This window comes from Mastigoproctus giganteus, chromosome 8 (genome assembly GCF_048544385.1).
Source record: "Mastigoproctus giganteus isolate SK-2022 chromosome 8, ASM4854438v1, whole genome shotgun sequence".
NCBI lineage: Eukaryota > Metazoa > Arthropoda > Arachnida > Uropygi > Thelyphonidae > Mastigoproctus > Mastigoproctus giganteus.
This window is the reverse complement of record NC_143582.1, coordinates 28,241,195-29,302,294: the sequence shown is the minus strand read 5'-3', so window position 1 is coordinate 29,302,294 and position 1,061,100 is coordinate 28,241,195. Positions and strand designations below refer to the sequence as shown.

The window sequence follows — 1,061,100 nt, the reverse complement described above, 5'->3', positions numbered from 1 at the left end:
GAAGGGCAACAAGATTAGTGAATGGAACAAAGGGTTGCTCTTACGAAGAAAGTATTATGTTTTGCAAATTACAGTGTCTGGAGACTAAGCACATGCGAGGTGATCTGATTGAGATGTATAAAGCTTTGAATGGTTTGAGTATGTTCAATGCTGATGGGATTCTCCTCTTGCTCAGAATAATCACCTGAGAGGGTATAAATTCAAATTGAGAAAAGACAGATGTAGGATAGATGTGCGGAAGTTTGCCTTTAGCCAGCAGACGGTTGGTGGAACAGATTTCCATCCTTTGTTGTGGAAGTTGATAGCCTAAATAAATTTAAGCCTGTGCTGAACAGTTATTTGGAACGAACGGAGGGTTGAAATGGGAGTGGTTTTTTTTTTTTTTTTTTGGATGATACTGCATAAACTTGCTTTCTTGCATCATATACCTCTACTAATTCTAGGTTACTTGGTGGAGGATCCATCCGTCTGATATGCCGATCGAGGTGGTTCCATAAATTTTCAATTGGGTTAAGATTTGGGAAATTCGGTGGCCAAAAGAATAGCTTCAAGTCTTCGTCGTGCTCCTCGAACCACTCACACAGTTCTGGCAACATGGCATGATGCATTGTCTTGCTGATAGATATCATCGCCCCCAGGAAACACGGTCGACATGTACGGGTATACCTGATCAGCGACGATCAATAGGCAACCATTTGCATTCAGGATGCCCTCCAGAGGTATCAGCACACCCAAGCGATGCCATGAAAACATTCCGCAGACCAAAACACCGCGCTCTCCAGCCTGCCTTTTTCCAACAATCATGTCCGGTGTCTGTTCTCCGAGGTTTCGCGCCTAATACGCCACCCTACACCCACTCTGTTGAGCAGAAACTGTGACTCACCGGAGGCCACCTGTTGCCATTCGGCCGGGATCCAGTGTCTGTATTGCTGTGCAAATTGAGGGTGTTGTTTCCGATGAAAGGCCATCAGCATGGGTAATGTCACCAAGCATCTTCTCCGGAGCCGAATGCGCAACAGGATTCACTGCAGTCGTAATGGAGGCTTTTCTGGTGGCCCCGCTGTTCATTTGGATGGTCAGTTGAGCAACGGTAGCGCACCCATCGGTCTTGACCAAGCGTTTCAGCCGACGTTCACCTATGGAATAAATGGAGCATGGGGCTCCACAATTGGCATGTCAGTCGTCAAAACTGTCCCATTCATACAGTCTTGATACACTTTCACCACTACAGCACGTGACCATTTCACAAAGTCCGCTCTTTCGGAAATGCTGGCACCCCTGGCCCGATAGCCAACGATCATACCTTTTTCCAGGTCTGATAGGTCACGTGCTTTGCCCATGTCAGAGGCTGTTAGTGTTCACGGACGCCAAACATCAAGCCTTATATATATGCTTGCGGTGTGTGAACTTTACATGTCTGCTGTATGATTCGCTAGGCACGTGTGATATCTGCATTGGGATGTGGTTATAATATTGTGACTGGACTCTGTATGCCTGCATGTACACGAATGCTAGAAGTATAGTAAATAAATTTGATGTGCTGATCAAGACATCAAAGACCGATATTGTTAGGATATCAGAGACACGGTGTCACACAGATATAAGCAATGTGGAATTCGAATTTGGGGGTACAATGTGTACAGAAAGGATAGATAGGGTAGGAAGGGATGAGGGGTTATGCTGTTAGTTAAGAAACACAATCTTAAGAAGTGCATCCAGTTGACATGGGTGGACAGTGCAATGTTGAGTCTGTTTGGTGTGACAAACTCTGGGAAAGGGAAAATGAGAGTAGGAGTGTGTTATAAGCCTAATGACTCTGATGAGTACAACGAAGAGTTGTGCAGAGAAATAGATTGGGCCAGTAAATCAGAATGTCTTGCAATGGGGGATTTTAACTTTCCAGATATTGATGGGAACTTTTGGGTTGGTCACTTGAAGTTGTATTATTTTGAGTGACCAACTTGAAGCAAGACTTTTGTGGATTTATTGGTGAAAAGAGGGAGATGGAGAGAGAGAGGGGGTAAAAAATGCCGTAGTGTAATAAAAAAAAAAACAGCAAATTTTTAATTACAACAAATATAGATAAATAAAAAATTTCAGATTAGTAAAATAAAATTTTTAAGCTGCTGTTTAAGGATCTCCATTCGTAGCCTGAGTTATTCTGTAGGAGGCTTTCCTGCGTGTGAATACTTGCGTCAAGTAATTCTGGAAGGCAGCCAGGTTCTCTGGTGTCTGTAGCAGAATGTCCAGTTGGATTTCAGTTACAGGGATGGTATTTGCTGCGACTTGCCTCAGGTCCTCTTAGAGCGCGCACTCGAAAAGAAGGTGGAACCAATTCTTCTTGGCCCCGCAGCAATGTGACCTTGCTGGTAATTCCTATACAAACCCTATAAATGTCCCTTACACTTGTCTGAAATTTCTTGCTGTCTTCTCATTTAATTGTTATTCTATGGTATACCACCATACCAAATTTTGTCCCGCTTTGTGGGCTGCACGAGTTACTTACACCACGTTTTTTACGTGTTCTGTTAATTTTGTCCAGCAGTGTATAAATACATACCATACTACATTTCCTGGAACAGAATTAAATAATAATAATGATTATTATTAATAATTAAAGTGATTGTTGTTGCTATCGAAGGTTTTGGTACAAGGGCTACAGCGACAATATCATGCCTTTCAAATTATTAATATATTAGTTTCAAGTTTGTAAGTTTTTATAGGCTAGTTGGTTTTTTTTAGAGAAAAAACCAACCGACTAAAGCCTTAGCATTAGGCATATGATGCAAGAAAGCGAGCTTAAACAGCATCAACCAAAAGAGAAAAAAAAAAAAACTTCCCACTTCCATTCACTCCAAAGGTTTGTCCAATTCCTCCTTGAATTTATTTATGCTATCAACTTCCACAATGACAGATAGAAGTTTGTTCCAACAATCAACCACCCGCTGGCTAAAAGCATTTCTGCCCATACTCTGGACTGTCCTACACTGTACCCTGTGGGTAGCTGCACCATCAGCTGCTGTTTTGCAATTGATGCTTTTATCCAACTCCAAAATGATGTTGGATAAATCTTTTATCCAACATCAGTGGCAGGTTTTCTGCAAGCTAGTAGTTACAAGGTTACCTAAGTAATATTTGTAGAGGCTCTCAATAATAACGTAAAATGGGGATGTTACATTCCAGGCGAGTTAAAATAAGAAACAAAATTTTTAAACAATATAAAGAAAAACAGCAACATACTTTATACATATAAAAATATTTATTTCCTTCACTTTCCACTAAGCCATTAAAAAAAAAAAAAAAAAAACAGTATTGCTGGATGACACTCTGGGAGATGAAAGGAGTGATTTATTATGATAAGCTTGATGTAGTGGAAGTAGAAATCAGCTTCAATTACTGTATGATTGCAATCTTTCTTTTTAAGTTCCTTATACAGCACCTTTGAGTTTTTGAGCTCCCTCCGACAATCTGCAAAATCAGCTTGTGGACATGCTCTTGTATGGCCTAATAACAATAGACCGTGAAATCGAATGCTCTGACAAAATTTTTTTTTTTTTTTTTTGGCTGGTGCAGCATAAAGCCACAGGCTTCCTTGCACCATATAGCCAATAATAATAATAATAATAATAATAATAATAATAATAATAATAATAAAACCATAAGAAATTTATCCTTTACCATTATTTTTCATAACTTTAAAATTTGCATAATTCAGTAAGTCCTGCTGACTGAGGGCCACAGGAAGGGATCCAGCAAGAAATTTCTAGGTTTCCAAGTACAGTGGATGCCAGTTAACAGGGGCACATCGGGACTAGTGCACTTTGGCCTGATTAAGCAGCTGCCCCAATTATGCGAAGTTTCACTTAGTTATAAAGATATATAAAAAAGCAAACTAACATCTCACTGAGCAATAAATATATTTCAGAAAAAATTAGAGCCAAATATTTAATATTTTATCATACATATCAACATCATTAATGACCTGCCCAAGGGTACGCAAGTTTTCCTTAAAGTCCTATCTAATACTATTAAAACAAAACAACAAATTAGAGAAAAATATTTGATATTTAAAATTTTAATCTATATAACATGCGCATACTTGCCCTTCAACTTTTAGTTCCTATTTTTTATTGATGGAGGAATTTATCCAGTGTACTCTTGTCGTTTTTTTTGATTGAATGTGAGTGAACAAAATCAGCACAGACAGTGCAAGTGCAGATAATGGACTGCATTTGCTGCCTTCCTGCATGAAGTATCGCAGCAACCCTTCAATGAATTTCCTGGCATCCCGTGTAGTCTCTCGTTCAAGTTAATAGGAGTCACCTTCATCACTTTCCTAACCTTCTGATTCCTCGTCTGTATTTTGATGGAATGCTTTCGACTATTGCATTCTCACAATCCTAATTTTTGTTGTAATATTTAATATTATTGTTGATACCGTCAAATTCTTCATAATTCCTGACTTTTTGCAGTTCTGAAACAGCTTCATATTCATGTTTGGCTGTTTCTGGCATCTCCAAGCTTGAAAGTTTAAAACTGCAGTGAGAAAAACAGTTCTGAAATTGCCTTATTGGTTATTTCTCTCCAACTATCAGCAACAAACTATACTGCCTGGAGAAGGCTAACCTTTGCACTCACTTCCTTGGGTGTGGAAGATGATGTCAGTGGATTTTCTTCAATCACTTCTAGAATGTGGTTCGCTAACTTTCCACGGTACATCTTCAAATTTTTTTATTCCCATATCCGTTGCCTGCAACAAAGATGTGTTGGCAGGCAGAAATTCCAGCTGGATGTTTTTCGAACATTCTGAGGTATGCCACACAATTGCCAAGGATCAGAACTTTTCTTGATTTCCACATCCCACCTCGTTAACTAATCTTTAAAAATTTCGGAAGTCATCTATGCATTCTTATTAGCATAGTACTCGACCAGTAAACTGTCCTTTCTTAGCCCCTTAAAAACATCAAGGCTTAGCACTTTTCCCAATAACCAACAGCTTCTTTTCATCAGTTCCTGAGAGGTTTTAACAGCATAACAGTTATGTGATCCATTGCTTTGAACTTGAGTGTTACACAACTGTAGCAGAGAACCATCTGGCATAGCACAATAAAACAGGCCTGTTTCATCTACACTATAGATATTTGCACAAAATTTCTGAAGATGGGTAGTTTCTTGGATTTCCATTCTTCTGCACTTTCATCAGCACTTTTTGCCATGTCCGTTCTTGAATTTAATCTCATGCCTACATTTCCATCGAGATAATCATCTGTTATCTCCATGTAAAAATAATCAAGGCCAGTAAATAATCAGCTTCTTAGCAAGCTACTCTGACTTCTTTTTCAACATTGAACCGCTGACATGCACTCCCGTCCAGTTACAATGGAGAACCATTGATTTAGGGTGTGCTCAAAGTCAGGATCCTTACCTTGATTTTTACGTTTTTTGGGATGCTCCCCGTTTTTCGTGTATCAATTCTTCTCACAGTTTATCTTGCTGGTGTATCAAGAGTACAATTGTAGATTTCGATACTCCAGTTATTTCCAGCGGGTGGTTGGTTGGTGGAACAGACTTCCATCCCTTGTAGTGGAAGTTGATAGCCTAAATAAGTTTAAGGCTCAGCTGGACAGGTATTTTAAACGAACAGAGGGGTGAAGTGGGTTTTTTTTTTTTTTTTGGCTGATGCTGCATAAGCTTGCTTTCTTGCGTCAAATGCCTCTACTAATGCTAATGCTAAATGACAATGACTGATATTCAGCAGATGCCCTTTTATTTGATCCATTAAGGTAATTTTTTCAGCTAGTGACAAATCTTTAAGTGGCATCTTGTTAAGGGTCTAAAATTTTATAAAATTAAAAGAAAAAAAAAATTATCAAAAATCACACCACCAAAAAATCTCTACACTACCTGATTCGGCATGGTTCAGTATCAATGATAACCCAAGTGCACTCAGCTGATGCTAATTAGACTGTACGCTCAGAGAACGCAAAGCAAGAGTGAGACGAGAGATGATTCATTCATGTGCAACAACTAGAAGCGCTGTGGGCAGTGGTGTGCTCATAAATTTTTAACAATCAGCTTGCCCTTTTTTAACAACCCTTGGAAACTGTGGTTTTTACTTTTCTGAGAATGACAACTTCCCCAAAAGTATAAATGAATTCCATTACAGTACTGTATCAATAAACGTCCCCTTAAATTTGCATCAGCCACTTCTTAGGATAATGACTTTGAGGTTCATGACAATTCTAGAACAGCGAAATCTTCGACAGACATCGAGCATGGGAATGCAAGTACCTTAATTGCCTTAAGAAGCAGGCCAGGAAAAATTAAGCATATGTTTTGCTAGCGGATGATCCTATATTGCAGCATAAGGAGGTGGAAGGAAAGGAAACATAGCTGAATTAACCATGTCACCATCTTATTGCTAAAATACCACTAACCACTGTGGACTGAAGTGTGTGCTGCTCTACAGTTTATAGCCACTGTCGGTTTAATTAACAACCAGGTGCTGCAGTCTCCTGCCCCAATTAAACAACATGTTGTCCCAATTAAGCAAAGAAAACCCTGGCAATTTTCTCAATTAGGTTCTGTTCTTTACGGTTTGTCCCAAATAAATGGCTGCCCCGATTAACCGGTGGCCCAAATAACCAGAATCCACTGTAGTCCAATCTGCATGTCTGCCAATCCCAGTATATTCACACAATAGTCAGTCAGGAACAGTCCACTAGACACTCTGTCTGAAGGTGGAGAAGCATTCTCATCTACTCATGCATTGAACTGACAGTTCATTTGGCAAATCTTTTATTCTCGTGGCACAGTCCACTTGCTCCCAATAGGATAGGTGGTCAATGTGCTTCAGTATATGCTATAAAATAGATGTGTTGCTTATGTTTTAGGAACTAGGGTCTGTATATGTGCAAGAACATTTTTAATTTAGCTTTGGTATTGCTCATGAATCAATAGCCCTTGGTACAAGCCTTATTATGCTATTTTGAGTCTCTTCCTAAAGAGGAAGGGCCCAAAACAGTCTTCCTGACATCAAAAATTGGTTTAGAGTTTACTGACAAGGATAATGTGTAATTAGGAACAAAGGGCTGATACATTATTAAATGCAGTATCAATAAAAAGGTTCTTTGAAATACAGGTCCATCTACTTTTGACAATACAGTGTCTATACAGAATATTTCATAACATATGCAGTTGTACTTTCAGGATCAATTCAGAAGCCAAAAGCACTGGTAGGAAAAAAAAAAAAAAAAAGTTTGCATAAGCACATTATGTGATTGTAAACAGTTATGGGGTTATGGCTGCTTGAATTTTAAAAAATGGATATGGAGTTAATGGTAAAAAATAACAAAAAATAAGGATAAGAAAAAAATCTGTCTAGTATGAATAAATATTTTACTAGGTATGTAATAAGAATATGCAAACACAAATAAAAAAAATAATAAAATGTTTATTCATATAAGATAGATGTCTGCTTATAATTATTAATTTTTTTAAATTATTTTTTACCACTGAAAACTCCAAATCCATTTTTTAAAGTTCAAATGGTCATAGCTCAACACAACCATCCAAAATCAGACTTGTTTATATAAAATTTTATCATTGTTTAAGGTCCTGAATTGAACACAAAAATACAGCCAACATTTTGAAGCAACTTATATACATGGTGATTCATGAGGAAAGGTTACAACTTTGGGAGCTGATGGCAGGTGATTGTTTCAAGTAAAAAAATTCATGTATACATGGGTCCAGTGGTGGGATTCAAATAATTTAACAACCAGTTCGCTGCCCTAATGACCGTTCCAAGTATAAAAAAACTATATACCGAAAGGTAGTTTATTATTTCATGCAGTTAATACTTAAATAAGAACAATAAAAGAGGTCCACAAAACTAGATTATGTTATAAGAAAGAGTTTTAAAATATTAATGAAAAAATATTAAATAATACCTGACAAAAAACAATAAAACTGTTCTTTAAGATATTCCATATTGTTTCTTGATTGGCGTCCTCGCTTGCAATTTTCTTCGCTTTTATCAGAGCATCATCGGCTGAGTGATTTATCCTTAACCACTGTAGGAGTAGGATCCCATTCCTTTAGAGGTAGACCAATTAGACTAATAGTCATTGTGTTTGATATATTAGAAACAGTTAGGCGACTTCTCTTCTCTGAACATATTATGTTCATCTTTGAAAAACCCCTTTCCGCTCTGCTGAACTTACAGCAATTGTTCTGACAATATTTTTAGCTCTTTGAACACTTTCAGGATAATTCTGAAATTGCATAATTCTGGAAATTTTTTAAAACGTTTTCCAAGAAATCTCGATAATCATTAATATCAATTTGGTAATTAAAAATGTCATTAAATACGAGCAATTGTTCTTCAGCTGCTTTCCATGGAACTAGTACTTCTTCAATATTCCAGTAATCTGGCTCCAAAAAATTGAGAAATTGTAATTTATTCCTATTTTGAAATTAGCTACAACTTGCTTTTAAATGTTCATAATCCATTAGTCTTTTTTTTTTTTTTTTTTTTTTCAAATTCGTTACGATGTTTTCTGAAAGTCTTTCCCGAGGAAGCCCGAGACAAATCGATGATTTTCTACAAATTTTATATTTTTGAAGGTTGCTGAAGTAATTATTCATCAACTTTTTTTTCATATGGACCCTTTTCCTTTCCAAGCATTTGAAATGCTTTAATAGATCTTATCACGAGTTTTTCAGCCTTTATTATGTCTATATTTCTTGCTTGCAGTGCATTTGAAAGAAGAGAAATTTCATTTAAAATATCAATCATCAATGCCAAATCAGTTATAAAATATATATTTTCAAGACGGGCAGCCATACCTAAGTACTTTTTATTTGAATAAAAATAGTGATGTAGCGCTGGATAAGCAGGCCACACAGCTAGGGTTGACCTTAAACCACAGGCAGCCCATCTTGGTCCCAAAACTCTACCAATCTTTATAATTTCAATTCCAAGTTGTTCGGATATTTTGGAAAGTTCAATTTGGTTCTTATTGGATTGATGAAAAATAGTATATATCTTATCAATAAATATTTTAAAATGATTTACTTGCTTTGTTTCCTTTATCGAATCATCTAAAACAAGATGGAGGCGATGATTTAAACAGTGCCATATTATTATGTTTGGAAACTCTTTTGCAATCCTAGTGCTCACTCAAGATTTTTTTCCAAGCATAATGCTGGCACCATCGGAACAAAATCCTATTAAATGTTTTTCTAGGTAGTTCTTAGTAAGCCCAACATTATTTAAACTTTCCATAACTGAAGAACGTATTGTCTCTGCATCTTGTTTTTCCAATTCAACTAGTTCAACGAAAATTGTTGGTGATGTAACTGAATTCAAGGCCAATTCTAATACAACAAATTCTGATTTTGGTTTCTTATTGAAAAAAAATCTGTCAAACTCTGTTGCCTTTTCATCCTTTTAAGGGCTACTGCAAAAAAATTTTAAAAATGTTTTATTTTAATATATTATAGAGCAGGAGCGGATATGTGCCAATATATTTGAATATTTTTACTGGTTCTGTCCACGTGTGGTCATATCATAAACTTTTATAAACAAAGCACTATGCTTATACCATTGATAAACATCAGTCAGAACATACATTTTCTTCATTTTATCGATATTAAACAAAAATTTCTTGCTGAATTAATAAATGGCCCACCTTAGAGAGAACCCTGATCACAAGTGCCATTTTAACAACCGGTTCGCCGAACTCAACAAAAAATTAGGTATCGGTTCTGGCGAACCAGCTGAATCCCACCACTGCATGGGTCTGATTCTGAATGGTTAGACAGCAATCACCTTTTGATTTTAAAAAATGACAAATACATACCTAGTATTATTCGCAAAGTTCAAGTTTACTAGATGTTCAAAAATAATACTCACAGCATCATGTGAATTTTAGACTCTGTTGGTTATGATGGACCAATAAATCTTGTTTGTATTTTTCTCTGGTTACAACTACCAGAGAAAAATCTAAAAGGTTTAGGTCTGAAGATCTGGTTGGCCAATTTTGTGGACAAGCATCATCAGCAGCCAACTATCATTGAGCAACAGTAAAACATGGAGTGGAGAAGCTCCATTGAAAGTATGATGTAGTGTAATCAAAAGGTATGTCATCTAGTTGTTTCAATAAAAAAATTAAAAAAAAAAGGGGAAATCAACCAATCAGTGGATATCATACCACACACCAATACTGAAAATTACTTTCAACATTGGCATGAGTATTCATTTCAGAAATTAAGTTTGTTTCAGGTTAAATGAACTTCATCAGAGAACAAGATGAAGTGATGTCACTGACAAGTGATACTGAATACAATACTCCAGCCTCTGGACAGGATTCTTAAATTCAAACTACTGAACATGATGCTTGTGGTATGGATATACATGGCATCTTCATATAATCTCCATACTCTTGTTTGTGGAACACCGAAACACACTAAAATCTATTGTATACTAATGAAGACTATACTATACTGTGTCAACAATTTTTTTGTACAACTACATGGCTGGATGAAATATGAATGCCAGGAACTGATCCAGTCTAACACAATGTATGGAAGACTCATAAAATCTCTTCAACAGGAATTGTTGGATGGGTAAAAACTGCTGGTATTTGGTAATAGCAGCAACAGTATTTCCATTGCAAAATCAATAAACATATACCATTTTGATGCAGAGATTGGTTACACTTTGCATTGGTCTTTACTGACGAAGACCATGTTGAGAAAAGGCTGTGCAAGTGAGGCCAAGCCATATGAAATCAGTAATTTTGTAATTACAGATCATTGCTTATTAGAAAAACTTTTGAGCATAAAGGCAAGTAAGGAAAATGCAGTTGATGGCATATATCCAGTAGTTTGAGGGAGACCAGCAGAGAGTGTATTGAATCATTGAGGTCATCTTTGGACTCAGGGGAGATTCCTTTGGATTGGAGAAGTGCCAACGTATTTCCAATACAAAAGTGGCTCTAAGAGTGAAGTTGATAATACAGACCAGTTAGTCTGACTTCAGTGGTAGGAAAACTCTTAGAGGTAATGATTAACAGTGCAATCCAGGGATATTTAGATAGACATGGCATTCTAAAGGACACATAACATAGTTTTGTCAAGGGAAAATCTTGTTTAACATTTTTTTTTTTTTTTTTTTTTATGAAAACCCCAAACACGAAAGGTATCAAAACCTATAGTACTTAGTACCGTGCATGGGTTGAAGGAGAAGTATGGGGGAAGGGGGAAGGGGGATACCGGAAACTTTGCTCTAGAGACTAAACATGTATTTCACCACTTGTGGGCTAAGTTAGTTTTGACTTATTTTATTTGGATTTTAGCAAAGCATTTGACTCAGACCCCCATGAGATGTTATTGTATAAGCTAACACATTGGGATTACTGACAAGATTCTACGATGAATTGCTGGTTGGCTGCATGGCAGAAGGTTGTGATTAATAGACATTCTTCAGACTGGTGTCATGTCAGGAGTGGATCACTGTTATTTCTCATTTTCATAAATAAGATCGATGAAGGGATAGAACATATGTGATGTCAAAATTTGCAAAGTAAAGATTGGTAGAATTGTTAATAATCAGTGCCAAGCAGCACTCCTTCACGATTGACTAATTTGTGGACTAATGTTATTAGTGGAGTCCCACAGGGTTCGGTGTTAGGTCCACTGTTGTTTTGTATATTTATCAATGATATTGATGAAGGTATATCAGGCTTAATGTTGAAGTTTGCAGATGATACAAAGGTTGGCAGGGTTGTTAATGACAGTAATGGCAGTGTGCTACTGCAACAGGATCTAGATAATTTGGACAGATGGGCTAAGAAGTGGCAACTGAAGTTTAACCTTGACAAATGCAAAGTACTGCATATGGGTAGAAGTAACCCCAGAGAAACGTACCACCTGTGTGGTACTACACTTAAAGTGGTAGAAAATGAAAAAGACCTGGGAGTAATTGTGCAGTCAGATATGAAGTTTTCTGAGCAATGCAGACAGGCTGCCAGGGCAGGTCATGGGGTTTTGTCAATGATATATAGGAATTTTGCTAGCAGGGAAAAGGAGGTGATTATCCCTCTGTATAAGGCAATGGTCAGGCCATGCCTTGAGTACTGCATACAGGTCTGGAGGCCTCATTTTAGAAAGGATGTAGATTTACTTGAGTGTGTACAGAGAAGGGCAACAAGATTGGTGAGGGGCATGAAGGGATCCTCCTACCAAGAGAGGCTTAAGTTCTGCAAATTGCAGTGGCTGGAGACTAGGCACCTGCGCGGTGATCTGATTGAGGTATATAAGGCCTTGAATGGGTTGAGCACACTGAATTCTGATGGGATCCTTCCACTTGTTCAGATTACGAACCTAAGGGGGCATAAATTCAAATTAAGAAAAGACAGATGTAGAATAGATGTGCGGAAATTTGCCTTTAGCCAGCGGGTGGTTAATTGCTGGAACAAACTTCCATCTGTCGTTGTGGAAGTTGATAGGTTGAATAAATTTAAGGAGGAACTGGACAGGCATTTGGAGGCAATGGTGCGATTTTTTTTTTTTTTTTTTGGCTGATGCTGCATAAGCTCATACACTTGCTTTCTTGCATCACATGCCACTACTACTACGATGACTTGAACAGGCTTCAGGAATGGTCAGAAAAGTGGCAGCTAAGTTTTAATGCAGCAAAATGCAAGGTCTTACATTTGGGGAAGAGAGCAACCCCCAAAAAAAATACACTTGGCAGAGTTTAATAAAGGGATCTGGGAGTTATGATACAAGCAGATATGAAATTTTCTGAACAGTGTAAACAGGCAACCAGGAAAGCCCATGGTGTCCTATTGATGATTTATCAAATGGGATGTCATTTGGAATACTGTGTTCAAGCATGGAGACCATCTGAAAATAGACACTGAGCTTCCTGAAAGGGTCCAAAGACGAGCAATTCGAATGGTGAGATCGGCAAAAGGACAACTGTAAGAGAAAAGACTGATTATGCAGGCTACGGGGCTTGGCACCAGGCACCTCAGAGGTGACCTGATTGAGATTTATAAGGGCACTGACAGAGGTTAGTAAAATGAATGAGGGTGTAATTTTCATTGTTATAAAGAATTCCAGATTAGATTGCAATAATTCCAGAAGTTTTCTGCATATGAGGTTTACATTACAGTCTAATCTAAACCTTGACTCGCTATAGGGGTTGAGGTTTAGATTAGATTGTAGGGTTCTTTTAGCCAGCAACCTGAACAAGATCATCAACAGTTGAACAAACAATATCAAGTGGACCAATCTGATTCATCACCTTCCTTCTAGTGTTTATATAAGTAAAGAAGTCCTTGCTGTTATTCTTTGCATCCTTTTCCCAAGATTTCTCGTAATCTGCCCTTGCTTGCCTAACCTCCTTTGCAACTTGATTATAGACTAGTTAATTCTACCTCAGGCTTCTGTATCACCTGATAATTTATATGCATCCATGCATTTTTCTTCTCTGCCACAAGTCTCATTAGTTCATCTTACATTCATTTAGGCCTATACCTTGAAGAGGTATTTCTTAGTTTGTATGAAAAGGCAGTATCTTCTATGATTAATTGCTTAAATGCATTCACTTTAGAATTTGCTGATCTTGTTTGTATATTCTCTAAAAGGTCTTATGTGGCACATGATAACGGAAGTTTTCTGCATGTTCCCTCAGTTACCTTGCATCTAGCAAGCCCATACATGAGATGCATATCTGTCAATTTGAATAAGCCTCCATTATCACAGCAAATCTACAGTATCAAATTTTGCAAAAGAAGGATACAGTAGAACCAATGAATATGATAACTAAATGAATTTTAATACAGTAAAGAAGCTTTTGGGGTAATGAACCCCTTCCTCAGGAAGTACACACACACTAAAATGTAAACATTACATAAAATGTTAGGAATGGAATAAACTAAATAAGCAGTGCATGCTCAGATTGCTGGGAGAGAGCGCACATGAACGTAAGAATATTCAATCACTTACTATGTCAGATCAGGTGACTGTTGTTGGTACCAGGCTACAGGAGTAACGAATATGGTATGACTACCAGCGTTTGTCGTGCTTTAACACTACAGACTCCAAAATTGGTGGTGATTTTATACCTCTGCTGCAATTTAAAACTTTGTGAAAGCTAAATATGTTTAGGGACTCTAACCATAGGCAGTGATAGTAGTGCCAAGATTAGTCAATCACCTCGCTGTAGCAGCTGGAATTGAGGTCATGTTGAGTTGACCAGAAATGCTCTGTGATTGCAGAGTGCACAGAGTCACCTAGGTGGATGGACCTATCATGTTCTGTGAGGCAGTCCTGGAGTTGTCTGGAGCTTTCCCCCACATACCAGCTGTCATAATCGTGGCAAGTGATCCGGTATACAATACCGCTGCATAACAGAGGGGCAATGGGTGTTTTTATTCTTGAGACCAGAGATCAAACTTCTACCAGGAAGTTGTAAGCACTTCACATGATACTCACGTAAGATTCTAGAAATCAGTATCAAATTGTTAATAACAAGCTCCAAAGTAGAGCCCTTGTCAGGAGAAATAACTGAAATCATTCAAAGAACACCGTGGAATCTTGTTTACACAACCACAGCATGGCCATCTATGAGATATCGCGCATTGTTTGTAAACAGCTGAATGGTGCCAGCTAAGCTAACTCAGTTGGTGGAAAGAATTGCTTGAACACAAAAATGGCTGTAACTCGGAAACAAAGCAAAATCAGACCTATGTTTACATGAAATTTTTTTTTATTGTTTTTAGGTCCCAAATCCACACCTGAAGTGGGTTCCATATGTTATGATACATCCTCTATAGTTATCCATCCATCCATACTTTTCCGATAGATGCTTATATATTTAAGAAATCAACAAAAAAATGAGAAAGAAAATTTAAAAAAGGAACTTGGATACACTACAAAACATAGTTTTGTAGTGTATCCAAGTTTTATATGATAACCAAACAAGCACAATTACTGTTTCAGGATCAGAACATAAGAAAAATAAATCTAGTAAGTATGTTATGTAACAAGAACATCATGACTTCAAAAACATACATTGTTTGTAACTGAATTCGCTGCTGGGGGAAGGCTACCTGACAGCTATATCATGTATGCTAGCACCAAATCTTAGTATTGCATAGCCATTCCATTTATAAAATGCTTGCAATTAAATGTAAGACAATATCTTTATTATGAAAATTTAACTGAACCAAATTAGTTGTTGCAAAATGATGGAAAGAAGCAAGTTTATGTAGAAACAAGAGAAAGAAAAAAAACACTTCATTTATCCATTCTTCTGATAATTTGCCACAACTTATTTCTGGCAAATTATCAGAAATGAAAGTTTATTTCAAATATCAATTATGGTAATAGCCATATAGTGCAAGGAAGCCACAAGCTTTCGCTGAATTGGCTGATAAAAAAAAAAAAAAAAAAAAAAAACACGAGTATACAAAAAAATAAATTATTTGCTTCACTGCTCACACAGATAACTATCAGGTTGGCATTTGAATTTATTCAACCTGTCACCCTCAACTACCCGCAAAGCCAACCTGTACCAGCAATCAATGACTCGCTGGCTAAAAGAAAGCTTCCTACAATCTAATCTATACCCCAAGTTCTGGATTTCTCTATAACAGTGAAAACTATGCCTTCATTCATTTAACTAACCCCTCTCAGAGGGTTATAAATCTGGAAAATTTGGAAAATGAGCATTTTGGTATTAGCATTAGTAGTGGTAAATGATGCAAGGAAAGAAGCTTATGCAGCATTGGCCAAAATAATGAAGTCACTGGTTAAAGAAGTAATTCAGGATCAATCTAAAAAAGATGCAGTTATACTTCAGACACAGCATGGGTTTGTTAAAGGGAAATAATCTTGTCTGACCAATTTGATTGGATACTACGATATGGTCACAAAGGAACTGGATGCAAAAAATAATTTTGATATCATATACTTGGGTTACAGGAAAGATTTTGATACTGTTGCACATAAAAGACTACTGTACAAATTGGAGCAGCATGGCATTAAGGGCAAGTTGCTGCTATGGATAAGGGATGGTTTGGTGGGAAAAGAAAAAGAGGCAATCAATGGACTAACATTATTAGTGGAGTCCCCCATGGCTCAGTGTTGGGCCCATTCTTGTTTTCTATAATTATGAATGATATTGAAGAAGGCATATCAGGCTTAATGTTGAGGTTTGCAGATGATACCAGGTCGGCATCAGGCTTAATGTTGAGGTTTGCAGATGATACCAGGTCGGCAGGGTGGTTAATGACAGTATGCTACTGCAACATGATCTAGAAAAGTTTGGCAGATGGGCTGAGAAATGGCAATTGAAGTTTAGCATTGACAAATGCAAAGTACTGCATGGGGTAGCAGAAACCCCAGAGTAACATACCAACTGTCTGGTACTACACCAGGGTAGTGGAAAATGAGAAAGACCTGGAGATTGTGCAGTCAAATATATGAAGTTCTCTCAGCAGTTCAGACAGGCTGCCAGGACAGCTCATGGGATTTTGTCAATGATATACAGGAATTATGTCAACGAAGCAATTTTTCAATGATATACAGTTTGCATATGATATAAAGGTTGGCAGGGTTGTTAATGACAGTATGCTACTGCAACAGGATCTAGAAAAGTTGGGCAAATGGGCTGAAAAGTGACAACTGAAGTTTAACATCGACAAATGCAAAGTACTGCATATGGATAGCAGTGACCCCAGAGAAATGTACCAAATGTGTGGTGTTACACTCTGGGTACTGGAGAATGAAAGAGACCCGAGGGTAATTGTGCAATCAGATATGAAGTTTTCTCAGCAGTGCAGACAGACTGCCAGAGCAGGTTGTGGGGTCTTGTCAATGATATTCAGGAATTTTGCTAGCAGGGATAAGGAGGTGATTAACTCCCTGTATAAGGCAATGGTCAGGCCACACCTTGAGTACTGCATACAGGTCTGGAAGCCTCATTTTAGGAAGGATGTAGAGTTGATAGAAAAAGTACAGAGAAGGGCAACAAGATTGGTATATCATATACTTGGGAAAGGGAATGCTCTTACAAAGAATGGCTTAAGTTCTGCGAATTGCAGCATCTGGAGACTAGGTGCCTGCAAGGTGATCTGACTGAGGTGTATAAGGCCTTGAATGGATTGAGCAGGCTCAATGCTGATGGGATTCTTCCTCTTGCTCAGGTTACAAACCTGGGGTGGCATAAACTGAAATTGAGGAATGACAGTTGTTGAATAAATGTGCAGAAATTTGCCTTTAGCCAGAGGTAATTGATTTCTGGAACAAACTTCCATCAGTCGTTGTAGAAGTTGATGCCTTAAATAAATTCAAGGAAGAAGTGGACAAACTTTTGGAGTGAATGGATGGGTGAAATAGGAAGGGTTTTTTTTTTTTTTTTTGGCTGATGCTGTATATGCTTGCTTTCTTGCATCATATGCCCCTTACTAATGCTAATTTTGCTAGCAAGGATAAGAAGGCGATTATACCATTGTATAAGGCAATAGTCAGGCCACATCTTGAATACAAGTCTGAAGCCTCATTTTAGGATGTAGAGCTGCTGGAACAAGTACAGTTAGTCCCTGACTTACATAAGCCCAAGTGACAAAATCGTAAAGATACTTTCTATAAAATTTTTAAGAGTGAAGTCGAATAAAGGAACAATTAATTTTTATTTTTGTTCCCATATAAACTACGTTGGATAATAACCTGTGGTGTAACCAGAATCTAGGTAAATAAATTTCATTTTCTGCTTTAAAAATTCTGAAGAAATATTCAACAACATATGTTTAAGACAGGTGAACTACACTGAAGCACTTCAGAGAAACCCTCACAACGTTTAAGCCACGTGGACTGTGTCCCCTCGGCTATTTCTTTGGAGAATTATACTCTAGACCAGTGGTTTTCAACCAGGGTGCTGCAACAACATTCCAGGGGTGCCACATAATTTGGGTTTAAGTTACTTAAACTTATTATTTTTTAATTTATATGTTTATTTCATTATAAAAAGGTGTACAGTATCTTTTTAATTTTGTAGTGATCTATAATTGATGTTTACTTAGTCCCTCCATATAAAGAATAAAATTATATACTATGTATATACACACACACACACACACACACACACACACATATATATATATATATATATATATATATATATACATACACAGGGTGATTCACTACCAGTGCGACAAACTTGCAGGAGGTGTAGAGAGCACAAAAGGCGAATCGGAATCACATAGCATTGCAGCGTCCGAGATGCCTTCGTCATGCGATAGAGGACGTTGAACGGGAGGTTGCATGAACAGTGATCCCGCTGGAAGTCAGCATTTGCGAACCGGTTCCCGAGGCAGTAGGATGGATGAGTATTCAAACGTTGAACTGGCCGACATGCATCTCGCATATGGAGCTGCAGACTGTAATGGGCGCGCCACTCTGCACTTGTACCAGGAACGTTTCCCGCACAGGCGTGTTCCTCATCATACAATTTTCGCATGTGTGCACAGAAGGTTATGTGAGACTGGTTGTTTCACAAGAGGTACCATGAATCAAGACCCAACGACGAGGACGCCAGACAATGAGCAGAATGTCCTACGTCTTGCAGAAGGCAATCCGAGTACGAGTGCTCGAGCGATAGGCCAACAATTGGGTATTTCCCAATCCACTGTATGGAGGATACTGTCAACAAACCAAATGAGTTCATACCATCTGCAACGCGTCCAATCATTGGAGCCTGCGGATTATCCACTCCGGAGGACTTTTGCTACTTGGTTTCTTCAATAGAAATGGTTCGCAAATGCTGACTTCCAGCGGGATCGCTGTTCATGCGACCTCCCGTTCAATGTCCTCTACCGCATAACGAAGGCATTTCGGACCCTGCAATGCTATGTGATTCCGATTCGTCTTTGTGACCCCTACACCTCCTGCAAGTTTGTCGCACTGGTAGTGAATCACCCTGTATATATACACACACATATATGATTTGTATTATGAAATGTAATTTTTATAATTATATTATTACAATAAATATCATACTAACATATATAATTTTTAATATTATGTGTGTGTACATATATATATATACACACACACACACACACAGAATCAGACCTAACAGACAGAAAATTGAGTAGGGGTGCCACAACATAAAATAAATTACTTGGGGGTGCCGTTATTAAAAAAAGGTTGAAAACCACTGCTCTAGACCTTTAACATCCTTGATGGAATATGCAACATTTCAAGAGCCTGGAATGATATGACAACTTGTATAAGCAGAGTTTGGAAAAATCTTCTAAAAAATTCCAAGCTTAACAACAACGGCTTCAACAAAGATGAGCTGATGTCTTCTGTTACCAAAGAAATTGTAAACTTAGACCAGAAGTTCCAGCTGGTCCTAGAGAACGAAGATGAAGACGAGCTTGTGGATGAATGAGGTGAATATTTAAAAACAGAAGACCTATCCCAGTTGAATGTGCAAATAGTTGAGGAGCACGGGAGAGCCAAATCCACTGAGGAACCAGAGCAACCCAAGCAGTTCAAATTAAAGGAAATGGCAGAAGCATTTCCTAAAATTCAGGAAGGTCTCTATGTTTGATGGAATGGATAAAAACACATTTCTTGAAAACAGAAAGAAACGTTCAAGATTGCTTATCGTGAAATTTATGAAGAGAAAAAAAAAAAAAAGCATACGAAACAGATAAAGATCGAAGAGTTCGTATCACGTACTACCTCCCTGAAGTCTACTCAGCCTACAAAACCCTGTGATTAATGTGTCTTATTTAATGCTTCAGGTTCGTTTTAAGTTACCTCAGTTCATCACACCTGAAGTGTATAACTTTGATTCGTTGTGTTGTACAGACACAATTTTCTTAAATATGTACACTTTGGTTTTGATTCCCTTAGTAGCCCTTATAAAGCCTACACGGCATACGAAATATATATCCGTTTTTACAGTACAATAACATGTGTTTTTTTTTTCCTTTTATGTTTTCTTTTCTTATGTGCCACTCCGATTAATTCACCACTGTCCCCAGATAAAATTTTTAATTGTTATGACAACTATTTTCCTTCATTCTTCTGAGGATATTATGCAGTTTTTGTAATTTTGATATATCAGGGATATAGTAGCAATATTTCATTAGCCATTCCCGAGTTACGTAAAAATCGACTTACATAAGAAGTCCTGGAACGTGTCTCTTACGCATGTTGGTGACAGATTGTACAGAGAAGGGCAATGAGATTGGTGAGGGGAACAAAGGGGGGGTACTCTTACCAAGAAAGGCTTTGGTTCTGCAAATTGCAGCTCTGGAGACTAGGTACCTGCAGGGTTATCTGATTGAAGTGTATAAGGCCTTGAGCCTTGAAAGATTTGAGCAAGCTCAATGCCATTGGAATTCTTCCTCTTGCTTGGATTACTTACACAAGGGGAATAAATTCAAACTGCCATCTGTCGTTGTGGAAGTTGATAGCTTAAATAAATTCAAGGAAAAACTACAGAAACTATTGTAGGGAATGGATAGTTGAAATGGGAAATATTTTTTTTTTTTTTGGCTGATGCTGTATAAGCTTGCATCATATACCTCTACTAATGCTAATTCTTAAAAAAAAAAACACTACTCACCTCATTTGTCCATCTCCTCTAATAATTTGTGTTAATACATTCTTAAATTTATTTAAACTACCCACTTCCACCGATGGCAGTTTGTTCCAACAATCAATCACTCTAGCTGAAAGCTAATTTTTCACATATCTATTCTACAATTGTCCTCTTTCGATTTATATCTCCTTGTGCGTTTTCTCAGAAAGAACAAGTATCCCAAGAGCATTTAGTTTACTCAATCCATTTAAACTCTTCGATTAGGTCAGTTTGCAGTTCTTTCGATGAGTATCTGGTTGCTCTTCTCAGCACCTGTCCCAATAGACTAACAACCTTCCTAAAATGAGGCTTCCAAACTTGTATGCAGTACTCAAGCTGCAGCCTAACCATTACCTCATACAATGGAACAATCACCTAGTCCCTGATGGCAAAATTCCTATTTATCACTGATAGCACTTTATGGGCTCTCCTAGCAGCTTCTCAGAAGCTTGTTTGCCTTTACAATTGCCACTGTGAGTGTGATGCCACTCATGGTATGTTATTCTGGGACTACTGTTACCTATATGAAGTACATTGTATTTATCAATGTTAAATCCCAACTGCCACTTCTCAGCCAATCTGACCAATTTTTCCAAGTCTTGCTGCAGTAGTGTGACATGATTCCTATCATTAAACACCCTGCCAAGTTTTGTTTCATCTGACACCTCAAACATGAAACTTGATATGCCTTCATTAATAATGTTAATAAATAATGGAAAGAGATTAAACTAATAACATTAGTGCATGAAGAGCAGTGCCCATTAATAACCACTCTGTCTTCTGCCACTCAATCAACTCTTTATTCATAGCAGTAACTAGCCCTAATGCATTTTATTACATGCACAGGAAACTATAAAGAAAGTATACATTAACAAACAAGTACTCCTTATGTAGGCCATGAAACCAAAACCTACAAATATATGACAATGTGATATTGCTCTTATTGATTCGATGTGTGCATGGAAAGCTTTAATTACGTGACTGGATCATTCTTTGGTACCTGTTTAGTACTGTACTGTAAACTGATTTCTTTGAACAATATACAAGCACATCTGCTATAAGAAAACAACAGTCTCAAATGTTTACTTTTCAAGAACTAAAAGCAAGCATGAAAAGATAACTTCCAATAAATTCTACAGAATTCTTGTGTCTTATGAAGAAGATGAAGAAATGCATCTTCTTCATACTGTATAATTGCAATGATGTATATTTGTAGAAAAAATATACACTCAGTGATCACTGAATTATGGCCACCCAATCCATAATGGACAATGCCACATAGTTCACAGTATAAAAAGCTAAACAGTTTCATACGCTACAGAAGGGTCACCAGTTAGTTTTCATCAATGTCTGTATTAGAAAAAAATATATCTTATCACGGTCCGCATGCTTGAAATTGAAATAAAATTAATAAATATTAGGTGATATTTGTATTTCTTTATGTAATTACTATAGATACAGGTAGCACTAAATTACAGAATGGTAATTCCTTTAACTCTTAATTCGTGCTTTCTAATTGCCTTAGGCCATCAATGCAACTCTCTTGTAATTCATTTGTTACATGGAAATTACTTCTACAGAACTATTTTAAATGTAATTACCAAGGGAAATTCAAAAAATATTCACTAAATAGAAAAATTTGCTATAAAGAAGTTCATTAAACAGAGGTAAACTGTATATTTAAATTAAAGATTTAGGTTTTCATTTACCTCACGGTCTGCTAATTCGTAACCTTACACTAGAGCAATGGTAATGTGCATCTGGTCATGCAAGTCAAAGTGATAAAGTAGCAGTTATAGGATATAGTAAAGATATCACTGAGTTTCAAGAGGACCCGAATGGGGGGAACTTGTGCACCAGGTGCTTCCATATTGGAAATGGCACATGTTGTTGGTTGCTCATGGTCACTGTGGAGAAGGTGTATAAAGAGCAGTTTCAAATGGGTCACACAACCTCCCACTACAGAACTGTGAAGGATTGTACAAGGATATTTGTGGTAAGCAAAAAGTGCAGCACATTGAATGGGTTCAACAGCAGATCACTGTTCAATTGACATTGCTATACAATACAGGGAATGCAAGAACATCTTGAATGATGATGTGCTGCACAATCAGACATATGAGTTTCCACAGCAGACATCCCAAGAGACACCCACTCCTCGCTGCTGATCATTGTAGAGGGCAAATGCTGTGGTGTCAACATGCTGGCTAGGCACTGGAAACAAGTGTGCTGGTCCGATGAGTCCAAATACCCAGTGCAACATGTCAATGGACACTTCTGTATGTGGCCCAAGCAGCATGAGTCCATGGCTCCATCGTGCATGGTGCCCACTATCCAGGAAAGTGGCAGTGGTTGCTTAATATGCAGTGTGTTTTGCTGGCAAGAACTAGGATCCTTGGTGCGTATGGACCAATGCTTCACTGTTGAGGTATTTTGGCAGATCTTAGGAGATCACGTGCACCCTGCAACGTTGCATGTTTTTCATGGACAAAAACATGATCTTCCTGTTATTGGGCCAGTATTTTGCATGAGTGGTTCAAGGCACGTAACGAAAATATCATCCATCTTGATGGGCCTCCAAATTCCACTGACCTCAATGATTGAACACCTGTGGGATGTTTCAGAGCGAAAGTGAGGTGTGTGGGCATGCAACTGCCATCTATTCCGACACTGTGGAAAGCCTTCGAGGCATCATGGCTGCAGATCTACGCATCTTCAAACATCTAGTGGAGTCAATGACTAGGCACACAGCAGTTGTTATCCATATGAACAATGGCCCAACACGGTATTCAGTAGGTAATTGAAATTCAGTGATTGCTCAGTGTATATGTAATACATTGTAAATATGTTGATATCAGTTCATGTCTTTCTGACAATAATCACATCTCTCTAATTCAAGCTTAGGATTTTATACATAGCACATAAACTGACCTTAAAACTTTATCTATGCCAGACCCTAGCCCCAAAGGTTGTTTACTGTTAGATTATACTTCCAAGAAAATATTTTTCTTGCCAGATCTGAAGGTACACCCATGGGCAAGGAGTTAAAACCACCCCTGAACATTTTGTTTATATTATATAATTGTATTGTCATGTGGGTGACATACAAGTTACCCATGGAATAGTGTTTAAGAAAAGTATACCATATGATGGAGTGTGCATGGTCTTCAAAATACTCAGGTAATTTATAGTACTTTTCCTTGTTAAATGGGCAGTTTACCTAACTTACAACCTTAAAGAGCATCCCAACCAATGGTGTATCATGCTATGGTGCAAGTACACCACAACCCTGAGAATGGAAGGGGGGATGGGAAGAATTGTATAACAAGATAAATTGCTGAACTTCAGTCTAACCTCAGGATGATACACCACTAATCCTGACACTATAACTCCACCTAACCTCAAGTCCTATAAGGGGCTATTTTGTCTAGATCACCGAGCTCAAAAGGGGTCTAAAATAGTTTTTAAATTTGATTTTTCTTGAATAAGTAGTATATATGAATAGAAAAAGGATAGAAAAAATTCTTTTTTTGTGATATATATTTTTCACATTTATTTTAATTTTTTTTTATGACAGAGAGGAACTCAAATGCTGGAAGTGGCTGGGTCTCTCATTGGGAGAGTCTACTGTCACACATGTGGGAGCAATCATCATGTAGGGCTAATTATTATTATTATTAGCTATATGGTGCAAGGAAGCCTGAGGCTTATGCTGCACCAGCCAAAACAAAATTCCCGAGTTACCCTAAGAGAGAGAGAGAGAGAGAGAGAGAGAGAGAGAGAGACAAAAGTAAAAGTAGAAGGGAATCACCAAGAAAGAGAAGAATGATGATATCCAGCTCAGGACCCTGTGTGTGCCATGCCCATACTCACCAGATGTGAGCCTCTGATATCAGATATACCACCAAAAGAAAAGAATGAGAATTTATATGACCACAGTAGTTGCTCTCAGTTGTCCAAATAATGACAACATCTGTGAATACAGTTACAAGTATGCACTAATATGATATTGGACCACCTTCTCCTTTTATAACATCCTGTATTCTATATGGAATAGATTCAAATAAGTCTTTAACTGTCTTAAGAGGAATATTGGACCATTCTTCATGGAGAAACATTTCAAGTACCTAGTTAATGAAGGTGGAGATGAAATCAGCTTCTCACTCCTCTCCAAATATGCCCAAAGTAGTTCAAATACATTTAATTCTGTTGATTGCCAGGCTGCAGGAGATGCTTAGCTTCAGTTTCACACCACTCAAACCAAGCTTGGACACTTACAGTACTACTTGCAAGGAACAAAAAAAAAAAAAAAAATCATCACTGCACATTCATAAATGTCACACAGCCATTAGCATTACTTGAGGCATATGATGCAAGAAAACAAGCTTATACAGCATCAGCCAAAAAAAAAACCTTCCCATTTAACCATTACAAAAACTACTTTCATATCAGGTGTTTCCATTATTTTGTCTACTCGCTGTATAATGTAACTGTTCATAAATATGGGTACTACAAAACAATTGACTTAACTGTTATTTTTAAAAGTAAAAAATATTTTTTCTTTTAATTAATGAACCTATTGAGAAATTCTCTGCTTCCTGATTCTCTTTGCACTTGAATACATTTAAACTATTAATGTTGCTCCAATCGGTGGCAGTACTCAATAGGGCATATATTCCTACTCCAAAAAAAAAAAAAAAATAAAAATATATATATATATATATATATATATATATATATATAGACTGAGATTAATATATATACACTGGTGTTCAAAGAAAGTGCATCACCTCTTAAAATTGTAATTGTCGTCCGAATAATGTAAGTATATGGCAATATTTCTTACAGATTGCATCAGATAAGATTGACACACGTAGACAATGATGTAATATTGCATCAACTGTTACTTTCAGCCAATAGCATAGGAATGACTTGGCATTAGGGCAGGTGCCAAGGGTGCCAGTATCAAAGTGGTGCCACTGATAGGGCACATCAGTTCTGCGCCAAGCTATTTCAACACCCGAGGCTAGCTGACGAAATGGTGCCCTTGATGATGTCACATCAGGATGAGAGCAGAGGGTGGGGTAAAAATTAATTTTTGCCAAATGGCATGTTTACGGAGGGGGGAGGATTCAAGTCTGTATGTCCATCAATCTGAGTACATACTGTATAGCAGCATTTGCAGTTCAGAGCGTAGCGTTGACGGGACCGTTCAAGCTACTGCTTCATCACCACATGCATAGCAGTTCGCAATTCATGCATTGTGTCTGCGCAGGTAGCACAGTGGTATCTTCACCGTCCTCCCCACACCGGGTGAAAAGGGCCCGGATTCGAATCCTGTCGATGACGCGAGGAACTTTAATGGGCTTTTTTCACTCTGTGGCTGAGTTAGTCGGTCTCAGGTGTAGACAGCAAGGTTTTTTCCCCCAGAAACGAGGCTTTTCATCCAGGAAAACAGGTAAATAGACCAGAGAACACAATTTACAGACACAAATACAGGTTTATGTAAGAAATTACGGGTGGCATAATATAATAATTTGAATTTAAATTCACGCATCGTGTACTTTCTACGATACTGAAAAAGTTAGAAGTTATAAATAATGTGTGTATACTGTTTTGTGCTTAAAAACAGGCTATCGTGAATATTGTTATTTATAATTTAAATAAAACGATAAAAGCCCAACCAGAGCCTACTGTCAGAATGTGGAATACGCCTTGATCTGCCCACTGGCTATGGATACATAGAAAGTAGTTAACCATCTCGACTTCCAGGGGTGTTGAACAGGTAGTTGGATAGGTTTTACGGGTACCACTGAGTTGCAGCATTATTAACTAAACTGCTTGAAGGCCAGCAGTGCGACAATGCTACCCAGTTAAGTCTCTTATATTCGTTATATGGAAAATTTTCTTTGTTCTACGGAGACTATTTTAAATGTAATAACCAAGGGCAATTTTAAAAAAAATTTACTAAATAGAAAAATTCGACAGAAAGAAGTTCGTTAAACAGAGATCCGACTGTACTTATTATTTATTATAATTTTACCAATTATCAAAAAAAGGCGCATAGCCATGAATTTGCCAAGGACGCCAAAAACCTAGCTACACCTCTGCTTTCAGCTATATAAGCATGCTCTGCAAGAGTTGCAGGCATTTCTTGCTTGTGTCAGGATGCCGAGTTGTGCAGTTGACGCCACAAAGAAAGGTTGCTACTGTTGCTTTACGCAAGGAAGGATGTTCTTCCCGTCATATTGCTTATAGAGTGTCTTGTAATCAGTCGACAGTGAGTGGATGTCTTTTAATACTCAAGAATACTGGTTCTGCTGATAGACAACAGGAATCAGACACAAATAAGTCTCTACACCAAAACAGGACCACGTTTTGAAGCACTTATGTCTTAAAAACCGTAAAGCTTCTTCATCTGAGCTGAAAAGAGAATGGGAAGAACATACAGGAGGGGTAGCAAGTACAGTAGTCAGGAGACACCTCTTCAAAAATGGTCTTGTAGCCCGTCGTCCTAAGAAGCCCCTCCTCACACAAAAAATGAAAAAGGTCCAATTAATTTGGTGTAAAGAGCATGTCAATGGACCCCCGAGCAGTGGAAGTCAGTTATTTTCTCAGATGAGAAGAAATTCAACCTGCATGGCTCTGATAAGAGACAAACGATTCGCCATAGATGTGGAAGTATACCATCCAGACTATATGGTGTCTTTAGTGAAATTCCCTACCAGTCAAATGATATGGGGGTGCATTTCGTATCGCAGAGTAGGTCACCTGCAGTTTATAAAAGATTCCATAAATGCCAATGGATACCTTGCTATATTGGAAGTACAACTGCTGCCAACCATTAGAAACCATTTCAACCTGCCATGTAACTACATCTTTCAAGATGATTCTGCTCCTTGTCATCGGGTAAAAAGTGTAAGTAGGCACTACTGTGGTTATTTTAGCTTCATTTCTGCATTAGAGGTTCAACAGTAATGTGTTTACATTTATTACAGGTAAAAAAACTGGTTGGGAGAATGGTCCATTACAACTGTTAGCTGGCCAGGAAAGAGCCCAGGCTTGAATCATATAGAGAACTGTTGGCATCGTGTGGAATCTGCAGTTGCCAGAAAGAAACCAAAGACCCTTTGTGAACTTCAGGAAGCCATAATTCGTGTTTGGAACCACAAACTATCAGTTGATTATCTTCAGAAATTGATCTTGTCAATGCCTCGACGGTGTGCTGCTGTCATCAGGACCAGAGGCAGTTCAAATAAATATTAGTTTGCACCTGGTGAACTTTTCATTTTAAATGATAAACTGAAGCAAATTGAGGGCTTCTGATAACATTTCAGCCATAATTGTCATGTTTACCAAAACTGTTGTATAAAGATTGCAAATGCTCATTTTGGAATATTTTGAGAGCACCTGTAAAATATTACTTAGCTTTTCCTTTATTAATAAATATCTTTTGTTTATATTTCTATTTGTGATGTTAGTCATTAATGTAACATACCATCACAAAAAAGGGTTAGAAATGTGAAATTTCTACATGATGCACTTTCTTTGAACACCTGTGTGTGTGTGTGTGTGTATATATATATATATATACACACATAGACAAATACATATTTGTCTCTATATATATATATATATATATATATATATATATATATATATATATATAGACAAATAGACAAATGTATTTGATCGGCATATTGAGTAGGGTTGCTGACCTGTCAGGTGTAATTAGAATGGAATAAACTGAGAATGCCTGCAAGGTAAAAGCAGCAGATTACCTGAAATTAAATGAAATTAAGATCAACTTAAAAATAACATAAAAATAATAAAAATGGTACCTAATGCCCTAGGACTTACCTACTTCATCCAAGGGTCGGCAGCCAAAACTGTAGGGGCCAGAGCAATAGGCAAGGTCTCTGTAAATACATTGGATGACGTAGTTAAAGTCCTAGTACCTACAGCATTAGGTACTATTTTTTTTTTTGTGTATTATTTTTAAGTTAATCTTAATTTCGTTTAATTTCAGGTCATCTGCTTTTACCTAGCATTCATTCTCAATTTATTCCATTGCAATTACACTTCACAGGTCAGCAACCCTACTCAATACACTGATCAAATACATTTGTCTATTTTTCATTATAGCTGATGGGTATTTCTGCTATAAATAAATAAGATCTTTATTGTACAGTTCACCGGTACACGCAGGTACCACGACCATACAATACCCTTCACGGCACCATAGTAGTGTCCCTAATCCATAATCCAATTAAATTAGTTAATATCTTTTTCATCAATACATCATATTATTTTTATTTATATATATATTTTTTTTTTGCTACATGTTTAAAACTCAATGATTCTCCAACACACACACTTCTTTTGTTGCTCCCATACCCCTTCTGAAAGTTCTGGGACTACCACTGGCTACAGTTACCTATGTGGAGAGAAAGTGAGATAGGCTAAAGTCACTAATTAAACCAGATCTGTATGTTATTTCACTTTGGGCTTAAAAATGTTTTTACAACAGACTGAACTGCAGACCCGTTATTCATTTTCTATACGCTATCCGTTTCCAAAGCCAAACTAAATATCCTGTGCAATTGTTACAACTAAAATCATTTCAAATAAATAAATATCCATTATCGTGCTATTACCTACAACCATTGGCAGTCATTAATCTTCTCTTTGGAATCTAATTGAAAGATTTGATTTTATACGTGATATTGTATTCTGCTCTTGGGTTTTCCAAAATTCAAGTGATTCAGAAGATACAATACTTTTGCATTCACTCGCGGTTAAGCCAGTAGCAGAAGACAGTGCTTTTCTTGGATAACTCTTTGTATAAACATTGTTCAATATATTCAGAAGACTGCGATAAAATCTCTCGCACTTGGCAACATCACTAATTTCCGTTTGCTCCCCCAAATGAAACCTTTTGGCAACCTCTTGACGAATATGGTAGCCTAAATCTCTACCTGATTTCGTACTATCTGTTCCCCACTGAGAACATAATTTCAGAAATTGTCGATAATTTCCCATAATCACAGCTAAACTCTTACTTATAATTCAGGAGAAAAAAATATTTTTTACTACTAAACATTTAAACCCTCTCAAACATAGTCACGACTCACATGGCAGTGTGCCCAACAGCGACATCTCACTATCATAAGAATGTGAATTAAGGCTCAAAGCCAGCACAGTACACTTCAGACTGCTTTATTATTAGCCATATGGTGCAATGAAGCCTGAAGTTTTTGCTGCACCAGCAAAAAAAAAAAAAAATTCTGAGTTACCTTGAGAGAGAGAGAGAGAGAGAGAGAGAGAGAGTGTCAGAAGTAGAAGGGAATCACAAAAAAAGAGAAAATGATGATATCCAGCTCAGAACCCTGGATGTGCCAAGCCTATACTCACCAGACGTTAGCCCCTGGGTGAAAATTCGCTATATTTAATGCTGTTGTTCTAGAAGTGTGTTAGGTGCATCAGCGACTAAGGCCATATTTCTCCTTGTATACTGTCCGCAAATTGTGTGTGTTCCGAGGTCGATTTTCTCTTTTGCTGGATGAAAAACCCCAATTACCCAGAAATGAAAACCATGCTACCCACGCCTGAAACTGAAAAACCTCAGTCATGTTGTGAAAAAGGCCCACACCAATTCCTTGCGTCATTGACAGGTTTCGAACTCGAGTCTTTTTCCACCCTATGTGGGGAGGATGGTGATAATACCAACTATGCAGTAGAATTGGCTCTAGGATTCTAGACCCATCAGTGACATACCCCATATTGAGCTGTATTCATTATGTCTGTAAATTACGTGTGTTCTATGGTCGATTTCCCTGGTTACTGGACGAAAAACCAGAACTTATGATAGAAAAATCGTGCTGCCCTAGTTTCAGACCGACTAACTTAGCCACGTAGTGAAAATGGCCAGTAACAATTCTTCACATCTCGTAGACAGTGCTTCAACATTTATTTTTGATCATCAGCAGGAATATGAACAATCAAACTTATTTAAGAAAACGTTTATATCCAGTCGATTAACGAGGACATTATTATTGTTATTTTGCCATATGGTGCGAGTAAGCCTGAGGCATATACAAATTTGTACTGCACCAGCCAAAAAAAGTTCCCGAGTTACCCTGAGAGAGAGAGAGAGAGAGAGAGAGAGAGAGAGAGAGAGAGAGAGAGAGAGAGAAGAATGATGATATCCAGCTCAGGACCCTTTGTGTGCCAAGGCCATACTCACCAGATGTGAACCCATGGGAGTAACATAAGTGACATTGCGTAAATGTCAATAGCAGAAAGTACGAACTACAAAAAAATTGATAAAAATTGCGTAAGCATAGTGGTAAAACTATAAATTCTGTCCCCTGTCAGATTTGCGAGCGGCCCATGTGAATTTTAATGTTCATACCAAACCGGATTGTTTGGTATAACCCCCAGTTACTGGGACCTTCACGCTTGCGGACCTGGCGTTATGGTCATTTCGCCACTGAGTTGGATCTTGGTTAGACACACAACTAAACTCTATTCACAGTAGAAACTGGCATAAACAAATATATGTCGTATATTTTTCAATTGCTACATAATACAGTGGTGCTTTAGCAACTGACGAAGAGAGCTTTGCTATATGATGCATATTTGGTCATTTCAGGATTAAAGTTACAGGAGTGCTTTAGAGCAGAGTATTTTAATTTTAGAAAAGTATTTTACTGCAGCTGCGCATTAAAATGAACCTGTGGGTAATTTTATGTAGCGCTATTGGGTAAAATAAACTACAGGTAAAGTAAAACTTAAACTAATAAATCTACTACAGAAATAGTAAACGTAGAGGGCGGATGTCGGAGATGAGACAGTTATGCAGCGCACATTCCAACGTATCGAAGTTAGCAGGATTAAACAAGTCTTACGAAACGAATACGCTGTATTATGATTTTCGTTCCTTTTTGATTTGCACGAAAGGATTTCCATTCCATTCAAAAATAAAGACAGTTGTATACAGCCAGAAAATATACATTGATATAGCTTTGCATTAGGTATACATACCCAACCGTAACTTCACAAACGCCTTCTGCTACTGCCGCCAATAGTGCACTGTCTCTGTAGGAGCAGAATTAGGTGCAATGGCATTTAGTAGACTAATTTATTTCATGAAGAATGGTCCTTCCACACCAGGTGGAAAAGGGCTGAATTCGAATTCTGTGAATATGTAAAACATTTCAAGGGCTTTTTTCGCAATGTGGCTTAGTTACTCGCAGACGAGTAACTAAGTTTTTATACACTTTTTCTTCCGAAAAAGTGTATAAAAACTGAACGATACACCCAATTAGAGACACAAAGTATATTGATTCCTTGTGGCATTAGTTGGTCTGCCGCTTAAACGCGCTCCACACCTAACATCCGAACCTGACCTAGTATAAATAATGGAAACGATCTCACTTCCAACACAGGATAATTGTTATGGTCAGATTAGAGAAGATCTGGGACGTAGACACTTTTGTCCAGTTGCAGCTATGTCTCCTGTGGAGCAAGTGGATCACAACCACTAGTTATGTTATTGATCAAAGGTCGAAAGAAGTATACAGTACCAACCTACAATAGCCCAGTATTCATGGATATCATATTAGTAATAAATTTAATCACAACATGGCAGCAGAACTGCAACCATCAAGATCAACAGTAGCTAAGTTAATTACTAAATGGAAATATATGGCACTAGTACAGCCATAAAAAGTTTTCTTGTTGTCTCCTGTTTATTTACCGAGAGTCCGAACTTATTAAACTGTTGAAATTGACCAAAAGAGACTGGAGGGCATTTAGAAGAATGGCATGTAGATCCTATAAGTACTCATCGAATAGTTTCAACGGGAATTCAGGGAAGCCACAAAACTGACATTGGTATGAGAATACATAGCAATATGTTTAACGTCTGATATTACAGAATAGCCGCAATATACAAACCAACCGTCATAGCTTCGTTAGCCTGGTGCACAACCTATCACAATTGGTTCATGGAACATTGGAAATCTGTGTTGATGACTGTGTTGTTGATGTTTGATGAATGTTGTTTATCGAACTGTAACATCCCAACCGTAAATTTTGCTAAAGATGCTGTCACTGTCTGGGGCTGTTTCTGGTCGTTTGATCTTGAACTGTTAGTTGTCATACCTCGAAAAGTGAATGAGATAATGTATGTCGACATTTTGCAGAATACCGCTCCTCCTACAATGTGACTTGAGGAGGGCCCTTTTCTCTTTGATCATAAAAATGCACCATATCACTACGGAGATTAGAATACGATGACACGTAGCAATCTGCATAATACCGAATTTTACAGAAAAGGCACACACAGACCAAGCGTCACAACACACAGCATCACACAACCCAACATAATGGGTCCCTGAAACACTGTTTGATGACATTAGGTGCAGAAGCTTCATTCACTGAGAGCCCAAATTTAGAATTTAATCCATTTAAAGACTTTGGAACACTTTCGGTAGGTACTAATCACAGTCAGCCGTTATTAGTACCTACCAAAAGTGGTCCGAGGAGGTAAAACACACGAACCGCCAGCGAGGTTTTGGAGGACCACGGCTCAGCGATGCAAAATAGGCTTTGACTTGATCAACACTGCACTCAGCAGCTAAAGGGGCAAATCGACTAAATTACCTCCTTACTATTATCAAAAATTGGTTCAGAGTCTGCCGACTACGGCACAATAAATAATTACGACCAAAGGTGGGAGGACATATTAAATATCGTAACAATTAACGTTTCTTTGAAAGATTAGGGAATTTGATTTCTTTTGGTAATATAGTGTACACCGATGAGCCAAAACATTATGACCAGCGAGTCTTCATGTAAATCTAAGCAACTGCAGGTGAACTACGACGCGTGCGCGGGTCGGGACACCTGATACTGAGCTCCGTTAATCAGTGTTACTCTTGTTCTGCAGATGGGAAAGGAAGTGGACTTCAGTGAGTTTGACAAGGCCAATTTGTAATGGCCAGACGAGGGGTCAGAGCATATCCAAAAAGGCACGGCTCGTGGGATGCTCATGGTCAGCCGTGGTTATTACCTACCGAAAGTGGTCCGAAGGGGGAAAACACACGATCCGCCGGCGAGGTGTTGCAGGACCACCGCTCAGTGATACTCGAGGTGAGTTAAGGCTCTCCCGGATGGTACGTGGCAATAGAAGGGCGACTGTGGCGCAACTCGCCTGTAATCGGAATGCTGGTGACGGGAGTAATGTGTCACAACACACACACAGTACATCTAACCCTGCTGAAAATGGGGCTGTGTAGCCGCAGGGCGCTCTGAGTGCCCATACTACCCACGGTTCACCGGTGACACCGCCTACAATGGGCACACGAGCATCGAAACTATACCTTGAGTGATTGGAAGAAGGTCGTCTGGTCCGATGAATCACGTTTCCTGTTGCACCATGTGGACAGCCGAGTACACGTGCGTCGTTTACCTGGAGAAGTGATGGTGCTTGGATGCGCCTTGGGACGAAAATAAGCCGGTGGCGGCGATGTCCTGCTGAGATACCCTGGGTTCAATCATCCATGTGGTGGGCACTCTGACGTCTACCACCCTAAACATCATTGCTGTCTGCGCCGGTAGCACAGCGGTAACGTCACTATCCTCCCCACAACGGCTGGAAAAGGCCCGGGTTCGAATGCCGTCGATCACGCAAGGAACTTGAACTTTAGTGGGCTTTTCTCACTCCGTGGCTGAGTTAGTCGATCTCAGGCGTAGATAGCAAGGTTTTTTCGTCCAGCAAAACAGGCAAATCAACCAGAGAACACACGGTATTTACAGACACGAATAGGAGTTAATGTAATCATTTATGGGTAACCCTAATATAATATATATTTTTTAAGCATCATTGCCGACCAGGTACACCCTTTCATGGTAACGGTCCTCCCTCTGGCGGTGCCATCTTTCAGCACGATAATGTGCCATGCCACACCGCCCAGATTGTTCGAGACTGGTTCGTGGAATATGAGGAAGACTTCCAGGTATTGCCCTGGTCTCCAAATTCCCTGGACATCAGTCCCAACAAGCATCTGTGGTTTGTGTTGGAACAGCTACAAAGATCTGCGGCGTCTCAACCACGGACCTAACAGGAGTTTAAGGATCTGCTGGTTACGTGTTGGTACCAGATACCACAAGACACATTTAGAAATCTTGTAGCGTTCATGCCTCGTCGGGTACGGGCTGTTTTGGCTGCACGTGGAGGCCAACATCATATTTGGTAGGTGGTCATAATGTTTTGGCTCATTGGTGTATATTCCTCTGATTCCTTGAAATGTTGAGGGTGCATTTTATAGTTGCCTGAAAATTTTTACAGGATTGATAGACTTGTGTAACATTGGCAATTTTGCATGGGTTATTCTTAAATTTACAGCAAGTTAGCAATACTTCATAGCTTATAAATAAGTACACTGCTCAACAAAATTAACTGAACACTTACCAAACTTAGTGTAAATCGTGCAGCTTGCAAAGAAGCATTACTAAATTTGGTAGGGTGATGTACCTAGAATATCGATGAAATGAGAAGACAGCAAGCAAGACACGTCGGATAGGTATAAGAGACAGTTATAGGGATTGTATAAGAATTACCAAAAAGTTCGCATCACAGAAGTCGATAAAATATGCTGGAAAATATGACCACATGACATCAGTACAGCGTATGATACCCTTCAATGGTTAATCAGGCCTAACAGTGGTCAACCATGCTTGATAGAAAGGCGTCTATAAAATTCTGTGGCAACTTGTGTTTCACCAAGTGAGCTAAGGTCTGTGACGCCCAAGGGCATCCCTCACACGTTCTATGTAATTTAAGTCTGGTGATCGTGCTTGCCACAGCAGTCGTTGGAATTCTTCAGTTTCAAGATTTGAGCTCTATGTGCAGAGCATTGTTGTGAATAAAAAGAAAATCTGGACCAACCACCCCCCCCCCCTAAAAAAGTCGCTCATAGGGTTCGAGGATCTGTTCTCAGTACCCCTATCAAAAACAAGAACGGGTGGTGAAGCTGTTGATCATTGTTCCGCCCCACACGAGAACACCGCCTAGACTGTAAGTGTCCCTTTCTCTGATGTTGGAGGGATGGTACCAGATTCCTCGTTCTCTCCAGATGAAATAACCTATAGAATCACTTTGTAGGCTAAAACATGACTCATCAAAGACCAGAATGTTCTCCATTTGTCGGGACTGCAAGTCACATGTTAATGGCAGCTGCACTGCTTTTGAGTTTATAGAATACAATAGAATAGAACATGCCAGGAAGCATAGAGTCTACTTATTGAGCCTTCTTAACACAATTCGGTTGGAAATGTTTTCACCTGTGGCTGCAGAAATCTCAAGAGACGATTGTTGACAGGACATCATAGGTTTCTGTCTTGCCGTTAAAGCCAGATATTGGTCTGATCTAGTTGACAGACATTGAGTTACCTTGGCCAGCTCTTCTTCTAATGGTCGCTGTCTACTGAAACTGCTTCCATAAAAAAACTAACCAAACTATTATATTTGGCCATCTGAATAATTAAATTCACCTACCGTGCTGTGTCTTATGTCGTTTATTTGAATTGCGTGTGTTCTATGGTCGATTTGTCTGTTTGCTGGACGAAACCCCCCCAGTTTCTGGGGGGGAGGACCTTGCTATTTACGCCTGAGACCGACTACCTCAGCCACGGAGTGAAAAAAGCCCATTAAAGTTCCTCGCGTCATCGACGAGATTCGAACCCAGACCTTTTCCACCTGGTTTGGGGAGGACGGTAACGATACCACTGTGCTACCCGCGCAGACAACTGCTTCTATAGTTCCGAGATGATACTGCGTGACACTTTTAGTCAACATTCCACCTCCGCCTGTGACTGCCTGGCTTCAAGTCGTCCAACAGTGCACCCTCTCAAAGAATCATCTAAACGACAATGACTTGCCATCCTGCGTACTGGAGATATGACTATCCAACTGAGCAAGCCAAAACACGGGAATGAAGTGATATGGTCACAACCTGTGTTTTTATAGGCTTGAATAATTTGCATAATGTGGTAGATCTGTAAGGTGGTAGATCGGTTTATATTGGATACTCGGAATTCTACCTACCCTTCAAACTGTTATAAAGGCCCATCAGAACACTGAGTTGGCGTCTAATTTCTTTACACTTCCTGCATCTAGCACAACAAAGACATCCCAATTGGCTGGATCATGTCCTGTTGCAGAGCACCTGCAAACATTTCACAAGTTGCACATTTTGTTAGACTGTGATACGTTGGAGAATCGCCCCCTTCGATTCTCCCTCGAACCACAGCACTCCCACCTATTTTGTAGTAGGTGCAAGATGTCCAGCACGTCTTGGAACAAAGGGTTGCTCTTACGAAGTAGGTGCAAGACGTCCAGCACGTCTTGCACCTACTACCATGCCACGTTCGAAGTCTGTTAGATCACTCCTTCCCCCATTCTTGCTACGGTCTGTATGCTTATCTGATACCAGAAAGGTTGTTCTGCTGCATTTATATATCCACAACTGTGGTCATGTGAGTTGCAACATTGTTGGACAAACCATTTGTATGCACAGCAGGAGTGTACCTAATAAAGTGGCAGCACAGTGTAATTCAATTTATGATATAGGAGTGATATTCTTTTGTATAGGTTTTTAAAGAAGCCATTTTATATAATATATCTATAATGACAGTACTGCCTATAGTTGAATTCAATTCATCTCATTGGAATCGCCATGAAGTTGAAAGTTAATTTCTCACAGGTAAATATGGCATTTTAGCATTAGCATTAGCATTAGCAGAGGCATATGATGCAAGAAAGCAAGCTTATTCAGCATCAGCCAAAAAAAAAAAAAAACCCACTCCCATTTCACCCCTCCGTTCGTTCGAAATACCTGTCCAGTTGAGCTTTAAATTTGTTTAGGCTATCAACTTCAACAACAAGTGATGGAAGTCGGTTCCACCAACCAACCACCCGCTGGCCAAAGGCAAATTTCCGCACATCTATCCGACATCCGTCCTTCCTCAATTTGAATTTATGCCCTCTGAGGTGATTATTCTGAGAAAGATGAAGAATCCCATTGGCATTGAGCATGCTCAAACCATTCAAAGCCTTATACACCTCTATCAGATCACCTCGCCGGTGCCTAGTCTCCAGACTCTGTAATTTGCAAAACTTAAGCCTTTCTTCGTAAGAGCAACCCTTTGTTCCATTTACTAATCTTGTTGCCCTTCTCTGTACCCGTTCCAGCAGCTCTACATCCTTCTTGAAATGAGGCCTCCAGACCTGTATACAGTACTCAAGATGTGGCCTTACCATTGCCTTATACAAGGGAATAATCACCTCCTTATCCCTGCTAGAAAAATTCCTGTATATCATTGACAAGACACCATGAGCTACTCTTGCAGCTCGTCTGCACTGCTCAGAGAACTTCATATCTGCCTGCACAATTACCCCCAGGTCCTTTTCATTCTCCACCACTGTCAGTGTAGTACCGCAGAGTTGATACGTTGCTCTGGGGTTATTGTTTCCCATATGCAGCACTTTACATTTGTCGATGTTAAACCTCATTTGCCACCTCTCAGCCCATCTGTTCAACCTTTCCAGATCCTGTTGCAGCAGCATAGCGTCAGTAGTGTCCTTAACGACCCTGCCAACCTTTGTATCATCTGCAAACTTGGACATTAAACTTGATATCCCATCATCAATATCATTCATAAACACCGAAAACAACAACGGACCCAACACTGAACCCTGAGGAACATTAGTCACTAATAACATTAGTCCACGTTGAGCAGTGTCCATTGATTACCACTCTCTGTCTTCTGCCACTCAACCATCCCCTTATCCATAGCAGCAATTTGCCTCCAATGCCACACTGCTCCAATTTGTGCAGCAGTCTTCCATGTGCAACAGTATCAAAAGCCTTTCTAAGATCCAAATATATAATATCAAAGTTATTCCTTGCATCCAGTTCTTTTGTGACTACATCATAGTATCCAATCAAATTGGTCAGGCAAGACCTGCCCTTAACAAAACCATGCTGCGTCTGAGCTATAACTGAATTCTTGTCTAGATGATCCTGCAGTGCTTCTTTAACCAGTGCCTCCATTAATTTACCTGGAACAGAAGTTAAACTGACAGGTCTATAATTACTTGTGTCAGCCTTTGAACCTCTTTTGTGAATTGGGGTCACATTTGGACATCTCCAGTCCATAGGTACCTCCCCTGAGTCTAAGGAAGCTCTCATAATTATGGCTAAGGGTTTGCTTACTTCCTTTGCTGCCTCCTTTAATATAACTGGATAGATCCCATCCACCCCAGGTGCCTTTTTTATGTTTATCCTCAACAATCTCTCCTCCACTTTCCTCTCAGTTATTACAAAATCATCCAGCTCACTGCCAATGTTTACTTTACCTACATCATTCTCCTTCCTGAATAACTCCTCATGCGTGAATGTAGATGCAAAATACTCGTTTAGATTGTTAGCCACCTGAGCAGGATCCTCAACTGTTGAACCATCAATATCCAGTGGACCAATCTGATTCATCCCTTTCCTTTTCGAGTTCAAGTATGTAAAGAACTCTTTTCTGTTTTTCTTTGCATCCTTTGCCAAGGATTTTTCATAGTCTGCCTTTGCCTGCCTAATCTCCTTTGTGACTTGGTTACAGACCAACTTATATCTATCATAGGCTTCCATGTCACCCATTAATTTGTATGTATCCCATGCATTTTTCTTCTCTGCCACATGTCTCATTAGTTCATCTGACAACCATTTAGGCCTAAACCTTGAACAATATTTCTTAGTTGGTATGTAAAGCCTGGTAGCCTCCAAGATTAGTTCCTTGAATGCTTCCCATTTTGAGTTTGCTGTTGGTAACATCATCAGTTGGTCCCACTGTATAGAATTTAAATACTGTCTCAGACCATCATAGTCGCCTTTACGAAAACAAAAACCCTTCCCTTTACCTCTGATGGTAGTTACCTGCTTGAGTAAATCCCACGTCAACACACTGTGATCACTGCCACCTAGTGGTTCATTTATCTGCAGGTTCTTAATGCATGAAGAATCACTACTGATAATCAGATCAAGAGTATTGCTCCCTCTTGTTGCCTCACGAACATGCTGATGTAGAAAACAATCATCCAATAAATCCACAAAAGCCTTGCTAGTGTGCGAGTGACCAACCCACAAATTCCAGTCAATATCTGGGAAATTAAAGTCCTCCATTATAAGACTCTCTGATTTACTGGCCCACTCTATTTCCCTGTACAATATCTTATTATACTCATCAGAGTCATTAGGCCTATAGCACACTCCTACTCTCAATTTTGATTTCCCTATGCTTATGTCACACCAAACTGACTCGACGCTGCCCTGTCCATCGATGTCGACTGGCTTCACTTCCTTGGACTTTATGTGTTTCTTAATTAATAGCATAACCCCTCCTCCCCTCCTGTCCTGTCTATCCTTTCTATACACATTGTATTCCCCAAATTCCAGTTCAGCATTACTTATATCTGTGTGACACCACGTCTCTGATATCCCAACAATATCTGCCTTTGATATTTTGAGCAATACCTCAAATTCATCAAATTTATTTACCAAACTCCTAGCATTGGTGTACACGCAGGTATACATGCACCTGTTTCTATTCTTGGCTACCCTAACACAACCCATGTGTTTACTTGTACCGCAATGACTACCAGCAGTCTCTGAAATATCCTGCATCTTGTTTTTCAGACTTCTGCTCATTTCAATAGAAGCAGTGCAAGAATCACTTCCACCTCTGCCACTGGCTACTGTTAATCTATTAGTCCTTGTATCCCCCCCAACTAGCAGTTTTCCGACCCACCTAACACTGCCTCGACAGCATCAGCAAAAATTCTTGCACCCTTTCTATTTAAGTGTATCCCATCCCTGTAGAAGCAATCTCTCCTGTTAACAAGTACAGTCCAGGCTGAAAAAAATTCTACCCCTTCAGCCTTGCACAATCCCTCCAGGGCCGAATTGATCGACAAGGCTCTCATCATATACTCCCTCCTATCGTGTCTGGGCAGAATTGCAGACACTTTCAAGTTCAACCCTAATTCACGGCTTTTTTTCAACAGTGACCTGTACTTGCTAAGTAATTCCGCCGGTCTCCTACTCTTAATATCATTAGTGCCAACGTGTACAACTATATCACCTTTTGTGCCCTTAAAAGATGATATCCGCTCTACAACGTCATCAACCTCTGCCCCTGGCAGACATACCCTGGTCCTATTCCACCTATCCTTTTTACAAAGGAGGTTCCCCGTTTCCCTGACAATAGAGTCACCAACAACTACAAGTTCCTGTGGGACCAGCGCATTCTGCCTAGGGGGCTGCTTCTGTGTTGCCTGATGACCAAGTGCAAGCTCTGGCGTTGATGTGGGCAGCTGAGAGCTTGATGGGCCCCTCAATTTATTTCCTTCGAGGGCATCCACCCTGTCCTTCAAGCTCTCATAAAGGCCCATAACAACGCTGAGTTGTCGCCTGATTTCCTTGCACTCCTTACATCGTGCACACACAAAGACATCCCCCTTGGCAGTATCATGTCCCGTACCCGACTGCTCCGCAAACATCAAGCAAACAGTGCATTTTAATAGACTGTGATTCAGAGGGCAACTGCCCCCCTCAGTTCTCCCCTGAACCACAGCACTCCCATTAGCTTGAGCCTTTTGCTTTGCTGCTCTGGTCAGAGTCATGATTCCGATTTAATTCAATAAAATTCAAAACAAAAATTAAATCCTTAAGTTATATCCCAAAACAGTTATGTTATATATATATATTTTTTCGGTATCTAGTGTTATCTACGAGTTCCCTTTATACAACTTCCGTATCATGTGTACCACTATAGTTATGTATTAATTATTTGTTAGATTAAGTCGTTATATAAAAGTACAATTTAATTGACAATAAAGTTTATCAAGATTAATAGATTTACTGATTAATTGACAATATTATATTATGCACTATACGACAGTAAGCTTATGCTATCGTGTAAAAATGGCGGGAAATCACGAACGGTATTTCTACGGACTCGTAAGTATTGATTAGCTTCCAAATCTCGCTATCTCAATTTAGAATAAACTAAGGATCCTGACTAGGTCTATAATCTACTTTTAGAAGATAATTTGATATAACAGTTGGTTAATAAATCGACTAAATTTGGTTAAAAAAAAATTTGGTTTGTGACACGTGGATTTGATACCGTTACCGATACTAAGTAATATCTACAAAATCTCTGTCTAAGTTAAACTTTAAACTAAGTATCGTAACTAGGAATATAAAGCTACACTAGAAAATAAGTTAATATGACAATTTAAACTAATAAAGCAGAAAATAAATCAGGAAAAACTTCTCTGTTTGAAGAGCTTTAAGGAGCAATGGCCGCACAGGCCAACCTCGCACCCAGCAAAAATTTTATCAGATATCTCTGCTTATTATCAAATGATATTTTATTATGATATGTTAAATGTTATTTTATGTGTTAAATAATGAATGTTATTATCAAACGAAAATTTATTTTGTTTCTCAGAGCAAACTAAACATAATTACAATTAATAAGCTTTCGGCTGGGAGGCAGCCTTCTTCAGATTGAATACATGAATGGCAGTTGGAACAGAGATGTGCACTGCCAGGATGGTGCGTGAGGCGCGTGGTTAATTGTTTGTTGATGTTTGTGGCTGTGACATATGGGGGTGACATGGCCAGCGTTTGTCTATGGATAGAATTACTTCCTCTGTGATGGGGTTAACTTGGCAACCACTGTTCCTGTTCAAAGAGGCATCCGAGCATTTTATATTTAACGATTCCAACCAGGTGCGCTTTAGGTAATGGTGGGACCTGTCCACAACCACGACATCGCGGTGTGGGTCGATGTCGTGGCGGGTTGTCCAGACATGCTCGGCGATAGCTGAGTGTTCTACATCTGCCAAACGGATCGCCCTTTTATGTTCTGAGAGACGTTTCTCGAGTCGACGTCCAGTCTCTCCAAAGTAGCAGCTGGTGCAGTCATGGCAAGAGATGCGATAGACCAAACCGCTCTGTAGAAGAGTGGGGACGGGTGTTTTTACGTTGGAGATAAGAGAACGCAGTTTCTTGCCTGGGAGTTGGATGCATTTTATCCCATATGATTTTAGGATTCTACCGATCTGTTGTGACAGGTTGGGGTAGTATGGGATAAATGCCCTCGTGGATGACTCGTCACTGTTGGCGTTGCTGTTGGTCGTCACGTTGTCGCGTGCCTGTAGATCACACCTGTCAAGGACGTCGATGGGATAGCCACACTTCGTAAGGTCTACTTTGACTCTGGTGATCTCTTTGAGTCTCTCATCTGCGGAGCTGGAGTGTGTCCAGGCGCGAGTTAGCAAGGTTCGGGCAGTGGAGAGGAGGTGGCCCCGCGTGTACCATGTTATTATCAAATACCATAAATTTGGTTTTATGAATCTTGCAGATCGCAGACAAACTTTTAAATATTCATGTATTATTTTAATATTATCAACTCATATCCTCAACAATACAGATGTACCAATAAATTTTAATTTCCCCGTTTTTTTATTTATTATAAAAAATTCTTATTTAAATTACATCTAAGTCTAACTGCTTCTATTATCAATTTTAAAAGATTTGTTTAACGGTTTTAACAATTTTAATAAATGATTAATAAAAGTTTAATAAATTATTATATTATTAATGGCATATTATAATTTAATATATATTAATTTATTCAGTAAATAGATGTATAATCTTTTTAGGCAGAATTTTGTAGTTGGAAAGTGTACTTTGTAGGGTTAGAGATTTTTAAATAAAAAAATGGTGTAGGACGATTTTTTTCTATTTTTGGACAATGATGTGTAAACTTTGTCTCCTTGCATCATTTTGCTATACTAATACTGGTGTTTTTATTTATTCAGGTATGTTCTTTAATTTTATCGCATAGGAAATAAATAGAGAAATAAATGTTAGGCGAGTCAAGTAGAAATAAATAAAAACATGAAATAAGTAGCAGAAGGGGTTTTCAAACTGTTGGCCATAACTATTAGAGCATTCTTGAATTTAGGGGCGATCTCGACAGATTGGAGATTCGCAAATATTATTATTATTAGCTATATGGTGCAAGGAAGCCTGAGGCTTATGCTGCACGAGCCAAAAAAAAAAAAAAAAATTCCCAAGTTACCCTGAGAGGGGGAAAGAGAGAGAAGTAGAAGGGAATCACCAAGAAAGAGAAGAATGATGATATCCAGCTCAGGATCCTGGGTGTGCCAAAGCCCATACTCACTAGATGAGAGCCCCTGGGGTTAGTATATCCCCTGTTCGCAAAGGAGGAGCCTTCGTGGGTAGGCATTTGGTATAAACACCACTCTCCCCAACACCGAGTGAAAAGATCTGAGTTGGAATCCGGTGTCAATAACGCTAGGAATTTTTATAGGTCTTTTCAAAACGTGACTGAGTTAGTCGGTTTCAGGCGAGGCTAGCATGGTTTCAAGAAACTCAATGGGGGCCTATCAATGATATACAAGAATTTTTACAGCAGGGACAAGGATGTGATATGTTATAACGAGTGCAGTGAAGAGCAGCAATATTAGGGACAGAAAGTGGCACTCTTATGAAGAAATACTTCAGTTCTGCTGGTGCCTGGAAACTAGGCACCTGCGAGGATACCTGCTTGAAGTGCTTTAGGCTTTAAATGGATTGAGCAAACTGAGTGCTGATGACATTCTTAGTTTTCGGACAACACACATAAGGGACCAAAATTAAAATTGAAAAGGATGGTCGGAGGATATGTGGAAAATGTGCTTTCGGCCAGAGTGATTGATTGTTGAAATAAACTTCTATTTTGTGTTGTGGAAGTAGGTAGTCTTAATAAATTCAAAGAGGGACTGTTAGAGCGGAATGTACAAATGAGAATTATGTATTTATTTAATAATATTATTGTTGTTGTCGTTGTATTATTACTCCCTGATGGGGTTTCCACCCCGTGACGGGTACTACTACCAAGTGCGCAGGGTGGTTGTTATGGCTGGTATTACTGTTGGTCGAGGAACTCTCTACAGGTGTTCAGAATTGCGACTTTCTGGAGTTCCTTGTAGGTGTTCTCTGGGAGACCTATTGCTGCTAGGCTTCTATTTAGGGTCTTTGGCATCATACCAATGGTTGACGCGATGATCGGGATGGTCATTATTTGTTGCATGTACCACATCTTTGATCTCCTGTCTTAGGTCCGTGTACTTCCTGATCTTTTCTTTGTGGGTTTCTGGAGTACTCTATTCGTACTTGTAATATGGTACACTTTCTTTGATCAGTTGGTATTTCCTCGCTATCCTTTTATACACCAGTTGTGGTCCATTCAGCCAAGACTATTATTATTATATAATTAAAAAATAATAATAAAAAATAAATATATATTTTTTTATTTTTTTAATTTTTTTTTTTGAATAATTGACTTCCACCCTATTGAAGCCACGGGCAGACACAAACCGCAACTCTGACTGCTATTTTCTTAGGATTCCAAGTTCTAGGGTGTGTATAAAGCGGCAAGCTAGCAGAGCATAAGGACCACACCAAATTTAAGTAAATAACAAATTTTAATAAGGCACATATTGATAAAAATTATATTTCAGATTTCAGGCTGAAATTTACTATAATATATGAATTTCATCACTTTACACATATCTGTATTAACAGTATTCATATAATTTCCTCATATATATAATTTAACATATTTTTTTTTTTCAACTGAGGATTACACATAATAAACAAGAATTTTCACCTATTACTTAAGTTGTGGTTCTTCCCTTCATTTATAGATTTCGCTCATATCAGCTTACATCATTAGGTTCTTACTTACTATAAACTTATATACAACCATATTTGTTTACTTGATATGTAACAGGGTTCTCCCTTCCTCTCAAGGGTCCTGATAAAATTTTAACCACAGTTAACATCATTAACTTGGATGATCATATGTGTTATTATTAATTTTCTATAATAAGTGTCATTATATAAAAGGAGAAATTATTATTAATTTCTCCTTTTATATAAGCACATTTTTTTTTTTCTTTATGGAAGGAAATAACAACCAACGTCTCAAAGAGCTACGAATCTAAGTCTACAAGTTCAACTATATTGGGAACACACATTTCCAGACTGGGGCTGCGATTTCTTCCTTTCCTTCACCATTTTTTTTTTTTTTTTCTCTTGGCTGGCTCCACTGGGTGTATTCTGTTATCCCTGTGCGATTTACGTGACTCTTTAATTTTTTTTTTTACATGAATATAAATGTATGTAAATTTGAGAACGTGGATGTATATTTTTTTTTTTATCACGGGTGGACTGAAAATTTTTGGATTGTGTGGTTTCCTTACATATCATTGTTTCACCCAAATTTCCTGCGTTATTTATTTTTAAAAATAATGTAATTATTGGAACGGAATTACATAATATAAAAAATAACATATGTATCAAGATAATAAACTCCTTTAAGTTGTCTTTTTCATACGATACTTTACAGCACTGTCAGCTCTATAACCAAAAATTAGACAAAATTCGGTTATGTAGTCCTACTTCACGTCCTTCACCTTTAGTGTACTAGTACAGTGATCCGCGTATGGAATTTTCGATACTCCGCGGTGACATTAAATACAACTCACTGTCAGCAATAATCATAATATAAAAAAATCCACCCAGCAATATACAGGGGATTCAGCAGGAATAGTAAATATTTTAGGAGGTTATAGTATCGATTATTCTGAGTAAAAAAGTTCATATAAACATGTGTCCAATTCTCAATGGATACGGAGATATGGCTGTTTGAAACTGGCACGCCCGGTTCCCTGAATCAGATTTGACCAAGAAGCAGTTATAACCTGACGCTGTTTGAAGTCTTGTTAAGAATGCTACACATCTCCAAACATGCTAATATGGTGTTTGTCTACGGTTTTCGTGGTGGAAGTGCTACTGCTGCTTGTAGCGAATACCGTCGACGGTTTCCTAACCGCAGAATACCGGATTCAAGAGCGTTTACTAGTGTTTACACCAAACTACGTGGGACTTATGCAGTTCTTGGTGCCCATATTTCGTTTGAACGTGAAAATGAACAAAATGTGGATGAAATAGAACACATTCTTCAGTCGGTAGAACGTAGTCCTACAATCACCACACGAAGAATTTCTAGGCGTATCGGTGTTCCACAGATAAGAGCATGGCGAACATTACGGCTTGTATTCATTTCACACACATGGGGTTCAACACCTTCAACCAGGAGACGACACCCAGCAATTGGAATTTTGTGGCGGGTAAATGTTAATCGCCGATTAATTCCATTAATACTGTTCAACGAAGAAGCTACTTTCACCCGTGACGGTATCAACAACACCCGTAACTCTCATTGGTGGTTAGACGAAAATCCACATGCCACAGTAGAAACAAATTTTCAACATCGCTTCTTTGTAAACGTGTGGTGCTGATCATCGACAATCAGTTGATTGGGCCTGTTGTGTTACAAAATCGTCTTACAGGGCCCATTTATCTAGAATTTCTGCAAAACGAACTCCACTACTATTGTAGGATATTCCCTTGGCTAGGACTGGTATGTACTTCCAGCATGACGCAGTACGCAAAGAAAAGTTGATTACAAGAGACGAATTGCTCGCTCCCATTTTGGATACTGCTGCCCTCATAAAGGAACGCCAAGACGACCTCAAAAGAACAACACGTCATATTACCACAAGAGTTGCAAAGTGCATTGAGGTTGGCGGTGAGATTTTCGAACATTTATTGTGAACTGTAAAAAATTTGTCAATTATTTGTGTTTTGTATCATTCAAAAAGTCAATAAATACAAACAATGTCATTTATCGTTCTTTAATACCTCTCATAATGGCTTTGTGCGCGCCAGTTTCAAACAGCTGTATCTACCTATCCATTGAGAATTGGAAGTGTTTATATGAACTTTTTTACTCAGAATAATCGATACTAGAACCTCCCAAAATATTTACTATTTATCCTGAATCACCCTGTATAAACTGAAATTTATTTATAATATGTTTTTGTTTTTTTCCGAGCAATGATTCAAAGAATATAGTTACGAGGGGGGAGGGTGTTATTTGTTTTGTGTTAAGCGCCAAAAGCTGTACGGACTGAAGCAACTGAGGCTTAGTATATTGTACCTGTAAATGCTGTGATCGACTTGTGTTCTGGACAAAACCCGAGTTTCATGAAGGAACCCTGTCAAACCCTCGCTTGAAACCGACTTACTCAGTCATGTGAGAAAACCCATAAAAATTCCTAGTGTCATTGACGGGATTCAAACGCAGGCCTTTTCCACCCGCTGTAAGAAGGTCGATGATTATTATAACCACATACACACGCGAGGGCTACGTTTAAACTCAGAAATTAAATACATGTACAGACAGAGTTCAAGCTCATTATGGCGTTCGGTCGATCAGGATATTCTGTTTCCGTTGGTCAGACAACTTGAGTAGTCGATACCCGCTAATTTGCGGGCCTCAACTACTCAAGTTGTCTGACCAACTGTCTAATAAAGTTTCGAGACTGTAGGACCTCCATATATGTTTTTTACTCAATGTTCTGTTTCCTTGAAAGATCGATTAAGCTAGTCTTATGTCCAACTTAGAGACAGATCCCGTTATATCGATGGTTCGCCTTGAACCTAAGCTGAAAAGCGTTTGGACATAAGATCAAGATTAATCGACCTTTGGAGGATATAGAATGATCCCCGTGATCAGCCCAACCCAGAAAAGAGGTTTAAATCTGTCTGAACTCAAAGAATAACACAAAAAAGTTATTCTTTGCACCACTGCCAAAGTATACTCACAAATAATTCAAAAATAACTAGTGGAAAGTTTGGGTTAATGGAATTTAAACCTTCTCGAAGCTCCACCTTGGAAAAATTAAAATTACTAATTACAGGACCATTACTGAGGCTTTTGAGGCTTTTGACCAATAAAATCATAATTAAAAAAAAAATCTACAAGTATTGCAACAACTTGACTTATCTAGAATATCACCCATTTATATATATATTTTTTTCAAAATCCGAACACTATATTATTGAATAACTGCTGGAAGTCAGTTATAAGATTCAAAAATACAGACAAAAGTTTCTGTCTTTAAATTCAGCCATTGACATTTCATGGCTACTTTGATTTTCGAAGTATATTGGCCGACTCTTTCTCTTTAGGGCTTCCGTACTGTAATGATAATTTGTAATTACAAGAATCCAACGATAAGAACCTTAATACCTTTCATTGTGAAATGAAGAGTAATGTTTCAATGAAAGCCAAATCCTAGTTGCCATAGTTACCGAACGACCGTTGCCGATCTCTTTCGTTACTTACGGTTGAGTTTAAGTTCAACTTTTAAAAAAGGAGGAAAATAATCCCAACTAGGTCTGGGCTGTATAAGGAAATCTCGCATGAGACGTGCTGGACTCTGCATGTCTAGCGTTTAATGCAGCAGTTAAACATCGGAATTCCACGCTCTCTCACGACGTTCACCCTCTACTGCCCTTAAAATAAAAAATAAAAAAGAGAGAAAAACTCGCCCCGAACTGTGTCACCGAACAGCGGCCATACAGCTAGCGGCACGGCCAACAAGTAGTTGCGGCGGACCACTGCTGATAACGTGGAGTTGGCTAGGCACAGTTATTGATGGCCCTCGCTAATCCCCGCTGTCATCCTGCCCTCCACTCCTCCCACCTCATGCTCACTTGGAGCTTTCTTGTGTTTTGTGAAGGCCATCTCTTACTAGATTCTTCGACCAAGTGTTTTGTGCTGTCGGTCTGAATCTTGCTTCGTGTGAAAGGTCACAAACACTAGAGTCAAATATCCTTTCCGATGTTAGTACGATTCTGACGTTAGCAGCGTCCAAAGCGCGAGACTTGCGTGAGGTACTAACCTTGTTTTCGAATCAGCATAATGTGTAACGCTACAATAGGTTGTACCACCGCTGTTCAACAGTGCAGGTAAGTGTTATAATTCTTTTATAATGATAAACATCTTATTATACAAAGATTAGAAATAATTTTTTAAGCAAAAAAAAAAAAAACGAGAAAGTAGCTTAATGTCTGTCGACGACCCTAGGAATAAAGCGATTAAAATTAATTGTTTTTACTTGTTAGTGTGTAGGCGTTTGTGATACTGATAATCAAACGAAACATTCTACCTCATAATAAGGAAAATTTAATTATAAGTAATTTTGTACCTCTGAGATTAAAAAATTAAAGGAAATGTGTTTTAATTCATGGATTATTACACTTAATTAACAGTTTCCGAGTTTATGTAAGTTTACTCACACACCACTAGATGCCACTTATATAGTTTCATAAAGTAGTGATTAAAAAAAAAAAAAAAATGGAAGTGAGTGTACGTTTAATTCATTTTTTTGTGAAATACAAGTCGTTGTTTATGTAACCGTTTGTAATAGAAGCTGGATAAATAATAATCAGGAACGTTTTAATATTTAAAATGAAGCTACAGAGTAAGTTATTTTTTAAAAACTAAATTTGATAAATTTGTAATTACTAACCCTTTTTATATTTCTGAAAAAGCCTGTTTGCTACGCAGACGAATTTGCTTACGCATGTAAGCAAATAATTATTTTAATCAATCAATTATTTTCAATAATTCAATTTTCAATAATTATTATTTCAATCAATTATTTTCCATAATTCAATTTTCAATAATTATTATTTCAATCAATTATTTTAACAAATAGATATTTATTTAAAGTATACCCAGTATAAAATAAAATAAAATATTTCAGTTTTTATTTTATTTTATTTTATACTGGGTATACTTTAAATAAATATCTATTTGTTAAACTATGGACCCCAGTACTCCAGGCCCATTTGTCACTAATCAATTATTTTCTTATTTGTAGTAAAGATATGACTTCTGTTGGCGTTTAATATAATTGAGCAACTTTAATTTAATTTTTTTTTTTTTTAAATTTGCTGTTACCAATTTGTGAATTTTTGTTTGCTTCTTTTATCGGGTATTCATTATCTGGAAAATCTACCATCATGGAATTCTTAAAATCTGGTAATTTATTGCGAATAAAGAACAATATAGTAATTATTTGTTACCGTTTCAGTAGCATTTGTTATTTAAGCCTTTTAGTTAAATGTAATTGGGGGGGGAAGTACTGCAAAGACTCGCCGCTCACTGAATACTGCTACCCTCCCTGACCCACTCAGCGAATTTTTTTTCATTGAGTTAACACGAAAAGATAGGAATTCGAGGATGAATGGGGGTTTCAAGAGAAACAAAATTAAAACTTTTTTTTATTATTTTTTTTTTTAATACCACAGAAAAGCTTAGTGTGATAAGGGAAGTGAAGTAGGTTTCGGGAGTTTGAAATTAAACCCTAACAGGATGTTGGTGACTGCTGTAGATGTTTGAACAAATTTTGAAGGTGGGATATTCGCATCGTATATTTTTATACGTATGTTAATAGTCAGTGCAAATATTACTCTTAGTTTCAGTTAGATAGCAAATTTTTAATAGATATGCATTGCAGATTACCCACATGCATAGGCGTCAACTTTACGATTTTAACAGAACGGGCAACATATTTCTGTCCCTCCTATAAATACATTTAGAACCAGTAGGAGGACAAAACAATACTTTCACCCTCTCACATTAGCAGACCATGGGAGCGACTTTCCCCCTTTTTCCGTCTTTGGAGCTTGTGTGTGTGCGCGCCCGCGCTTGTTAACGTGAAAGCAGGAATGACTGTACTGTATTTAGGCGTTGGAAATCCGATTGGGCATACCTATTAATGATCATTTAAGTTAGCCAGGAAATGTAAACTAAATGATCGTATAGGTTCACATACTCAACAAACGGATTGTGTTGTATGGATTCATCCCAATGTAGCTCAGGCCACGAGGCCTCAGTGGGTTATGTGCCTACAAGCAATAAACGCTAATGTAAATAAAAATGAATGAATTTTCTGTATATACTCCGGGACGACCACATAAGGTTAGAGGAGAGTTCACAAGATATAGAAAATACTAGAACATTGCCGTATTTAGTAATCATGCAGGCTTTAATTACGGTTTACTTTTGTTCCCGCGGCCTTGACTACTCGGCTACGGTGGCACGCAGTGTGGAGTTGCGTTTGCCCATCGTGGTTTAACGAGTCGCACTACACGATTTCTGGTTATGTCGGGGGGGGGGGGGTAAATAGAGGAAGGTACTTAGCGAAGTCACGAGGAGCTGCTTTATCATTGTTTGGCCTGTAGTCATTAGTTATTGCCTCGAACAGTTTAGATATGGCCAATGTTTCAGAGAATTCTGTATATAACACAAAGCCAGGTTTGTTATCTGATTCAGAACTGGCCAACTAATTTTGAAAACGTCTACAAAATTAAACGCAATTTTAGGATTCTCTGCCTTGGATAGCTTTTCTTTCTCCATCCAATCGCCATCTTTATTTTTAAAGGATACCCCAGTATGAGGAGGATTTCCTCCTTAAAAGTAATCATGGAGTCCGTTTAGATATGGGGATACTGTCAGTGCAGATTCCCCTACACCACTGGCCTGTCCCTCTACTGAATTAGGCTAAATGGTTGCTTTACCTACAACAGCCACTGTGCCGCATACGCAGTTATTGAGTAATTTTAGGAAAGAATTGAGGATTTATTTATGGCACACAACGGAATGGTACGCAGAAGTTACTTACCGCAGATGGGGTATCTTTCGGTATTAGGACGAGCCGGCCTTGATCTGGTTTGAAGCAAATGATGTAGCACTCTCAGCAAGTTTTGACCCGAATATACTGTACTGTATTATCTATGAAATGAGTTGGAACAGCAAATGCGAAAACGTCTCCCCCTCTCCTCCGATCATGCAGGCGATATCTCCTTTGAAGAAGACAAAAATCAAAATACTGTACATGCTGCCTATATTGAGCCCAGTTGTCATCGGGTGCAAGAGTACGTCTATATGTTATAAGTTCAAGAATAAATCATTCATTCATTTTATTGTAAAACTGTATTTATACGAGGGTGTTGGGAGAAAGATCTTTACAGAAATTGAATTTAGAGGTTTTCTACAGGGTGAGGAAGAAACTGCGATCGCAGGCGTTAGCCGCGAAGAAGAGAGACAATCGTAATACAATTATTGTATTTACTATTGGTTATCTGTTGCTATATCAGATATCAGTTCGTATCCAGTAGCTTGAAATTTAAAAATGTGCGCCGTGAATTCAAATAAGAAAGCCTCTTTAATAGAGGCTTCAGCTTATAAAGCTGATGCCCATCCGTCACTGCTGTGTGTGGCGTGTGAAAGGTCACATATCCTTCACATTGGACTAACAGTGATAGCACGGTTGGATCGGAGTGGGGTTGAGAAAACGGGAGCAGTAAGACGAACAATAATAAATGATATTTTGAATGATATCTTGCTGCAGATATCTGAGAATATTTGCTGTTGCCGGTGATGACCTCAGGGAACAAACTAGATGTAAAGTATTTGCAAAAATTCAAAACAAAACAGTGAAAGAACTTGGGGGTAGGGAAAGGGTTTGCTATAAGGGCTTTTTACCGTTATTGTAAAGCGCATTTGTCTGTATTCAAGACATACATAACATGGTACATTTGGTCCTTGAATTTATTCTTACAATTCTTGATTTTTTTTTTTTTTTTTTTTTATGAACTGTCCGGTTAAGTTAGAAGCTCGGATAATCGAGATTATAGGAGTGACTGTTTGAAAACATACAAACATATAATAAACGCTATGTACATTTTCGTATTAACTTAGCAAATAAAACACAATAACTCCAGTCCATTATAGAGCGTGGTTTTAACGATAAAAATGATAAAAAATTAAGTTTTTTTTTTTTTTCTGAACACGCGAGACGTGACTTGCAGCAGACGATTGTGCTTGCTTACTCTCTCTCTCTCTGTAGTTTCTACAGATTACAGGTGGCCTACTTTTGTAGATGTAAACACTAAAGCTAATGGAGCTTGAAAAGTGAACCAATTTTACTAGCAGGTGTGCGAGTGCCGAGGCTATATATAAATACAGTATATACGACTTTCCTTTTTTTTTTCTTTCTTCGAGATTCAGTGCGGCGTGCACTACTTCAAGGCGATTTATATGACAGGTTTATCTAGCTCACATTTCATTTATTTCCCCTCTCTTGTTTTATATTCATTTTAAACAGTATGTGTCGAATTCGCCTCTGAACAATCTTATTTTTATTTTATTTATTTATTATTATTTTTTTTTTTTAGTTTGTAAACTGAAATTCTAAAATAAAATAGACAAATAGAAATGAAATAGGAAAGCAGGAAATTGTGTAACAAACGATACTGCTGCACTGTTTTGTTTTCGCCTTCCCCTCTCTTTTATTTATTTATTTTATTATTATCTTGCGTTTTAGTTGGGTTTTTCGCTTACGAGAATTCAAAGTGTGTCGGAGTACCGGAGCGTCCGATGGGTTCGCGGTCATACGTAAGATGTGAAAGTATCGTATTACAAGTAAGTGAAAGCTGCTGAGAGATTATAGGAATAAATATGAGGTAGCGGTTTTTACTGCTACACAGCGCATTTTGCACGGTGAAATTTAGCAGCTAAATTCGAATGTATTATTCGGTATTTTTGTACGTTTATTCACGAACACAAAATACATGTAATTATTTATTTACATGTAGAAGACTCAAACAGAAATGCTGGTCAGGTGTTATATTTTTATTGTATTTGCCTTATTTCTTTCCAATTTTTATTTCGTCTACGAAGTTTTGTGTGGAAGAAATGTCAAGTTTCCAACAGCTGTCGCTCTCCAAACTGTCTCGGCTCTTAAGTGTATTTATTTATTTTATTTTTTAGCTTATATTTCACTCTTCCCCTTCTGCATTCCACTTCTTAAAATTTTAGATAGCGTGAAGTACTAATATTTCCTTGGAGCACCACTAGATCGTAAATCTCATAAATGTGTCTCCCTTACCTTCTGTGGTTGTTACAGACAAAGCAAGCTTATTGTTTTTTCCCCCTTTTTTCCCGACCCTAATCGGATCTTACTTCCACCCTACCCTCTCCCCTAGTTCTTTAAAATCCTGTAAACATAGTCAGCGCACGTACACAAACGAGACAGTGCCTCTGGGAATCAAATAAAAATGACCTGGCGTGTATGACAAAATGCTGACCTTGGCTACTTGTATGCTGAAGGCTAAAAAAGAAAACAAAGAAGGCCATGTTTTGTCTAGAAAGCATCCCTTGTGTTGTTTTATTCTTTCTTTTCAAGATAGGGAAATGAGAAAGAAATGAATGCGTTTTATACTATGTATATTGCAGTGTGCTACGTCGTAATATTTATCACTGTCTTGTTCCCTCAAATTCAGCGTGATTAGAAAAAGGAAATAGTTACTGTAAATTATATATATAATCATAGAGAAAAACGGCGAAAATAATTCATCCGTAGTAATTTTTCTATCAATACCTAATGACAGTCCCTCCCTGTGTCTTCTAATCTGAGAATAATATTACTTGCTGAGCATCTTAAGTTAGCTATCAGATGGATGTTGATAAAATCTACCAACACCTTATAATGCAGATCGGTTACCACCTGGCGTGGTAATCGATCTGCAGGAAATGGGTAAGGGAATGCAATGATCTCTTCTTCAAAACCTTTATAATGCGATATCTTACAGCGAAACCGGAGTTTCGTACAGTTAATAGCATAAATCAAAAGTCTGATTTTTCATTATTTTATGTTTCATTATTTTATGTTATTTTACGATGTCCCATCACATCTAAATTTCATTACTTATGAAAATTTGTACAAAAGTGTATAACGTATATTTTAAAATTTCTGTACACCCTCCTAGCCCACTTGCTGTACAGGGGGTGAACCTTGTGTTAATAAACTGATAGTAAGTAAAGCTAATAAAAGGGGATCCCAAAACCAACCATACACCAGGATACAGGGATTACTATTGCCGAAAAAAAAAAAAAAATCAATTTTAAAATTAAGTTTATTGTTTTTAATTTTTATGTAATAAACGTATAACATCACTTATATCCTACATTTTTGTTATACGAGCATATCTCATAATTAGTAATGTTAAAGAAGAAGAAGAAGAAAAAAAAAAAACATATAATACAAAGAAATACGTCAGCCCAAACCTGGAGACAATGGGATGAACTTATCAACCTCCTGATATTGTTGATAGCTTGTCAGTGTCTGGAAGTACACTGATATTCTATCAGGAGTGTTCCCCCCCCCTCCATTTATAATTATTAATCGAAGATATACTAAGAAATTTTTGTTATTCAAACTATTATTGCATCAGTCCATATACATTTTTGCTATTAGAATTTTAGGTAATTGCAAAAATTGTGCACAGAATAGAAAAGAAACGTCTAGTGTAATAATAAAATACGTCTAGCGTATTTTCTTTTGACTTATTTTAAACATACTTTCTAATTTTTATAACTACACAAGTTCTCTTTCTCACTTTTAAGGAAATTGTTAAATTGGCCACAATGTTTGGGCTGGTATCCGTATTGACATAAGACATTTTAAAGTTTTGTGCAGAAATGCACGCATAATAAATAAATAAATAAAAAACTTGCTTTTAACGTGTACATAGAATTGTAATTCCGAAGTGCTTAGAGTAAATAATAGACTTTTTATTATTATTATTAATGGTGTCTCCAAACACGAAGGGGTATAGAAGAATATGACAAGTAGTACTTTGAGAAACCACAAACTTGTTGACATTGGACTGGAATTTTTTTTTTTTTTTTAGTTGTAATTTTCATGGAGTACAGAGGAAAGTTGCTCCAAACAACAGAAGTAGAGGGAATTGGTCAGGCGCGCGGGGGTGCATAAGTACACGTGCCTTGAGTGACCAGGGTTCAAGCCCGTGACTGCTGAATACGGTGCTGTTTCTTGTATTCTGTCTATCTTGTTAACTCCTCTGACTGTTTGGTCGTCCCGGAGTATAAACAGAAAAATCTATTTTAAAATTTATTTATTTAAATGAGGAAAATAGTTCGCTAAGCTTGAAGTTGAACCTGTTTCCGACGTATATGTACCCGGACTAGTTTGGAGAATACAAGTAGAATTATAGATGTCAATTGAGGACAGCGCTCATGGAAATATCTGTAAAAATGGAATCTCTTTTTTTTTTTCTTTTTGGTAGTTGTTGGCGCATCGGCTTCTGTGGCCATAATGCACCTCCCAAGGTTTTTAGAATACTTTGATCCAAGCCCGAGGCGGGATTCGAACCCGCGACCTTTGGTTTGCTAGGCAGGCACTTTACCCACCCGGTTAGCCCGGTCGGCAAAAATAAAATCGGCAGAAACTCAAAGAACGTGTGATAAGGTGTTCTTGTCTAGAAATCTTAGTATTGTCGAAGATTTGTAGCAGATTTTTTTTTTTTTTTTAAATATGATAAATGGGTTTTAGAAAGGGGAAGCAGGACCCGATTTTACATTGAATTGGTAAAAGAAATAGGGAGAGTAAGAAATAAATTCAAAAGATCACCCATGAATTATTTGAAGATGTGAATATGACAAAATGAACAAGGAAAATGATTGAAGTGGAAAGCGGAAGCGATAAATAATCTTAAAAAATGTACCACGTCAACATGGTGTGAAAGAAAGAGGGCAGTGATTGCAGTAAGTGAACATAAACAAAGAATATGTAATTAGCAAAAATTAGAAACTGTGAAAAAAAATCAGTGTGTAGGACCCATTATGAAATTATAGAATAAACCCGGGACAAGATTTTTTTTTATTGTTAGGTGGTGCTTCCAAGTAATGCTTTTCCGCTTGTGTCCCTGTTAAAATCCCCTCACCCCCACCAAAAAATAGTTATCTTTCTAGCGAACAATAAGTAGAATTCAAAGCACTTAGTTTTCTTAGGTGTGTCACTAAATTCTGTTCCAGTTACATTCTGTCATGGTAACATGTGTCACCAGTCAAGGCGAACCAGTGCTGTCGGTTTATCAAGGCGTCGAACTGGTTTCGCGAATTCTGACAGAGTCTGGTGATTGATGGTTTCTTCAACACGACGGCGTAGACAGTTGAGTAGCATACCCGAGGGCGACCTCATTTCATATTTATCTACTGGACATCGGTAATCGATTAAATAGTTCATTTTGTTGGCACTGCTTGTCGAAAAAAAATTGCAGTGGGAACGTAAGATCACCGATGTGTAAAAAAAAAAAAAAAAAACACGAGCGCATCTGTACATACTTGTTGAGATAAAGCGGGATATCAAATATTTAAATAATGAAAACAAAAATCGCAGACGATTATAATGCGGAATAATTAGGCAGAGGGCGCCACTGTGCACGTTTAGCCACCTTTGTTTTTCATTTATTCAAAAGCAGTAATAGCATAACCCCGTCCAAGAGAATATTAAATTATTCTCTAAGCCCTTAATGCCTCCATCTCTAGCAGCCTCTGTTTCCCCCTCTAGGAGTCATCGAAGAATGCAAATATTGACTTCGTGCAGGTGGGTATCGCAGCATCAACATCGAGCGTATTTTTCTTCTTATCTCTTTCTTTCCCTACCCCTTTCATCCCTAGGAGATCTGCACAAGCATCTCTGTTCGCATTCTTTGCAGTCACCATGGTAACATCTTGCAACAGTAAAAAGTTATCGGAGGCTTAATTGCACATCTGGATGTTCGAGATCTATTAAGAAGTCTTGGAAGAAGGCACACCATCTGCTGCGCGGTTTCACTGAGCCTTTTATCTTCCTTGCTCTCTGCATTTATCTTCTTTGTTGACTGTTTTAAAACCGTGACTATAAATTAAAATTATGTTCACGCTGTTGGTTTTAACCTGGAGAGAGAGAAAAATTTCAAAGGATTTGTTTTGCTTTTCTAAGAAAGTGTTCTGTTTTTGAAAACATAATTCATAATCAGTTTAACTTTAAATGTATTTTAGTAAATATTTCGAAGCTTTCAGCCCACCTCCTTCGATCGTATCCTTCTAACCTTGAAATATTACCGTCATCGATTTGTCCGTTCTCCAAGCATCTCTGCACTGTACAGGCGGAAATATTAATTAAACTTAATATTATACCCTGCGGATGTAATCCCATAAGTTCCCTCTTCCCCTTACTTACATCTCCACAAGAGTTCAATTAGCGGGACGAATTTTATCGTGGGGAAAGTAATGACTCCAGTAATTCATGCTATGTAATGTCCATTAATACACAAAGGAGGTCGACAAATGCAAGTTGAATTCAGGAAAAAAGAGAATACGTTCAGCTTTTTTTAGTTTGTTTTCTCTTTAAGTAGTTTAGATATCGATGCTGCAGAAAAGGATTTTAAAAACAAATATATTATTTTGTTATGAAAATAATAACAAAACTTATAAAACTCGTAAAATGATTGGTGATGTTTTATAACCGATCAAATTTTATTTGCAGATAGAGAGATCTGTGATTTAAAAGAAAAAAAATCAAATTCGGGAACTGAGTTGACAAACTTTTGGCTAAATCGCATGAAAGAAAACGTAGAATTATCGAATGCTGTTATACGAGCACTCGTATATAAATGTTTTCAATGAGGAATATGGCAGCTGCCCAGAAAAAAAACGTACTCAGTTTACGCATAGGAAGTAGTTGTTTGTTTCTTTTTTGTTATTAGGTTTCCTAATAACAAAATCACGAATTATCATAATCTTTTTTTTCTGTATTAATCACAGCAGAAACCTTAAATACGTGTTATCATTCAAAGTTATTTGAAAATAAGTAAAGTGCATTACAAGGATGTTGATTGCATACTACAATCATATGAGGTACACGTTATTTATTTTATTAAATCGCAGAAGGTTCACGAAATAGTGTTGCATTTTTTTCAATTTTTATTAAAAATCCAGGAGGGAATAAGTATAGTACAAAAAAATTGAGTGAATATTAAGTTATGAGGTATAAGCAGAGAAGTTAAGAATATTAAGTTATGAGGTATAAGCAGAGAAGTTAAAACAGTTACTTTTATATATTATTAATAAATTGATGATTGATTAGTAACGAGATTAGTTTTTTTTTTTTTTTTTTTCACTTCTAGTAATCACAAAAAAGGGGGGGAAAATCGGTTAATTTAAATAAAACTCGAACTAGACTGAATTTCTTTATTTATATTTTTTTATGAAGACTCCAAGCACGAGAGCTATTAGGACCTATAGTACTTAGTACCGCGCATGGGTTGGAGGTTGAGAAGATGAAAGAAGATACTTGTTGACATTAGACTTGAATTTCTGTAGGTTGTAATTACTGTATTAGGAAATATGTACGAACGGAGGTTGTTACATAAAACAGAAGTTAAATGAAGAAGAAGAAAAGTTGGTTTTATGAGTTTGAAGTTGGACAGTAAAAGGATGCTGATTGGTTGTGGGACATGTTCAAATTGGAGAGAGAGAGACTTTGCAAGAGATGGATCATTAATTAATCTAACTGCCCTCCTTTGAATGGAATCTAGAAGCCTGAGAAAGGTTTTAGGGGTATCGCCTGAGATGTGGGAACAATATTCCATGGTAGGGCGGATTTGCGATTTATACAAGTGAACAGCTGTTTGGAATAAAAATTACACCAAGAGCGAAAGAGAAAACAGTTTTTTAGATGCAGAGGAAGCAATATTTGTGATAATACCAAGACAGATTAGAAGTCAGAGTCCCCAATAGAGATACTGTATATGATCTTGCCTGGAAATCGGAGTCTCATCGAAGATAAGCATAGGAAAAGAAGAAGAATTCTTTTTGCGAGATATATGAGAGGACTGAGTTTTAGAAGGATTGAAATCAACTAAGTTATGTTTGTCCCGCTGGAGAATTAATTGGGGATTAGCATTTAGAGAATTGGTAGTGAATATTCGAGAAGTTGACGCTGTTTGTGCAGAGCAAGGTTTCTGAAATTGGAAGGTGGAATGCAATATGCTGTCGTCAGCAAAACTATGGATAGGATTTCCAGTCAATGGGAGAAGATAATTCGTACAAAAGGAAAAGAGTGGGAGAAAGAACATCTGCATTAGTGGAGAAGTTAGATGAGAGAGAGCCATCTACCACCACCCGCATTGAGCAGCCAGAGAGAAAACTGGATGTCCAATTGAAATACTGTACTGTATAACAATATACATACATTACCTTTTTCTTTTGCAAAGTAATGGTAGAAGGGTAAAATCGCCCTGTACAAAATGCATTGCCGAATTATCCAGTAGAGGTTACCCTTCGGGAGTTGGGCACTTGCCAAGGTCCCAATCCCTATTGTTGAGGACAATAAACATAAAAATAAATGAACTAAATAAATAGTGGTTTCCTTATTTTAATGAAGGGAAATTTAGTAATTAATACGAGAACATCCGCATGTAATTTTTAAGTGAAATTTAACTGATATAGTTCATTTTCAAGTGTAATTTAACCGGTACAGCAGGGGACCCGGAACTTCCGCTCCGGTTCCCTGCTGTCTGACGCATACAGGCTTATTTACATGTACATCATATGATGTCTTGCTGCTATATCGCCCGTCTATGTGGTGCGGGCGATGTTATCCAAAAGTCTTGATGCCTAGTGGGCTTCAGAGGGGCGTAATCCGCCACTTGCAAAATGTATTTAGAAATTTCAGCTTTCGAGGAATCTCAATTTGTATGAGTGATGTATCGCAATTTGTCAGCTGGGCAATTTGCGATACAAGTACGTGTATCCAGATGTAAATGTGATTTATCGCTGCTGAATTTTGATGGGCCTTTTTCACAACGTGGCTCAGTTAGTCGGTCTCAGGCGAGAGTAGCATCGTTTTTTTTCCCCCCGGAAACTCTGGTTTTTCTTTCAGCAAACAGAAAATCGACCACAGAACACCGCAAATTACAGGCAGTATACACGGAGCAATATGGCCTTAGTCGCTGATGTTCTTATAACCCTACTACTACATTCCACTTTCTCACTTTTGACGTCCTTTAGCAAATTAGAAATATCGCGTCTTTTGGTTACAGCGTTACTTTTTCTTCCGAAATACCAACTTTCTGCATATAACAAATCGATGCAATACTGTTCAAACGTTTGGGAGGTTCTCTTCACTACCAAACAACTCTAAAACTTTTCTACTCTATTCAAAACAGACTAGTTAATTTAATTAATGATCCCCTCTCACTCCACTCCCTATCACACAAACTTTCAGTTTCTTCTGCATATCTTTTGTAGAGATTTTCATGGGCACTGTTCTTGTGGAATTTTCATATCCAATTCCACCTCTTTGTTTCGCTTAACTAAAAATAGTGCGCTACAGATATTTAAACATCGATTTCATAGAAATTTTTAAAGCTTGGAATTAATTTTTCTTAGAACTACTTTAATGAAAACAATTTTTAGCACTTAATTGTTTCCAGAGGGTTTTTTTTTCCTAAAAATCTTTTTTTCAAAGTCGTGTGACGCGAAGGCCTTTTTGTGCCTAAAAATGCCTCTTTCTGTGAAAGTTTTAGAGCTAAAGATAGTTTTAAAAGTATTAACAGTTAAAAAAAAAAAAAAAAAAAGAGATGAGTTTCAGGTCATCCAGAGAGGAAAAGCATTTTTTTTTTTTTTTTTGAAGCATTTAGGCTTTTCATAATCTTTTCGAAACTGCCAATTTACGATCCGAAATTTAATGTCTAATTCACAAAACGCAGTGTGACATTTCTCAACCCACCTGCGGGCCGAATAAAAATCTTGGTTGGGTCGCTTATTATGTATCCTTATGATATACAATTAATCAATAATTTTTTTTTATCAAATATGGTTTGAATATTACAAATCGAGAGAGGACCTTAACGATTTTTTTACAGCTTAGGTGAGTCCCGTTCCAAAAAAAAAAAAAAAAAAAAAAGAGAAACGTAGACGCAAGACATTCAGTAGCTGGATTATTATCACTGCTTCGAATACCTCCTTAAAGAATTTTCGAAAAGCACATCCTTAGTTTTTGCCTTACTGTACGACAGGTGCTTTTATTAATGAAATCTGAAAGTTTTAGGGACTTTGCAGCATCCCTGAGAAGGAATTGAATGAAGAATGAAGAGCACCCTACGAGGATGCTCTTCATTCTTATTCTTACGGTTCTAAGTGTCTGCCTGTCTCTCGCACGTTTAGCTTATACATTTCTTGTCATCCTTACAGATTGACCCAGTGTTGTGGATTACTTACTGTTAAAAGATAAGAGATCACGTGATCCATCATCACGCGACTGTAAATTAATGAAACATCATAGTTGTTATAAAGTGGCGCAACATGAGAAGTAGAGTATTTACTTGTCTTTGACTAAGACTAAAGTAGTAAACGCAGACTTCCCCCATAAATGGATCTGCTGGGCAGATGGCGGTCATTACTTCACCAGTATCTGAAAGCATTCTTCTTAGAGCAACTCTTAATATATAGCAGATTGGTTGTCCATCACTTTCTGAGTCACCAAGGATTTCTGGAGGGGGGGGGGGTGTCAAACTAAACAAGCAGGATTAGGCTGAAAAATAGATATGCGATATTCGTTGTCATGGAATATAGATGAGATGGAAGATTCATTTTAGTTATAACATTTTTAACTGAATAGTTCACCAGACTTCAGTTGTATTTTCACAGAAACGGGGTGGGGGGAACCATGGGTCAGCTCGTCTTTTATTACACTGTAATATGTAATTAGTACTAAGTGAATTTTTAACGTGCATTTAAAAGATTCTAAACCTATCTCACCTCATCCAGTTTCTTATTTATTTTTTGTTTGTTTTATCAGTTCTCCATCTCAAAAATCATTCATGTTCATGACCTTTAAGGGTCACATAGCTAGCTGGAGGGGGTGGGGGGATAATATCTGAGTTCGTTACTCCCGGCGTAACCCAAGTTTAAGAGGTGGAGCAGCTTCGTAACTCTTTATTTTAAAGTTGTCACACCCTCCTTAGGTTTCGTTCAGGTCAGTTTTTTTTTTTTTCACTGTTTTTTAATGAATATTAATCATAGCAGGTTAAGCACTTTGGAAAAGGAGAGTGAACCCTCCATGTCTGCGTCTGCTTGCCTCTCTCATTCTAACGAAGTCGCATTTTCCTTCAGTAATTCAGAGTTAACAGCCTTGATCACATGACTGTACTGGTTGTGGAGCTTAATCCGTTGAGTACTTGCTACCAACGAACAAGGTAAAGGAGCAGCTTTCACTGTTTATAGCAAGTGTAGGCGCTGACCATTAGACCGACTGCGTTTTTGCCGGATGTTCTTGCTACCCCCCAAACCTCTTTCTTCGTCTGCACTGTCCACTGGTGCTTGATAGGCTTAATAAAAGCTAATAAGTGAAATGTCCCCCATCGTTGTTGTCTGCTGCACATACAATTATCTCATCAGCCAGTAAACGCATGAGGCTGTTGTGTGTTATGACAGCTGCTGCAGACAGTCACTTGTTACGGTCCAGGGTTAACGAACTGTAGAAGGGTAAAGTTCAGTCGCTACGAAATCCACCTAACGTCATAAGGCTTCACACGTAAACTGCACCAATCGTAAATGAACACTGCAATGTCATTGGTTATATGACACTTTGCGCATCATGCTGCAGTGGGCAATCAAAAGAAAGATGATAATACAAGGTTATTAGTTTTCGTTTCTCGCTGTCGATTCATATCCCCCCCACGCACCCAACGACACACTTTTGCTTTCGAAGCCATATCATGACCTCAGAAGCCATTTTGAGATAATACTTCACGCCATGTATAGTGATAGGTTTCCTTGAAGAACTGCGCAGTACAGTATACTGTCTCGACTGAGTCTACTGGATATTTGCAATAATTTAAACCGATAATGGAAAGATTTTACAGGCAAGACACACTCCTCATGGCTTTAGCTGCCTTGTATAACTGACATTTTTTTTCTTGTGTTTTGGCTTAACACACCCACACACACTTCGATCATTAAGCTGTTATTAATAGGTCTTTTTAATGAAAATGTAATAAATCTTGCAAACTATCTGCTATACTTAGAAGTCGGTATCGAAAGTAAATCAATCAGGCACGACCATAGTAGGAGCGGTGAGCGTTGCAATCGGTGATACCACACAATACAGTAACATTCTTTTAATAGCGACGTTTTGAACTTCTTTGACCCTAATATAACGTGGTCGTCCTGTAGTATAGACAGAAAATTAATTTATTCAGGATCGGTTGCAAATGAACATTAGGTTACATTAGGAATTGTCTGTGATAAATTCTAATTTAAACAACATGGGTATGCATTCTATGCAAAAAGAACACTGTAGTACCCGCTTTTCAATTGACCGTGGTTTGAGCTCACGTGACCGCTAAATTTGGTATTTGTTTATTTAGTAACCGTGCATGGAGAGGATGTCTGAATGGGCACGGTCAATTTCCATCTTTAAAAAAAATGAATAAAACAATCAAATCTGGGACAGTAGCGGACTTTCGGATGGGCGAATATTAAATGTGGAATTCAGTCTACTCACTTCAAATCCAAATGTGTAATGAACCAGGTATTTGATTCCCCTCAGATATCTAGGGAATGTTATGTATACCTGCACGTGTAGGAATTGTCCACGAACATAGGCATCCATTGGGATGGGGAGGGATAAGTTGCTCCCGTTTTCCCTCTCCTCAAGACGTCCACGTGGATGGCCAGGCTTTTCCACCCACTCCAGTAAGTGGAAAATTAGCTTCGGTAATATTGGTAGAGTATCCAGAATCATGGGAACCGTGGACGAACTTTTGCTATTGGCCCTCTTTAGCCGAAGATAACAATAATGAAATAAGATTATGTTTTAGAAAATATAATTTTTGTCTCGTTAACCTAACGCGATTTTGTTTATGATTTTTTTTTGTCATGTTCGAAAATGAAAACTAGGGTAAACGTTCCCCATTGCGTTCATAACTAGGATTGTTCCCCCCTCCCGAAATTCTAAGGAGGATCTCCTTGTAGATATGTCTCACTCAGTAGTTAAACTATTAAAAAGTCATTATTATTATTTTATGCTAATGTAACAGTAAAATTAAGATTAAATATTCATTGTGTTATAATCAATAAATGAAACAGTTTATAATTATCTGAAAGGGAAGGCAATACATCTTAATCGGTTTTTTTCCCGTCCGGCTTCATTTCACGCCTAATTTCGTTTTTTTTTTTTTTTTGTAAAACGGTCTATATTTTTCGAGTTAAGGTAGCTCGTTTTTTTTTTTTTTTACTGATGCAAATTTCCTTTAAATATGTGTTATTAATACTGGAATATATTGTTTACGTTTAAAAACAAAGTGCCAGATAAGTACCGGATTTAAGAGTAAGTAGTGGCTTAGAGTTTCAGATTTAAAGTATATCCCGAAATTACTATGTCTAAGGAATAATATCGTTGACATTGAGATATTCGCTTGTAATATATTTCAAAGTTCATTAATTAATTAAAAAAAAAAAAAAATTCCGTTCTGTTTTGTTTAAGTAGGCGTACGAAGTGTAATCAGAAGCGTAAGGGACTGAACTAATATTTGAGAAATAGCTTACCAGTTATTTGGGTAGATCTCTCTTAACATTGTATATACAGATTTCAGCACTTCTGTAACTTCTGGAAGTGTTCCTAATGGGCATATTCTCTCTCTCGCTTTTTTTGCATTTGCAGTTTTTGTGTCGCTTTGTAAATAATTTTCTCAATCATTGCAGTTCTGTGACCTTTTCAAGGGGACTTTATTAAGTTTAGGAAGAAAAAATTATAGGGAACTAAATTCATTAAGTAGACGGATGGAAGATCACAGTGAGTTCTTCGCAAGAAATTCTTGATTGGAAAGTGCCGAGTGTGCACGAGCGTTGTCATGATGCAGGACTCGTGAAGTCCGTTTCCCCGAATGGCATTGTTCAATCGCCGTAGAACTGTTGTATAATATTCCTGATTCACTGTTTGACTATGCTGGCCAATTCATAATGAACGACACCTTTCACATTTTATTGAGATTGTCTTGGGTTTTTTTGGACTTTGGCGATTAAGGCCATGTTGCTCCGTGTATACTGTCTGTAAATTGCGTGTGTTCTGAGGTCGATTTTCTGTTTGCTGGAAGAAAACCCCGAGTTTCCGGGATGAAAAACCATGCTACCCTCGCCTGAGACCGACTAACTGAGCCACGTGAAAAAGGTCCATAAAAATTCTTCCCGTCATGGACGGGACTCGAACTCAGGTCTTTTCCATCCGGTGTGGGGAGGACTCGCTTGAGAATACTAGGTCTTTTATTTCCAGGTAAATCATACGCCCACGATTGGTCACCAGTAATGACAGCAACACAATGTGTTGTTGTGATTGAGTGAACAGCAACACGATGTGTTGCTGCTCGCTCACATTTTGAAAAGCATTCAGGATGCAGGTCAAATTCGATGGAAAAGTGGTCCTCTATAAACTTTGCGAACCAATGAAAAGGCCTCATACGACACAGTATCCTCTCCGAAAGCCGGTTTTTAACCCTTTTCTTGGTTTGTGTACGCAATAGAAAGAAACAGTAATTATTAAAAAAAAAATCCGTTGGCCCGTTGTACAGAAGCAAATCTATTTTTTTTTTAATTTATGCAAATACATTGCCTTCTCTTTTATAAAAATTGATATGGTCTTAATTGTAATATGTATTAATTATATTCGTTGCTTGATCTTTATAGCAAATATAAAAGAACGCATGACATGTATTAGGAATTCCAAGAATACAGGATGATGATGATAAGAAAAACAGCTCTGGATAAGAGTCGACGTAAAAGTGTGGAAGACGAAGATCATTTCATCCAAAGGATTAACCATATTAGATGTAAGTCATTTTTAATTATCCATTATATATCTTAATTTTATTGCATTCCATTTTTCGTAATCTCTTCGACAGTGTTGGCTTCAGACGTGCCTCGCCGGCGGAAACTTAATTGCCCGCGGGCTTGCAAGCTGTATGTCTTCTAATACAGTATATACATTTTTTATGGGTGGGGAGGATATCCCTGATACGCCTGGAGCCTCAGTAACATTTTCGCCTGCCGAGTGGAAAGGTCACAGTTCGAATCGCTTTGATGGGAGGAACTTTTACGGTGTCAGTCGGAGGTCGAAATATTTCAACCGAGAAATTTAACGTTTCCACCCTGCGAAATATAGAATTCGACCTTTTAAGAGCGTAAGTAATTGATAAACACAGTAGACTGATAAATCGTAGTCCCACTTGGCTATGCGTTAATCCTAAAGCAACCTCCAACCCCGGGCACGACGTGGATTCAGTACTGCATTTGGACTACTCTGATAGCTGACAAGATTGATAAGCCGACATCAAGGGAGAGAAGAATGAAACATAAAGAAAAAAAAAATGCAGTTGTGTGTGTGTGTGTGAGAGAGAGAGAGAGAGAGAGAGGATGTGAAAATTTGGATTGCGATATTTTTCCAACGTTTTATAAGACATTTCCTCCTTTTCTTCTCACAATTCTATCCCCCCCACTCAACAGTTGGATTAAGATGTCAAATGTCTTGCTTTGGACATCCCTCGACTGAGGTTCGGGCCACCAGTAACCGACTTATCACAACGAGCTGAATCTCCATTGTTCTCTGACGCCACACTTCGCTGGTGTTATTCCTTGGACGATATGGAATGTGATTCACCGTTGGAAGAGAGTTTTCTGCTTCTCTCTCTTTTCTTCTCTTGACCTCAATTCATCTTCTCCCCCACCTTATAATTCAGTAGTGCAAAAGAAAAAAAAAATAATAATAAAGTATTTTCCTTCGCGCAATACCACTTTATTAGGTCAATTTCTTTCATTCTGACAGCTCCATAGAAATGCACTTCCATCCCCTTCACCACACTTTAAATTATCTACACATTTCGCTATTTCCCTCCTCTTTCTTGTTCCCTTACCTATGAAGAATATACACAACGCCCATAGATTCTAAAATAAAATGTTAAAATCTGTCTTTCGGTAAGTGCTTTTAACATTGTGTGGCGCGACCTCTTAGGGCAGTGGTTTTCAACCGGGGTACCGCGGCACCTTAGGGTGCCGCAACAACATTCCAGGGGTGTCACGTAATTTGAGTTTAAGTTACTTAAACTTATTTTTTTTTAAATTTATATGTTTACTTAGTACCTCTATATAAAGAATAAAATTATTATATATTGTATATATAATAATTTGTATTATGAAATGTAATTTTTCTAACTATATTATTGTAATAACTATCATATAACATATATATTTTTTAATATTAGATATATACGAACACACAAACGGAGAGAATCGGATCTGACAGGCAGAAAATTGAGTAGGGGTGCTGCAAAATAAAATAAATTATTTAGGGGTGCCGTTATTAAAAAAAAGGTTAAAACCACTGTCTTGGGGGTAGTGAACAAACTCGCATATGGTAGAGTTACCAGTCATCGTCGGAATGTTCCTGATTTTTAGAATATGCCCAGGTGATTCACAAGATCTTGAGTCACATTTCCAGGGACACTTTCTGGTATACTGATCTTTCTAGATCAGTAGATCTAGAAAGATCAGTATACCAGAAAGATACTGATCTTTCTAGATCAGTATACCAGAGATTTCATCACTGGCTTTCTCCGGATGGTCAACCGTGACATATTTTCTTAATGGCACGTTGGATTTAAACTGTTGTTCTTGTGCAATGGTCTTAATACTCTAGAGCAGAAGTTTTGAGTTTCTTGTTATTGTACTGCTTCAGAGACATTTGTTTAAGGTAGCATAATTGGCGGATTAATCTTTTCGAGATGTCATTTGTTTGAAAGTAGTGCAATACCAGAGCAACTCGTGAAGGCAAAGTTTGTTCTGCTGTGAGCATTAAGGATTAATTAATCAGTATTCAATCTAATAATTCTCATATAACCTTATTAACAAATTTATTAAATAAAATTATAGCGATAATCTCGTTTAATTAGTAATTAATAAATAATTTATTTATAATTATTATTTAATTATTATTCTGTACCATTATTAAGTTAAAATCATTTTGTGGCCGAAAGATGGCAACCCTAGCATAAGACAAATAGTTGATTTTCTTTATCAGAACCGTTTTTGATTTCCAGTCTTGTAGATAGAATCAGTCTTCCAGGACTGCTTGTTAACTTCATAACCTTTTGTTCAAAAAAAAAAAAAGAAAAGAAATCGAACTTTCCACATCACAACGTTGAGGGCAAGTCTACTATGGGAGACAGACGTTCTTGATTCTGGATGGTCCAATTAGTCTGTGGCGTGACCCCTTACGGCTAGATTTTACGATGCGTGTATGTTCGTTAACCCTAAACTAACACGGCTTCGTCAAGGTTGCCTCATGCATCTCGCGCGTGCGTAAAAAAAGGCCTTTGTCATATGAGGCCCTGTTTGTGTCACACTACAGAACTGAGGAGGGTTAATAAAAAGTGTGTACTGTACTGAACTTATTTACGTACGTCTTCTTCAACAACATGCGAAATATTTCGTGGTTTTGGTGTTTCGCGCTAGGTAACTATTTGCACAGGTTTGTTGACCATGTTCTTCAAGACCTGACCTCGTCTGACCTTTAGTCGGAAGAACTATAGGTGTGGCTTTTTTCATTGTTCGGTGTCGGTCGTTACTTCTGCAGTAATCTATTTATTTCTGCCCTAAGGGCCGGCGTGCCTCTCCGTTATTCAGTGTTATCAGTAGGGGGTTTTAGTGATAAATGGGCCAGTCGAAGTGACCATTCAAAGCTCGTACATATAATGCAAAATACGAAAATTCTTTTTAATTGCTTTACTTAAATTTAAGAAGAGTTTTTAATTAATAGGCAGCGTTGAATGAGTGAATCTGAATATATGAATCTGTATTTTGAAGTGAGAGCTAATAATCACAGAGAAGGGCCCTTAAGAAGGATTGGTTGACTGCACAAGTATCGAAAATATTCGTTTGTCAGTAAAAAAAAAAAAAAAATAGCTATAAATGAGTAGTCCAAAGCTCAGTTGCTTGGTGTATTTTTAGGGCAAGCTCTTTTTAGATTTTTTTTTTTTTTTTGGGAAACTTTCAGTATCGTGGACTCCTAGCTTCTTCCACCTTTCTGAAAAAGTGTTTCATGTTCATGAATCTTCATTCTAATCACGCGTTCGTAAATTTTAGTCTGTTTTATGTAATTAAACGTTCGGCTAATTTAGATTATGTTAAATATGGTTAGGTTATTACAATTTAGACTTATGAGATTTCAAAAAAGTAACAACCTGGCAGTTCAGAAGTTTGGTTACTTTAAATAATTAAACTGATTGTAATGTAATCAGTTTAGAAGAGATTTAATTACTAATTTTTGGATTTTAAATTGAGCAGATTTTAAGGTACTGTTCTTTAAAAAGGTTTGCTTTCGTTTTCGTCAGTGCAGCAAAGGGGTGTATTATCTCTGCGAATTGCGTGTACTTTTGGTGGATTAGCCTGTTTACAGGATGAAAAACCTGAGTTTACATAGGGGAAGAGCTTGCATATTAGCGCACGCAACTGTGCCTTCCTTATCTGAGACCGACAAATTCGGCCAAGGATAAAAAAAAAAAAACTCGTAAAAATTCTTTCCATTCTGACAGGATTCGAACCTGTTCATACAATGGGTATGAAAAGGTTATAAATACCCGATTACAATTTTTATTTACAGTGCAATGCGTGTATTACGGCCCAGGGATTGATAACCATTTTAAAAAATGAATAAAAATAGGTAAAATTTATTAAAAACTGATTTATTTTTGAATAAAAAAAATTACGCGTTTTCAACTCCTAACTCGCATTAAAAACGCTAGTAATACGAGCCAAACAAAACAACGCCCTCCCCTCTCAATACATTTGTAAAGACTGCCTTCTTTGTCAATCACAATTACAAAAGAGTAGTGACAGACAAGTACAGTGACAATGCGTTATGATGGTCAAAACAAGTCGACTTGGTAGAACTTTAGTAAGGTGTTTTATACATGCAGGGAAAAAAAAAAAAAAAGCGTTAGCTCAAATTTAAAAGTTGTACTGTCGTGATTTGTATGTTAATACGATTCAGTGAAGCGTTACAACTTCAAATATTAAGTATACTCACAGCAGGAACTATAAATTTATGAAAAAATTTGGAAATTGAAATCGACAGAATTAAGTGAAATATTATTTAATTTAAATATAATCATATATGGAGAACCGATTCATCCTCCATAACAATATTCCGAAACGAGGTTTTTTTAAACCAAATTGAAAAAAAAATCGATTTCGCAAAAAAAAAAAAAAAAAATCCCACTACTTTTTCAATATCATTGAAGTTAATGAAATAGATGTTTTACAAATGTTTATATGCAAACCTACCAGACGCTATGATGAAAAAAAAAAAATTGAACAACAAAAAAAAATAAATAATAATAATAATAATAGAAGAAAATATTCCTTGATTGGAATAACTTGTTCTATTTCAATTTATATTTTTGTAGTGCAATCATTCTAAAGCAATAATTGCACCACAAAAAAGACAAATTTAAAACAATGTAATATATTAAATTTCTTTCTGAAGTCTCAAACATAATTGTGATAGTTTCATGGACTAGAATTAACTTTCATTCCACTTCTAAGTGTTGTTATTCGGCCTGCAACTCTTATTTGGTCCGTGAAGAAAACGGATTTTTTTCAAATATTTTGCTTGTGGGCGTTTTAGATAAAAGTAATAGAACCATTTTATTTCTTGGGAAGAATAAGGCGCTTTAGTAAAGTAGGTAAACCAAGATATTTGTTCTTTGAAATAACACGTATGATTTGACATAAAGCAAAAGAGTAAACACGTGCTCGATTTGTGCTGCCATCTGGTGCGCATGATTGGAAGTGTTTATGAATTGTTAACTTTTAATGGCCTTTTTTTTTTTGTTTTGTTCTGTTCTGTAAAACTGTTAGCGTTATTTAACGTGCAAGCTAAAAACTGCTTGGTTAGATGTCACCCACAAGGGCGAGATAATTTAGCGAAATGAAAGTTATGAGGTCTAATAAAAATATTCTTTAATGGAATTTCTCTGCCAGCTGTGGCTCTAGTTCTTATCAGCAGGGAAGGTTTCTTAATAGCATTTTTATTACAACGTTTAAGTAAAGATAGCGGTAAAAGAGTTCTTCCCCCCCCCTTTTTTTTTAAGCGATCCGCTTTCTGTGTGTAGCAGGGGGAGATTAATTTACCCTCTTAGAAGTATTTTTTTTTATTTTTAGTTTTGTTTGTAATTAAGAACGAGAACGCTAACCAGTCTATTATTAGAACTCCGTTGTGCATCTTCTATAGCCAAAATAATACACAAAATATAGTGTTTTAATAGATATTTATACAAATAATAATAATTGGTAAAGTAAAAAATAATTCCGGGATTTCTGTCACGAAAGTTGGTATTAGTTACAAACAAAATTTTAGACATTGTTTCTAAACGTTGAATTTGTTCATGCAATTTGCACAATTTATTTTTATTAAAAATAAATTGTGCATATATAAAACTGTTTTTAAAAATGGTTAAATTTTTAATCTTCAGAGGTTACTTAAATATTTTTTTCAAAGTGAATTTTGATAAAAATACAAAAAACAGTATTAGTACGTATATTTTTTTTTTTCCTTTTTGTTTTTTTCTATATGCACTTTTTTCGTACATGCTCCAAATTTGGTTATCCACCACTCTCTAAACGGGCGAATGTTAAAGAATGTTTAAAACTTTCTTAAAGATTTCGAAGCGTCCAACCCCAAAGAATTTAGCAGTTTCAGATGTTAGTAATTCTTTGATCTGCGATCGAAGAACACGCCTTCGCATGCTTTCTTTAATAGAGATGTTATAGACTGTTTGTGAGATTTGTGTAATCACTTTTGTTTTACACATAACAAAAGTTGCCTTTTCCAGGCTCACCTCCTGAACACAGAAACAAAAATGTACTCGCTATGTGGGCAATCCGCTAGGAACTAACGGGGATATACGATGATGAATATTCAAGAAATACATCCTTCGTTGTGTCTGTCCCCATACCTTTATATGCAGCAACAGTACCTCTGCCTCTATGATGCATTTCAACTAGTTCCTTAGCCTGGATTACTGGCTCCTGAAATGGTTCAACCGGTGGACTGGCAACCAGTGCACAATTTCTAAGGCCCAACTCTACATCAATCAACAAAGTCATCCCATGAAAATAACAGATTGTGGCAGATACCATGCTTGCACTGTCCAGACACCACAGGATGCCTCGATGCCCCTGATAATACGGACCTGGTAAGAGGGCTTGAGACGCGTTTCCAGGAAACACGGTAGATTTGATTAACGGTCTGGCCATTGATCTCGATAAATTCTGCCAGCAGAATGCATACAGACGTCAGAAATTAATGGAACGATTCACAAGTCTATCGTTAGACCACAAAGATACCAGCTGAAAGAAAAATAGACACCAAAGCTGCCCATGGCATGAAAAATATAAATATAAAATAAAGCCGTCGCGGATCTCCATCCTCGGTTTCTAGTAATTAAAAGACGCCTGGCATTGTAAGCTGAGATTGACAGAAAAAGGGAGAAACGGCGGACGACCAACATGTGATGAACTATCTCAACCAAGAAAACTCTTTATATTATTGTAAATACATTATAATTATTGTACAGTACATTTGAGCAAAATTACTTTCTGATTATGGGACACTTCGGTATCCCACTAATTGGAATAACAAGTACAGTATGTAGATAAAAGAGCTGCGTAAATACTCTACCTTTCAGGTTAAGCGTACATATTGCTCCATGTAACCTGGACACATGGCCCTCCCTAACTTTAGTATGTAAATATCCCCCCCCTTCACTTCCCTAGTTCAGGGGGCAGCTCATGTAAACAGATAATAATAATAATAATCTGGTGAATTAACGGCGTGATGTGATATTTTAAAAGCAGGTTCAACTAACAGGGACAAAAAGCTATAAAAAGAGTACGAATTTATTAATACAGTATATAACAGCTCACTCCTCAAACTCTGAGTGGGCGTCCACAGAAAATATCCGGGGGGGGGGGGGGCAAAGCTTGGAGACAAATAATTACATCAATAAATTTTTATTTAATTTTTTAAATAATTATTTAATTAAACAAGTATATTATAGAATACAGTATTGCATCAATAGAAAAACACATACATATTGTATATAAATTTACAATATAAAGGAAACAAGAATTAATATATATATATAACAAATTTTTTAGTTAATTATAATACCAACTAGATAAATTGGAGAATTTAGTATAAGAGTATTAGGGGTGCAAACTACACTCATTTCTGTTCGCCATTTTCCAGATAGCAAACAGAAACAGATAGCTTCAGCTAATTATTGATGGGATATATTGAGTGGAGCTAGCCTTAACGTTTCATTCAGTGTATCCATATATCTATAATTAGCTATATTATCATTTTAATTTTACTATTTTATATTATTTTCTTTTATGTGTTTATTTATAGGGTACAACAAAGTAGTTCTACTTAGGTCACCTAAACTTGGCCCTTTGAAGTAATGAGTATAGTTTGCACCCCTAATACTTTTATGCTCAATTCTCCAATTTATCTAGTTGGTATTACAATTAACTAAAAAATTGTTATACACAGACAGATGTAATGTAAAATCATAAATTTGATGGCATTAATCTGTTCTGTCACTCTTTCTCTTTTTCTATTTCTTATATTCTTTTACATATATATATATATATAAACTTCTTTCAATGGTACAGGTCGTAACAGGTAATGTCATACCAATAGTTATTGCCGAATTAATAGAAGGGAAATAGTCGCAATGTTCCAAAACTTCTGGTAAAGTTTGGGGAATATCAGTCGATGAACCAAAAACAGGAACATGTGTTTTATTGCTGCATTAGATGAAACCCGTGTTCTATGGTTACCCCGCGGAGGGCCGAAACCGGCCAACCCGTAATAAAATTTTAAGGCAAAGCGTCCATGGTCGAAGGTGTAAGGTTACATATCTCAATCACTTTTACGATTATAATTTGTGGAATTTTTTACTCGATCTCAGGGAGGGGCAAGTTCCCCGTTTGCCCCCCTCTGCGGACGCACATGTCTGGAAGGCTTCTTTTGTGATTTCTGTCTGATATTCAGGAAACAGGTGCGGTAGAATAGTCTTTTGTTGTTGTAGGGTTTTAAGAGCATCAGCGACTAAGGCCATATTGCTCCGTGTATACGCTCTGTAAATTGCTTGTATTCTGTGGTCTCTTTCCTGTTTGCTCGTCGAAAACCCGATTTTGCAGGAGAAAAACCATGCTGCGCTGGCCTGAGACCAACTAACTCAGCCATGTTATAAAAATCCCATAAAAATTCCTCACGTCATCGACGGGAAAAATGAACTGTACATTCGAAATTAGTTTTAAAAAATGCGCCAAGTCCGCCATATTACTATCGAAAATATTTTTCACTGTCGTTTAGTATTATGGTTAAGTCAATGACCAGGTTAACATATTTTACATTAAATCTTTGATTTACCAGAAACATTTTGCCAAGAACTTACGTAAAGTATTTTGTTGCTCCAGGCCAGTCGATTTTTTTACCCACTTTTTCTTTCAAAAACACTTCGAGATTAGGTAATGCACAAAGTATGTAGTCTTCTCTCCCCATCCTTTAAGCCTCTTTCAAGTTTTCTTCTTCCAGTATCTTTCCTTACTTGCAGACTCATCCATCGACAAAACATCCATCAACTGTAGACAGTGCGCGCGGTAATTTGAATGTCGACTAGACGTTTTGGTGAATGAACCAAAAACTCTTAATATTTATTGTCTAAAGGAAACTGAGTTTTTCTTTCTTTTTTTCTTCTTCTTCCGTATTGATGTATGGTTTTATTATCCAGTACGATTTTACTTTCAGTAAAGTCTTATTACTGATGTGAATAATTTCTAATAACACTATATATCCACGTATTTAACTTATTGCTTTTTCTTTTCTCTGTTAAATTTTTTGTTCAACAATAGAGTAAAAGTTGCCCTCTTCAACTTAAGATTGTTTAATCAAATAATTATAAGAGAGTGGAATTATAATTATAAAGTATAAGAGTAAAATAACCAATTTTGATATGGGTATATAAAAAAAAAGAAATAAAAAAAAAAAGAAGATATTTTCATATTAAGAGTTCCCCGAATCGAAGCTCATACACCAGAAATATTATCTGTCTAATAATGGTTAGATGTGTGTTAAGTGAAAAAGCAACTGAGGCTGTTTGGCTTGCGAGGTGTATTGTTCGGTCTGTTTTCTAGACGGAGTTTTCAGGAGAAAAACTCCGAAATTCTCGCTAGAGACCGGTAATTTAGTCGTGAAAAAAGAAACATAAAAAGGACCTCACGTTATTTACGGGATTCGAACTTAAAGCTTTTCCACTCGGTCGTGGGGGAAGGTGATTATAACCCACTGTGGACATCTCTAATAACATGATTTTTTTTTAACGAAAATCCATGCTGTCCTCGCTGTAGGCGACTGATTAGATCACGATGTAAAAAAAGTCCATAAAAATTCTTCTCCCTTTGTCGGAATTCGAGCCAAGTACTTTTCCACACCTCCCCCACTCCCGATTTCTCTTGTTGCGAAAGGAAGCTCTATTTATTGGTTCTCTTACGTTCATCAAAAAATCAGACTACGATTAATTCTGATTTTCAAATTTCCTTGTTCAGTCATGTTTAATAAATTAGGTTTACAATTAAAAGTGTCTTTGACCCAATGGAACTCATCTAAATTGTTGCAAAAATATTTTTTTTCAGTGGCAGCGAGTTATTCAAAAAAGTCTTTTAGTAAAAGATAAAGCCAATAATTTCGTTGTCCTTAGAAAGGACTTCACAGCCGAATTTAGATCTCCTAACCATGTCATGTTTTTTGAGTTTTAACTTTGTTATTCTAAAAAAAGAATATTTATTTCTGCACCTTGGGAAGACTGCAGTATGTTTGGCTTCTTGAAAATGTCACCTAATCGTAAGTAAGAAAACTAAAAGCAGTACACATGATTTCTGAGCATGTGTCCGCGTTTTAAGATTTTCCTCACTGAGGCAACATTTCATCGGTCTGGTATGGATTAAATAACAATTTGAAAAACTGAATTGAGAGTAGAACTCAATTCGTTTGATATTAGGTGTGGCAATAAAGTTCCTGATTCAGTGCTGTTGCGATCAGTTCGTTAAGTTTGAAAATAAACGGAAGTGGTATGTTGTAGTTTCCCCCCCCCAAAAAAAAAGATCGTGGTACAGAGATTGTTCAGCAAGCTGATAGGCTGCAAGTAATAACGAGTTTCGTTAGTAGCGTTAACTTTCCGTGTAACAATTTTACAATGGAACAACGAACGAACGAATGTCAAAATTTTGCTTTAAACTGGGGAAAATCTGCAGCAGAAACGTATGCAATGTTAAAAACTGATATATGTTGATGAAATTAAGTTGGATGGTATAAGTGGTTCAAAGACGGACGTGAGAATGTTCGCAACGACCAAAGAATTGGGCATCTGTCACCCTCTCAAAATGAGGACAGAGTTGCAAAAGTTCGGGAAATTGTGGCAAGGGATCATTGACCCTCAGAATGGTGGTTGATGAGTTGGATATGAAGAAGGAGACGATTCGTCAAATTCTGCATGAAGATTTAAGGAAGGTGTGTGCAAAATTTGTGCCGCATAGACTCAAGGATGAATTGACACAACGAAGAGTGTCATCGTGCGAAGACTTCAGTGAGATTTCTCAAGATAATCCTGATTTCTTCCACTGTACCAGCGGACTTTTTCGTCTTTCCCAAGGTGAAAACTACCCTCAAAGGAAAGATTTCAGAATGTTGAGGACATAAAGAAAAACAGCCAAACTGAACATCATCTCTTGGACGCCTTCGCTGACTCTTTTCAGAAACTTAGAGAACGGTGTAATAAGTAAATTCAATCACTTTGAATAAAAATAAAACTGTTTTTTAGCTCCTTCACTCTGTTTCTTTCTTTATTTATTTTTATTGCACCCGTCTGGGAACTTTATTGCCACACCTCGTATGTTTCTTTTTGCATTACTTGAAAATATCTCCAATCCTTACGCACTTATTCAGAAACTGGCTTACAAGAGTACATAGTGGTGGACAATAATGAAAGCACTTTCCCACAGAGTTAGCTGATTTGTCTTTATTAGAGCACGTTTGGAACCTGTATTTACTCCTGCGTCTCAACCAACTCAAATAGTTTGTTGAACTTACAGCACAAATGCATCAAAGGTAGTTTCTGATCTTTTAAGACTAAATGAGAGTTTCTATGTACGATTCGAAATAAATACAAGTATGTACTGTACTGTATATAAAGTTATTTTGGGTTGGAATTTTTGATTATGGATATTTCGAGATATACGCGTTTTATGTGTGCTGCGTAATTTTTTTTTGGAACGCTAATGTATTATTGCTCCATAAATATGTTTTTCACTAAGTTTATATTGGCATTCACTCTTTGTGATGTGTACCCAAAGGAATACTCTAGTGAAGTAATTGCCAGCACGTTTTGCAGTCTGCAAGTTTAAGTAGGTAATCAAGCTGTAAAAATCACTAATGACCGCGCTAAATCAATAACCGGACGACGTCTGGCTGACATTTTGGTGAAAAATAAACAAATCAAGAATGGTCATTAAGGGGAGAGAGAAAGAGCAGTCTGTGATATAACTGGAGTAAATTCAGGACTTTTAACTTCGATTTAATAGGGAAAACGGTGAATCGTTTGAGAGGGTTGATGGTGATTTGTAATATAGGTTTTTCTTTTGGAAACAAATTGCTAATCGCTTCGTAGGACGTTGATTTATTGACTTTCTGGCGATGAAAACTTGCAGCTGGCGACTTTGATTAAAATAAAAAAGTACAGGATATTATCCGGAAATGTGATTTTGTTAGACCCCCCCCCTCCAGAAAGTCTGTAATTCTCACTTTAGGATTCATTGAGCGTACTTTGAGCACTGATGCTCAGAATGCACGCTGTTCCCTCTGATTGCAAGTTCCCCAATGATTTTTTATTTCCGAATTTTTAGTGGATCCACTCTCTGAAGCACAGTTTCTGAGCAACGATGACATTAGTTTAGTTTATACTGAAATAATTCTGGTAGTCCGTTGATCTTGCCAGTTTACTCTAGTGAATGCGACTTATCTGATATATTTGTAATCATGGCTAGAAAGTTTTTGCAACGAATAGACTACTTATAAAGTTTCAGGATGGTTTTTATGGTAAGTCAGCTCTAACTTTATTCTTCTGCTTTAACTTTAATTTGAATTTTTGGTTTAGGTTTATAATTTATTGCGTGATCGGGCCAGGTACTACTCTTTTCTCAACGATTTTTTTTTTTTGTTAGGTTTTGCTTCCAAGAAGACTTTTTTTTTTTCTTTTTTTTTCTGCCAACTCTCCCACTCTTTGGACCATTTGCTTTCAGGAACTGTTTTGTTTTCCCTTACATATTAGTAAGGTTAAATGATGCAAGGAAGCGAAATTTTTCTGTATATAAATAAATAAATATAGGCCAAAAATAAATACACAAAATAATAATTCAGTATAAAAGGAAATATTCATACTATTCTCATTCCCACAAGGTGATTATCTAATTCTGCTTTAAACAAAGCCAGACTCATTACCTCCACCACATTGCGAGGCAATTTATTCCCGTGTTTGACAAACCGCTGTCCGTAGACGAACTTCATGCGATCCAATTTTTGTTATGCCTGAAGATTTTATATTTATGTCCTTGGTTCGTGTCTCACCTGCGAGGGAGAACAGACCCTCCTCATTCGTTTTACTCAACTCCTGCACCTCCTTATGCATCTCAATGAGATCTCTCCTTAGATGTCTAGTTGTTAAACTTTTGCAGTCCACAGCTTCTAAGCTGTTCTTCATATGTAAGTAGATGCCCGAATAACTCGACATGTTCTGACATGTCTGGTTTATACTGCCATCCAAAGACAGCCGTGTGACGTCATCAGCAGTAACATCACTGACCGCGTGACTACCACCATCACCAATCTGGTCAACCTTCCCTAAATTCTCTTCAAAAGCTCTCTCTCTTTTCAGGTATGGTCTCTAGACCTGAATACAATATTCAAAATGCAATTAAACATCGCCGTGCAAAGAGTGATAATGACTTCCGTCCCTCTACTAGCAAAGGCTCTGTAAATCATAGACAGGACACCGTGTATCGTCCTAGCCGCCTGTTTACATTGCATTGAAAATTTCATGTCAGGTTGAATTGATTGTAACACACAAAAAAAAAAAAAAAGGCTTGAACAACTTTTAGCCCCTCTTTCTCTCGCTTATACCAGGATTTTTGTTTCCCAAACGCATAAATTTACATTCACAAGCATTGGCCTTGAACTTTAGTTGCCATTTTTCGGACCATATATGATCCAAGACTTTGTTGAAGCAACATGTTCGCCGACTTTCATTCCGAAATACGCACAATACGCCTGATGATGGGTATAATCGAAGTAACACTGCTCGAATTGAAATCGAAAATCTCTTCCCAGTTACGCCTTTTAAATTAAACAGTCGTTTAAAATACGTAATGGTTTTCATCTGCCTTTTTACTACGAAGGAAATCTAGCATTAGTAGAGGCATATGATGCAAGAAAGCAAGCTTATACAGCAAAAAAAAAAAAAAAAACTTTCCATTTCATCCATCCATTCGCTCCAAATGTTTGTCTAGTTCTGTCTTGAACTTATTCAAGTTGTTGACCTCCACTACAACAGATGAAAGTTTGTTCAACTATCAGCCACCCGCTGGCTAAAGGCAAATTTCCGCACATCTATTCTACAACTGTCTTTCCTTAATTTGAATTGATGTCCCCTGAGGCGATTAATCTGGGCAAGAGGAAGAATCACATCAGCATTGAGCTTGCTCAAACCATTCAAGGCCTTATACACCTCAGTCAGATCACCTTGCAAGTGCCTAGTCTCCAGACAATAATTTGCAAAACTTAAGCCCTTTCTTCGTAAGAGCAACACTTTGTTCCCCTCACCAATCTTGTTGCCCTTCTTTGTACTCGTTCTAGCAACTGTACATCCTTCCTAAAGTGAGGCCTCAAGACCTGTATACAATACTCAAGATGGAACCTAACCATGGTCTTATACAAAGGGATAATCACTTCCTTATCCCTGCTAGCAAAGCTTCTGTATACCATTGACAAAACTCCATGAGCTGTCTTGGAAGACCGTCTGTACTGCTCTCAAAACTTCATATCTGACTGCAAAATTGCCTCCAGGTCCTTTTCATTCTCTATCACCCTGAGTGTAGTACCACACAGTTGATACGTTACTCTGGGGTTAATGCTACCCATATGCAGTACTTTACATCTGTCAATGTTAAACTTCAGTTGCCATCTCTCAGCCCATCTGCTAAACTTTTCTAGATCCTGTTACAGTAGCGTATTGTCATTAACCACTCTGCCAACCTTTGTATCGTCTGCAGATTTAGACATTAAACCTGATATACCTTCGTTAATATCATTAATAAATACAGAAAACAACAATGGACCCAAAACTGAACCCTGGAGGACTCCACTAATAATATTAGTCCACGAAGAGCGGTGTCCATTGATTACCACTGTCTTCTCTCACTCAGCCATCCTTTTATCCATAGCAGCAAATTGCCTCCAATGCCACACTGCTCCAATTTGTATAGCAGTCTGCCTTCCATGTGCAACAGTATCAAAAGCCTTCCTAAGATTCAAGTACAGTATATGATACCCATATGCAGCAAGATATATCAGAATAGCTAATGCAGCATGGTGTTGATATACGCCCTCCTGGGTAACACAGTTGGTATTATCACCTTCTTTTCCGCATGATATGGAAAAGAGCTGATTTCAAATTTCGTCAATGACGGGAAGAATTTTTATGGACCATTCTTAACAACCTGGCTGAGTTAGTCGGTCTCAGGCAAGAGTAGAAAGGTTTTTATTCTTGGAAACTCCGGTTTTTCGTGCAGCAAACACCAAATCGACCACAGAACACACGCAATTTAGACATTGTATACGGCGCAATATCGTGTAAGTTGCTGATGCGCCTGAAACTCTATACAAGATTGTAAACAGAAATATAAATGCAATTTTAATTGTATTGTTCCTTATCAACAGTACAAAGAATGATGCCCCCTGATAGTTACGCATGTAGCATTGTGACGCTTCTGCTTTCATTCAGTTTGCACTGTAGTCCTCAGCTTTGCAGTAATAGGGAAAAAAAAAAATTCAATTCGTAGTTGCCTATTTTATTCAATCACAAGAAACAGGGTTTTACCATAGCTAAGGTTTTTAGTTAGCTGTATCATCTACTTATTTTGCATTTAAGAAAATAAAGAAATACTGTACTCAGTTTTTTTTTTTTTGTATTATTTATGTGAATAATTAACACACTTTAACCGACTGTAGTATTACTCCAGTTATGGTGGTATGTATTCTGCGATATATCCTGATATTACTGTTTACTTTTCTTAATTGTAACTTAAGATTAATTCTACAGTTTTATTTAATCGTAGCCACTTTGTTGTAAATTAATAACAATTATTTTTCTTAATATTAAATTGTAACTATATCTTTATATATTGTAACAATAAATGCGTTATATAACACTGCTTTATTGACGTCTTGGTAGGTTTATCAAAAAAAATGGGTCTAAAATTTTGTAAACATGAAACAAAAAAAAAAAAAGCAACGAAAGATATGAAATAAAAACTAAACTGTATTATCTATTAAAAAAAAAAAAAAAAAAACAGATAAGTACGAAATGAGAACGGCCACTAACACGTAGTAGTTCTCTACTGTGTAACTTCATTCTCTATGAATTTTTATGGGCCTATTATGGCAACTAGATCTTTCAGTGATTCCTAAATCATGCAACTTTGCATTAATCGAACCATGACCAGTGAATAAGAACGTAGCTTGTAAATTTGGTGAAACCATTTGAATTTTATCGAGGCTGCATTTCTTAAATCTGGGAAAAAAATTTTGTGTAATCTGCCCTTTATCACAAACGCTCCAACGCTCTTGCCAGACTTTTACCAAAGCATCCCGGATTCTTGCCCTTTCCTTCCTGGGATCTGCCAAGATGTCCACCTCTATATTCAGAAAAGAACAGGGAATGCCCCGGCGGACGAAGTAAGCCAATGCACAATAAACCCACACTTGTATAATTAATAATATTGTTTTTTTTTTCTCTCCTATCTCATCCTTGTTTATTACGTTGTATTAGCCTTCTCCTGTAAACCTCTGGCTTGTAGCTGTGAAAGGTATTGTGTACGGCATGTGCCTTTTGTATGCAATAAAGAGTTCTAATTTTTTTTGTTTCTCCCCTTAGTGGTTTTGGTTTTCGACTTTAACTCGGCTATTGTGATTGGTAATAAAGAATAGATATTCAGCAGTTGTTGAATCAGAAATCCAATGAATAGTTTAGTAGTATAATTTAATGATTTTCTTTTACGGTTTGTTTTGTACTGTATTCGAGATGGGTTTTTTGCCGATTGAGCTTGGAATAAATCCAAAATCAATAGTCTAGGAAATAATCGGAAAATAATTACTTTCGCTGGCTCTCTTCCTACAGTACAACAGTGTATGCAGTAGTATGAAATGTAGATAGCGGCATAGATCTGGTGATCAATCGTTTCTTAAACAGGAATTGTGCACTTAAAGCGGGCGCCTTTAAGTATCGTAACTACGGTTTTTGTATGGAAATCTTACACTTAAAAAACTCTGTAAACTCCTTCAGTCAGTATTCAGCTGTTTTTATTTATTTTTTGACCAAATGCAAGATTAAAAAAAAAAATTGTTTTGCTAGTGGCTGCTGAAAGTAAAGAAGTACAATATAAAATTAATTCGTATTATTGATAATGTGGAATGCTGCTTACTATTCTCTCTTTTTCTGTAACACACACACACACACACACACACACACACACACACTTCGTCCAGGAAAGTGAGATTCTTCATTTCGATTGCTGATGTATGAGCGGGTGCATTGTCTTGATAAATCAAGAAGCCTCGTCAATATTCCTCTTTTTTTTTTTTTTTTTTTTTTTTTTTTTTTTTTAAGTATACATAGTGTACACTTTTTAAAAAGTTAGCATAGTGTACACTTGTTACAGTTTGACCTGTTGGAACATAGTAAAGTAGAGTGCAGCCATTATCAACCCACTGCAGGATGGAAGCCTCCTCAACAATTTATGCTGAGGGAAATGGACCATAATCTGCCACGCTGGTCCAGTGCGGGTTGGCAGATCGACCGTATTCAGCAGTCAGGGGCTTGAACCCCGGTCTACTCAAAGAGCGTGTGCTACTGCACTCCCGCTCCTGCCCACTCGGCTACGGAGGCCTCTACGGAGGAACATAGTCCACCACCATTATTATTCCTTTGGAAATTTCGTATGGTTTCTGTCATCACCTTTCCAGCCAGTGGAACTGTTTTTGATTCCTTTGGAGGCGGTGAACTGATGTTTCCATTTTTGGACTGCAGATTTGACTCAGGTTGACAGTAATGGATTTATGTCTCGTCATTGGTCACATCTTGCCAAAATTTTTCCGGATTTGCATGGTAAAGGGCCATCAATTCTGAGTGAGGCATCTTTGCATCGACCACATTTTTCGTCAGGTGTTAGAAATTGTAGAATCGCTCTTGCAGAAACTTTGATGAACCCAATTCGTTTGCCAGAATGGATTAATAATCTCTAATCCTCTATCACCATATCATGTCCTTTATTATGGCACCTCCGTAGCCAGGTGGGAAGGAGCAGCAGTGCGTAGCACACGCTTCTTGATTAGACCGGGGTTCGAGCCCGTCACCACCAAATACGGAGGATGCGGAATGACCACCGCATATCCCGGAGCAATATGGCCTTAGTTGGTAATGCTCCTAAAAACCAAATAACAAACAAACATGTACTTTATCAATGTTTTCTTGGCAGTTTGCCACTGTTTCTGCTCCCCATTTTTTTCGCCTTGGCATATGGAGTAGATGTATCCAAAATATGTACTGTCATCACGGATATCTTTCTCCTCTAAGCCACCCTGCACGTATCTTATGAGGACACTATGTTCAAATTTGTTCATTATAAAAAAAAAAATAATAACAATAAAACGCCATAAGCTCACAGGGGTTTTCAAGCAAAAAGTAATAAAATTTTTAACTTATTTTGCATTTTTTTTTACGAAGAACCCACAAGATTATTCATAATTTTGACATTATTTTTATACGAGCTATAAACTTTTCAGTACTCCTTCGCAATGCTGAAATAGGACTAGAACTGCTTTGAAAAGCAAATGGGTTAAAAAAAATCATCGCAAAGCAAACGTGGCTGTGGTACCTGTTATTAACTAAATCAACTTCACAGTGTAGACATAGGCAGTAATTGCTGCTTTCTTATGTGGAGAGAGTGCAATACTGGAAAGCTATGGACTAATGCAGTCGAGTGGGAGTGCAGTAGTATACTCGTTTTAGTTGACCACGGTTTGAGTCACTTCACTGTTAAATACAGTTAATGCTAATTCTGGTCCGATAACTAGTTGTGAACTTCCCCGATCTGTTGTCTTGTGTAAGTGTGTTGTTCTCATACGGCACCAGGGGTTTCCCCCATCTCTGCGTTGCTTTCATTGTGGTGAACCAGTTCACTGGGAAATGCCAGAGATTTAAGTGTGTGGGAATTGTTCATGTGTAGTGTTCTGTACCGTTGTTCATCTGGTCATTTAGCCGTTGGATCCCTATTGAGGCCCAACGTTGTCCCATTTACGCCCCGTAGAGGCAGACCAGGAACCCAGTAGCTGAAGATTCACTCTGGCAGGTCCTGCCGCTTAATTTCGTGGGATTTCGGCGGCTAAAAAAAGAAAGAAAAAGAAAAAAAAAAATAAATAAATAAAAAATCTGCGCTATCGTAGGGGTAATATCGCTTTGGTTTTCTAGGCCGAGTTTTGGGCGTAAGGTAATTTTATCATATTAAATTTTTGATGTATGGGGCTTTCGCTATGATGAAGGTAGAGAGGGGAGGGAGACAGAAGACTGGGGGGAAAAGATAGAAATATGGGGCCAATAGAGTAGATAGCTCCAGTTTTCAGTGGGGCATGCCCATGCCCCACCAGAGTAGAAGTTTGAGGGTGGAGGAGAGGGAACGTCCCCCCCCCCAAGGAAGTGGGAATAATAGGTGAAGAGGGCTAGGGTGCCCTCTTCAGATCGCCATCAGGCTGTTTGCAGCTGTGCTGCATTTAGTCTGTTCTCTGCTCTCTGTGCTGCGTTCTGTTCTGTTTTGTCACACACCGGGAGAGCCCCGTCCTTGCTTTTCTTTTCTGTGTGATCAGCACTCTTCTTGTCGAAGTACTGGTGGCCCCGGGTGCCAAGCAATTTTCTGTGCTAATAGTACTGCGATTCCTAAAGCGACTGAGTTTTTCCTTGTTTTATTTCGTTCATAAGTCTTTCTGTTGATTAGCTCTACTTTTTAAAAGTATAGAAAGAGAGCCAGAAAGAGGAAAGAACCCTTTTCTTTATTGTATATACTAACTCCTATGCTTGGCCTCAGTCGGCACTGCTCCTGCCTCCCCGTTGGCAGGGCTGGTAACCTGGGTGGAAAAGCTAATCCCCCAGGATTAGCTTTTCCACCCAGGATAGTTTTCGGGCGAAAAGGAGCCGACATGGATAAAGAAAATTATACAGCCTTAGAGCCTTCAAGCTCAAATACCATACCATCAGAGTTATACCATAGATTGGTATAACTCTGATGAATGTAGTGCGCAACATAAGCGCTTAAAAATGATCAACCTGAGTATCCTACTTTCCTGATAATCCATTCTTTAACTAGTCAACCAGTGAGCAAACTCTCTCCATTTATTACACAGAGATTTCTAGAAAATGCTGCTGGATCCCCTAAAATGGTCAAAAGGTTTTTGTGGTCAAAAGGCTTGTGGAAACTACACAGTTGAAACATTCAGAATTGTTGTTAAAGATGACAACATTTGGTGGTATCCCTGTTAAAATATCTCCCCGCTCAACCCTAAATAGTTCCAAAGGTGTTATCTCTGAGTGGGATCTATTGAATGTAACAGAAGAGGAGCTTGTACAAGAACTTAAAGGTCATACAAACTAAGAGAATTTTGACTCGTAGAGATGGCAATCTCATCCCAACCCGCAGTGTAATTCTCACATTCAGTACTCCAAACTTACCAAATACAATACTTATTTGGTTGGCAATATTCCAGGATTGTAGACGAAAGTATCTTTCGTCTACAATCTTGGAATATCATTAGCAAGTTTCCCAGAGCGTCCACAGTTGAGGATCCTGGTCTGAAGCCATACTGGTTTCTGGCATGTAGGCCTGCCCCTTCACAGTGTTTTTTAACTCTCACAGTAATCTTTCAAACAATTTGCTTGTCACTGGGAGCAGCGCGATGAGTCGATATGAATCCGGAAATTCTGGATTTTTGGTAGGATTTTTCAGTATTAGTTTTAAATTTGCTATTTTCCATGCAGTTGGGAAAAGTCCTGTTTCCAAGCATCTGTTGTATAGTGTGAGGAGTAGGTGCGGCTTGTATTCCACGGTTTTCTTGAGTATTTCAGGCTCAATAAGATCGAGGCCCGGGCATTTTCTATTTCTGACCCTACTAGTGGCCACGCTGAGTTCATCCAGAGTGAAGGGGGATTCAATTTCCTGGTTTCTGTAGTTATCGTTTCTGTCCCATGTCTGTTGCTGAGCTGGCACGGTTAGCATATCTGGTTTTTGATATATTGTGTCGAGTATGTTATTCATCGACTGCTCCCAGGTTGTGGTGAGGTCTCCCTGCTGAGTCCTAGCGGTAGCAATCACCTCCCCCCCCCTAGGCAGTCTATTGGTTGTTACCTTGTAGATAATGCCACAGGGGTCAGTGTTCCCTGCTGTGGAGACCAAAGACTCCCAAGAGCGTCTTTTACTTGTCTTTGTGGCGTCAGTGTTCTGGTTTCTTATTTGTCTATATCTTTGGCTCAGGGCTTCAATCTCATTTGCTGGCCATGTTCTTCGGGCCCTCTGGAAGTCCTTCCTACTCTTGTTCATTTGTCGCCGGAGCATGGCAATGTCCCGGGTCCACCAGGGGACTGCGCCCAGCCGCGGGTGTTTCTTCCTGATAGTTTGGTTGCTGATGTCTATCATCAATTTAGTAGTTGCCTTCTGCAGTTCGTTCGATTATTCTGTGGATCCAGGGATGTAGGTTTGTTGTTAACCGCTGTAGTTAGTAGCTCTTTGTATTGGGGTCAATCTGCCTTAGCAACTGCGTATCTGTGGGGTGTTTGTATATCTGCTGTTGTTCTTGGCAGCGTTCTTGTTACTTTGCAGGTGATGGTCCGAGGTGGTCCAAGCGTCTTCCACCCTCCAGTCGGTCACGTGGTTCCTAGTTGCTAGGGTGATGTCGATGGTGGCCACCCAGAGGATGTTGGCAGCTGGTGCGGTTGGTTTAGTACAACAAATTGGGATCCTATCAGATAGTTTTCGAGTTGCTGCCCATTTGCTATTCCTCCTCTGTCGGCAGTAACGCTGTGCCATAGTGGAGAGCGACAGTTTACATCCGCTCCTATAATTATTTTTTCATTCGGTAGAGTGTTTTGGAACGGCGCAGGTAGTTGATTATGGTCTCAATTTCCTGTCCTGGCCTGCTGTAAAGGGCCACTACATATAGGGAGCCTAGTGCTGTAATGAGCTGGGCACAGGCAGCCCAGGTCGTGCACAGTTGAATTATTTTTGTTGCAGTGATTTTGGTGTTTCTGACTAGGACCGCTGCCCATATGTCCTCCTCCGTGTGGACGGCCTTATATTGCAGCGGATACCCCACCACCTGCTTTGCGTGAACGTATGGCTCCTGCAATATGATTACGTCGGATTTGGTCTGCCACTGTTTTGGCTCGTTGCGCGTTAGTCTGGATTATCTTAATCATTGTTATATTATACTCTTTATTTCTTGTCTCCATAATCAATTCTATTTTGGTATATGCTTTTGGCTTTAAGGTAGACTGGGCACTTGAGGTCCTTGAGTGAATGCGCGTGTTCTATTTTAATTGCCTTACAGTTTGCGCAGGTGGCTTCCTTGTCTTTGTGTGGACAGTCTTTAAAGGCGTGTCCCTTCTCTGTGCAGCGTCCACAAGTTGGAACCGTCTGGGTGCAGACATGCGTAGTGTGTCCGAACTTTCAGCATCTAAAGCATTTCGGAACCACCACTCGCTCCCGGAATCGGTAGCCGCCCCACTCAATATATACCCTTGTCCTGTCTTTTAAGACTTGCCACGCTTCCGGTATAAGCTCCACGCTCCAGTTGTTGTTTATTCCTCCTCTTGCTTTTATATGAAACTTTGTGGTTATTACTTCGTATGTTTCCTTGTCTGTTATTTCCCTTTGCAGATTCCCGAGGTAGAGCTCTTCGGCCAGCTGGGCGGCTGTGATTTCTGTGTTGACGTCATAGGTTATTATTGACGGTCCCTTCGTTTTGGGCGACTGGGCCGTTAATCCGAGAGCGTGTATCTTGGGGTTTTCTATGATACAGTACTTTGTATTTCTTGTCTAGTTTCGGTTTCAATTACTAGTCCTACGTCTCTCATCTTCCGTATTCCTCTTATTCTTGTATTTTTAAGGTCCTCCCTCATATTACTAATTACTTTTGTTTTTAATTCCTCGCTAGAGGGGATCTTGCCAGTCTGCTTTGGTCGGAGTATCACCAGGTTTGGTGTTGGTAACAGTTTTTTCCTCTTCTGGTGCGTCTCTGCGGTTGGTTGGATTTCCGTTGCTATTGGGATCCTCAGCGCTTCCGAATATGTCGGGACGCGCTGTGGCGTTTGTTTTGCCCCGCATTCTTTATATGCTTATAGCTGTGCGTTAGCTTTCTGGCTTTCTACATACGTGTCATGGAGGATCGTCTCCATTTTGTGAAATATGGTCACTATTTGCGACCTCAGTCCTGTGGATACCCGATCGGGATTGTCCTTAAAGATATGTTCTAGGGCCGTTTTCAATACGAGGGTTTTCTCATCGACTGTATCCTCGGGCAGCGTGTGGTCCAGGGGCGTCTCCTGCTGTTTATCCTCATTTATATCTCTTTGGGGCGCAGCTAGTTCCGGTTGTTCTCTTGCTTCCGTTGTGCACTCTTCTTGTACATGGGCTGTAAGCTCTCCTAGGTTAGTAACAGCTTCGTTTATCAAACTGAGTGGAATACACCTGGCTGTCACTGACGTGCCGCCTTCTACTACCCTGCAGTGTATGTGTAGGTTCCCTGTTTATGGCGGCCCCCACGCATGTGCCTATCTCCACCTAATGTCTCCGTGAGGGAATAATCTCTGTACAATGGGCCTGACATAGTATTAACACACACTACAATACTGTAGTATGTGTTATCCATGTCAGGCCATTTTGCCACCAGGGAGCAGCTGTCCCTGGACCTCCTGGACAGCCAATTCCTGCCGCACGTTCGACGTCATGTAGAGCCGGGCCTGTTCCAATAGTCGGAACAGGCTGCAGTGCGCAAGGCAGCATCAGGTGGGAGTCAAGCAGCAGTGTGGGAATGGCTCCCTTGCCCATTCGCCGGCTTTTTTCGGTAGCAGTATGCAACGAATTTCGCGCGGGCTGCGCTTGATAATTTTTTCAGGCTTATGTAGGAAAGACCTGAACAGCTCTGGCAAATTTGGAATTTGCATTTGGAGCATTTAATGTACGCACCTTTGTTTTCTTTGTTGATTTCGTTTTTGCATAATCTGCAGTTATGTACATTTTTAGAACGAGGTGCCCCTTCCATAATTGACAAAATAAATGAAAGTGAACACTTCGTATTTGGTGGCCACACAAAAACTTAATCCTCTTAGTCACTGATGCAAAGCAAAATTTTCTCAAATAAACAGAAAATTGTTTTGGGACCTCTAACGTTGGAAGGGTGCTTCCCAGCTATTGTCAGTAAACCTTGGATTCTGATGTTGCACTGACAAGAATCTAAGAAAGGGGGGGACGCATATGCATGACCTGCAACGTTGTTTTAAAAATAAAATAATGCTCATATTTATGACTCAACAATGTATTCTAGCATCTATCCATAATTTCTTTTTTCTTTCTTTTTGTTGCTTCTCTAACACCTGGTTATTTTCGTATATAATTACGCACTCAGTTAAAACAGACAGTAAAAAAAAAAATTAATTAGATTATTACTGACGTTATTTCAAATGGCAGTTTCTTGCTGGAAGTACAGTTTCTGATCGATAAACCATACTGGGAAGTTAATTACGGAAGAAATAACGAAACGCGTCTGCGTGGCAAAGCAAAAAAATTGAAACCAATTATCTTTGTACCCAGTATCTTTTCGTTCATCAACGCGGAACCGTTGTCGGCCGTGCTGAAGGCTCGTTTCCGGTCGTTGATACCTGAACGTTGTAAGTTAATCAACTTGCAGACACGGAAGTTTGTTCTGAAGTCCAACTAAATGGCCCTGTTTGGGACAGCAAACTCGTTGACATGTGGGACAAGGATATCGCCACACAAGTGGTGAAGGTGTAGCGATTAAACCATTATGTTGGATGATAACAAAGCAGTGACCCATTTTTGCTGTTCGACGATGGCTATAAAATGATTTAATTCTAGGCACTTGGTAAAACTAGTGGTATGGGGGGGGTAACTGTTGAGGGGTCAGGTATTTCCTTGATTTAGGATACTGTACCTAACCATCATATTCTTTTGTACTTTATGTTGTCCTAGCGTTTATTTGTGATTCATTTACTATCACGAATAATGAATCGTGAAATATGCGTAACTAGGGGGAAAAAAAAATATATATCGTAATGTTCCAAAACAGTCTCAGCTTACTTCATAAATGTACGTAATCTCAGTTCGAACCTTAACTGAGTCCACTTTAATTTGCAGAATCCCCATTTCTCTAAATGGATAAATCTCAGGAAAAAAAATTGGGTCCTCGGAAGTGTCAAATGGAATTAAAGTCGTCTGTTCCTACAGGGTATGTTTCTAGGTGTAAGGTTTTGCACCTATGTCTTTATCGGATTCATGGCATATAAAATTAATGACTTGCATGGTTTTTTCCCTCCCGGAAATTCAGATTTTTCGTCCAGCAAATTGGTCAGAGAACACACAATTTACAGAAAGTATATAGGGCGCAATATGTCTAAGTCTCTGATGTACCTAAAACCCAACAACAACTACTACTTTTATGTTGACTTTACCTTGACTTCAGTAAAGCTTTTGATGCGGTTCCTCATGAAAGGCGATTATATCAACTGTAGCAAATTGAGATTAATGGAAAGATCTTTTGAGGCTGGACCAGTATAGCAAGTGCAGGGAACAGTGCTGGGGCCACTTCTATTTTTTCTATCTTCCTTAATGACATTGACGAGGAAGTGCAGGATAAGTTGTTAAAGTTTCTGATGATTTAAAGATAGTAAAGGTGGTTAACGACAAGGCTATTTTACTGCAAAATGACTTAGATTGGTTGCACAAATGATCTGAAAAATGGCAACTGAAGTTTAATGTTTCTGTGTGTAAGGTTTTGCACCTAGGGAACAGAAATCCAGGAGTTACTTGCCAGCTAGGGGAAGTGGAGGTAGGGAGAATAATACTTGGGGGTATGATTCAGTCAGATATGAAATTTTCCATTCTGTATAAACAGGTGGCTAGGAAGGCACATGGTCGTATGTCTATGATACATAGGACCTTCGCAAGTAGGAAAAAGGATGTCGTTGTTCAGACGCAGAAATACAACTTCTAGAAGGGATTCAAAGAAATGAAACCATGTTTAGAAAGTGCGGACTGCAAATCTTTGCAACTAGAAATCTTGCCCGGGGGTGGAAGACTGATGGAGGTATATAAGGCCCTGAAAGGAATCAGTAAAATGAACGAAGGAATTATATTTTCATTAGTAGGAGAGAGAAGAACCAATGGGGCACAAGACCTGACGTAGCGGAGTGGTGAAACGTGAAGGTGCAGTAATGCTTTTTTTTTTTTTTTTGTTAGTTGTTGGCGCATCAGCTTCTGTGGCCATCATTGCTAAATACGTTGATAATTATATTCATTCAAAAAATAATTAATTGTAAACTCCTCTGACCTAGTAGTCGTTCCGAGAATAAGACCTTTTAAATAAGATTTAATAAGAACTTTTAAATAAAAAAAAAAAAAAACGGGGAGTAATAGAAAGCTGGATCTCATCACTGTTACTTTTGAGCAGCGTGTTGTAAATCATTGGATTGAAATGCCTGCCATAGTAGTCGAGGCGGAGAGTTTGCTAAAGTTCAAAGCTGAATTGGATATCAGTCTTTTGAGAAGGTATGAACGATAATTTTTTTTTTTTGGAAGATATATAAAAGCCCTTGCATCATTTAGCCATTTTAATACTAACTTCCCTAAGTAATGATCAGATCCACGACAGAGGTGAAAGAGCTGTAGAGAAAGAAGTAGCGAGTGCCACATAAGTGACGGCTTCGGGTATTAGAGTATGTAAATAAACAATTGTTGTTCATTTACATAATGAAAAATGAAACCTTAAATATTATGTAATAATACTGAATTATAAAGTGCAGTAGCTGCTGCTTGACGGTACGAATATATATATTCTTTCTAAAATGGCTCTTGTCTGTCGAAAGGCCGCCTCGATTTTCTGGTAATCATTGCTATTAATGCAGTCTACCAGTCTTGTTTAGAATAGCATTGTAAAATGCGATGGTCAGTATAATTAATTTTCTTCATTGGACTGTTCTCTAAAATATCCAGATCCTGACCTTTTCCCCGAACTTAAGTTCGGGGCAAGTGTCAAGATGAAATCCCCGATCACGCATTTCATATATATATATATATATATATATATATATATATATATATATATTTTTTTTTTTTTTTTTCTGTCTAAATCGTGTTCCTTTCTGGCAGAACACTCTTCGAATGAATAAAGCATACCACAACTGGTCTTTATTACAATCCTCAACTTCTGTTCAGACCAAACTGAAGCTCGCACTAACTGCAAACAAGCTAGTAAATAAATCCAAAACAGATTAGATCTTGCGGTTAGCACACGAGTTTCGTTCGCCGCCCTCCCACACTGTGTGGAAAAGGGTAGGGTCGAATCCGTCAAAGACGGAGAAACTTTTATCGACATTTTTCAGAATGTGGCCCAGTTAGTTAGTCTCAGGGAAAGGTTCCATGATTTTTATCTCCCTAAAACTGGACTTTTTCGTCCAGAAAGCAGACCGAAGAATTATTGAAGACAGAGAGAATATATCGAGGCCGCACGACTTTAGTTTCCTTGGTTCTAAACACACGCCAAGAGAAATTATAAAAAAAATCCTCAAGTAGAAAACTCCTATCGTTCCGAGTCAGAACTTGCAAGTTGCTCATATTTTGGATTTGTCGCTTTTTCAGGAAAGAAAGTTATTTTCTGGAAGACGACCAACTTGGTCAGGAAGGATATTTCTATAGCGCGACTTGGCTTTCTCATAGCATAAATAGAATGATTAGAACTATCTGAATTTTTCCTTTTGTATGTATGGCAAAGGGAAAATGTATGATGACTTAGACGATATTTTTTGTTTACGATTCAGCTACGCTTAAATTAAAGCTATGTTTTTGTTATATGCTTATTTTAAGATTTCATTGTTTTCCAGATTTCATTGTTTATTGTTTTGGTTTTATATCTGCGATATACTCTCGTATACCTGAAAAAAAAAAAACAAAAAAACCTTAATCACAAGTATGTTATCAAAATTTGACAACGGTGTGTTGTTATATAAACATTTTTGGTCGATAAACGAGCTAAAAAAAGATCCGCCTCGTCAAACAAGCGAGCGAAGTTGGAAAAACCATTCCAATTAATTATAGGATTGTTAAGATAATTACTGGTATGAAAAGTAAGCCTTCTCGAATACTGTTCATTTATTAAGAAAGACTAGGAAACATCGAGTTTTTGACTTTCATTAATGCAGAGTTAAAAATAAATGTGCAACATGCTAATCGATAACCGAAACTAATAACATTTTCTTCGTCTAGTTCATATTAAATTGCCACACTGTGGCTTGCCATTCTTCTGCATGACTGTAAAATCAATACTGGAAGCACCTTTACTAATGCGGCTATACCGAATGTCTGTTCTTGGCCGATATATCTTAAAAGAATTGCAGTATTGTATAAATAATAGTGCTGCTGAAAACAGAAATAAATTAACATTTTGGATGAGTTTCATTATTTGGGCATGAAATCAATCATGGGTAATGGTCGATCTGTTTTACCTTTATTTTGAGTCTAAAGCACATTTATTTTATAATGAAACGGAATTTTAGTTGCCTGTCGTGTTGACTACACTATTCGAACAATGTCTACTAGCTTAACCTAACCTGGGATTGATCTCTGCCAAATGATGGCTTACTCTCCTTGTAGTAAGTACTCTCAACCTTTTGTATTTTCACATGACCATTTGGAACCTTCATTTTTGTTATTTGGCGATCTGACAATTTTCTTGAAAGCCGCAGTAGTTGAAAAATAATGCATATTAACAGCAATGAGATATCTAGTACTTCTTGGTCTTTGTTATTTAATATGGTTATTTTCAGAATACTTTCGTCTTACGCTGATGGTGGCTGTAACCAGGCAATCTCAGAGGTACCCGGCTACTTCCAACTTTTGATACCCTCAGCTACAATAAATAGAAAAAAGAAGATAAACGAAAACAAAGTAGGGAACGAAAGTTCCACGCGGGACAAAACAGTGGATACAGTCACTGTTTTCCCCACACTGGGTGGAAGAGCCGGGGTTTTAATCCATCAATGATACGAGGAATTTTTATGGACTTTTTTTCACAGCTTGGTTGAGTTAGTCGATCTCAGGGAAGGGCTGCATGGTTTTATCTCCCGGAAGCTCGGGTGTTTCATTCAGCAAACAGGCATGTCGAAATACGCAATTTACAGACGCAGTATACTGATTCCTTATAGTTTTAGTTGCTTTGTTCTAAACTTGCACGCACTAAGGTACAAAAAAGTGAATTTTAATTTTAATCTATTTTTAAAGCTAAAAATTGCATTTCTAGCCGCTTATGTACAAATGTACTAATTATTGAGGAAAAATCTATATGAAAAACTGTTTTTAGTGCTATTAGAACTAGGTCTAATGATCATAATGGCCTCCCTGTGATAGGCCTTGGTTGGAACGTGAATATTATGGCCATAACTTCCCAGTATAGCGGAGAAATTAGCTTTCTGGAACAGTGTCATACCCCTTCCTCCCCGTCCGCGCGTGTAGCACAATGGTTATAATCATTATCCTTCCCATACCGAGTGGAAAAGGCCCAGATTCAGATCTCGTCAATGACGCGAGGAACTTTTATGGACTTTTTCACTCCGTGCCTCAATTAGTCGTTCTCAGGTGTGGACATTTTTCTTCCGGTAACTCGGGTTTTTTGTCTACCAAAAATGAGGTTCTCTAGGCAGATCGACTAGAGAACACACGAAATTTACGGACATAATACAACATGGGCAGATGAATTAGTTCTCGGGTATCCCCATTATGACATTTCCCCCTCCCCCAATCCAGCCTTGAGGGTGAAACATAACCCTCAAGTCGATGACTCTTTTCTCTTAGAGTTCAACTATTTTGGAACCATGGTGTGTTGTAACTGGTTGCAACAAAGAAAAAAAATGGGGCGCCTCCGTAGCCAGGTGGGAAGGAGCAGCAGTGCGTAGCACACGCTTCTTGATTAGACCGGGTTCGAGCCCGTCACCACCAAATACGGAGGATGCGGAAAGGTCAGGGAATGACCACCGCATATCCCGGAGCAATATGGCCTTAGTTGCTAATGCTCCTAAAAACCAAAACAACAACAACAAACAAAGAAAAATAAAATCGATGGGTATGAGAAACGAACCACTTTCGAACCAATTTCAGGAATATCTATATTAAAAGATTAAAATTAATACGTAACACAAAGTTTCATTTTAAAATTATTACTAAATATAATACCACTCTTATACCAAGTGAAATTAATATAATTTATTAAGCTATTCGCCTAAACTACTATACATTAAGGTAACGTTTCAGGTATCTTACCGATACCCATCACCAGCGCGGTCTGGTGATGGGTATCGGTCTGGTGATGGGTATCTTACCGATACCCATCACCAGACCGCGCTGTTGGGGGAAAACAAAAATAGAAAGGGTTACAAATTTGAATAAAATTACCAATATTACAATTATCAATATTACGATTAAAATTACCAATATTATGAATTTTACAATTACAATTTTCAAATAAACAATTCTAAGTTTGGATTTTTGTTACAATCAGATATTAAATTAGGCAAATACAAAGAAATTAAATTCTTACCTGCTGACAAGCTTCTCTTGCCGATGCTCCCAGAAACCTGATATGCATACAGGTCTGTTAGCAGTTAATTTATAGGTAAGGGACCCTCACCTATAAATCGCCCACCTATAAATTAACTGCTGTCAGGTTTCTTGCTTGTATGCACATCAGGTTTCTGGTAGCATCGGCAAGAGGAGCCTGTCAGCAGATAAGAATTTAATTTTTGTAGTTACCTAATTTAATATCTGATTTTAGTAATAATAATCCAAACTTAGAATTGTTTATTTGCATATCGTAATTGTAATAGTAAAATTCATAATATTGGTAATTGTAATACTGTATGGGTAACTTTATTAAAAGTTGTAACCCTTTTTATTTTTGTTTTCCCCCAACAGTACGGTCTGATGATGGGTGTCTGTAAGATACCTGAAACCTTTACCTTAATGTATAGTAGTTTAGACGAATAGCTTAATAAATTATATTACTAATTTCAGGTTGTATAAGAGTAGTATTATATTTAGTAATAATATTAATGGAAAATAACAATGTGACGTCCTTCCCTAACTATGTTTCATTTTAAAATTAAGATTTTAAATGTTGAAAAGCGTCAAGCCTAAAAAATAAATTAGAAACTTTCAGAATTCATGACTCAGTCCCTCTCACTGAATTAGGTTGTGTTGTGCAAACGGAAATTTGCACAAGAAAATGTATAAGGTCTATTCCAAGGTATTGATCATCGATATGCAACATTATAACTAGAACCGAATTTCATGAAATGTATTTTTTGAATTTTCCTTTCGACAAAATTTATTCTCTTATTATGTAGTGCTGTGTAACTTGTTATGGTGTGTTGCATCCAAGAGATTAGGTTTAAAATGCAAATTTCGGTTTACCTCTCTTTAGCTTATATAATAAAATGGCGTAAAATCATGCAGGAACTTGAATTAGTTCGTTTAAATTTTAATTCAATAAAAATATAGTGTAAACAATTTAGAATATGGGTTTCATGCTTACAAGTTAGTGCAAATGCATCAGATCTGCTCGCAGCTGACTACTGAATAGTTAATAAGATTGGCATCATTATGTATACAGTATCTCATTGTGAATACCTTCAACAACGAGTTGCCATGATATTGCACTACCTCGAATAAGTAACTCTTCACAGTTGTGACGGTATTCACAATATGAGATATGCTATGTGAGATAACTAACTACTAAATAGTTATCTCACAATATGAGATAACTATTTAGTAGTTAGCTGCAAGCAGATCTGATGTATTTGCACTAACTTGTAAGCATGTTAGTGCAAATACATCAGATAACTCACTACGCAACTTGAGGCTTTTGCCCTAAAATGCGACGTCATTCGAATATGGGGTTTCTATATGTTAGTCTTCTTTTTATGGCTGTTGATCACAAAACAAATGCAGTTCGGGTTTGTTTGTTTTTTATATAAAAACAGCAAAAAAAATAATGTTTAAATACCTTGCAGACGAATTTTCAGCACTATAATGAACATTCTCATTATTTGAAGTGAGGTGAAAGGATTACCTAAGAAACTGCTTGACTTAAGTAAAGTCTCTTTCAGTTTCTTAGCAAAGTAAATAGATATTTGCATTAGAATGCTTTCATTAATATTTATGACATTATTAATTTGTCTTCCTTAACTCAACAGCTTGAACTTGTAAATCAGAAATCTTTTCTAAAACCATCAGCGTGTGCGAATTTACAGGAGAATTCTATTCATCTTTACTTTCATTAACATGACAAACACTCCGTTTTAATGGCACAACTTTACTAAAAGTACTCTTACTGGAAAATTTCATCAGGGTATCATCGGACCGAAAATAATCCAAGTAATTCACTTATATTAACTTTTGCCGAAATGCTGACAGTCGAGAAAGTTTTGTTAGAAGGCCCACAAACATTGCTTGTTACGTGCCTGTACACGCTAATTACCTGCTCGCGTTAGTAAGAAAGAATTAATAAATTAAAACCGGAAGGAGTGCTAATAAACTTTTGCTGTTAATTAGTAAGTTTAAAAAAATAACTGACAGCTGTTTTAGAATTCTGTCAGAATCGATGCTATTCTGATGTGATGTACACTCAGGTTAATTGCGATTAGTCTCTCTACAGATAAAAGTATGAAATATTAAAAAATAGATAGTTATATTCAAGGAGTCTGCGAAATTTGCAGTTTAAAACGTATTTTATGCTTGGATAAATACAGGAAAACAGTAAATTGAAAGTAGTAATATTTCTTCCGAAACTTTTGAGATTAATTTTATGTTAATGACGTTATTACACTTGCGAGATATATACAGTATTTATTCTTTAATATTTATGAGTTGAATAAATAATGACTAAACATGCGAGATGGCGCAACGTTCGCTTCACTGTCGCATGCTTGAACGTATGCACTTCACTTTAATTGAACTATGAAATATCAAATAACATGCTTCACGAACAGAGCTGTATTGAATTTTCTGCTGCCAGCGGAATTAAATGAATGCACATTTTACTATGAAATTATAGTCTTTGATGTTTACTGGTAGCCACGTTGGTAAAGTGAATGAATGTTTCGTCTAAATGAGACCGAAATCTATCATGTGCATTGGATTTAGGTGTGTGACACACGAAGTAACATCGACTAATGGAAGTCGTTCCTTAGGAGGTGGGGGGGGGAGCGAACTCGGCCAGTATACTCTGAGGTTACGTGATCCTTATGCATGCCTGTAGTGCTCTTTGAACAGACGGTGCAATATAATTTAATAACGTTGAACGTAATATCTATACGTGCAGCCTTTATAATCCTGTTTTGTGTATATTGTACTGGAGTTTATTAAGTTATGATTCCACAAGCGAGCAGCTGCAACGTTTTTTGGGGTTAAGTTTATAAGAACGAATACGCACTTTCGCGAAGGAAAAACATTCAAGGTTTCGTTCTAGAAATGAAAATTGAAAGATTTATATTAACGTCCATTAAATGTCGTATATTCAATAGGTTTAATGCTTCTGCGAGTAATAAATTTTCGTTTCGCCGGGTGTTCTGAGAACATGTTTCTTCTTTTTTCATCCGTATAATTCGCAGTTCGTGAGACTACGGCAGCAAATGCTAACCAGTATTATCCCTAAATAATATTCACAGTTTCTCTAACGTTTAATTAATTGATTGATTGATTCAATTAGGCAATCAGATTTCTTTATTGAACCAAAATACATAATCACATCTACCATAATTTCAAAATACAATTTCAAAAAATTTTAAATTTCAAAATAATATATGATATTTTGAAAAGACAAGACGCGATAAAATTAGGAATGATGTGATTAGGGAGAGAATTCAGGTAGAGAGGCTCCAGAGTAGGATTGAAAGGTCCCGCTGGAAATGGTTCGGACATGTCAAGAGGATGAACAAGAGGCGTTTTCCAAGAGGAATGTTTGATTTGCAACTAAAGGAGAAAAGGCTATGATTCAGTCTCCAGATTCAAATTATTCTTTAACGGCACTGGAGCTTATTGCTGATATAAATATACTGTGTGTGTGTGTGTGTGTGTGTGTGTGTGTGTGTGTGTGTGTTCAGGAGTCGATTTACACGTTGTCGGACAGAAGCACTCAGAATAATTCGCGGGAGGACTCCTACTCTCTCCACTTGGGAGCTGGAGGACCCCTACTCTCTCTACTACAGCCCCGATTCAAGAATACTGTAGAAATTTCCCCAGTCAGCAACGGGAATTGAACCCAGACTTCCCCAAACGAGAAACAAATGGTGATATATCCTGCTGACTATACTGCAATACAAGACTGGTTAAATCAGAGGACTTTGTATTGTGATGACTAAATGATGCAAGAAAGTGGACTTTCTCTGCATCTGTCAAAAACACAAAAAGGTGATGTGGGGTGATTCTTACTCATTCATACCTTTCTCGTCGCCAAAAAGTGACTATCCAAGTCCGCTTTGAACTTGACCAAATTCTCCGCCTCGACCACTGTGGCAGACAATTCATTCCAGTGGTGTACAACATTCTGCCCAAAAGTAAATATATATATATATATATTTTTTTATTTTTTATTTTTTTTTATTTATTTTTATTTATTTATTTTTTTTATGAACACCCTAAACACGAAAGATTTAGTACCGTTCGTGGGTTTGAAGGTTGAGAAGATGAAAGAGATACTTGTTGACATCAGACATGAATATTTGTAAATTATAATTTTTAGGAAATACGTGCGAAGGGAGATTGTTCCAGAAAATGGAAGTTGAAATAATAAACGAGGAAGAAAAAAAAAGTTGGTTCGGTGAGTTTGAAGTCACAGAACCAACTATAAGTCATTTTGAAGCAAAATGGCCTATTCTGATCGTTAACTACCTTTCCTATCTTGAAAATTACAGACATTAACATAAATCCATATGCCAATAATTAAAATGCAAAATAAAATTATAATTTTTTTCAATAGCTGGTTCATAATTAAAACCTCGTTTACATATACAAGGCGTTTCCAAAAAAGTTTGGAAACGCCTTGTATACGTAAACGAGGATCATTATTATCATAGATGCTGAGTTGACGCTCGTAATGCTAGGTTACTTTATTTAGAACTCAAGAATCTGAAAATTTCATGTTAAACTGCCATGGCTTAATTAAGGTAGAAGCTTTATTAGCAGTTGAAATCTCAACTTGTTTTAGATACTGACAAAGTTGCATTCAATGGAAGGTGCAACGGAAAAGTTCCCCAAGTACTTTTATGAACAACCAGCAGGCACTGAATTTTTCATAGGCAACGTGTGAAGGTCACTTCATAAGTATCCTGTATAGGATCCGTGCACGCTGCAGACACAAGCAGTTATCATCGGCGATATACCACAATCACTTGCATTCATTCCTTGTTCATTGTAATAATTACTGAAGTCGACGCAACTTCTTACACTGGTGAAGTAGATGATCAACTGTTTCTGTATTTCAAGGCAGTATTCCTTCCTATAACTACGTACGCTGCAGGAGCCTGGTTCCATGCCGACCGGGCTAGCCGGGTGGGTAAAGTGCCTGCCTGGAAACCCAAAGGTCGCGGGTTCGAATCCCGCCTCGGGCTTGGATCAAAGTACTGAAAAAAAAAAACCTTGGGGGGATGCATTATGGCCACAGAAGCCGATGCGCCAGCAACTACCAAAAAAAAAAAAAAATAAATAAATAAAATAAAAAAAAAATACCTGGTTCCATAGAGTTAAAATAGCTACGTTTCAGGCTAAACTAAATTCCATACAACGCATCATGCTTCTTGGTATTGTAAGAGTGTGCAGAACGGTGTCCACTGCCGCGCTGCAGGTGTTGGCTGGAGCGCTGCCCTTGGATCTACATTTGTTGTATCGTGGTTTTTGGTACCGTATTAAGAGGGAAATTCCTACAGAAATTTTTGGTATAGAGATCAATATTCGCTCTGACTGTAGAGGCGAAAAGAAAAGATGTATGAATGAAATAATCGATTTATGGCAGACAAGATGAGATACCATACCTACTGAAAGAGTGACCAACTTATTTATCCCGAACGTGACTTTTCTGAATGATAAAAAAGTTCGCAATTGGTTTACACCCAGTTTACAGTGGTCATTTTTGTTAACAGGGCACGAGTCAATGAATGAGATATTATATGCATTGGGACTAAGTAACACGGACCTTTGTTTTTGCGGGGCCAGGGAAGGCTGGCAGCACATACTATATGATTGTCGAATATATGACAATGCCAGGACAGCGATACGTGAAATTCTTGAGCGTATAGCTCCAGGAGAAGAAGCTATATTTTTAAGAGACTGTAGTAAGTTTCAGATGCTCCAGGTATTTGCTAAAGAAGTGTTTGAACTAAGGAAAAGTATGATTCCAGTGATACGAGGTTGATCAAATCCATCCGGCTGGAGGCACCGAAGTGTTTTTATGCTGCCGTTCTTAATGGTTACACAACTGGAAGATCTACTCTTTTCTTTATCTCTCTCTCTCTCTTGTTTTTTTTCCCTTTCGCTTTTTGGTATATATATGTTTGCGTATATATGCTAAAAACCTATATATATATATATATATATATATATATATATATATATATATATATATATATATATACTTAGTATATATATTTATTTATTTTTATTTTTTTTAATTAATTTTTTTTTTTGTTATCTCAGTTAATTATTTCTATTCTTTTCTTTCTCTTCCTTTCGGGGTTTTTTTTTTTTTTTTCCCCTCTGGAGTGGGCCCCAGAGAAGGAATTTTTTTTTTTTTTTTTTTTGTTGTCTCATACTCTGAGACCATAGGTGTCCCACTACTGGAACTGGCCCACCTTCCCGTGGTGTGGACGAGTACCCAGAATCATCTGTCCAGGTTATTGATGCTTCTGGGTAGCCAAGTGGCCAGAATATAACAACAGAACACACACACAAACCTCCGTCACACACATATCTGGCTCATTTGTAGTGATACTGTTCTTCACAGAGATACGAGGGGGAGTTGAACTGACATTCTAGGAGCCGCCCCTTACATAAACACATGTCCACGTGATCAACCGCAGCACTGTAATCGTCTCTGCTCAGATGACGTAACTTACTCTCTGACAGCCGTATTGGTGACGTTTGCAGATTTAAACTGGTCTGTCTCATTCACTCTGAGCGAACAAAAGTATTTTATTTATTTATTTATGTATTCAGTTTTAAGTCCAGTACAGCGTTTGCTCTAGGAGGGTGGAGATAGATCTGAAGAATAAGGAAGGTCTGCAGCAGTTGTTGAACATGCCGATGCAGATTCCCCTGACAGGTGAAGAACATGTATACTTTTTGAGCGCTTTGACTACATGATCTCGCGCGGAGTAAATGTCATTCATCTATCATCGAACAATTTCATAGACATGGCATGGATCTCTACGCCTTCGCTTAAAAGGTTATGGTACTACCGCGGAGTTTTTCTCCCTAACAGTACATGAAACTTAATTGTCTGAACATCCATATGCATAAGATGAGCCGACCGGGCTAGCCGGGTGGGTAAAGTGCCTGCCTGGCAACCCAAAGGTCGCGGGTTCGATTCCCGCCTCGGGCTTGGATCAAAGTACTACAAAAAAAAAAAAACCTTGTGAGGTGCATTATGGCCACAGAAGCCTATGCGCCAACAACTACCAAAAAAAAAAAAAAAAAAAAAAAAAAGCATAAGATGAACTTGCAGGTTTTCGCAATTGATAGCCGAGGAATGAATGAACACACATTACGGGAGTTCACTCGCGCAAGTAATTGCATTCTGCCACTACCATACAAAAAACTTACGAAAAAACCTCGTAGATTGCTAGATCTGATTATTGCATTTTAGTAACCACCGAAACTGTGGATAACCATCTGGGAAACGGTGGTGGTAGCACTGCATAAAAAAAAAAAAAAAAAAAATCCACTTGTGAATAATTTTATATTTCGAAAATACATTATTGTAGAACCGAAAGAGCTCTTTTAGATAATTGGACTTCAACAAAAAATGTCAATTTAATTTTTTATCTTTTATTAAAATCGCAAATAAATACTGCTGTTAAGCTGAGTTTAAATGAATTATAGCATATTTTATAATTATGGAAATGAATTGATTGTGCATCATAACTTTATTCTGTTAGTAATAAATGTTTTAATTCTCATTGCTTTCGCTTTATCGAGCAGCTAAGTGTTGCTGAAAAATCACATCTGCATTTATATCACATTTGGGGAATACTCAAGAAAGATGAAACCATTCAGATATAAGGGGGTGTCCGGATATTTTTTGGCAGCCTAATGCGTTTATATTCTGAAAACTTGCACGAAACCGATCTGCTGACTTAGTGACATCTTTCATCAGTACCAGGGCTACTTCTTTGCTGCTGAAGAGACTGTCAACTTAACTAACAAAAATAGCACGCTGAGTATTGGTGACGTTAGTACTTACTTTCATCACCTGTCATCAAGTAGACTAAGAATTTGAAGTGCTCGATAAGTTCTATTTCTGAAGGCGTATTGCACTGAAAAGGAAGCAGTGGGCAGTTAAGAGTTCATTCTTTGACTTTCACTGCGAAAATAATCTACTTTGTTCCATGTAGCAGCCAAGCACTATATACACTAAATTCTTTGTAGTAAAGAACGATCAGATACCTCACTTATGAGCAGACCTATTTGAAGTACGAGATGAGTTGTTCATGTTTTGTACGTATTCATTTTAAATGAAGTCCTCTTCCTTCCTTGAATGTCATTAGCATCATGGGAGCTGTTGTGCTCTGTTTCAAGGAACACTGCCAACCAACCGATTTATAGCTGCAATAGGAATATGTCGAAATGCACCTTGTGACAAGATAGTGGCTATGTTATTTGACACACGAAAGATCCGAGTTCGAATCTCGTCCATAACTGCAAAAACACTGTAGGTCTTTTCAGGCCAGGCTGAGTTATGTGTTTCGTTGGAGGTACAGGAGGATTTCCTCATGGTGTTTAATCTCCTAAATAGGCAAACCTTAAACTATACTGAATGGCCACTTTATTAGGTAAGCCTACCCTTTTTAGGCCAGTCCAGATATTCTGTATATGTGAATAAGTGCCTATTGTCTTCTCCATGCTCGTCCATCCGCTAGTAACAACTCGGCTCCCAGAGGATTTTAAGGAAATTTTGTATTTGGGTTTGTTAAAATTATATGTCGAGCTAACCAAATTTCATGAAAATCAGACAAATAGAAAACCTACAATTATTTTTTCCCCATCCAATTTGTATGGAAATTCATAGATTAATTGTTATTTTAATGCAGTATTGTTAGCTTTAGAGGTCCGTGAACGTGGTGTCGCCTGTGAAGAGGTGTGTGTGTGTGTGTGTGTGAGAGAGAGAGAGAGACTTAAAAAAACAGTATACAGGAGAATAATAATAAATATTAAACAGTTGTAATTAAACTGAACGGCTAAGTTTAGACAACTTAAACCTAATATTTCTATTATGTTCTATAAAGTTATAATCTTAGTAATTAATTGATGAGAAGATAACTATATTTACTTTTCACGTCTATTAATCACAGAAAAAAAGGGAAAAAAAAAATCTTAACGCGCCTGAATTGTAAGGCACTGCTTACATTAAATAACTTGTTTTGAAATGGAGCAGTCTTCATTAACTGCGACCTAATGCAGGTGAGGAGGTACTTAGGGATGCTGCATGTGTGAAATTCAGCGTGAGAATGGGCAAGGCGATTTAAGTTACATTGAATGTGGCATGGTAGTCAGCGCCGGTGTGCGTATCTCGGAAACATCAAACTTTCTGGGGTTTTTCACGTACGACGGCGACTGTTCGGCGAGAGGCCACAAGAGGCTTACAATACATGTGCAGAGTAACAGACAGGCTACAATTAATTAAATAAGTCAGTACAACAGTACTAACTAACGAGGGATTTCATAATGGACAATTCTTCGTAATTAGTTATAGCTGATCGTAGCCAACGACCAAACCCCGTTCCACTTCTGTTAGCAAAACGCAAGTGGACTCAGAAGCACAAAACCTGGTGTTGAAGGATTGGGAAAAGTTACCTAGGCTGACGAATATCGGTTCCTGCTGTTTCACACTATAGCGAAGACCAGAATATGGCGAAAACAAAATGAGTCCATGAACCCATCCTGCCAGATGTCAACGATTCAGGCTAGTTGTAGCGTTGTAATGCGCCACGTAACTAGGCCAAAGCTATATAGAACTGGTTCCAGGAACATGAGTGAATTCAGTCTACTGCGGTGGCTTCCCCAGTCACCAGACCTGGATCATCCAGTTGAGCATCAGTGGGATGAACTGGATCTACAGTTATCCAATTTGTAGTGACTGTGGGGAGTAGTTACGTCATAATGAACAAACATCCGTGGCACATTCTTGGCAGCTCACTGAATACATATTACGGAGAAACTACACTCTTGTGGGGCGTGATTAAAGGAGGAACTACTAGTTATGAGGCCGGTGAATCTAATAAACGGCCACTCAGTGTGTATGTTCAGGCATGACACATTGACGCTTCATGATTTAATTTTCCTTGTTGCTAATTCAAAGTAACCGAAATCAGTGTGGAATGAGGGTTATGAAAGTAGATTTCGGTTCTAATTTAATCTGCGTATTAATTTTCGTAATAAGTAAATCAGTTATAAGACTGATTTACCAGAAAAGAATTTTATTGGTAAAGTAATTGAGTAAACCTTGTAGACTAAGGTAGTCCGCCCCGTTTAGAAAACAAAGTTGTAAATATCTGACGAAGTTCCTTACATTTGTTCCGGGAGATGGGAAGCAGCAGTCTTTCTTCATAGGTGGTAGTAATTAAATATTAACTTTTTATGTTAATTCTAAGAACTAGTCTTCTGATCTTTAGAATACGACCTGTGTTGACACTGTGAAGTTCACTTAATTTTAATTTTTATTTCATTTTTAGTAATAAACTGTTACTTCATAACAGTTTATTTTACAATTGCTTTTTTATTACGAGAATTCTGAATTGCAAAAGTTTTCTTTTTGTTGATGTGCAAAAGCTTTTTTTTTTTTATAGATTTATTTATTTATTTCCTTAGCTTTTTATTTGAGTTCTGCCTATCAGTCCCTTTCAGGGACTGATAGGCAGAACTCAAATCATGAATCATGAGGGCCAGTCATTTTATTAAGCCTAGTAGGAAAGCTTGCTGGTTGAATTCAGCCATCATGCATAGTTATACACTAATTTAAATGAAAAGAAAGAATAGTTACGCGTGAAATGGCAAACTGAAGCAAGCGGAAGTATAGAATATAGAACGAATAAATGGCGTCAAGGTTTTTGTAACAGCTGGATTTCCGGAATCAGATAAGCAGTCTGGAAATACCTGAGAAAAAGTTATCTGGGGAAGAGAGTACAAAAATTGGAACTTATTTAATGCTTGCCTGTCTCATTCACGTGAGCTAATTTCTGGAAATCATGAATTTCATTTTACTTCGCGTGCGTTGCTTGGCAACGACACATTAAGAATTCTCTCTTGCTGTTCGTGATATCTTGTTTGATGTGATTAAAAATTTTTTTATTTACTTTTCGCTTTGTATTTCTTCCACGTGTATCCTAACGTGGAGAATCACATATGGCTACAGGTTAAGATAAGCTTGAAGAAATCCTGTTTTTATATACTTTAAAATAAATAAATGAAAAACACGTCAAACGTTTATTACACTGAGTGATAAGTTGGCTGGCAAGGGTGAAAATCGCCAGATGGTGAAACGCTTAACGCAGAAGCAACATCATTGTGTGGAAAAGCGCCATCGTGAATTGAGGAAATATTTCAGAAATAGTTCTCTCTCGCGCTCCGCTGCCTTTGAGATATTTCAAAATAAAATTACTTGTTTCATTCTACTGTAAACAAGTTCTATTCTCGCCCTTAACACATCCATTCTACCGGCTACGCGACACTTTTATTCTATTAATGGTCATAAATTATTGTTCCATTTTCTGACTCTTCAGGAAATAGAGGCTTGCAGAGTCATGTAAAAGGCTATTATTATGAAAACCATTTAAAATCTGTGTACTCTACTTTTACATAACGGACTGTGAATATTGTGTTCGTATTTTGGTCCCCGATTCCCCAGGGAGATGATAAAGTATTTTTATTGGATTCATCGTAGACGTTTCGATTAGTTTTACTTAATCGCCATGCGATAAAAAAGGTTATTATGAGATAACGTTAACCGCATTTGAAATAAAGCTACTGTTACGCACTTGTATGGAATCTGTCATATTTTGAAGCCAAAGACCTTCAGTCAGAAAAATGAAAAAAACTCGTTTCATTATTGTTGCTACTTTCAAGGCACATTTAAGAGACAATTTTTGCTTGATGCTCAGTTACTTGGCCACGAACCAAATCATAGTTTGGAAGGTTATGTGTACAATCAATGACTTCACTCAAAAATTGGCTCTTTGGAAGAAACAATTATTTCTCCGACCCCTCTTCCTCCCGTTGAACTTTTAAAATCTCTGAGGTAGGTCGAGGTTTAATACTGCACTACCTATCTACTGGCTGACTTTAAAACTGACAAAATGTAGGCTATACCAATAAAGGAAGACTGAAGTTTTTGTTTTCACACACTCAAGTTCAATACGTGCGCCTTTTGTGCCTATACAAATATCAGTGGTATTCTAGTCTGCCATACATATCGTAGCATATCATGCTAAACTTTTTCAACAGCCTTGCGTTATCCTTTCCTTCAAATTATTCAAAATTGTCATTAGTAGAACAAAAAAATATATTTTTAACAGTCTCAAAACTCAACATGTTGCGATACATGACACGGTCACTACACTTTCTCAGGAATAACAACACAAAACACGGTTAACCTTAGAGTTAACTTTGAAACGTTCGGCATAGATATGCGGATTTTCGTTTTCACATATACGAACTTTATTCTTAACCTTCATCGTTGCTCATCGAAACAAAATTTGACAGGTAGATGTCATCATTAGTAAGCGAGTATTATCTGACAGACAAAATTGTAACGTTTCATTTTGTCGTTCCGTAGTATATTCGTACTTTGAAACGTTTGTAATCTGTAAGGATGAAGGGCAAGATGTTTTCTCAGAACTTTCCGCACTGTTGGCTGAGGAAATTAAGTTGGCATCGGGCGCTACGCGAAGATTTTCTTGGAATGTGAAGAAAGCAATTCGAACACCCTCAACTATTGCTGATCTAGCAGAAGGCAGTCTTTGGCTTTTTCCTTTATATATTTGATTCGATCAATTCTAAATTTGACTTGTTGGAGGCGTTCTCGCTGCTCGTAAGAATAGCGAGAACACTCCCAACAGATTCAAATTTATCTGTAAGGTTTAACCTACGGATTGAAAAGCGTAGCCAACAGTCAGATAGGAATTGGTACAGCGGGTATTGTACTTATTCTTAATGGTTCAATAAACTAAATATTTTTATATTTCACGTGGTAGAAAGTGTCTCTTCTCCCCCCCCCCATTCTTAATTTAAAACACGACGTAAAAATGTTCCCTTTATACTCCGGCACGACCGAATTGTAAACAAGAATGTAATAATTAACGGTATTTGGGGATCATGTGGACTTGAACCACTGTCAATTCAAACGCGTGTGCTGCCGAAAGTACTTCCAATCAGCATGATCCCTCTTCTTTAAATAGAATCATGGAGTCTCAAAAATATTTTAGAATAATGCACTGCAGATTTGAGTATAGATAATGGAAGTTTTCTTGTTATTTGGGTCGACATTCAACGATATGGACTTTTTTTTGGAGCTAAATGAACAATATAAAATGACAATGGCGAGTTCTGCATATCTGAAATTCCTCATTCGCGATGCATATGGCACCTTACAAAGGCTGACTGTTCTCTGGTATCCGGAGAAGTCGAGTATGATTATTAAATGAGAGAGGAATAATTTGATCACGTAAATCCCGAATGTTCACAACATATGAGAAAAGCAGCTGGAGTAATCGCAAAATTTGTACTCTGCCGTAGAGATTTGCATGTCAGATTTTTTTTTTTTTTTTTTTTTGATTTGGTAGTTGTTGGCGCATCGGCTTCTGTGGCCATATTGCACCTCCCAAGGTTTTTGCAGTACTTTGATCCAAGCCCGAGGCGAGAATCGAACCCGCGACCTTTGGGTTGCCGGGCAGGTACTTTACCCACTCGGCTAGCCCGGTCGGCGCATGTCAGATTAAGCAGAAAACTACTACTGTAGTCGAAGTCTAACGCTGAGTATATGCAGTGTAATTTTTAAAATCTCAGTGCAGTGATTTTAATCAATTTATGTACAAAGTAGTGACATTTGTATACCTCTAATCTGTAGGGGCTTCACCTGAATCCAAGATGCTGTCATAATTATGGATAAAGGTTTGCTTACCTCCCTTTCTACTTCTTTCAGTGTAATTGAATAGATACCGTCAGCCCCAGGCGCCTTATTTACTTTTAGCTTGAATAATTTCTCTTCCCTCTCAGTTATCACAAAACCAATTAGCTCCCAGTTAGAATTACGTATACTTCTGGTATTCCTTCCCTATAAATTTATTCGCAGGTGAATGCAAATGCAAAATATTTATTTGTGCAAATTTTTATACAAAATATTAGTTTTTCAGCAACATGAACACACGATCATCAACAGTTACGCCATTCATATTTAGTGAATCAGTGTGCTTCATCTCTTTCCTTGTAGTGTTAACGTAATAAAAATTCTTTGCTACTTTTCTTTGCCTGACATACTGTAGAGTATCCCCTGATAATTTATAATCATCGATGCATTTTTCTTTTCTACCACTAGCTTCGTCGCTTCATCTGACATCCATTTAGGTCTGAATTCTGAAGAGTATCTCTTAATTGGTATAAAAAAACAAGTAGCTTCTACAATTATTTCTTTGAACACTTCCCATTTTCAATTTCCGGTTGTAGACAACACCGCTTGGTCTCACTGAAAATAATTTAAAAACTATCTAAGACCATTGTACAAGCCGTTGCCTTTGCGAAGGCAAAATCTTGCTCTTACACTTGACAGTAGTTTTATTTTTGAATAAATCCCACATCAATATACTGAAGGAACCACTAGGTGGCAGTAACCAGCTGCCACTTAGTGGTTCCTTTAGCGGAAGATTTTTAATACATGAAGAGTCACTGATGATAATCAGATCAAGATTATGTTGCCTTTCTAACATGCCAGTGCAGAAAACAGTCGTCCAATAAATTCAGAAGTCGTGCTATTGTGCGAGTGACCAAGCCACAAGTTGCAGTCAATATATGGAAAGTTAATCTCCCATTATAATACATTCTGATTTACCCCTCCCTCTCTGTTTGTGTGTATTGTTGTTCTTATTCACCAGAGCCATTTGGCCTAATAACATGCATTTTCAGCAAACTGTTAAGAGTAAGTTTAATGCACTGAATTCTGCAGGGTAAAAAATTACCCTGCAAGATCCTGTTTGTCCAAAGGGTTATGAATAAAGCGATACACACAGAAGAATGCAATACTTAGATTGGTTCTTAAAAATAAGACTTATCTACATTATTTCATGAATTCTTTTCGGAGATGGTGCAACATTTTTTTTTTTTCCCCGTTAGATCAAATGATAGTTAAAGTAACAAGCATTAAGGGCTCAGACGATGTAGTTTTGGCACATTTTTACTTTGGAATTAGAAAAATAACAGATCAAACAAATTTTAAATTAACAAGAAACCTAGATAAATTTAAGCAATTGAATTAAAAAAAAAAAAAAAAAAAAAAGCACATTTTTCTGAAGTCCTTTATTTAGTAATACTAATGGAGGCATGTAATGCAAGAAAGCAAGCGTATGAGCTTATATAGCATCAGCCAAAAAAAAAAAAAAAAAAACAGTTTCACATATCCATTCCCACTAAAAGTTTGTCCAGTTCCTCCTTGAACTTATCTAAGCTATCAACTTCCACAACGACAGATGGAAGTTTTGTTCCAGCAATTAACCACCCGCTGGCTAAAAGGCAAATTTCCGCACATCTATTCTACAACTGTCTTTCTTCAATTTGAACTTATACCCGCTCAGGTTCGTAATCTGAGCAAGCGGAAGAATCCCATCAGAATTCAGCGTGCTCAACCCATTCAAGGCCTTATACACCTCAATCAGATCACCTCGCAGGTGCCCAGTCTCCAGCCGCTGCAATTTACAGAACTTAAGCCTTTCTTGGTAAGTGGACCCCCATCGTTCCCCTCACCAATCCTTACTAAAATGAGGCTTCCAAACCTATACGCAGTACTCAAGGCGTGGCCTGATCATTGCCTTATACAAAGGGATAATCACCTCCTTTTCTCTACTAGAAAAATTCCTGTACATCATTGACAATACTCCATGACTTGCTCTGGGAGCCTGTCTGCATTGCTCACAAAACTTCGTATGTGACTGCACAATTACTCCCAGATCTTTTTCATTTTCTACCACCCTAGGTGTAGTACCACACAGTTGGTACGTTTCTCTGGGGTTACTTCTACCAATATGAAGTACTTTTCATTTGTCAATGTTAAACTTCAATTGCCACTTCTCAGCCCATCTCCGCAAATTTTCTAGATCCTGTTGCAGTAGCACACTGCCATTACTGTCATTAATAATCCTGCCAACTTTGTATCATCTGAAAAATTCGACATTAAGCCTGATATACCTTCATCAATATCATTGATAAATATACAAAACAACGTGGCCCGACACCGAACAGTGAGGAACTCCACTAATAACATTAGTCCACGAAGAGCAGCGTCCATTGATTACCACTCTGTCTTCTCCCACTCAACTAGCCTTTTATCCATTGTAGCAACTGACCCTTAATACCATACCTCTCCAATTTGTACAGTAGTCTTCCATACGCAACAGTGTTAAAAACTTTCCTGATATCCAAGTATATGATATCAAAATTCGATCCCCCTTTGTGAATTGGGGATATATTTGCACATCTCCAGTCTGTGGGGACCTCCCCCGAGTCCAAGGATGCTCTCATAATTATGGCTAAGAGTTTGCTTACTTCTTTTAATACTGAAATGACTAGATATCAGAAATCAAGTCATTTCAGTCTCCGATCTGATGTCCTTATCCAGTAGAAAATCAGAAAGTGTAGATATACTCTCAGACCACAGAGTAGCATCTGTATTATGTTGGGGTTGCTACAGTCAAGAACAAGTTAATATCCATCAGATATAGCTTCAGAGTAAAAGTAACCTTCTGCAACGGATAAGTGGTTTTTTAAAATAGAACCACGCGAGATTTCAAAACTTCAAGCTTTTGTAAATTGATAACCAGCTAGTAGGTTATTAATGTCTTCTACCCTGTACGGTTCCACCTTTCTGCGTTTCCCAATTAAGTCTGATGATCGGATTCAACCCAGAATCCAGAAATATTCACTAATTATTAGGTAATACTTTATACCCAGTAAAATTGACTTGATAACAGCAATTCACGTAGTTTAATAAGTGTTATTCATGAAAATCGACACAATGTCTTTCTCTCTACACATTTGTAATATTCACGGGGAACATGAGCATATTGAATGAAAGATTTGCAAGCGTAGAGCGAACTCACGGAGTTATTAATTTTGAAATCCTCTTGCTCTTTGCAATAGAGTAACAGCCAGTCTGACATTCGGGGTGATGAACCCAGTTTAGGACCCAGTACACTACCAAGAAGCTGTTGATGTACGTCTGAGAGGCAGACTATTGATCATAACCAGAAGTCATGAATACTTTTGCGCAAATCTTACATGAATTTTCGTTAGAAGGTTATTTGGATCTGGCATGAGACTTTGGGGAGCGTCTCCACCCTTATCCATCGGCTTTTCTACTCATGATCGTAGAGTGGTGAAATTGTGTGATAGTTGGCTCGGAGGCTCGTGTATTATTACCATTGGTTTTTGCAACTTATGCAGTGGCGTATTTTACGCTACTAAGTACAAGGTTGAAGGAGGTTGGAGCTTTTAGCTTAGGTTCAATCGTGGTCTTCGGTGTTATAGACCGGAGGTTCCCAAATTTTTATACTTTGTATCTCCTAAAAATATTTCATAAATTTCAGGCGCACTTCTTCCAGAACAAGTGCAAATAAACAGATTTGACATAATTTGTTGTAATTTCATACTCTTATAAATTAATATATACATCAGTACATTCAGTCTCACAGATGGAAATGAAATTAATGGAATAAAATGATGAAAACAATGAAATAAAATAGCATCCCCCAAACCGAGTTCGTCCTGGTGAGGGGGGGGGGTGCTTCACATTTTGAGAATTTTTGCTATAGAGACAGACGCCTCCGTAGCCAGGTGGGAAGGAGCAGCAGTGCGTAGCACACGCTTCTTGATTAGACCGGGGTTCGAGCCCGTCACCACCAAATACGGAGGATGCGGTAAGGTCAGGGAATGACTACCGCATATTCCCGGAGCAATATGACCTTAGTTGCTAATGCTCCTAAAAACTAAATAACAACAGCACCCCACCTTAGTCTACGTCGGTTCGCACTCGGACAGTCCCCAGCGACTTTCTGTACTTCATGAATATGCTTACTACTTAGGATTTCCTGAGTTTTTACGTATCTTTGTCAGTAAGAAAAAAGAACCACATTTCGAACGTTTCAGCTAATATTGAGGCCAATAATAGAGAATTTCTTATTAACAAGAACTGTATTCGATTTGTTCTACATATCCTCCATACCTTCGGATAAGTGAGACTTGTTTGTATATAAATAATAAATAAAGTACTGTACACATTTTAGTTAGTCTTTTTTTCTGAAAAAAAATTATATCCCAATCACCCGCCAAGTATTCAATCCCAAGAGAATACAAGGCAGACAGGATGCGGCATAGTGGAGAATTACGAAGTCTCTTCCGTTGGCTTACTTCAAAAATCTTTCATTTTTTGTACACGGCAGATCACGTGACCATCCTTTTTGCTCTCAACAACACTGAAAAGTGGCGAAGTTTTTGGGACCGATCTTATGCGCAAACTCACATCCATCGTTGTGCTTTCGGTGGCGCTACTATTCGCTGCTTCGGTTCCTGTCTCTTCGCGCATCTCTGTAGTCACAGTTCGCATCTCATCCGAAGGAGTGCAGTGGAGTTTGTGTGCGGAGTATGTGAATGTGTGCCGGGTGCATTCGTTGAAAACGAGAGGCGACCAGCGATAGTAGTTAGCGTATTCGATGACGAGTCTTTAAAAAAATCGTCGTAACGTATTTTCTGATTAGTGTTCCACTCCACCATCATGGATTGGGAAGAAGAATGTAAGTACGGTACAATTATTTAGTCACCAAAACAAGAATCATTCTTACGTGTCATGTTGTACAAGCTCCCTTAACTTACTCCTCATCTTTGAGTTTATTTTTAGCTCCTTGCTTCGTTTTTCTTTTGTGCGTGTGTCTCCCTTTTCCATGCTGGTCCTGTCTGCGAACATCTCTGGAAAAAAAAAAAAAAAAAAAAAAAAAATCGATACCGTACTTCCTAGCTAGCATACAACACTACAGTATCCCTGTAAGAGCAGATACGACATACAGCTGTGTTAAAAAAAAAAAAAAAAGATTTCCCCTCCTCCTGTGCCCAGTTGTGCGTTGGGGGTGATAGAGTAGAGTCTCAGATGTGTTGTTTAAATTATACATCAGTGAACTTTGAAATTAGGCACATTAACACCGTACAGTATTCGTATATTTTAAAAATTGCTCACGTGACACAAGTTACTTAAATCTTTGTTTTTGGTCTTACTACGCGTGCGTCGTTTCGTTTAGGATGTTGCACCAGTTGGCGTTTTTTTTTTTTCCCCCAGTTTATTTTAAACAGCCTTAATTAATATTCTACTTAATAAATAGCAGCTGTTATGTCTGTACAAAGCAGATATGAAATAATCTCTACTGAAAACCTTGAACGTGACCTAGTTAGCCCGTTTATGATATCTGGGATGTTTAAGATGAAGCAAAGAAAGGTCCAAGTTCCTTGGTAACTGTTGACAGAGACATATCGCAGAACACAGAAACGGAGCCGTGTGGTGTTATTAAAAAAGGTCTAGTTTACTCAGATTGCTCTCGTTAATGAACCATATACCCAAGACAAATTTGGTTCAAATAAAAGAAAAAAAAAAAAAAATGTAACTGAAAATAAACACAAACTTTCTAGTTAACAGTTTATTCCCAGTCCTCTTCGATAAGCTGTTCATTTAATATTTTATTTAAAAATATTCTCAGGTTACGTCTCATCTGATGTTTAAAACGAGTTTTGATGTAGGAATAAGATCGATTATTTTGAAACTATATTGATTAATTATTTTAAAATTATATTGATTAATTTATTTTAATTTCCGATTATCACGCTGTACAGTTAATGGAAGCATTAACTGTACAATATGATAATCGGAAATTTAACGTTGGTTCCAATTGGCATGAAATTGTTATTATAGCAACCCTCTGTACATCCTTACTGTCTTTATAGTCAACATTGTAAGAGTACAGCTATTGCATATTAGCAATGGAAGCTATTGTAATCAGATGAACGCGAGTGGATTAGGGATTGGTATTTAACTTGCCCAGTTATGTAAATGATAATTAAAAGTTCATATTAGGATATAGACATTTTTAAGTCCTAATTTTTATCATATTGGTCTGAAGAAACTAAAAATTAAAGTATTTTTTACACTTTCACCACAGAAACGTTAATTACATTAAAAAAAAAAAAAACAAAAAAAACTGTCATATTTGGATTACTTGAGAATAACCTAATCCACTCACTTGTATTATGTCCATGAATTGCGTTTTTTATCTGGTTGGTTTGCCTGTTTTGCTGGAAGAAAAATCCGAGGCCAAGTTTCTGGGGGATGGGTACCTTGCTATCCTTACCTCAGACCAACTAACTCAGCGACAGAGTGAGGAAAGCCCATAAAAGTTCCTCGCATCACTAAAATGATTAGAACCGGGACCTTTCCCAGCTAATGTGGGGAGGACGGTGATTATAATTACTGTGCTAAACGCGAAGACTACACATTTGAATTCTCTCCGCCCACAATGAGTGCATGAACCTTTCCCTCTCGACATAATTATGCTATGATTAAATTCCAGAAATTCATCGTAACATTATAAGAAAATACCTTGAATGTTAGACGAAATAGCATTTGGTTTTGAATAACTTTTACATTCTGCCAATGCCCATGTAATTTTTTACTTTTTTTTGATATTTAGCAGCCAGGTTCAGAACCTTTTTTATACCAGGACATCGTAATAAAAAGAAATTATAATGTTACTGTATACCGCACGTTACAAAAGCGGAAGTGCTAGTAGGATGATAACATTGACACTTCCGATTACAAAATGGGAAGTGTCATAATTTTTCAGAGAATTAAGTGAAGTGAGAATAGTAATCAGTCTTGGTATCAAACTGTCTAAGATTTACGATAATGTTTTGACAGTTTTTTAATTAACTGTCGACTGCCTTCTTGCTGATACTTTTCTTGAAAATAATAATTAAAGAACTAAAATCCCATGTTTGCTCTGAGCAGCCATTTACTCCTGTTAATTATTTTGAAAAAAAAAAATGCGATGGTAATATACTTTAGCTTATCTGCCGAAGAGTAGATTATGGAAAGAAATGTTACCTATGGGATTAACAGATTACATTATACAGGCATTGTTGTTGTTGTCGCTGTTGAATGGAGAGGCACCCCCTTACATACCAGTACGTGTTTGTCCGTGTTAACTTTACTTACTATTGAGAGGGTTTCAGCCCATGCGTGCACTCTGTACGCCGTAACCATAGCAACATCTCACTTTATAGCAGACGAGTCGTACTTGGGGGAATAGCCTCTATGAAGGCAACCCCAGGAGTGTGCTCACCCCTCTTCCTCCTCCTCCTCTGCCTTATGGTGTTCTTGAAGATAGTAAAGTCTTCCGGGCTTCGATCGCTGTTCAGCATATCGGCACTTTGCTCTACATATGTACGTGAATCGGAGTTTTGTCGTTCGAGATTGCGTCCAAATGTATCCCATGCGCACTGCTTTTATGCTGAATATTTTCTTAGTGTCATTTTTCTTCACGTTCAGGACTGAGTGAGAATGGCGGGGTGGAGAATCAATGATTATTTGATTGTACATTCTTCTCGGCGTGCTTTCGTGCCATTCATAATTTCGAAGGCGATTGCGAACTTCGGTTTCAAGTAACTCTCATCCACGCTCCATTGGACTAATCGTGTTCCTGTTCTCTGTCTGCTTTCGTTGCCGTGACAACGCAGCTGCTTAAAAATATTAGGGTAAGACGCATTGCGATACACCTTTGCTATATGCTGTGATGCATTTTCGACATCTAACATCGATTTTTAATTCAATGTGCAGTGACATTCGCAGATGATAGACCAATGTAACGACGAGTCCTCTGCATTACCATGGTATTTCTCTCGATTCCTTCTCTTCTTTAATCAGTTTTCAAAGTGTGTCGTAAAAATTGTCATGTTCTTGTGGTCCGAGAGTTAAGTCAGTTGTTTCTGTAGATGTACGGAATTAATTGTTTTTGCAAGTTATTTCGGCCTTTCATCATCCTCTTTTGACTTTCATTTGAGTATTGATTGTTTTATGATAACTGCATAAATCTCAAATGGCCAAAATGAAGAAAAAATTACTGGTTTGTTTCTAGCCGCTGTCAATAAAATTAATTTTCTTACAGTGAGACTAAAGGATTTTAATATTAAACAGTGCAGGATTTGGAAGCTGAGTTAGTGTTATTAGATAGCCTTGTCAGCGGAAAGAAACTTAAGTGTGAAATACCTAAGTTGATTTGTATTCCAGTTGTATCAGTAGCGTATCTCTGAAAAGTCATTAATTTCTTCAAGCCCTAAATGTAACTTGGATTAGCTGGCTTTTCGATTAACTTTATGGTCCTTTTAAGCTGGAATCCACTGTAAATAAACGCATTTGACACAAAATTTCGTAGCCAGTTTGTTATTAGAAGACGAATGCGCGTGCTTGTTTGTACAAGGCTAGCCTCTTTCCTCTATTGGCCGCCACACTCAGCGTCAGGTCATGTGTGGTAGCCAGTTCGGAAATTGAGACCAAAAATAAAGATGCGATGCTGGCCCCGATTTTTTTTGGGATAGGTTCTATCTAAAAAGTTTATTAGCATGATTCATCAGAGGCTCTGGCACCACTCGTAATTTAAATGTTATATTCTAGCCTAATTATTCAACTTGCTGACAGCATCCGTCTTTTGGTATTAGGTCGTCAAGTTTAATTTAGATTTACTGTTCATATCCACTGAAGTTTATAGTCAAAATTAAAAAGAAGTGGACTTCCTGTTAACTAGCTTAACCCACTCGCCGTTTAAAGTTTGCCTGTTTAAATTTTTAGATTAGTTGCTCGTAATTCCCTGATTATCATAAAACGATTATTCTACTTAGAATAGTTTCATAATCTAATTATGACACTGCGTACAGTATATATAGATGTGGCTAGAAAGTTTCAGAAATGACTTTTTAAGAAAGTTAGGATTGAACGTACTCCTAATTATTTTTTGTTCTCTTAAAAGTGTTTCCTGTGAGCGCCTAGAAATAAACCCTCTTGGTTAAGATTGGAAGATTTTTGGAACGTTTAGTAATATCGATTTTAGCACCCTCCATGTATACTATGCTGGACTTTTTCCAGAGACCAAAGTATGTCTCTTTCTTTAAAATTTTGATACTTGGGAATAGAAAGAAGTTAGAGGGAGCCAAGTTGGAGGAATAAGGAGGACGTTCCATCTGAAGGATATATTTTTTCGTCAAATTGCCTCACCGACAATGTGAATTGACGTGTCGCTATACATTATCATTCAGGCAATTATGGTGGTTAGTAAATTATTGTATGGCTCACCGGTGCTGTAAACATTTTAATGGAAATTAATATTGTTTTATTCCACAAATAGAAGCATGTAATTAAAATTTTATATAACGTCGCTGATTCTATAGATGTGGCTGGTTTTATGAGCAAAGTTCACTGAAGTTTGGTGTGTTGTTTGTCAGCTTTAGTTTTAAAGATTTTCATATTTATAGTTACCTAAATAACGATCATGAAGCAGAATTTCCCCTTGACAGACGTCACTACAGGTGGTTTTCCATTTTTAAAACATTTAATACATTACTCTTTCTGATAAAATGCGAATAAAAATTAATATTTTTAGTGACTGCCAGTTAAGTAGAGTTGGCTAGAACTGGTGTAGATTACTAAAAATCTTAAAGTTCCAAAAAAAAAAAAAAAAATTTAATTTAATAGAAAATGAATAATGAAATTTAAAATAAAGCAGCCAAAATCCAATTTCTGGAATATTCCTGGGTTTTCCAGAAATTCTGGAATATATCTGGTTAAAAATTAGCTGTGAACACTTTTTGTGGTTTGTTTTCTTAATTTTTTTGACAGAAATAATTGAAGTTATCACTAAACATTAAATTTCATTTATAAAAATATATTTTTGATATGTTGGCAAAATTTTTTTCCAACTTTTAGTTACGACGTCGCTCATATATACATGGCTTAGTGTTCAGTCCTTGAAAAATTTAAATGACATTTTAATATTAAAATTTAACCGTTTTAACTTTATATTTTATAATTTTAAGCCCAAAAAGTTTAATAATAGTAATAACGATTTAAATGCATAGAAAAAGAGTCAACAGATCCAGCTGACTCTGTAGCGCGTGTGTATGTAATGTAAAGATGTCTGTCGTATTAGTCGTCAGTCATTCGAATTTAATGTACTGGGCCCAGCCTAACTATTGATTCAAAACCGGCTAAGAATCGAGTTGTTACATGCGGGCAGACGGACGGACATGGTGAAGACAATGGGCACATTATGCATATATGCTAACGCGCCTAAAAATAATAACGATGTGTATGCAATTACAACGAGTAAGGAATGTCAGTGTATACTTAATTGGTCTGCCGGTTCATATAAATCGTATGACTCATTTATTACATTGTATAAATTCATTAGCATATTCAATTAATTCTGTTTCAGCTGTTTATGGCCATAGATAATTACTAAATGAATCAATTATTGTCTCATTAATTTTAATTAATAATGAAAATATTGAACCGTATCGTTTGTAATTCTTTATTGCAGATAATTACATCATTGGCATGCAATTAACCCTTCAAAACGTGAATACCTAAACGTTTCGTGCGATGCATAATTTATTCTGAAACAGAGCACATTGTGTTGTCACAGTTTGTTCAGTTATTATAGCTCTCCGGACTCGGTACCATGTTTTAATTATTTTTCTCGTATCCCTTTCATATACATCGACATTTGTATGTCGGATATCAACTGATGACCAGATAGGTACCATGAATGTTGACCGACGAACAGAAACAACGATCAACAGCATGTTTCATTAAAAAAAAAAAAAAATCCGAGGACTTTTCATCAGGGTTTATCACCATACGTGAAACGCGGTTTCATCACGTTGTTCGTCTGTTAACATTCGTGGCACCCATCTGGCCCTCTGCTAACATCCTCACACACATGCCTAGATAAAAGAAAGGCGCATTAGGCAAACCATGAAATTTGTTCCTCTAGGATAAAATTTAACGCTGGTATCTTATTTCGAAAATTTTGACCAATCACCAAAATAAATAAATAAAATAAAAAAATAAACAGAGAGATTAATCTGTCTGTGTTGTCTTGACCAGATTAATTCTATTTGATTTAATTAAGTTTTGAATTATCATAATTTAATTAATTATTTTAATAGCAGTCTTTACGGAAGCAGATATTATATTATTACATCATTTCTTATTTCTTTTCAAACAAGAAACGTTTCTAGTCCAATTAAAATAAAAAGAAAATTTACACTGAAAAACGTACGACAAACAAAACGTTTGAAAGAATCCGCTGTTGATAAAGAAGCTAGATTTTCTAAAGCGCTTTGTTCTGTATTTTTCTGAATAACAATAGGTTATCCCGTAAGAATTGCTGTACTAATGGTTCAGATGCTTTAATTACTCAAGGTTAGGATTTACAAGCCCAGGAAAGGCGAAGAACGGCAACTTCATTTAAGGACTCGATAAGGACGTAGAATGGTCAGATACGAGATAGAATTGTCTTAAAATGCTATTAGTTAATGGGGTTTTCAGCTAAGCATGTGCCAGTGCGATTTAATTACTGAAATAGATGTGAGATTCTCGGTCAATAGTTATACCAGCACACTAGTATGTACTTGTTCAATTAATAGCCTGTGGGAACTTAGCTTTCCGTTAGAGAGGATGGGTAGTTTAGATTTGCTACTTTTATTGCTGTGTCTAGATTTGAAGCCTCTCTCTCTCTCTCTCTTGGTCAAGATTGAAAGCAATTCCTTTTTAGCCAAAATAGGCTATCGAGAACTATTTTAAGTCTTTAAGGAGATCTGAAGAGCACTTCCTTTTTTATGTTAAAGATTGCCAAAATTACATGGCTGAAATTTATTTAGTTTCTCAATGTTGGAAAGATATTTGAAGAAACAGAACCTTGGAGACAATTACACTTTGTATTACTCAAACTGGCGATCTTAGCTGAACAAAAGGATTAATTAGTTGGCCATTCTTTCGGGATTTTAGTTGTTAAGATATTCGCAGAAGGGCGATTTTTCTGCACTGTTAAAGGACAAATTCAGAAATGGGATGACTTTTTCTGAGTAGAAAAATTCATTCATCTTATATATAACTAATCCACGTTTGTAAACAAAGCATCCCTTTTTCTGATATAGAAGACGTTTTTGAAGTTTGTTTTCCCTTTTGGCAATGAAATAGGCATGGATGTCTTTTATGGAGAATATTTTATGGTATAACATGCCTAATTTTACTGTGCGTTTTCTGTAGAGTATTAGTAATGGCCGTATGGTGCAAGAAAGCCTATGGCTTATGCTACACCAGCCAAAAAAAAAAAATAAATAAAAATAAAAAACCCGAATAAAACAATGATAGAAAAAAAAATAATAATAATAATTAATAAAAGAAAAGGAAATTAAACCTATCATCCTATGCGCTTCCCTCACCCGAAGGTACTATCCAGATGACCTTTTAATTTCCCCAAACTGTCACCTCTACCACCCATGTAGGCAACTTATTCCAGTAATTTATAACTCGCTGGCTAAAGTAAAACTTCCTGCAGTCCAACCTAAGCATTTCCCCCCGTAACTTGAATTTATGTCCCCTAGTTCTAGCATCATTTATAATCTTGAAAATTTTGTCCTCATTCATTTTACTGATGCCTCTCAGAGCCTTAAACACCTCAATCAAATCTCCTCTAATGTGTCTGGTTTCCAAACTCTGCAACCCACATATTCGAAGTCTTTCTTTATAAGGAACGCCCTTTTGCCGATCTCACCAGGCGAGTTACCCTTCTTTGCACCCTTTCAAGAAGCTCGATGTCTTTCTTTAGGTGCGGTCTCCATACTAGAACGCAGTATTCCATGTGTGGTCTAACAAAAGCCTTATATAATGGGGTTATCATATCCCTATCTCTACTTGCAAAAGTTCGATAGATCATCGATAGGACACCATGGGCCTTCCTTGCAACCTGTTTACAATGCTCAGGGAATTTCATGTCTTACCGTATCGTAACACCCAAGTCCCTTTTCTCCAATACTGGGTTTAGTTGAACTCCACCAAGTGAATAAGTTATTTTGGGATTACTGTTTCCCAGGTGTAATACTTTACACTTTGTTGGATTAAAGCATAGCTGCCATTTTTCTGACCATTCCTGAAGTCTATCTAGGTCTCTCTGAAGAAGCTCAGCTTGACAGTGATCATTAACTACTCTACCAATTTTAACATCATCTGCAAATTTAGACATCACGCCCTCTATCCCTTCATCAATGTCGTTTATGAAAATTAAAAACAACAGTGGTCCTAATACTGATCCTTGGGGAACCCCACTTCTTACATCAACCCAATCTGAGGAATAGCCATTTATCACAACCCTCTGCCTCCTGCCCTGAAGCCATCCTGCTATCCATCTAAGGATTTTCCCAGTGATTCCAACCTGTTCCAGCTTATAAAGTAACCGCTCATGTGAGACTGAGTCAAAAGCTTTGCTGAAATCTAAATAAACAATGTCGAAATTATTCCCTAAATCCAGCTCGTGAGTGACCCTTTCAAAATAGCGAACCAGATTTGTTAAACATGATTTTCCCTTTACAAAACCATGCTGAGTATCCTTGAGAATTTCAATTCTATCCAAATGATCCTGAATTCCACCCTTGATCATTGCCTCCATGATTTTCCCTACTACTGAAGTCAGACTGATAGGTCAATAATTTCCCACTTCACTCTTAAAGCCACCCTTATGTATGGGAGATACATTGGCGCTTTTCCAATCCAACGGAATCTCCCCAGAGTCTAGTGATGCTCGCATAATTAGCTGGTTTGGTTTGGTTTTGATTTTATTGGCGCATTAGCTACTAAGGCTATAATGCGCCAAGACCATCATAATTAGCCTCAATGGTTCAATGCACTCACTTGCCGCCTCCCTTCAGATTATAAGGTATATTTCATCAACTCCAGGAGCCTTACTGGCCTGTAGGCTTGAAAGCTTTTTTTCATTAAATAATTTTGCGAAATTTCAATATCATTAATTACATATTTTTCAACTTCGCTCCCACAATTTCCCATTGTCACAAAAGGTTTTTCATTTGTAAATATATAGGCGCCTCCGTAGCCAGGTGGGAAGGAGCAGCAGTGCGTAGCACACGCTTCTTGATTAGACCGGGGTTCGAGCCCGTCACCACCAAATACGGAGGATGCGGAAAGGTCAGGAATGACCACCGCATATTCACGGAGCAATATGGCCTTAGTTGCTGATGCTCCTAAAAACCAAATAACAACAACATTTGTAAATATCGATGCAAAATAACTGTTGAGTTCATCTTCTATAGTAATACTATCTCCTTTCTCTTACGTAAAGGTCCGATCTGGTTTATCCTGCTCTTCTTGGCATTTATATATGTGAAGAATTCCTTATCCCCCCCCCCTCTTTGCTCTGTTTGCTAGTGATTTCTCATAAACTGCCTTTGCCTGTCGTACCTTTACTGTGGCTCTATTACAGATCATCTTGTAGCTGTTATAGGCTTCAGTACTTTTTATTGCTCTGTAACCTTTCCATGCCACTTTTTTCTGCTCAAGTAATGTGGCAACTTCACTGTTCATCCAATTTGGAACCCTCCTCGTGGAGTATTTTTTTAATGGTAAATGCGCATTCAAAGCATCTGTGATTAATGTTTTAAAAGCATACCACAGTTCAAATGTATTAATTCCCTTCGCGATATCTACCCAGTTAATAGAGGCCATGTAGTACCTTAAGGCATCGTAATTTCCTTTTCTGAAATTAAAACCCATTCCTTTGCCTTTTACTACTGCTACCTCTCTCTCTCATCATCATCCACCGTAGAACTCCGTGATCACTTCCTGCTACTGGTTCCTCTACTGTCAGCCCTGTTATGTCACCTGATTCATGTGTGATGATGAGGTCTAGGATATTCTTTTCTCTAGTACTTTCCCTGACATGTTGATATAAATAACAGTCATCTAGTTGATTTAAAAATTTTGTTCCCCATGTCGAGTTTTCTTCCCATTTACTCCAATCAATTAGAGGCAAATTGAAATCACCCATAATAAGACATTGACGCTTACTTTCCCATTCTATTTGCATGTAGAGGCTTTTGTCATAATCTTCACAATCACCTGGTCTGTAGATTACTCCTACTCGCATTATACCTTTTTTTTCCAACTATCTCGCACCATACAGATTCTATACTAGCACGTGAAACGTCTGAATCCGAGAAAGCTTCGTCGCACTCAGGCTGCTTCTGATAAGAAACATTACCCCACCATCCCTTGAGTAATTGGGCATGTCACATATTGTGACATATTTTTTTATGAATTAGAAATATTGATGTCAGGATTGGACTCGAGACGGTGGGGTCGAAATTCTGTAGAGAAAGTATTTTTGATTTATTTGAAAGGTTAGAAGGAAGATGTTAATGGCGCAGGAAGTGGATGTCTAACAACGAGACCAGTAGGAGTGTTCACAGAAGGTGAGAGATTTGGTTCATTCATGTAGACGACTAACTTGTAACATTTGTAGAGTCAAATTTTACTAAAGAACAGTTGGATTTGTTTTGACGGGCCAAGAAAATTTGAAATTTGTTTCGATCTTTCAAGCAGAGTTCAAATTGCAATCTTGTGGTAAACATGGGTGGTTCAACATTACCCAGAAACAAAATGCTCGTCTTCAATTCCATTGAGCGGAACCCTCTCGATATCGAAAAGTCAAAGCATGCCTGTCTAAATAGAAATTAACGACTGTTAATGTTCTTTGATATCAGATCGCTTATTAAGAAATCATCTTCAATGGTCAAGTAGTTAATCAGTTTTATTGCTGTTTTTAGAAAATTCTGAAACTATTATGGATTGTTCTTCGCAAAAGTTAAGATGTATATCCAGCTGAATGAATTCTTCATGACTGCACACTCATCCAGCTGGTTCTTTTTGTAAAATAGTTCTGAGCATAAAAAAAGGAGATAACAAAGCTTGTGTAAGAACAAATTTCTTACACTTATCCTAGCGAATGTTATGTTATAAATATTATAACATAAAAAAAAAAAAGATGTAAATAGTAAATAATATTATTTACATAGGATGATTTTCAACCAGATTTCGATCGCTCTGTACCATACAGTCAAGTAGGGGAGGATTAACGTAACAACGGGGGGTAGCAGGACGGTACACAAGACAATGGGAGCACTGGAACACTAGTACAAAGGGAGCACCGCAAGGCCAGTTCATGGTCGCATAAACAGAAAGTGAGCAGCTCTTTGGAAGAAAGAACAAGGGAACCGACTCCCCCTTGTGGAGAGGAAGATTTTAAGAACTAGGAGGGTGAAGAAAACCCTGGATGCGATATACACTATGTAGAAATGGCTGCCGCTATTTGAAACAGACCGACTCCTTGAGCACTTACTGATTTCAAGGAGCGGTAGAGAAGAAACAGAGTGGACTAATGGCGGTAAGTGAATCGGGAATGATCACAAGGAAATATCTAGAAATTGCTAGACGCCCTGTAGTTCATCGAAGTTGATGAAAATTTCGTAAACAGGAAGTTACCCCAGGAGAGGGAGGGCCAAGAAAAAACGGAAGAAGTGGGAGAGAGCGAATGAGAATAATGAGATGATGGAGAACGAACGACGATTGGATTAAAATAGAATGAGCGGCTGAAACAAAAGGCAGATGCAAGACAGGGAAGAGAAGAGTTTTTATTGGGAGAGTTGAAGGTTTTTTGTGGGAGAGTTGTGAGTTTTGGCAGTGTGGAAGTTTGGAGAGTTCCCGTGGAGATGCCTGAGTGATGTGCGGCTGGAAAGAAATCCCGAGAAGTGCCGGGAGAATCGCCAGAAAGTAGCGGCCAGAGTAATGAGTTGTGGGAGATGCTGTTTAAGAGTTGTTGAAATAGGAAGGAGATAATCCTTGAAAGATGGAAACACCTATGCTGGAGCTGAGTAAAAAAGGATCGAAAAGCCTCACCATAGAACGATAAGGAAGAGCTACATAGCCAGGCTTCTTAATAAAGCAGTAAGAAGAGTCCTGATAATCCTATTATGCTTCCCAGTTTCGTCGAACTGATCAGACGCCCAAAAAGCAGGCCGGAGCAACTTATTTAATAGCCGTATGGAAAGAAGAGCGAGTTCCTGAACGTAGGAGAATCCCTGTAGATGAACAGCAGTACTTTGCCGATGAAAAATTCCAGTTGGAGCCTGATGATGCCCTATGCTGTCGATGATGAGTCGCCCCTGAACTGAGAAAAGGTAGTGTAAGGAGTGATTCCCTAAGTTAATATGTAAGTACGAGATAATAATTTTAAACTAGATTTGAAGAGAAGGACTTTAGAAAAATGTTTATTTAGTTGATAGTAGATTTGAAGAGAAGGACTTTAGAAAAATGTTTATTTAGTTGATAGTAGATTTGGTATTGATTAGTATAAAAGGAAGAAAAGGGTTCATAGATGTATGTACTTCATCTCAAGGATAAGTTAAAGCAAGGAAGAATTAGATACATGTACTTGAGACTGGTATGTTCTAAGTTAAGATGTAAAGGTGTTCTATGTACTAGAAACGTTACAAGATATTAAGATTGAATTATTTTGGAAGGGATAAATTAATGAAAGATTATAGCGGGGATTTATAAATCTAGGACAATATCCATAGAGGTGTTAAGCCCACTGAGGTAATTCCAGTTGGGAAGTTTAACTGTTAGAAAGTAAAAATAATGTTATGAGATGTAACCTAAACCAGAAGGAGAAAAAGCAGAAAGACACGAAGAGACATATTATATCATTTGCTATTAATTTTACATCTTAACACACATATAATGCCAGTTATTAACATTATACCAATTGATGTTGTATGATACAATTCTTTAATGTATATACTGTGAAATAAACAAATTTGTATATGGTTATCATGTGTAGTATTGAGTCATTCTGAATACTCAGCCAGTCCAGAGGAGACATACACGAACTATTATTCCCCCAGAATCTGTGATCTTCTGTGCAGTATACAAGTCAGGTGTTAACGTGGAGGGGAGGTAAATTAAGGGGGAAATTTAATTGAGAAATACAAAGTTAAAAGAGGTGGGTCTGGAAGGATAACATGATTTATGATTACAGAAATAAATAAAAAAAATAATAATAATAATAAAAGAAGAAAATATTATCCCCCCAGAATCTACACTAATTACACCCCCCACAATTGGCGAGCCAGCCAGGATATATCCTCACGACGGAAGGCTGGTGTTCAGAACGACAGATTAAAAAGTAATTCAGTTGCTGAAACTGAGGAAAAAATTCAGCTGGCGAGCCAGAAAAAAGAATAGTAAGTATAATAGGTTGATTAATTTGAGGTAATGTGCATATAGTTGTGAATTGATTAAGATATATATAATTTTGGAATTAAAGAGGAATTAGATTGTTAGTTAAGTTAAACCCCCAAAGATAAGTCATGGCTACCAGGAGAGCGAACAGCAGTAGGGATAGAGAAATGGAAAATAATAATGGACGGGAGACATCAGTAGAAACTATTATTTCCAGTGTAGGGAACGATAATAGGGGGACACTCAAACTAAGTAAGTTTTTAAAAACATTTAGGGGCGAGCCATCAGAAAGCATAGACTATTTTCTACGGAGACTAAAACTGATTAAAGAAAAGGAAGGCCTGTCTGAACTGGAAATAGTCATGATGGCGGAATTCAAGCTAGAAGGCAGGGCCCAGACTAAATATTTAGAGGAGACCCAAGCGATGGAGGTGGAAACCCTAGATGAATTTGAAAAGATATTAAGAAAGCTATTTTCCCCGAAAAACTCTTTTCTAGAAGGAATAGGTATATTAAATAACTACTCTCAAACAAGTCGGGAAACAGTAGAAGAGTATCATAAAAGATTTATAAATGTAAAATTAAATACAGAAGTATCGGAAAAAGAAAGTAGCGCTTTTGACAAAATCCTGATGGGGCAGTTTTTGATGGGGGTCAGGGATAAATACAAAAAAGAAATTTTGAGGAGAAAACCAAATTCATTAGCAGAGGCCCTGGAACTAGCCGTAGTAGAACAAAAATTAGATTTCCAAAGTCGGGGGGCAATTAGAAGGGACATAAATATAGTATCAACGGGAGAAGAGACAAAACCAAGCAGTACTAAAGAAAAAGGGGGCGAAAATAAGCTAGAGGGGCTAGAGAGACAGATAGCTGGGATGGAAGTTAAATTAAATAGATTATTAGGAGAATTGAACACAAAAAAGAACGCTCAAGATCAAAATAATAGACAGTGGGGCGAAAACACTCAAACGGGGCAGATCACAAGAGGTGGATACAGCAGGGGGTGTAAAGGAGAAGTCAAAGAAGTTAGGCGAGAAAGATATGGAAAGAAATGCTATATATGCGGGCGAAGCAATCACTGGGCCAAAGACTGCTGGTACAGCGATAGATATCACGGGGACAGAAATGAACACGGCCAAGAGAGGGGCACAAATCAAGGGCAGCATATAAGCATGAATGCTCTGCATCTTAGACGCTGGAAAAATAATCCCTGTGAAAAAAGGAGGAATAAATCAGGCAGCACAAGGACGATGCCACACACACATAGAAGTAAGTTTATGAATAAAGAATCAATAGTTTTGGCCACTCGAGGACATAAATGGAATCATCAAGGTCAGGTGAAGTGTTATAGGTGTAGCAGATATGGGCATATAGCCAGATTCTGCCAGACTCAGATGGTGGATCAGGGAGTCAAGTATGGGAATACTGATCCCAGAAAGTCATGGAAGATCAAGACAGGTCGAATTTATCCTTGGCGCTCAAGAAACCTCATATTTGGTCCAATAGAGTGCAAGGATAGGCCAGAAATGAGAGAGATGAATTATGGAAGTCCGGTAAGTGAGAGAAACGATAAGAGATCAAGCTCGGTAATTGAAAAGAAAGAAAAGAAGTGGAAAGAGACTGAAAAAATTGAAGTGAAAGGGCGAAAGAAGGGACCCAGACGGCGGAATAGAACCAAAACACTACACGTGGGAACATTAGAAGTAAAGGAGAAAGTTAAAGAGAAACATGAAGATAGCGAAATGTCAAATAAAGTGGAAGAAAGTGGAGACGAAAAGAATGACAACTTGGTAAATGAATCAACAGAGCAGAAAAGAATCGAATGGCCATGGAACCACATAACTGAAACTTCTTATGGGGAAAGGGCCCTCAAGTTGAAAGAGACAAACAGGCTACAACAAATGTGTTTAGGAGCAGCATTTAATGAAAACATGGGATGGGAATAGTTTAGTGAAGCCCAAAATATACATTTAATTAATGTACGTGTGCATTGTAAATATAATATTAAGAAGGGCTAATAAAGGAGTTGCAGGGTGCTTAAAGACAGATCAAGAGGGAATATAGAGTTGTTGTTAATAAGTAGGCCATGGAAGTAGACGCACAAGCAGGGAACCTGTAGAAAATTTATAATGGGGATATAAATTTTAGAGGGAGGCGGAAGGAATGTAAGAACAAATTTCTTACACTTATCCTAGCGAATGTTATGTTATAAATATTATAACATAAAAAAAAAAAAGATGTAAATAGTAAATAATATTATTTACATAGGATGATTTTCAACCAGATTTCGATCGCTCTGTACCATACAGTCAAGTAGGGGAGGATTAACGTAACAACGGGGGGTAGCAGGACGGTACACAAGACAATGGGAGCACTGGAACACTAGTACAAAGGGAGCACCGCAAGGCCAGTTCATGGTCGCATAAACAGAAAGTGAGCAGCTCTTTGGAAGAAAGAACAAGGGAACCGACTCCCCCTTGTGGAGAGGAAGATTTTAAGAACTAGGAGGGTGAAGAAAACCCTGGATGCGATATACACTATGTAGAAATGGCTGCCGCTATTTGAAACAGACCGACTCCTTGAGCACTTACTGATTTCAAGGAGCGGTAGAGAAGAAACAGAGTGGACTAATGGCGGTAAGTGAATCGGGAATGATCACAAGGAAATATCTAGAAATTGCTAGACGCCCTGTAGTTCATCGAAGTTGATGAAAATTTCGTAAACAGGAAGTTACCCCAGGAGAGGGAGGGCCAAGAAAAAACGGAAGAAGTGGGAGAGAGCGAATGAGAATAATGAGATGATGGAGAACGAACGACGATTGGATTAAAATAGAATGAGCGGCTGAAACAAAAGGCAGATGCAAGACAGGGAAGAGAAGAGTTTTTATTGGGAGAGTTGAAGGTTTTTTGTGGGAGAGTTGTGAGTTTTGGCAGTGTGGAAGTTTGGAGAGTTCCCGTGGAGATGCCTGAGTGATGTGCGGCTGGAAAGAAATCCCGAGAAGTGCCGGGAGAATCGCCAGAAAGTAGCGGCCAGAGTAATGAGTTGTGGGAGATGCTGTTTAAGAGTTGTTGAAATAGGAAGGAGATAATCCTTGAAAGATGGAAACACCTATGCTGGAGCTGAGTAAAAAAGGATCGAAAAGCCTCACCATAGAACGATAAGGAAGAGCTACATAGCCAGGCTTCTTAATAAAGCAGTAAGAAGAGTCCTGATAATCCTATTATGCTTCCCAGTTTCGTCGAACTGATCAGACGCCCAAAAAGCAGGCCGGAGCAACTTATTTAATAGCCGTATGGAAAGAAGAGCGAGTTCCTGAACGTAGGAGAATCCCTGTAGATGAACAGCAGTACTTTGCCGATGAAAAATTCCAGTTGGAGCCTGATGATGCCCTATGCTGTCGATGATGAGTCGCCCCTGAACTGAGAAAAGGTAGTGTAAGGAGTGATTCCCTAAGTTAATATGTAAGTACGAGATAATAATTTTAAACTAGATTTGAAGAGAAGGACTTTAGAAAAATGTTTATTTAGTTGATAGTAGATTTGAAGAGAAGGACTTTAGAAAAATGTTTATTTAGTTGATAGTAGATTTGGTATTGATTAGTATAAAAGGAAGAAAAGGGTTCATAGATGTATGTACTTCATCTCAAGGATAAGTTAAAGCAAGGAAGAATTAGATACATGTACTTGAGACTGGTATGTTCTAAGTTAAGATGTAAAGGTGTTCTATGTACTAGAAACGTTACAAGATATTAAGATTGAATTATTTTGGAAGGGATAAATTAATGAAAGATTATAGCGGGGATTTATAAATCTAGGACAATATCCATAGAGGTGTTAAGCCCACTGAGGTAATTCCAGTTGGGAAGTTTAACTGTTAGAAAGTAAAAATAATGTTATGAGATGTAACCTAAACCAGAAGGAGAAAAAGCAGAAAGACACGAAGAGACATATTATATCATTTGCTATTAATTTTACATCTTAACACACATATAATGCCAGTTATTAACATTATACCAATTGATGTTGTATGATACAATTCTTTAATGTATATACTGTGAAATAAACAAATTTGTATATGGTTATCATGTGTAGTATTGAGTCATTCTGAATACTCAGCCAGTCCAGAGGAGACATACACGAACTATTATTCCCCCAGAATCTGTGATCTTCTGTGCAGTATACAAGTCAGGTGTTAACGTGGAGGGGAGGTAAATTAAGGGGGAAATTTAATTGAGAAATACAAAGTTAAAAGAGGTGGGTCTGGAAGGATAACATGATTTATGATTACAGAAATAAATAAAAAAAAATAATAATAATAATAAAAGAAGAAAATATTATCCCCCCAGAATCTACACTAATTACACCCCCCACACTTGATCATCCTCCTTGTTTACTATGATGTTGTTCTGAAGGGCGCTTTAAATGAAGAGCTCCCGAAAAGTTTTTCTAGAATTTCGCATCGTTAGTTAGTGTTTAGCATCAGGGACTACTTTGGAAGCGATAAAGGTTATTTATGAAAACCAATAAAGATGGGCTTATTATAAAGGAGGTCTCATTACTTCACTGTCTCTTCTTCTATCAAAATACTTTATTTGATGCTAGCAGGTAAAGAAAAGATTCTGGAGGAAAATGGATATTTATACAAGTATTTAAGAAACGTGGCATTGATGGATTAGAAACCCCTTAAATTAATTTCATTTGTGCGTGATATACCAGGCTAAAATGATTTTGAGGAAGGAATAATTTCTCCTGTGATGAATAGATGGATAGACTGCAGGAGTAAGTATTCAGTACAACTAATTAGCAGTGTAGCGTAATTTTCTATTAACGTGGATTATCCTACATGATGATCTTTTTTGTTAACCTGTTTTTTTTATGGGGAAGATGGGCCGTTTGTGTTTAACGTATATCAGTGTTTCTTATGTTTAATTCGGTGGATATATAAAACAAATTCATTAATATAAAATAAATATAACCTTTTCCTTCCGGCATATAAGTATTTCATGTGTAGATTAATTTCAGATCTGTTCTTTTCGATAATTTTCCTATACCCTTTGCTAGCCGATTTCGTATAGGTCTAGCACTTATTAAATTTTATTTATTTATTATTATTTATTTTTTTTTGTGTTAATCCCAAACACAAAATATTGCAATCTATGATCTTTTAATACTGTAGGTCGTTTGAAGATTGGGAAGCTGAAACAAACTTGTTGGTGTTGGGCTTGAACTGCTAATGGATACTACCAAAATCCTAAATGGTTTAGAAACAAAGTGACAGAATGGATGCTTTATTCATTTCACTTGCTATTAGTTTTTACCTCATAACTACCATAGTTTCTCTTATACACCGTATAGAAAAAAGTCCGAGTTCGATTACCATTTCAATTAGAGGAAATTTTGTCTCATTTTTAACACTGTGGCCAAGTTAGTCGATTTCGGATTAGAAGTACCGGTTTTTCCCTCCTGAAAATTCGATATTTTATCCCGAAAGACAAAGAGACCAACCGAAATATACATTCGTTGTAAGAAGAGACAGCTGAAGGTTATATTCCATGGCCTTTAAATGCCTTTTCGCTTAGTCTTGAAATCGAAAGCCTTCCCGGAAGATGACCTGCGGCGTGGTTAAGGTTACGGATGTAGGATTTTAGAATTCAGCGACTAACACCATATTGTTCTGTGTATACTGTCTATAAATTGTTTGTGTTCTTAGGTTGATTTTCTGTTTGCTGGACGAAAAACCCGATTTTATGAGAGAAAAAAAACCATGCTACCCTTGCCTGAGACAGACTAACTGAGCTACGTTGTGAAAAAGACCCATAATTCCTCACGTCATCGACGGGCCTCGAACTCGGGTCTTTTCCACCCAGTGTGGTGAGGATAGCGATCCTACCGACTGTGCTACACACGAGGGTTGTGGTTGAGGAACCACTCAATAGGACTCATTCATAGGATGGTAAACTGTACTATTATAGTATAGTAAAATCCCTTACCAAGACTTCTGAAAGAAAGGGATGTGCACGAATCATTTCGTTGTGCCGAAATTTAGTTTTATTGAATATCTTAAATTATTTCAAAAGGGCCATTATTTGTTCAAATAAATTCTGCTGCGGCTTTTTTTAATGTACAGAAGTTGTAGTGTCGGCTTTATTTTACTAAACATTCGACGTTGAAACCGTCCATTCAGAAATATGCTAGAGTAGACAAAACTTATTGTTACATTTCACATAATTAATATGTCCATTTGTTTTTTTTTATGTTTAATTTTTTTCGCTTATTGATGACAAAAATCAACTTTGATGCAATCAAAAATGTGTGGATGTATACCGTACATGTTAATTAGATGACTAATTGTAACACTTCTTGCTGGCTGAGTAAATGCTTATAGAATGAAAGATCTGAAATCATGAAAACAGAGAAATCTCTTTTGTTTTTATTTATTTTTATTTAAAACAGAAATAAAAATGAAAGAAATTGATTTCAAAAATTTGAATTTCGAAATCTCCCAAAGCTATATTTATAATGTGGGGTACATTCATACAAGAGGAAAATAATTTTCACAATTTTTTTTTCCTTTTGTTACAAACGTTTTGATTTAATGTTTCGTCAAAACTGTTTGGTTAAAACGAGACTTACAAAGCACTATTCATTTTATGCTGTGTAAATAGTAATTATTTTTTCAATGTGAATCTTCTAATCCTTATACCTTCTTGTTTAAATGTGAAGTACATTTAAACAAGAACTTACTACATAAAAGTTTATCTTAAAACAAAATTTTTCGAATTAGATCTTAGTTTGATTTATTGAAACTTTTAATTCTACTAAAAAAAAATTAAGAATTCCATAATAATAACCCTTTGTCGTTGTAGTCACTGCAGAAGTGGTAAGAAAATACCACGAAACGTTTGACCCCAATATGTACATATTTCCAATTCGTAAAGAAACATAATACCAACGTAAATGTTGACAGCTTTATTGTCTTCAAATATCTGAAGAATTTTCTTTCTTGCTCTTTCACTTTCTAGATTTCTTAATTTTTTCTTTCTTTTACTATGCTGGATCCTTTTCTCTAATTTACTTTTTTTTTTTTTTATTACCTTTTCAGTTTTTTTTTTGTGGACTTGGTACATTTTTGGATTTATTTTTTCATATGGGTTTTTTTTTCGCTATATATATATATATATATATATATATATATATGTGTGTGTGTGTGTGTGTGTGTGTGTGTGTGTGTATATATATATATATATATATAATACCATTTTCTGTACATTCTCTGGGGCGAAGATCCTTTTCGTTTCAGCTACGAATTGATGGGTCAACCAACTGACCTTTTTTTGTGTCTTGCTGCTTTTTTTCTGTAAGGTGAAGAACCTTGAAGCATGTTAACAAGTCATAACCAATCGCAGTTAATAAGGAAAGCCATTAAGATTAAGTAACTGTGCTGGAGTGACACATCCAATTATTCCTACCGTACATCTGTGAGGTGCATCTACCGTCCATAATCATCGTTATATATTCTGCCTAAGTGAAATTCTCTCGCGCGTACACTAGCATCTGCGACCACATCCACTTCTGACAACCATTACCTTATAAAGGGATTCGTCGATGATTTTTATCACGTGACACAAAGCAGTCTCGAAAATTCCACGCATGTTCAACATACCAACACGGCCAGCAGAAGGGAAATAGAATCAGTAAAGTGATTTTTCCTTAAGTACTGGTAATAAGGACGCTCTCAAGAGCTTAAATACGAGATCATGCTAGATACTTAAGTAATACACAACGTTTAACCCTTTATTATACAGTCCGTATTTCCAAAGGTCAGCAAAAATATGAAGATCTTAAAAGAGGATCGCATGTCATCAAAACTATGCTAACAGAAATTATGCGAATATATTCGATACTGCCCATACTATACTTGTTACTGTGTTTTTGCATATGCAGCTAATGTATAAGGAGAAAACAAGATAAAATCATTAATGCGATTTATCCTTATGACGTTTACTCTTTATCCTCAGTTACTTAGGCAGAATTTCCTTCTGCTTTTATGAAATGCAACCGTAAATTTATTTTTTTATCTTCCGACATCTTGTCAGAACATGTTTAAGATATGTTCAGAAATGTTGCTGCACGATTAAAAATAAAGTTAAAATTTAAAATCAAAAGTGTTAGAACATGTATCAAACGCGTTCTAACACTTGAGTCTATATTAACAATATTCGTGGACACAGTACAAAGAGAATATCGGAGATTTTTCAAAATCTCCGATATTCTCATTACTACAGATTCAAATTTCTATAGATGGCAGACCTGTCTTAAGCAGTCAGTCGATCGATAATCCATCATATTTTTTATTAGTTTTTTTAATAGTGTTAGTAATTGCCAGTGAAATCTTTTTTGTATATCTTAGCTAAAATAATAAGAAATCGTATCATGTTAAATAATTCAAAGAAAAATTTAAATAGACAGCAATGACTTTACTTTTAAAGTATCATTTCCTTGCCTTATTTCGGCTTGTTCGGTTTATTTTGCAATTGCGCGTTGAGCTTAAATTGCTAATGAATCTGAGGATTTTCTGTGGCTGGGAGAAAGCTAATAATGCACGCTTGAAAAGGATTTTAAATATTCATTTGAAAGTTTTGCTCTAAAATATCAAAAATAAATATCGTAAGAGATTATATTTTAATAGTAATATTTACATTTTTTTTCCTATTAATAAAAGTATTTAGCAAAAAAAAAAAAAAAAAAAAATCTGAATTCACTCTCTAGTGTGGAGCAAAGTGAATAATTCGGATGCATTTTATAGTGTGCTAATTAATTGATTGACACCGCACTATTATATCACATGGTAAATTTAAGTAATTTATTAACGAGCTGCTACGATTTGAACGATTGAAACAACACCTCAATGCGAAACACGTGAACAATTGTGGCTAAGTTTCAGGAACTCATTGCTTCCCGTCTTCATGCCTTTGGGTTAGAACATTGGTTTGAGGTACAAATTTTTACACAATTCTCTTAATTATCTAATTATGTTAAATAATTAATTACATTATAGAACATTAATAGACCTCCAACATTAATAGACTGAATGATCAACAAAACTCTCAACAATAGCTTCATTCCTCCACAGAAGAAAGAAGATAAGCTAAAGAACTAGCTCATCATACCATGCATTTCAGGAGTTAAAAAGCATTATAGCCAAAGCAGAAAAAACCTACAACATGCCTTACATTCTATGTAGGTAAGTTATAGGAACATAATCCCTAAAACAAAAGCTTTCCATGAATCAACATCAACCACGTGCCCCTAGAGACCCAATACACACGTGAATTGCGTGTGTTCTGAGGTCGAGTTTTTGATTGCTGGACGAAAAACCCGAGTTTCTCGGCGAAAAAAAAAAAAACTGCCCTCTCCTGAGACTGGCTAACTCAGCCACGTTGTGAAAAAGGCCCATAAAAATTCCTCACATCGACGGGACTCGAACTCGGGTCTTTTCCACTCGGTGTGGGGAAGGATGTTGATCCTACTAACTGTGCTACCCACGAGGGCTCTGTTTCACACAGAAATCCTGAAGAAGAAACAGCAAAAGAAGATTCCAACTACCTTAACAAATAACTCCATAGATTTACTCTCCTATCTTAACACCTCATCACTAACACACCCTGAGGTCAATTCCTGAAATATAGCCCGGTACCCAAAAACCTCCATAATAATAATATTAATAATAATAACAAACTACCGTGTGTACTTGGTAGCAATACCCGTCACCGGGTTCCACCCCGTGACGGGTATTGCTATCAAGGAGAAATAACATATAATAATATATGCCCCGTAATAAACTCCTATTGGCTGCACCAAAAATCATCCATAACCTATATAAATACCTCTCAATCTGTTCCAAGCACTCTCCAGGAAGTTTCGCGGCAGGAATCATGTGAATAGCTAAACCCTTCCAACCTAATTTAGGAAAGTAAATCCAGGGATACAGCTAAAACTATATTAATTAATTAGTTATTGTATTGTAATCATTAGCATTAGTAGTGGCAAATATTGCAAGAGAGCAAGCTTATACTGCATCAGCTAAAAAAAAAAAAAAAAAAAAACACGCTTCCTATTTCACCTATACATTCCATCGAATAGATTGTCTAGTCTCTAGTTCTTCCTTGAATTTTAAATAAATTCAAGGAAGAACTAGATGAAACACAACAACAACAGATGAACGTATGTTCCAGCAATCAGCCACCCACTGGTTAAAGGCAAACTTCTGCGTATCTATTCTGCAAGCGTCACCCTCTAAAATTTGAATTATGCTTCTTCATGGGTGTAGAGTGAGCAAGAGGAAGAATTCCATCTTCATTACGTTTGCTCAATCTATTCAAAGCCTTAAACACCTCAGTGAGATCACCTTGCCGGTGCCTAGGCGTAAGACACTGCAATTTTCAGAACTGAAGCCTTTCTTGGCAAGAGCACCCTTGGTTCCATTCACCAATTTCGTTGCCCATCTCTGTATTCATTCCAACAGCTGTACTTCCTTCTTAAAATGAGGCCTCCAGACTTTTATGTAGTATTCAAGATGTGGCCTTATACAATGGGATAATCACCTCCTTATCCCTGCTGGCAAAATTCTTGCATATCATTGACAATACCCCATGAGCGTCCTGGTAGCCTGTGTCTGCATTGCTCAGAGAACTTCATCTCTGACTGCACAATTTCTCCCCCAGGTCTTTTTCAATTTCCACATCCCTGAGTGTGGTACAGCACAGTTTAGTACGTTAATCTGAGGTTACATATGGCTACCCATGTGTAATCCCAGACACATGACAAATGCCATTTCCCAGCCCATCCGCCTAAGTTTTCTAGATCCTGTTGCAGTAACATACCGTCATTCCTGTCATTAACCCGTGCCAACCTTTGTATCATCTGTAAACTTTATCATTAAGCCTGATATGCCTTTATCAATATCATTGATAACTATAGAAAACAGTAATGGGCCCAACGACGAAACCTGGAGGACTTCACTAATGACATTAGTCCACGAAGAGCATTGTCCATTGATTACTACTCTCTGTCTTCTACCACTCAAGCATCCCTTTATCCATAGCAGAAACTTACCCTTAATGCCACATTGCTACAATTTGTACAGTATTTTTTTTATGTGCGACGGTATCAAAAGCTTTCCTGAAATCGAAGTATATGATATTAAAATTGTTTTTTGTATCCGGTTCTTTTGTGATCGCTTTCTAGTATTCAGTCAAACTGGTTAGACAAGAGCCCCCTGAAATGTGCCTGAAGTATAATCGCAGCCTTGTCTGGATGATCCTGTATTACTTCTTTAACCAGTGACTCCATTATTTTCCTTGGACCAGAAGTTAAACTAACAAAGTCTGTAATTACTCGTCACCTTTTGATCCCCTTTTGTGAATTGGGAATACATTCGTACATCTCCAGTCTATGGAGACTTCCCCTGCATCCAGAGATGCTCTCATAATTATGACTAATTATGCTTACTTCCTTCGTTGCCTCCCTTAATATAATTGGATAGATTCCGTTCACCCCAGGTGCCTTTTTATGTTCAGCATCAACAATTTCTTTTCCATTTTCCTTTCATTTATCACCAAGCATATAGCCCCCATTGGAGGATATTAAACTTCTGGCACCCCCCCCAAAGGATTCCTCATGTATGAATGTACGTAGATGCAAAATACCTGTTCAATTTTTCAGAGAGCTAAGCAGGGTCATTAACAGTTAACCCATTGACATTAAGTAGCTCAATGTGATTCAATCCCTTCCTTGTGTTTACATAAGTAAAAAGCTTTTCTGCTTTTCTTTGCATCCTTTGCCAAAGATTTCTCGTAATCTGCCTTCGCTTGCCTAACCTCCTTTGTGACACTGATTACCAACCAGTTTATATCTACCCATAGGCTTCTATGTGGCGTGATACTTTTTCCTATGCATTTTGTTCTCTGCCACAAGTCTCATTAGTTCATCTGACATCCATTTAGGCCTTGAAGAGTATTTTTTAGTTATTGTGAAGCCTGGTATAACTTCTATGATTACTTACCTGAATGCTTCCCATTTAGAATTGCTGACGGTAACAGCATCGGTTGGTACCACTGTGTAGAATTTAAAAACTGTCTGGGACCACTGTAGTCACCTTTACGAAAGTAAAAATTCTTCCCTTTTACTCTTGATGATAGTTACATCTTTAAGTAAATCCCAAGTCAATATATTATGATCACTGCCACCCAGTGGTTGTACATTGTATTTTGTAAAATATTAGCATTAATGCTCATAATAGTGTTAAATGTTATTAACCCATAAAGATTAGCCCATAGATTCAATAATCTAATTATTTAACACAATTAGATTATTAATAGAATTTTTTAAAAAACTTCGTGGAATTTTCATCTCAAACCAATGTTCTAACTCCACAGGCCTAAGACGGGAAGCATTGAGTTCCCGAAACGTAGCCACAACTGTTTAAGTGTTTGACAATGACGTGTTTCAATCGTTCAAATTGTAGCATTTCAGTAATAAATTACTTCTATTCTTCTACACACTATTATACTACCACGTGATATAATAGTGTCTGGATCATTTAATTAGCGCATAATGAGGAACATTAACTAGACCCCTCTTCCCATTAATTAGCATGCATTTCATAATCTCATAAAAATAGATTCTAAAAGAGATTCCCATTTTTATTACTATTTTGTGTTTAGTAAACTATAAATACTATTTTCATTCAGAAAAAAAAGAAAAGAAAAGTTTCTCTCTTAATATCCGGGAGAGGGAGAATTAATCAAACTCTAACGGTCTAAGCTGTCCGCTTCATCCGAAATTTCTCAACAAGAATTGGGTTTATTTACTTCTGACTACATGTATTGGAGTGGAAAGTGGAACTTATTTTAATTCGCGTTATTAAAAGTGAGTTATAATTTTTTTAGAACAAAAAATGAAATGAAATTTTGAATAGAGTTGTTTGGAGACGTCTATGACTTAAGCAATTCAAGATACTAAATTAGAAATATGAAGTTATAAAATAATCTCAATTATTTGGTAAACACTTTGTACCTAGCATTTTTGCTGTTATGGGTATTGCATCAGGCATTCATGTAAAAATTTTACAATTTTAGAATTTTACTTATTTTCGCTGATTGCAATAAAGAAATTAATACCTCTTATAATATAATCAATTACTGGCCAAAAAATTAAAATATTTCGCAGTTGGTGTCAGCAGATAATCAAATGTACGGTATGCAGTGAACTTTTCACATGGTTTGATCGCAGGTCCTTGGTATCAGATTTCGGAAACCCCTTGTATTTCGAAAATACAAGAGGTTTCCGAAAAGTAAGGTAACACATTTTCTCTCTCGATGATGTTCAATAATACGAAGTTGAAATTACACACCAAGAAATAATTGAACATGCACTACTTCTCCACAAAGTCTGCAGTTTTTGATGCACTTGTCCCTACGATGGATCAGTTTATCAATACCAGTACTGAAGAAGTCCGTGTCCACACGCAGTAACCAGCATCGCACCGCCTGATGAACTTCCTCATCCGTGGTGAAATGCTTTCCTGAATGGTGTTTTTTCAGAGGACCGAACAAATTGAAGTCTGAAGGCGCTAAGTCTGGACTGTAGGGGGGGGGGGGGCTGTGACAGAGTTTCCCAACGATTACGGCGCAACCACTCACGAGTGGTGTGGGCAGTGTATGGAGTTGCGTTGTCGTGCAACAAAATCACGCCGCTTGTCAGGAGCCCTGGTCATTTGCGTCGAATGTTGACTTTCAGTTTTTCCAACATTGCACAGTAAAGCTGTGCATTGATTGTTCCTCTCTTCGGCAAGAAATCCACCAACAGAACACTGTGGCCATGACTTTTCGGACACTGGGAACAGTTTTGAATTTTTTGCGTACAGGAGATTGTGGATGTTTCCAGGTCATGGAGTCCTGTTTGCTCTCCGGGGTAAAGTGATGAACCCATGTTTCGTCTGCTGTGACTGTGCAAGCGAGAAAATCCTCTCGTTTGTCGCTGTATCGCAACAGGTTCTCCAGACACATCCCCATGCATTTTGCTTTGACATCCTCTGACAATTGTCGGGGCACCCAGCGGCAGCACACCTTTCGAAAGCCAAGGACATCGTGAACAATTTCGTGAACAGTTGACTTACTCACGTTCACTATTTGTACAATTTCACGCAGTTTCACTCTCCTGTTTTCAAGAACGATGCCCTTAGTGCGCAAAATGTTGTCTTCTGTCTTGCTCGATGAAGGCCTGCCCGCCCGATGCCGATCTTCAATGTCAACACGGCCCGCTTTAAATTCATTTCACCAAAAACACACCTGTTTCTTTGTCATCACCTTTTCGCCTTACACAGCAACCAGTTCGCGGTGAATGTCACTTGGTGAAGACCCTTTTGCTTGCCAAAAGCGAATAACTTCACGAACACCTGTTTGGGACCACACTCGTACGGTAGCCGCCATTTTGCAACTGGAATCTGCTGTGAGGCGACAGTACCGCAACACTGCACTGGCGGTCTTTTTGAACGTTATTAACGGATCTATCTGTCCACCGCGTTTCATCTCATTCCCTTTCACCATTATTAAAACCACAAAGCAGAACTCAAACCCAAGGACTAATAATTAAAGTGTACCCACCTCGTTGACATAACACCAATGAACCGAAAGGACAAAGGTCCCATGAGCGACCACAAGACTGACCCTCACTGAACTCTTTCTTTTACTGAGTTATATCAGAGTTCTGACCTCCACCCACTCTCAAGTGACAACCGGATGGGGGGGGGCACCAGCATGAGGACAAAGAACCTCCCGGGCCTCACCTACCACAATACTTCCACACAGATGACTCCATCCAAATGTCCACACAAATGACTCCACCTACAAACGGATGAGACCGCACCTCAAGTGCAACCAAAGCCTATATGGCCCTGACCACACCGGACGGGAATCTGGTCCCATGAGTGACTCCCAAATTCTGGTGACCCGGACAGGAATAACATGATGGCAAAAGAGAGAAGTAGCGTTGCTGTATGGCCAAATTGGCTTTCCTGACCGCACTCCCTTGTATGGTCCTATCTTTCCCCTCCCCCCTGGCGAGGGTGGGAGGAGTCAGTTTCTGCAGTCTCTTCCCTTCCCCGCCTCTCCGTTCTTCGCCTGGTGAGGCATGGGCCTGCCTCACTGACAATCTGGGGACTCCTCTATCGTCCCCATACGTCTGCCTTTAATCTCCCAGCCTTCATCCCTCCCCCACATACTATCTATACGCCAGCACATGTCCCACGCTGTAAAACTCTAACAATGTCTAAATTAAACTAACTACGCAAACTTTTAGGCCTTACAGAACCTAGTGTTTACCCTCTACGATGTTTTTTTTTGAAGGCCCTAGCCACTGAAATCCCAGGAAATTAGGTGGCAGGGCCTGCCAGACTAAAAATTTCAAACTACTGTGTACCTGGTCTGCCTCCACGAGGCCAAGTGTGGGTAACGTTGGGGTCTAGCGGCCAGAAGAACTACGATACACAACACTGTGTATCGTTGTTCTTTACTACACTTACAAAATCCTTACACTTTTAAATCTCTGGCCTTTGCAGTGAACTGTTACACCCACAATGAAAGCAACGCGGAGATGGGGGAAACCCCTGATTCCGTCAGACACGAATACACTTTACTTCACCATTATTAAGAAAAAAGATGTGTTACCTTACTTTTCTATGTATATCATTGTATATAATATACTGTAATATAATATGCATGTATACTGTATAGTGGATTTGCCAGTTTTTTGGCTAGAGGTCGCTTGTTGTTTTGTTAATAATATTACCTTACTTTTCGGAAACCCTTCGTACTTATGCTTTCCTGGGACTTCTTAGTCGATCCAGTCATGGGGAAGGTACACAGGTGATATTCCCGATTTTCAGAAAGGTTATTGTTGGAGCACGTTTAAGGTGATGGTAACAGCATCAGTTGGTACCACTGTGTAGAATTTAAAAACTGTCTGGGACCACTGTAGTCACCTTTACGAAAGTAAAAATTCTTCCCTTATACCCTTGATGATAGTTACATCTTAAGTAAATCCCAAGCTGGAGCCACAATTGTGTAAATAAAGAAAATCATTAGTATGTTAAAATGAACCGGCTCAGAAAGTAAACAGTGACTGGAGGACGAAAGTATAATGCAGATCTAAAATAAAACAATACGGCAGAAAGAACAAATTTCAGGAATATAAAGCGAATTGTGCGTCAGCATAGAAGTTCCAGTGTGCTGCAATGACTGAAAAGTTCAATTCAAGCAAAGAAAGAAAGATGCATTTCCAACGAACTACGCGGCGGGAGTTAAAATCTGGGACGTCGGTAGTCGTGTGCCTATACGAAAGCCACTTTTTTTTTCTGTAAAAACCGAAAGATTCGACTAGAGTGGTGCCGCGAAAACTGTGGAACAGTGGAAAAAGATTATATAGTCTGATGCGTCTCGATTTTCACTTTTTTGCACCAATGGTAGGGTGAAAGTGTGACGAGAATCTCACGAAGCCATGCATCCAGACTATCTCGTGTCCACTCAAGCAGCAGGAGGTGGTATCATAGTATGGGATAAGTTCTGATTGTATGGACTGAGTTCATTCATACCCTCAGAAGGTCGTTTTACCTTCGGTGAATATCTTTTCGTCGCATCGGACCAACTTCCCCCCCCGCACCTGCAGTGCTACATTTTTACCTGGATTTCGATGGGTTTTTTTTTCAAGAGGATAGCGCAACTGTCTACATTGCAAAAATTGTATCTAGATGGTTGGAGGAACATTCCCAAGGTTTCCGTTATCTACTCTTGCTACCTAATTTTCTATCTTTGAATCCATTCAAGAACTTTTGGGATACTTTGGAAATGGCAATTCGCCTTTGAATTTCTCTAACCACAACACAGCAATTGAGAAATATCCTGAAGGAAGAATTGTCCAGTCTGGAGGTAGACTCCCTCATGCACCTTGTAGAATCCATGCCACGACTTGTACGGAACATTCATGTATAAAAAAATCATACAACTTGATTTGTATTTTACTCTGTAGGACTTTATCTTTCCTAGTTGATAAATTCGATTGACGAAAATATTTTGCAGAAAGACACGACCTTAGTCGAGTTGCATGCAGTACAGTTCTATGTGTCGTTCTACTCTTTGGATCTTGTAAACTCATCGGGCTTTATGCGGTCACCAACTCGAAATATAAACAGAAAAGCTGTTTGTGACATTAAAAGAACGTTTTGGAAGGTATTTCGAAAGAAGAGTTCCGAAACGTTTACCGGTGGTAGAATTGTTGGTTAAAGACACAGCTTCACAGCGCGACCTTTTAAATGAGATAAAGTTCATTGATGTGTGATGCGTTCATTTATACAGATACGTTTAATATGAAATTATTATCATTACTTTAAGGATGCCTACTGCGTTCTCTATAACATTGTATTGAGTACATAGCTATTGGGAGTTTAGTATAAACCCAGAATTTTTACTTTGGTTACTGTCGCTCGCCGCTGTATCAAGCATCGTTAACTAAATGATACTGAGCAGTAATGAATTGCACGTCAGCTCGATGCATGTGATCACAGATGCTCCAGTGCTGCTGTTCACAAACAATTAGGAAGAAAATCAATCTGGTAGGAATGAATAATACCCAAAGATGGCAGATTAGTGTGTGTGGCTCTTAACTGCTTTGAAATATCACATCAATAGTGGGAGATAGCAACTGTTAGTCAAGATTGAGATTAATCAGTGCATCCGTTACGTAAGAATAGTTTAATGACCTTAGTTTTATTGAAGGAGTGTAAGAATAAAAGTGAATGACCTTAGTTTGACTTTCTGAAGCAGTTGGAAAATAAATCGAGGAAATAAAACTTTCTATATATAGTGAATATGTTGCTCTCAGCATGGTTATTGGAAAGAGAATACTGAACAGATACTTCTCTATTTATCCGAGGTTTTTAACAAAGAAATTTTAGCCCTAACCTGTTAAGACTTCTTCCACAAAGAAAACTTAGGTTTATCCTTTTTTGGCCTATATTTCTGCAATTCTTTTTATCCTATCTTCTTGATGCAATTGTTCCTTAACTTCCCATAATTCGAGAAACAAATTTATCTGATGATCGTAAACTTGAACTTTAGCAAAGTTGCGATGAAGGATTTCAGGAGAAGGCTTTCATAAAAATTGGAAAAAAATGTAAGGTTTTAAAGAAATAAACATTTATCTTTAGGATGGTATTTTAATCCAAAAAAAGTTTGGATATGTTAGAAATATTAGTTTTTTGTTAGAAATAGAAGTTTTATGTTAGAAATATTCCTCTGTAAGATAAAATTACACTAGGGTCAAAAAAAATATCTTCCATGCTGCTTCTCATTGTGTTTTTATCTCCATTTACATTTCATTCTTACGTGCAAAAGCTTAGCGTGATCTCTTTAATCCCTTCTTACTTTTTGTTTAACTTTATGTATATTTCTATTATTCTTTTGTATCTTAATTGTTTTGTTATACGTTATTTTTCCTTCTCTACCTGGAATTGTTTGCTTTTTTGGCATTTCAGTGTGAAGAAAAAACGATAGTCTACCTCTTCCACTGAAAGGTCAAGTAAGTACTCCAAAAGATAAGTAGGGTGACGGAACTGAATATTCTTGGAAATTAGAAGATGCAGACTTAATCATCCACCTTTTCTTATCAGTTTTCACATTGGTGTTGTTGGAACACTACCCAAAATAACAGCTTTAACGTCACATGACGGGTCTTTAAATAGTCAACCTTGGATGACGGGCCTCATGACGAAAGAGAGAGGCTGGAAAATCCTCTCGCATCCCAGGGGATAATTGGAGAGACGTACCATAAGATTTAGTCTCTGCAGTCGAATGTCCACCAAACAGCAAACACTGTCAAGGAGAGGATATCCCATTCGAGTTACCTACCTGTCACAACTTCGTACATTGCGTGGGGACGTACTTAGAATTAATTGATGACGTTTTTGATGTAACTTAACGTACTTCTATTTGACAAAAAGGCGGAAACAAAATACGACCTGAAAGGTACAGCGAGGTCAATTGAGTCGCGCAGTGAAACATTCTTTACAGGGACGGTTCTTATTTTATTACGGTTAGTGTACTTTCACCGACTTTCGGTACCTTCTAACAACAGTAGCGGAAAGCGTGCTAAAGGTCAAAAATTTCATCTGATATGCACAGCTATAACTGCGATAATTACATAGGGATGTCAGAACCCTTTTAGAAAGCACTTCCCCTTCGCATCCCTGGCCTAAGCTGCTCATCTGATCTGCTGCTGATGTATGCTAATCTGTAGCGTGTACGAACAGAAGTACTTTTTAATGAGTCGCATCCATCACCGCTGCACAAGGCAGCATGGCTTGCGTTCATTAGAATTCCTCCTGTACTTGGGGGGCCCCAACGTAATAGCTGTAGGGACTCTGTGGTGAGATTCCTACTAAGATTTTCGACGAGATGGAATGTTCCGAGTAATGCAAACACTAAAATATCATTTGCGAAAAATCTATACGAGAAAGATAAAAGAAAGAGGGCTAATGAAGTACCGGATGTGTTCTCTCTGTCAAAAATAATCGCAAAGAAACCATCGCCGTGATCCGTTTACGGTTGCAGTTATGATTAAAGTTCATTAGGTCTCAGAGAACTTTTAAAATTGTTCTAAACACTGCCGTTTCTACTTTTTCTGAATAGCCAAAAATTTATTTTTATTAATTAGAGACTACGTTTGGAGTCTAATTAATAAAAATTTGCAGAATACGCAAGTTCGCAGAATCCGTTGGATCGAAGAATACGAAAAAAGGCACGGTGTGTCTTCTGACATATTCTGCGATCTCTTCATTTAGTATTGGGAAATTTTTATTTAATTTTTTTCGGGTAAAGTGCTTATTAAATTTTAATTTAAATGCTAGGAGAGTCAAATTCTTAAAATACATAGATATAACTTATAGTGTGAGGGACCATCCATATATTACGTCATGCTACTGTTTGAAATTTTTGACCCTTTCATCCCTCTCGATATAGAATTTTCAGACCCGCATTATGAAATTATGTCACAGATTAAAGTCCATTGTCCAATTCTTCCTCCAAAAAGTTGTTGAAACGAATATCAAAATCATTATATATATATAAAAAATAGATTTCAGTTTGAAAGGGTGAATAGTTTTCTACAGTAAATTATTGTGAAAACTTAGGTGTATATTATTATATCATGTAGCCGACATATATGTAGACATGTATAGTATCTTATGTAAGGCGGCTCCCAAACGCTAGTTCAACTCCCCCATGGTACACTGTGATGTTACAAAAATTCTGCAGAAAGGCCAGAAATGTGTGTAATGCTATGTTTGTTCCGTGTATGTGTTTGTTATGTTGTTTAGTTGTTTCTGGCTGCTTTGCTATCAGGAAGCAACAAGCACCAGGGTGGTGCGTCCTGATACCCGTCCACGCCGCGAGGAGGCGGGCCACAACTGAGCGCGAACCGCAGCAAACCTCGAGTGTCACGTACTGAATGTCGAAATCATTCAAAATATGAGCAAATAAAGTTAATTTTAACAATAAATTAAAAAAATAATAATTATAAAACAATCAGAAAAATTAAAGATAAAAATAAGTAAAAAAAAAAAAATATATATATATATATATATATATATATATATATAATATAAAATAATATAAAATAAAAATATATAAAAATAAAATAAAAATATAGATGGAGAAGTTATTAAACACAAAATGCCGAGCCTAGTTGAAGAAAAAAGAGAAAAAGAATGTTAAGATCCTATAAAAAAAAATTAATTATTAAGTAGAATTAAATCCGAATTAATGCCGAATTAACAGGCCAATTATATGTACAAAAGCTGAAAGAAAAAGAGGGGAGGGTGATAGAGATAAAAATTATAAAATAAAAATTATAAAATAAAAATTAAAAATTGGTACATAGATCAGGTATTTCATCAGGGGGCTACACCTGATCATGTACCAAACACTGTGTTTCTATGCAAACTCATGTTGATGGAGAAGCTGAAGAAATGAAAAGGAAATAAAAAGGAAATAAAAAATATAAATTTTTTTTTTTTTTTTTTTTTTAAATTTTTTATAAAAAATTTTTTATAGCTCCAGAAACATGAGTGAGGTAGCCCCAACGCAGTGTATTTAGATTAATAAATTAAGTAACGTAGTGTATTTGGAAATAAATTGAATAACGCAACCGCAGTGTATTTAGATTAATAAATTAAGAAAATTGAGTAACGCAGTGTATTTGGAAATAAATTGAGTCGATAGTATGTAAGAACGCCAGTTTAAATCGAAAGTATGTAATAAATAAATAAATAACAAGGTAGCGGTATAGAAAAAGGAAGCAATGCAAGGTAGGGGAGGGAAAAGAAGTTAAAAATACAGAGGCGAAGATAGTGAGAAAGAGGAAAGTGAGAATGTCCGAATCACCCTCGTATTACACTAATAGTTCAACGGACGGAAAAACGAAGAGTAGAAAGTAGTAAGATGTAAAGAGAAGGAAAAGAGTTTAAAGGGCAAGCTGGGGGTGTAAGTACCCAACCTCATAGAGAGGGCCTTGGCTGTGAGAGTGTTAGTAGAAGTGGAAATTAATACCGCTAGCTTGTATTGTATATTTTACGAAATAAAATAAAATAAAAATATGAACAGGAGGAAAATTAAATACATACGATAACTGGCAGAAACAAGTTGAGTGAAATATAATTAAGAAATGACAATAAAATATGCATCATGATTAATAAGGTACAATTATGTGAATATGATTAATAAGAATGGAATGCAAACAGAGGGAAAACTATGACAACGATGGTGGAGTTGCTCAGAAGAGAAGAACTATGGGAGCCCTCTGTGGTCAAAATAAAATAGAGAAAATAAAAGATTGGACATAAATAATTATTGATATTAAATTACGAAAATGAAAAGAAAACTTAGGAAGTGAAAGAACACGAACATCGTTCTAATAGAAGTTATAATAGAAGTCATTATGTGTGATCACTTTCCAAGTGGTGGAAATACCACCATTCAAATGTACAACTATACAACTATACAAGTATCTAATTAACCCTAATCAAGGTGGAACATGGTGAAACCGAATTTTTCTTTAATGTAATCAGAGAGAATTTTTATAATAAAATTTAAGAAATTAATAGGAATGTCATTATTGCGAAGTTTGGTATAAAGATCATTTAATGCACCAGCGAAAAGTGATTGATTGCTACTAATATTAGCTAAACGGATAATCTGTGTGCAGATAATATTTTTATGAACCTTAATCGAAATGTTCGAGTTCCAATTTGTTAAATAGATAATATTAAAATTAAATTCGCTTCTTTTGTCAAATAGTTCCAAATTATGACGAAGAGGAGGACTATTTAAAGTAATACTTAAATCCAAAAAATTTGCATGTTGGTTGCCAAAGTTTTCTTTATTGAGAGTGAGTTCAGTTGGATATATAGATTTAGCAATATTTTCAAAATGAATGTTGAGAATAAGAATGTCATCAACATAGCGGAATGCATAAAAATTAAGGTTCGGGTTGTTATCAATAAATAGATGTTCGTAATAATGGAGAAATAGATTAGATACTATGCTAGAAATTTGTGAACCCATGGGAACTCCTATGGATTGTTTATAAGCATATCTACCATCATAGATATAATTGTTTAGGATACAGAGGTTGATGTAGTTATTCCAAGTACATTAACAATCAGGTGATGCGGTAAGGAGGTAAATAAGTTGGTGAAGTCATATGTTTCAATACTAAATATGCTGGAATATGCATTGGAATTAAAAATTTTAATGATACTGTGGTTGTTGTTAATGATCCAGGTGGTAGGGATATTAATAAGGATAGTAGTTAACAATTTGAAAAATTGTTTACCTGGATGATAACAGCCACTTTTTTTGGCACTAGTGATGAATCTGAAGCTAACTGGATGTTTATGGAATTTGGCTATCATATACAAGAAAGGCAAAGTAGAATTGCGAATTTTGGTATGCAATTTTTTATGCAAAGCTATAATTTTTTTGATGATGGTATTAATGCCGAGATTACAGCGTAAAAAGGTGGAACTACTTTCTACTTCCTTTTTGAGGGTGGTGTAATAAAATTGCTTGCAGAAGATAGCAAAGTTATTAGAAGCCTTATCTACCGGAGTGATGATAAATTTTTGTTGTAAATCTGAGATGGCTTTTTTAGGTTAAAATATTTGGTATGCGAATTATTATAAAGGTAGTAAGTTTTAGAAATAATTTTTTTAATGTCTTGAAATGTGACATTTATCCAATTATAGAAAGCTTCGTGGGGTATTGTATATTTATATGCTAACTTGTTGCAAAAATTCAAGATATTCAGATAAATATCTTTATATATATTATTGAGGTTGGCCTTATGGACTGGTCTGAATTTAAAACCTTTTTCCATAGCGGACTTTAGTGGAATGTTGTTAATAATGTCCAGGTTACCAGTAATAATATGTTTATGATGTTGATCAACGTAAGGAGCATATATGGGATCATCACAGTGACATGGAAGATCTAAAGCTTGTAAGTTGCCTAAATTAGTAGCTAGAGTTTTATAATTACAGATTTTGAGTCCAATAGGAGATTCATAGTTGAAGCAGTGATGGATCTTGAACTTGAAATGATTATAAAATGGGAGAATATTATTACGATTATTAAGTAAATAATGCCAAGGAATTTTATCGAACCAACTATGAGTAAATTTAATAGTACAGTATTCATTACTGTATGTAGTAATGCGACCTAGTCTAAAGAGAGAGATGTCTAAAATAATATGCTTATATATATATATATATATATATATATATATATATATAAAATAAAATAAAATTCAGTAAAAATAAAGATAAAAATAAGTTTAATAAAATGGAAAAAAATAATAAAAAAAAAATAATAATAATAAAATCATCCTGCACCAGTGTAAGGATGCGGACCCCGCCTCAGGACCAGCCTGAGGTTAGCAGGAAATAGAAGTCAAGAAGATACACTGATGTCACTCGGCGTCATACACGTTTGTTAACCAATTGTCCAAATCAAAGATGGTGGTGAAGATGGCACTTGAGCTACAAAAGAAAAAAAAAATGGTGGTAATGACGATGGTGGTGGTATCACGAGATGGCGATGATAGAGTTGCTGGTCTGGACTGGTGGTAGAGCTGGAATAGGAGTAGTTCCTGAAATTGGGGCACTACTGATGATTTGTCCACGTCTGGCAAAGGCTTTATGTGCAAAATCTTGCAGAAGATGAAATTTTTATTTGGAGTCCAAGAGCGAAGACTCATTGCCTGGGGAGAATGGTTGACACAGAGTAGATAGATGCTGACGAAGATCCAAGTAATATGGACAGGTGAACAGAACATGCTGCCAGTCTTCTGGGCTGCCACAGTTAAACAGAGGGATGAATCAGACAGGTTAAACATAGCAAGTTTAGCACGAAGGGAACCATGACCAGTTAGAAGAAAAAGAGTGAGGAGACTCGGACTGAACCATTTTAGAATAGACTTTTGTAAGGCAAAGGACACAGATGGAATAAATTTTCTTGTGACCATACCTTTTGAAGAAGAAAACCACCGATCTTGCCAGAGTTGAACCAGGTGGTTCCAGCAACGAGTTTTTTCGGTTTTAGGATCGCAGTGGATATTAACAGTGAAGTCTAAAGAGTCAACTGGAATGGCATGTCTAAGGTAATAGCAAAAACCTCGATAAGCGATTTGGAGATCCAGAAGTAGGCAACCGTTTAAAACCTGGAGCGCAGCTGTCGAGACAGTGCGACAGGTACGACTCATCACTAAGAGCATACGTCTTTGGTTAGAGGAGAGTTTCTTTTGGATGGCAATCTTCTTAGTATAACAAAACCAGGCGCCAGCGCCATATGTACAAATCGGAACAAACACCACTTTGTACAGAAGACGAAGGGTGTGATGGTTAATATCCCAGGATTGATGCGAAAGACGGACAAGCATAGATGTATACTTGGCTATTTTATCATGAAGGTGCAAGATATGTTTCTGAAAGTTTAACTTGCGATCTAGAATAATGCCCAAAAATTTATGCGAGTCAACCATGGAGAGAGAACGACCAAAATGTTTAACAATCGGAGGCCTGAAAATGTTAAGGTTGCCCTTAAGATAAAGAAGTTAATGTTAGGAGAAATGGTAAGTTTATTAATAGCGGACCAAGAACACGGATCATTCATAATGCTACTGGCAGTATTTTCCAAAGAAGCACGAGAATTACCAAGGACAAGAAGGGTTAGATCATCGGCATATGCTATTTTAGAAGCATTGGGAGTTGAACGGATAAGCCACTCATCTATAAACAAATCCCAGACAAGTGGACCAAGGACCGAACCTTGTGAGCATCCTCGAGAAACAGAATGACTAAGTTGCTGAGTTCCAGAAATGGCTTGTACAGAACGGTGGAGAAAGTAGTTGCAGGTTATGTTGTAGAGTTGTGAGGAGCATCGAGCAGCCCTGAGGCGAACAAAGAAGCTGTCCCACCAAAGGGAGTCAAAGGCTCCAGAGAAATCTACGAAAAATGCCATAGCATATTTAAAAGTGCAGTTGTTTACGCTGGAGAGAAGTTCAACGAAGGCCTCCTCAGTTCCACGGCCTGTACGAAAGCCAAACTGGTCGGAGGACCTTAATGAGCGTTCAGTAAATAGACAATCTAGACGGGCAGCAATAAGTCGCTCAAGAGTTTTACCCAAGTTACGCAATAGGACGATAGGCCTTAGCAGAGATAGGAGTACCAGGTGATATTATTATATCACATTCCTTATAAGAAATTAGTAGAATCCCCGGTTCGAATAATTTTTATTTGAATATACTCATTTATAAGTATCAATAGGGCCCGCGCTGAACTAGATAAATATACTGTACGCAAAGATTATAAAGCATTGTTTTAAAATTCTCTGCTTTCGCTGAAAGCAAATTTTCTATGTACGTTTTTGCGTCGTTGCCTAGCAACTGATAGCTGCATTGTTTAATTACTTAATGAATTGGCAACCTTAACATTGGCGCATCATATTTATACAAGCATTATTACATCGTAGAAAGAGTGGATTTTAAAAAGCCCTGTAGCTATTTTTATATAAATATACACCTATATTGTATTTGGAAAATTAAATGCACTAGGCATAATCCTTATGGGTTTTGATAATTAACTATATAATATCGGTGTAAATACACCATAGTTAACCCATATATTTGAGCTACGGTTGTAGCGTAGAAGGCATCGTTTTAAATGTATCTCATAATGTGGTTGCCTTCACAACAAGATAGCTACTATTGAATTACTTCAAATAAATAACGCTTCTCTAGTAGAGAAGACTACTGTTATTTATTTTCAGCGTACCACCACCCAGACGATCGTTTCGAAGCTTTTTGGCTTCGTCATCAGTGGGCGGGCAGGTATACACCTATATTGTATAAGTAGTAATGTGGTGAAGCATCCTTTACAGGGACCGAATTTTTATTATAATAATGTAGTAATAGTGATATGATAAGGGTTATTTCTGCTTTTTAATAAATATACTTTAAGAATTTGTATTAATATTTAATAGGTCGTTTATTTGAAAGAGCCTAGCATCATTGCGAATGTGTTCCTTTGTGCTAATTATAAGACAAAAATAGTTTTCCACTGAAAGATGCACCATTGAAAACCCACGGATGTTGGTGTTTTCAAAAAAAAAAAAAAAAATGCTTCTGGTCATGTCTTTCACGGAGCATTTCTTAGTAAATGGCAAAAGAAATAAACTCACTTTATCGGAGGGAAAAGTTTCTACTTGTGTTATGGAACAAGAAATCTTAAAGCAGTCTGTTTCGAGCAGAGAGTACTTCTTTACGAAGAAGCTGCTCTTTGACTTGAGACATCGGCTTTGTTCAAATACCCGTAAACTTGGTTAAATTTGGGAAGATGTTTCCGAGGCACCTACACCGTAGTGAGACATAAAGGTCATCAAATGACCCCTTCTGGAAGTTCTCTCGCATAATGCTTGCTATTATTGGCCACATACCGGAAGTCGGACCACGTCCATTAACGAGAGCGAACTTTAACGACACCATTTCTGAGAGTTATAATGTCTTTGGGGATGGGGGAGGGACTGAATTAACACTTAACCTCCCCATGTGGCGTCCACAAATCGCCATTACATGGTCGGCTGCTTTATTCCTTGGATGGTGTTATGACTCTTGTACGCTGAGCTTTAGAATGGGCGGAGGATGGGGGGGGGGGCAAAAATCTCAGGTCGCGTGCCAGGTGGAAACACGTGCTCTTGGTATACAGGGAGCGTTCTATTTTTTCTTTCTGTCGACATCTAACCGATGAATCATTTGCATTCATTTCAAACTCACGTCTTATAAAGTCCTATCCATCGTTTACCTTTTTTTTTTTTATCCAAAAAATCATATCTTTTCACAAATCACATAAGGAATATTACTTTGAGAGTCATTTAAATAACATCAGACTAAAATATGCGATGAGAATCTCTTGCTTTACCCGAATACAGAAAAAATAGAAAAGAATGACAACGGCGAAGGCTAAATTGATGAAGGCGTTCACTCTAACACTTCCTTGAAAGAATGCCCTGATGTGCAATAATAGTTCCCGTTTAGCAATCGGGAAAATTGTTCGGGTTTCGGTATTGAAAGTAGGTTGAGGACGGCGGATTTTATGAGGAAATTGTGATAATAGCAATGTTTACCTTGCTGGTAATGCTGAAATGGATGACGTGTGAGGACGTCATTTTTTTATTGAAAATAATAGAGAAGCAGCTTCCATTTATTTAAAGTAAAAAGTTTCAAATGGCTTTTTTTGAATGCATTTATGGGTAGAATTCCGAATGTTTGTTGCTTAAGTGCTTAGTGGTAATTTCTTAAATTAATAATTGTATTACTGATTGATTTGTACATTTCACATGTAGTGCAGTTAATTGTTGCCCAATCGTGACAATGTGAGTAGTATTAATTGTTGGAATCACGTGACATTCATATGTGCACCTTTTTAAATGTCAATTTAATAACATTGTTCAAAGCTATTCAGAGAAGCTAATCTGCATAGTCTTTTCTTTAGTTCTATTTACTGTTCGAAGGCACGAGAAAGACATTTCCCTGTTTCTTCTTCTTTAATGCTTTAGCAAATGTGCGTGTTTGATTTTCTAAGATGAACATTTATGAAAAGACAAAAAAACAAAACAAAACCGGGAAATAGCACGGTGGGAGGAAGTTGATGTGCTTTAAAAACGAATTTTTGTACTTAACAGTCTTTGGTTTTTATTTTCTTAATGTACGCGGAATCGAACTTTTTTTTTTTTTTTTTGTATGGATCAATGATCTGAGTTTCAACATTGACCTTAGTCATTATCTCATGCTGTGAACTCTTTGCTCCACTTCCTGGTCCGCGCAAGTGTTCAGAAGCAACGCTTGTGTTACAATTACGGAAGGTGGATCTTTAATCTGAAACGGGTGTGCCAAATTCAGCATTGACCTCCACAACTGCCGTGCCGGGGAAGAAAAGAAAATTGTGTACAATTTAATAATCTCAAATGTTTTTCCCCTATTTTTCCCCCAAAAACTTCGTAGAAAGACATTTGCAATCAGTGTTATCGTAGCTTACTAATTGTTAGTATCAATAGAAGTGTATGAAATGGCTTTTTCATAGTCTTAAAAGTTTTTAAAGTACTTAGTTTTTAAAGCACCGGCCAGTGCTCTAAAGCAGTGTATACCACACTTCGGGAAAGGGTCTTAAAGGGTATACAGCAGAATTTTTTATTTTACTTTATCATAGTTTTTTTTTAGCTGCAGAAAATAGTTCAGTAAACTTTAGTACAGTGGGTTCCGCTTATATGAATCAGCCGCTTATATTGAATCAAAACTTGAAACTAGAACCTTTCATACCTTGCGGCGTGTAAAACTCTTCTCTTATTTATAATTTGTTCATTGAATTATAAAAGATGATAGAGCTATATAATTCGTGAATTTTCTTCCCCCCCCCACCTTTCATCTGAGTTTATTGAACTACAACTAATAATTGATCTAGTATATGCCTATTAGCTCACTGTGTGTGCGCGTGCGTGTGTGATTTACATGAAGCGGCCCAAGAAACGTTTTAGCTGATATTGTGGAAAGTAATCACATGATAAGCATGCCGTTTGTTTACTGCTTGTTATCTACTGTTGTATATATGAACTGTAATTGGGTTTTTAGAATGCTAGTGACAGTAGCGCTTTTCGAAAAGCGCTCTTTGTTAAATTTTGACTAATGCTTTATTATTCAGTGAATGTTGTTAGTTGTCATGTAAAACGTTAAAAAAAAAGTGCTTGGTACCTAACAATTTAAACTTCGAATATAGTAGTTGGGTCTTTTATATTTAAATTAGCCGGGATGAGTTTATGTTCGCAACATATGGTCTGAGGATGGGTTCCGACAAGGTTCCCGAAACGTTACCCTTTATATATATTTCAGTTTCAATACGAAAATAGGAAGTGTTAAAAATGCACTTTCTTCACTAACTAACACACGTACTTTAATTTCAGAGTGGATGCGAATCAATCATATATATATATGCTGTCCTGTCAGCAGAGATATATAATGTTTGTTGATTTTTATTATTTTTTCCATTTTTTAAAAATTATTATTTTTATGTATAGTGTATATGTATAATTTTTATTATATATTAATAAATGTATACCATATACTATATTTCCTCTAGTCTAGATAAAATAGCATTATTAAAACTACCCCCAAATTATCTTTGCCGTAGAAGGGGTACGTCGATAAGAATAAACTCTAAAAATGGGTACCCGATTTATTTTAAGTTTGAGAAACTGCTCTAAAGTATTGTTTCATAACCTATGCTTGGTTCATTGATCAAAGTTTAGTAAACCGATTTTATTTTTTTATAAACAGGTTAGCCTTATAACAGTTTTCGTTGTCCAGCTCCAAGCTAATAATTCTATAATAAATTAACATTACTTCTATTATTTTAATAAAAATCAAAAGGTTTAAAAGATATTGGTGATCCGCTTATAAAATTTGTTCAGATAAAAGACTGTTGTTAGAGGCTGAAAGGTGAATCACTGCTGAAATCACAAACGTAACAGTGGAGAATTAACGATAATTAGCTGGCCAGTTCCAAACTAAGAATAACTGATTCTGTTAATCCAAAAGGTCACATACTGTCATTTTATTTCTTGGAAAATTATTTTGGGTCGCCCAGACTTTTGATTGGCCTTGCATATAGTTTTCTAAATAACAGTTTAAAAAAGTTGTACTCAAAAGCATTCTTTCCAATATATCGATTTTGCAATTTGCATCCGATTTTTGAATAATACAACTTCTACATTTAGCTATTCATAGTAAATAGAACCGACGCTTAGGTTCTGGCGTTTAGGGGAAGTGGATAGCTTGGAAAATTCGTATAGAAATGAACAGAGTGAATGCTAGAAAAAAAATTTCTGAAGCAGCTAAATCTGTATTAAAACTAGTCAACGTAATATGCAGTACGATCGACAAAAAATGTTACCTCAATTTAACAAACTCTTTCGAAAAAATTTACTTTACATAATGGGACTTGTACATGAAGCCGGAAGATGGCGCTACAGTCAAAATAGCTATCAGTGCCACTGTGTTCAGACAAGACGAGGTAAAAAACTACTTTTGATAATGATATACTTGCTCAAATTCAACTGATATTAGTACCGCGTATTTGAAAGCATTTGTTTTGATGTAATCCATTTTTTTCAGATAATCGCGAGATACTTGCAAAATGGATAAAAATGCTACAGAGACTTTGGTAAGATTTGTGTTTCTGTAAATTGCATTGAGCAGTACCACAGCTATACCTGCTGTTTGGGTATTGGTGTGGTACAGTGAAGACGGCTCCTTTCCTCAATATTGCTGTGGCGTTATGCAGGCATTTTTGGATGAACGTTTTTCACAATATTTCCCAGAGTTAATGATTTTTAACTCCGTGTTGAAAGAGTGCACACTCCAGTCGGAGTATCATACAGATACAAACCAATACACTAAAGTTATGATGCTCGATTTATATTTCATTGTAATATGGATTGTAAAACGGCTTGCTGCACTTAATAAATCAACTCAAAGAATTTCTTATCACATAACCGCATTTCAGTTAAACGTCCACATGGGCGCCTTTGGTAGCACGTAGAATGTCAAGGCGGTAGCCGATTTCATTCCAAGTGTTTTGAAGCATCTCTTGAGAAATGGAAGCCACCGGTTGTTCAATACGGTATTTTAACTCTGTGATGTTGTTATTTTTTTTTTTTTTTTTGTACACTTTGTCCTTTACGCAGCCCATACAAAGAAATTCATAGGTGTGATATCCGGAGAATGAGGAGGCCATGGGGTGGGATCATCCCGGTCAATCCATCGATTAGGAAATTTTTTTATTGAGGAAATCGCGCACATGCCAGCTCCAATGTGGTGGTGCCCCATCTTTCTGGTAGAACACATATGGCTTCATATTTTCCAGGTGAGGTACAGCATACAATCGAACCATGTTTAGGTAATTTCTGGAGTTCACAGTGTTTTCGTGGAAGAAAAATGTTCCAAATACCAACTGAAGGACAGTGCGCATCACACGTTTACCTTGGGACTATCACGTTCTTATTCACGAAGTGAGAGGGGATTTTTAGATCCCCATATGTGACAATTGTGCCTGTTGTCATGTTGCTCGCGGTATTCACAGCTGCAGGCTTGCCCGGCGAATAGATATTATAGGACTTCGAGTAAACACTTCCTGAATTTCCTAAATTTTATATACAGATACACTAGGCTTACTTGCTCCTTTCTGATACAGCACACTTAACAGTTTCTTGAAACTGCTTCAACCATTGTCTCATTAATTGTTCCGTAGGTGGATCTTTCTGGAAGGAATTTCCGTTGAAAACGTTTTTTTACAGTCACTGGAGATTTGTTATCCTACAGCCACAACACGCACATTGCTTTCTCCTGCAATGTCTCCATTTCATTTTAATGCTGTACTGTCGCAATACTTGTTGGGTTCAAGTCTGCCAACCGCATCAGGAAAAAGCTCATTGAGTTGCTTTGCATAACTGCAGCAAACCATTTTAAGAAACCTATTGCAATAAAATTTTAATCGAGCTTCATGATCAGGTGAATAATTTATAGAGATCCTATACATTTATCGAAGCCATTTTTGAATATATTTGTCCATTTGGCATCTATCTTTTGAAAATTCTTGGCACGGGTTTCATACTCACAAATGAGAAACGAATTATATAAAAATGTTAAACTAGTGTATGTTCAAAACATCTACATTTATTGCAGTCTAATAACCAGCCTTCCTGGCAGCGGCTGTGAATTGTATTTTGTTTCTTTCAAACTAGGCGTACACACCAAGACGATAGTCAGTGCAGATGTAGAAAAGAAAGAGTATTTGAACACACACATAAAGAGGAAAAACTTCTTACAACTTATATTCAGCTTTATATATATGATAAAATCCATGCTTTAGTTTTTTTTGTTTTTTTTTTAAGATAATGTTTCCATTGAAAAAAAATACAATACGACAGCTGCCCGTGCCTCGGTAAATAAGTGAAAGAAAGAGAGAGGAATTTTGCGAGTGTGACGCCTCATCGTCTGCCATCCTAACTTAACATTTCTGAATAAAATAGAGATAGTGGAGAAGGGTAAAATGATATGTAGACTGGGACAATTGCCAGCCGTCCATTCAAGAGCTTACAGAATCGATTTGGTTGCTTGTTAGGAACGTTTATCACTCCTTTTTGCGTAGATGACACTGATTATTCGAAATGTGCCAAGAAACAAAACTGTAAGCCATTGGAACGGCGAATATTAAGATGGACTGTAAGGTGTCAGTGTCGCGTCTTCGGTCCGCATAAAACAGAAACGAAAACGTGCATTTTAATGTATCAGAATATCGAATTAGTCTGTGTTAAAGTTGCATTCCAAGTTTCCGATCAATAGCATCCTTAAAACATAGGCAGGTCGCATTTTTTATTATGTAATCTTCATGCAAAATCAATAAAGGATAAGTGTTACGTATTTGACTTTTTAAAAGTTAATAAAATTAAAAAATCAAGTAGCATTGTCACAATCTGCAGTCTATTTCCTTTGCAGTCACAGGGATAGAAATGTATAAAAATATTTCAGTCCATTTTCTAAGACGAAATACTCACCTGTATGGAGAAGGAACTCGTGTAAAAAGTCCAGGTACCTTAAAATGCACAATGGCATTTTGTGGATATTTGATTACAGTTATTATTGTAGAGCAGTTCAAAATGATCTTCCGATTTCAAAAATTTATTGTATCTAAATCAAGGTATTCACACGCTGAAAACTAAGTTAAGTTAGATAGATTAGTGGTTCTTAATCTTGAGACGATTACGAATCGCCACTTTTATTTGGAAAACAGGGCAAACCCCCTAGCATATGAATACTGTTTAGGGCTAAGTTTGTCTATATCCACATTTCTTTCACTTAACTGTTATGAAGAAAATGGATGGTATAAATTTGGCATTCGTCTCGCCGCTAGGCCGGAACGTCAACTTATGGATCATTTGCATTTGAATTTTGCATTTTTTTTTCTTATTTTATGCGGTCAGGCTTCCTTCAGAGGTTGGTTAGTGAACATTAAAAGTAGTGTTTGAAGTTGTAGTGATTCTCACAGGTAATTTATAAATTGTATATTCTTAGTTAATACATGTGTTTTGCTGTTTTTAGTAGAATAGCGCGTTTTTAGTAGAATAGCGCTCAAAACGCTTAAGTACTCATTAATTAACACACCGGCACGTCATAAGATACCAATGGGGTTGACTGGTACGCGGGCTTATAAAGGTTGGGAACCTCTGTTTTAGATTAATTGTACTGCAAAATTCAGGCGAGGTTAAGCTAGTCCTCTTCATTGGTGAAGATCACGAATGCTTTAAGAGGAGAGAAGCACAGTACCATCAGCTTTCCACCATAAACCCAACATGTATTTGAAATATTACATTTTGTTTCTAACTACAAGTGTCCAGTGACTTTTGGTAGGATTGTGTATATTTAGACATTAATTGTATGTGTTCAGTTTTGATAATTGGTACGCTAAGTAGATACTCGTATTTGTACTGTCGATTTCATTGTTTTTCTCCAATTAATTAATAAGATCAAAATGAGTCTTCCTATTGTTGATTTGCATGAACATTTGGAATTACAAGAGGGGAGGAAACGCCTCATTCCATATGCATTGCTGATATTTCACCATCCTTATCAACCCAAACTAAAATCATAACAGTCATTGTAACAAACGGTTGTTTCGCAGACTTTTAACAGTTTATTATGTAAATGAATAAACCAATATAATTTAATAGGCGTCTTCGTAGCCAGGTGGGCAGGAGCAGGACACGCTTCTTGATTAGACCGGGGTTCGAGCCCGTGACCACCAAATACGGAGGATGCGGAAAGATCAGGGAATGACCACCGAATATCCCCGGAGCAATATGGCCTTAGTTGCTAATGCTCCTAAAAAAAAAACCAATAACAACTATAATTTAATGAGCAACTTAATTTAAATGGATTGCAATCTGCCTTAACAGCGCTCAATAAATCCGATGTACACGACAATAATTTTTCATTTTTGCTTACCAAAAATTTATGGAGTTATTTAATTACATCAGACATTCCTAGTAAGCTGGGAAAATTAAATGTGGAATGCGAAAAACATCGGTTATCGAAAAAAAAAAAAAAAAAAAAAAAAGTTTTCCAATTTACTGCTTCATTTAAACTATAGTAATTAATTATGTTAGTCATTTAATTTCTCTCTCTCTCTCTCTCTGACTGTTGGTTCGTAAGTATTATGTGCATTTGATCTTCAGGTCGTTTTGACAGTAGTTTCACTAGTCGAATTTAATAAACTGGGAAACTTTTAAGTAGTTTAGCAGGGGCTGATTCCTAATGTGCTAGCCAATTTCGTTTAGCACATTTGGCAACGATGACATTTCGTTGGAGGTTCATCATGCCGGAATTTCATTCATCTCCGTGAATGCAAGGATTTGTCACTCGCAGCCATTTGGAAAAGAACAGTTCTTGCTGTGGAATTAAAAACTAATTATTTGGATTAATTGTATAATCTGAAACAGCTGTCAGCTGCGGTCCGCTGTCGAAAACTCTGTCTTTCGCTTCTGTTGTGTCGTGGCCACCCGAAGGTACCACGTAGAAAACTATTGCCTTGAAATTGAACAACTTTCTTTGTACTTCTGGTGGTGAGTTTTGGAATTAACTTAGGCATCCTTTTAAACGTGTATTTTTCAAAATTTGAATGCAATTGCTCGTTTCTTAGGTCAATAAAGACCTAAGATTATGAAAACTGTAATTATGACTACCCTGTTTATTTCTAATATGTCTTTAGGTTTCTGAAGACAAACTAAATTGTCCCTTAGGGACACAGACGCATGAAACGACTCGAAAGAAAATAATTGGAATCCACTACCTTTTAACTGATCTGGAAGGGAAAAAAAAAATCGCAGATAAAAACGAAGGGAACACTTGAAAATATAGGGTAGGATAAGTTTGAAATTTTTTTTTATAAAATTTAACAAAATGAGCCCAATGTTTAGTATAAAATTGATATATTAAAATCTGTCGGTATCTAGCCATCCATATTTGTATTGATTTTTGGGGTCGAAGATACTTCGTATGGATAGAAAGAACCGGACACAGCATAATTAGTCCATACCTTTCAAATTTTAGAAAAATTGAGTGGATTCGAGTATAGGAGAAAGTCATCACACGTAAATGGAGCTGTTTCATAATAAAATCTTTTGAATTTCAGCATCGAATATTCTGGTTTCCTGATCACTCTCTGAAATTGTGATGTTCGATGCTGTGAGAAAGCGACTGCTCTGGGATATTAGGTGTAGTTTTTTTTTTTTTTTTCCATTCCATTCCATTTTATTTTTCTTTCTTCCTCATTTCACTTCAGTTTCCCATCTCGATTTTTATTATTTATCCAGCACTATCAGTCAGGCCTGTACAAATAAAATTATTACCACATTTGAAGCACTTTATTATTATTAATTGATTTTTACCAGTAACAAACCTGCTCTGCTAATTAGTTTTTTTTTTTTTTTCCTCTCTCTCTGCGTAAAGCCCCTATTATGTTCCTCATACCTGCATGTTACCACTTCCACTGAATGAATTTTTATGATGTTTTATATTTGAATCTTTTAGAAAGGCTTATCGAGGCGGTCCAAATTTATTTGATATAGAGCAAGCATGAAAGGTGTGCAAAGGTCATAATAAATATTTTACTATCAACAATGACTGAACCTCAAAATGTTACTGCCCCTCTAAATGATCTTTCGCCAACGTAAGATGACAGAAATAGTGGATCTGAAAGGTATATTTCTGTTCACACTTCTATTTTTCATGTTTACAAAATAAGTGCTAATGAAAGCCACAGAATTTTATGAAATTCTTCGGACAAGTTGTTAAATATAACTGTAAGTGTAATGACCTTTCCCCTTCTAGGTCACCAAATTACAAATCCGTCCTTCTGTTTGCAGTAAAAAACATGACGGTTGTAATAATCTTTTTCCACATCTTAATTCCCTTTACGACCGTCTAAAAAAAATTCATTGGGTAGATATTTTAAAATAAAGTCGCCAGGTGTCTCTGACAGCTGTCCCATTCAGTGTGCCAACTATGTCCCGCTGCGCGATTAAAAACCGACGCCACACAGAGGGGGCCAACGAACTCGCTTGTGGCAGGCAAATCTAAAACTGTGATTAGAAACGGATGCGTTGAGCGTCAGATTTATTTAACGTGTGTGCTAGATATTTCAAAGTGGTTATTCCGACATGGTCGCATATTTATCAGAGGAAACATTCCTGGAGAATCAATAACGTATTCGGCGACAGATAAGGAAATCTCTGACGAAATCCATTTGTTCAAAACGATAAATGCCAGAAAAGTTCGATTTTTATCACGAACAGAAGAATAAAATTGGTACTAAGTCTTACTTTTCGGAAACTATACCATATTCTTCGTCATGTAATGCGTACAAGTAAACGAATTAATCAAAGGAGTTTACAAGATAGAGAATACAAGAACATTACTGTATTTAGTGGTCACGTAAGCTCGAACCACGGTCATCTCAACAGCGTATATGACTGTATCCCTGCGTCGACCAGTTGGCTTTGTCAGTTAAATTGCTCAATTTTGAGCACGCACTGTATTGTATACCCTAACACGTAAGTTCTTTATCTTTTATAAACGCCCCTGTTCTAAGCTACTTGGATAACAACTATGGAGAGAGGGAATTTCGCTCCAAAATAGCTTATGTAACATTCTGTTTTGCAGCAAGAATTTACCGCACCAGTTATACAAATTAAGTTGAAACTTCACCCTGTTCAATATGGCTATTCGCAGTGAGGTATTTACTGTTGTCTTAACCGCTAATGTTTGGTTGTTAGTGAACAAGGGGAAAAGGAAGCTCTTCGTATTTCTCCTTCCACAAAACAATGGCTCCTATGACGCGTGCATAATAACGCATTACTAACACGAACTTGTTACGGGCGTCTTGAGGTTTCCGCTCGACTGACACCATTGTTTTGAAAAAGGCTTCCCAAATACTTTGACCACAGCTCACGAGAATAATAAGACTACATATTACGTTGCGAAAACGTCTTAAGAGTCTAAACATGGCTATTGGATTACCATGGAGAACTAATCTTAAACTAAAGGCTGCTAATTCTAAAACGGAGTTGAAAGAATAAATAATAATGGAGGCCGTATTCCTGTCGTTTTTGATAGTTAGTCACAAGCGTTGCTAGTTTTTTTTCTTTGTTTTCCACTCAAAAACATTTTTTGTATCCTGACTGATCACAGCTTTTGTAGATTAGTAAAATCAGCGCTTTGCCATCTGTTATTAAATAATCTCTACAGAACCATTCACGTAATATCAAATACGTAGCTAATTTGAATGGTGGAGAAACCCTACTCATGAAGTCGACTGGATAGAAGCCCATTATTATAAGTGTTTAAGAATTTTCCAGTGTTGAACGGAATGCGAACCCAAATCTAAAACAAGTGGAAAAACTCTCTATATTGTCACGGAGGCACTCTGGCACCAGCCATCCAGTGGAAAAAGGAATTTACAGTTCTGTTTTGACGGTTTATGGCAGCCGATATAACAGCGCCCCTAGTTTGATCAACAGTGAATCGTGCATTTTGCAGACGCGCGAAAGGTAGTGGAACCACGTACGCAATGCCGGGACTACATCCAGCCCAACATAGATACAGACCACTACATATAGGGTTCCTCAATGGCTCGTTTAGAACAACAGGAGTCAAAGACATTGTAGGATTTTGAGGCCCCCAACTGCTTTAAGATTCTACTTCAGATTAATAAATTATTGCATATAGTCAGATAATTAAAAAGGAGAAAGGGGGAAAAAAAAAAAAACTATCAACAGAACGACCTTGAACACGGCAGTTTAAAGATAGAGCATGGACGAATCATACTCCGAGTTGCCCTTGCTCTAATCCATAAAAATTTCAGCAATTTTATTACTAAAATTTTAATTTTAAATATAACATAAGGTGATAATGAAATAGGCTTGTAAAGTTTATTTATTTATATATTTTTATATATCAATTGTGGAATTTTTATAGCCATGTCTGGGGCTACTTGGTAAGAGATTCATAGACCTATACGAAATACATCAACGCTTTTTAATAGTACATCAAACTGCAATTAATATATTGGGGTTGATTTTACGTTTCTTGTAGTGAAGATGGCAGGTTTAAATGATTGACAGCTGATTGCTTTGTTTTCTTTCCATTACTTAGATAACGAGGTAAAAATGACCCTCCTAAGTACCTGCCCTTTGAAATATCTTATCAGCTTTCAAAGCAAACCCTGGCAATGAGATAAGAGAAGATAGGTAATAGGTTCGTGCATACTTCGCAACTTCCAAGGTTTTTCCTGGAAGGGAAAAGAAAGTAAAGTGGCCCTTGCAGGTGTATGTAGATCAATAGGTTGTTATAACAGCCCTAGGTTGGAAATTATGTCTGTTTCTCACTCGATACGTTTAGTTCGATTTAATCTTAATTAAATCCAATCTTAATTCCCGAAATATTTTCTGCGAAGTCTGATGTTATATTCCGTATTAAAATTATTGATTAGTGTGTTAACACACTAATCATTAATTAGTGTGTTACCACAATAACACACTAATCAATTTTTATTTGATTTAATTATTATTTTTTTCTCTTTGGAGACACCTTGAAATAGTTTGTTTCCAAAGAGAAAAAGGGGTAGGTGTGTTTGCATGATGCTTTTCCTTCCCCCATCTGAAACGAAGTTGATTGATTATTATTCTTTTCTTGCTTCAGACATTCATACCCGAATCTACCGGTACACATTCCCAAGTATTTCCTTCTTGTATATTTTGTTTATACATAGTTCCTGTGATTTGATGTTCAAATTATTGAAAAAATGAACAGTATTTGCTGGGAAAAATCTCTTCGGTTATCTAACTTTCCACTTTAGATGCATTCAGTCTATCTTGTTTATAACTTTTTTTTTTTTTTTTTTTGGTAGTTGTTGGCGCATTGGCTTCTGTGGCCATAATGCACCTCCCAAGGTTTTTGCAGTACTTTGATCCAAGCCCGAGGCGGGATTCGAACCCGCGACCTTTGGGTTGCTAGGCAGGTACTTTACCCACCCGGCTAGCCCGGTCGGCCTGTTTATAACTGAAACAGAGTTAAGATGCTCCATGTTGTTATAATTTGCATCCAAGTGAGCATACAGTATCGCTCTTGAGATGGTAAATTGTTTATCAGCAATCCTATTTAGGCATCGAAGGAGCCACGCTTGGAAGAGCCTTGATGCTAGTCCCATGGGCCAATGACCATAACACCGTATTGCGTCATTAGATTAGGATTTCTTAGGCTGGGTGAGCTTGCCTAGTGATCCAGAATGCTGCTTATGTATTCAATGTGGAGAATGAAGTTTAGGCCTTCATCCCACTTCATCCCAGGTCAACATGCTGGCGAACTTTTTGCACTTGGTACCATTCATGAAAATTGTGATTTTTTTTATTTTTTGTTGTTGAGGGCCAATTGCGCATTTTCCTTTTCATTAGGTTGCAAACCACTACAGTCCTAAGTAGTTTTCAATTTTCCTAATTGTTTTGGTTACCTCCTCGTTACAGTGAACAGTTTCCTTTTCTTTATAAGTAACAAAGAAAAAAATTAAATCATATGCATGTGCGATGAATCACTTACAAATTTGAGGCAAGTGTCACTGCAAAGAGGACGTGGGACAAGAAGTCCGTCCCTTTGAGTGATTCTTCTGGTTACATAGTAGGATGCCGTTCTATTTCCATTAATTAGTGTAACTTGTCTTTCTTGAAGAGTGTTGGTTAGAACATTTAAGGTGCATCCTGTTACGTGAAAATACTCCTTTAGAATTACTGTCTGGGATAGAGATTTTATGGAATTCTCATGCTGCATCCTTTCTCTGATTTTTAACAGAAGTGAAAGTCAATAACTAATTATCTTGTTACCAATTAATTACTAATTGATTAACTAAAAATATATAAAAGTAATTTTTTTTACGTCACTGCACATACCTCACAACGAAATATTCACTTAGCGTTTCGTAATACGTATTTCTTCCTGGATTTTTAATCCAAATTGTTCAACACGTATTTCACGGATCTTTGGTGATTTAATAAAATTAATAACATGTACCTGAGGGGTGTCTGTGTGTGTGTATTTCTAATATTTTCGTAATGTAATTAACGTATTTACTTCTGGATTTTGATAACAATTGAAAGGTAACGCGTATTTCACGTTTTTGCAGCGATTAAAGTACAATGTCCAGTCAACATTATGACCACCTACGTAATAGTGCATATATCCTCCTCTTTTCGCCAGGATTGCTTCCTAGCTCTGCGATAGTCCGTGGTGTGCGATCCAAACGCTGGATCTTTCGATCTTGTAATCCCAGAGGTGTTTTATGGGATTCATATCCGGCGAATTTGGCGACCAAGATAGTAAGTACCTAGAAGTCACTTTCGTGTTCGGCGACCCACTCTCCAACAATACAGTTAATGTGACAGGGTGCATTATCCTGCTGGAACATACATGTGCCATCCGAGAAGACAATCACCATGGAGGTATGTACCTGATGCACCACATTGAATTGGTATTTTTTTAGCATTTAGAGCGCGGTCTAAGTGTATGAGGGCTCCAAGAGATTTCCAGGAAAACATCCTCCATACCAAAACACCGCCGCGAATTACCTGTGTTTATGTTGAACCAGGATATCGGAGTGATTTCTCTCGGTAGTTTATTGATGTATCCTCCATGTACTGTTTACAGGACATAGCAGGAAACGCGTGATTCATCGGAAATGTCAACTTTTTCCAGTCATCAGTGGTCCAATGATTCCGTTCAGATGCAAACTTTAAGCGTCGTTGGCGATGGGTGGTCATAACCATGGGTACTTTGACCAGGCGCCTACTCCGGTTGCTCATAGGTAGGAGGATTTGTTGAATCCTACTCTTGAAAACATCGCTAGTCGTCCTCTGGTTAAAGTCCATCGTCAGCTGTTCCACCGTTTTCCGCCTATTAGTTCACACAAGGCGGGACAGCCTATGTTCACCACAACCATCGATTAAGCTTGGGCGCTCGCCTTTGAAATGCTGCTCTGTCTACTGACTTTCCACTCTTAAAACACCTTAACTATAGCATTTTGCACAGCAGCCCACAAGATTTGCAGTTTCCGTAATGCTGCCGTCCTTCAACCGGTACCCGACAATCATCTCCTTTTCGAAACCTTCTCGGTCACGTCCGTTGTCCATGTCGATCACTTACCTCTTATGAACCGCATGTCACGAACCCGCAGTATCATATATACCAGTTCTCACTGCGATACGTGTGCCGCTAGGTTGGGAAGAACGGCCGATTGCTGAAATAATATTTTTGCTGGACAGTGTAAAAAGCAAGAGTTTCACATGCGCGAAACGAAAATATTTATTTTTTGTGCATCTGCCATATAGCCAGAGGCGGATTTAACGGCGAGCGCGCCCCGGGCCCGACTTCTGAAGGGCCCACGCAAAACCCCAACAAATTAGTTGAACGTATTAGTTCAACTAATAGTTAAATTAATATGTTCAACTATTAGTTCAAAACTTTGATTATTATTATGCTATTATTAATTATATTACATATATTCAAATTTTATTGGAAATAAAACATTAATAGTACATAATATTTTTTATTTATTTAAAAAAATAGTTAACATGTATTTTTATTTTCTCTGTCTCTCTCTTTTTTTTAAGGGCCCCAATATTTTCTTCTGCGCGCGGGACCCCAACCGACCTTAATCCGCTCCTGCATATAGCCCATTCATTTCTCCAACAACGCACAGCAACAAACATAATCGTACTTCGGCTAATAATAAACGGTATATGGATAGCCTGTGTGATATGCAAGAGGGAAAAGAAATAATTGTTGGATTTCTATTTTTTCGACTTTAATGAAAATTTTTGTGACTCGACAACACTTTATAAAAGAGGCAAATACAGTCGAAGCTTTTTATAGCGACCCTCTTTTTAACGTCCTATGTGGTTGGTCCCGGCCAATTTCTCATTAATCTAATGCTATTTTATTAACAATCGATATAACTCCCTTCCGATATAACGACCATTTTCTCATTCCTGGGGGGGGGGGGATCATTATATGAAGGTTTGACTATAAAATGTTTCATAAATTCTTTCACTTGGAGTATTTATAACATGTGAACAGACGGACGTGGTGAAGACAATACGGACTATACGCATATATGAAATCACCTAAAAATGACGTCCAGCTGTTTAATGCTTGCCGTATCCAAAGCATTGTTTCCACTTTTTAGAAAAAAATCCTTCCTAATACACGTAATGGAAAATTGAAAGAGTAATTGGGGTATACAATGAGGTCTAAGGAGGAAAGGGGGCGGAATTAGGGGTATAGTGTACTCGGGCCCCCAGTTTTTTTCAAGGAACCCAACCGTGATTAATAGCCCACAAAAAACTACAAATTTAAAATATATTTTATTATTTTTTTAAACTTATTAATTTATTATGTTAGAATTGATCTGCTGCCTTCACATCTACACTCCCGCCTAAAAGTTTGGAATCATGTTTCATTTTTCTTAATTTTCAAAGTTTTTATTAAAAAAGGACCAACTTGTTTACCAGTTTTTATTAAAATATTTTTTATTATGTATATATAAAAAAAAAAAACTTAAATAATATTTAAGAAATTTCGAGAATATTCCAGAAAGGTACAGAAGATTCTGGATGTGGTAGAACATTGTAGGTGATTCTAGAATATTCTAGAAAGCGGGAGTATTGTTTCAATATTGTAGATGATTCTAGTGTTTTGCAAAATATAAATTGAGGAGTAAGAGCTGTAACTTATAAAATCGAACACCCGTCATTCAGAAAGAGTGTTTGCTGTAAGATTTGTGTGTTTTGTGATAAACAAGCAAGAAATAACGAACTGAGTGTTGAAAAAACAAGTGCTATTATTTTCATTTCATAAATTTAACAAATTTTCTGTATGAAGAAAGTTATTTCATGAGAAGTATTGGCAAAAAAAATAAAATAAAATAAGTGTTTCATTTAAAGGAGTACAAACTACCATTCGATGATTCAAGGAGATTGGCAGTTTAAAGGACAAACCGCGATCAGGACGACCGTGCATAACAACGAAAACACAAGATACTACCATAACACTAATTTCTGAACGCAATCGGCGAATTACTGTACGTGAAATCTGAGCTGAGTTCAGTAGGAACAGAGAAACTCTCGTGTCTACATCCCTATAAAACTTGGTCTTAAACAAGTAGGACTTCGTCGTGTACCGGTCTGAAAATCCTTATTAAAACCGGAAAATCGAAAGAAACGGTTGGTTTGGGCTAAGAGCCAACAACATTGAAGAGTGGATTGCGGAAACCAAATTTGTAACGTTTGTATCCAAGCGTAGAGTTTGTGAGACGATCAACTGAAGAAAAAAAGGTGCCACATTGTTTAGTGCCTACAGTCAAGCACGGTGGTGGTTCCATCGTGATCTGGCATTGCTTCTATTTTTCTGGAGTGGGTGACATCGTCGGAATTGAAAGAAATTTAAGAAAAAAGATTAAAAACATAATTCTTGAACCTGTGGATTTCGATTTTGTGTAAGAAATTTTATATTACAACAAGACTGACTCGAAGAACATCTCTAACCTGTGCACGGACTATCTAGTAACTAAACAACAGGAGGTGGTATTGCAGATTATGGTGTGGCCACCCCAGTCTGCTGATTTAAACCCAGTAGAGCTTCTAAGGGGTCATCTATACCTTCAAGTTCCTGAAGATTTCCCATCTTCACAAAATTTATGGGAAATCTTGCAGATTCACTTGGAATAATATTAGTCAAAACACTGTTATAAAATTAACCTCCAGAATGTTGTTATGTATGTGAGCATTGATAAAATCTCGTTAAGGATATTTAGATGAAAAATCGGTATAGCTGTTAATATTAATAATTTCATAATTTTTTTTTCTGTAAATTTTTCAATGTTTAATAAAAAAAAATCTTAAAATAATTTAGTGTGTGTGTTTTATTTTAAACTTTACATTGTTGTAGCTAATTTCAAAAATGTAACAAAAACTGTTGTCATACTCTGTGATTCCATACTTTTAGGTGGGAGTGTACATGTATACACACACATAAGCACATGCACAAAGACAAGGGTAGGGGGCGGCGTTAGCTCTTAACTTCACAGTATACAATCTAAAACTGAAAGGTAAATCGAGCAGCCTTTGGAAATTTCAACTGACTGATAAACACCATCCAACAGTTCTGTTTAATTAATGCATTCGTTTGTACATCAAACTTGCCTGTTTGAACATACGAAAACTGAGGCCCTGATTGTTTCCAACACGTTACACGCTGCCATTATGATTTCTTTCAGTTCTCCAACAATGGGACTTGCAGTAACCTGCTGTTACTGTTTGGTGACGTAACAATGCTCTGTTTCGCTAGCTGAATCACAGATTTACTAGCTGTCCGATTGTTGACTGTTTACATTGAGTTAGTATCGATGTTTCGGTGCAGGTTTTAGCGGAGGGAAGAAAGCGGAACAGATTACGTGATTGCTATAAACAATCGAAGGATGGGGATAAGATAACCTTTAGTACGCGTGACTCGAATACGGTGGCTGCAAAAGAGGAAGAAAGTTTGGGCTTTAAAATAGAATCAGTTGAACCAATTTCGTTCATCGTTTTATACATGGAATGAAAGAAAGGTTCACCGAGCAGGTTTTTCGAGCATCCCTAAGCAGTTGAGGACGGCCGAATTACACTGATGACTTCCCCGATGAGAAGGCAAATTTCCGAGTTCAATGTAAGTGACCTTTGGGTTTCATGGTCCGAAAACTTTCCCTTCAACTACGGGAAGGGGGGAAGATATCATTTTCCCTCTCCTTTTATTTTTTTAAGCCGGAAATATGAACAGCATCAGTAGGTAGGCACTATGGTCCCCAACTACCTGCAAGGATACGCGTGTGACGTCACATAGGCTTCTGGCACGCGCTCTGAATAGACACTAGGACAACCTAGGAGGAAGGTTACTCGCGAAGCCTAACACACCTGTTGGGCCTCACGCACGGCTGGTTGCAACGCACCGTTTGCAACCACTCCGCTTGCGGGGGATGTTAGTTTGTTGGTACGGCTCTATCGACGTGGCGATAGGGTGATCTCAGCCGCTCTGCTACTGTTCATGCAAACTGGAGAACGTGAAATAGTGTGTTAAGCTGTGATCGATTCGAACGTTATCTTCCTTTAGTTTGATTTACCTTCTCCCTTCCCTTAGCTTCCTCAACCCCCCAATTTCTCTTAGAGAAGGCCAAAAGTGATGGATCCATAGCCGTATGGACTCCAAAAATTGTTGTAATGGGACGATGGGGACTCCCGCAACCCACCTAACGGATAAGTGTCTACCGTTACCTTGGAGACGAAGAAAGGAATGTTTCCCTCAACGATCTCTATACTTTAGCTTTGCTAGTGTTGCTAGTCATTGCATTGGTTCTTTTAGATTTATTCCCTAACCTATCCTGGCTGCCGTTATTGGGAATTATTTGCCTGTTTTTAAGAAGACATGTCTTTGGCGGCCAAATTGAAATGGATGCGCCGTAAAGGTATGTATAAGAAAAGGAAAACTTAAAGATTGTTTTAAGCCTAGATTTAAGCTGCTCCATTTATTGCTCTTTTGGGTTAAAATGGAGTTTACGAATGATGTTCAATAAATATATACGGGATGTCAGACGAATGCATTATTAAATTTTTTTTTGAAACCCATAGTTGGAAGAGGGAATGGACACTGTGAGTCGTTCTTATTTTGCATTTTTAGCTATTTTGATGCAAGTTGGGGTCTTGAAAGGAAGACTAAGAGGGGAACAGTTTACCGAATCTGGATTTGGACATCGCATTTTATTAGCTTGTTAAGCAGACAGATATTGGCTTTTATAACGCAGCAACTTCCTTTCTCTAGAAAATTTCTGATGACTTTCAAGAGCATAAAAAATTAGGCAGGATTACAGCAAAGTCGTACAGTAGTGATTTAGAACATGAGCGCTAAAACTCATTTTCTAAATGACAGTTTCTCTCTCTTAAAAAAAAAAAAAAAAAAAAAGTAGAGAAACAAACAGAAAAAAAACGCACAAAGTTGTTTTTTACATGTTTGAACAAGTTTGTGCTCGATACTTGATGTCGTGTTCTTTCCACGCGCAAAATTACACCAGGTTTCGTGACGCAACAATTAGCTCAAATAGGCACATCTATTCTTGTTGTTGAAGGTACAAAAAAAAAGAAGAGAGAAAAGTAATCTTTTTTTTTATTTTTGTCTCTTTCTTGTTCATCTTGGGGCTTTCCTTTTCTTAAGTTATATACTACTTGGACAATTAGCATGCAATCTTCTAAAATCGCTACAGGCGCCACCTGCAGTTCAAAATAAACCGGATCGCTTGCAGTGCGAAGTCATTACCCGAGAGTAGCTTTCAAAAAATGATGTTAGTGAATCGAAAACAGCTGCTCGGACATTGTGTGATCAGCTGCGCATAGATGACGTAGGAAACAGTGGCGCGATCTATATTTACACCTTCACGGTTGCCTAAGCAGAAAATTAACTGAGGCCATAGCTGTCATTGTTAATATTTACAGAAATTGTACGTGTTAAAGCAGTTTCTTCTTGAAACTGAACAGACTACGTTTTTACAGCTGCAGACCATTGCAGCCATATAGTTTATTTGATGTGAGGTTTTTAGCCGAAAAATAATTAAAGCACTTCCGCAAATAGCGGAAGTAATACTCATTTGTTGTGTGTGTGTGTATTCTCTCCCCTTTCTCTTTCATTGTTATCAGGACAGCTTATATACATCTTTACAGCATATTAAACACAATTCACTATTAATTGCAATTATTAATTTTTTTTTTAAATTTATTTATACAATATATTATATTGCTAGATCGAAATTATTTTTCCATTTTAAATTTGGATAGTTTTAAATTATATTATTGTTTTTAATTTCGGTAGTTTTTGGAATTTTGGTAGTTTTTCGCCGTTCAACTTTCGGGTCTGTATTACAAAAATGATCTTGTGTATCGAGGGAAAAAAAAAAATTAAAATTCAGTGAAAATATAGTTATTAAAAAAAAACAAAAAAAAAAAAAAAACTGAAATTAGAAATAATTGTCTAATGGCCGTTCACCTACGTTTACTGTTTTTGCATGTCTGTTGCTACCGTTTCGCTGCTCATACGATGAACTCTATTTACAAAAATGGTGAAATGAATTTATCTCTAATTTTTAATCAGATTTTATATAATTCATATACAAAAGGAATATTTACCATATAACAATTTTAATATCTTAAAGCACACAGTATTTGTTTCAATAATCCCCCCCCCCACACACACACCCCTCTGGATTCGTCACCGTCTAGAATCCGTTGTTGCCAACAGGTCGTAGAGCTAGTTTTATTTAAATTAATTGCGATAATAAGCTTATCTAATATGAACCATTTTTATTTATTGTTATTAATTAGGTTATAGTTTTCGTAACATTTTGTTTTTACTATTCATTGTCATATACGTCGTATTTAAAGCAGTTGTTTATGATTCACGCTGTCTAGGAGGAAGACAACACATTCTAGAGTGAGTAATGCCCCATTGTGACGTTGCGAGATGCCAGTGCTGATATAAAAACTTGAAGGGAGAGAGAGAGAGATAACACTTTGTTTTTCTGTGAAAAACCGGTTTTCACATTTAACTTCATAAATGTATGTTGTCTGTTGAAGTAGTGGAAATAGGATTTCATAATCCTATTGTACCTCACGTATTGTCAACACAACTGAATCAGAAGTGTAAATCTCATAGAAACTTATACCGAAAAACTAGAGCCGGCTTAAGGCATGTATTGGGGACTAAACGCATGCGCAGTGGCTACAGAAATGGCGTAATTAATAGTATATAACAGAATAAAGTGAACAGTAGAACTGATATTGTCTGAAATTCCGATTATTTAAAGCTACATTAACTTTACTGCCAACCCTCAAGAAATAACCTTGGTAGAAATCATTCTTTGGAAACACATGATTCATCATCGCCTTCGACGAAATTTTGTAGCATTGCCAACTTGCAGCCACAGTCATAGCAACAGTTTTCCGCGTTGTTCAGGGACTTGTTCTATATATCCAATCAAATGGAAAATTGATTCGGGCTGTCGAGGAAAAGATATAGATATGGCAAGTTACGCATTGTGTACTTTCACAAGGAAAGTATTCTCACCCAGGCATTATGGTTGGATCGGATATGCGCGATTTGAACTGATTTGAATTATTCTGTTCACCAAATCTGACACCTGGCGACTTCTTCTTGTTTCCAAAACTGAAGGAACACTTCAGTGGACAGAACTTTTCTGAAGACTGGAAAGACTGCTGGGAATAATTTACTGGAGAATCAGAACAGAATAGAATCCTGTTGTTATTGGCCTATTATTCACACGTAGAAAGTTTTAGAGCAACAGAGCAAAAATTAAATTAATCCAAGAAAAGCATTCTTCTCGTTGTAATGGTATACTGCATAGAGAATATATAACTAAGTATAAAAACCATAAAAGACCAGGGAAAAAAAAAGTATTTCTTTATATTTATCTAGAGCTCTAACTACATTATTGATTTCTAATTCAAAATACAGAGGGTTCCTCATCGTTGGGAAAAAAAAAAAAAAAACAAAAAAGATAGTGTGCTTGTCTAGTTTTAGAAAATTTTGTTTACTTGGTAGCTTATCGGGATTAAATTAAAAAAAAAAAAAATGCTGCTGTTTCAATGACCACGACATCGCAATCTTCTAACTTCTATCTGGTTACCACGGTAACAGTGCCGTATCACGCGCCATCATTTTAGTAAGCGAAGGGAGCGGGCTACCAAATCACCTACGTTATAATCCTGTTCGAAGCGACTGGCATTTAGTAGCAATATTAGACAACATTTGTGCCTGTCATTTTGTACTCCCGTCTCCTGATGAGTAACCTAATCGTGGACACTACGAATGCTTGGAGCAGAACCCACAAAGCGTTCTCCATTTTTTTTCTTTTTTTTTTTCCTTCTACACAAACGATTACTTCTCTGTGTTGGCTCTTAGAGGACTACAAATTTTTATTTTCAAAATGGAGGAAAGCACTTTGATTTTGCGGTAATCCTCTTTGATATCACAGGATGGAAGATTGGTAGGCTTTTTAAGACCGAAAGGCTAATCACAATTTTGTTTTAAAATCAGAATAAAGTTTCGATTTTTTATATGTAAATAAAACTTACGCTTTTTTTAAAAAGTTAAATTTGATTCGATGAAAATTGACTTTTTACCAAAGATAACTTTGCTTGAGCCTCTTTTTTGATCTCTTAATGAAAACGTTTAATTTTCTTTTTTGATCTCTTAATGAAAACTTAATTTTCTTTTTTGTTTTTCACGTTTTAGATGCTAATGTTAAAGGTCAAATGTACCAATACAGGCGTATACCTTTCCGCCAACTAGTTATACCTCAAACTCCTCTACAACTACTAAAGTCTTTACTGCTTATTTCAAGTACTTCTTTGGCAAGTTCCAGCGAGTGCTCGGCATTGTCAAAATGTTCCGCTACCTAACTGACTTGAAGTGGCAGTAATGAAGACTTCATCAGTATTTGTTGTTCCTCGTCTGTCTCGAGTATCTTCCGTGGTGGACAGCCGAGTGGGTAGAAGGGTCACCACATCTAGCTAGTGTATGTTGTCTTTTCTCTTGGAATTTAGCTGTTCATGATTGAATCTCTTAAGATGTTTCTTACTGAACGGTTTTGTATCCTGACGTACGTGAGCTATTTCTTAACCATGATGAAATACTCTCCATAAACTGGACACATCAGTCTATATTCATAGTATTATAATTGAAACCATTTTTAATTTGAGCATTTAAAATATTTGAAATAAATATTTCGAATTTAACATTGAAAACGCTTATAAAAATATGTGTAACGAGGAATTTGCTAAAGTATGAGAGTTTTGGCAATGAAGTTCTCGGACAAGTGCAGTAAAAAGAAAAAGTAAAGAAGCACAAAAATGAATTTGTTTATTCAAAGTAATCACACTTGACTGAATACACTTAATATATTGTTCTAAAAGTTTCTGAAAAGAGTCAGCGAAGGCGTCCAAAAAGATGATTTTCAGTTCGGCCGTTACGTTTTTCTTTATGCATTCAACATCTTGAAATCTTTTTTCTTTGAGGGCAGTTTTCACTTTGGGAAAGAGGAAGAAGTCTTCCTGGTGCTAGATCGGGAGAGTAGGGTGGATGATTGATCTGCACGATGCCGTGTTAAACTGACTTCACAAAAACTGCGAATAGGTGGGGACATGGTCGTGCAAGAAGAACCGGCTGTCTTTTTTTCCAAATTGCAGCCTCACCCGGGAAATGCTATTCAATAGTCTCTGAAGCACCTGTACGTGGAACGCAGCGTTGACTCTCCAATTCAGGTACAAATTCCTTGTGAATCATAACCTGGTTGTCGAAAAACATTGCTAGCATCGTCTTGATCCTGCACTTTTGTAAACGAAACTTTGTTGGGTCTTGGTGGTGATTTTGAAGTCCATTGCATGTTCTCATCACATCTGACGCGCTTCCTCTCTGGGTCGGACTGAAACGTCCAACACTCATCTCCAGTGACAATACGGTCGAGAAAATCAGGACTGCCTTGACAAGTCTGGATGAAGTCTTCGCATGATGACACTCTTCGTTGCTTTTGCTCATCCGTCAGGCTGTGCAGCACAAATTTTGCACACACCTTCGTTTTTCTTACATCCTCATGCAAAATTTAACTAATCGGTTCCTTACTCATCATATCCAATTCAGCAGCCATCATACAAAGGTGAGCATAGTGGATAAATGTTTTATTATAAAATTCTAAAAGATTTCAATGATAGTCATAAGACTTTTACAATTATATAAGAGCAACACGTCAAAACAGACAAGTGGTTGTACTTGAGTATCTAATTTTTTTCCCTATAGTTAACAGAATTGATCTTTCTCGAGAGTGAGTTGCATGCTTTTTCTTCAAGGTTTTTATTCCGTAAAGTGGCATACCGACTATATAATACATGTAAGAAGGTGCAATATAGCGACCTTGGCCTTATGGTCGTAAGGCCATGGTCACTGTATTGCGCCTTTAAATTACGTGGTTTTCTCATGGCCTTAGTTACCTCTGCGCATATCGAAAAGCATCTACCCTTGTTTGTATACATTCGATCATTGGGACTACTAGAACTTCTCCTTATCTTAAATGTATGTCCCGTACCTACCCTTCAGTATTTGCTGGCGATCTCGCTGTGGCATTTATTCCTGATCTTCTCACGTCCTTAAGTGAATAAGTGGTTAAATGCTATTGGCTGTTCGTTGAATTGCAACCGATCATGCTAAAATTCATACAGGGAAGTAGTTCGCCCTTTTTGAACAACAGTTTAATTCATTTGATACAACAGATTAATCTTAAAAGAACAGTACAGGAACGTTGACCGTAACGGTGCTGCTTTGCGTCTGGATCAGTGAGACGATTACAGACTTCAAGAAATTTTGAAGTGGGGGCGTGAATGACAAAATCTACTCATTTACATCGGTAATCAGTGTATATTCATGGTCTCGTGCTTACCATTCCAATCGATCTTTCAACTGTGTTTTGCTTATTGGAAACAGTCGCTTCATATGTATTAAGAAAAGAGAATAAAATCAGTACTTCCTCTGGTATCAGTGGGTAATGTGAGCGCGTTAATCAAACAGCTGCAGCGCACTCTAATGTACGACTGGGGTACTAATGCTCCACATGACTTCCTCTGTTAAGTTTATTCGAATTAATTCCACGCTGTTGGAAGATAATAAATTGAATTCCTTACTCTGAACTCTGGTAACCCCTCACCCAACGAGGTAAACTTCTGGGTTGTTTTGATATAAAAGTAAAGTTCGTTCTCATTCAGGTTCTCTTAATGAACTTGGAGCAATGACACTTCCAGTTACTCTTGAAATCCTTTTTGCAAAAAGGATGGCTAGTGGCTTTTCAAAAGCCACTAAGAAGGATAGCATCAGCCACTCTTTTTAGAATGTGGTGGCACTTACTGGTTTTCATTACCCAGAACTGCAAGTCCCTGTTGGCCTCACTATAAAACAGAATTTTATAGTGTGGCCAACAGGGAATATACAGTCATGACCTTTAAATTATGTGACTACAGGATGCAATCAGCTTCCGTTGGGATCGTTTTATACGAAACTTGATAACTGCAGACCTAGAGACGAAGATAAAAAAACTATTTTGTCTTCATCACTATCTCATTTGTATTCAGCCCTCATGGGTAGCACAGTTGGTATAATCACCATCCTTCCACATCAGGTGGAAAAGACCTGAGTTGGAATCCCGTCAATGAGGAGGAATTTTTATGGGCCTTTTTCACAACATGGGTGGGTTAGTCGGTCTCAAGTTAGAAAACATTTTTTTTCTCCCGAAAACTCTGGTTTTTCGTCCCACAAACAGAAAATCGACCACATAACACACTCAATTTACAGACAATATACGGGCAATATGGTCTAAGTTGCTGGTGCACCTAAAAACCTTACAACAACATTTGTACCATCAGTCTTCACAGACGTGAAACTTGGAGCCAAATAAAATTACATTTGCTCTCGTTGATTCAGGAATAGCTTACGCAGTGTTCGTGTGTACCAGTTTTATTCGCCTGCTTTAACGAAGGGGGGGGGGGGAACAAGGCAGGAGGTTTAATTACAATCCAATTTTTTTTAACACATTTTGAAAAAACTTTCATTAGCACTTCACTATAGTTTTCAGTACCTTACGTTGAGAATATATAGACGTCTCCAGTTTTTTTTTTTTTCTCTCTCTCCGCAGGATACTGTTATTAAAAATAATATTTTCTTTGGCGGACAAATGACAATGTATTTCGGAGTACGGTTTCTTCATTTTTTTTTTTTTTTTTTTTTAGTAAATATATTCCGTTCTCAGCCGACGCAGGTATAACTATTTTATAACCTAATTTTCTAGGATTTAGCCAACGTGTAGAGCGAATGCATAACCCAAATGCTTCTCTTTTGAGAGAAAGGTGTTAAATATTTATTCATTTATTTAAAGTTTTAACGTACTGTATGGAATCCATTTACAGTGATGAACAGTTCATGTTATATAAGTAATACAAATTTCTCTATATAATAATGAATTATACCGTTTTGTGATATGTTGTACATACAGCTCCTGAATTTATCATTTTTAATTCAGACCAACGGCTTCCATCAAAGCCGTTAGTCTGAATAAAAATTTTTCTTACTTAAGTACAATCTTTGGAGAGCATCGAAATAGTTCATTAGAATTTAATTAATTTTTTTAAAAATTAATTATGTTACTGGTAAAATTTTGATAGTCTAAGTATTCTTAATCTACCAGAGTGCATAAAATTTGCACTTCAATCTGTGATAAAATTTAAGCCAACATTGGCGCACTAACGATATATAGCCATACCCCTATGGCTATATATCGTTAACTTGCAATGTATAAATGAATTTTCATAAAAATAACAAAAGGGAGAAAAGGAGAGGGGGGAAAATTTACGAGTTTTATTCATTGCATACGAACAGATCTCTATTATCGTCATTGACAGACTGATGCAACTTAACCCAACAATACGAGGATCTTAGGTTGGGGATTCCTTGCAACCTGCCCTGGTCTTATCGATAAGAACACTTTATCTCTTTAAACCTTCCGGAGGATACAGCTTCATTGGTTCCCATTTCTTTTCAGTCTGTGCAGTGGCGGATTACCCATTAAGGCAATGAGGCACGTGCCTAGGGGTCCCAGGCTTTGGGGGGCCTCCAAGCCAAGACATTTTCCTATAGTGTTCTAAAATAGATTAATGTTTTCAGTAAACGTCATAAAAATCTATTAATTTAAGCGAAAAGTTTAGCAAAAAATTCAAAAGTACAAAATTTCATTTATTTGCCACCTAACTTTTATTTATTTATTATTATTTTTTTTTTTATTATTATTATTTTTTGGGGGGCCCCAAATATAATTTGCCTAGGGGCCCCAACTATCCTTAATCCGCCACTGAGTCTGTTTATACTATTTGTATTAATTGTTCTAAGGAAGGTGTTTATCTGTGGTTAAAAAACGGAGAATGGACTTAATTTTTTTAAATATTTGTCTGTTTGGTCAAAGTTAAATTCCTTAGGTTATTGACAGGGTTCGAAACCAAACTTTTTCAAAGGACCAGAAAGGTCTAAGTTCGAACCCTGTACATGACGATAACACCGAGAGAAATTATCTCGGGTTAATTCGATATAATAAATTTTCGTCTGGAAAATATGTAGCCTAAATTCAATTCGAGATAATCACTTATATTATCCGTTTTTGTTTTTGTCTGTTTCTTTTGATCTAATCTATTTCAGTACACTTAAGATGCTGTACAGACATCGGTTTGTGATGGCGTGAAGAAAGAAAGATAGCGGATGTACGTCGTCACGACACGGCGAAGTATTTTCACCTGCTTTGGTGATATCGGTCTAATCTCCTATCCTCACGTTCAGACAGGAATCTTCTTGCTTACCTTTTGGAAATCATCTCACCCGTCTCCATCCAGCGGGCATCAATCAAGCGTTGCTTAATTTATTGACTACTTCCATCGTGCCAATACAATTCATTTCGTATTTTTTTTTATATATATACAGAGGTCTATAAATAACACCTGCATGGGGGAAAAGTCACCCAGCCTTTCGCAGAATAGTAATCCTCCATGGTGCGGTACCCCATCTTCAGCCTCTTCCCAGCAACAACTGCTGTAGCAGTACACGATTCTGTTGGTTCCCATCAATTAATGTCTCGAACCGCTTATTAACATAACGCGTCTCCATCCGTAGGGGGGTATATGGCAGTAGCAGGGTTAAGCAAGGTCACCTCTTTGATCCCCCTAGAACATGTTACGTAATGTGATAATTACAGCGACGTTCAGCACAGTTCCTACGGATTCGTTAGCAGCTGGAACCTTCGTGAAAATAATCAGACAGAAGCATAGTTTTGGTCATTATATACTCTATCCTCTATCCCCCTTGTGTTTGTGGTGGAAATGTTCTCACATAAGAATGTGCAGTCATTAGCCCATTTTTCAATCTTTATTTCTTCAAAAACGAAAGCATAACAAAATAATGGTAAACAGTACCTCCATCTTTTCACATTATCCGAGAAAATCCAAGGTCGATGGTTGGAGTAAATAAACAACCCAGCGAAGTGCGGTTACCTTGTGTAATTAGCAAACTTGTTATTATCTTGCGACTAAATTAATTTCCAAGTTGTTAATTGCTTGGACTGTGGTGATAGCTTACTTTTATTGGAGATTCTGCGACTGCGTAACACGTACTAGTTCAATTATGCAAAAAGTTTGTTTTGGTTGTGTGTAGTTTTAATTACTTTTAATTTACCGCCGACCATGAAACAACAATTTAGTTGCCATGGTAAATTGTTTTCAAGACCACTTATCCTAAGTGCATTGCTGTAATGTCTGGAAGTATAAAAGTGTAATTAATCGAGGGTAGCAGACATTTTTTCCCCCTTTAATATTCTGGGACATATAGCCTTCTTCCGTGGTTATTAATATACCGTCCTTTTCTTTTATTTTAATCAGTTTTTCCAGTGGATATTTTGGAGGTACGTAAGAGGGAAAGTTGTAGTGTATTAAGCGTATAATAGTGACCAAACTTCTGTGATCGAATTATCTCGCTAAGCTTCGGTATACGGATTGTTACTTACAGAGAGAGAGAGAGAGGTTTTTTAGATATTTTAGCTGTGGAGACTGCATCTGTCTGTTATACGCATGCGCGTTGTATGCTGTTAAAAGATCAGTCCTGGTTATTTCAGCGTGCAGGGAAAATGCGCGGATTTGACTTCGCGAAATGACTGATAATCACGTGACAGTTCCCGGGAAATAGGGGTATATCTACAGGAAAGCGAGAGATGGGTTAATGCCATCTCCAAACAGCTTCTCTCTCTCTCTCTCTCTCTCCCCTAAAGTTTCTCTAAACATTGTTATTTTGCGTAGATGATTCCAAGTATGCATAGAAGGGGGATTCTTGGGGGAAAAAACACGAATATTCTTACTTTTAAACGGGATCTATATATTTTCTATTTCAGTACGATTGAAAGACATTTTTTAAATGTCTTTAAATGTCCTCTCAGTTCGCTGCAACACCGATGTTTTCTATTCCATTGAAGCTAAAATTCTTCTAATTATGTAAATATGAGTATAGTCTTCTTCAAGAGGAGTGTTTCCATTTACAATGGGTTTCCTCAGCCTACAAGTTATTTCTTGTTAGGAATTTTTTCCCACCATAAAGTGCGGTTTAGGGTGTCTTGGTCGGTTACGCTTCGGACTGTCATGCGCTCCCGTACTCCATCCATCCATGTCCTCCTAGGTCTTCCTCTTCTCCTTCTTCCAGGACGTATCCATTCCAGGATAGCCTTTGGATATCTGTTTTCTTGCATCCGTTTTACATGTCCATACCATGTTAGACGCTTTTCTTTGATGGTGTCAATAATAGTCTTTTTCGCTTCCATTTTTTCCCTTATGTGTTAAATAGGTAATTATTATACTCATATTGGAAAATATGAGTATAATAATTACCTATTTAACGCTGTTTCGCACTACGCAATGCCGATGATGAACTGGTAACTCCCTTAAAATTATAATGTTTTAAAATTTATATTATCACTTATAATTTAATTAATTTATAACTAATTACCTAGTGAGTTATAATTTATAGCTAATTAATATTAAGTTAATAACTTGGAGCTCAAATTAGCATTGTCTGCTTGCAGAAGGTAATGAAATCGTCGGATTAAATATTTTTAAGAACGATTAACTAAAAGAATACAGTGTTTTCTCCTGTAAAAGACATAATTTCAGCTGTTTTTCCATTTCAAACTAATCGTATACTTATATCATGTAATAACCTCTGGTTTAAATTTTTAAAACAGCTGCATAAGGGGGAACCAACAGTAAATGACCTCGTAAGTTGCTGACTAACAGTTCCGGTTTGCTACTTGTGTCTTCGTTGATCATTTCCCAACATGCTGCTGGATTTGTATCGGAAAACTACGTTGGTAACTAGCTGGATAATGAAATCTTTCCACTAAGTTAATTCATTGTTAGATGAATTAACTTAGTGGAAAGCTGATGATGCTTGCAGAATGGGTCCCCAATAGTCAAACATATGCGTTTACATCTAAAGTAGAGATAGTTAACTAAAACAGTAGTTATTCAATTGATTTTGTGATTGCAAAGGAAGGAAACGGGACTGGAATCAATGTGACTGTGTGCTGTAAATAAAAAAATAGTGACCGAATGTGTGACACGTTTGATTGCCCCTTTAAAGGTGTTTCTCCAATAACGCTCTCTTTTGAACATTTGAATTTAAAGTGAGATGTTTAAAGTAATGATAGATAATACAAATCCTGCTAAGCCTACTATCAATTTTTTTTATCAGGCGTCCATAACCTAAAATGAGGGTAACTAACATCATTACGGCCCTCTTTCCTTTAACACCCTCAGAAACGGAGATGCGAACATGACTTTAAATATTTAGCAGCTATCCTTCATTTTAAACCAGAGAAATGATTAATAACAGGAAGGAAACTTATCATCCTTCAGATACTTAACGACAAAAGATATGCGCGTCTGAGAGCATGTGCCTGCACGTAGATTGATTTATTCCAGAGCACGCAATTTATCTCTCTTTGGAGACAAGATAATAGGGTTTTGTGTTCTCCTTTTTTTTTGCTTCTCAGTCCTCTCAGCTATTTTTATTTTGCTTGAGAGCCGAGCTGAAAATTAAGTGTGAAGACATTAGCATGTCATATGACAATATTGACGTAGTGAGATGTCTCAAGGGGATGACTAGTTTGTTTTCATTTGAGATAAAAATATACGAGAGCAGTACTTATACATTCATCGTGCAAATTGGTGGAATTCTTTATTCAAATAAATGTGAAAACCCTAATTCAAAGCTACCTTTTGAATTCCACTTACAGTTCGTATCAATATAAAAAAAGTTTACATGGAAATCTCATCTTTGAATTCCCTCAATGACAGAGTTTTGTGCGTGTTAACTTCTTATTGTGCCGTGAAAGCTGATTGGCAGTGCCTTTTTTTTTTTTTTTTTTTTTTCATTGAAATATTTATTTGTTTAAATATAATAATTTCTTCTTTCATATATCAGTTTAGAAAGGCTTGGGTTTAAGTTCTGTCGATGACGCTAGGAACTTATTGGGGCTCTTTCAATCAGGTTAATGAAAGTTCAGTTTGGAGAACTGGGTTAATGAATAATAAATAGCCTTGATAATTTTATTGCTGCTGTGCCTGAAATTATCAAAGTACAGGGTCGGGAAAAAACAGTTACCCATTTTAAAACTGAAGTGACTAATGGGCAAATTAGAAAATAGATTTATTGTTATTACAGTTTAATAATATACATTAAGCATTTTTGTTGCACTTCTCAATGTTTGAAAATGATGTTCCTTAAATGACGCCCTCGCGGTAGTACAGTCTGTTGGTTGAATTACCGTCCTCCCCACACCTGGTTGAAAAGACCCGAGCTCGAATCCCGTCAATTACGTGAGGAATTTTTATGGGCCTTTTTTACAACGCGGTTCAGTTAGTCGGTCTCAGGCGAGGGTAGCATGGTTTTTTTCCTCAGAAAACAGCGAATCGACCACAGAACACGCAGTTTATATTATTATTATTATGTCTACGGTAGCGCCTAGACTTCCGTCTGTCTCCACCTGAAAAGCCGAATTTACGCAGAACTTTTGAAAAACGGGCCTCTATATGGAAGAGGCCTCTGCACCACCGGGGAGCAGCCGGTACCCGGATATTCCCCTCCGATGGCAGTCCCCAGGCACATAGAACCGGGCCTGATTTCACCATTCTGACAGTGCCTCATGCACTGAAGTCCAGCACCCCACCAGAAGTAGTGCTATTCCGGTGGGTGTCAGCGATCTCGCTCCCAGTCTTCCCAGACCTGGGGGCCAGCAAAAAATAAATAAGTAAGTAAATAAAATAAGAAAAAATAAATAACAACAATAACAAAATAAATAATACTGTATATATAAAATAAAATAATAATATAATGATAAAATATGTAAAAAAAAAATAAGACACGGGGGGAAACAATCCAACAACCCCATGTCCTACAAACAAATAAAAAATAATAAAATAAATTTTAAAAAAATAATAATAAGTTAATAAATAAAAGATTAAAAAAATCGGAAACTGGGAGAACTATCCAACAATCCTTTGTCCAAACAAACAAACAAACAAAAAAATATATAATAATAATACACGCAGTTTATAGACAGTACACGCAGAGCAATATGGTCTTAGTCGCTGATGCGCCTAAAACACTACAAGAAACAAAGAAAACCTTAAATGGGCACCGCCATGCAAACACAATCCTGTACTTGTATTCTCTCATTTTCCATTGCTTTGTGTGATGTTTCTGGCGGTATTCTTTTAAATTTCATCAGGAATGTTTTTCAGATGCTCAAGTATCCGTGGATGGTTTACACAGACTTTAGATTTTAAGAATGCCCATAAAAAGAAATCAAAAGAGATATGTCTGGTGATCATAGTGGCTAATTTATTTTATCAAAACGAGACAGTGTGATCCGGAAACATTTTCTTTAAAGTGCCCATAGAAAGCCTTTCGGTATGTGCCGCAGCACCGTCCTTTTGAACCAGGACGATGCTTGATACTCTTTTACAAATTCTTGCAGCATTTGTACTTGTAGGGCTGAAGTTGTTAAATTATGGACCGATCATGCTGAAAGCAGACCCCCCCCCCACGGTAACATTTTGGCTGTGAAGTGGTTGTTAATCATGCAACACACGTTAAGAATAGACGCAATTTACAGATACGAAACTCAGATGCCTCATAGTCTGAGTTACCTTGTCGCTAATCAAACAACCAACATTTTCACATAATTTAAGTTAATTTTTTAAAGTTCTTTTTCTGAAAGAATTTAACTAGTTACTATTAGCTTAACTGAGAACTTAATTACAAAGTCTGATTGTCATTGACAGTTTTTTGTCCGACAATAATAATAAATTGTGTAGAAGGAGGAAGATTTAATTTATTAATAAATCAAATCTGTTAAATGTTGTTTTTTTGGAAAATAATAAATATTTAAATTATTTAATTAAAGAATAAAAGCACGGTACTTCTAAGATAATTTGTGAATAATATTTTTAGATGTCAAAAATATAATTTTAGATGCTTTCAATATAATCAAAATAAGGGTTTGGCAGGTGTTTCTCATTTATCGTTGAATTGGGTCACCAGATGTTCCAAACGCGAAATGCCCATCCATCTAACCCAGATGAACTTCCCTGTCAAAATGAACAATAGGGGGAAGTCGGTACAGTATATTCTATTTTAAAAAAAAAAACATATTTTTTTTCACATAGAATTTTCTGACCTTTATGCTTTTATTTGTATAAATATAAAGGTGGCTTTAAAAATTTCAAATTCTCTTTTTATCCTGTAACTTGTAACAATTCTGTTTTTGCCCCTCCAGACAAATACGAAGGCCTACATATTGTATCAAGACTGAACCTACCACCAACATATTCCTTTACAACTGGCTCGGGATATCCGTATAAAACTTTGCTTCGGTTCGTTTAGCTGCAGAACGTTACCACCAAAGATAAGTAGGTTAATTGAAAAAACTCTGCGAAATGTTGGTTTATAACGGCCCTCGGCGAGTGGTTTATGGGAAGTTGCGCCTAATAATCCTTTTGAAGAAATCTCGTGATACGAACTCTTTGAATTATGAAACCTTGGATGACGTGGCTAGTTTTTGATGTAGAGATTGATAAAGAACGACATTTTCCCCACTCCCGCCCATACAAGTAAAGTAAAACTTCTGCAGTCATTCATTTTTTATTTGCTTCATTTTTATCTCATCAATTTACTTTCTTTCTTGGCTTCCAGGCGCTACTAGATGTGTAATACCAGGGACGGGCCTTTAGTGAATTATTCATACAGTTATTTCGCCGCAATTACCTCTTTTGTTGCTTTTCTTATCCCTTCGTCTGCCGCTAATGTTTTAATCATTGTTACATTTACACATTGTTCAGTTTTCAACAAAGTGCTTTACCATCTTTCATACTGTAATTGTTGGTTGTCATGATTAACGACAATTTGTGCATTTTAACACCGATCCCCCCCTCCCCAACTCTTGTTCACTTGGAGTGATTTATTTGGAAAGCTTTCGAGTTAAGTGCAGAAAGTTCCGGTTGAGGGATTAGGGCAGTCCTGGTGTTGAAATCTTGGATTGAAAAGTTGGGGGGGGAGAAGGCTGTTACCGAAAAAAAAAATAATAATAAATAAAGAAAATAATAAAATCTTTAGGTCACCTAATTTTCGTACCGAAGGATTTTTAGCTTAATTTTCAAAAGTGAAAAGCAATGCATATATGATCATGAGGGGTATCAAAAAAATTTTTCTCCTGACCATGTTCTTCGTTCCCAGGAGGATGAGATTTGGAACATATATTACTCCTTCTCTGTGTGGTCACCATTCAAAGCGACTTATCTCTCTCATATTTTGCGGGACTTCCTTATACCACTTTTGTCGGTCTCATTTTGTTCTTGAAACCATGCTCCTGTCGCAGATTTCAGCTGCAGAAAGAGGAAGAAGTCAGAAGAATAAGGAGGGCATGGCATGATATGAAGTCCTAACTTCGCGAAAGATCAGTGGTTGGAACAATAGTGTGGGCTGGTGCGTTGTCGTGAAGCAACAGCACGCTTTTTGATAAGTATTCTGCGTCGCTTTTCCTTAATTGCGGCATGTAATTGCTGTAGTAATGTGCATTGATTGTGGTATCCTTCTCCAGGTAATCTGTGAGAATAGTGTTAGCAACACCTTCCCTGCAGATGATTGCACTCTGGCTTTTTTTGGAGTTGGTGATGATGGATGGATATTTTTATTCTTTTTAAACCTGTTTTGTTTTTTGGGTCAAAGTTTTTATATTCAAATCATTGCGAATTATGCTCTTCGTTGATCCATAACTTGTCTCAGCAACTATCTAATTGTTATCCGGTGGTGATTGAGGATAGGCTGTTCAATTTTCTCCACCAATTCAGTAGTGTGAGATGTAGATGGCCACCCATTTCTTTCCTCATCATGGACACTCTCCCTGCCGCACTTGAACTGCCTATCCCTTCATTTTTCAACATCATACGATGGACCCATACACCGTAAACATCGCTTTATTCCTGTGTTTACCTTGTAAAAACAGGAATTTCATAATGGATCGAATTCAGCTTTATCCTCCTCACACATCCAGCTCTGTAACAAAAGAAAAGTTAGAGCAATGAAACTTCTGGCATATATTACTAGATAAACAGTACAGTCAATAAAACATAAGGTTCATACAAATACAGAAGTTCAAGGGAAAAACTTCTTGATAATCCCTCTTACATATGTGTTCTTAATAAAATTTGTTTACAGTCTGATCCACAACCTATGATTATGATTACTAGATAAATAAACAGTACAGTCAATAAAACATAGGGTTCATACAAATACAGAAGGTCAAGGGAAACTTCGTGATACTCCCTCTTACATATGTGTTCTTAATAAAATTTGTTTATAGTCTGATCCACAATCAATTCTCCATCTTGATACAAAATGAATGCTGCTACAATTACTCGTATAAGCCATCCATTTAGATTTCCGGTGTTTATTGTGTAAGGATCCAAGTTTACGTTATATGTAAGGGGACCCAAGGATATACTAGCGTGGTATTTTATTTCGAACAAGATCGAAAGGGTCTAGTTTATCTGATGTAAAAAATGATCAGGGTCGAAATAGCTACTTGATCGGAATAGATCTAATTGTTTTTATAGTTTTCTTCTTCTTTTTTTTTTTTTTTTTAATTTTAAAGGACTCCTGAAGATATTTTCCACTGATGTGAATGGCCTTTCTGTATTCGCCAACGAAATTTTAACTCTTAATTTTAAGACGAGTATCGATCTTCGATATGCTGTTGTATCAATCATTAGCTACCTAACAACAGCCGATTTACACGATAGTTTCATCACTGATAAAAACTCTTGAGAAAAAAATAATCAATGTTGACAGTTGTTCTACATACTGATTTATAGCCAAAAACAACATTCAGCGGATGGTAGTAAAAATTAATGTTTGCCTAGAAATCATATTTCTATCAGAAAAGAAAAACAATTCCTTTCGTTCAAACAGGATTTAGTGCTTTTGAAAGACGTGGGTAAAAGATCAAAGGCATCTCACCTTTTGCAGTGCTTTGTGATCTTATTTTATTTATTATTATTTTTTTTTTTTCGCTTGCTTCTAAAGAAAATACAGGATGTAAGATAAAAGGCCCTTGACAAATTACTAGCACCGGATTGTTCAAAGCAGTGAGCCAACTATGCGTTGGAGAGGAGGGAGGAAATCCATCATTCGCGTGCGGTATAGTATTACAGCAACCCTGCCCCTTCATCTGGGAGCAGATTTCCTTTTCTTCGACAGCTTATCTGACTTTTCCCCCCAATTCCTCCCCCGTTTTTCTGTTGTTGCTTCGATGTGTCTTGGAAGAAAATCATGCCTCCAGTTCTACCCCTCGAGACTTTTTTTTGCAGCTTTCTTAGGAGCAGAGACGTAAAAATAGACCTACAGCGTTGTTCAGATACGCCACATCCTCGGGGATTTCTAGTTTGGAGTTCATTCGACTACATATTAAAAAAAAAAAAAAAAAACAGGATTTAATTCTAAGAACAACTTTACCATATTCTTTAAGATTTCCGTCATTTTCGGGTATAACAGCAACACTTGCCCTGCAATTTTATTCATACTGATAATTAAAGATTATGTGAAAAACAACATTTTAGATTATCTGCTTACTCTTTGGTCATGTGATGTTATTACTGTTTGTACGATGTGTACCGGTGACACAAATAATTTGTCGTCAGTGATACACGTTACCAAGCGTAGGTGAAAAGTCGGAAATTTTATTTAAAAAAAAAAAAAAATGGTTTTCATTCTCAGATTGTGAGGTTCTTCAGTGTGTAGTAGAGTTAGCAACCTGTGAAAATTTATCAGTTTGTTTAAAACCAGAAAACCTCCCATGTTTTATAATTTTTAGAGAAAAATATTCACTTCTTGCCACGTCCATCGCAAAAAAAAAAAAAAAACCGCGATCAGAGCACATCTTGTCGGTTTTTGTTAAAGTGGAGATTTTCCTCTTCTGGCAAGTTTTTACGTTTTCTTATAGACATTGCCTGCAGCATCCCAAACTTTAAACGTGAATAGCCCAGCTACGAAACCCACTATTTGGAACATTTCCAATATTTTCTAATTCAAAGAATTCCCAGATCCTTTCGCTGTTCTCTGAATGGCAAGCGGTCCTGAACTCACTGAAGTTCTAGTAAAACTTTTCAGTTCCGTGATCAGGTTATAAATTAATACACATTAATAGCTAATGATATCGATAGATGGCGCAAATGTCGTTTATAATCTACAATCTCTTTTTGAAACTAATGAAAATTTTTAAAAAAATCGGGGCAGAAACTGAGTAAAATATATCAATGTATACTATCTCCTTCCCAAAGAGGAGGATGTTAACATACCAGTAACTCATTTCTTATCATCCTTTTTATCTTTATTCTCCACCTATGTTGTTGACCCAACCGATACGCTCCAACTGATAAATGTTTGTGGGAGGCAGTACAGGAAGTAATATCTGCATCGTTAATCTGTCTGTTGATGCTATATCAGATAACACAGCTCACTTGGAAGGGCTTGGATTGCTTAAAACAATATTACGCAAAATATTATTAGCATAAGAATGTTATAACAGGCCTTGCATGCCTCATCTGTGCTAATAATAAACTCTGCTATTAATTTCATCCTTAATTTATTAGGTACACAACTAATTAGAAATAAAGGTGGCTACCACTATTAACAGAGATAACTGGTACATTAAGATGCTTGCATCTATTAGGACTACGCTCTGAATAATATCTGGAATAATTGTCTAGCTTGCATTTCGCCCAGACGCCATTAGCTTATATTTATTAGAACGTTTTGTGCGCTCTTCTCAATAGGTTTTGCACTGAGAGGGAGTTGGTTGGGTGGAGGGGGGGGGATGTTCTAATTCCACATTCTTCCGACTAAGCGTGCTAAAACGACCGCCCAAAAATGCGTGTAGAGGATGAAGTCGTAACGATTTTGTGTATTAAGATACTCCCTGAAGATTCTTGTGTTAGAATAATGGCAGAAGTCTGGTAAATCGCGTACCATCCTTTTTCCGGTCTATTACTTTTATTGCGAACGTCCATGCACACTACTTATGGGAGCAGTGGGTACTTTGTTCCATCGGTAATGTGTGCCAAAAGAGAATCTAGCAAAGTTTCATCATTCTTTTTACAATTGGCAGTATCTACAGAAATTGTGGGTTTTTGGTGGTGAGGTGGGTGGGATGCCGACTGTAATGGTATTGTAATTCATCGGCACCTTGACAGTTCGGGGACATAACGGAAATGGAACGTCTGGAGAGAGGGAGGGAATATGCCAACTCTCACTCTCTTGTGCTCGCTTTAAGTCCAAAATGTACGCTTTCTTTTATCCGTCAGTATTTTTCTGATCTTTTAAAATACATTGTGTTTTTCGGCATATCAACTACATCCTTAAAATGAAGAAATATTTTTACTTTTTATCGAAAAAAAATTTCTTGGACAGGTTTGTTTATTTATCTTTACGGAAGGTAAGATACTGAATTACAGTGCATTGAGTTGTATTGTGAAGTTTAAATGTTAGCAGTCACGTAGTTCGAGTTCTTGTGACTGCTAAATTTGTATTTCTCTATCTTGTAAACTCCTCTGACCTTATGCAGGTGCCCTGGAGTATGTATATAAACTGCTATATTAGGGCCACTGGAGTAAACCTCATCTACCCATGTGTATTATGTCTATAAATTGCGTGCCTTCCTGGTCGGTTTGACTGTTTTGCTGGACGAAAATTTTGAGTTTCCGCGAAATAAAAAGTCTTTCCTCGCTTAAGACCGACTAACTCAGCCACGGAGTGAAAGAAGCCCATAAAAGTTCAAGTCATTGACTGGAATTGAACCTGGGCATTTTCCCACCCGGTGTGGGGAGGATGGTGATTATAACCACTGTGCTCCTCTCGAAGTTTGGAGTATAAACAGAAAAATTTATTTAAAATACATTTCTGAAAGCATTATATAAACTATTTATTTTATTAATTTCTGTTTAATACAATTGTAAGCTCTACTCTTTTGTTTTTAAATAAAATAAAATATGATGATATTAAATTACAAACATTTAAATGCATATAACCAACTCGACTTTCAGAGTAATATATTAAGTACATTGAAAATAATTTTTTTGCGGGTGTACTTTTGTTCCTCTCTCTCTCTCTCTCTCTCTCTTATTCTCTCAAACATATTCTGCAAGAAGTAGTTCCCCATTGTGTGACGCTAAGTACACTTATGAACATACATTCTGGACACAGTCGGTACATCCTTCTATGCTGACAATTTTGCCGAGTTGTACCATTCTCAAAATAAGTTTCTAATTGAAAGACAGCTTGAAGACACCATTAACAGTTTTGTTTATTGGGCCAAAAATACCCAGACTTACTATTCAATACTCATCCAATTACTTTTCAGCATATTGGATTTCTTGATCCAATACTGGATTAAAAATAAATAAATTAATTAAAATTTCTGGAACGTATTAAAAAAGTTAGTACAACATGTAAAGAAATTAAATCTATTTGGTCAGTTTCTGCTATATCATGGGGTACAGAGATCGTTATATGCTGCTACACCTATACCATTCATTAATAAATTTATTTATTTATTTACAAACTTCGCACCCACGGGACATGCAGGCAGACCCTAGATAATGGCGAAAACACTGAGAATTACAGAGAATCGCTACAAAAAAGCCACTAGTATTAAAATATATACAAAATTTGGATTAACAAAACAGAGTCAAGAGCAGTTTTTTATACTTAGACGCTTTAAGTGTAAAATCAATTAAATCTTGAGTACGGGGCTCCTTTATACGTTGTCTTGGCGCATAATAGCCACTGCTGCTAATGCGCCAGAAAAATCAAATCCAATCGAATCCTTTAAATGACTCATCAGACAAAGTATACTAAAGCGGCCTGACCCAGCACATCACAATGCTCTGCGAGTTGCACTGGAAACATTTCAAATTATTATCTCTAATTATTATCTAACCATCATGTCTACTGATTCTTTAAGCGTTGTGCACGTTCTTTGTTGTAAACTCCCCCTACAGCCATCCCTTATTACAACAAATTCGAATAGATTTATTTTTTTTTATAATAATAATTATAATTGGCGAGTGTGGGTGCAACTTGGATTCATAACTGTTAATTAACAGTGAAATGGAATCGCGAAAGATCTCTTCGCCATCATAAGAAATTTCGAATGGTGCTATAACAGCAAAGGGACCAAAGAAAGGGTGATGTTTATTAATTATCACCAGAAGAATAAATTCGTTAGGCAAATATCGCGTTCGTTTCAAATATTAAATATGGTAACTTTCAGTACAGTATAAAAAAATTAAAGCACTGTCGATAAACGTTTCTCTTCAAAGGGTGGTGTTCAACTGGTAACTGGCAGCAGCTGTTCGCACTAGCGGATGCGGTGTTAAGTAACTTCCTGTGATGTTTTGTTAAAAAAGCGACAACAGTGCAGATTGAACGGGGGTGGATGATACGGTGACACCGTCCAGACTTGAGCATTCGTTGTACATCTCACGTAAACATTACGCCAGATTGCTGAAATGTGGACACGGTTTTATACACTCACTGACCCAAAAATTAGAAACCTTTTGATGTTGGCGTCAAAGATAAACGTACGGTATCAAATGTGATTTGTCATATGGTATGATCATAAGTTCCTTGATATGAAATAAATATTGTAAGCTTTCCATGAGCGGCTTCTTAGTTAATCGGGTCATGGGGAAGACAGGTGATCTTTCTGATTTTCAGAAAGGTGTTATTGTTGGAGCACGTTTAGCAGGAGCCACAGTTGAGAAGACAAAGGAAATCATTTGTTTGTCGAAAGCAACCATCGTATACAATGAGTAGAAGACGGAAAAAAAAAAAAAAAAAACTGACTAAAGAAAGAAATGCAGCAGAAAATGTTCTCTGTACTGTAAGAACGAGACCGCAGCCATTTAAAGCCAATTTGTAGCAGATTATTGAAAAAATCCAATTTAGCCAAAAAAGAGACCCATTTCGAACTGAATTATGTCGTGGAAGTTGAAGAATCTCGGATTTGGTAGTTGTGTGCCTATACGATAACCACTTTTTTTTTTTTTTTAAATCGAAAGAGTCGACTGAAGTGATAACTCCAATGCCAAAACATAGATTGTATTATAGCGGGAAAAAAGGAAAAAAAAAAAATCATGTGCACTGACGAATCTCGATTTACACTTTGCACCAGTGGCAGGGTGAAAGTGTGGCGTGAATCTTATGAAGCCATACAATCCAGACTGTCTCGTGTCCACCACTCAAGGTGGACACGAGATACGAATTGAGTTCGTTCATACCGTTAGAAGGTCCTATTACTGTCAATGAATATCTTTATCGTATCGGACCAGCTTCACCCTCCAATGCTTCATTTTTAATCCAGATTGCAGTGCATTTTTTCAAGACAACAACGCAACTATCCACCTTGAAAAATTTCAATTTAAAACGTAGTGAATTATTCATTTATTCATTTCGAATAGTAAACACAATGTATACATTTTTAGATACACGACCTCAGAACGTAATCTTTAAGGATTCAGTATAATTGGGTCTTACAACTTTCGAACTTGTGAAATAACTTTATTCAGACATTCTTGAAATAGAAAATCTCGTAACTTAGCCATCTGCTTGCCAGTGATACGTTGGTGAAATATAGTTTTACTTTTATTTTCCTGGCAAATATCGATTCTTCTGATTGAAATACTCGACCAGGTTTTTCTACGTTGATAGAATGAAATGAAGTTTGTAGAGTAGAATGATTGATATCCACTCCTTATTTTTTTTATTCTCAGACTTTGTTTCAAAGTTTCTTAATTATATAAAAATTAAAATTTTGAGATGCTTAGGTTTATTTTTAATAAACTCTTGTGCATTATATTAACTGTAGAAGAGAAGACTGTCGAAAGGTATAAAAAAAACCAAAGACAAATAATTGTACTCCACAAATATAAAGCATTTGTGAAAAGTTTCCAAGTTTAAATGATGACTTGATTCAGCGTCTTATTCAGTAAAGATGACTACTTTTTTCGAATTTTAGCAAATACTGAAGAATCTAAGATAATTACAGCGTGTTTGTGTTTAATAATTAATAAAATTAAAAAAGTAAACCTACATTTCGTTATTCACAATTGAATTAAATAATCCAGCTTTTTTATAAATGGAATTCGCCTCGTAATGAAAGTGGTAGCCATACCTCTTATTAAAAACGAACTTTAATGACGATGTGGCACAAATGTGAATTATGAAAAAGTGGAGAGTGCTAGTGATTATTTACAGTATAAAAACATGAATAGAATGTTCGCTGATGATTTCATTAATATATATTTTTTTTTAAATTTAAATTTTATAGTCTTTGTTCTTCGTCATTTTCGGGACGTCTGTTTATACTAGCCAATTAGCCTATTATGTCGTTTAAATTATCATGCAAAGTAACGAATTAGCAGCTGTAGGGAAACGCGTGCCACCAATGAACGAAAATTAATGGCAAAATTGATACTAATGAGGTTGTACGGTTACTGAATCAGCTCTTAACAAAAATAATTTTAAAAAATAAATAAAAAAGAGAAAGAACTATATCGGTTAGCCTCTGAACAGGAATCGAATTCCAATGAATCTGATACTGTTTCACTTTCGAAGGGTGTTTTACTCGTTACGAATTAGAGATGACTGGATATTTTCCCTCCTGGCATTCTCCGGTTTCTTCGCTCCAAACAAGTAGCTGACGTTCGCAATTTCAGTTATTATTAGTGCTAAAATAATAAATTTAAACCAGATAGAGGGCTGGTAGGGTAGAAATCAGACAGGGACAACGGCAAAAAGTTTTTTCTTTTTTTAAATAAGTTACTTATCTTATTGCAAATAAACATTAACAAAAGCACGCAAGATTTGACCATTATGGCTTTGTCACGATCCAGTCACCAATCGCCAGCTGGAATTTCAAAGCGTCAGAATGTGCAGCATGCTTGCGTTATTTGCAATTTGTAAGCTGTGAGAGGTTGTTTCGCAGTAGCATATTGCTTTGTTCTGTTGACTTGCGAATACGAGTACATTGTGTAATATTTAATCATTTGTTAACATCGGTTATACATACAAAAGTAAATACACTAAATAGCCACTTTATTATGTATACATACCTAATAGTGAGTAGGTGCCTAGTGGTCAGAGCGAGAGTGCAGTAGCATACGCTCTTTGAGTAGACCGGGGTTCAAACCCTGACTGCTAAATACGGTCGATCTGCCAACCTGCACTGGACCAGCGTTGCAGATTATGGTCCGTTTCCCTCAACTTGAACCGTTGAGGAAGCTTCAATCCTGCACTGGATTGATAATGGCTGCAGCTCACTTTACATTTTTGTTTCTTTATTTCTCAGAACAGCCTGGATTAGTCGTAGTATGAACTCAATGTGGCGTCGAAAGTGTGCCCAACTGATTATCTCAGTTGTTGGAAATTGGATAGTTACTGATCTCTACTCCTAAGAGCTTGTTGAAGACATGCAATTGAACATATATTGTATGTGTTGAATTTAATGTTAATTGAATTCAACACATGCAAACCCCTCCCTTCTTACGCATCTGCCCACCTGCTTTATATCATGGTACGAAAGAGTAGGCGCATAATGGCCTTTAGCTGTCGTTGCGCCGTAAAACCTCCAACAACAACGAAAGAGTAGGTGTACCTAATAAAGTGGCCATTCAGTGTACAGATCAGTAATAAACGAAATAAATATAAAGCAGTTATAAATATTTATTTTTACTTTTTGCAGTGTTCTCTTGTCAGTGCCATAGCTCTATGGCACTTCATAGGTAGCCGCCACTGGTCAGGACAAATAATGATATGTACACTTCATAGACGAAAAACATTTCCCTTTTTAAACAGAGCAGTTATATGAATTTAGAAATTTATTCAAGTAACGGTTTTAAATGAAATGAAATATACGGAACTCCTCGTGACTGAAATGTTTAGGAGAAGACAAAAGAGGAGGTTCACGGTAGATTAGTCCTTTTGTGACTAGGTGAATGACTTCTGTAGGGGATTGCTTTCAGCAGCTTTAGAAGAAAAGCATTACTTCCGGCTACTAATTGGAACATCGTTAAAGCAGAAGAATGACTTAATTAAAACTCTTAAATAGCACTGAGAACCATCCTTCTTTGTCAGAATCAGAAGTAGGATGATGCGGCCATCATTTAAACTTGGAAACTTGTCATAACACTTGAAGACTGCTTTATATTTGTGGAGTGTAATTATTTGTCTTTTGTTTTTTGTACCTTTCCAAAGTTTTCTCTTTTACAGTTCCTTTTGACAGATAAAGAATGCGTATAGAATATTTGTTCTCTGGACAACAATTTCTTTTTGGAAGATACAGGGTTTCAAAATCACGTAACCCAAAGTGCAAGGAACTAATTTCTCTCATTTCGGTAACCATACGCAGTTCTTACAAAACCACATTGGTGGCAACATTACATGCCTCCGCATGTGGAACAGTTACACATACACGAATTCATCCATACCGGTGTATTCATGACGAAGCCATCGTGACATATTCCCTGTCTGAATATGTCTTTATAGACACTCCTCAGATTTAACATCCCCGGATTAATATTTTGGAAGGGTGGGGGGGGGGCGGCTTGTTGAAAGGAAAAAGTGTATAAAAATAATCCTCACACATTAGAGGAACTGAAGGCCAAAATACAGAATGAAACTGCAAACAGAGTTCAAACATTACAAAAGGTGTAATTGAATACGTTGAAAAGAAACTGCACGTTATTTAAGATGGTGGACATTTTCAACATTTATTATAATTTTTTTAATAATTACTTTTTACGATTACCTAAATATATTAAAGTAGCACCGCTTAATTTTCAGCACTCACCTCTTGACGAATCCGCTAGGATGTGATGAGATTATAGAAGACACATAGTTAATAAGAATGAGAGACTTACTTGTACTAAATCATTACTGAAGTCGTGGTTCAATTTAATTTTAAAAATTAAAACATGAAATTAATTGTCAACCGTGAAATGGAATGTACATTCCCTTTCTTACGGGTATATTTTAAGGGGTTTAATTCCATATTTTAATTTTTAAAATATAAATTGAACCGAGACTTCAGTAATGATTTAGTACAAGTAAGTCTCTCATTCTTATTAACTATGTGTCTTCTATAATCTCATCACATCCTAGCTGATTCGTCAAGAGGTCAGTGCTGAAAATTAAGCGGTGCTATTTTAATATATTTAGTCATTACTAACACAGCACATAAGGAGTCCTTAAACTTAGTTAGTTATTATGATTACTTGATTAATAAATTTTAATCAATATTTGGATTTCGAAAATTTTGAATCACCCTCTAGTTATGTTATTCCTAATTGTTTTATTTTTATAATGGGAATATTTGAAGTTTTTTTTTTTTTGTATTTGTATGATTTTAATTAAAAATAAAATAAAATAAAACATAGCGTGAAGGTATTTGCAGAAGTTGTACCAGCGATGAAGCTGTAAGAGTGAAATAGTTTGATAGATTTAGAGGAATGAATGGAGAATTCTATGTTGCGTGTTATCTTTATATTCAGAAGATACTCAGATTGTGGGAAATTTTGTGGACGATGGGATTTTAAATGTAATAAATTATCCAAACCAGAATATCTAAGAGTGCGCAACCAGTAATAACTTTAAATCGTCATGGGATAATGGTTGTGCATTGGCATTTCTGTTGTCATGACATTAGAGTGCCAGGTCGTAGGTAGTGTAATCTTGATCAACCTTTTGGAGACTCCAACTCTTGAGAGTTTTCATGCAGCTACCCCAGTGCAAGCAGTGATTTGTCATAGAGCATTGCAAATCAATTCATGATGTATTGCAACCTGAATGTTTTGCCTTATTGTGAACTAATTATACTCGTAATTATCGAATGAAAAAACGCATTTAAATTTAGTTCATAGGAATCAAGTAATACACCTTTCCTTTGGTTAAAATTTAGCTTATTTACATGCAACATTTGGGAATTTTCTCGAGAACAAAAAGAAAATTGTTCTTGTTTATACTCCGGCACGACCACTCAGGTCAGTGGAGTTTACAATAAATCAGTCAATACAAATGTTAATCGTATTTAGCAGTCACGGGCTTGAGGTCCACTCAAAGAGCGTGTGCTACTGCACTCGTGCTCTTGACCACTCGACTACGTCAGGCCTAAAAGGGTCATTTGTAAAAATTAGAAAATATGTTTTCAGGAAATTGTTTCCGTTTTTGTTGCTCTATATATACAGTACGGTGCGAGCTGTCTCAGAGTTGCCATCTTTTCAAAATCTCTGACTCGGATGATTGGGAAGGTGGCGGGGAGTAGCGAAAGAAACTTTGAAAGTTCTCGTAAAATACCCGGTTTTAGATGCATTCGTATATACTGTATATGCTAAGAGCATATTTGTCTTCATGTCCGCAAATCTGTCCGTCCGTCCACATGTAACAACTCGACTTCTAGGACGAATTTTCATGAAATTTTATATTTAGTTCTTTTAGAAAGATTTGTCGAGCCAAACTTAATTTCATTTAAAATCGGACAAAAATAAAGTAATAGATTAAATGTAGTTTTAATGCGTAATTATTAGCTTTAGACGGTCCGTGCACGCTTCGCGTGTATTGTAATGCAAGTCTCTAAACTTACATTACAATACATTACATGTATTGTAATATAAGTTTAGACAACTTAAACCGGTAGTTTAAGTGTTCTCTGAAGTTATAATCTTGGTAATTAATTGATGAAGAGATAACTATATTTACTTTTCGCTTCTATTAATCACAGAAAAAGAAAAAAAAAAATGTCAAAAGCGCCTGAAATGTAAATGTCAAAAGCGCCTGTGTACATTAACGAACTTTGTTTAGATTACTTTATAATTAAAAAAAAAAAAAAAATCATATAATTTTCTGGAGAACACAAATGCTAGAAATCTCATTAATTACTTGCTTGAATTCGATATTAAGTTTTCTTCTGAATTTTTTGTACCTGCTTACCTAAATGTGTTTTTTATAATAAAAAATAATAATTTAAAAAGTGTCGTATTTTATTTAAAACAAATATACACTTGTAAAAAATTGTGATAGGGCAACTCGTGAGCTTATCTTTCTATACATTAAAATAATTTTCCTCCTAACGATATTTATTCAGCCAATGGGAGAAGAGGGATGCGGGTTACGTGTAGTACGTAACAGAAGCTTGTTTTTCTGTGGTAAAATAAACTTCTGTTTAAGCGTGGTCACGCGCTACGTTCATCTAACATGACCACGCAGTACCATTCTCGATTTCCATATGTAACGTATTTATTTAAATAAACTAAATGCAACAAGGCATAATATTTTAAGATTCTATGTAGATACAGCATAGACAACACTTAAAGAAAAACTGCGATCATAGTGGTAAAGGCACCCACCGATGAAAAGTCAACTAGCTTTGAAACCGTGCCCACCGAGAAAAAGTGACAGTAGCCTTCTCTATTAGTGAAGCGTTACTTATTCGAGGTAGTTCAATACTTGGTAACTCTTTGTGAAGGATGAGCACAATATGAGATACAGATGAAATTATGCCTTTCACACTACGGTCGTAGTTTTATTTTTAAAGAGTTGTCTATGGTGTATCTGCACCGATATTATATAGATATAATAACGTATTTATGTATTCATACTGAGGAAGAGACACACACAGAGTCGAAAGCTTCTGTAAGAATTTTATTTTATCAAAAGAAGTGAGCGCAGCGAGCAGGGGGCAAAGCCCCTTAGTGTATTATTAAAACAGTTCATAGATGGGTTGCCGATCCTTGGTTTCAAACATTATTGTGGTACAGATTAAAAGTACTGAATAAAAAAAAAGTAGTGCGTTACATTTCAGGAGCGTTAACGAATTGTAATAATAAATCATAATTTCAGTATAGTTTAAGGCTAAAGCCTCAGGTTACGTAAATAGTTTAACTAATGTACAAGTTAGTGCATTTGCCGTGTGGGTGATGGTATCTGCTGAGAGTATGTAACAATAGTCTTCTCCTATGTTGAAGCGTTACTTATTCGAGGTAGTGAAATATCATGGCAACTCGTTGTGAAGGTATTCACAATATCATAGTTGGCTATGTACAGAAATGATGCAAATGTACTAACTTGTACATTAGTTAAATTATAATTTATAATATAAAAAGAGCAAAAATGGGCATACACCACATTTCTCATTCATTCATTCAACCAACGCATGGCAACAAACATAATATCCTTAACCTACAATGTACCGTATATGGATAGCCTGTGTGTAATATGTACGAAAATGATAATAGTAATAATTACGGAATTTCTCTTGATCCGAATTTAATGAAATATTGGGAAGGCTGGACAAATTGTTGTAACAGAGCAAAATATAAAATTTCATGAAAATCCATCCGTTGGGAGTCGTGTGGACGGACAGACAGATAGAGAAAATAATAATTGTCGGTTTTCTATCGATTCGATTTTAATGAGATTTTGGATGGCTAAAAAAATCGTTTTAAAAGGCCTAAATGTAAAATTTCATGAAAATCCATCCACTAGGAGCCCAGTTATTACATGCGACTGCCGGACATGCTGAATATAGTAGGCCCATTACGTATATAAGTAACTAAAACTAAAATGCCTAAAAAGCATACAATAATATTACATTTGCCTGAAAATGGAATAATTTTTCCTCCCTTCTCTATCATGAACATGCCATGCTTAAACCGGAAGACACTAGATCAGATCCGGAGAGGAGGAAACTCTAGTTGTCTTGGTATTGTGCACGTGAATTACGAGGTTACTTTGTTATTGCAGTGTGATAGATCACTCGTGCTTGTAGTGGAACAGCAGCAATACGATATTGCCAAAAATAGTTGCTAAGAGGGCGTGCGAAAATGTCTGTGTCACCTTTGTAAGTCGAAGTTATTTATTACTATAGTTCAGTGTTTCTCAAAGGGTGTGCCGCGTCACATTAGTGTGCCGCAAAATTTTCCAAGTGTGCCGCGAAATTTAGAAATTTCTTCTTCTATGACTACGTAGGTGTGCCGCGAAATTTTTCTTCTTTGGAAAATGTGCCACGAGAGTAAAAAGATTGAGAAACACTGCTATAGTTCATTCGCCCTGGTGGGTAGCACAATTGGTAGAATCGCCATCCGCACACCGATTGGAATAAGACCCGAGTTCGAATCCCGTCGATGACGTGAGGAATTTTTATGGGCCTTTTTACAATATAGCTAAGTTTGTCTGTTTCAGGCGAGGGCAACGTGGTTTTTTTCACCCGGAAACACGGGTTTTCGTCTAGCAAACAGAAATTTGACCACAAAACACGTCTACTTTACAGACAACATACACGTCTCAATATGGCCTTAGTCGCTGATGCGGCTAAAACCCCAACAACTACAGTTCATTCAATAATTAATAATCAGACGTAAACGGTTTCTTTTGACCCTTTCAGAGCTTTTTTTTTTAATGGTTCATCTGCATAGGAGACGAATCGTCCATACTTTTACGCCAATCCACTTAGTGTTTTTTTTAATGTCCATACCTTAAGCTTCGGTTTTTAAATTGATACCATTGTTTGTGACGTCAGAAGGTCATTTCGACAAGAACAAACTCCATGAAAGGGAGGGAAAAAAGAAATTGAATCGCACTGGTGAATATTTACAATGACGACGGTAACCCCTTATAAAAGACGATCCACAGATGTGACTGCTGTAGCATTTTGTTTTGCTTATTCTGGAGAGAGAGAGAGAGAGAGAGAGAGAGGGAGAGAGAGATCATAATGAACATCACTGATGGATTTCCAGTTTTCACTTGTTATCCCAGTCCAACTCCGGGTCATGAGCCGTAATGAGGTTGATGTTGCTCCACAGCAATTGCAACCTCCGGCCCGTCCATGCACTCTCTGGTGAATGTTAATTGCCTTGCATGTTTGCCGAAATATTTAGAGAGAAAAAGGTTCTACCAGTGTTTGTCTACGAACAGAAGATGTCTAGTAAAGCCAGAAAGATCAAACTTTATTATAAAGAATCTTCATCATAAAAAAGAAAAGTAAAATTGATTTTCTGTTTATACTTCCGGACGAGCACACGGTCAGAGGAGTTCACAAGATACGGAGAATACGAGAAACAGCACCGTATTTAGCAGTCACGGGCTTGAAAACCAGTAACTCGAACCACGTGTACTTATGCACCTTTATGCATGACCACTCGGCTATAGCTGTTGTTTCATTACATGCAAAATTAATTTTATAGCATATTGAGCATGATCATCCCATCTCATATTACGAGTTTTTATTATTGTACTTTTACGCTTAGGTTTAGGGGGGGAAAAAGCTGTTAAATGAGGACTGCATTTTTCAAATCTTTCACATTCACTTTACCATAACATATATCTGTTCTTTTTATCAAAACAACCGAATCTAAGTTAATTAAAGCACTGTTTGTTTGTTTGTGTGAATCGTATCATCTCCGATTTATTTTAAACTTCGTCAGGATGAAGTATTTCTTAAATAAAACAAAATGACTAAGCAGAGGACCCCCACATGCAGAAACGCAGAGAGAGAGAGAGAGATTATCTTGCCTTTCATCACTGCTTGAAGTTTTTCTGTTATCAGTTCCCGCCTCAAGAAGTTAAATAATTAAGAAAGAAATACAGTATAACCCAGTGAATGTATTTAATAACACAAATATACAGCAGAAGCTTTCGAGGCTGACAGCCTCTTTATCAGCCTCGAAAGTTTCTGCTGTATATTTGTGTTATTAAATACGTTCACTAGGTTATACTGTATTTCTTTCTTAACTATGGACCCCAGTACACAAGGCCCTTTTGTGATAAGTTCAATAATCTCCTAATTCATCGCAACTTTGCGAATATTATGGGTTTTATTTTTTCCTTCTTGATTTTGCTTTTACATTTTAGCTTTTAACTTTGTTTAATTTTTATTTATTTTCATTCCTTTTTTTTTTTTTTTAAACTATTTTGTTTCGAGAATGTTGCAACATATGTAATTATGCAGTGATTATTTGCCTTCTTAGACACTACATGCCCATAGCCAATGTGATATTACTTATGAGTCAGAGGGTCCGACAATTGTTTCTAATAGTTGTTAAACAGCGGGGGGGGATAGAATTTATAGTTTCGCTGTTCATTATTTAATTAAACTGTATAGTTCACCATACTTTTATTTTTATGGCGAATTAGTACTGACTTAATATAGAAACAAGTAAGTTAATGTATGCAGTACATTTCAGGCACGTTAACATATATAATTCATGATTTTTTTTTTGGGGGGAAAAAAGCATATAGCAACGACTTTTATAGGGGGACCGAGAACATAATTTGAGAAGGTTCAACAAATTGCTATACACTGTACAAGGGTTGTATAAATCCATCCACTGTGAATACAGTTATTACATGCGGACGGACATGAAGACAATAGGTACTTTTAGGCATATATGCTAACGCGCATAAATAAATTTGAAAGCATAGCATGTCACATTGTTTCTCAGCTATCAGGAATCGGGTATTTACAGCTTTGTTTCTTAAGTGGCGCACCACCTCTTCAAGAAGGGTACAGTATATTAGACAGTGATCATAAGATTTGGTTGCCGTCTGAGGCCTCTGGCAAAAGAATCGTACCATCCGAGAGACCGATTATCTGAGCATTTATTTGATAGGCCTAGAAAAAATATTTATACCATCACAATTCAAAGGTGATTCTTCTGGACGATAGAATCGTTTATATTAACTTCAGTTCAAAATTAAAATCAATTAAAAACAGTCCACAAATGGCACATACATACTTTAATTAAAATTTGTCTCGAATAATTATGGCACAAACTTTTGAAATAAAACTTTGTTGGAAACGTCGGTTAAATTGAAATCGAAACATCTCTTAGGCTATTTCTGTTTCAAATCGATTGGGTTTGCATGCATTGGACCCATTGCGTTTGGCAGAGAAACTTGCTGGTCCAGAGAAGTATTGTGCGCTCTAGTAATCATCGTGTAACTGTTGACAGTGGAACTGCACTGATCGAAGTTGGTGTATATCTCGAAAACGTGACCAATGGAACGAAACTGCTTTTCCATCTTGGGAAAACAAAAGGATGGACGAAATTACTTCGACTCATCCTTTGAAGAGACCGCGTGTTTGATAACGGACTCTCGCTATATAATAAGATAATCTCCTCTTTTATCTAACTTCACCTTTATTGATTAACTTTGCGAGCGCTAAACTTACTGAGAATATAACTCCATACGAACCACCATAAATTATCTCCAGATTCCGCTGACATTCAAATTCTTAAGGTTTCCTTCTTTCTTGCAGTAATTAGCTTACGGTTCTCTTCGGATTATTTATTGTAACGCTCAAAACTCCGGGCAAGAAGAAAATCTGCGATGCCGTTGCCATGGCAATTTGGAACAGTTGTAAATAAGAAAGGCCGCTGTTTTAATACGTAATAGCAGCCCACGTGTTTTAACTTCGTGTGAGATGGCGATGCCGTGAGTGCAGAAGTGTATAGTGTTCAAAAAAGGTGAAGCGGAGAAGAAATATGACTTCTAAACTATGCGCATAATTAATATTGTGTCGGCTAATGGCGGTGCTGTGTTTGTTCAAATCCAAGGAACGAAATGGCTTTGGAAAAACCTTAAATTTTTTTTTTTTTACTGGTGTTTATTTATTTATTGGGCAATCTGGTTGCAAGGAATTGGTGCGCCGGCGAAGATAAATTGCCGAATAATCTGTGAGCGCTGTAACTAATGTTCGTCCCTATGCGGTTCTTTAAAATTTTGCGATCAAAGTTAGCGCTTGTAATGTAGATTCGCCTCAAATGATAGTCTTGGAATTACTGCGAGAATAATTATTTTAAATTTTAATAATGATATTACTGCATTTTGTTGGGCCTCTCTGGCAAGTTAGTTTTCTTTGTAAGTTAGCATCGCAGCTTCTTATAATGGTAATTGATCTCTCTATTTCTTCTCTTTCTCTTTATTTCTTTTCTCTCTCTCACTCTCTCTATTTCTTCTCTTTCTCTTTATTTCTTTTCTCTCTCTCACTCTCTCTATTTCTTCTCTTTCTCACTCTCTCTCTCTCTCTCTCTCTCTCTCTCTCTCTCTCTCTCTATTTCTTCTCTTTCTCTCTCTCTCTCTTTCTCTCTCTCTCTCTCTCTCTCTCTCTCTCTATTTCTTCTCTTTCTCTCTCTCTCTCTCTCTCTCTCTCTCTCTCTCTCTCTCTCTCTCTATTTCTTCTCTTTCTCTTTATTTCTTTTCTCTCTCTCACTCTCTCTATTTCTTCTCTTTCTCTCTCTCTCTCTATTTTTTCTCTTTCTCACTCTCTCCCTATTTCTTCTCTTTCTCTTTATTTCTTCTCTCTCCCTCACTCTCTCTCTCTATTTCTTCTCTTTCTCTTTATTTCTTTTCTCTCTCTCTCTCTGTTCTTTCTCTTTTCTTTTCTCTCTCTCTATTTCTCTTTATTTCTTTTCTCTCTATTCTCTTTATTTCTTTTCTCTCGGCACCTCCGTAGCCGGGTGGGCAGGAGCAGCAGTGCGTAGCACACGCTTCTTGACCCCAAGAAGCGTGTGTCGAACCCCAGTGTCGAAGCACACTGGGGTTCGAGCCCGTGAGCCACTGAATATGGAGGATGCGGAAATGTCAGGGAATGACCACCGCATATCCCCGGAGCAATATGGCCTTAGTTGCTGCTCCTAAAAACAAAATAACAATCTTATCTTTTCTCTCTCTCTCTCTCTCTCTCTCTTTTCTCTCTATTTCTTTTCTCTTTCTCTCTTTATTTCTTTTCTCTTTCTCTCTATTTCTTCTCTCTCTGTCTCTATTTTTATCCCCAGTTTCTCTCTCTGTATATTTTATCAATTTTCTTTCTCTATATTTCTTTTTTTTTCTGTCTCTCTCTATTTCTTATTCCTTTCTTTCTATTTTTTATCCTCTTTCTGTTTCCTCTATTTCTGTATTTCTTATCCTCTTCATCTTTGTTTTTATCCTCTCTCTCTCTTGTCCTTTCTGTCTTTGCATTTCTTATCTTCTCCATCTCTGTTTTTATCCTCTATTTCTTCTCTCTCTCTCTCCCTCTCTCTCTCTGTATTTGTTATATTCCCTCCCATACCTTCCATCTTTTCTCTCTTAATTAGTCGCAACAGCGGACTTATTGAGCAAAACGTGGGCCACGTAAGTGTAAAAGAGTCACTTCAATAATCAACTGAATGATCTCACCACCACCTTTACTAGCTTTTTCATCTGCAGTATGAAGATAAAAAAGAGCACGGTGAAGCTAATGAAAAGCAAATAGTAATCGTAATTTTGTACGATATTTTGTTTTTACTCGTATATTGCCTTTGCGATTATTGACGTGTGAGTGCAGGTAGCTTTACTTTTTCATGTAGAACTACTACCTTCTGTTCTTTAAAGCTGAAACGATTTAATAATATAATTAAATCGTTTAATTTATTTTATTTATTTCGTATGATGTGATCAATACACGAAGGAACCAGTTTTTTCTTGCTTCCTTCGTGTATCGTGGCCGGGATATCCAACCAACCGGTTGGTTCGGCACCATCGTGATATCCAGCCCGAAGCGGGAATCGAACCCGCGACCTTTGGGTTGCTAGGCAGGCACTTTACCTACCCGGCTGGCGTTTAATTATATTATTAATATAATCAAATAGTAAACTCCAGAAAACGCAGTGATACAAAACTTGTTTTTTTTCACAATTTTTATTTATTTATTTTTCCTCCCTACCACTTTCAAATGTTTTTGTACAGCTGATTCTTAAGAGTGGTCAAGAGTCTTCAGGGGAGAGAAATATTGTTCGCTGACGAAGAAAAATGAAAAATCAGTAATAAAGCAGTTGTGACATTTTAACCCTATAATGCGGAACAGTTGTTTGCAAAAGAGAGCAATTGTGTAAGTTTATTATCAGGTTTCCTTCTTGTTTCTCTGTACTCTTTCACAGGGATTTGGATTTGACAGTTTGGAAGAACCAAAACAAAATCTGTAGTTAAATGGGACTCGTAAATATATAATTGCTAAATCAAGGTTTCCTTATCATTTTCAGTTACATTTCCTAACCGATAGGAAGGATTTGTATTGTTTCATGACCAGTTGATGGGAAGCAAGGAGGGTTACAGCGAAAATTCTTTTCCTGATTACGTCAGCATGGAATCGTTTAGAGATTGCAAATCATTACATGACTCGCCATTGCAGGGTGACGAAACAGCTTTGTAAGCTTTGGCTGTCAGGATGAAGTAGACACTTATTGCCTTTATCCTTGTGTCGTGTCGGTAAGCGCAAATCACTTAACCGTATCTACATGCACAATTTTTTCAATGGCCGAGTCACGTGACACTCTGCCACAATCTTCGAGGTGGTCCGCGGATGAGTGGTGCCTCGATCCGCAGCAGTTGCGGCGTATTCCACGCAGTACATCTATAATGTGACTTATAACACGTGATAGTGACGTCATAACGAATACTCTATCGATCACTGTCAAGTGCATGCCTTCGCGCAATAGATCATCGATAATAAGCCAAGTATTCGCATAAAGACTGGAGCAATGAACTCGAAGTGGCAGGTGGTCTCTGCACTACCTGAACCACGAACATTTGCGAATTGAAGCAGTTATTGACAGCTCACTGAGCTTTAGAAATACGTTCCTCTTCGATCACTTTCTTGTATTGCTAATTAGGAACCCGTGGAAGAGCATTAATATAAAAATCGAATAATTCACGTTGCTGCATATGAAGATTCGCTACTGCGAAACAGTTGAGCTTATCCCACAATCAATGAACAGATTTCCTTGTATAGATTGCCTTTTCGCGTTTACTGCCGCGATAATCTTTACTGTTGGTATTTGAGTCTTCTTCTCCGAGGAATTGTCACTTAAAATCACAGTTATGCTGTCTTTATTTGATGTCTTAGGTTTCGAAGTTCCACAGTAAACAGTTTTCCATTGCGCAGTTCGAAAGTTTATATAAAATTACGTTTCAGTGGTCTGAAATTAAATGTAGGTAAAAGTATTTGTCTCCCCCCCCCCATATCCAAAAATTATTAAAGCATCGGAAAGCTATAATTTCAAGTGGAAGTTATGCATGCAGATTGGTAAAGGCGCAACTCAAATTATGTATTGATTTTACAACTCATTATGTAGCATTTGCAAAGCATGATTTAGCGCCACAGCAATTTTCCTGCCGGATTTATCATCGACTGTTTATTTTTTATTATTATTTTTTAATTCTTTAGCTCGTTAAATACTAAAATTAGAGTACGTTCTGTTATGTTGTTGTCCCACCAACGTATGCAATATAGCTTATGTTGGTGGGACAACAGCAGTAGAAAAGCTGTATTTATTATTAGTGTATTTGTTATTTAATGTATTTATTATTAGTGTGCTATTTAATTTTTAATAAATTTGTGGATATTATCACAGAAAACTGATATCTTCTGTTGGAGAAAGCAGCAACAGTGTCAGGGTGCAAAGTGGTGCAATCTCGATATCCAGTATTTCTTTCCTGCATCGAATTTTTTTCGAGAAGCCAGAAAACTGGTTGAAAGTATTGAATTTTTGTTAAGCATTGAAGTGTTTGATGCGTGGGCTTCCAGCCTTTTAAAGTTTTTTTTTTTTTTTTATATATTTTTGCTTTTGAAGCAAGTCTAGTTACGCACATAAGATGAAAATCTTTGGATTTAATTTGGTACTTAGTGATTTTTTCAAACTAAAGTTAACCTTTAATGGGAAGTCGCAAGTCTTTTATAGCGTAAAATACCTAAATGGGAGTGTAAATCCTTCACTAATGAGGTCATGAACTATCCGTTTAGGTTCTGTAATAAAGAAGGGCGAAATTCCGTGGGTTATAACAAGGGGTCTGTCTAGTTTGGGGAAAGAAAAAAAAAACCGTACTCCCAACGGATGCATTTAGTAGATAACACCGCAGAGATGACTCATTAGCAAGCAGGACAATTAAGCTCTCAGCGCAGAGGGCTGTGGACCATGTGGGGGGGGGAGGAAATAGAAGAAAGGTCTGTTATCCAGAATGCACGCATTTTTGGAATTGACCTTTCACGGCTGGGTTCACCAAGTTAACTGGGTTGTTCGACGCGTCTCTTCGCGGAACTGTTTTAACTTAGCTGAGAGAGAGGCTGAGTGGCAATTTACACGAAAGACTCTTTTGGTTGACGTCTAAGCTATTTTGCGCGAACTCCTCAAGGACGCTAGATGGGTTTCCATGAAGACACAAATTACTTACGCGCGTTTATACGATCTCGTAATTAAAGTGTTGATTCTCTTGTTTAGCGAACTGGGAAGTGCTACTGTCAAAGTAGGAATCTCGTAAATGCTTTGAACTTTTACGCAAAGGAGGTGGAATGAGGACAGTTTCAACGAACTTATGACACTGTTATGGACTTTAGCTGTTTAATAATCTCTCTAGCCTATTAAATTCGATGTACTGTAATTAGCAAAAAATGAATATTGATTTGAATGGGCCGTCTTATCGAATGTATCATGATATCTCAGCTATCGTAGTGTTATGCTTGGCTAGTAGGGGATCGCGGATCTATTGTCATTGAAAATTTGAATAGGAATGTTTTGCACGAATTTTGTATTTAGTAATGAATTAATAAAAACTGTTCTCACTCAGTATTGATGTCGGAGCTTAAAAATATCCCTAGTAGAAGTGAAGTACACCCAAGAAAAATCACAGCGCTTTTGGGATTTATTTATTTAGATCAAAATGTTTCTTTGCAGTTCAGCGAGAACGAAGTGAATCATCAAGAAAGAATGACCATCAATATGCTTGGTAAAAAATTATTTAATGATAGGCAATGTACCTCATAAAGGTGGTGGCCGATTGCCTCAGTAGAAAATATCGGGCATTTAAAACAGGTGCTCATCTGTCATTTACTAACGCCACATTCGGTGGTACACAAGGTGTCGCATAAGTGTTTTTAGGCACGTTAGCTTATATGTATAGGGCGCGTATATTGTCTTCACTATGTCCGTCCGTCGGCTTATAATAACTTGGCTCCCAGTAGACGGATTTCCATGAAATGAATTAGGTCCTTTTGAAAAGATTTAGTAGTAGTGGCAAGAAAGCAAGCTTATATAACATCGGCAAAAAGAAAAAAAAACAAAAAAACTTCACCTATCCATACCCTCTAAGAATTTGTGTAGTTATTTCTTGAATTATTCAAACCACCCAATTCCACAACAATAGATGGAAGCCTGTTTCAGCAATCGACAACCCGCTGGCTGAAGGCAAACTTCCGCACATCTATCCCGAACTATCCTTCCCCAACTTGAATTTATGCCCCCTCATGTGTGTGTGTAGTCTCAGCAAGAGAAAGAATGCCATCAGCGTTTAGCTTACTCAATCCATTTACGCTCATAAACAAATACCTTAATTAGATCTCCCCGCAAGCGCCTAGTATTCAGTTCTGCAAATTCTACATCCTGTGTACAATACTCAAGATGCAGCCTAACCATGGCCTTGTATAAGAGGATAATTACTTTCTTATCCCTGCTAGCAACGTTTCTGTATATCATTGACAAAACTCCATGAGCTGTCCTGCAGAATTTCTGTATTGCTGAGAATTTGATATATGACTACACAGTTACTCCTTGCTACACATTGGCTCGACAAAAATAAAAATAAAAAATAATAATTTTTAATTATTTTTTGTTTATTTTTTATTATTATTATTTTAAATTTTCTACTACCCTGAGTGTAGTAACACGCTGTTGGTACGCCAATCTGGGATTACTACGACCCATATGCAGTGCCTTGCATTCGTCAATGTTAAACTTCAACTGCCAGTTCTTAACCTGACTGCTCTCTTTTGAAGCAAGTCGAGAAGTTTGGGGACTCCAACCCAAATGTGGTAACCGTATTCCACGTAGTGAGGATTTGAGCAGAGCGAATAGTTCGTTAGATGAAAATCCAGTTTGCTTAATGTAGTGGAAGCAATATTTGTGATGGGCTTGGGCCACTAGAATTTAGAAATCAGGGCAATTTCTAATGGTGATATGTAACCTTGTCTAGAAATCTGAGTGTTGTCAAAGGTGAGCATGGGAACAATATCTAGTATATTGCTCCCATGCTCATCCCAATATAGCAATATACGGACTAGGGTCCGTAGTCTAACTAAGAACCCTCATAATGTTACTCGGTTATCTGTATGTCTGTCTGTCTGTCCATCTGTCACTGCATTGTATCTATGGAATCACTCAACTTATTGACTTGAAATTTTGCATGGGTTTGTACATCATGTGGGCCAACATAATGCCATATTGATCGTTGTTGACAAAAATTTGTCTGAGAAATGTGGGGGAGGGACAAAAATGTTGTCGACAACCTATAGCTTATTATACACCGTTGAAAAGAGCTCATCGAGTAGGTTTAAAATTATTTTTAAAATTACGAATGGCAGCGCCAGACAGGAAAATATGACTAATTTTCGTGTCCTTCCTCATCTATTTCCGTCGCTAATGGAGCTAAAAATGTAAAAATCACATTAGCTATGCGTTATTCGATGCTTATCAAGGAAAAACTATTCCGATTGAAATCTATCATTTACTTTTTGTGTTAAAATTAAAAAAACAATTTTTTATTGCACTTCGATAGCGCGCTTCTTTGTACCAAGTAACTCTCCTTTTGGTGACAAAAAATGTTGCTAAATAGTTAGTTAATAATTCTATAAAGGTCATTTATAAATTTTGCAACGAGAAGTATTTTTTAATAATTTGCAAAGCTGGAGTTGTCCCGGCAAGAAGGTACTCAGAGAGCCGATGTTGAGGCGGTGGTGGGGAGGCGCCTGCGCGGAGTCTTGCACGGCCCTCACCTGCCAGTCGCGTCTCCCCCAAAACTTTAATCGCTTCTCCAGGAAGAAGTCGGAGTCGCTTCTCCCACCCTTGTCATTCACAACAGGAAAGACTCAAATAGACAACGTTTTCGTCAGTTCCTCAGTTTTAGGCCAAGCCGGGGTACTAGAAACTTTTTTCAGTTACCATAAAGCTCTCTATTTGAGATACTACACTAACGACCATTCGTGACTACGGACTCTTCATCTTGAGTTCCTGGCACTCAGTAGTTGCCCGATTTTTTTTTTTTTTTTTTTGGGTTCACTTCACTCACAAGTGTGACCTGAATATCAGTTCCACTAGCGTTTTGAAATCGCAGGTAGCAATACCTAGCTGTCATACTCACAGTGGCCAAAAATATACGAACCTTTGTATTAAGACAGCCACAGACAGAAGAAATGCAAATATATGCAAAGAAAACTGTGAGTGGGTGTTTGACTTGTTACCTCGTTAAGTATAAAGCCTGTAGAAGTTGTTCCACTTCAGTAATTTGAAGCCAGAATCGGGAAAATGCGTAATCTGTCAGACTTTGAAAAGGTCTTATCGTGGGTGCATGTTAAGCAGGGGCCACGATTGAGTTAATCGGTTCCTGCCTGCCCAGGCACTCCCCAAAATTCAGGCACTGCGCCGTCTTGGAGTCAACCTACAGAAAATGGCTACCGACTACAAATACCGTCACATGCTCCTCGAGTGGATTGCATCTGTTGAACTGGGATAAATTCCTCCAAACTGGGTTACGACGTTCAGTTTCTCTTTATATTTTCCTATTATTATAATTTCATTTTTTACATGTTTAATTTAGTGTAACTAATGAAACACTAATAAATAAGTGTTACTCTAATTTTTACCAATTTAATCACATATATAATGTAAAACTCCTGGCCATGGCGCCGTGATGAGAATTATTGTTTCTAGTACTTGTACCGTACTTAGCAGCAATAAAGAAGTTTATTTTATTATTTAGCAAGATTCGTTTTTTCTCCCACTCTTTTCCTTTTGTATATTGTATGTTGACCTTCCATTGACCGGAATTCCTATCCATAGTTTTGCTGATGATGGCACATTGCATTCCACCTTCCATTTCGAGAAACCTTATCCAGCACAAACAGCTTCAACTTCTTGAATATCCACTACCAAGTCCTTTATTGCTAATCTCCAGGTATTTCCAGTGGGGCAAAGATAATGATTTCAATCCTTCTAAAACTTAGTCCTGTCTTATATCTCCTAAAAAGGATTTTTTTTTGCTTATTTTTGTTGACACTCAGATTTCTAGACATGATAACATCTCTGTTAGATTACCCTGACTTCTAATATATCTTGGCATAAGCACATCACAAATATTGCTTCCTCTGTATCTAAAAAAACTGGGTTTTCTCTTTCGGCGTTGCTTTTCTTTCAAACACCTGTTTATTCTGTACAAATCGCAAATTCTCCCTGTCATGGAATATTGTTCCCACATCTGGAGTGGTGCCACCAAAACCTCTCCCAGGCATCTAGATTCCATTCAAAAGAGGGCAGTTGGAGTAATCAATGACCCATCTCTAACAAAGTCTCTCCACTCTGTTTCATAGATGTTCGTTTCTGCTGTATGCTTTTTGTATAGATACTTCCGTGGGCACTGTTCTTCTGAATTGGCTTTTATAATTTCATAAGCGCGCACTTATTTGCTGTTATTCGAAACAAAAGCCGCCCAATTCGATATTGAATAAAGGTTCGCATTTTTTGGGCAGTGTTGTAGCTGGAGTGTGTGTGACAAGCTGCAGGGAATATTACTTTGTGAGGTATGTGCAGTGAAGTGAAAACAGTTACTTTTATGTATAATTAGTTAATTAATTAATTGGTAACGTGACAATTAATTATTTACTTTTCACTTCTATTAATCACAGGAAAATATCAATCAATTTAAGAAATAAAAATCAAATCTAACGTGCCGGAATGTGAACTGTGTACATTATCTAATTTGTTCATATGCAGGTCACATTTGTTACATATAATTTCCCAGTGACAAAAAATCTTGGCATTGTTAACATTGGCGCTGGTATAAGGGTTGCCAAAGTATAAGTACAATGAAGATATGAATTCTTCTGATCATATTGGGACGTTTTGGGAGCACAAAAGGAATTGTTTAAAATTAAAAATCTATGAATATGTAAACTCCTCTAATTTTAACTATTTTTTTTTTTTATTCGGCATTCTCCTATCATTTTTTCCCAGCCTTTGAAATTGGATGATAGTAGTTTGCATATTTTTCTGCTCCTCACCTTAAAAAAGAGCAAACATAAGTTTTCCGACCTCCGATATCATGAAATCGCGTGCATCGTTCGCCTCTGCAGTTTGCGGAAATTGGTGACGTTTTTTTCACGCATCATTTTATATAGTACCTTGTTCTGAAAAAAAAAAAAAAAAAAGTTTGAATAAACGATATTGGTAGCGTGTTACCCAAGACGCATCCTAGGATGCTCAGTTATAGATCAGAGATCTGATCTCAGTTATAGATCAGAAAGATGGGAGAGGAGAAGAGAAAAAAAAAAAAAAAAAAAGCACAGAATTATAAATTAATAAATTATACTGCTTGGCGTGTTTCGCTAATCCCCTCCCCCTTTTATGACTTTACAGATATTTTTAAAGTAATCAGTTAAATTTAATAATCGAGCTAACAATATACTGTATATCGAATTTTAAACATTTTTTTTTTCGAGCGTATTTTGCAAATATAACATCTCTTCATGAACAAGTGAAACCGGCTACTCTTTTATTTATTTTTTTTTTTATTTAAGGGAAAGGGGGGGGGATGATGCACACGGATTATGGGTTAACCTATTGACATATTTAGTATAGAAGTCTAGAAGAATATTCTAAAATTCTGCAGGATTTAGTGTCCATCCAAATTTCTTTTCCTTAAACATATTTTCATTTATATTGGCTCGACAAATACAATTTCATTGAAATCCGTCCTCTGGGAGTCGATTTGGTACGTGCGGACAGAGAGTGAAGACAGCAGGCGCTTCACGCTTTTGCGCCTAAGAAAACTGAATAATGCAGTACAGTGGCGTTACTATTCTAGAAACAAAATCAAATAAAAATTTTAATGATAAAATTTTAGGACAGAAAGCCTCACTATAACATCTCATTATATATATCAATAATATTGAATTTTAAGACAAACTGAAGTTTGTATATTTAGGTGTTATTGTTACATCTCATTGTCAAATCCTTCACAACAAGTTCCCTGCCTCTTATACTTCAATTAACACTTATTAAAGAAGTGTGCTGTTAGTTATTCTTGGTGAGGTACTTGCCCGCCCGCAGATGAGAAGCCAAGTAGCTATGAAACGGTGCCTTCTGGATGGTGGTACTCGCCCAAAAATACGAGGGTTATCTCGAAACTTACCACGGCAACTGAAATTGTTGCAGTGGTGAGTGCAGCTTATGACATAAAGCACATGAACTAACATTTTTCGTTAGTATGGGCGGTTCCGTAAAGGGCGGGAAGATGTTAAGAACGATGCACGGAGTGGTCGCACATCTCTATCTCGTACGGACTCGACCATCGAAAACGTTTGGCAGTTGTTAATGGAAGATGTCTCTCCGAATGATAGTAGACCAGCTTCACATCAGCAAGGATACAGTGCGTTAGATTGTTGTCGAAGATCTTGGGGGGAGGAGGTGCATGTGCCGACCATGTGCGGTGGATGGTTTTATGTGAAACATCCTTCGCGTTTCTTTTAGGTATTTTGATTTGTATATATTCAGTACGAAATAAAAGAGCTTTTGTATTATAAATATTGATTTATCATTCACAAATTTCCGACGACAAAATACAATGGATTTATAATGGTTAAAGTAAGAGACATGTACTACTGATTGCAACGATCTTGAACAGCGGCCTTCTTAAGGACAATTCCAAACTCGACCAACTACTGGGCTCAACGTGAGCGCGATCTGTTCGTTATTATTAGATAGCTCGGTAAACCTACAGCGTTCTTGTCTGTGAGTACCAATGAAATCGGTTGGATGCGCGTTCTTATGTAAATAGTAGTCGGCGTAAGGAAAAGGAGCTTGATCGTTTGAACTGATCTGCCGCAATTGGAGAAATGTTCCATTGTACATAATTTATAGTCACTTCAGGTACATCATTCTTGTTAGATGGAGTGGCATTGCTGGTTGAACGCACTGCTAAATCCAACACTTGATTTTCTGTTTTGTCTTTTATGCAATCTAGTTAGTCTCGCGCCCTCATTTGCTACCTTCGTCTTTATTTTCTTAGGTCTTGTCGCTTTCATTCTTGCTTGATACTCTCTAGAATGTTCTGCGCTTGACTTTGGCATCGTTGAACACTCAAATTTTAATTTCGAAAATTTTTGATTTATTGTGTATTTTCTAATGTAGCTCGACGAAATTCAAATTTGGCGTTTGAATTTTGTAAATCGGTTCACTAGAACTCAAGATATTGTACCGGTCATGAAAATATGCGTCAGTGACTCTATCACACTACCGGTGCTTCGAGTACTCGGCACAGACTAGTGGTGGGAGCGTGAGAAGCGCCTCTGACCGAGGCCGTGGATGACGTAATAACTTTCGCGACGCATGACCAATCAGATTTACTCGGTTGAAATTTTTGTAGGTGCCCACAAAGATATTTCACATCAAAAAACGAAAGTGTGCTCGCACTTCGTAGTGTATGCATTAACGGTGGAACAGAACAAAGAACGAATTGTCGTGTCGAGATTTTAGTAAGATGACAGACAGTGATCCTGACTTTTTTTAAAAAAACAATCTAAACTGGTGATGAATCCTGGTGCTTTGTGTACGAACCCGAAACAAATAAAGACAGTCAGCTGCATGGGTTGAAGAAATTCGCCAAAGCCGAACGAACTGCGGTTCCAAAAGTCTCGGACCAAAACGATATTGGTGATTTTTTTTTAGATTGGCAAGCAGTTGTGCGCAAAGAATTTATACCGGAAGGAAAGACAGTAAATTTTGAATTTTATAAAGGAGTGAGGACAGACTGTTAAAAAGAATTTGGCGTGTTAGGCCAGACGCGGCCCAGTTAGGTGAGTGGTTCTTGCTTCATGACAATACACCTTCACGGCAACGTTACCATCGTCAAGCAGTTTCTTACATGAAAGGGCGTTACAGCACTTCGCCGTATTATCTTCGGATTTGGTACTTGCTGATTATTTTTTGTTTCCCCAAAGTGAAATTCCATTTAAGGTGGAATTTCGCTTTGGGGATATTCCACGAACGAGTTAAACAGGGTTCCACAAGATTAATTCCACAGGGCCATTCAGAAACTGTATGACCGTGCAAACAGGTGTATCGAGTTACGAGTGATGTACTTTGAAGATTAAATGGTAATAAATTTTTTCCTTGAGATTTTGATTTTTTTTATGAATGTAGGCCTAAAACTTTTCAGCCGCATCTTGCCACTAGCAACAGACTTGCCTAATGGGTAAGTGTTCTTATTCGGAGAATAACAGGAAGGCAGCTCTTTGTGAAAAATTTCACAATATGAAATGTTATAATAATGACGCCTAATTTACAAACTTCGGGTTTTCTTAAAATTCAACTATCTAGTAATGTTGTATTTCACTAAACGGTGTCAGAAAAATTTTACTTTCTTTCCCACACGGAATAGATACAGAAGATATCCTTCACTTTAACTCATGGCGCGATGGTAGTGGCAAATACCCGTATAAGATTATTGCATCACAAATTGCGGTAAAGAATTCACATAAGTTTGTACAATAAATAGACGATAAACATGCGTCTTTCTGATATTACATTGAAGTATAAAGATTCTATCTGTTATATAACTTAATGTTTTCCACTTCCTCTAAGTGACGAAAAAAAATTATACAGTAATGAAAATTTAATTTAAATATTTACATAGTGAATTAAGATTCCAATTGTTTATTTATTAAAACTGCTTTAAATTCGAATTTGCTGATCCTATGACTGTAATCTGATGCTTGGAAGCAGTTAGATCTTAATTAACTACCTTTTGTTATAATTTAATGCAAAGTTTTAGTGTGATTAACGTTCGTTGATTACTGAATTTAATCCCAGGTAATTCTAAATGTTTCCCATAAATATAAAAGGGAGATTACTGCTTGTATACAATTACATCTCCATCATGATGAAGGCTTTACTGAATCGGAATAGCTGTAATTGAAATAAACATAGGAAGTATTGTTCAGGGTTCCTTACTAGTTATTCTTAACTGGTTATCAAACGGGGTTCGCTTTCTATTTCTTGGAAGAGGGCTGAATGATATCTACAGGGTGTCTCAAAAATATTGGTACAAACGTTTAGGGGAGGTAGGTGATATCTAAAGAAATGTGAATCGCATAGGAACCATAACCAGAAACGTCACGGGAAAGTAGTAGCAGAGGCACAAGAAACAGAAATGACACAAGACAGTAATTAGTGGCAAACATTTATTTGACATAATATTAACAATGGAGTACGAAATGGATGCATTTCATGATGTTACAACAGATGCTCGAAGGTTCCACCATGAGACGCGATGCATGCGTGACACCGACACAGCATGGATTGGCGGACACGGCCGAACACACCTGCAGTTTCTTTGACAGTAGCAGCAGTGCAGACGAGTCTCGCCACGAGATCCATTTCCGTCTCCACAGCCGATTCATACACGATAGATTTGAGGGCCCCCCACAGAAAGAAATCAAGGCCCGATAAATCAGGTGAGCTTGGGGGCCAGGCAACGGGTCCACCACGGCCAATCCATCGACACCCAAAACGCCTGTTCAAATGGTCACAAACACACCTTCCACAATGGGCATGCGCCCCGTCATGTTGAAACCACATGTTGCGTCTCACATCTGCTGGAACATCGTCAAGTAACCGATATTTAGCGGAGTTCATGAACAGCGCCGTGTACCGACTTACGGTGACGTTTCCGGTTATGGGTTCCTATGCGATTCACATTCCTTTAGATGTTACCTACCTCCCCTAAACGTTTGTACCAATATTTTTGAGACACCCTGTATATTCGTAGTCTGTGTACCTCCTTCTTGTCTCTATAGAACACACAAGCTTTCGGAGCTTCTGTGTTCTATAGAGACACGAAGGAGGCACGTAGAAACAGTGAGGTTTCATATCATACTGACTTGGAGGAATAGAGAGGGAGGAAGAGTTCTTCAATAATCCTTAACTTTTGGAAAGAGGGGCGCCCTCCCAAAAGTTTAAACATTGTCCGAAATTACAGTAAAGTAAGTTTGAAAGTTCCTTTTCTCCTGAAGAATACACCTAGAATGTATTGAGCAGTACATGATTGAGTGTCCTCTAGACCAGTGGTTCCTCAAATGCATTAACCGTATTGAAAAAGATTTTGAGAAGTATGCGAATGTTCATTCATTTTCTGATGACATCCGGTGTTCCTAGGACATTATTTGCAGGGGCGGGGGGGGGGGGGTTGAACAGCTTTCTTCTGTATTTGTATTTCTTATTGGTGGCAAGTTTCAAGGGGTTTCCAGTACGCTTCTGTAGTTTGGTTAGCATTTGGTCTTCATTCATTTATTAATTACACACAATATGGTCTCAACATTATGTACATAAAAGTATATACATGATTTATATACAAGATATATTTACATATAATTATATGTTCTGACAAACATTAAACTCTCGTGTGTGTGTGTGTGTGTGTGTGTGTGTGTGTGTGTGTGTGTGTGTGTGTGTGTGTGTGTGTGTGTGTGTGTGTGTTCGTTCTTATTCAGGGTAGCTCCCAGGCATAAGCCCAAATTTACCTTGAGAACTTGGGAATATGTAGTCTTTACAAAGCAGTCCTGAAAAAGTATGTTGAATTACTTGAGTCTGATTTTACTGTAGCACAATTCGCACTTGAAATCCCGCACCCACTGGAGGTAGTGCAATACCAGTGAGTGCCAGCAATCCCGTGCCCCGGGTTGCCAATACCAGGGAGCCAGCAGGGGAAAAAAAAAAATATATATATATATATATAATAAAACAACAATAATATTCAATAGTCTGGATGGCACAACTATAAACTTCAAAAATCACAGTTCAACTGAATATTTCCTCAGTTGCTGTTTCACATGCACTGGAACCTCCAAAACCAATAACTGTTCTATCCAGCAAATCTCCAACTTTACGCCATGTATGTATATGTATTTGTCTTGGGCGGCACCTGGGACGTTAGTTCATCTCAACTTTACGCCATGGATAATAGAACCTTTAGACCACCAGACCTGACGCAGTGAATCAGATCCAGCACCCCAGAATCCACAATGGAGTATTCATGATCGCAGCACAAAAGACAACTAACCAGAGCACCAGACCCAACACCATGAATCAGGTCCAGCACCCCAGCTGCTAGCCAGAGGTAGAAACAAATAGTGAAACTCCATGAAGACAATTAAGTCACTAGGTTTTCCTCTCAAGAAAGGCTCTGAGAAAACTTCTTCTTGCAAAAACAGCAGCTGAAAACTCCTGAAATAAATTAAAACAGTCACGATTTGCAATAAGCAAATGCACTGTATCAAATGATATCAGGAATATGCGCCATCAAAATCCGCCTTTGGTCTTCATACTCCCGACATAAAAAAATTACATGCATCCAAGTCTCCTGCTCGCCACATGTACAGAAAGGATCTGTCTCCAACCCTCTCTCATATAATTTGGCCCTAAGTGAGCCGTGTCCTGTTAACAAATAAGAAGTGTACAGAGACGGCGTAAACCAAGATGCCACGGTTTTTGCCAATGCATAGTTCACCTGGGGAATATATTTCCTCGTCACAGCTCCAACATCACCACTTTCCCATCTGGTCTGCCATAAATCCATTAATTTGTTCCATATTCGTTGTTTTTCTTCTTTAATATTATTCTCCAAATCGATTGTAATATCCAAAAACGTTATTGATGTACCCTTTTTCAATTTGTACAAAAACCCTCTGTAGACAATAAATAAATCCAATGGCATGGTACCAGCAATTACCTGTAGGGCGTTTGTAGATGCTGTTCTAGGTACTTTCAATAAAGTTAATAACATAGAGCGCTAAAGCGATAAAAGTTTCGATCGAATCCTAGTTTTAGTTATCACAGAAAACCAAGCAACAGCCGCATATGCCACTATCTTTTGGTCTGGCAGGAATCGGTATGATAACGTAAGACTGCTTTGGCGATCAGTGCAGAAGTGGCTCGTGAGTGAGGTTGGGGAATCTACCAGGCGCAGCTTTTCCAGGGGTTTGGCTGGAAGATCAGTCCTTTCTTGGGTGAAGACGAATGGTTTTTCCTTCGACCACAGACGGTAGTCTTTTTATCTTTAGTGCATTTGTCATGTGAGTTAATCCCTAGGGAGGAAGAATTCAGAGCTTATGTGAGGGGTCCCTTTCAGTAACCAGTATTCTGCTGCAATAGATTCGGTTTACATTAGGTGGGGCAGCAGATGCCAGATTTCAACATCGTAAAGGATGAAGGAAGGCCAGCGAAGCCTATAATACACTGTGACCTGAAGTTTGTCAGCGTGTGAGGTCTAAAGGTTAGTTTGGGGTGAATGTCACCTCTACATTTGAGTGCTCCTTTGTCTGAGGAATCAGGATGCAGCCATTGATGTTTGCAGGTGAGAGGGGTTGTGTATGAGGAAAAAGTCATTTGTGCTTATTTGTAAGGATTGATAGTTTGAAGGACTTCAGGTACTTTTTTAAGTTTGGTAGCTTCTGGTTGGTGTAAGTGCTAATCTGGTTGAGGTCCGCCTCTAGTTCTATCATCGTGAGTACCTTAACGTTGTGGCAGTTGATATATTCCCTGTTCACAATGAAGGGAAACAAGAAATATTGTAAACAAGATAGTACCCTACCTTGTAGAACGACAGCAGTGGTTTTGTGAGACTTGATGGCATGGTTATAAGACATATTGATGGTTCTTTCTTTAAGTAGGGTAGTCACGAACCAAAGAATGGTTCCTTGAATGCAGAAATAGTTTTCGAGCAGATGGCTATGAACAGCATTGTCCTTAAGATGTTTTATTGGGAAGAATCTGAGTTACTGGTAGTAGAATGCTTTCGAGAAGCTTCAACAGGAAATTGGCTTATCTTATTTTTATAATCAAATTGAAAATGTAAAGATCTGCAAAAAGGAAAATTTACTACGAAATTTTTCCCTAGTACAACATACTGCTAGAGAGAAAAATGCATATAAACAAATTCAGGACATAATTGTTGAGCAAACTCAGTATTTAAAATTCAAAGATCCATAAGGTTACAAATTTATGATAAATGATGAGTGCAGAACAAGGATTTCAGTTCCATTTACAGCTGTAATTCAGTATATAATTCTTCGAATTACTGTGCGCTGGTTTTGTAGACTTTGTCTCCATATAGCAGTTCACTTAATTTCAATGGTGTTGAAGAAATATAGAGTCGGATCAGTGGACCTTGTAGTTTTAGAATGCGGCCGGATGGAGTATCTGTTCCAGCGTTCGGGGAAATGTTGGGGTAACACAGAGTCTTATGTTATCCCAACATAATCAAATTATTATGAAATCACTCAGCTGATATTTCTCTAGCCATTGCTCGAGAAGGTATGAGCTGAGTGATTTGATAATGAACTATATATCTGATTAATTCATCTTTTATGTATGTAATAAAAGTTATCCAGGAAAAATGTAGCAGTTCAGTTTTCATTATCCGTTTAACCAAAGTCGTACTGTTTAATCACCGAACTTTGAACGAAACTAAAAATCCAGAGATTAATCGTTGCCTGAGTAACGATTAATCTCTGAAATTCCAGCAGTCTTACTGCCTTGTAACGAATGGCTTTCTTGATGACATTAAGAGTGAAAATACAGACTAGTTGAAAAGTTGATTGAAAATTTGGATGTAGAATGTCAGTCAAGCTCTATTATTTGCACTCACTAATTTCAAGTTAAATATTGTTAATAAACCTATTTATACAATACAAAATTGTATGCAAAAACTAAAGTCATATTCGGAATCAGGGTACCCAAATTCAGAAATTAATGCGGATAAACAAACTTTTCGAAAAGTTGTTACTTACTGTTATTTTGAATGCGCTTTTCTAATCAGAGAATTGTTTAATCAGTATAGCGTATTTGTTGTACTGTACATCTACATTTTAAAATGAGGAACACTCATCACTTATATTTAATTAAAAAGAAAGAAAGACACTCTAATTCTGAGTCACACATCCACTCAGTCTGGTGTCCGAAAAGCACACGTGTCAAGATTGCTCGATTTCTTAATCCCCACTTTCAGCAGTTGTGCAAGATTGTAAAACACGGTAGCAGTATTTTTCAACTACAGAATTTTACTGCCTGTAATCGTAGTTCCCTTTTCATGATCCATTCCTTAATAAAAGCCTTCGAAACTGGCCACGATATCTTCGCCCCAGCTACTAGCAAATTGAAAACTGCTTTCGAGTAAGGAGCGATAAATAAATATCAATACGTTTGCTGTAAAGTGCAGGCAATTTATTCTAATTGTCTCTTTCCTCACGAGATGGCGCATGGCAGATGACGTAGTGAATCAAACCGGAACAGGAAATTTATTACGTCTGTTATTTTCGTAAGAGTAGATGTGTTCAGAAATTTGAAGAATTTTAAATCAGCGCTTCGCTAAGAAAATTAATTACTGTATATAAGCCTTTGAACCCTAATGAACATTTATATATTTTGTAGCACTCATTTTTTTAAAGAAAATTTATTAAACAATTGATATTACATGAAGGTTATTATTAGTGACAAATGGGCCTGGAGTACTGGGGTCCATAGTTTAACAGATATTTATTTAAAGTATACCCAGTATAAAATAAAATAAAATAAAATATTTCCAGAAGCTTTCGGAATTTTATCAGTTGAGAAAGGGACACGAGTTCCGAAAGCTTCTGGAAATATTTTATTTTATTTTATTTTATACTGGGTATACTTTAAATAAATATCTGTTAAAGGTTATTATTATATTAATACCACTCTTATACCACGCGAAATTAATAATAGAGTTTATTAGGCTGTTCGCCTACATTACTATACATTAAAATGACGTTTCGGGTATCTTACCGATACCCATCATCAGACTATGCTGTTGGGGAAACAAAAAATAGAAAAGGTTACAAATTTTGAATATTTTAGAATATTACAATTACAAAATTTTTACAATTAAAGTTACCAATATTTACAATTTGCAAATTTTGATTCGAAAGTATTAAGTTTTGAATTGCCTTTACAATCGAAAACAGGAAATCTAAGGTAAATACAAAGAGATTTGCATTCTATTGTAATGGCAATTCAAAACTTAATACTTTAGAATCGTAAATTTTAATTGTAATATTGATAGTTGTAATTGTAATATTCTAAAATGTTCAAAATTTGTAACATTTTCTGTTTCCCCAACAGCATGGTCTGATGATGGGTATCGGTAAGATACCCGAAACGTCACTTTAATGTAGAGTAATGTAGGCGAACAGCCTAATAAACTATATTATTAATTTTACGTGGTATAAGAGTGGTATTATACTATAATAAGAACCTTAACGGAAAACAACCACGTAACGTCCTTCCCTAACCATATTGGTATTACATGTTTATAACGTTAGTATCCAAAATATTCAATATATATTCAATAGTAAGAGGGCTGTGTATACGCCTAAAGGTACTAGTTCAATATAAAGAAACTTTTTCTGCGAGCAGATATTTAGGTCACCAGCTTGATCTCCTCCACTCGGTCTAATCGGAAGCAGATCGAAGCATGTAGCAAACCCTACTTGTAGTGTAAACTGACTTGGCAGATATCGACATCTGGTACAACGTAAATACAGCGAGGGCTCTCTTGTACTTCCTCGTAATCTGTGTTCCGATAAGGTCATCTGTTGACATCGTCAGCTTTCGTTTCTCTGTCGATAATGCGGGGTCATTTGATCCTTAACATAATAGTTATTTGTTTGGAACTTTTAAAGAGAAGAATTGGAAGAAAAGAAGAGTGAGCTTTGAGAAGCTATTTTCTAGATATTGGCGGCAAAATATAATCTACCTTTACGATTAAAGAATAAAAATTGATTGTAAACTCTCATTCCCAGAGGTTGCTATATATCTAGTGTCAGTTTTTCTTTATGCTTGTTGTTCATTTGCTACCTGTTCCGGGTCTGATACCCTTGCATATAACCTTGTACAACAGTGATTGTAAACAAGAAGCTACAGTACTGAAAGTAAACAAGGCCGTTGAAAATGATATTCGAGCTGCTAAAAACACATCAACGCTTCAAAGATGAACAAGGTCAATGAATAGGGAGAAGTTCGGTGGAACCCAACAACCCTTATCAAAGAAAGAAAGCAAGCAACAGTATTTCTTTTATGTACAGATTTTTATGCGAAAATAATCAGGCTGGTAATATAGTTGGCTGGGAATATTATATAGAATATAATTTTTGAATCAAAAATACCCTCTCGAACTCTGCGCTTCGTTTCTACAGTGTGCTAGCCGAACGAACTAATTGTAAAACTGTCGTCTGTGTGCTTGTGTTACATCACTAGGTGTCAACGAGTGTATGAATTTCTTAAAAGGCATTTTCTGCAGCGGCTGTTGTTACTTCGTCTCAAGCGGCGGTGTACGGCTTTTCCCCAAGGGGTAATCCAGGATTTCATCCGCAGACGTGGAAACGGGGAGTAAAATACAGATTTCTTTGTATTTCTTCTATTTTGTACGACAGTCTTCACCCAGTCATGAGGAAGCACTTTTTTTTACAGTGATAAACTAATAGATAAATAAACAAACACGTTTATACAGTACATACGTGATAGACATACCCCTACAAATTTATCCAGTCGAGACGATATATTTGTGTGGGTTTTTTTTTTTTTTTTTAATTTTTTATCTCACATTGTAGTAAATCGCACTACACCTGGTGGCCTTAGATACTTTGGCGCTTATTCTAACAATATTTCTATTTGATCATGTATTGGAGCGTTGAAATTTAGCACGATGTTGGAGGCAGTACTTTGGTTATCTCTAAACAAAATGATGAATATACAAATCGAAATGTAACGAAATCGAGATAACAAATCGAAATGTAAAACCCATGATAGATAATGGGCAACCATATGAATTTTGAGAATTACTGTTTCATTTGGGTAATAGTAATCTCAGATTATTTTCATTACTGGGAAAGCAACAAATTTAAGGCAATGAAGTTGGTTGGTTTGGTGTTTAATGGTGCATTTTAAGGCAATGAAGAAAGTCGAGTAATTGCGCAATCCGACATAAAATTCTCTAAACATCGCATTAATCGATTTATATTGCATTTAGCTGCAGCATATTTCCTTCTTTGTTTGTTTTGTTTCTCCTCCCTTTTTTAGAATCAGTGTTGTATTAAATCAAGCAATGCAGACTGTCAATCTCCAGAAATAGTAGAATCTCAAGTCTATCTATAAATTTAAATTTTCTGTTTATGCTCCGGGACGACCACACGGTCAGGGAGTTCACAAGATAGAGAGATTACAAGAAACAGCACCGCAGTCACAAACGCTTTAACCCCGGTCACTCAAGGCACGTGGACTTATGTGCACACTTGGCTTGACCACTCGGCTACGGCCTTGAACTCGCTTCCGTGTTTTCCTTACGTAACTGCCCACTGGTTGTCAGGGGCGTCGCTGGAATATACATAAAATATTCATAAATACCTTATTAATTTCAATTGTATACATAATTTTTTTTAATAAATTTTTACGATCCTTAAGAAGTCTAATCCGAAGAAATGTGGAGACTACTATCTAATCAGTCTGAGGAGCCACTTTGCTGAATGTGTTTCTTCGGGTGATCCAGACGACGCCCAACGGGGATTCAGGAATGCCTTTGGAACGCGCGAGGAATTTTTCTGCATCAAAGTCTTTCAAAAATGTATAGACCAACAAAAAGACATAATTTTATGCTCCACTGACTACGAGAAGGTCTTCGACAAAGTACAACATCACAAGTTGGTTGAACTACTTCATGAATCCCATCTAGATGGAAAGGAGGTCCGCATTATTAAAAATCTTTATTGGGGACAGTAAGCCACACTCCAAGCCGGAGGAATAATAACAAACAACATGAAAATCCAACGAACAATTCTATAAGGCTGCATTCTTTCATCTCTCCTTTTCAATTCGTACTCCGACAAAATATTCAAAAATGTCCTGGAAGGTATAGATAGACCTAGGAGTAAAAGTCAATGGAGTTGTCATAAACAATATTAGATATGCAGACGACACTCTCATTCTCTGAGACACCAATGAAGGTCTCTAACAACTACTCAATAGGATCAGTTCGACTGGAGCAGAGCTGGGACTCAATATTAATGAAAAGAAAACCAAGTTCATAATTTTTAGCCGCAAACAGTATGAAAATGCAGACCTACTGTATCACTCAAGGGCAAACCGATCGAACGTGTCAGTCAATTCAGATAGCTGAGAAACACTATCACGGAGAACTTAGACCCCGAGAAAGAAATACGAAGTCGCATTGAAATCGCCAGAGCAACCTTCAAAAAAAAAAAAAAATAAATAAATAAAATAAAAAAATAAATAAAAATGAGGAACCTTCTTTGCAACGATAACCTCAAACTGAAATTAAGGCAACGTATGGTCAAATGCTACATCTGGTCCTCATTTTTTTTTTTTTTTATATGGTGTCGAGATGGACTCTCAAGTCAGGTTCCCTGAACCGACTAGAGGCATTCGAAATGTGGATACATCGTAGGATGTTGCGAATACCAACATGGACCGACTTAGTAAACAACAACGAAATCCTCCGCAGAGCAAGAACAGAATGAACATTAATAACTACTATTAAATGTAGGAAAATCTCTTATCTTGGCCATATTCTGCGGGGAGAGAAATGTCTTCTACCTCAATTGATTATAAAAGACAATTCTTGGTAGGAGGCGAACGTCTTGGCTGCATAACATCCAACAATGGTAAAAGAATCGCCAATTTCTGGGGAATCGGACAAAGCACACGAAGAAGAATATATAAATTTTATTTATGCAGAATTTAATATCACATGCCTTGAAATATAATATCGTAGGTCGTTGTATTGTATTGAAAAAAATTCTGACATGTCCTTATTTTCAAGTTTTTGCAGTGTGAAACTGATGACCAAGGTGGGTAATAAGAAAAAAGTGACAAGTAATGAAACAATATACAAATGTGAAGTTAAGAAATAAGCAAGAAAATAAGAGCAGAGATAGATAGGTATAGATATATTACGTAATGAAATGGAATAAAAGGAGCAGTCAGTCAATTGCACCTCTTTACTTTCAAAGACCCTTTAGTTAACGATTTCGAATAAAAGAAGAGTATCAGGATTCTTATCTAGCTACAGTTAAGACTTGTGCCTTTACTTAAGCGATGATCTAGGAAATTCGGAACACTTGAGGCGCAGAAATTTTTTTTCTTTCCCTATACGAAACGTAGAGAATGCCCAATTGAAAGAATTGTATTCAAGTGCAGAATGCGATTAGATAATTCTATGGTTGTTGAAGTTCATCCGAGTGGAGAGACCAAATCTAATAATTTACAGATAGGAAGCAGAACTTCTGTTGTTCTTTTAAAAAATTTAAATGAATGTGTCTAGGTTTAAATTTACTGTGTAGACTGTTGCAGTACCACTAACAGACGGTTTGTGGGTGGGATGCTACACATCAGTAAATAACTTAAGAAGATTCTTCAATACGTTTTGTGTAACAAATCTTTGAATTTCTTTATGAAATAGTGACACCACATTTTCTAATTAAATTGAGGAAAATGGATATATGATAACATTTAAAAATTAATGTTTAATATTCTTTAAATGAAATAAAGAAATAAATTTAACAAATAATACAATTTAATAATAATAATTATTATTATTATTATGTTAATAATAATTTTAAAATAAAAATTACTAAATTCATTTTTAGTAAATTAAAATGACCATGATCACATAGTTGCATTATTAATAATGGACAACAGTATTTGTTTTTTGATGATAAATTTTTCACCTTGGAAGCCATAGTGGTTATAATCGCCGCCTTCGAACCCGTGTGGTTCGAATCCCGTCAATGATGCGAAGAATTTGTCCCCTCCTCTCAGAGTGGCTGACTTAATCGGTCTCGCGCGACTTTTATGTGGTTTTATCTCCTGTAAATTCGAGTTTTCGTCAGCAAACACGCAGAGAATGCACACAGTTACAGACAAAATATACTGACATCTCATAGCCTTAGTTGCCTTGCCGCTTAACACACACCTCTTCTTAAAAAAATATAAATAAATAATAAAGTACATAGCACATATGAATAATGGAATAATTCTAACCAGTCCTCTATAAATTTATAAGAAATAGGAAGATCCCGGAATAATTACTAATCCAATAAATATCCCTGCCTATTATTTTTTGACACTTAAAATAGTTTACTGTTACATATTACAGTGGTGTCCAGAAGTTAAATTAACCATAAAATCTAAGAATATCAAGCAAAACACGTACTTGATGGCAGTTTATTTTGTGGAAGAGTATTATTATGACTCACTTATACTGAGTCTGAAATGAAATATACCTCTGTTTTCTGGTGCACTATGGCCATAGATGCTGATGCGCCAAATAAATCCATCCCCAATCAACCTCTGTTTTCATAAATGGTAATCATGCGATCATCACTATCCAAAACTCAGGGAGCAGTCTTGCATACTTTATACGCATAACAGGGAATATAATCATCCCCGATAGCTAAACAGCCACCACAACGAACTCATGCTCGTAACAAGGCTGATGGCTTTGTGTTAATAAATCTTAATCCTCAACATAAGCACATCTTAGAGCATAGAGATTTTTTAGAGTCGACCAATATGTTATAATTATTCAATGAGCATCCCAAACATGCTCAGTCGGATTCAGATCCGTTGATTTACTGCCACCCCATTCGAATAATAATCACACTTTCTAGGAATTCATTACCAAGCTCATTCTCATTTCAGTGTTGGATTGCGCACCTGTCAGCCACAAAGAACAGATGTCCGATATACAGGTTGTCCCAAAAGTAACTGCAGTAAATTTCTGTGATGTCACGTACCATGTCTGCTTGATTGCATTTTCCACATGGCAGTATTGTAATTTTAAAATTAATTGTATGGTTACCTTTGGGAAACCTGTATTAATAAGTTGTCAGAGTTTGCTTTTGACTTGAATGTTGAGAAGGTGTTTAACGATTGGAACCAGGCTATGCTGTTTCAAAAGGATTTGGGCTGGTTGCAAATATAATCTGAAAAATAGCCGCTAAAAGTTTAACGCTACCAAATAAAGAGTATTGCACTTGTGATACAGAAACCTAGGAGTAGTTTAATTCCTCACACGGTGGGGATTAAAGGATATTCAGGACGAAAAAGATTTTGGGACTATAACGACGCAAAGTTTCAACATGCAGCTTAAATAGGCGGCCAGAAGGGCTGCCTAATTTACGTTGAAATTTTTTCTATGATTTATCAGGATTTTGCTAGTAAAGAGAAGAAGAAGGTCATTATCCTCTCTGTAAGACGATGGTGAGACCACAGTTGGAGTATTGTATCCAAGTCTGGTGGTTGCATTTTAAGAAAGATATAGAACTTCAAGAGAAAGTTCAAAGAAGGGAGTCTAGATCGTGGAAGAGCGCTAAGCATTATACATACTGTGTATAATGAGCAACGGCTTAGAGGGCATGACCTGACGAGATTAGCAACTAACAAATTAGGGAGGAATTGAGTCTGACGCTTGGGCTTGCATACTTTTAAAGATCCTAAAAATAAGTTAGCGGAGGGCAGATGGACCAACACTAATCGCTTTGTCCGCAAAGGCTTTGGTGCCCTAGAGCAAAGTGCGCCATTGAAACTGGGTAAATTCGGCCTTGTAGACGACACAAGTAGGGAGCAACAGCAATACATGTACACTTGATCTTATTAAGTTTACTTTTGGGCAGCGTACTGTGCAAGGGTGACCGAGGCAAATATGTAGTCTGGCAGAATTGAAGTAGAGACTGGATAGGAACTTTTTAACAATTGGAATAACATTTTTTTTTCCCTTTTTTTTTTCTTCTGAGAAGATGCAGGATTAGTTCACTTTCCTGCATCACTATGCCACTTTAATAGTGATATTTCATATATGGACCTGAATTAGTAAAACTCCATTTCGAACTATGCGTTCTTGGGAATATGTTTTTAAATTAATCGAGGCATTGCTTTTATATACTGTAGATTTTTTTTTTTTTTTTCTCCGTTAAACTTTGTTTAATTTTATATTCGAAACCATTGTAACTTCTTTATTCTACATTCAAGAGACTTGCTTTTTTTTTTTTTTTTTTTTTTGATTTGGTAGTTGTTGGCGCATCGGCTTCTGTGGCCATATTGCACCTCCCAAGGTTTTTGCAGTACTTTGATCCAGCCCGAGGCGGGAATCGAACCCGCGACCTTTGGGTTGCCAGGCAGGTATTTTACCCACTCGGCTAGCCCGGTCGGCGAAGAGACTTGCAGACAGTCTGATAATTATGCAGTCATAGTCCGACATCGCATTCATTTTGTTAACAGCTTTGCTAAATTTAGTCATACATTGCCATTATTAACTGCCGTCGGTTGTCCCCATATAGGGATATATTAATCCCCCTTATGACTCATAAGTAATTAAATATTCTTGCTAGAACACCGGGTGCAACACCTGATAAATGAAGAATGTGGCTTATTCTCCGAGTTTAAACGTCATTTGTTTACATTCCCATCTCGTATATCAACTTGAACGAGTTATTAAATATGAGCGAGTATTAATTAATCTAAAAGTGCCTCGCAGTATCCTACATTTCACGCACGTGCGCCGTTAATACGTTAGCACAATTGAATAAATAATAATTGCCTCAGACAAGTTAATGTTTTAAGACGAAGTGTACATTGGAATAGTTTTGCATTTGTAAAAATTGACTATTGTGCTTCCGTTATAGTGTGCTGGATGTGATCTATATCTTTTAGATGCCGACCGGGCTAGCCGGGTGGGTAAAGCGCCTACCTAGCAACCCAAAGGTCGCGGGTTCGAATCCTGCCTCGGGCTTGGATCAAAGTACTGCAAAAACCTTGGGAGGTGCATTATGGCCACAGAAGCCGATGCGCCAATAACTACCAAATAAAAAAAAAAAACCTTTTAGATGGATATTGGGTACAAGAGTACGTATAAAAATTGAGTGATTTATCCAGATAACATGCAACTGTAAAAATTTACTGTAGTGGTTTTCAAGGAATTCGATTCATTCATTGGCTTATTAAACCAGACTGCAGTTTTATTTATTATTAATATTTTTCTTTTTTCAAAGTGGTGAGTGCTGCGTAAACGAATTTAAGAAATCTCTGCATGGATGTGTTCATCTGCCTTTACGCCCACAATGTCGATCGTGAGACGTGCATTCTCACGGCCGAATAAATTTCTTTTCTTTGCTGTCTGCACGGGAAATGACTTAGCAGTGTGTTATACAGGCGTGCTTTGGATTTTTCCTTCCGCATTTTGGAAGGCAGACAGTATTGATCGTTCAACGTACACACATTAGCACATTACAACCAATTTTAAGACTTCTTTTGGGACTCCGAATATTAGTCTCGGGGATTGAGGGGTGGGCGGGCGTATGATGTCCGTACGAGCGAAATGATTGCATAATGGTACCGAAGGAATTCATCCCGCGATTGTTATTTCCATTAGAAGCCAACTTATTGTCGATAAATGTGTGATCAATGGGTTAAAGGTGCTCCATAAAACACAGTAGCCCCTTTTGTTCGTAGTAAACCAGATAGTTTGCAGTACGATTCGCAGAATATGAAAAATTTACAAATCTTATACGAGGGGCGTATCAGCACGTGATTACAAATTATGTCCTTACTTTGGTATATATCCACTCTTTTGAGTTGTTGGAGAGACGAATTGAAGGATTGCTGCCACCTAGGATCATCTTCATTTTTGAGAATAATCAAAAAATCGCTTTGGTAACCGTTGACAATAGAGGAGTTGTGGCTTAATGAAAAAGTTTGATTCTAACTCGATGTAAAACAAGTTACGATGAAGTAACGTAATAAACATTGATCTTGGCCAGGTGGCTGGAGATCAGACTATTTTTCAAGTTTTTTTTTTTTTTTTTTTTATTATTATTATCATAAGTATATTCAATAAACACCCCTGTACAGAATCTAAGAGGGTGGCGCATACATATATCCAACTAAACTTATTAGAATGTAACATAGGATAAAATATCAGCAAATACATAAGATATATAAACATAGAGGAAAAATTACATGCATACAGAAATCATGCATTAATAGAAAAATTACATACATGCAGAAATCATGCATTCATAGAAAAATTACAAAACAATATAATATACATAGAAAAATGTACATAGAAAAATGACATCGTCATTTACACTATGAATTGGTCCTCATTGCCATTCTTAAGGAATACCCACAGTCCTATAACAGTCTTTTGGAAATATAATATATCGTTCATTTAAGATTTTTATGAGTTCGAGGAAGTCTTTCTTGAATTACGTTCTTCATCGTATTTGTAGTTTAGTATACAGATCCGCTGCAATGAGCTTCCTGTAAGTTTTCTCATGGCAGTACCTGTCCGGGTCTATTTTGAGATCTCTAAACAGCTCCAGAGTATTGGCAGGAAACATCCGCCTTAATCCGTCCGCGTTATTGAGAGCGCTTCGGAGACTATGAGGGTTGTGGAGGCGGGCTCCAGGGCGGGGCCTTACTCCTAGGTTTTCAATTTGAGGGGCATCTAAACTCCCAGTCAGAAGTTGTGCCAGAGTGCTGATGTTTCGTATTGTGATCATCTGATCATCTGATCATCTGAAAATTCAATAAACACCCCTGTACAGAATCTAAGAGGGTGGCGCATACATATATCCAACTAAACTTATTAGAATGTAACATAGGATAAAATATCAGCAAATACATAAGATATATAAACATAGAGGAAAAATTACATGCATACAGAAATCATGCATTAATAGAAAAATTACATACATGCAGAAATCATGCATTCATAGAAAAATTACAAAACAATATAATATACATAGAAAAATGTACATAGAAAAATGACATCGTCATTTACACTATGAATTGGTCCTCATTGCCATTCTTAAGGAAACCCACAGTCCTATAACAGTCTTTTGGAAATATAATATATCGTTCATTTAAGATTTTTATGGGTTCGAGGAAGTCTTTCTTGAATTACGTTCTTCATCGTATTTGTAGTTTAGTATACAGATCCGCTGCAATGAGCTTCCTGTAAGTTTTCTCATGGCAGTACCTGTCCGGGTCTATTTTGAGATCTCTAAACAGCTCCAGAGTATTGGCAGGAAACATCCGCCTTAATCCGTCCGCGTTATTGAGAGCGCTTCGGAGACTATGAGGGTTGTGGAGGCGGGCTCCAGGGCGGGGCCTTACTCCTAGGTTTTCAATTTGAGGGGCATCTAAACTCCCAGTCAGAAGTTGTGCCAGAGTGCTGATGTTTCGTATTGTGATCATCTGAATCCACGGAGCTGTGTTCAAGTTTGCGTACAGTATGGATTTCGAAATTGTGAAGGGCTTCCCGGCAATTCTATTTAACCACCGGATCAACCAGTATTCCAGGCTGAGAAATTTCCTGATATAAGTATTTGGAGCAGAGGACCAAATTGTCGAAGCATATAAGGATACAGGAACGATACATCTTTGGATGTATTGGGTCACTAGCTGCTGGTTTCGAATCCCAGCTATTTCCTGTGTTACAGCCCATATGGCAGCAAGAGTTTTTGTTTTCGTGTTCTGAAAGTGCCTTTGGAAGGTAAGGCCCACGTCACTCCTAGATCGGTGTATGAGTTGACTTTCTTAATCTGTGTTCCATTAATAGATAATTTGATTTTTTATCTTCTTATTAGTTATTGTCAGTTGTGCTGACTTGTCTGAGTTTAGCCACAAACCTATTTTGCGTAGGTATATCTCCAGTTCATACAGCTTAGCGTTGGCATGGAAATTGACGTCGGACACCTGAGATCCTTCGTTAGAGACAACAAAATACTTAATATCATCGGTGTAGGAAATAAAATTCTGATTCCACGCCAGAAAAGGCTCCAGGGCGGCAACAAACAGATAAAACTCCTTCCTTAGGGATGCCCCAAGTGAGGGTGTATTCTGCACGGAATTCTTGGTGTTGTACAGTCGTTTTCTTGCAACGACTACAAGAAATTGCCGTAGGTTTTGATTTAGGTGTTTTCCTACACTGGTTATCTGAGAAAAAAGCCCTTGTCAGTTTGAAACTTTTTGTTTTTTTAATCATTATTGCGATGTATTCAAAGTTGCTCCAAGACTGGTAACAGCAACTTCTAATTGGTGCGTTTTGCAAGTTGCATTCAGAACACCATCTGTACAATTTGGTAAGTCACATTCTTATAATTGAAATAATAAAATTTACAAAAACCATAACAGTGGAACAAATAATAACATATGGATACATTTACTTTCTCAGTGACAACACGCTACGCAAGCTCTTGCTAAGAGTTTTCTGTTCGTCTTTCTTTGCTGAGACAATTTTTCAAAATAACGTATGCAGAACCAGGGGCGATCCCAGGTAGTGGCTAAAGGGGCTGTTGTCCTCCTTATGATCAAAATTATGCGGATTTTTTGCTACTGTATGATTAAATCTTAACGATTCCCCTGAATACTGTTTTAGAAACCACATTAGAAAATCCTGAGACTGTCCATTTGCAGAATCAGGTTGATATATGCGTGTGGGATCCATCCTGTCCTACTATCCGTCGCATATGCATGAAATTTATGCATTCCAGTCTGCGCCTGCCTGCTGCTTTAGTTTTTATATGATTAAATTAGACTAGAGTTAGTGTCAACGCCATGAATGCACAAATCAAATGAAATAAAAATAATTATAATTTGCTGAGTCACTTTAAATCAAGCAAAATAATTCTGCTTCAATGACGACCAAATTTTGACTCTAAATTTGGTTTTTGTACCTGTCATTTATCGCACTACAAATGTGTTGGGACCGCGTGTGCAATTCTTGCTTCCTCCCAGGTTACAAGAGATCTGTAGATAAATAAATGGTATTTGGACAACCACAGCTTCTCGGATTTGAACCTGGTGTCTCACAATCCGATCAGAGCACCCATGAGGACGCCCGCGCGGAATTTCAGATGCTAAAGAAGAGATGGCATCGAATGTCTACAAGCTTCGACCAGGTCGTCAAGTAGTTATTCATCATGATTCACAACCACAGAAAATCTTTCCTTTAGGATCGATCCTAGCACTCAAAAAGTGCCATTTATGTAGAGCTACTTCACTGAGAAATTTTGCTAAGTGTAAATTTTAAAAAAACAGGACGACGCTAATAGTGGGAAACATGGATGGATCGTGTTCGAATTAGCTTTTATGACATTATTATTGTGTCAGAATAAGAGAAATCAAAGCAACCGATTGATAAAAATTTAACTGTAAGATTTCGGGAAGGTTTAAGCTACTATTGAAAAGTGATATGATTTTGAGTTATAGTACAACGGGAGGAATCCTCTTGTGTGCATATTTGCCTTTTCCCAAGAATGGGAAGGCTTATAAAAGTTTTGTTTAGACTTTTTTTTTTTTTTTTTTTTTTCACACTGTGTAAGAGATTTGGAAACCGCAAAACGGTCAAACCAGCTTAGAACTGTACTTAGTTCTAAGCAAACACAGCAAGAATCGTGGAGGTAGTCTGCATCCAACACTGCTTCCACATAAGAGTTTGAGATTGCATGGCTGTTCGACAGCGCCCACTTATACACTGAGTGATCACTGAATTATGACGACCCCTATGAAAACTGAATGTGACCTGTTGACCACTAAGGTACGAGAGTCCGGAGTTAGTTTACCTACGTAGCACAAATAAGGTGTCAGTGGTTCAGTAGGTAGTCAAATTCCGAGCGTGATGGGGAAAAGAAAGGATTTATCGGACTTTAATAAAGGACAGATTGTAGGTGCTCGACGAGCTGGTGCCTCGGTTTCCAAAACGGCTGAACTGGTGGGGTATTTCGCTGTAGTTAAAGTGTACCAGGACTGGCGTCAAAATAGTCAAACAACGACCCGACGGCAAAACTGTAAAGATCAGCGAAACGTTGATGATAGAGGTGAGCGCCGGGTCCGACGACGCGAACAGGCACAGCACTGTTGAAGAGTTGACTACCCAATACAACATGGGCCAACCCATGCCAATATCTGGCATGACCATGTGTCGCACGCTCCCACGTAAGGGCTATATCAGCAGACGACCCCTACGGCATCCTCTCCTAACCAAGGTTAGGAGAGGGGGGTCGTCTTGCGTGCTCTTTGCACCGCCTGGTGCAAAGAGCATGCAAGTTGGACTTTAGAAGACTGGAAGAAGGTGTGCTGGTCGGATGAGTCACGTTATTTACTCCACACCGTGGATGGTCGTATACGAATTTGGCGTCAACAACATGAGGCTCTTGATCCATCATGCATGGCATCAAAAGTGCAGGCCAGTGGAGGCGGTTGTATGTTGTGTGGCATGTTTCACTGGCAGGAACTTGGATCCCTGGTGCATGTGGAACAACGTATCAGTGGTCTCCGCTATTGTAAACTGCTTGCTGACTATGTTACACTTTTTCCCGAATGGCGAGGTGTCTTCCAAGATGACAGTGCGCCGAGCCATCGGGCACTTGTTGTGCAGGAATGGTTTGAGGAACACAGTTCTGACTTCCAGCATATCGATTGGCCTCCGAACTCCTCCGATATCAACCCCACAGAGCACTTGTGGGACACTATGGAAAGGCATATCAGGCGTCTGGATACACCAATCAATTCCATACCTGCATTACTTAACCGCATTAGCTTGGTTGGCCCTACCTTCCCAACGCTTCCGACATGTTGAATCAATGCCACGTCAGATAGCTGCTGTACTGAGGGCAAAAGGAGGACCTACGAAGTATTAGGTAGGTGGTCATAATTCAGTGATCACTCAGTGTATATAAAAGAGCCTTATCATGTTATTGATATTGATGCCGATATTGATGTTCGCTTACAGCTGCTTTCCTCAGTCACTAAACTCTCCTTCACGGAAAGGCCAGCTGACATTGATTCTGTTGTTTGTAAGATGAATCACTTAGTTCTCAAGTAAAAAAGATAGCAATTTACCATTATTTAAATTCTTTGTGTAGGCGTAGTTAACAATTTGTTTAATATTAAAATACTTTCATTTTACGTCTGTTGTATTTTTTTTTTTTTTTTTTTAACAAAATCTGTCGAAACTGTCTTAATCTGCAGTGGAACAGATTCTGCAAACTCTCCACAATGAAAATATGAATAGCTGGCGACTGAACTCAATGTCTTCTGCTTGAGATATTGTCAAACTTAGTCTTGCTAATAGACTCCTCTGGGATAATTTTAATAATCACCATGATTTTACAACGGCCATCCAAATACAAAACGGTTCTTATAAAAGATGGAATATTTAGACCAAGGTTCGGGCACCAGTCTCCTCAATTCAAATCTCGAAGGTGAGGGATTAACTTTTTTCCTCTTGTATTTTATTATTCATGTTTTCCCCTCCCTTTCGGTTACCCTCAGACATTGAAATTTTATTTGCCTGTTTTTTCCTCCGTAGAGTTCCGATTTGCAAAACCTTCCTTTTTGCAAATATTCTAGTGATATTCTAGTACTGTTCTTGAAAGATTACGGTAGCTTGAACAACCAAGTCCTAATTAGATTGTCGGAATTCGCTTAACGACGAAGTAAATCGGGAGCACGAGCGTTTTTAAATGAATGTTGGAAAATAATCGCAGAGAAATTCTTCCATTGCCGAAACATGACAAACTACCAAAGATGGGAAGGTCTAAACTGCGCATGAGCAAAAAAGGAAGATCCCGACTAAGGGTTTGTAAATGTTAATCCCGGATGAACGAAGTTTGATATGATATGTCTGATTCTGACCGGTTACAATTCTATGGCTGCTTCACTTTTGAAAAATGGCTATGGAGTTTTGCGTTCCAAAGTGAAACAGGTAGAATGTTTAGGCTGATTCCAACAGCGCTGAGGGAATAACAGAGATAGCAATCAGATGAGAAAGAATCGGAGCTTTATCCTATTGTTTCCATCTCTGGATAGGATGGAGGAATCCGCCCTTCACTTTATCGCCTGATCAGCTAAGTTACCAAACAAGGTTTTACTTCATCTTGTCATTCGCAAATCGCAGCATTTTACTTGGCCCATTTTTAAAGTACAGTACAAAAGCTTGTGGAAAGTCGTGACCCCATTTGCTTGACGAACCAAATAAACAAAAAAAAAAAAAAAAAAAAAATCTGCCACGTATGCTGTTTCATCATCTGATATCTGCCACGCGCGAGCTGTGTGTGCACATTACCGATACCCCGAAGCATGCTTGGAGTGCGACAAGCACGAACGATCGTATGTCAAGTCTGTTCACAAATTCGTAGCACTGACAGACACTTTGCTGCTGCTTCTTCTTCTTCCAGATGTCTTACTGACTTTATTTGAACTGTTGTTTTTAATATGCTTACAGTGGCATCCATCCTCGACATTTACTACAGATGCTGCAGTCGAGTTTGATAGATAAAAATTTTCAGCGTCAAATATTAGAAATATGATTTTTAGATTTTATTCTTTAAATACAAAATATAGAAACGAAGATATATATTAACGAAAGGAAAAGATATAGCGAAACCCAGCTGTCTCCGTCTTTAGTGTGAAATTTCCTGGAGTTGGGGAGAGATAATAATTGATTTTTCTTTTTAATTTCGTGAGGTGGAAGTTTTTGCTAAATTTCGGAGGTGATTATATTCCTTCTCGATCTCTGGAACATTGAATTTTGTATTGTATTTTACATTTCTTCTGTAATTAAATTATTAATTATTGCTAATTATTTATGTATTTAGTAAACTGACAACAAAAAAAAAAAGATTTCTTCAAAAGCAATAACTTTCATAATGTCAAACTGAGAATGTTTCTTTTCTGTAGATCTGATGTCTATTCATTTCTTCAGTTAGCACACAGGAACAAACAAGATCCATTGCTTCAGCTGCAATATATGCTATATGGATCGCCTATGTGATATGTATATATTAAAAAAAAAAAAAAAAAAAATAGGATGTCTATTTGCCCAATTTTAATGAAATTTTGATTAGCTCAACAAATCTTTCCAAAAGAGCTAAATACGAAATGTGTTGTTTAGATTTTAGTTAAACCTCTCATTAACGTACTTTTCAAAAATTAAGATTTAATAAAAAATAGTGGTCGTTACGTGATATAAAAAATATTCAGTATCATCTACGTTTCAGGAATCATTTCAAATTCTCATCATCAGAATACAGTCATTCTGACAACAGGAACTTGAAATAATTTGTAATAATGAGAATTGTCTGTATTTACTTTATATTAAGTGTACTTTTTTGTTGACTTTGAAAGATCTATTTAAATTATATGCAAATGTATCGTATAATCTGACTGGATCTGTTTGCACCCATCTTTAGATTACCTACTTGCACAAATACACACGAAGACTACACATTAACTTAGCTAATTCTAAGACAGTGTGTGCCAACTGGGGGGTACTTAGTGTCGTAGTGGGGCTCAGAATGAATTTTGTTTCCCTCCTAAAATTAAAATTTTATTAGTAGTAACATAGTATATCTACAATTCCTTACTAATGAATAGTACATATCATAATTAATCGGTAACCATAAAAATACAGATTAACTTAATATACATTTATAATATAATTGAGCAATATGAAATCATTTTAATTATATTTAAATTTTTTGCTTAATTATGTATATAATAACTGAACGCTGGTTATGTTTTTTGTAGTTAACTAATTTTTTTTAGGGGCGTTCGCATATATATATAGGCATAGGCAGCATGTAACAGAAGACGGATTTTCATGAAATTTTATATTTAGGCCTTTTAAAATATTTGTTGAGCCATTTCAAATTTCATTAAATTGGAAAAATATAAATCCGGCAATTATTACAGTACTGTTTTTCTTTTTTTTTTTTTCATACAAAGTTGTAACTTAAATGAGAGAGAAGAGTAATTAATGGATAAGGAGATAACTATATTTACTTTTTTACTTCTATTAATCACAGAAAAAATGTTATACGTATCACAATTTTTTGATAACTTCAGAAAATTTTGAAACAAGCCACCCGGAAAAAAATACACGGTACATGAGTTGAGACCCTGAGACAGAGGAGGTGCACTTGTTTAAAGTTGTAACTTTGATGTGCTGTCTTACGTCAAAAAGAATAATTAAATAATTTTTTATTTAATACTTTAAAAATTTAGAAAATAAATTTCATTATTCACAACTAATTTAACTCCTTAAAATTTTTTAAGGAAAAATAATCATATACATGAAAGAAGCAAAATTATAGTGATATTGAAAGTGTACAATTTGAGGTCCATGAAGTTACAGCACTGCTATGGGAGGAATTTATGTGGAATTTGTTCAAATAGCAACTCAATTGCTTTTTGAACAGACAGTGCCTACTGTGGGACAATCAGCAACTAGAAGAACAAGTCCAATCGAGTACCTTCAATGCCTGATGGAAGGAACTCATTGCCAGTGAAGGTGGACCTGTGTTTCTGTTAGGTACATTCCGTACTATTTTGTCAGGGTAGTATATGTAAGCAAATAAAGTGAGGATTTAAATTTTTTTTTAAAGTTTAGCTTTCATTGAATTCAAAAGATCGAGCAAAAATTTTCTCGGAACGAGATTATGTGAACGTCGTTGAAAAGGTGAATTTAAAATACAAAAGATTTTAGATGTAAACTACTTTAAGAAATGGTATTATATATTGCCATTATTTGGATTTAAGATTGATTGGCATCTCGGACCAAATTTCACTTTATGAAGCTACCCATGCTGACAGTATCAGTTTTCTGAATGTGCTCTCAGGTGTCATCGCTAAGAAAAAAAAAAAAAAAAAAGAAAGGCAACGGAATATCAATGATGACTGTCTTCCTGAATAGGGGCAGACCTGAAGCAGTTCACAGGAGAAATCAAGAAAGAGATCGGTTTTTGAATAAAGTTAACCATTTTTGTTTCTGATCTTATAATACGAGTATTATCATTCCTTTGTGCGTTGGGATACTAGTATTCCCTTTTCATTGTACTCGTATATCAGATTTTCTTTTAAAATGAAATTATTGGACTGCTTGCTGTAGTATGGGAGATTTAAAAAAAAAAAAAAAATACTGAAATTTAAGAGCGGGAAGGGTGCTTACAGCGTTAATGCATGTTTTTAGATTACGTAGGGTCTTATAAACAACCAAAACTTTTCTAATTTTCGTTTGATAGGATTTTAATTGGGTGCGATCTGAAGATGCAGTGTAACAAATAAAAATATTGATTTATTCATTTGATATATGACAGTTTATTTATGTATTTAAATAAATAAATAAATATATATATATAGAAATTGCTGTTTTGGCCGATTAGAACTTTTAGAATTTATGGGTTCAGGAGGGTGAAAAGTTGCGGTTGATTATAGTGAGAAACGAGCGCGCCTGCCTCAGTGTGAAGAACCGTGGGGGGGGGGGGGCAAAGGCTTAGGAGGCTTTTTTTACGACATTGAGAAAACAAAATTACGACTAACGCATGGGACGGTTTTTAAAATATGGCGAATACGTAGAACGTATTAGACCCGAACTCCGACGTGTGCTAAGCAGCTATAGCCGAGAGAGAGAGGGGGGGGGGGGTAGTACAATAATATAAAATACACTTTTAGAGCATAAGCAATTTTTAATAAATAAATGGCTTTTTGTATTAAGTAAAATTGAATGTAATAGTACACTGAATGGATAGAAATCATAGGATACCTACTTAGTAACGGGTAGGCCCAGCTTTCGCCAGGATAAGGGCAGTCACACGGCGAGGCATTGAGTCCACTAGTTCACGAAAGTGTTCCACAGGTATTGTGGAACGCTTTCCACAATACCTGTGTCCATAATTCCGTTGCTTTCGTGGGTAGAGGATCCAAAGCTCTACCGGACCTTTCCACAGTATCCCAAAGATGCTCCACAAGGTTTCTGCCACCGTCACTCTCTTGTTGGCTGAAACAATGCGAGACAAACGTCGACGGCCACGGTCATCCACCACCTTTCTCCCCCCACAGCGCTGTCCACGATGAGGTGTTATTCCGGAAGTGGCGTATTCCCAATACACTCTTGATACTGTCGAACTGAGATGGTGCAGTTTCTGTACCACCTCCGCGATAGAGTAACCCAAGTGTCGGGCACCCACAATCATCCCTCTTTCAAAGTCGGTTAACTCACAACGTTTATCCATAGTGACATCGAATTACCGTCAACATGAATGCAATGATTGATATACCTGCCAAGCGGTGGGTTGGTCCACTAGCGAGAGGGGTGACAGCGTCGCGTTGCCCAGGAACTAGGTAGCCCATGAATTCTGTTCATTCAGTGTATATATATATAAAAGAATGAATAAATTATCATAAATGAAGGTACACATTATCTTATGAAGAAGCCACAACATAACCATGGTTTATGGAATCACAAAGTATTTCGATTAGCCAGACGGTTTAGGGCAAGGTCGAAAAATTTTTACAAACTTATTTTAAATTTGGTAACATTTTCTATTTTAAGTTTTGTACATCTAAACTGAATGGTAGTGACTTCGACACCTTGTAACTGGAATGGAAGAAAGAAAGAAAATGTTATTATAAACCACGTATATAAGAAATTGTTATATATACACACACGCAAAATTAAAACCAAGGAAATTTGCATTCTGACACTTTGTGTTACATGCTATAGGTTTGCTATCTCCGCATTCGAACATGATGCAATGCTTGGATTGTACTGCAAGGTTCTTTTTTCGTATTTGTCAACACTGGTTGGTAATTGCTTTGAGAGCTCTATGGCGCATGTCTTCGTAATGATTGTATTTACCAAAGGAGTTTGCTTTTCGCGCTGGTTCTTGGGAATGAATATTTACCTTTAGATAACAGCCAGTGTATTTCTGGTACAGACAGACTTCCTGGGTATCGGATAACGTTTATTTCTTCGAACTGTGTGCGAAGGGTCTGGGTTGGAATCCGTCTCGAAGAGATTTAACTGTTTAATTTTATTATTATTATTATTTTTCTTTTCACCATATTCCACAGGTTTGCTTGGTTTAAATCTCACATGCCGAATTTAAATGGCCACGTAGAACAAATGGTAACACTGTATTCGTAAAGGAATAGAATATATATAAATATAGTGCAAATGCATCAGAAATAGAATATATTAAGAATATATTCTATATTCTTAATAGAATATAGAATATATATTCTATAATATATATTCTATATATATATAGAATATATATTATAGATTATATATTATATATTATAGGGGGAATAGAATATATTAAGACGGTTAATATATAAATAAATTATTAGTAATTAAATGAACAATTGAAAGTAATAATAATTTGTTCTACTGAAAGAATAAATAGCACGGTCGAAATATACATTAACTTAAAACATTACTATGATTAAATGGTTAAATTAAAATTAGTTATTATTATTTAATTTAATTAAACAGTTTTATAATAAAGTCAATTAAAGTAATATTAAACAACGCCATATCTCGAAAGAGTTGCTGTAAGAAGAACGCGTGTGATGAGTGTCCGTGTACTGTATTCTGCAAATAGTTCTGTGTTTTGCTTGCCTGTCTTAGGCTTTTTAAGCTGTTTCATAGTCAAATTACAAATAAAAACCCATGTTTACAAGAAAACGGTTTCCATTTCAGAGCAGGAGATACGCCACCCTGCCATTCATTTGAAGTTCGATTCCAGTCGTTGACGAAAAATTTTCTATAGTTATTTCTCTCCTCTTTTTCTTCTTCCCCATCGGGGGAGCACAGTAGCTGGTATTCTCAAGATGATGCCTTTGGTTCTTCCACATTGAAATTAAACTCATCATCATGTACATGGCTGGTCTGGGACAGCCAGAACTCATTCCTACTTCCGTCTCTCCCAGTTCCTCTATGAAATCATCCAGCAGTCTGATTCTTCTTCCTGCCAGTCTTTTCTTTATAAAAAAATTAAATTAAAATTTCTGTTTATACTTCTGGATGACCAAACGGTCAGAGGAGTTCACAAGTTAGACAGAATACAAGAAACAGCACCGTATTCAGATGTCACGGGCTTGAACCCCGGTCACTCAAGGCACGTGTTCTTATGCACCCGCGCGCCTGGCCACTAGGCTACGGCGACCTAGCCTTCCCACTGTTTCGATTTTCTTCGCCACTTCTCACTACTACCTCATTTATGATCTCATCTGTTCCTTTCCAACGTCCTACACACCCAACTCTCAAAAGCCTCAGTTGTTCTAATATCCTCCTCCTTTAGTGCGCATGCCCTACCCTCATAGGATCATACAAAACAGTTAACTAACTTTTTTTTTTTTTTTTTATAACTTGATAATCCATTCTCTGTAAATATCTGCTTCCCCTTTTTAAATGCTGTCTTACTCATTGTGATTGTAGTTCTAATTTCCTCACTACTTCGCCCATCACTTCTTGGCTGACTGCCAAGATTAGACAGAATACAAGAAATAATATCCTCATAATAACACATAATATCCTCTTATCAACCATTTTAATTGTCATTTCCTTTCCATCCTTTCTTACATCATAACTTTAGTCTTATCAAAATTTATTCTCATCCCATATTCTTCATAACTTTCCTTTAGTCTTTCTAACAAAATCTGTAACCCCTCTTCTGTCAGATATCAGCGCCATATCATCTGCACATCTCACTATCAGTACAGTTTTGCCGTCTCTTTTCATCTATACACCAAATAAATAATAGTAATAAATACTGTTATATTACCTTTACATATATACTGCCCTATCATTAAATCCGGACATTTGCATATCCACAAATAATCTTTATATATAGGAAAAATATGTGCTGAAACCCTTAGCCTTTATGGCAGTCTCTGTCTTTGTGGAACATAATCTACCAGTTTATTTGGAACTGTGGTTCTTCCACATTGAAATTAAACTCATCATCATGTACATGGCTGGTACCATTTGAACCATTCGGTCTTCAAAGCAGCGACCAGTTCAGCTGTGTTTATTTGGTGGTCTTTCCTCACAAACACACTCCACAATCCAATTCACCCTATAGGTTCTCTATAGGATTGAGCTCAGAGCTTTGGACTGGCTAGTCCAACGTTACGGCGCTCATGTCCTCAAACCAGTCTGTCAAAACGCGAGCAGTACGACATGGAGTTGTCCTGCTGACACAGGCGTGAGCCTTTCTTGAGTGCTGCCACAACGTAAGTAGCGCATTATTGTCCAGGACATCTATATAAACCTGAGCGTCCATGGTTTTGTCCAAAACAACCAATGGTCCCAGGCCAAACTATGAAATCTGGCCCCAGATTATCACGCTACACCCGTCGAACTTCATTGCCGGGACGATACAGTCCAGCAGGTAGCTTTCTCCAGGCATCTTTCACATCCAGACATTACCGTCAGACTGGCAGAGCATGTACCTTGACTCGCCACGGTCCAAGAACGGCAGGCCTTAACAATATAGACTGCGTCTAGCTTTAGTCTGGGAGATTAGTGTTCTGAGCGGACGATTCTTTGGCACACTGCGGAAAGTCTGTTAACTCCGTCGATCGCGGAATCTTCCATTCACCATCGTACTGCTGTCTCCTCGAAGGCCTGCGAGCTTATTTATAGTTGTCTGATACGTCGCACTTGGATTTTTTTTTTTTTTATGAAGACCCCAGACACGAGAGGTATTAGAACCTATAGTACTTAGTACCGTGCATGGGTTAGAGGTTGAAAAGACGAAAGAAGATATTTGTTTACATTAGACTTGAACTTCTGTAGACTAATTTTCAGGAAATACGTATGAAGGAAGGTTGTTCCAGAAAACGGCAGTTGAATGAATAAACGAGGAAGATGAAAATTTGGTTCTTTTGTTTAAAGTTGGACAGTAAATGGATGTTGGCTGGTGGCGGCACGTGTTCGGACTGTTTTCGGAAAGAGAGAGCGGGAATTAAAGAAGCCGATTCAGAAGAACAGTGCCCATGGAAGTATCTGTAGAAAAGGCATGCAGCAGAAACAGTACATCTATGAGACAGCGAGTGGAGAGACTTTATTAAAGATGAATCATTAATTAACCTAACTGCCCTCTTCTGAATGGAATCTAGAAGCCTGAGAGAGGTTTTGGGGGCACCACCCCAGACGTGGGAACAATATTCCATGGTAGGGTGGATTTGCGATTTGTACGGATAGGACGTGACCACCTGTCAACAGAGGGGTGTCTTGATATTAATGGTAAGGCATTGTATATATTAATGTTGGGGAACAATAACATTGTTGTTTCATCCCCTCTACCCATATATATTTTCCTTGTATTACCCGCACCCGTTCTCAGTATAACCCCTTGATGCCAAAAAGATGATTTAAAACTATATGTACATAAAAAAAAAATATATATGATGAAACAAACATTAAATCAAAACTTTTTGTTATGATTTCTCGTCAGTTCGCATCAGTGAATTGTGAACGTGCTGTTGTAGCCGATCCGAGTGTTGTTATAATATATATTTTTTTATAATTTTCGAAGATCCTGAATTTGTTTCTGTTTTGCACTTTTCTCCTATAGCTATTTCATTTCTGTCGTTATTTAAACATGACAACGTAACACAATAAAATAATTTTAAGCAGTTATTAAATTTTTGGTCTAATTGTACGAGGGTGGTTCAAAAAATTCATATTCTAAGACATACAGGAAAACCTTACCATTATGATCCACTTTTTAGTCCCCGGCCACTGCAATGCACTTCTCCCACCGATGCTCTAGTGCCTTTATCCCATTGGAAAAGAAATCATAAATTTTCTGTTTATACTCCGGCACGACAACCAAGTCAGTAAAGTTTACAATAAATCTCCAATTCAAATTTTTATCGTATTTAGTTTTCACGGGCTTGAACTCCGGTCCACTCAAGGAAGGCGCCTCCGTAGCCAGGTGGGCAGGAGCAGCATTGCATAGCACACGCTTCTTGATTAGACCGGGGTTGGAGCCCGTGAGCCACCAATATGGAGGATGCGGAAAGGTCAGGGAATGACCATCGCATATTCCCAGAGCAATATGACCTTAGTTGCTAATGCTCCTAAAAACCAAATAACAACAACAACCACTCAAGGAACGCGTGCTATGCACTCTCGCTCCTGACCACTCGGCTATTGATCCTCACTTTCAGCTGCGACCACCTCAGGTCGAAGACGTATCTCTTCCCACGGATGTTATCCTTTAGTTTGAGGAACAAATAAAACTTCACTAGGGGAAAGATCTGAAGAATAGGGTGGGTGCTGAAGAAACTGAAATCCTGTAGCCTGTTTGGTGATCATCGCAATATGGAAGGTGTGACTGGGTGCATTGCGTTGAAGGAGCAAGACATCTTGCAGTTTTCCACACCGCTTTTCCTTTATGGCTTCACAAAGTTGCCTTATGAGGTTGTAATATGCACTAGTGAGAGTCCAGGTAGTCGATCGTGATGATGCCTTCTGCATCCTAAAAAACCAATGCCATCACCTTGACAGCTGATGGAGCAACACAAAATTTCTTGGGAGGCGGAGAACATGGATGCTTCCACATTAGACTCTGCTTTTCAGTCTCTAGGTCAAAGTGATGAACCTGTATTTCATCCATCGTGAAAATCCGAGATCAGAAATTTCGTGGATCCTAAAAAAGGCTCACGTTGGTGATGCACATTCGTTTGCAGCATGCGTTTTGCTCATCTGTCAAAATCCGTGGGAAACATCGAGCACTGACCTTTTTCATCTTCAAAGATTTCGTCAGGATTGAATTGACAAGATTGAAATGCCTACAGACTCAGCTGTACACCTAAGGTGTAACGTTCATTCGTCTCTTGCTTCACTAGGTCGTGCACGCGGTTGATGTTTTCTCAGGTGGTGGATGTGGAAGGTCGCCCAGAACTATCGGCATCATCGCCGATCGTTCTGTTATCTCTTTATCTCCCACCGTCTGCTCCATATCAGCATGAACCTCCTATGGGAACATTCCTCTCAAAGACATCACCTCCCGCAGTTCTTTTTTTCTCCATTTCGAAAGGTTTATATTTCTTAGTTCACAAAATCACCTGCAAAAAAAAAAAAAAAAGATTGGATTTATTAAACTGGGATTTGGTACAGTGACGTACAAGATGTACTACGTTCTGAAAAATACTGCATAAGAAGTAGGTTAGAATACGGATTTTTTGAACGCCCCTCGTACTTTGATAATAATTATAGTTAACCAGTTATTTTGATTACAATGCATAGATTAATTAAATTGTTAATGAGTTGTTTATCCCAATTTAAAGTACTCAACTTTGCGATACTTCCCTCTCGGAATGACTTTCAGGTGAAAATATTTGCCTCTGACATGCAGTTTACTTGACTATTGTGTAGTATGGATATTGAGAATTTGTTGTGGAGAGAAAAAGCACACCTCTTCTCGGTAAATAGTTCGGGGATCATTCTGTTCAGAATTCTGAGATTAATCATGTCTCTTCTCAATTACAGGATACACCGTAGTGCAAGCAATGTGTACCTCTTAGAATGGTAATCAAATTTGATGTTAAAATATCTGAACTTTGAATCAGATTTTTTTTTTTTTTTTTTGGGATTCTTTCATAGGATTTAATTATGAATATTGCTTGAAAGTGAATGAAATGATTTTTGTATAACCAAGTGAAGGGATACCAAAGCTTTCAAATCTTCATCATAAATAATGAATAACATCCCTTAAGGATCTTTGTAGTAATATCAATATTTTTGGTAGCCAAATTATTTTCGATGCACGAAAGGAATGAATCCGTTGAGGTTAAATGCTTCTTTTTTTTCCCACATAAAGTTGGACGATTTTGTGGGAAAAGTAGCAAATCATTAACTCTAATAGCTCAATTTTATGCATACATTGTTATCAAAAGTATTGGGACACCATAGGATATTCACAGGATTTTGAAGAGTTGTTCGAACTCAGTCGGGCATTGGAAAAATTCTTAGAGGCTTTTTCAAGCGGAACTGTAGTTAGCAAATTCAAGGAGGGAGTAGAGCTTTTCTCGTGAGTTATTCCTGGTTTTAACCAGCACAACATGTAAATTGACTTGCGAACACAATCGCAGAGAAGTGTAAAATAGCCTGAACAGACAATAAACCATATCAACTGTAGTACCGAGAACTGGTGCACCATGAACCGATTAGTTCGATGCACCTAAAATTTCCAAGAACTGGAGAGACAGTGTGCGACATCGACCGTGGCGCGACTTTTCAAGCTGCGGTAAAATATTTCCAGTGCGATAAATGCGAAATATTTCCATTGAAATTCCCCAAAAGTAGGGATGGTTTTTTTGCATAGCCTATTCACTGCATTCAAGACTAAACCATATTTTCAATATGGTTTTTGCCTTACATCATATTAAAATAGAAAAATTTTGCCGGGAAGTTGGAAGGGATCTAAAATCAAAATATGTCAGTTCATAACAGGGATATTGATCAAAGCGTTATATTGAGTATTCTCAGATGTAGACAATAAATTTTCTACTTAATTTCCAGTTGCTTAATTGCCCTCGTGGGTAGCACAGTTGGTAGGATCACCGCCCTTCCCACGCTGAGTGGAAAGTTCGAGTCCCGTCCATGACAGGAGGAATATTTATGGACCTTTTTCACCACTTGGCTGAGTTAGTCGATCTCAGGCGAGGGTAGCATGAGTTTCTCGTCCAACAAACAGAAAATCGACCTCAGAACAGACGCAATTTACAGACAATATATATGGAGCAATATGGTCTTAGTCGCCGATGCTCCTAAAACCCTACTACAACAACAATTTACTTAATTCCAATCATTCTTCTGCTTGCTTAAGAAGAGGGATGATTTAGCTCCACAATCCCACGCTTTGTCAAAAACCTGATAATCAGAGCAGATTGCGTTGTGCAACAGGAATCAGTTTCTTTTTTTTTTTAGAAACCGAAGCCTTAATCGACGAAATCTTTTAATCAAAACGATCCAAAACTTTCGCATAGTACTCCTTATTCACTGTCTTACTTGGTGGAAGAAATTCCTTTTGAATGGTTCCCTTACTATCAAAGGTAGTGATTAACATTACTTTGGTTTTTGAAAATGAAATATTTTTTTTCTCTCTCGGAGAGTATCTAGATCCCCATTCGCGATGGTACACAAGTACACGTGCTTTGAGTGACCGGGGTTCAAGCCCGTGACTGCCTGAATACGATGCTGTTTCTTGTATTTCGATCTTATGAACTCCTCCGACCATGTGGTCGTCCCGGAGTATAAACAGAAAATTTATTTATTTCGTGCTTTGTCTCTTTGTGCATCGTATTTGAAACGCCACCACCCATAACCTGTTGTAATTGAATTGAGAAAGGAGCGATCACAGTCACAATGCTCAGATTCACCTTTTCCTTTCAGATCCTGGCTTCCCATAGGATGTCCGAGACAGCTGACGCGAGTGGCACACGCTATCAATGGTTTCAATAAGCTTTTAGCATGCTTCGAGTCCGAGCAGCATACGTTCATTAGTCAAACTGTGTGGAACAAACCTACCACTCATTTTCCGTTTGCAGAAATATTGTCTGAATTACACGAGTTGTTTCTCTGTTAATGTGAAGTTGATCCTCTGCCATTGGACGATCAGACGTAGTTATTAGTAACCACAGGCTTCGTAGTTATTAAATCCTGACCATGGTCATGGTCAGGTCAGGTTGATCATGCCCCCCCCCCCAAGGAAACTTGGGTTTTTCGTCCAGCAAACACAAAATCGACCACAGAACGCATGCAATTTACAGACATAATATATAGAGTATAATATGGCCTTAAAAAAACTCGGCAAGAGCTTTAACGACACTACGTACGATACCCAAATGACCTTGAAGGATGCTGTCCACGTAGGTCATGATGCCTTATGATTCTACCTGCAGTTTTGCGTAGTTGTTATAACAGACTAACACAAGAGGTCTAGCGGTTTGCTTAGTCTGTTTTTAACGAATACTGAAGTTCTATTACTTTGATTAGTATTATTTATCTTTTATGGGCATGAAGCTGCTTAAGACTGTTTATTTTTAATACTTTATATATTTAAAATAACTGGAATACGCTTATTACTGCACAATTAAAATGCGCGCGTTAAAAAATAAAAATGACAACACCGAATGAAGGAAAAGTTGCTTGCTTACAATCAGATGAGGCAATTTTTAAAAATGGCGACAAAACTCATTATGCTTAATCTCATTTCCCTAGCCGTATTCGTTTGTCTTCATTAACTGCGGTTATTTTCGTTAAGATTCGATTTGAATAGCAAAGATATAAAAAGGAACCTCTTATTCTTTTGTCAACACGAGATAAAAGAATTCTATTCCGCTTGGAATGATATTCATTAAGCAAATTACTTCGTATAAAAGAATGCCGGAGTCTGTGGCAAAATTCTCGCCCCAATTTCACAGCCATTGCTTGTTTTTCCAAATTGGCTTGTTCTGTTCACAAAGTGTGTTTGTGAAAAAAAAAAACAGACAACACATCAGATAACAATAGGCATAAGGCTGGCTTTGAACAATAACGTGTTTGGCTAGCAGAATAATGGATACCCTTCTCTAATCGAGATTTATTTAAATGAACGTACCTCTCAAGGAAACATTCTCATTTATTATGGATGCACAAATAAAAATTAAGCCTAAAGTAATTCAACTTTATTGCGAGAGTGAATTATAAGGCTAGTCATATTGCGATAATATCAGTATACTGTGATTTTTAACACTATTAAAAATGAAACAGAAGGTAACAGTTTGTAAAACGTATATTTCAAAAGATATTAAAGTAATATGTAGCAAATTAGTTAATGTACGCAGTAGGTTACATTTCAGGCGCTTTATTAAATATTAACTTATGGTTTGTAACAAAAAAAAAATAATAATAACTAGGGGGCTTCGCCCCCTGCTCGATGCGCTCGCTTCTTTTGATAAAGTAAAATAAAATAGCTACAGAAGCTTTCGACACTGTGCGTGTCTCTTCCTCTGCTATGAATGCATAAATACGTTACATATGGAAATCAAGCATACTGCGTGGTCATGCTAGATAAACATAGCGCGTGACCACTCTTAAACAGAAGCTTGTTTTACCACAGTGAAACAAGCTTCTGTTACGTATTTTAGAATTTATGTATTACCACGTAACCCCCACATTCCTCTTCTTCCATTGGCTGAATAAATATCACTAGGAGGGAAATTATTTTAATGTATAGAAAGATAGAAGAATAAATAAATTGGAGCAAAAAGCAACATTTGTGCGTGAACCAAGAATATTTAGCTTCTGCGCATCTGCCATATTGTATTGTCCATTCATTTCTTAAACCAGCACACGGCGACTAGCATTAGTAGGGCATATGATGCAAGAAAAGCAAGCTTATACAGGGTGTTTCAAAAATGATGATCAATAATTTAAAGGTGGAAAGTACAAACTAAAATGAGTAAAAAAGTCCCAGTGAACATTGGGCCGCAAATAAACCGTTTTCGAGATAATGCACATTTGCTGTTAAGATCCGCCACGGCACTAGTTTAGCAAAAAGCTATGAATCCTTTGCTAAGGTTGGTTTAATTAAACATAAGATAATACATTTTTAATTTTTGGTTTCAACACCACAGGATTTTACAGATGTTACAAAAGGTGTTCAAAATGCTGTCCTTGCATCCGTACTCAGCTTTGTAGCCTTCTCTGCATTGAGTTGCGAATCCTCTCAGGTATTCCTATGTCATTTCTGATTTTCTGAGAGGCTCCTTCAACCCGACGCTGCAATTGATCAACTGTGTTAATGTCAGAACTGTACACCAAGCTTTTTATATGACCCCAGATACAAAAATCCTATGGATTTTTGTATTGGGGTCATACAAAAATCCATAGGATTTAAGTACTCTTCGTTACTGTAACCTCTTTCCATGTTGACTATCCTTTGCCAAGTACTAGTATGCCTGCTACGTCTCAGAGCATTGAGAAAGGGGAAAGGGAGAGAATGAGCATAACCTAGCCTAAAAAAACAAGCCAGTAGTGGATCCAAACTAGAAATGTACAATATTTCTAAAACCATTCATTTAAGGACCCATGTTTACTAAGCTTTTTTTTGCATATTGTAGTCTGTACAGTTAACCTTTAAATTATTGACCATCACTTTTGAAACACCGTGTATAGTATCAGCAAAAAAAAAAAAAAAAACACCCTTCCCATTTTACCCATCCATTCACTCCAAATGTTTGTCTAGCTCTGCTTTGAACTTATTTAAGTTGCTGACCTCCACTACAACAGATGGAAGTTTGTTCGAACTGTGAACCACCCACTGGCTAAATGCGAATTTCCGCACATCTATTCTACAATTGTCTTTCCTCAATTGAATTTATTCCCCCTCAGGTGAGTAATCTGAGCAAGAGGAAGAATCCCATTAGCATTGAGTTTGCTGAATCCATTCAAGGCTTTATACACCTCAGTTAGATCACCTCGCAGGTGCCTAGTCTCCAGAAGGTGCAGTTTGCAGAACTTAACCCTTTTTGGTAACACCAACCAACCCTTTGTTCCCCTCACCAATCTCTTTGCCTTTCTCTTTACTCGTTCCGGCAGCTCTACATTTGTCCTAAAATGAGGCCTCCAGACCTCATACAGTATTCAAGGTGTGGCCCGACCATTGCCTTATACAAGAGAACAATAACCTCTTTATCCCTGTTAGCAAAATTTCTGTATATCATTGACAAGATACCATGAGCTACTCTTGCAGCCTGTCTGCACTGGTCAGAAAACAACATATCTGACTGCACAAATACCCCCATGTCCTTTTCATTCTCCACTACCCTGAGTGTAGTACCACTCAGTTGATACGTTACTCTGCGGTTACTGCTACCCATACAGTGTTTTACATTTGTCAATGTTAAACTTCAGTTGCCACCTCTCAGCCCAGCTGCTCAACTTTTCCTGAAATTTTAAACGAAATAATTTTGAGGCTTAGATATCCGCCACTGTAGAAGGAGTGGTAGGACCGTTATGTGGTATCTGTTACCTTTTCTGTCGCTCCATCTTGTTAGCGAACGTCTGGGGGAAAATCTCTCCAGCGTCTTACTTTGTACCCCTATTTTGCAAAGCCCTCTGTGAAAGAGAGATGGTCAAGTTAATTATTTGGAATGTCCGTCTTTATTCTTATATTAATAATAAGACGCCCAGCCTCAAATTATTCGACAAAATGGTTAGTCTGATAAACAGCTTCCATCTTCAAATCATAGAAATTCATGCTTTAGCTTTTTAGAGAAACCATGATTTTCTCCCCACACACCATGATTTTTATCCTCTTCGACTAGTTATCATGAAGTAAATAAGAACTTAGGTTTGTTGAATGGAAAGCACAATAGATAATCAAGTGTTTAAACTCACATTGGCCTAGAAAATTCTTTTGAACTTTGTTCCCTCAGCTCTTAGGTGGGCTTTGGAGGCTAAGGGTGTGAAATGCAAGGTACGTGACTTCCCTCATCACAGAGATAAATATAAATTAGATTATTTTTGTTTACAATTAAACCATGATTTCAGTTTAGTTTTCAAAGGGGATCAAGAAATCTGAACGTAAAAATGAGGAAATTAAATTGTATCAAAAAGAAAATAATAAACCGTATGAAAATACATTAGTGAGATTTATTTTTAAAATTTGTACATACCGAAGTAAATATGATATGAAATCTAATCATCCCGAGTGCTCCCAGTTTTGAAAAATAGCAGCAGGTTTTCGCAGGTTAACCCCCCCCCCCCGACACTTTGTCTCTATATTTTATAGGATAACCCCGCACATTATTGGTACATTTTTCTCCCGGGAATTAATGGTTAATTCGAAGTTACGTGATAGATGGCAGTACCAGGTAAATTAGGATATAAAAGGTATACAAACTCAATGATAAGTGTAATAGAACTGGACGAGAAAAGGATCTAGTTTCCTTCATTAGAAGTGTGTGGTGATGATATGTGTATGTATGTAGACATGTATAGTATCTTATGTAGGACGGCACCTGAACGAAAGTTCAATTCCGCCTTTGTACACTGTGTGATGTTCGTGCTGTGTGTGTGTTGTTTTTGGCCGTTTTGTCACAAGGCAGGCAGGCGACCTGGAAAGCCTGCCCAGTGTCCGTTTACACCACGGGGAGGTAGGCCACAACTAAGCCGTACCAGGGCTAACCTCAACAGTCACGCACTGAATGTCCAAAGCGAGTTTGGAGCCATTCAAAAGAACCCCGTGCCAGCAAACCGGCAACAGCGCGCGCACACACAGTCATTCCCAGGAGACAGGACAGCAGAAGACGAAGAAATAAAGAAGAAAATAGCATAAAGTAAAAAAAAAGTAAATAAATAATAAAAAAATCTTTATCTGTCTTTGCCCACGTCTTTATGCAGTGCTGTTCAAAGTAGTCCACAAAGAGAAAAGGTGTACTGTCAAACAGAAGTAGTAATGTCATTCAGAAACAAGATCAGCAGGAACGAGTTCTAGATATAATTCTGTTAATCTGGAGCGGTATCAGAAGTCACTGGTTGATGACGGTATCACTGAGCAGCGGAAGGATTTAGTTGTGGAGAGTCTTGATAAAGAATGAACCAAAAAATGCAGCATCTGTTGAAACCTTTGTGTTTTTGAAAATCAGCAAAATTTTTAACATTACGTCATCAGGACGACAAACGAGGCAACAGGTTATATTTTCATTTATAAAGTGTTTTCAGTTTGATTGCTTGCATTAACATTGAAAGACTTCCTGCGATTAAAAGCAGCACTGCAGAAGGTTTGAAGGACCTCTAAATTGTTGATAGAAATGAGTATCTTCTCACATCCGGGAGAAAAGTTTTTTACTGTTGCCTTAAGAGACAATCTTAGGTCCTCGTAAATGGAGCATTCAAAAAGGGCGTGAGGAGAGTCTTCCGGTAGCCCACATCGACAGGGGAATGTATTAGAAAGTCTGAATTGGTAGAGTTTTGCGTTAAGCTAACCATGTGCAGTTAGTATATAGGAGCTAAACAGCGAGGGTGAAAACCATTTTCTGGTGAATGATGAACGTAGTGCAGTTACGTCGGGAACGAATTTTTTGGTAATAGCTCTTTTTCGGTAGAATTCAATCTATTCTGCCAGGTGTTCACTAACAAATTCCATCATCTGGTACGTTCAGTTTTCGGATCAGCCTGAGGGTTAACAGTGATTCCCTGAAATTCCGTAGAAATGCCTCGGCGGATATTAAAGCAAAGCCCTCTAAACACAACATGCAGGTCAAGTGGTATAGTGCCTGCAAGAGTCTGTTGAGCTGGAGTTGATAGTGTTCGGCAAACGTGAAGGCTAAGGAGAAAACAACGTTGAATAGCGGATAACTTAGTTTTTACGGTTTTAAGTGCAGTACGTCTAAACCAAAGGCTGGCAGCATAGGTTGTAATTGGGATTATGGCAGCATTATAAAATAGATGTAGGGTTTTAGTGTTCAATCCCCAGTCTTGTCTGGTAATTTGGAGCAGCATTACAGTAAAACTCTTAACTTTGACGGACAGATGTTGAATATGTGCAGTAAAGGAAAGCGGTCGTCGATGATGACTCCTAAAAATTTGGTGCTTCGGACAAGTGGAAGTGATTTTTTGTCAAGTTTTACAACTGGTGGTCTGCCATAGTCTAATTTGTGTTTAAAAATCATGTCTTAGATTTGGTTGGGGATAATTTCAATTTGTTCTTAGAGGACCAAGACGATAATTCAAAGAGTACTTTATTGGCAGAGTTCTAAATCAGATCTTGAGTTTCCATTCACCAAAATAATAAGGTCATCTGCATACGCAAGTTGTTGCACATTTTGAAATTCAGTCGTCCTAAGCAGCTAATCATCAAGAGCTAGGTTCCAAATCAAGGGACCCAAAATTGATCCTTGGAGGCAACCACGGGAGACAGATCTGTGAATCTTCGTGCTTTTAGTGATGACGGTGACAGTGCGATCAGCAAAGTAGTTTCTAACAAGTTTATAAAGCTGAAGAGAGCAATGATTAGAATGGAGTCTACTGAGGGCACTCTCCCACCATAAAGTATCAAAAGTGCTCTCAAAATCGATAAAGATCGCTATAACATACTTGGAAGTGAAGCTATCAATAAGGTGGTGAAGTTCTAATAAGGCATCTTTGCATCCAAGCCCTTGCCTAAAATCGTATTGAAGAGAGGATGTGGAGGTTGTAGCTCCCTGCAGTGTGGCAATTTTATTAGCGAATAGTCTCTCTCTCTCTCTAACACTTTTCCCAGGTGAGAGAGCAAGGCTATGGGGCGGTAGGACCTGACATTGTCTAGTGGCTTACCAGGTTTATATAAAATCTTAAGAATGGCATGTTTCCATGTTTTGGGAAACGTTCCAGTATTTAAGCAGTTGTTGAATAATTTAGGTAGAACTTTGGCCTTAGATCATAAAAATGTTTGATAAATATGTTATCAATCAGGTCATCGCCAGGACATTTGTTTGATTGAATTTTATTCAGGATTGAAGTAAGTTCCTCTGCAGTGAATGGACTTGTTTCTTCTAAAGGACGGTATTTTTTGGTTTAAATCTCGAATAGATAGATGATATGAAGTGTCAATAGTGGGATATCATTAGGCAGCAGTTGGTTCAAGATGGCATTTATGGAGTCTGTTAATGTAAGAGTTTCCATACCGTTGGACGTAATGGAGTTAAAGATGTCACCAAGGATCATTTTATTTTTAGCAGTCTTATAAATGACACCCCAAGGATTATTATTCCGAGATGTACGGACAAAATTGTGCCAGGATTGCAATTTGCTTTCATAAATCAATTTTTGTATTTTCTTTTGAGAGTTTTGTATTCTTCATGTAATCGGTTTACTTTTTCTTGAGGCCAAGTACTCCGTTTGCGCTGAAAATTTCTTTTGGCTTTGTGTACAGGTTTCCGAGTAGAAGAAAGTTCGTTATTCCACCAAGGTGTGCAGTTAGTTTTTAGCTTCTTTTTATGCGTAGATTTCTGAATTGCAGTAATGATCATGTAGATATGTATAGTATCTTATATAGGACGGCGCCTGAACAAAAGTTCAACTCCGCCTTTGTACACTGTAATGGTTACAGAGCACTGTAACAGGCCAGAAATGTGTGTAGTATTATGTTCGTGCACTGTGTGTGTTGTTTAGTTGTTTCTGGCCGTTTTGTCACCAGGCAGGCAGGCGACCCGGAAAGCCTGCCCAGAGTCCGTTTACACCACGGGGAGGTAGGCCACAACTAAGCCTGTACCATGGGCAACCTCAACAGTCACGCACTGAAAGTCCAAAGCGAGTTTGGAGCCATTCAAAAGAACCCCGTGCCAGCAAGCCGGCAACACACACACACACGGCAACCCAAAGGTCGCGGGTTCGAATCCCGCGTCGGGCTTGGATCAGAGTGGAAAATGCAAAACTTGGGGAGGTGCATTATGGCCACAGAAGCCGATGCGCCAACAACAAAAAAAAAAAAAAAAAAAAAACACACACACACACAGTCATTCCCAGGAGACAGGACAGCAGAAGACAAAGTTATAAAGAAGAGAATAGCATAAAGTAAAAAAACAAAAAAATAAAATAAATAAAATGATAATATCGGGAACGTCTGTTCACACCAACAAAAAAAAAAGAAAAGTGGGACCCTCAAACATCAGCTGTTAGATACATCGTAGGCCAATGTAAAACAGAAGTCAACATGATCATGCTTCATATCAATCCAGGTAGACCACTATCAATTACCCCTAGATTATTCCGAGAGTTCAAACGGATAGTGGGAGGAAAACACGTACTTTAAATGAGCTGAGATAAGTGTAGGACTAGCAACTGTCAGAAAAACAACTTTATAGTAGTTGTTTACATGCGCTCTTTGCTACAACCGTTCCCATCACATTGCCACCTATTCTGGTGTAGAGAACAGAAGCATTGGACATAACAACAATGGAGGAATTCGGTATGGATTCCATGGCTCCTCTGGGCAATCTGTCGTCCTCCATTTTCTTCACGTGACCAAACCATTCCAATCTTTTTTCCTCTAATTTTATCAATGATGGTTTTTTTTTTTTTTTGTATGTAGATTGGAGCGATTTGGCTATGTGACGAGAACGGAGGACGACAGATTGCCCAGAGGAGCCATGGAATGGATACTATGGAGAAGGAAAGAGAGAGGAAGACCAAGAAGGACGTGGATAGAGGGTGTTAGAGCAGCTATGAATAGAAGAGGATTGGTGGACGGAGATTGGGAAGAAAGAAGACAACAGAAAAAAGAATAAAGGAATGACTTTTCGACGTTAGGTTGAGCAGAACCGTTATAACAACGGAATAAATCCTAAGAAGAAGATGATAAATCGTGCTACATTCCAGGCATGAAATGGGCGCACTTTGCTGTGGTGTATGCCAAATGAATGATTTCACTCAGATTGCATTACGCCATCAACAAAGCTCGGTGGTGTTGGCCTGATGGTAGGGACCTGATCGGTACATGATTTATAGTTGTTCCACCGGTTTTCATTGATGAAATCATTAATGCAATTATCTGTTATGAAATTCCAAACAATTCTGCTGTAAATGCATTGTGGCAATTATTTGGAGTCCTCTCCAAAGAATTGCCATAATGCAGTTAAGGCACGATGAGTATAACAGTCGTTTGAGGAGATGTTTAGAAACTGTTGTTTCCAGTCAAAGTCGAGATCTGAATCTAGTTGAATACCTTTTGGATGTTTGGGAACAACAATGTATAGCCAGAACCAGACCTCGTTCAAACATAGAACATTACGGTAGGATTGTCGGAACAAGATTTCGATCACCGCAAAAACTTCTAGGTAGTGACCTTCAAAGTGATGTCTTTAAAGCCCATTAGGGAGGGTCATTATCGATATTAAAATTTTTTTTAACAGTTATTTTTATATAATATCCCAATTCATATTGGAGGATAATATAGATGGCTATGGTAAATGTACTGTGGCAGTACATTTTGCATGTTTGTATGAAGGTACAAATATGGGATGAAAAACCTCGAGTTTCCAAGGCGTTTGTGAAAGAGCAGCAGTCGTAACTGTTGTGCTCGCCTCAAGGATTATTTAGTAATGTTGGCAGATCCATTACGCCACTGTTTTCCGTACCGATTACTATACACTGGTGTTCAAAGAAAGTGAATCACCCCTTAAAATTGTAATTGTTGTCCGAATAACGTAAGTATATGGCATTATTTCTTACAGATTGCATCAGATAAGATTGACAGACGTAGGTGATGACGAAATATTGCTTCAACTGTTACTTTCAGCTATATAAGCACGCTCTGCAAGAGTTGCAGTCATTCCTTGCTGGTGTCAGGATGACGAGCTACGTGTAGTTGACGCCACGAAGAAAGAGTGCTATTGTTGCTTTACAAGAGGAAGGATGTTCTTCCCGTCATATTGCTTATAGTGTCTTGTAATCAGTCGACAGTTAGTAGATATCTTTTCAAACTCAAGAATGCTGGTTCTGCTTATAGGAAAAAAGGATCCGGACGCAAACGAGTCTCTACGCCAAAACAGGACCACGTTTTGAAGCGCTTATGCCTTAAAAACCTTAAAGTTTCTTCGTCTGAGCTGAAAAGAGATTGGGAAGAACATACTGGAGTGGCAGCAAGTCAGAAGACGCCTCTTCAAAAATGGACTTGTAGCCCGTCGTCCTAAGAAGAATCCCCTCCTCACACAAAAAATGAAAAAGGCCCGATTAATTTGGTGTAAGGAGCATGTCAAATGGACCCCCGAGTAGTGGAAGTCAGTTATTTTCTCGGATGAGAAGAAATTCAACCTGCATGGCTCTGATGGGAGACAAACGATTCACCGTAGACGTGGCAAAGAATACCATCCGGACTGTATGGTGTCTACAGTGAAATTCCATACCAGCCAAATGATATGGGGTTCATTTCGTATCACGGAGTAGGTCACCTGCAGTTTATAAAAGGTTCCGTAAATGCCAATGGATACCTGGCTATATTGGAAGGCAAATTGCTGCCAACCATTAGAGACTATTTCAGCCTGCCAAGTAACTGCACCTTTCAGGACGACTCTGTTCATTGTGATCGTGTAAGTAGGCACTTCTGTAGTTACTTTAGCTTCATTTCTGCATTAGAGGTTCGACAGTAATGTGTTTACATTTGTTGCAGGTGAAAAAATGGTTGGAAGAACGGTCCATTACAACTCTTAGCTGGCCAGGAAACAGCCCAGACTTGAATCGTATAGAGAACTGTTGGCATCGTGTGGAATCTGCAGTTCCCAGAAAAAACCAAAGACCCTTCGTAAACTTCGGGAAGCCATAATTCGTGTTTGGAATCACGAACTATCAGTTGATTATCTTCAGAAATTGATCTTGTCATTGCCTCGACGGTGTGCTGCTGTCATCAGGGCCAGAGACGGTTCAACTAAATCTTAGTTTGCACCTGGTGAACTTTTCATTTTGTTTTTCCATTTAAAATGATAAACTGAAGCAAATTGAGGGCTTCTGATACCATTTCAGCCATAATTGTTGTGTTTACCAAAACTGTTGTATAAAGGTTGCAAATGCTCATTTTGGAATATTTTGAGAACACCTGTCAATTATTACTTTGCCTCAACTATTAATAGATATCTTTTGTTTATATTTCTGTTTGATGCTAGTCGTACTACATACATCGCGATGGTATGTAACATACCATCGCGAAAACGGGTTAGAAATGTGAAATTCCTAGGTGATGCACTTTCTTTGAACACCAGTGTGTGTGTGTGTATATATATATTTTAAATTGACTATTTATTTTTCGCATAACGTGAATATTTTTAAGTGAGCGTACAGAAATAACTGCCCTGATTTTTTTTTTTTTTTTTCCTTGTATGTTTATACCGTCTGTTATTGCTTCCATTTGCATAATACTAACGCACTTTCTCCGTTTATTAAGTAGAAAAATTAATGGTCATATTTTACCTGAGCTCCTTACTGGTTTCATAAATGCAGTATAGGGACACTAAAAGAAGTGCTCTACCATTACTGTAATTGCTCCAAAGAAAAACCTTTCGAGAAACACGAGAAAGCAAAAGTGACTCCTCCACATCCTTACCTCCACTAAATCGACCGTATTTCAATCTCCTTTTTCTGAAAATAAACTTAACCACGAAGCCGTTTCTATGTAAAATAAAACTATTTAATATGAACCTTCTAATGGTAGGTGTCAAAAGGGTGCAGGTATCACTTACAGTTTAAAATTATGAAATATTATCTGTAAAATTCGATTTTTTTTTAAATTTTATGTTCCTCTTACATATGTTAAAGTTCATTTTATACACTTTAATTTTAAAAAATATATATAATTGCAGTAAGAAGTAATATATTTTTTAATGTAATTGATTTGTCATTTCCTGACACTGATTGATCGGACATTCATAAGGTGTGTGCAATCATTGACATTAATCGGATATTCATTTGTGGTGCAATCATTGAGTCAGTTATGAGAAATTTTAGTAACTTTTTTTTGTATCAGGAAAAAATAAAAAAAATTGACAGACGCATATCGTCATACATGTGAATTTTTTTTAAGGATTAGTTATAAATAAAACAGAATATCCATACTAATTCCATTCCACAAGGCAAGCATCAAATTCTGCTTTAAACTTAGTCAGACTCACTGCCTCTGTCACATTGGGATGCGAATTATTCCAGTGTTCGACAACCCGCTCCCCAGTCCCACTGATGACGTTCATGAGATCTACTCTTCCATTATTCCTTCAGATTTTCTATTTGTGCCTCCCTCCCGATTCTTCTGTCTCCTATCCTATGAGGGAAAACAGACCTTCCCCATTCATTTTACCCAATCCTTTCAGTGCCTTATATACCTCAGTCAGATCTTCCCTTAGAAATCTGGTTGACAGACTGAACTCGGTGGAGTCTAGATAGGTGGACTTTGTCTCCTATCCCGTTTGTGCAGTCCAGACATTCTAAACCATTCTTCATATGTGTATGGATTTGCACTCATCACTAATTTGGTCGCCCCTCTTTGAATCCTCATTTTTTTCTGGTGGGGGCTACAGACTTCGCTACATTATTCCAAAATTCAATCTAATCATCGACTTGTATATAGGGATAATGGTGTCCTTCCCCCAATAGCAAAGGTCCTATAAATCATGGACGGACACCATGTACCTTCCCAGCGGCATGTTTATGTTGTATGTAAAATTTCATGTCAGATTGAATTGTAACGTCTACATCTATATTTCTCCTTTCTCTCAGTTTATACGTGACTTCAGGATTTCTGTTCCCTAGATGCAAAATCTTACGTTTAGAAGTATTAAACTTCAGTTGCCATTTTCTAGACCATGTTTCCGATCCATATCTTTTTGAAGCAACATGGCCTGGCTTGAATTGTTAACCACCCTTCCCAACTTCAAATCAGAAAACTGAGTTTCCTTTGGATACCCTCTTGAATATCAGTTATGAAAATTGTGAATAGGAGGGGTTCCAGCACTGCACTATAAGGGACTCCACTCGTTACACTGGTCCATCAAGAAGACTGTCCATTTATGACATCCTTCTGTTTTCTCTTTTAGCTAGCTTGCGATCCAGCGTAGGATCTTACTGGTAATTCCACATTCTTTCAGTTAGCAGCCTTTTATAAGGGACAGTATCGCAAGCTTTACTAAAGTCTAGATATACTCGTATATCTACTCGTACGTAGACATGTCTGCGTGTCTACATACTCGTATAATGCCAAAATTGTTACCTGCATCCAACTGTTTCATCACAGTAATTTACCAGATTGGTTACCCAAAATCTTCCCCTAAGGAATCCACTTTGGGATCTATTCAAGATACAATTTTTGTCGAGACGGTCTTGAATCGTAGACTTAATTACAGACTCCATGAGCTGTTCGCCACAGAAGTCAAACCAATTGTTTGCTGAATTGTTCTTTGCGCCACCTTTGGAGATTGAAGAGGCATTAGCACGCCCAGTACAAGGTATTCATTGGACAACAATCTGGAGTTTAATGACGCTCATGATAACATTTCCAACGCTGCAAGCCTCGGTTGCTCTGCGCCAATAATCTTCATAACAGCAACTTTCCGAACACTCACATGCAGCCTTTTTGATTTTGATTGAATGCAGTATGCTCTTTAAAATTTGGCACCCTGGGAATTGAAAGGCGTTGGATTTTAAAATTTTCCGGATTTTAGAGAGAGGTACCTTCTGATTAAGTAGTTTTGGAGAAGCATATTTTAATGAATATTAAGCATTAACAGCTGAATTTAATTACATCTTAAATATTTATAATGACAAAACGATAGCACTAGTAATTAAAACTTAAATAATGATTCAATTTGTTGTTTGAGCAAATGATAATAAAATACAATCAGCAAATTTTGCTATGTAATTAATATCAATTTTAAATTCATGGCTCGTAGAGCATCAGATAGAATGAAAGTGAATTTGCTTCAGAGAAACGTGAGGAGAGGAAATTTTATGTACCCTTTTCATATTGTGGCTGAGTTAGTCGGTCTCGGGCGATTGTGGCACTCGACGGTTTTTCGTTCAGCAAACAGAAAATTGACCACAGAACACACGCAATTTACAGATATAATATACACGGCGTAGTATGGTCTAAGTCGTTGATGCGCTTAAAGCACTACCGCAACCAGTTTCAGAGAACAAAAAATACTTTCGCAGTGGAGAATAAGAAAAAAAAGAAGAAAAATGAACTATTCTTAAGCAGTAAAAAGGTTTAGGGCTCGAAAGTCTCAGACTACAGGAAAGTTACTAGACAAACAAGTTAGTGCAATGCATCATTTTAGTTCGTAGTGAATCACCGAAGAAGGTAAATTGGCATCGTTTTTGTTACATCTCATATTGTGAATGCCTTCACAACTGATTAATCGAGGTAGTGCAATACCAGGCAACTTGTCGTGAAGATATTCATAATATGAGGTGTAACAAAAATGATGCCAATTCACCTACTTCGGTGATTCACTACGAACAAAAAGTTGGGCAGATGTGCTGAGAAGTGGCAACCGAAGGTTAACATTGACAAATGCGAAGTAATGCATATGGGTAGAAGTAACCCCAGAGAAATGTACCAACTTTGTGGTGGTACACTCAGGGTAGTGGAGAATGAAAGAGACCTGGGCAGTCAGATATGAAGTTTTTTTGAGCAGTGCTGACAGAGCAGGTCATGGGGTATTCCTGTGGTATTACTGTCAATGATATACAGGAATTTTGCTAGCAGGGATAAGGAGGTAATTATTCCCTTGTATAAGGCAGTGGTCAGGCCACACCTTGAGTACTGCGTACAGGTTTGAAAGCCCCATTTTAGGAAGGATGTAGAGTTGCTAGAACGAGTACAGAGAAGGGCAACAAGATTGGTGAGGGGAACAAAGGGGTGCTCTTACGAAGAAAGGCTTAAATTCTGCAAATTGCAGCGTCTGGAGACTAGGCATCTGCGAGGTGACCTGATTGAGGTGTATAAGGTCTTGAATGGATTGAGCAAACTCAATGCTAATGGGATTCTTCCTCTTGCTCAGATTACAAACCTAAGGGAGCATAAACTGAAATTGAGAGAAGACAGTTGTCGAATAGATGTGTGGAAATTTGCTTTTAGCCAGCGGGTAATTTGATTGCTGGAACAAACTTCCATCTGTCGTTGTGGAAGTTGATAGCTAAAATAAATTCAAGGAAGAAGTGGACGAACGTTTGGAGCGAATGGATGGGTGAAATGGGATTTTTTTTTTTGGCTGATTCAGTATAAGCTTGCTTTCTTGCATCATATGCCTCTACTAAAGCTAATGCTAATTAACATGATGCTTTGCACTAATTTGTTCTCATTCTTAAGCAGTAAGTATAATGAGGTATGTGCAGTCTTTATAAATTCATGTAACATTCTGATTTAAGTAATTTAATCAATTCTTGCACGTAATAACAGATCGGCAAGTTTTTTTTTTTTTTTTTACCTCCAATTAAATCTAGCAGAAAGAAAAACAACAGGCGACGCAAGGTCAATCATTAAGCAGTCTCTTCCATAGCACTAGTGGGAAGGCAAGTGACCGATGATTGAAAGTAAATTGTCCGTGTTCTTCAGATCTATCTCATTATGATGTCTTTTTTTTTTTTTTCCTGAGATAAACTCAAAATAAGGAGATTTAATGGCATCTTGGAGGTGAAACTGATATCGAAAAATACATGGAAGAGAACGAAACGGGGAGTTCCAGAAGTGGACTCATGTGACCTGCAGGAGCACGTGCAGCGTGCTTTTAACAGTTATTTTATTATTTCTAAATTCTCTGTTTTGAAAATCTAATATTGCCAGGAAGAGAGGCAGGATAAGAACACCAAATTGGTTGTAAAACCAAGTAAAAAGATGTGAACTGTTAGCTTTTTCAAAAGAGTGAGAAAGTAGCAGGTGAAAAGAATACAGTAAAGTGAAACGATGGAACGCCAACAGAACTTGAAATATTTATGTTTTCGCCAATATATTTCGCAAGGGTAGCAGCAACGCCTCATGTGAAGTATTTCATTGCTACTGTTATGTAATATGTAAAAGTTTTCCTCGAGCTTGGATTCCCTGCCTAAGGGCGTTTCTGGAACAACGTGTTATTTATTTTCGCAAGTGGCACAGCTGAAAGCAACGTGCAATCCATAGTGGCAATATTTCTATGGTTCTCTCTCTCATGCGATTGCTATTGTTTTGTTTTAGATGCATTTCGACTGAATGAAATTTTAAATACAATAATTTTCGTTTAAGGCAGTTTTGCTCTACGTTTCGTAATTAGGCGATTTTTCTGTTAGGTGTACATTTTCACTTGATGTGGATCGCTCCTGTATTTGTTTTTGCTTGTATGCACCGAGGTAACTATGGCAACAGAACACCAGGTGTCATCGAATATGGAGCGAGATGATTTTAGACAGGTTGCAGAACGAGGTTTCATTGTGACAGCAGTGGTGTTTGAGGAGTACAGTAGTACGCATTCATTAGTGCGTAACGTGGGTCCTCCTCCAACCCAAGAAGAACGTGTTTATTTTGGAATATTAGCTTTGGAAAAGACAAATCATTTTTGCTATACCAAGATACCCCAATAACGTTAACCAAGAACTGTATTTTCGCCATTGCTGAGATGTTTTTTGTAGTGTTGCGTCAGATTTACAGAAAAAAGTGAATTATGTTTACACGAGTAAGGTGGACATTTCCATCACATTCTGTACCAGTTTTATAATATAGTATAATATTTTATATTATAAAACTGGTACAGAATGTGATGGAATTATATTTAATTCTATCACATTCTGTACCAGTAAATTAAATATAATATATTTTATATTATATTTAACAATAGTTTGTTGTATTGCAACCAGTTGCATTTTAATTTATGATGTGTTTATAGGTTTACTAAGCTTGGACTTCGTTGGCAGTTGCTTTTTGACTGTTTAAGTAAAATTTATAAAACCGTTTAGCCTAACAAGTTGACTGTCAGTTTTTCAGATTTTGTCTGAATAATGCTACAATTTGGTTTAGAAACAATTTCATGAATACCATATCGACCCAAAAGAAAAGTACTTTGTTAATTGTAAGTACAATATTTTAATGCTCTACCCCTTCTTTTATTTATTTTTTAGTCTCGTTCGCATATATATATATATTAGTATTAGTAATGGCCGCATGGTGCAAGAAAGCCTATGGCTTATGCTGCACCAGCCAAAAAAAAAAAAAAAAAAAAAAAAATCCGAACAAAACAATGATAAAAAAAAAAAAATAAATAATAATAATTAATAAAAAAAGGAAATTAAACCTATCATCCTATGCGCTTTCCTCACCCGAAAGTACTATCCAGATGACCTTTGAATTTCCCCAAACTGTCGGCCTCTACCACCCATGAAGGCAACTTATTCCAGTAATTTATAACTCGCTGGCTAAAATAAAACTTCCTGCAGTCCAATCTAAACATTTTCCCCCCCGTAACTTGAATTTATGTCCCCTAGTTCTAGCATCATTTATAATCTTGAAAATTTCGTCCTCATTCATTTTACTGATGCCTCTCAGAGCCTTAAACACCTCAATCAAATCTCCTCTAAGGTGTCTAGTTTCCAAACTCTGCAACCCACATATTCGAAGTCTTTCTTCATAAGGACGCCCTTTTGCCGATCTCACCAGGCGAGTTACCCGTCTTTCTTTAGGTGCGGTCTCCATACTTGAACACAGTATTCCAAGTGTGGTCTAACATAAGCCTTATATAATGGGATTATCACGTCCCTATCTCTACTTGCAAAAGTTCGATAGATCATCGATAGGACACCTTTGTTTAAGTGTATCCCGTCCCTACAAAACAAATTCCTTCTACCTACATGTGTGGGCCATGCTGATAGAAATTTCCCCCCCTAAAGCCTTGCAGATACTGACATGCGTTTATCTGATAATATTGGTCAAAGTAACTCTTGCACATACCTTAAGAGTTCTTATCTGTTACACCAACTGCACGTATTATCTAGATGTTCTGGGGGCAGAAACGTTTCACGTGAGCTGGTAGCTAATATTAGGGAAGAGAGCCTAAAAAACTTCAAGGGTTGTGTTAGGGTTGTTAAATATACAAGAACAGTAAATCTTAATTGTTTATACAGTAATGTTAGAAGTGTCGTCAATAAAATGAGCGAATTCGAACTACTGGTTAAAACAAGTAACGCGGACATAATAGGGCTTATGTCCGCGTTACTTGTATATATACTTTTTACTTATCATTATATATATATATATATAATGATAAGTAAAAAGATTTGAAGTTTTTACTACTGTTTCCATATCCGTTCGTAAATCCGTCCGCATGTAACAACTCGCCTCCCAGTGATGGATTTTCATGAAATTTTATATTTAATTCTCTTAGAAAGATTTGTCGAGCCAAACCATATTTCTTTAAAATCGGACAAATAGAAATCCAACAATTATTTATTTTTTCCATACAAATGGTATGTTATGGAAAAAGAAATTCATAGATTAAATGTAGTTTTAATGCAGCATTGTAAGCTTTAAACAGTCCATGCACGCTTCGCGTGTATTGCTAATGTAAACCTTGTGATTGTCGCTTGAGAAGAGATCCATATTATATATGGTTTGATTTTTTTTTGATTTGGTAGTTGTTGGCGCATCGGCTTCTGTGGCCATATTGCACCTCCCAAGGTTTTTGCAGTACTTTGATCCAAGCCCGAGGCGGGAATCGAACCCGCGACCTTTGGGTTGCCGGGCAGGTACTTTACCCACTCGGCTAGCCCGGTCGGCTATTATATATGGAGAGAGACTTCAAAGTATATGGGAGAAGAGTAATAAATATTATACAGTTGTAATTAAACCGAACGGCTAAGTTTAGAGAATGTAAAACTATAGTTTTACTAAGTGTTCTGTAAAGTTATAATATTCGTAATTAATTGATAAGGCGATAACTATATATACTTTTAATTTCATTTTATTAATCACAGAAAATGTAAAAACGATTAATTTAAGAAAAAAATCGAACGCGCTTGGAATGTAACGCAATGCCTGTATTACCTCACTTGTTTATTTATGAAGTACACATATTCTTCCTCGAGTTACGCAATTAAGGCAAGAGAAAATCATGCCGTCTGTGGCTAAAGATGTACTGCAAGATTATGGTGAACAGCAACGGAATTATAAGAGATACGCAGCATCATTAAGTTAAAGGAAAAACCTTTTATGCGTAAGTCACAATGAAGTTGGTGCGAAAAAAAAAAATAAATAAATAAAATAACAAAAAAGAAAACTATGCGAAAAATATTTTAACCAATCCTTAAAGCAGCGGTTTTCGAGCATTTTTTTAATAATGGCACCCTTAAGTAATTTATCTTATTTTGTGGCACCCTTACTCAATTTTCTGCCTGTTAGATCCGATTCTCTCTCTCTCTCTCTCTCTCTCTCTCTCTATATATATATATATATATATATATATATATATATATATATGGCGATAATCCGTGCATTTCGAAAGTACAAGTGACACCGGATCGGTTGATGCCTGGCAAGCATGAAGTGCGGTTCGGTAAAAAAGTGAAAAGTTGCCAAGAATTGGCTGCTCTAAATCAGTAATTCGGCACGTTTACTTTGAGCCTGAATTGGGCATAAATGCTACACAAGCAGCCCTTTTAAAGTATGAACAGCATTCGGAGAAGGTACAATGAGTGAATGCACAGCCCAAAAATGGTTAAAAAAAAAATTAAATCAGATGTGGGTTACTTGATGGCATAACAAGGTCAAACGATCACATTAATTGTCATCCAGTGAACCTGTGCCGCACTCATCGAACTCCCACTTCGCCAACAGAAGGTTTTGCTGCCATTCGTCTGGGTTCGATTCCTCTCTGTAACTGGAGGAATTTTTCAGGCCTCTTCAATCGAGGTTGTAATTCACTGATCTCAGGTGAAGGGAGCAGGGTTTTTCCGCCTGTACAGGCGGAGAACACAGCCCGAGAACACAAGGTTTACAGACAGAAGATACCTGATCCGTATTAGGCATTCAATATGAGATGGAGAAAGTAGATGACTACGAAAGTAATCTTTACGGTAATTTCAACGGAAGCAGACTCTGGCATGAACTGTGACTACTTCTGGGAGTTGTTATGGGTCGTGCAAAATAATGGGCCCTACACAAGATATTTTATATATAGTCTAGACATAAATGCGACCCTGCTGCATAAACGGTCTGGGGAAACCCCATTTAAGAAAGGATGTGAAATGAATATGAAGAAAGAGTAAATAGGTACTGTATATTCTTACCCAGAGAGATACCAGTTTTGTTTGGAAATCTGTGTCAAGGTCAAGGTATTTAAAGCTTTAAAAGGGTTTACTGAATACTGCAGGTATAAACGTACATATAATGCAGGAAGCATTATTTTATGTACATAGGCTGAGGATCAAATTAAGTTTCTACAAATGCATCATTTCATAATGTGAAGCAAGTCACCATAGCTTCCTCGACCTTGCACTCTAAATAAACGGCACCTATCTCTGAGAAATAGGCCAATATATTGTTGTTTATTATTGTAATATTGTACGTAGGTATTGTGAAACAACGTCCAGGCTGTCATTTCAGGGACGGATATTTGCGCCACAACTGCGTTAATATCAGAGTCGGCTCTAGGCGAATGTGAGGGGTGCACCGCACGCTGCTTAATAAAAAGGGTAGAATACGTTTTGGGCTCAAACATAAATCATATTTTTCTGTACATCAAGTATTTACGCTTTGGTTATAAAGATACTTTAATTTTTTTTCAATTCCTACTATTAGTTCACACTCTCCCTATATATATTTAATATATCTAGTTCAAATTTTCAATCGTTAATAAAATACTTTTTATTCATCCACTCAAGTTCAAATACATTTTTTTAAACTTGTAGTGGATGACACTTGATGTTAATACAGTTTTTTCAAATATTAATTCATTAATTAAATTTAATTAATTAATTTTAGTTTTATATGGGAGAAAAAATTTCTCTTATATAAGATATTTAGCAGGATATAAAGTTAGGAATAAAATTGAAATCAACAGGCAGTAGCTCAATCGGTAAAATGCAAGGATTTCAGTATTTTTCACGTGCAGGTGAAGAATGCGAGTTCAATTCTTGCGAAAATCAATAATTTTTTGATAAATTTTTGAAAATTTTTGCTTTAAGTAGACATTTTATCCAAATGATTTTCGAGAGTGAGTTAGCAGTTGTGGCTTAGTGGTTAGAATGAAGGATTTTTCTCAAAAAATAAAATTGAAGAAATTTTATGCTTTGGGTTCAATTCCGATTTCTCTCCTTAAAATCTTTGTCATCAATTGTTGGTCACTTCTCCTACCTAACCTTAAGATTGAGCTACGCGTCGAGAAGGTGAATGGCATAGGGTAGTAAAATAATTATGTCGCTAGCGTGCCCCTCAGGGTACCGGGCGCCCCCCTGTTGTAAGAAGCCCTACTCCATCTTCAGGGCCACTGATGGAGTGGACCGTATATTTGCTCCTTTTACGTGGTATTAAAAATGAATGAAAACAATAAACTAAACAAACAAACTGGATTAACGGTATCGACCCTTGCTTCACAAACGGACAATGCGAAAGGAAAGCGAAAAAAAATTTTTCTTTGTTGACCTAAGTAGGAATTGACTTAAAAAATTTTTTTTTTTATATTACTTGTTTTAGGTGTGCACAGAATATATCAGTTAACACACATTCCTATCTATTCGTGCAGTAGTATAGTCCTTGTGGGTATAACCACCCACATTTGGTATAACCATCGGCCTTCCCACACTGAGTGGAAAAGACCTGAGTTCGAGTCCCGTCGATGACGTGAGGAATTTTTACTGACTTTTTTCACAACGTGGCTGAGTTAGTCGGTCTTAGGTGAGGTTTTTTGTCCAGCAAACAGGTCCCAGAACGCAGGCAATTTACAGACAACATACACGAAGCAATATGGCTTTAGTTGCTGAAACCCTGCAACAACGTACAGTATATTTAAAGAATAATTTTGTCTTTTGAAAAGCTAATGTTTAAGCATGTAATGATGTCAAATATTCTGTCATTTTATTCTTTTTTTTAAATCCTTGAATATTAATTGCAAGTCCCATACAAATAGTTTGCACATGGTCTCTCGCAGTTATTTTTGCACTCAAGACTGCAAATCCTAGAGCTGTCTGTGGTTAATGCTGTATGACTTCTGTGGTGGAAGCTATTTATTTTTTCAGTGTCTTAAGTACTGGGGTTGTTTTTAGCTTTAATCGCGTCTTTAAATGAGACATTTTCTTCGCGGGTGATATCCCTTTAGTTTATTTCTTACCGAGGATGTCGTCTTTTTGTTACTTAGCATAAATTAGCAGCTATAGGCTACAATTAAGAAAAGGTAACTGCAGTCGAGACTGAAAATTTTCTTTTAGCAAAAAAAAAAAAAAAAGAAAAAAAAAGCATATGTCAGTTAACGAAGGATTAAAGATAATGAGTGATACATGGTGCTTTTCCTTTAAAAGCTCTGATACTACATAAGTTTCACCCCCCATGTCATTTTGATAACTATGCTTTGTGATCCTCTCTCCCGCACAACTTTAGTAATATTACATGATAGTGTATTCTGGGGGGGGGGGGTAATATACCCCCATTAACAAAAAATTCGAAAAAGCTCCGTGTTGTCAAATGTTTGGAAATAATATATTATTTTCATTTTTTTTGTGATTAATACGTATTCACATGCTTTCCGAATATTCAAATAAAGATAATCAATCAAACATTATTTATGTACGTATAAGCGTTCCTAGTAGGTCTATCTAAAAAAAAAAAAAAAAAACTGGTCGCCATGGGCCCCCTCCCACACACACAATGATACCTGGATACGATGCTGAGTATAATCACGCAGTTTTAGATTCAGGTAGTCTGAGCCTGGCGCACATATTTTTAGAGGGCTTTAAAGAGAGATCGCGGAGATCCTGGAGCAACGGTAATTGCAATGCTCTAGGGGGTCACCACTTTGAGACCCAGTGCCGGATTAAGGTACGAGCTCGCAAGCCCTTGCCCGGGGCGTCAAAAACAATGAGGCAAAAATATCTATATCCTTAGTAAAGTACGCTGAAAAATCATTCTGTCCAGGTCGCGGAAATACCTTGATCCGGCACTGAATGAGACCGTAGAGCAATTGCACCTCGGTAAATCTGGCCTTGCACCAACTCATGTACCTGCATGGTTGGTGCAAAGGTTACCAACGAAGGTTGGACTAAAGGACAGTTTCCAAACATGATTTCTTTGTGTAAAAGATGAACTATGATTTTTTTACAGTTTACATAAGAGAAATAATCGCTATAAAGGTTTATCATTAAATCCCACCCAGCGGCGTGCCTGGATAGTTACGAATACAGTATTTGTTATTTTTTGACTTGCTAATTGCTGTGTACTTGTGTATGTTAGGGTTACGAGACGTCCCCGAAAATTATTTTTCTCTTTAGATTTTGTAGATAATGCAATTCATGGTGAATCCAGCCTTGAATTGCATTATCTCGATTATTAAATTGAGCTTATTTTCCAGTTACAGTCAATCACACGTATCATCACTCATACATCAACTTCCTTCCCATCTTTAAAATAGTTGTATTTGCCGCTGATTAAAATCTAAGAATAAGCTGATGTGTATAAAATTAACACCAATAACAAAAATATAAAATATATATCAAGGATATATATATATATATTTTGCTTTAAACAGGTTGTGACATTATGTAATATCTGTTTTATGTACATTTTCTGCTGTATATATATTTTCTAAATTATTTTAATACTTGATATACCTATCTTTGTTGCTTTGTAACACAGCGTTAATGTTGCAAGATTTATTTTGTATAACTTTACAACAGAACAAATATCCTTTCTATTTTGCTGAATTCAAATTTCTGAACTGGGAGTGTTGGAAATTTCCTGAATGGAGGGAATTTTAACCTTATCTTTAAGTCATCTAAACATATGTGCGCCAGTCCACTGTGAACCAACTAAATCTGACACTGCATGGCCTGTGTTTCCTTGGCGAGATTTTCAAACGAACTGAAACCCTTTCATTGATAATGGGAGTTCACAATGTTTCCTGATCATTGGAATGAATGAAACTGATGAGCAGTGTTAGAAGGGCGAGTAATGATTTTTTAAATCGATTTTTTGGACTAGTATTTAAAAAAAAAATACTCTGCGTTCACGACTTTCAAAGTGTAAATCGATTTGTAATTTTCGCTGTACATCCTGCTTTCATATATCAAAATAATTTGAATTAGCACCTTATTTACATTTCTTCCTTTTACCAAAAGAGGGGTTGTTTATTTGGAAATGAATAGCGACTCCTATGGTGATTTTGAAAAAATCTCTTAGAGTAATAATTTTTGTTGATTAACGAACTAACTATAAATATAATGTTTAACTTATAGAAAACATTATAACTTATTCATTAATGAAAATAAACGACGTTTTAATGGTAGAAGACGTGTTTGTTACCTTTGTAAACCTTGGTCAACAAGTGAGAACGGGACACTTAAAGCCGAACAGCACTGTGGGATAGCGTGCTTGCTTTGAGTGGCGACTAGCCGTAATTGTAAACCTCGGCATCTTTGGTATCCCCACATGGTGGAAAGCATAATTTGTTGTGTGGACACCCTGTGACAGATCGCATGTATAATGGAAGTAGTGTTCTTAGGTAAGTGGAAGTTCTTCTTTACTCAGGTTAGAGAAGCGAGCGTTGTCTTCCCCATACTTTTGATTTCTGCATTTATTATCTACTCATGAACGTGGATTGGGCTGCCGTTAGGTAGGAAATAATATTGCGACCGGGGTCGCGCCCAGATGTAGAGAAAAACTAAAGTAGTCTCAGGAAATGGGACGGCCGATGTTAGGGTTATGTATTATGAATGATTATTGAACGACTCTGTAATGAAGCGTGGAACTTGTGTTTCTATCGGGCTCTGGTTTCGGTTATAGATCTGTACTTATACGCATATGCCCACGTGTTTTTCGTCGAGGTCATTGGGATTCTCCGAAAACAAGATAAACTTGTTATTAAGGAATATGATTTTTAAGTAGCAAATACACTTCACCATAAGCATCTAAAGTGCTATTGTTTACTATTTTTATATAAGGATTGCGTGTTTTTGCTTTCATTTAGTTACACATGGCTACCCAATTAATGCGTGGTATTTAATCACGTGCATTTAACTTGATAATAAGTAGCTTCGTTACACTTTTTGCTATCAGCTTCATATCTTGCGCGAAGTACCATACCGATTAACTACATCTGTGATAACACTCAAATAATTCATAATTTTTGCAATTTTTGCTGTTCGTAAACATGGAAGTTCAGTTTTTTAACTTGGCTAAGTTTCAGAATTAACTTTTCTCTGAATGGAAAATAAACATGAATTGTGAATAAACATGCGCGAAGTGCATATTAAGCGGCTTAAATTAATTTTTTTTATCTAATTAAAACAACACAGACTATCTTCCTCCATCTTTTTCAAGTTATTTGCGGATGAGTTTAAATAATTTTTTTATTTGTTAATCATCCATCACTAGTTGGTTGATTTGATTCACATTTGTAATTTTATTGTATGCTTTCTGAATTTATATTCAGTGATATATTCAAAATCAGTATGTGATGTCATTGATTACACATTCGAAATTTATTAGAAGGTGATCCACTCAATAGTGAAAGTCGAGTGAACCCCCACTCCCTTATAAAACTGATGAGCAGTGACAGGAACCCTTAAGAAGAAAATACGCATATTCTTACCTATAGACCTTAGTTTATTTTGTATTTCAGAATAATTGCATGAAAGTCTTTTATAGGTATTTTATTTTCTGTAATATTTTCAAAACTATTCGGGGTTACCCGTATATTATTATTATTTATTACTTTTGTGTATAACGGAGCTCCTAAATGCGGGTTTTTCACTACGTTGCTGAAAACCACTTGTATTTTAGGGAAATACAAGGAAATATTTAAAGGGAAAAAGGTAAACCCCAATTATGTTCGAGTCGAATGTGATTCGAGTCTCACGTGACCGTTAAATATGGTGAAGTTCTTATGCTCTATCTTTTAAACTTCTCTGACCATATGCGGCCTTTCTGGGATATAAACAGATATATTTAATTTAGTAAGCAGTGGTATATTACAATTGCTATGATTTGCATATGATCAGGACCGCAGCGATTCATTTTCGACTGTTCTTTCGGGGGGGGGGGGAGGTTCCTTTTTAAGGGGAATAAGTATGCAAAGCCATGGCAATACATGAGGAAAAATTGTGAATTGCCACGATTATGTCAAGAAATATTGTCAGTTTGATTTTTAAATCACTGTGCTTAGAAGAGAAATTCCTGTTTAATATAATAAATGCAATAGATTCAAGCATGGCAGTTATTTTTGTACGTTTTAGGCAGAACAGTTAACTTCTATCATTAGTTTTAATCAGGTTTGAAATCAGGGCCTACTCGGAGAGAATTTTCCTTTACAGGTCTAGTATACTTCCCACACATGAAAATGATCTGAAAGAGAGACTGTCCTGTCTGAGTTTACAGAAGCTTATAAGTATTTAGTTATATTAAAGAAAGCAGCAATAGAGGTCATTGAACTTTTAGTTGCAATAATTGAAACAAACATCCTTGAACTCATTTGGAATTCATGTTTAAGGATGTGTTGTATGATCATGTAGACAGGACTGGAAATAAGAATCACAGTAGGGCTTTTGATACAGTTCCACAAGAATGCCTTTTGCATGTACTTTAGCAGGGGGCAGTGGTGTAACTATCATATTACGAACTGCATAATGCAGGTGGGATTTTGTAGAGTTTTTAGATCACCTCTGGTGGATGGGGGGGGGCAGAGATTCTAAATTATACTAATTAAAATGTATGGTGTGCCTATTTTAGAGTTTTATAGGGTGTAATGGTGGCCTTGATATTTTTTGAAACCAGCCCTGCTAGAAAGATACATTTCTGGGTGGGGTGATTTGGAAAATATCAAGGCCCTATTGTTGATTTTTAGGGACATCTACAATTTAGACCACGTTGTGTGGACTGAGAAACTCAGAATAGCTCATGGTAAACCCTTTACTCCTTCTGCCTGAGGTCAGCTAACTACAACCCCGATTTAAGAGATATCTATTAATTCCTCTAGTCTGTGATGGGAATCTAACCCACACCCCTCCAAAAGAGTGACAAGTGATGAAATTGTTACTACATAGAGGTTCCGAAGTTCAGCGCAAAGTACTTTGTGTGCGTGGGAGGCAGGTGGGTATGATGATTCAAAAATTTAATAGTAAATTTTGTCAGAATGAAAAAATGCAAACTAACTACATTTATTTTATGATATGAACAATTTTTAGTTTCAACAAGTTAAGAAAATAAATTAATAACAAGTAAAATAGTTCCCATTTTTTCTTGCCAAGATATTTTTTTAAAAAGAAACATGTTAAATTTTTTTATGAAATTGTTTTTAAAATGTACTTGTTAATTATATACTTGTAATGTTATATACATTATATTCAAATTGCAGCAAGTAATTTTTAGAATATGGTGCAGTCATACCATTGTCACTACCATGAAGATGGCTCTAGTGTAGTGTTCCACAACCTTTTTCTCTTCACAGCACACCTTAAGTTATCCATGACACAACACAGCACATTAAAGTGTTAGTCCTCCAAAAAGCACAGTTTACGGCACTGTTAATATAAATATGCTATAAGCAATAGAAACAATTATTATTGTTCCAGCAATCCAACAGAAATTGGCTCATGAATATATTAACATTTTAATCACTGTACAAAAGCAAAGCAAAGCCAAAAAAAAATCAAACCTATTAGTATTAAACCAAATAACTATGCATACGTTCAATTTTCACAATGTGATATTTGTGCTGCAGGCACAAGTATCACATTGAACAAGTGGCATCTTATTTCAGGCAACACAGTGACAAAACAAGAAATATGGGAAGGGCGAACACACAAATAACTTTAGAAAGCAAGTGTTGATACTCATGCGAAAAATAATTTACTGTCCAACATAGTGTTTCATTAAAAATGGCATATTGTGAAATATAACAATGAGTACCATTACAAACAATATGAAAACTATAATTGGGAGTAAATAATGTACAGTTAATTTCTTACAATAGGTAAAAGTTCTCAGTTTTCCATTTCTAACCATATGTATAGTATTTATAGGTAATACAGCTTCAGAAAAGTTTGCAACACACCTGTCATCTTGTGGTGGCATACCATTGTGCCACAGCACACTGGTTGCGGAACACTGCTCTAGTACATGGATGTGTCATTAGAAGTAGTAGTAACTTTAATGTAACACTACCATTCGAGGTGAGTCAAGACTTCAAATGCTAGTACTTAGCTAAAGGATTTTCATATAGTGGAGCAGTGGTTGCCATTCCACTAAATTATTATTGTTATTAGCCATATGGTGCAACCTCCATAGCCAGGTGGGAAGGAGCAGCAGTGTGTAGCACACGCTTCTTGATTAGACCGGGGTTCGAGTAAGTCACCACCAAATACGGAGGATGCGGAAAGGTCAGGGAATGACCACCGCATATCCTGGAGCAATATGGCCTTAGTTGCTAATGCTCCTAAAAACCAAACAACAAACAATATGGTGCAAGGAAGCCTGAGGCTTAAGTTGCACCAGCCAAAAAAAATTCCCGAGAGAGAGAAAGAAAGAAAGAAAGAAAAGTAGAAAGGAATCGCCAAGAAAGAGAAAATTGATGATATCCAGCCTAAGACCCTGGGTGTGCCAAGCCCGTACTCACCAGATATGAGTCCCTGGGGTGTGAAAAGGTCCCATTGATACTGTTTATTTTTCCAACCCTGAGATCTAGTGTCTAGATGCTGGTTACTACTAGGTTTCCATTTGGACATGCCCTGTTACCATTAAAGTTACTACAGTGGATAAAAGAGTGGGGAAATGGTAGAAGACAAAGAGTGGCTCTAAATGGTAATTATTCTGATTGGATCACTGATCTTATTAGATGACAGGCAGTGGCGTCGCTACCATGTAGGCAAGCAAGGCAATTGCCTCCGGGCTCTTTAGGGGCCTGCCATCTTTGGCTGTCTCCTCCTTTTGCAATTTTCATTAATTAAGTAGGAGCCCAAACGTGTTCTTTGCTTCCGGGCCCGAAAAAGGGTAGTTACGCGCTACTGATGGCAAGTCTTGTCGGGTTCTGTGCTGTGTCCTATTATTTTTAGCAGAGCTTCAGCTAAGCTGATATTGACCATGAGCAGGAATCAAACATTTCATAGTACTAGTGCAGGAAACAGATGAATGAGCAGTGCTGGATGAAGCCATGGGCTAGTAGGGCCCTTGCCCGGGGTGCCATTCTTTAAGGGACACCAAAAACAGAAAAACAATGAGGAAATAAATAAATATATCCTTAGTAAAAGGGTACCAAAAAATCTTTCTGCCTGAGGTGCTGAAATACCTTGGTCCGGCTTTGTGAGGGGGACAAAAACTCCAGTTGAAATCTGCTAGTTGTGCACAGGGACTGTTCATGCTATCCTTATCATGGCTCTTTTTCTAGTTATTAATGGCATTGATGAAGTTATTTCAAGTTTTTCAAAATTTGTCAGTGATATGAATGGGCAGAGGTGCATAATAAGAAAAGTGTGCCTTTCCCCAACTGACCTTGCATTATTGGTAAATGCAAGGTTCTTAGTGAATAGTTGAATAATAACATTTTTTTATGTTTCCTGCCGTGCAAATCTAAGTTTTCATTAAAAAAACAGAAATGTGTTTTGATAGATTTTCTCATACAGACCAACTTTACTTTTTGAATGAGTTTTTGCTGTACTGTCCCACTTATGGTGAAAGAGTACTCTTACACAGAGTTGACTCCATTTCTTTAAGTTGCAAGTCTGAGATTAGGCATTTGTTTATATACATAGAATATACATTAAGATCATCATTAATGAGATGTAGACTGATTGGCTGTAAGTTAATTATTAGTGATTATATGCAATTAAGCAATTTTTATAATTATTATAAGTGGCTGTGAGGATAAATATGATTGATGAATTTTCATTCCTTACTAACACAACTATTTATCTAACAGTTGTTTTATCTGTAAGAGGTGCTTTCTGCTATTATTTGTGTGGTAGAGAGAGTTTTGAAACAAATTTTGCTTTATGTAAGTTATATATAGCTATAACTTAACAATATTTTAAAGAAAAAAGCTTCCCCCCCCCCCCTGCTCTCTTTAATAAAAATCTGAGGGATTTCTGATGAATGATGAATGGTATAGCCTCATGAGTTCATATATAACATTACTTTAATCAATGCTCAAATTGGATGATATGCAGTTCTGATTCTTCATAAGTATGAAAATGTTATACGTATATATTAACTGCCTTAAACTATATCTTGCTGAGCTTTCTGTTTTGTAAAATTTCACATTTTGAGTGCCTCTTTTAACCCATAATAACTACTTTATAATAGTTTTTTTTCTTAATTTAACCTCATTGAATATATTTCTGTTACTGTGTTAGTTGCTATTGAAAATTTGGTGGGGACATTACTGTAATGCATGGTGTCTGTCAAGCAGCAAGCTATATTCTTGTTGGTAGTGCACAATATTGGCATGTTAGATTGGCAGCTACAGTATTGTATGTGTACAGCAGCTGGCCTCTTCTACTCAGTAGTCAGCTGCTGCCTTGTAGCAGAAGAGAAATTATTATGGGCAAGAAGAAACATGCACATTATTTCGGTTGCTTAAATAATGTGTATATATATTCAGAGCAGGAGATGCCAGAATGATTGGCATCTCTTGGTGCTGTCTCATAATATGCAACAGTTAATGCATTATAATTATCAAATACAGAATGTATCCATTAGGATGGATCAAGTTTGCGTCAGGCTGCAAATATCTTGAATGAGTACTGTTATCGTAGTTGTAATATAACGTAACCTGCCTTACCCATTTTGTCATTTAAAATTAGGATACCCTGAAATAGGTTATGGTATTTGTTATAGACAATAACATTAGATTCTCCGAAGAAATAAAAATGTATTAATTGCTAAGAAGACATAAACAGAACTGTCAAGCAGTTAGTTGTGCAGAAGAGCAAAGATTTTGTTATATGGGTTAATGATTAGTCCATGATTATTACCATTAGTAGAATCATGCTCCTAATCAAATGTCACCAGCTTTGTTGCTTTATTTTAATAATTACTGGTTGCATATGCTGATCTTAAAATAATAATAATAAATTCCTGATGATATCTCTGGTTTATAGTTACACGAACCACTTTTTTGATTTTTCTGTATAAAGCAAAATTATGAACTGGCTAAATGAATGTTGAAAGGGTTCTTGGTGGTGGTAGAAACACTGTGTTAAAAATTTTCTGATTTAGTGGCTACATTGGAAGAATGGGAAAATTAAGTTTTTTTGTTTTGATTGGTGTTGTTTAAGATTTGTTTTCTTGCACCATATTGCCAGTACTAATATAAATATTGCTATATGGAAGCAAAAAAATTTATGAAATTTAACCCAAAGGATGTATTCTTTCATCTCTTAAAGGATAATTTTTATTTTAACTCGGTCATATTTTAAGTGGTTTATTTGTGTATATTCATTTATGTCACACATCTCATTCTTTTATATTTTAAAAAAGGCATAATGAGGGATTAGGAATTACTAAAGTATTGAAATAAGAGATGCTTATTTATGCATATAACAAGTTTTAATTATGTTCATAATTAATACTATATTGATTGAGCCAGCCATAAGTTATTTGACCCATTGATAGATTCCAGGTAATATTTAGATATGAGGCAGGAACATAATCTATAAATACTAATTTGAATGAAATGATTGTACTGCTGTGGTCATTAGGATGTGTAAATAAGTCTTATTTTATAACTTTTTTTTTTTGTTAAAATTAGACAAAGAAGTGTAAGTTTTACACTTCATTTTTTTCCATTGAATGTTGCCAATACTAATAAAATAACAAAATAATAACTTTGTTATTTAGCCAAAATAAAATTGTTGGCTAAATAACAGAAGAGAGCATTTTTGATCCCAGAAACATGTCTTGGGACACATAATACCAATGTAAACTAACATTGTCTCTGTATTAAATAGATTTCCATTTCTGGACACTAACTAAATTATCTGCCAGTTCTTCCTTCCCTTGCATAAATTTCTTTTTTTACTGTTCATAAATCTTAATATTTATATGTGAAATAACTGCTCAGTTGTCCCCTTTTCTCTAGGACATAATAAGGCTCCGAAGAGATAAGTCCCTGTTGGATTAAATAATCCAACAGGAACCTATCTTGGATTATTTAATTGTTGGATTATTTAATCCAACTTTAAACTCACATTTGTGATGCTTTTATTCTAAAAGGATATCTCCCCATTTTTATTAAAAACTTCCTTAATAATGATACACTTCAGATGCATGTAAAGCAATTTCTTTACATTTTTACCAGAAGGAATGTGTTCCAAAAAGCTTTATTTTAAGCTTTGTCCATTTTTTACTGACAGTTAATTGATTACAGACTATCTCCTTCCATGGCCACAATGCTTTTTATATGGATAACTTTAGTATCATCACCCAAATATGCAACATGCAGGTAATTGAAATGCACTTGCAACATGCAATTGAATATCTTAGTCAATAGATGGACTTAGGCTCTCTCTTTCAAGAAGATTGTCTTGAAAGAACTTCAGGCTTCTTGCATTGGAGTATATAAATGTAAAGCAGTATAATAGATATTAACTGTGTGCTGGTTCATTGAGTATGTTACAGGTTCTATCAGCTATGCATTTTGATCCATCCTGTGTTACTTATGAGAAATGCTGTATTTAAATGAGCTAGCTGATCAGGCATGGCCAAATTCACAATATCTCTGATCAAGCATAGCATATTGGTCCCATTTACTTATTTCTGAGATGTGCTTTATTAAAAATGTAACTCTGGCAGACCTAATTATGGCACAGACAGGGGATAAACAAATTAAGTCAAATTAAACCTGTGATTAGGCTTTTTTCAATATGGTTGGTGGTAAAGTTTCTCTGGAGAGGATATCTTGGCCAGATTTTGCATAAGTCAGCGATTACATTCTCTTATCTTCTGATTGTCAAAGATCATTCTTTGTGGGAACACTGTAATGTTATTTTAATAGTTGAATGTTTACTAATTAACTGTCTACATTTTATCAGTGACCTAGATCTCTTACTGCTTTTAGCCTTTGACTCTGCCCACTACACTTGGGCCAGTGGTGAAACTATAATTCAGCTCCCCTGTGCTTGCACACTTTGGTATGGCAGTTTTGCCACTCACTCGGGCAGTTCTTGATTAACAGTCTGAAATAGCCAGGTGATCAATGAAGAAATATAGCAGTATAGGCACTTGAGCTGGCCATAGTTCGAATCTACATGACCATAAAATAAATTTAATAGTAATATTCTTGTTAAATCATTTATGTGAGTGTGTTGGATCAATATAAATAAAGAACAGTATAAATAAATATCGATTTCTGCTTAATATGGCCAAGGACAGAAGTGTTTACACATGTTTTGTGACTTCATATATATTAATTATTAGGATAGCCAAAGTTCACATGGACCATGCACTTTTTTTATGGCAACATATGAGCTTGAACCTGCAGCCTTCTTATTTGTGGGCACAACATGACCATAGCTAGAAATAAGATATTTTCTTCTTCTATAAATAAATTTTACATGTTTGTTAGATGTAATATCTGATATACCTTTTTGCTACCACTGACCATGTAAAATTTATATATTTAGAGTAATCACTTTTGTTTTTTATATTCTTGATGAAATATTTTATTGAGACATCACAGTGATGGAAAATGGAAGATACAGAGGTCAAGTGAAAACTGCAAAACCAACAAAATGCATATTATGCAAAAACTGTTGATAAGCTTGTGCTTGATTATTGATCAAAGTCTGTTGGTGACAATGAGCACCCATATGGCAACATCTGTTAATGTTGTGTTATTTGGAAACAATCAGTTTTAAAGATGGTCGTGTCCTAGTCATGCAGTAAAGCAGAGATGTGAAACGTAATCTAATTTTTGAATGCAGATGGAATAAAGCCTGCTGAAATTTATAACAGAACATTGCTCATATAGTGAACTATCTATGAGTGGTGAAAAAGTTTAAGAACACATTGAGAATTCTCTTATACAGGGGAAAGCATGTTATTTCATGGAACCAGAAGGAATAAGCAGTGGAATAAGAAAGAATTTGTATGAAGAAGCCGTTTCATAATTATATAAGAAATTGCCATGGTGTGTAATATTAGTGTTGGTTCAGTGCATATCATTGTTAGTGAAGAGTTGCAACACCACACATAAAGGAACACCAGCCTAATATGTGTTCCCTGCTTCTTGGATCGTATAAATGCAAAGGAGATGCCTTCTTAGAACATAGTTATTGGAAATGAATCTGGGGTGTAGATGTTGCATGTCAGAAATCAGATGTACAAGTTCATAGTTAACATGCTCAAGCATCAGCTGGGAAAACATTGTTCACTGTATTCTGGGATCATAAAGGAGTGATTCTGGAACATTGGTTTGAATTAGGGCTTGCACAAAACCGAGAAATTTCAAAACCGAGTTTAACCGAAGTTTACTCTTAAAACCGGTTTTAAAACCGATTTTCTCAGACTTAGGGAAAATAATTAAAAGCTTATAACGCAGGTATTTATTTTATCTTGTGTAGATTGTACAAATCGTAATCAAATCTTTTAAACAAAATCTATCACCTCTTATAGTAAAAAAAATAAAAAAATTAAAATGCTCCAAAAAAGTAACCAGCTTGAGATTATACAAAATTACAAATTGTATTCAAATCTTTTGAATAAAAACTATCTTCTCATATAGTAAACAAAAAAAAAATAATAAGCCCTATAATAATAAATAAATAAAAATAATGTGAAAAAAAAAAACAGCTTGGGGAAATTACTTTACTATTTATTACTCAGCTTTTTTCTGAAAATGATCCTTTAAAAAACACAGTATACTAAGCATTTTTCCTGATAGACTTGACCTTATTTTCGTGTTAAAGAGACCAGTGATCGAAAACACTCTCACAGATTGGACGCTTGTTGGTTTAATGGTCAGCAGTGCTCTATAAACTTTCTCCAGCTTTTCACTTCTACTGCTAGTTGCTTCCAAAATTTTAAATTCTTTGCTGATTTCCAATTCGCTCGGATATTTTAAAGGCTCTTCAGTTAATCTCTTTATTACACTATTATACTCTCGCATGAGTGTATCTCCAACATCGGAGCCGACCGGGCTAGCCGAGTGGGTAAAGTACCTGCCCGGCAACCCAAAGGTCGCGGGTTCGATTCCCGCCTCGGGCTTGGATCAAAGTACTGCAAAAAACCTTGGGAGGTGCAATATGGCCACAGAAGCCGATGCGCCAACAACTACCAAATCAAAAAAAAAAAAAAAAAAAACCAACATCGGAACTAGATGAGTCTTTGTTTTCTTCTAAAAGAACAGTTCGTTTATTTTCAGTTTCTTCATTCAATGCTAAAACTCCTTTGGAATGTTTTGCAAATAATCTCTGATAAATCTCTTCAGCACGCTTTTTCAAAATTTGCTTACTTGGAAAATCAAAAGTTCTTGAACCTGAATCTTCTTTCCTAAACTTTTGGGGTTGTGTCTTTGCTAAGATAGCTTAGCAAAGCCACAGTTTGGCAATTTCGTCTTGCATTGTAATGCTGCAAAAGGCTTTGGTTAAACTTTAAAGCAAATGGGTTTTCTGCTGTATCAAGCTTAGCAAGCAGAAATTGTATTGAAGACTCTGCTTTAAGTAAGTCTGTATCTTCTGAGGTTATAGCCTTCAGAATCATTTCAACTGGTCGCAAAGTTTCACAAAGCAATTCAAGTGTTTTCCAGTCATCGTCAGATACAGCTTCAGTTGACAGTACTGCACATAGAGCATTTGGAATGCAATTTTTCAATTTCAAAAATCTCTCAATCATATAGAATGTGCAACCCCATCTAGTTTTGCAATCTAATATAAGTTTATATTCTTTCCCATTAAATTTTGCTTTAACAAAATTTTGTAATATGTCATTTTTGGTAGGCGATTTTCGAAAAAGCTTGCAAATTTTTCTGACTTTGTTAATAGTTTGTGCAATATTGGCCATTGGATTGAAGAAATAAATGAGCTCATCGGCAAAGTCAGTTTGATAAAGCATGCCTTGCTGTCTTTCTTCAACTTTTTCATCATCACTACTTTCTTCATTATTTTTATTTTCTTCATTGTTTTTGGGAGACTCAGAGACTGTGGCACCATAATTGATTGCTTTTTCATAAAGTACATCTATAACTGACAGATGTATACAATGGGCCATACATTGTTGATGATCAGGCGTAATTTGCTTGCCAAACGTAATCATCATTGGTGCTCCATCGGTGGTGCAGGCAACAATATCCTCATCCAAGTTCAAACCAAATTCCTTCAAGTGTCCATTCACAATTTGCTCAGTTCTTCTGCTATCAAGTGAACCATTAATCTCAATAAGACCTAATGACCAATGATTGTCTTTTGAATGCACATTTATATTCATATACCTTTTATTTTGTATAGACGTATATTCGTCTAGAGTCAGTGAATACCGTGCACCCAAAACCAATGAATTTTTGAAATGCTGAATGAGTTCTTTCTTAGTTTTATAATAATTCAGAACCATATTTTTAATTCCATTCACTGAGGCTGATGGAAATTTATTGCATTTATTTCTCTGAAGGTGAAGGCTTGATTGTATAAACTCACTCTTGGCAATTGAATTAAAAGAAAATCCATCTAAAGCGGCTAATTTTGAAATATCTTCTTCCATAGATTTTTTAACGATAAAATTTTCTAATGTTCTTACCATTTTTACGGGAGGTTCACTGTTATCTTGCTTAATGTCAATCTGACGCATTTTCTTTAAATGCAACATCAAAGATGATGTAGATCCTCCAGACGACTTCATTATTTTCTGACATTTCGAACATTGTGCTTCATCTTTGCTTTTTCGAGCAAAATAATTCCCTACATTTGATTTCATCTTAGACATATTAAGAGTAATAAATATTAATTAGTAGGAATTTATATCACCGACAATTTTAAATAAAAATATTGAAGATAACAAAGGCACAATACTATGCGTCACTCCCGCAAGCACTGAATGAAGAGTCTAAACGAGGCAAGTTTCAAAATTTTCAGGAAAGAAATTTTTTATTCTTGCAATTTTTTTTCCCCCAATTAAATCTATTGTATTTTCAAAATTACATAACTAAATTTGGTGAAGCTGCTTTTTGGAGAACATTTGATCGCAAATTTAATAGGAATAAAGAAGCAAAAAACTTTCTGCGATTGAAATTTGATGCAATATTCAGCGAATCTGTGGGTAGCCATCAATAAGGCGCGTTCCATAACTTGCCTGGCGAACAAGATAGATGGAACGGAGAAATGTTGAGAATTTTCTTTAACGCTATCGCTCCGACTTACTAAGTCTTAAATGAGTACACCTGCATCATGCCATGATACAGGTGGGAAGATAAAAGGTACCCCTCCTAGATTTGGGCCACTTGCCCATGAGATTCGTACCTACCTTAAAATAAAATAAAAAACATGTTTAAAACATAAAGCAGTTGAACGATCTAGACAAACAAACAAACAAACAAAAGAAAATGTGCGTAACAAAAAACTATATTCGAGAGCTAACTAAAAAAAATATTCGAATCCGGTTTTAGAAGCTCGGTTTCGGTTATAAAACCGGTTTGCAAGCCCTAGTTTGAATGGATTGAACAAGCTCAGTGCTGATGTCATTCTTCCTCTTGCTCAGTCTATATACATGAGGGCGCCTCTTAGCCAGGTGGGAAGGAGCAGCAGTGTGTAGCACACGCTTCTTGATTAGACTGGGGTTCGAGCCGTCACCACCAAATACGGAGGATGCGGAAAGGTCAGAGAATGATCACCGCATATCCCGGAGCAGTATGGCCTTAGTTGCTAATGCTCCTAAAAACCAAATAACAAACAAACAACAATATATACATGACAGGCATAAATTCAAATTGAGGAAGGATGGTTGCAGGATAGATGTGTGGCAGTTTGCCTCTAGCTAGCGGTTGGTTGATTGTTGAAATTAACTTCTGTCTGTTATTGTGGAAGTGGGTAGTTTGAATAAATTTAAGGAAGAACTAGATAAATTGTTGGAGGGAATGGACAGGTGAGCTGGGATTTTTTTTTTTTTTTTGTTGATGCTGTATGAGCTTGCTTCATTTGCCACTACTAATACTATTATCTTGAGAGAGTGCAAACAGTAACAAGTAAAAAGTACTGTTTTTTGAAATAGTTAAAGCTAACAATTAAAAAAAGAAAAAAAGGGGTTTGCTCTCCTCAGATGTTTGCTTGAATCCTATTAACGCTTGTCTTCACACTATTTCTTTTACAGGAGGTGACGTTTAAGGTCTTATTCCATCGTCCACGATCACTTAATTCCATGTTATTAATAAATGTTTTTTGCCCACTATAGGACACTGAGGAAAACTTCCTTATAGAGGTCAAGATTCTTGGTGATGTCTTTGGTGCACCAAAGGCATCACCAAGCATGAAGGGTCTTCCCTCAAGGAGGAAGCATGTTGATCGCATAACTGCAAATGGCGAAAGTAAAGAAAGCCTGCGCGAGAAGCATGCAAAAGTTAGATGAAATTTACCGGTATAAGTACTTTGCCGTAATGGCATTTGTATTGTTGCTCGCTCAGTAAACATACAGTGGGTGTTATTGGTCAGGAGTAGAAATTGAATCCCATGGGAGATTGAAAACCTCTCTAAGTAGAGGGGGTGACCTGACTTTTTTTTCTTTAGAATCACTGGTGGACTAATGTTTTCTTAATAAACAATTTATCCACTAGGATAAATTGTTTATTAAGAAAACTAAAAAAATAAACAATAAACAGTTCTTAATAAACAATTTCTCCTAGTGGATAAATTGTTTATTAAGAAAAAGAAAAGGCAAAGGAAGCCCACACGAGAAGCACGACAAACTTTGAAAAAGTTTACCGGTGAAACTACGTTACGAACATTTTTTATGACATTTTTTAATTCAATTAGTAAAGAAAAAAGGTCAGGCTACCCCCCCCCCCCAAATTCGGGAGCATTTCAAGATCCCATGGGATTCAACTTCTACTCCAGACCAATAATACCCACCGTCTGTTTGCCGAGCAAGCAACAATACAAATGCCGTTAAAAGCAAAGTACTTTTACCAGTAAATTTCATTGAACTTTTGTGTGCTTCTCGTGCAGGCTTTCTTTACCTTAGCCCTGCAAATTTTTGGCTCCTAAAAAAATGTTTTAAAAAGGTCCCTGGCTCTGCTTTTTTTGGGTTAAAATTATACTTTTTAACCCTCTTTGGGCCTCCTAACATTGCAGACCCTTAAGCACTGCTTAATCACACTTAATAATAGTTACACCACTGGTAATGGGCACCGCATTAAAGATTGACATGCATAGTTTCCTTGTTTGTGAATTTAACTTTTACAGTTTTCATTTGAATGATCCTTGTAGAGGTAGGGAGCAGATAATAATAGCTGTATAACTGAAACATCAAAAAGATAGGTTAGGCAAGTTGCATGTTAGTGGCTCATAAATTATCAAAAATAAAAGCATAAATTTAATTATTAGTAATTAAGTTTATAACTGTTTTAATAATTATTAGTAATTAAGTTTATAACATGTAACTTTTCCATGCTGCCTTTTTCTGCTCAAGTAATCTGGCAACTTCCTTATTTATCCAACTTGGGTTCTTCCTCGTGGAGTTTTTTTTTAATGGTATTAAGCATTCAAGGCTTCTGTGATTAATGTTTTAAAGGTATACCATAATTCAATTGTATTTGCATATTCTTAAGAAACCCTTTATAAACTAAAACTGTGGCTAATTTTCCTATTCTTTTGATTGCCTTTTAACATTTGCACTCTCTTAATGTTTGTTTGTATTTATATATATATATATATATATATATATCTCACATGCATGCCCTGCAATTATATTATGTAAAGTGATTTCAGTGTAAATTATTCAATTCAAGCATCCACTTTACTTGAAAAAAAAAGGGGGGGGGGGAAGAGTGGCATTTTGATTCCTTGCTCAGGGGTAGAGAAAGGCCTAGTGATGGCCCTGAGTGTACTTTTCATATTTTTAATACATCTGTCTAGTGACAAAACAGTAAAATATGTAGGAAGGGTGATATATGCAGGAATTGTAATTGTGTATGTTATGAACTACGCTACACTACACTACCTACATGTTGCTGAATTAGAAGGTATGTTCCTTTCTAATTCAGTATTGTCTAATTTATGATGAGTTATTATTGATATTTTTGTCATTTTATTGTATTATTGTACATGATGACATGTGTTTGTATTTAACCTTTCATATTGCTACCATCTTGGACTTATTCATTATAAATAAATAAATAAATTTTCTGTTTATACTCGGGCACGACAACCAAGTCAGTAGAGTTTACAATAAATCACCAATACAAATATTTATCGTATTTAGTAGTCACGGGCTTGAACCCCGGTCCACTCAAGGAACGCGTGCTATGCACTCTCGCCCCTGACCACTGGGCTACGTCAGGCCTAATGGCCTTAGATGTCACTGTATCACAAAACAAAAGGTAAACAAACTAACCCATTTAATTAATATTCAGTTAGTTTACTCTCGAAATAAATCAGGATTACCATACTTGCATATTTATTTTTTTATAATGAATGAATTAGTTAGGAATTTAGTGTACAGTATTTAGTTACTACTGCCATTATGAAAGAGATCTGCTACCCCCCCCCCCCCCCCCACTTTGGACTCTAAATCAGGTCTGGTGGTTTTTTTTTTTTTTTTTTAAATCAACATGCCTAAGGGTCCATTATCAGCTTAAATTTATGCTGTTCACTTGAATGTCATGCCTGCATTTGAGGTCAACTTGATATATATATATATATATATATAGTTTTTTTTATTTTATTTTTTTTCATTGCATACATTAACCTCTGGAATTGTAAGCTATATTATTTGATGATTTCATAGTTTCATTATTTAAGTGCTCTGTTTTGTGGCTTTTTTTTTTTTTTTTTTTGTTTTTAAGGTTTCTTTTGGCCTTTATTAGGTTACACTGTATAGTCATTCCCTGCTATAATTTATACTTCTGTTTTCCATTGTTTTTTCACTGTTACCCCTTAGATTGCTTCATTTTAGCTATGCAATTTGCCCAACATATATTTAGGTGCCATTTTTTAAGGCAAGTTAGCTACTTTTTTTATATTATTTTATAGTTTTATATTTTAGATATAAGTGCATAGCATTCCTAAAACTTATAAATAGGTTTTAGGTGTCTACATATATTCTTAACTTTTTTTTTTTTTTTTTTTTGTATGACATGAGAAAATTATAAAAAGCTATTACAGCTATTAATTTATATTCTGGCACACATGATTGTCCAAGTCAGGAATTATTTGAAATCTTCATTAGTTAGGAAAATTGGCAAAGAGCCAGCGAAAACTGGTTTTGCTCTTCATGGAGACAAAATATTTGTTACTTTTTTTTTTTTAAATACATTTCATCCATGTGCTCAGATCTTTTTTTATATAAACAGTAAAGAACTTTTCCACATTTAAGGCAGTCCCATTTTAGAACTCCTTTTTTGAATAACCATTAAAAATACTGTGGGGAAGGGGGAAAGGAAGAGGCCTACAGAAGTAGATCCGAACAGTTTACAAATTAGTTACACAACACTCTATAATTAAGAGTAGATTGGCCAGCGGGATGTTGCAGTACGCTAGATTACCATCAAAGAAATTATATAAAAATCAGTCTCATAAGAAACATATCAAATACAGTTCAAAATACAGAAACTGAGCAATCACATGGAGTAAACCACTTTTGAGAGGAGATGTCTGTGTGATTGTAGTGGGGGGATCACATGGGGATATAATCAACAGAGTCCTATACAAATTTACTCTGTAATTACAGATTTTAAACTAATTTCATTGGCCATTTAAGTTAGCAGAAACTAATATGACATGGTATTACAGATAATTTAGTAAAAGATAATTAAGAGAATTACAACAGATCATGTTAGGGTTAGATTTTCTATTATAGAGACAAAGATTGAAATGGGAACAGAACCAATTCTGTACATTATTCATTATACATTTATGTGATTACCCTTGTTTAAAATTATAATTAATCTAAAAATCAAAGTATCATAATCACCCCTTTACTTCTAATAGCCTGAGTCTGGTGGTGACCATGTTCATTCTTGTGGCAGTATAAGTTAAGCCAAACAATGCCTTTGGTTTAATGGGGGGGGGGGAAATTCTGGCTATAAATAGATTAGTGTTTAAATGTTCAAAATTTCTTCCCCAGTGATTGAAAAAGTGATTCTGTTTATAATTTCTACAGGTAAGAAGATGTTTAATAAAAGTAATTAAGGTTTTTCTGGGAGGGCAGGAGAAATATAATGAGATAAAGTTACCTTCCCGTATTACTTTATTTAGAATTGCAATATCAGTGATTATCCTATGTTCTGAAAGGGTTAATAAACTAAAATTCCTTCACCGTTTATGACATGTCTTATTCTTTAGGTTGAGCTAATTAGATAAACATTTGGGAGATAGAATTTCTTGAATTCTCTCAAAGGCATCAATCCGATTTTTATTAACCAGACATACTACAATTTGAGATTTCACTTGCAGGGTAAGCTGTAATGATAACAATTATAAATTTACTGTCTGAGAAGTCATTTGAGGAAATCCCAGTTACTTTGAACATGTTTTTCCAGGTTTAATGAATGTGCTTACTGAAATGATGACTTTGTGCAAAATTCCCTCTCCCCCCCACACACCAATGGGCTTACCTGGGGGGCCATTTAAGGATTAGCCCTGGAGATGCTTGACCGAAATGAAAAACAGAAACTAAAATTTTTTGTTGGTCACAGCAGTGGCTCTGATCTTCAGTCTTTCTCAAAGAAAAGGATTCTGAGTGTATTATTGCCTATTATGGATTCAAGACAATTGCAGGACAAAAGAATTAAAGCCTGTGGATTGGTGGTAACCAGAGGTGAAACTTAAAATTCTTAGGCTTTGCTTTTAATAACCATACTATACACAAATTTCAGGCTCTTATGACTCTTCAAATTAATAATAGGAACAAGGAGTTCTGCTTATTTGAAGTAATGAAAGAAGAATGTAAATTGGATCTCTCCTCTCACCTATGCAAGATGGTATTTGTGGAATATAGACAGCCCAGACAGTGTGGTAAATGATTTGAGCAGGTGCTTTGCAACATTGTTACAGTTGAAAGTGTAACATTGTTGAAATGAACCAGGAGAAAACACCGAAGGGAATTCAATTGCTGTAAAATTCACGATTTCTGGAGGTGCCTATTGGAAAAGCTGATGAGGTTGAGAAAGGGTAAGGCCTCAGTGGTGAGTAATATATTTAAATCATCAATAATATATTTAAAATAGGTCCTTGAGGTTGTCACAGACATTCTCTCAGATATGCCAGACAAGCTGTATTTGCTACCTGGGAGTCTAAAACACTGATGGAACTGATATTTGAGTGACATTCAAGACAAGTGGACCCAATTTCGGGGAAGTCTGGATGGTCTGTGACAGCCATATCCTCTGCTTGTGCCTACACGATGGCAGGACTGTTAGTAATCCTGGGTATAACCTCCATGCACAAGGACACTGTGGGTGACCACCTAGGTGTGAACCAACGTAAGCCAGGGTCGAGGTGTGGCGCCCACACCACATAGAGGAATGCTGTCCCTCTGTGTTACCAGGCAATACTAGGTGGTAGATGACTCTCATCAACCGGTGCAATACCACCACTTTGCTTATTGGAGGCTTGAAGTGGTAGAACCCACGGTTAGTCTCCACAGCTAACTTCCAGTCAAGCCTTCCCTATCTCTTCCATCACTTAGTATGACTGATGACTTTTGAGTTTATGATGAACATCATAGTGAGATTCAATCTTCCTTACATTTCGAGGGTACAGCTCTAAAATGGTGTTCGCAGGCCGGCCGGTAGTTAGTACACCGGACTGAACCAATTGGTAACTCTTTAGGAGGGTTCCGAATCAGCTAGTGTATAATCTTGCTACCTCTACTCTGCCAGACAGTGAATGGAGGGAGTTAGAGTAATGGGTATGCAGGCATTGTCGAGGACACGGTATGTCAAGGATCTGGGTATATTCTTACCATGTGTATGCCATATCCAAAAATTTCATTACTTTATACAGCATGTTTCCCTCCCCACTTTTTCTTAATATTGAATACACCTTGAATTGTCAAACTAATAGAGTAAGCTTATCTGCAAAAAGATCTAAACCTCCCAAACACTTCCTAGTCCATTTCCCAAATATACATGGTCTCAATTCTAATCTCAACGATGTCCATTTCCACTTACAGTCTGCCAAACCCCATGTACTTTTTCTGACAGAATCTCAGTTATCGGTAGATTCAACTATTGCTCATCTCAGTTGCCTCAATTATTCACTGTATGATTCCTTTCGCCTCAAAGGTGGTACTTGTGCATACTTCTGGTCCGATATTTCCTGTCAGAGACTTGGTAATTTGGAATCTCCTCTTTTCAATCTTCTCTGCCTTAAAATCTCTCTACCTCATTGTGCAAAATTCATCTGTTGTCCCTACCGTTCTCCCAACTTTACTAATCATTTGGTGCTCTTTGACTTCCTCTCTTTGCAACTTAACTTTCTCCAGTCCAACTTTCCTAACAGTGAGGTAATTTTCCTTGGTGATTTTAATGTTCACAACTCCAGCTGGCTTCCATTTTCTAGTCATACTGACCCAGCTGGTCAAGATGCTGAACCTTTTGCAATTACTAATGACCTTGCACAGATTGTTTATTTACCTACAAGAATACTGTACAATCCTAACCATATAGCCAACACGCTTGATCTTTTACTCACAACCAGCCCTTCTAAGTACACCATCAAAATGAGTGGTCCTTTAGGCACCTCAGATCACAACTTGGTGATTGTTTCTTCTCCAATGGAACCTTTATCTCATGGCTATACCCAACCTCGTATTTGGCATTACAAGATGCAAAATGGGTTGACCTGCAAGATTTCTTTTCCTTGGTCAGATTACTGTTTCCAAACTTCTGATGTCAACGTATGCTCAGATCGTGTCAGTGAAATTATTCTTGTAGGAATGGAATCCTTTTATTCCACAGTCCACTTTAAAATCTCATCCTTTATTTAAACCTTGGTTTTCCAATAAATGTGCTAAGGCTGTTCAAGAGAAGAACGCTGCATATCGTAATTGGCTTGTTTCCAATTCTTCAGTTTCATTTTCTGCCTACACCAAAGCTTGCAACAATTTACAGTTATTAATCAAAACTAGTTTTTGAACAGGCTAAGAGTAGAAAACTTGCTTCTTGCCCTAATGGTCGCCGAGCATTCTTGTGTCTTGCCAAAGCTATTGGCTGCAACTTTTGCCCATCTCTGCTCCCACCTCTGTCAAAACCAGATGGTTCTGTTGTCACTTCAGCCAAGGATAAAGCTGACCTGCTAGCATCCCATTTTTCTTTCAACTCGTATATTAATGATCTTGGTAAAACACCTCCCACCATTCCCAACACTCCATTCAATGCCTCTTGTGGTGTTCCGTTAAAAGGATGTCCAAAGGATTTTGACGAATTGTGATGCTAAGAAAGCTGGCACCTCCATAGCCAGGTGGGCAGGAGCAGCAGTGCGCAGCACACTCTTCTTGATTAGACTGGGGTTCGAGCCCGTGACCACCAAATACGGAGGATGTAGAAAGGTCAGGGAATGACCACCACATATCCCCAGAGAAATATGGCCTTAGTTGCCAATGCTCCTAAAAACCAAACAAAACAAAAAAACTAAGAAAGCTCCAGGTTATGATGGTATTTCTCCACTTGTTCTGCAAAACCTGTGCTCCTGAACTTACTCCTGTTCTTTGCTGCCTTATTTCACTTTCTTATTCCAAAGGTGTTTTTCCTTCCGCTTGGAAATTTGCTCATATCCAGCCAGTTTCTAAAAAGGGTGACAAATCCCTCCCATCCAATTATTGTCCCATTGCAATTTCTTCTACCGCCAACTCTTAAACTGCCTAGAAACCTTCCGTATGATCAACGATTGCCAGTATGGATCCCGTCAGTGTCGCTCCACTGGTGATATTCTGGCTTGTTACCCCTTTATGGAAACGTTTGGTGAAACACAAGCAGTTGCTCTTGACATCTCAAAGGCTTTCGATCGTCTTTGGCATAAAGGTCTTCTAAACAAGCTTCCAACTTATGGTTTGCCAACTGTTTTTTGTAATTGGTTATCTACCGTTCTCTCTGATCGCTCACTGTTGTTGTTGTTGTTTGGTTTTTAGGAGCATTTCAACTAAGGCCATATTGCTCCGGGATAAGCGGTGGTCATTCCCTGACCTTTCCGCATCCTCCGTATTTGGTGGAGATGGGCTCGAACCCCGGTCTAATCAAGAAGCGTGTGCTATGCACTGCTACTCCTTCCCACCTGGCTATGGAGGCGCCAACATCGCTCACTGAGGGTGATGGTAGATGTCTCTGTGTCTTCTAACTTTTCCACTTATGCTGGTGTCCCTGAAGGTTCAATTTTTCCCCCCACTCTTTTTCTCCTGTATATTAATGACCCTCTTCCATTGACTGGAAATCCTATCCATGGTTTTGCCGATGATAGCACATTGCATTCCACTTTCCATTTTGAGAAACTTTGCCCTGCTGAATCAGCTTCAACTTCTCGAATATCCTCTACTAATTCCTTAAATGCCGATCTCCAGGTAATTCTCCAATGGGGCAAAGACAACTCAGTTGATTTCAATCCTTCTAAAACTCAGTCTTGTCTTATATCTCGCAAAAAGGATTCTTCTGCTCCTATGCTTATCTTTGGTTACACTCCAATTTCTAGGCAAAATGATATATCTCTTTTGGGGATTATCCTGACTTCTAATCTCTCTTGGCACAAGCACATTACAAATATTGCTTCCTCTACATTTAAAAAATTTGGTTTTCTCTTTCAATCTCAGCGTTACTTTTCTTCCAAATAGCTGTTCACTCTGTACAAATCGCAAATCCACCCTACCATGGAATATTCTTCCCACATCTGGGGGGGGTGGGTGCCAAGCTCTCTCAGGCTTCTTGATTCCATTCAGAAGAGGACAGTCAGGTTAATTAATGACTCCTCTCTAACAGAGTCTCTTCACTCGCTGTCTCATAGATGTATTGTTTCTGCTGCATGCCTTTTCTACAGATACTTCCATGGGCAGTGTTCTTCTGAATTTGCTTCTATAATTACCGCTTTCTCTTTCAAAACAGTCCAAACCCATGCCACCACCAGCCAACCTCCACTTACTGTCCAACTTCAAACTCACAGAACCCACTTTTTATCTTCCTCGTTTATTCATTCAACCGCCGTTTTCTGGAACAACCTTCCTTCATATGTATTTCCTGAAAATTAGTGTACAGAAGTTCAAGTCTAATATCAACAGATATCGTCTTTTGTCTTCTCAAACTCCACCCCAAACATGGTACTAAGTTCTATAGGTTCTAACACCTCTCGTGTTTGATGTTTTCATTTAAAAAAAAAAAATGCAAATAAAACTCCAAAAACTTTAACATTATATATGTAGACTTTATCATCTTTCTGATACAGAAAGGGTAGGAGGTAGAGGATGTTATAAATGGAAATTCTTCAGAGGTAACTGATTATTATAGCTTGTAAAGCCTTGCAGGATCAGTGCTGCTTACTTGTTTATAATTTTCTATTGGTGCACTGATACATCAGTGTAATCTTCCTTAATTATATTGAAGTATTACAGAGGAAGCCATAAAAGTATGCCAAAGATTTGAAGGTAGGAAGAATAGTTAATTACTAGAACCAGGTTGTGTTGCTTCAGAATGATTTGGACTGCTTACAACTATGGTGTGAGAAATCGTAAATGAGATCTTGCACTTGTAGGGGGGAACCTTTGGAGTAATTTGCAAAACTTAAACCTTTCTTTGTAAGAGCAACCCTTTGTTCCATTCACTAATCTTGTTGCCCTTCTCTGTACTTGTTCCAACAGCTCTGCATCCTTCTTAAAATGAGGCCTCCAGACCTGTATACAGTACTCCTGACCATTGCCTTACACAAGGGGATGATCACCTCCTTATCCTTGCTACAAAAATTCCTGTATATCATTGATCACCTCCTTATCCCTGCTACAAAAATTCCTGTATATCATTGACAAAACTCCATGGGCTACTCTTGCAGACCATCTGCACTGCTCAGAAATTTTCATATCTGCCTGCACAATTATCCCTAGGTCTTTTTCACTCTCTACCTCTGTCAGTGTAGTACCACACAGTTGATACATTACTCTGGGCAGGAGCGGATTAAGGTCGGTTGAGGCCCCGGGCACAGAAGAAAATATTGGGCCCCTTAAAAAAAAGAGAGACAGGGTAAATAAAAATACATGTTAACCATTTTTTTAAATAAATAAAAAATATTATGTACTATTAATGTTTTATTTCCAATAAAATTTGAATATAATATATGTATAATATAATTAATAATAGCATAATAATAATCACAAAGTTTTGAACTAATATGTTCAACTAATTTGTTGGGGTTTTGCGTGGGCCCTTCAGAAGTCGGGGCCCAGGGTGCCCGCCCGGTGCGCCCACCGTTAAATCCGCCTCTGACTCTGGGGTTACTGTGCTTCCCATATGCTGTATTTTACATTTGTCAATGTTAAACTTCAGTTGCTACCTCTCAGCCCATCTACTCAACTTTTCTAGATCCTGTTGCAGCAGCGTACTGTCATTAGTGTCATTAACAATCCTTCCTACCTTCGTATCTTCTGCAAACTTGGACATTAAGCCTGATATACCATCATTGATATCATTAATGAATACAGAAAACAACAATGGACCCAACACTGAACACCCAAAAATTGGTATGCATTAAAGACCTTAAATTACTGAATGTGTTGTTCTGATTTTTACAACCCTTTAATAGCTTCTGCTGCTATAATGACTCATTTATGACCTATGTTTACTTGACAAAAAATGTTTCTTTTTGGTACTATCTATCATCTCTTTAAGTTTGTTGGTAGAGTTTCTCTGCAACCTGTATACTGATATAATTAAATCTATTATACTGTTGAAATTGAGTATAACCTATAATAGATGCTACAGCTAAATTATAAAATTTGATCAAGCACTAGAATTTTTAATGTATCAATTACTAATATGCAACTAAAGGGTAATAGTGATATTAAAACCAGCATTAATATATTCAACACAATAAATATTTAAATTTATCTCCTGCTGATTACAGCCTGTATACATTGGACACTCAACAGGAACCGACACCCATCAATGTACAAGTGCAAGCAATATATGCACAGACGAAGTATGCACATTTGTCTGCAAGCAGATACTCAAAGTAGTAAAACAATTTGTTTGTAATAGGAAGAAAGGAAGCAAGCAAGCAATTGTTTTTTTTTTGACAGGAAATGGTGACATCTACTGCAAGAAAGTGTGCCAGCACAGATACAAACAGCAAACAAGTAAGGATCAGTATTTGATAATATGTAACAGAATTTTCCTATTTCTATAATTTGAAGGCATTTTTCCTTTCATTGTGGAATATTGTGGCTCATCCAAAACTTTGTGGTGGTATGTTGCACTTCATTTGCCAAAACTAGCTTAAGTCGTCAAGTTAAAGCATCTCTTTTCGTGACTACAGCTGCAGAAGTAAACATCAGCTAATACTGAAATTTGGCTGTTTCTGTTTTGACATGATGGGTGTCTTTCAAAAGGATAGGTGGGTCCAACAGACATGCAACATCAGTTACAGTTAATACAGCCATTTTGAATTCTTTACCTTCTAGTCTCTTGATAGTATCTTAATTACTGTTACTTAAGAAGAAAGAAGTAATGGATTAAAAAAGCAGTTATTTGGAATCTACTGCAAGTTATTTGAATGTAAAGTATTTAAGGGAAAAGGCCTCATGCTATGAGATAGAATGACTAATATGTAGGTTAGTGCAAATGCATCATTTTAACATAGCTATCTACCGAAGTAATTAATTAAATTGGCATTGTTTTGTTATATCTCATATTGTGACTGCTTTCATAACGAGTTTCGCCGACCGGGCTAGCCGAGTGGGTAAAGTACCTGCCCGGCAACCCAAAGGTCGCGGGTTCGATTCCCGCCTCGGGCTTGGATCAAAGTACTACAAAAACCTTGGGAGGTGCAATATGGCCACAGAAGCCGATGCGCCAACAACTACCAAATCAAAAAAAAAAAAAAAAAAAATAACGAGTTTCCATGGTATTGTACTACCTCGAATAAATAACACTTCACCAGTGGAGAAGACTATTGTTATTTATTGTTATATAGTAGTATCTGCTGAGAATAAATAACAATAGTCTTCTCTGCTGATGAAGTGTTATTTATTCAATGTAGTACAATACTATGGCAACTCGTTGTGAAGGCAGTCACAATATGAGATATAACCAAAACGATACCAATTTAATTAATTAATTTAACTACTTTGGTAGATAGCTATGTTAAAATGATGCATTTGCACTAACCTACATATGTTATTTGAATGTTTAAAATTGGCATTGTTTTGTTATATCTCATATTGTGACTGCTTTCATAACGAGTTTCCATGGTATTGTACTACCTCGAATAAATAACACTTCACCAGTGGAGAAGACTATTGTTATTTATTGTTATATAGTAGTATCTGCTGAGAATAAATAACAATAGTCTTCTCTGCTGATGAAGTGTTATTTATTCAAGGTAGTACAATACTATGGCAACTCGTTGTGAAGGCAGTCACAATATGAGATATAACCAAAACGATACCAATTTAATTAATTAATTTAACTACTTTGGTAGATAGCTATGTTAAAATGATGCATTTGCACTAACCTACATATGTTATTTGAATGTTTAAAATTGACATAAATCATTATGTCAACATAAAACAGGGAATTGACTTTTTTAGATTGCTAGGAGAAAATAGTTTTATTTTTCCTGGCTAGCTTCCAGTAGTTGTAGAATGGATATACTGTATACTATGTATACACTTTGACAAAGCATATATTTCTCTTGTCATTTTACTCAAGATAGTATAAGTAGTTCTGCCCATCATTATTATAAGAAAAGAAATTTTTCCAGATTTAATGATTGGTTATATAATAAAGCATTCCTTTTATCTCTCATTTGGTTGGAATCTCTCTCCCTTCCTTTCTCTATCTTAAGCTTAAACTAGAATGGTGCTTTTATTTTTCACCCGTCCAAGGACAGCTCTTTTTATTATCCTAAAGTGGGCAGAACTTTTGTTCCCAAACTATGCTGTAGCTAATATGAAAGAGAAGCCAGTGCTAGATTTCACTTTAAACACATTTCATTTGGCACAATTTGGTATCTTACATTTGAGGTAATCCATTTTTAGTTTAATGCTATCATTTCATGTAAAAATATTTCTTAATGTTATAATCGTTGGTTATTAATATTAATTATAAAATATTATTTTTCACATGCATGTGAAATAATAGGCTGTTTTGCTCACTGTGTAGGTATTGAGATTAGTAATTTGGCATGGATATCCATTTGATCCACTGTTTACATATGAATGACTTAAATAGCTTGTTTTTTTTTGACTTGTGAAGTATGAGTAATTAATCACCTTTGAAATTGAAAATACCACAAGATAGCAGTATTTTTGCTATTGCCCTCACTCATAAATAACATAAAAAAAAAGACAAAAGACAGTTTATTCATAAGAGCATTTTATTTTGCAAGGCCAGTTGTGATTCTGGAGCACTGATCCTGCTTATGGGAAGTGTCATTTATTTGTAGTAGTAGTAGTGGCAAATGACGTAAGAAAGCAGGCTTATATAGCATCAGAAAAGAAAAAAAAAAAAAAAAGAGAGAAAGAAAGACACATTTTACCCATTCATGGTGTCCAAGAATTTGTCTAGTTCTTCCTTGAATTTATTCAAATCATCCGCTTCCACAACTGGGATGATGGAAGTCTGTTCCAACAGTCAACCACCCGCTGGCTGAAGCAAACTTTCACACATCTATCCTGTAACCACCCTTCCTCAACTTGAATTTATGCCCCTCGTGTGTAGTTTCAGCAAGTAGAAAAATACTATTAACTTACATTAGCTTATTCAATCCATTCAAGGCTTTAAACACCTCAATCAGATCTTCCCACAGGTGCCTAGTCTTGAGGTGCTGCAATTTGCAGAATTGAAGCCTTTTTAAGTAAGAGCTCCCTTTTGTTCCCTTTACCAATCTGGTTGTCCTTCTGTGTACCTGTTCCAGCAATCTACATCCTTCCTAAAGTGTGGTCTCCAGACCAGACCTTTCTTGAGTACCTGTATACAGTACTCAAGAAAGATGAACCTAACAATGGCCTTGTAAAAGGGTGGTTGATTGCTGGAACAGACTTCCATCTGTTGTTGTGGATGTTGGTAGCTTAAATAAATTTAAGACTGAACTAGACAAACATTTGGAGTGACTGGATGGTTGAAATGGGAAGTAATTTTTTTATTTTATGTTTTATTTATTTTATTATTTTTTTTGGCTGATGCTCTATAAGCTTTCTTTCTTGCATCATATGCCTGTGTTAATGCTAAAGGGGATAATTATCTCCTTTATCTCTGCTAGCAAAGTTTCTGTATATCATTGATGAAACTCCATGAACTGCTCTGGCAGTATGTCTGCACTGCTCAAGAATTTCAAATCTGACTGCCACACTTATCCCCAGATCTTTTTCATTTTCCGCTACCCTGATTGTAGTACTACACTGTTGATAAATTACTTTAGGATTACTGCTACCCATATGCAGTACCTTGCATTTGTCAATGTTAAACTTCAACTTCCATTTTTCAGCCCATCTTGTTACACTAGTATACCATCATTACTGTTGTTAACCGCCCTGTCAAACTTTGTATCATCTGCAAATGTAGACATTAAACCTGATATATCTTCATCAATATCATTGATAAATATGGAAAACAACAATGGGCCCAGCACTGAACCCTGGAGACTCCATGGATAACACTAGTCCACAAAGAGCAGTGCCCATTGATAACCACTCTCTGTCTTCTTCTTTCACTTAGCCATCCCTTTATCCATAGCAGTAACTTGCATTTAATGCCACATTGCTCCAGTTTATGCAGGAGTCTTTTATGTGCAACAGTATCAAAAGCTTTCCTGAAACTCAAGTATATGATATCAAAATTATTTTTTGCATCCAGTTCCTTGGTTACTGCATCTCTCAGTAACCTATAATTTGGTTAGACAAGACTGTCCCTTAAAAATCCATGCTGTGACTGCAGTATAATTGCATTCCTATCAAGATGGTCCTGCATTACTTCTGTAACCAGTGACTCAGTTATTTTACCCAGAACAGAAGTTAAAATAACAATTTATAACTACTCATTCCACCTTTTGATCTCCCTTCATGAATTGGAGATACATCACACATCTCCAGTCCATAGGGACCTTTTCTGAATCCAAGGATGCTCTCATAATGATGGCTAAGGGTTTGCATATCTCCTCTGCTGCCTCACTCAATATAATTGGATAGATTCCATACACCCCAGGTGCCTTTTTTATGTTCAGCTTTAACAATTTCTCTTCCACTTTCCTTTTAGTTATCACAAAGCTATTTAGTCCCTGTTATAGTTTGATAAACTTTTGGAATCTCCTCCCTTAAAGAATTCCTCATTCCTCATGTGTGAATGTAGATGCAAAATACCTATTCAATTTGCAGCTACCTGAGAAGAGTCATCAACAGTTAATCCATTGACATCAAGTGGCCCAATGTGATTCACTCAGTTCCTTCTACTGTTGTTAATATGTGTAGAAGTCTTTGTTGCTTTTCTCTGCATTTTTTTCCAGAGATTTTTCATAATCTGCTTTAGCTTGCCTAATCTCCTTATTGACTTGATTACAGATGTTGTTGTTGTTGTTTGGTTTTTAGGAGCATTAGCAGCTAAGGCCATATTGCTCCGGTATATGCGGTGGTCATTCCCTGACCTTTCTGCATCCTCCGTATTTGGTGGTGACGGGCTTGAACCCTGGTCTAATCAAGAAGCGTGTGCTACGCACTGCTGCTCCTTCCCACCTGGCTACGGAGGCGCCCTTATTGACTTGATTACAGAATAACTTATATATATTTGAAAGCAGTATAATACCAAATTAAATCACCAAAAGATGAAATTTTGGGTATGAATAAAATTACTAAGGCACATAATAATAAACTCCTCTTTTTTACTTAGGTAGAACACACTCCTAAATTAAATTTTTCCTGCTGCTCAGTAATTTTCTGGAACTATATGCCTTTTGTTCATCTTTGAAAGCAGATCCATTTTGAAAAAGCTATTCATTATTTTGGAGTTCTTAAAATGCTTGAAGAACTTGCCCTTCATTAAATCTGGCCTTGATTACACCTGTTAAATAAGTATCCAAGTACAGTTTTGCCCCTTGGTATAGGCCAACTAGGAGGCTGCCTATGGTACCAAAAACCTTCGCATACATCTCTCCTTGCAGTCTGGAAGAAAGGGGGGGGGTGATTGTATTGTATGCATAAGGTGCCAGTTACTACTTGTAATAGTAATGGCAAGTGATGCATTGAAGCAAGCTTATATCATCAGCATCAGCCCAAAAAAAACAAAAAAAAACAACACCCATTTCACCCATCCGTGCCCTCCAAGAATTTTAGTTCTCCCATGAATTTATTCAACCATCCATTTTCACGACAACAGATGAAAGCCTGTTCCCCAACAATCAACCACCTGCTGGCTGAAGCAAACTTCCACACATCTGTCCTGCAACCATCCTTCCTCAACTTGAATTTATGTCCCCTCATTGTGTGTAGTCTCAGCAAGTAGAAAAATACTGTTAACGTACATTAGCTTACTCAATTCATTCAAGGCTTTAAACACCTCAATCAGAATCAGATCTTTCCACAGGTGCCTAGTCTCGAGGTGCTTCAATTTGCAGAACTGAAGCCTTTTTAGGTAAGAACTCCCTTTTGTTCCCTTCACCAATCTGGTTCTGTACACCTGTTCCAGCAGGCCGACCGGGCTAGCCGAGTGGGTAAAGTACCTGCCCGGCAACCCAAAGGTCGCGGGTTCGATTCCCGCCTCGGGCTTGGATCAAAGTACTACAAAAACCTTGGGAGGTGCAATATGGCCACAGAAGCCGATGCGCCAACAACTACCAAATCAAAAAAAAAAAAAAAAAAAAAAAAAAGCACCTGTTCCAGCAGATCTGTATCCTTCCTGAAATGAGGCCACCAGACCTGCATACATTACTTAAGATGCAGCCTAACCATGGCCTTATATAAAGGGATAATCACCTCTTTATCTCTGCTAGCAAAGTTTTTGTATGCCATTGTCAAAACCCCATGAGCTGTCCTGGTAGCTTGTTTGTACTGCTCAGAGAATTTCATATCTGACTGCACGATTACCTCGGATCTTTTTCACACACTTTTTTACCACACTTTCCTCTAATAACATTTGTCCACAGTTGATAAGTTACTCTGGGTTTACTGCTACCCATATGCAGTACTTTGCATTTGTCAATGTTAAATTTCAACTGCCATTTCTCAGCCCATTGACTTGACTCAATTTTCTTAGATCTTATTGCAGTAATTCACCTTGATGACTGTTGTTAACTGCCCTGCCAACCTTTTCATCATCTGCAAACTTAGTCATTAAGCTTGATATATCTTCTTTCATTAATATCATTGACAAATATTGAAAACAACAATGGATCCAGCACTGAACCCTGGTCCATGAAGAGCAGTGCCCATTGATAACCACTCTCTGGCCTCTACTTAACCATCCCTTTATCCATAGCAGTAATTTGCCTTTAATGCCACATTCTTTGTACATCAGTCTTTCATGTGCAACAGTATTAAAGCCTTCTTGAAATACAAGTATATGATGGCAATAAATATATTATTTTTTGCATTCCATTCCTTAGTTACTACATCATAGTAACCTATTAGATTGGTTAGACAAGTCCCCCCCCCCAATCTTTGCCAAATTCATGCTGCGATTGCAGTATACTGTGACTGCGGTATAATTATAAGTAGCTAGCTAGTGCTGCTCCTGCTTATGGGAAGTATCATTAATTTAAAGTAATATAACACTAAATTAACTCATTGAAAGGTGAAGTTATATACAAATAAGATTACTAAGGCACATTATAATAAACCCAATTTTTTTAAAAAAAATAAATTTTTATTTTTTTAAATATTTTTATTTATTTATTTTTTTACACAGCTGGAATAAAGTAGACCCTTGTTTAATTTTGTGTGCTGCTCAGTAATCTAATGCAACTATTATAAGCCTTTTGTGCATCTTTGAAAGGACTTTTATTTTTAAAAAAAGCTACTGAGTTTGTTAGTGCCTTTAGACTTCATGAAGAACTTTTCACATAAAGTATTCGAAATGAAATAGCAACTTTATTTATAGAAGAGTTTAAAAGATTTTCTTTCTCTAACTAAGCAGATTGTAAAAGATTGTTGACTTTTAATGGTGTTTTCCAGTATTATTTGCCTTGGTATTATTTAGAGATAGGTTCTTACATGTTATCCTAGCATGCTGATGAGCAGTTACCAAAATCTTTTTTTTTGTTTATATATAGTTTTTTTTTTTTTTTTTTTTTTTTTTTTGTTTTTTCCCTCCATCTGTAGTGAATTCTCAGAATGACGAATCATGCAGTATTTTCTATGGTAATGTTTTGAGACAACTTTTTGTTTGTTTCATTAACTATTTTGCATTTTTGCATTAACCATTTTGCATTTTCTAAAGTACTTTGTGGTAGCACAAGGTAATGGAGTTAATTCAGCCATAGAATTAAATTATCTCATGTGTGGTTTGTTTCATTGCACTGCTATTTTTTAAATGCATTGTAATGCATTGTTTAATGATGCTGTGAGAATCTGCATACTCAAGTTAATTGCATTTCTAGCTGTTCATAAATAATGTAATGACTACTATTAAAATTTTTTGTTCCTTCTCATAATGCTCTTTTATTTCAGCAAGAAAAGTTTTCTCTTTAGATATATTTGATTTCATAATATTCTTTCTTGTTTGAAGCACATATGATGTGGGATTATTAAGTTAAATAGAATGTAAAGGAACTCCTGAAGAATTTAAAAAGTAAAGAATTGAAAAACTTGCTGAGTAACCTTATGATGTTAATTTTTTTTTCAATCACCATTATAATTAATTAGTAGAAAGTTGTCTGAATTTAATTAAGTACCCAGGAGCATCAACATTAATTTAAAATAAAATACCCCATTTTGTAGCAGAAAATTTTTACAAATTGTTATATTTCTCGATTAGATTTTTGTGGCCTCAATTAACGTGTATGTTCTGTTTACCAATTTCATTTTTTTGCAAAAAATGACTTAATTATAATATTATAATGTTAGATTTTGACATCCTCTAATTTTTTGATTATTATTAGCATTAATATTGGCATTATGATGCAAGGAAGCAAGACTTATACAACACGATCCAAAAAAAAAAAAAAAACAACAACCTTTTATTTGCTTATTCATTTCAGTAATTTGTTCAAACCGGCCTTAAATTTATTCAAACTACTTATTTCCTCAACACTAGGCAGAAATTTATTCTAATTATACTGTTGATTGAACAATTAATTACTCTGGCTGAATGCAAATTTCTGCACATCTGTTCTAAAGCCATCCATTTCTAATTTAAATTTATGTCCCTTTGTGTGTTTAATCTCAGAAAGATTAAAGATGCCATCAACATTTAGTATATTTCGCTCTTTTAAAGCCTTACACACTTCAGGTAGGTCACCTGCAGATGCTTAGTTTACAGGGACTGCAGTTTACAAAATTCTATTCTTTCTTGGTAAGAATATTGTTTTGTGCTCCCAACTAATCTTGTTGGTCTTCTCTGCACCCTTTTCATCAGATTTATGGCCTTCTTAAAATGTGGTTTCCAAACCTGTATGCACCATTCCTTGCCTTATGCAGTGGGATAATCACCATTTTGTCCCTACTGGTAAAGTTCCTGTAATCATGGGTGGCCAACTTAATTTGTGATGCGATCTACTTTTTTTCTTCAAAATGTGCCACGATCTACCATGTCAAGAATTTCATTGCACATGGTTTAAAAAAGTTAATCAACACATATTGAAAATTGTTGTTTATAAATTTTAAAATTAATTCAGAATACTTATTTTAAAAACATATATTTAAATTTTTAACTTATGTGAAGTTTGTGTCTTCATGTCATCTGCCAATCTTTCAGAATCTGGGATAATATACTGTGATAAGACCAACAATAAAGAATCTTCTGTATGCAAGTCCGTAAGAGTAGAGCGATTCTTTGTTTGTTTCAAATACGAAAAGGCCGATTCGCATAGATATGTGGAACCAAAACAGGAATTTAAAATTTTGCTACATTTTTTTTACATTTGGGTACTTCTCTTGGCAAAAATTTCCAAAAGTCTTTTTCTGATGATCTGGCTTTTAGGAAGATATTGTTTTGCACTTTAATAATTTCATTTTCAATTAATATTTTCTTCATGTGAAAAATCTCAGTGATTTTTTATTTTTTTTTCCTGTAGTTTGTTTCGTATCTAAGTTGACATTAAATTGATATATTGAACAATGTCTTCAATTGTTTTAAAATCAATGAATCTGGTTTCAAAATCATCCACAACTTTCTCAATTTCAGAAATACATTTCGCACTATTAAATTCAAAAAATAGGATTTCACATTTGGTGAGTATTTTCTTGGCACACCCAGGGTCCTGAGCTGGATATCATCATTCTTCTCTCTCTCTCTCTCTCTCTCTCTCTCTCTCTCTCTCTCTCTCTCTCTCTCTCTCTCTCTCTCTCAGGGTAACTCACAAAAATTTTTTTGGCTGGTTTTTGACATAAGCCTCAGGCTTACTTGCACCATATGGCTAATAATAAAAAATAATATTTTCGCAAATGATCTTGCATATTTGCAAAATGATAGAATTTTTTTTTCTTTGAGATCTTTAGCCATTGCCAAAAATTGATATTTATATGCAGAAATACTACTAATCATGTCACCCACATTTTTATTTTTTCCAAATCACTTTAATTTACTGGTGAAATCTGATAAAACAGCCAGATCACACAACCACTCTGTATCTTATAGCTGCTAATAACCATCTCCCCATTTTGAAAAGTCTCCTTTGAAGAGATTGTCCTCTGATGGAATTCACAATTTTGAAAGCTATGTCCATAACACTTTTAGTATTTATCTTTTGCCAGCTAACACTTGTTGGTTGGTGATACAGTGGTAACTCAAAAAATCTGGTAATTCGTCATCCTTTTGGCACAATACGGTGAATCCGTTAAGATGCCCCGTCATTGTTTTATCTCCATCTGTTGTTATTGATATGAGCTTAAATAGTGGTAATTTAATTTTTTCAATAAAATTTTTGAATGCATTAAATATATCAAGATCTCTAGTTCTTTCTTTTAATGAAACCATATTCATCCGTTCTTCTCTAGTGGCAGAATCAGTGAAAACCATATGAATAAAAACGAGCAATTGAGCTGTATCACTGATGTTTGTAGATTCATCCAGTTGTAAAGCAAAGGAAACAATTAGCAATACGAGCAGGCAATTGTTTGCTCACATTTTTACTAATTTTTTCTATGTTTCGCATCACAATATTTGAAGATAATTGCAGATCTTGAAGAGCACTTAACTCAAGGAAGCATTGCAAATCAAACAACAACATTTTTCTTTTATCATTACTAAAAAGTATTCTGGTTCCCACTCTTGATGAAAATGATACGTTTTACTCTTTTTCGTAGTATTCATTTTAAATCAAAGGGTATTAAATTAACGTATACATACTGTCCAGTTATTAATATTAAGTAAGCTAAATAAGAATTTGACACATAACTGCTCTCCGCAATGTAAATGCGTGAATTTTCAGTGGCTGCGCGGTGACAAGAGTAGACACGTGGTTCAGTGGATTTGTAAGAAGCATATGCAGTGGGGTGCATAATAGTAATAACAATATTTAGATTTTGACTAATCTATTTTTTATTTTATATAAATTTAAAATTTGTCATGACGTGATCGACTCAAATTAAAGCCATGATTGACTTGTTGGCCACCCCTGCTGTATATCATTGGCAGAACCCCATTCTATTGTTTGCATCACAGAGAGAATTTTGCATCATGCTGTACACTTACACTGTACAATTACACTATACTCCATTATTTGAAGTATGGTGCCACCCAAATGGTATGTTACTCTGGAATTACTGCTAGCCAAACGCAGTAGTTTGCATTTGGGTAGCAGTAATTCTAAATGACACAGTGAACACACTATTAAACCTCAGTTGCTATTTTACCACCGGTCTACTTAATTTATCTAGATCCTCTTGAAGGCCATACCTTGATTATTATCATTAGCTGCTGTGCCCTGCTTTGTATCATCTGCAAACCTAGACATAATACTTGCATTAATATCCTTAATAAACATTAAAAAACAGTATGGGGTGAAACACCAACCACTGTTAATTTACCACATTAGTCCATGAAGAGCAGTGGCCAGTATAACCAATCCCTCTCTCTCCTACCCCTTAACCATCTATAGTAGTAACCTGCTCCAAATGCCACATTGTTCCAATTAATACAATAATTATATGTGTGGTACAGTATCAAAGGCTTTACTGAAATCTAGGTACATAATGTCAAAATTATTCTTTTCATTTAATTCCTTTATGACAACCTCATAGTAGCTAATCAGATTTGTGAGGCGTGATCCCCCTTTAATAAACCCATGTTGTGATTGCATTGCAACTCCATTCCTATCAAGACTACCTTGCATTACTTCTTTAACTAATGATCACATTATTTTTCCTAGCACAGAGGTTAAACTGACTGGTCTCTAATTACCCATTTCACTTTGAACCAAACTTGTGAATAATGGATATGTTTGTACATCTCCAATCAATGAGTACTCCCTTAGAATCTAAAGGTGCTCTTCTTATAATGGCCAAAGGTTTACTATCTCTTTTCAGCTTCTTTTAATAGGATTGGATAGATTCCATCAGTTCCAATTGCTTTGAGTGAATGTAGATGCAGAATATTTATTCAGTTGATCAACAGTAGTCATACCATTCATATCCAGTGGACAAATGTGATTTAATAAAACAGCATGGAGTGGATATCCTGTCTCCTTGTGGCAGGAATGGGAACTAGCCAGCAGTTCTCCCAATGACTGTTGCTGGCTGATTGCAAGGAGGCCGGTCATTCAATACAAACATGATGTACTGCTTAGCATGAACCCTAAATTACACTCATAACTGGCTTAGCAGTGTTCATGCTTCTTCACAGTGATATTTGGTGGATTTGTGGGAAACCCCTATACTGCTTAGACAAGTAACGTCCATGTTCTTATATTTTTAAAAGTAAAGGAAAGGGATTTTGTTTTCAGAAAGCTGATTGCAGTTGGCTTAAAAATTTTGTAAATTCTCTGCAGTGAGACCCACTGCAGAGAATTTATCATCATTTAATGAAATTAATAGATAATAGAATTAATGCTATTCAGAAGCAAATGCCAAATGGGAAGTATTCTTGGTAATTCTTTGAACACAAAACTGTAATTAGTTTTAAAATAATTAAGTTAAATCCTATCATCATTGTCATCATCACTGCCATTGGGTTTAGTAATGATTATACTTTTAAGAATGATCTAGAGAAATAGTTTAATCAAAATATAGTATTCATCTTTGTCTGGTATTTCAGCTATTTTATATAATTATACTGGGGGAAAAAAAAAATTCCACAGTATATGGATGAATTTGTGGGAGCTATACTCATTTGAGCCCAAATATACATATAATTAAACATTTTTTGGAGTTTAGATATTTGTGGTTGGGAGCTGAAATGGTATGTCCAACAGTTGCATCAGTTCAAATGACCTTGTTATCTGCAAATGGCAATACCCTCAAACCTTTTACTGCTACTAGTAGATTTGTTGAATGTTTTTTTCCCCCCTTATTTTTTCCTTTTTGATATTATTTTATAAACATATTTGTGGATTGTGTATTGCCCATAATTGATTATTTTTATATTTCTCTGTTTTAAATTAAATTAATTAGGAAAAAGAATATTTTAATTAGAAGTTTACCCATTCCTTGATAATTATTATAATTTTTTTTCTCTTTTTTGTGAAGTTAATGCATCCATTTCTGTTTAGGGGGAAGCACTTGTGTTTTCCCTAAAAGATGTTTGGGAATATATTGTGTGTAATTTGTGATTTATCCTTGTACCACTGTGGAAGCCTGTGTTTTTACTGCTATGATATACAGGGTAATTCACTACCAGTGCGACAAACTTGCAGGAGGTGTAGGGGGCATAAAGACGAATTGGAATCACATAGCATTGCAGGGTCTGAAATGCCTTCGTCATGTGGTAGAGGACGTTGAACGGGAGGTTGCGTGAACAGCGATCCCGCTGGAAGTCAGCATTTGCGAACTGGTTCCCGAGGCAGTAAGATGGACGAGTATTCAAATGTTGAACTGGCTGACATGCACCTCGCGTATGGAGCTGCGGACTGTAATGGGCGCACCGCTCTGCACGTGTACCAGGAACGTTTCCCGCACAGGCGTGCTCCTCATCATACGATTTTCGCACGTGTGCACAGAAGGTTACGTGAGACTGGTTGTTTCATGAGAGGTACTATGGATCAAGAGCGAATGACGAGGACGCCGGACAATGAGGAGAATGTCCTACATCTTGCAGAAGGCAATCCGAGTACGAGTACTCGAGCGATAGGCCAACGATTGGGTATTTCCCAATCCACTGTATGGAGGATACTGTCAACAAACCAAATGAGTTCATACCATCTGCAACGCGTCCAAACATTGGAGCCTGTGGATTATCCACTCCGGAGGACTTTTGCTACTTGGTTTCTTCAACAGAAATGGTTCGCAAATGCTGACTTCCAGTGGGATCGCTGTTCACGCGACCTCCCGTTCAACGTCCTCTACCGCATGATGAAGGCATTTCGGACCCTGCAATGCTATGTGATTCCGATTCGTCTTTGTGCCTCATACACCTCCTGCAAGTTTGTCGCACTGGTAGTGAATCGCCCAGTATATATTTTTTGAAATTATAGAATCGGAAACGATTTGAAGCAATGAATATTATTGAATATGTTATTTTTAGATCAGTATAGTGATCCTTTAGAGCAAATGGAAACTGGGTCAGTTTATAGCAATTTTGTCTGCCTTTACAATGATTAAGCTGTATTTAATATTGGATTTTGCATTTATAAAATCTTATTTCAGTTGCATTGTTTTTTGCAGTTTAGTGAACTAAATTTCTTAATCAATTAAACTTTTTCCAGATGAAAGAGAGGATGTCCAGAAAAAAACTTTTACAAAATGGATAAATTCCCAGTTAGTAAAGGTGAGCCATTTATCCATAGTGAAGCCATTTTGAATATTTTTATCTTTAATGCAGTTCTACCCACATTTTGGGCAGCTAATAGTTGTCATTAATTTATTATCTCTTATATTTACTTTTGTAGTACTGGCACATTGAATTATTTTTGTAGTAGTGTCTTGTTGAATTACAATTGGTCAAGAATTGACAATCAGGTATTGACAACTTACTGTAGGATCAGACATCAGTCTGATCCTACAGTAAGTTGTCAATACCTGACTTTATTCTTTCATCTTAAGTTTACTTTGTTTAAATTTCAAACCGGGCATTTTGCCTTCTTTCAAACTTTCACTCATTTTTTTCTTTGACAGAATTTATTGGTTTTATTTTAGCATAATTCTGCTTTTTACTTTTATTTATTTCTGAATTATATTCTTTGTTATTCCTTCCTTTTTGGTCTTTGTTGGGTTGGCTATGATGTATACATTTTGTACATAACGTCATAACAGAAACAGACACCTTGCTTATTGCTGTGGTTCCTTCGATTTTGGTTGCCGGGTCCCCCCTTGAAGACAGTTAAAATCTCAGGACCTACAGCATTAAGTATTATTTTATTACTTTCAGTTATTTTCATGTTTATCTTAATTTTATTATTTATTTTCAGGTAATCTGCTTTTACTTTGCAGGCATTCTATATATAGTGGGACCTTTATATAATGAAATCGATCATTCTCTTGAAAAAATTCGTTATACAGAAATTTTGTTATAAAGAAATAAGACATTTTCAACAATGAAAAATATTGTCAATTCAGAAATATAGTAAAAGATGGGAAAGAATAAATTTTCTAACATTTTAAAACAATTTACTAATACATACATATTAAGAAATGACTACTTACATGATGCCCACAATTTATTAGAGGTGGGAAGGAGCAGCAGTGCGTAGCACTCGCTTCTTGATTAGACCGGGGTTCGAGCCCGTCACCACCAAATACGGAGGATGCGGAAAGGTCAGGGAATGACCACCGCATATCCCGGAGCAATATGGCCTTAGTTGCTAATGCTCCTAATAACAAACAAACAATTTATTAGTACACTTTTAAGAATTATGTCATAAAATATTAGGTTATTTTTTGTTGTACACTGGATTCTACTGTATACTGTTCATAAAAATGTTCCCATTCCCATTTGTGTAAACTTTAAACACTCAGATATATTTTCTGTTTCATTTTCTTCCCACTGAAGGCCTCGGCACAAAGTTTCAAATGCTGCCAACATTTGTTTGGAAGGTTTATTATTGCCCTCATTTTCATCCAATTCATCGTTGATATTGTCATCAGTTCTTTAAATCTCTCCAAAATGTTGGAGTCACTCGGATATTCAGCTACTATGACATCATTATCAACTCCTAAAAATTCGTCAAGGACAATTTCTCCACTGATCAAATCTCACTTGGAACTCTTCCCAAGATTGCTCAGTGTCTTCTGGTAGTTCCTTCTCATCTCCATTAATCAGCATTTTATCAAAATCTGCTTTTGCGAAACAATTCTTAATTGTTGTTTCCATCACATCCTGACTGCACACTTTTGCCAACTCTGATATGCACATCTGCAAATCTATAACAGAAAGAAACCAACCAACCAACTATAGGTTGGTTGGTTGGTTTCTTTCTTTCTGTTCTCAGTATAATTTTTTTTCAGTATGTGCCTTCGGTAGTGCACTTTCAAATTCTTGATAATGCCTTGGTCCATTGGCTGCAGTTAAGAAGGAATTATTCAGAAGGAAGAAAACAGACTTCACACTTGTATGTTTTGAAATGAGTGAAGGTGGGCAAGGCAGTTATCGACAATCAATGTGATTTTTCTGTTTTCGTTCGTCATTTTTCTATCAATTTAAAATCCGCTGCTCAAAAATTTCGCTTCTTATTCAAGGTTTTTTGTTGTATTTGTAGTCCAATTCTAATGACTTTACTCCTTTGAAACATCGGGGTTGTTTACTTTTGCCTGTTACCAAAAGCTTCAGTTTTTAATTATCAGCCATATTTGCAATCAAGAGTAATTCTCTCCTTACTATTTTTGCCACCTAAACATTTATCATCTTTAAAAGTCAGTGTCTTGTTAGGCAAACATTTAAAAAAATAGACTTGTTTCATCAACGTTGTCTTTGGACTCGTAGTCCTCCATAATTTTTTTTTTCCCTCAAAACTGTTTCTTTTCAATGGGTATAGTCTTCTTTGATCGCAACTTCATTTTCGTCAAAAATAACTTTTTCAAGTAAGCCATGACGCTCTTTAAATTTGTCCGGCCAACCACAACTGGCTTGGAATGTTTTAGGCCCCAGAAAAGATCCATCCATATTCCATAGCCTTTTTTTTATTAATAGCCCTGATATTGGCATGTTTTGGTCTCGAATAAACTTCATCCACTTAAACTGCTTCATTTACATCTTCCCAAAGGCATAATTTTGCATTCTTCTGACTGGGTCTGTTTCCTCAAACAGTTTGAGAATCAAAACAGGGTTTTTCAGAATGGGTGATACACTACTGTCAGGGACATCAAATTTTAAAGCGATTTTTCTTTTTTTTTTTTTTAACACCACCATCTACACTATTAAGCACTTCCACTTTTTCACGCTACACTCAAGGATTTCCTTTTAGACACTGTAAGGTTAATTGCACAGCAGTTAAAACAAAACTGAAATTAGGGACTACTTGTAGCTACCACGTAAACAGACAGGTGAAATTTAGTGAAAGCGTGGATGACTCATTTCTTCGAAACAACAGATGAATTTCCGAGATAAAGGAAAATCACCCTCTCCTAATCTTCTAATAGGATGCTTAAAAAAAAGGTAGAAAATAGGTTGACCAGAGCCAATGCTTGCATTGGGAATATTCCTTAATCTTTGCTAATGACTGTGGACAGCTGACCAGCGGGACTTCTCAGCATAGCAGTGTATAAGTTGTATAGGTTTTACTTCCTTTTAGCCATTGCCAACCCACTGCTGGGCAAAGGCTCTCCCAAACTTCCATCTTTTTCTGTGCTGTACTGTGGTTGGCCAGTTTCCTCTTGCAGGGTTTTACAGGCACCATTAAATTGTAAAATGCTTTAGCCCTTAATTTGTGGAATTAAAGCCTTTAACTATTAAAAGCTAAAGGGATTAATGCTTAATCTTTTTAGCTGTTAATTCGTGCTTTCAACAGCATCAGCTTTTTACTAAAGGTCAGAGGTGCGAACAGTGCGTACCCGGGTCTCTCGAAATCAGTTTGTTATATGGAAATTTTTTTTCATTATACGGAACTTTTTCAATGTAATGACCAAGGGGAAATCAAAAAAGTTCGCTACATAGAAAATTTTGCTATATGGAAGTTCGATAAGGAGAGGTTCGACTGTGGTGTGTGTGTGTTTATTTTAAAATTTTTTTTTTTTTTGCACATTTATAGTATTGCATGTTGGCTTCTTGGAAAATTACATTGACATTAGTAGGGTTCAAATTGGTTGGAGCACTGTTTAGTTTGATAAATTTACATTTTAAAATTTTAAGTTCATAGAATTTTAGTTATTAAAATTCCTAAAATATTTTCCAAAATACATACTAAAAATGATCATTGCTATTCACAAATGTGTTCATATTTTCAATTAAATGTCAAAATGAATGTCAAACAAAACTTTTGTTAGAAATTGTTTTTGTTAGAAAACAAACACATGTCAAACAAACTTTTGTTAGAAATATACGTTTAATTTTACTTTGATTGTCAAATGTGTGTTCTGGTTGTTAATATTTTCCACTATGAGCACTGGCCATTGGGAACAATAAAAGATAATTCCTGCAACATTTCTCTCTTCCCACTATAGTAATATACTTCCCATCATAGAGCATCATGCCTGAACTGGATGGTTCAGTCCATTGTGCTGGAAATGGTATCAGTAGTTTTCGTTATATTGTTTGATAATTTCTTTCTTTTTTGCTATTCTCCTTAACTGTATACCTAACATTTTCAGGTGGTAGATGACTTTCATCAACCGGTGAAATACCACCACTTTGCTTATTGGAGGCTTGAAGTGGTGAAACCCATGTTTAGTCTCTAGAGCAAAGTTTCCGGCATCCCCCCCCCCTCCCCATACTTCTCCTTCAACCCATGCACGGTACTAAGTACTATAGGTTTTGATACCTTTCGTGTTTGGGGTTCTCATAAAAAAAAAAAAAAAAAAATTAGCGCGTGACCTTGTATTTTTATGGGCCTCATACAATTTGATTGTGAGGCTCAGGATTGGGCCTCATACAATCAAATTTATCTTTGTTATGTAATGGAAATACAGGCACTCCCTGTGTTACTGATATTGGCACATACAAAGAAGGCAACATAAGATATTATTTTATTAGTTATACTTTTTTATTTATTTATTTTTTCTGATAAAATAACATATGGATGAAAGCTGTATTATTGTTATTTACAACTAGGACATACTAAAAGTTATGGAGTCGGTCAGCTTGATGCTTCACTTAGGAATAGTCAAGAAAGTTTCATTACTAATTGTTTGTTAGTAGCAGTAAACAATCTCATGACCTTCTGGGAAGTTCCCCCATTGCCCCAAATTCACAAACTGATTACAACTGCTCTTTAAAACCATTGGAGTGTGCTAAGTAATTTTATGACTCTGAGATGAAATCTTCACTCTCTCTCATCAGGGCCTAATTTGAGAATATGCAGGCCCTAGGCAAAGTATTTTGCTAGCCCCGGTAAAAATGTTCATTATGAAATGACATTTACTATTTTTTGGATTAATAAACAATAATGATGATAAATGGATAGGTTTTGGTGCCATTTTGTGAAGTCATGGTACAAATGGCATATTCAAAAAGTCATCTTGTCAATAATTCTTGCTTGAAATAGACAGGTTTAGTTCGATGATGGAAATGAGAGATCATAGATTTCTTTGATTGAATAATCATTGTCAGTTACAGAATTTTTTATTAATTAATATTTAATAACAAATTGATACCTTCTCTGCTAATGTTTGCATTTTTTTTCTTTGGGAAAAAGCATGTAAGTTTTGAACAGCTGATTTACAAATAAACTTCTGGAACAACCCTTTAGTAAGTTCTGGACTTGTGGTATATTTTATTTATTTTTTATTTGGTAGTTGTTGGCGCATCGGCTTCTGTGGCCATCATTCACCTCCCAAGGTTTTTGCAGTACTTTGATCTAAGCCCGAGGCGGGATTCGAATCCGCGACCTTTGGGTTGCTAGACAGGCACTTTACCCACCCGGCTAGCCCGGTCGGCTATATATTTTATTTCCACTAATTATTTTTTTTATCATCGATGTAGTTGATCAGTTAAGAACAAATTTCCCATAATATATTTCAAAACTAAAATAAAACTGTAGTGTTGCTCAAGAACTTAAACTTTTCTATACCATGTGCAGTGCGTTCAACTTATTAGGTTTGCTATTGGAAGCATGAATTTACTATACAAACAATAAGCCAACGGCTTCCTAGGCTATAAATCATTTTTGGAATGACTGTAGAAAAGTGCTCAGAGCTGAACTTTAGATGTTAGAACTGCATTTTAGATGGAGACCACATTTCTACAGTACTGTAGTTTTAATGTTTATCAAGTTTATCTTTTGTGAACACTATTAATATATATGTATCAGTGATAGCATGCATTTCTCAGCTGATAATGCCGTTAACATTTTGTTCTAAAATTACATCAGTGTAGTTCTCAGTGCTTCTTGGAATGGTTGAGATAACTGAACTATTACTCAAAATTTGTTCTTTGATATTGCTTATGGGATTTAAAATATAGATGAACTTGGGAAAGTACATTGAGGTACGAATTCTTATCAAAATAAGGTAGTGTGGTTTTTTTTTTTTGATTGTCATAAAATAAATATTTAATTTTAACCAATAGATTGGTTACGACTACTGCTTGTGGTTTCAGTATCTGAAATCATAGAACTATCACAGAACTATATTATTATTTAGTAGGGATGATTATGCCATTAGTGCTGTTGAACTATGTGAAGAGTAATTTAATATTATATTTAAATTTGCCTTTTTGTATGAACTTGAACAAAATTCTTACTCATAATGATATTCCGAACACTTACACATTGCTAGTAGGAGTATTTTAATTTGAATTTGTTCAATTTCCAAATTCAGTTTAGAACTACTGTTTTATATTGAATAAAAAAGGATTTGAATATATTGCTTATGGCATAACGAGAAAACAGAAATCCATAGTTAGGAGTACTGTGTCATATTATCACTAATATTAAGCTGAACCTTATTAACACATATGTACATGTATTAACAAAACTTTTTCAGATCACAATATCATAAAAGCAACTGCAATAAAGAAAACACTTGAATCACCTTTAAATAATAATAAAGTGCACTAGAAAAGATGTTCTGGATTTATTAACATCTTAGTTGAAAATATCTTTCAGATTGACTCGGGTTATCTTTAGATTCTATGATAGATTGATAGATAGATTGATGATAGATGATATAGATGAATAGATTCTATCGAGCCATTACCAACTCTGTCTCTACCAGGAAACTCTTATTCACAGACCTAAGTAAGGCATTTGATCGTTTGAACTGTGAACATTATATTATTAACATCTTGGTTGAAAATATCTTACAGATTGACTCAGGTTATCTTAATCTGACATTGCATGACTTTATGAATAGATAATATCAAGCCATTACCAACTCTATCTGTCTCTACCAGGAAACTCTTATTCACAGACCTAAGTAAGGCATTTGATCGTTTGAACTGTGAACTATTATTAAAAATGATATATGGAATTAGGGGTAACATGTATAATCTTTTGAATTATATCTTAGTAATAGAAAGATCACTGCTAATATACTTGGTCAATTAAGTACTCATTTCTGAAACTGTGGCTGTTTGAATTGGAATGCCTTGTATATATGTTTTTTTTAATGCTTCCTGACAAGTTCTGATGAGTTAATGAAGTATAAATTAAGTAAAATAAAGATTCCAATGTGGAAATTATTTTATTTATTGATATATGTTTATTACATATTTATATGTTGTGTATATTTGTGAAGAATAAGAGGTTTACCTCAATATGATATGTAGAACACTTCCATATAATACTCTCCAGAAATTAAAATGAATAAAACATTAATGCAAAATGATTACAGTAAAAAAAAAAAAAATAAAAAAAATTCAAAAATCAATTGAACACAAAAAAAATTAAAAATTAATTTAAAAAAAGTTTAATGTAAATTTTTAAAAAAGTTTTAAGGAAGGAAAAATTTTTTAAAAAATTTATGTTAAACTGTTTTTAATTATTTTTTAATTGTTTTCAAATTATTTATTTTTTCTTTACTGTAATCATTTTGCGTTAATGTTTCATTCATTTTCATTTCTGGAGAGTATCATATGGAAGTGTTCTATGTACAGTATCATATTGAGGTATACTTCTCGTATTCTTTTGCAAATATTGAAATCAACGTAGAACGTATTGCGATCATAGCTCTGCTTTATACTATCAAATTCATGTTGTGTATAATAAAATTATTATATAGAATAGTGATATTAAGTTATAAATATTATTATTAAATTAGTATTAGTGCTGCAGTATGATACAAGCAACAAAGGCTATATAGCACCAAAAAAAAAATGTTCTTTTAGTAGCATGGTGTGCAGGTAAATCAAGAAATGTCTTGATATGTGAAGCTGATGGTATAATAAGGACAGCATTTCAGGCATTCGCTGAAGAAGTGGTACGGGAAGCACCACGAAGCATCTGAGAATAATCTAATCATTTAAGAAATTAAAGGCAAATTACATTCTATGCAGGTCGAAGTGCTTATTTTCTCACTAATTTAAAAAATATAATAAATAAATTTTCCGTACCTAATTTCTATATCTGTTCTTCAACTATCCTTTTCAAACTTAAATTTATTCTCCCCTTGTGTGTTTCATCTCAGAAATGGTAAAGATTTCATTAGCATTTAGTTTACTCAACTCTTTTAAAGCCTTATACACTTCAATTATGTCACCATGCAGATACAGTTTAAAGTACCCTAGTCTTTCTTGGTAAGAGCATACTTTAGTGCTCCAAATTAATCTTGTTACTTTTGTCTGTACCCTTTCCACATATCTATGCCCTTCCTAAAAGAGATTTCCAAACCTGTATGCAGTATTTGAGATGTGGTCCAACCTGTGCCATATACGAAGGTTGATCATTTAATTTGTAGACTTGTGCAAGATTTGATGTTTGCCGCGTGAACTTTCCATAACTGTCGCTAGAAGCACTCTCTCTGATTGCTACTGAGCAGACTCTGTGTGCACGTGCCAGTACTTGTTTAGCTAGTGTTGTGTGAAGAGTTTTTTTTTTTTTTGCTATGTCACTGACGATTGTTTTGAAACAAGTATCGTGTTGGATGTACAATTGAACAGTGATATCTGATTCATTATTGTGTCAGATTGTATAGGGCTTAAATGCATCGGAAACAGTTAAAGAGATGAATGAAGTGTATGTAATGAGTGTCTTGGTAGGATGGCCCATATTTCTTTGTGACTGAACTTTCTGGTGTGAAGTGGTTTCTCCATCAGACTCCATATGGCTAACATTGTACAGGCAGTAATCACTGATATAGATGCCAAGGTTCTGCCCCATCCCTCTTTTTCACCAGGCTTAGTCCTATGTGATTTCTTCTGTTTCCATGTCTGAAGAAAGCTCTGAAAGGTGAGCACTTTGCATCCGATACAATGATTCTCACAGAGCCACAATGGAAGCACTTTGCAATCTTTCGAAAAATGGCTTGCAAGAAGCATTCAATGTGTGGGTACATGGTGACAAAAATGTGTCAAGTTCAAGGAAGAGTATTTCGAGAAGGAGAAATCCACAGAAGGTTCAGATGATAATTAAGATAAGATCTTGCACCAGTTCACAAATTAAATGATCACCCTTGTACAGTGATGGGATAATCGCCTTTTAGTTCCTCCTATCAAAGTTCCTATAATCATTGACAAAAAGGTTATCTTGTATACACTGTTAGCTTGCCTACACTGCTGTGAGAATTTCACGTCAACCTATACAATTACCTTTCAATATTTTTCAATTTTCAGTACCTCGAGTTTGTTACCTTGAACTCAGATTAATGGATTCTGGAATTAACTGCTACATATGCAGTACTTTGCATTGGTAAATAGATTTCCATTGAAATTATGGAAATCTAATAGATAATAGAAGCAGCTATCCTGCCAACTTTTGTATCATCTGTAAACATTTAGCCTGATATAACTACATACCCAGTATCGAACCCTGGGGAACTCCACTAATAACAAGCATCCCTTTATCCATAGCAGTGACTTTCCCTTAATGCCACACTGCTCCAATTTGTACAGCAGTCTTTTATGTCCAACAGCATGAAAAGCTTTCCTGAAATCCTAGTATATGATATAAAAATTATTTTTTGCATCCAGTTCCTTTGTCACTGCATTGTGACAATCCAATCAGATTGATCAGACAAGATTACCCCTTGACAAACCTGTGCTGTAACTGAAGTATAACTGCACTCCTGTCTAGATAGTCCTGAATTCTTTAACCAGTGACTCCATTTTTTCTGTGGAACAGAAGTTAAGCTACCAGGTCTGTAATTATTCATGTACCATTTAATCTCCACATATATTCCCACATCTCCAGTCCATAGGGACCTCCCTCAAATTCAAAGATGCTCTCATAATTATGGCTGAGGGTTTGCTTATTTCCTTTGCTGCCTCTCTCAATATAATTGGATAGCTCTTACTACCCCGGGTGTCCTTTTTTATGTTTAACTTCAAGAATTTCTCTTCCACTTTCCTCAGTTATCACAAAATCATTCAGCTCCCTGTTGTTGTTGTTTGGTTTTTTAGGAGCATTAGCAACTAAGACCATATTACTCCAGGGATATGCGGTACTCATTCCCTGACCTTTCCGCATCCTCCGTATTTGGTGGTCATGGGCTCTAATCCCGGTCTAATTAAGAAGTGTGCGCTACGCACTGCCGCACCTGGCTACGGAGGTGCCAAGCTCCCTGTTAAAATATTATACACTTCAGGCATCCCTATCTCTAAAAAAATTCCTATTTGTGAATGTAAAAGCAAAATATCTATTCAGTTTGTCAGTAACCTGAGCAGGATCATCAACACTTGTACCATTGATTTCTAGCAGGCCAACGTGATTCATCCCTTTCCATTTTGTGCTTACACTGGAAGGAAAGGGATGAATCACAATCATATTGGAACTGTATTTCTTAGTTGGTTTGAAAATCTTAGTAGCTTTTATGATTACTTCCCTGAATGCTTCCCATTTAGAATTTGCTGCTGTTGCTAACATCATCAGTTTGTCCCACTGCATATAATTTAAAAACTGTCTGAGACCGCTCTCTTATGAAAGCAAAAGGCCTGCCTTTACCCATGGCAGTAGTTATGTTTTATGTTTAGGTATATTGAATGGCTGCTAGTGCTTGTTGACATCCCACTCAGGGTATTCTGTTAATAATTCACCTTTTTTGTGATTTATTGATTTCATTGTATTTTTTCTTGTGCAAGCCCTGTGCACTGTTTTGGTTCACTGACAGCATATACCTGGCTACTTAATTGCTCAAATCCAAACCAAATAAGTAGCTTGCATCTCTTGTAACAGCTCGTTACTTATATTACTTCTCTATTAACTATCTCTACCTATCGCTATATGTACATGGCCCCGGGTGCCAAGCGAATTCGAGGTCAAGCGATTTTTTCTGCGAAAACAGAGTGCTCATCAAAAGCGATTAAAGTTTTTTCTAATTTCCTACGTTTCTATTAGCAGCTTTATTTCTATATCGTTCTACACTTAAAAGCCACAAGTTAGAACAGAGAAAGGAAACTCACCTTTCTTTATTTATCCATATATTTCTATTTCCACTAACGAACTAACACTTTAACCGCTTGGCCTCCTAGCGGCACTGCTCCTGCCTCCCCGTGGCGGGGCCGGAAATCTTGGCAAGCAAGTCCACTTGCCAAGGGCTAAAAGGAGCAAACATGGCAAACACAGACCATCAGCAGGATATTGAGAACGAAAATCCAAAGAGACAAAAGACTGATCGGATGGAGCAACCTTGCCCATCGTTCTTAATTATCCACTCTCTTACTAGTCAGCCCATTAATAAATTGTCTCCATTTGTCATACAAAAACATCTGGAGGGTATTGCAGGATCTCCCAAGATGGTGAAGAGACTGCAATCAGGAGACTTACTAGTAGAAACCACCAACCACAGACATTCTGAGAAGCTGTTACAACTGACAAGTTTTGCTGGAATTCCAGTTAAAATATCCCCGCACACAACCTTAAATTCATCTAAAGGTGTGATATCCAGTTGGGACTTATTAAATGTTACTGAGGAAGAAATAACCCAAGAGCTGCAGGGACAACACGTAATTGAAGCAAGACGAATAATGATCAAAAAAGATAATGTACTTACACCTACAAGAAACATTATTCTCACCTTCAATACACCCAACTTACCCTCCTCTGTAAAAGCAGGTTATTTACTTTGCCGAATCCGGCCTTACATTCCAAACCCTTTAAGGTGTTACAAATGTCAGAAGTATGGCCACTCACAAACTGTATGCAGAGGAGTTCCTGTCTGCCCTAATTGTGGATCTGCAGATCACATACAAAGTAACTGTACAGCTACAAAAATGACCTGCCCAAATTGCAAAGGTGACCATCCTGCATATTCCAAGACATGCGAAAAGTGGAAAACCGAGAAAAAAATAGTAAAATACAAGGTTGAGAACAAAGTAAGTTACCCAGAAGCGAGAAAATTAGTTGCTCCAACTATAACCAAAAATATGACCTATGCCAATGCTGTGAAAAAATATCAGACCGCCTCCACTCAAACTGATGTAACAGTTCCCACTAACAAATCAATTTCTGATTGGGCTAGAAATGTTCTTTCTAAGCAACAATCCAAGTTCTCTGACCAAGCGAATAATACTCCTCTGACAATACCAGCGGCATCACCTACTCCGGTCATAGATACCATATCTCATAGTTCAAACGCAAATGTAGCAAAAAATTTTCAGGACACAACCATGGACACAGATGGCACATCCATACAGGATGATCCCCCTCTAGAAATCCATGCAGAAGAAGAAATGGACACAGGTCGACCAGTTTTCTCTAAAAAAGATAAAACTAAATTAGAGCGTCATAAGCCAGTAACCTTCAAAAAACAGTCAGATTCAGCTCCTTCAATAAAACACAAATAATGCCTTGTATTTTACAATGGAACTGCAGAGGCTTTCGTTGCAACACAGATGATATCCGTGATCTAATTAGCCGATATTCTCCAGTTGCCCTTTGTCTTCAGGAAACTTACCTAACCTCGCAAATTTCTCCTTCAATAAAAAACTATTGTCTTTATCGAAGAGATCGTAACACAGCAAATGCTGCCCATGGTGGTGTAGCAATCCTGATAAACTCAAAGATCCCAACTAAACATATTCCACTTCAAACTGAAATAGAAGCTGTTGCTGTTCATATAACTCTGAATATTTCAATAACAGTTGTTTCAATTTACCTACCACCAAACCATACTTATTGTTTAAAAGATCTTGAAGATCTATTCATACAGATACCTCCACCTCTCTGTATATTAGGGGATTTTAATGGGCACCACCCCTTATGGGGCGATCCTAAACTAGACACACGTGGTCGACTCGTTGAAAGCTTTCTAGAGTCACAAAACCTCACCTTACTCAATACTGGTACTCACACTCACATACAACTCCCAACTGGACACACCTCAGCAATAGATCTCTCAATTTGTTCTCCAATACTCTTTCCAACCATAGAGTGGTACGTTTTAAATGATCCAATGGGCAGTGACCACCTTCCAATTATATGCAATGTTTTAATGTCACAGACTCCATCAAACAAGCTCCGCAGGAAATGGAAATTTGTTCGCGCAAACTGGGCAAAATTTCGATCATCAATCTCTCTTGACGAGGAAAAAATCCAGCTCCAAAATATTGATAATGTAACAGACTACATCACATCACATCTCCTAAAAGTGGCCAAGGACACAATACCATTATCAAACCCCCCTGATCGCAAGCATTATAATTATTGGTGGAATGATGAGTGCACAAAAGCAAAGAAAGCAAAAATCAAAGCCTGGAATTTATTTCGGCGATGTCCAACCACAACCAATCTCATTAATTATAAGAAGCTAAGAGCAAAAGCACGATTTGTACAAAAGCAAGCTAAGAAAGAATCCTGGACGCGTTTTGCATCGACCCTTAACAGAAACACTGATCCGAAAACTATATGGAAAAAAATTAGACAGTTATCTGGTAAGTTTCCTACTATACCTTCTCCAATCCTCTCCTGGAAAGGGCAAGATCTATCCAGTTCCTTAGACATTGCTAATGCTTTGGGCAATACATTTGCTGAAATATCAGCGGCATCAGCATATCCTACATCATTCCAACGAATTAAAAACACTAGAGAAAAGCATGCCATAAAATTTCAAACCGCATGTACTCTTCCATATAACAAACCTCTGCAATACTTTGAACTTCTGCATGCCATTAGAACAGCCCACAATGGGGCAGCCGGGCCAGATGGGATTTATTATGTCATGCTTCAACATCTCGATGACAAAGCTTTAAGCCTGCTTCTGGTTTTTTACAATCGTATATTTTTAGAAAACGTTTTTCCAACTTCTTGGCACCACTCTACTGTTTTGGCATTCCTAAAACCTGGGAAAGATCCAACTAACCCCTATAGCTATAGACCGATCTCTCTATCAAGCTGCCTGAGCAAAATCCTTGAAAAAATTGTCCACAGAAGACTCGTATGGATCATTGAGTCACAACATCTAATGAGCCATAGCCAATATGGCTTTCGTAAAAATAGGTCATGCTTAGATCTTATGGTCAAGGCTGAATTCGCCATTCGAAATGCCTTTGTTAAACGAGAACATCTTGTAATGGTTTCAATAGATATCGAGAAGGCTTTTGACACTACCTGGCGGCATGGCATACTTAGTGATCTTTACTCTCTTGGTCTGCGAGGCAACCTTCCTATTTTTGTTCAGAACTTCCTACGTACTAGATCGTTTCAAGTTCAGTACCAAGATGCCCTCTCCAAAACGTTTATACAGGAAGAAGGAGTACCACAGGGATCAGTACTGAGTGCCACTTTGTTTGCTCTTAGAATAGATTCCATCACCAATCAGCTTCCAAATACAGTTGAGACCTACCTTTATGCAGATGATCTTTCCATCTCCTGCCATTCCCAAAATATGAGGTCTATTGAACGGCAACTCCAGATATCACTTAATAAAATTCAACAGTGGGCCAGCCTCAACGGATATCGACTCTCGCAGCAGAAAACAGTTGCCATCCATTTTTGTAGACAGCGCAAACTTCATCTGGATCCTGAACTTCAAATTTATAATGTCTCCATCCCGGTCACTAATAGCATCAGATTTCTAGGATTAACATTTGATAATAAATTAAATTTTATAGACCACATTAAAAATGTACGTACTTCCTGTCTAAAAAAGTTAAATATACTCAGAGCTTTATCCTCCCAAACATGGGGCGCAGATCGTACATCTCTGCTTCGGCTATACCGGGCGTTAATCAGATCCCGTCTTGATTATGGAGCTCCCATCTATGATTCAGCCAGATTGAGTGCATTGCGTTGGCTTGATCCAATTCAACACAGTGCCTTGAGACTTTCACTCGGTGCTTTCAGAACATCACCAGCACATAGTCTCTACATTGATGCCCATGAACCGCCACTAACTTTACGTAGGAAAACACTGTTATTGAACTATGCTGTCAAGATACAAAGCTGTGCCATGCATCCGACTCAGTCATACCTGTTCAATCCACCATTAGAAAACCTTTTCAGAAATAAACCAAGCGTAGTAAAGCCAGCTGGTCTTCGCCTTCTTGAACTGATGCAAATTTGGAATGTTTCCATCCTTTCTGTACAACAGACAACAACTTGTCCTCAACCACCATGGTTTCCACCACCTTTACCGACCTGTGACACCTACCTCTCTCAATGGGGTAAGAACATTTTACAAACATCAAATATCAAACAACTTCACGAAGCTCACATTGAAAGATACTTTGACTTCTCTCCAATTTATACAGACGGCTCTAAATCTAATTCAAACGTTGGAGCAGCTGCAGTGTTTCCCAATACCGTTATTTCAGCATCCTTGCCATCTGAATTCAGTATCTTCTCAGCTGAATTATATGCTATCAAACTAGCTTTACAGAATCTCTCTTCTGACCGTGCTTTAAAATATGTTATTTACACTGATTCACTCAGCTCAATCTTGGCTTTATGTAATTCCTTAAATAAAGTACACCCTGTTCTAGACGAAATAAAAAGCATATTACTGAAAATTGAAGAACGCCATCAACTGGTCACCTTCTGCTGGATTCCAGCTCATTCTGGCATTTTGGGCAATGAACTGGCTGATAAAGCTGCAAAAAATCCAACTAGCTTCGACTTAACTGATATTCCTGTTCCGCCATCAGACTATGCATTGACCATTCAGGCTGCATGCCTGTCAAAATGGACAGCAATATGGCACTCTCAAATTAATAATAAACTATTTCAATTTAAACATGATCCAAAAATTTGGCGCTCCAGTGTCCGCACATCAAGACGAGAAGAGGTAGTCCTTTCAAGGGTAAGAATAGGACATACTTACCTGACCCACCTGTATTTACTCACAGGGAATGACCCGCCACAGTGTCCACTTTGTAATATAAATCTGAGTATTAAACACATTCTGATTGACTGCCCTTACTATGAACAAGACAGAACTTCAACCCTACTATCACTGGTTAATCTTCGTAGACCAATAACTTTAGAGAATCTCATTGGAGATGATGCAGATATTTCCGAATTTTTCAACTTCTTAAAGCAAACTGGACTTTTTAATCAATTCTGAATTTATGAAACTTTATCATTTCTTTTTATTATAAATGAATAGGCGCATTATAGCCAAAGTAGCTTATGCGCCATCAAACCTCCATATCAACAATATGTACATCTCCTATTTTTTTTTTTTTTTTTTTTTAAACCTCTTAGTTTATTTAGAGCAGTGGTTCTCAACCCTTTTTTCCCCATGCACCCTTTTCACCAATGTCAGAATGTCATTCCCAGGGCTGTGCTGAGCCATTTTAGTACCTGAGGCAAGAATGAAAATTTGCACCCTCCCTCAAAATATTAAAAAAAATTAATAAAAAAAATGACTTATTTAAAATACATTTCTGGTACATGTTTTAATAAAAAATTAAAATTGAGGTTATAAAAATGACAACCAGTGGGGCGACAACCATGGTGGCACCCCAGATAGCACTGGCATGTAGAGCTCAGTATCTTTACAGTGGCGCGACAAAGATTATCATCTTGCAAAAGCAAGTTGATAAAGGGATTAGAATAATCAAAACATAAAATCGAAAACATTGGCAATTATTTAATCTTTCTTTTGACGCCCCTTTTAGCTTGAGGCAAGAGCCTCATTTGCCTCACCCTCGGCACTGGTCATTCCCCCTTTTCCGAGATTGATGTCATTCCTCCCTTTCCAAGATTGTCCGACTCAAAAGGTGCATTCCAAAAAGTTAAAATGAAATATTTATCTTTATTTTTAATTTAATATGTGACATCCAATGAAGCGTAATGTCCTGTAGAATTGAATCTTGTAGAAAGATTATTTTTATGATATCAGAGACGTGGTGTTACACAAATATAATGTGCTTATTTAAGCACATTGACAAAAACATTGTAATGTAAATTAAACATCAGTCTAGTACTGCACTTCACCATGCTTCTTTCAGTAGGATTGCTGGACCTGCATTACAGAAGCCAAATGTTTCAAATCAGGATGATTTGTATTGTACTCAGTTAAGATGGTTTTGTGAGGGCTTGTTTGTTCAATTTCAACAACAAAAAAAAAAAAAAAAAAAAAAAAGCCTGTTCCCAAATATTTGTGCTCCTGAGTAAACTTGCACAACCAGTTTCCATTTTGCCATAGTAGATTAGAATAATCCATGGGAAAGTAGTTATGGAAATGAATGAATAAATCAATCAATAAATAAATAAAATAAATTTCTGTTTATTCTTGAGATGGCCAAATTTGGAAGCATTTACGTATTTTGGCTGCATGCATATTGATTTATTAAGGGCAGTCACAGTCCACAATGGGTTGTGCATTTTTAATAGCAGCATACAGGCCTATATGCTGCCATAGGAGGAGAAAGATTGTGATTCGTCTGTGTTGGCTATCTGTGGGAGCTGAATGCCCATAACAATTACTGTTTTCTAGTCATAGTCAGTCTTCCACCTTCTTTTACATTAGTTAATGCCACCTTTGAGTTGCTCTCAGGAGGTAAATGTGTTCCTGTAGCTTTTACCAAGAGCTACATTCAGTAACATGTTTTTATTTCTAAATTCACATAGTAGTGTTCTTACAGCTGCTGTCACAAAAGTTCCAGGACTGACTGAATACAAGTTGCTTCTTAATTATTGGCATTTGTTTTCTTCAAAATAGTTTCACTCTGCTTTGATACATTTTTGCTAGAATGGGAGGTCCTTGAATCAGCAGTAGCAATTTTTGGGAATACAATGTCTTCAGTTCTGTTGTAGCTGTTGCAGGATAATAACTTTTCATTACCTCATTTGAGCCATAGAGAAACAAAGTCTGTTAGAGACAGATTTGATAAATATGGAGAGTATGGCAAAACTGGTAGACACTTAAATCAAATGGATGTGGCAGAGTTGATAGTTATTTTAGAAAGTGCTTTCCAGTATGTTACTTCAGTGATCTTCACTCTAGCAATGATTTATTAATTCAGAGCAAGACTGTTCTGCAGAAATAAACAACAATAAAAGTAGTTTGTAAGGTTTATTTCATAGTTTCATTTTATGAATGTTGAGAAAAATGAGTATAGTTACATTCTATTAATGTATTAAACTTGAAGCTTGAAATTTTTCATTAAAAAAAAAAAAAAAAATCCAATGTTCAGGAACTAACAATGGTTATAAGTAATTATTGATGAAATTTTAGATGTAAATCATACATGATACACGAAGAGAATTTTAGGAAATATGATTTGATATTAAAGTTGGCAGTTGTTACTTTCAATACTATGTATAAAGTGAAGTAAGAGATATGAATTATACAAAGAAGTAATAGCACACAAATAGAAAAGAATACTAACACACACTCTCTCTCTCTACTGTGAATTTCTTTCCCACTTTCTTTCAGTTATAATTTTCTTGTTAGTATCAAGTCTGTATAATAGGCAGTAAAAAAATAACTTTTTTTTTATTTAAGTATTACTGCTTGCCATATTTCACTAATACAAACATCTTGAATTTCCTTTAAAGAAACATGCGCACTATCAGGAGCAAGGTCAGGACTGTATAATAGTGCAATAAGATTTCAAAATAGAGATTAGTGATAGTTATTGTGGTATGACTAGCAATATGTAGGCAGTGAGGGCAAACCTCTTTATCAGTAATCCAAAAGGTGTTGATTTTCCTGTCTGCCTCAAGGAATCAGTTTGTAGAATGATTCACTGTTTATCATAGTTCTACTCTTAAACTGATATTTCTAGTAATGGGAAAGGGTGATATGCGCAATATAATTTTTTTTATTTTTTGTGCACTACCAGTATTTTGTCCATCAAATTAACTACAGAATGATTTTTTTTTTTTTTTTTTTTTTTTCAATTTAGATTTGAAAAAAAAAAGAAAAGAAAAAAAAAAGTGATAATTTCCATTATCCTTAAAAAAAATTACTCTGTGTTATTCGATTGGTTTCATATGCACTACCATTTTAAGTATGTAAGAATAATTAAATAAATTGTAGGATTCCTTAGGGTACTGATTTAATTGACTTAATAAATAGTAGCAATAGCTTAATTTTCAGTACTTACCTTAATATAATCTGCAGTTGGGCGTAGAGTGAATAAAGTGGAAATAGGCTAAAAATTGAATTTAATGTGGATGAGCTTAAATTTTTGAACGGAGTTAAAATATGCCCAAGGAAATAGAAGTGCACGTCTTCATCCTTGGTTGTCATGAATTAAAGTTGAAAAGAATTGGAACTATGAGAGTATAATCAAATATAATCTTGATATGCACAATTATATTGTGCATATCATGGAACTATGAGAGTATAATCAAGTATAATCTCATTGGAACTATGAGAGTATAATCTTGATTATATTCTCATAGTTCTAATTCTTTTCAACTTTAATTCATGACAACCAAGGATGAAGATGTGCACTTCTATTTTCTTGAGCATATTTTAACTCTGTTCAAAAATTTAAGCTCATCCACATTAAATTCAATTTTTAGCCTATTTCCACCTTATTCACTCTAAGCCCAACTGCAGATTATATTAAGGTAAGTACTGAAAATTAAGCTATTGCTACTTTTTATTAAGGCACGTAAGAATATTAAGAGTACATTCATTTAATATGTAGTAATTTTTTTTTTTTTTAAATTGGGACTAGAATTTTTTTTAGATTGCTTTGTATCATGATCATGCACATATTGGGTATTTTATTGTGATATGATGATACAGATTTATGCTTGACGCCATTTTGATTTAAAGACTGGCTTACATCAGGAAAAGAATAAATAAATAAATAATAAATTTTCTGTTTATACTCTGGGACAATCACACAGTCAAAGAAGTTCACAAGGTAGAGATAATACAAGAAACAGCACCATATTCATCAGTCACGGGCTTGAACCTGGGTCACTCAAGGCATGTGTACTTATGCACGCACATGCCTGACTATGGTGGCCTTCCATTATGTTACTATTAATAGATACTTGTTTTGCTTCCAAATCACTGAACTCATCAAATAATATTTATACATTTATTTGCTAATTGTACAAGGCATGACGTGGAGGGGTTGGTGGGTTTCAGAGTTATGATGTGCATGTTTGAATCCATGTGATACCACAAAATACAGGAATATGTATATATCCCTGAGTACAACTGGTAAATTTATTTAATTTTATTGCATGAGATTAACTAGTCCTGAGACAAATGAAAACTGTGAATGAAACATTTAAGGTTGATACTTTATCCCTTGTTATTGCGAGAAAACAAAACCAATTTGCTTTACATAATCTTTTGCTTTGTGTGAAGTGATAACTTATAGTTACTGGACCTGTCTTGTAATGAGAAGCAGAAGGGTTATACCATGAGTAAGGTGATATGTCTAATTTTAGATTGATTTTATAGTTTATACCGATGCACTGGAATTTTTAATGGTGCATGGTAAGGGGATTTTAGTATTAATAGATAAAATCTTCTATAGTTTCCACATGTTAGTCACCTTGTAGTGTAGATGTCTGTTTTTTATTTATAGTTTTTCTTCCAGAGTAATCAGAATTAAGATTCCGATTACTGTAGTTAGGACACTAGGTTGATATCCAATTGCTTAGTTATGCTATGTTCTTAAGGCTGCTTCTTTTTTTTTAGGAGTGAAATCTCATTCCATTGGCATTTTTTTTTTGTTAAAAAATTCACTTAAATCTCTCCATGCCCTGTCCAGTAGAAAAACAAATCTACAAATCTTTGACATCCGGTTATCATCCTTTTGCTTTTAAACATTAAACATGTGAAGTTTTCAGCCTATACAACCACAAAATGTTAGGCCTAGAAAGCATATGGCAGTCATATGATCATTATTACCTTTTAACAAAAGATTGAGCTATAATTTTTTTTTTTGTAGTTCCATTTGGGAGAGGGTAATTACAAAGAAATGCTATTGCATTTCTTTGTACAGTAAGTCCCCGACTTACATAAGCTCGAGTTATGTAACTTCAAACTTATGTAAATTTTTTTTCACTTTAATTATTTTTATTTTTTAGGATTATAAAGTTTTAAAACAGTAAAAAACAATCAATAACGACAAACACTGCAAATTTTGACATATCAGGGGATATAGTAGCAATATTTTATTAGTCATTCCCATGTTACGTAAAACTCAACTTATGTAAGAATCCTGGAACGTATCGTATCTTATGTATGTTGGGGATTTACTGTATATCCTTGAGTGGTCACTCCATTTGGTCCTTTAGTTAATCTCCAAAAATGAAGTGGTCAGTCAGTCAGTGTATTACATGCACTTTAATGCATTTTTTGCAGTATCCCTGTGGAGGATGCACTTTTGCAGAACTGTGGGACATTTCAAAGCCCCACCTGTGGTGTGTGTGTGTGTGTGTTACCTCAAAAGACTAATGAATACAATTGAGGTTATGCGATACTGATGTTCTCCTACATAGACAAAGGCTGTTTCCAGGTCTTTCGTTCTAAATAGTGTATGGTCTGGTAAAGCTTTTTATTTTTTCTAAAGTTTTTTTTTTAATGTTTCCTATTGATGCTTCCTGTATAAAAGAGAGACTTTTAAAGAGTTTCGGAGGAGCTTAGGTAGGCTGTCAAATAATATTGTAAACAAGGACAACTGTAAAAATAACCCCATATTTCTTACTTTGGTCATGATTTTTTTAAAATAATTACTGCCATATTTATTATGAATGGGATTTTATTTTAATGGCACTTAAATATTATTGTCAAAACAATTATTTAAGTACCAGAAAACAAAATTTAGAAATACTCATGTAAAAGTAAAAAGAAAAAAAAAAAAAAAATAGAAATATTCATGCATGAATGACTGAGTAATTATTGCAGATCTGAATTCTTCTACTGTTTATCCATAAAGAATCTCTTTGCTTACATTGGACAACTATGGATGAATCCCATGGAAAGTCATTTGTATCATTTTAAGTTTGTGCTGAATGAATATGGAATGACTATTAATATAAATGAAATTTACATTTCCACTTTTGGGGACAGTGCTTAACTATTTTGTATTAAAAGATAATTTGTTTTAGCAAAAGTTATTTCCATATTTTAGCAGTAATATTAAGTTTGTTATTACAGGCTAATCAACCCCCAGTTAAGGATCTCTTTCAGGATCTAAGAGATGGCACTCGGCTGCTAGCTCTGTTAGAGGTTTTGTGTGGCCAAGAATTGGTAAGGATGATTCTCTTAAAGTATTTCTTCTGAAATTCTCAAAATTAAATAAAGCATTCTTATTTAATACAGCATGTACATCTTATTTTATTACATCATCATATCTTAATTTAATGGATTCTTATTTAATACAGCATGTACATCTTATTTTAATACAGCATGTACCTTTAATACATCATGTACATCTTACTTTAATACATCATGTACATCTTACTTTAATACATCATGTACATCTTACTTTAATACATCATGTACATCTTACTTTAATACATCATGTACATCTTACTTTAATACATCTTGTACATCTTACTTTAATACAGCATGTACATCTTACTTTAATACAGCATGTACATCTTATTTTTATACAGCATGTACATCTTATTTTATTACATCATCATATTTTATTTTAATGGATTCTTATTTAATACAGCATGTACATCTTACTTTAATACATCATGTACATCTTACTTTAATACATCATGTACATCTTACTTTAATACATCATGTACATCTTAAGGTGGTAGAAAATGAAAAAGACCTGGGAGTAATTGTGCAGTCAGATATGAAGTTCTCTGAGCAATGCAGACAGGCTGCCAGGGCAGGTCATGGGGTTTTGTCAATGATATATAGGAATTTTGCTAGCAGGGAAAAGGAGGTGATTATCCCTCTGTATAAGGCAATGGTCAGGCCACGCCTTGCGTACTGCGTACAGGTCTGGAGACCTCATTTTAGGAAGGATGTAGATTTACTTGAGCGGGTACAGAGAAGGGCAACAAGATTGGTGAGGGGAATGAAGGGATCCTCTTACCTAGAGAGGCTTAAGTTCTGCAAATTGCAGTGGCTGGAGACTAGGCACCTGTGCGGTGATCTGATTGAGGTATATAAGGCCTTGAATGGATTGAGCACGCTGAATTCTGATGGGATCCTTCCACTTGTTCAGATTACGAACCTAAGGGGTCATAAATTCAAATTAAGAAAAGACAGATGTAGAATAGATGTGTGGAAATTTGCCTTTAGCCAGCGGGTGGTTAATTGCTGGAACAAACTTCCATCTGTTGTTGTGGAAGTTGATAGGTTGAATAAATTTAAGGAGGAACTGGACAGGCATTTGGAGGGAATGGTGTGATTTTTTTTTTTTTTTTGGCTGATGCTGCATAAGCTCATACATTTGCTTTCTTGCATCACATGCCACTACTACTATCTTACTTTAATACAGCATGTACATCTTATTTTTATACAGCATGTACATCTTATTTTATTACATCATCATATTTTAATTTAATGGATTGTCATGTGCTAAGCCTGTTCAGGATAATAATGTTGCATATTGCAATTGGCTCACATCCAAATCTCCAGGTCCATTTTCTGCCTACACTAAGGTTTGCAACAATTATAGAGTAGTAATTAATTAATCAATCCAAACTAGATTTCAAACAGGCTAAGAGTAGAATACTTGCTTCTTGTCCAAATGGCAGTCTGGCATTCTGGTCTCTTGCAAAAGCAATTGGCAACAAATTTTGACCATCTGTATTTCTACCTCTGTTAAAACCTGATGGTTCTGTTGCCTCCTCAGCTAGAGATAAAGCTGACTTGCTAGAATCCTACTTTTTTTTTCTGGCTCTTGTATTGATGGTCTTGGTAAACCACCTACTTTTCTTCTGATTCTTGTATTGATTGTCTTGGTAAACCACCCCTTATCCCAATACATTCCACTCAGTGCCTCCTTTTGCTTTCCGTCAAAAGGATATCAGAAGAATTTTGAACAGTCGTGATGCCAAGAAAGCTCCAGGTCCTGATGGTATTTTTCTGCTTATTCTCAAAACATGCACTCCTGAAGTTGCTACAGTTCTGTCACTTTTTCACTTTTCTTATTCCACTGGTCTTTTTCCTTCTGCTTGGAAATTTGCTTGCATCCAACAAGCTCCTAAAAAGGCTGATAAATCTCTCCCATCCAATTATCATTCCACTGTGCTTACTTCTACTCTTTCCACAGTAATGGAGAAATTTATTAACCACTAACCCTGAACTATCTTGAAACCTTTCATTTGATCAGTGATTTCCAATATGGATTCTGTCAGTGTTGATCCACTGGTAATATATTGGCTTATCTTATCATGGACAAGTTTGGTTTAACTCAAGCAGTTGCTCTTGATATTTCCAAAGTTTTCACTCGTATCTGGCATAAAGGTCTTCTGAACAAACTTCCATCTTATGGATTGCTGTGTTTTTTGCAATGGGTATCGAGTTTCCTTCCTAACTGCTTGTGAGGGTGTTGATAGATGGCTCTTTGTCTTCTAACTTTTCCACTAATGCTGGTGTTTGCCAAGGTTCTATTCTTTTTCCCACTCTTTTTCTCTTGTATAATGACCTTCTTTCACAGAAACATTCCCTTGCATAAACAGCTTTGTCTTCTTGAGTATCCATCACTAATTCCTTAAATGCTGATATCTAAATAATTCTCCAATGGGGCAAAGATAATGTAGTAAATTTCAATCCTTCTAAAATTCAATCATGTCTTTTAGCAAAAAGGAGTCTGTTGTTCTTATGCTTATCTTTGATGACAATCAGATCTCTAGACAAGATAACATTTTTATTAGGGATTACTCTGACTGCTAATTTATATTTGGTATAAGCATATTAGAAATATTGCTTCCTCTGCATATAAAAACTGGGTTTTCTTTTTTGCTCTCAGCATTGTTTTTCTCCTAAACAGCTTCTCGCTTTGTATAAATCTCAGATCTGCTCTACCGCAGAATATTGTTGCCATATGTAGGGTGGTGCTCCCAAAACCTCTCTCAGGCTTCTAGATTCCATTCAAACGAGGGCAGTTAAGTTAATTAATGACCACCTTGAACAAAGTCTCTCCACACTCTGTCTCATGGATGTCCTTGTTTCTGCTGCATGCCTTTTCTGTACTTCTATGGGCACTGGTCTTTTGAATCAGCTTCGGTAATTCCCACCTCTTCCAAACCAGCCTGAACATGTATTGCAAGCAGTCAGCATTCATTCACTGCCCAACTCCAAATGAACTTTTCTTTTTCCTTATATATCCCTTCTGCTTCTGTTTTCTAGAACAACTTTCCTCCACATATATTTTCTGAAAAGTACAATCTACAGAAATTCAAATCTAATGTCAACAAATATTTTCTTTCATGTTTTCCACTTTCAATTCACTCGTGATAGTAAGTACTATAGGTTCTGATAGTTTTCATGTTTGGGGGTTTCCTAAAACATGCACATGCACATTTCCCTTTGAAAACATGAAATTTAATGTTGCAGTTTTTCTTTGAGAAGAAATATGAGCAGTCTTGCTTTAAAATTTTTTTTAGATATAGAATCAAAAATGTTTGGTTTTAACCTCCAGAACATTAACTAGATTGTAGAGGGTTGCTGTTTTATTAATTTAATTTGCCAATTCATTAAAAATACTGTTTTCTTTAACAATTTTTTTTGTTATATATTTTTAGATAAAGTAGTAAAATATACTGCATTTTTTTTTTTTCACAGAAGGAACTGTTAAAAATGTTTGAGCAATGTTTTTAGTTTTTTCACTTTGTTAGTAATTTAATCAAAATATAATTACATGAATAGCTTTTTATTTTATTTTTTCCTTCAGAGAAGGGAAAAGGGTCAGTTAAGGGTTCATCATTTAAACAACGTAGTTCGTGCCTTAAAAGTTCTGGAAGATAGTAATGTAAGTACTTATGAATGTAGAATGAATCTGTTAATATGTGATGGCTGTTCAATAAAGAATGATCATAATTTTTTATGAAAAACTGTACTGCTTGCTATTTCTAGCAGAGCTGTGGAATTTACGACCAAACCAAGCTGCATTGCATAGAAACTGTGCATGGTGTGACCTTGGAAGTCGGTTAAGTTTGTCTGTTCAGTTTAGCTTACATAACAATGGATGTCATATGCGAGGAACAGTATGCTGCTCTCAGATTTTGTTTCCGTTTCAAGAAAACATCAGCTGAAATGATGAAATGTTAAAAGAGGCTTACGATGAATGATCATGCATGGTATTCTCCATGATCATTTGCATATGGCACTTGTTTGTGCACTCTGGGTTCCAAGACTACTCACACTCGAGCATTGGCTAGTTTGCATGGATGTTTGTCAGGATCTGCAGTGGATGGTTACTGAAGATGGTGAGGTTCTGCCATTATCACCTTGTGATAATGGTGGATGAGACATGGCTGCATCATTTCAACCCAGAGAGTAACAGAAAATCTCTGTTTTGAAATCTACATCATCACCAACACCAAAAAAAGCAAAAGTCGTGGCTTCTTCAGGAAAGGTTATGGTCATCTTTTTTTTTTTTTTTTTTTTTTTTGACATTCAAGGAATGGTTTACTAGCATATTGTGCCACATCATATGACTGTTTGCTATGAATGTGACACCGCAAATGGTGTTGCATTCGTCGCAAACAACCACAGCTGCATGCAGGTTGGTGAGTGGATATTACATCATGATAATGCAAGACCTTGCATTGCTCATGTTATCATAGAGTACTTGGCCAGCATTAATGTCAGACGTGTTCCTCATCTGCCCTACAGCCATGCCCTTGCATCTTGTGATTTTTTTTATTTATTTCCAAAGTTAAGGAAGGAGCTGTGTGGAAATTGCTGGCAGTTGTCAGAAGATGTTGTAAAGACATCTGAAGTGATTCTCAAATGCATGGCAATAAATGGTTTCCACCGTGTTTTTGAAGAATGGAAAAAATGTTGGAATAAATCCATTTCATCAAATGGGGACTACTTTGAAAAGGACCATCAAATATGGTCAATTAATAAAGGTATGTCGTAGGTAAAGAAAGTTATGATAATTTTTATTGAACAGCCCTCGTAAATAATGAAATTATGATAAACTATAGTAACGATAATTCATTTTGGAATATTATTTCATATTACATTCCAAATATTAACAATATATTAAGGTATTAATAATATATTTTTTAAATTATAATTTCTAAACTATTGAGACAGCTTAATTTAGAAAACTCAGTAAATTTAGAGTGACGGCTTCAGGAATACAAGGGGTATAAGATATTATTGTACCTGGGTTGTCAAAAGCTTTATGTATGTATGTATGTAGCAAAAAAAAAGCAAACTAAGTATTGTCACAAAATACACTATCTCATGTAGCAGTACCTCTTATGTGCAAGTCACTACAAGTGATTATCACCACTTTCTTGCCCTCTTCATCTGATGAGAAGTGGTGTCCTCTTAGTGCATCTTTTAGTGTCCAAAAAAAAAAAAAAGATGATAATCACCTAAGTCTGAATGTGGAGGTCGGGGTAATAACTAAAACATTATCACCTTTGTACCTGATTTACTGTAGAACAGGCAGTGCGAGGATGGGCATTATCATGTTTTAGGTACAACACCTGAGGACAACAAACCGTGATGTTTTTTATAGTGCTGTCTTTAAATGGTTTAGAAGCGTGTGATGGTATCTGTCACTTATCACTGTTTCTCTTCTCTCCAGATAATATTCCAGAATCACTCATTTATAATTCAAGAATAAAGTGAGTAACACTTTCTTGGCTTTGGTACAGATTTTCTTTTGTCAAGATGAGATTGGATGGCACCACTCTGAACTTTTATATTTGTTTTCTGGTGTGTAATAGTATATCCAGGATTCATCTCCAGCCATTGTGTGTTTGAAGAAGGTGTTTCCTTCAAACTTATGTCACCCAAGGAGTACAGAGCATATTAAATTAGATTAGAAGCGCACTCATTTGTCTTTTTGATTATCTCAATAAGGCATAACAACTTTTGTTATTATGCCTTGTTGAGACAATTATATAATTGTGTTGTGGCACTTTTTGGGTATCTAGTGCTGCATAGATGCTGTGCATACTATAGGTTTTCATCTGTGTTAATCTGTAATGAACCTTGGGAAGTTGCTCTCCCAAACTTCACTACCACGTCCCCTACCCCTTTCTCTCTTCTCCTCACTTCAGGAACTGTCTACGTTGGAACTGGCCTTTTCTTGATGGTTGCAGGAATCATCTTTTATAGTTAATTATGCTCTACACATGATTTTTTGTTATATTTATTACATTAGTGAATTTTATGTTCTGACAAACACCACATAACAGACATTGTTACTTAATGTGCCTTGAAACCTAAGTACAACTTTTGTATTTATTAGGACTGCTACCTTCTGATTGAATTATAAATTTTGTTGATGATTTATGATGGTGCTTTATGAATAAACCAGAAACATTTCACATTGTATTAAATCATAGATGTTTATTTGAGAACATTACCGATTTCCTATAAATAAGTACTTTTTTTAGGGAGTGCTCTTTATTAAAAGTATTTTGAGAAAATATAAACTGTTTTTTTAGGACAACATTTTCTTAAGCATAGGATAGTAATACACTACCGTAGGATAGGATACTCTAATTACGTGAGTGTTAATTTTCTATGAAAAAATTATATTTAGAAACCCGAATATTGAAATGTAATAATTTTTATTCTTAATTTGAGTAATAGTTTCTTTTTCACATCTGATTTTCTAGGTGAAGCTTGTTAATATCAGTACCAATGATATTGTTGATGGTAATCCTAAGTTAACTCTAGGTCTAGTCTGGAGCATTATTCTCCATTGGCAGGTAAGTGTATTTGTATATATCATTATTGTTTAATGACAAAAAGAAATATAGTGATATTGTATTTTGCTAATTATTCCAGTGGGCTGTGCTACATTATGTTCGTCTTTGTTTTATGTAGCTATGCAATTAGTTATTCTAAACATTTAATTAAAATTTTAGTGATTGCACCATCTTAGTGTTTACAGTAAGAACAAAGAAAAAAGTGTTTTGATGTGTATCTAAATTCCTTAGTGAAGAAAATATGTATTAAATTTATGAATGATGCCACAGTTATGTGCATTGTGTTGGATAGCACTTGGTGTTAGGTGAGTGTCCAAAGTAGATATAGGTATAATCAATCTGTTAATTGCATATACATAATGTTGGATTTAAATAACATTCTTTAGAATCTGCTGTTATGTATTACTTTTTTGCTCTATGAATAACTAACTGCATATTTCTGTAAAAAATACAAGATTATATTCTTAAAAAATTATATATATTACAGAAATATAAATTTAATTAGGAACAGTCAAATGCACTTTAATCACTGTACACAGCTTCACATTCTTACATCTTTGGAAGTTGGCCATTTGTGGATAATGTAAAAAGAATTACTTTTTATTCTTTTATACATAAAAAAGTTACTTCTATAGCAAATTGCAAATGTTCATGTCTTGTTTGAATTGAACTCATTCAATTCAAATTCAGAAGGAAAATATAGGCAAACTCATGCCCAATGCATACAATTCATAATTCTCTTTAATTAAGTTTTACAGGACCCCATCCACAGAATGTTATGTCACAATAAAAATGATTGTTAAGTTCTTTTAGAGAATAAGCCTTTATTAGGCCTCTTACACTAACTTCAAAATGATTAGCTGATTTTTTTGCTAACTTTCTGTACTTTGGTATTAATAGAGGGAAATGATACAAGAAAGCAAGCTTAAACAGCATCAGCAAAAAAAAAAAAAAATACACTCCCATCTCGCCTATCTGACCCATCCAATAGATTGTTACAGCAGTGAACCACCCATTAGCTGAAGGCAAACCTCCACATATTATTCTGCAACCATCTTTCCTCAGTTTGAAGTTATGTCCCCCACATATGCATAGTCTGAGCAAGAATACCATTAGCATTGGGTTTGCTCAGGTCATTCAAAGCCTTAAACACCTCAATCAGATCTGATCACGGCTTAGGTGGTGCCTAGTCTCCAGATGCTGCAGTTTGCAGAACTGAAGCCTTTCTTGATAAGAGCACCCCTTTGTTCCCCTCACCAATCTTGTTGCCCTTATCTGCACCTGTTACAGCAGTCAAGATTTGGCCTGACCATTGCCTTATACAATGGAATAATCACATCCTTATCTCTGCTAGCAAAATTCCTGTATGTAATTGACAAAATCCCATGAGTTGTCCTTGCAGAATGTCTGCAGTGCTCAGAGAACTTCATATCAGATTGCACAATTATCCCCATGTCCTTTTCATTTTCCACTATCCCGAGTTTAGTACCACACAGTTAGTATGTCACTCTGGGGTTACAGCTATCCACATGTAGTACTTTGCAGGCACCGCTGTAGCCAGGTGGGCAGGAGCAGCAGTGCATAGCACACACTTCTTGATTAGACCGGGGTTCGAGCCCATGACCACCAAATACGGAGGATGCAGAAAGTCAGGGAATGACCACCGCACATCCCCGAAGCAATATGGCCATAGTTGCTAATGCTCCAAAAAACCAAATAACAAACAACAATTTAGTACATTGCATTTGTGAATGTTAAAACTCAGTTGCCATTTCTCAATCGATCTTCCTAATTTTTCTAGATCTTGTTGCAGTAGCATACTATAATTACAGTCATTAACCACCCTGCCAACCTTTGTATCATCTGCAGAAACTAACCACTCTGTCTTCTCCTACTCAACCATCCCTTTATCCATAGCAGTAACTTTCTCTTATTGCCACACTGATCCAATTTATACAGGATTCTTTTATGCACAACAGTATTAAAAGATTTCCTGAAATTAAAGTATATAATATCAAAATTATTTTTTGCATCCAGTTGCTTTCTTGCTGAATCATAGCATCCAATCAAATTGGTCAGACAAAATTGCCCCTTAACAAATCCATGTTGTGACTAAAGCATAATTGCACTCCTGTCTAGATGATCCTGTGTTACTTCTATAGCCAGTGACTTTATTATTTTCTCTGAAACTGATGTTAAGCTAACAGGTGTATTATTACTTGTTACCCTTTGATCCTCAGAGAATTGGGGATACATTCACATATCTCCAGTCTAGGGACATCCCCTGAATCCAGAGATGCTCTCATAATTATTGCTGTGAGTTTCTAACCTCTTTTGCTGCCTCCTTTAATATAATTGGATAGATCCTATTCACCCCAAGTGGCTTTTTTATGTTTAGTTTCAACAGTTTCTCTTCCACTTTCCTCTCAGTTATCACAAAATCATTTAGCTTTCTGTTAAAATTTGATGAAATTCTGGTATTCTCCTCTCTAAATAATTCCTTATAAGTGAATGTAGATGCAAAATACCAATTCAGCCTGTCAGCAACCTGAGCAGGATCACCAATAGTTGAACCATCAATATCAAGTGGACCAATTTGGTTTGTCCCCTTCCTTCTAGTGTTTACATAAATAAAGAAGTCCTTGTTGTTTTTCTTTGCATCCTATGCCAAAAGATTTCTTGTAATCTGCCTTCACTTGCCTGACTTCCTTTGTGTGTTGATTACAGACTAGTTTAATTCTAACATAGGCGTCTATGTCGCCTGATAATTTATATGTATCCCATGCATTTTTCATCTCTGCCACAAGTCTCATTAGTTCATCTGACATCCATTTACCCCTATACCTTGAAGAGTATTTCTTAGTTGGTATGAAAAGCCAGTATCTTCATCAGTTGGTCCCACTGCATAGAATTTAAAAATTGTGTGAAACCACTGTAATCACCCTTACCAAAGCTTTCCCTTTACTCTTGATAGTAGTTATGTCTTTTAATTGAATTCCACATTAGTACACTGTGATCACTGACACCTAGTGGTTCTTTTATATGCAGATTTTTGAATAATCAGATCAGGAGTATTGCCTCTCCCTCTTTCTCTGTCTTGCTGCCTCTCTTACATCCTGCTGCAGAAATCAGTCATCTAATAAATCCACAGAACTATTGCTAGTGTGTGAGTGATAGCTAAAATCCTGCCTTTAAGACATTCTGATTTACTGGCTTACTCTATTTACTTTACAATTTTTCATTGTACTCATCACAGTCATTTGGTGTATATCACACTCATACTCTCGTTTCTTGTTTCCCAGTGCTTATACCACACCACTCTGACTCAACATTGCATTGGCCACCCATGTTAACTGGATGCACTGCCTTAAATTTTGTGTTCCTTAACTAACAGCATAAGTCCTCCTCCCTTCCTATCCTGTCTGTCCTTTCTGTACACATTGTATTCCCCAAATTCAATTCTGCCTTCCTTATATCTATGTGACACCATGTCTCTGATATTCCAACAATATTTGCCTTTGATGTCTTGACCAGCACTTCAAATTCATCAAATTTATTTACTATACTCCTAGCCTTGGCATACATGCAAGTATACATGCATCTGTTCTTACTCTTAGTTACTCTAACACAGCCCATGTATTTTCTTGTTTCATGATGACTACAAGCAGTCCTTGAAATCCCTGGCACCTTGCTTTCTAGGCTGCTGCTCATTCCAATAGAAGCAGTGCAAGAATTACTTTCACTTTTGTGTGCAGCTATTGTTAATTTATTAGTCTCTGTGTCCCCCCCCCCCCAAGCTAGCAGTTTTCCTACCTACCTGACACTGCCTCGATAGCATCAGCAAATATTCTTGCATGTTTTCTATTTAGGTGTATCCCCTCCCTGTAGAAGCAGCCTCTCTTGTTAACAAACACAGACCATGCTGAGAAAAATTCTACCAGACAGTCTGCACAATCTCTCCTGGACCTAATTGATTGATAAGGCTCTTGTCACATACTCCTTCCTACCATATCTTGGCAGAATTGCAGACAATTTCTAATTTAACCCTAACTTATTTTTTCTCAACATTGCCCTGACTGCGAAGTAAATCAAGAATAGTTCTGGTACAGTTGCACTTTTGGAATTCTGATCCTCAGCTAAAGAAACCCATTCCTCTTACTTGAGATATCTAGCAAAGTTTTTCTGCTATTAAATTCCTTCACCTGTTTGTATTTCAAAATATATTTGTTTAGGCACAGAGTAACAAAAATAAATTTTTTACAGTTATTCAGCAACTGTTAGTGTCGATAATGGTCAGTCTAAAATGTGGTATTAACGATTTTTTCTTTTTATGACACTCACCTGAACAAACTATGTGGAGTAGTTTCAGTGATGTATTCTTTAATATATAATATGAATATTAAGAAGAAAAAAAAAGCAAAGTGAAGTAGATTAAGAATAAAAACTTCTCAAAAAGCAAAACTGCACCTTGCCATTCTGTTTTGTTTCAACAATTTAAAAAAGAAAAGCATTTATGCAAATTATATTGAAATTGGGGAAATGAACCAGAATGGCAAGTGCACTTCGGCCTTTGGAGATGTTTTTATTGTATTTTAGTCTTATTTGTTCTCTTTTTCTCTTAATATTAATATTTTCTATTGAAGAATACATCATTGAAACAGCCCCATGTGATTTTCTCAGGTGAGTGTGCCATAAAAAGAAAGGGTTAATTCCATATTTTCAACCATACTTATTGAAACTAAGTCTCCCCCCCTGCACGTAGCACTTTGAATATGATGTTTGGGGAACTTATCCCTGACTGCTATTTCATCAGCACAGGAAAGTTTAATGTGAAGAGAAATACATTGAATTGTCAAAACTGATGACAGAGCAAAATAACACACAGTTAAGTTGACGAAGTAAATTTCCAGCATAATATATGAAAAATAAAATAAACATTAAGCCTGCAGAGAAAACTCCCTTCAGTAAATTTTTCAAATTTAAAATAGTTCCAGATTTGTGATTTTACTGTATATACCTGTATATATAAAGATATTGTCATATACTGTATGTACGAACAAATTATTATTAAACAAATATCAGTGGTTAAAATAAACATGTTTTTAAATAAATATAAACTTTTTATGTATATTATGTTATATATATATATATATATATATATATATATATATATTTTTTATGGGTGTGTATATATATATATATATATATATATATATATATATATATAAAATATACAATCTAGGTCCATGGTGTTCTCAAAAGTGTATCACAGGAGCTACAGCAAACAAACCTAGAAAAAACTCTTTTGGCATGGTGTAGAGATGTTACTAGAGGGTAATGTATTCCATTTTTAATAACTGACTTTTAAATTGTGTAATATGTTCCTGTTTCCACAAATAACATTTAAACTGTATAATATCTTCTTATTTCCACAATTTATTTATTTTATTTATTTCGTATGATGTGATCAATACACGAAAGAACCAGTTTTTTCTTGCTTCCTTCTTGTATTGTGGCCGGGATATCCAACCAACTGGTTGGTTCGGCACCATCATGATATGCAGCCTGAGGCGGGAATCGAACCCGCGACCTTTGGGTTGCCAGGCAGGCACTTTACCTACCCGGCTAGCCCGGTCGGCTCCACAATTTATTTTATATATTAACATGTTCATGCTATTTTCTTTCTTTTTTTTTAAACATGTTTTAAAAAGCAGTTGAGTGAACTTTTATCACTCCCTGAAGCCATTCTTCAGTAAAATCTTGTCATGGCAAACTTCTCAGCAGTGCAATGATTTTTTGTACTAAATATTGCCAAAAATTATTTCAGAAGAATCGTTATTTGTTCAAATAATGATTTTTAGAAATTGTTAGAAAAAATGCATGGGATGCATATAAATTATCAAGTGACAGAAGAAGCCTATGGTAGATATAAACTAGTCTGTAATCAAGTCACAAAAGCAATTTGGCAGGTGAAGGCAGATTACGAGAAGTCTTTGGCAAAGGATGGAAAGAAAAACACCAAAGAGTTCTTTATGTAAACTCCAGAAGGAAGGGGATGAATCAGATTGGTCCACTCGGTATCCATGGTTCGACTGTTGATGATCCTGCTGAGATAGCTGACAAACTGAATGAGTATTTTGCATCCACATTCACACATGACAAGTTATTCAGGGAGAAGAGTGCCAGAAGTTTATCAAACTCTGGCAGGGAGCTAAATGATTTTGTAATAACTGAGAGTGAAGTGAAGGAGAAATTGTTGAAGTTAAACATAAGGAAGGCACCTGGGGTGGATGAGATCTATCCAGTTAAATTAAAGAAGGAAGTTAAATTAAAGAAAGTTAAATCAAATTATTTAATAAATGGAACTGTTAGGTATTTCTTTTGACCTAGGGGTGCTGTGAAAAAAATTATTGAGACACTAAGGGTGCTGTGAACTGAGAAAGTTTGGGAACCTCTGGCATAAAATACACAATGAAGAAACTATTTGTTACGGAAATATTTGAACAGTGTTTGCTTTTGTTTTTTCATCAATTAATTTCCGATAGCCAACGGCAATCTTTTCTAGGCCCTGGCAAAATAAATATTGCAGGGAAACTCAAACCTTTTTGTTTGAGGTTCTCTGCGATACAAAAGATTTCACCTAGTTATTTTATTATGTTATCTCCTTTGCAGTAACATTTTTCTCTGGCTCATTTAAAAATTAAGTTTTCTCTTTTTTTTGCATTTAAAAATTTGAATTTTTAAATGCAAAACTGCAAGTGACTCTGTTAGCGGGAGACAGACGAGTAACAAGTCTTCTTCTAATGGTTGATGGAACACACTGAGGCAGGCAGCAGGCAAATGCTTGTTTATTGCTGTCCGACACGTGGTAAGCTTAGTATGCGATTCAAATTTTTTTTCAACTATCACTTACAGATCGCATTAACTGGAAATTTGCATCGTGAAAAGTGGTATAATTTTTTAAAATAGTGGTAACTGATAAACGTGTTAATCGAAGTCGCCTTATGCGAGGCCTGTCGAGGTCTGATGATGGGTTCCAGCAAGGTTCCTGAAACATTACCTAATTGTATAGTACATTTAGTCAGTAGGGTAAGTAAACTAACCTAAAAAACTCATATGGTATAAGATTGGTTATTTAGGGTGAAAAATTTATTAGAGGAGAACAAATTAAATGAACATATTTAGTTTATAGTTCTGCGAGGGGCATTTGAAAAGTTGGTGGCCTGAGTATGAAGGGTTTATTTGAGGAGTCTGGTAACACTACTTTTCAATGTAGTCCCTTTTGGAATCAGTACACTTTTGCTTCCGACACTGCAATGCTGCGTTGATTCCAGATGTGAAGAAAGTTTTCTCTTGGGCCTCCAAGAATGCATCCACTGCAGCAGTGATGTCACTGCCGGAAAGTGGATGTAAGCGAGGTATTTTTTCAAATTAGGAAATAGTGAAATAGGAAATGGTGCTTGATCTTGTGAATATGGGGGTGGTCCTAAATTTGAAAGTTGCACTCGTGTAGTGAGCCATTGTAATGACAGACTTGTAAGCAGGCACATTGTCCTGATGGGACAAACTTTTTTGCTGTTTGTTTTCTTCCAAATTGCATCACAAGGTCTGCATAACATGCTCCTGTGACTGGTCTTTCTGAATTTAATGCACTAGTAACACTCCATCAGCATCCCAAATAACCAATGCTAGCAAGGTGATGGCAGAAGGAATCGACTTGGCTTTCTTTGGAGGAGGTAAATGAATTGTTGTGTTTACACTGTTTCGGTAAGTCTTTTGTCTTTGGCTGAAAGTGATGGACAATATCTCATTCATAGTCACAAACCTAGCAAGGAAATTTTCTGGATCTGCATGAAAATGATGCAAATGTTCCCTTGATTTGACAACTCTTGTGCATTTTTGATCTGCTGTCAACAACTTTGGGACCCACATGGTGATATCTTTTTCACACTTCTGTTATTACGTGGTACATGTTCTGATAAGATGCCCAAGACAGTAGTGATGTACTGAATTGTCACTTGTCAATCACTCATCACCAGATCGTGTGTACTGTCGACAACTTCTGGAGTGATGGACATCTCATGCTTTCCCAGGCCCTCCCTCCATCCTATAAATTCTACTGTCCACTTCTTAACCATAGAATAGGAATGGGCATCCTTCTCCAATGTTGTAACCATATTCTCACGAATTGCCTTTGGTGTTAGGCCCTTTACCCCCCCCCCCCATCCAAACATTGGTTGATTTCACAGTGACTGATTTTGTCCATCTTTCTTCATTCACACTTATAATTAAAAAAGACATTATTAAAACTGTATGACACTTAGTGGGCTACTATTTGAAGTGTTATATATTAAATACAGAAATTTTTAAAACTATACCATTACCCTTTCGTACTCATGCCATAAACCTTTTAAATGCCCGTCATATTATGAATTAGCCATACTTGAAGTATATCCTACAATATGTGTGCAGATGACAACCTATACATAATGAGTTATCATCAACAAGCAATGCAGAAACCTGATGTGATATAGAGGAACTTAAAATTAATGAAGAAGCTAGCAGTATATTTACTAACAATGTGTGTGTAAACAAATTTTAAACAGTACCAGGTGTAATAGACAGTGAAGAATGATAAAACAATTATGGCCTTGCATTAAAATGTGGAATGGCAGTGTTTAGTTGCGATGATCATGGCAGTGTTTAATTGAGATGATCATAGCATTGGATCCTTTCATATGTCTTTCATAGGCATCCAGATGACATACCCGTAATGTAAAATTGGAAGGAAGTATAAGTTGCTTGTATAATGTAATAAGTGCAGTAGTGGAGATAAAAAGCACTAAGAAAATTAGAAGTAAAAGTACTTATAGTGTTTTTGCTTAAACTCAACATTTTTAATGGCCTTTAAATGATGCTGTTATAATGGGATGCAGAATTGAGAGACATGCCTAAAATAAATACATAGATGTTTCATATTAGGGCTGGCCATTGTTCCAAGGTTAGCATGCATAACCACAAGGTAAGGAGGGTTGGGTTCAAGTATATATTCTACTATGATAATTGCATCACTCATTGTGAGCTGTAGCACCAAAAAATTGGTAGCTAGTAATTCAATATATATTCAGTCATGATGAATATATATGCTCTTCTAGCTTCAGACATCTCAAGATTAAATGTAAATTTATTTATTTTAATGATTAAAGTTTTTTAGTTTTATTAATTTGATATCAAAATATGTTAAAGTGACAATTAGAGCAAACATTAGCAGATGAACTTTTTTTTTCCCTCTGTATCACATCAGTTTTCAGATGATTTTTTTTTTTTTTTTTTTGATGGTCATTGAAATTGCTTGAGGGTTATTCGTACTCATGTTAAAGCTTTGGAATAAATGAATATTTCAGGTTTTGTCAATGTTATGTTATCTCTTTTAAAATGATATTGATTCTCAAACAGTACAAGGTTAAAGTTAAAAGTAAAATGTGCATCTTAAGAGTGATAAAAATATGCAGTTAAAAAGTGTAGTTTTTTCCAGCATCTTCAACAATAGAGTGTTTAGATTCGATAGGCAGATAGAATTTTCTCATCTTGAGTGCTAAGGTTTCACATACAGATATAGCAAACTTATTTTAAAAAGAACAATCCAATAGAAAAGCAAGAGAATGAACACTGCCTTGTACTGCACTGATATCATAGCAAAAAGTTTGTGTTAGTGATTAAAAGGCTATATTAGCAATGCACATTTGGAATAACCTTTCATTATTTTCATTTATTGTATCTTCCTTTTAACTGATTATTCAGATCTCCAAGTGTTATTATCTTTCCCTTCACTCTATCTGTTGTGTTCTGTTATTAATCGTAAAATTTATCTTTATTATTTTCAGTTTCAATTATGATTGAAATAACTTTGTTTTACTTCCTTTACACAGGCACTCCTCTACTTACATACAAATGACTTATGTACAACTCGCAGATACGTACAAACCACAAATCTGTTGCTATGATTGGTTATAAGAATCAATTTTGAATGCCTTCGTGATATTTTTCTAAAGCAGATTTCTGGAGGTCACTACCATAAAACAATTAGTAGTTTCCGGTTTATTGGGCTTTTCTGTTAGTGCAATCTATTAAAAACGGGTAGTAAACTTGATCTTATTGCATTTGCGATGATACTGATAGCAGGAATTCTGTGAAATTTTACATTATTGGTGAAATGTGCTTTCCCTTTGCTGAAATCTTTGATCATATAAAAAAAAAAACATAAATAAATTTTCATAATCTTTTCTTTACAAGAAAACTTTCTTGCACGTATCGTGTTAGTTGAAATTTGTGCATTCCGTGTTCTTTGTTATTGATTGCTTATTTTCTTACTGCTTAAATTTTATGAAAAAAAAAAAGAAAAAAAAAGTCAGTGAACAGAAATATCAATTAGTTACACTTATTAATTAAGGTATATACGTAAGCGTAAATTTATTTTTATTTTTCTAACCTGTGAGAAATATTCTTCTGATTTTCACGCATCATTTGATTCTGTTAATTGGAGGAAGTAAAGTGTAAATTTGTGCTCTATATCTTTACTTTTATAGCCTGTGGATAATATTTCTTCCATTTTTGCTTATTAGAATTGCCGTTTAATACAATTGAAATTCAGTTCACAGACTTGATCACAATTACCGGCACTTACTACATATTGTATAGTTAACTGTATTTTGTTTTGGAGAGTCCATCGTAAAATGATTTGATCGTAGATTAAATTGAATTACGTATCGTATTTAGATTAAATTAGTTTTGAATAAATACTGTACTCTACATTATTATTCATTGTATGTTTTTTCAGCCTCATTTAACTCAGTTACAAATTGTAAAATGCTGTACATGATGATGTTTGTTGGGGGTTATAATCTCGGTGTATTGTACTGTACTGTACTGTACATGTATCTACAAGATAGTTGAACTTGTGTACGAAATGGATTATGTACATGAAAAAAACCAATTAAGTACATTACCTTAAGGAGTGCCTGTATCTGAGTCATCAGTCATCTTTCATTAATAAAATCCACTCTTTGGTAAGCGTTCATAACATAATTAATATTTGTGTATTAAACATGCCACTCCTTATCCAGTATTTGCAACTTATTGTGGGGAAGTGCACACCCATCCTTTAGGTTTCCTAACCTTGACTCCCTTTTCCCATCCTTTATAACAGCCAGATATTGAAATGTTTCCTTTCTTTCTTTTTCTCTCTCTTTTTTTTTTTTTATGTAAACCCCAAACATGAGAGATATCAGAACCTATAGTACTAGTACCATGCTTGGGTTGCAGGTTGAGAATATGAAAGAAGATATTTGTTGACATTGGACTTGAACTTCTGCAGACTGTAATTTTCAGGAAATATGTATGAAGAAAGGTTGTTCCAGAAAACAGCAGTTGAATGAATAAACAAGGAAGATGAAAAGTTGGCTCTGTGAATTTGAAGTTGGACAGTAAATGTATGTTGGCTGGTGGCGGCACATTTTTGGACTGTTTTGAAAGAGAGATCGGGAATTATGGAAGCCAATTCAGAAAAACAGTGCCCATGGAAATATCTGTAGAAGAGGCATGCAGCAGAAACAGTATATCTATGAGACAGCGAGTGGAGAGACTCTGTTAGAGATGAATCATTAATTAACCTAATTGCCCTCTTCTGAATGGAATCAAGAAGCCTGAGAGAGGTTTTTGGGGCACCGCCCCAGATGTGGGAACAATATTTCATGGTACGGTGGTCCGTAGCCAGGTGGGAAGGAGCAGCAGTGCGTAGCACATGCTTGATTAGACTGGGGTTCGAGCCTGTCACCACCAAATACGGAGGATGTGGAAAGGTCAAGGGAATGACCACCGCATATTCCCGGAGCATTATGGCCTTAGTTGCTAATGCTCCTAAAAACCAAACAACAACAACAATGGTAGGGCGGATTAGCAATTTATATAGAATGAGCAGGTGTTTGGAAGAAAAGTAACGCCGAGAACGAAAGAGAAAACCCAAGTTTTTTAGATGCAGAAGAAGCAATATTTGTAATGTGCTTGTGCAAAGAGAGATTAGAAGTCAGGGTAATCCCCAAAAGAGAATATATCATTTTGGCTAGAAATCGGAGTGTCACCAAAGATAAGCATAGGAGCAGAGGAATCTTTTTTGCGAGATATGATTTAAGACTGAATTTTAGAAGGATTGAAATCAACTAAGTTGTCTTTGCCCCACTGGAGAATTTCCTGAAGATCGGCATTTAAGAAATTGGTAGCAGATTTTCGAGAAGTTGAAGCTGATAGAGCAGGGCAAGGTTTCTCAAAATGGAAAGTGGAATTCAATGTGCTATCATCGGCAAAACTATGGATAGGATTTCCAGTCAATGGAAGAAGGTCATTAATATACAAGAGGAAAAGAGTGGAGGAAAGAACTGAACCTTGGGGGACACTGGCATTAATGGAGAAGTTAGAAGACAGAGCCATTTACCATCACCCTCAGTGAGTGATCACAGAGAAAACTGGATAACCAATTACAAAAAACAGTTGGCAAACCATAAGATGGAAGCTTGTTTAGAAGACCTTTATGCCAAACACAATCTGAAGCCTTTGAGATGTCAAGAGCAACTACTTGTGTTTCATAGAACCTTTCCATTGAATTAGTCCATAAATGGGTAACATAAGCCAGAATATCACCAGTGGATCGACATTGACGAAATCCATACTGGCGATTGTTGATCAGACGGAAGGTTTCTAGGTAGTTTAAGAATTGGCAGTTAATTGATTTCTCCATTACTTTAAAAAGAGTAGAAGTAATTGCAATGGGACGATAATTGGATGGGAGGGATTTGTCACCCTTTTTAGGAACTGGCTGGATATGAGCAAATTTCCAAGCAGAAGAAAAAACACCTTTGGAATAAGGAAGTGAAAAAAGGCGGCAAAGAACAGGAGTAAGTTCAGGTTTTGAGAACAAGTGGAGAAATACCAACGGGACCTGCAGCTTTCTTGGCATCAAGATTCGTCAAATTCCTTCTGACATCCTTTTGACAGAAGACCACAGGAGGCATTGAATGGAGTGTGTTGGGAATGGTGGCAGGTGTTTTATCAAGATCATTAATACACGAGTTTGAAATAAAATGGGAAGCTAGCAGGTCAGCTTTATTCATGGCTGAAGTGAAAACAGAGCCATCTGGTTTGGACAGAGGTGGGAGCAGAGATGGGAAAAAGTTGTGGCCAATAGCTTTGGCGAGAGACCAGAATGCTCGGCTGCCATTAGGAAAAGAAGCAAGTTTTCTACTCTTAGCCTGTTCAAACTCTAGTTTGAACTGATTAATAACTGCTTTACAATTGTTGTGAGCTTTGGTGTAGGCAGAAAATGAAACTGAAAAATTAGAAACAAGCCAATTACGATATGCAACGTTCTTCTCTTGAACAGCCTTAGCACATTTATTGGAAAACCAAGGTTTTGATAAAGGATGAGATTTTAAAGTGGATAAAGGATTCCATTCCTGCAAGAATAATTTCATTGACACGATCTGAGCAAATGTTGACATCAGAAGTTTTGAAACAGTAATCCGATCAAGGAAAAGAAGAAAAGAAATCTCGCAGGTCATCCCATTTTTGCATTCTTGTAATGCCAAACAACATGAGGTTGGGAATAGCCATGAGATAAAGGCTCCATTGGAGAAGAGACAATCACCAAGTTGTGATCTGAAGTGCCTAAAGGACCTCTCACTTCAACCATGTACTTAGAAGGGTTGTTTGTGAGAAAAAGATTGAATTGGCACATACGATCGATTTCCCTTTGACTTGTAAAGTTACATGTTTTTTCATGTAGGCCTTAACTAATGCCAGTTTGACCGTAAAGACTCTCTGTTTTGCTTTCTTTGCTGTTTAATAAGATTAATTTGAGGTGTGGAAGTTATTGGCTTGCAGTACACTGAATCATTAGAGAAACTGCTTCTTAGTTCTCAGCCTTTCTATCTAGATAGTTCATAATTTAGGATGCACATTTTACCCTGATTCAGAGATTATATCAGTTTCCTAAAAGTTCTCAATGCCTTCCTTTCTTGACATGAGTTATAGACTGGCTGTGCAAAGTTAGTATTTATACTCAAGTTAAAAATATGAATAATGTACTGTGGTAGACAGTCTGTATGGATCTGTATATTTTTTTTTTTGTAATTTACTGTGAGGAAGCAGACACACCATCTTTTAGGTTTCTTTGCTTTGACACCCCCCCCTCCCTTTCCTGTCCTTTATATATTTTCCTGTCCAATCCTGTTGCTGGAATTTCACTAATCTAAACAAAGTTTGTACCACTGTATTACAAAATTGATGCATTTGTGACCACATTACTCAGATATTTTTGACACAGATTTGCCCTTTGAGATGATCCCCAAAACAGGAATCCCCAGTTTTTCAGTACGTGAGTACAAATTATATTCTATTTATATTATTATAATTATTTATATTTATATAATTATATTACATTTTATATATATAATTATATAAATATATTTATATAATTACGTTATATTTTTGAAAAGATAAGGATTAGCCATCAGTACAAGGAAAAAAATTCAGCCATTGTACAAATATATTGTAATACAATTTGAGAGGAACAAAATAAAGAAATGGGGGCTCATGATCTACACATGCTGATCAGTGGAGTGATTCCTGACACTGTTTTCAGAAGAAAGAAAGGAGGCAGAGTGAGTGAATTAGAATCCCTTCTCTTTAAGAAACTGTACTTTCCCATTAAGCCAGAAGATGCTGGAATGTCCAAGTGAGGGTTTGAATAGAAAGCTTACTTTTGGCCATGAGATGCAAACACAAAACACAAAATTGATGTCATCAGTAAACTAAAATCCAGAAGTACAATTTAAACATTGCAGAAAAGTACCATCAGGCTGTTTAGTGTATTTGTAAGCAACATATAGGAGAGGGCGCTGACTCTATTTAAAGGTTACAGCTGTCAGTTAAAGGCTCCGCAAAAACGATAAGTGTTTGCCTTTTATTTACATGATCGTTGTTTTATATTGTACTTAATACGTAGTCATATAGTTATAGTTACGCTGGTTATTTTTATTTTAATTTAGATAAAGAGTTTTTGTGGATTTTACTTACGATAGGTAAAACCGTTATTTTTGTTCGATTTTTGTAGCCATTATTTTTGTATATAGGGAATTCAAATTTTTTAATTGAGGTAGCTAGGTAGCTCTAACGCATAATTATATAGTAATACGCTTCACTGTTTCTATTTCATAGTTTCTATTCAAATACTACTGACATTTAATTTATTGATTTTATTAATTTAAACTACCATGCCCCGAACTAGAGCAGCAAAGCAACGGGCACAAAGTGGCAGGAGTGTTGTGACTCGGGGGAGAACTGAGGGGGACGATTCTCCAACGCGTCACAGCCTAAAAAAATGTGCAACTTGTGAAATGTTTGCCGAACTCTCTGGAACGGAACATGATATTGCCATGGGGGATGTCTTTGTGTGTGCGCGATGTAAGGAGTGTAAGGAAATCAGCCCACAACTCAGCGTTGTTATGGGCCTATATGAGAGTTTGAAGGACAGGGTGGATGCCCTCGAAGGAAATAAATTGAGGGGCCCATCAAGCTCTCAGCTGCCCACATCAACGCCAGAGCTTGCACTTGGTCATCGCGCAACACAGCGGCAAACCCCAAGGCAGAATGCGCTGGTCCCACAGGAACTATTAGTTGTTGGTGACTCTATTGTCAGGGAAACGGGGAACATGCTATGTAAAAAGGATAGGTGGAACAGGACCAGGGTATGTCTGCCAGGGGCAAAGGTTGATGACGTTGTAGAGCGGATATCATCTTTCAAGGGCACAAAAGGTGATATAGTTGTACACGTTGGCACTAATGATATTAAGAGTAGGAGACCGGCAGAATTACTCAACAAGTACAGGTCACTGTTGAAAAAAAGCCGAGAATTAGGGTTGAATTTGAAAGTGTCTGCAATTCTGCCTAGACACGATAGGAGGGAGTATATGATGAGAGCCTTGTCGATCAATTCGGCCCTGGAAAGATTGTGCAAGGCTCAAGGGGTAGAATTTTTTTCAGCCTGGACTGTACTTGTTAACAGGAGAGATTGCTTCTACAGGGATGGGATACACTTAAATAGAAAGGGTGCAAGAATATTTGCTGATGCTATCGAGGCAGTGTTAGGTGGGTCGGAAAACTGCTAGCTTGGGGGGATACAAAGACTAATAGTTTAACAGTAACCGCGGGCAGAGGTGAAGGTGATTCTTGCACAACTTCTATTAGAATAAGAAGCGACCTGGAGCGAGGGGTGTTGGGGGTTTCAGGGATGGATGGCAGTCATCCTGGAATAGTTGGGTATATGGGATGTGTTAGGGTAACAAGGAATAGGCATAGGAGCATGTATGCTTGTATGTATACCAATGCTAGAAGTATAGTAAATAAATTTGATGAATTTGAAGTGTTGGTCAAGACAACAAAGGCGGATATCGTTGGGATAGCAGAGATGTGGTGTCACAAAGATATAAGGAATGCAGAACTGGAATTTGGGGAGTACAATGTGTACAGAAAGGATAGACAGGACAGAAAGGGATTAGGTGTTATGCTGTTAATTAAGAAAAACATAAAATCAAAAGAAGTGCATCCAGTTGATAGAGATGGACAGTGCACTGTTGAGTCAGTTTGGTGTGACATAAGCACTGCAAAAGCAAAAATAAGAGTAGGAGTGTGTTACAGGCCTAACGACTCGAATGAGTACAATGAACAATTGTACAGAGAAATAGAGTGGGCCAGTAAATCAGAATGTCTTATAATGGGGGATTTTAACTTCCCAGATATTGACTGGAACTTGTGGGTTGGTCACTCACACGCTAGTCAGACTTTTGTGGATTTATTGGATGATTGTTTTCTGCAGCAGCATGTTCGAGAGGCAACCAGAGAAAGTAATACTCTTGATCTGGTTATCAGCAGTGATCATTCGTGTATTAAAAATTTGCAGATAAAGGAACCACTAGGTGGCAGTGATCACAGTGTGCTGAAGTGGGATTTACTCAAAGAGGTAACTACCGTCAGGGGTAAAGGAAAGGGTTTTTGGTTCCGTAAAGGGGAGTACACTGGTCTCAGACAGTTTTTAAATTCTGTATAGTGGGATCAACTGACGATGTTACAAACAGTAAATTCTAAGTGGGAAGCATTCAAGGAATTAATCGTGGAAGCTACTAGACTTTTCATACCGATGAAGAAATATTGTTCAAGGTTTAGGCCTAAATGGTTATCAAATGAACTAATGAGACTCGTGACAGAGAAGAAAAATGCATGGGATGCATATAAATTATCAGGCGACGCAGAAGCCTGTAGCAGATATAAGCTAATCTGTAATCAGGTCACAAAGGAGGTTCGGCAGGCAAAGGCGGATTACGAGAAATCTTTGGCAAAAGATGCTAAGAAAAACAGCAAGGATTTCTTTACTTATATAAACTCTAAAAGGAAGGGAATGAATATGATTGGTCCACTTGACATCGATGGTTTGACTGTTGATGATCCTGCTCAGATAGCAAACAAACTGAATGAGTATTTTGCATCTACATTCACACGTGAGGAATTATTACAGTTTGAAAATGGAAGAAGGTTATCAAATTGTAGCAGTGTGCTTAATGATTTTGTAATAACTGAGAGCAAAGTGGAGGAGAAATTGTTGAAGTTAAACATAAGGAAGGCACCTGGGGTGGATGGGATCTATCCAGTTATATTAAAGGAGGCGGCAAACCAACTAAGCAAACCCTTAGCCATAATTATGAGAGCATCCTTGGATTCAGGGGAGGTTCCCACGGACTGGAGATGTGCAAATGTATCCCCAAGTCACAAAGGAGGTTCGAAGGGTGTCACGTGTAATTACAGACCAGTTAGTTTAACTTCTGTTCCAGGTAAAATAATGGAGTCACTGGTTAAAGATGCATTGCAGGATCATCTAGACAAGACTGCAGCAATAATTCAGACACAGCATGGGTTTGTTAAGGGAAAGTCTTGTCTGACAAATTTGATTGGTTATTATGATGTGGTCACAAAGGAACTGGATGCAAAAAATAATTTTGATATCATATACTTGGATTTCAGGAAAGCTTTTGACACTGTTGCGCATGGAAGACTACTGTACAAATTGGAGCAGAATGGTATTAAGAGTAAGTTGCTACAATGGATAAAAGGATGGTTAAGTGGGAGAAGACAGAGGGTGGTAATCAATGGGTGCTACTCTTCGTGGACTAATGTTATTAGTGGAGTCCCACAGGGTTCGGTGTTGGGTCCACTGTTGTTTTGTATATTTATCAATGATATTGATGAAGGTATATCAAGCTTAATGTCGAAGTTTGCAGATGACACGAAGGTTGGCAGGGTTGTTAATGACAGTCATGGCAGTGTGCTACTGCAACAGGATCTAGATAATTTGGGCAGATGGGCTAAGAAGTGGCAACTGAAGTTTAACCTTGACAAATGCAAAGTACTGCATATGGGTAGAAGTAACCTCAGAGAAACGTACCAACTGTGTGGTACTACACTTAAGGTGGTAGAAAATGAAAAAGACCTGGGAATAATTGTGCAGTCAGATATGAAGTTTTCTGAGCAATGCAGACAGGCTGCTAGGGCAGGTCACGGGGTTTTGTCAATGATATATAGGAATTTTGCTAGCAGGGAAAAGGAGGTGATTGTCCCTCTGTATAAGGCAATGGTCAGGCCACGCCTTGAGTACTGCGTACAGGTCTGGAGGCCTCATTTTAGGAAGGATGTAGATTTGCTTGAGCGTGTACAGAGAAGAGCAACACGATTGATGAGGGGAATGAAGGGATCCTCTTACCAAGAGAGGCTTAAGTTCTGCAAATTGCAGTGGCTGGAGACTAGGCACCTGCGCGGTGATCTGATTGAGGTCTATAAGGCCTTGAATGGGTTGAGCACGCTGAATTCTGATGGGATCCTCCCACTTGTTCAGAATACGAACCTACGGGGACATAAGTTCAAATTAAGAAAGGATAGATGTAGAATAGATGTGCGGAAATTTGCCTTTAGCCAGCGGGTGGTTAATTGCTGGAACAAACTTCCATCTGTCGTTGTGGAAGTTGATAGGTTAAATAAATTTAAGGAGGAACTGGACAGGCATTTGGAGGGTATGGTGTGATTTTTTTTTTTTTTTTTTTTTTTTTTGGCTGATGCTGCATAAGCTCCTACACTTGCTTTCTTGCATCAAGTGCCACTACTACTACTACTACTATATCAGATCTGAAACTTGTGATGAATGGTTTTCTTTAATGTAGAATTCTACAGAAATGTAGTTATAAAAGTATCTGTACAGTTCTAAGCCATTTTTATTAAATTTAGAATAGCACAGTTCTAAAAGTTCTTCTAAAAATGTTTTTTTTTTTGGGGGGGGGGGGAATTAATTGCAAATTTGCATTAACTTGAAATGTATTATTGTAATTCGGAAAAATGTTTCAAAGCATCCAGTTTGCATATATGTGAAACACCCATCTTGAATAACTCTAGGCATACCTCTATTTATTCCTCATATGAGTTCTCCCTGATGTAATTATCATATGTGCACTAAGCTAAATTTATTAATTATTGAATAACTGTAATTGAATGTATAAGTGAAGAAATTCTAAACTTTGAATTTTCAATTTCAGATATGCCAATGTAGATATTCGAAACTTTACTACAAGCTGGAGTGATGGTCTTGCCTTCAATGCTGTTATCCATAGGTTTAGGTAAAAATTGCAATAACTTCATTAGATGTTAATGAAGGAAGAAAAATTAAAAAAATAAAATAATAATAAAATAAAACTATATGAAATTCTTTCAAAATAAATTTTTTTCCATAACATGTAATAGAGAGTGAGATTATTTTTATTCATTAGTTAAATTTTTAAAAATTTTTCAGGCCTCACTTTGACTATGACAGCTTGTTACGAAAGGATGCTAATACACGTTTAGATCATGCCTTCACTGTAGCATATAAGTACCTTGGTATAGAAAAATTATTGGATCCTGAAGGTAAGTAATATTTATGTTTGAATTTTGTAATATACAGGCAGTTCCCGGGTTTACGAGTTTTTTTTTTTTTTCAAGTATCAAGTATCAACAAAATCGAAAATATGATCATTAATTGCAAAAAATGAATGTTAAACAATTATAAATACTGCATTTCAAACCATGTGCATAGCTATACAATACAGTGTACCCCACTTTACGATATTTCTCCTTTACCATCGTAATGTGAACCCAATAACACATTGCTTTTGATAATTCGTTCCACAACCTCAAAAGTTGAAATTTTTGCTATATAACTCTCTAAAAGATCGTTTTTATAGTGTAAATTGTATTAGTTACTAATTCAAATCATTAAAATGCATTACACTTGCATCATTATCATATGTTTTGTTATAAGAACCAATTTTGAATGGCTTTGTGATATTTTTATTAAGCACATTTCTGGAGGTCATGACCATAAAACAAAAACAATTTGCACTGTCCGGTTTATTGGGCTTTTCTGTTACTGCAAGCAATTATAAATAGGTAGTAAACTCAATCTTATTGCATTTGAGAAAATACTGATAGCTGGAATTGTGTGGTTTTTTATGTTGGTGAAACGTGTTTCCCCTTCACTGAAATCTTCAATCGTATAAAAAATATATAAAATCGTATATAAAAAATAAATAAATAAAAAATCGTATAAATAAATTTTCAGAATCTTCTCTTCATTCCTTTTTTTTTTTTTTTAAAGCTTCGTAAACTTGTTACTCCTCGCAAATTGTGTTAGTTGCAATTTGTGCATTTCGTTAAAAAATGCTTATGAATGCTATTTAAATTTATAAAGAAAAGAGAAGATTATCTTGGAAATAAACTCCTCTTGAAGCATTTCTGAAGAAGACGACTCCTTGTGCAACGAACCGAGTGCTGAGCCAATAATGAGTGATAAACGAGTATGCATTTAGTCCAATAATGATGATGAAGAATAAACACATTCTTTAACATTTGTAAGTCATAAATAATTTCTCTATTATTATAATTTGCTTGATTTTACAGGCTACGTTTTCATTTCTTTGGATAAATCAGTCATTGTTTAAACATAAACTAATTAGCTAACTAATTTCAAGTTAGCTAATTAATCTGAAGATGGAGACTGCTTAAAATTTGTGCATTGTTTATGCAGCTGCATTTTAACTTATATAATATGGTTTTGCATAAAATAATGATTTACTCATTAGTACATTGCATACCTGTCAATATCATGCCTCAAACTGTGCCACTAGATATTGTTGCTGACTGAAGAAAGATCACAGTGTGCATTTCAGCTGCCAGCCAAGAGAACAACATACTTCTTTCTGTTTTCAGTGCCTACCTGATGTTTGTGATAAGCTGTCTTAAACCTTCTGCATGGGAGTTGCATCACTAAGACATTCTATAAATGACATCTCACATGAAAGGGGAATAATTCCGCCACTAGAGAACAGACAAGCGCAATCGACCTTACCTACTAACAGATTATTAAGTACATCCTGAAATGTAGAATATTTCTGCTTTGGACCACCTGTACAATTATCTGTCACAATAAGAAGCAATCATAGAGTCCTTTCTGGTAGATACAAGAACAGCAGTTAGTGTGATACTCAAAATATACGAAGAAGTCAAGCTGAGCTGATGTTCCAAAATGTACAGAGTATTCACAGTTCCTCTCTGGGACCAAACTCAAATCCTTGAACTTACCGAAACCTAGCTTGACCAGTATGATGAAGCAGTAGATATCATAAAAGTTACTGGGTTCCAAGGAGCTTGTGTCAAGCTCAGGGAGGAAAGGTGAGGTAGCAGTCTTCTTTAACACCAAAAGCTGCTCCTTTGAGAGTCAAAGGATAGCACACAGTTGTTAAATTTTAATGCATTAAGAGTGGCACTAAAGAGCAAAACAAAGCTTATCAATTTTTCCAATAACCACCGAAGAGTGCATTAATTGGCTTATTAATGAGCTTCATCTGACTGCATCACTTGTTGTTTGTGGGGATTTCAACCTTTCTCTTCAATTCAGCAAACTTGAGGCATAACTCAAGCAATCAACGAGAATGACACTGATAAATCACAATCCCACTAGAGGACCCTATTGCCTCTATCTCCTATTTCCTGAACACCTCTCCTCTTATTTTCAAGTCAGACCATCAACTAATTATTTCCAAAAATTCTAATATCAGCCCCTAAATTCAGTCAACCAGAACAAACAACGTAAAAGACAATTAACAGCATATGATTCTTTAGACCAACAAAAATACATATATTCTGCAGCCATTATTTCCCCATCAGGTTCTTGAGAAATGTACCTCCGAATCTTGGAGTAGCCCTTATGACAAGATGGCTTAATGTTATTACCTTTTATGTTGTTAAAAAAAAAAGGATACTGTATTAACATTTGTGGAAAAATTCAACTGGCTCAGATGGTATACTTCATTTCACGGTAAGGGCTCTTAGTCCATACCTTATAAAGTTAACCACTTGTCAGCATCTTACAGTGCTGTCCTTAGCCAATTATTTCCTCATACATGGGCAGAACAACATGACATTTCTGTATTCATTAATACCAGATTCCTCCACAAGTTGAGAAATTGCAGCTGGTAGCAACTGCCAATTTCTGATTATTATTGAAATCTTTTGTACAAATACAGATCAGTGGGAATGACTGATAAATTATGATCCCCACTAGAGGATCCTGTCACCTCTATCTCCTCTCCACTGCTTCCCCTGTTACTATATGAAAAAGCCCTTCTTTCAATTTTCATAACCCTGAATTCTTCTCAGCATTCATTTCAAAACATTCTCCTCCTCCACCACAAATTCACTGTGAAGCGAGGAATCAGTCTAAATCACTAATCTGGTGTCATCCTTTCTGCTTTTAAGGAAAATACTGGACTTGCATTCACCTATCTGGATGTCAGTGCTACATCTGATCTATCAAATATACTAAAGTTATTCCACTTCCTTTGGCATTATTTTAATATCGGGGTGACATCTAAAGTTCATAACATTCCTATTAACAGAAAGAGGACCACACTTGCAGCCCGATTAAAAAAAAAAAAAAAAAAGGTTATCCAGAGCTATGACAGTAGGTGGTTATCAAGGTAGGTGTGTGTGTGTGTCAGGATTATTGTTTACAGCTGTGCCGCTGCCATTCCTCAGAGTGACAGTGACAACCATTCAGGCACATGATATGCCTTAATGGTTGTCGCTGTCACTCTGAGCTCAGCAATCTATCAAAACACATTGCTACCTGTGAATGCAGATAAGTCCAACTAAATCCACTGCTACAATCATCTTATCCCTGAGATGATGCCAAACTGAGATCTATATATCACTAGATGCTCATCTCCATAGTTGAATGGCACACTGCTTAGGAGTTGTTTTTGGCTAATATTTAAGCTTATATTTAATAATCACGTAGATCTCATTACATCACAGATTGAAATGCTAAAGTGGAATGCAAAGCAACACTTGTTACATGTGTATTCCCTTTGCAAAACCAAGCACAACATTAACTCCATCATTTACTTCTCTATTCTGTATGGGCATTGGGCCCCCAAATACTCTGAGCTGCCTGTTTGGATTTAATTCTGGCTACTTAGATCGACCCCCCCCCTTTAAGTATTTGGTCCAAGCTAGTTGTAGAACTGCTGATCTGGCAGCTGTAATTAAAATCCCTAGACTGCCAACCAGAATAAGAGACAAAAGTGGTAGTGAAATTTCTTGCTGTTACTAATGATGTTCCTCAAGCACCCAGGGCTTCTGTCAGTAGAGGATCTGTATCTGTGGCCTAATGAGGCTATCCCATTCCTGTGCCATAACAAGCATATATTCAAGTTTTGCAAATCTTACACGATTGACAAAGTCCACAGAAATATAACTATCTACATCTAGTAGTGAACACCTAGTAGAAACTTTAATTATGCAGTATGCAAGAGAGATCTGTTCTGATGATTGATTTTTAGTAAATCTTTAAAATTATTATCATATAAATATTGTATAAAGATGTTGAATGTTATGTTTAAAAAAAACATTGTTTCAAATATTCATAATTTTGATTTTTTTTTACTTAGTTTGCATTTGCAGACATGTTAAACTTGGAAAAGCAAAGCCAGACATTCATAATTTTTTAATTTAAAAGCAAAGTCAAAAATTTATTCTTGATTTCTCTCATTCCAAAGATGTCAATACTAGTCGTCCAGACAAGAAATCTGTGATGATGTATGTGATGTGCTTTTTCCAAGCTTTACCTCATCAAAACATTCCACTCAGAAGGCTAGAATCTGTAGATTTGTCTGACGTAAGTTTTCTTTTTTTTTTAGTTTCTGTACTGCAACTTTGAAAATTTCATAGATATGAACTTTCCTTGATATGAATATGCTTTTATTTGGGATTTAGTTAGTTTAAAAGCATTAATTAATATGATTGTAATAAAATGCATTAAAATGATTTATAGAAAGCATATATGACCAAATTTAAAGGAATAAAATATTTAACTAATTAAATTCAGCTTAACAGTTTTCAGCAAATTATGAAAGTTTACATGACAGTACTAAATTGTGTTTCAAAAATGACAGACTTTCATAGTTTGTCAGTTGTCCAAGATTTTGTTCTTTGCTAATACCAAATTTTGTTCTTGTATTTTATTAATTTTTTTTAATCTCATTTTGTATTATGTTTTTTCTTTTTCTTTTAATTTATATTTGCATCTAAGAAAGCATTCTTATTTGTAAAGATGAAGAGAATGAGATGATTTCCCCCCCCCCCACCACCACTGCAATCGAGACATTTTTTTCCAGTTAACCTATTAAAATTTGGTACGCCATTTTTACAGTGTCATGTTTTTTGCATTCATTCATTTATTCAGCCTTATTTTTAAGTAACAATACCTGCAAGAATAATTCATCTGTTATTGATAATATAAAAACTTACTTATGAGAAGGCAGATGAATTCATTTATTAAACTTGTGAACTCTACATAACACAAGCCAATTTATGTTTTACTTGTAGCACTTCACACTTCTAATGAGTTGCTTTAGATGTTAGCATGTATTTTTTTTGTTTGTTATTAAAAAAAAATACCAGAAGTGATTTTCAGTTAAAAATTATGCATTATCTACTTTGCATGTTTTTGAAATTCTTAGGAAGGTGTTATTTTAGTTTTTCCTATGGAAATGGTTCGAAATTTTCTCCATTCATTCAGAATAGGGTAAATTGAAACTGAGTAGCTGCAAATATTATTTGTTTTACTGATTAATTTTTAAAATTAAGATGATTTACTTCTTTCTTCCATTCCTTCAGTGGATAGTACTTTATATTTTTCCCTTGGACAGTTTGTTCCATTAGAACTTGATAGTTGTGTAATCAGGAGTAGGATGTCTTTTTGGAATTTATACAGAAAACGCATTTAGTAATTATAATACTGGATTTGTTACAATCATACTTATTTGGCAGTTTTTACTATAGAAAGACAACAGAGACAGCTTACTGTGATTGTTTAAGAATAATTGTCATAAATTTCTGTTAACAGTAAAGTTTTAAAATATTTACTTATTCAGTTTAATGTGTTCTTCACATATGTTTTAAATTTCAGGACCCCAGTGAAAGTGGGCAGGTATCATTGTCAGATGATATGAGTTCCTATCAGTCAACCCTGGAAGAGTTCCTTGCTTGGATACTAGGTTCAAAAGAAAAACTTAGCCAACAGAACCTTCTTACAGAAGACGTTGAACATGCTAGACAACTTTTCAATTCCCATGAGGTATAATTAAATTTTAATTTCAAATCTGTTTACTATTGTAAGAGCATTACATGGTTTGATTAAAAAAAAATGTTGGACGTTGTGAAAAATTATTTTATTCAATGATAAATGTTTGCATTGCTAATATTCTTCAATATAATCTCCTTCTGCAACCACAAACTTATTCCATCATGCCTGCCTCTGATCAAAATATTTTTGTAGTCTTTTATGAATGCTTTTAGGCACTCTGTTGTGTTTGATTGGAATTCTTGAATTTACTTAAATCATTTTCTTTCATGTCCTGCTTTATAGCCAAATGTTGAGTAGTGCCAAATCAGGAAAATAAGGTAGGTGCAGTGGGGCAAGAATTTTTTGTTAGTCAAAAATTTCTGGATGGTAAGTTTTCACCATGTTTAAATTTCATTTTACACATGCACGTGCTCAAAAGCACGTACTTTTTTTACAAATGCACATACATAAAATTTATGCATGCTCAAAAGACGTTGTAAGCCCTATTCACAATCTTAGCTACTATTATGCATTTGAGAATTATAAGATCATTTACCAAACCTTTTGAGCAAACCTCAAACACAGCTATTTTAAAATGACTAGGAATATCTTCTGTTTTTTTAAGAGCAGCATTTTCTAGCATACAGAAATTTATTTTCATGACAGTCATTTTAAAGCTGCATTGCTATGATACTAGTTAGTGCATTTGCATCATTACTACATAGTTGAATTTTTTAGATAAACTGAAGTTTGGACATTGGCATCATTATTGTAACATCTCATATCGTGAAAGTCTTTGAGTTGCCCTCCTTATACTTCAAATAAGTAAGTCTTCCCCACTAGAGAAGATTACTGTTAGTTATTTTCATTTGAGTACAATTAGAGAAGACTACTGTTACTTAAGCTGAAATTAAGTAACAGTAGCCTTCTCTAATTGACTCAGATAGTTTTTAAATTCCAAAAAGTGGGACTAACTGATGATGTTCACAATAGCAAATTCTAAATGGGGAAGCATTCAAGGAAGTAATCTTGGAAGCTACTAGGCTTTTTGTCCCAACTAAGAAATACTGTTCAAGGTTTAGGCTTAAATGGATGTCAGATGATCTAATGAGACTCTTGGCGGAGAAGAAAAATGCATGGGATACATATAAATTATCAGGTGGCACAGAAGACTATGGTAGATATAAGCTAGTCTCTAATTAAGTCATAAAGGAGGTTAGGCAAGCAAAGGCAGATTATGAGAAATCTTTGATAAAGGATGCATAGAAAAACAGCAAAGACTTCTTTACTGATATAAACTCTAGAATGAAGGGTATGAATCAGATTGGTCCACTTGATATTGATGGTTTGATTGTTGATGATTCTGCTCAGGTAGCTGACAAACTGAATGAATATTTTGCATCTACATTCACACATGAGGAATTCTGTAGGGAAGTGGAAGCCAGAAGCGTATCAATTTTTAACAGGGAGTTAAATGATTTTGCCATAACTGAGAGCAAAGTGGAGGAGAAATTGTTGAAGATAAACATAAGAAAGGCACCCAGGGTTGATGGGATCTATCCAGTTATATTAAAGGAGGCAGCAAAGGAAGTAAACAAACCCTTAGCCATAATTATGAAAGCTTCCTAGTCCTCATCTACTGAAGATGTGCAAATGTGTCCCCAATTCACAAAGGGGGATCAAAGGGTGACAACAGTAATTACAGACCTGTTAGTTTAACTTTTGTTCCAGGGAAAATAATGGAATAACTGGTTAAAGAAGCACTGCAGGATCATCTAGACAAGACTGCAGCTATAGACACAGCATGGGTTTGTTAAGGGGAAGTCTTGTGTGGTAAATTGATTGGATACTATGATTTGGTCACAAAGGAACCGAATACAAAAAATAGTTTTGATATTATATACTTGGATTTTAGGAAAACTTTTGATACTGTTGCATATGGAATACTACTGTACAAATTGGAGCAGTGTGCCATTAAGGGCAAGTTGCTGCTATGTATAAAAGCATGGTTGAGTGGGAGAACACAGAGGTGTGGTAATCAGTGGACACTGCTCTTCGTGGACTAATGTTATTAGTGGAGTTCCCCAGAGTTCGGTTTTGAGTCCCTTGTTGTTTTCTGTATTTATCAATGAGATTGATGAAGGTATATATGAGAGTTAATGTCCAAGTTTGCAGACAATACGTTACGAAGGTTGGCTGTGTTGTTAATGTCAGTACACTACTGTAACAGTATCTAGAAAAGTTGAGCAGAAGGGATGAGAGGTGGTAACTGAAGTTTAACATTGACAAATGTAAAGTACGGCATATGGGTAGCAGTAACCTCAGAGTAATGTATCAACTCTGTGGTACTACACTCAGGGTGGTAGAGAATTAAAAGGACCTGGGGGTAATTGTGAAGTCAGATGCGAAGTTTTCTGACCATTGCAGACAGGCTGCAAGGGTAACTCATGGTGTCTTATCAATGATATACAGGAATTTTGCTAGCAGGGATAAGGAGGTGATTGTCCCCTTGTATAAGGCAATGGTCAGGCCACAACTTGAGTACTGCATACAGGTCCGGAGGCCTCATTTTAGGAAGGATGCAGAGCTACTGGAAAGAGTACAGAGAAGAGCAACGAGATTGGTGAATGGAACAAAGGGGTGCTGTTATCAAGAAAGGCTTAAGTTCTTCAAATGCAGCATCTGGAGACTAGTCACCTGCAAGGTGATCTGATTGAGGTGTACAAAACCTTGAAAGGTTTGAACAAGCTCAATGCTGATGGGATTTTTCCTCTTGCTCAGATTACTCACCCGAGGGGACAAATTCAAATTGAGGAAAGACAATTGTAGAATAGATGTGCTGAAAATTTGCCTTTAGCCAGCGGGTGGTTGATAGTTGGAACAAACTTCCATCTGATCTAGTGGAAGCCAACAACTTAAATAAGTTCAAGTCAGAACTGGACAAGCACTGGAGTGAGTGGATGGGTGAAATGGGAATTTTTTTTTTTTGGCTGATTCTATATAAGCTTGCTTTCTTGCATCATATGCCTCTGCTAATGCAGAAGTGTTACTTATTTGAAGTGTAAAGAGGGCAACTCCTTGTGAAGTATTTCATAATATGAAATGTTACATTAATGATGTCAATGTTGAAACTTTGGTTTGTGTAAAAAATTTAACATTTGTAGTAATGATGCAAATCCACTAAGTAATGTCATAATTTGAGGATTTCTGCCTTAAAATATTATTAGCTACAGTACTATTAAATACTGCAGATTTTGATATTATTCTTGGGAATTAATTTGATTAAATAATAAAAAAAAAACTGGTATTAACATATGTGGTGCAAGCTAAAATATTCTCGACTGGGGAAATGAATGTAATTTAGACATGTTAGTTACATGTAGGCATTGTCCCTTGCAGAGTTTATACATTGATTCCAGCACTTTTCCCACTGTTTGAAACATCTCTGGAATTCCTGATTGATTCATGATGCTGTTGAACACTCTCTGCAATTCAGCTTGAATCTCTGCGATGTCTTTAAATCTTTATCCTTTTAATTGGATTTTCATTTTGAGTAGCAAAATGGAAGAAGTCTCAGGAGATCCAGATTGGGAGAATAGGGAGGGTATGGGACCATTGCCAATTTGTTCTTGGTTAAAAACAGCTGAACAGACAAAGTCATGTGGAACGTTGCATTGTCATGATTTATCAGCCAATCCTGAGTGTGCCATTTATCTGAGCACTTTTTTTGCTGAAATCCTTCCTGGAACACCTTAGATCCCTGATGTAGAATGGGTGATTGGCCTGGTGAAAGGAACTCCCATTGAACATTACTCTCATTGTTGAAGAAAGCAATAAGCATGCTGTTGACAGTGTTGATCTGACCTACCTTGCTTTTTTTATGTCTAAATGGACTTTTTCACTAGGAGGAACTTCCACTTTGGTTCTGGATCATAATGACCTTGTGACCTTGGAAAGAAAATTTCTGTCTTCTCTCACCTGTGGTTACAGGTCCCTGTATGCAGAAAGCCAGTTCTATCGTTCATCACTCAGCAAATGGGGCACAAATTCTGCTTCATTTAAATTTTCAGTTAAAATGCTTTGGCATGTACTGTATAATAGGCTTAGAATAACACAAATGTTTTTAATCACATGCCATCTGTCCTCATGGATGACTTGATGCACTTTGTTGTCAACATTTTCATCAGCCTGACTTGATGATGGATGATTTGAGTGCACAAAATCCTCAACCAAAGTTTGTGTTCTACCCATAGCATCATGACTAAACACTTTTTAAATCATTTTGTAAGTCTCTGAAACTGTTTTTCAAAGTTTATCTTAGTAATGTTATGCAAATTCACTGTTTCTTAATGTTTGCCCTCTTACTGAGCTACAAAAATTGCAAGATGCATTCAACAGAAACACACATAGACACTATTTGCACAAAAGCACAATGTCTTATTGGTGTGACACTCACCACACTAACTCACAATGAATTAATTCAGTGGTATCTAAGGGTACACACTGATGCTAACAAGTGGTTAGTGCTCCACGCAATCAGTCCGTAAACCTTTTGGCTTGCATCTCATGTCAGTTTATATAAGTGCCTCCTTATTTCAGAATCTAATATGTATGGTTGATGATGTAAATTGGAGAGATTCATGAATGAATAAATAAAGAATTATAATAGTTATCCAGATTTAGATTCTGTATTCATTTATATATTTATAGAATACTTCGGTTTTATAGCAGTACAGATTTCAATATTCTGCATGCACTAGTTATAGTCTTAAGTTGAATAAATAGTTACTAAAACTAGTATTAGCATATATCAAGTTATGACCCTTGATGTATGCAACGAGTACTGATTAAATAATCAAATGCAGACATTGCCGGGATAGAAGAGATGTGGTGTCACTCAGACATAAGTGATGCTGAATTTGTATATGGGGAGTACAATGTATACAGGAAGGATAGGCAGGACAATAGGGATGGAGCAGTTATGCTCTTAGTTAAAAAAACATTAAATCTAAGGTAGTGCATTCATAGTTAAGAAAAATACAGTATAATCCAGTGAATGTATTTAATAACACAATAAATATACAGTAGAAGCTTTCGAGGCTGACGAGTCTCTTTATCAACTAATGTGTACTGGGGTCCATAGTTAAGAAGGCCCTTAGGTAATAGTAGTGCATTCAGTTGACATGGTGACCAGTGCAATGTTGAGTCAGTTTGGTGTGATATAAGCACTGGGAAAACAAAATTGAGAGTAGGAGTGTGTTACAGGCCGATTAACTGTGATGCATATACCAAACAGCTATACAGAGAAATAGAGTGAACCAGTAAATCAGAATGTCCTATAATGGGGGATTTTATCTTTCCACATGTTGAATGGAATTTGTGGCTTGACCACTCACACACACTAGCAAGACTTTTGTAGATTCTTGGAACAGCAGCATGTTAGAGAGGCAACAAGAGGAAGTAATTCTCTTGATCTGGTTATCGGTAGTGATTCTACGTACATTAAGAATTGGCAGGTAAAAGACTCACTGGGTAGCAGGGATCACAGTGTACTAATGTGGAATTTAATTAAAGACAACTAGTGTTGGGGTAAAGGGAAAAGCTGTTGTTTTTGTAAGGGTGACTACAGTGGTCTCAGACAGTTTTTAAATTCTATGAACTGGGACCAACTGATGATTTTATCAACAGTAAATTGTAAATGGGGAGCATTTGGGTAAGTAATCATAGCAGCTGCTAAGCATTTCATACCATTGAAGAAAGTCTGCTCAAGGCTTAGATCTAAATGAATGTCAGATGCACTGTTGAGACAAGTGGCAGAGAAGAAAAGTGCATGGGATGCATATAAATTATTAGGTGATTCAAAAGCCTAATGTAGATATAAATTAGCCTGTAATTAAGTCACTAAAGAGATTAGGCAAGCCAAGCCAGATTATGAGAAGTCTCTGGCAAAGAAAAGCACCAAAGACTTGTGCTTATATTAGCAGTAGAAGGAATTGATTGAATCACATTGGACCATTTGATGTCAATGGGTTAACTGTTGATGACCCTGCTCAGATTGCTGACCAATTCAATAGGTGTTTTGCATCTACATTCACACATGAGGAATTCTTTACAGTAGGGAATGTCAGAAGTTTATCAAATTCCAACGAGGAGCTAAATGACTTTGTGATAACTGAAAGGAAAGTGGAAGAGGAATTGTTGAAGCTGAACATAAAAGGTACCTTGGGTTGGATGGTATCTATCCAATCATATTAAAAGAGGTAGCAAAGGAGGTAAGCAAGTTTTTAGCCATAATTATGAGAGCATCCTTGGGTTCATGGGAGTTCCCTATGGACTGGAGATGTGCAATGTATCCCCAATTCATAAAGGGTGGATCAAAAGGTAACATGAGTAATAACAGACCTGCTTAACACCTGTTCCAGGAAAAATAATGGAGTCATTGGTTAAATAAGTTATGCAGGAACATCCGGAGAGGAATATAATTATACTTCAGTCATAGCATGGATTTGCTAAGGGGTGGTCTTTTCTAACCAGTCTGATAGGTTACTATGATGCAGTGATCAAGGAGCTGGATGCAAAAAATAATTTTGATATCATATACTTGGATTTCAGGAAGGCTTTTGATACTTTTGCATATAAAAGACTGCTGTATAAACTGAAGCAATGTGGCATTAAGGGCAAGTTACTGCTATGGATAAAGGGATGGCTAAGTGGAAGAAGAAGAAGACAGAGAGAGGTTGTCAATGGGCACTGCTCTTTTTGGACTAGAGTTATCAGTGGAGTCTCCATGGTTCGGTGTTGCCCATTGTTGTTTTCAATATTTATTAATGATATTAATGAAGGTACATCAGGCTTCATGTCAAAGTTTGCAGACGATAACAAAGGTTGGTAGGGTGGTTAATGACCATAATCATTGCAACAAGATTGAAGAATAATGGGTCAATGGGCTAGGAAATGGTAGTTTAGTTTAATGTTGACAAAATGCAAGTTACTGCATATGGGTAGCAGTAATCCCAGAGTAACTTATAAGATGTGTGGTACTTCACTCAGGATAGTGGAAAATGAAAAAGACCTGGGATAATTGTGCAGTCAGATTTGAAATTCTCTGAGCAGTGCAGACGTAGTGCAAGAAGAGCTCGCAGTGTTTCGTCAGGGATAAGGAGGTGATTATCCTTTTGTATAAGGCCATGATTTGGCCTCATCTTGAGTGTTGTATACAGGTCTGGAGGCCTCACTTTAGGAACGATGTAGATGTGCTGGAACAGGTGCAGAGAAGGGCAACCAGATTGGTGAAGAGAACAAACAGGCACTTTTACCTAGAAAGGCTTCAGTTTTGCAAATTGCAGAGTCTTGTGACCAGGCACCTGCAAGGATATCTGATTGAGGTGTTTAAGGTCTTGAATGAATTGAGTAAGTGTAAGTGGAATGTGAATGGCATTTTTTCTCTTGCTGAGGCTACTCAGATGAGAAGGCATAAATTTAAGTTGAGGAAGGATGGTTGCAGGGTAGATGTGCAGAAGTTTGCCTTCAGCCAACAGGTGGTTGATTGTTGGAATAGGCTTCCATCTGTTGTTTTGGTAGTGAATGGTTTGGATAAATTCAAGGAAGAACTAGACAAATTCTTGGAGAGTATGAATGGAATAATTGTGTAGGGTTTTTTTTTTTTTTTTTTTTTTGGCTGATGCTATATTAAGCTTGCTTTCTTGCATCATTTGCCATTATTACTACTATTACTTACTGCATTGAGCATATATATCAGAATCTGATATATATTTATATTATACATTCATGAATAAAGAAATAAAGCAGTATAATAGTTATCCAGTTAATTTGATATAAAATTATTAACAGTATTACACATTAATAATAAAAGCATTTAAAGATGATTTTTATTTCTTTGCAGGAATTTATGTTACAGTTAACACATCAGCAGAATAGTATCACAGATATACTCCAGGAAGGAAACCATCTTGTCAATCGAGGAAGGCTCAGTGGTGAAGAGCAGCAGGCAGTTCAGGTTCAGGTGGAACTTTTGAATGGACAGTGGAAAGAGTTGCGAGTAAAAGCTTTAGAGCGGCAAAGCGAGTAAGTTTAACTTTATTAATATAAGGTAGTATTATTCTGTATTTGCTCACTTAAGTTTGTGATGCATTAGTTTACACATGCACTATTGCATTAGTAATTAGAAGCATCTATTAATTTTAATTTACTACTAATTTTAATTTATGCCTACTTTGCAGTTTATTCTTTCACATCCTTTTACTCTGAAGAAGTGTAATGATTGCAAAATGACTTTCAGAAAGTGGCATAGTTCTTTTTATGTATGATATGAACCCTTTGGGAACCTTCAGGTATTTTAATTTACAATTGCATTGGAGATAGCAAATCAATGGTAACTGAAACATAGCAGTTCCCTGACATTTTTGAGAATTTGACCCATTTTGACAATTCAATAAGGTTTCGTGATCCGAATCATTTCAACTCCAGGAAAGGAAGTTTTCCTCTGGGAAAGAAAGTTATGATGTAAAATGTGCCAAATGAAGGCTGTTTTCATGTTACACCAAAGTGGGGAGGAAGTGGTAAAGCATGTCACTCTTCTTAAATGGATTTTTTTTTTTTTTTGTATTTAATGACTTTGCAGTTCATTTTTATTTAGATGTTTATTTATTGTTTGTTGTATAATTTTTTCTAATATTTTGTTGGTATAAACACTTATGTCATGTGGTTCATGTAATATTGGCATAGGGACAATTCAGTGTGAAAAAATTGGCTGTTCATTAACAGGATTTTTTTTTTATTTTTATTTTTTTTATATAAGATTTTGGATCAATGTAAAATAATACTGCAGTATAGTTTAAAACTACTGTTTAGTACTTGTATATCAAAATGGAATCAAGGAACAGCTAATTTTCTGTGTAGTTCAGAAGGTGAACTACACAAAAAATTGGTGAAGATAATAGTTTCAGCTGAAATATTTCTTCAGCTGGGAACAGTAATCATATAGGGTATAAGAAGAAGAAGAAAACTCAGTCTTCTGTCTTTTTTCTTGCTCCCAGCTTTCAATCTTTCTTGATTAGGTACAGGATTCAACATAGAATCAATTATTTCTAATTTTTAAATAGCTCTGTTGTCCTGGAGTTTTGGGAACTCCTGCACAATAGCATTCACATGGTTTAATCAGTATTGTTTGTATTTTATTTTACGCCAGTTTCTCTCTGTAGTTTTCCGCTTCTTAACTTGTTAAATACTTTGCAGTTTGCTGTAGGCTAAGCACAGGATAGTCTCAGCAAGCTACTTGTGCTTTCATAAGTACTTTGTGTTCTTTCATAATAAGAAGAAAAATTTTCTCTCCAAATTTTTCTTCTGATTCAGTTTGGTGTAATGTATAATATGTATAATTGTAATTCCTGTATGTATCACCCTTAATTTACTTATTTTGTGAAAAAATTCATTCATTTATTTATTTAGAAATATTTAACAATTTTATTTTAGTCCTTGAACTTCACTAACTGATTAAAGTTGAGAATAAGTTATTAGAGAATAATAGAAACTTTATGTTACAAGCTGTCTAAAAATTATTTGTTGGGGCCAAATTTAAATAAAAAATTCACATTACAAAATAATTTCTCTAATAACTCTTTATATATAAAAGTAGACCCAACTATTTCATAAACTGATAACCACAGTGCATTATTGATTAAAAATTTCATCTTTCTCTGCTTATTACTAAAACAAATGATTTTTTTTCCTGGTATTTTTTAGTATATTATAATCTGACCATATTGCATTATTAAAGAGCTAAATTTTAATGATGTTTGCATAGTGCCCAGGAAGGAAATCTAGAAAAAAAGTATTTAATATTATGCATTATGCAAGCAAAAAATGTCCATGGTTATCATTGTCAAAATGAAGGCGCTTTGTCAGAATCTTTTTTGTACAGTAAAACCTTGATTTTACAGCCTTCAGATTTATGGATAAAAAAAAAAAAGTGACTGGCATCAGTGAGTATTTCTCTATTTCATGATAACCCCTTAGAGGTGCTCATGAAATACAGAAAGTGGGAACTTATGTGTCACAAGCAGGCATCCCAATCTGTGTATGGCTAAGTCATTATCATATTTTTAAATGCTTCTCTGTGCCCTGTTTCTTTATTGTAACCTCACTTACAGTGTATCATCATGGCCCTAAGAAAATTGGTGAAAAGAGAAAGTATGTGTATCTGAACTTTGCACAGAAATTACGCTGTTAGAGAAGTTATCCTCTGGTGTGTATCCTTCAAGAATCTATGAGGAATGGCATGACAAAACAAACAATCTGATATTGTGAAAATGTAAGGCTTAGCTTAAATATCTACAGCCAATCTGGTTGAGTTTTATGCTCATAGCAGAACAGACTTTGCTTTCACAACAAGTTGGAATTGCTATTGCACTATTTTGAAAGTTACATCTTCCTTTCATTAAATAACTATAGACATTCTAAAAACAATACAACTTAAATTATAAATAAATACAATTCCAAGCTTCATAGCATTAATGCAGCAGTTCCCAACCTTTTTTGACTCGCGAAACCCTTTCAACACAATATTTTTAATGCGAACCACTAAGCCTATATTCTCTGAAATCGTATAATATTTCTGAATTTTTATTATAAAATATTTCAGTACTACATTTTTATAAGTGACATTGTATAATAATAATAAAAATTATTATTAAGTATTATTTATACTTTGTAAAGCAGTTATTAATCAGTCCAAAATAGATTTCAAACAGGCAAAGGGTAGAAAACTTGCTTCTTGCCCAATGGTAGCCGAGCATTCTGGTCTCTTGCCAAAGCTATTGGCCACAATTTTTGCCCATCTCTGTAAAAACCAGATGGTTCTGTTGCCACATCAGCCAAAGATAAAGCTGACCTGCTAGTGTCCTATTTTTCTTCCAACTCATGTTTTGATGATCTTTGTAAATCACCTCAAACTGTTCCCAGTGCATTCATTCAATGCCTCCTATTGTTTTCCGTTGAAAGGATGTCAGAAGGATTTTGATGAATCTTGATGCTAAGAAAGCTCCAAATTCTGATGGTATTTCTACACTTGTTCTCAAAACCTATGCCCCTGAAATTATTCCTGTTTTGTGTTGTCTTGTTTCACTTTCTTATCCCCAAAGGTGTTTTTCCTTCTGCTTGAAAATTTGATCATATCCAGCGAGTTCCTAAAAAGGGTCACAAATCCCGTCCATCCAGTTATCGTCCCATTGCGATAATTCTACTCTTTCCAGAGTAATGGAGAAATAAATTAGCATTAGCATTAGCATTAGTAGAGGCATTTGATGCAAGAAAGCAAGCTTATGCAGCATCAGCCAAAAAAAAAAAAAAAAAAACCCACTTCCACTTCACCCCTCTGTTCGTTCAAAATACCTGTCCAGCTGAGCCTTAAACTTATTTAGGCTATCAACCTCCACGACAAGGGATGGAAGTCTGTTCCACCAACCAACCACCCGCTGGCTAAAGGCAAATTTCCGCACGTCTATCCTACATCTGTCTTTCCTCAATTTGAATTTATGCCCTCTCAGGTGATTTTTCTGAGCTAGAGGAAGAATCCCATCAGCATTGAGCATGCTCAAACCATTCAAGGCTTTATACACCTCTATCAGATCACCTCGCTGGTGCCTAGTCTCCAGACACTGTAATTTGCAAAACTTAAGCCTTTCTTCGTAAGAGCACCCCTTTGTTCCATTCACTAATCTTGTTGCCCTTCTCTTTACTCGTTCCAGCAGCTCTACATCCTTCTTGAAATGAGGCCTCCAGACCTGTATACAGTACTCTAGGTGTGGCCTGACCATTGCCTTATACAAGGGGATAATCACTTCCTTATCCCTGCTGGAAAAATTCCTGTATATCATTGACAATACTCCATGAGCTACTCTTGCAGCCCGTCTGCACTGCTCAGAGAACTTCATATCTGCCTGCACAACCACCCCCAAGTCCCTTTCATTCTCTACCACTGTCAGTGTAGTACCACAGAGTTGATACGTTGCTCTGGGGTTGCTGTTTCCCATGTGTAGCACTTTACATATGTCAATGTTAAACTTCATTTGCCACCTCTCAGCCCATCTGCTCAACCTTTCCAGATCCTGTTGCAGTAGCATAGTGTCAGTAGTGTCCTTGACAACCCTGCCAACCTTTGTATCGTCTGCAAACTTGGACATTAAGCTTGATATACCATCATCATTATCATTTATAAATACAGAAAACAATAATGGACCCAACACTGAGCCCTGAGGGACTCCACTAGCATTAGCATTAGCATTAGTAGAGGCATTTGATGCAAGAAAGCAAGCTTATGCAGCATCAGCCAAAAAAAAAAAAAAAAAAAAAAAAGTAACATAAATAAATAAAAATAACCACTTCCACTTCACCCCTCTGTTCGTTCGAAATACCTGTCCAGCTGAGCCTTAAACTTATTTAGGCTATCAACTTCCACGACAAGGGATGGAAGTCTGTTCCACCCACCAACCACCCGCTGGCTAAAGGCAAATTTCCGCACATCTATCCTACATCTGTCTTTCCTCAATTTGAATTTATGCCCTCTCAGGTGATTTTTCTGAGCTAGAGGAAGAATCCCATCAGCATTGAGCATGCTCAAACCATTCAAGGCTTTGTACACCTCTATCAGATCACCCCGCTGGTGCCTAGTTTCCAGACACTGTAATTTGCAAAACTTAAGCCTTTCTTCGTAAGAGAACCCCTTTGTCCCATTCACCAATCTAGTTGCCCTTCTCTGTACTCTTTCCAGCAGCTCTACATCCTTCCTGAAATGAGGCCTCCAGGCCTGTATACAGTACTCTAGGTGTGGCCTGACCATTGCCTTATACAAGGGAATAATCACCTCCTTATCCCTGCTAGAAAAATTCCTATATATCATTGACAATACACCATGAGCTACTCTTGCAGCTCGTCTGCACTGCTCAGAGAACTTCATATCTGCCTGCACCACCACCCCCAGGTCCCTTTCATTCTCTACCACTGTCAGTGTAGTACCACAGAGTTGATACGCTGCTCTGGGGTTGCTGTTTCCCATATGTAGTACTTTACATTTGTCAATGTTAAACTTCATTTGCCACCTCGAAGCCCATCTGCTCAACCTTTCCAAATCCTGTTGCAGCAGCATAGTGTCAGTAGTGTCCTTGACAACCCTGCCAACCTTCGTATCGTCTGCAAACTTGGACATTAAGCCTGATATACCATCATCAATATCATTTATAAATACAGAAAACAATAAAGGCCCCAATACTGAACCCTGAGGGACTCCACTAATAACATTAGTCCACGATGAGCAGTGTCCATTGATTACCACTCTCTGTCTTCTCCCCCTCAACCACCCCTTTATCCATAGCAGCAACTTGCCTCCAATGCCACACTGCTCCAATTTGTGCAGCAGTCTTCCATGTGCAACAGTATCAAAAGCCTTTCTAAGATCCAAGTATATAATATCAAAGTTATTCCCTGCATCCAGTTCTTTTGTGACTGCATCATAGTATCCAATCAAATTGGTCAGGCAAGACTTCCCCTTAACAAAACCATGCTGTGTCCTAGCTATAACTGAAGTCTTGTCTAGATGATCCTGCAGTGCTTCTTTCACCAGTGCCTCCATTAATTTTCCGGGAACAGAAGTTAAACTCACAGGTCTATAATTACTTGTGTCAGCCTTTGATCCCCCTTTGTGAATTGGGGTCACATTTGCACATCTCCAGTCAATGGGTACCTCCCCTGAGTCCAAGGAAGCTCTCATAATTATGGCTAAGGGTTTGCTTACCTCCTTTGCTGCCTCCTTTAATATAACTGGATAGATCCCATCCACCCCAGGTGCCTTTCTTGTGTTTATCTTCAACAATTTCTCCTCCACTTTGCTCTCAGTTATTACAAGATTCTCTAGCTTACTGCTAGAATTGAATACACCTCTGGCATTCCCCTCGCTGAATAACTCCTCATGTGTGAATGTCGATGCAAAATATTCATTTAGTTTGTTAGCTACCCGAGCAGGGTCATCAACAGTTGACCCATCGATCTCAAGTGGACCAATCTGATTCATCCCCTTCCTTCTAGAGTTTACATAAGTAAAGAACTCTTTGCTGTTTTTCTTCGCATCCCTTGCCAAGGATCTCTCGTAATCTGCCTTCGCCTGCCTAACCTCCTTTGTAACTTGGTTACAGATCAACTTGTATCTATCATAGGCGTCCGTGTCACGTGTTAATTTGTATGTATCCCATGCATTTTTCTTCTCTGCCATATTCCTCATTAGTTCATCTGACAACCATTTAGGCCTAAACCTTGAACAATATTTCTTAGTTGGTATGTAAAGTCTAGTAGCTTCCACGATAAGTTCTTTGAATGCTTCCCATTTTGAATTTGCTGTTGGCAATATCATCAGTTGATCCCACTGTATAGAATTTAAATACTGTCTCAGTCCATTGTAGTCGCCTTTACGAAAGCAATACCCCTTCCCTTTACCCCTAATGGTAGTTACCTCTTTGAATAACTCCCACTTCAGCACACTGTGATCACTGCCACCAAGTGGTTCATTTATCTGCAGATTCTTAATGCATGAAGAATCACTACTGATAATCAAATCAAGAGTATTACTCCCTCTAGTTGCCTCCCGAACATGCTGATGTAGAAAACAATCATCCAATAAATCCACAAAAGCCTTGCTACTGTGTGAGTGACCAGCCCCCGAATTCCAGTCAATATCTGGGAAATTAAAATCCCCCATTATAAGACTCTCTGATTTACTGGCCCACTCTATTTCTCCGAACAGTTTCTTATTATACTCATCAGAGTCATTAGGCCTATAGCACACTCCTACTCTCAATTTTGATCTCCCAATGCTTATGTCACACCAAACTGACTCGACACTGCACTGTCCAGCGATGTCGACTGGCTTCACTTCCTTGGATTTTATGTGTTTTTTAACTAATAGCATAAATTAACTGCCAACTCTTAAACTATCTGTAATCTTTCATCTGATCAACGATCATCAGTATAGATTCTGTTAGTGTCGTTCGATTGGTGATACTTTGGCTCATGGTGTCCATCTATGGACAAATTCAATGGAAAAGTTTGGTGAAACTCAAGCCATTGCTCTTGACATTTCAAAGTCTTTTGGTCGTGTTTGGCATAAAGGTCTTCTAACTAAGCTTCCATCCTATCGTTTACCATCTGTTCTTTGTAATTGGGTATCCAGTTTTCTTTCTGACCTCTCACTGCGGGTGATGGTAGACGGCTCTCTGTCTTCTAACTTCTCCACTAATGCTGGTGTTCCCCAAGGTTCAGTTCTTTCTCCACACTTTTGCTCTTGTATATTAATGCCCTTCTTTCATTGACCGAAATGCTATCCATAGTTTTGCTGATGATAGCACATTGCTTTCTACCTTCCAGTTTCAGAAACCTTCCCTTGCTCAAACAGCTTCATCTTCTCGAGTATCCACTGCCAAATCTTTTAATTGTTGATCTACATGTAATTCTCCAGTAGGGCAAAGATAACTTAATTTCAAACCTTCTAAAACTCAGTCCTGTCTTATATCTCGCAAAAAGGATTCTTCTACTCCTATGCTTATCTTTGATGATGCTTTGATTTCTAGGCAAGATCTTGGGGATTACCCTGACTTCTAATCTCTCTTGGCATAAAGCACATTACAAATATTGCTTCCTATGCATCTAAAAAAACTGGGTATTCTCTTTCGCTCTTGGCATTACTTTCCTACCAAACAGTTGACTCTGTAGAAATCGCAAATCCGGGCTACAATGGAATATTGTTCCCACATCTGGGGCGATGCCCCCAAAACCTCTCTCAGGCTTCTAGATTCCATTCAGAACAGGACAGTTAGATTAATTAATGTCTCATATGTAATAGTCTCTCCACTCTGTCTCATAGATGTTCTTTCCATGTGTACTGTTCTTCTGAATTAGCTTCTATAATTCCTGCTCTCTCTTTCAAAGCGGTCTGAATATATGCTGCAACCAGTCAACATCCTTTTACTGTCCAAGTTCAATCCCACAGAACCAACTTTTCTTCTTCCTCATTTATTCATTCAACTTCTGTTTTCTGGAACAACCTTCCTTCACACGTATTTCCTGAACATTACAGTATACAGAAGTTGAAGTCTAATGTCAACAAGTATTTTCTTTCATCTTTTCAAACTTAAACCTGTGCACGGTACTAAGTACTATAGGTTCTAAAAAAAAAAAAAAAAAAAAAAAAAAAGTACCTATATATAACAATGATCCTTGAGAATGAAAAAAATTTAGTGTGGAAAACATTTATTTAAAAAAGGTTGTTTATACCTGGGTAATGCACTTCCATCATTTCTACTACTCATGTAGCATGCATACATCGTTTGATTATATCTCATATTGTGAATATCTTCACAAAAAGTTGCCGAGGTATTGCACTGCTTTGAATAAGTAGCGCTTCACCAGTGGAGAAGACTAATGTTGCTTATTCTCGGCAGATACCGCCACTCAGACAGCACCATTTGAAAAATTGTATGGGATAAGATACTCTGTTATCCACATTCTGTCCCTGTTAGACTTAAGGAAGCAAAAAAGGTGTAGGAGAGGAAGAAGAAGAAATGGCGTCGAAAGAGGAAAGGGACAGTTACTCTTCATACTCACACCACTCAAACTCATTGATAGGCAACTCTTCCCCAGTAGAGAAGACTGTTGTTACCTATTCTCGGAAACTCTCTGATTATCAAGCTCTCCAGAAAGCACCATTTCGAAGATTGTTGTTATCTATTCTCCGAAACTCCGTGATTATCAAGCTCTCCAGATGGCACCATTTTGAAGCTTGTCTTCTCCTCGGTGGGTGGGCAGGTACCCTGATGTTGCAATAGTGACAACCCAGTTATGACGTATAACTCCACAATATGAGAGATGCTTGTGGTGTGCATGGTTTAATCTAAAACCTGTTTTTTTTTACTAAATGTCTAAGAGTATGAAAAAGGTTGTTTATGCATGGGTAATGTACTTCCATCATTTCTACTACCCAGGTAGTATGCATGCATTGTTTGATTATATCTTGTATTGCCTATTCATAAACAATCTTTTTCGTACTCTAAGACATTTAGTCAAGAAACAGGTTTTAAATTAAATTTAAATCATGTTTTAAATCATGCACACCATCAAGCATCTCTCATATCGTGGAGTCATATTTCATAACGGGTTGTCACTATTGCAACAACAACAGGGTTGTTGCAATAGTGCACAGCCCACCCAACGATGAGTAAGCCAACAAGCTTTGAAACGGCCCTGTCTGGGTGGTGGTGTTGTGCTACTTTCAAATAATAGAACGCACAATTGCATTCTGTTATTTGTATTATTTGTACACAAGAATGCACAATGAAAGCAAGCAACCCGTATTAATCTCGAAGATGCAGTTTATAAGTGAGTACAGTTGGTAAAAAGCCATCTGAAAACGTTGGAAGAACCATTACAGACTCTGAAGGTTTACCAGTGGGAGTGATAAAGAGCTCAAGACTTAGATGGGCAGGCCATGTGATACGAATGGAGGAAAACAGATGGCCAAGGAAAGCAATGGAAGGGCAACTGGGAGGAAGAAGAATGAGAGGAAGACCGAGAGGGAGGTGGGTGGATGACATAGAGAATGACATGCAACAGCTTAAGGTGAGATGATGGAGAACAATGGCCAGAGAAAGAGACAGCTGGAGAAATATCATTGAGGAGATGAAGGTTCTACAAGGACCATAGCACCGTGGAGTGAGTAAGTAAGTAAGGTTTACCAATATCTACATCTTAGCTCTGACTGCGAATATAGTTTTTCTATGCACCACAATGTGATCACTGTAAATTATCTTCTGTCATATGCTGTGTATCATTCAATAAAGCCAAGGTAAATGAAAGGGTGTTTTTTTATTGTTTAACTTTGTTTATATCAGTGTTTCTAATATGTATGCATACTATATACAGAATAATTTTTTAATTTGTTAGTTACATGTGACGAAAGTGGTCTTAAAAAAAAAAAAAAAAAACGCCTTTCGATTTAACAGAAATTTGGCAAAAATGGACACTCTCTCCTATTAGTCTGTAAAATTGAGGGTTTACTGTACTAAGCACTCTGAAAATATTGCACGTTATGCATTAAGTTGCATGGTTGCTTTTCTAATAGTAAATAAAAAAAAAGAGTAATATTTCTGTGTTCTGTTTTAAGTAAAGTTATTTAAATAATGGTAAAATTAAATAACAGTAAAACATTTTTGAAGGCTTCATGAACTGCTGATGAGGTTACAGCAACAACAGTTAGATGGTCTAAGGAAGTGGCTCACAGATATGGAAGACAAAATAAGCAGGATAGGATCTATCGGACCTGATTTGTCTGCACTGAAAAATCAGGCAGATATGCTGAAGGTAATAACAGAAGTAGCCTATAAGTAGGATATAGTTTTTAGAATTTTTTTCAAATTTTAAAACTGTAAATTCGATTTTAATTGTTTATTTCATTGGTGTTTTAGTGCTCTTTCATTATATAATTGGGAATTTATTATTTCATTATTTGACTTTGGGTTTTATTTCATGATTTAATTTTAGGGTACACATGCATTTATTTATTTTTTTATTCTAGTAGGTGTGATAACATGGTTAATATGTTAATAACAAGTGCATAAAGTGACTATTACTTCACCCATGTCTGTTGTCTGCTTTTAATAATTTGACTCCCAGTGAATAGATTTTCAGGAAATTTTATATTCAGATCCTTTTAAAAAGATATATCAGATTTTCCTAAATTTCATCAAGAATGAATTAATAACAGTTTGCATGTGTGTGAGCACTTTGCATATTTGGAGTTAATTGTACAAGGTATGTCAAAAAATTAGACTAATTTTATAAAACACAACGTGAAAGCACTGTACAAGCATACCAAATATCAGCGTGTGGGTTGAACCCCACCTCTACACAATGCGAGTATTCTCATCTTGATGTGTTCAATGTGTATTGAGTCATTGTGAAGTAAGCAACCGTGCGTTTGTCAACTGCATGATGACAAAAAATGGTGTGAAAGAATATCAAGCAGAATTATGACATCAGATTTTTACTCAACAAAAATGTGATGAAAATATACAAAAATTTAAAAAGATCGTATGGAGATTAAGTTTTATCCCAAGTCTGAATTTTCTAATGGCACAAGGCCTCTTTGGAAGGATGTAAAGCTGTTGAAGATGAACCACATGCACTCAGGGAGACTTGTGTAGAGGATAAAGGTTCTGATTGTGCCTGATTGATGGTTGACTACGAGATTGATGGCAACTGAGCTGAAAATGAGTCACCAAGCCATCCATGACATTTTAACAGAATATTTGGGCATGTGCAAAATTTGTGTGAACATGATGCCAAAAAAATCTTACTGAAGAACAGAAGCAAAATTGGAAGAACATCCTGCTTTACCTTCTCAATCATGGTGAAACTGAACCAGAGTTCCTTCATTGAAATATAGCAGGTGACAAAGTGTGGATTTTTGAGTACAATCCAGAAACAAAAAGAAAGAGTGAAGAATGGCACACTGCAATTTGTCATGCTCAAAGAAAGCATGAATGAGCAAATATGTAATCAAATCAGTGTTCATCTGTTCTTTTGATCAGTGTGGAATGGTGCACAAAGAATTCATGCCTCAAAGTAAAACTGTCAGCCAAGACTTTCTACCAAGAAGTTCTTGAATGGCTGCAGAAAATGGTTTTGCATATTCAACTTGAAAAGGCCAAAAGCTTGATTTTGCATCATACCCTGCAACTGTACAATGCCTCTTATGGGGTTTTTAAACTTCCAAAAATATTCCATTGCTCCTGTGGCCACTGTATTCTCTGGATCTGTTGCTACATGACTTTTTTTTTTTCTTTTTCCAAATATTTATTATTGCCTGAATCGACCTCATTTTGATATGGTCGACAACATTCAGAATGTTGTTACCGATGTACTGAAGGCTCTCACAGATTTCCAGCACTGCTTCCAAGGGAGGAGTGCTGAAGGTGATGTATAGCTTCTCTAGGAAGCCACTGCGAAGGAGAAAACCTCCAGTTGTAGAAAATTTTGCAATACATTTTTTTATAAAATTAGTCTTGTTAATTTTGTGTCAGACCTTTTATATACAGGATTTTTAATCGCATACAGTGAATATAAGGATCACATACTATACTACATCTGAAATCAAACAAAACAGTTCCTATAAACATAAGGTCACAAAGGCTTTGTTAGTGAGATATGGCAACATTTGCATGTGATAGTGATATATGTTCATTCAGTACACAGTGTTTTTAAAGATGTCAGTGTAAGTGTAACTTACACTGACATATTTAAAAACTCGGTGTACTGAATTACTAAAACTGAGTGTGAGTGTAACATTTGTTAATACAACACACATTCTTATGTTGTTCCACTATTGTATTGTTTCAACATTGCAACAGTGGAACAACAACATGAGAATATCTGTTACACAAAAAAAAAAAAAAAAAAACTTCAAGCTCATCCTCTTAATTGCAGAACTGCCAGACATGAAAGATGAAGATGACAAAGCAGGGTGGGGTGAATGGTGACCATGACAATATCTAGATATGTGATAAGCAGTTACCTTTCCATTTTCCACCTTGTGTAAAATACTACATATACATACTAAATTATTAATTTAAAGCATAAAAATTAATTTCAGAAACTCCAAGTTGAAATTGAAGAACAGCAAGGAGTAGTGAATTCCCTTTCAAAGATGGTGGTAGTTCTGGATGACAATAGTTCGGAAAATGGTAAATTAAAATGGAATATTCATTTCTCTCTATCATTATATATATATTTTTAAACTGCATATTTGTTTTTCCTGTTTTGATTGATGTATGTTTATATGTACACTATATATATTTTTTTTTGTATGCATAGCTTATACAGGGTGATTCACTACCAGTGCGACAAACTTGCAGGAGGTGTAGGGGGCACAAAGACGAATCGGAATCACATAGCATTGCAGGGTCCGAAATGCTTTCGTCATGCGGTAGAGGACGTTGAACGGGAGGTCGTGTGAAAAGCGAACCCGCTGGAAGTCAACAATTGCGAACTGATTCCTGAGGCAGTAGGATGGACGAGTATTCAAACATTGAACTGGCTGACATGCACCTCGCATATGGAGCTGCGGACTGTAATGGGCACGCTGCTCTGCGCTTGTACCAGGAACATTTCCCACACAGACGTGCTCCTCATCATACGATTTTCGCACGTGTGCACAGAAGGTTACATGAGACTGGTTGTTTCATGAGAGGTACCATGAATCGAGAGCGAACGACGAGGACACCAGACAATGAGGAGAATGTCCTACATCTTGCAGAAGGCAATCCGAGTAAGAGTATTTCGATTCGTCTTTGTGCCCCCTACACCTCCTGCAAGTAGGCCAACGATTGGGTATTTCCCAATCCACTGTATGGAGGATACTGTCAACAAACCAAATGAGTTCATATCATCTGAAACGCGTCCAATCATTGGATCCTGCGGATTATCCACTCCGGAGGACTTTTGCCACTTGGTTTCTTCAACAGAAACAGTTCACAAATGCTGACTTCCAGCGGGATCTATGTTCACGCGACCTCCCATTCAACGTCCTCTACCGCATGACAAAGGCATTTCGGACCCTGCAATGCTATGTGATTCCGATTCGTCTTTGTGCCCTCTACACCTCCCGCAAGTTTGTCACACTGGTAGTGAATCACCCTGTATATTTCTTTGGAAATATATAAGGTATGTATACAAATTACGCAATATGTATACGAAAAATATGCAATATGTATATGCTACTCCCTAAAATGTATTGGAACATTAAATAAAAAAAACCATCTGGGTAGAAAAAAGCAAAAAATTTTTCTAGCCAGATGAAAAATGATAATAAAGAAAAAAAGAATTATGAAGTATACTCTGTCATGAGTTTACATCACTAAATCCTTGTGAGACACTTTTTAAAAGTTTTTTATATGTAGAATCTTGTTTTGCTTTTTCCATAATTCTCAATGATCTAGGACACCTTGTTGTCGCCATCAGTTGTTCCAAAACATCTCAGAAATATTCAGTTGGATTCAGATTTGGGCTTTGGATTGTTAATGGCAGATTAACTACATTATTCTCTTGAAATCACTGTTGTAATGCCCGTGCTTTTTTTATCATTGAGCATTGCCATGTTGATACAAATATGGTATTCCTCTCCTCTGAAGAAATGCTACGGTACAGGTAAGGCAATGTTGCATCATACAGTTGTATTCATGTTTTCATCAGTGACAATCAGTGGAAAAATTTCAAACCATGTAAAACAAGTCCATACCATCTCACTACTACCACCACTGAACTTTGTTTTTTGCAAATGGTGGCATAAAACCTAGTATTGGGGGGGGGCGTCCATGAAACGTTCAGAGGGTATCAAGTAATGTTTGTTTTCTTAAAAATATACTAATAGAATCACAATGAATTTTGTTATAGAACATTACTTATTTTCGATACGATTAGCATATACAGGGTTTCTCAAAAATATTGGTACAAACGTTTAGGGGAGGTAGGTAACATCTAAAGGAATGTAAATCGCATAGGAACCCATAACCGGAAACATCACCGTAAGTCGATACACGCTGCTGTTCATCGGTTTGCGAGAGGGAAAATTTCTGGTTTACTCATTCAAGCAGTAGTCGCCGCACGAAGAGCATGCATCGATATACGAACCGTGAGCTGGCAGACATGCACCTAGTGTATGGATTAGCAGAGGGCCCACATGGTGTGCGCCCCCATGCGGCACAACATCACTTCGCAATAAATGTGTGGGCAGGTATGGTCAGTGACTGCTTAGTCACCATACCTGTTACGGCCAATACCTGTTACTATCCTGCACGAACTCCGCTAAATATCGGATCTTTCTTGAACAGGTTCTACCAGGGTTACTTGACGATGTTCCAGCAAATGTGAGACAACATTTGGTTTCAACATGACAGGCCGCCTGCCCATTATGGAAGGTGTGTTCGTGACCATTTGAACAGGCGTTTTGGGCGTCGATGGATTGGCCGTGGTGGACCCGTTGCCTGGCCCTCCACCCTCACCTAATTTATCGAGCCTTGAGTTCTTTCTGTGGGGAGTCCCCCTCAAATCTATTGTGTATGAATCGCCTGTGGAGACGGAAATGGATCTCACGGCGGGACTTGTCTGCGCTGCTGCTACTGTCAAAGAAACTCCATGTGTGTTCAACTGTGTCCGCCAATCCATGCTGCGTCGGTGTCACGCATGCATCGCATCTCATGATGGAACCTTCGAGCATCTGTTGTAACATCATGGTGCATCCATCTTGTACTCCATTGTTACATTTATGTCAAATAAATGTTTGCCACTAATTACTGTCTTGTGTCATTTCTGCTTCTTGTGCCTCTGCTACTACTTTCCCGTGACGTTTCAGGTTATGGGTTCCTATGCGATTCACATTCCTTTAGGTGTTACCTACCTCCCCTAAATGTTTGTACCAATATTTTTGAGACGCCCTGTATAATTGTATACATATTTCAAATTATTTGTTCTATGTATAGCAGACTAATGATAAATAAAGTTTTCTCACACACACACACACACACACACACACACACACACACACACACACACACACACACACACACACACACACGGCATGAAGATTAGCAGGGATTACAACTTTATCAATTTACACCTGCATCATTTATTGTTCGATATATTTAAGTTTAAACTGGGAAATATCAATGTAGTTATTAAGGAATTCATAAGTTTTAAATTGTTGAATAGTGTTTTTGACAACATTAATTTAGAACAGATTCTAAACCACTTTACCTGTGCATTGCCTTTAGTTAGCTCAAGAATTTGTACTAGATTCAGTTAATCCTATAGGTCTAACAGGCTGTAATTATAAAAAGGAAGCTATAATGCATGATAGTGTAGAAAATGATACCCTGTGCTTCTGCCATTTATCAGAATATCAATCTTATGTGGATATACACCATAAGCACAGGAGACTTGAATATTGTCCAGCATGAAGAATTAAGGAAATTATCTTGTGGGTTTGAATTTAGGCCTCATTTTAGGACTAGTGTTAAATGAATTTATAAGCAAATTCACATTGATCTGATACAGTTTGGTCTAAAATTGGCATATAAATATAGTATACCTGTAGAGGCTTTCCACATGTGGATTTGCCTTGCATATGAGGCATTGGTTAAGCAGATATATTGTAAGTTCAAATGGTGTGATAAGGCCATGATATTTGATTTAAAGTTAATTAACAGCAGTTATCGGAAATGCAATCAAGATTTATCATCACTACCATTGATAAGGCAGCTAACAACTACGGTATTATTTGTAAAAAAATTTATACTGCTATTTTAGCTAAAGAGCTTAACAAGTGCACAACCTACAGGAAAGAGGAAACAAGCAGTAATATTATAATGGAACTCAGTAAGAGACTGGTTGCTATGAATAAAAGGTTAAAACTGAACTACTCTAATACTAAATTTCCATACGTGCGTTTAGGTTTATAACTTCTTGTAGAGATAGTTATGTAAAAATACCACATAAAAAGCTAGAATCTTTGTTAAAAATTGTATTGAAAAATGTGGGGTATCTAAAATTACTTTAAATAATAGTATAGTCTTGGATTACCTGAATACCAATTCCACGGAAATTAGACCTATCGGTACGTATGACTTTAAAAATCTTTTCATTAGTATATCTCATGACAACCTAAAAAAAGATATTCGGCGAATATTATAATACATATAATAGGGTTAGATAGTATGAATCAGAGCTGTAATACTCAATATGTTCTACGTTGATAATATTATTGGTAAAATAATAAGAGGAGTTTACCTCAATATAGTACGTAGAACACTTCCATATGATACCCTCCAGAAATTAAAACGAAAAAAATCGACAACTTACTGGTACATTAGAGTAAAATATAAATAATTAAATAATCAATTTAACACAATTCAAATCAGTTTAAAACAATTAAAAATCAAATTAACGCAATTAAAAGAATCTAACAAAATTTTAACGCAATTAAAAGAATCTAACGAAAATATTCAAAACGAAAAATTGTTTTGAATATTTTCGTTAGATTTTTTTAATTGCGTTAATTTGATTAACGCAATTAAATGGGGGGGGGGGCAAGGACACAAGGAGCACAACAATTCATATCATTTGCAGAAACTCAAGTAACTGCCGAGGTATCTTCTGTAGCAAGTTGTCATTTTAGATATTCTAAAGACATTAGAATGTCTAAGGAGTAAAATTTTTGGCATATCTAGTTTTTTATAAATTGAAAGTTATTGTATTTCATGTTTAATATTTTTGATGGAGATTTTAATAAAACACCTTTGTAAACATTTTTAAACAGCCTTTGCACTATTGGAAGACCAGGTGTCATGTCTTGGTGAACGGTGGGCAAATATATGCCACTGGATGGAAGAGCGGGGCTCTGTTTTGCAAGTTGTTACTCCTGCTTGGCAGCAGTTAGAAGAGGAAGAAGCATGTTTTACTAATTGGCTTCAAAGGAAAGAGCAGCAACTTTCAAATATGGAGAAAGCAAACTCTTCAGATCACCTCTCTATTTTAGAACAAGTGAAGCTACTTCAGGTTTGCAATTTTTATCATCATTTTTTCCATTGATAATTTTTTACTTTGTAGTTAAATTTTTTATTTTGGAAAGGAAAAAGCATAGTGTTCACAAATGCTGATGTAACAGTGAATAAAGTTGAAACTCAATTATAATGAGCATGAATATAATAATATCCTAACCATTTTGTGTAAACAAGGAAGAATTAGTCAAAGACTAAACACATTCTTGGGCAAGGGCCTCAAGCTATGTAGTAGCATGACTAACATGTGGGTTAGTGCAGTTGCATCATTTTTATACATAACCATATACCAAAGTAGACAAATCTTCATTGTTTTAATTACTTCTCATATTGTGAATACCTTCACAACAAGTTGCCATGATATTGCACTATCTCGAATAAGTAAGGTTTTCACCGGTGGATAATACTGATGTTACTTATTTTTGGTGGGTTCCACCAACCAGATGGCACCATTTCGAGGCATATTGACCGCTCTTTGGTGGGTAGGCAGGTACCCTAGTGTTGCAATAGTGACAACCCAGTTATGAAGTATAACTCCACAATATGAGAGATGCCTGATGGTGTGCAATAGTTAAAGACTAAATGCATTCTTGGATAAGAACCTCAAGCTATGCTATAGTATGACTAATGTATGGGTTAGTGCAATTGCATCATTTTTATATGCAGCCATCTAACAAAGTAGACAAATTATCATTGTTTTAATTACATCTCATATTGTGAATTTCTTGAGGCTCTTGCCGAAGATTGCATTTAGTCTTTACTATTGCACGCCATCAGGCATCTTTCATATTGTGGAGTTATACTTCATAACTGGGTTGTCACTATTGCAACACCAGGGTACCTGCTCACCCACTGAAGAGAGGTCAATAAGCCTCAAAATGGTGCTGTCTGGGTGGTGGTAGTATCTGCCGAGAATAAGTAACATTAATCTTCATCACCGGTGAAGCGGTACTTATTTGAGGTAGTGCAATATCATGGCAACTTGTTGGGAAGGTATTCACAATATGAGATGTAATTAAAATGATGTCTACTTTGGTAGAAGATGGCTACGTATAAAAATGATGCAATTTCACTAACCCATACAGAAGAATTCATCATAATGTATTTAAAGCAAAACTCATCCCTCAAGGCAGTAAGTAGGCATTTCATTCACAGAAGTTAGGTTCAGTCTTTCTTTTGGTTGCTACTCTTAAACCTCTCAGAAGTATTCAACTTTATTAAGATTAGGGCTTCATGGTAGCCAAAGCAGATCTGCCTTGGTTTCATTAATTTCTGTATTACTGACTGACCAGTGTGGCACAAAACATTGTCATTTTGATTCAGGCTCTTCTTCATAGAATTCCCACAATCCAGATATAGCAGAATATTGTCTGTTATGGAAGGTGTCAGCATTCATGGTCCTAAATTATGTGAAATAGTCACAGTTCATTTTATGGCCATCACTGAACACTCTGGGTTGCAGTCTGCATGAATCTGTTTATTTGGGCATATCACACCCATTTTTATACATTTGATACGTAGACTGTGTAATGATTCGTTACTCCATTTTAATTTTTTGTCACTGCTATGGTGGCATTTGCTTTCATTCTGTGTGCCAGCTATGTTGAAGTTGTGAGGTTGATAGCTTTGGTTTGTTGGCAGCTGGATTTTTCTATTTAGAAAAATGAAGAAACTTGGAAATGGAAACATTATGAAAATACTGATAGTTTTTCTCTCTCTCTTTCTCAAGTTTTAGTTGCATGTTTAGAAGGCATTTGAAAATAGAAATGTAGTTGACATTGTACATCTTTGAAGTGATCCAAAATGCATGATTTAAGTTAAACCTATTGAAATTCATTTCTGTTTTATAGACATTTGTACTGTACATGCTGTTGCAAAGTGCCAAGTATATGAATGGTATGACAAGTTCAAAGTAGTCTGAACAATGCTACTGTGATTATCTACAGCTGTCTGTTGTTAGTGATGTGAATGTTGAAACTGTTGATGCATAATCAGAGATTGCATGTGGATGACAATCCATTAGCACTTTTTCTGCTGGCTTTTCTGACATTTTTGACCTGGGATAGAATACCAGAGGATTGAGTCTATCTAGATTGGAGAAGGCAGAGTTTTTTGGGCTTTCTTCTCAGTATGTCTGAATCAAGCAGCTTCCAGTGAAGGTTGTTTGACAAAAAAATCTGGTTTTTCTTCTGTGAAATTGGAAGAAAATTTTCTGAAAGTAGGTTGTTTTCCCTCCAAGTGGATTAAAAATCCGATGCTGCATATTTGTGTAAGGAAGCAATGAATGCATTAAATTGCAAAAGAACTTGTGGACCTTCTCTGTGAAATGCAGAGACCAGTTTACATTACAGGACATAACCTGTTGCATAATTAGGTTTCCATTGGGCTGTAACAAGTACATAAAAAATCATTATGTGAAATTCTAGATTTATTTAAGTGAATTTGAAAATATAAAAATTTCGACTCGACTAAATCGACTTTTAACTTTTAATAAAATATAAAAAAGTTAAATTAATTTTAACTTTTTTATATTTTTTTCCTATAAAACCACTGTTAATTCATCTGTATTTTAGAAGTACCTTTCAAGAAAAATTTTTCCTCTGGTTTCTCTATTAAAAACTTGAAACCCCATTGAATAGACCCAAAACAACTCTCACATATTTGTGAGTATTTATGCAAGTGCCATTAGACCTAGTTAATTCTATTCTAGTGTTTTGCAGTGTTCTTAAAGTTATCTCAGATATCACTGAAGATGTTATACAATAAAGTTCCATTAAGAAGAATGGCCAGATTCGTGAACAGATTTGTGTGGAGTAACACTTGGTGTTATCCCTACAAGAAATAGCTTAGCAGGTGCGTACGTCTGAGTTTGAGAACTCATCTTATGGCACCTGACTGAAGTGGGTATGTATAAGGCTTTTAAGCAGTGAGTAAATTGAATGAGGGGGTACATTGTTATTGGTAGATGAGACAAGAACTAGGAGACCCTGATTACATTTTGTTACAGAAATTTTATTACTATTGGGAGGTTAACAAAATTTAACCAAATTGTATGCTAATATTAAAAGTTTTTATCAATACATCAATACAATTATAGAGTTTTAAGCCCAGTGAGTTAAGTTTACTGCTGTTGCCGCTAATAGTGCTGTCACATCTATTCATTCAAGATACCATCTGTACAAGAGAAAGCTCAGTATGTTGTTTGGTTAGCTGAAACAAAATCTCCTGTGACTGTGCAGAGATTGCTGAGAGCCAATTTGGCGCATTATAGCCTCAGTTGCTGATGCGCCAATAAAACCCAAACCAAACCAAACCAAGCTGAGAGCCAAGTACAGTAGAAATCCTCCAGATGTAAAGCTTATTAAATCATGAATAGAAAAGTTTTTAGCAACTGGGTCAGTTGAGAAAGGGAAAAGCATTGGTAGACCATCCGTTTCCGAAGAAACAGTGGGTGCAGTTCAAGATGCTTTTACCCGATCACCTAATAAATCCGTGCAACATGCTTCACGGCAGTTACAAATACCAACGTCTACAGTGCACAAAGTGTTACAGAAATGTCTAATGCTATTTGCTTACAAAGTTCAGCTACTTCAACAGTTGAAACCAAATGATCATCGTAAACGTGAGGAATTAAATAACCTCATATTGAATAAAATTGACAAGGATAATCAGTTTATGCAGAATGCTTGTTTTTCGAATGATGCCTCATTTCATGTTAATGGTGTAGTCAATAGACACAATGTGCATATTTGGGGATCTGAAAATCCACATGTGGTAAGAGAGCATATTCATAACAGTCCCAAAATCAATGTGTGGTGCACCCTATTACATGATTACATTATTGGACCTTTCTTCTTCCGCGAAAACATGATTAGTGAAAACGTGTTTTTAGACATGCTCATTAATTATGCTATACCCCAATTGAAAAGTTGTTCGTGACACTTTGGATAGGACATTTCCAAACCGTTGGATGGGCAAGGATGGACTGATTTTCATGGCCCCCAAGGTTACCATACATAACCCCACTGGATTTCTTTTTTTTTGGGGGATATGTTAAAGACTTGGTGTATGTGACAGCTGTTCCAGATATTGAAACATTACGAGAGCGGATTACATGTACAGTCGAATGCATCACCTCACAGATGTTAGAAAAGGTATGGAGAGAGATTGAATATTTTCTTGATATTCTACATGCCACAAGAGGCACTCATGTTGAAGTTCTTTAAAGTCCTTATGTATTGTTAAAAATTTTTAATATTAGTGTACAATTTGGTTAAATTTTGTTAACCTCCCAATAGTAATAAAATTTTTGTAACAAAATGCAATCAGGGTAATCATTTGTGGACACTGGACACCCTGTATAATATTTTAGGGAGTAGCAGAGGACTGGATCCTATGAAGTTTACCTTTAGGCATTGTATTGTAGATGAGCAAAATAATTTAAGTCCCATGATGGAAAGTTTGACAAGATTTGAGGAGGAATTGGATAGCACTTACTGGCAAAGGAAATGTCTGTGATTGGAATTTATTTTTTTTATTTATTTTATTTTTTTAATGAATGCAGAATAATTTTTCTTTCTCACATTATTTAGCCATACATGGATTTTATAATCAAAATTATAGTGAATATATTTTAAATAAATAAAATTTGAGCATGTTTCATTGAAAAACCTTCATTATATTTCTTATTTTTAACCTAATTACCACATTTTCTGTTTATTATTTATGAATATTCTAGACTATTGAACAAGACATGGACATTCATCACAGATTGTTTAATCAGCTTGCTGAACATGTTCAGAAAATAACTAGCAAATTAGAAAAGGGTTCACTAGCAGCCATGCAAATTACTCGGAAGTTAGAAAAATTAACTCAGTGTTGGGATTCTTTAGTTCAACAAATGGAAAATTTGAGTAAGAAGGTAACTGTTCTAAATGTGCTTTTAAACTGCAACTATAAATATTAGCAATTTAGTTTTCTATTATAACGTACAATTTGCAAATGTGTGTTTTTTTTCAAATCATATAAATTAATATACATATAAATTAATGGGTGACATGGAAGCCTATGATAGATACAAGTTGATCTGTAACCAAGTTACAAAGGAGGTTAGGCAGGCGAAGGCAGATTACGAGAGATCCTTGGCAAGGGATGCGAAGAAAAACAGCAAAGAGTTCTTTACTTATGTAAACTCTAGAAGGAAGGGGATGAATCAGATTGGTCCACTTGAGATCGATGGGTCAACTGTTGATGACCCTGCTCGGGTAGCTAACAAACTAAATGAATATTTTGCATCGACATTCACACATGAGGAGTTATTCAGCGAGGGGAATGCCAGAGGTGTATTCAACTCTAGCAGTAAGCTAGAGAATCTTGTAATAACTGAGAGCAAAGTGGAGGAGAAAATGTTGAAGATAAACACAAGAAAGGCACCTGGGGTGGATGGGATCTATCCAGTTATATTAAAGGAGGCAGCAAAGGAGGTAAGCAAACCCTTAGCCATAATTATGAGAGCTTCCTTGGACTCAGGGGAGGTACCCATTGACTGGAGATGTGCAAATGTGACCCCAATTCACAAAGGGGGATCAAAGGCTGACACAAGTAATTATAGACCTGTGAGTTTAACTTCTGTTCCCGGAAAATTAATGGAGGCACTGGTGAAAGAAGCACTGCAGGATCATCTAGACAAGACTTCAGTTATAGCTAGGACACAGCATGGTTTTGTTAAGGGGAAGTCTTGCCTGACCAATTTGATTGGATACTATGATGCAGTCACAAAAGAACTGGATGCAGGGAATAACTTTGATATTATATACTTGGATCTTAGAAAGGCTTTTGATACTGTTGCACATGGAAGACTGCTGCACAAATTGGAGCAGTGTGGCATTGGAGGCAAGTTGCTGCTATGGATAAAGGGGTGGTTGAGGGGGAGAAGACAGAGAGTGGTAATCAATGGACACTGCTCATCGTGGACTAATGTTATTAGTGGAGTCCCTCAGGGTTCAGTATTGGGGCCTTTATTGTTTTCTGTATTTATAAATGATATTGATGATGGTATATCAGGCTTAATGTCCAAGTTTGCAGACGATACGAAGGTTGGCAGGGTTGTCAAGGACACTACTGACACTATGCTGCTGCAACAGGATTTGGAAAGGTTGAGCAGATGGGCTTCGAGGTGGCAAATGAAGTTTAACATTGACAAATGTAAAGTACTACATATGGGAAACAGCAACCCCAGAGCAACGTATCAACTCTGTGGTACTACACTGACAGTGGTAGAGAATGAAAGGGACCTGGGGGTGGTGGTGCAGGCAGATATGAAGTTCTCTGAGCAGTGCAGACGAGCTGCAAGAGTAGCTCATGGTGTATTGTCAATGATATATAGGAATTTTTCTAGCAGGGATAAGGAGGTGATTATTCCCTTGTATAAGGCAATGGTCAGGCCACACCTAGAGTACTGTATACAGGCCTGGAGGCCTCATTTCAGGAAGGATGTAGAGCTGCTGGAACGAGTACAGAGAAGGGCAACTAGATTGGTGAATGGGACAAAGGGGTTCTCTTACGAAGAAAGGCTTAAGTTTTGCAAATTACAGTGTCTGGAAACTAGGTACCAGCGGGGTGATCTGATAGAGGTGTACAAAGCCTTGAATGGTTTGAGCATGCTCAATGCTGATGGGATTCTTCCTCTAGCTCAGAAAAATCACCTGAGAGGGCATAAATTCAAATTGAGGAAAGACAGATGTAGGATAGATGTGCGGAAATTTGCCTTTAGCCAGCGGGTGGTTGGTGGGTGGAACAGACTTCCATCCCTTGTCGTGGAAGTTGATAGCCTAAATAAGTTTAAGGCTCAGCTGGACAGGTATTTTGAACGAACAGAGGGGTGAAGTGGAAGTGGGTTTTTTTTTTTTTTTTTTTTGGCTGATGCTGCATAAGCTTGCTTTCTTGCATCAAATGCCTCTACTAATGCTAATGCTAATGCTAATGCTAAATCATGGATAGGATAAGTTGCCTTTGAATATTGGTGCTATGCATATGCTAGCCATATATATTAGCTCCGAAAAATCTGGGCTAATATATATTGCATGAATGTGTGCTTGTACAATCTCATTATTTTAATTTCGTAATTCCTGCCTCTTTTGTTTTGTTTTCTAAAACTTGTATGCTGCTGATTAGACTAGATTTAAGTTGCTTAGACCATGTATATGAGCATTTATCATAATTTAATTTTTAAAATTTTTTTTATTTTCTTATCTTTGCACTGTTGATGAATTTGCAGATACTGAAATGTAAAAGAAATGTAAAACAAATTACATGCACATTCATCAGTATTATATACAAATTAAATAGCTTCAAAAATAATTTAAATGTGACGTTTCACATGAGGATATAAAATCTTACGGCATTTATGCCATCAGATGTTAACACCAGTTGCATAAGTGTGCATATACACTCTGAAGAAGTAACGAATACATAAGTACAGAAGTAATAAATTAGCAGTTTTATGCAAATTATTGCTTACATAAATATTATAGGGGCGGTGCTGTAGCAGAAGTACAAATGAAATTGCAGAAAGATGTAATTTGCCATTCAGTTAATGAATTTGAATGTGGACAGGTGGCAAGATGCCATCTGGTAGAATTTTGCATATGATGGATTTTAGAGCTTTCAATATTCCAAAGACTTTAGTCTGAAACATCATAAAGTTGAATAAAGCAGTCATGAAATCGAACATTAACCATTTTTACAAGTGATCTCAGAATGATAGTCATGTTCTTCTAGATAACTACACCAAAGGTTTCCGAATAATTTTTTTTTTTCTTGGTACATTTTCTTAACGGCTCATTATATTTTGATCCAAAACTGGGCAAAACTCAACATTATTAGTAATATGATACCATGTATCATATTCCGGTCAACCATTCCCCATCTCCTCCATCATGCAGTAGGACTGATGACTTTTGAGGTTATGATGAACATCATAACCTCAAAAGTCATCATAACCCCAAAAGTTATGATGAACATCATGGCGAGATCCAATCTTCCTTACATTTCGAGGGTACAGCTCTAAAACGGTGTTCACAGGCCGGCCACTAGTTAGTACACCGGACCGAACCTATTGGTAACTCTTTAGGAGGCTTCCGGATCAGCTAGTGTATAATCTTGCTACCTCTACTCTGCCAGATAGTGACTGGAAGGAGTCCGAGTAGTGTGTATGTGGGGGGCATTGTTGAGGCCACATTATGTCAAGGATCTGGGTATATTCTTACCATGTGTATGCCATATCCAAAAATTTCATTACTTCATACAGCACGTTCACCCCCCCTCACTTTTTCTTACTATTGAATACACCACAACCGGGGTTCGATCCTGTCACCACCAAATACGGAGGATACGGGAAGGTCAGGAAATGACCACTGCATATTCCCGGAGCAATATGGCCTTAGTTGCTAATGCTCCTAAAAACCAAATAACAAAAACATTGTCAAACTAATACAGTAAGCTTATCTGCGAAAAGATCTAAACCTCCCAAACATTTCCTAGTTCATTTCACAAATATACGTGTCCCAATTCTAATCTCAACAGAGCAATATGGCCTTAGTTGCTAATGCTCCTAAAAACCAAATAACAAAAAAATTGTCAAACTAATACAGTAAGCTTATCTGCGAAAAGATCTAAACCTCCCAAACACTTCCTAGTTCATTTCACAAATATACGTGTCTCAATTCTAATCTCAACGATGTCCATTTCAACTTGCAGTCTGCAAAACCCCATGTACTTTTTCTGGCAGAATCTCAGTTATTGGTTGATTCAACTACTGCTCATCTCGGTTGTCCAAATTATTCACTGTATGATTCCTTTCACCTCAAAGGTGGTACTTGCATATGTCCATTCCGATATTCCCTGTCAGAGACTTGGTAATTTGGAATCTCCTCTTTTCAGTCTTCTGTGGCTTAAAATCTCTCTACCTCATTCTGTCACATTCATCTGTTGTCGCTACGGTTCTCCCAACTCCACTAATCACTTGGGGCTCTTTGACTTCCTCTCTTTGCAACTTGACTTTCTCCCGTTCAACTTTCCTAACAGTGAGGTAATTTTCCTTGTTGATTCTGTTTTCTAGTCACACAGACCCAGCTGATCGTGATGCTGAGGCTTTTGAAATTACTAATGACCTTGCACAGATTGTTCATTTACCTACAAGAATACCAGACAATCTTAACCATACAGTCAACACCCATGATCTTTTTCTCACAAACACCCTTCGAAGTACACAGTCTAAGTAAGTGGTCCTTTAGGCACCTCAGATCACAACTTGGTGACTGTCTTCTCCAATGGAGCCTTTATCTTATGGCTATTCCCAACATCGTATTGTTTGGCATTGCAAGAATGCAAAATGGGATGACATGCAAGATTTCGTTTCTTCTTTTCCTTGGTCGGATTACTGTTTCTAAACTTCTGATGTCAATGTTTGCTCAGATCAAATCAGTGAAATTATTCTTGTAGGAATGGAATCATTTATTCCATTCCACTTTAAAATCTTGTCCTTTATCTAAACCTTGGTTTTCCAATAAATGTGCTAAGGCTGTTCAAGAGAAGAATATTGCATATCATAATTGGCTTGTTTCCAATTCTTCAGTTTCATTTTCTGCCTACACCAAAGCTCGCAACAATCGTTAAGCAGTTATTAATCAGACCAAACTAGATTTTGAACAGGCTAAGGGTAGAAAACTTGCTTCTTGCCCTAATGGTAGCCGAGCATTGTGGTCTCTTGCCAAAGCTATTGGCTGCAACTTTTGCCCATCTCTGTGAAAACCAGATGGTTCTTTTATCACTTCAGCCAAGGATAAAGCTGACCTGCTAGCATACCATTTTTCTTCCAACTCCGATGTGAAGAAAGCTCCAGGTCCTGATGGTATTTCTCCACTTGTTCTCAAAACCTGTGCTCCTGAACTTACTCCTGTTCTTTGCTGCCTTTTTTCACTTTCATATTCCAAAGGTGTTTTTCCTTCTTCTTGGAAATTTGCTCATATCCAGCCAATTCCTAAAAAAGGGTGACAAATCCCTCCCATCCAATTACTTCTACTCTTTCTAAAGTAATGGAGAAATCAGTTAACCACCAACTCCTTAAACTACCTAGAAACCCTCCTTCTGATCAACGATCGCCAGTATGGATTCCGTGAAAGTCTATCCACTGGTGATATTCTGGCTTATGTTATCCATTTATAGACAAATTCAATGGAAAAATTCGGTGAAATACAAGCAGTTGCTCTTGACATTCCAAGGGCTTTCGATCATGTTTGGCACAAAGGTCTTCTGAACAATCTTCCATCTTATGGTTTGTGAACTGTTTTTTGTAATTGGTTATCCAGTTTTCTCTCTGATCGCTCACTGAGAGTGATGGTAGATGGCTCTCTGTCTTCTAACTTCTCCACTAATGTCCGGTGTCCCCCAAGGTTCAGTTTTTTCCCCCACTCTTTTCCTCTTGTATATTAATGACCTTCTTCCATAGTTTTGCCAATGATAGCACATTGCATTCCACTTTCCATTTTGAGAAACCTTGCCCTGCTCAATCAGCTTCAACTTCTCAAATATCTGTTACCAATTCTTTAAATGCTTATTTCCAGTGAGGCAAAGACAACTTATTTGATTTCAATCCTTCTAAAACTCAGTCTTGTCCTTTATCTTTTGCAAAAAGGATTCTTCTGCTCCTATGCTTATCTTTGGTGATACTCCAATTTTTAGGCAAAATGATATATTTTTTTTTTTTTGGGTATTACCCTGACTTCTAATCTCTCTTGGCACAAGCACATTACAAATATTGCTTCCTCTGCATCTAAAAAACTTGGTTTTCTCTTTCGCTCTCAGCGTTACTTTTCTTCCAAACAGCTGTTCACTGTGTACAAATCGCAAATCCTCCCTACCATAGAATATTGTTCCCACATCTGGAACGGTGCCCCCAAAACCTCTCTCAGGCTTCTAGATTCCATTCAGAAGAGGGCAGTTAGGTTAATTAATGACTCCTCTCTAACAGAGTCTCTCCACTCACTGTCTCATAGATGTACTGTTTCTGCTGCATGCCTCTTCTTTATGTTGTTATTGGGTTTTTAGGAACATTAGCAACTAAGGCCATATTGCTCCGGGGATATGCGTTGGTCATTCCCTGCCCTTTCCGCATCCTCCGTTTTTGGTGGTCACAGGCTCGAACCCCGGTCTAATCAAGAAACATGTGCGATGCACTGCTGCTCTTTCCCACCTGGCTACAGAGGCGCCTGTGTGTGTGTGTGTGTGTGTGTGTGTGTTTATGTGTGTGTGTGTGTATGTACGTGTTTATGTGTGTGTGTGTGTGTGTTTGTATGTGCATGTGTGTGCGTGTGTGTATATATATGTGTGTGTGTGTGTGTGTGTGTGTGTGTGTATATATATATACAGTCGGACCTCTCTTTAATGAACTTCTATATAGTGAATTTTTTTATGGTCGTTACACGGAAACTGTTTCAGTGTAACGAAGAATTTCCATATAACAAACTAATTTTGGGAGATCTTGGTATAAGCTATTTGCACCACTGGCCTTTAGGCAGTAGAGCTGATGCTGTAGAAAGCACAAATTAAGAGCTAAAAGGATTAATTCTTCATATTTTTAGCTCTTAAATCACTTTAGCTTTTAATAGCTAAAGGGCAACAATTTAGTGTTGCCCATAAAGCATTTATTGTACCGAGAAGTCATGCTGGTCAACTGCTATTTATGTATCCACAGTCATCGGCAAAGATTAAGGAATATTTTCGACATGGACATTGGCTCTGGTGTACTTGTTTTCTGTTGTAAGCACCCTATTAGAGAATTAGGAGAGAGTGAGCTTCTTTTATCCTGGAAATTCATCTGTTGTTTCGCAGAAATGAGTCATCCACACTTTCACTAAATTTCACCTGTCTCTGTATGGTAGGTACAAGTTGTTCCTAAATCAGTTTTGTTTTAGCTGCTATGCGAGTAACCTTACAATATTTAAAGAGGAAATCCTTGAGTGTAGTGGAAAAAGTGGAAGTGCATAATGTAGTGTAGATTGAAGTGTAGATTGTGGCATTAAAAAAAAAAAGAAATCGCTTTAAAATTTGGTGTCCCTGCCAGTAGTGTGTCAACCATTCTGAAAAACTGTATTTCGATTCTCAAACTGTTTGAGGACATGGACCCTATTAGAGAATTTTGGGCCCATTGTCGAAGATGAAGCCTTTTTTAAGTGGGTGAAGCTGATTAGAGACCAAAACATGCCGATATCAGGGCCATTAATAAAAGAAAATATTATGGAGTATGCATCTTTTCTTGGGCAAAAAACTTTCCAAGCCTGTTCTGGTTGGCTGGACAAATTTAAAAAGTGCCATGACTTACTTGAAAAAGTTATTTCCGGTGAAAGTGGGGTTGCAATTGAAGAAGACTGTACCCATTGGAAAGAAATAGTTTTGAAAAAAAAAATATAGAGAACTAAGAGCCCAAAGACATATTCAATGTTGATGAAACAGATCTATTTTTGGACATGTTTCAAGTTTTGAAACTTTGCATCGAGGCCTTTAGTGAGAAGAAAATGTGCCAGAAAATATATTTGAGTGCTTAAACAAATGCGAACATTTTTATGAACGATGTACAGTAAAATCCAGTATACAACAAAAAAAGTATCCAAATATTTTACGACATAATTCTTAAAAGTGTACTAATATATTGCGCACATTATGTAATATGTGTGTATTAATAAATTAATTGTTTTAAAATGTTAGAAAATTTTTTGATTCCCACCTATTTCTGATTTATTTCCCTGATTTATTTATAATATATTTTGCTGTATTACTGAGTTGAATTACAGTATTTTTAATTGAAGGTCATATTTCTTTATAGCGAAATTTCTGTATAACAAATTTTTTCAAGCAAATGACCGATTTCGTTATATGGAGGGGTGTGTGTGTGTATATATATATATATATATATATATATATATATATATTTTTTTTTTTTTTAATGTATGCCTCTGTTGCACTCTTATAGATGTGTATAGTTGATTTCTAATATTTTTATTATCATAAAAGTCTGCCCAACAGTTTGAGCTATTATTGCATTTTCTTATTTACCTTAAAAAAAACCAAAAAAAAAACCCGTATTTGTCCTGTTAAATGCAATTTTGTTAGTGTTTACGTTAAGATTTTTTTGCAATATTGAAAGTTCTAGGTTTTTTTAAATTGGGAAATTCAAGAAAATAATATCCAAATTATTTTCTGTCTTTTTTTTAACATAGTTATCTAAGTCAGGGCTGGAACAAAAATCAATAGAGACAGACCAAAAGGCATTGCCAGGAGGACAGTATAAGAGAGAAACTTCTAAAACACCTGGCTCATCAGTGTCAAATCATGAAGTAAGATAATTCATTTTAGTAAATGTATTTAAAATACTGTGTGTGTGTGTGTGTGTGTGTGTGTGTGTGTGTGTGTGTGTGTGTGTGTGTGTGTGTGTTTAAATAACAGTTTTTGGAGATTGTGTAGTAAATAAATAAGTGTTCTTTCTCCATTATTTTCCTTTGTGGATAGCATCCTTTTTCATTTAGGCAAATAAACTTGTCATTTCATTAATTCTATCACTTTTTATGGTTACTTTTTTCTGGTATTGATTGTTATGTTATTATTATTTAAAAAAAAAAAAATTTCCTTTCATTTTAAACCCATGTTTGATTTTTATTTTATAGACACCCTGGCTATGGCTAATCACAGTATTGCATAGTATACTTTTAGATTACTGTTATCAGTTATCCATTTTCTGTTTTTCAATTTCAATTGATATCATGCTAAGTATAATGATCTGTTACTGAAGTATATTGATTTATTTATATGAAATTCAAGTTATCAGTCATATTTATTATGATTTGTAACAAACCACAATTGTTTAAACTTTCTTATAACAGAACGTAACTCCAGTAATCTCCTGATTTACAAACGTCAAAACTTCTTGAGGACTACTTCACAAATAGAAAGTTTGTAAATTGAAAGCAGTTTTCCCATAGATATATTGTTGATATAGTGAGCAGCTGTATGCCAAAAAATTTTTCTTTTTTTGTTACAGTACAGTTAGTATTAAATTGTCAATAATGTGAGAAAGTAATTGAATTGATGCATTATTTTTTAATGCATGCGTAATGTAAGAAAATAATTGAATTGATGTACTCTTTATTGATGAATACATCATGCTTTGGTAAAAATAAAGTGCAGTATGCAGACATATTACTTGTTCTCTGATAGATAAGGAGACATGAATATCAATATGTTTTCATCTGAATATGGCCCCAAGTTTGCTGGGTTAGAGAATTTTTACTGTGTTTATTTATTTAAAATTTGTTTTTTTTTAAATTTCGCATGTTGAAATAATGATGTACTAAGCCATTCTGCACAATAAACAAATATCAGGAAATAAATTGATTGTTTATACTCTGTTAAATACAAAGTATAAACAATATACAAAGTATAAATAGTTATACTGTAAATTATTATCTTCAGGGTATGAAGATAATACATTATGCCATTGATAAAACAGTTTTACATCATCGACTAGGCGCCTCCATAGCCAGGTGGGAAGGAGCAGCAGTGCGTAGCACACGCTTCTTGATTAGACCGGGGTTCGAGTCCGTCACCACCAAATACGGAGGATACGGAAAGGTCAGGAATGACCACCGCATATTCCCGGAGCAATATGGCCTTAGTTGCTAATGCTCCTAAAAACCAAATAACAAACAACAAACATCATCGACTGTGACTCCCTTCTCACAAAGATATTCTAAGCAGGAATGCACATTGTCCCAAGAAGGAATTTCTGCCAAATCGATCCATTCTAAGATTTGAAACTCATCTAATGGTTTTAACCATGAATCAATATATTTTATAGTACGGCCATACAAATTCTTGATTTGAACTCTAAACTGTGTGACTTCATTTTCCTTACCCTTTTCTGTTGCAATTTTTAGTATTGAGCACACTTTTAACGGAAGAAATTTATTGGTTTTCCTCTCCTTGAGCAAATGAAAAACAGCCTTAAGGATTTTCCGCACTTCAATTATTGAAATACAGTCTCTTTCAATACGTTTTATATTTTCTTGAAAGACTGACATGAATGAATGAGCGAATGAAAGGTATGCCTCATTCATATCATCTTCAAAAAATGTTTGCAATATTGCTGGTGAATCTTCCAGTGACAGAAAATAGGATTTAAACCTTTCATAAAGTTCTAAAATGCGATTTATGGCTGGAAAGAGAGATAACCATCGCGTTTTGGTATAGTATAAAGGTTGCTTATACTCTGTCTCTACAAAATTGCAAAAGTCCTTTAGTGATTCAACTTCACAGTATAAATAGAGAAATTCCAACAATCCAGCGAGCGGTATGATTGGTGATGCATTACTGTATGATATGCTGCCATGCCTTCAGAAGCTCTGAGTTTAACATCCTTGTTAGGTACAATAAATTTTTCCAAAACATTTGATGAAGCCGATGCACATCTGGTGTTATGCTTATGTTTTTCAGTGTTCAGATGTTCTTTCAAATCAAGTTTTCCTTTATTTACAACAGAAATAACACTATTGCAAATGATACAGATTACATCATGTTTAGTTTTACCTTTCTTGAATGAAGGATGTTCTTGAAGCGTTTCATTAGTTACTATGCACTTCCTTTTTCCCATGTTTTTGCAGCAATACTGCATACCATACATTGCTTTCTTTTGAAAAACAGTAGCAACTACTTGCCAGGGACAAAAACATAAAATGATACTTTGATATTATCGATGTTTTTGCTGCGATAGTGCGTGCCGTGGCACTTTTCTGTTATAGCCACCGTAACTTCTGTGCTATCTATTGGCAGCTGTGTAAGCTATGATGCTCTCCATTGACGTAGATATGACAGCACATGTGGTCTGTGATATTTAATGAAAACCCGACGATAGTGCAGCAGTCACAGTGGATATAACAGAAAAGTACCCGTACTGTATGTACCATAATTTGTTTGGGTATCACTCACATTCTTATAAGTGATGCTTAAATGAATACAGAGGGTGTAAAAATTTAAAGTGAATATAAATCTCGAGTTGTAAATAGAAAAACTAGGACAAACTTTCAAAACCCACGAGGACGTCCAAGGACGCCTTAAAAAAAGAGGACATCCTCGGAAACCCGGGCATATGGTCATCCTATTATACATACAATAGACTGAATCATCTAACTTGTTTATTTTATCACATAATATATAACCTAATGAAATATAATTAAACTTTAATTATTATTTATTTTTTACTTGGTGATTAAAAAATCACAGTGCAGATATCTATATACATAGCTATTTTTAATATTTTGACTTACATTGGTCTGGTAATGTCATAAAAAAATTTAAAAGAAAACAATATTACATAATTAAATTTCTTTTCTAAAGTCAGTCAATTTCTTTTGTTTCATTATGCCTTGAGCCTTTTGGGAGGCAATGTTACGAATTTTACGCAAAAGTAACACTTGCGTAGCATCTGCTTCTTCTTGTACCTCGAACCACCCAATGCACTTTGACAACATAGTTTCAGCTTCACAGTGGCTAATTATGTTTGTTGTTCCATCAGCAGCAGCTTCTTCTTCAGTTTCAGAATCATCTGAAATTGTCATCACTTTTTGCATAATTTAATCATTGTCTAAAATTTCGCATCTGACATCCATTTTGTCCATATCCAGCCAATCATTTACTTCCTCCATCAAAATATTTTTAAAACCAGGAACATTCGAACATAACTGCAAAATTTCAGTTTCTTTTAGAATTAGAATGGTTTCTGTATCTGTTAAATATATTTCTGGCCACAACTTATTCCAGCTTCTTTGTATTGTTTGAACTGGAACATCGTTCCAGGCATCAGCGACATTTAAAATTGTATCACTTTTATAGTGAAGATTTTCCGAAACTATATCACATTTAATTTATTTTCTGCTGAAAAAAGTTTTGAACGAATATTTTGCAATAATGACAGTTCATACTGTCAATTAAATCTTGATCTATCGGTTGAATGAGAGATGTCATGTTTGCTGGCAGAAAGTGGCATGATATTTTGCTATCATTACTTTTTAAATCACATACGTGTATGGGATGAGTGGACATAATGTCCATCAGTGGCATTGCATATTGTGGTAAACCTTTTAATGCCAAATGTCATCTTACACATGGTACAAATATTTTATGAAACCAATCATGAAATATATCTCGGCTCATCCACACATTGTTTCGTGAGAAATATTTGACTGGCAAAGCATTTAAATTAATAATTTTAATGATCTAGGCTTTTTTGGTTTTCCTATAACAACCAAAGGCAATTTATGACTACTGCTGACATTAGCACGTGCCATTATAGTGATGTGATTTTTGCATCTTTTATCCCGGTGCCATATGTTCAGTCATTGAGGCCAGTGTCTTTTGAGGTAGTGCCTTCCAGTTAAGGCCAGTCTCATAGTAGTTACATATTTGGTCTTTAACCAAACTTCAATCAGCTATTTCCTTCTGTAGTTTTTTATGATAAACAGAAATTGCTGCATTATCTGCACTTAGCTTCTCACCCTGGATCGACAACGGTCAAATACCATGTGGAAACTTAAATTTGTCTGACCACCCGATGTTAGCTTCAGTGAAAGATCTCTGCCTAGATTTTTATTGATTTAAATGGCTTTTTCTATTATTATAGGTCCCAACAATGGAATTCCTTGGCTATATTTTTGAACAAACCATTGAAACATTGCAGTATCCAGTTGTTCATTTTTAGCAAGCTTCATTGTTTTACGACTTTTAACATTACTGTCAGTTTCCATTTTCAACACGTGGTGTTCAATTTTGTCTGCATCACACTTTATATCATTTACTGTTGTTCTTCCTATTCCATAAACCGATGCTGTACTTGTAGCACTTATTAAAATATGAAACAAGAGGTTAAAGTACAACCATATACAGTGGGTTGTTAACAAAGACTGAGTGACACATGGTGGCAATATCACAATTCATTGTGGTGTTGCTGGGTTAAGTGATGGTTAACAAAGATTGGCAGTAAATAGGATGGTGGACAGTCATTTTTTACTGTATTATTTATGATCTCATGAATTTTGTGCCCCCATCAGAAAGAATTACATTGTCCCTGATGCAGAATAACAAGAAAATAAAGAAATTATAATAGCATCATTAATTTTTTAAAGCGAACTCTACTGTGTTGTACATATCTTTACAATGTTCATTAAATACACTTTTTTTTTTTTAACCAAAACTCCAAACATGAAAGGTATTAGAACTTATAGTACTAAGTTTTCTGGGACAACCTATAGTTAGGTTGTTCCAGAAAACAGAAACAAAAAAATAATTGAGGAAGAGAAGTGTGTTCTATGAGGCTGGAGGTGGACAGTGAATGTATTCTGACTTTTTTTCTGCACATGTTTGTTAGAGAGAGATGGAACTACAGATATCAATTCAGAAGAGCAGTGCCCATGGACATTTCCGTGGAAAATGCATGCAGCTGAAAGAGAACATCAATAAAAGAGAGAGTGGAGAGACTTTGTAAGAGATGGGTCATTAATTTAACCTAACTGTCCGCTTTTGAAAGGAAAGAAGCTTGAGAGCAGTTTTGGGGGAAAATGACCCCCAGATGTTGGAACAGTATTTTGTAGTAGGCCGATTTTAGATTTGTGCAGAGTGACTAGTTGTTTATAAGAAAAGTAATGACAAGAAAGAAAAGGAAAACCTATTCTTTTTGATTCAGAGGAAGTGGTATGTGTGATATGCTTATGCCAAGACAGATAATCTGGGTTATCCCTAATAGTGATATGTCATTGAAGATCATCATAGGAGCAAACGAATCCTTTTTGCAAGATATATGATAGGATTGAGCTCTAGGAGTGAAATTAACTAAGTTATCTTTTCTCATTTTAGAATTACCATTTGAGATCATTATAATGCATGCGCTAAGTCCTTAAGTTCTAGAGATTAGAACTTAAGGAATTGGTGGTGAATATTTGAGACATTGAGGTTGTTTGTGTGGGACAGGGGACAAACTGGAAGGTGGAATTTGTGTGTTGTCATCAGAAAAACTATGGATAAAATGATACAATGGATATGATAGGTAATATATAATATTTATAATGGGATATAAACTATGAAAAGTTTCAGCATTACTTAAATGCTGAAATATTTCATTGTAGTTCATTTTACATACAAAATTTTACTTTCAAAAGATAGGGTAGTATGCAGTTTTAAAATTTGAGCAGTGGTTTTCAAGATCAAGTTTTGAATTAATACAATGAATTTTCAGTTTCAAAAATTTATATTCATAAGATTGAATGTTCATAAATTGGATATTTGTAAATCAGAGATTACTGTACTGGATCCCAATGTAGTAACCAATATTTTTGTCTTTCCATATGAATGGAGGGCCAGTGAATATTAAAATGACTCAATACTGGTTGGTATTCACTTTCTCAGCATAGAATATATTGATTTGGATATCAGTTACTTATTTCTTTTTTCTTATTTGCTTGTTATGAAAGAACTAGTGAGTCTTTGTGATCAACCAAAAAAAGCTTTTGTCTATTTTAACCCTTTCCCAAGTGTGACCACATATATAGGGACTTTTGTATGTAGTTTTGTGGAAAAGAATGCAGATATATGTTTTGATAATTGTTTCCACATATTATCAACAAATTATATATGTACACATTGTCTTTAAATTGTTCAGGGTCATGCTGCCATCCATTAAACATAGTTAAAAGTAATGATAGCCAATTTTATATTTATAACATCAGTATAAGAATGTACACCCTTTCAACAAGATTCAAGATGAAGTTGATTCAAAGAATTCTAGAATTAAAAAGAATTGATGAAAATGAATTTGAAAGTGTTAATGAAAGAAGTTTATGAAACTGAATTAGGCGGTGTATGTAAATGTAGAGGATTCTATTGCATTGAGAGAGGTTGTTGTTATTTGGTTTTTAGGAGCATTAGAAACTAAGGCCATATTGCTCCAGGGATGTTCAGTGGTCATTCCCTGACCTTTCGCATCCTGCGTATTTGGTGGTCACGGGCTCAAACCCCGGTCTAATCAAGAGGCATGTGTTACGCATTGCTGCTCCTGCCCACCTGGCTACTGAGGCGCCTATTGAGAGAGAGAGAGAGAGAGAGAGAGAGAGAGAGAGAGAGAGAGAGAGAGAGAGAGAGAAAAGGTGATGATGAGTTAATTTTTAAGAGTTATTATTGCAAATTTTTTTTAAACAAAATTTTTATTTTATTTTTGACATTAATCTCACTTTAATGTTTTCATTAATCTCACTCATAGTTTTCAGTTTTTACAAAACCAAATATAAAATGAAATGTTTCTGGACAGTAAGTGGTTGCTTGTACTGTCCAGAAATTCACTCACATAAGGCTAACAATATATCCTTTTGTGAGTGAATATTTTATTTATTTATTTTTTTTGTACTTTTATTTTATTTTTTTATTTTTCTATTGTTTTTACTGATAAAAATGAATTTAAAATTTTTCTGTTTTGTAGATGATCCAAGGAGGAGCAAAAAAGAGACGTCTAGATAGTTGGAGAGTACAAGAATGGCAGCGTAGCTTAGATAGTGTGGGAAATTGGCTGGATACTATAGAATCAACATTGGGGTTAACAAATGATGAAACTCAGGGAGATGAGGAATCTCCATGGCAGGGACTAAGTTTAGAAGAGCAGCAAGTGCTTCTGGAAGTTAGTAATTATTTATATAATTTTAATTAATGGCATTTACTTTTTTCATATTTGCTCATACTTTTATAAATGCATGTTGAACATGAAGTTATATTGGTAAACTTCTTAGTCAAAGATTAAAAAAAAATTTAACAACTTAATTCCTGTAATTTGCATTAATTTCAAAAGTTAAATTAAATTGACAATATAATAACATTTCTTAAAATAAAATGACACATGGCACCAATAAAAGTAATGATAGCCATTTTTATATTTATAACATCAGTATATAATAATACATGTGTGTAAAAATTCAGTATCTCCTTCCCAGTTGCATTATTAAAGATAATTATAAGCAATTGGATCTGTGGACAGGTATAATAAATAAAATATTTTTATAAATATGGTTATCAATGGTACAAATGGCTATAAAATCATATCTTCCAGAATCATGGTTTTCAGCTGGTGATACATATCCTCCTCGAGCTAAGGAATAGCACCTATAGTATAGTACCTATCTAAAGTGAAAATACATTGGATTCCACTTATTGTGATCACTTAGACTGACATAGCTAATTGATAAGAATAATCAATGAAACAAAGAATGCAGCTGTTCATCATTGTTTATTGCTGCATTGCATAAATGTGTACATAAAAAGGTGTATGTGGACAGAAAGAATTAATTACAGTCAAGAAATATAAATGCTTTAATTTTACTGTCCACTATTTCTTCTATAAAGTCATCAATTAAAAATGAAAATCATAATGTTTTTGGAAATCCATGCAAACTATTAAAACAAATAAAGTATAACAAGGATTAGAAAAGGGATAATGAACTGAAAAACTGAGATTGGTAGGAGTACTCCTATACTGACAACCATGACCTGTACAAAGCAACAGCAGTAATTAGACATGTCAGAGGTCAAGAACAAATCAGGACGACAATCACTTTCACTGCAAGGGGTAAAAAAAAGCAATAATGTAAACCAAAGAACAGATTATGATAAATCGATTTTTCTATGTATTAGTATACGTTTGATCAGGACTTCATAAAAGTGATAACATTATGTGAACAATAACATTATCTGTGATCACAGTAAGCAGAGTACACTACATATTCCTGTAAAAAGGAATAAATCGCCAAATTGATTTAATATTATAACAAAATGTAATGTATATTTAGGTGCTTGTGTATGTGTAAATATTTTCTTGGTATTTTTATGCTGTGCCATGGTAAAACAAAACAAAATAAAAATAATAAAAAAATAAAAAATATATATATATTGAGTTTGAATTGCTTTGACACTTTATTACCAAAAGCATTGAGACACTAAGGGATAACAGTGGTTAATAATTAGGTTTCAATATGGGCTTCCTTTTGTTCTGTGATATAGAAAATAGTCTTTGTGGAACACTTTCTACCAATTTATGGCATGTATCAATGAAAATATTTCTCATTTCCTCCTGCTGAACAGAACAGTTTTTAATTGTGGGTGAATCCTCGTACATTTTTCCAATTCATCCCACAGATTCTATTTTTCTCTGACTGGGTCAGTTGTTCAGTATCATATTCTCTTCAAACCAAACAAGCAATCTCATAGCTGTATGACACCGAGCATTATCCTGTTGAAAAAGTAGGGATATGCACCTAATAATGGCATCACCATTGTGGAAATTTATAAAAGAAAGGGAAGTGAATCTTGGTAAAGTTTATTAACTTAAAAAAATATATAAATAAATTGCCTGTACAGCAATACTCCGCATAGCACTGATAATTGGTACTGAAACTATTCCGTGTTATGTGAAACCGTGCTCATTGAGGTATAATTATAATGGCTTTTAATTGGATGCATACCAGAGAAACAGTCTATAAACAAATTATAATAAATCTGTAAACAATTTCCACTTGATAGCCAATTAAAAGGATTTGAAATTTAAAAAAACTTGAAAAAAATTTTATTGATGAAAAGGTAACATCATGAGAGATGAGAAAAAATCTTTAAAAAAGTGGTTGTTTATTTAGATATTTCAATAATGAAGTTTGGTGAAGCCGTCTCTTCTTTTTCTCGGTGTACAAGTCTTTGTAGCATCACATCTGACCTTGTAAAATTTGCCGTATCTTGATGCTACATTCAGCATTTGGATCTCCATTCATAATTGCCTCGCAGGCCATGTTAACCCGAGGCCATGTTATGTCAAGGATCAGGGTATATTCTTACCATGTGTATGGAATATCCAAAAATTTCATTACTTCATACAGCATGTCCCACCCACTTTTTCTTACTATCGAATACACCATGAATTGTCAAACTAATAAAGCAAGCTTATCTGCGAAAAGATCTGAACCTCCCAAGCACTTCCTAATTCATTTCACAAATATACGTGGTCTCAATTCTAATCTCAATGATGTCCATTTCCACTTACAGTCTGTCAAACCCCTTTTTCTGACAGAATCTCAGTTATCGGTTGATTCAACTACTGCTCATCTCAGATACCCAAATTATTCACTGTATGATTCCTTTCGCCTCAAAGGTGGTACTTGTGCATATGTCTGTTCTGATATTTCCTGTCAGAGACTTGGCAATTTGGAATCTCCTCTCTTTGATCTTCTCTGGCTTAAAATCTTTCTACCTCATTGTGTCAAATTCATCTGTTGTCTCTACTGTTCTCCCAACTCCACTAATCACTTGGAGCTCTTTGACTTCCTCTCTTTGCAGCTTGACTTTCTCCAGTCCAACTTTCCTAATAGTGAGATAATTTTCCTTGGTGATTTTAATGTTCACAACTCCAGCTGGCTTCCGTTTTCTAGTCACACCGACCCAGCAGGTCGAGATGCTGAGGCTTTTGCAATTACTAATGATCTTGCACAGATTGTTCATTTACCTACAAGAATACCAGACAATCCTAATCATACAGCCAATACATTTATCTTTTTCTCACAAACAACCCTTCTAAGTACACGGTCGAAGTGAGAGGTCCTTTAGGCACTTCAGATCACAACTTGGTGATTGTCTCTTCTTCAATGGAACCTTTATCTCATGGCAATTCCCAACCTCGCGTTGTTTGGTATTACAAGAATACAAAATAGGATGACCTACGAGACTTCTTTTCTTCTTTTCCTTGGTCGGATTACTGTTTCAAAACTTCTGATGTCAACATTTGCTCAGATCGTGTCAGTGAAATTATTCTTGGAGGAATGGAATCCTTTATCCCACACTCTACTTTAAAATCTCATCCTTGATCTAAACCTTGGTTTTCCAATAAATGTGCTAAGGCTGTTCAAGAGAAGAATGTTGCATATTGTAATTGGCTTGTTTCTAATTCTTCAGTTTCATTTTCTGCCTACACCAAAGCTCGCAACAATTGTAAAGCAGTTATTAATCAGTCCTAACTAGAGTTTGAACAGGCTAAGAGTAGAAAACTTGCCTCTTGCCCTAATGGTAGCCGAGCATTCTGTTGTCACTTCAGCCAAGGATAAAGCTGACCTTCTAGCATCCCATTTTTCTTCCAACTCATGTATTAATGATCTTGGTAAAACACCTCCCACCAGTCCCAACATGCTCCATTCAATGCCTCCTGTGGTCTTCCGTCAAAAGGATGTAAGAAGGATTTTGACGAATCTTGATGCTAAGAAAGCTGCAGGTTCCGATGGTATTTCACCCCTTGTTCTCAAAACCTGTGCTCCTGAACTTACTCCTATTCTTTGCCGCCTTTTTTCACTTTCTTTTTCCAAAGGTGTTTTTCCTTCTGCTTGGAAATTTGTTCGTATCCAGTCAGTTCCTAAAAAGGGTGACAAATCCCTCCCATCCAATTATCGTCCCAATGCAATTACTTCTATTCTTTCTAAAGTAATGGAGAAATAATTAACTGCCAACTCTTAAACTGTCTAGAAACCTTCCATCTGATCAACCATAGCCAGTATGGATTCCGTCAGTGTCAATCCACTGGTGATATTCTCTTATGTTACCCATTTATGGACTAATTCAATGGAGAGGTTCGGTGAAACACAAGTAGTTGCTCTTGACATCTCAAAGGCTTTTGATCGTGTTTGGCATAAAGGTCTTCTAAACAAGCCCATCTTATGGTTTGCCAACTGTTTTTAGTAATTGTTTATCCAGTTTTCTCTCTGATCGCTCACTGAGGGTGATGGTAGATGGCTCTCTGTCTTCTAACTTCTCCACTAATGCCGGTGTCCCCCAAGGTTCAGTTCTTTCCTCCACTCTTTTCCTCTTGTGACCTTCTTCCATTGACTGGAAATCCTATCCATAGTTTTGCCGATGATAGCACATTGCATTCCACTTTCCACTTTGAGAAACCTTGCCCTGCTTTATCAGCTTTAACTTCTCGAAAATCTGCTGCCAATTCCTTAAATGCCGATCTTCAGGTAATTCTCCAGTGGGGCAAAGACATCTTAGTTGATTTCAATCCTTCTAAAACTCAGTCTTGTCTCATATCTCGCAAAAAAGGATTCCTCTGCTCCTATGCTTATCTTTGGTGACACTCCGATTTCTAGGCAAAATGATATATCTCTTTTGGGGATTACCCTGACTTCTAATCTCTGTTGGCACAAGCACATTACAAATATTGCTGCTTCTTCTGCATCTAAAAAACTTGGTTTTCTCTTTCGCTCTCGGTGTTACTTTTCTTCCAAACAGCTGCTCACTCTTTATAAATCGCAAATCCGCCCTGCCATGGAATATTGTTCCCGCATTTGGGGGTGGTGCCCCCAAAACCTCTCTCAGGCTGCTTGATTCCATTCAGAAGAGGGCAGTTAGGTTAATTAATGATTTGTCTCTAACAGAGTCTCTCCACTCACTGTCTCATAGACGTACTGTTTATGCTGCTTGCCTCTTCTACAGATACTTCCATGGGCACTGTTCTTCTGAATTGACTTCCATAATTTCTGCTCTCTCTTTCAAAACAGTCCGAACACGTGCCACCATCAGCCAACATCCATTTACTGTCCAACTTCAAACTCACAGAACCAACTTTTCATCTTCCTTGTTTATTCATTCAACTGCCGTTTTCTGGAACAACCTTCCTTCATACTTATTTTCTGAAAATTACAGTCTACAGAAGTTCAATGTCAACAATATCTTCTTTCATCTTCTCAACCTCCAACCCAAGCACGGTACGAAGTACTATAGGTTCTAATACTTCTCATGTTTGGCGTTTACATAAAAAAAAAAAAAAAAAAATGTTAACCCCCCCAAAAAACTCTCTCCAGTTCTTCTGTTGAAAATTGTTTTGGTGGCACTTCGGTGTTATCCACTTCAGAATTGTTTTCCTCTTCTGCCTATGCAGTTTGCTCATCAATTTTAAGGAGAGTTGCATCATCTAAGCCGCATGTGAATCAATCCAGTCACATACATTGGCAGTGTCCAAAGTTTCGAATCCCAAGTCTTTTCTGACCTTCACAATATCTTCAGAAATTATCTGAACTTGCTATTCAAAACTAGTGAAATCATTTACCAAATGGGGCAAAACATGCTGCCATACAGAACGCATGTTGTTGGCAGTGATTTCTGGCCAAGATACAGATATATTTTTGATCGTATTTAAAGGGGTAAAAAATAAATTTTGAAATGAAAAGTTTGAAAAACTATTATTTCGTCTCGTCAGGATGGAATTAAGAATACTGAACACTGTTGCCCATTGCAGATGACTGCCTGAAGGGAGCTATTGTCACATGTGCATAGTAGACAATAGAACTGGCACCGCAGCATATATGTATAGTACCTGGCTCTGACAATGCCGCATAAATGCATAGTACTTGTCTAGGCTATTGAATGAGTTTTAATATGTACAGTGAATTTTCAACTTAAACTTAATTGAAAACCGTGTTATAGTGAAACCCGTGCTGTTTGAAGCTGTGCTAAGCGATGTATTGCTGTATTATTTAAAGCTGGTCACTGATCTTATCAAAGTGACTTAGTTTTCAGATTTTGATGAGCATGATTAAAGTGTGAGGACTAAAAATAAATCTGTCCTGGGAAGTACTTGTCAATAAGTTAAACTAAGGAAACTTGAAGTAGATTCCTGAGATCTGATGATTAGGAAAACTCATTAAAACCTTTAATGCCAAAAATTTGTATTAAATTGTGTTTATTATCAGATATGTAAATAAAATTGCTTATACTATTAAAAATAATAATTTGCTTGGATATAATGGATGAGGTAAACTTCTGACATTAACAGAAACCATGAACTCCATGACAACAAAAGAAATGCGAGGGTGTATGTTATCAAGATGACGCATCCATCCTCCACAGTGTTGTTAAGTTGATTCTGGAAGGATCTTATTGCTGAAAGCTATAACCATAGCTTTCGTAATAAGATTCTTACCTCATCCCAATTAGCAATTGTAAAACCTGTGTTTCCTTTGCTAATTGAGAAGTTGGAGATTTACATGTAGAGCTATGCTGTTTGCTATCTGGTATGTGACTAGTTTTCAACTGCTGTTATAATCTTTGCAAAGAAATCACCACCACCTTTAGCAACCATTTTCTTCAACTTTGGAAATTTCTTCAACTTAGAAAGATCGTACAGTTTTGTTTTTGCATTCACAATCTTGGGACCCATCATTTATAGACTTAATTTGTGTGCCATTGTAACAGTTTCATTCAAAGAGAATTGGTATTAACTTGTTTCATATATTTTTGTTAATGTCAATGCCTCCCACTATTCCATTATTCAAATTTGAAAGGAATTATTCCCCTATGAAATTATTTAGCATTAGTATTAGCCATATAGTGCAAGTAAGTATTAGCCGTATAGTGCAAGTAAGTATTAGCCGTATAGTGCAAGGAAGCCACAGGAATTTGCTGCACCAGCCAAAAAAAAGAGCAGCAGATAATAAAATACAAATTATGCGATTCCCTCCTCATGTACGTAACTATTCAGTTGGCCTTTGAATTTCTCCAAATTGTCATCCTCAACTATTTGTAGAGGCAACTTGTTCCAGTAATCAGCAACTCGCCCGTTAAAAGAAAACTTTTAACCAGTGAGTTGTTGATTATTGGAGTTGTTTATAGTGTAAGTGGTTTAGACTTTCTACAATCAAGTCTAAACCTCTTCCACTCTAATTTGAATTTATGTCCCTAGTTCTGGAATTCTTTATAAGAGTGAAAATTCCATCATTATTCACTTTACTTACCCCTTTTAGAGCTTTATAAATCAAACCCTTCTAAGGTGCCCTGTTGCCATGCTCTGTAACCCACATAATTAAAGCCTTTCCTTGTATGGTTGCCCTTTTGCACGATCTCCATGCAAGCGGCCTGCTTTGGACCTTTTCCAGAAGCCAAATATCTTTTTTCAGATAAGGTGTCCACACCTGGACACAGTACTCCAAGTGCAGTCTTACAATTGCTTTATATAGTGGAACTATGACCTTCTTATCTCTGCAGGATATTGTTTGATAAATAGCCAATAGGGCACCATGGTAAATTGATAAATAGTCAATAGAGGATACCTTGATGCCTGTTTACACTTATCAGAAAACTCCATATCTGCCCATATCGTAACTTCCAGATTCCTTTCTTCCTCTACTGTTTTTAATTCAACCCCACCAAGTGTATAAGTTATTTTGAAGTTCCTATTCCCTAAGTGTAAGACATTGCATTTTGCTGCATTAAAAGATGGCTGCCACTTTTCAGACCATTTGTGAAGCCTGTTCAAGTCATATTGAAGGAGTGCTGCCTGGCACTAATCATTAACAACTCTCCCAATCTTTACATAGTCTCCTATTTTGATTTCACACACTTTATTCATTCGTTGATATCGTTTATGAAAATCTGAAACAACAGTTGTCCAAGAACTGATCCTTGGGGGACCCCATTTCTGCCTTTACACCAATCTGAAGATTAGCCAGTAATCACAACCCTCTGCTTTCTTGCAATCCATTTTAGAATCATTCTAGTAATCCAAACATGTTCCAGCTTATACTGTAACCTCTCATGGGGGACTGAGTTAAATGCCTTTCTAAAATCCAAATAAACTATGTTAAAATTGTTCCTTACATCTAGCTCATGAATAACTGTCAAAATAGTTCCAGTTTAGTTGACCATGATTTTCCCTTAACAAAACCATAATGTGTGTCCTTCAAAATGCCATTTCTATATAAATGTCCCTGATTGCACACTTGCCTCTAATATTTTCCCAACCATTTAAATCAGACTAACAGGTCTGTAGTTACCAACTTCGCTCTTAGAACCACTTTTATTTATTGGCAAAACGTTGACACTACTGCAATCCAAAGGATCTCTCCTGAATCCAATGATGCCCTCATAATTAACCACGGTGGTTCAATACACCCTCTAGCTGCCTCCCTGAAAATTACTGGGTATATGCCATCGACTCCAGGAGCCTTACTTGCCTTTAGACTTGAAAGGTTTCTAATAAATATAAATGGTCATCTCTAATATCGATATCACTAATTTAATATGGCTCAGCGTCCCTCGTACAGCCCCCTCATTAGCATAAAAGGTCTTTCATCAGTAAAAGTCAATGCAAAGTACCTATTCAGTTCATCAGCTGGTTATCTAAGACTTTCCCACACCCAGTATACAAGGGATTGATCTGATTTGGTTTCTTCTTTGTATTCACATACAAGAAAAACTCCTTGTCCCCATTCTTTGCTTTCATAGCCGGTACTTTCTCATACTTAGCCTTAGCAAAACTTATTTGTGGTACTATTACAGATCAACTTGTAGCTGTTTTAGGCTTCAGTACTTTTTGTTGCTCTGTAACTTTTCCATGCTGTCTTTTCCATTTCTGCTCTGTTAGACTGGACAGCTCTGTATTCATCCACCCTGGCATCCTCTGTGCTATATTTTCTTAATGGGATATATGCATTCATGGCTTTTGTGATTATTGCTTTAAAGGTATTCCATGACTTTAATGTATTTACCCTCCCTCTATAGTCTGCCCAATTAATAGATGCAATGTATTGCTTTTAACTGTCATATTCCTTTTCTGGAATTTAAACCCATGCCTTTACCTTTTAACTACTGCAACATCTTTCTTCATCATCCGACTGTGTGATCACTACCTGCCAATAGTTCCTGTACTTTAAGGCTTGTGGTATCATCTGATTCATGAGTGAAAAAAGAATAGTGTTACCCTTAGAATATTTTTTTAGTGTTATCTCTAACATGCTGGTATAAATAATAATAATCTTAGTTTATTTAAAAAAATTTTCCCCAAGGCAAGTTTCCCCCCCGCACTTATTCCAGTCAGTTAGGGGCAGATTGAAGTCGCTCATAATAATAAGGCATTCATACTTGCTTGCACATTCCATCTGCATGTAGAGATGTTTTTCATACTCGTCACAATCTTTTGGTTTGTGATTATTCCCACTCTTATTATTCCTTTGCTTCCAAGCTAACTCACACTACACAGATTTTATGCTGACAGAAGTAACTTCTGACTCAGCAAAAGCACTTTTTGGTATGAAGGCTGCTTTTCATTTGAAGCATTACCCCACTACCCCCTTCTATTTGCCCTATCTTTCCTAAATACATTATACATACCATAATGGAACTCGTCATCCCCAATTTCTGGGTAGCACCATGCATCTGTCAACCCTATTATGTCAGTATTATTGACTAAATATTTTTATATAGTTTATTACCTTGACACACCCCCTGAAGTTATTTATGCTTGTTTCCCTAGTTTTATCTTCCTGCTCATTTGAAACACTGCCCACCCTTATAAGTTCTTGTGAATGTCGGTTGTTGTTGCAGCAACAAACAAGAATTTTTGAGATGTGTGCAAGCACTACTTTGACCCATATCATCAGATAAATGTCTATATTACCCTTTTCACTCCTAACTAGAAGTTTCCCTGATCTCTTAAAGTACCCTCAATGATATTGGAAAAAAGGCTTGCACTGCCTTTGTTCAAATGAATACCATCTCTACAAAATAAATTCCTTCTACCTACATGTGTGGGCCACATTGATAACTCCCCCCCCCCAATGCACAAAAAAAAAAAAAAAAAAAGATTTGCAGAGTCCCTCAAGCCTTGAGTTAATCCACAAGGCTTTCAGTGTATAATTCATTTTATCAAGTGTAGGCAGAATTGCAGACTTGTGGCCTAGCTCATGTCAGCATGATCCTATACTTATTCAACAAATGGTCAGGTTGTAGTCATTTAATATCATGAGTCCTCACATAAATAATAATGCTCTCTTTATCCCCCTTAAAATCTGACAATGTGTTGGTAACATCATCAATTGTTGCTCCCAGCAAACACACCCTGGTTCTGGTCCTCCTATCTTTATTACAAAAAAAATATTATCCATTTCCTTGACAGTAGAATCTCCCAATAAAACTAAATTTCCTTCAACCAGAGCAGTATGCACTTGACTATTCTGTTCTGGGATCTGAATCGGGGATGCATCAATTTGCGGGTCACGAGGTACTTGAGTTCCTGCCAATCTCAGAGTTATATTTGTTTCTCCGTATGCATCCATTTTTTTCAGTGACTCAAATTAATGCCCCAAGTTTTAATTTGAGATTGGTACACTCCTTACATTGGATTCAAAGAAAAAAATTGTCATGGTTTGTCTACCACACTGATCTTTGAATATATTAGCATTAGTAGAGGCATATGATGCAAGAAAGCAAGCTTATGCAGCATCAGCCAAAAAAAAAAAAAAACTTCCACTTCACCCTTCCGTTCGTTCGAAATACCTGTCCAGCTGAGCCTTAAATTTATTTAGGCTATCAACTTCCACAACAAGGGATGGAAGTCTGTTCCACCAACCAACTACCTGCTGACTAAAGGCAAATTTCCGCACATCTATCCTACATCTGTCTTTCCTCAATTTGAATTTATGCCCTCTCAGGTGATTATTCTGAGCAAGAGGCAGAATCCCATCAGCATTGAGCATGTTCAAACCATTCAAGGCTTTATATACCTCTATCAGATCACCTCGCCGGTGTCTAGTCTCCAGACACTGTAATTTGCAAAACTTAAGCCTTTCTTCATAAGAGCAACCCTTTGTTCCATTCACTAATCTTGTTGCCCTTCTCTGTACTCGTTCTAGCAGCTCTACATCCTTCTTGAAATGAGGCCTCCAGACCTGTATACAGTACTCAAGGTGTGGCCTAACTATTGCCTTATACAAGGGAACAATCACCTCCTTATCCCTGCTAGAAAAATTCCTGTATATCATTGATGACACCATGAGCTACTCTTGCGGCCCGTCTGCACTGCTCAGAGAACTTCATATCTGCCTGCACAATTACTCCCAGGTCCTTTTCATTCTCTACCACTGTCAGTGTAGTACCACAGAGTTGATACGTTGCTCTGGGGTTGCTGTTTCCCATATGTAGTATTTTACATTTGTCAATGTTAAACTTCATTTGCCACCTCTCAGCCCATCTGCTCAACTTTTCCAGATCCTGTTGCAGCAGCATAGTGTCAATAGTGTCCTTAACAACCCTGCCAACCTTTGTATCGTCTGCAAACTTGGACATTAAGCTTGATATACCATCATCAGTATTATTTATAAATACAGAAAACAGTAATGGACCCAACACTGAACCCTGAGGGACTCCACTAATAATATTAGTCCACGATGAGTAGTGTCCATTGATTACCGCTCTGTCTTCTCCCCCTCAACCACCCCTTTATCCCTAGCAGCAATTTGCCTCATATGCCAATGAAATAGTAATAGTAATAGAGGCATGTGATGTAAGAAAGCAAGCATATGAGCTTATGTAGCATCAGCCAAAAAAAATCACACAAAATGTTTGCCCAGTTTCTCCTTGAATTTATTTAAGCTATCGACTTCCACGACAGATGGAAGTTTGTTCCAGCAATTAACCACCCTCTGGCTAAAGGCAAATTTCCACAACTGTCTATTGAGGAAAGACAGTTGCAAAATTTGCAGCTGTTTTTATGCCCCCTTAGGTTTGTAATATTAGTGAGCGGAAGAATCCTATCAGAATTCAGTGTACTCAACCTATTCAAGGTCTTCTACACCTCAATCAGATCACCTTGCAGGTGCCTAGTCTCCAGCCACTGCAATTTGCAGAACTTAAGCCTCTCTTGGTAAGAGGACCCCCTTCTTTCCCCTCACCAATCTTCTTGCCCTTCTCTGTACACATTCAAGCAAATCTACATCCTTCCTAAAATGATCCTCCAGACCTGTATGCAGTATTTTAGGCGTGGCCTGACCATTGCCTTGTACAAAGGGATAATCATCTCCTTTTCCCTGCTAGCAAAATTCCTGTATGTCATTGAACCCCATGACCTGCTCTTGCAGCCTGTCTGCATTGCTCAGAAACTTCATATCTGAGTGCACAATTACTCCTAGGTCTTTTTCATTTTCTACCACCCTAAGTGTAGTACCATACAGTTGGTACATTCCTCTGGGGTTACTTCTACCGATATGCATTGTTTTGCATGTGTCAATGTTAAACTTCAGTTGCCACTTCTCAGCCCATCTGCCCAAATTTTCTAGATACTGTTTCAGTAGCACACTTTGTGCTACTATCACAGGCTACACAAGCTATGAACTTGTGACTCTCACTGGAATGCCTGCAGGCATTTCCATCTGGTCATGATTTCCTTGGACTTTATGGCACCTCCTTAGCCAGGTGGGCAGGAGCAGCAGTGCGTAGCACACGCTTCTTGATTAGACCGGTGTTCGAGCCCGTGACCACCAAATAGGGAGGAATCGGAAAGGTCAGGGAATGACCACCACATATCCCTGGAGCAATATGGCCTTAGTTGCTAATGCTCCTAAAAACCAAATAACAAACAACAAACAAACTTGGACTTTGTATTGAAAGTGGATCTTGTAACAATCATTGTTTAGCTAAAATTTGAACTTAAGAAAAATTACAAAATTTAAATTTACAGTATATTACAGAATTTAAATTAACAAAGTATTACTGAAATTAAACTGTTACCAAAACTTTAACTATTAGTTAAATCAGTGGTGTCCAGCCTATGGCCTGAGGATAATTTTTATACGGCCCACACAGAAAGTGAACTAAAACAGCATTTTAAATTTTGTAAATTACCAACCAGAATTTTCTCATTAAATGTTCTTAATATAGTTTTCTAATATTTTCAATTTTAGGGGTATCATTATATTTATTATTCACCTTAACATTGAAAAGCAGTGATCCTTTTCAGGTTTTGAATTTTCTGAAGTGAGCATTTAAAAAAGGTATTTTTTAAAAAAAACCAAAAGTCATGTTTTTATAATTTTAATAAAATCTAAAAAAATAAATCACTGTCATAGATTTTTAGCCCATAAAAGTGTTGTGAATTTGCATTTTTTATATATATCCTGAAAAAAAAAAAAAAAAAAAAAGTTAACATGAAAATAGAAACTTCCTTTTACATGTAACAAGATATGGAAAATACACTAATATTTCTGAAATTACTCAGTGAAGCCCACAAAACAAATCTATCTTTGAATATGTTGCTTGTATGGGAAAGGGTTGGACACCACTGAATTAAATTACAGTCTATTAAAACTTTATCCAGTAATTAAACTCTTACCAAAACTTTATCCATTTAAAATTAAGCTGTCGAAGATACTGGAAGGATCTAACTTAGGAGAAATACTTTAGAAAAGTTAAGGTTTTAAGTTAACAGAATATTGTTGAAATTAATATCACAAAATTATTACGATAAAATATATAAAATTGCTGAAATAAGATTTAAATTTGACAAAATTAAATTTAAACAAATTTTAAACAAAAAATTTGTCTCCCAGATGCATGATGTTAATCCGCTTCAGTTAAGCTGCTGAACCCAACTTCAAGCATGTCTGCTCTCTCTGACTGCGTACAGCAAAATGAAATTTAAATTTCGTAGGAATTGCACTTCATCATTAGAGCTTCTCAAAATCATATGGTGATTGCATGCAATATAGTATTTATTTTTATTAATTACTGCAGATGCTTGACCAGTTGGATCACTTAAGTACAATTCTCTTTGTTACTGACTGTCATCAATCTTTAAATTGTTAAACCACTGTCTAACAGTGATGTAGAGAAGCAGAGATTCTCTGTAGGCATCCTGTAACACAGAAAAAGCTATACATTTCTGTTTAAATGGTAGCAGAATTTCTGAAGCATATATGCTTTATCTATGTCAACCAGGTTAGATGTAATAAGTTATAACATGACTAGAATATTTGTGCTACTGTCAGCAAAATAGGTGCGGCAAGTCACTTGGCATTTTTGCATGTTTCAATAAAGAATAGTTCTATAATCCAGTAAACTAAGAAAATTTGGAAGATTTTAATTTTTTGTTTATTTATTTATTAGTTTTCAATTTGTAATCATTTTTATTTTTTAAAAGCCTGCTTACATGTGGGAATTATATTTAAAGTTTAAATGTACAGTATACCTTTATTGTGGGCTATTTATATTGGATATTTATTATTATAAGAACTGACAAAACAATGCAACTTTTTTTTATATTGAAGTTGGGTGAAAATATAGGGAAATTGTCACACTTATCTCAGACACTTGAGATAATGCTTTTGAAAAACAGAATCTCTGACATTCTTACACTGAACACTGTGCTGCTCAATATGCTTTTTGTTGTATGTTCACAATAGTGATAAGTTTAAGTTAATCATTAATCATAAGTTTTAAGTTCATTGCTACTTCTGGGACACATCATATCATTTTTGCTCTTTGGTAATATTTAGAGCGAATGTAACTATTTCAATAAAGATGCCTCTGAATTCCATAAATCCCATAATTACTTCCATAAAAAAGTTCACACACCAACCTACAGAGAAAAAATTTAGTAAAATTAAACAAAAGAAAAAAAATAAAAAGTAAAGTGTACATAATTGAGTTGTGATATACTTTACTTTTATTAAATCTAAAAGCCCTAAAAAAAAACAAAAAAAAACACCATAATTATGCAGTTTTTGAAAAATTTATTTTTCTTTACATGTTACAGAGCACTTTACATGTTTACTGTCCCTTTTTTTTCCCAACTCTTTAATTAAAGATTTATTCTGAAATATAACCAAGTGTGTTTAGAGTTTACTGTCATCACAGTTACATTCAACAGTAATGTAAGATAAATAGCTTCATTTGTTATTGTTGTCAATGCCTCTCACTGCTCTGCTCCATTATTCAAATTTAAAAGGAATTAGTCCTAACAATGGGGGGGGGGGGAATAAACCTTTTTTACTTTGTTGTTCTTCAGAAATTTTGAATAAACAATATATATAAATGACTTGACCTTTATTTTTATGGAATAATGCTTGAAAAGGCTTTTTGTTTTGTAATGCTTTAAATTATGAAATAAAATCTTGAAATTAACTGCATTGTTTTTTCAATTTTATTTATCAACTGCCGGGGGAGGGGAATGCTTCCATTTTATTAAAGATTGTGCCCTCAGATTTTTGGAAAGAGTAAGTAATATTTTACCAGCGTTGCAGAAGACATCTTCACAGACAATATTTGGTAATATTTAAGACTATTACTGTGTACTGTTACTCATGCATTCCCAAGTCTTTAAGTGTAAATTGCTTCTATTTGAATCAGGTGCATTTTTGATATACATGGAAGGATATTCTCCGATTTTAAAATCGATGCCCAACTAGTATATGAGTCATCATTCAAATGGTATTTGGTAGGTAATTTAATGCTATTTGGTATAGTAATTCCTCACCAACCATGGGTTTGCTAACCTTGATTTGTGGTTTTATGATTTTATTACCAAAATTTTAGTCTACTTTTTTTTTTTTTTTGTGTTAGTTATTTTTTTATATATATACACAGTTTAGTCTAAGGCTCCTTAAACGAAAAAAAGCATGAGAGTTATTGTCCTCACCTCTATTGGAGTGAATCTGCTAGGTAAGGCAAAGAGGGTATTTTTTTTATGTTCTACACCGGTGGTGTCCAATCTACGGCCTGCAGGCTGGATATGGCCCACAAATTATTTTTATACAGCCTGTGTGGAAAGTGAACTAAAACAGCATTTTGAAATTTTTTAATTATCAAAATAATTTTCTCATTAAATGAAATGTGAAAGTGAAATGTTCACTAAATGTAATTGTGTATTGTACTTGATAAAATTTTCGAACATTTTCAATTTTTGGTGTATCGTTATATTTATTTATTAACTTTAATATTGAAAAGCAGTGATCTTTTCACGTATATTTTCTAGTGAGCATTTAAAAGCAAAAGTAAGGTTTTTAAAAAAAAAGAAAGAAAAAAAGTAAGTCATATTTTTATAATTTTAATAAAATCTAAAAAATAAACCACTGACATAGATTTGTTGCACATAAAAGTGTTGAGAATTTGCATTTTTTATATATAGCCTGAAAATAAAAAACTAACACGAAAACAGAAACTTCCTTTTACATGTAACAAGATATGGAAAATTTAACACACTAATTTTTCTGGAATCACTAAGTGCAGCCCGCGAAACAAATCTAACTTTGAATATGGCTGCTGTACGGGAAAAGGTTGGACACCGCTGTACACCATTGGTTTCCAAACTTTTGTCACTCAAGTCACATACACTTTCAGTTAAAATAAAATATATTCATGGCACATCTAATCAGTAATTGCCATTAAACTCAACAGACTCAATTTACAATTTTAAATTCAGTTTTGTCTATTTGATGCAGTATGGTGATTGCCAGTGAGATTGCTAATATATCATCTGCCGATCTTAGAGGGAGCACCCATCCCCAATGTCTTGCATTGTTATGCATTACATGTGGAACTTGTAACTATTTGTAGTCTTTCCTCCTCACAGACATCTTTTACTCATTACAGTAATTTATTTGATCTGGATGGAGGAACTTTTATTGGGTTTTATTTCAGTTGTGACTGAGTTGGTTTTTGGTGAGGATTGCATAATTTTTTTGTGATAATTCAGGTTTTTCATCCTGCATAACAGCCAAACCAACAGAATACATACAATTTATAGACACAGCACATTGACACTGTGTGGCCTTAGTTTTGTCTAAAACAACCAACCAATCTAATTTCTGCCAATTAATGTAATTTTATTAGTAACTTAAATTAGATATAATCAGTACTGTAATAATGACAGCAAAAGATATAAGAAAAACTACAATTTGAATTACAAGAGTTAAAAAAAAGTACTTCTTTTTCCACTGTATACAATAGATGATTGTGAAACAGACTGAATTGTATTCAGCCCCAAGTTTAGCAGGGAAAGAAGGGCATTATGAAAAGAACTAAAATACAATTCAATTTTTAATAAAAAATATATAACTACTAATAGAAGTCTGTACATATGTTATTTTAAAAAAATATATTTCATACTACCAGCATCATAATTAATTTATAGATCAGTATTCCATAGGCTACTCAAAGTCGTACCAATTTGTAATATATTTTTTTTATTGTACACTTAGTTAAATTACACAAGCTATATCTAATTATTATTTCTATGAGCAGTGCAAAAAAACTAGATAGATAAATATGAAGCTACAATTGGATTTATGATATATTTATTACAGTTAGGATTAGAATAGTATTAGAATAAGTTAATGATGCAAGGAAGTGGACTTTTTCTGTAACTACTGTTAAAAAAAAAAAAAAAAAAAAAAACCCTAATGGTTCATATTTTCTCCATCTCCAAGAAATGACTATCCAATTCACCTTTGAACTGTGTCAAACTCCCTGTCTCAATTGCCTTGTCAGATAACTTATTCCAGTGATGTGAACACTATGTCCTAAGGTAAACTTCCCATGATCCAGTCTTCTGTTATTCCCTAATATTGTAGGTGCCTCCGTAGCCAGGTGGGCAGGAGCAGCAGTGCATAGCACACACTTCTTGATTAGACCGGGGTTCGAGCCCGTGATCACCAAATACGGAGGATGCGGAAAGGTCAGGGAATGACCACCGCATATCCCCCGAGCAGTATGGCCTTAGTTGCTAATGCTCCTAAAAACCAAATAACAAACAAACAAACCCTAATATTGTAAATTTGTATCCACCCATTTCCTGTCTCTTCCGCCCAGTAAATATATACCTTCCTCAGTTATTTTACTGATTCTCTTCAGGGTCTTATACACCTTAATTAGGCATACCCTCCAAGGTATCTAGTTATCAAGTTTTATTAATCTAGTTTCTAGCCTATTCATTCAATTACTTGGTATTATTAGGAAACAGATTAACATGAGTTATATTATAATTGCAAAGTTAAAATATTTATTTCTCCCTTCTTTTGTAAGAAATAGTATGAAACAGTTACTTTTCAGTCCTTCAGATGGACAAATGAAAAGTACTTGTTTGCTATCTATTTGAAAATCTTTCTTAATTATGTAACTACATATTCTTGATTACATTGAAATTATGCAGTAAAATTAATCAAAATTTGTGAATCATTAACAGTAAGAATGATTTTAGCATGTTGTATATAATGGGTTTGTAAGATACCTTGCAGTTGTGGGATGGTTAGAAAATAAATTTTAAGAGAGTACATGCACAAGAACATAAGTATATTGACTGGTACCAGCCAAAAAATCATCAGTAGCACAGCATGTCATAAAAAATGGCCATTTAGTTCATTTTAATGAACTAAGATAATTTCAAAATGAATAGGCTCCTGAATGAATGAATGGAAAATTTAATGGTTTCAAATTATACAGCACCTTTTATAATGTTGTATTAAAAACCAACTCAGCCACAAGCTACCAAACTACATATATAGATAAACAGTGTCTATTTTGCAGGATCTTAAATGAGATCAAGACTGCAGCAGGAAGCTGCAAATAATTACTGCAATATAACATAAGTAGCTCCTATTTTGTTCAGAAGCAATACATTTATAAAGGTTATGCAAAATTGAAGCATTGAGTTTATTTATTTTGGTACCTATTAAGATATCTTCTGCACCATTGTTCCTTTGTAAAACCAAGAGGCATGACTTGTACTGCAAAAAAGTTTTTTTTTTTTGATGATAAAAAATCTTGTTTGTTTTAAATATTAAAGTTTTAACAATGTTACAATTTTTATATTTTGAGCATTTCTTAAAATAAAAAAGGAAAAAAAAAATGTATTACCATTCAGGACACAGAAGCAGATGTTGATTCTCATAAAGAAGAAGTTCAACGACTTTTGACTCAAGGCAGGCAGGTGGCAGAAGACTTAAAGTCAGGTTTAGTAACTTTATCTGTTATGATTAAATACATTAGTATACCTGCAAACTTTTCTAGTTTGGTTAGAATATTTCCACTATTAATGTGTCTTTTATGATTTTTGAAAGCTATTTTTTCTGGATTTTAATGAAGTTTTTTACATTTTTCAAGTGTGTGTGTGTGTGTGTCAACATAAGACTACAAAACTGCTGTTAGGTTGCTTTGATCACTCATGTTAATCACAGAGAATATCAGTTATGTGCTTATTATACACTTTTAGTTTCTCTGTTTGGTTAATGGTGTTAGCAGGTTTTGCGTGATTTGCTCACAATGGGTAATTCTCATAATTTGCTTTTGAAGATATTTTTCAGAAACTTTCAGCTTGTCTGAGGATTGTTCCCCCCCCCCCAATTCAAAGCATTCTTCACCAAATTGGTTGCTCTACAAATTGTTCAGTAACCCTTTCTGGAGTGATTAAGAGTGTGTATATTATTTTATTCAAAGTATGCAACTGCTGCCATCTGTTATCTATGTTTCTAAGTGATTAGACACAGATTTGATTAGATTAACAGATTTTGGCACAAAAATAATTTTAAAATAGCAGAGAGGCAATCATGCCTGTGAACCATCAGCCACTGTCGTCTGATTTTATCTTGCAAAAGCTGAAATAATCAGAAATTTAGATTTAGAAATTGATGAAATTGAATACAGTGATACTAATTAGATGTAGAAGATATTATGTCAAAAAATGGAGTAATGATAAGTTTTTTATGGTTATGTTTTGATTTTTTCCAAACCCCTCCCTTGATTTTTTAAATAATTTGTCTAATATTTTGCAACATAGCCAAAAGAAGAACAAATTAATATTTAAAATCATTTATGTTAATTTTTGCAAATTTTCAAAATTTCATGAAAAACTGCTCCTCAGGGGTTCAGGGGCTACCCAGGTCCACCATTATTGGGAGGGGGGGGTGAAAGAACAAGGGTCAAGATGACTGGCTAGCTGGGCATAGTTATTAAAGAGCATGAGTGGGGTCTGTTTGTGAATCTCTTGGGGAGCTCAAAATTTGTAGTTTTGCCACTGCCCATACAGTGCTTATAAACTCACCCCTAAAAGGAATAAATTGCACATTATTGGATAGTACTTTACTTATATGCTTGTGATAGTCTAATGTATTGTTTCTTGAGGAGAGGGGAATATACATATGAATATACATATAAAGATAAAATGTTAAATTTGTAAAACTGTTTCTTTAAAATTCAAAGATGTTTTACTTAAGAGACTCACTTTTCAAACACCGTATTAAACTGACATACATGTTCACCATCAATGTTTGGATAAACTGTATTACTATTAATCATTCTTGTCCTTGGTTTAATTTTATCAACTTTATATACTACAGGCAAGTTGCAGCAATTAACTATCTCTGTTTCTGAGTGCTTTTATCTCTCTGTCGCTATAATTAACATAACTTGACAATGAAGCCTAATTTATATTAAAGCATATGTTATTATATGCTTTAATGTAAAAATAATTGTTGAAATATGCTTTTCCTAAAATATTTTGTACTTTTTGGTTTCCTCTGGCTGAAAACTGCATGTGTTAAAAATTTTCTGTTTTCTAAAAGTTGACAGGTATGCATTAATGTAAGTGAAATTAATTTAAAATTTATGGTATACACAGTGACAAGATAAGTGCTTGGAAAGTTATTTATAAGGTTAGATTTTAAGATCTCATTTTGTCAACATTCATTTGTTTATTATTATTATTTATTTATTTATTTTTTGTTTTGATCAATTATTCATAGTTATAAAATAGTTTTAGCTATGAAAAGGGATAAAATTTTTTGGTATATGGGTGAACATTCTCAGATATAGGATACTTTTTATGCTAATTTCTATAATTTACTTATAAAATTGAGTAAGAAAAACATTTATGTAAAGGTTTATCATGTGCTGGAATTGTATTACATTTTTTTGTTTTTGAGTTGGCATACTGTTAGTTAACATGCTGATGTATTCTAAACTTGTGCTGATGTTAGTGTTTTTGTATTCTTCATTTGTATTTAATTCAGTGTGGATATTAAGAAACTTCATTTATTACATTCAGTAAAGAGAGATGTAGGTGTGGTAGGGGTTTATCACAGCAAGTAAATTTTCTTGTCATAGTCATTAATGGTATTTTAATTAGTCCTTCCAAATATGAGTATAGTTTAATAAAGATTGATCTATAGATTTTTTTATTTAATTTTTCCTTCTAATTTATTCAGTTGAATAAAGAAGAAGGTATGCGAGGTGGAAGTGTTGTAATCTTCTGCAGAAATAAATTTAAGGTGTTGAAGATTTTTTCAAACTGTTTTGGAGTTGCAGCTGTTCATTTGTCTAATTATAAATGTGCAAGTGCTTTTTGACATTGTGACCACTTGCATGTATGTAGTGCCCCCCCCCCCCCCGGTAGTATCTATCTCACATTTTAATGATTTTATGCTTGTTCTTTTTTTAGCAATTTCAGTTTGATGTTTTTTGGTGTTGTGGAAATTAATTTTAGACATAGTATTTCATCTGAGATTATTGTTAACAGTTTCAGAGAGAGTTTTGGTCATGCATGGATTGGAGCCTCTTCCCCATTTACTTGATGATATATGCCTTGATAAAATACAGTGGGCACTGCTTATTGTGATCATTTGGGGACTCAGCTAAAGTGATAACAATAACCAAAGAAACAAGAGTGCAGCTATTGAGCATTGTTTCTTTATGCAGAGTGGAAATGTGTACATAAAAAAGCAGAAGTGGACAGAAAAAAAAAATTAAAATCATGCACTATAAAATAGTTTAATTTATCTCTCTGCTATTTCTTTGAGAAAGTCTTCAATAAAAACAAAATTTAGTGTTTCTGGAAATCAACAAATCATTAAAAAAAAAATTAAGAAAATATTAAAACCAAGAGTTAGAAAAGGTTAATACTCTACTGTAAAACAATCAGATTAGTAGGAGTACAATTATAGGACTTTCTTTTAGAATAACAACACAGGCAACCATACAAATCATAAAAGAATTATCAGTAATAACATGTTGGAGTTCAAGAACAAATTGGATGCCATATAATCTTCCACTGCACATGCATAACCATGATAAGGTAAAAGGCGATAACATCAACCAAAGTATTGATTACAAGAAATTACATTTTGTCTATTATTAGTGTACATCTGATCAGTACTTCACAAAAAGTGTTAACATTATCCATTATTACAATAAGTAGCATGCACTATATTCACAAATTGTGTAAATTACTTCATACTATTATATTCTTCAGTTTGGTTTGACTCCAATTACTCTGCTTTAAAGGTCTTGGGTGCTATTATTCATAATTCTTAATTTTATTTAAATGTTATGTTGGATTGGTGAATTCTTTGTGGAGATTTCAACCTCCTGCCATATCTGAAACACATGAAAAAATTGCTTCTTTCACAGCTTGGTGTGGCTGGCCTTACTATAAAAAATGAAGGCTCCACAAGGGGTACAAACCACCTGGATCTGATTTTCACTTCTATGGTCCGTACGCTCGAGACTCCTTAAGATGGTTACTTTAATTCTGACCATGACCCAATCCTAATACATCTAGAACCACCAATCCCAAGTTACAACTCAAAAGGACAGGTAATATGAAGAACAATCTATAGTCCAAAATATCTGGATGTTTCCAGATGCATTACAGCAGCATCTCTCATCCTGTGGTATGTCCTTGAATCCTACGATACCCTACTAGCAGTCGACTTGTTAACTCAGTGGATTATTATGGTAGCTTAATACACCGCCTCAAAGACAGTCACTATCACTCCCCACTCTAAAGCATGGTGGTCCCCACATCTAAACTCCAGCTTTCAACTAAAGCAGCAACTCCATAAGCAGTGGAAGCAGTCTGGTGAAATTAATGACAGAATAGCATTTTCAAGAGCAAGAGCCTTTTTCAGCCGCCAAAAATCCCAGGCCATCAAGAGCTGTTTTGATCATTTGCTAGCAGTAGGTAAGATACCATACACTGAATAAACTGCCAGTTTCCCATAGCAACTTGACCCTCAGAGGTGGATTGACTTCATAACCAGATTTGAAGACGTTACGGGATTCAGCAGTAACCTCGACCACATATTCAATCTTGACAAACAGAACTCTCTGACAACTATCACCATATCAAAGAGCCAAATCTTGACAGTCTTGAATTCAATCTTGTCCTCTACAGCTGTGGGTGCTGATGTAATACTGCAGTTCATGTTGAGATGCCTGGGATCATCCAGCCCCTTGTTAGCATCTTCAATGCAGTGCTGACCAGCCGCATCTCCCCCCCATCAATGGAATGTATATCTGGTAAGGCCACACCCAAAAATAAGAACGCTGTTGAAAAGCACTTCAGACCCATCTCCAATTCCTCATGTCTCCTGAAACTACTAGAAAAAGCCCTCCTTCCGACTCTAATAACTACTTCCAGATGCCCCACCACAAATTCATTGTTCATTACCAAATAGTTTCACCATTACCAATCTCCTTGCCACCACATACAGCATCATTACAGCATTTCAGAGAAAAGAAGAACTCGTAATATACCTCGACTTCGAAGCAGCTTTTGATGCCGTTCAGGTAGCTGCCCTCCTACAACTGCTTGAAGACAACTACTCAGTAGGTGGGGGATGCATTGCATTTCCTCTCATCACTCCTTCTCAACCATACTATCATACTCCATCATTCAAAAAAACCTATATCAAGCAAACATCTACAGGAGTATCACAAGGGAGAGTCCTCTCTGGTCTCCTCTTTACTGCCATTATCTTCCCTTTCATAAGCCAGAGACCAGATGTATTGTCTTATGTGGAGATTTAAAAATATTGATCACCATCCAAACAAACACAGACCCCTCTGGGATCACAGAGGAAATTAACAGTGTCCTCGTCACAAATAGCTGGCTACCTTAAACAATTTGGTCTTAACATTAACCCAGTGAAGTCTAAGTGCATGCTCTACTCCCTGAAGAAAGAAACAACAATCATCTCGCCCAACATCCATCCCGTTTGTTCCATATCATCTAGATTTGGGGGTCGTCTTTGACACAAAACTCAGATTCAACAAGTACATCAACAAACTCATCAGTCATGCGGTGCACCTGAAATGGAGAGCGAAACAATGCTTGCATTACGTATCAGACAGGGTTACAGGAACAAAATGTCATGACCATTATATACTCCCCACTACTTTATGCAGCTGAAATCTGGGCGTCAGCAGCACCTACGATCAGAAAATCCATCTGGGCAGCGGAATATTGGCTCCTGAAATGGTAACCTACAAGCACAGGTTACCATCCCAAGTTCATACAACTGAAATGGCCCAGGCCCTGGGTATCCCCAGGCTGCCCTCTCTCTCGTTGAAATGTTGAAAAAAGACTGATAATCACAGTAAAGATGTTGACCGGTCTGATCACATCTCTTTAATTCTGGGATCTCTGTGGCTGGAGATTCCATCTGCCCAGCTCAGCGCCACCCCAACTATTTGCCCTCTTCATTCACTCCTTCACCTAGCAGATCGTTTCCTATCATACCAGATGCTCGGATGAATACAGGACATCGACGCTGAGCCTAAGAAATTTGCCGTCAACCGATGATATAGACGTGGGATACTCGGCCCAACACCCTCCATGGACTGCAAACTGTCAGCTGCATCTGATAATTGCCAAACCCCTTAACTAATACAGGGAATGGCGACCACAGCAGATATAGTGCCACCATCTCTTGACAAAGCGTTGCAAACTATCGCAACTGTCCAGACGGAAGTGAAACTGCCCCGGTTGGAGACCGCTGTGAATTAATTAGTCAGCATAATGGGAAACAAGCCTGACAGTGCTCTTGCTGCTCTCTGCCATGAACCATGAGGACAACAGTCACTACTGTAAATTGTATTATATGTATTTGTCATTTCATTTTATCCCTATATCATTTAATGTCATCTTGTTTTTGTTCTTGAATGTCTTATGGTATTTAATGTTTTTGTAACACCTCTTATCTGTAAACCCCTGGCCTTTTGGGAGTGAAGGGAAAGTTGCAATACTATCCCTTGTAGCCAGTTACAATCAAATGTTGCAATAAAGATTCCCCCCCTCCCTCCCTCCCTCCTCTCTCTCTCTCTCTCTCTCTCTCTCTCTCTCTCTCTCTCTCTCTCTCTCTCTCTCTCTCTCTAATTTTAAGAACATATTTTTTCTCTGAAATTTGTTGCATTTTACCCCCACTCCACCCTTGGCATATTATGTTTTTTTTAGTTTTATTGGATACTTTGTTTTTGGTCGATCTGTTGGCTTAGGTTTCCAGGGTTGGAATGATTCCTTATCTCCATTCCTTCTAGTAATTTGTAGGGCAAACCTTCTTTAAATTTATTCAAACTACCTACCTCCACAACACCAGGTGGAAGTTTATTCCAGCAAGTAATTACTCAATGACCGAATGTGAATTTCCAATGTCTGTTCTAGAACCATTCTTTTCCAGTTTAAATTTATGCCGCTTTTATATTTCATCTGAGAAAAAGTAAAGATGCCATGAACATTTAGTATTAGTAGTGGCAAAGGATGCAAGAAAGCAAGCTTATAATATACAGCATCAGAAAAAAAAAAAAAAAATTTCCCACAGCACAATTTAGTTTACTTTACCCTTTTAAACCGTGTATACTTCAATTAGGTCATCGTGTAGATGTCTGGTTTTCAGAAACTGCAATTTACTGAACCCCAGTATTTCTTGCCAAGAATATCCTTTTGTGCCTGCAGCTAATCTTGTTGCTCTTTTCTGCACCATTATGAACATACAAATATATGTGTTCTTTTTAAAATGAGGTTTCCAAACCTATATACAGTATTTTGGATGTGGTCTAATTATTGCCTTATACAATGGGATAATTGGCTCTTTATCCCTACTGGAAAAGTTCTTGCATATCATTGGCAGTCAGAATGTCAATTACTCCAGATCTTTTTTTTTATAATCCACTACTACCCAAATAGTATCTTATTCTTGAAGTACCAAGTATAACACTGGTTCATCTAGATACTTTTGAGGTAGTATACACTGATTACTGTCATTGTGAATACATGTTACATAAGATTGGGTAAATCATCATATCTCTTTCATAAAACTGTTTATCACATTGTAGCTTCATGTTTTTTTAATTGTGAAAATGTTGATATTTCAAGTTATATTTACAATGTATTTACTATGGGAAAAATAATCAGGAATTAATTTAACCATAAGAATAAAGATCATAGGCCTTTTTAAATTGAGCATTAAACTAATTTAATTTATGTTTAGTTGGTGAAGATTCTAAGCCTGTTCAACAAGTTTTACAAGATGTAGAAGGCAGATGGCAAGAAGTTTTAGTGACATTGTCTACACAGAGAAAAAAAGTAGAGAAGTTGGCTGATAGTAATAGATTACGAGAAGATAAAGAAACACTTCAGCAAGTTCTCACATCACATGTTAAATGGCTAGAAAGTAATCAGACTTTACAGCATTCACATCAACCTGAAGATTTAAGAAGGATGGTTGAACAGTGCAAAGTAAGTGTAGCGTGGGAGTTATTTAAAATATGCAAAAGATGATAATTTATATTATTTTAGCTTTCATAACTTGTATTATCAGAATATAGTATTATTCAAAGTTATATCAATGTTAACTTTTAATGCATAATGTGTTTCCCATTATTTGGGATTTCTTCTGTGCTGTCGACTTAACCATGAAGTTTATTATTACTTATTTATGTTTTATAACTGTGTTAGTGGATTCGATTTATGGATTGTACTTTCTTCTTTCCCACAAAATATTCTGTAGGCTTAAAGAAAAAAAATGAGGATAATGAAACCCCATAATTTTTTGGTGTTTAATTTCTGCTTTATTCTGAATTATAGTCTTTTAAGATAGCCATTTGAGAAAGCCAATTCAATCCAGAAAAATCCAAACTTATACGTTATTCTCATTGTCCTTATTTTTCTGGATTGTATTCTTTTGATATTGCATGGAGCAAAAGGTGCATTGATTTTGCAGCATTATGCAAGTTATTTGTTTGGTAAAGACATTTGTTAATATGTTTTGTTTAACATTCTAAAAAAAAAAACATTATGTTGAGAATAAAGAACAGAAGATTGAGGGGAAAAGAATAGAAGAAATGAAAGGAATGAACAGAATGGGTTCAGAAGGGAGAGAAATGGAGATGCAGTAATGAGAATTTTGATGAGGGGGAAACACAGAGTTGAATAAGAAATGTTTGCATTTTTTCGTTCATTTGAGAAAGGCATTTGATAGAATAAATTGGAAAAGTTGGAGATACTGAACAGTATTGTAACTAATTGTAGAGGTAGATGATTAACATGTTTGCTGCCACCTATATTTGAGAAAGCCCATTCAGTGTGCCATAATTTTTGGAATGTTAAGAAATAAAAATTACAGGAAGTTTTGAATAAATTCAAAGGGTAATTGGATAGTTACCTAAATGAGGAGGGAAGCAAATAATTTGTATTTTCTTATCTACTCTCTCCTGGCCAGTGCAGAAACCACCTCAACATAACTCACAAATTAGATGACATCCCAGGGCTTATGATACAGGAATCATTGGCAGGTAGTAATCACATTGTTGTCATTTGGAAGATGAAAGATGTTGAAGTAGTTAAAGGTAAAGGCATGGTTACCCACAGTAGGACAAAATACATTGTCAGAATGCCATATAACTCATTAGCCAGATGCATTGGTTTTGCAGTGTTATGCTAGTTATTTGTTTGGTAAAGACATTCGTTAATATGTTTTGGTTAACATTATAAATAGAATATGACACAACTTTCAGTAAGAGTACTTTTTTATGAGACATGCTATAGGCCGACCGGGCTAGCGAGTGGGTAAAGTACCTGCCTGGCAACCCAAAGGTCGCGGGTTCGATTCCCGCCTCGGGCTTGGATCAAAGTACTGCAAAAACCTTGGGAGGTGCAATATGGTCACAGAAGCCGATGCGCCAACAACTACCAAATCAAAAAAAAAAAAAAAAAAAAACATGCTATAGCATGACATTTTTTCGAATTTGAAATAGAATATGGCACAACTTCCACTTTTAGTAGGGATCTCAAGTACTTTTCTGTGAGATATCCTATAGATGACTTTTTTGGTCTATTCCTTTGTGAGAAAACTTGTTGCAGAGGTTTCTTACATGTACTCTTAAGAGCCACTGTATGACAATAAAAAGTCATCTAAGACAAGAGTATTATATTGTGTAAAAAAACATTATGGAAATCCTAAAGTCTCAACTTTATTAGACATGTTGGGCAGACAACTTGTGTAGTTGAGACCTCAACTACACAAGTTGTCTGCCCAACAGTATTATATTCTATGACAAGAAAGAAAAAAGATCTCACTAATTAGAAATTACATGAAATATTGAATCTTACAAATGGCCATCATAATTTTTAAAGTTTTATTAAAATGTCTGTGTGCATTGTGTGTAGTTAGTATTTGCCTATAGTTCCTTTCAATGTCTCTGATTCTTTTTAGTTGCGATTAAAATCTTTACGTGCTCAAGATGATAAATTATCTAAACTAAAGGAGAGGAAATATCAGCTACAGAAGTCATCGTCGTCTTCCTACTTTCCCATTCTGCAGGAAATTGAGAGGTTCTGTCAACAGTGGGAAGGTACAACTTGTAAACTTGGTAAGTTGCACATATAACTTTTAAAATATGAACGAAACTTCATAGTTTGGTAATATGTATTATTTACATACAATATTTTTGACATGTGAATGGATTAGCTGTGAGATTTAACATTATTTTAATGGAATGGTAAACTGTGTTAAAGGTTGGTTAACATTTCAACTATTCTGTATACTTTAGAGATTATCTTAGCACTTATTTAATCAATAATGATGAATTCAAATTATTTATAGAAAGGAATTATAGTACTGATTAGTTTCATCATTAAGTTTTAGCAAAAGCTTGTTTTTTATGGTATTTACCTCTTAAACTGTATGGTTCGAAGACATAAAGTGAAAGTTAAATTTAAAAATGGTTCAAGGTAAAGAGGAGTGCACTCCTCTTTACTTAGGTTGTCATACATCATTAAAACTGTGATACTTTAGAGATTTTATCTTAGCACTTATTTAATCAATAATGATGAATGTGAATTATTTATAGAAAAGACTTATAGTACCGGTTATTTTTATCATTAAGCTTTAGCAAGACATCAGTTTTAATTATGTATGACAACCTAAATAAAGAGAAGTGCACTCCTTTTTCCTTGGGGGCATCTTTAAATTTAACTTTCAGTTTCAATTCTCCCTTTGAACCACATGGATTAAGAGGTGAGTACTGTAAAAAACATAAGCTCTTGCTAAAACTTAATGATCAATAATGATGATGAATAACTTTGTTTAGTGCAATAATATGGAATAGTGAAGTCCTTGTTTAAAGAAAATTTAGTTATCCTTAAATATGTTTGCCATTTAGTTATATAAGAAATATAAAATACTTTCTTGTACTTTTCTATGTAATAACATACACTAATCTTATTTGCATGTTTTCATTGTTGATATAAGATCATTTTTAGCTTGGCTGATTCCATCAGCTAAATATCATATAGAAATTTTACCAGTGTGTCTTCTTTCATATAACATTAGTAAATTAATAAGAGGAGTTTACCTCAATATAGTACGTGGAACACTTCCGTATGATACCCTCCAGAAATTAAAACGGAAAAAACGAAAAAATCGACAACTTACCGGTACATTAAAGTAAAATATAAATAATTAAATAATCAATTTAACACAATTCAAAATCAATTCAAAACAATTAAAATTCAAATTAACACAATTAAAAGAATCTAACGAAAATATTCAAAACGATTTTCCTTCCTGAAGCTGACAATGCTTTTCGACCGACTGTCGTGATCACAGGAATGAAAATTCGTGATCACAGGAATTTTCATTCCTGTGATCACGACAGTCGGTCGAAAAGCATTGTCAGCTTCAGGAAGGAAAATCGTTTTGAATATTTTCGTTAGATTCTTTTAATTGTGTTAATTTGAATTTTAATTGTTTTGAATTGATTTTGAATTGTGTTAAATTGATTATTTAATTATTTATATTTTACTTTAATGTACCGGTAAGTTGTCGATTTTTTCGTTTTTTCCGTTTTAATTTCTGGAGGGTATCATACGGAAGTGTTCCACGTACTATATTGAGGTAAACTCCTCTTATTAATTTACTAATATTATTATCAACGTAGAACATATTGAGTATTACAGCTCTGATTCATACTATCTTTCATATAACGTAATTATTGTGTAGTCTCTGGCTGCATTAAGCAGCATAAGAGAATTGTATTCACTATGCTACTTTTGTGATCAAGAGAAATGGTTTAATTACAGTAAATAAACAGTGTCAATAAATCTGTCTTTGATGAACAGTCTTTAAGGTGTTAGTATTTTGCAGATACTCTCTCTCTCAGCTTGGTTACTCTAAAAAAAAAAGTTTTTTTTCTTTTTTTAAATATTTTTCTCATTTATTAGCTGATACTTAATTTGATCATAACACTTCTGTATGGATCTTGTGCAGGTTATTTATTATAGTTGCTTCTTTATTATTGCGTTTTGATTTTTTTTTTTTTTTTTGACGCTATGGCTAATGAAATTAATAAGGGTATTGTTCCCAAATACTTGCAAGCATTTTTTATAACTAGATAAATACTATGCATGCATATGTAAGTAAATTTTTATTTTCTTCCCCATAGAGGAATTAGAGAGAAGCTTGAATCATGCTCTTCAGCAAGCACCACCTCCTAAATTTCTAGAAGCTGTACAAGCTTTGGATAGTTGGTTAATGAGTGTTCATGATGCTTTGACATCTGAACAAGTATTAGTAGCAGATGTGGATTCTTTGGAAGATCAGCTGCAAAAGTTCAAGGTAACACAAATGTATAACATTACAATTACAAAAATAGTGTTAAAAAAAGTAACTGTGTACTACCCCAATGCTATTCATAAAGACTTGCAAATCTAATGGATATGTTTTCCAAAGTTGACTAATATTTGCACTGGTGTTCTTATTAAAATTCCAGAAGCATGATTAAGTGAGTTAATTAATGCTGCAGTTTTGATAGTTGTTACTTTAAGAAACCAGAAATTTTGCTTGTGACCAGAAGATTGGGACCAACACATGTATAATTTATGTTGCCTAGTTACTTTTTGTGTGATCATTGTATGCTTTAAATTTTCTATTCTTATTCACTTTTAAACTATAGACCTGTTCTTACTGTTGAAATGTGGTATCACTTTTTAAATTTATCTCAGTTCTTCCACTCCTTACAGAAAATAAACTTAGGAAGCTTATCTCTCCTTATATCTTATAAACGTAAACAAGCAAAATACAAATAGCAGTTGATAATTGTAAAGAATTTTTAAACAGTTTGGATTAGGCAGCATGAAAAGGGCAAGTCAAATGAAAAGATTTAGTAGCTAGTCTTTTGGGTGCTGATGATACCATTCTAAGATAGCTTTCAAGCTGTTTCCTGTCCTTGAATTTATTTCCTCCTTATTTGTGCTTTTCAGAAAGCAAAAAGTCAAGTTAGCATCAGTAGAGGCAAATGATGCACAAAAGCAAGCTTATGCAGCATCAGCCAAAAAAAACTGTTTGTGTACCCTGTACACACAAAAGATGGTTTATGTGAAAACATCTTTGATGAAAATCAGAACCATTTTAAAAATCGAACAATGTAAAGTTTTATGCTCGCGTACGCTACTTAGTCTACCAAATCAACCTTAGTGACAGTAGTAGGGTCATACTTCAGTCCAAAATATTTAGTATGAACGATGTAACGTTTTATGCTCATACCTGCTACTTACTCAACCGAATCAACGTTTGGAAGAGGTTAGTGAAATCCAAGTCATTAGCTTAATTATCCATTTGATAGTAGCTATTTGTTGATTAGTCTGATTCGCATTTTCATTACATTCCATCATTAGGTGCTGTTATAGGTGCTTTCACATCAATAATTTTCTGAGTAGCGAAAGGGACTGAATGCCACACTGCTATAGCTGAGTGTTCAGTGATGCCAAAGTAAAATGCAGAGCATTGTTAGCAGTGCCTTTAACAAGCAGTATCGCTTCATCTAACAATGATGTACCCGAAGTGAGTATTAATTATGTACAATGGAACACTTCTCCAGTTGTGGAGCAGATGAGTTTAAATGATCGAGCTCTCTTTCCTTACACCAACTACTATTTACATAAGAACACACGTCGAGAGTTTGAAAGGATATTTAGGAAAAATGATTTCTGTTCTGTATGCTACATTCATGGCTGTCTATGGTTCGAAAATGACACAAAGAAACCAGCTGCTAAAGATTCACCATTGATATGCACTGCATTTCCCTATGTCGATGGGATCCTTGTGTGTAATAGCCACAGAGGATCACTTAAGAACAACACCATTCCATCACTATCTAAGTCGAATGGCTTTGTCTACCCAGAAATTCCATCGCATTTACCGAAGTTGGATTTAGTGACAGAGAGGCTTATTTCTCCTTGCTTACCATTCATGCAAATAAAGCACCTGAGACACACATGTGGACAATACAGCATTCTGGGCCAAGTGAACAATGTGCCTGTTTCAGTCAACACGATGGTCCATCGTTTGCCAAGGAAGATTGATGACAATCATTGTATAAATATGCACATAAAATGCAAGAAAATACACAAGTCCAGCTGTTTGATTGGGTTAGTAAGAAAGTGAGTGGTTAAAGCGTTGCTTTAAATATTTGGTTGACATGCCTCTCTATCAATTGTATCAAATCTGTTGGGTATCAAATCGCAATAGATCAGTCATTCTTTGATGATAGTCACATGGAAATTAATTTGGCTAAAGATGATATAAGTGAAGCTTTTCCATTTGAAGAAAGTATCATCACTCAACAGCAAATGTGGAGCGACAATAAATATCTTAGAATTGCCCCAGGAGAAACTAATGTACCACAGAGCTTACAATTTGACGAGTGCTCAGAGGAATTCTCCTTGTCCATCTTGGACAATTCAGAATATTCAGAGAGAATTTACATGTGACTCCATTCGTGATGGCAATGAGCGAGCTCAAACGATCTGACAGATGCAGTGTTACTCCATACCATCTCCTTTATGTTGCAGTGAAGATAATGCGATTGAGAGCGAGAGACTTTTGACAGTGGCTTTCAAATACATAGATAAAGATACAAAAATGACCTGCAAGCAAGTTCAATCCAAAGAAACAATTTGGCCTTCCTAAGGACAATTCCAAACTCAATCTACTACTGAGCTCAACATAAGCGTGATCTATTCGCCATGATTAAATAGCTCGGTAAACCTACAATATTCTCGACTCTGAGTGCCAATGAAATTCTGTGCTTGCTTCAGCTATTGTACAAGTTACAGAATGAGGGGAGCAATATTAGTGAGGTGATGTGAGCAACATGGACTTCCAGCAGAAGGCGATGCTAGTGAATGAAGATGCTGTAATTTGCGCAATGTACTTCAAGAAGATTGTGGATGTAATTATGAACATATTGCACTCAAAATGTTAAAGGCCGTTTGGTCAATTTTACGTGGTCAACTTTTTCAAGCACATAAAATTTCAACATCATGGTAGTCCATACATGCACATTTTGCTGTGGCTAAATAATGCTTACAAAGGTCCTTTGAGAAAGAACAAAGCAGACGCCATTGCAATGATCAAGAAGTTAGCATCTGTCTCTGCTAGCGAGGCTTCGGGAAGCATCAAGTTTCAAACTCACAAACATATATTCATGTGTTATAAGACAATAACACCGGATAAATGACAGATGTGTCAATTTGAAGCACCTTTCATGCCTTGTTGCTAAAGAAATATATTAGTGCCCAGGCTTTAAACATTCAGGCGCAAAGTAAAAGGCAGTGCTCATTACAAGAAGATGTGGCAAAATCTAGAGGATAACGATTATGTCGGCATTGATGCCTTCTTCAGATTAAATAATGTAAATTTCTATGACTATTATTTGGATGTTCTAAGAGCTAGCATAAATCCGCCCAAGGTATTTCATCAACCGAGTGAGAAGTGGCACAATCCATTCGACCTGTTTGTTTGTAACATTTTGAAATCAAGCACCGACATCCAATTCATTATGGAGGAATACTTTTGCCCTGCATATGTCATTGAGTACGTGAACAAGATGAATCGAGGGATCAGCAATTTACAGTGACAGATCATTATGATCATGAATGAGCACCCAGAGTTCGACAACAGCGTTGATATCAACAACATTCGAGCCTCATACCACCTCGCTAAGATTGAAGGCACCTCCGTAGCCAGGTGGGAAGGAGCAGCAGCAGTGTGTAGCACATGCTTCTCGATTAGACCGGGGTTCGAGCCCATCACCACCAAATACGGAGGATGCGGAAAGGTCAGGGAATGACCACCGCATATCCCAGAGCAATATGGCCTTAGTTGCTAATGCTCCTAAAAACCAAATACGTAAATACATAATGTAGCTAAGATTGAAAATTTAGCTTGCAAGAAGACGGTGAGATACATGCAATCAAACATCAATCTTGTAGTTGTGCTGCTCGCAAGGCAAACCGCTGGTCAGACAGCCGGTGTTTGGCCCGTTGGTGATATATTTACAGTGGAGTACTTGTTACCCAAATGCCGACTTATACTTACACAAGTTGTGTATATATATATATATATATATATATATATATATATCTCGTTGAACAAGAACCACACAATCTGTGCCAAAGAAATCACTTTCCTCTCATACAGCTTTTGCAATCATGATGCACAATTTGCAAGGTGTCACATTTTATAAAGTGGTTTATGAGTATGAAAAGGTGCATGTACAGCAGCAGGTTTATGTTGCTCTGTTGCGCATAACTGACATCAGTGGACTTTACATCTCACTGACAGGTGACGAGATTCTACTATGGGCTGAGAAACACTACATCCACCATCGATCTACAACATGAGTTTGCCAGGCTTGCGGCTAATTGTCTACAAACAAGACAGGACAGCTTGCTCAAATTCATACACAATAGGAAGGAACTCTCAGTTCTCTCACTGAACTGCTAAAGCCTACAGGTGCACCATGCTGCCCTCACTGACACTGTTACACAGCAATGCCAAATCTTGCTGCTATCTGAGACTTGGTTAGAAAATAATGAGAGTGTCAGCATCCTGAATTTCGATTGCATGGTTCAGTTCAAGCGAGAAACCAAATGGACAGCTGGAGTCGCAATATATCACAACAAGATGGACAAGGTACATATTGTTACGCCATACTTAGATGTCATCTATCGACAAATGACTGGTTAGATAGCCAGTGTTTGGCCGATTGGCGATATATATGTTTAGCATAGTGCTTGTTATCCAAATGCCAAGTGATATTTACACAGGTTGTTTATATTTCTCATAACAGTGATATACAGGATATAATTGACTTCATTCATTTCATCTTGCCGCCGTACTCAATTCAAGGTGCATCACTGTTAAAGAAAGATTTACATAAAATACCCATGATTATGAGTGGAGATTTCAACGTTAACTTTGGACTGGAAGAAACTAAACTGTTAATTACTTTCCTGCAAGAAATGTTTGATCTCACAAATAAGAACTAATCCCTCAATTTCCACTACAAGATCAGGTACATCAATCGATGCTGTTTTTAAGAGATTTTTACATACATTGCAGTTGTAAGTATACGTCTGTTATGTCAGTTATCATAAATCAATTATATCTTGTCTTCCATCTGAAATTCACTAATTTCAGCTGGAAGACAGGACAATTAGTGAAAATTTGTGAATGATGAATAAAATATTTACAATACAAAAGCTCTTATTTTCTAACTATGATATACAAATCAAAATACCTAAAAGAAATATGAAGATTAGTAACATTAATGGAAATGACATTTCCGTTCTGGCAACCTTAATGTAAATAATGTCAAATGATATCATTTCTTCATCGCAAAATTGTAACAAATTTGTTTTACTACAGTCAGAAATTTAGTAGGTGCAGCCAAAGATGTTTTTACAGCAAAAAAAAAATCCCTTCCCATCTAACCATTCACTCCAAAAGTTTGTCCAGTTGAATTTATTTAATATACCAACTTCCACAACAACAGATGGAAATAGATGTGTGCAACTTTCCTCAATTTGAGTTTATGCCCCCTCAGGTTTGTAATCTGAGCAAGAGTAAGAATCCCATCAACATTGAACTTGCTCAGACCATTGAAGGCTTTATACACCTCATTCACATTACCTTGCAGGTGCTTAGTCTCCAGATGCTGCAATTTGCAGAACTTAAGCCTTTCTTGGTAAGAGAACCCCTTTGTTCCCCTCACCAATCTTGTTGCCCTTCTCTGTACTCGTTATAGCAACTCTATATCTTCCTAAAATGAGGCCTTCAAACCTGTAAACACCATTCAAGGTGTAGCTTGACCATTGCCTTATACAATGGGATAATCACCTCCTTATCCCTGCTAGCAAACTTCCTAGCAGGGATAAGGAAGTTTTTCATTCTCCACTACCACACAGTTGGTACATTTCTCTGGGGTTACTGCTACCCATATGCAGTACTTTGCATTTGTCAATGTTAAACTTCAGTTGCCACTTCTCAGCCCATCTGCCCAGCTTTTCTGGATCCTGTTGCAGTAGCATACTGTCATTGCTTTCATTAACAACCCTGCCAACCTCTGTCATTTGCAAGCTTCGACACTAAGCCTGATATACCTTCATCAATATCATTGATAAATATACAAAACAACAGTGGACCCAATGCCGCACCCTGTGGGACTCCACTAATAACATTGGTCCACAAAGAGCAGTATCCATTGATTACTACTCTGTCTTCTCTTACTCAACCATCCTTCTATCCATTGTAGCAACTTACCCTTGATGCCATACTGCATTAAGTATAATCTCCAATTTGTATAGTTGTCGTCCATATACAATAGTATGAAAAGCTTTCCTGAAATCCAAGTATATAATATCAAAATTTTTTGCATCCAGTTTCTTTGTGACCACATCGTAGTATCCAATCAAATTTGTCAGACAAGACTTAACAAACCCATGCTGTGTCCGAACTATTACTGCTGTCTTGTTTAGGTGATCCTGTGTCACCTCTTTAACCAGTGACTCCATTATTTTTCCTGGAACAGAAGTTAAACTTAAACGTCTGTAATTACTTGTGTCACTTTTTGATCCCCCTTTATGAATTGGGGAAACATTTTCACATCTCCAGTCTCCGTGGGGCCTTCCCTGAATCGAATCCAAGGGTGCCCTCATAATCATGGCTTAGGGCCTACCTGCTTCTTTTGCTACCTCATTTAATATAACTGGATAGATCCCATCCACCCCATATGCCTTTCTTATATTTAACTTCAACAATTTATCTTCCGTGTTGCTGTCAGTTATTATAAAATCATTTAGCTCCTTGTTACAGTTTAATAAGCTTCTGTTCTCCACTTCCCTACAGAATTCCTGTGGATGTTGATGCAAAATATTCGTTTAGTATGTCAGCTACCTGAGCAGGATCATCAACAGTCGAACCATCAATATCATGTGGACCAATCTGATCACCCCCTTCTTTCTAGAGTTTACATAAGTAAAGAACTCTTCGCTGTTTTTTTTGCATCCTTTGCCAAAGATTTCTCATAGTCTACCTTTGCTTGCCTAACCCCTTTGTGACTTGATTACAGACTAGCTTATGTCTACCATAGGTTTCTGTGTCACCTGATAATTTATATGCATCCCACACATTTTTCTTCTCTGCCACAAGTCTCATTAGTTCATCTGACACCCATTTAGGCCTAAACCTCGAACAGTATTTCTTAGTTGGTATGAAAAGTCTTGTAGCTTCCGAGATTAATTCCTTGAATGCTTCCTATTTAGAATTTGCTGTTGGTAACATCATCATTTGGTTTCACTGTATATAGAATTTAAAAACTGTCTGAGACCACTGTAGTCACCTTTACAAAAACCCTTCCCTTTACCCCTGATGGTAATTACATCTTTAAGTAAATTCCACATCAGTACACTGTAATCACTGCCACCTAGTGGTTCCTTTATCTACAAATTCTTAATGCATGAGTAATCACTGCTGATAATTAGATCATTGTATTACTCCCTCTGGTTGCCTCTTAAATATGCTGCTGTAGAAAACAATCATCCAATAAATCCACAAATGTGGTGCTAGTTTGCGAGTAACCAGCTCACAAGTTCCAGTCAAAATCCTCCATTATGAGACATTCTGATTAACTGGCCTGCTCTATTTCTCTGTACGCTTCTTCTTTGTATCATCATAGTCATTAGGCCACAATACACTCCTCTTATAATACACTCCTATCCTCATTTCTGCTTTCCTTGTGCTTACATCACAGCAAACTGACTCAACATTGTACTGTCTGCCAATGTCAACTGGATGCACTGTTTTAGTTTTTTTATGTGTTTCTTTTATGCGAAAGTTACAAAACAAGGTTACGGTTATATGTAGAATGGTCAGTCACTTCCTAGCAGTGGTTCAGAGGGTTTCTGTATTGCACATTCATGCATTTTTCCATAACAAAGGGACATCTTCAGCTAAATCATCTGAGGAGTCATCTTATTTTTGGCAAACAGCTGATCACATGAACAGTGCTTAGTTATTGAAGTGATATGACTGTTTCACATTGATATACAAAATGACATAATAGTGGAGATCCCCCCCCCATGCAAGTTGAGCAGAATCAGCATGATCTTCCTAGTACTTTCAAATCTTTAAATTTTTTCCCTTCTGCTTTTATTGCATAGTGAATTATTTGTCTTCTACTTTATGGTCAATGCTATGTATCATCCATGATGCAGTCCAAAATTAAAATTTTTTCTAGTTTCTTAATATATATTAGATGCTGCAGGCTTGTTACAACCTACAGTTATTTTTAATTGTCATTGAAACATTTGGATAATATCTTCATGCAGACCTTCATCAACCTACACCTTGAAAAGGCATTTTACGCTGCTTGGTATCATTATTATAATTATTCTACTTGGTATCATTATTATAATGGGTCTCTACCATTTAGGACTAAGGGACAGTTACCTGAAATAATTCAAAATTTCTTACAACTGCATTCTTTTCAGGTCCAATATGAAAACATGCTCCCTACATCTCACATTCGGGAGGAAGGTATACCACAGCATTCAATATTTAGTTGAACACTATTTGCATTTCAAGTTAGCAACATGACACGGGATATCCCAAGAACTTTTGAAGCTTACATGAATGTGGACGCCTTACCATTTCATACTTTGAGACTGACTGGAAACTGTCCATCTCAAAGTATGAACACCATTGAATGGCAGCTCTAACTCTTCTGTGAAGTCCAGTTATCGACTATCAGAAAAGAAATGCACTGCCACTCACTTCTGCAAGCTACATGCTCTCCATCCTGATCTTGAACTATAAATAAAGAAAACTCCAGTCCCACTTGTTAATACTGTTAGATTTCTTGGACTAATATTAGACAGCAAGCTAAACTTTAAAGCTCACATCACTCATTTCAGAACTAGTTGTCTAAAGCATTTGAATATACTTTCATCAGTCTTGTCCATTTTACTATTTTACCTTGTTATGCCTCTACAAGTCTCTAATCCATTTGTGCCTAGATTATGGTTCTCCAGTATACCACTGTGCTAGGATAAGCACATTAGAACAACTAAACATCAACCAGCACAGTGCTTTGAGGACAGGCCTGGGAGTTTTCAAGACTTCTCCAATCCAAAACCTTTACATTGAAACACATGATCCTCCATTACAACTTTACAGAAAAACATTGCTCTCTCAAAATGCTGCTAAGCGCTGAAGTCTTAAATAGGTGGAACAGTACCAGGGTATGTCTGCCAGTGGCAAATGTTGAAGATGTTGTAGAGCAGATATCATCTTTTAAGGGCACAAAAAAAAAAAAAAAAAAAAAAAGGTGATATTGTTGTACACGTTGGCACTAATAATATTAAGAGTAGGAGACCGGTGGAATTACTTAACAAGTACAGGTCAATGTTGAAAAAAAGCCATGAGTTAGGGTTGAATTTGAAAGCGCTGCAATTCTGCCCAGACACAATAGGTGGGAGTATATGATGAGAGCCTTGTCAATCAATCCAGCCCTGGAGAGATTGTGCACAATTTTTTTTCTCAACCTGGTCTGTGCTTGTTAACAGGAGAGACTGCTTCTACAGGGATGGAATACACTTAAATAGAAAGGGTGCAAGAATATTTGCTGATGCTGTCGAGGCAGTGTTAGGTGGGTTGGAAAATTGTTAGCTTAGGGTATACACAAATAGATTAACTAGCTGCTACCATAGGTGAAAGTGATTCTTGCACTTCTATTGGAATGAGCAACAGCCTGGAAAACAAGGTGCAGAAGATTTCAGGGACTGCTGGAAGTCATTGCAGAACAAGTAAAAACGTGGGCTGTGTTAGGGTAGCTAAGAATAGGAATAGGTGCCTGTATACTTACACGTACAGCAATGCTGGGAGTTTGGTAAATAAATTTGATGAATTTGAGGTGTTGGTAAAAATATGAAAGGCAGATATTGTTGGGATATCAGAGACGTGGTGTCATACAGATGTAAGGAATGCAGAACTGAAATTTGGAGAGTACAATGTGTACAGGGAGGTTAGACAGGATAGGAAGGAAGGAGGGGTTATGTTATTAGTTAAGAAACACATAAAAATCCAAGGAAGTACAGCCTGTCGACATCGCTGGACACTGCAGTGTCGAATCAGTTCGGTGTGACATAAGCACTGAGAAAGCAAAATTGAGAGTAGGAGTGTGTTACAAGCCTAATAACTCTGATGAGTATAATAAACAGCTGTACTGAGAAGTAGAGTGGACCAGTAATTCAGAGTGTCTTATAATGGGGGATTTTAATTTCCCAGATATTGATTGGAATTTGTGGGTTGGTCACTCACACACTAGCAAGACTTTTATGGATTTATTGGATGATTTTTTTCTACAGCATCATGTTCGGGAGACAACTGGAGGGAGTAATACGCTGATGGAACTGATATTCGGGTGACATTCAAGTCAAGTAGACCCAATCTCGGCGATGTCCGGACGGTCTGTGACAGCCAAATCCTCTGCTTGCACCTTCATGATGGTAATTAGTAATGATAATTAGTAATCATGAGGGACTGTTAATAATCCTGGGTATAACTCCATGCACAAGCACATTGTGGGTGACCATCCAGGTATGAATCAACGTATGCAGGGATCGAGGTGTGGCGCCCACACCACATGGTTGATTAGACCGAGGTTCGAGCCCGTGATCACCAAATCCCGTGGATGCGGAAAGGTCAAGGAATGACCACCGCATATCCCCGAAGCAATATGGCCTTAGTTGCTAATCCTCCTAAAAACCAAACAACAACAACACCACATGGAGAAATGCCGCCCCTCTGTGTTACCAGGCAGTACTAGGTGGTAGATGACTCATCAACCAGTGCAATAACAGTTGGAGGCTTGAAGTGGTGGAACCCATATGTAGTCACCAGAGCTAAGTTCCAGTCAGCCCTTCCCCATCTCTTCCATCATGCAGTATGATTGATGACTTTTGAGATTATCATGAACATCGTGGCGTGATCCAATCTTCCTTACATTTCGAGGGTACATCTCTAAAACTGTGTTTGCAGACCGGCCGCTAGTTAGTACACTGGACCGAACCTATTGGTAATCCTTTAGGAAGCTTCTGGATCAGCTAGTGTGTAATCTTGCTACCTCTACTCTGCCAGATAGTGAATGGAGGGAGTCCGAGTAGTGTGTATGCAGGAGGCATTGACGAGGCCACGTTATGTCAAGGATCTGGGTATATTCTTACCACATGTATGCCATATCCAAAAATTTCAATACTTCATACAGCATGTCCCTCCAATTCTTCTTACTATTGAATACACCATGAATTGTCAAACTAATAGAATAAGCTTATCTGCGAAAAGATCTACACCTACCAAACACTTCCTAGTTCATTTCACGAATATACGTTGTCTCAATTCTAATCTCAACGATGTCCATTTCCACTTACATTCTGCCAAACCCCATGTACTTTTTCTGACAGAATCTCAGTTATTGGTTAATTCAACAACTGCTCATCTCAGTTGCCCAAATTATTCACTGTATGATTCCTTTTGCCTCAAAGGTGGTACTTGTGTATATGTCCATTCCGATATTCCCTGTCAGAATTGATAATTTGGATTCTTCTCTCTTCGATCTTCTCTGACTTAAAAAATCTCTCTACCTCACTGGGTAAAATTCATCTGTTGTCTCTACCGTTCTCCCAACTCCACTAATCACTTGGAGCTCTTTGACTTTCTCCCTTTGTAACTTGACTTTCCCCAGTCCAACTTTCCTAACAGTGAGGTAATTTTCCTTGGTGATTTTAATGTTCACAACTTCAGCTGGCTTCTGTTTTCTAGTCACACCGACCCAGCTGGTCGAGATGCTGAGGCTTTTGCAATTACTTATGACCTTGCACAGATTGTTCATTTACCTACGAGAATACCAGACAATCCTAACCATATAGCCAACACGCTTGATCTTTTTCTCACAAACAACGCTTTAAGTACAGGGTCGAAGTGAATGGTCCTTTATGTACCTCAGATCACAACTTGGTGATTGTCTATTCTCCAATGAAGCCTTTATCTTGTGGCTATTCCCAACCTCGTATTGTTTGGCATTACAAGAATGCAAAATGGGATGACCTGCGAGATTTCTTTTCTTCTTTTCCTTGGTCGGATTACTGTTTCTAAACTTCTGATGTCAATGTTTGCTCAGATCGTGTCAGTGAAATTATTCTTGCAGGAATGGAATCCTTTATTCCACACTCCACTTTAAAATCTCGTCCTTTATCAAAACTTGGTTTTCCAATAAATGTGCTAAGGCTGTTCAAGAGAAGAATGTTGCATATTGTAATTGGTTTGTTTCCAATTCTTCAGTTTCATTTTCTGCCCACACCAAAGCTCGCAGCAATTGTAAAGCAGTTATTAATCAGTCCAAACTAGATTTTGAACAGGCCAAAATTAGAAAACTTGCTTCTTACCCTAATGGTAGCCGAGCATTCTGGTCTCTTGCCAAAGCTATTGGCCAAAACTTTTGCCCATCTCTGCTCCCACCTCTGTCAAAACCAGATGGTTCTGTTGTCACTTCAGCCAAGGATAAAGCTGACCTGCTAGCATCCCATTTTTCTTCCAACTCGTATATTGATGATCTTGGTAAAACACCTCCCACCGTTCCCAACATACTCCATTTAATGCCTCCTGTGGACTTCCATCAAAAAGATGTCAAAAGGATTTTGACGAATCTTGATACTAAGAAGGTTCCAGGTCCTGATGGTATTTCTCCACTTGTTCTCAAAACCGTTGCTCCTGAACTTACTCCAGTGCTTTGCTTCCTTATTTCACTTTCATATTCCAAAGGTGTTTTTCCTTCTGCTTGGAAATTTGCTCATATCCAGCCAGTTCCCAGAAAAAGGCTGACAAATCCCTACCCTCCAGTATTGGTCCCATTACAATTATTTCTACTCTTTCTAAAGGGGGCACCTCCATAGCCAGGTGGGCAGGAGCAGCAGTGCGTAGCACATGCTTCTTGATTAGACCGGGGTTCGAGCCCACGAGCTACCAAATACGGAGGTTGCGGAAAGGTCAGGGAATGACCACTGCATATCCCCGGAGCAATATGGTCTTAGTTGCTAATGCTCTTAAAAACCAAATAACAACAGCAACAAATCTTTCTAAAGTAATGGAGAAATCAATTAACCGCCAAATCTTAAACTACCTAGAAACCTTCCGTCTGATCAACAATTGCCAGTATGGATTCCATCAGTGTCGATCCACTGGTGATATTCTGGCTTATGTTACCCATTTATGGACTAATTGAATGGAAAAGTTTGGTGAAACACATGCAGTTACTCTTGACATCTCAAAGGCTTCTGATCATGTTTGGCATAAATGTCTTCTAAACAAGCTTCCATCTTATGGTTTGCCAACTATTTTTTTTTTTTTAAATTGGTTATCCAGTTTTCTCTCTGATCGCTCACTGAGGATGATGGTAGATGGCTCTCTGTCTTCTAACTTCTCCACTGGTGCTGGTTTCTCCCAAGGTTCAGTTCTCTCCCCCCCCCCTCTTTTCCTCTTGTATAATAATGATGTTCTTCCATTGACTGGAAATCCTATTCATAGTTTAGAAATCCTATCCATAGCACATTGCATTCCACTTTCCATTTTGAGAAACCTTGCCCTGCTCTTAACAGCTTCAGCTTCTCGAAAATCTGCTACCAATTCCTTAAATGCTGATCTTCAGGTAATTCTCCAGTGGAGCAAAGACAACTTAGTTGATTTCAGTCTTTCTAAAACTCAGCCTTGTCTTATATCTCACAAAAAAAGGATTCTTCTGCTCCTATGCTTATCCTGGGGACACTCTGATTTCTAGGCAAAATGATATCTCTTTTGGGGATTATCCTGACTTTTAATCTCTCTCTCTTGGCACAAGCACATTACAAATATTGCTTCCCCTGCATCTAAAAAACTTTATCTCTTTTGCTCTCTGTGTTACTTTTCTTCCAAACTACTGTTCATTCTGTACAAATAGCAAATCTGCCCTACCATGGAATATTGTTCCCACATCTGTGGCAGTGCCCCCAAAACCTCTCTCTCAGGCCTTTATATTCCATTCAGAAGATGGCAGTTAGGTTAATTAATGACTCCTCTCTAATGGAGTCTCTCCACTCTCTGTCTCATAGACTTACTGTTTCTGCTGCATGTGTTTTTTCTATATATACTTCCATGGGCACTGTTCTTCTGAATTGGCTTCTGTAATTTCTGCTCTCTCCTTCAAAATAGTCCGAACACATGCTGCCACCAGCCAACATCCATTTAATGTCCAACTTAAAACTCACAGAACTAACTTTTCATCTTCCTTGTTTATTCATTTAACTGCCATTTTCTAGAACAATCTTCCTTCATACGTATTACCTGAAAATTACAGTCTACAGAAGTTAAAGTCTAATGTCAACAAATATATTCTTTTGTTTTCTCAACCTCCAACCCAAGCACAGTACTAAGTACTAATACCTCTCGTGTTTGGGGTTTTCATAAAAAAAAAAAAAAACAAACAAACCAGTAGTGATTCTTCATGTGTTAAGAATCTGCAGATAAGGGAACCGCTAGGTGGGAGTGATCAGTGTGGAGTTGTGGGATTTACTCAAAGAGATAACTACCAACGGGGGTAAAGGGAAGGGTTTTTCCTTTTGTAAAGATGACTATGGTGGTCTGAGACAGTATTTAAATTCTATATGGTGGGACCAACTGATGCTGTTGGCAACAGCAAATTCAAAATAGGAAGCATTCTAAGAGTTAATCTTGGAAGCTACTAGGCTTTTATTTCCAACTAAGAAATATTTTTCAAGATTTTGGCACAGTAGGCTATGACAGATATAAGCTGGTCTGTAACTGAGTCACAAAGGTGGTTAGCCAGTCAAAGGCAGATTATGAGAAATCTTTGGCAAAGGATGCAAAGAGTTCTTTACTTATGTAAAGAGTTCTTTACACTTAGTGCAAAGAGTTCTTTACTTATGTAAACTCTAGAAGGAAGGGGATGAATCAGATTGGTCCACTTGATATCAATGGTTCAACTGCTGATATCCTGTCAGACGCTACTTACGATCCTTCATTTTCTGATTGTTTGTCCCTTACATTCAACCATCCAGTCAAACACTTTTCAGTCACTCTCCATGTTGAACGTATTACCTGATTTATCTCATTTCTTAGGAAATTAAGCAAATATTGAAGAAATTTTATTATATCTAAAATGTATACGCCTTATACAGAAGCATTTAATTTAAACTCTCTTACAATATGCTTATTATGAATTAACTATGAAGAGACACAATTTGGCCTTAGAAGCCCTTGTGTCGTTAAACCGAACAAAAACAACATCAACTGTTTATGATCTTTCTCAGGTAGATAACAAACTAACTGAGTATTTTGCATCTACATTTACACATGAGGAGTTATTCAGGGAGGGAAATGCCAGAGGTGAATTAAACTCTGGCAGTGGGCTAGATGATTTTCTAATAACTGAGAGGAAAGTGGAGGAGAAATTGTTGAAGGTAAACATAAGAAAGGCCCCTAGGGTAGATGGGATCTATCCAGTTATATTAAAGGAGGCAGCAAAGGAAGTATGCAAAACCCTAGCCATAATTATGAAACTTCTTTGGACTCAGGGGGGGAGGTACACAGACTGGAGAAGTGCAAATGTAACCACAATTCACAAAGAAGGATCAAAGGGTGACACAAGTAATTACACATCTTTTAGTTTAAATTCTGTTCCAGGGAAATTAATGGAGGCACTGGTTAAAGAAGCACTGCTGGTTCATCTAGACAAGACTTCAGTTATAGCTCAGACACAGCATGGGTTTGTTAAGGGAAAGTCTTGTCTAATGAATTTGATTGGATACTATGATGTAGTCACAAAGTAACTGGATGCAAAGAATAATTTTGATATCGTATATTTGAATCTTAGAAATGATTTTGATACTGCTGAAAATGGAAGACTGCTGCACAAATTGAAGCATGTGGCATTGGAGGCAAATTGCTGCATTTTTTTTTTTTTTTTTTTTTTTTCCCATTAGTTTTTGGTGCATCGGCTTCTGTGGCCATAATGCACCTCCCAAAGTTTTTGCATTTTACACTGATCCAAGCCTGAGGAAGGATTCAAACCCGCGACCTTTGGGTTGCCAGGCAGGCACTTTACCCACCTGGCTAGCCTGGTCAGCTTGACACATGTAAAGTACTGCATATGGGAAGCAGTAACCCCAGAGTAACTTATTAACTGTGTGGTACTACAATGACAGCAGTAGAGAATGAAAAGGACCTCTGGGTAATTGTGCAGTCAGATATGAAGTTTCTGAGCACTGCAAACTGTCTGCAAGAGTAGTGCATGGTGTCTTGTCAGTGATAGAGAGGAATTTTTCTAGAAGGGATAAGGAGGAGATTAACCCCTCGTATAAGGCAATGGTCAGGCCACACCTTGAAAACTGTATACAGGTCTGGAGGCCTCAGTTTAAGAAGGATGTACAGAGAAGTAACAAGATTAGTGAATGGAAGAAAAGGTTGTTCTTATGAAAGGCTTAAGTTTTGCAAATTACAGTGTGTGGAGACTAGGCACTTGTGAGGTAATCTGATTGAGGTGTATAAAGCCTTGAATGGTTTGAGCAGGCATAATGCTGATGGGATTCTTCCTGTTGCTCAGACTGAGAGGGAATAAATTTAAATTGAGGGAAAGGCAGTTGTAAGATAGATGTGCAGAAGTTCGCCTTTAGCCAATGGGCAGTTGATTGCTGGAACAAACTTCCATCTGTCATTGTAGAAGTTGATAGCTTAAATAGATTCAAGGCAGAACTAGACAAAACATTTGGATTGAATAGATGGGTGAAATTAGGTTTTTTTTTGGCTGATTCTGTTATAAGCTTTCTTTCTTGCATCATATTCCTTTACTAATGCTAATGTCTCCCGTTGCATCTTAGGAGTATCTGTGTAATACCAGTTGAATTCCTTTTATGAGAGTGTCACATGAAAACAGGCCTGCGTTGATCAGACAAAAATACTTCTTCATAATTGGATTGTTGATCTAAGTGACATATCTCAGGACACAACTCTTCCTGTACCACCTGTTTACATTTCATGCCTTTCGTGATGACCACTTTCTCTCCAATGGGGGAAGGATGTTTTATCTGCTTCCAGTATCAGTTGCATGCAGCCCATTCTAATCTCAGCTGCACTGCTTGTGCAATATACACTGATGGATCGAAAACTGACAATGCGATAGGTGCAGCAGCAGTTTTCCCTTCATTTACAGTTATAGTCTCGATACCAGCCACATGCAGTATCTTCACTGCTGAGCTGTATGCCCTAAAGCTAGCACTTGGCCAGATTGTTGAATGTTCCATTTCACCTGCCCTAATTTATACTGGCTCTTTCAGTGCAGTCTTTGCCATAAGGGAGAATTTCTGTTCATGTCATCCTACACTGAATAACTATTCACTATCAGTTACTCTCCTGCAGTGAGTCCAATCAATCAAGAACATTTTGGAATTCTGGGAAATGTGACTGCTGATCTTGCCACTAAACAACCTCTTACCACATTCTCATAGCACTTTCAAGTTCCTTATACAGATTACAAGCCTGTAATTGACAAGGCCTGCTATGAAAACTGCTCAGAGACCTGGAAAAGTAATACCAATAACAAACTTTACGAAATAAAACAAGATCCAGAGTTGTGGCTCTCTAGTTTCAGACGAATCAGATGAAAAGAATTGGTATTAGCAAGACCTGAGAATTGACTGTACTCATCTTACATACCCCCTTTTTTTTTTTTTTTTATTGGGAGAAGATCCACCCCAGTGCACATCCTGTCACACCTAACTTGCAGTCTGCTACTTTCTTGTAGACTGTGCTCTTTATTTATCCCTCTGTTCTGGTATCTTTTAGTCATTCAGCAAATTGAACGAAGCCCAGATTTTATCTCATTTTCATGGAAATCATGCCAGCATAGAAGAACTCTTAACATAAAGCTTGCTGGCCTATATGTATGTATATAATTCAGTTGTTTCAAGATATATGAAATAAATTATGAACTGAACTGACAGAATTTGGCTTCAGTAGTCCTTAGGTCTTTAAACTTAATACCAACAACAACAACATTCAGATCGTCCTGTACAGCAGCTTGTGCGTGATCGTGTAGCAATTCCTCTAGCTGATGTCCAGCTCAATAGGCATTTTGTTAATTATTGAGACATATTGGTCACTTGTATTACTTTGAATGTTATTTTGTTTCTATTGCTATATATTACAAAGTGTGGTACCACTTAATCCATTATAAATATGGACCAGTAGTATTTTCATTCCTAATAGCAAGTAATTTATCTACTGGTACCAGGAATCTCATTATCATTTGGCTCTTCTTCATGTGATTAAATTTTCATCAGTTGTTTCTATCCTCCATATTTGGACAGCTGGCTTTTTGGTTAGTTATGGCTTGTTGAAGATTGAAAACAGTATTTCAGCTAGAATGTTGCATACATTGTATGCATGTTGTGTGTATATGTGCATGGCACTACAAATGTGGGATCCATTACAATTTTATGTACTTTGTCTCAGTCAGTAGACGGAAATTTATTTTCTTATGTTTGAAATTGTTCCTGCCAAATGAACTATGTATAGTTACTTTCTGTTTATTTTTTTTTGTGCATGACAAATTTAACAGTGTTGTAATGAACTTTCAGGAACTTCAAGCTACAGTTGAAGAGGAAGAAGCAAACTTACAGTATGTGAACACAACAGGAGAGCAGCTACTGCAAACAGATGCAGAAGTTTCATGGTTAGAAAGTCTTGAAAGGCAGCTTCAGCAAGTGAATATCCTTTGGGGTAAGGTGTGTTCCTTATTGGAAGAAAGACAAGAATATCTTGAAAGAACTATTAATCAACTTAATCAATTTCAGGTATGTGAAAACTCATGTTAATATAATTATAGATAAAAAAAAGCACTTGATAAATACCAAATATAAACTGTTTGAGGAAAATAATGGTCAGTTTAAATAAATATATTCATTAGGGCAGGGGGGGGGGATTCTTAGGTAAATTTCTTTGAAGAATAGCCTCAGAGTACAAATCAGAGTTGAATGTATCCGATTAATATTGGTTCTAAAATGTATCATGTTTTACTCAATAATTGGACAAAGTTATACAATTAGCCTGTACAGATAGAATGTGTGCAGTGGGACATAAAATAATATTACTTATCTGTTTTGGTAGTTGTAAATGACATTGTAGTTATTCTATAATGAGTAATTATAACATTATATGTAAAGTACACCATTATAGGTCACAGATGTTTTCTTATCAAACCTGAGCCAGGTGTACACATGGCTAATAGAATTTATAAATGTTTAGATAGTATTGTGTGAATGGAATGGTGCCATTTGTAAGATGGGCATGACAGTCCATCTGGTTGATCAGAATTCTTCATTATCAAAAAAAAAAAAAAAAAAACACAACAAATCGTGGAATTTGTTGCTGCTTTATATGTTTACTTTCAAGATTATTTGTGTCTTATAGCAAACACACTTCCATATTAAGACTTTGCTTACAGAGAAACTAATTTGTGGTAAAATATTAAACAAGGACAAAGAGAATGACTTGATTACATAATCATGTCATTCTGTGTACATGTACTTTGTCAATAAGGGGGATGTTGCATTGTTATTAATTCCTCTAGGTTTTGATTTCATGGCCTTTTATATTAGGGAGTATTGTAAATGCTTATTTCTTTCTTTACAGTTTGTTGTGTAGTGTAATAAAATATCACAGTGTAAACTTTTAAATGATAGAGCAGAAATAATTGAATTAAAAAGTAGATAGTAGTTCATAATGCATATTTTATTATAATACACCACTACATGAGGTGCAAAATACACTGGTGTTCAAAGAAAAGTGCATCCTCTAGCACTTTCTTTCATCTAGCAATTTCACATTTCTAACCTTTTTTGCGATTGTATGTTACATTTATGATTAGTATCACAAATAGAAATATAAACAAAAGATATTTATTAATAGTTAAGGCAAAGCTAACTAGTATTTGACAGGTGCCCTCAAAATATTCCAAAATGAGCATTTGCAACCTTTATACAACAGTTTTGGTAAACACGGCAATTATGGCTGAAACGTTATCAGAAACTCTGTTTGCTTCAGTTTATCATTTTAAATGGAAAACAAAATGAAAAGTTCACCAGGTACAAACTAATATTTAGTTGAACTGCCTCTGGCCCTGATGGCAGCAGCACACCGTTGAGGCATTGACAAAATCAATTTCTGAAGATAATCAACTGATAGTTTGTGGTTCCAAACACGAATTATGTCTTCCTCAAGTTCATGAAGGGTCTTTGGTTTCTTTCTGGCAACTGCAGATTCCACATGATCCCAACAGTTCTGTATAGCAGAAGTGGCCTACTTAATTTGTGATGTGATCTACTTTTTTCCTTCAAAATGTGCCGTGATCTACCATCTCAAAAATTACATTGCACAAGGTACACAAATCGAGGGATGACTGTATATTTAAAGTTCGTCGTGATTGACCAAAATTAAATCTGCGATTGACTCGTTGGCCACCCTGCTCTATAGGATTCAGGTCCTGGCTGTTTCTTGCCCATCTAAGAGTTGTAATGGACCATTCTTCTAACCATTTTTTTCACTCACCTGTAACAAATATAAAGACATTACTGTCGAACCTCTAATGTAGAAATGAAGCTAAAGTGCCTACTTACACTTTTTGCTCGATGACAAGGAGAAGAGTCATCCTGAAAGATGCAGTTACTTGGCAGGTTGAAATGGTCTCTAATGATTGGCAGCAGTTTGCCTTCCAATATAGCCAGGTATCCATTGGCATTTACGGAACCTTTTATAAACTGCAGGTGACCTACTCCGCGATACGAAATGCACCCCCATATCATTTGGCTGGTAGGGAATTTCACTTTAGACACCATACAGTCTGAATGGTATTCTTCCCCATGTCTGCGGCGAATCATTTGTCTCCCATCAGAACCATGCAGGTTTAATTTTTTCTCATCCGAGAAAAAAAACTGACTTCCACTGCTCAGGGGTCCATTTGACATGCTCCTTACAAGTCCATTTTTGAAGAGGCATCTTCTAACTGTTACTGCACTTGCTACCACTCCTGTATGTTCTTCCCATTCTCTTTTCAGCTCAGACGAAGAAGCTTTACGGTTTTTAAGGCATAAGCACTTAAGTGCGGTCCTGTTTTTTGGCATAGAGACTCGTTTGCATCCGGTTCCTTTTTTCCTATAAGCAGAACCAGTATTCTTGAGCTTAGAAAGAAATTTATTAACTGTCGACTGATTACAAGACACTATAAGCAATATGACAGGAAGAACATCCTTCCTGACATAAAGCAACAATAGCACTCTTTCTTTGTGGCGTCAACTGCAAGTAACTCGCCATCCTGACACAAGCAAGGAATGACTAACTCTTGCAGAGCGTGCTTATATAGCTGAAAGTAATATACAGTAAGACAAACTATTATGAGTAGTAATAATTCCTTTTCAAATGTTCATTTCCACTTGCAGTCTGCCAAACCTCATGTATTTTTTCTGACAGAATCTCAGTTATCGCTTGATTCAACTACTGCTCATCTCGGTTGTCCAATTTATTTGCTATATGATTCTTTTTTGCCTCAAAGGTGGTACTTGTGCATATGTTGGTTCCGATATTCTCTGTCAGAGACTTGGTAATTTGGAATCTCCTCTTGTTGTTGTTGTTTGGGGTTTAATGGTGCAAGAGCAGCTTTGGCCATATTGCTCCAATTCAAGTTTTGTTATTTCCTATTTAAGGAATCTCCTCTTAAAATCTCTCTTCCTCATTCTGTCAAATTCATCTGTTGTCTCTACCATTCTCCCAACTCCACTAATCACTTGGGGCTCTTTGACTTGGGACTCTTTGCAACATGACTTTCTCCTGCCCAACTTTCCTAACAGTGAGGTAATTTTCCTTGGTGATTTTAATGTTCACAACTCCAGCTGGCTTCCTTTTTCTAATCACACAGACCCAGCTGATCATGATGCCGAGGCTTTTGCAATTACTAATGACCTTGCACATATTGTTTATTTACCTACAAGAATACTGGACAATCCTAACCATACAGCCAACACAGTTGATCTTTTTCTTACAAACAACCTTTGTAAGTACACGGTCAAAGTGAGTGGTCCTTTAAGCACCTCAGATCACAACTTGGTGATTGTGTCTTCTGCAGTGGAGCCTTTATCTCATGGCTATTCCTATCCTCGTGTTGTTTGGCATTACAAGAAATATGGGATGACCTGCGAGATTTCTTTTCCTTGGTCAGATTACTGTTTCAAAACTTCTGATGTCAGTGTTTGCTTAGGCTGTGTCAGTGAAATTATTCTTGTAGGAATGGAATCCTTTACTCCACACTCCACTTTAAAATCTCGGCCTTTATCTAAACCTTGGTTTTCCAATAAATATGCTAAGGCTGTTCGAGAGAAGAATGTTGCATATTGTAATTGGCTTGTTTCCAATTCTGCAGTTTCATTTTCTGCCTGCACCAAAACTCACAACAATTGTAAAGCAGTTATTAATCAGTCCAAACTAGATTTTGAACAGGCTAAAATTAGAAAACTTGCTTCTTACCCTAATGGTAGCCGAGCATTCTGGTCTCTTGCCAAAGCTATTGGCCACAACTTTTGCCCATCTCTGCTCCCACCTCTGTCAAAACCAGATGGTTCTGTTGTCACTTTAGCCAAGGATAAAGCTGACCTGATAGCATCCCATTTTTCTTCCAACTCGTATATTGATGATCTTGGTAAAATACCTCCCTCCATTCTCAATGTGCTCCATTCAATGCCTCCTGTGGTCTTCTGTCAAAAGGATGTCAGAAGGATTTTGACAAATCTTGATGCTAAGAAAGTTCCAGGCCCTGATGGTATTTCTCCACTTGTTCTCAAACTCTGTGCTCCTGAACTTACTGCTGTTTTTTGCTGCCTTATTTCACTTTCATATTCCAAAGGTGTTTTTCCTTTGCTTGGAAATTTGCTCATATCCAGCCAGTTCCTAAAAAAATGGTGACAAATCCCTCCCATCCAATATTGGTTCCATTTCAATTACTTCTACTCTTTCTAAAGTAATGGAGAAATCAATTAACCGCCAACTCTTAAACTACCTAGAAGCCTTCTGTCTGATCAATGATCGCCAGTATGGATTCCATCAGTGTCGATCCACTGGTTTGTGTTACTCATTATTCTGGTTTCTGGTTTGTGTTACTCATTTATGGACATTTAATGGAAAAGTTCAGTCAAACACACAAGCAGTTGCTCTTGACATCTCAAAGGCTTTCGATTGCCTTTTACATAAAGGTCTTCTAAACAAGCTTCCAGTTATGGTTTGCGAACTGTTTTTTGTAATTGGTCATCCAGTTTTCTCTCTGATTGCTCACTGAGGGTGATGGTAGATGGCTCTCTGTCTTCTAACTTCTCCACTAATGCTGGTGTCCCCAAAGGTTCAGTTCTTTCTCCCACTCTTTTTCTCTTGTATATGAATGACCTTCTTCCATTGACTGGAAATCCTATCCATAGTTTTGCCGATGATAGTACATTGCATTCCACTTTCCATTTTGAGAAACCTTGCCCTGCTCAATCAGATTCAACTTCTCAAATATCTGCTACCAGTTCCTTTAATGCCAATCTCCAGGTAATTTCCCAGTGGGGCAAAGACAACTTAGTTGATCAATCGTTCTAAAACTCTGTCTTTTCTTATATCGCAAAAAGGATTCTTCTGCTGTATGCTTATCTTTGGTGACTCTCCAATTTCTAGGCAAGTTGATATATCTCTTTTGGAGATTACCGTGACTTCTAATCTCTCTCTTGGCATGAGCACATTACAAATATTGTTTCCCTGCATCTAAAAAACTTGGTTTTCTCTTTCACTCTTGGTGTTGCTGTTCACTCTGCACAAATTGCAATTCTGCCCTGCCATGGAATACTTTTCCCACAGCTGGGGTGGTGTCCCCAAAACCTGTCTCAAGCTTCTATATTCAATTCAGAAGATGGCAGTTAGGTTAATTAATGACTCATCTCTAACAGAGTCTCTCCACTCGCTGTCTCATAGACATACTGTTTCTGCTGCATGCCTTTTCTACAGCTACTTCCATGGGCACTGTTCTTCTGAGTTAGCTTCTCTAATTCTCGCTCTCTCTTTCAAAAGAGTTTGAACACTTGATTGCACCAGCCAACATCCATTTGTTGTCCAACTTCAATCTCACAGAACCAACTTTTCATCTATTTTGTTTATTCATTCAGCTGCCGTTTTCTGGAACAACGTTGCTTCTTACATATTTCCTGAAAATTACAGTCTACAGAAGTTAAAGTCTAATGTCAACAAATATCTTCTTTTGTCTTCTCAACTGAAGCATGGTACTAAGTACTATAGGTTCTAATACCTTTCGTCTTTGGGGTTTTTTCATTAAAAAAAAAAGAGGAAGGAATTTAAGTTAACTTTAGCTGACAAGAAGTCTGCTAAAGTTAAAAATTTAATACGTGAATCTTAAATTCATTTTCTCTACACTTTGTTGTGACTCCGAACATCAGGTTCATAATCAAAATGAGTGGCTAGCTTGATTGAGATGTCTACAAATGAAGGATAAAATTTGTTTATTTTGGAAAGTTTAAAACATTGTGCTGGAGCATCTTAGGTACTGATTTTTTATATGCCTTGTAAACTTACTTTCCGATGACTCCCATGCTTATAAATGCTGTTTTTCTTTGATATTTTCCCACTTTTCTGCTGTCTTGCCTTTGAAGACATGATAATTTTTATGTCTCTTTTTATTTTAGGAAGAAGTAGATGGTCTATCAAGTTGGATGCAGGAAGTAGACGTTTTCTTACGTGCAGAAGATGCTGCTCTTGGAGATTTGGGCACATTGGAAGCACAACTTGAACAGAGTAATGTATGTCAGCAATATTGTAAATTTTGGATAGATTTTGATATGATTAGAAATTCACTGGCCTTGGGTATAAATAAATCTTAGTTGTGATAATAAGTAAACATTTATTTGGGCATGAATCTCTAATTTCTACAGAGATTCAGCATATTATATTTGGCTATATAGGTAGTTCTCGACTTTACGAGTTAATTTGTTCCTAGCTCGTAAAGCAGGAATTTATTTCCCATAGACCAATGTTAAAAATTGGGGTTACGTTATTAACAATGAAATTAGTTAGTTAATTAGTTTGTTTAAACAATAATTTATTTATCCAAAGAAATGAAGACATAGCTTGTAAAATCAAGCAAATTATAATAATAGAGAAATTATTTATGATGTACAGAATGTTTATTCTTCATCATCGACTAAAAATGCACACTCGTTGGTCACTTATTATTGGCTCAGCACTCATTGGGTTTTTGCACAAAGGTCGTCTTCTTAAGAAATGTTTCAAGAGGCGTTTATTTCCAAGATAATCTTCTCTTTTCTTTAAAAAATTTCAATAGCATGCATAAGCAGTTTATTACAGAAAGCAGATATTGCAACACGATTTGTGCCGAATAACAAGTTTACTTGAAGTAAACTTGCTACAAGTTAAAGTAGTTTAATGAAGAGAAGATTCTGAAAATTTATTTGTTTTTTATATGATTGAAGAATTCAGTAAAGGGCAAACATATTTCACCATCATAATATAAAAAACCACACAATTCCAGCTATCGGGATTTTGGCAAATGCAAGAATCTAGTTTACTACCTGTTTATAATCGCTTGCAGTAACAGAAAAGCCCAATAAACTAGAAAGTGCAAATTGTTTTTATTGTTTTATGGTCGTGACTTCGAGAATTTTGCTGCAGAAAAATATCACAAAGTCGTTCAAAATTGGTTCTTATAACATATGATAATGATGAAAGTGTAGTGCGTTTAATGATTTGAATTGGTAACTAATACAATTTACACAATAAAAATGACATTTTCGGGAATTATATAGCGAAAATTTCAACTTCCAAGTTTGTGGAATGAATTACCAAAAGACAATGTGTTATTTGGTTCACAATACGATGGTAACAGATTAATATCGTAAAGCGCGGTACACTGTATTGTATAACTATGCACGTGGTTTGAAATTCGGTATTTATGAATGTTTAACATTCATTTTTTGCAATTAATGTTCATATATATTTTGAAAATATATAAATATATTTCATATATAAAATATGAAAATAATTTTCATATTTTGTTGATACTTGATACTTTGAAAAAAAACAACAACAAAAAAAAAACAAACTCGTAAACCCTGGAACTCATAAAACGAAAACTCGTAAAGCGAGAACTGCCTGTATTTTTATTCTTATTAATAACATTACCCAACAAATTTAACTTTTTTTTCAATAAATGAACAAAATCAACTGATTTTGACTAAATTGCATGTGCTGAAAATGAAAATGACAGTAGAAAGTTTAGCACATCACGTTTTCATGTTATGGCTTCATGCTCTTTTTCCAAAAATTGTGAATTTTTCTTTTCTAAATGCACCTGACTATTTTTCTTGTGAATTAATTGCTTGAAATAGAAAAGATGACCAGTAAACATTCCAAATTCATAAAAAGTAACATATTTAAACTTTATAAACACCTATTTGGATTTAAATAGGCAATTTACCCACAAAAGTGGAGGCAAAAATCAGAAATCGTACTATTTACAGTTATTTTTTCTTCTTTTGAGCAGAATGGTCCTCACATCAGAAATCAGCAATACTCACCCATCATTGCTGGATTCCATCGTCCTTGATACCTCTGCTTCATAGTGTGGATATCTTGGTGGAATCGTTTCCCCCCGCTCGTCATTGACAGATCCCAAGGTGTCCGGAAAGAAGTCCAGGTGTGAATGTAGGAAGAGTATCTTCGGCTTCATTCGGCATCCTAACTTTTGATAGTTATGTAAAAATTCTTCTATAAACTCTTTATGGTGCTCTACTTAATTACTTGATTGGATATTATGGTGTGGTTACAGAGGTACTGGATACAAAAAATAATTTTGATATCATATACTTGGATTTCAGGAAAGCTTTTAACACTGTTTCGCATGGAAGACTACTGTACAAATTGGAGCAGAATGATATTAAGGGTAAGTTGCTACAAGGGATAAAAGGATGGTTGAGTGGGAGAAGACAGAGGGTGGTAATCAATGGGTGCTGCTCTTCCTTGACTAATGTTATTAGTGGAGTCCCACAGGGTTTGGTGTTGGGTCCACTGTTGTTTTGTATATTTATCAATAATATTGATGAAGGTGTATCAGGCTTAATGTCAAAGTTTGCAGATGATACAAAGGTTGGCAGGGTTGTTAATGACAGTAATGGCAGTGTGCTACTGCAACAGGATCTAGAAAATTTCGGCAGATGGACTGAGAAGTGGCAACTGGAGTTTAACATTGACAAATGCAAAGTACTGCATATGGTACTACACTTAAGATGGTAGAAAATGAAAAAGACCTGGGAATAATTGTGCAGTCAGATATGAAGTTTTCTGAGCAATGCAGACAGGCTGCCAGGGTAGGTCATGGGGTTTTGTCAATGATATATAGCAGGGGTGGCCAACGAGTCGATCACGATCTACCAGTTGATTGCGGATTTAATTTCGGTCGATCACGACGAATTTTAAATACACAGTCATCCCTCGATTTGTGCACCTTGTGCAATGTAATTTTTGAGATGGTAGATTGCAGCACATTTTAAAGGGAAAAAGTAGGTCACATCACAAATTAAGTAGACCACTCCTGATATACGGGAATTTTGCTAGCAAGGAAAAGGAGGTGATTGTCCCTCTATATAAGAGAATGGTCAGGCCATGCCTTGAGTACTGCATACAGGTATGGAGGCCTCATTTTAGGAAGGCTGTAGATTTGCTTGAGCGTGTACAGAGAAGGGCAACAAGATTGGTGAGAGGAATGAAGGGATCCTCTTATGAAGAGAGGTTAAGTTCTGCAAATTGCAGCGGCTGGAGACTAGGCACTTGCGAAGTGATCTGATTGAGGTGTATAAGACAAATGGGTTGATCACGCTGAATTCTGATGGGATTGAAAGTGATAAATAAACAAATAAGTTCGCCTTGTTCAGATTACAAATCTAAGGAGGCATAAATTGAAATTCAGGAAAGACAGATGTAGAATAGATGTGTGGAAATTTACCTTTAGCTAGCGGGTGGTTAATTGCTGGAACAAACTTCCATCTGTCGTTGTGGAAGTTGATAGGTTAAATAAATTTAAGGAAGAACTGGACAGACATTTAGAGGGAATTGTTTTGTAAAAATTTTTTTTTTTTTTTTTTTTGGCTGATGCTGTATAAGCTCATACGCTTGCTTTCCTGCATCACATGTCACTACTACTATTACTACTTTTTTATTCCATAAAAACCTGCTAACAACAGCTCTGAAGGATTTCCATGCAGGTTATTCAGACATCAGTGGAGTTAAAATTTAGATTCAAAGATTTCATCCTTTAAAGGCCGTCCAATTTGTGGGCCTATGAATACACTCCTTCAACTTTGCATCACAAATTTTTTTGGAAACTGGCTTTTTAAGTACAGCAATACCTCGCTCAACATGGCTTCAAACACTGGTTTCACTTTAACACAGTTTTCAATTAAGTTTAAGTAGAAAATTTACTGTACATATTAAAACTCATTCAATACTGTAGACACGTACTCTACGTATATGCTGCGTTTCCGTAGCCTAGGTACTCTACATATATGCTGTGGTGCCAACTCTATTGTTTCACATGCACCAGTGTTCAGTATTCATAATTCCATCCTAACAAGACGAAATGATAGCTTTTCAAACTTTTCATTTCACAATTTATTTTTTACCACTTTAAATACGAAATGGAGTCAAAAAAGGATAAGTAATGAAAGCAGTGGTGCTACTAAGTGTAAATGGTTTACATCAGAAATAAAAATTTGATAGTATCAAGTGCCACGAAGATGGTGCATCATATGCTAAAATCGTGCAGGGGAAATGGAATGAATTAAGCATCAGTGCAAACGTTTATTCAAAAGAAAGAACAATATAAAGAGCAGAGAATTTCTACAGCTTCTTACATGATGAAAGTGATAAATAAACAAAATAAGTTTGCCCTTGATTTGATTAATATGGAACATCTTTTATTAATATAGAAGATTGTAATCAAAAGAGAATTCCTTTCAGTCAAAACATCATTCAAGTGAAAGCTATGAACCTTTATAATATGCATAAGAAAATGCTAAAGAAATACATACAGCCAGTTATGGTTAGTTTTTCTGCTTTAAAGACAGTGTTGGGCTTCACAATGTTCTTTTTTTTTTTTTTTTTGGTAGTTGTTGGCACATCGGCTTCTGTGGCCATAATGCACCTCCCAAGGTTTTTGCCCTACTCTGATCAAAGCCTGAGGTGGGATTCGAACCTGCAACCTTTGGGCTGCCAGGCAGGCACTTTACCCACCCGGCTAGCCCGGTCGGCCACAATGTTCGTATCTCAGGTGAAAGTGCAAGTGTAAACAAAGATGCTGCTGCAAGATTTTCCAGTGAATTGAAAGACATCATTAAAGGTGGCTTCAAGGACGAACAAATTTTCAACATCGATGAAACTGAACTGTTCTGGAAAAAAAAAATGCCCTCACGAACTTTTTATGCTAAAAATGAAATGGCCCAACCTGGATATAAAGCATCAATAAATCATTTCACACTTTTGTTGGGTGCAAACTCATCTGGGGATTTTAAATTGAAGCCTCTACTCGTGTTGAGAGCAGAAAACCCAAGAGCTCTAAAGGGTTGCGTAAAAAGCACATTGCCTGTAATTTGGCGACCCAATAAGAAAGCATGGAATACAAGAGAATTGTTTACAGAATAATTCACAAATTACTTTTGTCCGATGGTTGCACATTACTGCAAAGATGAAGAGGAGTTCAAAGTTTTGTTGCTTTTAGACAGTGCACCAGGCCATCCACCTGAAATTTCTGATCTCAATGAAAATGTAAAAATATGCTTTCTTCCACCTAACACAATGTCTCTCTTACAACCCATGGATCGAGGTATAATTGCCACATTCAAGGCGTTATCTGTGGAAAACTTTTTCTCAAGTGATTTCACTTAAGCAGGAGAAATGCGATCGAAAATATATCTGCATCTTGGCTAGAAATCACTGTCAACAACATACGTTCTGTTTGGCAGCATGTTTTTTCTCCATTTGGCAAATGATTTCACTGGTTTTGAATTGCAAGTTCAGACAATTGCTGAAGATATTTAAATGATCAAAAAAGACTTGGGATTCGTGACTTTGGACACTGCCAAATGTACTTGATTGTATTGACTCGCATGCAAATGACTTAGATGATGCAACTCCCCTTGAGGTGCCTCCGTAGCCAGGTGGGCAGGAGCAGCAGTGCATAGCACGTGCTTCTTGATTAGACTGGGATTCGAGCCCATGACCACCAAATACGGAGGATGCAGAAAGGTCAGGGAATGACCACCGCATATTCCTGGAGCAATATGGCCTTAGTTGCTAATGCTCCAAATAACAAACAAACAAACAAGCAACTCCCCTTGAAATTGATAAACAAACTGCATATGAAAAAGAGGAAAACGATTCTGAAGTGGATAACACTGAAGTGGCACTGAAAGAATTTTCAACAGAATTGGAGAAAGTTTTTCGGGGGGGGGTTGGGGGGTTCGATGTGGCCTGTGAGGTGATTACGAATGGAGACCCGAATGTTGAATGTTCCATCAAGGTACAGCAAATTTCACACGATGGGATTCGATGCTACAAAGACTCGTATGCAGTAAAAAAAAAAAAAAAGAGACAACTTCACTAGACTTCATTATTGAAATATCTAAATAAGGATTTATTCTCATTTCTCATGATGTTACCTTTCATTAATAAAATATTTGCAATTTTTTAAATTTCAAATTGTTTATAGATTTATTATAATTTATTTATAGACTGTTTCTCTGGTACGCATTCAATTAAAACCCATTATAATTATACCTCAATCAGCACAGTTTCACATAACACAGAAGTTTCAATACCAATTATCATTGCTATGCGGGATATTACTGTACTTGAAACCTTCACTATTTTTGTCCAGAGCTTTTACAGAATTTTTCATGAGACCCAATTTAATGCATAATGCTGGGAGAAGCACCATTTCAGGTTTCACTAAAGGTATCCATTTGACGTTGAGTTTCCTGGGAACATATTCTTCTCTGATGGGCCATTCCTTCACAATATAATGATGTTCTACGGTTCGACTATCCCATAAACACAGGAAACAACACAAACCTGGACAAATGCAAAGTACTACATATGGGTAGAAGTAACCCCAGAGAAACGTACCAACTGTGTGGTACTACACTTAAGGTGGTAGAAAATGAGAAAGACCTGGGAGTAATTGTGCAGTCAGATATGAAGTTTTCTGAGCAATGCAGACAGGCTGCCAGGGCGGGTCATGGGGTTTTGTCAATGATATATAGGAATTTTGCTAGCAGGGAAAAGGAGGTGATTATCCCTCTGTATAAGGCAATGGTCAGGCCACGGCTTGAGTACTGCGTACAGGTCTGGAGGCCTCATTTTAGGAAGGGTGTAGATTTACTTGAGCGTGTACAGAGAAGGGCAACAAGATTGGTGAGGGGAATGAAGGGATCCTCTTACCAAGAGAGGCTTAAGTTCTGCAAATTGCAGTGGCTGGAGACTAGGCACCTGCACAGTGATCTGATTGAAATTTTCCTTTAGCCAGCGGGTGGTTAATTGCTGGAACAAACTTCCATCTGTCGTTGTGGAAGTTGATAGGTTGAATAAATTTAAGGAGGAACTGGACAGGCATTTGGAGGGAATGGTGTGATCTTTTTTTTTTTTTTTGGCTGATGCTGCATAAGCTCATACATTTGCTTTCTTGCATCACATGCCACTACTACTACTACTACTACTACTACTAGTCCGAGCAACAAAGCCATTACTTTTAAATCATCACAGATTTTCCAACAATATTTTAAGGCATTTAATAACAATGACATGCTATCATAGGCTTCTTTCATAGCCACTGGATGAGCCAGTGGGACCGATGGTTTGATATTACCATTGTTTAGCAAACCTGCTTTTAAACTGTGTTTAAAAGAATCGATGAATTATCTCAATTCTTCAGGATTGTGTTCAAACCCTAGTTCATCCATCAATCTGTTTACATCTTTGCAGACACAAAGATAACCTTCCATTTGATAATAACATGCAAACTTTTCATTTTGGTTTCTAAACACATAATTTTTTTTTTTTTTTTGTCCTCGCTTTTTCCCATTATATATGAGGTCAGCGTTTTTTTTTTTTATTGTTTTGGCATGCAATTTTTACGGCCGGATGCCCTTCCTGACAGAAGTTTTTTATCCAGACTGGGGATATGCGATGGTCATTCCCTGACCTTCCACATCCTCTGTATTTGGTGGTCATGGGCTTAAACCACGGTCTAAATCAAGAAGCGTGTGCTACGCACTACTACTACTCCTGCCTACCTGGTTACGGAGGCACCTTTCTAAACAGAAATATTTGTGGTTTTTTCCAGCAAATTCCACTGTTGCAACCTAGATCCTAATAGCTCAGCCTGTTGCTTTGAAAGATTTAAATCCCTAACCAAATCATTAAGTTCACTTTGCTCAATTAAGTGTGGCGTTTTGTCATTTTCAGGATTGTACTAGGATTGGCAGATGTTGAGGGGCAAGTATGGGCTCTAGTGACTCTTGGTCTTATTGCAGATGGAAGTTTGGGGTATTTTTTTTATAATTCTAGTTTTACTTGAAAACCCCTTAGTATTTTTGAGGCAGAAATAGCAATCTTAGAGATGAGTTGGTTCTTGCCAGATCATCGTAACAGCAAAAAGCATTTTAGAATTTTTCCCCTTCATCTATTCATTCAGATTTACGTAGCACATATGCAGTGCCCACCTTTTATCCTGATCACCCACGTGACAATAAAAATAATAAGCTTGTTTCACCTTGTCTGTGATTGATCGACATTGCGACTTCACTGTAAATTGTTCACAAACATAGCAAAAACTGTTTGGCGAATTGACTTGCACACGGCATTTTTCCTCCATTTCACGAGTTTTCTTTAGACCAAAATGGAACTTTAAAACACCACAATCTACCATTAGATCTTACAAATTGAAACTAACCCCAAAAATGTACATTTAAGGGCTAAAGACAGCTTGTAAACAAGAACAAGTTGTCTATTAGATAAATTGTAGAATTCTTAAAGTACCGATTTAAATTGACTCAAATTAATATCATAGCTTAATTTGCGGTACTCACAAAAATTTGTGGTACTCTTCAGTTAATTTGTGGTACTCCTCAGTTTAACTTTCTTCGAAAGTTAAACTGAGGAGTTTAACTTTCCTAGCCTTATCATTTCAACTTTTAATTCATGACAACCAAGGATGAAGATGTGCACTTCTATTTCCTTGAGCATATTTTAAACTCCGTTTCCAAAATTTAAATGTATCCATATTAATTCCAATTTTTAAACTCAACTGCCATTTTATCCTATCTCAACACATCAATTGCAGATTATATAAAAAAGTGAGTACCGCAAATTAAGCTATGCTATTAATTTGAGAACAAGTTGTCTTTCATAGAGACACTTGGCTGCCGGAAATATAGTAAGGTTCAAATAAGGATTATAGTAATATAACTCAGACTGACCACTCCTCATGGACATAAAACTAAAAAGAGGTATTAGTATACCATTAAACAACACAGATATGTCTCTTTTGTTACAATAAATTTGACTGGGAAAGGTACAGAGTGCAATGTTGGACAATTTTGTTGATTTTAAAGCTATTTTACGTTTTTTTTTGTTTTTGCATTTTTCTAAAAAAATGTGACGTGATAGAAACGTTTTATTGTCATATTTGTAATCAGCACATACAAATTAACAAAAAATGCTTACTTTCACCCATGTTAGCAAAACCTTGTTGACCAGTGTAGTCTTTTAAACATGCTGCAAATTAAAAAAGATGTCTGTGGTGATATAATAGTAGTATTATTCCAATTCTAAACAGATTAGAAATTATTAACTCTATTGACTATAAAGATTTTAAAAAAATTTCTGTAAAATGCCTCACATTTCATAATGATGGATAAATAAATAAACAACAGCTTATTATAGTATTGGTGGGGTAAAATTTTTTGGCTGATGCTGTTAAGAAAGGAAAGCTTAGTGGCATCAGCCAAAAAAGTCCCCACCTCATCTACATGTTCATTATAACACAGATCAACAAACAATTTTTCATTGGTGAAAAAAAAAAATTCAGACTAGATAGACCTTTGGATGCTGATTCCAAATCTGTTTTCACCTTTCCTCTAGCATGTTCAGTTTTTGTGATGAGACTGATTATATCACTCACATTTTATATTATATCTAATATTATATTATATCTATCTATTTATATTTATATTACACTGAGTAGTGTGAGTGATTATATCACTCACACTATTCAGCCAACCTACATGAATGTAATTATTAAATTATTATTTGTTTATTATTATTTTTCATATATTCATATTTATATAATTGTTTGAATATATCTATATCCTTGTTATTTCATAACTTATTTATTATTTCAAGTAATTGTTTCAAGTAATTTTGTGAATTGGTAATCAGAATTGAATTACTGGAACACATTCATTGTCATGTCTCCTAAGTGTAAAATCATCCCAAATTCTGCTATGTATGTGGCTCTTTCCTAATTAAATCACAATGGTGTATAACCATGATGGACATTCAGAAAATTTACCAGTTATAATTTGGTTATCCTCTGTATCAGTGATTCCCAATCTTCTTTCAGATTCACGCCACTTTTATATTTGAGGTGGAGGCCAGCAACCACAAAAAATATTAAACTATACGAGCAAATATATTTTAATAACCACTTTTATAAATACAGTGATATGTACTCATACTTAACATAAGTAGTATATGTTAAGTTATTACATGCACACCTGTATCTCCCATTGCTCTGAATAGGATTGTTGCCTACTGTAAAAAAACAATTTTTTTATTGTTGTCCTGCTGACCACTTTAATAAGGTACATGAGCCAGAGGTTGTTATTATGACTGTACTCTTTTCAAGAACAGTTATTTTTTCATTGTGATGATTCATACAATTGTTTTGTAAAAAATTTGTTCTTTGTACTGAGAAGTCATCCAAGAAGATCAGAAATAATCACCTTATTCTTTTTGTTATGCAAACTGACTTGATTGATTATGTGATTTTTTTTTTTTTTTTGTTTACTTTGAAGCAGTTTTTATATATTGTTAAACTCCTATGAATGTTTGATATAGTATAGAATTATTAACATACGTTTTGATTAGCTTGATTGAAATAGTTATACTTCAGCCATAATGTGTATCATAAGCTGCACATGTGAATGCATGTGAGTAAAAGTCTTCAAAAATCATTGCTATAGTTGTCTGGTAATACAATTGGTTATATATGAAAAAGAGAAGAGAACTGGGAAAAGATTAAAATAGTATGTATGAGGCCTTTTTAAAGGCAGTTTTGAAATGTAAACATTTCGATGAAGATTTTTAGTTTTGGAAAAGGAAACGTCTGTAGTCTCTCCAAAGCGTTTTTTTTAATACTAGTGAAAAGTCATGTTTCAGCTGCAGTAAATATCATTACCATAATTTATAGAATCATTTATCAAAGAATGTAATGTTTCCTTCAAAAGTCCGAAAACAGAGTTGAATTAAACGAAACACGTTTTTATAATAATTTCAAATAAAGTCTCACAAGTAACTTTGGATCTTTTTCATTCTAGTTTGAAAGGACAGAGGTACATGGAAAATATCTCTTCTTTTCTTCATTTTATTTAAAGTTAAGAGAAGAGTAGCCTCTTAAAATAATTTGGAAGAAACTGTACTATTCAAAAATTTTAGAATTTCAAGAATACTATTGACTTAGTTATTCAGATGAGAATATTTAAGATCCAAATGAATAATAATAATGTTTCTATCTCATATCTAAGTTCTTGAATTTCAAAAATTTTTATAATGTTAAGATTGTTTTGTTGATATACAAAAAGCCTTTGATAACATAAATTGGAAGAAGTTGTTCAGACTCATGAAAAACTTTGGCCTGGACTGGAGAGACAGAAGGCTTATCCTGCATCTGTACAAGACACAACATACTGAAATAGATATTAATGGTACCACAAAGGAAGCAAGGATCAGGAGAGGTGTGAGGCAGGGTTGCTCTTTATCCCCATATCTTTTCAACATGTTCATCGAGGAATCCATAACAAAAATGAAGCAGGAAGCAGAGAGTATCAAGATTAATGGACAACAGATTCACTGTATCAGATTCACGGACAACATAGCATTATTAGCTGACTCAGAGCAGGAGCTGTGTAAGATGTTGGAAAGACTATCATTAAGGCTACAAGATTCACATCTAAAGATAAATGCACAATAGACTAAAATACTTGTTGTCACCAAGAATGATGAACAACCTCAAACAAACATCAAAATGGGGAACAACAAAGTGGAACAAGTGAAACAGTTTTGTTATTTGGGGAATTTTATTACCCAGGTTGTTGTTGTTATTTGGTTTTTAGGAGCATTAGCAACTAAGGCCATATTGCTCTGGGGATATGTGGTGGTCATTCCCTGACCTTTCTGCCTCCTCCGTATTTGGTGGATCATGCGCTCGAACCCCCATCTAATCAAGAAGCGTGTTCTATGCACTGCTGCTCCTGCCCACCTGGCTACGGAGGCGCCCAATACCCAGGACAACCGGTGCGCTACAGAGATAAGAAGAAGAAGAAGAATCACCCTTGTCAAGCAAGCTTTCAGTAACAAGCAAAATATTCTAACCATGGTGATCATGGTCTTCCACAGCTCTCAATCTTTTGCTGTTCTCAGCAGATCTAGACTCCGTACATTCATCCAATTGGTCAGACTACTAATATAGGTTATTCTTTGTCTTCCTCTGCTTCTCTTTCCATTCATCTCGCCTGTCATGATGATCTCCTCCAAACCTTCCTTCCTCATGATGTGCCCAAAAAATTTCAGCTGCTTTTCCTCACTAATGATCTTTGCGTTCCTGCTCTTTGTGGTACCTCTACATTCGTGGTATGTTTAGTCCAGGATATTCTGAGCATCCATCTATAAAACCATATTTCTGTCGCCTCCAAACACTTTGCCATTTCTTTTGAGATTTTCCATTCACTACCATACGTAAGGACAGGTATAACGCAACAGATGAAAATTCTGTTTTTCATTTTCAGTGACAATTTCCTATCTTTTAGTATGTTGCCCAGTTTCTGAAACGTGGCCTTGGCCATACCAATCCGTCTTTTGATTTCATTATCTGATCGTTCATCTTGTGTAACACAGCTTCCTAGATAATTGTATTTCTCTACTTAACTTATGATGTTGTTCCTTATTTTCAGTGTATTTACACTAGGAGATTGTTTATATCATATTAACTTACTTTCATTATTTATGTAGGCATTGCAAGATGATATAAAAACTCTCCAACCCAATGTTGACAGTATCAATTCCTCTGGTCAAGAGCTTATGCAGAATGCAAAATCGGAATTTTCAGCTCGTCTTCAGGATCAGCTGACTATTCTAAATTCAAAATGGAAAAAGGTAAATTATTTTTATTCCTCAACTTTTGCTTAATTTAATGATAATGGTAATTGGCCATATTAATATTAACAATTATGAGTGATATTAGAAATTTTGTACCATAGAAATAATGAAGCACTCTGGATTGAATCAACTTTTATTCAACATATTCACCTGTTCAACATTTTTTTGCTGATGCTACATAAGCTTTCTTTCTTTCATCACATGCCTCTACTACTACCACTACTACTACTACTACCACCTCTAAAGTGAATATGTTGAATAGATGGCATACTTTATTCAACACTTTTGTCTTTACTAGATGTCCCCTTGCATAGATTTCTAGAGCTGTATAAGATATCTCTATATATTAGAGATATCTTATGGGTTTGTTAAGGGAAAGTCTTGTCTGACAAATTTGATTGGGTATTATGATGTGGTTACAAAGGAACTGGATGCAAAATATAATTTTGATATCATATACTTGGATTTCAGGAAAGCTTTTGACACTGTTGTGCATGGAAGACTACTGTACAAATTGGAGTAGAATGGTATTAAGGGTAAGTTGCTACAATGGATAAAAGGATGGTTGAGTGGGAGAAGACAGAGGGTGGTAATCAATGGGTGCTGCTCTTCGTTGACTAATGTTATTAGTGGAGTCCCACAGGGTTCGGTGTTGGGTCCACTGTTGTTTTATATATTTATCAATGATATTGATAAAGGTATATCAGGCTTAGTGTCGAAGCTTGCACATAATACAAAGGTTGGCAGGGTTGTTAATGACAGTAATGGCAGTGTGCTACTGCAACAGGATCTAGACAATTTGGGCAAATGAGCTGAGAAGTGGCAACTGAACTTTAACATTGACAAATGAAAAGTACTGCATATGGGTAGAAGTAACCCCAGAGAAACATACCAACTGTGTGGTACTACACTTAAGGTTGTAGAAAATGAAAAAGACCTGGGAGTAATTGTGCAGTCAGATATGAAGTTTTCTGAGCAATGCAGACAGGCTGCCAGGGCAGGTCATGGGGTTTTGTCAGTGATATACAGGAATTTTGCTAGCAGGGGAAAAGGAGGTGATTGTCCCTCTGTATAAGGCAATGGTCAGGCCACGACTTAAGTACTGCGTACAGGTCTGGAGGCCTCATTTTAGGAAGGATGTAGATTTGCTTGAGCGTGTACAGAGAAGGACAACAAGATTGGTGAGGGGAATGAAGGGATCCTTTTACGAAGAGAAGCTTGAGTTCTGCAAATTGTAGTGGCTGGAGACTAGACACCTGCAAAGTGATCTGATTGAGGTGTATAAGGCATTGAATGGGTTGAGTACGCTGAATTCTGATAGAATTCTTCCATTTGTTCAGATTACGAACCTGAGGGGACATAAATTCAAATCGAGGAAAGACAGATGTAGAATAGATGTGTGGAAATTTGCCTTTAGCCAGTGGGTGGTTTATTGCTGGAACAAACTTCCATCTGTCATTGTGAAAGTTGATAGGTTACATAAATTTAAGGAGGAACTGGACAGGCATTTGGAGGGAGTGGTGTGTGTTTTTTTTTTTTTTTTTTTTTTTTTTTGCTGATGCTGCATAAGCTCATACACTTGCTTTCTTGCACCACATGCTACTACTACTACTATTAGTCATCTAACTACACTTCAACTGCATGAATAAGACCATTATTTGTCCCATCCGAAACTCTTACCTTTTTAAATTTTTTTTTTTTTTTTTGTAGTTCTGGAAACCAATTGTATAGCTAGGCCTCACATAATGCGAGTTCGATTAACACGATATTCTGTTAACGCTATTTGAAAAATGATACCACTTTTCACTTTGCACGATGCAAATTTCCAGTTAACGTGATCTTTTTTTTTTTTATGCGATAGTTGAAAAAGATTTGAATCGTGCGTTAAGCTTACCGCGAGTCGTACGGTCAATAGACAAATGTTTGCCTGCTGGCCGCCTCGGTGTGTTCCATCAACCATCGGAAGAAGATGTGTTTGTCTCCTGCTAATAAAGTCAATGCAGACTTGCATTTAAAAATTCAAATTTTTAAATGAGCCAGATGAAAATGTTACCGCGAAGGAGATAACGGTAAAAGAATTAGATGAAATCTTTCATATCGCATAGAACCTCAAACAAAAGGTTTGATGTTCTCTGCGAGATTTATTTCGCCAGTGCCCACAGAAGATTGTTGTCGGCTATCGGAAATTGATTGATGAAAAGAGAAAGTCAACACTGTTTAAATATTTCCGCAACAGTAATTTCTTCATTTTGTATTTTGTGTCAGAGTTTCCCAAAGTTTCTCAGTTCACGGCACCTTTAATGTCTCAGTAATTTTTTCAAGGCGCACCCAGACCAAAAGAAATACCTAACAGTTTCATTTAGTAGTTAGGTCCAAACAACTTAATAAGAAATGCTGAAACTGTGAACTACCTCGAGCTAGTAGTTCACGCGGTGTCCGACATGTCGAGTATCGCTGTTTCCCTTGAAAATTTAAAATATTCCGCGCCGCACAGCTTAAGAACCGCTGTTTTATGCAATAAACATTTAATTCCATAATTATTTTCATTATCTTTTACATTATATACAGTTAAAAAGTTATTTAAAAGGTATTTTTAAAATTCTTTATGGACATTTCAGAAGGTCAAGGACTAATTATAATTTTTCCTATTGGTTATCATATTCGATTAGCGTGTTTCCGTTTTGTACGATGCGCTCGTGGGACGAATTAATCGTGTTAATCGAGGCCCGCCTGTAATTTGATGCAGCCATAATTGGAGAATAATTTGAGTATGACAAAAATACGTTTACTGCTTATCTCCATGGTTATCTGAGCTTCACGACTGGGAGCATTTCTGTATGGTAAGAGGGTCACTTTTGGAGAGTTTGTCCTTTAATTAATCACAAAGTTTTGGTAGCAAGGAAGAATTATATTCATTCAAAATAGAGTTACCCTCTGTAGGTAATCAATGAATGTTACCCCTTCCTTGTTCCACAAAAACTAATGCCATCTCTGATTGCTGATGGCACTCTTCAGAATTTCTCATGGTGAGATATTTCATGATTTCATTTTATGGATCTTTGTTTAGTCTCTGAATAATAGTAATGAATTCATGTATCATTCATGGTCACCAGTTGGCCAATATACCAAGGTGTTTTTTTTTTTTAAACACAGTTCGCTCTTTTTTCTGGTTTGCATTTGAAAATTTCAGTTCTTATTCTACTGAATTTTTTTTTCATTTTCAACCTTATGTGAACAGTTTGATGGACTCATTCACAGGATATGTTTAGTGACTTTGTTGTGTATCAGTAGATTAGTAACCTAATCTACTGATTTTTCAAAATCAAGTTATGAACAGCATTTAAGTGGACCTAGGAATAACTAATGGATATGCTCTTTTCAATGATTGTCTAAAATTCCATGTAGTTTCTTATACTGGACAGACAATAATTATAATCTGTGGAATTCTGAAAAATGTATAAATTCATTTTACATTTCAAATTACATTTTTGTAATTTGAATTTTCATGTTCCATAAATTTTGGATGTTTTCCTACATTGTTTTTGTGGGGCAGGGAAGGGATTGCAGTTTGGAATATAATGTAAATTTTTTTCTGAATTAATTTCTTTATTAATACAGTCAGTCCTTGTATAACACGTGTTTACACTACACGAATTCGATCATACATGATTTATAAATAGGGGAACGATATCGTATATAACAGGAATGAAATTCGCTTATGCACGATTCGCCTCTGTGTTTACAAGAAATGGCAGTTGAACGCGGAATCACCCCAACTGAATGCAACATGATAGGAATGAAGAGAACATTCAGAAAATGTATTTATGTTTTTTATGTCGGTGAAGGGGAAACACATTTCACCATAAGAATGTAAAAACCCACACAATTCCAGCTATCAATATTATCACAAATGCAATTAGATCTAGTTTATTACCAGTTTATGGCACTTCCGTAGCCAGGTGGACAGGAACAGCAGTGTGTAGCACACGCTTCTTGATTAGACCGGGGTTCGAGCCTGTGACCACCAAATACAGAGGATGTTGAAAGCTCAGGGAATGACCACCGCATATCCTCGGAGCAATATGACCTTAGTTGCTAATGCTCCTAAAAACCAAATAACAAAAAACAAAACAAAACATAACTACCAGTTTATAACAGATTCCATTAGCAGAAACACAACTGGAAATTGTCTTTATTGTTTTATGGCAGTAACTCCCAGAAATGTGCTTTAGTAAAATGTGAGATAGTGAGGTGTTATAATAGTGTGTCTCTGCCGTTACAGTGTTGTTTATTCAGTTGCTACATGCGTGCAGCTTTGTTTATGTGTATCAAGCGTGCCTCCTCATTTTGTAATTGTGCTTTATTCCCTAAAAATGAGTAAAATACTTAAAAGATATGAAAAGGAAGCATCCTGGTGAAGACACTACGGATTCAGAGAGAAAAAGAAAAGCAATATCGATAGACAGAGGCGGACTGGGTCAAAAATTCTTACAAAAATTGTTCCGGCCTCATACTATGGTTTATGGCCAAAATCACACTGGCCTCCGGCCCACCGGGGTTTCCCCGGTAAGGCTTAAGACCAGTCCACCTCTGTCAATAGAGAAAAAATATGAAATTGTGAAACACTTTGAGCGAAATGAAAGACCATGTGATATTGCACGTTCTACAGGCCTAAATGAGGCAACGCAGAGAATTACAAATAATGCAGAGAAAATAAAAACAACTTTCATAAAGGAACAACTCAAAGTGTAATTAAAATCCATTAGATCATGTTGCTAATTTCATTTGTGAGTAATTAGTGTAGCTGAGTACATATCAACCATATATACCAACATGTCTGTTTCCCGAGTTTCAAGTTCAATGATGACTCCCTCATTGTTTTGCAGTATAGAATTTGTTAAACTGATATTTGTAGACAGTACTAATCTGTCTTTTGCTGAGTTAAAAACTGATATGATTTTAAATTATGATGAGGTTCATAAGAATTCCATAGCTACTTATAAGGCAATTGTGAGACCACATTTGGAATACAGTGTTCAAGTATGGAGACGTCATCTGAAAAGAGATATTGAGCTTCTTGAAAGAGTCCAAAGATGGATAACTTGAATGGTGAGATCAGCAGGACGAACATATGAGGGAAAGGCTTATGTGGGCTGCAGAGCTTGGCCATCAGGAACCTCAGAGGTGTCCTGATTGAGGTTTATAAGGCTCTGAGAGGGATTAGTAAGATGAATGAAAGTGGAATTCTCACTGTTCTAAACAATTCCAGACCTAGGAGTGATAAATTCAAATTACAGGGCTTGAGGTTTAGATTAGATTGTATGAAGTTTTTTTTTTTAGCCAGTGAGTCGTTGATAGCTGGAACAAATTGACCTTGAAGGTAGTCAAGGCTGACTGAATAAATTAAACTGGATGCCTACCTGTGTGAGGAGGGAAGCATATAATTTTTTTCTTATCTACTTTTTATTTGCCAGTGCAAGGAAGCCAAAGGCTTCCTTGCACTATATGGCGGATACTATTACTACTTGCAGATTCGTAGAAAAATTTCAAATTTTGAGTATGGAATCATAAAACTTGCTGCTGTGGAGTAGTCTTTTCAGGTATGCTGAAACCATTACAAGTAAACACTGGTAGAGGGAGATTTTGATGAGCTCCAAATGTTGAAGGGCATGTACTTTGTGCTGTAAAAGTATCTCCTATCATAAGTGCCAGAAGGTTGTCAGGCTGTGTAAATGTTTCATATGCAAGTGTACGAAATGTTATTGGAGTAGCAGTTGTATCCCTATCACGGCACACCTGTACAAAAATTGTCACAAAATATGAACAAACACAAAAAACTTTTTTTAACAATGGTTCCTTTTGCAAGGTACATGTGATTTTCAATTTCTTAGTCATGTTCTGGTTGATGAGTCCTTTTTTATAGAAATGGAATTTCTCAACCCTTGAAATACTCATTCCTGTGCCAAAGAAAACTCACATGTAATTGTCATTACTCATTATCAACTTATTTTTTTTTTTCTTTAATGCTTGCTGTAGTTCTTGGAGACAGTTTTACTGGTCCTTATTTTTTACCAGAAAAGCTTGAGGAATGGTACATCTACACTTTCTGTGAAACAATTTGTGGGAATTGTTGGAAGATATACCCCTTTAAATTTGGCAGAGGATGTGGTTTATGCATGACAGTGCACCAGCTCTCTTTTCCTGTGATGTATTATCTCTTCAGTTTTGAGTACAATAACCAGTGGCTTGGTTGGGATGGCCCTGTACAGTGGCCAACGAGATCACCCAACCTCACATCCTTAGATTATTTTGTGTGATGTTACATCAGATTTGTGATTCTTTCTACACATATTAGTACACAAGACAAACTGAGAAATTGCATTTTGAAAGCTCTTGAAACCATTAAGAACAGTCCTGAAATGATAAGACATGCTAAAAAATTCTGGATTCATTGTTCTGAATGCTGCATTGCACAAAATGGAAGGCACTTTGAATAGCTGTTTTAGTTGTTTTCCTTTTAGAGATTTATTTCAATTTCTTTTTATGTTTTATAAATTATACTTAATATTTTGGAAATACGACTTTTTAGACATATGTTTTTGGAGCTTTTTTGATATTTTTAACTGTATAATATGTTCCTACATTTATTCAATGCAGTTTTGAAATACCATATATATTTTGTAGTTTTATTGATTTTTATTTAGGTTTTACAACAGGCAGATAGTAAAAATAAATCACTTCGGGAAGCTTTAAATGGTAGTCAGACAGCTAAACAAGGAGTAAAGGAGTTACTGCAATGGTTAGATAGCTTTTCAAGAGAAATTCCTCCTGAGGGATCTATATCAACTTCTGCTGAGCTGCAGACAAGAAATAAAAAATTTCAGGTAAATTTCTTAAAACTAATCATGTAAATTAATAGCTTGTTCTGTTTTGAGAAATGTCATACTGTCATGCCTGATACATAAAGAAGTATGGTATGGTTACTTCTGCAATGTAATCTGTTTTTGAGGCCATATAAAACACTAACACCACTACTACACAAGTGTGAGAAGAGGAGGAGGAATACAGAATTATTATTTTTTTTTTATGATAATTCCAAATGCAAGTGATATTGGAGCCTATAATACTCCAGTATCGTGTATGTAGGTTGAAGACACACACAGAAGATACTTGCTGATGTTGGACTGAATTTTCATTAGCTTGTCTGTACTGTATAATGCACTTCAAACAAGGCTGAGGCTTTTGTTGCACTAGTCAAAATCTGTATCCAACATGCTAAATTCACTCTTATGATGATGTTTGTCTTAAGGAGTAGAAAAAGAAACCTCTGTCTCTCTCTCTCTCTCTCTCTCTCTCTCTCTCTCTCTCTCTCTCTCTCTCTCTCTCTCTCTCTCTCTCTCTGCCCATTTGTGATGTCATATGGCTTAGTGACTACCCAGTTGAAAGTTCATCACAAATGAATCATGCTTGTGGAATACATGATTCCACTTCTTGTCATTCTAGATTACATGTCAGACAGTTCAAGCAGTCTTTTTTTTTAGCACTGGGATTAAAGAGACGTAGAACTGCAGGTCACCCTTCATAAAGATATATTTTTCTTGATTCCTCTTGTAAACAGTGCCTGAATAGTCGTTCCTGTGACAGTTATAAGATTGTGTAGGTATGGCAAATACTGGTTGCTCTCTGATATAATCCCAGGAAATCTGTGAATGGAGCTTTATAGTGAATTTTTCCGCTATGATTGTGTAGTCTGCATAAAACTGCTCTGTGGGCATACACGAACTCATATTACCCTTTATTATTGCTTTTAGGCCCATTGCTTCTGATCTGTACAACATGACAAAGATGGTGTCTGAAGTTGAGGTGATGACATCAATTTTAGCCAACGTATATCATGATCTGAAGAGCATATGTTGTCTAAAGCTGAGGTGGAAACTTTGTTTTGTGAGCAAATGCATGGCTATAGTATCCCATTCCTGTAGGGTTCTTTTTGATGATCTGATAGTAGTTGATCCAACTACTCTGTAGCTTTTTCTTTTTTAGCTTGGAAATGGTGACAAAACTATCATTACCCATTTTTGATATATTATAATATGTTGTATTTGCATTTTTGATATGTTATACTTGATTTATACTATTCTAAGGTATAATTCAATGGTTCTTTATTTTAACCATGCAGAAAACCTTTCATTTTTCAATTTTAGAACCTCACCCCAACACACATTAACGTAGTATCTTATATATTGAGTTTATCTGACAGCTCTTGTTAACAGGAGAGACTGCTTCTACAGGGATGGGATACACTTAAATAGAAAAGGTGCAAGAATATTTGCTGATGCTATCGAGGTAGTGTTAGGTGGGTTGAAAAACTGCTAGCTTGGGGAGATTCACAGACTAAAAGGTTAAAAGTAGCTGCAGGCAGAGGTGTAGGTGATTCTTGCACTACTTCTATTAGAATAAGCAGCGGCCTGGAGTGAGGGGGGTTTCAGGGACTGGTAGCAGTCATTAGCACTAGCATTAGTAGAGGCATATGATGCAAGAAAGCAAGCATATGCAGCATCAGCCAAAAAAAAAAAAAAAAAAGAAAACACTTTCACTTCACCCCTCCGTTTGTTCGAAATACCTGTCCAGCTGAGCCTTAAATTTATTTAGGCTATCAACTTCGTGAAACAGGTTATATGGGATGTGTTAGAGTAACTAATAATAAGAATAGGTACATGTATACTTGCATGTATACCAATGCTAGAAGTATAGTAAATAAATTTGATGAATTTGAAGTGTTGGTCAAGACATCGAAGGTGGATATTGTTGGGATAGCAGAGACGTGGTGTCACACAGATATAAGGAATGTAGAACTGGAATTTGGGGAGTACAATGTGTACAGAAAGGATAGACAGGATAGGAAGGGAGGAAGTGTTATGCTGTTAATTAAGAAAAACAAAATCAAAAGAAGTGCAACCAGTTGATATAGATGAACAGTGCACTGTCGAGTCAGTTTGGTGTGACCTAAGCACTGTTAAAGCAAAAATAAGAGTAGGAGTATGTTATAGGCCTAATGACTCAAATGAGTACAATGAACAATTGTACAGAGAAATAGTGGGCTAGTAAATCAGAATGTCTTATAATGGGGGATTTTAACCTCCCAGATATAGACTGGAACTTATGGGTTGGTCACTCACACACTAGTAAGAGTTTTCTGCAGCAGCATGTTCGAGAGGCAACCAGAGAGGGAAATACTCTTGTTCTGGTTATCAGCAGTGATCATTCCTGTATTAAGAATTTGCAGATAAAGGAACCATTAGGTGGCAGTGAACACAGTGTACTGATATGGGATTTACTTAAATTACCATCAGGAGTAAAGGAAGGGGTTTTTGCTTCTGTAAAGGTGACTACAGTGGTCTCAGACAGTTTTTAAATTCTTTACTGTGGGACCAACTGATGATGTTACCAACAGCAAATTCTAAGTGGGAAGCATTCAAGGAATTAATAGTGGAAGCTACTAACCGTTTCATACCTATCAAGAAATATTGTTCAAGGTTTACACCTAAATGGTTGTCAAATGAACTAATGAGACTTGTGGCAAAGAAGAAAAATGCATGGGATGCATATAAATTATTAGGAGACACAGAAGCCTATGATATATATAAGCTAGTCTGTAATCAGGTCACAAAGGAGGTTAGGCAGGTGAAGGCAGATTACGAGAAATCTTTTTGACAAAGGATGCTAAGAAAAACAGCAAGGATTTATTTACTTATATAAACTCTAAAAGGAAGGGGATGAATCTGATTGGTCCACTTGATATCGATGATTTGACTGTTGATGATCCTGCTCAGATAACAAATAAACTGAATGAGTATTTTGCATCCACATTCACACATGAGAATGTAGATGAAAAATACATTTGCATCTACATTAAGTTATTAAGGTTTGAAAATGCCATAAGGTTATCAAATTGTAACAGGGTGCTTAATCATTTTGTAATAACTGAACAAAGTGGAAGAGAAATTGTTGAAGTTAAACATAAGAAAGGCACCTAGGGTGGATGGGATCTATCCAGTTATATTAAAGGAGGCAGCAAAGGAAGTAAACAAACCCTTAGCCATTGAGAGCATCCTTGGATTCAGGGGAGGTTCCCATGGACTGTAGATGTGCAAATGTGTCGCCAGTTCACAAAGGGGGATCGAAGGGTGACACGAGTAATTACAGACCAGTTAGTTTAAATTCTGTTCTGGGTAAAATAATGGAGTCACTGGTTAACGATGCAGTGCAGGATCATCTAGACAAGACTGAAGCAATAATTCAGACAGAGCATGGGTTTGCTAAGGGAAAGTCTTGTCTGACAAATTTGATTGGTTAATATGATGTGGTTACAAAGGAACTTGATGCAAAAAATAATTTTGATATCATATACTTAGATTTCAGGAAGAAACTTTAATTTGAATGATTAAAGTTTGACACTGTTGCGCATGGAAGACTACTGTACAAATTGGAGCAGAATGGTATTAAGGGTAAGTTGCTACAATGGATAAAAGGATGGTTGAGTGAGAGAAGACAGAGGGTGGTAATCAATGGGTGCTGCTCTTCATGGACTAATGTTATTAGTGGAGTCCCACAGGGTTCGGTGTTGGGTCCACTGTTGTTTTGTATATTTATCAATGACATGGATGAAGGTATATCAGGCTTAGTATCGAAGTTTGCAGATGATACAAAGGTTGGCAGGGTTGTTAATGACAGTAATGGCAGTGTGTTACTGCAACAGGATCTAGAAAATTTGGGCAGATGGGCTGAGAAGTGGCAACTGAAGTTTAACACAAAATGCAAAGTATTGCATGTGGGTAGAAGTAACCCCTGAGAAACGTGCCAACTGTGTGGTACTACACTTCAGGTTGTAAAAAATGAAAAAGACCTGGGAGTAATTGTGCCGTCAGATATGAAGTTTTCTGAGCAATGCAGACAAGCTGCCAGGGCAGGTAATGGGGTGTTGTCAATGATATACAGGAATTTTGCTAGCAGGGAAAAGAGGCGATTGTCCCTCTGCATAAGGCAATAGTCAGACCACACCTTGAGTACTGTGTGCAGGTCTGGAGGCCTCATTTTAGGAAGGATTGAGATTTGCTTGAACATGTACAGAGAAGGACAACAAGATTGGTGAGGGGAATGAAGGGATCCTCTTACCAGGAGAGGCTTAAGTTCTGCAAATTGCAGCAGCTGGAGACTAGGCACCTGCAAGGTGATATGATTGAGGTGTATAAGGCCTTGAATAGGTTGAGCACGCTGAATTCTGATGGGATTCTTCCACTTCTTCAGATTACAAACCTGAGGGGACATAAATTTAAATTGAGGAAAGACAGATGTAGAATAGATGTGCGGAAATTTGCCTTTAGCCAGTGGGTGGTCAATTTCTGGAACAAACTTCCATCTGTCATGGAAGTTGATAGGTTAAATAAATTTAAGGAGGAACTGGACAAACATTTAGAGGGAATTGTTTTGTAATTTTTTTTTTTTTCTTTTGGCTGTTGCTGCATTAGCTCATACACTTGATTTCTTGCATCACATGCCACTACTACTATCTCCTACAGAAATATGAGTGTGGTGATGCTGAATGGTTGGTCATGTCCTTTACAATATCAGCTATTTGGCAATTTCTTTATTTTTGCTTATTGTTCACCTTATTTTTTTCAAAGCCTGACCATAGAAAAAGATTTATTGTCTTACTTAAGGAGGCAATTGGTAAGTTGGTGTTTACTCAAGTTTGTTGGTATGAACCTTTTAAATATTTGAGCTATGCGTAATATTTTATTACATGTTAAAATTTCCAAACTGTGCTAATTTTTCCCAACATGAGTGTTCTGGTGCATATTACTATTATATTTACCTTAATGTTAAGAAAATTAAGAATTTTTTTTAAAAAAACAGGCTGAATAATATGGCTGTATTTATGAAGTGAATTTATATTCACATTCTAACCCCACCTACTGCCTATCTTTTTATCCATGCATAGCAGTTTATTAGTGGTGTATGGCTATGATATGACATGACATATAATATCATAGTGATAAAGTACATAGAAAAAATAAAACACAAGTAGTATGTTGAAAATTCAAACAGTAGTTTTTTTTCTTCTTAAAATGTAATCTCCAAAATAAGTGTTTCTGTTCTTATATATATTTTTTGTAGTGACTCAAATAACAGATAAAAATTATTTGCAGCCAGATGGGTAGATTTTCTGGATTTATCTATGTATACAGGGTGTCTTAAAAATATTGGTACAAACGTTTAGGGGAGGTAGGTAACATCTAAAGGAATGTGAATCGCGTAGGAACCCATAACCGGAAACGTCACCATAAGTCGGTACACGGCGCTGTTCATCAGTTCGTGAGAGGGAAAATTTCTGGTTTACTCATTCAAGCAGTAGTCTCCGCACAAGGAGCATGCATCGATATATGAACTGTGAGCTGGCAGACATACACCTAGTGTATGGATTAGCAGAGGGCAATGGACGAGCCGATCAACGAATTTATGGAGAACGCTTCCCAGACAGACATGTACCAGACCACAGTTTGTTTGTGCAATTATGGGTCATTTAGAGGTAACAGGAGTAGGGCGGGCAGACCACGTTCGATGCAAACTCCCGCCATGGAAGAAAGTGTGTTGAATGCCGTCCAGAATAATCCTACTACCAGCACACATGCCATTTCCTCTGCCTTAGGAGTGTCTCGTTGCAGTGTACAGCGTGTCTGGCATGAAGATTCCTTACACCCCTTTCATCTCCAAAGGGTTCAGTTACTGCTCCCCCAAGATCGTCCTGCATGTCTGGCTTTTGCGCAGTGGTTTCTCCAAGAAAGTGTTCAAGACTTGAATTTTCTAGCCCATGTTTTGTTTGCGGATGAGGCTTATTTCACTCGGGAAGGCTTATTCAATCAGCACAATGCTCATGTGTGGGCTCATGACAACCCACACAGTGTGCGCCACTATGTGGCACAACATCGCTTCGCAATAAATGTGTGGGCAGGTATGGTCAGTGATTGCTTAGTCGGCCCATACCTGTTACCATCCTGCATGAACTCCGCTAAATATCAGATCTTTCTTGAACAAGTTCTACCAGGGTTACTTGACGATGTTTCAGCAAATGTGAGACGCAACATTTGATTTCAACATGACGGGGTGCCTGCTCATTATGGAAGGTGTGTTCGTGACCATTTGAACAGGCGTTTTGGGCGTCGATGGATTGGCCGTGGTGGACCCGTTACCTGGCCCCCACGCTAACCTGATTTATCGAGCCTTGATTTCTTTCTGTTGGGGATTGCCCTCAAATCTATCGTGTATGAATCACCTGTGGAGATGGAAATGGATCTCATGGCGAGACTTGTCTGCGCTGCTGCTACTGTGAAAAAAACTCCAGGTGTGTTTGACCTGTCCACCAATCCATGCTGCGTCGGTGTCACGCATGCATCGCGTCTCATGGTGGAACCTTCGAGTATCTGTTGTAACATCATGAAATGCATCCATATCGTACTCCATTGTTAATATTATGTCAAATAAATGTTTGCCACTAATTACTGTCTTGTGTCATTTTTGCTTCTTGTGCGTTTGCTATTACTTTTCCGTGATGTTTCCGGTTCCTATGCGATTCACATTCCTTTAGATGTTACCTACCTCCCCTAAATGTTTGTACCAATATTTTTGAGACACCCTGTATATGGTGGTTAATTTAATGCAATTAAAGTGCATTACTTTAGCTGTCTGCAGATGGTAAATCATGAATTGTTCCGAGGCAAAATTGTGAATGGACAGTATTTAGATCTTATAGAAAAATGAAAGGCACAAAAGAAAGGAAAAAAATTCCAAAAAAAAGTGACACTTGGTTGTGTTTCTTGCTGCTTGCAGAAACACACTGAGATACAGCAGAATTTATTTTATCAAGTTACAGTACAGTATGAGGAAGGCACAAGTTATGAAGCTACGATTGCTTGATGTGATAGCCATTTGTATTATAGATATGCTGGAACCACAGTTCTGCATGGTCAACTCTTGCCCAAAGCATGTTGCAGGGAATATTGGCAGCAGCCATGTGATGCTTTGCTTCAAGTTAGCCAGTGATTGAATATTGTCTTGATAAACCCTCTCCTTGAGATATATCTGTAACCAGAAATCACAAGTTTTGAGAGAGAGAGAGAGAGAGAGAGAGAGAGAGAGAGAGAGAGAGAGAGAGAGAGCATGGTGGCCAAACATTTCAAAATGCAGGCAAAGATCATCAGTGAAGTATAGCAACTTGTAAAGCAGCTGTTTTAAAAAGCCAGAAAGCATGTGGTCGAACATTACCTATATAACTAGAATAACAGCCATTAAAGTTGGACAGCATCCTCTGCTAGGAGCTACAGGCAAAATACCTGTTTTTAAAATTCTTCATTCTGAAGTGTTGCCAAGACATTACTGTTGCTTTGTAAGCAAATCACAATCTTTCATTTGCAGTACCATGTTAACTTTTTGCTCTCTACTCTAGTCCCACCTGTTATCATATTTAAGATGTGTGCATCACAATGTCATGAGATTTACTTTGTACACTACATGAAGTGCTGTGCTCCATAATGCCACTTTTTGGAACCTCCTTTCTTTCTTTTTTTTTTTTGTGGCTTTTTTTTGTGTCGTTTTGACACTGTCTCGTTCAGACTTCATCTCTTGGTAGATCATGTTTTAACACCTACAGTAGGTCAGAGAAATGCACTTTAATTATAACCACCCTAACCTCTACTATCTCCAAGCCTTATTTCAGAAATACAAGGATGAATTGGCTTATTTTAAAATCTCTTAGTGCATCAAATCAAACACACTTGGGCAATGCTACTTAACTTTCCTCCTCATGTTCCAGCATTGTACTTTGATGTTCCTGGGGAATTTTGGCTGACATTCACAGTTTGTTTTCTTTTTATATGTATTGGTAAATTTAGCGATCTCTATACTAATATTGAAATGCCATTACAGGTAAAATGAAGATTTACAACTAAAGTTAAAATATTCTTACTTTGCAATTTTAGACATTAAGAGAACGTGTGGATGTAAAAACATCTGAATACACTCATCTTTGTGATATAGTAAATAAGCTCCTCAAGTCTGCCAGTGCTAGTTCTCTAGATGACTTAGCAAAAGAATTTTCCAAATTGCAAGAAAGGTGGGATGAGGTAGCTACAAAAGTACAGAATACAGCTCAGTCCTTCAAACAAGCCACAACAAAATATGCTGAATTTAGGAGTAAGTTATATCAAAATATTGCTTATGATTTAAAAAAACGGATTTTTTTTTTTTACTTATTTTTGCAGTGGATGATGGTATAATTGTTGTTTGTAGTTAGTATGAATTGAAATTTTTTTTTTTTTTTTTTTACTAACTTTTTAGTTGAAAATTCATACTTTGTAGTTAGTATGAATTAATATGATTTGAAAATTCATACTAACTACAAACTCAATTCATAAATTGTCATATTGACTTATTAATAAAATTACTTATTTCTTGAATGAGTTGTCCATGAAGTTAGTTCTGGTTTCAGGAGACTTTGTTTTAATGCTATTAATTATATGATATATAAAGAAACTAATATTACTAAATAAAATGAAATATGATAAAGTTAATGTTAAAACTGCAGCCTTTTCTCATTTGTTTTATAAACCTCAATCTTTTTAAGTACCTGTAGGTGTATACATACCCCCAGTTAGGAGCTGTTGTTTTAGGATGGTATATGATGATCCCTCAGAAAGTAAGTTAATACAACTCCTACGGATAGTATTTATTCACAGGCATGCACATAATCTTTCAGTACAGAGATTCCAGTTCCAACTTATCATTTTTCTGCATTTTTCTCCATGAAGGTATTTGTCCCATCACAAGACTACTGCCCTCCATGCCAGTATAGTGGTTTTGCCACTTGTGGCACTGGTCTAAGAGATTGATTCCTGTCTGAAATTCTGAAAGGCTCTTCAGTCAGAGTCATAGTTAGGCAGTATCATGTGGAGTTCTTGGTATTTCAGGCCTCACAACATGCAAATGATAATTTTTCGCTGGACAATTTCAAAGGAAAAGGCCAAGGTTCAAATTCTGGTCTTTCCCGTTGATGATGCGAGGAACTTTTATGGGCTTTTTTTCACTTCGTGGCTGAGTTAGTCTGTCTCAGGCATAGATAGCAAGCCCCCCCCCCCCCGAAACTGGGGTTTTTCATCCAGCAAAACAGGCAAATCAACCAGAGAACCCATGCAATTTACAGACACAAATATGGGTATATGTAAGAAATTACCAGGTGACCTTAATATAATAATTTGGTTTGGTTTTAGACAATTTCAATCAATTTGTTCTTGAACAGACAATATACATGACACATTAATGCCTTAGATGCAAATGGCATCTAAGGCATATAAATAATAACACTAATAAAAATAACAACAATGCAAGACCTCATCTTTTCGAATTTAGTGTGGCAGTTGCATCTAATACAGCACTGCTTTTTATTGGATTATAACTGTGTCCTAGACAGATGTTCTTTGATGGGATCCTGTCAGATGATGGCCAGGTTTGTTCTGGATGATGCAGCTCTTCTCATTCACACTGGCGAAGCTGTCTGAGTTTTCTGGTTACTGCACGACAAATACTTGTTATGTAGAATGGTTGCTTCCCTTGGAAGCGACATGAATGTTTTCATATCAAGATACTGTATTGTTGATTAGTGGTACTAGAATTGTACAGGAAACTTTTTCTTAGCATTAGCATTAGTTGAGGCATATGATGCAAGAAAGCAAGCTAATAGAGCATCAGACAAAAAAAAAAAAAAAAAACCCTTCTCATTTCACCCATCTGGTCACTCCAAATGTTTGTCTAGCTCAGCCTTAAATTTATTTAAACTATCAACTTCCACAACAACAGATGGAAGTCTGTTCCAGCAATGGAAGTCTACCCACTGGCTAAAGGCAAACTTCAACACATCTATTCTACAACTGTAGAATAGATGTTGAATAATAGAGCTTTTTTAAGCAAATTTTACAATTTACTTTATGTTCAAGTATCTACCTTTACTTAATGGTTGCACTGAAATTGTTCTCATTGTTTTAATTATATTCATAAGGCAGATACTTGAACATAAAGTAAATTGTAAAGGACTGGACTTATTTTTTATATCTTTGGGGTGCATTTTTCTTAATATTGTGACTATCACCATGGTTTTTAAAGTATTAACAATACAAGCTCACAGGAAGAAAATATGAATAAAGTTGTGAAAGAATACTAATCATAGTGATGAAACTTTTATAAGTCTGATTTATTGCTAATGTGACAATAGCCCATGTCTGCAGAATAAAAGTTTTAATTATATTTGAAATAGTAAGTTTCCAACATGAATATCATGTAGGAACTGACTATTTCAGTTTCCTACATTAATATTAATGGAAAATGTGGCTTTGTGTATATTCATTATGCAAAAGTATGGAATATGATGCCTCTTTTGTGTTAATAGTTAAAACACAGTGGCCACTGTTCTTTCACATTTTGCAGAAAAGGACTATGGACTATTTGGAAAAGAACTACGGTTCCTGTTTGGATGTAAAAGTTCTAGACATTTTTTTAAAAATAATGTATTGAGTGAGTTTGTTGGTTTTGGGTAAAGGCTGTAAATGGTTTCTTCTTCTTCTGAGAACTGGTTTTATGATAATACAAAATATAAAACTGACCAGAGTCAGAGGCAGACTGGGTGAAAAATTCTTACCGGGGAAAACTTGTAGCAGCTTCATACTAGTATTTATGGCCATATTGTGAAAAAGTGTGTGTGTTGTGGAGGGATTATAAATTACTAGAGTAATTATCGATAATTAATTTTTAAATGAATTTTAAATATAAATCACAATTTTTAATTAAAAAACCAAAATATTTTTTCATTTATTCAACAAAATTTAACATAAATAAATGGTGATAGCTTCAATCATAAAGATAAAGCTTTATTGTGAATTGTGTAATGAATTAAAGGGATTAACATTCTACTGAATTGGAATGTTAATCCCTTTAACACCCATGAATTTAACCCTTTAACTTGGGTTAAAGGGTTAATTCATGGGTGGTCCAATTAACACAAATTACAAGCTAAAAGGATTAACATTCTACAACTCAGTGGTGTCTGTAAAACTTATATACCGCCTTCCCCATATACTGTACTGAGAAGTTGCGCTTGTCATAATCACACCACAGTGGCCACAGTCACACTACCTTGTATCAATATGCCTGGTAGTCACTAGCCGCAGTGGAAACTTGGTGGTGCTGCTTTTATCAAACAAACTCTAACAGCTTTGATGCAACTACTATGTAGGCAAACAAAACATTTCCAAATGACTTGACTCATATATTACTGTGGATAAGGAAGATCCATATTTTTGTTATTATGATTTTTATGCATTTAGTTTTCATATATTAGTCAACTAATATATGAAATATATTAGTTGATATATTAGTATAAATTAGTCAACTAACAAGGGGCTTAGAGGAGAACAGGTATCCTGTGTGTTATCAGACACTCAGCCTAAAACACTGATGGATCCAATATCTCTCTATTACAGAAGATTTAGGAGAAGTCCGGTTGGCCTGCCTCCCTAAAATCCACTCATGCACACCTTCTTGATGATAAGCCCTGTTACGTCACTTAGGTGGCAACGAACGTGTAGAGTGGTTCTCTTCAAGACGCCTGGTCAGCGTGAAGAGGAAAAGACCAAACCCTCCAGCACATGACAGCACAACAATACAAATGGCCCTCAGTCCCCAGCAGCTTTCACTCCCTCTTACGGCAGCGAGAGGATCAGAGTGGAAGCAGAAGGTGCTAAGAATCTCTGGGTACGGATCAGGCTGCCATGCAAGGAAACTGAATTTGGCCTGTTATAACGTACGATCATTCATCGGTGAAGACAGGATATTAGAGCTGGAAAAGGAATTAGAAAATGTGAATTGGAATATCATCGGTTTGGCTGAAACAAGAAGAAGAAATGAATCACTTATAAGTTTATCAAGCGGAAATCTGCTGTACACCAATGTAAACAGTGAAAGGAGTGAAGGTGGAGTTGGGTTTCTGGTCCATAAAGATTTTAAAAACAGCATTTTGGAATTCAAAAGTAAATCACCAAGGGTGTCAAGACTAATACTCAAGATTTCTAAGACGTACAAGCTAAAGATTATAATGATTTATGCACCAACATCGAGCCATGATGATGAAGAGGTTGAAGAAATGTACACTGAAATTGAGAGTCTTCTAGATGAGCAGAAAACCCACTACACTATTATTGTGGGGGACTTCAATGCTAAGGTTGGAAAAAGGCAAAACAGCACAGAAAGAGGAACTATAGGAAATTTTGGAATTGGTGAAAGAAATAAAAGAGGTGAAAGACTTGTGGAATTTGCAGAATCTCAAGAACTGTCAGTAATGAACCCTTTTTTCAAGAAAAGGGTGAACAGAAAGTGGACATGGAAGAGTCCAAATGGATTAACAACTAATGAAATCGACTTCATCCTCACTAACAGAAGCTATATTGTGAATGATGTTACCATCCTGAATAAGGTAAATGTTGGAAGTGATCACAGAATGGTAAGATGTACACTTGATATAGATGTAGGAAAGGAAAAAACTGACTCGAGTAAATAATACAAAGGTCTTTGAGATAACAGAGGAGGAGAAAAAGCAGTATGTACTGTACTGGAACTTAAGAACAAGTTTGAGCTTCTGCAGACTACTCAGGACCAAGATATCGACGAGGAATATTACAACTTTCTGAAAGTGATAAAGCCTAAGAAACCTATAGGGAAAAAGAAATCCAAAGAAGAAAAAAATTAGTCAAGAAACACTTGTCATGATGAACCGAAGACGACAAATGAAGAGCAAGAAAAACACTGACAGGGAGAAAATTGAGTATACTGAGTTATGCAAAGCCATTAGAAAGAGACTCAGAGAGGACATAAGAAGATTTAACACAAGAAAAGTAGAACAAGCATTAAGGGAAAACAAAGGATTTAAATCAGCAGCCATGAGCAGTAATACAGAAAGACAAATGATACTGAAACTGAAGAATAGCGATGGTGTACTTATAAACAGCAGAGAAGGCATAATTCAAATAGCAGAAGACTACTATAGAGAATTATAAAAGGAGCGAGGGAATAATACCAGCAGTGGGGAAGATGGATTGCAAAGTAGCAACATATACGACATACCCGATATTCTTCCTGGTGAAGTAGAACATGCATTGAAGAAAATGAAGAATCGGAAAGCCCCGGGGGAAGATGAAGTTACTGTAGAGTTGTTAAAATTGGGAGGAAGAGACATAACACAAAAACTGGCAAGGCTCTTCACAAAGTGCATTAGAAAAGGTGTGACGCCTAAGCAGTGGAATAATGCAATCATAGTTTTGCTGCATAAGAAAGGAGATAAATCAGAAATTGGAAATTATAGACCAATTAGCTTGTTATCCCACATCTACAAGTTGTTCACAAGGGTCATTACTAACAGATTAGAAAGAATACTTGATGAGAATCAACCGAAAGAGCAAGCTGGCTTTAGGATAGGATTCTCAACTATGGATCACCTTCACGTAATATCACAGCTAATGGAGAAAGCAAATGAATATAAAACACCATTATGCCTGGCATTTGTGGATTATGAAAAGGCATTTGATTCCATACAGCATAAGGGCAATGTTTCGGGCACTGGAAAGACAAGGCATAGATACCCCATATATTATGATTTTGAAGAAAATATATGAGAGTGCTACCTCCTTTATTAGACTAGACAAAGACAGTAGCAAATTTAAAATCGAGAAAGGAGTTCGACAAGGAGACAATATCTCCGAAGCTGTTTACTGCTGCCCTTGAGGAAGCTTTCAGAAGATTAGACTGGTCGCAGAAAGGAGTCAATGTGAACGGAGAGTACCTAAACCATTTACGATTTGCAGATGACATTGTGATTATAAGCCACGATCCCAAAGAATTAGAGGAAAATCTTAATCAGTTATGCACAGTTAGTAAGGACTTTGGACTAAAGATGAATATGGCTAAAACAAAAGTAATGATGAACAAGTATGCCACAGAAAGGGAAATAATGATTGAAGGAGCAGTAATTGAAAAGGTGGAGTCATACTTATCTGGGACAAGTTATTAGCTGTAATAATGATAAATGGCTGGAAGTCAAGAGAAGAATAAATTTTGGATGGATAGCATTCAGGAAATATAGTCACATACTGAAGAGCAATATCCCAGTTTGTCTGAAACATAAAATAATGAACCAATGTATACTCCCCACCATGACTTATGGAAGTGAAACTTGGGCACTTACCAAAAGAATGGAAGAGAAGCTGAGAACTACACAGCGAAGAATGGAACGAATTATACTGGGAATCAGACTGTTAGATAAGAAGAGAAACACATGGATTAGGCAGCAAACTCAAGTAAAGGACATTCTTATCAAAACTAAAGAACTAAAATGGTCTTGGGCAGGACACATAGCTCGAAGACATGATGACAGATGGACTAAGAAAATAACAGAATGGTACCCAAGAGGAGCTAGAAGAAAACCTGGAAGACAAAGGCGGAGATGGATAGATGAAATTCATGAGTTTTTGGGTAGTAAATGGATGGCCAGTGCTCAAAACAGAAGAAACTGGAAAGTTGCTGGAGAGGCCTTCATCCTACAGTGGATTGAAAATGGCTGATGATGATGATATTAGTCAACAGGGGATCACATCAGGTGACTATGGACTTGGCACACACCCCATGGTCCTGAGCTGGATATCACGATTCTTCTCTTTCTTGGTGATTCCCTTACACACACACACACACACACACACACACACACACACACACACACACACACACTCTCTCTCTCTCTCTCTCTCTCTCTCTCTCTCTCTCTCTCTCTCTCTCTCTCTCTCTCTCTCTCTCTCTCTCTCTCTCTCTCTCTCTCTCTCTCTCGGCTGATGCAGCATAAGCCTCAGGCTTCCTCGCACCATATGGCTAATAATAACAATAATAAAAAAAAATGGAATGTATTAAAGGTCAGAGTGCAATAGTGAAAATCATATGAGCCTCCATTGTGGTCCACTCTGGATGATCCCATGGGCAGTGACCATTTTCCAATTGTTTGTAATCTGTTGACTACACAACCACCATTAGATGAACCCTGCAGGAAATGGAAATTCTCTAAAGCCAATTGGGCAAAATTTCAATCAGCAATCACTCTTGACAAAAAAACTATTCAATTACAGCCCATAGATGAAGTTACTGATTATATTACATCCCGTCTTTTAGTTGCAGCTAAGTACTCAACTCCATTATCAAATCCCCCGTCCCGACGGCATTTCAACTACTGGTGGAACGAAGAGTGCACAAAAGCAAAGAAGGAAAAAAAATAAAGCATTTAATTTATTCCGTCGATCTCCAACCACAGCTAATCTAATTAGCTACAAGAAACTAAGGGCAAAGGCGCGTTACATTCAAAAGCAGGCCAAGAAAGATTCTTGGACTAGGTTCGCATCAACTATCAATAGAAACACGGACTCCAGACTAATATGGGAAAAAATTAGGCAGCTGTCTGGTAAGTTTCCAACTGTTCCTTCTCCAATTCTCTCCTGCAATGGGCAAGAACTCTCTGCTCCTCTAGATATAGCCAATGCCTTGGGCAAAACCTTTGCTCAAATATTGGCTGCATCAAATTACACTCCAAAATTCCAGAAAATTAAGACCGCCACCGAACAGAGACCTATCAACTTTCGAACCTCACTATCACTTCCCTATAATCAGCCTCTGCAATATTGTGAACTTTTACAGGCCATCAGAACAACACGAAACAGTGCCCCTGGGCCAGATGGCATATATTATGTCATGCTGCAGCATCTCGATGACAAAAAACTTACAACTGCTTCTAATCTTTTTTAACCGGATCTTCCTGGAAAATATTTGTCCAACCTCTTGGCACCATGCTACAGTTTTGGCATTTTTGAAACCTAGAAAAGATCCCTCCAATTCTAATAGTTACAGACCAATATCTCTGTCAAGTTGCCTTGGTAAAATTCTGGAAAAAATGATCCATAGTCGACTCACTTGAATCATTGAATCACTTTTGCTGTCAACTGAGTAATTGTCAACATGGCTTTTGCAAAAACAGGTCATCCCTAGATCTGATGATCAAGGCGGAATCTGAAATTCGCAATGCCTTTGTGAAAAACGAAACTTTGTGAAAAACTTCTCTATATCAATGGAGACCTTGTCATGGTCTCCATTGATATAGAGAAGGCATTTGATACTACCTGGCGGTATGGCATTCTCAGTGACCTATATAATCTTGGTCTATGAGGCAACCTACCCATATTTATTAGGAACTTCCTCAAGAGCCGATCTTTCCAGGTGAGATATCAAAATTCCCTTTCTGCTACATTCTCGCAGGAAGGAGTACCGCAAGGATCAGTTTTGAGTGCAACATTGTTTGCCCTTAGAATTGATTCCATTACAAAAGTACTCCCAAATACTGTAGAGGCTTACCTGTACGCTGATGATCTTGCTATTTCTTGCCATTCTCAGAACATGAGATCTATCGAAAGGCAATTGCAGATGTCCCTCAATAAAGTTCAAAAGTGGGCTGATCTCAATGGATATCGTCTTTCCCAACAGAAAACAGTTGCGATCCACTTTTGCTGTCAACGCAAATTGCATCCAGATCCTGAACTTCGGATTTCAAATTCCACCATTCCGATTGCCAGCAATATGAAATTTTTGGGACTAATCCTGGACAGTAAGCTCAATTTCTTTGAGCATGTTAAATCAATATGTACTGCCTGTCTTAAAAAGATCAACATACTAAGAGCTTTATCTGCCCTCTCTTGGGGAGCAGATCGTACAACTTTGCTGCTCCTATACAGGGTGTTTCAGTTAAACGTTTCAGAACTTCTAAGAGGGGTAGGGTAAATCCTGACAACTCGAAATCATATAGCAATGTGGGGTCAGAAATGCTTTCCTGAAGCGGTGTTGCACACAGAAGCACCATAAAAAGAAAAGAGACTGTAAGTGAGAAATCGTTTTAATAATACATGAAAAGAAGCAAAAGGTACATGGATTAAAGTAAGTGTTCGAAGTTTCTTCCACGGGCTACAATGCACGCCTCACATCTCCGACGCATGGACATCCAAACATTCTGGAATACTCCAGGCGAATTTCGAATTTCTTCGGCAGCTACAGCGATTCTTGCAACCAGCTCCTCAGCATTGTCAACATGGGTGTCATAAACTAGTGATTTCATATGACCCCAGAAATAAAAATCAAGACATGATAGGTCGGGTGACCGAGCAGGCCAACGCATGGGACCACCACGTCCGATCCACTGTTGACCAAATGTGACATCCAGGTAGTTACGAACATCTCCGCTATAATGGGCAGGGGCTCCATCTTGTTGGAACCACATTGTGTGTTGCGTCGATGCAGAAATCTGTTCATCTCTCAAAAGTTGTGGCAATACTTGCTGCAGAAAGATCAAGTAGATAGGTCCGGTTAGACGACACGGTAACAGGTAAGGTCCTATGAGGTGATCTCCCATAATACCGGCCCATACATTGACCGAAAATCGAATCTGTGCTGCACGACGTCGTATTGCATGCGGGTTCTCGACCGCCCCAGATATGGTCGTTATGCGTGTTGAAAATTCCTTCCCTTCTGAAGGATGCCTCATCGGAAAACAACACTTCAGCAGGAAAAAGGGGATTTGTAGCACATTTTCCAAGGTACCACTGTGCGAAAGCAAAACGAGGTGCATAATCCTCCGGTTGCTGTGTATGGACACGCTGCCTGGAGTATTCCAGAATGTTCGGATGTCCATGCGTCGGAGATGTGAGGCGTGCATTGTAGCCCGTGGAAGAAACTTCGAACACTTACTTTTAATCCATATACCTTTTGCTTCTTTTCATGTATTATTAAAACGATTTCTCACTTATGGTCTCTTTTCTTTATGGTGCTTCTGTGTACAACACCGCTTCAGGAAAGCATTTCCGACCCCACATTACTATATGATTTCGAGTTGTCAGGATGTACCCTACCCCTCTTAGAAGTTCTGAAACGTTTAACAGAAACACCCTGTATAGAGCACTGATTAGATCCCGTTTACGGTGCTCCAGTTTATGATTCTGCCCGAAGGAGTGTGCTACGCTGGCTGGATCCTATTCAACATAATGCACTGCGGATTGCAATTGGTGCATACAGGACATCTCCAACTCAGAGCCTATACATTGAAGCTCATGAGACCCCTTTGCATCTTCGTAGAAAAATGTTATTACTTAAATATGCAGCCAAAATACAAACTTGCTATTCGCATCCTGTTCAGCCATACCTTTTTAATCAACCACTGGTTAATCTCTACAGAAATAAACCTAGTAAAATCCAACCAGCTGGCCTACGGCTCCTTGAAATATCACAGAACTGGAATGTTCCTCTCCACAATAGGCAACAGATAAAGAATTACTCTCATCCACCATGGACTACCTTTCCTCAACTGAACTGTGATACTTATTTTCTTCAATGGGGAAAAAATTGTCTACCGGCTGTGACTATGCAACAACTCCATGCTAGCCATATTCAAACCTATGCTGACTTCTTGCCGATATATACGGATGGTTCCAAATCTCTGTCAGCAGTTGGAGCAGCAGCAGTGTTTCCCTCTGCTATCATATCAGCTTCTCTTCCACCTGGGTATAGCAACTTTTCGGCAGAACTGTATGCAATACAGTTAGCTCTAGAAAATTTGATTCTACATCCATCTGCAAAATATATAGTTTATACTGACTCTCTCAGCTCAATTAAAGCAATGCAGAATACATCACCATATTTTAATCACCAAAAAGAATCACCATATTTTAATGAAAATCAGGAGTTTGTTATTGCAGATTTATCACCGTCAACAACTGGTGAAGTTTTGCTGGATTCCAGCACATTTAGGCATAAAAGGAAATGAAGTGGCTGATACATCTGCTAAAAGTCCAAGTTCAGACCTAACTTCTGTCCCTATTCCAGCGCCCGATTATAATATCTTAATTCAAGCAGCATGCATTACACAGTGGACAGAATTATGGCATAACCAAAGGAATAACAAACTTTTCCAGCTGAAACAATACCCAAAGTTCTGGCACTCCAGCAATCAGACAGTGCGGAGGGAAGAAGTGGTACTCACACGAATGAGAATAGGACACACCCATCTGACTCACCTCCATCTACTAATGGGCGATGATCCTCCTCAGTGTCCACACTGCTTAGAACATCTAACAGTCAAACACATTCTGATTGACTGTCCACAGTATCAACAACAACATTGAGCTGCAATATTTCTAAATCTGGCGAATCGTCGCGAACCATTGACATTATACCATGTCGTTGGAGAGGACGCAAATGTTAACGAACTTTTCTGCTTTTTAAAACAAATTGGAGTGTATCATCTTATATAATAGACTTCAAAACTGAAACTAATTTAAACTAGATTATTTTATAATACTCTTAGGAATAGGCACACTATAGCCATAGCAGCTAATGCGCCAATAAACAACCATACCACACACACACACATGAGCCTCCATTGTGCTCCAGCCCACCGGGGTTCACCCAGTGTGTTAAGGACAGTTTGTCTTTGCATAGAGTACTTGTAACTTACAGATGCCATAATCTGATATCACATGATTTTAGCTGCCTCTGCACTTATTCTAAGAAGAAAAAGCATTAAAAGTATGTTGTATTAATTGAGTGAAGCCATGGTTTTAATTAATTTTAGTAAAATATCATGTGTTAGATAATTATTTATAGATTTGATAAATAAATATAATGAGAAGGGTTATCAATTTGATAATATTTTATTAGCAGCAAATGAGGCATTGCTGTGTATAAGCAAAGTGGCCACTTAAGTGAATTTATTTTTACACGATGAACAATAGGTGTCTACATCAGTATACAGACTCTTACTGTATATTGTAGGTGTTTTCATCAGTATGGCAGTAAAAGCATCATATGTTTATCTTCCTTCCACCATACTGAAATACACCACAGTTCACTTTTAACAGCCATTTCTTTTTGACAAAAAACTGCTAAAAATATTATTTCCAGTTTTAAGAGCATTTATATAGACCACCCTAAGGTGTTTTTTTTAAATATTTTAATATTTAATATTTAATATTAAATATTAAAAAAAATAATTTTTTTAATATTTAATATTTTAATTTTAATTGGGAAATGAGAAGACTTTAATGTTACAAAACATTAACGTCTTCTCATATCCATTAAATTTCTCTTAAATTCTCAATTAAATTTCATCTACAAAGGCAAAATTTAATTGGCCTTTCCTTGGCATAAATAATCAAGTACACCATTATTATTAGTATTAAGTTTGTAAAATTAGTATATAACATTATATTTTAATGAAAATTACAAATGACTTTAAAATGTATAATGGAAATGTTTGTCATGAGAAACATTTAATGAGAAACTCAAATATCCTGAATTTACACTTATAGCATTAGTAGAGGCATATGATGCAAGAAAGCAAGCTTATTCAGCATCAGCCAAAAAAAAAAAAAAAAAAACCCCTCTCCCATTTCACCCCTCCGTTCGTTCGAAATACCTGTCCAGTTGAGCTTTAAATTTGTTTAGGCTATCAACTTCAACAACAAGTGATGGAAGTCGGTTCCACCAACCAACCAACCACCCGCTGGCCAAAGGCAAATTTCCGCACATCTATCCGACATCCATCCTTCCTCAATTTGAATTTATGCCCTCTGAGGTGATTATTCTGAGAAAGATGAAGAATCCCATTGGCATTGAGCATGCTCAAACCATTCAAAGCCTTATACACCTCTATCAGATCACCTCGCCGGTGCCTAGTCTCCAGACTCTGTAATTTGCAAAACTTAAGCCTTTCTTCATAAGAGCAACCCTTTGTTCCATTTACAAATCTTGTTGCCCTTCTCTGTACCCGTTCCAGCAGCTCTACATCCTTCTTGAAATGAGGCCTCCAGACCTGTATACAGTACTCAAGATGTGGCCTAACCATTGCCTTATACAAGGGAATAATCACCTCCTTATCCCTGCTAGAAAAATTCCTGTATATCATTGACAAGACACCATGAGCTACTCTTGCAGCTCGTCTGCACTGCTCAGAGAACTTCATATCTGCCTGCACAATTACCCCCAGGTCCTTTTCATTCTCCACCACTGTCAGTGTAGTACCGCAGAGTTGATACATTGCTCTGGGTTTACTGTTACCCATATGTAGTACTTTACATTTGTCAATGTTAAACTTCATTTGCCACCTCTCAGCCCATCTGTTCAACCTTTCCAGATCCTGTTGCAGCAGCATAGCGTCAATAGTGTCCTTAACGACCCTGCCAACCTTTGTATCATCTGCAAACTTAGACATTAAACTTGATATCCCATCATCAATATCATTCATAAACACCGAAAACAACAATGGACCCAACACTGAACCTTGAGGAACTCCACTAATAACATTAGTCCACGTTGAGCAGTGTCCATTGATTACCACTCTCTGTCTTCTGCCACTCAACCATCCCCTTATCCATAGCAGCAATTTGCCTCCAATGCCACACTGCTCCAATTTGTGCAGCAGTCTTCCATGTGCAACAGTATCAAAAGCCTTTCTAAGATCCAAATATATAATATCAAAGTTATTCCCTGCATCCAGTTCTTTTGTGACTACATCATAGTATCCAATCAAATTGGTCAGGCAAGACCTGCCCTTAACAAAACCATGCTGCGTCTGAGCTATAACTGAATTCTTGTCTAGATGATCCTGCAGTGCTTCTTTAACCAGTGCCTCCATTAATTTACCTGGAACAGAAGTTAAACTAACAGGTCTATAATTACTTGTGTCAGCCTTTGATCCTCCTTTGTGAATTGGGGTTACATTTGCACATCTCCAGTCTATGGGTACCTCCCCTGAGTCCAAAGAAGCTCTCATAATTATGGCTAGGGGTTTGCATACTTCCTTTGCTGCCTCCTTTAATATAACTGGATAGATCCCATCCACCCCAGGTGCCTTTTTTATGTTTATCCTCAACAATCTCTCCTCCACTTTTCTCTCAGTTATTACAAAATCATCCAGCTCACTGCCAATGTTTACTTTACCTACATCATTCTCCTTCCTGAATAACTCCTCATGCGTGAATGTAGATGCAAAATACTCGTTTAGATTGTTAGCCACCTGAGCAGGATCCTCAACTGTTGAACCATCAATATCCAGTGGACCAATCTGATTCATCCCTTTCCTTCTCGAGTTCAAGTATGTAAAGAACTCCTTTCTGTTTTTCTTTGCATCCTTTGCCAAGGATTTTTCGTAGTCTGCCTTTGCCTGCCTAATCTCCTTTGTGACTTGGTTACAGACCAACTTATATCTATCATAGGCTTCCATGTCACCCATTAATTTGTATGTATCCCATGCATTTTTCTTCTCTGCCACATGTCTCATTAGTCCATCTGACAACCATTTAGGCCTAAACCTTGAACAATATTTCTTAGTTGGTATGTAAAGCCTGGTAGCCACCAAGATTAGTTCCTTGAATGCTTCCCATTTTGAGTTTGCTGTTGGTAACATCATCAGTTGGTCCCACTGTATAGAATTTAAATACTGTCTCAGACCATCATAGTCGCCTTTACGAAAACAAAAACCCTTCCCTTTACCTCTGATGGTAGTTACCTCCTTGAGTAAATCCCACTTCAACACACTGTGATCACTGCCACCTAGTGGTTCATTTATCTGCAGGTTCTTAATGCATGAAGAATCACTACTGATAATCAGATCAAGAGTATTGCTCCCTCTTGTTGCCTCACGAACATGCTGATGAAGAAAACAATCATCCAATAAATCCACAAAAGCCTTGCTAGTGTGCGAGTGACCAACCCACAAATTCCAGTCAATATCTGGGAAATTAAAATCCCCCATTATAAGACTCTCTGATTTACTGGCCCACTCTATTTCCCTGTACAATATATTATTATACTCATCAGAGTCATTAGGCCGATAGCACACTCCTACTCTGAATTTTGATTTCCCTATGCTTATGTCACACCAAACTGACTCGACACTGCCCTGTCCATCGATGTCAACTGGCTTCACTTCCTTTGACTTTATGTGTTTCTTAATTAATAGCATAACCCCTCCTCCCCTCCTGTCCTGTCTATCCTTTCTATATACATTGTATTCCCCAAATTCCAGTTCCGCATTACTTATATCTGTGTGACACCACGTCTCTGATATCCCAACAATATCTGCCTTTGATGTTTTGAGCAATACCTCAAATTCATCAAATTTATTTACCAAACTCCTAGCATTGGTGTACACGCAGGTATACATGCACCTGTTTCTATTCTTAGCTACCCTAACACAACCCATGTGTTTACTTGTAGCACAATGACTACCAGCAGTCTCTGAACTATCCTGCATCTTGTTTTTCAGACTTCTGCTCATTTGAATAGAAGCAGTGCAAGAATCACTTCCACCTCTGCCAGTGGCTACTGTTAATCTATTAGTCCTTGTATCCCCCCCAACTAGCAGTTTTCCGACCCACCTAACACTGCCTCGACAGCATCAGCAAAAATTCTTGCACCCTTTCTATTTAAGTGTATCCCATCCCTGTAGAAGCAATCTCTCCTGTTAAGAAGTACAGTCCAGGCTGAAAAAAATTCTACCCCTTGAGCCTTGCACAATCCCTCCAGGGCCGAATTGATCGACAAGGCTCTCATCATATACTCCCTCCTATCGTGTGTGGGCAGAATTGCAGACACTTTCAAGTTCAACCCTAATTCACGGCTTTTTTTCAACAGTGACCTGTACTTGCTAAGTAATTCCGCCGGTCTCCTACTCTTAATATCATTAGTGCCAACGTGTACAACTATATCACCTTTTGTGCCCTTGAAAGATGATATCCGCTCTACAACGTCATCAACCTTTGCCCCTGGCAGACATACCCTGGTCCTATTCCACCTATCCTTTTTACAAAGCATGTTCCCTGTTTCCCTGACAATAGAGTCACCAACAACTACTAGTTCCTGTGGGACCAGCGCATTCTGCCTAGGGGGCTGCTTCTGTGTTGCCTGATGACCAAGTGCAAGCTCTGGCGTTGATGTGGGCAGCTGAGAGCTTGATGTGCCCCTCAATTTATTTCCTTCGAGGGCATCCACCCTGTCCTTCAAGGTCTCATAAAGGCCCATAACAACGCTGAGTTGTCGCCTGATTTCCTTGCACTCCTTACATCGTGCACACACAAAGACATCCCCCTTGGCAGTATCATGTCCCGTACCCGACTGCTCCGCAAACATCAAGCAAACAGTGCATTTTAATAGACTGTGATTCAGAGGGCAACTGCCCCCCTCAGTTCTCCCCTGAACCACAGCACTCCCATTAGCTTGAGCCTTTTGCTTTGCTGCTCTGGTCAGAGTCATGATTCCAATTTAATTCAATAAAATTTAAAACAAAAATTAAATCCTTAAGTTATATCCCAAAACAGTTATGTTATATATATATATATATATATATATATATATATTTTTTTTTTTTTTTTTTCGGTATCTAGTGTTCCCTTTATACAACTTCCGTATCACGTGTACCACTATAGTTATGTATTAATTATTTGTTACGATTAAGTCGTTATATATATTTATAGAGTTAAAAATACAATTTAATTGACAATAAAGTTTATCAAGATTAATAGATTTACTGATTAATTGACAATATTATATTATGCAGTATACTACACTAAGCTTATGCTATCGTGTAAAAATGGCGGGAATTCACAAACGGTATTTCTACGGACTCGTAAGTATTGATTAGCTTCGAAATCTCGCTATCTCAATTTAGAATAAACTAAGGATCCTGACTAGGTCTATAATCTACTTATAGAAGATAATTTGATATAACAATTGGTTAATAAATCGACTAAATTTGGTTAAAAGACCTCTCGTTCAATTTGTGACACGTGGATTTGATACCGTTACCGATACTAAGTAATATCTACGAAATCTCTGTCTAAGTTAAACTTTAAACTAAGTATCGTAACTAGGAATATAAAGCTACTCTAGAAAATAAGTTAATATGACAATTTAAACTAATAAAGCAGAAAATAAATCAGGAAAAACTTCTCTGTTTGAAGAGCTTTAAGGAGCAATGTCTGCACAGGCTAATCTCGCACCCAGATGCTGATATTAGACTTGAATTTCCATAGATCAGAGTTTCCCAAACTGAGGTCTGTAGACTAGTTTCAGAGGGTCTGTGAAACATTCAGAATGTAAAAAATTTTCTTCAGTATTACCTTTTATCTCTATGTTAATTGCAGCATCCAGTCTCTGGGTGAAGTTGTTTCTAATGCTGTCGTCCTGGAGTAGGTCAATGTTAAATTGATCCACGTGTAGCATTTCTCATTCCCTGCATTGTTGGTTGTCCACACACATTTTATTAATCCAGTTCCACCTCAGTGTTGTTTTAACAAGAAGATGGTCAGATCCACATTCAGCTCCTCTATAAACTCTGACATCTTTCAATACATATGTCCCTGAATGTTTTGATATTCATATCAAAAATTCATATATTATAGTTGAAAATAAAGGTGTGGCATTTATGTTTCTAAAAGCATACATTTATTTTTGGGCTAACCTGTAAGTCAGATTAAAACGAAAAATTTTTATTGAAAGTTTATTCTGTGTACGTAAACTAACCTTGACACAAGCAAAAAAAAAACAAAGGCGTGTATCAAGTTATAAACAAAAATGAATCATTGATGCTAAATAGCCCAGAGTTCAATCAGTGTGCCAACAGAATAGAGCAGAGCAGTTCATTTCATGTACCTTTACTTTTACACCATGTATATATTGACCACTTAATGACTGCCTACATGTGTTACAGCACACTGGGTGTTGTGCTGTAATGCATATGAGCATTACAAAATTTAGATACTGTTGAATGCTTAAAATGCAGCAAACATGTTAAACTCAGTCGATAACATGGGGGTAATTCAGATCATCATTTAAAAATTGAAAGTAATAATTGTTACAAAATGCTAACCACTTCTTTGATAGTGCAATGTGATAACTTTAAGGAGTTTATTATTATTGTATTTTATTTTTTTGTGCTTTTCTTTGGATAGATAGATCCATTTTGTAGTCTTCAGGTATTTTCATGCTTCTGATTGAGAAGTTGCTATAAGCTGTGGATTGAGTTGAGTTAACATATTTCATGTGTGCAAATGCCTTTTTAAAGATCTCATTTTACTTAAAGACAGAAGGGATAAAAGCAACCACTTCATTTAACGAATTTGTTTGTATGTATAAACCTCTGCACTCTCATAAGCTGTCTATTTCTCATTTATATGCAAATTTTTATTTTCACAAGTTTGAACTTTTAATAATTTCTGTCTCTATATTCCTTGAATTTGAAAGAAATAAAAAAAAGCAAAAAAAACCCAGATATATGAGAATATTACATACTTTGAAGTCTTCTGATGTATAAATAAAGTCAGAAGACTATTAGAAGAAGTATAGGGGATTCATAGACCCATATTTTGTATCTGTGTAGTAAATATTTAGGCTCTAAGATTAAAATAACAGTTTAATGGTTAGCACATTCAAAGAACACAGAAGATTATGCAGCAGTTAATGCTGTATGAAAGGAGTGTAAATTTGAAATACATTAATTAGACATCGAAGGATAATAGCATCACCTTATGAATAAATTCATTTACTGAAGATATAATAATTACTTGTGCGAATCTAATGAATAATATATATATATCCGTTTATGTACATAGACTACCTCTGGAAACCAGGTGAAAACCAGTTGTAATCAGCCTTCTGCATTAAGTGGGGCTCTGCTGTAGTCACCTTTCCTCTTCAAGAGAATCTCGTGGGATGCACGATGACTTTTTCTGTGATTAAAGCCAGCCCCTTTCAAAATTGGCCTTGTGGTAGGCAATGGCATACCACCACATTATCTGATGCCACAGAGACCATAACAAAAACAACTCCAAAAACTGTTGTTAAATGAAGACCTACAACTAGGTGGAAGGATGGGATCAGTGAACTTTTGGGCGTGGCATTTTGCAATGCTGCTTGTATAGCACATGGTCGATGCAGTTGGAGGAATTTGTTGGTGGCCACAACAGCTCCTCAGGGAACTATATGGCTGGAAGAAGATCTATTATTTGCAATATTCTGCCATTATTTCCAATCTTCTAGGCTAAGCAATCTAGGGAGAAGGCCTGCTACCCTGGATTGACTGCTGAAATGCTCAATAAATATCCTCACATTTCTCTAAGACTGCAGATTTCTAAGTTAACATTTTCTCTTATACTGTTTTGATTCCTATGTAAAACAAATAATGCCCTTACACAGTATATTTTAGATGATAAAATCTGTACTTAATCAGTACTTTTCATTCATTTCATCCTTTTCCTTTTATTTAGTGGAATTGATAAAAACATTTGCATTGTTTCTCCTTTTTCTCTCTTTTTTTTTCTCTCTCCAATCTTTATCTAGAGTGTATGAAAATATTTTATGACTGCAGATATCTTTCCCTTAAGAATACTTTATATTTTTATTTTAATATGCATGTGAAATAGTATTTGAGCCTTTTATATTTTGAGTTGCTGTAACTGTTTTTCTGCTTTTATATATTCTCCTTTGTGAAATTTTTTTTTAACTCTTATTTATTGGTTAGATCCAACACGGGATTCCTCCGCTTCTCTGGCAGGAAATCTCCGTAATTCGGGCAAAGGTAGATGTAGCTCTTCTCTCTGTCTTAATGCTGCTCTAATTCTGCATGTGTAGTAGATTTAGAGCAGTTATGGTGCTCCATTTGCTTATTGTAATAATGTTTGCTTTGTTGTAGATCTGGTGATGATGGAAAATGATTGGCTGGATAGACTGGAAAAAAAGTTGAAACGATCTCCTGAATCAGCAGCTGATGCAGAGGAAATTTCAGAAAATCTTGATGTGAGTTTAAATTTTTAAGTTTTTGTAAATTTGTGTTAGTATACCAGTGCTGGTTGTTTTGTTATAAGATAAAGGTTATCCTAGTACTGAGAAAAAATAGTACTTTTTTTTTTTTTTAAGTTTTTCATATAGAAATTATATGTGAGGATCTGTCAGGTGACTTGCACCATCTTTGCAACTATTTGGTTTTTTGATTGATGAGTGGCATGGTAGCAGACAAGTACCAGTGCTGCATTTGTTTATAGTTCAGTTTAACTCTCAACTTGAGCATTTTGTTGAAAAGTTATTGACACCTTGATCAAAGATGGAATTGAATCTGCAGCTATTTTATTTCTAAGTTAGTTATTTCTGCATCATAAGCCTAATAAAAATGTGGCCTCATTTTTCAGTAAGAGGTGTTCTGTTTTCATTGAAATAGCTAACTCTTTTGAGACGATGATACCGGTACATTTGGACAAAGTTGTGCATTTTATTTTTATTGTCTTTATTATAAAGGGAACTGATGTTTATTGAACTATTCTTTCATTTCTACAATAATAGTCCAACCAACTAAAACTTATTCTTTAAATAAAAGCCTCCTTTTATTTTAAAAAGTCACTAATGAAGATTAGAATTCACTGTGGAATCTTTAACTTAAACAAAAAAAAATATATATGAAGAATAATAGTACTTTTTGAATATATATAAAGTATTCAAGAAGGAATAAATTATCAGAATGTATATTATTGTGTAATTTCTCATCTTGTGTAAATCAGCCTTAATTAAGCAAAGTGGGTACTCTGGATCATGTCCATTTCTACAGTTTTTAGTATTCTGAAATTGATTAGAGTTCATCATACATTAACTTATTATAATGTATTTAGTTATCTAGTGGTTATGATTAAAATGTTTAAAAACCTGAAATTTTTTCTACCTCCCAAACTTTTACTGCAAGTTTCTGTAGCGATTTTTTTTAAAAATGTTTTTCATAGAGAAATTACATGTGAGGACCTGTGAGGTGACTTGAAACATTTTTGCTTGATGAGTGGCATGGTAGCAGATAAGTACCAATGCTGCATTTGTTTATAGTTCCAGGTTATTGTGTTTCTTCTCCTACTTGTTCAGTAAACATCTACATTTTTACCGTAACAATTTATTATTGTTTACAAATAGTAAAGACAGGAAAATGAAACCTGATATTCTCTCAAGGTGGCTGCTACAATTTGGGAAGTAAGATAAGTAGTTTGAAATTTTCAATGGCACCAAAATTGAAATAAACCTGAAAATGGAAACAACTAATAGTATTGAATACATATATATAATGGGTTTTTTGTCCCCCCCCCCATAATGCTTATACAGTATAGCCTGATTAATTCCAAGTTTGAGGAACATAAATGTGCCAGCCTTGATTTAACTGGATTTGGAGTATCTGTACAAGATCAGAACAAGCTAATATTAATTAATTAATCATGACAAATTTTTAATATGATACTCTTATTAACATTGTGCAGAATTTTCCTAATTTTCATTTAAAATAATAACTGTTTAGTTTCTTTGTGGTCAGTATTCATGAATAGATGGTTAATGTGTTAATTTAGTGTATTTTTTTTTAGTGTATTTTCTAGTGTATTTAATTTAGTTAATTTAATACTTGTGTGATCAAGAAATTCAATAAATTTCAAGATTGCTGAGTTTCACTTTTACAGGCATTACTGGTCATTTTTGATATATATATATAAGCGTACTTTAAATAAACGTTAAGTATAATTATACATTTGACAATTAGGGAAGCTGATGCTACAAAAAAGAAGTTTCACCACCATATTTTTTTTCCCCTCATTACCGAAATATATATTTGATTACTGTTGCAAAATTTTACCTTGATTGTGTGGAATTAAATCCTCTCTCTCTCTCTCTCTCTCTCTCTCTCTCTCTCTCTCTCTCTCTCTCTCTCTCTCTCTCTCTCTCTCTCTCATATAAATAAATTACTATTTACAGAAAAGGTAACCATGGAAACTACATGAAAAGAAAATATTATGCATGACTATATGCTAAAATAAATAAAATAAAAAAAAAAGACAGATTTTTCAGGATATTAAATGAAGCATTCAGTTTGAACATGGAGTATGTCATATCTCATCTTTTTTTGAGTTCCTAAAGCAGCTTCCATGGTTAATCTCTTCCATATATAGTGGCCTAATTTAAATGCACTAGAAATAGATTTAATTCTACACAACCAAGGTAAAATTTTTGCAAATGTAGCCAAACATATTTTTCGAGCTTTCCATTCACACAAGTGCTCTATGACTATCATACATAGCTGTAATTTGTAAGAATGGTTCATGCTAAATTATGAAGTTGAGTAAATAACCAATAGTGCTAAAAGGCAGAAATATCACCCTTTTTTTTTTTTGCATGGATTTACAAATGATAAACAGAATAGTATCCCAAAATATGGAAATTTTCTTTTCAGAAGGTATGCACATAATGATCAATACAGCCCTTGTTTTAATTTACATAGGGCTGCATTTTGGCTGCAAAAACAAAACAGCGATTTTTCTTACAGGAAGAAACTGAAAACAATTTTACATCCTCATTGTTGAATTCCTTAAGAAGAATAGTTAATATTTTTAAATCCTCCAATATGAAATCCAAAAAACACTCAATCTCAAATTGAGTGTGTATATGTAGTGCTTGAAGTTGGGAAAATCGCACATTTTGTACCATTAGTGATCAGTATTTTTTTTAGCAGTGTAAACAAAATGGATTACCTGTGCAACCATAATGTGAGTTCCAGTTAATTATCTGCAATTCTGCATGCAATTCTTTGCAAAGTTAATAGAAATGTAAAATTTAAAGGTACATTATAGTGTATAATGATGCTATATATGTAGTATTCTAGGAAATGTCAGTTTTGTTTTAACAATGTTTTCCTTTTATTAGTTTCAGCAGTCTTTTTAAATTACACAAGTGTGTAGGACCCAATTCAGATTTGGAATTTCATTTGTAGATGCATGTTGAATAATCTATAATAAAATGCACGTGAAACCCTATATTATTGGCCAGGGAATGGTAGTGACTTTGAAATATATTACATTTTGAATAATCCAATATTGAATTAATGAGAATATACTGTATACCATAATAAGCAGAAATATATGCACATGTACATGTTTAAAATTTTGTGTACTTAAAAAATCTTTTAAACTAAAAAATGGAATGGAATATAAATTAGATACTTCAATTTTATTGCGAAACATTATTTGAAATTTTCCACAGAATCAATTTTTTTTATTTTGAAAATAAAAGATGTAAAAACATGCAGCATATGTTAAGATTTTTAAAAAAATCTTAAAAAAATGCTATGCATTTCTTAAATTTTTATCTTAAATTTTTCTTATTAAAATTATCTTAGCTTTTTAAAAAAGTACTTGAAGTAAATACTGTAATCCACTAAGAAATGAAATATTGGCATTGCTTAAGCAGAATTAAAGGGGAGGGGGAACATTTTCCAGAAATTAAAAAGAAAGTTAGGCACCTATTGAGATGATAATTACTGTGACCATTTTTGCTGCACTTTGGGATGCTGCCACTGCTGGGTTTGTTTTTATAGCTAATTGTTTTTTGCATAATCTAACATTGTGTGCATGCATGTGTGTGTGCACAGTGTCTGTTTGGCGATCTGATTGTGAAATGTATAAGAATTTAAAAGGGCCAACTAAACTAAATGCTGATGGCATATTTACTCTTTCTCTCATGATACACATACAAGGGGATATATTTTTAAATTGAAAAAGGACGGTTGCAGAGTAGATGTGTAAGAATTCATATTCAGGCAGAGAGTAAATGATCGTTGGAATAAAATTTTTCTTATTATGGAAGTGAATAGATTGATAAATTTAAAGAAGGATTTGACTAATTATTAGAAGAAATTGGCAAATGAAATGCTGTATTAATTTTGCTTCCTTACATCATTTTGCCAATACTAACTTTAAATCATCCTAAACAATAGGACAAAAAATTAAAATTTTGTGTTCTCAAGTGAAAAATGCATGATGTTTTTATTATTATTATTATTTTTTTTTTTGCCTGGTGAAGTATCTCAAAATGAAAACTACATCTTTTTCCATCTAGAGGTCATCCTGTGGATTATACTATGAAGGGATTACATGATCATATCTGTAATTTTAGGAGTCAAAATTGTTAAAGAAATTTTGGAACGTTTATAATGGTATCTTCATTTGTTTGTTTGTTTTGTGATGATAATTACTGTGGGTAGTCATGGCAATTAAGTTTGTAAAATTTAATCAGCAGCTGAGCATGCATTTTAATTGGAATTTTCTATATTGAACCATGTTTAAAAGTGATCGTGCAAATTTATGCTAGAAAGGTATCGAGTGTAATGAATTATGTAATTAATTGTCACAAATGTTGAGATATAATTTTAGTAAGACATTACTTGCTATAGGGAAAAAAACCCTTTTACATGAAAAAATATTAGTCCCTCGGTATGTTAAAGACCACAGTTGCAATTTCTGACCACGGAAAAATTGCTTTTCTTCAATTTTAGAAGTACCCCATCAGAATTGAAGAATTGATTGGCTTCAATTTTACAGGTATTCATTCAGTTTTACAGGTATTTATGATTTATAATGTACTAGTAAACTAATTGCTATGTGTAGAAATGTTTTTTAAATTTAAACAAAATTTTGAATATTTAGACGTTACTCATTTTTCATACTTAGTGTACTGCCATTACACATTTCAAATAAGATCTTTGTATGAATAATCTTTTATACTGTATTAAAACCATTCATGAATACATGACTGTTTGTGATATTGGCCTCAAGTTTTGCAGCTACAAAGATAAATCATATATCATTTGAAGTATCAATGAAGAATCAAGTTTATCTATTAAACAGAATTCAAATAGTTAAGTTTTAATTAAAGAATTAAATTATTGATCCGTGTGTGCATATAACTAGCAAACATTTTAAATTAAATTATTAAAAGCCCAATGGTAATGGGCTTTTAATACTTTAGTTTTTAACTTTTAAAGCCCAGCAGCTTCATGTATTTTTATTACCATGTGTATATGCAGTCAAATACAGATGTGGGTGTATTTCCCCCATCCCCACTATTCCTTGATTATTTTCACAGAAAAATTGAATGAATTGTTATAAATGAGTGATATAAAAAAAAAAAAAAAAGCATATCACTAGAAGGGAATTCACTGCTTAAATAACTAACCACCAAATGTTAAGCTTGGTGCCTTGTTTTTGACTTTTATAACCAAATTAGCATTAGCATTAGTAGAGGCATATGTTGCAAGAAAGAAAGCTTATACAGCATCAGCCAAAAAAAACCCATTCCCATTTCACCCATCCATTCACTCCAAATGTTTGTCTAGTTCTGCCTTGAATTTATTTAAGCTATCAACTTCCACAATGACAGATGGAAGTTCCAGCAATCAACGACCCACTGGCTAAAGGCAAATTTCCGCACATCTATTCTACAACGGTCTCTCCTCAATTTGGATTTGTCTCCTCAGGCGATTAATCTGGACAACAGAAAGAATCCCATCAGCATTCAGCTTGCTGAAACCATTCAAGGCCTTGTACACCTAAACAAGATCTCCCCCTCCCCCGCAGGTACCTAGTGTCCAGACACTGCAATTTGCAGAACTTAAGCCTTTCTTCATAAGAGCAACTCTTTGTTCCATTCACCAATCTGGTTGCCCTTCTCTGTACTCATTCCAGCAAGTCTACATCCTTCCTAAAATGAGGTCTCCAGACCTGTATACAGTACTCAAGGTGTGGCCTGACCATTGCCTTATACAAAGGGATAATCACTTCTTAATCCCTTCTAGAAAAATTGCTGACATCATGAGTGTAGTACCACATAGTTCATACATTATTCTGGGGTTACTGCTACCCATATGAAGTAATTTACATTTGTCAATGTTAAACTTCTGTTGCCACCTCTCAAACCATCTGCTCAACTTATCTAGATCCTGTTGCAGTAGCATACTGTCATTAGTGTCATTAAAAACCTTGCCAACCTTCGTATCATCTGCAAACTTGAGCAATAAGCTTGGCATAGCTTTGTCAATATCATTAATAAGTACAGAAAACAACAATGGGCGCAACACTGAACCCTGGAGGACTCCACTAATAACATTAGTCCATGAAAAGCAGTGTCTATTGATTACCACTGTCTTCTCCCACACAACCATCCCTTTATCCATTACACCAATTTGCCCCTTCTTCTTCTTCTTTGGTCCTTAGCTGGCAGCTGGGGGAGGCGGTTGGCCACGCAACCAGTATGCTGCTGTAGGTGCCGCAGGGTTTTGGACTTGCTCTGTGATGTTCTTCCATACCTTACGATCCATGGCATCAGTCCTGCCCTGGTTAAGGTCGAGACGTCGGCACTTCAAGTCATTTTCCACTTGCTTGGCCCACATTTTCCTAGGCGCGGTCCGTTGGATGCTCCATTGGGTGGGTCGTTGTCTCCAAAGGAGTGTGGATGGTATTCTGTTCGTGCCCATTCTACATACGTGGCCAAACCATCTAAGCCTTCGCTTCTGGATTTGGTCGGCAATGGTTGGTTGCTGTTGGCATCTGGCGTGGATGGTATCATTAGTGATGCGGTCGCGAAGAGAGATGCCCAAGATCTGCCGCAGGCATCGCATTTGGAATACCTCAGGTTTGTTCAAATCTAACTTGAGACAAATCCATGTTTCCGATCCGTAAAGAAGAATGGGCAGGATCAAAGTCCGGAAGAGTCGGATTTTAGTCTTTGTGGAAATGTTGGTCCTCTTCCACAGACACCATTTGAGCGAGGCGAACGCAGTGGCCGCCTGTCCAATTCTGCTGTGGATTTCCATGGTGATTGCAACTTTCTTCTCCTGGACCAGCGACCCAAGGTATTTAAAGTCCTGCACTTGCTCGATCTGGACGCCTTCGAGATAGATGGTGGCTTGCGACCCATCTGTTGTCAGGGCCTTTGTCTTACCAGCATTGATCTTCAAACCGTATGGCCGGGCAATGTCGTAGAGGATGTCCGTGGCTTCAGCGTCGTTACCGGCAAGGATAGCACTATCATCAGCAAACATCAGGTCAGTCACATAGTGATCCTTGTCATATTGTATGCCCTGTCTGTTTCTGAATGCTTGCCTCATAATGGCGTCGACCACGATGTTGAAAAGCAACGGGGAGGCTACATCCCCTTGGCGGACTCCAGTTTGGATGGTAAATTCCTCAGATAAATCGTTCTGGATGCGCACCTGGCTGGTTAAACTGTTGTATGCAGTTTGGAGGAGTGTGATGACTTTTCGAGGTACATGTTCAACCTCTAGTAGTTTCCATAAGGCAGGCCGGTGGACACAGTCGAAAGCAGACTTAAAGTCAATGAAAACAATGACGGTTCGCTGTCCACACCGGATCCTCTCCTCCATCAGCTGACGAATGGCAAAGATTTGATCACAGCATCCTCGCCCGGGTCTACATCCTGCCTGTTCTTCTCGACTGGTTTGCTTGCGATGTTTTTGCAGTCTTGACTGGATGATCTTCATAAAGACTTTTCCGATGATGGAAAGGAGGCTGATGCCACGGTAGTTCTTGCAGTCCCGGTTATCACCTTTCTTGTGGATCGGTACGATAATGGCTTTCCTCCATGTTAGCGGAATTTGTTCAGTGCACCAGATGGTTTTGAGGAGCAAGTGTAGGCGGCGAAGCAGTACATCTCCCCCGGCTTTGATCGCTTCTGTGGTGACTTGGTCCACTCCTGGTGCCCTGCCATTCTTCAGGGATTGTATGGCTGCTTTCACTTCTTCTACTGTAGGCTCAACATCAACCATGGAGACCTCAGGGGGGTCGATCGAGAGTGCTGTTGCTGGCGGTCCCTGAGGTGGGTCGTGATTATACAAAGCTTTGAAGAATTCACTCCACCGTTGCAGGCGTTCGGATGGTGATCGCACGAAGGTCCCATCAGCATTCTTGATGTTGTCACTAGTCAATTTGGTCTTTCCACTCAGACATCTGAGGGTGTGGTAGAGAGTGCGGTACTCGTTCTTGGATGCCGCCACTTCAAGATCGTCTGCCACTTGGTTCCAGTATGCTTCTCTTTCTGCTGTCATTCTTTGTCGGACTTCTCGGTTTAGCTACTGGTACCGTTCAAAGTCGACCAACTTTGCCTGTTTCCGTTTGTCCACGAGGTCAAGGCACTCATCTGATTTCCCTTTTTGCTTTCGACGTCGGGCAGGTGGACATAGGGGCTTGGCACATTCCAGGATGGCATCAGAGATCTGCTTTTCTTCTTCATTTATATCCTCGGGCACGGCCAGCATCTCGAAGCGGTTGGATAGGGCGATCTGATATGCCTGTTTGTTGGCAGCATTCATTAGCTGCCTCCAGTCCAGCTTGGCTGACGGAGATGATCTTTTTGCATGCCGTAATTTGAGCTGCACCTTAGCCCGGATGAGGTAGTGATCAGATCTGCAATCAGGTCTCCTCATGGCACGAACGTCCATGAGTGATGAGCGAAATTTGGCATTGATCAAAATGTAGTCCAGGATTGCTGAGTCCTTGCCAGATGGATTTCGCCATGTAAGTTGATGTTTTTGAGGGTGCTGGAAATGGCTGTTTCCAATAATCAGGTTGTTAGATGCGGCAAAGGACAACAAACGTAGTCCGTTGTCATTGATCTTCCCATGGCCAAACTTGCCCATTGTTGTTTCCCAACCAGATCTGTCCACGCCAATGTGGGCATTAAAGTCCCCTGCGAGGATGATCACTTCTGTCTGTGGAATTGAATCCAGCGTATGTTGGAGCTGGTTGTAGAAGTCATTCTTGGTCAGGTCCAGGCTAGTCTCAGTTGGCGCATAGGCGGAGATAATATGGGTCTTGATGGTGCCCTTGACAGTAAGGACTGCCAGGCGGTCCGATATTGGTTGGAAAGCTATCACACTACTAGTGGCCTGAGCATCGACCATAAAGCCCACTCCTGCTTCTCGTTTCTCACCACCAGAGTAGAATAGCATAACCGCTTCGTTAGGTGCTGGTGGTTGGATGATCATCGTTCCAGACCCGGTGAGCCTTAATTCGGATAATGCCGCGATTGATATCTTGCACCTAAGTAGTTCTTGGGCAATGATTTCCTTTTGTCCAACGTGGTGCCCCGTTCGAACATTCCATTCGCCAATGTTAATTGTCCTTTTCGGCGTAGTAAGCTTATTGCTGTGGCCAGTGATCCACTTCACAGCAGCACCCTGGGTCCCCAGTGCTGGCGCATCGGCTACCCCGGATGCGGTAACATTGTTATAAGAGCTTGTTGCCATACAGCTTCAATTTGTACAGTAGTCTTCCATGTGCAACAGTAACAAAAGCTTTCCTAAAATCCAAGTATATGATATCAAAATTATCTTTTGCATCCAGTTCCTTTGTTACAACATCATAGTATCCAATCAAATTGGTCAGACAAGACTGCTCCTTAACAAACCCATGCTGTGTCTGAACTATAACTACAGTCTTGTATAAATGATCCTGCATTTCTTCTTTAACCAGTGCCTCCATTAATTTCACAGGAACATAATTTAAATTAACAGGTGTGTAATTAGTCATGTCACCCTTTAATCCCACTTTGTTATTTGGGGGTGACATTTGCTCATCTCCAGTCCATGGGGACCTCCCCTGAGTCCAAGGAAGCTCTCATAATCATGGCTAAGGGTTTGCTTACTTCCTTTGTTGCCTCCTTTAATATAACTGGATATATCCCATCCACCCCAGGTGTCTTTCTTCTGTTTAACTTCAAAAATTTCATCTTCGCTTGCTCTCAGTTATTACAAAATCATTTAGCTTCCTGCCAGAGTTCGATAAACTTCTGGCATTATCCTCCCTGAATAACTCCTCATGTGTGAATGTAGATGCAAAATACTCATTGAGTTTGTCAGCTACCTGAGCAGAATCATCAACAGTCGAGCCATCGGTACGAAGTGGAACAAACTGATTTATCTCCTTCCTTCTAGAGTTTACATAAGTATAGAACTCTTTGCTGTCTTTCTTTTCATCTTCTGCCAAAGATTTTTCGTAATTTGCCTTCGCTTGCCTAACCTCCATTATGACTTGATTTCAGACCAGCTTATATCTACCATAGGCTCCCTATCTTGTCTGTGCAGAATTGCAGACACTTTTAATTGTCACCTAATAATTTATATGCTTCCCATGCAATTTTCTTCTCTGTCACAACTCTTGTTAGTTCATCTGACATCCATTCAAGCCTAAATCTTGAACAGTATATCTTAGTTGGTATGAAAAGCCTAGTAGCTTCCAAGATTAATTATTTGAATGCTTCCCATTTAGAATTTGCTGTTGGTAACATGATCAGTTGGTCCCACTGTATAAAATTTAAAAAATCCCCGAGACCACTGTAGTCACCTTTCCGAAAACAAAAACCCTTCCCTTTACCCCTGATGGTAGTTACATCTTTGAGTAAATCTCACATCAGCACACTGTGATCACTGCTACCTAGTGGTTCCTTTATCTGCAGATTCTTAATGCATGAAGGATCACAAGTATTATTTCCTCTGGTTGACTTTTGAACATGCTGCTGAGAAAACAATCATCCAATAAATCCACAAAAGTCTTGCTAGTGTGCGAATGACCAATCCACATGTTCCAGTCAATATCTGGGAAGTTAAAATCCCCCATTATAAGACAATCTGATATACTGGCCCACTCTATTTCTCTGTACAGTTGTTCATTGTACTCATCAGAATCATTATGCTTACAACACACTCCTACTCTCATTTTTGCTTCTTCCATCACATTCTCTGATCCACTTGGATCACAAATATCACAGACAAGTTTAACACAAAATCTGCCATACATCTAAATAAAGTAAAATGACTACTTTGAATATGTATTGCAGAAGTATATGAAATGTGTAGTCATAGTACTAATTCTTAACATTCATGGCATGCATTCTCAAATTATTTTTCAAACACTGGACTACTTCTTTTAGCATTAGCATTAGCAGAGGCATTTGATGCAAGAAAGCAAGCTTATCCATCAGCCAAAAAAATTAAAGTAAAATAAATAAATAAAAAATAACCACTTCACCCCTCTGTTCGTTCGAAATACCTGTCCAGCCGAGCCTTAAACTTATTTAGGCTATCAACTTCCACGACAAGGGATGGAAGTCTGTTCCACCTACCAACCACCCGCTGGCTAAAGGCAAATTTCCGCACATCTATCCTACATCTGTCTTTCCTCAATTTGAATTTATGTCCTCTCAGGTGATTATTCTGAACAAGAGGAAGAATCCCATCAGCATTGAGCGTGCTCGAACCATTCAAGGCTTTGTACACCTCTATCAGATCACCTCGCTGCTGCCAAGTCTCCAGACACTGTAATTCGCAAAACTTAAGCCTTTCTTCGTAAGAGCACCCCTTTTTTCCATTCACTAATCTTGTTGCCCTTCTCTGTACTCGTTCCAGCAGCTCTACATCCTTCTTGAAATGAGGTCTCTAGGTCTGTTTACAGTACTCTAGGTGTGGCCTGACCATTGCCTTATACAAGGGAATAATCACCTCCTTATCCCTGCTAGAAAAATTCCTATATATCATTGCCAATACACCATGAGCTACTCTTGCAGCCCGTCTGCACTGCTCAGAGAACTTCATATCTGCCTGCACAACCACCCCCAGGTCCCTTTCATTCTCTACCACTGTCAGTGTAGTACCACAGAGTTGATACGTTGCTCTGGGGTTGCTGTTTCCCATATGTAGTACTTTACATTTGTCAATGTTAAACTTCATTTGCCATCTCTCAGCCCATCTGCTCAACCTTTCCAGATCCTGTTGCAGCAGCATAGTGTCAGTACTGGCCTTGACAACCCTGCCAATCTTCGTATCGTCTGCAAACTTGGACATTAAGCTTGATATACCATCATCAATATCATTTATAAATACAGAAAACAATAAAGGACCCTGAGGGACTCCACTAATAACATTGGTCCACGATGAGCAGTGTCCATTGATTACCACTCTCTGTCTTCTCCCCCTCAACCACCCCTTTATCCATAGCAGCAATTTGCCTCCAATGCCACACTGCTCCAATTTATGCAGCAGTCTTCCATGTGCAACAGTATCAAAAGCCTTTCTAAGATCCAAGTATATAATATCAAAGTTATTCCCTGCATCCAGTTCTTTTGTGACCGCATCATAGTATCCAATCAAATTGGTCAGGCAAGACTTCCCCTTAACAAAACCATGCTGTGTCTGAGCTATAACTGAAGTCTTGTCTAGATAATCCTGCAGTGCTTCTTTAACCAGTGCCTCCATTAATTTTCCGGGAACAGAAATTAAACTCATAGGTCTATAATTACTTGTGTCAGCCTTTGATCCTCCTTTGTGAATTGGGGTCACATTTGCACATCTCCAGTCCATGGGTACCTCCCCTGAGTCCAAGGAAGCTCTCATAATTATGGCTAAGGGTTTGCTTACTTCCATTGCTGCCTCCTTTAATATAACTGGATAGATTCCATCCACCCCAGGTGCCTTTCTTGTGTTTATCTTCAACAATTTCTCCTCCACTTTACTCTCAGTTATTACAAGATTCTCTAGCTTACTCCCAGAGTTGAATACACCTCTGGCATTCCCCTCGCTGAATAACTCCTCATGTGTGAATGTCGATGTTCTTATGAAATTATATCTTCACAAGGCAGCATTTTAAATCTTATCTGCCAGTATACTAGGTTGTATCAACTTCATTTGTGATAAATTTTTTTTTTAATGATTGATTTTTTATATTTTCTAATGATTTTTCATAAAACCAAGAAATTGCTTTTATTTTTCTATGAAGCTAGAGAATTTCACTATTTGTGGTTTTATGTTGTGTCAGTGTAATTAGAAAATATTTTATGTATTTGTTTTTTTTTTTTTTTGATCTTTCAAAGAAGATTAGTTTTTTAGCTGATGGTTTTATTTTTGCTGTTCTGGTGGTGGTGGTGGCGGCAGAATTTTTAAATAGTTTTTTAAAATGAAATTAATGAAGAATAAATGAGTGAAATGAAGTTATAATTTTTAATGTTTTCTAGAATGGGTATTTTCATAACAGGAGCAAAATTATGATAGTAGAAAATGCTTTGCTATAAATAAAATATAGCAAATCTTATATAGCAAAGCATATAAGACATTATATGCTTTGCTATATAAGACATTAACTTTTGGTTTTACTAAAAGAGGTGATACAGAAATAGGTACAGAATGAATAGAACTAGAGATATTTTCATCCAGTCTCTGGAGGACTTCTCCAGTGATAAAGAGATTTAAAAACATTAAATAATTTAAATTTACGTAATAGGAAGGAGGTAATGTACAGTGGATATCCAAAACTTTTTTACTACATTTACTTAAATAAAAACTCACTAAGATGATATATAGAGACCACTACTTTATTATTATCTTTTAAATAAAGATGATTTAAATGAATATCTATTGTCCTAAGTGTCTCTGGTTGGAGGATGGTGTCTGCTATTCTCTTCAGTCTGCAGTTGTATGTTGGGTTGGCTGGTGTGTTCCAAGGTTGGTGGCTTGCCTATGGCTGACTGTAGGAGGTGGTTGTGGGTTTTTTGGGCATCTGTTGTACATTAATTCCTTCCTACCATGTTATTTTAAAATAAGTTTTTAATCCTTTTTATCACTGAAAAAACCCTCATCCCCCCCACAGAAGGAATTGTTCGTGTATTACCTCTTTTTATCAAATAAAAAAATATTTTCTGCTATAAAATTTTTTCCTTTTAACTATCAGAAATTAGTATAGGTGTACTCATATTTACAAGCAACAACAGTCAGTTGTTACAAGCAACAATTGACTGTTCCTTGGAACAAAGTACTTATCTTTAATTTAAGCTCAGAATATAATATTTAAAGAAAATTAGTTAAATTTTTATATTGTGCTCATATATAGTTTCTGTTTGTTATTCTAGGACTTAGAAAATTATTTGCGTCATCATCCCTCAGAACGTCTTCCAAAAATTCAAAGTTTGGGAAAGTCATTAATCGACCAGAAGATACTTGTGCCTATTGTACAAAAGGATGTAGAAAATGTAACCAAAAAGTGGAATGAACTGTCTAGACAAGTGTGTACTTCCCACCCTTCCTTTTTTAATTTCTTGATTACGATAATCATGTTACGTAAACCAGTTGTGAAATTTGTCTCCAATATTTAATAGTTTTAAGATCTAAATAATAATAATAATAAATGGGCATGATTAGCTCAGTGGTTATGATGCTGGACCACCAATATCATAGAATTAGGTCCAAATCTCACTTCTGGGGGAGAATGAATGAGAAAAAAATTGTGGCAGTTGCTTCATTGGACCTACCTCCCCCAGGGTAGAAAAGATGGCTGAGGCAGAGAGTGGCATCATCTGTTGTCACTATCATAACTACCACCCACCACTGGATGCAAAAACTAAAACAGATCCATCTCATAGCTGGATGAAGATGAGAAGTAGAAATATTGAATATACTACATCGAGTGTCGTGCAGGTTAAATTCACTCGTGTTCAAGCCTTAGGCCAATGAGTTGGTTCAAAATCTAGAAGACTGTCTCCCACAGATGACAGTGGAGCAAGTGACGCTGTCTCCCATATAGCTACTACAACTGAAGGGTAAGCCCATCCAGCCCACCCATTCAACTGGAAGTGCTTCCTGTGCAACTGCAATAGTGACCACTCAGGAGGGAAGAAAAGCCAAGGGATGAAGTGGAGTATCAAAATGTATATGTTCATCATGCAGCATAATACGAAGTAACAAAATTAGAGATAGATATGACAATGTACAGGCTGAAAACTACACACAAAGTGGTTGCAACGATTCCTATCTGTTCAGATTGCTGAACAGCAAATTGCAGACCATCGTTAAGAACCTGATAGCTCCTGCAATCTTAGAAAAAAATCAATCAAGAGGTGAGCGACCAACTATAAAGAACAACGAATATGGACACAATGGAACCAGAACTGGAGGAGGAACAGCAAGTACAAGAACTACTGAAGCTGAAGTGGCAACATACGAGATCGCGATATCCAGAATAGAAGAAGAGTGAAAGAAAGCCCTAGCAGAATTCGAGGGAGTGGAACCCACAAGGACCCACACCATACTGAAGCAGAGACCTAACCGAATCCTGTGTGCAAGTCACAGACCACCTCAATAAGTGAATAATACCAGATTACTTGAACAACAGTTAAAAACACTAGACACCATCTGCACAGTCATTTTCTGTGCTGCTGTAGCAGTCACCAGGATGGATGGAGGGGGAACCAGGGAACAACATAACACAAAATGCAAAAACAAGAAACCACCAGCCTGGGAAAGAAGGCTACAACAGAAGATTGAAGAAATAAGAGCGAAAATATGCCAACTGACCCACTACCAATGAGGTAACAGAAGTAAGAGCTGATCAGAAAAGTGAAGGCCATCCTCAAGAAAGACAATATCCACAGCAAACATGAGACCTATAATCAGAGAATTGAAGTAAACCTTGATCTCCTCAAGCAGAAACTTTTGGCACTCAGCAAGAGACTTCACTGTTACAGGGAGAGTACCCAGAGGAAAACAGGCAACAACATACTTGATGAAACCAAAGAGCCCTCTACAGGAAAATTGGACAAGAGGAGAAGGAAGGCAACAGACTCCCCCCCCCCCAACCAGAAGGCACTCAAGGAGCTCTGGGATAACCTGTGGAACAGTGAATTTAACTATAATGAATCTGCCGCCTGGATAGATCTAGAAAGGAAGAAAGTCAAGAATGTACAAGAGATGACAGAATGGGAGATTCTGGAGGAAGAAGTACAACAGTCAGTCAGAAAGCCCCACAACTGGTGAACCCCAGGAATTGATAACATCCACTGGTACTAGAAATTCAGCTGCACACGCACAGCACATAGCAGAGCAAGTTCACCCAGATAATAATGCACCCTGACACAATCCCATAGTCTGACTCAAGGAATCACCTACCTGTTTACCACAAACCCAGCAAAGTGCAAACCAATCGCCTGCCTTCTAACGATGTACAAGATCCTGATCATCTTGTACATCGTTGGAGGCATTTGGAGGGAATGGTGTGTTTTTTTTTTTTGGCCGATGCTGCATAAGCTCATACATTTGCTTTCTTGCAGCATCACATGCCACTACTACTACTATCTGCATAACTAAGAAGGTATTGGACTGTTTGGAGAGCCGGAACATCATGGCAGAGCAGCAGAAGGAATGTGAGCAGAGGATGCAAGGAGCAATTGACCATTGACACTGCAGTTATGGAGCAAGTCTACAAGGAGTACTACAACGTGTACATCTCCTACATCAACTACTGCAACCCCTTTGGCTCTGTGGCTCATAGCTGGCTGATAGAGATGCTGAAGATTTACAAAGTCAGCCCAACCCTGACACACTATGCCACAAAATGGAGGACCATCTTCAAGATCAAGAACATTATAACCAGACTGACACCCATCAGAAGAGGAATCTTCCAGGGAAATGACCTGAGTTTACTATGGTTCTGTCTAACACTTAACAACAATTATCGGTATACTCTAATATAAGCGAGTAATAACCTTTACACCATCTCTCACCCGATGTACTTGGATGACATCAAACCCTATGCTGCAACTGAGCATCAATTCCAACAGCTACTCCAGATCACAAGAGTTCAAGTTCAGCACTGACATCAGGATGCAATTTGGCCTGGGTAAATGCAAGCTCCATGGATTTCATCAAGGATGAAACTACCTGCTGAAGACCAGTAAAGAAATTGAAGCCATGACTGAGGGAGGGACATCAAATATGTGGGGATGATGCAGGCCCAGTTAGAATACAAGGAGATCAAGGCCCACCTGACTGAGAGATACCATCAGAGACTTAGAAGCCTGCTAAAATCAAACCTGAATGGTGGGAACATGGTCATAGTCGTAAAGGATAATGATGGCAGAGAGCTGCCAACACCACCTGAAGTCAACCATCGACAGACTGACCATAGCCTGTAAAGGAGGGAGGGGATTGACTGACCTCATTGAACAAGAGAAGGTGATTAAGAACCTGTGTGATTACTTACAGGAAAACACAACATCAACCTACCAAGTCATAAGAAAGATAGATAAATGGCACTCAACCTCAACAAGGAGACCACACTGACACAGACTGAAGAAACAAAAATAGACTGATGGGTGAAGAAGACACTCCATGGCAGACACTGCAATAACCTCCATCAAGGCTACATAGAAAATATGGTTTCCAATGCTTAGTTCTTGAATGAAAGGCTCTTTCTGATACCAAGGATTCGTGCTTGCTATCCAAGACCAGATATTCAACACTAGGAACTAGAAGAAATACATCGGCAAAGGCCCTTGATTAGTAGGTGACACATGTTGATGATGTCACCTGGCCAAAGAAACAATCCAGCACATCACATAAGGATGCAAGGTGATCACCCAAATGGATTACACTCCCAGACATGACTAGGGTATTACATCAGAAGCTAGCAAAAATACCAACTGATCAAAGAAAGTTTACTGTATTAAAGTTTTAGCCTCAGGCTGTACTAGAGACCTCTATTCAAATTATACTGGGACTGTGCCATAACAGACACAATGATCCTGCACAACAGACCAGACAGAACCCTCGTTGACAAGAAGGAAATGGCTACCTACCCGATTGACATAGTGGTGCCCAACACCAGTAACCTCCAGAAAAAATATGAGGATAAGGTTAGTAAATGCTCAGACCCAAGACAGGAAGTTAAAGATGTGTTGCATATGGAACAGGCAACGACCATTCCAATCGTGCCAATCACTGGCATGGTGCTGAAGAGCCTCAGTAAGAACCTAGCAACAATAGGCTTCCCAGAGAACACTTACATGGAACTCCAGAAAGCTGCAATCCTGAGCACTTGTAGGATAGTAAGAGTTCCTCGACCAACAGTAAAGGTTTTATAATAATAATAATAATAATAATAATTGTATATATAGTATTTTGTAGAATTGGCTTAATTTTGCAGTTGTCCCATTTTAAATCCATTGTCTAAGTTTTCATTCTAATAAATTTTAGATACCCTTTACTTATTCAGAATTTTTTATTATATATTTTTTCTCATTTCAGATGGATTTTTTTTCATTTCTGTTTTCTAGGTATAAAAATTAAATTATAAAGATACACTTTGATATGTGAATTACAATGCAGATTTTCTTGCTACCTGAGAAAAAATTAAAACATTTTGAACCAGTCTTTGTTTGGCTAACAGCTTGGTGAGAACTTAAATTATCACATCAGGTGATAATACATGGGTGGGTTCATAATTATGATCCCTGAAATTAAACAGCATTCAGTTTGATGGTAATCTTTTCTTAGCCCTGAACTAAAGAAAAACACTAGGAAGTGAACAGCAAAAACAGTGCTTCTGATTTTATTTAAATTTTTTTATTACACGGATGTTGTGCACCTCTACAGATATGCTCCACCAGGTCAGACTATCAGCAGAATTTATTTCTGAACTTAAATAGAAATGATGTAGTAGTAGTAGTAGTAGTGGCATGTGATGCAAGAAAGCATGTGTATGAGCTTATGCAGCATCAGCCAAAAAAAAAATCACATCATTCCCTCCAAATGCCTGTCCAGTTCCTCCTTAAATTTATTCAACCTATCAACTTCCACAACGACAGATGGAAGTTTGTTCCAGCAATTAACCACCCGCTGGCTCAAGGCAAATTTCTGCACATCTATTCTACATTTGTCTTTTCTTAATTTGAATTTATGTCCCCAAGTGTCATATCTGTGATAGTATATTGTAAATGTGGGAATCACAGCCTCCATGCTCAACAGATACAACTCTCTGTTACTCATTTTCTGTTCCTTAAACTTAAAAATATCTTCATTAGCAAAGTATTTCAAGACATAGAAACAACTGAATAAAATGTGATGGGAATCTGAAGAGGCTACTTTTAAAGTGATTAACCACCCTACTATAAGTACAATATCTTAATTTCCATACATGTGGGACAGGTAGACAGGTATTGGAGGGAGAGCCTAGTTCCTCAAAAGCTTTCTAATTAGTTCTTTCTCAGTTTTAGCTTCATCCAAGAATGTTGTTATTTCGTTGTGATTTCCAACAACAGAGCACCTCTTCACAAAATAAGTACTTGTAATCCTCCTGAGAAACCTATTAATTGTTTAAGGCAGTGACACCTTTTTTATATACGTTGATCCTGATTCACACATCAATAGCTTTGTTATCTGTTAAGGAAATATCTTTTGATACTTCGTTTAATTAAAAAAAGGAAGGAGGTATATAGGATAGCTCAGAATATTCTTTCTGATATACCATACTCAGTAATATGATTACATATTCTGTAACTTATGGTTATTTTTGTGTAGTAGCTGGGATTCAAAAGAAGTTAGATTCAATCAAAGTGTAATTGAATGTCAGTTTTTAAGTGCAATTGTAGGAAAAACTGTATAAAATATACTTGCTCTTCATTTGTGTCAGTGATTTGAATTAGTTTCAACCAGTGGTCACCTAATTGTGCATGCATTTGATTGTTTTTGAACTATAATTTTCTTAGAGTTTGATACAATTTTTTTTAGAGAAAGTATAATTTTTTTTCAAAAACTTTTGTTGAAAAATGAAAAAGTCAATTTTACCCAAAATAATTGCTATGTATATAGAAGAGAAATATGTAAAATGAAAAGTCACATCAGAATATTAGCATTAACAGAGGCATATGATGCAAGAAAGCAAGCTTATGCAGCATCAGCCAGAAAAAAAAAAAAAAAACTTCCACTTCACCCCTCTGTTCGTTCGAAATACCTGTCCAGCTGAGCCTTAAATTTATTTAGGCTATCAACCTCCACCACAAGGGATGGAAGTCTGTTCCACCAACCAACCACCTGCTGGCTAAAGACAAATTTCCAGACATCTATCCTACATCTGTCTTTCCTCAATTTGAATTTATGCCCTCTCAGGTGATTATTCTGAGCAAGAGGCAGAATCCCATCAGCATTGATCATGCTCAAACCATTCAAGGCTTTATACACCTCTGTCAGACTAGACCAGTGCCTAGTCTCCAGACACTGTAATTTCCAAAACTTAAGCCTTTCTTCGTAAGAGCAACCCTTTGTTCCATTCACTAATCTTGTTGCCCTTCTCTGTACTCGTTCCAGCAGTTCTACATCCTTCTTGAAATGAGGCCTCCAGACCTGTATACAGTACTCAAGGTGTGGCCTGACCATTGCCTTATACAAGGGAATAATCACCTCCTTATCCCTGCTAGAAAAATTCTGTATATCATTGATAAGACACCATGAGCTACTCTTGCAGCCCATCTGCACTGCTCAGAGAACTTCATATCTGCCTGCACAATTACCCCCAGGTCCTTTTCATTCTCTACCACTGTCAGTGTAGTACCACAGAGTTGATACATTGCTCTGGGGTTGCTGTTTCCCATATGTAGTACTTTGCATTTGTCAATGTTAAACTTCATTTGCCACCTCTCATCCCATCTGCTCAACCTTTCCAGATCCTGTTGCAGCAGCATAGCATCAGTAGTGTCCTTAACAACCCTGCCAACTTTTGTATCGTCTGCAAACTTGGACATTAAGCTTGATATACCATCAACAGTATTATTTATAAATACAGAAAACAATAATGGACCCAACACTGAACCCTGAGGGACTCCACTAATAACATTAGTCCACGTTGAGCAGTGTCCATTGATTACCACTCTGTCTTCTCCCCCTCAACTATCCCTTTATCCATAGCAGCAATTTGCATCCAATGCCACACTGCTCCAATTTATGCAGCAGTCTTCCATGTGCAACAGTATCAAAAGCCTTTCTAAGATCCAAGTATATAATATCAAAGTTATTCCCCGCATCCAGTTCTTTTGTGACTGCATCATAGTATCCAATCAAATTGGTCAGGCAAGACTGCCCCTTAACAAAACCATGCTGTGTCTGAGCTATAACTGAAGTCTTGTCTAGATGATCCTGCAGTGCTTCTTGAACCAGTGCCTCCATTAATTTTCCGGGAACAGAAGTTAAACTCACAGGTCTATAATTACTTGTGTCAGCCTTGGATCCTCCTTTGTGAATTGGGGTCACATTTGCACATCTCTAGTCTTATGGGTACCTCCCCTGAGTCCAAGGAAGCTCTCATAATTATGGCTAAGGGTTTGCTTACTTCCTTTGCTGCCTCCTTTAATATAACTGGATTGATCCCATCCACCCAGGTGCCCTTCTTGTGTTTATCTTCAACAATTTCTCCTCCACTTTACTCTCAGTTATTATAAGATTATCTATCTTACTGCCAGAGTTGAATACACCTCTGGCATTCCCCTCGCTGAATATTTAGGTAAGTTGTATAGACCACTTAGCTAAATAATATATTCTAATCATTATAGACTTCTTATAGACTGTATAGGGCAATTCACAGAATCAACATTTAATATAATTTTTTATTTTAATTTTTACTAGTTTAAATAGACCAAAAGGCCATATTTAAATTTTAGTTTATATAGTCTTATTAATTGTGTGTATATATATATATATATATATATATATATATATATATGTTTATTTTTAGGGCAGAGAACAGCAACAAGTATTGGAAAGTAGCATTGCTCAAGCTCAGCAGTGTGAAAGGCAAATCTTAACAGTGCAGGCTTGGATTACTCATGTTGATACAGTACTTCAAAACAGACTGAATGATGATATTTCAGCTCAAGATGTTCCTGAAGAAAACACTGTATGTTGGAAATGTTTATAGTTTTATTTTTAATAACAGATACTTTGCACAGTCTGCTCTCTAAAATAAATTATCATTAAAGCATTCACAAAAATATTTGGTGGCCAGGTTTTTTGTCATCTAGTTGTCATTTAGAGAACCATGGAATGGAAACATCCATTTGCAGCTTACTCATCAGTTCTTGTCTTTCAGGAATCAAAGGGAATGTTATGATCTAGTGGGTAAAGTTTGTCAGTAGTTTAATTTCTGTAATATTCTGTTAATTTAAATTCTTCATTGTATTGTAAATTTTAATTTCATAATCTTTCTAAAGTTCAGATTTTACCTAAATAATGGTTGCTACAAAATCCACTTACAATATGAAGTCCAAGGACTGTGGACTCAGATGGAAATGCCTGCAGGCATTTCTGGTGTGAGTAATGAGCTTGGCATTTGTATAGCCTGTGGCATGTATTCTAAGGTTGACCTAGTAGACATAACCTAGTTCAACTGATGATTCTTTTCTTTGCACTCATTGTAAGGAATGTACCGATCTTAAATTATAACATCATGCATGAAGAATCTTAGTCACTGAAGAAACGAGTGATTGCTCTAGAAACAAATATAACTAGGAGCTCATCAGAAACTCAAGTATCTTGTGACTTGCCATGGTGATGCACTCCTAATTCGAAGGTGATCTAGTTTTATTGGGAGACTATTGTCAGGGAAATAGGTACCATTTTTTGCAATAAAGATAGGTGGATCAGAACCAGACTGTGTTTGCCAGGAGCAACAATTGATGATGTTACCAACAGATTGTCAGATTTTTAGGAAGCTAAAGAGAGTATTATTATTCATGCTGGGATTAATGATATTAAATGTACATGACCCTGACGATTTGTTTGATAAATATAGGACCATACTGAAAAAATGCCACAAGTTAGGTCAGAATGTGTATGTGTTTAAGGTGTTATATGGCATCTCTTAATTGGTGGATTGCAGAGTAAGGGCAAATACATTTGAATTATGGAATACCTTTAAAGCAGAAATCACAGAAGCAATGAACATATATGTATCATTAAGAAAATATTGCAGGAAGAGACGGTCAAAATGGATGGATGCAGAGCTGGCCAGCCAAATAGAGCAGAAAAAAGACGGAATGTGTTCTTTTCATTACAGAGTGATGAAAAGAACTGAAGGCCGTACAAGTTGATCTGTAATAGTACTACAAATAAGGTTAGAGAGGCCAATGCCACATATGAGAAAGTACTGGCTAAGAGAGAAAAGTATGGATACAAGGAATTTTTCATGTATGTGAATACAATGAAGAAGGGAGTGAATTAGATTGGACCGTTGTGCCCTGGGTATCATCATCATATAACATACGGAGTTAGTTCTGTGCCACCTGAGCAAAATGCGCATATGCACAATTAATACAATAAAATTTTGAATATACATACTTCTTGAAAGAAGTGTAATTTTAGAACAACAACAAATAAGTTGTTAGTGAATCTAAAAGACTTTAAAAACTTTAGATTTCTAAAAAACTTTAAAACTCCATGGCTGTATGATTTACAATATTTTGCTTGGTCTTTAGCCTATTGCTATAGAACGATAAATAAATATCTTCTATGGCTTTAGTTGCCGCCCCTTCCTCGGGGAGGAAGACCTCTACTTAGTTAGAACATAGATGTTCTTCTATTAAAAACCTTTTCAATAAATTTATTAAAATAACTAAAGTTTTCTTTGTTTTCAAACAGAGAATATAATGTACTTTGATTCATACCGAGAGCCACCTCAAGCAAAAGTCTAAAATCCGAATAAAAAGGACAGAAAAGCATGACATGGAGCCCAGTCTCCATTTCTCCACATGCACACAAACCTGTTTCTGATAGACAGAGCTCACTCAGTCTGGATCTCAGACCATGCCCAGTCAGAACGAAGCATGCCTTTAGACCAAACTGCAACCAAGGTCTTGTTCTGTAATTTGCTCTTTGAACGGAGGGGAGAAAATGATACATCTCTCTACCTTTGCTTGTATTAAGCCATCTGTTCTGCCAAATATTTCCAATATCATTCTCTATCCTCCTCCGTTCGACCATTAACAGCTGTCTTTCCGGCACATCTCCGCCGACCGCACAGGACTGTATGCCAAGCATCATCTTTAGAGATGCCCCATTTAAGGCAGTAAAATAAATCAGAACGGATCACTAACAGATCCGCCGGTAACTTCCCTGCTATAACTTGAGCAGCTTCAGTAGAAACTGTTCTACAAATTAGAGTTATACCCAGAAGAGCAAATCGTTGAGCAGACAACAAGTGTTTCCTCACTACAGAGTTAGTGGCTCGACTGCACCAAGCCCCTACTCCGTATGTCATTATGGGTACGAATACACTTTCATATAACATATTAAGGGCTCTGCCCTTAATTCCCCATTTAACTCTCACGATTCTACGGAGCTTGGCATACAGGAGCTTCACTTTCTGTTTAAGATATTTTGAATGCTCAGTAAAAAAACAATCGCTCCTCCAGGCACAACCCCAGATACTTCACAACTTTCACATACCTCAGGGAGACATCCACACTCCTCACTAATGGTGGCCTTGTGATACTCAGTCTACCTTTTAACAGCATAGTAACAGAGGAAAATCTTAATCAGTTATGCAGAGTTAGTAAGGATTTGACTAAAGATGAATATGGCTAAAACAAAAGTAATGATGAACAAGTATGCCACAGAAAGGGATATAATGATTGAAGGAGCAGTAATTGAAAAGGTGGAGTCATATACTTATCTGGGACAGGTCATTAGCTGTAATAATGATAAATGGATGGAAGTCAAGAGAAGAATAAATCATGGATGGATAGCATTCAAGAAATATAGTCACATGCTGAGGAGCAATATCCCAATTTGCCTAAAACAAAATAATGAACCAATGTATACTCCCCACCATTACTAATGGAAGTGAAACTTGGGCACTCACCAAAAGAATGGAAGAGTAGCTGAAAACTACACAGCGAAGAACGGAACGAATTATATTGGGAATCAGACTGTTAGATAAAAAGAGAAACACATGGATTAGGCAGCAAACTCAAGTAAAGGACATTCTTATTAAAACTAAGCTGAGCTGCAGAAGTTAAGACCAAACGAAGCTACATCACATAGTAACTTCACAGTTGACTCGTGTGCATGGTGTGTGTGTGACCTTCGTGGTCAGTCAGGTTTATGCTTGTTCAGGTTTACCTATGTAACGATGGATGTGACACATGAGGAACAGTATTCTCTGTGATTTTGTTTTCATCTCAAGAAAAGTCAGCTGACATGTATGAAATGCTAAAAGGGGCTTATGGTGAATCTGCGCTTCCATATAGCACAGCTTACAGGTGATTTAGAATGTTTAAACATAGATGTGATTCATTCACAAAAATCAGTGGTCTTGGAGCTCCAACCACTGCTGTTGCTATATAAACCATAAATACTGCTTCTGTAATCATGAGAGAAGATCATCGTATAACAGTAGGGAAATTGGCAGAGATGTGAGAATATAGTAAGGAGCTAGCATATACAGTATTTTCCATGACAATTTGCACATGATTCGTGTTTGCGCATGCTGGGTTCCAAGACTACCCACACCTGGTCCTTGAGGTTGTCACGGACATTCTCTCAGATATGCCAGACAAGCTGTACTTGTTACCTGGGAGTCTAAAACGCTGATGGAACTGATATTCGGGTGACAATCAAGTCAAGTGGACCCAATTTCGGCGAAGTCCGGACGGTCTGTGACAGCCAAATCCTCTGCTTGCGCCTTCACGACGGTGGGACTGTTAGTAATCCTGGGTATAACCTCCATGCACTAGTACATGGTGGGTGACCACCCAGGTGTGAACCAACGTAAGCAGGGGGCGAGGTGTGGCGCCCACACCACATGGAAGAACGCCGCCCCTCTATGTTACTAGGCAGTACTAGGTGGTAGATGACTCTCATCAACTGGTGCAATACCAACCACTTTGCTTATTGGGGACTTGAAGTGGTAGAACCCATGTTTAGTCTCCAGAGCTACGTTCTGGTCAACCCTTCCCCATCTCTTCCATCATGCAGTATGATTGATGACTTTTGAAGTTATGGTGAACGTCGTGGCGAGATCCAATATTCCTTACATTTTGAGGGTACAGCTCTAAAACGGTGTTCGCAGGCCGGCCGCTAGTTAGTACACCGGACCGAACCTATTGGTAACTCTCTAGGAGGCTTCCGAATCAGCTAGTATATAATCTTGCTACTTCTACTCTGCCAGATAGTGACTGGAGGGAGTCCGAGTAGTGTGTATGTGGGAAGCATTGTCGAGGCCACGTTATGTCAAGGATCTGGGTATATTCTTACCACATGTATGCCATATCCAAAACTTTGCCATATCCAAAATCCTTTTCTTCTTTTCATGTCCCACCCACTTTTTCTTACTATTGAATACACCATGAATTGTCAAACTAATAGAGCAAGCTTATCTGCGAAAAGATCTAAACCTCCCAAGGTCTTCCTAATTCATTTCACAAATATACGTGGTCTCAATTCTAATCTCAACGATATCCATTTCCACAAAAGTATTCCCATGTACTTTTTCCGACAGAATCTCAGTTATCGGTTGATTCAAATACTGCTCATCTCAGATGCCCAAATTATTCCCTGTATGATTCCTTTCGCCTCAAAGGTGGTACTTGTGCATATGTCCATTCTGATATTCCCTGTCAGAGACTTGGCAATTTGGAATCTCCTCTCTTTGATCTTCTCTGGCTTAAAATCTCTCTACCTCATTGTGTCAAATTCATCTGTTGTCTCTACCGTTCTCCCAACTCCACTAATCACGTGGAGCTCTTTGACCTCCTCTCTTTGCAACTTGACTTTCTCCAGTCCAACTTTCCTAACAGTGAGGTAATTTTCCTTGGTGATTTTAATGTTCACAACTTCAGCTGGCTTCTGTTTTCCAGTCACACCGACCCAGCAGGTCGAGATGCTGAGGCTTTTGCAATTACTAATGACCTAGCACAGATTGTTCATTTACCTACAAGAATACCGGACAATCCTAATCATACAGCCAATACACTTGATCTTTTTTCTCACAAACAACCCTTCTAAGTACACGGTCGAAGTGAGAGAGGTCCTTTAGGCACTTCAGATCACAACTTGGTGATTGTCTCTTCTCCAATGGAACCTTTATCTCATGGCTATTCCCAACCTTGTGTTGTTTGGCATTACAAGAATGCAAAATGGGATGACTTGCGAGACTTCTTTTCTTCTTTTCCTTGGTCGGACTACTGTTTAAAAACTTCTGATGTCAACGTTTGCTCAGATTGTGTCAGTGAAATTATTCTTGCAGGAATGGAATCCTTTAGCCCACAGTCCACTTTAAAATCTCGTCCTTTATCTAAACCTTGGTTTTCCAATAAATGTGCTAAGGCTGTCCAAGAGAAGAATGTTGCATATCGTAATTGGCTTGTTTCTAATTCTTCAGTTTCATTTTCTGCCTACACCAAAGCTCGCAACAATTGTAAAGCAGTTATGAATCAGTCCAAACTAGAGTTTGAACAGGCTAAGAGTAGAAAACTTGCTTCTTGCCCTAATGGTAGCCGAGCATTCTGGTCTCTTGCCAAAGCTATTGGCCGCAACTTTTGCCCATCTCTGCTCCGACCTCTGTCCAAACCAGATGGTTCTGTTGTCACTTCAGCCAAGGATAAAGCTGACCTAATAGCATCCCATTTTTCTTCCAGCTCATGTATTAATGATCTTGGTAAAACACCTCCCACCATTCCCAACACGCTCCATTCGATGCCTACTGTGGTCTTCCGTCAAAAGGATATCAGAAGGATTTTGACGAATGTTGATACTAAGAAAGTTCCAGGTGCTGATGGTATTTCTCCCCTTGTTCTCAAAACCTGTGCTCCTGAACTTACTCCTATTCTTTGCCGCCTTTTTTCACTTTCTTATTCCAAAGGTGTTTTTTCTTCTGCTTGGAAATTTGCTCATATCCAGCCAGTTCCTAAAAAGGGTAACAAATCCCTCCCATCCAATTATCATCCCATTGCAATTACTTCTACTCTTTCTAAAGTAATGGAGAAATCAATTAACTGGCAACTCTTAAACTACCTAGAAACCTTCCGTCTGATCAACGATCGCCAGTATGGATTCCGTCAGTGTCGATCCACTGGTGATATTCTGGCTTATGTTACCCATTTATGGACTAATTCAATGGAAAGGTTCGGTGAAACACAAGTAGTTGCTCTTGACATCTCAAAGGCTTTTGATCGTGTTTGGCATAAAGGTCTTCTAAACAAGCTTCCATCTTATGGTTTGCCAACTGTTTTTATTAATTGGTTATCCAGTTTTCTCTCTGATTGCTCATTGAGGGTGATGGTAGATGGCTCTCTGTCTTCTAACTTCGCCACTAATGCCGGTGTCTCCCAAGGTTCAGTTCTTTCCCCCACTCTTTTCCTCTTGTATATCAATGACCTTCTTCCATTGACTGGAAATCCTATCCATAGTTTTGCTGATGATAGCACATTGCATTCCACTTTCCATTTTGAGAAACCTTGTCCTGCTCAATCAGCTTCAACTTCTCGAAAATCTGCTACCAATTCCTTAAATGGCGATCTTCAGGTAATTCTCCAGTGGGGCAAAGACAACTTAGTTGATTTCAACCCTTCTAAAACTCAGTCTTGTCTTATATCTCGCAAAAAGGATTCTTCTGCTCCTATGCTTATCTTTAGTGACACTCCGATTTCTAGGCAAAATGATATATCTCTTTTGTGGATTACCCTGACATCTAATCTCTCTTGGCACAAGCACATTACAAATATTGCTTCCTCTGCATCTAAAAAACTTGGTTTTCTCTTTCGCTCTCGGCGTTACTTTTCTTCCAAACAGCTGCTCACTCTGTATAAATCGCAAATCCGCCCTGCCATGGAATATTGTTCCCACATCTGGGGTGGTGCCCCCAAAACCTCTCTCAGGCTTCTTGATTCCATTCAGAAGAGGGCAGTTAGGTTAATTAATGATTCATCTCTAACAGAGTCTCTCCACTTGCTTTCTCATAGACGCACTGTTTCTGCTGCATGCCTCTTCTACAGATACTTCCATGGGTACTGTTCTTCTGAATTGGCTTCTATAATTCCTGCTCTCTCTTTCAAAACAGTCCGAACATGTGCCGCCACCAGCCAACATCCATTTACTGTCCAACTTCAAACCCACAGAACCAACTTTTCATCTTCCTCATTTATTCGTTCAACTGCTGTTTTCTGGAATAACCTTCCTTCATACGTGTTTCCTGAAAATTACAATCTACAGAAGTTCAAGTCCAATGTCAACAAATATCTTCTTTCGTCTTCTCAACCTCCAACCCAAGCACGGTACTAAGTACTATAGGTTCTAATACCTCTCGTGTTTGGGGTTCACATAAAAAAAAAAAAAAAAAAAACCTGGGCAACAGCAAGTTTGCATGGAGGTTTATCAGGAGCTGCAATGGATGATTACTGAAGATGAAGTTTTGCACAAAGTGATAATGGCAGATGAGATGACATCATCATTTTGATCTAGAGAGTAAGCAAAAAAGCTCTGTTTGGAAGTTTATGTCATTGATAACACTGAAAAAAACAAAAGTTGTGGTTTCTGCAGCAAAGGTTTTTGGACATTCAAGGACTGATTTACCAGCATGTTGTGCTGTGTCATATGACCGAACTGTACTGTACACTTTGCAGGATCACATTTATCACAAATGACAACTGCATGTGAGTGGATGGATGCTGCATTACAACAATGTGAGACCTCACATTGCTCATACTGTCATAGAATACTTAGCCAGCATTAATGTCATTATGCAGTCCTGACCTTGAACCCTGCAATTAAAAAAAAAAAAAAAAAATTCCATAGTTAAAGAAGAAGCTGTGAGGGAAAACGTTTTCAGTTGTCAGAAGAAGTTGTAAAGATATTGGAGGAGATTCTCAAATGCATGTCAAAAAATGGCATCCACCTTGAAGAATGGCAGAAATGTTGGAGTAAGTGATTTCATCAAAGGACCATCAAAAGATGGATGATTAATAAAGGTATGTTGCGAAAAAAAAATTATAATCTTTCGTTATTGACAAGCCCTTATATCAGTGTAGGTTTTGTTCTTCACTTATTTGCATAAGCCTCCTAAGTAATTTGATGGCTTTAACTAGTCAAACTGTTATAACACTGAATAAACTGAGTTTATTTAGTGTTATATTCAGCCATTCTCAGAAGTAAGGAGTCACTTGCCATTAGATCTGCAGTTTATCTCAATGATGTCCAAAAGGATACTGTGTGATGTGAAATAGAATTTTTAAGCTGAACAATGATAAGTAGCATAGTCATATACAAAAGTGTCTATAGTATACAAGAAATAGCTCATAGCCAAGAAAACGAACACATATGATAAACATCATTTCTGAGTAGTACCAAAGAAAGTCAGCACAGATGTATGACTAGGTAATGAGTGGGAACTACCCACTCACTATCTAGTCATACCCCTAAAGGCAGTTGAGTTTAGTAAGAATTGCCCCTTGACGTGGGCACCTGTACGTGGTGAGGGGACCTCCCAGTGACGCTGCTGGACTTCCAGACTAGCATCACTGGGATCCAACGCCCACAGCCCAGGTTCCAGGCTTACATCAATGGAATCCAGCGTGTTTGCCGTGCGCTGCAACCCGTGGAAATTCGGAAAGGGAGATCCAGGTGGTTGAGGGGCCCAGCTTCAATACACCACTTTGGCCCCTGCTTCGACAAGACGGGTGGTCCTGGAAGGCCCGGCTAGGATCAGTCGGCTAGTAGGCTCGCCTGCGAGGGTCAACCGTGTCAATGCCATGCCCCTACCCTCATGGTCCGAGGGACAGGATTCAGGCTGGCGGCGGTGCGGGTATAGTGTCTGGGTAGCCCTGGCGTCCCACTCCCGAGCGCATTTATTGCATGCCGGGTAGTGGGCGTCCCTTTGGGCTCCGTGGTGGGTGGGGAGCCCGAGCACTGAACAATTTAAAAAACTCAATGAATCCTGATAAACTTACTTCTTTAGGGGCCCCAACCAGGTCCCTATCTGAAAATTTAGATGGCGAAACAGATAGCATTATCGCTAAAAAGAGGCAGCGGACGGAATTACCATCAGGGCCAGTCCCAAGGTTCTTAATCATGCATTCTACCAATGAGACACCGATTGGTAAAATGTCGCCCTTTTTTATTCAAAAAGGGTTAGATGGGTTAGCAGGTTCACCCAAATCAGTTAAGAGGCTTCGTTCTGGAGACCTTTTAATTGAAACTAAAAATGACAGGCAATCAGAACATCTACTCCGAACAACATCAATCGGAGGAATCCCTATAACTGTGACATCACACAGAACACTCAATTCATCGAGAGGTGTCATTTCGGAGTGGGACCTTCTTGACGTAACCGAGGAGGAAATCTGCTCCGAATTAAAACCACAGGGAGTCATTGCCGTCAAGAGAATCACTGCGCGAAGGGATGGAAAAATTGTTAAGACCAGGAGCATTATCCTGACTTTTAACTCTCCTAAACCTCCTGACGAGATTAAAGTGGATACATCAACTGTTCAGTGCGTCCATACGTTCCGAACCCTTTGCGGTGTTTTAAATGCCAGAAGTATGGACATTCTCAAATGGCCTGTCGTGGAGTCCTTGCATGCGCTCGATGCGGTGCAAAGGACCACGAAACAACAGCATGTTCAGCCGCAAAACCCACCTGTATTAACTGTGAAGGCGAACACCTGGCCTACTCACGAGCATGCCAGAGGTGGAAAGAAGAAAAAGAAATTCAACGGCTGAAGGCAGAGCTAAATATATCGTACCAGGAGGCAAGGAAATCGGTCAAACCCCTGAATATCAACAGACCTACCTACGCCCAGAAGGTAGCAGGGAGATGTTCCGTCGGAACTCAGACGGACATGACCATTCCTCCAAAGGAGTCTTTCACTCCCATCGTGCGTTATCTCTTAAGTTCTCAAAAACCTGCACAGAAGGACCAATCAGCTGCCACTCCTATATCGGTACCTCCTAATGCTCCACAAGTAACAAAGGTAATTATGAAAGAAAAGAATAAGAAAGGGGAAGTCCCCCCTACTACCCAAGAAAAGATGGATGTGGAGCAGAAGGAGGTACCCGAAGATTCAGTCTTGGAACTCTTTGCGGAGGAAGAGATGGACATGGGACAGCGTCCATTCTTCCCCAAAAAAGATAAATCCAAGACTGATAAAATTAAGCCCTCAGCACCTCGGAAGCCGCCTGATGGACCCACCAAGCCAAAATAATGGCTAAATTCCTACAATGGAATTGTCGTGGATTCCGGCGAAATATTGATGACATCAAGGCCCTCCTGCAAAAGCACGAGCCAGTCTGCTTTTGCTTGCAGGAGACTATCTGAAGGCAAATGATGATCCCACCATTTTTTCGAAAGGATAGAATTGCGGATGGCTCTGTACATGGGGGAGTGACTATCCTTGTGGGTAACCAGACCCCAGTGCAGCCCTTGCTAATTACAACCAGCATAGAGGCTGTTGCAATTCGCCAGTCAGTGGGATTTTTATTAACTGTGTGCTCCATTTATTTGCCACCTGGGACTGACATCACCCAGGCAGACCTTGATGATCTTCTAACGCAGCTGCCTTCCCCCCTCTTACTTCTCGGGGATTTTAACGGACATAACACCCTGTGGGGTAGTGCTAACATCAACGGAAGGGGACGAGTCTTAGAGCGTATGCTCAATGACAATGACCTTTCCCTTCTAAATACTGGAACAAACACCTTCTTCCACATGCCTACCCGTACTTTTTCTGCCATTGATCTCTCTATCTGCTCCCCTTCTCTACTCCCTTCACTTACTTGGGAAGTGGAGGAGAATCCATACGGAAGCGACCACTTCCCCGTGATTACCTTGTTACACAGTGGGAGACCATGTCTTCCTTTTAGGTTACCACGGTGGAAGATTGATCAGGCTGACTGGACTGCCTTCCAACGTCAGGCAAATTTTGATCTTAGCACAGTCAGTCAAGAGCCTATCAATGATGCAGTTAAGTACATCACAGAAAATATTGTCCAAGCAGCCACGAATGCTGTTCCAAAAACATCTGCCCGGTTTCCACCATTTCCTAAACCTTGGTGGAATTCACAATGCACAGCAGCAAAAAAGGCTCAAAACAAAGCGTGGGGGATATTCCGCCGATATCCTACCACGACCAACCTTATAGCCTTTAAACGTGCACGAGCCAAATGACGATATAGCCGTCGTCAGAGTCAAAAGGAATCATGGATCCGTTTTACATCATCTATTACCCAGTCTACCAACTCTAAGGTAGTCTGGGATAAAATCCGGAAAATGAAGGGAAAATATACATCCCACCCTCCTTCAATCCTAGATTATAATGGATGCGCTATTGCAGATCCAACTGCAATAGCTAATTCTCTTGGGGAAACATTCTCTAACATCTCTGCAACATCTTCGTATTCCCCAGAGTTCCTGGCCCTGAAATATAAAATCGAAAACCAGGCACTTAGCTTTAAATCTAAGAACATTTATCCCTACAACGGGGATTTCACTATTCAGGAACTGGAAAGAGCCCTCGCTCTTTCCAAAGCAAGTGCCGTTGGACCAGATGGCATCCATTATGAAATGATTAAACATCTTTCACCAAAATCTATGGACTATCTGCTCCTTCTGTATAACAGAATCTTTACTAAAGGGCAGTTTCCGGACTCCTGGCGAAAGGCAATCGTTCTTGCCTTCCCTAAGCCAGGAAAGGATCCAAAAGTCACCACCAATTATCGTCCTATTGCTCTGACTAGCTGTCTGTGCAAAATCCTGGAGAGAATGGTTAATTCTCGTTTAATATGGTATCTCGAATCAAATGACCTTCTCTCCAACATCCAGTGTGGCTTCCGAAGGAACCGGTCCACTTTGGACCATCTTATTAGATTGGAAGCATCCATCCGGGATGCTTTCCTAAAACGCGAACACTTGGTGTCGGTGTTCTTTGACATGGAAAAAGCGTATGACACAACTTGGAGATTTGGCATTTTAAAAGATTTACATAGCCTAGGCCTTAGAGGGCATCTCCCCTTTTTTATTCAAACCTTTTTAGCCAATCGATCGTTCCAAGTTCGTGTGGGATCCTCACTCTCTCGCTCCTTTAGCCAAGAGGAGGGAGTACCACAAGGATCAGTATTAAGTGTCACGCTTTTTGCCATCAAAATAAATTCCATCACAGAACAACTTCCTCCGACTGTAAACAGTGCCCTCTATGTTGATGACTTTAGCATTTTTTGTCAGTCATGCAACATGAGGGTTATTGAAAGACAACTGCAGAAAGCCATCGATAGTCTGAATTCCTGGGCATTAGCTAATGGCTTCAGGTTCTCGCCGGAGAAGACCGTTTGCGTACACTTTTGTCACAAGCGTAATCTTCATCCTGAACCTGAATTAAAGCTCGGACATAATGCTATTCCAGTAGCAGCAAACACAAAATTCTTGGGATTCATATTCGATAAAAAAACTAACCTTTTTGGATCATATTCGTCAACTCCGCACAGAGTGCACACGTGGGCTTAATATTCTCCGCTCGCTCTCCTCTACTTCTTGGGGAGCAGACCGATGTACCCTTCTTCGGCTTTACCGTGCACTTGTGCGATCCAAACTAGATTATGGGTTCCAGGTATATTCCTCAGCCAGAGACAGTGTCCTGCGGTGGCTGGACCCCATCCATCATCAGGCCCTATGTATTGCTACTGGAGCACATCACACATTTCCTGTCCAGAGCTTATACGTCGAAGCAAAACGAACCACCGTTATCGCTTCGACGTAAGCAGTTGTCTTTAAAGTACGCTTTAAAACTGAAATCCCTGCCAGACCATCCTACGTGGCCATTCGTTTTTGAGCCACGATGGTAAAATTTATACAATACCCATAAGACTGCCAATCGTCCTTTTGGTATTCATCTCCAAGAGCTACTCAAAGAACTTAATATCAAGGTAGACAAGGTTGCCCAAACACCAAAGCAACCCTTTCCACCCTGGCATGCTCATGTCCCGGCATGTGACTTGTCCCTTAGAAATTGGGGAAAGTCGGACACTCCATCGTCGGTCTATCTGCAGCTTTATTCAGCACATCGAGCTGAACATTCTGACTTCCCGCCAGTTTACACAGATGGCTCGAAGTCGGAATCATATGTGGGATCTGCTGCTGTCTTTACAGACAGCTCTACATCAGAGCAGATTCCCTCTGAATGCAGTATATTTACTGCAGAGCTGCATGCTATAGAGTTAGCCTTGGATCACATTAGTGAATGTCAATACCAACGGTTCATTTTATATTCCGATTCTCTCAGCGTGTTACAGGCTTTGCTATCTGTGAGGTATAATCCTCATCCAGTTCTGTCTAGTATTCAGCAGAAGATTCACTTCCTCCGTGAACGTGAATACGATATCCGCTTCTGCTGGATTCCCAGCCACATTGGGATTAGGGGAAATTATTTGGCTGACGCCGCAGCCAAATCAGCAATTCCCAATAATAACTGCTGCCTGTCAGTCCACTATACAGACTACAGGCAAATAATACACCAAAACATACACTCCCAATGGCAGGACTCGTGGAATGGACAGACTGGCAATAAACTATACTGTATAAAGCCTGTAATTGAACCGTGGCAGTCTAGTCTGTGCAGGAATCGTAAGGAGGAAGTTGTTCTTGCCCGGACCTGCATAGGACATAGTCATTTGACTCATTCTTTTTTGCTGAGGCCTGATGACCCTCCTATGTGTGTGTCCTGTGGCACAATTTTAAAGATTAGACACCTTTTAATTGACTGTCCAGATTTTAGCAATATCCGTCTTACCGCTTTTAACCATCTGACTGAGCCGTATACACTCAGTCAGATTTTATCCGACAATGACAACGTGTCTGCTGTTTTTAGCTATTTTAAATCAATAAAAGTTTTTTTTTTTTTTATGAAAACCCCAAACACGAAAGGTATCAAAACCTATAGTACTTAGTACCGTGCATGGGTTGAAGGAGAAGTATGGGGGGAGGGGGATGCCGGAAACTTTGCTCTAGAGACTAAACATGGGTTTCACCACTTCAAGCCTCCAATAAGCAAAGTGGTGGTATTTCACCGGTTGATGAAAGTCATCCATCACCTACTTTAATTGTATTTAATTTATGTTATTGTTACGTCTTTATTGATTTATTTTGTATATCTTTGTTATTATATATCTGGACATGGTGGCCTTACTAATTAGGCCACCGAGAATAAAAAAAAAAAAAAAAAAAAAATTATTTAAATATTACCTAGTCTTGGCGCATTATAGCCGTAGTTGCTAATGCGCCAAAAAAACCCAAACAAACCAAACCAATTAGTAAGAATTGAGTGACTCTGGCACAGATAATATATCAGCATAACTGTGGGAAATGGTGATAACTCTCACAATGCACAGGATGTTTTTCACTGTGAGCTATATTTGTAACAAAAAGAAATGCTTGCAGTGGATGCAGAATCACTGGAACTGAAAGAGTGCAAAATGTTCATAGTGTTCCATTGGTATTATGTAGACTGCAGGATCAGGTTTGAAAAACAGCAGTGGTAAAATGCTGTAGAACCATCATGATTTTTGGGAATACTGCATTTTGATGTGGAGCATGTTTTGTTGTTTTGATAGTATTTTGATGTGGAGCATGTTTTGTTGTTAGACACTGGGATCCTAATGTGTAAGAAGCAAGGTCTGGATGGTACTCTGTTTAAACATTATTGTAGATCAGGTGCTCTCTACTCCCTTGGTAATGACTGCTTCCAGCAGGATAATGTGGAATGCCACCATCCTTCTTTGTGTTTTCTAGAGTGGCTCTAGGGCAATGACAGCGACCTCTCCTTACTTTCCTGGCTTTCACAGTCAGATCAACTTTTTAGAGGATTTGATTATTATTTGTTATTGTTAATTTATTTATTTCCACAATGGAAATATTCCCTTTCATTCCCTTTTTCATTCCCTTTTACACAGCTAACAAGCTAGAAGGGTGTACAAAAAAAACCAAAAAAAACCCAGTTATTTACAATATTTTAAAGAAGTAGCAGTTCAATATTGATTATATGGTTCATGAATTTAGATTAATAAAGATTTGATTGAGCTGTCATTACATATGATTACATTATATTATTATAGATTCACTTTCCATAGTATTACATTTTAACATAGTGTTACCTCTTATTCTGTCTTCTTCTTTATCCTCAGTGAGGCAAGGTAAAAAAGAATGGATACTGATCTTCCTTTGCAGTGCTTCAGTTCTATAATTGAAATAAGCTGTGGGCCATAGAAAGTCTCTTCACTCTATATTGCTTACTGACAGTATCTCACTGGGTCCATTTCCAATGAATTAAAAAGGTGAACTGTTTTGTTTGGGAAAAAAAGTTTTTCAGGCAGGAGAGGCTAGATAGCACAGAATGTAATGGTAGGTAGGGATTTCTGTGATTGTGTCCAGTATGTGGAGTAGAGAAGGCCTTGTAGACTTGGGGTGTCAATCACTCTGGTTAGCATTTGAGTAAGGAAAAGGACGTTGCTGGATGCCATGCAAAGTTGACATGAGGATTGGATGAGGTTTAGGTTCGTAAAATAGGTCCATGACCCTATTCATTCCCTGCGTCCAGGTAGATTGCATCCCCACGATGTAGCCATAGTTTTTTGGGGGGGAAAGCTTATCGGCAAAACAAGGTACACACACCTGTCATATACCTATGAGCACACAAGATGTGTTACATTTTTTTTCTCTTGACTTATATTGAGGGCACATACAATAATAAGACAAATAATTTGACAATATGATCTCAACCTCTTGCTTTGTTTCACTCAGTGGTGCATACAGACAAGGATCACCACATCCTGAGTATGAACAGCACACACAATTTTTTTTTTTTTGATGAATCACATAGCACCTATTTGGTCATGTCATAGTTTACACATATGACCAATTCATTCACACCATAATTGCACATCTTAACCTGCAGCCTCATTAATTTAAGGCGGGGGGGATTTTAAATTTATTTTTTAAACACATGTTCAGGAGTGCACATTCATATCAGTTAATTAGGACATTCTCATCCACACATACACAGTCAATTTCACTTGTCACAACACTCTGAATATGGACATGTCACTTACCCATGCTTGCTTGCTTATCCTTAAGACTGTTATTGTTGGTCTGCCACAGGTGTCATAGGTTTGTATGGTAAATGGAAGTGGAAGAGAGGGCGGTTGGATATTGATTTTGAATATTGTGTATTGACGAGCAGCAAAAGTTGTCCCTGTCATGTAATTGTGGACCTAGGTCAGTGATGGTCTTCACTTTATCTACAATCCATTATGGTACACTGAGATGTCATTCTTCATTCTCTTTTTTTGAAAGAAGTGATTTAAGCCAATTTGCATATGTTGGGCTCCAGACTTATTTGCTGTAGATAGACTGTGAGACTGTTGATTAGGATGATTTACAAGGTAGGTCACTGCAGGATCTTTTGATTTTATATACAATTTAAGGTCATTCACTTATGATGTAAAGTCACTGTTCTTTAAGTAAAGGTTCAAGTGCAGCAGTGAACGGAAGATTGGATAGGACTCCTCCTTGTTGTACTTCCTGTTTATAACACACACACTAGAAGGATTTATGGCTGATGATCAGCTGCCTGGGAGTCAGTATTAAATTGATGATAATAAGCTTCCTGTAATACCAAAGTATTTTTCCAGAAGTAAATGACAGCAGGGATTGAGAGTTCTTCATAAGCAGAAGATACATCAAAAAAGATGACATCCAGTTGAGATTTACAGTTGATGGCTGTTAGAATTTTAAATAGGTTAGTGTATATGGATCTTTTAGATTCACTGTATGGATGTTTAGGTCTGTGAGAGAAGCGTTGGTCAGTAAGTGCTGATAAGATGGCTTTTTCTTTTCTTTTTTTTTTTTTTTTTTTTTTGAGAATTTTAATAGAAAGCAGCCTTTGGGATAGATCTAAAGTCCTTGGACTCTTTAGGGCTTCTTCTTTTAGGTATGGGTTGGATCTTGCAGTTATTCCACATGGTTAAGGCTGTCCCAGATTTTAAGATCTGATTAAAGATTTTCAGCAGGGGCTCTACAATGAAGGCAGTACACATTTTAACCATGAATTGAGAAAAGCCATCAGGACCACTGGTAGATTTATTGAGAAGACTAGTCAGCAACTTCCTGACTTACATAAGTGTTGTGTTCTGCGGAACTCTATGCAAGTCAGAATTTCCCTAAATGCTTATGCAGCACTTGCAAATTTGATTGAAGCAAAAAAGAAATGTTTGATGAACATGTAAATAGAATTATTTATTCAATTTTTTTATCTCATGCACAGGAAAAATTATAAAAGTGTACAAAATTACAAAAATTTCAAAATTATGAAATACAAAAAAAAAGAGGAGACAGGCATAATGTCAGAAAGTTTTACCTTTTGAGCATCGTTGCCAGAATTAACTCTCCAGCTGATAAGCACGTCGCTGTGGAAGTTGAGGGCTGTGGAGATTTAGAAGGGGTTTTTTCCAACACACAATTTCTCTGCAGCTGCAGAATCAACACTGGTGACTTCACCGCATACTTCAATGTTTTGGAAACCAGCACGATGCTCGAATCTATTTTAACCACCCGTTGCTTGCCACGAACTTGGCTTGGAGTTCGTCATAATTATCCTTAATATCTTCATAAATACTTCTTGCTTTTGCTTGAATGGCCATTGGACTCAGGGGGCACTTTCTTCTGAATCTGATTTTCCATCTTCGATATAGCACCTGAATGCTGTTTTGTGATCACTGTTGACCTTAAATGCATTGATCCTTTAACATGTTCTTTTATATGTGCACTGTCCCTTAAAATAGTATTCACTGTTGAAGCAGCAAAATCTACCTCCATGCAAAAGATGACAAACTTTGTCCTGCTTCATACTTCTTAATTAATCATCTTCATTTCTAAATCAATTTTGTTTCTTTTCCTAGCACTGCCACCACTTGCACTTTCCATTGGTTCCTTTCCCTTCACCATTGTAATAAGTAAATAGGAATGAAGATTTATTTCTGAAAATTTATTTATTTATGTTTTTTATATGATTGAAGATTTCATTGAAGGGGAATTCATTTCACCATAATACTGTAACGTAAAAACCCACAGAATTCCAGTTATCGGTATTATTGCAAATGCAATGAGATAGAGTTTACTACCCATTTATAAAAGATTGCACTAACAGAAAAGCCCAATAAACCAGAAAGTGAAAATTGTTTTTATTGTTTTACGGTAGTGTAACCTCCAGGAATGTGTTTTTGAAAAATATCATAAAGGCATTCAAAATTGATTCTTATAACAGAACGTATGATAACAATGAAAGTGTAGTGCAATTTCCATTATAAAAATTGCCTTTTAGAGAGATAAATAGCTTAGTTATATAGCGAAAATTTCAACTTTCAAGGTCTTGGAACAAATTACCAAAAAAAAAAAACCAATGTGTTATTGGATTTACATTATGATATTTTCATGATACCTCCATTTATTCCTGCGCGATGCAAAATACATTTCCACGTTTTTTTTAAAGTTTGCACTGGCCGGCAAAACATTTTTACGTAAAGTCGAAGTTCCGTAAGTCAAGTATTACATAAGTCAGAGAGTGGCTATAGATGATTTTTATGAGTTCTTTTGTTATAGATATTGTTGAAAGAGTCTGTCTGGACTTGGATGGTTAGTAGTCATATTAATAAATTGTCTGCTGACTGTATAAGCTTGTTCTTAACAGGTATTTTTGTTGTTAATATGGATAATAATGACTAATTGTTAATAGTTATTTCTTTGGTACTGATATCTCAATATAACGTTTTGAATATGATACTCAAATATCTAATTATTGCTATTAAATATGGTTGTTTCAAAAGTAATGCAATTCAAATTTATAATCATAATAATATATTAAAAAAAAAATGATTTATCAAAGCTAATGGATTTCAGTTCCAGTATTTTGCACAAGTATTTTTTGCATGCATTTATATTAAAAAAATTAATATAATTGAATTGGGACTTGAATTATCTTAGAACCTTGTATTATTATCATATTTTGGGGATAAAATGGGACATATTATTACTTTCATTTCTTATTAAAAATAAGCATTTTTTATTATTTCAGCAATTGCAGTCTGAATTTATAGAAAAGGAATGTGCTATCCATGGACTGGAAGCTGATGTTGAACATTATCGTGATCAAGGAAGACGTGAAGCTGCTCTGCGACTTGAGGAACAGCTTCAGCTGATTGAGGTAATTCAGGAGCATAATTTCAAGAACCAAATGCTTTTGATTATTTACTTTGTAAATGCAAAAGTATGTTATGGATTATATTTTATGTATCTAACTATACTGTGCTATATTTGCTTAAAATATGCCATCATTAAAATAAGATTATTTCTTGAATTTGGTATCTGTTGAAAGTATGGCTTTTATCTAAGATGATGGTAAAATTGTTTTTCCTTGGATGAACTATATTTGCTTTCACATTTTTCACTTATTTCTTTTCTAATTTTGCTTCTAAAACCTATGCACTTTTGCAAATGTTTTAGAATTAAAAAAGAAAAAAAAATTAAATTTAGAAGTTGAAGTGAAATGCAAAAAATTAATTTACTTTGTCTTCGTCATTCTTAATTTCATTCCAAGAGATTTTGGCAGTAAGTGATTTTGCACTCTTTCTTGAAGAACTAAAAAATACTCTGCTTGTTTAAAGCATTATATTAAAACACAGTTAGCAAAACTTTAGCAAAGACAATTACCTTACTAGATTAAAAAGGAAGTAACCTTTTTTTATTTTTCTTAGGTTCTTATTACTAACCCTCTCTTCTGATATTACCTCCACCTGTTGGAACCAGTAACCTGAAAAATGATGGTTCTCTCTCTCTTCTAGGGAGCAAACTGGATCCAAAATCCATTGGGTTTATTCCTCATATTTACTGCTTGTTGTAATTACAACAAGCAGTAAATATGAGGAATTTTAATTTTCTCTCATCAAAACTTCAAAAGACATAAACAGAATCTGTATTCCAACATTCCTCATCATCAACTCAAGACTCAAATTTATTTCTAAGTCTAGTTAGCTTTTGTTGTATTAAATATCGTGCCATCTCGTTATTTAATTTTTCAGTTCAGAATTTGAATTTTGAATGTACCTCTTCTAATTTAAATGCACTTTTTTTTTTTACATAGAGACGATTTGGAGAAGTGACAGCAAAGTTTAGAAAGTTCCAAAAGCCTGCTGATTTTGAACGTAAGCTAGGGCATATTAGTAGGATGCTAGATGAGGTAGAAGAAGGCTTACTTCTCTTGCAGCTTACATCTGATGATCCTGATACACTACAAGATCAGATGGATCAATGTATGGTATGTAAAATACTTCACTGGATAATTTCATTTACATAGTTGGTGTCAGAAAAATTGCCCTAAAAGTGTAATTTGATTTATCTGAGCTCTCATATACAAAGAGATAAAGGGAAAGGCAAGAAATTATAAAAACATCAGAGCAGGAGATCTTTATTTAATGTGGAAAATCAGCATACATTGATGAACATCCCTTGATGCCTGTGGTAACTGTCGTCCTAAAACTGCTATGGTTTGGGAACATTTAAGCCAGGCATGGTTGTAAGTTGCCATAAAAATCATGTCCTAGATGTGCTCAGTAGATAAAGAAGTCTAGGTGGTGTTGGACCAAGAATGGTCTTGTACTGTTGGAAAAATGGCAGAAGGTCAACTCACAGATTGATGCAAATGGCATCCCAAATCATGATCAGTTAGCATGTGTTTTGATGAATAGAGGCAACATTGAAGTCCCTACACACAAAATGTTTTGATGGGAATTCAGTGCAATTCACAACGTTGATGCAATTCTGCTTCTGCCATTTTTCTAATAATGGTGCTTCTTGATGCTGGATATCCTAAAGATGAATTAATATCATCTGCAATCACCAACTGTAGTTATCTAGCAAATTATCTGACCTTCACACTGTAATGTTTGGGTGCTTTCTCAGAACCCAGGCCAAAGCTGCAGGTGTGGTCTGCTGTCCATTGGTGCCAGCAACCAACCAGCCCAGGATCTCTTCCAAACTGCTGTTTGTGTTGGAAGAGATCCTAGTTTATAGGTGGACCATCCAAACTTATGGAGCTTTACCATTAAACCCCATTCAAAATTATTTAAAATGGGGTTTCATGGTAAGGCTCCCTGTGTGCCAGCAATGTACACCCATTCAGTTGGACGTACACTGCTTGCACAAAGGGTGTAGTCATCTTGAGAGCTTTTTCAACAAGCTGGCTCATCAATATTTGATGTTTTCTTTTACAGCTAATAATAGTATATAGAACACTGACCACTCCAGTGACTCTACATTGTGCTTATTTTTATTTTTTATTTATAGCCTATTTGATTATTTGTATATATTCACTTGCTCAGTTCCATTAACTATTTTAGGTTGGAGTATTTTCTTACTGAGTCTATATTGTGCTTGTAATTTTTTTCCTCTCAATCTGCAAAATGATTTTAAAAATTTTTATTATTTTATTTATTTTTTTAATAATACCTTAATCTGAGTAGTTCCAATATAAATATAGAATTATCTTATCTTTGTAAAAATAAATACAGTCAGTCCTCGTATAGCACTATAGTTGTGTCCAGTTAAAATGACAACATGCCCTATGGGAAAAATAGGGTTAGGTGCCGACTACCCAAGATTGAACACACATTTGTAACCAAAACATTACCAAACACAATAAATAATCGTAATAGAATACGTAAGTATTTTATTATGACTATTACGTAATAAAATATTGCTAATGCTTTTGCTTCTATTGTAAGCGCACTTGTTTTTTGTTTGATTTTCTATCCAAACAGATGGCAGCCGTTCCATCCCTTCCAATTCTTTGTCTCTTAATCTAATGGATTTTAATTACACTTTGAGTTGTTCCTGCTATGAAAGTTGTTTTTATTTTCTCTGCATTCTTTTAATTCTCGGCGTTGCCTCATTTAGGCCTGTAGCACGTGCAATATCACATGGTCTTTCATTTCGCTCAAAGTGTTTCACAATTTCATATTTTTTCTCTATCGACAGAGGCGGACTGGCCTTAAGCCTTACCGGGGAAATCCCGGTGGGCCGGAGGCCGGTGTGATTTTGAACATAAACCATAGTATGAGGCCACTATAAATTTTCCCGGGTAAGAATTTTTGACTCAGTCCACCTCTGTTTATCGATATTGCTTTTCTTTTTCTCTCTGAATCTGCAGTGTCTTCACCAGGATGCTTCTTTTTCACACCTTTTAAGTATTTTACTAATTTTTAGGGAATAAAGCACAATTACAAAACAAAGAGGCACGCTTGACACACATAAACAAAGCTGTGCGCGTGTAGCAACTGAATAAACAACACCGTAAATGCACAGATACACTATTAACACCTCACATTTTACTAAAGCACATTTCTGGGGGTTACTATCATAAAACAATAAAAACAATTTCCAGTTGCATTTCTGCTAGTGTGGAATCTGTTATAAACTGGTAGTAAACTTGATCTAATTGCATTTGCAATTATACCGATAGCTGGAATTGTGTTGGTTTTTACGTTATTATGGTGAAATGTGTTTCCTCTTCACTGACGAAAAAAACATAAATACATTTTCAAAATCTTCTCTTCATTCCTATTGTGTTGCATTCGGTTGGGTTGATTCTGCGTTCGACTGCCATTTCTTGTAAACACAAAGCCGAATCATGCATAAGCGAATTTGGTTCATGCTATATAAGATATCATTCCCCTATTTATAAATCATGTATGATCGAATTCATGTAGTGTATACAGAGATTAGTAAATTTACATTTCTGATTGAGAAAAGACCTAAATCTTATGATTTAGGTCTATTTGAAAACAGTTAAAAGCAAGTAGCCTTAAGAGAGAGAACAAGAGACTTGAGATAACACTTATGTAAAGTTAGAAACAACAGCTTGCAGTAAAAACTAAATAAAATGAAACATATGTATAAAACTAAAAAATAAATTTTCAACCAGAATCTGGAAATTTTGAAGAGTAAAAAACATAAGATAAGGATTAGGGTAAAAAACTTGCATTGCCGTGATATGAAAAGAAAAAAGCAGTCATAATAAATTGACTGTGATTAAACAACTGAATACAAAGTGTGTGTGTGTGTGTGTGTGTGTGTGTGTGTGTGTGTGTGTGTGTGTGTGTGTGTGTGTGTGTGTGTGTGTGTGAAATAAAATAAGGATATGCTGGTCATATGGCAAGCCAGGTAAGTTAGAAAAGGAAGGGAAGAAATAAATCAAGATAAAGGGTATAGCAGAAGGAAAGCATGCCTAAAGCGCCAATTAATAATAACTATTAGTTAATCTTAATTTAGACAAAATCACATTTTCATTTGATTTACTCTTTTATAACAAAAATTGTCCAGTTGACTGTCTTCTAAACCTAGAGCAACGTAGACCTTGCTACCTTTTTAACTGCAATATCCTGTATGCTTTGCATGTGTGTGTGTGTGTGTTTTCAGCAATTGAGTTGAAGGAATACTTCTCTTTCTAGCATTTCTATAAACTCCTGAGTGATATTAAAGCTGAAGTAGAAATAGCAATTCGTCAGGGTCGTCAAGTAGTGGAAATACAGCAGACTGACAGTCCAAAGGAATTAAGTCAACGCCTTGATTTGCTGAAGAGTCGCTACAATCAGTTGGGTGCAAAGGTTTGTAAGAAAAAGTTAAAAATATTTTTTTGTTAAGTTAGATAAATATATTTTTAAAAAAATTTATATTTTATTTATTATGGTTATGAACAAAATATAAATTTATGCCCCATAATCTTTGTATAGCATGGTGCACAGGGAGAATAAAAATTCTACTAAAGTAAGCATGTAGTACTCTTTCTGCGTAAGATTCAATTCATTCTTCTTGTGAACAAGTTTAAAATTGAATCATAGGCATTTCACAGATGTATCCTAATCCAGTTCAGGGTGTATAGAGAAATCAAGTAAAGATCATTATTATGGTATTATTGTTAAATATGGATCCCAAGAGTTTAAGTTTAAAGTTAACATGGAAATTGTTGACATTGCACTAATTTTAAGTGTATTATAGTCAACGCTCTTTATAGTGACCCTCTTTTTAATATCCCACATGTTATAATGTCCTATATAGTTGGTCCCAGCCAATTTCTCATTAACCTAATGCTACTTGATGAACAATCGATATAATACCCTTCTGATATAATGACAATTTTCTCATTCCCCTTGGGGGATCATTATAGAGATTTGACTGTATATATTCAGTATTTAAATAAACTCTAAATTTATTTTGAAAATATTTACTAATTGTTAATGGTATAAATTAAATATCTATAATAATAATAAAATAATGTTTAGGAAGATTCTTAGTGCCCTCAACTCTATATAGTGGGACAACGATATCTTCCATAGAACTATAAAATATATTGGACAGTTGTTAGTGGAATCGCCACTTTGCTGAGGCTTTGTGAGGTGTGTCGAAAGTGAGTGACAAAAAGAAGCTTAGGGCCCTAGAGCTGGACTACCTACATCGGAGTACTATGGGTTCTAATCTAGAGAGGATAACGAAAGAGAATATAAGAAGACATATGCATGCAGATGAAGATACAGAACGAATAGAAAATAGGAGGTTGAGATGGTTTGGACATCTGCTTCTCATGAATGAAGAGAGATGGCCTAAAATTATATATGAGTGGATACCACAAGGGAAAAGAAGGCAAGGATGCCTGAGAAATACATGGAAGGAAGATGCATTATCAGCCATGAGAAAAAGAAATTTTAAAGCTTGAAGATGCTCAGTTCTGGCGACTTTGGAAAATGGGAACTACGAGGTGGCAGTCTGTCGTATAAAGTCGAACATAAATAGATAGATGTTTAAAAGATAGTAGATAATGACTTATTTTTGCTTTCTGTCTTCACCCTAACAAAACTGTTTGGAAAATGATCATCTGCTTTATCTACTCTAGTGAAATAATTTATATTTCATAGCAACAAGGCAAAATGAGAAGCTTAGTTTAAGGCCTAAAGGGAAAGACTTGCTATTTGGATAGCACTTTTAAAAACTAAAGATTAGTTTGCATACATCTGCAAAACATCAGTGATCTATTTTAAAATCTTTTATGTAGCATCAGCATTAGTAGAGGAATATGATGCAAGAAAGCAAGTTTACACAGCATCAGCCAAACAAATTCTGAACAACAAATTCTGTATATTCTGCACAAGAAGAATAAATAGAATTTTATGCAGGAAGAGTGCTTTGTTTCATGCATATCTCAATAAATTTGTTTTTTTAATAAGCCTTGGAAGAAAGAATGTTAGTATTATATCCTGTATTATTATTTGTAGTATTCAGAAAGCATATCTCTCATTCAGAAGGGAACCATTCTATTATTAATTTTCCATTGGCTTATATTGTAGCTGTATTTTACTGTAATGAGGTGTGACAAGAACAACATTTATAAATTGGATTATGTTAATGAGCAGTGGTAAAATATCAGAAAAATGAAATTCAGTACATATCAAGAGCACTACCATACAATATTACCTGGTGATAAGTGCATATTTGGGTGCTGTGTAACAGAAACCATATATATACTTATTAGATAATAGTCTGTTTTGAAAAAGTTTGAGAGAAAACATATAGTAGATACAGTTTGTTTTGAAAAAACAGTCTGGTAGATCAAATGTATCAGTGCACTTATGGGTTTGTTCTAGTAGATTGTTTTGAAAAACAGTCTTGTGATAAATATGGTAAATATTGTATGGTAGTGCCATTGATGTATAGAGCTTACACTGAATGAAAACAGTCCGTATTTTAAAAACAGGAGTATTGTTTATTGCAATTCTGCCCATAGACAATAGGAGGGAGTAAATGCTTAAAGCCTTGTGGATTAAGTTAAGACTTGAGGGAACCGGCAAGCTCGGTTGGGGGGGGGTATCACCATGGCCCACACTTGTAGGTAAAGGAATCTGTTTTGTAAAGATGGTATTCTTTTCAGTAAAGGTGGTGGAACAGTTTTTGTCAGCATCATTTGAAGATACTTTAAGGGTTCAGGGAAACTGCTAGTTAAGGGGGTTGGTAATATAGATACGTGTTTAGCAGATAAAATGGGTCAAAGTGATGCTTGCACACATCAAGAATTCTTTTTTATTGCCACAAGTCGATGTTGGCAAGATGTTATGAGAATGGTAGTTTCAAATGGGAGCAAGATAAAGCTAGGGAAGCAAGCCTGGGCAACTTCAAGGGTGTGTGTGTGTGTGTGTGTGTGTGTGTGTGTGTGTGTGTGTGTGTGTGTGTGTGTGTGTGTCAGGATGGTGAACTATAGAAGAATACTTAATCTTAGGGGGGGGTGCGCATGTGTGCACGTGCACAGTAATGTCAGAAGTTCTGCCAATAAAATGGGTGAATTCAAACTCCTTGTTAGGACAACTGATGCTGACATGATAGGGCTAATGGAAATGTGGTGTCACAAAGGAATTGGGGATGTTGAATTTCATTGTGATATGTACTGTGTATTTAGGAAGAAGAGCTTTTGTTATCAGAAGTCATGCCTGCTGGCATAGTCTGTGTGGTGTGAGTCAGTTGGAAACAAAGGTATAATGAGTGGGAGTGATTTACAGACCAGAAGATTATGAAGAGTATGACAGGAGTCTACATTCAGGTGGAATAGACATACAAAAACGAATGTCATATTATGGGTGTATTCAACTTGTCCCTAATTAATTGGAATAAGTGGGAAGGAAACTCACCATGGCGAACAAAATTTTTAAATAAACTAGATGATTATTGTTTGTAACAGCATGATAGAGAGGAGATACTAGGGGTAAGAATATCCTTGACTTTACCATTACTCATGAATTAGATGAGATCACAGGGTTTCCAGTACAGGAACCATTGTAGGCAGTGATTATGCAGTTGTTAGTTTGAAAATGTCTTGTAATATGAGTGTTTTATAATGGGGGATTTTAACTTCCCAGATATAGATGGGAACTTGTGGGTTGGTCACTCATGCACTAGCAAGACTTTTGTGGGTGATTTATTGGATGATTGTTTTTTACAGCAGCATGTTCGAGAAGCAACCAGAGAGAGTAATACTGTTGATCTGATTATCAGCAGTGATTCTAGGTGGCAGTGAATACAGTGTACTGATGAGGAATTTACTCAAAGATCTAACTACCATCAGGGGTAAAGGGAAGGTTTTTGCTTTCGGAAAGGTGACTACAGTGGTCTGAGAGATTTTTTTAAATTTTATACGGTGGGACCAACTGATGATGTTATCAACAGCAAATTCTAAATGAGAAGCATTCAAAGAATTAATCTTCGAAGCTACTAGTGTTTTCATGCTAACTGAGAGATACTGTTCTAGGTTTAGGCCTAAATGGATGTCAAATGACCTAATGAGACTAGTGGCAGAGAAGAAAAATGCATGGGATGCACATAAATTATCAGGAGACACAGATGCCTACGGTAGATATAAGATAGTCTGTAATCAAGACACAAAGGATGTTAGGCAAGGCAGCTTATGAGAAATCTTTGGCATACAATGAAAAGAAAGACAGTAAAGACTTCTTTACTTGTGTAAACTCTAGAAAGAAGGATCAGATTAGTCCACATGACACCGACAGTTTGATTGTTGATGAACCTGCTGAGGTAGCTGACAAACTAAATGAGTATTTGCAATTACATTCAAACATGAGGAGGTCTGTAGGGAAGTGGAGGCCAGAAGCTTATCAAACTCTGGCAAGGAGCTAAATGGTTTTGCAATAACTGAGAGTAAAGGGAGGAGAAATTGTTGAAATTGAACATAAGAAAGGCACCTGGGGTGGATGGGATCAATCCTGTTGTATTAAAGGAAGTAAGAAAACCCTTAGCCATAATTATGAAAGCTTCCTTGGACTCAGGGCAGGCCCCCCCATGAACTGGAGATGTGTAAATGTGTCCCCAATTCAAAGGGGGGACAGAGAGCAACATGAGTAATTATACACCTGTTAGTTTAACTTCTGTTCCAGGGAAATTAATGGAGGCACTTGTTAAAGAAGCACTAGAGGTTCATCTAGACAAGACTTCAGTTATAGCTCAGACACGGCATGGATTTGTTAAGGGGATGTCTGACCAATTTGATTGGATACTATGATGTGGTCACAAAGGAACTGGATGCAAAAAATAGTTGATGATACAAAATTGGCAGGGTTGTCATTAACAACCCTTCCACCTTTGTATCATCCACAAACGTATACATTAAGCCTGATATATCTTCATCAGTATTATTAATAAATATTAAAAACAACAGTGGGCCCATCATTGAACCCCAGGGACTCCACTAATAACATTAGTCCATGAAGAGCAGTGCCCATTGATATCCACTCTCTGTCTTCCACTTAATCATTCCTTTATCGATAGCAGTAACTTTCTTTTAATATAACAATATCACACAGCTCCAGTTTGTTGGCACACTATGGCCACAGATGCCAATGCGCCTAATAATTCTCCAAACAAACAAACAAACAAACAAGCAAGCTCCAGTTTGTATAGAAGTCTTATGTGCAATGGTATGAAAAGCTTTCCTGAAATCCAAGTATATCATATCAAAATTATGTTTTGCATTCAGTTTCCTTGTGACCACATTGTAGTATACAATCAAATTGGTCAGACAAAATTTCCCCTTAACAAACCCACACTGTGTCTGAACTGTAACTGAGTCATGTCTAGATGGCCTCTCGACGTGGGCACCTGTACGTGGTGAGGGGAAATCCCAGTGATGCTGCTGGTTTTCCAGATTAGCATCACTGGGATCTAACGCCCATACCTTGGTTCCAGGGTTACATCATTGAAATCCGGTGTGTGCAGCCGTGCGCCGCAATCTGTGGAATTTGGAAAGGGGGATCCTGGTGGTTGAGGGGCCCAGCCTTAATACACCACTTTGGCCCCTGCTTTGACAAGACGGGTGGTCCCGGACCGACCCGACTGGGATCAATCGGCGGGTGGGTCTTACTGCTAGGGTCAACTGCGTTCCAATAAGTCTCCCTCCCTTTGGCCCTGGGACGGGATCAAGGCTTATTGGAAACGTGGGTATGGTGCTCCTAAGTGAACTTGGCGTCCCATTTGTGTACACAATACCTGCTAGTTCACGAGTGGGCGTCCCCTCGTAGGGCTCCATGGTGGGTGAGGTACTTAGGGAATCGGAAATTTTTATTTTACTCCTATGAGTATTATAAATTCAAATTCTTCTGGGGGCCCTAACAAAGCCCCTACCTAATCGAGATGATAACTCAGAAAACACCTCTGTAAAAAGAGCCAGAACTGAGGATACACCACCATCAGTGACACCGCTCTTCCTCATTCTCCATTCCACCGGAAAACAGTGAATTGGGAAGATGTCACTTTTCTTTATCCAGAAAGGATTAGAAGGGTTGGCAGGGTCACCTAAATCTGTAAAAAGACTGCGTTCTGGTGACCTTTTGGTCGAAGCTTCTACCACAAAACAAGCGGCAAAAATCATAAACTCTACATCCATAGGGGGAATACCTATCACCGTAACCGCCCGCAAAACGCTGAATTCTTCATGAGGTGTTATATCAGAGTGGGACCTTCTTCATGTCTCCGAAGAAGAAATCTGCTCTGAATTGTGAAAGACCAAGGAGTGACAGCTGTCAAGAGAATATCGATACAAAAGGTTTGAGAATCTCATCCCTACCTGAGTTTTTATCCTCACATTCAACACCCCACGGCCTCCAAGTTCCATCAAGGCAGGCTATCTAAACTGCCCAGTGAAGATTTATATCCCAAACCCACAGAGGTGTTTTAGATGCCAAAAATACGGCCACTCACAAACATCTTATTGCGGTAACCCTGCCTGTGCTTGATGTGGTGTTAAAGACCACGAGAGCAAGGTATGTTCAGCTTCAAAACTGATCTGTGTCGATTGCCAAGGAGACCACCCCGCCTACTCCAGAGCATGCCAGCGGTGGAAGGATGAAAAAGAAATCCAAAAACTGAAAACAGAGCTGAATATCTCCTACCCAGAGGCCAGAAAACGTATCCAACCAATAAATAGCGGGAAACCTTCATATGCCCAGAAGGTTTCTGCTAAGTGCACTATCGGTACACAAACTGAGATGACTATACCACCAAGAGAGTCATTCACTCCAATTGCACGCTATTTATTGAGTTCACAAAAGCCCACCAAAAAAACACACTCAGCTGCCACTCTAGTGCTCCACCACTACCAAAACCAAGTGGTAAAGAAAAGCTAAAAAGTTCAGAAGAACCACCCTTATACCAGAAACAATGGATGTAGAGAATAAAGAGGTATCGGACGAATCAGTCTTGGAACTCTTTGCGGAGGAAGAAATGGACATGGGACAGCATCTCCACACTTCCCCAAAAAAGATAAATCCAACACTGACAAAAGTAAGCCCTCAGCACTTCGGAAGCTGCCTGATGGACCCACCAAGCCAAAATAATGGCTAAATTCCTACAATGGAATTGTCGTGGATTCCGGAAAAATACTGATGACATCAAGGCCCTCCTGCAAAAGCACGAGCCAGTTTGCTTTTGCTTGCAGGAGACTTATCTAAAGGCAAATGATGACCCCACCATGCATAACATCACAATTTTTCATAAAGACAGAATTTCGGGTGGTCCTGCTCATGGAGGAGTGGCTATCCTTGTAGGCAACCAGACCCCAGTTCAGGCCTTGCTACTTACAACCAGCATAGAGGCTGTTGCAATTTGTCTTACAGTGGGATTTCTAATAACCGTCTGTTCAATTTATTTGCCACCTGGGATTGACATCTCCCAGGAAGACCTTGATGATCTTGTAACGCAGTTGCCTCCCCCTTTCTTGCTTCTAGGGGATTTTAATGGACATAATACCCTGTGGGGTAGTGCTAGCAATAATGGAAGGGGATGAGTGCCTAGAGCATATGCTAAATGACAATGATCTCTCCCTTCTAAATGTGGGAACCAACACATTCTTCCACATGCCTACCCGTGCGTTTTCTGCCATTGATCTTTCTATCTGCTCCCCCTCTCTACTCCCTTCACTGACTTGGGAAGTGGAGGAGAACCCACATGGAAGTGATCACTTCCCTGTGATAACCTGCTTATACAGTGGGAGACATTGTCTTACCCTTCAGGTTACCACGGTGGAAGACTGGTCAGGCTGACTGGAATGCCTTCCAACATCAGGCAAATTTTGACTTTAATACAGTCAGTCAGGAGCCTATCAATGATGCAGTCACGTACATCACAGAAAATATTGTCCATGTAGCTGCCAATACCATACCGAAAACATCTGTCCGGTTTCCACCTTTTCCCAAGTCATGGTGGAATTCACAATGCACAACAGCAAAAAAGGCTCAAAACAAAGCTTGGGGGATATTCCGCTGAAAACCTACCACTGTTAATCTAATAGCCTTCAAATGTGCACGAGCCAAAGCATGCTACATTCACCGTCAGAATCAAAAGGAATCATGGATCCGTTTTACATCATCTATTAACCAGTCTACCAACACTAAGGTAGTCTGGGATAAAATCTGAAAAATGAAGGGAAAATATACATCCCACCCCTCATCGATCCTAGACTATAATGGATGCACTATTGCAGAGCCCACTGCAATAGCCAATGCTCTTGGGGAAACATTTTCAAACATCTCTGGGATATCATCCTATTCCCCAGAGTTCCTGGTCCTGAAACATAAAAGAGAAAAACAGGCACTAAATTTCACACTGAAAGGCCTTTTTCCCTACAACGTGCCTTTCACTCTGCAGGAACTAAAAAGAACTCTCTATCATTCCAAGGCAAGTGCTGTTGGACCAGATGGCATCCATTATGAAATGCTTAAACATCTCTCACCAACATCTATGGATCGCCTGCTTGTTCTGTATAACAGAATCTATATAAAAGAGCAATTTCCGGATTCCTGGCACATGACATTTGTGCTTGCCTTTGCGAATCCAGGAAAGGATCCTAAACTCCCTACTAATTACTGTCCTATAGCTCTGACTAGCTGTCTATGCAAAATCCTGGAGAGAATGGTTAATTTTCGGTTAATGTGGTATTTAGAATCGAATGATCTTCTCTCCAGCATCCAATGCGGCTTCCGAAAAAACAGATCAACTCTTGAACACTTAATTAGACTGGAAACATCCATCCGGGATGCTTTCCTAAAATGCGGACATTTGGTGTCAATGTTCTTTGACATGGAGATCCCACACGAACTTGGAGATTTGGTATCTTAAAAGATTTGCATAGCCTTGGTCTTAGAGGGCACCTCCCCATTTTTATTAAAAAGTTTTTAGCCAATCGATCTTTCCAAGTTCGTGTGGGATCCTCATTCTCTCGTCCCTTCTGCCAAGAGGAGGGAGTACCACAAGGATCAGTATTAAGTGTCACGCTTTTCGCCATCAACGTAAATTCTATCACAGAACAGATTCCTCCCACTGTAAACAGTGCCCTCTGTGTTGATGACTTTAGCATATTTTTTTCAGTCATGCAACATGAGGGTTATTGAAAGATAACTGCAATAAGCCATCAATCGCCTTAATTCCTGGGCACTTGCTAATGGCTTCAGGTTCTTGCCGGAGAAGACCGTTTGTGTACACTTTTGTCGTAAGCATAATCTTCATCCTGAACTTGAATTAAGGCTTGGACAAAATGCTATTCCAGTAGTGTCAGACACAAAATTCTTGGGACTTGTGTTTGATAAAAAGTTGACCTTTCTAGAACATATTCGTCAACTTCGTACAAAGTGCACGAGGGGACTAAATATTCTTTGCTCTCTCTCGTATACATGTTGGGGAGCAGACAGGTGCACCTTACTACGTATTTATCGTGCACTTGTATGATCCAAATTAGATTACGGGTCCCAGGTATACTCCTCAGCCAGAGACAGTGACCTTCGATGGCTGGACCCTGTCCACCATCAGGCTATCCGTATCGCTACTGGAGCATTTCAAACATCTCCTGTCCAGAGCTTATACGTCTAAGCAAACGAACCACCGTTATCCCTTCGACATAAGCAGTTGTCTTTAAACTATGCTTTAAAGTTGAATTTCCTGCCAGACCATCCTACGTGGACATCTGTTTTTGAGCCACGTTGGGAAAACTTGTACAATATCCGTCAGACTGCCAACTGACCTTTTGGTATTCGTGTCCAAGAGCTACTCAGAGAGTTTAACATCATGGTAGACAAGGTTGCACAAACACCAAAAGAAACTCTTCCACCCTGGCATGCTCATACCCATCGTGTGACTTTTCCCTTAAGAAATGGGTAAAGTCTGAGACTCCATCATCTGTCTACCAGCAGCTCTATTCTGCACACAGAGCTGAGCATTCAGACTTCCTGCCAGTTTACGCAGATGGCTCGAAGTCTGAAAAGTGCGTAGGATCTACTGTTGTCTTTCAGGACACTATAATATCTCAGCAGATTCTTCCTGAATCCAGCATATACACTGCAGAGCTGCATGCTATAGAGTTAGCCTTGGATCACATTCGAACTTGTCGATGCCAAAGGTCAATAATATATTCTGACTCTTTGAGTGTATTACAGGCTTTATTATCTTTGAGACAAAACTCTCATCCGGTTCTCTGTCGGGTTCAGCAGAAGATACATTCTCTTCATGAATACAAGTTTAATATCCATTTCTGCTGGATTCCTAGCCACATTGGGATAAGGGGAAATGATTTAGCTGACACTGCAGCCAAATCAGCAGCTCCCACTAATAATCTTTGCCTGTCAGTCCCCTATAAAGAATACAGGCAAATAATACTCAACAGGATATATTCTCAATGGCAAGAACTATGGCATAGAGATAGAACAAATAAATTATACCAGATAAAGCCTGTAATAGAAACATGGCAGTCCAGTCTGCACAGGAATCGGAGCGAGGAAGTTGTTCTTGCTCGACTCCACATAGGATACAGTCATCTGACACATTCGTTTCTGCTGAGGGCAGATGACCCTCCTATGTGAAAATCTTGCGACACCATTTTATCAATAAAGCATATTTTAATAGATTGCGTTAATTTTACCCATGTTCGCAATATATATTTTACCGCTTTTACTCGTCCGACTGGGCCTTATTCACTCAGTCAGATTTTATGAGACAACGACCACGTGTCAGCAGTTTTTAAGTTTTTACAAGCTATTAATATATACACACATATATAAATTGGATAATTTACCTTTAAACTTATACTGCCTTATATATATATATATATATATAACAATTTGACGAGGTAACCTTTTTAAAGGTTACCAGAATTTATCTTTGTTGATATTTTAATCTTTTCTTGGCGCAGTATAACCGCAGTCGTTTTCTGCCAATAAAATCAAAATCAATCAATCAACTTGTCTAGATGGTCCTTCAATACTTCTTTAACCAGTGACTCCATTATTTCCCTGGAATAGAAGTTAAACTAACAGGTCTGTAATTACTTGTGTCACTCTTTGATGCCCTTTGTGAATTGGGAATATATTCACACATCTCCAGTCCATGGGGACTTCCCCTAATCAAAGGATTCTCTCATAATTATGGCTAAAGGGTTGCTTGCTCTTCCTTTGCTGCCTCTCTTAATATAATTGGATAGATCCCATCTACCCCACCCTTTCTGTGTTTGATTTCAACAGTTTCTCTTTTACTTTTCTCTCAGTTATTACAGAACTATATTTAGTTCCATCTTAGAGTTTGATAAAATTCTGGCCTCCACTTGGCTAGAGAATTCCTCATATGTGAATGTAGATACAAAATATTCATTCAGTTTTCCAGCTTATCTTAGCAGGATCATAAACATTTGAACCATCGATATCAAATGGACCAATCCGATTCATCCTCTTCCTTTAGAATCTACATAAGTAAAGGAGGCTTTGCTGTTTTCCTTTGTTAAAGGTTTTGATTTCTCACAATCAGTCTTCGCTTGCCTAACTTCCTTTGTGACTTGATTACAGACTACCATAGGCTTCTGTTTTGCCTGATAATTTGTATGCATCCCATGCATTTTTCTTCTCTGCCATGTGTCTCATTAGTTAATCTGATGTACACTTGGGCCTAAACCTTGAACTTTATTTCTTAGTTGGTATGGAAAGACTAGTAGCTTCTCTGATTAATTCCTTAATGCTTCCCATTTTGAATTTGCTGATGGAATTGCATCAGTTGGTTCCACCGTATATAGTGTGTAAAACTGTCTGAGACCACTGTAGTGACCTTTATGAAAGCAAAAATCATTCTTTTTCCCTTGATGGTGGTCACAACCAAATACGGAGGATGCGGAAAGGTCAGCGAATGACCACCGCATATCCCGGAGCAATATGGCCTTAGTTGCTAATGCTCCTAAAAACCAAATAACAAACAAACAAACAAACAAACAAACCCTCGATGGTGGTTACATCTTTAAGTAAATCCCACATCAATACACTGTGATTACTGCCACCTAGTGGTTCCTTTATCTGCAGATTCTTAATGCATGAATAATCACTGCTGATAATCAGATCAAGAGTATTACTCCCTCTCGAACATGCTACCATAGAAAACAATCATCCAACAAATCCACAAGAGCCTTGCTAGTGTGCGAGTGACCAATCCACAAGTTCCAGTCAAAATCTGGAATGTTAAAATCTTATAAGACATTCTGATTTACTGGCTCGCTCTATTTCTCTGTACAGTTGTTCATTGTACTCATCAGAGTCATTAGGCCTATAACACACTCCTACCCTCAATTTTGCTTTTCCAGTGCTTACGTTACACAGATTGACCCAGCATTGCACTGGCTACCAATGTCAACTGGATGCAGCCTTAGATTTTGTGTTTCTTAACTAACAGCATAACTCCTCCTCCCTTCCTATCCTGTCTGTCTTTTCTGTACACACTGTATTCCCCATATTCAAATTCTGCATTCTTTATATTTGTGTGACATCACTTCTCTGATATCACAATAATGTCTGCATTTGATGTCTTGATCAGCACTACCATCTGATGTTGCTGATGAATTTAATAAGTACTTTGCATTAATCTGTACTGACAAAAGACTGTTAATGGTGAGGAGTGGCTACATGAATGATGCTGGAAAGCATGAAATTTATGAGAAAAACCTTCAAGCCTAAAGGCAAGTATGGCTGTTGGAGTTGATGTGTACTCAATAATTTTGAGGAGGTCACCAGAGAGTGTATTAAACCATTTAGGTTAATTTTGAGGGTATCATTGGACTTGGAACAGATTCCTTTGGATTGGAGAAGTGTCAACATATCATTAATGCTTGAAGGTGGTTCTAAGAGTTAAATTAGTACAAACCAGTTAGTCTGACTTCAGTTGTAGAGAAAATATTTGAGGAAATGATTGAGAGTGCAATCCAGTGACGTTTAATTGGAAATGCCATTCTGAGGGACACATAGCATGGTTTGTTTAGCAAAAATTGCATTTAACTAACATGGCAAGCTATTTTGATACAGTTACTCATGAGCTGGATGTAGGGAAGAATTTCAACTTAGTTTATTTGGATTTTAGCAAGGCATTTCTCAGTCTCTCCTGTGATTATTTTATAAGCAGGAACATGTTTGGATTACTAGCAAGATTCTAAGATGAATTTTAGGATGGCTGCAGGCAGAACGCAGAGGGTTGTAAGTAAAGAATATTCTTCAGATTGGTGTAATGTTAGAAATGGGGTCCTTCGAGGATTGGTCCTTGGACCACTATTGTTTCTGATTTTTATAAACAACGTCAACAAACGGATAAAGGGTGTGATGTCAGAATTTGCAGATGATGTAAAGATTGGGAGGGAATTGTTAATGATTGCCATTCAAGTCACTCCTTCAGGATGAAGAATGGTCTTCAGGAATGGTCAGAAAGGTAGTAGCTATGTTTTAATGCAGAAAAATGTCTTATACCAACTTGAAAATAAGTTGTACACTTGGTGGGGTTGTATTTAAAACAGTAGAGGAAGAAAGATCTTTGATTTATGATATGGCATATATGACATTCTCTGATTAGTGGAAATATCTGTCTGTGAAAGTTAATGGTGTCCTTTTGATGATTTATCAAACAATAGCCTGTAGGGATAGGGAGGGTATAATCCCACTGTATAAGGTAGTTTTTAAGGCCTCACTTGGAATACTGTGCTCAGGTATTGGAGGCATATAAAAAAAAAGACATTGAGCTTCTGAAAAGGGTTAAAAACAAGCAACTTGCATGGCAAGATCAACAAAAGAATGACTGTGCAAGGAAGACTTTGATTATGCGGTCTACAGTGCATGGCAACCCAGGCACCTTAGAGGGGACCTGATTGAGGTTATAAGAAGGGTTAGTAAAATGATTGAAGGTGGAATTATCACTATTATAAAGAATTTCAGAACTAGAGGCCACAAATTCAAATTACAGGGGAAGAGGTTTAGACTAGATTGTAGAAAGTTTTCTTTTAGCCAGTGCATTGTTGATTACTGCAACATGTTGCCTCCACAAGTAGTTCAGGCTTACAATTTGAAGAAACTCAAAGGTCTATTGGATATTTAACTACATTAGGATGGAAGGACATCATTTATGTATTTTCTTATCTACTTTTTATATATATATTTTTTTAGCCAGTGCAGCAGAAGCTGGCAGCTTCCTTACACTATATGGCTTCTACTAATTCTAATAACACACACATCACACAATTTTTCACAAGAAATATTTGTCCACAGAGGTGTTCCTTAAGTTTGAGAGAGAGAGAGAGAGAGAGAGAGAGAGAGAGAGAGAGAGAGAGAGAGAGAGAGAGAGACTAGGAGTCAGGTCTGGGAACAATGGCATTTCTGATGTTTGTGATGAAAAGCATTGCAATAGTGTGCTGGTGCATTTGTCCTAGTAGAAATGAACACCATGATGCAACTTTCTTCTATGCTTTATCATAATGGCATCACACTGTTTCACTATTAATTAGGCATAAATATTGGCATGTGATTGTGGCTGCATACTCAAGGTAATGAATAAGCACCACTACCTGAGCATCCGAAAAAATGGAGGCTGTTATTTTTCTACTGACTGAGTAACATGGAATTTGATGCTTGGACTCAGAATTAGTGCAGTTACATTACATCCATAGTGATGAACTGGAAAACAAAGTCCTCCAGCTTCAACCTAGATCTCTTGAAAAGATATTTTAGTATCTTTGTGTTTATACTTTCTGGTTATTGGTTAATATTTGTGGAACCTGTCACACGGAAACCTTTCTTAGCTTCAAGTAATTGTTCAGTATAGTATATGCACTGAGTGTTTTTAGGTCTCTCAGCAGACTCGGCAACATGTTTAACAGTCGTTTGATGACCTTTCATTACTATATTTTCACTATTAGTACTGTTTCTGAATTGACAGATTTTCATGGGTGACTTGAATGATAGACGTCTTCACATGACTCCCTTTCACAGTTAAAACTTGCATACCATTTAGCATGCAGTGAAATGTGCTGGAGCAGAATGTCGTAATGTTGCCAGTGTATCAGCATGAACTTCTGTTGCTGATACTTAATAATAGCACAAAGTTTTGATTTTCTGTTTTGGTATTTTCACCATACATGGTTAAAGAAATCCTATTGGTAGTACATCAGAAGTGGCCCTAGACTGTCCTGTCACCCTAGCTAACCATTCAGTCTATGCCCTCATACTACAAAACCTCCAAGGGCCGATGTAGACTTTTTATTTATTTATTTATTTAGGACAGATGAGGTTTTTTTGATGCCTTAAGCAACTACTTAGTTGGCCGGTGTGAATTACCCCTGCGTAAAGTGACACCATTACATAGGAATGCAGCTGCTTTATTCCTACATAAAACATCAGAATGGCTTGAATAATACAGCTGAGTTATTCTACAAACTTTTGAAGCAATCTCATACTTTTAATAATGAATATGCATTGTCAGATTGATCTTATTAACACGCACAGCCATCAGTATGGAACTTAAAGATACTATTGCTGACCATAATATCAGTCCTTTGTAAAATTTAATGTTTGCCCATTATCGATCGTTACTTGGTGTTTGTGCACATTCATTGTGAAATGGTTGAAAACCTTTATTTTAGCATATTTACTTTTGTCGATAAATCATTTTAGTAGGTGTGCTCATTTTCTGTCTGTTTGCATTTGCTCTGATATTCTATATATTGCATTGTTTTTCAACCTTCTCTTTCTGATGATCTTTTTTTTTGGCAAATCCGAAATCATTGAACCATTCTGGAACTTCTTGCTGATTGTAATGCACTTTCTTTTTTGTGCTTTTAATTTATGGTATGTCCTCCTGCCAGGATAGTCAAGGCTCTTTGGATAGATGTGATCATAGTTCACTTGTTGAGAACTACCGGTGTATTGTAATCTATTCCCTGCACTGTGGTGGTTTTTTCCACAATTCACCATTTATCTGTTGTTGATATTGTATATAACCTTTTATGACTTGTGATCTCTTTGGTGAGAAGCTGAATTCATAGTCTATTTACAAAAACAAGCAACTTTTGCATTTTGACATTTGCATTGTTTGATTTTATCAAATGAAAGACCTATTCAGGATGGCTTATTTTTTAACATATAAAAAAAATCAGGAAATAAGAGCAAACAGCTATTTGTTAAATTTTTAAATAGCAAGTCATATGCCATTTTATTAATAATAATATTGCAATATATTTATCATTATTATTATATTTAGGGCAATTCAAATTCATGCATCCCAAAATGAAAGAGCTAATTTCTCTCATTTTGGTAACTATGCAGTCTTTACAAAGACACATTGGTGGCAATGCTGTATATCTGTGAATGCTTGAACAGTGGTTGTTAGGTTACACAAACGCATCCATATCAGTTTGTATGTGATGAAGCCATCATAACCAAGAAGTATCCAAGAAGGCAGATAATTTCAACATTTGTTATTTTTTTTAACTACATATTATTATTATAGTTATTACAATTACTTAATTATGGAATCTGATAGTAAAATAATTAAATTTTAATTAGTGATATTTGAGTTATTAAAATGTTGAATCATCCTATATAATAATACTGCAATTTATTTTAATAATAAATTATGATTACATAAATAACATAAATTGATTTATGTTATCATAATACTTTGGATGTCAGAAATGTTATTGTTGTATCTCCATTGAAAGTTTTTATAATTTACTTAATTTTTTTTTTCAGTTTGTTTGTAACTTTTATTGATATACTTTTATGATTCATTATCAGGTGACTGATAATAAGTCATTGCTAGAAAAGGCTTTACGGATTAGTCGTAGACTCTTCAAGGAATTAACAGCTTTCAAGGATTGGCTCAATATAACACAACAGGAAGTGGATTGTAGGCTACTAAAAAAGAATCCTGAGAATCCAGCAGAAGAAATAACTGCTTCCAAGGTTGGTTTGATTACATTTTTAATGCACATTTATGCCATGATGTTTTAAATTTTAAAATAAAATTTTTGTTTTAGTTTATGCTTAAAGTATTCATAATAGTACAGAGTAAAGAGTATGGGGGTAGAAAAACAAAAAAGATAACATACATTAAAGCTGGGGGAAAGGATGGTCACCATACAAGATCTTTGTGGACCTAAATTTAAATATTCAAAAAACATTCCCACCCCCCCCTTTAATTCTGTACTTATCCATAATATTAAGACAACTATTTGTTAGCACTATAAATTCTTACAATCTTTAAATTTTCATAAAAACAGTTTTGTAGGTAATGTGGGTTGATCCTATATTGATAATGTTATGGTGCTAATAAACAAGTTAATTGTGAAGAAATTAGAATTTATTAACTTTTAAATTTAAAATAATGAGATTGCTAACATAATTTTTGAGAATTGATGCTTATGGTCCTTGAGGTTGTCTCAGATATTCCAGACAAGCTGTACTTGCTACCTGGGAGTCTAAAACTCCGATGGAACTGATATTCGGGTGGCACTCATGTCAAGTGGACCCAATTTCAGTGAAGTCCGAATGGTCTGTGACAGCCAAATCCTCTGCTTGCACCTTCACGATGGTGGGACTGTTAGTAATCCTGGGTATAACCTCCATGCACAAGCACATGGTGGGTGACCACCCAGGTGTGAACCAACGTAAGCAGAGGTCGAGGTGTGGCGCCCACACCACATGAAGGAATGCCGCCCCTCTGTGTTACCAGGCAGTACTAGGTGGTAGATGACTCTCATCAACTGGTGCAATACCAACCACTTTGCTTATTGGGGACTTGAAGTGATAGAACCCATGTTTAGTCTCCAGAGCTAAGTTCTGGTCAACCTTTCCCCATCTCTTCCATCATGCAGTATGATTGATGACTTTCGAGGTTATGATGACCATCGTGGTGAGATCCAATCTTCTTACATTTCGAGGGTACAGCTCTAAAATGGTGTTTGCACACCGGCTGCTAGTTAGTACACCGGACCGAACCTATTGGTAACTCTCCAGGAGGCTTCCGGATCAGCTAGTGTATAATCTTGCTACCTCTACTCTGCCAGATAGTGACTGGAGGATGTCCGAGTAGTGTGTATGCAGGGGGCATTGTTAAGGCCACATTATGTCAAGGATCTGGTTATATTCTTACCATGTGTACGCCATATCCAAAAATTTCATTACTTCATACAGCATGTCCCACCCACTTTTCCTTACTATTGAATAAACTATGAATTGTCAAACTAATAGAGTAAGCTTATCAGCAAAAAGATCTAAACCTCCCAAACACTTACTAATTCATTTTACAAATATACGTGGTCTCAATTCTAATCTCAGCAATGTCCATTTCCACTTGCAGTCTGCCAAACCCCATGTACTTTTTCTGACCAAATCTCGTTATTGGTTGATTCAACTACTGCTAATCTCAGTTGCCCAACTTATTCGCTGTATGATTACTGTCACCTCAAAGGGGTGGTACTTGTGCATATGTCCATTTCGATATTCCCTGTCAGAGACTTGGTAATTTGGAATCTCCTCTGGCTTAAAATCTCTCTACATCATTATGTGAAATTCATCTGTTGTCTCTACCATTCTCTATCATTTTGTTTTCTTTGACTTCCTCTCTTTGCAACTTGACTTAGGCACATTATAACCATAGTAGCTTATGCGCCATTAAACTCCGATAACAACAAGCAACTTGACTTTCTCCAGTCCAACTTTCCTAACAGTGAGGTAATTTTCTTATGTGATTTGAATGTTCACAACTCCACCTGGCATCCGTTTTCTAGTCAGGGACCGACCCAGCTGGTTGAGATGCCGAGGCTTTTGCAATTACTAATGACCTTGCACAGATTATTCATTTACCTACAAGAATACCAGACAATCCTAGCCATACAGCCAACACGCTTGATCTTTTTCTCACAAACAACCCTTCTAAGTACACAGTTGAAGTGAGAGGTCCTTTAGGCACCTCAGATCACAACTTGGTGATTGTGTCTTCTCCAATGGAGCCTTTATCTCATGGCTATTCCCAACCTCATATTGTTTGGCATTACAAGAATGCAAAATGGGATGACCTGCTAGATTTCTTTTCTTCTTTTCCTTGGTCGGATTACTGTTTCAAAACTTCTGATGTCACTGTTTGCTCAGATCGTGTCAGTGAAATTATTCTTGCAGGAATGGAATCCTTTATCCCATACTCCACTTTAAAATCTCGTCCTTTATCTAAACCTTGGTTTTCCAATAAATGTGCTATGGCTGTTCAAGAGGAGAATGTTGCATATCATAATTGGCTTCCTTCTAATTCTTCAGATTCATTTTCTGCCTACACCAAAGCTCTCAACAATCCTAAAGCAGTTATTAATCAATCCAAACTAGAGTTTGAACAGGCTAAGAGTAGAAAACTTGCTTCTTGCACTAATTGTAGCCGAGCATTCTGGTCTCTTGCCAAAGCTATTGGCCGCAACATTTGCCCATCTCTGCTACCACCTCTGTCCAAACCGGATAGTTCTGTTGTCACTTCAGCCAAGGATAAAGCCGACCTGCTAGCATCCCATTTTTCTTCCAACTCATGCATTAATGATATTGGTAAAACACCAACCACCATTCCCAACCTGCTCCATTCAATGCCTCCTGTGGTATTCTGTCAAAAAGATATCAGACGGATTTTGTCAAATCTTGATGCTAAGAAAGCTCCAGGTCCTGATGGTATTTCTCCACTTGTTCTCAAAACCTGTGCTCCTGAACTTACTCCTGTTCTTTGCCACCCTTTTTCACTTTCTTATTCCAAAGGTGTTTTTCCTTCTGCTTGGAAATTTACTCACATGCAGCCAGTTCCTAAATAGGGTGTCAAATCCCTCCTATCCAAGTATCATCCGATTGCAATTATTTCTACTCTTTCTAAAGTAATGGAGAAATCAATTAACTGCCAACTCTTTTTTTTTTTTTTTCGTTAGTTATTGGCACATCGGCTTCTGTGGCCATAATGCACCTCCCAAAGTTTTTGCATTTTACTGTGATCCGAACCCGTGACCTTTGGGTTGCCAGGCAGGCACTTTACCCACCTGACTAGCCCGGTCGGCAAGCCAACTCTTAAACTATCTAGAAACCTTTAGTCTGATCACCGATCGCCAGTATGGATTCCATCAGTGTCAATCCACTGGTGATATTCTGGCTTATGTTACCCATTTATGGACTAATTGAATGAAAACGTTTTGTGAAACACAAGCAGTTGCTCTTGGCATAAAGGTCTTCTAAACAAGCTTCCACCTTATGGTTTGCCAACTGTTTTTTTTTTTAAATTGGTTATCCAGTTTTCTGTTTGATGGCTCACTGTGAGGGTGATGGTAGATGGCTCTCTGTCTTCTAACTTCTCCACTAATGCCGGTGTCTCCCAAGGTTCAGTTCTTTCCCCCACTCTTTTCCTCTTGTATATTAATGACCTTCTTCCATTGACTAGAAATTCTATCCATAGTTTTGCCGATGATAGCACATTGCATTCCACTTTCCATTTTGTGAAACCAAACCTTGCCCTGCTCAATCAGCTTCAACTTCTCGAAAATCTGCTACCAATTCCTTAAATGCTGATCTCCAGGTAATTCTCCACTGGAGCAAAGACAACTTAGTTGATTTCAATCCTTCTAAAACTCAGTCTTGTCTTATATCTTGCAAAAAGGATTCTTCTGCTCCTATGCTTATCTTTGGTGACACTCCGATTTCTGGGCAAAATGAAATATCTCTTTGGGGATTACCCTGACTTCTAATCTCTCTTGGCACAAGCACATTACAAATATTGCTTCCTCTGCATCTAAAAAACTTGATTTTCTCTTTCGATCTCGGCATTACTTTTCTTCCAAACAGCTGCTCACTCTTTACAAATTGCAAATCTGCCCTACCATGGAATATTGTTCCCACATCTGGGATGGTGCCCCCCAAAACCTCTCTCAGGCTTTTTGATTCCATTCAGAAGAGGGCAGTTAGGTTAATTAATGATTCATCCACTCGCTGTCTCATAGACGTACTGTTTCTGCTGCATGCCTCTTCTACAGATAGTTCCATGGGCACTGTTCTTCTTAATTGGTCTCTGTAATTCCTGCTCTCTCTCTTTCGAAACAATCCGAACACGTGCCGCCAACGTCTATTTAATCTCCAACTTCAAACTCACAGAAGCAACTTTTCATCTTCCTCGTTTATTCATTCAACTGCCGTTTTTTGGAACAACCTTCCTTCATACGTATTTCCTGAAAATTACAGTCTACAGAAGTTCAAGTCTAATGTCAACAAATATCTTCTTTTATCTTCTCAACCTCCAACCCAAGCACAGTTCTAAATACTGTAAGTTCTAATACCTCTCATGTTTGGGGTTTACATTAAAAAAAAAAAAAAGTTTTATATGGAGATCTGTGTATGTAAGTAATTTTATATTTTTAAAAATTTTTCTGCTTTTTATTTTATTTTTGTAAAATTTCAGCATTTTGTACATTTAATATAATCTTTCAGAAAATTTTGCAAGAGATTGAAAAGCAGCAGCATGCTGTGTCATCCTTACAAGAATTGAGTGAATCACTTGCAAACTTGACACCTTATGGTTCCCAGACTGATCTTACTACAACTGTGGGAAAATTCAAACATCAGTGGCTGAGTATGGAAAAAAAGTTGAAGGATCATATTCTAGAAATTGAGGTTAGTTTAAAATTTTTTATTATCATTTTTAAATAAAGGCTCTAAAGTATCTCTCTCTCTCTCTCTCTCTCACGCACGCACACTGGCCAAAAAATTACAAACCTTTGTATTAAGACAGACACAGAAAGAAGAGATCCAAATAAATGCAAACAGATGCAAAGAAAACTAATGTGGGGTGCTGATGTGTTGCTTGCTTGAGTGTAAAGACTGCACATGTTATTTGACTGCTGCAGTAATCTGAAGCCAGAATGGAGTAAACATATGATCTATCAGACTCCGAAAAAGGTCTTATCTTGGGTGCATATTTAGCAGGAGCCACAATTAAAGAACGGAACACATAACTAGTTTCCTCAAAAGCATTCATCTCAGTGGTTTTTAATGACTGGAAAGCAAGCAGTTCTTCTGCATCTGAAAGGCATAAATGTGGAAGGAAAACAATACTTTAGAGTGAAGCCCTAAGGAGGGCTATATGGAAAAATAAGATATCCAGTGTGCAGCAAATAAAATCTGAATTCAACCAGTCCCAGAACTACCCTATTTCTACTCATACCATATGCAGGAAACTAAAGAAATTGGGTATTGGCTGTCACCTGCTTATTCAAAAGCTACTTTTTTTTTTTTTAAGAGAAAACAGAAAAATCTGCTTGCTGTGGTGCTTATGTCGTGAGTGTACAGTGGAACAATGGAAGAAAGTCATAGTGTCATATGAATCACAAATATGCTTTGATTTGCACTGATGGTAGGCAGAGAGTGTGGCAAAAAACCTAATGAAGCAATGGACCCTGCTTGTCTTTGTTAAGACAACCCAAGCATCTAGAGGTGGTATCACTGTATGGGAAATGTTATGTTGGCACAGACTGGGCTCATTGATACTGGTGGAAGGTCAAATATCATCTAGGGAGTAACTGAATTTTGTATCAGATCTACTGCACCTTGCCAATGGTGCAGTAGATCTGATACAAAATTATTCCAATGGTGATGACCATTTTATGGATAACAGTGCATCATGTGGGTGGCGCCTCCATAGCCAGGTCGGAAGGAGCAACAGTGCGTAGCACACGCTTCTTGATTAGACCGGGGTTCGAGCCTGTCGCCACCAAATATGGAAAATGCAGAAAGGTCAGGGAATGACCACCGCATATTCCTGGAGCAGTATGGCCTTAGTTGCTAATGCTCCTAAAAAAAAATCCAAACAACAACATCATGCGGTAATGGTTTGGAGAATCCAACACAGATTTCCACCATCTTCTCTACCCCCATGTTCACCTGATCTTTCTAAATCCTATTGAGAATGCATAGGATATGCTGGAGAGATATTCGGCAGTGAAGTCCTCTTCCCTCGACTTTATCACATCTGCGCGATATTTTGCTGGAATAATGGTTACAATTAGCCCAAAACAACACTACCTTATAGAATCTGTACCATATTGCACACTGTTATTCAAAACAAAAGCAGCCTGATTCAATACTCAATGAAGGTTCATATTCTTTTGGTCAATATGTGTATAAAGAACTTGCAAAATGAGTACTTTAAAAAAAGAATGACACCATTATTTGACAAAGTGATATTTTAGCATTATTAATAGCCATACAGATAAGAGGCTGTTAGTGGCAAATCATTTTGGGACTTCATTGAATGATGGAAAGCAAAACACAATTTTAAGTATTTGAGTTTTTTTTCTTTGTCAGTCATCATTACTTCAACTGCACCACCAAATGTGAACATTATTAATAAAATGAGTTTTTTAAATTTTATATATTACTAAAATTTAACTTATTTTATTAAATTTAAAACATAAATTTCATTTTGAAATGATATGTTATTCAAATTATGAAGGTTAATTAATTTGAGACTTGCTAGTTGAGAATAGCTTAATGATAATTTATATCCATTGTGTCATTCTCAGTGTAGTGAAAACAGTCCACTTAATCATATTATATCTAATATAAAATGGTAACAAGATGAAATTATATTTGGATCAAAATTAGGCTATTCTTTTCGATTCAAAAGATATTAAGTAGTATTTGTGGATCATAATGTCGTACTCCAGGGATTCTTTTTTTTTTTTTTGTTGTTTTAAAAAGTGCCTCTATACTACATTATTTTCCTAATGTTTATGTACTTATAAATTGTAGTACTGATTTGTTCTATTATTTTAGAATTACAGTAAATCCTTGCTAAGCTGGAGTAATTGGAGGAGAGGTAATCCAGATTAAGCAATAATCTGGATTATTGAAGCAAAGGATAGCCATAAAAGTCACCAAAAAAAAAAAAACTTAAAAGAGCACAAATAAATGGAAAATTTAATGATACAGGTAGTGCTGAAGAAAATAAATTAAAAAAAATCACTATAGAGCCTTTCTTTAAAAACTATAAAAAGACAATACATTTGTCCATCGATAGATGGATAAATGTATGTATTTAGTCTTTTTATACCTTTATTATATGGTGCTGGTGTTGCATGTGAATGCCACTTGATAGTTGCTGTGAATACCACTTAAATACAGATTCTTCCAGCAACACTTCTTTTGGCTTTTTAAATGTCTGCCTATTTGACATTGCTTTTATCACTCCACAAATCGAATTTTAAGGGAAATGTCCTTATACATTATTTTTAATATCTGACACAGCCTGTTGGCCGATACCAAATTCTTCAGCAATTTTTTCCTCCAGGAACACCTTTTTTAAGTTTGTTTCCACCATTTTCAAGTTGTTCTATCAATTTGAGCTTGTTAATGATAGTTAAAGTCAAGTGTTTTCTTTTTATTTCACTTTTTAATTCTTTAGAACCCATTATTATATAAAATACGTTAACTTATGTACATACGAGGCAGTATCAAAAAAAGTTCATACCCTTACCTAGAAATAATAGCCCTGGAAAGGCGAAACTTCATAGGAACTTTAATCCTTTTCTATGTACTCTCTACATATAGTAACGTGTTTCTTCCCTCTATGGATCAGTTGTTTAATGCCTTGATCATAGAAGTCCACACTCTTTGCTGAAACCACGATTCCACTTCATTGATGACTTCCCTAGACGAATCAAAGTGGAGTTCACACAATGGTTTCCTCATTTCTCAAAACAAGAAAATTCTGGTGTGCTAGGTTAGGAGAATAGGGTGGGTGCTACGATAGTTCGAAGCCATACTGAGCAACAAAGTTTGGTGGGGTAAACGGCCCTGTGAGCTGGTGCATTGTCTCACAGAAGTTGGACACCTTTAGTTAACATTCCATGCCTTTTCACCCTCAAAGTATTGCATAACTTTTTAAAAAGATTTCTGTAGTATTCTCCAGTAAGTGTGGAACCATGAGGTAGGTAATCTGTCAGGATAACCCCTTTTCTGTCCCAAACGGACAACATCACTTTCTTTGCAGATGGAGTGGTCTTTGCCTTTTTTTGGGAGGTGGAGAGAAGGTGTGCTTCCACTGCTCTGACAGGTCTTTAGTCTCCGGATCATAGTGGTACACCCAGCATTCATCATTTGTCACCAACCAATCAAAAAAGTTCTCAACATCTGCATTACACAAATCCAACACTTGGCAAGAACATTGCATTCGACATTGCTTCTGCAAAGGCATCAACAATCGTGGAACCCATCATCTGGAGACCTTAGATATGTGCAGATGGTCATGTAAAATGCTGTGGGAGACCCATAACTAATTCCCGCTGCATTTGTGATGAAATGAATTGTCACATGTCTGTCACTCAGCACCAGCTGCTCAACCTTTGCAACCGTCTCACTGTCTGTGGATATTGATGGCCTTCCTTCTCTTGGCTTGTCAAAGACACTTGTATGACCGCACTGCAACTCCCATTTCCACTTTTTTACAGTGTCAAAGGATGGAAAATTCTTCCCATGCACTGCTTTCATTTCTTCGTCAATTTCCTGAGCTTTCTTGCCATGCAAATGCAGGAAGTTGATCACTGCTCGATACTCCACTTTGTCAACCCTAGCATCCTTCCTCAGATTCCGGGCTCCACCTCTGGTGTACGATCACCTATGAGAATGAAATTTCAAATGTTAGTTATTGAATATGTAGATAATTTATATTAAAAACAGCATATTCCTACTGATGTTTTATCTATGTTAGGGTATGAACTTTTTGATACCCCCTTGTATGTATATACGTATAAAGAAGTACACAAATTAAGCGATATAAGCAATAACATCCGTCTGACTCAGAGTCAGCAACAATACTGAACAACACACAAGACAATGTAACGTATGTTCAGTCTCTCTCTCTGCACAGTCAATCAGCATACAGTGAGAGTTACTCATTTGCCTAACTAAATTCCATGTGTCTTTCAAAGTACTCAACTGTGAATAGAATTTTCATATTTTGATTTGGATTAACTGTAACCGAATTAGCGAGGGTTTACTGTATTGTCTTTTAATATGGCATTGCTAATTCAAAAAAGAAAGTTGTTGCAATGTATTACTTTAAAAACTTAAAACTTTGAAGATAACTTGCATTTTTATGTGTTTTTGCATGCTGAAAGACTGTGGACATTTTCATCTACCTCACAATCGAGGTAAAAATCTTGTTTTCAACACAAGTTTTAGTAACCATTATATAGAGAATTTAAAATTTTACTATTGATTTAAAATTTTTTCCATCAGAAATATTAAGCATTTTTTATATATGCATGTATATTATATTACATAGGCATTAATCTTTGGTGTATATATAGAGAAGATTACTGTCTTTTCTCTCATGTATTTTTTTGATGTTTAATGTAGAGCAGTATAATTTTAATATATTTTTCTGTCATGGTAATACTGCTTCATTTAGGAATGGCACTTTTTTAATTCTTGAGTAGTGATTTAATTGAAAGAATTCTTTTCTGGATGAATTATATACATGCATAATACATTAGCCTATATGTATTAGGTGTCTTTATTATCATAGTTTACATTTTATGCAGTTCATTTGCCAAGTTAGCAGATGAATTAGTAAAAGTAGACTACATATTATAAATAAGTGCACTTTGTATGCCTGACTATACTTGCTGAGACATAATGTCACTTGTGGCAAGATATTGTGCACTTTTTTAATGACTACACTGGGCATGTGTGCAGATGGTTTGTTACTTCCTTATTCAATTCAATTTCTGCTGTTAATTGCCGTAATAACTTGCTTTATTTGTATGTGAAAAAGTGCTGTACTGTGGAATAACTTTAAATGTTGTGATACTGTATTTTACTACCCTTATGTAGAGTAGAAAAGCTTGAAATTTTTCTCTGTTGTTTTGTGTGAATGGAAGCTTACTAAAGCTTAGTCAGAATCTTAAGAATCCTCAAGTACCCTCACTGGAGGGTCAGATGATTCTCTACTGATGCCTGACCTACTCACTGAGCTGTTGACAGGTGATAGCGAAGAAAGGTCTGACTCCTGACACTTTGTTGTAAAAATATTTTAATTGATAGAAAATACTATCAGACTGAGGTGGTTACATTACTGGGTCCCATACAGATGAAAATCGTGGTTCAGTTGACACTGTCTATTATTTCTGTCTGTTAAAATGAGGATTTACCATCCTCTCCTGGAATACATTTTAATGGAAGTAAAAGGTATAGGATCCATAGATTTGTTGTGCATCATCCTCACAAAGGATGATGCACTGGAATTTCAATGATAAAACAAAGTTTTATCATTGAAATTCCAGTATTTATTTGGATAAAAGTGCACACTCACTCACCCAACCAACCAACCAACCAACCAACCAACCAACCAAATTAACCGATGCAGCAAAATTGAATTTGCTTGATAAATTTTAATAAGAACCCCAGATATCAAATTTCAGCAAAATTTGTTCAGCCGATAGCACATTATTATGTATGTACAAACAGATAAAAAAAAATATACCAGGGTTCTCCAACATGTGCAAGATGCACCTAAAGGGATAATTTTTGAATAAATAAGTTTGATTTATGTGATATTAGAATTACATATTATGTTGCTAATGTAGTAAATATATACATGCCAATTTTAGAAGTTGCATAATTAAATATTTAAACATTTTGTCCTTTAGGGGCTTTCAAAAGGTGATAATGATAAACAGGAGTTTTTAACATCTCTTAACAATGTGAAATCTTGGTTAGATTCAGCAGAAAAATTTTTAAATATGACAGAAAAGCTTACTTCTGATGAGCAGTTACCTGAATCAGAAATGAAAACATTTAGGGTAAGCTTTTAATTAAAGCTAATTGATTATAGTACATTTCATATAATAAAATATTATAATCATATTACATTTAAATGAAATTATTGTAAGAAATATTTCCAGTTGTATATATTGCAGTTTTTCTTACTAAATTATTTTTAATTACAGTGTATTACAGTACTGGTGTTCAAAGAAAGTGCATCACCTAGAAATTTCACATTTCTAACCCTTTTTCACGATGGTATGTTACATTAATGACTAGCATCACAAATATAAATATAAACAACCACATGCAGATGTGTGTGCAGTGCTTTCACATTGCATTTGTAAAATTAGTCTAGTTTGACTTACCTTTTACAGTTAACTCCAACTATGCAAAACATATACACATGCAAACTTGTTATTTATTAATTCTTGATGAAATTTAGGAAGGCCTGATAAATCTTTATAAAAGATCTAAATATAAAATTTCATGAAAATCTATTCACTGGGAGTCAAATTATTAAAAGCAGACAGATAGAAATAGATAAAGTAATGGTCACTTTATGCACTTGTGAACATTGACCATGTCATCACACCTGCTAGAATAAAAAAATAAATGCATGTGTACCCTAAAAATAAATCATGAAATAAAATTACAATTAGATAATTAAAGAGCATTAAAATAACAATGAAATGAACCAATTAAAATTGAATTACAGTATAAAAGTGAAAACTGAGTTTTAAAATTTGAAAAATATTCTAAAAACTATAGCCTACACATAGGCTACTTCCTTCTTTTTTTACCTTCAGCATATCTGACTGATTTTTCAGTGCAGGCAAATCAGTTCCAATATATCCTATCCTGCTTATTTTGTCTTCCATATCTGTGAGCCAATTCCTTAGACCATCTAACTGTTGTTGCAGGTGATGATGCCTGTTTTATGAAATATTTTATATTTTACTGATATTTAATTTTACCAAACAGAAATATTACAGAAATAACACAGAAATATTACATTTATTTTTTAAAATTTACTATTAGAAAAGCAACTATGCAACTTAATGCATAACATGTACAGTATTTTCAGAGTGCTTAGTACAGTAAACCATCAATTTTACAGACTGATAGGAGGAAGGAGTGTCCAATATTGCCGAATTTCTGTTAAATCGAAAGGTGTTTTTTTTTTTTTTTTATAAAGACTACTTTCACCACATATGATTGACAACTTAAGGAGTTACTCTGTATATATATGTATATATATATATATATATATATATATATATATATATATATATACAGCAGACTCTCAATTTACCGGGATTGGATTAACCAAGACACTTCAAGACTACAAAAAAAAAAAAAAAAAAAATCAACCAGAAATCATAAAATTCAAGTAATAACTAGAATAGGTATAAACAGATATTTTGCAAATTAGTTTACCTATTATCTTGCAATCCCGGCTGTTTCACATCCGCCGCTCAAAAAAAAATAAAATGATCAAATGTTTAGTGTTTTAGTGCGTCGCATCAATTGTTGTGTTCCGTTGCACCACAAAAGGACAGACAAATTTTGTTTCGTTATTTATGTCAGAGATGTCAGAATTCTTTTTTATAGTAACTTTTAAAAAAAAAAAATTTTTTTTTAGGAATCGCGAAAATGATGGGCAAATGCAAGAGTTGTGCTTTCAATTAAACAAAAACTTGAAATTATTCAAAAGTTTGAAAACGGTGCATTTGTTAAATCTCTAAAGAACCATTATAATGTTGGTGACCAAACCATATGTGACATTGTAAAAAATAAAGGGAAGCTATCCGATTTAAAATCGACATCGTAAAATATAAATGCATGTCCAATATTGGAAACAAGAGTAGTGCGTTGTCAGTTTTTTCATTTTTTATCTATAGCTATACATTTTATGTAGATTGCTGAACATTTTTCGATACAGTAAGTCCCCAACTTATGTAGATTTGGACTTATATGACTGAAGATTTCAGTAAAGGAGACACACACTTCACCACAATAATGTAAAAACCCATAGAATTTCGGCTATCGGTACCATAGCAAATGCAATAAGATCATGTTTACTACCCGTTTATAATTGGTTACACTACAGACAAGCCCAATAAACCGGAAAGTGCAAATTGCTTTTATTGTTTTTTGGCAGTGACCTCCAGAAATGTGCTTTAGTAAAATGTGAGCTTGCTTGGGGTGATAACCTTGTGAAGTTCTTTTCAGAAAATTTAATTTTGATCGTTATCATGATGCCAACTAAGAGAATAAGTGACAATGGTACTAGTAAATCTATCAAGAAAAGGAAAGCGATCGAGTCTGATCAGAAAATTAAAATAATAAGGATGTATGAAAATGGCCAAACATTAACAAGTATCGCATGGAATTCCGATTTGTCAGTGGCAATGGTGAACACAATGAAGGAGAAAGAGAGAATGCGAGAAGTGGTAAAGCGATCGGGACCAATGAAGGTCAACTATAATGACCAAAGCTAAGAAATACATATCAGTTTTTACAGTACAATAACATGCGTTTTTTTTCTTCCTTTTATTTTTTATTTTCTTATGTGCCACTCTGGCTACTTCACCGCTGTCCCCAGATAAAGTTTGAATTGAACTAATTAAAAATATATAACTATTTTTCTTCATTCTTCTAAGGACATTGTGGTTTTTGTAATTTTGTACTTGACTTACGTAAGAGGTCCTGAAATGTACCTCTTATGTATGTTGGGAACTTACTGTTATTGCAGGTGATGATGCACCTGCAATAACAGTAAGTTGGATTAACCGGGAAATCAATTATCCTGGAAAATCGAGAGTCTACTGTGTACGTATTAAAAACACTGAAATAAATAAAGTTAAACAATAAAAACAAGCGTTTTTTATTATACATATTTTAGTAGAAGATAATGAATGATACATATTATATAGTAGAAGATAATTTACAGTGACCATATTGTGGTCACTGTAAATTATGGAAAAACTGTATTCCCAGTTAGAGCTAAGATGTTGGGATATTGGTAAACGTTTAGAGTCTGGAATGGTATTTCTAATGTTTTTAGCTGGCTTCTTACTAGCTGAACTTATAAACTGTATCTTTGAGATTAATACTGGTTGGTTGCTTGCTTTTTTGCAGTTTTTCTTACTAAATTACTTTTAATTACAGTGTATAACAGTATACTGGTGTTCAAAGAAAGTGCATCACCTAGGAATTTAACATTTCTATCCCTTTCTAACCATTTCTCTAGTGGTTTTGGCATTGCACCTGTGAGGTTCCTCTCAAAAATAATGAACCTGTATTAAATGTCGGAGCATCACTGTGCATTCTATTATTTGAAAGTAGCACAACTACTAATGCAACTCTTTGTGAAGGCAAAGTTTTTTTTTTTTTTTTTCTTGCTGTGAGCATAAAGTTCATCTCACAGTTGAACACTTGTGCAATGTTTTGGAATAGGAAGTGAAGTACACACACAACCAACAATTTGGAAAGCTTTGCAGGCAGCATGGCTGCAGATTCCTATATATGTACATAGGAATATGCAAGCATGCTTCAGACATCTAGTGGAGTCCATTCCTAAGTGAATAGTGGCTGCTATCCATGCAGGCAGTATCCCAGGAGGGTATTAGGTAGGTGGTCATAATTCAGTGATCGCTTGGTATGTATATATGTATATATTTATTTATTTTTTTTTTTACAAAAACAAACAAAAGGTATTAGAATTTATAGTACTTAGTAGTCTGCATACTATATAGGTTCTGATACCTTTTGTGTTTGGGGTTTTTATTTAAAAAGAAAAAAAAAAAAAAAAACCCACATAGCTATATAGCTGCTTCAGCTCTTTGGATGGTTCAGTTCTCACATTTTTTTAAAGTTTATAAACATTATAAACTCCTGTACCAGATTCTTGTTCGTATGGATGCATGTGAATGAGAACCATGTGAAGAATACTCCTTTCAGAGTATTCTGAAGGGTATTTTAATATGAAATCCTTTTCTTAGATATATTCTTCATATCCATTAATTTAATAATAATTTAGCATTATTATTATTTTATTTTATTTATGTTTTTTTCAATATTGGAAGTTTCTCTGTTAAAGGTGCATACTTTGGTTGATGTTTTATACAGTTGGGAATCATATATTGCATTTTCTTCTCCATAGCTTGGAATTTAATATGTGAAGAAAGAAAAATAGGCTGCTCTGCTGACGAAACAATACAAATGTTTAATAGGAATTAAACTAAGCTTTCTTCCTTCAGCAAGAACTGAATGCTGTACATCAAAATGTTACTGAATTCCATGCTGATACTAATACTTTGTATGATGTTATACTTGGAGTATTTTCTTTGTTTTGCATTCACTTATAGCTATTCACTGCTCTATAAATATTTTCATTCTTTTTTTTTGCACACTATTTGATTTTATTGCTGTGTGGGGCATACTATTCTCTATAATAATAGTATTTTGTATGCTTTTCTACTTTGGTTTTAAACAATAGTTCAACCAGATGATGCAGATAATTCTGCAAATACAGGCTACAGTAATGTCCTTATACTAATCTTAAATGTATCAAGGTACCCCTCCTGTATTAATCAACTAGGTGTGATTGGTATATGCAAAATAGGATTGGCTTGTTTTGAATCACCCTGTATTATGCATAATACAGGGTGATACTGGAAATAACATGAGTTTTTGTAGGAGTATTCCCAGAGACAGGTAGCTTGTACATTATAAATTATCTTAATAAGCATGCATTTCCTTGAAAATTAGTGATAGATTAATATTTTGGGGAATATATGAGGAGGGGTTAAAAATATTTGTAAATTAGTGGTATATAAATATTTTGGGAAATATATGAAGAGGGGGTTTAAAAAAGATTTGTATTCACCCAGAAGTAGTTGTGACGAAAGGTTGAAACAAACCTTGTATTACACTTTTTCAACATAGTCATTAGACAAAATGACACATTTTGCCACTTCTCAATACACTTCTGCAGGCCAGTTTTGTAGAATTCCTCTGACTGTCTTTCATATCACGACTCTGTAGCAGAAATCACTTCATCATCAGCAGCAAAGTGATTTCCATGAAGAAAGGACTTCAAAGCAGAAAAGAGGAAGAATTCTGAGGGTTGCAAAGTCAGGGCAATATTTCAAACCCACATTCGTGGGCATACCTCACTGCAGCATGCAAGGAATATGCAGGGACATTATTGTGATGCAGGTGCATGCCTTTTGACAGCTCTCCTTGTCTTTTTTCTTTTATAGTAGCATGTGTAGCTTTATGAGGAGGTGGAAATAATATTTCACCATCACAGTACAGCCCTTTTGAAGGTAATTTGTTAGTATTACCCCATGCTGATCCAAAAAACTGATAGGATCACTTTTCCAGCACTTGATTGTACCTTCCTTTTTTGGGGGGATATTCTGCATGCCTCCATTTTTTTGACATGTTTATTTTTGGGATCATAGTGGTGGATCCACATTTCATCCTCACATTTCAAGCCATGGAAAAAACTCCTCTTGCTTTTCCTGGCACATCTACATTTCATGTGCACATTATGTTCTTTCCTTCTTCTGGTAAGGGTCAGACACTTTACTCATATGCAACTGTTGATGGATGTTCTCTACAGAATGTACACTAATTTGGAGCTGTCAGCTAGTTCTTTGATGCTAATCAGCTATACAGCAATCTTCCAGGATAAAAGCCTTAATTTTTGCAATACACCTTCTGTTACAGCAGTTGCTGGGCATCCTGGGATTTCTTCATCATGCACTGAAGTTTTTTTTATATTTGAATTGTTTATATTAATGTGCAACAACACTGTAACCTAGGCAGTCTTCTCTATAAATAGTGACCATTTTTTGTGGATTGTTTTGGGTGTTTTCTCTTGCAGAAAGAGGAACCATATAATTGATCTGTATTCCACTTAATCCATTGTGACACTTTACTTTATTCAGCACTGAAAAAAAAAAAGAAAAAAAAAACTGAATTGTCAGATCAAAGCCAAAATTTGTGTGGTTGCTATAGAGATTCCAAGGTGTCAAACAAAATAAAAATTCATCTTTATTTCACTAGTTCTGGGTGAATACAAATCTCTTTTGAATCCCTCTCATACTATAGGTCTTGAACAGCCATATGCAAAGTAGCAAGAACTATAAATGTGTTGGGAACAGATATGGCTGATGACAGATATGGATTGCAATACTAAGCTTGTATAATTTCGAAGGGATTTTAATGATAGATGCTCTATCAATTATTTGTTAGTGCATACTATAAAATACCATTTCAGCCTTCTAAGGTAACTGTATTGATTTTTCTATAATTTATAATCTTGTTTTCTGGAAATGAATGAATGTCCTGCAGAGATGTATATTAGAAATTTAAGAATTTACTTAAATATATATACATATGTGTGAATTGTGCTTTTTACAGAGGCTACAAATAGAGTTGGGTGACATGAGCAGTAAAGTAGAGAGCCTTAGAGATCTTGCTCTTGATTTGATGAAGAAAGGCAACAAATATCAACAAGCTGTGGAACCCGAGCTGATTCATCTAAATCAGAGGTGGGAGGCTGTGGCTTCAAAAATTAGGGCAAGTTATCACAATTTGGTATTACAAATTTTTTTTGTACTTTTTCATAATCATTGTCAGGAAGTGATGTCAGTTAGTAGGATATCTAAAACATTATATTTAAGTGGCCTGATCCCAATAAAAACTTCTTTTGTTTAGTATGGTTGCTAACAAAATGAAAATGGTTAAATGTCTTTTCTTCATTATTGCCAAAACTGTATTCATTTTCATTGTAATAAATGCTTGTCTTTTCAACACTGCATGTAAAAAGAGAGTACTTTAATAGCTTTACTTTATTTAAAGTATAGTGGCCTTGTACTATAAATAAAAGCAATAGTTTGTTTTGTTTTGAGGACTATGAGACAATCATAAGTTTAAAAATTACACGCTACATTTTTTTAACAAAACTTTTTATGATTCTTAATTGTTTTTAACAGAAACAACAGGTCAGGTCAGAAATGGTAATTGAGGTTCAGAGAAGTATTGTTACCCAGCTTCGAGCATCTCCTGTTCAGTTGCCATCTTCTGAACCTGGATCACCTCGCCTTGAGGACTTTGAAACCAAAATCAGAAATGTATCTTTAAATTTGGAAGCTTTGGAAGATGATTTAAAAGAAAAAGTGAAACTTCAGGCTGTTGACGTTACTCAGGAACTGCAGACTATGACTAAGGTACCTGTTTTGAGTGTTATAATATTGTTTGTTTTTAGCCCAATTTAATTTGTGCTTATTAAAGAAATGATGCATATGAAATGGGATAGCTGCAGTTGACATAGAAATAGCTTCAACTTGAGTTTACGCACTCGCGCGCGCGCGCACACACACACACACACACACAATATATATATATATATAAAATGATTAATATGAGGCGAAAAGTTAATTGAGTGATAAAAGTAATATGACGGTTGTACCTAAGCAGCAGCAGCAGCAGCAAAGGATACAAAAGTATATATATATATGTGGTAGAAGTAATAAAACATTATGCCTTCTGTTGAAAAGCAGTTAGAATGAGGTGTGAATTACACAAAATGCCAAACTATAAGGAGAAGGATAGAAGAAAAATAAGTATTGAAGGTGGGAGATAGATTGAAAGAATGAAAATAATATGGCGAATTAAATCAAACTATAGGCTGAATTGGTAAGCCAATTAAAAGGGAGTGAACTGTAAAGCAAAAGTAATAAGTTAAAAATATAAAAGAATAGCAAGCATCAGATAAAGGTGGAAAAAATTAAGTAAAATAGTCTAAAGAGAGGGGAAGAAAATTACAAAAAAAAAAAAAAAAAAAATCTGATACAAGTTTAAACATATATATTGATACATAATACATGTATTTCATCAGGAGACTACACCTGATTATGTGCACTAATACATAATTAGGCATTGATACATAATATCAATGCCTAATTATGTGTAGGTGTAGTCCCCTGATGAAATATTTTTGTTTATTTATTTTTCCTTACCCCCCCCCCCCAAAAAAAAACTATTTTACTAAATTTTTCCACCTTTATCTGATGCTTGCTGTTCTTTTATTTTTTAACTTATTACTTTTGCTTTACAGTTCACTCCTTTTTAATTGGCTTAACAATTCCGCCTATAATTTAATTTAATTCATTATATCATTTAGGATATTTGCATTCTTTCGATTTATCTCTCACTTTCAGTACTTCCTTTTTCTTCTATCCTTCTTCTAGTTTTGGAGGGATGCTCTCCACCTCCTTTATGATAACATCTTTATCCTGATCCTGACGTATGTGGCTGGCACTTGGGACGGCACATTGAACGTTCACATATCCAATGGATACTGTTGTCTGCTCAATACTTTGCTCTTCTGGGCATCACCAGAGCTTGCAGGACTGCATCGATAGATATGCTATGCGTGCTTGCTGGTAAGGTGCCAGTTACGCTGGTTGTGGCACAGTATGCTGCATTACACCCTTAAGAGGGGAGTCCCTAGGCAGATTTTTGGCATAGGTCGTGCCTGGTGGGGCGGACTGCTGCACCACCTGATTTACCATTCAAATGAAGGTGGATCAACAATGAATTGGAGGCCATTTGGCAAATGCAATGGACCAATTCTGAGAAGGGTCATCATTTGTACACCTTTATGTCTTCCGTTCTAACTGTGAGTAGAGGATGACATTCTTGCCAACACATTTACAAACACTGCTATTTGCTGAGATGAAGGCTACGTGGTCCGGTCAGAGACAATAGTAAGCCCACCGTAACATAAAATAAGTAGGTGCTGGTTAATTTATAGAATAAAATTTCAAAAAACCAATTCAAATTATTAAAATGCACTACATTTTCATTATTATCGTATGTTCAGTTATAAGAATCAATTTTGGACACCTTTGTGACATTTTTCTGAACCATGTTTCTGGAGGTCACGGCCATAAAACAATAAAAACAATTTGCACTTTCCGGTTTATTGAGCTTTTCTGTTAGCACAATATACATGGGTAGTAAACTCGATCTTATTGCATTTCTGATAATACCGATAATTGGAATTGTGTGGGTTTCTTTGTTATGGTATTATGGTGAAATATGTTTCTCCTTCACTGAAATCTTCAATCATATAAAAAACATATATAATTTTCAGAATCTTCCCTTCATTCCTATTTACTTATTAGAATGATGAAGTGAAAGTGGTGGCAGTGCTAGGAAACAAAACAAAATTAATTTAGAAATGAAGGTGAAAATGAGGAAGAAGTACGAAGATGGGCAAAGTTTGTAAACTATTGCATGGGAATTCCATTTAAGGAATTAGTGGTGGATTTTCAAGAAGTTGAGGCTCTTTTCTGCAGGGGGAGACTTCTCAAACTGAAAGGTGGAATGTATTGTGCTACCATCAGCGAAACTATGGATAAAACTTGCAGTTAGTGGAAGAAGACTGTTAATATACAAGAGAAAGAGTGGGAGAAAGAACTGAGCCTTAGGGAGCATCAGCATTAATGGAGAAGTTAGGAGACAGCAAAAACAGTCAGAGGCAATCAGATGAGTGCTTGTGTAGAAGACCTTTATGTGAAATGATTAAAAGCCTTAGAAATGACAAGAGCACCAGATTTTTACATCAAATTTATCCAAAGAGGAGCAACATAAGCTAATATATCAACATTGGATGACACTGACAGAATCCATATTGATGATCATTGGCCAGATGGAAGGTTTGATTTCTACAATTTGATTTCATATTATACCTGTTTTGCACTACACCACATTGAATTAGAAGGAATATTTTAGAAAGTACATATGAAAGTATACACTGTTTGTTGAATTTCCATTCCCTGCAGCTAGTGCTTTCAAATGGGAAAAATTTGGAGCGGGGGGGATATATAAGGCCTCTGTAGCCAAGTGGTCAGAAGTGGGAGTGCAGTAGCACATGCTCTTTGAGTAGATTGGGGTTCAAACCCCTGACTGCTAAATACAGTTGATCTGCCAGCCTGCATGGACCAGTGTGGTAGATTATGGTCCATTTCCCTCAACATGACTTGAGGGAAATGGACCTGTTAGGGAGACTTCCATCCTGCAGTGGATTGACAATGGCTGCAGATTTATTTATTATGTATACAGGGTCATTGTGTAGTTTTAAATTTGCTGTTATATACATGATAAAATCAATCTGTAAAAAATGTTAGAAATGCAATTTAGTGGTTTAGTATGTGCTATGAGAGATCCATTTATTTTATTCTAGTTTAGCAAAAATTTTGTTATTATTATTATTATATTTTTGCAGAATTTGGCTTGACTAAATGGCTTCAATAGAAGAGAAAGTAAATTGTGTGCTGTGGTTGGCCAAGTTAAAGTCTGTAATCACAGTAAAAAAAAAAGATTTAGAACCCATTGCAACAAAGATGCACCACACAGGAATTCCATAACAAACTGGATGAAAAAGTTTAAAGAAACAGGTTCCGTCAATGATAAATCATGACCTGGAAGGCCAAGGACAGGTTGTTAATAGTGAGAGTTATTTGGAAATGTTGCAGAATTACTTTATTCCTGAACAAACACGCTTAGGACTTATAGGCGATACAGTGCTTCAGAAAAATGGTGCATCTTGTCACTTTGCTCTAACTGTTAGGCAGTTTCTGAATGAAAATTTTCCTAACAGATGGATTGGAAGAAGTGGACTGACCTCTTGGCCACCACACTCACCAGATTTGAGCCCATTAGATTTTTTTCTATAGGGACATGTTAAGAATATTGTTTATTCAACAAAGCCTCACTCTTTAGATGATCTTCGTACTAGAATAACTAATATGATTCAGGTTATTACTGAAAATCAGCTGCAAAATGTATTTGTAGAACTTTAGAATCATATCTCAGTTTGTATACGTAATGACGGTGGACATGTTGAGAATTAACAATCCCAAGAATAACTGTATGTAAAACTGTAATAAATTCTTTCCCTTACCATTTTTACATATTGATTTTATCATGTATAGAATGGAAGTTATGAAAATTTAAAACTGCACAAGGACTTTATAATGACTCTGTATATAAAATAATAAAGTATAGCAAAAATTAAAATAAAAAAGTTATATAAAGAAGAAATTTATCCACAAGAACTCCATATTGTCGGGAATAGCAAAGTCTTGGTGAACAAAAAAATCAAAAGGAGGCATCCATTACAGTTAACCTTACTACTCAGCCCAACTGTTGAATGGTTGTCATATTCTATAGTAGCTTCAGTGTGAAAGCACTTACCTGATTAAGAAATAAAGAAAGTCTTGAAACAATTCTCTCTCTCAACTGCATTCAGAATGTTGAAACAAAAGCAGATCCATGCTCTCAGAAATTACCAGCATATTAATCTTTGGTAAATCCAGCTCAGTTACACATAAGAAAATATCCTAATATCCTTAAGATATTTCTTTATGTGTAACTTTTATTTAGTAGTATCTTTTATTTTAATGTAGACTTATTTATTTTTTTCATCAAGTCAGTAAAGAGTTTTTGTGTATATATATGCAATTGTCATCTCAAGTTGAATGTGATAAAAAGGCAGAAAATATATGGATGCCCATGCACGATGCATAGAGTGTATAAATAGGGAAAATGTTTACAAAGTGTGATAACATTCATTATTAAAATTATACGAATTGTGAACTTTGAGACATGACATGGGTGAACAGATGTAGAAGTAATAGTTTTCTGCCAACATATCATGAATTCTTTCTATGTATTTAGTTTTACCTGTTCTTGTATATTCTGCATGTTTAAATATGTATTGTGTACAGTATTAACGACCAAAGATTGAATTTAATTGCAAATTTCTGACAGAGTTAAGCACTAAATTTGCATCCAGAAAGATTATATCCTTATTTTATTATTATGGAACACTCTCCTGTCTCTTGTATAACAGATCTAAAATTGATTTTTTCCTTCCCCCTACTCCTGTAGACTATGAAGGACAGAGTTCAGTCTGCAAAGTCTCAGACAGACTCCTTAACAGGTGAATGGAATAAACTTCTTCAGCGCCTAGGAAATACAGATTCTGCCATAGTTCAGAGAATGAAGCATCAGATGGGTGATTTACAGAATCAATGGTTAGTGATCCAGAAAATGGCTGAAGTCCATAATCAACAGTTGCAGAAACATTTAGCTCAATGGACCAAGCTACAAACAGCAGCTGATATGTTAGTGGCTCAGCTGATTCCACTATTGCAGAGGATAGAAATAGCCCCTAGTAGTGAAATGCAGCAACAGGTAAACATTGAAAATTAATTTATATATTTAGGTGGGTTATTTTTTTATAAAAAAAGTATGCCATACAATTTTTTTTTAAACTTTTTTATACCAGATATCAAATATTTTAAAATACAAATGTACAAGAATAAAATTATGATAAAACTAAGCAAATGCTCTGCAAGTTGAATTCATTGATCAAAATTTTAAAGTTACAAACTGCTGTGCAATTCTTTTTATACAGCAGATTGTACAGGAAGATTTCAATGTGACCATAAGCCATGAAAAAAATTTAGTTTGAAAATTGTCTACCTTTTGAATAAGTGATACTGATAAAGCATTTTCCATTTAGTCTGAGATAAGAAAAATTCTGCCTTTGTTTATATAAATATAACATTAAACCAATATAATTGTGAAATTATTTATATTTGAGCAGATTTCAATTGCTGGTTATTAAATTGTTAAGGCACTCCTCAAAACTGAATTGTAATCTTGTCAGTTATTCTAGAATAAAAAAAAAAACCTCACTTCAGATTTACAACCAATGAATATTAAGCTGTGTAACTGTCAGAATTGTGAGGAATGCAGACAAAGTTTCACCAAACTTGGTCAACCTGATCTTAAAAAAATAAAATTTATTGTGGTTTATTTTAGAAAAAACTTAAGGAAGCAAACCTGAGTTCAGATATAGAAGCAAGAATGTTAAGTCATATGAAAGAAGATTCTGTTTTAGATGAAGCATTACAAGAAATAACTCCAATAAAGATATTGAGAACAGACTATCTACCTCTAATGTATTTCATAAATTTACTTTTGTTAGTATAAATTCAGTTTGCCTGTTTTGGTACTGATTAGTCAGTTATGCATTTTAGTATGAATTGTCTAACAGTCACCAGCAACCTGTTAATAATATGTGAACATGTCTTAATTTTGGGTCAAAGGAGCACAACCAATCTGATTGTACCATTAACACTCCTCATTGCCCAAATCATAAGGGTAACCATCTGGCGCTCTCCAAAAAATGTGAACAATGGAAAAAAAATTTAAAAATCCGGAAATAAAGTAGAGAACTAAGTCCTGGACTGGTGCAATAAAAAGAACACAGTGAAGGAGCTCAAAAATGGTTTTATTTTTATTCAAAGTAATCACCACTTGATTGAATCCACTTATTACACAGTTAAAAAAGTTTCTTAAAAGAGTTACCGAAGGCAACCAGTTTACATCTTTGGAAAGAGAAGTCTACTGGTGCTAGATAAGGAGAGTAGGGCAATTGGTTGACCTGTACAATGCCATGTTTCGTTAGAGATGTCTTCATAATAACCAGCTGCCTTTTGAAATTGCGTCCGCACCCGGGAAATGCACTTGAGTAGTCTTTGAAGCACCTGTACATAGAACACTGCATTGACTCTTTCCTTCAGGTACAAACTTCTTATGAATCACACCTTGTTTTTCAAAAAACATGAACAGCATTATCTTAATAGCAGACTTCTGTAAATGAAACATTTTGAGCCTTGGTGATGATTTTGAAGCTGCATACTGTGATGCTTTATCTCCAGTGACAACACAGTCAAGACAATTAGGATTGTCTTGACAACTCTGGATGAAGTCTTCACATGACACTCTTCATTGCCTCTACTTATCCATGTGCAGACCTTCCTTTCCTTAAATCTTCATGTAGGATTTGATGAATTGTGTCCTTATTCATATCCAGCTTATCAGCCATCATTTTGTGGGTCAAACAATGATCTCTTCCCACAATTTCTCAAACTGTTGCAACTCTTGCCTCTTTTTGAGAGGTAGACAGATGCTCACTTCTTGGATCATCATCAACATCCTCATGTCCATCTTTGAACCACTTATACAATTCAAACACTGTTATGATTTAATGTTGCATCATCATAAACAGTTTTTAATGTTTCATACATTTCTGTTGCAGATTTTCCCAGTTTAAAGCAAATATCATATTCATTCATTGCTCTAATCAAAAATTGTGACATGGAACATTAATACTACCGATGAAACTGGTTGTTACTTGCAGCTTGTTTGCATATTGGACAGTCTCTGTACCAGAATCTGTTGGAGGAAGTTTGAACTACAGTATACCACTTCCATTTATTTTCAGACTCATTGAACAAGGCCACAACAGCAACAGTCTGGGAACTTCATTGCCACACCTCGTATCTATTGCTAATTGTGCACATTCTCTGCTTCCAAACAGTGTCCTTTGCATCTTCCCCATTCCATCCTCAGTGCAAACATTATTTACAATAAGAATTGTAAGAATGACATGGGATGTACCAAATGCAGTTGAATTGTACATGTTTTCTGACAACCTCATTATCTCTTGTTATTCATAAACTATGAATACCATTGAAAGCAACTTCAACTTTCCATAGCCAAAAGAGAATCATGGGCACTATGAAATGGCTGTGCCCTCGCAGAAAAGAAGTCCACTCATCTGTAAAAAAAAAAAAAAAAAACGTAAACTACATCAGGGTAAAAAATATATTTAAAAAACAATATGATTCCTCTTATTAACAACTTTCATTTATTGGGCTTATATTTAGATAATAAACTTAATTTTGCTACTCATATAGCCTGACCTTTGGGTGGCTTGTCTAAAAAATTGAACATCCTAAGAGCCATCTTTGCTATGTCCTGGGATGCTAATAGGTAAAATAACCCCAGGGGCTCACATCTGGTGAGTATGGGCTTGGCACACCCAGGGTCCTCAGCTGGATATCATCATTCTTCTCTTTCTTGGTGATTTCCTTCTACTTCTCTCTCTCTCTCTCTCTCTCTCTCTCTCTCTCTCTCTCTCTCTCTCTCTCTCTCTCTCTCTCTCTCTCACACACACACACACACACAGGGTAACTCAAATTTTTTTTGCCTGGTGCAGCATAAGCCTCAGGCTTCCTTGCACCATATGGCTAATAATAATAGAAGCTTCCTCTTACACCAATATGGAACCTTAATTTTGTCCTGTTTGGATTATGGATCACCACTGTATGACTGCAAGGAAATATTCTCTGTTATGTATGAATACCATCCAGCATAATGTCCTTAGGATTGCTGTGGAAGCCTTCAGAACATCTCTGGTGAATAGTCTATATATTGAGGAAAATAAACCCCCTTTGCACTTCAAGAGAAAATTCTTACTGTGTAACTATGTGCCAAAAATTAGAAGTATTCCATGTCACTCCAGCTAGGAGTACCTGTTTGACCCTCAGTATTTCATACTATACTGCAATAAACCTAATGAAAACTACTCTGCAGGACTTCAATTGGAAGAGCTCATACACAGTTGGGATATTAATTTCTAGCATATCTTCCAAGACATTGCTACTTCTGAACCTCCCTGCACTCATTTCTCTTCTCTTTTTGACAATTTCTTTTTGAGATGGGGAAAATGCTCCCTAACAAACAGAAACTTTTAGCAGCTACATGAAGCACACGCGAGTACATTGGAAAACTCAGAGAAACTATATATCTATACTGATGGCCTCAAAACAAATGCAGCTATAGGTGCTGCAGCAGTTTCTTCCACCATCTCAGTAGCTGTCTCTCTTCCTACTGAATACAGTATCTGCAGAATTTTACTTAATAAAACTAGTCCTAAATAACATAAATAGCCACCACATTTCAAGCAAGCTCTGATATATACAGACTCCTTAATTGCAGTCACTGCCATTTGTCTACTTTTTCTTCCTCTTGTCTCATCTGGAAACAGATCTGAACTAGATTAAATCACTATTAAACATCCAACCAGATGGTCGCCTTCTGTTGGATCCCTGGTCATGTCGGCATCTCGGGTAATGAATGTGTGGATTGTGCTGCTAAACATCCTGACTCCAAATCTTCCTGTCTCAAAAAAGTGCCCTATGCTGATCTCTACGCTGTAAATCCATTATTAAAACAGCATGTAGGAATCAGTGGTCTCAAGTGTGGGTGGCAAACTTGAATCAATAATTAACTTCTGCAGTTTAAAAAAAAAAAACAGTCAAGTATCTGAAAAGTAGGATAGATAGTTTTAGCTCTCTATCCACTGTGCAGGAACCATTAAATTTATAACACATCCTTGGCAATGATGCAGATTTTGAAGAATTGTTTCAATATTTGAACTGCATAAATTCTTATAGTCATTTCTGTTCATCATGATATGGAAGATTTAGTCAGAAGTGAATCATGAACAGATACAATACGGCCCAGGAGGCTCTTGTGCCAAAAACCCACAAATATAACAATAATCTGACACCCTCTGTTGCCTTTTCCATTGATTGTCTGTCATAGTTACTTTTTCTTAAAGTGGGTTTATTCTTGATAAATCCCCAAGATGAATGTTTTGAATAAACCATGATTTTTATGGTTTGTATTGTAAATGTCCAAGCCTATCTAATGTTAACGAAGTCTTTTTGGAATTCAGTACCTTCTGTCTCATTCTAGCTGTAAAATGGAATTTGCTTGTGAGCCATATTGTTATATATAAAATCACACTGGGAAGGTATCAGCAGATTTCCACAACATCACCTGTTCATCCCCCCCAATAATTTGGGTAGTTTTTCCTTGAATTTATTCAAGCTATCACTTCCACAACAACAGATTGAAGTTTGTTCCAAGAATTAACCACCTGTTGGCTAAAAGCAAACTTCAACATATTTATCCTGCAACCATTCTTCCTCCTTCCTCAATTTGAATTTATGCTCCTGTATTTTCATTGTCCGAGCAAGAGGTGGTTGTTGTTTTGGTTTTTAAGAGCATTAGCAACTAAGGCCATATTGCTGCGGGATATGCGGTGGTCATTCCCTGACCTTTCCGCATCTTCCGTATTTGGTGGTGATGGGCTCGAACCCCGGTCTAATCAAGAAGCATGTGATACGCACTACTGCTCCTTCCCACCTGGCTACGGAGGCACCCTCCGAGCAAGAGGAAGAATCCCATCAGCTTTGGGTTTGTTCAAGCAATTCAAAGCCTTAAGCCAATCACCTGATGTGTTAGGATAACTAGGAACAGGAATAGGTGCATGTATACCAATGCTGGAAGTATAGTAAATAAATTGATGAATTTGAAGTGTTGGTCAAGACATCAAAGGCGGATATTGTTGGGATAGCAGAGACGTATAAGGAATGCAGAACTGGAATTTGGGGAGTACAATGTGTACAGAAAGGATAGACAGGATAGGAAGGGACGAGGTGTTATGCTGTTAATTAAGAAAAACATAAAATCAAAAGAAGTGCATCCAGTTGGTATAGATGAACGTGCACTGTTGAGTCAGTTTGGTGTGACGTAAGCACTGCAAAAGCAAAAATAAGAGTAGGAGTGTGTTATAGGGCTAATGACTCGAATGAGTACAATGAATAATTGTACAGAGAAATAGAGTGGGCTAGTAAATCAGAATGTCTTATAATGGGGGATTTTAACTTCCCAGATATTGACTGGAACTTGTGGGTTGGTCACTCACACACTAGTAAGACTTTTGTGGATTTATTGGATGATTGTTTACTGCAGCAGCATGTTCGAGAGGCAACCAGAGAGGGTAATATTCTTGATCTGGTTATCAACAGTGATCATTCGTGTATTGTTATTTGGTTTTTAGGAGCATTAGCAACCAAGGCCATATTGCTCCTGGATATGCGGTGGTCATTCCCTGACCTTTCTGCATTCTCCGTATTTGGTGCTGACGGGCTCGAAACCCATTCTAGTCAAGAAGCGTGTGCTACGCACTGCTGCTCCTTCCCATCTGGCTGCGGAGTCACCCAGCATCATTCGTGTATTAAGAATTTGCAGATAAAGGAACCACTAGGTGGCAGTGATCACAGTGTACTGATGGATTTAATTACCATCAGGGGTAAAGGAAAGGGTTTTGCTTCCGTAAAGGTGAGTACAGTAGTCTCAGACAGTTTTTAAATTCTGTACAGTGGGATCAACTGACGATGTTACCAACAGTAAATTCTAAGTGGGAAGCATTCAATTAGGCAGGCGAAGGCAAATTACGAGAAATCTTTGGCAAAACATGCTAAGAAAAACAGCAAGGATTTCTTTACTTATATAAACTCTAAAAGGAATGGGATGAATCTGATTGGTCCACTTGACATTGATGGTTCAACTGTTGATGATCCTGTTCAGATAGCAAACAAACTGAATGAGTATTTTGCATCTACATTCACACATGAGGAATTATTAAGGTTTGAAAATGGCAAATGGTACTTAATGATTTTGTAATAACTGAGAGCAAAGTGGAGGAGAAATTTTTGAAGTTAAACATAAGAAAGGCACCTGGGGTGGATGGGATCTGTCCAGTTATATTAAAGGAGGTGGCAAAGCAATAAGCAAACCCTTAGCCATAATTATGAGAGCATCCATGGACTCAGGGGAGGTTCCCATGGACTGGGGATGTGCAAATGTATCCCCAATTCACAAAGGGGATCGAAGGGTGACACGAGTAATTACAGACCAGTTAGTTTAACTTCTGTTCCGGGTAAAATAATGGAGTCACTACTATGCATTGCAGGATCATGTAGACAAGAATGCAGCAATAATTCAGACCCAGCATGGGTTTGTTAAGGGAAAGTTTTGTCTGACAGATTTGATTGGTTATTATGATGTGGTTACAAAGGAACTGGATGCAAAAAATAATTTTGATATCATATATTTGGATTTCAAGAAAGCTTTTGACAAAGTTTTTCGCATGGAAGGCTATTGTACAAATTGGAGCAGAATGGTATTAAGGGTAAGTTGCTACAATGGATAAAAGGATGCTTAAGTGGGAGAAGACAGAGGGTGGTAATCAATGGCTGCTGCTCTTCGTGGACTAATGTTATTAGTGGAGTTCCACAGAGTTCGGTGTTGGGTCCTCTGTTGTTTCGTATATTTATCAATGATATTGATGAAGGTATATCAGGCTTAGTGTCGAAGTTTGCAGATGATACGAAGGTTGGCAGAGTTGTTAATGACAGTAATGGCAGTGTGCTACTGCAACAGGATCTAGATAATTTGGGCAAATGGGCTTAGAAGTGGTAACTGAAGTTTAACCTTGACAAATGCAAAGTATCGCATATGGGTAGAAGTAACCCCAGAGAAACGTACCAACTGTGTGGTACTACACTTCAGGTGGTAGAAAATGAAAAAGATCTGGGAGTAATTGTGCAGTCAGATATGAAGTTTTCTGAGCAATGCAGACAGGCTGCCAGGGCAGGTCATGGGGTTTTGTCAGTGATATATAGGAATTTTGCTAGCAGGGAAAAGGAGGTGATTGTCCCTCTGTATAAGGCAATGGTCAGCCCACGCCTTGAGTGCTGCGTACAGGTCTGGAGGCCTCATTTTAGGAAGGATGTAGATTTGCTTGAGTGTGTACAGAGAAGGGCAACAAGATTGGTGAGGGGAACGAAAGGATCCTCTTACCAAGAGAGGCTTAAGTTCTGCAAATTGCAGTGGCTGGAGACTAGGCACTTGTGCGGTGATCTGATTGAGGTGTATAAGGCCTTGAATGGGTTGAGCACGCTGAGTTCTTATGGGATCCTTCCACTTGTTCAGATTACGAACCTAAAGGGGCATAAATTCAAATTAAGAAAAGACAGATGTGCGGAAATTTGCCTTTAGCCAGCGGGTGGTTAATTGCTGGAACAAACTTCGATCTGTCGTTGTGGAAGTTGATAGGTTGAATAAATTTAAGGAGGAACTGGACAGGCATTTGGAGGGAATGGTGTGATTTTTTTTTGGCTGATGCTGCATAAGCTCATACATTTGCTTTCTTGCATCACATGCTACTACTACTACTCCTCAATCAGATCATTTTGCAGGTTCCTAGTCACCAGAACTTAATTTGCAGAAATTTATTACTTTGTTGGTAAAGCCACTCTTTTTTTCCTTCACCAATCTTGTTACCCTTCTCTTCACATGTTTTAGCAGACCCTCCCTAAAATGAGGCCTCCAGACTAATATGCTTCGTCCTAACTATTTCCTTGTACAATGGGATAATCACCTCCTTATATCTTCTAACAAAGTTCCAGTATATATTTGATAAAACCCCATGAGCTGTCCTGCCTGCCTGTGTGCACTGCTCAGACAACTTCATATCTGATTGCATAATTACTTCCAAGTCTTTGTTTTCCACTGTCCTGAGAGTAGTACAACAAATTTGGTACGTTAATCTGCTATTACTGCTACCTGTGTGCAGTACCTTATATATGTCAGTGTTAAACCTCTATTGCTATTTGTCAGCCAATCTGCTTAATTTTTCTAAATGTTGTAACGGTATCTTACCTTGATTACTGTCATTAACCACCATGCCAACTTTTGTTATCATCTACAAACTTAGACATTAAGCCTGATATACCCTAATTAATGAATATAGAAAGCAGCAATGAGCTCAGTGAGACTCCACTTACAGCATTAGTCTACAAGGGCAGTGTCCATTAATAACCACTCTGTCTTCTCCCACTCAGCCATCCCTTTATCCATAGCACTAATTAGGACACATGAATGCAGTTCACTAAGAACAGGTAATAATCTGTATATTTGTATGAAGAAAATTAATTTTCATAATACACATATATAGATTTTGGGTTTTAATTTTTTTACTTTGAAATATATTTCTATATACTTACGGATACATAATAGTTTTAAAGGTTGTTATTTTTTTTATTTCCAGATAAAAGAAGATATAGAAAAACTGAGTAAAGATGTTGCAGCTCTTCAAAAAGATGCCCTCACTGAGAATGGTATACCTACTATTGCAGTTCAGGCATTACTTCAGAAACCTCTGCAGTTATGGACACAAGTACAGAATCTTGTTAAAGTGCCTAAATCACCTTCTACAAAAACTGTAGTTACACAAACAGACAAAGTAGCTGGTGTAACTCTAGAATTACCTGTAGTGACTGTAGTGCCTGATTTTATAGCAAAAGTAAATAAACTTAGGGAGGCTGTAGCAGCTATCAACAGGCAGCTTAATCAGCCAGAATTAGCAGGTAAAGACTTTGAAGATTTTGGTCGACAAGAAGGAGTATTAAAGGTAGGTAAATTGGTGTGTGATATCTTTGGTTAGATAGGTGGGTGAGAGAAGATGATCATTATTTAGACACTTAAAACTTAAGTCAATTTCAATTTGGAATTTGAATAACAATGTAAACTAATTAAATCACATGATCAGATGAATTTTATTTTGTATAATACAAAAAAATAGGTAAGTTAAACGGTCACACAATACAGCTAATTAAATTTTGGTGACTTCCTGCCATTTTGATGAATCCTGCCTTCAGGCCTAATCAGGAAAGATTGAAAGCTGGAAAAGCTGGATCTCTGCTTTCAAGAGATTCACTTGAATTAGCAGACAAACAGGGAAAAACAACACTATGATCATATAGTATATCATGTATATGAATATCAGTATTACTTTTCTGTTATGTTTAAAATGTATAAACAAACCCTATAAGCAAGGAAAAAAAATATATATATAGTACAAATGTAAAGATGTGCTGTTTTACATTTTTATTTTTTGTTTCTTTTTGAATAAACAGGGTGTCAAGGATGGTTTAGATGTAATAAAACCTAACATAGAGGCCTTAAAAGAAGAAAAAGAGTTTGTTTCAAAAAATGCTTCAGAAACAGAAACTTTGCAGCTTGTCAGGGTCTTTGATAAATTAAGTGAAGAGTGGTTGAAATTAGAGCAAGGTTATGCAGACAGACATAGGTAAAAATATATTTTAATGAAACTTAATGTTAATAATATATTTAAAATTTAAAATGTTATAATGCAATATATGTTATAATATTAATTAATATCTTATAATATTAGTATAAAATATATTTTATATTAATATTATAATATGAGCATTAATTTTCTATGACATGCAAAATTTCTCTTATGACAAATGTTATACAATAAGAATTATTGAAACCTAAAAAAAAAAAAAAAAAAAAAATGTGTTAACACAGGGATGGACAAATATAGCACATGTGCAAAACTTGGTTAACTCTGAAATTTTATTGTCACATTAAAACTTCATGATGAGGAAGAAAATTTCAAAATTTAGCCAACTTGCAGGGAGCTTCTGTACTTTGAAACCACTGTTCTCTTCATGGTGGCTAGTGTTGTTTGAGGTTATTAAAATTCTTCTTTAGAAATATAAAAATAATGTATGACAGCATACCTAAAACTATATAACAGATATTTTGCAAATTTTCAAACATAAACAAAAATCTGTTGGCAAGCCCTACAATAAATGCTTGTTAAATGACTGAAGGAAATCTTTTTAAAGGAAATAAAACAATATAAAAATTGCGAAATGCTTAAAGTGCAGTACTCACCTTGAATATAATCTGCAATAGTTTTATGAAAAGACTGATGGCTAAATATAAGGTGGAATGGTTAAGTTAATGCATTAAGGTGAGATGAGATTTAATTTAACGGAATTTTAAAATAAGTGCAATTAAGCAGAAGTGCACTACTCCATCCCTGGTTGTCATAAAGTAGAGAGTAGTTGATCTGGAACATGACCGTTACGTTTAAAGTCTGTCGTTGTTGTTAGATGAGACCCAAGTAGGTGCTGCGGCAATCTTTCCATCTTTCAGCACTTCTGTCTCATTACCTGTAGAATGCAGTATCTTCACTGCTGAGCTTTATGCTATTAACTTGGCTCTAGGTCATATTACTCAACTTCTAATTTCGTCTGCCATAATATACACTGACTCGCTCAGTGCTGTCTCTGCCATAAATAGTCATACCAACTCCTGTCACCCTGTAATAAAACAAATCCATTCTAAATTACTTGTGTATAATGAGTCAAACAAACTGTGACATTCTGTTGGATTCTAGGTCATTCTGGGATAGCAGGAAATGAAAGAGCAGATCTTGCAGCCAAACAACCAGATTCTACTCGTTTGCAGACTTTTCGAACCCCATATACTGATTATAAACATATCATCCATAAAGCATGTTACAATAGCTGGTCATTAATCTGGAGAGGTTATCCAGGAAACAAATTATACCAAATAAAACCAGAACCAAAGCTGTGGCCCTCCAGCTTCCAGAAAAGCAGACGAGAAGAAACAATTTTAGGAAGGCTCAGGATTGGGCATACTTATCTCACTCACCTGTATCTATTAACTAATGACAGCGCTCCACAATGTACATCGTGTCAAGTACAACTGACCATTCGCCATTTATTAGTGGACTGTCCCCACTTTCAGAACATCCGCTTAGATACTTTTAAATCAGTTGCTAAAACACAGTCATCAATAAATTTATTGCAGATTCTGGGAGATGATTCTAATAAAAAGGAACTATTTACTTTCCTAAACCGGATACAAATATATCATAAAATATAGATATTATTTCATATTCACCATTAGAAGACACAATGTGGCCCAAGTAGCCTATGTGTCGTTAAACCCAACAACAACAGATCTGGAACATAAAGGAATTGATAATGCCAATCTGGAATTATGATAATGGTTGATCTGGAACATAAAGGAATTGATAATGCAAAGAAACAAGCTTGGCATTATCAATTCCTTTGTGTTCCAGATCAACTACTTTCTACTTTACTCCTTCCCTGGTTGTCATAATGCACTTCTGCTTCCTTGCGCTTATTTTAAAATTCCGCTAAATTAAATCTCATCCCACCTTAATGCATTAACTTAACCATTCCACCTTATATTTAGCCATCAGTCTTTTCATAAAACTATTGCAGATTATATTCAAGGTGAGTACCACACTTTAAGCATTTCGCTATTTTTATATTAGTCTATTATCATGGTACTATAAGAATTCTATAACTTTATACTTGTCAGGAAATAAAATATTAATAATAAATGTTGCTTTTAATAATAATTGCATTAACAAATATGGGATAAAATTTGTTGCAGTTTAAAAAAAAAAAAAAAAAAAAGTAAATTTCTAGACATTCAGATATTTTAGTTTAGATTTTTTAAAACTATTTTTGTACCACACTACTTTGCCTCTGTCGATGAAAAACTTTGACATCAGTTTTACCTGACATTTTCACATTTATCTTCAGATGATTTATTAGCTCATATTTTTAGTTAAGTTTTGAGTATTTCCATTTTTTCATGCTGCTTCTTTTTTTCTTATTAAGCATATTCTTTGTTGGGTTTAAGATAGATCATCTTCCCATCTTGACCTTTCTTTATTTCCTCTGTTTGCTTATAGGCCTATAGTTCTTTAATCACATTCTTTTTACCTATTAATATATCCACTCATTAATAGATTTTGTTTTACATTGTTTCCTGATTTATTCTTTTAACTGGTGCCTCTGTAGCCAGATGGGCAGGAGTAGCTGTGCATAGCACATGCTTCTTGATTAGACCAGGGTTCGAGTCTGTGACCACCAAATATGGAGGATGCAGAAGGTCAAGAAATGACCATCGCATATCCCTGGAGCAATATGGCCTTAGTTGCTAATGCTCCTAAAAACCAAATAACAACAACAACTCTTAAAACGTGCCTCTGTAGCCAGGTGGGAAGGAGCAGCAGTGCGTAGCACACGCTTCTTGATTAGACTGGGGTTCGAGCCCGTCACCACCAAATACGGAGGATGCTGAAAGGTCAGGGAATGACCACTGCATATTCCTGGAGCAATATGGCCTTGGTTGCTAATGCTCCTAAAATAACAAACAAACAACTCTTAACTTTATCTCTTAATGTGTTATTAGTTATTTTCCTTAATGTTCCAAATTGTATTACTTAATCTTCTCACTCCTTTGGTATTATACTTGCATTTTATGCATGTCTTTTTGTAATAACTAAGAGGAAATCAGAAGAGAAATTGTTGAAATTAAATATAAAAAAGGCACTTGGGATGGTTGGTTTTTTTCCAATTATATTAAGGGAGGCAGCAAAGGGGTAAACAAGCCTTATCCATAATTATGAAAGCATCTTTGGATTCAGGGAAGGTCCCTGTGGACTAATGATGTGCAAATGTATCCCCAATTTACAAAGGAGATCAAAGGATAACATGAGTAATTAAAGACCTGTTAGCTTAACTTCTGTTCCAGGGAACAGAATGGAGTCACTGGTTAAAGAAGTAACGTAGGACCATCTAGATAGGAGTGCAGTTATACTACAGTCACAGCATGGGTTCATTAAGGGAAGATCTTGTCTGACTAGTTCGATCTGTAAATTGCAGCATCTGGAGACTTCAGACTTTGAATGACTTGAGAAAACCCAATGCTGATGGGTTTCAACCTCTTGTTCAGACTATGCACATGAGGGAGCATAAAGAAGGGATTTTGGTGTGGGGGAGGACAATGAAGGAATATCATCTTGATCATTAATTGTTTTTGATATCTTTTTTTTTTTTTTTTGGAGAAAAATTAAAAGGGTCATTGAATAGGAATTATTTTGAAATGGTGAAGGAAAATTTGCCAATGTTATCTCTGCTATCAGAAATGTTGTATAAATGCACTAGCTCTCAAAAGCATAAATAAAGCAAAAACATTTTATTAGATTATAGTAAAACATTAGTAAGAATTTCATGTTAACAGTACATAGACAAAATTCATCCAGTGCATAGACTGGATGAATTGTAGGTCTGTGAAAACATGCACTATTACTCTTTGAAAGAAATCATAGGTAAAGTGTCGAGATGAAATCCTTGATCTCATCTTGATACTTTACACTATGAGGGTTCCTCACAGGAGGATGTGGTGATTTGTACAGCCATTGAAAACAATTCGAGCCAACACCATTAAATCAACACCTACATATGTTCCTTGAAATTTGAAAATGTGTTGAATTACTCCTGAGTTAAGTTAGCATGCTGAAATGAGTTCTTTTTTGTATAGGATTCAGAGGACTACTGATAACTGGTCTTTGTTCATAAATATCCCTCGTGTGGAGACTTTTATAGGTGCTATGCTTGGATACATGCCCTCTTATAGATTCAGCAACCAGGATTAGATTCTAAAGCAAGATGCCATGCTGTGAAATTTCTACAAATCTTTGCTTAGATTACCTCACTAGGTTATCTAAGGATTAGAAGAAAGTCATCTTACATAGAGGAGATATGAAGATGGCATTGGATGGATTGTTGAAAGACAGTTTGTGTTATTTAGGACTGGTACTGTAATTGCTTATAGTACAAGTCATATTTGGACATCTGGCCACACCTTGTCTTTGGTATGTCTCCAATTTTGCTATTTCTTTCCAGCTCAAAAAATCATCCAGACAGTGTCTTTGATATAATTTTTATATGATGGCCATATTGAAATCAATAGAGCAAGTAATAAATGTAAAACACAGATGATCTAAAAAGGTTATTTTATCTAGTTACTAAAAATATGTAGGATGAATACCTCATTAGGTAATCTAAGGATATCTTTGGACGTATTAGCACAAAATATGGGGGGAAAAAAATATGTAGTTACATGCAAACTGTCCTGGAAAATGTGATTTACAGGTAACAGCATACATGCCCTATGGCATTAATTTACTCAACCTTCATTAATGGAAAAAGAATGTGAACCACAACCAACTTGCAGTTAGCAGCTTTTCTAACATCAACTCTAATATCTGTGGTGGTCAGCATGATCGTGTCTACTTGAATTTGTCTTCAGTTTTGATTACATTAATGGAAAAAGAATGTGAACCACAACCAACTTGCAATTAGCAGCTTTTCTAACTATCAACTCTAATCTGTGGTGGTCAGCATGATCATGTTTATTTGAATTTGTCTTCAGTTTTGATTGGGTTTGCTTTCTCATTCTAATTTATTCCCCTAAATACCTTTTATAAAAAAAGGTGTCTTTTTCATTGAACAGGTCTCTCTCCTTGGTCATACTGTTTTGTTTGATTCTAGTGATAGCTGTCTTAAGTCTTTCTGGCATCCTATTCAAATCTTGAATGCTTTTAGCTTTTTTTTTTTTTTTTTTTTTTCCTGCTCTAATTCCTTTCCTTCTGTCTTTAAAGATGCCCCTCATTTCTTATGCAAATAATATGAAGGTTTAGACAATCTCTCCCACCCAGGTGGAAGCTATTTCCAAAAATTTGTCCATGAACAATTTTTTTCTTCTATCACTTACTCTATTTTGTCCCCCACACCAATCCAAGATAAATTTGCCCCACATATCACCTTTATCAAGAAGTAATTGGCAAAGATGATATAGCTCAGAACCTGTCTTACTTATTAAAATGCTTATTTCAATACAAATCAAATCAAAATTCATATGCTTTATCTGCATTCAATTTTGACCAGGTTGAGAAGACTTTCTGCTCTCTGAATATAAGTTCTATGATGCTAAAATCTGGTCAGTTGCTGCTGTCCCTTCCAACCTTAAGAATCTTTTTTTTGTTGAATATCAGTTTCTAACCCTGGCCAATCATAATTCTGTATATCATTGTACCTTGCCTTGCTTTGAAATAGCCCTTACAGGTTCCACAAGTGTTTTTAATTGCCATCGTCCCAACTTGATAGAAAAGGCCTGAATTCAAATCCCATAAATGGCACAAGGAATTTTTATGGGTGCTTTCAAAATTTAGTGAAGTCAATCAATCCAGATCAGGGTTACATTGTTATTTTCTCCCTTGAAAATTTGGGGTTTTCATCCAGCAATCATTTTATAGTCAATGGCTGAAGAATACAAGCAATAATAGACAAAATGTACTGATGCCTCAGCTTTAGTTGCTTTGGCACTTAACACACATCTTATATACTCATTTGGCTGATATCTTTGAATGCTACCTTTAAACTTTTTGCTTATGCATATGAATCCTCTGTTAGTTGGGACAAAGTTGGCTGTGCATGTGGCTCCAAGTGCTACCAGGCAGAACCCATGTCGATTCTAATGCAATTAGAGTTCAGTTCTTCTCACTCTCTCACTGATTAACATTCTGATTATTAACATCAGCCATCAATTTATTCCATTCTGATTTATATTGCAGAAATGAAATTGTTAATATAATCTCATTTGTGAAATCTCTTTCTACTTTACCCTGTGTCTTTATAGTGTTTCTTATAGTCTGTGCTTATGTATATTTTATTTACCCTATATGTGCATTCTTTTCTCTCTTTTTTGTTATTATTATTCATTTATTTATTTAAAATATACAGTTTAAATGATTGGCAGGAAGAACTGTTTGTTGCCACAAGAATATGAATATGAATGTTTATTGCACTAGAGTTTAATAAATGTTAAATGGATTTGATTTTAAAAAAATTGCTTCTCATATAAAAGACCACCAAAAAAATCATATAAATTCACCTGAAGATTTTTGTTCTTTCATTTTAAAAATGTACCTGTATTTCTTTTATAGTCGATGGTTGAAAGCACGGCAAATATGGCAGGAATTTGAGGGCCACTTGCGTGGCATGACATCATGGCTGGTTGGTGCCGAAACAATCCTTGCTCATAGTCGCTTGCCCAATGGGGAGCTGGAATTTGATCGTGCTCGTACTCATCAAGAGGTTAGTATATATATATCACTCATTTTTATTATCCATGTTTTACATATTTATTTTTCTGATTTTTTTTTTTTTTTTTTTTGAAATTTTTAACTATTAACTCTCAACTGATTTTCTGCATAGAAACAGGTACATTAAAGAGGGAAACTGGTTAGATTACACAAGTAATCCTAGTGTGGTCAGGTACATTGTATATACTGGATTTGGAGTTCTCATTTGTCCTATTTCTGAGTAATTGATTTTGATGTGATCAGCATTAAAATAAAGGAAAGAGCATTGCCTCTACTTTCTCTCATTTGGTTCTTTCAGGCATTACATAATGTTGCTGCAATGTATGATTAGATGTTATAACTGACCAGATATTTAAGTTGATTGCTGTTAAATAAGACTATATAAGAAAATTATACAGTATTTTATAGTAATCAACAGTACACGTGAGAGTATTCATGATGAATTAGCATTCCTTGTAATGGAGATATTTCCAGGTGAAATTTTCATCCAAGTTGTTTACAGAGAATATTGTATTAAGTAGTTAAGAGCTTCCATAGGCTCAATTTAATCTTCAAGAATAAACAAAGGAATTACCTTTATTCAGTCTATAGGACTTCTTCTTATACAACTCTCCTAGAATGCCAATAAATTACGAATGATAATTTAAAATAATTTAAAAAATTCAAAATGTGCTCCTCACCATCAGCCCATGAGTAATTCAATACCCCAGAATCACATTCGTAGACTATAATCTGACACCCCAAAATATCAAACCCCATGTAACCTCTAGTGAAGGAAGACAAGAAAAAATGCGGGTTTAAAATATAAGTTAGAATGCAATTAAAATATGATGAAAAATAAAAATATAAAATCCACTAAAAATTTCCTCTCTGAAGTGGACCAAAATTTTTCGACATGTCGTGCTCACAGGTTGGAATAAAATTAATGAATATTGTGTATGTGTGTTACATTATTAATAATAATAGAAGATTAATCTTTAGCGTGCATGCATTCGAACGACCATGAATCAGATATGAGAAATGGTTGACAGATGTTAATAGAAATTTAATAGAAAAAGAAACGTGTGATTTTATGTTTATCGCATGAAATGCTATTAATAGTATTAAATTGGAGGCTAAAGATAAAAAAATTGACACTAGACATAATGATAGGATCAATAAAAAATATTTTATTACAATTCCATATATTGAACACTGGTACAGACAACTTAATCTTTTTAGACGCACTGAAATGAAAATAGTGGCTAAACTGACACATAAATTACATTCGATATTAATGAACCACTTGGTATTATCTTCTTCTGAACTGTCACATGTTTACAATGTTTCTTGTAGGGATTGTGACTCTGCTTACGTTGGATCAACCAGATGTGTTTTAAATCTTAGGGTTAAAGAGCATGAAGCATTTGTTCGTGCATTGCGTGCCACTGCTTCGGAACTAGCATTTCATGCAATAAACAATAATCACATTTTTTTAATGAAGCTAAAATTCTGAATATTCAGCATAATTATACTAAGTTGTTAATTGCCGAAACTTTAGAGATGAAACTACAAAGTAATTCTATTAACATCCGTCAACCATTTCTCATATCTGATTCGTGGTCTTTCGAACGCATGTGCGCTAAAGATTAATCTCCTATTATTATTAATAATGTAACACACACACACAATATTCATCAGTTTTTTCCCAGCCTGTGAGCACGACACATGCCAAAGTTTTGGTCCACTTCAGGGAGGAAATTGTTAGTGGATTTTATATTTTTGTTTTTATTTTTCATCGTATTTTAATCGTATTCTAATTTATAATTTTAGTCTGCATTTTTTCTGACATAATGTCTTCCTTCACCAGAGGTTACATGGGGTTTGATATTTCTGGGGCCGGGTTGGTGGGGTATATGACTGTGTGATCTCTGGGTATTGAATTACTTGTGGGCTTGATGGTGAGGAACACATTTGAGTTTTAAAATTATTTTTAATTATCATTCTTAATTTATTGGCTTTCTAGGAGAGTTGGATAAGTCCTATAGATGGAATAAAGGTAATCCCTTGGTTTATTCTTGAAGAGAATATTGTGTATGAGACAAGTAGGTATTCCCTGTAAACAATTTGCTATGGACATTGCACAAGATAAGCAGTTGTGTAGAAGTGATGCAGACATCGCAAAGATGGTTATCACTCTTCTTCAGACTTCCCGTGGCCTTACCAAGCACATTGTACCTTAATGATTCAACAATTATGAAATGACTGACCATAAAAACAAAACCTTTTCATGGATGGGCTAAGTAAAGATTTTGATTTTTTCCATAAAGTTTTCTTAAAGAAATATTTACTTTCCTCTGTATTTCTGGCTTTGCTGTATTGAGGATAAATGGAAATTTATTTATTAAATTTTATTATTTAATTAATTATCCATGTTTCAGATTTTTTTTTTTTTTTTTTACTATTAACTCTCAACTGATTTTCTGCATCCAAATTAATCTCTGTCAATGAGCTTCAGCTCTTACTCTAATAAATTTCAATTTTTTTAAAAATATGTTTTTTTTTTTTTTTTTTTTTTTTTTTTTTTTTTTTTGGATAATGCTGTTTTCATATATGGATCTAAATATTCTTTTAGCATGGTGTGCAGGCATATCAAGAATTGGAAATTGTTGAAATAATGAACTCTTCAACCTATATGGAATATAATTTGCCTTTAATATCTTAAAGAATTGCAGATTATTCTCAGACACTTCATGGTATCGCCTGTACCACTTTTCAGTGAATTTCTGTAATGCTGTCTTTATGATGCCATCAGCCTCACATACAAGTTGGTATGTGAGGCTGATGGGTCATAAGGAATTCACTGAAGAAGTGGTACAGGCAGTACCACAAAACATCTGAGAATAATCTGTAATCCTTTAAGAAATTAAAGGCAGGTTACACTCCACGCAATTGAAGTACTCATTATTTCACCAATTTTCATAAAAATAGTTTACAATGTACTGCCAAAAGTACTATTTTTGCAGGAAAATCTCTGATTTGAAAATGTATTTTTCTTTGTATTGCTTGTAAAATTCCATTTTATCATCTGCCTTCTCAAAAATTAATTTAATTTCAGTATTGCATTATAAATTGATTATCACTAGCTACAACTTTGCAGGTGCTGTGCTTTTAGCAACTTAAAATAGCAACATGATTTCAAATGCCTTGTTGCATTTTCAGATTTCTCCAAATGTGGCTGATGTTTTTAAATAGAACGTTTTCATTTTTGGAAAATACTTGGATCACCTTTTCTGATTTGACTGGCCCAGTGCCTCAGTTTGAATGAATATATTATGTAATATAACTGTAATCAAGTTATTCTCAACCCAAGCTTTGTCTTCAGCTTATTGGGATATTATGATGTCGTCCAGAAAAAACATATTTTCTTCAAAAATCTGGTGCTGGATGATTCAAAAAAAAAGTAAGCTGTTTAAAAAAATCATAGTAATGAATATTGGCATTTATTTTTTTTTGGAACATACAAATAGACAAAGAACTCTGAGAATCTTTAGAGAGAATTTGTACAGGCATTCAGTATGAGTCACATGCCAAATATCAATTGGATAGTCTATTTCTTTCTAGAACTTGACCAGCATGTCTGTTGTAATTAATGATATTGCTACTGCTTCAGTAATCCTATGTTTCAATTCAGGAATGTCTTATGGCAATGATGGCACAAACACAGGCCACAAAATGAAACCACGATGTTAGGTCCAGATACCCTTGGAGAGGGGAGCCATGTCTTCAGTATCTCATAATTTCCATATCTTCCTTTGGACCAAGCTGACAATACATGTCATTTGCAATGCATATGATTGAGATAATTAGAACAGTATAAAATGTTTCATTTTTATCAAGCTAAATAGGCCTGTTTTCGTTGTCTCAACAGTAGTTAATTAGAAGAGTGCGCTGACTCTCTTTAAAAATTACAGCTGTGAATTACAGGCTCCGAAAAAGTGATGTGTTTGCCTTTTTATTTACCTAATTGTTATTTTATATTGTACTTTATACGTAGTCTTATAGTTATTGTTACGCTGGTTATTTTTTATTTTTAATTTAGATAAAGAGTTTTTGTAGATTACTACTTAATATACGTAAACTGTTATTTCGTTCAAATTTTGCAGCCATTGTTTTTGTATAGAGTAGTAGGGAATTCAAATTTTTAATTGTGGTAACTAGGCAGCTGTAACATATAATTATATAGCGTAATACACATCACTGCATTTAGGATTCTATTAGATAGCGTAGTATTGACAATTAATTAATTAAATTTATTGATCTTATTAATTTAAAATATCATGCCCCAGACTAGAGCAGCAAAGCAACGGGCACAAAGTGGCAGGAGTGCTTTGACTTGGGGGAGAACTGAGGGGGGAAATTCTCCAAATCATCACAGCCTAAAAAAATGTGCAACTTGTGAAATGTTTGCCGAACTCTGGAACAGAACATGATCTAGCAGGTGCAGAGAGTGTCTAGAAATTAATCATCAACTCAGCATTCTACTGGGTGTCTATGAGAGCTTGAGGTGTAGGGTAGGTTCCCTCAAAGAAATTATTATGAGGGGCCTGTCAAGCTCTCAGCTGCCCAACTCAATGATAGAGCTCACTCCTGGGCATCAGGCAACTGGCCCAGTTGCCAAAGGAACTAGTTATTGTTGGTGACTCTATTGTCAGGGAGACGGGGGAATATATTGTGTAAAAAGGATAGATGGAACAGGACCAGGGTATGTCTACCAGGGGCAAAAGTTGACGACATTGTAAAGCATATGTCATCTTTTAAGGGCACAAAAGGTGATATTGTTGTACACGTTGGCACCAATGACATTAAGAGTAGGAGATCTGCAGATTTACTTAACAAGTACAGGTCAATGTTGCAAAAAAGTCGTGAATTAGGGTTAAATTTGAAAGTGTCTGCAATTTTGCCCAGACACAATAGGAGGGAGTACATGCTGAGAGCCTTGTCAATCAATTTGGCCCTGGAGGAAATGTGCAAGGCTTAAGGGGTAAAATTTTTTTCAGCCTGGTGTGTGCTTGTTAACAGGAGAGACTGCTTCTACAGGGATGGGATACACTTAAATAGAAAGGGTGCAAGAATATTTGCTGATGCTATCGAGGCAGTGTTAGGTGGGTCGGAAAACTGATAGCTTGTGGGGATTCACAGACTAAAAGGTTAAAAGTAGCCGAAGGTAGAGGTGAAGGTGATTCTTGCACAACTTCTATTAGAATAAGTAGTGACCTGGAGCGAGGGGTGCTGGGGGGTTCAGGGACTGATGGCAATCATCGTCAAACAGGTGGGTATATGGGATGTGTTAGGGTAACTAATAATAAGAATAGGAACATGTATACTTGCATGTATACCAACGCTAGAAGTATAGTAAATAAATTTGATGAATTTGAAGTGTTGGTCAAGACATCAAAGGCGGATATTGTTGGGATAGCAGAGACGTGGCGTCACACAGATATAAGGATTGCAGAACTGGAATTTGGGGAGTACAATGTGTACAGAAAGGATAGAAAGGGAGGAGGTATTATGCTGTTAATTAAGAAAAACATAAAATCAAAAGAAGTGCATCCAGTTGATATAGATGAACAGTGCACTGTTGAGTCAATTTGGTGTGACATAAGCACTGCGAAAGCAAAAATAAGAGTAGGAGTGTGTTATAGGCCTAATGACTCGAATGAGTACAATGAACAATTGGACAGAGAAATAGAGTGGGCTAGTAAATCGGAATGTCTTATAATGGGGGATTTCAACTTCCCAGATATTGACTGGAACTTGTGGGTTGGTCACTCACACACCAATCAGACTTTTGTGGATTTATTGGATGATTGTTTTCTGCAGCAGCATGTTCGAGAGGCAACTAGAGAAAGTAATACTTTTGATCTGGTTATCAGCAGTGATCATTCATGTATTAGGAATTTGCAGATAAAAGAACCACTAGGTGGCAGTGATCACAGTGTACTGACGTGGGATTTACTTAAAGATTTAATTACCATCAGGGGTAAAGGAAAGGGTTTTTGCTTCCGTAAAGGCGAGTACAGTGGTCTCCGACAGTTTTTAAATTCTGTACAGTGGGATCAACTGACGATGTTACCAACAGTAAATTCTAAGTGAGATGCATTCAAGGAATTAATCGTGGATGCTACTAAATGTTTCATACCTATTAAGAAATATTGTTCAAGGTTTAGGCCTAAATGGTTGTCAAATGAACTAATGAGACTCGTAACTGAGAAGAAAAATGCATGGGATGCATACAAATTAACACGTGACACAGAAGCCTATGATAGCTACAAGTCGATCTGTAACCAAGTTACAAAGGAGGTTAGGCAGGCGAAGGCAGATTATGAGAAATCCTTGGCAAAAGATGCTAAGAAAAACAGCAAGGATTTCTTTACTTATATAAACTCTAAAAGGAAGGGGATGAATCTGATTGGTCCACTTGACATCGATGGTTCGACTGTTGATGATCCTGCTCAGATAGCAAACAAACTGAATGAGTATTTTGCATCTACATTCACACGTGAGGAATTATTAAGGTTTGAAAATGGCAGAAGGTTATCAAATTGTAGCAGGGTACTTAATGATTTTGTAATAACTGAGAGCAAAGTGGAAGGGAACCTGTTGAAGTTAAATGTAAGAAAAGCACCTGGGGTGGATGGGATCTATCCAGTTATATTAAAGGATGCGGTAAAGCAACTAAGCAAACCCTTAGCCATAATTATGAGAGCATCCTTGGACTCAGGGGAGGTCCCCACGGACTGGAGATGTGCAAATGTATCCCCAATTCACAAAGGGGGATTGAAGGGTGACACGAGTAATTACAGACCATTTAGTTTAACTTCTGTTCCGGGTAAAATAATGGAGTCGCTGGTTAAAGATGTATTGCAGGATCATCTAGACAAGACTGCAGCAATAATTCAGACACAGCATGGGTTTGTTAAGGGAAAGTCTTGTCTGACAAATTTGATAGGATATTATGATGTGGTTACAAAGGAACTGGATGCAAAAAATAATTTTGATATCATATATTTGGATTTCAGGAAAGCTTTTGACACTGTTGCGCATGGAAGACTATTGTACAAATTGGAGCAGATTGGTATTAAGGGTAAGTTGGTACAATGGATAAAAGGATGGTTAAGTGGGAGAAGACAGAGGGCGGTAATCAATGGGTGCTGCTCTTCTTGGACTAATGTTATTAGTAGAGTCCCACAGGGTTCGGTGTTGGGTCCACTGTTGTTTTGTATATTTATCAATGATATTGATGAAGGTATATCAGGCTTAGTGTCGAAGTTTGCAGATGATACAAAGGTTGGCAGGGTTGTTAATGACAGTAATGGCAGTGTGCTACTGCAACAGGATCTAGATAATTTGGGCAGATGGGCTAAGAAGTGGCAACTGAAGTTTAACCTTGACAAATGCAAAGTACTGCATATGGGTAGAAGTAACCCCAGAGAAACGTACTGTGTGGTACTACACTTCAGGTGGTAGAAAATGAAAAAGACTTGGGAGTAATTGTGCAGGCAGATATGAAGTTTTCTGAGCAATGCGGACAGGCTGCCGGGGCAGGTCATGGGTTTTTGTCAATGATATATAGGAATTTTGCTAACAGGGAAAAGGAGGTGATTATTCCTCTGTATAAGGCAGTGGTCAGGCCACGCCTTGAGTACTGCGTACAGGTCTGGAGGCCTCATTTTAGGAAGGATATAGATTTGCTTGAGCGTGTACAGAGAAGGGCAACAAGATTGGTGAGGGGAATGAAGGGATCCTCTTACCAAGAGAAGCTTAAGTTCTGCAAATTGCAGTGGCTACAGACTAGGCACCTGTGCGGTGATCTGATTGAGGTGTATAAGGCCTTGAATGGGTTGAGCACGCTGAATTCTGATGGGATCCTTCCAACTGTTCAGATTACGAACCTAAGGGGGCATAAATTCAAATTAAGAAAAGACAGATGTAGAATAGATGTGCGGAAATTTGCCTTTAGCCAGTGGGTGGTCAATTGCTGGAACAAACTTCGATCTGCTGTTGTGGAAGTTGATAGGTTAAATAAATTTAAGGAGGAACTGGACAGGCATTTGGAGGGAATGGCGTGATTTTTTTTTTTTTTTTTTTTTGGCTGATGCTGCATAAGCTCATTGTTGCTTGCATGCAAGAAAGCATACACTTGCTTTCTTGCATCACATTCCACTATTACTAGTACTATTACCCTCATTAAAAAAAATGCAGACAGAACCATTGGGTATTGTGTACATATTTTGTGATGGTCCTTTTATACTTAACTCTTGACAGGCATGTAGGCTGTTCTGAAACAACCTGTGAATTTACTGGACCACATATTCACCGTCCTCTTCCTTTTAAATGATGAAGAAGCATGATTGCTTTGGCACTGGTCTTTTTTACTCATTTGTTATATTGATTAGAGAGCAACTTCTACATAACATACTTCATAACAATAACCTACAAGAGATTAGCCTTTTCTTGCAATGCAAGAAATTTCTTCTCTTGTAACTAAAATGGAGCATGCTTTTAGTAGTATTAAATGGTATATTAGTAATGGTATACTAATAGTATATTAGGTTTTGAATTTCAAATGAGAAAATAATACACTGCAACAAAATTACATTGTTAAGAATAATTCGAGTCTTGATTGAAAATTTGGTAGGTAACATCAAAACTATTTTTCTTTGACCTTCTCCATGTGGGTAATTGATGAGCAGAGATTTGTAAAGAACAAAGGATGAGTTGATTTTTGCCACGCTCTTTTAAATACTGGATGTCCCCTTCCTCCTTGCAGTCTTTAAGAGTTATAATTGTAAGTTTTGAAACACCATTCTACCAATTTTTTTTTGTGTTTGTTGCTTGCATGCTGAAAATATGGATATTTCTTAGTTTGGGGGAAAGAAGATTTTTCTACTGTGCTCCTTTCTGACAAAAAATTCATACCCATTTGATGTAAATCCATATTAAGGCCAACAGATATGGACTGTATAAGTGTAGTCCATATCCCTATGTGCATAGATTCTGCATTATACTTTGACTGACTGTATGGAGAGCACAGAAAAGTCAAACCTATTCATTTACCATTGTTAACACAAAGCTATTCACTAATTTAATGTCTAAACAATTTTAGTTTGAGTAGTCTATTGCTAATTATAGAATTTTCTGCTTGTAAACATTATTTTTGTTTTCTGCATAGCAGTAATGAATAACTAACCATTTTTTAGTTGGATAGGTTTAATATATTTCTTAGAAATATATGAACTTTTACCAAATGAAATAGAGTAGGCAATAGAAACATTGATTCCTTTGGTATGTTATTTTTTAAATAGATGCTACAGCAACAAGTAACAGAAAAAATGGCCATTCTTGAGGTGGTAAACAAGACCAGTAAGAAAGTAGCAGAACAGTGCTCGGCACCCGATGCAGTTTTACTTCAAGAACAGATGGAATCTCTAAATAGGAGGTGGAAAGCTTTGGTTGTTGAACTTGCATCAAGAAGGGAAAAGTAAGATACTACTTAAATTACTTTGAGTTATTGGAATTTTTCTTGTAGTACTTCAGCAGAAGACTAAACTGAATTGAATTGATACTAACAGTAAATATCAAAAACAGACAAAGCAACAATTGTCAAAACAGTGTCACAAGGGTGAGTCAAGTGAACCACCCTTGTGACATTTAATGCCCCATAGATGTGATTTAGGGATTCAGTTTCTACTAAACAATAAAGCATGTTGGCTGTCCTTCCACATATGCATGTTAAGTGATGTTCAGCAGTAGCAAAGACAGTATGGCTTTCACAGTGATGGGCACATCCCCGCTAGCCAGCAGTGTTATTCAGTTTCTTACGTGGGTTGGTGTGTCCAGCAGAAATTCACTAAGACATAGAAGTGCTGTATGTCAACAACTGTATGTCACTTCCATGAGTGTGTGAATGAGAAGGTTCTTACCATGAACGAAGAAAAACTCTGGAAGATGACCCACTCAGGAAAAGAAACTGTCTTGGCAGACATCATTAAAGCAGATCAGGGTGCAACATTTAAATGTGTGGTCAGAGAGCTAGATATCAGACTCGGGTCTCCCTATGCCATAAATCATAAAAGATTTTGGTAGAAGAATATATGTGCAAGTGGGTTCCCAAGTATTTCAATGATGGAAAAAATAAATAAATAAATTTTCAGATGGGATTGTGTCTGTCTAACATGATAATTTAAAATATTATTAAGAGGAAGGAAATTATTTCTTGGATCACAGTGCTTGTGAATGAGATATGATGCAGTCACTTTGGATGAGAGAGAGATATCAGTGTGTAATAGAAACATCAGCTACTACCACAACTAAAAAAAAAAAAAAAAAAAAAAAAATCAAGACTTTGGAAAGCATGTAGGAACTGTTACTGTCTGTTTCTGATGTAGAGGTGAGAATCCTCTTAATGAATCTGTAATATGTCATCAAAAACAAGAGGCTCTGACACTCGATGACTGTTATTTTTTTGCGACAAGGCACCTCAAGACGCTATGGCAACCATCCATAAACTGTGCTGGGAAGTGATTGAGTATCCTCTGTAAAGCCTAGGTTTATTGTGTTACAAGGGTCATGTTTTTGGAAGAATGAAAAATGATCTAGCAGGACTTCAATTCCTCACATGGATGGTGAAGTGGAGGAATCCATCAAAGATTGGTGCCAACAGCAACTCAAAGACATGAGCAGGGTATAAAAAGTGCAGACAGGCTAATAGTGCACATAGGCTACTGTGTAGAGATTTTTTTTTTTTTTGTAAAGTACCAGTTATTGTAAAAAATTAGTTATTTTCATTTGACCACCCTTGTAAATGCAAAACATGCAGAATTTGAGCTTTCTCATTTGTGCATCACTTCATATACATTCACAAAATAAACAAACAATTTTGCCTGGTTTTATTTTAGTGAGTTTGGCAACATTAATAGATTATGTCTCTACATTTAAATATATGATTTAAAATGGCAGAAATAAATTGCATTGGTAATTTCAGCCAGAGTATTGCTGATTTTCTGATTGAATAGCTAATTTATGTTGAACTTACTTGCATAACCATTTTGAATTAAATATTCTTAATCATAATTGACCAAAACTAGAGCATACGGTTTACTGATTTTCATATAGTTTCTTGAGAGTAAATTTTATTTCTTGATGATAAAGGTTGCAGGATAATATATTAAGCACATTCAAACCATTTGAAATTTGTGCCATTTAATTCAGAGATGCATCTGATTTTCAGACTTGATTGTGTTATTCATGTATGCGTAAATTTATTCAACGTTTAAATTTCAGTTTATTTGTCACGCATGTTGCCTGGTCTCCAGGCACTGCAATTTGCAGAACTTAAGCCTATCTTGATACACGCACCCCTCTGTTCCCTTCACCAATCTTGTTGCCATTCTTTGTACTTGTTCTAGCAAGTTCAGTTTATTAATTATCCTACAAAAATCATCATTCTTTGGGTCCCACTCCATTACATTCAATACAGCAATTTTAAGTTTTAATTAGAACAAGTTGGTGCAAAGTGTCATTTTAGTTTGTAGTAAATCACTGAAGTAGGTGAAATGGCTTTATTTTTGTTACATCTCATATTGTGAACACCTTCACAATGAGCTGCCTGTTGTTGCACTACCTCGATAAGCAACATTTCTCTAGTAGAGAAGACTGATGTTACTTATTCTTGGCAGATACTATTACCCAGATGGCACCATTTCAAAGCTTGTTGGTCTCTCATTGGTGTGCAGATAGATGCCATAGTGACACAATGAGTGACAACTCAGTTAATGAAGTTTTAACTTCACAATGTGAGAGATGCCATACGGTGGGTGATAGTAAAGTGCTAAAAAAAGGGTTTGAGGCTGAAATCCTCATATACAGGAAATTTACTAATAAACAAGTTAGATTAGCATTAGTTGAGGCATACAATGCAAGAAAGCAAGCTTATGCCGCATCAGCCAAAAAAAAAAAAAAAAAACCCTCCCATTTCACTCCAAATGCTTGTCTAGTTCAGCCTTAAATTTATTTAACCTATCAAATTCCTCAAGAGATGGAAGTCTATTCCAACAATCAACTACCAGCTGGCTAAAGACAAATTTCTGTACATCTATTTGAATTTGAATCTATGCCCCTTCAGGTTCTTAATCTGAGCAAGAGGAAGAATCCCATCAGCACTGAGCTTGCTCAACCCATTCAAAGCCTGATACACCTCAATAATTATCTCGCATGTGCCTAGTCTCCAGGTACTACGATTTTCAGAACTTAATCATATCTTGGTACAAGCACCCCCTCGGTTCTCCTCACCAAACTTGTTTCCCCTTCTTTGTACTTGTTCTAGCAAATCTACATCTTTCTTAAAATGAGGCCTCCAGACCTGTACACAGCATTCAAAGTGTGGCTTGACCATTGCCTTGTACAACAGGATAATCACCTCCTTGTGTCTGCTATCAAAATTCCTATATATCATTGACAAGATTCCATGACCTACTTTGGCAGCTCGTGTGCACTGCTCATTGAACTTCATATCTGACTGCACAATTGCCCCCAGGTCTTTTTCACTCTCCACTTCCCTGAGTGTAGTACCACACAGTTGGTATGTTTCTTTTGGTTTACATGTGGAGTACTTTGCATTTGTCAATGTTAAACTTCAGTTGCCATTTCTCAGTCCATTTGCCCAACTTAACTAGATCCAGTTTTTTTTTTTTTACTATCTTTACCGTTGTTAACAACACTGCCAACCTTTGTATCATCTGCAAACACGGACATTAAGCCTGATATACCTTCATCAATAACATCAATGAATACACAAACAACAAGGCCCAGCAACGAAACCTGGTTAACCCCACTAATAGCATTAGTCCACGAAGAGCAGTGTCCATTGATTTCCATTCTGTCGTCTCCTATTCAACCATCCCTTTATCCATTGTAGCAGTTTGTCCTTAAAGCCTTACTGCTCCAATCTGTACAGCAGTCTTCCATGTGGAGTAGTATCAAAAGCTTTCCTGAAATCCAAGTATATGATATCAAAATTATTTTTTGCATCCAGTTTCTTTGTGACGACATCATAGTATCCAATCAAATTGGTCCGACAAGACTTCCCTTTAGCAAACCAATGCTGTGTCTTAACTACTACTGCAGTCTTGTCTAGATTCTTCTTTAACCAGTGACTCCATTATTTTCCCCGGAACACAAGTTAAACTAACAGGTCTATAGTTACTTGTGTCATCTTTCGAATTCCCTTTGTGAATTGGGGATACATTTGCACATCTCCAGTCCACAGGGACCTCCCCTGCATCCAAGGATACTCTCATAATTATGGCTAAGGGTTTGCATACTTCCTTTGCTGCCTCCTTTAATATAACTGGATAAATCCCATCCACCCAAGGTGCCTTCCTTATGTTTAACTTCAACAATTTCTCCTCCACTTTGCTCTCAGTTATTACAAAATCACTTAGCTCCTGTTAGAATTTAATAAACTTCTGGCATTCCCCTCCTTGAATAACTCCTCATGTGTGAATGTAGATGCAAAATACTCATTCAGTTTATCAGGTAGCTCATAGTGCAAAGTTAATGCAAAGCATCATTTTAGTTTGTAGTAAACATAAAAAAAAAAAAAATATGCCATTTCGCCTACTTTAGTGATTTACTACAAACTAAAATGATTCTCTGCACTAACTTGTTCATCTAGTAAATTACCCATAGGCTTGTGGCTTTCAGCTCCTAAATCCTTTTTCGTACTTTATTATTGCACACCATCTGGCATCTATCATATGGTGAAGTTAAAACTTCATAAGTAGGTTGTCACTCATTGTATCATTAGGATACCTACTTGCCCACCACTAAGAGGCCAACAGACTTCGAATCGGTGCCATCTGGGGGTGGTGATATCTGCTGAGAATAAGTAACATTAGTCTTCTCTACTGGGGAAACATTGCTTATTTAAGGTAGCACGATAATTGGCAACTTGTTGTGAAGACGTTTACAATATGAGATGTAGTAAAAATGATACCATTTCACCTATTTTCATGATTTCCTATGAATTAAAAATAATGTTTTATACTAACTTGTTTATCGAGTAAATTTCTCAGTCTGAGCCTCTCAGCCCTAAACCCTTTTTAGTTTTCATTAGAATTAACTTGAGTTCTACTAGTTGCACTATAATTCATAAAGAAACTTGCCAAATTAACATGTTAAATACATCAAACTATTTGTTCCCCTCACCTTGAAAAAATCAAGGTAGGGTACTTATGATTAGATAAAATTATATAAAAGTTACATTTTATGTGTAGAAAAATAAACAACTACTGTAATAAGAACAGATCATAAATGTCTAAGTTATTTTTAAGGGAAAAAAATAAGCTTTTCACTCTATTTTCAATTTCCAACCAAATGAAATAGGAATGAAAATGTATTGTAGATATAGATATGAAGATACATGTCGGCATGAAGAGTGGCTTAGAAGAAGTGGACTGCAAAGCTTGGCAACTCAAGACTGCTTTACTAAGAACAGATCATAAATGTCCTTAAGTTATTTTTAAGAAACAAACAGAATTTTACTTAATAATCATTTTTGAACCAAATGGAATATATGAAGAATGGCTTAGGAAACATGGATTGCAGTGTGACAACTAGACATCTGAAGGAAGATCTAATTGAGGTATATAAGGCACTGAAGACACAAGCCAGAAGACAAGTATAAATCTCAGGAAATAATCTCAGGAGGATTGCATGAACTTCACCTATGGGCAGTGCATTGTCGAATGTTGGAACAAGTTGCCTCCCAATGTGGTGGAGGCAGTGAATCTGGCTAAGTTTAAAGCAGAACTGGATGATTACTTTGTGAGAATGTTATGAAGATTCTGTTTTATTTGAATTATTTATTTATTTTATTTTATTTTTTTGCTGTTTCAGAAAAAAAGTTCTCTTCCTTTCATCATTTGGTCTTACTAAATACAGTTATTATATACTCTATACTAAATACAGTTATTATAGTAGAAATAACATTTAAGTTGTTTATTGGAGTTCAGGATTACTTTGTTGATTACTTTCCTTTCCTTTAATAATTTTTTACTTAAATAAGCCTTCTCAAATTGAATTTCACTTACATTTCTGTTTATAAAGATAATATGCATGCAAATATATATTTTTACCCTAGACTTGAAAAAGATAGTGATACATTGGCAGAAGTAAAAGAAGAAATGGAAGATTTAACTTTCTGGTTGGATGAAACAGAGACATTACTTAGTGGTACACTTCATCCTGCTGATCTTTCTGCAGCAAAAGAATTGCTTGATAAAGTCAGGGTGTGTAGAATTTTTCATGTTTTATTTAATTACTTTTCCTTTTCAGTCACAACTGAAAGAGAAAAGTAATTCCTTATTCTACAAACTGGAATTTTATAGGATAAGAAACAATTTATGAAGTTGTTCTCCACAACTGTTCATACCCTTGCTTTCAAATGTGGAATTTTTTTTTATAAGCTAAAAGAGGCAGAAAAAATATAGAACATTACAAAGTACTTAAATATTAGGATAGAATTGATAGAATGAAAGTAGAGAGAGAAATTACATGAAAGAATAGCATGCAAAGTCCAATTTTATTTAATTATCCAGTATGTTCCTGTTTATTTTCCTCTCTCATTACACAATATTTGATAATATTGATCAAGGTCAGTGTAGTAAGTAGTGTTTCTATATTTTTATTCTGCCTGTCCTAGTAAGAATATCTGCTATTAGTTTTCTATGGATTGTGTATATCTTTGCAATATAATTTTAAAACTTTCTATATTTATTGATATACAAGTATAGTTCAAGATTAACCTGGACTTTATTATTTTTTTAGATGGAATATATACTTACCACATTGACTATACTATCCCTCCTTGAAAAGAAGTTTGTTATTCTCTCTGTACACTAACACATTTATTCTGTTATAGCAGTGCTTGCACTATAGAAAGATGTAGGGTGATCATGTAGCCTACTGCAATACAGCAACTGAGTTCTTCATCTGTTTGAGGTTTCTGCTAACTGGGCTAGCCGGGTGGGTAAAGTGCCTGCCTGGCAACCCAAAGGTCGCAGGTTCGAATCCCGCCTCACGCTTGGATCAGAGTAGAAAATGCGAAAACCTTGGGAGGTGCAATATGGCCACAGAAGCCGATACGTCAACTAACAAAAAAAAAAATAAATAAATAAAAAAATAAATAAATAAAAAAATAAAAAGATTTCTACTTTGCTAGATGTGTTTCATTTGCTGGAACAATTAAAATTTATGTTTCGGGTAGGGCCTGGTTCATAAAGAGAGTGGTACATGATTTTTCAGCCCCAGATTAGTGTTGTAAAAGTTGTGGTTGTGTATTGTCACACAGTGAGCCGTTATTTTTATTTTGTTATTATTTGTTTTTTTTTAAAGGAGCATTAGCAACTAAGGCCATATTGCTCCAGGGATATGCGGTGGTCATTCCTTGACCTTTCCATATCCTCCGTATTCGGTGGCCACGGGCTCAAACCCTGGTCTAATCAAGAAGCGTGTGCTACGCACTGCTGCTCCTGCCCACCTGGCTACAGAGGCGCCTCACAGTGAGCTATCTTCTGTGACAGCTTACATGCCATTTTCTTGCCAATTTCTTATTGCAAAATAGGTTTATTTTAGGTTTTTTTTTTTTTTCTATTAATTGTCAAAGTATCTCAGCAGAAAATCCACATGGATTACCTTCTGAATTACAAAATATATTAACCATTACCTTATCAGCTAATGGGTTTTTTGAATTTTTTGGGTGGCAGGAAGTCTGTACTCCATGCCAGCTTGTTTTGACTCAGGTGTGAAATGTTTTATCTTTGTCAGTATATGCATCACTAGTGAGCCAATATTTGTAGCAGAAATGCATCTTCCTCTAATGGTGCAAATAACCTGGTTGAACATTTACACCTTTGTCATTTATCCTGTACACATTTTTTGAATAATAAATGATGATTGTTTAATTCTTCCAACACTTATGCATAGTTTGGATGCCATATCATGCATTGTATTATGTCAGTTTTTCAAATTCATTCCTTTGACATGACAATTGATTGTACTAGTGACAGTGATCATCTGGGCATAAACGTGCAGTCAGTTGGTGGCTCTCTGAAGACATTGTACATGGCTGGTGCAGCTTTGTGCATTATAGGCTCTCTTCACCATACAATGTGGAATTTAACAAGGTTTCACATTTTTTTTTTTTTTTTTTTTGGCCAGAAATCTGTTATTACAGTTCTCTTTTATACTTAGAATGACTGGTGTTAGGAGTATGATCACATGGCAGGAAGTGAGAATAAATGTTGCTGAAACCAACCATAAAAATTACTTCCTTCACTGGCATTGGTTTTTTTAATAAAAAGGCCCAAGTTAAATTTAGCCATTCTTTCTCACACACACACAAGTGCACGCACATACCATTTAGAAAAACAAACAGCACAGTGTTCTGCTTGGCGCATTATAGCCCTAGTTGCTGATGCACCATTTAAACCCAAACAACAGCACAGTGTTCTGCTAAATGCTCAGGAATAAAATTGCATAAACATATAATAAATAAAAACTTTCAAGATGCAGTAATAGTCAATGAAAGTAACATTATAAGAATGATTATTAGGTAGTCAAACAAGTATCAGAACACAATCTAAAATTCTCTTGCAGTGTTAATTTGACATGTAAATTCATTTCAAAACAGAAGAATTTCTCAGAAGCAGTCAAATGAAATCATACATGGAAGAGCCATTAATAATCAGTAAGCATAATGAGACTAATTTACATTACTTGAATTTAACAATTACTTGAATTTAACAGAAAATTTATTAAAAAAGCTCAAGATCAAATCATAATTTTATGTAATTGTCAACAGTTATTACAATATGGAAATGTATTTTTATCCTTAAAATTTTTAGTTTTTGATTATTGTTTCAATTTATTTTTGTTATAGAGGGCAGAACGGGAAATACCTCACCGTAGAGCAAGTTTATTATCTATCATGTTAGCTGGCACTCTCTTAAAGACAGAGGATGTGGAAGCCTTAGAGAAAAGATATAATAAGGTATGAGCATTGAGACACATCCACACACACACACACACACACAGTTTTTAAAAAATTGTCAGAAACCTGGGTCATCTGTATCATACCCATCCTCCTCTTGTACTGATTGACATGCGCACATATGCACACACAATAATCAAGTTTCCAAATCATATAACTTTCAAGGAAATTTAATGATTATGTTTTCCACAAAGATATTTAATTACCTAAATGACTGCAGCATAGATTACACTATGTAACAAAATTTCAAAAAGACAGCCCAAGTGTTTTTGGATTTTACAAGTACATTCTGCTGTACCTATATGGAAATAATGCTACCTAAAATAAGTTACCATGAATTTTATAAAATTTCTATAAAAATTCAAAAATTATACAAACCTTCTTAGGTCTTGCTTAGTCAGGAGGATAGGTATTGTTATGCAAGGGGTTGACATACTAAAATATTTAGAGAGAGAGAGAGAGAGAGGAGACAATATGTTGGGTTTTGAGCCATATGCTTGAAGAAATATAAAATCACACCTTAACTTATAATGTTGGCTTTTTATAATATGGATTCATTTCACATTACTTAACCTTTATTGAGAAGGTATTAAAGAAGAATTATAGAAGACGGGATGTATTTATAATGTATGTTAGCTACATCATGTTTTATTGTACTTTCAGAAAACAAATGTAATTTCTTAAAAAAATTCTTTTAATTTTTAAAACTTTTGTAGGTTACAACATTGTTACCTGAGCAGAAGCAAAAGCTTGATCAGCATGTGCAGAACTTAAGTGAGTTTTTAGATCACCTAAAGGTTGAAGGGATATGGGTTACAGAGGCAAAGCAGATATCAGAGCAAAGGCTGGCCACTTACACGGCTGGTAGAAATCCTTCAGAAGAAAATACAGTAGGTATATTATTACTAGTTTTTCTTAAATTAAAAAAAAATATATCATGTACTTTACTTTATAAAGAATACATGAGGATAAATATTATATCAGACTTTTTTATCACTTTTATATTAATATAAAAGTGATAAAAAATTATCATATTGTATTAGTATTAAAATAAAAGGACCAATATAATTAAATAGCAAGATTGGAGATGTCTGAAGAACATTTTTGATTTTTCAATAGTAAAATAGAGTGAAGATTTGTTTTATGTTTTATAATACCATTCTTTTAATTAAATAAAGGAATAGATTTTTGTGATTTGTCATAAAAAAAAAAAAATCTAGAGAAGTGTTTATTATTATATGAAATCAAATTAATTTAGAATTTTAGCTACTCAGAAGGAAAAACACCAAGGGAATAAATTAAAAGAGAAAGCCTAAATTTTTAACATGATCCTAAATATAAGAGGTTGATAGTAAATCCTAAATATAAAGAGTAGTACGAATGGGCAAATAGTTGAAGATTTTAAGTTTGTGATTTTCAGAAAGTATATAGTGAAGAATTCTTTACTTTTAGTACAGCTTTTAAGTTGTTGTTATGTTGTTTTTTGGCACGTGGGTTGCTAAGGCCAAATCATGCCTATTTCTATTGTATTGCAAGATTTCCATTAAGATTTAATTAAAATTAAAATCTGTCAAATGGTTTTATCTTCTCTAAGAACAAATTCAAGTAGATTTGCCTTATCTCCTATAAAATGATTTAGTGTTAGAGATTCCTGTATGAGAAAACAATTTAAAAATTGTGCTCCAGATATTATGGCTAGAAGAATGAGTTTTATGATAAGTCTGGAATGACAGTGTTGTGGGTCTTCCCCGATAAGCAGATAGGAATATGTCAATTGAGTGTGTCCTATTTGATTTTGGCAGGGACTACTTCCTCCTTCATGCCTATTCACTCTCAAGCTTGATATCCATTGATTCTTGTTTAAACTGTAACAGCTTATCGTAAAGAGGGAATTGCCTGTATGTACAGAAAGGACATAGTGTATCCTGTTACTGGTCTTGCAGCACTGGGAGTCTCCCCTGTCTCTGCTGTGCAGAAAGGACAGGAGGGGACAGTTATACCCTTACTCAAGAAGCATATTAAATCTAAAGCAGTGCATTAAGTTGACTCAGCACTGCACTGGGTGGCCACCGCAGTGTTGAGTCAGTTTGGTGTGACATAAACACCGGGAAAATGAAAGTGACAGTAGGAGGGTGTGATTGGTCTGTTTGGGTGGATGTTTGATAATTTTTTGTTTGTAGAGTGAAGATTTGTCAAAGAGAAATGCAGTATACTGTGATTAATAAAGTCACAAATAGGAGTCCTAATTTTTTTTAAATAAAAGGTCATTGATATACTAATAGAATAGTGTTGGACAGTCGAGACCTGCTAAAAATTAGCGGGTCTTGACTACACAAGTTGTCTGTCCAATGTGTTTAATAAAATAGTTTTGAGACTATAGGATTCCCATAATGTTTTTTACACAATAGAATAGTGTGGATGAAAGAATAGAACGATGATATCATATCCCCAGGGTACGTCAAGGTTCTGAAGTTATAACCTGGTTTTCCCAGAAAGTCCTATTGCACTTATATTTTCTACTTAAACTGTTTAGACTACAGCACAATCACAAAATAAAAAATAATTGCAAAAAGCATTTAATTTATTTGACTTCAAAATCAGGGTAGTTAAACTTGTTTTGCATAAGAGCCTCTTGTAGACAGGACTTTGTTCAACATCAGCTGGATTACTCATACAGCAAGTGATTTATTTTAGCCTAAACTGTGTAATCTTTTCACATTGCTATTGATATTATTAATTTGAACAGTTAAAAGAAATGATTTGTCTAGTACTTTACAGTGAGATGTTAATTATCTCAATCAATCAAGGAACTGGCAGTTGGTGCTACCTATTTGTGCTCTATTCGTGCATGTGTATCAGTTTATTTTGCACCAGCTAAATCATTATAACAATAAAGAAAATTTATTACTCAGCTAATGAAAGGTTAGTCATGTTTTAACTTAGCAATGTCAGGTGGCAGAATTTAATTCCAAATACTTTTATTTCCTTTTAAGTTCAGTGATCTAACTCTTTTTTAACTGCAGTATAGTAAAGTTTTGTTTACAGTTTTTGTTGTTATACCATATATATTATATAATTTGCATTATATGTAGGGTGGAAAAGTGATCTGTTCATGTTTCAGAATTCTTCTTATGCATAACTTTTGAAAGGATAAGAACTTTTGTTATATAAACTCAAAAAGAAAGGGGATGAATCTGATTGGTCCACTTGACATCGATGGTTCGACTGTTGATGATCCTGCTCAGATAGCAAACAAACTGAATGAGTATTTTGCATCTACATTCACACATGAGGAATTATAAAGGTTTGAAAATGGCAGAAGGTTATCAAATTGTAGCAGGATACATAATGATTTTGTAATAACTGAAAGCAAAGTGGAGGAGAAATTGTTGAAGTTAAACATAAGAAAAGCACCTGTGGTGGATGGGATCTATCCAGTTATATTGAAGGAGGCGGCAAAGCAACTAAGCAACACCCTTAGCCATAATTACGAGAGCATCCTTGGACTCAGGGGAGGTTCCCATGGACTGGAGATGTGCAAATGTATCCCCAGTTCACAAAGGGGGATCGAAGGGTGACACGAGTAATTACAGACCAGTTAGTTTAACTTCTGTTCCGGGTAAAATAATGGAGTCACTGGTTAAAGATGCATTACAGGATCATCTAGACAAGACTGCAGCAATAATTCAGACACAGCATGGGTTTGTTAAGGGAAAGTCTTGTCTGACAAATTTGATAGGATATTATGATGTGGTTACAAAGGAACTGGATGCAAAAAATAATTTTGATATCATATATTTGGATTCCAGGAAAGCTTTTGACACTGTTGCGCATGGAAGACTATTGTACAAATTGGAGCAGAATGGTATTAAGGGTAAGTTGCTACAATGGATAAAAGGATGGTTGAGTGGGAGAAGACAGAGGGGGATAATTAATGGGTGTTGCTCTTTATGGACTAATGTTATTAGTGGAGTACCACAGGGTTCAGTTTTGGGTCCACTGTTGTTTTTTATATTTATCAATGATATTGATGAAGGTATATCAGGCTTAATGTCGAAGCATGCAGATGATACAAAGGTTGGCAGGGTTGTTAATGACAGTAATGGCAGTGTGCTACTGCAACAGGATCTAGATAATTTGGGGAGATGGGCTAAGAAGTGGCAACTGAAGTTTAACCTTGACAAATGCTGCATATGTAAAAAGTACTGCATATGGGTAGAAGTAACCCCAAAGAAATGTACCAACTGTGTGGTACTACACTTCAGGTGATAGAAAATGAAAAAGACCTGGGAGTAATTGTGCAGTCAGATATGAAGTTTTCTGAGCAATGCAGACAGGCTGCCAGGGCTGGTCATGGGGTTTTGTCAATGATATATAGGAATTTTGCTAGCAGGGAAAAGGAAGTGATTATCCCTCTGTATAAAGCAATGGTCAGGCCACGCCTTGAGTACTGCATACAGGTCTGGAGACCTAATTTTAGGAAGGATGTAGATTTACTTGAGCATGTACAGAGAAGGGCAACAAGATTGGTGAGGGGAATGAAGGGATCCTCTTACCAAGAGAGGCTTAAGTTCTGCAAATTGCAGTGGCTGGAGACTAGGCGCCTGCGTGGTGATCTGATTGAGGTATATAAGGCCTTGAATGGGTTGAGCACGCTTAATTCTGATGGGATCCTTCCACTTGTTCAGATTACGAACCTAAGGGGGCATAAATTCAAATTAAGAAAAGACAGATGTAGAATAGATGTGCGGAAATTTGCCTTTAGCCAGCGGGTGGTTAATTGCTGGAACAAACTTCCATCTGTCATTGTGGAAGTTGATAGGTTGAATAAATTCAAGGAGGAACTGGAAAGGCATTTGGAGGGAATGGCGCGATTTTTTTTTTTGGCTGATGCTGCATAAGCTCATACACTTGCTTTCTTGCATCACATGCTACTACTACTACTACTACTTGGGGAGCCTGAATTAAAATAATACTTCAATATTTTATATTCTTATTCAGTTCTTTCAAAGTATTTTTTTGTGACCCATAATTTAGCACAACTTCTCCTATACTGTACTTTACTGCAGTTAAGTAGTTTGTACTTGTGTGTGAATTGTATCATAACACCCACTGTTTTGAAACAGTATCATTAAATGTGTAATGCTATCCATTAGTGACAAAACTGATGAAATTGAAAATGTAAGAAATGTTAATGGCAGGCTAATAGGTAAGACGCCTGGACAGTTCTTGTAGCACTGTTTGGGTGTCTTACCGGGTGAATATATAGTATGGAAATCATCAGTTTCACACACACACACACACACACACACACACACACACACACACACACACACACCACACACACACACACACACACACACTCCGATGAGCCAAAACATTATGACCTGCCAGTCGTTATGCAAATTGAAGCAACTGCAGGTGAACTACACCACATGTCGGGACACGGTATAGAAAACACCTGATACTGAGCTCCGTTAATCAGTGTTACTCTTGTTCTTCAGATGGGAAAGGCAGTGGGTTTAAGTGAGTTTGACAAAGCCAAATTGTAATGGCCAGACGACTGGGTCAGAGCATATCCGAAACTGCATCGCTGGTGGGGTGCTCACGGTCAGCCATGGTTAGTACCTACTGAAAGTGGTTCGAGGAGGGAAAACCCACGTACCGCCGGCGAGGTGTTGGATGACCATGGCTCATCGATGCTTGAAGGCTCTTCCGAATGGTACGTGGCAACAGAAGGGCAACTGTGGCGCAACTCACCAGTAATTGGAATGCTGGTGACAGGAGTAATGTGTCACAACACACAGTATATAGAACCCTGCTGGAAATGGGGCTGCATAGCCGCAGGCCACTCTGAGTGCCCATGCTAACCATGGTTCACCAACGTGTCTGATGAATCACGTTTCCTGTTGCACCATGTGGACGGCCGGGTAAGTGTGCGTCGTTTACCTGGGGAAGTGATGCCGCTTGGATGCACTGTGGGACAAAAACAAGGCGGTGGTGGCAGTGTCATGTTTTGGGCGATGTTCTGCTGGGATACCCTGGGTCCAGTTGTTCATGTGCGGGGCATTCTGACGTCTACCACCTACCTAAACATCTTAGACCCATCAAACTCCAAAACTGTGGAGAACAGATGGATTTTGCAACATGTGAAATCACTGGCAAAATCGCTGGAACCTCACTAACAAAAGCTCCATTACTAAGAAGTTTATACCAGATGTCGGAGAAGTTTATCTGCTCTACCCAGCCTGGTTTTTGCCCGGACTCCAAACCACCTACCTATTGACCGGACATGGCTCATTTAGAAAGAGGCTATATGACTTTGGAATCTCAGCTACTCCGCGGTGCTCCTGTGGACAGGAGGAGTCCTGGGAGTACCTGGTCTATGAGTGTGACCCAATACGAGGGCCTCAGATGTCAATTATACGCCAAGATTTACTCACTTCTTCGAAACCAGGAGGACGTCGTTCTACAAGAGGAAGAGACCTACAAAGCATTCACACCTTTTGTGCAAAATCTGTTCACAAGACAACGGACCCTATCCTCCCTTTGAGTTGGAGGTATAGGACATGAATGAATAGGACAATATCAATCACTAGACAACAGGCATCCCTCAGTGGCCCAGAGTAATGGAAACACAACTAAGACTCTGACTCAACTTGGTCAAAGACACCACAGAAGACCAGAAGAACCCCATCTTGCCCTGTTGGGCACCTGGACTAAAGGACATCCAAGGTTGTCATATGACTCAACATACACTGTTTCTCTCCTGAACAGTGCTTTCTTTCCCCTCCTGTGGGGAGAGGGGGCTTTGTCTCCCACTCCTCCCCTTCCCCAAATCTCTTCCCTCTGGTGGAGCACGGGCCTGCTCCACTGGAATCGCGTCCCATCCTCTCTATCGGTCCCTTACTTCCTTTTCTTCGCTCCAGTCTTCAGTCTTCACATCCCCTTTACTGTTGACTTTCACAGTGTTTTCAGCCCCACGCATCCAAATTTAACTGCATTAAAATTTCCTGCCCAACCCATTTAGCCATATAGAAAATATTATTTCAGCGATAGCCCCTTGCAAGCTTCTAAATTATTCTAATAAATGCTAATAACTAACTGCCAGCAGCACTTTTTTTTTTTTTTTAGGTTCTAGTCACTGAAATCCCAGGAAAGTAGGTGGCTGGACCCACCAGAGTACTATATAGGTAACACCCAGCCGGCCTCCCTGTGGCAAGGTATGGTAACGTCGGGTCCCATTAAGGGCCCGGCAGCTAACAAGCCGAATGAACAAGGGCACAACATGCTGCATAGCACATGACCCATATACTTTTAAATCCCTGGATTGTCCGATACAGTATACATATGTGGAGATGGGAGAAATCCCAGGAGCCGTTAGACCGAAATATACCTATACCTAAACATCATTGCTGACCAGGTACACCCTTTCATGGCAACGGTCTTCCCCTCTGGCAGTGCCGCCTTTCAGCAGGATAATGCGCCATGCCACGCTGCCCTGATTGTTCGAGACTGGTTCGTGGAAAATGAGGAAGACTTCCAGGTATTGTCCTGGCCTCCAAATTCCGCAGACATCAATCCCATCGAGCATCTGTGGTTTGTGTTGGAACAGCAACTCTGATCTACGGCATCTCAACCATGGACCTTACAGGAGTTAAAGATCTGCTGGTTACGCGTTGGTACCAAATTGCACAAGACACATTTTAGAAATCTTGTAGCATCCATGCCTCGCCAGGTACGAGCTGTTTTGGTTGCACGTGGAGGGCCAACATCATATTAGGTAGGTGGTCATAATGTTTTGGCTCATCGTTGTATATAAAAGGTGGGTTCAATTTTAAAATTTTCCCAAACTGATCAATGACCAATTAGTTTGGATTACAATTGATATTTCAATGCATAGCTAATTCAATAAATGAACAAAGCATACCGGGTTATTGTTCCATTTTTCTGTATTGTGCTATTTATTTTCCCGCAGGTAACTAAAGAGTGTGTACAGGAACATAGATTAATCATTAATCAGATGGATACAAAATTTAGAAATGTAGAGAAGGGCTCTCATGAAGCAGGCCTGATACTTCCTTCTGGAATTCAGGAAGATTTTACCAAATTAATGCACGATTGGGAAAGTCTTCAAGTTATCCTTAAGAAGCTTGGAATTTATGAAAGTTCTCTCTCTTTTGCCCCATCTGAAATTAACACTGCTGATTTCCCAGCAAATGCTGTTACAGTTACAACTTCTGCTGTCATTGAAGGTAATTTTTATATTTTTATATATATAAATAAAGATTTGAAATGAATATCTTTTATTCAGTATACTGTGCAGGCTTGAACTACTTGTAATTTATCTCCTTCATTAATTCTGCATGCTTACCATACTAAGTTATTTTCTTAGCCTAATTTTTGCATTTTTTTTTGGTTATATTATAAAAGGGGTGGGGGTGCATAGAATACAACAGTGAGAATATAGAAGAATCCTTATTATTGTATTTCATTCTCAGTAATTGTTCTGTTGTGATTTGTAAACAGATGCTACTTAATTCTTCATTATCTTAAGGATGTTCTTTATATGCCTTTATTGGCTTAAGGATGATTGGGAAAGTCTTCAAGTTATCCTTAAGAAGCTTGGAATCTATGAAAGTTCTCTCTCTTTTGCCCCATCTGAAGTAATGGCTTACATGTTTTAATTATTTAACTTGTCACATAACGTACAACAATTATATTAGTAGAGCTTAATATAAAATATTGGTAAAAACGTTTAGAGGAGGTAGGTAACATCTAAAGGAATGTGAATTGCATAGGAACCCATAACCGGAAACGTCACGGGAAAGTAATAGCAGAGGCACAAGAAGCAGAAATGACACAAGACAGTAATTAGTGGCAAACATTTATTTGACATAATATTAACAATGGAGTACGAGATGGATGCATTTCATGATGTTACAACAGATGCTTGAAGGTTCCACCATGAGATGCGATGCATGCGTGACACCGACGCAGTATGGATTGGTGGACAGGTCGAACACACCTGTAGTTTCTTTGACAGTAGCAGCAGCGCAGACGAGTCTCGCCACGAGATCCATTTCCGTCTCCACAGGCGATTCATACACGATAGATTTGAGGGCCCCCCACAGAAAGAAATCAAGGCTCAATAAATCAGGTGAGTGTGGTGGCCAGGCAATGGGTCCACCACGGCCAATCCATCGACGCCCAAAACATCTGTTCAAATTGTCACGAACACACCTTCCATAATGGGCAGGCACCCCATCATGTTGAAACCAATTGTTGCGTCTCACATTTGCTGGAACAGCATCAAGTAACCCTGGTAGAACTTGTTTCAGAAAGATCCGATATTTAGCGGAGTTCATGCGGGATGGTAACAGGTATGGGCCGACTAAGCAGTCACCGACCGTACCTGCCCACACATTTATTGTGAAGCGATGTTGTGCTGTATGGGGGCACACACCGTGCGAGTTGTCGTGAGCCCACCCACGAGCATTGTGCTCATTGAATAAGCCTTCCCGAGTGAAATAAGCCTCATCCGTGAACAAAACATAGGCTGGAAAATTCAAGTCTTGAACGTTTTCTTGGAGAAACCACTTCGAAAAAGCCACACGTGCAGGAGGATCTTGGGGCAGCATTAACTGAACCCTTTGGAGATGAAAGGGGTGTAAGGAATCGTCGTGCCAGACACACTGTACACTGCAATGAGACACTCCTAAGGCAGAGGCAACGGCATGTGTGCTGGTAGTAGGATTATTCTGGACGGCATTAAACACACTTTCTTCCATGGTGGGAGTTCGCGTTGAATGTGGTCTGCCCGCACTACTCTTGTTACCTCTAAATGACCCATAATCGCACAAATTTTGATGCACATGCACAAACAAGCTGTGGTCCGGTACATGTCTGTCTGGGAAGCGTTCTCCATAAATTCGTTGAGTGGCTCATCCATTGCCCTCTGCTAATCCATACACTAGGTGCATGTCTGCCAGCTCACAGTTCGTATATCGATGCATACTTTTTGTTCGACGACTACCACGGCGTCTACTGACTTACGGTGACGTTTCCAGTTATGGGTTCCTATGCGATTCACATTCCTTTAGATGTTACCTACCTCCCCTAAACGTTTGTACCAGTGTTTTTGAGACACCCTGTATAGTGTTATTACTGCATTGGGATAGAAGTTTAGTGTAATATTTTTAATTGTATTAAATTTATATTGGGATTGTATTAAAATTCAATCAAAATTATGCCTTCGACCAGAGCAGCGAAGCAAAAGGCTCAAAGTAGTGGGAGTGGTGTGGCTCAGGGGAGAACTGAGGGGTGTAGCTGTCCTCTGAATCACAGCCTTTTGAAATATACTGCTTGTTTGATGTTTGTGGATCAATCGGGAACAAGACATGATATTGCCAAGGAGAATGTCTTTGTGTGTGCTGGATGTAAGGAGTGTGAGGAAATAAGGTGCCAACTCAGCATTGTTATGTGCCTTTATGAGAGCTTGAAGAACAAGGTAGCTGCCCTCAAAGGACTTAAATTGAGGGGCGTGTCGAGCTGTCAGCTGCCCACACCAATGCCCGAGCTTGCAATTGAACATTGGGCAACATAGCAGCAATATCCAAGGCAGGATGTGCCGGTTCCATAGGAACTAGTTGTTGTCGGTGATTCTGTTGTCAGGGAAACGGGGGATATATTGTGCAAAAAAGGGTAGGTGGACCAATGTATGTCTGCCAGAGGCAAAAGTTGATGATGTAGAGCATCATCAACTTTTAACGTCACAAAAAGTGATACTGTTGTACACGTTGGCACCAATGATATTAAGAGTAGGAGAATGGCGGAATTACTTAACAAATACAGGTCAATGTTGAAAAGAAGCCCTGGAGAGATTGTGCAAGGCTCATGGGGTAGAATTTGTTCTCAGCCTGGTCTGTGCTTGTTAACAGGAGACTTCTTCTACAGGGATGGAATACACTTAAATAGAAAGGGTGCAAGAATATTTGCTGATGCTATCAAGGCAGTGTTAGGTGGGTCGGAAAACTGTTAGCTTGGGGTGAAACACAGACTAATAGATTAACAGGAGCTGCTGGCAGAGGTGAAAGTGACTCTTGCACTGTTTCTATTGTAATGAACAGCATCCTGAAAAATAAGGTGCTCAGGATTTCAGAGACTGCTGGAAGTCATTGCAGAACAAGTAAATACATCGGCTGTATTAGATTGGCTAGGAATAAGAACAGGTGCATGTATAAATGAGTGTACACCAATGCTAGGAGTGTAGTAAATAAATTTGGTGAATTTGAGGTGCTGGTTAAAACATCAAAGGCAGATATTGTTGGGATATCAGAGACGTGGTGTCACACAGCTATAAGGAATCGAGAATTGGAATTTGGGGAGTACAATGTGTACAGGAAGGATAGACTGGATAGGAAGGGTTATGCTATTAGTTAAGAAACACATAAAATATAAGGAAGTGCATCCAGTTGACATGGGTAGGTAGGGCAGTGTTGAGTCAGTTTGGTGTGTTATATGCACTGGGAAAGCAAAATTGAGAGTAGGAGTGTGCTATAGGCCTAATGGCACTGATGAGTATAATGAACAGCTGTACAGAGAAATTGAGTTGGCCAGTAAATCAAATTGTCTTATAATGGGGGGGGGGGATTTTAATTTCCCAGATATTGACTGGAACTTATGTATTGATCATTTGCACGCTAGCAAGGATTTTGAGGGTGTATTGGTTCATTTGTTTTCTACAGCAGCATGTTCGAGAGGCAACCAAATGGAATAATACCCTTGATCTTATTATCAGTAGTGATTCTTCATGCATTAAGAATCTGCAGATAAAGGAAACACTGGGTGGCAGTGAGCACAGTGTGCTGAAGTGAAATTTACTCAAAGAGGTAACTACCACCAGGGGTAAAGGGAAGGGTTTTTTTGGTTTCGTAAAGGTGACTACGGTGGTCTGAGACAGTATTTAAATTCTATACGGTGGGACCCGCTGATGATGTTACCAACAGAAAATTCAAAATGGAAAGCATTCAAAGAAATAATCTTGGAAGCTACTAGACTTTTCATACCACCTAAGAAATATTGTTCAAGGTTTAGGCCTAAATAGATGTCAGATGAACTAATGAGACATGTGGCAGAGAAGAAAAATGCATGGCATACATATAAATTAACAGGTGACATGAAAGCCTATGATAGATAATGTGGTCCGTAACCAAATCACAAAGGAGGTTAGGCAAGCAAAGGCAGATTATGAGAAATCTTTGGCAAAGGATGCAAAGAAAAATAGCAAAGAGTTCTTTACTTATGTAAACTCTAAAAAGAAGGGGATGAATCAGATTGGTCCACTTGATATCAGTGGTTCAACTGTTGATGATCCTGCTAGATAGCTAACAAACTAAATGAGTATTTTGCATCTACATTCACACATGAGGAGTTATTCAGGGAGGGGAATGCCAGAGATGAATTAAAGCTCTGGCAGTGAGCTAGATGATTTTGTTATAACTGAGAGCAAAGTAGAGGAGAAATTGTTGAAGAGAAACATAAGAAAGGCACCTGGGGTGGATGGTAAACATCCAGTTATATTAAAGGAGGCAGCAAAGGAAGTAAGCAAACCATTATCCATAATTATGAGAGATTCCTTGGATTCAGGGGATGTACCCATGGACTGGAGATGTGCAAATGTTACCCCAATTTCACAAAGGAGGATCAAAGGGTGACACAAGCATTACAGACCTGTTAGTTTTTATCTTCTGTTCCGTGGAAAATAATGGAGTCACTGGTTAAAGATGCATTGCAGGATCATATAGACAAGACTGAAGTAATAATTCAGACACAGCATGGGTTTGTTAAGGGAAAGTCTTGTCTTACCAATTTGATTGGATACTATGATCTGGTCACAAAGGAACTGGATGCAAAAGATAATTTTGATATCATTCATTTGGATCTTAGGAAGGCTTTTGATACTGTTGCACATGGAAGACTACTGTACAAATTGGAGTAGTATGGCAGAATGCTGCTATGGATAAAGGGATGGTTGAGTGGGAGAAGACAGAGTGGCAGTCAATAGACACTGCTCTTTGTGGACTAATGTTATTTCTAATGTCCATTGTTGACTAATGACTAATGTCCATTGTTGTTTTCTGTATTTATTAATGATATTGATGAAGGTATAGCAGGCTTAATGTCCAAGTTTTCAGATAATACAATGGCTGGCAGGGTTGTTAATGACAGTATGCTACTGCAAGAGGATCTAGAAACGTTGAGCAGATGGGCTCAGAGGTGGCAACTGAAGTTTAACTTAGGGAAATGTAAAGTATTGCATGTTATTTGGTTTTTAGGAGTAGTAGCAACTAAGGCCATATTGCTCCGGGGATGTGCGGTGGTCATTCCCTGACCTTTCCGCATCCTCCATATTTGGTGGTGACAGGCTCGAACCCCGGTCTAATCAAGAATGGTGCTCCTTCACTGGTGCTCCTTCCCACCTGGCTACGGAGGCGCCTGTATTGCATGTGGGTAGCAGTAACCCCAGAGTAATGTATCAACTGTATGGAACTACACTCAAGGTGGTAGAGTATGAAAAGGATTTGGGGTAATTTGGCTGTCAGATATGAAGTTTTCTGAGCAGTCAGACAGTCTGTAAGGGTAGCTCATGGTGTCTTATCAATGATATACAGGAATTTTTCTAACAGGGATAAGGAGGTGATTATCCCCTTGTATAAGGCATGGTCAGGCCACACCTTGAGTACTGTGTACAGGTCTGGAGGCCTCATTTTAGGAAGGGTGTAGAGTTCCTGGAACAGTAGAGAAAAGGGCAACAAGATTAGTGAATGGAACAAAGGGTTGCTCTTATGAAGAAAGGTTTAAGATTTGCAAATTACAGTGTCTGGTGACTAGGCACTGCATCTTCGAGGTGGTCTGATTGAGGTGTATAATGCTTTGAATGGTTTGAGTAAGCTCACTGCTGATGGGTTTCTTTCTCTTGTCTAGATTAATCACATGAGGGGACAGAAATTCAAATTGAGGAAAGACAGTTGTAGAATAGATGTGCGGAAATTTGCCTTTAGTCAGCATGTGGTTGATTGCTGGAACAAGCTTCCATCTGTTGTTGTAGGAGTTGACAGCTTAAATAAATTCAAGGCAGAACTAGACAAACATTTGGAGCTATTGGATCGGTAAAATGAGATGATTTTTTTTTTTTGGCTGATGCTGTATACACTTGCTTTCTTGCATCATATGCCTCTACTAATGCTAATGTTCTGCATAGGGTAAGCATCACAAAATAAAATAAAAAAAGTTGGTTCAATTTTATTATTAGAAAAATTACATAACAAAATAACAAAAATGCAAAGTATTTTAGTGTTATGTAATATTGAGGTGATTGACTACTTAGAAGAGCATCAGTTTTTCACCTGCCTAAATATTTTTAACTTCTCAAGAGTAACTTTAGAGTTTAACCTTACTAAAATTCAGTCACTGCTTGACTTACAATGATTGACTTATATTGCTTTGATCTTATGATATTTTACTAATTAAGGAACATGTAGTTAAGGCTAATGAGTGCTGCGAGTGTGGAGCAAAGCTCCTTATTTACAGCACTCAGCCAGCCAGCCATTTGGGCTGATATATAAAATACTTTCTTTGCTCGGTTATTGATATTATTGTATATTTATACTTTACTGTATTTATATAAAATAGTTTCTTGTCTGCAATAGTATTTATTTTACAGAACATATTAATATTTATTAGCTTGCATAATTCAGATTTCTGCAGTTATAGGGTTAAAGTCAAAAAAGTGGTGATTATGTAATGGTGAAATGGTGATTACCAAACAGGTATTTTTTTTAAATCTTGACTTAGAGTAATTTAGTCTGTGTTATGATGCTAGTGTGAATATGAAAACTGCATATTGTTTGCATGTTTTTTTTGTTGAATCTGTCACTTAAAAAAAATCTGATAAGAGAAGAAGTACAGGACATGTTTCTGCTTCCAAGAGAGGTAGAATCATAACAGTGGATACAAAGATTGATGTAATTAATTGCTGTTTCAGAGTGCTTAATTACCTTCATAAGCATCATTCATGCCTTGGATACCCTTCAGACATAGTACTGACAATCATAAAAGACAAGATAACAATTAAAAATGATGTTAAGAGCATTTCCTTCAATTTTTAAGTAGTCTTAGAAACATTTTAAAATTTTACATTACTACTCAGCTATAGTAGCCTTATTGTCTTTGAATGGTTTCTTTCTTTTATTTTTAACTATTATAATAAGTATACTAAATTTATTTCTTATAATTCCTTTAAATTCCATATAATAGTCCAGTAATGCCTAGAGCAGTTTCTCAACCGTTTTCATTGCTACGGCACACTTTTAAAGATGCTAAAATTTTGCGGCACATTTCACACTACAATCACTACTATACTCACATATTCACAAATCGGAAGTTATTTATGTTTGGTATGTATAATAATACACTTATTATTTGTTTTAAATGCTTTTAATATCTCTTTTTTGAACATACATGAATTACATGAAATTTCAAAGAAATTTTTGAACATTCATGAAATGCATGTTCAAAAAAAAAAAAAAAAAATTTTTTTTTTTTTTTTTTTTTTTTTTTAACTGGAAAAGACTAAGGTGGAGACAGCTCATCAGAGGAAGTGACCAGTCACAAGACTGGATGATGATGACATGAAATTTAAAACAAAATATGTAAAAAATTAACACAATTATATAAAAACGAACAAAAATACAATTATAACATTTTAATCAATGTTGACAATGTTTAATCAATGACAGTTGGGTTTGATGGGAGGCACACAGTTTTTTAATATGAGGATTTATTGTGGATAGGCTTACTCTCAGCTCCTCTTCTACTGACTTTAGTCTCTCTCTCTCTCTCTTTTTTTTTTTTGTTTAATCTTGTTTAAAATGGAAAACCCTGTTTGGCACAAGTCGGAAGTGGCAAACGGCAATAAAATTTCAAATACAGATATATACAGTTATACCCAGATATTTATTAACAAATAAAGTACAAATAAAATATAAGTACAAAAACCAGTAGCTTTCGGAACGCGTGTCCCTTTATCAACTGATAAGTTAATATAAAATTTGAATACACTACAAGCAAAGTGTGGCACGTTAATCATGCGTCATTGTTGTAGCACGGACGTGTGCTGCCTTACGCCAGTGATCATCCATCAATAAAACGGTTGTCTCTAGGATGGGATGCAGACGCATGCCTTTCTGGCGATTTAATGCCTTAGGGTTGTTTATTATGTTTAGTGACTCTAGCCATAGGCGGTGGCGAAAGTGTCGCGCGTGGTCCACTATCTCAAAGTCGCGCTTGGGGTCAAGATCGTGGTTGGTAGCCTAAAAATGTTCTGCGAGCACGGACTGGTCAGTTTCGGCAAGCCGGATTGCTCTGTCGTGTTCTGTGAGGCGATCCTGGAGAAGTCTCGATGTCTCACCTACGTAGCAACTGTTACAGGCCTTACAGGTGATACGGTACACCACATTGCTGCGTAAGACAGGTGTGACAGGGGTCTTCACACTGGAGACAAGTGAACGTAGGTTCCTACCGGGTAATTGTACACATTTGATGTTGTAACTTCTAAGGATCTTCGAGATACGTCCTGACACTCCTGGATAGTACGGAATGTAGGCGGACGATATGCCGACTTGCTTCGGAGGTCTTGGGTTGAATGTAAGTTCTTCTGCCTGTAACAAGCATCTGTTTAGTACATGGGATGGATAACCGCATCTGGTTAGGTCTGCCTTCACACGGGAGATCTCGTTACGTCTAATTGTGTCGGTGCTGGAATGGCTCCAGGCCCTGGAGAATAGGGTGCGGGCAGTGCTATTGAGATGGCAATAAAATTCTAATCGCCTTTTCTGAAATATGCAGAAATTCATTTTGAAATTTGATTCAAAATTTGCTAATATTAGTGTTATTAAAATGAATTTCCAACATCTGGTCACTTCAAATTTCAGCCAATTCTTCTTTCTCTTGGGTGAATTCTAACGTTGGAAGGTTTCTTGTTGCAAATGGATCTTGTACCCACAAATATTTTTTATCATCAAGGGATGGAAGGATAATGTCCAATTTTTGTCTTTAACAGCTCTAATGTTTCATTTATTAAATAAATTGGTTTAGTATAATTCATTTTGGTAGTCAAGGGAAACATTTCTAAATTTTTTTTTCATTTACACATTTTTTCCATACACAACTTTTCTTTAAAGGCGGAAACTAAATTTTTTGTGGCACACAAGTTGAGAAACACTGGCCTAGAGGCAAGTTCCATATAAAGAGTAAGTATGTCTGTGCATTTTTGAATTATTATAGTTAATTAATTTTTGGAGAATTTGGTGTAGCACCATGATATTTGCCTTGGTTTACAGCTGATTTTTGAACAGCAATTCAATTCTTGGAAAAAGGAGTGTATATCATTATACACTTGATATAGTATTATTATTTATTACTTGAAGTTGATTTCTTACAGTTGTCAGTTAAGAGTGACTGGTAGGTAATATTGTCTGAAAAAGTAGTACAATTAATATTCTTTTAATTTGAAAAAGTAGTACAATTAATATTCTTTTAATTTGGTACCATAGTCTTAGATATCATAGTCATCTTTTAAATTTCATGATTTTAAGAGAGCATTCAGAACACACTAATTGATTTTCAATTAGTAATTAATTTTCAACTAGTATTTTCTTGCTTAATAGAACGTCGGCCTACAGCATATAGTTCTTTGTTAACATCTGTTCCACCTGCTGGCCCCCTGAAAGAATTAGCAAATCTTGTTCTGGAACTACAAGAATGGGTAGATACTCAAGACCTTGAGCTTCAGACACAAATAGTGGATGTCACAGACCAGAATGCTATTGTATTAGCTGCCGAGCGAGTTCAGGTATATTTTTATTGTTCAATAACTTTTTCAGTGATGAGTGTGTGACGTAGATGGATTGATCTGTGAATTTTCATAGTAGCAGGCACTGTGAAGTTATTTTATAGAATTTTGAAATTTTCATTTGCAAAAATGGAAACTTCAATGCTTTAAATATTAATAAGTTCCTATTTCGATATTATTGCTCAATATTAAAGTAAAATTATTGTCAAAAATCAAATAAGAATTTTAAAAAATTCAAAAAATATTTGTAAATTTTTTGATGCAGCAGTATTCTTTACATCTAATTGTTTAACTAGTTTTATCAAATTTTGAATATGAATTCCAAAATTCTTTATTTTCAGCTTTAAGTCCAAATCAGACAATTGAAGTCATTAACTGTAATTTTCTGCTCTGATTTTAAAAGCTATTTTTTTCTGCCACATGTCTAAATTGTGTCTACAATTAATTGGAAGCACAAATAAGAGATGGCAGCACATACTAGAAAAATTTCAAAACAGTTGGTACATAAAGGAACATCGCTTGAAGTGGCCTTCAAAACTTAGATCTACTTATGTTATTCTCCAGGCCCCACAGACCAAATATGTAGCTCAAGAAAAATGTAGATAAAAAAGGTTAATTAATCAACTTAAAGTAAAATATAAAACCATAACATTAAAAAAATGTTCATAACAGTCAATCTCTGATAAATAAAATTGCATATAAATATTAATATACATATATCTGAAGACGTTAAAAAGGTAGACTAACTGTATTATTCACCCTGTGTTATTAACTTTGCACATTTCAGTTTTTGAAGTAGTCTTAATACTTTGGATCATAGCTCTTCTAAAGTGTAGGTTTAGTTTTAAACTTACAATTTTAAAATATGACATTATCAAAGTTGGGAAACATAATATAATGGTCTTGCCTGGCATGGGCTGATGCTTCAATTCAAACAGTAAGTTAGCCATACTGTAGAATTTACATAAAAATGTGAAACAAACAAAATAAGATAATGAAACACAATTAAAAAAAAAAAAAAAAAAAAAAAAACATTATTGTGGAGACCAAGCTGTGAATTTGTTAAAAAATTCATAACTAAACATCTTAATGAATTATTATAAAAAATCAGTGAAAACTAGTTAACCCTTTAGCAGAAACATCAAAAAAAAAAAAAAAAAAAGTTAAAACTACTGGTGTGCTGTAGTACACTGGTTTATCATATTTTTGGGAAAAAGGACTACCTCATTTAATTCTTTGATGTTGGTGGGGGGAAAACAAAATTGGAGCTGAAACCAAAACACTATGGAAAATTAAAATGGATGCAAACATGTTGGTGTAATTTGCAAAAACATGGGGCCATAAAAATTTTTATAACTATACTTCAACTACAAAAAAATCAGTGATGCAAATTGAAACTGATTATGTCAATTAAGGAATTCCCAGATTAATCAAAATGTAATGCTCATGTAATTAAAATAAATATTTAAATTTTTTTGAAGTTTTATTTTTATTTGTTAGAATAGCAGATTCTAACTGCTATTAGAATTAAAAATCAAAGAAAGGGAAATTTTTTTTTTTTTTTTTTTTAATTTTTTTTAAATGGGGAAAAGAAAAAAGCCATAAATATGGAACTCAACATTGATTGTAGGTATTTCATACTGCAAGTTAAGGGAAACTTTCATGAATGTTTCTGTATAAAAATGTTTATTAATAAATTTATAAAAATAAATTAAAAATATTAATAAATTTTATTTCCATCCTACATCACATTTACATTTTCCTGATAGTCCACAGTAAAAAGTTTTCCTTAACTTGGAATACCTGCAGTATAGGTAACATTTTTAATATTCATTTCCATAGTAATGGGTGTTTGTTTGTTTCTTTTTCTTTATTTTTCTCTTTCATAATCTTTTTGGTTCCTAAATAGTTATTATTTCTAGCAATTATGGATTGTGTTGGAGTTACTAAAAATGCAAACAGCACACATTTATTTGCATTATATACTAATGCTAGCAGTATAGTAAATAAATTTGAGTTTGAAGTATTGATGTAGTCATTGTAGGTACAACAGAAACATGGTGTCATTAATATTAGGGATGAAGAATTTAAAAATTGCAATTATAATGTGTACAGAAAGAACAGACAAGATGGAGGGGAGGGATTTATGCTTTTGGTTAAAAAGCACATAGATTATAAAACAGTACAAGTAGACACAGGTTGCCAGTATAATGTTGAATCATTCTCATGTGACATAAACACTTGGAAACAAAGGAGAGAGAGTAAGAGTCTGTTATAGGCCAAATAACTGTGAAGAGCTATACAGATAGAGATATGAACAGTTATACAGATACAAATAAAGTGGGCCAAAAAATTAGTATCTTATCATTGGAGATTTCAACTTTTCAGATTTGAGCCATGGATTGGTAGCTTGATCAGTAGCAGAACATTTCTTGATTTGCTGGATGACTGTTTTCTACACAATCATGTTAGAGAGGCAACAAGAGAAAGTTATATTCTTGGTCTGGTTATCAACAGTGATTCATCATGCATTAAGAATCTTCAAGTAAACAAACCTTTATTAATTCGGAATTTATTCAAAGAAATAATGACTGTCCATATGGTAAAGGGAAGGAATTTTGTTTTTGCCAAGGTTATAATTGACTGACATGTTTTTAATTTTAACAGCCTTTATGGGCTAACTAATATTACTATTGTTAAAAAACTAATGTTCTTAATCTCTTAAAGTACTAAATTTTTTTTGTTGTGCAAATGCATTTCCTATTCACAAGGGTGGTTCAAAAGGTGAAGTGGGTACAGTACCAAAGAAAATAATGGAGTAATGGAATCAGTGTTTAAGGAAGTAATGCAAAATGCTCTTGATAGAGATGAAATCATAAGGCAATTACACTTTGATCTTGTTAAAGGGAGATCATGCTTGACCAGCTTAACAACGGAACTAGATGCAAAGAATAATTTTGACATAATATACTTAGATTTCAGTAAAGCCTTCGATACTGTACCACTGTGTAATTGTTGTATAGATTGAATAAATATGGCATTAGGAACAATTTACACCAATTATAAAGGGAGTGTTAAGTAGTAGGATAGAAAAAGTGGCTGTATGTGGTCACTGCCCTTCATGAGTTAATGTAATACGTTGGAGGGATACCACAGTGGTTGGTTTTGAATCCTTTACATTTTTTATATTTGTTAATGATATTGATGTTGGTATTTTTAATCTGATGTCTAAGTTTGCTGATAATACAAAGGTAGGCACATTGTTAAATGGCAGTAATCAAGGTATGCTACTTTAAAGTCTAGATAAACTAAGTCTAGATGGCAGATAAATTTAACTTTGATAAATGCAAAGTACTGTATGTGGGTAGCAGTAATCTCAGAATAACATACCATTTAGTAATTGTATAATCTTACATGAATTCCCCGAACAGTGCAAACAGGTTGCTAGAACAGCTCATGGGATTCTGGCAGTGATATACAGCAATTTGCCAGCAGGGACAGAGAGGTGATTATCCTGTTGTATAAGACATTGATTAGGCCCAAAATGAATACTGCATAGATATGTGTGGAAATCTCATTTTTGGAAAGACAGATCTGTCGGAAAGGATGCAGAGAGGAGCAAGACGATTAGTTAGATCAGGGACAAAAGGATATTCTTACCAAGAAAGATTGGAGTTCTGTAAATTACAGTCTCTGGACACTACATAGCTACAGATTAGATGTGCATTCTGCCAAAGGTAATTGATTGTTGGAATAAAAATTTCACACAGTGTTGTGAAAGTGGGTAGTTTGATAAAATTAAAGAAGGGTTGGACAGATTATTGGGGGGAAATGGGCAAATGAAGTGGGCAATTTTTTTTTTTTTTTGTTTGTTTGTTTGTTTGTTTTGGCTGGTGTGAGCCAAAACAAAAAAAAAAAAAAAAAAAATATATATATATATATATATATATATATATATATAAAAGTTTAATCCATGTACGCTTTGCTTCCTTGCCTCATGTTACTGTTGGAATGAAGTATCAGTCCATGCCAGGTAAGCCTGCAAGGTTTTTAACTGAATTGCACTTTTAGAGGTGCTTCCAAAGATAATTAAAGGATTCTTAAAGGCCTCTTCAGCTGAATAAAGCAGAAGTTCCATGTTTTCAGCCTGCTCAACATGCATATCAACCCATGAGCCTGCACCTGTGCAGACATAATACATCAAAAATCTAAATGGACTAGAGTACCACAAGAAGTGGTACTCTGGTTCACACCTGTGAAAATTCCCAAGATCACAGAGTCCCAGGTCCTTCAAGATGTGATTTGGATTGCCATCTTGAATTTGCATTTCAATTTCTTTTATTCCTAGAACTGGAGTAGAACAGTGAAATTCACTTCATTAGATGGACCCAAATTCTTCAGTGTACATTAGACACCACCACCCCTATTCATAATGAAGAAAGTGGCGCATCCGTAGCCAGGTCGGAAGGAGCAACAGTGCGTAGCACATGCTTCTCGATTAGACCGGGGTTCGAGCCCGTCACCACCAAATACGGAGGATGCGGAAAAGTCAGTGAATGACCACTGCATATCCCGGAGCAATATGGCCTTAGTTGCTAATGCTCCTAAAAAAAAAAATAAATAAATAAAAAATAAATAAATAAATGAAGAAAGTGATGTGTAGTGGATTTACAGCTACACTATGCAGTTAGAACATCTGTCACAGAAGAACAGTAAGGAACATTATTAACTAGACAGACCATTTGTATTTGGCGCCTCCGTAGCCAGCTGGGAAGGAGCAACAGTGCGTAGCACACGCTTCTTGATTAGACCGGGGTTCGAGCCCGTCACCACCAAATACAGAGGATGCGGGAAGGTCAGGGAATGACCACTGCACCGGAGCAATATGGTCTTAGTTGCTAATGCTCCTAAAAACCAAAATAACAACAACAACAGACCATTTGTATAAAAATGTTTCATGCCATTATTTCATGCCAAATGTTTCTTGCCATTATTACTTGTGGCATAACACCATCACATACTGTTGATGGCACACATTCTAGAAGAACATGCCTAAGATATGGCAGTTTTTATCTTTGAATTGTAATCATGTTCACCAGTCTTGCCATATCTGATGGTTTTCAGTTATGGGTCTGCCCAAAGTTATGGTAAGTGCTGTGGGTGCCTAGCAGCATTGCCTGATTTTGAAGTAGGACATCATTGAAGATGGCAGATATCCTAGCAAGTGGTTGTGGCTATGTTCATATTTAGCGATATGCATTTAGTTATAAATACAAAATAAGAACTTTGGCTTTAATTGATATTATTTTATCATCAACAATTTGTTGATATAAACTCCTAGTACATGTACTCCTATACCTGAAAATTTAGGATAATAGTTTAGGTAGACAGAGGGTGGGAAAGTATATATGAATGTGTTATCATGGGGGCCTAGAATTTCTCACAGATAGACTGGAACTTGTGGGTATGTCATTTGTACAGTATCAATATGTTAGAAATGCCACATGAAGAAATAATATTCTTGACTTCAAATAAAGGTTAAACTGTCATTCACTGATACATCAGTATGTCACATGGCATATTTTATACTAACATTTTCAAAGATAAGAACACTTGCTTTCATTTGAATATTTATTTTTGGTTTTAGAAGTGATAGTGGAAGCTTTTCTTGTATTGTAGACAGGCAGCAAGGACAACCTCTATCAATGATTTATTGAACAATTGCTTATAGAGATAGGGAGGTTATAATTTGACTGTATAAGGCAATTGTGGGACCACTCTTGGAATGCTGTGTTCTGGTGTGGAAGCTGCACAAACAAATGACATCCAGCTTTTTGAAAAAGCCAAAGATACCAATGTACCTGGTAAAGGTTAACAAAAAGGCACTTGTATAAAGAGAAACTTTGATATGTGGACTAAAGCTTTTTAACTAGATGCCTTTGAAGGAATCTCATTGAAGTTTATAAAGCTTTGAGAGGGGATATTAAAATTAATGAACACTAGAACTGGGGGGACATGATTTGAAGCTAAGGAGGGGGAACAGTTATAGATTGGATTATGGGAAGTTTTCCTTTAGTCAGCAAGTTGTTAATCATTGGAATAAGTTGCTTTTTTTTTTTTTTTTTTTGTAGTTGTTGGCGCATCGGCTTCTGTGGCAATAATGCACCTCCCAAGGTTTTTGCAGTACTTTGATCCAAGCCCGAGGCGGGATTCGAACCCGCGACCTTTGGGTTGCCAGGCAGGCACTTTACCCACCTGGCTAGCCCGGTCGGCATTGGAATAAGTTGCCTCCATGGGTAGGTGAGGCCATTGGCTTGGGGAAACATTCGGGTAGGGGTTTTTTTTTTTTTCCCTCACAAAAGCCTGCCTTCCTTGTTTGATATGGCCAATAGCACTCATTCAAGCAGTATTTTGCTTGAATGTGTTTGATACCTCATAAAAAATTATTTATAAAGAAGCATAATTACTTGTGATTCAAAATTTCTGAGCTTTTGAAACATTCAAAAGATGCATCTAGGTTCATCTTCATGTCTGTGCATGCATTAACATGTAGATATATGAATCATCAATTTGTTGGGCATGCATGAATAGTCAGTTTCAGGAAGCCATAAAAGGTAAGTATGTATATGCATGTATTCTTGGGTGCTCCTTCTTAGAGTGAGTTGTTTTCACACTGCACTTTCCAGGATATTGTAAGTTGAATAATAAATAAACATCAAGTTGTGTTTGCATCTTCTCACAAACTTGAGAGGATGAGAAAATTTATGGACAGATGTCTGTGTGTTGGGCTCAAGCCCATGTATGATTATGGCAATTCAAGAAAGGCTGACAATCACTGGTGGGTGATCTACACAAGGAAGGTTTTGTGGTGAGGAGACCATTTTCCACTTTAAAGTGGTTTATATTATTTTTTTAGTTTATACTATTAAATGGTTTATATTTTTAAGAAATGGTAAAAAAAAGGCAAAATGGTTTTAGTAAAATTTAGTTTTATAAAGAATAAAATGCTGTTTTCTTGCTTTTATGGGAGAGAAGATTTGTTTTTGTCATAGAAAGACATATAATATAGCTCATTGTTTCTAGCTTGTTTTGATGAACCTACTTTCACATATTTGTTTAGAAAATATCTTTAAAGAGAAACATTTTGATTTACTTTAAAAATTCTTTCATTATAATAGCACTACATGCATGATGTGAAAAAGGTATAACTCTGGCAATAACAATTTAAAATTTGATTCATCATGAGTATGTCAACCCAGCAAAAGAAATGTAATTATTAGAAATTCTATGGTAAACACAAAAGAGTTACACAATTCTCTATGATTACACTATCTATACACTGTTCTCGCAGTTATACTATGTTAGGCTATTTAAAATGTCAGCATACATTGTAGATATAGTTTTAGCTAATTCATACTGCAGTACTGTTGAAATTAAGGTAAGATGATATACCTGAGAAATTCAAATGTATCAGTTGCATGATAATTAAAATAAAAATTTAATGATATTTTAAGAGATAAATAAAGTTTACCCATGTATAAGGTGAATGAAGTGGTTGGAGAAAAAAAAGGATAACTATAAAATGTCATTGAGATGGTAAGTCTTCTTTCAGATTTGTCCTAAATAAATTATATAACTGACTAGAAGAGAATTACCAGAAGTGAAAAACTTGTGGTCAACCAGCAAAACAATATACAGTAGAGCATCAGTTATCTGGAATAAATTATGTCAGACCTCTTCTGGATAATCAAACCAGAAAATTTTCCGGATAATTTTTCTGGTAAGATTTAAATTTAATCTTACCGGAAAAATTTTACCATACAATTAAATTAAATAAGATTAATTAAATAAAAAAAAAATTATAACCCAATCTCAGAAAACAGAAACATCCATCCAGGCATTTTTATAATTTTTATACAAAACAGGAAAATTAGAAAGATTTTTAAATGCTCTTGGTTTTTTCGACTTACCGATAATGAGCACGGACAATCTGTGCATCCCAGTAGCATCTGCACACATAGCAATTGTAACTCACTGTTTTCTCATCTTAAAACCTTGGTGCAGGCATTTCTCTTTTAGTGGCTAAGGTTGTTCTCGGTAATGCTTTCCATAATAAGCCTGTCTCATCAACATTATGAACGTTTTCTTTCTCTTAATTTGCTATAACTGTAGCAAACTTACTTTTAAAGGACACCACTGCCGATTTGTCTTCAGAAAGTTTCTCACCTTTAATATCTAGTTCACTTATACCGTTTGTTTGTTTGTTTGTTTGTTTGTTATTTGGTTTTTAGGAGCATTAGCAACTAAGGCCATATTGCTCCGGGATATGCGGTGGTCATTCCTTGACCTTTCCGCATACTCCGTATTTGGTGGTGACGGGCTCGAACCCCGGTCTAATCAAGAAGCATGTGCTACGCACTGCTGCTCCTTCCCACCTGGCTACGGAGGCGCCCACTTATACCGTGTCTCAGTTTCAAGTTTTTGAGCTAACCTGTGCTTGCCTTAAAATCTTCATTACCTATTAATTTTCGATTAAAATCCAATGCTTTTTCACAACATTGGGCCAGACACTGTTTCACCTAAATTTTGTTTCTGAAGAAAACAAAAAAATAAAGTGAGTGCACTCTCTAAAGTGGCATTTTCAGGTTTCGACATAGTCTTTTTCCTGCTAGAGCCTCCTTCATTATCCATAATCGATACAAATTCTGTTATAGCATTGAAATATTTCTTGATGTCATAAATTGTTGAAGTCCCCACATTAGAGAAATTTAGAAAATTTCTCTTTGGGGAAATTTTCTAAATTTTCACCTTTTCTAATTCTATTAACAATGTCTGTTTTTTGTTGCAATGTTAAAACTACACACTTTCTTTTTGTTCACATTTTACCGTAAAAAATTGAGAAAAATAATAAATCGCGCAGTTTCGGGCCAATATTATTCTTACCGAATCTGGAGCTAAACTAATCTAAAATTCACTCATGGTTTCTGAGAAAACCCAGTAGTCTCCGTGATATTTTTCTAAAGCACGTTTCTGAAGGTCACATTGATTTCTAGAGGTCACAACCATAAAACAGTAAAAACAATGTGAAGTTTACAGTTTATTGGGCTTTTTGTTTGTACAATCTGTTATAAATGGGTAGTAAACTCGATCTTTTGCTTATTATAATCAAAATTCAATTTGCAAACGGATCACTGTAACCGGAGCGTACTGTACTACCGTTAATAAAAAGATAAGCCTTTCAAATTATTCCGGATAACCGATGCTCCACTGTACCTCCTTTAATGAACTAAAGCTCTCACAAATAAATGCATTTTGAAAAGAAATAATCTAATGGAGTTTGTGCAATATATATATAAAAGGTGGCAAAAAGATACTCAAGAGAATGTAGAAGAAAATTTGGCTGCTGTTGCCCCATCTTTTTGGGGAAGGCTACAAGTCACTTCAGTGGACAAGGGATGAACACAGTGTTTCAATAATCCCTTCAACCCAGAAATATCTATATGACTAGCTGCAGCCCTACACTATGAAAACCTGTAAGCCTTCCTGACCAGAAAAGATGTAAAAATTAACTAAAAATATAGAAATATAAATATCTGTTAGCATTGCCTCTGTGGGGGATAAGAGTTCTTGTAAATGAAGATACAAGAATTTATATCAAACCTCAAGTATAAAAGATTCCAACAACTAAAATATAAATTAATCAAAACAATATCATAATTTTGAAATAAGAAACTAACAGTGAGAATTTTGAATATAATGAAAAATAACAGATAAAAAGGATTCCAACCTCCTGCATTAAAATGAAAATTTTGTTCAATTTTTCATCCCCCCACCTTTTTGGTCTGTGACTGCTAGTGTTATATGTAGTTGAAGATACAAGAATATATATAGAGGATTTAAGATTGGAAGTGGCCATTCTCTTGTATTAAGCGAATTAACAGTGGTAACCAGTACCATTTTTAAAAAGTGGTACTGGTTACCAGTACCTTCAAAAATAAGTGGTAAACAAAAATAAAAATGCTCTCAGATTTGTCAACAATCATTAAATGTAGAAACCTTTTTATTCAAAATTAAATGACATTCCTGATGCTATCATGAATGTGATGAAGAATAGTAAAAATTTAAGAAAACATTAGTAGAAGTAGCAAAAGAAGTGTATGAAGAGAAGGTCTGTAAAGACAAGAAATTCAGAATGGCATGGTGTGGACTGAAGAAGTTAAAAATGCTTTCAGAGAAAATTAAACTTGAAATAAAGCCAATGAATCCTTATTTCAATATAAAGAAAACAAAACTATAATAGGAATAAAATATGTGTGAAAGAGGTTAAAGGAAAATTTTGGGAAGTTGTTTGGAACAATATGGAAAACAAATATCAGGATTGGGGGGTGGGGGGAATTGTTTTGATATTTAATTAAAAATCATAATTAAGAAAATAAAAAGTGATATTTTAGAAGTATGGAGCAAAATAGTATGTTATACAGGTATAGAGAAAATACTTTGTAATGCTTAACAAAGGAGTTGAAGATGTTGCTAAGGAAGGGGAAGTGATTGAAATGTAGGAAATTATGGATAATATTTCCAATATTCAGTTAGAAAAAACCATATAAAATATCAAGAATGGAAAGGCAACAGTGTAGATGAAATTAGACCTGAATTGGTGCAAGTTCATGGGAAAATAGTGTCACAGTAGTTACAACTACATTATCTAGAGGTAGTTGTTTGAAGACCAGTTCTGCAAGTTTGGGTGAAAGCATCAGTTATACCAATATGTGAAAAGGGAAATAAATTTGAATCTGGCAAATTCAGAGGAATTTCACTCCTTTATAAAATGCTTCCTTAATGTACCTTGTAAAACTTGTGGAGTATCTTAGAAAAGAGGGTTAGAAGTGCAGTATTGTTGAATGTAATCTTGGGGGAGGGGAATGGGGCAACAGTCAGATGTTAAGCAGTGGTTTTCAGGATTAAATATTTGTGATAAGACAAAATACAAAATAATCAGGGATATATAATAAAATGCTGTATTTAGGATTTATTGATCTTGAAAAAGCATATGACAAAGTATTTAACAATCTGTTTTCCTCATTTTGTAAAAATATGCTATCAAGGATAATCTTTAAGGGGAATAAAGTGTTCATAAAAATGGCAAATCTGCAGTTAGGATTGAAGAGATCTTTTCCAATGGTAAACCATTGTAAAAGGTCTTGGAGTGGGGGTGTATGCCTTATTGCCCTTTCTTTTTATAATTTTCATAGACCATTTAATAAAAGAATGCAAGTTATTGAGAGAATTTAGTATGGAAAATGTAAAAATGCTCTTATTTTTACATTTCCCATACTAAATTCTTCCCATACTAAATTCTGTGTGCTGATATTGTTTGGTTACATAATAGCTTGAAAGATTTAAGAATCTGTGAATAAATTTGAAAGAGGTTGTAGATATTTGGCATGAAAGTCAGTCACACAAAAATAAAATTTATGAAAGTTGGGAGAGGCAAGAAAAATTGTCTGAACTAATAAATAAACAGAAATAGAATAAGGTAGTAATTTTGTGTATCAAGAATCTAATAAAAATGAACATGGAAATAAACAGTAGAATAAGTGAACAGTTAATAAAAAAAAAAAAAAAAAAAACCCCTTCATAACTAACATCCATTCAAAGTATGTGAAAGAAACTTAAGATGGTATAGGCATATAGAAAGGATGAGAGAGAAGGGATTGCTGAAGAAATTCCTTCCCTAAACAGTTATTAAAAGCAAAAATAAATAATAATAGGCCTAGAGGCAGACCAAGAGGAATGTAGAATGATCATGTAAAGCATTTATCAGACGAACGAGGTTTTACTATGGGTGGAACTAAATATCTAACAGGAAATAGCATAACATGGAGGAAAATAGTCAGTGGAAAGCTGATAGTAGAGGTGTACTGATTTGTATTGTCATATAGTGATGTACAACCTTTCTGTATAACAGATTTGAACAATGATGAAATTTGTGTATGGAAATAAACAGTCAGTAGTAGCAACACAAAACCAAACTAAAAATGTAAATCGAAATAAAGTAAATTACTTCTCTGGGTTAGGTTAAAATGGATTCTTTTGTTAAAATAGTAATCTTCAGAAATGAGAGTTTTAAGAAAAATAAATAGAACTAACAGAGCAATGGCAGTATCATGGATGTCATGACTATGCATGAATTTGTGGAAAGGAAATGTGTGTAAAGCACAAATACGGAGGTGCAGCAACTAATGGCTTCATACTGTAAGTGGAAAGCAAGGACTGAGTTTTTTTCTCCCCCCACTTTTTTGTGTCTTGGCATTGCTAACCCTGGCCTGCATGCTGTGACAAATCAGTTGCAACAGTTCTCTGTAACCGTCTTTTTCTTAGGATTCTCTCTCTCTCTCTCTCTCTCTCATGGGGAAATGAAATGAAATTAGAGTAAAATTATCATGAAATAAAAAATTAATGCAGATATGAAATCAAAAATAATTTTGCAAAACCTTTTCTGATCCTTCAAATGGTTTTTGCATCTTTTACTATTTTCCAGGAAATGTTATTTTCTTCCAGATTTTTGCCAGGTTTGTGTTATTTATTTATTAACATTTTTCAAATATACATATTTGTTATGTTTTATTTATTGATTTCACCATCAAAAATTGCTCTTACGTGGCTCTGCTTATGTTTAGCCTGGGGAATATTAGGTATAGAGGCACTCTCCGGCTTATATAATATTTGACTTGACATAAGTTTTTGCTGGCCAGTGCAAACTTAAAAAAAAAAAATTGTGGAAACTTATTTTGCATCCTGGAGGAATAAATGGAGATATTGTGATTGTATTGTAAAGGGAACCAAATAACACATTGGTTTTTTTTTTTTTTTTTTGTTAATTCATTCCAAAACCTCGGAAGTTGAAATTTTCACTATATAACTAAGCTATTTATCTCTCTAAAAGGTAATTTTACAATGGAAATTGCACTACACTTTCATCCAAAAAATACATTCTGTTATAAGAATCAATTTTGAATGCCTTTGTGATATTTTTCTAAAACACATTTCTGGAGGTCACTACCATAAAACAATAAAAACAATTTGCACTTTCCGGTTTATTGAGCTTTTCTGTTAGCACAATCTATTGTTTATTATATTATAAATGGTTAGTAAACTATCTTATTGCATTTGCAATAATACCGATAACTGTAATTCTGTGGTTTTTCACATTACAGTACTATGGTGAAGTGAGTTTGCCTTCACTGAAATCTTCAATCATATAAAAAAACAAATAAATTTTCAGAGTCTTCTCTTCATTCCTATTTACTTATTACAATGGTGAAGGGAATGGGACCAACAGAAAGTGCAAGTGCTGGCAGTGCTAGGAAACAAAACAAAATTCATTTAGAAATGGATGATTAATTAAGAAGTACGAAGCAGGACAAAGTTTGTCATCTGTTGCATGGAATTAGGTCTCGCTGCTTCAACAGTGAATACTATTTTATGGGACAGTGTGCGTATAAAAGAACATGTTGAAGGATCAATGCGTTTAAGGTCAACAGTGATCGCAAAACAGCGTTCAGTTGCTATATCGAAGACGGAAAAGCTATTAATAATATGGATGGAAAATCAGATTCAGAAGCAAGTGCCCCTGAGTCCAAAGGCCATTCAAGCAAGAAGTATTTATGAAGATATTAAGGATAAGTAGGCAAATCCCAAACCAAGTTCATGGCAAGCAATAGGTGGTTTAATAGGTTCAAGCATCATGCTGGTTTCCAAAACATAAAGTATGCGGTGAAGCCACCAATGCCGATTCTGCAGCTGCAGAGAAATTTTGTGATGTGTTGGGAAAAAAACCCCTTCTAAATCTGCACAGCCCTCAACTTCTGCAGCGGCATGCTTATCAGCTGGAGAGTTAATTCTGGCAATGATGCTCGAAAGGTAAAACTTGCTGACATTATGCCTGTCTCCTCTCTCTTTTTGTAATTTTATAATTTTGAAATTTTTGTAATTTTGTATACTTTTGTAATTTTTCCTGTGCATAAGATAAAAAAAAAAAAAAATTGAATAATAATTCTATTTACATGTTCGTTGAACATTTCTTTTTTTGCTTCAATCAAATTCAGCGTGCATAGTTGCGAGTGCTGCATAAGCATTTAGGGAAATTCCAACTTACCGGTACGTAAAATTCGACTTATGTAGAGTTCCGCAGAATGAAACCCTTACGTAAGTCGGAGAGTGGCTGTATGCTTTTATTTTCTCTTTTTTCGGTAGTTTTGATGGTAATGTCAGTAGTTGTTCATACATTATTGGATGGTACCTTGTTTTTGTACTTGTGAGCATTGCATTAACGGTTACAATATTTAATAACAGTTGATTTTTTTCAGAATGTGATACCCAACTTATTCCTTTGCTGAGGAGAGAGAATAAACAGTATGTTTCAATAAACAGTCTGAATAACACTCAGAAAATTGTTTCTTTACAATTCTGAAAAAGTCAGATTCAGCAAGGTTTCATTTTTGATTCTTTTTTTCAAACACATCTCTGTTGCACTGAAGTAGTGGGTGTGCTTGTAGTGTGGATGAGCTGCAATAATATTAATTCTGATGTCTGTTTAATTTTATCAACATCTAATGTTATAGACAAGTAGCAGCAATTAATTATTTATTCATAAAAAGGATTCATTAATTACATCAAAAAAATTCAACCAATATTTTATTGATATAATTAATGAATCCTTGACAGTTAGGCTTATCTTCCACACAGATAAACTGACAATAGATCATAATTTACAAACATAATAGATACACTAATAACTCATGTGGGTAGCACAGTTGGTAAAATCACAGTCCTCCCCCACATCAGATGAAAAAGACCTGAGTTTGAGTCCCATCGATGACATTATGGGCTTTTTTCACAATGTGGCCAAGTTAGTCAGTCTTAGGCAAGGGTAGCATGGTTTTCCCTCCCTTAAACTCATGTTTTTTGTCCAGAAAACAGAAAATCAATTTTAGAACACACACAATTTACAGACAGTATAAACGGAGCAATATGGCCTTAGTTGCTGATGCTCCTAAACCCTGCTACAACAACAACTAAAACAACAAACTCTGTTTATACATTAGAACAGACAAACTTGCACTAAAATGTTAATCATAATTCTTACTAAAATGCACACTTTGAGAAACTTTTCATGTTTTCCACTTTCTTTCTGCTGAGAGTTGATTTATATTAAAAATTTTATGGTTTCTGATTTCTAAAAGTTCACAGGTCTGTTAATGTTTCATTAGATATTCTTAAAAGAAGTCTCTGTGAAGCATGGTTATGTTTGTCTCACAATACTTTTCCATGCTTAATATTTTGCTGCCCAGATAAGAGCTAGTCAAGTTCTGTTTCTCAAGAAGAGCTAATTTCAAGTTTGAAGACTGCTCTTAAGTTCTTGATGTTCAGTTTTGACTTCATTGGCATTCCATACACATTTGATATGATTTATGCCCATTAATCTCATTGTCCATTCCATTTTTTGTATACCTTTTGATTTTTTGGTACTCTACACCAGAGCTCAATGAGGCCATTCATCACTATCCATAAAAGATAATTATGGCTAATAGCATCTGTAAAATATTGCACCCAAGGCTCACTTCTTGTCAGTATTTCTGAGCAGTGACTCCCTCCATTAAGCACATCAAGTGGTTCAGGAAGAGTGCTCTGCTAAGAAGTCTAGGTAACTGACTTCCCACTGGGATACTACTTGTAATTAGTGATGTGCACTAATGGATTAAAAAGATTCTCTCACCCTATTTAATTGTCAGAGGCCAGGCTGGTGGTTGCCTGGTCTCTGACAGTTAAATAGTGAGGTGATTGATGTTCACAATCTTAATGATGGCATCTACCTATTACTTTTTGCAAGGCTTTTTACTGGAAATGGGTCTCTAAGATTACCTACCTATAGCCTTTTCTTTAAAATTGAGTCTCCCTGTCTAACACATTTGCTGCCTCAGTGCATATATGCATGAAATGGCAGTAGGAGTGTTGTGCCACAATGCACCCAAACAATGTGCCTTAATGCATATGAGCAGTCATTCTTAAGCAGTCAACCAGCGTTGCTCCAGGGATATGTGGTGGTCATTCCCTGACCTTTCCACATCCTCCATATTTGGTGATCATGGGCTCGAACCCCAGTCTAATCAACAAGTGTGTGCTACACACTGCTGCCCCTGCCCACCTGGCTATGGAGGCACCTGTATACATAAAGGCACATGAAATTAACAACTCAGTATTGGCACAAATGTGTTGCAGTAATGTTTTGCATTTGTTGTTTATACACAAGAAAAAAAAAAACATCTTATTTATTTTTATTTTTTCTTGTGTTGATGTTAGTTTATGTACAAAAATAAACTTTTTATAAAATTTTAAGATTTGTTCTGATTTACAGTTCAGCACAAAAGTCAGCATTTCCTTTTAACAATGAATTCCAAACTTTTAATTTTCAACTATTTTGTATGAATTTTCAGAATTCTGGGGATGTTGGAATGTTGAATTTTTTTAACATTCCAAAAATTATGGCATGTTGAATGAGTTCTCTCTCATTAAGATGGCAGCAAAAGGGTTAAACTCTTGTTGGGAACAACCACCTGTGGCCTATGCACAAAATGTTTAGAGAGGAGTCTTCAATACACAATAACAGAGTGAGCATTGATCTGCGAGGTAAACAAGCTTTTTTACCAGGACTTGATTTTGCCTTTGGCTGAGAACAAGAGAATAATTGACTTATTGTCAATTCTTCTCTTGTCCAAGAAATCTGTTGGATAAGGTGGCAGTTTGCCTTAACTGAAGCTTCAAAGCAGAGTGAACTGCTTATATCAATAAGTTATGTAACATATGCAGTGCATTACATTTGAGGTGTATTTGATTTTTTTCTTAAATTAATTGAATTTTTAAAATTTTTTTATTTTTCTGTGATTTAATAGAAGTGAAAAGTAAATATAGTTAACTTATATATAGTTAAAAGTTAACTTATAAATATAGTTAAATCTTCTCATTAGTTAATTTATTACTAACATAATAATTTTATAGAACACTTAATAAAACTCTTTAGTTTCACAATCTCTAAACCCAGTCACTCAGTTTAATTATAACTGTATAATTAATATTCAGTACTTGATATTCTTGTTTACTCTCTCTCTCTCTCTCTATATATATATATATATATATATATAATAGTAATGGTATTAAGAGGCTAATTAATATAGGGGAGGTAAATGTGCCAGTACTAAAAAGAAGATAACATAGCTTATGGATTTTTTATGTATAAAATATTGTAAGTAGAACGCGAGAAGGTTATTTTATTGAATTAAATCTAATGAATGTACGGTATACACTGGGAGCGATATATGGTACGAAAAAGAGGAAGAAATGGACCGAAAATTAAAATAAAGATAAGAAGTGAAAAAACATTGCAGTGTCCTTCACAATTTCAGTGTCATCATCAGAGGTCATCCACCGAAATTATGAAAAAGACAGCAATGTTCTTGCTTCTGTTATATATATATATATATATAACCTTAATTATTGGTAAATAAAATACCAACTGGATAAATTGGAGAATTTAGAATATAAGTATTAGAGTGAAAACTATACCCATTAGGTGAAAGGGCCAAGTATTTAGGTAACCTAAGTTAGACTTCTTTGTTGTACCCTATAAATAAAATAGTAAAATTAAAATGATGTAGCTAATTATAGATATATGGATACATTGAATGGAACGTTAACTAGTTTAGTAGAATGTTAACTATTTTATTTATTTATTTTCTGTTTTTACAGAAAATTAATTTTGATTAACTATTTGAACTACTATTTAAGTAAATGCAGATTTATTCTTATAATTTCCTAAGGAGCTTCAATATTTTATATTTTTATCTTATCCATATAATTTCCATTATATCAGGTATTTTCTATTCATTACTTTATTTTATATCTTATTCATAATACTTCTATTGTTATTTTTATTTTTTTTTATTCGTAAAGCTTCTAATATATCAGGTAATTTTTCTAATCATTATTGGATTTATGAAGCAATGGATATTCTAAAATTTCTTCTAATTTACATCAAATAACATTACATACTATAATACCAGGATCCTTACTAAAAGGTCGGGCAGTTACGCCCCTGGTAAATCCCAAGTATCTATATAATATGCTGTTTCTATGCTTTTGCTTTCTGCCTCTAAATATTTATACCTCAAAATCTATTAGAGCAATTCAAGGGAGATTGAGGTCTATTACTATCCTTATTCCCCTTCCTATTCGCCTTAATTTTAGGCATAAGCCTTTCCTTTTCACTACAAAATTAAATAGTTGGTACTCACGTTTATTATTCTTGATTCACTTCCATTATTTTTATTAATAATTTTCACTGCTATCTGTCGGGCTAGCGGTTATTCTGCTAAATTTTAATGTATATTAAAGTAATTAAACTAAATTGATAATAATAATATATTCGCAGTAAATTCTCAGTATATTTGAACATAGAAAAACTGGCAAATGGCAAACAGAAACAGATAACCTCAGATAATTATTGATGGGATATATTGAGTGGAGCTAGCCCTAGTTAAACGTCCATTCAATGTATCCATATATATATAATTATCTATGTCATTCTAATTTTACTATTTTATTTTATTCTATGTGTTTATTTATAGGGTACAACCAAGAAGTCCAACTTAGGTTACCTAAATACTTGGCCTTTGACCTAATGGGTATAGTTTTTCACCTCTAATACTTATATTCTAAATTCTCCAATTTATCCAGTAAATTATGTATATTTACAAATGATTACATTGAACATTACATCGGTCTGTATATAATACAGACCAATGTAATTTTCAATCAATAATGTGATGGCATTAATCTGTTCTGATATTCTTTTTCTATTCCTCAAATGCTTATACATAACTTCATATATATATATATATATATATATATATATATATATATTATCTTCACAAGCAACACCACTTTTATGAGTTTACATGCAAAGCTTGAATGGGCTGTCTTTGCTAACAATTACTCATTAAAACCATGTTTGATATATGAATTTTTTATTTTTATTTATTTTTTTTCCATACAAACTATTTGTATGGAAAAAAACTAAATGATAATAGCTGGATTTTTTTTTTGTTTATCTAATTTTAATGAAATTTGTGATGGTTTGACAAATCTTTCTAAAAGAACTAAATATAAAATTTCATGAAAATCCATCTTTTGGCAGTTGAGTTGTCACATGTGGACAGATGGATATGTAAAAATTAATAGATACAAGGGGTGATAATTTAATTTGTGGATTCATGCAATATTTTATGTTTACCACGCTAACTTTCCATAAATGCTGCTAGAAGTGCTCTCCCTGATCGCTACTGAGCAGACTCTGTGCACATGTCAGCACTTATCGAGCTAGTGTTTCGTGAAGAGTTTTTTTTTTTTTTTTAGCCGTGTGTCACTGATGATAGTTTTGAATCAAGTATGATGTTGAACATACAGGTTGAACAGTGATATCTTATTTGTAATTGTGTCAGACAGGGCTTAAATGCATCAGAAAAAAGTTAGAGATGAATGAAGCATATGGTAATGAGTGTCTTGGTAGGATGGCCATATTCTGGTGTCATTTGGGAAATCTTCATTGCAGGTCGCCACCTAGCTTCCACCCATATGCGATCTAGTGCTCTTTGTTTTCTAAATGACTTTTACAATTGGTAGGTTAATATAACAATGGACCAACTGGTCAACTCAAATAACACAATAACAGTTAATTTAAAATTCGACCATTTAGCCTTGTGGCAGGGACGGGCTCTCAATGCCCCCCTCCACAAGTTACCATCCCCACCACATGAGGAGTTAGATCTCTACTATTCAGGCATTGTCCTTCTGCAAAACACAGCTCTTATAAAATCAACAAATCTGCCATAAAACTCATTTGTCAAAAACAATTCCTGTAAATTATAGATGGCTAAAACGAGCGTCTCCCCCTCCAGCCAAGCATGCAAGTCCATGTATATTGGACAATGCATCACCAAGTGGAGGCCTGTCTCTGGCTCAAAACATACTGGTGTGACCAGAATTTCTGGTGTGAAGTGGTTTCTCCATCAAGACAATGTCAGACCCCATACGGCTAATATTGTGCATGCGGTGATCACTGCCACTGATGCTGAGATTCTGCTACATCCCCCTTATTCACAAGACTTAGTCCAGTATGATTTCTTCCTGTTTCCATGTCTGAAGAATGCTCTGAAAGGCAAGCATTTCATGTCCGACTGATTCTCACAGAGCCATAACGAAATCACTTCGCTCTCTTTTGAAAAATGGCTTGTAAGAAGCATTTAATGCATGGGTATGACAGTGGCTAAAGTGTGTAAAGTTCAAGAGAGAGTATTTCAAGGAGAAATCCACAGAAGATTCAGATGACAACATTTAAGATAAGATTTTACACCAATCTGCAAATTAAATGACCACTTCTCGTACATTTGCATATTAACAAATATGCAAATTCACCTAATGTATTTCTGCACAACCACTGAAAACTATACAGTGGTATGTATATGAGAGAGAGAGAGAATTTCACCCTGAGCTCTTTTCAGTCTAAGTGTCAGGTATATGCTGGACATGACACAACAAAGTTGTGAAGGGCTAGTTTGCTTTTATAAGCCCCTGCTACTTAAATAGGATGCTGGATTCCTGAGAAGAGAAGGCATAATCCATCCTTTGCTAGGAAAGTTCTTTATTCTTGTGGAACATTTAGTATATTTCTGCGCAGCCACTAGATGTTCCCCTCTTGACTTGATGTGTTTATGAGAGGTATTTTCATTGATAAGAAGGGAACTCCTTATTGACGGAAAGAAGAGGGAATTATAAGAGGAAAGTAGTTCAGCAGATTGGTATAGTGCCAGAGAACATGCATAGTTTGGTGATAGCATGCATGCAGTTGCTGGCCTATTACTTGCAGGATGCTAGAGGCCCTCCTGCAGTCCATCAAAAGACTACTGACATTTTTGTGGTCTTTTATTATTATCATTAGCCATATGGTGCAAGGAAGCCTGAGGCTTTTGCTGCACCAGCCCAAAAAAAAAAAAAAAAAAAAAAAAATTCTAATTTACCCTGAGAGAGAAAGAGAAAGAGAAGTAGAAGGAAATCACCAAGGAAGAGAAGAATGATGATATCCAGCTCAGGACCCTGGGTGTGCCAAGCCCATGCTCACCAGATGTGAGCCCCTGGGGTTAATTGATTGACTTTGGAGTCAAAGTTTATTGGCCTTGGGCAGTGGCAGGTTTTATCTGCACAAACCAACATGCATTTGTTAGTTTTTCACAGTAGGAAGCCTCTGATCCTTATCCTGAGGAAGCATAGAATCTGGATTGTGGATATAGATTAAATTGTGTACCGCTTTGATAACCAAGGAGTCATGCAATAATGAATGTTGCTGTTATTTAAGACCATCATATCACCCCATTGTGATTAATACTTTCCTTTATATTGAAGGGATAGAAAAGGGTTTTCAACTTCAAATCAGATAGGTAAATTGAGACTCATCAGAGAAGAGTTCATTGGGTTTGGTGATGTTTCCCTAAAGCGATGTGTTGCTTAGACAAAGCTGGACACAGACCTTTGACTTCTAGACATAGAGTTCACTTTCATTAAGCTTTTTTCTTCCAAATCGTTATTATTTTAATGGCACAGAGAATTTGCTCATATCTGTCCATGAAAGCGTTCCCAGGCCAATTTTCGTGTTGTAGGGCTGATAAATTAATCATTCAATACTTTGGCTGACTGCAGCGATTGAAGAGTACTCTATGAAGTCCTTCATTTGCCGGCCGATTGAACCCAGATGGTGATATAAATGTCGACTAAGCTGCCACAGAGGATATCTAGAGAGAGCTGGCATAATGCAAACTGACTATTCCATCTTATTATAGTCGCGGCGCCTCCGTAGCCAGTTGGGAAGGAGCAGCAGTGCGTAGCACACGCTTCTTGATTAGACCGGGGTTCGAGCCCGTCACCACCAAATACGGACGATGCGGAAAGGTCAGGGAATGATCACCGCATATTCCGGAGCAATATGGCCTTAGTTGCTAATGCTCCTAAAAACCAAATAACAAACAACCATATTATTATTCAGTTCAAGATGATTGATATCATGCTTTAGCAAGTTACCAATCATTTTGGATTGAAGTAACTCTTTGATCAGGTTTTCCTCCATCATAAGAGATGCATCTAATAATGATGGCTTTTAATTTTTCAAGTAAAATCAAATGTCCACTTACAAAGTGAGAGCCTTGAAATGTGGCAGTGGTTGATAGCCAACTCCTTTTTATAGACTTTGCTAATTTGAATATTGCTCAGAACCTAGATCTGATTGATATATTAACTGAGCTTTCTGATTTAGATTATAATTAAAATATTGACGAAAAATGGTAGGCTAACTTAATTTTGCCCACTTCTGCAGTTTCTAAGTTATTGGTTGTGTTCATAGAATTCGGTACTCTTTACGGTTTAAGTATTGACGTTTTCAGACTTGAAAGCGTGATTTATCAGTAGCATTTGATTTGTAGTATATAAACACTGCTTGAATGTGGGGCGGCAGTGTGCCTGAAATCTGATAAAGGAAACATTATTTCCTTTAGGAAATTAGATCGCTCACTTTAGATTGCTTCAGTTCAGTTTTAAATCTTTCAAATTTAGTAAAAGAAGAAGAAAAAGTGCACTGTCAGTTTAGTGTCAGATTCTTTCATCATGGTGATGAATAAATGTCTGATAGATGTAAATTTTAGATTACCACTCGTCGCTATATACAATAGCGTTGCGGCTTGCTTGGAATATAACAGGCGGCCGCTTAAAAAAGTTATTGTATGCCTTCTAGATTAAACTGCCTCTGGATTATATTTGACGTATGCTGCTGACATTCCGTTTACAGTTTATTTTAGCTGAGTTGTGTGTGTTGTACGTTTAAGAAATTTTGAAAAGCAAATACACGCTGTAACGGTCGATTTAATGCGGAGCGAGAAAAGCTACGTATGGAATGAAAACCTTTTTTTTTTTTTTTTTGAGAATATGCTGTTTTATACTCTTTGAAGTTAGTCGGTTACGCAGGATTGTAGAAATCTTTTGTGTCGCCTTTCGTATTTCTTTTCGAAAGTTTTGCTCGTAAGCAAACGTTTGCATTATACGAAAGGAACTAAGCGTAAATGATAAAAGGAATGATAGTAAAAATGAAATACGAGAGAATAAACTAAGTAGAATTCTAGGCTTGATTTTAAAAAAAAAATTTTAATCTTAAAATAAATTTTAAGATCTTCTGCTCATAAGTTATGTGCTTGTTTCAATTTTCATTGCGACACCTTTCGGTCGGATTTAACGTTCAAATTGAAATCTGATTATACATAGGAAAACTTCCGATGATATTTAATCTTTCTCAAAATTAATGCTATGCAAAATTAATATATGATTAGACTATATCGAAAGGAAATATGAAAAGGAATTACCTATAAATAAAATGCTTGTTCGAATTATTCCGTTTTTGTTGTCACAAGTCTTTTTGTATTTGTCTTACCACATTGCAAGTAAGGCTTGGCAGGATCGATTCGGTGCAGTGGTTGGCTCAGTTCGTAGACTTATTTTCCTTCAAAATAAATGGGAGTTTTATGGATCATTAAAGGATACTTCTATTGTCGCTGTCGCAGTGCTGAGCAGGCTTTTTGGAGGGTTATTCCTTCGTCAGAACTGGCCAGAAGATCACTTCTGCGTCTGCCTGTTTTGTTATTATAATCATTTCCTGCAGCTGTACGCAAGAGAAGAAAGCTCGAAGACCGTCCCAGTGGAATAATACGTGTCGTCTTCTAGTGTACTCAACATCAATACATCAAAGTGAGTTGCATTTGTAGTAACTGTTGAACCATTCGCTTGGATGTATTTGGTCTTAGGTTACAAAGATGGAAATGATCTCTCTATCTCACCTCCTTCCTTTTGCGTTTTCCTCCCTCCCCCCACAGGTTCTTATTTATCGTGGTCATAAAAATGCATATTTGATTTATTCTAAACTGTAGATACGCTGTTCCAAAATAAGATTCTCCACTGCACTATGTCGAGAGAGTGAACATTTAACCTTTTATTAAATATGTATAGCAGCTTGCTTCCTGAAAAGCCTTTGTTCTTTACCGTTAAAGAAACCCGAGACTGCGAGCGTGTTGGCGATAAGTGCACCTCATCCTTTGAAATTATGTTGCGAGGAAAACACCGGAGAGTTTCCCTCCTGTGTTTTCCTCGGAGGAACTTATAATCCACTTGATTCTGAGTGACTTCTGTCAAGAGGGATAAAAATAAATAAAAAATTCATATCCAATTTCGGTGGCCTTGCGAGACACTTAAAGTTTAACGACGGATTCTTTTAATAGAGATACTTAAACGCGACTTGGTACCGTACGTCGTAAAATGGAACGAAACCTCTTCCCACTTGTAACTGATTAGTTTTAGCTTATATATAAATGCAATTGCCGAAGCATAGTTTCTGTTTAATAATTGTATTTTTATTTTAATTATTGCTTTTCTGAAGAAATTTTGGAAGAAAAAGAGGGATAAGATACCCATCATTGTTTAAAATTGGCCTTGAAATGTTGCCAGCGAAAAATTTCATTCACCAAGGACTTTCCGTACACCATCGATAGGCGAGGGAATATTGTGAATATATTTATTATTTGGAATCGCGATTATCTTTAAGGAGATTTCCCAATTCTGGTTAAAAATAATACAATGGGGAAAATGTGATTGATGATCACATATTTGATGATCCGAATAAGTGACATTCCGACTAGAAATAAATATATTCAGGTTATTCTGCTTGCATCTTGATAATTTCGTGGTACCTGGAATATATGCGAATTACTACAGCAGATTAATAAGTAAATAAATAAAATAATAAATGGTAATTATTTCAAAAAGTTCGGGTTTGTCAATGATTGAGATCTTTCTTGTGCCTAATAACAATCTGACGGAATCTAGGCTTAAGTGTATAAACTTGGTATACCATCTCAGTTGGTTGGCATTTTTTTGCACAAAATCCGAATCATTGTGAAAGGTGAGGAACATTCTGAATGTTGGAAAGAAACGTCCAATTGAGAACTTTGATTATTTAAACTTGTGGCTTCAAGGTAACTTGACCGCTGCCGTGGGATTTGTTGTTGTGGTGGAGGATAATCTCGGCGAGGCTCGGTCTTTTGTTTGTGTATCCTTTTAGTGACGATGGGACATTTTTATTTTAAAACTTGCGTATTAGTCCTAGGGTCGACTCTGCAGTTTAGGTAAGAACCGTGTTCAAGAATTAATGTTAGGAGAAAAAAATAGAAAGAAATACACCTTAATGGATTGAGGGATCACCTTTGGAATTTTGGGGAGCGGGGAGGCGCTTTTCATTTTCTAACTGACCCTGATTAACTCATTCAACTTGAGGTACTTGTTCAATGTAGAACCAATTAAGATTGGTGCAAGAATATTCCTTGAGTTGGTGTAAAATTTTCGAGGTATTCCTGTTTAAAGATTTTTTTTTTTTTTTTTTTTTTTTTGTGACCGTAACTGATACCTTGCGTGTGTGTTACTCACATGGAAAGGTATCAGTTGCGATCACAAAGTATCAATTTAACCCTAAAGACAACCTCGAGTCATCATGGCATGGACTCAATGAAAGCGTACGTAGGATATTGGTCCATGCTGACTCAATCGCTTCCCACAATTCCTGCAAATTGAATAGTTGCAGATCTTTGCTTCGAAAAGAGCTCGTAACATAGCGCATGCGTCATCCGGTTGGAAGATCCCATTTTCAGTTGGTTACGCTGCAACCATGAAGGGATGCACATGGTCAGAAATTTCCATATAACCTGTGGCATCCAAACGTTGCTCCTCTGGTATAAAAAAGGCCCAGCGCGCACCAGGAAAATATTCACACCATTACACCACCAGCCAAGATTGTTGACAGCTACAAGATGGACTCAAGCTGTTTTTGTGATATTCTGGTCCTCTCTTCAGCGTGTAATAGTAGGAACTGGTTTCGTCAGCCCAGGTAACGTTTTTTTTTTCAGCCACCCAGTATTGGTGTATTTGAGTTCGCTCTAACGGTTACTTTACTTTTATGTTCTTTGCTGACAGGATTGTTTATACTCCGGCACGAGTTCGAGTAATGAGCTGCCGGAATCTTAACAGCTAGTTCCCTATAAAAAGTTGATTTCAGGGATGTAATACAATAGGTATTTTTTGTACGAGGTGAAGAGTATAAGAAGTGGCACTGCATTGAGCCATTCGGAATCATACTTAACAATATATAAAGTATTTTTACGTTTTATTATAATAGGAAAAAGTATTGCTTAATTAAACGAATTTAAATAAGAAGCGCATGCGCATAGTAACAATCCTTGACTTATCTGTTATTGAAAAGGCTCTTTAGTAGAAATTCGCGTTCCTTTGCATTTGAAGTTTTTGTACACCTTATTAATTTTCTACATCGTTTTTATAAGATTAAGATTCGGTTTTGAGATCATGTTATAACATTTGTTTGCATAAAAATTTTGAAAAACCGGTTCGCATGAATCCGTGTGAACCGGGCTCCAGCTCATCACTGTCGAAAGAACAGTATCCACTGTCGGAATGATTAATCATAAACTCCTCTTGTCGTGTATAGTTAGCCCTTTTTTATTTAAATTGTTTAGGAGCAATGATTTTCATCTTATAGCTAATCCATTTTTAATTAGTAATGATACCTTTTAGAAGAGGACCCTTAACTATCATTGTATTCTCGGTTCTCTTCCCAACGCACAAATATTAAGGTTTCTGTTGTTTAAATCACATATCAATCCCTACTGTGTATATTACTATTCATGATTCTTTTTGTAATTTGTTTCTTTCGCAAAGCCCCCCCCTTCCGCCGCCTGAAGACCGAAATAAGATTCGGAAATAAGAACCTTGAAACGTAGCCAACACTGTATTAAGTGTCAATTTTGATAGAAGTCTCCCCTCCCTACTTTTTTTTTTGCGACAACGTACTCTGTTTCATTTCATGTTGTGGTTTAACGTACAAAAATTATATTAATTTTTTTTCTCCCAAAAGCCATGTTCAGATATAAATTACACGGTTAGCTCTAGTTGTAATGTAAATTTTCTTTTTACTAATGTACTAAATTTAGTTTACGCATGCCCTGTAATAATTAGGCATACTAAAACTACTCTAAAGTCGTTGCACTTTTGTATAAAAGCATTGATATAAGGTTTTTGTATGAAATAAACGTAAATCAATTTTATTCTCGGGCTGTCTGCTTTTCCTTTTATTCGTGCCGTTGGCAGCCTACCATATTATACAAAACTCCTATTTAGACATCTTTCTGTACTGTAAAGGTCATCAAAGACAAGGTATTAGGTTATTAAGAGTTTGAGTAGAGAGGGGAAACATATTGCGTGACTTGATAGGGCGTGGTTGAGGCCATCTTAGTAACTATTGCATTAAATTTGTTCCTCTTTTTCTGTAATAATAGAAAAGGCTAAATCTTGGGCTGGCGCCTCATTAAGTGGGCGCCATAAACGCTCAAGCAAGTTTGTCAAACTGGCTTGAGGTGTATAGGCCCGCTTTAGGGATTATAGAGGAAGAATATCTGACACTTCTCAATATGCAGCCAACAGCTGACAAGTAAGATGGGTAATAGAAAAACTTAAGATCCTGTTATGTCTGGTATAATTATAAGTAATTAGTTAACCATCCATTACTGAAACTTAAATTATATGGCATCCAATGGCTTATGTGTAATTTGCTTCCCGTCCGTGTGTGCTCTGGTGGGTAACACAGTTGGTATAATCACCGTCCTCCCCACACCGGGTGTAAACGACCTGAATTTGAATCTCTCGTCGATGACCTGACGAATTTTTATGGGCCGTTTTCCACAACGTGCTAAGTTAGTTGGTCTCAGGCGAGGGTAGCATAGTTTTTTCCTCCTGGAAACTCAGGTTTTCGTTCAGAAAACTGACCACAAAACACACGCAATTTATAGACATATTATATATCCTGACGTCCCAGGCCACGTTGCAGCCTATAGGATGTTTTCAACTCGGGAATGTTGCACTGCAATCATAGTGGGATTTATCTTGAATTTGAAGCCTATCCCATCCGAATTATGCTTCTAGCAACTACAAAGTTTGAGTGTAAATTGCGAAAAAATGCCCTTCTTTGATCAATCGCCGCTGTACGGTGTTTCTTTAGAACACGTCATTCGTATGGCAAAATTGAGGAGCTTGTTCTTGGTTGGGGGAAAAAATGTCCGTTGCACCTTGCGCCATTAAATGACCATCTGTTCAGAAGTCTGTAACACCGTTTCTCTGTCAGATATATTCTTTTTTTTTTTTTTTTTTTTGCTGGCTCTCAGGTTGTTGTTGTTGTTGTTGTTATTTGGTTTTTAGGAGCATTAGCAACTAAGGCCATATTGCTCCGGGATATGCGGTGGTCATTCCCTGAATGACCTTTCCGCATCCTCCGTATTTGGTGGTGACGGGCTCGAACCCCGGTCTAATCAAGAAGCGTGTGCTACGCACTGCTGCTCCTTCCCACCTGGCTACGGAGGCGCCGATGGCTCTCAGGTGTGGGCGGCCTGGGAGCGGGATTGCTGGCACCCACCGGTATAGCACTGCTTCCGGTGGGTGCGGGATTTTTGTGCATGAGGCACTTAAAATAGAATAGAAGACCAGGCCCAGCACCAAGTGAATATGGGCGGCCATTAGGGTCTATTCGCCAACGGGGAGCGGCTGTGCAGGTGACAGCTTCTCCCTGATGGCGAAGGGACCTTCCATACAGGTCTATTTTGCAGAGGTTCTGCACAAAGTCAACTTTATCAGGTGGAGATAGACTGAAGTCTAGGTGCCACCTTAGACATAATAATAATAATAATGTCAGATATAACCTGTTCGCGTTCTTTTCTTGAAAACCAAAAGAGTTTTATAAATATGGTATTGAATTGTTTGTGTGAGGGTAGCAGAAAATCATAGAGAACTGATTCAGTTCTCTATGATTCTCTGTGGTGTTTTTATTTTTAGGGGGTATTTCTTATGGGGCGACCTGATATAAGTATATGTGCTGTGGGAAAGAATATCTTTCAATAATATCATTGAAATGCATGAGGGAGACTTCTTGCTGTGATAGTTTCGCATTCTCCTAAAATATCATCACAGTTTGATGTTGTGCGACATCCTTTAAGTGAGAATGTTAAAATGGTTATTTGCACCGGAGTTGCTCATTCCCATAATCCATTCACGACCTGATTCCTCCCGAAACCCTAGCCTTATCTTTACCAGATAAAAGTATATTTTAATAAAAGGCATATATTAAAATACAGGCGGTATGCAATGCTAAGCAAGGTAAAGAAATTACAGAAGCGTTTCAAGCTTGATGTCATAATGTTTTTCATGTGATTTGAGTGAACCCAAATTTTTTGGCAGTGTTGGGTGTTGTTCACAGAATATCATAAATAACGTCGATGCTGTAGATGACATTGTGCTGAGGGCGCCACAGGTTATGGTATGTTATCCTGGTTACTTATATATATTTTTTCTGAATGATTACATCCAGTATTACAGAACATTTTGTTTTTGCGGAAACAGATGTTTGGTACATATAGGCATTCTCCATGTTTGCCTCCTCTTAGTGAGAATGCTGTAAACGTTTGCCATCTGTTGAATTGCCGAGAAGACGAACGAAATGTCTCTTCTTGAATTCTTTGCCTGCCTTCGAATGTTGGTATTTTTCGAACGCATCATTACCGAAGGATATATGGGCATCATTTTCTTTGTCGCATGAGCTCTACTTATTATCCTTTTGTTTCTGAACCGAGTGAAGTTTTTATGCTGTATTGTATATCAGTGTCTTGCAACCTTGTGAGAACGGAAGCAATGATGGTTTCAAATATTTAGTACATTTTTCGCTTCGTACTGGAAATTTAAGTCCGAAGTCGAACAGTTGATATTAGATATATTTTTTTAAAATATCATTGTACACTGTATATTATACAGTAAGATATGCATACATTAATGCTCAAGAGGACATGTTACATTCTTTTGCTATTTAAGCTTTAAAACAAAGGTGAAAAAAAAAAAAAAAAAATCCCTCCCAGTTAGTAATCGATCTTTATAATGCAACAGTTTCACAAGATGGCTTGTTGCACTAAATCAATAAATTGAGAAATAAAATAATTTTAAAATAAAAGTTGCCATTGTCGAATATTTAGTAATAGTACAATAATTGGATTAGGTTGCAAGATTAATAATGGCAATTAATAATAATGAATGTTAGTGTAATAAACTGGGCCCGTTTTGGAAGTTGTCTTCCATTATTAGCACAGCTGTTGGGATTGTTATCGTTTCAGTGTCAAAACTTTGAGCACGTATTTTATTAACTTGTTGGTATTTGTACATAAAATTGAGCTGTACGTGTTAATAAAGATGCGTTTATGTAAAAAAGAACGGTCCAAGAATTTTTAAAGCTTTCAGATAAGTTCTGTAAAGGATGTTCAAATGAAATGCGGAAACCACAGCAAATCGAGCAACCATTGCGCCATCATGGGACCATTTATATGTATAAGAAGAAACAGAAACTGAAGTCTAAAGGATTGGTTTCCATACTTCACACGTGTTAGGACCGTACACATTCAGATGGAAGCGTCCAGATAGTCTGTAATGTGAAGCCTTGTAACGCAGTGGATTGCGTTGCTTCCCTCTCGTACGTTGTGGAAAAGTCACTGTCATGAAAGTCCTGAGCAGCAACCCTAGTTGAGAAAATATTTCCGATCAAGGTGGGAGGAATATCTACTGTTTTTGCACACCATGGGCGAGTTATTCGTAGGCGTGGTTTATATAATTTTTACTCCTATTTATCTCCCAAAAGAGAAACAATATATGGACATCTCATAACTTTCATTGACGTGATCCAAACCGTTGTTTTCAGTTTTATTGGGTTTCTACAGCATATTGGAACAGTTTTTCAAATAGACTTACCACTGTGTCTCAGTAACCACTGCGACGCATTGGCACGCCTACAGCATACAGCAGACGATAAAGTTCAGGCTTTGTTTGTGGTTTCTTCTCTGCATGGTAACGTCCATCACCATATCGCCATGCGTACACACGAAACCTTAAACCACTTTCGATGGAGCTACTTGTTTAGACTTGTGGAAGGCAATTTCATATAGGATTTCGTCTTGGCCCATTTTTCGTTTGAACAACCATTTTAGTTCCGGTCTAACCAGTGAGCAAACAGAAGTTTTTTAAATTTCGATTTACCCGAGCAAATAACTCATATGCGAGGGGAGGTTGAAAAGTGTATAGCCTCTCATAGAAGAAATGCCAGAAAGTAGTGAAAAACTTTATTTTACAACATAGGCCCCTTCCCACTCAAGTCAACACGCTTTTTGGCACGATCATTAGCTTTCGTAATCCCCTCAAATAAAATTCAAAAGGTTTGGCTCAAATCAGTTGTTGAATGCATTCATCACAGTTTTGTGGCTGTCGAATTTCTGTCTTTTCAAGTCTTTTTTGAGATTAGAAAATAGAAAATAGTCCGATGGAGCCAATTCCAATGAGGAGGGCGGATTCTGTAATAGCTCGAACCCACAGTCACGCGCTGTTGCCCGAGTCACAAACGCTGTGTGCGCCGGTTCATTGTCTTGATGCAAGGTGACTCCGTTGGACAATTTAGGCCGATTAAAAGGCGATTTCCCCCTGCCAGAGGCAATCACCTTCTAGAAGTTGCCTCATTCCTCTGCAGACGCGATGCTGATTCCTTTTCCTAGGCGGCATGGCGTCGGATGCTGACGCTGGTTCCAACTAGCCGTGGCCAGCGTGGGAATGTCGCTCGCCACGGCCAACACAGCAAATCCTCCCACATAGGGCACTCTTAGCCCTATGGCTAAGAGTGCCCTATGTGGGAGGATTTGCCCGCTCATTCCCTCCCCTCCCATCCCATACTTTTCGCCTAGTGGAACCTACCACCCTAATTCTGTCTGCCTTTTAACAGTTCACGGGCCCCCCACCAGAAAGTGCGTTGTTTCTGCAGGGATGTCCATTATCCCCATGTTCTTCCTACCCATGCTCCCGTTCAGATTTTTCCACCCGTTTTTATCCTTTCCTCTCTTCCATTTCCTCTTGTTTCGTCTATCCCTTTTTCTTTCCTTTTTTTTTTTTTTTTTTTTTTTTCTGGGTCCCTCTCTGCAAGCCTAGGCGATGTCCAGGGTTCCCCCCTCCAGAGTACTCATAAGCTTACTTATTGCCCTGGCCCACTTCCCCTAGGTAGTGACGGACAACTGGGTTGCCTTGATTTCCAAGCGCTCCGCGGTTAAGAGGACAGGTGAACACAACACAACCCAACACTTACAAATACACAGTCTTGCCTTTACAGTGTGAACTGCATTCATCACAGAGATACTACGCAGAGTTGGGGGAAACTTCCGGTGCCGCAAGACAATTAACACTACCTCAATGCTCTCTGTAACGGAGAAGAATATAATTATAAACCTGAAATTTTCTGAGAACACGCAAGAAGAGTCATAGCAGAATTTGGCAATATTGTCGTGAAAGAGGGCCCAATCAGTGAAGAGTGCGTGTCACCTACTGGGTGTGCTGTTTTATAAAGGATTTTCTCCTTTCAGTTAAACTAATGCTTATCTCAATTCTTTTACACCCCCTTCCATAAAGCTGTATGATTTGTTTTGTTATAATCTTTCTAGTCGTGTCCTGGGGTTTAAGAGGAATGTTGTCGGAACCGGGGAGGAAAGCACTGCCGAAAGGAGGCACGTGCGTACATTACTGGTCAGTCGCTATAGGCGACAGTGAATAATGTTACACAGACAGTTCATTATCGGAGTTTTTATACGCTTCTCCAGTGAGACTTGTCGATGCCGTGAGAAGTGTGACATTTGGAGAAGACAGCCACGTGAAAGAGAAAGAACGGGCTAGAGGCTCAATGTCGACATCCATCACTTTTGTGGTGTTGCTGTAACCGCACTGAAGTTTAATTCTGTTCAGCTTTTCACGGTTTTGTTTGTGCTTGTTGAGTCGCTCTCTTTATAGTTGTTGGATTTTAAGGTGTATCAGTGACTTTGACTAGTGTCTGTACACGAGCTTATAACTCACCGGGGGAACCATACTCCCTCCATGTGAGATCGGTTAATATGGCAGGGCTCGAATTTAGACCTCTCCAAACGAGTAGAAAGTGAAACCGCTGTACTGTGACGGAGGACCCTCTCATTACATATTTCAACTTACAACCGAATGTGTGCACGTGGGTGTGAAGTGTTAAACCAACTGCAGTCGCGCATCTTAGACAGATGTGTCACTTCTCCAGATGTATGCTCTACATTGTGGGCGGTGGTCGCACAATGTCCTATGAAATTTAATAATATTTGGTTACTTACATATTAAGTTTTAATATACTTTTGTTAAATAAGTGGCACTTTAACCCGATATTTATTAATCATTACTCTGGTATGAAAATCAGAATAATTACAGATTGGTTTGATATTTATTTGTAAGAGAAAACATTTCTTTTATTATAAGATTCCGATGTCGTTATAATGAAACCAGTTATTTTATTTATTTTTTAAACAAACCTTGTATTTCGAAATTACTACTGGAGCTCAGAGAGATGGACATCTAATTTCGAACATCTGCCATTCGGTATCTACATTCTCAGTGTGCGACGAGAGTGTATCAGCATTTTTAAAGTACACATATCAATCATGGCCTGAAGCTGGAACCAAAGGGGTTCTTACTTCCCCCATCCCTTTCTACTTCGTTGCTCTGAGGTGGAAGAGGTGACTACGTTCTATCTTATCCCTTCTGCTAAAGTGTGCGAATGTTAACGATAGAGGAGGTTGGCAGAAAGACCTTGTTAGAAATAAGATAGAAGGAGAAAGAGAGCGAGCGTGTGCTGTTACTTTCTCTTTTTTAGTTATCGAGAAAAGCCCAAACTGAAGTCATGCAACATTACTCGTCCCTGTGGAAGACAGTAATGGCCACCGCGAGGGTCCCATTACTGACGACTAGTTGCAGAGTAAGTGCACCTATCTTACGTGCTGCTGCTGGCTTGATAGTGATAGATAAACTGCCATTTTTGTACCGGTTCGTTCGTAGCCCTAAGGAAAATTCTTTGCTGGGCAACTGCTTTTTTTAAAATATTTTATATTGCTGTAGTTTTCGCGTTTGAATTTCAATGACCATCCAAGCTAAATTGTCCATTGTTGTTTGTATCTCAACCAATTAGCTTTTTTTTTTTTTTTTTTTTTTTTTTTAATAGAGAATTGTATATCAGAGTAATGGGTGTTCAACGCTCATGTCTTGCTTGAAGGCATGTTTATTATTGCTTTTATGGGCGACTGGAAATGTTTATATTTTCAGTCTGTGACCACTTCATAAAGGTTTTTTCCAGGGACTGCCAGTCTTGGTTGCTAGTTTAGTGTAGTTTAGATTTGGAACGTTGTCTAAGAAAGAAAAGTTCGGGATGCTCAGATCTGGCGCGTTTTAATATTTAGCGATTAAATTTCCCTTCTTTCATTAATAAGTACAGAACTTATTAATGAAATAAGTACAGAACTGAGACTTAATTCCATCCCTGGCTCTCAACCCAGGGAGAATATAGTTAGTCTCCGTATCAATGTGTCCATGCATATTACACTAATATATGAGCGGATTTTTATTCATTGAGACGAACAAACTAAAATTGTGTGTTTCAAATTCTTCGTGTGAGAAAAAACAGCCAGTTTTTTCTCACACGAAGAAACCCCATTTGCTGTACTTCAGCCTTCGATCTACTAATAGTGAAAGCCTAACCACCTGTTAAATCTGCAGCTAGAGCAATTATTTCCCTATGCCATTTACCGGATGATTTACGAAGTTCTGCCAAAGTTATCTTAGCCTTGCAAGAATATACGAAGCCTCTGCCAAGAAATATATAAATTCTTGCAATTTATAAGCACTATGAATTTGAAGACTCTCGTTTAGTTGCAAATCCCTCTACCCTATTAAACATTTCATTTATTTACAAACTTGCCGGTTAAAAGCTGTTGATTGACCAGCAGAAGCAATGTACTAGTACAAACTAGTATGCTCACCTGATTGGTTAATAATCTCAATGCCTGATCTCTAATCTCTCCGATATATGAATGAAAAGACACCTTCGGGCACCCCTGTGGCCATCCCAGGGTGTCAGCTAACCGTTTCAGTAAATTTATGCTTTCGACACTTTTTTTTTATTTTTTATTACAGTAAACTTAAGTACGTTTACTGTAATAAAACGTACTGAACAGGACCAGGGTATGTCTGCCAGGGGCAAAGGTTGATGACGTTGTAGAGCGGATATCATCTTTCAAGGGCACAAAAGGTGATATAGTTGTACACGTTGGCACTAATGATATTAAGAGTAGGAGACCGGCGGAATTACTCAACAAGTACAGGTCACTGTTGAAAAAAAGCCGTGAAATAAGGTTGAATTTGAAAGTGTCTGCAATTCTGCCCAGACACGATAGGAGGGAGTACATGATGAGAGCCTTGTCGATCAATTCGGCCCTGGAAAGATTGTGCAAGGCTCAAGGGGTAGAATTTTTTTCAGCCTGGACTGTACTTGTTAACAGAAGAGATTGCTTCTACAGGGATGGGATACACTTAAATAGAAAGGGTGCAAGAATATTTGCTGATGCTATCGAGGCAGTGTTAGGTGGGTCGGAAAACTGCTAGTTTGGGGGGATACAAAGACTAATAGTTTAACAGTAACCGCAGGCAGAGGTGAAGGTGATTCTTGCACAACTTCTATTAGAATAAGAAGCGACCTGGAGCGAGGGGTGTTGGGGATTTCAGGGACGGATGGCAGTCATCATGGAATAGTTGGGTATATGGGATGTGTTAGGGTAACAAGGAATAGGCATAGGAGCATGTATGCTTGCATGTATACCAATGCTAGAAGTATAGTAAATAAATTTGATGAATTTGAAGTGTTGGTCAAGACATCAAAGGCGGATATTGTTGGGATAGCAGAGACGTGGTGTCACAAAGATATAAGGAATGCAGAACTGGAATTTGGGGAGTACAATGTGTACAGAAAGGATAGACAGGACAGAAAGGGAGGGGGTGTTATGCTGTTAATTAAGAAAAACATAAAATCAAAGGAAGTGCACCCAGTTAATATAGATGAACAGTGCTCTGTTGAGTCAGTTTGGTGTGAGATAAGCACTGCGAAAGGAAAAATAAGAGTAGGAGTGTGTTATAGGCCTAATGACTTGAATGAGTACAATGAACAATTGTACAGAGAAATAGAGTGGGCCAGTAAATCAGAATGTCTTATAATGGGGGATTTTAACTTCCCAGATATTGACTGGAACTTGTGGGTTGGTCACTCACACACTAGTCAGACTTTTGTGGAGTTATTGGATGATTGTTTTCTGCAGCAGCATGTTCGAGAGGCAACCAGAGAAAGTAACACTCTTGATCTGGTTATCAGCAGTGATCATTCGTGTATTAAGAATTTGCAGATAAAGGAACCACTAGGTGGCAGTGATCACAGTGTGCTGAAGTGGGATTTACTCAAAGAGGTAACTACCGTCAGGGGTAAAGGAAAGGTTTTTTGCTTCCGTAAAGGGGAGTACAGTGGTCTCAGACAGTTTTTAAATTCTGTACAGTGGGATCAACTGACGATGTTACAAACAGTAAATTCTAAGTGGGAAGCATTCAAAGAATTAATCGTGGAAGCTACTAGACTTTATATACCGATTAAGAAATATCGTTCAAGGTTTAGGCCTAAATGGTTATCAAATGATCTAATGAGACTCGTGACAGAGAAGAAAAATGCATGGGATGCATATAAATTATCAGGTGACGCAGAAGCCTGTGGCAGATATAAGCTAGTCTGTAATCAGGTCACAAAGGAGGTTCGGCAGGCGAAGGCGGATTACGAGAAATCTTTGGCAAAAGATGCTAAGAAAAACAAACAGCAAGGATTTCTTTACTTATATAAACTCTAAAAGGAAGGGGATGAATATGATTGGCCCACTTGACATGGATGGTTCGACTGTTGATGATCCTGCTCAGATAGCAAACAAACTGAATGATTATTTTGCATCTACATTCACACGTGAGGAATTATTACAATTTGAAAATGGAAGAAGGTTATCAAATTGTAGCAGTGTGCTTAATGATTTTGTAATAACTGAGAGCAAAGTGGAGGAGAAATTGTTGAAGTTAAACATAAGAAAGGCACCTGGGGTGGATGGGATCTATCCAGTTATTTTAAAGGAGGCGGCAAAGCAACTAAGCAAACCCTTAGCCATAATTATGAGAGCATCCTTGGACTCAGGGAGGTTCCCACGGACTGGAGATGTGCAAATGTATCCTCAATTCACAAAGGGGGGGTCGAAGGGTGACACGAGTAATTACAGACCAGTTAGTTTAACTTCTGTTCCGGGTAAAATAATGGAGTCGCTGGTTAAAGATGCATTGCAGGATCATCTAGACAAGACTGCAGCAATAATTCAAACACAGCATGGGTTTGTTAAGGGAAAGTCTTGTCTGACAAATTTGATTGGTTATTATGATGTGGTCACAAAGGAACTGGATGCAAAAAATAATTTTGATATCATATACTTGGATTTCAAGAAAGCTTTTGACAAAGTTTTTCGCATGGAAGACTATTGTACAAATTGGAGCAGAATGGTATTAAGGGTAAGTTGCTACAATGGATAAGAGGATGGTTAAGTGGGAGAAGACAGAGGGTGGTAATCAATGGGTGCTGCTCTTCGTGGACTAATGTTATTAGTGGAGTCCCACAGGGTTCGGTGTTGGGTCCACTGTTGTTTTGTGTATTTATCAATGATATTGATGAAGGTATGTCAGGCTTAATGTCGAAGTTTGCAGATGACACATAGGTTGGCAGCGTTGTTAATGACAGTAATGGCAGTGTAATACTGCAACAGGATCTAGATAATTTGGGCAGATGGGCTAAGAAGTGGCAACTGAAGTTCAACCTTGACAAATGCAAAGTACTGCATATGGGTAGAAGTAACCCCAGAGAAACGTACCAACTGTGTGGTACTACACTTAAGGTGGTAGAAAATGAAAAAGACCTGGGAGTAATTGTGCAGTCAGATATGAAGTTTTCTGAGCAGTGCAGACAGGCTGCTGGGGCGGGTCATGGGGTTTTGTCAATGATATATAGGAATTTTGCTAGCAGGGAAAAGGAGGTGATTATCCCTCTGTATAAGGCAATGGTCAGGCCACGCCTTGAGTACTGCGTACAGGTCTGGAGGCCTCATTTTAGGAAGGATGTAGATTTGCTTGAGCGTGTACAGAGAAGAGCAACACGATTGGTGAGGGGAATGAAGGGATTCTCTTACCAAGAGAGGCTTAAGTACTGCAAATTGCAGTGGCTGGAGACTAGGCACCTGCGCGGTGATCTGATTGAGTCTATAAGGCCTTGAATGGGTTGAGCACGCTGAATTCTGATGGGATCCTTCCACTTGTTCAGATTACCAACCTACGGGGACATAAGTTCAAATTAAGAAAGGACAGATGTAGAATAGATGTGCGGAAATTTGCCTTTAGCCAGCGGGTGGTTAATTGCTGGAACAAACTTCCATCTGTCGTTGTGGAAGTTGATAGGTTAAATAAATTTAAGGAGGAACTGTGGACAGGCATTTGGAGGGAATGGTGTGATTTTTTTTTTTTTTTTTTTTTTTTTGGCTGATGCTGCATAAGCTCCTACACTTGCTTTCTTGCATCATGTGCCACTACTACTACTACTAAGTTATAAATAAAATACGTACTTAGTTATCGAGATTGAGTTTCCCGAGGTTGGAGGCCTGTTTCAGCCCCCCTCCCCCATTTTCTTTTACCAAGGAATATATCAAATGGCGTAATAGTCTGAATCATCATTATTAATCCACAAATCATGAATTCAGAAATAAGTCATAATGCACTTATTTGTTATGTGTCTAAAATTACATTTGGTTGAGGTTTACTTATTAATCCACAAATCATGAATTCAGAAATAAGTCATAATGCACTTATTTGTTATGTGTCTAAAATTACATTTGGTTGAGGTTTACAGTTCACTCTTGCCCATGATTATAAATTGTCACATCTTTTGAACTTCATCTTTTATCAAAGAACATAGGCGAAACCACCAATATAGAGTTTGCTGGCTCAAATGCCTTTAACCCAGTGATTCTTAACTTATTGTACGAAGTTTATCTTACGGATGTTTATCTTAAAAATATCACCCCCGCAAACTCATAATTTTAAAGAGGAAGTAGGTTGGAAGAAAAAGGTTAAGAGCCACTGCTATAATAGGTTTTGCTGCAGCATCTGAAAATCGCACCATGCATTTTACCGCAGCAGTGATCTGGAAAATGCTGGACTGATAGACGGACAATGAAGCTATTTATTGTACGAAGCAAAGAATCTTTGTATTAGTACAGTAATAGCTGGTACTCCAACCAATTGAGGCGTTAGCGTATGGGTTGTAATAAGTACTGTATTCACAAGTTTCATGATTCTTCACAGTAAAAAAGCAGTTCTGAGAAATTAAACCCAACTAGATGTAACAAGAAGATATTTACAGGTTTTTTAAGTTTTATTCTCAGATGCCATCTTAATTATTTTTTTAATGTCTGCAGATATTTGAACGCTATTTTTATATATACAGTATCTATATTAATATTCAACAGTGTTATTCAAAATATTTGATTTTCAAGCCTCACCGGTTTTTAATCCAGAGACGGGGTTAGGGAATTTCCATAAAATTTTATTCCTGTTGACTCCACCGCCGACCGGGCTAGCCGAGTGGGTAAAGTACCTGCCCGGCAACCCAAAGGTCGCGGGTTCGATTCCCGCCTCGGGCTTGGATCAAAGTACTGCAAAAACCTTGGGAGGTGCAATATGGCCACAGAAGCCGATGCGCCAACAACTACCAAATCAAATCAACGTTGACTCCACCCAAATGGAGACCACCTTGTCTAAAACTTAGCAGTCCATAGAAAACTGTAGAGGGACTGTCAACTTTTTTCGAAGTCCCACATTTGAACCTGCAGAGAAGTCGAGCAGTTTTGTAACCAATTTATATACGAGGTGGATCCATTCCGGTTTAGATTTACACTGAAATATGTATACTACTTGTTATTAGCTTTATTTATCTATTATTTAAATAATATATTTTAGGAATTTCGACATTAAGGTGTATCACTGGAGTGTCTTAGAGTACTCTAACGCCGCATGGATTAAGTTTTCAAGAGAAACTTGATACCGATTAACTCAGCTACGGAGACTCGTAAATTACAACTCGTAGAACTACAAGTCCAACTACGTTGGACTTGTAGTTCTACGAGTTGTAATTTTCCTGAAATATGTAAAGAGAGAAGCTATTGTTCCAGAGCATAGATATAGAGGACTTGGGAATTGAACTGCCAGTTGCATGTGTTCGGAGTAAACTGTTTGATAGGAGGAACTCCTTTAGACTTTTTCAGACCCCTTGTCAATTTAGTCTTCATTGAATGAGTGTGGCATGATTTCCCCCCCCCCCCAGTAACTCTGGTTTTTCATTCAGCACACTGACCTTGAATAACCGAAAATTACAGACAGGATATACTTGATGCTTTGTGGCCATGATTATCCTGGCTCAGGATTAAGATCAGTGCCCCTTTCCTAAGATCGAGTGGAAATATTCAAAGAAAAGGAATTTGGCAGAAATAGCACATGCATGTGACATGGGGTGAGGAGAGTTTTTAGGGCGGTTTTAGTTTTGGGATCATCAGCCTAGATGTGGAAACAGTATTCCACAGTAAAGGTTCTTAAAAAAAAAAAAAATGGGCCACCCAAGAACTGACATATCTCCACGTGTGTATTATGTATGTCATTTGCCTAGACATACTGGACGAAAAACCCAAAAAACTGGACGAAAAACCCAAAAAACTGCCGCTTTAGGACCACTTAAGAACTGACTTATATCCCCATGTGTGTATTATGTTCATAAATTGCATGTGTTCTCAGGTCGATTTGCCTGTTTTACTGAACGAAAAACTCAGTTTCCATGGGGGGGGGGGGGGGCATTGCTACCCAAGGCGACTAACCCAGCATGGAGGGGGAGAGAGAGAAAAAAAATTCCATAAAAGTTTCGTTTCTGGTTTCATTGACGGGATTCAAACCAGGCCTCTTGTGCTGTCCTGTGTGGGAAGAACGGTGATTATAACACTGTGCTAACTGCGCAGACAGTGAAGGTTCAATGGACGGTTTCACATTTGTAGAGTCAACAGCTGTTCGGAAGGAAAAATAATACCGGTAATGAAAGAAGAATCGTAGTTCTTTTGATGGCATGTGCATTATAGCTTAAGCTGCTGATGCACCAACAAATCTAACAACAACAACTTTTGATGTCAGAGAATCATTAATTCTAATTTTCTTTTATTTGTGGTGGGAGAATGAGAACATTAAGGTATATTATTATTATAAGTATTGTTATAAGTATACTTCTTTCGTGAATATACCATAAAAATATTATTCCATTAAGTGGATATAGTAGAAACTGATAAACCTAATAGTCGAAAAGAAAGTAGAATTAGATATTAATATTCGAGACTATGGAGAAAAGAACAATAGACATGTTCAAAAGAACATATAGTAGAAAGTAACAGGAGTCATCTCGAGGACTTGCCATCATAAATCTTTGTAGTCTCTAGGTTTAAGATTTTCTGGAAATGTTCGCATATCGTGGATGTTCTTTGGTCTGAGATGACTTGCATTCATCTTCAGTACAGCCTACGCGCGTAGCACAATGGTTATAATCACCGTCTTCCCCACACCGGGATCGAATCCCGTCAATGACGCGAGAAACTTCTTATGGGTTTTTTTTTTTTTAAACACTCCGTAGCTGAGTTAATCGGTCTCAGGTGTGGATAGCAAGGTTCTCCCCCCCACCACTTTCTCCTCTGAAACTTGTAAGTTGGACTTATAAGTTGGGAATTGGATGGTCCCAATAATACAGCCCCCCCCCCCCACAATCTTCAGTACTTATTTCAAGGTCTACCATTAAGGGAGATCATGGGAAGTAAAACTTTTTTTTTTATCCCCAAAAGATCGCTGATAGTTCCACCTTGGGGATGAGCGTGTATTGTAATACTATTCTGGGACTTCTATAAATCAAACGAAATGGCGAATATTGTGCGCTTGAAAGATTGCTGTATCTCCATTTGATGTTGTAACTAACACTTTGTAGTGTCTCTTTTATTTATTTATATGTTGTACTAATATTTCATTATTTATTCTCCTTAGGCACTGTACTTTTTATACTAAACTGCTCATTATATGTGATTATTTTTCGCTTTACGTAAAGCCATAATAGGAATTATGTACAAACTCTTCTCCTTTTGTCCAACAATAAATTACGAGATAGGGTCAGTAAATCATATAAGGAATAAAGAAGTAAGCAGGAGAAATGACCTAAACATGGCATTTATTTCTCAACATACTGTAATTACAAAAGCATTTGTACACTTTTCCCCATCACTTCATCAAATTTGAGGAACCCGATGCGTAAAAAGATGTCTGCCGTTGTAACCTGCATCATTTTGAACGTGTATCATTTCAAACTTCCGCATCTTCGGAAATAGAATCGTGGAATGAATCTTGGGTTTCCCACGCCAATACAGTGGAATTATTTTGGTTTACTCAAAAAATTTTTAAAGGTGCGCCGGCATCATTGAAGGTAAGTGACCGTTTTCTGGGACTGTCATAGGATTTCTCTTGTGCATTTTTAAAAGCCTGGATATACCGTGGATGCTGCATCTTATTTCACACTTCAGAGAACTTAAGGAGAGATCCATTTGAAAAAAAAAAATAAAACACACCACTATTGCACAACGGAAGGCCGCTCATAGCTCGTGAAACTCAAGAGGCCATTAAGGAGGGAACATTTTGGTCATCCTAATTTCTGTTTTTTTTTTTTTTTTTTTTTTTTGGTCCATTTAAAAGAGCAAACGTTTTGCTGACGATGGAAGTTGAAAACGATGCACACTGTTGCTTCTTTCCCCCCCCCATAAAAAAACCTCGAACACCTGCATGTTTCACAGAATCTTTTATTGATACAATATTTAATGACATAGTTCTTGGCGGTATTTTGGTCTTTTCCTCCTTCATCAAAGCGATCAACTGAGCTATTGATCGTGGATGTGTTAGCTTGGCCGAAGCGGACCATAGGTCATCCCAAAGGTGTTCAGTGGAGTTAAGGTTTAAGTTCTAACCAGGCCAGCTAATATATAGATTTTGTGCAAGCTACAGGCTGTGCTGTGAGAGATGATGTATTGTCATGTTGAAACCGAAAAGCTGCACCATACTACAACCACAGTTTAGAAAGAGCAGAATTTTATAGAATGTCAGTATTCCGCATCGATTTTTCTGTATTTCTTTATGTATTCTGTTTGTTTCCTTTTTTCTCGCCACTCTTTTCCCATCTTACTTTGTGACGTATTGATTCTCCCTGGTAATTATTTATTCATTGTAGTATGAAAATAGTCGGCAAATAACTACAGATCGAGCTCTAAATTTGACTTGTGTGAGATGGAAACGTTAAACTTAAGCGGGCTATAAGAAACGTTTGTGAAAATTCTTCACATATGTGACAGTAGAGGGAAAGGGACGGCCCATATTAAACCGCTACAGAATAGCAGTAATTGAATACATCAATTTTTTGTGAACATTCGTATGCGAGCGTTCTTTTTTACAGCCTGAACAAAATGGTTCAGTTAATACTTACTGGGAATTGAGCAATTTTTTGATAACTGAAAAGGGACCGCATGAGAGATTATTGCGCTTAAATTGTATCAGAGGCTGACGGGATTCGTCAAGTTATATTAAAGGACATCACCAGATGGTCCAAGGAACCATTAGCTGTAATAATAACGGCGTCCTCAATCTGCTGACACGTCCCTAGAGATCGGAGAGGTACAAATGCTTCTCTTATCCATAAAGGTGGTTCCGAGGGTGAATTGGATAATTATAAACCTGTAAGTTTAACTTCAGTGTCAAGGAAAATTGTGGACTCCAAGGTTAACCATGGAGCGCAGGGTCATATGGACAGTGATGAAATTGTTAAGGGGAGAGATCTTGCCAATCTCCTGTGAGGTTAATTAAAGAATAGCACATCACTAAGTGTACAGAATTAAGTTTAATTAAAAATGATTGGTACTTGCGTTACAGTTAGTAATGTAGTGGTAAAAATCATAGTTAGGAGAACACTGGAGTCGAAATACCAGCGGTATAAATCGATTCATTATGTTTGGAATGCACATGTGTTTTGCTAGATAGCTAGTAGTTCTAAAAATTGCCTGATCACGTCTGTCTTTTTGATTTGAATTAACTATAGTATTCGTCGCTGGGAGTTTACATTTCTCAAAATCAATAAAATCTTGGCTGTATGCTTGTGATTATGTAACCTCTTAGAATGCTCGTCTGTGGTGTACAGAAAATCTCCATGAAGTACGTGAAACTTCCCTACACTCTCTGAAGATTGGAGTGTGTCATGCAGTGATCCACTGCAGGCTTTTTCGCAGTGGGTCATCATCAAGTCGCTTGATGTGAATCTGTGGTACATGAGATCGCTAATTTCAAAATAAATTTCCACCACGTCGCTAGGTTTGTCACCATTAGACGACTTCTTTTTGTGGGACTGTGTCAACAATAATCCACCACTGCGTCAGAATTGAAAAGCGACATCAATCTGTAGTGATCATTTACAACATTTTGGTGATAAAGTAACTTTAGAGAATAAAGAATGTTGCTTATAAATTTTATGTCTCTAGCACTGTTTTGCTCGAAGTTATTCGCATTTTCAGGGGTTCTCATTTAAAATTATCACCCGTTCATGTATCAGTGAGCCACATAAAACATACATATGTATGTTTTATGTGGTTAATTTTAATTACACATCGAAATATTGATATTAATGATAATTTAAGATTTTTTTTTGCCACAGTATAAAGTTAATTAAGATTAATAACAACGAACTACAGTCGCGGATCGATTCTTGATGTGAGATTGTTACTTATTGGATGTTTTCGAATTATTTCCTTCGTTGTGCTGTGGTTCCTTTTCGCATACCTCTAACTAGTGGACATAAGCGCTTTCTTGCTTGCCTTCCGAATCTTATAAATTCTGTATCCCTGTCCACATATAATTACTGCTACCTGAAGATTTTGAGTGATACACGAAGCAGACTTCGCGGGTTCTAGATGACATTGTCAAGTCAGCTAAGAAAAACACTTTTCTTTAAAGTTTAAAGCTCAGCGTTATAGCTCCGTCTGTTCACTAGAATTTCGTGCATTGCGTTTATCGATGAGGATAACTTTATTTGGCTTACTTTGCTCTTTAGTAACATTAAATCAATTCATCAACGCGTTCGATTCGTTCGCTTGTGATATGGTTGAAGGTGAGAACTCTCATTTAAAATCGACACGTATTTCAAAATTTCTTAACCTGCCAACATTTTATTGTTTTTATCATTTAACGCAGACAGCAGCAGCCCATAAATTGGACATTTTTTGTCACCCATCTGTGAGATTCCTGTTGATACGAGATAGGGTTCGTACGCTTGTGTGGTACAGAGAAAGAGATCGGTACGAAACGTTACTTTTCATTTTTCTTCTTCTTCTCGGTGGCCACACCCCCCTTTTGCAAATGGTGGGGCTGTTTCCGTCGTTTCCATAGCAACGCGGCTTGTCGCTATCTCCACAGGATTCTCTATGCTGCCTGGTGCTTCACCACTACGATGGGTCTCGCTCGTACGCTGCTGCTGCCGCCACTGTCGCCGTAGCTGCTGCTGCTGTTAGCTCACTATTGATTGGCCGTCTTTTTCTCCTCTCTCGCCTTGCCGTCGCACCCTTGGTCGGATCCATTTCGAAGTTACTGGTATCCAGAGGGTCTCTACTTGTCTACATCGGCCGGAACCGAGTCTTCTTGTGGGTGGGGGTGTGTGGGGAGTCGGAGCTGGTCACAAGTCTCTTCTCTCCCAAGGAAAACGTCTCGTGCTGCAAGCCTCCATGTCTTATCAAGACCGGCGAGCTGACGGGAGCCCGACGTCTGGTCTGTGGCTGCTGTCTACTGAACCAGCGCCTCGCTGTACCCGACTGCCGTAAGTGAGGTTCTTTGCCTATCGTTGTTGTGCTTGTAATCATTCACGTATTATTTTTTGCCCTCAAATGTAGTAGGCATGGACCGCACGTTATACTTGCTTGTTTTGCGAAGACTGACAAGTGATTTGCTACTTGTTTGTTCTGATACGTTGCTCCTTTTCCCCTGCGTGTGCATGATCACTGCAGTTTATTCATTTCGCAGCGACTATAAATTTTCTTTGTTGGAAGGTACCATTTACAAAGGGTTAATCCTAACTTAAGGAACACCCTGCATCGTACATATGTCATAAGACAAAGACATTGAAGGAAAGTTTATTAAAATAAAAAAGGGGGGAAAATAGACTGCCATTCATACGTCTTTGATGCCTCATAAGAAGAGCTAATTTATAAATATATTAATTTCTAAATAAATATATATTAAATCGTAAAGGAATACATGCTCTTAGGCCTGCTCATTATATATATATATTATTTTTCTTTTTTTGGTATGAATGTCTTAAGTAAAACAGTGTCCAATGCTCTGTGCAAAGATTGTGGGTTCAAGAGTATTCTGGGAAATCCCATATACCGTAATTTTGCTTTGATCGGTCTCTCCGAATCACACGTCCAATCCTTCAGGTGTTCAGATAATTTGAGAGAGTAATTTTTCGAGAGATCAACAGACTCCAAGCCATCTAAATTTGATTGGTTCTCAAGTATTTGTGATTTCGTATTTGGACAAGTCTTATATTAACATTTTTTTTTGAACGTTGGATTGCAGCCAACAAAATCATATGTGATACAGTTTCATAATTTATTAATTAATTCTTTAAAACATCGTATATTTTCCAAAAACTGTTGGAATGTGTGATGCCAGTTCTGTCTTTCCGAAAATATCTTTTTTGTAATGGTTTTAATACCAACGCACCACGCCCTCTATTATTCTCCTTTATGGATTCTAGGAAAACCATTAAAAAAAGCAGTCGTTTTGAACTAAATACAGTGTTTATTAATTTATTTTACGACATTCGATGTATCTCCATTCCTAATATTGAATGCTTAATTTAATATTATTATTAAATATTTGTGATACTTTGATCAAAGTAACAACATAAGTGGAGAAATCAAAATCACGTTCAAATTGTATTCAAATAATACCGCATGGAATTAGCGTAATAATAATGTATTTATATTTAATAGCATTTTTTAGATAAATAAAATCTGTCCGTTTTATATATTATTCTTGAAGACATTAATTAGTTTAAGTTGGAATAAATATTGAAATTGAATAATCTGACTGAAATTTAATCGTATATTCCGATTTATTTTGGGGTGGGAGTTATATCGGATTGTGCACTTCGAAATTAATATCAAAGAAAATGATAATACTGATATTTACCATTTTGTTTCACTTATTTCACGTTAGTGAAATAACAGAAATACATTTAAACTGTTTATTATTTATTACAGCCGACGTTTCAAGAATAATTGTATATATCTGTCATCAGAGGATTTGTTTGAAGAAAAATACTGTAAATACTATTACTATCGATGCATTTCGTGGTGAAGATAACGTTCTGTTATACTACGGTCAGAGGAATTTATAATGAATAATTTTGAATAATTGAATACAAATTGTTAACCGTATTTAGCAGATAAGCGGGCTTGAACCACATTCTGCACCAATTCGCTTACCATCGTTGGAAGACGTTTTTGTTTTCTTTTCTAATTTTGCATTAATACTATTCCCTATTATTACAGAGGGGAAAAAGATTTTTTTTTTTTTTTTCTCTAATAGTGCAGATCTTGGTTTCTTTATATGAAGTGATGCAATTCCGAGGCAACTCGTTGGGGAGATGGCGAGAGCGATGTACGGCACCATTATAGAAAGAAACTGTTCCTTTTGCACCCGATCAGTTTCAAAAGTTCGCCGACCTCATTCTCTGCATTTTCCCAAATAGTTATAGAATATTCTGGAAATATTTCAGAAAGTTTGGCCTTTGAGGAAAGTTTGAAAAAAGTTTCCCCAATAAAAGTCTTGTTGAATTTCTTCGCAATATTTATTACATACATAAACCAAAGTATATATCGTATATAAAAAAAAAATAATAATAATAAAAAAAAAACTTTGAAATCTTCAAACACAAATTCTCTGATCGCAGGAATATATAATTATTTTGAAAACATCAATTGTAACAAATAGTTTTTCTAATGCGCCATCTCCTGGTTATTATTCCAAGAAGTTGTAGTGCCAACTTGTGCGATGGTTTTGAACAATCTCTTAAGAATAATAGGTAGTGAAGGGCAAAGGGGAGGGGACTTTTGCCCTTGCTACTTCTCTGATAACAGTTTTGTAATTATTAACATATATGCTTGCTTCTTTCATTATTGTGAGAACTTCATAATGGATGACATACGAAGTTTATCTTCTCTGTATTGCTATTTGTGTTTAAGTAGGGCCGAAACTATTAGCAATATTTGGTGAATAATTCCTCTTTTTGTGTTTTAGACATTGATTGATTGTGGCTAGACCAAATACTATCGTGCGTAGGGACCAGGGGTCAGAAAGCATTGGCCCTTTTAAACGGCAGGCGTATTCAATGTTTTGGTTTGGCAGCTCAAGTTCTTTCGCTGTCACAGAGGAGGTGGTGAAACTGGGAGAAAGGAAGTGAACTCGTGAGGACGGGGAACGTGGAATTTTATTTGGTCTGTTGTGTTTTTTGTGAACAACACAGGAAGAGTTTCTGTAGCAGATTCTGTATAAATAGTTTGTAAAACTATGAAAGGAATTTTAGTACACATTACTCCGAGGATGCAATATTTATTTCATTTGCATGGATGTTACAATAAATTGAGTCATTATGGGACTTTAAAGTAAAATATCATTTTAAATATCTTATGTATGAAAAATATATAATATTGTATTTTATATAATATATATAATGTAATATTGTATATTTTAAATAATAATATTATGAAAGTAGTAATTACAGTGGATAATTCTATTTACGTTTATTTTTAATACAACTCGAACCCATCTTTGTGGAAAAACCTATAATTGTGTTCGTTAAGTGTTTTCTTTCAAGAAATCTGTTGGGCATCTTTCATCGAAAAATTTTAATTAGAAGAAAATCAGTGTAATAGAAGCGAACATCATTGCGTGAGGCAAAGAGAACCATTAATTTATCTGTCAAAGATTTAATGGTAGTTTTGTCTATTAATAGCAGCTGTAAAAATGAAGCGATAATAAACAGCAAGAGGACTTTTGAATTTTGCCTTAGTTTGAGGTTAAATCCTGTCTGGTATCCTTAAAACATGGAAGTGAACGAACCACAAACATTTACTTAATTTGTTGGATGCCTCCTCCCCCCCTCTCCCCTTTATTGATCTTTTAACAAGCTACTGATTCCGTCCAATCATGCAGAATTATCAGCATGTTAACGTTTTAATATTTCTTCTCTCTCTCTGTTGTAAATACGCTATTATATTCTTATAATTTACAATATCTATCGCACTATTAGTAATATGCGCCATCTTAGAAAAAAAAAAAGGAAATATGTATGTATACATTTGTGTTTATTATTATTAAGGACGTAAACTTCATTATGCATTAAAGAATTCAATAGTTTTTCACATTAACGTGACACAGAATGCAATAAATATTTGCAGAGGTATAATTTATTATAACAATAATGTGTAAGCGGTGTGATGAGACTGTTCTTGGCCCAATTTTTGTGGCCACGAAAGACATATTTCTCAGCTGATTGTGTGCAGAACTTTGCCTGGTCTTTCTGTGTGACCCTAAATGAGACTTCGCATTTAATATGACTACAAGAAAATATAAAAATATCATAACAAAAAAATGATTGAACATGAGGTTCAAAATTTAACACTCAGGTAGATTGGCCGGTTGTCTTGTGGTCAACTCATGATTAAACAGCCGCGGAAATATCTGAAACCAGTTGGGCTGTAACATCCACAAAACAGTCCAAATGATATTCACTAACAATGACCAGGAACAACAAAGTCACCAGAATCCCTTATATGGGAAGTAAAGACTTGATTTCAGTCTCGCATGGGATGAGTTGTTATTGGAAGGTCTAACCTTCCAATAATGCCTAGATGCTCACTAACTGGACAACCTCATCAGAACCGCTAAAATAGAAGGGAGACGACCCCCAGCACCCCTGTTGGCCATGTTTAACAATTTAAACAGCTTAAGACGTTTCCAGCAGACATCATACTCAAACAGTCTGGGAATCGATCTACGCAATTTCTTGTTATAATTCTAGGAAAGCTTATCCACACAGGACCGCCAGCCTCCGAAAATTCCTCAAGATCCATGAAGAGGACCCAATTCTAGACTTGAGAGGTGGAGTCGGAACCTTTCGGTATCCTCAGTTGTTTAGGATCATCCAAACGCGCGTTCTCTGAAATATATTGTAAGATGCAACCTGTCATGCACCCCCCTCCCCTTCTTTCTATCACATTGTCTGGAAGCTGAACTGACTAAGAACTTCAGTGCTCAGAAATTACAAATACTCCAACCTCTCGGGTAAGAAGCCTTCTGTATATTGATTTACTATAAATTGTTCTCTTAACAGCAATAGAAAGAAAAATCATATCATTCAAATTCTAATGTCCCCACCCCTCCGAATGAGAATACAGTTCGTAAATCCAGATCCAAATGTTAACTCCTATAACATACCAACTTTCGTATGACGACCAAGGGAGGACCAACCGAAGAATGCAATTATGATTACAGACCCCCAAAATTCATCTGCCGGAAGGCATACATATAATTCTAAGCTTGCTGTTTACACTCTGAGTGAAATCTATATAAGTTGGTGGGTGCTGTCATAAGCTTGTGCTAATTAACCTGTGATTTAATAATAAACCTGTCGTAACCATAATTTTGTGTAGCTTGGTGAGGTGTACAAAGCAGCTAAGGCTGCGCGGCATCAATGTATTGGGTCTGTAATTGCATGTATTTTCAGTTGGTTTGCTATTTTGCTAGACGAAAAACCCGAGTTTCCGGAGGGAAAAAATTATGTAACTCTCATCCACTGCTGAACTAACTCGGCCAGGTTGGGGGAGGAATGCCTATAAAAATTCCTCGCATTGACAGGATTCTAACTCGGATATTTTCCACCCGGTGTGGGAGGAAAAGGTCTTAATTCGAATCCCGTTACTTTCCCAGCCGATAGCCAATATAGGGATGTGGACGAAATTTGTTTTTGGCTGATAAACAGATCTTAATAAAATGAAACGGTGTAGTGAGAGTTCATCGGTTGGAAATTTTTAGTTTGTTTAGATCCGAAAGGAAGTTTTATTTGTCCTTGAATTAATCAATGTCGGTTTCATTTGCATCCTCCTTGCTAGTGTATTGTAGTTTTTCTACTTGTTTTGAGAAGTCTTAGTTCAAATACCCTTGGAGATGGGATTCTTAAAGGCTTCTTTAATTGAGGGATGTAGTTAGTCGGTCTTCTGCGGAGGGAGTGGAATTTTTGTATGATTTATGTCGAGTTTCTTTGCTCGCTCAGCATTCAGTCAGTTTCTAAGCATACTTGTATAGTCACATTATAGGCTGGCGTTTCGTAAGAACTGGTGCCCTAAGCACTGCTGTAGATTATGCACCAAAAACTTTGTTTATATTTATCTATTTCCTATATGTATTTTGTTGTTGAGTCCAACAGTGCTCTTGGTTTTCTCTAGTGTTGAATTCAGTAGTGTCATTGGGTTTATACCTCAGAAGCTTGTTAAAGTAAAGCACCACATTTCCGTAATCAGCAAGAATTAGATGATTTAGTGAGGGACTTGGGTCTAACCAAATCCAATGCAAAAGCTCCTGATATCTCGTTTGAAAAGAGTGAAAGACTTCCACATACCGAAATGACATGTCATTTACGCACATTTTTACAGTGCTGCGGAATTCCTGTGGTATTATTTGATTTTATTGGTGTTTGAAGAAATTGGTATTAGTCGCAATCCAGAAGAAGCGTGGCGTCTTTTACAGTACAAGTAAAAGCTGTGTTGCTTCACAACAGGGGTATGCGCCGATCGATTTTCGTTGCGCGTTTTGTTCTTATTAAAGAAGATTACGGAAATGTGAGTATGTATTAGAGAAGATAAAGTATGACCACTTTAAATGGGATGTCGTGGGAAATTCAAGATGCTTGAGTTCCTTTTAGGTTTGTAAGATGGTTTTGCTAAGTTTCCTTTCGTCTCTGCTTCTGGGAAAGCAGATAGCAGATCAGCACTACAGGAGAAGAGAATGGTCCGCGAATTGAGTTGCAGCCTGATTCAGACAGTGTAGTAAACAATCCCTAGGTTCCAAAAAAACCCAAAAGTCTTTTCGCTTCCACTACTCCATATAAACTGGAACTGGTCAAACAGTTTGTTAGACTGTTTGATCAGTCTGTCCAAAATTGCCTGATGCAAAAGTGACATATTTATTAGTCCACAAGTTAAGCGGATGTTGGTGTCACAATAACTGGAAGACAAAAATGACTAATACAGCTGACCGAATTCCAGTCAGTAGTTTCTTCTTTTATGAATGGATTTCTTAGTAACATTAAGATGAAAATTACAAAGAACTAGTTGACAGGTTCATATATAGAATGTCAATCAAGCTTCATTACTTGCAGATTCACCTTAATTTTTTTCAGGCCAAGTCTGGGCAGTGTTAAAGAAGAGCATTGGGTAGAATTCACCAAGGAAGGTGGGATGGAGCTGTGATAGGCTATTGGATTTGGTTCTTGGTTTGGAAGGATTACTCTGCCAAAAAAAGACAGACGTTCAAATGCACGTGTCCAAGGAAAATTCTGTACGGATGTTAAACATTGTTAACTTATTATTCTTTCTCTCCATTTGACTAACCATTGACGATATGCAAAAACTGAGGTCATAATCAGCATACCCATATTCATAAATAAGCAAGAAATGCAGATATATATATATATATTCTTTTTGAGATTTTGTTACAGTAGAGGAAGACACCAAGTGTGCGTACGAGCTAGTTTTCATTTCAAGGCTGAACGGATTGTTGAATACTTGCTGTTTGTTTTGATATTGGCGTGGAATGCATGCCCTTTGAACACGTTCCATTTGTCTATTCCTACAAGCGTGAAGTTAGTCGTATCATTTCTAGTGGTTCAGGTGTAGTTTCCATTGATATTAGATATAGATGATTTATTTCTTTTCAGTTCCCGCAAGTAATCAGAGGCTTAAGATCCAAATAATTTAACATTTGCGTCATCCACATAGTAATTTAACTTCACATCTGCATTAGTAAAAAGATTAGTACCTGATTGAATGATACACAGTGGCAGGTCATTTATAAAATACAGGAACAGAGTACCCAGTGTAGATCTTTGAGGAACTCTCCTCCCAGGTCTCTAGACATTAATAACACCTTGTTGAGAGATACCCAGTGATTCCTATCTGTGTGGTAATCTATTAATCATCGTTGAAAGGGCTGCGGGATTGCTTTTCCATTCAACTTCTTTCTTCATCTTCTTATCCATATAAAAACTGCCTTTTTGTTTTTGATGAAATATGATTTAGTGGTATTTATTATGTATCGTTTAATCAATATTTGTTAGTGGCACAGTTTAAACAGACGGTAAAACAACAGGGGTTCCGTTCCCTTGCCTTTTGATTACAACACTGAGGGCAGTTTTGGTATTTCATTTTTTTGACGGAGAGTACAGTGGTCATAACATTTCATTCCTCTTGAAAAAATGTTTGGTTGAAATCGATAACCATATCAAAGCCATTCAGATGAAATGAAAATGGGTTTCGTCAGTTGTGTGTGTGTATACCTTGAGGGATTTCATCCAGTATCTTGCACGGTATAGTTGTTATGAGGGAGTTTCGTCAGTAACTATCTTGCACAGTATAGTTTTTATGAAGTTACCACCAAGGAGTAGTCTTATTCCTCTAAGACTGAGTTGACACCAAAAACGATGTACATATTTGTAAATATGCATAATTAAAGGTGGGGGCATCTTTTTAGAAAGACCTGTATGGATTTAAAGGTGATTTTTTTAAGGGAGATCTACAAACACAGCAAATTACAAGTTTATTTCTGATTCAAAATAAACGAATCTTAGAGGATACTTGGTGATGCTGTAGTTTGCGTGGATGTTTGTTTTCTTGTGGGATCGGGTTCGAATCGTTGAAGGCAGAGAAGACAAAATATGACTCGAGAAGGCTTTTTGATATTCGTTTTCTTAAAATTAAGGTATAAACGGGAGGAAAAATATTGCATTAAGTGCTATACGCTGTTCAAGTGGAACGTACCGGCCCTAGTTAATTTAATGCCTGCAAGCTATTCTGCCCACTCCTATACAGCACGAGGTTCTTTTGGAAGGAGGGATTATTATGTTATATAATTTTTTTCTCAGTATAAGTAGGAGTACTTGTATCGTACGAGTGGCTTTCTGATAATGTACGATGCAAGGGATAAAAATAATGCAATGACTGATTACTTCAGTTTTATAATGCTTTAACGAGCACTTCTAAGCATGTCTTAACTTTCCAGATAACTAGTCTGTTACTGTCAGGCGTTTTGTAACGTTCTGCTTTAGATAACGCATTTTTATACTTTGATTAATCGTTATTAGGGGAACCTTTTTTTGGAGGGGGCTGGCGGTCACAGTTTTTCTGCTGCGGGCATTCTGATAATTACTCTCTTCCTTACGACGCGTAACAGGAGTTCACAAAGGGATCGTTGTAATTGATAGCGTTTAGCTGGGGGTGTCGAAGGTGAGAGTGATGAACATTAAACTGACAGGCAGGTACTTATTGGACCAGTTGAGGAAAGGTTTGCGAACTAATCCAATTCGTTATGAAATTTCGTGCAGGTGGAAGGAAGCATTATAACTACGAGTAATTTAATATAATGGTACAGCGTTACACTTTCGACATAAATGGATTTTCCTCTCATAATAAGTTTAAATATTTAATTACCGTAATACTACTATGAAAGCCAGTATTGTAGCTCGAAGGGAGATATTAAACATTGTCCATAAATTAAACTGAAATAGCATATACAATATCTTTTAAAAGGAAGTTAATTCATCCTCTTGAGATAATTTTAAATATACGTCTTACTGCGTGTTTTTCGTTTTATTTTTGTAGAGAATTATTGTGCTTTATTAAAAACTGTTACAGGCAATAAAGATCTTTGTTATCGCCGAATAAAATTGCTCCTACATTTTATGATTATTTTCTTTACTATGAAGTTTAAACTAACGATCCTTTTGTCTTCTATAGTGGGATTTCGATCATCGAACTTCGATTATACGAAACCAATAAAGGAACTGGTATATACGTAGTTCCACCCATATGTGCTGCGCTTATACGTAGTGCATTCAAAGGGCACGCTGGTATTTAAATTGTTTGCGCTACGGACAGAAGGTTTCGTGGGGCGTTGACATTAATCTTGATGCGCACGCATGCCAAGTGGGAACTAGCTCGACCACTTCACTCGTGTGTCACAGCTGAGTGATTGAGCTGTGTCGCAGTTTGAACAGCGTGCTAACATAAAGTTCTTTAAACCTGGGAAAAGTGCTACAGAGACGCTGCTGCAAGCATTACAGAAAGTTTATGGAGCTGATTCTTTGAAGAAAATGGCAGTTTACGAGTTGCTTAATCGGTTTAAAAACGGACAGGAAACATTGGTAGATCAACCTCGCAGTAGACGCCCTTCGGGTTCACGAAACGACGAAAATATCACGAAAGTAAAGGATCGCGCAAAATGATAGGTGAGTGACTGTAGTTGAGATTGCTCATGAAGTTGGATTGTTCATTATACAAATCCTGACGCAAGAGTTAAGGATACGTCGCTTGTGTGTGCAAAGTTTGTTCCACGATTGCTGTCGGACGATGAAAAAAAAAAAAAAAAAAAAACGTAAGATCAGAGCGTCCTAAAAAAAAAAGTGGTCATTGGGGATGAGAGTTGGGTATTTGCATACGACCCCCAGGCCAAGGTGGAATCAACCGAATGACACACAGAAATGTCCCCACGGCCTGAGAAGTCTCGTGTAACAAAATCCAATATCAGAGTCATGCTGATCGTTTTTTTTTCTTTTTTTCGACAATGAGGGAATAGTGCACAACGAATTTGTGACTAGGGGGAGAAGCATTACTGCTGCTTACTACGTTCCAACATTATTGTAGTTGAGGTTTTGACACGTTTTCGTGAGAAGCGAGGCGAAGACGACCTGAAAGTGGAAGAATGGTTGGATCCTGCACCATGACAATGTGCCCAGTCACACGGCGATGGCAGCTCAGCAGTTCTTGGCTCCGAAAAGGCATCACAGTCGTGCATCAGCCTCCCTGCTCCCCCTACCTTGCACTTTCTGACTTCTGGCTGTTCCCTAAACTGAAAATAGGGCTTCGGGTTTGTCGTTTCGCTATAATGGATGACATCAAAGAGAACGCCGAAGCTTAGGAAGACCGTTATAGCTAGTGTGTTTGTGTGCATGCGCAGAAGGAAGGCAATTTGAAGGTTAGTAAGCCTAACTGTTCATTCAAACTTTAAGAGTAAAATTCCGGGAAATTTTTGAATGTACCTCGTATATCAGTTTATTAACAACGGTTAAAATATTTTAACAGTAAAATTAATTTGACTTACATCTCTTAACACTTGCTTCTCATTTGGATTTACTTTCGTTTAGTAGCGTCAGGTAGAACAACTGAAAACTGTCATGTTTGCATATTTATGCTATTATATTGTGGTAGATGACTTTCATCAACCGGTGAAATACCACCACTTTGCTTATTGGAGGCTTGAAGTGGTGAAACCCATGTTAAGTCTCTAGAGCAAAGTTTCCGGAACCCCCCTCCCCCCATACTTCTCCTTCAACCCATGCACGGTACTAAGTACTATAGGTTTTCATAAAAAATATATATATATTACAGTAAACTCTTTAAAATCAATCCTCCCCTCGGGAATTGAGTGGTGCACGATTTTAAAATTATCCATATTTTAGAGAAGTGTACCTGGTTGAGCAGTTTTGAGAAAGCACATTTCAGTAAATATTAAGCACAAACTGAACTTAATTACATCTGCAAACATTTACATGTATAATGACTATTTTGTCTTTTCATCTGTTCTTGCTTGTGTGAATAATGCAACGGTTTCAGTTATCGCAGCAGAACAAATTTGCCCTTGCAATGAGGTGCATTAGTATTGCACTACTTTCAACAGATAGTTTTACTATATTACAACTTTGAAAATCAATTTCGTACAGCAGCTCACATCGAACAACTTCTTTACAACTGTTTTGTTACTAGAGACCACCAGACCACTTGCTATTTAATGAGAAGCCAGATAGTCCCGAAACAGGCTGTCATAGCAGCCTCATCTTTTAAACAAATGATCACTTAACCTATCGGCGAGCTGTGTTTGATAGTGCAATACCAGGGCAACTCGTTGCAAAGGGAATTTTTTTTCTGCCGCGGAATTAAATTATGCAGTTTAAATTCTGCTGGCTGGTTCTTATAAAGAAAGAAATGTCGCTTATTTTGAATGGATTCTTAAAGGCAGTGCGATTATTCAAACACGGAAATATTATAAAGGGTGAATTGGGGGAATCCCTGGAACCCGCCCAACATAAGACAAGTGCGATTATAAATACGAGTGTCGGATTGGTTTCTTAATATTTCCGGAATTGTAAAATGTTGATTTTATTTTTTTATAAATATGTCAGATTTTAAAGTATTCCGGATTCAAATACTAAATTTTACAGCTTAATATATACTTTATTTATCGGGTGGTAATGTTTGTTGACGTTCGGAATTCTGTTTTCATGAAACTTGAGATCGAGAATTTTGCTCTTGTGGTAAATTGATTTTTCAATTCATTCAGTATCGGTTCTTTTTTGCAACGTGGCGAAGCTGATATTGTCGAAAGAAAAGTTGACGATTGGGTACAGATAAAAAAACGTTTATACTGTCTGATCTTTTTATAGTAAAAAATAATTATGTTACTTTTCTCCTCTGTTTTTAGAAAATATCTCTTAAGTGTAGTGTATACCATTTTTGACTTCCGACAATACCATATAAGTGCCCTTCACCTAGTTGGAAAACCACGGGCTTAACAAGGTTGTCATTGTATTGCAAGCACCAGAAATTGGAAACGCGTGGAGTGTAAAATTTCTGTTTTCTTACCAATTACTGTACTTTAGTATTTGACGTCATAATCATGTAAATCTTTAATAAAATAAGTAACTCTATACGTTTTCCTAGTTTACTTATTATAGAAATTTAGTTTTGTCGTAATGTGCTCATTATCAGTTACAAGTTGCCATTGATTTCCTCTAATATCCAAATTGTTTAATCGCTAATGAATTCAACTGCTATTTGACCACCAGTTTAATTAGATAATAGCTAAATATTTGATACCTACGTTTTCAGGCCATAATAAATAGAAAATTTCCAATGAGCTCTAACCAGTATTGGTTGAACATGATTTAGTTAAAGCAGAGTTCGTGTTTATTACAACTCGTAAAACTCCAGCCTTTGGTTTAAACGATCGATAAAGATTTTCAAAACAATATCGGGAATTTCCTTCCTTGAATACGATGGGTATAAAAGATTAAGAGGAATTTTATCACTAAAACAAAAAAAAGTGGAATTGACTTTTCACTGAGCGACTCGATTTTATTTTTGGTTTTGAATTATACACAGTGGGACATAGAAATGTTGCTACTGCCCTGTTAAAGTCTTTGAGAACGTTCCACGTGCGTGTGTGTAAATAACGCAGACCATTTTCTCCCTTTATAGAAGGTACCAGATTTAAAATTTACGGACCCCAGTGGTGTAATTCCAAAGTGGAACCTTTCTTACACGCCTCATATCGATCAGATGTCTTTGTTGCCCCATTGTGACATTGTCATGGACGGTTTTGTTGTTGAGTTTTACCTTTTCTTCTGCAGTATTTTTCCCCTCAGCCTCTTCCTTGCTCCTTAACGAAACTTCCCTGCTACTTTCCTCCATTACCGCTTTAATGCCTTTTTTCTTCTTCTCCATCACATTAATATTTTATTGTGGACTAACATTTCCTCTGTTATTCACATAATTCCGATGCGCATTACCGAAAGTTAATTAAAATCATAAATATGGATTTTTCTTCTTTATTCTCTCTTATAACAATCGTTTAAGTTTCATTTCTGAGAACAGTTTTCAATGTTAAACGTTGCATACCAAATTGGTATCTGCGTGTTAGTTTAAATTACATCTTTATTCCGTCTTAATTAAAAGGTAGAGGAGAAAATCAAATTTGATAATATAAAAAGTTTCTGCACAAAACGGCAGTTTCTAATCTTTTTATACTGCATTGCTCTGTTTTTTCTTTTCTCCCACCGCTTTAGCTATATTTTATACCATATCGGGCAGAAATTTATTTTTTATTACCAAAAAAAGTTACTCTGAATTCGTTCACCGAATTTCACAGGCAAAATAAATAATTTTCTGGTGGTTGAATCAATAGAGGATCTCATTGTTAATAAATAATTCTTTTAAGTTTAATATTAATGAGTTTTCTGCTTTAAATAGAACCGAACGACTTCATGCAACTTTTCAAATAAGCAGCAGAATCAAAAACTTCCGTAACTGGAGACGGCCATCGATTACCCAGTGTTCAAATTCTCTGTGAGAACAACAGTAATTTTTTTTCCATAGAAATTTGGCGGACCTGTACTTTTTTTTTTTAAGGCTAATTCGGAATGTGCAGACTTTTTTTTTTTTACCTTATAGGGATTAGTGTTACTGTATTATTTAATAAAAATAACTAATTACCCCTGAATAACTAGGCTGTGTGCATAATCAACGAAAAACGGATTTGAGGTTTACTATATTTTGGTTTTTACTTGTTCAGATTTTGGTCTAACTGTTCATATTAGTTGGACTCCTGATTTAGGAGTCTGGAGTCAATAGCTTTTCTAGGTCCTACTGTTTGTAGAACAGATGGGTGTTGGGGTTTCAACCCCCAACACCCATCTGTTCTACAAACAGTAGGTAATGTTGGGGGTTTCAACCCCCAACACCCACATTATTACCTGTATGTCACAATCTTGATGGAAAACCTCCCAGACAGGTCAGTCACTCGGAGTTAACTGCACGAGTTAATTGTTACGTATTAGTAAACTGGTGTGCTTTTTTTTTTTTTTTTTTGGGCTAAAAATCAGGTGATCAGGACAAGATATATACTCATATATTCTGTACTAATTGTGCTCTCATGTCAGAGGCTGAGGTTGAGTCTGCGCGGGTAGAGAGAGAGACAGAGAGTGTGATTATAATCAATGTACCGGTTGGAAAAAGGCCCGTGTTCTAAACCACGTCAGTGATACTAAGAACTTTTGTGGGCTTTTTTTTTTTTTTTCCCCACTCCGTGGCTAAGTAGTTAGTCGGTCTCAGGCGTGGCTAACAAGGTTCCACTCCTCAGAAAGTTGGGCTCGAGTTTTTCGTCCAGCAAGACAGGCAAATTGACCAGAGAACAGACGCAATTTACCAACATAAATATACATTAGTTTTCGGGTGGCCCTAATATGACATTTTTTATATATATTTTTAATCTGTTCCTCCAGGAACCCGTTCATTAGAAGGTGCAGATGACCTAATGGAAACAATCCATACTAGCTCTGAATTACAATACTAATGCCCAGACCCGAATAAGCTTCATATTATAACTAAAAGTGAATTAAACGATGTTATGGTTATTTAAATCTAAGGCAGAAGCAGAGCTTTGGGGATGTAGGTTTGGGGGGGGGGTGTTAAGCGGAAGGAATACCATACAATTTACTGAATAAAGATACAACCATATTTGTATTTCGTAAACGATAAAAAGAGCTTTCTTCATATGAAATATGGAAGATTCACTTCGTTACTGTAGTGATAATGATGGACTGTTTGATACCCTTGGAAGAGAATATAAACTATAAAAATGAAGGCTTTTAATCGACTCTTCGAAATTAAGTTTAAAAGCTGTGTTCTTCCACAATGGAAACATCCATCCATAGAAATAGGTCAGCTGTAGCAGCCACTGAAAGCTCCAGGTCCTAATGGTATTTTTCCATTTATTCGCAAAACCTGTACTCCTGAGCTTACTCGTGTTCTGTGTCGCTTTTTGCTCTTTCTTATTCCAATTATATTTTGCCTTTGCTTGCAAATTTTCTCATATCTAGCCCGTTCCTAAAAAGGATGATAATCCCTCCCGTCCAGCCATCATCCCATTTACTTCTGCTCTTTCCAAAGTAATCCATTAATCGCCTATTCTTGAACTATCTCGAAAGCTTCCGTCTGATCAGTGATCGCCAATACGGATTCTGTGGTGTCGATCCATTGGTAATACTTTGGATTATCTTACGATTGTTACCTATATGGAAAAGTTTGGTGACACCCAAGCAGTCTTCGCTCTTGACATTTCTAAGGTTTTTAATCGTGTTTGATATAAAGGGCTTCTTAACAAGCTTGCACTTTACGGAATGTCGACTGTTTGCAGTTGGGTATCCAGTTTTCTCTCTGACCGCTTCCTGCGAGTGATTGTAGATTGCGCTCTATCTTCTAACCTCTCCACTAATGCAGGTGTTCCGCAAGGTTCAGTTTTTTCCCACTCTTTTCCTCTTGTATATTAACGACCTTCTGTTGATCAGAAATCCTATCCACACTTTTGATGATGATAGCACATTGCATTCAACCTTCCAGTTTGAGAAACCTTGCCCTGCGCAAACACCTTTAACTTCTCGAATATCCACTACGAATTCCTTAAATGTTGATCTCCCGCTAATTCTCCAGTGGGGCATAGATAACTTAGTTGATTTCAGGCCTTCTAAAACTTCGTCCTGTCTTATATCTTGTAAAAAAGGATTCTTCTGCTCCTATGCTTATCTTCTGTGACACTCCGATTTCTGGGCAAGATCATATATCTTTATTGGGGATTACTCTGACTTCTAATTTATCTTGGCACAAGCACATTACAAATATTGCTTCCTCTGCGTCTAAAAACTGGGTTTTCTCTTTTGCTCTTAACTTTACTTTTCTTCCAAACTGTACAAATCGCAAATCTGCCCTACCATGAAATATTGTTCCCACATATGGGAGGACGGTTCCCCAAAACTTTTTTTTAAGCTTCTGCACTCATTAAAAAAAAAAAAGGGAATTCAGGCTAATTAATGATCTATCTCTTACAAAGTTTCTCCATTCTCTCTCTTTCATAGACGTTCTGTTCTTGCTTCATTCGTTTTCTGTAGATTCTTCCATTGGCACTGTGTTTCTGAATTCTGGGTCCTGTATCCTCCAAACTAGTCCGAAAACGTGCCACAACCCATCAACACTTATTTACAGTCCAACTTAACTCACAGGGCCAACTTTTCTTCTTTCTTATTTATTTATTCAACTTCTGTTTTCTGGAACAACTTTCCTTCACACGTATCTCCTGAAAATTACAATCTACAGAAATTCGAGTGTAATGTCAACAAGTGTCTTCTTCTGTGTTCCCAACCTTCATCCCACGCACGGTACGAAGTACAGTGCTATAGGTTCAAATCCCTTTCGTGTTTTGGGGTTTCATTAATAAAATAATAATTGGTCTTGTTAACCACCTGAAAGAATTCTACGAGAACATGGAACCTCTCATGGTACAATACGATAAATACAAGTGACGCAACTTCGGAGATTTCAGAATTATCGGGATCCTTTTTTAGTCGTACAATCCAGCTATACAAAATATTGTTTTTTGTGCTAATAGGACAGTCGAGCGAAAACTATACATTACGAAATTAAGATTTAGTTCCGTGGCATGAGTCTTGCACGTGGGAATAAAAACGCAATCTATAAGTTCATATATAAAGTGAGATCTAATGAGGAATTTCGTAAATCAGTGGCTAGGAATAGATGGCTTTCAATTTTTAAAACTAAAATTTCCTATCATTAGTGATGCCAAAGACGATGAATTCGTCGGACCCGAAGTGAACGTTGTGAAAGGTGTTAAATCCTTTGGAATTGGAATCTTTTTAATCCTTCAGGAAAGTTTGTGAACATTTTTTTTTGGACAACAACAGAGCAGATAACTATAAAAGGGGGAAAAAATCTTTGCTGAGAATTATTACAAACGCTAAAAAAAAAAAAAAAAAAAAATATATATATATATATATATATCGGTTGCAGTCTGTCTCCACAAATATACTTCCTCCATTTTCAATTAGTCATTATCCTGGATTACGTTGGACACGTTGATGAAGAACACTGTAAAGTTGTTTTTATGAAAGCATTGATACCATGGAGAAATGTTACCAAGGAAGGCGGATGCCTAGTATGCTGGCACTATTGCTGGGTTTTTATCGAAAGGCTCCTGATCAATACAAGAGAAAAAACGAACGAAAAAAATACTGTATTTCCGCGCCATTTGTAATATTTTTTTAAATTTCCATCGAAAAGTTCAGTAAGTGTAATCGATGTTCATATTTAAATCTGTGGGTGTCTAGTACCCATAGATATGTCATCGACATCTGAATTCAAACTAGATTCAGCTCATCAAAATCCATAAGATTTGCCATATTTCGGGAAGAAAATAATTGGAAGCCTAAATTTGTTGTCCAGTTTTCAGTATATTGTTACTTGACCAACCATCAAGGTTTTGCGTTACCTTCCGGGAAAGAGACTTTATACAGTATTTTCCTGATAATGTAGATTTTTTTAAAGTCTTTTATGAACTGTCCACATAATCAAGCAGCTTTGTGGAGACGAACCTATTACCGAGGCTCAAGAATGGTTTCGGCCCTTCAAGAAAGGCCAGTTACCAGAAGTTGATATCCGATTTCTAGCAATGCACCATTGTTAGTAATTAGAGTAAATAATGCACTTAGCCAAGTCCATTTTAAGCTATTAATTAGTACGGTAATTATCATTTAGTATCATAATATCAGACTATTAAGCAAAATTTCCTCTAGTTATTTAAAATATTGTGTTCTTCTCTTTGTAGAGGAAAGGCACACTGTATTATTAGTTGATTGCGCGACTGTGGAATGAATTACCAGCATTTTGTTATTGTATACTTAGGAAAGAAAGTCGGCGAGCGGAGTCTGGGCAGTGAATTCCTTTAAATATTATCAAAACAGAATTATCTGGAATTTTACACGATTTGCCTTTATCTATTCAAATATTTTAAATTCGATAGAATAGAGGAGAAAGATAAACAGAAACAATTCTGATCCATGCGCCAGTAAAGGAACCCATTGCCTTCTTGAAAAAAATTGAAAGAACGGTATTGTGCATGATGCATCAAGAAATGGTAGGCAACGGCTCCTAATGAGACAGCTAACTAATATTGAAGAAATTGCTTCGATATTAGAAAATTTCGTTCAATGCATGTTATTCCACAGGGCAAGCGTTAAGGTTACATCTCTACAAAATCAAACTTTTTAATCAGTAACTGAATGATGTAAGTAGCTTAAATTTTACTGGTATTTTCATATAATTATATGAAAATCAAGAGGCTAGCTAATGTTTTTGAAAGATGATGTTTATTACTAACATTCATGGCACTGTTACAACCATGGTTGTGCCATTTTAGCAGAAGAGAAATTCCATACTTATGATAAAACCAATTTCCGCGATCGAAAAGATACCAACATGGTTGTGGTGGTATGTTTTTGTGTAATAATTTTTGATTGGTACATATTCCCATGAGGTGGTTATTTAGGCGCATCAGCAACTCATTGCTATATTGCGCCGTACGTCTGTAAACTGTGTGTGTGTTTGTGGTTTTGCTGGACGAAACACCATTCTACCCTTGCATGAGACCGACTAACTCAGTCATGTTGCCAAAAATACCCATAATTTTCTCGTGTCATTAATGGGATTCGAACTCGGGTCTTTTCCATTCGGTGTATGGAGGACGGTGATTATACCAACTGTCCTACCCACGAGGGTATTTCTTTGAGGAAGAAGCTAATTGGCGTTATTCGAAACTTCACCAACCACTTAAATTAGCTTGTTACTGTAATCACTTCCATCGAAGCGCAATAGTTCTCAAAGTATATTTCTGGATAATGTAATTTGTAGAAGTTTTGATATTTAATGGCTTTCTCGAAGTGCTGATTTAAATCTCCGTTGCTTTTAGCTGTCGAGCTTGTTGAAAAGAGTATTTACAAAATGTAGCCTTCAAATTTATTAAAATTATAGCAAACATTTGGAAGAGAGGCTTACAATATTAATTTAAATAAGTATGTAATTTTGCCTCTCGAGAAGCTTTGATAATTCAAAATGAAGGCAGGTATATCGAACACCTGACAGATTATATTTCAAAATCTGTTATGATCTTAACAGGTTTTGTAATATTTTGTATTTCCTTGTAATAAGTAAACTCATTTATATATTTTAAATTCATCATCAATACCCAATATACCCATCCTGTATTTTTTTTTTTTTTTAATCCATACATTTTGTAGTTGTAACTGAACTTTTGGATAACAGTGTAGTTATGTGGCTTGCAAATCACTGAACCATTAAGTGCCTTTAGTTACTGTCATTTCTTCATATACAGGCCATGCTTTCCCAGCTTACTTAAAGTGACATTTCACTCTTTTATGAAGAGATGCGTACAGTAGTTGTACATCTTTAAAATGTTGCTTATAATATTATTGCCTTATTGGAATATTTCGCTTCTTTATTCAACAACTTTCAAATGCCGAAAAATATTCAACTGAAAATGCTTAAAAAAATCATGAGCCATATGCCAAACATCTGTCTTCATCACCGTTTGTCTGTCCGTCTTTCGCTCACTCCTAGTAGATAAATTTTCCTAAAGTTTTTTTTGTATTTGACCTTAAAGATTTAGTAGTAGTGGCAAATGATGCAAGAAAGCAAGCTTATATAGTATCATCCAAAAAGGGGGGAAAAAACAACATACTTCACCCATCCATACTCTCCAAGAATTTGTCCAGTTGTTCCTTGAATTCATTCAAACCATCCAATTCCACAATAACAGATGGAAACTTGTTCCAGCAATCAACCATCCATTCTTCCTCAACTTGAATTTATTCCCCCTCATGTGTTGAAACATTTTGAAAAAATTTTCAAAACATTGAAAAATTCTCATTAAGTGGAAGAATATCATTAACATTCAGCTTACTCAGTGCATTCAAGACTTTAAACACCTCCGCCAGGTCTACCTGCCGGTGCCTAGGCTCGACACTCTGCAGTTTGCAGAACTGAAACCTTTCTAGGTAAGAGCACCCTTTTGTTCCCTTCAACAATCTAGTTGCCCTTCCCTGCACCCGTTCCAGCAGATATACATCCTTCGTAAAGTGAAGCCTTCGGACCTGAATACAATACTCAAGATATGGCCTTGTACAAAGGGATAATCGCCTGCTGTCAAAGTTTTTGTATGTCATTAATAATAATAATAAAAAAAAAATCCTATGAACTATCCTGGTACATGTCTGCATTGCTCAGAAAATTTCATATCTGACTGCACAATTACCTTAGGTCTTTTTCATTTTCTACTACCCTGAGTGTAGTACCACACAGTTGATAAGTTACTCTGAGATTACTGCTACCGATATGCAGTACCTTGCATTTGTCAATGTTGAACTTCAACTGCCATTTCTCAGCCCATCAACCTAATTTTCCTAGATTTTGTTGCAGTAGCTCATCTTGGTGTTGTCATTAACCACCCTGCCAACCTTTCTATCATCTGCAAATTTAGACATTAAGCCTGATATACTGTACTTACGTCAATATCATTAATAAATATTGAAAACAACAATGGGCTCAGCACTTAACCCTGAGGGAATCTACTAATAACATTAGTCCATGAAGTGCAGTGCCCATTGATATCCATTCTCTGTCTTCTTCAACTTAACCATTCCCTTATCCATAGCAATACATTGCCCTTAATAACACATGGCTCCAGTTCATACAGCAGTCTTTTATGTGCAACAGTATCAAAAGCATTCCTGAAATCCAAGTATATGATATCAGAATTATTTTTTGCATCCAGTTTCTTGTTCACTGCATCATACCTATCAGATCGGTTAGACAAGACCATCCCTTAACAAATCCATGCTGTGACTGCAGTATAATTGCATTCCTGTCCAGATGATCCTGCTTTACTACTTTAACTTAGTCGCCCATGCGCCATAAAAAACCAAACCAAATCAAAATTACTTCTTTAACCAGTGACTCCATTATTTTACCTGGAACAAAGGTTAAGCTAATAGGCCTGTATTACTCATGTCACCTTTTCATCCCCATGGGGAAACGTTGATCCTTCACAAATTTCATTAAAATTGGACCAATAGAAATCCAGCAATTATTATTTTCAAACATATCATATGTGCCGTATATTGTAGCTGAAGTACTGGATATTATGTGTTTTCTGATTTGAGGATTGAATTAGGCAATATGGCGGATGTGCAGTAACAAAATGGTCTCGGTTAGCGCATGCGTTGCGTTGTGAGGACTCGGTATTTTTGTTACCAGTTTACTAAACGTATAGATCAAGAGTTATTATTATTTTATTTTTATGTTAACCAGAGTAAGAAACGAGAAATAAGTGTTATATTTTAGTTCTTATTAAGATATAAGAGAAAATAAGTAAAGTTAATTACAAAAATGTTGATCACATATTGCGATCTGAGGTATGTCTTGCTATTTATTTTATTAAATCACAGACAATCCGTGAAATACTCATTGCTTTAATTTTTATTAAAAATCCAAGCGGAAATAAATATAGTATTACAAAAGGTTAAGTGAATATTACGTTGTGTGATGTGGGCAGTGAAGTGAAAACTGCTATTTTTAGATATTAGTTAATCCGGTAATTATTATTTTTCTTGTTACCAGTTATTTTAACAAGATAATTAGTTTTACTTTTCATTGCTTTTAAATGCAGAAAAAAAATTAAATTGATTTAAGAAATAAAAATCGAATATAAGTTACGGTTTACAGAGATCTAAACGATTATTATATTAAATAATTTTATTATAGTTTTTCTTTTGGAATTTTATTTATATTAAAGTTTTCTGTATTGTAAATGTGATTGGCAAATAAATTCCAAAAGCGTTTAAAAATACTCCCTCCATTATCCACAAATATTATATTTGATGGTCTTTACTAAAGGTTTCTTCGCTGCATAAAATAATCGATTTTTTCCCCTCCCCTTCGCTTATGTTTTATGCATTGAGTTGCGTATTAAGAAAACTGCGGCTGATTTAAAGTCACACATTAGAATACAGTTGAAGTTTCAAAAATTAAGTTACTTTGAAGGATGTGCGATTTTGATTTGTGATTTATATCTAGCGAAGAATGATAACTGAAAAAAAGTAATGCTTTCAGACACCGCTACAATAAATTATTGGAAACTGGAGTTCTTCTGGAGATCTTTCATTGAGTCTTATTTATTTATTTTATTTATACATTTCTTCAGGTGTCATCGTAAGAAGTTCCTTAATTTCTTATGTGGTATTGATTTTCTCACGTCAAGTGTTTCGTGTTTGTAGCTTGTCTGCCTTTTCATCTTATTTGCAGCGATACATTATGAACAGGAGTGTCATTCTCTCAACGTTTAAACCGCTCTGACGTTCTGTTCTAATGTAGTTATTCAAGATGCTCTGCACGTATATCAGAGGCGAGGAGAAACTATTCGCTCGTACCTTGGGTTGATTAGATAACAATTGATGCTATCTGCCCGCTGTGTAATCAAGCGGAGCTCCATCCCAATCTGTAAATGTGACAGCCTGTTGTCCGTTACAATGTTGAATTCCGCTCTCTCTCTCTCTCTTAACTGACAAAGTTCTGCAGGCCTAATTTGCTTCTGTACGCTAAAGCCTCCTGCATCCGTTACATGCACATCTAACTTCCACCTCGTATCCACCACATTAAAACCTGATATGTCTATTACTCTGGTTGCTGCGAACTCACAGTATTAATTTTACCAGTACTGAAATGAATTCATGATTCATTTCACGATTCACGAATTTTCGGTCACATTTTTAATTGGAGTCATTGAAAATAAAAATAACACTGATAACGAGAGCCATGATGACGTACTGTTCTAAGAGCTTCAATGTATGCGGTTTCAGCATAATGGCTGCAAAGACTTGCGATATTAGCATCATCCCGAAAGATTGAGTTAATTTAATGATTTCAGCTCCGAATGAATTTTCTACCGCATCGTATATCAGAGTGGGAAAATTAAACAAGTACAGTGATTAGTGATGAAGTATAGTAGTAGTAGTAATGTTGATTTTACAGAAACTTCTTAATAATAAATAAGAAAGATTGTGAAAGAAAGTTTGGGATATACAGGACATAAATAAATTTGTAAATAATATGGCGATTGCTGTACCTATTGTAATATTTAGAAAATTCTGTTCCGAATTGTTTGACAATCATCCACGATCCTAGAATTTGTGCATTACGAAATATGTACCGTAAACAAGAACTTTGATATATCCCCCACAAGAATGAATCCAGTGGATTTAAATCTGTAGAACGCGCGGTCTGCACGTTCTACTGGTCTAGTCCACCTCTGTAAATCCAATAGCCAGCATATTTATTATCAAAAAATTCTCGTACTGTGTGGTTAAAATGTGCTGGAGTCCCATCGTTCATGAACCACACATTTCACGTCGTATTTCGTTTGGAACTTCTTCCAGCAATGCATATAATTCCAGCTTTCTGCCTAACCTTAAAGAACCCCTGACTCTCAACCATATCATAGGCAACAGTGTTAATCTGCTGGAGTTTTTCCACTTTATCAAGCAGATAAAATTACATGACCGTTTATGACTGATATCATAGTAATCACGATGCATGTGTATCATTCATGCCATTGATAGGGGCAATATAACCCTTGCACAAAAAAAAAAAAAAGGGGAATAACAACAGCATATAAATCCTCCAAGACATGCATGTCATTTTGTCAATTGAACGTATGTGGCAGGAAATACTGACCAATCAGCAAACAGCCCAATCAAATTATCGCGAAAATATTTTCGCAATAATCGCCAGAGGGCGATTATTGCGAAAATTCAGAATGGATCTCTTTTGAATTTTTTCATTCATGAAAAGCAGACAATGCGGAAAAGAAGGTTCAACACACTGCAGAAGCGATTGACAAACTACGACTCCTGAATTTGACGAATCAATCAGCCATTATTCTGAGGATCAAACAACGATCTCTTGCCACAATTTCCGAACTTTTGCAACTCTATCCTCATTTCGAGAGGTTGACGGACGCCTACTTCTTGGGTCATCGCATACATCTTCACGTCCGTCTTTGAACCACTTATACCATTCAAACACTGGTACGACTAAATGTTTCATCACCATAAACTGTTTTTTAACATTTCATACGTTTCTGTTGCAGATTTTCCCAATTTAAAGCAAAACAAATTTGATACTCGTTCATTGCTCCAATGCAAAATTCTGACACTGAACATTAACGCTACTAACGAAACTGGTTTGTTACAATCTGTTAGACTACTGGAAAATCTCTGTACCTACATTGTAGTTGGAGGAATTTGAACTACAATGTACCACTTCCGTTTATTTTCAAACTCATTGAACATGACCACAACAGCACCAGTCCGGGAACTTTATTGCCACACCTCTTATATTTATAAACTTATAAGTACACACACACAACACGATTCGACAAGCCAGCAATGATAATGCTCCCCTCTCTGAAATCAATGAACTCAGTTCTACTTGCCATGGCGAGAATAACTAACCCATGTCCGGCCTGAATTACTTTGTCAGGGAAGATTCAATGGACTATAAAAACATCCGTGTCCAGATGTCTTTTTGAGGGTTAGGTGTGTGTTATAATTATTAAGAGAAGCCAAAAATCATTTTGCCTTCTCAATTTTTTTTTTATATCCAAACTATTAACATAATTAATAAATAAAAAAAAGTACGTTTAGTAAATTAAATTAATTTGGTATTTTATCGGAAATTTCGCGACTCAAAGATTGAAGCTCTCTTTTAAGTGATAACTTGTTTTAGAAGAGTGTGTTGGGGATTTGCAATTTGGATCGAAGATTGAGCAGAACGAACATAACGCATTATGACGGTTTGGGAATATATTATTAGAAAGGTTTAAATGGAAAGACTACAGCTAGGTGAAAATTTAAATAGGTTTTTCGGATGAGTTATGGTATATTTGATTTTGTCGGTCATTGACTTGCGCCTTAATTATAAGTCCGGTTTGGTTAACTTTTGAGATACTTCGCCTAACGTAGCAGGTTGAAAATTTTCAGGTATTTGCCTTTCCGATATTCATATAAGTGGACATCTCTAAATCCCAGAATTTATGGTTCTACCTTTCTCAACTCTAGCGTTTTCATTTTTTGTTATGGTTTATTTGGCAATGACCATTAAGGAGTTACTATCGATTTACCATTGCTTTTCTCAGGGTTAGTTCTACATATCCAGTTTGAGTCAATAACCGAAAAAGTGGGTTATCTCTACACACATGGAAAAAAAGAAAAGAAAAGAAAAAAAAAAACCCGACTTTTTTTAAAATTTAAACTCAAGGCTGTTATGCAATTTGTGAAGGACATCAATCCCCTTGAATCGCTTATCTAATATTAAAAGACATTATATAAAGTGCAGCGAAATCAGATTATAAGGATTATTGATAGACCATTAAATCGCAGATTGTGAGTGGCTAGGTTAGTACTCTATTAGATAATCCCGTACACCATTCATGCATTTAATGTAATACAGTATCCTTTTAATGCTAATCTGGCGCATCATAACATAGGTTGGGATCCATCATTTTAATGCTAATCAGGTGGTTTTAGCTGCGATGCTTTCTTTCCAGCTCCGTGTGTATTTTATTGTACGGTTTCTTTTTTATTTCTATGCAGTGACAAAATTATTTATTAGTTGATTGTAAGATACAATCGCCCCTTGTATGGCGAGCAAGCCAGAGGGGTATATTTACAATGCAGCGCATAAATTTACAAAAATATTTACAGTTTAGTAATAAAGGAAATGCGTATTTATATAGAAATTTTGTTCTTCATTTCTGGATGTCTTCGTAGAGGAGCATTCACAACACTAAAATTTATTAACTTCCTACTCGAATGTCGTGACAGCATAACTCAGAGTACTAAAAGACTATGGGTTCCAGCTAGTAGTGTTGCAACTCAGTTGTTTGTTGGCAGATAGTCTTTCTGTAGGCCTTATTGGAGGACAGTTTTCAAAATTAACTCGATACCGGTTTAGGGTTTCTAGGGTATTTAGTGGGAACATTCTGTTTAAACTTTTCAAGGAGTTTAGGTTAGAGCGAAGTGGCTTAATTTGCAGGCTGCACGATTGCCTCTGACTTCGTGGGTGCGAGATGATGCCTGTAAGTACTGGCGCATCATATCTTCCTGTCAATAACTTGGCCAGTATATGAATATTTGTCCAAATGACATTAAACATCCACGGTGTCCACTCCCCATTTGCATACAAAATGCCTCTGGAGACAGTGAAGGGGAATTAAAATCTTGTTTAGCCACCTGAGTATCCAATATTCTATGTTTAGGAAGGTTTTAACGTACGTTTCATGAGCTGAGGACCAGATGACCGAAGCGTTTAAGGCCACCGGAGCAATGAACCTAATAATGAATTCCTTCACCAGTTGAGCATTTTGAACCCCAGCTAATTCTTGTCTTGAGCGCCAGATGGCGGCTAGTGTTTTCTTCCTGGTGGTAGTGAAATGCTCAGTGAAGGATAACTTGTTGTCCTAGGTAATTTACAGATCCTTGTGATGGTCGACGTTTTGGATGTGTTGGCCATTTAAGAGAATGGTGATGTTATGTATTTTATGCTTTCTGGAGAAGGACATCTGGGCAGTTCTGAGAGGGTTAATTTCAAGCCCAATCGAGGCAAGGAAGTTGGCCAGGTTAGTTAACTGCTGCGTGACTTGTAGAGAAACGTTATGCTCACTGTCATTACTGCTGGATGGAAAGAATATAGGTTATGACGTTATTGCAGGTTGAGAGGAAAGGATCGAGGGCTGCGGCATATAGTATCGCAGAGAGTATCCCTCCTTGGGGAACTCCTATTTACTGTATAATTGATGCTAAAATCTTCATGCTTTACTATTATGATCCTCTCTGTAAGTAAATCTCGCAATAGTGTGAGTAAGTTTCCTGTAATGCAACAGTGAGATTCCAGGAAGTGGAGGAGGGGTTGGATCGCTATCCTGTCATAAGCAGCTTTGATGTCCAGGAACAGGATATCCATCTGGCTTTTACTGTTCCGGAGGGTTTGGATCCTGCAACTTGTCTCTAGGAGGCTAGTAATAGTAGACCTGTTTTCAATGACTGATTGAAGATAGGATGGACAAAGGCCATAAACATTGATTATTTATTTGCATTTCTCAAAAATTAATAGGTTGCATCCTATTGAGATAGGTCTATAGTCTTTCCAGGTTTTAGGTATTGGTTTTGTGCAGTACGTTTTCCAGGCATTAGGGAGAGTGGCTGTTTCAATGATTCTGTTGAAAGTATTGGATAGTATGTTTACCAGATAAGGGCTACATATCTTAATAATGAAAAGAGGGAATTTGTCTGGGCCTGTGATGCACTTATTTGGTATGCCCCTGATGACCGCTGCTATTTCTCTATTAGAGATGGATAGCTTCACCGGGGGGGGGGGTCCGATTGGCTATTGAGTTAAGAGGTTGGCTTGAGCAAGGTGGTATATTATCATAATCTCTAAAAGTGTGATCTGCCCATTCTTTGAAAGTCTCCCATGTGGAAGCGTTGCTTCGAGTTGCTAGGGATTCTCTTTCGTACTGCAAGTTTCTCATAGATTATTTTATAATGGGCTTGTCTTCTTATCCTGTTGAATATGGCTCTTTTCATTTTGAAAAAAAAAAAAAAGTATAGGATTCTGGGGTTCGTGTTTTTTGCCATTCTCGATAGTTTTTTTTTGTTTGTCGTTGAAACATGATTTCATTTACTTGGAGAACCAGGGCCTTGATTCATTTACAAATTCTTATTTTTCTTGCTGCCTCTAATTGAGTGACGGTCCAAAGGTGATCTGCGATGTAGTCTATTGCTTGAGATGGAGGTAATTTGCAGATCGTGTTCCAGTTTATTGCTTTAAGCTTCTGAAGAATTATTTCTTCCTGGATGAAATTGGTGGAGAAGACGAGTTTTGTGGTTGTTGGTGTTTTGTTTTTATCCTGGTTAATATTCTTAGGCAAGGGGCTAAAAGAGGGCCGTGATCCGAGTTAAACCTTCCAATATTCTGCAGAAGGTAGCTTTTACTTATATTTAAGTAGATAAGATCAAGGTTTTGACCCTGTCTTGTTGATGGGGTCTGCAGGGGGAAAATACCCAGCGATGCAAGAAGGATATCTAATTCTGTTTTCGCTTCTGCATAACGTGGGAGGGCATATTAAAGTCCTCTGTGATGATAGTGAGGAGGTTTTGTTTTAAGTACAGGGTCAACCAGGCGAATAGCTCCGTTCTAGACTCCATATTATGGTCTGGGGGTAGATATATTAAGCAGACTTGGATGTTAAGAAGGTTATTGCATCAAGTAACACTAGTTTTCATATAGATTCGCCCACTCGATTTAAAGTTTTCGGGAAAACCTTGCAGGCAACACTTGTTAGGGTTCACTGCGAATTCTAGGACTAGACCTACAATTCATTAGAGTTGTGCAGCTTTTTTTGTTGGTCTAGTGAGTCATTTCTGCTTTTGTTATTATCTACTTCTGCTCTTGTCATTTTTGCTTTTGTTATTATTATGTTGTGAGGTGTCATTATTCAAAGATAATAATGAAAATTTGTCACCGTACATTTTTATTACCAATGTCTGTCGACTAGACACTGTTATGACATCTTACAAACAACCACAGCTCATCCAAACTACCTTTACCGTTCTAGTAAGATCCACGTAACAGATGGGCTTCAGTTATCCAGCTAGTCTACTGCTATAATTAAGAAGAGTTTGTTCACCGAATGAGAATTACGCTGGTGCTAATCCTGTCATATTGCTGGAATGATGATGATGCACGTTTATCGATTTTCCTCCTGCTGTACTATCAAGCACCAACTGCCCTAACCCATCCCTGTAATCCCTCCAGGTTATAAGGGGATGTGCTGTGATAAAATCTTACGTACCCTCCCTTCTCCCATCTCCTCAGGGTGGAGGGGGGATTGCAGTCAGGAGAGGGGAATTGCCGGCGACGACATATCTCCCTGTTACTGCCATACCCGACTGTATCTAGTTATCCTGGATATTGGGTTCCGGCGAGGAGCCCAGGGTAACTATAGCGACCAGAATAAACGCGCACTAGTTTTCATATAGATTCGCCCACTCGATTTAAGGTTTTCGGAAAAACCTTGCGGGCAACACTTGTTAGGGTTCACTGCGAACTCTGGGACTAGACCTACAATTCATTAGAGTTGTGCAGCTTTTATTTGTTGGACTAGTGAGTCATTTCTGCTTTTGTTATTGTTTTCCTCCTCCCTCCCCACAGTTCTGTACTTGCATTTTTTCCATTTATATCTCTATATATAGAATAACAATCTGACGAGGTAACCTTTTTAAAGGTTACCAGAATTTATATTTTTGATCTTTTAATTGATGCTTGGCGCAATATAATCTTAGTCGTTTTTGCGCCAATAAAACTAAATCTAAAAATTTTCCATTTATATTATGTTAGTATTGGCGTTAGAATAAATAAGACAAGGTAAGAAAGGTAGATTTATGAACACAGGCGCGCTATTTTTATTTCAGAATAAAATTGTGTTCTCTGTATTTTAATGAAAAAAAGAAGAGTTGGTAGTGCTTGGAATGAGTGGTGGATCTAAGAAATGAGGTCCGGTCGGCAAACCAAAATAGGAGTCCGTGTTGCGTATGGAATACCAGCCCTTAGTTCGTTAGGGTAGACTATAGTGATGGACGAAATTGTCAGTAAATACTAGCAGTCTGTATTTCAAAGAAGCTTTACTTTCATTTATTTTTGCTCCCTAAAAAAATTACCTTGAGCGTAGTATTTTGTAATTAGTTTCTTAGGATTAAGTTTGTTAAAATTCTTCCAATAAACGGCGATGAATATATTGATGTATTTATTTATATAACAATATAAACATCACAGTAAAAAAAAAAATATATATATATATATAAATTTGAACCATCTGCCACTATATTTGGTGATTCTAGGGGGGGGGGATACGATATCACAATATCCAAATTGTGCTTGTTTTTATTTCAACCAACTTTATGGTTGAAATAAAGTGACAACTAACTTAGCATTGTAACCTCGATCTCATTTGATGGCCGGCATCGCTGGCCATTAGATTCATCGCACTTCACGTAACGGATGGGAACGCTGTCCAAGTTCGTCTTAATGCTTACAGCATAACGAGGTTTGTGTCCATGAATTGCCTTGGTATTGTACTACTTTCTAACAAATATCGTCGGCGAGAGGTTGTCCTGCTATTTGTTTGAAAGACGAAATACTCCTGTTCAGTGAACGACCAGTAAGTCCTGAAACAGGCTGTCATAGCAGTGTTTCAGATAAATGACAGACCAACATTTGCTCAAAAGAAGTGTGATACCAAGGCAATTCATGAAAACACGAAATTTATTCTGCCATGAGTATTAAGACCAGTTGCATTTATTAGGATTTAAACTCTGTGCTTTGTAAGTAGAATCCCTAATGCAAGAAACTGAAAAATTCGAAAAGACTCTTGAAATCGGAATTCTAGAATGGGAATAACATAATTCTAAGTTTTGGCCACTCAAGACATTACACTTGTAGACCACTTTTGGGAACGGTGTTCTTTATATTTATTTTTATACAATACACAATAGGCAAATATATTTACAGTGTTATAGGAAGGACAGTGAATGTAACTAAAGCAGTGATGGAGAACTTTTGGCACCAGTTGAAGCTTTTTGCTGACACCAGTAGACACTACCAGTGTTTGTGATAAAAAAATAAAAAAAAAATTGTTATGCTCGATTTAAAAAATAAGTAATAAAATCGAAAAACGCTAAATGGAGATTAATTCGAAATTCAGAGTCTGTGCGCGACATGTTATGCTCGAATTCTTACCCCATAAGATGGGATGAAAAGTATTTACCTACTGCAGTTTTTGTGTGAAATAAAGTATATTAGTGACAAAAAAAGAAAGATTTATGAAAAGAAAATTAGGAGGGATTATGAATACTGAAACTACTTAAAATGAAATTCCCCAGAGGAAAGTGCACTTTTCTCCAGTATTCGTTATATAGAGACTTGCTCAGTGCTGAAATATATTGTAACCAAGAGTTCGAACAGCGAACTTTCGAATGTCATCATTAGTTGGTTCATGAATGATAAGAGAGGGAGGGAGTGTTGTTAATATATTAAGTATTTTAGTTCCCATGGTACAACTCAGACATGCTTGTTGGAAATTTAATGTTATTCAACTTCTTTATTTATGAGAAGGTTGTAGATAGTTTGATATTAACGATTAAAAATTGTTATTTTTGAACATTGACCAAATGACCACTTGGACCAAATGGCTATTTATGAAGCTAGTGCTTCTTACTCATTTGGTTCTTGTGGGAGCCGAAATGTCCCCACAAGAACTTTTGTACGCTCATATTTGAAATAAATGCAATACCCCATGTTGGCCCCTTCCTCTTGTGAAGCTAAAATACTGTATCTATATTTCGTAATTGGCAACGAGGTACCAAAATGATTCGCTAAACCTTGCTTAGCAGTTTTGCAAATTGAGAGTACGTGTATATTTGTAATTTGACCAGGATTGAGCATAACAATGAGTTATAGGAGTTCTCAGTTGGCTAAGTTGTACAAAGTTTTTTTTTTTTTTTTTTTTTTACTGCTGGGCAGTAAACTTGTTGGAGAAGCAAGTTGCCGTCGAAAGTCAAATCCTAATTGAGGTTTTTCACTATAGGCGAATAGCTCTCAAGAAATAGCTTCATCAGCTATTTCTTCCAAGTTCAATCTTGAGTTTCGGGATATGGAAAAAAGTACATTTGTACTTTCAAAGAGCTGTCTTCACGTAGTTCGTCGAAAGCTAACTGTACTGTATAATTTATGTGTAAATTGTGTGTTCGAAAATCTGTTTGCGTCAGCTTTAGAATATCCTTTCAGTCTGTGATCGATAGCTCGTTCTTGAGCGGAAAATATTGGAAAACTTTCCTGAGGGTACTGGACGGTTTCCAAACTGGGCTCTGCGTGTTCATTAAGCTTGGAGCGCTTCCTGGAAAATTTCAGGTTTACTGAAACCTCTGCAATTCCCAGATATTATTTTTCCAGTGGATTTTACTTCTTTAGTTGTTAGTTCGGGTTTTTACATGGGCAGGGAACTTTTTTTTTTTTTTTTTTATTCAAGAGCCAGCAGAACTTAAAATTATTTTGCTTTGCATTTTTTTAAAAAACTGAGTACGCGTGGGTTCCGTAGGGTATCTTCGAATTCCTACGGAAATTTTAACAAAATGTGCGTTTTAATAGCTTAAAATGGTTAAGACTGAATTCAGAAAAAAATTTAAGTTTAAACCATTTATTTAAATGTAAAATTTTAAGCTTTGAAAAAGAAAATATCTTATTTTCATCTAGAAAATTTTATTTTTGAAAAAGGGCAGCCGCTTAAAGTTATACTTATTATTATTTATTAATAATATTTATTTATGTATGTATTTATTTTTTGTACAGTGCTAAGAATTTTCGGGGGGAGAGGGATAAGAAGAAATGAGAAATAATCATTGTGTTCCAGATTAGAAGCTTTTAATTTCGGGTTGAAAAACTGAGCAACCTAGTGTTTTTATATTGTACGTGATCATTTACAAATTGGAAGTTGAGCTCTCTATTTATTCTCGCCGAATGCACCGAATAACTGCTAATTGGAAGTTTTCCATACCTAGTTTAAGAGAGGGATCAAGCAGGTACTCCTGTTTTTATATATAGTAGAAGAAATGATACGACTATCAATATAAACGTATATCTACTGTCCTCACGCGTGACTGTCATTGTGTGTGTGGAAAGGTCACATGGCAGACAAAAATGATTGCAATGTTAAGATTAATTATTGATTGCAACCGAGTTGAGAGAAGTAGGAGGATCGCGTTCGCAGTATAAGATATCCTTTGGGCAACTGTACGCGATGTTCTTTGGAGAATCTTACGAGCATTTCACAGGTCTACTTGGGGCTCTAAAGTTAAAGATAGGATACTCATGAAGAATCAACTTCACAGTACTAGTATATTTATAGTCGGCAAAATAATGCAAGAAACTAAGCTTGTATTACATTAGTGATTAAAAAAAAAATCACTTCTTTTGCACATTACTTCTTTGCCTATTTCCATAATACTAGGTGGATGTTTTATTCTAACGATCAGTACTCACTGGTTCAAAGCAAATTTCTGCACACTCAGCTGCAACATGCTTAGTTTCCAGACGTTACAATTTGCAGAACTCAAGTTTTTCTCGATAGGAGAGACACTTGTACCTTTATTGCACACGTTTCTAAGATGAGGTTTCTGGATGCAGTCTTGCCATTCTAGACAACAGGATAATCTCCTCCTCGTCTCTGTCTGCAAAATTCCTGTATATAACTGAGAGACCCCAATGAGCTTCTAGAAGCCACTCTGGTCTCCTCAGGGAACTTCATGTTGGACTGTACAATTACGCAGAGGTCTTTTTCGTCCTCTCCCACTTTGAGCGTGGTACCATCCAAATGTTATGTTATTCTGGGATTACTGCTGCCCAAATAGAGACTTTTACATTTGTTAAAGTTAAATCCCACTTGTCGTTTTTCAACCCATCTGCCTAATTTATTCGTTTTGTTTAAGTATCATACTCCGATTACTGATTAGTAAACAGCAAGTGGACCTCACACTGAACCAACAGTAGCTGGAACAGTGGCCTTTAATAACCGCTGGATCTACTGTCACTCATTATCCCATTACCTGCCAAGGATGGACTGTGAATCGAGGATATAAGAAAGCAGGTAATGACCAAACAATGTCTTTGGATATTCTTAATACCTTACCAAAGAATTTTACTATAAAAGTACATCCGCCTTACGTACGCACTTAAAAATTGGAGCAAATTAATTTTTTTTACTGTGATAAGAATATCAATCCGATGCAACTGTGGGATGGGGACGTTCAGAATATTGATTCAGGTCTTGCAACGGCCTATCCAGCAAACTTTATTTTCGTATGGTTGGCGTTGCTAAACGAAGAACCAGCTGATGTTAGTGATATTTTTAGTGTGTGTGTGTACACACTAAAATATTTTTAGTGTGCATGCGCGCGCGCGCACACACACACGTGTTCAAAGAAAGTGCATCACCTAGGAATTTCACATTTCTAACCCTTTTTCGCGATGGTATGTTACATTAATGACTAGCATCACAAATAGAAATATAAACAAAAGATATTTATTAATAGTTAAGGCAAAGCTAGACAGGTGTTCTCAAAATATTCCAAAATGAGCATTTGCAACCTTTATACAACAGTTTTGGTGAACACGACAATTATGGCTGAAATGTTATCAGAAGCCCTCAATTTGCTCCAGTTTATCATTTTAAATGGAAAACAATGAAAAGTTTACCAGCTGCAAACTAATATTTAGTTGAACTGACTCTGATGACAGCAGCACTGTCCAGGTATTGACAAGATCAATTTCTGAAGATAATCAGCTGATAGTTCTTGGTTCCAAACACGAATTATGGCTTCCTGAAGTTCACGAAGGGTCTTTGGTTTCTTTCTGGCAACTGCAGATTTCACACGATGCCAGCAGTTCTCTATAGGATTCAGGTCCGGGCTGTTTCCTGGCCAGCCAAGAATTGTAATGGACCGTTCGTCCAACAATTTTTTTCACCTGTAACAAATGTAAACACATTACTGTCGAATTTCTAATGCAGAAATGAAGCTAAAGTAACTACAGCAGTGCCTACTTACACTTTTCGCCCGACGACAAGGAGCAGAGTCGTCCTGAAAGATGCAGTTACTTGGCAGGTTGAAATGGTCTCTAATGGTTGGCAGCAATTGGCCTTCCAATATATTCGCTGGCTTTTACGGAACCTTTTATAAACTGCAGGTGACCTACCCCGCGATACGAAATGCACCCCCATATCATGAGGGTGCATTTCGTATCGCGAAATTCCCTACCTAAATGCACCCCCATGATATGGGGGTGCATTTAGGTAGGGAATTTCGCTGTAGACACCATACAGTCTGGATGGTATTCTTCACCACGTCTACGGCGAATTGTTTGTCCCCCATCAGAGCCATGCAGGTTGAATTTCTTCTCGTCCGAGAAAATAACTGACTTCCACTGCTCGGAGGGTACATTTGATATGCTTATTACACCAAATTAATCGGGCCTGTTTTATTTTTTTGTGTGAGGAGGGGCTTCTTCTTAGGACAACGGGCTCCAATTCCATTTTTGAAGAGGCGTCTTCTGACTGTTACCGCACTTGCTACCACTCCTGTATGTTATTTCCATTCTCTCTTCAGCTCAGATGAAGACACTTTACGGTTTTTTCGTAAGTGCTTCAAAACGCGGTCCTGTTTTGGCGTAGAGACTCGTTTGCGTCCGGTTCCTTTTTTTGCTATCAGCAGAACCAGTATTCTTGAGATTTGGAAAGAAATCTCACTATCGACGGATTACAAGACACTCTATAAGCAATATAGAGGAAGAACATCCTTCTCACGTAAAGCAACAATAGCTCTCTTTCTTCGTGGCGTCAACTGCACGTAACTCGCCATCCTGACACAAGCAAGGAATGACCAACTCTTGCAGAGCGGTTTTTTTTTTTTTTTTGGTAGTTGTTGGCGCATAGGCTTCTGTGGCCATAATGTACCTCCCAAGGTTTTTTTGCAGTACTTTGATCCAAACCCGAGACGGGAATCGAACCCGCGACCTTTGGGTTGCCAGGCAGGAACTTTACCCACCCGGCTAGTCTGGTCGGCCTTGCAGAGCGTGCTTATATAGCTGAAAGTAACAGCTGATGCAATATTACGTCATCACCTACACGTGTTAATCTTATCTGATGCAATCTGTAAGAAATACTGCCGTATTTTGAAATTATTCGGACGACAATTACAATTTAAAGGATGATGCACTTTCTTTTTTAAGTGTACAGTGTGTGTGTGTGTATATATATATATATATATATATATATACACACACACACACACACACACACACACACACACACACACACACACACACACACAGGGTATCCCAAAAAGGTGTAACCAATTTTAAATGTTTGTAACAAATGTAATTTTAATGATAGAAACACAAAACCTGCACTAAATGTGAGAAAAACAGTTGACGTTTTTACTGACATTCAACATGTGCACCACTTGTCACACGAACAATATCTAATCGATAATAAAGTTCATCCCATGTTTTTCAAGGATATCACTTTTAATCATGGTAATTGCATTTGTAATCCTGCTCTTTAAGTCTGTGATGTCTGCAACAGGGGTCTTGTAGACTGTCTTTGATGAATCCCCATAAGAAGAAATCACAAGGAGATAAATCTGGTGAACGTGGTGGCCACGCAATGGGCCCATCACGCCCAATCCAACGGCCTCCTCAAGAGACCTCCTCACACTTAAAGCCCAATGTGGCGGCGCTCCATCCTGTTGGAAAATAACCGTATTTGGCAGTTCATCCAATTGAGGATACACATAAAGCTCAAGCATGTCCTGTTAATTATCCGCTCTCAAAGTCGCTTCTTGAAAGAAAAAGGGTCCAATAACACGATCAGCCATGATGCCACACCACGCATTCACCTTTGAGCTATCTCGCTGATGCACCTGCGCTCAGTGTGGGTTTTCAGTCCCCCAAATTCTGACATTTTGCTTATTCACCTTTCCTGAAACATGAAATGTGCACTTGTCCGCGAAACAAATCAGTGTCATTACACGTTCATCTTGTTCCATTTTCTCCAACATGTTTGTATTGCTCATTTAAAATTGGTTACACGTTTTTGGGACACCCTGTGTGTGTGTGTGTGTGTGTGTGTGTGTGTGTGTGTGTGTGTGTGTGTGGAAAATAATGATGAAAAGAAAAAAAAACGGAAAAAAAGAAAAAATCAGAATATTTCTAATATATAAATTGTAGTGAATTATATGAAATTGTGAACAAACCATTTTGTTAGAAAAAGAAAAATATAACAGTGAAGTAGGTTATTCTTATTTCAGTAATCACCGGTGATTACCTTGGCAACATAAATTATCTGCACTAGTATCTGTACTGACTTAATTACCATAACTAGCTTTTGTAACCTATCTGCTGTTGCTTGTCATAGAAGGGTATCTTTGTTAACTCAATGGGTTTTTGCTATTCTCTTCAATAAACAAATCAATAAGCCACGGAACTACGACTCGCATTTTTTCCCTCTCTCCTGCTCCACCACTTCCTTTTCCCACTGGTCATGCGTATTTTTGTGTGCCTACTGTATTTTTTTTTTTTTTTTTTTTTTCGTCACTCGGAAAGAAAAAAAAGTGATCGAGTTCATCGACTCCTCCCTTACCGAAATTCGTCTGTGTAGAGACTGTTGACAAGAGGACCAAGTACAAATAAACTTTTCGCTTTCTTTGCGATGCTTGTTATAATCAGCGTACCATCTGGTGGTGCCTGGAGAGCGATATTGATCCGTGGAAGGCACACCAACTTTTCTATGCACTTGGAGGCATTATTATTGGGTTAGTAGACAGAAAGTACTTTTAAAATATTCATTCGTCGATTTCTTCTTGAAGCTTCTTTTCGAACTATTCTCTGCACATGCGCACAAGATATCCGCATCCTGTTTTTGTAGCGTTTCGGCGACATCTGCCAGGGCCTTCGGAAAAGATTTATTTTCGATGTAAGGGATTCGTGTTGATATTCATTCTCCCTATTCTGAATTAGGAGGTTCTGAGTCTTCTCACCTTCAAGTCGGGGAAATGCGCGTTCCCATTTCTCTGATATAGTCCCCAAAGTACCCAGCTGTTTATATTAAGCGGAATTTAAAGTTACAAATCTTAAAATTGTCGACTTCCAACATGATAAATACAAGTCTATTGACAATAGTTAAGATAGCTTAGCGAAAACTCAGGTTACTTAGAGGAAAACAAATCGAAATGTTATTGCTAATAACATTAGCAATTAACATATACTGTACAAAGGAAAGCACATACTTTATTATTCTTGTAGAAATATATACAACTCATAGTTTGTAGCCTTTTTTTTTTTTTTTGATAATTCCTTTATATGTGCATCTCCACATAATTCATTTTTGTTACTTACATCATAAGAGGGTCAGAAGTTTTCATAACTGAATATAAAAGTCATAGGTACAAAATTCTATGATTTTATTTATTTATTTTTCAGTGTATTTACCCGAAGTTTAATATGCTTATTGTATTTGATCTGCAAAGAGTTTTAATTCTTCAGGTTAGGGCATCAAACCAAGTTTCCATAGCTGTTTTTAGCTTTACATCATCTTTGAAATTGAGTTCTACAAAAAATGAAGCTTGAGGTTTTTGAACGAATAATAATTACTGGGGGCCAGATCCGAACTGTACGGAGGAGGATAAATTGTTCTATCCATTTTCATGAATTTGAGCATGTGAAACACGGGCTTTGTGCGGGGGTGTATTGTCTGGAGAAGCAAAACTCGACGACCCCTCTTTCATTCTTTTTCTACCGAATTGCAACTTTTAACTTTGTCATAAGACCGGCATAATATTCTACTGTTATTGTGATTTTAGGGAAGGTAATCAACAACGATCCTTTTGTGTCCCAGAAAATTGAGGTCAACACTTTTCTAGCTGATGGGTGGGTTCGAAACTTTTTTTTTTGGGGTTGCAGATTCCTTGTTTCCACTACATGCTTTCTAATTTGGATTCAGGATCATAAAAATGTGGCCAGGTTTCATTACCAGTCACCGAATGGAATAAAGATCTGTTTGGAATAGATATAATTCATTTTAAATTATCTTTTTATTACTCCATTTTCTGATGTTTGGCATGAATGGAAAGGTTTCTAGAAACCCATTTTGCACAAACTTTGGACAGTGGTCATGTATTAAAATGCTCCCATGAGAAATGTTAAGTACTTTTTCAAGTTCAGCCACTTTAATTCTTACGTTTTCTCATTTTCTCCTTGTCAACAATGGCAGTTGTTCAGAATTGATTGTTCAGGTGGTAGATCAGACCTTGGACCATTTTTGAATTGATTCCCGTCCTCTTTTGAACTTTGCCAACCATCTTGCAACAGTAGCATAACTGGGTAATGCTTCCTTAAACACTGATAATTATTTTCTCGGATTTCTTTATTTCTGTCCTCTTTGGTCATAAATTTGATTTGTGAGCGATGCTCGATTTGCTTGATATTCATTCTTCTTCCACCTACCAACATAAAAAAATAAAAAATAAACGGCACCCCTAAGTAATTTATTTTATTTTGTGGAACCCTTACTCAATTTTCTGCCTGTTAGATCCGATTTTCTCTTTGTTTATATATCTAATATTAAAAAAAAAGTTATTGATAGTTATTACAGTAATATAACTATAAACAAAATTACAATTCATAATACAAATATCTCTCTCTATCACACACACACACACACACACTGTATAATAATTCTATTCTTTATATAGAGACACTAAGTAAACATCAATCATAGATCACCACAAAATTAAAAAGATACTGTACGCCTTTTTATAATGAAATAAACAAATTTTTTAAAAAATGTTTAAGTAACTTAAACCAAAATTACATGGCACCCCTGGAATGTTATTGTGTCACCCTGGTTGAAAACCACTGCATTAAGCTATCAAAATAACCTATTCTATAATTCATTGATACTAATATATATTTATATTTTCATATTTATATTATATCTTGTTCTCAGAACTTTTTGTCCGCTCTTCGTTCATTAAGTTTATTATATAGTATTACGCATAATTACATGCTGTTATTCTTTCTTAACGATCTAATAATCCAACAAATCACAGCTTTGCCTCGAGAGATCGCTTTAGACAGATTTTGTTTTATAAAGAGGCGTTTCAAAAGTATGTACGGAGGCGGGCGAAGTGATATAAAATGTGTCCAACTCTGAACGAGTACGAGATTATGTATTTTTTGAATGGTATACATTAATAATAATAAAAAAGATGAGTAGACAGACACTTACCTAGTAAAATGTGTATCCTCACTAGGTAGTGTGTGCTTATTCTTATTTATTATTTTTATGTATTTTACCATTCAAAAATTCCATAGACCTGTTACTGTTCAGAGTCGGACATGCAGTCACTCGGGGTACCCGCTTTATTAGGTACACCTATCTGATAGGGAGTCCTCCATTTACTACCCCTCAGAACCGGCTGGATTGGCTTAGACCCAATGAGGTGTCAACATCGAGGGCTGCCACTCAGTGTTGACTCTGTTGCTTTCCACAGTTATTGCTGCTTATTGAATGGTTAGGGTGCTAAACTCTGAAAAGTTCCTTCCACAGGTGCTGAATTGGATTGAGATCTTATTGGGCTACTGCAGTAGGCTGAATTTACTCTGATATTCCTGACGCCATTTGTGCGCAATTCTCGCCTTGTGATATGGGACATTATCCTGTTGGAAGAACCCATTCACAGATTGGAGGGATGTGCTTGGTTGGAAACAGTTTCCAGGTAACCTCTGGTATCAAGGAGCCCAGTGTGCACTATGAACTCGTCACACCATTACAGCGCCACCGCTGGCAAAATGAATGCATGGACTCCTGTATTCGCCATATTCTGGTCTTCCTATAAGCGGCAGGAATCGTGATTCGTCAATCCAGGTAACGTTTTTCTAGTCCTCCATTGCCCAGCGTTGGTGTTTCGAGCCTACTATTACCATATGTTATTGCTTTTTGCTGACAGATTTGGTTGTAGGTTTACACGTTTAAAAAGATTCCAAGAATTTAAAAAGACCTTTGGTTACCCTGCACAATTCTTGCTAATCTCCTTTGGTCTCTTCCCTCAACAAACTGTTTCTGACCACAGGATCGTGGTCCGACCACACACACACACACACACTAGGGTGTTTCAAACGTATGTGTGCAAAAAGTTTCTAGGGTCCAAAGTAAGACAAATTAATGCACTGTAAAATGTGGATTTGACCTGGTACTTCGAAATTCTTTTTGTAATTATTTGATGGCCATACTTCTCTTTTCACACTTAAATTCACTTAGTCCACGTTACTTTAGCGGTGAAGTTGCGTGTGGTTGCTGTTTTGTGATTACTTTGATTCATTGACTTGTGCTTTCGTGTTATGTTTAGGGAGTTGTGAGATCGCTGCAACATTGCTCGCGTGCTTAATAAACAGCCATTCACGAGCCATTTATTATTGGTCTCTCGTCGTAGTTATGCATTGGGACTGTGTATGTGAATTTTTGATTGTTTTGTTGCCAACTAAGTAATAGTTAATTACGCTGAGGATTTGGAACAACTGCGAATGAACAAAGCAACAAACGAGGTAATTTCTTTTTGGAATCGACTTTTAAATACCAGCATGGAACTTTGTTTTATCCGAACATTTAGAAATTTCACCCAACGAGGCAGGAATCCTATGGTGTAACCATTTTAATTAGATGCGTTGTAATAAAGGGCAGTAACCCTTTGTCACTATCGTGCTTCTTTTCATTTGCATGTAAAGTCCTTTATTAGCCTACTTTCCCTAGAGAAAGTGATTACGAGAGCACCACGTGTGTCCTTCCCTAATAACTTTTATGCTTACTTTTCTTTTTCCATATACACCAGAAAAAGTGCTACTCGAAAACATTCCCATGTGCCCTTCGAACTTTAATGTTATCGGTTTGTTCTTTAAAAATGAATGCACTCTTTAACGTTAACTTTCTGGATTAAAGAAGCATTTTTATTAAAGCCATTTGATTCTTTGTGTATACGCATGACTGACTGTCAAGTCATTCCGAGCAACAGGGTTCTCTTTTCTGCTGTGGAGAGCGAGCCACTTTATTTTAAAACATTGTTATATTTAAATGTAAAAATTATACGTCACTACTAAAACTAAGGTTATGTTATTGCGGGTTTAACCTACTCTTGAAAGTTGCAAAAGCAAACTCTGTGAAGAGGACCGGACGGGCAGGTTTTTTATTTTTAGAACACAGCTTCATAAGGGTGGCCTCCATAAAAAGTAATTATTTGTGACTATCTTTTAATAATATAAATTGAAATTTTATGTTTGCTGGTCCTTTAAACCTTATATTTAAACTTATGCCCAACGATTTCGGGGTGGTGCTTCGCTGGTGTGTCTATAAACCTATAATACGCCTTACTCAAATACCCTAAGTACTTCTGAAATAAAGATGCTTTTTGAGTTGCAAACCTTTCATATTAAAATGTGTATATACTAGATTCTTTTAGGCGTCCATAGCCATTCTAACTTAGATTTAGATGTAGTTAGAATATCACGATTTGTTTTCTCCCAAGACCATGTGCAGTAATAATTGTGGTAACTTGCTATCTCTTAAGTTATCCATTCCTTTTGCTTTTTCTTAAGCAACTTAAAGACCAGTGGGATAAATTAATAATCTTTTCCACATTTTCATCTGATTCCACGTGATTCATCTGATTTGCCTTAATTGTAAACTTTCTATATTAATTGAAACGTTGTGAATAAGGAAACATAAGACTACGAGAATAGTAAAAAAAAAAAAAAAAAAAAAGTCGTGCGTAATGTAGTTTACAGACATATCTTAGCATTAACGTCTTTGGATTCTGTTTTGAGTCCTGTCATCAGATCTGAAATTCGATGTATACAGAACAATGACTGAGATCCAAAATGGAATCCAGAAACATTTTCACTGTTCAATTTTGATTCAAATGCAAAACCAGAATCTGCCCTCTATCCAGAATATAATCTTTCTAGCGAATCAGGGGTTCCTCCTGATAGCCTGGTCCCGCCTGTTGAAGCAAAGAGTGCTAGGAAAGGGTGGCCTCACTGGAAATACAAAATTAACCTTAAGGTAAACTCTAAATATGTCGTTATGAGTTCTCTATTTTCCCAGAAATCCCTGCACAATAAGAAAGATTTGTAGTCAGAAGCCAACTTTTGTGGTTGTATTCCGATCCCATTTATAATATATGTTGGGGGAGGAGGATTCCTTCCCTGCGATATCACAGTGGGTAGTGTCAGTCTCTTAGAATTCATTTATTTGCAATCCAGTACGAACTAAATTTAGAGTAGAACGTGGTCCTCGGGTATTGTAACAAAAGTATTTTATTATTATTATTTATTTATTTTTATTTAACGTGTGTCCGACGTCTAACGGAGCTTCCAAAACTAGACAAATTTGAAGTCCGATATTGCTTAACACCCACAGATTTGGGGAGAAATGTACGCGACTCTTATTGAAATTTTAACAACTATTACAATAAACGGCATAAAAATATAATCTGTTATTATTTTATATTTCCATTTGCTTTTTCTTGTATAATGATCAGCATCCTCTCTGATCAGTGTCCAGCACTTCTCTGCCAGCATCCTTGTCTTTCACTTTCCATGTCAGCAGTAACCATGAAAACATGATCACCATTTTCATCATTAACTGCCCAAGATTATCTGGGATAAAGTCTAAATGGGAATGATGAAGTGTATTTTTAGAGACATATTGCAGCCGAAATTTCGTTAGGTTTGTGATGAATTCGCAATCAATATTTTATAATTCTCTGCACTTTGTTATCCAAAAAAATGCTGATTTTTTTTTTTTTTTTTTTTGTTTCATTAAAAATTTTATTGTATTACTCTCACAACAGATGTGGATTGCTACCTTCTCATAAATAAAGACGAATTTGTATATACTGTGTAAAGGTTTGCATTCTTCAGTAATAAATAATGAAATATCCTTTTTTTTTTAAATCGTAATTTGAATAATTACTAAATGCGTATTTTATTTATTTTCTGAGGTGAACGTTTCTAATGTTGGCAACTAGTTCTGCAGATAACTAAGGATTGTCGGTATTTACGAAAAGACAGCCATACGAGTGTTTGTGGGATGCGGGTGGTTAGAAAATACTTATATAAACTCCATTGTAGATCTTTCTTAGCTAACGGAAGATTATTCGTGGGTAGGTGACTGTGTTGAATTCCATTGTGTAGTTCTGTCAGAACAGTTCTGAAAAAGCCATTATTATTTGCCATTTTTTATCATAATAGTTTTGTGGGGATGATTTTGTTGTTGGAAACGATTTTCCGCACTACTTTGCGTGAATAGAAGGAACTCTGTTTACCCTGTCTTATTATAATAACGTAATTGTGTGCCCCTTCCTATTTAGCCATAGCCTCATACATATATAATATCGTGGAATATTTATAAGATCTACGTGTTGTTATTGGTAGCGTTTACCAATGACAATCTTTCATGGTTTTTTTTTTTTTTTTTGTTATTGGGTTCCAAAGCAAACTTTGAATGAAGTTTGAATTTGAAACCTTGAAACTGAAAAGCTTAAAATGGAACTTTTTAACTAAACATTGAAGTGATATGAATAACTGCATATCAGTTATGGGAAACGAGTTATCTATTAATCAGAACACGTACCAGTTGTTCTGCTACATGAATCGTACCAGTTACTTAGATGTGAGTAACCGGTATGGCACAGTACATACTCGTTTCTGTTGTTTCAGGTTCCTGTATGACCGTCTTGTTTATAGTACGACACTTGCTAAACTGATTTATGGGAGATGCTACTGATGTGTTTATCGAGTTAGCTGATATGATTTTAATGTGGTGGGATTCATAAGAATTCCGTTCAGATACGCCAGAAACTTTCCAATTAGATGGGTACCAAATCGTAAAACATTTGCTGCTGCTTCAGACAGGCGACTTAGCGAAATAGGTACTCTAAGAAACCATTACGAGTAAACTGAGGTTGGGGAAGATTTCGACGAATTGCAAATGCTGAATGGCAAATACTTAATGCTGCACAAGTATCTTGAGTAAAAAATAACTCGGAATATGTTTTTACTGATCATCCTGGCAGACTGCCAAAGCAGCCCCGCTGCAGTTCTGTAAAAATTAAAAACTCTTGCCCTCTACTTTCACATTCTTCAACATATTCCTTTTTTTTTTTTTTTTTTTTTTTTTATTCCCTTGCAGCATTTTTCTGCCAGTTATTATATCATCCCTACGACTTGTAATTCGATAAATAATTCAGTTTATATCGGTTGCCAAATGTATACTCATTTTCAATTGTAATCTCGCCCTAGATTCAATAAATTTTTTTTTTATACATGCTTCGGGAAAAGCGAATTGGTGAAGATTTGAAAAAGCAAACATTGGATTTTTTTCGTTATATTTTACACCATTTCGAACTGGGAAAAGTAATTTAACATGGTATTCACTTAGCCTTCTCTCGTATCCTTTTATTATAGATCTGGTTACTTTTCAAGACTAGCAGATGCGCGTTTCGCTAATTGTGCTTCAGTTTATCCAAATGGATCACTTACACTTTCCATTGTTATGCTAATTGACACATGCACTAGCAAGTTCATAGCAGTACAGGACGAATGTCTTGATTTTGGGAATTTCCAGATCTACTTACGATATTCAAATTGGGATGCTTTACAAGTGGACCCTGCTGGTTTCTTTGTGCCAATTAAAAATCAGTGCTACCGTTTAGTGCCTTTTGCAGCTAGTACAGTAATTCAGTCTAGACTGGGGAGGAAGGGTTTTTCCCCCCCTCCTCACACTGACGATGGTTGTATGGTTTTTCACCCCACAAATGGACAAATTGATGTACAATTATCCAGTTCGTATACTTTGCGCCTCATGGCCTTTAACTGTCTTGGGGCTTATTGTAAATAATCTAACGCTGTTTTTTCAAACTTCAATATGCCGATTTTTTTTTTTTTTAGAATATTCATCATATCAGAAGAGCATTTCTTGTAGTAGACATCCTCTCCTCGATGTGAAAACCTTGATTTTAACATTGCTGGTGTCTAACGTGTGATATTTTGTTGCATCTCCGTTTTAAAACATTTTTTCTTTAGATGATTTTTTAAAATCATTTTTTTCTTCTTCTTCTTCTTCCTCCTCCACCTGAACAAGTCCTGCATATGAAACTTGCTGTTTTTGTACATAGTACATCTGTCGCAGTACAGCCTTAGATTCTAATTCGCTGTATGAATCATAATAACAGTAACAGGTGACACTTATGACAGTCTTCTTTTCGAATTATAATCTAATGCACTTTGTTTTGCAACCTTGGATATATCGATACTTTGATTCATTAACAAAAACCATACATGGCTTTGCAAAAAAATTCGCAGCCACAAGTCTCCGTATTAAATCCTCTATCGTACTCGTATATTTAATAAATGATCAGTATTATTTTCGACCCAGTATGAGAATTAAATCATTTCGTTTACATTTCAGCTAATCAGGGTCCAGGAATAGACTATTCTACCATTAACTCCTGTTTTCAGTGTTAAATCGTTCTTCATACTTTCTTCATGCAAATAAAAAATATAATAATAAATTTACGGACTTAATATATACAGCACAATATGGCCTAAGTCGCTGATGCTTCTAAAACCCAACAACAGCAACGGGGTATGTTTCCTTTCCTTTCCCCTTTTTTTTTTTTTTTTTTTTTTTTTGTGATCACGGCAGACTCATGCCGACAATATTATCCATCAAGAGGTTTATTAACGTAATTTGTTCTAGCGAAAGATGTTGCTAATAACCAAATTAAAGATTGTATACAAAATCTAAAAATCTAAATTGTTATCAGTTATTATAATTGCAAAGTTTGGTATTCAAGGAAGTACTTTAAACCTTCCCCGGGGGGGGGGGGGGTACTTCAGTTAGGTTAAGTATTAATGTTACAAAAATAAAGGGACCTAGCTCATGAGTGATGTTACAAAGGCGCATTCCAAATGGTTCTCGATTTGTTCTTTAATGACGCGTATTGTTCCTATTCTTGTGAGGGAATTAACTGCTAATGCACCCAGTTAGAGAACAAGAGGAAGAGGCCACGATGAATGTTTAACTCTTAAATAAAAGATAACTTCATAATTAAGGGGACTCTTTAGTAACCAAATGCTCCGGAGAACAGTAGCGATAAAATAGAGATGATAAATTTATTAAACTGAAAGTTTACATGGAATTGGAGAATTGCACATTAATACGTGTTTGTTAATGTGCAGTTCAGATTAACAAATCTGCAACTGTATATCTGTGATATATATTCTCCCTGTCGACAAAATGTCGTTATTTTTCCCCAGTTATTATACAACCCTTGCCAAGTAGTAAAGCATGGTTTTATCTTTTTTTTTGGATTTCTGATAGTAATAACAGATTCTGCTAATAATGGAGTCTTTTTGTTTGTCAACCGTTGCTGCTATCCACATTGCAAGAAAGTGCCCATAAGATATCGAATCTACCTCGACTTAAAGCACCAGCCGAGGCGCTCTCTCACTCCGCCCCGCCCTTCTCCTTCCCTAATGGACAGCACAGTGTGATCCCTATGTTTTAAGCGGCGGAGTCAATGGAGGTGCAAGCTGGACTTCTTTTTTTCCAAAAAAAAAAAAAAATTTCCGGAACCGTTGAAAAAAATTGTGGCTCCAGCATTGAAGTGAGTGATGGTTAATGTATATGGCGAGTTCTGTGTACTAGCTATTGCAAAACAGATGGTGCGTAAAACAGTAATGCAGAGTGTAAAGCATATATCTAGTAGTGGGCAACTCAATGTTGGCCAAAACAAATTCTTATGCAGTATAAGGAACCGATACTCTTAAGGTGAATGCATGGTATAGTCTGATCAACGGTATTTCGATCTTCTCCACAGTCGAGAGAAGATTCAAGATTATTATTAAGCAACTGCCTGAAAGACATTTTTATTTATGCAAAACGACCTTTTAAAACCATATCAGCCGACATTCTGCTTAACTCTTAGCCTCTTCATTAACCGACGTGACTTGATTATAAGATTATTTAAAGGAGTATGTGTACTGTATTAGTGTGCACCCGTTGACAGTTTTATTACCCGATATTCTACCAACATATTGGTAATATTACTTATTTCGTAATTTTTTTGAACATTCTGTGCTCCATCATGGATCATGCAATAATTAAAATTAAGCGTACTTTGCACTTAAAAGCATTTATGGGTGTAATTGTTTTTTTCTCCATATTCTAACTATGCCGACGATGACTCTGACCCAGTCCATACACATAAACAAGAAATTTATTTGTTTATTGGGAGTTTGGGTTTGAATAAATTTCTTTAGAATTGCCTAGAAGAATACAAGTTTGGCTTAAAATTGAGTAAAACAAGATTATGAAACAACTGTTGAGGTGGGAAGTGCAAGTGTAAGTTATTCAGAAAATATACGGTGTGAACTAGAAATATCTCTTAGATTAGACCTAATATTGCAGAACACTTAACAGAAAGCACTAAGTGTCTGCTTGAGAAATGGTCAAGATGTACAGTAAAAGAGGATCTGTCAACAGTCAATGAATATTGTATTAGGTGCATCCATTGATGTTAGGATGAGCGAATTTTATGTTTGGCCCATTCTAAACCACTCCCTTATGATTTCTTTACTACATAAAATTTTGCGGTGGAGAGGGATGTTTAAAAATGTTTTTTTAGATGGTCTAGGAACACGAAGAAAAGAAAATTTATTCTACGCGGTTGCTAGATAGCGTTTAAAAAAAATGCGCCCATTGGAAAAGAGAGGGGGGAGGGATTGAACTGAACTCAATTCTGTTTCTCCTTTCCCACTAGTAATTCACGAGACCATGTTTCAAGTGACTAGCACTCTGAGAAGTGAAAAATTGCCCAAATTTTACATTTCAGCAGCATTAGAAAAATTGCACCTTCCGCGTTGCATTCATATCTCCAGAGAATCATTTGTCAGAGTCTATCGGAAATGGACAGAACATTCTCAGGTGCATACATCAAAAGATCGTGCGCTTAAAAGAATTAATGCTGTGCAACCTTTTAGCTCTCAAGTTTTTCCTGTACATTTTTTAAAAGCGTTTTTGAATCCAACAAAACAAACATGGAAGCTTTCAGCTTCCTTGTATGTTCTGTTGACAACAGTATGGTGTAATGGATGGGTCTGATGTAGTGGAATGTACCTGGGTATAGTAGTACATGTTTGAGTTGACCGTGGTTCGAGCCTACATCATCACTAAATACGATAATATTCTTATATTCTTTATCGTGTAAACTCCTCTGACCCTATATGCCCGTGTCGGAGTAAAATAGTTTATTTTACCTATTTGAAATGCATTATTTTGAGCTCAAAATCTTTTACCTGCACTTTGCTAGCTACACCTCCATGGCGCCCTCTTGGGTAAAACAGTTGTGATAATTACCGTCCTACTCACACCACGTGATAAACACCGGAGTTTGAATACCGACAATGAAGCGAGTAATATTTACGGGCCTTTTTTCACAACGTGGCTGAGTTAGTTGGTCTCAGGCAAGTGTAGCATGGTATTTGTATCCCAGAAACTTGAGTTTTTCGTCCAGCAAACGCCCACTATCGCGAACTTAGGCGCACAATATGGCGTAAGTTATTGTTACGCCTAAAACCTTACAAAAAACAAAACCTCCATGGCTGGTGATTTTTATATATATATATATATATATATATATATATATAAGACCAATGAAATTTGAAGGCTAAAACTGAAATGACATCCAAGAACTGAGTAAGGCGACTTTATTATTTTCTGTTAAAGTGAAGTTATTGTACTTCGCGTGTAGCACAGTGGTTATAGTCACGTCCCTCATTTAATTCAGAGGGGAGGCGACTATAATCAGAATTTTTTCCTTGTGGGTTTATTTTTTCATATTTGTTTTGTTGATGACGTGGCTGAGTTAGTCTCTCTCAGACGAGGGTCGCATGGTTTTTTCTCTCCCGGAAATGGGTTTTTCGTCCAGAAAACCGACCGAAGTATACACGCAATTACACACTTAACTGTAAATCCTCTATCCCCCGATATTTTCAGTGATGCTTAGTAAAATCGGTTTGTTATCAAAGTAGAAGTAATCAGATTTAATGAAAAGAATTCAGCAAGTGGTCATTTTATCCGCACTTTTTGAGATCAGTCCTATCCAAATACGTGACCAATATGCACACCGGATGAAAGATACGGTTCTGATGTCATTTGGAGAATGGACGTGGGTCGTTATTGAGAGAGAGCGAGAGCGCACTAGGAGACAAGAAGGTGAAGTGCACCTTAGATTGATGGCTGTTGGGAGGGTAGAAACGGAGAGTTGGCCAAGGGACGAATCGATCCAAGTTGGGGGAAGAGGGGATATATGGAGAATGCCTTTCCTGAAACTTTATGCTTGGGGAGCGAGTAATGGTTCGAAGGAAAAAGCAAAAATGCCACTTTTATATATATCAGTGACAAGAATAGATTATGGGAAAGAGAGAACTGGTGATAGAGAAGTTCATAAAGATTATAGGGATTCTAAGTAAGCTATTGCTTGCTGACGAGCCGAATAGCCTGAGCATTAGAAAAACTTCGTAAGGGAATATGAAATATTTGCGACATTCTACCTGTAGAGAGATTATACATGTGAACTGGGGGGTGGCTAATTTTAATAAAGAGAGAATAGGTGATAGAGAGATAAAGAGAAAGGTAGATTTAATAGAGATTGGCGATATAAAAACTTGGGGTGTTCTAACTCAGTCTACTTGAAGGATTATGGTTTATCATCTGAACTGAAGTATATAGATTTATTAATTTTCTATATCTTGTCATCGCCTTTAAAATTTCTTGGATGGTTGTGGAATAAAATTCCTTTACCAATAACTTCTTAAGGGTGATGGTTCATTTTACCGTACCGAAATTTCGTCAAAGAACCATTGTTTGTCTAAATTCCTACATCTATATTCTTTCTAGTATATAGAACTAGGAATTTTCGTTTTATTTTACTGAAATATCAACTTCAAAATCTATAAAGTAAAAAGACAAAATGCATTCTACAGGAAAATAAATACTGTGTATTTGTTAGCTGTTGTTTTGAAAGCATTTAATTATAGTAGATATAATAATATTCAGTAATAATAATGTTATGTATAGATAATTATAACGTATTGTAATAATTATATTAAATTAAATATTATTTCGTATTTTATTTTCTAATCTTTAAGTTGTTTAATATAATTAATTTGATTTTCGTATATTATTACGTCAATTTTGTTTTAATGTTTATTTTATTTTTTTCAAGCATTTATAAGAAAATCAAACTTCAGTGCCAATGAAGTTGTTTGTATGGCACAAGTTGAATTAGATTATTAATTCTGACGCTTTTTTATTTATTTATTTAATTTTTTTCCCTTGGACGAGTTTCTAAAATCATTTCAAAATTATTTTAAAAATATGAAATGAAAAATATGCCGTATTGTTTTGTATCAAAAGAGGGGGGGGACAAAGAAAATAAAGCATAATCATTTAGCACAATCGTTGAAAAATGTAGTAGAGGGTCTGATACTGAATTCTGTTGGTGCATCTTTTAAAATGTACATTTGTTTCCCCAAACGAATCCTCCCATATTCGTACTGTATTTACAATATTGGGTACATAGTGTTATTCATAATTTCCACATCGTTTCTATTTCTCTTTAAACCAGTGCATTTTAAACTTTGCAAATGGCTTTGCAAATAATTCATTGTTCCGAATTTTTCATCAAAACTATTTCGTTTGAACGAAGCTAATAGAGCACTAATAGTAAGAAAAGTTGTCCCGGGTTCGGAAAAATTTTCGTTATAATGAAGTTTTCATTAAAATGACATTCGTTGTAATGGGATTATGCCATATAAGTTAATTGAAAAGCTGTTCTTTGTATCTGTTTATTGTCTACTGTAGATTGGTAAGAAAATATTTTTGAAGAAGGAAAATTGTCCCTCTGCCAGTTGTTTCCTCTTGAAATACAGGACTGACTAACAAATGCACACGTTTCTTTGCGAGAGAGAGAGAGAGAGAGAGAGAGAGGTGATGAAATCCAGACAATTTTGATCTATACATAAACGACAGAATATGCCACTAACTTTACATATTCCCCTACTTTGGAATATCACAACATTTTTCACGCATGCAATCAACTTTAGTGCATGCCTTGCATGTGGTATATACGCTTTCGGTGTGCCATACGTGCTGAGCTGAGTGGAATATAAATATGCTTGTATAGCACTTTCAGGGGAGGGGAAGATAGTTCTTTCGTAGAATACCATCACTTTGTCCAACGATTGAATGAAATGTGTCAACGGCATGTTTACCCAAACTAAACTATTGATATCCTCTATTTTTAGCTAGATTGCCAGCACCATTTCAGAATTACTTTGCAGGCACAGTAAACTACACTTATTGTGCAACTGCAATTTGGTATTCAGAAAGTATCATTGCAAACAGTAAGATACATTTAAATATATATTTGTACCAGAGAATACTTAGACATTTTGAAGAATAATTTTGTCTCAGGAATGTTTTTGAAACTCAACATTTCTTTGAATGCTATTTAGGAGAAATCTTTACTGAGGGAGAGTAGCGGAGGAATGAGAAATGTGGACATACAAAGTCGGTTAACGTGTGTAGTATTTTTTTAAAATTAAATCGGGTTGTTTCTTTTCGAAGATTTGATACATCATATTATGTAAGCTCTTAACAACTGATGCGAACCATTGTATTCAGAAATCAGAATACGTCTACATCAGCATCTCAGAATAGTTTTTTACTTTATATAAAATTGGTCCTTTTGTAAATCCTCTTAGCCTCTTTTTTCTCCTGTTTCTTGGAGTTAGCAGTGCTCTGATCCCAGAAAGTTTTTGAGGGCTAGTAAGTCGGATTGCTGGAAGAAAATCTTTTGACTGAATTGTTGAAGATAACTCGGTACTGAGATGGATTTCCGGAAGCGGAAAAAATCTTCATAACATCTAACGAATTCAAGAGTTTGATCTTTATATCTAAGTGCGGATAAAGTCTTTTTGACCTGATTTCTTCTTTTTGTTTCTTCTCGCTCTCCCTCCCTCCCTACCCCAACTGCAGAAAGTTGCATTTTGAGTTCTTGATAACTTGATATCTTCAGCTGCGGTTGAAATCAAGATATTGCAGAATCATGATGGATTAAAAATCCAACGGTTCTGATATCGCGGAATCATCAAAAATGAATTCAGGCAATTCATTAAAAAAATAGTCTTTCTTTTGTTCTGTAGAACCTAAATACATGGCCCTCCTGGATAGCACAGTTGGTAGGATCGCCTTCCTTCCCACGCAGGGTGGAAAGACCTGGATTCCAGTCCCGTCAATGACGCGAGGAATTTTTATTGGGCCTTTTTCACAACGTGGCTGAGTTAGTCGGTCTCAGGCGAAAATTTTTCTCCCGGAAACCCTGTTTTTTCGTCCAACAAACAGAAAACCGACCTCGGAATACACGCAATTTACAGATAGTATATATACTCAGCAATATGGCTTTAGTCGCTGAGTATATATACTATACTTTAAAATCCAGCAACAACCTAAATATAACTTAATATGTCAATTTTACTTAGTAATATTACTTAGCTGCACCTGGCAAAGCTTAATCTTAATTAATCACCAAATAATATAGGAACAATACTCATTACAGTTGCATAAAGTATATTGCCACAACCGAAAACAGAAATTAATATGTTTATATTAAATAAGTTAAAAGACATGTGACATAGACGACAGAGTATGCCACTAACTTTGTATATTTCCTTACTTTGGAACATCACAACGTGTTTTCATAAATTAGTATGTATTAATTTCTGTGTTTTCGGTTGGGGCAATATATTTTATGCAATTATGGAACCCGAAACCAAAGGCCTTTTCGCAAATGCTCATTACAGTTGCCCTGAAACTTATTTAATTAAACTTGACCTCCTTTGGAACAGTATAATGGATTTATTTAAAAAAAAAAATCTCCATGGTCATCACACACACTCTAAGGGGGGGGGGACAAAAGAAGTAATATAAGGCATAATTGCATGCAGATATTTATATCGAGGTTATGATTCTTGGTTGGATTACTCATTTCATTCAAGTGGATAACTGTCTTTGTACCATGTCATCATGCAAAAAGGAGTCTTTTATTAAATCAATATTTCTTGTCATTTTCTAGACCGTGCCATGAAATTCTTTGTGGATCAAAAATTTGCATTAACACAATTTTATTTCAAAAAATGAATTAAACGTGATAGGATCAATCAGTGATATCTAGATTAAACAATTCATATCAAGTATGGAATTGCAGTTGACTGAAACAAGAAGAAATGTTTGAGATGTTACCTGCTACTTAATGCATCCCGTACCGCTGTTTCCCTGAGCGAGTGCAGCTCTTGCTTCTTTATTTGGTTTTCTTTTTGATTTTTAGTAGTTAGCACCACGTATGTTAGCAGCCACACATGGTATAAGAATTTATTTTAGACGTAATAATATTTTATTTTTGAAAGGACTTGCTAGTAGTTCTGATCCCAACCTTATCCAAAATCGTTAGCATGTGATGGAGGAATCAAACATCCTGAGACCAAATAGGAACTTGTTGGTGTCTGACACTACGAATTCTTTCCCCCCCCCCCCTCTCTCTCCGAAATCAACGAACGAGACTTCTGTATTGTCTTCGAAATTATTACTTCTAGATCATGGTGATTAATCACTCCAATATGGCATAGGCCCTGATGTTCTGCTATGGTATCCCAGCTTTTGTTGTTGCTTAGCTATGAAGGATGAGGGTCCATATACGAATTAGGAGTTTGCTGCGTAGTTTGAAATTTCGAGATGGCCGTTGGAGATATTAGGTGCTGTCCATTCCTTAACTTAATTAAACCATATTTTTATTACTTTTTTTTTTTTTTTTTTTTTTTTAGTAAATTTTCTAGGAAGAATATAATCATTTCTTAATGTATGTTATTTTTAGGCCTTTTCTTTTAGGGGGTGGATGTGTTTATTCACTTTTTTTTTTTAATTAATATAAGGAAACCTTTCCGGTACCTAACAGTTTTTGTTTACTGAATGTTGTTATTGCTTCATCGTCAGGCCCATTCGAACATCCATGATGACATGTGATCACAGAGCAGTGGCTAGACGGTGAAGAAGTCTATCGATTACTTTAATGTCAGGTATTACTTGGGTCTTACTAGGTTTCTACGAAAACGGATGCTAGGAAATGATTGATCAGTTAGCTGCAGACTGGCCTGATGAAAGAGAATAGTTGAAAGCTGCTGGGATAATGATGTTTGTAGGGGACAAGTGGGGGAACATGGACAAAAATTGACATTCTAAATACGGGGATTAGTAGAGAACTTAATTTCGATAAATATATTGCTTCGTTATTCGACTTTTGATCTTTGGGCTCTGAATAAAATTGGGGAGAAAGAGGTCAAGCATCAAGGGCGATATTAGTATTTAAGTTAGGAATCAAGATAGTTGCTTATACTCCGATAAGGAGTATAAGAGGAGTTTACAATTAATCATTTCGATAATGAATACAATCGTTAAGCATATTTAGCATTTACGCAGGCTTAAACTACGGTCCACTTTGGGCCTTCTTTACATTTTAAGAGAAACGTGTTGACTAACGGATGCTGGGCTTATTTACTCATAACACAAGAATGTTCTTTAATTTATCTGCATCATCTGCTTTAATTCATTAATACTTGGCATACTTTTATATATAGACCTCTGGTTTATTAGCTTTGCGCTTGTCCTTCTGTGCAAGTAATTTAAGCCGAACTATTTAACGTAGAGAGATGAAATTCCTAGGGCGGATTCTAATGGATTTTTAAGGCAGCATGAATTTTTAGTCCAGTCTACTTTTACTTTAAAGTATTAGTCTTTAGATTTAACAAGATTAGTCGATTTAGAGGGATGAAATTTTAAAAGTAGACTTCTTCTCTGAGAAATTTAAGCCAGCATTTTTGGACTTTTTCAGATAAAGGAGTTGTTTCTATTTAAATTATTTTAGTTTTATTAATATTTTATGGAATGTTGGAAATAAAAATGCCGTAATTTTATTTGTAATAGTTTTATTTATTTATTTATTATTATTATTTTGTTCGGCAAATGAAATCCAAAACATTGCGTTTTGCTGTTTACTTTTTTACCGATATTAACTCTCTTATTATGGATGCTGAAACTTATCGGAGTTATCCAAACAAGAATTAAAATAAAGATTCCTTTATAAAGATAACTCACATCTTTATTTCATTTTGAATTCTGAAAACTTAATTAAAATATTTTAACTTCACCTTATGCCTTTGTTGGTTTCATAGCTCAGCATCATTAATACGATGCTGAGCTACTTGAATAGCGTTATGAATAAACTTAAAATATCCATTTGGTGATATTAAATTTTAGTAGCTTCTCTCCTTTGTTTGAGACTGTTGCTTTGATTTGTAACTTTGAAATTTGAAGAGGTAATGAGCTTTCCTCTTCAAATTCTAATTCTAACCCAAATGGTGTCATTTGGGTTAGAGTTGGGCAAGAAATAAATATACCAATTTTTGTAATAATAAAATTTGAATCTGTATATCAAATAAACCGTTTACATTGGAAATAAATCTAATTTAAAACAAGATTTAAAAAAAAAAAAATTGCGTGCTCACTATGCTCGGATACCTCGAGGGGGGTTACTACCCACAGTCAAACCTCCTCCTCCTTGTCCTAGAGTATATCTTTTTTGCGAGGTTTCTGTCCTCAAACAATGATTTTACCATTGTGCTGTGAAATTGGCTAGATGATACTGATCGCTGCAACAGTATGCATTTAAAGAATATTCATCTTTTAGAATGTATTTTAAAAATAGGTGAAACAATAACTATGGATAACAATTTTCTACTGTTTGAAACAGAACTTAATCCTGGAATTACTTATTCGTGAATTGCTTTATGCTCTTAAGGAACAAAAAGATTAAACGCGCGAGCACTTTGTAGTTGGGTAATCCACTGTTAGGTGAATAAAGTAGATTCTGTTTACTTTTTGGTGGTATAGATGACAGGAATGAATTTCTTGAGTACTTTTACATTATGATAGTTAAATATAACTTTGAATGCGATTTTCTTTTATAATCGGAATGTAAGTTTATCCTAATCCTCCCCCAAGCGTATTTAAAATGGGTACTTAGATATAAATTTCTCTCTTTCAGTATCACATTAAAATAATCATAAGACGAAATATTGGTGGATTTTGATATCGGGGCAATGGCTTCCTTTTGAGATGAAATCAGATTAATAACCACAGAGAAGGAATCGATGGAATATTTTCTTTCGTAACCTGATTTTTGCCGCGCCCCTTTAAAAGATATATTGAGTGATCATATGCGCTATAAATTATTACAGCTTAAGTAAATTTTGAGACGAGATCATTGATTCAACTTAGAGTTAAGTTTTTTATGATTAGATCGTTTTCATATATTGGAAAACTAACTTAGCTTGTGGTTACCAATAAAATTCATTATTTTATTTATTATTATTTTTTGTGACTGCTTCTACAAATAAATTTCATAATTTTCTAATTGAGGACGGTTTATGAAAGTATCATTAATTTACAGAGAATTTACGATTATTTAATTTCTATAACTGACATGTTCACAAATAAAATTAATACAAACAAAAATAGGACAATTCATAATACGATTTCTAGAACATCCGTGACAGGTTTCGTAATGCGGTTATTTATCGGTCCCAGTTACTTTTCGGGAGACAAAGTAGCCCTGGAAGTTTTAATGGTTATCGAACTACCGTGATAAAGGGCTTATAAAAATCATAATAAAAGTGAAATCACTTTATTCCCAAGTAAAGCATACTGTAAAATTCAATATATTTTTTAATAACATCACGAATTTGATTTATGCGCCTGGATTTATTGAAAAACGTTGATCGCCTTTTGAATAACCACTGTATTTCCGTAATGTTTCTAAAATATATTTAAAATTTTTATCATATTTGAACTGCCCTAGATAGATTTCGCTACAAACTGTTCTTCAAACTGCCAGCTCATGTTATTCCCCCTCATTTAATGCGAATAAAATAAATTTATTTTTTGTGACGATGTCAGAGCCACGTGTAGATTAATTACTATATTTAAAATTTTCTTTGACGGTCCTCGATTGTGGTACAGTGTTTACGATTGGCTGTAAGACTGGGTTCAAACTCCTTCAAGGCAGGAGGAATTTTTATGGACTTTCCCCCCAACTTAAAACTGGATTTTCATCCAGAAAAACAAGCATATCGATCACAGAACACTTTCCGTTTAACACAATACGTTGATTGACATGTCCGTAGTGCAGTGCGGATTGAGGTGTTTCCATTAGGTTACGCATGGTGATAAATGTACCAAGCAATGGCATGATTAAGGAGATTGGAGGCGTTAGAAACGTAACTCTATAGCACGACTGAGAGCCTATTGGAAAACAGTTGACCCTATTCGCGAGACGTTCTTATGCAGTCCCGAGAAGTCAATTGTCCATGAAAAGTTACGGTTGGGTACTCCTTGGTCTGCTGTCCATAAGATAATTTAAAAAAAAAAAAAAAAAAAAAATTGTCATACTTGTTCCCTTAACTGCAGATGATAATAACACGTCATTGAAACCAGTAGAAAATCTCTGCATTAATGTGTATAATAATATAAGATTACTCTCTAAATAAAATTTTCTGAAGAAGCAGCATCCCAAATGTCAGAAACTATAGAGATTGTATAGTGTTGGCGAACGAACTAAAAATTGAGTGTAATTTGTCTACTTCTGAAGTAGAGGAAATGAGACATTCTTCTGCGTAAATACTAGGCATCCTGGAAGCCATCCTTTACAGGAGGAAAAAGATGAAAGTAATTTATTGATATCTTGACGTATCTTATTGCAATGACTATGCTAGGAAAAATACACTCCAAATACTATTGAAGAACAGATTTGTCTGATGCTTGTTGAAAGATACGTACAAGTGGTATATGCTTTTACGTTAGTTCCCCTTGAACAGGGTCACATTTCTCGTAAGTAAAGCGTTGGTAAACTCGTCAGATCATATTATCTACAGTCAGCGGATGCGCGAACACAAATTGACGAGACGCTTGTTCGATGCCACCCTTCCTTGGCACGAAGCCCAGTCCTGTGCATTGTGGTTGTCGACACATGTACTCACTTTTTTCCTCGTGTTCGGCGGTCAAGCCATCTTATCATTGCTCTCATTCATACTTTAATGTTCCGGATTATTTGCAGCGAGCAACATGGTTATTGAGGATGCGCTTCTTCTACTGACTTACTTTCCTGGTGCTGAGTGTCTGTTTCTAGCCTGAGATCAACTTTGAGACCATTCTTAAATCTGCAAATCGCTACCAAATAATCAAACCTCTTTCTAAGCACTTTCCGTTCATCCACCGTTTCTGTCTTTCAATCCCTGACACCTATGAAAGAGTGGACGAGAGCCACACATATAAAAGCATTCTCAGTAACAGTAGGGTAGTTTCGCCACTTATTATTCGTTTGGTCAGGTCCTAGATCGAATCCTGACGAAGTCTCGAGGATTTCTTAAAGGCGTCATCAATTGGGTGCGCACAGCATTCAAAACTGCCGCGAACTCACAATTGTACAGACAAACACGAAAACATCGGAATGAACTGGATTATTGTTAGTGGAATTCACGCACTGAGGACCCCCAGTATCTGAATAACGTTACGTTGGTTAAATGGTCATTCATTTTTCTTATACTACAGCTTACTCTTTGACTTACAGGAATTTATATGACTAATGTATTTTGTGTGATTTTTAGTTTCGTTTTAGAATATCTTCATATTTGTTATTCGATATGAACTCTCATTGCTTGTCATTGACGATTTGGCATATAAAATTCTTACAATCTTTTAATAGTAAGCTCCATTGAAAGATATATTAATTCAGTTCTTTGTCAAGAGTTGGTGCTGATGATACATTTTATTATTTCGTAATTCTTTTGAAATACAGTCTTGGGCATATTTGTAGAATAAAAGTACTGTATTTATAAATTAAAGGAATGCTTTTGTTGGTTTTCCCCCATTTAATAACTCCATTTAAATTAGTTTATTAACCTTCGTCATATAGTGATGATATTGGTTATATAAGAAAAGTTTCTTCACAAGATAGTAGTGAAGTGAATGATAAATGCCATAGATGTTAGCATCGAGATAACGAACTTCTCTTCGGAAAGTGCCGGTCATTTTTGTTATAGCACTGAGGCAACTCATTGAGAAAGCTTCGTCAATCTACCTTATATCTTTACTGTTTGTACTTTTCATTGAGTGAGTTTATTAGGAAATAATGCAAGAGTGGTTTGGATTATTTAGATAATACACGAAAAATTTTGAAATATTTATAAATATTTCAAAAATTAAGCCCTTAAGCTAAAAACGGTTACGTATCGTCCAGATGATAGGGTTTTATTGTGATTACATTTAGTATACGATGGTAGCAGCGTTAAATACTTTCGAAGTAAGTCAACTCTATCGAAACGAGTGCAAAACTTGCTCTTTCTACTTATATAATCTTACCCACATCTTCCTTGCCGCGATTTTTGATCATAATCTAATCATAGCAAGGCAGCATCCAAAGATTCACGTTGGGCGCTGCTAACCAAAGAGGAACCGCCATTTTTATTTTTTCGCCTTTCTGTCGAAGATCAATACGAGACAGCTCTAATAATAGTGGGGAGAGATGCTACTAGTAATGGAGGAGGCGACTGAAAAGACCCTTGGGCTTATGGGATTAAGAGAAATCCCTTGTATTTACTAGTCAACGAAGGGGAGGAAAGGGGTAGAGACTGCCTTCTATAGGCGAGAATTGGAATAAGTGGTTTTACAATCGAAATATGAAACAGGAGTGTCGCTCTCCTGGTTGAAAATGAAATGCACGGTATGCATTGATTTAAATACACATTACATATATATTTTGTTCACCCTGTCTTTGCTTCCGGAACAGCATTTCTTTGTTGGAACTAGTATTTACGTGTTTGCGAGTTGCACTAACATCGAAGAAACTAGCTGCCTGTGAATGGTTGTGTTCGTTATGTGACTACTTGTCGAGGATTTTAGATATGTATGAATGTATTTATGCAAGTTTTAGGTACGGTTACAGGCTTTTTTTGTGATTGACGACGCGTGCTGTATATCTAATATATCCCTGCTGCTGTTCGCGGAGAATTTTTCGTTTCCCACAAACGAGAGTTTTGGAGGCTGAACTTTTTTTTTTTTCTCTTTACACTTTTCTCTTACGTGTCATTTGAATGCTTTCTGTAGTTTTTCACCAACGCCATTTCGCTTTGTCACGTTATAAATAGCGTGATTTGTAGTCAATAAAAATGTCTTGGAATTTTATCACAAAGTAGTGCGTCGATGGTTCGTATTTATTTCTTCAGAACGAATTTAATGCTTTCAGTTATGAGATATACAGTCGGATCTCTGTAGAGAAATAAAAGTGACTGAGGTTACGATCATGGATTATCAAAAACCACTTTTCAGAGACTTCGTAAGTGTCGGTAGAAATTCTTCTGTATATTGGATAATGAAGGTTTTTCGCTGTGAGAACTCTGTCCACTGATGAAGTGATGTCAGTATTTTACACCATTGCTTTGTTCTTCATAATTTGAATGTTAAAGTTAGCTCAAGAATTCCGTTCCAGTTCAGTCGTTACGCACTTCAGTGATCGGTTCAGGATTTAGTTACTTTTTTGCTTCCTTGCCCTTTAATTTAATTGCTAGTAAAACCTCTTGTTAGCTGATTTCAGGCTGAGAAGTCAAGTTCGGGTTTTTTTTTTTTAATTTTCAGGTATTACCAGATCTGCATAATATGAAAATCACGTAATACACCTCAAGAACCGTAAAATTAGCGCCCTTTGACCAGAGTAATCCTCACATCAACTAACGAAACATTTTTACTGCAGTTGGCAGAATTGCCGTCCTCTCCTACACCAGGTGGAAAAGACCCAAGTTCGAATCCCGTCGATAACGTGAGGAATTTTTGTGCCTTTTTCATAACGTGGCTGTGTTAGTCGGTCCAGGTGAGGGTAGTGTGGTTTTTCGTCAAGCAAACAGCAAATTGTGCACAGAACACATGCAATTTATAGAAATATTATATACGACGCGGTTATGGCCTAAGTTGCTGATGCGTCTAAACGTTATAACAAACAGCTCCTCTTCGATGTAACGTAGCACAGGCTGTTTATCTGGGATTATAATTCCCCAAGCACCTTTACTTGATATTATAGTCGCAGAACCTTCTGCCAAAACATGATTCCTGTGGGAATTGTGGTATTGGAATACATCGCAGACGTATACATTTTGGGAATTCAGGTTATGAACTCTTTTAATCCATTTCCGTGAGCGATTTTTATTTTCGTTCTTCACAACTTGCAGATTCACAACCATGCAGGATAGCTTCAATTTACTGCATATAGTTCAAAATGTCGCCTATGAATCAATAACATGTATAATTTGAGTAATTAAACTATGAACAGCAGAAGAAATCATCTGATTTGAATATATTCGTTCACTCTTTAATTGCACGACATCTTCTTGGTCATGGCCGTAGTGTTTTTATTAGATAATCCCACAACCTGCAATCAACACGGTTCAGATCTGGAGCGGTGGCCACTTTGTTTCTAAATTTCCACCAATGTTCCTTCCACCGACATATTCTAATAATGCAGTTGTTCTGTGAATATATGGTGGCGTCCCATCCTGTTGAAAAATCACCAGACCCAATATCCTTCTCTTAAGATTGGATTGGTATTTTACAACATATCCGCATATCTCTAGCTCGTCATGGGTACAGTTTAATGGGAATAAGTGTCCGTTAAAATTTTTTTCGAAAAAATATCGACCAATTATGAAGTACGATGCGAAACTACACCATACCCTTACCTTCTCGTTATGTAATGGTTTATCAGTTATAATGTATGAATCTTCTTGAATCATACAACAGTTATGCGTTTTCAAAGAACCATGAAGTTAAAATTGGGTTTTTTCGAACCATAGAATGTAATTTAGCTAATTCAATTTGGTGATACACAGATGTGTAAAATTTGGATTTGGAGGGCAACAACTCTTGAAATGGTTTGAACGTAAAAGGGTGAAGTTTCAGGATCATGGTCATTATTTTGAGTATACATTGCATTCACCTAATGCTGGAGTTAAGGATAATTTGTTATCGGCAACGGTTTTTACCTGTATCGATCGAGGCGCTGCGTTTTTTTTTTTTTATTTTTATTATTATTTTTTTTTTAAATCAGTAACACATCCTGTATGCTGAAACTTCGATATCCGTGTCGTTGAGGATTGAATAGAGGAAGGATATCTGTGCTTATGTTATTCCTTTATTATCCCATATCGGATTTAAGGGTATGCGTCGTGTTGGTAATAACGGTGGACAAGAGAAATGCGTTGTTCCAAGGAGAGCATCACTTTGCTAACTGCAGCATGAGTATGACTTTATTTGCATAACATTGATCGACATACTCCTTAATTTGCTCTTTTCTCTTTACTGTTTTCCTCTGTGCAGATTAACATGTTTACGTTAAGTTACTTTGACTGTCCCATCGAGTGTTTATCCATTTCTTAGACATTGGAATTTAATTATTTTTATTAGAATTAGTTTTTTTTTGCTCAGATAGCGTTATGTAATACTTGTAATTTCGAAAATTTATTCATTAGAACGGGAAAGTGCGACTCTCTTTTTTGAATGTTTGCTTTGGGAACCGTTGGGTTATCTTTTATGCAGTTCCCTGTTGCTTCATTGAAATGTATAATGAAGCAATTGGGATCAAGGGTATATCATCAGTGGCTGTGGACTGTAAACACCAGCAGTTATTACAAGCAGAAGGTAGTGTGGAAAAGGCTCTAGAACCGAAGGACATGTTTCTCATAATGTAAGCAACACTCGAAAGGCAACGTAGTTATAGTGGGTGGATCTGTGCAGCTGTATTACACTCCATGATATTCGTTTTCATCCCGGAGACACTAACAAAACGTCTTGCTAGTGTCTCAAGGGTGATGGCATTACGCGAATTAAAATTTTTTTTTTCTTTCATTCAAATACCTGTTTTACTCCATCTGTCCTACAATTCCGGTGCAAATTTTCCAAGAGAAAATTGTCATGGTGAATATTTTGCCTGCAGATCCCGTCGCTTAAATTTTCCTCGCGAAAAAATCCATTAGCTTGTGGAGGTGCATTACGAAAACGTGAATAGCAGATACTGCATCTCGTAGATGAGAAGTGGGCGGTCGTTGAAGTACTCAGCATGTGCCGCATGACCACTGAATCTCTTACTGAGTAAATATGTATACATATGAAAATGAATTTTAGTTTTTAATTTGGAAGCTATGTTCTACATTTAAGGACGTTATATAGTTATGGCTTGTTTGCTTTCCAGCCACGTAATCAGCTATACCCAAGTTGATTATGCTATCACGCACAAGAAGTAATAAACCTGGCAGCTAGAAGTACACGTTTCGCTGGTGATGTTACCGGACTTGTGCGGAATATTGGACAAATATTGAGATAGATGTACTGAGCCATCGCCGCTCGCTTTTGCGATAGTTTATCGTATTGAAAGCTGTGTGTGCTCTGTGCATAGCAATTTTGCGTTCAGATGAACTGTATCTATATACCGAATTTAATCCGAAATACACACGCTTCCTTTCGCAATGGAATTTTTATCTAGATTATTTTTCTTTCTCCTTTCTCATTTCACGTTTACTTACATTTATTTAAATTTCTGTTTTAGCGTCAGAGTTATATTAATAGCGATAGAAATGATAATCATAAAAAATAAAATAAACGCTCAAAGCCCATTTTATTGTACAAGGAGGAAACGTACACGGAATCTAAGGCTATAAGGTGTCAGTGTATTGTATCCGTATTTTCTGGATGATAAACCCGAATTTACGGGAGATCAAACCATATCCTCCTCTGTATGAGAATGAAAATCCGAAAAGCATCAGCAGACATGCGCCGAAATTTGTTGTTGATCCGACTTTTCCTTCTCTAGTAGCCCTTTCGTGTAGCACATCGGTATAATCACCGTCTTCCCCACACCGGGTAGAAAAAAACCTGAGTTTGAAGCTCGTCAATTACGTGATGAATTTTTATGGGTATTTTTCACAACGTGGCTGAGTTAGTTCGTCTCAGGTGAGAGTATTATGGTGTTTTTTCTCCTGGAAACTCGAGTTTTTTTGTCCAGCAAATAGCAAATCGACCACAGAATACACGCAATTTAAAGACATACTATATACGGCACAATATGGCCTAAGTTGCTGATGTGTCTAAAAACCTTACAACAACCCTCTCTAGTAATGTACGAACATCCAAAACATATTTCCATTTATAAACGAATAACTCGAGATGTTATATGGGATTAAAAAACAAAAACAAAAAACGAATTCCTACTGGTCCCATTTTAATGAAATCTGGGATGGCTTAACGAATAATCTTTATTTGTACTACCAAATGGGTTATGGTAAGTGTAAATTTCCCTCTCAGTTGTACATTGCCAGAGGATTCACATAGTTTATCGCCAAACCAACTAAGGCCTACTTATACACAATATACTGAGACATCAGTATATTGTGTTTGTACATTGCTTGTATTCTTGTCGGTGTATTGTTTACTGGACGAAAAACCCGAGTTTCCGGGAGGAAAAAACATGCAACTCTCGCCTGAGACCGACCTCAACCATGTGAAAAACTCCCATAAAAGTGCTTCTCGTCATTGACGGGACTAGAACCAAGACCTCTTCCACCCGGTGTGGCGCGGACGATGATTATATCCACTGTTGATACCTGCGAGGGCAATTCACACAGACCAAAGTAGATAATGGAAAGGAATAATAAGAGAATAGATAAAAAAATAATTATAAATTTAGATTTAAACTTAACGGAGTTCTGATATAATAATTAAGAAAAACACCAGAAATATAGTGATCGCAGTAATCACATTATATGCTGTACATCAGAAATTCATATTCAGACTTAACAGCACTCAGTAAAATATGACTTTTTATCGAGGGGCGTGTGTGTGATAGAAAGGCAGATGAAAGTAAACTTAAATTATGAATAAACGAATAAGCAGGAAACTACCGTCACCGAGTAAGGCAATGTTTCATGCTTAAGTATGGCGCAGCTGCTCCTGAGAACAAACTAGGAAATCCCACTGCAGTAAACCCAATGGGCCAATTCAGACGAGACACCCTAGAAGTTAAGTTTAGGAAATCACACTGACCACTTCTTCAAAGAGACATTGGCTATATGCAAATTTCTCAAAATATTCGCATTTCTGTCATGGCTTGCTGACAGCAAAAAAAAAAAAAAAAAAAAAAAAACAAAAAACAAAAAATAACATGGGTGCCCCGATGCGAGCGATCAAGGCAGAGCTGCACGCCAGAGTATACACCTTAAATATGGTTAACCAAGTAATCAGAGAGCAACTCAACAAAATGAAAAGAGAAAATGCAAATTTCCAAGTCGATTGAAGCCAATCAGCGGGCCAAACAAAAATGCAGCATAATATCCATTAATTTCTAAAAGTGGTGGTCTCCAGAAAATTTTGTCTATTTCTGTGCACTGCGATTGACCATTTGCCGGCCCCTACTCTTAAGTAGATAAATAACTCAATACGTTTTTTATTTTCTTGGTTACATACCTCACTTTTGTTCATCTATGATTGGTTAGTCTATGGTAGTATAGAGGAGTCCAGACAAGACCCTTGTGTACGGAAGTCGTACTACAATAGGTGCTGTAGAGCATAGCGTATTCGGGCTCTGGAAGGCTGCATTTATACCATCATATATTACTGTAACTTGATGGTGGTAATATCTTTCTTATATGACCTTTTTTTAAAATAAAGGTCATATAAAGTGATCACCTTTTTGATTGCATTTTAAATATCCTTCTGATATGCAAACGCCCTTTGTATTGTATAGTATTAATGATATAAAATATCTCTTTTAGAGATTTGATACCAATTTAAAGTGAACAAATTTGCTTACTTATAAAAGTCAATTATTTGTCAAAAATTTTTTTTATTGGCATAAAAAAATTAGTTTAATATTATAATGGTATAGCTGTACGTTCGGGAAATCAAAATAGGGAAATGCTAAATGTCATTTTATTACCATGTGCGTTTTTCAGTTTTTGTTGCTGGGCTCGAGTCGAAGGCCGTTGACTTCATTTAGTCACTATGTGCAATTAATCTTGTCAGCCATCAGTTTTTGATTTGACAGTTTATTAAAGACGAAGCTTTATGACTGTGATTATTTGTTTCAGTAGCGACTCATTGAAGAGATGAGGAGTGTGGTGGATTTGGGTCTTAGTACTCTTGCAGTTAGCACAATGGTTGCTATCGCTGTCCATCGATACCACTCTTTGAATATTCATGACTTTAAATCCAGTGGCCGAGTTAATCAGTCTCGGGCCAAGGCGTTACGGTTTCTCTACCCTTTTCTTCTCCTCTGGATACTCATTTTTCATCCAGAAGAATAGGCAACTGCCCATATACATTTTTATCATTGCTTTGATGTACCGACAAATGAAATATCAAAAACAGCGCTTCCAAGTTTGTTTTAAGATTACTAGTCCTGGTGGCCATGTGCTGCTAGTGAGTTTTTTTTTTTCTTTCTTTCTTTCTTCCTTCCTTCCCATGCGGACTATAAGCAATATTCAGTCCAAGTGCACAAATTAGCTCGATTGCACTGCATGTTTGGTTATCATCAAGAAGAATGCCATTACGTTCCAGTCATTATTGGCATACCTCGAAGCCTAGGAATGACTGCCGAAAGGAAATTATTTTATTTATTTTCATGATTTATGCGTACCTAAAGAACAGCTTACGTCTAATAGTGGCATCTACGATTCGATGGCTCTTTCATTAGGCTCAATTTTCTTCTCCGAATAAGACTTGTTTATTGAAGTAGTAAATGTAAACTTTAATTAAGATCTTTCACTCACTCACACTGATAATTCATTTAATATTATTATTACTACTCGATGAACTCCATGCACCATCTGGCCGAGAATGTCCCCCTTCACTTTAAATGAGATGCCATCTGGCTTGTGGAATGCTTTTACTTTTTGTTCGCATGACTCTCGACCAAGTCATCACAAAAAAAAAAAAAAAAAAAAACAACAATAAAAAAGATTTTCTCTGTACATTGAAGCCTTTTATATCTTTTTATTCATTTGATTTTGCTAAAAAACACGGTGCATTATTAATAATTGCAATCGACTAGTTCATTTATGCAGTTTCACCAGCGAATGTTTTTGCACACGTGAGAGATGCATGTGATGGTACTGATTCTCACCGGCAAAGAGAAAAGAAAAAAACTGTAGTAGGATTTTTATCATTTCTTCTTTCAGTTCTCATTTCTCTCCCCCCTCCCCTTGATTTTCATCAGTCAAATTTGGAATTTGCGTCTCTTTGCTTGTTAGTTAACGAGCTTGTTAAGAATTTCTCCTTAAAGAATTTTCTAGATTCTTGAATATTCATGACCCTCTTCAGCCTGAACTACCTTGTGACCTCGTGCCCTCGGTGATAATGAGATCCTCCTTTACCAAACCACTTTTACGTTGGAGGGTTTTTACATGCTTCATAGGTTAACTCCCATATTCAAACTTCTGTTTGCTTTCAGCGACGTTGGTAAACACATAAATTGGAATGTCCCCAGTTTTTTCTTTCTCTTTCGTGACTAATTCCTACTTGAAAACTTAAGACTTTAACAGAATGGAGAAAAAAAAAAAAAAAATAGGTGGGTGCATACAGTGCCTCATTGAAAGTGTTTGTTTGTAAATCCTGATGATGTAATTTTAGTTTGTAGTAATCTTACTTTTTTTTTGGCGTGTACTCTGAATATGGCATAAAGGTTCAGCCATTTAAACCATAATTACTTCTGGAAAAAAAAATAATAAATAAAATAATATATATATATATATATATATATATATATATCAGGGGCTTAACAACATGTTCGTTTATTATCGGATGGATCAAAGTTCAGAATCTATCAAGGCATTCAGAGATGCAAAATTGCGTTCATAAGAGATATCGTAACTTAATAAAATAGCTGTCATCTGGTTTGAGGGAGTCTGTTACGAAGGTAGTTCATATGGCTCTTATTTTGACAGATAAGGAAATTTAAGATGGCTTAAATTTTATGCTCGAGTAATATAGACACTGGAGTGTATATCAATGTAATATACCTTGGAATATATGGCATTTCTTGAAATGCTAACAGAGAACCAGATAACGCTTACAAGTCTGCAGTGGAATTGGCTGCCATCAGATATTCGTGGTTTGAACTGACTGAACACGCACTCTGTTCGCCATGTTGACCCCAGCGACATCCATTTTTTTTAAATTAAAATTTCAATGAACACAATTTTTTTTTTGTTACCAAAACTTTATGTAGAGAATAGTTGACCTAGTACCCGTTTGGGGAGGGGAAAAAAAAAAAAAAAAAACTTTTTTTGTGTATATCATTGATACTTCATATTCAAGATACCACCTTTAAAACATCTCTCCTATTTATAGATTCTCCGCCATCTGATACTCAAGTTTCACTAAGCACCGTTTGTAAAACTACTAGTTTGCTGTATTAAAATGCACGAGGCGACTTAACAACACTAAAACCTTAACGATTAACTTGCCAAACAGAGCAGGTTTCCTTACCGTAATATTTCCCATAATGGCTATTCTAAATTTGTAAGTCTTTGGATTGAAGCAGAAAAAGGTTGTTTCATAATTTTTCATTATTTCATAATTATTATAGTCTGTATTGATTTTGGTTTAAACATCGGCATCTACAGAAATAATTGTGATCATTAGCAATCCTGCAGTTCTGAATTTAAATCCCTACTGGTCCTATGACCAGAAGTAGCTTGTTTTAAAGATACTGTAGCTTAATATGGCTACACTTGTAACTGTTAGCCATGCTAGCGTGCGTTGGTTATGTTAAAATGAATAAAATAAATATCCCCTAATCATAAGAAATTCAGGCTCAGTAAAGATTACTCCTAACAGAAGTTGCCTGTAACGAATTGAGATATACTAAATCCACGGTATTACTGGATTTATGCAGTTTGTCTGCCCTAGTACAAAGGGCCAAGGCTCGAATACGGTCAGTGAAGATGAAAGAATTCAAATGTTTTCTCCACATAATCTGAGTTGGTCATTCTCAAGCAGGATTTTACACCCGACTGCACTTTTTTCCTCTGGAAAAAAAAAAATAAATAAATAAAATAAAAGAAACAGACAAACCGACTCTTAACGCTGGGCTATGCAATTTACATACATGGTGTTCAACATTGATTATGGAGTTGCCCTGGGATAAACCAAAATCCTTTCTCTATGAGTTAACTAAGCATTTCAGTTATTCCTACGTTATACCGCGATGTAAGTTATATATTGAGAAACAAATACACTGTTTATTACCGACAGCATTTGTGCTCTGGGTAGTTTTTCGACCACAATTTCCATGGCTTCTGCAACTTTATTTTTGTGATGTTTTTCTGTCTTTGAATCTGTGCTCTGTTTAGAGAGGCAGCACCACCTGCAAAAACCGCCGGTAAAAGAAGCAAAGATCTTTGACGTGTAACGGGCAAGTGAAGGTCATTAAAGTGGTCTAGAATATACAAAAGGTTGTGACATTACTATAGTGTGAATTTTTACAAGTAATTGCTTGTGAGAAATAGTCGCTTTTGCACCTTCCTGGAAACCACCTCGTGAGTAGGAAATAAAAAAACAAAACAAAAACAAATTGACCGATAAAGAAGGCAAATAAAGCTTGGGAATTCTTTACGATTCTGATGTGGCTTTCTTTTTTTGGTGTATCTTAAGCTGTTCGGCATTTTCCTTACAGACAGTTCTTTGCAGTTAATGGTTTCCTTTTTAGCCAAGACGTTTGTAACTACCTGCAAGTTTTCTGCTAGCTCTTAGCACTTTCGTTTACTCTATTTATATAATGTCGCATTGCGTCTGAAAGAACAACCCCTGAAAGTCATAAACATCGAAATATCCTAAGGGGGCAGCTTATGTCGTTTATTTTACACATTTCCAGACACTTAAGTTTGTGAGGCAATGTGGTATCATTTCTATGACTAATGTTTCTGAAGAGATAATGCCGAAAGTTTATATGGAGAAGCTCTGATATTTTGGTCAGCTGGTATATGGTCCTAAATTACCGGCTTTGGCGCAGCCTTGTAAATAAATTGAGTTAACTGGAAATCATATTAAATTCCTGGTTACTTATAATATATTTTCGGCAATCCTTAATGGAAGTCGACTTCAGATGAAAGAATAATAACCTTATTGCTGGATACGTTCCAGGTGCAGATTGGAGACCGAAATATCTTTTTCTAGATTCTTACCCAAGAAACGAATCCAGTTGTAGTAATAAAAACGAAGAAAAGGATTTAATGATTCAGAATTCGTTCTCTACTTTCATGGGACGAGTTGAACTGCTTGGATGCTGAATTATAGTCAAATAATCTTAAGTAATTCCCTACTGAAGTCCTTCTGGAATAGGTTAGAAAGCCTATTCGCAGAATTTATTAAAGAAGATGCACTTGAAAGAAATCAATATGCATTGAAAATATATTTGTTCTTCTTTAATAGAAGTTTGCTGCCCAGATATTGCAACTTGAGTAAAATATTCTTTATTATAAGTTTTTTATTTCTGTCTTGGACACAAAATATTTTGTTTATGTAGTTAAAATTTATGGTCGGTATGAAGCATTTGTTTTCACCACATAATCAAACATTCGGTAACACTGGCACTAGTAGTTTATTTATAAAGATGGTATATTCATTTTGGAGTTTTCGAACAAAGATCGAGCAGGCTTAATTCAGTATTTTTTAAAAAATGTAGAATAATAATGCAGCAGTAATGCAAAACTTTAAAAATAAATATTTACCAGAATTAAAAGATGCATGTGCTGAGTAAAGTTTTAGATTACAGTAAATTCAAAAATAAATTAAGCTGTTGCAGGATAATTTCTTCAAGATTACTGACAATAATACTAAGTGCATCATTTCTTTATTCGTTGACGTCATTACTAAGTAGACAGTATAGAAAATGTGAAGACTTTACCGAAGTCGTGTAATGGGTTTCGGCGTGTGTCAATCGCCAAAGTATCAAAGGCTATGAGGCGTCAGTACATTGTGTGTAATTGCATGGATGAATTTTTCGGTCGGTTTTTTGAAACCCGCGTTTCCGGAAAAAATTACAAAATGGCTGAGTTAGTCGCCTAAAACCGACTAATTCAGCCACTTCGTGAAAAAAGGCCATAAAAATTTCTCTCATATTTCATGGGACTCAACTGAATTTTTTTTCTACCCGGCGTGGGAGGACGGCGATTATAACCACTATTCGTGAAAGCCACAATGAGTGAGATGAGATCTGGGATTTGTTGTTTGCATGTAGAATGGGTAAAACCAACCCCGAAATTCGTATGACGAAGCTTGTATGAATCAAACAGGCTTCACCATACGAAATATCCACATTTGTGGAAATATCCACATTTGTGGAAATATCCACGTTTGTTATCCAGAAGTATTGGATTTGCCTGAAGCACGATAACATGCATCCTCATACCACTATTCCGCGCTGGAAATGATATTGAAGATTCGTTTGACGTTTCATCGGATGTGTTCCAAAAAACGATTGGAATATTCCATACTCTCCCTACTTCGCGGCAAGTGATTTTCACATTTTCTGGCTCTCAGAGGAGCACAAGGAGCTTCCAGATGGTGTTGGAAGGCGATAGTAGGTGAAGTGACAGTCTAATTTGATACTTCTGGTTCCTACTTTAATGAAAACGGAAGGTCCTGGATCTGTTCACCTGGTGAGTTTTGACGTGGTAGTGACCCTGCTGTGAATGCCCTAATGTCTCTTCTCTTTCTTTTTGGTTCTGAAATAGGTTGGATCTCTTAATTCAGACTTAACTTGTGGGAAAAAAAAAAATGAAGAGATGAAACAGCTATCCATTCACAGGTTATAAAACTAGATTCAAATAGAGCTATTATTGTTACTTTTCCAAATCTACTTCTGTATACGGAATATCTGAATTTATTTAAACGTATTTTGAATATATGGTTACTATAGTGGTTTGCCGTTGCTGTCATTCCTATGCTTGACATTGAAAAAAAAATATCCCACCACCACTCTAAAACCAGAAATTTTGAATTGTGAAGAGGAAGATTCTCCATATTCAAGCAGTTGCTGGCGACAGATAAACGAAATACTTGTGCACTCACAAGAAATCAGCTTTGTAAAATAGGCCTATCTGTTACATTGAAGGAAGGAAAAACAGCTTGTTCCAATAGTTCCCATACTGACAGTTTCCCCAATGACGAGATTCTTGTACTTAAGCGGTTATGAATAAGTACTCTATATCAACACAAACTAATACATCCGGCACACGAGTCTTGCCCACCACGCGCCCTTAAGCTGCACTAAAAACAAAGCAATTACTGACTATATTTATTTTTCTTTAATGATCCGCCTTATTAGAACTGAAACAAAAATGCCATAAATCCACTAAAAAAAAAAAAAAAAAAAAAAAGATGGGGATGAATAAGGAATAAACTGATGCGGTAAGTTGGAATCTTTTCTTTAAGAAGAATATGGATCCATGTTTTTCTCGTTTAAAAAAAAAATAAATCCAAGCCTTCGTAAAATAACGTCCTCAGACCTTTTAAAGTTTCCCAACAGATTCAAAGGCTTGTGGAGTTTGGATAATGTGCCGTTGGCTTTTGTTTGCAGAAGAATTATTTAAAAGCAAAATGAGCACATTCTTCACGCTGCTTTCCTTAACATCCAGACAGAAAGCGAATGAGACAACTCATGGAGACTACCAAAAGTGATAAATGGGACCATTCCAACCGATTCCGTATGCCTCCAGTGAAAAGGCCGGTTGCTGATCTTTTAGTTGGATTACTTTTGGAAATTTGTTCTGTACATTGTACAGAACAAACATCTCACATCCCTCGTGGGTAGCGCAGTTGGTATAATTACCGTCCTCCCCACACCTGGTGGAAAGAACTTGAGTTCGAATTCCGTCAATGACCCGAGGAATTTTTATGCGTCTTTTTCACAACGTGGCTGACTCAGTCAGGCTTAGGCGAGGGTAGCATGGTTTTTTCGTCCAGAAAAACAGCGAATCGACTACAGAACACACGCAGTGTACAGACATATTATATACGGCACAATTTATCCTGAGTTGCTGATGCACCTAAAAAGCCCTACAACCAGCAGCACCTAAAAAAAAAAAACCCTACAACCAGGAGAAAAGTAGTTCACAGGTCACTCTTAATATTTGTAATGCCCACCGATTTCTGTGCTCTTTGCCATTATTGTAATATTTGCATTAAAATAATGATTTTTATTTATTAATTATACAAACAAATAGTTCCTGTATTGGGTCGGTATGTGTATGACATTGGTAGCCTCGTGTCCATGACTAGGATTGCCTGTTTTTTCGGTAGAAAGATCTGGAATACCTCTGGTGTGTGTGGGGGGGGGGGGGTTCCTTGACATGAAACTGACTAACTGATGAATGTTTTTGTGTAATATCCTGGAGAAAAGAATCTTTAATTTTGATGTTCTGCCCATCATATCCTACATTTAGTCTATAAAATTATGGGTTTGGCCGAAGCACCGAGATAGGTCAAATTCAAAGTTGAATTGGTGTTTTTTGAAAATGCAGGAAAAAAGTCTGCTTTCTTTGTATCATTTCCCGTGCTAGTACTAAAGATTCCTTAAAGATATTCTCTACGTTATTTGGATATCTAAAAGGAATGTTTAAAAAGCTTGTGACAAATAATCGACAAAAAATGTGTGGGACCAAGTACAGTTTTATTACAAAAATATATCGTTAGTGACTTGAATGTTTTTTAAGCATGCATTCTTTTTTGTTCTTGTTAGTTATGGTCAGTTGTTCTGATCTTTCAGAGTTTAGCTGTAAACTTATTTCAGATAAGTATGATTGTAGATCACAAAATTAAGCGTTCGAATATGTATTGACGTCATGCGCTAGAGCCCTTTCATTAGAGACAACGAAATATTTTTATCAACAACGCGAGAAATAAAATTATAATTTTGGTAGGAAAGGTTCAAGGGCTGCTGCAAACAACATGGCTGACGAAGCGCCTCCTTGTGATGTACCGAAGTGTGGATGTATTTGACTCGAAATTCTTGATGTAATATTTCCTTGCCATCAAAATAACTTTGATAATCTGTGGTATTAGTGCTAATGCCGAGCCCTCGTGCGTAGCACAATTGGTGTATTTTTCACAACGTTGATTAGTCGGTCTCAGGTGAGGGTGCCCCCCCCCCCCCCCCGAGACTCGGGTTTTTCGTTCATCAAACAGCAATTTACGTTTTAGGCGCATCAGCAACTTAAGCAAAATGGCCTCAGTTGCTGATGCGCCTAAAACCCCACAACAACAACGCACTAATGCCGATTTTTTTTCTTTTTGAAATCCCTGATTCAAGAGAATAGATTTCTAGTTTTGTTTCATTTCTTAATAAAACAGCTTCAGAAACACATGGAATGCCTTTTGGGAAAGATTTGTTTTTTCAAAGGCAGTGTTCAAGGAGTATTCCAGATTCTGGCCAAGGATCGAATGTTTGTAGTCTTCTCCCGTTCCTGCAATTCGGACTTTTGCTTTCTGAGACGACTCCTCATTTCCAAAGATATATGGAAGCTGAAAGAAATGTCAGTTTACGATGCCTTGAAAATTCTTAAAAAATCGCAGAAGATACTGAAATATACTGAGAAAAAAGAATATTGGGCATGCTTCCAACGATGTCAGAATCACTGGGATCGGTATGTTAAATACCAATGGATGGGGGGTTGCTCTCAAGCTGAATGATGCAAACTTAGATGATTTAAAGAATTCTTGTTTTATTGTCGGCTAGTACTTGGATTGTGATGGTGAGCTCTTTCATGTGCTGATACCTTAATTGGGAATTTAACAACATAGATTTTAATCAAGTAGAATTACTGCCGAACTATTTATGTACCTTCTTGATAATGTTTTTTATTTTCACAATTTGCAGGATTTTTTTTTTTTTTTTTTTGCGTGTAAAATTTTGGTTCAGGAAGAAGTAAACTTCGGTACAACAGGGAATTCGCATTATTACCGGTTGACTGATCAATCAGATCTTTTGGAATGTCATCATTAGCCATATTTGTCCTGGTGGACCAAGTATATCCATGCTTGAAAAATCAATCTCTTTCACTGGTATATATAAAAATAAAACAGCACAAGAAGCTGACTTTTCAAAAATATGACTTACTAATCTGGTCGACACTTTAATCTGTGAACACTTTCCAGCGCAGATTGTGAGTTCAGATTTGGTAAATTGCCAAGAATTCTCTTACCCTGTGTTGTGCTACGATGCTGGATTTAGTTGATTGTCCTTTATTTCACATTTAGTTCTTGCTGTTTGCTGAGTGTCAATGTCAAGACTTGTGTACAGTAATTCTCGCTTTGTGGGCTTTGTACTCATTTTTTCCCCTCTGTTGCGAATCGTCCCCCCCAACCACTTCATGCAATTGTAATGCGGCTTTTCTGCATTCCCAGTGGTCACGGCCATCCGTCGAGCACCATATTAGACATCCGAAATAGCGGGAAGTATCGATTTTTCGTTGGTGGCCGGGTCATCAGCCTTACACGTCGCCTCCGGAAGTTTCGATTCTACCTCCCTTCCCACACAGTCTTTCTATCGCATCTCGCCATAGAGATCTTGTCGGATGTTGTTTTATATTTTTTATTTTGTGACCTGTTGGAGAACGGTAGATGCATGCGCACTCTTATCACCTTCTGTATAAAAACCTGGTCTGCGATCTGTATTTATTTTGATTATCGAAAGAAGTTAAAATCCCGAGCTAGAATTCAGCTGTATTCCTTCATGGTTGGTTTCACTTAGTGTCCATTGGGCAACACTAAGATTCATGAACCGATTCCGTTTCACCAGTCTCTCATATTTCTTTATTTTAATTTCTCCAACGCTTCTCTTATTTTTCTTTACATGGCGTCTCCGTGTTTCTTTCCTTTATTCCTCGAAATGTATAGTTTGTGTTGATTAATATTCCCAAATCGTGTCTTGCTTCTACTTCATCTTCAAGAAAATATAGTTAAATACTCCTGTCTGTATTAAGAAGTTCGCGAATAATGCTTTACTTACTGCTTTCTCGAAACTAGTTGATTGTCGGTTTTCGAAAAGTGGAGGGCGGGCCTGTCTGATCAGTGTGTATATCCTCCCTTAATAACTTCAGAGTATAGGCTGAAGCAAACCAAAATTACAGTACTTGTGAATATTCTGTAAATCTCCTTAGCAGTTATACCATGATTATAAAAAAAAAAAAAAATACCAAATTATTTTAGTTAAATTTACTCTTGCACATTTATTTCGGCTAATCTACATAGGGTGTGTGTTCTTTAAAAATATATTTTTTTAACTTTATTTCGGTTGAAAGTATCCAAAGATATTACTAATATATTATACGTATTTTATGCTAAGATACTGTACATTTTTGGTTTAATGATTCTACGTGAATGTACTTTTATAAGATATTTTATACTACTCCAATCAGCCAGTTCCTTTCCCGGTGAAATACATTTTTATTTGGATCACCTCGTTTAAATTTTCTCTTCAAAGAAAATAAGAATAATTTATAAAAAGCCTCTTCGAGATTTAATTACGCATACCCACAGTAATCAAAGCAGGAACGAAACTGTTTTATCCATCACACACATTGAGATTCATTAACTCATTAAATTCTGGTTAATGTCATAAACGCGATTCATGGTTGAGACTTAGTGAATGATATATGGTTTATCTTTGTAGATGCAAAACTCGAGGATGGTACCATGAACAAAAAATACGGTATATTCAAAAACGATTTTGATAGCGTACACTTACTGGCCAAAAGTTTATGCAGTAGGACTACCTTTTGCCCGAATTTCATGGATTCCACCAGTGTGTAAATCAGTCTGGCTCCAGATTTAACCATTCTTCCATCAGGATATTTGTCAGCTGCTGTAGTGTGCTCGGTTGAGCTGCGAAGCCGAACTATTGTCTAACATATCCCAGACATCCCCAGTTGGATTCAGATCTGGAGAATTTGGCTGTCAGAGCAGATGTTAGAAATCTTGGGAATGTTCCTTGAACAGTTCAGATAATTTTTGCATGGTGGATAATTGCAAATCGATTTCCACTGTTCTGTAGTCAAGTTCCAGTCTTGGCCTTGGGGGCACCACCCTTTCGATTTTTTTTTTTTTACAGAAAGAAATGGCTTTTCGTAAAGACACACGACTACAAAATCCCAGTGTCTTCTACTCCCGCCGATACTCCTTGGAAATGGGTCTTTCTTTGCCTAAATCGAATCTGTTGACACCAATTGCAAAAGGTGTCTAATTTTTATAATTTAAAATTATCGGAAAAAGTGAAAATATGTATACGAAAATAAAAATCCAACGTTCATACATCATAAATGGTATGTGGTGTGCACCATAGGCTGTAATCAAAACTGTTACCCCCCCCCCCCCAAAAGTTAAGAATGAAATGCTTTGGTAACATTTGAGGTGTTATTTAATTCCAAATTTTTTCTATGCCATACAAGACCATCTACGAAAATTAACATTTCAGTATCATTTTGTTCTCTCTCTCCTCTCCCCTTTCATATCACAAATCGGACAAAGAAATTGTAATTATTGATTTCTATTGGTCCGATTTTAATGAAATTTGGAATAGTCGGACAAATCATTTTAAAAGCAGAAATATAAAATTTCATGGTAATTCGTCTACTGGGAGTCTAGTTGTTACATGCGGACGGACATAGTGAAGACAATATGCGCATTATGCGTGTATGCTAACGCGCATAACAAGTGTAAGCCTGACAGAAGCACAGTATTTTCCCCGAGACGTTTCTCAATTTCTTTTTTCCACAAACAGACAAACTGGCTGTGGAAGAAACACAATTTAAAATTACGACACACACTCATTCTTTATGGCCTAAGTTTTCATAGCGAAACATTGATGAAACGCAATGATAAATATTGATTTTTATCGTTGCGTTGAAGAAAACAAGAATACCATCAACTGATGTATTGTGAGAAAGCCTCTTCTTTTATCAGAAGACTTATTGACTCCTGTAAAACATATAGTCGATTAAGACATGATCAAAAGAACTGCCGAGCACTACAGTACTTCAGCTGAATCAGAGTATCCCTGTAGACAGAAATTCAACTACATCAAAAGAATTGATTGGTCAATGCTTAGCATTGTGCGCGTGTTCAATCCCCTCGGAGATTGCGAACTGACAGACACACGTTCCAGATTATACGATATATTAGATATAATTATCTAAAATAAGATTGTATTTTAGATAAGATTTTGCTTTTGTTTCTTTAGGGTAGTGCAGGCATATTGTTATTTTTGGGTTTAGTATCCGAATCGTACTCACATTCGTTGACGTTTTCTTTGAATTTACTTGCACTGTTCCTTTAAAAGTGGTGCTGATGCGTTCTCTATCCTTATTTCATTTTATTTGTTGCTAATCAATAATACAGCATTTATGGAAACTCTTTAATATTTAAAGAGTTTGCTGATGACCAACTGCTTGTTTCAGAATCAAATGACTTCCAATGCGTAGTCCATCGCCTAAATCTGGTTAAGGTTTAAGATGAAAATATATCATTTGAAAAAGAAAAACAAATTACAGGCTTTCTGGCTAAAGGGCGTCCTGTATATTTTAATAAGATATCAGAGTAAGTTAAGTCTCAAATGACTTTTAATTTACTCTGACTGTGAAAAGGTCAATTACCTTGTGATGGAAGGAGAAAAAAGATAAAAATAAAATAAACGTAAAGCGACAGTAATTATCAATCAGGTTTTTAAACTCCTTTGTCTCAAGTACAACTTGTTTATAAGAACTTTGTAAGATCAGCACTTATCTACCGAAGTGAAGCTTGAACCGTACAGAGACAAAAAAAAAAAAAAAAACCATAATAATAAAATAAATATTCGCGTTAGAAATGATTTCTGAGAACAGCCTGGATTAGATCCAGGTTGTTCCACCAGCGCTTGTATCGGAAAAGGAATGAAGATATAATTAAGAATTAAAACAATAGCCCATAATTAAGTGCACCCAGAATTGCCAAACAAAGCTAGATGCACATTAGTAGAACCTAGGAGATGGTATGATATTGTGTGCTGAACCCGCTTTCTGTTTTTGACTTCAGTGATAATGCAAAAAGTTGGAACTTGGATTTTTGAAGATTTTGATTTTCAGGGTGCATGTATAGAGTACCTGAAGGATTGTTGCGAAGAATAGAAGTACAGGGTTATTCCAAATTCGCGAAATCCAAATATCAGTAATTAAAATTTATTAATTATTTTACTATAAGATTATGCAATCAAGTAATTGTAATAACTGTAATGATAATAAGTAATTAGAATAAATGTTGAGAATGTCCAATTGAAATGAAACTGAAAACCTATGTTCAGTTTCATTCTGTATATTGGCTTTCACTCACTCCAGTGTGTGGGGATTATTCTTATACATTGTCTTGTAACAAGCCCCACAAATAATAATACGGTGACAATAAATTTCGGGTTCTTGAAGGCCACAGATTTTTAACATGATCACCAAAAAAATTATCTCAGCATTGCGACTGTTTCATTGGAAGTGTGACAACTCGGTCCCATCTTGCTGAAACCATTAGTAATTCGCTATTATCGAGCAGTGCGGGAAACTGGTGTGTTGGAGTGATTGAACCTCTCGAAGAAGAGAGGTCCAATCACCTCCATATCCTGCCTGTTTGACTATTAATGTAATCAATAGTCAATTTCTTCATCACTGAAGAAAACGGCTGTTCTCCAGGAGGTATATAGTGTTTCCAACGATGTGGTTTAATAAGACGTGTATGGTTACAAAAAATGAGAAAAATTAACTCTTTTGTCCTGAATTACGCGAAGTTTGAATTACCCTTTATAACGAGTGAGAAGGGAAAGTCAGTTCATTGAGCTTTGAGTTCGTCTTAAAAGCTTCGTAAAAGGTTCAGTGAACGCAATAAATACAACAAAAAAAAAAAAAAAAAAAAATCCATCTTATTATGGTTGGACACTTTATTTAGGATCAGTTTTATGAGTCGAACGAAACATTCTTCTTTTAAGGTTAGTGTATCGTATTAAACAGTTTTTCTTTTGCTCAGTTGGCTACTGTAATCTGCTTCCACTGTATTGTAAAACAAGCAGTAATGGATTTTAACGCGAAATCACTCCATAGCGATCATGTGGGGTGCTTTGTATGGATGAGGTGTCGCAGCATTGTCTCCGCGAAGGCTTATAATCTCGGGATATGCCACTGTTAGATTGTCTGGTCGCCATATTAAAGGCCGGTGTGTGGGGGGGATTACCTTATTCTCATACTGAATGGTAGCTTGGGTGAGAATTGTCTGCCGCTACCATCCTGTCAACTGATGTTAACGTATTCTCTGCAAGAACGCTTTTCTTGATTACAGCATTCCTTGGAAAGTCTGCTTCTCTGTCAGACGTTCATTTTGCTACCCAGGCGTGCTATGCCTGTCAACGGGTTTTGGTGACTTGCGATGTGTAGTTTGAATAACAAACGTACTCTTTTAAGTACAAGTATATACATGTTTCGGTCGCGTAAAGAGGAAGACGCGAAACGAATTATGGCCCTCTGTTTGTATATTTTATTTTCATGACTCCGTTATTTACAATCCAATGTTTTACTTCACATTACGATCGACACAGAATTATTCAGCCCAAACATTATATTCAACTCTCGAATTTCAGATTCTAGCCATGACGTGACTTTGAAAGTGGATGTTCCACCTTATCTGATTTATTCACATGCCTTGCTCGTAGACATGCGCTCTCTCAGCTACCCGAAAATCCTTATCTAATGGGATCACATAGACATGACTTCCCAGGAGTTATGAAAAACCTTGTGGCAAAATAACCTCGCTACTGAAAGTCTATTTTTGACCTACGTGCCGAGCTAGTTTTATGCATTGAATGGAATAAGCGTTCGCTCGGAAACCTTTCTGTTCAAAGGAATGGGACTTCAATGTTCATAGATAGTCGAGATTGCTGTTCTACACACAGTTTATGTAGATAGTTTATTATAGGATAATCAAGTAGATTTAAGAAGAAATAACCAGAAATAATAAATGTTTGAAATTTCTACATGAGATTTCAAGCATTTACCGCAGTGTTTGATGAGATTTTCGAAATCCTATTGCACGAATGAGCATGACACTAGTAACACCATTTTTTGAAGGGAAATCTTTTCCTACAAGATGTTGCTTAAGGGGAGGAAACAGATGGAAATCCGAAAGTGTTAAGTCAGACCTATATGTGAGATGATGTAGTCTAGTGTATCCAGCCTTTTCCGACCAGACTGCTGTCAGTTCCACACTGTGTGATCATGCATTGTCATGCAAACTAATGACACCATCACCAAGAAATTGAGGTTGTTTTATTATGGCATTTCTCGAAGCCCATACAATCAGACAATGCGTTTGGTCATTAAAAGAAATGACTGATGTTCGTGGGCAACCAGGCCGTTCTTCATCCTGCAAATTGCTTCTCCCCTCTAAAAGCCACCACAGCGTAGGAACAATTTTTGAAACATTGCTGTTTCATCATACTTGGCATGATTTCTTTTGTACATTTGAATAATTTTTATTGGTTTCTTGCCTATAAGAAAGCTCATAAGAAAAGGCCGACTCATCTTATCGTACATAACCGAAAATGGGATTTTCGGTTATGTACTTATCTGCACGATTAGCCATTTGTAATAATATCACTGCATAGCGACATCCCTGAGGACCGTGTGCATCCAGGGTTATCTTAGCATGTATGCAGTTGAAATTTTAAATAAAGTTTCTGATTAATACTTTCTTAAGCGGTACTATTTAGAAACTTTCCATTTTTTAATCAATGGATGTCACGAAACGATTGGGCAAGCCCAGTGCTGATGGGATTCTTCCTCTTGTTAAGACTACACACGAGGGGCATAGATTCAAATTGAGGGAGGATGGTTGAGGAGAGATGAGATGTGTGAAGGTTTACCCTTCAGCCATCGGGTAGTTGATTGTTGGCATAAACTTCCATCAGTTGGTGTGGAAGTGGGCAGTTTGAATAAATTCAAGAAAGAACTAGACAAATTATTGGAGGGGATGAACGGGTGATCTAGGAGGTTTTTTTTTTTTTTTTTTTTTTGGCGATGCTATATAAGCTTTCTTTTTCGCATTATATGCCACTACTACTACGAAGGAAATATTTCTCCAATAAAAGAAAAATTATATCAGTTTATGTTTACTATAACGTTTTATAAGTTACTTTTATTTTCGTTGATTAAAACTAATTAATTAGTAAACGCTATGTTATGAGCTTTTATGCTGTTTGGTAAATGTTCCCTGTTTGCGATATAAATCGATGCCATTATTATAAATGAAGGAGAGTGTCATTATCAATTAAACAAGTTAGTTAATGTATGCAATGCTTTACATTTCAGGCGCATAGGAAATGGTATTAAATCCTGATTTATAACAAAATAATAATAAAAGTAAAAAAAAAAAAAAAAAAAAAAAAAAAAAACATGAATTTTATGCGCGAATCGAGAAAATTTCGTTTATGCGCATCCACAACCTTGTCCGGTCATTCCTCCAACGAGCATGGCAACCAACATTATCCAGTGCTTCAGTTACATTATATATGAATGTTTGAAAAAAATAAATAATTGCTGGATTTCTATTGGTACAATCTTAATGAAATATGGAATTCCGCAAAATTTTTTTTAAAAGAAACACCTATACAATCTCATAAAAATCCGTCCACTAGGAGTCGACTCGTTGCATGCGGACGGGCGAACGGACAGGGTAAAGGCAGTAGGCTCATTATACATTTATACTAATGCACCTAAAAACAAAGCAATAACTAAATAAAATAAAGTTTTAAATCGATTTTCTCGGGAAATTTGCCCCGTTAAATGTTAACGTACCGTTCTCTAATACTTTTATGCAATTAAGATTTCAATGCATTTATAATCCTCCCCCGCTCTCTCAGTATGACTTAATTTCAAGGCTTTATCATCTATTAAAATAGGTTAATCACCTACATGCAAATCGAGTGCGAAATCGGGCACTTCAGTTAATATAAAATACCGATATCAATTATGTCATAAGGAGGAAATAAAATGATTGTAGGCACTTTTCCGTACAATAATATGCGAGGGAGGGGTTAAAGTTTTTTAGCCCAATATAGATCACAAAAATTTATGTGAAAGATAATTTTGCCAATCTGTGCTGTGACTCTTCTTGTGTGTTCACAAAAAAGTTCAGGTTTGTAACTACTGTATATTCTTCTCCTTTATAGAGGGTGGGGAAGGTGGATGAAGTTGGCGACTGTTGAAATAATCAAGCACCGTGCTGTCATTGAGTACGTTCATTTAAAGGGAATGTCGACGAAAGAAATTCAGGAAGACATGTAGCAAACATTTAAGGGAATTTTTCGCGTTCATTGGCCATTTTCAAAAACTGGCTTACGGAATTTAAGCGTAGACAGGACAGTGTTGAAGATGCACCCCGCAGTGGGAGGCCTGTTATCGTCTCGACATCTGCAAATGTGGTTGCCATTCATGACCTGATCGTGACCACAGAATAACATCGAAGCACATTGAGACAACATTCAGCATATCCCATGAGCGAGCTTACGATATTGTGGTGAATGTTTCAGGAATAAAGGTTGCTTCGAGGTGTGTAGAGTGAAGTGTCATGAGAGTGTGAAGATAATGGAACTCAGTTTAGTAGTCAGTATGTCACTATGGATGAAACATGAGTGCACCACTTTGGCCTTGAAACAAAAGAACACTGTAAACAGTAGAAGCAACCACCTTCTCCCCCCTTCTAAAACAGTCGGGTGTAGAAGTCGGCCGGAAAAGTCATGACATCGGTCTTCTGGGATGCAGAAGGAGCAATTGTAATTGATTTCCTGGAACAAGGTGCCACCGTCAGTGCTGAGTATTATTGTAAACTACTGAGAAATTTCCGAGAGAAATTGAAGCTCAAATTGGCTAAAGAGTCGTCATCTTGCATAAAGACAATGCACCGGCTCACACACCTTGTAACTCCAACAACACTGCCTGACTGTAGGCTAGAGCTATTACAGAATCCACCCTACTTTCCGAATTTGGGTCCATCGGACTATGTTGTCTTTCCATATATCTAAAAGGAATCGAAAGGACAGAATTCGACAATGCCGTAAGGGATGCAGTGAACAACTGGTTTGAGTCAAACCTTCTTTCGAAAGATGGTATGTTGAAAAATAGATGGGTTTTACAACTTACCAGCATTCCTTCTGTGAGAGACTAGGAACTTACCTCCTATATTTATATATATATTTGTTAGCTAGATATAAAAAAAAAAGGTGTCGAGTTTACGAAAAAAAAAACCCCCGTTAATAATATGATAATTTCAAAAATGATCCACATTAATGATTTATTTACTTTTCCGATTTTTAAACGTAATTTTCAGAAATGTTCCACTGACGGTTCATTATCTTTTCCGATTTTTAAAAAGGGGATATATATCCTCTACTTCAAAAGACATAATATTTTCAATTTTAATATAATTATTTCAGTGACTTCTAAAAGTATTTTAACTTTAATTTCAGTCGTTGATGTTTTTCCATGAAAATGTAAACTATGCACGTCGACTTAAAAGCCATGAAAATTAGTCAGCGTGCAGGATTTTGCATAAATTCCAGTTTTAAGTGATTGCTGCCATTTCTTTCTCTTTCCCCCCCTCCCTTTTTTGTTGTTTGTTTTAATTGTCTTGCTAGTAGGGAGAACCCAAATGGCTTAATTCAGATAGCATCAGCGAATTGACTTCGCAGTAAATTTACAGATCATGTGCGGGCCCTTTTGCGGTAATTACTTGGGAAGAATAAGTTGGGGGAGGTTGAAGACGAGGGATATGATCACGCTTTAGCACGTTACTGTCATAATGTTCGCATCAAAAACTCCCTTTTTTAACAGCTGCGCGTGCATGACGAACATAATCTGCTTCTCCCAGTTAACTGGCGAACACACCACGGAGCTCTCTTACATCTTGACTCTGTCAGCTGTCGTCCCTCAACGGCCATTTACCCTCCGCCGCGTATATATTAGCGGGGGAAGCTAGAGTTTGGATCTCTTTCTCTTTATTGGCAGGGTTTCATGAATGTTTCATGGTGCAATTAGAACCACCACGTCATTCTTTTTTATTTCTTCCTTAAGAACTTGATTAAACTTTCAGGCTCGCCTTTGAATCATTTTACATTAGTCAACACCGTAGTACTATTCCGCCCTTATTCAGGTACGCATATCAGTAGGAGTTAGAGAAAGTGTTAATTATAATCAAGTTTACTGAATACATTCTTTTAGGAATAGAAGGGTTTTGGCCACTATGCTTTACCAAAACTATATCTAGAACAGTACCATAATTCGAAAACTAGTCCAAAATTTCAATGAAAAACGAGAATATTAGCCAAAAACAGGAAAAGCTACGGAGGGAGGCAGTGACACTCCACCCATCAGTATATAGTACTGACGAGAACCTCATTGAGAGTGTATTCTATACTGATTCCCAAACTGTATGTCTCGGCATCTAGATGTGCCGCGGGATTTGAAAACATTCTGTTCATTTCATAAATGGTATTCACTGTTTAGGCGTGACAAGAATATAGCTTCTTTTAACTTAAAGTGTAATCGAGCGAAAAAAGTTTGAGAGCCACTGGGTTTTCAAACGCACTGGGTAAAACGTAAACTCTCTCTCTCTCTCTCTAGTTCCCATTGGAGTCGTCCCCATGATCTCTGGCAGGCAGGATTTTCGTGTTCTTTTGTCTAAGAAACTGGACTGAACTGCGTATACATGAAAAATAACAAAAACCCGTCTATTGTACAATTTTCGTATGTATATATAAAACCTCTATCTAAATGTACAGAGTAAACCGGTCATTGTTAATTGTTCTGAATAAAGTAGATGTGGTACGTGGAGATAATACAGTAGCCTCCCGTTATAGTGCTTTCGAAGGGATCGCCCCTACAGAGTACTATAAGCGGGAAAGTATTAGAAGCGTTATCCCCTCCCGCTTACAGGATTGTTCATGAGACCAGAACAAAAGAACACTAAAAGCGCGATAGCTCTATAACGGAACTGCACTGTAATGAAGTGTTCAGTCACTGTGATCAGCCCAATAAACAAACTGGTTTCTGTTCCAGCTCATAAAGCAAACCACTCACCATTGGCTCATAAACAATATCCCCGAGTTTAATGTCCCAGTTGTCTTGACCTAATGGAAGCTCAGATTCGGACCTGTCAAAATTGTAGCCATAATAAGAATGCGTGGTAGATGGTACTCCTTGAACCCCTCCACCCCCAACATCAAATCTTCAACGGTTTTGGAAAAGCAGTTACTTGCCCATGGATATCATGCATATCATCGTGGTCGGCCTGTCGTTTGGAAGACATTTAAAAGGACATCTTGAACTGTTTTTAGACACTGGTTTATTTTATTATGTAAACTACAAAATATTATCTCAATAATTCATTTTCATTTGCCATTCTCACCTAACTACGTAAATATTCCATCAGTATTTATAGACAAAACTGGGGGTAGATTGTGTTTTATGACAGCTTCACTATTATATTTTTACAGTCAATTTTTTTTATTCTAATGACGCGTTAAAAGGGCCACAAAAAGATTGTCAACTTGCTTGAAGCAAATCAAATTTACTCCACCCATATTTCATCTTACTTTATAAGCCCTCCAGTCTGATTATTTGCAAATACAATTAGAAACTTATGAGGGAAATCGTTTTAAATAAGATGAGTGATTTATAGGCGAGACACAGGTAGATTTGGCGCTCTCTGCTCTTTCGGAAATGCCGAATTTGAATTCCGAACATTTCAGACCTGAGTTCGAGTCCCGTCCAGGATGGTACTCCAACTCAGATATTTTCCACCCGTTGTGTGGAGAGCGGCGAATCTACCACTGTGCTACCCACGAGGGAAAATAACAGTGTAAAATAATAGTAAATAGTCAGGTTATCTTAAAATATTATCTTTAAATAATGAGATACTTGTATTATGATATTAATAATTTACGAAGGAGATTTTGAAACAGTTTTGGAAGCGTGTTCAAAAAATTAAACGGGGAAAATTAATGCTTCAGTTGGAGTAACTAATGAACGGAGTGAGTGTTCAAATTAATATTTTATGCCTTTATAAGGTAAGGTAAGCAGCAGCCGTTATCAATCCACTGCAGGATGGAAGTTTTCTCAACAATTCATGTTGAGGAAACGGGCCATAATCTGCCACGCTGGTCCAGTGTGGGTTGGCAGATCAACCGTATTTAGCAGTCCGTCAAGGAGGCCTCCGTAGCCGAGTGGTCCCGAGAGGAAGTGCAGTAGCACACGCTCTTTGAGTAGACCGCGCTTCAAGCCACTGCCTGCTAAATACGTCGATCTGCCAACCTGCACTAGACCAGCGTGGCAGATTATGGTCCATTTCCCTCAACGTGAATCGTTGAGGGGGCTTCCATCCTGCAGTAGGTTGATAATGACTGCAGTTTAATTTTTTTTTTAAATGCCTTTATACCTAGGCTTTGCTTTTTAAAATAAAAATCGATGCATTTTACTCTTATGTGTTAACGTCTTTGTTCTGAAAATACGTAAATCCACCTTTAAAGAAAAGAAAAACGAAACGCTCGCTCGGCTCGTACCATGACGTGGTTGATTCCCCAGTACGTGAAGAATGTGTGTTTTAAGTGACACGTTACAAGGTGATAACATCATTGACTTTATCTGATAGTACGGATGTTGGATGAGGTTTAAATTAATGAAAACATTACAGAAACAGGTTTGGAATGCCTGTCAGCTTTGGGATAGCTAATGGAAGAATGTTAAGGATGTTGGCATCGATTCTTGGCATAAAGACAACTGGTCTCAGTTTTATTATTACTTTCCATTATGCTCCGTGTTGTAAAGTGGACTGCCATAAAATTTACTGGGTCACAACGATTACATAATTTTAATAATCGGAAAAATGGAGAGGCATTTGCTGATAGTTCCATCAATTGTTGCATTTTACTGAAAATTTGCTCTGAGATGAGAGGTGGCGTGAATATTAACAAAATCATTGCTGAAAGCAAGGATTTTGTTAACTTACCAAAAGCATATACAGTATATAATTGTTATTTATATCACTTCGTTCAATTTTCCGTCAAAAGAATCAAGGAATAGTTAAGGGAAAGACGTGTACATCTGGATGTGCACTTAGTAACCTGCGCAGACTCATCAATTACTTAAACTCGTGTTCATATATTTATCCCCCTCCCACCACTTCTCCCATAAATTCCATTACTAATTTAGACTTTTCGAATGATATATGATTTATCTTTGTAGATGTATTATAGTTTAATTTTATTTGAAATAACTAGTTTGTTAGAAAACAAATGTCTTGTCTTATTGAGTTAGTTGCTTATTATGTCTCATCAGTGATAAATGAAAGATACTATTACAGAAAAAAAAGTTCTGTCCTTGTGGCCACATTTCATTTGACGATAATGTCTAGAGCTGATGAAAATCTAAAATTTCGAAAGATGAACTCAAAAATAATGTTTCGATTCTTACGGAGTGTAACAACTGCTGCACCTTTGATCAAGTTTTGAAGTGGCTCCACACGTGCAAAGCGAAAAGTAACATGTTGGCATCTTCGCGACATCTTGTGTATTTTTTCGATATGTTGGCTCAGCTGTGAAAATTTCGCCCCGCAGTTATTGACCACCTCCACCATTAATTTCTTTACAGATTTTTATATTATAAAGTATCAAATGTTTGTCACATTCAGAATATCCTTATAATTGAGATAAGTAGGTATGCCAGTCCTCTAGTTCGTGCTTGCTACATGATAATAATCTGTTTTCATATTATTCAGGCAGCTGACCTCAAGAAACGATTCCTTTAATTCTGAACAGTATTCAGAATAGTGAAGGCTTTTTTTTTTCTTCTAATTTTGTAATATGAGAAGAGAATTCGTTAAATAAAATAAGTTGGTTGGTATGGTACCTTTTGTAACTTGAAATTTTATGATGGAGTCTCTTAATAAGCACGCGATTGACTGAAAGAAGCTACGTTATTTCAGAGAGGAAGAAAATTGGATATTTCATAATATTGCAATTGTACACCGTGTTGCTAAAATTGTGAGCTAACCAAATTATTCTATAATGATCTTATATTAGTGGTTGTTGAACTTCAGCGATATCTGATACTTCATGGCCTCTTTCAGAAAAGTGCCATGAAGGTTTTATGGATATTGTTTAGTTCGAAGTAATTGGATGAGTTTCAGATTGGGATTTAGGTCCGGTCATTGAAGAGGTGAAACATTACTTTCGCTGAATCTTTCTTTCACGACCTTTTCTATATGTCAGACGACATATGGAAAAGAAAGAAATGAGGAAAAGCTTTGTCCAACGTCCTAAGGTAGTCAACGGCATTAAGAGTTACCGCACTGCACCAGCAAACATAATTCCCAAGATCCTGACCCACACTTCTTTTGGTGGCAATAGCACAATTCAGGTTGTTAGCATGAGGTTGACGACGTGGATGGAAACTGAGGTAGATGCCAAACTTACGCTTCCATGTGACTGGAACCGTTTTTTTTTTTTTTTTTTGTTTTTTCCCCCTAATCGTTTCTTTCGCATTTTGCGTATAAACCATGTAATTTAAATCAGTCACTGATTATGCAAAAAAAAAAAAAAAAAAAAAACCGTTGCTGTAGAAACCCACCATTAAGAAAAACAAACAAAACCTTTGTTTGTTGTTCCTTCAGATATTACATTATAAATTATAACTGACAGTTTTACCTCGAAATATATACATTGTGTTTGATATTATTTATTTAAGTATTCATGCAATACAGGACGAACCTAGTTATTGTATTCAATAATGTATATACAATTAATGAGTTTTAGGGTCGATTTTCAGTCAACAGTAGGTTTCATTGTGACGGCAGTGGTATTTGAGGAACAGTTCGGAATTTATTGGTGCCATATTGGTGCTTCTTGGAATAAATGGGTTTATTCCAAGAAGACATGTTTATTTTGAGGTATTAGCTTGCGTCCAAATCATTCTTGTAATGACAAGGTATTTGGACTGTTACAAGCTGTACAAGGGAGTTTAAGATATTTGGACTTTTAGAAGCTGTACATGGGTTATTCATATTTATGCTGAACTTTTTTAATTTCATTAAAATTGGGCTGAGTATAATCGCTTAGATTTTATGATTTCTAAATTTAAATTTTGCCTAATGAACTGCTTTTTTCTTCCCTTTAATGGAAAAGTTGTTTCCCGCCCTCAGCTTAGTCTAAAAACATCATTGGTGTACTATTTAATATGAAGTCGGAAAAAAATTAATAACACAATTGTCGTAGCGTGCGGAGACGCGACCCAAATTGTCAAACGCGTCTGTACTAAAGGGCGAACATACCATACAATCTTTGTTTCTCTTTCCTTGGGATTCACAACTAAACCTGTGTTGATTAGCACAAATTTAGTTGTTTGTTTGTTGTTTGGTTTTTAGGAGCATTAGCAACTAAGGCCATATTGCTCCGAGATATGCGGTGGTCATTCCCTGACCTTTCCGCATCTTCCGTATTTGGTGGTGACTGGCTCGAACCCCGGTCTAATCAAGAAGCGTGTGCTACGCACTGCTGCTCCTTCCCACCTGGCTACGGAGGCGCCTACAAATTTAGTTGCAAAGTATGCATAAAAGCACGTAAGGCTCTGTGGTGTCATTATATTGTCTGTAATTGCTTGTATTCTTCGATCAGTTTGCTAGACGAAAAACCCGAGTTTATGGGAGTTAAACACACACACACTCCTCGCCTCAAACCGAATAAGTAACACCTGTTGTGAAAAAAAGCCCATAAAAATTGCTCGTGTCATTAAAGGCATTCGGACTCAAATATTTTCCCTCTAGAATGGTTGGACGGTACTTATAACCGCTGTGCTATCGTGGGGGTCTGTGTTAATTAGAGACAGTTTGAAAGAAAAATTTTCAGAGAATCATAGGAGAAACCAATTATAATTGGATTTTTTTTTTCATTAATTAAATCCCTCATATCAGGACCCCAGCAACTAAATAAAATTACCATTTCTCTGCAGCGTATATAGGAACAACGAAACAATGCGCTGTTGTTTTCTTGTAGGTATATCACAATTAACGACCAAATAACATCAGTAAAATATCAGTAGATGAGAACTAATTAAAAAAAAAAAAAAAAAAAACGAACTTCTAGTAGTCATTACAATCTGATATCCTTTCCTGCTATGGTTAGCCTTAATTAGGGTGTTAATTCCCCTCTCTTGCCGCTGTTTTAAAATCTGGAACTCTTTTTCTGATTTTAAAACAGCGGGGGGGGGGGAGTTAAATACCCTAACTAAGATCAACCATAGCGGGAAGAAATACCAGATTGTCAAGACCAACCAAAAAACCTTTTGAAGTACATCAATTCACCAGTAGTACCATACTACTATAAGTACATTTTTAGGCACGTTAATGTATATGCATAAAGCGCCTGTTACCTTCACCATGTCTGTCCATCCGTCCGCATGTAATAACTCAATTTACAGTGGATGGACTTTCATGAAATTTTATATTTGGATCCTTTAGAAAGATTTTTTGATCCATTCTAGTATTTCATTAAAATCAGACCAATAGAAATTCTGCAATTAGTATTTCTTTTGCCTTTTTTTATTCCCCTCATCAATATACTAGATACATAAATCGTGAAATATTACTATTTGCTTATATTAACCACACCAGTTACGTTAAATACGCCTATATATCAATCCTTATTAAAATATGGGAAGAAATAAGTAAAATTGCTACGAAAGCTTTGACAGTACACTATGCTTGTTTAATTTATTAAATTATAAGAGTTGCTTTTGAACATTACATTAGGAGGTATTGCAATGAATAGAAAACTATTACTTTATATTTTTGGTTAATTAATTAGTAATTAATTGTAAACAAGATAATTAGTTAACTTTCAATTCTTTTAATCACAGAAAGAAATTAATTCCACTGATTTAAGAAGTAAAAAATGTAACCTGCCTGAATTTTAACCCACTGCGTACATTAACTAACTTGTTTTATGTTTCTTGTATGTGCCAATTGTTTCTGACAGTAAAAGTTTTAATTATTCGAATTACTACTGATAAATAAATTTATATATTAAGACAAATGTTTCTGTCATTATTTTAAAACCGAATGGCTGTGCTTGTCGCTTCTCCTTTTAATTTACACGAAATGGTTTTTCTCAACGCTGCCATTCCCTCTTGTAGTCTTCTCATGGGAGTTCAGTAATAAAGCGATGGTTCTTTCTGATACGATTAAAGTCGCGAGCTAATCTAGTGGAACCGATCTTGCATTACGTTGAAAGTTCTTTTGTTAAAGCGAGAAAATTCTTGAAGAATATCGTTACTGGAGAACGATTTTGACATACTGCGAAGACAATTATTCGTTGTTTGCCTTGATGTCTTTGTCATAGCGCAATCACCACGCTTGGAGTGTCTTTTACATCGATCCAAACATCTGGATACGCTATACAGCCTTTATGGAAGGTTTGGAAAACACGTAGACGCTCGTGCCGTCGATGCAGCAGAAATACAGTCGACGCTCACATTCTTCTCTGTTTGCACATGCAGTTAGTTGGTATTGTCCAAGAGAGTGAGAAAGGCAGATATGACAGCAATTCAAGCGGTCTGTCTCTCCGATGAGATTTATAGAAATATTGCAATTCCTTTCTTTTAGATTATTATTTCACCTGCTCTTCTGTGTGTCCGTTGCGAAGGTTTTGTCAGAAAGTTCGGTGAGTTTTGCAGAAAATAATTTTATTCAGTGATAAATGTTTATGCTGTTAATATATTTTCAACACAGTCTCCTTCTGCAGCTATACACTTGTTTCATCACGCTTGCCACTAATCAAAAAGAGAAATCTTTATTGCAACACTGAAAATAGTGGTGTTCATAATGGTGCAGTTGCAACTGTCCGTCACTGCACAGGAGCCAGGGGTTAACAGTGTAATGTAAAGACAAAGTTGCCTGAATAAATTAAAAAAATAAAAATAATAAAAGGGTACAGTAATAATGAATAAGTTAAATAAAGTATTAGAGAAATGAATTGAGTATACTAAACATTGAGTGAGTGTACAGAATATTAGTCACAAAATACATAACGTAAGAATATACTGTACGTCGAATAGCATAATCATATACACAGTAAGAGAATACATTGATCGGGACTCGGGTTATAATACTGGCGGCCTTGGCCATGCACTACGGAGTATTATTTTTCTGTAATGTATATCCTGACTAAACTTATTCAAATCGACATCTAGATCTTGGACGCGTGATAACATCTGCTGAGGAAGGAACCGGTCCGACAGGTGTGAAGGCGTGTTTGAAGAGGGAATAACTGTGGATTTGCTTGCAGATGCGCCACTGGGATCCTCCATGCACAGTTATCCCAGAAGAAGGGGATGAGACCAGTCATGAGTTTGACTGTGATTACGATTCTTCTTTCATTAATGAGTCTTGGGATGTCGAGTGTGTTGGCCATAGCGGTGATTCGGAACTGAGCTTGTGGCAAGCCCATTTCAGGAGCCAATACTCGGAGGAGAACATTGTTTTAGTGGTAGATGAAGATGCGGATGCCCTGATCTCTGCAGCATAGAGAAGTGGGGGGGGGGATAAACAATTGTTGAAATGTATCTGACGATGGTGGATTTGTCTGTCACATGTTGAAGATGCTGCTTGCATAACCATCTTTGTCTAGCGGCTTTTGCGAGAAGCATGTCTACACGTTGGCTGAACAGAAGCTTTGGACGAATTTGATTCCTAAGTCAGTGTGATTTTGAACAAGCAGGATAGAAGCTCCATTGAGGGCTGGATAGATTTTTGTTGGGCTTTGTTTTAGCGAGAAAATCATGGTTCTGATTTCTCTGAATTGATGCGCTGACCAAATTGCTTGAGGTAGGTAGCTATTTCTGAGAGAGTTGATGTTAGCTCTTCCGAAATTTGATGAGGGTCTTGGTTTGCCTTAATTGGCGTGAATATTTTTAGGTCGTCGGCATATATTAGGGTATTCATCTATCGGATTTACCAGTGGAACAATGAGGACGGTGAAGAGGAAAGCTCTCGTGGGTAGCATAGTCGGTAGAATCGCCGTCCTTCCCTAGTGGAAAAGACCTGAGTGAGTCCTATCGATGACGAGTGGAATTTTTAATGGCCTTATTCACAACTTGGCTGAGTTAGTCGGTCTCAGGCGAGGGTAACATGGTTTTTCTCCCGGAAGTTCGGATTTTTCCTCCAGCAAAATCGACCTCAAAACACACGCAGTTTATAGCCAATATACACGGAGCAATATGGCCTTAGTCGCTGATGCTCTTAAAACCGCAACAACTAATCAAAAAAAATAAAAAATTAGTCTTTTGTAAATGCTCTGAGGTGGTCCCCTGATATTTATGGATTACGGAGATGCTGCTATTCGTATATCTAGTGTTTACGGATAGCATCATCTCCGTAAACTGTAACGAGCATTTTTTTTTTTTTTTTGTCTGTTCCCGTGGCTGACTTTCCAACAAACTTCCAGTGTTCTTCCTTTGTTAAAATTTCGCCAATTTCAGTACACGTGACAAATAAGCAAAACAATTGTTCAATTAAATAGCTTTTTGAAAGACTGGCGTAAAAAATGTTAAAATTTCATGTGCGCATGTTCAAACGATCGTTGTAAGTCCAGCACTCCTTTGCGAGCAAATCTTACACATTGTCATGCTCAGCGAGGTGAGTCCTTAGCGTGTTTTTTGTGTCCACATAAGTCGAATATACTCAATAATCGTCCAACCAGCGGGCTCTTCATTGATGTGCTATATTCTTTTAGCTGGTTAAGAGAAGGTATTTTTTCTTTTTCTCTCTCTCTCTCTCTGCGTAGTCGGTTCGATTAATTTCAGACCTGAAAGAAATCGATTGTCTTTTGGTCTTCAAGTCAGCCCTTTCTCCCTAGTGGTGTGCCAAATTACTAACATGATCCTGGTTAATGCTCTGGATGGAACACACGCACTTTATTTCAGTATAGATGGTTAGATGCACTTTTTTACTTGTCTCTCTACCTTTTCCCATGAGATTTGATGACAGATTAAAGTAGGTTTAGTTAGTTATAACGAAAATATCGGTGGGTAAGAGAAGTTCAGAATTAAGTCGCAAAGTAAATTGGGTTAAAGATAGCGAATATAATTGTTCACCGAAAAGGATTTGTGATTTCTGTTTGTCAGTAAATCATTTGCAGGTCTTAATAAATTTTATTTTAAATCAAGCATTATACTCTTAAACACTGTAATGTGAAATTTGAAGTTGTTCTTTATTACTGTTGCTTATAAATTCTTCTGATTTCAAAAATTTGCCCCTGGCATCCGAGACTCACACTAAAGCGAACTTAGTAATAGAGTCTACCCTCCAGACTGGTCCGGAATATTACTCCTGAAAGGTTGCTGACTCCTGTCTTTTTTCCAAAACGGGAGTGAGTTTACGAGATCTGGAACCCATACCAAACAGGGCTTACCAACCAGCTCGAGAAACTTCAGAAAAGTTTCCTTAAACATCTTACCTAACCCAATTCCCTATAAGGAATTCTGTTCTAAAGTCTGCCAGTATTTCCTCTTGAAATGAGAAGACCCATTCTTGACCTCTGGTGTTCGGGGTGGGGGGAATTTCAGTACCATCGAGGCAGCAACAGACTAGAAATAAAATTAGTTCTGGACACCACCAGAAACAGCTTTATAGAGCTTATATTTATTGAGGGATATATATTAAAGATAAGGTTGAGATTATTCTTTTGAAAATTAATACACAATTTAGTCACAATGAACATTGTATAATGTGGTTTGTGCAGTCTTGATCAATTCACGTGACATATTGGTTTTGATAATGTGCTGTGGAGATTGTCAATCGCTGTTTCGTTTTTGTCGCCTTTATATCTAGTATGCAGCTGACAAACAGAAAATAATCTTGGTCATTTTTGTCATTAACTTGTTATTTATGGAAGTGATTAACCGTAGATTTGATAAAGCATAAATTTTTTTTCAGCTGTGCCCACACTAGCTGTAATTTGCAAGAGCAGTTCATGCCACGTTACGAAATTTACTGAATAAGTGAAAGAACTAAAAAAGAGAGAGAGAAAAATGTTACTAGATTGTAATGCTCCTGATATTACATTTTTTGTGTGATACTGTTGTACAGCATCTCTAAATTATAATTTATTTTAAAGACAAGGTTAAGGTAAGTTTTGTTTTTTGTGCAAAAAGTGTTACGTATTCTCTATCATTGTCTCCTTGCGCGTGCACGTGTATCCGTTTTAAATTTTGATCAGCTTTTTTAAAAACAGATTACATTATTGTAGCGATCGTTCAGATTTATTAAAAGCATTTCAATTCATGATGTACCATGTCTCAAAATTGTCTGAAGGTATATTTGTCTATTAAAGTATCCCCTGCAATGCCATGTCATTTCTGGGGATAGTTTAACGCAGAAAATAAAATCTGACACATTCGAGGCACATTACTGTGTTAGGTACACAGTTAAAGATACACACGCTGGCCAAAAAAACTTCTTTGCCGAAAAGCTCTCTCTCTCTCCAGCATATTCCACGCATTTTCTCAATACGATTGAGATCAGCTGAAGGTTGATGGTGGAAATTCGGGTCATGTTCTTAAACCATTATTTCACAATTCTGGTACGATGCGCTATTGCATTGTCGTCCATAAAGTAGCCATTACCTTCGGGATGAAAGTTTAATATTGCAGGGTGCAGTAGATCTGATACAAAATTCAGGTATTCCCTGGATGACATTCGGCCTTTCACTAGTATAAACGGACCCAGCTCGTGCGAACAACATCGCTATATCATGATACCACTTCCAGATGCTTGGGTTGTCTTAACAAGGTAAGCAGGATCCATCGCTTCGTGAGGTTCTACCATCACCGCAAAACAAAGTGTATCCTGATTCGTCTGACCACATGACTTTCTTCCATTGTTCCACTCTCCAATCACCACGTTCTCGGCACCACTGCAAGCGAATTTTTCTGAAAGAAGTGGCTTTTAGAATAGGTAGGCGACTCTCAATACCCAGTTTATTCAATAAATTTATTCAATGCAGATTACTGCAGTCGAACAGTCTGTGCAATTTTTATACTCAACGAGGCTGCACTCGTAATTTCGCAGCATCTATTTGCATTTCTGTCTGTGACTGTCTTAATACGAAGGTTCGTATTTTTTGAAACAGTGTGGGTATCAGCAACTTAGGCAGAATCTTGGATAGCAGTATTTAATGGTAACTGTCTTTAAGTTGGACATATATTAAGCTTTAGTGCCTATTTCTTGACGTCAATATTTTGAAAGAGAAGAAAGTTTCCCGTGATGTACTTAATTAACGCGGTAATGTTCTTCAAATCTACCTGACGTTAGATTTGTGTGCTTCGTCAGTTGATTAAAAAAAACTTACCTTTTCCCTTCATTTACATAGCATCATTAAATGAAAACCATTCGTCCTCCAACGTCATTGACTGATATAAGAGGCCATTCTATAAAAGTCTGTCTTGTAAATAATTTTTAACGCTCGATAATATATAATAGTGTTTGTTAGTGCAATGCGGCTTTAATTTTTTATGATAATTCACCAGATTAGTAAACATTTACTAACCCACTAATTTGAATATCAAAGATTCAGTAATAATTACTGCACTTGTTTCATATAACAAAATAAGGAATTGCATAAGCCGAAGCAGTACGATTCCATGGAACTTCCTAATAAATTTTAATGTCGTTCGTCATAAATTTAATGATAGCATTAAATACGTTAGTCCAATCTTTGACATAATTATGGTTTTAATTATAAACGCCTTATTATATCGGGCTAGCTATCCATGTAATTGAATCCGTTGAATAAACAAATAATGGTTGATTTCCAACCATCTAAGCCCAGGAGCTTCTGTATTCAAGGTATCCTTTAAACTTAGATCAAATGTTACGATGTCGCGTCTTTTGTTCACTGTGGAATGTTTAAAGAAATCACAAATACTTGACTTACAAAACTTATAGATTAATAACCGTCCCTGTAATAATGCTTCACTTGACTTATTTAATGTTTTCTTAAATTTGATTTGAAAATGAGTTATTGAAATTACCTTCACTTCCAATTTTGATAGTATACGTAATGCCCTGTATTCCTTAACCTGTGTGAGAATTATTATAACAATAAGGAGGTGTACTGGTCTTTCTTAAATCTCTACTTCCAAGGCATCTACTTCACTTGACCACAGAAGAGCAAGGGTCGTTCTCTCGTAAAGTAAATATCGACATCCCAAAGGAAGTCTGTTATCGAGCCATACTTCTTGGCAATACTGATAACATACCAGATTTTTTGAGCACCTGTCAGTAGAGAATTCTCCTTCAACTGCAGAGGGCCCAGCCAACCAACAAAAAAGACAATGACAGATTGAAACTGTCTGAGAGGGTTCTCCCATCTCAAATGACACATCACCTTCAACGAATGGGCGCTGAGTACTGCCAGTTTATTGATGACCACGCATATAGGAAACGGATCATTGCAAAGTTGTGCAGTGAAGGCTTAAGCCCATGAATCATGTCTACACGTTGACACCAGTGATCTTGTTATAAACCAAACTGAAATATCTTCATCCTGGACAAGATCTGTGGTTCCACAGAGTTTTGTCAAACCAAACATCCCTCTGAGGATAATAATAATTTCTTTTTAATATTCTTAATGGTTTTGCTGTCGACTTGAAAATCTGATGCACTGGAAACTCTGCAGAGGATTGCGTATTTCTAACTCGCCACCTGGACTCAGTTCCTTGGAATATTATGGTTGTTAACTTTCAGTTGTCTAAATACCCCATTTTCTTTTGTTAAAATCCCTAGTCTTTGGAAGAATTTCCAACCTTAATTACTCTTATTTATTATTTGTATTTTATTACAGTACACTCGTGAGTATCTATAGTTTTTGGGACAAACCTTTCCTGGATAGTCTGCAAAAGTAAAGCGAAGGTCGTAAATGCAACAAAAACAGATTCATTTACATAGGTGTGTTCATATTTATAGACGTATAATGCAACGTGAGAAGATTTGACATAAAATATATGTACGTATTATTTTTTGTTAAGTAAAACTACGAAGTTAGCTTTTTTTCCCCTAGTTTGCCACCTGCAAATGGTAATAGGTAAGTTTCGAGTCCATGTTTTTTTTTTTTTTAATGAAAACCCCAAACACGAAAGGTATCAAAACCTATAGTACTTAGTACCGAATATGGGTTGAAGTTGAAGTATGGGGGGGGGGGGTTGCCGGAAACTTTGCTGTAGAGACTAAACATGGGTTTCACCACTTCAAGCCTCCAATAAGCAAAGTGGTGGTGGTATTTCACCGGTTGATGAAAGTCATCAACAATCCTTTACCGTTTTGATTAACGAACACCTTTATTTTATTCATTTCATTTGTCTTTCAGTACCAGTACAAGTGATTTCGAACTCTACCGACAAACTCTAATGGGGTGTTTGGAGGAAGTATCTGAATGTTTTGAGATAGGGAACCCACGGGCGGTGAAGCCTCCTTACTACGTAATCGGACAAAACGTGCTGGGCCGTATATAAATCAATGACATGTTAATTGCATTATTGTGCATTTAATTATTACAATAAATATGGTTTACAGTAGTTGTTCAAAATGTCGACCATGAAGATCACGGCAAAGTGAACAGCGCCGCACCATCGACTGACGTACTCGTTCTAGCATCCCAGGGGTTGTGCGCACCTCTTCGCAGGATGCTATGATACGAGCGACAAGGTCCATCTCAGTTTGAACAGGAGTTTCGTACACCAAACGTTTGATATGTCCCCATTTAAAAAAAAAAAAAAAAAAAAAGTATAGGCGTTAGGTCAGGTGATGTTGCTGGCCATGCGACAGGACCACCGCGACCGATCCATTGGTGTCCCAACCTTTCGTTCAGGTGATTCCTAACATCAACGGCAAAGTGTGGTGGCGCTCCGTCATGCTGAAACCATATACGCCTTCGGATCGCCAGAGGCACAAACCCTAGCTGCTCGGGAAGGAATTCTTCCAGAAAAACTCTGTACACAATACCATTCAATCTGCGGGGAAGCATGTAAGGTCCTATCAATCGTCATGTACGATACCTGTCCAGATGTTAACGTCAAATGTATGCTGACACAGGACTGCATATGGGTCTTCCTCATCCCAGATGTGTTTGTTTCGGCTATTGAACATTCCCTCTCTTGCGAAGACTGCTTCGTCTGTGTGCAATACATAAGCTGGAAACTGGGTCTACTGCACAGCGCTGAAGAAACCAATTCGCAAACTCCATTCTGTGCGGAAAATCTTTCGGTAGGAGTGCTTGCACCTTCTGAGGATGGTAAGGGTGCAACTGTTGCTCATGTACAACCCTCCAAACAGTTGATTGACTTACGTCTAAGGCACGGCGAGTACTTGTAGAGGGGAATGTCGGCAAATGCATGCAGAATCATTCCTTCCAAATGAGGTCTTCGAATGTGCCGCGGACGACCAGTATCGTACATAGGAACACGGAACGATCCAGCATCTCGTAGTCGTCGGTCTGCCGACGAACATGTGCTGTGATGAGGATGCCCTCGCAACGGATATTTCACTTCATAGCATCGTCTAGCAGATCTCCCATTGAAATCAGCTCTACCATAAACAAGATGCATATCAGCGAGCTCTGCATACGTAAAACGTTCCATTGTACTAACTCTTGAAATAACGAGCAGGGCGGTGTGACACAATGAAGCAACACAAAAGTAGGGGAGTGGAAAGAGTGCAGTAGTAATCACACTGGTATAAGACAAAGTTGTATACCTTAAGGGGTTTACTATTAAACAAATAAACTCCTATTACTCCAAATCATGGCTCCGGCGACCTTTGGTTCCTTATCTCAAAACATTCAGATACTTCCTCCGAACACCCCTTAAAGTTTGTTGGTAGAGTTCGGAATCACCCTGTATATTGGAGTGTACATTTCACGCACTTTTCCATCTGACATATGGACTACTCAGTATTCAAGGTGGCTGTTGAGATAAGCGTGGTCACCAAATTATAAATTTGCACACCTTCCGCATTGCCGTACTGACTCATATCGTAGAGCATGACCCAATAAAGGTCAGTATTAATATAAGTTAATTGAAGATGCGTATTCTTATGATGTGCAGTTGATTTCGTGTGTTTATACAACACTTGAGTTGCTGGAACTGAGTGGGAGGGTGGAGATTGTGTACACGAAATATTCCACGAAGCACACTTGGAATAACTATTTTTGCTTTGCCCATTTCTCATCGTCATACTACTGCTTCACGGGCGGAACACGTTTGCCTTGCGCGTGGCAGCAACAGTAGCAGACGTGGAGAGCATTCCCCTCGTCTGATGATCGATACCACTCTCGCAACCGCAGATCAGAACAATTCTAAATGGGTGGCCAGGTGAATAGGAATGGACTGAAAGGCGGTATAGGAGAGGACAGGTGGCCCGTTGGCAAAGTGCCAATAATTTTGCCGCTATGCAAAACCACTACGGCGGAGTTTCAATCTTCTGTCGGATTCAGTGAATTCCATTCTGTCGTACACCTGTAAAGAAATATAAAGATATCTTATTACAGTGAAGCGGTGTTTTGTAGTCAAGTGCATTAGTGGATAAATAGTTATTAAACAACTACTATAGATTGATAGACAACGTCAGGTAGAAAGCCTCCTCTAAGGTAGTGAATGAAAATACTTTCAGGTAACTGAACAAAATTGAAGTAGTTCCTTTGGTTCTCGAAACAGAAAAGGCCTTTTTTTTTTTTTTTTTTTGTTATTGATGGCCACAGGCACTGTATCTATGGATGTTGTATGTCAGAGAATGTGAACGAATTGCATTAAATAGAAATTTGGGATTTCTTTCCTGGTGAGTACTCTGAGCATTGGAGTTAGAAAAATCCCCTCGAAATTTTAATTGGTAGTTTTTGTATAGGGGAATTCTTTGTGTAAAGCGAAGTATTAAAGATATATGTTGACATCATTAATAGTTGTATTTTGGGCTCTCAAATTATAGTAGGACATACTCAATAGTTTTATCTTAACGAGTAGGACTTCAAAATAACCTGGAAGTAGATCCCAAATTGCCTTTAAACACAGAGTTGGATACTATTTTTATTGATGTAAGTTTTGTGCAATTAGTTGATTGTCCCTTCCAGATTAGCAGAAGTTTGTGGTGGATGCTATTATACACTTGTTTTCCAACTAATTTTTTAGTTTTATCTCAGAAAAAAATAAAAATAAATAACAGATTGATGAATATATCAATTTATTCTTAACTTCCAGTTTTTAGTTTATTTCGTCGAATTCATAACGAATAGGTGTGACTATTTATCCACTAATAATCCATCAGAATGTTTCTCATATTGTATCTGGAATTCCATAACATCTGAGTGGAGATACCGAGTTTAAGGACTTCTGTTCTTTATTTTGGTAATTTTCCTAGCGAAGGAAGTTCTTTCGCAGAATATGCCACTCTTTATGTAGAATTTTTATAAATATAATTTTGCTACGGTTCAACTTTGACGTTATAGAGTTGATCTTGATTAGATATTTCGTTGCTAGAAATTAGCAGATTTAACTCATTTCAATTATCAAAAATTAGTTAATAGTGAATCATATTGAACAAAGTTTAATGAATGGTCTTAAGAATAAGTTATTTGAACTACGATTGGTCAACCTGAGGGAATCAAACCTCCGGCTGGGTCTCTAATGTATGCATTGCGTAGTTGTATAAGGGTTATGATAACTGTCTTGTTAGTAATGAAAATGAGTTACTCATGTTTAGCAAGTACTATATTTAGAGCTAATACCCCGTTTTTAGATATAATAATTTGCCACTGGAGAATGCATACATGCGCGTTCGCTGGCTTTAATTAGTAGGTTTGTCTCATCTTCTAAGTACGGCAGTTAAACTTGTCTGTTTGGTTGTCTTCGTTGCCGGTTACATTTACCTCTTTATCAGAAGCTTTCATTAATACCAGGAATTTCAACATATCACTTAAGAAATTTTGATGCTTGCTTTGGGAGATGATTATTTTGAGGTGTTGTTTTTTTATTTGCAGAAGTTCCTCAATGAGCAAGACCAGAGGACAGCGCAGCTGAAGAAACTGCTGACGGCAGTTGCTCAGCAGAGGTCCAGCCCCGATAGGGAAGCTATTCAAGAACTGGAAGCAAGTGGTAAGAATTTGTTCGATATCCGTAGATATAATTGCAGAATATTTAATTGTCTAATCAAGCAGTCTTCTACGAGGGGTTTCCGAAAAGTAACGCAACACATTTTTTTTTCTTAATAATGGTGAAAGGGAATGAGATGAAACGCAGTGGACAGATAGACCCATTAATAACGTTCAAAAAGACCGCCAGTGCAGTGTTGCGGTACTGTCGCCTCACAGTAGATTCCATTTGCAAAATGGCGGCTACCATGCGAGTGTGGTCCAAAACAGGTGTTCGTGAAGTTATTCGCTTTTACCAAGCAAAAGGGTCTTCACCAAGTGACATTCACCGTGAACTGGTTGCTGTATATGGTGAAAAGGTGACTACAAAGAAGCAGGTGTGTTTTTGGTGCAATGAATTTAAAGCGGGCCATGTTGACATTGAAGATCGACATCGGGCGGGCAGGCCTTCATCGAGCAAGACAGAAGACATTTCGTGCGCATTAAGGGCATTGTTCTTGAAAACAGGCGAGTGAAATTGCACAAATAGTGAACGTGTGTAAGTTGACTGTTCACGATGTCCTTGGCTTTCGAAAGGTGTGCTGCCGCTGGGTGCCCCGACAATTGTTAGAGGAGGACAAAGCGAAACGCATGGGGATGTGCCTGGAGAACCTGTTGCGATACAGCGACGAAGGAGAGGATTTTCTCGCTTGCATATTCACAGCAGACGAAACGTGAGTTCATCACTTTACCCAGGATAGCAAACAAGACTCCATGATCTGGAAACGTCCACAATCTCCTGTGCGCAAAAAATTCAAAACTGTTCCCAGTGTCCGAAAAGTCATGTCCATAGTGTTCTGGGATCGCCAAGTCGTTCTGTTGGTGGATTTCTTGCCGAAGGGAGGAACAATCAATGCACAGCTTTACTGTAAAACGTTGAAAAAACTGAAAGCATTCGATATTCGACGGAAACGACCAGGACTCCTGACAAGCGGCGTGTTTTTTGTTGCACGACAACGCAACTCCACACTGCCCACACCACTCGTGAGTGGTGTGGGCAGGTTGCGCCGTAATCGTTGGGGAACTCTGTCAGATCACCCCTACAGCCCAAGCTTAGCGCCTTCAGACTTCCATTTGTTCGGCACTCTGAAAAAACGCCTTTCAGGAAAGCATTTCACCACGGATGAGGAAGTTCATCAGGCGGTGCGGTGCTGGTTACTGCGTGTGGACACGGACTTCTTCAGTACTAGTATTGATAAACTCATCCATCGTTGGGACAAGTGCATCAATAAAACTGGAGACTTTGTGGAGAAGTAGTGCATGTTCACTTATTTCTTGGTGTGTAATTTCAACTTCGTATTATTAAACATCATCGAAGTAAAAAATGTGTTACTTTACTTTTCGGAAACCCCTCGTATATCTGGGAAAAAAAAATAATAATAACTGTGTTCCTACACATGTGTAGTGATTTGTTTTTTATTATTTTTAATTTTTTTTTTTTTATTGTGGAATGATTTTAAATGAAACCTAACAATTTAAAATGCTTTTGTATAGGGCTTGATTTACAACTATTCATAGGAAATGAATGGTTGTAAACGATAGAGGCTAATCAGTGGTATGATGGAGCTAGCATAGCTCCAATAAAGACATTTCACATTGCATTTCAAAAACATTATATGGTTTCAAAGGTTGAGGTTTCCTTAACCACGCTTAGAAACACGAATATATTTTTGAAAACAGTACTGAGAAATAATTTCGAAATATACACAGCTGTCCATAAGTCGCAAAATGAGGATCACTCCAAGATGAAATTTGGCAAAGACGGTGCCTATTTCAAATATATATATATATATATATATATATATATATATATATATATATATATATATATATATATATATATATAAGTAGTGATTATGCAATCTAGAGAGATAGATCCCAGTGTGTTTCAGTTAAAACGCACTGGGATCTATCTCTCTAATTTTTACTTTAGGCTGTTTGCTCTCTGGATATTTTTTGTCATATTCGGGTTGAAAATTTTTTGATGTTTAAATTGGACTAAATATCACTGTTTAGATTTTAAGATTTCTAATTTAAAATTTTCCTAATCAACTTTTTTTTTTTTTTTTTTTTTTTCAATGTGAAAGTTGTTCCCATCCTCGATTTAGTACAAAAACATCATCGGTGTCCTTCTGAAACGAAAGTAAACTTTTCTTTGAAGAAAAAGAGAGGGGGAAAAAAAAACTGTTGTGTGACGTGACGTTTACTTCTATCGAACAACTAGCTAGTATAAATGACAGTTATGTGTTGCCTCTCCTATTGCAAATAATGATAAAAGAAAATAATGTTCAAAAGTATTATTTTTGTCAAAAAAACATTCTGGGGTGGAAAGAAGCAATTTCATGAAATAGAAGTTCAAGGTGAAAAAAATGCCCACTATGGCTGCTGCTATTATTTGCACAAATGAAAGGTAATGTAACTAATAACATCCTGGTGGGTAGCACTGTTGGTATAATCACAGCCACCCTCACACCAGGTGCAAAAGACCTGAGTTCGAATCCCGTCAATGATCCTAAGAATTTTTATTGATCTTTTTCACAACGTCGCCGAGTTAGTCGGGCGAGGGTAGAATGGTTCCCCCTCCCGGAAATTCGGGTTTTTCTTCCAGTAAACTGCAAATCGATCAGTGAAAACGCGCAATATGCCTAAGTTGCTGATCCGCCCAAAACCCTACATTAGCCAACCGTAACCAATAACAACGGCAAATTCAAATTCAAACAATTTGAATGATCAAATTGATCATTCAAATAATAAGATTGAACAAAACAGCAGATAAACACTATACACAAAAAAATTATATTCTACGGTGTTATAGTAAAAAATGCCACATCAAGTAATAGGTTAAGTGATACAGACACTATTGTTTCGAAAGCAAGTGTAAACCATAGTACAAAACAAAGAGCCCCCATCTGATTTAAATGTGGGGGATTTATCGGTTTCAACGTCCCATGAACTGCCGCGTTCTCGCGGTCAACTGGAAATAACGAATACCTTTTAGTAAGAATGTTACGCAAATATAGACAAGAATTAACCCTTCAGTTGGTGCAACAAACTCCAGAATACGCATTGGCGTGGGAACCTTTCTATCCTTCCTGAGACCGGCTGACCCAGCTATGGAGTGAAAATAGCCCATAAGAGGTCGCGAGAAAAACCAAAAGCCACACCTCTATATTCGAATATAAAAATTTACTATCAAGAAGATTGGGCTATATAATAATTTTTTCCCCTTATATTGTGGATGTGATAAATCTGAATTTTTTATATTGTTTGTACTGATCGACTGGTATTAGTGGCCGTTTCAAAAAGGGAAAATTGTTAAAAAGAATGTCTTTTTAACGTTTTTTCCCCCTTTTCTTCCCCACTCCCTTTGTAGGACTCCAAAAGGAATCCTTGTTCCTTCGAGTAACAATGCTTTTCTTTGTTCTCTGTCCGCCAGCGTTTCAAAAGAACGCGAGATTCGAGTGTCATCTGCATTTGAACCGACAGCAAAGAAGTTTATTCTTTCTTCTTATTATTTTTTCTTTTAAGACCGGCAGTAGCAATCTGTAAACCGAAATGGAACTAGAAAGTTCAGCATCTTTGATGGCCGCTTTGTCCTTGAGGGCACGGCTGTCTGATTACTAAGGGAATTGGTTTTCCGATACTACGGATCGCTATTGTGTTTGTTGGGACTGAAGCATTTGCCTTTTCAGTCTTAATAAAGGATAGATATAGAAAACCTCTAGCACCTGAGCTTTATTTGTTTGTATTCACCTATCGGCTGTCCACAGCCGCAGTTTTTAAATACATTTCCAATCCTTTATGCCTTCATTTGTAAAATTACAATAGTTGGTAGGGGACTTTTTTTTTTTATTCCCCCCCCCCAAAATTACCCCGAATATATAAAAAAATATTCATCATTTTATTCTAGAAATTGTCCCTTCCGGTTATGCATTCTCTGATATGGTTACTGAAACTTCCTCTAAGAAACCTAATAGGTCCATGTTGACAGCGAGCTCAATGTCCAATTGCTGTAAACCACTGTGGACCACTCTTGCCGTCTGTATCTGCCTGGAAATATTAAAAAAGAAAATTGTTTATTCTCCTGTTAACTTATACCCGTGTCTTAGTTCCTACTATTACACTTCTCATTCTCTTAGACTTCCCACAAACCTCTCCTTTAATGGACTGCAATTTATCAGGCTGAGAAACTCTGAATGTTGATGTTTAGAGACTTATGGCAATCTTCAACCACTTAAAAGACATTTTTGTTTGGAAAGGATGGTATTTGCAATTGACTGATATTAAAAATTGATTCCCCTCGTGACTCTTAGGCAAACTTAAAAACGGAATCCAAGGAAGTGGAGGGGGGTTAGTGCCCGCATAAGTTGCCGTTCTGATTGATGAGAAAAGAAGTTTTAAAAAGCACTGATGCACCCTTTCACAAATGAAAACGTGCTTCTCCGCTTTTGAGATAATTTTCTGAGAAAAACTTTGCTATTAAGCTCTCTGATAAAATTGTTTTAAGTAATGGGAATTTTCAGTACTTTTTTTTCCTTGCAACTTGCGTTATGTCAAACATTTCTTATGGTATTCTTAAATGTTACTTACTCACTTTGTTTATATTTAAATCAAGAGTGATTTCTTTTTTTTTTTTTTTTTTTTTTTTATTGAATAAAAAATATCAGCTTTAAGGCTTAAAATCCTACAAACTCGATACGGTTTTTGCCGGTTATACTTTAAAAATGATAACGCTGCTTTCGTTTAGTATAGAAATTTCAAAAAACCGAATAAAAGAATTTTCCGAGTTTCAAAAAAAAAAAAAGGAAAATGAATAAAAAAAAAAAAGCCTTTTACTGCCAAGATTTTAAGAGTTGTCTTATTGATGTATCAGCCTTTTTCTATCGCTGTACCGCATAAGAATGTTTAAAAAAATACGGATGCACAGTTCCCCTACTTTCTTACTATCCATCATGGTTAAATGGTATCTAGGCATGAAACTTCATTTCTTTCTTTTTTTAAAATATTTTTTATGGAAATTTTTCTTACAATATTAAAAGGGTAATAATAAAAAAAATAAATGCTTTCTGCTTAATTTTGTTAGGTCCTTAATGTTTTAATGAGCGAAAATAGTTTTACCATTTCTTCTGTCTCTTTTACATTGTGTGAACATTGTCCCTTAGGTGCTCCCTTTCCTGTCCTGTGGACGCTATTAAGTTGGAGATAAGCAGCATTCTACTATAATTTCCAACTAAAGAGATGCTGTGTAAGATCCGTTTTTCTGTAGACGAATACCAACTGCGAACATCACTCGAAACTAAACGACAAAGAAATTTGCTTGCCTTGGAATTTTGAAGTTTTACATCTTGCCTAAGGTTCGATAATTTTGCTGAAAAAGGGGGAACAGGAAATAAAAGCCTAATCTGCCATTTATCCAGTGTGTTTATACAAAGGATGCCATTAATGGTTCCATTCTTAATGCCTTCTTTCCCAGTTCCCGTAAAGCTTAAAATCCGGACCAGTGTCTTTTATTATGGGCGAAGTCGTTAAAGAACAAACGGCAGTTGTGAATTTATTTAATACCAGACTCAAGCCAATAGCTCAAGGGATGGATAAAGATAAGAGTTCTTAGATGGTTACAGCTTGCATCTAAGTGCCCAGAAGTTCCTTTTCTTGGAGCTGAATTGCTGTCTCATCAGTCAGCACGGTTCTGATGGTGTATGCTTCGATCGAGAGAGACACGCAGAACAGAACTTACACGTTCATTTGAGTAGATCTGCAATTTGAAGGACTCCTTTTATGTATGGAATCGTATAACTGGTGTAATTTTATTTTACCGTTTGTACTTGGAGCATAGCTATTGGCTCATTCACAAAAATCATTACTTCTGTAATGATTAGAAATTGACCTGGAATAAACGAACTTCTAGTAGCATGTTCTTTTACTACAGGGGTTCGCTTAGGGAACCGCATGAGGAATATGAAGATAATTGGCGTGGTGTTTAGAAATGCACGTTTCAAATTCCACACTGTTGTCCTCACCTAGGGGACATGAAATGGGCGGAATGAAATGTATGATGAGCAGAATTTACACCTTGCTCATTTTTAGATTTTTATTTCTTGGTGAAATAAAATATAGACCACACTTAACAAATAATAAATAAATTTACTTTTTACACTCTGGGACGACCACACGGTCAGAGGAGTTCATAAGATACAGAGAATAGGAGATACAGCACCGTATTTAGCAGTCATGGGCTTGAATCCCGGTCACTCAAAGCACGTGCATGTATGACCACTCGGCTACGGCACCTCAATGATTTCAGCAGCTGTATATTGGGAAAACTGGACCACCAACTTCGCTGTTTATTGCTATTCTTGTAAATAATGACCAGCGTCCAATAAATTGAAGTAAAAATTTCTGGAGCTCGGAAACGTAGAACGTAAAAATTAATTCAAAAACGCAGAACGTTTTTGAATTAATTTCTTATTCAAAATGTAGCGAAAGTAAATAGTGCATAATTATATAAGAACGTAACTCATCCATGATGACTTTTATTCATTGTATCCCTTTCCAAGACGAGGAGGTGGTTCGCTTAACGAAATAGGACCACCCTTAGGTAATTGTTAAAAATACAGTGGCGGACAAAAAAAACTGCAACACCTTAAAAAAAGTAACATTTGTAGTGAAACGTATAAGATACTGTTTGATTACAGTCATTTTGTTTGTCGCAAAGCAATGATATTAATTGCTTCAGATAACGCTTATATTGCATCAGACAGTAATTGCAATGTATTGCATCAGCCGTTTCCATTTCTTATTCAAATAAGAAATGGAAATGGCGTTGGAAGGGTATACATGCTCATTAGTATCCTGTTTTGCGGAGGTGTAAGCATGGCTCCATATGTTCAGTTGATACCAAGAAAAAATTGTAGCTGTTGCTCTGTCCCAGGAAGGGCTTTCTACGCGTGCTATCGCTGATAAAATAGGCTGTCCACAGTATCCCGGGTGTTGAAATTAAATCGTGAAACCGGTGATGTGAAGAGAAGACCTGGATCAGGCTGTAAGAGAGTGACTACGCCTTCCCAAGATCGATATTTGAAACGGCTATGCCTTCGTAATCGCTATGCTAGTGCTCCCGATCTAAAACTGGACTTTGAGATGGCCTCTGATGTTGAAACAAGTGCACGAACTATCCAGAGACGGCTTTCGGAATGTGGTCTGCATGCCAGTCGGCCCAAGAAGAAGCCTTCGTTGACCCAATAAATGCGGAAGAATCGACTTGCTTGGGCTAAAGCGCATGTTTCATGTACAAAAGAGCAATGGGACACCGTCATCTTTTCTGACGAATCGAAATTCAACCTGCATGGCTCGGGTGGGAAGCGATATATGAGAAGACGAAAATCGGAGGCATACCATCCTGATTGCATACAACCGACTGTAAAGTTTCCCGCCGGTCAGATGGTCTGGGGATTCAGAACAAGCAAAGGAGTGGGGCGAATTAAGTTTATTAACGGAACCGGTGAATGCACTGCTATCTTGGAGGAGTGCCTGAAACCCGTTATTAGGGATCACCACACAGACGTCCGAAACTGCATTTTTCAACAGGACTCAGCATCTTTCCACACAGCAAAATTGGTAAGTTTTATGCTATTTAGATTTAATGATTAGTTTGTCTTCTTGTCTCGCAAGGCTTAAAACATACATCAATGTTTTCCCTCGTTTTTCTCCCATAAGGTGCCATTATACCTCAAATGCTGGCATTGCAGTGTTGGACTGTCCCGGATTTGAACCCTATTGAAAATTGCTGGTGCTTAATGGCGTCTAAAATTGCTCAGAAGCCAACAAGTAAAATTCAGCTGCAGGAGAGCATTGTAATTATTATTATTATTATCAGTTTATTTAACAAACACCCCTGTACAGAAATTTCCTAGGAGGGTGGCGCATACATACATCACTTATTAGAGTGTAACATAGGATTAAATATCAGGAAATACATAAGATATATACACATAGAGGAAGAATTACATACAGACATCATGCATTCACAGAAAAATTACAAAACAATATATGTACATAGAAAAATTACAAAATTACAAAACAATGTACATACATAGAAAAATGACATCGTCATTTACACTATGAATTGGTCCTCATTTTTTATTCTCTGAACAAAAGGAATACCCTCAGTCCTATAAGAATCTTTTGGAATATAATATATCGTTCATTTAAGATTTTTATCAGTTCGAGGGCACTTGAAGTCTCTCTTCAATTACGTTCTTCATCATATTTGTAGTTTCGTATACAGATCCGCTGCAATGAGCTTCCTGTAAGTTTTCTCGTGGCAGTACCTGTCCGGGTCTATTTTGAGGTCTCTAAACAGCTCCAGAGTATTTTATTTTATTTTATTAATAAAAAGATACACAACAGGTAACCATTAACAGTGTATCTGAGATCAGATCAATAAACATAATAACAATAATGTGAAATCCTACAGGACGATAAACATTGATACAAATTCAAACAATAAAGCATATGTACAAAAGAGGATTGTATTAAGTTAAGTTACCGGTAAAACAAGTAATAATTAATCCGTTAGAGAATAGAAAAATAATATAACAAATAATAAGCTACAATAATTAGATGTGAGCTAGTCACTTTGCAGTTTAAGAGAAGAGGCAATCTTGTGGATGGAGTTCATCAGTGATTGGGAGTTGTCAAAGAAGTCAATGAGAGAGTCATTTGCTGATTTGCTGATTCTGTTCAGTGGACTGAACTTCATAAAGTCCGTGTTGGCAGAGTCAAGGCGAAACGGTGTAAGGTTCCTGACTTGTCTACAGGGAGCATTGAAGTTTATTTTACTCAGGATATCAGATGCTTCATAAATTCCAGTGATTACTTTGGCTAGGAGGGCGATGTCAGCAGTAACTCTTCTAGTGCACAGAGGCCTTAGATGAAAGTAATCACACAGCGATTCATAATACACTGAGTGATAGAATAGAGGATTGCGGTACGTAAGGTAACGGATAAAGTTTTTTTGGACTGCTTCAATTTTGTTAGTTAAAGTCTTTGTGTGAGGATTCCAGATGGGTGAACTGAATTCAAGGATTGGCAGAACAATAGTTTTATAAAGGATAACCGCATATCTGTAGTTTTTGAACTTGTATGTGTTCCGTTTGATGAATCCCAGTGTTTTGAATGCTTTGCTGGTGATTTTAAGGACATGGGCATCGAATTTAGCACTGCTGGAAACATCCGCTATAATCCGTCCGTGTGTTGGAGAGCGCTTCGGAGACTATGAGGGTTGTGGAGGCGGGCTCCAGGGCGGGGCCTAACTACAAGATTTTCAATTTGAGGGGCATCTAAACTCCCAGTGAGAAGTTGTGCTAGAGTGCAGATGTTACGTATTGTGATCATCTGAATCCACGGAGCTGTGTTCAAGTTTGCGTACAGTATGGATTTCGAAATTGTGAAGGGCTTCCCGGCGATCCTATTTAACCACCGGAGCAACCAGTATTCCAGGCTGAGAAATTTCCTGATATAAGTATTTGGAGCAGAGGACCAAATTGTCGAAGCATATAAGGATACAGGAACGATACATCTTTGGATATATTGGGTCAGTAGCTGCTGGTTTCGAACCCCAGTTATTTCCTGTCTTACAGCCCATATGGCAGCGAGAGTTTTTGTTCCTGAAAGTGCCTTTGGAAGGTAAGGCCCTCGTCCCACGTCACTCCTAGGTCGGTGTATGAGTTGACTTTCTTAATCTGTGCTCCATTAATAGATAATTTGATTTCATTTTTTATCTTCTTATTAGTTATTGTCAGTTGTGCTGACTTGTCTGAGTTTAGCCACAAACCGATTTTGCGTAGGTATGTCTCCAGTTCATACAGCTTAGCGTTGGCATTGAAATTGACGTCGGACACCTGAGATCCTTCGTTAGAAACAACAAAATACTTAATATCATCGGCGTAGGAAATAAAATTCTGATTTCTGTAAGGGTGTGGTACCACGAAATTGGGCAACCGTATATCCAGAAGTTGATTAACTCTATGACAGATCGTTCAAGGCTGTAATTGCAGCTCAAGGAGGAACAACAAAATATTGAGGACTTCTTTTGCTGATTTACAGTACATAATACTAATTTGTCATTTCAGTTTGTACACGTAAATGCAATAAAATGTGTGTTTGGTTGTCATGATTGCCATTTGCATGATTTCTCATATTTCCATTAATTACGCATTTTATCCTTTGGGAAGATATTTATGGTAATTAGGTATATCAGGTGGAGTCTTTTTATTGGATTTCATTCACAGAGATATATATCCCATCTAACAAATGCATTTCGAACATTTCTGCAACCCACAATGCAGCGCAAAACACATTATTTGCAAAATTCACAGGCGGTGCAGTTTTTTTTCTGCCACTGTATAAGCAGATTTTTCTGGTCCTATAAACAATGTTTTCTCATTTATTCTACAAGGCAGAGTGATATCTGAAAATATATATGTACTCTGCTAGAGTTGGACATTGCATGGAAGTTTTTTTTTATTATTATTATTATTGTACTAGGCGGTCCCAGCCAGCTTTCCTGGCATCCCCACCACTAATCACAATGCTGTACAGATAATTACAGACTTACAGCACTAATTCCCGCTCCATTACAAGATATCGAAGTTCTGCGCTTCATGTGTCCGCAATACAGGATATTGAAGTTCTGCACTTCATTGTTAAGACGTTGAAGCGCTGTAGTTCATATAAAATGAATTTATTGTCCCTGCCACGAAAAGTAGCTAGTGAGAAATTGCAGTCAGTGCATACAGTTTCAATGTAATGTCCAGTCTGAGAAAAATTCTTTTTAATAAATGAAATATAACCCGAAAAGCCGAATTCCACACCGTGGAAGTATTCTCCAAAGTAAATTGTAGTCAGACTGTGGAAGTATTCTGATCAGTAATTTGTAGTCAGAAGATTAACACAGATCTGAACTGCGTCATCTTCATAAGCGTTGAAATATGCTTAGTTAGACGTTGATGTTTCCAGTGGATTCGTCGAGTTGATATATTTTATTCCTCTAAATTAAAAATGTTGAACGAAGTACTGAAAGCATAAAACAGAAACGACTATATCAAAAATATCCGCTGGAATACTAAACTAGACATGCGATCGTATTTTGTACTATATCTCAAGACAAAGTAGGCCGTCAAAATCGCAGATTAATTCCTAGTACCAAACTAAGTAAAGTAAAATATACCAAATGAATTCCTTCTGATCGAAAAGCGCAGTCATACATTTTTCCTACAAATGCTTTCCATAATTAATAATCTAAACATTGACATCACTAATTAAGGTTGTCGGCTGATAAATTGCCATTTCCATAAAGCCCATCAGCAGCATAATGCTCAGTGACCTTGCCTTATTTTCGGTTTCATTCATCATCATTTTGATTCATAGGGATTTTACTTTTCCCCAAGAACTGTGGTAACACAATCTTAGGTTCTGTGTTATTACATTTTATGGCCTTTTTGTATGTGGCTTTCTTTTACATAAGCATTTGTGCCGAAGAGGCTCATAGTGTGCTTTTATTCTTGAATATCGTTCTCTCCAGTGATTTATGTTTATTTCCAGAATTAAAGGGAAGCGCCTTGGGATGATGAGTTCTGGTGAACAGTTTGTGTGAATTGGTTGTTGAATCAACACAAAGACGTTTTCATTTTCAACCGGATTTTTGCAACCAGCATATCTTAAATCGCAAAACTAAGTACTCATGGATTTCAGTTCTTTGAAAGGTTGTTGAGGGAAAGTAAAAATCATGTGAATAAAACTACGTTGCCATACCCTTGCAAAGCTATACTATTTAAAAATTATTAGGATGTACATACGAGATGCAGTTAAAAGTTGGTGAAATGACTTCGTAATTTCAACGTCGTAACATATGAAAAATCTTTTTTTGATACAGTCGGTCTGAATTAGCGCGCGTTGAACAGAAGGTGTTTCATATATTTGTCTCATTTTAAAATGAATCAGTTTATTGAGCAGCGCATTTGCCTCAAATATTGTTTCAAATTAGGGGGAAAGTGCAACGAAAAACCACGAATGTTAAAAACAGCTTTGGTGAAGATTCTGTCTTTTGAAGATTTTTTAGTGTTTCTCAAAGATTAAAGGGAGCCGTTGGTCCGTCGAAGATGGTCCTCACTCTGGCGACCCTTCAACTTCAAAAACCTAAGATTCAATCGCTTGTGTTCGTGATCTCATCACAGTCCACGAAGCAACTAGTGAAATTGATATTTCTTAATTGAGACGTATCAATCAATTTTAACAGAAGATTTGGAATTGCGACGCGCTTCAGCTAAGTTTGTCTTGCGTCTAATGATTGCGGAGAACGGAGAGCTCTCACATAACGTGCTGCCGCTCACCCACACTTTTTCTTCCCTCTTTACTGGTGACGAATCATGGATGTATGGCTATGACCCCCCAAAAAAATATGTCCCGGTCCTCTCAATATGAGACACCATCTTCTCCAAGGCCCAAAAAAGCAAGACAATCTCGTCAAATTTTTGGCGATTCGCGATGCTGTTTGGAGAAACCTTTCGGAAAAGCGGGTTCCAGAGAATTGGCTTCTCCACGCTTGAAACCGACTAACTCAGCCGCGGAGTGAAAAATCCCTCGCGCCATTGACGGGATTCGATTTCCATCAGATGTGGGAGAACGGTGATGATATCTGCTGTGGTACCTGCTCAGACCTTGTCACCCCAGTAGCTTCATTATGTTTAAGCAAAATATTAAGATTGATTTAAGAACTGTCCTGAGTAATTGTCGAAACTGACACTGGGACAGTGGTTGTCGAAATCGGGAATATTTTAATTGAATTTTCAACCTGACCATTAGCAGCGCACTACCATTTGATCCATTTCTATATTAGAACTGGAATGCGCAGATTCCGTTAGTGATGGAAATCTATGGTTTCATCTCTTAATAATTGGGCTGCTACGGAAAAACTAAATCGAAGGATGTCAACATCTCGAAACCCAGTCATTACCTATGTAGGCACTAATTTCACCTATCGCCGGAATATCATCCTGATAATTTCTTCTGAAAATATTAACTACCTTTTTAGAGAATCCATTACAAGAAATCACTGCCATTCTTGATAAATGCCCCGACTTTTCGATGCCATCCATATTGGCATTCAGCTCGATGAGGTTATTCAAGATCAAAAGGGTGGTATCTGTTATATCCACGTCACGTGCGGGTACTGCATAAAGATCTGACAAATCACACCCTGAGCAACCTTGGTTTTAGGCTGTAATTGAAACAGAGTAAGATAAAAACGGGATATCTTTTTTTCGGATATAGCGACAGCACAGATGTCACCAGTATTTGTTTTCTCTCGGGAAATTTTAGGGATGTGTCAGGGATAGATGGAGGCTTCATGTAATAGTAGGGTACAATTTGTACTCTACAGTGGACAGTTCGTTTCCAGAAGTTCACCGATAGTCACCAAATGCAACCCATCTGCGTTTGTTGCTTCTGTCAATCCTGCAAACGCCAGCTGCGTCCCTTAGCAACTCGCTTCGGCTTTCCATATCGTCGGTGAAGTTCAGCGATTCCATTTCCTGCTGCATAAATACCCTATTTTGTTGTCTTTGTAATGGTAATCTCCGAAGAGGTGGGGAGAGAGAGTATCGACCGCAAAAACAAAGTTATCGACTGAAAATTTGTCTTTATATAACAAATCTGTTTCCTGATTCGATTTATGTGTGGTATAAAACTCCGAGAGACCGTTTTCCCCGGAATATTTTCTCTTCTGCTATCTGTAATTCGACAATCTGTAATTCGACAATGTTTAAATAGGGATTTTTGCATCCGCAAGATTATGAAATTACCATCATAGTTCATTTCAAGCGATTCAATTCTTCGCTGTTCAAGAATTATTTGATAACCTTAAGAAGTTTAATGTCCAAAGTTATTAAATGAGAAGTTTACACTCTTCGAAATAGTGCAGGATTTTCTTTGTGTTGCTGGTTCTCATACCTGAGCATTTATTTTGATTGGTAGAGACAGTGGCCAACCCACAAACACTGAAGATTTCAAGTCTAGCCTTCATCAGTGGCACCCATCATCGATCCTTATATTTGGAATGATCACGAATTTGTTATGATGATCCCATCTATTGACACACAGGCCTTTCGAACCCGTGACTTACCGAAGTCAGGTCACGACTAGTCCATCGTATTCAGTAAAAATGAGACGTAATACAGATTGTTCGATCTATAGCAATTGGAGAGGACTAGGAATATCTTGAGGTATCTCAGTTGTAGTCGAAGTGTTCGTAGATGAGTTACCATAATATAACACATGTGATAAAAGTGTATTATTTATTATGTTAACGGCTCCCAGTTTATATCCCTATATAGATTTGCATGTTGTGCGGGCCGAAAAACCCGGAATGACTTGCTAGAGAAACGCCCTATTTCCTCCGCTTAAGATCGACTAAAACATAGCTACGATTGAAGAGGACTTTTAGAAATTCCTCGAGTCATAGACCGGAATGGAATCCAGACCTTTCCAAACGATTGAAAAGTGACGAACCCACTACATTGTCACGGACGACTAATAGTAAAGGATTGGGGTAAGCTGAATATTAATAATTAACTGAACTGTAATTGATTGTAAGCCTAATTTTGTGGTAAAGTTATGAAGTGTGGCGGGGCATCTTTCAGATATGAATCTGACTCGTTAGATACAGTATATAGAATTTTTATTAGATTTCACTCAGTTTAGCTCTCTGCATCATGACTTAGCCCTTGTGGGTAGCACAGTTGGTATAATCACCGTTCTCCCAACACTGGATGGAAACGACCCGAGTTTGAATCCCGTCAATGACGCGAAGAATTTATTGGTCTTTTTTACAACGTGGCTGAGTTAGTCGATCTCAGGCGAAGGTAGCATGATTCTTGTTTTCCCTGTTCACTCGGTGTATTTTCTTTTGCATAATCCTCTGTAATTACACAGTTTATCTTTCAGATACATTTGGTCAGTTTTCTCCAGTCTATTTCGCTAAAATTTTCCAGTTGTCATGATTCTAATAATAAAGAAGATAACTCTTGTAGCATGAGGCTTTTTTTTTTTTTTTTTTTACCTGAAATGAATTTAAGGCAAAAAGCCTTATGCTACAAGAACACTATAGTACAGGTAGGGCAAATCCTCATTTCGTACATAGCAATGAACAAAATGACTGCTACTAATTGCATCAATATCGTCGAAGTCCCACGAGTTGCCTCAGTATTGCACTACTTTAAATAATGCATCACTTCAAAGGAGAAGCATATTGCTGTTATCTATACTGTAATTTTTCATACTTCGGAGGGTCTATTTCCCCATCAGTGATACCCAAATAGAGTCAAAATGACAGCATCAGTGCTTTTTATTTAGAGTTGTGTAATACCGAGGCATCTTCTCTTTCTCATTGCATGTTCCGTTTCCCCAAAAAAAAACATTCTTGGATTCGTTTATCTGAACGAAAAATCACTTCACCTCTTATCACCAATGATGTGAAAATATCTTTATATTACCAGAATTTCTGGTGTATCCCCCAGTGGTTCGTGAATCTCTTAGGACAGCTACAAGAAATGTAGAAAGAATCAGAAATGTGCTTTGGTTTCTGATGCGGGCGAATTGGAATATTTTCCAATTCTGAAAGATTAAAATCACCTTAAAGTTTCTAATTCTCTCCCAAGAGGGAGTTGGCAGAGGCGATCGATCGACCCACGTGTCTGTCGATTCCTGCCTAGAGAATTCGTTACTAGATGCCATTTTTAGCTGTTTTTTCTCATTATTTCCTATTATATGTAGCTGTGTTTAAAGCGAAATTACTCCCTACTGCCAGCTTTATCTCCTCTGAAATTAATTTTCTCCCAAAAGAATGTATTCATGGAAGTATAATTTTTTTTTTTTAAAGATGTGCATCTGGAAATGAAAAAGTATTGTTTATGCTAGCGATAATGATGCTTTGCGCTAATCTTCGTCATAAATTATTCACGAGGTATCTCTTTATGTGTGTGTTATAGGAGAAATATTTGTTCTGTTTTACAGAAGTAATAACCAAGTCTCTGTATGTGTTAAAAATATGCGCTGCTCAAGTATATTGATCGATCATAATTGGTATGTATTCGGGGATGAGAAATGTTTATTAATGCTTTGCTCATCAAACCAGAACGTATGCAAATTACAAAGACAGCTATCAGTTTCCTAATATAGTATGTTGAAATTCTCAGAATTTCAAATGTGTTCGATTATTGTAGGGATGCGGTTGCATAATAACTGACATTGTTAATCATCAGGACAAGTTCAATTATTTAAATCATTTCTGGAATTGCGGTATGAAAGATTAGATGCCTAAAGGTGATTATTTTAAGATGCTAATAATTCCTAGCTTAAAAATTGGTCATATTTTTCATACTACTAATCAGTAACTGTCACTGTCTAAAAAGTTAATGCGTTACAGTCGAGATCCTCTGAACTTGTTTTCCAGCGATTTTGTGGTTGGTTGGTTGTTGTATGGTTTTAGGTGCATCAGCAATTTGATATACCCATATAAAAAATCCGAAAAGCAATCAAGATTACAGGAATTTCGATATCCTGTAGGTTGCTAAAAGTCTTTGAAAGAAAAGTTCAACAGCAAGTAATTAGCCATGAACTGCTTTCAGCTGAAGTCAAACAGTTATACCAAACAGTTCAACGATGTTCAACCTCTTGGTTAATAGTTTTGATCCCTTTAATGCTACTTGCTGAATCCAGCAAGGTTTATCATTCACCTATCAGTTAATAGCTGAACGCAGCTAGACAATTTATATACTAAATGCCAAAACTGATATGTAATTCTCTTATAGAATCTAATAAAAACTATGCATTTTAAGCAGTTTCCGAGACTGGTCATCACCGAACGAACGAGTGTTGTGCAAGTAAATGTACTGTGCATTGTAATCAACATTGTTTGTGTATATAAATACACTCACTCGTCAAAAATTAGAAACCTTTTGTAACTGGCGTGAACAGATAATTGAACGTACGGAATACGAATGTTGTCACATGGTGCAATGACAAGTTCCATGGTATTAACAATAGATAAATACTGTATTTTCTTTCCTGAGGTTTCTTAGCCTATTCGGTCATGGGGGGAAACAGGTGATATTTCCGATTTTTAGAAAGCTGTTGTTGTTGGAGCACATTCAGCAGGAGCGACAGCACATCAGCTATTTCCTTTGAGAAAACAAAAAGGAAATCACTAGTGTAATTTTTCTTTGTTTTCTCAAAAATTTTTCACCTTAAAAGTATACGAAGACGAAAGGAGAATGCAGCCCTAAAAGGAGGAAATGTGGCGAAAAAGTCGGAACTCCAAGAACGAGACCGGAGAAATTTAAAGCGAAATGTCCATGAGAATAGAAGGTCCAGTGTACAACACATTAATAATGAAAAATTCAATTTAGGCAAAGAAAGACCCATTTTCATTCGAACTATACGGTGGAGTTGAACAGTCCGAGATTTGGTAGTCGTTTTCCTATGCGAAAGCCACTTCTTTCTCTAAGAAATTAAAAGATTCGACTGGAGTGGTGTCCCCAACGCCAAGGTTGGACTGTGGAAAAAGATCATGTGCGATGACGAATCTCTATTTACACTTTTTTTTTTTTTTTTTTTTTTTTTTTGCCAATGGTAGGGCGCCGTGAACGTCATTAAGTTATACATCTATACTGTCTGCTGGTGGTGGTATGAGTTATATTCTGGGCCCGCTCATACTGTTAGCTCTTATTACCTCCAATGAATATTTTACTGTCTTATTTTATTTCGCCCTGCAATGCTTCATTTTCCCCCGGATTGCAATAGATACTTTCAGGACGACAATGCAGTTATCCAACGTGCAAAAATTATATCTGAATGGTTCGAGGAACACTCCCAAGATTTTCAACATCTACCCTCGCCACCTAATTCTCCAGATCATTCAGTTGAGAATGCCTGGGATATGTTGGAAAGGACGGGTTAGTCTTCACAGTTCTCTACCGATCATAAAACAACAGCTGACAAATATCCTGATGGAAGAATGATCAAATCTGGACAGACTCCTACAAACACCTAGTGAAATCCTCTACAACGTGTACTGACTAATTCAGGAAAAAGGTGGCCCTACTAGATAGTCTTCAAATAGGAAGACTACTAGATATTGAATAAAGGTTTCTAATTTTTTGTCCAGTAAGTGTTTATGCAAATGTACAACCCGACTAGCTGGTATTTGAGGCTGTATTTTGGGAAGTTGAAATACGTTATTTAAAAAAAAAAAAAGCCTATTATCAACTCCTCTCATTATCAGTAACTCATGGGATAACAAGATCTTTGACGAACCAGCTACAAAAACCTTTTTTAAGGGAATTTTTTTTAAAAATAATAATAGCTTTCTCAGCGAAAGCTATTAGTTTTTCCACAGATGGGAAATGTTACTAAGTAGGTCGCTGGAGTCACGCTACATAAGTGGCTGGTAACGTTAAGTAGTTAACGGATACATAAAATTTCTGATTTGCCAACCTGTTTATTCAGAGCCACGTGAAATAACTCAACACTCGCCATGATGTCTCAGATGGACGTCTCTTAAAACTCCCATACGACTAATAATTGATATTTATTTCCTTATAATGCATGCATAAGAAATTTTCACTCCAGACGCTAATGGAGTTGTAGGAAATGAAAAAGGCGAACCAAGTATTCGTACTGAAGAATGGTTTATGGCCGTCTTTCGATGGAACATACGATTTTTCGTTGCTTCCCTGTGGTTTTTAACATCAGTGTCCTTGTGCCGAACAGGAGTATTCCTCGTTTTTCTTTCTTGTCACAGCTCTTGGAGGTTTTTTTTTTTTTTTTTGCTGTGTACAGTTACGAAGTTTTAACGATGGAAGAAAGAAATTAGGCGACCATGTAATTACCAACGGCTTCAATTCCAGCATTTCTTATCGGTCACCGTTGTAATTTTATCGGCCCTTTTGTTTTTCTATTCTCAACACCCCTGTTAAACTCCGTTGAAAGCAATTGAAGCCGATTCCTTAAAAAAAAAAAAAAAAAAACAAAGCCAAGAGGACACAACAATACATCAAAGAGATCTTTGATGTCGTATTGTCACTTTTGTATTTCCTATTTTGTTTGTTTGTTGCTTTTTTTTTTTCTTCTATTTAAATTAGAAAGACCAGTTTTAGGTCTGGTTGGATGCAGACTTCATTCATGAATTGAAATATGAATACGCTACAGAAAAGTTCAGTAATAAAAAAAAAAATAAAAAAACTGACTACAGTGTAGTGGTTTCGTTACTTGTTACTCATTTGGACAGGTCTGGGTTCGAATCTTGTCGAAACTGAAGGAATTCTTAAAGGCCTCTTCAATCGGCATTGTGGTTATTCCAAGTTGAGGGAGTAATCTCATTTCAATGCAAGAGGAGTATATGCCCCGACTAATGACACCACTGATACCTTGAAGGATGAATTTTTGGGAGGATCTGTAAGAACTAATAGAAAAAATCCCTAAGAACAAAGATATTTTTAATGGGGGATTTCAGGGGGGGGAATCAAAAACGTTTTTCTGACCGATTTTCAAATCCCGAGAATTGATTCAGCTTTCAGTGAAACTAACTTGCCGTTTACTTGGAAGAGAAGACAATTTCTTAGCTTTTGTCATCACAATCAACAAATCTCAGTCACTTTCAACAAAGTTTCCGTTGTAGCTTATGGACAACTCTATTAGAAGTTTCCAGGTCCAGATAATTTTTGCGCGATAATTGCAATTTTTTTAAAAGACGATGTAGTCATACACGTAAAAACTTGTCAAATTTCATTTTTACCGAGTCCGTCCCACTGACACGTTAGCTAGCAGCGAAACGAGCTGAGGGAAAGGTTTTTGTAATTACTTCGATATTAATCTTACTTCTTCTCTAAAACAGTTTTGGTGAAATATTCAACACGGGTATTTTAATTTTTTTTTTAACCAAACAATTGGAATCAATCAAATTCCACAACTTTACTGTAAAACTTATTAAAAATTTATTGGCAACTGCTGGAAAAATTATTTACGAAAAGGAACTCTTAGTAACCTACTTGTTTTCTTTTTTGTTGGAGCCTGTCAGAGAGAAGGGAAGCAGGGAGAAAGATGTTATCGTTTCTCTTTATAAAACAATAGTGAGATCGCATTTGGAATATTTATTCAAGTCCATAGATGTCGCCTATAAAAAAAAAAAAAAATGGACATTGGTTTTCCAGTGTGGGTTCAAAAGAACAAAGCTACCATAGATTTCTTGGCAGTTGTAAGGGTTGTTCCTACAAGGAGCGTCTTAAATGATGTGGACTACAGACTTAGGCTCCTTAGGAGTGACCTGGTCGCTTAAAGGAGTAAACAAAATGAATGTGATGGGGAAAGGGTTATATTCGAAAATGAAACTTGAACAAGGATTTTTTTTAACTTAATCACTGGAGTAAGTTGTTTTCCAAGTTAGTTGAGACGGAGAGTCATATTTCACGTAGGAATTGGATAATTACTTTTCACAGATGGGCAAATTGTAACCGGTTGACGGTGCTTTTGGCTAATGCAGAATAAGTTCAGTTTCTTGAATTATTGGTCTATCTTATGGGCTACGTTTGTTCAATAAACAATTTTAAAAAATGGAGGAAGTGAGAATGGACCTGTTTTTTTAACTTATAATTTGTCGAAACAGATCCACTTCTTAAGCTTTTGAGAGAAGATTCTTTTTTTACTGGTACGATTCTAGTATTTTTTTTAAACGAAAATAAAAATCTCTCAGTATTGTTTATCTTATACTTCATCAGTATTGTCATCAGGCAGGAAGAATGAAGATGTACAGTGTAGTTGATGCGTTTTTCTCCACTTGTTGAATACATTCCATTATCACAAGAGTTCGCGCGCGCGCACACAGATAATGAAGGTTCTCGCTAATGTGTGACTGGGACAGGCATTGGGTTGAGAATGTATGGAATGTATTCATTAACAGTACGACATTCCTGTCGCTAGAGGACGGAAAGGGAGAGCATTAATTATGTGACAAAAGTGCAGGGGTCTACCGGTGGCTCATATCTTTCTCCGTGGTGAGTTACGGAAACTCGACCTTTGCTTTGTAATTAAATTAATTGTCAAAATTTTCGGCGAGCTTGGAGAAATGACGAGAAAAAAATACGTCTAGTGGCATTCATGTAGTGAAAATGATGGATGGCATCTTAGCCAGTTGATTGTCTCTAAAGAAGTGAAGTTCCAGAAGCGTGCATAAATATTCGTCATGCCACTAAGATGCATCCTGTCTCAAGACATATTTATTGCTGACAGTGAATACGCACGTCGGATAGCATTCACCATATGAGTTAATGATTTTTCGTTCATGAGCATCCTTACAGCTGGTACAAAAAACTGGCAGAGTTGTTTTGTCTCCGTGGGCATAAAAAATATTCATGAGAAATCCATCCTTGCTAAAAGATAAATTTCTGTCTTGGTAAGAGGCTAAGGCGTTCAGCATGATGCAGAAAACTTTCTTATTATTTCTGTCTTCCTGACAATTGACATGCAGTCCTATTGAACTGTCTGAGAACTGTTGGAATTTTTTTAAAGGTTATTCATTCAAATAATATTGTTTCAAATGAAAATGTGTATGTATTCTTATGAGATAGATTCTTGCAGCAACCCGAACCCCTGTGGAGGTGGGGAGGGATGCTTCTTAATTGTTCGTTGATTTTTAGGCGCGTTCACATATGTGTGAAGTGCATGTTTTCTTTACCATGTCCTTCCGTGTTTCCGTCCGCATGTGACAGTTCTACTCCTATTAGACAGAATTTGATAAAATTTTATATTTGGGTCTCTCCAAAATATTTGCTGAGCCATCCCAAATTTCACTAAGATAAGACTTTTTTTTTTAAATAAATATCTTAGTTATCATTTATAAAAATGGAAGTATAACTGGGATGTTTGGGCATTATTCGATAAGGAAAAAGTGAGATCGACACCAAAATTTGGCATGTCTTTGGTCCCTTGAAGGTTTCAGGACAAATTTCTTCCAGCCCCCCCCCCCCCCCCTGCAGATAGCTATATTAGTTTCGGATGTTGGAGCATTATTCAACAATGTGGGGTATACAACAAGGAAAAGTCGGATCGATATGTGATTACCCCACAGTTGAAACACTGCGGTAAATTCAGAACAGCTCTGAGCCATTTCAAAGTTTCAGAACTTATTTAATGTTCTTAGCGACCTTTGTATCAAATTTCATATGGATAGTATAACCTATATCTCTGTGCGTATATTAACCCATATCTCCTCCCTCCACGTAAAAAAGAATTGCTACACAAATCTTACTTCACGGCTAGCTGTCGTGGCGATGTACAGTACAGAAGTTTTCACTCCTTGAGGTACCTTAACTTGATAATCGAAAGTGCCTGAAATTATAACGCGTACATTATACAAATTGTTCTTTCGGTGTTTATTTGACATAAAACAATTTTTTTGCAGTGAAAATTTTCTCTAGATTCGTCCTGCTTTGTTTGTGGATATTATAGGTTCAGAGCATGACATCGTTTTTTTTTTTTTTTTTTCACCAAGTTTTGCAATGCACACGAATCTTATTTTGGAATGTCTGACAAGTTGTGGGCGCTTCATTTCTGTTGTAGTTGCAGGTCAACATTAGAGGAATGGTTTTGTAGTAGTCATAAGTGTATGCCTTTTGCTGAATATAAAGAGAGCCCACAAACTGCCATGCCTGCTACTTTTGTATGGCAGATAAAAAAAAAATAATAATAATAATTAAAACGTCTGCAGATCGAAAAGCTCAATGCATCCGAATATACCACCCTCTATTGTTCCTGTGCCACACATTGAAGACCTGCCAGTTCCCAATATACCTTCCAGAGAGGAGTTTTCAGAACTGGATAACGAATGCGGTGAACAGGATAATTGGGATTACACCCCAGAATCTTTATAAATTAAATAGCCACATTTCCCTAACCAGTAATAAATAGAAGGCTTATTAAGAGACTTGGGGCTAAACAAATCCAATGCAGAGTTCCTGATAAGTAGTACTACTGGATTCCAATTTCAAGAATTCCCACATACAGAAAAAGACATGTCATGAGTGCACATTTTTACACTGTTGCAGAATTTCTGTGCTGTTGTCTTTATTTGGTATTAATTACAATCCAAAAATTGGTATCTTTACAGAGGCAGTTCAAATAAAAGTTTGAAAGCTATGTTGCGTCACAATTGGAATATTCACTCGTCATTTCGTGTTTCACACTCCATTCATATTAAAGAAGACTACGGAAATGTGAAGTATGTATTAGAAAAGATGGAGTATGATCTGTATAAGTGAGATGTATGTGGGGACTTGAAGATGCTGGAGTTCAGTCTGGGTTTGCAAGGTAGTTTTAATGTTCCCTTGCGTTATCTTCCTCTAGGACAACAGAGCAGCACTACTGGAGAAAAGAATGGCCTGTTAGAATTGAATTTCAGCCCGGCGCACACAATGCAGTAAACAATGCATTGTTTCCAAGAACCAGTTGAGAAAGAGAGAGAGAGAGAGGGGGGATGTACAAGAACAGCGCCATATTTAGAAGTCTTGGGTTGAACCACGGTCAAGTCAAATCAGACGCGCGAGTGGTAAAAATAATACATATTTTTACCACTTAGCTACTGCGGCATCATGCTGGGACTGATCAAATAGTTTGTTCAAGTATTGAATTCTCAAGGTGACCCCATCAGCCATATACAGTCTGTTTCGAAAATTAGCTGATGAAAAAGTGAAAGGAAAATTATTTATTAGGTCACAATTTAAGCAGATATTGGCTTTTAAAAAACTGGGAAACAGAATTACTGATACCGAGCGAAAAGCCTGGAAGGAATTTCGTTACTTGCTCTGTTAACTGGATTTTTTGAGACCAGATGTGGACGACGTTATTGAAAATCAAGGGAAAGACTCGAACAGGACATGCAGTCAATGGGAAAGAGGTACCAAGGAAGGTGGGAGAAGTTGTGTTGGCCCACTATTGGTTTGGGATGATCAAGCTGACCACAAAAGACAAAAAAAGACTTTCAAATGTTCATTTTTAAAGAATTTTTTTTATTAACCGGAGGAGAGTTTCTAATATTCCATTCTGTAGAGAAGTTAAACACGATTAAGAAATCTGATATAGTATTATTACTTATTTACTTTTCTTTCATTTCTGGGCAAACCACTGACACTATATAAAAACTAAAGGTCACATTCGTAATCAGCATACCCAGATTCATAAAGAAACGCCGAGAAATGCAGATAAACAATTTTGTGAATATTGCTTTTTGCAGATTTGTTACACAGTGTAATTAAATATATAGATTTACTTTAGCTTGTCGTGAGTAGAGGAGTTAACTAGTAGGGATAGATACTTAATAATTCATGTCGCTTCTTGGTGCTCATTATTTATTCAATAATTTTGTAAAGTTTGCCAGCATTATATAATCATTTCATTAATCCCGAGTAGTTGCTTTTCGTATTCTTTTAGTAAATGTATGGATGTTGAAAAGGAGCAGGAAATTAAAGAAGAATAAATCTTGACTTCTACGAGTACAGTTTGCTAAAGACTGTTTAGAAAGAACCCTGCATTTCTTTTATAAAGTTAAGGTTTTTGCTTTTGAAATGTTAGTCATTAAAAGGTCAAATTGGCATAACCAATTTGACGTTTTATGAAGTGGGAGTGCATAACTTTTTGATATTTTCTGCCAACTAGAAACCCATTATATTTCAACTGTTCGTGAAATTCTCTACTGCTTTCCAACCACCCTTTTTTTTGCTTGTTTATTAAAAAAGAGAAGAAAAACCTTTTTTTCTCCGGCTTAATGGGTGGATTAAGATCTTTCCAGAGAACTAATTGGACTATAACTCCAATATAATTAAAAGTGCACTTTGCATTTTTGCAAAAGTGCCTCACGCACATGGCCCGCTATTTTCCCCACCAGATTGTGATGGGTAGAAGCTTTTCTTTACAAGTTTTCCTACAAGTTTCCTGAACACATTGCCTATATCTCCAAAATTTCACAAAGGAGAAATTTAAGAAGCCGTAACACGTTCCTTACAGGTCCTTAAATCCTTATTCTTGACATATGAGGGGAATATTACAAAATTTTAGAAAGATGATAAAATATCATTGACAAATGACATGAACATCTTAATATCTAGTACTCCAGCTCTGTGTATTGTTTCAGATACTTTGGTTAGACGAAGCCCAAATCTCTCAGGCATAAACAGCAACCGGTGTGATGCAACTCTGGATATATTTTGTGGTTGGATTTTATATTTTGAAATCCACCAGCTCTAGTCGAACAATTCAAAGAGCAGCAAAGTACAGTAATTTTTGCTTCCCAAAAAAAATTTTGGAAGGATAATACGAAGCCGAAGTTTTTTGTGATAATCAACGTTTCTGATCAAGGCGTCATTTGTAGTAAAATGTAGGGAGCTCTTCCTTTTAGTGAAGGGCATCTGGGCCGATTTCTGTTAACTGATATCCGAGATTTGCCTCATTGCACGTCGGAAAACTGTGGGTGGTTAATCATTAACAAAATTTTCTTGTACCAATATTTCGTTCTAATGAATATAGTTTAAAATTATTTCAGAAGAAGTAATTAAATACTGTTGCACTTATGTATATTGAATAGTAATTTCTGTTTCATTTTACAAATATCGATTCTAAAATTAATAAAAAAAAAAATAGTGACCGAATTCACATACTACCAAAAGTAAAATTATTTTGTTCAGAGATTATAATTTTAAAAATATAATTTATTTGTAAGAAACGTGGCACATTCAGAAATATCACTTCACATATTAATATCAATTTTAGCTTCCATTACTACGGAAATTCAAAATTAATGCAAATTTTCCAAAAGTGGAAAACATAGGAAAGGGTGTGATAATGAATTATTTTGCCACATCCTGTAAAATTTCCATTCGTTTTTTTTTCTTTCCTCCCCCTTTAGGGGGATTCGTTCTATAGCTGTATTTACTTGGGTTACATAGTATCATTCCTAATTTTCAAACATAAATTCCAAGTAAATTTTAGGCATAAGTGGACCTTAAAAATAATTCGTTATACTAAAATTTTCATCAAAATTATTTCGTTAAAACGTCACGCATTCAGCACAGCATAGTCGGCAGGAGCTTAGAAATATTTTCGTCGTAACAGGACTTTATTGTATAGCTTAGCCATCTGCAAGGACTGTGCCATGGAACTGTGTACCTACACTACATCTCTTATCCTTAATATTTCGAAATTATAAGAAAAAATGTTGAATTCGGCTGCCCACTACGGAAGGCATGCTTCTATCCTAATCGGTAATAAATGTACGGAATTCCATTGGATATATCAACCTTCTTTGTCCAAAATCAAACAAAAGCTTTACCGTTAACAGACACAGAACTGGAATAGGATTTTGCGCCCCGAGTAGAATTTTAAATTTATATAGTCCAGTATTTGTGCAGTATAAACTTCACTCCCATGTCTGGTTAAATTAAGAATTTAAGTACTGTGAATACAACGAACCACCGACTTTATAAATTATGGCTTTATATATTCACGATTGTGCAATATGTTACAATCGTCTATAAAAAGTTTTTCTTGTTTATCTGGTGTATCATGGACCGATTATTTTTCAGTGAAATCCATTTGTTTGCCCTGTGAATACCAATACCCCTTTGCCTTTTTCATATTCTTCAATTCGTCTTTTTACTTGAGAACAGAAGAAAAGTTTATACGTTCCCCCCACCCCCTTTTTTTTTTCTCTTTTTTTTTTTTGACTCTAACAGCGCATAAGAAGAAAATCAGAACTTTGAGAAAGAAACTTCCGTGTGTTCTTTGAATGGAAAAGGTCCTGTCAATATTCTTCCTTTTCTGGTCTCTTGAGATCGACCAAATTTATCAGACCATTTCACTGGATTCAGTTGCCTCTAGGCGTCACCACTGTCCTTGTATCTCATCAGTATGTAGATGACCGCCACGTGTCTTCATGTTCCTGGATTCTAGACTACTTTATTGTGTGCGGCATCTGGAGAAGCGCACGCTAGCTTGGCTCTTTTTATCATCGACATTACGAAAGAGTGCTTTGCAGCATCCTCCACCAAATGGGTATTACGTCTTAAATTTCAGAACTTCTCTCTTCCCAGCTTTGTTGCTGGCCGAGACTAACATAATGAGAGCGAAGTGCTTTCCTTTTTTCCTGCATTTGAATTTCTCCTGGGTTTTTGAGTGGAATTAAGCATCTCAGAGACTGTAGAATTCTTTCTTTAACGTTTGGGCACTTCTTGGAATCAGCACGCCAGCAGACAGTGAAAGAAGTTTGTCTTATCCATTTGAGGAAGTGAATTGTGAGAAGTGGATTGTCACCTCAAGAAAACACTTTTTTTTCTTCTTTTTTTTTCTGTGCTATTTTTTTCCGTCTGGAAAGAACAGCTTTGCCTTTGTTTCACCATATTTATTTGAAATCCTGAAATATGCATTTGCTTGTTTAAAAGTTGTAATAAACTTAACATGCTGTTGACATTTGAAACAATCAGTCTTGTTTTCTTTCTCTTTCTGGGTCAAGCCGTAAAATCCTATTTTTTATTTAAAAAAAAAAAAGGAAAAAAGTCGACATTTTGTCTCTAAAAATATCTTCAGTCTCCGAAATAATAGTACATTCTCATTTTAGGAAACAAAGCTGCAAACACTGCCCCACCATTAATATTCAGACACCAGCATATATGTAAATAAAACTTATTTACAGGAAAACTAATGTTTGCCGAAACCAATGATACTGTGATTGTAGTATCCGTGGAACACTTTTCTCCTCCAGTTATATATATATATATATATATATATATATAAATGATCTCCGATATATTTTACCATTCGGCCTTCACAGCGGTGACCAGTACAGCTCTGATTTTTTACCAATCTTCCTCACACACGTCCGCGATCTAGTTCATCCCAGAGGGTCTCTATAGGATTGAGGTAATGGCTCTGGGTGGCCAGTCCAACTTTTCCATGTCCGTGTCCTCAAATTAGTCCGTCACAACGCGAGTAGTATAAAACTGGCGTGTTGTCCTGCCGATACAGGTATGGGCCTTCCCCCGAAATGCTGCCACAACGTAGGTAACGCGTTATTGTCCAGGACATGTAGATAGAATCAGCATTAATGGTTATGTCCAACTCAACCAATGGTCCCAGCCAAACAATGAAAAAACAGCACCAAACGATAATTCCGCCTCCGACAAAGTTCATATTCGGGACGATACAGTCCCGCAGGTAGCTTTATCGGGCATCTGTCACACCCAGGCACGACCACCAGACTGGTAGACTGTACCATGACTTGTCACTCCAAAGCAGTTTTCTAATGGTCTGTGGGCAAAGAACTGCGGGCCTAACATTAAGTTAAACGACGTCTGGCATTAGTCGGGGTGATTAGTGTGGGCGGCTGCACCACCGTGATAATCCATATGATGCAGTATCCTGTGTATTATATTGGTACTGAAATGTGTCTCAATCGCCTCACTGAAGGCCTGTGAGTGCGCGCGCACTGCGACGTCAACCTTCTTTCTGAACGATCGATTCTTTGTAGGGATCTCCTGTTCCGTTCTGTGAACTTCGGAGATTTTCCGGGTCGTTACGTGATGGTTTCAGTACCAGTCCGCATCCATTTGCAGATTACATCACTAGTCATCGACCTAGCGATCTTCAGTGCTGTTCAAATGTTTTTAATTTGACAGATCATTTGCTAATTAGATACCCTGTTATTATTCCGCGGCGGAAGTTTTAACTCCTTCGATCGTCGCATCTTGCATTAAAATTGCACTGTTGTCTTCTAGAAGGTCCACGAGCATATTTATAGTTGTCTGACATGTAGTGCTTGGATAGGAAGTCGCCAATTATCATCGGAGGGTATCCGGATATTAATGGTAGGGTAGTGTATATTCTCAATAGCTAGGAGGAATTTTTCTTTAGAAATACACAATTTTCTTCGTTATTCTAGAAACTAAGGAAGCATGTGCCTTACGGCTGCTCACACCCTGTCGCTTTACGAAAAGATACTGCCTGTAGACTAAAATTCCTTTTTAATCACAGTTATTGCTGATACCTTTTTTATGATGCGTTACATGATTTATTTAAGTTAGTTGTTAGTAATGAAGATATCTTTATGCTCTCAGTTTCAGTAGTATGAAACTGGGAGCATAAAGGCTGATGTAGGAATCTGAAGGTGCTATAAAAAAGTTAGACAGTTAGTCAATAATGTTAGTCAAGACAGTCTCTTGACTAACATTATTCTAACAGACAGAAGAATAATGGTGGACGACTGGCCGCCTGAGAGTGTGCAGTACCTTTTAACACTCAATGCGACGTTATATTCAGTCATTGAGTTTTCAGAAGCTCAATGGTCAGCGCGGAAAATTGCCGTGCGTGTGGGTTGGGATGCCCAAACTGTTGGACGCTGTTGGTAACCTCTGGTGTAGAACTGTTGGTAGAATCGTCGTCCTCCCAACATTCGGTGGAAAAGACCTGAGTTCGAATCCCGTCGATGAGAGGGGAACTTTCATGGGCCTTTCGTACAAAGTGGCTGAGTCAGTTGGTCTCAGTCGAGGGTAGCATCGTTCATTCTCCCTAGAAAAAAATCTACCATAGAACACTCGACATTTACAGAAATATATACACTCCCGCATAAAAGTTGGAATCACGGCTTATGACAACAGTTTTCGTTTATTTTTTTATTTAATTATTATTATTATTTTTTTTTTTTTTTAAGCATTGAAAAATTTATAGGAAAAACTGCTGAAATGGTTAATATTAACAACTATACTGATCTTTCATCAAAATATCCTCCTCAAGATTTTATCACTGCCTTACACAGGCGTAGCATTCTGGCGATTAATTTTATAATAGTGTCTTGACTAACATTATTCTAAGCAATCTACAAGGTTCCTCATAAATTTTGTGAAGATAGGTAGACTTTACGGACTTGACCGATCTAGATGATTCCATAAAAGCTCTATTTAGGTTTAAATTAGGCGATTGGAGTGGTCACGCTATAATTTTCAATATCCCCTCCAAAATTCTTGCACAGCTTAGAGCTGTGCTTCGGGTCATTATCTTGTTGTAATATAAAATTTCTCCCACAAAATTGAAGTCTAGAGGATATTGCATTATGTTCCTTGAACATAATGCAATATCCTTCTTTTTTTATAGCCTTCTTTTCTTAAAATTCCTTAAATTCTGACGATGTCACCCATTCCTGAAAAACAGAAGCAACCCCAGATTATAGATTGCTAAACAATGACACCATTTTTTCTTCAGTTGATTGTCTCGCATAAACTCTACGCTTGGCTCCAAAAATTTCAAATTTGAATTCATCCATCCACGGTACGGTATTCCAATGTTTCTTTTGATTTAACCGGTTTTTCTCGGTTTTTCAGTTTTAATAAGGGTTTTTGGATTGCTACAAGACCATGAAGTCCTGCTTGTTTAATACGAAGTTTTACATTGGATGTAGACACGAGAGTTTCTCTATACCTATTGAAATCAGCTCAGATTTCAGGTGCGGTATAATTCATCGATTGTGTTTAGAAAATCAGTTTTAGTCTTATCTTGTGCTTCTGTTGTTGAATGGTAATTTGTACTCCTTTAACTGAAACAACCAGTTCTTTTACCAATACTACTTATGGAATAACTCCCTTTATACATAGTTGTAATAGCACTTCTTTTTTCAACGCTAAGTTCTTTTTATTTCTTGATATGTTTATCAGAAAGCATACAAAACCTACACCACTCTTTCGGAATGATTAGTGTTCGATATTATAAGTCTATAATATTTAAAACAGTATTCTCACTTCGAGAATATTTTAGAATCATCCACAACGTTCTACTACATTTAGGAATCTTATACACCTTTCTGGAATATCTTAGAAATTTCTTAAATATTATTTCAGTTTTTTTTAATACTTAATTATTTATGTATAAAATATTTTAATAAAAATTAGTAAACAGATTAGTCCTATTTTAATAAAAACTTTGAAAATTAAGAAAAATGAAACGAACTTTTAGGTGGGAGTATACAGCCGAATATGGCCTAATTTACCGATGCGCCTAAAACCCTGCAACAAACAAACAAACAAACACACTGTTGGCAAGCTGACCGGGCTAGCCGGGTGTGTAAAGTGCCTGCCTGCCTGGCAATCCAAAGGTCGCGGGTTCGAATCCCGCCTCGGTCTTGGATCAGAGTAGAAAATGCAAAAACCTTGGGGGGGGGGGGGGGTGCAATATGGCCACAGAAGCTGATGCGCCAACAACTAATAAAAAAAAAAAAAAAAAAACCTTTGGCAACAGTGGATACAAGATAATAATCTGACAAGACTCCAGGACCATGATGGCATCAGAGGAATGCCAGAATGAGGAGGTCCAAGGATCCGCCGACTTCAGACGGGAAACAGATCTAGAAAAATATACTAGCCTTTCAACGTCCTAACGCCATCCTTGTCTGTGTCTGGGGATTCGATTAGCAGACGACTGTGAGAAGTGGGGGTTGCATTCTCGCTGTCTGTTGCTTCTGATGCCATTCCATTATTGTCAGTGTCTTCAGTGTTGCAGAGAGAGAGGTGTTTGGAGAAAATAATAATATAGTGGCTTCTCTCGTGGAGAATCACGTTTCGATTTTGGAATCAGTGACGGTCGTATGCATGCACTTCTACAGACACGCTGAGGGCAGATAATCCAGCATGTAGCAGGGAATGGTATTCTGAGCTAACACACGGAATCATGGTATGGGAAGTCATTATTTACAATTACCTTTCACTTCTGGTCGTTATTGACTGCATTGATTGGCTGCTGACGTATACACATGGATTTATAGCTCTTCAGATTTTCATACTTCAAGGTGGCAACCGATATGTTATTGGACTTTTTGCAGTGCGCCGATCGGCTTGGAATGCTATTGTTTACGTCCTTATACGTCACTTTTACGAATGCTAATTTTCAAGTATCTACAACGTTCTGCTACATTCATTATGAAATTTTTATAAACATTTCATTAAAGTATGCTTGAAATATTAAATCATATGGGGGGAAAGCCCATAAATTTTTCACATCATTGAGTATTTCAATTTGGGCCTTTTCATATTCCTTGCACCATGTGGCTAATGCTAATACTTTCGAAATATTTTATGGCTTATCTTTAAATACTGCCCGTCTTTTACCAGCCTCTAATTTTTTTTTTTAAATCATCCTCTTCCCCCCCCCCCCCCCCCGCCGTGCACTCATGGTTAATGGTTACTATTTCCAGCCCACGAGTATGAAATCAAGTTATATTAGGCAGAGACATGCTCGTATTGATAATAGTGATACCAGCTCATCAGCATAATAGCTTGTCTTCGTGATTTGATCACGTGATGCTCTTGTATAATTGCCTTCATTATCTGACAGATTTCTTCCAACAGGGAGAGAAGCCTTGCGCTGTAGCTTAAGTTGTTGTTACAGAAAGGATTAAGAACGCCAAGTTTCAAAATAATTGGGTTCGGGAGAAGAGTGACAAGGGGAAAAAATTCTCATTAACTAAACTTTTAAAGAAATTCTGATATCCCAAAGAGCGGACCTTTAAAAAGATCATTACCGAAGCTCTCTTTAACTGGTTTCCATTATTCAGATTCCATTCAGACGTGGTACCGGCCCAATGATAATATGCTTGGCATTATTTAAGATTAAAATCTTTATGGTTTTGCTACAAGCTAACTGAGACTTCCAAAGAGCTCTGGGAGGAAAATAGAAAAGCGAGGGTTGAACGTCTGTATAGCTGACCTTTCAGATATGAAGCCTTTTGTAATACAAGACTCGGCCCTATTTTCATTTCTTTCTTTCGTTTTTTTTTTTTTTTTTTTTTTGTGCATCTGATTTTAAGCTTTACTTTTATAATTGTTAAATGTTCGAATCTGTTTGATTCTCTGATAATAAATCAAGTTTTTGCTTTCTTTTGTGACTTCTTTAATGTGACAATACATATCACTTTAATTCTATCATATTATAGTATTAAAAAAACGATATAATACAAGTTCGTCTCATTTTGGAAACGTAAATACATAACAAAGTTCCGTGTATTATGGATTTGTTAAGTGAATTGCAAATAATAAAATACAAGTTTGTCTGTAACTAGCCAAATTAATAAGGAAACTGATTCGGACAGTTTCTTTTTCTAATGACTCTCTTCTGAAGTTAACCAAGCATTGTTTTAATTAATTTCGATTAGTTTTTTTCAAGGTCCATCCATATGTAACGTTAAATTAATATGGAAGGTTGATATTTTTTTTTTTTCCCACTGTATTAGATCTTTCGAAGCTCACAGAAAAAGTGTTTTGTTGGAAGATGTTTAAATCCGTTTCTATTTATTATGCGATGATGAAACGTTAAAGACGAAATGGAAGACTAAGACGTCCCTAGTCTCTTTTAATGTTTAAAAAACCACTAAGATTTTTAATGATAAAAAAAAAATCCTTACGAAGTGACATCAGCATCAAATTTGCTGTTTTTACCTTTCATCAGAGAGTTTTATGGAGAAGTTTTTCCCCCTTACAAAAACAACTATCCATTCTTATCTTAATGGATTTTTTTTTTTTCATGATGATGCTGTCGTTAGTCTTTCGCAGTGTAATTTTTTTTTACCCTCATTTATACCTGCCATTGTTTTTGCCTTTCTGTGGTCTTATCTGAACGAAATAGAAACTTGCAGGCGTACTCCCGCACTGCTAACTTGAGATCAGTGCAGCAAATCAAATACTAACTTTGTTCACTTGTAATGTTTACCACGCACTTGCAGGGGTTGACTGAGGATTAGTGTGCGGTCAAGAATCTAACATTGTTTCCAACGTCTGATGAGAAATGACCTGAGCCACCTGACACTAGCAGGAGTAGATTATCTTGTAATTGTCTGCACGCTTGATGTGGGTGTCTAGCTAATTTCTGAGCATCTTCAGCTTTACCTTCGAGAAGGCTTAATTTTTTTTTTTTTTTTATATTTTTGACGACGTAGAAGAATAAAGCAGAATTCGGAAAAATTTCTTGCTTAGCAGTCTTACAATATCCTAATCATAGCAACTTAACCGTCAAAAAAAAAAAAAAAAAAAAAAAAAAAAACATAGCAACTATCTTTTATTATTATCAACGTACCCTTTTACCAAAAACGTAACTTCCGTTTAATTGATTCGAGCCATAAGGATTCGATTAATTCTTGTTTGGAATGAATAATATTTTACTGGCGCTCTGCTCTCTTTTTCGTGACGATGCAGTTTGCAAAATCTTGGTAGACTGAATTAAATTTGATTATTGTGTTAGTATATGCCAGAATAACTATTTTCACAATGTCTTTTAGCCATAGTAATATACAGAAATACCAGTCATCTGGCTTGGTTACTGCCAATTTCGCTTACGTCGAATCCTGTGGCTTGGTTACTGCCAATTTCGCTTACGTCGAATCCTGTGGCTTGGTTACTGCCAATTTCGCTTACGTCGAATCCTGTGGCTTGGTTACTGTCTATTTCGGTAACTCCAGATCCTGTGGCTTGGTCACTATCGATTTCGCCTACGTCAGATCCTGTCTATTTCGGTAACTCCAGATCCTGTGGCTTGGTCACTATCGATTTCGCCTACGTCAGATCCTGTGGCCTGGATACTGTCGATTTCGTTTATTTTAGATCCTGTGGCCTGGATACTGTCGATTTCGTTTATTTTAGATCCTGTGGCCTGGATACTGTCGATTTCGTTTATTTTAGATCCTGTGGCCTGGATACTGTCGATTTCGTTTATTTTAGATCCTGTGGCCTGGATACTGTCGATTTCGTTTATTTTAGATCCTGTGGCCTGGATACTGTCGATTTCGTTTATTTTAGATCCTGTGGCCTGGATACTGTCGATTTCGTTTATTTTAGATCCTGTGGCCTGGATACTGTCGATATCGTTTATTTTAGATCCTGTGGCTTGGATACTGTTGGTTGTGGATTGATTATTCTTACCGAGTAGAAATGATTTTTCTTTTTTGAATCCTGCCGAAGATAGAACGAATAAGTTTTCAGCGAATTTTATCCGGTTTATCAGGCTCAAACAGAAGCAGCCACTGTTTTTCCTTAATAGAGCAGAGAAAATGAGTTTAGACTACTGTTTTTATTTATAATTATTGTACGAATTCTTGTTAGTGCATTAGCAAAATATGACTCTGCATGAATTTCCAAAGGGACAATAAATATTTTTTGATATTAAGAATATATTGTGTTAATTATGTGAAGAGGGTATTATCTAACGAACATTTTATAAAAGGCTGCATTATGGTTAAAGTTTCCTTTTTTAAATGAACAAAAAATAGTTCACATCCAAGATGGGGGGGGGGGGAAGGATTTATTTCAAAGAACTGTGAAAAAATTATATATTTCAGCGTAATCCGCCCACTTTGTTATTAGACAGAAGTAATTGCAAAACTAGGCTTTGTTTAATGACTTGCATTCATCCTTGTTTCCGACATTCTTTTTCTCTCAGCTCGTATTACAGTATTCTAATGTAATGCGATGTAAAACTTCACAGTTCTTCATAATTTTAACTGTGTTAGTATTGTTTTATGCGTATCTGAGATCATTCATATGCAATTGCAATATCTGTTGAAATGAGATCTTTGCTCCTATCAATAACTTTTGACACAGCTTCCGTAATATCTTTTTTCTAACCATCTGCGATTTCGCATTGCCATCTGCTCAGTGCGTCACTGCCACCTGGTGAATAAATTTATATCGCCTCCGCATCATTTGTCAAAAAAAAGAAAAAAGACCGTGCACTTGTCATCACGGGTCGTTAGGTCATGCCTTTTCTAGGAAATGTTAGTTGAAACGATCGACTTCATTGAGAATGCCAAACAGATTCGTATGATAGACCTTGCGAACTGGCTGCAATATGTTCATGCCACTGAAGTCTCTGCTGTTCGCTAGTAATGGCCGTTTTAGCTATTGATAGCGATCACGAATTTTATTCCAGCGCAGTAAAACAATCGTAGAATTAACTAAGAGTTAATGGTATTCAAAGCAGAAACTTTTTTTCTTAATTTGGAAAAACTGTCAATAAATGTAGCGACTTAAATGCTGAGACAATGAGACAAGACAAAATTGTTATTTTGAACTATTAGTGTTCGCGATGTTTTCCGCAGCATTATCTCAAATAGAAGAGAATATACTGTATTTACTTTAACTTGTGTCTTAACTGCCTCATTATGTAAGGTCACTGGACCATATCTGAACTGAAAGTCTGGAAATTGTAAGGTTGGTTCTTTCATTTAGTTGCCAAGTGAAACTCATGCTGATGCCTTTTCGCCTTGGCGATGAAATTTTCAGCGTCGAAATGCTTCTTAGCAGACTCTGCCAAAATAATTGGTGTCTCGATTACCTGGATAGCGAAAATGCCTGGACACATAATCATCAACGTTACATTATTTCTATTTTTTAATGAAACTCCCAAAGACGAAAGGTATTAGACCCTTAATACCATGCATGGGTTGACGGTCGAGAAGATGAAAGAAGATACTTGTTGACATTAGACTTGAATTTCTGTAGATTGTAATTTCGAGGAAATACGTATGAAGGAAGGTTGTTCCAGAAAATGAAAGTTGTATGAATAAATGAGGAAGAAGAAAAATTGGTTCTGTGAGTTTGAAGTTGGACAGTTAAGGGATGTTGACTGGTTGCGGCACGTGTTCGGACTGCTTTGGAAGAGAAAGCAAGAATTATAGACGCCAATTCAGAAGAACAGTGCCCATGAAAGTATCTATAGAAAACGCATGCAACAAACTGAACATCTGAGACAGAGTGGAGAGACTGTTAGAGGTGAGTCATTAAATAACTTAACTGCCCTCTTTTAAGTGAAATCTTGAAGCCTGAGAAAGGTTTTGGGGCACCTCCCGAGTGGAAATATTCCATGGTAGGGCGGATTTGCGATTTGTACAGAGTGAACAACTGAAAGTAACGCCGAGAGCGCGAAAGAGAAAGCCCAGTTTTTTAGATACAGAGTAAGATACAGAGTAACTGAATACAGAGTAAGTTACAGAGTAACTGAATACAGAGTAAGATACAGAGTTTTTTAGATACAGAGTAACTGAAAGTAACGCCGAGAGCGCGAAAGAGAAAGCCCAGTTTTTTAGATACAGAGTAAGCAATATTTGTGATGTGCTTATGCCAAGAGAAATTAGAAGTCACGGTAATTTCCAAAAGAGATATATTATCTTTCCTAGAAATCAGAGTGTCATCGAAGATACGCATAGGTGAAGAAGAATCTTTTTTTGAGATATAAGACAGAACTGAGTTTTAGAAGGATTGAAATTAATAAGTTATCTTTACCCCACTGGATAATTACCTGGAGATGAGCATGTAAGGAATTGGTAGTGGATATTCGAGAAGTTGAAGCTGTTTACGGGGGGCAAGGTTTCTCAAACTGGAAGGTGGAATGCAATGTGCTATCATCAGCAAAACTATGAATAGCATTTCTGGTCAATGGAAGAAAATCATTAATATGCAAGAGGAAAAGAGTGGGAGAAAGGACTGAACCGTGGAGAACACTAGTATTAGTGTTCCTCATTAGATAAGTTGGAAGACAAACAGCTCATAGAGAGAACTGGATACTCAATTACAAAAAAAAAAAAAAAAAAAAAACAAACAGTTGGCAAACCATAAGCTTGGAAGCTTATTAGATTTAGAAAACCTTTATGCCAAACACGATCAAAAAGCCTTTGAGATGTCAAGAGCAACTGTTTGTGTTTCACCAAACTTTTCCATTGAATTTTTCCATAAATGATTAACATAAGCCAGAATATCATCAGTGGACTGACACTGACGAAATCCATATTGGCGATCGTTTATTAGGTGGAAATTTTCTAGATAGTTTAAGAGTTGGCGGTTAATTGATATCTGCATTACTTCAGAAAGAGTAGGTGCAATGGGACGATAATTGGATGGGCGGGATTTGTCACCTTTTTTAGGAATTGAAAGGCGACACAGAAAGTAGTGAGTTCAGGAGCACAGGTTCTGAGAACAAGTGCATTAATACCATCAGGACCAGAAGCTTTCTTAAATTCAATTTGTTCAAAATCATTCTGACATTCTTTTGACCACAGGAGGTATTGAATAGTGTACTGGGAATGGTGGGAGGTGATTTACCAAGATCACCAATACACTAGTTAAGAAGAAAAGTAGGATGCTAGCAGCTTTATCTTTGGCTGAAGTGGCAATAGAACCATCTGGTTTTTACAGAGGTGGGAATAGAGATGGGCAAAAGTTGCGGCCAACAGCTTTGGCAAGAGACCAGAAAGCTCGATTACCATTTGGCAAGAAGCAAGTTTTCTACTCTTAGCCTGTACGAAATCGGGTTTGGACTGATTAATAACTTTTACCTGATCTGATCTCTGCCATAGAACATCCTTTCAGCAATGTATTTCACAAGTACGTACTGTACTTAGGATTATCAGTTGTATTGCGCACTTTCTTGAGGAATAAATACAGTTTTTATTTTCTTTTTCATGGCCATATAAAGTTTTGTTTCTAAAAATTATAAACAAGATTGCAGGCCTATTTTAAAAATAGGAGACTCAACCTGCTACTTAGACATGCCCTCATGGCCAGCTCTAAGCGTATAATAGTCTGGATCCTGCCCTCTCCCGACCAGCCGCGTTGGTTTGGTTAAGTGCGTTGGTATATTATCTGTAACTGTGTTTTCTTCAGTCAGCTTACTGGATTCAAAATCCCTAGTTTCCCGGAGAAAACCAGGAAATCCTCGCTGTGATACCGACTAACTCTGCCACACAGTAAAAATTAACCGCATCATAGTAAGAATTTGAACTTTGGTCTTATCAACCCGGTATAGGGAGGACGATGATTATACTAACTGTGTTACCCACGAGAGAGAGAGAGACTATCAGTAGATAACTGTTTTAACAAACATCGTCAATGGATATGAAAATAATGTATGTATTCTTTTTGTAGTTATATAGCTGAAGTTATTGAAATTAGACTATAGCAATATTAGAATTATTTCTTTGCAAGAGATCTAGTTCAAGAGGGAAACCGCATTCATTTTATTTATTTATTTTTATTTTTGAGAAAAACGATAAAGTGAGTTTCGACGATTATTGGGTTGATGAAATTGTTAACGAGTAATAAAATATGCTGTGCACATATCGAGAAAAGTTTTGTATACACTTCAGTTCCTTTAAACTAGACTGAGTTTTACGATCCAGGTGTATGTAAAATATACACATTGTCAGCTTCTTTCCTTTTATTTTTCCCCTTATTTCTCTTGGTGTCACTGTTATTTTTTCTTAAACATTTTAGCATTAGTAGAGACATGATGCAAGAAAGCAAGCTTATACAGCATGAGCCAAAAAAAAAAAAAAAAAAAACTTCCAATTCTCCTCTCCTATCCATTCGCTCCAAAAGTTTGTCCACTTCTTCCTTGAATTTATTTAGTCCAATTTCTTAAATTTAGTCCAATATTTTAGCAGCAAAACAAAAAGAAGGGAAAAAAAAACTAACAAAAAGAAGGAAAAAAAATACCGTATCAGAACTAAGTTGTTTGCTTATCTGATTCGCATAACGTAAGAATCTCTCAAGAGGGGAGAGGACCAGTTTACTCTTGATTTCAACAGACTGTTTTTATTTCTATTGTTTCATCTTACAGTTGCATATAAGCCACTTATGCGACTTCGTTATAAGTTAATCTTCAAGAAACACAACAGAAAGGCTATGCTTATTATGAAAAATAATATATAAAACGCCAAGTTTTATTACTGTCTCTGTGTGACACTAGAGGATAGCACTGTTGGTAGTATCGCCGTCCTCCCCACACCGGGTGGAAAAGACCTAAGTTCGAGTCCCATCGATGATGAGAGGAATTGTTATGGGCCTTTTTCACAACATGGCTGAGTTAGTCCGTCTCAGTCGGGGGTAGCATGATTCCCCACCCGGAACTCGGGTTTTTCGTCCAGCAAACAGAAAATCGACCTCAGAACAATTTACAGACAATATATACGGAGCAATATGGCCTTAGTCGCTGATGTTCCTAAAACCATACAACTGTCTCTGTAATGTTTTTAAAAATTTCACAGCGATTAACATTATTTTATTTAGTAGTAGTAGTAGTAGTAGTGGCACTTGATGCAAGAAAGCAAGTGTAGGAGCTTATGCAGCATCAGCCAAAAAAAAAAAAAAAAAAAAAAAATCACACCATACCCTCCAATTGCCTGTCCAGTTCCTCCTTAAATTTATTTAACCTATCAACTTCCACAACGACAGATGGAAGTTTGTTCCAGCAATTAACCACCCGCTGGCTAAAGGCAAATTTCCGCACATCTATTCTACATCTATCCTTTCTTAATTTGAACTTATGTCCCCGTAGGTTCGTATTCTGAACAAGTGGGAGGATCCCATCAGAATTCAGCGTGCTCAACCCATTCAAGGCCTTATAGACCTCAATCAGATCACCGCGCAGGTGCCTAGTCTCCAGCCACTGCAATTTGCAGAACTTAAGCCTCTCTTGGTAAGAGGATCCCTTCATTCCCCTCACCAATCGTGTTGCTCTTCTCTGTACACGCTCAAGCAAATCTACATCCTTCCTAAAATGAGGCCTCCAGACCTGTACGCAGTACTCAAGGCGTGGCCTGACCATTGCCTTATACAGAGGGACAATCACCTCCTTTTCCCTGCTAGCAAAATTCCTATATATCATTGACAAAACCCCATGACCTGCCCTAGCAGCCTGTCTACATTGCTCAGAAAACTTCATATCTGACTGCACAATTACTCCCAGGTCTTTTTCATTTTCTACCACCTTAAGTTTAGTACCACACAGTTGGTACGTTTCTCTGGGGTTACTTCTACCCATATGCAGTACTTTGCATTTGTCAAGGTTAAACTTCAGTTGCCACTTCTTAGCCCATCTGCCCAAATTATCTTGATCCTGTTGCAGTAGCACACTGCCATTACTGTCATTAACAACCCTGCCAACCTTCGTGTCATCTGCAAACTTCGACATTAAGCCTGATATACCTTCATCAATATTATTATTATTATTATTATTATTATTATTATTATCTGTTTATTTCCATAAGGAAACCACCCCGGGACGGCAAAGTGCCAGGAGGGTGCTAAGTACATATCAGGGTACGAGATACTACGTGCAGTGGGTTACATATACTGAACACGTAGTCTCGTCCCGAAATATTATATACACATTTTATGTTTAATACATACAGTATTTACACATTTATGATTGTGTACAAACATTATACAGCTCATATATTTACAATTCATTAATAATTCCACATATAACTTACATATTAACATAACTGTTACAGAAGGTATATTTTTACAGTCAACAGATTATTATTGTTCTTAAAGCAGAAAGCTTCACTTTTATTCACAATTCTTTAGTACTTTGCGGCCGATTCATATTTCGGTAAGTCTGTACGAATCCTGGAAGATCTCTTTCCGGTATGTTGCATCCTCACACAGTTTTTCGGCATCTATCTGTAGTGAGTTAAATATTCTCGCTGCATTTGATGGGAAGAATCTTTGCAGGCTACTAAGATTGTTCAGGACTGAACGCAGTGGATTATTTAGTTCTCCGCAACGTCTAGCAGTGGCACGCGGTTTAACTAGAATATTATCCAGGACTGGAGCATCCACTCTGCCTGTGAGCATTTGTGCGAGAGTGTGTATGTTCCTGTTAATTGTCCGCTGCATCCAGGGTGTGATGTTAAGGTTTGAGTAGAGAATGGCCCTTGAGATAGTAAAAGGGTGGCCAGCAACTCTGTTAAGCCATCGCAAGAACCAGTACTCGATCCCAAGGACGGACTTATAATGTGAATCTGGAGCTGAAGACCAGATTTGCGAGGCATACATTGCAATTGGCAGGACACACATTAAAATGTACTTGGTCGCTAGCTGAGGATCCCTAATTCCTACCAGTTCCTGCCTAGTAGCCCATAAAGCGGCGAATATTTTTGTCTTCATATGGGCGAAGTGTTGAGCAAAGGTGAGTCTGTCATCCCACTTAAGACCCAGGTCCAGGTGAGAGTGCACTTTTTCCACACTAGACCCGTTCACAGAGATTGAGATGTCATTTTTATTCTGCTTGTAACTTATGGTCATTTGGGCAGACTTCTGTGCATTAATACGGAGCCCGATGCAATCCAGGTAGCTCTCAAATTCTCGGATTGTGCTATTTGCCATCTGGCAAATACTTTCTGCTGATTCATGGTCTTTGGAAGTGATGAAGAATTTTACATCGTCAGCATATGTTATAAAATTGTAGTACCGTGCAAGAAACGGCTCCAGGACGGCCGCGAAGAGAGTAGCCGAAAGAACTCCCCCTTGAGGCACTCCTTGCGAGATGGTAAAGCAAGATTGTAGCTTTTGGTGCTTAACAATAAGTTTCCTATGTTCTAGCAGGCTGGTTATTATAGTTAACAGATTTCCTCTTACATTAAAATAATTCTTCAAAATCGCAATGAGCGCTGGAATTGAGACGTTGTCGTAGGCTGCGGAGATATCCAAAAAAATAATATCAATTTGCTTTTTCTCATTTAGTGCTTTCTGCACGCGAAAAAGGGTTTCCAGTAAGTTTGTTATTGTTGATCTACCCGAAATAACTGAGTGCAAATGTGGTGGTCTATGGCTGAAGCAGTGTTGATTGATGGTGGGAAGAAGCGCTTTTTCGAATACCTTCTGTAGGGTGCAACTAACAGAAATTGGTCTGTAATCCTTAGCCAATTTGGGGTGTTTAATCTTTGGTATTGGGGTTACAATGTAATTTTTCCAAGCTTGCGGGAAAGCTCCTGACCTGATGATTTTCTGATAGATGTGCAGTAATAGATCTATTATAAATGGGCTACTTATTTTAAGGATGAACATTGGAAATTTGTCTGGTCCAACAGTGGCCTTATTGGGCAGATCGTTGATTGCTTTCATTACGCTCTCTTTGGTGATTTGTATTTCACTCAATGGAGGTCTTGTTGGTTCCTCTCTTGCCGAATAGTTTCGCTTGTTTAAATCTTTCAGGAATTCCAAAATTTTGTTACCATTATCAGTGTTCTCAATTTGATTCAGTCCATGCAGGTTACTAAAAGTGTTATTAGCCCATTCCTTGAAAATGCATTCTGTCATATTCTCTGTGCTATTTCTATTGCTAGTAATTCTTTTTGCTCGTTTTAGTTTGTTATGAATAACACTGCAGTGTGCCTGTCGTTTTGCTTTGATGAAATGTGCTCTTTCTTTCTTATAACGAATGTGATCGGCAGGATGACCCGTTCTTTGCCATTTTCTATACAGTTTTTGCTTCCTGAGGAAACTTTCTTTCAGTTGTGGGTTAAACCATTCTTTTGTTCTCTCAGATATTTTGATTTCTTTTGCTGCTCCTTCCAATGCTGTTTGGTATAGCTTTTTAGTGATCATTTCTAAAGCTTCGTCTACTGGCTTTTCTTGCAGGTCATTCCAGTTGTAACTAGTCAGGTGACTGAGAATGACCTCTGCATTAATATACTTCACGGAGAAAAGATACTTACTTTGCTTTTCCCAGTTCGTGTGGTTACCCTGCATGTATTTGTGTATCTTCAGTGCTGCTTCTATTTCAATGGGATTGTGGTCCGACTTAAATTTTATGCAGTTTTGCGTTAGCCTTATGTCTAAGGAACTATGGTACAACAGGTCAAGTTGCTGCATTCCTCTTGTTACTGGTGTCGGAAGCTGCGTCAAGTGCAATGCACCCAATGTAGCATCCAGCTCTTTCTTGGCCTCCCTGTGTTTCGGAAGAGGCAAATTAAAATCTCCCGCTATTATTGTGTCGACTGATGGCTTTAGATTTGCAGCAAGTATCATTGATAAATATACAAAACAACAGTGGACCCAACACCGAACCCTGTGGGACTCCACTAATAACATTAGTCCACGAAGAGCAGCACCCATTGATTACCACCCTCTGTCTTCTCCCACTTAACCATCCTTTTATCCATTGTAGCAACTTACCCTTAATACCATTCTGCTCCAATTTGTACAGTAGTCTTCCATGCGCAACAGTGTCAAAAGCTTTCCTGAAATCCAAGTATTTGTTTTCATGTAACTTTTTTCACCTGGAATATCATTCTATCTACTACTTTACGCTTTAGAAATTCGAACATTAACAAACACTTAGGATTTAAATCCATTTTTACTCACTTATGGCCTACTTGAAGCCGTAAAAACATTGCAGATTCATAGTCTTTACAATGACTCTATATTTTATATTTATTTGATGAGGGATGCTCAGGATCTGAGCCATTGCTTTGACCAAGAGAATTATTTTCCCCCTTTTCTTTTTAATTGTGACTTTGAACCAGTTGGTTTCTTCGTGGGCGTTACAATGCAGATTAATTGAAATTCCTTACTCTTTACGCCACGATTTCGAGGAACTCTTTTACATCTTGCTAAACAAAGTATTTGTCTTGATGTAAAGAGTATAAGAAATTTTTGAATTGTAAAAATTTCTTATACTCTTTACATCAAGACGCTCTCCCCCTCGCTTTGATGGAGTCTTCCTCGGGTGTGCCCTTGCTATGAAGTTATATCGCAACATATTTGTGAATGAAAGATTTGCATTCAAAGCAAATACCTTTTCTTTTTGAAATCGAATTTAGGGTACTCTAGTGTAAATAGGCCCTCCCCTCCACCAAGTTATATATTTGTAACGCATTCTGTTTTTATTATGATTATTATATTTTTTAATCAGTTCCTTTAAACTAGACTGAGTTGTACGATCCAGGTGTATGTATAATATACACATATTGTCAACTTCTTTTCTTTTATCTCCCTTATTTCTCTGTTTACATAACCTAACGAAAACACCCGCGTACAGTTCATTCTTATAGTGAGATTTTTTTCTCTCCCTTCTTTCTCCTCCTTTATTGAAAACCCAGAACAGACATATGGTTTGTGTAAACGTTCTTTTCTCTCTCTCTCTCTCTATATATATATATATATTTTTTTTTTTTTTTTTTCTGCTAGCCATTCAGCTCCACCAAGACTGGGAGGACGTCCGGGACTTGGCCATGCAGCGAAAGCGTCAGTTGGAAGGAATGCTATCCGATGGTCGTAGCTTCGACGAAAGACGACGGGAAGTTGAGGCATGGCTGGGTCGGGCGGAGATGAGGTTGGAGAGGCTGCCTCCTGTGGGACAGACACTGGACGTCTTGGAAGCCCAGTTGAAGGAGCAAAAGGTATAATTTTCTTTATATAAAGACATGTGTATGTAGCTAAAATAGTTTACTTTAGTGGCCCAATGTCAATAGTATTGTAAATTATTTAAAACAAAGCTAATGTAGAATTCGTTACATTTCAGGCGCGTTAGCAAATAGTAATAAATCATGATTTATAACAAAATAAGTCACCCTATCGACATGAAAATTTGTTACTGAAATTCTTAAATATTCTTAGTAAGCATCGAAATTTTGAAATGGATCAGAGCTCCTGATTATTTCAAAATTCAAATTTATAGCAATATTTCTAAAGGGTAACTGGGGAGGGAATGCTACGAAATCGGAATTGAACTTAGAACTATCCCAGGGGCCAACAGCATATATATCGAAAATTTGACAGCAATCTGCATTTTCCTTGTCGATTAAAGCGAAAACGTACTTTTATTTATGCTGATTTTTGTAGAGAGGAGGGCTGTGAAATCATAACTGGATCTGAAAATTTCCCCAATGACCAACAAAACTTAGGTTTTAAAATTGCCCTCGATCCGATTTTTCGTTCTAGAGTGATCCGCGAAATATACTTTCAGTTATATGAATAGATTGCTGTGGTCGTTGGGAGGAGAGGCTATGATTGATCTTAAAAGCTTTCCTTGGGACCAACGAAACGCTGAAAATGTGATATCGATTGAACCTTTTCTTATTAAGTAATGTCTAAACATCCCATAACATACTTCCATTAGAAGTTAGGCAATGTACGCAGTACGTTACATTTCGGGAGCGTTTGATTTCTTTTTCTTAAATTATTATTATTTATTTCTTTTTCTATGATTAAAATAAATGAAAAGTGAATATAGTTATCTCCTTATCAATTAATTATTAAGATTTTTATTAAGACTTTACAGAACACTTAATAAAACTTTCGTTTTTACATTCTCTAAACTTAGCGGTCAGTTTAATTACAACTGTATAATATTTATTGCTCTTCTCCCATATACTTTTAAGTCTATTTTCTCTCTATATGTATATCTCTTCAAAACTACTTTTTTTCCATACAAATTTTATGAAAAAATAAAATAAATAAATAAATTTTATGATTTCTGTTTGTCTGATTTTAATGAAATTTCTGATGGTTCAACAAATGTTTCTATATGAACCCAATATAGAATTTTATGAAAATCCTTCCACTGGGGGGTCCCTCTGTTACATGGCGCCTAAACAGCCTTTAAGGATACTCTTATCTAGAATAAAAATATTTGTATTTCTTTATTTTTAATGTTTTGTATTATTATTAAATCCGGTATCTACTACAGGCACTTGCCTAGTTAATTTGCTCATCAGAGCAGTAATCCCTTTTTCAAAATAAATAAAGCTTAAAAGTGAATAAAACGTAATTTCAATGGTAGTATATATATATTAGGAAATCAGAGTGCTAGGAAAAGAATACACAAAGTTCTTGGTGTTTCTTTAACCTGTATCGTAAAAAAATCCTGAGAAAGTAGGATGTCGTAGGAGACTTCATCACACACCATGGATGGATAAAAAAAAACCCATCATCCAGATAACTAGCTGTATATTATCCTGTTGAAACCCTTTCCTGCCCTGAGCTATGGCCAAGTCATGTTTGTTTATTAATGTTTTTTTTTTTTTAATAAAGGTCCTAGAAACGTCGAACCTCACTATTGATGTTGAAGGAAATTTTGTCTGATAGCTGCCTTATGTTCAATGGAAGGTAAGATGGCATAGCAGATATGATAGAGATAAATTTATCCAGAGAGAATATGATAAGAAGCTTAAGATCGAGGACAGTTCGCCGTTTAGAACGATTTTATCTTGAAGCTTACTTAATTTGTGTTCCTAAGCACAAATTTAGGTAGAAACTCCATAATAAAACATGGGATTGCCTCAAGAAAGATAGCGGATGAATTTCATATGCAATTATTCAATTTGCGTGATCAAAGTTGTACTATGAGGGTTTCATATCGGAGCAGTAAACTCTAGTATAGGAAGTAAGAAGTTCAGTCGCTTTGAACAGAAGCACCAAGAGCAATGGATCATTGAATCTGTATTTGTCGTTTGATGAAACCATTTCTTTATTTGTGTTAAATGAGAGAGTTTATCTCTAATAATATTGTAAATACAACTCTTTTGTAGAAGTCTTTGGGAGACAACATATAGACTTAGCAAATGCCCCGTCTCCCTCCAAATGATTCTCTTAATATTCTAGAAACATTTCCTTTCTCCCTTGTTTGTGTTGTACCTACTAGTTTGATACACAGTTGTAATAAAGTATAATTCCAGACCCTTTTCACTTTCCCTTATTGATTTGGGCTAAAGCCACTATGTCGTGTAATTGAATCCTATGCTTATGTCTATTGTTGACTGACTCATAAGCCACAACCACCAGACCTTAGATTAGAGATACGCCTTTACTTAAGTCCGTGTTTACAAGACCAAGCAACTCCACAAACCCGGAAGTACGGCACAACAAGTGGTAATTGCTGTTCCCCTATAATATACCGCGCACATTTGATTTAATCGTGAATATGGGGGTGGGATGATGTCAGGGCTTGATAATATACGCCGTAGGAGAGGGATTGACTTTATGCCTGTTTTTGTTGTTAGTAAAAGTCGCTTAGACATTAACCCTTTCTACTCTCATCTCTGGACGACTCGACATTAATTGAGCTCTTATGGCGAGACTGACGCGACGCGTTTTTCAAAAGCATTTGGTGTCTGCTTCTGCTCATGCAATCTCCGTCCTTTCTGATGATTGTTCTAACTCGTTGACAGTATTTCGGTTAATTGGAAAAGAGAACGCGTGAAAAGATTAAAATGCATGGCTATTCAAAAGACACGCTACTCATAGTATAGTATAGTATAGTCAATTTTATTTCAGTTATTATCATTCTAAAGATAATTGTGATGCGGGTTATTACAGTACGTTTCAGTTGAATTATTGTAAATAATTATAATAGAGATTGCAATAAATATCGAAAATGTTTTCCTTTCCAAATGCAAATAAGAACTGTTATTTACCATTTCCTCTATCTTGTCACTGTTTTATTCTGTGAGATTTGAACAGTTATTATTGAGATTTATAATTCGATATTAACTTTTAATTCTTACAATATATGAAGGTTTTTAGTGTATATCAGAACCGTGAAGTGATGTCCAGCAGCCCGAGTGCACGACATGGTTGGTTTTTGGATTCCTTGCTTTTGTTATAGCTGTGTTATCCCATTTGAGAAACTCTGAGGTCGAGGTGTGTCGCATCCAGCATACCCTTTATTCCCACCATTTTTTTTTTTTTTTGCACGATCTTAATATCATTCATTTTAGGTAGTCCAAAAGATTAAACTTCGTGAATGTCCATTTATGAACGCATGGCTGTCCCTAGGACACTGACCTGCTGTCTTCATTGTGTACTGGCGCACTATGTCCACAGATGCCGATGCTCCTAATAAATCCCCAAACAAACAAACAATCATTGTGTACAAAACTTTGCTGGTCAGTGACTGAAAGCTAACATATAACACAACTGTTGGACATCTGAGGAAGATCAGTGCTGCTAGTTTGATAGTCAGAATCAAATTCATGAAGTTGTCAGTGATAAATTTTTGTCATACACTCTGTTAATTTAACGAATACCCAAGTTAATTTTTAACGAATATCAGCGCTGCTTTCGTTTTTAAGTAGCTTTATAATTAAAAAAAATTCTATTCTTTTAAAGTTTTCTTTTTAAATTAATTAATATGCATTTAATATTAAAATTAATTTTATTTTAATATTAAACGCGTTTTCAGAGTTTTTATTTTTTAAATCTTTTATTTTGATTATCAACGTACTTTGCCCTCGTGGGTAACACAGTTGGTAGACTCTCCGTCCTCTTCACACCGGGTGGAAAGACCTCGGGTTCGAGTCCCGTCGATGACGTGAGGAAATTTTGTGGGCCTTTTTCACAACGTGGCTGAATTTTAACCGCAAGGGTTCACGTCTAGTGAGTATGGGCTTGGCACACCCAGGGTCCTGAGCTAGATATGATCTTTTTTAGTGATTCCCTTCTACTTTTGACTCTTGTTCGTTTTCTCTCTCAGGGTAACTCAGAAATATTTTTTGGCTGGTGCAGCATAAGCCTTTTGAAACTCAGACCTGTCTTATATTTCACAAAAAAGATCATTCTTCTTCTGTGTTTATCTTCGACGACACTGAGATTTCTAGACAAAATAGCATATCTCTGTTAAGAATGACCCTGACCGTAATCTCTCTTGACATAAGCAAATATTGTTTCCTCTGCATCTAAAAAACTGGGTTTTCTCTTTCGCGCTCTGCGTTACTTTTCTTCCAAACAGCTATTCACTCTGTACAAATCTCAAATCCGCCCCGCCATGAAATATTGTTTCCTCATCTTAGACAGTGCCCCCATAACAATAGGTGCAGTTGTGCGAAATCACCCGTGGCGCCTCACCCCTAAACACTATGTACTATGCCCCCATAATCGCTTTCACGCTTCTAGACTCCATTCAGAAGAGAGCAGTTAGGTTAATTAACGATCCATGTCTTACAAAGTCTTTCCACTCTTTGTCTCATAGAAGTCCAGTCTCTGCTGCATGCCTTTTCTGCAGATACTTCCATGGGATACTCTTCTGAATTGGCTTCTGTAATTCTCCCTCTTTCTTCCTAAACCGTCCGAAAATGTTGCAACAACCAATCAGCATCCTTTTACTGTCCAACTTCAGCCTCACAGGGCCAAATTTTCTTCTTCCTCATTTATTCCTTCAACTTCCGTTTTCTGGAACAACCTCCTTTCACACGTGTTTCAAAATTAAATTCTACAGAAATTCACGTCTAATGCCAAGTATCTTCTTTCAGCTTCTCAACCTTAGCATCATGCATGGTACTAAGTACGGCACTATTGGTCCTTTCGTGTTTGGGGTTTTCATGAAAACAAATGATAAAGTAATACTTTAGCTTTACGTAAATAAATATTTGATTAGATTATGTTGTGTTATGGTAGGTGCCAAGTCAATCACGATAGGATGGCTAGTTCGTCACTTGCCACTCATGGGGGAGGTCTTGGTTCGAATCACTTTAGAGATTAGAAAACTCTTGAATGCAGGTCGGCTCATGAACACTTTTATATGAAGATCATGAGAACTGACATACTATGACCAGTGAAGATTCTAAATAACCACAGTTTGGTTTTAGCTGCCATTTTGTCCCTAGAATCCATGTCAATCAACCTAACTAATGAAATTTAGTAGTAAAATTCAATTCTGGCTACCCGTCCCTCATTGATTTCTGTCTTTTGGTAGATTGTTAATTTTTAAAATTCTAACAACAATCTGTACAAGATACGTTACATTTTGCATATTAATCCTCTTCTAACACAACTCAAATTCAATGTGAGAAAAAGTAACAAAGTGCACTTTGGTATATTTTTCTGTAGGTTATTCAGGATGACCTGTAGTACAGTTTTAAAAAAAAATTAATCAGCGCATATTTGTACAAATTCTTTGTATGCAAAATAAAAATTATGGAAATATAGAAGAGAAAGATTTCAGTGTATTTATATCTATTTTTGCCTCAGAAAAAAAAAAAAAAAAAAAGGCAAAGTTCTTTATAACGTGTTTTTTTTTTGTTTTTTTTCCACACGATCTAACAAGATTCCAATTTTTCCCTTTCAGTGAGTTTACCAGGATTATAGTCCAATTCACTTTCCAAAAGCAAAATAGTTTGTATTTATGTGTTGAAAGAAAGGGGAGAGGGAGTAACTCTTGTGGCAGTTTTCTTCAACGCTGCCATTTAATCAGACACGGAAGTACTGTCATGGACAGAACCTTATTATTAAAATTCCAAGAAGAAAAAATAGCATCCTGTTATTGTATCTCAAGCTGTAAAAATAGTGCTCTTTGTTTGTACGATATGTCTCTGTTAGATGTCATTCTAAACTTTTTATTTCACAAAAAAACAAAACTTAATACATCCGTACAGGTTTCCTAACCGAAACGAGTGCGGTTAGCTAAGCAGGCATAAAATATTCCGCTGATGATATCTTCCATGACTGAAAATGAATTGCCCAGTATCATCTTTACGTTCGCTATTACTACCAACCACATTCACATATTTCTTGTTGTTTTTGTTGGTTACACGTTTTGAAAACGTGTAACCTATAAGGTCACCGCGGACTATTTTCGTATTTCATTACGTCTGTTACATATTACTCTTTACCAAAATGCCCGCCCTCATGGGGAGCACAGTTGGTAGGATCGCCGTCCTCCTCACACCGGGTGGGAAAGACCTGAAATCGAGGTCCCACTGATGATGGGAGGAATTTTTACAGGCCTTTTTTAACAACGTGGCCGAGTTGGTCGGTCCCAGGCGACTGTAGCATGGTTTTTCTCCAGGAAACTCAGATTTTTCATTCAGCAAACAGAAAATCGACCTCAGAACACACGCAATTTACAGACAGTTTACAGGGAGCAATATGGCCTTAGTTGCCGATGCTCCTAAAACTACTACGACCACTACCAAGCCTGGCAACCCAAAGGTCGCGGGTTCCAATCCCGCCGCGGGCTTGGATCAGAGTAAAACTTTGGGAGGTGCATTATGGCCACAGAAGCCGATGCGTCAACAACTTAAAAAAAAAAAACAACCACTACCGAAATGTCCATTTTAAATTTTATTCGTTACTCTTTTCTGAAATCAGTCTTCTCGGTGTTTTTTTTTTTTTTTTTAACTGTAATGCATATTATAAAAATGCAAAATATGTATATTATTTTTTATTCAAGTGGATACCAGTTGTGATCAACATTGGGGAGACTGACTTTTTCTCTTGACATTTCAGCGTCATGGCGAGTTGCGTCTTGTAACGTATTCGGTTATTCATTTAGATAAAGTAACGCGCCAATCATCCTTTATCTGCAGTCAGTCTGAATTAGTTTGCGTTGAATAGAAGTTGTTTTGCGTGTTTAGATTAATTTTAAAGTGATTGATTTTACTGAGCAGCCAATTTGTGTCATATTTTGTTAAAATTAGGGAAAAGGGCTATAGCAACGCACGAAACTTTAAAAACAGCATTGGGAAAAGGTTCTGTATGTCGTTCAAAGATTTCGCTGTCAAAGTTTGAAGAGAGGGGCCTCTTTATCCATCGAAGATGGTCCTCGCTCTTCTGGCCGCCTGGTATTTTAACGGAGGATTTGTGCCTTGCATCCTTACTTATAATTACAGAGAGCGGCGAGTTCTCGCGTGTCAGGATCGTCATCAACGTTCTGCTACTGATCCGCACACTTTGATTCTTCCATCATTACTCTTGACGAATCATAGGTTTATGACCCGGAAACAAAGGTGCATTCTTCTCTTTTTAATCATACTTCATGCATATGTTGAGTTGGTGGTGGTATGAAGTTCAACTGCTCAAGGGCTACCGAGACCATATTGTGTTTGTGTGTATATAACATAAAACCAAAGTATGAACCAGTACAAATTACCCCCCACGTCACATCATTTTACAGTATATCGGAGGAAAGTCTATTCGCACTGTTTTGAAATTGATATGATATTGTCTGTTTCAGCACATTCTTCTAATATCCCTTTTAGTGCAAGAATGACTTCTTATTGCTCCCACGTGGTAACAGTAACTAGGAATCTTTCTTTACTAACCCTACAGTAATTCTCCTGCAAGACATGTCAATATCCACCCAGTCACTAAATTCTCCGGAAGTCACCTCTCAAGTGAAGTTATTATGTTTGGTACTTGAACTCCTGTGAAACTGATGCCAAATTTTTGAAAATAATGTTAGTTACAACTTTCAGTAAGTTGATTGTATGCGTCCATCTATTCGATTTGCTACCGTGACGTACTAGATAGGTATAACCTGGCCCTCCCTAGACATTTCGATCATTTCCCTACACAAGACCCAACTATGGAAAGGATAGAGGATAGTTTCAGTAGTAGGGGAGAGAGAGAGAGAGAGAGAGAGAGATGGACTTGAATTTTGGTTGAATAAATATCCTCATGACTAGTGCCATATTATGAATTTATAGCATAATGCTATAAATTCATAATATGGCACTAGTCCTGCATGGCAAAGGTTCCCCAAGAAGTGGAATTCTTCTACGAATACGCTTGCCCGTGGATTTAAATGCCCTTACTAAGATTTGTGTTAGTCTTCAGAAAAACTGATTTAATAAACAACATTCTAATAACCAGCGACCCTATTAATCATTGTCTACCACATTTCGTTATTCTTATTTACTCTCTTTTATTCTTCTTTACCTTCCTGTAAAATTCTCGACGAAAACATCTGTACCGCTAAATCATTGCTAATACTTTAATCCGCTTATTGACATGTCCTTGGTACATTACGACTTGAGTTGCTAGTGCTCCCGTTAAAATCCTCATAATATCAAAGAAAAGCATGATATTATTCACCATTTGTCGATATGTTTCACTCATTATTTTTTTTTTTACTGGAACTTGAGATTTCATCCGAGGCAGTGAGAATGGCTGGACAGAAATCATTAGAACTGAAGTTTTTAAACAGGGGATTGGATGCATCAACTTTTCTTTTAAGATGACAAAGGCATCAGAGAATCAATTATTCTTGAATTTCTAACGGATTATCAGTTAGCATCAACCGACTGTTTAGTAATTGCATATTAATTAAGAATTTCATTTACAGTGTACTTAGAGTAGTTTTAGAATTCAACTCTTTATTTTGTTTTATTTAAGAAACAAATATTTGCAGATCTATTTTGTTGTTTGCTGAAAATATGTTCGATTCTAATTTTGTTTGTTTATTTCATTCCAGCTTGTGCAAGCAGAGGTGGGACAGTGGAAGACAGCAGTGGACAGCGTCACGAGGACTGCACATAAAATAGCCGCAGATTGTCCTCACGACGATGCTAACAGATTACGGGCTATCGCCGATCGCATCAATCAGCGCTATGCGGAGCTCAGTATCAGGCAAGCCTATATAATGCATTAGTGTATAATGTATACAGAGGTTCTGTAGTGGAATCTAATATCTGGGTCCTTTGGAAATATAGATTAAGGCTGTCGACAGTTGATTGATATTGTTATAGGCTGTCAATGGATTGGGTGGTGCCCATTTCTGTTTCATAGGAACTTCCGGCTTGTAAGGAGAAACATAGTGTATTCATTCTAAATTGTTACCATATTTCATCGTCTTGTCCTCGCTGCTGTCACAGTGGTTTTGACCACCGTTTTTCCATATCGACACAATGAGGACTGTGTTCAAATCCTGTCAAGAAATGAGGGTTTTTTTTTTTTTTTTTTTTTTGGTTTCTTTACTCCATGGCTGGCTGGCTGTGTCCCGGAAACTCGGGTTTTTCATCCAGCAAACAGACATCAATGGAAGAATACACACATTTACATATACAATATAACACTCACTGGCCAAAAAATTAAAAACCTTTTGTACTTGGTTTCAACAGATAATTAAACGTGCTGTATGCAGATGTAAGTTGTCATATGGTGTGATCACAAGTTCCTTGGGAGCAGATAAAGCACGTTAGGAGCCACAACTGATTAAACAAAGGAAATCACTGGTGTATCGAATGAATGCTGCAGAAAGTCGTTATTCCAAGGAGAGGACTGCACAATTTAGCGAACTTTGCCAAATAATAGAAAGTTTGTAATGAAAAATTCAGTTTAAGCAAAGAAAGATCTATTTCTAACCGAACTATGAGCGAGAGTTGAAAATTCTTGGATTTGGTAGTAGAACTATACGAAAGCCACTTCTTTTGGCATTTCAGAATCACCAATAATATCTTCGCTTTAACTAAATTTAGCAGGATCCTTAATGAATAAAATAGCATATTATAATAATACTATCGTTCAACCCTTCGTTGATTTTTTATGGTCATTTTCATATTTTAGATTGAAAAGTAGAGTAATTGATGTTTCGGATGTGAAACTCAAACTCTGACTTTCTCAATAGTAAAATGGACGTGAATAAAGCCACAGTAGTCTTATTTTGGAGATTTTTATAATCTTATAGACACTTTTATATCGAACATGGTTCACTGCTGTTAGGAGGGGATTATATGCCGTACTGATGTCATGTGACCACATTTCCGAGCATCTTGTATCGACTTCCGTAATGTGACCTTTTTTGGTAATTCTTATATAATCCCTATAAATGTCCCTTATACTTGTCCAAAATTTTTCGCTGTTTCCTCATTTCATCGTTATTCCACCTGCATACCAAGTTTTTTTGTCTCTCTTCATCGCAAGCTGCACGAGTTAACACCACATTCTGTTAATTTTTTGAGCATCTTAAATGAGTTAAACTTAATATTGAAACGTATTCCTCAGTCTCACTATTATTTGTAACTACTTACGGTTGCCGTTGTTTTGTTTGTTTATTGTTAGGGTTTTGGGGGCATCAGCGATTGAGACCATATTGCGTATACACTGACTGATCATTGAATTATGACCACCTACCTAATACTTCGTAGGTCCTCCTTTTGCCCTAAGTACAGCAGTTATCCGACGTGGCGTTGATTCAAGATGTCGGAAGCGTTCGGGAGGTATGGCCAACCAAGCTGTGTGTAATGCGGTCAGCAATGCAGGTATGGAGATGATTAGTGTATTCAGACGCCTGATATGCCTTTCCATAGTGTCTCACAAGTGCTCTGTGTTATTGATATGGGGGGGGGGGGTTCGGAGGCCAGTCGATATGCTGGAAGTCAGAACTCTGTTTCTCAAACCATTCCTGCACAACAAGTACCCGATGGCTCGGCGCATTGTCATCTTGGAAGACACCTGCCATTTCGGGAAAAAGTGTGACATAGTGGGGTGTACACAGCAAGCAGTTGACGATATTGGAGACCGGTGATGCGTTGTTTCTCATACACCAGGAGTCCAATTCCTGCCAGTGAAATATGCCTCACACCATACCGCCACCGGCCTGCATTTTTGATACCATGCAGGATGGATGAAGAGCCTCATGTTGTTGGCGCCAAATCCGTACACGACCATCCACGATGTGGAGTAAATAACGTGACTCATCCGACCAGCACACCTTCTTCCAGTCTTCTAAGGGCCAACTTGCATGATCTTTGCACCAGGCGAGTCTTTTACGTCGATGAACCTTGGTTAGGAGAGGATGCCATAGGGGTCGTCTGCTGGTATAGCCCATGCGTGCGACGCATGGTCATACCAGATATTGTTCCGGGTTGGCCCATATTGTATTGGATAGTCAACTCTTCAACAGTGCTGCGCCTGTACGAGTCATCGAACCCGGCGCTCACCTCTATCATCAACCTTTCGCTGACCTTTGCAGTTTTGCCGTCGGGTCGTTGTTTGACCATTTTGACTCAAGTCCTGGTACACTTTAATTATGGCGGTTCTCGAACACCCCACCAGTTTAGCCGTTTGGGAAATCGAGGCAACAGCTCGTGGAGCACCCACAATCTGCCCATTATCAAATTCCGATAAATCCTTCCTTTTACTCACGCTCGGAATTTTACTACCTACTGAACCACTGACATTATCTATGCTATGTAGGTCGACTAACTCCGCACTCTTGGACCTCACGTGGTCAACAGGTCGCATTCAGTTTTCATAGGGGTGGTCATAATTCAGTGATTACTCAGTATATATCATGTTTGCAAATTGCGCGTGTTCTGTGGTCAGTTTGCATATTTGCTGGGTGAAAAACCTGAGTACTTTGGAGAAAACCTATGCTAACTCGCCTGAGACCAACTAAGCCACATTGAGAAAAGGCCCATCTAGTGGAGGTAGGACGGCCATTCTACCAACGTTACTACCACGAGGAGACAGTTATGCCTTTTTATAGGATTTTGAAAATATTGTCCCAACATTTCTAATCTGAGCTGTCAGTCTGTAATCAGATCGTACATCATATTTCTTGTAAACACACTCTTAGCCCTTTGTCGTCGGTAAATTTGATTTAATAAACTAAACTGATTTTAATAATTTAGGAAAAAAAGGTGCGTAAATAGACTAAAATTTATCAGTCTACAGCTGTGGGATTACTGTAAACAATTCTTCACAGATAACTTGCTTATGTTCGCTTCATAATGAATGAATTTTTTCTATTGTTCTGTTTTTTACACTAACAAAAGTAACAACATTTCTCTGAATACTTAAGCAAAACTCATTTTTTCTCTGATTAAAAACTGAAAATACACGTATAGAATTCATTTTGTTCTTCGATTTTCGAAAAGGAGCACAGCTTTTATATAAAACAAAAGGTTATCATCCATCACTGTTGCGATACCGGAGGCTTGGTTCTTCTATCAAAATGTGTTTTTCTTATATATCTTCTTTTTAGACAGGTAGAATATACCTGTAAATACATCAAACTCTTCTTTCAACATAATAACATTGCAACTGTAATGGCATTCTAGTATTAGCTTGGCAGATGAAATTTTCCACCTTTATCACAAACGAAACAGTGGATTCATAGTGATGTCCAAGAAACTTCAATGAATTTTTGTTCTTCTTCTAACCAATACAAGAAATCTTGCATGAACGTGAAGCTTCTTGTCCTCTGAACATTGGAAAGTTAAACGTGTTGTATACAGACAGCAGTTGCAATCTTCTAAATCTTGTCCATTCTTTTGTATCCGGTGCTCTAAGGATTCAAATTTAATGTTAGCCTTTGTGGCATTTATCCCAGAATCCGAGATATCCAATTAAATCTCTTCATACTTAGTAAAATAACTCATTGGAAATCCTGAACTTCTCTTTGAGGTACTTATATTTTGGCAAATTACACTAGAAGCTGAGAGACATCTGGATCTCGATGTGATTCTGTAACCTTATTTTAATTTTCGAAATAAAACTGCTGGCTATTGGCCGTGAAGGATTGTATTATTGCAGTGCGATAAAGATTTTAAATTTTAACATCATTCAGCAGTGTTAAAGCTTCATTATATTTCTTATATATTGCTTAAACTGTTTCCATATTTGAAATATGAATACTCTTGCTGTATTACATTTTATGTCAATTCTGGAATTTTCTGTCCAAATTTCTAGCCTCTACTATAATTTCCGGTTAAACCGAGAGAAGCCCTCGCCGGTAGCACAGTGGTTATAATCATCATCTCACACTGGGTGGAAAAGGTCTGAGTGCGTTCGAATCCAGTCAATGGCTCGAGAATTTGTGCTTTTTTTCTCCCCCACAACGCGGCCGACTTAGTCGGTCTCAGGAGAGAATTGCTCCGAAACTCGATGTTTGCGGCCAACAAACCGACTGAAGGATATACGCAGTTACGGACATTATGCTCTGATGCCTCATAGCCTTAGTTGCTTTTGCTCTTAACACACATTAACTGACGCTGTAGATTTATTCGTTCAGATTCATGTAAAAGGGACAGGGCCTTGGTTTTTCACCCTTAATTAAATAAAGATAAAAAACGAGAGGAAAGAGATCAAGATGAAATCCTGCTTGCAGTATTTTCCGTTTCGTGAATTGGAAAGGACTGCTCTAATCCAGTTTTGCCTTCTCAAGTTGAAGGTAAACTATAAAAATTATAATTGTTGCTGTGGTTGCCAAATAAATGAATTACCCGCTACCGTGTTGGTAATTCATTTTATGGGAGGATCTCTGTGTATTAGTCAGCAACAACTTCGCCTGCTGGGTGAAAAGGGCTGAGTTTGAATTCCTTTGGTGACGGAAGAAATATTCTACTTTTTTTTTTTTTTTTTTTATGTGCTGAGGTAATCTATCTCCTGCGGAGGTCATAGACTTTTTATACTGGGAAACGGCCAATTTTTTTTCCATACAAAGAATAGAAAGGCGACTATAAAACACACGTAGTTTACGTAAAAGTCCACTGATCTAAGTTTTCTCACGCTCATCAACTAATTTAAATCCCTGGAAGAATACTTATTTATTGTAAAATGTGTTTTTTTTTTTTTTTTTCAGCATCATAATTTACATTTAAACATTTGAATGTGGATTTTTGCCATCACATTTCAAAGAATTTCCTTCATTAAGAGCGGAAATGAGATGTAGGAAACTGCATCGCATTAGTTTAATGTGGCAAACTATTCAATTAGATGTGACCTCTTGTAACGCATCAGCGTATCTCAAATGCATCTGGCCAGGTAACTATATGCAAATAGCATATCCGTATATATATATATATTTTTAAATCTGCGTATCTAGTGAAAAGTTGTCAATGGATTGTGATTTTCCTCCTTTGAATCCATTACCAGGTATCGTCTTTTTAAATTTGTATTTTGCTATTTCTCTCTGGTAGACAAAACTTTCGCATAGACAATCTTTGCATTCATTTAGCAGTCTGTTTATAAAGTAAACGTGTTTGTGGAAATTAATGGAACATAATCTGACTTTGGAAATTACTATCGCCTTATCATGCCCCTAAGTATTCGCTCTTACCTCATTTTGAGTCATTAGTGGAATCACCTCTTTGACGTCATACTTCGATTACGGAAAGAAGTAAATTTTCTGAGGATAATTTCATTATTCACGATGCTTTATTAAATAATCAACCCTGAACTTGGTACTGTTTTTTGTTCTAGATAAAGATGTTTGTGCAAACATCTCCTTGGAGATGTTCGTACAAACACGAACCTTGGTTATAGTCGGGGGCCATCAAGATGTCTCGATTTTTGTAATCGTTGGCTTTTCAGTGTTTCTGCTAAATATATCTTATCTTAAAATGAAAACATTGTCATTCAACAAGTGTTCGTAACTTGACAGCATGTTGAGGTTATTGTGCGAAGCTTGCTATAATTCTCTTACGTAATTCTGCTAAACTTGATCTGATGTATATTATGACTTTGATATATGAGCACTAACATGAAAAAAGTCTCCGAGAGTGTATTTGGCATCTTGCCAGTCTGTTGTACAAATTCCACGGTTCTTCAGAATGATAGAAAGGTGTTCTCTTCATTAATCCAGATTCCAACAGATCTAGCGCGATTCGATTATAAGATTAATGGTTTTAACGCGACGTTCACTTAAATTCACGTAAACATGGATAAATTAAGATACTCATAAGTTAAAGGAGAATCGTATTTTCAAGTTAGCATGATCATGTTTCTGTTTACTTTCTTGCTTTTCAAATTACTTTTACGTGTACTGTTTCTGGTATTTTGAAATTTCTCACTTTTATTTTAGCGTCCAAGCAAGAGGAAAGGCCTTGCTAAACGCCCTCAACTCACTTCAGCAGCTGGACAAAGCTCTGGACCGTTTCCTTGCATGGTTATCGGAGTCTGAGTCCACGCTAGAGATACTAGAGGCAGAAGAGGAAAAGTTCGGGCCTCGGGAAGATTTCCACCACGCACATGGTTGGCAGGAACACCTCAGGGTAAGCTTGCATGTATGTTAGTTTATCTGGAACTTCCAGTTAATGGTTTAGTTTGAATATTTTCATTCTGAGCGTGTTACTAGTGTTAGAATGGCTAAATGATTCAATGAAATGAAGATGCTTCATTTTGGAAAATGCCTTCCTGCATCTTATAAATAAATAAAAAATAAATCACTTATACGTTTTTCACTTGTCAAAAAGTGTCCATCCATTCCGCTTCGAACGTTAGAAATCCACCTCGGCTACTTATTTTTGATTTATTTTTTATTGTGATGGAAAGGCCTTTTGTTTGGACGCCTCAGTTTCGGTGGCTGTAGTTTGCTAAGATATTTTCTAAATATATAAACTGAAAATTAACCGATAGTTTGAAAATTTTATATTCTTATAAATAAATAAATTACCTCATTTTGAACTCTTTAAAGAAAGAAATAAGGCCACATTTTGCCGTCTTATTTCTTTCTTTAAAGAGTTCCTTATTTCAATACATATTTGGTTGGAGCTTGGCATTATTTAAAAGGGATTTCCACGAAAGCCCCTTTAGAATAATTTTTAGTAATTTTATTACCCGAGTTCGTCCCACTGACACCTTAGCTAGCAACAAAGGGAGCCGAGGGAGAGGTTACTTCTACATTAATCTTTACTTCTCAGAAACAGTTTTTGCGAAATATTTGCAATGGTTATTCTTGTTAATTAAATAATAGGATAGTTTTATTTATTTTATAGCAGGATTGTTTCCTTGGTCCATATTTGTTCTAATTAATGCTAATAATGCATAATATCATCTGTGGTAATTTCAAAATAAATGGATCTTATATCATGTATGGTATAAGATACATTTATATATTTAGGTTTTAAGAAGCTTTAAATTATTACTTCAAACACATCTTCTGCCGTTTTAGGAACACCTAGCTCTTAAAAATTCCCGGGTGGACGTTAATCGGGGATTGAGAGGTGTAATATTTTAAAATTTTCCGGATTTTAGAGAGGGCGTATCTGTTGGTTTAACAGTTTTGGAGAAGATCATTTCAGTGAATATTAAAGAGTAACAACTGAACCTCTTTACGTCTGTAAACATTTATGATGACTAAAAGTAGTGATGGACATAATCGATTAGGTAAATTATTCGCTTATTAAATCGAACACAGCTTAAGAAGATAGTAAAAAAACAAGACAGTGGAGGGATTCGTTCTGATGTTATCTAAATATGGGCAAGGAGAACTCTTTTTCGTAACCTTTACCGACCAATAATGCCTTCTGAATTCTTTTCAGTAATGCTGTCTACAAATATATTTGCTCTCAGATTCTGTGCTTTGCCATTCCCACGATCTCGCGCAGAATTATCGGATTTCCCTCGATTTTTCAGTAATCAATAGAAAGAAATTTTCCAACCTCTTCAAATCAGTCAGTTGCCACTTCAGCTGGAAAAACTGTTCGCTGATAAGACCGCCCGCAAGTTTTCTTTGGTGAATTTTCATGCTTGTTACAAATACGGTCATGAAACCTTTGGCATGCACAGCATACTGCAGGCCCGATGTGGCATGGCTTTGCTCTCTGTGATCGCGTGCTTATTTTTGCACGGAAATAGGGTGCGTGGTGACATGCAGGGTTTGTCTTACATTTTATTGATGTCACTAATCGAGCTTCGGTACAACCAACATATGCAGCGACCAATCGAAATCGTTATTAGCATATCGATGTTTTTACGTACAAGCAAATCCATTTGGGTAATTTCCGCTTCGTTTCTCTGGCTCATCTGTGTTAATATCATTGTAGTCAGCCGTCATACCCAAAGTTGGGAATTCCTATTTCAAACTATACGTCTCCTTGTATAATGGTTCGCCACTTGTCACCCGTTTTAAGAGATCGGGATTCGAGGAACTCGAACTGGACGAGTTTCTGAAGCCTTTTCAATCCGGGTTGTAGTTATCATCCTATCTCAGGCGTCTTGAGTACGGTTTCCACAGCTAGCACAATATGCAAATAGATCCATGAATACACATAATAGTGAAATATGGTTCTAGTTGCTGATGCGTCGCCTAAAAACCGACAACGAAGTATACCATACTGAGATACTTTTCCTTGCTTTTCTTTATTCAAATCCAAAACTTTTCATATTTAAAGCTGCTGTGTGCCACATTAAGTGAAAGCTACGCGAAAGCAAGGACCACAAGCATGGAAAAATACATCATAGCTATTCCCTCCCCCCTCACAGAATTTCCAACCATGGCAGTTTTTCTTGTTAACAAAGTTGCGCCCAATTCACTTTCTACCACTTGATTAATTTCAACTTTTATTAGTTAATCTCTTATAAGAATCATTTTGTTATTTGGTTTAAGCTCGATTATTAGGAATGATAAGTGTAAACATATTCAAGAAGGGTTTTCATTAGTAGCGTAGCAAATTGTTGTGGAGTTCCAGTGCATAATTTGATTTTGGAAAACCTCGGATGTATGTCCCTTTGTTAGGCGCGCAAATGAAACTTTGTTGCACGCCTGTGGGCCGGTCTCGAATAAAGATATCTTATCTCCTCAACTTCCAGTCCAAGAAAAGGTTATAGTGAATATCCGATAATGTAATTTTAGAGAATACGTACAGTAGGACATTAAAAATCACGCTAAATGGCGTATGTTGCGCTTTTTTATTGTTTTGATATAAAGATTTCAGCGGAGTTTAAGGGACAGGGTTTCCAGTGCGTTACATCGGTTCGCCACACTTCTGGTTTTCACGAGGAATAGAAGAATTTTATATCACTGATCTGAATCAGTGATATAAAATTAGTTATTTAAAAATCAGTTCGAGAGCGATTGCACCTAATCAAGGTATTTCTTGCAGTGACCTTGAAAATCTGATATCTCAGTTGCTGTATTTTGGTCGATTTTAATGCACATCATCTGCCCTGGAGCGATGAGACATAGGACAAACGGGAAACTTTTTATGACGACTTGAAAAAACTCTTGACAAGTTAAATTTGATAATACTGTATTACATACACTCTTTCACTTGCTTACCGAAGCAAGCTCTGCAATTGACCTCATTTTACGTTCTTCAGTTCTTTTTTTTTCACTATTTAATTGGTCGGTCCATAAGGATCTGCTGAGTAGTGATTATCACCATAGTTTGTGATCTAGACGCGGATCTAAGATCTTGTCTTACTACTTGCCCTACCAGATGGCACTTTCCAAGTGCCAGTTGGAAATATGTAAACAGTTAGCAACCCTGGAAGAATTATCAGTGAAGTGCCTTATTTGATGCCGCTGTCATCAGTGCAGCAAAACAAATACTAGAAACTTCTGAAAAAACAATCCCTAAAATTCTTAAAAAAAATCTTTGAGCAGGTTCAAAAACCCTGTTAGAACAGTGAATGTAGACAAGCCAAGCAAGAGAAGAATAAAGCCTGGAATAATTTTCCAAAACATTATACTAATGAAAATGTAATTCAGTTTAAGAGAGCCAGGGCTAATGTCAGGCGCATTCAGCCGAAAAAACGAATGATACTCGTGGAGATGGTTTATTCTACGATTACCATCCACCGGAATGCAAACTGTCTGGGATAAAATGTACAATAAATGTCCTTCTTCACATTATTGTGAATGAGAATGGACATGACCTTTTACCACTTCAAGCGCAGCTAACGTTCTCGAAGAATCTTTAGCTGAGACCTTTGCCATAACCTCGTACTTACCAACCTTGCAAAAATTAAGTCCGTGCTATGTCCTAAATTGAGACTGTCCCCCATCATCCTTGCAACTGTCCCTTCACAATAATAGAACTATACCTTGCTCTAGACATTTAAAACCTAGTTCTGCTGGACGTGATGGGGTTCACTATGTTATGTTAGAATAACGCAGTGAATAGTCACTTCATGTTTTACTCCTGTATAACCGGATCTTCACAGAAAATACTTTCTTGGATACTTGTGCCATGTGCACATCATATCATTGTTAAAACCTTGTAAAGACTCGTCGAATCCGAGTCATTATAGGCCCACCAACTGTATTGGGGAGAAAATATGGTCTATGTTCGTTGATCAAATATAGGAAGGGTGGTTGTCGGATAGATGTGCGGAAATTTGCTTTCAGCCAGTGGGTAATTGATTGTTAGAAGAAACTTCCATCTGGTGTTGTAGAAGTGGGTAATTTTAATAAATTTAAATTAAATTTTGCTACATTTGGTAGGCTACCATAGCCATTATTATGGAAATTATAATAAAATAAAATAAAATAAAAGGAATTAGATAGATTATTAGAGGGGGTGGATAGGTGATGTGGGAAGTTCTTTCATTTTTTTTCTTGCATAATTTGTCAGTACTAATACTATGTGGCTTTCATACTGGTAGATACATCTTAGACTTTATGATCTAGACAGACGCCCATATTCGTAATTCTTTCTCCAGAAAGGCCAATGTGTTTATCTAGATATTTATAAGCCTTTGACACATCATGGCGCGATGGAATTGTGTACAATCTACACACACTGGACCTAAGAGACAAGTTTCTCAAGTTCATGCAGAACTCTTCGAAATATCTTTCCTTCCAAATCTGTATGCAATCTCTCCTTTCTCGCAAATTCACTCAAGAAGGAGATGTACCACATGGCCCAGTTTTATTGCTATCCTCTTCATTATAAAAAGTAGTTCAGTAACCGACAATATTCGACTCTGTTTTTTACTACGTTATGTGCAGATGAGGGCATATCCTGCCACTCGCAAAATATGAGAATGATTGAGCGGTTGTTATCAACAAGTTCGGTTGCGGAAAATAGTTTTCGTATCTCGACCCAAGCATAATTTCCATTCCTGACCCGATTTTGAAATTGGGCGATTGTGTGCTTCAGGCAATGATCAGGCCGCATCTTGAGTGCTGCATACAGGTCTAGAGATCTCATATTAGGAAGGATGTAGATCTGCTGGAACGAGTGCAGAGGACAACAAAAGGGTGGTCTTACCAAGAAAGGCATCAGTCCTGCAAATTACAGCTTCTGGAGACTAGGTACCTGCGAGGTGATCTAATTGAGGTGTTTAGGGCCTTGAGTGAATTGAACAAGCTCAACGCTGATGGAATTTTTCTCTTGTTGGGATTTTACACATGAGGGGACATAAATTCAAATCGAGGAAGGATGGTTGCAGGATAGATGTGCGGAAGTTTGTCTTCAGCCAGCAGGTGGTTGATTACTGGGACAAAGTTTCATCTGTTGTTGTGGAAGTGGGGATTTTGAATAGACGTGGTTAGTGTATTTTTATTTTATTTTTTTTTTTTTTTTTGCTAATGCTTTACAAGCTTGCTTTCTTGCATCATTTGCCACTAATACTATTAATATCTATTGTACGTAATATCTGAATTCTAGGTCATATCTTACACAGAAAATTAATCTTCCTTGAACATATTAAACGGTGTTGATCTCCAAACCCTTCTACACTTATACCGTACTGTAGTCAGATCACAGTTAGATTATGAGCCTCTAGTTTACAATTCTGATGAACATATAGTGCCTTAAGGCTATTAGACCCTATTCATTACCGTGGCCTACTGTACAGTTCCTTTTATCGACTATAAAAGCCTTGTAATGACTAGCAGTACCAGTCATTGTCAGAACGCCTGACGAATGCACGAAAGCAACAAACTCCTTCAGATTAAACCAAACCTCCAGCCTTGGCCATCCAGTTTCCGACTGAAAGTTCGTAATCATGTAAGGTCATGCTTGCAACATTACGAATAGATTATACGTACTTTACTCACTTTTATCTCCTTCCTGCCTCGGAACAACTTTTCTGTTCCGCTATAAAAGTAACCTTGGTCACACAATTTATTCAGTCCTTGTCCCAGGCTCAACATTCTCTCTATGAATGTAGATCTGCTTTTGTTGGGACCCTAGAAACATTGAAATAAGTGGAAATAATTTGACCGATACTGCAGCCAAATCAGCAATTCCTCTAAATAACCTTCGCCTATCGATCCGCTATACAGACTGTATGAAAATAACACGTAATAAGATATATTAACTGTGGTAAGATTCGTGGCATGGGCAGATAACAAACTATGGCAGGTTAATCCTATAATCGAAACATGGCCATCCAACCCGTGCAGGAATTGTAAAGAGGAAGTTGTTCTTGCTCGGCTCTGCATAGGAACAGTCATCTTACACATTCTTTTTTGCTGAGGACTGATGAATATCCTATGAGGAGTCTATCTGGCATGTTTTACTCTAATGCGAGCTTCTTTTAAGCTATTACAAATTATTTGTGTGTGTGTGTGTGTGTGTGTGTGTAAAATAGATCATATTTTTACTCCGTATACTTAATTTTTATTCCTCTTTGATTTATATATTTTTGATGATGAAACCGAAATAATCAAGGTTGCAAAAACCCTTATTTGGACGTTCTACGAGTTTGTTGTCCCATTATGGTATTCATTTGCCTTGTTCTGTAATGCGTCAACAACATGTTCTTTTGGGCACGCCTCCTGAAAAGCTTTAATAAGTAGTTGAACGGCGGACCAGAATGCTTGGAGCAACGAGTCAGGTACTCTGTATTCAAATACGAAGTGCTTCTTGATGACACCCACTGAGATAGCAACAGGGATATCGAGAAGCCATAAAGCAGAGACAAGCGTTGGTGCAGTTACTTATGACACCTACAGGTGACAGATTGTATGACTACCCTGTCGGATAAATCATTACAAGAACTGCTAGTCATTCTAGAATAAAAAAAAAAAAAAAAACCGTTATCATTGGGGCCCTTAGAAGAACAAGTAAAGTTTAAAACCTCGCTGGGAAGAATGATGTCAAATCATTCGATTACGTCCGCCATAGTTATCCATACGGTTGTTTTGAAACTAGGATAAGATTATTATACTGTATATGATTATTAGTGGATTAATCAATATTTCAGTGATGAAAAACCGAAAACTTCTTTTCGGTTTTTAATCCTCAGGCATATCACCTTTCACATTCAACTGAAAGTCATATCCCTTTTTATTTTGGTGTAGCCATTCCTAACGGATTATGTAATTCCCCTCCCCCTAAAAGCACATATAATACAGTAAAATCCTTTTACAACAAACTTTTCGAGGGTACAGGAATCATTTCGTTGTACTGAAATTTCGTTCCAATGAACGAAACCATTATTTGTTCAAATAAATTGTTTCTCTAATATACAGAAGTGGCGATTTCCGCCTTATTTTACCTAAATACCAACTTAATAATTCAAATGTTATAGTATAAAATTTATCAATAATAAGTAGACAAAATGACAAAACATTTACTACAGAAGTAAAAATATTTGTTCATCGTCATTTTGAAAGGATATCGCATGAAATATTATCAAGCCACACTTCAGAAAGACAATACGATATATATTTCTTGCTTTGTCCCATGTCAGTTTTTGCTGTTAATATTCAATTTTGATTTTTTTTACACATTAATAAAAATTAATCTTTAATACAGTCGAAAATATGTGATTCAGGTTGTACTGTTAAATTCGATTACTAATTCCAACTTTTTTTTTTCTGGCCATCGAGTAAACAGTTTTTTTTTGTTTTTGTTTTTTTGGGCTTTTTTTAAGTTTGTACTAGTGTGCGTGTTCACGTGCCCATTTTCATCTTTTAAGGAATGACAAAGTAAATAATTCGCGAGGAAAATCCCCACTCCCTCCTCATGAGATCTAACTGCAGCCTTTATTGAAGAGGACTTAATTCATCCAATCGTCTACCGGAGTCGGGGACACACTCTCCAAACGAGTGTCAAGTGGCGAAACACTATAACCATCATGGAGGACGAAATTTTCGTTAGATTAGTATTCATTATAATGGGATTTTGCTGTATTCAAAAGGACATCACTAATTTGGACTTACCTACTACTGGCATTGTGAAAATCAAAAAACTCCCGATCATGATTGTGATTTGGTCTTATACAACGGATCATCGAGAAACACCGACTTCTCAGGGTTCGGTAACCTTTTTTGTAAGCACGAACTGCATTACTGAGAACCGAAGTAGAAGTGAGTCTTGTGGAAATCTGGATATTTCACACTGAAAAACTGTCAAAATCCATTAACCCCCGAAAGATGTCGAATGCAGCCCGAATTTTTTTTATGCCTATAGTCCACTTAGGTGGCAAACTCCATGAAATGGCCTGAAATTAGTGTAATATGCCTTGATTTTCATTATTGTGCATAATTTTGAGTAATCCTCATAAGAATTGAATGGGACTTATTGAATTTTAGTATCAAATAATTAAAGGTTAAAAGGAAAGGGCCAAGAGAGGAGTTAATTGAAATGGCATGTGAGGTCATCATGTTGATATGCGTAAATATTTTATCAAGCCTGTTAGAAATATAACTTATTCCGTTAGAAATAGGTCTGTTTATTCATTGGAAGCGTCATTTTTGTGGACAACCGAATCGAAAGCCCAGACAGGTAAGTTTTTATCACTTCTACCCATCAGCCTAGGTCTAGTTATGTATTCGCAATATATATTGCTCGAATGTATTTAAATATTTATTTGTATTTTTTGTTTCCCCCTTGGGTAAAATGACGAGCCAGTTTAAGTGGTTAGAGACTCCCCCGCTTAATATAATGCAATATTTCAATTGGTAAGTCTTCGATGCAGTGTTCCCCAAATTCTCTATTTGGTTGATAATCTGTATAACATCTGCTGTTTTTAGGCACTTTAGCATATATGCATAATGCACTTCACCATGTCCGACCGTCCGTCCGTATGTAACAACTGGACTTCCAGTAGACAGATTCTCATGAAATTTTATATTTTGGCCCTTTTAAAAAGCTTTGTATAGCCATTTCAAATTCAAATAAAATGGTACCAATAGAAATCCTAAAATTATTATTATTTTTCATACGTCATATAGCCTATCCATATCTGTACATTGTAGCTGAAGCACTGGCTATGTTTGTTTTTATTCGCCATTTGGATGGATGAATGAATGGGCAATGTGGCAGATGCGCAGAAACGAAATGTCTGCGTTCTTCACGTGACTGCAGGGCCACCTATAAGTGCTATATATTTACTTATCTCTGTATCTTGTTTGTTTTGTACACTGTCTCTTTATCATAATTTTAAAAAAGTTGTGCAGCCAGTTACAAAATTTGAGTCTTGTTCGATTCAGTAATGTACGGTGCACACTGGGATTTTTATCATCGAGTTTACACTTACCGTGTCATTCTGTTCTGCCAAATATATCAGATGACTATTGATAAAATATCAGCATAAAAATAGAATATCGAAGACATTCATTCATGCAGTCGTAAATGTTTGTACTGTTCATAAATAGAAGTAAAGTGAAAGATGTTGGTGCCTGTACATCGGCACACGCATGTATATTTGTGGCGTTTTCTTTCAAATCCAGCTCTGAAAGTTTAGTTAACTTTCACGCCTGATTTTTTTGTCCTATTTTTTTTACATGTAAGGTCATTTTAAATGATAAAATGATAGGCAATCGAGAAAATTGATTTTATTATTTTTAGGAACCTTTGCATATATGCATAATTCGACTCTTAGTGGATGGATTTTCACGAAATTTTTTATTTGGATCTTTTAAAAATATTTTTCGAGCCTTTCTAAATTTCATTAAAGTCGAACCAATAGAAATATGACAATTGTGATTTCTTTATCCCCATGTAATTCGACTCTCAGTGGATGGATTTTCATGAAAATATAGGTAGTTCCGTTTAAAGATTTCTTATTTATTTATTTTTTCCCCAGAAGAGATTTTCTTTAAACGTCCTTCTCGATAACTGAGAGATATCCTTACTTTACTTTACCTTAATTGAATACTAAGCTCAAGTATCTTGAAAGGGTATTTTTATTAAAGCATATTTATATATATATCCACTTTTCATATACCTTTCTTGTATAAATGTTATTATTTATACAAGATATAAATAGTAATAATAATAAGAATAAATAATTAATACTTTCCCACCGATGAGTCAACTCTGAGATGGTAGTGGTATTCAACTGAGAATAAGTAACGATAGATTTATTTATCTGGAAGTATTACTTATTCAAAGCATAAGAGATAGGAAACTCGTTGTAAAGGATTTCACAATACGCGCTGTAGTTATAATGATGCCTTGTGTGCAAATTTCGGTTTATGTTCATCTTCGATGACACTCGAATTTCTAGACTAAGATCTCATATCTCTATTAGGAATTAGCCCTTTAATCTCTCTTGGCATAAACACATCACAAATATTGCTTCCTGTGCATAAAAAGTGGATTTTCTTTTTCTATCTCGGCGTTACTTTTCTTCTAAACAACTAGTCACTCTGTATATAAGTTTAAAGTCAGTCCTACCGTGAAATATTGTTCCCACATTTAGGGTGGTGGCCTCCCCATGACATATTGCAAGTTCCTAGGCTATTCAGAAGAGGCAAATAAGATTAATTAATGACCCATCTCTTATGAAGTCTCTCCTGCTCATAGACTTTCAGTTTCTACTGCATGGCTTTTCTATAGATACTTCCATGGGCACTGTTCTTCTGAAAGAGACATCTGTGATTTCTGCGCTCTCTCCAAACCAGTTCTAACACGTGCCGTAGTTACCAGCATCTATTCACTGTCCAACTGTAAACTTATGAACCAACATTTCCTTCTCATCATCTATCCCTTCTACTTCTGTTCTTTAGACGAACCTTCCTTCACGTGTATTTCCCGAAAATTACAAATCTACAGAAATACATGTCAATAAGTATCTTCTGTCTTCTCAGCTTTCAACCCGTCCACGGTGCTGAATACAGTAGGTTCTAATACCTTTCGTGTGTGGTTTTTATTTTAAAAAAAATAAATAAAATGTAGAAATGATGCAACTACACTAACTTTTGTGATGGTTAATACGTCAGTTAATTGTATAATTCTAAATCAGTTCACTTTTTCTTTTTTTAATTCGGATGACATGGTTCGTCCATCCTTCTGCTCTTTCACTTGTTGAGTTCGAAACGTGTTTTTTTTTTTTTTTTCTATTTTATATAGGCTAACAAAACTCTTCTGTTTCCGTTGTATATATGATTGCTTTAATGAACGCGTTTTTGGAAGGCCAGTATGTGCACGCGATATTAGCTCCTTGTATAGTACGTGCGTGCAAACCATGCGAATAACCATTTTGTGCCACCAGGGTTCGCTAGCCTCGACAACGATTTATATGATTTATGGTATTGCGCCGGGCAGCTAGAGCTTGGTTTCCACGCCCAGCTGCCGTACCTAACATTGTATCAATCTGCCTGCTGTAGTCATTTGAAGCTAACGTCCGTAATGATTTGTGTGGCTACACATAAAGTGTGCGATTTTATTTTTAGACTCAAGAGTCATTCATGATTTACCCCCTTCAGCTATATTCTTTGTGCTCTCAATAAATGCTAGCAAGGAACTTTGTGTATTGCTCTCATCGGCCCAGATAAAATACGATTTATTATTAGTTTTGCCCCTTTTTTTTCAGAATTAGGTGAAAAGAGTTGTATTATCTAGTTGCAATCCTTATAAGAATTAAACCATCATTTTTAACAACAGGTTCACTACTGCAGCCTGTTGGCATCATTGTTACCTTCTTAAGAGGGTTGCACAAAATATACGTAGTGTCACGTGCGTACTCTTCGTAGCTCATTTCTAACGCGAATTTATAGCCAGTTGGCAATGATGTGGTGTCATGCACCTGACCTGCTAAGCAATACGGTTATACTTGCGACCGTAACTTGCCTCTTCCTACATCACTCAAGCGATCTCCGAAGTTTTGACAACAGCTCGCCTGCCACCTCATTTATCAACTAAAACTTACCCGACAATTTGTCAAGCTCACCTGAAACATTTCCGCGTCGTTAAACACGAGCCGGATCGGCTACACCAACTCGAGCTTAATGTTTGTCTAAGAATTCACACTAGAAGTCTGGAACGGCTACGAAGGATTGCCTTGCAGCTACTGTGTGCCATGGGAAACATGTATTTCCAGCTATGACTGTATGATGTAGCGAATGCGTGTGTATCTTTTAAGTGCCGGTTTTCTGTATTGCCGTCTGTGTGGGAACAGTCTAAACTGGAGGAGGAAGGAAGCGAATAGCTAATATCAAACTTCTGTGGAGATCGATTACAGTTACACGTTCTGTTCTGTTATAACAGTGCTTTCAGCGTAACTTTGCTTGATGGAAATAACGGACCCTTTATTGCAGTGTTTTTCAAATGGTGTTCAGTCAGTACTGGATTCAGTCCAGTGAAGACATATTTCGAAAGCACCATTTATGCGTAGCCACGTACATAAATGATATATAGATTATGCTTTTGCATTATTCATACGTTGTTGATATTATTAAATCCTTTTTGCAGATTTCTGTCTTTATATAAGAATTGCATAGCAATATTACCCATCATCCGAGATAATCGTAGCCAGGTGTTTGCCCGAATTACAATAAATAAGATAAAATAATTAGGAAAAAATAAAAACGTTGAACAAGAGATTACAGTCCAAACTACTTACATTTTTTTTTTTTTTTTTTTTTTTTTTTTTATTACAGATTTACACATCTAAAGCAGATAATTCCGAATTTTCAAATTCGGAAAGAAAACTATGCCTTAAAACAAGACTAAGGGTTTTAAAGCGTTACATATGGATTTTAATGCATGGATGTGAAACATTGACCCACAAGAAAGATGTGGTAAAAGGAATAAACACATTTGAAATGTGGCATTGAGAAGAATGATGAAAATCAATTGGACAGACAAAATATCTAATATAACAGTCCTTCAAATCAGTGGCACCAAAAGAGAACTATTAAACAAAATACGCAGATTGAAAATAGGCTACTGGCCACATAATAAGAGATTCAAAATATTAAATACTAACTTGGTCTTAAAAGGAAAAATTCCAAGCAGAAAACCCTGAGGAAGGAAAAGAATAAACTGGATGGATGATATAAAAGACGACGGGACTTAACACAGAAGAAATAATTCATAGGAGTAGAGAAAGAGACTACTGGTGTTTGATGGTCTCCAACCTCCAAGATGGAGAAGCACATGAAGAAGAAGAAAGCAAATAGCTAATATCAAATTTCTATGGAGTTTTAAGAACAATTAAAGGTAGCCAAAATGTTAATAAGAAAAAAATAGATGATATTGTGCACACAACATATAATAATCACTGAAGTCCTACATTTTCTTCACCAGTGAGATGGAAAGATACAGTTAGCGAGTTACATGATAAGTTACAGTTAATGATAAGAGTTCATGGATAAGCTTCGTGGTTGAGTTGTTCGAGCATTTAAAACGTAGCTGTGCACCATGGAACTCCCAACCAACTTCTTGAGTGGAAGAAAATCTCGATATCGTCATCCAAAACCCAGGAAAGAAAAACTTACTTATTGCACATGACACATAAGATGAAATGTAGCGCACGTTGTCTAAGAAAGATCTATATCTCTGATGTGCGCGCACACGCAAACACACACACACTGGTAATACCTTTTATAAGTTCCTCATGTTTTAAAATAGATTGTTTTCAAAGCATTTTCTTTAAGATAAATGCCATAGGAAATAATCTGGCGAGCTCGCGAAGCCTCAGGTCTTATGAATTGAGATCTCCGAACACACAATTTAAGTCATTACAACACAGGAAGTACTATTGTGTGTTGTGTTATTTTTTTGGAAATAACCTTCTGTTACTGTCATCTACAAGAGATTCCAAAATATGTAGAAAAGTTTTTTAAAAATAGCGTGAAAAACTACTCTGATCAATAATCGGTACATCAGTTTTAAGCGAAGGTAGACGACGTGTGTCGTGGATCTTTCTGCTTCAGATCCAGCCATGTCTTTTTGACTGGATGGTTTGGTTTTCATGGCGCATGGGCGACTTTTTTTTTTTTTTTTTGACTGGAATTATAACTTGTGTGAGGAAACTAGACTTCGTTAGTTTAAATATGCATACACCTAAATTCCCTGTAATCAGATGGATTCTAAAACATACTCTTATGCGAACGTGGTAAAGGTTTTGAATTAAACATGATATTTTAATATTTACAGTAGATATAATTTCCTGAACATCGCAGGATTTATGAAAGATCTGCTTTCTGCTTATCTTGGCGTTTTCTCTCTGGAGTACCTAGGAAAAGTTTTCCTGTCTTTTTTAGTTTTACGACCGACTTTCATTATCAGCCCTCTTGGATGAATATTAAATAGCATTCATTACCCGAGAATCGAAATCGTTATCACCAAATATTAAACACGAAGAGCCAAGTGTATATTTTTAATTGAGGAATGAGCAGCGGACCGTGGCCTGGTTATTGAAGAATGAAAGAAATGCAAATTATACGAACTAGTACACTGAAAGGCCAGAATTCATGGAATACCTGGTTTCCTGGGCAACGTGACACTGTCACCCCACTCGCTAGTGGACGAACCCGCCGCCTGGCATGCATATAGGTACACTGCATTCACGTAGACAGTAATTCGATGTCAGTATGGATAAACGTCGTGAATTAATCAACTTTGAAAGAGGGATGATAGTGGGTGCCCGACGCATGGGTCAGTCTATTGCAGAGGTGGTACAGAAATTGCACTGTCCCCGTTCGACAGTATCAAGAGTGTATCGGGAATACGCCATTTCCGAAATAACATCTCATAGTGGACAGCGATGTGGGCTGAGAAAGGTGGTGGATGGACGTGGCCGTTTCAACCAACCGGAGAGCGACAGTAGCATAAATCACCGCCGAATTTAACGAAGGTGATGTCAGAAACGTCTCCATCAAGACCATTATGCAATCATTAGATGCAGTAGGTTATGGGACCCACCGAGTCGCATTGCTAACACCACAAACAGGAATCTACGCCTCAACTGGGCGAAAGAACATCGGCACTGTACCTTGGATAATTGGAGACGGATCTCCTGATCCGATGAGTCCCGTTTCCAGTTATTTCGAGCGGACGGGAGGGTGCATATCTGGCGGAAGCCGCGCGAACTATGCACAGGTCATGTCAACAAGGAACTGTTCAGGCAGGTTGACCGTCGGTAATGGTCTGGGGCGTGTTCAACTGGCACACGTTGGGACCTCTGGTACGTCTAGACGCATCTCTGAACGGTCCAGGTTACGTGTCCATCCTTGCAGACCATCTGCATCCATTTATGGCCATCGTGCACCCACGGGGCAATGGACTCTTCCAGAAGGGCAATGCGTCTCCCCACAGAGCTCTCGCGACTAGAATGTGGTTAGAAGAGTATTCCACAGATTTTACCATGAAATGGCGTCCCCGTTCACTGGACATGAACTCTAATAAGTACCTTTGGGATGCCGTTTATAGGTCCGTTCGAGCTTTGGATCTTCCACCCAGGAATTCAACGGAATTATGGACAGCGGTGCAGCAAACATGGATGGAAATAACTATGGAACGCTTTCGTGAACTAGTGGAATCAATGTCTCGCCGTGTGACTGCCCTTATCCGGGAGAAAGATGGGCTTACCCGTTACTAGGTAAGTATCCCATGATTTCTGTCGACTCAGTGTAGTTCAAATTCTGAAGAAGATAATCTTCATTTTGTCGCATCTTACGATAATCATCCTTTTTAGAAGCCAATAGATTTTGAGTATTATTAAGTATTTGCGATGTAGCGTAAGAAAGCCACCACAGCCGCCCTCCCCCACCAAAAAAAGTAGACGATAAAATACAAATTGTGCTTCCCTTTTCACGTAGGTAAATATCCAATTGACCTTTGAATTTCTTCAAACTGTCATCCTCGGAAACGACTTTTCTAATAATCAATAACTCGCTGGCTAAAAGAAAACTTCCTTCAATCTATTCTGAACCTCTTCCCCTGTAATTCGAATTTGATGTTGTAATAAAATAACTTAACGTCACCTCACCGAAATTCATCTTTAAAAAATAACCGAAAGTGGATATAAATACAGTATAGCTATGCTTGTTAACAAAATATTGAATGTATTATTGTATTCTAAGTTCCAAATGAGAGAGAACTTTTACGAAAACAGAATTCGCAACATCAGCAAATATCTTCCTATGTCATAAGCATAGTACAGAAACACCTATGACACTGGTACTGGTCTTAAAAGAAAATTAAAAATGCTTCAATTCAATTTTCAACTTATTTTTAAACGAAAGCTAGTCCAAACCATCTCCTATTAACTGTAAGAAATTTTCTCGCTTGTTAAATATTTTAGCTTGTGTAAAATAAATTGGCATAGCGCATGTGCATATATCAATTGCGCACAACCATGGCGCCATCTGACAGTTCCTTGATTGATTCGGGTAATCGAAATTTCGGATAATCGACGTTAAAAAAAATTTTTTTAACTTAATTTTCTGCTTTGAAAATTTTATTGCCGAAGTAAAACAGTTATGCGACAAAAAAAAAATCAACTTATATACTGTATATTTTTTCACAGTTCATTTTATCTCTTAAGTGTTTTTATAATGCGATTTGGATGCACTTTGCACTGAGGAATTTCCTTCTATAAGGAAGATGCTTTCATTAACTTTGGTCTTGTAAAAGAAGTGTGTCAGTCTTCTGTGTGTGTGTGTAGGGGGAGGAGACTGATACCCTGGGAAGATATGAAGCAGAGTGTGGTTCTGCTTTAACTGTTGGATTCGTTCGATTGCACTAGCAGCTGATGGGAAATTGAATAATTGATAAGCGATTATTGTATCCCAGCATGCATTACGAAAGGAGATGGAGGGAGATTTGTCTTTCAAATGGGTTTTTCATCGTTTCAATTGATTTGTTCACTCACTGGCTCATGTAGGATTCCACACGGTGACAGTTCTTCCAATTTGGTTTCCAAAGGTCCCTTAATTATTTTAACTTTTCTTTCTTTTTGCATCCCATGGTTTGATAGGTAAGTGGTTCCATTTTTTACCTCACTACTGGAGTACGTTATCATTTAAGCCCACCTGCATTGGAGTTGTTTTACTATTAACAAGAACCAGCGCGTACTCCGTCTCACCTGTCGGTCTCATTTCAATTTTTGAGCGACCATTGTTTGCGCAGGGTGCGCATGCGCACACCAATGCATAACGGCGCTATCTATCGATCGTTTCTCTCGCTGCTAACAAACTCTGTGAAATATTAAAGGTCACCAGTAGCCTTCGGAGCGTTTGTGCTCCGACTCTTTTTCCGATTTTGTGTGTGTGCGCGCGCCGTGACGTCATCAGGTTTTCGACAATTGCTTGTTGAAGACCAGACTCGTGAGAAACTTGGCATGTGACTGTTGAGCACGAGTCGCTGATAAAACGCTGCACCACCGACTTTGCAGTAACGCTCCTGCCGCGATAATCCAATCGATTGGAGATCATTGTTCGAACGCCTGACGAAATAGTTTTCCTGCCTCTGCTCAAAGAGTTTTGCTCGGCACTCTTCCATCGACTGGCTGCTGCTGCCTCCTCCACCTCTTCCACGGCTGCTGTGTCTGGTAAGAGAAGATTCGTGCAGTGTTTCGTTCTTTGTAGTGTGCTACGAAACAGGTGGATTTGCCGTTGATGAGTGATTTAGTAGGTTTAAATTTTAATGAGAAGATTAATTAAGATAGCGTACAAAATGCTTTATCCATTCGTGTGGTAATCTCTGCTAACTTGCACGCCGTCTTTCTCCTACGAGTTGCAGGTTATTGATCCCGACTAGCCCTCTCTTTCTCTCTTGTACCATCCTCCTCTGCCGGTTTAATGAGACAGGCATTATGGAGCCTTGTTCGAACACACGTCTTAGCAAGGTATTGTAGTTGAAAATATGCCTTATTTGTAGGCTCACCGATCCAGTTTTGCATTCTGTTTGCTAATGGGTTCCAGAATCGACGAGTTGCTTCCTGTGTGAAAGAGAAGCTACGCATCTTCATCCATTGGCTAGGATTAATTAAATTAACAGGGTTTGCTCTAGTTAAGTAGAGACGGTTTTTGACCTACCATACAGAGCTCTCACTGAGGATGTCAGAGCAAGGATGGAATAGGAAATAATTTAAAACACCAGTGTAGTAAGTAACACGTTTAACTAATGTTTGGAGAAGGTTTACCTTTACGTTTATGGTGATACATTTTTTGCAGTAATCGTAAATGGATATCCTGTTAATTATTAGGCCTTTAGGAGCTGCTTTTCTCACCCAGCTCTTGGTAGCAGATGACGTAAAGTGTTATAAATTAGTCCAATCAACAGACGCGCGTGACTCTAAAAAGGGATTTATTTTAGTGTCTAGAGTAGCCTTTTTTTTGTGCCTTGGTTGCGGCTCGTATTACAACTATCTCTTGTCACCATGCTGTGTTGTCTCTTCATTTTCGTTGACTGTCGCTGTCAGAGGGAAGAAGGTTTAGTGGGCGCAATTTTTGTGTCTTCAGCGAAGTCTCTGTAATTATCTGCCACCAACTCTCAACAAGTGTAGCTTTGTACCCTACAGCCTGACAGCCTATTCTGCTACCTTATTATTTCTTGACTTCGTGCTGCTTTACTGTCTTTTTTTTTTTTCTTTTCTTCAAAGAAAGAAAAAAACTGTGGAATCTTGACGGTTTTCCTTTTTAATGTTGTCAGTTACACACTGACTAACTGAGTTTTATGACATGACACCGACCTTCTGTGCACTTCGCGGTTGATGGCTTTTTGTTCTTACCATTCTTAGATTAAGCAAGAAAGACTGGAATGTTTCCTTGAATCTCCTACGCTTGTGGGGGAACAAGTAGTAATCAAAAGTTACGTAATATCTGTGGTCTACAAACATTGTATATGCATTGCTTTTTGTGTAATTCGAGAATTGTTGCCTCTTATTTTAATGTGGGTCGCGAACCTCATGGGGGCTCGCGAAGTGTTTTCGCTGGTAGTACGTCTGCCAGTATTAATATAGTTTATTTATTTATTATTAGTATTTATTTAAGTATTCGCTGTTACTCCTACTGCACATAGCAGTCCAATATATCTCTAAGCTTCTGCTTTGCACTTTGAAATGCCCAACCCAGGGTCCAGTTTTGGCTGTGCGTCTCTCTCTCACTTCATTATCGGGGTAAGAGAAAGTAATTTATTTCTACCTACTGCGTTGCTGTTGAAAATATGATCCGCCTTCGTTAGCTTATTCTTTATACCCTCTATTGTAAAAGTCGGTAAATGGCATTGCTTGTATTCATCTGCCATGCAGAGAGGGCCTCTCTTCCTGCCCGTGGAGACTTCCTCAATCCCTGGTTTAAAGGTTGACTCACTATTCCCGCTAGATTCTAGCAGGGGAACATGATCGATATAAAAAAAAAAAAGTGCTGTTAGTACGGTGTTGCAGAGGATGCTTGTTTCCTCATATTGGATCACCTTCGCATGCAACGAAAATTTCGTCTTGAATAGTTTTATTTTATATTAAAGGTCTCAGTTGTATACCTCAGTGGTTTTTCATAATTTTTGAAGACCTTTAAAATAGAAGCCATATTTTGTCGCAGATGGTATTTTTAAACGTTAACAACTTATGATAAAAAATGTGAAAAAAATTAATATGGTTTAAAATAAATATGATTTTAATTCGTTGAATAAATACGCATTTTAATGAGATAACGAACTACTTAATTTGGAATCAACAGCTTAGTAAAGGTAACTGAATCCTCTATAGTAGATGGTTCATCAACATGGAGGCTATTTGGCTGTAACTCAATCCTCCAGAAACATTCTCCTATTAGTAGGGTGTTGAGGAAAGATTTGTAAATATGAAAAGTTAGTTTTAAAAATTCTGTTCTTTTCGGGATAATCTCCTGTGTACATTACTTAGAAGGCCATAGCTTATAATACAAAGAGCCGTGTTAGTGTCTTAGTACAGAACAATCCATTTTGTAGAAATCCTTTCCTTGATTGAATTTTTTTAATTTCTGCGATTTTTACGCATCGGTTATCAGTCACTTTCCATCCTTTTGTAACTTTCTATAAGTAGGTATGCGTAAGTTGGTAAGCATTTTATAGATAAGTTATGGTATTTTGAAGAATGAGTGAATATGATTGGGACGAAATCCAATTTATTTGTAAGTTGTGGTATACACTGAGTTGACTTTGCATTAGCAGCACCTACTATAATGCTTCGTGGGGCCACCTTTTGCCCGTAATAAAGCCAGTACCCGTCTTGGCATGGATTCCACAAGGCGTTGCAAGGTGCCCTGTGGTAGTGCTAACCATGCGTTACACAATGTGTACAGTAATGTCGCGCATTATCAAGTGGATGGTTGTAGCACCGAATGCCCTTTGCCAGTAGGTCCAATACACGCCCAGTTGGGCGAATGTGGGGAGGACAGAGAATAAGTTTTAATTCATTGTGATGTTCCTGAAATTAGTTAGCAACCTGCCGGGTCTTGTGGTATGGAGCGTTTTCTTGTTGATAGAAGTCAGAGTTGTCTGGATATATTGTTATCATGAAGGGGTGCACTTGGTCGGCGATGATAGAAAGGTAGGTGTTCCCATGGACCCGTTGATTAACGGTGATCAGAGGACCCAAGCATGCCACGAAAACAGTATCCAAACCATGAAACACCGCCTCCAGCCTGCCGAACACAAACGGTTCATCCAGGTGGCAAGTCGTCATATTGCATTTCTCTAAATGCAGTTACGCCAATCAGGGAGCCGACCGGGCTAGCCGGGTGGGTAAAGCGCCTGCCTGGCAACTCAAATGTCGTGGGTTCGAATCCCGCCTCGGGCTTGGATCAAAGTACTGCAAAAACCTTGGGAGGTGCATTATGGCCACAGAAGCCGATGCGCCAATAACTAACAAGAGAAAGAAAAAAAAAAAAAAAAAAACGCCAATCAGGATGATAGATTTGGAAACGGACCAAGCGACGGATTTCCACATGTCGGTGGTGCAGTGTTGGTACGTGCCCATGCAAGGCTCAGTTTCTTGTGTCTCGCATTGAGCAGAGTACCCGTGACAGGCCGTCTTATGCCATAGCCTGTACGTGCTAAGGTTCAGCGCATAGTCCATGCGGATATTGGTCTTGCTGTTCCTACGTTATACTGGGTGGTTAGCTGCATTACGGCAGACTCGTGACACCACAGAAAGCGGGGGTACTTTACCATGTTGGCTGTTGTCGGGATACTGGCACCTGTACATCTCTCCGCCACAATCATTCCACGTTCAAAATCAGAAAGATGTCGATCAACTCATTCTTCCTCACAAACACTCACAAATTGATCGCCACGTGTGTGCCAACTACAATTTTTTTATCAGCTATTCCCGACTTCGAGCATTCACCAGCGTCACAGACCAGTCTATTCCTACACAAGGGGACGGGTTGTTGCTAATGCGAAGCCAACCCGCTATATATGGGAAAGGCGTGTAAAGTTTGCAGAGAATTGTAAACAACTTAGTAGAAAGTTTCAAAATTTGGGTATCAGAGAGTTACGGCAAAATGCAAATGAATAAATTGGCGTTTCTAAATGAATTCAGGATAGAACAAAACCATGAAATTGTTTACGAGATAGTTAAATAAAAATTATCATGCCATTCCATAAAACCAAATTATTGTTACTTACTTTTGTATTTTATATCGATTGCAACGTTTTGATTTATCTACAGGTATCATAGTAACTTACTGCAGAGCACAGACTGTCTTTGTGCCCTCACATTCAGTACGTGTAAGTTATCATTGCCAGATCAGCTTTGTATTCGCATAGTCCCATAATTACTGCGTGTGGGGACTATATATTATAGTCCCACACGCGGTCATCAAAAATGCCTGCTTCAGTGAATATCCATTAGAAACTTGCTCTTAATGAATTCTCTGTATGTGCGAGACTATTATAAGCGTCAATATGAACTGTAAAAGATGTTTGGGGACGATTATTTAATTTATTATTATTATGTTAAACGGCTCCCAAGCATAATTTATATCTGTATAAGTCTGCAGAAGTGTGTATTCTCTGGTCGAATTACATGTGCTGTTGTGCAGGCTGAAAAACCTGGAATAACTCATAGTAAAAGCCTACTCCCTCCGCCTGCAATTGGCCTCGATTGAAGAAGACTTTAGAAATCTATCCAGTTGTCGACGGGAATCGGATCCAGACCTCTCCCAACGAGTGACAGGTGGCGAAACCACTATGTTTTCACTGAGGTATGGGGTCGATGCCGTCGAATGCAGCGCAGTTGATTGCTGAGTCAACAGATAACGTCCGTAGAAGATGGACACGTCGATCTGTGAAATTGCCCTTGCCGTGATCGGCTACGGTCAGCAGAAATGAAGCCGGATTTGTCACTTTCAGCTGTAGAAAGATCCGAGTTTTAATCCGTGGCGATATTAAGAACTTTTTTTTTTTGAAGTCTCCAAATAAGCTCAAGTTTTGGTCTCTATCAAGAGTCACAGTATCCCCTCCCCCCCTTTTCTGTTACACGCAGGCAAACTGGCCTTAAAACACATACGGATACGTAATACCTATGTCTAATGGTCCAAGTTGGTTTGACAATGACTGTGATAATGACAATCATTGGCAATAACAATAGACAAGACTGATAATTTGAAACATTCTTAACCCCCAGAGCTTGTAATACAGGACGATGATTTTTATCAATGGCTGTTTTTAGATCCGGGAAAAATCTGATAGGCAAAGATATCAGAAAATAGGTTTTTACTATTTTTCCGCAATTTCACTCAAGCAGTTCTCCGCTAATGCTTAAGATTGGTGGAAGACCAAATTGTACAGGTCTGTTCAACATTTTTTCGTTTGTCTCTTAGAAGGAGAAACTTGAGAATTGATCTGAAGGAGATTAGCTGTTTTCTGATTACCATTGATTTCTTTAATGGCAGAAAAAACTTTTTCAGAGTTGTGGCTAATTATTTTAATCTTCATATCACCTGTGTATCAATTTAATTTCTTAAAAGCTTCCGTAAAGACATCGTAAGCATTTGAATATTTTACAAGGTATGCCTCCCAGCAAATTACTCTTCTTAATTGATTTCCTTTCGTAAATACAGGAATGTCATCTTTTTTATACCTTAATTTTAAAGAGCGACTTGCTATTTGATATTTTACTTTACATCAGAAATAACTTTTTATTTTAAAATTTCTTGTGGTATCGCCAGGATTCGTTCTTAGCGCAATTCGGAATTCTCTCCTTTTTAGATTCTTTCCATTATTTAAAATTCTTCATGCAGGTTAGGCTTTATTAACCCTTATGAGACCTTTCTTTCCTTGCTTCTTCATGCACAAATATTTACTTTTATTTTTTCCTCGCTTCCTTCTATCCTTTCCGCTTATTCTGCTTGCTTCAGAGAGCTCTTCCATTAGCTCTCCAGAATGTCGAAACTCACCCAAAATTTATGATGTGTGGCTGTCTTATCTCCGAGATTGAATATTGGTAGCACTGGTAGAGGGGATGCTGGTTGGAGAACACGTGCGGTATAATTGGCTGATTACGTTTAGTATGTAATTTGTACTCATTGCAATGGATGAACTTCCTTGAACCTTTTGAAGACTGTGATTGAAGGAATTTATTCATAATGAATAAAGAACATGGCCCACGGTCGATCGAGACAGAACGCACTCAATTGAGAAGCAAGAAGATTTTTGAGTTTTCCCTTCAAAGTAAACTGTTCTTGGAATACTGTATACATTACCGTTAGCCTTAAAACAAAAATTAATATTTTTTAAGTTAAGGAACCCTTTAATTAAATGTTCCTTAAGTTAAAGGAACTTAATTAAAAGAACCCTTTAAAAAGAAGTGCAATAAAAACTGATAATGCTCCAAAAACCCTACTGCTATAATATCTCCTTTTTTGTTGTTGTTGTTGTTGTTGTGTGGGCTGAACTTTTTTAATGCGATGTTAAAATTGAACTAAGTATTACCGTTAAGATTTTATGATAAATTTAAATTATGCATAATGAGGTTCTTTTTTTATCAGTGTGAAATTTGTTGAAAAACGACATCGGTGTTCCTTCTGAAGTTGAACATAACCGATTTTTTAAGGGGGAGAAAAACAATGTTTGTAGCATGTCTAAAAGCGGCATGTACTGTTCTCATATAGCTGATGTGCAAGATGTTCTGAGGGCAGCAACATCTCAAATGAATAGGAAGATAAAGCTGGGAAACAATCCTTAAATAACTTCAAGGGGTGTATCAGGATAGTAAACTATAGAAGAATGCTTAATCTTAACTGTGTCTACAGTAATGTCAGGATGAGTGAATTCGATTTCCTGGTTAGGACAACTAACACTGACATAACGTGGCTAACATAAACGTGGTACCACCCTGAATTTCGGGATGGTGAGTTTCACCATACTATGTACAATGTATTTAGGACCGGGCTAGCCGGGTAGGTAAAGTGCCTGCCTGGCAACCCAAAGGTCGCGGGTTCGATTCCCGCCTCGGGCTGGATATCACGATGGTGCCGAACCAACCGGTTGGTTGGATATCCCGGCCACGATACACGAAGGAAGCAAGAAAAAACTGGTTCCTTCGTGTATTGATCACATCATACGAAATAAATAAAAATGTATTTAGGAGTTACAGGGAAGATAGAAGAGGTGATGGAGTTATTCTTCTTATCAAAAGCAGCTTGAGTACGAAAAGGGCTTTTTGCTGAGTCAGAAATTACGTTTTCCAGCATAGAATCTGTGTGGTGTGAGTTGGAAGCAAAAATATAATGAGAGTGGGAGTAACCTAGAGACCAAAACACTGATGAGTGTAACGAGATCTCTACATGCAGATGGAATTGGCAAGCAAGTGTGAATGTTTTATTATGGGTGACTTCGGTCTGCCCCTAATTGATTGGAAACTCACCACGGGGAACAAATTTTAAATAAACTAGATAATTATTATTGAACCAGCATGTTAGAGAAAATACTAGGTTAAGAACAGTCTTGACCTCATGTTAGAAAAAATTCTAGAGTTAAGAATAGTGTTGGCCTCATTACTCCCGAATCAGATGACATCACAGGAAACATTGGCAGGTAGTGATCACGCAGTCGTTAGTTGGAAGATGTAACAGTAGTCAAAGGTAAAGACACCGGTATTAAGTCCTGGCGGGTAAAGGTAATCACCGATTTCAACTTGATGTGGAAAAAAAAAAAAAAAAACGATCACATCTACAGTACTCATAAAAGCCTGTTATCATTGCAGATTTGTTTCTAAGTCTGTCTGTGTTTTCATCAGACTGTTCAAAGAAATTACTTGCAGTTGTTTTATTCAATTTTTATAAGAATTTTCTAACTTTCATTAAGTATTTCATTTTTTATCCTGTTCGCTACTATTTTTTATATTTTAGTTCATAATTTTTGTTCATTAAAAAATGAACAAAATTTATGAACTAAATGTACGGAAGTTAGGTAAGTAGTTAATTATATTTCATAACATTCCTCGCATTCTTTCGGGGATATTGCTCATTACATTGCAAGCAGTATAGATTTATTAAGATTCAGTGGTTAATTTATTTAATCGAATTATTACTGGCGATTGGGTTTCTCATTAATGCCATCCATTTATATCACTTCGTTTTTTTCTCTCAACATAATCAAAAAATAAAACGAAAGGAAAATAATCAACGTTTGCAGTTGAATTTAATTTACCATGACAGAAGCGAATATTCAGTTGTGTAGTATAATTAAAAAATTATTTAATTATGGTTAATGTAATACGCCTGATTACTTGTGAAGACTTCTTGAATGATTATTATTAGCCACAGTGTAAGAAAAACGGAGGCAACTTGTTCCAGCAAGCAACAACTCGCTGTAAGAAAACATCCTACAATCTAGTCTAAACCTCTTCCCCTGTAATTTGAAATTATGGCCCCTATTTCTGGAATTATTCTTTATAACAATGAAGATTCGCCCTCGTTCATTTTACTAACTCCTCTCAAAGCCTTATAAATCTCAATCAAGTCCCCTCTAAGGTACCTGGTGTTGCCAAGCTCTGTAGCCCACGTAATCGAAGTCTTTCCTCGTACAGTCGTCCTTTTGCCAATCTCACCATGCGAGTTTGCCCGTCTTTGGATCCTTTCAATAAAATCTGTTTCGTTTTTTAGATGAGGTCTCCATACCTGAACACATTATTCCAAGTACCGTCTTACAATTGCCTTATACAGTGGGATTTTTACTTCCCTATATCTACAGGATATTGTTCGATAAATCATTGAAAGGATACCATGGCCTTTCGTGGCCACCTGTTTACATTGCTCAGAGAACTTCATATCTGCGCGTATCGTAACTCCCAGGTCTCTTTCTTCTTCTGCTGTTTTTAATTCAACTCCAAGTTGATAATTTTTTTTCGGATTGCTTTTCTCCAAGTTGACCTTGCTTTTTCACCATTAAAATATAGCTACTTTTCTGACTATTCTTGAAGCCTACTTAAATCATTCAGAAGGAACGCTGCTTGGCACACTGATCTTTAACGAAGCTCCCAATCACTACATCATTTTTAAATTTTATCATCACAGCCACTATCCCTTCGCCGATGTCGTTTATGAAAATCGGAAACAACAGTGGTCTAAGACCGATCCTTGGGACCCAACTTCTGACGTTACACCAATGTGAAGAATATCGTTTAATCATAACCTTCTGTCCTGCAGCCATCCTTCGATCCATCTTAGAATCTTATAATTTAACTTTTAATTAAACTATATTTAAATTGTAATTAAACTTGGGAACCAAAAAAAAATAATAATAAAATAAATAATATAAAAAAATAAATAAATTACAGGGAGCTAACTCCGGTGAGTTTGGCGGATGAAAGATCATAGGGATGGAGTGCTTCACAAGAATTACTTGTTTCTGTGTGTCTATGAGTCACTGACCATGTTTCGACAAGTTTTAACTGACTAAGATGCTCAAATTTTAAAATACAAAGTTAATCGTGGAACGCTTTTTTTCACATCTCGTATGTATCTTGAATCTTTTAAATTTTCAGTTCCGACTCTGCAAGGATGAAAAAAAATATATGCAACTGAAATTGTTCAGTGAATTTAAAAAAAAAAAAAAAAACATCCAAAATTATATTAGAACTCCCACAGTCGTAAAACAATTTTAAATAAATATCTTCCAAATTTTTTGAGACTTTTTTTTTTTTTTTTTTGTCCGATAACCTCCTATAAATATAGAAATTTCTACAATCCCAGAAGGTTCTGTTGAAAGTCTGCCTTCTTTCGAAATAATTTACGATCAAGTTAAAAATTTATCAAAAAACATTGACTAATTTTAAATAAAGAAGAAATATTTTCCCATATGCTTTGTTATCCTATTATTAAAGGATTACATTTATCGCAATCCATCTTTTCGTTCTCGTTTCAAATGATAAATTTTAAAATACTCCACATATTATTTCCCCTCTCTGTCACTGTGTCCTAATTAGAATAATGCATTGTACCTCTTCTATTCCAGTCACGTAGTTCCCTGAGGAGCTGTTGTGGCCACCAACAAATTCCTCCAACTGCATCGATCTTATGCTCTATGAGCAGCATTGCAAAATGTCCAGAAGTTCACTGATCCCATCCTTCCACCCAGTTGCAGGTGGAAGGATGGGACCCTCTTCCCCTCGATTTTTCCTTCTGTTATATTCTTCAACAGAAAGTTTTCCATCCTTGCTATTTGTCCAAAAAATTGAGTTTTCTTCTGTCGATGTTATGAAGAATTTTAGGCCTGCCAATTTTATTTACTACCCACTCATTTGTGCCTACTGGTATTTTTTTATTTTTTTCTATGACGACCATAGTACGTTACAAAGGGTCACTAGAAACTATTTTCTTAAAGCAGAGAATCGTTTTAATGCGTAATGAAGACGTATTCCAATCTGAGTTTACGTGTAACCGGTGTGACCTCCCTGAAAGAGTCTCCGATGTCGTTGGTTACTGCGGTGAAAGAAGAGAAGCAAAAGAAAGAGATGATCGAACACAGTAATCGGGATGGTGAAGTCAGTAATTTGTCCATGAACATGCACTCCGCTTATTAGGGAGGCCGACTTGGAAATCGATTGCAACTGCCATCTCTTCGTCTAGCTTGTGCTCAGTGGAGGAGGTTTGAAACGCATGTAGCATTATGATTCCTCGTGCTTCAGTTGTACATACGTGACTGTAGGATTCGTCTTCACTTTGCGATCACGTTACCCAGAGTCTAATTCCATACCGGTAGCTTAAAAAAAAAGTTCTCTTTCTAACTTTGTTTATTCACATTGTTCATATCTAAATCTATGGTAAAAATGTTGCTATTATTACTTCTCTTTATTTCTACTATGTGTACTGAGGGTCTTCGGCCAGTTACACATAATAATACACTCATCCACCAGAAAATTAGAAACCTTTTGCATCAACAGATAATTAAACGTACGATATGCGAATGTATGTTGTCATATGTCACTCAAGCGGCAGAAGGGATTATCATAGTATGGGGTATGTTCTATTAGTACAGACTGAGTCCACCCATTCCATTAGAAGGGCCTGTAACCTCCAGTGAATATTTTTCTTTCGTATCCGGTCAACTTTACCTTGCAGTACGTCATTTATACTTGGATTGCGATGGATTCTTCAGGGACGACAAGAATCAACTGGCCACCGTGTAAAAATTATCTCATTGGTTAAAGGAACATTCCCAGTATTTCAAACATCTACTTTGGCTGCTTAGTTCTTCAGACCTGAATCCAACTTATGGCTGGGATGTGTTAGAAAGGGCAGTTCTGCTTTGCAATTCCTACCGACCACTATACAATAGCTGACAAATATCCTGATGGAATAATGGTCTAAACTGGAGCTTGGGTTCCTCAGACATCTAGTGGAATCCTTGCCACAACTTGTAATTCGGGTAAAAGATGGCCCTAGCAGATACTGAATACAGGTTTCTAATTTTTGGCTAGTGAGTGTGGATTAGCACTAGTTCTTAGTTGATGGTCATAACCGAATGATTTGCTATAATCGAATAGTCGATTATGATCTCGCGATTATGCCCATTACTACTATTTGAAAACCCACATTGACGTCAAGAAAAGCATCGTCTTATAATTCGCCTCGAGTCGAAAGCAACATGAATTGTTAAACTGGGGAAATTTAGGAATTCATGTGAAGAAGTATATTGACTTAATTCGCAAGCCGTAATGGGAATGATTTCAAAGATGGCAGGTACGAGAATAGTCGATCGTATTCTGAAAAGCATCATACTCGACCAACAACACCTCCATTCAGTGATGGAGGGCAAATCCACGTCTTTGAATCTGCCCGCAGTAGTTGAAATGACCAGACGGCACTCATTAACAAGGCTCAGTTGGATATGGCATTTTTGGATGTGTTTGCAGCGTATAACAGTATTAATACTGTTATACGCTGCAATACTGTCATCATTGGGCGAATTAAAGATAAACTTATAAGAAGCCTGATAGGCTATCAAACACGAAACGACGATGTCCGTCGAATCCCCAGTTAATAATTCCATACATGGAGCGGTATCTTATCCAGTTGCTATGTATGGAGCAGTTATATGGTCATTTCCCCTCCTCCTCCAAACAGATTCAGGTCTTGGCAGCAAAGAAAATGGTTGAACAAAGTGACACGCAAACCGAACACAAGGTCGTGATCGATGTTGCACATTAATCTCGGTCTTAAGCTCTGGAAACATAATTAAAAGAAATAAAGCTAAGTGCCCTTGTAAAACTTAACAACAGACAAATTGACGCACCATAAGTGGCATATTGCAATTAACAGAGAATCAGATGTCCAGAGAAGGAAACAGTAAAGAAGCTGGAATGAAATTGAAAGGAACGAATGCTCTTGAGAAAATATTCTCTGCAAATACAATTGATTTAGTTCCAGTTTAAGAAAATTTAATGAGGACAAACGGTACAGAAAGGATATGCTTAGAAACATACAAAGTTATGCAATGCAATTTTCGAGACTCAAATATCCCAAATGAACATTAGGAAGTGTGGCCTCAGAAAAGGGGTTATGGAGTTAGAACAGGGTGTTGAGGTGTTCCATATGTTCTTCAAGTCTTATCTGAGAGGTGTCAAAAAAAAAAAAAAAAAAAATGAAATAAAAATAAATAGTGGACACTACGTTTGAAGGATTTCGTTATCTATAAAGATAACGCTAGTAATTTTATTACCTTGGTTAAGGATAACTCTGTAAATAAACTAACAATTTTTTTTTTTTTTTTTACGTTTGAAGGATTTCGTTATCTATAAAGATAACGCTAGTAATTTTATTACCTTGGTTAAGGATAACTCTATAAATAAACTAACAATGTTAACTTAATAATGCAAAAGATAAATAATTTATGTTATAATAGTTTAAGTTTTAATGCTTTATTTTTTATATATTTTTATAGTTTATGTTGCGTTTTAAGCCCGAGAAAGAGTAAATTAATCCATTTAAAAGTAAAGGAATTACAGGGAAACGGAAAAGTTACAGACGTAAACAGGAGCAATACCAACTTTAATGTAAAAGGAAAGGAAAACACTAAGTTTGCCTTTTATAACAAGTTTTGAAAGAAAAAATTGTAAACATTAATTTATTAGCAAATTATTCTAAAGTATAAAAAATTATATAAACCAAAAACTATAAGCATTTATTGATCTATCCTTTTAGTCTTTATGGCTGTGCCGGGATGATTTGTAATAAACAGATAAAATGAATATAAGAAGAATTTTTCAGTAATATCCATGTTATTTCTACTGCCTTTCTTCTGATTAATCAGTATACTAAGAATACAAACTCTTTTTGTTGTTGAGAACACAGTGTAGGACAGCTTTTTTCATGTACTTCTGTTCCACAATTTTTTTGGTCCTTGTAAAGTTTCCTTAAACTTTCGGAAACAAGTTAGTTTGGTTCAGAATCGGGCCTCTGTGACCAATGAGTGATAGTTGCCCAACCCACTGTTTTTCACGCTGTATGTTTTTCACGGTGACATGTTTTCAGGTCACTGAACATTATCTCTTACTCTTTCTGATAAGATTTCTTTTTAATGGGAGGAACAGAGTTTTTGGTACATTGTGTTAATAATTAATTTTATGTCCAATTTGTAGAAATACGCCTTTTTTTAACCAAACTTTTAACCATCGAGGGAAAAAGTTCATTAGCCGGAAAAATCTTTCACTCTGTGTGAAGTTAGTTGGTCCAAGTCTGAGGTAGAATTCTCCTCGGAAGACTCAACTTGACTTAAAAACAGACAAACCAACTTTTAGAACACACGCAATTGAAAGTCATAATATATTTAGGAAATCATGGCGTCAGTTTCTCCTTGTGTTATAATCAGTATAAGAAAATTCTGTTTATTTTAAATTCCTGTGTGCAGTTTAAGATTTTCTTTTTCCCCCGAAGACGTTCTGAACAACCGCTTCATAGAGGGACACTCCCTTTTCACCAGCGGGAATTCATTTTTATTTGGACATCCAAAGGTACTGGTCTGGAATTTTGCTAGCAGGGAAAAGGAGGTGATTATCCCTCTGTATAAGGCAATGGTCAGGCCACGCCTTGAGTACTGCGTACAGGTCTGGAGACCTCATTTTAGGAAGGATGTAGATTTACTTGAGCGGGTACAGAGAAGGGCAACAAGATTGGTGAGGGGAATGAAGGGATCCTCTTACCAAGAGAGGCTTAAGTTCTGCAAATTGCAGTGGCTGGAGACTAGGCACCTGCGCGGTGATCTGATTGAGGCATATAAGGCCTTGAATGGATTGAGCACGCTGAATTCTGATGGGATCCTTCCACTTGTTCAGATTACGAACCTAAGGGGGCATAAATTCAAATTAAGAAAAGACAGATGTAGAATAGATGTGCGGAAATTTGCCTTTAGCCAGCGGGTGGTTAATTGCTGGAACAAACTTCCATCTGTCGTTGTGGAAGTTGATAGGTTGAATAAATTTAAGGAGGAACTGGACAGGCATTTGGAGGGAATGGTGTGATTTTTTTTTTTTTTTTTTTTTTTTTTGGCTGATGCTGCATAAGCTCATACATTTGCTTTCTTGCATCACATGCCACTACTACTACTGACTAAGCAAGCCGTAAAACCTGACGTCGAAACTCCAGTTATCAGCAGAACTTTCCATAAGTGCGTGCAGCATTATTCATATGGGGTTCAAGGACTTGTTTCCACTGGAGAATTGCTACTTACTTGAAAATAGCACCTACACTTAGTGGCTATTTCGTTAAATACGCCTACCTAATAGCGACGAAGATACCCATTAGCTTTCAGAACAGCCTGCATTCGACGTGGCATGGACTCAACGGAGTGCCGGAAGCGTGTCATAGTGATTCCGATCCATATACTCAACTGCTTCCCACAGTTGTTGTAAATTGGATGGTTGTCGATCACTAATCCGAAGGGCCACCACAACATGCTGAACTGAATGCACTCTCATATTCCTGGAACCAGTTCTAAACAACCTTGTGCCATGGTGCATTATCCTGGTGAAATTTGCAGGCAGATAGATACACTGCAGCCATGAAGGAAATCTCCTGATCAGAAATAATTTCCATTTAATCTGCAGCATCCAAATGTTGCTCCATTGGTATCAAGGAAGGTCTGTTGTGCATCACAAAAACATTCCACTCATCATTACACTGCCACTCCCCCGGCTTGTATGTTGATACCTGCAAAATGGCCCTCGTGGGTAGCACAGTTGGTATAATAACGTCCTCCTCACACTGGGTGGAAAAGACCTTAGTTCGAATCCTGTTAATGACGCGAGGAATTTTTATGGGCCTTTTTCATAACGTGGAATAGACCCATAAAAACAGACAAGGGTAGCATGGTGTTTTCTCCTAGAAACTAGAATTTTTTTTTTTTTTTTTGTCCAGCAAACTGCAAATCGACCACAGAACACACACAGATTACTGACATATTATATACAACGCAGTATGGCCTAAGTTGCTGATGCGCCTAAAACAGTACAACAAGCAACAGAATGGGTCCATGGAGTCATGGTAGTTTCGCCATATTCTGGCTTCTCATCAGCGAGAAACAGAAAGAACCGGGATTCGTCAGACCATGCAACGTTTTTTCCAATCAATTTGTTATGGATTGGAGCCCTCGTGGGTAGCAGGAGGGCTCTAATTGGTATAATCATCTACCTTCCCACACCGGGTGGAAAAGACCCGAGTTTGAATCCCGTCAGTGACGCAAGGAATTTTTATGGGGATTTTTTCCACAGCGTAGCACTGGTAGTCGGTCTCATGTAGGGGTATCATGGTTTTTTTCTCCCTGAAACTGGAGTTTTTCGACCTCAGAACACAACGCAGTTTACAGACATAATACATACGGCACAATATGGTGTATGTCTATGCGCCTACAACCAGCCATCCAGTCAGCCAATTGCTGTGTGTATGAATGGAAAAACTTCCATAGCCCACCGTAACCATAGCTTTTTTAATTTTTGTTGACAGATTGGAACTCTGTTCGGTCGTGGCTTGCGATACTCCCCATCCGTTATAAGGTACGAAGATTTGTGCGATCTCAAAATCCTCTTTGGATACAACTGTTGTACTGGGTTGATATTTGACTGACTGTAACGTTTCTGTAGCCCTACACAAGGTTTGTCAGTTTCTGTTGGCATTAATCACCAACGAGCTGTTTCCGACCACGTGATTGCCATTTTCTGGAACGTTATTTGGTTATTGCTAACGCAGTTGCACATGAACACCCGAGTGGGACTCAAGTTCAAAATCGCTTAAATTTTTCGGCTTGCCTGTTCTCTGCAATTGCACACATACAGCATCCCATGTATTTGCCCAGATACGAACATGTGATGTTGTAAATGGAGGAGTGCTCCCTTTCATAAAAAGGCATGTATACCTAATAAAGTGGACACTGTATTTCACTATGCATATTGTTTATCTTTATGTTTAATCATGTTTATCCTCGCTGCAGTTTTGTGGCCAGCATAGCTCATCTGCTTGGACCAAAAAAAAAAAAAAGGTTTCAGAGGGTTTACATTCTTCACTCTTTCAAACTTTAAGTGTGTTACATCATACGGAGATCAACCTCCCCATCCCCTTGAGGTTATCTCATTTTCGTTATCATTTCATTCTCATTCGCTACAATGTTGGGCACTCCGCTGCATGTCTTTAAAGAACTATGCAGTTTATCGCGCAAAAAAATATAGAAAGAAAACTCATATCATAAAAGAAAAAGAAAACTTTGTTCCAGCCTTGCACTTTTTCAGTCCGCTCACTTTTTTAAGCCTTTTTAAAAGTCTTACCTTAATTTTCATTTTCCTTTTGCAGCTCTTCTCAGTATGCCCTTCTTTCCCTCGTGCATTGTTGCTGTCCTAGTCCACATTTTCACACTTTCATTCAACATTTCTGGATTTTTTCCCCCCAACAATTTCGATTAGTCCTAAATTATTAATGATAATTTTAAGGATTTTTACGGAAATGTCCGTAAAAATCCTCAAAATATCCTTAAATAATATACCGTATAAGAAATTTCGAAAATATTCCAGAAAGGTGTAGAAGACTCCTGAGCATGATAGAACATTATGCTCAGGAGTCTTCTACACCTTTCAGATTAAATTCTGGAGAAATCATTGCTTTCTCCAGAATTTAATCTGATGTATTGAATTATTTCATGATAATAATGTGGAGGGAAGCTGAAGCCTATTGTTACGAAGTGTTGCGGTATTGTTTTTATGAGAGCTGGGTTAAATTCAACAAGATCTTTGAGATTCATAACAAAAACGCTGCATCTTGTAACTTAATTTTGTACTGTGTTTCATACAGGGCGCTGCATACATCTACAGTATTTAGCACACACTTCAAAACGGAACAAGAGTCTTTACTTTGGTGTCTTTTCTAATTCGAAGTAGTATCACTGGTGATTTAAAGATTCGACCCAGTACCTTTAGCAACTACAAGCCATAAGCACGACAAAAATTATCTATAGTGTTAGCTTTATACAGTTAATTGCACATATGCGTAGTTCATCCAACGTATTTATATCTCGCTACCATAAATGATTGACATTAATTACCATTTATTAAGATATACTAATATAGAGAGATTGTTCTAGTAACAGCTACCGATACCTAATAGCCTGCTTGCATTTAGATTAATTGATGTAATAATAGCGAAGATTGGATGATCAGTTCACTTAGATTACAATTTAAATGAGTTGAGCAGGTGGAATGAATTACTGTTCATTAGAGAGGTGCTCATTAATCTGTTAGAGGCCGTGTCTATAGTTAGGCTAAGGTAGTGATTAAATTGAAAATCTGATTTGAGTTTTAAGAGCTCCATACTTGTGTATGGATGCTGTTGACTTGGGGACCCACTATAGGGTTTCAGGTATAGCATTTTAGTTTTTTTTTTGTTACAGTGGTATGTCGCCTCTGCAGAAGCAAAAACTGAGTGATTGAAGGATTTAAGTTTCCCATAGTTTACGAGTACATGGACCATTGATCATGTCAACTTTACGTCGTGCATGACATTATAGATGCCTTTGAGAATTAGTCCATGTGTGTCATCATATATTTTGTGGGCTCATATGTTTTTATTCCATGAAATTCCATTCCAGCCTGTTGGTAACTAATCTCATGTAGGTGTAAAATGTAGTCAGCAAAATTCCAGGCTTCCTCTACGATTGTTAAATTCGGCCACATCATTGTTTATTCTTCCTGTTCCCGATCATGTGACAATTAATACTGAAAATTAATGTTGCATATATATATATAAAGTGGAAAAGGAGCGAGAAACAAATAAATAACGAAGACAGAAGTGGAAATAGAAGATACGTGGTAGAAGTATGCGTCAAAATTTTTTTATAAAAATATTAGATATAGGGCAATTATGGCCAAAATTATAAGCTAATAAATAATAAACTTAGACTGGCTTCGACTGGACTAACGCTGAAGCCAAAAATGTGACATATCACTAAAGTGACACGAGAACCAACCGCAAAAGAAAATAGATATAAGCCAAACAAGCAAGGAACAAGCACAGACGACCGTTGCATCCAATCTCCTCAGAGGGGGCCCCTGGATACAACAGCCGTGAAAATTACTGCATTTCGAACGTATTACAAATTACCGCAACAGATGGAGACAGGTAAATTTTTAATACGTTTCATTAAGAAATATATTAAAACTTTATTACTATTTTTGGATAAATAGATCAATTTACAACCTTCCAGCTATTTTTTTATGCTTTTTGCATATATGCATAATGCACCCGTTATCTTTACCATCGCCACATATAACAGCTGGATTCCCAGTGGACGGATTTTCACGAAGTTATGTATTTGGGCCTTTTAAAATGATTAGTGTAATCTTCTCAGATTTCATTAAAATCGGACCAATAAAAATCCGGCAATTCTTTCACCCTTAGATTTGCTAAGTCGTTTTTTCCTCCTACTTTTTCTCCTTTCACTCTACATGAACGTCTTGAGGCACTGTGTAGATATTGAAATTTTAGTATAGTCTGATGAATGAGGTAATGTGTTTAGTTTAGATGTATGACAAACGAATTATGATATGTTTCATACTCATTAAACTCCAACTAACTGAATTTTATCGATCAAATTTCTGAAGTTTCCGTATCGAACTCGTTTGACAGATTTATAGTTTGGATTTTTACACGTTACAGGACTTTATAACCACCCCTATGCTTGCCAATGTATCCATGGTGTGGTCATCACTACAGTTTTGAGAGATAGCTTTTAAAATTATAACTATTAATCATTGGTATACCTTTTCGTGCTTAGATGGTGCCTTCTTTTTTAAATATATATATATTCATTCGAAGTGACATAAGTGATATGTGTAATCTTGAACCGAAGCTTTGTTCACCATTGGAGGAGTTTTCATCGATCTGTTGGCAATAACAGAACGGGTCAGGCGATAAAGGCTGATATCTTAGAATGCGTTGCCTGTATTTCTTACCGCGGTACCGGTCTGTGATGGACGTTGCAAAGATAAGATACGACTTCTAAATGGCTACTTAAAATTCGAGGGGGAGGGGGAAGAGCTATTGTTGAATCTTAAGTAATAGGGAACATTTGGAGCGATTAACGGAAATAGATGTTTTGACAGCGTAATAAAAATGTAAGGAGAAAGCCATTTGTGGGAAATGTGTCATCCAAGTGACATCCTCACGAGCAAAATTAATGGTCACAGTGCAAATTCAATAACTGTTTAATCCATAGACGGGAAATGACTTAAATTGACGTCCTTTGAACTATTGCGAGATCTTATAACTCTTTCGTCGCCAATTAATCCTGCTGGTAAAGCGAACAAAATCTGTTAGAAAGCAATACGAGTTTAATGGCCAATACACCGATCAATCGTGTAATGCCTAAAGGAAAGAAAAGTGCCACGTTTTGAAATTGAAATAATTTTTCATTTTTAGTGCATATCACTTTTTATAGCTGTTGAAACTACTGTAAAAAGTAAAAGATTAACGTGTATTCGAAAAGCAAAACTCGAAAAATAAATATATAAACAAAAATTTTTAAAAAAGTAGTGAATGGTCGTGTATTGAGAATTGTAATCAAACTTCTGTCGTCAGACAATTATTTGCAGAACTGAATCTGCTAACGAATTGCTGTAAGCAAGACAACTCTTCTAATTTGAAGAAAGAATTTGCAGGCTACACGAGACATGGTGAGCTGTGTAACATTTATTGTTCAAAATAGAATTGTCACTATATGACCAGACATATCCTGAGGCTCTGCAACTCTGTTTTTCACTTTTACCTTCTGTTAATGCGGTACTTTTAGTCATCGATACTGTAACTTTTAATAATAGCAACTCTTTAAGTCTATTTTATTTTATTTTTCATCTTTGAGTTGTAAACACAGTTTGTTGCCTTCGATATAAGGACATACCGCATTTTCATACACACTGCTCGACAAAATTAACAGAATACATAGAAAACGTGGTGTAACTCGTGCAGCTTGCGATAAAGTGGAACAAAATTTGGTAGGGTGGTGTACCACAGAATAATGATGAAATTACGAGACAGCTGGAAATTTTGGACAGGTATAAGGTATATCTTGTACAACTGTTATAATTTATAGGGGTTGTACAAGAATTGCCAAAAAAGATCACATTACAGAAGTCGGTACAAGATGCTCGAAATGATGCTCACATGACATCAGTACTGCGTATGATCGCTTCCATCAGCTACACAGGTTTGACACCGGTGAACTATGCTCTATATAAGGGTGTCTATAAGATTCTGTGGCAACAAATCCCATTCTTCCATCAGCGTAGACCTTAACTTAGCTCACCAAGTAACCGAGGAGTTGGCTATCGCCGTGCAATGCGACGCCCACACATGTTCGATCGGATTTAAGTTGATGATCGTGCTGGTCACGGCAGTCGTTGAAAACCTTCAGTTTCAAGATATTCCTCTATCAGTTGAGCTCTATGTGCAGTGGCGTTGTCGTGAATGAAAAGTTACTGGTCCAACCGCACCCCTAAAAAGTAGCCCCTGGGTTCGCGATCTGTTCTCAGTATCCCTATAAAAAACATGTAGGGCTGCTGACATTGATCATTATTCCATCCCACACTAGAACATTTCCTCCACCGTATGTGTTCCTTTCTCTGATGTTGGAGGGATAATAGCATATTCCTCATTGTCTCCAAATGAAATAACGTCTAGAATCTATTTGTAGGGTAAAACGGGACTCATCAGAGAACAGACAGAACTATATCCTATTTGTCAGGGCTCCACGTCACATGTTCGTGGCACCAGTTTCGACAAGCTCTGAGGTAGTTTGGGGTTAATGGGATTTAAGGTGTTTGTATTTCGGTCTCCAGGGTTTCCTGGCGCACTATGGTCATAGTTGCTGATGCGTCTAATAAATCCCTAAACCAACAACAACCAGGGTTCCCCCTACACACTGAGGTTAATGAGATACATACCACTGGCTTCCTTCGTAGAGTCCACTTGAATGCAGCCTTCTTAACACAGTACGGTCGGAAATGTTTTCACCTGTGGCTGCAGCAACCTCAGGAGACAGGCGATGACAAGGCATTGTAAGATTCCGTGTTGCTGTAGAGCCAGATAGCGGTCTGTTCTGGTTAACATAGCCCTCGGGCGACCTTGGCTAGCTCATCTTGTAATGGTTCCTGGCTCCTGAAACGGTTTCCATAGTTGAGAAGACACTGCGTGACACATTAAGCGAATATAGCGTCTCCTCCTGTGACTGCCCTGCTTCAAGTCGTCTAACGGCTCACGATCTCAAAGAATCATCTAAACGACGATGAATTGTCATACTGAGTACTGAAGATATGGATATCCCACTGGGCATGCCAAAAAAACGAGAATGAAGTGATGTGGTCGCAACCCGTGTTTTTATAGACATGAATAATTTGCATAATGTGCGGCTCTGTAAGGTGGATGTCTGTTATATCAAATATCCGCTTTCGGCGACACTATTCACAATAAAATATTCATGAAAAATATTTTGTTCTATTAATTTTGTCGATCAGTGTAATTAGCGGTTACTCAGCTCTCAGATCAACACAGTTAGCAGATGCCCTTCAACTGCGCAGGTTCCGATCCTATATCGGAGAAAGAAGGCTGCTGTTCACAGTCAAGATAGCCACCGGTAAAATTACATAGCCGAATTTCTGGGATCACTGCTCTTGGCGCATTCCTCCCACTTATCTCCGGTCTTCATTCAGCACAGCTGCCAGCCGACCATAACTGGCTAGTACAGTACTTACCTACAGATTCCTGCCAAAGCAAATGCTGCCCTCACTGCAAGCGGTGGACGGTGACCTCCAAAAAGTGGTCAACAACAAAAGATACAGGTAGGGAATTCTCGCCGAACTGAAAATTTAGAACTATGCCTTGCCTTCCAGTAGTCTAGATGTATGTTATTTAACATATCCATCGATTACTGAAGTTATCTTAAGTCTAAAAACTCAACGCCGACCCTCACAAGTTTGCATTCGACAAGCGCTACGAAAAGCAAGCGTTGTTATATTTTGTACATATTATTATTGTTGCAATAAAGATTCTCTTCTTTTTACCCTTGCTCTGTCAGAATGTGTTCTTGGGTCTGCGGTCTTTCAGATGCCAGTCAGTTTTTGTTGTCAAAATCGTTAATAGACTCTTTAGGATTGTAAAGAAAAATTACTCCAGGATATGCCTCCTCTTTGTATAGCTATTTTCGTCAAAGTGTTTCAGTCATCTCGGCGAAAATCGGCTCGTTTTAGAAGCATTTCAGTCCGCATCTTCAAAACTGCAGATGTGATTTAATCGATATCTAAAGCATTATATGAAGCCTGAAATCTGAGCAGCATATTAAATTTTGGTATAATTAATACGCACTAAAACTTAACCAGTGCCATATGATTGTACAAATAGTTTATGCTTCTCTTCAAAAGTACAGTAAAATTAGAAATTGTAATTTGATTGATGTGGGTGTTCGAAGTTGCAGTGGGTTCCATCTTATAAGAATCGGCTGGGTTATTGATTTTAATTCGTAGGTGGGTTTTCATTCCTACATGAAAGAGATAGAGGGCATGGAATGGTTCAATGTTATTATTACTATCTATTAATCCTGTCTTCACAGGTTGCAGTGGTTATAAACACCGTCCTCCCTGCACTGAGTGCAAAAAGCCCAGGTCCGAATCCATGGACTTTTATGGGCTTTTTTCACCACATGGCTCAGTTAGTCGGTCTTAGGCAAGGACAGCATTTTCTTCTTCTTTCCAGAGTAAACTTGGGTTTTATGAGCAAAATAGGCAAACTGAATACGTAGTTTCCAGATAATAATACACACCAGTATATGAGAATTCTTGAGTGGCCCTTAATATGGCAGTTTATTATTAATAATCCCTTAGAAGACACTCCAGGGCATCCACAGGATAGAAGGGTGTTATTTACAAAATAAAGTGCAGGTTACCATTCCCCCTAAGGTTGTATTGCGGGTACATGTAGATTCCATCTGTGAAATGTTTACCAAGAGAAGATCTGTGTAACGCAAGCAGATGTAAATATGCTTGTATTAGACTGTAACGCTATTTACAGAATGAGTAAGCATTGGTAAAACAAGAATCCGGACTTTGCAACCTTTTGTTGCTCTGTTAAGCAATATTAATATTTAGCAAAATACAGTAGAAAGAGTAATTTGTCATGCATAATTCTGTTGCAGTTGGGAATTCTTCGTAGCTGCGTGAGAAGAGGAGAATCCACAAAAAAAACTTCTTCTTTGTGCGGGATCTTCACAAATCTTTTCGGGGCCAATCATCAAGTTGTTAAAATGCTTCAAGTACGTTTTTTTTGGGAAGGATCTGCAAACTTATCTAGCATGTTGTGTGAGGGTCAGAGTTGTAGGTAGGCTTGAGTCAGCAGAGATTCTCGCATTTGGTATCATTATTTTAAACATAGCTTTAAGTAGTCTTGAAAGATTCAGAAGAGCATTTTAAAATTCCCAGGTTATGGATAGGTTTTTGATCGAATTATAAATACATTCAGTTAATTGCATCGTACCTCGCCTATGAGGCGTGCCACGCAGTTTGGAAAATTCTAGCTTAGAGAATGAGGTGCTGTGCTCTCTGTCTCGAACTCTGTGTCCTGCTGTTTCTCTCTTTAGTTCTGCAGTTTGTGTTGTAACCTGTCTGCAAATTTTTTAACAGACTTGATATTATTAAAAATTGCTGATAAGCGGACATAATGAAATCCATATGGCATTCTTGGTTAATTTTTGACGCCATCAATCGTAAATCAATGGAAGTACTGATCCTAAACGTTTACACTCTTACGTGAACGAATAAGGAGTTGAGAAGAAAGGAAGAGTTGCTTAAAGTCAGATATGAATTCCTGAGATCGTGATTTTAGTATAATTTGTATTTAAAATGGGGGTATTTTGTTATGAAAAAAAAAAAATAATAAATCAAATGGAATACTACGAAGTGATTTTGGCAACACCAGAAATAATTTTTCCTACTCCTAAAATCCTTTTATTTTTTGTTTTCGCACTCATGCCTGATCCTTTAATTGCCTTTTCTTTTCTTATAGACAACCATTTAATTCCTATTTTTCTGATTCCTACACCTAAAATCCTTTAAATTCATTTTTCTGTTCTTTTCATGTACCTAAAATTTCCTAATTCCTATACTTTTTTTCTGTTCCTACTTAAAAAAATTCTTTAATTCCTATAATATAAATTCCGTATGATATTTGTGAAACTGTTTGTTTTTCCACTAACATATTTTTCATTTGCCGAAAATTAAAGATGCTGGATACATTAGTTTTTGTACCCATCTCAGATGAATTATCTAATGTATATATAAACTTATACCATAACCTTTTATTACTGGTATCAATAAAGATTATTTATTATTAGTTTCCTTTAAGTATAAATTTTTGTTTTCATTCAATTGATATGTAGAAACTAGTTGAATTGATGCAGCACTGTAAAGTTCGATCTTTTATTTTTATTATTATTTTTTTTTTTTTGCACTAAGCTATTGAGGACGCTATTAGAGTTGCGAAACGGGATGTGTAGGTCCTAGTGCTGCCGTTCCTTAAATAATTTGTCAGGCCTAACGCCTGTACTCGCTGCTGCAGGGTTCGAATATAAATCTGCCCAAACTAAGTGACGAAATTAAATCTTTCGTCAGGCAGCTGAATTATGTGGGCTGAGAGTTGTTACGTCACTGTAAGTCGAGGGTTAAATTCCTTGAGAAACGCTCATTCATTGCCTCACCTGATAAGGTAAGTGGGTGTTGGACTTCGTTTATAAATCTTTCTTATGTGTTTAATTATTGTATGAGAGTTGTACCGAATGTGGGCCTCGTATGGGACGTACCTTTTATATGTTTATTCACAATCTACTTTTATTGTCGGTATGATAATTCACCACTTACCCTCATAGATCAAGAATCTCTTTACTTCGTTATAATGTGCGTTTATTTACAGTTCAAGTGAAAAGGTACATAAAGGAATGGGCTGTATTCCTTTACTACAAACCTCGACATATCCCACCTTTGAAGTATTCAATATTTCTTGCAAAATTAGGTTCTAATTCGTTGCTGGCATTTGTCAGTTACTTTCCAAAGTGACACCCTTCAAGGGTAATAAAGGGGTATATTCTGATATCTCGTATTTCATGTAGAGTAGGAAAAATGTCCAAGACTCGACAGAAGGGATAGTGGAGGGAGGGCAGAAGAAAGCATGTGGCCAGATGATTAGAGAGGCTGAAATATAAGGAGACCAAGGAAGTAGAGTGTGCGGTTGTAAATTAACGCATTTAGTGGAGCGAGTCCCTCACTGAAAGGAGACATTGAGAGTGGAGAGTTAAGGTTGCAGCAGTGGGAAGGAGGGAGTGATTATGCGTGTAGGGGTATCAAATGTGGGGAGATTGCTCGAAGAGCAGTGACATCGAATAGGATATTAGCTGCGCAGCATATCACGTGCCTTCCTGTCATTCTGGTTTAGGCGCGAGCGCGGTGTTCAAGTGGAACTTCATTGACAGTGCTCGTTAGTGAACATTTTTATACAGTTCCAGATACCTGGATTACGCTGGAACAGTGTAGTCGTTTTATGGAGGTACAGTTAAAAGAAATACTTCACTCCTCATCTTGTTAAGTTTTTTTTAGAACACCAATTGTCAAACTGGGATACATGAAGCTATATGGATAAATATTGTTTACCTTTATATAAAATTATTTTTATTATGCTTTGCCATTTTGAATTATTTAGTACTCCTTTGGGAAATTTTATGACAAACATATAGTCGAAGTCAACTTTTAAGAATCGAGAAATAGAATTAAGGAAGAAAGTTAAATAAATAAACGTAACTCCTGAGCTGAATCGGATACGAAGGGCCGTGCCGCGACAAACAGTTCATATTGTGATCCTACAAACTTAATAATTATTTCATTTTTGTTCCCGTAACAGAAATTCTCCAGAGCAAACACTCGTTCTCGTATGCTTTGGCACGATCTTGCTGCAGATATATTTACGTGATTGTTATTGGTCTAACGGAGCATCAGCACCCTACGTCATTGTTCCAATCTTTTATGTCTATAGAAGTACAGGTCACTTTACAAGTTCTCTGAACTGAGAAACCAAGAATAACTCATGGAGAAAAACTCTACTCACTCTGTCTGAAATCGTCTAACTACAGCTTCGATTGAGATCCTTTAAGAATTCGGCTAGTCTTCGATGGAAAAATTCGAACCTTTCCAAACAAGGGACAAGTGGTGAAACTACTTGTCCCTTGTTTGGAACCACTTGTCACGGAGAACTTACGAGGATATTTTTGGAATAATAAAAAAGTGACTTATCTGGTTGCCTTTCGATTCAACTTATGATTTGATCGAAGTTACTCTGGATCAACATTCCTTTATATATAATCAAGATTTCTTGTGGTTTTATAGAAATACGAATCCATCTCATTTATTCTTATTCTGTGTAGTTAAATTCTCAGTTTACGAAGCAGGATGTCTTCATTTAAAGATTTTTTTTACAAATCCGTGCCTTCCAACGTTTACTTGGTTCATGGTTTCTCAACGCGACAATCTACTTAAAATTGATGAAGACTAACTGCTGGATAACGAAAATAATTTCTAAACGTAAATCAGCGCTATTATCGAGATACAGTTATAATACTGAACTTCTTAACTAGATACCAAGCATTATTTCTACAAATAACTCGAACAAGCAGAATATAGTTGAATTATGGTAGAAACCAAAGAGATTGTATACACAAAAAGCCAGATTGATATCATCACTAACCATAGCTGTAATGGACTTGAACGTCTCGCCGGTTTTGTGACATCATGCGTAGTGGTGGTTTGATTTTCTGTTATGCGTGCCAGAAAGTTCTCTCGGTTCGTAATACAGCTAAAAGAATTTTTGCGTAATACGAAAGATATGCAGAATATGTTTGAAGATTTTTCTAATTTCTCCCTTGTGAATAGCACAGTTAGTATCATCGTCCTCCACATGCCGAGTGAAAATACCCGAGGTCGAATCCCGGTAATGACGAGAGGAATCTTTATGGTTTTTTTACCCCCAACATGGCTGAGTTAGTTGGTCTCAGGCGAGGGTAATATGTTTCCCCACCCCCGTTAACCCCGGTTTTTCATCCAGCAAGCCGACCACAGAACATTCAATTTACAGACATTATTCATTGAGTGTGAAAACTGGAAATTTTTTGTCGGGGTGTGAACACAAGCTTCTGTATACACTGTATATAGAGAATAAATCCTTGGACTCGGGGAGGTCCCCACGGACTGGAGATGTGCAAATGTATCCCCAATTCACAAAGGGGGATCGAAGGTTGACACGAGTAATTACAGACCAGTTAGTTTAACTTCTGTTCCGGGTAAAATAATGGAGTCACTGGTTAAAGATGCATTGCAGAATCATCTAGACAAGACTGCAGCAATAATTCAGACACAGCATGGGTTTGTTAAGGGAAAGTCTTGTCTGACAAATTTGATTGGATATTATGATGTGGTTACAAAGGAACTGGATGCAAAAAATAATTTTGATATCATATACTTGGATTTCAGGAAAGCTTTTGACACTGTTGCGCATGGAAGACTGCTGTACAAATTAGTGCAGAATGGTATTAAGGGTAATACCATTAATACCATAAGGGTAAGTTGCTACAATGGGTAAAAGGATGAATGAGTGGTAATAAATGGACACTGCTCTACGTGGACTAATGTTATTAGTGGAGTACCCCAAGGTTCGGTGCTGGGCCGCATTGTTGTTTTGTATATTTATCAATGATATTGATGAAGGTATATCAAGCTTAGTGTCGAAGTTTGCAGATGATACAAAGGTTGGCAGGTTGTTAATGACAGTAATGGCAGTGTGCTACTGCAACAGGATCTAAATAATTTGGGCAGATGGGCTAAGAAGTGGCAACTGAAGTTTAACCTTGACAAATGCAAAGTACTGCATATGGGTAGAAGTAACCCCAGAGAAATATACCAACTGTGTGGTACTACACTTAAGGTGGTAGAAAATGAAAAAGACCTGGTAGTAATTGTGCAGTCAGATATGAAGTTTTCTGAGTAATGCAGACAGGCTGCAAGAGCAATTCATGGGGTTTTGTCAATGATATACAGGAATTTTTCTATCAGGGAAAAAGGTGATTGCCCCTCTGTATAAGGCAATGGTCAGGCCACGCCTTGAGTACTGCGTACAGGTCTGGAGGCCTCATTTTAGGAAGGATGTAGATTTGCTTGAGCGTGTACAGCGAAGGGCAACAAGATTGGTGAGGGGAATGAAGGGATCCCCTTACCAAGAGAGGCTTAAGTTCTGTAAATTGCAGCGGCTGGAGACTAGGCACCTGCGAGGTGATCTGGTTGAGGTGTATAAGGCCTTGAATCGATTGAGCACGCTGAATTCTGATGGGATTCTTCCACTTGTTCAGATTACGAACCTAAGGGGGCAAAAATTCAAATTGAGGAAAGACAGCTGTGGAATAGGTGTGCGGAAATTCGCCTTTAACCAGCGGGTGGTTAATTGCTGGAACAAACTTCCATCTGTCGTTGCGGAAGTTGATAGGTTAAATAAATTTAAGGAGGAACTGGACGAACATCTAGAGGGAATGGTTGTGATTTTTTTTTTTTTTTTTTGTTGTTTGATGCTATATAACACGCTTGCTTTCTTGCACCACACGCCACTCTTACTATTAAATGTGGTACTGCTTTTGTAATGATGTGTTTCAGTCATTACAAAAAATGGAATACGGCTTTGGTTTGCACAAACGCAGCAAGAATCATCTCAAACTTTGCAATGAATCAAATCTTATCAAAATTGTATTTTATTGAATTAGAGCCAGCTGTGCCTTCTACATCAGGTAATATTTCTCTTGTAAACAAACCACGAAGCTTTGATTTTGTAGTAATGTAAATGTGTCACGCAACTCTCTCGTCATCACTCTTATGATCTAATATTTGTTTACATTACTATCTTACGAAATGTTAGATCATAGTTTAACTCCAAATTGGTACAACCTAATGATACAGTACTCTGTAAGATGGCCAATTGAGTGTCGTGCTATGTTTGTGCGGTATGCGTTTTGTGGTGTTGTTTAGTTTTCAAATCATTGTATGGGGAAAAAAGTATCGACGCGATACATTGTCTAGGTTCATCTTTAGCCGATGAGTGAAGGAATTTCCAAAGTGCTCTTCAATCCAGGATGTAGTTGGCCGGTCTCATCTGGAGGGAGCAGGGCTTTCACGTCCGAACAATATGCATATAGACCCCTGAACATCTACGTTTGTAGACTTCAAAATACCTACTTATGAGGATAGCTTCGGTGCCGTTAAACAAGAATTTTTGAAAATAATTTTAAAAATTTCCAGTAGTATTATCTACCTGTTGATACTAGCTCATTGCCTATCGACCATTGCGAATTAAATGGATTTATAAAATGAAACTATTTCTTTAGCCATGAGATCATGCGTAAGCACTCTTAAGCGATGTGCGAGCTAAACATTGCCATCTTACACCGGCATTAAATTAAACTTGTTTTTGTGTTGGTATGGAAAAGAAATGTGCAGCCGGATGCAGATTAAATATAAGCCTTCGTCTTAGGGCGATTTATTTATTGCATTTGATGGCATCAGCGTGAATGGCGCCTCTCTATTCCCACACATTTCCCGTCATCCTCTGGCATGTCGTACGGCTCTGGCAGAACCCTATGACAGATGAAAACGCTGTGGAAGTGATGATCAGTGCGTACGTTGACCCAGATCAGTTGGTGGGCATTTGATTCTCGCTCTCTCTCTCTCATCCGTTTCGCCATTCTTCACAGGCTTTATCAGTATCGACGGGATCATCATATCTGTTCTCGGTTTCTTCCCTCCCTTCCGCTACTAGTATTCCCGTCTTACGTTTATTTCTTTGCTCGCATTAACGATCTTCATGGCGACCCGGCACTCCCTCCCGGTTTTATTATAAACTCTGGCTATCCTGTCATATCGCTGAAAGACCGATCTTTAATAGACCTCAGCGCACTTGGTATCTGGTTTCCACCCGAGTTACTAGGAGGCTTTTACATTGGTGGCCTTTTTCGACAGCTGCAGATCTCTCTCGTGGATCTCGTGCAAGTAGCCCGATGCTGTCAGGATTGTCCATTTGCTTGCTCACGATCTGCTGGAAGGTCAGTGACCTTTGTGGGGTCGCTGATGTGACATTTCACTGCCCTTGAAGCCATAATCTGACTACTGACTCCTGGTCATTTCTAAGAACTCTCTCTCTCTCTCTCTCTCTCTCTCTCTCTCTCTCTCTCTCTCTCTCTCTCTCTCTCGACAGTGTCAGAGAGGTGGTTGAAAGATGTAGTCGTTTTTGATTTTTATTCGAGATCTGGAAAATAACTATGCAGCGATGGAATCAGCTCAGTATTTTGTAAAATATATCTGAAAACTAGTAAAGTTTTGTTGGAATCAAAATTTTTGCATTTTGTAAACTTACAAGAGCCATCAGACGGTTTATATATTCAATGGAAAATCATTTATGCTGTCTTCAAAATTGTGTACTTTAAATGGCGATGTAATTTTATTTAAAGTAATTATCAGCCAACATAAGAATAAGCAGAATTTCTTACTTCTGTTAGAAGCTTTAAATCATTTATTACAGATAACTTCGGCTCTTTACCAATTAAATTAACTGAAGTCTTCTGACACTGCAGCTTTCTGTATCTTCGATGCGATAAGTCAGTAGCTTGATAAGCTCCCTGTATGACACTTCTCTCATTGGTCTCATCTGATCATTACTAACTGCTAGCGCAAATCAAATTTTACATGACAAACCAAGTTTTTTTCTCCCCTGAACGTATTTTTACATAACCTATCGTTTTTCAGTAATATTGCGTTTCCACAGAAATTACGTGCTAAATTAATATTTTATCACTAATTATCATATTTTAGGTAACCTATCCAATTTTAAGATGAAATAACTAATGATTAGCCTTTAATGAAGTGAATATCATTTAGGAAACGTGATGTCGCTTGTAAAGCGAATATCGTATGGAAGTTATGACTTGTTATATAAGGTTAGGTTACCTAAAATAAACTCATTTTGTGATTACTTATTAATATAGATTACTTATTAATATATGTCATTCCTAATATATTAGCTATGCTTTATAATTTCTTTCCAGCTTTAGGTTAACGCAATGAAGAAATTGCAATCAAAATGTGATGTTATTGAATAACGTTAACTGTACTAATACAGAATATTTTGTGATAAAACTTGTGAAAAAAAAGTTGAGTTATTTGTTATCAACACTACTTAAAAATTCCCCAAAGCGAATACTCTAGTTGATGGAGCAGTATATCAAAGGTGAAAAAAATCGAAGTGTCCTGCAGAAGTGTACTATCTAATGAAGAGATTATTCTTGATAAGAGCGACTGGAACATAACCATAATGAAGATTCTACTCTAAACAGACAAGCACTAAGTAATAATGTCACGAGAGATGCGCGAAGTTGACAGAAACCTTCTTGCAGTTATTTAATATAATAATAATAAAAGATCAGAAGCATTATTTTCAATTTCAACCAACATTTGTTGTTGTTGTAAACTTCGAAAGTTCCTTTCTTAAATTTGAATTCATTAACATTGCAAATAATTTCCAAAATGAGACCATTGAAAATAAATCTTCCAAAAGTGTGTGATGTTAGAAAACGGCCAGACTTACTATTTTCAGTTGATAGTTTCAAAAGTTTTGAATTTCTTGATTTACATCGGTATCTGATCCAAAAAATTCATCCCGTGACCCTTAATTCTCTCAGTGAACCTCTGGATCAACTCAGCGCCTGTTGTCAGATTACTGTAGAACGATATAATATACTGACGCCTCGTGGTCTTAGTTGCCAAGTCCAATTTAAGTAAGGACATCTAACGCACCCCGTACTACGAGGTATTTGTAGTATTGGTCAGTAATATTGGCAAAATAGTTTTGATAGACATCACGCGACGCGTGCCATACAGAATGAACTTTTCCATAGTTTTACAAACATCTAGATAACTGGACTGACATCAGCTTCGTAGCAGTACCATTCATCCAGTACCGAGAATTCGCATAAATGATACCAAATTACCATAACCAGAAAAAATGCATTCCTTTCTTTCTTCTTTCTTCATCTTCGCGTACATGTTACACCATTCAGAAAATTCCTATGACATCGACAGATTTATTACGTCTGCCCTTCAATCAGAACAACTTCTTGAATGGCTCGCTCGAATGAAACCACATGACCGTGACTCTTGCTGGAAATTTGTAAACATTGAAAAAACAACTGTGCAACTTCTTTTAAGTGCATTGGCTTCGCCATTTTCTGTCCGTCTGTGGAAACCTTAAGAATATACGTTTCTCTTTCAGAATGAGTGGTTTGCTCACATTGGTCTATTTCGGTCATCCCTTCATTCTCTCCCCCTACACACTCCCACCCTTTTCGATTAGTTGGTGCAAGGCCGTGCTATCTATACGTGCATTTCATATTTCTAACTAGATAAAGGTGTTGATGGCCGAGCGTCTATCAGCTACAAACTTCCTTTGTTTAGTTTTAGGAACCTCACTGCGCTCTCGGTATTGAGTGGACCCGTGGAGTCGAGTGGTGCGAGATGGCACTAAAAAAAGAATACACAAGTGCTTAGTGTTTTCGTTGTCGCGCGTCGAACTTTCTCGGAAGGTCTGGGACAACGCTCGCCGGCCAAGTCGACACTTCTACGGCTTGTGCAAACAAATGATGTCTTCGGAAGGAAAGAAGACGCTGAACATCCAGAATGGTTAATTTTATCCTGTCGTAACCAAGACGCGTTTGGATTATCGCATCTTCGATGGTCTCCTTTGGGTCAGTGTGTGGTTCGCAGATGTTGCCGTAGTTTTCGCAGAGCACGTGTACGTGTTGTGAGTTGTTACGATAGGAAGACGCAGTCTTGATACCGCAATGTGTTAGAGGAGGCAGATCCGTTGCTTTTATCTGTAGTTTATATATAGGGGCTCGGTACCGTCGGTTACACATGGGTTACGGCTGTGCCCGTCTACGATCCTCCCAGCATGTGAGCCACGCAGCTAAAGGTGTTGTTCCTCTGGTCAGCAGATGACCGTCAGAATGGCTTGCGAAGGATCAGAAGAAACCATGATCCAACTGAGTGTGTCAATCAACGATATGCTAAAGAAACTAGAAAAGGTAATCCACCCGTGACTGTACAGTTGCGAAGATTTGTTATGGTAAAGTATTCGATATTATTTTGACTAATTTCTAAATGTCTTTTCAATGGTTTCCATCTAACATTCTTATCAAGTAGTTAAATCTTCCACGCTTCTAATATTGTTTTACTATCAGCTAACGATTAGAGATGAAGAGAAGAGGTCTCCCTCTTCTGGCTAGGCATGAAGTAATACCGAAATATGTCAAGGTAGTGAATTGCGTGAAAATTTCCTTTTGGGTTGCAATTAGAAGTTACACCCAACATTTTTACCCCGAAGCTGCTCTAGGTGTTGGTTTAGTATGAGCATATTCTTCTTTTTTTTCTTTCTTTTTTTTTTTTTTTTGTGAGGTCCTGTTAGCAAACAACATTCCAAGAATTTCCGAATTGTATATTTAGCAGTTTTTATGCCGTTGATCTCAGTGAAATTTATTCACTAGAGAGTAATGAAATTCATACGGGTGGTTCTTCAAAATTAATTGTGAAGTATAGAGTTTCTGGGGGTGGGGGAAGAATGACTTTTTGACCTGATGGAATCCTGTTTGGATTCCAACAAGATAAAAAGTCAAGTCGTTTGGATTCTGTTTAAGTTGGAAATAGCGACATTCATATTATATACAAATGTGCAATAAGATTAATAGTCGCGTTAATTAACCATTTCATATTTTCTGAATTATAATTTACTTTTACACATCTGAAACTTGTATAGTCAGCCGAATGAACTTCAATTACGTGAAAAAAATAAGCCAATTTTTATTCAAACATTATTGCATATTGAGCTATAAAATTACCAGAAAAATTATTAATTCAACTTGAAATTTGAACTTTTTTGGATGTAATCAAAATTTCAAACGTAGGTTTTTAAATGTCGAAGATCACAATTAAATCAATTTCGGCAGACGACAACCGATTTGTTCAATTTAAATTAAAAAATGGTTTGTCGTCTGCAGAAATTAAATCAATTTCTGCAGACGACGTTTTAAAACCTAAGTTTGAAATTTTGATTTCATCCAAAAGAAGCTCAAATTGCGTGTTAATTAATTATGATATATACACACATATATATGAATAAAAAAAATTGGCTTACTTTGTTTTATGTATTTAGATATTATTATTTTTTTTCCCTTATCCTGTTTGTACAGGATAAGCAAAACATCAAGTTTATTGCTTGATGGACAATTTGTTTCCAATCAGTTGCAATTAAGTTTAAACTTTAAAAAAATTTTCGCGCAGTAGTAGAACAAAAAAACGTTTGTCAAATTTTGCATATTGGGGTACTCCTTTTTTTGAAAAGGAAACTTTAAATAAATAAATAGCTAGAGAAACACTGATCTGTCCTATAGGTTCTGTGATATTTTTAATGAGAGATTCTTTCATGATCAACTTTTACAATCATTTTTTAATCTTAACAAGTACCTTCCTTTATTTTACGTAAAAACGTCGAAATGCGATGGACTACAAGATAGTAAAACGAGAAGTAGATTATTATTACATTAAAACCATCTTTACACCACGTGAAAATTAATAATATAGTTTATTAGACTGTTTGCCTACATTACTATACATTAAGGTGACGTTTCGGGTATCTTACCCCGAAACCCATCATCAGACCAAGCTGTTGGGGAAATAAAGGGTTACAAATTTGAATATTTTAGAATATTACAATTACCAACAATACAATTACAAATTACCAATTTACAATTACAATATTACTCTTACAATTACCAATATTACTATTACAATTTGCAAATTATGGTTCTAAAGTATTAAATTAAGTTTTGAATTGCCGTTACAATATAAAACAGGAAATCTAAGGTAATTACAAAGAGACTAAATTCTTACCTGCTGACAGACTCCTCTTATTGATGCTCCCAGGAACCTGATTAGTCTGTCAGCAGGTAAGAATGTAGTCTCTTTGTAATTTCCTTAGATTCTTAGTCTGTCAGCAGGTAAGAATGTAGTCTCTTTGTAATTTCCTTAGATTCTTAGTCTGTCAGCAGGTAAGAATGTAGTCTCTTTGTAATTTCCTTAGATTTCCTGTTTTCTATTGTAACGGCAATATAAAACTTAATACTTTAGAACAATAATTTGCAAATGATAATAGTAATATTGTAATTTGGTAATTTATAATTGCATTATTGGTAATTAAAATTTGTAACCCTTTCTATTTTCTGTTCCCCTAACAGCTTGGTCTGAAGATGGCTATCGGTAAGATACCCGAAACGTCACCTTAATGTATAGTAATGTAGGCAAACAGCCTAATAAACTATATTATTAATTTTCACGTGGTATAAGAGTGGTTATTAATATAATAATAACCTTAATGGAAAACAACCACGTGGCTTCCTTCCCTAACTATACAGGAAGTAGAGCTAAACTAGTCCTAAATCTGTCTGGTGAAAGCACTTGCTTATTTAACAAAACAATTAAAGAAAATATAATCTGAGAAGGCTTTCTGCCGAATGGCTTATTAAACATGACCTTGTATCCGTCACGAGCTGAAAATATCATTTCCAATGCAACCCGTACAATCGTAAAACGTCTACGGCAGAGTAGCGTGTTTGTATTAGCTAACATAAGACCCTTGTAACCACACAGAACTGCAATTTGTTTCCTCTGAAAGGAAGCTAACATTCTGTGTTTCAACGCTCACTGGTTGTACGAGGATCTGCTTCTTTTTCATTGTTTCTTTTCGATCCACTGCTCCGCTTCAGAAGGCATTGGACAGACAAACAAACACTGTGTTCAGGAAGAAACTTATTTTAATGCACTACTTTTTGAAGGAGTTGAGTTGAAGAGGACCGTGTTTGGTGTCGCGTTTCATTCTTGGCTTCCTTGTATTAGATTTCATTAACTGAACAGTTTTTGTTTTCTGCGAAATTTTGTGGCATTTAGTCAGGAGGACCGTATCCGGGATTTCTGCTTGTATTGATCGTTATACAATATATAAATATATACTGGAACAGCTGGCTTCATTCAGTCGAAATAGAATAAAATCTACATCGAGCTGCCGTAGACGTATTCGAACCTGCACGACGCCATTAAAAACATCGAGCCCAATTTTAATTACCATAGGTTGGTATCTACCCTAATGATTTAGTTATATAATGACAAAAATCAATTGCAGGACACGCAGCTCTAATGCCAAGATTGCGAGATTTGAAAATAGTGTCACCAAAATTCATATTATTATTAAATATTATAGGTATGATCTCTGTATATTGAGAAAATCGACTACTTTGAATATATACCCATGAGCAAAACATTATGACCCTCCCTGTCTCCACCAGCAGACGCATCCCAGAGCACCCAGGAGTGACGTCACCGAACGGCGGCTAGGTGTACTGGTGAAAGTGTGACGTGAACTTCGTGAAGCCATGCATCCAGATTTGTCCTGTGTTCACCACTCAAGTGATGGAAGTTGTATCATGGTATGTTCTGTTAGAACAGACAGGGTCCGCTAATTCCGTTAGAAGGTCGTTTTACCTCCAATGATATCTTTCTGACGTATCATGTCAACTTCACTCCACAGTGTTTCCTTTTTACCCGGATTGCAATGGATTATTTCATTGCAATCCGGGTAAAAAGTAGATGACAATGTAGCTGTCCATCATTCAAATTATTACTTAATGGTTAGAAGAAAATTCCCAAGATTTTCAATATCTACCCTGGCCACCAAATTCTTCAGATCTGAATACAGCCACGTTGTGAAAAAAGGCCCTTAAATTCCTCACGTCACACACACACACCTAAGTGTCCATGCCACAACGTGTACGGGCTTTAATTTGGGCAAAAGGTGGTCTTACTAGGTATTGAATAAAGGTTCTTAGTTTTTTGGACAGCGGTTGGTTTTCATAACGTAATGCCACTTTTCTAAATTTTCATGCAGAATAAATAAATTCTTATCGTAATATAGATGTGTCGTCAGATAATTAGTACCTCAATGGACATTACTTCTTCTTAGGATTTATTCCGAGGATCACAACGGTTATCCTCAACCTAATATCAGAAAGTCATTCCTTTATCCTTTTTTTCCATTCTCTTCTATCTTCCCAATCTCCGTCCACTAGTCCTCTCTATTCATAGCTGTTCTCACACCCTCTATTTCACGTCCGTCTTAGTCTTCCTCTTTTACCTTCTCCATGGCATCCATTCCACAACTCCTCTGGGCAGTCTGTCGTCATCCATTCTCTTTACATGGCCAAACCACTCCAATATTTTTTTCTCTATATGGATTACCCTGAAAGAAAACTATTTGGGTCCCGTAACATTTCTTCGAAATGTTGTAGATTTAAAACCATATTACTTAAAAATGGTTCCAAATCTAGTCGAACCGAGCTTCATTCTTAATAATTCGACCACTTAAAATCCCAGTTTTTGAAGATTTGATCGTGTTCTTTTTTTTTTTTTTTTTTTCTTTCTCTCCCAGCTTTGGAGGGATTTAACAAAGAACACGATTTATTGCTTGGAATTTGGAAATTCAAAAAATGACATAATGGTCACATCGATAAATTTTCTTTATAACCTTTTGTTATTTTCTGTATTATTAACTTGAACAGATTTATAAAACTCTGCGGTCAGAATTGTAAGTATATGGGGAAATGGACGTACAGTGCTATTTGTATTTTGCCCGTCAATATTCCAAGTAATCGATGATGAATACAACGGGTTGTTTGATTGGCAACATGCCAGTTCAATAAAAGGCAGCGTATTTTATTCGGAGAAAGTTGTACCGGCCTAGGTACTTGTTGGCATGTTAACCAGCTGCTATTGCTTCGCTTCGCTCCTTATTAAGGTCATTGAGAAAGCAATTCTTCCGCATGTAACAGCTCAGATTTTCGCAATGAAACTTCCATTATTCGTTATGGTCAACGGTCTTTCAACATTAACTTGCTTAAATTTATTACTTGCTGTGGTATTAAATGCTTGAAAGAAAAGAAAACATTTGTGCGTTCTGTTTTTTTTTTATATACATATATTACTTTAGCTTTCGTTGCTGTTTAAATTCAATCTTTATTACAGCCATTCAGTTGTTATAGGATTCATGGGCCTTTTATGACCTATATTTAATTTGAAAAACTGTGTGCATTTCTGTGTTCACTTTTTGTCTTGGTTCTAAGGTTTTAGGCACACCAGCAATTTTGGCCATATAATTCCATATATTTGTTCCATGTGTTCTGTGGTCGATTTGCCGTTTGCTGGATGAAAAATTCTAGTTTCTGGGAGAATAAACAATGCTGCCCTCGCCTTAGAGCGACAAACTCAGCCACGTTGTGAAAAAAGGCCCTTAAATTCCTCACGTCATTGACGGTGTTCGAACTCTGGTCTTTCTCACCTGGCGTGGGGAAGACTGATTTTCCAACTGTGCTACCCACGAAGGCACTTTCTGTTTTGGGTACCCTCCAATGATGGAGGCCGAATCTCGACTTTCAGGGTTTGTGCTTACGCTCGTATTAGAGACGATATAATTTGAAAATTGGACGCAGAATTGTGTAAAATTTCAAGGTCTGCATAGAATTTTAATAAACTGGTTAAGGAGAATATATTTTTTTGATATTATGCTGCATTCAAGTTCATTCCCATTTGCAATTTCTACGATCAGAAAACTCTTTGGATAATAAAAATGGACCCCGAGTTCACCGATTTACAGTTTTGAATGAGGAAATGGTAACTTCAGAGCTCATCGCCTCATTCAACGTTATAGTCTGAGTTAGTCTTAAAACATGTTCCAGTAATCCAATTGAAAATTCAACTGATAAAATCCTATCTTAGCCTGCTTCATGAAACTTTTATTACATCAAGGGCTTTACTTTGGACAGTGTCGCCCCCCAAATTTCTTTAATGTCCAATCCTTTTATCGTCCCTTTGAAAAATAAGAAGTGTGGTACTGATTTTATTAATGAATTTTCGTACTTAGTTGAAAAATATTAGGGAACAAACCCTCATGACGGTGTTTCATATTTGCCAAAATTCGTAAATCTTGGGTTGCCATTTTGTGCAGTACAGCTGGCTGTCTAATTTATTAAAGTAAATAAAGTAAATCTTATATTCTTCTAAACCGTATACAGTGCAATAAAAAGTAATAGGCAGCTGCCAGGTTTGCCATCGGAACAGAAAGCACTTCAAAGAAAATTAACCAACTGCCTCCTGGGCTGTAAAAAAAAAAATTAGATTAAAAGAGAAACTGAACATGACCATACCTGGAGTGGCCAACGTTTTAGATGGCGGCAGTATTTTTCAAAAGAACTGTCATATGATTAGCATCTATAGAAGTTATTAATTACGATACTTACATTTGCCAATGAAACCAAACATTTCTCAGCAGATGACCGTTACTTAAAACCTTTTGTTACGAAATAACCTGTGTATTGTAGGGTGGTTCTCGATATTTCGAATTGTTCAGATACAGACACCGGACAAGAAATATTATCCGCCTGTGTAATTTTTCAGTTGATAATATGTAACCTCTCTCCTTTAGCATGGATCAGTTATGTTCTTGTGGTTGGGATTCGGCTATACCTCTTAAATAGTGTATATCAGTATAGGGTGGTCACAAACCTTCGTAACGAAACAGAAACATTATTGTGTGAATAGTGTACACGACACAAAACTGAAACCACTTCCAGATGGTAGAGGACATCTTCAAGGTTTTATTCGCCAACTGGAAAATGTGTGCGTTGCAATAGATGGCAGCATAATCGCAAATATGTAATCATGGTAGTGTTTAACAACTCCCAGAAGACTCAGGGATACTTCGATTCAACTAGGTGCCGTCTGCTAATGCTGTTTGTTATGCCTAAATTTTAAAAAGTTCGATTCTGCTCGAACTTTTTAAAAGTTAGTTTGTTTGTTCAGCCATCCCGGCCGAGATGGTGGCCGAGCAAAAGTCAATGAGGGTGGAAGTGAAGCTGGTTCTAGAAAGTATTGCGCGAAGCCCAGAGAAATCAGAGGGCGCTGGGATCACAGAACAGTACGGTGGATTTTTTGTCTGCTGTAAAGGGATGAGTATTTTTTTAATTTTTAACGTATTCTTCATTATTTAACATAGTACATTGTGTTTTACGGAGATATTAAATAGGTTTAGTAGCGTTCGTTAGCTTCTTATTTTGAACTTAACCAGCGATTTTTGGAACTTACGACTCCCGGTGTTGGGGCCAATATTGTTGAACTAGCCGCCATATTGTAGTCGATGAGATATATATATCGAACTGATAGTGTAAGGTATAAAGTTAAACTAGATAGCGTAATATGAAGCATGTATTAGGAATCTGTTAGCTTATTATAGTATTATCAATTAATCAAAAATATTAAATTTCGTTGCTAATTAAATTGTATTTAAACGGAAATCATGACCCAGACTAGAGCTGCGAAGCAAAGATCACAGACTAGCGAGAGTGCTGTGGCTCGGGGGAGAAACGAGGGGAGCGATTCTCCAACGCATCACAGCCTCAAAAAATGTGCGAAATGTGAAATGTTTGCAGACCTTTCTAAAACAGGACATGATCTTGCCAAGGAGGATGTCTTTGTTTGTGCTAGGTGTTTGGAGTGTCGAGAAATTAGGCGCCAACTCAGCGTCTTGAGAGCTTGAGGTGTAGGGTAAATGCCCTCGAAGAAATTAATGAGGGGGCCATCAGGCTCTCAGCTGCCCAGCTCAACGACAGAGCTCACTCCTGTGCATCGGACAACACAGAGGCAATCTCCAAGACAGAATGCGCTGGTCCCCAAGGAACTAGTTATTGTTGGTGACTCCATTGTCAAGGAGACTATGTAAGAAGGATAGGTGGAACAGGACCAGGGTATGTCTGCCAGGGGGAAAAGTTGATGACGTTGTAGAGCAGATATCTTTTCAGGGCACGAAAGGTGATATTGTTGTACACTTTGGAACTAATGACATTAAGAGTAAGAGATCTGCAGATTTATTCAACAAGTACAGGTCAATGTTTAAAAAAAAAGTCGCGAGTTAGGGTTGAATGTGAAAGTGTCTGCAATTCTGCCCAGACACGATAGGAGAGAGTATATGATGAGAGGTTTGTCAATCAATTCGGCCCTGGAGAGATTGTGCAAAGCTCAAGGGGTAGAATTTTTTTCAGCCTAGTCTGTGCTTGTTGACAGGAGAGACTGCTTCTACAGGGATGGGATACACTTAAATAGAAAGGGTGCAAGAATATTTGCTGATGCTATCGAGGCAGTTTTAGGTGGGTCGGAAAACTGCTAGCGTGGGGGGAACACAGACTAAAAGGTTAACAGTGGCCGCAGACAGAGGCAAAAGTGATTCTTGCACTGCTTCTATTAGAATGGGCAGCAGATTGGAAAGCAAGGTAATGGAGATTTCCAGGACTGCTGGGAGTCATAGTGGAACAAGTAAATAGATGGGCTCTGTTAGGGTGGCTAGGAGCAGGAACAGGTGCATGTATACTTGCATGTACACCAATGTTAGGAGTATAGTTAATAAACTTGATGAGCTTGAAGTGCTAGTCAAGACATCAAAGGCAGATATTGTTGGGATATCAGAGACGTGGTGTCATACAGATATAGGCAGTGCAGAGTTGGAATTTGGGGAGTACACATTGTACAGGAAGGGTAGACAGGATAGGAAGGGAGGAAGGGTTATGCTGTTAGTTAAGAAACACACAAAATCTAAGGAAGTGCATCCGATTGATGTTAATGGACAATAAGTGTTGAGTCTGTTTGGTGTGAAATAAACACTGGGAAAGGAAAAATGAGAGTAGGTGTGTGTTATAGGCCTATTGAATCTGATGAGTATAATGAGCAATTGTGCAGAGAAATAGTGGGCCAGTAAATCAGAATGTCTTATAATGGGAGAGTTTAACTTTCCAGATATCGACTGGAACTTGTGGGTTGGTCACTTGCACACTAGCAAGACTTTTGTGGATTTATTGGATGACTGTTTTCTACGGCAACATGTTCGAGAGGCAACCAGAGGGAGTAATACGCTTGATCTTGATTATCAGATTATCAGTAGTGATTCTTCATACATTACGAATCTGCAGATAAAGGAACCACTGGCGACCGTGATCACAATGTATTGATGTGGGAATTATTTAAAGATGTAACTACCATAAAGGTTAAAGGGAAGGGCTTTTGTAAAGGTGACTACAGAGGTCTCCCACAGTTTTTAAATTATGTACAGTGGGATCAACTGATGATGTTACCAACAGTAAATTCTAAATGGGAAGCCTTCAGGGACTTAATTTTGGAGGCTACTAGGCTTTTCTTTCCAACTAAGAAATGCTGTTCAAGGTTTAGGCCTAAATGGATGTCAGATGAACTAATGAGACTCATGGCAGAAAAGAAAAATATGTGGGATGCATATAAACTATCATGTGACACAGAAGCCTCTAGCTAGATATAAACTGGTCTGTAATCACGTCAAAGGAGGTTAGAGGGGCAAAGGCTGATTATGAGAATTCTTTGGCAAAGGATGCAAAGAAAAAGAGCAAGGAGTTCTTTACTTATGTAAACTCTAGAAGGAAAGGGATGAATCAGATTGGACCACTTAATATAGATGGGTTGACTATTGATGATCATGCTCAGGTAGCTGATAAACTGAATGAGTATTTTGTATCTACATTCATACATAAGGCGTTATGGCGCCTCCGTAGCCAGGTGGGAAGGAGCAGCAGTGCGTACCACACGCTTCTTGATTATACCGGGGTTCGAACCCGTCACCGCCAAATACGGAGGATGCAGAAAGGTCAGGGAATGACCACCGCATATTCCAGGAGCAATATGGCCTTAGTTGCTAATGCTCCTAAAAAAAATAAAATAAAATAAGGAGTTATTCAATGAGGGGAGTGCCAGAAGTTTATCAAACGCTAACAGGGAGCTAAGTGATTTTGTAATAACTGAGAGCAAAGTGGAGGAGAAATTGTTGAAGTTAAACATAAGGAAGGCACCTGAGGTGGACAGAATCTATCCAGTTATATTAAAGGAGGCAGTAAAAGAAGTAAGCAAACCCTTAGCCATAATTATGAGAGCTTCCTTGGACTCAAAGGAGGTCCCCATGGACTGGAGGTGTGCAAATGTATCACCAATTCACAAAGGAGGTTCAAAAGGTGACACAAGTAACTACAGGCCTGTTAGTTTAACTTGAGTTTCGGGGAAAATAATGGAATCACTGGCAGAAGCATTACAGGATCATCTAGACAAGACTGCAATAATAGTTAAGACACAGCATGGGTTCAGACAAAGAAGTCTTGTCTGAACAAATTTGATTGCTTACTATGATGTAGTCACAAAGGAACTGAATGTAAAAAATTATTTTGATATCATATATTTGGGTTTCAGGAAAGCTTTTGATACTGTTGCACATGGAAGACTGCTGTACAAATTGCAGAGGTATGGTATCAAGGGTTTGCCGCTACAATGGATAAAGGGATGGTTGAGTGGGAGTGGTAATCAATGGACACTGCTCTTCGTGGACAAATGTTATTAGTGGACTTCCCCAGGGTTCGGTGTTGGGCCCATTGTTGTTTTGTATATTTATCAATGATATTGATGAAGGTATATCAGATTTAATGTCCAAGTTTGCAGATGATACAAAGGTTGGCAGGATTGTTAATGACAGTATGCTACTCCAACTGGATCTAGATAAGTTGGGAAAATGGGTTGAGAAGTGGCAACTGGGGTTTAACATTGACAAATGCCAAGTACTGTATATGGGTAGCAATAACAGAAGAGAAACGTACCAACTGGGTGGTACTACACTCAGGGAAGTGGAAAGCGAAAAATTACCTGGAGGTAATTGTGTAGCCAAATATGAAGTTCGCTGAGCAGTGCAGACGGGCTGCCAGGGCAGGTCATGGAGTCTTGTTAATGATATATATAGGAATTTTGCTAGCAGGGAGAGGGATGTGATAATCCCGTTATATAAGGCAATGGTCAGGCAATACCTAGAGTACTGTGTACAGGTCTGGAGGCCTCATTTTAGGAATAATGTAAAGTTGCTAGAACGAGTACAAAGAAGGGCAACAAGATTGGTGAGGGGAACAAAGAGGTGCTCTTATCAAGAAAGGCTTAAGTTCTGCAACTTGCAGCGCCTGGAGAGTAGGCATCTGCCAGGTGATCTGATTGAGGTGTATAAGGCCTTGAATGGGTTGAGCAAGCTGAATGCTGATGGGATTCTTCGTCTTGCTTAGACTAAAAACCTGAGGGGGCACAGTTTCAAATTGAGGAGAGTTAGTTGTAGAATAGATGTGCGGAAATTTGCCTTTAGCCAGCGGGTAGTTGATTGGTGGAACAGGCTTCCATCTTTTGTTGTGGAAGCTAATAGCCTAAATAAATTTAAGGCTTAGCTGGACAGGCATTTGGAACGAATGGAGGGATGAAATGGGAGGGGTTTTTTTGGCTGATGCTGCATAAGCTTGCTTTCTTGCATTGTATGCCTCTACTAATGCTAAATCCATAGGGCGTTCCAGTCGTGAACTTAACAAGTCAAGGTCAACATTGTGTAACGTGTTACATTGTCTTCTGAGAATGAAACCCTAGAAGTTCTAGCTTACAGACGCTGTCGATAAACGACAAAACCTATAGAAAATTTTGTTCGTAAATTCTGAAATGTTTATAGTTTTGCGATTATGCTGCCATCTGTCGCTGCGCGCAAATTTGCCAGCTGGCGGAAACTTGAAGATATCCCTACACCTGAAAGTGGTTTCGGGCTTCAATGATGTGCCTTATTCATGCAATAACGTTTTAGTTTTGTAAAGGAGATTTGTAAACACCCTGTATTATGCCATCCTGAAAGCACCCGTGCCCGTAATTCATTCAAGTTTCGTAGATGCTGTTGTGTTTTCACTTCCCGTTCAAGATAGTCCTATACGTTCTCTGCAGGATTTAAATCTGGAAGTTTGTCTGGTCACTTTAAATGCCCCAACATTCTCGTGTCAGTTTAAAACAGTAGAGGCCCTGTGAACCAGACTGTTGTCATCCTCAACGCACCACTGACCCGCCACTTGCTCGCAGTCTGGATGGAATGCCTTTTTGCTTCTCCTTGAACTCGGTGCCTACATGATTAAACGGGGAGTACAGTATAAGCAAAATTTGGATTTGTTAGACCACATCACAGCTTTCCAGTTTTCATGCCTTTTAGCCTAAAATGGGCTGGCCTTTTTTATGTTCAACTGTTAAACATTACTCGTTTTCGGGGAGACCCGAAATTTTTATATTATCCACGTTATGCAATTCTTTTCTCAGATCGGCTGATGAGGTTCTTTGCATCAGTTCTTGTCTTGTTTGAAATTTGTTTTTTTAATTTACTAGACGCCGTATTCATTGTCAATCTCGATCACTTATCACAGATTTCGACCACAGTTCTAACGCTAACTTCTGGTTTATTTTAACTCACATCATTCCAAAGTGTCATTAGTATTCTTTCTGAAACACCCCAACAAATTCAGTTTTTTAACAGCATAGGTTCTTGAACCTTTTATTTTTTATCTGCGACCCCTTTTCATAAGACGAAATTATTAGCGATCCCTCCAGGGTCGTGACCACAGTTTAAGAACCGCTGATGTATAATAATTTCAATAGTTCTATAATAAATATTTAATTTACTCAACTTTTTAATGTTTGCTGCAACCCTCAATCTCTTTCGCGTCCTCCGAAAGGGGTCGCGATCCACATTTTAAGAAACCCTATTCAACAGGATATCGGTATGATAGCATTTGGCAGATCTTTTTAGACCTGCTGGATGCTATCATTCCTTTTTTGCCACTCGTAACATCTTTTCTGCGCCCATCTTTCATGGTGGGAACCCTTGCTATTTTTATTCACAGTTGGTATATCTGTAAATTAAAAAAAAAAATGGGTTAACCTTATACATTTCAGATCCCCCCCCTCCCCCCGCTTAGAAGATTCACGTGTTAATCTGTGATTGTCTGTGGTGAGGAGCGCGAGTGCGGCGGCACACGCTCTTTGAGTGGACCGGGATTCGAGCCCGTGACTTGTTGCTCAAAAAAAAAAAAAAAAAAAAATTCAAAAAGCAAAATGGTTAATTAAACAAGAAACGGGGGGGGGGGAAGCAGCCATTAAGCATGTTCAAAGGTGCATCTTTTCCATTCTGTCCTATACTTCCGAAATCTGGTCTGGTGCTCCTCAAGTAACCGTCAAGAAATTCCTTGCCCCAGAATATTGGGTTCTTAGATGGCTCAATAGTAAGCTTCGTCTTCCCCATACAATATCCAGGCAACAGCTTTATGAAAAGTTAAAAACAAAGCCTCTGCAACCGATGGTCTGGAATCATGCTTCTTGCAAAGTTAATTACTTCTGCATGCGATTCACCAAACTTAGCCAATATAATAGCTGCTCCCAACAGAGAAAATTCAAGAAACCAACAATTCAAATGCAGGCTCAAACAAATGGACAGAATGTTCTTCAATGCATTCCTTCATCCCCTAAATCATCACAACATTGATTGCAAATGCTTACTCAACTCTGAAGCCTACAGGAGTCAGATATCCGATAAAATGAAGAGAAATAAAAACAACAGCCTGCCTTCAACCCAGTAACTCGAACTGAAAGCCAAATGTGCTGTTCTGCAATTTTTTTTTAATTCATAAGTATAATTCCTATTCATTGTTAATGTTTACATGATATCTGCTATGTATTCCATTATTTTATTTTATTTCCTTTGTATTGTATTATCTGTCCCTAGCCATGTGCTGTTGACGGGGGCTTGCTGTATTTGCAATAAATGAACATTTATTTATTTTCTGGATTTTACAACTATGGCCAGGAAACTTTATCTATAAAAATAATTTGCAAGATGCTTGTCTCCTTCAGAAATGTTTTAGCTGCGAATGAAGCGAAACCTGAAATAACTTTCTCAAAGCTAAAGTAATCAAAAAATAAATGTCGGGGTTGCCTAATATCTCGATTATGCTGACGTAGTGCCCGTCACACGTTTAGAAGTTGGGGACGTAAAGTGCTGCGATTTCTGAACCCTTACTGCTAGAAAATTTGGTGTATTTAAAATGTAAATTATAATAAGAATGTTTAAAATTCTACTTTAGATTAATGCTTTATATATGCAAAGGGCTACAGATAATTACAAAGAAAGTGTTACTTTGGACATTTTGATTAGACTCTAGTGATGTATTTATTCAATCTTCGTGGGGAAGGCAATATTGGTGGGTCCTTAGGTGTGCGTCTATCCGTAAATATGCTACTGCATAATACGAGATGTTGCATCGATGAAACTTGAAAGGTAATTTTTAATGCAAAGTTTAGTGTTCTTTGATTCTTCTGCGAATTTATTATATATTATATTTCAGCCATATTTATTTAGGGCTTCCAGACGACAAAAACTAATAAAGTATAAATTAAATAATATAAACTTCTTATTTGGAAATTGTTTATCGAGATATATATATTTGTTGCTCATTTATTCATATATATAATATGACAGTATTATATATTATTGCAATTTAATATAGTGATACTAAATTCTAAATAGTATTAATATTATTATATAGTAGTATATACTGTATATAAAGGTATATTTTTAATTAATTATATTTATTAATTAATAATACTATCTTTTTAATTAATATATGTATGTTTTTAACGAATATTATTATGCTTCATATATATTATGACAAATGATCAGTAGTATAAGTAAACAAACAAAGATAGGTAGGAATTTCTGAAAACAATAGTTGCACCCAGCCTATTGGGGCCTCCTCGCTGACTCTGAGGGGTTGTATGTTAGCCAATTTCAGGTGGAGGGAATAGGACTGATCGGCTCCGAACACACTTGTACAAATTTGTCATATGGTCGAAAATCTTAATATGCCTTAAAACTATTTTACACACTAGGGGGACAATCATGAGTTCAATGGCGTGTTTGAAAAATCAATGTTTAGTATTTTGGTATAAAATTGTAACTGTAATACTTAATTTAAACGTAAACCTCCTATCTTTATACTCATCAAAGCTACAATTTCCATATAGAGTAGAATACAGGATTTAGGACAGGAGAAAAAAAAAAAAAAAAGTATTATGGTTCGGCTAGTATTTCACATTTTCAATTACTGTAGTATCGTGGAGACTGTTCACAAGGGTTTTCGTATATTTGATTAGACTAAAGCCTGACTGCAGTTAAAGTAATTTCTGAAAATTGAAGCGCCTCATCAAGAGATTGGAAGGGTGATTATCTAGAAAATAGCAGCTTTTTGTCATCGTATGCAGTAACGAGCACAGTGGAGTCTTGAATAATAGACGGGGAGAGTTGAACTGAATCGCGTGATTATACTTCAGTGTTGTAGTCCTAATGGACGAGGATAAGAGTAATTTAAGTAATTGTTTACATAACTTGCTCTTTAGTTATGGGGACTGTATAACTGAGATAATATTGTTTGCTGAGCGCTCCATATTAATCATGAGCGCCTTATTTCTTTGAAACTGCGTAGTGGTTTACTAGCAAATTAAGCCCACCTAAAATTTTCCTCGAAAATGCAGATAAAATTAGATCCTTTATTGGAGTAGGAAAAATCATAATAGCTAGGTTATGGAAAGTTAGGAACATTTTGCGTTAATTTTTTGAGGAACGAAAGTGTCATACTCTAAACCAGTGGTGTCCAACCTTTTCCCGTACGGGGCCCATATTCAAAGTTAGATTTGTTTCGCGGGCCATACCGAGTGATTCGAACAAAATTAGTGTGTTACATTTTCCATATCTTGTTACATGTAAAAGAAAGTATTTTCATGTTACCGTTTTTTATTTTCAGGCTACATAATATGTGCATATTATATAAAAAAAAATGCAAATTCCCAATACTTATGTGCAACAAATCTATATCAGTGATTTATTTTTTAGATTTTATTAAAATTATATGACTTTTTTTTTTTTAAACTTTACTTTTGCTTTTAAATGGTCACTTCAGAAATTTTACAACCTGAAAAGGATGAGTGCTTTTCAATATTAAGGTGAATCAATAAATATAATGATACACCTAAAATTGAAAATATTCGAAATAATTCATTAAGTACAATACGCTTACTGAATAAATTTACTGAAATACTAAAATACATTTACTGAACAAAACTTAACATTTAATGAGATAATTAAGGCTGAATATATTTAGATAATTTCTCAAAATTTGGTTGAAAGGTTTTGATGCCAATTCTCCATACAGAATGAAGATGCTCATCTGTTATTCTTTTTTTTTTTTTTTTTTAATATTTATTTGTTTTCATACATGAAAAAACTTGCTTGCAAACATACGTTGATCTGAATAAAGTAGCCATTTTCGTGATATTTTATTTTATAAGCGGAAAATCTTCAGATGGGAGAGCCTTGTAGAATTAAAGTACTGTAGTTTATTTTCACAGTCAATATACAGGTACCCCTCATTTAATTAACAGGGTAGTCAGGTTCCTATGAAATCTCGTGATCACAAGAATGGGTTGAGCACGCTGAATTCTGATGGGAGCCTTCCACTTGTTCAGATTACTAAGGGGGCATAAATTCAAATTAAGAAAAGACAGATGTAGAATAGATGTGCGGAAATTTGCCTTTAGCCAGCGGGTGGTGGAACAAAATTCCATCTGTTGTTGTGGAAGTTGATAGGTTGAATAAATTTAAGGAGGAACTGGACAGGCATTTGGAGGGAATGGTGTGTTTTTTTTTTTTTTTTTTTTGATTGATGCTGCATAAGCTCATACACTTGCTTTCTTGCATCACATGCTACTACTACAAGAACGTAATCACAAAAAAGGGTGATTACGTTCTTGTAGTAGTACAAACGCTAACAAAAATACAACAATGTTAACAAAAATACACCATTCTAGACTTCGTGTATCTTCTGCTCTCTTTAAAAAAGCATTAATCTGGGTTGCTTTTGCTTGTTAGATCTTTTTAAATTTCATCGTATGGAACTAAGCATTTTTAAAGCTCCCTTTTGAACTTTAAACTTCTTTCAGTCGAAGAATCTGCATTCAAAAAATAAGATTCTAATTGCTTGGCTAACTTTATGCCTTCCCGTATGCTTTTTAGTGTAAAATTTGGAAGTTTAGAATTTTCATCTGCAATATCATCCTCTGAATTTATTTGATTTGCTTCCAATACCATTTTCATCAAATTCACTTTGCCAGCCTCTTTTTCTACCAGTAATTCTTGAACGTCTTCAGTACTCATACTTTTTTTTTTTTAGGAGCATCGGCGACTAAGGCCATGTTACTCTTTGTATATTGTCTATAAATTGCGTGTGTTTCGGGATCTATTTTGCTGGACGAAAAATCTGAGTTTCCGGGAGAAGAAACCATGCTAACCTCGCCTGAGACCGACGAACTCAGCCACGTTGTGCAAAAGACCCATAGAAATTTCTCCCGTCATCGACTGGATTTGAACTCGGGTCTTATCCACCCGGTGTGATAAGCAGGGCGATTCTATCAACTGTGCTACCCATTAGGGTTTCAATAGTCATATCATCAAAATCTTCCCCTCGTACCAACTTAGCAATTTCTACTATTGCACTGATTCTGTTTTCTGCCATTTCGATCATATTTCCCGAATGAACTGACTCTGGCCATACATTTTTCCACACGCATTTAATTAACGTTGACGGTTTTACTTCTTTCAGCGATAAAACTATGATTCTGATACGGTCCACAATTGAGAAATGTTTCCATGCCTTCATCACGTCAATATTTTATTAGTCAATTCGGAATAAATTTTTTCCCCCAAAATCTATTGTAACAGATTTTCTGATGTAATGAATTTCAGAGGTAGATATATGATGCCTTGATCGAATGGCTAAATTAAAGAAGTTGTACTAGGTGGTAGGAACATTACTTCGTTTGGATGACTTAAATCTTTTGGATGGCTTGGTGTGCTATCCAATAGCAATAAAACTTTGAAATCCAGATTTTTCCACAAGTTTAACAGTACAGAATCTAACACAGGGATTTCCAACAAAGTAAAATACTGGGATTTCCCCCCCCCCCCTTTTTTTTTTTCGCATAACAATAAGCGAGCCAAAAGCGGGGATTCACAAAGACAATGGAAATGTTTAAAAATTACATCCAACACAATACAGAGTTTTCCCATGCACAAAAGCTTAAAAATAACGTGTTATATAAGTACCATGTTGTGGAGGTTTGCCAAAGTTTATCAATCGTGTTAGAGCAAAACTGTTTTTTAAATTACCATGTTATACGGGGGTTGCCTGTACTTATTTTGGAACCATGTTTTGGCTTGAAGATCAATAATTTCAAGTTGCAAGCTGGGATTGTAGTTTTTATGGAAATAAATGGGTTCTCCAACAAGTTGGTGTCCACATCAACTTGTTGGAGATCTTATATCAGTAAATCGACTTTCAGACTCGTCAAAAAGTAATTGTAATAACGAGAGGCAATGATTCTTTGGGAATATGTTTCTCCTTTAGCTGGGTACAACATTCAAAGTGAACTAAATTGTCTTGCTCAATTTGGGATTAAAATAATAACTTATTCTGAAATGATTCAATGTCACCAAAGAAATCAGACTAATTTTCCTCTCCCTTATAGTTTTAAATTAAGAGCATTTAAATGACTAAAAATGTCTGTGTGAATTTCAAGATCTAGCAGTCACTCCATATTTGAGTTGTTTTATTGGTTTTCCTTTTTCTGTCATGAAAATATCAATTTCACAACATTGTTTAAAGAACCGATGTAATACTTTGCCACGACTAAGGCATCTCACTGCACAATATAAAATTACATCATCATATTCAGCTTCAATTTCTAAAAGAAACTGTTGAAACATATGGTGATTAAGGCCATGTGATCTTTGAAGTAACCACATTCGTAATGTGCTGGAGATCCAATACTTTCCCACAGAGCTTCTTGATGCAAATGCAGTGAATTCCAATCGGAGGTTCAGCTCTGACATCTATCATTTTCTTGGTTATTCTACCCATAAGCCCAATGTTTTACCGATCATATTTTTTGCACCGCCAGTTGTGACTCCTACTGGATTTTCAATATTTAATCATAGCTTTTCAATAAATTGGCAAAAATTTCAAGGAGACTTTTACCTGTAGTTGTTCCATGCATACTCTATAAGTCAGTTAAATCTTCAGTTGGTACAAAATTATCATTAATTCCAGTAATTCTAGGTATGAAGATAAGGAGTTGATGTGTCATTTGCATCAGTACTGTCATTCAGTGTCACACCAAAATATTTCATTTGTTTTATGTTTTCCAAAAGTTGTTCAAACAAATTCTTTACAATATCTTCTACTCTTTGCATAATTGTTTGTTGAGACAAACTAATGTCTTGTATCACTGTTCGTTTCTCCAGACAAATTTCTTCCACAACTTTTAACAAACACCTTTTAACAAATTCACCATCACTGAACGGTTTACTTTCAAAAGCTATCAAATGTGCAACTTTATAGCTGGCACTTACAGCAGATAAATTTCTTGACTGATACGTTTTCAGTGTGTTTTGTTTTTTTCTTAATTCGTTTTGTAACGATGAACACTTTGCTCTTCGCAACACTCCTTTATGTTGATCATAAGATTTATGCTTAGAATCATAGTGTCGTTTTAAAGTATATTCTTTGAAAACTCACATAGTTTGCTTACATACCAAACACACTGCTTTTTCCTGGTAATCAATGAAGAAATAGTCTTCAGTCCACCTTTGATCAAAAACACGACACTCCAAATCGATTTTCCTCTTTTGGAACATTTTTAAGGATGTTTTTTTTTTTTTTTAAATTCAATACAAATTAATAATAATTCAATAAATGAACAAGTTCTATCAAAATAGTAGAATTTCACGATATGAAATTTAGTGTACTTAGTGTACATATGACTGTATTTAGTGTACATATGACAGCACTAAACCACATGCACATGTTCGATACAGTCAAGCTCGACCAGACCAAAAACCAAACTATTAGTTTTAGGCCACCCGAATAATTAAATTCATCTGCCATGCATTGTGTATTCTGTCTATAAATTGCATGTTCTCTGGCCGATTTTCCTGTTTTGCTGGACGAAAAACCAGAGTTACTGGTGGAAAAACCTTGCTATCTACGCCTGAGTTTGACTAACTCAGCCACTGAGTGAAAGTTGAGCTCGACACTTGCATGACTGTATGCACAGTGGGTTGACTCTCTAAAATGCTGTTTTAGTTAACTTTCTGTGCGGGCTGTATAAAAATTAATTGCAGGCCGCAGGTTGGACACCACTGCAAACCATACATAATCCTCCCTCCTCATAAGATTCTGCCTGTGGTATTTTTATTTATAATTTATGAAACCAGTATACAGTAATAGTTTGTGTCCCCCCCCTGCTCAGGAGAAAATTAGGGAAAATAATTCTTAAATACTGACTACTTGATATTAGTTATGGTATGCAAGTCCCAAACACCAATAAGACGTGACCAAACAGAAGCATGTCCTTAAAAAATGATCTTTATATTATTATTAGCCATATGGTGCAAGGAAGCCTGAGGCTTATGCTGCACCAGCCAAAAATAAAATGAGAGAGAGAGAGAGAGAGAGAAGTAGAAAGGAATCACCAAGAAAGAGAAGAATGATGATATCCAGCTCAGGACCCTGGGTTTTCCAAGCCCATACTCACCAGATGTGAGCCCCTGGGGGTAAATATTGGGAATTAATTTAAAAAAGCACACATGTGTAGCTATAATAAAAAGATCATAGTGCATTTGTATATGTACATGAACTTGAATAAAAAAAAAAAAAAATTACCTGTGACATTTCTTTCCTCACATCTCAGAGTCAAGTGCTGCCTTTTATTATTGATATCCATGAAAGTTACTGTATTTAACATGTGTTAAAACTATTTTTTCAAGGGCAAATTATGAATGTGGAGGGGAAAATAGTAATGATTTCCACTTAGAGACTTATTAGTTCAGTGTTTTTGAAATATGACCTTGATGAGGTCATACATATTGGTACTGTATTTGAAGTTTTGATGAAGTAAATATTCTACATTAAATAGTCCCATAAAGTTGGAAGTATTGTGTGATATAATGTTGATGAGAAGTTAATATGAAGAAAGCTTAAAATAATCCACTTTTTTCTTGTACAATTTTTAAATTTAGAGTCTGAATATGCAATATAGTGGTACATTCATAATCTGCTTTGTTGGAAGTTCACAACTGGAATAAAGGGAAAAAAACCCATCAAACCATGCATCTGTAGCATACTTCCAGAGAGCTGAGATGAAAGGTGCATTTTCTCAGGAGGGTGAATTAAAGACAGGGAAATTCAGTTTGTTCTGTTATTTTTTACACCCTTAGAATTATGAAATTTTAGTATTCCAAAAAAGGAAAGTTAACAAGAATTTCATGTGATCTTATTTATCCTTACATGTTGATCAGATACAGTATCATTCATTCCAAATAAGAATCTACAAAAGGATTATATATTTCATAATGTTTATAATATTATACTCCTAAACCGGCATTGTTTTTTGTTTAGAAACCATTTTTTCTACAACACTGCCTGAAGTACCAATAAGAAGTATTTTTGCATCTCTATACTTCCTACATTACACCATCCATATAACTTTTTTTGCTAAATACTTATATTAGTTGTTTTGGATTTTGCAAATAGCATTTCTTTCTACTAAAGTATAGTTACTACCCCCTTGCTATGCCTGAAGATTAGGATTCTTCTCTGAAAGTCTTCCCAGTTATGAAGCATGCCTTCACTGGTTCATACTGCCAAAATAGAATTATGTAGTTCATATGGGTTAACTTCAAGAAAATTGAGTTCATCACAAGAAAATTTTCAAAAGTGAGTGAATCAGTCACTGTTGAGATAGCTAAGCTAAATGGATCTGTTTGGAAAGGAGTAGTGGTCATTACCTCACAATTTTTTCTAAACAAATTGTGCTGGTTTTTAGCTTGTCATATGCTAATCAAGAAAGTAATAAATACCAAAACTTTGATGAATTAAACATTTTTCATTCAGAATGAATAGCATATAGGGCAGTTATTATTAATGCTGTTCATCTTTCAGATAGAAGAACTTGGAAAGTGTAAAAAGGTCTTGACAATCAATACATTTAGAGAAAACAATACTCACAAAACGTAACTGATGCTTAGTCAAATTGCACGTTTCCAAAATATTTCAGCTGCAAATGATTAGGAAACAACTATTTACAAGTTAACAAATTGTACAAAACCTGTTGATGTCACTACTATCTAAGACAGAGAATTCTTAAACTCAAAATATATGCAAAGCAAAAGATTGATATTCTCCATGATAAACATGATTAGAGCTTCATGCTGTTATATCCATTAAGAGTTAGCTACGATTTAAACCACTGTTATGCCATATTAATTACCTTTCGTAAATAGTATCACTTTCCAGAACCTATACCAGTCCCTTGATCACATGCACCTCTCAGTGCTTATTGTTCAGGTAAATAAGTGAAGGAGATATCATGGGAGTAATAGACTCCATTGAACACTCATAGAGACCCAGTAACTTAACCAAACCACTAAAAGATCAGTGCTCTTTACATTATATCCAAGAGAACTGATCTTTTAACCCATTATAACAGGATTTTAAATCCTGAGGGGAAAAAAAATGAAATCGGGAAAAACTATTATAAAGTTATGTTCTGTTGCCAAATAGATGTAGCCATAAAGCATCCATATCCTTCCATATAGTTCTATTTATAGTCTTATATTTAAATTTTCTTATGTATGTAGCTTTATTTTTCTTTTGATAAATTTCTCCCCCCTTCTCAATAATTTTGAAATTTTTTACATTAAAAGTATGGTAGCATTTATCAGCATGTTCTGATATCTCAGATTTCCTGGTATACAGAAAACTGAGATAGCAGAGCATGCTTGAATGTTTCCACACTTCTAATAAAAAATATTCCAAAATTATTCAGTGGAGGGAAGGGTTGTGGGGTGTTATAAAAAGAAAAGTTAAAGAAGCTATGGATATAAGAAAATTTCAAGATAAAATAATAAATACAACCATACGGAGAGATATAGGTGCATTATGGTTGCACTTATCCTGCAACAGTATATAAATTTATAATAAAAAAAATCTTTTATTTTACATTTTTTGCATCCCCCCCCCATCTGGGTTTAAATACAGTAGTGGTTAGGATCTCTCTCTCTCTCTCTCAGGGTAATTCGGGATTTTTTTTTTTTTGCTGGTGCATCATAAGCCTTAGGCTTCCTTGCACTGTATGGCTAATAATAATAATGATAATGATAACTTACTGAGTCTCTCTGATTGACCAATCAGGAACCATTCACTCTCTTTTATGATGTAACATCCTTCACTTAGTTCAGAGGAGTAGTGCATGTAATCAAAGGACTGCTGAGGTTCCAGAATGATACTATTTATAAAGGTAATTATTGTGGTATAACAGCAGTTTAAATTGCAGTTATCACTTTATGAGCACAGTTGTTTAAATTTATTTAATTAGCTGAAATAAACTCAAAATTTGTATTTGTTATCAACATTCAATTTTGATCATGGCAAGACTTTTGGTTCTCATTGAAGATCAAACAGTAGTTGATTTTGTTTCAACTATTGCATTGAAATACTCCCGAAGTCTTCTAGTATTGTACTACATAGAGAAAATTGAGGGCTTAGTGTCAGACAATGGTAACTATAAAATTGTGTTTTTGTTTTGAGACAACTTTAGTTTTAACTTTATGCAAATAACAATGCATATCATGTCATAGAAATGTATTTCTCTAGTAGGTTACAAATTAGCTTGGGCTATAAGCACATTTCCGGTAAACCAAGAAAATGTCAAATGAGTTTTTTTTTGTTAATTACAGAAATGTTTATTACAAAATGATTTTATAGTTAACGTTATCTGACACTAAACCATCAATTCTAGAAACGGCCAATTCTAGAAATTATAGGTAAAAATAGTTATGTTTTTAAAATGGAAGTTTTACTTCCATATGCTGCTTGCCTGTTCACTTAGGCAAAATGTATTAACCATTCACTAATGGAAGCCACTCACCAGCCAGATGGGAAATTAATAAGCTTGAAACAGCTGTCTTGATGGTGTTTCAGATTTTTAAATGTATCGCAGATTCATCTATTCAGGTGATACTGTACAATTTAAAAGATATTAGCAACTTAGGCAGAACTGTAATAACAGTATACTGTAAGTTGATAAAAGCCATAGCACCGAAAACTATGTGCTCAATCTGCAGTGAAAGTAACAAATCTCTCCACAAAACAATTATGAATATGTATAAGTATGAAAATGTGGATTTTGGTCTAAATCTTTTTTTTTTTAAACACAAAATATAAATTTGAATAACCGTTTAAAATTTATTAAACTGTTTTTTTCCTCCCCTTTCATCAGGATCTTCAGCGAGAAATAGAATCACAACGTGATTTACATCTGACCTTAAATGAACGCAGTAGTCAATTACTCCAAAGTCTAGAAAGTCAAGAAGATGCCTTACTTCTACGAAGAAAACTAGAGGAAATGAACCAGAGGTGGAATGCTCTTCGTCTCAAGACTGTTTCACTCAGGTACTTTTGAATCAATTATATGTAATACACAAAAAATTAATAATAATCAGCTTGTGTAGTCAGAATATTCTTACTCTGGTATTTCTTTATATGTCTAGAAATGTAAACAATGCATTTGCATAGTAGTAATAGAGGCATGTGATACAAGCAAGCAAACGTATGAGCTTATGTAGCATCAGACAAAAAAAAATCACACAACCATTCCCTCTAAATGTTTGTCCAGTTCCTCCTTGAATTTATTTAACCTCTCAACTTCCACAATGACAGATGGAAGTTTGTTCCAGCAATTAACCACCCACTAGCTAAAGGCAAATTTCCACATGTCTATTCTACAACTGTTTTTCCTCAATTTGAATTTATGCCTTCTAGATTCGTAATCTGAGCAAGTGGAAGAATCCCATCAGAATTCAACATGCTCAACCCATTCAAGGCTTTATACACCTCAACCAGATCACCTCGCAGGTGCCTAGCCTCCAACCGCTGCAATTTGCAGAACTTAAGCTTTCTTGGTAAGAGGACCTCCCATCGTTCCCCCTCACCAATCTTGTTGCCCTTCTCTGTACATGCTCAAGCAAATCTACATCCTTCCTAAAATGAGGCCTCCAGACCTGTATACAGTACTCAAGGCGTGGCCTGACCATTGCCTTATACAAAGGAATAATCACCTCCTTTTCCCTGCTAGCAAAATTGCTGTATATCATTGACAAAACCCCATGACCTGCTCTTGCAGCTTGTCTGCATTGCTCAGAAAAATTCATGTCTGACTGCACAATTACTCCCAGGTCTTTCATTTTTCTACATTCTCTCTGCATTTTGGTGCCTTGATAAATATTTAAGCCACTTTGATTATTAAATTCTATTAAAATTTGGTTTAGAAGGCTTTAATATTAATATTTAGTTTAATATTTTTTAATATTTGGTTTTATATTAAGCAGAAAATAGCTTTATATAATTTATACAGCATTTATATTAGAATTTTTTTAAAATGGTTTTTTATAATAATACAACTGAAAGTTAATCTGTATTTTGTAATTTGATTCGAACTCAATAGCATTGTTCATATAAAGCACTACACCAAGTGGCCATTGAAGAAATATGATTATCCATCCAGGGTTGTCAATTTTATGTTATCAAAAGTAGTAGTAGTATTAGTGGCATGTGATGCAAGAAAGCATGTGTATGATCTTATGCAGCATCAGCCAAAAAAAAAAAAAAAAAAAAATTACACCATTCCCTCCAAATGCCTGTCCAGTTCCTCCTTAAATTTATTCAACCTATCAACTTCCACAACGACAGATGGAAGTTTGTTCCAACAATTAACCACCCGATGGCTAAAGGCAAATTTCCGCACATCTATTCTACATCTGTCTTTTGTTAATTTAAATTTATGCCCCCTTAGGTTCGTAATCTGAACAAGTGAAGGATCCCATCAGAATTCAGCGTGCTCAACCCATTCAAGGCCTTATATACCTCAATCAGATCACCGTGCAGGTGCCTAGTCCCCAACCACTGCAATTTGCAGAACTTAAGCCTCTCTTGGTAAGAGGATCCCTTCATTCCCCTCACCAATCTTGTTGCCCTTCTCTGTACACGCTCAAGTAAATCTACATCCTTCCTAAAAAGTATTAGGATAATCATTAGCTAATCATGTGATTTGAAGAGATCTATTCAAATCCCATTGAAAACTGAATTCTTCTAGGCCTCTTCAATCTGGGCTGTAGTTAGTTGATTTCAGAAGGGAATAAGGCTTTTTCCCATGAGTTATTTTGGGTTTTTAACCTGCACAATCAGCTGGTGAACACAAGCTTGAATAGAGATAATACATGACAAATTGAAGCAACTGAAGTACCAAGAACTGACACACCACAGCCCAATTAGCTGATAAATCAGAATTTTCCAAGAAAAAGCATCTGCGCTTTGAATTTGGAGGCTCATTGTGTGAATTATTTTCACACAGTGCCTCTCTAATGTGTTTCTTTTAATTGCTATCCCAATGTTTGAATATCTGAATTGCTATTCAGTTCAGTGTACCTCACATCCATGTACTCATTATTATCATGTCATTAAAGATAACGATCATTACTCCTAGATATGCTGAAGAATGTTATTTGTAAATTTATTATATCAACAGTATTTAAATCTTCTACTTCAATTTTGGAAGCTGATTACCATGCCAGACTAAACTAGGATGATGATTCTGACTTAGTCATAGGCATTTCTACAGCCATTGTTATAGAGATTGTATAACAAAAGGAGATTCTGTTCTTTTGTTCATTGAGGAAATTCTTTATTTCTGCACATTACTACATGGTAGACAAGTTCCCACTGAAAAATATTCGTATAAATGCTGAGTTAATATAAATTTCATCAATTGACAGTGCATCAGTTTCAAATTTGAAAATTTTTGTTGATGAGTTTCCAGTACTTTTTGATGTCATTAAAAATAGAGAAATAGAAGAAGTAACTGAAACAGAAGTTTCATTGTGAGTGCCCATGATACACTATTATGAAAGAATTGATGTACTCTTGTCATCAGTTAGGAAACTGAGGAGTGCATAATGAAGTTTGAAATATAATAAATTATCTCAAATCATGCTTTTAACAATACCGCATAGATATGCCGAGTGAGAGAGGAATATTCAGCCAGTTTAGATAAAAAAAAAAATTGACTAAGTTAAGATCTATTTCTGGAAGCTTTATAAATGCTCTTGACAGCAAAGTCTGAACAGCAACAAAACTTTGACTCAACGTTTCTTAAGAGGGAAAAATCTGCAGTATCTTTTTTGAATCATCATAATCAGTTAATATCTAATAGACAGATCTAAAGAGAAATCTGCAGACACAACAATCTTAGGTAACATAATGTCTGAAAGCATACCGCACTGATAAACAATCCTGTGGCCATATTTTAACGTATGTTGTTAGTGAATTTTAATTTCTGGTGGTGCAGTACTGATTTTTTTAAAAACTTCCTGCATTTTTGAAAAATCTGCTTTCCTCCTGTGTTTTTTTTTTTTTTTTTTTTTTTTTTTGTGAAGAACTCCTGATTTAAAAAAAAACAAACTGTGTGTACTCTGTACGCATGAAAGATGTTTTATTTTATGCGAAAACATACTTGACTTGGACGAGGTTATTTGTATTGTTGTGTTCTTAAACAATAATTCTACAACTTTTCATAGTAAAGCTTACTCTACCGAATCAATGTTAGTGACTGAGTTAGTGTCATTAGCAGTATTTAGGAAGTGACGTAATTTCTGTTTCGCATTTTCGTTACCAATCGGTTTTACTTCATTCCAAAATGTTTAGTATGAACAATGTAATGTTTTATGCTCACACCTGCTACTTACTCTACCCAATCAGCGTTAGTGACAGAGTTAGTGTCATTTAGGGTATGACTTCATTTATGCCATTCCCGTCTTGCATTTTCATTACCAATCTGTTTTACTTCAGTCCGAAAAATTTAGTATGTGCTGCCAAATCTATTTTCGTACCAGTTACCTGATCTCCAGCTTTTCAAAAGCTAAAAGTAGGCACCTATGCAACTATCTTCCTGACCATGGTAACCCATTTTCTGACAGTTGTGGGTTTCAGTTCTCTCAACTCTCTGTCTCTAACGTCAGCTCATTAAGGGTGCCATTACAGTTTCCTCACTATCCATTTCAATTGTAACCATGTTCTGGGCATTATTTATGGTGGTCTTCCTTGCTTGTAATGAATGGTTACATTATGTTCTGCCTTCCATTGGCATATAGTGTTTCCAACAGTTTTTAGTGTTCCTTCCCTTTTGCTGTCTGGAAGAGGAACATACCTGCTATGTGACAACCTGTTATCACACCTCCTGTTAAGGGATGTAGGAGCTTTACTTGCCCCATTATATTCCATGTAATTGTTATTGAATGCACATGTCTTTTAATCCTGCTTTTAGCTGTTTTTACTATCCACCTGTCATGTGACTACTGGAATTAACTATTTCCCTCCAGTGAGGTTTTTCAGTACATGTTGAAGAATAGCATTTATATCAAAGGCTGAATTCTCACAACTGTAATGCTTTCATAACAGCATTTCAGTTTTCAGTAAAGGTAGCATAATAAAGAAATGCCCACCTTATTTTAACATATTGAATTTAAGTATGGCAATACATGGAAATAAACAATAGATAAATTATGAATTCTTAAATTCTGTGGATTTCTGTTGTCTTTCGTATGAGTGCAAATGTGTTAGACAATTAAAATATATTGTTCGCATATTACAGTATTAGATAGAATATATTTACATTTTACATTTCATTTCTGTAGTTTGTTACATATTGAATTGTTACTGTGTTTATTCATTGTAGGAATCGTTTGGAAAGCAATGCTGACCAGTGGAACCAACTATTATTGTCCTTAAGAGAACTGACAGAGTGGGTTATCAAGAAAGAAACAGAATTATCTGCTCAACCCCAAATCGGAGGAGATGTGGGAACTATAGCAAAACATCAAGATGAACACAGAGCTTATCGCCGACAACTTGATGATAAGCGGCCAGTCATCGAGAGTAGCTTGTTGGCTGGCCGACATTATGTTGCCAAGGAGCCTCCTCTGTCTGACACAAGTGATTCTGAAGGTATTTATGTTGTATGCATAGGGTTTTGTTAGTAAATATCTTTTTTAATATTTCAATATTTGGATTAGATCTTGGTGTGTATATGTGAGAGAGAGAGAGAGAGAGAGAGAGAGAGAGAGAGAGAGAGAGAGAGAGAGAGAGAGAGAGAGAGAGAGAGAGGTTTAAAATTGCATTCAGCATTATGTAATTCCTCTTACTTTTCAATTTGTAAGTTTATATACCTCATATTGCTACCTCTAAATATTTCCCTTTTAGGTAATACAGCCGGTCCCCGACTTATGCAAGGGTTGCATTCCCCGAAACCTTACATAAGTCGGAATTTACCTAAATGCTTATGCAGCACTTGCAACTTTGATTGAAGCAAGGAAGAAATGTTCGGGGAACATGTAAATAGAATTATTTATTCAATTTTTTTATCTCATGCGCAGGAAAAAATTACAAAAGTGTATAAAATTACAAAAATTTCAAAATTATACAGTTACAAAAAGAGAGAGAGAGGAGACAGGCATAATGTCAGCAAGTTTTACTTTTCAAGCATTGTTGCCAGAATTAACTCTCCATGCACTCTGCTGCGGAAGTTGAGGGCTGTGAAGATTTAGAAGGAGTTTTTTCCAATACATCACAAAATTTCTCTGCAGCTGCAGAATTGGCACTGGCAACATCACTGCATACTTTAATGTTTTGGAAACCAGCACGATGGTTGAACCTATTAAACCACCCGTTGCTTGCTACAAACTTGGCTTGGGGTTCACTGTACTTATCCTTAATATCTTCATAAATACTTCTTGCTTTTTTTTTTTTTTTTTTTTAATGAAAACCTCAAACATGAGAAGTATTAGAGCCTATAGTACTTAGTACCATGCATGGATTAGATGTTGAGAAGATGAAAGAGGATATTTGTTGACATTAGACTTGAACTTCTGTAGACACTAATTTTCAGGAAATACGTATGAAGGTGGTTCCAGAAAATAGCAGTTGAATGAATAAACGAGGAAGATGAAAAGTTGGTTCTGTGAGTTTGAAGTTGGGCAGTAAATGGATGCTGGCTGGTGGCTGCATGTGTTTGGACCGTTTTGAAAGAGAGCAGGAATTACTGAAGCCAATTCAGAAGAATGGTGCCCCTTGAAGTATCTGTAGAAAAGGCATGCAGCAATAGCAGTACGTGTATGAGACAGAGATTCTATTAGAGATGAGTCATTAATTAACCTAACTGCCTTCTTCTGAATGGAATCTAGAAACTTGAGAGGAGGTTTTGGGGGGCACTGCCCCAGATGTGGGAACAATATTCCATGGTAGGACAGATTTGCAATTTATACAGAGTGAACAGTTACTTTTCTTCCAAAACAGTTTGGAAGAAAAGTAATGCTGGGAGCAAAAGAGAAAATCAAGTTTTTTAGATGCAGAGGAATCAATATTTGTAATGTGCTTGTGCCAAGAGAGATTAGAAGTCAAAGTAATCCCCAAAAGAGAGATATCATCTCGTCTAGAAATTGGTGTGTCACCAAAGATAAGTATAGGAGCAGAAGAATCTTTTTTGCGAGATATAAGACAACACTGAGTTTTACAAGGATTGAAGTCAACTAAATTGTCTTTGCCCCACTGGAGAATTACCTGGAGGTTGGCATTTAAGGAATTGGTAGCGGATATTCGAGAAGTTGGAGCTGATTGAGCAGGGCAAGGTTTCTCAAACTGAAAAGTGGAATGCAATGTGCTATCATCAGCAAAACTATGGATAGAATTTTTGGTCAATGGAAGAAGGTCATTAATATACAAGAGGAAAAGAGTGGGGGAAATAACTGAACTTTGGGGAACACCAGCATTAGTGCAGAAGTTAGAAGACAGAGAGCCATCTACCATCACCCTCAGTCAGTGGTCAGAGAGAAAACTGGATAACTAATTACAAAAAAACAGTTGACAAACAATAAGATGGAAGCTTGTTTAGAAGACCTTCATGCCAAACATAATTGAAAACTTTTGAGATGTCAAGAGCAACTGCTTGTGTTTCACTGAACTTTTCCATTAAAATCATCAATAAATGGGTAACATAAGTCAGAATATACCAGTGGATCAACACTGATGGAATCCATACTGGCAATTATTGATCAGATGAAAGGTTTCCAGAAAGAGTAGAAGTAATTGCAATGGATGATAATTGCATGGGAGGGATTTGTCACCCTTTTTGGGTACTGGCTGGATATGAGCAAATTTCCAAGCAGAAGGAAAAACACCTTTGGAATAAGAAAGTGAAAACAGGTGGCAAAGAACAGGAGTAAGTTCAGGAGCACAGGTTTTGAGAACAAGTGGAGAAATAGCATCAGGACCTGGAGCTTTCTTAGCGTCAAGATTCATAAAAATCCTTCTGACATCCTTTTGACAGAAGACCACAGGAGGCATTGAATGGAGCATTGCTGGGAATGGGGGAGGGAGGTTTTTTACCAAGATCATTAATACATGAGTTGGAAGAGAAATGGGATGCTAGCAGGTCAGCTTTATCCTTAGCTGAAGTGGTAATAGAACCATCTGGTTTTGACAGAGGTGGGAGCAGAGATGGGAAAAAGTTGTGGCCAATAGCTTTGGAAAGAGACCAGACTGCTCGGTTACCATTAGGGCAAAAAGCAAGTTTTGTACTCTTAGCCTGTTCAAAATCTAGTTTGGATTGATTAATAACTGCCTTACAATTGTTGCGAGCTTTGGTGTAGGCAGAAAATGAAACTGAAGAATTGGAAACAAGCCAATTACAATATGCAGCATTCTTCTTTTGAACAGCCTTAGCACATTTATTGGAAAACCAAGGTTTAGATAAAGAATAAGATTTTAAAGTGGAATGTGGAATAAATGATTCCATTCCTACAAGAATAATTTCACTGACACGATCTGAGCAAATGTTGACATCAGAAGTTTTGAAACAGTAATCCGACCAAGGAAAAGAAGAAAATAAATCTCGGAGGTCATCCCATTTTGCATTCTTGTAATGCCAAATAACATGAGGTTGGGAATAGCCATGAGATAAAGGCTCCATTGGAGAAGAGACAATCACCAAGTTGTGATCTGAGGTGCCTAAAGGACCACTCACTTCGACCGTGTACTTAGAAGGGTTGTTTTTGATAAAAAGATCAAGTGTGTTGGCTGTATGGTTAGGATTATCCAGTATTCTGGTAAGTAAATGAACAATCTGTGCCAGGTCATTAGTAATTGCAAAAGCTTCAGCATCTCGACCAGCTGGGTCTGTGTGACTAGAAAACAGAAACCAGCTGGAGTTGTGAACATTAAAATCACCAAGGAAAACTACCTCACTTTTAGGAAAGTTGGACTGGAGAAAGTGAAGTTGCAAAGAGAGAAGTCAAAGAGCTCCAAGTGATTAGTGGAATTGGGTGAATGGTAGAGACAACAGATGAATTTGATACAATGAGGTAGAGAGATTTTAAGGCAGAGAAGATCGAAAAGAGACTATTCCAAATTACTAAGTCTCTAACAGGGAATATTGGAACTGAAATATGCACAAGTACCACTTTTGAGGCAAAAAAAATGATACAGCGAATAATTTGGGCAACTGAGATGAGCAGTGGTTGAATGGCCAATGGACTCGGGGGCACTTGCTTCTGAATCAGATTTTCCCTCCATATTATTAATAGCTTTTTTCTTCGATATAGCATCTGAATGCTGTTTTTTGATCACTGTTGATCTTAAATGCATGATCCTCTAACATGTTCTTTTATACATGAACTGTCCTTTGAAATAGTATTCACTGTTGAAGCAGTAAGACCTAATTCTGTGTAATAGATGACAAACTTTGTCCTGCTTCATACTTCTTAATTAATCATCTTCATTTCTAAATCACTTCCAACACTTGAAATTTCCATTGGACCCTTTCCCTTTGCCATTGTAATAAGTAAATAGAATGAAGATTAGATTCTGAAAATTTGTTTTTCATATGATGTGAAAATTTCAGTGAAGGGGAACTCATTTCACCACAATACCCTAGCATAAAAATCCACAGAATTCCAGTTATCGGTATTATCGCAAATCGAATAAGATAGTTTACTACCTGTTTATAATAAAGATTGTGCTAACAGAAAAGCCCAATAAACTGGAAAATGCAAATTGTTTTTTATTGTTTTATGGTAGTGACCTCTAGAAATGCATTGAAAATTGATTCTTATAATGTAACATATGATAACGATGAAAGCGTAGTGCAATTTCCATTATAAAAATGACCTTTTTCAGAGATAAGTAGCTTAGTTATATAGAAGAAAATTTCAACTTCCATGGTCTTGGAACAAATTACCAAAAAAAAAAAAAAAAAAAAAAAAAGAGTTATTGGGTTCACATTACGATATTTTCACGATACCTCCATTTATTCCTGTGGAATGCAAAATATGTTTCCACTTTTTTTTTTTTTTTAAGTTTGCACCAGCCAGCAGAAACTTACATAAAGTCGAATTTCCATAAGTGGAGTATTACATAAGCCAGGGAATGGTTGTAATAATTTCTTGATGCTATTTTTCAAATATTTAGCTATGTATAGCTAAATATTGCTTTTATTTTAAAAGGATTTTTGAATTATTGTAATCACAGGGAGAAGTTGGCAACATATGATCAATTTTCATGTGGGATCACTTTTATTCTTTTATAATTTTGTTTTAAAATGTCTGTCAATCTTTTGTATAAGTGTTCCATAAAAAAAAAATTTATATTTTAACCAAAAACAAAAAAAAAAAAAAAAAACTTTCCTTACAGCTAAAGAATTTGAAGGAGACAGTCGTGGTTATCGAAGTGCTGAGGAACAAGCTAGAGAAATAACTCGCAGCATTCGTAGAGAAGTAAAGAAATTATCTGACAAGTGGAATGGCCTTCTTTCACGCTCAGAACAGAGGCAGAAAAGACTGGATGATGTTCTTAATGTATGCTTTATTTGGCATGATTTTTTTTTCTTTATTTTCATTTTTGTAATTTACAAATGTTGATCTTCTCTCTTTTTATATGTTATGCACATGTACATGAGTAAAACTAGTTTTTTATGGTGTCTGTTTTTAAAATCATATACAGCAGGCCCTCATTATAATGCAGTTCACTTTACGCTGATTTGTTATAACGCTGTTCTATATTATAAACCCGTATATGACTATAACGCTGTCACAAATGACTATAACGTTCTTTTACCAGCGTACAGATTGCATTTTTGGCATATTTAACGAAAACGTTTCATTTGATGGAGTCGATAGCTTGAAAATGAATAGCAAAACAGTATTAAAACATTTCCCACGCCAAACTGAGAAATTTTCGCACACTAATTTAATTGCAGTACAGTGACTTGTTATGTAGTTCCGAAATCAACATTTTTCTGTTGATCTTGGAACTACGTAATTTTGTTGTGCTCTGAAAATTAAAACCATGTATTATTGATGCAGTTTAAATCCCTGTCTGCAAAAACTGATGAAAGGACAAGATATTTCTGCAAACTATTTCTCTGAGGTTATATAATTTTAGTTATAATATAATTAAAACTATATAGCCTCACAGAAATTATATAGTTGATTTCTCTCCTTTAGTGTTTCTTCTAATCAATAAGCTTGATAACTTAGCAAGAAGTGCTCTTGCAAATTACAGCTATGTGGCTGGTCATAGAGCACTTGTGTGAGCTGTTAACCAGTTTTACACCACTTTAGAAGAATAGCTGAGAACAGAGAGAGATAAAAAATGCTCATTGTGGGTGTACAGCTTGAAAAATATATGCTTCATTAAGTCTGTAGTAAATCTTTTCCATAGACAGTAACTTATTGATGCACATAGACAATAATTTCATATATCCAAAATATATTTTTTTTTATCCTGCCGTTCAAAAGTAGTTTTTTTCTGAAGCACATTCATTAATATTCTGTCTGATACTGTACCACACATGCATCGAAAATTAATATTACAGTGACAACATTTTCTGTGACTGTTGATTGTCCTTTAACTATTTTTAATCATTATAATGCTTACAGATATCAGTAAATTCAGTTGTTGTTGCTTTAATATTCATTGAAATGTAATTTTCTAAAACTGCTCCAGCAATAGTTATTTCTTAAAATTTGGAAAATTTTAAAATCCACCACCCTGTCAATCCCCAAGAGCTGGATTTTAAAAAGTTTACTGCATATTGAACCATATGTTCTGGTTCCTCTTGAAATCTTTTTCACTGATGTTAAAACAAATAACAATTTAAATAAGCATGTTACAGTAGCATTAAACTATCTGTGCACTGAAAATAATAAAATGACAGCAGTAAATGTCCTGAATTGCATCTGCTGCTTGAGTTGCTCACTTGGCTTGGACAGAGGATCTTATATTCCATCTATATTACATTCCACTATTAAATCCATTCACTGGCATTTGTTGCTTGTAACTGCTGTGGGAATAGCATTGCATTAGTTGGGGGGGGGGGAGAGAGAGAGAGCGAGCGAGCGTGCGCGTGCACTCTTTGCTTATTCCTGCTTATTTTGTCAGATTCTGACTGTATGTAGAATGCTTCAATGCATTCCCTCCTCTTTGTGTTATTTTTCATGTCCAGAATGTGTAGTTGTTTTTAAATCAGAGCTGTATAATGTGCTCACATTCTAATCCAACCTAATCTTGGTTGGCTTACTCCTTTTCTGGCTTTTATGTTTTAGTACATCTGTCAGGACCTGGACTTTGGCATGTCACCATCTTGTAGATAATGTCTGTCCTTTTCAGGGAGTGAGGGGAGCAAATTGAGGATCTGTTTTAATTTAAGGGAAACACCAAATTTAAATAGATCTTGAGTAAATAATGCTGTCTGAAAAGTGACATGCCACTGTCAAAAGTTCTACATCACACCTATACTCCAAAAGATAAAAGCCAAAATAAAGGAGATGCCAACCACATTAGGTTGGTTACAGACTAGTATGGTTGGTTTAGGAAAGTTTCTAACATGACACAACATTCCATATTTGAAAAACAGCCTGGACTTAAAACATCTGGAAATTCTGGGTCTGGAAACAACATAAACAGGTATTGGGGGTAATGGCCCTCCCAGCTGACACTGCTGCCTAATTGTGCAAGAAGAAATTTCTCTGCTCTTCTCTTCTACCCATTCTCCTTAATTTTTCACATATGTATTATTTTATCATGGGGCATATTTTGCAAATGTCTTTTATATCCTCTTCCCCTAGGTCAGTGGTTTTCAACCGGGATGCCACGGCACTTTAGGGTGCCGCAACAACATTCCAGGGGTGCCACATAATTTGGGTTTAAGTTACTTAAACTTATTATTTTTTAAAATTTATATGATTTATATGTTTATTTCATTATAAAAAGGTGTACAGTATCTTTTTAATTTTGTGGTGATCTACAATTGATATTTACTTAGTACCTCTATATAAAGAATAAAATTATTATATACTGTATAGGATTGAATTATTATATACTGTATAGGATAAAATTGAGGATTGAGTAGGGGTGCCGCAAAATAAAATAAATTACTTAGGGGTGCCGTTTTTAAAAAAGGTTGAAAACCACTGCCCTAGGTAGTGTATGGTGGCCTTTAGATTGCACTATTTTTTTCCTCCTTATATGATAAATGAGTTTTAATGATATGAATTTCTTAACTGATTTTGTTAAACTTGAGTTTTATTTGCTTGTAGCATACAGAAGTTTCATCAGGACCACAGATAAATTAAGCAATATTTGTGCTTTAACTTGAACATAACTATTATTTTCAAGAATGAAAAAAAACTGGATAATCCTTGATCAATTTTTGTGAAATGTGGACAGTAACAGAATATGCAACTATTGCTGGACTATATTTTAAAAGTGCACACTGTTGTTTTACAGTGTGCTTACTGTAGGAATGCCAAGCCTGTTGAACTGATTATATTAATTGTCTACTATTAAAATCTTTAAAAAATTTGAAATATTAAAAATGTTTTTAATTTTTGAAAACAGGTAAAGGATGCACAAACATTGAGTAAATCTTATTCGCCAGAGTACCTCATAAATACTAGTCTTAATACCAATCACCTAGAGACACTGCCACGAATAACCGTTTGTATTTTCATTAATGTTCACTTCACAAGAACTGTATTACTTGGAAGCATGGAGGAACTGTGCAAAGTATTAGGACCTCACTTTTTGGAAAAAATAAATATCAAAATGCTGTCACAACAAACAAACAGATATGGTATTGGGATGATTCATGTCTCTCTGATCTCACGACATATTTATAGGAGGAAACCTGAACTTGTGCTATCACTGATAGCAATAAAAATAAGAAGAAAAAATAAATCGGTCAACTACTGAGTGCCGGGCACTCAGGATGTGACAGATCCATAGTCACGAATGGTCGTTAGTGTAGTATCTCAAATAGAGAGCTTTATGGTAACTGAAAAAAAAGTTTCTAGTAACCCCGGCTTGGCCTAAAACTGAGGAACTATTGAAAACATTGTCTATTTAAGTCTTTCCAGTTGTTGTGAATGACAAGGGTGGGAGAAGCGACTCTGACTTCTTCCTGGAGAAGTGATTAAATTTTTGAGGGAGAAGCAACTGGCAGATGAGGACTGTGCAAGGCTTGGCACAGGTGCCTCCCCACCACCACCATCGCCGCCGCCTCAACACTGGCTCTCTGAGTACCTCCTTGCCGGGACAACTCCATCTTTGAAAATTGTTAAAAAATATTTCTCATTGCAGAATTTATAAATTACCTTTATAGAATTATTAACTAACTCTTTAGCAACCTTTTTGTCACCAAAAGGAGAGTTAATTAATACAAAGAAGCATGCTATCGAAGTGCAATAATAAATTGCACTCTTTATTAATTTTTAAAATTAAAAAATTCTTTTTTAATTTTAGCACAAAAAGTAAATGATAGATTTCAGTCAGAATAGTTTTCCCTTGATAAGCATCGAATAACGCATAGCTAATGTGATTCTTAAATTTTTAGCTCCATTAGCGACAGAAATAGAGGCAGGGACACGAAAATTCCTCACATTTTCCTGTCTGGTGCAGCCATTTTTAATTGTAAAAATATTTTAAAATTATATTTTAAACCTACTCGTTGATCTCTTTCCAACGGCATATAATAAGCTATAGGTTGTTGACAACATTTTTGCCTCCCCCCTATTTCTCAGACAAATTTTTGTCAACAACAATAAATATGGCGTTATGTTGGCCCACATGATGTATAAACCCATGCAAAATTTAAAGTCAATAGGTTGAGTGATTCCAGAGATACAGTGCTGTGACAGACAACCGAGTGATATTATAAGGGTCCTTCATTAGACTACGGACCCTAAAAAGAAAATAATAGTAATAAAATAAACGGGACATAATTTCACGACATTCTCACAGATATGAAAATTCTAAGTGCAGGTCCTTTGTGAGACAGCATAGTGGTCTTGCCACTTGTTTGTGAATTCAAATCTTGTCACACTGGTGGAATTCTTAAAAACCTCTTCAACCAGGGCTATAGTTAATTGATTTCAATCAGAGGCAGTGGGTTTCTTCCCATGAGTTATTTTGAATTTTTCAGCCTGTGCAATGCATTATACACAATTCACTGGTGCAATATGGACAAAGATGATGTACTATAAATACAATAACTACAACAATTTATACTGTAATTGTTCCCATTTAGTAAATAATATTTTTAATACTTAACTATCAGAATGATGTGATCAGAGTTATTTATTACTGTAATTTGGTTCCTCATAATTTTGAAAAATCTACTGTAAAACATTTTACAGTGCTGCCTGATAGTCTTGCCACTTGAAAGAATATAATTTAGAATTTTTGCAAGTTTTTCTTTGAGAATATTGGAAAGGAACATACATGCGGTTTCAATCAGAGTGAACAGACATGAACTCTCTGTGCTATTGATCTAATTATTATTATCTTTTTTTACATAATGTACCTTACATTAATATAGGCTATTTGTGTCAAAATGATTTGATGTTATATTTACAAATCCTGACATTTTATTGATTTCTCAGTTGCACAGAAGGAAAGCCTAATCTGTCTTGTGTGATATTTCAGAAAATGCAGACCCTTCAAAGGGGAATGGATGATCTTAATGCCCGCCTCCATGCTGCAGAATCATCTAAATCAAAATGGGCTCCTGTGACAGAATTTGTATTAGATCAGCTTCCAGGCCAACTAGATGATCTCAAGGTTGTGTATTAGTATTAATTGTTTGAGATGATTAGTCATACTTATATTCATGCGTATCCATTAACTGCAACCTGAACACTAGGCTGATAGTTAAATCTATACTAAAACAACAGTTGACACTAAATAATAACACTAATGGTAGTGTTATTATTTAGTGTCAGTAATAATAAATAAAGGTTGCCACCAAAAGTAGAAATTCAGGGGGGGGGGAGAACTTAGGTTGTTATTTAAAAATTATAGAAAAGGAGCTAATGCTGGCTCTTATGGCCTCCAGAAATGCTAATATAGAAATCTCTTTACTCTAATGTGTGCACATATACAGGATATTTTTTGATTAAGTCATTCCTTTAGAAGTGCTTGGCAACAATTTTAAGAATGGGCTGGATGATTCAAATAAAAGGGTACCAATTTTTTTAACATACAACACAAAATATTCCTGTATTTAAAAAAAAAAAATTAAAAAATATGAAACTGTATGTGGCATGATCAACTAAGGATTATCAACTAAATTAATTTTTTTTTACCATGTGGAAATTGATTTATTTTTATTTATTACAAAAATCTCAAACATGAAAGATATTAGAACTTGTAATACTTAGTGCTTTGCATAGGTTAAATTTGAATTGGTCTTACCTTTCAATTTGCATATTTGTTTTTTGGTTAGGTTTGTTGATTGGTTCCAGATGATAGTGAAATTTGCATTGATATTTTTATTCTCTTTGTGTTGTTTTAGGTTTTAGATGGTGTCTGCCATATTTAAGCACATGTTTTTAGTTTATTAGTCTTTCTTGGTTGTAAGGGCATCTAATGTTGGCTTGATTTCCATAAGAAGGCCATGACTGAAATACAGTGATTGGGATTCACAGTATCTGATGCTTCCCTCATTGCTGTGTTTCCCTTAAACTTTCTTTCTGTTTATTTATTTATTTATTATTATTTTTTTTTTTTTTGGAGTGTGTTTCATTTGCTCTAGGGTTTGCACATGTGTGTTGAGTCTTTGCTTCATTCCAGCTGCAGTTGCACCACTCTTGCAGATTCTGTGCTGTTGTATTTCCCTGAGTGAGTATTGGTCCTTGACAGTTTATTTATTCTCTTTCATAGTGTTCATTAATTTATCCTCTTTTTGTCTGGTTTGTTTTAGTTTGTGTAATTATAGATTGGTTGAAGGTAATGGTAGCACCTCACAAGCATAACCTGTTGTAGTTAGCAGAAAAATTTTTGCACTTTAAAAAAGTGTTAATTTAATTTTATAATATTCTGATATTTCCTTTGCATTTTTTTTTTTCAGTGAAATGTTAATTTTTAGAGCATTAATGAAAATATTTAGTCTAGCTGTCTAGTTTCTTTGTGTAGTATTTTATATAGTATTGTCAAACCTCCTATATCTGAAATCTTAGAATGGAAATTATTTGATAACTCAAAATTTTATGGTCCTTGATCTAATTAAATCTATCAAATGGGAAAATATTTTTCATTTGCCCTTAGGCACACAATGAATTGCTACAAGTTCAGAAAAAAGATCTGAGTTTGAATCTCTTTTAACACTTTATTAATTTTAAATATTATTTTTACCATTTTTTCTTTCGGTTACTTTTTATTATATATTTATCTGCTAAAGAAGGTCAGTATGGTATTTAAAGTAGTTATTATCATTAAGGGTCTGAAAGTCATGCTTTTTTTTTTTTTTTATTTTGAAATCTGAAATACTGTACTAGTCCTTAACCTTTTCAGTTATGAGTTTCAGTTGCACATAGAACTAGCAAATAATTACTGCCATTTTAGTCATTTAGTGTGGTAATTTTCTCATTCATGTTTTACATCCAGCTTGAATCATTTCAAATGTTTGTAAAGACTAAAAAATTGTGGCTTTGGTTTTATAGTTCTTGCCACACTCTCTCTCTCTCTCTCTCTCTCTCTCTTAATATTTCAACCATTATTTAGGTTGAATAACCCCAGATATTCAAACTAAAACCCTATTTTTTGCAAATATTTATTTTCAGGTGTTATTTAATTTCATAATCTTGATTTTTAAATTAGTATCATAATGTGTTTTTGTTTTAGGCTTTCAGAGATAGAACAGCTCCACTTCAGGCACACGTAGATGAAGTCAATGAGTCAGCAGCAAGAATTACTGGTTGTAATGTATTACTTTCTCATGCTAATTTGAATCGGCTAGAGGAATTAAACACCAGGTGGAAATTGTTGCAGCTAGCTATTGATGATAGAAAGAAAATGTTGGAACATGCTTTATTAGACCAGGGATCAGCACAACAACAGTTTCTTAGTGGTATGTATATCTGTTTGCCCATCTCATTTTGTGTGTTTGTGACTCACTCACATACACACAGATTATAGTTTTAATTTAAAATTTATGGAAGTATACATATAAATCTTATTTAAAGCAGCAGTAGTGCTTTTTTATTTAAATGTGATGGTCAAAGGTCACCTGAGTGACGACCCTCAAAAATTATGTTCTAGTGTTAACTGTTAATCAACGATTAAAAATTCCTAGATAATAGGAAAGCTTAAAAATTTTTTGTATCTTCCTAGATATAGCCAGATTTTTTACTGCAATAGTTTCTGGAGTGATTTTTGCATGTTTTTCATACAGAAATTGTACGCAAGAATCTGTCATATCAGATGATGTACCACTGTCTTTGTAACTGTTTGGCCTTTTTGCTTCAAAAGTGGCATGGTACTGGACAAGTACTGATGCTGTATTTGTTTATAGTTTCAGGTTACTTGTTTTTCTTCTTTCATTAGTTCAATTAACATCCACAGTCTTATCCTAGTTGTTTTTGAAAGATTTGTTTTTCATATGGTAAAATCAGGAACATGAAACCTGATATTATTTCAAGATAGCCACTACACTGTGGATGGAAGATATGTAGTTTTAAATCTTGCAAGCTATGAAGCTACCAGATTTGAAATGAATTTTGAAGTAAACCTGAAAATGGAAGTAACTAATAATTTTATAATGCTTTCAATAATATTCATGTACATAATTAAGTACTTTTTTTTTTTTTGTTTTTTTTTTGTTTTAACATGCACTTAACAGCCTTTTTTCCATCTTCATTTTCCATTATGATGGAACAAAATGCATAATTCATAAATATGAGATGTAGAACACGTGTGATACTGTTCATTTGAATTAACTGCTATTGCTCTGCAAATGCAGACATACACTAACATGTTGCAAAAGAGAGGTTCATATCCATTTTGGTATATTGTGTAGCTGTTGGAAGTGCTTGTGCCTAGGTTTGCATTACCATGCACTTTTTTAGCATGCACAGGACTATTTAGTGCTCATACAAGGGGTCCGTGTGGATGTTTTGGGGTCCAGGTTAGGTGACTGTGGGTATTGCCTTCATATCAGATCCACCCTTTTAGAAACTGTTGGCTTGATTCGGTGTTGTCATGAAACATGTGACTCAGATGATTGCGATTCATATGGAAGATATGAATTCCAATTGTCTGAGTCACATGTTTCATGACAACATAGTATGACAGGTAATCATATATATGATTACCTGTCATACAAGAAGCAGATCGGGGTTCAAGCCCATCACCACCAAATATGGAGGATGCGGAAAGATCAGGGAATGACCACTGCATATTCCCGGAGCAATATGGCCTTAGTTGCTAATGCTCCTAAAAACCAAATAACAAAACAGCATCCAAAGTCATTAAGGATGGTTCTCGGGCATGTGATGCAGTTGATATAAGGTAGCATCTTTGCCCTTTCATATTGTGTAGAAGAGGTCTGACTTTGATTCCCATCAGCAGCAGAAATTGAGAAATACTTGCAGAAATTGAAACACACACACACACACACACACACACACACACACACACACACACACACACACACACACACACACACAATAGGACTGAGTTTGCTATGTAGTCTGAAGATAGAGCTGAATGGTTCCCTCCTCCTGAAATGCTAATTATTTTTATCCTATAAAATGGGTAAACCAAACCATAAAATATATGGAATTTTGTGTACATAGTATATTGATGCCTGTGGCTTTAATTAATTGCTTAAGTGCAAACTGAAAAATCAATTAGCTAAGGGTACTGTACAATGGTATAAATTGGATAAGAACAAACACTAGTGACAACCCTTCTGGACTTCATGGCATCACCTCACTTGTACATATGGAAGTGGCCTCCCATTGATCTTACTAATTTTTAAGAATGCATAAACAGTATCCATTGACTTATTTGTTCTGTGCTACAATCTATGTGGTGGGAAGAGGGAGATCCTAGCAGGTAAGAGACACAGCTGCAATATTCAGCCAAGATGTTCCTCTATATGAATATTAATACAGGAGAAGGGAAATCCAGTACCAACTAAAAATACCTTATCATATATAATACACCAAACATCCATTAACATGAGATACTTATAATTTCCCATATGGCTGTAAGTTCCAAGTCCCCAGCAGTTGTTTTGGCTGCCAGCCATGTTTCTTGCTTTAGTTCCTTGTCTGAACTCAATGTGTTGGAAAATTTCCAACACACTGAAAAGTCCACAAAGTTTGTCTTCTTTTTGTTTGCATGGTATCTCCCCCTCCCTTCCTCCAGGTTTTTAGATAAAATCTCTGCCGCCGCACCAAAATTGCTCTAAAAGATAAGCTACCATTTTCAAAGAAGAAAAAATATGGGTGATTAGTAATGAGACTAGATGACACAGTCCTAGAACTTTTTTATTTAAAAAAGAAATGTCCATAAAATGGCTATTTTCTCAAAAACTGGCTTCAAGATGAATCCAGTGTATTTTAACAATGGAAAAATTCTTGACAGGTTTGGATTTTTATTCAAATATTTATTTGATTTTATCAAATCTCAGGGTCTTTCTGCATAAACATAACTATTTTACTTTTGCTTATAGAAAACATTTAAGGCAAGTGAGGCCCCATTCCTTGCAGTGCTTCGCTAATTTTTTTGAGGTTGTTATTCACTGTAATACCTTTGGTGGACATAGCTTTCCCTTCTTTCTAAATACAGTCAGTCCTCGTATAACACGTGTTTACATTACACGAATTTGATCATACACGATTTATAAATAGGGGAACGATATCTTATATAACACGAACTGAATTCGCTTATGCACGATTCGCCTTTGTGTTTACAAGAAATGGCAGTCGAACACGGAATCACCCCAACCGAACGCAACACAATAGGAATGATGAGAAGATTCTGAATATATATAGATGCTTTTTTATATCAGTGAAGGGGAAACACATTTCACCATAATAACATAAAAACCAACACAATTCCGGCTATCGGCATAATCACAAATGCAATTAGATCGAGTTTACTACCAGTTTACAACAGATTCCACTACAAGGAACGCAACTGAAAATTGTTTTTATTGTTTTATGGTAGTAACCCCTCGAAATGTGCTTTAGTAAATGTGTGGTGCTAATAGTGTATCTCTGCCTTTACGGTGTTGTTTATTCAGTTGCTACACGCGCGTGCAGCTTTGTTTATGTGTATCAAGCGTGCCTCCTCGTTTTGCAATTGTGCTTTATTACCTAGAAATGAGTAAAATACTTAAAAGGTGTGAAAAGGAAGCGTCCTGGTGAAGACACTGCAGATTCAGAGAGAAAAAGAAAAGCAGTATCGATAAACACAGGCGCACTGGGTCAAAAATTCTTACCCGGGAAAATTTATAGTGGCCTCATACTAGCGTTTATGGCCAAAATCACTCCAGCCCACTGGGGTTTTCCCGGTAAGGCTTATGTCCAGTCCGCCTCTGTGGATGGAGAACAAATATGAAATTGTGAAACGCTTTGAGCGAAATGAAAGACCATGTGATATTGCATGTGCTACAGGCCTAAATGAGGCAATGCCGAGAATTACAAAGAATGCAGAGAAAATAAAAACAACTTTCATAGCAGGAACAACTCAAAGTGTAATTAAAAGCCAGTCGACATTAGCCAGTCGACATCGATGGACAGGGCAGTGTCGAGTCAGTTTGGTGTGACCTAAGCATAGGGAAATCAAAATTGAGAGTAGGAGTGTGCTATAGGCCTAATGACTCTGATGAGTATAATAAGATATTGTACAGGGAAATGGAGTGGGCCAGTAAATCAGAGAGTCTTATAATGGGGGATTTTAATTTCCCAGATATTGACTGGAATTTGTGGGTTGGTCACTCACACACTAGCCAGGCTTTTGTGGATTTATTGGATGATTGTTTTCTACATCAGCATGTTCGTGAGGCAACAAGAGGGAGCAGTACTCTTGATCTGATTATCAGTAGTGATTCTTCATGCATTAAGAATCTGCAGATAAACGAACCACTAGGTGGCAGTGATCACAGTGTGTTGAAGTGGGATTTACTCAAGGAGGTAACTACCATCAGAGGTAAAGGGAAGGGTTTTTGTTTTCGTAAAGGCGACTATGATGGTCTGAGACAGTATTTAAATTCTATACAGTGGGACCTTATGCCTGGCATTTGTGGATTATGAAAAGGCATTTGACTCCATACAGCATAAGGCAATGTTTCGGGCACTGGAAAGACAAGGCATTGATACCCCATATATTATGATTTTGAAGAAAATATACGAGAGTGCTACCTCCTTTATTAGACTAGACAAAGACAGTAGGAAATTTAAAATTGAGAAAGGAGTTCGACAAGGAGACACAATATCTCCGAAGCTGTTTACTGCTGCCCTTGAGGAAGCTTTCAGAAGATTAGACTGGTCGCAGAAAGGAGTCAATGTGAACGGAGAGTACCTAAACCATTTACGATTTGCAGATGACATTGTGGTCATAAGCCATGATCCCAAAGAATTAGAGGAAAATCTTAATCAGTTATGCACAGCTAGTAAGGATTTTGGACTAAAGATGAATATGGCTAAAACAAAAGTAATGATGAACAAGTATGCCACAAAAAGGGAAATAATGATTGAAGGAGCAGTAATTGAAAAGGTGGAGTCATATACTTATCTGGGACAAGTTATTAGCTGTAATAATGATAAACGGCTGGAAGTCAAGAGAAGAATAAATTTTGGATGGATAGCATTCAGGAAATATAGTCACATACTGAAGAGCAATATCCCAGTTTGTCTGAAACGTAAAATAATGGACCAATGTATACTCCCCACCGTGACTTATGGAAGTGAAACTTGGGCACTCACCAAAAGAATGGAAGAGAAGCTGAGAACTACACAGCGAAGAATGGAACGAATCATATTGGGAATAAGACTGTTAGATAAGAAAAGAAACACATGGATTAGGCAACAAACTCAAGTAAAGGACATTCTTATCAAAACTAAAGAACTAAAATGGTCTTGGGCAGGACACATTGCTCGAAGACATGATGACAGATGGACTAAGAAAATAACAGAATGGTATCCAAGAGGAGCTAGAAGAAAACCTGGAAGACAAAGGCGGAGATGGATAGATGAAATTCATGAGTTTGTAGGTAGTAAATGGATGTCCAGTGCTCAAAACAGAAGGAACTGGAAAGTTGCTGGAGAGGCCTTCATCCTGCAGTGGATTGAAAATGGCTGATGATGACAGTGGGACCAACTGATGATGTTACCAACAGCAAACTCAAAATGGGAAGCATTCAAGGAACTAATCTTGGAAGCTACCAGGCTTTACATACCAACTAAGAAATATTAGAAATATAAGAAACTAAGAAATAAATAGTATCACTTCAAGGTTTAGGCCTAAATGGTTGTCAGATGAACTAATGAGACATGTGGCAGAGAAGAAAAATGCATGGAATACATACAAATTAATGGGCGACATGGAAGCCTATGATAGACATAAGTTGGTCTGTAACCAAGTCACAAAGGAGATTAGGCAGGCAAAGGCAGACTACGAAAAATCTTTGGCAAAGGATGCAAAGAAAAACAGAAAAGAGTTCTTTACCTATTTAAACTCAAGAAGGAAAGGGGTGAATCAGATTGGTCCACTGGATATTAATGGTTCAACAGTCGAGGATCCTGCTCAGGTGGCTAACAATCTAAACGAGTATTTTGCATCTACATTCACGCATGAGGAGTTATTCAGGAAGGAGAATGACGTAGGTAAAGTAGACATTGACAGTGAGCTAGATGATTTTGTAATAACTGAGAGGAAAGTGGAGGAGAGATTGTTGAGGATAAACATAAAAAAGGCACCTGGGGTGGATGGGATCTATCCAGTTATATTAAAGGAGGCAGCAAAGGAAGTAAGCAAACCCCTAGCCATAATTATGAGAGCTTCTTTGGACTCAGGGGAGGTACCCATAGACTGGAGATGTGCAAATGTAACCCCAATTCACAAAGGAGGATCAAAGGCTGACACAAGTAATTATAGACCTGTTAGTTTAACTTCTGTTCCAGGAAAATTAATGGAGGCACTGGTTAAAGAAGCACTGCAGGATCATCTAGACAAGAATTCAGTTATAGCTCAGACGCAGCATGGTTTTGTTAAGGGCAGGTCTTGCCTGACCAATTTGACTGGATACTATGATGTAGTCACAAAAGAACTGGATGCAGGGAATAACTTTGATATTATATATTTGGATCTTAGAAAGGCTTTTGATACTGTTGCACATGGAAGACTGCTGCACAAATTGGAGCAGTGTGGCATTGGAGGCAAATTGCTGCTATGGATAAGGGGGTGGTTGAGTGGCAGAAGACAGAGAGTGGTAATCAATGGACACTGCTCAACGTGGACTAATGTTATTAGTGGAGTTCCTCAGGGTTCAGTGTTGGGTCCGTTGTTGTTTTCGTGTTTATGAATGATATTGATGATGGTATATCAAGTTTAATGTCCAAGTTTGCAGATGATACAAAGGTTGGCAGGGTTGTTAAGGACACTACTGATGCTATGCTGCTGCAACAGGATCTGGAAAGGTTGAACAGATGGGCTGAGAGGCGGCAAATGAAGTTTAACATTGACAAATGTAAAGTACTACATATGGGAAACAGTAATCCCAGAGCAACGTATCAACTCTGCGGTACTACACTGACAGTGGTGGAGAATGAAAAGGACCTGGGGGTAATTGTGCAGGCAGATATGAAGTTCTCTGAGCAGTGCAGACGAGCTGCAAGAGTAGCACATGGTGTCTTGTCAATGATATACAGGAATTTTTCTAGCAGGGATAAGGAGGTGATTATTCCCTTGTATAAGGCAATGGTTAGGCCACATCTTGAGTACTGTATACAGGTCTGGAAGCCTCATTTCAAGAAGGATGTAGAGCTGCTGGAATGGGTATAGAGAAGGGCAACAAGATTGGTGAATGGAACAAAGGGTTGCTCTTACGAAGAAAGGCTTAAGTTTTGCAAATTACAGTCTGGAGACTAGGCACCGGCGAGGTGATCTGATAGAGGTGTATAAGGCTTTGAATGGTTTGAGCATGCTCAATGCCAATGGGATTCTTCCTCTTGCTCAGAATAATCACCTCAGAGAGCATAAATTCAAATTGAGAAAGGACGGATGTCGGATAGATGTGCGGAAATTTGCCTTTGGCCAGCAGGTGGTTGGTTGGTGGAACCGACTTCCATCATTTGTTGTTGAAGTTGATAGCCTAAACAAATTTAAGGCTCAACTGGACAGGTATTTCGAACGAACGGAGGGGTGAAATGGGAGTGGTGTGGTTTTTTTTTTTTTTTTTGGCTGATGCTGAATAAGCTTGCTTTCTTGCATCATATGCCTCTACTAATGCTAATGCTAAAATCCATTAGATTAAGACACAAAGAATTGGAAGAGATGGAACGGCTGTCATCTGTTTGAATAGAAAATCAAACAAAAAACAAGTTTGCTCACGATAGAAGCAAAAGCATTAGCAATATTTTATTACGTAATAAAATGCGTAAGTATTTTATTACGACTATTTATTGTGTTTAATGTTTTCGTTAGAAATGTGTGTTCAATCTTGGGTGGTCAGCACCTAACCCTATTTTTCCCATAGGGCCTGTTTATATTGCATGATTTTGCATTGCACAAGGGGTTCTAGGAACACAACTATCGTGCTATATGAGGACTGACTGTACTAAAACTATATTTTACAAGGGGGAGGTTGAAAACCTTTATGGAAGTATCACTTCCCTGTATCATCTAACCTTGTTCATGAATGAATGGGAGGAATTATGCATAATACCTTCATGGTCATCATGTAGAAGATCGATGCTGATGCCAGAATACCTTCTCCCAGGAACGAAATTTGATCCTGCTTTTAGTCTGAAACCCACCAGAAATGCATTTACTTGTCTCAGAATGTGTTATCCACAAAACAGCAGCATTGTCATGATTTCCATGGACTGTTTTCCTAAGCTATGTTAAAAGTTAGAAAGTATTGGCACACCCAGGTTCCTGAGCTGGATATCATCATTCTTCTCTTTCTTGGTGATTCCCTTCTATTTTTGACTGTCTCTCTCTCTCTCTCAGGATTACTCTGGAACTTTTTTTTTTTTTCCTGGTGCAGCATAAGCCTCAGGCTTCCTTGCATCATATGGATATTAATATCTCACGTGTTTTTAATGAGATCATCTTAATAATAATAATATTCAGATTATAGAAGCTTTCAGATGACATTATTATCAAAAAAGCTTCAATATTGAAAAACAATGAATAAAATGATTGTTGTCTCAGTAAACTTCCCAATACTGAGCTGATATTGCTCACAAGTTACCCTTTCTATCAAGTGCAGTTTTAGAAATATGCCTTAGAACATATATTTGCTTTTATAAATTTAAATAAGGAAATTTTTAGTATAATGTGTATAGTATGTATAAATTTATAGTGTAATGGCTGATTTCCCAATAGGTTTCTTTCTTTTTAAGAAATTTAACTAATATTTTATGACTTATATATTCATTATTAGGTTTTTAGTACTTTGCTAGTTTCGGTAAACAGTTAACTGATGCTCTAGCACTTTGGCTTCTCAATCATGATTTTTATTCATTATATTTTCACTGATATCAAACTAAACATCCTTTATCTCTTTTTTTTTTATCATGTTTGCAGTGTCTTTCTTTAGACACACCTTATTAATTGAAACTATAATTGGAATTGGAGGCTAATTTCTTGCAGTTTTTTTGAACTTAATTACTTTTATTACATAACATGAATCTAATTAAAACTCTTTCTTAGAAAATATATAGCATGTTTAAAATCATTTTACACTTGTTGAACTTGGTTTTCAGTTTTTATACTTTTTTATTGTTTTTTTTAGTATCTATTTATTATTATAATATTAGAATTTTTTTTCTTTTGATAACACCTTTTTTTTTTTTATCTTTCTCTCTCTCTCTCTCTCTCTCTCTCTCTCATTCCTAAATCTGCACCTTATATAGTTGTTTCCTTATTCATTTGATATTGTAATATGGTTTTGACAACTTCATTATTCATGTCATGATCTTTCACTACAAATGCATGTGTTTTAAGAGTGATATTTAAGGGAACACCAAAAGCAAATAACAAATAAAACAAAGAACAAATAAAATTATGTTAAATAATTTATTCATTTACTCATAATGTGCATGTTCTATTTTTATAACATTCTAACTTGTTTTTGTCTTTTGTGATCTAAAAGCCTCAGTTGAACACCCATGGGAGAGAGCAGTGTCAGGAAACAAAGTGCCTTATTATGTGAAGTAAGTAATGTAATCAGACCATGTGTGTTTTAAAGAATAAGGATATTATTTGAAGCAGGTCACAGGTTATCATCTTTAATTAATCTTAAATAGTATATAACTATATGCCCATTGTCCTCTTCGATAAATTTTAATTTTGTAGCCTTCATAATTGTATTTGTTTAGTAATTCTTTCTTGCTAATTGTCTATCAGATATCATCAATGTTTTTTTTATTTAATAACAGACTTTTAATAAATCCTATGGAAAACCCCTAGCTTTAATGGCTGTGATGGAAACAATTGTATTTTCTTGTATTTTGCTCTCTTATTTATAATAAAATTTTTAATGGGGTATGGATGGTAAGGAAAAAATCGAAGAATATTGCTTCCATAGCAGACAGTGAGAATCAGAGCAGTGTAAGTCAAATTTACACTTTTTGGTATTTTATTGTTTTTATTACTCGATCAAAAAATCAAGAAATGTGATGAAATCTCTTAGTAACTGTCATTGTTATAGTAAAAGAGATGACATATCACAGGCGATTACCAAAACGTAAAATATTGAAAATATATGTTTTCTGAATGGCAGAATGATTTACACTACTATCATATTCAAGATTATTAAAATGAAGGAAGAAAATATGACATGTTATCTTAAATTTTATATTAAATAAGAAGATAAACAAATAAATTAGAAAATACTGAAAATTTAATAGCAAAAAATATTTTTGAATAAGATTTTTATCACATCCAAAATACATTATTAGGTAGAAATGAATTACCAGACACTAAAAATCCATGCTCTCTGTCATTACAACTCTTTATCATTTCATTTTGATCATTTTGAAAAAACTTCATTAGTACTGGCGACATTTAACATTCTTATTTTAACCAGTATGGCATCACTGTAAATGATCACATAAAAATGTGATCGGAGGCATATAGTTTTATGTGCTTAATGAGACAAGAAGAAATTTTTTGAGTGCCTCAAGATGTTTCATCCCAGGCATGAGATATGTCAGTATCTGTCACAATATTATGAATTCCAGAATCATAGCAATAAGTACTCCTTTTGTAGTAAATTGGAGGCTTTAAGTGGTAGAACCCATGTTTAGTCTCTAGATCTAAGTTCCGGTCAGCCCTTCCCCCATCTCTTCCATCATGCAGTATGATCGATGACTTTTGAGGTTATGATGAATATCGTGGCGAGATCCATTATTCCTTATATTTTGAGGGTACAGCTTTAAAACGGTGTTCGCAGGCCAGCCGCTAGTTAGTACACCGGACCGAACCTATTGGTAACTCTCTAGGAGGCTTCCAGATCAGCTAGTGTATAATCTTGCTACTTCTACTCTGCCAGATAGTGACTGGAGGGAGTCCGAGTAGTGTGTATGCGGGGGCATTGTCGAGGCCACGCTATGTCAAGGATCTGGGTATATTCTTACCATGTGTGCACCATGTCCAAAAATTTCATTACTTCATACAGCATGTACCATCCACTTTTTCTTACTATTGAATACACTATGAATTGTCAGACTAATAGAGCAAGCTTATCTGCAAAAAGATCTAAAACTCCCCAACACTTCCTAATTCATTTCACAAATATACGTGGTCTCAATTCTAATCTCAACGATATCCATTTCCACTTACAGTCTGCCAAACCCCGTGTAATTTTTCTGAATCTCAGTTATCGGTTGATTCAACTACTACTCATCACGGATGCCCAAATTATTCGCTGTATGATTCCTTTCGCCTCAAAGGTGGTACTTGTGCATATATCTGTTCTGATATTCCCTGTCAAAGACTTGGTAATTTGGAATCTCCTCTCTTCGATCTTCTCTGGCTTAAAATCTCTCTACCTCATTGTGTCAAATTCATCTATTGTCTCTACTGTTCTCCCAACTTCACTAATTACTTGGAGCTCTTTGACTTCCTCTCTTTGCAACTTGACTCTCTCCAGTCCAACTTACCTAACAGTGAGGTAATTTTCCTTGGTGATTTTAATGTTCACAACTCCAACTGGCTTCCGTTTTCTAGTCACACCGACCCAGCTGGTCAAGATGCTGAGGCTTTTGCAATTACTAATGACCTTCCACAGATTGTTCATTTACTTACAAGAATACCGGAAAATCCTAATCATACAGCCAACATGCTTGATCTTTTTCTCACAAACAACCCTTCTAAGTACACGGTCGAAGTGAGAGGTCCTTCAGGCACTTCAGATCACAACTTGGTGATTGTCTCTTCTCCAATGGAGCCTTTATCTCATGGTTATTCCCAACCTCATGTTGTTTGGCATTACAAGAATGCAAAATGGGATGATCTGCGAGATTTCTTCTTTTCCTTGGTCGGAGTACTGTTTAAAAACTTCTGATGTCAATGTTTGCTAAGATCGTGTCAGTGAAATTATTCTTGCAGGAATGGAATCCTTTATCCCACCCTCCTCTTTAAAATTTTGTCCTTTATCTAAACCTTGGTTTTCCAATAAATGTGCTAAGGCTGTTCAAGAGAAGAATGTTGCATATCGTAATTGGCTTGTTTCTAATTCTTCAGCTTCATTTTCTGCCTACACCAAAGCTCACAACAATTGTAAAGCAGTTATTAATCAGTCAAAACTAGATTTTGAACAGACTAAGGGTAGAAAACTTGCTTCTTGCCCTAATGGTAGCCAAGCATTCTGGTCTCTTGCCAAAGCTATTGGCTGCAACTTTTGCCCATCTCTGCTCCCACCTCTGTCCAAACCAGATGGTTCTGTTGTCACTTCAGCCAAGGATAAAGCTGACCTGCTAGCATCCCATTTTTCTTCCAACTCATGTATTAATGATCTTGGTAAAACACCTCCCTCCATTCCCAACACACTCCATTCAATGCCTCCTGTGGTCTGTCAAAAGGATGTCAGAAGGATTTTTATGAATCTTGATGCTAAGAAAGCTCCAGGTCCCGATGGTATTTTTCCACTTGGTCTCAAAATCTGTGCTCCTGAACTTACTCCTATTCTTTGCTACCTTTTTTTCACTTTCTTATTCCAAAGGTGTTTTTCCTTCTGCTTGGAAACTTCCTCATATCCAGCCAGTTCCTAAAAAGGGTGACAAATCCCTCCCATCCAGTTATAATCCCATTGCAATTACTTCTACTCATCCCATTGCAATTACTTCTACTCTTTCTAAAGTAATGGAGAAATTCATTAACTACCAACTCTTAAACTACCTAGAAACCTTCCATCTGATCAACTATCGCCAGTATAGATTCCATCAGTGTCGATCCACTGGTGATATTCTGGCTTATGTTACCCATTTATGGACTAATTCAATGGAAAGGTTTGGTGAAACACAAGTAGTTGCTCTTGATATCTCAAAGGCTTTTCATCATGTTTGGCATAAAGTTCTTCAAAAACAAATTTTCATCTTATGGTTTGCCATCTGTTTTTTGTAATTGATTATCCAGTTTTCTCTCTGATCACTCACTGAGGGTGATGGTAGATGGCTCTCTGTCTTCTAACTTCTCCACTAATGCCGGTGTCAGTTCTTTGGGGGAAAGAACTTCTGATGAACTTCAGTTCTTTCCCCCACTCTTTTCCTCTTGTATATTAATGACCTTCTGCCATTGACTGGAAATCCTATCCATAGTTTTGCCGATGATAGCACATTGCATTCCACTTTCCATTTTGAGAAACCAAACCTTGCCCTGCTCAATCAGCTTCAACTTCTCGAAAATCTGCTACCAATTCCATGAATGCGGATCTTCAGGTAATTCTCCAGTGGGGCAAAGACAACTTAGTTGATTTCAATCCTTCTAAAACTGAGTCTTGTCTTATATCTCGCAAAAAGGATTCTTCTGCTCCTATGCTTATCTTTGGTGGCACTCAGATTTCTAGGCATAATGATATATCTCTTTTGGGGCTTACCCTGACTTCTAATCTCTCTTGGCACAAGCACATTACAAATATTGCTTACTCTGCATCTAAAAAAACTTGGTGTTCTCTTTCGCTCTTGCCTTTACTTTTCTTCCAAACAGCTGTTCATTGTGTACAAATCGCAAATCCGCCCTACCATCAAATATTGTTCTCACATCTGGGGTGGTGCCCCCAAAACCTCTCTCAGAGTTCTTGATTCCATTCAGAAGAGGGAAGTTAGGTTAATTAATGATTCATCTCTAATAGTCTCTCCACTTGCTGTCTCATACACGTACCGTTTCTGCTGCATGCCTCTTCAAAAATTTTTCTCAAGAGACAACCTTTCAAGCCTCTCAAATCTTCACCTGGTTGTTTGTTTTGGGATACTTTTAATATAGCTTTGGCCTTTTGCCTATGGGAAAAATATTTTCCTGATACGGATGTCAAGAAAATATTTTTTACAAACACAGTAAGCCATTACTCAATTTAATGAAACATTTATTTGAGCCACCTCTTAAAACAATCCCACCCTTTCCATGACTTCATCTGCTTAATTTCTTTTCTCTGAATCAAAGCACATAAAAATGAATTTTGCCACTTGCAATCACCTCTTTTACAGAAATTCCAACGTACATTTTCTTTCATTTTTTTTCTCTCAGTGCATTTTTTTTTTACAGTTACAGGAAGCATCTAATTTTTTTCCCTGCAATCCTGATAACCATTTGCATTTTTATTTTAATACTTTTTGTTCTTAAATGTCCACAATAGTAAACTACACGTGTTAGGCAGACAACTTGTGTAATCGAGACTTGCTAATTATGGGTCTTGATTACACAAGTTGTCTGTCCAACACGTCTAGTATCAAGTTTCGAAACAATAGGATTCCCATAATGTTTTTTGTAGTAAACTGCACTTGAAATAAAATGAATATTACCAAATTTAAAGTTGTTCAGAAATTATTCTGTATTAGTAATTTAAATACAGTGTAAATTGGTTTACTAAACTTTAACAGTTTAAAAATTGCCTCCTGAGAATAATTATAGTAGTGCATGAATGTAATCTCATCAAATAATCAGAACTACTGTTTTCATGATATAAACATAACTTGACACTGACTACACTTCTCTTTCTGATTAGCTTTTGATTTCTGTTGTGTGTGGTGATATGACCACATATCACTATGCGCAATGAAAATTAGAAGTTCGATCACTAGTGGGTGGTGATGTGTCCACACATTAAAGCAAGAGTATACCAAAATACCAAAAAGATGTATGTGGCAGCTTGAAACAAACGATTAATGTCTTAGGGCGAGAATACACCAAAAGCTTCAAATACCCTAATGAAGACCCTGTTCAGATATCTGGTCTCAAAACTGCAGTCCCTCTCCCTCTAAATTCTTCTTTATATCAATTTAATTAATTGTTTTTTTCTCTTCACTACAGCTTTTTCAAAAGATCATGTCCTTTGATCATGAAATTTGGGCAAGGGCATTCCAGATCTCTATACAGTACTCAATGTGGCCCAAGGCATTATTTATATAATAGAATAGTTATATCTGTCCCTTGACCTGTCTCTACGCTGATGAGAGAACTTTGTATCATATTGCACAGTTGCATCCAAGTCATTTTCAGCCTTAAGTTTGTTGCTTGCTAAGTAATGAGATAACTGGGGTTGCTATTAGTCAGATGTATAACTTTACATTTTCAATTATTGTACTTTAAACTACATTTTTCAGGCCAACCAACTGAATATTTTATTTAGGTCTTGTTGAAGCAACATACCTTATTTGCCATCATTTATCACCCTCTCAACCATTGTATAACCAGCAAAATTTGACATCAAAACTGTTATACTTTCATCAAGAATATATGGGTAAAGAATCACTTGAACCTGAATGGCATTTGTTTGTTTCTTTGAACTGGGAAATTGGAAGAGTTTTCTGGTTCAGCAGATCCAGATCCCACTTCTATTTTTATCATTCAAAGTGTGTGTGAATCTTCATGCTTGTGGAGACCTTGGAGACCTTGAAATCTCTGAGCCAATTGTGAAATAGGTGCATTCCATCATAAGGAATTTCTGCTCATTGATATAAATGGCTACTTTTAACAGGATAATTAACTGTATTGTCAGGCAGGCTTGTCCACATGGAGTGGTTCCTAGAACATTGTCAGTGCACTTGGGACTATTGTCAGACTATCTTTTGCAGTGAGTTCAGTGAAGCTATACACTGAGTAACTACTTTATTAGGTAAAAGGTAAACTGCAGCCATTATCAACCCACTGCAAGATGCAAACCTCCTCAACAATCCATGTTGAGGGAAATGGACCCTAAACTGCCACGCTGGTCCAGTGTGGGTTGGCAGATCGACCGTATTTAGCAGTCAGGGGCTTACACCCTGGTCTACTCAAAGAGCATGTGCTACTGAAATGGAATTCTCCTTCAGTAACAGCATCATATGTTCATACTATCCAGTATAAAGCAGGTAGGCAGACAACTTAAGATGCTGTATACACATGCAATTCAGTGCAAGATTGAGCATGATTAAAAATTTAAGTGACTATCAACATAGCATTGTAGTCAGTTCCAGATGTGCAGATATGAGCATCTCAGATACAAAACCCTGCTGAGGTTGTCACATATGGCTGCATATCAGGTATATCAAGATTGTTCTGATAACCAAATAAAATCCTTTGACAGTGATCCTGTGGTTGGTTGTTGTTGTTGTTTGGTTTTTAGGAGCATTAGCAACTAAGGCCATATTGCTCCAGGATATGCGGTGGTCATTCCTTAACCTTTCCGCATCCTCCGTATTTGGTGGTGACGGGCTCGAACCCCGGTCTAATCAAGAAGCGTGTGCTACGCACTGCTGCTCCTTCCCACCTGGCTACGGAGGCGCCTTCCTGTGGTTGGAAACAACTCATTGATGTGAGAGGCCAATGGGGCTAATGACTTGTTCAGGGAAACAGGAAGCCTATAGTCAGTCAAATAGCAACTCAGTATAACAGAGATAATTAAAGAAGCATTTTAGAACATCATATCTTGTCACAAATGGGATATCTTTGCCAGTGACTGAACTGGGTTCCACTCTGCCAGCAAAAAACAAGAAAATACATTTATTGTGGGGTCAAGGACACTAACACTTAAACAGCAGAGAATTGGGAAAATTATGCCTAACAAATCCTGGTTCCTGCTCCTTCGTGCTGATGGAGGACTAGAATTTGGCAAAACAGCATGGGTTCATATACCTCCTGCTAGGCATCAGCAGTGCATGCTGTGATAGTGGTAGTGTAATGGCATGTGTTTGTGTGTGAGGGGGAGCTCATTGTGTGCACAAGTACTTTTAATACCACTAGAGTAACATTTGGATGCTACAGATTATTTGGAAATTATTTCTGACCACATGCATCCCTTCATTTTTGCTACCTTAACTTTTAAAACTGATAATTTCTCTTCCATGATAAGTGAAAAAGCTCTGGAAGAGAAATTATATCTGATAATTTTTGCTTCAGATCTTTTCACTTATGGATTCATCTACTGCACAATAATTATTAGCCCAACCAACAATCTTTTGCCCTTGAAAAATATATTCTTGTTTAAATATACATGTGAAGAATTTTGTTTAACTTATCAGTCATTTGCTTGGGATTATTAGTGCTGATCCGACTGCTTCCCTGTAGTAGTCTAATCTGTTCTGTGCATTTCTTTTTTTTTTTGTATTCATGTATACAGCGAACCCTTTACTAGCTTCTTGAATGTCTTTGACAAATTCTTTACATAATCTGCCTTATCCTTTTCTGATCCTTCAGTAGTCTGATTACAAACCAAACTACTTTATACATTTCTCATTTTACAGGTCTCTTGATAATCTGTATATATCTGAAGCAGCCATATTTTCAGATGTCTTTTCATCAACTTTTTATTGCTATCTTGTGCCACATCTTTTTCCATTTAGCATTTGTAGCCTTAGGAATTTTAGCTACTCCCATTGAATTTCATTGAAGTGATGTCAAAGCCAATATAATCCCCTTTAAGAAAATGAAAACTATTCCTTTTATCCATAAAAACACTAGTTTCTTTGGATATTTTCCATACAAAAACATTATGGTTACTACTAGCTCTTAGCACTTTGATTTCACTTAGATTTTTAATGGCAAAATGACTTTAGTAATGACCAAGCTCGGAATGTCAATCCTCCTTGTGATATCTCTAACAAATTGAAGTAAAAAGCAGCCATCTAGGCGGTTAAAGTAATTAGATTATAAACTCAATGTAGTATACCACTAGATGAGTGTCCTATTTACAAGTTAAAATCTATGTGTAAACACTTAAACTGAAGTTTAACATTGACAAATGCAAAGTACTGCATATGGGTAGAAGTAACCCCAGAGAAACGTACTACACTTAAGGTGGTAGAAAATGAAAAAGACCTGGGAGTAATTGTGCAGTCACATATGAAGTTTTCTGAGCAATGCAGACAGGCTGCCAGGGCAGGTCATGGGGTTTTGTCAATGATATACAGGAATTTTGCTAGCAGGGAAAAGGAGGTGATTGTTCCTCTGTATAAGGCAAAGGTCAGGCCACACCTTGAGTACTGTGTACAGGTCTGGAGGCCTCATTTTAGGAAGGATGTAGATTTGCTTGAGTGTGTACAGAGAAGGGCAACAAGATTGGTGAAGGGAATGAAAGGATCCTCTTACCAAGAGAGAGGCTTAAGTTCTGCAAATTGCAGTGGCTGGAGACTAGGCACCTGTGAGGTGATCTCATTGAGGTGTATAAGGTCTTGAATGGGTGAGCACACTGAATTCTGATGGGATTCTTCCACTTGTTCAGATTACAAACCTAAGGGGACATAAATTCAAATTGAGGAAAGACAGATGTAGAATATATGTGCGGAAAATTTGCCTTTAGCCACCGGGTGGTTAATTTCTGGAACAAACTTCCATCTGTTGTTGTGGAAGTTGATAGATTAAATAAATTTAAGGAGAAACTGGACAAACATTTAGAGGGAATTGTTTTGTAATTTTTTTTTTTTTTTGGCTGATGCTCATACACTTGCTTTCTTGCATCACATGCTACTACTACTACTACTACTACTTGAACATTCCCCATATGGTAGCTAATAGAATGGTGCTCAGTTAGCTATAGGTTGTGTAATTTTTGCCTCAATATCTGCATTCAAATGCATAACACATGTACCAGTGAGAGTGTATGCCAATTCCAGGATTCTCTCATCAGCGTTATTAGTTATATGGATGGTGCTGACTGGTATTCCCTTGCATTGAGGGGGTCAAAAAAGAATAAAAACATGCAACCACATTTTTGTGATGTTCTGAATATAATTTTGCAGTTTATTGAACTTGGACTTACTTGTTTGATGGTAATTGTTTTAATTGACATTTTAACCATTATAAAAAGAATTTTGACTGGAAGTTTCATACAATGTACCATACTATTTTTTCATAGTAGTCATTTTTTTAACTTAGATTTTATAGAGTTACTTATTTAGAGAATTTAATACTTTCCATATTGAGATTCTTTTTTTTTTTTTTTTTTTTTTTATAGCCATATTTCTGAGACCACTCACTGGGACCATCCCAAAATGATTGAGCTCATGGACTCTCTGTGTAAGAATTGTAACTTATTCTGTTTTCACATTTTTAAAAAGTATATTTTGAATACAAAGTATCATAATACATAAGTTTATCTGCTTAATGTAAAACAGAATGAACATCAACTCTTATGAGAACTGTACAAATCAGAACAAATACTTGTTATAACCAAATTACAGGTTAAAGAGTGAACAAATTCTAAGAAAAAAAAATTAAGAAAACAGTTGGTTGATAATTCATTATCTTGCACACGAATGTGCACAATAAAAGGCTGAACCAGAATCAATTCAGCATTTCTCAGTTTATTCCCCTCCCCCAGAGCACTGTCAGAAAGAAAGGCATCTCTGATTTTATTCTAATTTTATCCTTATTCTTAAGGTAATGAAGAGGGACAACAGAAAAAAATGTATTCTACTGGTTTCACTTTTGCTAATGCTGCTATTCTTTCAATCATTTATCATTTTCGTTTGTAAGTCCACACCTTAGGCAGGCGAAGGCAGATTATGAGAAATCTTTGGCAAAAGATACTAAGAAAAACAGCAAGGATTTCTTTACTTATATAAACACTAAAAGGAAGGGGATGAATCTGATTGGTCCACTTGATATCGATGGTTCCACTGTTGATGATCCTGCTCAGATAACAAACAAACTGAATGAGTATTTTGCATCTACATTCACACATGAGGAGTTATTAAGGTTTGAAAATGACCAAAGGTTATCAAATTGTAGCAGGGTGCTTTTGTAATGATTTTGTAATATCTGAGAGCAAAGTGAAGGAGAAATTGTTGAAGTTAAACATAAGAAAGGCACCTGGGGTGGATGGGATCTATCCAGTTATATTAAAGGAGGCAGCAAAGGAACTAAGCGCAAACCCTTAGCCATAATTATGAGAACATCCTTGGATTCAGGGGATGTCCCCACGGACTGGAGATGTGCAAATGTATCCCCAATTTACAAAGGAGGATCGAAGGGTGACACGAGTAATTACAGGCCAGTTAGTTTAACTTCTGTTATGGAGTCACTGGTTAAAGATGCATTGCAGGATCATCTAGACAAGACGGCAGCAATAATTGAGACACAGCATGGGTTTCTTAAGGGAAAGTCTTGTCTGACAAATTTGATAGGATATTATGATGTGGTTACAAAGGAACTGGATGCAAAAAATAATTTTGATATCATATATTTGGATTTCAGGAAAGATTTTGACACTGTTGCGTATGGAAGACTATTGTACAAATTGGAGCAGAATGGTATTAAGGGTAAGTTGCTACAGTGGCTAAAGAGATGGTTGAGTGGGAGAAGACAGAGGGTGGTAATCAATGGGTGCTGCTCTTCGTGGACTAATGTTATTAGTGCAGTCCCACAGGGTTCGGTGTTGGATCCACTGTTTTGTATATTTATCAATGATATTGATGAAGGTATATCAGGCTTAGTGTCGAAGTTTGCAGATGATACAAAGGTTGGCAGGGTTGTTAATGACAGTAATGGCAGTGTGCTTACTGCAACAGGATCTAGATAATTTGGGCAGATGGACTAAGAAGTGGCAACTGAAGTTTAACCTTGACAAATGCAACGTACTGCATATGGGTAGAAGTAACCCCAGAGAAACGTACCAACTGTATGGTACTACACTTAAGGTGGTAGAAAATGAAAAAGACCTGGGAGTAATGGTGCAGTCAGATATGAAGTTTTCTGAGTAATGCAGACAGGCTGCCAGGGCAGGTCATGGAGTTTTGTCAATGATATATAGGAATTTTGCTAGCAGGGAAAAGGAGGTGATTGTCCCCTCTGTATAAGGCAATGGTCAGGCCACGCCTTGAGTACTGCGTACAGGTCTGGAGACCTCATTTTAGGTAGGATGTAGATTTGCTTGAGTGTGTACAGAGAAGGGCAACAAGATTGGTGAGGGGAATGAAGGGATCCTCTTACCAAGAATGGCTTAAGTTCTGCAAATTACAGTGGCTGGAGACTAGGCATCTGCGCGGTGATCTGATTGAGGTATATGAGGCCTTGAATGGGTTGAGCACACTGAATTCTGATGGGATCCTTCCACTTGTTCAGATTACGAACCTAAGGGGGCATAAATTCAAATTAAGAAAAGACAGATGTAGAATAGATGTGCGGAAATTTGCCTTTAGCCAGCGGGTGGTAATTGCTGGAACAAAGTTCCATCTGTCGTTGTGGAAGTTGATAGGTTAAATAAATTTAAGGAGGAACTGGACAGGCATTTGGTGGGAATGGTGTGATTTATTTATTTTTTTGGCTGATGCTGCATAAGCTCATACACTTGCTTTCTTGCATTACATGCCACTACTACTACTACCTGCCAATTCTCTTCTGTCCCAAGAAGCTTTTTCATAACTGTGCCTCACATATTTTCACAGAGAAATGACGCTTGAGAAAACTGTACAATTACAACTAAAGTTTGCACATGACCTATAAATATGTAAAAAGCAGAGTCAAGCCTGCTTATTACAGCTGTTTAGTCACACTTCCCCCTCCACCACCCCAGTTACATAAACTTGTTTCCATAACTTTGAAAACATGATAACGTATACAAAATAGTATAACAATACTTAAAATTATGTGTATAATTTTTTTTAAAAAACATATACAAGAAAAATAACATTTTTGCTATATTTAACATTATTAATTTAATAGTACATTATTAATGCTCATTGTAGTAGATTTCTTGTTATAGTTAATGCTTGTGGTAATGGACATTTCACTGTTCATCATATACAGGTTGTTTTATTGAATGCCTATTGTGATGCTGAGATGCTATTTGCTTGTCCTCATTCCTGCTACATTCATGTAGAATAATTTGTTCCACAAGTTACTAATTATACATGGTGTCCTGATAAATTTCAGTCTCATAGGAAAATATAACTTTAGCCCCCCCCTTTTGTCATTGTGTTTTGCTGCAGATAGCATACTCTAAAATTGGTTAATTCATTACTCCTCTTTTTTTCATACAGGTTTCATTGCAGAAGTCCTTTTATTTCTTGATGGGCATTCATGAAATTGCTGTGTAACTTGCTTAATCTCATATGTCATTGTAATGCAATGTATTATACATGCCTTTTAAATTCATTTATTGCTAGAATAGTCCATTTTGCATATATAATTCAGTTAATGTTGAGTCTGATTTTTACTGAGTTAATATATATTTTTACTCTTTCTTTGCCATTGGCCATCTTGAAAAAGAAGCTTTTCCAGCCATAAAATGGATATTATTATCCAAATGCCCCTTGTAGCATAAGTTTCATTTGTTTTGAAGATAAACTTACACTTACAGAGCAGAATATGAATCAAATAAATGCTTGGATGCATTTGATAAAGTTTAATAAAATGGAATTAATATTAAAAGATCACATATCTCTGCATCATAGGGGAAATAAAGAACATACAAAATAAATCCATTTCTTGAATTAAAATAAGGCAATTTATTGTTATCTAATACTTCATTTTTTTTTTTTTTTTAATCTCCAATCAGCTGGCTCTAGGTATGTCTTTTTTAAAAATCGGAACATGATTTCATTATATCACGTATTTTTTTCAAAAGCTCTAGTGGGATCTCAAGATAATGTTAATGTCTTCAAAATAACCTTATGAATGGTAAAAAACTTACATCCCAGTAGATACGCATTCCACTATTATCTGCATAGAACTATAACTACTTTGAATGTATAATCCTGATTTCGATGTCTTCATGTTGAAACTTTTATTAAAGCAGTCTTCAGATAAAATTAAACACAGCTGAATATTTAAATTGAATTGCTGCTGTGGTGTTCTTTTATATTGTTTTTATTACATGAATATGTCTATGAATTATGTTAAATGATATTGAAGGTTAAATATGCTGTAAATTAATTTTGCATTATTAACACTGACTTTTTAATGCATTGACTCATTCAGTTATCATGCCATAAATTAAAATTTTTTATTGAGTTAACTGCCAGAGGATATGAGGAATTTAATCATCTGTTAAGTTAATTAATCATGTTATTTTTAAGTGCTTCTGAATAGCTCTAATTTTCAATTTTTCTGTTTACTAGCTGAACTAAATGATGTAAGATACTCTGCATATCGGACAGCAATGAAACTGCGTACTGTACAGAAAAGGCTTTGTTGTAAGTTTCTTTAGCAAGTTTAATTTCAGAATATTATATTTTCTTGTAGAATCAAAATTGTTTTTTGAATATCTTAAATATATGTCCTTTTCTCTCTACTTTTGTGGTAGATAACTAATATATGCAATTCATGATTCTAGTGGATCTAGTCAACATGAACAATGCTATCAATGCCTTTGATCAACATGGTTTACGTGCACAAAATGACAAGCTTATTAGTGTTCCTGAAATGATTACCTGCTTATCCACTATCTATGAAGGAATAGCATCCGAAAATTCATCTCTGGTTAATGTGCCACTTTCCATTGATATGTGCCTCAATTGGCTCCTAAATCTCTATGATACGTAAGCTTATTTTTTTCTTCACACAACGTAAAATTTATTTATTTAGAATATATTATTTGTGCCAGAAGTATTTAAATATACGTATTTGATATGTGAATATTTCAGAATATTGTACAGAATTTCAGAATATTTATACAGATTAACTGTATAAACTAGATGTTTCAAAGGATAAATATCCTTTTAAATGTAAATATATTATTGAATTCAAAAATTATTGAATATATCTGTAGATATGTAATGTTTTATGTTAGTTCTAAAAGGTAAGTTCTAAAGTGCAGTGGTATTTAAAAATTAAATGTCAGACCAAATTTTATGATTAAATGCATAATGATTTAAACTAAACAGATCAGAGGTTCCAAAACTTTTATACCTTATGCCCCTTTGAAATATTTCATAAATTTCATGCACCTCCTCCTTCTCCCCCCATTTTCCAGATTTTCCAGAACAAGTCCATGCTTCAATATATTTAATCAAGCCCCCTCCAAAAAAAGTGTGCTAAGGTAATCTCTGAAATAGATCAAAATTATAGTGCATATAGAAAAATATGCCAAATGTAATGGACAGAAACTAATTTACTTAAGAGTACTTTTAAATATGTATTATTTACAAAATCACTTAAAACCACTTTTTGTTATTTCATCTTTGGACTGTGACACTGTATTTGATTTTTGAGTGAGAGAGAGAGAGAGAGAGAGAGAGAAAGTAAACAAACCAAAGGTAATGAGATTACTAAATGTCCACCACAAGGTATTAAGAAGGTTATGGAAAGTATTTCATATCCTAGAGTAATTATTTTTAAGGGCACAACTGACAACTGAAATTTTATAATAGTGTAATGTAACAGAACTCTTGTTCAGGTTTACAATGCAGTCACCTCTCTTTGCATAATCAGATCATGTATTTGGCTCTTTTATTCCTACTTTGGAGAAATTTTGCTGTTTTAAAATTAGTCAGTCACTGATGGGAATTGGAGTGCATAAAAAGTTAAAAGAAAATGGTCAAAGCTACTCATACATATCATTTTACTTTAATCCTGATGTAAATATTATCACACACTGATGCCAGTATAGTATTTTATTAGCTCAGCTTATACCAGTGAATGAGTTGCTACTTTCAGGAGTAGGAAAAGCAAGAACCACTTCCAGTTTTTTAGTAGTGCTAAGGCAAAATAATGCAAAGAAGTGGCCTTTTTCTGCATCTACACAAAAATTAAATAAATACATTAAAAATAAAATAAAACAGAATATTTCCACTCTTCCTATTCCCACAAAGCAATGATCCAATTTTGTTTTGATTTTTCCAGACTCACTGCCTCTGCAGAAGGCAGTAAGTCTGGATCAGGCAGTATTTACATAAGGATTTTAAAAAAATGAAATTAACGAGTACTTTTCAAGAGAATGGATTCAGTAATATTTAGACCTACATTTGGCCCAATAACTGTCATCCATGTTGAATGACAAAATACTTTTGGCATAATTTGCAATAATGGTCAGATAATTATTTGGTTCTGCTCCTTCAAAGTAGTTGTCAGCTGCATAGCCAAAGATGAGCAAATTTTCCACACTCTGATCTAGCATTCCTGTTATCCTAAAGACATTCAGTGGTTTTTGAATTAGATGACCCTGTGCCAGCCATGTGAATTCTTCAACATCATTCTACTCAAAATGATTGATTTTGTAGCTTTGGAGTATCACAAGGCTTTTTTTTTTTTTTTTTATATCATGGTTTTAGTTCTCCCATGAGTACCAACTTCTGATTAACAATAAGTTGCTACTTACTGAAATCCTTTGATGTGAATGAACTACACCTTCCAAAATGAGATTATACTTGAATCCCCCCCTCAAAAATCTATTTCCGTTTTGGTTAATTACTATATTTAATAAACCACTCGTATACCATGTGAAATTAATAATATAGTTCTTTAAGCTAATTGCCCAAACCACTATACATTGAAGGTGATGTTTCAGGCATAAGCATATTACAAATATTGCTTCCTTGGCATCTAAAAAAACTGGATCAGGGATTTTCTCTTCGCATTACTTTTCATACAAATTGCAAATCCACCCTACTATGGAATACTGTTCCCACTTCTGGAGCAGTGCCCCCAAAACCTCTCGTAGGCTTCTAGATTCCATTCAAAAGAGGGAAGTCAGATTAGTTAATGATCCATCTCTAACAAAGTCTCTCCACTCTCTGTCTGATAGGTGTTCTGTTTCTGCTGCATGCCTTTTCTATAGATACTTCCATTGGCACTGTTCTTCTGAATTGTTTTCTATAATTCCTGCCCTCTTCAAAATTAGTCTGAATACATGCCACAATCAGTCAACATCCTTTCACTGTCCAGCTTCAAACTACAGAACCAACTTTTCTTCTTTCTCATTTATTCATTCAACTTCTGTTTTCAGGAACAATCTCCCTTCATACAGGGTGTCCCAAAAGTCACTGCGTATTTTGGTGAAATAGTGTGATTTTTCAAATAAATTTCATTACGACAAGTATATTTATTCTTTTTTACATAAAACATAAGTATTTGTAATGCGTTAGAGATGTTATTATTATTTTTATTAATTTTTTAATATTTTCTTTTCAGACCCATAATTCATGATTAATGTTGAAGACTGAATTTTGTTGTAATATCCCGCATCAAAGGAATGAAGTTTTGTGAAATTAAGAAAAGATTTTCAAGGAGATTTCATAGTCCCGGTCCTACAGACAATGCGATTGCTTTAGTGAATAAGTTTAAAAGAACTGGGTCTGTGTGATGAAGAGAGATAGTGGATGCCAAAGGACAGCATGTGAAAGCATTGAATCAATTCAAGAAATGTTCAGAGGACCAAAAATTATCAGTTAGGTGGGATCTCGAAGACTGAACATACCCAAGACATCAGTTCACAGAATTCTGCATTCGACACTGATGAAAAAGCCCTACCAAATCCAACTGTTGCATGACATGACCTGCATGAAGAAAATTTTCCATGTCAAGCAGCAATGTGTGCAGAATTTGTTGATCAAATCCAAAATAACAGCTTAAGGACCACAATATGAAATCTTGAAAATTTTTCCATAATTTCACAAAACTTCATTCCTTTGATGCTGGACGTTACAACAAAAATTCACTCTTGAACATTCATCATGAATTATGGGTCTGAAAATAAAACATTAAAAAAAAAATAATAATAATAATAATATCTCTAACATATTACAAATACTTATGTTTTATGTAAAACAGAATAAATATACTTGTCATAATGAAATTTATTTGAAAATCACACTGTTTCATCAAAATATGTAGTGACTTTTGGGACACCCTGTATGTATTTCATGAAAATTGCAGTCTACAGAAATTCAAGTCTAATGTCAATAAATATCTTCTTTCATATTTTCAATGTTTAACCCATGCACAGTAGTAAGTACTATAGGTTCTAATAACTCTCGTGCATTAAAAAAAAATATATATATATATATATTTTTTTTAGTTATAATGCCCTTTAGAAAGATGGTTTTGCATCATATATCATCGATATAAGCAAGTTGTTTTTTTCCAAAAGTTCAAAGATTGGCAAAAAAATTCAGTACCCACAGTAAAGAGATATGACATGCCATTAATGTTCTTTGAAATTCATAGAATATTTATAAACCGTGGCACTGCAAAAAATGTGTGGTCATAAAAGATACAACATGAAGACATTGTATTATTCTTCAAATAAAAAGAATAAATTTAAAAAAATAAATAAAAGAATAAATAAGTTATTCTTCAATTGACAATGATTTCAGTTGTTAAAATTTAGCTTTTGTAAAGATTTCTTTTTGTTGTGTTAAAAATAATCTTGAAAAAGAAATAATTAACGCATATCTTAATATAATTGAATAATCATAAAGAAAAAAAATATATTTTCTTTTTTGTTAAATAGTGCTACACGAACAGGTTACATTCGAATTCTGTCCTTCAAAGTTGGAATTATCTTACTTTGTAAAGGTACCTTGGAAGATAAATTCAGATGTAAGTAATATATGATTAATATATTGAAACTATTAATTTTAATTAATTGAGACCAAAGCCAATCCAAATGAATGAAATTTGAATTAGAAAATGCATAGGTGTAAGAATAAATTATTTTAAAAAATGCCTTTATTTTGCTGAAAAAAAACTTATTTTGAAAATATTTAACCATTACTTATGTTAGAGCAAAAAGAAAATACACTTATGTATTTTTGTATATAGTGGAACTTTGATTATCTGATCTTCTGTTAACCAAGGTTTCTGTTAGTCAAGCTAGCCCACAAAATCTGAAATAAAAATAATAATAAATGAAACAAATAATAATAAAGAACAGGTAGAAATCAAAAGAGTGCACTATTATCTGAAGTCTGTGGTACGAATTCAGCAAGAAGTCAAAAGCATATCGTCAGGATGCTGCCAACTCCTTTGCTTCCTACAGTTCAATGCATAATTGGATTGAGATCTTGTGACTGGGGAGTCCACCGCAGTAGGCTGAATTCACTTGCACATTCTTCAAATCAGTTCTATACATTTCTAGCTTTGTGACATGGTGCACAAGCCTGTTGGAAGAATCCATGTGCATACAGATACACTGCTGCCCTAAAAAGGACATACCTGTTCAGTAAAAATTTCGAGATATTGGAAATATCTGGAAATTGTTCCAGAATAAACTATCGCATACAGATGTTGCTATACTAGTCTCAAGGTGACCAGTGTGCACCATAAAAACACTCCTTACACCATTACATTACCACAGTAGCATGCATTGTTGACACCAAGCAGAATGTCTCTGGATTTAGTATTAGCAGTGTCCACATAGTGCAAGGAAGCCTGTGGCTTATGCTGCACCATCCAAAAAAAAAAGAAAATAAATAAATAAAATAAAATAAAAATAATAAGAAGAAAATTTTAAAAAAATAAATAATTAATAAAAGAAAGGGAAATAGGCAACCTATGCATTTCCCTCTTCCCATAGGTAATTATCCAGCTGACCTTTGAATTTCCCCAAACTGCCGGCCTCTACCATCCATGTAGGTAACTTATTCCAGTAATTTATAACTTGCTGGCTAAAATAAAACTTCCTGCAATCCAAACTAAACATCTCCCCCATAACTTGAATTAATGGACTCTAGTTCTAGAATCATTTATAACCATGAAAATTTCATCCTCATTCATTTTACTTATGCCTCTCAGAACCTTAAACACCTCAGTCAAGTCTCCTCTAAGATGCCTAATTTCCAAGCTCTGCAACTCACACAGTCGAAGTCTTTTCTCACGAACACCCTTTTGCTGATCTCACCATGCGAATTTCCCATCTTTGGAACCTTTCAAGAAGTTCAATGTCTCTTTCTTTAGGTGCAGTCTCCCTACTTGAACACAGTATTCCAAGTGTGGTCTAAGAATAGCCTTATATAATGTTATGACGACGTCCTTATCTCTACTAGAAAATGTTCGATAAATCATCAATAGGACACTTTGGCCTTCCTTGCAACTTGTCTATAATGCTCGCAGAAGTTCATGTCTGACCATATCATAAGTACCTTTCCTCCACTTCTGGCTTTAGTTCAACTCCACCAAGTGTATAAGTTATTTTTGGCTTACTGTTCCCCCCAGGTGTAATACCTTACACTCTGCTTGGCAGTGATCATTAACTTTATCAAGAGGAGTGTTTCCATTTACAATGGGTTTCCTCAGCCTACAAGTTATTTCTTGTTAGGAATTTTTTTCCGCCATAAAGTGCAGTTCAAGGTGTCTTGGTCGGTTAAGCCTCGGGCTGTCATGCACTCCCGTACTCCATCCATCCATGTCCTCCTAGGTCTTCCTCTTCTCCTTCTTCCAGGAGGTATCCATTCCAGGATAGCCTTTGGATATGTTTTCTTGCATCCGTTTTACATGTCCATACCATGTTAGACGCTTTTCTTTGATGGTGTCAATAATAGTCTTTCTCACTTCCATTTTTTCCCTTATGTCTTCATTCCGTTTTCTGTCTCTTCTAGAAGTTCCTGCTGAGCGTCTTCAAAAATCCATTTCTGTGGAGAGCAATTTGTTTTCCGCTCACCTATTCAATGTCCAGGTTTCCGCTCCATACAATAGAAGACTTTGTACAATCGTTTGGAATATAAGTTTCTTTGTTTTATTTAGGATATTTTTGCTCCACAGAACAGAGTTTAACATGCCGATAGCCTTTCTGCCGTCTGTAATTCTCTTATCGATCTCTGCTTGGGGTGATCCATCACCTTGTAAGATTGATCCCAGATATTTGAATTTATCGACTTGTTTGATTTTAAAACCTGCAATATTTAGAACGTGTCCTGGCCCTGAAGACAACATTTCAGTCTTGCTAAAATTGATTTTTAGACCCCATTGTTTATATTCCTCAAACAATTGACGACATGCTGCATACTTTGCATCTTAAGTCTTGTGCTATCACCACCTGATCGTCTGCAAAAAGTAAATTGTGAATATAGGTGTTCTTATTAATTGGCAATCCCATTTTATTACATTTTTTTTTGACCAGGATCTTAGGCAGATGTCAATATAAATTTTGAAAAGTATTGGCGACATGCAACAACCTTGTAATAAGCCTTTTGAAGTGTGGAATTCAGGTGACAAAGCTGATCCCACTTTAATTCTGCATCTATTATTCCTGTAAATTGCCTTAATAATGTTAATCAGTAGATCATTAACTACTCTACCAATCTTTACAGAATGTGCAAATAGAAGGCATCATGCCCTCTATCCCTTCATCAATGTAGTTTATGAAAATTAAAAACAACAGTGGTCCTAATACGGATCCTTGGGGAACCCCACTTCTTAGATCACCCAATCTGAGGAATAACCCTTTATCACAGCCCTCTGCTTCCTGCCCTGAAGCCATCCTGCTTCCATTTAAGGATTTTTCCATGTGATTGTAATCTGTTCCAGCTTATAAAGTAACTGCTTGTGTGGGACTGAGTCAAATGCTTTGCTGAAATCCAAATAAACAATGTTGAAATTATTCCCTAATCCAGCTCATGAGTGATCCTACTGTTGGTGTCGTTATTGGGTTTAGGCACATCATTATGCTGTTTTTTCCATGTTTCATGATAATAGGAAGAGCTGTTAGCAGGAACCAGCTTTTTCCAATCTTCCACTGTCCAGGATATTAACCAAGGTTTCTGTTAGTCAAGCTAGCCCACAAAATTTGAAATAAAAATAATAAATGAAAAAAATAATAATAAAGAACATTTAGAAATCAAAAGAGTACACTTTTATGTGGAGTCTGTGGTATGAATTCAGCAAGATATCAAAAGCATATCGTCGGGATGCTGGTCCAACTCCTTTGCTTCCTGCAGTTCAATGTAGGAAGCAAAATATATAGTGTTCCTGAGCCCACTGTAACTATACTGTTATTTTTTTGCTGACAAGAGTGGAATCCAGTTCTGTCATTAGCTGCAATACCCAATCTGTGGCAAGTTGGGCATTTTGACATTCTTCTTTCATTATCACTCTTGAACTGGGTTGTTATTTAATTTACTGTAATTTTCTGTTGTCTGTATGATGCAAGAAATTCATTCAGAAACACCTTCAGCACATCCACCTCCTAAGCCATAGCTTATATGTGGATAATGCTACTTCAGTATTATTCTATTGCCTTAATTAAAACATTATTTTATAAACATCAACTATTAAAAATACAAAACTCAATGGCGTCTCCGTAGCCAGATGGGCAGGAGCAGCAGTGCATAGCACACGCTTCTTAATTAGACCGGGGTTCGAGCCCGTGCCCACCAAATATGGAGGATGCGGAAAGGTCAGGTAATTACCACTGCATATCCCTGGAGCAATATGCCTTAGTTGGTAATGCTCCTAAAAACCAAACAACAAACAAAACTCAATTCAACTTAAAGAGAGAACTATCCGCTGGCTAAAGGCAAACTTCCGCACATCTATTCTACAACTGTCTTTCCTCAATTTGAATCTATGTCCCCTAAGGTTCTTAGTCTGAGCAAGTGGAAGTATCCCGTCGGCATTGAGCCTTCAATCAGATCACCTCGCAGATGCTTGTCTCCAGATGCTGCAACTTGCAGAAATTAAGCCTTTCTTCATAAGCACCCCTTTGTTCCTCACACCAATCTTGTTGCCCTTCTCTGCACTCATTCTAGCAACTCTACATCCTTCTTAAAATGAGGCCGCCAGATCTGTATGCAGTACTCAAGGTGTGGCCTTATACAAAGGGATAATCACCTCCTTGTCTCTGCTAACAAAATTCCTATATATCATTGACAAAACTCCATGACCTGCTCTGGCAGTCCATCTGCACTGCTCAGAGAACTTCATATCTGAATGCACAATTACCCCCAGGTCATTTTAATTCTCCACCTCCCTGAGTATAGTACCACACAGTTGGTAAGTTTCTCTTGGGTTACTGCTACCCATATGCAGTACTTTGCATTTGTCAATGTTAAACTTCAGTTGCTACTTCTTAGCCCATCTGCCTAACTTTTCTAGATCCTGTTGCAGTAGCATACCGTCTTTAGTGTCATTATCAACCCTGCCAACCTTTGTATCATCTGCAAACCTGGATATTAAGCCTGATATACCTTCATCGATATCATTGATAAATACACAAAACAACAATGGGCCCAGCACTGAACCCTGGGGGGACTCCACTGATAGAATTAGTCCATGTATAGCAACGTCCATTTATTACCACTCTCTGCTGTCTCCCACTCAACCATCCCTTTATCCATTGCAGCAACTTGCCCTTAATGCCATACCACTCCAATTTGTACATCAGTCTTCCATGTGCAACAGTATCAAAAGCTTTCCTGAAATCCAAGTATATGATATCAAAATTATTTATTGCATCCAGTTCCTTTGTGACCACATCGTAGTATCCAGTCAAATTGGTCAGACAAGACTTTCCCTTAAGAAACCCATGCTGTGTCTCAATTATTGCTGCAGTCTTGTCTAGATGATCCTGCAATGCATCTTTAACCAGTGACTTCATTATTTTACCGGGAACAGAAGTTAAACTAACAGGTCTGTAATTATTTGTGTCACCCTTTGAATCCCCTTTGTGAATTGGGGATACATTTGCACACCTCCATTCCATGGGGACCTCCCCCTGAATCTAAGGATGCTCTCATAATTATTTCTAAGGGTTTGCTAACTTCTCTCGCTGCCTCCTTCAATATAACTGGATAGATTCCATCCCCCCACCAGGTGCCTTTTTTATATTTAACTTCAACAATTTCTCCTCCACTTTGCTCTCAGTTATCACAAAATCACTTAGCCCCCTGTTAGAATTTGATAAATTTCTGGCATTTTCTCCTTGAATAACTTCCTCATGTGTGGATGTAGATGCAGAATACTCATTCAGTTTATCAGCTACTTGAGCAGGATCATCAGTAGTTGAACCATCTATGTTAAGTGGATCAATTTGATTCATCCCCTTCCTTCTAGAGTTTACATAAGTCCTGGAACCATCTCAAAAACTGCAGCCCTATAGACATCTTGTCAGCCACCATTGGCCTCTTATTTCCACCTATTAGCTATTTCCACCCACAGGATCCCCATTGGCTGGTTGTTATTTGGTTATCAGACTAATCTCGATACACCCGGTGTATCAGGTATATTGAGAAAATACTAATAGGATTGCAGTTTCTGAGATACCTATATTGGTTCACTCATCTGGTGCCAACCACCATGTCACATTCAAAGTCACTTAAATGCTTCATCTTGACCATTCTCATACTGAATTGTACATAGAACTCTGCTATCTGTGGTTAGCTGACCGGTCTAGCTGGGTGGGTAAAGTGCCTGCCTGGCAACCCAAAGGTTGCGGGTTCGAATCCCGCCTCTGGCTTGGATCAGAGTAGAAAATGCAAAAACCTTGGGAGCTGCAATATGGCCACAGAAAGCTGATGCACCAACAACTAAAAAAAAAAAAAAAAAATCTGTGGTTAATCTTTGAGAACCAATAACACCGCAGTATCTCATTAGGGCTTGAGACAAACATTACTGAATTTTTCTTATTTCTGAAATTAATTGGAGTATTTCATCAATTCTGATGCAGATTTTGCTAAATTAACTTAAAGTAATTTTAAAAGAATTCTCATTTGTTTTCTGTTATGAGTGATGTGGTATGAACAACATGATGCTGTAACTGAAGGAGCACTCCACTTCATGAAAAGAATAGGTTTACCTAATAAATAGGCCCATTGGCAAATTTCTGTCACAAAGTTCTGTCGCTTCCAAAAAATTGATAAACTGATATCTAGATTCTTTCTGCAATATGGAAAGAATCTGGATATCAGTTAGCCATTTGTAAATACTTTAGCTCATTTCACACATTTATAGAATTAAAAAAATAGTATGGTTTTTTTTTTTTTTTTTTTTTTTTACTTGTTGCTTATTTTATATATTCAATTTCCATAAAGTCTCCAATAAATGTGTTAATAAACTTACATAAACAAAATTCTTCCTTCATATTTGTGATGAAAATATAGAAATGAGCTAAATGGATGTCAAATAAACAAAGTTATATAAATGATAGCATTAATATCAAAACTTTTTTCACCATTAATTTGTTTTCTTATACTCATTATGGATATATAATGCATATATGCCAATATTGTAAATCACTGCTTATAAACGCCTCATAGCTGATGAACCATTGATGATAATGACACTCATTTTTATTATTCTTTTTATGTATAAGCAAATGAATGATAAAAACATTTGATACTGATGTTGACTGATTGAAAGAATTTAATTATTAATATGTATAAGATAAACAATTTTGTTATATATATTAGGTTTACAGTATATGAGGTTTATTCTACCTAAACCATCCATTGATACTAATTTTGAGAAGTTAGTAAAGTGCAATTATATCTAATAAAAATATAAAGTACATTCCTGTTAGTTATAAGTGAATTGGTGGCTATCACTTTCTTAAGTAGTATATTATGCTGTATGAATAAGAAAGTGCTTTTTCAACATGAATACTCCCCCTGAGATAAAAAAAAAAAAAAAAATTGTGTGTACACACGAAAAATGTTTTGTGTCAACATCTTTGACGACACCTACTAAATTTTGAATAGCTAGAACCGAAATCGTGAACGATATAATTTATGCTCATGCCCCCTACTTACTCTACTGAATCAATGTTTGGAAGAGGTTAGGCCAATAGCCTAATTACCCATTTGATTGTAGCCATATTATAATTAACCATATGGTGCAAGGAAGCTTGAGGCTTTTGCTGCACAAGCCAAAAAAAAAAAAAAAAAAAAAATCTGAGTTACCCCTGAGAGAGAGAGAGAGAGAGAGAGGGAGGGGGGGTCAGAAATAGAAGGGAATCACCAAGAAAGAGAAGAATGATGATATCCAGCTCAGGACCCTGGGTGTGCCAAGCCCATACTCACCAGATGTGAGCCCCTGGGGGTTGACTAGTATGAGGTGTATAAGGCCTTGAATGGGTTGAGCACGCTAAATTCTGATGAGATCCTTCCACTTGTTAAGATTACGAAACTAAGGGGGCATAAATTCAAATTAAGAAAAGACAGATGTAGAATAGATGTGCGGAAATTTGCCTTTAGCCAGCGGGTGGTTAATTGCTGGAACAAACTTCCATCCGTCGTTGTGGAAGTTGATAGGTTAAATAAATCTAAGGAGGAACTGGACAGGCATTTGGAGGGAATGGTGTAATTTTTTTTTGCCTGATGCTGCATAAGTTCATACACTGCTTTCTTGCATCACATGCTACTACTACAAGTATTTGTATTGTTACAATCATACTATCATGTTACTCCATCATGCTTTGTTGCAAATTACACATGCAGCGCTAACAAGATCTGCAATAAACGACAGTATCTATCCACACATAATATGCTATCAAAACTATGACGTAGCTGAGGATCTCAATGAGTACAAGCATGAGATGGTAGTGCTGCACATTCCATTTCACAATGAGGAAACAGAGATGCTGTCAGAGATGAAATATGTCAAGATCTACGATGACCATGAAGAGCTCATACTAGATCGTAAATTGTATCAATCAGACTTGGACATTCGCAAAATGATTGAAATACGTAAGATGATGTGTCAAGACAACTGCGATGGTGACCCTGATGAAGCATGCAGTAATGACCTGCATAGCCTTGTAACATGACTGCAAAGACCCCTTTCAAAACTTTTACAATTATCCATACAGTGATATGAATGAGGATCTAAAGCTCGCCACTCTCAACCAACTCAGTGCAATTGCAAAGAAATTAGAAAACTTGATGATCAACGAGGAATTTTGCAACTTAATGAGAATGGCCAATGACGAGCAAAGCTACTCATGCATGTAATTTGGAGTCTGTTATCTCCTAATCACAAACCAATTAAAATATTCTTGACCAGCCCAGCTGGTTGCGGAAAAACATTTACGATTCGCCTTTTGAAGGAAATACACAACCAATTCAGTAATACAAATGGGTACTGTAACACCTGCATTACATGCACTTCAACTGTTAAGGCTGAAGTGCTTGTAATGTAATGATCTTGGATGTGCTCTGAGCTGGTTTATGCCAGCTCTGAGCACATCCAAGATCACTTCCAATGATCCTTTGTGCGATCTCCTCTCCCGACTCTGTTCTTTTTGCCTTTCCCACAAAGCTTTGCACTGGTCAAAACGTGTTATTTTTATTTATTATTTTTTATTTTAAATTTTGCTTTACTTTAAATTTTGCACAATATCCATTTCTCTGGTTACCAAAAGGTTTCTCTCACGGGTGGCAATGGTTAGCCCAAAGCCACCCAAGTGGTATGCCCTGAATCATAAACGTTTTTCCACAACCAGCTGGTTTATGCCATCTCTGAGCACATCCAATATTGCCTCACATGATCCTTTGCGCGATCTCCTCTCCCAACTCCATTTTTCTTTGTTAAGAAATAGAAATGACATCATTTCCACATTGCAAAATCTTGACAAATTGATTTTACTACCGTCTGAAATTTAATAGGTGCTGCCAAAGATGTTTACACATCAATAAAGGAAAAATTTTGCCTTATTTTAAAAATTAAATAATAAATAATCAAGTGTTAATGTGGAGTGCAGCAAGCACACACATTTCAGTTGACTATGGTTTGAGCCCAAGTATTACTAAATGTGGTTAATGATTGTATTCTTGTCAAAATAATTAGTTGTAAATTATGTTTTTTGTACAAAATAAAATTGATTTATATATAATTATCACATTTCCATAGATCTCTTTCGACTGATTGCTGATGTGAATGGTTATGCTGATGAAAGGAAATTAGGCTTATTATTGCACGACTGTGTTCAGGTAACAAAAAATTAAATAATTTTAATTATTTTCTGTTTAGTTAATTTGGTGTTCATTGTTCCACCCATCTCTGTCAAAACATTAAATCAGAGCATATTAAAAATTTAGTTTTTTATAACTAACATTTCATTTTATTTTACATACTTAGTTTATTATTTTAAATTTAATTAAAGTTATACTTTTTCCCATGTTTTCAAATACTTGAATGAGCAGTTTATCCAAACCTAGTATAATCCATATACTAAAATATTGGCTAACAAGTTGCATTTTTGAATTCACTCAGAATCCTGTCACCAAAAATAATAAAGAGAAAAGGAGTGAGGTGTTGTGGAAGAATTATTAATCAGTGGCATGCCTTTATTCTAATCTAAGTTATAATTGATAAATAACATATTCTTTTCTTTCAGTTTTGCATCTGTTAAATTGGGAACACTTCTCTTATTTAGCAGAATCCATTTTGTTTTTTGTCCAGAGTCTTAACAAAATTCTTCTTTAATCTAGCTTATATATGCAGAGGAAGAACATTTTAACAACACAGTGCTAAGCCAAACATAGAAGAAACGAACAATATGCAATAGATATGACAAAACCATACACATACTCACATTACAACTGTCTTTCTATTACTGAGAGAGAGAGAGAGAGAGAGAGAGAGAGAGAGAGAGAGAGAGATTAACCCACCCAACAATACTACTATCTGTGAGCATATGCAAACATTATAATTTTCAGTTAATAAAACAGATGATTATTACACATATATCCACTTCCCTAAACTGTACTAAGAAAGACGTGTTATGGATAAATACAAAAACCTGTATATATAGGAATTGTGAACTTTTATACATAAATGCTTTTTAGCTTAATTGTGAGGTAACAGTAATTAGAATTGTGCTCAATGCCCAGTTCATTCAGAAGACCACCAATATCTTTACACAAACAACTACCATCTTCCATGATGAAATATTTCTCTCTTTTTGTGATATTTTCAGTATACTATAATTTTAGTTCCTGCTTCAAATAACATCTGCTGTTATAAACTAGAACCAAGGATTTCTGTTTTCTCTCTAGATAAGTTTAAATCATGAACTAAGTCATTCAATTCTTCTTGCATAATTAAATGTAGCACATTATAATTTTCTGGTTTGTAGTCCACTGTTGAAGTGGGCAATCCAGCAAAGTCTACAACACAGGAATCCTTGCTATTTTTACCCCAGGGGCTCACATCTGGTTAGTATGGACTTGGCACACCCAGGGTCCCGAGCTGGATATCATCATTCTTCTCTTTCTTGGTGATTCCCTTCTACTTTTGACTCTCTCTCTCTCTCTCTCTCTCAGGGTAACTCGAGAACTTTTTTTTCTCCTGGTGCAGCATAAGCCTCAGGCTTCCTTGCACTACATGGCTATTAATAATAATAATAATTTTCATCACTACTTCCTTTATTCCATGACTTTTGGGATAAAGTCATTTTTGGATCTTGCAGGTCTTCATTATGTGGAACAGGCCTTATTGCAAGGTGTATTTTAGGATATTTAATACAGTGTTTACTTTTTCTGGATGTCCCTTGTATTTTTGTCATATAGAAAGTGTATTCATCAGTGTGGTTGCATGTTTTTCACCACACCAGAACAGCAAAAGGCATACTTTTAATTTTCCCAGTTAGTCATATCTTCAGATTTGTGGCAAAGGTAATACAGCACATATGTGGAATTCAAGTTTTGTCCTAATCATAGTTTTGCAACCAAAGTACAAAAAATATACACGTTTAGTAATACTGCAGATTTTATTAGTGTGAGATTTTGATGTCAGGGTGATTGAGATTTTGATGTTCATTCTCAGATTTTGATATCTGAGATTTTGGTCTCATGGTGATTCAGACACTTTGCTTCTGTTTAAACATTTTAACAATACAATGCCAAGCAAAAAACAGAAGAAGCAAACAATATGCAATAGATTTGACAAAAACCATACATTACAACTGTATTTTTGGTACTGAAAGAGAGAAGTGGGAGGCAAACAGACAAGGTTGAACATGTTAACTCTCCCCAACATTACTGTCATCTGTGAGCACATGCAAAAATTATTTTCAAGTTATACAACAGATAAGTATTATATCTATTTCCCTAAATTGTATTATGATATACATATGGATAAACACAAACCTGTATATGTAGAAATTGTGATGTGACATTTTAAAGAATTATTTTTGTGTTGGCCATTGTAATATTATTTCACGTTACAGATGGGGCTTGGTTATCCATTGGGTTGGATTGATTAATTGAGGTGGTTAAAGCCTTAAATGGATTCAGTAAGCTGAATGTTAATGGCGCTTGCTGAGACTACACACATAAATTCAAATTGAGGAAGGATGGTTGCAGGATAGATGTATGGAAATTGGCCTTCAGCCAGCAGGTGGTTGATTGCTGAAACGGGCTTACATCTGTTGTTGTGGAAGTGGATGGGTTGAATAAATTCAAGGAAGAACTAGACAAATTCTTGGAGGGTATGGAATAAGTGAACAGTACAGGAGGTTTTTTTTTTTTTTTTTGGCTGATGCTATATAAGCTTACTTTCTTGCATCATTTGCCTTTACTACTACTACTCTGGCATCTTTTTTGGGCAATAATTCCACAATTTAGTTCTGCTTGAAATGGCTTATTTTTTTGAAATTTATAAAAATAAGCTTCTGTATGAGAGCTGCAAGTGAGGACATTATCCTAATGGAAGAATAACTGAGGAATAATTAGATTTATAATAATATCTTGTCTTCTTCACTGTATTTGTTACTTACTAATGTACAACATAAGTAGATCTTAGTATATCCATACATTTTCAATATACAGAATATTGCTTATTAAAAAAAAAAGAAAATGTGCATTTTTCAGAAAATTGTTTCATGCTAAGGGTACACTGATATTGTTTTGCATTTTTCACAGATTCCAAGACTTCTTGGAGAGATTGCAGCATTTGGAGGGAGTAATATTGAGCCAAGTGTTCGTAGTTGCTTTGAAAAGGTAAGCAATTAGATACAAAACCATATTTTTTATAAAATCATTTGATGTAGCTTAAAGTAATGAGGAATTTAATTGCATTATTCATATCTTAATGCAGAATATGGAATATTTATATTGCAGCCAAAAAAGTTTGATTTTCAAACATTTTGCTGCAAATGAACCCTAATAATTAAAATTTAGAATAAAGGACCCACACAAACCACAGCAGCATTTTGAATACATGTTATGGAAATATGGGATCATGTAAAACATTTGTGACATTGCCTCTGAGAACATCTTTCTAGGTACATTCAACATAGAAAGATGTCACAATAAGGAGCTGCACAAGGCTGTCTTAAGTTCCATACTGTCTTCCATTAAAATAAATGCCATTACTGAACAGTTACTACCTAAGCAGCACATGCTCTGTATATTGATGACATTAACATTTTCAGACACTCACAGAATATGAAGACAACCGAGAGTTTGTCTTCACATTATGAATTAAAAGATTGAATTAAAACTTCAGCTGAAGTGTACCATTAACAACATATGCAAGTGGGTATGAAACAAGAATTTTCAGATATCAGTGCAAAAAAAAAAAAAAAAAAAAGCATACGTTCTCTGAAAAGCATAATCTTCATCCAGATCCAACTACAGGAAAAGCCCTCATCCAGCATGATTGGCATCAATAATTGTTCAGTTAATAAAAAAGTTAAAGTGGGAACTCATTGAAAACATATATACTTAAAGAATTTTTTTTCACTTAAAAACATCTACATGTACATCTATTACTAAAATTAGTACTTTTCGTATTTAAAAAAAAACCAAAAAAATTGACTTTTGCTGTAGTTTCCCCCCCACTTGTTTATTAGCATTAGCATTAGTAGAGGCATTTGATGCAAGAAAGCAAGCTTATGCAGCATCAGCCAAAAAAAAAAAAAAAAAAAAAAAAAACCACTTCCACTTCACCCCTCTGTTCGTTCAAAAACGTTTATAAACGTCACATTGCTCAATCACTCAGACTGTTTTTTGATATAACGTAAAGCTATATCTAGGATGTTTTTTTGTAGCTATATGATACATTTTTGGCCCTGTTCCATCATTTTATCTATAATTTCTACATCATCCATAATTTTGTTTTCCAACAATAGATTCAACTCTTGAACAGTGCAGACGGGCTGCCTGAGCAGATCATGGAGTTTTGTCAATGATGCACAGCCACTCTTCAGCTTATGTAAGGGTTGCGTTCTGTGGAACTCTACATAAGTCCGAATTTCCCTAAATACTTATGCAGCACTCGCAAATTTGATTGAAGCAAAAAAGAAATGTTCGATGACCATGTAAACGGAATTTTTATTCAATTTTTTATCTCGTGTGCAGGAAAAATTACAAAAGTGTACAACATTACAAAAATTTCAAAAAAAGAGAGGAGACAAGCATAATGTCAGCAAGTTTTATCTTTCGAGCAACGTTGCCAGAATTAACTATCCAGCTGATAAGCACACCACTGCAGAAGTTGAAGGCTGTGGAGATTTAGGATCTTTTTCTCAACACATCACAAAATTTCTCTTCAGCTGCAGAATCGGCATTGACAACTTCACCGCATACTTTAATGTTTTGGAAACCAGCGCGATGCTTGAACCTATTAAACCACCCATTGCTTGCCACGAACTTGGCTTGGGGTTTGCCGTACTTATTCTTAATATCTTCATAAATACATCTTGCCTTTGCTTGAATGGCCTTTTGACTTGGGCACTTGCTTCTGAATCTAATTTTCCATCCATATTAATAGCTTTTCCATCTTGAATTTAGCACCTGAATGCTGGTTTGTGATCACTGTTGATCTTAAATGCATTGATCCTTGGACATGTTCTTATATATGCGCACTGTCCTTTAAAATAGTATTCACTGTTGAAGCAGCGAGACCTAATTCCATGCAATGGATGACAAACTTTGTCCTGCTTCATACTTCTTAATCATTTTCATCTTCATTTCTAAATCAATTTTGTTTTGTTTCCTGGCACTGCCAGCACTTGCAATTTCTGTTGGTCCCTTTCCCTTCACCATTGTAATGAGTAAATAGGAATGAAGAAAAGATTCTGAAAATTTATTTATGTTTTTTATATGATTGAAGATTTCATTGAAGGTGACTTTCACCATAATACCATAACATAAAACCCCACAGAATTCCAGTTATCGGTACAGGTAGTTCCCGACTTAAGAGTTAATTTGTTTCTAGCATGTGCTTGTAAAGCGGGAGTTTATTTCCCATAGACATAATGTTAAAAATAGGGGTTACATTCTCAACAATGAAATTAGTTAGCTAATTAGTTTGTTTAAACAATGAAATGATCTATCTAAAGAAATGAAATCATAGCCTGTAAAATCAAGCAAATTATAATAATAAAGAAATTATTTATGACTTACAAATGTTAAAGAATGTTTATTCTTCATCATCATAGACTAAATTGCACACTTGTTGATCACCCATTATTGGTTCGGCACTCGTTGGTTTGCTGCACAAGGAGTATTCTTCAGAAATGCTTCAAGAGGCATTTGTTTCCAAGATAATCTTTATAAATTTCAATAACATGCATAAGCATTTTTAATGGCACATGCAAATTTCAACTAACATGATTTGCACAAAGTAACTAGTTTACAAAGCTTTAAAAAAAGAGTGAACAGAAGATTCTGAAAATTTATTTGTTTTTTTGAAGATATCAGTAAAGGGGAAATACATTTCACCATAATAACGTAAAAAAACCACACAATTCCAGCTATCGGTATTTTCGCAAATGCAATAACGTGGAGTTTACTACTCATTTATAATTGCTTGCAGTAACAGAAAAGCCCAATAAACTGGAAAGTGCAAATTGTTTTTATTATTTTATGTTTGTGACCTCCAGAAATGTGTTTTAGAAAAATATAACAGACATTCAAATTTGGTTCTTATAACAGAACATATGATAACAAATATAAAAGTGTAGTACATTTTAATGATTTGAATTGATACAATCTACTAATACAATCTACACTATAAAAACGACCTTTTAGAGAGTTATATAGCGAAAATTTCAACTTCCGGGTTCGTGGAAAGAACTACCAAAAAACAATGTGGTATTAGGTTCACATTATATTTTCACGATACAGTGTCTCTAGAATGGATTGATATCGTAAAGCGGAGTACACTGTATTGTATAACTACGCGCATGGTTTGAAATGTGGTATTTATAAATATTTAACATTCATTTTTTGCAATTAATGTTCATATTTTTGTATATATTTTCATATTTTCAAAAAAAAAAAAAAAAAAAAACTAGTATACCCGGTAACTCATAAAGGGAAAACTGCTTGTATTATCGCAAATGCAATAAGATCGAGTTTACTACCCATTTATGATACATTGCACTAACAAAAAAGCCCAATAAACTGGAAAGTGCAAATTGTTTTATTATTAATAGACATATGGTGCAAGGAAGCCTGAGGCTTATGCTGCACCAGGAAAAAAAAAAAAATTCCTGAGTTACCCTGAGAGAGAGAGAGAGAGAGAGAGAGAGAGAGAGAGAGAGAGAGAGAGAGAGAGAGAGAGAGAGAGAGAGAGAGAGAGAGAGAGAGAGTCAAAAGTAGAAGGGATTCACCAAGAAAGAGAAGAATGATGATATCCAGCTCGGGACCCTGGGTGTGCCAAGCCCATACTCACCAGATGTGAGCCCTCGGGGTTATGGTAGTGACCTCCAGAAAATTCTTATAATGGAACATATGATAACAATGAAAGTGTAGTGCAATTTCCGTTATAAAAATTACCTTTTAGAGAGGTAAATAGCTTAGTTATAGTGAAAATTTCAACTTCAGAGGTCTTGGAACGAATTACCAAACCCAATTATGTGTTATTGGCTTCACATTGCGATATTTTCACGATACCTCCATTTATTCCTACGGGATCCAAAATACATTTCCACATTTTTTTTAAGTTTGCACCAGCTGGCAAAAACTTACATAAAGTATAAATTTTCCATAAGTCGAATATTGCATAAGTCGGAGAGTGAGTGGCTGTATAGGAATATTGCTAGCAGAGACAAGAAGGTGATTATCCCTTTATATTAGGCAATGGTCAGGCCACACCTTGAGTACTGTGTACAGGTCTGGAGGTCTCATTTTAGGAAGGATGTAGAGTTGCTAGAACGAGTACAGAGAAGGGCAACAAGGTTGGTTAGAGGAACAAAGGGATGCGCTTATGAAGAAAGGCTTAAGTTCTCCAAGTTGCAGCATCTGGAGGCTAGACACCTGCGAGGTGATCTGATTGAGGTGTATAAGGCCTTGAATGGTTTGAGCAGGCTCATGCTGATGGGATACTTCTGCTTGCTCAGATTAAGAACGTGAGGGGGGGCATAAATTCAAATTGAGAAAAGACAGTTGTAGAATAGATGTGTAGCAGTTTGCCTTTAGCCAGCAGGTAGTTGATTGCTGGAACAGACTTCCATCTATTGTTGTGGAAGTTGATAGCTTAAATAAATTTTGAACTATACAAACATTTGGAGTGATCGGATGGGTGAAATGGGAAGGGGTTTATTTTTTTTTTTTTTGCTGATGATGTATAAGCTTGCTTTCTTACATCAAATGCCTCAACTAATGGTAATGCTAAGAATGTTTTGCAACAAATTTGTAACAATTCCTTGGAAAATGTTACTGAATCCATTGTCTTTTTGCTGTAAATCTTTGGAACTTTCAATTTGTCCAAAGTAAGTTACTAAACTATGTTCTTAACTATATTCTTGTAGTTCAGGACTTTGATTAGCACTGTCAACTTTATGTAAAATTTTTCTCCAAATTTTTTTTCTATGCTAGTGCCAGTCTTTACATATTGTAAACACATCTTTGATATTGATGACTTTTAATGCTTCTGTGAGACCTATATGGGTATCTTCTGCTTTTCTCCAAATTGAATTAAAACTTTTGCCCATGTTGACCGTAGACATTCTAGAATCCCTTGATCCATAGGTTTGTTCAAGGATGTTACATTTTGTGGTAAAAACATGGCATTTGTCCAATTCTTTGAGTTTCTCACAGTTAGGATGTAAAGGAGTGCTAATCAGAAAAAGAATAGCTTTTTTAGGTAAGTTTATTTTCGAGTGTTTTTTTATAGAAGGCACAGATTCATGGGGAAAAAAAAAAAAATTCTTTAAATAATGCAGGGTCCATCCAGGCTGATTTTTCTCTGTTAAAGATAAACAATTTATATTTTTTGAAAGCTCTTGGATTAGTTGATTTGTCAACAACAAAAAAATAGTTCCATTTCTATTGCTGCAGGTGGTAGTTTTTTTTTTTTTTTTTTTTGCATCTACTTTTTTTTTTTTTTTTTTTTAAGTAACATCTTATAATGTAGGCTGATTCATCCTCATTATAGAAGCATTCTGTGATCAGTTTTTTTCTGTTGATATATTCCATAAATTTTTGAGCAGCAGTGTAATTAATAGATAACATCTCTTGTGAATATTCAATACATTAATTCCATAACATTTTTTTCTAACATTCAAACCATCTGTCACTTATTATTCTGAACACTAAACCAGTATAGAGCAACAGTTAGATCTAAAATAATTGTGAATTATACAGCAAACTCCTGTTATAATACTCCTGCTTATAGTAGTATCCTACTTTTAACACTTTTTTTTTTTCTGATCCTGTGGTCAATCCCACGAATGATACTCATTTTTAACGTGTGTAGCCCTCCCATTTCAAATTCTTTCCTGCATTTAATGCTGTTTTAAAGTTCCAAGAAAGAATAAATGGACCCTGGATAGCACACCCAGGGTCCTGAGCTGGATATCATCATTCTTCTCTTTCTTGGTGATTCCCTTCTACACTTCTCTCTCTCTCAGGGTAACTTGGAAACTTTTTTTTTTTTTTTTTTCCGTGGTGCAGCATAAGCCTCAGACTTCCTTGCACCATATGGCTATTATTAATAATAATAATAATAATATGTCTTCTGCTTGAGTTTTGAGAAAAGGATGATAGAAACTAAATTCAAGGAATTGTTTAGAATGCAGTTTGTTTACTTCATAGAAATTGTTTCTGGTACATATGGCATTTTTATTTATTATTATTTTTTTTCATATTTAATGTGAAGCTTTGAAGGTAGAAAGGCCACTCTTTACAACTCACTGTTGCATTCACATGCTCCCCTCAGCTTTTTTTCAAATTCAGTGTTGTACACTTTCCTTACTGGTATGGTAGTGTTGTGCTTAACATGGCATCAGTAAATTTCATTATTGATAGCTGGCATCATTATTGTGTTAATACAACTTTATCATGTTTAAAATATTCGAGATATGTTTAGTTTAATTTAATAAAAAAATATATAATATATATATATATATATATATATATATATATATCAGGGCACCCCTCCATGGATGGGGAAACAGGTTCTATGCATGCAACACATCGCAGAACCTGATATAAATATGCACACTGGGCTTCAAACAGACAATTTCAAAAGTGAGCACGCAAGATGACACGTTCAACAGAATTTATCATCTCAACAGTTCAGCAGAATTTATCACCTCAACAAATGCTAGACACCAATTAACATGGTGCAAGGAACACAAATCCTCTACTGTAGAGCAGTGAAAACAGTCCTATGGACAGACGGGTCGAGGTTTGCACTCTACCAGTCTGATGGCCATTCCTAGGTGTGGCGAATCGCAAGGGAACAGTTCCTTCCTGATTGTATCCTCCCAACAATGAAGTTTGGTGGAGGCAGTGTCATGGTATGAGGCTTCTTTCATGGTTTTGCTTGGGCCCATTAGTCATTATCGACAAAACCATGAATGCTGTGCAATACCAAGGCAACCTGGACAACTATGCACTTCCAACATTATGGTAATACTTCGGGGAAGGCCCACACCTGCATCAACAAGACAATGCGGCATGCCATACTGCTCGGGTTGTAACAGAGTGGTTTGAAGACATCGATGTGGAAAAGTTGAATTGGCCAGCTCAGAGTCCTAATCTGAACTGTATCGAGCATCTTTGGGACGTATTGGATTGTCGGGTATGTAGATGTCGAGGTCGCCCAAAGAACAAGGCTGAACTGGTGGCTGCGTTAAAGGCCGAGTGGAGGAAAATATCACCTGATATTTATAAAAAGCTGGTTGAGCTCGTTGCAACGAAGATTGAAGGCCGCCATAAAAGCAAAAGGTTTCAGCACAAAATATTAAATGATACAATAAAAGCTCTTTTTTTGTCTAAAGGCAGGTGTTCGGATATTAATGGTAGGGCAGTGTGTGTGTGTGTATTTTTTTTTTTTTTTTTTTTTTTCATGTTAATAGTATGCAAAAAAGGTTGAGGTGGCAAAAAAAGAAAATTAATGCATTAAATGTACAGATTTTTAAGTAAAATATAATTTATTGCTTCATGAACACTGAAAAAAAAAAAAAAAAAAAAAAATCAGTCTTATCTACCAGAATATTGACAAAATATGAAAAATAAGCCTCAAAAAGTTTATTTAGTGCTCATTTAGTGCTGATCCTCTAAAAAGCACTATAACAGTAATTTATTGTATAAGGTCTTGTCATTCATAATAAAATTGATAAAATCACTGTTTTGATGAACCTCAGTTATTTCAGGAACTATTGTCAGGTAGATATCTCTTTAGCAGGCAAAGAAGGCATCTCTCAGATATGACTAAATTTCTAAAACATTCAGGATATCTATAGTATCAAACATTTTGCCACACTGCCTTAAAATTAATGCATTTTACTTTTGTCTGCACATTTAGAAATTTAAATATTTTTAAATGATGCTTGCATTGCAAAATTATAATACATTATAAAATTGTTTAATAAAATATTATTTTATATTTTTAGTCAGGAAACAAAAAGGAGATCCAAGCAACTCACTTTTTGAACTGGTTGCAGCAAGAACCACAATCACTTGTGTGGCTTCCAGTGCTCCATAGGTTAGGTGCTGCAGAAGGAGCCAAACATCAAGCCAAATGTAACATCTGTAAACAGTATCCTATTTTAGGGTTTAGGTATGGATGTATTATTTAATAAATGCTTTTATTAAGTAAACATTGCAAAGAAATCTTTCAGAATTTTTTTTTTTCAATAAAGCTAGGAGAGGGAACATGCATTTTATTGTCACCATGATTCGAACATAAAGCTAGTGAATTGCATTCAGAATCTTTGCATATAACTTATTTTATGGGATAATGAAAAATATTTATTCGGTCTGTAATTACACACACCCCCCTCACATATTGTGATTCTCATAATACAAAAATAATATTTCATAGATATATGATAATATTTTGGTTATCATACATCCATGCCACTGTTTGTTTCAGTTCCATCAGTAAATTGAGGATATCATCTATATGCAGACTTAGGAATAGTGGAGACATGGTGTCACTCAGTCATCATAAGTGATACTGAATTTGGGTATGGGTATTATACTGTATATAGGAAGGACAGACTGGACAGGAGAGATGGAGGGGTTATGCTCTTAGTTAAGAAGAATATTAAATCTGAGGCAGTGCATCCAGTTGACTTGGGTGACAAGTGCAATGTTGAGTCAGTTTGGTGTAATATAAGCAATGGAAAAAAAAATTGAGAGTAGGAGTATGTTATAGACCTAATGACTGATCAGTATACCAAACAGCTATACAGAGAAATGGAGTAGGCCAACAATTCAGAATGTCTCATGGGTTTTAACTTTCCAGATGTTGACAGGTTGGTCACTTGCAAAATAGTAAGAGTTTTGTGAATTTCTTGGTTGACTGTTTTCTACAGCAGTTTGTTAGAGAGGCATCAAGAGGAAGAAATACTCTTGATCTGGTTATCAGCAGTGATTCTTCATGCATTAAGAATCTGCGTGTAAAAGACCCACTGGGTGGCAGCGATCACAGTATACTAATCTGGAATTTAATTAAAGACATAACTACTGTCAAGCATAACGGGAAAGGCTTTTGCTTTTGTAAGAGTGACTACAGAGGTCTCAGACAGTTTTTAAATAGTGTGCAATGGGACCAACTGATGTTAGCAACAGCAAATTCTAAATGGGAAGTGTTCAGGGAAGCAATTAAAGAAGCTACTAGGCTTTTCATACCAACAAAGAAATACTGTTCAAAGCTTAGAGCTAAATGGATATCAGATGAACTATTGAGACACATGGCAGAGAAGAAAAGCACATGGGATACATATAAATTATCAGGTGATACAGAAGCCAATGGTATGTATGTAAATTAGGCTGTAATCAAGTTACAACGGAGGTTAGATTAGTTATGGCAGATTATGAGAAGTTTCTGGCAAAGAATGCAAAGAAAACCGGCACCTACTTCTGTGCTTATATTAACAGTAGAAGCAAAAGATTGAATCATGTTTGGCCACTTGATGTCTTTGGGTTAACTGTAGATGACCCTGCTCAGGTTGCAGACAAATTGAATAGGCATTTTGCATCTGCATTCATGCATGAGGAATTCTTTAGGGAAGGGGGGATGCCAGAAGTTTATCAAACTCTAACGAGGAGCTAAATGACTTTGTGATAACTGAAAGGAAAGTGAAAGGGAAATTGTTGAGGATGGACATAAAGCACCTGGGATGGACGGAATCTATCTAGTTATATTAAGGGTGACAGCAAAGGAGATAAGCAAACCCTTAGCCATAATCATTAGAACATCCTTGTATTCAGGGGAGTTTCCTATGGACTGTAGATGTGTGACTATATCTCCAATTCATAAATGGGGATCAAAAGGCGATGTGAGTAGTTACAGACCTGTTAGCTTAACATCTTTCCAGGGAAAATAATGGAATCACTGGTTAAAGAAGTAATGCAGGAAAATTTGGACTACTATGCAATTATACTGCGATCACAGCATGGCTTTGTCAAGGGGCAGTCTTGTCTAACAATCTGATAGGTTACAATGATGAAGTGACCAAGGAAGTGGATGCAAAAAATAATTTTAACATCATATACAGTCAGTCCTATAGCACGATAGTTGTGTTCCTAGAACTCTCATGCAATGCAAAATTGCGCAATATAAATAACAGGCCCTATGGGAAAAATAGGGTTAGGTGCCAACCACCCAAGATTGAACACACATTTGTAACCAAATCATTACCAAACGATAAATAATCATAATAAAATACGTAATAAAATACTTACGTATTTTATTACAACTATTACGTAATAAAATATTGCTAATGCTTTTGCTTCTATTGTAAGCAAACTTGTTCTTTGTTTGATTTTCTAACCAAACAGATGACAGCCGTTCCATTTCTTCCAATTCTTGTGTCTTGATCTAATGGATTTCATTACACTTTGAGTTGTTCCTGCTATAAAAGTTGTTTTTATTTTCTCTGCATTCTTTCTAATTCTCGACGTTGTGTCATTTAGGCCTGTAGCACATGCAATATCACATTGTTCTTTCATTTTGCTCAGTGTTTCACAATTTCATATTTTTTCTATAACAGAGGGGGGACTGGCCATAAGCCTCACCAGGGAAACCCCGGTGGGCCGGAGGCCAGAAGTGTGATTTTGGCCATAAATGCTAGTATGAGGCCACTACACATTTTCCCGGGTAAGAATTTTTGACCCAGTCCACCTCTGTCTGTCGATATTGCTTTACTTTTTCTTTCTGAACCTGTAGTGTCTTCACTAGGACGCTTCCTTTTCACACCTTTTAAGTATTTTACTCATTTTTAGGGAATAAAGCACAATTACAAAATGAGGAGGCATGCTTGATACACAAACAAAGCCATGCACGTGTAGCAACTGAATAAACAGCACAATAGTGTGTCTCTGCCATAAATGTAGAGACACACTATTAACACCTCACAAGCCCACAAAATTTTCTAAAGCACATTTCTGGGGGTTACTACCATAAAACAATTTCAGGTTGCATTTCTGCTAGTGGAATCTGTTATAAACTAGCAAACTCAATCTAATTGCATTTGCGATAATACTGATAGCTGCAATTGTGTGGGTTTTTACATTATTATGGTGAAATATGTATCCGCTTCACTGATATAAAAAAATATAAATACATTTTCAGAATCTTCTCTTCATTGCTATCGTGTTGCCTTCAGTTGGGGTGATTCTGCGTTCAACTGCCATTTCTTGTAAATACAAAGGCGAATCATGCATAAGCAAATTTGGTTCATGTTATATACGATATTGTTGTATATTGTTGTATATAAATCATGTATGATTGAATTCGTGTAGTGTAAACACGTGTATACGAGGACTGACTGTACTTGGATTTCAGGAAGGCTTTTGATACTGTTGCTCATAAAAGACTGCTATATAAAGTGGAGCAATGTGGCATTAAGGGCAAGTTACTGCTATGGAAAAAAATTGATAGTTAAGTGGAAGAAGAAAGAGTGACTCTCTTTCTTCTTTGTGGACTAATTTTATTGGTGGAATTCCCCAGGGTTCAGTGCTGGTCCATTGTTATTTTCAATATTTATCAATAATATTGATGAAGGTATATCAGACTTAATGTCTACATTTTCAGATGATAAAAAGGTTGGCAGGGTCATTAACAACAGCCCTCAGGGTGAGCCACTGCAACAAGAACTAGGAAAATTGGGTCAACGGGCGGAGAAATGGCAGTTCAAGTTTAACTTTGACAAATGCAAGGAACTGCACGCGGGTAGCAGTAACCCCAGAGTAACTTATCAACTGTGCTCTGCTACTCAGGGTAGTAGCGCATGAAAAAGCCCTTGGCAGTAATTGTGTAGACATGAAATTCTCTGAGCAGTGCAGATGTGCAGCGGGTGGTTGATCGTTGGAATAGGCTTCCATCTGTTGTTGTGGAAGTGGGTTTGGTGAATGAATTCAAGGCAGAACTAGACAAATTCTTGGAAGGTACAGATGGGTGAACTGTGGTTTTTTTTTTTTTTTTTTCCCCCATTTGCCATTACTACTGCTACTATCTTTTAGAGAGCTTTTAGAACCTGAAAATGCATCAGGTTTCAGATTAGTTGAGGTTAAAAATAATCAGCTCCTGTGTGTACTAAACTATGGTCAACTACAGTTGCACAATCTGAAATAAAGTATGATTATTTAGTAATTTGTTATACATTAATTTGAGATTAAGTCTACCATTAGCATCTGCAGCACAGCTATTGAAAGTCTATTCTTATCCATTTTTCAGAGAAAAACATTTGTATTTCATCATAAATGGGTTGTTACTCTTAATACCATTTTTATATAATTTGAAAATTCATTGATATTTACTGAATATTAATTGAATTGTTTGAAGGCACTTCAATTAAACAAGGCAAACTGATATTTTTATCAAGATTTATACCATATATATTTTTCAATATAAAAACTTTGTCCTTGAAAAATATATCAGCTGTTTATGTTGATCAGCTGAATTACAACTAATAGAGTAATGAATAGAATAGAATAACTACAGATGGATAGCTCTTTTGAAGTACACTAAAGCTTCCAGTGTTCATTGTGAATAGCTTGTGATCTGAGCATGAACTGAGGTGCTTATGATTAAATATGACCTCACAAGTAGTGTATGAAAGTCCATAATTCAGACTATCCACATTATTACTGAGGCATTTAGAACATGTAGTTGCTTAGGTGTAGGCAATTGTCTTTACATTTGAGAGAGCTTCCATCCCAAATCACAACCTGGGCTTTCGCCCATATGCAATTTGGTTCTCATTTGTGTTGAAAAGAAACTCTACTCATCTAATAGATTAATATTACAAACACAAAGACCAACAGGCAAAAATAAAATATCATCGACCATTTGGCCTTGCGGTGGGGATGGATCATCAAAGCCCCTCACCACGCGTTACTATCTCCACCACAAGGAGGTAGGTCACTGCTATCTGGGTCAAGCCCTACGAGAAAAGGCAACATGTAAAATTTCAGCAAATCTGCTGAAATTCTCTAATTAGAAACAATTCCTCTAATACAGAGGGTGAGCGAATGCCCCTCGCTCCAGCCTCTTTCTAATGTCCATATAATTCAGAGTAACTTATCAACCAAATATCAGATTCTGAGACTACGTGGAGGCTGGTCTCCGGCACTTCACAAGCACATAAATCTGAAGATGCCAAACCCAACCAGTACAGCCTCGATTTCAGGCCATGTGAGAACACAGCAAGCTGCAAACTCCAACTGAAGCCAGGAACATCGTCCCCAACTCACAGTATGAAAACCTTTCTCAGAATTATTCCATTGGGTCTGCCATGTGGCCTCCAATTCATCATTGATACTCTTCCGTTTCAATGTTAAATTGGGAGGCAGATCCACATTATTACTAAATCATTTAGAACATCTGTTCAGAGTTTATATGTTGTTGTATAGATGTAGGCAGTTGTCCTTACAGTATACATTTAAACTGAAAGGCAGACCACTCCCTATCTCTTTGAGCCATAATGGGAAAATCTCTATAACACCCATCAGACTTCCAGCCATCCCTTTGGTTTTCATTTGTAAGAGAGCTATTCAGGGACCTTAGCATTATGGTATTCAGCATTGCCAAGTCACAAGAACATCTCCTTCCCCTGGCCTGCTTGTCCACCACCATATGACTAAGATTTGGTCATATGACTAAAAGTGGTACACTCAGTGAGATACTTTCCAACAATGACCATGTGTCAGCCATTTTTAGATATTTAAAAACCTCAAACTTATATGGATTTATTTAAAATATACTTTTTACACCAAATTTACTGATTTTTATACTATATATTATGTGGCTGCATTCTGTGCTCACTGAAATATTTTTATCATTTATATGACTTATTTTTGGTAATATGGCCTTTCCTGCTAATGCTGCATGTGGCATAACATTTACTTTTTATACTAGTACATGACTTTCATTGCATATTATTAACATATCCTCTTGTAGTGAATTTTTAGAGCTAAATATATTGCTGTGGTACCTCTTCAGAGAAACATTAAATACATATATTAAATATTTTAGTGCTTTCTTTGTATTATAGTTGTATCAATAATTCTTATTTACTCTGGATATTTTTTTTTTTTTTTTTAATCTCAGGTATCGTTGTCTGAAGTGTTTTAATTTTGATCTTTGCCAGAGTTGCTTTTTCTCAGGCAGGAGAGCCAAAAATCACAAATTAACTCATCCAATGCAGGAGTATTGCTCTGCTGTAAGTATTGTAAATAACTGTTGATTACACTTTAGTTTCTTGTATTTTAAATTAAATTATTTAGTTTTTTGCTTAAGGTATAATAATATTAAAAATTCAATTATATGTAGGCATTTGCATTTTTAAATCATAAATAAATCTCTTCTCTTTTGAAGATGTTCCCTCCATATTTTTTGTTGGGGAGGGAGTAGGAAAAATTCATTGTCTAAATGTTAACTCTGATGTTTTTTTATTTTTGTGGCAACTCTTTGAAACATGTAGTATTCTAGTGCTTACATATAGGTCGATTGTATAAGATTAAGTTGTAAAGTGTAGGTAGATTTAAAGAGAAATTGGCTAAATATTTAGAAGAAATAATATAATATAAAACTAGAGAATTTATTAATTTTGATGGCAGATGCCACAAGTTTTACTTCATTGCATCATTCTCTTATTTTCATACTGTAACAGAAGATGCAAATTCCAATACTGAAATTGAATACCTGTATATTTAATTTATATAAAAGTACATTCAGTGTTGAAAAAATTGCCCCATCCTAAAAAGTATCTATATTTATCTCATCTTTGCTATACTGATTGGCAAGAAATGATCCAATCTCCAAGAAATTATCAAAACATCAGGAAAAGATCCTCTTAATTAAAGGAATGATCCTAATTGGCTTAAAAGAATTGTTGTTGTTATTTGTTTTTAGGAGCATTAGCATCTAAGGCCATATTGCTCCAGGGATATGCGGTGATCATTCCCTGACCTTTCCGCATCCTCTGTATTTGGTCACGGGCTCAAACCCTGGTCTAATCAAGAAGCGTGTGCTATGCACTGCTGCTCCTGCCCACCTGTCTGCAGAGGTGCCAATACAAGAATTGTATCTTAATCCTTGTATTTTTGTATTTTGTGATACGTGGTTTTTACATTTTAGAAACCTTTGTGATATCAAGATAAAACTGAAAATAAATTGTCTATGTGCATGTGTAAAATCTCTTTTTCAATTAAATTTAATTTCTTTTTATATATGTGTTTTCTATTCCACTTTTCTAGACCACATCAGGTGAAGATGTGAGAGATTTTACTAAGATAGTTAAGAACAAATTTAAATCAAAAAGGTACTTTAAGAAACATCCCAGACTTGGTTATTTACCAGTACAAACAGTTCTTGAAGGAGATGACCTTGAAAGTCCTGCACCATCTCCACAGCACACTTTATCCTCCCAGGAAATGCACTCCAGGCTAGAACTCTATGCCAGTAGGTAAGTAGTTATTTGAGTAGTTATTCAATCCGTTTGAGATTAATTTATTTTTCTATTATTGTTCAGAAATCATTCTAATAGTCATATCTGCTCAGCAGATATAACTATTAGAATGACTATAGAGGAGAAATTGTTGAAGTTAAACATAAGAAAGGCACCTGGGGTGGATGGGATCTATCCAGTTATATTAAAGGAGGCAGCAAAGCAACTAAGCAAACCATTAGCCATAATTATGAGAGCATCCTTGGACTCAGGGGAGGTCCCCACGGACTGGAGATGTGCAAATGTATCCCCAATTCACAAAGGGGGATCGAAGGGTGACATGAGTAATTACAGACCAGTTAGTTTAACTTCTGTTCCGGGTGAAATAATGGAGTCATTGGTTAAAGATAACATTGCAGGATCATTTAGACAAGACTGCAGCAATAATTCAGACACAGCATCGGTTTGTTAAGGGAAAGTCTTGTCTAACGAATTTGATAGGATATTATGATGTGGTTACAAAGGAACCTGGATGCAAAAAATAATTTTGATATCATATATTTGAATTTCAGGAAAGCGTTTGACACTGTTGCGCATAGAAGACTATTGTATAAATTGGAGCAGAATGGTATTAAGGGTAAGTTGCTACAATGGCTAAAAGGATGGTTGAGTGGGAGAAGGCAGAGGGTGGTAACCAATGGGTGCTGCTCTTCGTGGACTAATGTTATTAGTGGAGTCCCACATGGTTCAGTGTTGGGTCCTCTGTTGTTTTGTATATTTATCAATGATATTGATAAAGGTATATCAAGCTTAGTGTCGAAGTTTGCAGATGATACAAAGGTTGTCAGGGTTGTTAATGACAGTAATGGCAGTGTGCTACTGCAACAGGATCTAGATAATTTGGGCAGATGGGCTAAGAAGTGGCAACTGAAGTTTAACCTTGACAAATGCAAAGTACTGCATATGGGTAGAAGTAACCCCAGAGAAACGTACCAACTGTGTGGTACTACACTTAAGGTGGTAGAAAATGAAAAAGACCAGGTAGTAATTGTGCAGTCAGATATGAAGTTTTCTGAGCAATGCAGACAGGCTGCCACGACAGGTCATGGGGTTTTATCAATGCTATATAGGAATTTTGCTAGCAATGGTCAGGCCATGCCTTGAGTACTGCGTACAGGTCTGGAGGCCTCATTTTAGGGAGGATGTAGATTTGCTTGAGCGTGTACAGAGAAGGGCAACAAGATTGGTGAAGAGAGGCTACCAAGAGAGGCTTAAGTTCTGAAAATTGCAGTGGCTGAAGACTAGGCACCTGCGCTGTGATCTGATTGAAGTGTATAAGGCCTTGAATGGGTTGAGCACGCTGAATTCTGATGGAATCCTTCCACTTGTTCAGATTACGAACCTAAGGGGGCATAAATTCAAATTAAGAAAAGACAGATGTAGAATAGATGTGTGGAAATTTGCCTTTAGCCAGCGGGTGGTTAATTGCTGGAACAAACTTCCATCTGTCATTGCGGAAGTTGATAGGTTAAATAAATTTAAGGAGGAACTGGACAGGCATTTGGTGTGATTTTTTTTTTTGTGGGTGATGCTGCATAAGCTCATACACTTGCTTTCTTGCATCATATGCCACTACTGCTACATCCATTTAGGCCTAAACCTTGAACAGTATTTCGTAGTTGGTATGAAAAATGTAGTTGCTTACGATATTACTTCTTTGAATGCTTCCCATTTTGAATTTGCTGTTGGAAACATCATCAGTTGCTCCCACGTATAGAATTTAAATACTGTCTCAGACCACCATAGTCACCTTTACGAAAGCAAAAACTCTTCCCTTTACACCTGATGGTAGTTACCTCTTTGAATAAATCCCACTTCAGCACATTGTGATCACTGCCACCTAGTTGTTCCTTTATCTGAAAATTCTTAATGCATGAAGAATCACTACTGATAATCAGATAGAGTATTACTCCCTTTAGTTGCCTCCCGAACATGCTGCTGTAGAAAACAATCATCCAACAAAAGCCTTGCTGGTGTGTGTGTGACCGACCAATCCACAAATTCCAGTCAATATCTGGGAAATTAAAATCCCCCATTATAACACACTGATTTATGGGCCCACTATTTCTCTGTACAGTTGTTTATTATACTCATCAGAGTCATTAGGCCTATAACACACTCCTACTCTCAATTTTGCTTTCCCAATGCTTATGTCACACCAAACTGACTTGACACTGCACTGTCCAGCCATGTCGACTGGCTGTACTTCCTTGGATTTTGTGTTTCTTAACTAATAGCATAATCCCTCCTCCTTTCCTATCCTGTCTAGCGTTCCTGTACACATTGTACTCTCCAAATTCCAGTTCTGTATTCCTTATATGTGCGACTCCATGTCTCTGATATCCCAACAATATCAGCCTTTGATGTTTTGACCCAACACCTCAAATTCATCAAATTTATTTACCAAACTCCTAGCATTGGTGTACACGCAAGTATGCATGCACCTGTTCCTATTCTTAGCTACCTTAACACAGCCCATGTATTTACCTGTTCCGCAATGATGACTCCCAGCAGTCTCTGGAATCCACTGCACCTGGTTTTCTAGGCTGCTGCTCATTCTAATAGCAGTGCAAGAATCACTTTCACCTCTGCCAGCGGCTACTGTTAACCTGGGTGCTTCTGTAGCCAGGTGGGCAGGAGCAGCAATGTGTAGCACATGCTTCTTGATTTTACCGGGATTCGAACCAGTGACCACCAAATACGGAGGTTGCAGAAAGGTCGGGGAATGATCACTGCATATTCCTGGAGCAATATGACCTTAGTTGCTAATGTTCCTAAATAACTAACAATAGCCATTAATCTGTTAGTCTGTGTATACCCCAACCTAGCAGTTTTCTGACCCACCTAACACTGCAGCAAATACTCTTGTACCCTTTCTATTTAAGTGTATCCCATCACTGTAGAAGCAGTCTCTCCTGTTAACAAGCACAGACCAGGCTGAGAAAAATTCTACCCCTTGAGCCTTCTAGTCTCTCCAGGGCCAAATTGACCAACAAGGCTCTCGTCATATACTCCCTCCTATCATGTCTAGGCAGAATTGCAGACACTTTCAAATTCAACCCTAACTCATGACTTTTTTTCAACATTGACCAATGCTTGTTAAGTAATTCCACCGGTCTCCTACTCTTAATATCATTAGTGCCAACATGTACAACAATATCACCTTTTGTGCCCTTAAAAGATAATATCTGCTCTACAGTGTCATCAACCTTTGCCCCTGGCAGACATACCCTGGTCCTGTTCCCCCTATCAATTTTTCTGCTCATTACCGAGAATAGATGAAAAGTGAATAACGTATAATTTTCTCAAACTGTGTTTGTATAAAGAGGTGACAGACATTACTTCCTGGAAAGAATATATGGACATCGAGAAATTGTAAAAAAAATTTCTTAATTTTTTGGCTGAAATAAAAATTTGATATTTCAGAAAAATATGTGGTAAATATATTAATAGCTGTTAACCTGTGGAGTGGTAGACTACTGCACTTGCATTTACCTAAATACTTATGTGTAATACTCTATTTTCAGCACAAAAGAAAAGGAGAAAATAGCAGCGCAGCACATAAATCACTTAATACATCTTTTATATAAGAATATAGTTTCTTACTTGTAAGAAATAATTTATTCTTTTGTCTAAGGATAGCACAGTTTTGCATGTTAGATATACATTTGATCAATTAGATTGTGACTTTAGTTTCTTCATTGGATACCTGTCTTGCTTTTTGAATGTGTGTGTGGGGGGGGGGCAGAGAGAGAGAGAGAGAGAAGAATATTATGAAAGAATATTTGTTTCATAACAAATTAATTTGAAATGTGAATAACAAATTAAACCATGTGACTTGTTGTTATCAAGCAACTTTTATTATGTACAAAGTTATTAAGTAAGTTAAGCTCCCACACACTACTACTTAATAATTGCTGACTTTTCTGGATTCCACATTGAATCCTGTCATCAGGTCCAATCAGAAAAATTTTTAAATTTGTTACTAACTTCCTTCAAAGTTTTTACATGATAATATACTATATTATACTATGAACTCTAACTTACTGTAAAGGTCTTCTAACCTTTACAGTAAGTAACAGCCTTCAGATAATTCCTGGTTAGGGCCTGATGACAGAATTCAGATTTAATTCATATCTACTTTTTATTTGTAATACCTAAAATATTTTCAGCTAATGCTTTTTGTATAATATTTCTTTGGTACTTATACAGAAAATGAATATTGTAGCCTTTAATTTGGCCATTTAATATCAGTTAATTGACTCTTAAATTTTGTTTAGGTTGGCTGAAGTAGAACTCAGGGCCCGAAGCAATTCCACTCCTGACTCGTAAGTATCTAATATTTCTCATTTAAAAATGCTCAAAGAGTGCGAATTGCTATATACCAAATAGAGCATTCTAGTAATATAAATTTACATGTCAGCTTTCTATTATAATTAAACATTATATTTTCACTTATGGGATATGCTCAAAGGGATTTCCATTGAGACATGTCCTCCACTTTGAATGAATTTCTTCTGAAAAGAGAAATGTAGTGTCACACCATCAGAATCTTTATCTGAAAATTTAAGAATGCAATGAAAGTTGAGCTTAGGACATGTTTGGATTTCAATCACATCTCTCCTAATAATCAGGTAATTGTAATGAAGATTTGTTGATGTAGGTACTATACAGAAATACACAAAGGTAACAGTGGAGGATATGTTTTGTATAGTGTAGGGAATGCCATAGTGAATTTTAAACAACCATCCAAGTCCACACATACTGTCCCACTAGAGATTGCCAGTTCCCAGTTTTTTTCCAATAACGGTACAACAAGGTTCAGGTTCAAGCATTCCCAGAAAAGTTATTTATAATAAAAAAAATTAAGCAAACATAAAGCTGAATGGAAGTGTAAAGGAGTGCAGCCACAGGGGCTGACATTCCTTCCAGTGGCCATGTCTGTGTTTTTTTTTATGGCAACAGGGGATTATTTACCCAAACATTAATCTTCAAGAATGTATTGCAACAAAGGCATTTCTGCTCAAAGAAATGGTTCTTATCCACACTAATTATATCATGCAAATATTTGTAGATCATTGCTTACATGACAAGAAGATTGGATAATGTGAACCTGTGACATTCTTACTATGTGCTTGAGACCCGAGGATTTTTTTTTTCTATGGTATGTAACAAATCATAGTGCATCACATTTTCCATACAGGTGAACCACTTCACATATCATTCAGTTGTGGCATGGTGTAGATTTTCAAACGTTTTGAACAGTAAGGTTTTCTTTGTGGAAGCATGTCAAAATACAATGACATTTTTCTTGGACTATATGTATAAGGCCTCCTCAATGTGGGCACCTATAAATTGTGAGAGAGACTCCCAGTGATGCTGCTGGTCTTCCAGATTAGCATCACTAGGATCCAGCTCCAGGCTAACACTATAGGAATCAGTGTTTGCCATGTGTTGTAATCCATTGAAGCTTCAAAAGGGGGCGATCTTGGTGGTTGATGGGGGCCCCAGCTTCACCAAACCACTTTGGCCTCTGCTTTAACAAGATGGGAGGTCATGGGAAGGCTTACACAGGGTCAATCTGCTAGTGGGTTCACCTTCAAGAATCACTTCTATCATGATCTGAGGGACAGGATTTGGCTGATGGAGCTATAGGTACGTTTCATTTTTTGGTTTGCTTGGTAGTGGATGCTTTATTTTTTTCAGTGCCTGGCTTCCCATGGGAGCTTTATGCTCCCATGGGAAGCCAGGCACTGAAAAAAATAAAAATCTCTATGAATCCTGATAATATAAATTCTTCTTCTGGGACCCCAACAATGTCCCTACAAGAGAAAATATTGATGTTGACCCAGATACCATTACTTGTCCAAAAATACAGAAACTACTGAAGATATATCAGGTTTAACACTTTGGTAACAGAAAAGCAGGCAGAATTCATCAGACCACAACATGTTTTCTTCAGTTTCCCACTGTCAGTCATGTTTCTCTGAATTCTGTTCCATCTGTTTATTATGTTGCTTATATATTTAAAGGTCAGATATCGACTACCAGAGAATCTCCCACATACCTGAGTTTAACCTGGCCACTAGCTTCATTGCACAAGAATATTTGTCAGGTATAATTCTTATGCCCTCAGTAATTTGCTGGAGCAGCCAGTGTCTCTGACAGCATTTCCTGATCTTGATATGCTTTGTTCTTGGACATTATTGTCCCAAATAGCTGTGCACAAGTGCTTGCAACTTTTATAAAATTAACTACAAATTAAAATCTATTTTAAGGGACTGTTTAGGAATATTGTTATGGAAATGTGTGTTCACTTACAGTTTTTAAAAATTCTGAAAAATGGATTTTTAGTGGATTAAGGAATGCATGTTATGTATTGAAATTCAGAATCTATGTTCAGAGTCATTTTAGAAGCTCTTTCTACATACAGATAGATACACAGATGTACAATTCAAGACAATAATTAGTCTTTTATTAGTTATTATTAGTTCTCACATTCTGTTCTCCTCCCCCTCCAGGATTTATCCCACAATTTTTCAGACTTATTAGATAATTCATGTTCTCTCTCTGCCTTGGCAATAAACCAAACAAGGCAACTCTCAAAACAAAAGGACATACATTCCTATCTTGTTTAGATTATTGCAGTTTACACTTTCAAAATGTATTGTATTTAATTTGTATATTTCATTCACCAAAATTGTTTTATATAAATTAATCCTAAAGTGAAACATTTGTGTATAAAATCTGTTTTTTTTTCTGTTTACATGTCATGCAGTAGTGAGGATGAGCATCAGTTGATTGCGCAGTACTGTCAAACCCTGAGTGGTGAACTGGCTCTTCCAGTGGTAAGTAATTATATTCCCCATCCATTTTTCATGGAGTTTACTTATTTCAAGAAGAAACTTATTCATGTATAAGTGTATTATATCCTATATTTTGTAAAAGAATATTTGCTTATAACAGTTGTGTGTTATAAAGATGTTTAGATAACATCATACAGTAATCTAATTGCAACTAAGTTAAGTGTGCATAATTTATGTGCAGAATTTGCTTAATCATTTGTCCTCAAAAATGGTTCTGGATAATCGTTGCTTCCAATAGCTGATCTGAAATAACGGTTAATCTTTTTCACAATTAAATTCCTGTATACACAGAATAGGCCCCTGACACATTGCTGTTGTTTGTTTAACAATTAGGCAGTGTTTTAGAAATGCATGTGGTTTAGACAATGCTTACATTATAAAATGTAATGTACAAAATGGATAGAATAATAATACACAAAATAATATTGAATAATATGAAGAATAATACACAAAATAAAATTTAAATACCTTTTATTACATAGTAGTTTTCCATCCTGCTGAAGCCTTACTTGCCTTTCAGAAACAGCATGAAGAATGGGTTGAGAACAGTAAAATTTGTATTCATTTGTCCCTAAAAATGCTTCAAGATGATAATTTCTTCCATTGGAAGCAGCTATTATATAGAATAGATGCTTCTAATGGAATCAATTGATATGTAGTGGAAGAGCACACAACCAAGAACAAAGGTACTATGGCATTTTGGTGACTTATAGCACTGGTCTGATCTTTCTAAGAAGAATGAAAGAATAATAGTACCATCAAAATTGCACAGTGAGATAATGTTTCTTTGTGGCCATGAAGATACCCTGGTCATTAAAAGAATAGTTGTATCACAACTGGTTCTTGGGAATTTTACAAAGAAACAACTATTAGTCATATTACTATTCAGTATTAAAATGGCATAATAATTCAAGGAAGCAAACTTATTCTGCATATGTCATAAAAATTGTTTTTATGGCAGATGCAATTTTGAAAATGTGGTTTATCTGTGTCATAACTAAAGTATTTCACAGGAAAATAATTTACAAAGATTTTTATTTGAATTATGGATTTTAGGTTTTCGACGTTATGTATAATAACAATCTACAGCTCCAGTTTGCATTTACACAGCAAAGAATTGTAACCCTTTCCTTTAAAGATGTGTTCTGACACATTTCTTCTTCTTTTGGTGTTAGTCTTTGAAGGAGTTGGACTCTTCAAATATAGACATGCTTTGTTGTTATTATCCAGCTGTTCACTTTTCAAATAATAATGCCCTTCATTTCAACTTTGATTAGTGTAACTGCACCTGCATCAACATTCAGCTTTGCCAATTTCGATTGTAGTTCTCTGATATTGTGGAGGATCTTTGAATATGAGTAGCCAGCCTCCCAGAGATAAATGGTTCAGTCGTTTTGTGATTTTTAACTAAGAGAAGACCAGATATGAATACCTTTAGAGTGCTTCTGTTAAGTCATTCATAAAGTATATTATCTAAATTTTCATTATCTTATTATTTCTTAAGATTCATCTAAATTTCTTAGCTTCACCTGAATGGCCAAAAGACAATACATAATTACAATAAATAAATTTTCTGTCTATATTCTTGAGACAGCCAGTGTGTGTGTGTGTGTGTGAGTGAGAGAGAGAATACAAGAACATCACAAAGCAATTTATTTTGTTTTTATCATATATGTAGTACACTCTTAATTAAACAAGGTTTTTGCAACCCACAGAAGTTTAAATCAGTCTAAGCAAAATAACAAAAAGAAATATGTGGAATTGCGGATGATTGTATAATGTTCCTGTAAACAAGACCCTTGAATTTCTTAGATAGAGCTCATCCACATCTTTGTTTTCTGCACTAACTTATTCTATTTTTTCAGTAATCCTTCAATTTTATTACTGTAGAGTTAATTTTATCTTTCTTCTAAGTGTTTTTTTAAATTTGTGTTTAAATTTTTTTTTAAACACACACATTTTTTAAATTTGTGTGTTCATCCATCATGTTAAAACAGAAAAGTATTATTATTTCTGTTGAACAAAAACTTCAGCTCAGCAGTAACCATGACAAGTTACTTAATGTATAAAGTGCATTACTTTACAGGCACATCCATTTTTCTCTTGAATGATTTTTTTTTTTTTTTTTTTTTTATTTTCTGTGATTAATCGAAGTGAAAAGTAAATATAGTTATATCCTCATCAATTAATTACTAAGATTATAACTTTATAGAACACTTAATAAAACTCTATAGTTTTCCGTTCTCTGAACTTAGTCGTTCAGTTTAATTACAACTGTATAATATTTATTACTCCCCTCTCAGCTGACCGGGCTAGCCGGGTGGGTAAAGTACCTGCCTGGCAAGACTTGGATCAGAGTAGTGCAAAAACTTTGGGGGGGAGGGGTGCATTATGGCCACAGAAGCCGATGCGCCAACAACTAACAAAAAAAAAAAAAAAAACTCTCCTCTCTTATACTTTTTTTTTTTTTGTCAAGTCTCTTTTCTCTCTATATATATGTATATTTCTCTCTATATCTCTTCACAAGCAATACTACACTCATCTTATATAGTATTACATAACAATACATGCAAGGACTGTCTAAAACTAATGATACTGAACTAAAACTACATTTGATCTATGAATTTCTTTTTTTTTTTTTATATACATTGTATGGAAAAAAGAAAACTTCTGGATTATTATCGATCCAATTTTAATGAAATTTGGTATGGCTTGACAAATATTTTTAAAAGGCCCAAATATAAAATTTTATGAAAATCTGACCAATGAAATTTGAGTTGTTACATGCAGATGGCTAGTCAGACAGAAGAATGGACATGGTGAAGAATAAAGGAAGCTGACAAACTAAATGAGTATTTTGCATCTACATTCACACATGAGGAATTCTGTAGGGAAGTGGAGGACAGAAGCTTATTAAACTCTAACAGGAAGCTAAATGATTTTGTAATAACTGAGAGCAAAGTGGAAAAGAAATTCTTGAAGTTAAACATAAAGGCACTTGGGGTAGATGGGATCTATCCAGTTATATTAAAGGAGGTGGAAAAGGAAGTAAGCAAACCCTTAGCCATAATTACGAGAGATCGTTGGACTCAGGGGAGGTCCCCACGGATTGGAGATGTGCAAATGTATCTCCAGTTCACAAAGGGTGACATGAGTAATTACAGACGAGTTAGTTTAACTTCTGTTCTAGGGAAAATAATAGTCACTGGTGTAATTCAGGATCATCTAAAAAAAGACTGCATTTATACTTCAGACAGCATGGGTTTGTTAAGGGGAAATCTTGTCTGACCAATTTGATTGGATACTATGATATGTTCGCAAAGGAACTGGATGCAAAAAATAATTGGCAACTGAAGTTTAACATTGACAAATGGAAAGTACTGCTTGGGTAGCAGTAATTCCAGTGAAATGTACCAACCGTGTACCAGCATTTTCATTCTCCACTACACTAAGGATAGCGGAGAATGAAAAAGACCCAAGGGTAATTGTGCAGATATGAAGTTTTCTGAGCAGTGCAGACAGGCTCCCAGAGCAGGTCATGGGGTCTTGTCAGTGAAATATGGGAATTTTGCTAGCAGGGATAAGGAGGTGATTAACCCCTTGTATAAGGCAATGGTCAGGCCACGCCTTAAGTACTGCATACAGGTCTGGAGGCCTCATTTTAAGAAGGATGTACAGTTGCTAGAACAAGTACAGAGTAAGGAAACAAGACTGGTGAAGGGAATAAATGGGGGTGCTCTTAACAAGAAAGGCTTAATTTGAGGTGTATACTGTCTTGAATTGTTTGAGCAGCCTCAATGCTTATGGGATTGCTCAGATTACAAACCTGAGGGGCATAAACTCAAATTGAGGAAAGACAGCTGTGCAGAAATTTGTCTTTAGCCAGCTGGTAGTTGATTGTTGGAACCAACTTCCATCTTTCATTGTAGAAATTGATAGCTTAAATAAATTTAAGAAAGACCTGGACAAACTTTTGGAATGAATGGATGGGTGAAATGGGAAGGGTTTCCCCCCCCCTTTGGTTGATACTGTATAAGCTTGCTTTCTTGCATTATATGCTTCTGCTATTGCTAATATGCATATATATATATATATATATATATATATATATATTTTATGTATATGTGAACATGTCTAAAAATATATTAAGGTGTAAACTTCAATGAATCTCTGCCGCCGACTGGGCTAGCCGGGTGGGTAAAGTGCTTGCCTGGCAATCCAAAGGTCGCAGGTTCAAATCCCGCCTTGGGCTTGGATCAAAGTACTGCAAAAACCTTCGGAGGTGCATTATGGCCACAGAAGCCGATGCACCAACTACTACCCAAAAAAAGAATCTCTGCCTGACAAGGTGGCACTGTCTTTTCTAACAAGGTGATGCTTCAAAATTTACATAGCACCATTCATAGGAAGACAAATCAGGGAGAAAAAAAACCCAACCTCCATTGTTTTTTTTTTTCCAAAAAAAAAAAAAAATATATATATATATATATATATATATATCGGTATCAGAAATCTCACCTTGCTGTATACTTTTATAAATATGAATACATAAAAAAAAAGTAAAGTGCAGCCATTATCAACCCACTGCAGGATGGAAGCCTCCTCAACAATTCATGCTGAGGGAAATACATAGTGTATGTGAATAAATTTGTTTTTTCACATTTGAGTTTTTCCTTTCATTTATTTTGTGGACTTTCAGGAGCTTCACTTATCTCCATGAAAATTTATTTCCCAGCTGCCCTTGATGATTATGAATCTACTATAGATGTAGTGCACCAGGAATAGAAATGTTTGAAAACAAAGTATAGGTGTATGAGCTTAAATCAAATTAGAACGAGGTAATAGTTTGTTGATTAATTATCATATAAGTTATTGTAAGTAAACTAGAGCAAACTGGGATTAATCTCAGAAACCTTCATTGAATCATGGGCTGGCTTAAAGATAGATAGAGAGAGAGAGAGAGAGAGAGAGAGAGAGAGAGAGAGAGAGAGAGAGAGGCATACCTCATGGTGAATCAGTGTATCCAGTGGATTCCCTTAGGGATCTGTGTTGGACCCACATATGATCTTCCTTAATGACATTGATGAGGGAATGCGGGGGAAGTTGTCAAAGTTTGCTGACTGTTTAAAGATAAGAAAGATGTATAATGACCAGAACCAGACAATTTTGCTTGCTTCAAAATGACTTAGATCAGTTTCATGAATGGTCTGAAAAATGTTAGGTTACAGGATATGGAGAGTGAAATTAAAAGTCAGCCAGGGCAAAAAGGACTTAGGGGGTTACAATTCAGTCAGACATGAGATTTTCCATGCAGTGTATATGGACAGTTAGAAAGGCACATAGTATCTTCTCTATGATACCTTTGTATATAGGATCTTCACAAGTAGACAAAATGATGTTGTTATCCCTTTGTATCAGACTGATGAGGCTGCATTTAAAATATTGTCTGTAGGCCACACTTGAAGGGGAAACAGAACTTCTGGAAAAGGTTCAGAAAAGAGCAATCAGATTTGTAAAGGATACTAATCAATGTCCATATGAAGGACAGCTTAGAAAGTGTGGACCTTAAAGCCTTGGCAATTGGACATCTTTGGGGGACTTGATAGAGGTATGAGATTAATGAGGTATGAAAAGGGAATCAGTAAAACGAATGAGGGAGGTATATTTTCACTCACAAAAGAGAGAACTTGAGGACATAAATACAGAATTTTGGGGAATAATAGAATGCTGGATCTCATGAAGTTTACTTTCAGGCAACATCTTGTAGACCATTGAAATAAATTACCTGCAACAGTAGTTGAGGTTGATGGTTTGGTAAAGTTTAAAACAGAATTGGATAAGCACTTTATGGCAATGGGAAAGGTGGGAAAGCAGATGCAGAAAAGACTGTTTCTTTGCATCATCTAGCCATTATATACTAAGTCTGTAAACAGTATAATTGTTTTTCTAAAAGGAATGTGTATAATAAATGTTGTTTTCTTTTTTGCCTTTAATGTTTTTAGCCTCGTAGTCCAGCCCAAATTATGGCTTCCATAGATGCAGAGCAAAGGGAGGAACTTGAATCGATGATTCATGAATTAGAAGAAGAGAATAGGTTTGTGTAAAACATTTACTGAAGTTATATTATTATAATATTGTAATGTACTACTGAATCATTTAATTTGTATAAAAAATTGAGTTTGCGCAGTTCATTAGAGGAAATAGTCTTTACTTCTTGCTTTTCATTGTTAATTGTAATAAATGGAATGCAAATGTAATCAAAAAATTAATCAAACAAATTAACAATTTGTTTGATTAATTATGGAGAGATTACATTTTTTATGAGTTATTTCATTATTTAGCCTTTACTTAGTCATTAAGTCTTATAATTGTAAATAACAGTAGAGCAAATAAAATTATAATGTTAATTGGTATAATTATTGTAATGACAGTAATGATATATATATATATATATATATATATATATATATATATATATATATGTATATATATATATGTATGAATAGATGGAGGTGAAAATTACAAAGTGCCAGTGACTAGAAGGGTAAGGATAGTAGAAAAAGAAGTATAGTAGATATGTAAAAGGTGAAAGAATATTAATATCCTAAAAGTTATGATGAATTAAGAAAATTATGGGCTGAGTTATACCTGACTATGTATCAATATTTACTTTAGCTGACATCAGATTCTGCATATTTGTCTTACCTGTATTCAACTTTTATCTAAATGTCCCCCCATATCTGATGACAACTTTATCACTTTATTTTATTTGCATTGTATTTTACCTTATTATTAATAATTTTACTTTACAGTTCACTCACGTCCTATTGGCTCTGTAATTAAGCCCATAATTTTCTTAATTCATCATAACCTTTAGGATATTAACATTCTTTCACCTTTTACATATCTACTATACTTGTTTATCTACTATCCTTACCCTTCTAGTCACTGGCACTATGTAATTTTCTCCTCCATCTATGCATACTTTATCTAATATATCTATTCATACATACTTATATACTTTTTCATCCTTTAATGCTGCTTTGTGCTTTTAGGTGCATCTGTCATATCTGACTTATTAATTTTTCATCCGCTGAAACTTTTATTTTAAAATTACATTTAATATATTTATATATGTTGTTATTTAATCTATATAGGTTAATATATGAAGGTTGTTATAATATATATATATATATATCATAACTTTTGTTATGCAGATAATACTGTGATAATTTGTAATTCTAAGGATCATCTTAAAGAAACTCTGAGGAGAGTATGTGAAGCAAGTAGGAAAAAAGGATTGTTTCTGAATGTGTGTAAAACTAAAATTATGTTGATTGGTGATAATCTCGGTTCCAGTAAAGTGAAGATTAATGGGAAAGATATCGAAGAAGTTGATGAATTTGATTACTTAGGGTCAAGAATAAATAAAAATAGACTGCTCAAATGATGTAAAGAGACCACAGGCAATTGCTAAAACGTTGGTCACTGATCTGATAAAATTATGGAGAGATCATGATCTGCCCCTAAAGATGAAACTGAGAATCATTGATTTGTTAATTTTTCCAGTTGCCACTTATGAATGTGAAGGATGGAATCTGAAAAGAGTTGACAGGAATAAAATTGAGGCATTTGAAATGTGGTGTTACAGAGAATGCTGTGTATATTTTATTTGGATCGAATAACAAATGAGTGGGTATTGAATAAAATTGGCAGGCCTTAAAATTCTTCTTAGCATCAACCAAAGAAAACTCAAGTTTTTTGGTCATATAGTAAGAAGGGAAAACTTTCTGTTGAAGAATATAATGGAAGGAAAAACCGATAGGAAGAGGTGCAGAGAAAGATCTGAAACTAGGTGGAAGGATGGGATCAGTGAACTTCTGGGCATGATACTTTGCAATGCTGCTCGTATAGCGCATGAGTGATGCAATTGGAGGAATTTGTTGTTGCCCACAACAGCTGGAAGAAAAAGATGTGTGTGTGTGTATATACTTATATTTGAATAATGTTTGAAATAATTGAAAACTGAATCTTACATAAAAAAAAGGGGTAAAGCATACATCACAGGCAGCAAAAAGAATTTTCCTCTACATGACGCTTGAGATATAAACTTAAGTGAGAATAATGATTAAAAAATAAATAAAAATGCCAGCAGCATGGCAAGACAGAAGAGCAAAAATTGTGAAATTATACATACTGATCAAACCAACAGGGAGGGAAGAGAATAAAATTATTGCAGCAGAAACTCTCGAAGATAATTTAGAAAGTCTAAATACAAAGATAATAAAATATAATCAATTAAATTTTGAATAGCCAATTAAATGAAATTTAACAGTGCCCCCTCTGACGGGCACCAAGTCCAAATTTATGTGTCCAAATATCACGAGCAGAGATGTGAACAACTACAATAAAACAGAAATAGACTGACCATTATGCCCCATCTCAACAGAGGACCACAGGCCAATAATGGTCAGGGAATTTCTGCATTTCGATCGCTAGACAAATCACCGCAAAGGCGAATCGATTGAAAGATCAGTCCACCATAATGCAGCCACTCATATGGAACCACAATTTATATCATAAAAATGCCTCACCTTCCTAACTAACCATATCTGCATAACCCTTATCCACGTCCAGTACTCTTGACATCCATATCAGTTCTAGAAGTACATCAGCATGTTCAAGAAGCATGCTACATTTCTCTCAGAAAATAAAGCACTGGCTTAGAATCCCTGCAGAATATACCCCTCCAAAATGAATAGCTCTCAGGGATGGCAAATGAATAGTATTCAATGGGGCATTTTTTTCATGTAGTGGGAAGGTTTCTCATGTGCATCTGGATGCCTAAAAGCCTTGACATGATCCTGACTCTCATATACAAAATCAATTTCAAATAGACTCAATACACTAGGGGGGGTCAGCACCCTTTCAACACCACACGTGTACAAAATTCATCACTGGTACCAGAGACCACACTTTTCCCAGTACCCAAGCCCCCACACTAGAGTGAACTCAGCCACCAACTAAAGATTGCAGTCTCCTTTTTACCTAGATGCCATGATTTGCATATGTAAATTGTAACTTCTAATTATTATGTATATAACTTTAGGATTCTGAAATGTGGCCAATTAATTTAGTATTTGTAACTGGTTTAGGGTTTGCTTTTTTTGTAAAGATACAGTATTCAACTAATGGAGCAGTTTAATAAACTGCACCATTGTTATTCATAGCATATGTTGCAATAGCATATTACTTGCTGTGCAACAATCCATCATTTAGAACATACCCTTTAGTGGTTAAACTTTTTAAAAATTCAACTACCCGCATTATCATACTGCACCAACATATAACTTTGTAAATAATTATTTAATAATATTTGATTTTGGCATTTTCTGTAAAGATTGTCCTTGGGCCTGAGAGTACAATTTAACAAATAATTCTGAAACATAGCTGTTATTTGGAACTGGCTTAGGATTTTGTTTTGCAAAATTCCACACTTTTGATCCAGTAAACTAATTTACTGTTCTCTTTTTCTAACTGTGATGAAGGTGAGGATATACAAAATATACAAAATCAATTTCAAATCAATTTCATTTAATTTGTTTATCATTGAGAAAGTTCAGTAGCATAATTCTGAGTGGAATGTTTATATATAACTTTATTTGTGGTTACGTTGTGAATATTTGTTTTAATTTTTACAGCATAAATTAAATCTGGTTATTTTAAAAACATAGTGCCTGTCTGTTTTTCTTTGTTGAAGAAACAAAACAATGTTATTAGATTTTTTTTTTTTTTTTGTTTTTATTTATTTCAGTTTAGATACATAACATATAGTCTGCCTTGGATATAAAGCTTTTGCTGCACTGCTAAAGAGATAAATAATAAATTAATTAATTAAAAAATAATAGTAAGTAAATTAAAAAAAATAATAATTACCTATCTGATTCCCTTCTAATGTGTGTATCTATCCAGCTGACCTTTGAATTCCCAAAAGCTTTCAGCCTTAACCACCTGTGGAGACAAATTATTCCAGCAATTAATAATGCACTGCCTAAAAGAAACTTTCTGTAATAATATACAATAGTGAAAATATTGCCCTCATCCATTTTACTTTCTCCTCTCAGATCTTTATACACCACAATCAGGTTTCCTCCAAGGTGCCTAGTTATGTAACTCTGTATTCCATGTTATTTGAGGTCTTTCCTCACATGGACACCTTTAACTAATCTCACCAGGTGTGTTGCCTATCTTTGGATCTTTCAAGAAGCTTGATGTCATTTTTAGGTGCTATCTCCATACCTGAACACAGTATTCCAAGTGTGGTCTTACACCCCACTACTTTACACAGTGCAATTATGACCTTCCTATCTCTACAAACAAATGGTTGACAAAACATTGATAGGACACCATGAGCCTTCCTTGCCACCTGTCTATATTGCCTGTCTTGGAGAACTCCATGTTCAACCATATCATAACAGCCAAATCCCTTTCTTCCTCTGTTGGTTTTTAATTCAGTCCCACCAAGTGTATGTTATTTTGGGGTGAATAAGGCTTTGCATTTTGCTGCATTAAAACCTAGCTGCTGCTTTATGACCATCCCCAGAGCTACATAAATTGTCCTGAAGAAGCACTGCCTGGCACTGATTATTAACTACTCTACCAATCTTAATGTCATCTGTAAATTTTTACATCACCCCTGTATTCCTTCATCAATGTCAATTAAGAAAATCAAAAACAGCAATGATCTCCCAGTATCAATCCTTGGGAAGCCCTCTCTTCTTATGTTAACCCAATCTAACCATTAAATGGGGGTTGAGGTTTAAATTAGATTATGGCCCTTAGTTCTTTTAGCCAGTGAGTCATTGATTGCTGGAACAAGTTGCCCTTGCAGGTAGTTGAGGCTGGCATTTTTTCAAAGGTCATCTGGATAGTTACCTGTGTGAGGAGGCAAGCATATAATCTGCATTTTCTTATCTGCTTGGTTTTTTTTTTTTTCTCCAGTGAAGGAAAAACCTGTGGCTTCCTTGCACTATATGGCAAATACTATTGCAACCCTCTGCCACCTACCCTAAAGCCATCCTATGATCCATTTGAGGATTTTTCTATAATTCCAGCATGTTCCAACTTGTATAGTAACTTCTCATGTCAGGCTGAGTTATGTTTTTTTTTTTTTTTTTTTTTTGAAATACAAATAAACAGTGTTAAAATTATTTCCTACATCCAGCTCATGAGTGACTCTGTCAATATAACTAACCAGAAAAGATCATGAAATATATAAAAACACAGTTAAACAACAATAGTATAAATTCTGAGAAGTGGAGCCATCAATATTAAGACATACCTTTGAATAAAAAATCATTTCTGTTATAAAGACAGTTATAAATTTTGATAATAGAAAATTCAGATCAGTACATATGCAGCCATAAAGAGCAGCCCATAAACATTTGTTTCATAATGCAGTGCTCCTATTTAAGACCCCCGGAATTCATTTACTGGTCCATTTATTTTTGAGTATTAAGGCAACATTACCAATGTTAGACTATAAATGGTAAATTGTGATTTCATTGATTCTGTGAGGATGGGCTGGTCTGAAAACATGTGAAAATAAAATTTCTGAAAGCCAGCAATAGTTGAAGCACCATGCAGGCCATGATTGTTGACTTGTAAATTACATTTATGGTACGATAAAACCTGATTAATTTGAAGTTTAAGGGAAAAGAATGTGTCCATTTCAATTTAAACAGATTCAAAGTATCCATACAAGTTCAGAAGATACTTTTATTAACACTGTGCAGAATTTTTGTAATTATCATTTAAAATATTAATAATCTTTTATTTTCATTGTGGTAGATATTTGCGAATAGATCGTTAACATTTTAATTTAGTTAATATCAGAAAGTTAATAGTTGTGCTGTGGAGAAATTCAGTAAATTTCTCAGTGATAACTGGATTACCAAGTTTCATTTTTCCCACCATAACAGTCATGCAGCTTGATGTATAGAAACTCTACATGCTAATGTTGTTTGTTATGTATAATTGTGCATACCTTCTCTTTCATAATAATACCCATATTTTGGGATATTATTTGCCATTTAATACAAATAATTTGGGATATTATTTGCAATCCAGGCAAAAAAGGTTTATATTTCTCTCTTTTTTTTTTTTTTTTTTGCATTATTGTTTTCAATAAACTTCATGACTAAGCAATAGCTGCTCTTGTTACAGGAGACAGAGACCAACTTGATATCATTTTAAAACAGCTGAAAATACTCAATGTTTGAGTATAGCTAAAAAAATGCTTGATTATACAGTTATGAAATCTTACCTTTATAGTGGAATTAAGTTTCTCTCTGTATGTGTGTAAATAAGTAGTCACTATTTGCAAAAAAGTAACCATGGAAGTTGCATGAGAGGCAAATATTATATACAACTTTATACCAAATTAAATGATGTAAAATAAAAAATACACACTAATTTTCAGGACATTAGAACTGTTCATTTCAAAACTAGAAGTTTTTAACTTTGCCTGGCAAAGTAGTATTTAAAATGAGAGAAAACTCCTGCAACAGCTTCATGGTCAATCTTTTCTCTAAATAATTCATGCATAGACAAAGAAAAAATTTCACAACCGTACTTAAAATGTATAGGTTAACAGTTCTACTCAACACTGGGAATTCTCTCTCTCTCTCTCTCTCTCTCTCTCTCAACAGCTTACAACATAGCTAAAATATCCAACAATATGGATGCCCTCTCTTTAGAAGAGAAGGCATCCATGTTTGTTCTCTTTATTATGTACAGTTATACATAATAAACAGCATAGCAGTTATTTTAATGTGCAGCTTGTATACATCAAGCTTCATGACTATTATGGCAACAAATATGAAACTAACTAATGTTTGTTGTTATGTGAAAGAAATTGAAAAAGATTTCACATACCTCATTGTAATTTTTTAATTCTCCTATGTGAAGGTATTCTTTTATCTGAAGTACATTTGTTATTATTCTCTCTCAAATTGAGTGCTAGTATATGATTACTTGAAGATGCACAGACCTGCATTGGGAAATCACACATTTTGTATCAGTGTATTTTATTTTTTTAGTTTATTTTTTTGTCATGGTGTAAACAGAATGGATTACATGTGCACTTGTAACATGAGTTCTCTGTATATCCAATGTCTACTTCGACTAGTTTTTCAGAAGTGTTCATAGTGAAGTATTTTTTTTTCTCATGTATCCAGTCTCACTAAAAAATGAAATTAAATATTTTTTTTTAAATATGAAACATCAGCTGAAGTTAACAGCAGGGATAATTTAATTTTCACCAGTTTTTTTTTTCTCTTTATACTTAATAGGCATCTTCAGGCAGAATATGAAAGGTTGCGTGGAACAAGAGCTAGTAGAGGTCTTTCACCCACAACAACAACAGAAGAGGAAGAAGAGCAGATACCACCAACTCCCAGTCGAGATGAAGAAATGCTTGCTGAAGCAAAATTACTAAGGCAGCATAAAGGAAGGTTAGAAGCTAGGATGCAAATACTGGAAGATCATAATAGACAGTTAGAAGCTCAGCTGCAAAGATTAAGGCAACTTTTAGATGAGGTATATTGGCATCAAAAATGAAATTATTAGTTTTTAAGAAATAGTAAATGCAAAAATTTACATTTACTATTTTCATCCAAGGATCCTGTAGCACCTTCAGTTAGCCCTATTGCATTACATGGCAATAGGACTTGATGAAAGTTTCACAAGATCTCTAGTGAAAATATTCTCAGTTAACTACATCTTATCCAGTTTACTTAAAGTCTGCAGCATGTTAATTAGGTAACTAGTTGGATAGTAATTACTTAAATTGGTTTTAGATATTGAGTATTGTGGATATAAAAACACAAAATGCAATATTACTAGTTTAGCTAACAACACATGCAGTGACTGAATGTGTCATTGAGAGGCGCATCAGTCTATTAGGTTACGTGTACAACAATATATGCAGTACCATTAAGCGAAAAATAAATGTATTATTATTAGTAATAAATAAGAATAAGCAGACACATATCTAGTAAAATGTTTATTTATATTTGTTATATGTTTGCTGCTTATTCTTATTGTCAACTCCATGGCTATTTTTGCACTTCAGACAGCCATAGCTCCATAGCCATTCAGAATTGGACACGTTGTATGAACTTTGTTCATTCCTTTCATATCCTGAAAGTATGGCCCACATGTGAGAAACACTCTGCATAATATTTATTTTATATTCTATCATAATATTTGTAAAAAAAAAAGAAAAACCCTCATTCTGTATTTCATATTTTTCAGCCTCAACCTAGTTCAGGGAGGGCACCAGTTACGGCAGTGCCCCAACTTCAGCAAAGTACTCCATACACAACAGCACAACCATCCTTATCCTGGAATCGAAGTATGTCAGTGGATCAGACTCCAAGGCGGAATGGCCAATTACCAGATCACACAGGTAAAAAAATAAAAAGAAAAATGAAATAAATATATGGTTCATCAAGCAACAGTATAAAGAAAGATAATGACATCATGTGCATGACCAAACGTATTCAGACATCTTTTAGGATATTGTATGTTATGCTAGGAATCACATTTTATTTCAATATTTTTTTAATATTCCAGTAAAGGAACGTAATCACTTTTCATCCTTACAATATAAGATCCCAGTGTTTTGTGTCTTCACCTGAACAGCATGGATATCTTTGAGTGCAAATTATTATGGTATACAATAGCAATTATCCCAGTGCAGCACTTGTGGCAGCTGTTTAATAATCTCGCTAACTGACAAACATGATACACATCATTATAGGAGCCTTGTTTGCAGATAACAGTCTGACAATATATGACTCAGCATTATATGTTACATCAGGTTTCATTTCATTTGTTGTCATAACTAATGAGATTGTTAGTTATAACAGGGTGTCTGTAGCCAGGGCAGGAGCAGCAGTGCGTAGCACACGCTTCTTGATTAGACCGGGGTTCGAGTCCATGCCCACCAAATACGGAGGATGCGGAAAGGTCAGGGAATGACCACTTCATATTCCCAGAGCAATATGGCCTTAGTTGCTAATGCTCCTAAAAACCCAATAACAGTTATAACGGTGTATGCACAGTTAGTTGTTTGCTGTTTCATTTATTGCTTGACCAGAGTATTACAGTATTTAAAAATCTTATAATAGTAACAACAATACTAAATCATTCAATAAAATATGGAAACTGGTGCCTAGAAATTAAATGAATGGTATGGGGGGGGGGGAGTTACATGTGAGAGTAGCACCACTAGCCTGAAAAAAAAATTAAGCATCTGGTTCAGTAAAAATATAAATTCATTTGTACAGTATACCCACAGCATTCTAACAAAAATGTGCAACTTGAATGGCATTGGGATAGCTATATTCTGATCCACAGAAGTCTATCACAGAATGCATAAGAGCTATTTCAATTCATTAAATCAACACCTGTCAGCCAGGTCCAGTTTCGAGATTGATTTGTCAAAAATGCATAAAAATTATGAACACCTGGGGCATATTTTTAATACCAACTGTATTGGTCAATCAGTGGCACCTATGGAGTTGATTGCTGAAATACAGCAGGAAGTAGTTGATGACGAAGTATCCTTATACGAGACATTAACTCCTTTGATGGTATCCCTAAAAAAGTTCTGTAATTTGCTGTATATTTCAACTTGGTGTATCCTGGAACAGTTTCCATGATCAGTGCATTGCTTAACACATATCCCATGACATTTCTGTGCTGTGGGTTAATGCATCTAAAAGTGGTTTCTATTTTCAGTCTCCGACAAGTTGCATATCACTTATTAGAGACTGTGAGGATGTATCCTTACAGGATCTTCCCTTGAAATAGCTTAATTTCTTACAAAGTATATTGCACTTAACTTTCATGTTTGAATTTCTTATATTGATACAATTAGATGACCAATAATTGCCAGCATATTTTGAACAGAATAAACTTCATTTTCACTTCCACATAGGGCAGCAGTGTGAGATATATAGTAGATACTGCAGCAGAGGTGCACAAAAATTATTATGGCATTCATTCACCTGCCTGGAGAACACATCTATCGATCATCCAGGAATAGTGTTGAGCAGCTTTTCTCAATAAGAGCCCCTTCCCCCACCTCAACCAATTGATCTTGAAGGATATCTTTATAGGTCATGATATGATATAATAATCTGAAAATTGTGTGTATTCTTCTGCTCAGTTTCTCTCTTGGGGACAACACTGGTTCCTACAGTGATAGCAACTGGCTTACATCCTTCAAGACTTTTGCAGACTTCAAACAGATTATACCAAATTAAGCCTATAATTGAAAAATGGAAGTCTATTCTGCATAGGAACCATAAGGAAGAAGTTGTTCTAACTCACATGGACACAATCCTATGTGTAAGTGCTGCAATAACATTTTTACATGTTTGCTGCTTCCTCATGTACAAATATGTGGCTTTGGATTTTTAATCCACTTGGAGGGAAACCACCCTACCTTTAGAAATTTTTCTTCCAGTTTGACAGAATAAAAACCAGATACTTTTGTCAAGCAACCTTAACTGAAGGCTGATTAATTCAGTCATAGTGAGAAGGAAGCCTAAAAATGCCTCTGACATTTTCAATCGAGAGTGATTGAATCCCATGGTTTTCAATTTCATATTGAAAATGTCGTCAGAAAAGTCAACAACAAAAGTGTTAAGCATCAAACACATTTTTATTGAATGTTGAAATATTATTGATGAGTGCCATTTGTTTTAGCACTTTTAATCATCTGACTCTAGCCTTCTGCTATGAAACCCCATATGTTATATACACTGCTATCATCTGCTATGGAACCCCATATGTTATACAATGCTGTCATCTGCTATGGAACCCCATATCTTATTCACTCAGTCAGATTTTATCTGACAAAAAGTTTTCAGTTTGTTTATGAAATTTTTCAATTTTTACACTGAATGATCACTGAATTATAACCACCTACCTAATACTGTGTTGAGCCACCATTCACACAGATAACAGCTTCTATTCATCTAGGCATTGACCCACACTAAATTCTTGCAGGTGTCCATACAGATCTGCAGGCATGCTGCCTGCAGGTTTTTCCAGTGTCAGAATAGATGATGGTTGCACATTCATACACCTTACTTCCTGTTTCAAAATATCTCACAAGTGTTCAATTGGATGGAGGTCAATCAAGGTGGTGATATTTTCACTGTGTTCCTCGAACCACTCATGCACAGTGTGGGACCAGTGATGCAGTGCATCCCAAAAAAATGGGATCCTCTTGGAGGATCCCATTTTTTTTCTGGAGAAAATGTAACGTGACAGGGTGCGCATGGTCTCCTAAGAGCTGCCAATAAACCTCACCAGTGAAACACTGGTCCATATGCACCAGGGATTCTAGTTCTTGCCAGAAAAACATGCCCCATATTAAGCAAATACTGCTACCATGCACGATGGGTCTATCAACTCTTGTTGCTTGCACCACATATGAATGCATCCATTAGCATGTTGCACTAGGTATTTGAACTCATCCAAGCAGCATGCTTGTTTCCAGTGCATCGTAATTTGAGATATTGTATTGCAATGTCAACTGTTGCATAGTGACCTGCCATTGAGCCTGTACAATGCACTGCCCCCCTCCCCCGCTCACTATGAACATCCACCTTCCGTGATTCTTTGTGGTTCTGTCGGCGGGAGGTGGTTAAACCCCTTTAATACCATTCTTTGTACACCTTAATTACAGTGGGTCATGAGCATCCAACAAGACATGCCTTTTCTGATGTGGAAGCACCCAACACATGAGCTCCCACAATCATGCCATTTTGAAACTCCTTGATAGCTTTTCTATATCCCATAACTGCTACTTTATCACTTTGATTTGCACAAACAGATGAAATTACCACTGCTCTAGCAATTGATAGATTGAAGCTGTTTGGCTTTTTATACTAAGAACCATGTGGCATAGTCCATAATGGATGGGGTGGTCATAATTCAGTGATCACGCAGTGTATATATATAAATTAGTTTTTAGTAGTAATTGTATGCACTCATGGTTCTATACTTGTTTTTATGCCTATTACTATTTTATTACATTTTTACGTGGTAACCTATTTATAGGTTGCTGGTTTTCAATGTATTTTATTCCTGAACTATGGCAGATCATAGCTTAAATTGCCTATGCACCATTAGAAATAAAATCGACTTTGGCATATGCTCATATTATAGATAACACCATTGACCACAAGTCAACTTAAATTGCTAATATAATTTTAATGTAAGTAGCATCACCAAAAAGGATGAATCCACTGTTTCTTTAAAACTGAAGGCACCATCACAACAACCATTTCAAGACTAATGTCTCTCATCAGTCAACAGGTGACTCCTATTAGAAAACTTATGTTGATTGGTGAATAACGCATTGAGTCTAAATGAACAGCATATGGTTTTGGAAGAAAAACTTCCAGCTAAAGGTCACTGGAAAGACCAAATTGTCCTCAAGACAGAAATGAATGACTGTCTCAAATTATTTGAAACACTGGGTAGGTAGCACATGGAATGCTGACTTATTTAAATGTTTTTAAAAATTCATTTATTTGTTTAATTGTTATGAATGTTATAAATTTTCATGCACAAATTCCTGAAAACATTCTTATTTTTCTGTGTTCAATATGGCTTATGTTAGGTGCACACCAATGCTTTTAATGATGCATCAATACATATTCATGAATTTAACAACCTTCCTTTTTTTTACTACTGCATAAAATAAGAAAGTGAATTGATTTTTTTTTTCTGCCACTTACTAGGCAATTTAATTTCAATATAAAATACTTTCAACAAAGCATAATTCATGTGTTGCAGACATAGCATTATTTTTACTGTAGTATATTAAGAATATGTTATTTCAGTTTAACTTAAACATTTTTATTATTAACAGGTTCTGGAGCAGCCCGAGTTGGGAACTTGTTTCACATGGCAGGAAATCTTGGTAAAGCTGTAGGAACTCTAGTAACTGTGATGACTGATGACGAGGGTAGTGGTTCTGACAATGAACCAAAGCACTGACAGCAACTATGACATATCATTTGTATGTTTATATTTCATATAACATTCTACAGAACTTTAAGGAGGGCCTGAGCTAGCCATGGCCCTCTGCAGAAGAACATTTGGACATCGAATAGCATTTTGTGTATGTATGTATATGCCATCCACCCAATGATCATATCATGGAAACTCTTCTCCAGGACAGTGCCGTGAAAACTGGAGTATTTCGAGTTGAGCAATGGGAGAACTGGTGTTCAACAGTGATTTAGCCCTGTGAAGATGATTTAACCCCAAAGGACTAGAAACAAAGCCTTTTCTTGTTATTGGCCTCCGATTTTGAAAATAGGAGAGCATTTCAGAGAAAAAAAAAAAGAAGAAAAACAAAAGGAAAAGCAAGCTCATCTTCCACTTTGTGTACTTTTTTAAAAATAGTTTGTTGTTTAATATGAAAACCTTTGTGCTTGTCCACTGTAGTAGGAAGGGATGTTGAAAAATAGCTGTTAAAAGCTTTTATTTTTGACACTTTAAATTTTCTTGTGATTTTACAATGGTTTGGTAAATTTTTAACAGATTATTATTATTATATAAATATTATATATATATAGCAGATAATGTTAGAAAATTTACTAGGGCAGTAAAAACTAGGTAAAATGTTATGTACCTGACTATTAAATAGTGTTTGGTACATACTCTAGAGTTATTTGAAATGATGTAAGAAGCTTGGGATCAGAGTAGGCAAAGATAAAAATCTAAATTTTTGTTTCTCTGAATTCATAACATATCCAAAAAAAATCTGAAGTGATACTGTAATGTGATGTTATATTGTTATATTTCTTACCGAGTAACTGATCAATTGTTATAATCTTTTACTGTTCGAAAATGGAAAAAAAAAAAAATGTTGACAATTTCTGTTTGTGTATGATGAGGATACACAGTTTTAAAATCAGTATAAAATGACTTAACATTTTCTTCTTATTGAAGATGTGCATTTACATTACATTTTTAAAAATATTTTTTTACTTTTTACTTTTTTTTTTTTATTTTTGTATCCATATATAGAACTTATAAGGAGTATACAAATGTATTCTAGAAAAAAAAATTATGTTAATATAGATTTTCTGTTAGTTTTAAAAACACCATATCAACCATTCAGATTATGAACTGGTTCTCTTTCCAAGTACAAATACTTTCTTCTTTTAATAGAAGATAGGATATGTGCAGTTTAATTTACCATTTTAATATTCTTGATTTATTTGAGACAGTTAAGGAGGACATGCTCTAAGAATGATGTTGAATGTAGATATTTTGCATTTAAGCTTGTTGACATGTAGGCCAGATGGTTGCAGTTTTATTTTTTTTTATTCATTTATAGTGCCATCTTGAGTGGAAAATGGTGTGTGGTTTGAAATGACCAGAATATTCCTACTACAAATATCCTTCCTACTAGCCACCCCTTCTTTCTTTCTTTCTTTCTCTCTCCCTCTTTTTTTTCCTTCCTTCTCTCCCTCTCTTTCTCTCTCTCAATCGACAAATGGTAACACAGCCATTAATTACATTCTTGTACAGATTCCGCCATTTTCCTAAACCTGCTGTCACTTTTGTATACAAATTCCACTGCCACGTTAAGTTGCTCATATACTCACATTTCGTAATTACATTTTGGTATCTATGTGACACTGAGCAAATTATGGTTTTTTGTGTACTTTTCTACCATTCTAATTGATATATTTTCTCTTTCCACTTCTCTAACTCTACCATGATGCCACTGCTACGTAGTCGGAAATAGTCACTGCATTAGGATTAGTAATGGGCTATCCATCACTCCATAAATTAGACTTGCCAGTTTTGTACGCTTCATCTTTTTTATTTGAAATTCAAACTCCAGAATGTGCAACTAATGCCTCACCATTCATATCACCATTCAAACTGTGAATACCATAGTTGATAATTTTCACATGCCTACTTCTTGTTGAAGATTTTAATGTTCTAGTAAACAGTGATTTGTTGCTAGTGTTGTCATGTCATTCGCATGTGAATATGTACTTTATTGTTGTAAGATGCTTCCCCAGACACTAGACATTGTTATAAGGCATGCTACAGCAATAAGAAATAAAAAAAAAGAATATGCAACTTGTGTGTGATGTTGACCAGTGTTGTATTTGAATTTATTACATTATATACAGAATACCTGTCAACGTTTGAGTCTTATATTACTAACTGTGAGGTAGATTCAACAAATTTCTGAACTTCAGAGGATATTTATTTACTTTAAATTAGGGATCTCTGACCTTTTGTGGTTACAGGCCATCATTAAAATTCATTAGAGGCTGAGATAACACAGTTCGAGCCTAGTAGGCCACAACAGACTGGGTTGAAGACTGCCTTAACTTATACTGTGCTTCTCGTCATGCATCCTTTGAAGTTTATCCCTTCCACTACCATACAGTTCTGTCATCAAGCATACAAGCCCTTATCTATGACTGTTTACATGTCGTAGTATATTTTTATCTCCTCTATTGAGTTGAACTGCCGCACTTCAGGATTGCTTTCATCTTTAGGGAAGAAGAAATAAGCTTCTGGCAGTTATCATTCTGCACAGTGCCATGGTGCACACATACTTGTGCATGATAATGCATAATGAATTTTACACAAGTTCAGGAATTTTTTGAGGCTACCTCTTAAAAGTGAATAGAAAGACTTGAAAGCAACTACACATACTCAAATTCCTGTTAATTTGAGCACCACATTTAAAAAAGAAATTTAACCAAATGAATGATGTAAATATCTGCTAACCAAAGTCAATCAGTTAATATTTGTACAGCTTTCTTAATATATATTCTGCTAGCGTGAAATGTGATTTTATTACAGTTTGTAAAGTGCTGTAACCCTTCCTAGCTGTTGTGCATTTTTTCCCCATTTCATTATTTGTAACTATATATATATATCTGGATTTACTGCATGAGATGTTATACTAAGATTCACTTTCTTTCTCAGTCGAGTATCAGTCGAATTTGATATCTTACTTCTGTTTCTGTGTTGACATTTTTTAAGAATTCACTTGTCATCTCCTCTTTCATAACATGTATGGATAAAATATTTCACTAAAATTTCCTTATCTTCAGTGATAGATAGACTGTGAGTTGTTCTTGATTGGTGATGCAGTCTTTGATGACGATCACCTCTCCTGAAAACTTTGCAAATGTATTTGCTTCTGTGCATCCAAGTAATTATATATGTACTAATCAACTTTAAATGTATTTTTTGAACATTCGTTTTACATAAGAGGACCATTTGTTTGGCATCCTTCTTTTATAACACAAATGTGCCAAATCAAAAAAATCAATGTGGTTCGTTTGCTCAATTTTCCAGATGTCTTCCACTATTTCTTAAGATGCCTTGCATGTTTTTGCCTGAATAATCATTAATATCCTTTCAGGATATACAGAAGTAACAAGTGATACATGTGCATGATTCAGGAGCAGTTTAAATTTTTTTGAAGAATTCATTTAATTATCTTGTAGCTGATAGCTATTCTTATTTTAAGAACTGTTTTCAATGTTTCTGCCACACGGACTGAGTGATTTATAGTAATAGATGAGTGTACAAGTTATTCTGCATATAGGATTGCTTTTTTTAATATATATATAAAATTAAAAAAAAAAAAAAAAGAAAACTTGCAATAGAACTAGATTATGTATCCTGTGTATACCTAAGATAATTACAAATGGAAAATTACCCCCGGATTTGAAACTGTTATTTCTCTTATCTGAAGTGCACTGCATTTATGTACTTTGTAATACCAGGCTCTCATATCTCTTCTCTCGTTTCTTTCCCTACTTAAGATAATTTTTTACAGGCTTTATTAAAAAAAAAAAAAGAATTTAAATTGTTGTCGTGTTTATGAAAAAAGAAGCGTAGATTTAGTAAATTCTTTTTATTACTTCTATATAATGTCATCTCCATTGATGTGCAATAAACAGTCCATTATAAAAGTAATCCACAGGTTGACTATTACATAGATACTACTAATAAAAGTAAATAAAAATTGCTGGGAAGTATGCTGAAAGCTTGACACACACACACACACACACACACACACACACACACACACACACAAAGGCAAACTGCAGCCATAACCAATTCGCTGCAAGATGGAACAATTCATGTTGAGAAAAATGGACCATAATCTACCACACTGGTCCAGTATGAGTTGGCAGATTGACCATATTTAGCAGTCTGGCTTGAACCCCAGTCTACTCAAAGAGCACGTGCAATCCTGCTCCTGACTATTTGGCTACAGAGGCAGTCTCCCAAGCCAAGCTGTCTTGATACATATATAAAATAATGATGAGAAACATTCGTTAACCATGTGTCACTATCTTCTGCCCGTACTGCAAAGGCCAGGAAGTGCAGCTAATTGCACAACTAAACCCAAAGAAAGGATTATGGCAAACTTCATCACTACCAAATTTCTTAACTGCAGCCCCCACCCCTATTTATCAGGCACACATAAGACCTGTAAATTTATCTATTACATTCCGACCTTTAATCATTAGATAACCATTGGTCTTTCTAAAAGACAACGTTTTCTAAAATGTGATATTTCAGCCATCTACAATATTGTTGATAGTTTAATGATAGTTTGAAGCATGTCAAATTCAATAAATATTTTTACGATAATTTGAATTCCCAGAGGGGTCAGTAATGTGATCCCCTTGAATCATTTTGCCTTGCCAGCATTACCCATCCCCCAAATTCAAGCATTCTGCTTTAAATGTGATACCTCTCATTAGATCAGGACTTAGGAGTCTTTTATCTATAGAAGCATGATCCTAATTTTTTTCCCTCCAAAAGCTGCATACAGTTAATACCATAAGTGTTGAAGTTTTCTGCAGATGACAACTCTCATGCCTGTTGATGGATAGCATGGTATAATTGCCACATCATTGGGACTTCCTGTCTCGGTTGGTCTTCAAACTTTTAAGTAACAATTCATTATCAGGAATTGGAAACATATAATTAAACTTAAGAAATACTTTGAACCATGAAATAAATGCATCAAATTAATTAATGCCATTAATAGGATTATATGTAAAGCAAAGTGCTATTCTTCTCCTATGACCCTAAGTGCTCCGATATTAAAACGAAACAGAATAAATAAATAAAATAAATATAAAAATAAAATTAAGAATAGAAACAGACCAAAGGAACACTCACCTTCAGAGTTTGCAAGTGCTGGTCTCCCTTGAAAAGATACTGCTTGTGAGCTCTGTTTCTTTTTGTGGTATTTTGTGTTATTATTTTAGTAGTGCTCATTCTTTGTGTTGTGGGCACGTCTCTCTTTGGGTGAGGACCACATGTTTGCTCCTCCGAGGGAATGTTGCTTTCGTCTTTCTGTTTTCTATTCTTAATTTTAGTTATATGTTAATTTTACTTCATATATTTATTCAATTTTGTTTCGACATAGGGATAGTTAGGTTCATTAGAGCAGAAAATACAGCATTAATTAATTTGCCGTATTTATTTCATGGTTTAAGTGTTTCTTAGGCTTCCAACCTTTTTTTTTTTTAATTTCATATTTTAACTTGCTTCATAATGGTTCAACTGACATTTAGGAAACAGGCAACTCAAATTTTGCATAACTTTGACTGTTTCTCTCATCCAAATCCTGTGCCTGTATTTTCTATTAATATGTGCTGCTGCATGAAATAAAGAATAATTTGTAAATTAGCCTGTACACACCTAAAAATAGTTTGATCCACTGCTATTTCTGATTAGACCGGGGTTCGAGCCCATGAGCCACCAAATACGGAGGATGCGGAAAGGTCAGGGAATGACCACCGCATATCCCCGTAGCAATATGGCCTTAGTTGCTGATGCTCCTAAAAACCAAATAACAACAACTGCTATTTCTGCTGCCAACTTTATGAAAGAGGACTAGAAATTTAACTTTAAAGATCACCCCCATACAGATAACAATATGTCCATATACCTTTTCCATTTTACTGTTACGCTTCTTGATTAGACTGAGGTTCGAGCCCGAGACCACCAAATATGGAGGATGTGGAAAGGTCAGGGAATGACCACCGCATATCCCTGGAGCAATATGGCTTTAGTTGCTAATGCTCCTAAAAACCAAATAACAACATTTTACTGTTCTGTCAAGCAGTCTAATTATAATAATGAACGTGCTCTAAATAATTCATTATTATGGTGTGCATTATTAAATTAGTTAATACTGCTGATGGAATGATCCCATAACAATGCTCTTAATTTGCTTATTTAATTGGTTACAGTACAATAATCCATCATTAATTGGAGGACTGTTAAAAAGTCCAAGTATACTTTGAATTTTGAATATTCAAAATATTTGAAAGTTTATCTTTCTGTTCAAGGTGTTGCTGTTTAAAACTAACAAATACTTTAAAATAACTTACAAATCTACAAATTTTAAAGCACTTCTTAAAAATTCAACACTTTAAATATGCCCTGCCAAAAGATGACAAAACAACTAGTGTCACTGCTATGAGCATCAAAAGTATGAGGAATGTAACACTTTGAATTTAATATAACAAACTTTTAATGTAAAAAAAACTACTGAAAGACAAGTCTAATGGGATTAAATAATAAGTTTCCTTGAAAATGACATGTCGAAGTCCCTGTCTGACTTCAGTCTTGAAAATAAAAAAATATTTCTTTTGTATTCCATTAGACTTTTTGGCAATGAATTGTTGGAATTTTGTTATAAGAGCTCCAAAATTCGTAGATTTGTAAAATTATTTTGAAACATGCCAGTTTTAGAAGTGGCACCTTTAATAACACAATGTATTCAAGGACTGCATAGATCATTGAGGGGAACTTGTTCTCAAACTTTAATTATTGATTATTTTATAAAGCTATTTTTGGAAATTCACTAGCTTGCAGCATTCAAGGAAATGACATTGGAGGACACCTGATGTATTAGTGTCCTTTGACACTGCAGCCTTATATGCCTGCATTCTGAAACAACTTGTCCAATGCTCATTAAAGAATACTGTGATGCTTGATTTGTCCATTACAGTGGATGCATGCTTATGGTATTAAGTGTATACAATTTTTGAAACAAAAACCTAGGAAATATTCCTGAAGGTAAAGACACTTCATCTTGAATTAATGAGGAATGTGGTGTTTTATACATACAGTATAATGCCCATTTTTATGTGTTGAGTTGCACTGATGGAATTTCCTGTTTTTGGGTTTAGTTATGTGGTTTGGCTGTGGTTCATGACTTCTGCCTGTGTGAGCTGAAATTAATGCCAAGCTGCCAAGATTTCTCACTAGTTTTATTCCAGTTTTAATTATTTATGTGTACATAAGTTATTTGAAATATTTATGCAATAGTAAACTTGCAAATAACTTTTATAAAAAAAAAAAAAAGTGTATTACATCTCTGTGGTTGGTGTTATATAGAAGTGATATATAGTCTTGTTCCTTTATCTGTGTAATTTTAGCAACATTCAGGTTCACTGGTCCAGATTTCTTTTTTCTGGTATGCTTTGATAAGCTGAAATACATCATTCCTTTTATTTAAAAAAATCCAATAAATATTTTTATAATAATTTATATACATGCTTATTACTCAGAACTTGTTCCTTCACTATGCATGAACAAAAAAAAACTGTCTATTCACCCTGCTGTAGTAGTATCCACTTTTAATGACAAATTCTCTAAATATTGATTTCCAGTATAAAAATTGCTCTTACAGTCAAAATTTAAACTTTTTTTTTTCCCCTTGACCATTAAAAGAAAGACTAATTTGGCCACCAGAGAGCTTCTGTTCACACACTTTGTGACATATGTACATATTTTACTAAATATCTACAATTTTTGCTTTTGGAGAAAACTGTCGGTATATTAATAATGTAAAAAGTAAAGTGCAGCCATTATCAACCCACTGCAGGATGGAAGCCTCCTCAACAATTCATGCTGAGGGAAATGGACCATAATCTGCCACGCTGGTCCAGTGCGGGTCGGCAGATCGACCGTATTCAGCAGTCAGGGGCTTGAACCCAGGTCTACTCAAAGAGCGTGTGCTACTGCACTCCCGCTCCTGACCACTTGGCTACGGAGGCCGTTTTTAATGTAAATCATCTTTAAAATTGAAAATTTCATTTTCATATGGCTTTAAAAGGAGACACTACTATACTAACATAGTGTGCTATCTGTGTAAAGCATGAAAAGAATAAGTTGTGGAATAAAAAAAAAAAAACATTTAAATATAAAACTTGGCCTAATTCAGAATTTTACTTAATATATTGAAATATACACAAATTGATAAATGCTTGAATAGTATTAAGTGTTTTATCAGAATAAAACGCACTAAATGCCTCAGATATACTTTCAGTGGAAATTAAAATATGACTACCCACCTAATGCTTTGTCTCTCCAGGCAGAGAAACATAACATACTTGAAGTTATGATTATGGAACGACATCCATCTGTAATCATAGCTTCCGATGTGTTATATTTTAGCAAAAAATTTCATATTCCTTAATTCATTGGTCGCAATTTTGCTTAACTTCTATGGGATATATTTGAAGTTTTTTACTCACCAAATTTGCCAGCTTTTTTTTTTTTTTCAAAAAATTAGTTCACGATAAGGAATCTAATATGTAAAATATCCTCCATTTTTTCTAGTTTACATAAATAGCGGTTCTCGAAAAGAAGAATTTCACTCGTTTTGCATCTAAGTTCATGAGACAACAGCTAAGTTCCCTTTGAGGTGGGTTTACACCAGGGGCCCTGTGGCCAAATGCCAGAACACAATGCTACACATTCAACCAGGGTAGGCTGGGAATTTTGTGGGGTCAGATGCAAACATTGAATGCAAGGCCTCTTCTTATTCTAATTAATAGTGATATAATCTTTCCTTCCTGTGGCACGGCAGCCTTTGGTGGGCCTCTTGAAGTGCTCAGCAGTCGCTGCTTTTCTGTAGGGCAGAGCAGAGCCTTTCAACCAACACGAGGAAGTAAAATGTCTAGTGTTATGTCTACCTAATTACTATAATAGTAATACGAAATTATTTCATATTAAAATGCAAAATATTTTAGTTAATTTTTTAAAATATATTTTTTTAAATAAATGCCTGCCCAAGTGAGGGACATTTCCGAGCACGGGGCTTCTTCAAGCTGAGGGCCCGGTGCGGTTGTGCCTGTTTCAAACCAGCCCTGCTTTCAACAACACTTCTGGCATTTACAGTTCTGTGTTCTTCACAGAGTACATATGGTGCATTTGTGGGAAACCACAGGTGGTGCTGAACCTAACACTGCACACTATGCGCCGTGTCCAAATCTCTTGATCTGATATACCCAAACCAATAATGAGTAAACTGCATTATCGTGCCGAAATTGAAATCCGTACTGTCACTTCCATAGCACCAACAATCGCCATCTTTAAAACCACAAATACTGTATATGTTAACATGTAACGAATACTGCAGTTACAGGAGTGGCCATGTTTTACTTTCCAGCAAGACTTCCAATAGCATTAATGTGGGAAGCAGAATGTAAATTCAAAAATAAATCCCTAAATCTTCAAATGAATCTTTAAGAATGAAATATGGGCATAGCCGTACAATAAAGATGACAATCAGTATCTTTGGTTGGGTTGGTATTCATGAAATTAATTTGAATAATAGGAATGACTGATGGCTGTAGAATAAAGTTTTTTTAATTTATAAATTTTAAATCAACTGCGAATGGCTATAGGACTTGTAAATTGATGGTTATGCCGTTATTAATGTAAAATTTGTATAATTATATTGGTCACTGATTGACATTTCGGCGCTTCCGTAGCCAGGTGGGAAGGAGCAGCAGTGTATAGCAAACGCTTCTTGATTAGACAGGGGTTCGAGCCCGTCACCACCAAATACGGAGGATGCGGAGAGGTCAGGGAATGACCACCGCATGTCCCGGAGCAATATGGCCTTAGTTGCCAATGCTCCTAAAAAAAAAAAAAAAAAAAAGATTGACATTTCCTTGACCAATGAAGTTCATTTTATGTTCAAGTTTAAGTAGACAAATTCAGTGTGAATTCATAACAGTCATTTGATTGTGACATGTTCGGTTTTATTGATATTCGTGTTTGCCTCTATTTTTCACACGTTTAATCATGTCCAAGAATGCAGTAAACGAATATTTCTTCTTCAAGGAATTGTATAGTAAAGAGTTTTATTATTGAACTGCAAAAAGTTTATTATTCAACTGCAAAAATTCACAGATACTTTGAAATCCTCGTCACCCAATATCATGAACCCTGAAAAACAGCACATTCAATATTTAAAACCTCCCCACCACCTACGTACGAGGTGTGGCAATAAAAAGAATATAAAGGAGCTAAAAAAAAAAAAAAGATTTTATTTTTATTCAAAGTAATCAACGCCTGATTGAATGCACTTAGTTTACGTTATTAAAATTTCTGAAGAGAGTCAGCGAAGACCTCCAAAAAGATTAATATTCAGTTCGTCCGTTACGTTTTTCTTTGTCCTCGCATCCCGAAATCTCTCAGGATAGATTTCAGTTTGTGAAAAAGAAGAGTCCGCTGTTGCTAGATTAAATGAGTGAGATGGTTGCTCAGAAGAAGCCAACAAGTAAGATTCAGCTGCAGGAGAGCATTGTAACAGTATGGTACCACAAAATTGGGCAACCGTATATCCAGAAGTTGATTAACTCTATGCCAGATCGTTGCAAGGCTGTAATTGCAGCTCGAGGAGGAACAACAAAATATTGAGAGGAACAACAAAATATTGAGAACTTATTTTGCTGATTTACAGTACATACTATTACGTTAACTTGTTATTTCAGTTTGTACACGTAAATGCAATAAAATGTATGTTTGGTTGTCATGATTGCCATTTGCATGATTTCTCATATTTCCATTAATTACGCATTTTACCCTTTGGGAAAATATTTATGGCTATCAGGTGGAGTCTTTTTATTGGATTTCATTCACAGAGATATTTATCCCATCTAACAAATGCATTTCGAACATTTCTGCAACTCACAATGCAGCGCAAAACACATTATTTGCAAAATTCACAAGTGATGCAGTTTTTTTTGTCCCTCACTATTTAGCGTCTATGACCCATTGATCACGAAAGTTTCAAAGAAAGGAAGTTGAAGAGTTCTGGGTGATTAGTGCAAATTCATATCATAATATATTTCGCTGATCTGTAAATGATACAGCAACAAATTTTCAATAAAAAAAAAAATATTGCTGACATCAGAATAAGTTCTGTCAAATTGTAACAAAATGCAAAGAATAGTAAAAAAATAATAAATAAAATAAATCTACAGCAATGAGTAACTGGACAAAATTTGACGATCGCCAACATCATGGATCATTCATAATTTGTGAATGTGGACCTCTTTTGTTTCGTTTCCCAAGTTACTCCAAGAACTTTGCAACAAATTTTTCTGCCATGAACGAAAACAGAACAGGTACATATAAAAGCATTATAAAATTATTATTCCAAAGCCTGTTGGCTGTATGGTGAGTATGGGCTTGGCACACCCAGGGTCCTGAGCTGGATATCATCATTCTTCTCTTTCTTGGTGATTCGTCTCTCTCTCAGGGTAACTCAGGAATTTCATTACAGCTGCATTGGCATTGCTCAGAAAACTTCATATCTGACTACACAATCACTCCCAGATCTTTTTAATTTTCTACCACCCTAAGGGTAGTATAGCAGGTGCCGGATGAAAGTAATTAATTTTCATACATTTAAACCACACCTTATGTATAGGCCAGTTTTTACACATCCATTGAAATATCTAATCCTAGAAAATTTCCAGACCTTCATAAATTATACAGAGTTTTACCGGAGCCTATGCGATTTAAATACGTTTTAAAATCAATTCTTTAAAGTAAAAAAAAAAAAAAAAAATTTCATTCTGCTTTTCATTTATCTCTGTTTTTCATCCATTCTTTTTTCGTCTAATTTTAATTTTTCTGCCGTTCACGGGGCTACAAGAGCGCGGATTCCGATTGGGTCCAATCGGCCTAAGGCCGGCGCTGATCTGTACAACACCATTTCGTCTTCACAATTAGTGTGGAATTTGCGAGTCATTGTTGTGCAACAAAAAACAGCTGCTTTTCTCTCGAAATTGCAGCCTCGCCCGGGAAATGCACATCAATAGTTTTTGAAGCGCCTGTACATACAATGCAGCATTGATTCTCTTCCCATCACATAAAAACTTCTTGTAAATCACACCCTGTTTGTCGAAAAACATGATCAGCATCATCTTAATACTGTACTTTTGCAAATGAAACTTTTTTTTGGCCTTGATGGTAATTTTCAAGTCCACTGCACGTTCTGGTGCTTTGTCTCTGGTTCATGAAACACCCGACACTATTCTCCACTAAGAATACAGTCCAGGAAATTGGGATTGTTTTGAGAAATCTGTCTTTGCATGATGACACTCTTCATTGTTTCTGCTCATCCGTGGGGCTGTGTGGAACAAATTTTGCATAGGTGTTCTTTCCCTATATCTTCAAGCATAATTTGACGAATCATCTCTTTATCATTATCTAAATCTGCAGCTATCTTTCCCA

The 1,061,100-nt window shown here is 36.6% G+C and overlaps 2 protein-coding genes across 5 annotated transcripts; one reads left to right on the top strand and one right to left on the bottom strand.

The window, feature by feature from the left end:
- Positions 1-29,020: 29,020 nt before the first annotated feature.
- Positions 29,021-29,801, bottom strand: LOC150081397 (ubiquinol-cytochrome-c reductase complex assembly factor 2). The gene has a single exon (XM_090379301.1). It carries the CDS (start codon positions 29,717-29,719, stop codon positions 29,354-29,356), a length of 366 nt encoding a protein of 121 aa, XP_090235427.1. The 5' UTR covers positions 29,720-29,801; the 3' UTR covers positions 29,021-29,353.
- Positions 29,802-116,498: 86,697 nt separating this feature from the next.
- Dys (Dystrophin) lies at positions 116,499-1,049,397 on the top strand. Of its 4 annotated transcripts, none has more exons than XM_090379791.1 (72): positions 116,499-116,679; positions 321,383-321,444; positions 343,440-343,532; positions 347,149-347,226; positions 350,066-350,158; positions 355,401-355,492; positions 369,841-369,921; positions 370,095-370,207; positions 374,398-374,516; positions 375,810-375,977; positions 383,869-384,050; positions 394,238-394,382; positions 396,673-396,763; positions 401,392-401,630; positions 406,371-406,553; positions 414,907-415,023; positions 422,202-422,396; positions 441,426-441,513; positions 448,825-449,072; positions 451,048-451,204; positions 453,278-453,450; positions 471,858-472,073; positions 477,993-478,106; positions 490,663-490,806; positions 497,514-497,693; positions 505,845-506,058; positions 525,725-525,828; positions 539,794-539,946; positions 547,440-547,601; positions 566,809-566,937; positions 567,874-568,047; positions 571,238-571,393; positions 587,909-588,076; positions 592,613-592,795; positions 598,831-598,983; positions 605,384-605,542; positions 605,959-606,192; positions 610,925-611,230; positions 619,857-620,219; positions 620,725-620,897; positions 627,480-627,630; positions 636,986-637,161; positions 642,823-642,970; positions 645,622-645,732; positions 646,449-646,622; positions 653,711-653,987; positions 663,462-663,646; positions 814,179-814,293; positions 859,424-859,635; positions 868,425-868,579; positions 874,758-874,947; positions 950,321-950,493; positions 954,830-955,098; positions 959,836-959,999; positions 965,128-965,262; positions 967,324-967,549; positions 976,811-976,871; positions 986,306-986,367; positions 990,411-990,485; positions 990,626-990,830; positions 994,742-994,830; positions 1,004,071-1,004,150; positions 1,007,085-1,007,162; positions 1,015,013-1,015,179; positions 1,021,180-1,021,291; positions 1,022,328-1,022,536; positions 1,026,859-1,026,908; positions 1,029,350-1,029,426; positions 1,035,447-1,035,538; positions 1,042,797-1,043,043; positions 1,043,761-1,043,914; positions 1,048,403-1,049,397. In XM_090379791.1, exons 1-72 carry the CDS (start codon positions 116,661-116,663, stop codon positions 1,048,528-1,048,530), a joined length of 10,968 nt encoding a protein of 3,655 aa, XP_090235917.1. In that variant the 5' UTR covers positions 116,499-116,660; the 3' UTR covers positions 1,048,531-1,049,397. The 4 variants fall into 4 exon arrangements, with proteins under 4 accessions (XP_090235917.1, XP_090235916.1, XP_090235914.1 ...); XM_090379790.1 differs by lacking the exon at positions 116,499-116,679 and adding an exon at positions 176,138-176,600 and having other exon boundaries at positions 1,026,859-1,026,906; positions 1,029,357-1,029,426; XM_090379788.1 differs by lacking the exon at positions 116,499-116,679 and adding an exon at positions 176,139-176,600.
- Positions 1,049,398-1,061,100: the final 11,703 nt, after the last annotated feature.

Bases quoted from the DNA above. Each gene is read 5' to 3' on its own strand.
- LOC150081397 (XM_090379301.1), bottom strand. From the start codon at position 29,719: ATGGGAAATTATCGACAATTTCTGAAATTATGTTCTCAGTGGGGAACA.
- Dys (XM_090379788.1), top strand. From the start codon at position 176,561: ATGTCTTTGGCGGCCAAATTGAAATGGATGCGCCGTAAAG. The intron at 497,694-505,844 runs GTAAATTTCTTA...TTGCAATTTTAG, and splicing joins CAAGAAATAAAAAATTTCAG to ACATTAAGAGAACGTGTGGA. The intron at 1,029,427-1,035,446 runs GTAAGTAATTAT...TAATGTTTTTAG, and splicing joins GTGAACTGGCTCTTCCAGTG to CCTCGTAGTCCAGCCCAAAT.